This window comes from Pristis pectinata, chromosome 12 (assembly GCF_009764475.1).
Source record: "Pristis pectinata isolate sPriPec2 chromosome 12, sPriPec2.1.pri, whole genome shotgun sequence".
NCBI classification, from domain to species: Eukaryota; Metazoa; Chordata; class Chondrichthyes; order Rhinopristiformes; family Pristidae; genus Pristis; species Pristis pectinata.
Window position 1 is genome coordinate 35,265,626 of NC_067416.1, and position 1,153,433 is coordinate 36,419,058.

The 1,153,433-nt window shown below is 41.6% G+C and overlaps 1 protein-coding gene across 1 annotated transcript; it reads right to left on the reverse strand.

The window, feature by feature from the left end:
* Window positions 1–219,499: 219,499 nt before the first annotated feature.
* On the reverse strand, window positions 219,500–783,854 carry pcdh15b (protocadherin-related 15b). The gene is made up of 37 exons (XM_052027763.1): window positions 783,842–783,854; window positions 783,573–783,587; window positions 783,157–783,222; window positions 696,996–697,156; window positions 671,422–671,577; window positions 642,194–642,313; window positions 639,747–639,857; window positions 624,285–624,455; window positions 585,561–585,669; window positions 585,236–585,348; window positions 573,330–573,536; window positions 569,585–569,719; window positions 569,123–569,272; window positions 538,313–538,506; window positions 535,861–535,993; window positions 513,853–513,932; window positions 506,560–506,653; window positions 479,816–479,944; window positions 443,550–443,855; window positions 420,178–420,402; window positions 386,193–386,309; window positions 367,329–367,469; window positions 366,468–366,580; window positions 332,830–332,939; window positions 329,961–330,101; window positions 316,822–316,949; window positions 291,308–291,523; window positions 288,608–288,696; window positions 276,852–277,028; window positions 272,566–272,784; window positions 270,206–270,214; window positions 268,438–268,548; window positions 237,506–237,527; window positions 237,330–237,368; window positions 237,091–237,164; window positions 228,755–228,890; window positions 219,500–220,075 (listed from the first exon to the last, which is right to left on the reverse strand). The coding sequence occupies exons 1-37, from the start codon at window positions 783,852–783,854 to the stop codon at window positions 219,500–219,502; spliced, it is 5,106 nt and encodes a 1,701-aa protein (XP_051883723.1).
* Between the last annotated feature and the right edge of the window lie 369,579 nt (window positions 783,855–1,153,433).

Genomic DNA, 1,153,433 nt, shown 5'->3' on the forward strand with positions numbered 1-1,153,433 from the left:
GGGTTAAGACTGGTGTGAATGCTGGGGAGAATTACCCTGCGTCTGATTAAAATACCGGTACAGGATCTTTTGCATCCACCTGAGAAAGCAGATTGAGCCTTGGCTTAATAGCTTATTCAACAGAGGAAAACCACTGACAGTGCATCTCTCCATTCCATGGATACGTCAGCTGGAATTTTGTTTTCAAAGGTCTGGAATGGGATTTGAGCCTTCAACTTTTTGACTCAGAGGAGAAATGATCTCACTGAATCACAGCTAAGAGTGGACGTGAATGCCTGCTGTCCTTTACAACATGTTTATTTAGGGTCAGGTTGCGGAAGTAACCACAGCAGGATTTTGACATGAATGTCTTATTTGTGTCATCTCATTCATATTTCAATAGTCAACTCAGAACCCTTCTGATTTCCTGCAAGAGTGCTCTCCAAAATGGGTATGGGGGAGGGAATCAGGAATTGGATCCAACTGCTCTACACAGACATCAGCAGTCTAAATTAAAAGGGGGGAAACAGATAACATCTCCATCAAGTCTGGAATCAGGCAAGTTTGTGTACTCTGTTTGTGTTGTCTGTGTGTTGCATAGAGCCCTTTGCTGACTCCATCAGGAAGGACACATGCATAAGAAGGGTGGTGGGTATATGGAATGAGTTGCCAGAAGAAGTGGTAGACGTGGGTACAATTACAATGTTTAAAAGGCATTTGGACTTGTTCATGGATAGGAAACGTTTAGAGGGATATGGGCCAAATGCAGGCCAATGACACTAATGTAGGAAGGCATCTTGTTTGGCACGGACAAGTTGAGCCGAAGGGCCTGTTTCTGTGCTGTATAATTCTGTGACTCTATGACTCTAGTGCCAGGCAGTGGGGGCTTTCAGATCAAAGCCTACCTGTACATGAATGATGTCACTATCTTTTGCTCGGATCCATGGTATGTCTGGAGATTGATCATCATCTGTGACTGTTCTGACTGAGCCTCAGGCCCAGAGTCAACTGCAGGAGGACCTAAGCCTGAAGGTGATGGGGATCTGGTTTGGAGGAGTTGGGGAATATGGCAAGAGTGGGCCAAAGAAAAGCAAGGTAACGTGCCTCAATGACTACCGACCAGTGGCTCTGACATCCACCATCATGAAGTGCTTTGAGAGGTTGGTCATGGCTCGCATTATCTCCAGCCTACCAGACAACCTGGACCCATTGCAATTCACCTTTTGCCGAAACAGGTCTACAGCGGATGCCATCTCCCTGGCCCTACACTCAGCTCTGGAGCATTCTGGACAGTAAAGACACCTACGTGAGACTATTGTTTATTGACTACAGCTCTGCCTTCAATACAATAATCCCAAGCAAGCTTGTCACCAGACTCCGAGACCTAGGACTCAACACCTCCCTCTGTAACTGGATCCTTGACTTTTTAACAAACAGACCGCAAAGTGAGGATAGGCAGCAATACCTCCGGCACGATTATTCTCAACACTGGTGCCCCACAAGGCTGCGTCCTCAGCCCTCTACTCTACTCCCTATACACTCATGACTGTGTGGCCAGATTCTGCTCGAACTCCATCTACAAGTTTGCAGATGATACCACTGTTGTAGGCCATATCTCGAACAGCGATGAGTCGGAGTACAGAAAGGAGATAGGGAGCTTAGTGGAATGGTGTCATGACAACAACCTTTCCCTCAATGTCAACAAAACGAAAGAGCTGGAAATTGACTTCAGGAAAGGGGGCGGTGTACATGCACCTGTCTACATCAATGGTGCTGAGGTCGAGGGGGTTGAGAGCTTCAAGTTCCTGGGAGTGAACATCACCAACAGCCTGTCCTAGTCAAATCATGTAGATGCCATGGCCAAAAAAGCTCACCAGCACCTCTACTTCCTCAGGAGGCTAAAGAAATTTGGTTTGTCCCCTTTGACTCTCACCAACTTTTACCGATGCACCATAGGAAGCATCCTATCTGGATGTATCACAGCTTGGTATGGCAACTGCTCTGCCCAGGACCGCAAGAAACTGCGGAGAGTTGTGGACACAGCCCAGTGCATCACAGACACCAGCCTCCCCTCCTTGGACTCTCTCTTTACCTCTTATTGTCTTGGTGAAGCAGCCAGCATAATCAAAGACCCCACCCACCTGGGACATTCTCTCTTCTCTCCTCTTCCATCGGGTAGAAGATACAGGTGCCTGAGGGCACGTACCACCAGACTTAAGGACAGCTTCTTCCCCACTGTGGTAAGACTATGGAATGGTTCCTTTATACAATGAGATGGACTATGACCTCATGATCTACCTTGTTGTGACCTTGCACCTTATTGCACTGCACTTTCTCTGTAGCTGTGACACTTTACTCTGTACTGTTACTGTTTTTACCTGTACTACATCAATGCACTTTGTACTAACTCAGTGTAACTGCACTGTGTAATGAATTGACCTGTACGATCGGTTTATAAGACAAGCTTTTCACTGTACCTCAGTACAAGTGACAATAATAAACCAATACCAATACCAATACCAAACAAGGTCAGTGGAAACTGGGACTGTGGGAATGACATTCCCTGTCAATGGCAGGCAAGAAGGTGGTCATCAAGTATGACGTGCTCTCGTTGATGCTGTATGTAAGCAAGTGTGACCAATACCCCACTCTGCCCAGGCAGTCACTTCAGCCTTCTTCTGTTTCATCTGGAGATCCAAAATGGAGCACATCCGACAGGTTGCAATCCACAAGTCCCAGAGTATAGGGAGAAAGTGTACCCAAAATTGCCCTCATCCCAATGGCCTCCTTTGTGTGTGGTTGCATCAAGCTGTGCAGAGAACTGAAGCACACAAACACCAAGTATCACTTTATGTTCAGGTTCTACCAGTATTGCAAAGGATGGGCTTGGCTTTGTTGCCACACATTGTCCCATTCAGTTGGACTTTGCTGCATTGCCTTTCTTTTATAGAAAAGTTTCTGCAGAAAAACACCTTTGACCACATGTCCATCAGGCAGTGGTCAGCACGGAATGTCCTGCGGACCCTACAGCAGAAGAACACAATGGATCCTGTGGGATGGCTTACTGAGCAGAATGTCAAAACGAATGCCCCATTGCCAGAACTCACCAACAAGCACCAAGATATCCTTGGCAGTAAGAGGGGCCTTCCCCATCAGATCCTTTCTGCACAGTCAGAGCCTCACTTGAAACTGTTGTGATGAGGATGAGACAAGCATCCACCTCTTTGTGTAATGTGTGCTTGAAGAGAAGGTCTGGAAAAAGATACAAGGGTCCTTGTCAAGGTTTGTCCCCAGCAGCTGTGTAAACAGAGGACCCTCTGATCTACAGGCTGTTCCCAGGGATGCTTACTGAGACAAACATCGTGCTGCTGGAAGATCATCAACTCAGTGAAATATGCACTTTGGGCTGCCTGGAACTTGTTAGTCTACCAGTACGATGAGATGTCCGTAAGTGAATTCCTCCAACAGGCACATTCCAGACTGCAGCAGTATGTGCTAAGGGATACACTGAAGCCTGGTGCAGCCAATGCAAAGGCTTTGTGGGGAGGGACTGCAATCGAAGGTCCTGCCACCACTAGATAGTATCTCAAACACTTGAAGGGTGTATTGTTCACATGAGTGGCAATGGCGCTTTGTACATAGAATGTATTAACTTGATGTCACTGCAAATATATTGGCTTGATGAGACTATGAATAGATGGACTCAATGACACTCTGAATGTAAAGAAAGCCATGTATTCTTTTGTATTTCTCATATTTTTTTTATGAAGAAGTTTATTTTTGAAATTAAAAAAAATGACCGTGAGGTAAATGAAACTGTACAGAATCTGCCTGCTACCTGTGCATGAACCCTAATCATTTTTTGGAAAGCACTGTAACTGTAAACATTTTGGGGCAAAATTTGAAGTTAGCTCTTCAGGGCACTCAGAAAAAAAATATTAATACTAAGTTTTTTTCTTAAAAATAGCTATTTGTTTGCATCTATTTCCTTCCTGTTGGGGAGAAATCTCTCTTAAGTCCCCATCTACTCTTGATGGCCACGGTACCTTGCAATGAGGGAAATATCTCTTAAGTTGTATTCACCTCTAACAAGAGTACAAGTTAGAAGGGCAGGTGTAGCAGGGATGGTAATACAATGAAGTTTACAGCCCATTGTGCCTGTACCATCTCTTTAAAACAGCTCTTTAAATTTGTTGTTTAAGCCAATAGAGATCTTTTCCCATTGTAATACAATGATGGATCTGTTTGCCCCAACACTGTAAAATGGTATTTACTGTATATATTGACAGACTATTCCCATCAAAACTATATTTCTGTATTAAATGATGACAGACATCTATCCAACTGTATTATACATACAGCATAGTGATAGTTCCTACTCCCAACAGTGCAGTACTCCTGGGTCTGCAACTGGATTTGGACTTGGGCTTGGACTCAGACTTGGACTTGGGCCCAACACTGATCAATGTGGGTGTTTGGACAGCACAAGGGTGTCGCTAGTAGAGCCTCACAACTCCAGTGACCTGGGCTCAAACTTGACCTCTGGTGCTTCCCATGTGGAGATTGCACATTCTCCCTGTGATGGAATGGGTTTCCTCCCATATCACAATGACATTTGGGTTGAAAGGTTAATTGACCACTTCCAATTGTCCCTTGTGTTTAGGTGAACAGTAGAATGTGGGGCAGATGATGGCAATATAGGGAGAATAGGCTACATGGAAAATTAATGGGAAAATTGGATTTCTCTGTCAGCCGGCATAGACACGATGGGCTGAAGTAGCTCCCTCATATGTTGTAAGGATGTGCGGAAATACTTATGAAACTATCTGCCCTCCACCAAACCTGGCCTTTTCTGCTTCTCCAGTTTTCATCGCTCTACCACTGGTGTTGACCAGGACACAAGCTCTGTAATTATTCCCCTAATCTCTTTGCCCTTTTAAGGCATTGCTTACAATCTAACTCCCTGATCAAGCTTTTGGTCACCCTGATTTGATGCCAAATTTTTTTTATTGGCCAACATTCTTCAGATGTTTTACTGTGCCAAAGGAGTTATCTTGATTATTTTGTTAGTTTTGACTGTTGTTCTATTGTGAGGTCTGAGCACTGGACAACGACTTCTGAAGGTGCCTATTTCGTATTTTAGTCAAACTTGCAATGAAATGTTGTGGTACCGGTGCCAAACTGCATAAGACATTCCATCCACTAGACTATCCCAATTATTGAAGGAGGTATACAAAAAATGTGAAAAATGCAAACTGTAATCTCAAGAAATGCTATTTTTGTGCTGTAATTACCTAGCATCTTTGAAGCCTGTCAGCTTTTATTGTACAAACATTGCATGAGCCAAATGGAACTCCACAGGCTGTGATGCAAAAAACACTCCAGGGCAAGAGTTTTGGGTCACCAAGAGGTGAAGTAAGATAACAGACTGAAAATCGCTGAAAATATGCTGAGGCCAATGAGTGATCCTGAAATTAAAGGAAAGTGTGTCTCCTCACTCTGTCTATCCGGCACTGGCACTGCAGTTCCAACGGGAGCCTCTAATTGGTTGTGGATTATCAATGGAATTCAATCATTCATAACCACAACAATGAAAAATAGTTTTATAGGTCAGCCACGAGTAAACAATAAAGCAGAGTCACGTAAGAAATGGTTTAATAACTATACATGCAGAATATAAAATTTTACACAGTCCTTAGTGGAACCTGGGCTTGTATTTTTCTTGTTCCCATTTCACTAGATTTTATGTCACAAGACATGTCACACTTTTGAATTATCCTTTTGCACATTGCAAGACATAATCTTGCCTTTTGTAGATTGCCTTAAATTGAAAAGGAGTGGTTTAAGGAAGTCCTTTTCCTCAGCAGCACATGGATGACCATAAGAGAAAGAACAATCTTTGATCTCAGTGAGGTGCTAATTTGTAGGATTTCTAGTTGTTGGAGTCTGAGGAGGCAGGATCACATGTATAAACAATCGCATTTATCTGGCAGGCTATTACTGACACATTACTATCTTGACACTTATTCATTTACACAAGTGTTTGAAGACAGGACTATGTGTCAATAAAGGAATTAGACCAGACACCTTGAGTCCATCAGGTTTATCTCAGTCTGCTGACAGAAACAGTAGGTGACATGAACTAAAAACACTTCAAAGTTCCCTCGGTCTTGGTTTTGCACTATTGAGAGACAAATAACATTTACTGCTTTGCTGGTCACAAACAATAAGAAACAAAACTCTAGATGGAAGATGAAAGAGGCAGCTACTTAACACTTACAAAGGTCTGCCATGCACCCACCTCTTTTTTTCAGCACCCCCCCCCCCCATCTCTTTAACTGAGTTTTATTTCATTTGTTCTGATTTAACTGATGTGCTTCTTCGAACTTTTATCTCAGGAAGGGATTCTTCTAATTTCAAAGTATATTCAGCAGTTGACAAAAGTAAGCTGAAAGGCAATTTAAGGAAATCCCAGAACTTTAGCCAGAAGCTTGTTAACTAAATTGTATGCTAATGTAGGGGTTGTGTATTGATATGATTAGTGAGTTATTTCAGGATCACAAACTGAGCAACAAAGAAGAAGCTACATCTACTTTCTTCTCGTGTTATATTTGAATATCAGAGTCAATTTTAGTGATAATATCCATTTAGTTATAGACTATCATGCCAGATTAAACACTTATACTGAAGTCAATGGAACAGCGTGAAGCCCTTCACAATCCTCTGATAGCTTGGACATTCACATCATTATCAGTACCAGACTGATTACAGAAACCTTTCAATAAGCAACAGTGTAATTAACAATCCAGTTTATATTGTTGGTATCTCAGTATATCACAGAAGCCTGCTAACACATGACACAGTTTATGATTTAAAATCCTCAATTTATCTCGGCTTGAAGAAGTATCCATTTACAAATAGATTTGAGGTCAGAAAATGAAGCTAATTAAAAAATGTTATTCATAGTTGGATATAATCAGAGCTTGAATTTTTTGTTTTTCATTTTTGGTTCAGTTAAGGGTTTGTTTTGGTCATTTACATGGTTTGGCAAAAATATTAAGCTATTCAAGTAAAACTTTAAGCAAATATATCACCTTTCAGTTTCTATAATAATTATTTTTTAAATTTCAGTAATGGTACCTTTACATTCAATGCTGTTGAGACTGGCTTGCTAGTTATCATATCACCAAACAGTGCATTCAATTACAAACTTACAAACCATTGTGTTGATCAGTAAGCTATACATGATATCCACATTCTTGAAACAGCAGACATAAATTGCATGGAGTTTTAAAATATGAAAAAGACGCTCAATTTCTTAACTAGGTCTTCAGGGGTGTTTTATTCCTTCTTATTGGTAACATCAAAAAATTCAAGCCCAAGACAATTGCTGCATAGCAGGTTCAATTTAGTTTTAAAGTATCGCCAATGATTGTTTGCAGTTTCATTATGTTAAATTATTGCACTGAATAAATTGTTGCTGTTTAATAATAGTTAATAAAATGTTGCAGATCAACTCTGCCCATATTCAAGAATTTCTATAGTTTAATTATGTTCTTGAATAATGAATGTCTGTGGTTTATCTGTATCCATCATCAATAACTCTCTCCAATATAATTGACAAATAGGTTTTACCAGTTTTTAATTTGTCAGTCGTGAACAGATATGTTTTATTATTTACTGATAGCAAAATTATGCAGTCGTATTTTTGGTAGTGCTGATTAATTAATGAAATTTTGTGGCAGAAATTGTGTTAGATTTACCATGTTGAATGGCAATAATTTTCTACAGCTTTATTCTATGCAAGATCATGAAATATTTTCCATTTTACTGCAGTTTTCTATTGTATGCAGTGTTGAATATGTTTTATTACATGCATTGTCATCAAGCCTACATTCTTATAGTCATTAAATTTCGAATGCTTTACAAGGGAATTCTAAATTTTTTTTGCAGCTTTATCTTGCATATTGTCTTGAATCTCCACAGTTTAACTAAGCTCACAGGTCAACGCATTTCTGCATAACGCTATGCTCAGTCTGTGAATTTCTACTGTTACTATGTTCATCTTGAATGAGGTTGTACATGTTTACTGTGCTTGTCTGCAATAATTTGCTGCAGTGTACCTCAATCCATACTTGAGGAACTGTTCAGCTTTATTCAGGTCAATAATTTTCCACATGTTTCCAATCGATGCGTTTCTGAAAGTCTTACTGACTGTTCTAGTAGCAAACAGGTTTTACAGCTTTATTCTGTTAATACTCCATACATTTCTACAGGAGAGGAAACACCTTTTCAGTCTCTACCCTTCAAGTCCACTCAGAATGTTTCAATAAGATCACAACTTATTCTTCTTAACTTCTGTGTCAATAGGTCCATATTTCTCAGTTGTTCACAATAGTTAAGGCTGGAATTTGGTCATGAATATGAATTTACTGACATGGAGGAAGGGTACCATTCTTATCTGGTCTAGCCTTTATGTGACTCCAGATCGATCAATGTGGTTGACTCTTACATGCCCTCTTGAAATGCCTTGGCAAGTCTCTCAGTTTCACAGCAGTCAGAGGTGGGCAATAAATGCAGATCTGGCCAGTAACACCAAGATCCCAAAATAATGAATAAACAAAAAGGCAAGGATGTCATTAGATTTTTGCTAATGTCCGTTTTTTGATGATAGCTATGACTTTTGTGTTTTTCTATATATTATAAATTATCCTGGCTGTTTTACTATGCAGGAGCTGTTACTGCAGCACTAGTCCTTTAACTTTGGATACTGGATTGATTAAAATATATGTACAAAATTATAATTGAGCACTTTAGACAATTTGTGCTTACAGCTGTGTATGTTCACATACTGTTTCTCATGACTTTATTGTCCCTAGTTCAACTTTCCATGATTTTGAGCAAATATACTCTGTGATTTTGGAATTAATTTTTCTTGAGAAAATCCCACTCATTAGATAACCCCAACAGCTCAGAAATCAAATTTATGTACTAATTGGTTTATTAGTGTTCATACTCCTCAAGCATATCCATTATTATTATACTTATAGTCAATAAATTTGTAAAGTTTTAAGAACTTGTCCATGAATTTGCCCAGAATTGCATTTCAGTATAAATTAATTTTTACAGTTTCATCAGACCTATAATAACTAAAATGCCACAGGTTACCTACAGTTTTTCCCATATTCTGGTGAATACTTTTCCAGTTTTACTTTTTTCATGGTCAATCCTTTTCTATAGATTAACTTTACTCAGAATCAATGAACTTATGCAGTCTTTTTATTTCAGGGTCAATGAATTTCTAGTTTACCCATTGCAAGCGAATGAACTTCTATGTTCTATGTTCAAGGTCAATGAATCTCTTCATTGTTTATTGCGTTCATGCTTAATTAATTTGATTTATTTTTTATTGCTCCACCATGTTTCTACATTTTCATTATGTTCATGGTCAGTTCCTTTGCACAATTTTATTATGATCATGGTCCATAATTTTTGATCATTTTACTGTGATTAAGGACAATTAATTTCTGTACTTTTACAGTGTTAATGGTTAATTTGATCTACCATGAGTATAATTTACAAAATTCTCATTGTGAAATTCATTAGTAATGAATTGCTAGTGTTGATATATGTTGATGGTGAATGATCTCCTGGTTTCACTATGGTTCTTGGCAATAGATTTTGACAATTTACAACGTTCATGGTCAATTAATTCTTGTATGGTTTACTACGTTAATTGCCAATTACTTTCAGCATTTTAAGTATTTAGCATGTTAGTACATTTCTACAATTGAACTATTTAATTGTCAAGCAATTTCTTCTATATTCATGGAAATAGCTTTTCTACAATTCCACTATATTCATGGTATATGACCATGTAATACCAATGTGGGCATTAATTGACCATTTATATTCACCAATATTAAAGCTCAGTTAATGCCCACATTGATATTACATGGTGAATATCTTTCCTCAGTTTCAGAATGTTTCTTCATTAAATTTCTACTGTTTTACTATGTTTGCTCAATAAATTTGTAATATCTTATTATATCTACGAACTGAATGCGCACTGTTTTATTATCTTATTGTTGATGAAAGTCTGCAATTTTATTGTTCAAGGTCAAACGTTTTTATTGTATTCATGGCTGATTAATTTTTTTAACTATGTGTATTCTCAATAAATGTCTACAGTTTCATTATATGTATCATTGTCAATGCATTTCAATGGTTTAACTACATTTCTGGTTAGTTGTTGGCAATTTTCCATTGACATCTACATCTACAGGAGATGATGTGAATGTAGCTTTCAGACCTAATGAGGCCGTATCATGGTGCTGAATAAAAAGCTGATTCTTCATTGTTAGAGTTTGTCACAAGGTCCACAACTGAATTGTCATTGCCTGATGATGTTAGATGATCTATGGTTCAGTGGCCCCGCTGGCATCTACTTTGGAGTTGATTAACTATAGATCATCATGGTGGTGCATCCCAGATGATCATCAGGGTAGCAATCATTTCTCTTAGGATGCCTTAGGATTGAGGATGGCTTTCTTCCATTACCATGAAGAGTGGAAGGTACCTGTGTGTGATTACTTTTAAAATGGGGTGGCCATTGCACACCAGTTACCATACAGTCTTGCCAGGACAAGGTCTTTGTCCAATGGATGGAGTCCAAGACAATAAGCGATCAGGATCTTCTAAATAGATTTAACAAACACACTCCAACCACATGCAGATGCATGCTGTCCACACACACAATGATGGACACCGACACACATGGCCTTGCCACAGCATCAGCCTTCCTCCCTCTTTCAATCAGGTCCATTGTCCTGTTTGTCATTTTATGTATTTCCTCTCACTCTCCATGTTGTTCTCTTCTCTTGTTCTTTGCATCTTAAACCATGTTTTACCTCTAACCTTTCCCAGCTCTCATGAAAGGGCATCAAACTGGAGTGACAACTTTGTTTCTCTCTCCACAAATGCCATCTGACCTGCTGAGTATTTCCAGCAGGTTGTATTTTACTTCACAACATTTTCTTGTAGAATCTGTGCTAACTTTTTCAATGTTGAAAAACAATAAATATTTGAAATTAGCAACAGAAAAGAGACTGAAATGAAGAAATTATGAATGCAGGAAATGTGCCGTAGAAAGGCTGGAAATGTCTATAACTTTAATTCTCCATCCCACACCCCTTCTGTCTCCAACGTCCTTGACTCTTCCAATGAAGCCCAATGCAAGCCCAAGGAACACCAGACTTGGCACATTACAGCCTTTGGAAAATTCTTGATCAGAGGTGGCTGTCACGAACCAGTAACAAAAGAACCACACTGAGCATGACTCAGTGTTAAAAACTATTTTATTAATTACTACTTATGATAATACGTAAAATAAAAGTAAAAATGTTAGTATGTTAGAATTCAAAAATGTTAAACCTCGAACGTTAACCCCAAAACTAAACTCTTCGTGTGTGTGTGACAAAGTCCCAAACTCCAAGTTCCAGAATGGTTCTTAAAGTCCAGTTCCTCAAGCCATAAGGTGAAACATGAGCAAGGGCTTCTTCAACAACCACCGTTGTCTGAAGATAAGACGTAGATGTAGAGAAACATAGAGAGAGTAAATACGAAATCCAAATGTTCCACGATGGAACCCAAACGATACTTCAGTGTTTACTCGGTAGTGACTTCCTCACCCCGAAAAGCATCCGAATTGTGGTCGTCCACACAAATACCTGTTTCCTTCTACAGGTCAGCAACAAAGTGAACTCCACCGGATTACTTCCAACTTCCATACATGGATTTCAGTGGCAAACACAGTTATTGTTTCTCATCCATCGATAGAGAAAACTAGCAGGCTGTTGTCTCTCTCACTTCTCTCTCTCTCTCTCCTTCTTCTTCTTCAACAACGTCATTACGTCCTTTATCTTCTATTGACGTAAGCACGCCCCACACACACATACACACACACTCTCTATCTTAAAGGGACATTCACTGAGTCCGTAACATGGCTAATGAAGAAACCTTCTTGAAGAGTCATTCAATTGAGCCACAGAAGGCTGTCAGTATTTACTCCCAGATTTCCCAGTGAACTCCTCTGCTGTTGACCAATGCTGCTCATGTTCTTGCCTTGGTTTAACAGTTAATCCCACAGGCTCATAAAGCTCATTTGCTTCATTAAATTCCAAAACTTCTGTTAATATCACTTTGAATGAGGAAGCAACATACTCAGGAATATTTGAATTAGAAGGAGGAATAGGCTCATCTGCCCCTCAAGCCACTCAATCCTCTCCCAAGGGGATTTCCTAATTGCAGCCCTAAACCTCACATTAATTCCAGAAGCAGTAGGTTGGTGTCAGGATTCCAGCATCAGCTTTCATGGATTTGACATCAGTCTGCTCCCAAACCCACCCAATTGCATAATGTTCAACATCAGTGAAATTCTGAGCTTTTTGCCCGTGTACGCGGTGAATAAATTTAAAGTGGTAAACGACTTTTTTAGTTTTGCTCTCTCAGTTTTCAATGAACCTCTGCAATTTAGTGAAATCAGTGCTGCCATCAACATGGCCAATTAATGCTAATTTCATTGTTTAAGGGGCAAATAAAATAACAGTTTTCTTGCAGCCTTGGACGATTAATTTATAGTTTTACTATTCATGGTCAACTAATCTTTTTGACTTTCCTTTGTCAATGGTAATAGCATTGCTTTAATTGGCTATAGTGGTGCTTTTATGGGTAATTAATCCAAGCTGCTTCATTGTACTGCATGATTAAATGCTGCATTGAGAATTATCTGTCACCTTTACTGAGTGCAGATTCAGCTTTTTATGTCATTTTAAGCAGTTGAACCAATGCTTCTTCATATAAAACTGCACTCAGCTAAACTGGCCACAGTTACACAGTTAAAGGAAATGAATTCCAACTAGGAAGAATTTAGTTCAGAGGCCATTGCTGCCCCCTTAGCCATCTCTGATTGTTGTTTTGAATTGTGCCTCAGAAATACTCAGCAGCATCAAAGTTGAGGTTACCATTATCAAACCATTAAGTGTATGCTTACCTGTTTTTATTTGTCATAAGGTATTCAGATGCCCCATGGCTACATGAAACATTAGTTTTTCATTGGATGTATCAAAATCATCAAATGTAATGCTTTTCCCATGAGGGATTTTTCATGCCTTAGTTGTCAATACAATATGTAAGGTATAGGCAGCTGGGTGGAGTGTGACCCGGATGAGATGTTCAAGTGTCTGAGGGCATTTAGCCTCCAGAACTACTTCAATGAGTTTCCCTTTTCCCTGATTTATTTTTTGTGTATCAGCGGAAGGTGCAATCTGATGCCATGTAGAGTAATTCTATTGTGAAACAGGACAGCCATTCTGACTTCTGACTTGGATCTATTTGTGCACTCTTTCTGCAGATTTTATTACCCAAACCTTACAATGGACACAGTTCCAAACATACATGAAATGAGATATGCAGTTTAACCTATTGTATCAATCGTCTCATCTCCAATGGCATATCATGGAGACACTCTCTTCCTTGAAATGAACACCTCCCAGAGCATAAAGCTCCACAAATTCTGAAAGAATTAGAGCACTGCATTTTCTTCACCATAAACACAGAGGTGAATAAAGAAATGTTTTTATGTCAACAGTAATGCCTGCTGTGATTTTTTTCTCTCATTAAAATACAAGCTTGAACATTAATGAAAACTTTACAACAAATTCTTTCACAGTTACACAATCAAATCAAAGCATATTCACATTATTTGGGACCTTATAGAGTTACCATACAGATTTACAGTGTCAAAGAACTGAGCAAAGTAAACAGCATGGACAAATAAACCATTCTGAAGTATGGTAGTAACAATCACTTCAAAATTTAACAGTGGAACGGCAAGTGGAAACACTGGGACAGTGGTGTGGATGGCATGGAAGTTGCCTGGAGAGCTGGTGACATGGATCTACAACAGCACCATTAACTCTTGGACACCACCAAAGTGAAATGCATTCGGGACCTCCTACTTAGTTCTTCTCGCATGATGTGGTTTTCCATCTATGTATGTCTTGGTTAGATTATGCCTTGAGTATTGCATTCAACTCTGGTGTCAAAGATTACAGAAAAGGTTTACTAGAATGGTTCAAGAGATGAGAAATTTCAGCTGCAAGGTTAGATTGGAGGGGTTGCAATTGTTCTCAGAGAAAAGAACACTTGACTGGAGATTTGATAGAGGTATACAAGATCAAGATAGGTTTAGATTGTGTTAGTGGAGGGAAACTGTTCCCATTATCAAAAATGTTAACACAGGAATGGGAAAGCCACACAGTGGTGATGGCCAAGATCTCACTGCCATTAGGAGGAGTGGGAATCACAGTTTTCAAAAGGGAATTTTGTGAGTGCCTGAGAGAAAATAAGTCATAGATCTAAGGAAAAGGAATGAAGAATAGTGCTGAATGGACTGCTCCACAAGGGGCAGCCATGGACTTGAAGGGCTAGATGGCCTTCTTCTGAGCGGTAATAATTCATATTGATTCTCTGATTCTGCTGCAAAGCCTCTGGCACAAAGCCCTGACTGTCCGTCACAGCACAGTGCTGAGGGAATGATGCACACTGGAGGGCTGAGATATCAAATTGCACCCCAGCTGATTCTCTCATGTGAGTATAAAATATCCCACAGCACCACTTTGGAGCAAGAGCAGAGCAGTTCTCCCTGGCCAATATTTACCTCTTAATCAGCATCACTGGGGGCAGATGTTGGAAGCCTGCTGTGCTCATGTTGGCTCCATTTTCCCTACATTTCAACCTTGGCTATTTTGCTTCATTGGCTGTGAAGTGTTTTGGTCATGTCAGGTGTGATGTAAATCAAGTTTGTCCTTCTCTCTTCATTTTGTGTTACAAGTGGTACTAATTTTCTACACCACTCTGATGCTAGAGAAAATTTTCAGAGGCATCACATGAGCCAACCAACTTGGTTTGGTTTTAGACACCCATCCAATTGAATGGAAGAACTGCAGACTATGAGCCAGACTGGTAATTGGTACTTGGTTTATTATTGTCACATATCCGTGATACAGTGAAAAACTTCTGTTTGCATGCTATCTAAGACAGATCATTCCCTACATAAGTACATCAAGATAGTACAAAAACAAAAAAAAAGCACAGAATGCAGAATAAAGTGTTACCGTTACAGAAAAAGTACAGTGCAGGTAGACAAATAAAGTGCAAGGGCCATGATGAGGTAAATTGAGAGATCAAGAGTTCGTCTTTATTGTATAAGAGGTCTGTTCAAGAGTCCAATAGCAGTGGGATAGAAGCTGTCCTTGAGCGGGTGGTGCATGTTTTCAAGCTTCTATATCTTCTGTCTGATGGAAGGAGTGAGAGGAGAGAATGATTGGGGTGATGGTGAGTTTGTTTAATTAAGTTGCCGATTGCCATTGATTTGCATTTTTGGTGCTGCTTTTGTTTTGCATAGAAACATCGAAATTTATGGCACAGATGACATAGCTCACAAACATGCCTTTGGCAGAATAACCACAGTGCATGAGATGAATGACTTCATTTATTTATTTCAGGTATGTTGTGAGCACAGGTGTGGCCTGAGACTGAGGCAGCTTGTCAGTCTCAGTTGGCATTGAGATATTCTGGGTAAGACTATTCACAGTGAGGAAGAGGAACTTAGCTGCAGGTTGAGTATTGAATATGGTTTATTGTTGAACTGTGAGGACTTGAAGTATTCATTCTGACTCAATGTTTTAAAATAGTTATAGTTTAATTTCTATTGATAAGTCGTCCAGCAACCTTTTAGTGGATCAATAGTTTGATTGTAAAGTCCTTTGGTTACTGATTGTGGATGCAGCAATAAATGTATTTTGCAAAGGTGCACTCAATTAAGCATGAAACTGCCTATTTGCATTATACAAGGGACCTATACTTGTCCATGCACTGGGCACCTGTCCAGAAGACTTTATTGTGATCAGTACAGCAGAAAGCTCACGCAACCTTGAATGAATATAAATTAATGGTTTATGCTCTGGAATCAAAAATGCAATTTCTAAATCTGTGAATGATACCAAACTGGTTGGGGAGGTGGGGTGGGGTGGGGGGAGGATAATTAATCCTGAGAAGGATTTCAACAAATTACAGGAGGACAACAAAATCTTGCAGAGTGGGCACATAATTGGCAAGTGACGTTCATTACAGATAAGTGAGAGGTAGTACATGTTGCTACCGAGAATATGGAGGTCACTTATGATTTGGAAGGTATGAGTACAGGTAGGATAGGGGAACAAAGGGATCTTGGTATAAGTACTCCCCGTGGTATAAACACACGCCTTATGGATACCCCGTACAGACGAAGGAGCATTTGGGAGACTGGCGGGATGGATGGGGATGGATATGCTGGCTGCTGCGGGGCTGCAGGCATCTTCTGACAGTTGGGAATGGGGCCTTCTCTCCCCATTCTTCCCCCCAAACTGCAACAATTGGGAGCTGTGTTGAGCCAAGCAGAGTATGGAGCACTGAACATTAACTCGGAGCACTCACTCGCTCACTCCCTCAATCAGTAAGGCCAGCAGGTGGCCACTCTTCCCGGGCCTGCTCACTCTCCCATCACAGCTGTTTCTGTGATCCTCTCCCACACACTGTTCTTGTTCATTTCTGACTTATGAGCAGTTTTCAGAAATGGCTACAAAACTCTGGTTAGACCACACTTGGAGTACTGTGTCCTGTTCTGGCCGCCTCATTATAGGAAGGATGTGGAAGTGTTGGAAAGGTGCAGAGGAGACTTACCAGGATGCTGCCTGGTTTGGAGAGTATGGGTTATGAAGAGAGACTAAGGGAGCTAGGGCTTTATTCATTGGAGAGAAGGATGGTGAGGGGAGACGTGATAGAGGTGTACAAAATATTAAGAAGAATAGATAGAGTGGACAGCCAGCGCCTCTTTCCCAGGGCACCAATGCTCAATACAAGAGGGCATGGCTTTAAGGTAATGGGTGGGAAGTTCAAGGGAGATATCAGAGGGAGGTTTTTCACCCAGAGAGTTGTTGGTGCATGGAATGCGCTGCCTGGGGTGGTGGTGGAGGTTGATACATTGGTCAAATTCAAGAGATTGTTAGAAAAGTGTATGGAGGAATTTAAAATAGGGGGATATGTGGGAGGAAGGGGTTAGTTAGTCTTGGGCATGGTTTAAAGGTTGGCACAACATGGTGGGCCGAAGGGCCTGTATTGTGCTGTATTGTTCTATGGTTCTATGGTTCTATGAACCCTCTCATAACTGGGGACTTCCTGTGTACAAGTAGGCCGATGGCTAAAAGTTATGGCAAAGCCATAATGCAAGTAAACAAAGCGCTAGGGCTTTTTGTTTGGAGGAATAGAACTGAAAAGTTGGAAAGTTATGCTCAACCTGTATCAAATCTTGGTCATACCATACTTAGCATATTGTGAACAATTCTAGTCGTCATAATATAAGAATATAGGGTGCTCAAACTGATGTGGATAATATTGAAAAATATTATACCAAAGATTCAACAGTAAGAGTGAATAGATTGGGTGTCTTTTCTCTTGAGAAAGGAAGGCTGAGGAATGAGCTATGAGATATCTTCAAACTTAAGGAAAATTTTGATAGAGTGGATACAGAGAGAGTGTTTCAACTTCTGGAGAAGATAATAACCTGAGGCCATATTAATAAGATAGTCACCAACAAAACCTGGTAGGGAATTCAGAAGAAACTTCTTTACACAAAGAATTGCGAGAGTGTGGAACTTGCTGTGACTAGGAGTGGTTGAAGTAAATAGTATAGAAGCAGTAAAGACGAGGCTGAATGGGACAGAGGGTCATGCTGATAGATATAGCTGAGGAAAAATGGGAGGAGCTCGAGAAGAACATAAGCACCCAGGTGGATTGGGATTGGCCTGAATAGCCTGTTTCTAGGTCGAATATCCAATGCAATCTTTTGCGTGTAATTCTTTGTAACCATCCATTTGGATCCAAGGATCAGGAAAACCCTAATCACTACAGTTTAGCAGCACTATGACTGCTTTGATCACTTTGCACTACAATGGACTTCTTTTTTTTCTAATTGTGTTCTTTCTTGTAAAAATTGTGTATAATTTATGCTTAATTTATGTTTTTCTTGTGAATGCTGCTGCAAGTAAGTTTTTCATTGCACCTGTGCATACGTGTGGATATGACAGTAAACTCGATTTTGACTTTGAAGTCTATATTGTTTCTATAAAACTGATATAGCCTGATCCACTTTCTCGGCCTTTGAGTTAAAATGAGTCATTTGTGAGCTGAATCCGAAAACTACAGCAATGCTAGAAGATTTCTGAGACATAAGAGACTGCAGGTGCTGGAATCTGGAGCAACAAGCAATCTACCAGAGGAAGTCAGCAGGTCATGCAGCATTTGCAGAAGGAAAGGAATTGTTGGTGTTTCAGGTCAAAACACTGCATCAGAAACGTTGACAATTTCTTTCCTCCTACAGATGCTGCTCCACTGGCTGAGTTCCTTCAGCAGATTGTTTGTTGCCATAAAATTTCTATTTTTCCCCCAACGTTATTTAATGAAGGGAATCCACTGACTCCCCATTGCATGCACATGTGACTCCAGTGCCTAAATATCTGTTTTAAACTTGAAACCTTCTAATGTGATTTCATCAATTTGAAGACAGCAATGGTGTGTAATTTTAGTCATGGCATTTCAGTGAGTTGAGAGCTTTTAGCTTCAAAAGAATGACCTTGCACCCATTGTCTGTAGCTGTTAAACTTTATTTTGCATTCTGATCTTGTCTTATCTTGTACTCCCTCGATGCACTGTGTAATGGTTTGATCTGTATGAACAGTATGCAAGACAAGTTTTTCACTGTACCTTGGTACATGTGACAAAAATAAACCAATTCCAGTAATATTTTTCACCCTTTCAAATTGTTGCAAGTATGTTTGTAGGTAATGTCTTCAAACATATCTGAATGTTCATATCCACAGGTTATGTACAGCTCCTGCTTTTTTACACAGCTCTTGCCAAACATTAAAAGAAATATATGAACAGGTTAGTTATTTCTCAATGGAAGATCGCTTGAATTTGCACCGTTTCTTTAATGTTGGAAACGTCCTGAGTGGCTTCACTTATAGACAAGTAAACTGCACTGGACAATGTAACAGATTGGATGAGTTGTAAGCATAATCTAAAAACTTCCTCAAAATAAAGAATTTAAAGATGAAAATCAAGAAAACTGCAGCACCTGGAAATCTGAAATGAAAACAGAATATGATGGAAACACATGCAGGACAGGCAGGTAACGTTTCAGGTTCGAGACCATCAATCATTCATAACCACAACAAGGTCAGCTACAAGTAAACAAGAAAGCAAACACCACGTAAAAAATGTTTTAACGACTTATATATGCAATTTATTACATTTTAAGCAGTGCTTAGAAGAACTTGGACCTGAAATATTAACTCTGTTTCTCTTTCCACAGATGCTGCCTGACCTGTTGAGCATTTCAAGCATTTTCTTAATTTGAAGAAGACTTTAAAGAAAATTTGTAGGACAACGCACTAGTGAAATAGATATACACATAGTGGAATAAGTTTACCTGGGGGTGTATGATGTACTCTATTTTAATAGGAAGGAAGTAAATTTCAGGACCACAGAGACTTGGAAGTTCACATACTGCATTGAATTGTGTTGACTGCATACTGTATTAAATTGTGTTGTGTTGTGTTGTGCAACCAGCATTAACATTTAAGGGAAATCAAAAAGCAAGAAAGTGCGGAGGCTGAAAATCCAAAAGAAGCAGAAAATGACTGAGAGACTCAGCAGGTCAGGAAGAAGGAGTGGAGAGAGACACAGAGTATATGTTTCAGATCGATCTCTGCTCATCAAAACGAAAAAAGTAAGAAAACAATCATGTTTTAAAAGTTGAAGAAAGCAGGAGGGTTGAAGAGAACCAAGAGAATGTTTGTAAGAGGCTGGAGACCAAGATGGTTCCGGTGACAGAAATGCTGTTGGTGCCATGTAATAGAAGGTCATTGTTGAAGCATCTCGACTTGGTTGAGGTTAAGGCACTGCTTTGTGGAACTCCTGCAGTGATGTCCTGAGGCTGGAGTGATTGACCTGCAGTAGCAACAGGCCATCTTCCTTAGTGTGAGGCTTTTCTCTTAACTTCCATTGACTTCACTTTTATCAGGATTCATTGATGCCCACTTAGCTTTGAATACTGAAAGGCCTGGATAGAGTGGACATGGAGAGGATGTTTTCATTATTAGGAGCATCTAGGGTCTGAGGGCACAGCTTCAGAATAAGGGATGTCCCTTTAAAACTGAGGGTGGTGAACCTGTGGAATTCATTGCCACAGAGGGCTGTGGAGGTCGAGTCTCTAGGTGTAGTTAAGGCAGAGATTGATTGGTAAAAGGTTATGGGGAGAAGGCAGGAGAATTGGGTTGAAAAAAAAATCAGCCATGATTGAATGGTGGAGCAGACTTGATGGGCCGAATGGCCTAATTCTGCTCCTATATTTTATGGTCTTTATAGTCTTATGGCTTTGGCATCAATGGCAGTTACTTACACCTGGCATGTGGAATTTTGCAGTTTGTTCAAGATCAAACTGTGATGATGAATTAAGCAGCATGGTTCAGGCAAAACCCAAAAAGGGCAACAGTTATTGGTGAAAAAGTGCCCCTTGGAGGAATGTTACTGGTACCTTCCATCATTATGTTGATGTTTGAGGATAGACTGATCTTGTGGTAACTGGTGAAGTGGAACTGTTTTGCATTTTGTGAACTAGACATACCTGGGAAGTTTTCCAAATTATCTAATGGTTGCCAGTGCCATGATTGTAGCGGAACAGAATTGCTAAATTTGAGGCTGGTTCTAGCAGTGCAAGTCATCAGTGTGACAAAGTGGAACAAACTATGAGCTGCAATATTCTAAGAGAAAGGTTATCCCCTTGACAGAAGAACAGCACACAAAAACTTTCTTTTGTTCTTATTGCAAGACACTTTACATCAGAGGAAGTAAATGACCATTAATTTAATTTAAATATAGCAACTCATCAGTCTTTGGTATAGTAAATGTGGTTTATCATTGGTTGGGTAATTATAATTGTAGAAAGAATTTGATGGACAAGAACCAAGAGTGTGTTTCTGCAGGTGAAAGTCTTGGTGCAATTTATTAGGAGGTAATGTGATCAGCCACTCAAGAGCCACAGCTATGAAGTCATGTCTCTTGTCACTGGTGTGTCCATTGTTTGCTACGACAGGTACAAACTGTTTGTCTGTTTCCCAACAATAGTCTTACTTCACTGGGGACCTTGGTGTCAGACAACTGCTTCCATATAACTATCCCAGCCTCAAACTGAAAGGCTCAGGCTTATTGTGCTCACCACAAAGACCACAAGAGTTCCCAAACTCACACGGGATTGTATCTATTTCAAATCCTCAATCACCAATATAGTTTAAAAAAAAGGCATCACTTTTGCCCTTAAGACCAAAGGTGAGTCCAAGATTTTTTTTAACACTTTGACAATAACAATAAACATTTTCATTTTATAAATCAAAATAACACTTTTACTTGAAGGTGCAGTGTCCAAAGTCCTTTGATTGGCAATTTATCATGATAAGCACTGCAAAATTCTTTCTTTATTTGCAAGTCATTGACTCCTATGAGCTTTAATGCATCTTAAATAATGCTCCCCAGTGTCCAGCAAGTTTCTCAAGTAACTCAGCCATTCAGATAAGGAATACCTGAACTAACTGATTTCCTGTTGGGTGTTGAAATGGCTCCTACAATTAAGGTCAAGATTCCAATATTTCAAAGGAGCAACACAAAAATCAGCCTGTGTTCTTGCTCCTGACAACCATTTAGCTACACCTGCTGGAAAGGCATGCAGGTTGGGTGAGGGTTCACTGAGGTTCAATTTCGATAGCGTGGGTTTGCATATGTCCAAATGTCTGGGAGCTACCTGCTATAAGAACTTTCATAGAACATAAACAGTACAGCACAGGAACAGGCCCTTTGACCCATAATGTTCTGCCGAACTAATTAAATTAGTAATCAAATGCCAACTAAACTAATCACTCTGCCGACACAATGCCCATATCCCTCCATTCTCTACACATTCATGTGCCTATCTAAGAGCCTCTTGAATGCCTCTATCGTATTTGCCTCCACCACCACCCCGGCAGTGCATTCCAGGCACCCACCACTCTCTGTGCAACGACATTTCCCTGCACATCTCCTTTGAACTTACCCCCTCTTCGCCTTAAATACATGCCCTCTGGTATTAGACATTTTAACTTTGGGAAAAGAAAGAATGGAAAGAAAACATACTGAACTTGGATTTCTTTTAAGTTTGTTTTATGGGTTGTCTTGATAACATACATTTCAAATGGAATTGTGCATCTTCACATCTCCAGTGAGTGCCACAGAGCACCCATGGGGAACAAATCACTGATGTTCCTGTTGGTTCTGAGCTTCTTGGCCAAAAGATCAGGCACAGGGGAGCAGCCAAGAAATTTCTGCCTGTGAACTTAGCCACTTCCTTGATATTACCATTTCACATGAGCTCATACATCTCCCAATGTCCCCATCACAGATGGGCCCATCTCTTGCATGTGGCTCTCTTCCTTCCTCCAGCCAGCTCCACTTCCTTCTTGTGGCCATCCCTGTGCTTTCAAAATCTGATCCTTGAAGGTATTCGCTGGCTCACCTCCTGACAGGCTGCATTCTTGCGCTGGGTGTGGGACAGCTTCACTTCCTGGCAGACCCAGTTTTCAATAACATTCCTGTTTTCTTCCTCACTCTTTGCTTTGTGCTAAATTCACCAGTTTAAAATAGTGTACCTGGGCTTTACATCTGTCAAGACTGCATCCCTTGATCTATTATAACTTCTATTCATTTCTTTTGGCTGCTGCACATTTTAGATATCACATGGATTGCTTTCAGCTCTCTGCTTTCACTGCATTTTGTACAAGTGGATGAAGAATAACAAACAAGTGATGCCAAGGATATCAGATAACATCACAGCCAAACAGCCACGCCTGCCATTATGTCACCGACTATTTTGACAGGCTTACATCCAGCTCTCAAACATTTATGGAGGAGAACTGCTTCAGCAGGCATATGAACATGAACACATACAAACAAATTAGGAGCAGGATCAAATCACTCTGTCCTTTCCACCTGCTCCACCATTCAATAAGATTGTGGTTGATCTGATAATAGCTTCAACTCCCACAGACCCAGAGTAACCTCCCATCACCTTGCTTATCAACAACCTATCTGACTCAGCCTTAAAATTATTCCAAAATTTGCTTTCACCACCATTTGAGGAATGAAGTTCTAAAGGCTTCCGACCCTCTGAGCGAATAAATTGTGCCTGATCTCTGTCTTAAATTTTAGACAATGGCCTCTAGATTCTTCCACAAGAGGAAACATCCCTTCTATATCCACCCTGTTAGGATCTCTCAGGCAGGTAACTGCTACAAAGAGACACATAGAAATAGTCCTTTACTCAGACACGATGGTGACAGATAGCATCTTTCACTGCCCACAGTGATACATTCTCCTGCCAGTTGAGCCTTGGCCTCCTTCCTCACTCCTTTGCAGTATGAAACAATCTGCTGTCCAGATGTACGAGTGTATGAGTATGAGTGTCGTATGGTTAACACTTTCATTGTCTTTCTCACTTGCGTAACTGTGGCTGCCCAACTTGACTGTACCCGATGGATTTTGCAAATTATGGCGGATTATCCAGGACACCCACTTAGCTGTCCAGGGCTTTCAGGACCTGAGCAGAAATCACCTTACTCCATCAGTATGTGACCTCTCTCTGTATATTATGCACCTCAACCTCCATCCTCATCATGATTCAGAGCTTTCAACATTAAGTTGATGAAGAACAGCAGCACAGTTCTGTTTTGGACTCTTAGTCCATATTTACATATCAGCCAGGATCTGGATATATGACCATGTAATCATTGGTTGATGGTTTTCTGTTGCAAGTTGGCTGTCATGACTTTTGTCTATTACAGCAGTAATTACACTTCAAAAGTGGTTGTAAAATTCTTTGGAACCTCCTGATGTCGTAAAAAATTGCACATGAATACAAATCCTTTTACTTCTGTTTACTTGGCATTCAAATTGGAAATCCATTCAAAATGAATAGACAGACGCTCAGACATTCCAAATAATTAATTATGTTTCTCATGAAAAATCTTGCGCTAAGAACTCCCAGTCATAAAAAATCTATTCCACTGTATATTCTTGAAGGGGTTTACCAGCTAAATCAGAATCCCTGTTAAGTCAAACATGTTGTGCACTCTCTAGTTCAGAAGAGAAACAGAAACACATAGTTTAAGTAAATTTAGGCATAAGGTGGTGCAAGTGCTGTTTTATCAGTAAGTTGGCAGTAACTCTGTTCAGTTGGGCTAGTGTTAGCAAAGCATTTTCCACCATTGCTGAGTCTTGAGAGTACTTCTTGTAAGTTGAATCTTTTTTCAGAAGATGAGATCATTCAATTAAATCAGCTTAAGGACCTGGAAGTGGGCCACATTAATTGTCTGATCTTGCACCAGCTTGTGTTAGAGATTGTAAAACAACAGGCAATAAAACAGTGCAAAGCCACACCTTAAGTTGGCTTGAAAATGTTGGCCAGGAGGGAAAGGGGAATTTCTGACGTTAAATGCAGGGACCAGGGAACGTGACATTGAGTGACTCATCTTTTTTTTTCCAAAATAAACTTTATTCATAATAAAAGACAAACTATATACAATTATAAAACAGTGCAAGGCTTTACATTCTTGTACAGATCATGCATTAGTGTTACCTTTTTATATAAAAAACAGCACCGATGCCACACGTGTGACTCCCTGGGGGCTACCCAGTCCCATATTTACAATATTTAGGGGCTTTCTCGCCTGACCCCGGCCCTCCCTCTCCAGTGGCAGAAGAACCCTAAACTGTGGTCCTTCACCACTGAGCCTTTGCGTTGGCTGCACCCAGCTTCAGTGCGTCCCTCAGCACATATTCCTGCAGCCTGGAATGTGCCAGTCGGCAGCATTCCCCTACGGACATCTCGCAGTGCTGGAAGACCAACAAGTTTCGGGCCGACCAAAGGGCGTCTTTCACTGAGTTGATGACCTTCCAGCAGCGGTTGATGTCCGTCTCTGTGTGTGTCCCCAGGAACAGCCCGTAGATCAGAGAATCCTCTATTACGCAGCTGCTGGGGATGAACCGTGACAAGGACCCTTGCATTTTTCACCACACCTTCCTCGCAAACCCACAGCCCGCAAAGAGGTGGGCGACCGTCTTGTCCCCAGTGCAGTCTTCCTGGGGGCAGTGCGCTCTGGGAGTGAGGTTCCGACCATACAAGAAGGATCTGACTGGGAGGGCCCCTCTCACTGCCAGCCAAGTGAGGTCTTGGTGCTTGTTTGTGAATTCTGGCGATGAAGCATTCTGCCAGATGGTCTGGACAGTCTGCTCAGGGAATCACCCCACAGTATCCATTGAGTCCTTCTCCTGCAGTGTCTGCAGGATGTTCCGTGCTGACCACTGCCTGATGGACTTGTGGTCAAAGGTGTTGGTCTGGAAGAACTTTTCCACGAAGGACAGGTAGTGCGGCAGCGTCCAGCTGACTGGGACATTGTGTGGCCACGGGGCCAAGCTTCTTGGTTATCAAAATCTGGAAATTCCAGTTCTATCCAGTTATGATTATAAATTTTGTAACCTGCTACACAGTGCAAATGAAGTCACTTCAAAGTCAAAGTTGAGTTTATTGTTATATGCACAAGTACCCATCTGCACAGGTGCAATAAAAAACTTACTTGCAGCAGCATCAGAGGCACATGGTATCAGATAATCATTCAGATTCATTGGTCCAGGTACTGAGTGAGATTTCATGTAATTTTCTGCATGAAAATTGGCTGTCATGAGTTTTTTCTCTATAACAGCAGTACTTATACTTCAAATGCACTTTGTGTACTGCCATCCTAATGTTCCTATCCAACACTCCTATGAATACCCAAGTAGTCTCGCGCCTGATCAGTAATTGAATGGGAGGCTATCTGGGAACACAAGCTGCAGTAGGTTTTAGACCACTGCAAGTGACAGGCTCAATTTAAGTTCTGTCAGGGACCTAAGTCACATTCACACCTGCTAAAAGGTCAATTAAATTCACCAAAGTAGGTTATATATGTTTGAAATTGAACATCTGGAAAAATTAAAATCAGTTGTTGCACAGTTGGTAGGGGAAGACGGAGGAGCAGGATTTTGCATTTCTGGATTCTAGATGTTGCCCTTCGTATATTGCTCCAGAAGGATCTAGCAAGGGATAAAAATAAATAAAGGGCAACTCCCTCATTACGTCTATTGTCCATTGTCAAGTTTATTGTCATTTGCACAAGTACATGTATACACAGGTGCAATGAAAAACTTACTTGCAGCAGCATCACGGGCAAATAGCATCATATAAGCAGCAGTGACAAGAAAAAATCATAGACTGAACATAAATTATTCACAATTTTTACCAACGACATAGGTAGGGAAAGGAATGAGGTCCTGAAAAGAGACTATAGAGAATTAGGAAGGAAGTTGAGAAGCAGGACCTCAAAGGTAGTAATTTCCAGATTACTGCCTGTGCCAAGCGACAGTGGGTATAGGAACAGAATGAGGAGGAGGTTAAATGCGTGGCTGAGGGGTTGGAGTAAGGAGCAGGGATTCAGTTTTCTGGATCATTGGGGCCTCTTTTGGGGCAGGTATGACCTGTTCAAAGAGGACGGGTTGCACTTGAATCCCAGGGGGACCAACATACTGGTTTGCTAAGGCTACTGGGGAGAGTTTAAACTAGAATTGTTGGGGGAGTGGGATCCGTACTGGAGAGACTGGGGAAAAGGTGTTTGGCTCTCGAGTGGAGAAGGCTAGGAGTGGGTGCCGTGGGCAGGTGATAGAGAAGGGACGTGTTCAGACAGGCTTGAGGTATGTCTATTTTAACACAAGGAGTGTTGTGAACAAGGCAGATGAGCTGAGAGCTTGGATCGATACTTGGAGCTATGATGTGGTGGCCATTACGGAGACTTGGATGGCTCAGGGACTGGAATAGTTGCTTCAAGTGCCGGGTTTTAGGTGTTTCAGAAAGGACAGGGAGGGAGGCAAAAGAGGTGGGGGAGTGGCACCGTTGATCAGAGATAGTGTCACGGCTGCGGGAAAGGTGGACGTTGTGGAGGCATTGTCTACGGAGTCTCTGTGGGTGGAGGTTAGGAACAGGAAGAGGTCAATAACGGTACTGGGTGTTTTTTATAGGCCGCCCAATAGTGACAGGGTTATTGAGGAGCAGATAGGGAAGCAGATCCTGGAAAGGTGTGAGAATAACAGAGTTGTTGTGATGGGGGATTTTAATTTCCCAAACATCGATTGGCATCTTCAGATGGTGAGGGGTTTAGATGGGGTGGAGTTTGGTAGGTGTGTTCAGGAAGGGTTCTTGACACAGTATGTAGATAGACCTACAAGAGGAGAGGCTGTGCTTGATTTGATATTGGGAAATGAACCTGGTCAGGTGTCAGATCTCTCAGTGGGTGAACATTTTGGTGATAGTGATCATAATTCTATCTCCTTTACGTTAGCACTAGAGAGGGATAGGAACAGACAGGCTAGAAAGGTGTTTACTTGGAGTAAAGGGAATTATGATGCTCTCAGGCAGGAAATTGGAAGATTAAATTGGGAACAGATGTTCTCTGGGAAAAGTACAGAAGATATGTGGCAAATATTCAGGGGATATTTGTGTGGAGCTCTGAACAGACATGTTCCGATGAGACAGGGGAGTCATGATAGGATACAGGAACCGTGGTGTACGAAGGCTATAATAAATCTAGTCAAAAGGAAAAGAAAAGCATACAAAAGGTACAGAGAGCTAGGTAATGGTAGAGATCTGGAGGAGTACAAGGCTAAAAGGAAGAAACTTAAGAAAGAGATTAGGAGAGCCAGAAGGGGACATGAGAAGGCCTTGGTGGGCAGGATTAAGGAAAACCCCAAGGTGTTCTACAAGTATGTGAAGAGCAAGAGGATAAGATGCAAAAGAATAGGGCCTATCAAGTGCAGCAGTGGGAAGTGTGTATGGATCCGGAAGAAATAGCAGAGGTACTTAATGAATACTTTACGTCAGTATTCACCACAGAAAAAGATCTGGGTGATTGGAGTGGGGACTTGCAGTGGCCTGAAAAGCTTGAGTATGTAGATATTAGAAAAGAGGTGGTGCTGAAACTTTTGGAAAGCATCAAGTTAGATAAGTCACTGGGACCGGATGAGATGTACCCCAGGCTGCTGTAGGAGGCGAGGGAGGATACTGCAGAACCTCTGACGATGATCTTTGCATCGTCGATGGAGACGGGAGAGGTTCCAGAAGATTGGAGGGTTGTGGATGTTGTTCCCCTATTCAAGAAGGGGAGTAGGGATAGCCCAGGAAATTATAGACCAGTGAGTCTTACCTCAGTGATTGGTATGCTGATGGAGAAGATCCTGAAAGACAGGATTTATGAACATTTGGAGAGGTATAATATGATTAGGAATAGTCAGCATGGCTTTGTTAAGGGCAGGTCCTACCTTACGAGCCTGATTGAATTATTTGAGGATGTGACTAAGCACATTGTTGAAGGGAGAGCAGTGGATGTAGTGTATATGGATTTCAGCAATGTGTTTGATAAGGTACCCCATGCGAGGCTTATGGAGAAGGTGAGGAGACATGGGATCCAAGGGGACATTGCAGTGTGGATCCGGAACTTGCTAGCCCACAGAAGGCAAAGAGTGGTTGTTGAGGGGTCATATTCTGAGTGGAGGTCGGTGACCAATGGTGTACCTCAGGGATCTGTACCGGGACCCTTACTATTTGTGATTTTTATAAATGACCTGGATGAGGAAGTGGAGGGGTGGGTCAGTAAGTTTGCGGATGACACGAAGGTTGGGGGTGTTGTGGATAGTCTGGAGGGCTGTCAGAGGTTACAGAGGGATATAGATAGGATGCAGAGTTGGGCTGAGAAGGGGCAGATGCAGTTCAACCCAGATAAGTGTGAAGTGGTTCATTTTGGTAGGTCAAATATGTTGGCGGAATATAGTCTTAATGGAAGGACTCTTGGCAGTGTGGAGGATCAGAGGGATCTTGGGGTCCAAGTCCATAGGACACTCAAAGCGGCGGTGCAGGTTAACTCTGTGGTTAAGAAGGCATATGGTGTATTGTCCTTTATCAATCGGAGAATTGAATTTAGGAGGTGTGAGGTATTGTTGCAGCTATATAGGTCCCTGGTCAGACCCCACTTGGAGTACTGTGCTCAGTTCTGTTCGCCTCGCTACAGGAAAGATGTGGAAGCCATAGAGAGGGTGCAGAGGAGATTTACAAAGATGCTGCCTGGGGTGCGGAGTATGCCTTATGAAAGCAGGTTGAGGAAACTCGGCCTTTTCTCCTTGGAGAGACGGAGGATGAGGGGGGACCTGATAGAGGTGTATAAGATGATGAGAGGTATTGATAGGGTAGATAGTCAGAGGCTTTTCCCCAGGGCTGAATTGGTGGCCACAAGAGGACATAGGTTTAAGGTGCTGGGGAGCAGATATAGAGGAGATGTCAGGGGTAAGTTTTTTACTCAGAGAGTGGTGAGTGCGTGGAATGGGCTGCCGGAAATGGTGGTGGAGGCTGATGTGATAGGGTCTTTCAAGAGACTGTTAGATTGGTATATGGAGCTGAGTAAAATAGAGGGTTATGGGTAAGCCTAGTAATTTCTAGGGTAGGGACATGTTCGGCACAGCTTTGTGGGCCGAAGGGCCTGAATTGTGCTGTAATTGTTCTATGTTCTAAGAATGAACACAATTAGAACAAAAATAACAAAATCCATTTTAGTGCAAAGTGGTCATGGTGTTGCTAAACTGCAGTGATAAGGGTTTTGGCAGTTTGTTCAAGAACAGAGTAGTTGAAGGGAAGTAGCTATTCTTGATCCTGGTGGTGTGGGACTTCAGGCTTCTGTACCTCCTGCCAGACGTTAGCTGCCAAAAGATGGCAAAAAGGTTAAGATGGCATCGGAGAGAGGCGACACTTTGCAGGCAGCCAGCAGCAACATAGTTTCATACTCTAAAATATAAAGTGCTTCTTAAAGTTGGCAGATTGAATTAATGTAGTTTTCCATATCCATATGTCATACTGAGCAACTGAGAAAAATGCTTTGGGAGCTATTAAAAAATGAAGGTAAACTCATGGGCAATGAGTACTTTTGAAGTATTTGGTCATTGGGTACATAGTTCAAAAAATTCAATGTCAACATGGTAAAGTTTAATCGAAGCAACATGTCTATCTGATCTCATTGATCTTCCTTCTTCTGAGTTTTATTCCAAGTCTCCTTATTATAAGTCTTGGAGCCATGACAATCAGTTTGTAAAACACTCTACATTATAATTCAAATGTATATCATTGACTGTAAAGCAATTTGTAGTATCCTGAGCTTGTGAAAGGCGCTATCCAAATGCAAGCAATCTATAGGCTGAGTGTGAGAATACATAGGTACTTGATGGCCAGCATGCATATGGTGTGCTCAGGGGCCGGTCTCCATGCTGTATGATCCTGTGACTCGGTTGAAAATCAAAACAAAACTTCAAGCTGACTCATTAACTCTGATTTTCTTTCCACAGATGCTGCTTGATCTGCTGAATGTTTCCATTTTCTGCTTTTTACTGCAAGTGCAAGTTTTTAACTGTTCTATTTCAATGAACTCTTTTGTAGTGTAAAAATAAACACAACTCATGTTGTTTTTCCTTCCAGCTCCTTTGCCTGATGTCAAATACTATTTTCATAGTCCATTGCTACAGCTTTTCAGGGCAACCTGTATATGGCAACTGAAGTATAAAAGGAAAAGCATGCATTTGTTCAGTGCTTTCCATGGCTTCAGGAGGTCTAAATGTACTTTAAGCCAATGAACTACTTCTGAAATTCAGTCACCATTGTAATGAAAAATATGGATACTTACTTTGATACCTGAACCTAGGCTTTCAAGGGCTCTATTGTGTTTTGTTAAGTAACCCTGGGTAAACAAATAAACCAAGGGACACAGATAATACACACTTTGGGACTATGTTAACTATCCACAGGAGTTCTTCAGCAGAAATTCCCACAGAAATTCAAGCCCTTGGCCTTATACTCATTGCTGGCAGTCTGGTTGTGGCATACACCCCAGCCTGGAATGTTCTTATGAGTGTTTCTATAAACAGTATTCACTCTAAATAATAAGGTGTGGAATATATATTGGTTGGTTAAGTACAGTCACTGCCGGCCCATGCTTCACATGATTGTTGCTTGTTAGTCACTTTGTATCTTGCAATAAAAAAAACCTGAATGCTGTTTTAACAAACGTCTCCTTTATTGTTGCACTCGAAATGAACAAACAGCTGCTATTAGGTGAGCAGGAGAGTGAGGAGATGGAAGAATACAAGGAAGGTAAGAGCACAACTAGTACCCTGAATAGTATTTCTTTCACATGTACATTTTATTCATAAAATTTGCAATTAACTAATACAGACATTAATATGTCACCTTTAATAGTGCAAGATTTATTGTCATATCGTTCACAAGATTTAGAATATATCAACCTAACATTAATTTTCTTTCACATACATTCCATGAGCAATAAGTCCAAGAGGCTTTTACAAAGGTTTCAGCCTCTCGGGGTGTAATGGCAGGAGGGCTTCAAACTGTGGCTCTTGTCCAATTGAGTGTCTGCAGCAACTACACTCAAGTATCAGTGTGTCCCTCACCATATAAGCTTAGACCTTGAAACATGCCAGTGTCCATCATTGGGTCGTGGATATCTCCATGCACTGGAAGACGGTCCCCTTATTTTGCAGGAGGACCAGCATTGCCACCAAACCAAGATGGGGATCTGAAGATTCTCTCACATTAGATTAGTGATCAAATGAAAGCACATCCACAGTATTTACAATCTACCGTGGCCTTTGCATCAGGACAATGGCTTTAAAATAATTTGTAGAAGAATTAGAGAGAAAAGAGGACAATTTTTTTCACCTGGAGGGTCATAGGGGTTTGGAACATACTTCCTGAAAGGGTGGTGCAGACAGAAACCTGCATCATATTGCAACGGTACTTGGATGTGTGCTTGAAGAGACATGATCACCAGTGCTATGGAAGATGGAATTAGGCTTTATTGACCAGCGGGTTGGAAGCTCTATGGTTGTAAATTTTCCATAGTTCTATGATCCACCATTTCTTCTTGTTTCAGTTTAGATTTATTCATGGAATTTTACTGAATCCTGATTCTGTCCATTTCCATCTCTGGCCATCTTATAGTCAACATTTGTCTCTCAATAAACTCGGCTTGTTATAATCTGCCTGCTTCTAACTGCTGAGCCAAAAGCAAGCACAAATTTCTGTTCATCCTGTTGTTTACCTTCTCATTTTGGCTCATTTGTCTCTTCCTTTATACAAGTATATGCTAATGCTTCATTTAATGCATCACTTCCATTGGTTCAGCTGATGAATACATTTTGTCTCTGTCCTGGTTAAAAAACAAATGCTTCCCCAAAGAGTATTTTGGTCATTCTATTTTGTCAATCTGCACAATATCCTGTTTCGTTCAATTTTAACATTCTGCTTTCTGTTATAAAACTCTGCCTAAATGCATGTGGCATTTTGAAAAGTCTGAAGCAGTTTAAAATAATTTTATTTCTGATTCAATATTATAAATTTGGATATTGTGGCAGAAGATGTTGCTATCCTAGTAATCTGGAGGTTTAGAGTAATATGGGGAGATTTACATCCAAATCAGATTAATAACTAATAACAAAATCTGTTTCACCAAGTCATTTTAACCAGTTCATCACTCTAAGCACAGTCTTTTAGAATTATGGAATCATGGAAAAATTATGGCACAGAAGGAGATCATTCAGCCCATCATACCCCGTGCAGGTTGTAGAGAAAGCTACCCAGCTTAATCCCACCTTCCAGCACTGGACTTGTAACCCAGCAGGTTGCAGCTCTTCAAGTATACATCCAAGTACCTGATGAGGAATTCTGCCTCCATCAGACTATCAGCTAGATCCCTACCAGCCTCTAAGTCAAAAAAAGTTTTCCTCATCTGTCTTTTCATCCTTCTAACAATCACGTTAATTCTAAACCCCTTGGTTTTCGGCCTCACTATTATGGAAAATTGGTCTGTTTTATTTATTTTAGTCAGGTGGTCATAATTTGAAGCACCTCAGAAAAGCCTCCACTCAGCCTCCTCTGTTCCGAAGAAATTAACCCTAGTTTATTCAATCATTCCTCACAGCCACATTTTCCAATCCTGGCAACATTTAATTTTTGCATAATTTGTAGATGTAAAATAGGAGCTAACTGATCTGATTTCTGGGCTACAGTCAAAAAGTTACCCTGCGATAATTAATTACTCCTCATTAACTTTAGGAAGGTGAGAAATGTATTGTTGCTCATCCTATGGATTTTCTAAAAGCTAGGTTGAATATTTCATTGTCTGCAGATCCAAGTGTTTATTTAGCACCTCCATCCTGCACAATGAGATCTTGGCTAATCTATGACTTCATATACTTGCTTCTTTTCCCATATCTATTAATATCTCTGGTTAACTAAGGTCTATCAATGTGGAAATGAACATTAAGAAAAGACCCAACATCAATTAATATCTGTGAAACAGAGTTCTGATTTTTCACAACTATCATTAGCTCTCCCAGTCTCAGAACAGGGCAGATGCTTCTGTTGTGCTGGAACTGCCTGACATTGAATACATGCGCAACCACTGATATCACCCACATGATTAACATCAGCACAGACCTAAGGATTTGCATCATAAGCTGACCCAGCTCTGCCAACACTTTTATCTTTGCTATTCCTTGAGGATTCCTCCAGATCAGATATGGCTAAGAGTCACTGACAGACACGCATTTCTATTCTGAGCACTCAATGCACAATCCAGCATGATTACTTGGTAAGCTAAAGGGTCAAGAAAAGGCACCAGATACCACAAGTGTGTGATGTGTTTAAACAGGAAACATTGCTCATTTCCCTATCATCATAGTTATTTTTCTCCAATGAATCATGGGGACTGTGTAGAATGATGAATACAAACAAAAGAACAGTAAGAACAGAAGTATATTTACTTCTGATTTTTTTTTATTCCTGTTACTCAATATTGTCCTATCAATTGAGATTTTATAACAACTTGCTAAAATTTTTGCCAGGCAAAAAGCAAGGTTCTCCATCAACCAAACCAGTTCTGAATATTATTCAAAAACCTCACAACAGAAGAGAAATCTTACGGACAATAACTCAGAGGGGAAAGAGGGGGAAAGTCCTATAATTTTTTTCTAAAATTTGATGTAAGTCCAGAAATTGGATTAAAAACTATGTGAACAATTAAAAGACTGAAGTAAAGTTTCACAATCTGCTTACATATGTGGAATGAGTTAAGAGAGATTTGAGGTCAGAGGTGATGTTCAATCTATGGGGGAATACAATGGATGATTCTTTAACTCTGGAAAACCTGTGCCAGGATTGTGTTGCAAGGTTAGACCTCAGCTATTTGATCCGGTGCAGGGAGTGCTCTGACTCACCATCATGATTTCTTCAGCTAGTCGGTGCTAACTGCTCTGCTTGCTGTTGTGGTGAACACCCATGGGGCCCAAAATAGTTGGCCCCAGAAGAAGCTAACTAGTGCTGAGTGACGTGAAACTTGCTGGAAGGGAAACACCTTCTCTTACACTGCACTTCTCTTCTCCCAGAGAGGTTTTCTTTAAGAAGCTCTAGGTGCATTAATGCCACAGTATAGGCTGCCTTCTTTCCTGGTTTCCGGCCAGCACAGTACTCAGTCTTAGGTACTCCTTCGGATCAAGGATGACTTCCTTCTATTCTGGTTTTGTGGCTTCTGAGATGGCTGATGAGGCCAGTGTGGCAACCATAGACTCTTAATGAGACAGGAGGAGGCTGAGGGAGTAATTAGTTTGTGAAGTGGTGTGCTCCTTCTGCCACGTACACAGAGTCTCTGTGTGCTCCTGATGCACCACCTCGACACTCTCAATGACATTCCAAATGCTCCTTCTCCACTTTGAGCATTTATGGGCCTGAGGCTCTCAGGAGTCAGCAGGGATGTTGCATTTCTTCAAGGAGACTTTCAGCACGTCTTTGAATCTTTCCATCTGTCTGCTTGGTTATCACTTCTCTTGACAGAGACAGAACAGAGTGTCTATTTTGGGAGTCTGGTATCAAGAATCTAAATGATTTGGCCTTTTCAATATAACTGACTGAATGTGACAAGGACCTCAGTGTTGGGCATGCTGGCCTTGAAGAGGATGCTGATATTGGTTTGCCTGTCCTGCAGTGAACTTAAAGGATTTCATGCAGACTGTGGTGCTTGGTAATTGCATGATAATGACTCTACTGACCATCCTTGGCCATTGGTGAAGATTTAGCAGCCAGAATTAAAGTTGGAAGTAGCTCTGTGCTAAATAGGCCAGCACATTATAAATAGTGAGGAATTTCATGGTACAGGCAACCTAATGTATCACAGGGGCAATTAATCATGATTCACCTCTGAGTGTATAATAAGGTCTCCAATTCATCTGCTTCTTCTTAATTTTCTTATTGATTTTATGGATCCAGAAGCTTGAATCTGGAAATGTTGTCAAATTCTTTTTATTCCGTAAACTTCCAGTGAAAATGTTTACTGTTGTCAAATGAAACTGTATCAGAAGCAAAGAACTCTGGTGACAAAGCTATAGGCCAGTAATAGACATCTTCCACTGTCAGTCAACAACAAGTTTAATTAAACTCTGCTGGCACATTGTATGACTTGGCTGTCACCTTTCATATCTCCCTGTTTCTCCATGACCAAATACAATCATTTCAGGATCACATGAGAATGCAAAAACAATCTCTAATTCCTCTTCATCATCACAAGGTTCCTACCTCAGAAACCTCCATTCTCAAAGTGTCAAAGCTGAGTTCATTGTCACATAGACGAGTACACTTTTGGACAGATGCAAGGAAAAACTTACTTGCAGCACTATCACAGGCATGCAGCACCAGATACACAACATTCACAAGAAAAACATAAATTAAACATAAATTATTCACAACATTTACAATAAGGACACAACTAGAATAAAAAAAGTCTGATTTAGTACAAAGTATTCAGAGTGGTCATAGTGTTGCTATACTGAGGTAGTGATTAGGGTTGTGCAGGTTGGTTCAAGAACCGAATGGTTGAAGGGAAGTAGCTGTTCTTGAACCTCGTGGTGTGGGACTTCAGGCTTCTGTACCTGCTGCCCACTGGTAGCTGTGAAAAGATGGTATGGCCTGGATTTTGGGGAACTTTGTGATGTATGCTGCCTTCTTAAGGCAGTGCCTCCTGTAGATACTACTGATGGTGGGGAGGGATGTGCCTGTGATGTATTGGGCCGAGTCCACTACTCTCTGCAGCTTCTTATGCTCCTGCACCAGACCACGATGCAACCAGTCTCACCTCCAAATCCTAATTGCCTGTGGATCCGGATCCAACATATTTCCAAAATCAGATGCATTGATCCTGCTGCCTGCCCTCCCTGGATTTCTTCTCTCCCTCAGCCCCCATTTCTTCTGACTTTCCAACAAAACTATTCTAGTTCGTATTCCCTATTCTCTGCATTTTTCTTCTTCATTGTCTAGAACATAGAACGGTGGAGCACAGGAACAGGGTCATGATGTCTGTGCCGAACACAATGCCGAATTCAACTAAATCCCTTCTGCCTACACATGATCCCTATCCTCCCCCCCCCCACCCCCATTCTGTCCATATTCACGTGTCTATCTAACAGCCTCTTAAATGCCGCTATCAAATCTGCTTCCACCACTATCCCTGCACCCCATTCCAGGCACCTACCACTCTCCATGTAAAAAGCTTGTCTGCACATCTCCTTTAAACTTTCCTCCCCTCACTTTAAATGCATGTCCTCTAGTGCTTAACACTTCTACCCTGGGAAAAAGATTCTGACCATCTACCCTATCTATGCCAGATAGCTTTCTACAACTATCAACAGTTCTCACCATACTTATTTCTTGCATGAGGCTTCTCATGCACCCTTTCAGCTCTTTTCAACCAAGCGCTTGAAATCCCAATGGAGGTATTTCAGTGAAGGTTCACCAGATTGGTTTCTGGGATGATGGGTTTTTTGTTTGAAGGGAGATTAAGCAGATTAAGCTATGTTCTCTGCCATTCGGAAAAATGAGAAGTGACCTCATTAAAAATTCTTCTGAGGCTTGACAGGCCTGGATGCAGATGTTTCTTCTTGCTGGGACGTCTTGAGGGTCATAGTCTCAAAATAAGGGGTCAGTCGTTCAGCACAGAGATGAGAAGGAATTTCTTTACACAGTGAGCAATGAATCTATGGAGAAGGACTGTGGGGGCTCAGTCACTGAGTATATTCAAGACAGATGGATAGATTTTTAGATATTCAGGGAATCAACAGATATGAGGTAAACGCAGGGAAGTGGCACTGAGGTGAAAGATCAGCCGAGATCTTATGAAAAGGAGAACAGACATGAGGGGCCAAATGGTCTGGTCCTGCTTCTATTTCTTATGTTCTAACAATCATTCTCTCCTTAAAAAACTTACAACTAGTATTAATATCCTTGGAGTAAACAGCCCTGTCTCTACTCAGCCCTTCCTCAAAGCATTGTAGCTGCCCATCAGTAGTTCCATACCTTTCCCAATATCTGGAGAAACAAAGGACTGCAGTTGCTGGAATCTAGATGAAAAACACAATGATGCTGCAGGAACTCAGCAGTCCAGGTAGCATCCGTGGAGAAAAGCAGGCAGTCAATGTTTCGGGTCGGGTCTATATATATGTCAAAATTTCTGTTACTGTGAATAGCTAAGCGAGTAAAAGATGACTTGATCTCCAAACTTTCCTGCATCGTCACCACAAAATTCAGCGTCAGAAGTTTGCAAAGGAACATCTAAACAAGCCTGATGCATTTTGGAAACAAGTCCTGTGGACTGATGACGTTAAAATAGAACTTTTTGGCTGCAATGAGCAAAGGTATGTTTGGAGAAAAAAGGGTGCAGAATTTCATGAAAAGAACACCTCTCCAACTGTTAAGCATGGGGGTGGATCGATCATGCTTTGGGCTTGTGTTGCAGCCAATGGCACGGGGAACATTTCACTGGTAGAGGGAAGAATGAATTCAATTAAATACCAGAAAATTCTGGAAGCAAACATCACACCATCTTTTAAAAAGCTGAAGATGAAAAGAGGATTGTTTCTACAACAGGATAATGACCCTAAACACACCTCAAAATCCACAATGGACTACCTCAAGAAGCACAAGCTGAAGGTTTTGCCATGGCCCTCACAATCCCCCGACCTAAACATCATCAAAAATCTGTGGATAGACCTCAAAAGAGCAGTGCATGCAAGATGGCCCAAGGATCTCACAGAACTAGAAGCCTTTTGCAAGGAGGAATGGGTGAAAATCCCCCAAACAAGAATTGAAAGACTCTTAACTAGCTGCAGAAAGCATTTACAAGCTGTGATACTTGCCAAAGGTGGTGTTACTAAGTACTGACCATACAGGGTGCCCAAACTTTTGCTTCGGGCTCTTTTCCTTTTTTGTTATTTTGAAACTGTAAAAGATGGAAATAAAAAAGTAATTTTGCTTAAAATATTAGAGAAATGTGTCATCTTTAACCTTATGCCTTTTGGAAATCAGGTCATCTTTTACTCGCTTAGCTATTCACGGCAACAGAAATTTTGACCAGGGGTGCCCAAACTTTTGCATGCCACTGTCTGTGTAGATATATATATCTATATATATATATCTATATATATCTATATATCTATATCTATATCTATCTATCTATCTATCTATCTATCTATCTATCTATCTATCTATCTATCTATCTATCTATCTATCTATCTATCTATCTATCTATCTCTAAGGCTTCCCCTTTTTCTATCTTCAGTCCTGAAGAAGGTTCCCCATCCGAAATGTTGACCGCCTGCTTTTCTCCATGGATGTTGGCCTGGCCTGCTGAGTTCCTCCAGCATCATAGTGTTTTTCCCAATATCTACCCAGCTAACAGTTCCCCATGAACCATAAACATTACCTTCTTATTCCTTTTTTTCACTATTTATCTATTTTGTAATCTATGGTAATTTTACGTCTTTGCACTGTACTGCTATCACAAAACAACACATTTCACGACATATAAGTCAGTGATGATAAACCTGATTCTGATTCTGATTCTGATCCAGGACAGCTCTGGTCAAAGTCATTAATGACATCCTCCACAACTGTGACTACATCTTGTCCATTTCTTTGACCACTCTACTTTCTTAAACCTTGAGTCAGAGTCTGCCCCTGACTATTCCATTCTACTCCTTGGCCGATATTGGTGCAGCTCTCTCTATGACCTCAGCTGTCCCTGATCCAGTGCTGATACCAGAAAGCAGTGTTGTGAGTCTTTGCAAATCAAAAAAGTGCAAATGCTGGGACTCTGAAATAAAAAGGGAATATGCTGGAAACAACTCAGTAAGTCAGGCAGCATCTGTGCAAAGAGAAACAGAGTTAATGTTTTAAGTCCAAGACCCTATAACAGAAATTTCTGAACATCTCTCTAATATCTGACAAAAGGTATCAGATCCAAAATGTTAATTCTGTTTCTCTTCCCACAGATGCTGCTTGACCTGCTGAGTGTTTCCAGCATTTTCTGTTGTAATATCGAGCCTTCGCTCTATCAAACATAGTGCTCCAAATTCTACTGTTATATCCGCTTTTAGCGATTTCTTTGGAGCTCAGATTGTCACCTGGCTCCACCTTTTGGATTTTTATGTATAATATCCATTTCAACACTTGGCAGCATCCATAAAAACAAAGCAAGATTCCATATGTAACATTAAGACTCCTCTGGCTTTCTACAATCAAGACTGACTCTGTGTGCTTTCAGAATGCCTGTCTAGTGCCAAGTCCTGAGTAATTCAGAACCTGCTGAAGCTAAGTATCAGGAAACTGATGCCATTCTGTCTTGATCACATCTGCACCTATCTAACTCTGGAACTGATTCCATCAATTATCCTACCCACTCCCTAATGCTAAACCCAGTGGCACATCAACTGGAGTCCTGTTGACTCTCATCTGATTTTGTAATCCTTTCTCTGAGACAGCTCCAAGCATACCTTTTTCTAGCTTTGGGGCACTGCGTTGAGAATTGATTGCTCAAGTACTCTGTTGCCCTTCACAGCAACATTTCACCTGTACCACATGTTCTCCCCTAGCAGAGACACACACTCCCATCAATTCTTCTCTGCTCAACTGCACTGCTCCATGTATACCTGTGAATCAAACATGAGATCTTCCTCTGCTTTCAAAGAACTTCAAGCCTAGTTTATGGGTGTCCAATCACATATCCCAGCAACACATTTCAATAATCCTTGGACTCCAGGTTATCACATGCCCTCAGACTCCCCACTGCATCACTGAGGCAGAACATTCATCCTCAGCCCTATGAAAATGTATTACTCTGGGCTGGAACCACTCGCACAACTTGGAAACAATGGTGCTGTTGAAAAGCAGATTAGCAAGTAGAGCAAGTGTGCCCACATTTCTGGTGTCTAAGCGCTCATTGGGAAATTGGCATCTTCATTGCGTTAACATTCTCCTTATAGAACATAGAACATTACAGCACAGTACAGGCCCTTTGGCCCACAATGTTGTGCTGACATTTTATCCTGCTCTAAGATCTATCTAACCCTTTCCTCCCACATAGCCTCCCATTTCTCTATTATTCGTGTGTCTATCTAAGAGTCTCTTAAATGTCCCTAATGTATCTGCCCCCACAACCACTGCTGGCAGTGCGTTCCATGCACCCACCACTTAAAAACTTACCCCTGTCATCCCCCTTATATCTTCATCCAATCACCTTAAAATTATGTCCCCTCGTGTTAGCCATTTTTGCCCTGGGAAAAAGTCTCTGACTGTCCACTCGATCTATGCCTCTTATCATCTTGTACACCTCTATCAAGTCACCTTTCATCCTTCTTCTCTCCAAAGAGAAAAGCTCTAGCTCACTCAACTTTTCCTCATAAAACATGCTCTCTAATCCAGGCAGCATCCTGGTAAATCTCCTCTGCACCCTCTCTAAAGTATCCACATTCTTTTTTTGCGTATAAACTTCCCAAGGATGCCAATGATACTGCAACATGCAAAATGCATCTGTATTGAGAAATTCAATTTCACTAGAAAACCTGGGTTCGTACTTATTCACAGAAATCCAGGTATGCCTAATGCAGCTTCCCCGAAACCATGCCATGTAAATGGCCAGCACTCAAACTGCATCCTTTGTCCCCAATGTGATCGGTGAACACAAGTTCACGTGTGCCTTGACTGCAGACCTTCATACCTGTTCTTACATCCTGGCTGTAGTCCTGGAGGGTTCTCTGTTGCTCTCTCCACAAAGAAAACATGCCTCCTATGGTGCTATTAACCCTCTGACTCCCTGGGAGCTCTCCCACACCCCCAACCCATCCCTACACCAAGACATCAACTCATTCAGTAGCAATCCATTCAGTAGCTGGAAGAGTGTATCTTCAATATGGTATGTCTCTCCTGCAATAATTACACCAGCTACACTACATGTTCAAAAATGCAAGAACTTGCAACTCTTCAAGGGGGAATGACTTGTCTGGGGCAGCATGGGAAAATGAAACCCAACAATCTCCTGGTGAAACTTCTGTTTGCCATTCCCACACTATATGCAACTTTGACAATGTTAAGCCGACTCTCAATACTGCCTTTATGCCATAAAATGTCATGCAACGATGCCCAGGCACATTTGCCTTATTACCTCCTCTCTCTCTGCTTTTCAAGACGATCTTCTCTTGCACACAACTCATACCCACTGCTGTCTCCCACAAAATGCTTGCACTTCCTTTCTTATTACGTTTTACTTTTCAGTCAAAAGTAGTAAGACCTAAGACATAGGAGCAGAATTAGGCCATTCAGCCCATCAAGTCTGCTCCACCATTCTATCATGGCTGATTTATTTTTCCCTCTCAACCCCATTCTCCTGCCTTCTTCCTGATTCTCTTACTGATCAAGAACCTATCAACCTTGGCTTTAAATATACGCAATGACTGTGGCAATGAATTCCACAGATTCACCACCCTCTGGCTAAAGAAATTCCTCCTCATCTCTGTTCTGAAGGGACGTCCTTCAATTGTGAGGCTGTGCCCTCTGGTCCTGGACTCTCCGACTACTGGAAACATTCTCTCCATGTCCACTCTATCCAGGACTTTCAATATTCGGTAGGTTTCAATGAGATCCCCCCTCATCCTTTTAATCTCCAGCAAGTACAGGCCCAGAGCCATCAAATGTTCCTCATATGTTAACCCTTTCATCCCCAGGATTATTCTTGTAAACTTCCTCTGGACCCTCTCCAATGCCAGCACATCCTTCCTTTGATATGGGGACCAAAACTGTTCACAATACTCCAAATGTGGTCTGACCAATGCCTTATAAAGCCTCAGCATTACATCCTTGCTTTTATATTCTAGTCCTCTCAAAATGAATGCTAACATTGCATTTGCCTTCCTGACTACCAACTCAACCTGCAAGTTACCCTTTAGGGAATTCTGCACTAGGACTCCCAAGTCCCTTTGCACCTCTGATTTCTGAATTTGCTCTCCATTTAGAAAATAGTCTCCGCCTTTATTCCTTCTATCTAAGTGCATGACCAGACACTTCCCTACACTGTATTCCATCTGCCACTTCTTTGCCCATTCTCCCAACCTGTCCAAGTCCTTCTGCAGACTCCCTGCTTCCTCAACACTACCTGCCCCTCCACCTATCTTTGCATCATCTGCAAACTTGGCCACAAAGCCATCAATTTCATCATCCAGATCATTAACATATAACGTGAAAAGTAGTGGACCCAACACCAACCCCTGAGGAACGCCACTATTCACCGGCAGCCAACCAGAAAAAGCCCCTTTATTTCCGCTCATTATCTTCTGCCAGTCAGTCAAACTTTTATCCATGCTAGTGCCTTTCCTGTAATACCATGGGGTCCTATCTTGTTTAGCAGCCTCATGTGCGGCACCTTGTCAAAGGCCTTCTGAATATCCAAGTAAACAAGCTCCACTGACTCTCCTTTGTCTATCCTGCCTGTTACTTCCTCAAAGAATTCCAACAGATTTGTTAGGCAAGATTTCCCCTTAAGCAAACCATGCTGACTTCAGCCTATTTTATCATGTGCTTCCAAGTATCTCGAAACCTCATCCTTACAATGGACTCTAACATCTTACCACCCACTGAAGTCAAGCTAAGTGGTTGATAATTTCCTGTCTTTTGTCTCCCTGCCTTCTTAAAGAGTGGAGTGACATTTGCGATTTTCCAGTCCTCTGGACCCATTCCTGAATCTAGTGATTCTTGAAAGATGCCTCCACAATCTCTTCAGCTACCTCTTTCACAACCCTGGGGTGTAGTACATCCGGTCTAGGTGACTTACCCGCCTTCAGGCCTTTCAACTCTCTGTCTTTCCTCTCTCTGTCGTTACCTTTACTCAATTGTAATGCTCCTCCCTCTCAAACTGCAGGGTGAATTCTATCACTGTCTCCAAAGGGTTCCTTTACCTTAAGCTTCCTAATCAAATCTGGTTCATTGCACAACACCAAATCCAGAATTGTCTTTTCCCTAGTGAGCTCAACCACAAGCTGCTCTAAAAAGCCATCTCATATGCATTCTACAAGTTCCCTCTCTTGGGATCCAGTGCCAACCTAATTTTCCCAATCTACCTGCATATTGAAATCCCCCATGACCTCTGTAACATTGTACTTTTTACATGCCTTTTTTATCTCCTGTTGTAATTTGTATCCCACATCCTGGCTACTATTCAGAGGCCTGTATATAATCTTGGACATACTTCCTCCTCGATGATAGTGACGAGAAAAGGACATGTCCTGGATGGTGAGGGTCCTTAATGATGGATGCCATCTTCTTGAGGCACCGCCTCTTGAAGATGTCCTCGATGGCAGGGAGGGTTGTGCCCGTGATGGAGCTGGCTGAGTCTACAACCCTCTGCAGCCTCTTTTGATCCTGTGCATTGGAGCCTCCATACCAGGCGGTGATGTAACCAGTCAGAATACTCTCCACCTGTACATCTGTAGAAATTTTAAGAGTCTCTGGTGACATACCAAATCTCCTCAAACTCCTAATGAAGTAGAGCCGCTGATGTGCCTTCTTTGTGATTGCATCATTGCATTGGGCCCAAGATAGATCCGCTGAGATGTTGATGCCCCGGAGCTTGAAGCTGGTCATCCTTTCCACCGCTACCCCTCAATGAATACTGGTATGTGTTCTCCTGACTTTCCCTTTCTGAAGTTGACAATCAATTCTTTGCTCTTGCTAATGTTGAGTGCTCTATGCTGCATAAAAACTGCAAAGACGTAAAAAAGCTGCAGCTGTACTTGCTGAAAGACTGTGCTGCCCCGAGAAAGGGATGGAAGTTGTACTTTAGTTGCACAGCACTTTGTTGTGACTCTGGAATACTGTGCTCAGTTCTGTGGAACAGAACTCAGGAAGTATTTTAATGTGGTTACAAATACTTACTGAAATGACAGTTAAAGGTTAGATTACAAGGAGGCAGAGCATTAGCCCAGACATATTCCTTTAAGTTTTCGAGAATGCAAACTGATCCAAATGAAAAATTAGAATCACAACAACATTCAAAAGAGTACTGTGGATGCTTGTGAGATTCCAAAACAAGGCAGCACAACTTAATGTAAGCAATGGGTAAACAATCCCAACGCTCGGTGAATTCTGCTTCAAAATGTAAGTGGTAGGGCATGAGGTAGTAAAATCAGGAAGGCCTTTGGAATGGGATTTGGGTTCTTAACCTCTGATTGCAATAGGCCATAAAATTGTGTGAGGTCTGTGATCAACTGAAATTTATAAGAGTGGAATCAATAGTTAATGGTCCCAGGGAAAATGGATCAAAGGTGGACAAATGGATTTGAGGTGCTGATCAGACATGGTCAAATTACATGATGCAGCAGATTCGAGGGCCATCTGCTTCCTCTACGGTTCTAGTGCAGGTTTTCAAGTGACAGGAGAAAGGTGTTGAGCTTTCAGATAGAGAAGCCAGCACATTCAATTTCCAGACAAGAAATATTGTTCCAAAAAAAGTTATATAAAGGGAAACCCAAAAATTTCCAGCTGTCTGACATCCATTGGTATTGTTTACTTTCAGTTCAATCATGTCAGAAATTTAGCTGCACTAATTAAAGAGATACTTGCTCTTCACTCAGAACTTCATGGAATTACCTGTGCACCCATGACACATTCCAATTCCATTGCTAATAAAGTACTTGAATGATACTTTGTTATATCTTGCAAAACTAATGAGACATGGTGATACAGTTTTCAAAATAGTTTTACAGACATCAATTGACATTTTACAGAGATCAACAGACGGAGATACAGAACAAAAATATACCAATAAACCTTGTAATATTTCTATAAATAGAGATAAAGAATTATTCCGTTGAAGTCATAAGAATGTAAGATGTAAAAGCAGGAGGAGGCTATGTGTCTCCTCTGCCATTCATGAATATAGTCATAGCTGGACTTTACCTCAGCACCTCTGTTCCAAGATCCGTCTTGGGAAACGAATACCAGGTGGACAGGGGAAAAGATTCACAGATATTCTCAATACATCCTTGAATATGTGCAGAATCCCCACTGATTCCTGGAAATCCCTGCCCATGCCCATCAAAGTAGAGAAGGAGCATTCAGGATGGCACTGACAGCCTCAGTTTGCATCCAGCATAAATAGCAGAAGGAGTGCACCAACTTTCAAACCACCCACTCGACTGCTCAGCCAAGGAGATCTTGCCCCACCTGTGACACAGTTCGTAGGCTGCATATTGGCCTCACCTGTCATGGCAGAACACAGAGAACTGGAGTCCCTAAAGATCACTTATGAAAAAGAATTCTTTCTTGTAATAACTCCATATCTCTTGGTTGCTTTAATACTGGAAAGATCAAACAGTCTCTGTATTACAAATATATTTTGATCAATATCAGGTAGTTTGTTCATATATTTGAGAAAGATGGGAAAATGTAACTTGTCTGAATTGGACTCATTAGATGTTGAAAATACAATAAAAACAACTTCTCAAAATTGTATGATGAATCTATTACTTGTACAGAAAATTATTCTGTATCGTTAATAACTTGGATTTATAAAACCCAGAAGGAAAGTACTGTAAATTCTGAAAAAAGTAAAAACAAGAAGTGACTGAAATACAGAGAGTTAATATTTCAGGTCGGTGACCTTTAAAGAGATATCTCTAAGGCTTCAACATAGTGAAACATCTCAACATTTCACAGGAGTATTATCAAGAAAATGTGACACTGAGTCACAGAAAGAGATATGAAGTCCTAAAGCTTGGTTAAGGAGTTCTAGGAACACAGAGTATCAAGGGAGTCTGAAGAATAAAAGAGTATCAGAATGTACCAGGGAAGGAATTCCAGAACTTGGTGCTTTGTCAGCTCTATGCAGCCCATAATGAGAGGTGATCAGACCAGGTTTGGAAGAATGGAGATACCTTGATGGTTTGCAGAGACAGAGCAGTCTGTAGAAACAGGCATGAATAGGTCATGAAGGGATCTGAAATCAAGGGTGTGCATTTTAAAGTTAAAGAGCAGGGAACCAGTATAGGTCAGCAGACACAAGGGTGATAAGTGACTAATGAAAGGGCAGCGTAGCTCTGGATGATGTATTTATTGAAGCAGAATAAGAAAGATAGCTGGGAATGCATTGAAGCTGTTGAGTAATGTACAACAAAGATGTGGATGAGGGCTTCAGCAAAAATGAACTGTGGTGCAGCCAAGATGGGGGGGGGGGGGAGTAGGATAATATTACAGAGGTGCTCAACAAAAGAATATCATTTTTTTAGCTGCATAAATCGATTTTAAACTATTATCTACATCATTTATCTTACTTATTGATGTTTAAAGTGTGACATTCTGCTTTTCTCACTTTGTAGATATATTTTTCCTTTGCATGCTTGTTTCTGTGTAATATTGATTACATGTATTGTTTTTGCTTGATCTGGTTGGTAAGAATCTGTGAAGCTTGGAGGATGCTGTTACTTGTGCTCCAGTGAGAACAAGCCCAGCCTATCCAATCTTTTGTTGTAATTTGTACACTTGAACGTTATAACCTTCCGAAAGAAGAATCCTGTAAAAATACGCAAATACCTGAAAATTAATGTGCTTCCACATTTCCCTTATTTAGTCCTTGTCAAGAGCTCTTCACAAGTAACCTCTACAACTGAAATCACAGCAGCTTATCAAAGTTCCAGAGGTGAGATGAAAGTTCTAACCTGCCCAACTTCTCCCAGTAACTCAGGCCCTCTGGTCCTGGCAGCATCCTCGTAAATCTTCTCTGCATGCTTTCTAGCTTAAGAACATCTTTCCTATAACAGGGTGAACTAAACTGTACTTAATACTCCAAATGTGGCCTCACCAACATCTTATATAACTGCAACATATACTCAATGCCTAGACTGATGAAGGCCAACATGCCAAACGCCTTCTTCACCACCCTGTCTACCTGTGCCGCTCCCTTCAGCAAACTATGCACTTGTGCTCATCGTTTCCTCCATTCCATAACACTCCCCAGGGCCCTACCATTCACTGGTCTGATCTCCCAAAATGCAATACCTCATATTTATCTGGACTGAAAGCCATTTGCCATTCGTCAGCCAACATATCTAGCTGACCAAGATCCCCCTGTAATTTTTCATAGCCTTCTACACTATCTACAACACCACATATTTTAGTATCATCCACAAACTTGCTAACCATGCTTTGTACATTCACATCTAAATCGTTGACATAAGTTACAAACAACAAAGTCCCAGCACCGGCCCCTGTGGTACACCACTAAACACAGTCCTCCAGTCCGAGAAACAATCCTCGATCATCACCCTCTGCTTCCAACCAGTGAGCCAATTATGAATACAATCCGCAACCTCTGGTGTATCCACTCTATCTGCGGTCTCTTGTGTTTCCATTCCACAAAGGATGAAGGCTGTGGTTGTCCAGCCCCAGGACATCACTATAGGAGTACCTCAAGACAATGTCCTAGGCCCAACCACCTTCAGCTGCTTCAGTAATGACTTTCCTTTCATCATAGGTTCAGAAATGGATGGTGTTGATTGCATAATGTTCAATTCCATTTGCAGCTCCTCTACAAATGAAACAGCCTGCGCCACAAGTCCTAGACAATATTCAGTCATAAGTATCAAGTAATATTCATAGCATAGAAGTGTCAGACAGTTACCATCTCCAACAAGAAAGAGTCTAATGACCTATCACCTTCATGTTCAATAGCATTATCAACATGAGTCCCCCATCATCCTCCACTGGCCTGAAGCTCAGCTGGAACAGCCGCATAAAGACCATGGCTACAAGCACAAATCAGAGGCTAGGTATCCTGTGGTGAGTGACTCACCCCTTGAGATCTCAAGTTCTTTCCACCATCTACACAAAACGTCATGGGAGACTCTTCACTTGCTTGGATGAGTGTTGCAGCAACAATCCTTAAGAAGTTTGACACCAAAGAAGTCTGCTTGCTTGGCACCATATCAATCACCTTTAACGTCTATTCCCTCCACCACCATTGCACAGTGACTTTAGCATGTATCACCTACAAAGTGCACTGCAGTTTCTCACCCAGGCTACTCTGACAGTACACTTCAAACAGTTACTTCTACCCCCAAGAAGGACAAGGACAGTTGATGTATGAGAACATTATCCTGACTAGGAAATGCATCACCATTCCTTCACCTTTGCTGGTCTAAATCCCTGAACTCCCCACGCAATAGTACTGTGAGAGTATCTCCACCAGAAAGACTAAACCAGATTAAAACAGTGGATCACCGCCACTTTCTCAAGAGCGGTCAGGAATGGAAAATAAAAGCTGGTCTTGCCAGTGATGGCCAGATCCTGAAAGTGAATTAAAGCATACCCTGAAACAGTAACTTTGTTTCTCTCACCACAATGTTGGGTGGCACAGTAGTGTAGAGGTTAGCATAATGCTCATACAGCGCCAGCGACCCGGGTTCAATTCCTGCTGCTGTCTGTAAGGGGATTGTACGTTTTCCCTGTGTGTCTGCGTGGGTTTCCTCCGGGTGCTCCGGTTCCTCCCACATTCCAAAGACGTACAGGTGAGGAGCTGTGGTCATGCTGTGTTGGTGTCGGAAGAGTGGCGACACTTGCAGTCTGCCCCAGCACATTCTCAGTAATGCAAAAAGACCCACTTCACTGTGTGTTTTGATGTACATGTGACTAATAAATAAATGTCTTAAATATCTTAATATCTTAAATGCTTCCTGACCTGCCATTTTTGATTTTTATTTTGGATTTCCAGCATCTGCAGCTTTTGACTTTTCAATTAAATGGCACTTGGTCTTCTTATACCCCACACTTGGCCACAGACTTTCAATGTGGCTTTGCATTCCATGTCAAGTGATTAGAACACTATTAAAATTCAGCACTCCTTCCAGAGAATGTGGGAGCTATGTGAAGAGGACACATTGGAATATGGAGGAGCATGTGGGCCTGGTTGTGGGCAGGGGTTAAAGCTAGCAAAAATATCAGTGCTTGGGAAGCAGGCTGCAACCCATCAACTTTCACATTTCAATCCAGCATGTTGGATTGTTTATGCACCTCACCCCAGGGAACCTATTTAAATAAGCAAATTACTTAATTGGAATGATATTTTAAACTTAATGGTACATCCTTGAGACTCCATGACAATGCAGGAAAATAATGTTGTTTGGGGACACAGGGCAGCGGGAGGTCAATAACCTTCAGAGGATACTGTAGTAAACACTCAATATTCACAGACACTTTCTTGCCCATTAGTGGGCATGGGTTTGTTCACACCACCACTGTTGAGTTTACATTCTGTACTTTCTAAGTGTTATGAAGACACGGAGTCAGAGAGTCATACAGCACCGAAACAGGTTCTTGGCCCAATGAGTCCTCACCAATCATCAACCACGTATTTTTATTCTCCCCACCTTCTCATCAACTCCCCCCAAATACCACCACTCATCTGCATACTGGGGGCAATTTCCAGTGGCCAGTTAACCTACTGATGTGCACATCTTTGAGATGTGGGAGGAAATCAGAGCACCTGGGGGAAGACCTCGTGGCCACAGGGAGAACCTGCAAAGCCCACACAGGTAGAAGCTGGTTTCAGAACTGAACCCAAGTCTCTGGCCCTGTGAGGCAGCAGCTTTACTGACTGCACCACTGTGCTGCCCTGAATTGATGTGCCAGAATTAAGATTATCTGAGCTGGTGCAATGTCTGAATCAATCCTGTGACAGTACATGCTCAGAACGATTCATCTACTCTGAACTTTCGTCATCTGCATTCCGCATTGACGTCTGGTACAGGGGTCCTGCCAAGAACAAAAAAAAATGAATGAGTGCCAGTAAGGTAAGGAAGTCCCAACTTATCATTAAGAAAGTGATTGTGTTTCACTTGCTGTTGAAATCATGTTAACATAATTGACTTCTGTGCTGTACTATTCTGTCACCAGATATTGGAGTGCCCTCCTCTCTTTGTTCTGACAGTCAAGGACCCTAACATGCCACTAATCTCAGAGGCCTCCTTGTCCTATCTTGAGAGTTGGGACATGCGTCAAGTTCGCTGTCTCTCCCTCATGGTACCCTCTCCTGCAATAAGAGAACATTAATCAACCCCATGTGTGGGCATAATGCTATGTGTTCAACCAATGGACATCGTGCATGAGGTAGGGGTAATTCTCAGGGAGAGGCGTGACACCTCATCAGGGGAATAGTGAGTCATAAGAGGATAGATGAGGATTTGTGAGAGTGTGCAGAAAGAAAGGAATGGATGCACATACAAGGTGTGAAGGTTTATCCTGGAGTGTGAGAAATAATGAGCTGGATTAAGCTTGAGAAGGCAAAGTAAGGGAGTGCAGTTTTACACACAGCAGGTTGTAGGTGAATGTGCGACTTTAGTCACCCTTTCAGTTTATGTCCACAAAGACATTAAAAATATGAAAGTGGCTTTATAGTCCTAACACTCACCTACTGGGCCACCACCAGCTGAGAGTCACTAGCTGGTTTTTCCTCCCATTTTTGGGGAAGAGTTTCTCTGTAAAAATTTTCTCTTTCTCAAGCAGTATATCAAATGCATCTTCATTGAAAGGGATGCAACCTTTGCCTTCTGGAATCCACTGCCATTTCTCCACTTCTATTGTTCCCAGCTTTTCCAAAATGCCATCTTCTTATTGGTACCTTATGTGCAGGAGCTGAGACCTCCTCATGAGGATCATTGCCACATCCTTTGTCACAGGACACCAGACTTGGAAAGAAATTGTTAATGAACTGGATGCATTAACAAGTCACTGACAGTCAGGCTGGAATTATTTCCTGTTATTCTATATGAAATCGAACTCCTGTAACATCCAACATATCATGAAGTGAAGATCTTGGCAGGAATTTGACTGGGAAATATCAGACAGAATAACTAATTACATGGCAAATTATGTAGAGCTAAAAAGAAAGTGAATAAAAGATGCAATTAAGAAAGCAATGTGAAAGAGAAAAAAAGACAATATGAACATAAAGTGAAACTTCTTTTTCTTAATTGTCAACACTCATCAGAGTTAGAAGGAATGAGAACATTAGGGAGTCTATTGGCAGTAACTAAAGCTTATCACATGGTGCCTTAACTCTTCATAGAATCATAGAAATATAGAATCGTACAACATAGAAACAGGCCATTCAGCCCAACTCATCCACACTGACCCGTGGGCACGCTTCTGTATTAATGTGATCTCCCATCACTTGGCCCATAGCCTTCTATGCCTAAGTGTTTCAAACGCTCATCTAGACACTCCCTAAATGCTGTCAGCGATCCAGCTTCTTCCATGAGACCATAAGATATAGGAGCAGAACTAGGCTATTCAGCCCATTGAGTCTGCTCCTCCATTCAATCATAGCTGATTTTTTTCAATCCCATTCTCCCGCCTTCTCCCTGTAACCCTCAACCCCCTTACCAATCAAGAACTTTTCACTCTCTGCCTTAAATACACCCAATGACTTGGCCTCCACAGCCCTCTGTGGCAATGAATTCCATAGATTCACCACTCTCTGGCTGAAGAAACTCCTCTTCATCTCAGTTTCAAAAGGATGTCCCTTTATTCTGAGGCTGTTCCCTCGAATCCTAGACTTTCCTACTAATGGAAACATCCTCTCCACGTCCACTCTATCAGTATCCAGTAGGTTTCAATGAGATCCCCCCCTCATTCTTCTGAACTCCATCGAGTACAGGACCAGAAACATCAAACTCATACGTTAAGCCTTTCATTCCTGGGATCATTCTTGTGAACCTCCTCTGGACCATCTCCAATGCCAGCACATCCTTCTTTAGATATGGGGCCCAACCACTCTCTCAGGCAGTGTATTCCAGGTACTTACCAATTTCTGTGATGTGTTTAGTGAGAATCTGATGTAAAAATGTCAGTTTCACTCTTGTCATGTTGAGTCTCTCAGCAAGATTCCAGTTTGGTGCATCTTCCTGAGGAGCAAAGTAATGTGAACAGTTACTTTCAGATGTTCACATCTAACTGTGCAAATGCAAGTCACTGGAAGTTGCTGCCCTACCTGCTCTTTAATAACAATGTCATTAATTGCCTCTTTGCTACTTCCGCAGTAAACATCTATGTGAATACTTGGGATGCGGAAATATTGGGAATCTTTTTTGTTCATTTTATAGCTTCTCTAAATTACCAGTGAATTTCTTTTCAAATCAAGAGTGAATAAGAACAACATTTTACTATGTGATTACTAATAGTGGAAATGTTGAAAATCATCGAGAAAAGTTGACTATTGTATCCTTGAAAATTTCCAGATTAGTCACTAATTTCCAAGGTAAGATACAGCAGTTCCAAAAAATAACTTCTCCCAATAGCGTTATTCAGAATTAACTAAATTTCCCAATACAGCTGTTGATTGTTAGTATCTATCCACACTGGGATGAAAGATTACCACTGCAAAAGTACAAAATGAGCATCTTAGCCGCTGAGCTGTTCGATTTCATATATTATTCAACACAGCTGAACACAAGCCTATAACTACATTTCATCTAACTACATAAGTATAACACATTCATAAAGGAGTCAAAGTGATGAAGCATCACAGCTCTCGTTCTATTTATCGGGGAACAACGAGCTTATCTGACAACAACTTAATAGCATGCGTGATACCTGTAATTGTTTTAACTACCATAGTTTTAAGCAGTGAGCTATAATTACTAATTCCAAGGAGGAGACAGCCTTGGGGATGTAAAAACAGTATTTTGTGTCCCAGAATACTTCAATGCGTGTCTAAACAACACCGAAGAAAGATGGTATGTATACATTGCTGCTATTTGCATGTCAGTGGCAGGTATAGAGTGCAACAGTTGTTGCTGAGTGAAGACCTCTATAGCATCTGAATACGCTGGCAGCATTACTGACTTCCATCCATTCTGTCCTCTGCAGTATCATATCCTGTACCCTGGTTATAAATGTTTGTGGAGCTCATTTTACTGAATATTGAATGTTATAGATACTTCCTCCTGGAAACAATCTTCAGTGCCAAGTAAAATGTTTTGCCTGTGGCCAGTAAGCACAAATTTCTTGGCAAAATTGTTCCCATTTAGTTTCTGGTATTTAGTTTAATTTCCTGATGTTACCTTTGCAATGTTACAATCCAGTAATTAATAACACACTCAATCCTGACTTGCTTATCCAAACCAACAGCACTGATTCCCAAGTCATAAAATAGACTGTAAATAAAACGGAATGTACTCAGTGTGTCCTTAAAGCCATAAAAGATCAAACTAGATTGAATATTTTATTTAAAATTGTTCCCTTTTGGCATTTTGACATCTTCCCTGGGGGTATTGATTGGAGTGGAGAATGATTCCATGAACATCAACTGCTCTTTAGAAAAGAGCCCATTGCCACTGTCACATCCAGTGGGCGCAGAACATTTTAAAAAGGGAGAATGAGCAGCCAAAAGTCACGGTCCATATTGGTACTAATGATACAGGCAGGAAGAGAGATGAGTTCCTGCAAAGAGTATTTAAGGAGTTAGCTAGAAAGTTAAAAAAAAAGGACGTCTATGGTTAAAATCTCAGCATTACTCCCTGTGCCATATACTAGTGAGGTAAGAAGTAGGAAGATAGTACAGTTGAATGCATGGCTGAGGAAGTGGTGCAGGAGGGGGGGGCCTCAGGTACATGGATCATTGGGCTCCTGTCCAGGGGAGGCAGGAGCTGTGCAATAAAGATAGGTTGCACCTAAACTGGAGGGGTACCAATATCCTAGCAGGGAGGTTGCTAGTGCTACTTGAGGAATACAAAGGAAGCAGGAAAGAACTTAAACAGGGAATCAGCAGGGCTAAAAGGGGCCATGAAATGTCCTTGGCAAGGAAAATTAAGGAGAGTCCCAAGGTATTTTGTATATCCATTAAATGCAAGAGGGTAGTTGGAGAGAGGGTAGGACTAGTCAAGAACAAAGGAGGGAATTTATGTCTGGAGTCAGAGGAAGTGGGCAAAGTACTAAATGAGTACTTTGGATTGGTATTCACCAAGGAGAAGGACATGGAGGACAGTGAGATCAGGAAGGAGTATGCTGATATACAAGGGCATGTAGATATCAAGAAGGAGGAAATGTTGGATCTCTTGAAGAACATAAAGGTGGATAAGTCCCCAGGGCCTGATGGATCCATTTTCAGAAGGCCTTTGACAAGGAGCTGCACACATGAGGCTGCTAACCAAGATAGGAGCCCATGGTATTACAGGAAAGGTACTAGCATGGATAGAAGATTGGCTGACTAGCAGAAGGCAAGGAGTGGGAATAAAGGAGGCCTTTCCTGGTTGGCTGTCAGTGACTAGCGGTGTTCTGCAGGAGTTGGTGTTAGGTTTGCTACTTCTCATGTTTTATGTTAATGATCTGGATGACGGAATTGATGGCTTTGTGGCCAAGTTTGTGGATGATAAAAAGATAGGTGGAGGGGCAGGTAGTGTTGAGGAAGCAGGGAGTCTGCAGAAGGACTTAGACAGGTTGGGAGAATGGGCAAAGAAGTGGCAGATGGAACACAGTGTAGGAAAGTGTACAGTCATGGATTTTGGTAGAAGGAATAAAAGTGTAGACTATTTTCTAAATGGGGAGAAGATTCAGAAATTGGAGGTCCAGAGGACTTGGGAGTCCCAATGCAGGATTCCCTAAAGGTTAACTTGCAGGTTCAGTCAGTGGTAAGGAAGGAAATGCAAAGTTAGCATTCATTTCAAGAGGACTAGAATATGAAAGCAAGGATGTAATGCTGAGGCTTTATAACACATTGGTCAGACCACATTTGGAGTATTGTGAGCAGTTTTGGGCCCCATATCTAAGGAAGGATGTGCTGCCATTGGAGAGGGTCCAGAGAAGGTGTACGAGAATGATCCTGGAGATGAAAGCGTTAACATACGAGGAGCTTTGGATGGATCTGGGCCTGTACTCACTGGAGTTTAGAAGGATGAGGGGGGATCTCATTGAAACCCACCGAATATTGAAAGGCCTGGACAGAGTGGAGGTGGAGAGGATGTTTCCAGTAGTGGGAGAGTCCAGGACCAGAGGCACAGCTTCAGAATAAAAGGATGTGCCTTTAGAAGAGAGATGAGGAGGAATTTCTTTAGCCAGAGGTGAATCTGTGGAATTCATTGCCTCGGACGGTGGTGGAGGCCAAGTCATTGGATATACTTAAAGCGGAGGTTGATAGGATCTTGATTCGTAAGAGCGTCAAAGGTTATGGGGAGAAGGCAGGAGAACACGGTTGAGAGGGAAAAATAAATCAGCCATGATTGAATAGCAGAGCAGACTCGATAGGCTACATGGCCTAATTCTGCTCCTATGTCCTATGGTCTATTCCAGCTTATGAAGAGAGGCAAGAAATGAGATTCCTGGGGCCTTGACGAAGATCTTTGTGTTGTCTTTAGTCACGATGAGGTCCCAGAGGACTGGAGAATAGTCTATGTTATTCCTTTATTTAAGGGCAATAGGGATAATCCAGCAAATTTTAAACCAGTGATGAGACACAAAAAATTCTGCAGATGCTGGAATCTGGAGCAATACACACAAAGTGCTGAAGGAACTCAGCAGGTCAGGCAGCATCCATGGAGGGAAATAAACAGTTGATGTTTCAGGCTGAGACCCATCATCAGGACTGGAAAGGAATAGAGCATGACATAAGCCAGTGAGCCTGACATCAGTAGTCGGGAAAAGATCCTAAAGGATAGGATTTACTCATATCTGGAAAAGCGTGGACATTAGGGAAAGTCAGCATGGCTTTGTGCAGGGGAGACCATGTCTTACAAATTTCATTGAGTTTTTTGAGGAGTTGCTGAAAATGATTGATGTGGGTTGGGCAGCAATGTTGTATCTGTGGACTTTAGTAAAGCACTCGACAAGGTCCCTGATTCTGAAGATTCAGGCATATGGGATCCATGGAGATTCAGTCAATAACAAATGATTGCCAGTCACTAGGGGAGAATTAGACTTAAAGATTCCCTCCCAAATTCAAGAGCTTTGAAGTAAGTTCACCTCCACTGTCACCCAGACCAGGATTACAAACTCAGCACAATCCTGGGAGCTTCCTATAAATCCATGTGAATCTAGCAATAGAACTACTGGGGAACATAAAGCCAATGCTTTAAAGAATCTTGAGAAGAATGTGTCAAAGGAAAAGTACAAGAGCACTTGGCTCAGTGGTGGTATTTGTGCCTCTAAATCAAATCAAAAGATAGCAAGATCATTTAGATATGAGCATAAAATCTCAATGTACCATCCTGTGCCATGCTGGGATGTGCTGCATGGTTGGAGGTACCATATTTTGGATGAGACACTAACCAGAAGCCTCATCTGTTCTCTTAGGTGGCATAATTCAGATGTAAGCAGGGGAACTTACAAGATGGCATAGCCAACAAATATCCCTCAACCAACCTCATTCGAAGCAGATTATTTGGTCATTATCTGATTGCTGTTTGGGTATCTGGTAGTGCATGTTTCCCACTGTGTTTCCTTAGCGTATAATCGGGACTGCATTGCTGTATTACATCAATAGCTGCAAAGCAACATTCTCAAACAGGGAAAGGCATTTACAGCTATGAGTTTACTTATCCCGTGTTTCATTACATGAAAATAAATTGCAGGCTAAGTGTCTTGTACTTAAAATTTACAATTGCACATTTAACTCTCAGGAAGGAACTTATTAAATTAATGCAATGCAAAAAGTATTTAAATTGAAGTTTTACTCATTCCATTGTAACAACTACAACTATTTCCCATCTCTTATTTTACTAATCGGTAGGTTTAGCTTTGCCTTTTCAGGGTAATTTGTACAGATTTCACATCAGGTTGATAAATTCTATAAGGTGGAAATTTATTCTTAAAAAAGCAAGAATTTTTTTCACATCTCTTCAAGATACAGCTGATGGCTTGCACTCCTAATCTCTGCTGATTCCTATATTGGAAGCTGCAGTTTCTCCCCTCGTATCAACTTACTCTTATCAAAGGTCACTGCTGCAGTTGCGTGTAGGAAGCTGTTTTTCCTCTTTCATACCAAAATAAAAAATCGTAACTATCCACAGAACCCAGGTCCTTCCATTTCATGAATCCTACATTTGGCATTTCTCTTGCACTATTCAGCAGTCTGTCAGATACGTGTATAATCAGTCCAGTCTTTAGTCTCCAAACCCTGCTCCCCCATTGCAATCCTTCTCGTTTTCTCTGTTTACAAAGTCTTCAAACCTTTATTTTCCCTGAACTCAAATGTATGTTGCTCTCCACACTTTTCCTTTATTCACCCTTCATCCTTGATGTGCTGGCATCTCTAAATCTAAATCACTCTTTTACCAGAGTTTCGAGGTTGTTCATGTACTTCAAATTGCCATTCTTTCCTTTCTCTTATAATCCTCCTGCAGGCTTTTAGAATCCAGTGTGTCTTGCGTTAGCCACTTTTTTTAACATTTTCAGTTGCTGTCCTGCATTAAGGATCTTGGTTCTTCACCCAACTTTCCTATTAACTAAAAAGGCCTTCGTAAATACTTCTGTTAGGACTGAGTTAGTACAAATGGAAATGCCCAACTGACTTTTCACATTAATTCTCCAGTTAAAACAATATAGGTTAATAAAGAGCTTCAGTTTGGAGCTGTTCTGTCACAAGGTGTGGAAAGGCACAGGTAATCACCAGCAATTCTTCATTTCTTTGCAAGTTAAATAAAAACGATGAAGGCAATTCGATGTATCATAGCTGCTCCATCCAGATCTCAGTGTCCTGCCTTTGCAATGTCTAGTATGTCTTAAAATGATCCAAGAACATTTGTCTTTGCATTTGCTCCCTGAAACTCTAGTCTATGTGCCCTGCATATTTTGTCCAAGGAACATCTTGTTATCCATTCTAACATTGGCTTATACTAACTGAGTGCATGTCCTCTTGGAGTCATGTCAGTGTGAAGTGTTCTGGATTTGCTTTACTGTGAGGTTTATTCACGTTATGTTGTGGTTTATTTTGGTCACTTTCTAAAGTTAACCTTTGTAAGTTCTGCTGGCAGTTAAATCAGACTCTGCCGGGTAGACTTGGTTTATGTGGCATGCCACAAGCAGTCGATACACATCTTGGAAAACAATAGCAATTTTTAGTTTCAGAAAGAAGTACTTGAATTGTGGATTAACTGATGAGGGGGAGAGCAAACTAGAACACCAATGAGCAGAATTAAGTCCTGGGCAGGATCGCAAAGCAGCCAAATAGTAAGGCAATTAGGCAACATTCATCATCAAAAGTCCCCACCATCCAGGCCATGCTATCTTCTCGCAGCTACCATCAGGCAAGAGGTACAGAAGCCTGAAGTCTCACACCACCAGGTTCAAGAACAGCTACTTGCCTTCAGCCATTTGGTTCTTGAACCAACTGCAAAACCCTAATCACTACAGTTTAGCAACACCATGATCACTTTGATCACTTTGCACTAAAATGGAATTTGTTTTTTGTTCTAATGGTAAAAATTGTGTATAATTTATGTTTAATTTATATTTTTCTTGTGAAACATATGATGCTATGTGCCTGTGATGCTGCTGAAAGTAAATTATTCATTGCACCTGTGCATACATGTGCTTGTGCATATGACAAGAAACATTTTGACTTTGACTTTAACCAGGAATGGAAATCCATTAACCAGTCCTGGGTAAAGAATTTTTAAAAGGTAGCCAGCAGAATATGAGGAGGAGGCTACGTGTATCTGGTATCAATGGATCAATATCAGTGGGTGAATCAAGAATGGTAGGCTTGGTTGGTGGAAGCCAGACAGCCAGGAATAATAGACAGCAAGATACAGAGAGTTTCACTGCAAATCTTAGATACTAAAAGGTAGAATACTGGGGTACTTGCATTTCCCCTGTACTTCTACTTACCATCATTTTAAGGGTAAAAGGCTGATCAAGTGAAGCACCTGATTCTCTTGGTGTCTTTCTGACCCACCACTGGAAAAGACAAGTGCACAGTGCATTTCCAGGGCCATGGCCAGGAATGCCTACGTTCTCTGTGCTATGGCACTAACATGGTCTAGGATCACCGTTAGGCTCAGAGCACCCTCTGCCAGAAATGAAAACAACAAACAGGAACACAGCCAAATGCCTGTGACCTCTATAGCTGCAGTGATGGCAGTCTGGGGTTTTAGCTAATGCCACAGAAGATCAACAAGCAGGCCCAATAGTCTAATCATAAATTATCCATTAATTGAAATTACCAACATATTCTACTGGCCTCTCACCATAATTCCAGCAGAAGTCCAGTTGGAAACGCAGTAAACTGAGATCAAGTTGCACAAAGTTTTGTCATTTCTTACATTGAAAGCTTTCTCTACTTAACAACTGACCCAGTTTTTTTACTTCCTGGGCGGACATCCAAGGGGGAGAAAACCAGGTAAATCGACTCCAGTTCCATGATCTAATAGAATAATGGATGAGACTCAGGGAAATGAACGGTTTAATTCTCTTCCTATGACTTACTGTGAGTAATCCCACAGCGATCAATGAGCTTATTAATTTCTTGTTACGTAAGACCACACGAGTAAATGAAGTAAAAATTATGATGTTGAAATCTTTTAGGCTTTCTGCCAGCCTCCTTTTAGCAAGAACTGAATCACAGCAGGTTTTCACCATTTTAAGGATTTACTAGCAGGCCTTGACAGGTAACTTCCTCACCTACCCCTTCCAAGACTTCAGTTGGCAGCTGAAGGATGGGAACTCTCTGTTCTGTGAATCTGTACATCCCTGACTCATTCAAGAACTGGAGACCAGTGTGCCGAATTTGGTGAGGCAACTCTGCTTGCAGATATGTGGGAGTTGGCCCCTTTGGTGCAGGGAGCCAGGGAGACTGAGGTTTGGCAGAGGGATGGGCACAAAGAGGCCATGGGCAATCTCCCAGTGGTGATTTGGGTCAGATTTCCTAGGCATATTAGGCAAGACAATCAACTGACACCAGATAAGTATTAGCAACTAGCGGCTTTCAATGAATTATCAGTTTATGAGATTTGTTTGATGTCATCTGCTGTCCAGGCTTCTCAACACCAATCACTAATCAAGCCTATTGTGAGACTTCCATATGAAACAATATATAAGATCAGCTGTCTCACTTCTGTGATAGAATACCAATACTCTTTTCCAGGTAGCTACAGTTGTGACTTGGAGTGAGAAGCAGGACTCTCGGTGCGAGAAGTGGGAGCCATGTAAAGAGGTGAGTGTTGGGGCCCAGTTCTGTTCCAGGTAGTGAGGGCTGTGACTTGGAGCAAGGAGCGGGACTCTCTGTGAGAAGTGGGAGCCATATGAAGAGGTGAGTGTCGGGACCCAGTTCTTTTCCAGGTATTTCCAGACAATATAAGAGGCACAGCTGCAAATTGTTAGGTCATAATTGAATGGGAAATGAGCCAATTGGCAACAACCAATAAAAAGAAGGTAGGGTCAAGTGGTGTGGCCATTTTGGAGCAGACCAGTGTTAGAGTGGGGGCTTGGGCTTGGGCTTGGGCTTGGGCTTGGGCTTGGGCTTGGGCTTGGGCTTGGGCTTGGGCTTGGGCTTATTAGTGATAATGGATCCAGGGTCAGTGGTGTATTTTTCCTGCCAGATCTGGGAGATCTCATGTCTCCCTGATAGCTACATCTGTGGGAGGTGCATCCAGCTGCAGCTCCAGTTCCCTAACACAGTCTGTAAGGAGCTGCAGCTGGATGATCTTACATTCATATGAGAGAATGGGGAGGTGATAGCTAAAAACCATAGGGAGGTAGCCACACCTAAGTTGCAGGAGGCAGGTAGCTGGGTGACTGTCAGGAGAGGGGAAGGGAAGGGAATAGGCAGAGTGCAGAGTACCTCTGTGGCTGTTCCCCTCAATAACAGGTATACTGCTTTGGGTACTGTTGGGGGGGGGGGGATGACCTACCAGGGGAAAGCTGCAGTGGTCAGGTCACTGGCACTGAGTCTGGCTCTGTCCCTCAGAAGGGAAGGGGAGAAGAGGAGAGCAATAGTGATAGGGGACTCCATAGTTAGGGGAACAGACAGGAGATTCTGTGGATGTGAAAGAGACTCTTGGATGGTATGTTGCCTCCCAGGTGCCAGGGTCATCTCAGATTGGGCCCACAGCATTGTAAAGGGGGAGGGGGAACAGACAGAAGTACATGTTGGTACCAATGACATAGGTAGGCAAAAGGATGAGGTCCTGAAAAGTGAGTATGGGGAACTAGGTAGGAAGCTGAAAAGCAGGACCTCAAGGGTAGTAATCTATGATTACTTGGGACCAATATCCTTGTGGGCAGGTTTGCTAGAGGTGTTGTGGTGGCTTTAAACTAGCTTGGCAGGGGGATGGGAACCCGAGTGATAGGTCAGAGGATGGGGCAGTTGATGTACAGGTTGATGCAGTGGTAGGGAGACTGAAGAAGGATAGGTGCTTGATAGGGTGAAATTGCAGTCAGTTGGATGGGTTGAAGTGTCTATTTTAATGCAAGAAATATCAGGAATAAGGGTGATGAACTTAGACCATAGGTCAGTACATGGAACTATGATGTTGAGGCCATCAAAGAGACTTGGCTGTCACAAAGGCAGGAATGGCTGCTGGATGTTCTGGGGGTTAGATGTTTCAGTGGGGGGCAGGGAGGGAGGTAAAAGAGGTGGGGGAGTGGCTTTGCTAATCAGGGATAGTATCACAGCTGCAGGAAGGGAAGACATCCTGGAGGGATTGTCTACTGAGTCAGTATGGATGGTCAGAAACAGGAAGGGAGCAATCATTCTATTGGGAGTATTCTTATAGACTCCACAATAGCAACAGACACTGAGGAACAGATTGGGAGGCAGGTTTTGGAAAGGTGCAAAAATACTGGGTTGTTGTCATGGGTGATTTCAACTTCCCTCATTAATTGGCATCTTCTTAGTGCAAAAGGTTTGGATGGGGTGGAATTTGTTAGATGTGTCCAGGAAGGATTCCTGACAAAATAAGTAGATAGGCTGATTAGAAGAGAGGACATTCTGGATCTGGTATTAGGCAATGGACCTGGTCAGGTGTCAGATCTCTCAGTGGGTGAGCATTTCAGAGACAGTGATCACAACTCCCTGACCTTTACCCTTGCCTTGAAGAGGGATAGTAGCAGATGGTATGGGAAAGTATTTAACTGGGGGAGAGGGCATTATGATGCTATTAGGCAGGAACTTGGGAGTGTAAATTGGAAGCAGATGTACTTGGGGGGGGGGGGTGGGGGGGGGAGGGAAGAGAATATACAATGAAATGTGGAGGTTGTTTAGAGATCACTTGCAGGGGGTTCTGGGTAGGTTTGTCCCATTGAGGCAGGACAAGGATGGTAGGGTGAAGGAACTGTGGTTCACAAGAGATGTGGAATATCTAGTGAAGAGGAAGGAAGAAGCTCTCAAGGTTTAGGAAGCAAGGATCAGACAGGGCTCTAGAGAATTACAAGGTAGTCAGGAAGGAGCTTAAGAATGGAGTTAGGAGAGCTAGAAGGTGGTATGAGAAGGCCTTGGCAAGTAGGATTAAGGAAAAGGTGTTCTACTTGTATGTGAAGAATGGGATGATGACTTGAGTGAAGGTAAGGCCAATTAGGGATAGAGGAGGAAACGTGCCTGGAATCGGAGGAGGTCCTTAATGAATACTTTGCTTCAGTATTCACCTGAGAGGCTTTGACATTTGAGGACAGTGTAAAACCAGCTGATAAGCTGGAACATGTCAATGTTAAGGAGGAAGATGTGCTGGAATATTTGAAAAACATTAGGATAGATAAGTCCCTGGGGTGGGATGGATATATCCCAGGATACTATGGAAAGCAAGGGAAGAGATTTGAGCACTTGGTGATGATCATTGCATCTTCACTGGCCACAGGAGTTGTACCAGATGATTGGACAGTGGCAAATGTTACTCTGTTCAAGAAAGGGAGTAGAGATAACTCTAGGAATTATAGACCAGTGAGTCTTACTTCAGTGGTGGGCAATTTATTGGAAAGGATTCCAAGGAACAGGATTTGAGCATTTGGAGAAGCATAGTCTGATTAGGGATAGTCAGCATAGCTTTGAGGGACAGGTCATGCCTCATGAACCTGATTGAATTCTTTGAGCATGTGACAAAACGCATTGAGGGTGGAGCAATGGATGTGGTGTATATGAACTTTAGTAAGGCACATGATAAGGTTCCCCATGATAGGTTCATTCAGAAGGCATGGGATCCAGGGAAACTTGGCTGTGTGGATTTGGAGTTGGCTTGCCCATAGAAGACAGGACAGTTGTATATGGAGCATATTCTACCTGGAGATCGGTGACCAGTGGTGTTCTGCAGGGATCTGTTCTGGGACCCCTGCTCTCGGTCATTTTTTTATATAAATGACCTGGATCAGGAAGTAGAATGGTGGGTTACGAAGTTTGCAGATGACCCAAATGTTGGTGGTGTTGTGGATAGTGTAGAAGGTTGTCGAGGGTTACAACAGGACATTGATGGGATGCAAACCTGGGCTAAGAAGTGGCAGGTGGAGTTCAACCCTGAAAAGTGAAGTGATTCACTTTGGAAGGTTGAATCTGAAGGCAGAATACAGGGTTAATGGCAGGATTCTTAGCAGTGTAGTGGAACAGAGGGATCTTGGGGTCCAAGTCCATAGATCCCTCAAATTTGCCACTAAAGTTGATAAGGTGTATGGAGCGTTGGCCTTCAGCTGGGGGATTGAGTTCAAGAGCTACAAAGTAATGTTGCAACTCTAAAACCCTGGTTGGACCACACTTAGAATATTGTATTCAGTTCTGGTTGCCTCACTATAGGAAGGATGTGAAGCTTTAGAAAGGGTGCAAAGGAGATTCACCAAGATGCTACCTGGATCAGAGACCATGTCTTGAGGATAGGTTGAGTGAAGGAGGATGAGGTGACCTGAGAGATCTACAAGATAAGAGGCATAGATCAAGTGGACAGTCAGACTTAACCATGGTGGAAATGGCTAACATGAGGGGGGCATAATTTTAAGGTGATTGGAGGAAAGTACAGGGGGAACATCAGAAGTAAGCTTTTCCCCCCAGAGTGGTAGGTACATGGAATGCACTGCTGGGGTGCTGGCAGAGGCAGATACATTAGGGGCATTTAAGAGACTCTTAGGCACATGGATGATGGAAAAATGGAGGGGCATATGGGAGGGAAGGGTTAGATTAATCTTAGATTAGGTTAAAAGGTCGGCATAACGTTGTGGGCTGAAGGACTGTAAGGTGCTGTAATGTTCTGTTCTAAAAACAATTTGAACTAATTTCTCATGTGACTGTTGTGATGATACACTGGGCACTGAAGCAAGTGGAATTGTCACAATGGGATATTTATGCACTACCATGTTGACTATCCATATTCACACTGTGTGAATAACCACAACTCGTAGGCCCTTCAGCCCAACTCATTTATGTTTATCCTTGCTAATCCCACACCTGCTTTTGGCCCCTCTAAATCTTTCCTATCCACATACCTGTCAAAATGTCTTAAATATTGTAATTGTACTTTCTTCCAGCATTTCCTCTGGCAGCTCGATCCATATACCCACCACCCTATATGTATGAACTACTTGCTCCTCAGATCCCCTTTGAATCTTTCACCTTTTCCCAATCCTACCCTGTGAAAGAGATTGAATACCTCCCCTATCTATGCCCCTCATAATTTCATAAATCTCCATCAGGTCACCCCTCGGCCTCCTTTGCTCCAGGGAAAACAGTCCTAGCCTATGAAACCTCTTTATAACCAAAGCCCTCCAGCCCTAGCAACATTCCAGTGAATTTTTACTTCACCCTCTCCAGCTTAACTTTCCATAGCACAGTGACCAGAATTGCACACAGTACTCCAACTGTAGCCTAAGCAACAATTTGTACAACTATAACATATCATCCTGATTTCCATACTCAGTGCCTTGGCTGATGAAGACAAGCATAGAATACATCTCTTTCACCACTGTCTACCTGTCACCACCTCCCTGCCCTACACTCTGCTCTGGAGCATCTGCACAGTAAAGATGCATACATTAGACTTGTTTATTGACTACAGTGCTGCCTTCAATACAATAATTCCAAGAAAGCTTGTCACCAGACTCTGAGACCTAGGACTCAACACCTCCCTCTGTAACTGGATCCTTGACTTTAACAAACAGACTGCAATCAGTGAGGATAGGCAGCAATACCTTTGGCACAATTATTCTCAACACTGGTGCCCCACTGGGCTGCATCCTCAGCCCTCTACTCTACTCCCTATACACTCATGACTGTGGCCAGATTCTGCTCTAACTCCATCTACAAGTTTGCAGATAATACCACCATTGTAGGCTGTATCTCAAACAGCAATGAGTCAGAGTACAGGAAGGAGAGAGAGCTTAGTGGAATGGTGTTATGACAACATCCTTTCCCTCAATGTCAACAAAACAAAAGAGCTGGTCATTGACTTCAGGAGAGGGGGTGGCGTACATGTACCTGTCTGTCAATGGTGCTGAGGTCAAGAGGGTTGAGAGCTTCAAGTTCCTGGGTGTGAACATCACCAACAGCCTGTCCTGGTCAAATCATGTAGATGCCACAGCCAAGAAAGCTCACCAGTGCCTCTACTTCCTCAGGAGGCTAAAGAAATTTGGTTTGTCCCCTTTGACTCTCTCCAACTTTTACCGATGCACCATAGAAAGCATCCTATCTGGATGTATCACGGCTTGGTACAGCAACTCTCTGCCCAGGACAGCAAGAAGCTGCAGAGAGTTGTGGAGACAGCCCAGTGCATCAGACACCAGCCTCCCCTCCTTGGACTCTGTCTTTACCTCTCGTTGTCTTGGTGAAGCAGCCAGCATAATCAAAGACCCCACCCACCCGGGACATTCTCTCTTCTCTCCTCTTTCATTGGGTAGAAAATACAGGTGCCTGAGGGCATGTACCACCAGACTTAAGGACAGCTTCTACCCCACTGTAATAAGACTATTGAATGGTTCCCTTATACAATGAGATGGACTATGACCTCACGATCTACCCTGTTGTGACCTTGCACCTTATTGCACTGCACTTTCTCTGTAGCTGTGACACTTTACTCCGTACTGTAATTGTTTTTACCTGTACTACATCAATGCACTCTGTACTAACTCAATGTAACTGCACTGTAATGAATTGACCTGTACAATCAGTTTGTAAGACAAGCTTTTCACTGTACCTCAGTACAAGTGATAATAATAAACCAATACCAATACCTTCAGGGAACTATGTACTTGTACCACAGGGTCATGCTGTTCAAAAACACTTCCCAAGGCCTTACCATTCACTGCACATGTCCTGTCCTGGTTTAACTTCTCAAAATGCATCACTTTACTCTTGTCTGAGCTAAATTCCATCTGCCATTCCCTTGCTGACTTTTCCAGTTGATCTAGATCCTCTTGCAACCTTTAACAACTTTCTTCACTGTCCACTATACCACCAATGTTGGTGTCATCTGCAAACTTACTAATTATTCCACCTACATTCTCTTCCAAACATTAATATATATGATGAACAACAAAGGACACATCACTGTTACTTACTAGTAGTTACAGGTCTACAAACTGTAAAACAACCCTCCAATACCACCCTACCACCAAGACAATTTTGTATCCAATTTGTTATATCACCTACCATAACGGCCTTGCTAAGATCCATGTGGACAACATCCATCACCCTGCCCTCGTCAATCCTCTTGGTCACCTCCTCAAAAAAAAAACCTCAATCAAATTTGTGAGACATGATTCCGCCACAAGCAAAGCCATATCAACTATCCCTAATTAGTTCTGCCTTTCCAAAAGCAATAAATCCTGTCCCTCAGAATCCCTTCCAGTAACTCTCTCCCCACTGAAGTTAAGTTCACTGGCCTGTAGTTCCCTGATTTGTCTGTAGCCCTTCTTAAACAAAGGCATAACATTAGCTATTCTCTGGTCTTCTCTGCCAGGGTCCCAGCAATCACCTCCCTCACTTCCCACAGCATCCCAGGATGCACTTGGTCAGGACCCAGTGATTTATCCAACTTCATGTGCTTCAAGACTCCTGACTTTTCAACATAAAATTGCTGCCAATTCAGTGTCTCAGTCAAACCACCAGAATATTCTCCAAGACATAAGCTTGACTGCAATATCTAATTCTTTCATCGTTGCCTTGATAATTCCAAATTCTTTTGTTGATTGAAGTCGGCAACAAATTTTGAGCAATTGACAAGTTCATTAATTAGTTTATCTATTACTAAAAAGAAAAAACTCAAATAGAAAGGGAAAGCTTGCTCTAAAAAGTTAGGAAAAATTGAGCTACAAAAGAGGACACCAAGAAGTCTCAATTACAAGAGGAGCATGGAGGCATTGTTTGAGAGCAGACAGAACAGGAGAGGAAAATGGATGTGACCCCATGGAGGATGGTCCCAAAATGGCTCTAAGGTGTAAATATGCTTGCACTAGCCTATGGTAGCAGTAGATGCTGTATTTAATCCTAACTCTAGGAGATTCACAAGACGGCTGCACTTGTAGAAAACAGGAGTGTCACACCGGTCCAGCAACATTTCCTTTTTGAAACCACAAATTGTATGGGTGGATCAGGAGGACCTTTATTCTATATCTTGCTTTGCAAAGCCTGATGAAGGAGAACGCTATACAAAAACCAGTGACCCAAAATTCAATGGGTTCATTTTATTGGACAGATGTGCCATGAAGTGGGGTTTTTCTTAAATGCTTTGAGGCAGTGCTGACCATTGATCATGTGGCCAATTTGTGGGAGTGGGCCAGCAACACATCAGTGATGAAAGGGCTGCACTTATCCTGAGGTGATGCTGTAAAATTGCAATAGAACTCTGTCCTGGTAAGGGATGAGCAGGTCTATATTATACTAAAGACCAAAACCATAAAGAACCTTCCTTCCTTACTGGCCATTGTGAGGTTAAAATTCACAACGCTTCTGAAATCCATTATATTTGGGTTTGCAATCCTTGGAGATTATGGAAAGCTAATAATAAAATTCCTTATTCTTTCAGCAGATGTGAGGCAAGGAATCTGTCCGTGCAATTCCAGTGTATGGTGTTGCAAACTACATTATTTATTACATTTTCCTACAACAAAGGAGGTCATTTGGCCCATCAAGTTTATGCTGGCTCTGAGAGAATTCCCATTGGTCCCATTCCCCCACTTACTTCCCTGTAACCTCTTCTCTCTCACATCCCTATCAAATCTCCTTGCTTCTCCAACAACATATCTGGAGGCAACTTACAATAGTTAGCTAAACAACCAGCATATCTTTATCATGTGGGAGTAAAGTGGGGTGAATCCCATGTGATCACAGGAAGAAGATGAAACCTCCACACAAACAGCACCTGAGGTCAGGATTGAACCTGGGTCTCTGGAGCTGTGTGGCAGTGACACTAACTGTAATACAACTGTATCATCCTTAATGTGCAGTCACGCAAAGCTGCACTCAGGAATCCAAAAGTGTACGCAAAATGGCAGTACTCCACATTAATAGTAATTTTTGGGCAAGATTTCACTCTCCTCTGTCACTGTTTATGCTCCATTAAACCCACCCAAATGATTTCAAAAGGAGCTCAAGGCAAAAATTCTGCATCAGCAAGATTTTCAACATATTTATTTGAAAATGATAATGGTTCTTCAGTCACAGATGAATCACCCTTTAACACTGAAGGTTCAAAAATGATGTCATTTAAAATGCCAATTACAGTAAACCTGCATTCACACCATCACCTCCTTCAAGGCAAGAATGAATAGCATAAACATCAATGACACATCACATCCTGATGAGGCTTATGCATGTATTGAGGGAGAATAATGATATACCTGTGCGTGCCCTGACAAATCTGTGATCTCTGTCTTGGAGGCTGACTTCAAAACATCCTTCAGGAGGATGAACCCTCTCAAGGTGTCAGGCCCTGATAGTGTACCTGGTTGAGTGCTAAAAGCCTGTGCTGACCAACTGACTGGAATGTTTGGGGACATCTTCAACTTCTCACTTCTGTGGTTTGAGGGTCCCACCTGCTTTAGGATGGCATCAATTGTACCTGTGTTCAAGAAGAGCAGGATGTTCTACCTCAATGGCTACTACATGGTAGTGCTTGCATCTATTGTAATGAAGTGCTTTGACAGGTTGATTATGGCTCGAATCAACTCCTGCCTCAGCAAGGACTTGGACCTGCTTCATTTCACCTATCATCACAATAAGTCTACAGCAGATGCTATCTTGCTAGGTCTCCACTCTGTTCTGTACCACCTGAACAACCGGAACACATACATCAGGCTGTTGTTCATTGACTACAGCTCTGCGTTCAACACCATCATCCCCTCAAAACTTATAATCAAGGTCCAAGACCTGGACCTCTGTACTTCCCTCTGCAACTGGATGCTCAACCTCCTCACTGGGAGACCACAATCAGGATGGACCGTAAAACCTCATCTCCTCCTCACTGACCATCAACACAGGTGCACCTCAGGGCTGCCTGCCTAGCCCCCTGCTCTACTCTCTCTAGATCTACAATTGTGTGGCTAAGCATAGCTCCAATGCCATCTATAAATTCACCAATGACACCACTGTTTCTGGCAGTGTCACAGATGATGATGAGGAGATGTACAGGACTGAGAGGTCTGCTGGTTGAGTGGTGTTACAACAATAACCTTGCACTCAATATCAGCAAAACCAAGGAAATGATTGTGGAGTTTAAGAAGGGAAAGTCAGGTGAACTAGCACCGGTCGTCATTGAAGGGTCTGTGGTGGAAAGGGTCAGCAGTTTCAGGTTCCTGGCTGTCAGCATCTCGGAGGCTCTATCCTGGGCCCAGCACATAGATGCAACCATGAAGAAGGCACACCAGCATCTCTACTTTCTTAGTTTAAGGAGATTTGGCATGTTATTGAAGACTCCGACAAACTTCTACAGATGTACAGTGGAAAGCATTTAGACTGGTTGCATTACAGCCTGTTATGGAAACTCCAAAGCACAAGAAAGCAAGAGGCTACAGAAAGTGGTGGACGCAGCCAGTTCATTCATGGGTACAGCTCTCTGCACCATCAAGGACATCCACAAGAGGCGATGTCTCAGGGAGGCAACATCCATCATCCAGGACCCCCACCATCTGGGCCATGCCCTCTTCTCATTGCTGCCATCAGGCACGAGGTACAGGAACCTGAAGACCCACACCTCAAGCTTCAACAACAGCTTCTTCCCCACTGCTATCAGGTTCTTGAACTGACCTGAAAATCCCTAATTCTACCTCAGACTATATTTCCCTCAACTTCCATTAACGTTGTTATGTTTTTTTGTTTATTGTGAAGTCTAATTTATATTAATTTAAGTTTATACAATTTATGTTTGTCATGTTTGAAATGTACTGTGCTGCTGCAAAAAGCTAATTTTCATGGGATTTATACCCTGGATGTGTATGTTCATGACAATAAACTTGAACTTGAAACTCGAACTTGAATATTGAGATTGCTATATGTAACTCTACAGTTTAACACTGCACACTGCTCACTGAACGTGTTACTGTGACCAGAATTGCCTTCCAATGCTCACTTATCTAGACTTAACATTCCATTCCATAGATGAAGCAGACATGCAACAAATGCCTCTCAGGCACCACGGCAGGAGACATACAAGGCAGTACATAATGCCTGATCTGCCCAAGTTTCAGAGGGAGCTACAATCTTATCTGCATTTCTCAGAGGAGCTTTGTCTATGCAGGCTATGCTTCTACAAGGACCTCTCTCACATCTGTGACCCCATAGAGTGTCAAGCCCAAGCTCACAGACACATTAGCATAGCTCTCACCGTTGAGATGAAGTTCACCCTCTCTCTCAGCTTCCTAGACTTACAGTCACTCTTGGCCTCAGCAGCCGACAAAATGCCACTTGCATAGTTTGCCACTATCTTCAGGAAATCATTGATGCCCTCAGTGCCACAAGACCAGACCTCGTCTATCTCTCCATCAGTCCTCAGGACAGGCAGCTGGCCCTGGGCATTTGCTCGCTTTGCAGGCTTTCCCAGAGTGCAGGCATTCATAAACTGCAGTCAAGTCCTTTTGCAGACCTTCCAACAACTTCCACTCAGGAGCACCTGGCTGTGGCCTCAGAAAGTCTCAGAATCAGGTTTATTATACTGACATATGTCATGAAATTTGTTGTTTTGCGGCAGCAGTACAGTGCAAGACATAAAAATTACTGTAAGTTAAAAAAGTAAATAAATAGTGCAAAAGAGGAATAATGAGGCAGTGTTCATGAGTTCATGAATTGTTCAGAAATCTGATGGCGGAGGGGAAGAAGATGTTCCTAAAACATTGAGTGTGGGTCTTCAGGCTCCTGTATCTCCTCCCCGATGGTAGTAACATGAAGAGGGCATGTCCTGGATGGTGACGGTCCTTAATGATGGATGCTGTCTTCTTGCGGCACTGCCTCTTGAAGATGCCCTTGATGGTGGGGAGGGTTGTGCCCGCAATGGAGCTGGCTGAGTCCACAAACCTCTACAGCTTCTTTCTATCCTGCGCATTGGAGCCTCCGTACCAGACAGTGATGCAACCAGTCAGAATGCTCTCCTGTAGAAATTTGCAAGAGTCTTTGGTGACATACCAAATCTCCTTAAACTCCTCATGAAGTCGAGCTACTGGCGTGCCTTCTTCGTGATTGCAAAAATGTGTTGGGCCCAAGATAGATCCTTGGATATGTTCACGCCTAGGAACTTGAAGCTGTTCACCCTTTCCAACGTCGACCCCTCAATGAGGACTGGTGTGTTGTTCTCCCAACGTCCCCTTCCTGAAGTCCGCAATCAATTCCTTGGTCTTGCAGACGTTGTGTGCGAGGTTGTTGTTGCGACACCACTCAACCAGCCGATCTAGCTCACTCCTGTAAGCCTCCTCATTGCCATCTGAGATTCTGCCAACAATGCTGGTGTCATCGGCAAATTTATAGATGGTGTTTGAGCTGTGCCTAGCCACACAGTCATGAGCGTAGAGAGAGTAGAGCAATGGGTTAAGCACGCATCCTTGAGGTGTCCCTGTGTTGATTGTCAGCGAGGACGAGATGTTACTACCGATCCGCATTGACTGTGGTCTCCTGATGAGTAAGTTGAGTATCCAGTTGCAGAGGGAGGTACAGAGGCCCAGGTTTTGAAGCTTGTTGATTAGTACTGAGGGGATGATGGTGTTGAATGCCGAGCTGTAATTGATAAACAGCAGCCTGATATATGTTTTGCTGTTGCCTAAGTGCTCCAAAGCAGAGTGGAGAGCCAGTAAGATTGCATCTGCTGTTGACCTGTTGTGGCAGTAGGCAAATTTCAGCAGGTCTAGGTCCTTGCTCAGGTCCATGGAACCCCTTTTAACAGGGGGCGTCCATCTTGCAGGTGACATGACCTGTTAGCTTCTTGAGGTCTGTCTTATTAAATCTTGGAGCATAACCCTAACCCTCAGGCTGCTATTTTGAAGTATACAGCCTTCTCCAAAAGCTAAATGATTGCAGGTCGTGATGTGTGCATGTATCTTTAAGGACTGGCTGATGCACTCACAGCTGTGTATCTAAGTGCCAGCAGCTGTGAGAAATTTGATGAGAGCTTTTCATTAAAGCTTGATGTTTCTGAAGCGGTATGCTAAAACATGGGGGAGCCCAGTTATGCTGTTTTTTAATATGGCGCTGTTGAATTTAACTTCCTCTTTAGAGTTTTTTAAAGCAGCATTTGGGAGAAGCTCGACACTGTTTTAACACTGAGAAAAATGACACCAACAAACTTCTAGAAGACCATATCTGCAGGGCCTCATGAGTGAGACCTGCCTGCAAACATCTAATGGCAGTATGTCCTGTGCCAATTAAAGGTATCCGTTACAGAGGAAGTTGAACGAAAGCCCATCTTACACAAGCCACTCCGTAAATTATAGCAGTATACTATCCCTATAACTGCCTCCCCCAGATCCCCTAGACATGGGTTCAATCATGACTTCTGGTGCTGTCTGTGTGGAATCTGCATGTTCTCCCTGGGACAATAGGGGTTATCTTCAGGTGCTCCAGTTTCCCCCCACATCCCAAAGACATGAGGTTGGGTTGGTTAATTGGCTACTATACATTGTCCCTAATGAGTGGTAGAATATAGAATTGGTGCCTTGCTCTTGACCAACAGAACCTGCGGAAAGTGGTAAGCACAGCCCAGTCCATCACAGGTTTGCCACTTCCTTTCATCCAGTCTATCTTCACAGTGCATTGCTTCAGGAAGGTTAGTAGCATCGTTAAGGATGCCTGCCATCCTGGCCATTCCCTTTTCTCTCTTCAACCTTCTGAGAGAAGATACAGGAACTTGAAAGCCCAGAAGTCTTGACTTAAGAACATTTTCTTCCCCAGTGTTATCAGACTTCTGAACTGATCACCTCTTTCACATCCCCTTCTTAGTGGTGCTGCCATGTTCTTGTTCTCTTAATTCTATCTCTCTCGGTTATTCCATTATTGTCCCTTTAACATTTCCTTTTCCACTACTTCAGATTCCACTGCAATCTTTGCACCATTCTGCTGTTTTGCGTTTGTCATTGTATTTCTTGTTGTATTTATTATTACCATGTATACTGATTACTCTGTGTGCTTCATGCAAACAAGGAATCAGAATCAGAATCAGATTTATTATCGCTGACATATGACGTAAAATTTGTTATTTTGCGGGAACAGTACAGCGCAAAGATGTAAAGATCTATAAATTACAAAAATAAATAAATAGTGCAAAAGAAAGGAATAATAAGGTAGTGTTCATGGATCATTCAGAATTCTGATGGCGGAGGGGAAGAAGCTGTTCCTGAATTGTTGAGTTTTCATTGCACCCTGGTATATATGACAATAAACTAATCTGAATCTAAATGGGTGGTTGATGGTCAGCACGGACTTGATGGGCTGAAGGGCCTGTTTCCATGCTTTATCTCTCTGTGACACTTCTTCGTCACCACCTTAAAATATTGGTGCTGGGATCCTACTGCAATTGTGCCCTCAAATTTTGAGAATGGGGTTGCTTAAAATAAATGCTGTAATTCCCAGTATTGGGGAGGGGGCTCCTAAATCCTAGGACAAACACTTACTCTTTGTACCAGTGTAACAAATAGGAAGTTGTATTACACTTGGAGCTGGCAAGAAACATTTTAGTTTTAAGTGATATCCAGTATGGCTTTGGTTGGGCAGAAAAAGACATACAGACTTTGTGTGAAATTGTTGAGAGCTCCAATACAATTATGCCTCTGAGGACACACAAGTTGAATAAAGTATCTTATGTGGCAAAATCAGATGTGCAGATCTACTGTTCAGATGACGGTCGAACCATACCCTTAACAAGCTGGTAGTGACTGTCAAATTTTTTAAATTCACATAAGCATTCCAACATAGAAACCACAAGGAGTTGATGATAATTGATGTCACATGTTTTCCATTAATCTTTCCTCAAAACAAGCAGCTTTAAGGAAAATCCTTGAATTCATGTTGTAACCACAGTCTACCGGTTAACATCCGCATTGGAGCCTTCCACTAATTTGTAGGTTTAATTACTTGGAGCACAGATAGATTAAAAAGTGATAATCCCACATTCTTTTATTCAGATTATGTGAGTTGAATCATGCTAGGAAGTACTAATGAAATAAATTACCACCAAATAACATAATGGATATTGTTATAAATTGCAATTTTTGAGAAAAAAACACATAATCTTTAAACATCAGTAAACAACTCTACTTACCACATCCGGAAGGACTCTAACAATCTGACAACATAAAAACAAATAAACATGATGTTTCTATAAATATTTGAGTGGGAACCTGAAGAGATTCTGCTGTGTAATTACATATTTACTTATATAAAATGGTTTAAAACCTTTTGAATAAAAGATTGAACATGTCCAACACTACCTGACCCTGTACAGATGGGACAGGACTCAAGTACTTTTACAATAATTGGCCATTTCTCCAAGGATACATTCACACTTTAACTGCAGTATTACTCCCATCCTGCATCCGAAATGTGAAGGTGCCAGAATCCAGAGATAGGGCTCATCTTGATAATAGGAAAAAACTGAATGAGACAGTCTGAAGGATATGGTCTTACTCTGTTGTTCTGTTTATTTCTCCCTAATGTACTTTACCAGCTATCCTTTATCAATGCCAATGTCCTCTTAATCCATTATTACTTCATGTGGTAACAATTCACACACTTTGGCCACTTTAGTGGGTAAAGAAGATTGATACTACTGTAATCAATGAATTTCTCCTGAATGCCTCTTGTAATGGTAAATTGAGAATATGGTCTAGGATGCAGCATGGGTAAGACAGTTGTCCTGGGAATGGTGCCTTTCCTATTCACACTTAAGAAGGTGATCATTGACTGCCTTCAGTGTCACATGCCAATCAACATAGTACCCATCATCCTGACAGCCCCTTGGCAAGTGTTGAACCGATGCCTTGTGACGCTGGAAGGGATGACGTAAGACATCCGTAAATGTTGAAGGCTGCTGCCACTTTAAACACCATGGACAGAGCAGAAAAGGTGGTGGAGCCAGTCTGCACATACATTTGATAATGTCGGCAGTGTTGTCCGATGACAGCTCTGGACTAACATGGTTATCGGATACACAACTCTTTTGTGCTATTTATTTATTTTTGTAACTTATAGTAATTTTTATGTCTTGCACTGCACTGTTGCCGCAAAACAACACATTTCATGACATATGACTTCACGATCTACCTTGTTGTGGCCTTGCACCTTATTGCGCTGCACTTTCTCTGTAGCTGTGACACTTTATACTGTTATTGTTTTTACCTGTACTACATCAATGCACTCTGTACTAAATTCATAGGACCTGTGTAACCAGGATGCACACTGGAAAACTTTGCATCAGGTAGGGTTTTACCATCACTCATGCTGCCTTATTCTCTGTCCCTGTTACCCTGACGCTGTAACTTTCCATCCTTAACAATATCACTGAGTGGCAAAAGCCACCGTTGGTTCAAAGTCGGTCAGAGTCAAGGGATGCTCAGGTCACCTAAAAGAAAATTCTAAGAGAAAAAGCCAGTAAAGATAAATTAAGTCATTGTTAGTGATTAAAAAGTGTGAAGGAAAGGGTAAAAATACGTTCACTTTAACCCTTATAATCCCTCTTTGGCTCACCATCTCCTCACTTAATACTTTTCCAAAGTATTGGGATTGGTAAATGATAGGAGAAATTTGTCCTTAGCATAATTACAGTGAATAAGCAAAGGGAACGTATAGAATACCATAATGTTTTCAACACAGAAACAGTTCATTTGGCCCTGCTCTTCGGTGCCAGTATTTTGCTGTACATGAGCCACTATAAAGCAATTTTTCACTCTTCCAGGTGTTGTAGAATATAACATGAGGAAGATTGTGATCACATTCACCCCAATATGTTAACTTAGTTTCAGAAGTAGCATATTTGAAAGGAAAACCTTCTATTTGGATTTTGATTCTTTTAATTAGGCAATTAAAGAAAATAAAGGTTAAGAAAAGGGTTTTATCAATTTTTAAATGGTGTACAAATTATAGTTGATGTTATATTTTTTTCTACAATTATCCACATGCACTATTATGAGAATGGACATCACCTTAGTTTTACAAATTGTTGCAGGTTTTATTAATAAGGAATGACTTTCTCTTAACGATATTGTCAATGTATGAATACCTCTAGGTATATTTCTGATCTGACGTAAATAACTTTAACAAAGTTCGGATCCTATTCAAGACTGGGGCTGTGTCATGTTTACTTTAATGGCCACTGTTAGACCTACTGGCACCAGTAACAAAAGGGGAGGGATCAGTACTCAGTGAAGAAGCTCATGTATAGTGGCCAACAAAGGCCCAAAGGGCAGGTCTATCATTAGTGCCAGCGACTCTAGTTCTCTAGTATGATTAATCACTAAAGTCAGTATCGCACTTCCAGCTTGGCTTGCGCTTGCTGTGAGGGTCAGGGGAGCTTTTCCCAGAGCTCATTATTTGCTCTGAGCTTGTAATTTACTCTTGCCCTCCAACAAGCTTTTCTTTAGTTGCGACAAAAAAAAGTACAGGTTGCTTCTGATTTTAGCAGACATTCCTGAAGCCAAGTGAGGTGGAGGAGCAGAAAATAAAATAAAGTCTGTTAACAGCTTCATTTTTCACATTCTCTGAAAACAGTGCAAGCAGCAATATTTGTGCTTTTGCTTGTGAGTTTCCTTTGTCACAATACGTGATGGAAATGATAAAATATTATGGCCCAACCCTGAAGAAGCTCAAGCTGTCAATATTTCCTGTTTAAGTATATCTTTATGAATGCATACATTGCAACCAATCGCATTTACTCTGGAAATGCCACTATCTAAACCCTGAATGGGAGCAGGAGCAGGTCACTCTGCTTCCTGTCCATCAAGGGGATTTCGCAACAGTAAGCTTCTCCTGTAGTGCGACTAATAATATGGTAGTTGGATGACGACTGCCCTGTTCCTTTGACTTGCAAGATAGAGCAGGGATTGACAGCAGGAGCGTCTCCACTCTGGCGTCAGAAAGTCCTCTGACCATCCATGCAATTTATGTTATTACAAGGCTATGCTGCATGTATGAATGCCAGTGCAAAATAAAGTAATTACATTTAATTAGGCAGGCAAAACTGTTAGGCTCACAGTCACCTCAGTAGCTGGAGCTGCTTTTGTTGACTTACCATACAGGTAATAAATGAAAACTTCAAAGTCTTAGTAAATTACTGCCTTATTAGTGGAAGGACCAAACCCTTAGCCAAAAAGTGCCAAACAACAATTTTCATTTCTGTAAATTAAAGGGTTAATCATGTCTTATGTTGAAGGAATCTGAATCGTCTTATATCTAGGTGCCCATTAAAAACAAAAATTGTACCACAGCAAAAAAAGAGCTGCATCTTTTTAAATCTATTTTCATTTGCTTGTACCACTTTAACTTTGAACTGAAGTTTTGCTCACTGCGAGTGAGGTGTCCTTATCAACAACCTCTGTTGTTTACGTAATGTATTTGATGCTGTCATCTTCAATGCTTTAGTCTACACATCAATGCCCAAGATGTGGTTTTGATCTCATAAGCACCTCCTGGTGATCCTACATCCAGACATCTTGCCATGAATTATCTGCTGTCCACTTTGGTTGTACCTAACCTGAGTGGAAAGGCAAATGTGATGACAGATGTGGTTAATGATTGAATCATACAACTGTCTCCACGGGCACGACTGCAGACAAACAGCCTGGCGCAGAACAAAACATTATGTTGGCAGGGAACACACATTCAGGAAGTATGGAAGTGATTGAGTATCCTGGTCTGGTTTGTATTATTGCAACACACTGTGGTTACATAGACACGAAGTATTCAACTGAATAGCAGTTTGCTGCTCTGCACATCGAATAGGACTAGCAAAACTATTTGCTTAAAAATAATAAACATTTGTTTCTTCAAGCCTTCATTCAGCTTATCTGTCTTTCCAGCTTACAATTTACAGGCATTTAATATATTTACATTTCATTGAATACCTATGTAGAAAATACATTGGAGACATGCAGGTGCTATGAACTGCATTGGAGTATACTTTACTTAAAGTTGATTTCTTTCTCCTGAAACCTAATGAACATCAAGATAATGTATATCATTTCCCATTGCCCTCATGCTAAAAAAAGTAAGAGCACACCAGAAATGGGGTGGGCCAAGATGCCATCCCTTACATTAAAGGGTGTGTGGCTGACAGCTGCTGAGATGGAACATGTTAGAAATTGGTGAGCTTCTCCAGATCTTAAAGACCCCATCCTTCTTAAGGGGATAAGCAATTTTTTTTCCACTCATTGTCTTCCTTATCCTCTTGCACATTTCAACTGGCCTTCAAGGAAGTATACTCATGTGCCTGCAGCCCTTGTCCTTGGTGGTAGAGATTGCAGGTTTGGGAGATGCTGTCAGAGTAGCCTGGGTGAGTAAGTGTATTGCATTTTGTAGGTGGTACACATTGAAGAAACTGTGCATCGGTAGTGGAGGGAACGAATGTTCAGTGTTGTGGGATGGAATACCAGTCAAGGGGGGGTGCTTTCTCTTGGATGGTGTTGAGCTTCCTAAGAGCTATTGGAGCTGAACTCAGCCAGGAAGGTATTCTATCACATTCCTGACTAATGCCTTGGAGATGGTGAAAAGGCTTTGGGATATCGGAAGGTGAGTCACAGGCCACAAGACGCTCGGCCTCTGACCTGTTGTTGTAGCCATGATGATTATGTGGGTGGTTGAGCTGAGATTCTGGTCAATGCTGACACCTGGATGTTGATGTTGTGGACTCATGATGGTAAAGCCACTGAATGTCAAGAGTGGCTGGTAGGAATCTCTCTCTTAGTAGAGATGGTCATTGTTGGCATTTGGAGAGGAAATTGGAGGCAGCAAGATGCCTAGGTACCTGCTGTCCTTTCTCTAAGAGTTGAGGTTGTGGGCTTGGGAGGTTTTATTGAAGAACCTCTGACAAGTTGCTGCAGTGCATTTTGTAGATAATGCATGCTGTGCATCAGTGCTGGAAGGAGAGAATGATCGGGGTGGAGAAAGAGGCACCAGACAAATGGGCTGCTTTAAAATGGATGAAGTTGAGCTTCCTGAGACTTGTTGAAGCTGCACTCACTGGGCAACTGAAGGGTGTTCCATCACACTCCTGACGTGCCTTGTAAATGAGGGAATGCTTTGGTATGTCATGTTGTGAGTCACTTGTCACTGGATACCACGTCTCTAACCTGTTTTTGTTATCAGAATATTTATGTAGCTGGTCCAGTTAAATTTCTGGTCAGTAGTGACATCTCCCCACCCCCATCTTATTGATAATAGGAGATTTGATGATAACAATGCTACTTAAGTTAAATCTTCTTTTGTTGCAAATGGTTATGTTAGTAATTCTGTGACGTGATCGTTAACTGTCTCTTAGAACTCAAATCTGAATGTTATCTCAATCTTCAAAAAAGCAGGTATAGGCTTTTTATTACGCAAGGAGTTGCAAATGGAATCATTAGAGATCAATTCCTACCTCATGACTAAGGAGAGGCCATTGATGAAGCAACTTAAAATAACTCCAGCCAGTGAAGAGCTTTCCTTGAGTCTCATTGACTGCAATTTTACCAGGATTCCTTGATCACTCAGTTTGTTAATTACTGCCTTAATGTTAAGGCCAGTGAGGCCAGTCACTCCCACTTCGCCTCAAGAATTCAGCATTTTATTCTATGTCTGGACCAAGGCATTAATAATATTTGGAAGTGACTGGCCCTGATGGAACTCACATTGACCGTTATTGCTGAGCAGATTAATGGTGAATAAGCACTGTTTATTTGCACTTAATAAGCGCTTTTGACATCTTTCATTGATTTGTTACTAAATGAGAATAGACAATGGTTGGGCAGATTAGATTTGTTCTTCTTGGGGCCTGAAAATATTTTGCATTTTAATGGGTAGATTCTAGTATGGCAACTGCACTGGAGCAACTTGGCTACAGAGCAACTAATTGGCTTCAGTCCTAGGACTGGCTTGTTTCCAGAGGTCAGAACCTTTGCTGTGTCCATTGCTTTGAACTATTCTTTATATAGGTTCTACCGTATTGTAGTTTTACCAAGTTGATCCATCACTTTTTGATATTCCTGTTCTGTTCCTGTCATGAGGCCACATCACACTTTGAACTTGTGTTAGTTTGTCAGCTTGGAGATAACACTAGAATGAGGAATTTGGTGGAATCTGGTGATATTACAGATCTATTATAGAATATAAATCGATTGCTGCCGATAGCCCACAACTCCACTTAGATGCCAATTTTTCAGCAATGGGATCTAATTTTGAATCTATTCCATTAAGCACAATGCTGGTTCCATACAGCACAATGGATAGTGCACTAAGTGTGAAGTTAGGACTTGGTCACCACAACAGACTTTGCAGAGGTCTCTTCGATCAATCCTCTCATGGAGATATATATCTGCAACCTGTAGATGGATGAGATGAAGTCAAAAAGGTTCTCCTTCATCATCTACTGCTGGGCTGTTCTTGTGGCTACATCCTTCAGGACTTGCCATCTCAGTTGGTGAAGGTTCCACCTTCAATGCTTCTTCTAAGTGGGGTTCCATACAAAGAAGTACTGATGCTGAAAGGTTTCCTTTCTTTCAGGCTTTATGGAGTACAGAGTCAATGCTGAAGACTCCAGTGCCATTTCTTCCCTCCAGTACACTTCCAACTCTAGTGGGTCCTGCCAATGGGAGAGGACTTATCCTAACTTCCATATGGAGTTTTCTTTTATGTTTCTGAGTGTATGAGCTTGAGTCAGGCTGTTGCTTTACCAGCGTGTGGAATAGACTTCGCAATTTTGGCACAGATGTCATCCACAGATGTCAGTGATCAGGACCTTGTAGTGCTGAATGGGTTGTGTGTGCCTTTGTCTTGTCTGAATCCAGCATACAATAGTTCAGCTTTATTCTTTGATCTTGCAGCAGTTTCGACGCAAATAGGTGGCATGTTAGGTTCATGGTCAATCGCCTGCGGTGTGCTACAGTGGCTTACAGGCAAGGCCAGTTAGGGATAGCAAATTTCCTTTTCAAAGGGTATCAATGAGCCATACTGAGGTTTTGCAACCGACTAGCAGCTTTGTGTTCAGAATTAATGATGCTCGCTGCCGATTGCAGATTTAATTAACTGATAGTCAAGATTACTGGAATGTTGTCTTCACTGTATTGTGTTGGCATGGAGTACCAAATGTTCCTGGTTGTTCAATGTCCTTGAGCATCTCCTCTAACTGTGCTCCTTAAGGTGAAGGACAGCTTCCAATGCAACATTTGCATTAAGCTATAAAAATGTTTCAGCCTTTGGTTGCACTAAAAGGTGCTGTACAAAGCACCTATGAGGTATTTCAAAATCACATTGGTCGGTGGGGGAATGGAGGGATTGACTGAAGTTTGTACTGGTGGTGTTGATTAAATATTCCAGAAGCAACATGAGCTTAGCCCCTGCCCTCTCAGTGCTCTGCACTTCAGGGTGGTGGTGAGGCTGTAGCTTGGTGATCCAGAATTGGCAACGGGTAAGGATCTTGGGCATTGGGAATGACTCCTGCTCCTTCTGGCCCATCTACAATAATCCTCTTTGTGGATCCATCTTGCATTCTTTTAACTACTGGGATTCCATTCTAGTCAATATCAGCTTGTTACAATGGAGAAGGGCAGTCTCCTTAGTAGCTGTTTTTGACTGCCCCACCCTCTGAGTTGTCACCCCTCTCCTGCTTCTGTTAACACCAGAATAGGATAACTTAAAAGGCAGCTTCAGGTGGGATTGAAATGTTTTAAACTTCAATTTCGAACTTGACCCAATTTGTAGACAAAATTATTCCCATTTTGTGCATGGCCAAGCAGACTAACATTTACATCACAGATCACAGACCAGCTGAATGCAAGGTAAGATCCCTTGTGGTTCATGTAAAGGATACAGAAAACTATTACTTGTTTCCCCATGCACTCCAGTCCATCCCTTACTCTCAGAAACCCAGCCATATTAAAGAACTCCAGGCCTCCTGCTCTGGAGGTTTCCGTGCAGGGGCAGGTTTTGATAAGTGATCAGTGACTTGAATTATTCTGTGATATACTAGGCATGTTGTAACAGTCACTTAACAGTGTAAATGAAGATCAAGAGATCAGTTTATCTTATAATGTTTTTTTTAACCTCTCTCCCAGAGTTAAACTGTGCCCACTGCCTAGTACAGAAACTGTCATCAGCAATTTGAATTGTGAGAAGTTCACTGGAAAAATATGGTCTGTTTTCAATAAAATGTTGCTAGATAAATAAGTGAGGCATTAACATGGACGTATTTGTAATGAACATAATGGAAGACTAAAAATTAATCAGGATGCTTCTGCAGCAGAACACAGGAGAAGATTGACCACTTGCCCAATAATAGGGCAGAGCAGTGGCTCAGCAGGTAGTGCTGCTGCTTCACAGCTCCAGCAACCTGGGCTCGATCCTAAAATTTGATGCTATCTGTGTGGAGTTTGAATGTTCTTCCTGTGACTGTATGGGTTTCATCCAGTTACCGCAGTTTCCTCCTGCATCACAAAGGTTGGTAGGTTAATTGACCCTGAGTGGAGGTGGATGGTAGGATAATCAGGGTGGAATTGATGAGCATGTGAAAGATATTAAGGTCACAGGAAAAATAAATTTTGGTGTCAGTCTAAGGGTTTGCTGAATCATGGTAGCCAGTGGTGATATTCACTTCTTGTTTAATAGTTTATTGGCAGCCTTGGTAACTTTGATAGAAGTTTCTTTCTTAGTAACTGACTTGATCACACCAACAGCAAATGTGTGTCTCATATCACGGACAGCAAAGCAACCAAGAGATGGATATTCAGAAAAGCTCTCGACACACATGGGCTTAGTTGGAATCATGTCAACAATGGCTGCATCTCCCAACTTCACAGATTTGGAACTATCTTCCAACTTCTTGCCAGATCGGTGATCAATCTTCTCCTTCAGCTCATTAAACTTGCAGGCAACGTGAGCGGTATGACAATCAAGTACTGAGGCATACTGGGGAAATGGGGTTGATGGGATGGTTCTGAGAGCCGGCATGTACTCGATGAGTTGACCAGCCTCTTTCTTTGTCGCGAGAGTGAGTATGAGAAGCTGATCGGAGTCTATCCAGAATTAGGAGGATGGAATAATCTGATTCTCAGGGAGCATCGTTGCATTTGTGCAGATGCATTGTTGATGCCACATAGGAGGCAAGTGGAGGTCAGAGAGAAAACGAATTGTTTTTGATTACATTCTTCCAAAGCCTCTATGAGTCTAGCTGATGACAGCTTCCCTGAGGCAGAAGTACCTTGAAGGTGAGAAATGCTCAAGAGTGTTAGTTTATATTTTTATCCAACATACCATGCATTGATTTAAACATTTAGTTTGCAATATTTATTTGTCAGTCCAACGAGTTGTTCACACACTGACAGAAAAGACCCGTTTAGGTTCTCTCATCCCTTTCCTTTCTTTGCTTCTCCTTGTCTTCCTCCTCCTCATTCTTCTGCTCTCCAATTATTCACCATAAATTGGTGTAAAGACTGTTCCCTTTTGATGTCAAGGTTGGAAAGAGTACAGAAGGGCACTGTGGATCTTGGCAGCCACTCTACTGACTATTTCTGGGTTCCTCCTAAGAGGTTCAGGCAGCAGAGGCATTATTTCAGTGGCAAAGCATTATCCAATCAGATTTGACACCTGGTGTGGCCTTCATTTTTTCACATGTTAACAAATATATGTATTGTGTGCTGAAGTCATGGCTCGTCTTGTCAGCTGAAAGCCCATGTCATCCCTTTGATTCATCCTTGTGGCTCAAAGCACAATGAACTGCTTCCACACAAAAGCATTGAGACTGTTGAGACATGTCTTATGAGTGAGCTAGGACTTTTCTCTTTGGAGAGAAGGAGGATAAGAGATGACTTGATAGAGGTGTACAAGATGATAAGAGGCATAGATCGAGTGGACAAAGACTTTTTTCCCAGGAATACAATGGCTAATAGGAGGGGATATAATTTTAAGGTGATTGGAGGAAGATATAAGGGGGAATGTCAGGGGTAAGTTTTTTACACAGAGAGTGGTGGGTGTGTGGAACGCACTACCTGCAGAGGTTGTGGGGGCAGATACATTAGGGTCATTTAAGAGACTCTTAGATAGACACATGAATGATAGAGAATGGGGGGCTATGTGGGAGGGAAGGATGAGATAGATCTTAGAGCAGGATAAAATGTCGGCACAACATTGTGGGCTGAAGGGCGTGTACTGTGCTGTAATGTTCTATGTTTTATGTTGTGAGATTGCTGGGCATTGACCTGTCTGGTTCATTGCCCGGAGTCTCACAGAAGCTGGACGCTGAGGAAGATGATGCCCTTTTGGTTGTGGCGTTGATGCACTGCAGCTGCTCAGCATCCTGCCCCCATTCAATGGGTCTCTGCAAACCTCACAGAGTGGAGCTTGCTCGTTCTCCTTGTGCTCTGGTTTCCTCCTGCATCCCAAATTGGTAAGGGTTGGTAAGTTAATTAGCTGCTGTAAATTGTCCCAGCTGTGTGGGTGGATGGTAGAACCTGGGAAAAGTTGATGGGAATGTGGGGAGAATAAAATGGAATTAGTGTAGGATTAGTGTAAATGGGTACTTGATGGTTGGTGCGGACTCAGTGGGTTGAAGTGCCTGTTTCTGTGCTGTGACTATGACTCGACTTCAAAAAGGAACAAAGTGCTTCAGAATCTACTTAATAGACTGTAGAAACCAATCAGCAATTAAACTGATGTAGTCTGTAATCAGTTAAATAGCACTGATGTTGGAGTGAGAGAAAGGAGAGGGATGGTGGTTGGTCGTCCTTGCTGTCACTGCAGACATGTTCCGCTCTTCATGGTTATTCAAGGGCAATAGCCAGAGGACAGAGCTCAGAAATGTGAGCAGTGGTGTCTTATTGACTTATTGACTCCATGTTCTGGACACTCTGAACACTGCCGCATTAGTGAACAAACACACTATCAATTCCACCAATATCAAGGATGGTAGGACTCATCCCACAAGTTTTAGAACCAGATTGGCACCTGTGGAAACCAGAAGAATGTGCTATTGATCCTAATTTGCTTCAAACTATGTTAGAAATTAGTTCTATGAAAAGCATATTAGGGTATGAACAACAAACCATTGACCCTCTGTTCTGGGTGGTTATTTTTGGAATATTTTAGTAAAGGTCATAAGCACACAGTTTGCATGGTTTGGAAGGTCCAGAGAGATTTTCAGATCATATATTTTTTTAATCTTGTGTTGTCATGTATTTGAATTGCACATTCTGTTGTCCAAGAACTGACAGAAAAAGTAAATTACTTTCTGAAAAGTTGTTATAATGCAAACAACGAACAGATTTGTTATAAATCTATTACTTGTTTGCATTATAACAACTTTTATGTAACAACAGACTTTTATATAAGAACAACATTATAAACAGAATGTGCAATTTAAATATATGACAATACAAGGCTGCATTCTGTTTAAAATGCTTCTAAGCTAAATATTATGAAGTTTTGCGAAAAACAGCTAAATTAAGCGGCACTGTCACTTATACATCACATAGATGTTGGCTTGCAATACGCAACTTCATATTGTAGCCTTACATGGCTAGAAGTTGGATTTCACCCATTTTTTGTTGCACTACCATGTGCCTCATAGAACACTAATGCCCAGTTGGATCCCCCGAGAAATTGTGATGTTGGTCAAAAATACATTAGAGAAAGCATTATGGTAGTTTACTTCAAGGATCATACACTGAAATAGGACTTGTGCGATTCCTGACTGGACTTCACCCAACTTAGCACAGCTGGAAACACTTTTCTTCACAGCAATCAGAGAAGGGTGTCAGCCCTTAAAGGCACACTCTCCATGGCAGTCAGACACCAGCAACACACATTATTGCTTCCATGGAGCAGTGAGAGAGAGGCTCTAGAGCAGACAGTGATAGAATGAAGATTCATTCAAAGGGGCAATGAAGTCCTGGTGAATGAAGCAAAAGGGAAGTTCTGTGCAAGAGCTAGCCTTGGGGACTCACCACATAAAGAGCCTTCTTCCCACATCATGGAAGAAACAAAACAAAATCTCATGTTCTCACACAATATAAGTACGCGTTAGACAAGGGAAATATTACTATTAAACTAGAGGGCATAGGTTCAAGTGAAAGGGAGGAGGTTTAAAGGGATCTGAGGGGTTAAATTTTCCACACAAAGAGTAGTTGGCATCTGGAATGAGCTGCAAGAGGAGTTGGTGGAGGCAGGAAGAGTAACAATATTTAAGAGGCATCTGGACAAGTTTGTGAATGAGCAAGGCATAGAGAGATATGGAATTAATGCAGGCAAATGGGCTTAGTATAGGGAGGCATGATGGTCAGCATAGACACAGTGGGCTGAAGGCCCTGTTTCTATGCTGTACAACTCCATGACTATTATTTTCATGTTAACACTTGCTCAGACACATACATTGTTATTCACACCAATTGTGACTCCACTCTCATCCCCCATGCACTCAATTCTCTCCTGCACCACCCTTACCCCACGACTGACATTCTACCTCCCACACCCTCCCATGAAGAGATCGACCATCCTAAGGTGTGATAACTAAGAGGTAACTCAAAATCGAGACTCAAGAGACTGCAGATGCTGGAATCTGGAGCAACACTCGAAGCGCTGGAGGAACTCAACAGGCCAGGCAGCACCTGTGAAGCATCTGATGGACAGTCGAAGTTTCGGGTCAAGACCCTTCATTTGGACTAGATGTAACCCAATGTGCTTCATTTCCTCCACTTATTCAGATCAGTGAGGAATAGGAGGGAAGCACAATGAAGATGTGCAGGGCCCCTCTATGCAGTATGTCTAACCTCATTGGGGGAGGCTATCCAGTGGCATTAGTCAGAGGAGCGGCCAAATGCCAAACCATCTCAAGGGTAAGAACTGTCCATATTCTGTCAGGTAACCTTACTCACAATGCTTCATCATGATCACTACATACCCTTTGCTTTGATCACCTTCATCACCATTTGTGTAACCTTGTCACCATAAAGGTGTTTTGCAGCTAACAAATGAGGAATTTTAGTGTTTTGCCTCCGTGGGGTCTCAGGATGGGCCACATTTGTCCAAGAGGAGGAGATGGTTAGGGTGGAATGGGAGAAGCGGGGGTGGGGAGGGAGCGTTAGTGAACAAATTATTGCTTTCAGTGCATGTGGACTTGGTAATCTTGAGCTGTGCACGGTTCTACAGGAGCAAAAGGATACCACGGGTGAGCAGCTGTTCTGCATGGATAGATGAATCCTACATATGAGCAGATAGCTCTCCTGCATTGAGCAGAGGGATCCACGTGTGTTAGATCACTCTTCTACAGGAGCAGTCATATGGCACAGGGGAACTCATCAGTCTTCTGCTGAACTGACATGCCCCTGTCCATAACCTTGGATTTGTGCCCCTCTTCATCATGAGCAGCATCCTGCCCAGATTGTGGGAAGAGCTGACTCTGAGAAGACTGGAGGCAGAAGGGCCCAGACATCTTTGATTCAGGATCTGTCAGCCAGGTCAGCTCTGAGGAGGTTGAAACAATGGCAGAGCAGTCCAGGTGCCAGCAGGCTGTTGTGCCATTGGCTGCCCAGTCCCCAGAGGGGTCACCCAATGTGGCGATTTAGGTCATTGGTGTCGTTCATGGCAAGGGCTCTGAGTCATTTCCCAACACAGCCACTGAGGCAACGGTTCATCTGTGCCTTGCCAACCAGCAGTCCCAGACAGCTCCTTTAACAGTATAAAGCCATCTTCGTCTGCAGCAAGCATTTCTTGAGCATCAAGGGTACCTTTGTGGACTCAAAATAAAAGGGCTCAGCCTTCCAGCAAACAGACTGCAAACGCACAGGGAACACTGTAACATAGTGAAAGGCTACCAGAAGTTCATAATGTGTAGTGAAAGGGAAAGGGCAACTAGGGTGAATAATTTTGCCAAAAAAAGGTTTGCTATTTTTGATACTGTGCTCTTTGTATATTTCCTGTTATAAGTGATCCTGAACCTACTAGCAGTGTTGAAATGCATCCTCATTTAAGGCAAATGGCACCTTCCATTATGCAGAGACAAGTGACAGTAGAGTGGCAGCTACTGGCATTACTGCAGAACCTGCTGTTCCACACTGTTCCGAGTGGAGTGTCAGCTCGTTCAATTGGGCTCTCAGTGAATGAATGACATGGTGAAGGAACACTCCCTATTAGTTTGAGCACAATCTGAGGATTTCAAAGGTTTTCTGAGTAGTATTCACTGAATTTTGAAGCTGCCCATCAGGTCTCCCAGGTCAGATGAATGCAGGCACAGTAGCGTAGTGGTTAGCGTAACGCTATTATAGCGCCAGTGACCCGGGTTCAATACCGGCCACTGTCTGTAAGGAGTTTGTACGTTTTCCCCATGAATGTGTGGGTTTCCTCCGGGTGCTCAGGTTTCTTCCCACATTCCAAAGACGTATGGGTTATGTGTTGTGGGCATGCTATGTTGGCACCGGAAGCGTAGCAACATTTGCGGGCTGCCCCCAGAACATTCTACGCAAAAGATGCATTTCACTGTGTGTTTCGATGTACATGTGACCAATAAAGAAATCTCACCTTATCTTATATGTGTCTCTGTGTAGCGGTTAGCATAACGCTATTACAGTGCCAGCGACCCAGGTTCAATTCCGGCCGCTGTCTGTAAGGAGTCTGTACATTCTCTCTGTGACTGTGTGGGTTTCCTCTGGGTACTCTGGTTTCCTCCCACATTCCAAAGACATATGGGTTAGGAGTTATGGGCATGCTATGTTGGCGCTGGAAGCGTGGTGACACTTGCAGGCTGCCCCCAGAACACTCTATGCAAAGATGCATTTCACTATGTGTTTTGATGTACATGTGACTAATAAAGAAATCTATCTTATCTTATATGTGTCTCATTAAATAGCCTAAAACAACAATGTATATCCTTTTATACTGAGGCTGTTCCATGACTCTCTTTGGTTGCACTTTTGAGCTCCAATTTATGCTGGTAAGGGTGAAAATGGTGCCAATGGATCCAATTTCCAGGTTATATACAGGAACGACAGGAAGATGCATGAATAGAAAGGTAAAATCATTGCCGAAGAAGCTCACAGAATAATAAAACTCAACCTGGAGCTTATGGAGCTTTTGCTGAGAACAATAACTAAGCCCATATTACAATCCCATTTAATCTTGTAAACTATCATTCAACAGTCACAGAGTTTAAAAAGAAATATGCTGTCCACAGGATAAGACAGGGAAGCTGTGTTTTTTTAAATATCAATTTGCCTGAATTCTTTTGGACCAGACGAATATGCCAAAAGGATTACTCAAAATCTGCATCACATTAATAGTTTACATGCAGGCCACACACCATGCCAGGAAAAAGAAAAAGTTGGAACGCTGGCAAAAACATCACCTCCAACATTCTCCATGCAGATATATGAAGCATAGCTACTATAGGATAGTTGGTCAGTGCTGCAGAAGTTCCAAGCTGAAGGATGACCAAAATAAGATTGGTTTCTTCTGTAAAATGTTTGTCGAACAAGAACAAAATAGTAAACTCATAAATATAAGAATGCATTGATCTTTTAACTAAAAACACTGTAGAGTAGATATGTTGGGAGTTATTTTAAATTTGTACAATCCTGTAAAAGAGGTGATTCTGATCCCAATTGTTATCTCTGTTGTTACACAATCAAATGCAGTCAAATCTATCCCCATTGGCCGTAAATTTCCTTTACTTTCTATTGACCTCCTGCCATAACTCCAGATGAATTCACCACAAAAAAACGGAAACTTCATCTTGCCAATTTTGCAAGTTGTTCGACCTAAGGCAGACTGTACCAGCTTCATGAGTGGGGAAGGGAACTGTGCTCAGTTTCCCAAGTTGCCCTGGGATCAGCCGCAAGGGAACATATCATGGTGTCTTCATCCTTCTTCCTCTGCCTTTCCTTCTGCTGGCAAAAAGGCTGGGCTGAAGCTGCACAAAATGCCAGGCTGTGTTGGCTGCAATAAGCTACTACAAACCTAGCCCCCCTTTCTAGACTATGTTGGAGGCAAGCGCCAGAGCAGTCCAGGCAGTGGCCAGCAATTGTCGCTTGATAATGTTTGGTGTCACAGCAAGCCTCAACCTACTTGAGTGCTCTGACCTATCTCAAGGGCAACACAGTGGTGTCAATAGCCACTATGTAAGTGGGTAGTCCTTGTGCTCACCATCAAAACTGGATCCCTCATGATGTTTCCTGGATATCCCAAATTTACTAGCAGAATTTCCAACTTTGGTCCCAAATTAGCAGCTCTCTAAGAGAATGTAACCCCTTCCCTTCAAATGTAGTCTCCAGATTTTGATGTTGTCCTTTCAAAGAAGCCAGGGGAAGCCCCAAATCCTTGCAAATCCTCTCATAGATACTACCTTGCTGCTCTTCTTGAAAAGAAAAGGAGTTGAACTACTCGCTCCAGTCCCAGATAGCTTCAGGACCTCCCTCATAGATTAGGGCACATCATACTGGAAGATGTTATACAGATACCATCACCCACCCCTCCCCCCAACTGCAGCCTACAAATTCAGTGACACCATAAGATTCCCACAGACCAAACCCACACCTCGGGCCCTCTCTGTGGTTGCACTTGTGCCAGTGGCATGTGGATGATCTCCATCGTCACTTCCTCTTGCGACATGACTTCTCAGATAGGTATCTGAAGACCCTTTGTGGGATGGGACTCTGGTGAGGGCTGCCTTTCCCTCCTCCTACTCCTTGATCTCCTCCTCCCTCTCCTCCTCCACTTCCTCCCTCTTCTGTTTCAGCAGCATAGCTGTGTCTGCAGGCCCCCTCTTTATTCTCCTCATTATGCTCAATTTCCACTGGCCTATGAACCAAATGCCCCATGCCTGTCATCAGAGGGTGTGGCTGAAGCTTCAGACACGGTACTTCCTGAAGTCTTTAGTGGGTATCCCAGTTTCTTACAGACTCTGCTGAGCACCTGTCTCCAATCTACTCCCCATGAAATCTCATCCCAAAGAGGCTGCAAACCCTTCACATAGCACAGACGGGGCAGCATTAGGTTCGTTAACAAAACCCAGTTTAACAAGCGTGGCATTCTTTCAGTTTTGCGCAAGGATCGACATCACTGGAAGCACGTCGACACACCACACACTTTCCCGTACAACATGCGCACCATGGCCACGTCAAGGAAAAAGTGCTTTCACATTTCATGCAAAAAACTAGAGTCAATATGAACCAAATAGTCTTCAGCCCAAGTTAGCTTCCTTGAGAAGCAACAGTAAACATACACAGCTCTGTCATGTAAACATGCTTAAACCTTATTATGAAAAATCTACAGCTGTGGCAATAGCTGTTGACACTAAATTTTCTGATTCTGAAAGGTATTTCAGACCAAACATTGTGTCAGTGAGACTGTCGAATGAGAATGTGTTGAACAACCTCGAGAGAAAGTTGGCTCATTTACGACCTCAACAAAAACAACAAGTGAAACAGTTAATTTTAAAATTTAGAGATTTATTCCCTGATGTTCCAAAGAGAACCCCAGTAGCTTATCATGATGTTGATGTGGGAGATGCAGAACCGATAAAGCAACACCCATATAGAATGAATGTAGAAAAGACTAAACTTGTTGACCAAGAGATTGAGTATATGTTAGAGAATGGTTAAATTGGAGTTTAATTTTGCAGGAGTGTGATCACATGATAGCTCACATTGAAGGCAGTCGGCAATTGCCTTTCCAGATGTTGTGGGAAATGTATCTTAGATATTAGATTCACAAGCCTGATATTAGATTCACAAGATATTAGATTCACAAGCCTGCTCCCTCATTCAGCTAAACACCTGAACCCCATTCATTTTCTCATGTTCCATCTAATCCTCAACAAAAAAGATCTTTTTTTGCCTTGCAAGTTCCAATTGGCCAGACTTTCAAGGGAGAGATCTCCACCATTCTTTTTGTGAAGAAGTGCATCCTGCTTGACGGTACTTTTACACCTGGGCAAGGTTGAAAATGTACATTGACTGTCCTTCGTGATATCTATGGAGAGGAGAGACAATGTTATGAATGTACCTGATGAAAAATGAGATCACCAAAAGTTACTGAACTAATGATCAAGAGGCTGGAACTAATTATCAGTCAATAATCTGGAGTTTTGAAAAATAAACTAGTCTTTGCCACAAAAAATGCCAGATTGTCATAAAGACCTAACGGTTTACCAAAGCCTTTCAGGGGAGGAAATCTGCCGCCCTTATCTGGTCTGGCTGACATGTGATTCCAGACTTGCCTCATCTGATTGATGCAGAAATGCCCTCTGAAGTGCCCTAGCAAGCCACTCAGTTGTAACTCACCACCACCTTCTCAAGGGCAGGTAGGGATGGGCAATAAATGCTGGCCTTGCCAGTAAAGCAAACATCTCAAAAAATGAATAAATAAAAATTTTAGATGGAGTCCAAAATGTCTTGGACTATTTTTTTTATCTCTGACTAAACTGTTTTATTTTCTGGTGTTATTTCAGATTGTCCACATCTGCAGTTTGCATTTCTGATGTACTTACTGACCTTGGACCTACTGAGCAGCCAGGCATTAAAAAAGTCAGTCAATAAAGAATATTTTGATAAGAATATCCTGAAACAGCACAGGAAGTAAGTAATCATCCTTCATTAACCTAATACATCTTTGGATTGTAAAGGAAAGGATTTAAAACTCTCCTCTGCAACAAGGGTGGATCAAGTTCATAGGAATCAAAGACACTGAGGGCACGACAACATTCCTATCATGGTGTTGATACTATTTACGGATGTGTGGTCCTAATTCAATTTGGCACACATCACCACAACATATTTCCCTTCCTGCAGCAATAGGACAGCATTTCCACATTACAAAAGAACAGGGGTAAATGCATTCCCTTTTCATTGTGGTTCATACATCTTAGTCAGACATAGAAGTGTACACCTCAGCAGCAGAGCAGAGGTACCTCATTACTGTCCTCATGATTGTTATGGTGGAAGTCTAATGATTATACCTTTGGGTTTTCTATCTATTTCCCTCTCTGAACATTAGGGCAAACTGATCCTGACCTGAAACCCAGGCTATTATATCAAACCAATCACTATCCAAAAGTGTATGGGTACCATGTTGAGTTAAAAGATTAGGAATGTCGTTGTTTCAATGTTAATGGAGTGAATGACCTGTATTTCCCACTTTGTTCAAGATCCCATTGTGGAGCCCATAAAGACAAGAGTGTGGGGTCAATAACCTTTTGCATCATGGCCTATCCACCATAATGGCAAATCCTTTCCTTCCTTGCCTGTTACTCTCCACTCAAGGACAGGGAGATGTGTTCTCTGCTCCTTGACTAGAGAGCCTCCAATACATCAGTCAAGCAGCAGTGCAGCAAATTGGAAGATAATGCTAATGTTTGCTCCTCCATCCTGGAATGTGCCAGGGCACAGATAATGAAGGGTCACTGCCATTCCAACAGCCGGAGACAGGGCAATCCACCTGCTCTGCAGTTGCAGCTCATAGGACAGAGCGTCTCTGAGTATTCTTGGTGGGTAATCCTTCCTGACCAGAGCCCTTTTCCTTATTCTTCTTCTGCTGCTTCCTTTCTCATCAGTTCTTCAGCTCCTCCCTTCCTCCTACCAGTCCTGTTTGAGGTCAGTGGGACTGGTGGCAAATCTTTCCGCAGAAAGGGATCCGTTGCACCTCAGAATCAGAAACAGATTTAAAGAACTCACAAGACAAAATTTGTTTGAAACACTTGACACTTGAACCAATCATCAATAAGTCGCCCTGAAGTCAATTTGGGGGAGTTCTTCCTGCTGCTGAGGGCCACGTTTCTGTCCACCAGGGCAGCTTCTATTCGCTGGGTTAACACAACCAAGGGCAAGGATCAAATTAGCATTGCCAGAGGATTGAGTGGAGTTGAGAGTATTGAGAAGACTGCCACAGCCAGCCTTGCATGCAACTGTACAGCACACATAATGCAGGAGATATTCAGTTCACCATCATGTGGAAGGTATGCTAATAATGCGCGTTCGCAATTGGTGGAGAAAACTGTGAAGAAATCAACACTTCTGGACAGTTACTGGTTTGATATAATAGCCTGGCTTTCAGGTCAGGATCAGTTTACCCTAATGTTCAGAGACGGAAATAGACAGAAAACCCAAAGGTATAATCATTAAACTTCCACCATAACAATCATGGGGATAGTAATGAGGTACCTCTGCTCTGCTGCTGAGGTGTACACTTCTATGTCTGGCTAAGATGTATGAAACACAATGAAAAGGGAATGCATTTACCCCTGGGAAAAAATAGGTGTAATGCAGTCCAATTTCACAGCCACCTTGTTTTCCTTTGGACCTGCACTACACAAGTAGGTGTGTATTGCACTGGGACTCCAGGTGGATCCAGACATCACATTATCTCCTTCAGGACCTTTCTGGTCATCACCACTGTAATGCAGATTGTTCCCTGGCTCTCATTATAGGAGATCTTGGCAATGTGAGAGTTTGCTTAATTGTAACTCCTCAGCCCTGAACAGGCAGATGTTTTCACACAATACAAAGGAGCAATATGAGAAGAGAAATGAACTCATCTGGAAAAATACACTCATGACTATTCAGACAATGAATTGTCATTGTACCCAATCCACCCACTGCTTTACTCAACATAATTTAATTTTGGAGTTTCCCTCCCTGCTTCAAAGCCACTTTAAAAGCTGTCCCGATACAACCATACAGTGTTGATGATTGCAACAATGACAATGGGCAAGGCTGTTCAGCTCACTGACTGGCAGATAGAGAAGTAATTGCAACATTTACTGCTTCTTGGGTCAGAAGGTGAGAACCTCAGTAGAGACACATGACCAATCACTGTTCCCAGCCATTCCATGTGCCTTTCAAGCTGGTTTGAAGGTCTGTTGACAACTATTCTGAGCTCAGAAGTTTTGACCAAACCATTCCGCATGCGTGCCTTAAACCCATGTCCAATGTTGAGGAGCATGGGATGCCTTTTGGTGGAAGGAATTGTCCAATGGACGTCAAACAGAACTGGGAGGAGGAAGGGAAGAGCTGACAATCAGGCCATGGCAGAGGAGGCAGTAGAAGAAGGAAAAGGGAAAGGGTTCTGGACAGGAAGGCTTAACCTTCAGGATTCTTTCCCCCTTGGCAGATGTATCTAAAACTAGAGGCCATAGTTTTCAGGAGAGGGTTAGAGGGATCTGAGGAAGAACTTTTCACCGAGAGGGTGGCTGGAATCTGGATTGCACTGCCTGAGTGGAGGTGGAGGCAGATACTCAGGAAATAATTAAGAAGCATCAAGATGAGCAGTTGAATTGCCAAGGTATGGAAGGTTATGGACCAAGTGCTGGTAAATGGGATTGGTACAGATGGTCAGCATGGACACAGTGGGCCAAATGATCAGTTTCTGTGCTGTATGTCTATGACTCCACGATTACTATTCAGGGACTCTGGATCCTATTAGCTGGACTGCCCTGCCTCAGGCTGTTGAGATGATGTGAGCCCTAATGTCTCTGCCTCTGTGCATTCCAGGCTAGCAAGATTCCCTTGGAATCTGCTGGCCTTTGCCCTGTTGGGCAGTTTTCACCACTGGCAACACAGGCAGCGCTGAGATTTTCTGCTGCACTTAGACTGCTGAATGGCAGGAGGACTTTGGCTAAGTACGATAAGTTTTCTTTATTTATTAGTCACATGTACATTGAAACACACAGTGAAATGTATCTTTGCGTAGAATGTTCTGGAGGCAGCCCGCAAGTGTCACCAGGCTTCTGGCGCCAACATAGCATGTCCACAACTTCCTAACCCATACGTCTTTGGAATGTGGGAGGAAACCGGAGCACCCAGAGGAAACCCACACAATCACAGGGAGAACATACAAACTCCTTACAGACAGCGGCCGGAATTGAACCTGGATAGTCGGCGCTGCAATAGCGCTACGCTAACTGCTACACTACCGTGCCTGCCCGTGATGTCCATTGGACAATTCCTTCCATCAAAAGGCATCCCATGCTCCTCAACACTGGACATGGATTTAAGGTACTCATGCGAATGGTTTGGTCAAAATTTCTGAACTCAAAATAGTTGTCAATAAACTTTCAAACCAGCTTCAAAGTAAGATCCCAGTAAGGAAAGGGACCTCAATCTGGGATTCAGTGGGTGGGGGGGGGGGGGAAGCACAATTAAATAATAACAGAAAGTTGGGCCTAAGTATATTAAAAATATTTTAAAATCCGCCTTATTCCCAGGTAATTGGCATGCAGACCTTTGGCGATGTTCCTTGGCAAAGTTCTCTTTTGCAGCAGAGAATGATTGAAGGCTACTCCCCCACCCTCAATAAAGGGCGGAGCTGAGAAACGCCACTTACATGTTTTATGTCGGTCACCAGTGAATTAAGGAAACTATGTCATGATTGGACTTGGAAATCATGTGGTTTTCAACAACCAATACCAATACATCGGAGTTTAGCAGGGACAGCTAGGGCAGATAAAATGTGTGTTACAGTTATAGGTTCATTGAAAGTAACCAGTAAGCAGCAGCTCGGACGATCCTGCTCATTATCCAAGTCTCCAGAATCAAAAATACGTTTAAATTGTTCTCCAGCAACCTTTCCTTATATGTGAATCATAGAGTCACAGAATTATACAGCACAGAAACAGGCCCTTCGGTCCAACTTGTCCATGCTGACCAAAATGCCTTTCCAAGCTAGTCCCATTTGTCTGTGTTTGGCCCATATCCCTCTAAACCCTTCCTATCCATGAACCTGTCCAAATGTCTTTTAAATATTCTGATTGTACCCACCTCCAGAACCTCCTCTGGAAGCTCGTTCTACATACCCTCCACTCTCTCTGTATGAAAAACTTATCCTTCAGGTCCTCTCCCACCTTAAATCTATGTCCTTTAGTTTTAGACTCCCCTACCCTGGGCAAATAACTGTAACCATTCACCTTATCTATGTCTCTCATAATTTTATATACCTCTATAAGGTCACCCCTCAGCGTTCTTCACTCCAGGAAAAATGTCCCGGCCTACCCAACATCTTCTTATAACTCAAGCCCTCCAATCCCAGTAACATTCTCGTCAATCTTTTCTGCACCCTTTCCAGCTTAGTGACATCCTTTCTATAGCTGGGCAACCAAAGTGGACAATCTGGTTTCATACCATGTGTATAACTGGAATCTGATGAAAGTTAAAACACCACATCTCACAGTTTAATATGTGCTCCCCAGAAGAATAGAGTTTCTGTTGCTTCATGGAAATACCATTGGAGTGATTAAGCAAAAATGAAGTCATGTATCTGCACCCAACCACATCCTGTCATTGAGGTTTTCTTACTGTAGTATGTTTTTGACATTAATCAAACAAGTTATTGCTTGAAGCAAAAAGAAGTATGCAAACTGCATTTGGTAGACACTTTGTTTATATAGCTATAGTGATGCATGGCTCCAGTTCAGTTTGTATTAGTTATCAAGATCAACAAAGTTGAAACTGATTAACATTTCAATGTTTTCTTTGCTGCACAAGGAGATCGATGTCAATTTTACCTTTATTGGATGCTGGGCCTTTATTTTGTATGTCTTTGCTGTTTTTAAAGCGTAGAGGTAGTAGCCTCTAGTTTTTTTCAAGATCTTCAACATTATAGTTCTAGGGTTGTATTCAGTGTGGTATTTAAAAAATAATACCTGTAAAAAACACTTCTTCTCTGTAGATCAGTTCTTATGAACTTCACAGTGAAATCTCGAGGTATGTTTGAAGTGTAGTTCCAGAAGATAGCTTGATTTTTTAAAAAAGTGCAGACTCTATTGCTCCAGATGGTTTATTTTGCAGTTTTTCCATATCCCTTGCGACCAGATCTCAGAGGCTCCTGCAAAATAAAATGAAAGGTCTGGTTATACTACTTAAAGTCTTCTTTGAAAATTGTCAAAAAAATAAGTAACAATAATATCAAAGTCAGAAACATGAATTCAGTTAATTATGTAAGGTTCCCCCTTGTTAAATGCAATGACCCAGACATGGCAAGGAAATGTCAACAGCTCTCTGTGAACTTGCCAACATTTCCTGTCTAGTTGTATAAAACTTTGGGATTTCCACACAATAATGGATGTGGCAAAGTAGCATGAAGCTGCTCATGGTATTTTTCTCAAAGGAGCTTAAAATTTGGGCTCCTCTTGGAGGCCAGCAAGGGCTGTGAATGGACAGCAATTCGCCATTACCCAGAGTAGCAAACAAGCTGCAGCAAATGGAAAGAAATGTTTCAGTGGAAACAAACGTCTGTGAAGGTCTAAGGTAAAAATGAGTATTTCTGGATTTTTCAAACATTTGTCTACAAAATGCTTTAAATGTTCTGAAGCATTTTTGTCTTTAGCTTTTGAGGTTTTTTTAATAGTTTAAATATCTTTAATAGTTTATCAATATTTCTGAATATCTGGAATATATGGAAGCAGTCAACATTTTTGACAGTTTTGACAGCTTGCTAAGGGGTATCACTGAACCAGATGGCAAAGAATTTTTCAGCTGTTTTGTGCGTGGGGTTTGCTCTGTTGTACAGTATTCCTGTCCTTTCACACACATTGTGCCATTTACACTGCAAAAGGTCATGCCCTCATGCAGAACTTCGACATGACTGCTGAAGCTGGCTTCTGTCCACAAGTTCCTGCTAGAGGAACCACATACAATGAGTGGGAACCTTTTTATGTAGATCACCAGCAAATTATAGGTTATTATATTTGCAGGCATTTTCAGACGACAAAATTTACTTCCCCTTTTCATAATTTTACATCAACATCTTTCCATTGCAAATTCCGTGTTTATATTCATAATGAAGTTATCCATAAAAGAAGCTGTAAGTGCACCATCTCGCCAATAGATGGCTCCCTGGAGGCTTCAGTACATGGGTTAAATCTGCACTTCAGGACAATTTAAAGATGTACTCATCCACTCCCTCAGGAGAACATTGTAGGTTCTATTCCCCCATTGGAAGGTGAACAGTGCAATTTTCTGGTGTTGGGTCAATGTCACTAAAACAGATGATCTGGTTGTGCACCTGACTGTAGTTTGCCATACGACGTTATGCTCAGTCTTTATCTTGAATGCCTGCTGTGTCCAGAACTAGAGGGCAGGATGTTAGGTGGCTGCTTAGGACTGACATGAGAAGAAGCTTCTTTATCCATAGAGGGTTGTAAATCTTTGGTATTCTCTGCCTCAGAAGGTGCTGGATACTCAGACATTGGGGGTACTCAAGCTGACATCAGTGGATGTGTGGACAAATGGGGATATGGAGACTGGGCAAAAAATTGGATGAGCACAGAATCAACTGTGACCTTATTGAGGCTCAAGGGACATCTGAAAAATCCTGATTCTATTTCATGCTGTAACAGAATGTTAGAATTGGCCAAAACAGACCAAGGCTTCTTGACCTGTTATGCTTGTGTCATAGAGTCCTGGAGAACTACAGCATGGAAACAGGTCCTTCAGCCTAACTTGTCCATGCCGACCAAGGTTGTCCCCCATTTGCCCACATTTGGCCTCTCTAAAACCCTCCCATCCATGCACCTACCCAAATGTCTTTTAAATATTATTATTGGACCTCCCTCAACCACTTCCTCTGGCAGGTCATTCCATATATGCACCACCCTCTGGGTGAAGAAGTAGCCTCTCAGGTCCCTTCTAAATCTTTCACCTCTCACAAACCTACGCACTCCAGTTTTTTATTCTCCTTCCTTGGAAAAAAGCCTATGTGCATTCATCCTATCTATGCCCCTCATGATTTTATACCCCTCTATAAGGTCACTCCTCAGTCTCCTACATTCCAAGGGATAAAGTCCTAGCCTGCCCAACCTCTCCCTGTAACTCGTTCTCTTGAGTCCTGGCAGCATCCTCGTAAATTCTTCTCAGCACTCTTTCCAGTTTAATGATGTCTTTCCTATAACAAGGCAACCAAAACTGTACACAGTACTCCAAGTGCTGGCACTTTAACTTACCCATCTAAGTTCAACACAAAGGGGTAATTTCAGCATCCTTTCAGATAGTACGTTCCAGCTGTTAATATGTCTCCATGTGTAAACAAATTCCCTTCATTCAACCTCCAGATCTTTCCCCATTATTTTAAATCTACACCCTCTAGTTACCAACCACAGGAAAAAGTCCTTTGCCACTTGTTCAATCCAAAACCCTTCAAAACCATGAAAACCTCTGATTGTGTTCCCTTTTATCCTTTCTACTCCAGGGAGACTGAGCCCAGCTTCCCCAATATCTCCACATAACTGTGGTCCCACATCCCTGGTGTCACTCTGGTAAACCACCTCTGTGCCTTTTCTATGGCTGTGGAACTCTTCCTAAAGCTTGAAGCTCAGTACTGAACACAGCACTCCAGTTGAGGGGCCTAATGGATGATTTGGGAAGGTTCAGCATGATTTTATCAGCGTTGAATTCAATGCTCTCATTTGCAAAGCTAGGATTTTCATATATTTTTTTCACCCATAAAAAGATATCAATTTTCAATGACAATTTTAAAGATCGATGAGTATATATCTGAGGTATCTCTGTTCAGGAACCATCCTAAGGAACCATATCTTGGGTGCTTCATTTGCATATTCTTCTTCTGACCACATAGATTTCCCCCTGGGTGCTCCATTTTCTTCCTACATGTCAAAGATGTGCTGGTTGATAAGTTAATTGCCTTCTGTAAATTATTCCTGGTATAGGTGGCTGGCGAGACAACTGGGGGGAGTTGATGGGTGTGCAAGAAGAAAAGCTGGGATTAGCATACATGAGTGGTTGATGGTTGGTACGGACTCACTGAGCTGAAGGGCTTGTTTCTATGCTCCATGACTCTGACTCTGAAACCGCAGTTGTGGTACAAGCTGTCGTGTCTTTGCCCATATTCAGCTTCAACAACATTCCACTGGAAACAGTCGACAAATCTTGCTATCTTGAGTCCATTGCAACAATCTGCATTTCTCCAAATGAAAAATGTGCAGCTACAAAATATGACTGATTAACACAGAAGAATTAGAACCTTATCTTGAGGACTAAGTCGCTGGTCTATAAGATCTCCGCTCATAGCATGTTGCTGTATAGCAGCAAATGTGGACCACATACAGCTGCTAAGAAAGAAAGCTCAACAATCTCCACCTTCAATGCTCACAGAACACTCTTGACATCTCACAGAAGGAAGAGGTTTCCAGCACAATGGTCCTCTCAGAAGCAGAGCTGCTCAGCGTCCCAGCGCATGTCAAGCAAAGAAGATTTTGATGGCTTGGGCATATGCACAGGATGAAAGATGGTCGGTCCCTCGAGGATAAACAGTATGGGAAAGGGCAGGAAGGTGACCAAACCCCCGTTGTAGGGCTGTTCATAAATGGGATATGAAAGCCGTCAGCACTGATCATTCCATGTGGGAAAATATAACTGATGAGCAAGGTGAATGACAACACTTGCTGTGGCAGGGATGCTCTCCCAGGTTGATCTGTGGTTTCAACAGTTACACATAGACGCCAGCACCATAAGCAAAGCTGCAGTACCATAGATCACCCAACATCTTTAGCCAATGATACTTTCAGTTGTGGCACTTGTGGCAAACTCTGTCCTTCCAGAATCAGCTTACTTAGTCATTGACGGAAATGCAGTCCATGACGTGGCCTCAATGAGTCTGAAATCTGCACTTGCATCATCTCGTGGAGAAGGAACGATGCCAAGCACTTAACCACCAACAACCATATGATTAAAGCTTTTGGTTTATTTTTACTTAGAGGTTAAGGTTTGCCCATGCCCAGGATGCATTAAGGTTTGATGTGTCAGGATGTAATTTAGCTGATAATTGGTTTGGCTATCAGCTGTAACAACTGAGGCTGGAAAATCTCTTGCATAATTTGGTATCTTGTGGCATACTTGAGTGAACTTTGACCAAAACCAGATTGCTAAATGCGATCGGATCACTTGCTGCTCACTTCCACCAATAAAGCCTAGATCTCCCATGCACGAGACTGAGATACACAAAGAGGACGCGAGGCATGTGAGTGATATCAAACGACTTGTATTGCACGTTTTGATGCTGTAAGAGTAAAATTAATTTACACAATTGATGCTGTCACACTGGTACAGGCTTGAACTGATGCATTGAATAAAGGAGAACGTCTTACTCATGTTGCAGAGTCTGAAGTGGGTCTGCAGATGACTCCTCCTTAAGTTGCTCTTCTTGCTGTTCACTCACATCCCTCCCACACTCCTATGTCCTCAGAGCTTCCTATTGTGAGTCCAGACCCTGATCCTGCCCTCCCCCAGACCCTGACCCTGCCCTCCCCCAGACCCTGATCCTGCCCTCCCCCAGACCCTGGCTCAATTACACGTCTGATCTGAAACTGTCAACACCACTTGATCCAGCAATACCCACCCATCATCATTCCAATGTCCCCATCCGCCAATCCCCCATCTCAACTCAATTCCCCAACCCACACTTCTCTTTTTACAAATTCCGTCAATTCCCCAACAACTGATTCACCCCCACCCCCCAAATTCAACCATAATCATCCCTGCCCTCTCCTGATCTCTCTCCTTATAATATACAGCCTTACAGACCATAGTGCTACAAACAATCTGTGCTCTTGTACATTAATAAAGTGAAGTATCTCCATGTATGTGTTTTTTAATCACTTTCTCAACCTACCTGTCACCTCAATAAAATATGTACATATATTCCCAGCTTTTTGTTCTTGCTGCTCTCTTAGAATTGTGCTCTTGTAGCGACTAGCTACACACTACCAAATAAAGACACAGAGTTGCTGGTTTCGAAATCGAAGGTCGAATGCCAACCGAGGCGCGGTGCGCCTTTAATAGCCGAGCAATTCCCGCGCTACAGTTCCCACGGTGACATCACATGCATGTCACCTGACCTTCCCGCGCGCGGGCTTTCACAGCCCAACACTGGGGAAGAAGGAGGGCCGGTTCGATGCCGGTGCGGTGAGTCTCTACACTCTCTCATTATATCGTCCCTTCTCATTTTTCCTACTAAAAGGTAATACTTTATATTTCTCAGCATTAAATTCATTTGCCACCCAGCTGCCCATTCCACTAACCTGTCTGAATGTCTTTCTCGCAGCTCATTACTGCTCCAGATTCTATGTCACCTTCAAATTTGAAAATTGTGCCCTATGTAACCAAGTCATTAGTATACAAGTACAGCAATGATCCTTCCAGTGATCTTGGGAGATCATTGTACACTAGTCTCCAGTTCAAAAAACATCCTTTCAATACTACTACCCCCTGCTTCCTAATAAGCTGCCAATTTTCTGTGCACGTTGCTGTGGTCACCTTTATTCCATAGGCTTCAACCTTAATGACAAACTTATCATGTATCAAATTTCTTTTGTAAGTGTATGTACCACATCAATTGTGTTTACCATTACTGCATCAAAAAGAACTCCATCATGTTAGTTAGATATGATTTATCTTCAACAAATCTACACTGGCTTTCTCTAATCAAACTTGTTTAAGTGATGCTAATTCTATCCCTCATTATTCTTTCTGGCATTTCCCCACTGCTGAGATTAAAACGACCATTCTGCTAATTATTGGGCTTATCCCTACACCCACTTTTGTACAGGGGTGTAATATTTGCAATTTTCCAGTCCTCAGACACCAGCCATAAATCTGTAAAAGTTTGGAATATTATGGCCAGAACCTCTGCAACTTGAACGCTTACTTCCCTTATTAGACTGGGATTTATTATATCTGGACCAGGTGATTTATCCACTTTAAGTGCAGCTAGTCTTTCCATCCTCTCCAGATTCTGTGCCATTTGCAAATTTGAAAATTGTGCATGATATACACAAGTCCAAGTCATTAATATACAAGTAGAGCAATGATCCTTGCAGTGACCCTGGGGGAGATCATTGTACACTTGCTTCCATCTCCAATATCTCAATCACACCTTCCATTGTAGCAGCATCTTCTTCTTTGGTGAAAATTTATGTAAAAGACCTATTTAGCGCCTTGCACATGGTCTCTTTCTCCATAAAAGATTCACATCTTTTTTGGTTTCTAGTTAGCCCCAGCTTTCCTTTTGACATGCCTCTAGAATACTTTGACATTCTTTCTTATGTTTGCTGTCAGCCATTTAATGTGTTCTTTAAGAGCTTCTCATATTTCCTTCTTTATCTCCTCTCTGAATTTTTTGTTCAGTTTTGTTCCCAATCGTGTTAACAACCTGGCATCTGTAATACGCTTTTTTCTGCATTATTTTACTCTCTAATTTTTGGTCATCCATGGAGCTCTGATTTCAATTTCCCTCTCCTTCTTCGTGATGGAATGTATCCAGACTGTAGGCAAAATATTTCCACCTTAAGGTCCTCCCATTGTTTCCTGATGAGCTTTGATTTCAATTTCTCCAAGCCAGATCTGTTCTCATCCCATTGATATTGGACTTTGGAATGGTCTATGTACTTGTCTGTAGCTGTTCTAAACCTTATGATATTGTGATCACTGCTTCCCCACTTGCTCCACTGGGCCTATCTCATTTCCCAGAACTAAAAACAGCAAGTTTACCTCAGTCATTGGCCCAGAAACATACTGATCAAGAAAGTTCTCCTGAATACACTCCAGAAATTCTTTCTCCCTCTTTTTCCCTTATGCTACTGTTATCCCAGTATATATTTGACTGTTGAATTCTCCCATCATCACTACTCTATGACTTTTGCACATCAGTTTGAACCTGACCTCGGGTGCTGTCTGTGTAGAGTTTGTATGTTATACTCGTGACCGCGTGGGTTTTCGTAAGGTTTCTTCCAACACCTGAAAGACGTACAGGTTGGTAGCTTAATTGGCCACTGTAAGTGTATGGTAGAATCTTAGGGAACTTGATGAGAATGTGAAGCATAAAGAATGGGATTAGTATAAATGTATAATCCGTACAGACGGATTAGTATGGGTGGTTGGTGGCCTGCCTATTTCCTGCTGCATCTCTCAGTGACTATCCCTAGAATTTCCCTGTAAATTTGCTCCTTAATATCCTTCCCATTAGTTGGCAGCCTATAGAATAACCCAGGTAGAGTAATCAAGCCTCTATGGTTTCTTAAATCTAAAGAAATAGATTGTTCCAGGATATCCTCTGACTTCAGCTCTGTGGTATTTTGATCAATGCTACCACTCATCCTTCTTTCTTCTCACTCTTTCTTTCCTGAACATCTTTAATCCAGGAATATTTAACACCCATTCTTGGCCATGTTTCAGCTGGATCTCTGTCATTGCCTTTGCAATCCCATGCGGTTAATTGTGCCTGCAGTCCACCAACCGTAAAATATGTATTTTGCTTTTGCTTTCATGCACTGTAAACTTTCTTGTACCTGCTTGTAATCTCATTCAAACTGCCATGGTGATTAAAATGGAATTAACACAAACCATTGTACTTTTGTAAACAAAAAGTTTTGTAAACAAATGTAATTCCGCTTTTTGTTTAATAAAGAAAAGTTCTGGTCAGAAAAGTTGTTAAGAGGAAAATCACTTCTTATTTGTAAGTCAGCCAAGATCTCTAAGTATTAACAATGTCAATGTTGTAGTGACTCACCACACCGGCATGGAACCGGCTCCCGACATTGTGAACGTCATCAGAGGCCACGATCCAAGATGGCGCAGGGCCCTCCTTCTTCCCCATCGTCGGGCTAGGAAAGCCCGCGCGCGGGAAGGTCAGGTGACCTGCGCGTGACGTCATCGCGGGAACTTTAGCGCGGGAAGTTTTGGGATATTAAAGGCGCACCGCGCCCCTGTCGTTCATTCGACTTCTGATTTCAAACCAGCGACTCTGTGTCTTCATTTCGTAGTGTGTAGCTAGCCACTACATTGGTGACCCCGACGGGCCCAAACGTTTTTGGACCCACGATGTCTGCACAGCAAGAGGTACAGGCGGTAGCTCTTAAACTGCCCACCTTCTGGACCATCCAGCCCTGTGTCTGGTTCGACCAGGCCGAGGCCCAGTTCCAGATTCGCCAGATCACCAGGGATGACACCAAGTACTATTACGTGGTGAGCGCCCTTGACCAAGACACCGCAGCCCAGGACGAGGACTTCATCCAGGCGTCCCTGGAGGAGGAGAAGTACGATAAGTTCAAGACCCTCTTTCTCGCGACTTTCGGCCTTCCCCGACGCGAACGGGTTTCCCGCCGCCTCCGCCTCAATGGGTTGGGTGACAGACCCCCCTCTGCACTCATGAACGAGATGTTGGCTCTGGCAGATGGGCATAAACCCTGCCTGCTGTTTGAGCAGATCTTCCTGGAGCAGTTACCCGACGACATCCACCTGCTCCTGGCGGATGCCGATTTCAGCAACCCCCGGAAAGTGGCAGCCCGGGCAGATGTCCTTTGGCGAGCGAAAAAGGAGAGCAAGCCGGCCGTCGAGCGCGTTGCCACGCCACATACCCAGCAGCCCAGCAGGCCAAGCACGGCTATCAAACGCACCCCACCCGCTACCAGGTCTGAGACACCAACCGACCAATGGTGTTTCTACCACCAGCGGTGGGGCGCTGACGCCCGCAGATGCCAGCCACCATGCAGGTTTCCGGGAAATGCCAGAGCCAGCCGCTGCTGATGGCTATGGTGGCTGGCCACCCGGATAGCCTCTTGCATGTGTGGGACAGGCATTCCAGACGTCGGTTCCTAGTGGACACTGGAGCCGAAGTCAGCGTCATGCCTCCCAACAGCCATGAGACTCGCAACTGCACATCAGGACCCGCCCTCAGAGCTGCCAACGGCAGCGCCATTCAGACCTTTGGCACCTGCTTGGTACACCTCCAGTTCGGCACCTGCAACTTTATTTGGAGGTTCATCCTGGCTGCCGTCGCGCAACCACTCCTCGGGACAGACTTCCTTCGCGCCAACAGTTTGCTGGTTGACCTGTGGGGTAAGCGTTTGGTACATGCCAGGACCTTCCAAACATTCTCGTTGGGTGAGGCCAAGCTACAGGCCCCACACCTCGACTCTGTCACCCCGTCGACCAACGCGTTTGCCAGGGTCCTGGTGGAGTTCCCGTCCGTACTAACGCCTCAGTTCTCCACCACCTTGCCCAAGCACGGCGTCCAGCATCACATCCCCACCCAGGGCCCTCCCCTCCACGCCCGCGCCCGGCGGCTACCCGCAGACAAGCTCTGCCTCGCGAAAGAGGAATTCAAAAAAATGGAGGAGCTGGGGATCACCCGCAGGTCGAGCAGTCCATGGGCCTCTCCGCTACACACGGTCCCCAAGGCAGCTGGAGGCTGGCGGCCCTGTGGCGATTACCGACGCCTCAACAACATTACTACCCTGGACCGGTGCCCCATGCCGCACATTCAGGACTTTGCTGCCAACCTGCATGGGCGGTCCATTTTTTCCAATGTTGACCTCGTCCGCGGGTATCACCAGATCCCACTGCATCCGGGCGACATTCCAAAGACAGTGCTGATCACACCTGTCAGCCTCTTTGAATTCGTCCGGATGCCCTTTGGTCTCAAGAACGCTGCTCAGTCCTTCCAACGACTGATGGACGCGGTCGGGCACGACCTTGATTTCTCCTTCATATACCTCGACGACATCTTGATCTCCAGCAACAGCTGCCAGGAACATTTCATGCACCTCCGCCAACTCTTTTCTCGCCTGAGGGATTTCGGCCTGACCGTCAACCCAACCAAATGCCAATTCGGGCTGGAGACAATCGATTTCCTGGGCCATCGGATCGACAAACGTGGCGCTTCACCCCTGCCTGCGAAGGTCGATGCCATCCGCCATTTCGTCAGACCCACCTCCATCAAGGGTCTGCAGGAATTCGTCGGTATGGTAAACTTTTATCACCGGTTCATACCATCCGCAGCCCGCATCATGCACCCGTTGTTTGCTCTCCTGTCGGGCGGAAGCAAGGACATTGTTTGGTCGGAAGAGGCTCACACTGCGTTCGTCGAAACCAAGCAGGCCTTGGCGGACACGGTCATGTTGGTGCATCCTCGCAAGGACATCGTGACTGCCCTCACGGTCGATGCCTCCAGCACAGCAGTCGGAGGCGTTCTAGAACAGCTTATCGAAGGGCGTTGGCAGCCGTTGGCATTCTTCAGCAGACACCTTCGACCACCAGAGCTCAAATATAGTGCCTTCGACTACGAGCTGTTGGCGTTGTACCTGGCCTTCAGACACTTCCGATACTTCTTGGAGGGCAGGCCGTTTACAGCTTTCACAGACCACAAGCCGTTGACCTTTGCTTTCAACAAGGTCTCAGATCCCTGGTCAGCAGGGCAGCAGCGGCACTTGTCCTACATCTCGGAGTTCACCACTGATGTCCGCCATCTGTCTGGGAAAGAGAACGTGGTCGCGGATGCACTGTTACAGCCCACCATCCAAGTTTTGTCCCGGAGGTGGATTTCAGCGCCTTGGCGGAGGCACAGCAAACAGACATGGAGATGCTCAGCTATCGCACCACAGTCTTGGGCCTGCAACTGCAAGACCTACTGGTAGGCCCCGGTGAGCGCACCCTGCTCTGCGATATCTCCACTGGTAGACCCCGCCCCATCGTCCCAGCTGCCTGGTGCTGACGGGTGTTTGATGCCATCTGTGGCCTTGCACACCCATCCATCCGGACTACTGTCCGGATGGTGTCAGACAAGTTCGTCTGGCATGGCCTGCGTAAAGAGCTTTCCAAATGGGCCCCATCCTGCACTCACTGCCAGACCTCGAAAGTACAGCAGCACGTCAAGGCCCCCCTGCAGGATTTTCAACCTACCCGCTGGAGGTTCGATCATATCCATGTCGACCTGGTCAGCCCCCTCCCAGTCTCCCGAGGAGCGCGGAACCTCCTCACGATTGTCAACCGTTTTACCCGTTGGCCTGAATCCATTCACCTCGTAGACACCTCCACCCAGTCCTGCGCATGGGCCCTTTTGTCAACTTGGGTGGCCCGTTTCAGTGTCCCGGCACATATCACCTCAGACGGGGAGCACAATTCACCTCCGGCCTGCGGTCTGCCGTCGCCGACTTGTGGGGTTCCCAGATCCACCTCACCACCGCCTATCACCCGCAATCCAATGGGCTGGTGGAGAGGTTCCATCACCACCTGAAGTCGGCACTCGTGGCCCGCCTTAAGGGGCCCAACTGGGTAGACGAACTCGCCTGGGTTCTGCTGGGGATACGCACCGAGCCAAAAGAAGACCTGCATGCCTCATCCACAGAGATGGTCTACGGAACGCCCTTAGTCGTCCCAGGTGGGTTCTTACCAGCCCCTCAGGGGCCAAAGGAAGGACCTGCCGCGGCGCTCGACCGGCTGTGCAAGCAGCTGGGAAACCTGGCCCTGATTCCCACCTCACGACACAGACAGGCCCCGACCCGTATGCCGACTTCCCTCCAAGACTGTAAGCTTGTCTTCGTCAGGAGAGGCGCGGACCGATCACCGCTGCAACGACCGTACAAAGGGCCATTCCGGGTTGTCAGGAACAATGGGTCTATGTTCATGCTGGACATTGGGGGGCGCGAGGAGGTGTTTACGACTGACCGGCTGAAGCCGGCTCATTTAGACTTGGACCAACCCGTGGTGGTCCAGCGAGCGTGGCGCAGGGGCAGGCTACCCAAGTCATAGTTTATTTCATTCTGGTTTTCGCGACAGTATTGCCGGTTCTGGGAGGGTTATGTAGCGATTCACCGCACTGGCATCGAACCAGCTCCCAACATCACGAACGTCGTCGGAGGCCCTGATCCAAGATGGCGCAGGGCCCTCCTTCTTCCCCATCGTCGGGCTAAGAAAGCCCGCGCCTGGGAAGGTCAGGTGACCCGCGCGTGACGTCAGCGCGGGAACTTTAGCGCGGGAAGTTTTGGGATATTAAAGGTGCACCGCGCCCCTGTCGCTCATTTGACTTCTGATTTCAAACCAGCGACTCTGTGTCTTCATTTCGTAGTGTGTAGCTAGCCGCTACAATGTAATAATTTTTATTAAAATATTTCACTGATACTCCTGCTTCTGGCTAGTTAGTTGAAAAATTCTAACGAGTATTTATTATGAAATGCATCATTAATAATTTTAAAAATATTTTTATTACTTTCATTTTGCCTAATGTTACAGATATCTGCGTCACAGGGTGAACAATGCTGCTTGTGCTTCTCAATTCTCTTCAGAATCAGAATCGGAATCAGGTTTATTATTGCTGACATATGTCATGAAATTTGTTGTTTTGCAGCAGCAGTAGAGTGCAGGACATAAAAATCACAGTAAGTTACAAAAAAAATAGTGCAAAAGAGGAATAATGAGGTAGAGTTCATGGGTTCATGGACCATTCAGAAATCTGACGGCAGAGGGGAAGAAGCTGTTCCTGAAACATTGAGTGTGGGTCTTCAGGCTCCTATACCTCCTTCCTGATTCTTCTCTTCTCATAATTCATCCTGTTATATTGTGTTCAAGGATCAGTGTCATTCTCTGCAAACTCTCAGGAGATGAATCTATTTCATGCAGAACAGGGAAGATGTTTGTGGTCTGAAATGTGCATCATGCTATTCCTCTGAAAATTAGTGTTCTAGGTGTAAGTTTAGATCAACAATAGCACTAATAATTTCTGAATCAGAAGAGGAACGCTGTACTAGCTATATATTCCAACTTAAAGGAATGCTGTCAGACGTGGAGGATCAGCATCTTCATTCCTTTGCATCCAGAGAAACCAAGTGCAAGTGGGTGAAGACCACAGATGGCAGGGCTAGGTAATGGGTCATGTCCAGAACAATCTGACTCCATGATCTCTGCTTCTGAACGTTCAAGTCAAGGGAAACAATCTGACAGCATCCACTCTTCAGGCTCACAGTCCTCCTTGTCCATACAGGTAGGTGAAATGGATCCTATTATGAGCAGCAAAACACAAAGCGCTGGTGGAACTCAGCAAGTCAGGCAGCATCTACAGAGGGAAATGAACAGTTGACTTTTTGGGTCAAGACCCTTCATCAGGACTCTCAAGGAGTCTTCATGGGGTATCAGCGGTGGAGAGTCAGCAGCTTTAAACTCCTGGGCGTTAACATATCAGATGACCTGTTCTGGGCCGTGCACATAGATGTAATCACAAGGAAAGTGAGCCAGTGTCTTTACTTTCTTAGGAGATTAAGGGGGTCCGGCTTGTCACCGAACACTCTAACAAACTTCTACAGATGTAAGATTGAAAGTGTCCTGACTGGTTGCATCATGGTTTGGTACAGCAATTCAAATGCACAGGAACATAAGAAACTGCAGAGAGTAGTAGGCTTTGCCCAATACATCAGAGGCACATCCCTCTCCACCATCCGTAGTATCTACAGGAGGCGCTGCCTCAAGAAGGCAACATCCATCATCAAGTATCCCCACCATCCAGGCCATGCCATCTTTTTGCAACTACCATCGGGCAGGAGGTGCAGAAGCCTAAAGTCCCACATCACCAGGTTCAAGAACAGCTACTTGCCTTCAACCATTCGGCTATTGAACCAACCGGCACAACCCTAATCACTAGAGTTTAGAAACACGATGACCACTTTGACCACTTTGCACTGAAGTGGACTTCGTTTTTTTTTGTTCTAATTGTGTTCTTCCTTGTAAAAATTGTGTTTAATTTATGTTTAATATATGTTTTTCTTGTAAATGCTGCTTATAAGATGGTATGTGCCTGTGAAGCTGCTGCAAGTTTTTTTGCACCTGTGCATACATGTACTTGTATATTTGACAATAAACTCGACTTTGAGCAGTCCTGGTTTAAATTTAACTACAAAAGGATTATTCACAGTATAACTGCAGTGTTGGTGCAAGGTATTGAACCAAAGTGCTAATTACTGTGTGCGTGCTACCTGAATTAAAGCAAAGTGATACTCTCTGCAGGAGGGGGAGTTATTCTGCTTCACTTTGGATATAGTTTCAGGCTTTATTTTTGCACTGTACTGCCAAAACATTGTTCCATGTCACACTTTTTTTTCAGTACTAAGTGACTGAAGACTGATTTGTCCAGGGCTAAACTGGATGTGTGACCATTTTCAGGTCAGGCCACCCTCTCATGAAATTTGACTGGGCATTTCCTGTCACAAGTCACCCTTGTAGACGCAATGTGATTTCTGCTCCAGGGCTGTACTTGGTGATGTCATTCCCTGGGCAAAGCTCCTTCGGGAACATTGCAGGTGAATTTGAACCACTCTGTGCTCAGGGAACACCTGGAGCAAGATGATCTTAATCCTGCAAGTTAATGGGATAAAAGTACTCAACCCTGGGTCATGATCACTACCCCTGTCGTGTACCATCAGTCAACAGTTCTAATTTCCTGCCTGCTACCCCACCATCCCACAAACAAGCAATTTAACCCTCTGGTAATGCTGCTGACCAAATCCCCATCCACTACCCCTACTCCCACCTGACCTCCTCATCTTGATGCTTGCTTCATTCCCAGAATTTCCCCCTTTAAAATATGATGCTGTCTTCTCTGATTTTCCTCTCGCAATACTGCTGTCCACTTCCACCCCCACTAGCCCTCCACCAAAATGATGCTGCCTGGCCTTCATTAAAACCCCGAACCTGCAGTGCTGCTAACTGTCCTCTCCGATCTAGCAGGTATAACACCCTTTAAAGTACACTGGGATTTATAGATAAACAAATTCAGCTTCGATGCAGGGGAAAAGCTAGCACGTGCAAATACCAAACACATCCTCCAACTCTCGGCATCAATTCAATTCTACAGATTATGTACTTGGGACATTTTTGTTTTACCAACACAAATACGTTGTGACATACTCTCTCTGAAGACCTTTTGCAGCATCTTCCTTTTGACTTCTACTGTATTTTAGCATTGTCATCAGACTTGGCAAGCGAAGACTTTGCTTTTATTTCCAGATCATGAATACAGATCAGAAAAAACAAAATCGCAGTTGTAGGTCCCTGTGGGGATTGCTCACACTCTTCGCTCAAGCTGACATTATATTTATGAATTCTCTTGCAATGTCGTTTAATTAGAGGTCATTCATATGGAACTTTGCCATGAAGTTTTCTGAAAATCCAAATTTAAAGGAGGTTCAATTTATTTTATCAGCAACATCCAGAAGTAAGCCAAACAGATCTGTTAAACAAGAGCTTCTCTTTCTAAATCCACGGTAGTTTTTCACTAATTGAATGATTGATATCCAAATATTTCTCCATTTTATGCTTTGGAATCATTTCCATCAATTACCTCACACTGTTCTCAGACTAATGTAGGTTTCATCAATAGCCATGCTCTGAATGTAATTTTCCTCCAAATTTTGCCCTTTCCCCAAAAGACGTTGACAATGAGGTAAAAGCCTCTTGATAGGACCCCATACCATTCTCTCAATTTTGGCTGTTTCCGTCACATTTGCTCTGATGATACGACCTTCCACACTGATACCTTTGAAATGTCTTCCTTCTTCCTGAGCTGCAGCTTCCCCACTACCATAGTGGAGAAGGGCAATGACAATAGTTGGGGGACCATAACCAGGGTAGCAACCTCTCCAGATTCTCCTCCAATGTCTTTCATTCTTTATAAGCTGATATTGCAACTATCTAATCAAAGAGAAATTCAGGCACAGTACTGAACAATGGAAATCCAGGAGCTCTATGTTTTCCCAATTTCCCAAACTGCATTCTCAGTGAGCGGCATTCCCCAAAGAGTGTCTCTGATTGAGAAATCAGCCCCCATGGGGATCTGGATAGAGTCTATCTGCAGGCCATTTCATTGCTGTGGACATCATACCCATTCCTACTCTTTCCTTACCCCCTGAGACTTGAAGCCACAATGTAAGCAATAAGTCATGGGAAGATTGGCAATTTCCTTCTCGTCCCTTGAGCACCGTCATAAATATCCTGCAGAAATGTACTGCTTCAACTCCACTTGAACACCAGCATTTTGACATCATGTTGCACCTGATGAGAGTGTGAATGAGAAAGGCTGAAACAAAGGTAGAGAATGATAGCAAGAAAAAGAGAGAGAAAAAGAAAGGGAAATAGGAAAATGCATTTGGACAGCACCCTTCATAATCCCAGAACAACCAGGGGCATTTGAACTAACAGCAGAAAATGTTGCAAACACACTGCAGGCCAGGCAGCATCTGTAGAAACAGAAAGAGAATTAATGTTACAGAGCAAGATCCTGCATCTTTGACCCATAATGTTAATTCTCTTTTTCCTTCCACAGATGCTGTTTAACCAACTGAGTATTTCCAGCGTTTTCTGTTTCTAATTCAGATTTCCAAGATTTGTAATTTTTTTGATTTTCATCAACCAAGGGCAGTTTACAGCCAATGAAGGATTTTTAAGTATTGTTATCATTATACAGGAAACAGAACAGCCTGGTTTCACACAGCAAATAACAATCTGATGCATGATGAGACAATCTGCTTTATTGACATTGGTTCGGAGATACTGGCTAGGACAACCCTCCTCATCTTTCAAACAGTGCACTGGGATACCTTATATCCAACCAAGGGGATTGGCTGATAATTCATCAAAAATATAGAAGAATGAGAGGTGATCTAATTCAAGTAAGATTTTTGGTGTGGGGTAGGTAGAGTAGAAATTAATAGGGTGGTTTCTGAGGGGATGTTTTGCCTTATGAATGTATCAGGAACTCGGGGCATACTTGGATGTACTTGTAAGTACAAGTAAGGGTTGCTTTATGAATCAATGGCAGGGTTATTCTTACCATTCTATTGTTTGTGCATGTTTTTAAATCCTATCCAAAGAAAATGAGACATTAGATTTTTGTGCTAAATTGCTATTTTGATTGAGACATACCAAATCCAACAAAAAAAGGGGTTAACGTTTTTTTAAATGAGCTGGGAAGTATGACCAATTGTTTCAATATTTATGGTTGTTCCACTTTTACAATTTATGACCAGCTGTTTTTGCAATTGTTGCAGAACCTTTGCTCATTAATAAACTATAACTAACTACACTTTACTTTCTTGCTCACTTTCAGCATGTTCTTTGATAATAAAGGCCCCCATTTAGTGACTTATATTTTCCAGACAGTAACTACTTTAATGGCGTCTGAGTGTTATTACTCCAGAGGAAGAAAGTATCTGAATTTAATAGATGAATATGTCTCATGGTCTAAAATGACTTTACCACAAGCTGACCACTAATTATTTCAATGGTGTCAGATGCACGGCACATGATGCTGGTATGTCACAATCTCCACCAAGAATCTAGCCCCTACATCTACTCAAATTAGATACCAGCAGTCAGACCAGCAGTTCAATTACAGGTCAACTGAAAGCACAGCTTCGTTACAATACGTTCAACTTTGTATTACTTCAGGGGTTTAAAGTTGATGACCTGAATGTTAAGTCCCTGACAGACTTTGTGTCGGAGCTTCCGAATCTGATGGCCAATGGCGAAGAGAAGGAGCCAAATTTGAGGAAGTGAACCACAGTGAAGAAATAAGTTTTCTGATGCAACCAGTGTTTAATAGCTACTCCGTGGAGTCACATTTGATAATATGGCGTTCAATGTTTACAATGTGATCTCCTCGACGTGCAGTTTGGGTGATGCCTTTGCAGAACACCTCTATTCTGTCTGCAAGGGTGACATTGAGTTTTCAGTCATCTGTCATTCTAATTCTCTGTCCCATCCAATCTAATGTCTTTGTCTTTGGCCCCTTACATTGCTCTAACAATGCTCAACATAAACTCTGGAAATAGCAACTCATCTTCCATCTGGGTATGTTACAGGTTTTAGGACTTGATATTAAAATTATCAATTGTATGAAAACTCCCCTTTTTTTCTTTCTCTCCACAGATGTGGCTATGCTCTCTGTTTCAAATAATTTCTTCTTTGCTTTATTGTCTCTAACTCTAGTTATTTCAATAATTGTTACCCTGATAGGTTACAAACCAAAGTCCTTACTTCAATAATGAATTAGAAACAATGCTGAGCAGGAAACAGAAGCTACTGAAAGCAGTAAGTTTAAAACTGTTCCCTTAAATATTCGTACACAGATTATCACCACTGGATAATTTCATTAAAACATAAGGAATTGTAGCAGGAACAGGCCATTTGGGTCTTTGAGGCTGATCTGCCATTAATTAAGATTATCGCTGATCTTTACCTTAACACCACTTTCCTGCGCTAACCCCATATCATTCAATTCCCTTAATAGCCAGAAATCTTTCAATCTGTCTTGTGCATGTTCAGTGACTGAGACTCCACAGTCACCCAGAGCAGAGAATTCCAAAGATTCATCATCATCTGGCGATGAAGAAATTTCTCCTCATCTCAGTCGTAAATAGCCTACCCCTTGTTCTGAGACTGTGGCTCCTACTTCTAGAATATTTAACCAGGGAAACATCCTCCCTGTATTCATCCTGTTGACCTCTGTAAGAATTTTGTAAGGTTGAATGAAATCTCCTCTGGAGAATATAAACCTTTTCTACTTAATCTGTCCTGATACAGCAAACCCATCATCCCTGGAAGCAGCCTAGTGAATTTTGACACACTCCCTCCATGACTATATACCCTTTTAAAGGTCAAGTGACCTGAACTATGCACACTGTCTATATGCAATCTCACCAAAGCCCTATATAATTACAGTAAGAAATCTTTATTCCTGTACTCGAATCCTCCTTGTACTAAAGGCCAACGTACCACTTGCCTGATCGTTTGCTACACATGCATTTTGGCATTGTGACTTGTGTGCAAGGATACATAGGTCCATTTAAATAGTAACACTGTGCACTCTCTCACCAATAAAAGAATACTTTGCTTTTCTGTACTGTGCACCAAACAATGTTTCTACATTGTATTCTATCTGTCATGTTCCTGCCCATTCACTCAGCTTGTCTACCTCCTCCTTCCTCACAATCCCACCTCATTTCCAATCAATACTTGATTGGAGATCAAGTGCATAACTTAAATTAATCAAATCTAAGGTGGATAAACACGGCTTCCATAGGTGCTAAGCCATCCAAAACCCCATTGCCAACCACCTGTGCCAATGTTGTGCCTGTCTGTTATTCTTTCCCTGATAGCTTTGGAACTCTAACAGACTGATTTCAAAACTTCAAATCCCATTATGTCCTCTTCCAACTCAGCCTCAGCTACATCCAAATCTAGATCCCATTTCACATACCCCCAACTATAACCTACAGATCCCAATTGTAACACAAAGAGGGGAACATGTAAGATCTGAAAACTAAAATTGTAGATCAGGTGTTGACGACATATTTGCATTATGAAACAGGAGTGCATCCTTTCTGAGGATGTCCTGCTTCTCTGTTCAAAACAACAGGTAAATATTTGGGCTCTCTAGCAAGGTATCAGGATTGTATTGTATTGACCCATCTCCAAGTCTGGCTTGCACCAGGCACGTAAGGTCAAAATCAGGTCTCCTGTGTGTTACACCAGTATCTCTATTGGCAAACCATGGTTCTCCATTATGTATTCTCTTCCACTTCCTGAAATGTGTTTATACTCTTATGATATGCAACACTCCATGATATTTTAATACAGTGCAAACTCTTTGTAGGTGTATGATGCTTCCTCTGTGTGCCTTTTATGTTACACACTTACTTTGGTTAATAAACAAACAGATCTTCATTTTCACTCAACATTCACCAGAGTGGACATGGTATCCCATGCTCCACAGCTGTACTATAAACAAAGAAAGTGAAAATGGTTCATCAAGAAATAGAAGTATATGGCAGTCCCCTTACATAACAGCTACCTGTTCAATGTGAATGTATGTTAGCACTGTGAGTAACATACCATGTTAAGTCTAAAACTCAAAGCAGTCTCTTTTTCTCTCCACGACACCAATGGAAAATAGATACTGTTCATTAATTTTGAAGTCAATAAATTAGATTTGATTTAAAACATTTTTGTGCTGTAGCAAACATTATCCAGTATATAATGTTACAGCTTGACAAATATACGTCAATACATGCTTTATAAATCCTATGGCATAGAAATTGGAATAATTCACATTCATTTTTACGGGAAAGTTGTACAACATTGTTTTAAACCCAGAGTAGGTTGCACCACTAATAATTTCCAGGTGAAATCAACCACATTGTGAAATTGGAGAAGGCACTTCCATGCACTGTTTGCATCAGCACACCGATGTTTTCCCATTGCCCGATGCGTTCCTAGTGACACCACAATTCACGCAAAGTTTTCCCTTACTGACTTAAACTGGAGCTCAAAGATGGAACCTAAGATCATCATGGAACAGTTTCAGTACAATGAGGACTATATTGCACTACCTTGCTGCTTTCTAGCTTATTTAAAAAGGAACTCACAGACACCAGGAGACCTGACTGGGAAGCTTTGGATCTCATGACAGGCTGCTCAAAAGATCTTCATAGTCTGTAATATGTGCTTAAGCTAACAGTGTGCATTTCTCCAGCATGTATTTGCTGATGTGCTTATTCAGTGGGTGCTTCAGTGATGACCATGCTACCAGCACTCCATTGGTGAGCCATGGCATGCTGCCCAGCAATGCCAGCAGCTGCCATAACAGTATCTTATCTCTGCACAGTGAAGGTCATGGTTCACCATAAATGAATACACCTTTGGACCATGCTAGTTTGTTCAAAATTTTTTATAACAAACAAATTAAATAACATTAAAATCAAAAATCTTAACATTTTGGACAGATCATTTAAAGTTTAGATGGGTTTAGCAGTCCTATCTCTATGTAATGGTGTCTTCTGTGTGGCCCCATTCTGGATGCTGGAAAGCTGTTCTCTCTCTCGTTGACTTTGCACAGTGTACTTGGTGACCCACAAGAAGAAACTTTTGCTGCAGATGGACAGACCGCAGACTACTGGTCCATGACTAATTAAAGGAGCAGTCCAGGATGTCTGGCAGTGACACGTAGGTCAACATGCAGCCTGAAATGACATTGTGGGATATGGCCTGGTGCACTGATTCTGAGTGGCTCACTGGATGACCTCCCTGGGGACTGGATAGATGATGGTTCTGTGAACTGCTGTGACTCAGACCATTCCAGCATTTTTTTGACCTCTAGACCAGAGCTGACATACCACAAACCATAAGTATCCCTGTTGCCTCGACTCATTGATGGGTGGGAAGGCTTGTTGCTGCTCCTACAGAACAAAGGCCAGTTGCCATGCACCATATCTCTGCTCCTGTAGCAAGGTAATCTGCTCATGTGGCACTTATTTGCTCAAGGAAGAATGCACGTGTGTTTGTTGTGCATGTGTGTGTCCTTTGTGTACATATGTGTGTATATGTGCATGTGTCAACGTGATTGTACTATTTGTCTGTGTGTGTGCATGTGCGTGTTGTATGTCCATGCATGTGTATATATGCATATGTGTGCATACATGAGTTGCATTGTGTGTATTGTCTGTGTGTGTATGGTGCGTATATCTATTATGCGAGTGTGTGTGCATGAATCTGTTGTGTGTGTGAGTGTGCATGTGTGTGTGTGTGTACGTGTGCGTGAGTGTTGTGCATAAGTGTTCATGTGTGTGTGCATGGTAGGTATGTGGGTGTTATGCATGTGGGAATGTGCATGTTGTGTGTGCATGTGCATGTATGTCGCATGAAAGAGCAGCATGTTTAATGGTCTAGAGCTCAGCTTGACACATCCAATCTGGTAAGGACATTTCCTCCAGCAATGGCCCATAGTTCCAGGATTCTCATTCCAAGCCAACACTATTCCAAACATCTTCCACCAGTCTACCAGTGGCTCTTCTAGTGACAGTCCTTACAGTCCTTGTCATTCTCTTGTCCTTCTCCTCCCTGGCACACAAGACATATTTTCCAGCCTCTTTCTCATGTACCAGGACTTCAACGTCCCATTGTGTGAATTGGAGAGCTTTCCTCCATTTTATCGCAGTCTCTCTCTCCTCGGTGGAAGCAGTAATGTGTGTTGTTACTGTCTGTCAGAGGAGTGCCTTCAAGGAATGAGTCCTTTCATTATTACTGCTTTAAACTGAGTGTGGTCCAACTAGGAACCAGACAGATCCCGTTTTAGTGCATGTTTCTATGTATAAAGTTCCCTACCACTGTCTCAAGCATGTCTTTGGCCAATTCACATTTTTGCAGAGGACGCAACTTTACTTTGCTGCTAAACCCGGCTGTGGATTATCCAACCAAAAATAAGTGAAATATAATTTTTAGGTATACTTATCGTTAGGGTCAAAATGTTGCACCAGTGTGAAGTAATGGAATTTGGCATCTGATCAGACACACAGTGGTATTTTGAACCCATGTGTATGTATACACAAGTTCAAAGCGTTTTCTCTTCCTTCCCACTTAAGTGTTTATTAACCTTTCTTCCTCCTAAATATTGTACAATATAAATCATTTGTTTGCTTAAGAATTATTATTGCCAACCCGAAATGAAGATGAGATTCTGCTACACTGTAAACTATAATGTAGTGCATCATGTTTGAAGACATTTCTCATAGAACTTTTCTAAATATTTATTTTGCTCTCTTCCCACAGACTATAAATTAGTGTTACATAAATGCCTCTGCATGGGCTTTGATCTGCAGATTTGTAACTTCTATGAATTTTCCTTTCCACTTATTGTCCATCCAGGTGGTATAACTTCTCTCTCATCTAAAGAGAATACAAATTTTTTTATGTTTTTTTTTCTTTTCATTGTAACCTCAATGAACAAAGTGAAAGACAACTTTGCTCCATTGCTCTCTTCTGCTTAGCCATAATGAAAATTGGGTTCACGTTAGGTTAGAAGTTCAAGGTTTTGGACTTCAATAATATTTCCCATCCTTTTGAAGGTAAAGTCATCAAACGGATTCCTACCCTAAGCCATCTCTCAAATTAGGATAAAATAAAAGATCATTTGAGCCTCTACAATTGTCCACCACAGAATGTTGTGGATGCAAGATCACTGGAGGTATTGAAAGAAGTGGATATTTGGTATTGGTATTGGTTTATTATTGTCACATGTAACAAGATTCAGTGAAAAACTTCATTTTGTAAGCCATTCATACAGATCATTTCAAAACATAAACACATTGAGGTGGTACAAAGCAATAACAGAATGCAGAATATAGCGTGACAGTTACAGTTGCAGAGAAAGTGCAGTGCAAGTAGACAATAAAGTGCAAGTGCCATGATGAGGTAGATTGTAAGGTCAAAGGATCATCTTTAACATACAAGAGACCCGTTCAAGAGTCTTATAACAGTGGGATAGAAGCTGTCCTTGTGCCTGGTGGTGCGTGCTTTCAAGTTTTTATATCTTCTGCCTGATGGAAGGGGGGGAGAAGACAGAATATGCAGCGTGGGAGGGGTCTTTGATTATGGTCTCTGCTATTCCAAGGCAGTGAGAAGTGTAGACAGAGTCCATGAAGGGGGTCTGATTTTCATGATGTACAGAGCTGTATCCACAACTATCTGCAATTTCTTGCAGTCTTGGGCAGAGCAGTTGCCATACTGTGATGCATCTAGATAGGATGCTTTCAATGGCGCATCTATAAAAATTGGTGAGAGTCAATGGAAACATACCGAATTTCCTTAGCCTTCTAAGGAAGTAGAGGCACTGGTGTGCTTTCTGAGCCATAGTGTCTACATGGTTGGACCAGGACAAGCTTTTAAAGATTGGGAAATGCAAGGCTATGGGGAACTGGCACAGAAGAGGCGTTAAATTCATGTAGAATGGCAGGGTAGGCTTGAGAGACCAGGCGATCTGTTCCTGCTCCAGCTTTCATGTGTCCTTGAGTTCTTCTGACCCAAACAGTCCGTGCTGACATTTGTGGTCCACTCAAGTCATCTCCCAAGTATCATCCAAAGATGTCCACGTGGCTGCAATCAGACGTGGAAATCACAAATGTACTGAAGGATTGGGAATGCCAAATCCACCCATTCACTCTGGCACTGGATGCTGAATGGATTTCCAGCAGTAGAACTTAATTTTACTGAGACTCCCCAAGGCAAATGTCTCTTAGGTCTCATGGCAGATAGGAGATACTGCAGGAGCCTTTACACCCAGTGACTTCACTTGGGACAGTTGCTGCAACAGAAGAGAAGGCAAAGGGAAAGGGAAATATTGCTTCCTCTATTTTTACTTCTATCTTTTCAACTATTTATGTGCTTTAGGTGATTTGAGCTAATTTGGTTTTGATTATATTTTTTCAAATAATTCATGTTGGATAATCCATTTATAATAGCTTTTAACTGTCTCCGAACATTCAAGGAGAATATTTCCTCCAATATTTTGTTTTGGGATTTCTAAAATGTATGAAAGATGTACACAAAGTCTTTCTTCAGTTTAACATCATTAATGAAATCATTTGTATTGTATGTAAATCATCTCATAATAACTTTTCTGTTCCATCCAACCTAACATATAGATCAGAATTTATAAGTAAGGGGCAATTTCCTTCATGGCCTGTTGGAAGTGGCTATTCCTCAGCAATAAATGTGGATGCTCAAATTAGTGGCTTAGTTGGAATCCCTGAGTTCCAATAAAGAGATAATTATGCTGAAATGTGTTACTCACTACTGGGTCTGTTCCCACATAACAATCTGGTCTAACCACTCAGAGCTGAATGACCACAAATCCAATAAATGCAGCCCACAGGAGCCTGGCCTCTGCAAACACAGTGGTGCAATGGCATTTTGGAGGTATAAGACTTGCCTTGTTTCCATAAATAATTATGTGCCTTCATTTGTTACTACTATAATTCTGTTGCCTCAGGTTATTCTCCTTGATGAAATCATCCCAGCTGCAGGCATAAATAATTGTTAACTGAGCCATGGTCAGAACATTTCCAGTCACAACGAAGAATCAAGAATTGACTTTTATTTTGTGACAATTATTACAGACAGCCAAGAAATTACTGGCTCCCTATAAAAAATAAAGGAAATGCATTCAGTGGTCAGGTTGAGGCAATGGGGCTGTGTGGAACACTCCACGAGGGGTCGAATCAACTCTTCACAGAGACTGCATAGGAATTTAAAATTGGAGAGAGGCATGTTACACACACACACACACACACACACGCACGCACGCACGCACGCACGCACGCACGCACGCACGCACGCACGCACACACACACATACACACACACTATTAACATGCTTAATGATTAGCAGGAGGACCCAGACCCCCGTGGGTCTCTTCTGCCCTCATCCCTGATTCATCTTGACTATAAAATTGGATTAAAAACTCGATGATGCACAAACAGTGGAAGTACAAAAATGTCATTTATCATGAAATTTCAAGGTGTTTTATCATTGATTTTTAAGAAATAAATTAACAGAAGTACAAGGAGGAACGTGAAAGTTAGAGCAGAATTTGGGTTAATGATAAGGGTAACAATAGCCATGGTCACAACCTGACCCTAATTTATCTCCACCCATCTGGCTGACATTAGGAGGCAGTTAAAATGAGACCAATCACTCACTCCCCTCTGATCCCACTTTTTCCTTGCCTTGTCCAGATATCAATCTGCCCAATTGGCAATTTTATTCCAGGACAGAGCCCATCAGACTAGACCTGTGGGGGAATGTGATGAATAGCTTTTGACCTGAAATGCTAACTCCATTTCAGTGATGTATAACTGATGTATATTCACCTATCCTTCAATTGGCCCGCTGAATGTCTCCACCATCTCCACCATCTTCTGTTTATAGGCCTTTGGGGAGGTGAGTCATTGGCCTGAAGAGGCACAAGTAACTTCTAAGGCCGGAAAGCCTCTGGAGATCAGAAAGAAAATCTGAGTCTTTCTTGCCCTTCCCTCCAATGACTGAGGCCAGGGCTCCCAAATCCAGCCATCATCCCTCCTCCAGTCATCTACAATGACAACAGCCGATTGACTGCTGGAGACTGTTCCCATTGGAGCCCAGCTGCAGCCACCATCCACCATATTCTTGCTCCCTCCGACTGGCAGGTAGTGAATTTGGATGTTTGGGTGGGGCCCCGGGAACATTTATGGAAGCAAGCCCCATCCACTAAGATCATATCTCCATATTCCCAGATTCCCAAGGTTCATCAGCCACTTCTTGTCTCACCCCGCTACACTGTACATTATCCAGCTTTGGGAAGTGCACATCAAGGGGTTTGTGTCACATGATGCAGGTATGGGTGAATGTAAGTGTATCACCCAGCCCCAGGCAAAAGACCACACACAGAGTATATCATTCAGCTTCACTTATCAAGAGCAGTAGCAGATCTTTATTTTTTAAAATTTAAGATGGCTAACATTGGAGATTTTCCGAAAGGTGAGAAGCTGTTGGTGGGTGTTTTACATACTAGGAGGGTTCCTCCTTCTCCGCAGAATGAGAAGGTGATGCAACTCCACACTCTCAAATAAGACATTGTTTCTCATCTGTCCTTGTATCAAATTAAACTGCAACAACTCTAGGGTGGTTAGTGTTTAAAACCGAGACAGGCAGACATTAGGAATCACAATAGAACTTTAAAATATGGCCTTTCCTAAATTGATTCATCCACAGAAGGGACAATAGTTATAAATACAGACAGAATGTAGGCCCCTTGAGTGATCGCCAGCTTTTATAGAGTACAGATCTGCCCTCACCAACATTACAGATATCCTGGAGGTGAAATTCCTCAAACCCGATGGCCATTCTGCTGTTGTTTTTAACATGACCTTTCTCTTAGTACAAATCTCTATCAATTTTTAGAACAGTGCCAAATCTTACATCCATTTAAACATGCAGAATCATACAATATTTAAACGGGTCCTTCAGCCCACCAAAACCATACCAACAATCAACCACCCTTTTACACTAACCCTATTTTACCGTCTCCACATTCTCAACATTCCTATTATTGGCCCAGACTCTACCACTCATGTACCCACTAGGGGCAATTTACAATGGCCAATTAACCCACTAACCTGCATTTCTTTGGGATGTAGGTGGAAATTAAAGCACCCAGAGGAAACCCAAGCAGTTACAAAGAGAACATACAAACTTCAGACAGACAGCACTGGAGTTTAGGATTGAACCTGGGTCACTGATGTATATTCACCATTCAAGAGCATGGGTGCTTCTTTATCAATACATATTTATGCCCTTCCAAAGAGAAATTAGTCTAGCAGCTTCCCCTATCCTTCAATTGGCAAGGAGCTGGTAAGTGAAAGAGGGCACTGACTTCTCTTACTAATTAAAAGTTCCAAGCAATTAGTTTTAACGCCTTCTTTCACTTTTTTTGAAGATGCCTTTTACTAGATTTTAGTGTAGCACTTAACTTTATTTCCAGAAGGAAAATCTTTTGAATTTCGCCACACTCAAGTTTTCTTTTGATCTCTTGAGCACCATCGTTATGGAGAAGGAGGGTGTTCTGGACTGGAGAATTGGGGAGCATGAGCAGGAAACAGAACCCCAGTTGCTATAACTCTCCTCGAAGTGTGTCTGAGACTCACTGTCCTGAAAGGACTTTGCCAAGGAGCTGTGTATCCAACCACAACCATGCCTCCTCAAAAGTGTCCTTGGGTATCTCTGCAGAAACAAGTCGGCAAACTGGCTTTACAATTAAAACTTTTCTCTGTTCGTTCATTTTATGGGATATGTGCATCACCAGCCAACATTATTGAAAGAGAGTGGCTTGAAAGGTTATTTCACAGTAAATTACATTGCCATATGTCTGGAGTCACATACAAGTCAGAACCAGTAAGGGTTACCTCCCCTAAAGGATATCAGCAAAACACATGGATTTTTATGACAATCCATTTGACCAGCTGGGTTTAATTTTAAAATGGAAGATTATTAACTAAATTTGAACTCCATGGCTGCCATAGATAGGACTTGCTCTCAGGTCTCTGGATTGTTAACCCAGGTTACGTGGTTACTAATCCAGTAATTTAACTACTGTCCTACCAAAATACTGCCCTACCCAGTGTTATTAAAGTGACAGCAGCTCTCAGTCTTTGAGAAACAAAGGACTGCAGATGCTGGAATCTAGGTGAAAAGACAACAAGACACTGGAGGAAGTCAGCAGGCCAGGCATCATATGTGGAGAAAAACAGATAGTCAACGTTTTGGGTCAGGATCCTTCTTCCCATCCCCAAGTGGATCTGCTCTCCCTTCCTGCTGCCACACCTGTCTATCACTATCTCTTACTTGCATCTACCTATCACCACCCTGTGCCCACCCTGCCTCCCCTCTTTTGTCCACCTATCACTGCTTTGTTTTCTCCCCCTATATATATTGGGCTTCCCCTTTTCCTATCTTCAGTCCCGAAGAAGGGTCCTGACCCGAAATGTTTTTCTCCACAGACACTGCCTGGCCTGCTGACTTCCTCCAGCATCCTGGCTTTTTTCAGCTCTCAGTCTTTGCAGTTTGCATCCTTCCTGGCTGTTCAACATTTTCCAAAGTTGATGTGCAGCTCAATATTCTACAGGTTTCAGATACCCTTCCATTGAGTGGTCATATTCCTAATAGTAGGCCTTACTTGCAAACCCAAGATGTGTTGGGCTGTTAGCTTGCCCAGTATTTTCCTGGCTTGCTCTCATGTTGATAAGAAACAAACCAGAAGAAAAGTGCCCAGCATATATTAAAGAAAATGTTTCTATTACTGCAAACTTAGCCCATAATACAGTCAAAACTTCTGATAATTTATCCCAGGAAAATTGTAAATAACTCCCTCCGGTGAATGACATAACCTTCCAGCAGAGCCACCAGCTGATTGTCATAACTAACCTTGAGGAAATATGGAGGTATCAGGCTTTGGGGTGAATAGAAAAGAAGGTAAGATTCTTGAGCTTGACCACATAGTCGCAAGGGAATATTAAGAAAGTAGGAATGTTGCTGAGTGGGTCAGCGAAAGACCTTATTATTGTCAAATCCTGAAGGCTACGAAATCTGAAGTTTGATAAACTGCTTAATGTAATGACATCTTCTTTAATTAAGAACATGGACTTTAACTCAAGGGAGAAGGTGAGCAGACAGCTTAAATTATCGTACCTCAGAGACAGATTGAAGAATGTGTGGGTCAGACAACTGCCTAGGGTGACAAGGCAGGAAGATGAATATAGTCATCAAAGTTCATGAAGGAACTTGTTAATTTGTTTAACTAAGGTAGTGAGGGCTTTGAGAGGTAGAATTCAGCTGAGCTGGTGAAATTTGACATTAACTATACTCTCTGCAGTCCTGTCTTCCATTCCTGTACACTTGCTGAGTAGTTTAGTTAAACAAAATTCTACATAATTTTCTGTTGTCACAACAATCTTTCAAAGATGCACGACACATGAGTACACATTTTGTTATTAAACATCAATACATTCTATGTCATCACTCTTAACCAATTCCAATTACAATCATTGCTACCTATTGAAAAGTTCTGGTTAAGTAAGCTTAACAAATTCTATTACATTTTTACGAGTGGGAATTGTTGAGCTCAGACTCCTGGTGATCGCTCGATCAGGGATTCAAAGATTTACTTGCAATTTACATTGAATTATCATGGACTCTGATCCTATCGCAGCAAGACTTAAATGGCCAGGTGAGTGAACCTCTGTTTTGGCAGGTTTATCGCTGTTATCCTAAGTACAAAGCCAGAGACAGTGTCATTCCTCAAAGATCCAAGTGTGGCGACTCCACAGGTCCGAGCAGGCGAACCGGCTCGATGGTCGGGGCGCGCGTCCTCAGAGCGGTGAGGCCCAAGATGGTGCTGGGCCTTCGTCTTCCCCGAGCGATGGGGAGAACCCGCGCGTGCGAAAAGACTCCAATGATGTAGCGCGTACGTCATTTCCTCTCTCGGAAGGCGGGAACCGTTTCACTTAAAAGGCCCGTGCACGGCGGGAAATAAATCAGTCTTGTTCTACAACTCACAGACTCGTGTCTTTATTTTCGCATCATGGTAGCAGCTGCTACATTGGTGACCCCGACTGTCCCAAACGGATTTTGGACCTTCACAATGACCGACAACGCAGCAGCCAACGCAGTGGCACTCAAGCTGCCCACCATTTGGACACTTCGGCCCCGTGTGTGGTTCAACCAGGCCAAAGCCCAGTTCCAACTTCACCAGATCACCTCCGAATCCGCACGGTACTACCACGTGGTCAGCTCCCTGGACCAGGAGACAGCTGCCCAGGTCGGAGACTTCATCCAGTCTCCTCCGGAGGAAGGAAAGTACCCGGCTTTCAAGGACCTTCTCATTCGGACATTTGGCCTCTCCCGTCGTGAGCGCGCTGCCTGCCTGCTTCAACTCGACAGCCTAGGGGACAGATCTCCATCGGCCCTGATGAACGAGATGCTAGCTTTGGCTGAAGGGGCACAAGCCCTCCCTGATGTTCGAGCAGGCCTTCCTTGAACAGCTGCCCGACGACATTCACCTGCTGTTGGCTGATGCCAATTTCAGCAACCCACGTGAGGTAGCCGCCCGGGCAGATGTCCTGTAGAAGGTCAAACGTGAGACCAGACCGCGTGCCCAACACCTACCTAAACCAGCAGTCGAGCGACCACACCCCAGAAGCACAGACGACGACACTGACAACTAGCTGTGTTCCTACCATCAGAGGTGGGGCGCGGAGGCCAGTTGATGCCATCCACCCTGCAAGTTTCAGGGAAACACCAGGGCCAGCCGCCGCTGATGGCTACGGCGGCTGGCCACCAACACAGCCTCCTATTCGTTTGGGACAAGCAGTCTAGGCGTCGTTTCCTCGTCGATACTGGAGCAGAGGTCAGTGTTCTACCCCCAACCGGCCGCGACACTCGTAGCAGGCAACAGGGACCTGCCCTCAAAGCTGCAAACAGCACAACGATACGGACTTTTGGTACCTGTACGGTCCAATTACAGTTCGACAACAGCCGTTTTACTTGGAACTTTACCCTTGCCACCGTCGCCCAGCCACTCCTGGGAGCCAATTTCCTCCGGGCCCACAACCTGTTAGTTGACCTACGAGGGAAACGGCTAGTGCACTCCAGAACCTTCCAAACTTAATCTCTGGGAGAAGCCAGCCTACCAGCCCCGCGCCTGGACTCCATTTCCCTGTCTGGCAAAGAGTTCACCAAGCTCCTGGCTGAGGTCCCATTGGTTCTGGCACCTCAGTTCAAGAATTCGATGCCCAAACACAGGGTACCGCACCATATTACTACAACAGGGCCACCCCTTCATGCCCGAGCATGACGACTACCTCCAGACAAGCTCCGCCTGGTGAAGGAGTTTCGCCGCATGGAGGAGCTGGGGATCGTTTGCAGGTCAGACAGACCCTGGGCCTCCCCTTGCACTGGCAGGTGGAGGCCCTGCGGCGATTACCACAGGCTAAACGACGCCACCACCCCAGACCGCTACCCCGTCACTCATATCCAGGACTTCACAGCAAACTTACACGGGCCCCACATCTTCTCCAAGGTGGACCTCGTCCAGGGGTACCACCAAATCCCCGTCCACCCTGACGACGTCCCCAAAACTGCACTCATCACTCTGTTCGGCCTCCTTGAATTCCTTCGAATGCTGTTCTCAGTGTTTTCGGCCGCACTATCAACCCGGCCAGGTGCCAATTCGGGCTCGACTCTATTGATTTCCTTGGCCACAGAATCACCAGCGAGGGAGCAACACCCCTACCCGCCAAGGTAGATGCAATCCGCCATTTTGCCATCCCAACACGATCAAAGGCCTGCAGGAGGTTTCGTTGGGATGCTCAACCTTTTACCATCGTTTCATCCCTGCAGCAGCCCGTATCATGCGCCCCTTGTTCTCGCTGATGTCTGGCAAAGGCAAGGACATCGCCTGGGGGTGATGAGGCCACGGCTGCCTTCATTAAGGCCAAAGAAGCCCTAGCAGACGCCGCAATGCTGGTCCACCCCAACCGCCCTCACGGTGGACACATCCAACACCGCGGTCGGTGGGGTACTGGAACAACTAATCAAAGGCCGTTGGCAACCCTTGGCATTTTTCAGCAGGCACCTTAGGCCACCTGAACTTAAATACAGCACTTTTGATCGGGAGCTACTAGCACTGTACCTGGCAATCTGACACTTCCGGTACCTTTTAGAAGGCAGGCCTTTCACTGCGTTCACTGACCATAAGCCATTGTCTTTCGCCTTCTCTAAGATCTCCGATCCCTGGTCAGCCCGCCAGCAGCGACATTGGTCCTACATTTCTGAGTTCACAGAGGATATCCAACATGTCTCCGGACAGGACAATGTCATTGCTGACACGCTCTCCAGACCGACCATCCACAGCCTGTCCCTGGGTGTAGACTACGCGGCCCTGGCTGACGCACAGCAAGTTGACGATGAGCTGCCCAGCTACAGAACCGCAGTCTCAGGCCTGCAGCTCCAAGATTTCGTAGTTGGCCCAGGTCAGCAGACCCTCCTGTGTGAAGTCGCAACTGGTCAGCCCCGCCCAATAGTTCCTGCAGCCTGGTGGAAACGCGTTTTCGACTCGGTACACGGGTTGGCACACCCATTCATCAGATCGACTGTCCGACTAGTCGCCAGCAAGTTCATCTGGCACGGCCTGCCAAACAGGTCAGTGAGTGGGCCAAGACCTGTCCGCACTGCCAGACATCAAAAATCCAACGACACACCAGGGTCCCACCACAGCAGTTCGAGCCTACCCGTAGAAGGTTTGACCACATTCATGTTGACCTCGTTGGTCCCCTGCCAGTTTCAAGAGGAGTGCGGTACCTTTTTACCATCGTGGACCAGTTCACGAGGTGGCCAGAGGCAACCCCTCTCTCAGACATCATGACCGATTCCTGCGCCCGGGCGCTGCTCACAACTTGGGTCTCGCGCTTTGGTGTTCCGGCCCACATCACTTCAGACAGAGGCGCCCAGTTTACCTCCAGCCTATGGTCTGCATTAGTGAACATGCTAGGAACGCAGCTGCACACTACCGGGGCCTACCACCCTCAGTCAAATGGGTTGGTAGAACGTTTCCACCGCCATCTGAAATCTGCCCTGATGGCCCGCCTGAAAGGTCTTAACTGGGTTGATGAACTTCCTTGGGTTCTGCTCAGCATACGCACTGCCCCCAAGGAGGATCTCCACACTTCATCAGCCGAACTCATGTACAGTGCACCCCTGATCGTCCCAGGGGAGTTCATACCCGCCCTTAGGGGGCAAGAGGAACAACCCGCGGCAGTCCTGGGAAGACCGCACGAGAGGCTCGGCAGCTTGGCACCGATCCCCACTTTGCGACATGGTCTATTCTGATCCTGTGAGCCCAAGGAACTACGAGACTGTAAGTTCGGTTTCATTCGCAGGGGCACACCGCGGGCACTGTTGCAATGGCCATACGAGGGGCCGTTCCAGGTCGTCAGAAACAATGGGTCCACCTTTATTTTGGACATTGGGGGCAGGGAGGAAGTCTTCACAATGGACTGCCTCAAACCAGCCCATTTAGACCTACAACAACTGGTCGAGGTCCCAACACCACGACGCAGAGGCTGACCACCTAAGCAACAGCTAGCACAGCCCGCTAACTTTGGGGACCATATTGCCAGTTCTGGGGGTGGGGTGGGGGGTGGGGGTTGTGTGGAGACTCACCAACCAAGCAGGTGAACCAGCTCGACGGTCGGGTCGCGCGTCGTCGGAGTGGCGAGGCCCAAGAAGGCGCTGGGCCTTCGTCTTCCCCTAGCAACAGGGGAGAACCCGCGCACGCGAAAAGACTCTAATGACGTAGCGCGTACTTCATTTCCTGTCTCGGAAGGTGGGAACCATTTCACTTAAAAGGCCCATGCACGGCGGGAAGTAAATCAGTAAATCAGTAAATCACTCACAGACTTGTGTCTTTATTTTCACATCACGGTAGCAGCTACTACACAAGGATCATATAAACAGACATAATAGAACTGAAATTCCCCTGGATGCATTTCTAGCTGCTCCCCCAGGATTGTGTTGTTCATTGAGAATAAGGGTATGGTAGTGGCACACAGGTTAACTTAACAGGGCTAGTAATCTGGTGGTTTAGACCAGCAATCTGGAAGCCTCAGTTTAATTCCAACAGTGGAACTTTAATTCAGTTCATAACATTTTTTTAATATAAAAAGTACTGGTTATCCACAAAACCAATAACAACGTCTGGTTCACAATTGTTCTTCAGGGGAGGAACTCTATCGTCCTTGCCTGGTCTGGCCCACATGTAACTCTAGACCCATAATCTGGTTGACTCTTCCTTGCCTCCTCGGGTAGTCTGGAATGGCCAAGCATGCCACTGGGTTCAGGGACAATTAGGGATGAGCAATAAATTCTGGCCTTGCCAGACATGCCCAAGTCACAAAAAATACATGCTGTTGGTCCTGCTATTTGGGGACAAACCTACTACACTGTCAGAAGCAAGTTGTTGACTTTTGCATGGTATCAATCCCAGTTTGGCACAGCTTTGACACCTACTTACTCGCTGTCTCTGGAAAATCCAATGTTTGCACTTCCTTGGGTGGGCAGATGAGCTCCTGTCCCTAAACCTACCTACATGCTTCGTGACATTTTTCATGAATTGGAGGAAAGGTGATCAGAAGGTTTCTGTTCAATAAATCTCCCTTTCCCTTACACCACTTCTCTGAACATTTAAGGTAAGATGAGATATCTCTATTAGTCACATGTACATTGAAACACACAGCGATATGCATCTTTTGCGTTGAGTGTTCTGGGGGCAGCCCGCAAGTGTCGCCACGCTTCTAGCGCCAACATAACATGCCCACAACTTCCTAACCCGTACGTCTTTGGAATGTGGGAGGAAACCGGAGCACCCAGAGGAAACCCACGCAGACACGGGGAGAACGTACAAACCCCTTACAGACAGTCACCAGAATTGAACCTGGGTCACTGGTGCTGTAATAGTGTTACGCTAACCGCTACATTACCATGCCTGCCCTTCTCCCCCTAATGCTTGGGAGTGAGTGAGATCCATTTTCAGCCATCTCAAGGCCAGTATGTCCCATAACCTTCAGCATACTTTACATATGCTCTGCCAATCAATTAGGTCATGGCTGATCAAATCGTGGCTTCAACACACTTTTCCATTTACTCCTTATATCCTTCCATTACCTTGTAGTTCAAATGTCTGTCACTCCCTGCCTTGAATATATGCAGTGACCCTGCCTCCACAGTTCTACGGTTTCTTCCTTTCAGTCTTCCTCCTTTCTTGAATGGTATGGTTGTATTTTCTTATGGTGGCATTGCTTTGCTCCCAGAGATTTTCTGTGTCTGGATTGCTATAAGCAATGATGCTGTAGGCTTCAGACTCCACTGATGCCTCATCGGAAATGAGCACAAGTTCTACCCTTTTCAAGGGAAGTCAGAATCTCCTGGAAATGGTATAACGCGGTCCAGCCATTATCCAGTTGGTTCAGGGATGGAAGTCGTTTCCAAGAAGGGTCAGCAGAATCCCAGAGGCCCTGTGGATTTCTGACTGTATACAATGCACCTAATCGATGCACACTACTCCATGCTGGACTCATCCTTTTCACAGAAGAGGACAGTAAACCAAGATTAGTCTTCTCAAAGCATGTTGCATTCTCTGAACATAAAAATTCAAATAGTACATGTGCATGTCTTATGTACATAACTGTGTGAATGTATTTGTGTGTGTGTGTATATTTGAGTGTGCCTCATAGTTATAGAATTGTACAATACAGAAACAGGCTCCTCTTCTTAACTTGTCCATGCCACTACTTTGCCCAACTTTCCAACTCATCCATGTCCCTCTGCATCCTTTCACAAGCTTCTATGCTATCTACTACTCCACCAATTTTTGTGTTGTCAGCAAACTTACTAATCAGTCCAAGCACATTGTCATCCAAGTATAAATATGTATGCCAGCACCAACACTGTGGTACACCACTGGTTAGACAAACAGCCCTTAACCATTACCCTCTGCCTCCTATCACCAAACCTATCTTGGATCCAGTTTACCAACACACCTTGGATCCCTTGCGCCCTAATTTCCTGGACCAGCCTACCGTACAGGTCTCTGTCCGGTCTTTTGTTACCTCATCTATGGTTAATGAAGATGCAAAAATCTCCATTAGAGCCACAGCAACTTCCTCTCTTGCTTCCCAAAGCATCCTGGGATAGATCCTGTCAGTCCCTGGGGATTTATCCACTTTAATGTGTGCCAGGATCTCTAACACTTACTCCTTCCTGACACTGACATGTTCCAAAATATCAGCATATCCCTTCCCTAACTTGCCATCCTTGCCATCCTAATCTCTGGTAAATATTGATGAAAAGTATTCATTTTGCATGCTGCACATATCCCCTGGCTCCACACATAAATTCCCATTTTGGTCCCTGAGGGGACTGACTCTTTCCCTAGTGACCCTTGTGCTTCTAATATACTTGGGGAAGGCTTTGGGATTCTTTTGCCTGTTGATTGAAATCTTACTTATTTTAAGTAAGGATATGAAAGGGACTATTTTTTTTTCTCTGGCAGCAGTTCAACTGTTTCCGCCGAAAGGAAAAGACAAACTAAATGATCTGCAAATTAAAGAATCACGGAACCAAGCCCCAGTTTGGAGACAAGCTCTTGTTGATTACCCAGCTTTGCAGAATCTAAGGAATAATTAGGATGAATTAAGAGGTCCACCCATAATGGCAGTTTGATGGCATATACTTAAGGCATGTTTCAAAGGATTGTGTTGTGTTCAAGTAATGTCAAGATCAAAGCTTGAACTCTCTATTTTATTGTCATATTGCAATGATATCACGGGTACTTCTAAGTTATAACGGACTTCCTAATACATCATGTTTTCAATCCCATCCACATATATAAAAAACACTCTCCATCAAAAGTAGAATTAAATACGAATTGCCCTCCCCTGTCTGTCCCTTTGGCAATAGCAAACGATGTGGCAAAATTAAAGTCTCGAGAAATTGCGCTTGATGAATCCTGGAGCTTCTGCCAATAATTCGGCACTGGTAATTAGTATCGGCTTTCCCAGCTTCAAAGTCCTGACATCTCCATGGACGGCTATTCCTGATTACACTGAAACAGCAGGAGGTTGTTCAATTCTGCAACTTTCTTTGTAGAGCAGCAATCTGGTTTCAACCATAGGGCTCAATTCTTGTGACAATAGGTTAGATGTCAGTCAACATGCACACACATATACATTTGGACATAAGACATACACATACACGACATAATATGTATGTATATACTCAGTACATACATATATTTTATATACACAGACACACAAGAAAAACACACAGATACACAAACACACATACAGAACCATACATACAAACATTTACACACACACGCAGATAAATATAAATGCATATATTATGGATACAAACAGATGCGTGCATACACACACACACACACACACACACACACACACACACACACACACACACACACACACATACCATCTCTTTCTCACACTCGTACACAAACACAGGAACTGCAAGCTGCAATAGAATTCTGCTTCCTTTTTATCTCCTCCCTACTGAATGCATTTGATTTGTAGTGAACTGCTGATGACTGAGTGGAACTAGTTGTCGCCACACCAGTAATATCACATTCAGTCCTTTATTCCACAATATGTCTGTTGGCACAGCATAAATGTATAGTTTTGACCTTTCTAGTTGTGGAGCATTTTGCTATTCAGACAGGTATGGCATAGCGGGGATACTTCCAATCAGTAAACAGCAGGTTATACATGACTTGTGATGAGTTGGCTGGGATTGTAGATTTTGAATTCCTGGGATAAGGGGATGAGACAGGAAAGTAGACTTATGACGTAGATTCAGCCATGATCTTATTGAGTAGTGGAGCAGGCTGAAGGCCATTATCATTTTGGATTAGTTCCTGAAATCCAGGGTGATGACCTACTCATGTTCATCTACCTGCATAATAGACAGCACCTTTCAAAGTAATTCATTGTGTGAACATTGACATTTCTTTTATCAATGATCTCAACTTTATGAATGCATGAATTATTATTCCTAGTTACACCTGGTGGGTGGATGTGTAAATAATCTTTGGCTTGCTGTCAGATTGACTTTTATTTCCAATTTGCGACAAATTCATCCTTTTATCCTTCTTCAACTTTTGACTCTCTTTGCTTTAATATGTGAGTGTGCCTGTAAACAACTAAAACTGCAACTTATTGCATCTCTCATAGGTTTTCAGGTGGGTTGAGTACAATTAATTACATGAAGAGCCATGAATAACCTGCAAATATTCTGGTGCTGAGGCAATTGTTTCAGGTTACATTGTTCCATACATTATCCTCCAGCAGAACTTCTGCAATCTTCTCACTGGGATAGAAAATAAAAATAGTCAAAGACTAGAACTGGGTAGTTAACACAATGAATATAATCAAGCTACTGTTTTAATTAAAAGAAAAGAAATACAGATAAAGTTATAATGTACTTTTTAACACCAGAACAATACTTAAACCTCTGTTATCTTAACTACCAGGCAATGTATAGTGGGCCATATATTTATTGGTGTACGGTGAATAAGAATATAATAACACAACAAATAGAAGCAGAAGAAGGCAGTGTGACTCCTCAAGCCTGCTCAGCTGCTCAGTAAAATCAAAGCCAAACCTGTGTTACAGGTTCCCTTAATTGTCTCACCCCCTTGTTTTTTGTCCAAAAATCCCAGCCAAGTATGGACTCTGAATGAGCATCCGTTGCTTTCTAGGATAGAGAATTGCTCCCTGCTTAAAGAAATTTATCTCCATCTCAGTCTTAAGAGCTGACCCCTACCTTTCAATTATAGCCTTTAGTTCTGAACTCCCCACCTAGCGAAAATGGCCTTGTGGAAAATGCCATTATATTTTTTCCTCTCATTGTCTCTGGAAGATCCATATTTATTTTTTCTATTCACTTCCCCTTTATATAGTCGGAGAAACTCCTACAATTTTTTTTCATATCTTATCCTTTACTCTTGTAATCTATTTTCTTCCCATCATTTTTTTAGTTAATCATTACTGCTTCGTAAGTAACACTCCATGTCTCTTCTTTAAAACTAATACCCTCTCCAATCTCCTTAGATAGCCACAGATGAATCGCTTTTCCTGTAGAAATATTATCTCCCATCATAATGTACAATCATTGGAAAGAATGATTTTTTTTTAATGCTAGCTGTCATTTATCTTCCCGTATTCTAATTTCACTCTCTGCTTTGCCAATAGGCCCTAGAAACATAATTGTCTTTATTTCAACACTCTAGCTTCGGGCAAATCTGTACCTCTCAAACCACATACAGAATTCTATCATATTGTGATCATTATCCCTAAAGGATCACTTACTGTGAGATTATCAATTGACCTTGCCTCTTTATACAAGATAAAGCCTACGAAACCCGGTTCCTTTGTTGCTTCTATGACATGAGGTTTCAGAAAACTGTCCCAAATGCATTCTGTGAACTCACCCTCCAATATGATCCACTTAGTCTATACGAAGATTAAATGCCAGTGTCATGCCTCCACCTGATTAGTGCACTGTATTGGCTGCAAGCTTTTCTCATTTCTTGTTAAAAATGTTCTCTCCAATTTTATTGGTGCTGTAAAGGGGCTTGCAAACCATTCCAATCATTTTTATGGCCTTTGTTATCTTTTATATCCACTTTTACTATGTCTACTTCCAGTTCTTCAGTGTCAAGGTTATTCCATGCTACTGTAATTATCATCCTTCATTACCGGAGCTCTACCCCCCTCCATTCCACCGGCTGCAGCACCCACAGCCCCCAATCACACATCTCCTCTTCAATGCTGTCTGCCCTCCCTTAATGTCCAGCACCCTGAAGTACTTAATTCTCAGTCTCAGTCATCCTATGAACTATTTACACTTACACAACTACAGAAGTAATTGGAGCAAAGCCATGTGTTTTGGTTTATTTCATTAGTTCACATGTTTTGTTATGAAGGATGTGCGCATGTAGATACAATGCCTTTAATTTTGCCTTCATAGCGATTTTCCTTGAATTTACTAATGCACTATTACTGTTACACTCTCTGATCTTCCTGCCTCACTCTGCTTATTATCAAAATTGCTATTTTTCTCTGTGTCCTTGATCTTTCCCCATTAACTCCCTCACCTGAAGCTTGCACCCACTTTATTATGTACAGTCCTATCTCCAGGCCCAGTTATCAATTTCACCAGAGCAGCAGTCACAGCTTGGTTTAAGTTGATCACAGATGGCCAGCGCTGCCTGATGTCATAGAACCATAGAACCATAGAACAATACAGCACAATACAGGCCCTTCAGCCCACCATGTTGTGCCGTCCTTCAAACCACACCTAAGACTATCTAACCCCTTCCTCCCACATATCCCTCTATCTTAAATTCTTCCATATGCTTATCTAACAATCTCTTGAACTTGACCAACATATCAGCCTCCACCACCACCCCAGGCAGCGCATTCCATGCACCAACCACTCTCTGGATGAAAAACCTCCCTCTGACATCTCCCTTGAACTTCCCACCCATTACCTTAAAGCCATGTCCTCTTGTTTTGAGCATTGGTGCCCTGGGAAAGAGGTGCTGGCTGTCCACTCTATCTATTCCTCTTAATATCTTGTATACCTCTATCATGTCTCCCATCATCCTCCTTCTCTCCAATGAGTAAAGCCCTAGCTCCTTTAGTCTGTCCTCATAATCCATACTCTCTAATCCAGGCAGCATCCTGGTAAATCTCCTCTGCACCCTTTCCAACACCTCCACATCCTTCCTATAACGAGGTGACCAGAACTGGACACAGTACTCTAAGTGTGTCCTAACCAGAGTTTTGTAAAGCTGCATCATCACTTCGTGGCTCTTAAACTTGATCCCATGATTTATGAAAGCTAACATCCCATAAGCTTTCTTAACTACCCTATCTACCTGTGAGGGAACTTTCAGTGATCTGTGGATATGAACCCCCAGATCCCTCTGCTCCTCTACACTGCCCAGAATCCTGCCATTTACCTTGTACTCAGCCTTGGAGTTTGTCCTTCCAAAGTGTACCACCTCACACTTCTCCAGATTGAACTCCATCTGCCACTTGTCAGCCCAGCTCTGCATCCTATCAATATCCCTCTGTAAGCTTTGACAGCCCTCCACACTATCCGCAACACCACCAATCGTTGTGTCATCTGCAAACTTGCTAACCCACCTTCCCACCCCTCATCTAAGTTATTAATAAATATCACAAAAAGTAGAGATCCCAGAACCAATCCCTGTGGGACACCACTAGTCACAGCCCTCCAATCCGAATGCACTCCCTCCACCACAACCCTCTGCTTTCTACAGACAAGCCAATTCTGAATCCACATGGCCAAGCCTCCCTGGATCCCTTGCCCTCTGACCTTCTGAAGAAGCCTACCATGCGGAACCTTATCGAACACCTTACTAAAGTCCACGTAGACCACATCTACTGCACTACCCTCATCAATCTTCCTGGCCACCTCCTCAAAGAACCCTATCAGGCTTGAGACATGATCTTCCCTTCACAAAGCCATGCTGGCTGTCCCTAATCAGTCCATGATTCTCTAAATGCTCATAGATCCTATCTCTTAGAATCCTTTCTAACAGCTTACCCACCACAGACGTAAGGCTCACTGGTCTGTAATTCCCTGGACTATCCCTACTACCTTTTTTGAATAAGGGGACAACATTTGCCACCCTCCAATCCTCCAGTACCATCCCCATGGACAACAAGGACTCAAAGATCCTAGCCAATGGTTCAGCAATCTCCTCCCTCGCCTCCCGAAGCAGCCTGGGGAATATTCCGTCAGGCCCCAGGGACTTATCTGTCCTAATATTTTCTAACAGCTCCAACACATCCTCTCTCTTGATATCTACATACTCTAGAACATTATCAATACTGATACAAATACTATTAGGTGGCATAAGTGCCAGGCAAAGACCATCTCTAACAAGATGAAGTCTAATCACCTACCTTTCTCGTTCAATGGAATGACCATTGAGTCAGGGGGCAGAAGTGAGTGTAGTTGCTATTACTAAGGAGAAGGTGCTTGGGAAGCTGAAAGGTCTGAAGGTGGATAAGTCAGCTGGACCAGATGGACCACAGCCCAGAGTACTGAAAGAGGTAGCTGAAGAGATTGTGGAGGCATTAGTAGTGATCTTTCAACAATCACTAGATTCAGGAATGGCTCCAGAGGACTGGAAAATTGCAAATGTCACTCCACTCTTTAAGAAGGGAGGGAGACAAAAGACAGGAAATTATAGGCCAGTTAGCCTGACTTCAGTGGTTGGTAAGATGTTAGAGTCCATTATTAAGGACGAGGTTTTGGGGCACATGATAAATAAGCGAAGTCAGCATGGTTTCCTGAAGGGGAAATTTGCCTGTCAAATCTATTGGAATTCTTTGACGAAGTAACAGGCAGGATAGACAAAGGAGAGTCAGTAGATGTTGTTTACTTGGATTTTCAGAAGGCCTTTGACAAGGTGCTGCACATGAGGCTGCTAAACAAAATAGGAGCCCATGGTTTTACAGAAAAGGTACCAGCATGGATAGAAGATTGACTGACTGGCAGAAGGCAAAGAGTGGGAATAAAGGAGGCCTTTTCTGGTTGGCTGCCGGTGACTAGCGGTGTTCCGCAAGGGTTGGTGTTGGGTCCACTACTTTTCATGTTATATGTTAATGATCTGTTGACAGAATTGATGGCTTTGTGGCCAAGTTTGCGGATGATTCACAAGATAGGTGGAGGGGCAGGTAGTGTTGAGGAAGCAGGGAGTCTGCAGAAGGACTTGGACAGGTTGGGAGAATGGGCAAAGAAGTGGCAGATGGAATACAGTGTAGGGAAGTGTCTGGTCATGAACTTTGGTAGAAAGAATAAAGGCAGAGACTATTTTCTAAATGGGGAGCAAATTCAGAAATCAGAGGTGAAAAGGGACTTGCAAGTCCTAGTGTAGGATTCCCTAAAAGTTAACTTGCAGGTTGAGTTAGTAGTAAGGAAGGCAAATGCAATGTTAGCATTCATTTTAAGAGGACTAGAATATAAAAGCAAGGATGTAATGCTGAGGCTTTATAACACATTGGTCAGGCCACATTTGGAGTATTGTGAGCAGTTTTGGGCCCCATACCCAAGGAAGGATGTGCTGGCATTGGAGAGGGTCCAGAGGAGGTTTATGAGAATGATCTTGGGGATGAAAGGGTTAATGTACTTGATGGTTCTGGGCCTGTACTCATTGGAGTTTAGAGGCATGAGGGGGGATCTCATTGAAACCTACCGAATATTGGAAGGCCTGGATAGAGTGGACATGGAGAGGATGTTTCCAGTAATGGGAAAGTCTAGGACCAGAGGGCACAGTCTTACAATAGAAGGATGTACCTTTAGAATAGAGATGAGGAGGAATTTCTTTAGCCACAGGTGAATCTGTGGAATTCATTGCCACAGACAGCTGTGGAGGCTGAGTCAATGGGTATATTTAAAGTGGAGGTTAATAGGTCTTTGATTAGTAAGGGCAGCAAAAGTTACAGGGAGAAGGCAGGAAAAGGGGGTTGAGAAGGAATGATCGAATGGCGGAGCAGACTCGATGGGCCAAATTGCCTAATTCTGCTCTTGTCTTATGGTCTTATGAGCCATTGCTAGGTCCCCTGTGGGTTTATCGTTGACCAGAAGTTCAAATAAACAAGCATAACTGCTGTGGCCGCAAGAGGAGATCAGGAAGTCAGTGCATTGCAGCAAACAACTTACCCCCCAACCCCGACACAAGAAATTCTGCAGATGCTGGAATCTGGAACGACACACACAAAATGCTGGAGGAACTCAGCAGGTCAGGCAGCATCTATGGAGGGAAATAAACAGTTGACGTTTTGGGTTGAGTCCCTTCATCATACCCCAAAGCCTTTAAGCAGTCTTCAAGGCCCAAGTCAGGAGTGTGTTGGAATACTCTCTATTTGCTGCTCGAACAGTAGTAAAGAAATTTAGCCTCATCCAAGATAAAGCAGGGCAGGCTGGTGCTGGTAAAATCACCAACAGGTTCCAGAATTCTGACTACAACTGCATTAAGGTGGTGTCAGATGCTCTCTACTCAAATTCATCTGCTCCTTCGGCAGAATGCAACAGGCACTATAAGCTGCAGAAACATGCTGGCACAACAGGCTTCCTGGGAGTATAGGAACTGATTAACTGCACTGGCAGCATCTTCAGAGCTCTGTGGAACATAGACCATATTGGAACTATAAATGGTTCCACTCTTAAAAATTCAACTAATGCATGATCATACCTGAACACCAGGCTACCTCTCACAGTGCAGTAATCTCATCTCAGTCGATGGTGAATTGGATACTATGACTGTAAATGGGGCTTTAAACTAATAAGGAGGAAGCATGCCTGTTATCTTTCAGCTGCCATCACATACTGACAGGTAGCCGTTAGTCACTTAAACTGAACGCAAAGACTACACTGAATGGACTTGAACAGAGTGCTAAATTTAACAGAATGCTGATATTAACAGAGTGATAAAGGCAGAGGTTTAGTCAGTGTGGGAATGTAGTGCAGAGGGTGAAAGGGGAACTGTTTACACTTCCAATACTGTGGTGGTTTGTGTCAGCTTCTGAAACTGAGCATTTAAATTTTGTCTGATGTTTGATACAAGTTAGTGTGATATATATATTTTTTAAAAGTCCTGCAGCATACTGATAAGGCAGGTATAGAATATAGAATGACTAACTTTTTGTAAATAAACTAATTAATTGAAAATAAATGTCTTTTATATATATATTGACTAACTTTTAGTAAATAGACTATACATATATATATATATATATATAGTTTATTTACTAAAAGTTAGTCCATCTATATTCCATTTCTACCATATATAAAACAAAATTAGTAAGGATACCAGAAGAGGTGATATCTTCCAGTTGTATTTTTTGGGAGTTTGTGAAGGAAAGTGTGATTTGCAATGACCACAAGTGCAATATGTTTCTGCATCTGGAAGAACTTCGGGTCAAGATTCGATGAGCTGGAGACTGAGCTGAAAATATTATTGAGCATCAAGCAGGGTGATAATTACTAGACAATGTGAGTCACGTGGCAGTCACACTTCTTAGGTAGTCTTCTGAATCTAGACAGTGGACTTTGTTAGAAGAATATGACTGTGAGTTGGATATATTTGGAAATCCTGTGCAGGAGGTTGTAAGATGCATGACCTTTGGTCTTGAACAACAGGGTATGAGGTGCATGCCACCTGTACAGATGTGAACAACAACAGTGGGGAAAATGAACAACCTAGCAATGGCAGTGTGGTACACTAGGCCATTCAAGTGGGGGGAAATGAATGAAGGTGCACCAGTGATAGGAGAGAGTTAGACAGGGGAGTAGATATTGGTTCTCTGCAACTGTGACCAGGAGTTCTGAAGGCTGTGTTGCTTACCTTGAGCCACAGCTGAGAACATCTCTTCAGAACTGAAGAACAACAGAGTGGGAAACAGAGGGAGAGAGAGAGGATCCAGTCTTCATGGTGTATGTTGGTGTGGGCAACAGAGGAAGACAGGAAGGATCCTGTTGTTATGATTCACATTGAAACCAATGGCATAGGTAGATCTCAGAATGAGAGGCTTTACAGTTATAGAGTCTAAATTAAAATTCAGGATCTCAAGGATAATGATCAGAGGATTACTTTGAATGTTGTCTAGGTATTGTTGAATGCCAGCATGGATTCATATATTTTCTGTGGATTTAGGAATGGAATTGAATATTGTGCAATCATCAGCCATTGTCCCTACATCTGACTTTATGATGGAAGTTCACGGGTGAAGCAGCTGAAGATAAATGGGCTGCGGTCAATATCCTGAGGAACTCCTGCAAAGATGTCCTGAGGAGAATGATTGACATCAAATAACCACAACCATCTACTTTTCTGAAAGGAATAACTTTAACCATTGGAGTGCTTTCACCCTGAATCCATTGACTTCAGTTTTACCTGGTCTCCTTGATCTTACACTTGGTCAAATGCTGCCTTGATGTCAAGGGCAGCCACTCTCATCTCACACCACCTCAGGGATTCAGATCTTTGGTCCACTGGGACCAAGTGGTCCTGGTGAAACCAAACTGGGCATTAATGAGCAGATTATTAGCGAATAAGTGTCACTTGACAGCACCATTGATGACACCTTCCATCCCTTTGCTAATTAGGAACAGGAACCTTGGTAATTTATTTCATCTGAGGGAAAATATAAAACAAGTAAAATAATAACTGGAAATCATTAGCTGTTTGCATATTTATTGGTAAATATCTAATATACATCATGCCCCAGATATTCATTCAAATGATTACATAACGAAAATATTTCTTGAAAAATATTGTTAAACATCCAAGCATCATCAAAAAAAACTAAATACAATTATTCCTTTAATGTGACCTCATGGCCTCACTTTTAAAACACTTTCAAAAGACCTCAGGAGCTTCGTAAAATTTCAATGTTGTTCTCACAAAATAAAGAACAGCTAGCAATTGGAAAATTCTTCTTTAGAAAATGATTAAATCTCCTTTGGGGAAAGTTCAGGGGAACTGGTCTAAATGATAGATTATTCAAGGAACAATGGGCCAAATAGTTTTTTTTTGTGTTGTATCATTCAATTATTCTATTTTTGAAACATTGATATAGAATATTATAGTGTTATTAATCCATTCCCCGAAGCTTCCTTCAAGAAATGCAATCTCTCCACTGACTACTGGGAACATCTGGCCCATGTGGAGAAGAAGTATTTGAGATGATACTGAGAACATTGACGGCTCGCATTCGGAGTACAGAGAACTCTGTATAAGTGGAGGAAAGAGTGTACCACCACAACAATTACCCATCCTCGCACCCCATCATCTGACCCTTGCCCCCTCTGTGGAAGAGCCTGCTGTTCCCACTTGAGTCTCAGAACACGCAAAATCTGAGTGCAAGTCATCCTTGATCATGAGGGACTGTCTAGGAAGGACAAAACAATAACAAATAACAGAATGCCCAACAAAGAAACATTGCTAATCACAACATTGATTTTAGTGTTAAACCTGTAACGAGCTACACTTATGGTTTAATCAAACTCATCTTTCTCCATCATATATCCCTGTTTGTTCCATGCTTGAAGGTTACATCAAGCTTCCTACTTTCTGACCAGCAGTCAGTATCGCCCTCCAGTGTTACTTGCAATAAATGCAACTGAAAGGTAACCACAGCACAAAATTGTCTTCTGACTAAGTTAGCTCAAAGTTTGCAAAAATTGCACAGTTCTATGATAAACAAGGTACTTATGAGAGTTTAATGTAATAAGGCAGTGATGTCATGTGAAGCTTCACTCAGCAGGAGCATGGATTGGTTACTGGAAGCTGTGCCAATCATTACATAGAATTTCATAGAATGTAGTGGTGGGCCGAAGGGCCTGTTTTGTGCTGTATGGTTCTATGGTACATAGAAACAGTGTATTTGGTCTAACGGATCTATGCCAGTTTTTAAATCTTCACACATTCTTATTCTCAACCCTTTTATGACTGTAATCTCAGTGGAAGTAGACTCATCAACCCCAGGAACATACGGGGAAAGATGAAGTTCACTTTTGCATTGTTTTAAAACAATGATCACAATTAACATGCAAACAATTATGGTTATAAAACACAATGCAATAACAAGAGAAGAACAATGGCACAGCAGTCAGTCCTGCTACTACACAGCCTCGGTTACCCAAGTTCGATTCTGGCCTCATATGCTGACCATTTGGTACATGCACATTTCCACTTGACTGCATGGGCTTTCTTCAGGTACTTCAGATTTCCTGCCACATCCCAAAGGCAAGCTGGTAGGTTAATTGCTAATTGTTTATGGTCCCTAGTTTGGATGGGTGCCAGGAGAATTAGGGAGATGTTGTTGGGCATGAGAGAGACAATAAGTTACAGGGAAATAAGTGGGAGAATATGATTGATGGAAATGCTCTGAGAGCTGGTTTGGATTCACTGGGCTGAATGGCCATATCGTAAAAAAATTGAAGAAAGCAATATGTATAGTTACAACATAGAACATAGAACAATTACAGCACAATTCAGGCCCTTCGGCCCACAAAGCTGTGCCGAACATGTCCCTACCCTAGAAATTACTAGGCTTACCCATAGCCCTCTATTTTACTCAGCTCCATATACCGATCTAACAGTCTCTTGAAAGACCCTATCGTATCAGCCTCTACCACCATTTCCGGCAGCCCATTCCACGCACTCACTACTCTCTGAGTAAAAAACTTACCCCTGACATCTCCTCTATATCTGCTCCCCAGCACCTTAAACCTATGTCCTCTTGTGGCCACTAATTCAGCCCTGGGGAAAAGCCTCTGACTATCTACCCTATCAATACCTTTCATCATCTTATACACCTCTATCAGGTCCCCCCTCATCCTCCGTCTCTCCGAAGAAAAGACCGAGTTCCCTCAACCTGCTTTCATAAGGCATGCTCCGCATTCCAGGCAGCATCCTTGTAAATCTCCTCTGTACCCTTTCTATGGCTTCCACATCTTTCCAGTGGTGAGGCGACCAGAACTGAGCAGAGTACACCAAGTGGGGTTTGACCAGGGACCTATATAGCTGCAACAATACCTCACACCTCCTAAATTCAACTCCCTGATTGATGAAGGACAATACACCATATGCCTTCTTAACCACAGAGTCAACCTGCACCGCCACTTTGAGCGTTCTATGGACTCGGACCCCAAGATCCCTCTGATCCTCCACACTGCCAAGAGTCCTGCCATTAAGACTATATTCTGCCAACATATTTGACCTACCAAAATGAACCACTTCACACTTATCTGAGTTGAACTGCATCTGCCACTTCTCAGCCCAACTCTGCATCCTATCTTTGTCCCTCTGTAACCTCTGACAGCCCTCCAGACTATCCACAACACCCCCAACCTTTGTGTCATCCACAAACTTACTAACCCACCCCTCCACCTCCTCATCCCGGACATTTATAAAAATCACAAATAGTAAGGGTCCCAGTACAGATCCCTGAGGTACACCACTGGTCACCGACCTCCACTCAGAATACAACCCCTCAACAACCACTCTTTGCCTTCCGTGGGCCAGCCAGTTCTGGATCCACACTGCAATGTCCCCTTGGATCCCATGTCTCCTCACCTTCTCCATAAGCCTCGGATGGGGTACCTTATCAAACGCCTTGCTGAAATCCATATACATACATCTACATATCTTGTATCATATCTTTAACATAATAAAAATATCCTAACACATCTTACAACAAGGTTAACTGATAGGAACGAAAGGAGCATTAGTTATAATGGCTACTTTAAAGTGGTCACTAAGTTTTAAATACATTATAAAACTGATGCATGCAATTATTAGTAGTAGGGTTTCCGCACAAAAAGGAGACGGTTTCAAAGTCAAGTCTTTTCAAGAAATGCAAATTTCCAGTGTCTCTGCATGAAATAAACGTGTGGGCTGAGAGCAGAGACGGTGACCTACAGCACCTTCTGCAGAAGCACCTGACAAAAGAAATGCTTGATGCCCATATGTGCAGATCTACTTAGGGAGCCATCAGCCAAATAAGTTAGGATTGGCCAGGCTGAATTCATTTGCAGAGCAATTTTCCAGATGGTTTTCCCTTTGTTTTTTGCTTCTTGCAAGTGATTACAGTAATATATATGGGAGGAAAGTGTCCATATAACAGTACCCAAGGAATGTATACTGTATGTGATTGACCAGAAGGCCTTTTCCAGTCTAACATTTCCATTTGTTCATGTTGTACAACCTTTAACAGATTTCAAGACCTCTGGAGACCTCAAGACCACTCTGAAGACCTCAAGTACTCTAACGTTTCCTACTATTAATACATTGGAGCAAGATGTAGCTTTGCTGCAAATCATTGGACCAAGAGATGATTTCTGTGATGAAGTTATTGATCCTTCTTGACAGCTCTACTCTCTTGGGCAGATTGCCTGTCCATCATCCAGGGCTGAATGAGCAGAAATTCCTCCAATTAAATACAAGGGAAAAGGGAAGACTTTGCTTTCATTCCCATAAACCATCACCACTAAGTGTCTCCCTCTACCAGCAAATTGTCTGAGTCTGAACAAAACAATTTGCAACCTTAGTGCCGTGTTTAGTGAGTCACAGTCATAGACAGATAGAGCACGGAAACAGTCCTTCAGCACAATGAGTTTACACCAACCGTCAACCACCCATCTGTAATAATCTTACACTATTCCCGCATTTTTAAAATTATTCCCATATTCACATCATCTCTCCCCCAGATTTTACCATTCACCTACATACTTAGGGCAATTTACAGTGGCCAATTAACCTACAAAACCACACAGCTTTGGGACACATACGAAACGAGCACCTGGGGGAAATGCATGCAGTCACAGGGAGAACGTGCAAACTCCACACAGACAGCACCCGAGGTCAGAATTGAACCTGGGTCACTGGAGCTGTGAGGCAGCAGCTGTACTAACTCTGCCACTGTGCCACTCCAAATGACGTCTTACTACGCCTGCTTACATTACCACAACAGCACCCAATTCCGTCCCTGTCCAGTGGTGAAACCCTCAGCTATGGACAGAACCATGGCATCAGTTTTATGGCTCTGAAGGGAACCATCAAAGTTCAGCAATTGCCTCTCTACTTCCAGTATTCTGCTCCACTTTCAAACTACTCATGGAGCAAAATGAGAAGCCCCAGTTTTTCTGTGATTCTGCAGCATAGCACGTGGGAACTTACCTCTCTGATCCCTCTTCAGGTCAAAACAGACAGAGGAGCAACGACCTCTTTTATTTTACTGACAATTCTTGGCCTGAAGAATGCGAAGCTAAATGATTCCTTAAGTTAAGTTGATTTAATTCAATATTTTTATTGCTGTGTTTTAATTTGTAGTTAGACAGTGAGCCCTCGCAAGGTGTCAGGCCCTGATAGTGTATCTGACCAGGTACTGAAAACCTGCGCTGACCAACTGGCTGGAGTGCTCAAGGACATCTTCAAGCTCTCACTGCTGCATTTGGAGGTTCCCACCTGCTTCAAAAGGGCAGCAATGATACCAGTGGCCAACAAGAGCAGGGTGAGCTGCCTCAATGACTATCACCCGGTAGCACTCACATCTTCTGTGATGAAGTACTTTGAGAGGTTGGTCATGGCTGGAATTAACTCCTGCCTGAGCAAGGACCTGGACCTACTACAATTTGACTACTGCCACAACAGGTCTACAGTGGATGCAATCTCATTGGCTCTCCACTCTGCTTTGGAGCACCTAGACAACAGCAAAACATATGTCAGGCTGCTGTTCATCAATTACAGCTCAGCGTTCAGGCCTGACGGTGAAGGTGCTGGGGATCTGGTTCGGAGGGTCTGGGGCGTGCATCAAAAATTGGTGGGAGTGGATTGGGAAAAGTGAAGCAGAAACTGGGACTGTGGGAACGGTGCTCCCTATCGATAACTGGGAAGAACCTGGTCATCAGGTGTGAGGTGCTCTCAGGGCTGCTGTACTTGACACAGGTGTGGCCTGTTCCTCGGTCCTCCGGCTTGGAAATCACCCGGGCCATTTTCCGGTTCGTCTGGGGATCCAAGATGGAGCGGGTCCGACGGGTCACCATGCACAAGTCCCTGGACAATGGGGGTAAAGGTGTCCCCAGTGTCGCCCTCATGCTGATGACCACCTTCGTCTGTGGCTGCATCAGGCTGTGCGTGGAACCCAAGTACGTGGGCACCAAGTGTCACTACGTACCGAGGTTCTACCTGTCCCGGCTGTTGCGAAGGATGGGCCTGGCCCCGTGGCCACACGGCATCCCAGTCAGCTGGACGTTGCCGCACTACCTGTCCTTCGTGGAAAAGCTCTTCTGGACCAACCCCTTGGACCATAAGTCCATCAGGAAGTGGTCAGCATGGAACATCCTGCAGACACTGCAGGAGAAGGACTCGATGGACACCGTGGGGTGGTTTCCTGAGCAGACTGTCCAGACCATCTGGCAGAACGCCTCATCGCCAGAATTCACCAACAAGCACCAGGACCTCGCTTGGCTGGCGGTGAGAGGGGCCCTCCCAGTAAGATCCGTCCTGCACGGTTGGGGCATCACCCCCAGCGCGCGCTGCCCCCAGGAGGACTGCACCGGGGACGAGACGGTCACCCACCTCTTTGCAGGCTGTGGGTTTGCGAGGAGGGTGTGGCGAAAGATGCAAGGGTCCTTGTCACGTTTCATCCCCAGCAGCTGCGTAACAGAGGATTCTCTGATCTATGGGCTGTTCCCAGGGACACACACAGAGACGGACATCAACTGCTGCTGGAAGGTCATCAACTCGGTGAAAGACGCCCTTTGGTCTGCCCAAAAATTGTTGGTCTCCCAGCACTGCGAGATGTCCGTAGGGGAATGCTGCTGACTGGCACATTCCAGGCTGCAGGAGTACGTGCTGAGGGACGCACTGAAGCTGGGTGCAGCCAGCGCGAGGGCTCGGTGGGCAAGGACGACGGTTTAGGGTTCTTCTGCCACAGGAGAAGGAGGGGCGGGGTCAGGCGAGGAAGCCACTCAAATGTTGTAAATATGGTATTGGGGTATCACCTCAGGGAGCCACATGAGTGGCATTGGTGCTGTGTTTTTTATAAAAAAAGGTAACACTAAGAATTGAACTGTACACAAATGTAAAGGTTTGAACAGTTTTTTATTATTGTATATAGTTTCTTTTATTATGAATGAAGTTTATTTTGTTAAAAAAAATTACAGCTCAGCATTCAGCACCATCATCCTCTCAGTACGAATCAACAAGCTTCAAAAACTGGGCTTCTGTACCTCCCTCTGCAACTGGATCCTCAACATCCTTATTGAGAGTCTACAGTCAGTGCAGATCGATAGTAACACAGGCACACCTCAAGCATGTGTGCTTACTCCACTGCTCTACTCTCTCTACACTCCTGACTATGTGGCTAGGCACAGATCAAACATAATCTATAAATTTGCCGATGACACTACTATTGGTAGAATCTCAGATGACGATGAGGAGGCATACAGGAGTGAGATATTTTGTCTGGTTGAATGGTGTCGCAACAACAACCTCACTCTCAACATCAGCAAGACCAAGGAATAGATTGTAGACTTCAGGAAGGGGAAGTTGGGAGAACACACACCAGTCCTCATTGAGGGATCAGCAGTGGAAAGGGTGAGCAGCTTCAAGTTCCTAGGCATCAACATCTCGGAGCATCTATCTTGGGCCCAATTCATTGATGCAATCATGAAGAAGGCACACCACTATCTCTACTTCATTCAGAGTTTGAGGAGATTTGGTATGGCACCAAAGTCTCTTCCAAATTTCGATAGATGTACAGTGGAGAGCATTCTGACCAGTTGCATCATAGCCTGGTATGGGGGCTCCAATGTGCAGGATTGCAAGAAGCTGCAGAGGGTTGTTAACTCAGTCAGCTCTATCACAGGCACAACCTTCCCCACCATCAAGGACATCTTCAAGAGGCGGTGCCTCAAGAAGGAGGCATCCATCACTAAGGACCCTCACCATATGGGACATGCCATCTTGTTACTACCATCGGGAGCCTGAAGACCCACACTCAACGTTTTAGGAACAGCTTCTTCCCCTCCACCATCAGATTTCTGAACAGCCCATGAACCCATGAATACCACTTCGTTATTCCTTTTATTTTGCACTATTTATTTATTTATTTATTTTGTAATTTATAGTAATTTTATGTCTTGCACTGTACTGCTGCCGCAAAACAACAAATTTCATGACACACCAGTCAGTGTGATAATAAACCTGATTCTGATTCTGTCTTTTTAACTAACCTTTATCTTCTCTTTCTTTAATAATATTTAATTTTCAATTATGCATATCATTTTGAATATCAGAAGCATTTAAAAGCTGCATAAAAGACTCATAGGCTTTGACACAGCACAAAATGTCTTTGGCTTTGCCTTCTAAGGCAGAACCTCAGAACTACACTACTATGGCTTTCTTGCCTCAATGTCAAACTACTGGGTGTGGCCCAGCTAAGTCTAGACCCTTCTTTTCATGTCCCTCCATGACTTGCTCCTCTCCATCTCTGTAACTTCCTCCACCTCTTCCAGTACTGGCCTCTTGAGTATCCCTTATTTTAATTGTTCCATGACTGAAGTTGATGGTTTCATTGCCAATGTCCTAAACACTGGAATTCCTTCCTAAAACTTGTCTGCCTCTCCACCTCTCTTTTCTCCTTTAAGGCACTCCTTGAAACCTACCTCTGTCCATCTAATATTACCTTATATAGTTCAGTGTCAATTTTTGCTTTGCAACATCCTATGATGCATCTTGTTGCATTGTAATTTGTTAAGGCATGACATAAGTGCGTGCTCTTTTTAAAAGAGGATAGCTGTTGTCTCAGTTGGTTATACATTTGGTTCTGATTCAGAAGGTTCAAGATCCACACTAGTGACTTGGATACAAAATCTAGGTTAATACTGCGATGTTGAACTAGGTGAGTATCGGAAGTGCTGCCCTGTGGGTGAGAACTAAACACTGTCTGGGTTGAGACATCAAGCAAAGGGCTGTTTGTTAGTGAACATCAAACAAAGTTCCAGTTTGCTGTCTTGGAAAGGATATGCTATTTCAAAGAAGGGCAGTGGAGAGATTCCTGATATCCTAGCTCATGATTGTGCTTCAACCAAACACTGAAACAAGCTCTCTGCACATCATTGCAATGATGTGGTCAGAAGCTTCCTGAACACAAATTGGCTGCTGAATTTGGTACACTGTAACAGAGAATACACTTCAGAAATACTCTGTCTGCTGCAAAATGCTCTGGGATATTCTGAAGTTATGAAAGGTTTTATTTAATTCCAAGTCTTCTTTTCCTTGACAACTTTCCTGACATGGTTCAAGGATATCCAATCAGAATTTCTTTCAAGTTCTTCAGCAACTAATAGGCTCAGACTCTTGGACCTACAGTGCCAGATCTTGACTAATTTCTCCATTTATCTGAGGCTGCTCAAAGGATTTATTTTACTGATTAATTCTTATCAAAGTTCCATTCCAAGTTCATCTGTCATGTAACCAGTTCTCCCCAAATATTCTCATTTCATCATTCACTGTAACACTAATCTGGTATTATAGCTTCTTACACCTCTGATTTTTTTTTCAAATTTCTGTAGAGTTTTAATCAGCTATTAACTGAAAAGATTCCATTTCCAGATGAAAATATTAATTGTGTGTATAAAGGTAGCAAATATAAAAGTCAAGTTATATCACTTTGAAGCCCACTCAAAAGAAGGGCAAGAACAATCACCATATTACTCCAGCTGAGACTTAATGATAATTCACCTTTTTAGTTTTGTGGTTGAGCTCCAATTGGATTTGGATTTACTGACAGAACCAAAGGCAAACTCTCTGGCTGTGTGCCCAGCAGGGATGCTCATGCTCAAAAAGAATATATCAGAACTCTGGAATAGGTTTGAGGAGGGGAAATCAGTAGAGTTCTCAAATCAGTAGAGTGGCAACATGTCAGAATGTAACCAATGGTAGTTCAGACATTATTAAAGTGCTATCATTGAATCACAAGGATGGAGTTTGTCAGTTTTGGAAGGCGAGGGTGGAAAAATTTATTGATGTTTTTAGATTTTTTTTTCTGATTCTGCTCCCTGAAGCAATGTGGTGCCTCATGTTGCATGCTTGCCCTTGCTTGTGGATTAAGACATATGGTTTACGGTGACTCCTTCCTACTTTACCTTCTATAAACACAATATATTCAGCTAATTTGCAATTTAACTTCCTTAGATCTGATGAACCTTATTTACTACATACTTGTTGGTATTATTCCATGTCCACTGCACTTTGCTTAATGTTCCTTCATGACCTGTGCTGCTATTGCTTGACATTCATTCAGTACCCTTGAGCTCTTTCTTAGGTTGAGAAGTTTGGACGGCACAACATGGTGGGCTGAAGGGCCTGTTTTGTGCTGTATGGTTCTATGGTAACTATCCAAGTCCTTCAGTTGGCAACATCTCTTCCAACTCTCATAATTTTTCCTCTTTTTTTTTCTGCGGAGTTCTCCCTGCAGTTTTCCATTCCAGTTTATGTGGACTTGGTAAATCAGCCCCGTGGGACAGTCAAAAGCTCACGAATTCAAGTTCCACAGAAGAGGCTTGAGCATGTGTCAAGAACTATGCATCAGTGCAGTAATGAAGGATACCATTATGCCAGAGTTACTGTATTGTGAATGAAGCATTACACCAAAGACACAAGAGACTCCAAATGCTGTAATCTGGAACAAAAATCAAACAGCTGGAGGAATTCAACGGGTCAGGCAGTATCTGTGGACACTGTCTTGACCCAAAATATCAACCATCCCTCTGCTTCCACAGATGCTTCCTGACCCATTGAGTTCCTCTAGCAGTTTGTATTAAACTGAAGACCTGTCTGCCTTCTCAGTGAGGCAAAACAGATCCTATTTCAAATAAAGTACAGCACTACTTCAAAAAAAAAGGGACAGGGATGTTCTCCCTAGCTAATGTTTACCTCGCACTCAACATCACTGAAACAGAAAATTTGGTCATACTGTTTTTGCAGAACCCTAATCTGCACAAATTACGCACCAGATTTCTTACATTACTAATCTGACAACACTTCAGAAATACTTAATAGTCCGTAAAGCACCATGGGTTACCCTGTGGTCATGAACAGCATTATATTCAGATTATGCTATATGCAATGTTCTCTCTTTATGTGACTTCTTCTGCTGGTAATGAGCCATTTTCTATTACAATTGAACACTTCCGAGATGAATTAATGGCATTCCTGACACCGAGCCAGAATAAGTTAAGTGGCTCATTATCTGCTTGAAATGAATTAAAGTACCATTACTGCAGAACATTTTAAGTGCTCCTGGTGTTTTATTACTGCTTAAACTCATCTTTGTGGGAATCATATATTTCAGAAACTTGCATTATCCGCAAATGTGTTAGCAGTTATTTTATGCTATCACACAAAGCAAGAATTATTTCTAATTTATTTAGTTTATTCTGGACTGTTTCTTTTAATTTGAATCCCCTTTCCGGTTTGATATGATCAGCAAATTTAACCAATGTGCACTGGACTTCTGAATCCAGGTTATTTACATGAATTGGAAACTGCAGTGAAACCAAAGTGAAGCTCAACCTCATCTTATTCCTCGAATTCCACACAATGGTTTGGCACAAGTGGAGTGTTGTGCCCAGTTTTGATCACTTTAGAAAATATGTGAAGATCCAAGAATAGTCCCAACAATGAAGAGTGTCAGTAATGTGGCCAGTCAGGAGAAGCTGGAGAGTTGATCAGGGAAGGTTGCAAGGTGTTTTGATGGAATGCTCAAACTCATGTAGGATTCAGATATAGCAAATGAAGAGAAATCATTTCCATTGGTAGAAGTTAGAGGGCATAGAATTAAGGTATCTGACAAAAGGACCAAATAAGATAAGCAAAAAAAGCTTTCTTGCATGAGTGGTTAGAAATTTGAATTTGTTTTGCGAGAATTTGATAAAAGCAGATTCAATCATAGCATTCAAATAAGAAGGAAATAACCTTAAAGCGCCAACATTTGCAGGTGTTTGAGGAACAAGGGTCCAGCTGGATCGGTCCTATAGAATACAGAAGCACAGGCATAATTGGCCAAATGGTTTCCTTCAATGCGGGAACAACTCTGATTCTCATTCAGTGTCCATTGCTTTCAATCCTTCAGGCAATTTCACATGCAAACCTTTTGCCTCGTTCCTCCCACTTTTGTGCCAACTGTGTAATCTTTAATATGGAGCTTCCTCCTATTTTCTTGTAATCCAAGCACGTAACGAAAAGGGTTAACACAGGGTTATCTGTGTTGTGCCTTCCTCAGGAAAATTAACTGTGCCTATGAGGATCTTAAGTCATGTTGACTGCATTTATGCAAGTAACCTTTAAGGCTGTGCTGATAAATATATCCATTATTGCACATAGATTTGGATTTCTATATCTGCTTTATCACCCTTTTTGATTATGCATGTTTCCAATCTACTGGTATCTTTTCAATGTACATTCACAGTAATTGTTTCGGCCTTACAAATCTCTTTGCTAGTCTTTCTCAGCATTTTGAGATAAATACCACCTCACTCTGGAGATTTATTAGGAGATTTATTAGGTTTTAATCCATTTCAGTTTGTCTACTACTTCCATCTCATTTATAGTGGTCTTGGAATATCTTTTATTTTTGGGAAGGGCATGCTGTCCTTGTCTTCCCTTGTGACTCCTGAGAGGAAACAATCATTCAGAATACTTATTGTTCTCCTTCTTAGTTTCAAACCCATTGGCATCTTTTATTGCTTTGACTTCTGCAGTCTCCTTTAGCAGCTTTACTATCAGTAAAAGTGTTTGATTCTCCAGCTATGTATTTTTTTCTTGGTCAATCTTAGCCCCTGTGACCCACCTCTTAAGGTGTTTCATTCCCAGTAAAGCCCTCCACACTGTATAGTTTATGCAGGCTTATTTCTCCATCCTTAATCCTTGTAAGGCAACTAAATGCCAAGTTAATGTGAGCTTGCTAACAATACATGTGCGCTGAATAAAAATGAACCAAAACTCCTTGTCCAATCCATGTGATTTAATTATTCTCCCAGCTCCTTGAATTTTGCCATAGGTCCAGGTCCAAACTGGCCTCACAACATGACTATCCTGCGATAGCTTTCTCCAATGTATGCTAGATTTCCCATTTCTGAATGAAATCTGATTACTTCTGAGTATCAAGTGGTGGAAATTTGTCATCACTTGTACATGCTTAACACATGCTGTAGTAGCAAATGCTCATTGTACTTCATCATTCAGCTGGATCAAGTTCTCAGCTGGTGCCATTTTTTTGTTTCTGAATTACAAAGGAGCCTTACTCACCAATACTGATGGTCAATCACCCAGGTGTTCCCAGTTTCTTTTGGATCAATTGAAACTACCCTCTAAATTTTGTTTCTCATATGCTTTTCAACATTTTCTGAGTAAATTATTCCTGATGTTCATATAGTCTGTGGTATATTTCTAGGCAGATTAGAAGTTAGTCTTTGGTTGCAGGCACCATATGGACAACAGATCAATGCGCACACATTGTGCTCCACTTCCAAGATGTGTCTTTGTTGAAGTCAAAGAAACCAAATTTTGGAAATTAATTACAATAGCAACACTGCTATATTGTCCATTTAGCAACTGTGATCAAGAACAAATTTCTTAATCTCAACTGTATTCTTTCATATTAGAGGCTATATTTACCCAGAGTATTTCTTTCTGCCCCATCCCACAGACTATACCTCACTCCCCATCCCAAACCCTCTTCAACTCAATTATTTGAATGATAGGAGTCTGTGCCCCTCTTTTTTCTGTCCTTCCTATGTCCATCATTCATTGCATTGTGTCATTGCTCTTTCTTTCAAATCTTTTAATATTAGATTTTCCTGGGCAATTTGTGTATCCCTCGGAGTGACTCTTCTGCAACCACCAACGGAATATCATCCATTCCATCCATGACCTGGTTCTGATGAGGGATCATCGACCTGAAAACTCTCCATCCCTCTCCACAGATGCTGCCTGACCTGCTGACTATTTCCAGGGCCATGTTTTGTATTCGATTCAATACAAGTCATTGCTATCCCAAACTAACGAGTAGTGTTCCAAAAGCAGTTTCCCGGCTACATGTTACGAGGCAATGAATGCACCATCCACTTCCTCGTTGTTAGGAGTTTAATCAAAGTTATAATGTGATTTCTCCATCTGTACAACACCCAGTGTTCAAGGAATATGTACTGATGATTACAGCAAGTAGCTACTTCTTATTTATTTTCAGGTAACCTGGGGAATTGCTCGAACTCTTCAATTTAGTTTGTTTGAGCACAACTCACTTCAGCCCATATTAATTTTAATTACAATACAGAGTATTAGACCCTCAGAGTTAGATGCTCATTATACTGAGAGGCTGTACTGCAACATAGCTCTCTCCATCTGCCTATAGATTGCACCATTAGGCCCTGCTCAGCACTTGCTTGAAAACATTCTTGTCAAGTGTCATGGAATGTTACACTGCATTAAAGGTGGAAGTCATCATTATTTTATTGTCTTCACCAAAGCGAGTATTAATGCTGGAGCAATAAAAAAACTGCAGATGGCAGAAATCTGAAACAAAGACAAGGAATACTTGAGGTGCTCAGCAGGTCAGGCAGCTCCAGCAGTGAGAAAAATAGAGATGATGTTTCGGGTCAAGGTCCTTCATCAAAACTGAAAATGTGTGAAGACAAGCATGTTTGAAGTTGTAGCTGCAGTTGTGCACATCAGTGTATACTCCCATACATGTTCAGCGCACTTGACTATGCAAGCGTTTTGGTCATATTTTAATTACAATCTCCAAAATGCAATAGCATTTAGTTTTATGGAATCATTTTACTCCCTAACACTCCAAATGGGGGAATACATAATTGAGTGGAAATTGGACATTTATCCTTGCCACTTTCACTAAATGTGCAATATAATAGAGGCTGTGTGACAAAGTCTGCTTCCAAAATTCAGCTCTGTTGCCACCAGTGGACCCACATTTCAGAGGGGGAGTGCAGTGCTCTGTAGCTGCCATATTTTGCATTTAGCTCAAGCCATCAAAAATAAATTTCCATTCCATTATCTTACTCGGATGAGTTCCCATAAGTAATGGGACTGTCAGGTGCTCACTGTGCCTTTTGTCCCTTAATTTATACTTTTGTATTAGTTTTAGAAATGAGACTGAAAATTTTTACCTAAGTACTTTAATCACTAGGCTCATCTAGTCGAACACTCTCCTGGTGTGATCCCCTCTTTCAACACTCTTGCAATCATGGGTTCACCCAAAATGTTGCTGCTCATGTCCTAATATGCTACAAGACCTCTTCACGCATCACCACTGCACTTGCTGCTCACAGCCCAGCTGTCAGACAAGCCATCTGGTCAAATGCTCTAACATCTACCCATGTGGTTCAATGTCAAATTCTCCTTGATAACTTTTTGGTGAAGTAGCTGGATATGTTTAGTTATATGAAAGTAGCTTTATATATGCAAGTTGTTGCTACTTTCACCTTCACTGAAGCTTGCAATCGAATGACGGTTAAATTTACTGAAGATGAAGGTCCTTCACCAACCTGCTCTCGTCACACATCCCTGTCCCCCAACAATTAAGATTCATGACTGGACCCTGATCAACTTGGATCAATTTCCATATCTTAAGAGGCATCTTTGAAATTGGGTAGACATCTATGATGAAATTCATCACTGCCTCCAGTATGCCACCACGGCCTTTGGCCAGCTAAGATAAACAGTGTGCAATGACCAAGATCTTTAATTATGATCTCTGACTCCTATCTTCCTGTATACTTTGGAGACATGCACAACTTACAGCACGCACTACAAACACTGGGAGTCACCAATGCCCTCTCCACAAGATCCTCCAAATCCACTGGCAGGATAAACAAACTGTCAGTGTCGTCTCCCAGGCTGATACTCCAGTGGTAAAACTCTGATCTCATTCATCCAGTTCTAATGGATGGGACACATCATCCACATGCCTGACATCTGAGCCCCAGCATATGCATCCTATTCTGAACTCTGTCACGTCTAGAGATCTCCAGAAGGACATATGAAACTTTGACGATGGACGATGCACTGTTAGGGATGTCGACCTGTGAGGAGTCACTGATATTAGATTTCCTATCCTGCCAGTGAATTTAAAGGACTTTGTGGAGATAACACTGGTGATATTTCTCCATGCTTTCATATAAGATGCTCAAGTCTCTGAAGCATGTAGAAGAGTAGGCATTACAGTTGCCTGATCCTCAGACTTCCCAGAGACTTCTACAACCTTCGAAAGTTGAATACAGATGGAAAAAACATTCATTAAAATATCAGGCTGGATCGTATTACAAATGTAAATTGTGCCAGCAATATCCCACTCCTCTCCTTCACACTCTGGAAGTTTAACTGGCGTATAAGTCCAGCATATTGGAAAAGTCGTCGAAGACCTATTTTTCCACCAAAACGTTATCTCATCCTGACCACTCACCCTATATCTTTTCATTTTACCTCCTCAATGATGTGCTGATATTGAGCTTCTGAACAAGATAATGTTATGAAACTTGGTCTTTATTTTCAATTTGACCATCTTGCAGTTTGATTGGATATGAATAGTTGATGAACCCTTAGCTTTAATTGAATTCATTTAATTGAATTTCGTTCAATTTAAGCTTTTTAAAATTAATGCGATTTAATGTAATGATACTGTATTACATTTACTAACTTAGATGGAATCCTTTGTGTGTTTCTTGCACTTTTTCCTTCGCTTGCCTTTCTGCTTTAACAAACTTGCTTCATCATAACAATTAAGCATTTGCATACAGTCAACTAGCCACATCCCTCTTCACACCCTGCTGCATCATATCACACTTCATCTGTCTGCAAAGCAGTCTCTCTTACCCTTCACCACAGAAACTCTTGTACCTCCTTCCTTCCTCCAATGTAAATGTGATTTTCCCATGCCAGCTAACCTCGCAGACAGCAAGATGAAAACCTAACTCATTGCCTTTAAAAGAAATATAGTAAGTAATTGTGACCATACTGCTACTTCCTTTGAGTGAAAACTATATTCCCCTTTCAGGTAATGTCCTACCTGGGTCTCATTGCCAAAGGATGATATCTTCAGCTCTTTCTGCCATCATTTCACTAAAAAATACAGCTCTGGCAAGGACAGCTGTGAATGTCTGTCTCAGTTTAACAATACTGTGTTACAGACTAGGTTACTATTGGTGAATGTCCCTTTAAGATAGAGCACAGTGGTGTGTGTGTGTGGGGCGTGATGACGACAACAGAAGATAAGGACATAATAACGTTTTTGGAGCAGACAGCTGGAGTCAGAGGAGAAGAGAGAGAGAGAGAGAGAGAGAGAGAGAGAGAGCAAGAGGGAGACCAGCCTGCTAGTCTCTATCGATGGATGAAAAACAATAACTGTGTCTGTCACTACAATCCACGTATGGATTTTTCGAATAATCTGGTGGAGTCCACTTTGTCATTAACCTGTAGAAGGAAACAGGTATTTGTGTGGACGGCCATGATTCGTGTGGCTTTCGGGGTGGCAGATGCTTCGGAAGAAAGTGGTGGAGTAGTCTCTGCTGAGTAGACACTGAGGTGTCGTATGAGTTCCAAGGTGGAACATTTGGATTTTGTAATTACTCTTTATTTCCTCTCTACATTTTGTCTTCAGTCAACAGTGGTTGTTGAAGAAGCCTTTGCTCACGTTTCACCTTACAGCTTGCTGAACTGAACTTTGAGAACTATTTCTGGACTTGGAGTTTGGGAATTTGCCACACACACACACTTCAAGTTTAGTTTTTGGGGTTAATGTTTAAGATCTAACATTTTTACTTTTAACATTCTAACATTTTTACTTTTATTTTTCTTATTATCATAAGTAGTTATTAATAAAGTACTTTTTAACACTTATACATGACTCAGTGTGTTTCTTTTGTTGCTGGTACGTAAAAATACACATGCAGTCTCAATTGGAATTATTGAGAGATCAGACTTCAAAAACAGCAGGTGCTTCTTGTAATGATCAAAGAAAAGAAAACACATCACAGAAGCTATGTGCATATTCTTATCAGTCATTTGCCCTTACACCTCATTGGGTGTGCAGGCTGAAATTAACAAAAGCAACTCCTGCACTATGTTCTTTCGGGCTTCACTAGGCGTTTTAAAAAAGCAACAACAGTGGTAACACAACGGAACACCGCAACTACTGTTTGTAGCGGCTAGCTACACACTACCAAATCAAGACACAGAGTCGCTGGTTTCGAAATCGAAGGTTTAATGCCGACCGGGGCGCGGTGCGCCTTTAATAGCTGAGCAATTCCCGAGCTACAGTTCCCGCGCTGACGTCACACGCATGTCACCTGACCTTCCCGCGCACGGGCTTTCCCAGCCCAATGCTGGGGAAGAAGGAGGGCCCCGCGCCATCTTGCATCGGGGCCTCCGATGACGTCGCGATGTCGGGAGCCGGTTCGATGCCGGTGCGGTGAGTCGCTACATAACCCCCCCCCAGAACCGGCAATACCGTCGCGAAAACCAGAATTAAAGAAACTATGACTTGGGTGGCCTGCCCCTGCGCCGCGCTCGCTGTACCACCACGGGCTGGTCCGAGTCTAAATGAGCCGGCTTCAGCCGGTCAACCGTAAACACCTCCTCACGCCCCCCAGTGTCCAGCACAAACGTAGATCCATTGTTCCTGACCACCCGGAACGGTCCTTCGTACGGCCGTTGCAGCGGTGATTGGTGTGCACCCCTCCTGACGAAGACAAACTTACAGTCTTGGAGGGAAGTTGGCATATGGTCCGGGACCTGTCCGTGGCACGAGGTGGGAATCGGGACGAGGCTTCCAAGCCGCTCGGGCAGCCAGTCGAGCGCCGCGGTAGGTCCTTCCTCTGGCCCCCGAGCGGCTGGTAGGAACTCACCCAGGACGACTAAGGGCGTTCCGTAGACCATCTCTGTGGACAAGGCATGCAGGTCTTCTTTTGGCGCAGTTCATATCCCCGGCAGGACCCGGGGCGTTCGTCTACCCAGTTGGGCCCCTTAAGGCGGGCCACGAGTGCCGACTTCAGGTGGCGATGGAACCTCTCCACCAGCCCATTGGATTGCGGGTGATACGCGGTGGTGAGGTGGATCTGGGAATCCCACAAGTCGGCGACGGCAGACCGCAGGCCGGAGGTGAATTGAGCTCCCCTGTCTGAGGTGATATGTGCCGGGACACCAAAACGGGCCACCCAAGTTGACAAAAGGGCCCGTGCGCAGGACTGGGCGGAGGTATCTGCGAGGGGAATGGCTTCGGGCCAGCGGGTAAAACAGTCGACAATCGTGAGGAGGTACCGTGCTCCTCGGGAGACTGGGAGGGTGCCGACCAGGTCGACGTGGATATGGTCGAACCTCCGGCGGATAGGCTGAAAATCCTGCAAGGGGGCCTTGACGTGCTGCTGTACTTTCGAGGTCTGGCAGTGAGTGCAGGACTGGGCCCACTCGGAAACCTGTTTACACAGGCCATGCCAGACGAACTTGTCTGACACCATCCGGACAGTAGTCCGGATGGATGGGTGTGCAAGGCCATGGATGGCATCAAACACCCATCTGCGCCAGGCAGCTGGCACGATGGGGCGGGGTCTACCAGTGGAGATATCGCAGAGTAGGGTGAGCTCACCGGGGCCTACCAGTAGGTCTTGCAGTTGCAGGCCCAAGACTGCGGTGCGATAGCTGGGCATCTCTATGTCCGTTCACTGTGCCTCCGCTAAGGTGCCGAAATCCACCCCCTGGGATAAAACTTTGATGGTGGGCCATGACAGTGCATCTGCAACCACGTTCTCTTTCCCAGACAGATGGTGGACGTCAGTGGTGAACTCCGAGATGTATGACAAGTGCCGCTGTTGCCGTGCGGACCAGGGATCAGAGACCTTGTTGAAGGCGAAGGTCAACGGCTTGTGGTCAGTGAAAGCTGTAAACGGCCTGCCCTCCAAGAAGTAACAGAACTGTCTGATGGCCAGGTACAACGCCAACAGCTTGCAGTCGAAGGCGCTATATTTGAGCTCTGGTGGTTGAAGGTGTCTGCTGAAGAACGCCAACGGTTGCCAACGCCCTTCGATGAGCTGCTCTAGAACGCCTCCGACCGCTGTGCTGGAGGCGTCAACCGTTAGGGCAGTCAGGACGTCCATGTGAGGATGCACCAACATGACGCGTCTGCCAAGGCCTGCTTGGTTTCGACGAACGCGGTGTGAGCCTCTTCTGACCAAACAATGTCCTTGCTTCCGCCCGACAGGAGAGCAAACAATGGGCGCATGATGCGGGCTGCGGATGGTATGAACCGGTGATAAAAGTTTACCATACTGAGGAATTCTTGCAGGCCCTTGATGGAGGTGGGTCTGGCAAAATGGCGGATGGCGTCGACCTTTGTAGGCAGGGCGAGGCGCCGTGTTTGTTGATCCAATGACCCAGGAAATCGATAGTCTCCAGCCCGAATTGGCATTTGGCTGGGTTGACGGTCAGGCCGAAATCCCTCAGGTGAGAAAAGAGTTGGCGGAGGTGCGTGAAATGTTCCTGGCGGCTGTTGCTGGCGATCAAGATGTCGTCGAGGTATATGAAGGCGAAGTCAAGGTTGCGCCCGACTGCGTCCATGAGTCGTTGGAAGGACTGAGCAGTGTTCTTGAGACCAAAGGGCATCCAGACGAATTCAAAGAGGCCGAAAGGTGTGATCAGCGCCGTCTTCAGAATGTTGGCGGAATGCACCGGGATCTGGTGATACCCGCGGACGAGGTCGACCTTGGAAAAAATGGACTGCCCATGTAGGTTGGCAGCAAAGTCCTGAATGTGCGGCATGGGGCACTGGTCCAGGGTAGTAATGTCGTTGAGGCGTCGGTAATCGCCACAGGGCCGCCAGCCTCCGGCTGCCTTGGGGACCATGTGTAGCGGAGAGGCCCATGGGCTGTCCGACCTGCGGGTGATCCCCAGCTCCTCCATTTTTCTGAATTCCTCCTTCGCGAGGCGGAGCTTGTCTGGGGGTAGCCGCCGGGCGCGGGCGTGGAGGGGAGGGCCCTGGGTGGGGATGTGATGCTGGACACCATGCTTGGGCAAGGTGGTGGAGAACTGGGGCGTTAATATGGACGGGAACTCTGCCAGGACCCTGGCAAACTCATTGGTCGATGTGGTGACAGAGTCAAGGTGTGGGGCTGGCAGCTTGGCCTCACCCAGCGAGAACGTTTGGAAGGTCCTGGCATGTACCAAACGCTTACCCTGCAGGTCAACCAGCAGACTGTTGGCTCGAAGGAAGTCAGCCTTAAGGAGTGGTTGCGTGACGGCGGCCAGGATGAACCTCCAGGTAAAGTCGCAGGTGCCGAACCGGAGGTGAACCAACCGGGTGCCAAAGTTCCGAATGCCACTGTCGTTGGCAGCTCTGAGGGTGGGTCCTGGTGTACAGCTGCGAGTCTCACGGCCGTTGGGAGGCATGACGCTGACTTCAGCTCCGGTGTCCACTAGGAACCGACGTCCGGAACGCCTGTCCCACACATGCAAGAGGCTATCCGGGTGGCCAGCCACCATAGCCATCAGCGGCGGCTGGCCCTGGCATTTCCCGGAAACCAGCATGGTGGCCGGCATCTGTGGGCGTCAGCACCCCACCGCCAGTGGTAGAAACACCATTGGTCGGTCAGTGCCTCAGACCTGGTGGCGGGTGGGGGGTGTTCGATCGCCACGTCTGGCCTGCTGGGCCGCTGGGTATGTGGTGTGGCAACGCGCTCGACGGATGCCCCGCTCTCCTTTTTCGCCCGCCAAAGGACATCCGCTCGGGCAGCAACCTTCCAGGGTTCGCTGAAATCGGCATCCGCCAGGAGCAGGTGGATGTCGTTGGGTAACTGCTCCAGGAAGATCTGCTCAAACAGCGAGCAGGGCTTATGCCCGTCTGCCAGGGCCAACATCTCATTCATGAGCATGGAGGGGGGGCCTGTCGCCCAACCCATTGAGGTGGAGGAGGTGGGAGGCTCGCTCACGTCGGGAAAGGCCGACGGTCTTGAGGAGGAGAGTCTTGAACTTATCGTACTTCTCCTCCTCCGGGGGCGCCTGGATGAAATCCTCGACCTGGGCAGCAGTGTCTTGGTCGAGGGTGCCCACCACATAATAGTACTTGGTGTCGTCCATGGTGATCTGGCGAACCTGGAACTGGGCCTCGGCCTGGTCAAATCAGACACTGGGCCGGAGGGTCCAGAAGGTGGGCAGTTTAAGGGCTACTGCCTGTACTTCTTGCTGTGCAGACATCATGGGTCCAAAAGCGTTTGGGCCTGTTGGGGTCACCAATGTAGCAGCTAGCTACACACTACCAAATCAAGACACATAGTCGCTGGTTTCAAAATTGAAGGTCTAATGCCGACTGGGGCGCGGTGCGCCTTTAATAGCTAAGCAATTCCCGAGCTACAGTTCCCACGCTGACGTCACGCGCATGTCACCTGACCTTCCTGCGCATGGGCTTTCCCAGCCCAATGCTGGGGAAGAAGGAGGGCCCCGCGCCATCTTGGATCGGGGCCTCCGACGACGTCGCGACGTCGGGAGCTGGTTCGATGCCGGTGTGGTGAGTCGCTACATGTTCTCCTCAAACATCAAAATGTTATCGTAAGGTAATCATGACTGCCTCCACCCTATCAAGACCACTGCAACCGAAGCTGAATTACCGCATGCTTATCACACATTCTGCCTAATATTTTAAACATCCAGAGGAAAGTACTACAGAATTTTCCCTGACTCACCAACAAAAATAAAGCAAGCGAGACATGAATTAAATATGACAGATCCATGATCCAAGTTTTTGAACTGATGTAAGGAATGAATAATTTTGCAGCAAGTAAATTATTTAACCATGACTTTAAATACTTTATTAGAGGGAAAGAGTGTAAAGGCAAAAGTCACATGTTATTTCTACGCTGATAAAACTGATAGAATTGATTTTTGGATTCATTAATGAGATCTATCATGAAGAGCAAATTATCAAATCGAATCAATCTTGTAGTCTGTCGGCCAGAGTTAGAGAAGTAACCACCAACATAGCAGGAAATCAAGAGTTAGTCAGAGCTTTCAAAGAAGTGCTTCAGCTGCTGCTAGTCACTTTGATATTGGGTTGGCTCCTGTGCTAACCTTTCGAGCTGGCTTTTATGTCCTCTGAAGCAAGTAACACAGTTATCAGGACAAGGCTTGGCACCTCAACTGAGTTGCCTTCACTTGGTCAAATAGTGGAATACCCCACCTCACATGTACCACTCATGAAGAAAGCCCAATGCAATCAACTTCTCAGGGCAGTCAGAAGTGGCCAAAAATACAGACTTCTCAGTAGCTTCTGCTGTCCTAAGGATGAGTATTAAAAAAACACAGCAAACTGATTTCCATGTATTTACTTCCTCCAACATCTGAGAAATTAGGATCAATTTAGAAATTGTGCCCACTACACAGGGCAAGCCTGAATTACATATCAATTTTGTATAATTTATGTTTAATTTATGTTTTTCTTGTGAATGTTGTATACCTGATGCTATGTGCCTGTGATGCCGCTGCAAGTAAGTTTTTCATTGTACCTGTGTATACATGTACTTGTGCAGATGACAATGAACTCGACCTTGAGTCTGATGTCTTCAGAACACAGGACGTTCAGGTGCTATGATCCAAAACTAGGATCAAAAACAAATGCTGGGCGTAGGGATCGTAAAGGGAGCAATGAAACACTCACCATGTTCCTTTTACAAACTACAGAATGACAAAGCAGTGGCAGTAGACACCATTCAAAGACAACCAATAAATCTTTTCTCAAAGCCCGATTTCTACCATTCCAAACAGCAAGGCTTTGTGCTCTATGGGCTGTACCCACCAATGGATGTCAAAATAATCACCAACTACTGCTATCAGCTCTGTGAAAGACACACATTGGTCTGCCTGAAACCTGCTGGTTCCAAATGCCAGGAATGTTGCAGAATGGCATATTCCAAGCTACAGATCTCCATGCTGAGCAATGCACTGAAGCCTGGTACAGCGAATGCAAAAGCTCAATCGGGAAGGGCCAGAGTTTGGGGCCCTCCCTCCATTGCACACTGAGGGCTCCAACGTGTAAACTCCTCCTGGACTTATTGCTCACAGAACAATTGTGAATAAAAAATTGCTGCCATGTTGATATAAGGTAAATCTTGTCAGAAAATGTTAGGTACAGTGAATGTGACACATGAATGCTTTGTTTTGTTTATTTGCAAATTTTAATGAAGTATTTTTTTGAAAAACAATCATCAGGCTGTGAAAGAATTAGAGTGTTTTATCTTTATTTAAGATGCTGTCACTTACTGTATTTTAAATTACTGCTTTACTTCCTCCTTTTATGTTTGTGTTTAACTAGTAGGCTCAACTAACACAGTCATTAAGAAAGTCAAATATATTGCTAGTTTATTACAAGTCTGAAAATGCTGCACTTTCATCCCTTAGAGCGACATTATTCATGACCTAGTATTCACCTTTAATCTGATTGCAATAATTCCACAACTTTTTGTTTGATCTGTTATAGACCTTCCTGAAATTACCCAACACCCACTTACTCCCATTTGTTCTGATTGAATGATCATCCACTTTCCATCAATGAGTTAATGTGCAAGTAACTATCAAACTGGTCAAAGTTGCTTACCCCATGCACATTTTTTATTGCATCTGTGAACTCAAGGGCAGAATAATTCATCTTACCTCAAATTTTAATGCCATTTCAATGTCACATTTGGTTACTTTCAGGCAATTATCAAAAAAGCAAATACTGCAGATGCTGGAAATCTGAAATAAACTAGAAAATGCTCTAAATATTCCGTAGTTTGGGTGGTATCCAATGAGAAAGAGATATAACATTTCAGTTCAATGAAGATTCATCAGAACATAATAATTATCTCTGAATTGTGTTTTCATCAGAGAGGTTGCCTCACCTACAGTATGTTTCTGACATTAGTGATAACTACTGTATATGAATATTAATAGTCAGAGTCCATCCAACCTGGTCTGCCCACTTGGGATAACTTGTATGTCACAGTGTATATAGTCAACTCTATCCAAATCCACATGAAAGAACACATTAAACAGAAGGTCAGCTTGGGAGCAAATTCCTGGGAAATTCCAACCCCCTGGGTGATTGCAATGAGTCCAGCAAATCAATTTGGCCCCAAACCTCCTGAAGTTCCTTTCATAAAAAGTACCCAACTAGAAATAGGTAAAGCAAATTCAGCAAGTCGCCATCCACCATACAATTTGGCAGCCTGTTCCCAATGTCCACAACTCCCTAGGGTAAGGACCACCTCCTGACATCCAGTCTGTAAAATAGAATTATGGATGACCCTAATTGGAATGAACTGTCAACCTGAACATAATCTATTCCTGTCATCATAATAATAATGCCTCCAAGTCTGTGCTTCTTTAAAGTGTACAGTCCCATATTGTTTCACCTGTCTTGATAACTAGGATGATTAAGACAGGAATTAGTCTTGTAGCTATGCCAGTACTCTTTCCAAAGCTGAATAATCAACTACTGTAGGAGGAGTTCAAAACTGCCTTTAATATCCTAACTGAGGTTTGACCAAGTTCTTGGAAAAGACCAAAATTCTATGCTTGGCATTATCTTCAACTGTCCTGGGAATACATTCCAACAGCCCATGCCATCATGTTATTTCTCAAATTCATCAGTAGAATACCCAGATTTCTTTCTCCACCTTCCTATATGCCTTTCCCTGAAGTATCTGTTAAGACCTTGCTCCTGTCCATATGCGCAACACTGTGATTTCCCAAGTTACTTCTGACTACCAAAAGCACAATCCCCGAAGCACATTGAGATCTTCTTGACACAGAAATGTTCTCTAGTGTCTTAGTTTCTGATGCAAACTTGCAGAATGTTCTCCTGAAAATTACGTCTTTATTGTAATAGTCCCAACATAAATTGTTAAGGGGTAGCGGTCGTCTCCAAATAGATTCAGATCCATCCATCACTAACCTCCATGTCCATCCAGGCAGTTAGTGATGAAGGTCAATATATCATGGCAAAATCCAGAGACCTGGAATTTGTAGAAGAATCTTTTGTCAGGTACCTTGCCAAATGCTATTTTGTATTTAAAGTACACAAGGTTCAACCATCTCCTTGCTCTCTCATCTGCCTGTTAACTTCAAAAAAATATTACATTTGTATGACATGTCCTTTTTTTATTATAAAGTTGCATTGAATATCCCAAACACATTTCATTGTTCCCAAGTAATCATTTATTGAATCCCTGTTAAGTCTTTCAACCTTTCCTATTAATGATACCAAACTAACAGACCTTTGGCTGCCAGAGCCCATCTTGTCACACCTTTGGCACCACTTTAGCCCCCTTTCCTTTCCAGAGTTCAGCAAGCACTTAAAGGGCCGAGAGTAACATGTTTCATTTTTCAAGACCCTTATTTGATCTGGCAGCTATTTCTACTCTCAAGTTCTTAATTCTATCTAAAAAAAAGTATGTTCATGTATATTAATATTATTAGCCTTATTATCATCATTAAAGTCGTCATTGTTCTGACAGCTGAGTGTCATCAAGAGTGAGGCCATTTATTATTTAATATTTATCATTCCCAGTCAGACCTTTGTAATGTGCTTGAGCACCCTCCAACCTTCCAAAGGGAGTTGTCTGTTCACTGACTCTATGCAAAACTGAAAAAGCTTTTCTCTTTACTTTCACAATTTTCAGCCATCTTCTTTTCCTTTTTGTCCAATCTAATACCGGCCTTCACTTATTTAAGCTGTCCCTTATTCTTAACGCTTTGTAACTTAGTGCTTAATTCCAAAGCCTCACCTCCACCAAAGTTTTGCAACAACATGTCTGATCCAGTGTACTATGGCCATTAAGCCTGGAAATTGCTGTTGTACTGTCTGAATGCAAAATGCACTAACGTTCTGTTCCTCCTGTTGTTTCCAGACTGAGATATCCATGCATAAATCCGTCCCTTTTGTTTGAAATCTAATGCTAAGCCATTGAAAATGGTTAGGGTAATGTCAATTAGCTAAACAAAATACTAATATCTACTTTTTGTTCGGCTTTAACTAAATAAGACTTCCCAAGGTTCGATATTTCATTTCTAAAGCTAAATTGATGACTTTTTCAAAGTCTATGCTCAACAGATAGTTATTTTTATCCCCTAAAATTGGATCTGATGTTAAATCACATTTTTAAGTTTAATGGTAATTTTGGAAAACTTTCAGTCTTGGAATACATTCATCCAGTTTGTAAAGAGATATGTCATCTTTTTATTTCAAAGACGAGTCTGATTGTTCTCACTCTTCCTGAGGGATTCCCATGTGCACATTAACCTTCAGTTCTATAGGGTCATTTGTAATTCATCTACAATGCCAATAGGTTCTATTTTTGGCTTCACTGAAATATCAGCCATCACATTGACAGGATTTCTTGTCAGTCTCTTCTCATGGTAACAGATACAAAGAATTCTTTCAATTGTCTGATCATTTCCTCTTAATATTTAGTCTGCAATTATCATTTTTCAGGTTCAAATTCCTGTTTAATATTCTATTATTAACAGAGCAGACGATCATTTATGTGATTTTTCTGATACCATTTTCCATCTAACTTCAATGGAGTTTTCACTGATACCGGAAGGTCATATCAAAATCTGATATTAGGCCAGCCTATTTTGGGGCAATAATGATGAATCTGTGGTACTTTGCTAACCTGTACATAAAAAGTCAGACACTTCTGACATGGGATACAGTCTGTGTGTTGAAAATTGGCATAAAGTATTCAATAATTCATTACTCGCCTCACGAAAATCAACTATTAAATAGAAATTAGTGTCGCTATAGAAAGCTAGGATGAGTATTTCATATCAATGCAGCGATCCATGGTGTCATCATGGAACTCAACCTTGGACATCCAGCAAATGAACAACTGAAACTATAAAATCTGAATTGTACCTAAACCATTATGAATGTTTCTATTTCTTATTACTTTTCCTTTATATCTCTTCCCCTTTATTCCTGTCATTCATTCTCACACCCTTCATTTCTCTTTCTGGTTTCCAATTTGATTTAAATTTCTCAATTATTTACTCTGCTTTTACTCTGTCTCTCTATCCTTGGATATCACTGACTTGGGAGGTCAACTATTTGCTCCTTTATTAATCAAGGTCCCAAATGCCAAACTGAGGTTGTGCACAGATTTGGGCAGCAAAGGTATGCACTTCGCCTCGAAGTAATTATTGAGCATATGGGCATATGCACATATGTGTATAATATTGGTCTGTTTAAAGGACAGCCATATCAGTTAGGAGCAGGGGTAGATCATCTAGTCCTTTGAATCTTCTCCACCATTCAATGAGATCATGGCCGATCTGATTGTAGCTTCATTTCTGCAGACCTTCTTGCTCCCAATAGACTTGGACATGGAATCAAATTAAACTTCTGCTCTGTGTACTACCAATCTTGAAGCATAGTTATCAATTCACACTTCTGTCAATTCCCATGGTGTAAAACATTTGGAGTTTGAACATGGCAAAACAGTCCAAATCACTGTGGTCATTGCAATTAGCCTGTTCCGGGAAATTATAGGCCATTTACTCCAATACTTGGATTCATCTCCTTCAGAAATGTTGATGTGACTTTCTAGCAATGCGTAATTCCAAGGAAACAGCTTGAAAAACATATGTACCAACTACAGAATAAAATGACAGGGCCATTATTACTTGTTACCAATGATAAAATTCTGCCCATTGTTAATTAGACCTGCTTTTGCCTTTTTAACACCACAGTTTGTCCTACACACTGCTATGAGTGGGAGATTGAACCACTTTCTGTAGTGGATCTGGGATGAATTCTTTCCAAACCAATCAGGCTGTAATTTTGGGAATGAGTAGTGTAGAGTCTAAACCATAAAATGTGATTCAGAATGTTGAACTAAAGATGACATCAGACATGGAAAACAAAAGAAGAAGGAAAGAAAGATTAGAAAATGAGGGAAATGGATGAAAAGGAAAGTTTAAAATATGTATTAAGGCTTTTTTTTACATCCCCAACACCATTTAGAAGTGAAACTCCAAATACACAAGGGTTAATTTTCAGCGATGGAGAGTTTGTTTGTCAGTAATTAAGATTTATCTTGCCAATAAAAAGCAAACATTTACTGAAGCGGACTAGCCTAACTTTGTGTGGCAAGTTTAGTTTGTGTCTGCAGTGGAAATCGGGAAACCATCTAGCAGTCAGAAGTCATTTTTAAGATGCTAATGTTGAAGCAGTGTCCAGAGCAGAGGAAGACAACAAATTCTTGAGTTTTTTGCACTTAACTGTACTGCCAAATAATTTCTGCATAAATAACCTGGAGTGCTCTCATTCTGTTACTTTGACAGTAAATTCCAGCTAAAAAGTAAAACATGGAAAAATATATAAAATGCAGTATTCACTACATTTTCTGTTAGCAGAGTTTTTACACCAAGTTGAATACGATTGAATAATTTGGGTTTTTAAAGACAAGCAAACATTATACAGAATAGAGGAGCACAATCTGATTTCCAAAAAAAAATATCGATAAGCCACCAAGTAACAGAAGCACAATACTGTAAAGATGAAATAAGTACTTGTACAGTTTTTAATCAAAATTTTTATTATGCTAACAGTGTGCAATAGGTACTAAATATTCTATGCTTTGAATGTACAGAGGTACTCAATGAAATGAGGATTTGGTTACACTGTTCAAACCAAGATTACAACACAGTGCATCATTTTGTTACATGCAGAATCCATGAGAGGGCAACAGTGATTCAAATTTCAGTGCCCAGGAAGGTTTTAAGGTTTTATTAACAGCTGAAAAGAATCTACATAACTTCTTGACAAATTTGTAATAACTGCACTGTTGGCAAGACACAGATGAAGCACCTATCTAGAAATGTGTCATCTTCAGTAGCGTCTGAAAGTATGATGGCATTACAAAATATATCATGCAAATTAATTTACTGACAATTCAGGTTGTGTTGTGATCTGTAAGTTAAACTGTAATTTTACAGACTCAAATATCAAGCAATTCAATATTTGAGAGGAGGAGATAAATCATTGACTGGTTACTTGTTTCCTTTGAGTATTTATTTTTTCATTAAGGATTATCTCAATGATTTTCCAAAATTAAAATGATATACCTCCCAGAGCAAACTTAGCTTCACTAGTTACAGAAAATCTACACAAAAATGAAATAACTAAAGACAGACTTGTATTCATATTTACATTTACCTCTCCCTCCAATTCAGACCAAAGATGTCACAAAGGGCAATTGTTGAGGTGAGCAGGCAAACGAAAATAAGTCAGGGACCGAAAGGTTATTCTCTCCATTCAAATACATGCAGCATCTGCTTCCTACTCATCTATTGAGCCAACAAAAAGTCAGTCAATGTAGGTGTCCAACAGCATACTGTGTGTTTATGAGCTCAGCCCCAAATTGATTTGTTAAGGATGTGATGGACTCAAGTTCCAATTCACGTCAACCTCTGTGTAACATCTTTATGGTTCGCAAGGTTTGATGAGAATTCTGAACACGTTAGTTATGGGAAGGTTGCCTGTGTTTCTTTCCATGGGAGAAAGGTGTGGAATACACAAATTCACTTGCAGCAATCAAAAAAGGTGTGACATTACACCTTGTAATGTCATTGAGCTGTTGTTGATTTGTCTGTTTTTGAGGTCCCATGATCTTTGCAATTACTCCAGATATGTTCTAAAGAGTTAAATTCCAACAAGTGCCCTCAAGCTGAAACATTAATTGTTTCATTAATTGTTTCTCTTTCCACAGATGCTGCCTGACATGCTGAGTGTTTCTGGTTTTCTTTTAAATTCTGATGTTTTGTTTTATCCTGAAGATATGTGTTTTCTTGCCACATTTTTGACAGGCTGGCTTTATGCCTTTGGAAAATATTTTTGACTGACAGCTGTGTATTTAATTTCCTCTTTATGTTCCTTTTGTATCTGATAACAAGAGGGACAACAAGCTTATACTTTGCAAGAAAGGTGTGAGAAGCAAGCAAGCAATCTCAAACTCTGCTTTATCATACCTCTTCTAAAACTGTTTCTCAATATACCTGATTTGTACTTCTCAATCTATTATGGCCCATCCATGCAGTATCTACTGCAAGGGACATATGCTACCAACTCAAGTGCATATGTCAGTAGTGAAAATGTCTGTTTTTGCATTCAGGCAACTGTACAAATGCAAGCTCCAGTCTCGCTGGACTGTGAGCTGGGGAGATATCTAGCAGACAGCAGGCATTTCTCCAGTGTGAAGGTGAGAAGGCTAACCTGTTGGTCATCGCTGAATGTATTTACCAACAGTTTGGTGACCATCAGCAGAGGAAGACTGACAGTGATCTGTTGGTACAGTGAGATGACAGGAAGCTTCACTTTAGTAAGAAGCACTGGAAATGCTGACATTGACTTGAGAATTCCATGAAGTGATCCAATATCCAAAATTTCCTTAAAGACTTGTCCTCAAAAGTTGCTCTCACAGTACAGTACAGTGCAGGAATAAGGAGCCTGATTGACTGTCATTCTGTTTCTACATCCCTTTTGTATCTGTCCCATAACAAGGGGAACGACAACTCATACTCTGGTTGCTTGCCTCTCACTCCTTTCTTGCAATCTTGACCTCTGCTTGTTCATACTTTCTCAAGTTTTTTTCTCAATAAACCTAATCTGTACTTCTCAGTCTATTCTGGTCCATCCGTGTGGTATCTACTACAAGGGATGTGTACTCCTAACTCAAATACATACCGCGGTGGTGAGAATGACACCTGGTCCCCCATCTCTGGAGTTACAGTGGCAGAGTGGGAGGAAGTTCCCGGACAACGGTTGTGCAAGAACATCACTGTGGCGAAGGGTAGTGGTGGTGGTGGGGGGGGCGGTGGGGGGTGTGGTGAGGAGCTGAGCACTTCCCCATGAAAGCTCATGGTGAAGTAGGAGGAGATAAGTGGGGACAGATTAAACAAATGGAGAGGCCGGCAGGGGAGGAATCAATGGCTGGGTTGGTGCAGGGCATCCTTTGTACAAAAGAAGGTAATCCAACATGTATCCTGACAATCTGTGAGTACTATGATTGCCTGCATATCTCATAATCTACTGGAGAAGCCCCAAGACAGAGATTGATAGCTCATTTTGGGACTGGGATGTAAAATAATGTTCAGGAGAATGGGGTCCAGACCAGCCCCACTCCAGTGGTATGGAATGTTGACTGTGGTATAACTAAATGCTGACGGATACTTGAAGGCTGAATGGCCTCTTCTTGACCTGACGTTGCATTGTCTTTCAATTTAGAGAATAAATATTCTTGCAGGCGTCAGTGGGGGTTTTATCTCCCTGAGCTGTTAGTAGAAATAGTCATATCCAAACTATACTCAGTCACTCCTAACCTTCTCTTGACTCTACCTATATATCCACCCACCCAACCAATCATTCATATGCTCAAAACCCCAACTACCAAAGAGAATGAGGTCAATGTTAGACTGGGGAACTTATTCTACATGACGGTACCTCCTGGACTGAAGTTGCTCCTGGGAGGTTCTTCATCATTGGTTAAAACTAGTTTTTAACATCCCTGCTTGAAGGAAGCTATTCAATGTTTCATATGGCTAATCTGCCTACAGCATAATGTGATTTTACAATCTGTTTGAATCCTCATTGCTCCATAATACATTAGCAGAAAGTGCCCAAGGGGTTCAGAGAACCTTGAACTACACCAGGCAGCATCTGTACTCACATATAACAAAGAAGCATTAGGCCTCCCAGATCCCTGCTGGTACTGAGAGAAATTAACCCAAAGTTTGGTGCTGCTCCAATTAGCCAACTCCTGCTGATTTCATCTTGTGGAAATTCTAGAGCTGAGGCTAGACAGATCAGCAGTCAACAATGTAGCTGTGTGCACTTATGAGTTTTTCAAAACACACTGTGACCAAAGTTTAGCACAGTTTTGAAAACAGAGGAGGAAATTCTTCTGAGACCTGAATTAAAGTGTGCCGTTTCAAGTTTTTCCAGGGCAATGGATCCAGAGGATCTGGGGAAATGTCAATCAAGATCCCCCAGTGGAATCTCAGAGGACAGAATAGGCTTGCTTTACACCCTGCCCTATTTCATTTGACAGTTCCCATTCAAAGGATGCTTGGCTCAATGCTGTCCATTCTAATGTTTCCATTAATGTTATAACGGCCACCTGTGGTTCCCATTCCACCATTACTGAAACAATGGCCCAATCATTACAACAAGGCCTACTTGTTACTCACAAACACTAACTAAAATGGGTGCATTAGAACAATGGGCTGGATTGTTCTGACCCAGCCTATGGGCTCAGGCTTGTTAGCCATGCTTTACATTTTCTGGATGGAAAGGGCCGAATGATCTGAATCCTGGCACCTGTCAACCCTCCAATGAGATGGCACAAGCTTTGAATGGCGAATAGGCTGCCAAATATCAACGGCCTTATTGCAGTTTTTAAATCCCTGACAGAGATATTTAAAAATTATTCAAATGGATTTAAATAATTAAAAACCTTTTTTTCTAAATTTCAAGACTAAAATATTAATTAAAAGCAATTTAAAGCATTGACAAATAATTGAAAAACTGTCTACACTTCTCGCTGCCTTGGAAAAGCAGCCAACAGAATCAAAGGCCCTTCCCACCCTGGACATTCTCTATTCTCCCCCCTCCTATCAGGCAGAAGATACAAAAGCCTGAAAGCACGTACCACCAGGCTCAAGGACAGCTTCTATCCGGCTGTTATAAGACTATTGAACGGACCTCTTGTACAATAGGATGGACTCGTGACCTCACAACCTACCTTGTCATGGCCTTGCACCTTATTGTCTGCTTGCACTGCACTTTTTTTGGAACTGTAATACTATATTCCGAATCATGTTACTACTTTTCCCTTGTACTACCTCGATGTACTGATGTGATGAAATCATCTGTATGGATGGCATGCAAAACAAAGTTTTTCACTGTACCTCAGTACATGTGACAATAATAAACCAATTTAAATTTAAACTAAGATAAATTGAGTAAAGTTCCTCTCTGTCCTCACCTTTTTTTCTGCAGAGTTGCTGACCTTACACAAATGAATGAAGTTTTTAAAAAAAATTTATTTACAGCGTGATAACAGGCCCTTCCAGCCCAACGAGTCCTCGCCGCCCATTTTAAACCGGAATTAACCTACCCGTACGTCTTTGCAATGTGGGAGGAAACCGGAGCACCCGGAGGAAACCCACGCAGACACGGGAGAATGTACAAACTCCTTACAGACAGTGACGGGAATCGAACCCCGATCGATGGCGCTGTAATAGCGTTGTGCTAACCGCTACGCTACCGTGCCGCCCTACACTTATTCCTACACTTGCCCTAACACCTACCTCCCCTTCCACCCACTGGAGAAGACTGGATGTAAAGTGTTTCCAGACACTCTATTCAGTGAGTCGCTGCCCCGACCCTGGGCTCTATTGATGGAGCAGACAGTCCGATACACCGGCTTCTGACCTCCAGTCCATTTTGCCATCTACATTCAGGGAAGGCAGAAAGGTGCTGAACCACAATCAGCTGATAGTTGGCAGCTCTCTTCTGAACCACTGAAATATGTCAGCCCGATTCAGGCCCATACTTACTGCCTTCCAACTTGGAACATAGTCAAAGGGGAAATTAAAAAAAGAAAACGATGGCCTGGAATTCTGGCTAGTTAGCACAGCTTATGGTTAGTGCTACAGATCTCAATTTGCATGCAACCTTGGTCATGACCCATTGATTGTGACGTTAAAGTGTTCCGGTCAAGTTGCCAGCTTGAATCCCGTGCCTGTGTATTTCTTGCTTAGGTGTGTCGCAAGTATGCAGAATATGCTTCAGTGGCATAAATCTTCATGCATCTGTAACTGAACATTTACTTCACTACATAGGGTTGTGTGTGTGCACCTCACACACATGATCAGCTATGCAAAGGAAGCAAATCTAAACAGCAGGCAGAACCATTCCATTCCCTCACCACTACTCCTTAATCCTGACCTCCTACCTGTTACTCGTTACATTCTATCCCCGATTCCTGTGCTTTGTAAAGGAATCAACTATTTGTTTGTTTCTGCTTATGATTGAGTTAGAGGGGAGCTCATTGAACATGGTTTTGGATGATTAAAGGGCATGGGTTTAAGGTAAGCTGAAGGAGTGGGAGGGGCAGGAGATGTGGTGGGGGGAGGGTAGGGGGAATAGGGGAGGGGAGGGGGAGGGGAGGGGGAGGGGAGAGGGGGAAGGAGGGGAGTGGGGGAGGAGAGGGGAAGGAAGATGGGAGGAGGGGAGGATACAAGAAAGATTTCTTTATCCACCCAGGAGGGGTCTGAATTTTGGAAAACGCCACCTGAGAGGGTGGTGGAGGCAGAGACTCTCACAACATTTAAGTATCAAGACGAGCATTTGGATGTTCACGGCATAGAAGGCTATAGAATTGGAATAGACAGGGTAGGCCAGGAAGCCTGTTTCTTTGCTGTATGATCATGACCTTTACTGAATGCACAGGTCAATGTTGGCCAGGCCTCCAGCACAGTCAGAGAAAGAGAGAATCTGGAGGCATGATGAGGGGAAGGACAATTCCAGCCAGAAGCACCCAGACATTTCCTGGAGCAGTGATCCTATCACCACAAATCCAAATTGTCATGTATTGAATGCAATAAAACAGAGATCCTTATTGAATTCAATCAGGGGTTGGATCATTTGTTTCCCCAAGAAGCAAACCCACTTAAAAAAAAATCTGTTCATTTTTCAGGACCTGATTGTTGCTAGCAAGGGCATCTTTTCCCATCCCTACTTTGCCTTGAGACAAGTGGCTTGTTCAGGTATTTCAGAGGGGATTTAAGAGTCATCCACATTTGTGGGTCTGAAGTCCCATGTAGGCCAGACTTTCTATCCTGAAGGAGATGAGTGAACTAGATGAACACTTACAGCAACCTTGCAGTTGCAGAGTTGAAAGTGAAACAATTAATGTTTCAGGTCAGTACATTAACTCTATTTCTCTTTCTACACTTGCTGCCTTCTCTGCTGAGTGTTTCCAGCATTTTCGGCTTTCATTTCAGATTTCCAGCATCTGTAGATTTTTTATTGATTTTCATTTATTAATTGTCTAACTTTAAATTTACAGGTGCAATTTTAATTCAGATCTCTGGATTGTTAGTCCAATCCATACTCCTGTTGAACCCGCTCCACCATTCGATGAGACCATGGCTGATCCTGTGCCACAAATCTCATCCCATTAAATTCCCATCCTAGTACTGACCAAGCCTGGGTACTCAGGGAGAACAGTGATGCAATGCTTCAAAGGACGAAACAACTGGTGACTGAGATGTGTCACCAAGTGCAGGCAGGGCTCCATTCCTGGCCCACACTGTCTGAATTTCCCCAGTACTTTTTGTTGTTTTTTTTAATATTTTGAATAAACCAATGACCTCTTATGCATTTGTCTGTGGGGGTCTTCCAGACCACTTAGCACAGTGGAGTCCACAGCCTGCCTGACGTTACTATCGATGTCCGTGTGAGGGGAGAGTATCAGTGGGTGCCTTCCAATCTATCTTTGTGATGTGCCTGAAAGTGCATTTACATTGTGGGTTGTGCGGAGTGGTGGAAAGTTTAGGAAGCGGTGGTGAGGCACATAGACAGTAGGCCAGAGTCATGGTTGTGAGAGATTGATATCAGAGGAGAGCCGGAGGTGTGATGCAATGAGAAGTGTGTGGCATAGCTTCCAGTGCACGAGATTTGTCGATGTGTCCACAGACCCCAAACAAGTCATAGAGCATGGAAACAGGCCATTCAGCCCACCACGTCCTCACTGACCCATTCACATTAACCCCATTTTCCAGCACTTGACCTGCAACCTTCTATGCCTCGGCAATCCAACTGCTTATCTCGTCACTTCTTAAATGTTGTCAGTGACTCTGCTTCCACCACTCTCTCAGGCAGTGAATTCCAGGTACTCATCACTCTGTGGGTGAAAAGGTTCCCTTCAGATCCTCTCTAAATCTGGTACGCCTTGCCCGGTGTGCCAGTAAACCTTGTCTAGCATTGTTCCAGGTCCTAGGGGCAGCATCCTCACAGTCACATTTCAGGACAACTTTCTCCCACTGCTGCTCCACTCCTTGCCTGGTGATATTCCTGGGTCCTCAGCATAGAGGACCTCTCTTCTGTTCTGCATCGCTTTCACTGATATGTGTAGTGCTGGGAGTTGGGGTACTCACCGCATAACTGATTTGTCACAGGCTCGGCAAATTCTCACAAGCCTTGCAGGACAGGTTGCAGGTTGTGAGTGGGTACCAGCTCAGCCTTTCCTCGTATCAATCCTTTATTGTCTTCCAGACAGCTTCCAATGCATTTACATCCTTCCTTAAATAAGGAGACCAATACTGCACAGAGTACTCCAGATGTCGTCTCACTAATTACTTTAAGCAGATTCAGCTATTGCTAAGGACTTCTGAAATTTCTCCCCGTGAATGTCTACTAGTGTGCAAAAGTAACACAATTGATTCTGATTAAACACTGCAATCATATCCATAAATTATATATTAGGTCAGGCCAGCACAGATCCTTTGCATAGCATTATTCTACACATGTTTTGCAGTGCAATTTTATTTCCAGACCAATGTGGTTAACAATCCAGATTCTTAAACTTAAAAAAAATCTTTCTGAAAAATCTCCTTGAATACTAATTGCTTGTTTCTCAGCTGCAGTCAGCAGATTTTAAGACTCTGGACTATTGCCCCATGTCAGATGTGTGCTTAAAGTGATACTTCACCCTGCCTATTTTTAAGTTTCGTGTACGCGATAACCCAAACGTCAAAGAACATTGGGATCTCAACTGTAGTGCAATGATATTTAGATATATCAGTCTGAAGAAATGTGTAAATGTGTAAAAGCAAAACGCACTGATTAATAGAACTCAAATGGAAGCTCAGAATAATGTTTGCTTATAAAAGATGCAGAACTATTGGAAACCAAGAGTGATGTATTAGACTTTGACAGCAAAAGAAATGCATTTAAATAAAAGAGAGAGGAGTAATAAATTGGGAATGAAGGGATGGGAATCTGGTGAATTAAAATGGCTGCCGCTGAGCTCTATGATATTCCTCTCCTGCAGAGCTTTCTATCCATACTTTATTATCTTTAGCCTCACTTTAGAGTCTGTTCTCTTTTATTAATTATCTTACTAATATACAGGTACCCCTTTTGTTTTTTTTTCCCTGTTCCTGCACCCTAGATGTTGGAAGGGAAACTTAAATCTGTTATTAAAGCTGTCAGATGGAAGGAGGAAGAGCAGCTTCCTTCAAGAAGACAATCCGCTAATTATCGACAATCGCTAATTATTCCCAATTCTCTTCATTAAATTGGTGCATACAAAAATTTGGGTCTCATCTTTAGATAATTAGCACCAATTTTGTACTGGCAGTGTACCAAGTGTGTAATACAAGGTAAGATTAAAGGTGTCAGAATTAGAGGATCAGAGACGTCTTCAATGGAAAGTTCAGACATCTTCAGAGAGCAGAAGGAAAGCATGGAATTGAATGGATAAAGCTTCAGACATTAGAAAACTTTAGGTTGTGACAATGTTTTAACCAATGAATTGTGTTGACTGAAGTGTGTATGAGGAGAGAATTTGCATTTGAGGTTGTAGGAGCATTTGTCCTTCCTTCCTACATCTCTCCATCTAAACAGTGGAACAGAGTTAATGGTGGGCTTTCCCAATTGTCTCAGGTCAGTACTCATGATCTTTTTTCCAGGATTTCTAGTGGCTTCATGCTATGAGGGACAGTCAAAAGAATCCAAGGAAATTCTGCCCCAGTGAGTGCATACTTTGCCCACTATGCTTTGGATCGCTCTTCATTACAAATCAAGCAGAAGGAATTGGAAGCAGTGAACCCAACAATTGGAGCTTCTGTTCCAGAGACTAAAATTTACACCAATTGCAAAAAAGTACAACTCTGTCACCATCTAGCGGATCAGAACTGGCTGTCAGCGAAGTCCATCCTCATTGCCAACCTATATAGTATGCACCAACTTACCTTATATGGGTAGTCTATTATGATCTCTGCTGCTGTCCTAATCCCAAATGATAAGGCCTTGAATGGCACAAGGACCTTACACAATACAATGCCATCATATGTAGGAGTTGGGGTGTGTGGGAATGAGAGAACAAGCGCCAGCTATGAGTGAGTAAAACACCAACACTGAGTATGCTATGCTCTGAGTTTAATGGGCTGTCAAACCTAACTCTGACCCTCAGACACATACAAAATCATTCAAAAGAATTTAAAAATCAAACAGTTAAAATATTTAAAAATGTGAAAGAAATCAAATTAAGTGTTCTCAAATCCAACTAATCAAAAAAAGTAAATGAACTCATTCTTACCTATGCCCCTTGCAGCCATTCCTCTCCATTGAAGTGAATGTGCCTGTCCTAGCACTAACTTCGGACAGGTTCAGTAGGCAGATGCCATCAGCGCATGTGCCGGGGAATTGCCACAAGTTCACCCTCAACTGCAGAGCAGGTGTTGGGAAATTACTGTCACCTTCATGAAGCTGACAATTCCTAACTTGGCAGCACTTCCTTGGAGAAATCCCAATAGCTTCGCATGAATTTTCCAGCAAGTTCCAAACCAAAGAGACATCAATTATATGGGTTAAAAGTATGTTGCTTCATCACAGAAATAGCGCAACATTTTATACATTACATACTGTAGCTGCATATGAACATCAATCATAGGTGCATTCTGCCATCTTCCAAGTGTCATGTGCTATCACAGGCATAAAATTAACTTCCAAAAGGGAAAAAGAAGCTAGCTTTAGATTTTGAAACTTACAAGCAAATATATCCCAGCAATTTATTACAATCTGCAGGTTCCGTAATTTGCCACCAGAAGCCATAACATACAGAGCCAGATTGGCAGCAAATGAAAAGGCCCATCCCTTCTTCCTCAGCCTGTGTGTTCCAAAGATCCACCAGTGTATTGATAGAGAAACATTTTGATCACATTTGTGTGCTACAATTCAGGCATTATGGAAGTCTACATTCAGCTCAATGAGGGCAATGAGATTTGAGGAGAGATGGAATACTATCAGCCCATGCTCACTGAAGTTTAGAAGAATGAGAGTGTATCACATTAAAATGTGGAAGATTCTGAGAGGGATTTTTGGGATAGTTACAGGGAAACTATTTCCTCAGACTGGATTTTCTAGAATGATGGAATATATTCACAGAACAAGGACCATTTAGGACAAACACACACCAGAAGTTTCCTTACCCAGTCAGTTGTAAATCTTCAGAATTTTCTACCTCAAAGGTCTGCGGATGGTCAGTCATTAAGCATGTTCGAGGCTGGGAGCAACAGGTTTTTGGACACTGAGATAATTAGGGGATTAGTGACTGGGTGAGAAAATGATCATGAGGTACAAGGGTCAGCTATGATCTTATTGAATGGTGGAGAAGTTTCAAGGGGCCACAAGGCCTATCTCTGCTTCCTATTCCTCACATTCTGAAGTCTTCAATGGCACTTTGTCTCAAATTTCATATTCATAATCATCCATAAATCATAGCGAGGGTCTTAGAGGTACTAGTGGTAGGGTGGGGAACACAAGGCACAACAAGCCAATCAGGTACACTGAAAGACTAGGTGTGTATGGTGACAGCCAATTAACATTGAGTGTCAGTAGGGTCACAAATTGAAAAAAGATGCCAGGAAAGCAATGAATAGTGGTAGTTTCTCACCCTCAGTGCCTGAGTTATGATCAGGCAGAGCAAACCAAATCTTCACTCCAGCAAATTCATGGAAATGAACATAGGCAGGTTCTACAACAAGTGGACAAGCTACAAAGCCAGATTTCTATACAGGTATTGAATAGAAATAAACCCTCCTCAAAACCTTGATGTTGATTGCCTCTTTCTGCAAGGACTTTGACAGACACTTAATCTGTATGGGCTCAGTGGGCCTGTTTCTGTGCTGTATGGCTCTTACTTAAAGTTTCCATTCTTAGATCTTTGCAGAGCATCTGGTAAAATAAAGCATTTGCATAGGTCACGAGTTAAAACTGTCAGCACACCTAAGAATGAATCTGTGTATAAGTCTTCGGTTCTCTCCTCATCGAAGGAATGGCAGTGAAAGAAGAACCAACTTTGCATTAGAGTAATTTTTTATAATCAAGGCATGACCTTTGGGGATCTAGGCTCGGCTATTTGATGGGGTGTGCTGTACCTCAGTGCCACACAGATGAAATTCATCTTTCCTCATGGTGGAGCACAATGACATGGTTCTTGTTCTAATTGCACCATTCCATAAAGGTATCTGTTGTGTGGATCAGGCAGCTTCCATGTCTGGTGGAGACATAATGGTATAATTCCCATGAAGTAGTGTCACCAGGAGAAATTAGTCTGTGTGTTTCCAAAGTGGGGCTAGCTTTGGATACTCTCAACACAAACCAGATTTTAATGATGTTGCTTCCTCTGTGGCAGTATGATTTAAAGATGCATCCCAGAGCAGATGCCATCCTACCACTGGGAGCTTGACTTGGGTAAGTCCGCTCTAAAATACTAACTTGCCTGCTCTACAACCTCTCAATCACTCCACCTCCCTCAGTGAGACTGAATCCCTGTCCCTAAGCTTGTGCTTGTCCAATAGTCCTACCCCACCAGTCACTCAGACTAAGATTTCAATAACCCAAAGCAACCCACAGTTGCAGTCTGACACTCAACAACCATCATTATCCAACCAATGATCACAGTACCTTGACTCACTGATCCTTGTCCTGACACTCTTTTCCAATCAATGAACTTCAATCTCCTTTGACAGGATCTCTCACGAGCGACTCCCTGGACCCAGCCCAAGGCATTGGACACTACAGTTTCCAAGCAGCAGGTCTATGACCAACTTGGTCATAGATGTGAGCACTGCAGCTGATTAACAATCCTATGCGGGCACTGATGAACCCCAAGCTTGCAGACTTCTCCAAGAACTTCATCCACTCTTCAACCAAGTCCATATCGGTTTGGCAAAGCACAATTAGTCTACAGGATGTGCAGTCAATTAAAAGCCACAACCCTGCAAAGCTTCCTGTAATCATTGCCCACAGGACCACCCACATATTTAAGCCTATTAATAATGATGTCATCTGTTATTTCTTCACCACTTCTACTTACAATTATGCACATAACATTAATGCAATGCTGGCTATAATTTGATCTGTTTATTTCCCATCAAACAGAGATGTTGATGCTTTGGACAAAACAGGGATGTGGGTGTGAGGGGACAATATTTGGTGGTAAATAGGAAGCCAGAACCATGTTCCCCTTGCCTGTCAAAGAGAAATGGCTCTTTCTCTTCGTAAGTTATGATACTCCAGTAAAAGCATGGCAACATTTGGTTTTAGTTTAGTGGAATTTGGAATGAGTTCTTTCACAATGAGGAGAAGCCACCATCATAGTGAAAGATGCATCAGTAAAAATTGGCTTCTGGGTGGAAACAAGCAAAGATCTGCCTTGGGTGTAGTGTATATCTGACAAGGAGAGAAGGAGCCACCTGCCTCCATGAGAACAAGCAGTATCGTTCATAGTATTGAATATGCCACTTATCATTGACATCAGAATGTCCCAGCACAAAGAAAGTACTAGTCAGGTATTCAATTAAAGCAATTTGATGATGTCCAGATGTTAATCACTGAAGTGCTGTGGTTATAGTTGCCATTCTCTCAGAAGTCTCCAGGAAGCAATGCAAGCCAGTAGGGAAAATGATTAGTGGAACAACAGGGAGAACCCCCATTTCAAGATCATGAGCTGGGATTTTTTGTTTACATATCCCCAGGAAGCCAAATGGAACTTCACTTCAAAGTCTAACCTGAAAGGTGACATTTTTGATACCATGACTCCCTCAGCACCACATAGGTTTTGTTCGTATATCTCATTCTGGAGTACAAAAAACCAAACCACAACTCACTCTCTCTCTCTCTCTCTGTCTCTCTCTCTCTTTCTGTCTCTCTCTCTCTCTCTGCAAGATCAACACATTGATACAATCACAAAGAAGGCATGTCAGCGGTTCTACTTTGTTAGGAGTTTGAGGAGATTTAGTATGAATCAGAATCAGGTTTATTATCACTGACGTATGTTGTGAAATTTGTTGTTTTGCGGCAGCAGTACAGTGCAAGACATAAAAATTACTGTGAGTTGCCCAAAAATAAATTAATAAATAGTGCAAAAGAGGAATAATGAGGTAGTGTTCATGGACCATTCGACATTGAGTGTGGGTCTTCAGGCTCCTGTACCTCCTCACTGATGGTAGTAATGAGAAGGGGGTGTGTCCTGGATGGTGAGAGTACTTAATGATGGATGCCGTCTTCTTGGGGCGCCGCCTCTTGAAGATGTCCTCGATGGTGGGGAGGGTTGTGCCCGTGATGGAGCTGGCTGAGTCTACAACCCTCTGCAGCCTCTTTCAATCCTGCACACTGGAGCCTCCACACCAGGCGGTGATGCAACCTGTCAGAATGCTCTCCACCGTACATCTGTAGAAATTTGCAAGAGCCTTTGGTGACATACCAAATCTCCTCAAGTTCAAAATGAGGTAAAGCCCTTGGAGTGCCTTCCTTGTGATTGCATCAATGTGCTGGGCCCAAGATAGATCCTCTGAGATGTTGACGCACAGGAACTTGAAGCTGCTCACACTTTCCACTGCTGACCATCAATGAAGACTGGTGTGTCTTCTCCCCACTTCCCCTTCCTGAAGTCTACAATCAATTCCTTGGTCTTGATGACATTGAGTGCAAGGTTATTGTTGCAACACCACTCAACCAGCTGATCTATCTCACTCCTCATTGCCATCTGAGATTATGCCAAATTTCTATAGATGTACAGGGGAGAGCATTCTGACTGGTTGCATCACAGCCTGGTATGGAGTCTCCAAAGCACAGGATCACAAGAGGCTGGAGAGGGTTGTTGACTCAGCTGGCTCCATCATGGGCACGACCCTCCCCACCATCAGGGACATCTTCAAGAAGCGGTGCTTCAAGTAGGTGGCATCCACAGCAAAGGACCCTCACCATCTGGGACATGCCCTCTTCTCATTACTACCATTGAGGAGGAGGTACAGAAGCCTAAAGACCCACACTCAATGATTCAGAAACAGCTCCTTCCCCTCCGCCATCAAATTTCTGAACAGTCCATGAACTCATGACCACTACCTCATTATGCCTTCTTTTTGCACTATTTTTATTTTGTAATTTATAGTAATTTTATGTCTGCACTGTACTGCTGCCGCAAAACAACAAATTTCACATCATTTAAGTCAGTGATAATAAACTCGATTCTGATTCTATGTATGAAAGAAAGCAATCGTCTCAGCTGAAATTAGATGAGAACAGTTTACTCACATCTCAAAAAGCAACAGAAGCCCTTTTTTGCAGGTGTGGTAAAGAAATAAAAGAAACACTTCAATCCTACTTGTTTCGAAATAATGGAAAGGTATAATTTTGGAACACAAATCAAAAGTTTGTTGAATCCCTCAGAAATTATACTTCACCACTGACAACCTATCATTACATTGCAGCTTTGGTGAACTTTTTAATAGAGATCTAGAGAAAGGTTAGTTTGCAGTTTGATCAATGAAAGGATTCAATGAAGCTACTCAGTGTGCCGGAGCTCACTTATCAGAGAACTCGTCAAGTAGGAACTACAATGGAAGTTGTGACGTTAAATCCAAAAGAGTTTTGTCTAACCCAAACATTTCATGCTGCACAAAGCCAAACCATGATGGAGCAGAATACTATGTCTTCTCTGAGACAGAGGTAAAAACATTGGCCTGGAGAACCTAGACCCAGAACAGCAATACAAATTCAAAACATTTTTTACTGCTGTGAATGCCAACATAAAGCTCAGAGCAGCCACTTGCAGGTCACAGTATTAAGTTAAGGCAAAGTCAGATGATCAATGAACCTTCATTGTGAGGAAGTTGGTGATAACAATGAATGTGTTACATGGTGTGGATGCAGTAAGCTGGTAAAATGGAAATGTGGTGCATCAGGATTTTGAGATACAGGGTTTGAGATAGTAAGCACATTGGAATAAAGATTGACACTGCTGTGGACTGCTCTATAATGATCCAGAATATTTATTCACAGAATTCCAGTGGCAACAAGAAATGCACACTGTGCGGTACTATCTGTTGTAGTACTGAAATATCATCATAGACCCACCTTGATGGGGAAGGACTGGCTGCAGCAGCTGAAGTTGTATTGGGGAAATATATTCAGTTCCAAGACAACAAAGTCGCTTCTGGAGGCTCAACTGAATAAGTGCAAATTTATGTTTAGTCATTCGTATGCAGGTATTAAAGGCTATAAAGTACACATCTACATTAAAACAGCTGTGAAACTCGACCGTTTGATTGAGTGTGACCTTGTCATCATTATAGAGCCTGACTGTTTTATCTGCTTTGGAACCATCTCAAGACCTTTATGTGCACCAGGGCGGAGCAAAAAGGTTTGAATAAATGAGATTTCTCAGGCATACGCACAACTAAATGTCAATCAGGAGTGTCAAAACTATTTAGCCATCAATACACATAGGGGATTTGATTCTTACATCAATCTCTCAGATGGCGTTATATCATCCCCTGAGCTCCAACAAACCACAGTGAACAATATTTTATCAGGAATAAGTCACCACTTCAGGACAATGTCCTGTTTGTATGCGCACTGAGAAAGAACATCTTCAAATTCTAGCAGAGTGACTGAAGTGATCACACAGACATAATGTGAAATTAAAGAGAAAGTGTGCCCTTCTACAATGCAGAGCAGTTTACCTTAGCTCATGAGTGCACACTTGCAGTTTGCAGTTAATGAGAAAAGATCATTCTTAGAAACAGTGAAATACCATGCATGTATTCTGACAAATTTGGTAACACTACACTTGACCCTTCATGGACCTAGGACAAAGAGCAACAACATCCTTATATGCCTATGATACAGTTAGACAGTAAAGCTCTTTTTGTTCACTATGGCACCGACGTGAATTATGACTGGTGTTTGATGCTTCAGGCTGCGGCCTTGAGGCACGTGCCCAGTAAAACACATTGCTTTTGCAACCGAACACTGACACAACAAAATGAACAAAGTTATGCCAAAATAGAAAAGAAAGCTTTTGCTTTCATATTTGGTGTAAAAAAAGTTCCAGTAGTTCCTTCCTGAAAATGCCTTCACATTGAAAGCACCTTCTCCTTGAAAGTACCTTCACATAAGAGATATGATCATATCCTAGAACTTACTGACAGTCATTCTAAGTGATTGTAAGTTAAACCCATGGGAACTTCAATCACCTGAGATCAATATTTGCATGTCACATGTTGCTGGAGAAAATTGTTGCTGCCAATAGGCCATTTTTTGCTTTGGACAGTTCAATGACTTTGTGGGAAGGAATGGTGTCAAATTTTGGTATCTTCCTATGATCTGGCATCCAGCAGAGCAGCTGAACAAGCTGCCAAAATTGTCAAAGAAGCAAGTACTAATATGGATGTTCCTCCTTCAGTATGAAACATTTTTTGGCAAATTTAAAATACAGTAAAATTCCAATAATCCAGTATCAGCCCATTCAGAAATCCCAGTGGTTCAGTATTTGGTTCACTAGTACTGATTCCCATGCTCCCTCCCATTCACAAGGGCCCTAGTTCCTGCCCTCCCTCTAAAGTCACCTGATTCTGTTTCCCTTGCTCCTTGAAACTAACTGACCCCTGTTTTCCACATTCCCTTTAAATTTACCAGGTTCACTGGAAAATTTATTGTTCCACGGTGTAAGGTTTTTAAAAAGTGCATTGAAAATAAGCTTAATAGAGTCACACCCAATAGTACAGCAAATCTGTTCATCCAGCACCGCCAAAGTCCTGATCCTGCCAGATTAATGGATTTTTATTGTAACAAACTACTCCATATTACTGCAGGGACCAGAAAAACTTCTCATGAAAAATATAACTGTGATCATAGTCGAGCTTAGGACATACTAGTCTTACTGACAGAGTGGAAATGAAACAAATGTTATTTCATGACAGGTTCCAAAGAAAGAACATTTTGGGTCAATGGTCATGTCCAAGTTTTGAATCCTGCTAACTAAATGGATACAAAGGGAAACTGGAAATGTATTTGCTGACTGTGGTTCCAAAAAGTATTTTGTTTAGATTTCTGACAATATCGAGGAAGAGCAAGTAGATCACACGGTTTTATTGCAGAAAGTAATAGAGCAAGCCTGCATACTGTGGCATTAAATTATGAGTCATGACCTGCACCATCATAATCTTCACAGTGCTCAAAACTGACCTCAGGAGCAACAACGACAGAATCATCTGTAGGATTAACATCAGTAACAATATCTCGTGAACCTGCAGAAAGTAATCAGATTCAAGAGGAAGAATCTGTTGACCAGAGTTATTTGAACAAGTTTGGATGTGTGAATGTCTCTTCTGAAGGTGGAGATGGAGATGAAATTAAACCTGTGAGAATTTGTGAACATGCAGTGAAACTAAACCTGTAGTTTGTTAATTATTATTGCTTTTGAGCCAAAAATTGACTAACACCTAAACCATGTACAAGTTACTCCTACAGACTCTCACTTCAGACTATTACAGAGTAGTGATACCACATGATTCCCTTGTCCAATAAGAGCACTATACAACTCTGCTTTCCCTTCCAAATAAGTCATTTACTTTTTATTTCCAATAAACTAGTTAAGTGTTCAGCCTGATTAACAAACCATTGGTGTTCACTGATAGCCATCAAGTCCACTTCTATGTATTAGCAACACATGCAGAAGATTTTACAAAACTCTACCTCCCAAGTGGCATAACAAAGCCAATTTTTGAAATCTAATTTAACATTAATTGAAATTGCAATCAGGTGGCTGAAATATTCAGCCCATCTGTGTGCAAGTTCCCTATAAGGCTTTGAAGTCATGAAGAAGCAGCATTGCCAGCAGTCACAAGCCTCGTTTTCACCACCCACACACACTGGTCGGAGGGACTGGTGGTTCCAATATATTGGTCTATATCTGTCTTCACTAAGCTAAGGCGGCTGAGTTACATTTAGCGCTCCAATGCAGGAAAGTCGAAGTTAAATGAATCAGAGTCCGTATTTCATACACATAATTTTTTAAAAATCACTAATTAACACCAGTCTCCTAAATTATTCTTAACCCTCTAAAAGACATTAAATTTATCATCTGAAAGCCTAAAATAATGTTCACCTTTATTTCCCAATGCAATTTATTTTGTCCATTTGACCTAATTGTAAATTACTTATCCAGAAGGTGTGAATAATCATGAATGTTTTAAGCTCTGTTCCATTTTGCAGTATCTGTGCTGATCAGAATTCTTCATCATAAAACACAAAAGTACTGGCTTCATCCAATCTAGATATCATCGCTGCACCATCCCAGGTAAATAGAAATTAAAGAGGAACCTCTGAGACATCATTGTTGATAATTTGAGAGAAACATCATGACTGGAATATGTGACCAGGCCCATCTGAAGTCATACATCCTCACCCCCATCTGAGCAATAAACCCATCCTGATAAGACTTGTCCACTCGCTTTCAATGATAGGACTTGCTAACACTGGATGATATCACTTGGCTCAAGTACGCAGCAGAAGATTAGGAAGGGAATTCAGTGGTTTGTCAGGTGGGGTTAATGTTTGGGAAAGAAACATGCTCCTGTAGAAACTGTTGGGGAGCAAAAATAGTAAAGGGGGTTGTTTTCTTGGAGATAAGAGCCAGGTCACTGGAGGCCCAGAGGAAGACAGCAGAAAAATGGTGGGGAGAAAGAACGATAGGCTCATACATGTGGGATAAGTTGGTGGGGTTCAGGGGAGTTAGAATCATAGAATTGTAGAATCATACAGCACAGAAACAAGCCTTTCTGACCCACCTTGTCCATCCCAGCTGTGATGCCAATCTATGTTAATCCCATTATGTCTGTATCTCTCTACTCATTTCCTATCCAAATACTGTAATTGTATCTGCCTCTACCACCTCCATTGGCAGATCGTTCCAGATAACCACCACCCTCTGTAAGAAAAACTTACCCCTCAGATCTCTCCTCTCACCTTAAACCCGCACACTCGAGTTCTAGACTCCCCTACCCTATCTATCTATGTCCCTGAATTTCATAAGGTCACCCTAGAGCCTCCTACACTGAGGGCAAGGGGACAGGTATTGAGTTTCAGGCAGAGGGAAACATGGGATGGGGTTCTGGGGGAGGGGACAGGTGCTGGGTTTCAGGCAGAGGGGGATGGGGATGTGGATGGAGGGAGGGGAGAGGGAAGGGGATGGGAGATGATGTTGAAGACTGGGTACAAACAGCTTAAGGAGTTAAGTTGCCCTGATTTTAGTCTTGGCTGACAACCAGTGCAGTATTGAAAGTATCCTGCATCATCAGAACTGCCACCCATCAAATGGAATATTAATTCCAGACTCCATCTGTGTTGTGAGGTATTCATAACAGATACCATGGCACCGTTTTGAATAGCCAGAGAATTCTAGCCAAGATTAGTCCCTCAGCTAACATTGTTAAAATATATAGTACTAGAAATTTGGACATCAACACTTTTTTTTTCAGACCAATATGAGTGAAGATCATTTTGCTTTCCATAGCTGAATGTTACTGTGATCATTTTCAGATTAAATTGCACCATGTATTCAGCCAAATATAATTCTTCTTCCGTGTCTTTATTGATAGATAGCCTGCACTGTTTCATTTCTCTTTCTCGGCTGTAACGCTTCCGATGAGTAGCAGGATTTATCATGAGGGAATACAGAGATCAGCCACCTTTGTAGGAGGCATTAAGTCACAGCTTCAGGTACATCTAGTCCTCTTCATAAAGGTTGCCCATGGTAGGCATACCTGGGAATTCTCCAGAGTTACCTGCGTCATTTAAAATGCTATGCAGATAGTCATTGTGGCTTTAATATTGACCAAAGCCTATGGGGTCAGCCAAATGTAAATGGTCCCACATTTGTTTAACAGAGGACTTATCAGATGGTTAAATGTTAGCATTCTCTCATGACTTATAAGTTTGTGAGTTTATCATAGAATCATACATAGAACAGTACAGCACAATATAGGCCCTATGGCCTACAATGTTGTGCCGACCTTTAAACCTCGCCTAAGACTATCTAACCCCTTCCTCCCACATATTCCTCTATTTTAAATTCCTCCATATGTTTATCTGGCAACCTCTTGAATTTGACCAATGCACCTGCCTCCACCACTGCCCCAGGCAGCGCATTCCATGCTCCAACCACTCTCTGGATAAAAAACCTTCCTCTGATATCTCCCTTGAACTTCCTACCCATTCCTTTAAAACTATGCCCTCTTGTATTGAGCATTGGTGCCCTGGGAAAGAGGTGCTGGCTGTCCACTCTATCTATTCCTCTTAATATTTTGTACACCTCTATCATGTTTCCTCTCATCCTCCTTCTCTCCAAAGAGTAAAGTCCTAGCTCCCTTAGTCTCTCCTCATAAAGCATACTCTCTAAACCAGGCAGCATCCTGGTAAATCTCCTCTGCACCCTTTCCAATGCTTCCACATCCTTCCTATAATGAGGTGACCAGAACTGGACACAGTACTCTAAGTGTGGTCTAACCAGAGTTTTGTAGAGCTGTATCATTACCTCGCGGCTCTTAAACTCAATCCCACTACTTATAAATGCTAACATCCCATAAGCTTTCTTAACTACCCTATCCACCTGTGAGGAAACTTTCAGGAATCTATGGATATGATCCCCCAGATCCCTCTGCTCCTCCACACTACCCAGAATCCTGCCAGTTAACTTTGTACTCTGCCCTTGAGTTTGTCCTTCCAAAGTGTACCACCTCACACTTCTCCGGATTTAACTCCATCTGCCATTTGTCAGCCCAGCTCTGCATCCCATCAATGTCCCTCTGCAATCTTCGACAATCCTCCACACTATCTGCAACACCACCAACCTTTGTGTCATCTGCAAACTTGCCAATTCACCCTTCTACCCCCGCATCCAGGTCATTAATAAAAATCACGAAAAGCAGAGGTCCCAGAACCGATCCTTGTGGGACACCGCTAGTCACAGCCCTCCAATCTGAATGCACTCCCTCCACCACAACCCTTTGCTTTCTACAGGCAAGCCAATTCTGAATCCACATAGCCAAGCTTCCCTGGATCCCATGCCCTCTGACCTTCTGAAGAAGCCTACCATGTGGAACCTTGTCAAAAGCCTTACTAAAATCCATGTAGACCACATCTACTGCACTACCCTCATCAATCTGCCTGATCACTGTTTATGTTCCACTGCACAGAATTTAGCAAAAATGTAGACTGATGCACCAGTACAAATCTTTCTTTCTTTCAATAATTTGGCACGCAGGTCCGGCCAGCTTTGGAAGCTTTCAAATCTTGCATTCAATTTTTGAACATGAACATGACAAAGTTTTTGTAAAGCAACATACTGATGCAAGATTTGAGCACCATTTTTTTATTTTGACACTCCAACCCTGTCTCAGTATGTACCTAAGTATGTGCTTAAGCCAAGGTTAGAAGACTTGATGTGAGCTTGGATACATTCAGTAGAATTTTGGATGAGCTCAAGTTTAAGGATGATATAAACAAGAGACTGGCAGTAGTTGGGTCCATGACGACCAAAGACATGGCATTGAGGGGTTCAGCACCAAGCATGCTGAGGCAGACAGAAGCAGTTGATATCATGGAATTGGAAGGAAGCTGACTTGCTGGATAACGAACATCAATAGAAACTCAGCACAGGGTCAATTAAAGAGCTGTAGCAGCAAACAAATTGGAGGATTGAAATTTGAGGTCTAACTTTACTGAAAATTGCATATATTGCCCTACCCTCTGCTTCTCAGTTTCATGGCTTTCAGATTCTTGCTCAGTCTTACTCTAGACTCCAATCCATACTGCCTGAATCCTCTTCTACAATTCTCACCCTCATTACTCCATCCCCACTGGCCCACATTTATCTATTCAGTGCTATCACATTGACATCTAAATCCAGTTCCTCATTTACAAGTCCATTTGTTCCTACCATCCTCTGCAACTTCCCCCAGCTACCATGGATTGCAACCCTCCTCGTATTTCCCATCTCTCCACCTGTCATTTGGTGCTACTCTCTGGAATTCTGCCCTTGAGCACCTCCATGTTGCTAATTATCCCTCTCCCAAATTTAGGCACTTTGGTCTTTAACTATTTAATCTATATTCTTCATAATGTCTCCAGCACTCCGTCTGCTCAGTGTCCTCTCAGCCAAATAACTTGGCATTTATAATCTTATAGATTGTATTTCAGTGCACGTTGCTACAATATAGTAAATCTTCCTTCCTTCATGAATATAAAGTTAAATGTGAAATATAGATTTCTATTGAAGAGTGCTCCCTGCAAAGCATTTTGCATATGAATGGCATAAAATTAAGTGAATAAATATGCATACTGTTCACTGTATAAGTTATACAATAAATAAAGTCAGTAAATATTTGCCTAATAATCTGCAGTACATATAAACAGCACACTCAGTAAGATGCAAAATGCCTTCAATGCAGTGCACCGTATTCCCTGAAGATGAAAGTGGCCTAAAAAATAAATTTGCAGCATCCTCAAATCAATGGTGTTTTATCAATTTGAGCTTCCTTTTGGTTTGATTCAACAGGGTAAGGATTTGCAATTAGCTCAACATTAAGTTTGACTTTAATGGGCAAGGATTCAGATGGAGAAGAAGCAAGGTATTAAATATCAGGTTTTAAGCAGCATTATAACCTTGAAAAGTTATGATGACATCAGTCTCTGTTGGGATCTAAGGAAGTAGAACATAACAGACATTAAAGGAACTTTGCTGAAGCACTAAGCCATCAGTATAGACAGTATTTTCTGCATCTCAATAAGGCATACGCCAACATTGTTTTTAGTTATCTTGTCGTATAAAATATATCCTTCCCCTATGAAATTCCCAAAACCAATTTTACACTGAAATTTCATTAAAAACAGTGTCAATGGTTACAAAATTCTGGTGCACTACACATTGTGACCACCATTTATATCTCAATGACATTGAAGTACTTCTCTATTATACTCCAGATAATGTTGATAAGGTACATATTGATTCAATGATCCATATAACCCATAGCTCATGAGAACAGATAATAAATGCTCAATCTTAAATAGAAAAATCAAAAATTCCATCTGTTCCACCTGATTACTTCCTTACATACCGAAGCAGAGATATTGTTTTATAAATGCCAATACAATTTTTAAATCAACTATAACTTGCTCCTATTTGCAGTTGTAGAATTTAGTGAGTTAATCACATGAATGAATAGTTCAATCAAAATAAACGGTACAAATAAATTAAAGCTCTATGTGGTAATGCGAAGTCGCCTATTAAGGTATTTTATTTCATTGATCAGGGAAAACTAACCATCAACGTACTTTTCTCATTTGCTCCTAGGGTCATTTAATTTACAAATTATAAAATAGCACTGCACAAGGATATCCACCATCTCCCAATTTATTAGTGCAGATATTTTCTCTGGCATTCATATTCATCTTATACGCATTTTATATTCAGATCGTTAATCCCAATCATTTTACATAAAACATATTTGTTGCTAGGTGCCTTCTTCTTAACTAACTTCTCTGAGCCACTGCGAAAATTGGGAACATACATGATTTCATTTATTCAGTTTTTGAGAAATAATATTGCATTTAATAGAAACAAGTTCCCACAATATAGGATCCTTGAGTAGGTAAAATAACTGAAGAAGACTGGAAATAATTTGACCGGGGGAAATGCAGTACAGGCCATCCCCAGGTTATGAATGACCAACTCATGGACACCCCTACATATGAATGAACTCCCATAAATATTATTAAATTCAAACGAGAACCAATCTTGAAAAAAAAAGCCTGTTTCCATATAACCTCCTCAGAGTAATCAGATACCATTGTCATTAAGAACACAGGCTGCCAGTTTCACCACAGGCCACTTAAGAGAGCTGCTTTGGAAAATGACAAGCAATCACTTCTCTTGATACTTGTGCAACGATACTCTGGCAAACAATGCAACAGCCACTGATACTTCAAGTTCACTAAAACCTGCTACTGAGTATGGGACATCCTGATTCACTACCATTGTAACTAGCAGGGGAAGAATGTAAATAAATGTTCATGTTAACTGGCCCTCATCAACACCGTTCATTATGATATGGTTACCATATCGAATGATTTTGTGTATTTTCCATCTTATGGACAAAATCGACTCACGGATGACTGTAAAAATGGAACCTGTTTTTAATCTGGGGATAGTCTGTATGGAATAAACATCCAGTCAGAAATTCAGGAAAATCTTTGGGCTCAGAGAATGGCAACAATGTGGAACTTCCAATCAAGAAGCAATTGAAGTGAATAGCCTTGATGCCTTTACTGGAAACAAGATAAATGAGAGAAACAGGATTTTGTGAAATGAAGAGGAGTGGAAGGAGTCTCAGGTGGAGTTCAAACACCAACAAGAACAGGTTGTGCTGAAGACCTTGTTCCTTACTCTTTTTCAGTGAAGGTAATGAAACCCTCTTATTCCTCACCTTAAATCCACGCCCTCCAGTTTTAGATGTTTCTGCTATGGGATGGGGCTTCTCACTGTCCACCCTATCTATGCACTTCATAATATTGTATACTCTATCATGTTGCCCCTCAGCTTCCTCTGGTCCAAGGAAAACAAACTCAACCCTGTCCTTATCACTGAGACTTTCCATCCAAGGCAACATCCTGGCAAATCCCCCCTGCACCCTCTCCATAGCAATCACATCCTCCAGTTTTCGGGATGCAGGAGATCAGCAGTTGCTCCAGAGTCTTGAGTGCGGAGGATCAATTGTTATTCTTGCAGGGGGTCAGTTTGAGACACAGGGATCAGTTTTTGCTCTGGTGCCTGGGATACAAGGAATCAGTTGTTGTTTCTGAGTATACAACCTTAACACCATTTTCAACGGAATTCAACACCATACCTGCTTTGCCCTCAACCGACAGTACAGGGCAGGGAGACAGCCAAGGGAGAGCTCACATATGTCCTCAGCCTTGCAAAGAGGGTGTTAACAGTTTAGAATTATGTCCTTCTCGTAGGATCAGTAGCAGTGTACAGGAGACTGCTGTGCTCCTTGAGAAAGCCTATCATGGACCACGTTGTCTGCACAGCAAAGCCTGTAACCCAGATATATAGCAGGCTCGATGCAACCATACCCGGCTTCTTTTATTCCAGTTCCTTCCATTTTTAGTTACAACAACCAGCTACATCCATTCTTACAACAAACTAATTGCTAGCGCTGTGTGTGCCAAGCTCTTTTACATATTTTCCTATGCACACCTAAAACATCAAGTTTTCCCAAAGCTCACATGCTTCTCAATGGCATTTACCTGTACTTACTGTGTGGTCACTGAAGGTACACTTGGTGTTTTGCTGCATTGTGCACGATTGTACTCTGTAATATAGACAGGATGCAGCTGAAGACTTCTACTAATGTGGTGAAGGTAGAACAGTTGAGGGAGGATGGTGAAGAAGAGTGAAGAACTCCAGCGTCTTTCTGTATTCAGAGCCATTAGGCAGCAGCAGGGTGAATAATCCTTGACTTCCCACAGTCAGGCCCAGTGTCTATCCCACTGCTTCCTTCCTCCAATGAACCGCATCTACCCCTGAACCAATATCCATATACATATCATTCAGGAACTCTGGAACATGGCAAATGAATTTCAAAATCAATTATCAACAGCCATTGTGTGAGACCCCAGCACTTTACTTATATCCATGAGATGCTTCCAGTGGGTGTGGCATTGGAGATGGAGGTTCTGTGGCTTATTCGAAAGCTTGCAGGTGCTGACCTTTAAAAGTCTGATTGCAATTCACAGTGCCTTGCTCCAAGCTTCTGGAGCAGTCTGGCCCAACTAGGATTTGAGTTGAGGTGTGCCTCGATCGACTGAAGAGCAAGCTCACATTACGTAAGTGCTCACTGCCCCCAGCTATCGTGGCCTGCACCCCTCCTCGTGTTTTCCATTTCACCACCTGTCATTCGGTGTTACTCTCTGGAACTCTGCCCTTAAGCACCTCCTCGTTGCTGCTTCTCCCTCACTCAAATTTAGGCACTTTGATCTTTAAACTTTTAAAAAATATATTCTTCATAATGTCTCCATTAAGTGCCCACTAAAGTGAGGCTACACTTTAGAATGCCCACTTATCTGCTGTTTTTTTTTACTTATGACTTAGGTGCAATTGAGGAGTTATGTAGACACAAGAGATTCTGCAGATGCTGGGATCTCCTGTGGCCCCCTTCCCTCTTCTTTTTCCCCTTCTCCTGCCCTCATGACCTGCCTATCCTTTTCCCATCTCTTTCCCTTTATTCCACGGTCTACTGCTCTCTCCTACCAGATTCCTTCTTCTTCAGCCCTTTGCCTCTCTACCTATCACATCTCAGCTTCTTACTTCTTACCCGTCCTGCATCCCCACTGTCCTACCTTCCCCCCTCTCACCTGGACTCACCTATCACCTGAACTCACCTATCACCTGCAAGCCTGTACTCCTCCCCCTCAAGTTCAAGTTCAAGTTATACTTTATTGTCATTCACCCATACGCTGTAAAGCACATGGAGGAACGAAATGTCGTTTCCCCCAGATTCACACAACAGAGGACATACATAGAACAGAGAACATACAATAAACACAGGCAGAAAAATTGTAAAAGCACAAATAGTGCAAAAAATGGTATATACAGGATACAAAATTAGTGCAAGGTTAATGCAAAACTGAATTGGATAAAGAAAATACAGAACTCAGTGGATTGCACTAAGTGTTTAAACATGTTCAGCAGCAACCAAAGTTCTTATGCGCCGTTGTGCAAACCAGGACTTTTGACGCGGCATTTGTCTGAGACTGCCACCAGGGTATTCAGGAGCCTGACAGCCTGCGGGAAAAGCTGTTGTACAGTCTAGTAGTTCTGGCCCTGATGCTCCGGTACCACTTGCCAGATGGCAGTGGGACAAATAGATCGTGGGCTTCTGCCCTCTTCCTTTCCAGTCCTGATGAAGGGTCTTGATCCGAAATGTCGACTGTTTATTTCTCTCCATAGATGCTGCCTGACTTGCTGAATGCCTCCAGTATTTTGTGAGAAGTTATGTTGCTTTGGTTACAGTTTGAATTTTCACTAAAATTCATTTGCATAATTGGAAGCAGAAAATTATCCCTGAACTAGTGCAATCAGGCACATATTGATCCTTTTCATTGAAAAGTATTCCTCTGTGTATTTAAGGCTGAATTTTTTTAAGGAGTTTTATTGGAAAAATTCATTGAAACATACAAGATCCTGAGAAGTCTTGACAGAGTGGAAGTGAAGGGAATGTTGCCTCTTGCAGGAGAATCTAGAACAAGGGCACACACATTCATGACAAGACAAGGTAATTTTTTTTCTCTCTCAGAGGACTGAGAGTCATTGGAACTCTCTTTCTCAAAGGACGGTGAAAGCAAAGCCTGTGAATATTTTAAAGGCAGATTTAGATAAGCAAGGGGTGAAAAGGTAACATGAGCAGATTGCAAAGCAAGATGAACATTACAATGAGATCAGCCAAGATCTTATTAAGTAGCAGACCTGGCTTGAGGGGCTGAATGTCCTACCCCTGCTGCTAACTTGCATGTTTGAATATTTGTTTGAAAGATTCCAGTGTTCTGCCTGTAAATAAACTGATTTAAAGTCATTCAGAAGTACCTGTATGTCTGTATTGAACAACTTAATAGCTTCATCAGGCACTAGCTATTTAGTTACTTTAAATACATTTTGTTATGAAATTTCTTTTAAAACTTCACCATAGTGCACTGAAGAAAACAAGCATAATTTAAGACTCCTCTAGACTAGTGCAATAGAAAGAATCTTACAATTTCAATTAGGGTATGTGGCCAGTTTTGTGGATTTGTGTGTATTGAATACTAAATCAGCATGAGATGCTGAGAAAATGCAAACTCTTGTGATTTGGGGCATATAACAGTTTAGAATTCATGGATCTTGAACATAAATTCAGCAGATTGTGCTGATAAAACCAATGGAAACTCAACTCCTGAAGCTCTGTCCTTCCAGTTTTCCTTCTGTTCTTCTCTCTTACTCCTATTAACTCATGTATGTTGACTGTAAACTTTGCATCCATTTTTAATGCTTTTCCGAATGGAGTTTAAATGCTGGCACTGGTTAAGACAAATGAACCATTTCTGCATTGTGAGCTCCATGTAAATGTAACTTAATACATTAATAGAAGACAAGAGGCAATTATTTGTAGAATGACTGAAGTTAGAAGGAGTTAGAATTTACAGCACAGAAATGACCTTGCAGTTCAATTGGTCGATCACAAATCTTAAATCCTGCATGAGTCACCACATACCTTTCTCTGTCTGCCACTACTGCCATAGCATTTCATCCCTTTTTTCCTCATTTCTGTTTAAATGCAGTAACCATTCCATGTGGTAACAGGGTACAAATTCTGACTCCTGCCTGAATAAATAAATCTCTCCGAGGCTATCTTACATTTAAAGTATCAGGTTTCTCTGCAAATGCAATATCTTCTCGATGTCAACCCCTTCAAACCCAATCCCTAAAATAAATAAAAGCAAAAGATAAACTGCAGATGCTGGGATTCTGTGATTAAAACAAAGAACGTCTGAAATACACAGCAGGTCAGGAAGCATCTGAGGAGAGAGAAACAGAGTTAGGATTTCAGGCTGATGCTCATTCATCAGAACAGAACTGCCTGACTGCTGATTCTTCTCAGCATTTTCTGTGTTTATTCTGTAATTCAAAGACTATGATCAGGCCCCTCCTCAGTCGTTGCTTTGCAGTATTACAGAAAAGAGCATTGCCTCTTGGGATGTCATTCGTTCAGATATAAAAATTGAAACCTTTCTTCAATTATTGCTGTCCACAAAAAGCTAATAAAGCACTTAGAAAATTACTGAACTTCTGTCAGAATTTGAAAATTGACATTGATATTACATGCAAACTAACCTTCACACTAGCATTATCATTTTCCAAATGGGGAAGCGGGCAAGGGAATGTCTGATGGAATTTAACTCAGACAAGTGCAAAGTGATGCACTTTGGGAAGTTAAGCCAGGCCAGGACATACACAAGGAATAGCAGGTCCTTGGGGAGTGTTATTGAACAGTGAAACTTTGGGTACTCTTTCCCTGAAAGTGGCAAAACAGGTGGACAGAGTGGTGAAGAAGGCATATGTTATGCTTGCCTGAATCAACTGAGGCACTTAGTTGTTACATTTGTACAATGGAGACACAAGAAATTCTGCAGATGCTGGAATCTGGAGCAATACACAAAAAGTGCTGGAGGAACTCAGCAGGTCAGGCAGCATCCATGGAGGGAAATAAACTGTCAACGTTTTGGGCCGAGACCCTTCATCGGGACTGAAAACGAAGAGGGCAGAAGCCAGAATGTGGGGGGAGGGGGAGGAGCACATGCAGGTGGGGGATAGGTGAGTTCAGGTGATAGGCGAGTCCAGGTGAGAGGGGAAAGTAGGTGGGTGGGGGAGGGGAGAAGATGTACAAATTGTGATTAAGCTAGAGAGGGTACTGAAAAGATCCACAGGAATGTTGTCTGGACTGGAGGGATTGAATTATAAAGAGAGATTGGATAGGCTGGGACTGTTTTCCCTGGAGTGAAGGAGGCTGAGGGGTGACCTTATTGAGATTCATAAAATGATGAGGGGCATAGATAGGGTAGATAGCCACAGTCAATTTCCCAGGGTAGGGGAGTCTAAAACTATGGGGCATAGGTTTAAGATGAGAGGGGAAAAATTTAAAGAGGATCTGACAGGCAAGTTTTTCACACAGGGGTGAAGGATACATGAAATGAGCTGCCAAACGAGGTGGTAGAGGCAGGTACATTTGCAACATTTAAAAGGCATTTGGACAGATGCATGGATAGGAAAGCTTTAGAGGGATATGGGCCAAACACAGGCAAATGAAATTAATGTAGAAAGGCATCTTGATCACTATGGATGAGTTGTACCAAAAGGCCTGCTTTTGTACTGTATAAATCTATGAATCTATGAATTGAACAGTGGAAATTAACATGAAAAATAACTACGTGTCCAAATATTCAATTTATATTTATCCCAAAATAAATTGAAAAGAATCTACTATCATCTTCAAGGGGATGAAATAAATCCACAAAAGGTAAGCTTGTTGAATTTAGTTTTTAGAGCATGAATCAAAGTGCCTGGTTATATACCAGATCTATAATTTAGCAATGAGTGAAAAATGGCTGGCAATCTATACGCAAAGAACTATTAGAGCAAAAGTAATCATAATAAAAAATCTATTATTATTGCGGTTGCGGAATAAACAATTAAAGAAAGCTTCACAGTTACAATGAAGGAGAAGACACAAAGAACCAAGCAGGAATTCATATGGTATGAGATGATTACAGACCGTCTCCAAGCAACAAACCAGTTCTGCTTTTACAGATGTCCTTATGTCAATTTTTTCCAGAAGTCAGAAAAAAAACAAAATAATTACTCAATATGGTCACCATACCGCAACAGTATGGTTCTGAACTGCATCAAAAACACAAGACTGTAAGAAAGAACAATTACCAAATGTGGAGAGAGGAAACTAGTTCTCCTGTTCATAGGAACAAATGTTTGTACGTGCGTGGGACTTCTGAATTTAATATTTTGAGAGTTCATTCGTATGTAGGGGTGTCCATAAGTTGGGTGTTCGTAGCCCGGGGATGGCCTGTTCTTAGAAAATGGATTGTTGAGCATTTTCCCCAAATAATGCAGGAATAAATCAGGAACAAACTACATTTGTGAGCATTTCTGAATCAAATTACAAAGATCTGACCAGGCACTTCCTAACAGAAGTCACTCTTGCCACCCTAATCTGATTTTTGTGCCAGAGATGAGTATGAAGATATCATTCCCTGCGATTCCAGGGATTCCAGGGAAACTTGGGTCACATTGTCCTTCAGATGCCCAACATTGGATGTTCCTGGCACAATAATTCAAGGTGCTGACCTGGGGAACCAGCAGATAGGTAATTCCCATCCAACCATCCCTGATCTCCTTTCCATCAGACATGATGTTGACATCCCCGATTTCCCAATCTTGAATTCTGGCCCCGATCACTGACCCACCTGATGCTGAAACTAGCATCCATGACCAGACTGTAACCAGGCCAATCCCAAACCATCCAACCACATGTTGGCCTCCAATGCTCAACAAATTCTTCGTGATGAAGGGATACTACCTGCTGCTGCTGTGTCCTTGTCACATCCCAATCCAAGAACCAGACAAATAAATCCTCCCAATAATAGTCAGCAGATTCATTGACAGTAAATGGATCCCAGCTCTACGAAAGTTAAATGTATAAAGAAACAATGCACTTGTCCGGTGATACTTTGAAGTATTGGTTTTGGTTTATTATTGTCACTTGTACTGAAGCAGAGTGAAAAACCTGTCTTGCATACTGTTCGTACAGATCAATTCATTACATAGTTGAATAAGGTAGTACAGGGTAAAAACAATAACAGAATACAGAGTAAAGTGTCACAGATACAGGGAAGTACAATAAGGTCATAAGAAGATTGTGAGGTCAAGAGTCCATTTCATCATATAAGGGAACTGTCCAATAGCCTTATCACAGTGGGATAGAAGGTGTCCTTGAGCCTGGTGGTATGTGCCCTCAGGCTTCTGTGTCTTCTGCCTGATGGGAGAGAGGAGAAGAGAGAATGACCCAGATGGGTGGGGTCTTTGATTATGCTGGCTGCTTCACAAAACCAGCAAGAGGTATAGACAGAGTCATGGAGGGGAGGCTGGTTTCTGTGATGTGATGGGCTGTGTCCACAACTCTCTGCAGTTTCTTGTGGTCCCAGGCAGAGCAGCTGCTGTACCAAACTGTGATGCATCCACGTAGGATGCTTTCTATGGTGCATTGATAAAAGTTGGTGAGTGTCAAAGGGAACATGCCAAATTTCTTTAGCCTCCTGAGGAAGCAGAGGTGCTGATGAACTTTCTTGGCCGTGCATCTACATGGTTGGATCAGGACAGGCTATTGGTGATGTTTACTCCTGCCTCACTGTTGCCAACCTCCTGAGTCTGGCTTTGGAAGAAGAGAATTGTCAGCATAATTTCAAACTCAAAAATGTGAAACATCCATTTCTTTGCGATTGAGGCCTGAATCCACTTGGACAATCATTGATGTCCTATCACATGAACTCCATTCTAGTGCCCCCTTTTAGAATGGACTTGAATATCAAGCTTTTTTAGAAAAAACAATGGAAAAAAATAGCTTGCTTTAACAAAATGCATTTAATTGTAACGTTTTTCACACTATTAATTAACAAGTGATTAACTAAAAAAAAATGCTGATAGAAATACTTCATCAGTGAGATAAGTATGATTTTGATACATATTTTAAAGTAACAAATAAACTTGGAAGAACGGTGATTACAAGGATTGAAATTCCCTTAGATCTAATCCATGGAAATTTGTATCAGTTACTTTCCCACTTGGCTTCCCAGGACGAAAATGGATCACACGAGGGGGCATAACTTTATGGTGATCAGAGGAAGGTATCGGGGGGATGTCAGCGGCAGATTTTAACATGGAGAGTGGAGGGTGCGTGGAACGCACTGCCGGCAGAGGTTGTGGGGACAGATACATTAGGGACATTTAAGAGACTCTTAGATAGACATATGAATGATAGAAAAATGGAGGGCTATGTGGGAAGGAAAGGTTAGATAGATCTTCGAGCAGGATAAAATGTTGGCAAAACATTGTGGGCCGAAGGGCCTGTACTGTGCTGTAATGTTCTATGTCCTATGAGGTGGCACAGTGATGCAGCTATTAGGACTGCTTCTTAAAGTTCCAGTGACCCCAGGTTCAATCTTGACATCTGGTGTTGTCTGTGTGGAGTTTGCACGTGGAGTGTTCTCCCTGGGAAACATGGGTTTCCTCCAGGTGCTCTGATTTCCTCCTGCATCCCAAAAACATGCAGGTTGATAGGTTGATTGACCACTGTAAATTGCCTCTAACTTGTAGATGCTTGGTAGAATGTGGAGGGAATAAAATGGGATTAGTGAAGATTAGTATAAATTGGTGCATGATGGTCAGTATAGACTCAGTGGGGCAAAGGGTCTGCTTCCATGCTGATCTCTCTACAATTGTATGACTAGTCTATAGAAGTTGCAGAGGAACAGTGGAGCAGTTCTGAGAAAATTCCAAGTATTGGTTGGTACTTCAAAGTATCACCAAACAAATGCAGTGTTTCTTTATACATTTAACCTTCATAGATCAGGGATCCATTCCCGTTCAATGAATCTGCTGACTATTATTGGGAGGATTTATTTGTCTGGTTCTTGGTTTGGGATGTGGCAAGGAGATGGCAGCAGTGGATAGTATTCCTTCATCATGAAGAATTTGGTACCAAAATGAAGCATTTTGTTTGATTGCCAAATATTAGGAAACAAACTATCAAGATAATACTTGCAACCATAATAAGCTACAGAATGCAGATTGTCAGAACATTTGTTTTTGGAAGGATCTTCCAAAGCAATTCTTCCTTGCCTGCTTCAAGTTGTCTCTCCTAATCATTACCAAGTTCAGAGTTCAAGCAACACTGGGTCTTACCTTTCTCAGCAAATAGCTTTTGTCTCAGCCTTATGACTCCTGACTGTCATTACCAGAGAATCCAGTCTGTTTACTTCTTCACAGATGTTGAGACAGCCACCTGTTTTTTTTATTCTCAGCGATAAACAGACTTTTGATTTGCCATTTATCCTTTCAACAACATACAGGCTGGGCATATATCCACATTAGTGATCATAACCAACATTATAAAAAAACAAGTTGACTTTGCCAAACATTCAGAACTTTAAGTCAGGAATAACCAAATTATTACAGGTTTAATTTTTAAAACAAGTTTCTGCTCTCCCATTATTCTTGTGCGTTTGTCATATTTTTCTTTTGTAGGGATGCAGAATCGCCTTTGTGAGCTTTCAACACTTGTTTTCAACTTTTAAAGGAGAATGAATATGAAGTGAACGACTCCAATTCAGAACTTATATTGTATCATCTGCTACTCTGGTCTGCTTCCCAATCCCACCCAAAAGAATCAATAGTAATATGATAGAACTCATAAATATAATACTGGGCAAATTTGTTTACTCAAGCACGGGATGACAGGGCAACAGGATGAATGTGGATGGAGGTTCCGTGGATTTACAACATGAAAACACAATAGCTGGCAGCCAAATGATAGAGGAGTCAGCAATCCCAAATAATGCCTCTGTACTAACTCGATTGTTGTTTGAGAGACATTGAGAGTGCTGACACAAGAGGTATTTCTTTTCGAAAGTTAAAGCACCAGAATGACTTGAAAGATTGCCTTGCATGTTACAAATTAACTTACACCTCTGACAGGACTCCAATAGATGGCAGCAGCTTACAAGGAAAGCACAGTATTCCCCCTCAGGTGCTCTTCCAATGCAATATTATTTAGTTTGACTCTGGGGAGCAGGCTTTATCAGTTTAGCTCCTGGTTGGATGGCCAATCCTGCCAAGGCTACTGAGCTGCTTTCCCAACATGTGAAGCTCCGTGCCAGGGGAACAGGCTTGTAAAATCTATCTTTTCTGAATTTGTCACACAGATTGTGCAGCATTGCTTGTTAAGCTGTCAGACCAATCAGTAAAGCAATTGAAATGGCTAAATGCTGAAGGATGCAGCCCTTCAACATCTATCAGCCCACTTGACATTGGCAAAATAAACAAGGGTTGCCACCAAGCCCACTGTTAAACTATGAAATCATTTTTCATTCGTGCAATGTATCACCGAGAAGGTCAGTATATGTTAGCCATCCCTAATTGCCTTTGATTTTTATTTTTGTCCTTACATCAGTTTAAAAAGCAGTTGTCACCAGCTATGGCTGACGAGAGAAATGTAAAATTATTTTCATCTTGACAGACTCCGATTGAAATGAGCTTGAATTGGGAGGACCCACTTCAGCATGGAATCACATTAGACCCAAGTATTTCTGCACTGGGAAAATTACCACATTGCAGTAACCCTGCTTCTTCCATCTGGCCCTGACCCAGCAATTGTTGCTCACAACTTTGATGCTGTCACCAATACATCCTCTCTCGAGATTCCTTTCCCAATTCCCAATTCAATTTGTTCAATCTTTTCTTTCACTTATTTTGACCTTTCTTTAGGTTGCTTACTCGGGTATCGAGTTATCCCAAGTACATCATAATCAATATCATTGGGACCCAAAGGTGCCATAACTTTCCCTCCTTAGTATGCTGTCACCTAGTCTGAGAAGTGTGCATGTTCCCACATGCAGTAATGCAATTAATTTTGAGATGGCATACAAGTAAGGTAATAGATATTACCAATTAAGGAGCCATTGGAAAACTGTTCATTGTATTTGATGCATTTATTAATAACTCAAACAGACAGGATTAATTATACCAACATAAGCGTACGTACGAACATTTATTAAAAAAAAATCAGAGACTAGGACATTTTCTAATCACTATTACAGAGCAGCCAGCAGAATGACAGCCAAAGGCCAGCATCAAGCATACATCAACAAGGTCAATTGTCCTTGAAGGCATATTGGTGCAATTTTTCAACATATAGGTTTTCTAATAAGTTAATGTTACTCTGATGAACATCTTCCACCAAGATACTATTCTGTGCTGTAATTTTTATATCTACAAATGTGCACTGTCAAGTTTTTTCGTGCGTATCCTTCCAATCAGCCTTGGCACGGGAAGCAGCTGTTTCTTATTGTTTAGTTATTCTCCTGAGGGGCTTTCTTGTTCTATACTAATGCTCTGCATCCCATCCGTATTTGTTTTGTGAATCTGTTCAGTGAAATCTATGCTATAAATGCAATTTCACTTGATCAGTTCTTCCACTGCTTCTTTATCTATTTGCACTCAATTTCAACTTCCATCTGGATATTGCATTGCTCGTTAATATGTAAGGGTTTATTGCATCCAACTATTCAACAAAATAGATTTGGAAGATCAACGCATTGAGAATTGGACAGATTAGAGAGTCAGTGGGGGTCTGCTCTGGCAGATTATTGCCCAAATAGTGTTGACAAAATTGACCCAGCCATTTTAAAGGGCACAAGATAGCTTACAGCTTACTTGTCCTTTTCCTTACTATTACTCTATTACTTCTGATGGTCCCTTAGAAATCCAACCTAACTCTGAAAAGGCATGCAGGGGACCACACAGCAGGCAGAGGCATGAACTGTGGATTGTAGCACCGATATACTTCCCTGCTTTATTGTCCGGTAAGAATGATTTATAATAGTCTCTGTTTTCAATACATTTTCCAGCATTTTTTTCCTTCTGATTAATGGGTCTGATGCATCTTTCAGCAGCCAACTCAATATCACCAAATATCGCCTGGGAGCAGATTGTCTGTTTCAATCAGGAACTTTAGCAGGCGGTAATGTTTTATTTAAAGAATGGATGACTATTAATATTGTGGGGAGAGGGATGGTGGAATTATATTTTGGCAATTTGTACCAGCACGATAAGATAAGAAACTCATTGTGTCACATTAGGAGAAATAATTATGTTCAAGCAGCAAATTAACCAGACCTGTTGATAAATAGGTTAAAATAAGGAAGTTTCTGGCATTGATTAGTGAAATCCTATCAGCTAACAGCACATGGACTCAATAAGTCTAATATTGGTGTGAAAGTGTTTTGGCTTTGCACCAATGCTAAACTTGGTAAGATTTGTAAGAAGTGAATTGGCTCTAATGTGCCTTTCTCCAGAGACATTTGCTCTCATTCACTTCAGCGCCAACTCAAGCCTGATTTCTAAATTAGGACTGCACTCACACAACAGCAGCAGCATCAGCAGAAAGCAAAACTGATTGAACCAATGCCCCATTTTTAAAAAACCCAGAATTACCACAAGATTTGGTCCCAGTGATATTTTTCAAGGGCCCTTGTCAGAGTGAGACCTTGTGTGTAGAGGACAGCTAATTATGGATGCATTGCCTGTGATTTTCTGACCACTGAAATTGATGGAAAATTCTGCTTACAATTTCCACTGAATACAACTAACAGAATTTTTTTATGCTGCCAAGAAACCTTATGAGGTGTAAAATTAGTGCTGAAATGCAGAAACTATTTGGACGCATCAAGAGATTTTAACCTGGTTTTTAAGTAAATCTGAAGTTATGAGAAAAGAACATGACCACTGATGAAAATCATTCTTTTTATGCTATTAAGATGGGGTATTGCTTTGTAGAAACACACAAGCAGAACATGCAAACAATTCCAGCGAAAGAAATGAGCAAAACAATGTACAGAAAGAAAACTAGCATTAACGCTACACAATTTCAGCAGTACATTCCAATGCAGTTTACAGCCAATTAGTTATTTCTGAAGATCAGTCAATGTTATGGTGACAAAATGACAGCCAATTTGTGCAGATGAAACAAGATTAGATTCAACTCACAATTCAAATAAGACTGCCTACAGCACACTATAGAGAGGTTATGAGAACTCAGGAAATGTGACAAGGAGTCAGCCATCTGGCTCCTTGAGCCTTCTCCGCCATTCATCAAGATCATGGCTGATCTTCCATCTCAGTACCATTTCCCAGCCTTGAATCCCTTAATATTCAGAAATCTATCAATCTTTGTTTTGAACTAATTCAGTGACTGAGCCTCCACAGCCCTGGCTAACCTGTGGCTAATTCCACAGACTAGCCACTCTCTGAATGAAGATTTTTTTTTCTCTGATCCCAGTCTTAAATAGCATTTTAGGTTCAAATTGTGCGCCCTGGTCCTAGACTCCTCAGTCAGGGGAAACATCCTCCCTGCATCCACCCTTAAACAACATTTTAAGTTTTAATGAGACCTCCTCTTGTTTCCTGAACTCTGGAGAGTCCCAGTGTTCACACTTTCCCCTCATACAACTACCTGCCATCCCTGGAACCAGCCTAGTGGATCTTCGCTGCCTTTCTTCTAAAGTACTTCCTTTCTTTGGTAAGGAGACTAAAGTCATATGCAGTGCTCCAGTTGTGGACTCATCAACACATGACATAATTGCAACACGATTTCCTTACTCCTGTGATCAAACCCTCCCAATATAAAGCCTATCATTCCATTGCCTGCTGCACCTGCCTGTTGACCTTTAGTGAATTGTTCACATGGACACTCAGGTCCTTTGAATATCAACACAGCCCAATCTCTCACCGTTTAACAAATAATCTGTTTTTCTGTTATGTTCACCAAAGTGGATGACCTTGCATTTTCCACATTATATTCTAATTTCCATGTTCTTGCCCTCTCACTCAGCCTCACTACATCCCCTGAAGCCGCTTTACATCCTCGTCTGTACTCACAATCCTCAAACTTAGTATTGTCAAGCAAACTTGGAAAAATAATATTTGGTCCCCTCAGTCAAACCATTGACACAGATTGTGAGTGGCTGGAACCCAAGCACTAATCCCTGTAGTACCCACTAGTCATAGCCTACCACCTGAGAAGGATCTGTTTATCTTCTCTCTTTGCTTTCAGTCTGAAAACCAATTCTCCATCTTGTGACTAGACTAGTTATCCAGAGGCATGTACTAATGATCCAGAGACGTGAATTCAAATTTCATTAAAGTTGGTGCAGAATTTAAGTGCAGTTACTTAAACAATTCTCAAATAAAATCCTCGTATCAGTAAAAGTGACCATGAACTTACAGAATCGTCACTAAAAACCATCTGCCTTTCGAACAGTGGCTTTAGGGAAGGAAATGTTTTCACCCTTATCTAATCTGGCCTACAGGTCCACATGAATGTGATTGATTCTTAACTGCCTTCTGCAGTAGCTTTTTCCATTTTGTGAACTCATTGGATATCTTTCTGGTGAATCTATATTGCACATATACTGAAATCAATCTCTCCATCTTTTGATGGGCTGACCAGGGTTGATGCTGCACTCCAGACAGGATCTCTGGTGTGTTTGAGGCTCAGGACTTCTTAACAAACAGGCCTGATGTGCATCCAACTGGCCACCTGTCTGCTTCAAACCTGAAAAGAGGTAGCCTTCAAGCTTCAGGTAAAACTGCGAGGCCTAGAAGTCACCTGCCACCACCAAGCATGAGGTATGGGGTAAAGGAGAGCAGGTTGGTTTATGTTGTGCATGGGAAGTAGGGCAGCAAAAGTCCAGACTTTTCATATGCTGTCCTTGAAGTGAACTCCTGCTGATTCTTGGCCTGTTAAATAAGTGCTGACATAGGCTCCAGGGTATCATCATCTTTCTGCCAGGTTTCACTCAATGTGTGACCAAATCATTTGGTCTATAATTCTGTGCAACTGGATCATAAGTTACAATCTTTCGTACCACTTTTCTTGAGATAAAGACCAATATTCCTTTTACCTAGTAATTTTCCCACTCATTAACTTTTAGTTATTTCTCCAATTAAAACCCTAACTCTCTCTACTCATCTGCGGTTCCTAATCTTCTTGCCTTTTGGAAATAATTCCAAAGAATGATCACAGATGACCTCAAATTTTTCACAATGAACATTGCCTGCCATTGACTTGATCATTCATTTTGTTCATCTGTCTTTGCAATTTTCTGTTTTCATCCATATAATTTACAGCACAAACTAATTTTGAGTGGTCTCACTAATTGATTGAAATAATCTTATCTCAGATGATTTTTAGTTACATTTGAGCAGTGTAGTTTGTTTTGGCCATCATTCTGGTATTGTACTGTATATTGTCACAGACGGACTTCTTTTTGTTTGGTTATATTTTCGCTAGTTCATCTTCACTTGCTGGAGTTGCTTTAACAATCAAAAATTATCAAATGAGAGCTAAAAGATGACAATAAGTGGTAAAACAACAACAAAAAAGATATATCAGGTTTAAATAGAGGACTATACACATCAATAAGCATTAGAAAAAAAGAATTTTGAACCAAAGTGTCAAGTGAATGGAAAATGGAAGTTAATTAATAGCAATAATGTCAGTCAAAGAAATATGATACTTTTCAAACTAAAACCCTGTGCAGTCAGGATACAAGGGTGCCGATAGTTAACCAGACTCCAAAATGTATGGTCAAATAAAATGGGAGTGTAAAGAAAAGCAACTTGTACAAAGGAAGGGTTTCAACCAGGAACGAGGATTTTATTGGCTGGGGAATAGGATGGCACCCTTCATTTTGAGGCGCAGGATATTTTAAACATACAGGCCTGTGTCTCAAGGAATGAATGCCCTCTGAGTTCACACCCCTGGGTAACAACGCCCAGCTGTCTGAAATGAGGGGAAAGAAATAGCATTTGGCTTCATGCAAAATTGCATGCCCTGGAAGCCATGTGTCACCACTAGAAATTGTCAGGGGGTGGGTGTTAGTGTGCAGTGCAGGAGGAAAAGATCAGACTTTTCTGATAGGTTCTTGAGGAATACTCCCAATCCTGATCCTATTGTACAAAATTACTTGACTTACCTTCAAGGGCATCATCTCCTTTCTGCTAGGTTTCACTCAGTGGGCAATCTACTCAGTAGGCCATTAAAATCCCAGCAGGATCCCAACAAAACAGTTCCCATCTGACTTAGCTCAGTACCTCAGTGGCCCAAGAGCCCTGTTAAGGTGGCAAGGGCCATGAACAGCAGAATAGGACAGAAGGTTTTTGTACAGCTATTTTAACTGAATGTTGGTCCATTCCAACTGGGAATTCTTTACAAAAAAAAGGAGGAAAATCTATCAGAAAAAATGTGACACTATTGAAGCTCAAGCAGAAATTCTAAATGGTATTAAAAAATAATGTTCTCATTATCTTCATGCAAATATTAACCCATTTAAAATAAATGAATTGATGTCTACCTAGAAAGAATGAACAAAGCACTGGGTTTAGAACATTAGTAAAAGCTCTGTAGCAGTGCTGTAGAACAGAGAGGGTAATGAAAATGAAAGAATATTAAGTTGTGAGCAGACTGAAAGTAAATTAATACAAAGGTTCATGTTTATATCTGTAAAGGACAAGAGAGGAATTCTCACGGTCATATCAGTGAGTACAGAGGGCACAGAACTGGTTACTTGGTGGCATTGCCCAATTTGGTGAGCTCACAGGCCACTGGTAAAATGAGGGGCAATCGCAAGTATTAGTGAGCTCACAGTTTATTGTCACAACATGGAATTACTGGCATTAGTGAGCCCACAGGACATTTGCGACATTATGAAGTTAACAGCAATGGAGGGTTATGCTGATAGATTTAGATGAGGAAAGACACGAGGAGTCTTGAGTACAGCACTAATGCCAATATGGACTCGTGGGCTGAATGGCTTGTCTCTGTGCCATATATCCAAGATAATCCAATGCAGTGATAAGCCAATAGTGCACAGGGCACATCATGGAGTTGCTAGCACTTGTGAACTCACAGCACATTTATTATCTAATGGAGCTGATTGATTCAATTATTTTGAAATAAGCCATTCAGAAGTCACTGGCATTGATAAATTTCATGAACAGAAAAGGATGTTGGATTGAACCAGGACAACTACAGTCTCATTAGACTCACATCAATATGGAAATTGTAAAAATTAGGAATTTGTGTAACTTTATATCCGAATGGGGTAGTCAGCACAGATTTTGGAAAGGAGCTGCCTTGATTAATTTAAGGATGCTACAGATAAAGTTATGACATACCACAAAATAGGTTTTTTTGAAAAGCCTCCTTTAAAAGTAAACTTTGTCATGAAAGATTAAAACATGGAATTATATTCTAAGCAAGTTAATCTGTAAACACAGGTGAGAATTGTGACATCAGTTCAGAGTAAATATTAAATTGAGAACCAAGTGAGAGTGGCATTTGAATTCTTGTTGTTTTCTGTCAGAGGGATAGCAAACTAACCATAAATGTGCCAGTTTTGCTGGTGATACTAAACACGGGGAACAGTAGCAACAGAACGAGCATTGAAGAAATGGTAGATTACATTTTACACACAAGTTCTAAAACATGAAAGCACAAAGATTAGAACATAGTTGGAAGCAACGGCTTAGAAAAGGTATATAAATCAACAAAAGAGATGGCAAAGCAATTGAATGTTGGAGTGAATAGACCAGAACAGTCAAATATATTCATTGATGGACAAGGTTTTCAAATGCACAATATGTTTTGGCCATTTCTCATAAAAAATGAATTGGAATGGTACAACAAGCAAAGAACCGACACTATACCGTATAGATTGGGTTTAACGATATGGAGTGATTTAGAGTAGATTTCAAACTCATGAGAGAAACTGGTTACCAAAAGAGGAGGCTTTACAATAGTATAGACACTATAATAGATTATTCCCTCAAAATTGAAAATGGAATTCTGTGCCCAAAAGAATGTGAGTTTTTTCAAAGTTAGGATAGCAGACATAAAATCAGAACAGTTGTCCAAAACTGGACTGAGGCAACCATGTTATAATTTTCAGTGGCTGTTTGGCATTTTCTCATTTCTGATTCAACTTAACATCTCAGCATATTTTAGGTCCACAACTGGTGTAAATGATTTGAATTCAACAGTGTTGCACTGACAGACCTACATCGCCGAGATCCAGTACCCTTGAAAAACAATTCAAATTTTAACTTACTGTAACCTGGACCACATTTACAATATCCCATAAGCATAAAACATGTTAGCAATTTTGAATTATTTGGTCGAGGGTGAACTCAAATCCACTGATTTAGAAGTAGAGAGTGATTTGTTTTGGCATAAGTCAAAATTCAGCACTTTAAACCTTTCAAAAATCTTTTTTAAACAGAAGATATAAATCATTGATAAATTATGCACAACAGCAAACAGAAGCATATGAATCATGGCTGCAAGTATATAAAGTTATTAAACATTTTTAGGAAAACATTCTAGAATAAAAATTAGAAAGCAAGAGAACAAAATCTTGAACTCTGAGAAATATTGATACTGACATCATCAGCAATATGGAAGGACAGTTAATTAACTTGAAAACATAGTTAATGATGGAATTTTAGTGTGGATAGGACATTAGTTTCTTTTTATTATTATCCTATCAAAGTTGATAATTTTCAGAATAGAAAGCAAAGCACGGTGCTGATGTTGTCAACAGCTTGCTGATACCTACTATGAGGTCTAGTGTGCAGAATGGTTAGATAGGCAACATAATTGTGAGGTGCTCAGCCCTACCAAGTAACATCCCAATTTTAGTTCATTTTTTAAGATCAGCCCAGCTCGAATAACACTCACTATAAAAAATGTCAAGTGCCGCACTCGGTGCTAGATTTTATATCTCGCCATTGAGAGGGAATTCTATGAGTGCACAGATCCAGCCAAAACCTAAGGAGTATTGTGATAATTTAAAACAAAATGTCCAGCTTTACAGAATTCGAAGTATGATTTATGAAATAATACCTAAAATCCACATTTGTTGGTTAATCAATGCCACCAATAATGTTATGTACCAGACTTCAGTGATGAGGGGAGAGGGAAAGAAGAGAGATGTGCAAAACCTGCCAGGATCTATTGTCAAATGTGCCAACAAAACAGAGCTTGCCCGTGCAAAAGCTCGCACGCCAAATACAATAATGCTATTGTGTGGCAACAACCTGGTATTCTGTTTAATCTCCAGCTAATTGACTTCACCACATGCTTGTGGAAAACTTTCCTTAAGTCTCTCTTGACTACCATCTGAAACTAACATTTTGTCAGTAACACCTGGGCACATCTCAGTAGATATCAGATTTATGCAATGCATCATTACCAGAATTCACTGTTTATCCAATCTCACATCAATATTGTCACGGAAATTTAAGATTCAAGTGGAATAACTATTTCAGTGCATGGCACTTCTAATCATTTAGTTTCCGAATGTAGTTTACACAACAAAAGACAATTAACACTCAAAGTATAAAACCCAATAAATAAGTAAATAAGTTGCAAATCAATTCTCGAAGTGTAGTAGAGCTGTAAATAAGTACCATGTTTCATTCATTAAAACATCATCCAGCACTATCTCAAAAGTAGAGTGTTAAGGCCAAATATTCAAGGTCTTTCCTCGTTATAAGTTAGCTGATTCAATTTTCCTCTCAATGGGCACCTGTTGAAATCTCTGCTCACAAAGTGGGGGAAAGTAACTTAAAAATCATGGGAAGGGATGGGAGAAGGGAGGGAAGAGCTTTTAAAAAGTATAATATTTTTTCTAAGAAAACAGGGCAGAGATTCATCATCAGCCACATGTGCTAAACACAGAGTGGAGTAGTGTAATCACATTGTACTGCTCATTTGAAATTCTGTTCCACTGAAGTCAACAAAAGCATCCACCATTACATCTTATATTCAGTGCATGTGTCTGAAGATGAATTTGCACCCCAGTACATTTTGAAATTTCCATCAGTCACTGAAGGTAATTAGCTCTGTCAGAACGAGGCCACCATTTGAAATCAGTGTAATCTATCAACATCTGCAAAAATAGATAAGGGTTACGTTTTATGTAAGGAAACCAATTTACTTCAGTCCCTCAAACTGTGAACCTTTAGTTTTACTTCATTGTGATTGCCAGGCAGGGCAGGTATCAGCACCAAGTCTATTATTTCCATATTCACAATCAAAGCATGAAATCACTATCATATTCATGGATTTCTTTGTGACTAAAGATGCTGCCCATTTCTATGATCGTTGGAATGTGGATGCCTGACGACCCCAATGAATGCAAGTTACATAAATCAAAATGCACGTTTGAAGTGAACAAATTGGAAATCATCATTACTTTTCCACAGTAACCGTAAAAAAGTGATTTCTTTGTCATTAATTGCAATAAAAATTCTAATTTAGAGTTTTGTCATTGGTATGTGAAGGTTATTCCAGGGCCCCATCCACAGTTCCTCCTCGTCAGATTGTGTTTGATCACTGTGAGATTCCAAAGGCTCCTTAGCATCTTCATTATCAACAGCGGATTCTTGGTCATCTGTGCTTTTTGCTCTCTCGCTCCTTGCCTTTACTGTGCTCAGTCTGGACATGCAGTTGTTGGGCCCTGTGCTGCCGGAAGCCACAGAGCTGCTCGATGGCCTTGCATTAAGATTGTCATTGCTGCAAGAAGCGGTTACATCTGACGACGGATTGTTCAATGGGGCCTTTTCTTCCTGGGTGGCTGCCAGTTTATCTAGTTTCTTAAAATGCTTTCCCACTCTTGCAGGCGAAGCTGCTTTTCCATTGGTAGGAGGGCAGCTACGTCTTGTTCTTATGATGGATCCATTTTGAACAACGTAGATGTTACTGTTAATGTTGCTGTGGTTATTTGGGTGCTTGATGCGAATCCTTTGTGCCTCCGGTGCACTGTCCTCACCAGTTGAGCTGGTTTCATACTCACGATCCACCACCAACTTTACTCGTTTATGGCGAGCCCACTGTAAGAAGTCAAAAAAAAATTTAGAGAACCTTTTGAACTTATTCCAGTGAGACATCTGGTTGACGTTGAAGCAGCACCTCAAGAACAATAGTGTATTCTCTGATCTCTACCTTGCAGAGGCTGAAAGTTGCCTCTCAATCACCTCCTCATACCTTCCCCTGGACCATGACTTCACCACTAAACATCAGGTTTTTGTCTCCCAATGAGATCATCAGGAAATCTTTTTGTAACACTATTACAGCACCAGCGACCTGGGTTCAAGTCTGGCCACTGCCTGTAAGGAGTTTGTATGTTCTCCCCATGACTGCGGGGGTTTCCTCCGGGTGCTCCGGTTTCCTCCCACATTCCAAAGACACAAGGGTTCAGAAGTTGTGGGCATGCTATGTTAATGCCAGAAGGTGGCGACACTTGCAGACTTCCCCCAGAACATTCTACGCAAAGATACATTTCACTGTGTGTTTTGATGTACAGTACATGTGACTAATAAAGATATCTTATGCCTCATAGCCCTCAACCCCACACAGCTCATTTCCACGTCTTCCTCAAGAGCTATAATCCATATTTCCTCAAGACAGAGAAAGAGACCATTTGGCCCATTGAGAATATTCCAACTCACAGGCCAATCCCATTCCCCCACTAATTTTCCTGGTAACCTTTTTTCTCCAAATTCCCATCAACTATTCCTTGATTCTACTACTCATCTACTTACCAGCGGCAAGTTACAGTGGCCATTTAACCTCACAAATCTCCCAGAGGAAACCCGTACAGTCACAGGGAGAATGTGTAAACTCCACACAGACAGCACTGGAGGTCAGGATTGAATCCAGGTTGCTGGAACTGTGAAGCGGCAGCTCTGTTAGCTGTGTCACTGTGCTGCCCAAAAGCAGCGGCTGAACAGAGACAGGATTGTCCTGATGGACCATTGTATCATTATGTTCCTGGCTAACAGATTTCTTCCTGCCCTGACTCTATTCTTTCTCCCTGTCTCCAGTCCCTTTCCACATCAATCCATGACGCCTCTGAGATCCTCCACCACTAAGACCATTTCCAGTTTCCTGCTGCCAACTAGATTATCTTCACCATGGATGTCCAATCCCTTTACACTTCTCTCCACACCAGAGGGCCTGAAGGCCCTGCACTTCTTCCTTGAAGAGAGATCTGAACAGACCCATTCCACCCCCAATTTTGTTCATCTGGCCAAACTCATTGTTACATTGAACAACTTCTCCTTTACCTGCACTCACTATATCCAAATCAAAGGTGTAGCTAAGCAAACTGGCATGGGCCCAACCTGGAACAGTCTTTCAGGAAGCATGTGTGGAGGCAAAGGAATGGTCAGTGTTTCGGGTCAAGACCCTGCATCAGGATAGGACCTGAAATGTTGACCACCCCTTTGCCTCCTCACATGCTGTTTGACCTACTGAGTTCGTCCAGCAGTTTGTTTTTTTCTGCTCTAGATTCCAGCATCTGAAGTCTCTTGTGTCTCCTTGAACAGTCTTTCTTTCAGTCCTACTCAGGCTCTCTCCCTTACCTCTTTTTCCATTACATTGATGACTCTATTGGTGGTATTTCCTACCACATAAGTAACTCAAAAATTTCATTTCAATTGCTGTCAATTTGCAATCTACTCTCACTTTCACATTCATATCTGACTCCTTCCTTTTCTTGACTTCTCTATCTCCATCTCAGGGGATAGGTTAGAGACCAAGGTCCATTATCAGCCCACGGACTCCCACAGCCATCTTGTCCACACCTCACACCCTCTGGCCTCTCTGCCTTTGGCATCTTACAATTTTCCAAAGAAGCTCAAAATAAACTTGAGGAATAGCATCTCATCTTCCTTGGCACATTGCAACCTTCAAGACTCAACAACCTTTCCCTCAATGTCAACAAAACTAAAGAGCTGGTCATTGACTTCAGGAAAGGGGGCGGTGTACATACACCTGTCTACATCAATGGTGCTGAGGTCGAGAGGGTTGACAGCTTCAAGTTCCTGGGAGTGAACATCACCAACAACCTGTCCTGGACAAACCACGTGGATGCCATGGCCAAGAAAGCTCACCAGAGCCTCTACTTCCTCAGGAGGCTAAAGAAATTTGGTTTGTCCCCTTTGACTCTCACCAACTTTTACTGATGCACCATAGAAAGCATCCTATCTGGATGTATCACGGCTTGGTATGGCAACTGCTCTGCCCAAGACCACAAGAAACTGCAGAGAGTTGTGGACACAGCCCAGCGCATCACGGACACCAGCCTCCCCTCCTTGGACTCTGTCTTTACCTCTCGTTGTCTTGGCGTAGCAGCCAGCATAATCAAAGACCCCACCCACCCAGGACATTCTCTCTTCTCTACTCTTCCATCAAGTAGAAGATACAGGAGCCTGAGGGCACATACCACCAGACTTAAGGACAGCTCCTACCCCACAGTGATAAGACTATTGAACAGTTCCCTTATACAATGAGATGGACTATGACCTATGACCTCATGATCTCACGATCTACCTTGTTGTGACCTTGCACCTTATTGCACTGCACTTTCTCTGTAGCTGTGACACTTTACTCTGTACTGTTATTTTTTTTTACCTGTACTACATCAATGCACTCTGTACTAACTTGATGTAACTGCACTGTGTAATGAATTGACCTGTAAGATCGGTTTGTAAGACAAGTTTTTCACTGTACCTCGGTATAAGTGACAATAATAAACCAATACCAATACCAGTACTGACACTTTCACATAGCCATTCTGTTTGTGTTAGAACTGTTGAGTTCTGCTTTTTACACTTTTCACATTAACTCAGTTTTTCTCTCTCCAGAGATGCTACCTGACTCACTGACTATTCCGAGAATTCTCTCTTAATTCATACTTCCAGCACCTGCAGTGTTCTGTATCTCACCACTTCCAGGACTGTTATGTTTCTCTCTGCTGCCCTCGTTCATCTCCGTCCACTACACTCATCTAGTCAGGTGAACAAACATTCATCACCCTCTCTTATACAGTATCAATAGCATCTGTGTCACTTGGACAATCTTGGTCTCCATCCAAGCACACCCTCTGACCTCCACCTCTCTCCCTCTCGCTTGCTCTCCCTCTCTCTCATTCACTCTCTTTCTCTGTCTGCAGTTTTAAAGACACTTGTTTTTTCACCTGCCTGGTTCCAATGATAGGTCATCAACTAGAAACATCCACTCTGTTTCTTTTTTCCACTAATGTTGCCTGACCTGCATCAGTGGAAGGAGGAACAGACTGAAGGACAAGGACACATTAACAAGTAGAATTCGGTGCCAGGTATTAAAAGGAGCAGTGTTTTAGACACCAAGAGACCAGCGAAGGGGAGACTATAAATGAAGAAATATTACACCATCAAACTCAAATTAACATTTTTTAAAATGAAAATGAAATATTTTAAAATGCTTTAAGATTTCCAAACATGCTAATTCCACACAGCAATCTTCAAAAACCAAACACATGCAGCACAGTGAGCAAAATTGGTCTGCTATGCCATTAGAAGAGATTCCACTCAGCTCAAATTCTGCATGCCAACTCAGTGCAAAAATATGTTAAGTTTGGTCACAGAGAGTAGCTTACTTTTTATTGGAAATGAACTATTCTGATCAGTAAATGCAAAACAAGACAAAATAAAGAAAAATACAGAGCAACCCAGTTGCTCAAGGAACTAATTCCATTTCAGAGAATATATATTAAAAGTTCTGGCTAAATGTCACAACAAGCATTGCAATCAAATGATATAAACTCTTTGCCAATACAGTCGCATCAAACATCAAAATCCACTCTTTTGAGCACCTGTAGCTCCTTTTAAAATGACGTTCCTGATTCTGATGCATCTTCGCTCTCTTCTTCTTGCACACCTCCTTCACTGCTGTTGTATTCATGATCTGAAGCTGTCCCTCTGCTTGAGCTTTCATTCCCACCACCCACATCACTCGCTGACTCAGAATAATTTGTGGTGTCCGTCTGATTGGACGCCACTGTACTTGTCAAACTGCGGCTCGTGCTACTTCTGCCACTGACACCAGAACGAGTGGTACCCTCACTACCACTTGACCCACTACCATTGCTTCCAGGACTAATGGTATGCTCATCAGCCAAATGACTTTCAGTACTCAAGCTTTTGCTAACAGTGTCAGAAGCAGTTTGCTGACTGGTTGTTGCACTGGATTTTGCTCCATCACTCATGTCAACAGATTCATCTTCATTGACCGTGCTTTTAATGTCTTCATCCTCGGCTTCAGATGTGGTGTCTTGGTCTTCACTCGATTCTTCCTCAATAGTATTCTCCGAACCACTGTTAAATGTTACTGATGTGCTTATACTCGTTCCTCTTGCTGAAAGTGTTCCGCGTGAAATGCTCTTGCTGCTTCTTGTGGCAGAGGTTTCCCTGCTACTTATACTCCCTTGAGTTGACAAGCTTGACTTTTCTCCAGAACTACTTGCGATTGACGTCCTCTGACTGGCCTCACTCTTTGACATCGAACTACTTTCTGTTGCTACTGATGTAGCCTTGCTAGTCACACTTCCTTGTGTATCTGTTCTTGAACTTGTCAATTCCGCTTCTGCACCAGTGGCAGCATCTTCATCAGAATCATCCGATGCTTCATCAAGACTACGTGACGTAGTTTCACTTTTGGATGATGGACCTGACACTGAATCCTGACCTTCTGGATCAGACATTCTGCTCTGTGATGTCATTCTACTTTGGGAACTAGATTTTTCAGAGGTTTCACTCTTGGATTCTTCATCAGAATCGACCTCATCTTCCTTGTCTCCCTCTGATTCTTCTTCCTCTGGCTCGGATTTTGTCTCCTCATCTGATATATCCAACTCTTCATCACCTTCTTCGTCAGAATCCACTGTACTTTCATTGGTTTCATCTTGATCAAGTGTCACTTTAAGGTAGTCTTTATCTTCAACTTCTGATTGCTCAACACTGCTAACTGACAAGTCATCCTCAGCCTTATTGGAGGAATCTCTTTTCTTCTGTAGGTCATCACTTTCTTCCTCAGAAGCATCACTCTTTTCCTCATCACTCTCTGTTGTGACACTAATCGAAACTTTTGAAATCTTTTCTTCCTTTTCAGATTCACTGCCACCCTGAGTCTTGGATCCGTCTTCTGGCTCACTTTCAGTAACTGAAGTCATGCCAGCAGATTTACGCCTGGGTTCCAGTTGTTTGGAAATTTTGACTTCCTTTAACATTTTGCCCATTTTCTTTCTTTCTCTTGGTTTGCCTGCTGTTGACTTCTGGAAATAGTTTCCATTAATGATGACGCTTCCTGATTCATTGCTTACCACACTGTCCTGGCTTTCCACATGCCTGGCAGACACAAGTTTGGCATAATTTGTGTCCTTGCTACTACCTTTCACTTTCTGAACTATCATGGGAAATATCTTTACTTTCTTCCATCGAGAGTGATACGAGATGGAAGAGTCAACCGACTGATCACTGCCTGCCTCGCCTTTGCTAATATCTGCTGTCAGTTTACTAATCTGAACCATACTTTTCAGCTTCCTCTTTCCCTCTCCACCTTGAACCATTCCTGCAGCCGTACTCTCCTCAGCCACTGAGCCACCTGCTTGTTCTGGGGCACCATCTTGACCTAATGCATCACTCCTTGATGTCTCTGCACCAGTCTGATCTCCAGTGTCCTGTTTAGCACTTTTCCTAACCGTACTTTTCCCTTGATGCATTGCCTGAAATTATGAAAATGGAACTAAATTAAAGACCATACAGAGAATTATTATGGATAAACAAAGAAGTTCAGACATGACATTTCACCCTATCGGTCACAGAAAAAAATACTTGTACGAGATCCTTCGTATCTTCAGTATGTCACAATCCACTTTACGGACAATTACATCTGAACTATGTTGCGATGTTACAAGTCAAGTCAAGTCAAGTCAACTCGAGTTTATTGTCATGTGCACAAGTGTGGTGAGGTACAGGTACAGTGAGCACCTGAGGTACAGGTACAGCACACAGAATATAAATTATACATAAATTCTACAAGACAGTGAAGAGAGAGAGGGAGAAAAAGACTCTGCAAAAACAAGACACAATCAGAGACAAGTCCATGGTAGTGCAAGAGGTGGTCCATAGTGTTCCATTGCTAGGGTCAGGTTGGGGTTGTGCAGGTCGGTTCAAGAACCTGATGGTTCATATGTTTATATGGCAGCAAATTTGTAGTCCACAAGGTCCATCAAAGGACAGCAAGAGAACCACTTGGTTGATGTTGTTTGAGAAATAAACAATGGCTTCAGTTTTCTCAACCTTGACTCTAAAGCTGACATTTTAAAGATGGAGGAAAATTGCTTAATGATATATTACCGTAAACCAAAAACTGAGTTACCTCTGAATGAGTGACCAAATTCCAATACTGGTAGTGCTGAGGGACATGAAAAAAGCTGACTATCACAAGATGGGAACAGTCAGAGGGTGTGGAAAGTGATGTTGTGCTGCATTCAGTTCTTTCACCTTCAGGCCCTGAATCACAATCAGAAGCTTGCGAGGGTGAATAACAGGCTTTGATCACCAAATGAAACAATTGATTCAAATTTTCACAGAATCCGATAATGAAAACTTAATCTGGAAATTGAAGTGCACAGAGCAAGAAGCATTGGATAAAAGGAATATATGACATAAAACGAAAGCAGGATAATTGGTGCTAAAAAAAAAGCTGTATTTGTGGCCAACTCCTTTTCCAAAAGGTCTAGAACATGGTATGAACACTAATTATCCTATAATATGAAAATTAAGGTGTTTATTTTTGATAGGACTAAATCTGCTCCTTTGAAATTAGATCATCGGCTTTGTTACTTCTGCTCGGTAAAGTGACAGAGAGGCAAAGGGGCCAGGATTAGTTGCCAAACTTGGCAGTGGCCTGCAGGTTAAGTTTGTGGTTACCTTTTGCTGATCTGCCAGTGTCACCTTGCTGGCAAGTGCTGCCCAATCTCCCAAATGGTCCAGAGGCCTTGCATGAGGTGCTGTTGTAACATGAGCGTGCCAGATAAGGCCCACCCCTGAAACAGCTGATAAAAAACTTTGACAACCAAATAGGCTTAAGATCCCTTACTTAGCTAAACCTGCCAAGGACTTTAAATGGTTCTGAATGTATTATTAAAAACATTTAAAATTATTTTCTTAAAAATTAATCAAACAATTAAAAACATTAAATTATCAAAAAAATTAAGATAGTAAATCACTTAGAAAGTGTTGAACAATTAAAAAACTGAAGAGAACTCAATTAATTTAACAAAATATAAGCCACGTAATCATTACCCTAGTCCTTTGCAGCCCTTGCTCTCTATTGAAATAAATGGACTCATTGTTCCTGCAATAGGTAGTAAACCTGTGTATATTCGATAGGCAGCATGTGCCTGGGTATTGCAGCACTTGTGTTCTAATACAGCAACCTGTGAGAAGTCCATTGCTGGACAGCGCCAAGGAATTGGCAGTGAAGAGCAACCAATAGGCTTGGGGCTTCTGCGATTGTACATTCACACTTCCAGGGAGTCAGTTTGAGACAGACCTGTCAGTATTTCCCAGCAAGTTCTGACCCAATGTCTTGTAAATCTTCAATCGTAAGTCATCCTTTTCCCTTGTAATATAAAACCCTTTTGAATAGCTGGTGTGGTAGGAAATGCATTTGAGTTCATAGTGAAAACTAGGATTAGCAATGAAATTATGGACATTAGATGAAAATAAAACATCCCTGAGATTGCAATTTAGATGTGAGAGCTGTCCCTGCATTGTTTCTGTAGGTTTTTGATGTATAGAAATACAGGACTGGAAAATATTTAACAGGTTTTTTTTGAACTCAAGTGTGTGGTAATTGCATCAAGAAGGGGGGCTGACTCATGTATTAAGCATTGAGACAAGCAACTTTCCCAAATTGCTTATATAGGGACCAAATGCCAATCATTAGCTCCCTCAGTAGGTAGTGCCTTAGTTCTTTGGATCTGAGATCTTATTGTGATCTGAAGACCCTGTTTATTATATTAAGATGGAGATGGTCAAACATTTGCTGTGCAATTATCCACTAGTTTCATTGTTGATAGAACTGAGGTTAACAGTAAATCACTTTTGTAACACCCAGAGAATCAGAATGGCTCCTAATAAAAATAAGAATCAAGCATGTAATTGGTATCATTGCTCGGTGACAGGTTTCCTGTTCTAAAGGGGAATGGCCCTTGCAAGGGGCCAGCCCTTACATTTTGAACCCACCACTTTCAGCTGAATCCCATCACCCCAGGACCTAGATACCTGAATCTGTGAATAGGGTGAAGAGGGTTATCTGTTTTATTTACTCTCATGGCATCCACAAATTAGAGGAAGTAAAATAGATGACCAATGTTTCAGATGTTTTATCATGGTTGATATGTCAGTCACCAATAAAATTAATACTATACTTTAATTAAGAATGTATTACAAAGTACACCAGTGATATACTGAAGATACCAACAACTGCTTCATAGTCTGCAGACATTACCATATATTGACAATAAAAAAAACACCACATATTTTGACCTGAATGGTAAAATAAAGCTTTAACAGATGCCTTTCAAAATTGTTGATGTTTCCCATTTCAAAGTGTGCTTCACCATCAAAAGAAAGTACATTAATATTTAAATGGAAAAGAAATCTGCTGCATATAACTACCTCTCCATCTGCATTTGATCCCTGTGGACTATAATAGTAGCCCCCATCATCTTCCATCACGACCTCACCATAATCATCATACATTCCGGAGGGGGAGATTAATCTGCGACGACTTCCATATTGTGGTACTTCATACCTAGAATTAACATCAGAAGCACAAGTCAAAGAAATTCTATGAATCATTTAAAATTTTAGTTTTAGCCAGAATAATGATCAGCAAAAGACAGCAGGCACAATCTACCTCACTGTGGGAAGATCACTGCTTATTTAGTGCTGAGAACAGATGGTTCCTTTGGTGCAAATCCCACTGTTACAGAACTTACTTAATTCTTCAGAGTTAATTAATTACTTTTATGGTGAATTATAGACCATTAAATAAGATGCCGCCAAATAAAGATCATATAATCCAACCTGCAACTTCTTACAACATTTAGTGTGATTAGTTAAAACTCACACTCGAAATAGACCCATTTACCAAACCTCTATTAGGTAAATGTGTATTAGACAAAAGATGTAACTACTCATTTAAAATATAGGACTATCAATAGATATTATTAAATACCAAACAAATAATAATCCTGTGGAATTTAAGTATTTTCTATTTTTTTGCAAAAGACATGAATAGCAATACTATATAGAAGGAATAGAAAGAAGTATATGATATAATCAGCTGCAATTAAATTATTCAACTTACTTATTCTCATCTGAAGAAGATATAGTTTAATCTATTATTGACATACAAATAGATCCATAAATCCATCTGTACCAGTGAGGGCATGTTAAATGTAAACAGAATTTGGAGGCCCACACTAGCTTTGCATGAAGCCCCATGGTAGCCAAATTCTATCATGCAGAAGGTCCTTGGCATCACGCCTGATACAGTAGGACTACATGCATAAGTGCACACCCAGGTCTTTTGTCCACCAGCTCTACCAGGGCAAAGCAAGCAGAAGTCCTGTAGGCTCTGGATTGTTGAGGTAAACTGGGAAGGAGATCAATTTCATCAGGAGATGATGGGGAGTCAAAAGATGGGGAGAACAGGGAGAATTGGGGATCAGATGTGCCACTGGGTGGTGGAGAGGGTGAGGTGCACACACAGAGCAGGGCCAAGGAGAATGAGTTGGATATGGGAGTAAGAGCCTATTGGCCTGAAGAAATTAAAAATCTGTGGAACAGCTAGCTGGAATAAGTCAAGGGCAGTGGACGAGTAGAGGAGTTCTCGCCAGGTGGTGGAAGAAGTGGAGACTGTCGTTTTCTGAATTGAAACTCTTTCTGGATTGAAGTACTTGAAAGTGGACATAACGAAGGCCTGACCGATAATCTGCTAATCAGAGATCATCTCCAAATAAGAAGTTATTTGTGCGATGCTCTTTGATAAGGCAGAAGAATCAACATGGGTTTATAAGAGTAGTCTGTGTCCGTGAACTGAAGTGTCTGACTTGAACTGGCTATAATTAGTGTGAAATGGCCTGATTCAGCAAAAAAAGCAAAGAAGTTACATTGGAGGCATGCGGTGAGGTGATGCCACCTGTAGCCTTGAGCCAGCGCCAAGGAGGGGTAGACACAAGATGGTCCGATGCATCAAAGTATAACGATGCTGAACTGATAAGGGAAAAGAATGATAATGAAGGTTTCTGGAGGTAGAGCAGCGAGAACTCAGGAGACTAACAAGTGAGAACTCTGGGGAGACCAATCATCACAAGACCCCCATGCCTGGGGCAGGGAGAAGAAGGATCAGTTGTTTGGTCAATGAGAGATCCCCTATTTCTTTGTAAGTGAGAAAAACAGTTTGGTTGAGTATTGGTCCAAGAGGAACAATAGAATTCAGGAACTATGTGGATATTTGCATTTGATATAATAAGTTGATACAATAAGATTGCAAGTAGTTTGAATTAATTCGGATTTGTGTGGTCCTTCACCTAACCCAAGTTAGTTGACCAAGATAAGAGTCAAGAGGCTCAAAAGGCAGAAGAGTGGATGGTGGGAGTAAACACAAAAAGCACATGCCTCAGACTCCCAGAAGCAGATCAACTATGTTTGGTTCCTTCAGCTAAATCTCTCCAGTTAAAGCAGTCTATGGTGTGTGTGGTCTGTGCCATATGTGAGCCTTGAATGTCCAAGTTAATTTTATGCGGTAAGATCAGCCTGTGTATGTTTATACTTCCACATGGAAGAACAAGGTCAAATTTCCAAAAGCGCTCATTGCTCATGGCAGGTTTTAGATAAAGTTCATTTGCGCAGTGCACACAAACATGGAATAGTGCAGAACAGTTTCAAATTGCTAGTATTTTGACAAACTATATCAGCTCATCGCATCAAGGTTAGAACTGAGGTTGTGATGAGAGATTTCAAAACAAAGAAAACATTTTACCCGGGTCTACTAGAGCTGAATATTTATGTGAAAAGGCAAACATTAATAATATTACGCAATGTCATATTAATGCTTTGATTTATGCGACTCAACAAAGTAAGGGAAAGTTTTAATAGAATCCAATCAAATTCTTGCTGACAGATAGGACAGCAGACTTTTAATCACAGCTCAAGAATTTTTTTTTCACATTAGCAATACGTTACTGTCTTAAATTATTTTTATTATTCTATATGAAGTTGATTTTCTTTAGTATGACCTTCCATTATTTGGATCTTTTCCACATTATGTCAGGATTAATGAACATCAGATTAAGTGGCTGAGATATGGGGTGAGCTGCCGATGATGAGGAACTGCTACAATTTCATACCCTGCCACTAAACTCCATGCAACTTCACAGTGCAGTTAGCAACAAGCAAACTTTTATGTACGGACACTTCTCCATGCAATCCAGCATAATATGTACTTTCTATTTATTAATTATTTTCAGTACATGGACATCGCTGGCAAGGCCAGCATTTATTGTTCATTCCTAATTGCCCTTGAGAAGGTAGTGGTTAGTTGCCTTCTTGGATATCTGCAGACCTTCTGGTGAAAGTACTTCTACAGTGTTATGGGAGAAAGTCTCAGAACTTAGATCCAGTGACAATAAAGGACCAGCAAGATATTCCCAGTCCAGGTGGTATGTAACTTGAGGCACCTGCAGGTGGTTGGCATCCCATGTGCCTGGTGTCCTTCTCCTTCTTTGGTGGCAGAGTTCATAGTTTAGGGAGGAGCTGTTGGAACAGTCGTACAGCAGACTGTTGTAGATGGTACACAGTGCAGCTACTGTACATCAGTGGTGGGGGGAACAAATGTCTAGAGTGGTCATGGAGTGCAAATCAAATGGGCTGCCTTGTTCTGGTTGTTTTTGAACTTTGCGTGTTGTCAGAGTTGTCATCCAGGTAAATGAAGAGGATGCTGCCACACTCTTGATTGTACCTTGTCAAAGGTGGAAAGGATTTGGGATGTCAGGTGAAGTAATGCCACATATAAAATACCTTGATTCTGACCTGCTCTTGAAGCCATGGTTTACATGTGGCTCTTTCAGATGAGTTTCTGTTCAGTGTTACCCCCAGGATGTTAAATAGTGGGGGACTTGGTGATGGTAATGCCATTGAATGCCAAGGGCAGGTGGTCATTGGAGATGGTCACTGCCTGGCATTTGTGTGGGGCAAATGTTACTTGACATTTATCAGCCCACGTCTGAATGTTGCCCAGGTCTCGCTGAACTATTGTGAACTATTTCATGTGCTGATGAGCTGCAAATGGAACCGAACATTGCGCAATCATCAGCAAATATCCTCACTTCCTATGTCATATTGGAAGGGAGGTCAGTGATGAAGCAGCTGGAGATGATCAATCTTACTACACTGCCCTGGAGAGCTCATGCAAAGATGTCCTGGAACTGGGACGATTGACCTCCAACATCCATGGCTTTGTGTGAGGTATGATTCCAGCCAGTGGAGTGTATACCCTTGACATTGATTGACTTGAGTTTATTAGGACTCCTAAGCGCTGTAGTTGTCAACTGCTGCATCCCTCTATAACCTAGCCTCCAAGGGGAGTACATCTTTGAGGCTGAAAATTTGCAATACCAGTCAGTAGTGCCCAATGCCTTGGGCCTTGGAAGCCACTCAGGGTGTCAATGGAAATGAGTGATGCACTCTTTACAGTGCACTCAAAATTGTAGACAAATAGACTAGTTATCGAATTTTGTTAAACATATTAGTGATGCATGGAGTCTAAATACACTGACTGAATCAGTCGTGGGTATCAATATCAACTGCAAATTTATAATTAACAGTTACTGTGATAGCCTGAACTGCCTTTGCAGCCTCTATTATTAATGTCACTCAGTGTTTACACAATTATGATTCTAATGTTAATAAACCATTGCTAGTTCTGAAATCTTCCTCCAACAATAAGAAATGGTGAATTATTTCATTTGCCAGGTTGTACAGGGCCCCACAGAGTGTAAATGATGATATAATCCAAACTGAATAATGTAAGGTGGCGAAGACGAGCAAAATTTAGATCTAATCAACTCCACGGCATATATTGGATGGTAAACTACAGACAGTTCTTGATAAGGAGTGAAGGTAAAGTGCTAAGGATTTATAAGATTGCCTGGTTATCAGGGTATTGATCCCAGCTTTCTTACAATAGATGATTGTATAATTCAGGATAGAACTGACTGTGACTGCAGTATGTGGTTACACTCTAAACAAACTGATGCTATCGTCATTGAACACTACATACGAGAAATTAAGATTTCATCTTGCAAATAAAGAACTGAGCAAGCTTAAAAGTGAAGCCCCTTGAAGGTTAGGATAACATTTTATCTTTTGGTCATGTGACAATTCTATTTGTGACTAGATAATTGCAAACCTTTAGTAAAATTGCTTCCATACATCAATCAGCAACACTATCGCTGAGCTATGATTAGCTCATTACTCAGTGTAGTATAATTATTTTTTCACCCTTGCTCCATTCTTTATTTTGCTTCAAATTCCAATTGCAGGTTAGCTTTACTAAGGTGAACGTCAATGTAAATTAAAATTTAAAAGGCTGGTAATATTTACAATCATGGAACGAACAGCAGAATATCCCAGGCTGAAAATGAGCTTGAGGCAAAGGCAAAATTTGAACAAGGATGCCAAAACAGTCATTGCATGTGTCCTGAGCAGTATGCAATACTTTAACTGAAGCTGGCCTGACCTCTGGTGCTCTCTGTGTGGAGTTTGCGCCTCGTGGGTTTCCTCTGGGTGCTGCGGTTTCTTCCCATATCCCAAAGATGTGTAGATTAGTAGATTCATTGGCCACTATAAATTGTCCCTGGATGTGGGTGACGGAATCTGGGGTAGTTAATGGGAATATGAGGAGAATGGGCTGCAGGGAAAATTAATGGGTTAATGGGATTGCTGTGAGAGAGTATGGACTCAATGGACCAAAATTGCCTCCTTCTATGTCGTAAGGAAATACAGAACTAAGCTTTGCAAGTACATTGGTCTACTGTAGTCATCTTGAAGTTTGCAGTGGAGGGATATGTAGAATGCCAGGTCCTATGGCAAAAAAAGACAATACAGACTACCTTGCCACATCATGTACAGTAGCCCAAGCGTTCACACAAAATATATATCTGCCAGCATAAATAGTAATCACCTTTGTCCTCATTGTCCTCACCCACTGGAAAAGATACCGTGCACACTTTTGGTTTCCTTATTCAAGAAAGGATATACTAGCACTGGAGGCAGTCCAAAAGAAATTCAGTAGGCTAATTCCTGGAGCGAGAGATTGTCCTGACACAAGCAGCTGAAGAAATTAGATCCATATTCATTGAAGTTTCGAAGAACGAAGGGTGATCTTAATGAAACATGATAGTCCCTAAGAGGTAAATGTCGATATGTTTTCACTAGTGGGAGGATCTCAAAAGAGGGGATGTAGTTACAAGACAAGGGGGAGTCATTTAAAACTGAGGTATGTAAAAGTGTAAGAGGGTGGTGAATCTCTGCAATTCTTTATCCCGGAGAGTAGGGGAGGCTAGATCACTGGAGGTGCTTAGGGAGAAGATAGATACATTTTTGAAAGATTGGGGAACTGAGGACTATGGGGAACTGGCACAGAAGAGGAGATGAGGCCTGGGGTAGATCAGACATGACCATATTGAATGGTGTGGCTGGCTTAAGGGGACAGGTGGCCTATTCCTGCTCCTATTTTCTTATGTTCATAAAGACTGGTTATCACTGTTGGGAACTTGCAGCTATCTGTGAGGTAAGCCATCCTGCGAGTGAGGGAAGGAATTGATTTTCAGCTGCTGATCCTCTTCCTTATCCCAGGAAAATTGGTTGACCAGTCGAGATGGGAACTAACTTGCTGTCTAATTCAATTTTAAACAAAATGTTTCAATAAGTGTCCAGAAATCCTATTCAGAACAGGCAGGCAACGGTTTATTGGCAATTGTTTGTCAAATGGAGAGCCACAATTTCCATATTGAACTAGGTGCCCGTCATTGCACATGGGTCAACGTTAATGTCCCTGCACAGAATTGAACCTGGGTCAAAGTTATCATCCCTGCACAACTGCTCAGCAAACTTGCCTTAAAATTAGATGGGCCATGGGGAGAATTCATGCCTTCTCTCATTCCCAATCCCAGATCTGCTTCCTCGCCCAGTCCACCCAACTCCCCAAATCTTACAAAATGCTCAGCCTGCAGGTCAGATCCATGCAGATTCCAAATAATTTTTGAAAGTGGCACGCTGAAGTGAAGCACCCGCAGATCACTAGTAACATCCGCATGAAGCCTGAAGCTGAAAACCTCTCTACCAGGATGTGTCGTTTCTGTTTAGGGCTGCATTAGAAAATATCCACCCCAACCAATCTGTCCTACTCATTGTAAAACTTCCATCTACAAAAGTATCAGGCCTAAAAATATTTTACTGATATTACATTTCCCATTAGTGTTGAATGTCATGGCAATGCAGTTAATGTTTTCATATGTCATGCAGCCCATTGTATATATCCCAGCATGTTCAGAATGGGAGGTTATAAACACCATAGTTCCACATACATTTACAGGCGACTAGCAGTTCCAACCTGTAACCTCTGTATTCCATAGAGTCACACAGCACAGCCCACCAAGTCTATGCCAGCCATCAAGCATTCACTTACACATCCTACACTAATCTCATTTTTATTCTCCTACAGTTCCATCAGCTCCCTCCATATTCCACCACTCATCTACACACAAAGGGCAATTTACAGTGGTGAATTAACCAATAACCCTCATGTATTTGGGATGTGGAAGGAACCCGGAGTCCCCAGAGGACCTGTTCACAGAGAGAACGTGCAAACTCCACAGGGGCAGGACTCGAGGTCTGGATTGAACCTGGGTTGCTGGAGCCTTGAGATAGCACCACTACTAACTGTGCCTCTGCACTGCCCATTCCAGACCAGCTGCCTTTGATGTATCCTGCCTAAGTTTCCTTTCCATAAATTAGGGAAATGAAAAAAAAGAACATGATGTATGATAATAGTTAACCTACTCACTGACTGCTCCAGCTGGTGGGGAAATCTAAAATCCAACCACTAAATGTCCAAGATAAAAAATGCAGCAACAAGGAAACTGCAATGGATCTACAAAATATACCTCAGAGGTAACTAAAATATGCCCTTTTTTTCTCTGAAAGAGTTGCACATTAGCACATATAATCTTCTTAAACAAATTAGCAGCAGGGGTTGGGGGCAATTTTCAACTTTGGCCCAAAAGTTGGTACGAAGTTGCCCATGGCAACCGGTGAGGTGACTAATTTTGAGTTCAGATCTCACTTGAACTCTATTGGCCCACTGTTTAAAGTTGGCAGCTTAGGACAGCAGATTGCTATCCTGTTTCTGCCTATATCCAGCCAGCAGATTCATTGGAGAGAGGGAAGTGGATCTATGGATAGAGGTCAGGACCTAGAAACTAAACTTAACCTTTTCCTGGGAGCGACTTCCAGCAGTCCCTTTAAAGACAGCTGGTTAAATTGCTCATTCCCCTGCATTAAAACTGCAGCAAAAGCTCCACAACCAGCCAAAATGCATCACTGAGGAGCCTGCAACAAGATTTGAATGGGAATGATGGGCCTACCTGATAATTAATGGCAAATAAAGAGCCCACCAGTGTTTGTTTCCCCTGTTGTTTGTGTTTGAAGCAAAGAACGGGCAGCTAGTAGTTGAATATTCTCTTTTATACTTCAGATGATCTCACTGAATGAAAGCTCTCATTTAACTGTTTTCAGTCAGTTATGATTTGCAGAGTTTTGACTTAAATGCATCGTATAGCCAGAGCAACAACTATTCTATTTCTATGATTTATGTGATAGATTTATGTATAAATAAGTTTGATATACTGCTAAAGATTTTTAAGAACTTCACAAAAAATGCTTACCCAGGCTCATAATTGTAGTAATCCTGTGCATAGTAGTCCTGGCCAGGATCGATGCCTGATTCCATAGAGAGTTCCTACCATTCAAATAAGCAATATAATGAGAATTTGTGTTCACATGTTGCTGAATTAAGCCTTAATCAAGACAAATAATTGAAAAGTAGTCTTTTGGAATGTAGGCACATATATAAACTTGTAAGAATGCTGTGATTAATTATTAACACATAGATAGGTTATTGTACCTCAGGTCTGAGAAGCGAGGGCCTCAGCAATTGCTGTTGCTGGAAAAGTGTTGGAAGAGGGAAAGAAAAAAAGAGCAGGAGGTGGTAAAAGAGATAAGCACTTGACTTTCTTCAGAAGAGTTTTAAACATTTGAAATAGTAGGATGCAAATGTAGATGAAACATGGTGATTCTTACCTCCTGTTGTCCATATCCCCTCCTGGAAAGAATGACACACAAATAACACAGCTTTAAAATGACATCAGCACTTAATTTGAAGCCATTATGAAGACAACAGTGTGCTGCAGTTACTAATAACTTTTGCATTGAACTTTACATTTAACATCACAGAGATAAGTCTCCACTGTGAATGTAATCTCTTTTGTCTTAATTCCAGGTAAGAAATAGGTGAACATTGCATGTGAGATAAATAGCTCTGCCACTATTGATCCAAAAAAATTATGTCTATGATCTACTAATATATCCTTCATTCATTTTGCATTTAACAAGGTGACTGAAATCTGGAATTATTTTATGGTTAAATAATATTTAAATAATTTAATAGCAGAACCCAAATCATATGAATCTTGGCAAATTCCTCATTTAGTTATAGATTAGCCCAGAGCAACCTCTGCAATATGCACTGAGTATAAAGTGCTCTTCATTTTATCCTGGACTATAATATAGATTTGTCAATCTGGCATGACACTTACATTATAGGGAACACTGTATAATGTTGTATTGTATACATGCTGCACTGTATAATGCAGGTTTCTATCCAGCAAAATACTACAGCTCTGAAGGAATAGTCACTTAAGTAACCATGGCAAATAAACACAAATGAGGTATGATTTAGACTATTCTTGTAGAAGCACTTAATTTCAATAGAAAGTGAAGAGTCCTGATTTTGAAGCGTAATATTCCTAAGTGCTTTTTCAAAACAATCACACATGACACTGAAGTATTGCAAACTTGTGAATAGTAAATGCTGTTGCATGTAATGTCATCCACCAATAAAATGCAAAGCAACATCTCAGGAAATTATAAATCACCCCAATTTAAATTGCAATCTGTAATCTGCTACCATGATTTACGTTTAAAAGAAAAAGCAAAAGGCATAAAAAAAGAATCATGCCAAATAATTCAGGGAAAACATTGTGGGTGCACTGCGAAGGGATATAAAGGCATGATTGATGATTTATTGTCATGAATAAAATCACTATCTGCAAAGGCTAAAAATTCTAATTCAGTGCAAGCATATGATGATCAAAACCAAATTATTTCAATTGTCCTTTGATGTGAAAGTAATGAGGAATTAATATGTAGATTTTTCAAGGGGGATAATTTGAGGTTTACAAAAAGGCTACTTAATATTATCTTACATCTGGCATCTCAAACAGTGATGCACTTAATTTGTTTGCAAGGCTAAAGCAGACTATTTTATTATGCTAACCAATGCACAAGGCATTAAGGACATTTTAATGGTTGTACTCTGATGATTAACCAGCCAATCAGACTTTAACCCTTCGCTGTTAAGAAGAAAAAAAACCCAATGCACAGCTCAAGTGAGTTAATATTACTCAGTACTTTGCAAACGATTTTTTTCTGACAGGGGATCAGGAAATAAACTGCTGTTGTTGGTGGTTCTGGAGGAAGAACTGGATCGGAATCAAACTTTGACAGGTGCTTAGGAGTGGATAATTTATTGCAGATTAATTTTCATGGGACAATTACATTGGAGAAAGAAGTAAGATAGCTGTTGCTTGGTTTCCTTGATGAACCTTTGTAAAACTGGCTCAGTGTGATTGAAAAATGTAAATGAGAGTTTATCATAACTTGGGATACAGAGAAACAAAGGAATGCAGATGCTGGCATCTAGATGAAAAAACAACAAGATGCTGGAGGAACTCAGCAGGTCAGGCAGCGTCCTTGGAGAAAAGCAGATGGTCAACGTTGACTGTCTGCTTTCCTCCACGGATGCTGCCTGACCTGCTGAGTTCCTCCAGCATCTTGTTTTTTTTTCATTGGGATACAGAGATTTAGTGACAAGAAGAGTTTTGAAAGCTTTAAAGGAAGGAAATGTGGGGAAGTGTGTAATATTATGGAGAAAAAGAAAGATGTGAGAAGTGAGCTATCAATATTCTAGTGTGTACAAAAGAATAGATTCTAATTTAGAACAAAGCGAACAATTTCGGTATCAAATCAGTAGCGATGAAGGGAAGAGAAAAGAGGAATTGATTTACCTGCAGCTTAGGAAAAAAAACAGCCACACTGAGAGCCATAATGGCAATAATGTATGAGGCTAGAACTTTCAAGATGGTATACAATTTGAGAATGAACAGACACTTCAATAAATTTGAATGCCACCTCTACAGCAATAGCAATTTTGGTTCATAAATTGCCTTAAACACAGAACATGTCTCAGCAGGATTCACAGAAGAAGGAGAAAATACAGACATATGTTGAGCAGGTAGAGGGGAAGGCTACATTATGATAGGAAAGCTAGCTATCTGAAAGTTAAATCAGAAGGATTTTAAGAGGAGAGGGAAGTAGGGAAGTGGCGAGTCAGTGAACTTTAGGGGACCTAATGTAATTACAACAATAGGTTGATGGGAGGCAGCACACGGTAAGCTACAGTTCATGAAGCAAAGTATGGAAAGGATTATTGGCTGAAGAGATTGGAGAAATAATGTGGGGCAGGGCCATGAAGGTTACAAGTGGAGGAAAATTGAATGTAAGAACACAAGACATAGCGGCAGGATTATTTTTATTTTGTTTTTTTTATTCTGGACATCACTGGCAGGGCCAAGGTTTATTCCCACTCCCTACTGAGAAGTTGGTGGTGAGCCAACTTCTTGGACTTATGCTGAAGGTGGTCCTGCACTGCTGTTGTGCAAGGACTCTCAGGATTTAGACCCAGCAACAATGAGTAGTGGCGATATACAGTACTTCTAAATCGGGGTGATATGTGACTTAGAGTGGAACAGATAGATGGTGGTATTCTCATTCACCTTATCCTATTTGACAATAGAGGTTGTGAGTTTGGGAGTTGCTGTTGGGAGTAGCCTATGTGAATAACTGCAATGAATTTTGTAGGTGGCACACACGGTAGCCAACATGTGCTGGTGGTGGAGGGAATGATATTTAATGTGGTGAATGGAGCATGCTTTATCCTGCATTATGTTGAGCTTCCTAAATATTGTTCGACCTCCACTCATCCACACAAGTGAAGGGTATTCTATCACACTCCTGACTTGTGCCTTGCAGATGGTGGAAAGAATTTGGGGTGTTAAGAAGTGTGTCACTCATCAACGGATATCCTTTGACCTGCTCTTGTAGCTACAATATTTATGTTGCTTGTGCATTTGTGCTTCTATCATTGGAGATCCCCAGTAGACTGAAGTGGGGGACTTGGCAATGCCACTGAATATCAGGTGTGGGTGGTTAACTCTCTACTGTTAGAAGCCCTGTTGTCTAGGTCTTGCTGCATGCAGGGGTGAATCCCTCACTTTCCTGGAGAGCTCCAAATGGAATTGAACATTCATCAGCAAACATCCCTACTTCTGACCTTGTGAAGGACAGAAGGTCATTGGCGAAGCAGCTGAAGATGGTTGGGACCTAGGATACTGGCCTGAGGAACTCCTGCAGTGATGTTCTGGGGCTGGGGTGATTGACCACCCAATGAGCATGACCATTTTCCTTCGTGCGAAGTACAACTCCAGCCACTGGAGTCTTCTCCCCTTGATGCCTGTTGACTTCAGTTTTATCAGGGCTCTCTGATACCACATTCCATCAAGTGATGCCTTGTTGACAAGTACAGTTATGCTCACCTCCTCTGAAATTCAGCTCTTTGGTCCACCATTGGGCCAAGGCTGTGATGAGGTCTGGAGCGGAATGGTCCTGGCAAAGCCCAAACCTTTCAACAGTGAGTTAGTTACTGGTGACTAAGTGTTGCTTTGTGGCACTACCGAAGACAAAAACTTCCATCACTTTGCTGATGATTGAGAGTTGACCAGTTGCATGCTAATTAGATGGATTGGACACATCCTGTTACTTAACAGTTACAGTAGAATTGATTGACTTGCTGGGCTGCTACAAAGGGCCATATTGGCACATGTAGGCCAGAACAGGTAAGGATGACAGATTTCTTCTTCTGGAGGCCATTAGTGAATCAATGGTGTTTTTAATGACAGAAACTAAAAAGCAAAAGAAAAACCTGCAGATGCTGGAAATCTGAAATAAAAGCAGATACTCAAAACAGATCAGCCAGCATATGTGGACAGAGAAACAGAGTTAACACTTCAGGTCAATAACCTTCCATTGGCAATTAGACAGGTTAGAACAATAACTTGTTTTGAATTGCAGAGGTGCGTTGACTGGGGGTGGGATAATGGGGGAAGGGGTGAAGACCAGGAGACAATGAATGACACAAGTGGTGTTACCAGCTAAGAGAGGATGGTGAGGGTTTGTTGATCTGTCTGGAGAAAGTGCAGATAGAAGAGATAAATGAGAACAGAGGAGATAAAAAATAATCTAACACTGGAACTATGTGAGATAGAACTCTGCAATTGCTGGAAATCTGAAACAAAAGAGAATGCTGGAAATACTCAAGAGGTAAGGCAGCATCTGCAAAGAGAGTGAAACAAGGTTAATATTACAAATTGATGACGCTCTCTTGTTCGTTCCTCCATTTCCACCAACCCTTTGTCACTCTCACAGCACCTTCCCCTGCAACTAGAGCAGATGCAAAACCTGTCCTTGACTTCTTCCTTTTCCACACTCAGGGATCCAAACACTCCTTTTGGGCAGAGCAGCGATTCAATTGTACATCTTCCAATTTAGTGCACTGTATTCAGTGCTCACGATGTTCTCTCCTTTACACAGCAGAAACCACGTGCAGATTGGGTGTCTTCTTTGCAGAACACCAGTATCTAGCCCACACTGACAAAGCTGAGCCTTCAGTTGCCTATCACTTTAATTGCCCATTTCATTCCCACTCTAACATTTTGGCTTTTGGCTTCTTACACTGTTCTAACAAAGCTCAAGGAACAGCATTTCATCCTTAATCTAGCCATGTTATGCAGTCTTCAGGACTCAACACGTTAGATTTTTACTCTTTGCTATTTCTGATAAAAGGTCATTGACCTGAAACATTAACTCTCCTTCTCTCTCCAAAAATGTCATCTAACCTGCTTAGTATTCCTGGCAATTTTCTGATTTTATTTGAGTTTTTACGACAATTGGGTAGTTTGTGGTCATAATTATTAACAACTAGTTTGGATGTTATTAATTCCAGATAAGTGACTGAATTTAAATTCCACAGCTGCCATGGAAGGATTTGAACTCGGAACTCTGGATTGTTAGTCCAGTCCAAATGGTATGTTGAATATGCTTTACCATTCAATAAGATCATGGATGAAGTTGTATCTCATCCATCTAACCACCAGATACCTACATCCTCTAATTCCAAAAATTCAATCTTGAATAAACTCAGTGACTGAGTATCACGAGTCCTCTGAGGTAGATTACTACAAGGATACACAACCCCGTGTGTAATGAAGTGTCTCTTCTTCTCAGTCCTAAATAGCCCCTCGACTTAAGTCTCTTGGACCCATATTCTCCTGCTGGAAGAAACAGACTCTTGGGATCTAACAATCACCTTCAGGGGCATTTACGTGTTAATGAGATCATTCCTCATTCTTTTATCTTGAGGATCTTGGGTTTCAAGTCTGTAGCTCAATGAAAGTGGCCATGCAAGTACATAGGGTGGTAAAGAAGGTGCACGGCATGCTTGCCTTCATTGATCGGGGCATTGAGTACAAGAGTCAGGAAGTCATGTTGCAGCAATATAAAACTTAAGTTCGGCAGCATTTGGAGTATTGTGCACAATTCTGGTTGCTTCATGACAGGAAGGATGTAGAGACTTTGGAAAGGGTGCGGACGACGTTTTCCAGGATGCTGCCTGGTTTAGAGGGTATAAGCTATAACAAGAGGATGGACAAACTCGGATTGTTTTCTCTAGAGCATCGGAAGCTGAGGGGAGACCTGACAGAAGCTTATAAGATTATGAGAGGCATAGATAGGGTAGACAGAATCTTTCTCGCAGAGTAGAAATGTCAAGTACTAGAGAACATGCAGTTAAGGTGAGAGGAGGGTAAAGTTTAAAGGAGGTGTGTTGGGCAAGTTTTTTACACAGAGAGTGGTAGGTGCCTAGAAGAGGCTGCCTTAGGGAGTGGTGGAAGCAGATACAATGGTAGCGTTTAAGAGGCTGTAAGATAGACACATGAATATGCAGAGAATGGAGGGATATAGATCAAGTAAAGGCAGAAGAGACTTAGTTTAATGCAGCATCATGTTCGGCACAGACAATGCATGTCAAAGGGCCTATTCCTATGTTGTATTGTTCGATGTACACTTATGACCACAGGCTGTCTGTAAGGAGTTTGTACGTTCACCCCATGTGTCTATGTGGGTTTCCTCCAGGTGCTCCGGTTTCCTCCCACATTCCAAAGACGTACAGTGTGGTCATGCTATGTTGGCGCCGGAAGAGTGGCGACACTTGCAGGCTGCCCCCAGCACATTCTCAGTAATGCAATAAGATGCATTTCACCATGTGTTTCAATGTACATGGGACTAATAAATAAATATCTTATCTTATCTAATTCTACTCAATCTCTCCTCATGAGGCAACTCCCTCATACAACAATTACCAAGACCAGTTGATCCATCTTTACGTACAGAAAACAAAATGGACTATGGAAGAACTTAAGAAATAAGAGCAGGAGTAGCCCATTTGGCCCTCCGGGTCTGTTTGGCCATTCATCAAGGTCAAGGCTGATTTTTCATCTCAAGGCCATTTTCTTACATTATCGCCAAACCCCTCAGTTTCCTTAATACAGTGAAACCTTAATAATCCTTAGGACTTTGGTAGTGCTGGACTGGCAGATTTTTGGGATTAGTACTCCTATTAATTGACCTACACACTTTTACTTCAGCTGTAATATAGATGTCACATAATAGTGCAATATTTTTTCCGATGAATCAAATGTTTAGAGGGAGTGTGGGAATAAGATATCTTTATTAGTCACATGTACATCAAAACTCACAGTGAAATGTATCTTTTGCGTAGACGGTTCCGGGGACAGCCTGAAAGTGTTGCCATGCATCCAGCACCAACACAGCATGCCCACAACTTCCTAACCCGTACGTCTTTGGAATGTGGGAGGAAACCGGAGCACCCAGAGGAAACCCATGCAGACAAGGGGAGAACGTACAAACCCCTTACAGACAGTGGTCGGAATTGAACCCAGGTCACTGGCGCTGCAAAGCGTTACGCTAACTGCTACACTACCGTGTCTGCCATAATGGGGCCCTGGTCTACCAGATGTTGAACCATCAGGATTTCCAGACAATAGGACAGGGTTTTATGGGAGTTTTACTGCATCCAGAAATCCATCAATCTCTGTTTTGAATGAACTCAATGACCGAGCCTTCAAAGCTCTCCGGGTCAGAGAATTGCGAAGCTTTGCCACCACTGTGTCATGAAATTTCTCCTCGTTTCATTTCTAGATGGCCTGACCCTTACTCTGAGACCGTGACCCCCGGTTCCACTCATCATCTAGAGGAAACATTCTCGTTGCTTCCAGCCTGTCAAGCCCCATACGAATTTTCTAAGTTTTAATGAGATCTCCTCTCCAATCTCCAGAGGATGCAGGCCCAGTTTACTCAATTTCTCCTCACACAACATCCCTGGAACCAGTCCAACGAATCTTCCTTGTACTCCATCTCAGGCGAGTCTATCCTGTGCACAGTACTCCAGGTGCAGTCTTACCAAAGCCCTATATGCTTTTAGTAAGACATCTTCACTTCAGTACTCCAAAAGCCTGTAGAGTCTCAGCAAGACTTCCTTAGTTTTACACTCCAACCCTTTGCAACAATGGCCAGCATGTAATTTGCCTTTCTGATTGATGGTTGGACCTCCATATTTACCTGCTGTTTTTCATGAACAGCAAACCAAGATTCCCTCTGTACACCAACATTTGCTACTCCGTCATCCTTTAAAATGACCCGTTTTTCTTTTTTTCCCAGCCAAGTACACAACCTCACAATTTTCCCACATTATACTTTATCTTCTACCTTCTGGCCCCACGTTTAACTTTTGGGAGAACCTTTGTGTCCTTAACTTCTCACCTAGTTTGTTTCATCAGCAAACTTGCATACATTTCACTCCAGTTATTAATATATACTGTGAATAGCTGAAGGCCAGGTACTGATCCATGAACCTGCCTCGTAACAGCCTACCATCCTAACATATTTATTCCTTCACTGTGATTTCTGTCCTTTAACCAATCCCATAACCAATCCTCTAACCATGCTAATGTGTTACTCCCAACTCCATGAGCCTCTCTTATGAAATGACTGTTCGTGTGGTACCTTATCAAATATCATAAAATTCTAGGTGTCTACAGGTTGCCCCTCATAGAGACATGGAGTCATGGAGTTATACAGCACAGAAATAGGCCCTCCATCCCACCAAGTCTTCATTGACCATCAAGCACCCATTTGAACTAACTCTACTCTAATCGTAGTTTATTCTCCCCACCTTCCTTCCAACTCCCTCCAGACTCTACCACTCACCTACACAAAAAGGGCAATTTTACAGTAGCCAATTAACCTGCCAACCAGCATGTCTCTGGCATGTGGGAGGAAACTTTTCACACAAAGAGTAGTTGGTATCTGAATTGAGCTGCCAGAGGAGGTGGTGGAGGCAGGAACCGTAACAATAGTTAAGAGGCATCTGGACAGGTACTTGAATGAGCAGGATATAGAGGGATATAGCTGAGGTGCGATGTTTAATATTGTCACAGTTTGTTTATTAAAAACCATGAGAGTTAAAACGGAGAGAAAAAAATAGAAACTACATTTGAGCTAGAGTAAAAGTTGAGCATGTTTTACACTGCATTAGAGTAAGTACAAAGGCATATATGCACTTTTCTTATGTGATTAGTCACAATTGACCCAAAGAAATATTACATTATATTGGCAATTAATATTATTATTTAACATGACGTATTTGACCTGTTTGAAAGTCTCTGAATTGCAACAGCTATATGTGGATTTTTGCATAAATAATGAAAACATCCAGTTGCTCAGCTTGAAAAGAAATGGAAATTATAAGCAGCTGAACTCTCGAAAATTAGATTAATAAATATTAACAGCTGCATCTGGAGAGAATTAAATGACTGTGAGCTGGAAGTCCCCGCTTAGAGGGACTAAGCAGCAGACATTCCATAGCTAAGCATGAGCAAACTCCAGTTAATGCCTCGGAACTCCACACCTCCACCACTGTCACAGCACTGAAACAGCTTTCATTCAAACCATCAATGATCTGTGTGATTGTGATCATCCTAAGATGACCCTCCTAATATGTCTCTACATGCCTGCAGCCTTTGACAAGAGGATGATCACACTGTACTCCTCCAATGCCTTCCCTCTGTTATCCAGCTTTGGGATGATTGTTGTCTGCTTCCAGTCCTACTTAGTTTTATCCAGATAAGGATCTGCTGTTCTCTTCCTGCTCCCAGACCTCTTCACTGAAACCACCCAAGATGAATCCTCGGCCTTTTCTGTTTCTTCTCTAAATGCTGTTCATTGTTAACAAATGATTGTCTTCCCTATCACAACTCTTCTTGACAGCCCTCCCATCACCACCTCTCTGCTGCTGATCTTAACACATTGCTCATCAGACATCCAATACTGAACAAACATCAAATTCCTTCCAATTAATTTTTGTAAACACCAAAGCCATAATCTTTGGTTTTTCATCACAAACTTCGTTGCTTAGCTGATGATTCTGACACTGTCCTTGGTGACTGAATTTGAAACAGAAAGTTTGCAATGTCACTTCACAATCCGAGCCTCCAAAACTCTTTCTTCTCCTTCACTCCTCCAGCCTACTTCCAGCTCCATCACCACCCGTCTCTGTTGCCGTTTCAGCTTGCCTGCAGCTGAAACTCTCATTTATGACTCTGGGCTTGATTGTTCCGATGATCTCCTAACATGCCTTCCATTTTCTGCCATCCATTAATTTGGCCACAACCAAGTTTCCACTGCTCATAGTCTAACTTGCACTAAATCCCGTTCATCCTACCCTGGACAACCGAAAAATTATTTCATCATTTTATTGTTCGAGAGATTTAATGGAAACCAATATGTAAAAAGCGCTAATTGCCAAGAGAGAATGTAAAGTATAAATAGAACTGTTTCTCCAGAAAATAACTTATATAAAGGAAAAGAGACATTCAGTTTTATTCTTTTAACTATAGGGGTGAAAGTTCTAACTTAAGTAATTGCAGAGTTTGTGATGAGATTTTCATTCAGTAATGTTTCAATATCCATAGACAACCAATCCAGACAGAATGATTCTGATAACAATTAAGAAAGTGGTGATAGTATAAAGGAAGTCAGTAGTTGAAACTTGTTGTGCTTCATTGAAAGTCTGGATATTGCCAAAAGATTAGGAATCAGCTAATGCTGTTTCAAATTAAGAAAGAAAAGATCAATCACATGGATCTGGGAATTGCAGCCATCAGCCTGCCATTTACATTGGGAAATGAATTGGGTCCACAATTAAGACAGCAACTCAAGCATATTTAACAAGGATAAAAGCAATAACTTCAGGTCAATAGAGTCATTTGAAAGGCAGATAATGCCTCACAAATTTACAAGAATTGTTTTGGAATAGAAGGGAATTGGTACATAATATGAACATTTACTTTCATTAAAAACTTTACCCAGCCTTGTTAGAATTGTTCTATAACAAAAGGAGATTATGAGCATTAATTATTTCAGGGTACCCACGATTATTGTTCACAATATGTAGTCAAGGTGAGGTCATATGTTAGTATCTCACCAGAGCCTCCTATCAGAAAAAGATATGCCTTTCCATCATCCTTATCCTAATATTCCCTACCCTCTCATGGATATATCAAACCTCCCATCAAGGCCTGCTTTGACCATGCTATAACAAAATTGCCCTCCAGAATCAGCTTCAGAAGGCAATGGGAACAAAGAGCAATGGTGATCAATAGTAGGCATATCCTAATGGAAGTGGGAGCAGATCAATGCCAGGACTCATGGATGAACAGCTGCTTGGTTCAGAGACCTTATTTGACTTGTCAGATCAATGAATGTAGCTGCAAATATCATATCCTGCCATCTGCACCAAATCCTTGTCAATAAACCTTCATCCCTTATAATCAAATACTTCATCTCAATGTTTTGTTTTGAAGGCTTACCAAAGTGTTCAGCAGTTCACTTGGCATAGCCTCAATGGTCTTCATTGGTGTGCCCCATTGAAACTCTGACCTGATCCTTCTGGAGATCATTAACCTGCCTAATCCTTTCTTCCAGCAGTGTGTCCAGGCCTGGCTGTCCTCAAACTAATGCATATTTGTCAGTGTCTTCAGCTGGTTGCAGTCACACTGTCAGCTATTCAACCAGGAAAGTCGCATCACCCAAACATTTATCAACACACTTCCCTCTCACTTGCAAGATTAGGTGACATAAACAGGGAGCAGCAAGGCTCAGCCACATGCACCCTACACATCCTAATCTCTAGTCTAGGAGCTCAGTGTGAAAGCCATGCCCAGCAAATTAATGACAATCCTTTGTTTAATATTCCATCGCTTCTCAAACCATCAGCTGTGGGTATGTAAGGATACATATTGTATGTTACCTCTAGCCCTCCAATCCCCAACCCCCCAGTCCCCTTGACTCACCATCTACACCACAACTCTTTTTTTCTCTTCAGTTACCAAAGAAGTGTAAACCTGGCCCAGCTTAGAGCAAGAGGAAGAAGATGCCATTGATGAAGATTCAATACCACTGAACAGCCAACTGATACTGATGCAGATCATAACTTAGAGGATTGTAGTGGATGGTACACGGGGTTAAAGGACAGGATAATCCAGGCACAGCCTCACCAGAGGATTCAGGTGAGGATTTTGATGGGGCACACTGAAGAAGAATGCTGATGGGGCATGCTCATATTAAATTCTTGGGCCACCGGCTAGCCTAGCAGAAACTGCATATCCAAAGTCGAGAAGCAAGCAGTTGTATGGCACCAACTTGACACAGGACCTTGCATCGTTCAGTAGACAACTCTGTTTGTGCACCCAGTCATCACCCAGCATTTGATAGCTGATATTGCTGCTTTAATTGCAGTGACAGGCAGCAATGTCCAAACACTGCAGCAGAAGCACAGACTCCCGTCACACAAGGTCTGCTATGGTCTCTCAGATGGCAGTGGTCATTGCTGTGACAGAGGGCACAGGGGGAGGCCACGCAACATCCTTCTGCTTCCGCACGGTCACATTCTGAGGGGCGATCACTGCCACAAAGGAACAGTTCAATGTAAGATAAGATTTCTTTATCAGTCACATGTACATCGAAGCACACAGCAAAATGCATCTTTTGCGTAGAGTGTTCTGGGGACAGCGCACAAGTGTCGCCACGCTTCTAGAGCCAACAACCTTGTTGAACAGAGCGATGTCACTTGTGAACAGGTTGCTGCTCTTCTTATTTGCAGGGATACGACCAAGAGCGGCCTTCAGCTCTCCAGGAGTAAAGGGATGCTGCATGTGAGCCGCTGGATGTTCTCCCCGAAGAGAGCTGCTGCTGCACATGAGTATGTTGCTATTCAGCATGAGCGGAGAGAAGTTAGGCCTGTGAAGATTGCTGACCTTCCTGAGCAGGGATACTGCAAGCCTGATATCATTTCTCTTCTTCAGGAGCAGAGAATGCGGCCCCTCCTCCCACCTCAAAAATTCACACACCTCTTTAATGTGAGAAGATATTTGGTCAGATTGCATAGCGAGTCTGAGGAGCAGAATGAAGCCAGCAAGGACCAGACACCTGTGACTCAGGGTCTGTCACCTGCAGGTCTGGTGGCTCGAACAATGTTGGAGAGGTCTGAGTGCCAAAATAATTGCACCACAGTCTAGCCAGCCTACTGAGAGGTCACCTGATACGCAAGCTTTGGACACTGATGACCCCACTCACAGAACACCAATTCACCCCCACCACAGACTGTCAGGCAACACGCTCAGCTGTATCTCACAGCTAACCATCCCAGACTGCTCCTTCAAATGGCCAGGATAGCAGCCTGAAGCTGGCATATCAATGGCAAAAGCTTCTGAAAGGTCATTCAGGACTTCTGTGTGAAAAAGTGAGAGAGCTGCCTTCCAACAACTGGCTGCAGTCAGACAGGGGACTCTGCAATTTAGGGCTGGGACATCAGAACCTACCAAAATCAGTGCAAATTAAAAGGTGCTAGGCCATGGAACTGAAAAGGCAAATGTCATGATTTTCCATTTGTGTATTATTTGATGCTGCTTTGTTCTAAATGATTCTCAAGACACTTGCAACTTGGAATGTCTTTTATTTAGGGAGCATAATATTTTTCAGTGCAGAGTTTGGTCACACTGTTGTGGCAGCTGCTGACACAACTGCCTTCCCTGAGAGGCATCATCTGGGAAGGTTAATAGTGTAATGCATTTCATGCAAATGAGCTCCAGGATTACCTGGTTTGTTGCTGGATGGTGAGGGATATTCCGTATTAAAAATGATACTTGACTATACTAAAGCACGAGTGAAATAATGTGACTGTTTCCAAAGCTGTCATGTTGTTCTGGCAATGTTCAAGTATGGTCTTCAATGAGAAGTAGGTTCTAATCTCAGGACTTCCCTGCCTTCTTATGATACATATAATTGCAATCTTTGAAGAAGTATCTCTTATGAGACACTAGGAAATATGAACAAGGTCATGTGTGAAATGAAATCTTTGCTCAGTTGCCCATTCTCCACGAGAGGAGCCCCCTTTATTCATTGGATTAAAAATAGAAGGAATCTGCAAGAAAGCATTGGTTAAATGTGATTGTTTGTGCAGGATATTTGAAACATTGATTTCATCTTATTATTGTGAGCTGAGTGAAATTTGATGCTTCTACTGTTGAGACTTTTTCAATTCTGTCCCATTGTATACCTTGAGTTGATCAATTGGTATGGCTTCAAATTGCTCCTGCAGAAGATTTCTTATTGCTGAATGGCTCTGTAGTCAATACTTGAAATGATTTCTCCTTGGTGCATTTCCTTACTCACTGTATGACAATTGGACCAATATATTTTGATGGACAGCGAGGAAGGCTTTCAAAGCTTGCAGAGGGATCTGGACCAACTGGAAAAATGGGCCAGAAAATGGCAGATAGAATTTAATGCAGACAAGTGTGAGGTGTTGCATTTTGGAAGGACAAATCAAGGTAGGACATACACAGTAAATGGTAGGGCACTGAGGAGTGCGGAGGAACAAAGGGATCTGGGTGTTCAGATACATTATTCCCTGAAAGTGACATCACAGGTAGACAGGGTTGTAAAGAAAGCTTTTGGCATCCTGGCATTCATAAATCAAAGTATTGAGTATAGGAGTTGGGATGTTACGGTGAGGTTGTATAAGACATTGGTGAGGCCAAATTTGGAGTATTGTGCGCAGTTCTGGTCACCTAACTATAGGAAGGATATCAGTAAGATTGAAAGAGTGCAGAGAAGATTTACTAGAATGTTGCTGGGTCTTCAGGAGTTGAGTTACAGGGAAAGATTGAACAGGTTAGGACTTCATTCCTTGGAGCGTAGAAGAATGTGGGGAGGTTTGATAGGGGCTTACAAAATTATGAGGGGTGTAGACAGAGTAAACGCAAGTAGGCTCTTTCCACCTAGATTAGGAGAGATAAGTATGAGAGGACATGGCTTTAGGGTGAAAGGGGAAAGGTTTAGGGGAACATTAGGGGGAACTTCTTCACTCAGAGAGTGGTGGGAGTGTGGAACGAGCTGCCATCTGATGTGGTAAATGCGGGCTCACTCTCAAGTTTTAAGAATAAATTGGATGGATACATGGACGGGAGAGGTCTGGCGGGCTATGGACTGGGTGCAGGTCAATGGGACTAGCGGAATAAAGTTTTGGCACAGACTAGAAGGGCCGAATGGCCTGTTTTCTGTCCTGTAGTGTTCTAAGGTTCTATGTGTATTATTCTAATCTGCACAGGTTGCAATGGTGGCTATCTGTCATCGAGGCTGAACTGCAGTCCAGAGTGTTCAAGTTCCTATTCCGCAGATGCAGAGTGGAAATCTTCCAAGGAAAATGTATTCTGTGTGGCAGTCATCATTCTTTATGCAAGGTGCCACTCATCAGCAAATAAAGAGATGTTGCTATAGCAATAAACTACAGATATTGGAAATCTGACATACAACAGAAAATGCTGGAAAATACTCAGCAGGTCACACAACGTCTCTGGATTTGGATTATTGCAACATTATTGGATTATTGCAACAAATGATTGGATTACTGGTGTATTATAATCAGTGCAGATAGAGTCACAAAGCAGAAAGTGAGAGAAATTAATGCATTTTCTCAGTTATCCACTTAATATCGGTGTACAGGTCGGTAGTAATCATTGGCGCATGGAAAAGGTTTCATGGTTTGCATTGCAATTTTGCACACTCCATTAGTGTTCCTTATAGCTTCTGCAGACAATTCTTCCCTCTTCATTTAGCTGGGAGATGAGGCTGTTCATGTTGAGCTGAGAACTCCCACTGGTATCCTCTTCCTGCTCGTCTTCAGTCTCCCAGTTTCCATGCTGCTCTTCCTACTCCACCTGCTGTTGAATGTGGTTGTATAGGCTGTGCAGCATACACCACACTGTGATAAAGTCATAGCACAAGGTTGGCATAAGCGACAGGGTGTGCCCTGGACTGATGCGGGCAATAGAATGCCATCTTCCACTACTACCCCGGCACTTTGCTTACTTTGCATATCTCCTTTGTATTGGCGCTCATATGGTGGGGTTGGAGTACAAACGCTTGTGACAAGTCACACAAGCAAGAGGTAGCCCTCATCCATCAGGCTCAATCCTTCATGGTTATACTTACAATTAGAAATGCCCACCAACATGGACCTCTCAGAATAAAGGAGCTATAGCAACTAGGAAATGTGGCCTTGATTATAAAGAAATTCATCTGATAATTCACATTTAAGGAATGGATAATCTTTCCGTTGATGAAAATGTCTGAGCTGTTAATGGGGGCCCTTATTTGAACTTGATGTCATTAATGACTACCTGCATTTGTGGGAAACTTGCAATGTTGGCAAATCCCAGTGCCCAAGATATCACCTGTCTTCCCTAAAATCAGATAAATTAAAATCACTCCTAAACAATTATGGAGGCCTAGTGCGGTGAAAAGCAAATTGAGAAATGTGGCATAGACCTGTTGCTGCTGCCTGGAATGATCCAGTAGTCAGGAATTTCAGCTACGGTCACATTAACCTCCATGGGCATAAGGATGTGGTCAAAGGTTTTCTTGCAGGAGGTCACACACCTCTGTGAGTCTGAACCTGCAAATCCATTGTTCATCAGATAGGACATGGTAAGATGTGGGGTCTCTGAACACCTTCTAGGAAGAGGCTCCTCGCAGAAGGCCATAGCTCTGCTTCCTGATCTGAGGATCCGAGTCCCCAAGATACCTCAGGGATTCACGTCTATTCTGAAGCCTTCAGTAATGGGACAGTGCCAGCTGAGGCACCCATTGAATGAGCATCCCAGCAGCTAAATGCTGGGGGAAAATATCTATTTGTAGCACAAACTGTGGAGTTTGGAAGATGTTTGAGTAGCCTTATATATGCACTTACCACCTATGGCTTGACTATTCATTTGCTCCATGTACTGATTTTCTATATCCCACCCACATAAATCTGTGCTTATACCTTGTCTCTCTCCATGTCATGTTCACCTATCGTGCCTCTGCTTTCTAATGTACAGAGTCTCCTGCTTCAACAACAACTCAGTTTTAAAACATCAATCTTCATGGCCTCACCTCAATTCCCTATCTTCCCCTTCCCTATGCAACCTTTCAAGGTCTTCTTCATTTATGTACTCCTCTAGTGATCACCTTCTGTGCATTCTTGATTGCCATCCCTCCACCACCGGCAGAGTAGCTTTGGGCAGCCTTGAACCTCAGTTCAACAATTCCCCATCTAAAACTCCTTCAAGATGCTCTCTGAAATCAAACTATTCCATCAAGCTTTTAGTTAATTGCCCTGATGTCACTGTCTATGCTTTGTGTCATATCTTGTCGATTTCATTGCCTTGGGATGTTTCATTATGTTCGAAGTGTTCTATAAATATGAGTTTTTCCAAAGTATTGATTGAAAGGATTTTACCACATATGTAATTTGTATTCTGTAGATCCTCTTGGAATTAAGGTTCAATGATTCTAATTTCATGGGAACAGGTAATGGCATAAAACATTTTTGAAGCCAACGTTATCCATGATATTTAGATGGTGTACATCAAGATGATTATGCTGAATTAATCTATCAATGCATTGCATGGCAGCAATGAATTAACATTTCAAATGGCCTGCTTAAGTCAGCAATATGGAAATAAGTATTAATGAATGTCATTTGCTTTTAATCATTATAATATCATCTATCCTGTAACTTTGCATGTAATGTCAGCTTTGAGGGAATAATACAGGGAAACTAAAGATTCTTCTTTGATACACAAGTGAGAACTTTGAAATTCACGTATGAATCACTTTATAGATTAAACTGAATGAGGTCATGTTGAAGTCTCAAAATTAGAATGAAAGATTTGCAAGTTTAGGCAATCAGTTCTGAAGTGATAGGAGCTCTAATAGAAGAAGTTGGCCATTCAGCCCACTGAGTATGTTGCGTCAATCAGTTAGATCAGGATTGATAGGCCTCTCAGCTCCCTCTCCCCATTCATCAGTTTCAGTCTTCAAGATCTGAAATGAGCCAACATCTACATTTATATCCTTTTTTTGGAAGTGAGTTCCCGATTCTGCTATATTTTATGTGGATGAGTCCATTTTAATTTTACTCCTGATTGACTAAGATTTAGTTTTAAGGTTGTTTTGGATTGCCACCAGAGGATATAGCTGCTCTGAATGGCCACATCCTTCTAATCAAGAGAATATGCTGTTTGTACAGTCTGGTTATGCATGATCTGGATGGCAACTGGCCCTCGGGCAGCACCGTGCAGAAACTCTGCTGCTGAATCGTCCCTGACAGCCTTTGAGAGATGACCAAGTTAAGGTCAGGGCTCTGCCAGCTGTGTAAGTTCTCAATAACTAACAATTCTTAAATGTCATTGGCATTCAGAGACATAAAAGAATCTGAATTAATTAAAACAATTAAGGAAATAAAACAAACACAATTAAAATCTTAAATTAAATCTTTTTTTAAAGTCAGTAATTACCTACCCCATGACTCCAATCCTCATTAAAATCAACAGAGTTGTGGACCTTGCACCAAGTCTGACCAGGCCTAGGACCTGAGAAATGAAACCTCAGCTTAATACTGATGAATCCCAGCAAGGTTGGGCCTCATCGCTGGACCTAACCGTCTTTCCAGTCAGAACCACCAGCAGAAGTCCAGGGCAGTGCTTAACTTTTCCAATCAAGGTTTAATTCCGGTAAATTCACACTGAATTTCTTCCAAGAGCAATATACTGTATACTTCTCCCAAGGAAAAGAGTTCCTACTCTTTTCACTTGTGAAGTCCATCTTTCTAAAAGGCCAACATTCCAATACCTTGCTTGATTATAATGTTTACCTTTTCACAAGTACACATGAACACTCAAATCTCTTTGCTCCTCCACTATTCATCGCTACAGAAACATTTGTATTTCCCTTGTTCTAAGTGGATTCCTCAATTCCCCATAATCTGCTGTTATTTTGCCTATTCTCTGCCTGCTTCTCTTTGTAAGTTTTTTTTGCTTTCATCTATATAATTTACCGCGAAGAGATTGGTTAGATCAACACTAATTAACACTGGTGTAGTATTTGTTGAATAATTAATTCATTACTATAGTTGGAGAAAGATCTAGACTGTGGCCACAGGTTTTCATTATTTTTGTAGATAGTTTGGGTGAAGCTACAGTGCCATATATCTGAGTTGCTGATAAAACTAAGTGGCAGGACAAACAGTATAGAACCTGGATATTGAAGAGGGGCAAGCACAGATTAAGTGACTGGGCAAAATGATGGCAAATTAAGTTCAATGTGGAGTAAGCACGAAGTCTCCTACTTAGGAGATAAGCAAGATACATGGTGTATTTTCTAAATGGCAACAAGCCAGGAGCAATGAGATTTAGGAGTCCATGAACTAAAAGCCACAGTACAGGCACAAAAAATTGGGAATGTTGCACTTTCGCATGATGATTGAAACAAAGGGTATGTTACAGATGCCCAGCATTCTGGTGATATCCCAACCAGAGCACGCTGTCTGGTTGCTGTACCTTAGGGTGCTTATATTGGAGGGCATGCAAGACAAGTTCACCAGATGATACTGAGCATTAAAATTTAAATTATCAAGATGAGTTGCATGGATGAGGCTTGTATTTCCTTAAAATATAAAAAAAATGAGGAGGTTTAAGATATTGAAAGGATTTGGTAGGGTATTCAGAGACAAAACACCTTGATGAGAAAGTCAATGGTGAAGGGGTACAACAAAGTGCTGAGCCGCCCATAGTGTGATAGCAGAAAGCATTTCTTCATGAAGGCAATGGGAAATGTGGACCAGTCTCCTCTGAAAAGCCTGAGGGTTAATTGAAAATGTGAAAATGAAAACTGGTGGACTTGTGTTCAGAAAAGGCATTAAGTGTTATGGATCTAGGATGGGCAGTTGAAGTCAAAATATAGATCAGAATGATTTAACTGAACAGCTCACCAGGCCAAAAGAGTCAAATGGCCTGGTCATATTCTTAGGAATAATTCTTTCCCCCTTAAAATCATAATAATTAGATTTCCATAGATTTTGTTAAGGCAGTACTAATTTAGAAACTAACTGGAGCTCACACACATATCAACAAATGTGTAATGGTAACTGGCAAGTTACTATCCGACAGAAGAACAGAGAAACATCAGAAGACTAATATGAGATGAACATTTAGGAAAATAAAGATTCTAAAATGCATTTTCTTTCTCAATTCAGTCTAGGTTTTAACACCAACTGATTTACCCATTTCAGTTCACAATGCTGAGGGTGGTAACTCGTTGGAAAGAGATTGTGGAAGGTGAAGAGAGGTCACCAGGATTTGGACATGGTTACAGGGGAACAGAGGGAGGGTAGGACTGGTTGTGGATGAGGGACATATCACCAATGTAGGGGTAGTGCAATTACTAAAGGGGTGGGGTAAAGTTTGCTGGGATGGAAGATACCATAAGATTCTTGCTTTGAGGTGAGGGAAGTGGATGAGAGATTATGGTGAGGGGCTAGTGATTGCAGAAACGTGGTCTGGAGACTGGGAGATCCCAGTGAGAAGGCCTGGAGATAAGAAGCTCTCAGTGGGAAGATCACAGGGAAGGGGTCTGGCAAAGGCAGGGACGACTGGGGGAATCAGTGATCACTGGAGAGGTGAGAGACTGCTGCAGAGCATTCAAAACTCTGGAGCTGAGGGAGGCAAAGATTCCTTGGAGGCCCACGGTAATATTCCTGCTCCTCCTCAGTAGGAGTCTACCTTCAGAATGCTGTGGTGCCATTGTCAGGGTCAACCGCCATCTGGGCTTTTGAACCCATGAATAACAATAGTCATTATAGTAATTAAATCATTGCTTTGTGACTGATTAAAAAAAAAATTAGGCCATCCAACAGCAGGAGCCTTGGCTGACTTCAAAGTCAGCAAAGATAAAATGTTGTTGGCTTGGTACAATGTGGCATTAGGCCAGAAAGGGTCTCAAATGATTTTACTTCTTCCTATACACTGTTCCAAATTTGTTTGGGGGACAGGAGAGGGAAGACAGGAGTGAAAATGAACCCCAAATGGTCCATAGGCTGTGATTCACTATTATGAATTTCTCAATCTCAATCTGACACTTCAACACTCCCTTTCAAAATAAAATTCTTGTCATTGTGCCTTATATCACCCCAGCCTGTGGTGGATTATTTTTTGGGCTACATATCAATTCCAATTTTAAAGGAATAGGTGACTGTAGATCAACTAAAAATACGTTTGGCCACTGACATTCCTTATTTGAAAGAACATGGGAAATGTCAATTCCTCTCCCCAGAGGAACAACCCAGTTAATAAGCAACATTGTCCAAAACCCTTACATTCCTTACATTCCTACAAGTTCACTGATCTGTAATTCCAGAGCAAAATTTGACATCCTGTCTTAAATCCCATCCACTCCATATTAAGAATGAGGAATTTCCATTGCACACAGAATCAGGGCAATTGAAGAACACATGACAATGGCACCAATCACACAGTGCTTTTAAGGAAAATTCTATATCTCCTTTTAGAAAAACACAAATCATCCATAAATTCTGAACATTTAACAGTCACAGTGCAACAGCTGTATGAAATAGCTCATGTTTTTTATAATCAAAGTTAATGATTAATGATAATGGAAGTGAAAAATGCAAACTGTTGAACCATCATGATCTCCTTATTAAAATATGAAGTAAAGTGGTAATCGGAAAATTTAAATGTGTACGTTGCAAGATAATGATATTCTGTACTTTCTGCACAAATGTTGATGAAAAGAAATCAGAGCCATTATGAACAATGATATAAGATTGAAAGTAGGCAAATAAAAGATCAAATAGCACACAATGAAGTAGTTATGATTCTATTTATCACCTATATGTTGCACTATTACAAGATATGAAATTAATGCAAGGAATGACAGATTAGCAGTACAATATGCTGCATGTTTTAGTAATTAAATCTTGCTTTGCACCCTGTATTTTAAACAATTACCAAATAATGAAGTAAAATAGCAACTAAACTAAAATTCATATTTTACATTTCAATGATTCTAAGTCAAAATCAAAAAAAGCATAAAAATTATAAGGCGGCCATTAATATTAAATTAAACCCTAATAAAGTTTTGTTCTGATGTTCACCTACTGAATAACTGTTTTCTTGCATTCACTGTGCTAGTCAATTCTCTTTGTTCTCACAGAAAATGTAAACCATATCCATACAGCTTGGTGACTATCTGTCACCTCTGCTGAAATGCATCAGAGCACTATTCACTTTGCATATTCACTTGGCAGTGCTGCACATTATTTCATCAAAACTGATCACGTTAAGCAAAACAGGAGTTTGAAATCTGCAATAAACAGTAACAAGCCCTGTGCAAGTTAATACTTTAGGTTCAATATAAAGACATGTTTCAGCTTATAAAATATTATAACTTTTACATGGCTACTCCGCCATGACAATGGATTTAGTACAGAATTAAATGATCAATCTGACTAAACTCTGTTGATTATGAAGCTAAGTTGTCTGACCATCTGGAAACTAATACCATTTAGCTGGAGGCAACTAACATTCTTTTCCCTTGAGTAAAAATTATTGGAGCATGAAGGACTAGCTCGGAATGGCTGGCACAGTTACTTACACTGCACATAGCTTGCCAGCAACTCTATCGAAACAGCATAAGTTAATGGAGATACAAAAGAACAAGCTAACCTTGCTTAATGGATGGAAAGCAATTCTTAAGAGACACAAAGCAAATCCAAACCAAACATCTGCATAAGGTGAAACTAATTGGCTAAACTGGCAAAATGCCCTCCAATTCTCCCCTCCCAAAATTACATACAGACAAGGGGAAGGTGGGTGCTGAAACAATTCTTGGCCCAGAAGATGTTTCTGCACAAGATAAACCATGGTTTTAAAGGAATGAATCAATTAAATGGTCTCACAAAGCTCAGGTAACAGACCACAATTCAGTTAAATTAAATTTGATACTGAACTAATACACATTTATATATTATATATATTTATATATTTTTGGAATACGCCCACACTTCGATCAGACTATAAAGGGATGCCAATCACTGCCCATCTTTATACACTGTTGAACCTTTTCAATTCATTAAGTAATTGGTCGTACAATACCGGTGCTACTGGAATGTGTTCAAATGCAGTATTAGTAAACTGCAAAACCAACATGTACAGGTTGTAATTTTCAGCTTAAAGTGAAAGGTGAATGGTAATGAATGAACAAATAAGACAGTCAGTCATTAGAATAAAGTGGATTGTGATGGAAAACGTTTTTCCAGTTCTTGCACAATGCTTCGCAAATTGCTCTGCTCATTCACATTTGGCCCAGGTACCAATTCAGTCCCTTGTCCTTGAGGGTCAATCGTGGCTTTTGCCTTACTGATCTGTTTGTACACAGCTTTGTTCTTATCTATTTGACTTTGCATGTTGGCAACAGATTTTTCAATCTCTGCTAGATTCTGGATACGTTTCAAAATTCCTTTTAACTCTTTCTGTGGAGCCTGGTTCTGAGTGGCTGATGATGATGAAACCTCACAATCAGGAGGAGGTACTGGTGATACTGAATGTTGAAGAGGTGACTGAGAGGTACATGAAATACGAGGAGGAGGGGGAGGAGGGAGTGGTGGCGGTGAAGGTGGAAGAGGGTAATCGGACGTAGGTGGGAAAGCATAAGGCAAAGCTGGAGGAAGGGGAGGAGGGGGAGGGGGTGGTGGAGGTGGGGGTGGCGGAGGAGGGGGTGGCGGAGAACGGGGTGGCGGAGGAGGAGGTTCTGAAACGTTCTCTGACAGTTCGCTAGTTGACTCCATTGAGATGCATATCTGAGTAAATAAGCTGCATTCACTGTGCCCCCTTACAAAAGGAGGGGTTGGTTTCTGATCTGGAGGAGGAGAAAGCTCTTCAGAGATAACAGAATGATTATTGCTAATGGAAGGTGATGAATATAACGCAGAAACAGAAGTCAGGGAAATAGTTGCTACAGAAGAGAAGGAATGATGATGATGTGATGAGGCAGATATTGATGATTCTGGAGGTGTCGCAACCATGCTTATACTTTCGAAGGGGTCTTTCCTGTTCATCTGAGTTTCCTGCTTTTTGACTTGCTTCATTTCTCGCAAGGCTTGTTGTTCAAACTGCCTTGCTTGTTCTTTAACGGTTAGTTTAGTGTTACCATCTTTAAAAATGGGATTCACTTTGCTCAACTGGTTTTCAGTTTTCCCTTCTTCTTTAAGCAATTTCCTCTGCCACTGCACTGGATCCATAATCACTGGTCTATGGAGGGCATTATACATCTGATGCTTATGAATGCGAGAAGGCAATGTCCATGCACGATGTCCAGACTCTGCTGGTGGCCTGCATAATGAATCTTTCAAAGCTATTCTTCTAGGTGAATGCCTGGCTAAAACTGATCCCTTTATATTATGGGGCAAACCACAGTTTTCAGGAGACATAAATACACCAGCATCATAAATAGGATTCAGTGTAGTCAATGGGTTCTCGTCTGATAAATATGTGATATTACTTTCAGACTTGGGCAGACTATTTTTCAATGTTCCATTAACAGTGGATTGTTTATGAGCCTCAATAGCACGAGAAGCAAATGTGCTTAAAAGTCTTTGCCGATCTCCATCTTCAAAAACAGACTTTTTTCCCCTGCTTTGTTGAAAATGGTAGAGAAGAAAAAGACTTGAAAGAAAAGAAGATAATCAGGTGTAAGAAAACACATAAGAACATTGATATCTAGGCTAAGAAACTAAGCAAGGGACCCCATTATTACAAATGAAATTATTCTAACTTAATTTTAAACACTTACAAGGTGAATGTAGCCAGTATAGGAGAGCAAATCTTGAAGTGATGTTCTTTTGTTAAGAATCACTTTGATGATCATTGAATGTTTGTAATAATGAGGCTTGACTGCGTACCCATCACTACATTAATAACGACATGGATGCCCTAAGGAAAACCATCTACTGGCTATAAGAATACAACACTATAAAAATACAGCAGAGGAAAAATACATCTAAAAATATTCAGGGTCACCACTACTGTTTGCATACAACTGTCTAATTTGAGAAGTTGTCTACCACACTTTCAAGTTCGGTCTTACTACGTTAAAAATTTCAAACCACTTACTGATGCCTAAAAATTGAGTCCAAAAGTAAGTTAATGCAAACAGTATCAGGGAAGAAACAAGCATTAGTAGATAAGTTAAGCAAACAAAATGCTTGTGAGAAAAGGCATATAGTCATACAACATAGAAATAAGCACTTTGGCTCAGACCATCAAGCATCCATTTACACTAATCCCATTTTATCCAACCCACATTCCTCTCAAACTCTTCCTCCTCCAGATTCCACGATTCACCTACAGCCGGGGTAATTCTTAGTTGCCATTCAACCTACTAACCCCAAAAAAAGATACAATATTTATTTTGTTTTAGCTTCTTATTCTTGTTGCCCTATTTGGATATTAAGGGACATAAGAGGTTTAATAAACTGAAATTAAGATGCAATTATGCTGAGCCTTAAAATTAATGTGTTAGGTTATAAATAATCTCATTATAAACTGAATACCCTCATTTCAATTTGTTTGCTATTTCTCCCAAAAAAACTTATAATGAAAAAGAATCTTAATATGTTAGTGAACTGAATTAGTTTCACCATCAAGATGATGAGATAGTATTGACAAAATTTTCAAAAATCTCAATTAAAGTACAAAACTGTTGTCATTAGTTACCTAATGTTCTAGCTTGACTTATTCGCTTTTGCTCTCATCAAGTGTTGACTCATGGTGTTATATAATTCTATCGGCAATGGTAGAATGCTAATATCCTGCAAAGTTAAACCAAGCTCTGAGTTTGGCAACTCTTTTCCTCCACTGCTATTCATAGAAAGGGAAGTTGAGGACAATCATCCAGTCCAAACAGGGGACCCAACTTAAGTAAACTATAAATCAAATTTTTTGTGGTATATTTGAGGAAGGGGATCAAAGTTCATTTTTATGTGGGGTCATCTGTCTGTAATATTAACTCAATGCTTCTCTCTCCTCAGATGCTGCCTGAGCTGCTGAGTATTTCCAGCATTTTCCTCCATTTCAGATTTCTAGCAACTGCTGTATATCTGCACCTCACACTTCCAGCAAGTTCCTTTCTCTCTCAAGAGGTTATTCAGTTACATTAACAGTAAAAGGGTGAGATGAGGTCCCCTTAAAGACCATCAGGGCTGCCTATGTGTGGAGCCACAGGAGATGGCCGAGATTTTTAATGTCTGTTTCTCCTCGGTGTTTACAAAGGAGAATATCATGGATGCCAGCAAAATGAGGGTGGCATAATAAGTAGTGAGTTTTTTTGATCATATGCATATTACAAGAAAGGAGGTATTTGCAGCATTGAAGCACATTAAAGTGGGCAAATCCCCAGGGCTTGACCAAGTGCACCCCCAGACCTTATGGGAGGCCAGGGAGAAATTGCAGAGGCCCTTGCGGAGATATTTGCTTCATCGTTAGCCGCTGGCAAAGTTCCAGAAGACTGGAGGGTGGCTAATAGTGTTCCATTGTTCAAGAAGGGTAGCAAGGACAGGCCAGGGAACTACAGGCCGGTGAGCCTGACTTCAGTTGTAGGGAAGTTACTGGAGGGAATTCCAAGGGACAAGATCTACCATCACTTGGATAGTCAAGGCCTGATCAGGAATAGTCAGCATGGTTTGGTGCATGGGAAGGCATGTCTGATGAATCTTCTGGAGTTTTTTGAAGAGGTGATAGACGGAGGTAGAGCAGTGGGTGTTGTCTATATGGACTTTAGCAAGGCCTTTGACAAGGTCCCACATGGCAGGCTGATCTGGAAGGTTAGGTCGCATGGGACTCAGGGGGAGCTGGTGAGGTGGATTCAGAATTGGCTCGATGATAGGAGACACTGGTTGAAGGTCATTTCACCGACTGGAGGCCTGTGACTAGTGGGGTGCTCCAGGGATCAGTGTTATGACCTCTGTTGTTCATTATGTATGTAAATGATTCAGATATGAATGTACATGGCACGATTAGCAAGTTTGCTGATGACGCTTAATTAGGGAGTCTTGTTGATAGTGAAGCAGGTTACAATGAATTGCAAAGAGATCTTGATCAGTTAGGGAGATGGGCTGAGGAATGGCAAATGGATTTCAACTTAGATAAGTGTGAGGTGATGCATTTTGGACATTCAAACCAGGGTAGGACTTATACAGTGAATGGAAGGGCACTGACGATTGTTGTGGAACAGAGGGACCTGGGAGTACAAGTGCACAGTTTGCTAAAAGTGGCCGCGCAAGTAGACAAGGTAATGGAGAAGGTGTTTAGCATGCTGGCCTTATTAGTTACGGCATTGAGTTGAGGAGCAGGGACATTATGCTGCAGTTATATAAGTTGTTGGTGAGACCACACTTGGGGTATTGTGTACTGTTCTGGTCACCTTGTTATAGGAAAGACAAGCTGGAGAGAGTACAGAAGGGATTTACAACGATGCTGCCTGGACTAGAGGGACTGAGTTGCAGGGAGAGCTTGACCTCACTGGATTTTATTTCTTGGAGCATAAGAGAATGAGGGGTGACCTCATTAAAGTTTATAAAATCATGAGGGGTACGGATATGGTGGATGGTTATAGTCTTTTCCCCAGGGTTGGGGAGTCCAAAACTAGAGGGCACAGGTACACAGATTCTGCTCTAACTCCATCTAAAAATTTGCAGATGATACCACCGTTGTAGGCTGTATTTCAAACAGCAATGAGTCAGAGTACAGGAAGGAGATAGAGAGCTTAGTGGAATGATGTCATGACAACAACCTTTCTCAAAATATCAACAAAATAAAAGAGTGGGTCATTGACTTCAGGAAAGGGAGCGGTGTACATGCACCTGTCTACATCAATGGTGCTGAGGTCGAGAGGGTTAACAGCTTCAAGTTCCTGGGAGTGAACATCACCAGCAGCCTGTCCTGGTCAAATCACGTAGATGCCACGGCAAAAAAAGCTCACCAGCGCCTCTACTTACTCAGGAGGCTAAAGAAATTTGGTTTGTCCCCTTTGACTCTCACCAACTTTTACCGATGCACCATAGAAAGCATCCTATCTGGATGTATCATGGCTTGGTACGGCAACTGCTCTGCCCAGGACCGCAAGAAGCTGCAGAGAGTTGTGGACACAGCCCAGCGCATGATGGACACCATCCTCCCCTCCTTGGACTCTTGTCTTTACCTCTTGTTGTCTTGGTGAAGCAGCCAGCATAATCAAAGACCCCACCCACCTGGGACATTCTCTCTTCTCTCCTCTTCCATCAGGTAGAAGATACGGGTGCCTGAGGGCACATACCACCAGACTTAAGGACAGCTTCTACCCCACTGTGATAAGACTATTGAACAGTTCCCTTATACAATGAGATGGACTATGATCTCATGATCTACCTTGTTGTGACCTTGCACCTTATTGCACTGCACTTTCTCTGTAGCTGTGACACTTTACTCTGTACTGTTACTGTTTTTACCTGTACTACATCAATGCACTTTGTACTAACTCAATGTAACTGCACTGTGTAATGAATTGACCTGTGCGATCGGTTTGTAAGACAAGCTTTTCACTGTACCTCGGTACAAATGACAATAATAAACCAATACCAATACCAATACAAGATAAGAGGGGAGAGATTTAAAAGAGACCTGAGAGGTAACTTCTTTACACAGAGGGTGGTGAGTGCCTGGAATGAGCTGCCAGAGGAAGTGCTCGAGGCGGGTACAATTGCAACACTTAAGAGGCATTTGGATAGGTACTTGGAGGGGAGGAGCTTAGAGGGTTATGGGCCGAACACGGGCAACTGGGACTAGCAGGGAGGATGCTGTGGTTGGCATGGACCAGTTGGGCCGAAGGACCTGTTTTCATGCTGTATTACTCCATAACTCACTCTCAGTCTGCCCTCCTTTATCTATCAATTTAGATCGCACCAACAGCACTGTGTGACCTGGACAATCTTCATCTTCATCCTATCACAAACATTCCCTTTGCTCTCTCCATCCAACCCCTCTCTGCAACTATAAACACAATTGCTTTCTCACTTTTCCAGTTCTGATGAAGGTTCATTGTTGAAACGTTAACTCCATTTCATTCTCCACAGATGCTGCCTGACCTACTGAGTACTTGTAGCACTTCTTGTATCTTTGAACTTCAAAGTAGGTCTGAACTAATTCAGTGACCTGGTATGGCCTATAAGTCTAACAGGCTCAAAACACATGTTGGATTTCGCAAAATTAGCATGCAGATCTGGTGTCCATTTGCAATACTAACTAAAACATTAAATACCAAAGATGAAAGAAACAATAGAATCCTTTAGCACAGATAAAACAAAAATACATTTGTCTTTGCAGACACATAAATAACAAAACACATAAAAATGAAAATACATACGTAGCTCATGTATAATAGCAATGGAAAACTTGAGAGGAAGTAATAATGAAGTCAAATGAATCCTGCAGATGGGAGATTCATTCTTTATCAGATAGGAGAACTGAATACTAAAAATTTTTCAGAGGCACGATATTCTTTTAAATCTGCATTTGCACACAGTCTGCATGAGCAGTTCTCATGAATTATACTGCATACCAAAAGGGATAAACTATCTTCAACAATGCTATAAGATAGAAATGTAAAGCTGAATGCCTCAGTATTCTATATTTATCCATGGTATTCGCCAAAAGCACCTAAATGCCAGCGGATTTCCTGAGGTGAAATACCTCCACCCTGATTTGTACATGTAAATAAACTACCAATGCATTAAGAAGTAATTGGTGCATCATCTATGCCTGCTTTTTCTTGTAAAAGCAGTCTGTTTACTACTAAGGGATGGTGATTCTCGTTGGTTCATTTAGAGTAGTTTTCAATTCATTTCTTGGTGATATATTCCAGGAAATTCAACTGTGTAACACCTATTCAGTGTTATACAATTGAAAATTGATTCCTTTCATTAGTGAAAAACAATAATATCCATCTTCGGATCACTTTGCATCACTCAGAAAATTCAGCTAAACACTTCTAGGCATGATTCACCTTTGGGAACACAACAGTATTTCTGCATCAGGGCTGCTTGGGATGACAAAACTCCCCATGCAACGCTCCTTTTGGAATGTTGCAGGGAAACATCGACCCTTTGGTCTTGGAGTTTCCCGTCACTGAACAATCCTGGAACAACAAGGGAGCGCAGCACCTGAATGAGTAGCCCACTAGGCAAACAATATACCTATCTAAATCTGTTGAACCTCCCTCCTTTCCTTCCCACCCTGGGAGAAAAATCACCTCTTAACGGCTCTCTAATCTCTGGGCAGCCTCCACTATCTGAGCCAATTCACCTGATCCCCAACCAGCCTCCTCAAATTCTGACCTGTGGCAACTCTCCATCCTTGAAATTCACTACCTCCTTCTTCCCCCATCATCTCGATGATCCCCTGGTCGCTGATTCCCCTTCTCTCCTGACTCTCAATCTTCCACCTCTTTCCTTCCACCTACCACAACAAAAGATGGTCTCATATCTCCGGCCTCTAATTTTTCTCCCTTGCAATCTCCTACTCCAGCAAAAATTTGTTTCAAGATCCCAGCCATACGTCACCCCTCACTCCCACTTACAATACCAAAGGAAGGTGCTTCAAGTAGCTCCCCATATCTCCTTGTCTTGAAAATCAGTTGCAACTTAAGTTTGAAGTTGATGGCCAATGGCCAAGACAATCTCTGTCCCACCGCAACCTCATCATTCTAGCACACCTTAATGGATACACTGAAATTTCCAAGTACAGGCAGTCCTCGGGTTACATTCGGGTTCCATTCCTGGGAACCGTCTGTAAGCTGATTTCTTCATAAAGTCAGAAATGTCTGTCTTCTACCCATATAGTATTGCTCTGCATACATTCGCTATAATTCTTCCATTTCACTGAATAATCACCCTAATGCTACCTGTTATTAAACTAATGGAATATATACTATATCCAGTCATTAATGAATACCATGAAACTTTTTATTATTATTATTATTAGCTTGAAAAATGCTTTAAATATGCATGGGAAAATTTGCTTAAAATTGGATTTTCTTAAGTCGGGGCATTCATAACCCCTGTACTCGATTTTGAAGCAGGCTTTTGGAAGCTCAAGATCTAAAATGGCTTTTGCACATTAAAAAAAAGTCACTTGAACTAGATTTTAGATATATTTAAATAGAATACTGTTAATTTGCCTCCCTTTATAATGTCCTTCTGTGTAATAACTTACATAGTGTTGTCACCCAGTTCTTCATACAGGTTAGCTGCTGGGCCACTAGTTGATTTCCCTGCTGGCAAAGCCATCTGGATTCGTGCAGTCTTTGCACACTCTGCCTGTCGCCTATTCAAAAGCAAAGTAGATAATCAGTACCATTTCATCAACACTTTATGTACTGATAAGTTGGATTCATCTAAATGATTCATTTTTCTTGCATATTAAAGGAAAAAAAGTTATCCTGTTCACTGGGTCATGCAATTCTACAAAAGCTTTTACTAATGAATCACTTATCCAAAACCTTTCAGATCTGTTCATGTAAATGTTGCTTGCCTTTAGCGGGCAAGCTGCAAATACAGATGGTTTAATATTTTTGATTTGATGAAACTGCATTTCATAAATTTAAAAACACACATCAATATGCAAAACATTTTGTATGTATTTTATAGATGGACTCTGAAAAATTAGGGATACAGTGATTTTATCTGAGGTTTGATTTCCTATTTGTAACCCTTTGGAGGCATTGCTTTGTGTTAAAAGATTGTAAACCTGTGCCATTATCAAAAGAACAAGCAGGCTAAATTCTCTTTCATTGCTGTAATATGCTGGACACCTTTTGTGATAACAATTTGTTCTAAGAAACATTAAAAAAGGACGATCACCGCTCATCTTTAGGGAGTGAATTCCAGAACATCAGGTTTAGGCAGCGAAAGTCACATTTGTTTATAATTTTTTAAAATCAGTGTTGTACAATAAACCAGAATTGGAGAAGAGTACATATCTTGAAGGAGAAGGTCACGTAACTATGGAGGGCTTTAAAAAAAGGACAAAAATTTCAAAACTGATGCATCCTTGGAGCAGAGGCCAATGTGGGAGCTGATGGCAGAGATGGCATTACAGAGAAAACTTTTGCAACTATTTCACTTAATATTTATCATTAAATGCTTATCAGGAGTGTTTATCCCTTGATTCTCTGTATCCAAAATTTTATCCCAGCCTTGATTATACTCAGTGACTGAGCACCATAGCAATCTCAGGTGGAGAATTCCAGATTCTCAACTGAAAAGCAATTTCTCCTCAGCTCAGTCTTAATCAGCTTCACCTTGAGAGGACAGACCTTAATTCAAGACTGTTCAGCCACAGGAACCAGCCTTTGAATGGTTACTCTGGCAATCTGTCTTTGAAACTTAGCTGCTTCAATGAGAACACAACCCATTCATCTCCAGAATATGCTTGTGTTTTCCGTCACTTATGATATGTTTCAGTGATCTGTTTTAGAAACGCAACAGCAAGTACTGCCATGAAACTGTTTACGACCACAATAATCTGACAATTTCTTGGGTCATTTTGTAATAGACATCTTTTACTGGCACAATTTCACTGCATATGATACCACTGAAGTAGAATTGGTGGTTAATCAGAGGGTACAAACTATAAACTCACAATATGAACAACCAAGAACGAAATGGCTTTTTGTACATGCTATTAAAATAAATTTTACTTTCCTTGATTCACAGCATAATTTCTAGATTACCGACATATATTGTTTAATTGTACATGAAATTTTATGTGGATGCTAAAATTATTTGGTTTATGAAACAGGTTGAAGTATAACCAGGTGTGTAATTATCTATGTTTTGGCGGTAATCGTATGTCATAGAATAACAAGATTTTTTGTTAAACTGATCTCAGTTACAAGCACTTAAATTAAACAAAATCAAAATACACCCTTGACAAATATAATGATGGATAAACCACATAAAAATGAAGGCTGTATACTTACTCCTTAAATCTGAATTAATGGAATAATGAGAAAAGACAAGAAAAATATTGTTAAACAATGATTTTGATGCTTTAGGCACACAATTCATATCTTACTGTGTACGCACTATCCTTGACAACACTTTAGAACTGAAATTATGAGCTTCTGCCACAGGCAAACATGTGGATTGGAGATAGTGAAGTAACAATGTAGGTCTGATTCTATGTTCTGCATTGACCAATAGTGAGGATTTGGGCTGGCAGAAGATGTGCAGAATTTCAGCCCTCACTTTTAAAGGATCATTTTAATAATTTAAATTAGAATCACTTCAAAAATTATCCAGGACATAAATAACACACAACTGTTTGGTTTCATCAATATCAGAATATCAGAATGTTTGAAACCAAACCAAAGTCTTCCAAAAATTATGTACTACAAAGGCAGTTGACAAACAGAGCTCAATGACATGAAAATTCAATTATCAAACAACACGACTGTTGCAGTTAAAAATAATTAAAGTCAATTGTATGCTCAAAGCTGCAAGTTCTTTAATAAATCAAACTAAATCAGAACAAAACCAGAAAAGTGATACTGTGGTGCTGGTGGACGGCTGGGGGAGATTTCATTTATGTGGAGAGTGGCATCATTTAGGTCAAGCAGAAAACTTTCAGGAAGAAAAGTGTTATGTATGGGAGGTTAAAATATAATCATGTGGTGAAGTGTGCTGGAACACCAACATACAATGCTGAAGAGTGGGGACATGCAGATTTGAAGCCACTTATCTCTCTTTATAAACTGATAAGTTGGTCTCACTTAAATGGTTCATTTTTAGTCATAGATCCCTAGAACATGGAAACAGGTACACTGAGTCCCTGTCACCATCAGGCACCAATTTACATTAATCCTTGGTTATTCTCCCCATGTTTCCATCAACGTTCCCCCAAGATTTCTACCACTCACCTACATACTAGGGACAATTTACATTAGGCAATTAAACTACCACCCAGCACATCTTTGTGATGTGGGAAGAAACTCAGCCATCACAGGGAGAATGTGTAAACTCCATACAGACAGCACTGGAGGCCAGGATTGAATCTTGCTACACCAGAGCTGTGAGGCAGCAGCTCTATTAGCAATGCCACTGTTTCTTTTGGTTATTAAAAGAAAAAAAATATTCTTTTCACATTGTGAAGAGAAATAAAAACAGAACATTCTGGTAATATCTCGCAAATTAGGCAGCATCTATGGTGAGAGAAACTGTCCGAATATCTCAGGTCAACAGTTACGGCCTCAGGTCAATGCTTACTGCCAGTATTTAGAGAAAAGATCTGCAAACTCCTGCAGTGCACTCCTCAGCACTTCAAGGTAGCAGGCCACAGAAGAGGGCTTCTTTTTGATGGAAGGTTACCAATCTGTAATATTAACTTTGTTTCTCTGTCCACAGTTGCTGCCTGACTTGCTGGGAATGTATCAACATTTGTGTTTTTATTTCAGATTTCCAGAATCTGCACTATTAGCTGCCAATTTTAAGCCAGCAGGCTGGGCTGGTATTGTACAGCCTTTATAAGATCTACATAAGCATGAAAGAAAGCTGCATCTTTAAATGCAAGCAGTACATCTCTCAATAAGAATACATAGCATCAAGGAGAGAGGGCTTCAGACCAAGCTGGAATTTTTTGTGAAGTAATTAATACAAAAATGTTTAGATATTTTGTTCTAAGCCAGGAATACCAAATTTGAGATTTCCATCACATGGAAGGATAAGGAGAGCTTGCGTAGGGAAACGGCATCACTTCTAAGTTCCCTTCCAAGTTCCAGGCATAGTTGCCTTGCCTTTGTCCCTCAGCAAAAGCCCTGCAACTCCTCACCTAACAGCACTGGTAATGTCTGCACCACAGGAATAGCAGCAGTTCAAGAAGAAAGGCTGCCACCTCATTCTCAAGAACAACTAGGGCTGGAAAATAAATGCCAGCCTTTCTTGCAACACCATATTCCAAAAATAAATTGAACAAAAACACAAAGGTATCTGTAACCCTCAATTTACTCTCTCTTGGGAAGTTATGCCTAGGTCTTCAAGGTCTGAGATGTTGTGTCAATTAATGGCACTATGACAGCTGCAAGGAGCTTCCTTTTAAATTTCCCCTAATGTGGGTTAGTTGTTATTAATTTGCCATCCCGGATGGCTATGGAGCAACTGAGAACCAATTTGTAGGGAATTACATTCAATTCAGCATCACACAGTGAGACAAGTGCACCTTATCACTGGCTCAACCAACACTGATTAGAGGCACTATGATGGAAAACATACTCCAATTCAAGGAATAATGAATGAAATCACAGGTGCTAGTCACAGCATAATAGTGCATCAGTTGTATACTCACTGCCTGTAGGTGACCATAACGATCAGAATAGCTGGCAAGCAGCAGAGGATGATAATAATAGCCAGAGCCAGCAGAGCACCTTCCGTGTAGCCCACAGCTTGTGCCTGCTTCTGTACATTTGCCACCACATCTGGTGTGCGGATTTCAAGAATACGACCTCCTTGTCCCAAGTACGGCTGAAAGTCTTTGTTTATGTCGAGCAGTTTCCCATCTAAGAATCTATAAATCACGAAAATGAACTTAATATAAAAGACAATTTCATATTTCATGAATAGAAATAATGTTGATGTTAAATTGGCTTAAAATTCCCTGTGGCCTTGCTATTCAATTTTTATGCTGCAGAAATTTGAATGGAATTAAGCTGGCAGGTGGAGATTGGCGTAATGACCACATATGGGGCAAATAAAAATTAATATTGGGAGTTGCAAAGTGATGTATTTGGGCAAGAAGAAAGAGAAGAGGGAATATTAAATAAAGAATACACATCTGAAGGGGTAAGAAATCCTGAGTATATAAGTGTACAACAATCTCTTAAGGTGAGGTTGACAAGGAACTAAACTGTACATGGGTTGCTGGGGTCTGCGTAGAACACTCAGTAACCTCAAAGCTCAAGTCCAGAATTTGGTGCCTGGTTCTCCTTTCCTGAGGTGGGCTCAGTTGGTCATTGACTACAGGTCTGAACAGGTCTGTCCTTTGGTGGATAAACGTAGGGGATGGGCTCTGGAGCTCGCCATTTCATTAGGTATGGTGTGGAGTGGGGGGAAATCAGAAGCAAGAGACTGTTCTGTAGTTCAGAGTGCGATGGAGGGGCAGATCAGCACTTGGTAGCGGAAGGGATTGGGAGAGATCAGATGTTGGCTCTGGGTGGGATTGAGAGAGACCAAGCGGTGCTGGGAGGGGATTGGGAAATACTGGTACTTAGTATTGGGAGGGTGAGAGAATTCATAGGATCACAGAAAAATCATGACAGGGTTGGAGGCCTTCCAGCACATCATGTCTGTACCTGCTGAAAAAGAGCTATCCAGACAAATCACAACCTTCCAACACTTTGTCCCCAGTACTGTACCTCACTGCCCTGCATGTACATAAATATGTATTGTTCAAGTGTGATGAGGGTTTGTGTGTGAGTGATCTGCAGTGAGTTCCAGAGATCTACCACCCTCTGGGTGGAAAAGAATTTCCACATTTTACCTCTAATCCTTCTACCTATTATTTTACGTATGTACCTGAGTTATATTGTCTCTTGGAATGGATTCCAACAACTTGCCCATCACTGAAGTGTAATTAGTTGGCTTGTACTTACTTCATTTATCCTATCCTGACAGGCACTTGGTGTTACGAGGGATCCAGGAGAGACCATTGCGGTGTTTAGAGAAAGTGGGAAGAGACATATGAACATTATGTAGTCATACGAGTTTGGGGAAGGAATGGGACACTTGCCTTTCGAGCCTGCCATTCAATACTCTCATGGCCAATCTGACTGTAAAACTAAGTCCTCCCTCCTGTCTACCCTGGTAACATTTCACTCTGTTTATCAAGAATCTTTCCTCCTCTGCCTTAAAATACTGAAAGACTGCTTCCACCAATATCACCCTAAAGGAAGAGGGTTCAAAAGACTCATAATGGACTGAGTGAAGAAAAATTACTTCATCTCTTTTTTAAATAGGTGACACTTAATTTTTAAATTGTGACTCTAAACATCTTCTCCATGTCCATCCTGTCAAGACCTCTCAGGATGTTTCAATCACATGCCCTCTCACTCTTTCCTGTCCTGTCCTGTCCTCAGCCTGTCCTGTCTAACCCTTCTTCATCAGACAAATTGCTCATTCACTCCAGTAAACCTTCCCTGAACTGCCTCCAATGCAATAACATCCTTCCTCAGATAAGGAGACCAACACTAAACACAGTACTCCAGATATGGTTTCACCAATGCCCTGTACAACTGAAGTATAACCTCCCTAACTTTGCATTCTGTTAGCTTTCCTAATTACTCACTGTATCGCTATACTAACCTTTGCACTAGAACACCCATATCCCTCACAGCTCAGAGCTCTGCAATCTCTCACCATTTAGATAATATACTTCATTACTTTTCCTGAAAAAATGGACAATTTCATATTTTCCCACATTATACTCCATTTGCCATATCTTTGCCTACTCACTTAATCAATCCATATTCCTTTGTAGCCTCTCAATGGCCTCTTCGCAACTTACTGACCTACCCATCTTTGTGTCATTGGCAAAGCCCCAAAACTGATCTAAACAAAGACCAATTCGGCTTCCTATCATCCAGATAATCATCTATCTATACAAATAGCTTATCTCCCACACCTCAGACTTTTATTTTCTTCCTAACCTTTGATATGGCATCTTATCAAATGCCATCTAGAAATCCAAGAAGAGTCCATCCACCTTCATCCACACAGTACATGTTGCTTCTTCAAATAACTCCAAAAACTTGGTTACATTGGACTTTTTCTGATTACTTTGAGCCTGCTATGCCCTGCTATGACATCTCTAATGGTAGCTTATAAATTTCCCTTTGACAGATGGCCTATAAGGAATTATGTTAATTATTTTCCAATGAAATGGAGCTATCCATGAATCTAGGAAATTTTGGAAAACTAAACCTTACACATCAACTATCTCACTCGCTTCTTATAAGACCCTAGGATGAAGTCGATCAGGTCCTTGTCACTCTGAAGCTCCAACAATTTACTCAGTACCACTTCCCAGGTGATCGTAATTTTCCAGAGCTCCCCCTTCCCTTCCACTTCCTGATTAACAGCTATTTATAGGATGTTACTTATTCTCTACAGTTAAAAAACCTGTTTAATTCATTTGTAATTTCATTATTTTCCATTATTAATTTCCCTGATTCATTTTCTATGAGACCAACCATTTCTCTCAGAATTTGTAACTCTTTAAATATCTATAGAAACTCTTACTTATTTTTTTCACATTTCTAGCTTTTTACATTTGTCTTGTATTCTAAGTTTTCCTTCCTCATTAACCCCTCATTCATTCTTTGCTGGTTTATATTCTGTCCAATGTTCTGACCTGCCACCATTTTTACACAATTATATGCTATTTATTTCTTTAAGCCGGATGCTGTCTTTAACCTCTTTTAGTTACCCATGGATCCTCCCCTTGGAATTTTTCCAGTTAACTGAGATGCTAATCTCACTAATTAAGTTTATTTTAACAGACAAGAATCACAAATGCTAATTAGGTTATTTTTGCACCAGTTGCATTGTTCTATAGGAATTTGTTCGTTTTACAAATGGTATTCTGATTGATCAGGGCTTGACTGCACTGGCATTCAATTCTGAATCTTCCTTCTGACAGGAAGCTATGCAAAAATAGTTAAAAAATACACTCATGCTCTGAACTTAATTTGTTGCTTCTTCTGCAGTTTTAATGATCATCATTGTTGCTGAACAATAGCAGAGAGTACACTCCACAAATCTCATTAATGAGCACATTGGAAAGAAAACTAACACTGCTTTGAGTATAGATACATGGACAGTTTCCCAGGACATTTTTAAGATACACTGTCTTTATATGAATTAGAAAGCTGCAGTACATTTAAATTAACTGTCTTCTTGTCTCATTAAAAAAGATACTGAAGAAAAGATAATCATCACGTCTTGTAAACATCCAGTGGAAGATGCCAGTATGTTGAAGTGGTTACAAATGAGCACAGAGCTAGGCAGCCCTCAGAGGTCCATATCTGAAAGGAGTTCATTGTCTGATAGGACAAAGATCATTATTTATGAATCCCATTGGAAAGTGAGATTACATATTTGTTGCTGACATGACAAGTTAGTGCTTATTATAGACTAATGAATATAAAATTTCAGAGGGTGAAGCTTCCACTTCTGATGCTGTAGGTGAGATTTATATTTATGTTACATAAAACAAATTGGTAAAACGTGTCTTGCCTCAAGAATTTAAGTCTGTAATAGTAAGACTGTGAACAGAACACATTTGAATAACATTCAGTTGTTGCTACTTTAACTAAGTTAGTAACTTAGTAAACATCCCAATTAAAGCCACTGTAGGAGTTTGTTGGGCAGTCGTGTATTCATCATCACTATCAATAAGCTCATTTTCCCCGATATAGATTATCGCCTTTGTATAGAACCTTTTCATTAACAGTGCTTTCAATTTAAGATAAATATCTGTCGACAGTGTTAACTGTAGATAAATAAAGAAACTGAGGAAAAGTCTGCTTCGTGGCTACTCATCAAACTTTGAAACAATTATCACTCCATGATACTTACTTGAAGAGCTCATTCCTTGATATTGCTCTATTTGTCAACGGGTCAATGGCATAAACCATTAGATCTGACTTGGAGTAGTCCTCTTCCTGAAAGCCATCTCCATGCTTGCGAGGTCCAATGGATTCCACCACGACTTTTGCACCAGGAATTTGATCCTGTACATAACGCTCCAAAATTCTGGGAACACAGTTTCAATAAAAACAACAATGAGTTACTCTCATCTTGAAAGTACTTTATGTCCTCATGTCTTACCTGGGGGCCAATCAGAGAAGATGGGTCAGGTTGTCAACAGCATATGGAACAAAGGCAGGTAGGAAACCCTTACAGGGAATCAAGTGAGAGACTCGGGTGTAATTTAAACAGTTCACCTCTGTTTCCTACCCAAAATTGGTAGGACTGATATCAGAACTAGCGAGCAGGAGAGTGGAAATGGTTTAGGAGTTATAAGATTCTGGGGACTCCCTGACAGCATTGGATGAACTTTAGCACTAGGCAAGGGCTTCAGCAGCTATTAGCAGTGCTAAAGTTCATCCAAGTAAGGCTGGAATTGGCGAGAATGAAGGGCTTCTTGTGGAGCTTGGACAGATACAGTTAGCAAGAAATGTTTAACCAAAACATGATGTACCAAGAGTAACCAAAAAAATGACTGAAAAATCTATCTTAACATGCTATAGGAAACTAAAAGATTCTATAAATGACTGAAAAATCTCTCTTAACATGCTATAGGAAACTAAAAGATTGTGTTTAACTGTTCAAACAGGCTGTAAGCTGAAAAGAAATCTTGAAGAATTTGTTTATTCAAGTTTTTCTGTTGACATCTGCAATGTGGTGATGTCACCAAGAACTTGAAATCAATGAGGATGGTGACAAATCATCTGCTCCTGGTTCCAGCAGACCTTTAGAGGTGGTAAACATCAGAACTGTCATTGCTGAAACCCAATCACTAACCTTTTAAATTGCTGATATGCTCAAACGTTTTTTGCCATCAAAGCATCTTCATTGTGCTAATGAGTGAATATCAAACTTTTCCGTTTCAAACAGTTCTTGGTAAACAGATAAACATGATAATAATGACAAAGGGGAAGTTAGTGTTAATCAAATTACCATGGGTGCAATTTTCATTTTGTAAAATGAGTGGGGTTGAGGGAAGATTTTAGTAATTCGCAGGAAGCTGTGGGCAGGACTGGACCACATTTGGAGTGATCACCAGGGAGAGTTATGTCAAAAGTTACTTAGAATAAAAGAGTGAGTAATGTTTGAAGGGCAACTTCCAGGCAGAGTTGATTGCCTGTACAGAATCAATCAGAATCAATAACAGGTAACAGTTAAGAGCTAAAGCTATGCATGATATCGAGTACAAAGGTCATATTAGTGCACAACAGTCTGTAGTATTTTACATCAAATAATCTTCAATAGTTTCATATATTATCTTTCACATATATAAAATTTGTAGCATTCATATTTATATTATTTTTTTCCTGACATTTGTTCAGTTTCAATCAACTTTTAAAAGGATTCTCTGCTCACTGGTCCTCAACATGTCTTCCCCATTCAGATGGGTTCAGGGGATAACCTTAGAGGATAGTTGTAAGACACAACTACCAACAGCACTCCTGCTTCTCTTGGGCCACCAGAGTTCTACCAAGTTAATTTTGAAACATTCACTGCAGCTATCTGTGCCTCACAAGCAAAGGGGTTTCAAATCCTGTAAATCTCGCTGGTTACATAAAATCAGGCTGCAGTGCCTAGTGACGGATCCCCAGCAACCTAATGTAGGACCCCCGGCTGGCTTTACGGTCAGTGAAGAGTAAATGATGTCATGTGTGAATGGAATGTGCTCGTGGCACTAAATTGGCTCAGTCGAATTTTAACCTTCCCATGTACTGTTTTTGGTGGGTGAGGTGGTTAAAACTGAAGCTCAAATGTCCCTTCATTGTGTGTGGGCATAATAACAAATTTTTAATATACTTCAAACAAATAAGCAGTTAATTTCCCTGATGTTGCATATTTTAATATTCCTTGGTCAAAATTCAAGTTTGCCATAGATGTATTTTTGCAGAGTTAAAAGAGCTGTCGACCAGGAATGACACAGCTGTGCAATGCTCTTTTCACCTGCTCCAACAGTGAAGTTCCTAATTAAGTGGTGAAAAATGACAACCAGCTGTGAATTGCCAATGATACAACAGGGGAGTCTCTTTTTTTGCTGTCAAGGTCACAGAGGTTTAGCCCAACAGTGTTGTTTGCAAAAACTGGTCTTAAGCATCAGTGTGTGGAGAAGGCCCACAGAAGTCCCTTAGATTGAGGGATTAATTGGGCCAACCAGGACATGACCTTTGCAGAGGCTGAGGAGAAGGTCTGGGATCAGGGGAACAAAGTGTTATGTAGAATACAGACAGTAAAAGGGCATGTGGCCCAACAGTCCATGTTGATGTGTATCCTTCTTCCTCATGTAACTTTTATCACACCTGACCCTCTACTTTCTTGTACTTGTTTTGCTTCTTGCTTAATGCACTTATAGTGTTAAATTTAACCAGTCCATGTGATAGCTAATGCCACCTCTCATCACTTTCTGGGGAAAGAAGTTTCCCCTGAAGTTGCTTTTTGATTCCTTGATGATTTCCTTACATTGGAAGTCTCTGCTTTCATCTTTCCCTATAAGTGGAAAGACTGGATGACATTTTACTGGTTGTTGCTGAGGTTTCCAATTGGAACCACTGGCTCTCTGTCACTGGAACTTCAGTGGGTCCCAGGTATCCACGCTGTCAGAAGTGCAGAAGGCTGACGTTTACTGAGTGACAGGTAGCACTGCATCTATCCCAGTGCTCCTTCAGTCTCCTTCAGATGGAATCCTGCAATGGGCCCAGTCTTGCTGAGACTCCCCTGCGGAACATCAGTTAGATCCTGCACAAGACGTGATCTTTTCCTGGGGTTTCCAGGTCTGCACATTTGGAGGCAAAGTGGAAGGGAAGTCATCCTTTTAATTATTTTACTTCAGCTTACTATTTTTAATTATTTATTGGTATTTGATACATTTTAAGGGAATTGAGGGATATGGAGTGAATGTTGGAAATTGGCTTGAATGGCAGAGCAGAAACAAGGGGTACAATGACCTGCTCCTGTTCTTATGTTCTTATATGATTAACATTACTTTAAAAACGTTTTAATATATTCTAAAATCAGCATGCCGTTTTAATCTCTGTCCCCAGCTCTGCCCTCTCTCAGAGCCTGCCAGGGCCATTCTGGGGGAAGGGCCTCTGTATTGAGCCAACAGAGAACCAATCTCCATCTTGACCTGGCCTTTTGACTTGGGTGCATAGGGCCAGTGAGAGCGCACCTCCCCCCCTCCCCACTTCTCCCGTGTCCAGACCAGGTGACTGGTTGCATGTGGAGACAGTAGCTAGTGACTCTGCATGGTGGATGTGTCCAGCAGGATCTGACCCTCCATGTCCACTGTTACTGTCACTTTAGGTTCTCCCCAGGTTACAGCAGCGTTCCTTTCCTGTGAACTGTCCGTCATCCAGACAGTTTGCCAGTCGGAAATGTGGCCGTGAACTGAGTTCCCACATGGCAGAAGATGCCTGCAGCCCCTCAGCAGCCAGCAAATCCATCCCGCTGGTCTCCCAAACGCTTGCTTGTATGAACGGGCTGAACATAAGTCGGGTGTTCGTAACCTGGGGAAGATGTGTATTTGCTCACAGCATAACATAAATACATTATTGCATGACTCTATGACTCTATGACCACTTCTTTTCAAGCACAATGAACTCAATCAGTTTATCCTTTGCTGATAGCTTTAAACACCAGTTTCGAGCATCAGCTTTGTAAACCTTTTAAGTATCTAGTGTCCCTATATGCTTTTGAGAATATATTACTCATTTCCCTAATTTATTTCTGATGTGTCTTCCTCTATATCTCTTCCACTATTACGTGGTCTGTGGAGAATACCAATAAGTTTGAATAATTCCTCATTATCTTTTATCACTGGCCACCTGTACTATTCTGCTAGTACGTTACTTATAAGAACAACTCCTCCATCTCTACTTTAACATAAGATGTTCCTGCAGTGTTTAATCTGCAATTCTGATTTTGCCATTGGTTTACCTCATTAATCCCAATTATACCATGTTGTGTGCAATGTATTACTGCCTCCAGCTTCTATGTATGAATATGGATACCTCGTGCATTGCTGAACAGACAGTTTAGTTATTTATACGTCTTATTTTTTAAGTATCTTTTTCCTCTCTGTGCTGTACCTCTATTTACATTTCATTTCCATTCACCCTTAGTTTAACCTGTACTATTCCCTCCTTTCCTGTTTTGCTAATATTTATTTCTTGTGGATTCCTCCCATGTTACTAATTGAACATCTTTGCCAGCCCCTATTTAACCTTCTGCTGGGATACAGTTTCTGTTCTGGATTAAGGGATGTCTGCTCTATTTGTGCATCACTTTCATGTTCCAGTACTGCTGTCATGAAAGGGAAGTCCAACTAACCCTAACGAAGTCCTGACCTGTCAGACACAAACCTCATTTTCTTATGGCAAAATCAGTAACCCAGAGATTATTATCTTCATGGTCTTGCTTTTTAATTTTGTTCCCAACTCCTCATAGTTCCACAGCAGGATCTTCTCCCTTTTTGTCTGTTATGTTAACATAGACCACAATGACTAGATTTCCTGCCTCCATCCCCTGCCCAGCTGCCTGGAAATATCCTTTACCCTGGCACTGAATGGATAATGTACCTTTTGGATTTCTTGCTTGTGACTGCAGAGGAGGTTACACATGCCCTTAATTATGTAATCTCCTACTATTGCCATTGACTTCTTTGTTCTTCGCAACTGGCCAATCTGACCAACCTGCTGAGACATGCTACCTTGGTCAACACTGCGGTTGACCTCACTGCAGTCTTTCTACCTCTCCCACACAGAATCAGTGTCTGCCCAATCTTCTCAACTTCTTCAAAGTGGCTGCTCTCAGATAAATGGCATAGTCATAGAGTGATACAGAAGTGATATAGAGTGAAATAGGCCCTTCAGCCCAACTCACCCAGGCTGACCAGGTTGCCCATCTAAGCTAGTCCCATTTGACCACGTTTGGCCCATATCCCTCTAAACCATTCCCATCCATGTACCTGTCCAAGCCTCTTTTAAATGTTGTTATTGCACCGGCCTCAATCACTTCCTCTGGCAGCTCGTTCCATATATGCAGCATCCTCTGTGTGAAGAACTTGCCCCTCAGGTCCCTTTTAACTCTTTCCCGTCTCACCTTCAACCTATGCCCTCTTATTTTTAATTTTGTTTCCCTGGGAAAATGTGTGTGCTTTCACTTTATCTATGCCCCTTGTGATTTTATACACCTCTATAAGGTGCCCCCCCCTCATTGTCTTACTCTCCAAGGAATAAAGTCTTCGCCTGCCCTACCTCTCCCTGTAACTCAGGCCCTCGAGTTCTGGCAACAGTCATGTAAATCTTCTTTGCATTCTTTCCAGTTTAATGACATCTTTCCTATAACAGGGTAACCAAAACTCCAAGTGTGGCCTCACTGGTGTCTTATACAACAGCAACATAATGTCCCAACTCCTATACTCAATGCCCTGACTGAAGGCCAGTGTACCAAACGCCTTTTTCGCCACCTGGTCTACCTGTGACACCACTTTCAGGAAACTATGTACCCTGAACTGTCAGTATAAGAATGACTTATAATATATGGCTTCTATGCATCATAGAAGTTATATGTTATCGAAGGAGGCCATCCAATCTCCCTTCCTCAGGTTGCTTTTTCTCCTTCAGAGACAGAAAAGACTTCAGATGGTGAAATCTGGAGCAACCTGGAGGAGTTCAGCGAGTCAGGCAGCACCTGTGGAGGGAAGCCTTCATCAACATTTCAAGCTCAAGGACAGCTTCTATCCCACGGTGATAAGACTATTGAAAGGTTCCCTTATCCGATGAGGTGGACTCTTGATCTGACAATCTTCTTTGTTATGACCTTGCACCTTATTGTCTACCTGCAATGCACTTCCCTGGAGCTGTGACACTTTACTCTGCATTCTGTTTTTGTTGTTGCCTTGTACTACCTCAATGCACTGTGTAATGAATTGATCTGTATGATCGGTATGCAAGACAAGTTTTTCACTGTACCTCGGTACAAGTGACAATAATAAACCAATACCAATACCAATACATTTCGGGTTGAGACCCGACATCATGCCTGAGAATGGAGAGGGAAGATGGAGGGTTTAAAGAAGAGAAGGGAAGGGGAGATACAGGAGCTGACAGGTGATAGGTGGACCAAGAAGGAGAGAAAGATGATGGGCAGATGGAGACAGTGGGGAATGGGGAGGGGTGGATTTGGGAAAAAGGCAGGTGGGTGATAGGTGGAACCAGATAAGGAAAACAAAAAGGCAGATGGGATACAGGTGGGGGACGGGAGGGTGAAAGTGGAGACGGAGGCTGGAGGATGAGAAGCGGTGTCAAAAAGGTTGTGTGTGCTGGAATCTGAGAAGTAAGGAAGGTGACAATGTGCAGCAACAAACAATCTGCTGGAGGAACTCAGCATGTCAAGCAGCATCCGTGGGGGGAAAGGAATGGTTGAACCCTGCATCCAAAACGTTGACAATTCCTGTCCCCCAACAGATGCTGCTCGACCTGCTGAGTTCTTCCAGTAGATTGTTTGTTGCTCTGGATTCCAGCATCTGCAGTCTCATTGTCTCCAAGGTGATGACGGAAACCTTTCAGGGAGAGATGAAGGGCAGATGGAACCAGGTGGGGGAGCGGATCCAGTGGGTGAAGTGTGTGGGTAGTGGGCGGATGGAAGCGGTGGGGGAGGAGGGGGATGAATATGGGTGATGGGGGTCTGGAGGGGGAGGGTGTGGGAAAGGGAATAGAAGTGGAAGGTCTGGAGGTGAATCGGAAGGAGAGAGGGCGAGAGGGAGATAAAGGGAGGGAGAGAGAGAGGGAGCGAGAGATAGAGAGAAAGAGAGAGGGAGAGAGAGAGCGAGAGAGAAGGGGTCACCTGAAATTGGAAAATTCACTGTTCATACCATTGGGTTGTAGACTACCCAGGCAAAATATGAAACGTTGTTATAATTAAATAAGTTTAATTTATCTTCAGTTAGTCAGAAGTCATCTTTCGTCAGAAGTGCTGAGCAAAGATCCATCCTCCCAAGATATCCACCATCAGAGAAGGCAACAAAAGCTGGGCCCAGCATGTGAGTGTGACAGTTTTATAAATAATACATTTCAAATTCAGTTCATTGAATAAAGCCAGAAGCAAAAGCTACTTTTAGTTATTGCCTCCATGAAACCACTGGATTGCTGTTAAGAACTATCTGGCTCACTAATGTCTTTTAAAGTGGGAAATCTCTACTCTTATCCCATGCGACTAAACGTGACTCTAGACCCCAGCAAGTCACATAGTTCAGGGGCACGTAAGAATGTCAATATATAGTGGTCTTTTCAGTGACACTTTTATCCTGCAAACGAATATAAAAGAAAAATCACCATGAGTCCAAAAATCACCAGGCTAAAAGGTGGCAAACTGGCACATCTGTTGTTGTCTCACATATCTGGGTTGGACTCTGACCTTGGATGCTGTCTGTGTTGAGTTTGCATGTTCTGCGACTGCATGCACTTTTTCTGGGTTCTCTGATTTCCTTCTATGTCCCAAAGCCATGCTGATAGGTTAATCGGTTGTTGTAAACTACCCCTCAGTGGAAGTGAGTGGCAAAAGAATCAAAGAGGTCATATTAGGCACATGAGAGAGAATAAGTTGCAAGGGTATAGAGAAATATGGAAACAGGGAATGGGACCTATGGGATTGCTCTGCTGGGAGCCAGGATGAACTCAATGAGCCAAATGGCCTTCTTCTCTATTGCAGTAACTAACCAAGTATAATAGCTTCAAGTTTAAGTGGTAATGAAAGACTTCAGTTACTGACGATGAGATGAAATGATTTCAAGATGTCAGCACGTCATAACAATTGAAAAAGGATATATATATAGGTTATGCAATCAAGTCTGAAGTGTTAAAACAATCAGAAAATTTATTCTGATGTAAGTGGTTGGATATATTTTCCAAATTAATATATTAATATTAATATATTGTTAATATATATGAGTCACATTAACTAATAATGTGACATGTTATGATGCCTAATTTCTCATTAGCTTTTCTGTAAAATTCAAGTTTTTGAAAGAATAATAAGGTTGAATAGATACTTTCAGCAGGAGCCTTTACCTGCCCAAAGAGGAGGGTATTGCACAGGGATCTTACACTGACTTTGGTGAAATAACATTTTGATAGAATGCTATTAAATCATATATTACCTCTTGTTTTTGGCATATATTTTATGCAGAGGAATTTATACTTTGCAATCATCTTCAGTCAGAAGTGCCCAAATGATCCATCCTCCTAAGATCCCCACCAGTGCTGAAGCCAACAAAAGCTGGGCCCAGCATGTGAGTGTGAAAGACAAGGCTGAAGCATTTGCAACCACATTCAGCCAGAGGTGCCAACTGGATGATACATCTCAGCTTCCTCCTGAGACCCCCACAGTCACAGAAGCCAGTGTTCAGCCAATTCAATCCACTCCATGTAATATCAAGAAATGTCTGACAGCACTGGTTTCAGCAAAAGCTGTGGGACCAGGCAACAGCCCAGCTGTAGTGCTGTGGACATGCACTCTAGAACTAGCTGCGCCTTTTGCGAAGTTGTTCCAATACATTTATAACATTGGCATCCACTTGACAATGTGGAAAATTGCCCAGGATCTGTTCACAAAAGGCAGGAGAAATCCAATCCAGCTAATTACAGCCCAATCAATCTATGCTCAATCATAAGTAAAGAGATGCAGAGTGCCAATGACAATGCTATCAAGTGGCACTTCTCTCGAATAACCTGCTCACTGATGCTCAGTTTGGGTTTTGCTAGGAGCTGAGTTCCAGAGTGAGGTAAGAGTGACTGCCCTTGACATCAAGGCAGCTTTTGATCACATGTAGCATCAAGCAACACTGGTAACATTAAAATCAATGGATATCAAGATGAAAAAACTCCAGTGGCTGTAGTCCAAGTGCGGCATTAAGGAACCCTGGTAACATTAAAGTCAATGAACATCAAGGTGAAAACACTCCAGTGGTTATAGTCTGGAGCAGCAGAGGCTGAGGGGAGACCTGATAGAGGTTTATAAGATTATGAGGGGCATACTGTAGATAGAGTAGGAAGCTGGTATCTTTTTCCCAGGGTCAAAATGTCTAATACGTTTAAAGTGAGAGGGGGTAAGTTCAAAGGAGATGAGCGGGACAAGTTTTTTTACACAGAGAGTGGTGGGTGCCTGGAATGCGCTGCCAGGGGTGGTAGTGGGAGCAAATATGATAGGGGCATTTAAGAGGCTCTTAGATAGGCACATGAATAAGAGACATAATAGTTATCAGTGATTAAGATTGGAAATACTTTTTAAGCTTTATCTGATCTTAGATTCAGAACAGAGTACATTGCTACTGTTGCTTCAAAACTCATTGAAAGCACTCATTTTTGCCCCAAATTTAAGGAAAAATGTGCTGGTCCTGGAGAGGCTCCCGAGAAGGTTCATGAATGATCCCAGAAATGAAAAGCTTAACATTTGATGTCTCTGGGCCTGTACAAGATGGAGTTCAGAAGGATGAGGGAGGACCTCATTGAAACCTACTGGACATGAAAGGCCTGGATAGAGTGGACGTGGAGAGAAATTAGAAATAAATGTATCTCACAAGGGGGACGGTGTACATGCACCTGTCTACAACAATGGTGCCGAGGTCGAGAGGGTTGAGACCTTCAAGTTCCCGGGTGTGAACCTTACCAAGAGCCTGTCCTGGTCAAATCGCGTAGATGCTATGGCCAAGAAAGCTCACCAGCGCCTCTACTTCCTCAGGAGGCTAAAGAAATTTGGTTTTTCCCCTTTGACTCTCACCAACTTTTACCGATGCACCATAGAAAGCATCCTGTCTGGATGTATCACAGCTTGGTATGGTAACTGCTCTGCCCAGGACCGCAAGAAACTGCATAGAGTTGTGGACACAGCCCAGCATATCACGGACATCAGCCTCCCCTCCTTGGACTCTGTCTTTATCTCTCGTTGTCTTGGTGTAGCAGCCAGTATAATCAAAGACCCCACCCACCCGGGACATTCTCTCTTCTCTCCTCTTCCATCGGGTAGAAGATACAGGTGTCTGAGGGCACATACCACCAGACTTAAGGACAGCTTCTACCCCACTGTGATAAGACTATTGAACGGTTCCCTTATACAATGAGATGGACTATGACCTCACAATCTACCTTGCTGCGACCATGCACCTTATTGCACTGCACTTTCTCTGTAGCTGCGACACTTTACTCTGTACTGTTATTGTTTTTTCCTGTACTACATCAATGCACTTTTTACTAACTCAATGTAACTGCACTGTGTAATGAATTGACCTGTACGATCGGTTTGTAAGACAAGCTTTTCACTGTACCTCGGTACAAGTGATAATAATAAACCAATACCAATACCAATACATTCCTTTAGGTAACTAAGTTTGATTTCTGCAACTGGATTTGAGTTATTGGATTAGTATCGGGTAGCCTGGATTAATGAATTAGGTGCATGAATTCAAATCCCAGCACTGAAACCGGGGAACTGAAATTCAAGTAATTAAGTTAACGGGTGGCACAGTGGCACTTTCCATGGGAGAGCTGTTGCCTCACAGCTTCAGCAGCTAGGTTTCAATCCTGATGTCTGGTGTGGCTTGTGTGGAGTTTGTATGTTCTCTCCATGATTGTGTGGCTTTCCTCTGGATGCTCTAGTTTCTGCCTGTATCCCAAAGACCTGCTGACTGATAGTTTAATAGGCCACTATAAATTAAGAGTAATGTAGGTGTGTGGTAGGAGGTTCAGGGGCAGTTGATAGCCCTATTAGAGGGAATAGGTTGCAGAGAAATAAGTGGGTGAATGTGACAGATGGTATTGCTCTGGGAGCCAGCATACGCTTAAGGGGCTGAAAAGCCTCCTTCTATGTTGCAAGGAAATAAGAGAAATGAAATCTGAGCAAATATCATTAGTGGTGACTGCTAAACTGGCATATTATTATAAAAATACAGTTGTTTCATTAATATAGTTAAGAGAATAAAATCTGGCATCCTTCCTTGGTTTGGCCTACATGTAACCCCAGACACATAACTATTGGTTGACCACTTCCTGAAATTGCCAAGCAAACCACTCAATTCAGGGGCAATTAAGGATAAACAATAAATGCTAATTATGTCTCTACCTCATGAATGAATTAAAAAAAACTGACATTTGCCAACACTAATTTATTAGCTCCATTTACATTATGACTCTCAAGAGGTCTCTTATTTAGTGATACACAGCACAGATGATGCAGTGTAGTTAATATCAGACCAATATTTAACCCTACTGTATAAAATACATGAAGCATGGGCCAAATGTAACAAACAAATTATTTTCAGCTTTGAAACTGCGGATAAAATAATTCTGTAAAATTCTATAATTTTCCTAAAGTGATAATGCTCAGCATTAGTTTTAGGTTTACATTTGTTAAAGCATGTCTTTGAAGAATGATGTTGAAAAGCAGTTGTTTCCTCTGCATTTTAAATGGAACAGCTGCTCACTGTTTTGTAGATGTCAATGCGTAAAATATCAGGAACAATTTGAAAGAAAGTCAAATTTATTTCTATGCAGACAAATAAAAACTTATACCTTAAAAGTATGAAAATTGCACCTTACCCAATTAGCTGATCCTTGTTCTGTTCCACCAGTGTAGGAGGAACATTTGAAACAATCACCTGCATATCCAATTCATTAACCACTGAGACCTAGAGAAACAAACACAGTTCTGTTGGTCTAACCTACTAATTCTTCACTTCAGACAGCATGACCGATGTTAAACTTTTGGAATGAAATTATCGGTTCAGTTATATCTTACGAGATATGTAAGTCTTGTAGGATGCAAAGCTTTTACCATTTATAAGGCAACTATATGAAGAACAATAATATTCTGAAACACGTAGTGGCGGTTGGTCGTTAAGATTAGGGCCTCCATTGGGGAAAGGGTTGGAGAGTTTTGAAGGATTTGAAGGGTTGAAGTGCTGGTGCTCAGGTGGAACAGAAAATTGGGATTTGGGTGTTCAGATGGGAATGGCGGCATTCAGGAGTCCAGGACCTTGCGTGATTAGCGGGGGGGGGGGGGGGGGCAGGTCAGTGAATGATCCATAAGTGAGGTGTGGAGCAAAAGGTGGAGGACGTACCGTACATGGGTAGAGTCCCAGTTTAGCTCTGCACAATGAAATGCAGTTGCCTTGAGAGTGATCAATGTAGTCACTCCTTGGAAAATGTAGATTAACTGCCCCATCAATGTTTCAAAAGGAACACAGCATGGGGAACGATATAATTTGGTACACAACAAATGCTGAAATCATATCAGAAGCACAAACTCAACTCACACTGGGAAGGTCCTGGTCAATTTCAGAAGTTACATGAAATGGTCAATACTGTATTTTATTCTGACCAAGGTTATCTTTAGTCATGTAGCATTGAAATTAATGATCGAATTTCTAGGCTGCCATGTCTTGGAAACATATCATCTGCTTTATGGATGTATTGACTTAAAATAAAACAAAGTTCAAATGAGAAGAGGTCTTCTCCATTAAATGTGAAACTTCCATCATGTTTAGGTTTCATCACAGCAAAGACTGAGAGACCTGCATCTGATAATGGAGTGCAAACTCCCCCCAAAGACCCTTTCCAACTACAGGCTCAGAAAGCTCTGCAGTCAGTTAGCAGACTCAAGGGTAAGTGAGCCCCAGGGAGGAAGTTGTGGAATTTAATCTGCCCAAGCCATATAGTTTAACAATTAAAAAACGTTATCTTTTCCCTGAATGTAGACTGAACTGAATTGATGGTGTTCTGAGGCAAGTAAAGCAAAACTGAAGACATGAAATAAAATTTACTTGTTAATGGATACATCTGTTAGAAAGTTATGGCAGACAGCTACTGAGTATAAGTTCTAGCCAATGAATGTTTCCTTCATTCATCTCCCTGACTGCAGTCCCAGGTGCTGTTGGCAACTCCTATACAATGTTAACTTACTGGTTTTCAGGAATTATTGTTGCTCCTTTCACTAACCAGGAAAATGTATTATTGGGGAGAAGAGGGTGGTCTATATTTATGAAAGCACATGGCAAAGACCCATACCTCTTCAGTAAATCCAAACCTTTGTAAGATTGATTTTGTTCCCAAAATGCTTACCCAGAGGGTAGGGTTGTCTACAGAGGTTTGGAATTTTGCAGACATTGCAATCCGGTTTATGTTGACAAGAGAAGAAAAAACAGCTTATTAAGCTCACAGACTAACTAATTGTTGTTAAGTAATGAATATTGGAAAAGGTTGGCAAATCTATCAGAAAGCAAGCTGAGACTCAATTGCCCTCCTGGTTTTGCAATACATACTCAAAGATTTAACAGAAAGCCTGTACTTTGAAGGGAATGCATGCCAAGCATCCTCTGTTATACTGATCAACTGGAAAATTCCATCCAAGTTTGAAGAATTAACATTTAATTTTACTGAAATTGATTGCTAATATGTACTTCAAACTAAATAATAAAAATAAAATGGTAGACTATGTTTCCATTTTAACTAGACTTAGAAGGAATATAAGTTCTGCAGGTGATGAATTCAGGACTGTCTTTCCTGCAATGCACAGTTTCAGAAGATACAAAATTACCTCAATAACTTAGAAACAAGAGCCCCTTGGTTGCTCATGCCCAAATATGCAGCCTGCCCTCTTCTGTGAGAAGTAAGGTTTGGGGTAGAGCACGTTTAACAAAGGAGTAAATAACAATGGCACATAAGTTAATGCATCATACTCTTAATTCATAAATGATCAATCCCCTTCCACTCCCAAATTGGTGCATGAAGGAAATCCCAAGTAGGCACTGTGTCCACTATATTGGATCATACACTGAGCTTTACCGGTACTAATTTGTATTATTGTAAAAAGAACTATTATTACATTTTGAGCAGTGAGCTGAATTCTGTTAAAGACTTACACAGAAAATGTTTTATCAGTGACTTCAAAGCCTAGGACACTACTCCTACAGGAGTGTTCCATTAAAGTCTGCCACTTAAAGGAAATAGAATTACATTTTTAAAATAAGCATATTGCAGGTGATTCCCTTAGTGGTGAACACACAATAAATCTGGCAACTAATTAAGTTGAAATAGATGGAAGAAAATGTGAAAACTTTTTTCTGAATTACTGATTTCCAGATAGATACATACCTATAGCTGATTACGTGCTACATTTCTCAATGAGTCTTGTGAGGAAAAAATGGCAGTTTATTGTTATGGAAAGAAGCGCTTCAAATGTCAGGCAACCCATTGAACTCTGAGATGAAACAACTTAATGAAATCAAGTCCTGTACTTACAACAACTTGTGCGCTGCTGCTCAGTTCTGTGCCATAGTTATCTGTTGCAATAACTTCAAACTTATAATATGACCGCCTCATGTTTCTGAATGTAATGGATGTCTTGATTACGCCAGTGTATTCCTCTATCACAAAACCATCCTTTCCGTCTTTTGTGGGTGGTATGATTAGTCGGAACTGAGATATACTGTAGTTTCCACTGTCCTTATCTTCAACCTGAACATACAGAAAATAATGAAATCCAAAGACTAGTCATACATCCATCATATTAGGTGTTAAAATAGATCTCTGCCATAGAAAAAAATGATCGATCTACTGTATGTCTTGACAGGAAGAACAAAGCATTGAACCTGTACATTCAAAGAAAATGAGCATCAGGATCAGATTTTCCCACCAGACATAACCAGAGCTCAGGTGACACAGCAATAGGAACACAGAATGACATCAGCTATCTGAGCAGCAGTGCTTAAGACTGTTGCTACTGCTCAGTGAATTGGGCTGGTTGTCAAGGAAGCAGGCTTTGTGACTGGAAGGACAAGCAAGGCAAATGGAAATCAACCTTATTGAAGGTCAATGGAACCAATACCGTGCCATGATGTTGCGGTGCTTAGCGAGACCGAATTTCATTCATACACTGAGCAGCTGACAGAAAAAAACATGAATGATAAACAAAAGCACAGAAGAGGGATAGCCATTCAGCCCCCCAAGCTTGTGCTTCATCCAATAAAGTCATAGCTGATCTGAACCTCAACTTCTTTATCCATCTTAGCTCCTTGTACCTCAGTACCTTGAACTAAGCCAAATCATTTCAGCTCACTCTGAAGGCTTCAACTGATCCAGCATCCAAAGATTTTTGGGAGAGAGAAATCCAGATTACCACTATCTGCTACATGCAAAAGTGTTGCTTGGCTTCAATCCTAAATGGCCACGTGTAATTTTAGGAATCTGAGGTCTTGATTCCCTGAGGGAATAGCGTCATTGTCTCTAACCAATTTAATCCTTTTAAGACCTTGATTATATAGCCCATTCAAGAACAATTATGACACAAGAAGATTGATCCATAAAAGAGAGCCCCATGTAATTACAAAAATAAAGATTTTGTGTGGTATTGGATTTTGTACTAGTGGCAGAAAAAATATCTGCTCCATAAAACTGCTTTGTTTAGCACTGCTGGACAGACAAGAGTACCTTCAGCTATGCTGAGCATGCAGATTGTTCATACTTCTTACTTGCTGAGTGATAGCCTGGCCAACAATGTACTATAATGACTGAAAGTAAATTATGTGCATTGTGCTGTATTACATATAGTTGCAATAGCATCTTTCACAGTCAAAGAAATAATAAATCTAAGTTATGAAATTGGTTGACTTAGTTCCTGGCTTAAACTTCATGCAAATACATCTTTTCACTTAAAGAATATAAATGCAAAATTCAAAGATAAAATTTTCCCAGAATCCAAACTATAAAATTTAGGATCGCCCTGATTACTGGATGTGAACCACAGACATAAAGTTCAGATGGAGGGTCCAGATCCAGTCCAGACGAATAGTCTCAACCTGAAACGTCGACTGTCCATTTCCCTCCACAGATGCTGCCTGGCCCGCTGAGTTCCTCCAGAGCCTCTTGTGTTGCTGCAGATGTAAAGTATTGACCCGTCTATAAACGTTTTTTGTTTGAAAGTCTTTTGTCATGGAATGTGACCAGATTCATTCTTAAAATCTTACTGCATATTTATATGGAATTCACGCCACAGAACAGGCCAGTCAACCCAAACGGTCTCTGCTAGTTCTACCAAAGCTTCCCAGCATCCTGGATCTCTATTTCTTCTCACACTGTCAGTATGTCCTACTTTTTCTTTCTTGTATATTGAAGCAGCTTTCCCTTAAAGACAGAATTTATTTCCTCTTGATTGTAAGCGAAGAACACAGTGTAACACTCAGAAAAATCCTTTGAAAAATTAGTCAGTTCAAAAGATGCTCCAAAGCTATGAACGATCTTTGCTCCAAGCCGCTGAGAAAGATAAATTCAAGGCAGAGAACCACTGCTGAATAATGCAACAGGATAAACTGCTTCAATTATTTCCACAAAGCAGATAACTCATTATAGAAGAAAAGCATCATTGTTTTTTGCTGTCTTGATGACAACTGGTTTTACAAGTTAATTGTTTTCTTTTAAGCAGATGCTGTGCAAATTCCAAGCGAAGTCAGTCAGAAGAGGGAGCTACTGCACCATAAACATGAGGAAAAGATAGCATCTATCATTCTTAGCCATCAATAAAATCTGAATATCAATCAGAAAAGATAAAGATGCACAATTATATTTAAAGCAAATCTCTGATTGTGAAATTCTCTCACTAATTTATTCAGCTCAGAGAAAGAGAACTAATGCAAATAAAATTTTGCTGCAAAGCCCAAGTTTAATTTCAAAAATAGGCCAGAAAATACAAGCAGCTCAGATTGGCTTTTTGTTCAAACATCACTTAAGTTCCATTCTAAGAACAAAAAAAGTTCATTCCAGTTGTTATTTGTAATTTAGGATTTTTTACCATGTCATTTGAATGTCTACTTTTGCTTCTTAGAATTGTAGCAATTTTAAATGTTTGCATGAAGATTGACAGGAACAAATTTTAGAGAACAATTGGAAATCTTCAAAGAAGGGATATTTCAAAGAGAGGCTAGGTACATTCCCACAAGAGGGAAGGCTAGATCCAAAGCCAGGGCCCTTGGATAACGAGGGAGAAAGAGAATATGCTGAAATTAAACAAGAGGCTGTCCCAAGAATTCTTCAGGTGAGAACCAGGCTAATCCTCCTCCGTTACTACCATCAGGGAGGAGGGATAGGAACCTGAAGACCCACACTCATCGTTTCAGGAACAGCTTCTTCCCCTCCGCCATCACATTTCTGAATGGTCCATGAACACCACCTCATCATTCCTGTTTTGCACTATTTGCTTATTTTTGTAACTTACAGCAAATTTTATGTCTTTATGTCTTGTACTGTACTGCTGCCGTAAAACAACAAATTTCACAACATATGTCAGTGATAATAAACCTGATTCTGATTCTAATTACTGTAAGCTCAGAGCATTGGACAAAGTATCACATAAAAGGCTGATTATCATAGTTGAGACTCGTAGATTATGAGATTCAGTGTCAGGTTGGATAAAAAGTTTGCTTAAAGACAGAAAATGGGGCAAATTGTAATTTTTTCATATTGATTAACTTGGATATTGGAATATAGAGTAAAATCTCAATAAGTGCCGATGTTACTGAACTTGGAAGTGTAACAAACAATGAGGATGAATCCAATTGACTGCAATAGGCCATATATAGAAAAGTTAGCATGCAGCAGATGGAATTTATCACAGAGAAGTGTGAAGTGATGTATTTAGGCAGAAAGGTGGAGAACAAGAAATAGAGATTTAATGGCACCATTCTAAAGAATGAACAGGAACAGAGGGACCTGTGAGTCCCATGTAGACCTTTGAAGGTGGCATGGCATGTGGGATCTTGGGCTTCATAAACAGATGTCGAGTACAAATGCACAGACATTTTGCTGGTTAGGCTACAACTAGAGTACTGAATCCAGTTCTGAATCACCACACTTTAAGAAGGTTGTAAAAGTCCTTGATAAGTTGCAGAGAAGATTTGCCAGAATCATTGTCAGGATGAGGGATGTTAACCACAAGGTAGAGAACCTGGAGTTGTTCTCCTTGGGGAAAAGGAGGTTGAGCAGTGATTTATTAGAGGCGCTTAAGATTATTTACGTAAACTAAACAAAGCAAAGCTGTTCTCATTAGCTGAAGTAATAAGGAACAGGTGACGTAGATTTAAGATTTTGAGAAGCAATACGGGGTGGTTTGAGTAAGAACGTTTTTATGTAGCAAGTGGTAATGCCTTGGAATTCACTGCCTCTGAGGGTGGTGGGAGCAGAGGCAATCAATGGATTCAGAAGAGAACTGGATAAGCACAAGGGAAATAAACTTGCAGGGTTACAGGAATAGAGTGATGGAATGGGATTGACTAGATTGCTGTGCAGATAATTGGTGTAAACCTGAAGGAGCAAGCGGCATCCTTCTGTATTGTAATAACTCTTCGACTTGACAATTTGCTCCTGTAATTAATTTAATATTTTTGCCAAACACAACTTAATTGACCAAATCCTATTAACCAGTGTTAAAAAATTGTCATTACTTCAGCATGATTAATCAACAAGAATCAAACAGGCTAATCTAATTTTAAGGAACTGATTCTTTCAAGACTCCCACCATCATAACTATGAATAATGAAATAACTTCCTTTGTTTTATCAAAAAGATTCTCCTTAAAGATCAACTGCAATCAGCCTTTGGAAAAATAAGCTCATCAAAGTCTTAAATATATTGTTGTCACAGCTCTTCATTGATATAAAACTGTTCAAGAGGCTTTCACATTCATGGAATGTCCAATACCTGACAAGGAGCATGCCAAGATTGGTTTGATATTCTCAACCAAACCATAATGCTTTCTTCATTCACTTTAGGCCTGGGAACAGTGATAAACACTGTCAACTTCAAAGCCTGACATCAACACACCCGTGCTAGAAAATGCCAGAAACACCTGGCATTTATGATAATATTTATGGAGCTGAAACAACCTTATGTCTCAGACCTAAAGAATAGTTATAATCCGAAAGTATAAAATTCCTTATTCTCTTTGAAGATAGTGCAAGCCCTATTGAGTATTTCCAGCATTTTCTTTAACTTATTAGGGCTTATTTGAAAACAGCACATAATTGAAAATTTATGACACTATTTATCACATTATGTAAGTTCCAGTTGAAAACAAGCTACCCAGCCTAATTCTACCTTCCAGCACTGGGTCTGTAGTTCTGCTACCTCAATATAACATGCATTTTGACAGACAGCTTTAACACCCGCATTACACACTGTATGTGTTGTAAGTGAAACCAATACATACCTAATTTCCAACCTGGAGGGTGTGATATTACCTGCAGTACATCTAAATCAGCAAAATAATGAGAACCATTATATCAAGGTTGCACCCAAGAGTTCCAGCATCTACAGAATTTTAGTTTTGCAATCCCTTACACTGATTTTTCATTTTTAATTCTAAACTTGAAAGTTGGGGACTAAATTATTTTTGATATTTGGGAGAAATTTACCTTGGGACCTGAACTATGGAAGTGCTATTGTATTCTTAGGCAGTCGCTCCTATTCGAGGATGACTTGCTTTCAGCGTAGTGTTGAGGGTTCTGAAGTGACTGATGCCAGCAATGTGATTCTTCCACAAAATGGGAAAAGAGTATCTGACAAGTGCTTGGATTGTGAGGTGGTTCACTACCCATACTGTGGTTTGAGTCTTGCAGATCAGCTTGAAAACACTACGGCCCAGAAATTTGACTGTGCCAATTTTCCACCTTTGGAATGGAACGAACAACCCTCTGAATGCTATTCTGAAAAGCTTAAAGAAGGTGCTGAAATTGATTAGCGCTGGATGATTTGAAATCAATGCTCACACCGAATCCCGAATCATTGAAAATTTACTAGAGACAGAGACCATTCATCCCATTACAGGTCCTCCCCTGGTTACAAACACCCAACTTATGGACACCCTGTAGCGGCTAGCTACACACTACGAAATGAAGACACAGAGTCGCTGGTTTCGAAATCAGAGGTCGAATACCGACAGAGGCGCGGTGCACCTTTAATATCCGAAAACTTCCCACGCTACAATTCCCGCGTTGACATCACACGCGGGTCACCTGACCTTCCCGCGCGCGGGCTTTCTCAGCCCAATGCTGGGGAAGAAGGAGGGCTCCACGCCACCTTGGATCGGGGCCTCCGACGACATTGCGATTTTGGGAGCTGGTTCGATGCTGGTGCCGTGAGTCGCTACAACCCCGTTCAGAGGGTCGAGTTCGGGAGACTGGTGGGATGGATAGGGATGGATTTGCCGGCTGCTGCGGGTGGGAGTGAGGCATTTCCATCGTGCCTTCTCTCCCCATCCTACCACACAGCACCGAGTCGCAACAATCAGGGCTTGGGTGGAGCTGAGCAGAGCTGGGAGCACTGAGCAGACTCACTCACTCACCGAGTCAGTGAGGCCGGCTGGCGGCCACTCTTCCCGCCCCTGCTCGCTCTCCTGTTACAGCTGTTTCTACTCATTTCCAAATTACAAACAGTTTGGGTCTCGGACAGTTCTCGGAACCCTGTCATAACCTGGGCACCGCCTGACTTCATTATTTTTCCTCTCTCTCTGTCTGCCTCCATCTGTCATTCACCTGCCACTGTCTCCCAAATCCAACCCACTTTTTCTCCCCTACCTGGTGCAACCTCCCTGCCACCTTACACCCCTCTTCAGTCCTGATCTAGCATCTTGACTCAAAACGTCGACAATTCCTTTCCGCCCACAGATGCTGCATGATCCACTGAGTTCCTCCATCAGTTCGTTTGTTGCTCCAGGTTCCAGTATCTGCAGTCTCTTGTGCCTCCTCTCTTATTTTATATTCTAGTTGGAAGCAAACTACCCAGCCTAATTACACCTTCCAGCACTGGGTCATGACCCTTCATGTGCACATCCAAGTATTTTTTAAATGTGATGAGGATTCTTTGTCTGCCACCCTTTCAGGTCCCTTCCACCCTCCGGGTGAAAAATTTTCCTTAACTCTCCTCAAATCCCTCCACCAATTACAGCAAATCTTCATTCCCTGGTTTGTAACCCATCTGCTTTGGGAAATAGATCCTTCCTAGTCACTCTATTTAAGCTCTTTATTATTTTATGCAGTTTCCCTAGTCTCCACTGTTCCAAAGAAGGCAAACCAAGTTTGCCCTGTCCTCCTCTGTAGTCACTGTTTCTAGTTCTGCAAAAGCTTTTCTACACCCCACATCTTTCTTGGAATGTGGAATCAGAAATGAATGCTGTGGCCAAACGAGTCTTCTATCCATTTCTTGCAGACTCTGCCTGCTCTTATTTCACATACCTCAGCTAATAAAGGAAAGAATCCTCCAAACCTTTTCAATTACCTTATTGACATGTCCTGCTAACTTTAACGATCTATAGACATATGTTCTAAGGTATGTCTCTTCCTCCACAGATTCAATGTCCTCCCATTCATTGTAGATTCCCTGGCTTTAATGAACATCCCCACATGGATTACCTCACACCTCTCTGGATTATAACCAATTTGCCATTTTTCTGCACAACTGACTAGACCATCTGAATCTTCTTGCAGTCTGAAGCTTTCCTCCTCACTGTCAACCACTTGGCAATTTTTGTATCATCTGAAAACTTCATTATCGTGCCTCTTACAATTAAGTCAAAATCATTAAGGATATTAAACTAAAAATAAGGGACTGAGTACTTAGTCCTGTGAATCCCCACCGATAACCACCCTCCAGCCACAAAACACCATCAACAATCATGCTTTGTCACTGAGCCATTTGGTATCCAATTTGCCATTCCTCCTTGGATTCCATGGGTTGTTACATTCTTTTAGATAGCCTGATGGATGGTTTTGTGTCAAAAGTCTTGCTAAATTCCATGTACATCAAACATACAGCCCTCATCAACCATCCTTGCTACCTCCTCAAAGAACTTAATTGTTAGTCAGACATGAACTTCCCCTAACAAGTAAATGCTAAGTGTCCCTGATTAACTTGTGTCTTCTTAAATGAAGTTTTGGATGTTCCCTTGCAGCAGATTCTAATAAATTACCCACCATCCCCTTTCAAACAGTGCGATTATCCAACACTCTGGCAACACTTCTGCATTCAGCAGGAATGAGAAACTATAGTCAGAGCCTCTGGAATTTCCTCCTGAGCTTCTTCTAACAACCTGAGATATATTTCATCCTCAATGTTCATGCCATGGGGTTGTAGACTACCCAGGCAGAATATGAGATGCTGTTCCCCCGGTTTGCATTGGGCTTCACCGTGGAAGCAGAGAAGGCCGAGGATGGACAGGTCAGCATGGGACTGGGAAGGGGAATTGAAATACCATGTAACTGGGAGCTTGAAATGACCATCGCGGACCAAGCATAGGTGCTCTGCGAAACAGTCGCCCAGTCTGTGTTTGGTCTTGCTAATGTAGAGGAGGCCAATCTGGAGCACCGATACAGTGTATGAGGTTGAAGGAGATGCACTTGAATCTTTGAATCATGTGGAAGAGTTGTTTAGGTCCCTAGATGGTGCTGAGGGAGGAGGTGTAAGGACAGGTGTTACGCCTCCTGCCACTGCAGGGGAAAGTGCCAGGGGTCAGGGAGGGGTGGGTGGGAAGAGATGAGCAGACCAGAGAGTCACAGAGGGAGTGGTCCCTGCGGGAGGCTGAAAGCAATAAGGAGGAGAAGGTGTGGCTGGTGGTGGGTTTGTGTTGCAGCTGGTGGAAATGATGAAGGATGATATGCTGGATGTGGAGGCTCATAGGGTGAAAGGTGAGGACTAGGGGAGCTCTATCTCTGTCCTGTCTGGCGAGAGGCAGGGTGAGAGCAGAAGCAGGACAAACAGAGGAGATGTGAGAACAATGCACCTGTCTACATCAATGGTGCTGAGTTCGAGAGGGTTGAGAGCTTCAAGTTCCCAGGAGTGAACATCACCAATAGATTGTCCTGGTCCAACCACGCAGACACCACGGCCAAGAAAGCTCACCAGGGCCTCCACTTCCTCAGGAAGCTAAAGAAATTTGGCATGTCCCATTTACAATCACTAACTTTTATCGATGCACCATAGAAACCATCCTATCTAGATGCATCATGGCTTGGTGTGGCAACTGCTCTGCCCAGGACTGCAAGAAACTGCAGAGAGTTGTGGACACAGCCCAGCAAATCACGGAAACCAGCCTCCCCTCCATGGACTGTGTCTACACTTCTCACTGCTTCAGTAAAGCAGCCAGCATAATCAAAGACCCCACCCACCCGAGACATTCTCTCTTCTCTCCTCTTCCATTGGGTAGAAGATACAGGTGCCTGAGGGCACGTACCACCAGGCTTAAGGACAGCTTCTATCCCCCTGTTATAAGACTATTGAACAGTTCCCTACTACGGTAAGATAGACTCTTGACCTCACAATTTACCTCGTTATGACCTTGCACCTTATTGTCTACCTGCACTGCACTTTCTCTGTAGCTGTGACACTTTACTCTGCATTCTGTATTGTTTTACCTTGTACTACCTCAAAGCACTGTGTAATGAATTGATCTGTTTGAACAATATACAAGACACGTTTTTCACTGTACCTTCGTACAAGTGACAATAGTAAACCAATTCAATTCAATTCAATTCAATTCAACTCAATTCAATGCAGTTCAATTCAATTCAATTCAATTCAGAAGGGAAGCCATGCTTCCTGAAAAAGGAGGACATGTCAGATGCCATCAGATGCAAGGACATTTCTAGATCCATACCCCATATATTTCATCCTGATCTGCTGATTTATCCATTTTCAAAGATGATGAACCTCTCATTATTACTTTTACTCTGTTTAGTCATCCAACTCATCTGCCTTAACTACATAACCAACATTATCTTCTTTGAAATGAAGAATGTTGCAAAACTTTCATTAAGGGCTGTGCGCATGCCATCCAGCTCCACCCATGTTAGCTTTATGATCCGTAAGGCCTTACCCTTTCCTTAGTTGTCCCCTTGTTTCTTATGTGCTGATAAAACACCTTTGAATTTTCTTTGATTTTAATTGCCAATTATTTTTCATACCATCTGTTGGTTTTCTGAATTCCAATGCAAAATTTTCTTTGTTCTTCCAGGCTTACTGATGTAGCAAATTCTCATCTGATATAAGCTTCTCTTTTTTGCCTCACTCTGTACTCCGTGCAACTTATCATCCAAGGTGCTCTAGAATTAACAGTCTTGCCCCCTTTTCTTCATGGGAACTTGCATACCCTGAACCTTCTGAAGCCTCCCATGGCTCTGAGACTGATTTACCCTGAAGTTGCTGTTTCCAATCTGCTTTGGCTAAATCACTTCTCAGTTTAGTAAAACTGGCCTTAGCCCAATTTGGAACCTGTTCTTCTATTTTATCTTTGAAAGTTGCCCCCCAAGCCACATACCATCTTGACTTGGAAATATATCACCATTCCTTTACCGTTGCTAGGTCAAAATCCTGGAACTCTCTCCCAAACAGCATTGTGGGGATACCCACACCTCAAGGACTACAGTGGTTCAAGAAGGCAGCTCACCACCACCTTCTCAAGGGCAATCAGTGATGGACAATTAAAAGCTGGCTCAGCCTGTGAAGCCCACATCCCTTGAATGAATAAAAATAAAACAGGCAGCTTGTAGGGATCCTAAGGCTATTTTTTGGAGAGTGAGGTGATCCAGACTGACTCTGAGATCAGTGCAAGCATCTTTGAATCAGTATATTTGAGGGTTTTTTTTGAGATCATGGCTGTGAATGAGAACTGCGTTGTGAAAGTTTCCTGTAAAGCTTGGGTACATTTTGAGTTGGGTGTCATCTATTTTGTCAGACGCTTTTCTCCTGGTTTTTCATTCAGTTCTATATGGAACTAGTTCTCTATTTTCTGACACGTTTGCTGCTGCAGTTTGAGGGGGTGCCTACTGAACCCACCTGTGATGACTAGGATCCCAGTCTGGGTAGGTTTACATGCGATTTGTTTTGCAGTGAGTTGTGCAGTGCACCGCCAATGACTATAGGAGAAAAATGTCTGCTCCTTCGCCTTAATAACACTGCCATGGAGCCTTCAGCATTAGTAACAACTGGTTCTTGTGTGAGTGAACCGTGCCATTGGATATTGGACCAATGTGATTGTAAAACCTGCTAGAGATGAATTTTGGGGATTACACTATATTGTCTAATACCAGAGAGCATTTAAGGTGAGAGGGGTTAAGTTCAAAGGAGATGTGTGGGGTAGGTGTTTTTACACAGAGAGTGGTGTGTGCCTGGAATGGGCTGCTAGGGGTGATAGTGGAGGTAAATACAATAGAGGTGTTTAAAGGGCTCTTAGACAGGCACATGAATGTGCAGAGAATGGAGGGATATGGACATTGTGTAGGTAGAAGGGATTAGTTTCATTAGGTGTTTAATTAATAGGTTAATTCATTTGGCACAAAATTGTGAGCTAAGGGGCCTGTTCCTGTGCTGTACTGTTCTTTGCTCTATGTTCACTGTGTCTTTCGGGAAACCTAGATGTTAGGAAATCAGAGCCACAGTACAAGTAAATCTTCTACCAAAAGGGCAGGATGATATTAACTCTCACAAACATCTACAAAATTGCTTCATAATATGTTAATACACAAAACCTGTTGTCTGCCATTGTGCAGGCAGAGTTCCAGGCCTAGGGTGTTCGGTGGGGCCTGGAGATGACATTGAGGTGCTTTTGGTCTGGTTTGTACATGCGAGCAGCAATCCTAGAGATGGTGTGTTAATACAACCCAAATATCTGCGCGCAGCTCATTGCAGAGCAAGACCAGACTTTGATGCCTGGCTACTAAACTGCTACATTTCGAGCAGAATTGCTGGTGGATGGAACTTGGACTTTGGAGAATGGGAGGTGGTACGTCCTAATTATTTTTCCGCATGATCTTGTCTAAAATGAAAGTCAAGCATCAGTGAAAGGAATTTTGATGACAGAATTAAACAATAAAACTTTGACAATTGATTAATTTTATTTACTCCAGAATCATTTTCCTCCTCCCTGTCACTGCCACCTTCCACACTAGCCCTAACCCCCAGCACCTGGTGGGGAACAGCAGGGGAACAATGGCTTAAATTACTTCCTTACATTTGCATTCACACCTTGGGAGCTTTCAGGCCAATGGATCAGAATGGGCCTCACAGGGATCTGACATTGGGTATGTGTGACTGTGAACTTCTATCCCCAGAGCTGACTGTACCTCCTTGTTTCTAACTAGTTGGAGGGTTTGCTGTATGTGGAGAGATTGAAGAAAAGATTCACGAGGATGTCACCAGGACTGGAGGGCTTGAGTTATAAGAAGAGGCTCGAGAGGTTGGGACTTCATTCTCTGGAGCATAGGAGGTTAAGGGGTGACCTTATAGGGGTGTATAAGATCATGAGAAGCATGGGGAAGGTGGACGGTCACAGTCTTTTTCCCAGGGTTGGGGAGTCTAAAACTAGAGGACATCGGTTTGAGGTGAGAGGGGAAAAGTTTAAAAGAGACCTGAGGGGCAACTTTTTCACACAGAGGGGTGGTGGATGTATGGAACGAGCTGCCAGAGGAAGCTGTAGTGGCAGGTACTATTACAATGTTTAAAAGACATTTAGATAGGTACATGGATTGAAAAGGCCTAGAGGGATATGGGCCGAATGCAGGCAAATGGGACTAGCTTGGATAGACATCATGGTCGGCTGAAGATCCTGTCTCTGTGCTGTATAACGCCATGATTGGGCCAATACTTTGTAGAGCTCAGAAGTATGAGCAGTGATCTCATTAAAACGTACAGAATTCTTTCGAGGTTTAACAGGACCATCATGGAGTTGATGCTTCTTACGGCTTGGGTGTTGAGAACTAGGGGGTCATAGGGGGGTATCAAAATAAGGGGTCATTCCTCATTGGCTTCCCCCAGAGATCTATGGAAGTTCAGTTGCTGTGCTCATCCAAACAGATCGATTGATTTTTAGATCGTAAGGAAATGAAAGGATTGGGGTTAGCGAAAGAAAGTGGCACTCTGATATATAAGAAAAATCAGCCATGATTTTATTGAATCAGGGTGAAGGCAAAAGAGGCTACATGTCCCAGTCCTGATTCTACTTCTTATGTCCTTATGGAGAACAACGGGCCATGCAAGCACCTGTCTTCACAGGGATTGTAGGCTACCCATTAGGCAGGGTGATATTTTCTGCACTCACAACTTTGTGGGGACTTCATGCCGAAATGCGATATGTGTCAGGGGCAGAAAGAATTCCACTTCCTCGGCATCTGTGACAACTAGAAGCACAACACAGTGATCAATGCCTGGTGTCCTGGTCACCTTTATTCTCTGGCGTCCACTGCACCAGATACATCCGAGCCACTAAGCCAAGCTGAAGGATGGCTCCTGGATAATAAAGGTTGTCCACTGATAACCTGGCTCTCAAATCTGGTTTGCGTCCAAAATCAACATTGGCAGCATGTGCACAATAAATGCTATGTTGCAACACAAAATGTGAAAGAGCAGACCACACTCAGACAATGCTTTGGCTGCCTGGAATGCTCCAGTGGAACCTTGCAATACAGGGCAGAAAAGGTCTTGGGTTTGGTCGTGGCCTGCTAGAGGGGACAAAATGTTGGATAACAGTGACATATTGCATATCATTTCCAAGACTGCCAATCAAGAGAGAGAGAGGGAGAGAGAGAGAGAGAGATATCTTTATCAGTCACATCGAAACACACAGTGAAATGCATCTTTTGCATAGAATGTTCTGGGGGCAGCTCGTAAGTGTCGCCACGCTTCCGGCGCCAACACAGCATGCCCACAACTTCTTAACCCGTACCTCTTTGGAAAGTAGGAGGAAACTGGAGCACCCAGAGGAAACCCACGCAGACATGGGGAGAACGTACAAACTCCTTATAGACAGCAGCCGGAATTGAACCCAGGTTGCTGGTGCTGTAATAGCATTATGCTAACTGCTACACTACCGTGCCTGCCAAGGCGCAAAGGCATAAATTAAAGCAGTACATTATACATAGGAATTTCAAATAACCACTATTGTGTGCTCTGTTACTTGCTTGTACCAGTATTCCCGGGCAGTGTGAATGCCATGGCTACAGCGCAACTGATGTAAGGCTGCTGACTTTCAATGGTGTCAGGTCTGTAAAGGCCTGACTTGGGACTGTATTATTTGCATGGACAGAAACACTGGGGAAGTGGCTTTAATGCAAGGAGGAAAGCTGTCAGTCAAGGAGGCAATACCTCCAAGCTCTTGTCACATTTCTATTAACCAGCACCTCAGCAATCCTAGTAATCACTGGGAGAATAAATCGCTATGACACACCTTCCAAGACTGTTGCTCAAGGCACAACTAATTATCCAAGCTTGCAAGGCAACAAAGCTTGCATGAACAACAAACAAGATGCTGGAGGAACTCAGTGCGTCAGGCAGCATCTGTGGAGAGAAATGGAAAGTTGACGTTTCGGGTCGAGACCCTTCATCTGAACTGGATGAGCTGGCCCAGACTGAACTGGTTTCTATCCAAGACATTGACTGCCCATTTCCCTCCACAGATGCTGCCTGGCCCGTTAAGTTCCTCCAACATCTTGTTTGTCGCTCAAGATTCTGGCATCTGCGGTCTCTTGTGTCTCCAAACTTCGCATGAGTCCGTCCGTCCATCCTTCTATCCCCACAATTCTCTTTCCTCCTTATGATGTATCCTAAAACCTACCTCTATGAACAAACTTTTATTCATTGGCCTGAATAGCTCCTTGTTTTTGGTGACTTTAATTAGTGCAGGTCACTCCTGATAATAACCCCTATTGAGACATTCAGCCACTCAACAGCATGGGTAGAATATATGGCATGCTGAAATCAGGTCAATTAATGGGCAGCATAATATGAACATAATGCTGTCTCAAGAAGAGGGTGTAGGTTTATCCCACATCATGACCATGATCCTTAATTTTGGGTACTGTTGAATTCAGCTCCCAATGACTCCATCAGAGCCATCAGGGGGACAAAGATACTTCCCTATTTACTTTTTGCAACTCCTATGTGTTGTGTGAATGATATTCATTCAACATTTTTCCTCTAATTGACAAACCCTAACAAATATCTTTGTAATGCTTTCTCCCAATGTGATTCCACATCTCTGTTTTCGTGCACGTCCCACCCTAATCCTAGTGGATCTTGAATTATACATCTTTTTGGATGAGTTACCACAAGTAAATTTCAGCCAGACTCATTAGTAAAGGTCAGGTACCCAGTCCTAGTTGTTAAGTTGAAGAATGTTTAGCATTTCCCAGTATTTAGCAGTGATTATTAGGCAGAATGCAAAAGATGCCATCATTATAAGGCGGCAGTAAATATCAGCCATTGTTGCACCCAGTGCAAATTCTTTTCATAATATAATAAATTAAAACACTTTGATTTATTTAAGCATTACAGGAGGCAGAAGATTAAAAGTGATGTGCACGAGATGGATAGCGATTTGCACTTACTAGAGTTAATTAGGCTATCTTATCTCACACAAGCAGACATGCTCTTTCCTGATTTCATTGTGCACGGAGGAACCTAATCATATTCTGAAAGACCAAATGCCTTACAAATTCTGAGTAAACCCAAGTGGGCTTGATTGTTTTACTTTCACATGAAGGCAAATGTACATTTGTTATAATTTTATGTTTTTAGGGAGGTGTATTTTAATGTTCATTAATGTGGAAGATTTCAGCACAGGATGAGTGAAACTCTTCTTCCAGCCTGTCAGTTCTGGGCTACTCTATAGGTTGTCGGGGGGAAAGCTTGTTCCATTTGGTTTAATTCTGATGTGCTGCAATGACAATTTATCTGCATCTATATTTGGGATTATGCCCATTTTTTGTGCTGTAGAAGATCTACAGAAGCTGAATGTATATTGGCAAAGCTGAAATTAGATTGAATAGTTTTAATGATGTTAAAATGAACAAAGATGAAACATTATTGACTGAACTTTAGCATGATTCTTGTTTCTTCAATTTTGCTGCCATACATAATGGGTTTAAAAAAAGAATTTCATTCATAGAAATCACATGCTGGTTAAACTTCCCAAAACCTGTTATAACGAACTGATGTTTGGGATTGGTGTCTGAGGAAGGAACCAAGCCATTCAATTTAAATATATTTATTTTTTCAGAAATATTTAAATGTATTTGATTAACAATATTTTTTGAATTCATCAGATGAAAGGGTGTCCTTTTGATCTTTAAACCTCCTTAGTCTGATCACTTCTTGAATGCATTTAGCTACCTTTTTAAACCTGAGTTGGTACATGGACTTTGAAGAGAAATAATCACTTCTGATAGTGGAAAAAGGAAAGCCAGCACATAGAATATTAATTAGGATACAGTTGGGAACAGTGGTAATGCTTTTTTTCTATTGCACAAGGACTGCATACATGTACTATCTACACAAAGATATTTGTTAAATTAAATCGGCGACATTGCATGGATGGCAAAGCTTTCAAAAATTTCAAGTTCAAACTCAAGTTTATTGTCATGGGCATACATACCCAGGGTACAAATGCCATGAAAATTAGCTATTTTGCAGCAGCAGTACAGTATCTTACAAATGTAAGTTACTTAAACTAACATAAATTATACATAACTTGCATGAAAAAGTAAATAATTTAGAGAAAACTTAGAGAAAATAGATAATTTTTAGAACGATCAGGCAATTGAGAGAGGAACTAGCACAGAGGGGAGAATGGGGGAGATTACCCATGATAATATTGGATGGTGGGGACAGGTGTGAGGGGCCGAATGGCCTACTCCTACTCATATTTTCTTATGCTGTTATGTTCTAACTCCAGCTCTGGGAATTACTTTCAGGCTGGTTCGTTTCTCAACTGGTTAAGATCTGATGCCTTGCAGTCACTTCCCTCTGGCCCCCATCAATCACTGCCGTCATCTCCCCATGTTCTCCTGTGCCCTCCAACCGCTTGCAGCCCCGCCGCAACTGCCAGCCCAGCGTCACCCCCCCCATGCTCCACCCAATCCCTGATTCCACCTCCCCTCCCCGACCTCTCCCTTCCACACCCCACACCAAACTCCCCACCGTTCATGACCAACCTTTTTTCCATTGATTTCACAATGGTTGAGCGAGCAAAGGAAAGGATTTTATGTGTGTTTAGCAGATTATAACTTGCCTATTGAAACAACTTCTTGAACCGCATGTCATGGAGATTTATTTGTGAACATCTGTTAGCCATTCTGCACTGCTCAATCTACACCATTTTCTAGGCCCATGTTCCTAAGCATGCAACCCCATTCCCCAAATCCAGCCAGTTTCTGGTATATTACAGCTGGATGCACCTATAACCGATGAACACAGCATTATAAACTATTTCATCCTTAAATGGGCTGAGAATTAGCCTAAAGTCAGTGTGTAAGGGGATTGAGTCATCGCTGCAGGAACAAAGGAGGGAACAACATCCAGGGCACTTGCAAAAAAGACTGGGGCTTTGTCAGTTGGGAACAGAGGATGTCAAATGGGCAAGAATCAGCTACCTATTGTGGGATCATAAACTTAGGTTCCAGCTTGCGAGCAGAGATTTGCATGGAGAAAATTCAAATACAATTAGCTTATGGAGGTGAAACATCAAAATGTCACCAGGTTCTGCACGCACACTCTGTCCTAAAGCCATCTATCGTTTCCACTCTCTCCTTATTTAGTCATCTCCATCCCTGCAACCCTACAAAAACCTGGTGCTCCGCCAACTTTCACCCTGATATTGTCCGAATGTGGTCTTGTGATGCAGCCGAGGATCTTTCATCACCATAAGTATGTTTTGTTTAGTTGTAATTAGCAATGAAGGGATAACAAGGTCTCCTTTGTATTTTAGAAACAAAAGTTACCTTATTGACACTGACTTGTAAGCATCCTGAAGATAAGACAGCAAAGCAACAAGAGTATCAAATTTTGTTACTTTTCACTGAAATATTGCTATCTTGAATAATGGTTATTTTGAATACAGAAATATTTGGCAAAGCTTGTAAAATGTGAGGCTAAAGTACCATCAGAACTTCATGAATAATAAAATCTATTCTATTCCAGTCAGGGGATAGTCAAACGAAACCTATAAAGATCTAATTGTGGCAGGGAATTCTCCTTACTGATCTGTCCCTTGTGACAAGATGCAGTATTTATTTCTACGATTAAGTCCAGGTTTCCAACTATAATTACTTCTGCAGAGCCCATACATATAACCAGACATCTTGACCAGACTGCTGCTGATTTGTCTCCTTTTGTCAGTGTTAAAGTGATTGTGTTCTGGGAGTGGGAAGATTACTGCAATAATCCATATTACTCTGGTGTGTTTAATTTGTGATGCTGCCAAATTAGTGAGGATTAATCTTTGTAAGGAGTTACGCAGTCTTCTCATTAAGATAAAATAGGAAGCATTTTGGTGGCAGGGAGATAGGCCCAACAGGAACTGAGTTTTGTATAATTTGTTTTATTTGCTGGAATGTGTCTGTCACTAACAAGGTCAGCAATTATTGCCCATTTGTAATTGACCTTGAGAATGTAATGGTAAACTGTCTTCTTTAATCTGCATTCTTTGAGGTGAAGGTGCTACCACTGTGGTATTAAGTAGGGAGTTCCATTAGTTTGACAAAGTGATAAAAGAATGAATGGCTACATCATTCAGAGTCAGGACAATCTCTGACTAGGGAGGGAGCTTGGCAAGTTGCTACAGTGCACCTTGTACTCACTGCTGCACTGTAACAGTAGTGTACTATTGGTATAAGAAGTACTTGCTTAACATGGCGAACACGGTACCAACCAATTGGAATGCTTTCCGTGGACGGTGTCGAGCTCCTTTAGCTTTGCTGAAGCTGCATTCAACAAGACAAATGGAAAGAATTCTAGAGCAACACACACAAAATGCTGGAGGAACTCAGCAGGTCAGGCAGCATCTATGGAGTGAAATAAATAGTCGACATTTTGGGCCGAGACCCTCCATCAGGACTAGTCCAGCATCTGCAGCTTTATTTATTTTCCAAGTTTGGATACTTTGACTCTTCCTATACTAATGCATTAATCCAATGGGCCCAGAAATTCAAACACAAAACGTTATTTATTTCAGTGACGAGTGATTGAAAGTGGACTCAGTCCCTCGTGAAACATGATAACCAATTCAGGGTAATTTTGTGTCACTCTGGGAATTTGACTGAGCATTTCCTTTGAGCTGTGTCATCATCATCTACCACAATTTCCACACAAGAATCAAATGGAACATAGTTGATTACTCTCTAAACAACCATTGTGCTACTTTGGACTGAGACTCACCCCTGTGTTAGTCACACTAATTACTCTTCCCCTTCCATCTCCTACCTTCATAGCAACAACCCTACATTATCCCTCACACTTCAACCTCAACCCATCAGTCTAGCCCTCAACTCCCCAACCCCTTAAACAACCTGATCACCAATCGCCTGTCTCCCCAGTCGACCTGATCCCCCAAATCACTTAACCCTCTGACTGCCAACTTCTCTCACTACACAACTCTGCAAGCTTTCCAATTCTGTTATGAACTAACTCACTGACTATCCCAAACTTAAGGCCTACTTGGCCACTAACTCTCTGACCTTCTAAGTTCCCCAGTGGCATCTCCATAGCCTCCAAAGACATCAGGCCCTTCCCTAGCCCCTGGGCAGTCCCATGACTGCCAGCCCTCTCACTCCCAAACGCCCTTCCCTCCCAGACCTAAACTCAGTTGGGGACACTGCATTTTCATTTGCTCACCCCAAGATACAGGCACATATGGTATGGTTACACACTGCAGATATAAAAATATCATGAGACAGTGTGTAAGTCAGTGTCCAGGTTTACTAAAGTTGTGTGTGGGTGTAGCAGGGATGCACCATTATGAAGTTGTAAGGATGCAACATTGGCTTTTGGCTTTGGGTAGCAGGGAAGGGGTTGGGTGATTCTGTGGCTTTGCCCTATCCATCCTGTTCTTAGCTTCTTGACTGGTAACTTGGAGAGCGCATCTGCCTCCCGATAGCTGCTTCAGTTTGCTGTCTAATGCCAGGCTCCAGGTGAACCAATACTCTACACTTCCTTCTTGTCTATGTCTCACTGACATTTCACTGAAGCATTCATTTCTTGAGTCACCTGTACTTTGCAACGGAAGGAACTTTATTTTTGCAGATGTCAGTGATAGTAACTCTTGTCTACATTTTTTTTAGAATAAAGGTTGATGGTTTGGGTGATGGGAGAAGGTTGTGGATAGTTGGACAGATGTGTTGTGGATAGTTGGACAGATGTCTAACTGCCACTGCACGTACCATGAGGCCTCTTTTTCTCTTTGCAACCTCCAAAAATTGTGTGCAAGAAGGTAGCAATTTTCAATAAAAATATTGCAGTGGCTTGGATTCTGGAAGTGGTAAAATAGTACAACACACCTGAGCACCATCTCATGGTGAACATTAGGTGGGGCAGTTTGACAAGTACCTATAGCAGGTCCTTGTTTGACTGACAGAAGTGGACTGGAAAGTTCAGGTGTAAAGGTAGACCAGAAAATTCACAAACTTTTTTCGAAGCTTCAAGTGATCCCAAATTCCTGAAGCTTCAATTCTTCTAGCAAGGAATGAACTTACACCACAAACCATCACTCCTTCTCCAATTCAAGCTGAGGCTTTTGCTGATGCATGTCCATGTACTCCAAACAGACACAGGGATTTTGAGCCCATGAACACTTTAGTTACTTTTATACTGTTCAGCTTCTGTTCTCACCCCACAACCTGAAGGGTGACACAGATTTAGGTTGAGATTTGCAGATCTGACTAAAAAGCAGGGTGTCTACATTATAAAAGAAGTACCTCCTCAGTAAAAGCTGAAGAATCATAAATGGACAGGATGGGAAATGACATTGATCAGGAGTGAGATTAAATAGAAGGAACAGAGACACCAAACCTTGTTCATGAACAATACTTAGAGATTCCATTTTTAGCACCCTCTTCTCCACAAGCAGTCTGATAAACTGCAAAATCTGCTTCTGACTCTCCAAGACCTTTTTTGTTCCCTGGACCTAGTGTTTGAGAGTTCCAGCTGCAAATGTAGTCACTGGGGCTTGGAGGGCAAAATGACTCAGCCTGCTAATGAAATCTCTACTGCATACAATTACACAGAATGTTTTTCCAAGGGCTCATTATGCCATGCCCACAATCAATTTGCAGGACAGTACATGCATCTTTCACAGAAGATGAAAGCATTTAAAGTTTTCCTCTAATGTTGTGATAAAGATGCATCACCTGCTGTGACCCACCTGAGATCTGTCATTGGTTAGAATGAGGAATGTTCCTGCTGCCTGCCCTTGGAGGCAAACCAGTATAACTCCCTGGCTAAGAAGGGAGACAGAAGCAGCTCTAACATTTCTCACTTGTGGCAATGGCTCAAAGATGCCCAAGTACAACTGGGCAAACGACCTAATAATTTTTCCCCATCTCGCTAGGAAAGAGCATATCCTCATAGCCCAGTTTTCCAACTAAGATATGAGTCGGCTCTGTACCTTAGTTCACGTGTGTCACAATGCCGCACAAGGGTTTTTATGTTTGAGAGCTATTGTGCTGACTTCTAACACCACATTAAATAGGAAGAATGGAAAATTGGATGCTTTTAATAATAGCCAGTCTATAAGGCTGATTTATAAGAACAAAGGAACATAAGAAATAGGAGCAGGGGTCTGCCATCTGGCCCTTCGAGCCTGCTCCACAATTCACTCAGATCATCACTAATCATCTACCTCAGCATCATTCTCCAGCGCTATCCTGTGATACCCTTAATGTCGAGAAATCAATTGATCTCTGTTTTGAATGTCATAATGACTAGGCCTCCACATGCCCTCTAGTGTAGAGAATTCCCAAAATTCTCCTTATCTCAGCTGTAAACTGCCTTCTCCTATTTCTGGAACTGTGCTCCTTGGTCTGAGACTGTGACCCCTGGTTCTTGATTCCTCAGCCTAGGGAAGCTGCACCTAGCCGGTCAAGCCTTTTAATTTTTTTTTAAGTTTCAATAAGGTCTGCTGTCATTCTTCTAAACTCTAGAGAATGCAGGCCTACTTTACTCAGACTTTCCTTAAACAACAATTTTGCCATCCCTGGAAATAGTTCAGTGAATTTTCACTGTACTCCCTTTATGGCAAAATAGCTCCCTTTATTACATCCTCTATTAGGTAAATAGTCTAAAACTGTACACAATAATCCAAGTGCGGTCCTGCCAAGGCCACATACAACTGCAGAAAAACTTGGAAAATAAATAAAACGGCAGATGCTGGAGCCTGAATGAATAATGAAAAGTGGGAAGAATTTAGCGAGTCAAACAGCATCTGTGGAAAGAGAAACCGATTAATGTCTTGGGTCAGGGACCCTTCTCAGGACTGGGGGAAGAGTGGAAGGGTTACAGTTTTCAAAGCTGAGCTGGTGGGGGCAGGAGCAAGGTATAAGTCAAAAGACTATACAGAGATAGGTTAAGACCAATCAAGTGATAAGAAGAAAGAGAACTGACCATTAGCGAGGCATTTTATGGAAACAGAGTGAAAAGAGGATATCCACATGATAATGGGAAATGATGAAAAAGCATTGAAGTTGAAAAAATTCAATGTTCATTCCTGAAGGATCTGAAGTGTGCAGGCAGGAGGTAAGATGTTGTCCTTCTAGTTTATGTTGGGCCTCACTATAGCAGTGGAGGAGGCAGCAGACAGGTCGCAATGGGAGCGGGATTGAGAATTAAAGTGGCATGCAACAGGTAGGGCAGGACCACCCCTGCGGACTGAGCACAGGTGCTTTGCAAAGCATTCACCCAACCTGCATTTGGTTTCTCCAACGCAGAGGAGGCCACGTTGTGAGCAACAAATGCAGTAAACTAGATCGGAAGAAGGGCAAGTAAATTGCTGCTTCACCTGGAGTGATCATTAGTGTCCCTGGTCTTGAGTAAGACTTACTTACTTCTCTGTTCAACCCCTCTTGTAATAAAGCCTAACATACCATTTGTCTCCTGATCATTTGCTGCACCTGCATGTTGGCCTTCAGTGACTTGTGCCAATAAAATGTACCTTGGTCCCTTTGAACGCTAACACTTCCCAAACTCTCATCACCTCATATTCTGTTTATCTATTATTTATACCAAAGTGGTTGATCTCACATTTTTCCATATTATATTCCATTTATCATATTATAACCTACTCATTCAGCATGTCCATATCCCCTTAAAGCCTCTTTACATCCTCCTCTGTACTCACAATCCTCCTCCATGCTCATAATCCCACCTTGCTTGGTATTGTCTACAGCCATCTCACTGAAATAGATTGCGATTGGGGGGCCCCACGCACCGATCCCTGTGATATCCCAGTAGTCACAGCCCATCAATCTGAGAGCAACCCACTTATTCCTACTCTTTGCTGTCTGTCCAATAACCAATTCCATGTTAGTTTATTACCTCAAATTCCAAGTGCTCTTATCTTATCGAACTACATGGAACCTTACTGGAAGCCTTCCAAAAATCCAACCACAGGTCTCATCCGGAGAGCAAAGGGATGCAGGTCCTAGAGAACCTTTCATTATGCAAAAATTCATACAGCAAGAGGTACAGTAAACCCTTCACTTTGCAAAAAATACCAGTTATCGTGGATGGTAAGAAGTCAGAAGCCAGTCAATCTCCACCCTGTTAAGGTGCAGTAAATCTAAAGCAAACCACGTTTGTTTTGACCAGCTGAAACGTACAAGCTGAAACTTACAACACATTGATCCAACGGACCATTCTTGCCAGATGGAAGAGCGCAGATGCTCAAGTGAGTTTTTTGCCAATGTAAATAGCTTGTTTATTTCACCGAGTTCTTCCCAATAACCTGTTCAAAAAGGCTGTACTACTGGTGTTCACAGAACTGAGCTTGTACTGTAGTAACCAAATATGTTCCTTACCTTTTGTTGTAGCAAACAATACTTTTGTTAAGTTCCAAATTAAATTAAATAAACCCCTTTGTTATGGCAAAGATTCATTTGCTAACTGGGAGATTAGTCAAAGATACTTTCCTAAATCCCTGTTGAGGCTGCTAAATCCTATTATTCTTTTTAAGGTGTTCTGATGTGACATCTTTCATTATAATTCCAACAGTTTTCCTACAATCCGAACTGAGCCACCCCAGCTCTTTCGGGGAGAGTATTCCAAAGATTCACCAATGGCTAGGTTTGTTTGCAATCTATGTCTATGAAAGATGTATCTAACTACTTAAAATGGCAAGTAACCATTTAACAAGAATTTTTTTTTGTAGATACTGATAATGACTTTGAGATTATTTTCTCTTTCAATGATGATGTAAACTAGTTGGGGAAAGCCAGTGAGTTGCCCATTGGATACCAAGCCAATGTTTTTCCCCAAAAGACTGGAAGAGCACAATTCATTTGTGTTGATCTGTGGGTCTGATTCTCACATTTTTACTTCCATCAGTTATGATAACAAAAATAGCAACTGTTGCTATTGCTGCCATAAATGTCGCATCCGCACTGACTCCTGGGATAGTATTGAGAGAGTAGTGGACTCACCCCAAAACATCACAGGCACCTCCCTCCCCACTAATGGTAGTATCTACATGAGGCTCTACCTCAAGTAGACAACATCTATCATCAAAGATCCCCACTATCTGGGCCATGCCATTTTCTCACAGCTACCATCGGGCAGGAGGTACAGAAGCCTGAAGTCCCACACCATTAGGTTCAAGAACAGCTACTTCCATTCAACTATTCAGTTCTTGAACCAACCTACACAACCCTAATCACTACCTCAGTATAGGAACACTTCACTTCACATTACAATGGACTTTGTTTTTTTGTTCTAATTGTATTCATTCTTGTAAAAATTGTGTATAATTTATGTATAATTTATGTTTTTCTTGTGTATCTGATGCTTATGTGCCTGTGATGCTGCTGCAAGTAAGTTTTTCTTTGCACCTGTGCATACTTGTACTTGTGCATATGACAATAAACTTGACTTTGAACCTCGAGTCCATGCACTGTGAACGCACAGGTGCCCTGCAAATACAGCAGAAGGAGTGCACAGCCTTGCAAAGTACACACCCAGCCATTTGTCAGGCCCCTCCTGTCCCATCTGTGGAAGAGTCTGGGGTTCCCACATTGACCTCATCAGCCACCTCGGAATCCACAAAACCAGAGTGGAAACAAGTCATCCTTGATCCTGAGGAACTATCTATTAAGTAGAAGAAAAATTTGACTATTCAAAATCGAATAATCACATTTGGATTGTTGGAAGAGACAAAATCCACAAAAACCCAATGGGCAGTTTAAAATAGTTGCTTGAAAACTGATAAACAGACTGACAAAAATCTTCCAAAACACCCATTTTCAATGAATCCTAAAGCAGTAGCAACTATTTAAATCTACTCTTACTTTTATGCATTGATGTGAGACCATTTTGGTAACAAACGTAGTCAGCACCTCTTAACTTCATGTTGTTAATTACCTGTAGTTCCTATACACGTAGTGCAAAAATTATCTTTTGCACCATTTTGTTTGTATTTCTTGAAGTGAACAACTGGATAATTGTACTTTTCTCATGAAAAATAGCCGAATTAAAAGGAGTTAACTGTGTATTGGAAGGACGACTAACAAAGTTTATCTTAGAAGTAATAACCTGCAGCTTTTTGTAGGGATTAGCATTTGAAAAAGACTTTTGTGTGAATACTGGTTTATCTGGATCAGGTAGCAATTCAGTAAGCCTAAGATTTAGATCAAATCAGACACAAGACGGAATTTCTACTGCTTTTCACAGTAACCAAGTAATGAAAGCTACAGTACAGATCATTATAGAATCGCTGCTATAAGAAAATTCATCATCTTACTCACCTCAACCCGCAGTACAGTGGTGAATGTCTTGGCATCCTCAGTCACCCCACCCAGATAGAGAGACTTGGTGAAAACAGGGGCATGGTCATTTTCATCTTGCACCTCAATGAAAACCTTTGCTGTGTTTGCTGCAACAGAAATTCTGAAATTGCTGATTTCTGTTTAAAGCTTCCTGATACATTTTTTTCCAAAAATACACTTTATTCAAAAGATAAGCACTAATTCAATCAGGACACATCGTTATCTTCATTCATTATACAACACATTTCAATACATTCACTGACAATATGTCAACGTCACTAACAGTTCAACATAAACTGTGAAACAAAAACAAGCATAGCAGATCATTTTTAAAGCTAACTTCTAAAGTAATGGACTCCACATGTGGGAAATTAAGGATCATTTTTAAAGCTTACTTCTGAAGTAATGGGCTCTGTTCTGCTGTGTTGAGCCGATCACATACCTTAGCAGCCAATGATTAATTTCTTGAATATTTTATTTTATTTCAGTCCTAATTATTTTAAGTGTGATATGCACAATTACATTTGAATGCCTGCTCTATTTTATCATTGTGCAGTTTCTTTGGCACACAGTATATCATACCAACCAATATTTGCTTACAAATCTGACCAAGCTTAAACTATGTAAGATCATCATAACGGTACTGGCTTGGTGGTTCACCAGGCAATGAATTGTTACTAGTTAATGGCAAATGACCCCATTTTCACTGAAATGGAACAACAGGGCTCAGCATTGAGGGATGGGAGGGTTTTCAAGGGAAGGTACACAGGGTAATAGTCTTAAATCACTACTATGCTAGAAAATGCAGGTAGTGACATAGGTTAATACAGGGTCAAAGATATTAGAACAGTACAGCACATGAACAGGCCCTCTAGCCCACAATGTCTATGCCGACCACGATGACAATTTAAACTAATCCCATCTCCCTGCACAGTGTCTATATCCCTCCATGCCCTGCCTGTTCATGTGCCTGTCTGAAGGCCTCTTAAACATTGCTATCGTATCTGCTTCCACTACTTCCCCTGGCAGCGCTTCCAGGGACCTACCTGCTTGGTCAGCCTTGGTTCTTATGACCCCATTCACAAACCTTACACAACTGGCTAAGTTGCCTTGACTGTGAGAGTTTCCAGATGAAAGTGAGTCAACTGAATTACTTTTGAGAATAATGGCCAACCTTAAAGCCTTAGGGAAGTAGGTGAGGTTGTGGGCACCCAAGGTGTGGTGGGTGCTGTGTATGGAACCATTGCAGGACGTGCTGGACTTTGCAAAGCACGTCTGTATGAGGATCATCGAGACCCTGAAGATAGCTGGCTGGCTAGGCAGCAAATCACAGATCTTCCCCTACAGGAACACGTTGACTGAGTGGTGGGGCTCCTTGAGGGCTCAACCAATGCAAAGTCAATCCAAATTTCGTGAATCTGGATCTCATTCCTGTCACCTGTGGTTCCCTGGTGAACCCACCCATCTAGTCATCAAGCCGACCCGCCAGCTGCGGCCTTGCCTTGCCATTGTGTCCTCGCCTTGCCATTGTGTCCTCGGGTCAAGGGTCAGTCAAGACTCCCGGCAGTGGAAACGGGCAGCTACCAATCTGTGGCCCTTAGCACCCAGTGGCCGAGGAGCAGAGTTCTAAAGGTCAGCAGGGGTCAGAGAAGTCAGATTCTGAAGATTACAGGGCTCACAAAGTCAGCAAGAGTTGGAAGGGTGTGTGAAGAAGAAGAGGCTTTACCTCGGCCTCGGCCAGCCAGAATCTCTGGCACGGTGTCATAGAGCAACAGCAGAATTCACTAGAATTCACGGCCAAGAAAGCTCACTAGTGCCTCTACTTCCTCAGAAGGCTAAAGAAATTCGGTATGTCCCTTTTGACACTCACCAACTTTTATCGATGCACCATAGAAAGCATCCTATCTGGATGCATCACGGGTTGGTATGGCAACTGTTCTGCCCGGGACCGCAAGAAACTGCAGAGAGTTGTGGACACAAGCCCAGCGCGTCACGGAAACCAGCCTCCCCTCCATGGACTCTTGCCTTTACCTCTCGCTGCCTTGGTGAAACAGCCAGCATAATAAAAGACCACATCCACCTTGGTCATTCTCTCCTCTCCCATCAGGCAGAAGATACAGGAGTCTGAGGGCACGTACCACCAGGCTCAAGGACAGCTTTTATCCCACTGTGTCACTGTGACTATTGAACGGTTCCTTGATACGACGAGATGGACCCTTAACCTCACAATCTACCTTGTTGTGACCTTGCACCTTATTGTCTACCTGCACTGCACTTCCTCTGTAGCTGCGACACTTTACTGTTCTATTATTGTTGTTACCTGTACTACATCAATGCACTCTGTACTAACTCAATGTAACTGCACTGTGTAATGAATTGACCTGTACGATCGGTATGCAAGACAAGTTTTTTACTGTACCTCGGTACAAGTGACAATAATAAACCAATACCAATATTTATCACTAATGGGTAAACTGGAAACTAAATGGTTGGAACAGATCAAGGAGATTGGCAGCAGTATCCTGGTATGAAAGTTGAGGGTTGCATTTTTATACTTAGAACTCAGCACCAAGCAGAATAAAGCCTGAAACCCTCCCTAGGCCTTGACCACTGAGAAAGTGACCATGACAGAAAACCACACATTGTAACCACAGGGAGAATGACCAGACCTGCCCTTCTTCAACCTCTGACCACTGGGACAGTGACCACCCAACCCTACATAATTATTGACCATTAGGAGAGTGACCAGGCACATCTTCCATAACTTCTGACCACTGGGACAGTGACCAGGCCCACACTCCACACCCTCTGACCACTGGGAGAATAACTATATCTGCCTGCTGCAACCTCTGACCACTGCAACAGTGGCCAGGCTTGGTCACGACACCCTCCAAACCCCCACTCTTTCAGATATATGCCTCTATCCCAAACTGGATGGGTGATGGCTGATCCCTATCTTACCCCCACCACAGCATCACTCACCCCCAAAGTCCTAAACAGGTCTGGTTCTCACTGGGAGAGGGATGGGGATTTCGAGGGGGTCTCCCTTGCTGCAGTCCAGGATTCAGGGAGGGACTTAAGAGCTGCACTGCTGGATCTGTAACTGAGAGCTGAGCTGGAGAGGTCGGCTGAGGTGAATGTCTTATCCAGAGTGCCGGAAAGCCTGGGGTTCGGCTTCTGCAATATCGAGTCTCTCAATGGGTAACCCCAGACTCAGAAGGGTAAGACCAGGGCAGATTGAGAATACAGTACAGATCAAGGTTTATGTATTCAAGGGAGACATCTTGCAAACAAGACTTAAAGACATAATAATATTCTGCTTTTTTATGGCAAATAGGTTATAAACAATAAAGATTTCTTCATAATTACATATGTTGATTTTGTTTTATTAAAATACTTCCATTTGTAGAATTACTGAATGCATGGCTTCCTTCATATATGGTGCACATTTTGTTAAAAGGCTTTTCCAACACCATGGTTCCAAAAATGGTTCCAACACCACTAAAAGCTGGCGAGTTCAGAGTAATTAATTGAACTCCAGCATCATGTTACAAAATTGTAGGAAATAAATGATCTTTAGCATTTATGTGACAGAGAAATAATATAAATAAAAATAACCCACATTCAATTTAAAATATCAGTCTATTATTTAACACCACCACCCAAATTAGAACTTGGCACTAATTAAAGCTCTTTAAGCAAGCAATGTTAATGGATATCCTTTCAAGATCAAGACTTGCAAAAAAAAGAAATTAAAAAAAAGGAATTCAACTGATCAACAGATTATGTTTTCTTAATAGTTACAAGGACACCCCCCCCCCCTCACCTGGTTATTCTCTCTTCTCCCCTCTCCCATCGGGGAGAAGATGCAAAAGCATGAGAGCATGAACCACCAGACTCAAGGACAGCTTCTATACCACAGTTATCAGACTCTTAAAGGGACCTCTCGTACACTGAAGGATGAGCCCTTGAACTCCCAATCTACCTCATCGTACCCTTTGTGTTTTAACTGTCTATCTGTCTACCTACAGTGCACTTTCTCTGCAACTGTAACACTATATTCTGCATTCTGTTTTCTCTTTACTACTCTGATGTAATTGTGTATTGCATGATCTGTCTGGATGGCATGCAGAACAAAGGCTTTACACTATATCTTGGTACATATGACAATAATAAACCAACACTAATAAGGACACGGCAAGACTGAGGGTAACAAGTGCTCGAACTATTTTTTGGACCCCATCTCCACCAGCTGTGCACTGTGGGAGGACTGTGTGCAAATTGCACTCCTGATACTCTCTAGGGCTAACCCAACAATACCTCACAATCACCTGTACCATCAAAGACAGGAGCAACAGGAGCAAGGGAACACCATCACCACCTGCAGGTCCCCCTCCAAGTCACCAGTCATCCCTTCTTGGAACTATATTTTCATTCCTTCATCATCACTGAGTCTATACATTGGCACTTGCTACCACCGACAATGAGGGAGTGCCATTCCCAGAACAACTGCAGCAGGTCAAAAAGGCAACCCTTATGTGAAATTAGTGTTGGGCAAGGAATGCTGGCTGTGTCAGGGATGTGTCAGGCTATGTCACATCATATGTATGAGTTAAAATATGCTTTATGCATAAGATGTAACTTGTAAATTGAAAGAAATAATGTAGTTACAGATTATTCGTGAAAATTCAGGTTCAGTATGTATTGATACTGGAGTATTTATGAACATTGATTACAATGATTAGCATGGTAAGTAAACGGAAATTTGCTTTATGATGAGCATGACTAACTACTAACATTAGCACCTTACCAGAGTCTAACAGGTTACTTATTCATGTAAGATATTGTGATGATGAATCAGCGGCCTCAGTGGTACCTCGTCCTTATGTCTCATGGACACTGTGCATTAGATTAAATACATTCTTGCAATTAAGAGGCAAGGTACTTCAGAAAAGCATTTATAAGTCTGAAGCATCTCACCCTAGGAAGTAAAAAAGAACAATGGTCTTGCATTTAATTTTTGAGCTACAAGTTTAGTCTTTTCAGTTCTGGAGTCAACAATTTGATCCAATACTTCAGAATTTACTGATACTCTAATGTGGCATTTTTGCTGTTCATGAAAATAGTGGAATGTTTATTTCACATAATTTCTCGCCTTTGATACTTTGCTAACCTTAAAAGAATAAGTATACAGCGAGCCATCTTGCCTTCTAGTGCACAGATGTATGTGGCTTATTTAATACGTACTGTTTAAAAAATTATGAATGCATCATTCTATATTAAACAATTTTCACACAAAATCCTGATTGTTTTTTCATAAAAACAAACCGCTGGATAAACCGATGCAGGTTCTAGACACATAATGCCGACTATCTCTTTGCCTCTACAGATGCTGCTTAACCCGCTGAGTTCTTCCAGTGATTTGTTTTTTGCTCCAGATTCCAGTATCTGCAGTCTTTTATGTCTCCAGTTCTTTTTTCATTATTACATTATTAATAACACTTGAAAGATAGATTACATGCAATTTTAATTCACAAAACAGATAATTCCAATTGTTGTCTTAATTAAAAAATAAGAAAGTTAATGCACCGCCTTTAAAATTTTAATCATGGTCAAGCTAAATTATATACAGAGCACAAAACTTGATTTACAAAGTAGCTCAATATTTTATATCACTGCTCAGAAAATTTGTCTGCCTCCCTCTGTTCCCGGAATCTGACATGGTGTTTCACTGAGAATGCTAAATAAAACTCTGGCAATTGCTGAGTGTTTTGCCTATTCTGTTGCTTAGCAATGCAGAAGGGAATAGGCTAAATCACTTGAGATTTGGTGCCTTTGTTGGGTCCAATTACAAGTAACATAAATTACAAGTAACATAAATTCGGGGTAATCAGCAGCCAAACTGGGACTTTAATCCTCTTTCAAATCATATCACTGACTTAAATACTTGAACTACTTATATGTCAGTAAATCTAAAGCAGCATGAAGAGTAATGAAGTGAAAGTTTTGGAGATGCCAACACCTGCTTTGTGAAAAAGGGAGAGAGAGATATAGCGACCTGGAGTTTCTTCTGTGCTTGGGAAGGCATATTACATTAATGCTAGGTTAGGGTCCCACATTCGGACTAGCAGGGAAGAACTTTGCAAGATATATAAGGGGCAATTGCATTGGGAAACCTTGGCCCTTCACTCAGTTGTGCACAGGAACTACTTGCTACTTCCAAAACGACACATGGGGCACAGGCTTAACAAACAGCAAGAGCTCAAGTGGCAATTTTCAATGGGAACCACTTCTTCAAGCTGTGGGGCTAAACTAGGGCAGCTTCTGTTCAGTGGCCAGTTAGAGATAGGTAAAGATATGGGCTAAGGATGTGATTATGGCTGACAGGGTGGAGGGTCGGTGGGGGGATAGGGTGTGAGGGGTGGGGGAAGAACAGATGTTGATTGGCAGTGTGTTTGGTTGTGTTCAAGGGAGAGGTCCAAGTGGGCAATGAGGAGGTAGTAGATAGATCACAGTAGGGAAATGTTACAGGGTCATTTATTTGGCCTGGAGGAAATGCTTCTCATTCTCTGAATCCACAAGACATAGTGTAGAGACCAAAGATACTCTGCCCTTCTAACCTGCCTGGAAAACCTGCATGCGGTTAAAAATGAAAGTGAGGCAGACGCATTACAATGCTTTAAATTATCAACCTACTTCCCATGGGAAGACCAACTGCCTGCCCCTTGTCCCGCCTCCATCAAACAGGAAATAGGTGGGCTTGAGGTGGGATTTGATTCTTCTTACAAATTATTTTGCAGTTTAACCTCTGACACAACCCCCAACTTGCCTGTTTTTGAAATGGATTCAGCCTATAAAATCCGGCATATTAAACATAAAATTTCCTCCTTCCAGCAATATCACCAGTCTTGGTGCAAGCTGCAAGTTGCATTGTATAAGGTTGTTTTCCTCTGGCTGTGCATTGTACATAATTAAAATCTTGCTACTTAAATCAGCATGTAGTACTTAGTGTGCTGGCTCAGCAGGCATTTTATATACCATGTCTAGGAGCAGTGGCAGCAGGGAGCAATAAAGAAGACAAGTTACTTTTCTCCTAATTACAGTTTGGGGATTTATTTTTCTTGCTGCTTGAAAGGATTTTTTCTTGGTCACTATGATCCTGTTTCAATGAAATTGGGAGAGTGAAGCAGTTTAAAGAATACATCCTTGTCCTTTGTGTTCACTCGTAAAAGTGAAATAAATAGAGCTATACTGGATATAATACTGGCTAATGAAATTGCAAAGATTCAATCCTGAGCATGGACTTCATCAATGAACATGTGTATGTTTTGCTTCATTATATTTAAAAATATAAAAAGTAAAACTGTTGCATTGTGGATGAATAGTACAATGGATAGTATTTAGTTCTTTACCTTAATTATGTTTGAAAATATATAAAACAGAATTGTTTTTGGTTAGTAGATAAATCATAAAGAGAAACATTTAAGCAAAACTGTCACCAAATGAGCTTCCAACTCCAGAAGACTGTGCTGACAAGATGAAGGTCAAAGTCCATTATGTAGAAACCAACCAAGGTTGAAGTTTACAAGGAAAGACAAGGATGATTAGGCAACGCCAAGCATGGGTCGATACATGAAACAAGATTGAAATCCAATCTAAAAGCCTATCCCGCCAGTTAACAAGAAATGAGAGAGGGAAACAAATGATGATGGAGATGATAATTGATGTGTGCCAAGAATTATTGGACTTATTTGCTACAAATTTATTTGAGCTGCTCTGAACACCTTAGATAAAACCTTAGGAATGGCTTATAAATGCATTAGGAACTGATATGTTGAAATATTTTTTATGTATTTGCCAATATACATGTATCATCTAAACAAACTCGTGCCCCCTATTAACTCATATTTTTATACATATGAAGATTCCAAGTTACTGGCAAATACTGAAATCATTTGATCTAGCTGGGATTACAGAAAGAAAATGTCAGAGAAAACAGATTATACAACTGAGAATAGTTTTATTCTCAGAGCAAAGTGGTGGTGCAGCAGTTGGTGCTGCTGCCTTATAGCTCCAAGGACCTAAGTTCAATGCTGACCTTGAGTGCTGTCTGTGTGGAGTTTGAATGTTCTCCCTATGACTGTGTGGGTTTCTCTGGCTGTTTTATTTCCATATCCTAAAGCCGCGCTGGGAAGTCAACTGGCTACTGTATATCACCTCTTGCCGGCAAATGAATCTAAGGGGAGTTGATGCCTATGTGAGATGCAGGGCAATAGAGAAATAAAGAAGGGGTAATTGGACAGACTGGTATTGCTCTACTGGGAGCCGGCATGGACCCGATGGGCCAAATGGTCTAAAAAGTAAGTTATATAATAATGATCACATCAGAGCCATTTTGTATCACTCTGGAAATATGACTTAACATTACTTGACACATTGTCCAAGTGTTCCTGACATGGCTTCAGCATCAGGCGTGCATGAAATGAGGTCATGATGGTATCATTCTTCATTCAATGCTCCTTTGGCACCAGTGAAGGGGGACTTGGACCATGTTGTCCTGGGTGACCTGCTGTTGGGCACTCTTGCAACTTCATGGTCTTCACAGTGCAACAGTATTCTGAGATGTCCACCAGGTAAGTCATTTAATGCTTCATACCACAACCACCTACCCTTATTTCTGCACCAAATTTTGCTCTGAGAATATTCTCAGTTGTATAACCTGTCTTCTCTGAAACGTTCCCTCTGTACTGGCAGATAAAACAAATCATTTCAATATTTTGCCAGTAACTTGGAACCTTCATATGCAAATATAAAAGTTAATGGGGAGGGTCATGAGGTTATTTTGATGATAAATATATGTTGACAAATAGGTAAAAAGATATTTCAATGCATCAGTTCTTAATGTACTTGATCTCCCATCCAACATCAGTCCCATCCTGTGATCGTCCCACTCCCAATATCTGCCCAATCCCAACCACGGATTCTGACAGTCACCAAACCACCACCCCACTACTCCTATCAATGTACCAAATGCTGGTCCCAATCTGGATTCTTCCACGCCTCCTCTCAAATAGCATACATTCTGATTCCTCTGCCCCTACTTTACTTCCACAATGCCAGTCTCCAATGAACCCCCACCACCCCCCTCCTCCCAACCCCTCCCCCCCGCCAACCTATCAGACACAACACTGCTGCAGCCTTCAATCTAGCCTTGGAAAGAAGTACCCAGCGGCATATCTTTGGTTCCACAAATGTTCAACACCTGAACACTTGTGCTTTAGGTCTGTGCCCATGACCTTGGACCTTAGGTTGTTGGTCTCCCACTCCATCCCTCACATACACCCTTTAAGATCCCCTGGATTTTCTAGGGATGCCAACAGCAATATCTCCGCTTGTCCATAACCCATCTTGACATCAAGGCATAGATATGCATCCACATCTCCCCACTTGTTGAACTCTCAATTTTGTGTGAATGACTTGAACCTGGCAGTGTTGGTTAGGAGGAAAGGAAAACCAATGCTTATGTTAGTTCATGCTTTTTAGCCACCTGCAGCAGAAACAACAGAACCGGTATGCATTTATATAGCACAGTTTAGAAAAATATCCCAAGGTGCTTCACACAGTTGCAAATGAAATAAAGAGGTACGTGGAGAAAAATGGAGGAGACATAGAAGGCAAAATTAAAACTGGTCAAAGAGGACCTTAGTGAAGCAGGGCGTTAGGTGTTGAATTCCAGAGTGGGGAACAGAGGACTGAAAGTACACCCCCCAATGGTGGGGTGAAGGTCAGAATCAAAGGGAAGGATCGTTGGGGTTGGATGAGAGCAGTGGTTTGTGGTGGTGGAGAAGATTACGGGTGCCAAGACCATCCAGGTATTTAAAATTGAATATGAGGATTTTAAACTGGAAGTGTTTGGAAGGTTAGAAGTTAACATAGGACTCAACAACTCCCTCTGGAACTGGATCCTTGACTTTCTAACAAACAGACCACAATCAGTGAGGATAAGCAGCAATACCTCCGGCACGATTATTCTCAACACTGATACCCCACAAGGCTGCATCCTCAGCCCTCTACTCTACTCCCTATACACTCATGACTGTGTGGCCAGATTCTGCTTTAACTCCATCTACAAGTTTGCAGATGATACCACCGTTGTAGGCCGTATTTCAAACAGCGATGAGTCAGAGTACAGGAAGGAGAGAGAGCTTAGTGGAATGGTGTCATGACAACAACCTTTCCCTCAATGTCAACAAAACAAAAGAGCTGGTCATTGACTTCAGGAAAGGGGGCGGTGTACATGCACCTGTCTACATCAATGGTGCTGAGGTCGAGAGGGTTGAGAGCTTCAAGTTCCTGGGAGTGAACATCACCAATAGCCTGTCCTGGTCAAATCATGTAGATGCCACGGCCAAGAAAGCTCACCAGCACCTCTACTTCCTCAGGAGGCTAAAGAAATTCGGTATGTCCCCTTTGACGCTCACCAACTTTTATCGATGCACCATAGAAAACATCCTATCTGGATGCATCACAGCTTGGTATGGCAACTGCTCTGCCTAGGACCACAAGAAACCGCAGAGAATTGTGGACACAGCCCAGTGCGTCATGGAAACCAGCCTCCCCTCCTTGGACTCTGTCTTTACCTTCCATAATCAAAGACCCCACCCACCCGGGTTATTCTCTCTTCTGTCCTCTTCCATCAGGTAGAAGATACAGGAGTCTGAGGACACATACCACCAGGCTTAAGGACAGCTTCTATCCCACTGTGATAAGACTATTGAATGGTTCCCTGATACGATGAGATGGACTCTTGACCTCACGATCTACCTTGTTGTGACCTTGCACCTTATTGCACTGCACTTTCTCTGTAGCTGTGACCCTCTACTCTGTACTTTTATTGTTTTTACCTGTACTACCTCAATGCACTCTGTACTAACTCAATGTAACTGCACTGTGTAATGAATTGACCTATACGATTGGTATGCAAGACAAGTTTTTCACTGTACCTCAGTTAATTGACAATAATAAACCAATACCAATACTAATCACAAAGAAATGTTCTCGTTTATGCTTCTCTAATGCCATGAGACTTCATGAGAACTTTGCATAAGTTCTGTCCAAACATGCATTGGATGAGGATAGGTACTACTGTGTGTGCCCAGATGCCACCAATGGTGGTAAACTTACCATGTTCAAGCAGAACCTGGAAGCAATTTGCCATTTTGGGATCTATGCAATATGTACCTGAATGTTTATAGTGAACAGTTTTAAATAACTTTCTATTGTGTAGCATGTGAGATAGAATTTCTAGGCCCCTGTAGTTTTCATGAGCTGTTTATCATACTGAACTTGGTTTAAGGGAAGGTAATATTTTCAAATGCTTTCAATAAAAGGTGTTAGATGTTAGGAACACTGGAGAATTGCAATTCAATATTTAACAATATGTTAAGATGATACTATAGTGTGCCAGAGTTTAGCCCTGAGCTCTATGAAAGATCAAACCAAAAATGACCTCCTTCAGAATTGTTGATTTACTGATGCTTCCCAATGGTTTTCCTTTTTGCTTTTATATTGTTCTCTCAAATATACAGACTTTGCTGGAGATATGTAAAATGATATTCAAGTGATGAACCACCAGCTGTTTTAGGTAGGCAGTCCCAAGTGTCAGCAAGCTTGTTCAGATGTGTATTTCCACTCATTTATACATATTTCTGTCTGCATCTTGGATTGTGGAAGAAATGGAAAAGTGGAATAGTTTGAAAAGAAAACTAAGAGACTTGTATAATTTTAAAAGGCCACTTACAATCTTCATTGGTCACACATTGAGCGATCCAATACCAGAGGGCATGCATTAAAGGTGAGAGGGGTAGGATCAGAACAGATGTGAGGGGTACGTTTTTTACTCGAACACTGGTGGATGCCTGGAATGCGTTGCTTGATAGGGTGGTGGAGGCAAATTCTTTGGGGGCTTTTAAGAGGGGCTTGGATGGGCACATGAATGAGAGGAAAATAGGCATTCTGTAGGTAGGAGGGATTAGCTATGTCGGCACAACATTGTGGGCTGAAGGGCCTGTTCTGTGTTGTACTGTTCTATGTTCTATAAAGATGTTTTTTTTTTTAATTTACTGAACTAGAGCCCATTTTGCCGCCAACTGGTGCAAAAAGCAAACTGCCGGAGGAACTCAGTGGGTCAGAGCTCCTCCAGCAGTTTGATTTGTTGCTCCAGATTCCAACATTTGCAGTCTCTCATGCCTTCTTGCTGCCAACTGGCCTTCTAAGACCTCTCAATGGCAGGCAAGAAGCTTACATGAACCTTTGGATGCATGTGCATGATCTGCCAGTTTGAGGAAGGAAATAAGTAACCAGCTGTCACTCATGCCCGGAGCAGGAGCTCGACTTTTCTCAAGAGCAGATAGGGGCATGATCCCAGTTTGGGAGGAACCCTCTCTGAGAACAGTGTGCCCAGATGCAGCCTGCATCGTCAATCAGATTATCAAGCTTTGTGGCGTGTGGGAATTTAAGAATGCTTCATGTGTGCTTGACATCCAAGTGTGCAGAAAGTGGCTCAGGTTGATTGAGCTTGCACTCAGAACTTCTTACTTTGAGAAGTGGCTGGAGTAATTGAAGGGCATACTTAACTGAAGGAGATGTTTCTTCAACCACACATCCTAGAAAGGTAAGTAACCCACCTGAACATCCCAAGTATGCACTTGGAAAGTTGTCTTCCACACTTCATCATTATTATACCATCATAAGCTAAGACATATTTATTAGTCAAATGTACACAGAAACACACAGCGAAATGCATCTTTTGCGTAGAGTGTTCTGGGGGCAGCCCGCAAGTGTCACCACGCTCCCGGCGCCAACATAGCATGCCCACAACTTCCTAACCTGTACGTCTTTGGAATGTGGGAGGAAACTGGAGCACACGGGGGAAATCCATGCAGCCATGGGGAGAATGTACAAAACTCCTACAGATAGCAGCCAGAATTGAACCCGGGTCACTGATGCTGTAATAGCATTATGCTAACAGTTACACTACCGTGCCTGCCCATCTTAGTGACTGAACTATTATGATTTAAATTGGAATCAATGACAAAATGATAACAAAATTGACTTACTTCTTGAAGGAACCCTGAGGTTTGATCTAAAAAACAGCAATGAATCTGCCTGGATTCTAATTTCGTAGTCTTTTATGGATTCATAATCCAATGTTTTATTTGTTGTGATGACTCCTGTGCGATTGTTGATTTTAAATACTCCTGAAACAACAAATGCCAAATGTATTAACAAAAACATAGCAACAGATTACACTAATTTGAATTATTTTTGACATAATTTACAATGATACAGATGAGAAATTCACCTTAGAAGAACTTGCCAATTCTATGACTTGCTCTTTTATTTATTCATCTCCACAAAATGGGTTAGAGTAGGATTTAATGTAAAAACAGGTGCTTGATGGTCAGCACAGACTCGATGGGCTGAAGGACTGCTTTCATGCCATATCTCTCAATGACTCTTTGGCTGGGATCACCAGAAACAGCAGAAAGTAGACCATTCAGCCCTTCAAGTCTGCCCAGTTGTTCTCCTCTTCTTGGAGATATTTAGTGACTTGGCATTTTCAGCCCTCTGTGGTAACGAATTCCACAGGTTTACCACCTTCTGAGTGGAGACATTTCTCCTCATCTCAGTCATGAACTGCTTATCCCTGACTGTGAAACTGTGAGCCCATGTTCTCGACTCCCAGCCAGAGATTAGGTTGACTAGGATTGGATTCACTAGAGATTAGAAGAATGAGAGAGGATCTTATTGAAACTTGCAAAATTCTGACAGACTGGATGTGGGAAGAGTGGTCTGCCTGGTTTAGATGTCTAGAAGGAGGGGCTGGTCCCAGTTTTAGGGCAAGAGATTTAGGACTGACAATGAAGAGTAGTGCCTTCACTCAGAGGGTGGAATTCATCACCAGAGGGGGCTGTAGAAACCAAGTTGCTGAATACACAAATGGCATCAAGGGGTAATGAGGAAGGTGCAGGAACGTGGTATATTCCTGTTTCTCTTTTCACTCTTCTTGCTACTCCTGTCTTTATTCTCTGTTTTTCTATGAGACAACTGATGCAGCCAATTTGGTTTGGCCGTTGCCATTGCCATCTGATTTGAATTTGTCCAAAAAAAATCAGGAATGTCAAGGAATTAATCAGGAGAAGGATTCTTGATGAATTTTCTCTTCCCTAACATGGATTCTCGAAGATAGTCTGTACTCCTGCCTGAAAGCTTAATCAACCAATTTACGCCACCTGCTGAGCCAACATTCACTGTTTTTATTTCAGGTTTCCAGTATCTGCATGCTTTTATTTTTCAACCAATTCACGCAGTTGTCCTTTGTTAATCCCAGTTATTTCCTGCCTCAGTCAGGTGGGCTATAAAATTACTCTTTCATTTTGACTCCAGATGATGTTATTTTGAGTTTTATCCTAAGAAATCTCAGCTTGAGATTGTTTTACAACATAACTCTTAACCCTATTACTTCTCACAATCAGAAAGTGTTTAGCAAACAAGCAGCTATAATTTTTGCCTTCATTACCCACTAACGATTTGATGGGAGGTTTGCTTATCCATTGTGTAACGTAACCAATATTTTATCCGTTAAAATTAATATTCAATAAATTCTGCAACAGGTGATTCTAAAGTCAAAAATTTGTGTCACAATATTTCAATAAAACTCCCAAGTTTAGTAATCCTCAATTCCTAATAAGGTTTTACTGATAACTGGGAAATATCATGTGGAGACAGATCAACAGGCATCAGCAGTGCATAGTGGTAGGTATTCTCATTGACTGCCTTGATCGTAATTCACTTTCACCCATCACTTTTGAAACTGAGCTTCCAGCACATTAATTGTGAAAAGAAGAGAATAGGGTAGGTTCACAAAAGAATAAGAGTAATCAGTGGACATGGTCGTTAATCTTGTGAAGATATTTATCTTTATCATTAAGAATGGAAGAGTGTCATATACATGATGGTAAAAGCAGAATTAATTTAGCAAACAAAATAGGGTGTTGGCGTACATCTATTATGACCCTAGAAGCAAGAGGTAATTTAGTTCCAAATTTAGTGCTCCAGGGTCTTGCATAAGATTCACATAACCTATTTAATTATTGAAGTTGTTTTGTTTAATTTGTTTTATATGCCATTCTTTGAGCAGCAATAGAAGGGATGGAACACAACCTTTAAATCAAATGCACTTTTTAAATTGCTCCCCTAAAGCTGAACGTGATAAGGGAAGGTTATGCAGCATCATTAACCCTGAATGTGGGTCCACACAACTGAATGTTGAGAACTTGGGCATTTAAGCAATACTTAGAATTAAACCCAGAATTTTTGGGCACTTATGTTGTCTGCATTTTCAGATAAGACCTCTGATTGCTCATTAAAACTTTAATGACTAAAACAAAATTTGTGGCAATAAAGAAATATGATAAAATGAATTGGCTAGGATGCAGATCAGAGGATATTCTCCATGAATCTGAAACCTTTACAGAATGGTGTCAGAAGTGGAGCCAAGAGAATACTTATCCTCAGGATGAAGAGGCACATGTACTGCTAACAGTTGTGTTGATGACAAGCAAACTACAGAGAATGTAGCAAATCAGATCAGACCATACATTCTACACCATGCAAACAAATGCATATAAGTAATGTGCTAAAACATTCATCCTCAGTCAGCAGCACTGAATGTACAACTAGAAGCAGCTGCTCGATTCAATGGTGCAGATTTCCAGAAGCGGAGCGTAATGTAGCCACCACCATATTATGCTTTTAACTCAAGTAACTTTAATACTGTGATTTGCTAACTTTTAATCTTTGCAATATCAAATTAACTATTATGTGCCTGGTATGAGGTCCAATAGTCTTACAGCAGACAAGAATTAAAAACTGATATTCAAATTCACAAACGTTGCAACATTATTTATCTCAGAAGTTTCTTACCAGCATCATTTCCTGCTATGATTGAATACACTACAGTTTGATTGATAGCAGCTGCTGTTACAGTTTCAACCACGGTTCCTATTGGAGCCCTTTCACTTACAGGTGGAGGCCTAAAAGACAAGAAAAATGTTCAAAATTGAGCAATGCTGCAAGAAATCAATAGAAGTCATGCTAAACAAATTTTACTGCTAAAGGTTGTAACATTTATTACTAGATATTACAAATGTCCACCAATATATTTGGTGGGTGTGCTCAGTTTGGTCTTTTATCAGAAGTGGCTGATAAATTGCACTCTTGTTGATCCTTGGGTTTGAATTCTGAAAAGAAAACTGCACATCAATGGAGATAAAGTGAGACTTCACTTGCTTTCACAGGTAGCTAGTGGTCAGCAGCTTCTCCTTGTTGATGGATGGAAATTCCCTTAAAAGGGTCATTTCTTTACTATCGAGACATTGGGTCAGATTGTGTAAGTCCTGGTTCCCCCACCTAAAAGTTACCTCCATGATCCTCCTACAGCAGTACATATCTGTCCCATGTGGAGTCCAGTGGCAGAGTGAACAGTTAGGTCCAGTCTTATGAATCTGTCAGGAGGTCCGGGACTTTTGATAGTACATATGAGGAAACCTTGGACATTGCAGTTTCAATGGCTAGATGCCAGCGACTCCATTTAAAACCATCATCAAGAGCAAAAGAGACCTAACCTGAGGAGTTGGATGTTTACTGTGGTACTAATAGATGAGGAGTGGGAAGACGTGTGTGGAGGGTTGCTATTCGATTTGATGTCTGATTTGATTTGGGAAAATCAGTAGGAATGCGGAATGGGGAGCAGATTTGCCACCTCTTGCTTTTATTGACTGATGGAAGTGAAAAGCTACCTTGTACTATAAGAACATGGGAGAAAGTAGCAGGGGTGGGCCACCTGGCCCCTCAAACCTACTCTGCCTTTCCATATTGAGCACGACTGATCTAATCCAGGTCTCAATTCCTCCTCCATGCCAGATCTGCATCCCCCGATCTTCAGAAATCCGAAAGTTATTCTACTTTTACTATAAATACTTCTAATGAGCTAGGCTCCACAACTCTCTGGAGTAGAAAATTCCAGAGATTCACAACACTTTCTGAGAAGGAACTTCTCTGTACCTTTGGTTTTAAATGTCCCTTACTATGTCCCCTCAATCAAGACTCTCCCACTCATGAAAACATTCTGACATCTGCCCTACAATACCCCTTTAGAATCTGATATATTTCAATAAGATTAACCCTCATTCTTCTAAACCCGAAAGAATGCAGACCCAATTTGTTCAGCCTCTCATGATAGGATTATCCTTTTAAACCAGGAATTATCCTGGTTTATCTGCTTTGGACTGCATCTAATGCTACCATATCCTTTCATAGATAAGGGGACCAAAACTGTGCAGAGTATTCAAGCTGTGGCCTCACCAGTAACCTGTACAATTGTAACAAAGCTTCCCTATTTCTAAATTCCAACCCTCTTGCAATGAAGGTCAATATGCATTTGTCTTCTTAACTACTCGATGCACTCACCTGCTAACTATTATTGATTCATATGCAAGAGCACCTAGATTCCTCTGCACTTCACTCATTTGCAATCTCTTTCTATTGAGATCATAATTCTTTTAATTCTTTTTGACCTCACATTTTCCCACACTAAAACTATGTTTTTTGAGTTTCACCCACTTACTCAGTCTATCTATATCACGTTGCAGAGTCCTGATATCCTCATTGTAACATGCCTTTTCCACCGATATTCAAGTCATTAGCAGATTTGGAAACCTTATCTTTTACACCCTCCTTCAGGTGATTAATAATAGGAGTAAATAATTGAGGGCCAAGAACTGATCCCTAGGGTACCCCACTAGTCACATCCTTCCAACCCAAAAAAGACCCATTTATTCCAACTCTTTGTTTTCTATGTGATACCCAATTTTCAATCCATGGAAACACATTTCCTGCAATATCATGAACTTTTAACTTGTGCACCAGCTTCTTATATGGCACCTTGTCAAATGCCTATTGGAAATCAATATACACAATATCTATCACGTCTCCTTGTTACATCCCCAAAGAACTCATGCAAATTTATCATACATGATTTGCCTTACATTAAACCATATTGATGTGGTTTGATTATATTAAGCTTTCCTAAATGATTAGATATTTCTTCTTTGATTATTTATTCTACCATCTTGCCAACAATAGATGTTAAACTAAGAGGGCCATGCCATCTTCTTGCAGCTACCATCTGGCAGGAGGTACAGAAGCCTGAAGTCCCACAGCACCAAGAACAGCTATTTCCCTTCAACCATTTGGTTATTGAACCAATTAGCACAACCCCGATCACTACAGTATAGCAACATTGACCACTTTGATCACTTTGCACTAAAATGGACTTTTTTTTTGTTCTAATTGTGCTCCTTCTTTAAAAAATTGTGTTTCATTTATGTTTTTCTTATGAATGCTGCTTACATGATGCTATGTGCCTGTGATGCTGCTGCAAGTAAGTTCTTCATTGCATCTATGCATATATGTACTTATGCATATAACAATAAACTCGACTGAACTTTGACTTTGAACCTTAGTTCCCTTCTTTTGTCTTCCTTCTTTCTTGAACAATGGAGTCATATTTGCTGTTTTCCAATTCACTTGCTCTCATTTTCCCCATTCAGTCACATACTGAGCCAGAGAGTGACCGTTTTTTGCCTGCTGATACTATAGTCTTAGGACTGAAATTTAGACAGCTCAATTTATTGACAATTCTGCCAGCTCAGTTCGAATTCTAGCCTTTAAATAATAATTGACACAATGGAACAAAAGTCCAAAATTCACTTATCCTAAGGTATAATAGTACCAATTGTTTAAAAAAATTGATCTTAGTCCTTGAAAACAGCTATAAACTAAGAACCCTGCTGCAAAATACAATTACTTTAATAAAATTATTTATCTTGAAACATTTGCAGTAATATTCACTTGGAAATTTAGAAATATGACTACAAAATTATGTTGATATCCCACATGCAAAAATAAAAAAGATATATTTTGAGTCCTGCTTTAAAATGTTAGGTGAAACTCCTATTAAATGTTCTCCAAAGACTTATTTCTAGAACTAACAGTAGTGCCAGTTTTGCTTCAACCAGAATCTCTATAACAAATACCTTTCCTAATATACAACTAATTACTCTTTTCAAGCACCATACCAAACATTGATCACTTTCTTTCTCTCAGACAATGATAGATACTTTTCTCTATGCCAAATTGATTTGTATAAACTTTCATCAATACATTTGGGACATATGATTGTTCGGGATGTCACAAACTTTGATATGGTTGTCATTAGACTACACTGTTGGCAGAGTGTTCAATGGAGCTGCCAGCTTGGTGATGCAATAGATTTTGGGGTCTTTGTAACTGACTGTAATTGGGCATCTATCAAGTAGTGTCCTGCATATTTGAACACCAAGAAGGCAGAAGCATCATTCTACCTGTGCAGTTTCAAATAAGTTGGAACTACAATTGCTGGGAATTTTATTCCTCCTTCTTTAATGCAATTCAATGTGCCCCTGCATAGCACAATAAATGAGGCAGTAAAGATCCAGCTTCAAAGAAACCTCATCACTCACTGACTGAACCACAGAGGAACTACTAAAACAGAAAACAAAAAGCTTTTCTGCCTAGTGATACCTTAAGCCCTTGGAGTGAAACTTGGATAACTGCATTTATTGGCATTTCTGCCGGTTTAATTAAAATTTTAATTGAAAGGATTGATTGGCTCAATAAAGTTGTCTGGAGTCCACTGACGCTAAGAGCAATTCCGGTTTCAGAAATCAGCCAGAAAGGCACAATCTCACTCAAAATACAACCCAGTTAAAATTACCTTGCAGTGCAAATTTGTTGATAAAAGAATAAAATAGTTTAATTCACCAAAGAGAAAATGTAGCAGCAGTGTAACAGTTAATTTGGAGAAGTAAAAAGTAATATAACATTATAGGAAGAAGTAACAATGAGTAGTGAAAAACTGCAGATAGTTTGTCGTCATGGGGAAAGATGATACAAGTATAACCTAGCATCTGCCTGACTGAAGATCAACTGCCAGTTAAATGAGAGGCTCCAATAAAAAGCCAAAACACTTCTGCCTGTCAATCCAAATGTAAATTGGATTTACTGCAAATCTGCCAAGTGAAATAGATGTTACAGAGGGAGACAGCGCAGAAACAGACCCTTCGGCCCATCAAATCCATGCCATCAGGCACCTATTTATACTAATCCTCTACAATAACTCCATTTCTTATTCTCCCAAAATGCTCACTAACTATCCTTAGATTCTACCACTCACCTACACAGTAGGGGTAATGCACAGCGGCCAATTAACACATCAACGTGCATGTCTTTGGGACGTGGGAGGAAACCAGAGCCCACAGAAGGAACACACGTAGTCATCAGGAGATTGTGTAAACCCCACACAGATAGCATCCAAGGTCAGGATTGAACCAAGGTCTCCGGCTCTTTGACGCAGCGACTCTATTGGCAGTGCCACTGTGCCATTCTATCCTGCAATTAAATATCTTGAAAAGCTAAACCAAGTTAATACTGACCTAAACTTGGCTGGAAACGATCAGTGCTCGTATTTCCCCAGATAGCTGACTGTGACTTTGAGATTTCTGCAAGATGGATGGCAGGAAGTTCCTGATGGACGTTCATGGGAGTTTTGCCACGTGCACTCCAAAATTGTGCGAAGTTGTGGCAGCTTCACCATTATTTCAATGGTGGTAAATCGTTGTAAGGATTCAATATAAGTCGTACTACATTATTCAATTGTGTGAATTTATTTAAGCACTTTGATATACTGTAAGTGTTTTGGATAAGTTGAATAAGCCTTGAATATTTCTGAATTTGTTAAGTTATGCCTTATCTTCAGTAATTTTCAGCTGCCTTTTGGGTGGAGCTTGTTCTCCAATAAGCTCCTCACCTCTCAGACCAACAATCCCTCCCCTCCCCAACCTCACTCTCACCTGCCTTGCAACATTACATTTATGTCACAGAAGGCCCTGACACCATATTGAGCCTTGTTACAATCGTTTGAGCTGGTTTCTATTTGCCAGTTCCTGCTGATGCATATACATCGGGCAAGCACTATTTTTTTCTGCAGGTCAACAGTGAGCAAAGGCAGTGAACTGGTGACCGCAAATTCTGGGCCTTTGGGCCACTGAGTTTTAGAACTCAAGTTACATTTTCATGTGGTGTGATTATATTGACATTCAACCACACTTTATGGGATAGAAGTAATAAAAGAAAGGGGATGTCAATAAAACAGTTGAATATAAAATGGTTATGGGAGGAAATCACATTATAAATACAGCAGCTTTATAGCTATTAATGGTGGTTTCTTCCAGATTGCACAAATCTCTGACAGGAAGATATGTGGAGACTTCAAGGCATACATATGTAAATCATGTGTCTGTGGTAAAAAGTCACAAATCACATTCTGCAAAGATTCAGATAAAAAAAACTGCAAAAGCCTACTCTCGTGTAACTAGAGTTAAATGCTCTAAATCAGGAAAGCTATTCATAGCTTTCAGTAATTTTTTTCTTTTCAAAATAATACAATGATCGTATTGGAATAATTTACTAAAATATCAGCTGTAAACACTTCTGGGAATAATCCATGCTGTTGAATTCAAAACCTGAAGGTGTCCTGACACCTCTTCATTGCCACACATAAAGAGCTACAGAATGTCTTGTACTGTGAATAAATAACTATAACTCAAAACTGCATAACTAAAGGTAGACAGTCTTGGAAACATATGCCAGTCCGAGAAAACTGCATAACTAAAGGTAGACAGTCTTGGAAACATATGCCAGTCCGAGAAATATATCCAAACTTATTGTTGTACACACAAACACTATTGTAAATAACAAATTTTAAGTCAAGTAGATATTTTAAATAAATAGCTTTTTACTGTGCATGGAGACCAATCTTCCCAAACACCATCAACTCCTAGAAATCTGCAGAAGATTAAATGCAAGGTAAAAAGAAATACAAAATTTGCAAATGCTAAATATCTTAAATAACAAAAGAATATGTGGCAAATGACCCAGTTGCAGTGGAGATAATAACTAGGTTAACATTTTGTAGTCCAACTCTTCCCCAGAAACCTGACAGACCTGCTATGTATTTCCAATATTTTCTGCTTATTTATGCTAGCTTTGGCAGGGTGTATGTGGTTAATTATTCATAGCTAGCAACCTTATGGAGATCTTTCGATATTTCAATCCTGGGAAATAATAGTCTGAGGGCTCAAAGAGAAAGTAAATGAATGATGCTCCTTTTTTTACCATTCTACACTTTATGGTTTGTGATTAGAATAGCTAGCTTGATAAATTTTTCATAAATATTTCTGGTGATCATTACCTGTTTCATGCATTCTTTATCTCTTTCATTTCTGCTGCACTCCGGCAGCCATTTACAATTTATACTGGCATTTCATTTAAGTACAAAAATAATTCACACCTCAAAAGGCAGTTCTGTAAGTCAAATGTGTTTTCTCTCAAGCCACCTTATGACATTTAAGTTCAAAAATTCAAACTGCTTTCAAGTGCTGGCCACGTTGCGATTAAATTCACTCTTGGTAGAATAAAAAACCAACAGGGCCCAGAGATTTCATCACAGGGTGCTGTTTATCTTAGCAGTGCATGAATGAAAGTTGACTGAAATCAACTTGCTTGACTGAGAATGATAATGACTGATACTGACATCCACAGTTGCTGACTGTCCAGTTCTCCCACAGATGCTGCCTGACCCATTGAGTTCTTCTAGCAATTTGTTTCTTTGCTCCAGATTCCAGCATCTGCAGTCTCTTGTGTCTTGCAGGGTGATCATGCTTGCCCAGGTAGGCACTTGATGCACATCTCATGATATCATCCCAATAGAGTCATAGAGTAATACAGCACAGCAACAGGCCCTTCAGCCCCACTTGTCCATGCTGACCAAGGGGCCCATCTAAGCTAGTCCCATTTGCCTACACTTGCCCCATATCCCTCCAAATCTTTCCTTTCCATGTCCTTATCCAAATATCTTTTAAATATTGTTATTGTACCTGCTTCAAGTACTCTCTCTGGCAGCTCGTTCCATATATGAACCACCTTTTCCATGAAGAATTTGCTCCTCAGGTCCCTTTCAAATCTTTCTCTTCTCACTTTAAACTTATGCCATCTAGTTTTTGCTTCCCTTTCCTGGGAAAAAGACTGTGTGCATTCATCCTATCTATGCTCCTCATGATTTTATACACCTGTATAAGGTCACCCCTCTGTCTCCTACATTCTAAGGAATAAAGTCCTAGCTTGCCCAACCTCTCCCTATAACTCAGGCCTGCTGAGTCTGTGTCACTGGGTTAATGTCTGCTCCAATTACATTTCCCCTTTTAGTAATACAGGTTAGCTTGGAAGAATGCAGACTGATTTTAGTTAGAGCTAGGATGTTACAATGTTAGGCCCCTTTTGGTGTGGACCAGCTAGTCAACAGGATGGCCATCAATGCCTGCACATGGAAGATATTGTAATGATAGTAGAACACAAGCTTGCTCTACTGCCTACATTGCAATCAACAGGCATAATTTTCATGCCATTTTGGGAAGGGGGTTTGGGAGTGAACACTGTTCAGTTTAATCCCTTTATCTTTTCAAAGAACACCAGGAAAGAATCATCAGGAATTCTAGCTCGACACAAGGGCACTTTGCTCATCAGGACAGTGGCTGTGTTAGCTGTTCAAAGAAGTTACCTTAATCTCCATCTCTACTCCTTTTCATCATACTTTTTCCTTTAAAAATATATATCTTGTTACCTTTAAAACAATGTGAAGGCCATTGCAAATTCCATTTCAGCATCCCTAAAGGCCTGACACAGGAAGTGCACATGTGTCAGAAGCACAGGTGATCATCCAAAAACATGCCAAGACCTTGTGTCACTGATGAGCAACATACTGCAATCCTGCAGCTGGAGGCAGCATGGTGGTCCCGAGTTGTCCCACTAACACCCCAGCACTGATCCTCAGGTTAGTGACAGGGGTTAGGGCATCATCAATAAGGCCATTGGGAGGGAAAAGAGTTGACTGAAAGGGAAGGAAGTTTTCAGAGAGAGTAGCAATCTCCATGAGGTCACAAGATATTATATGTATTTTGTACAAATTTATCTTGCAGATCCTTTAAGAGCCAATTAGGTTGCATGTAATCTTGAAAGCTACAAGGACTTTGCACAAGCAGCTATGTTCTAAACAATCAATTTTGGAAAGGGGATTTCAAACAGATATTCAGCTTCCTATCTGCATGTGGAAAGGACCCAATACCTGTACAAGACATAGGTCCTAGACACTCTTACTGAGCCTTTACCTCTGTAATGATTGGTTAATTTATCATACACTACAATAGATTCTTTTTCATGCATATTAAGGCTATAAAATCAGTGTAGCATCAACAAATTTCTAAGACACAACAGGTCTCCGGGTGCCAAGTATCCTCTCATTCGAATAAACCATTATTATATCCCTCTTAGTCAAGTAATTCCCCTTGATCAGCACCATTATCAATTGGTGGATGATTGGAGAGAACGCGACAACGTCTCTCTTCTAAAGAGATTTCATGATCTTGAAAACCTAGATTAAAACTCCCTCAAACTTTCCTTGTTCAGTCAAAAGGAATCAGTCTCCCACCTTGTCTTTGATCTCAACAATATCTCCTTCTTGAGCCAGTGCAGCAAATCTTCACTGATCCTTTTTTGTTGCCTGGAAATTACTTCTATAACCTAAGTTACATCATATCAAGACAGTCCATCATTGACAGCAGTTCTGAAATTAGCATGAGATTTTATCTACAACAGGTTCTAATGCAATTACATCTGATGATTATTATGGTGATTTTCTTTGGGTAATATTCTCAATTACTCCAAACTGAGATTTGCACCGACCTTTCGCTATCTTTGAAGACTTCTTCATACATTTGCAATGCATTCCCAGAACTACCTGCAATACTGTAGCATTGTTGAACCCATATTTGGTATTCAATTCATGAAGCATAAAGGCTGAATGCTTATTTTAAGACCCATTCTAAGGAAGGCTTTTGTTTATTTAGCTTTTAATCTCTTCTGGGAACAGATTGATTCCATTTGGATCTCTGTTGTTTATAGTAGCCAAAGCTGTTTGATGAAAATAGGATGCTGCTACTGGTAGGTCCATTTTCTTAAAGAAGGTAAGGACCATGATTCTGTGAGTTGCCTTGCAGCACTCTAGCATCTCCAAGTACAATTTCAATAGAATAAATGCATTTATAAATACAAGACTTTCAAATTTCCTTTTTACTGTAATAATAGCCCTGGATTGGCACCATTATCAACCTGCAGCCAAGGGCTTGTGGCCAAGAGATTGCCTGTCTGGGGTTGAGAAGGAAGGAAAAAGAGAAAATTGGGGTAAAATCTAGGTCCTTCTTTGTTTTCTGCCATGGGTTGGTTATCTCCTGGGAACTTTTGGAGCTTACTAGAAGTTCAAAAACAAGCCACTTCTTTGGGTGACAGAAGAACAGAAGGGAGCTTGGAATGACCATCCTGCCTCATGCTTGCAGGTGGGCATTTGTTTCATGATTTAACCTAAGTGACATCATTTCAAGCCAGTCCATTGTTGACAGCAGTTATGAAATTAACATGAAATTTTATCTACAACAGGTTCTAATGCAATTATTCCTGATGATTTTTTACAGAGATTTTCTTTGGGTGATACTTCCAATTTCTCCAAACTGAGATTTTCAATACAATTCATACCATTTGCAATGTAATCTAGGAAAATCCAAATGCTTGTCTTTGAATAACTTAAAGGAATAAGATTTCTATTACTCATCAAAGAGCATAGATGAGAGCAAGACATACTGCACCATGGGGGATTGGGATTGGAGAGACACAGCTTGAATGTAGAGCAGAATCATTAGCAAAAGATGATAGGATATTATTTTTACTAAATTAATTACTGGTAGCTGATGGAGATATAGAAAAAAATTATACTGAATTAACCAGGAATATCTCCCTTCTGGTTCAGTACGTAATAATGATGCTTAGCTCTGCAGTAATATCATGCCCAGTATGAGACCAAAACAGCATTGAGCTATCAGAGGCCATCAGGGCATTGTGGGGCAGGGGTCAACAGTTTACTCACTGCTCAGGCCCTGCTCTATATCCTGTAAGGTGTAGGGAGCCAAATCACTTGGCTCCCTGCATCCAAAAAAATACTTCTTGGCAGCAGGGACCATAGGTAATGAATCCAGGTAACAGGTCAAGTCTAGCAGAATCCACCTGATCATTCCCAACATTACTAAAATCTTACCTTCCTGGGGCTGATTGTGACATGGTGAGAATTCTCACATTCCTATGCCCAGGTGAATTCAGGGTTCAAAGGGGGTTGTTTGCAATGGGCTGTTAAAATATTCCAGTTTTAGTTAAAAAGGGGAGCAAATAGCCTCGAGAGAAAATGAGAGAATTGGGCGAGAATTCAATTATACATCAAACTTTTTTTTTAAAGCTCACACTTTGAGAGAAGCTTCTCCTAACCTCAGCTGTATTTCTGATGGTTATTGCTGGCAAGTCATTGCTCAGAATTCTTTGATTTTTTTTCAAAGTTTGATGTAAAGTTGAATTCTTGCCCATTTCTCCATCTCACATTCTTCCTATTTCTCTAACCATCAGTTACTTCCTACGAAGCAAGCAGTTCGAAATCGCATTTCCAAAATCGGCAGGTCTCCAGTGGAGCTGCCCAAGTGTTGAAACAGAAATACATCTACTTATTGTTTCAACAGAGGGAAGATGAGGGGCAGAGCAGGCACTACTTGTAGACCAGGGGAAGAATTTTTACCCAGTAAATAGCTTCTCGCAATCTGTTTGCTCCCTGTGACTTGGACTACCCCAGCCCTTCTCTGAAGAACTATTGGACTGTCCCTCAGCAAACATTAGAAACCCTTTCCTCTGAGTACTACACAGTAACACTGCCTTGTCCTTGGTCCAATTTCAGGGCGACTTTGAGACTCCATCCTGAGGCATATGTCTTTCATGCAGGACCGATTCTGGGCTTGAAAACCAACACAAAAAAACTTCATCCCAAATGATCAGTGATAACATCAAGTAGAACACAGCTCTCTGGAAAGCTCTGGTTTCTGCAAGCTTTCGCAATGACCTGGATGTTTGCTTGGAACCCATTCAATGCAGGAAGGATGATTATGTACTGAGTTGGGTGGCGGTAGTTGGGTTTTTGGGAGGGGGGGTTGCTAATTTGAGGTCAAGAAACCTGAGAAACCAGCTCCCCCCAAAATCTTGCAAAATTGTTAAGTTTTTTTCTGCACATTGCACTTCCACTGGGATCCTGGTGGCACTGGTGAGGCTTGTGGGTGTGAACCAATCAGCCCAGACAGGAAGGGCTGGTGATGGTGTTGGGGGGGGGGGCAAAGGGGGGAAACACCACCAGTAAGGTGAAGACTGGATCTGAAAGTGTCCATGGATTAGATCATACTTGGTAGGAATCCAATGGGTGGCACATAGTGGACATGGTGGGGGTGTTGGGGATTGAAAGTGATTGGGGAAGTTGGTGTTGCTGTGTGGTATTTGGAGGAAAGGGTTTCTGATATTTGTTGAGGGACAGTCCAATAGCTCTTCAGAGGAGGGCTGGGGTAGTCCAAGGTCAGAGGGAGCAAACAGATTGCAGGAAGCTATTTACTGGGTAAACATTCCTACTTCTACCGGTCTACAAGTAGTGCCAGCCCTGCCCCTCATCTTCCCTCTGTTGAAACAATAAGTAGATGAGTTCCTGTTTCTGATTCTTTGAATTCTTACCCCAACTAGACATCAACACCTATTGTATTGGTCACTTATTTAGTCCTTGTCGATAAGAAATGATAATTCAGCTAAGATAAAGTTTATAACTGAATGTGACTTACGGCACTTGATAGACTTGAAGTAGGTTGTCTCCAATTCTTTGCCAGAACACATATTTGGTGTCTGGATCACTGAACACAGCACACAAGCCATCCATTTCCCAACTCCATCTGTCCCTGATCACAGCACATTGCCACCCTAAGCTGCCCCTTCCCTGTCTTTTATTCTGAAAAATTATGACACAGTCCCAGAACAGTCTTTTCTGTAAAATCTTGTCTGCACTAAAGTGATATAGATGAGAGTAGTGAACTGTGGACAATATTCATGGTTCTACAGTTCTTACGAGTTCATAAAGGAGCAGAAATGAACCAAATGGGCCACCATATATATTAAGAATACAGCTCTGTTCTGACAACACTTCACATAAAAGGGCATCTAAACAATAGCCTTAGCCTTTACCATAACCTCCAATTCAGTGCTAAAGCATGAAACACCAGACAAATGATGAAAGTATAGCATATACCTACTTTCTTACATAAAATGGAGTGATTTTCAAAATATGGTGGACTGAAGCATGTTTCCACTTAACTCCATACCCAATTTTCCCATTCTTTATTGGTGCTGAGAGTTTAAATTTATTTTTTGTTGCCTGATACTGCTGTAACATTGGATAAGTGTCCTGCTCAATCATGCGGGTATTCATACCAGTAGCAAATCTCCATTGGTTTTAAGGCAGGCAGTGGCACATTACTGGACTTGACAGAAGTCTCTAACATGTGCAGCCTTTAGCACTCACCACCCTGGTATGGAGGCTCGCAGCCAGGACTGGAGACACTTTTTTGGCAACCTCTCCTGATGGTACACAGAAGAGATGAGCTGGAGTGCACTTATGAACAATAAAATAAAGAAGACCTTAAAACCATCTTATAAGTGTATGGAATGTAAAGAGTGGTTCATTGCAGATGAGCAATACTACCACTAATTTTCGTGAAGTTTCCTCTACCCGAGGCAATTATTTAACATTCAATCACAAGGAGGAAGTTCAGCCCCAACATTCTTACAGTTTTTCTAATAAGTCCCACCACAGAGTTCTATAGTGGGTGCAATCACACACAGCTGTCAGAAGTGCTCTTAATCCAGAAGGCATTCAACCCTGATAAGAGAATTCAGTCAGCGTTTTGCCATCAGTTTCTACGATGCAATAAGAGCATGGATGAATGGCCCTGGATTACAGTTGTACCTGCCTTTGTGATCATATCAGATCTATTCTGGCATAGGACTGGCAGCAGGTGCTTTGTCAAATTTTTAGCATATCAAAGTGTGCTCACAGGTAGGGAGGCTGCATTCCCACTTTCACACACTGCATCAGTTGTTCCAATTATATACACACAAAATATCTTGCTGTTGCTTTTTCTCATCCTTTGACCAAGATATGATATAGATTCATTTCTACCACGGCATTCAGAAAACTGTTAGTTTCTGCTCTTTTTTTTATTTGACTGTGACATTTCTTCTAAGTTACCTAGACAGTGGAGATACTTGTAAATGTAGCCATTAGCTCACATTGCCCGTAGATATAAGAGGGTAGGGTCATTAGCTTTGCTCTTATTTTGACAACAAATTATGCATCATCACATATTATAGAGCTCGAGGGGGAGTGATTTCATTATAGTTGAGCTGATGCCCAGAATTTCGTGATTGATAGTGATAAAATACCATGATGACAACCTCTCCAAAGAGTAAAAAACTTCTTACGTGAACATTGCAGATTATAAGTAATAATTTATAGTTGACTACTTGGAAATGAAATAGTCAGCATGCCTTATAGAAGTTTGATTTACTTGAGAAACTTTACAGCTGCTGGCACACATGGATGCAAGCATTTCTACACACACACAAACACACACATGGACACATACACACGTGGACAGAGGGAGACACACACACACACACACACACACACACACACACACACATACACACAAATGCACACAACAAGCATGTGTACAGAGTTGAACATGTCATGTGAAGGAGTTACATTTTGGATTTCCCATATTCAGAAAGGTCAGAAGTGATTATATTCAAAGAATTATGTCTAATGTGTGCAATTTGCCTTCAGTGTCAAACACAGTAAAATAAAATAGGAGATGTGCCAGATATACACGCAAGTGAATGGAGCAAATGGGGTTAGCACTAAATGTAAATGTAGTCAAAGGAAGCCAAATGAGAACCAGGTTGCCAAATTGTGATTTGACTTATAAAAGCTTTGAAGAACATTCAACAGTCTGCTGCAGTACCCAATACAGAGTTAACTCCTTCACAACGGAGGATGAGAGAAAAGTTGGAATGTGTGAACACTGCACACTCCATCTATACCCAAGCACTGAAAAATCTACAAGATCACCTCCGGTTTTCATAGTGAAGGAAAAACCTACAGAACAAAACCAAAATGAAAAGCAACTGCTGCAATGCAGATCAGCACACTGACAGTCAGTGAAATGTCAGTCACATCCTCAGAGGAGGGCCTGTCCAAGCTAATTTAGGTTGAAATCTATGACAGCAAAGTTAGGAGACGTGTCGTGTACCAGAGTGATGCAGCAAGCAGGTTTGGCTCTTGATTCAACAGCCAGGTTTCCACTAACAATCTTAAGACAGAGAGTTCAAATTCTACTATAGGGGCTGTGGAATAACATTTAGTTAATAATTTGGAATTTAAAAATAAAGCTAGACATTAATAATGATGACCATGAAGCCACCAGTTTACCATAAGATTCCACTTGGTTCACTGATATCCTGCAAAGGAGAAAATCTGCCATTCTTATGTGGTCTGGCCTATACATGACTCCAGACCCACCAATGTGGTTGGCTCTTAAATATTCCATGAAATGACCATGTAAGCCATTCAGATCAAGGGGAATTAAGAGGGGGCAATAAATGGTGGCCTTGCCAAATAATGAATAAAGAAAAAAAGAATAAAAAAGCCACTATATTCAATGGAAATTCCATAATTTCCAGAACCTTCAACATGATGTTACCACTGCAAACATCTTCCCCTCCCCTCCACTTTCAGCGTTCTGAAGGGATCCTTCTCTCTGCAGCTGCCTGGTTCATTCACTCATCCCCACCAATTCTAATCCTCTTCTTGCAGCATCTTACCATGCAACTACAGGAGATGCAACACATGTCCTTTTAACTCTTCCCTTCCTACCATCCAGGAATTCAAAGAATGACTTACACTTCCAACAATTCAGTTTAATGCTTTCAGGGCTCACCATATGATCCCCTCTGGAGAAGACAAACACACACAGATGGGGTAACTGCTTTACAGAAGACCTCCCCAACGATGACCCTATCTTTCCAGTTGCCTCCAATTCTCGTCATACTCCCACTCTAACTTCCCAGTTTTTGGCTTCTTCCAATGATCCCACAAAGCTTGCTAAAAGGCATCCCATCCCCTCACCAGGCATGTCACAGTTCTCAGGACTTATTAATGAATTCAGCAATTTCAGATAATCAGTCTTTCCAGACTGCAGTGGAACTGAAGATCATCAACTTGAAATGTTAACTCTTTTCATCTACGTCCATGAATGCTGCCTGATCTGCTGAGTAAATGTAGCATGTTCTGTTGTTATGTCAGATTTCCAGCAAATGGGGTGTTTTTTATTGAGTCATAGTTATACAGCACAGAAATAAGCCCTCTGGCTCAACTTGTTCATGGTGAATAAAATGCCTACCATCTTGGTAGGCAAGATGTCCCATTTGCCTGTGCTTGGCCCATATCCCTCTAAACCTTTCCTATCCATGTACTCATCCAAATGTCTTTTAAATGTTGTAACTGTACCTGCCTCTACTACTTCCTTGGCAGCTCATTACACATACCCACCACCCTACGTGTGAAGAAGTTGCCCCTCAGGTCCCCTTTGAATCGTTCCCCTCTCACTTTAAACCTATGTCCTCTAGCTTTCGATTCCCCTACCATGGGAAAAAGACTATGACCATTCACTTTGTCTATACCCCTCATAATTTTACATACCTCTAAAAAGTCACCCCTCAGTTTCCTACGCTCCAGGAAAAAAAAAGTCCTAGGCTATCCAGTATCTCCTTATAACTCAAGCCCTACAGTCCTGGTATCGTTCTTGTAAATTATTTCTGCTCCCATTCCAGCTTAAGGACATCCTTCCTGTAGCTGGGTGATCAGAACTGCAGACAATACTGCAAGTGTGGGCTCACCAACATCTTATAGTTATAACATGACGTCTCAAGCTTTGTCCTCATTGCCCTGACTGATGAAGGCAAGCTTGCCAAATGCCTTCTTCACCAGTATAAATCTCAAGTATCTTCAGCGGCTCCAGCAATCTTTTCTCTCATCTCTGTATTTATTCATATTCTATTTACATCTGCTCTCAGCAGATCTGCTGACGTTAACAAGGCCTTGCCAATCTTTCTTAGCCAGCACCACTGGAGTCATTCGGTTTCTTATGGTCACCACCATAGCACAAACATTCCCCTTGATCTGTCCGCTCCTCGCTTTTTTTTCTGCAACTTAAAGATTTCTAATTTTTCCAAGATCTAATGAAAGACCATCAACCTGAAATGTCAGTTGGTTCTCTCTCCACAGTTGCTGCCTGACCTGCTGAGTATTTCCAGCTTTTGATACTTTTACGTCACCAGTTGGGTAAATTGAAAGCTATTTCACCCAAACTGTGAGGTAGACATATTCTTGTCACTTCTATAGAGTGCGGGACTTTAAAAATTGATGGGTCTCACAGTGAAATCAGCACATCAAAGTGCATTGTTTATAATTGTACCAGGGCTCATCTTAGAGTTTCTCGATCTGTCTGCTGTATAGGACAATGCCAGGGAGAGTACTTTGGAGATTTTGATTGCTAGTACAGAGGATTATGGGGTCCAAGTTGTGATCACAAGATCATTTAACTGGATATTGGAAAATAAAATTGCTTTTTGTGGAAACTATAATTTATACAAAAAAATGAGATAGTACAAGCCTGAACTACAGTGGTTTGGTCTTCACTAAAGAGAGAACAGAAAGAGAAGTCCTGGAGACTAGAATGGAACAGATATAAGGATAATTTGCTGAGAACATCAGTATTCATTATGAACCAAGTAACAAAATAAACCAAAAAGGACAACATGCATTCATGAAGGGAACTTCTTTTTGACAAATCCAATCCATTTTTTTCAAAGATGTAGTTAGCAGTGTGGATAATTGGGAATCTGTGGACGCACTTATGTTTGGTTTGTCAAAAGGCATTTTCTTAAGGTACCGCACAAAAAAAGGTTGTTAAATGAAATAAGGGCTCATTGGGTAGGGGAAGCACATTACCATGGATAGTGGATTAGGTAAAGGAGAGAAAACAATGAATAGGAAAGCATAGACCATTTTTAGATTGGGAGCCTATTATTGGTGATGGGCTGCATGCATCAGTAATGAGCACTTAACCATTCACAAATGACATAAATGACTAAGGTGAAATGACAGAATGTAATGTATCAGAATCAGGGTCAGGTATATTATTACTGATGTGAAATCTGTTGTTTTGCGGCAGCCCTACAGTGCAAAGACATAAAAATCTATAAGTTACAAAAATAAATAGTGCAAAAAACAAGGAAAAATGAGGCAGTGTTCACGGGTTCATGGATTGTTCAGAAATCTGATGGCAGAGGGGGAGAAGCTGTTTCTGAATCATTGAATTTGGGTCTTCAGGCTCCTGTACCTCCTCCCTGATGGTAGTAAAAAGAAGGCATGTCCTGGATGGTGAGGGTCCTCAATGATAGATGCTACCTTCCTGAGGCACTGCCCCTTGTACAAAGGCCCAAGTTTTGAAGCTTGGTTATTAGTACTGAGGGAATGATGGTGTTGAATGTCTTCCTGTAATCGATAAACAGTAGCCTGACATATGTCTTGCGGTTGTGTAGGTGCTCCAGAGCAGAGTGGAGAGCCAGTGAGATTGTGTCAGCTGTAGACCTGTTGTAGCGGTAGGCAAATTGCAGGATGTCCAGGTCCTTGCTCAGGCAGGAGTTAATTCTAGCCATGACCAACCTCTCAAATCACTTCATCACAGTAGATGATACAAAGCCAGGCAAGAAAGAGAGCTCTGAGGAGGAAATGGGGAATCAGCAGAGGAATGTAGACAAGTTAAACAAGAGGCTATGAAGTGAGAAGCAATGTGAGGCTAATTCACTTTGAGAGGAAGAATAGGGAAATAGAATGCATTTAATTCAATCAATAAATGTTGCTTTGCTGATTCTTGAACTGCAGAATATTCAAGTGCAACAATCAAGTAGGAAGCCAGATGATGTGTTGGTCTTTATTGCAAGGGGGTTGGAGCAGAAAAATAAGGAAATCTTAACAGAGCTTTATTTGGAATACTGTGTGCAGCTTTGGTCTCCATACTTGAGAAGGATCCACTTGCCTTGCAGTTTATGCGGCATGAATTCATTCGATTGATCCCTGGGATAAGGGGATCATTCTATGGAGACAGACTGAGTTATGATTGGCCAATTCCATCTGTAAGTTAGATAAATGTGAGATGAGCTCACTGAAACATACAAGATTCTAAGACTGACAGAGAAGACGCCGAAAGATTATTTCCTCTACCTGTGAAGTCCAAATCTATCGGTGTGGATAAGGGGACTGCCTCTTAGGACTGAAATAAGGAGAAATTTATTCACGCAGAGGAATGTAAATCTTTAGAAATCTTTGCAGTATTGGGCTGTGGAGACTCAGTTGATGGGTCTATTCAAATATGGCATTTAGGTGGTAAAGTGGATCATGCATTGGACCACTGATGATCTTAATAAATGGAGGAGCCAAGTTGCAAAGGTCACATGACCTGCACTTGCTTCTATTTCAATTGTTCTTAAATTATCAATTTTTGTAATATATTAACAGAAACTATAAGTATTTGCAGTTGGAGCATTTTATTTCCTGCTATATGATTGACAGAAAATATAGAGCATTAGGACACATATAGGCAAATTAGTTCAGATTTTGACTATATATTGAGGTAAGCAAACTGCACAACTTGAAGACTGTAAGTTGTATTGTGTTAAGATATAAGAGGGAGTAAATAATTAAAACCATGGTTTACAATGTTGAATGAAAAGAAAACAGAAGATATCATTGGCTAGGTGAAAGGGCAGGTGGTAATATTTAAAGAAAATATGAAAAGGACTGGAGATCATGCAGAATAAAATAATAAATGTTTTGAAAGCAAATTAGAAGTAAAAAGAAAAACTAAACAGGTGAAGGAATGTGAGGAAAAAGTATTAAATGAATATCTTATGCCAGTCCTTACATATGATGGTGGAAGTAAAAACCAAGGCAGACCAGAGGAGATTGGAGAAAAAACATTATTGTTAACTGTGGAAAGTGATCTAGTTTGGGGGAAAAATGTCATTGGTGAACTCGTCAGGCCCAGTTGACAAATACCTTCTGCTAGTGAAAGAAGTCAAAGGAGGTAGCAAAGATTCTAACATTGTTATTTGATCCCCTTAACCATGAGGTTCACCAACATAATATCCTCATTCAAAAGTGAGGAAAAGGATAAAATCATTCAAATATAAACCAAATATTTCGACATCCATTAATTTTTCAAGATCAAATTCATGAGTATTCAAAGATAAAGCACAGGATAACCCAAGGCATTCTGTATGTGTTTGTTAGAGGCAAGTTATGTTTTATGAACTGCAAAGAGCTTCTTACAGAAAGAACTTACTTCAGGGAGAAAGACACACAAAAGGCAGTAAATGCTGAGAATATGCACTCACATGGCAGCATTCAATGAGCTACCTTTCAACCTTGCCACAGTTGCACAGTGAGGGAACATGACAGCCAATTTGTAACTTCTCACAAACAATGAGATAACTAGCCAGATAAATTTGAATAGCTGGTGATGTTCATTGAGGGATTAATGTTGCTTTGACAACAGGAAACTCCTTTGGTCTTCCTCAGACACTGCAGCCTGAAAGTGTAGTTGTGTATTGGCACTGATATCGTGTTTTCAGTAAAATTGTTGCCATTTTATGCTCCGATAAACTAGTTGCGAGTTTGGGATTTCTGTGGGTGTGTGGGAAAACACAGAAATCCAGGACATTTTGTCTGTGTGGAGCTTGACAGAGTAGATCCAGCGATGTTTCCTTTGGCTGGCATGTCCAGCACCAGGGGTCATATTCATTTTGGAACTCTCTACTCAAGAGGGCTGTAGGGGGCTGTCAGTGGGTATATTCAGGGTAGGGAATAATACATTTTTAGATATTAAGGGAATCAAGAGAAGATGCAAGGGGCTGAATGATTTACTCTTGAATGATCCAAAAGTTAAAATCCTCCATTTTGAAATGCCCATCTGCAACTCACTGGCATAGTGTAAATGGAATAGCAGGTGTACCCTGTATCACACATATATCCTGGGGTGAGTAACCTAACAACTATTTTTTAAAGGTATGGCCACAGACTTCTCTTAAAATAACTAGATAACGTTCTAATTTTATTTCTCCAAGAACGTTTTATATGGGTCTGCAAAACCACTGCAGTTTCTTGCCATTATACTGCACTGGATTGACAAACAATTGCTCAGGAGTGGAATTTGACCTTCTGATTCAGAGACAAGGGTGTTTCTATTAAGCTATCACTAACACTTTAAATAAGAAAGAAATAAAAATTAACCTCTTCTTATCGTGGGTTATAGCATAACTCTTTCTACAACGTAAGCATGGATACATCTCACATAGCAATACACAGTGATATCAATTTAGTACAAAGATGTCAATGCACTTCTGAGGATCAGACACACGCTTGGATTATCCAAAGATTAGACCTTGGATCAAATACAGAGTGATTATCTTGACAACAATGATGAGAGAATACAAATATAGTGATGTTACTGGGGAATACAGATGATATCCATCATTAAAGCAGTGGTGGATTAGTCACGGATGCTCCACTAGCAAAAGTAATGCAACCCATGTCAATGCAAGAAGTACACTTATTGATGGATCACTGAGAAATGCAGGCACAGACCCATCGCTGAACACCAAGGTCAGAAGAACAGAAGTTTAATTTAGACTCATGGAATGGTTATGGCACAAACATGGACATTGGGCCTATCTAGTCTGTGCTGGCTCCTAGTCCCATTCCTCCACTCTTTCCCCATAGCACTTTTAACCATCTATCCAATTCCCTTTTGAGCTCACTGATTGATTGTTTCCACCACCCTTACTGGCTGAGAACTCTAGATCATAATCACCCTAAGTAAAAATGTTTTTCCTCACATACCCCATGCATGTTTTGACCCAACGTTTGCCTAAACTTTGTGGTAGAGACATATGGAGCTTTACTGCAGTGTATCACTGATTGACAGAACTCACAATAAATTCCTGTTACCTTTGATAAAGAAGTTTGGTGCGTCCACACATCAGCAGAAGTTTAGTGTCACGTGATGCTTTTAGTGTGGGAAACGTCCTGAGGTATTACAAAGGTTCAGAATCAGATAAAAGTGACAACAAGTCACAGGGGGATGGGTGACCAAAAGCAAACATAAAATGGTGATGAATTACCGTGGGCACCTAAAGTCGAGGAGGGTGCCTCGCAGTCCCACCTGGTTGATGGAGTCAAACAGGCACCCTTTCTCAGCTCTATCATAGGAAGAGATTACCAGACAGGCAAAAGATGCAAGGATGTTCTCAAAGCCTCCTTGAAGAAATACAACCTCCCCACTGACTCCTGGGTATCTCGAGCCTATGACCATTCAAAGCGGAGAAGGAGCATTCAGGATGGTACTGAGAATCTCACATATCATTGTGAGCAATGCAAAATCCCTGTATAAATGGCAGAAGCACACCAGATTACAATCTATCCACCTGTCCCATCAGGTATCTCCTTCCCCCAAGTGCAGAAGGGTCTATGGTTCCATAGAACCCACAAAAGCAGAATGGGAGCAAGTCAATCCAAATGGAGACTGGGCGATCGATTTGCCGAGCGCCACTGCTCTGTCCTCACAGGATGTCTTGAACTCCCGGTTGCAAACCATTTCAACTCCCCTCCCCATTCCCACACTGGCCGATCTGACCTTGGTCCCCTCCACTGCCAGGGTGAGGCCATGTGCAAACTAGAGGAACAACACCTCACATTTTGCCTGGGTAGTTTACAATGCAACTGCATGAACATTAAATTCTCTAATTTCAGGTAACCCACACACCGGCTGTTCCTTTCCCTCTCCTTCTGATCCAACCAAGTCCTTTCGCTCACCTCCTTCTTTCCAACCCCCCTCACCACCACCCCCCCCCCCCCACCACACTCCATTACCCAGTTATTTACCCTTCCCCCATCTGGTTCCATCTGCTTATTTTCCTCAACCCACTCTATCCCCCTCCCTCCCTTCACTCTTCTGCCCAACATCCCTTCCCTATCTGGTTTCATTCATCGCCTTCCCTTCTCATCAGATTCCATAATCTGCAGCCCTTTCTTGTCTCCACCAATCACCTCCCAGCCTCTGTTGCTATCTCCACCCTCTCTCTCCCCCACTGGCTCCATCTGCCCAACAACCCCTCCTCACCTGGCTCCACCTATCGCTTGCAAGCTCCTGTCGCACCCCTCCCCCTCACCTCTTTATACTATCTATCTCCCCACTTTCCACTCTCAGTCCTGATGCAGGGTGTTGACCCAAAATGTCAACCATCCCTTTGCCTCCATGGATGCTGCCTGAGCCACTGAGTTTGTCAGCTGTTTGTTTTTTGCTGAAGCCTGGGGCACTGCCTTAAAGAAATGTCCCAAATCAAGATCCTGGGGCCCAGGTAATTGTCCCATTCTCCACTGTGGGAGGTTTGGTTCAAGCCAATGGATCGCATTGATCCCTGCTCCACACTGACTTCAATTTTCCTGGGGCTCCTTAATATATAATCGATCAAATTTAGCCTTGATCTCACTTCACACATGGAATTCAGCTCTTTTTTCCATGCTTAGCTCATGGTATTGTTGAGGTCTGGAGCCAAGTAACTTTGGTGGAATCCAAAGTATGTTTGGGTACCTGATAAGTGCCATGTAGCAGCACAACTTCCATCACCATGCAAATGACTAAGTATAGGCTAATGTGCAGTTGTTTATTCTAGCTTTTATGTTGATAGGACACATCTTAATGATTCTCCACTTTATATCAGGCTCATATCATTGATGGAGCTTCACTGGGACATCTTGGGTAAAAGGTGTTGAGTTCTTGAGCAGTCTTTCAAATTGCAGCCAGGATATTGTTGGTGATCATAGTTGGTGCCAGCAAACCATTTTTTGATATCATATAAAGAGAATCACATAGGCTATAGACTCCCATCAGGAGGTGTCTGAAATGGATCGTCCAGTTGGCACTTCCTTCTGATATAGTTCTAAATGTTTCAGCCTTATTTTTTGCACTTGAGCTGTGCTTTGCTTTTGCCGAGGATGGGGAAATTCCCTGCATCTGCTCTGCCCGCTAGTCAATGGAATTTATCAGCATGAAATGAGGTGGCAAGCCTCTGGAACTTTGATCTGATCCATTTGTTGAGGAACCACTTCCTCACATGGTGTGTTATTGTGGTTGAGCAGTTCTGTAGATCACTAGATTAACACCTCATTTAAGGTGAGCCTGATTCTTTCCTACATTTCTTAGAGAAGTAGGATTGGTTACCTGGCTTGGTGGTAATAGCAGAATGAGAGGTAATCCTGGGAGTCCTGGGGGACAGCGGTGGAGGAAAATTGCTTCACAATTTAGGTCAGTCCAGATTTGAGCAGCTAGCTCTGTTATGAGTCTATTTCATTTAACACAATCATTATGCCAAGCAACATTATGGAATGGGCCCTCATTGCAAAGACAGGATGAGGTCACCACAAAAACTGTGTGGGGGTTGTACCTACCAATGTTTTCATGGACTGATGCATTGCTGACAGGTAGATCAGTGAGGATGAGATCAAGTATTCATTTCTCTCAACATTATTTTTCTCATTCCATTTTGCAAACCAAACTGGCATCAGATAGATAGGTCAGATAGTCCAAGTCATTTTCCCAGGGTAGGGAAGTCTAAAAGTATTGAGCATAGGTTTAAGGGGAGAGGGCAGAAATTGAAAGGAGTTCTGAGGGGCAAGTTTTTCACACAAAGGGTGGTAGTTTATATGGCATAAGCCGCCAGTGCAGGTGGTAGAGACAGAGACAACTACAATGTTTAGAAGGGATTTGGACAAGTACTTGGATAGAAAAGGAATGGGCCTAATGCAGACAGATGGGATTTACTGTTGACAGTCATCATGGTTGGCATGGAGTTAGGCCAAAGGGCCCATTTCTGTGCTGTAAACTTCCATGACTCTATGAATAACTATAAAGATTCTGACATTCTACAGTCATGGTCCTCCTGGTGATATGCATTGAATACACTCATGCTACCCTCAGTGATTCAACATTCATCAACTGAGAGAGAATATGTGGTAATCTGTATGGCCAGATTCTGCTCTAAATCCATCTACAAGTTTGCAGATGATACCACCGTAGTAGGCCATATTTCAAACAATGATGAGTCGGGGTAGAGGAAGGAGATAGAGAGCTTAGTGACATGGTGTCATGACAACAGCCTTTTCCTCAATGTCAACAGAAGAGCTGGTCATTGACTTCAGGAAAGGGGGTGGTGTACATGCGCCTGTCTACATCATGGTGCCGAGGTCGAGAGGGTTGAGAGCTTCAAGTTCCTGGGAGTGAACATCACCAATAGCCTGTCCTGGTCAAATCATGTAGATGCCACGGCCAAGAAAGCTCACCAGCACCTCTACTTCCTCAGGAGGCTAAAGAAATTCGGTATGTCCCCTTTGACGCTCACCAACTTTTATCGATGCACCATAGAAAACATCCTATCTGGATGCATCACAGCTTGGTATGGCAACTGCTCTGCCTAGGACCACAAGAAACTGCAGAGAATTGTGGACACAGCCCAGTGCGTCATGGAAACCAGCCTCCCCTCCTTGGACTTTGTCTTTACCTTTCGCTGCCTTGGCAAAGCAGCCAGCATAATCAAAGACCCCACCCACCCGGGTTATTCTCTCTTCTGTCCTCTTCCATCAGGTAGAAGATACAGGAGTCTGAGGGCACATACCACCAGGCTTAAGGACAGCTTCTATCCCACTGTGATAAGACTATTGAATGGTTCCCTGATACGATGAGATGGACTCTTGACCTCACGATCTACCTTGTTGTGACCTTGCACTTTATTGCACTGCACTTTCTCTGTAGCTGTGACCCTCTACTCTGTACTTTTATTGTTTTTACCTGTACTACCTCAATGCACTCTGTACTAACTCAATGTAACTGCACTGTGTAATGAATTGACCTATACGATTGGTATGCAAGACAAGTTTTTCACTGTACCTCGGTTAATTGACAATAATAAACCAATACCAATACTAATCACAAAGAAATTTTCTCGTTTATGCTTCTCTAATGCCATGAGACTTCAGACACCCACTAACTCCATATCACTGGTCTTCCTCTACTATCTGCCACTGAGACATGACATTCTCAGGGATAGGGATGCAGAAGTCTTGGACACTGGCTGCAAGAGACATCTTTGTGTGCATGACTATGGATAGTTCTTGCTTTTTTTGGCATGAGGCACCATATAATAGGGCGGTGGATTTTGGAGAATTATCTGGGCAGTCTGTGACCTAGTCTTGGCCAATCAATTATCTTGGTTGATACTGGGTTGTCCATCTGGTTTTATTTTTATTTCACTCCTTCACACTGGCTTGAAAGCAACTGAGTGACTTGCCAGGTCATTTCAGAATCAGCCACAGGGATTTAATACTGCAATGGGAACTGTGTGCGAGTTGCCAGGTGGCAGCTGTGAGTTTGTAAAAGATATAAATTCAGAAATTCAACAAGTGCAAAGCAAAGCCAGTGTGATTTTAAAATGGGGTAATTTTAATTTTCACATAGATTGGAAGAAACAGGCCAGCTGAAAGGAGGTGAATTTCTTGAGCGTGAGTCAGGATAAATTTTGACAACAATATGTTTCAGAATCAATAAGGGAGAAAGCTATATTAGATTCAGTAATGAGTAATGAACCAGATTTAATTAACAGCCCGAAGGCTCATGAACATTCATCTAACAGTGATCATAATGTGATCACAATTCAGTGCCTGAAAATGCAAAAAGTGGAACAGCCACTAAGGTTTTGGAGTTAGGTAAGGTTTTGGAGTTAGGTAAGGTTTTGGAGTTAGGTAAGCTGACTTCAATACAATGAGATAGTGATTCCCCCTAATGAACTGCATAAATCTGCTTAATGGGTAAATCAACAGTCGATGGTACTCAGAAAGAATTTAACATGATACAGAACTAGTTTATGCCTCTTAAGAACCAGTAGTCTATCTGTCAAAGAAAACCAAAATAGAAAAGGGAGGTACAACAAAAAATTCAGGAAAAAGACCATACAAACGTGCACAACACAGACCTTGGGAAGGAGAATAAAAGGTGATGAAAAGGAATATAGGAAAAATTTGCGAACAATTCCAAAATCAACACTTTCTTTAATAAGTATTTTGCATCAGTATTTGTAGTGGATAAAAATGACAACTTTCTGCTTTCATCTTTGAGAACCAGGAACAAGGAATCATTCAAATGACTAACATTACTGAAGAAAATGATGCTACTGTCAGATCCCCTGGAACAGATGGCTTCCATTCTGGAGTTTAAGGTTAAAATAGTAAGAAAATAAACATTTTCAAAGTTGTTTTGATTTGGGATTTAATACATTAAATTGGAAAACTCTGCATATCACTCTGCAATATAAGAAAAGTGAGTGAAGGAAACCAATGGATTAGAAACTATTTAGCGAGACATCCCTTGCTGGACAATCACCAGGGAATTATTTTTAGGGAGGAATGAAAATGTCAAAATTTTTCAGCTACTCACCAAGGCCAGTGTGGACTTGCAAAGAGCAGAGCATGCCCAATGAATCGCTGGATTTTAAAGAAGTGACTGAAGTAGCTAACAGAGCAATGTCTATGAATGTTATTTATATGGATTTCCAGAAGACCTTTGATAAAGTCCCTCTTAAGAGACTGTTACCAAAAGACGAAGCTCATTGAGCTGAAAACAAATTACTGAACTGAATTATTAAAATTGGCTGTGTGACAATAGACAAAGAGTGTGAACAATGGGCAGGTAATCAAATTAGCTGAATGTGAAAGAGCTGTGAGGAATTGTATCAGTAGACAAAGATTCTCCTTACTTAAGGAGTTAGATAGGAAAGCATACATGCAAGTTCATCCGTTACGCAAAGATAACCAGCAGCATTAGCAGTGTGGGTGGAATGGTAAAAGTACAATGGGATATGAATAGAATTAAGTGAATGGGAAAAACAGGCAAATGGGTTTCAGTGTTGCCACATGCTAGGTCCTAAAAGGAATAATCCTACATGGTGAAAAGCTAGGCAAATGAATGTGTAGAGAAACTTTGGGGGTGAGTGTACAGTGAATGCTGGAATTGCATGGACAGGTACTTAAAATAGTCAAAAAGTCAAATGGAATGTTGACTTTAATAATTGAACATAATGGGTTAGAATTTACCTTACAGCTATACAAAACCCAGATTACACCATACCTGGATTGCAATGAACATCTCTGGCCAACAATGTTTAGGAATGATATATTATCCTTGGAAGGAGTACAACACATATTAAACAGAATGGTGCCTGCATTCCAAGAGTTAAATCATGAGAAGAGATTGTAAAATCTAGACATATTTCTGGAAACTTAATGTTATGCCCTGACCAAGGCTTTCAAGATATTAAATGAAACTCATAGGGCAAGTAATCCATGTACCAAACGACGACAAAATATAAAAAACAATTAAAAGACCATGCAAACATTCACAACTACCATAGATTTTAGAAACTGGGAGATATAGAAAATCTACTCCTGCCCGGGGAGCCCAGGACTATGACTATAATCTAAAATTTAGAGCTCAGCCTTTCAGAAATAAAGTTAGAAATACTTCTTTGCATAAATTGTGGTAAAAATTTGGAATTCTTTTTCATAGCTGATGACTGAATACAGAGTTAATTGCTAATTCTTAACCTGAGATTGCTAGTTTCTATCATCCAAAAGTCCTAATGATTGTGAGGCATAGGGTGTTAAATCGCCGATTACCATTATCTCACTGAATAATAAAACAAGTTCAAGAAGCTCAATGGACTTGTCCTGTTTCTGTGCGCTGAGTTGGAGGAAAATGTAGAATTAACCTTCTCCTCTTTTATAAGGGCTATTGTAGAGCTGAACTGATAAGAGAATCAGAGCAAGTTCTCTATATCTACAATCCACTTACTTATGTTATGCTTCATGTAGGAAGATCAGAAGAAGGGATCAGGGAGAAAATGCCTTGGAGAGAGGGAAGATAACCCTCAAAAAGTAATTCCCCATCCATCTTCCAGTTGCAACCAATAACTGTTCTTATTGAAAATTTATAATTTTATAAAAATGTTGCAGAGAGTAGCATTTGTTGACACGTTACGAAATAAAATTTGTCATGAGGAACTGAGTCATGAACATGTACTATTGGTCTAAAATTTTGCATGCAAAGGACACATCACATCTGTGCTTACATACTGGAACTGTGACAGCATCAAGCAAAAGTTGCTTCAAGCACTCATGTTTCATGAATTTCCCTTAACGATTAAAAACGTGATGAACGTAAGACTTTCAGCCCAAAAGCAAGACGCATAAAGTTGCACCTAGGCATCACTGAAAGAGATAGGACCACAATTTTTTTGGTATCTGATCAATCTTACCCTTTCACTCTGCGGAAACCTCAAGAAAATGGCTGAATACATTTCCTAGATTTTGTGGTGAGCAAAAACTTGCACTTAAACAGCAAACCTACTGATCCTGTCCTCCCAATGAACTGAACACAAAGGAAGCAGATTTATTAGATGTGGTATTGCAATCTGGTGGTGGCACACTCTCTCTCCTCACATGTCTGTGCTGGAAACTCTCAATCACTTAATTTACTTTATAGTCATTCAATATGTCCCTTATAACTATCTTTAAGTGCCTCCCATACTGCAGGTTACTCTGAAGTATTATACTTATTTATATGCAGCAAGATCCTGCAAAAAGCAATGAAATGAATGATCAGTTAATCTCTTTTGGTGATTTGCCAGGAAGAAGAATATGACACAGGACCATGCTCTTTTGTGAAATGGGCCACTGAATCTTTTAATATTGACTTGAATCCTTGGAGCAAGTAAAGAGAAAAATCTATTTGATGCGTCATCAAGAGTGTTATCTTCAATAACGTGTATCTCCCTTATTACCACACAGGAGTGTCGGCCCTGATTATAAGCACAGCTCCTGAAGAGTCTTGATCTTAATTCTTTCCAAAAGCTATTCAGAGGAGGAGGCTTCCTTTTTTAACAAGCAATGAGTTATATACGACTTAAAATATATCTTGATATTTATATACTACATGATTTTTTTTACAAATGATGGTTTTGGCTGTACTTTACAAATTATATAAAGACAGGTTTTAAGAGTTTTGACTTTTAAAATTGCATGTAGATTCAATCCAATTAGTATCATTCATTTACAGGCCACTGTTAATGGCATTATTATCGTCACCATGTTTCACAGGGATGGGATTTATGGATTTTTTTTAAGTTATTGGGAAAGTCTATTTTTAATTAACTCAATTTGCTCATGTAAATTAGGTTTAATTAGTACAATTAATATGCTATCCCTCTTAGCAAAATTATATATTCAGTTCATTAACATAAAATCCATTGTTGAAATTATTAATGAAATGTAGTATTCCTACTGAATGCATTGTCACATATATCTTCTATTTTACATTACCTAATTTTGTTGGCAACGTAAAAATATGTAGCAGACATCAATAATTTACAGATAAGACATTGTTGTGTTGGATCATTCTTGGAGTACAATTTTATAGGTCACAAAATATCATCTAGTTGGTCAATCTCAAAAAATGCTTTTGGCACTGCAGTAACCTATTTGATCAGCTTCATGAAGCCTGTTAATTGCTCTTCCAAAATCTATACATGCACACTGCAGCATAGGCAATCAAATAACAATGAGAGGAAGGCTGTCTAAGCCCAAGTGGGATACCCCTTTTGTCAGTGAATAGAAAAGGTAGCGCCAACCTGGGAACCTCTTTTTCTTTATTCTTCAATATCAGGCTTAGTGGTACATTATGAGCGATGTAGAACTTGGCAGGGTCTTCAAAACAATGAATGATTTTATATCGGGGAGGCAAGGTTGAACAAGTAATGTGTGTGAAGCCGCCAAAAAGAGTACAGGTTTTGTTTAAAATTAGCCAAGGCGCAAGTTGCAACACTTTTGTTAACTTGAATAAAAGAGAAACAATCAGGTGATCAGTCAAATGAAGAACATGGTTTCACATCGTAACTTTGAGAATGAAAACATAATGTTCTCACACTATCATGTGAATAGTCGTATTTGTCTCCTCTGCACATCTTCCAAGTTTGAGGATGGATGAGTTATTATATAAATATCTTCAGAATCCATGCCAACACTGTTCCACGAGCAGTCTACAGAGGTTCATTCGGAAGACAGGATGGATAATATCACAGTTATCAAATCCATCAAGCTTGAGAAAACCCAGACTCAGAGATTTATGACCAAAATTGGAACATTCACATACATGAAACAAATGGCTGGGAGTTCATTGTGATAATTATTTGAAATAAAATCTACAATTTCAAGACATTTTAAAATCGCTAATTAGTTAAAAGGAAAGTTACAGTCAAACACTAGGCACAGACAAGAAAACAAAGGGCCCATCTCAATGAAATCTGAGTATCAGTGCTGTGCTGGTATATTTGAATCAACACAACTATTAATAAATATGTTAAATGCACTGTTTAAAATATAGTTTACTCAAATACCACCTTTTTAGAGCAACCTCCAGAGGGCTGCATAGGGGCAAATGGAAATCTTCACAATTCATCCAATGGTGTGGAACAATTTCAAAGATACCCAAAAATTCATTGCAGTTCATTGATTTTCTACATGGTCCTCTCAGCTAAACATAATTAGCCAGTTACAGCTAGATTGAAAATACTTGCTAAGAATTCATTCAAACCTGCCTGATCCAGTAACTATGAAGATGGTTCTTCTGTGAAAAGTTGGAGTCAGGGATTGAAGGTTTCTTATAATAAAAGCATTAAAGTTTGTGATAGGACTCCCTGGATTCTATTATTTGGCCACAATGTCATTCTAAACATCTGGCTAATGTATCAAGCACCACAGGTAATAATAGCCAGATGATGCAGCACTGTGCTACACAGACATTATTATTGCTTCCACGATCTATTCACTATCAGCAATGACCTTTCAGTCACGTTGAGGACATGGCACAAGCACAAATTATCTCTCCTGTGGACTCGTGAAAAGACACAATCAGTAACGGGAATCAGGAGAACGCTAAAAGATACCAGCTTTTCAAGATCCTGCTCTGTAGTTTTATATAAACACCATGCTTACAGAGTATTACACCATGAAACAAAAGTAACTCAAGGTGAATATTTTCCCTGTGCAGTATTGAGATAAAATTGTAATCTCATCAGGAAAGAACAGATGTATAATTTTGTTATAGATATCACAAAGAGCAAAGCTCTCAATTATGACCACAACAAAAATTGGCTGCATATTATTCCTTGCCCCTTCTCTGTTGTATCATTGTGCCAATCATCAAACAACCATTTAGCACCATGCTGTTCTCTGGTCTATTTGAGCAATTTGAATTACTGATTACATAGGGAGAAACCTAGAGATAATATTCTAATAACATAGATTGCTGAAACTGAGCTAAACACTGGTTAATTTTTTTCTGCTACAGTAAAGCAATAAATATTACTTGAATTCAATCATTCAGGGTATGTGCACTTGGTAATACACGACAAATTAAATATCAATCTGATACAAAATCAAAAAGTAACCTCAAATTGGGACTGTAGGCTTGTTCCTGAATTAATGCAGCTGGCTCTTTATAAATAATTAGCAGCACATAGAAACAGAAATACAAAGCTATTGGTAAGCATCATTTCATTAATGTTCTTATTAGCAATAAAAAAAATGTGCCCCCATGTTATCCAGCAGTCCAGTGAGGTTTGCGTATCAGCTTAGATTATCTTTATATTATCTTTACATTATCTTTGAGTTTATATTATCTTTGAGATCTCTGAAGCTGAAGACCACCAAAATATTATATCTTCAACCATAATACGGATTAAAGAATTAAATACAAAGAGACATTTGGAAGATTATTATGACTAATTAATTGAATTCCTGTGTCTCTTTTATTTAACATCTGTTTACATCCATTATAAATTGTCTTGTCATGGGGTTTTAGACTTTCAGTTGTGAAAAGAATTTCATATGTTCTATTAAAGTTGCTATTGTTGTTAAATATGGTCTATAGAAGAACAGGGTTGGGAAATTTGATTTGGATTCAGATGAAAAAAAGGGAAATTTTAACATGGGTGAATACATGGGATTGGCTGCAGTCATGCACGGGGCTTAAATCATGCCTTGGGAAGTGGTGTCCAATCTACCAGCATCCACATTATACTGAAACAGGGCAGTGGGTGGACAGCTAATCCACACCAGGGAAAATCACTGACATTTTAATTATGCTAATAAATCTGGAAGTCAATGATCTAACCCATCTTGCACACCCTTGAAACCTGACAGCTGAAGCAAGGTAAGTGCTGATTCAAAGTTAAGGTAACTGCCTTAAATGCACTTATTGTTGACCAGGAAATGTAAGAGTCTTTCTGTTGGCTCTCTGCAAAATCATTTGTCCCTTCTATATTCCGTACAAGGAACACCTGTGGAATCAGATTCTCCCCCTCTGGGACTAGTTTCCAACACCTGCCCACCAGATCAGTCTGTATTACACTGTATCCTGTGGAATTTTAATCAATTCAATTTGACTGAGTGGCTTGTCACAGCAGTCCACAAGATAGATAAAAACAACTTGTGGGCTGATCTGACACACATGTTAATCCAGCTGAATGGGTTAAAACTCCACAGCATGCAGCGTAACACAGACTGTGTTTGCCCTCTAAGACCCCAGCCAACACTCACCCCTTGCCCTTCCATGTAACACATCTAGTAAATAACCAGTTGGCTGAGTCAACAGTGAGTTTACATATTTCAGAAACATCACCTCTTAATGAGCCAGGCATTGTGCCTATTAATGCCAGTTTAGCGTGAGACATCTGTGGAGTTTATATCGTGGGAGATTAGGATGATTGGTTTGGTTGGCAGACTGAGGTCAGAGATACAGTGCTTCCACTGTTGGCAGTATAGAGGAATACCCACAGAAGCCAGTCAACTGGCTCTGGAAAGGAGCCCTGGTTTGGCAAAAAGAAATGTGATCATCTCAAGTCCAGAACTGTTTAGAACCAAGGGAAGTTTTACAGGCATGGCAACTGCCATCGCCTGGTGCATTACTTTAAATTATGTTTCTTATCCTTGAGAAGGATTCTGTAGTTAATTGAATCAACATTAGATTACTGATTGTGCTTACTTCCCCTCTATAAAATAATCAATCTTTATGACAATGAAATACTAACCAGAGAATATCATTCTGAATGTTACCACACATAAAAACCAGAACAATATCTCCCCACCCCTCCCACCTTGTACATAGTACCTGTAATCTTCCTGTGTAAAACGTGGAATTACTGATGGTTGCAGTACAGTAACTTCCACTATGGTGGTATTAAACCTCATTGGTTCTCCATCATCATATGCAATTACAGCCAGCTGAATGAGACAAAAAAAACAGAAACTATTTTAAAATATAATCAGTTTATAAAATCAACAATGAAAATCAAAAAAAACATTGCACTTGCTGGAAATAAAGCCAGAAAAAGCTGGGAGCACTCCACAGGTCAGTCAGCATTTGTGGAAAGAAAAACAAAGTTGATGTTTCAGATCAAAGACCTTTTATCAGAGTGGTTCAGACGTTAAGGTCTTCAACCTGAAACATTAACACTCGTTCTCTTTCCACAGTTGTTGGCTGATGCACTGTTTTCAGCATTTTCTGGTTTTATTTCATTAAAACAACAATCAGCTAAAAATATTAAAATTCAATTGCCAAGAAAGTAATTCATAATGCTGCTTCTATCAGCTTCATGCCATCACAAATCACTTTTCCCTTGGTGTGAATCATGTCAACAACCGTTTCCATGTCATTTTGCTTAACTCTGGAATTTCGACCAGGCACTTCGCTGTGTGAGTCACCCTTCAACCGCGGCATGCTGGTCATTTCAGAGGTGCACAGAATGATGCCATGCCCGTGCCCATGCACTGCACCTTTTGGTGTGCAGCTAAGAAACAAGTTATTCTGGGAACAAACATCATTTGTGCTTTGTACACTGCAGGTTCCAAATGAACTTTGCAGAGTGGGTGGTGGGGTCACGACCAGAACAGTCTTTAGTTTCCACTGCCACACTCACCAGCACATATTTTAGGCAGCAGTAGAACTTCGAAGCAAACTTTATTTTGTTACCTTGAAGACGGTATTAGGTTCTTCATTGAGATTTACTCGTGTAAGCACCCGCCCTGTATCTTCCTCCACTTCAAATATGCTTGCACTGTATGGAAATTCAGTCAGATCCACCTTGTATCGGACACTGCTTGCTGGGCTCCCCTGTACAAAGGACCAACATAGAAAAAATCAGGTGTAAATCCAAATTTAAATATAACTACACACCTTCTTCATTTAATTTACGAAGAACCACAAAACTAAGGAAAAAAAAGACAAGGCTAAATTTCCTTCTGAACTGGCTTTTCATGTGGGATTTTAGTGACCTTGGAAGTGATTGGTTATTTCACTTTTAATGGTTGGTGAAGATCTTGGGATGTCCTAAGGATATATTACGTCCTTTCAGTCTTCCTGCTTCATAGTATTGAAAATATGTATTAATATAAGACATCAAACATTTACACAATATATTTGACTGGCTATGTTGACAGCTTATCTAAAATGATGGCCATTAATTATCAAGTACAAATTGGTAAAATATGAAAAGCAAATAAAAAAAGAAATTTAGACAAGAGTAAATAAACACTTGAGATGTTTAGCTGAACTTAATCCTGATGTACATCAGTTTGGAGATTAGTGAGACAGTATTAAGAGCTATTTCATGTCCATGACTGCATGTAGTCCAATGACAGAAGGCCAAAGTCCTTAAAATATTTTTGTCAAATACCTACTTTGATTACTACTTGGTCACATGATCATAGACGCATAGCAGTTTATTTCCAGTATTACATAACTTCTCTTTTGCAATTTAATTAATCGTCCTTGTGAAGGATTTTTTAAAGATTTCTTTATTAGTCACATGTGCATCGAAACACACAGTGAAATGTATCTTTTTGCGTAGACTGTGCTGGGGGCAGCCCGCAAGTGTCGTCACACTTCCGGCGCCAACATAGCATGCCCACAACTTCCTAACCTGTATGTCTTTGGGATGTGGGAGGAAAAAGCAAGGTCTGCATTAGAGCAAACGTGATAGCACCACGGAGGTATACAAGGAGGGTGCCAAGGAAGGAGAACAGTAATCATGAGGAGACATTGGCTAGCCTGGGCTTCTTTGGAAGTAAGAAGGCTGAGAGGGAGACTTAGTAAAATATATACACAACAGAGGACAAATCAGAGTGAACAGCAAAGAATTATAACTTTCAACGGATGGTTTAAAAACTCAGGAGTACAGATCTAAGTGGAATCACAAGAGAGACTGCAGATGCTGGAAATCTGGAGCAACAAGTACAAAACACTAGAGGAACTCAGCAGGTCGGGCAGCATCTCTGGAATCCTGATGAAGGGTCTCAGCCCAAAATGTCGACTGTTCATTTCCCTCCATAGATGCTGCCTGACCTGTTGAGTTCCTCCAGCATTTTGTGTTCGTTGTACAGATTTAAGTAATTTGGAGGATTGGAAGGTGATGAGATATTCTTTACACCAAAGAGTGGTATGGATCTGGATTAGAGTGCCTGAAGGTGTGGTGAAGCCAAAAGCCATATCATTTTTAAAATAAAAACAGAAAATGCTGGAAACACTCTTGACAAAGGGTCTTCAACCTGAAACATTAACTCTGTTTCTCTTTCCACAGATGCTGCTTGACCTGTTGAGCGTTTCCAACATTTTCTGTTTTTATTTCAGTTTTTCAGCATCTGCAGTTTTTTAAGAATTTTCATCACTTTTAGAAGTACTTGGATGCGTATGAGACTGACAAGGCAATGGAGTAAAGTGGTGAGAAATGGGTCTAGTCTGACTAACTCTTTCTCAGCTGACACAGATGAAGGAAACATGCAGCCCATCCTGAGTCACAATCATTATAATTCTTTGTTCACACTGGGATGGAATCTCACCTCCCCAGCTGCCGTCTGTTCTCACAATTCCACTGCCCGCCTCTCCCTCCATCCTTTAATCTATTCAACCAATCCTAAATATCTCCACAGGACTCCATCACCTCCTGTCTTCCTCCACTCTCTGATGTATCCTATAACTCTATGCCCTACCACACTCCCATTGTGCCCCTTTCTGTACTGCATGAAGCACAGAGACAAGGTCAATGTGCACACCCTCCTTATATTTGAAAGACATATTCGGTTTTTTATAGCCAAATGATTATAATTAAACTAAAATTTTAAAAATTGAAATTGTTTATGTGAGCTGATTCATTCTGAATAATCTATATCATAGCAGTGAAGTACCAAACCTTATTCCCGAGGATATAAAATAATATCTTGCCTTTGATTCACACCATGATCAGTCATGTTGCAGAAGATAATGAAGGTGAACAGAAGTCAGATATGTTGACTACAGGGAGATGGGAGAATTTGGAAAATATTCCACACTATGCCACCCTTCTTTTTTATATAAACGTTTATTAACTAAAAGCACGACAGAAGGACAACCAGTTTCAATACACTACAACTAATACAGAAGAGAAGAAACAAACTGAGCAGCTACGGAACTACAGTAAAATAATGCTAACTAAACACCCATGAAACACACACGCAACACTACACCAGCTAACGCAACATGCAACACTTCAGATAAGGATCGCATTTTCACCATCCACGACACACGCGATCCCCTGAGGGGCGCACTATGCCACCCTGGCACACACATTGGAACATTTGATTCACTGGCCGTAATTCCTTCCAACCTTCTAAACTAAAGAACTGGATCTAGATTTACACTGTGGGGAGGAGGGGAAAGAGAACTACAGAAGGATAAATGATTCCAAAACTCTCCATCACATCATTTTACAGCACACAGGGCATTCTACTGAAATAACAGGAGCAAGTCATTTCACCCCTTGTGCTTGCTCCGTCATTCAATCATATTGTGGCTGACCTTTTACCTCAGCACCACTTTCCTACATTAACTCTATACTCCTTGATTCATTTCATGCTCACACAGCATCATTTATCACCTCAGTTTTCTGAATCCAACACAGGGTTCATGGTTCTGGTAGGTGAGATTATCAAGGCACATGGAGAAAAGGAAACTAAGTGCGCATCAACATGAACTAATTCAATAGGGAAGAGTCCTCATGGACTGAATGGCCTATTCCTGTTCAAAGTGTTTCTGTGTTCTTTTTTTATAGCTGTGCTTACAAAGTTTTGAAGCTTACCACAATTAACATGTGATATTACAAAAAAATTTGATTATGTTTAATTCATCTGCAGAAAACTGGGGGAGGAAAAATAAACAAATCTACCAGAGGGATAGCAGTGCATATCATAAATAATTCAGGAGAAACATTGATATTCTCAAGGTCACTCTTCACCTGTTCCAATTCTGTTGAATGGGATAGATCCAGAATGGATTTAGCAACTCAAAACTGAATGTCTATGAGGTGTGCACCATCATCATCAGCAGCAAATAGATATAACACCATAATCTATATCTCTGTGAGTGTCAATGAGGAGAAGGGCACGTTGGAAACAGCACAAGGTGTGTCAACCTCGTGAAGTTGAGCAATACAGAATTACCTGCATGCTCAACATCAAAAATAGCACGCCACAGGCAAAGCGAAATGATCTCACAACCAATGGATTAGATGCCAATGGTGGTGAACAATTAAATGGCTAACAGATAAACGAGGCTCCAAAAATGTCCCTTTTCTCAGCAAAAGCCAGGCCCAGTATATGGGTATGCAAGACTGGACTGAACATTTGCAACCATATTCAGCCAAAGGTGCCAAGTGGAAGATCCACCTCAGGATCCTCCTGAGGTCCCAACCATCACAGAACCCAACCTTCAGTCAGTTCGGTTCACACAATAAAATATCAGGAAAAAGCTGAGAGGACAGTGTGCAGAAAAGGCTGTGAGACCGAACAACTTCCAGCTGCAGTACTTAAAAACTGTGCTCCAGGATTGACTGCACCTCTAGCCAAACTGTTCCAGTACAATTACAATGCCCAACAACACCTGGCTTCTACCCGACAGTGTGGAAAGTTGCCCAGGTATGTCCTGTTCACAAAAATCTGGACAATCCAATGCAGCTAATTACTGACAAATCCATCTATTCTCAATCATCAGCAAATTGATGGAAGCTACCACCAACAGTGCAGTTAAGCAATACTTACTCACCAGTAACCTTCTCTCCACTGTCGAATGTGGGTTTGCCTCTTCCTAGCACCAATCCAAACATGGACCCCAGAGCTGAATTCTGGAAGTGAGGTGAGAGTAACTGCCTTTGATATCTAGGCAGCATTTGACATGGTGCAGTTATCAAGAAGCCCTGGTAAAAAGTCAGTTGGCATCAAGGAAGGAGAAAGCACTCCAATGGCTGGGGTCATGCCTTGTGCAAGGGAAGATGGTTGTGGTTGTTGAAAGTCAATCATTTAGCCACCAGGACATCACTGCAGGAGTTCCTCAGGGAGGCGTCTGAAGCAAAACCATCTTTAGCTGCTTTATCAATGACTTTCCTTCCATCATAAGATCAGATGACCTTCTTGCACGATGGTCAATTCTACTTGTACCTACTCAAAAAATGAATCAGTCTACTCCTGCATGCAACCAGATTTAGACAACATTTATGTATGATAAGCTGTAAGAAATAATGCCAACCAATGATCATCGCCAGCAGGAGGGAATCTAACCACTTCCCTTTGCCATTCTGTGGTGTCACCATCACTAAGCATCCTGGAGATTACCATTGACCAGAAACTCAGCTAGACCAGTCACATAAACACTGGCTACGAGAGCAAGTCAAATGTTGGGTATCCTGTGGCAAGTGACTTACTTCCTAACACCCCAAAGTATTTCTACCATATACAAGGCTCAAATCAGGAGTGTAGTAACATACTTTTCATGTGCCTGAATGAGGGTAGCTCAAACAGTACTCAAGAAGCTGTGCTGTTGGAGCAACCCACTTGTGGGTATCCCATCCACCATTATAAATATTCATTCTCTCCACCACTGGCCCACAGTGGCTGCATGCATACCTTCTACAAAATGCAACGCAGTTACCCGCCTAGGCTAGTGCAACAGCAACTCCCAAACGCGCAACCTCTAATACCAAGAAGCACAGGGTCTTCTGCAACAGGTTCCCCTTCAAGTCATGCACCATCCTGATGAAAATATGCACTTTCTCTGTAACTGTAACACTTTATTCTGCATTCTGTTATTGTCTTATCTTGTACTACCTCAATGCACTGTTGTGATGAATTGATCTTTATGAATGGTATGCAAGACAAGTTTTTCACTGTACCAATGTGACAATAATAAGCCAATTACCAATTTAGTTTACCAATTTCTCGCTGCATCAATATCCTGGAACTCCTTACCCAACAGCACTGTGAGAGTACCTTACCACGCAGTTCACCACCATCTTCTCAAGGGCCATTAGGGATGGAACAGATCCACAAAAACACGTAAATAAAAAAGAGTGCATAGGATGTGAAACACACTACAGAGAATAGTTAAGGTATTTATCTAGATGCATCTAGGAGGAGCCAGTTAAATAACTGAGGAGAAAGCACTGGTGGGCTATTTGGAATAGGGTGAAATAACATAGGGAGGTCAGAGGCCTGTTCAGAGCATAAACCAGTCATGGCAATGACATTTTAAATTAAATCTATTAAGATGCCCAAATACAAATTCACCTAAGCATATTTTTCTTTTGCAAAATCACATCATGCAGAAGAATTAAAGTTATCTCTCCATAAATACAAGAAGAAACTGCACCCATCGACAATGTTCTTTTTTAAATTGGCCTGGCTTATTGCCAGGTTATAACTCATTCCTGTGGCTAGATTTAATGAAAATGAGAAGCGCCATTAAAAAAATATTCTTCTGTTATCTCATGTCTGGATTAGTGGAAGCAAAATCTAATCCTTGGTCGTCTACCAATGAAAAGCATTCAATATTATACTAATGATAGAAATCTAAGAATCAATGAACCTTGATTGATTTTTAGTTATTATTGATGAAAGATGCTTTTAATTTCTCAAGTGGTCAGAAATTAATCACTCAGCTGTGGAGACTCATGATTCAGCAGGTGTGCATGAGAATTTATCATTGTCCAATGGTGGGAGCTGGCATAATTGCCGACATTTCTCTGTTCGGTGATGATTTGAGATTCTGCCCAGACTAACATTGCGAGAAGAGAGCCCATGTCTGTTAAGAGCATTTCAAATTTGGAATCTTGAGGGAAGAAAGAAATAAATGGTGATTCATAATGCCTGCCACCCATTATACAGAAAAGTACAGGGAGAGATTTTCACAAAAACATGTGAAAAAACTGCGGGCATAGTCCATCTGGCCCTTTGAACCTGCTCTACTATTCATTGAGATCATGGCTGATCATCCACCTCAGCTCCATTTTCCTGTATCCCTTAATATCGGAAAGTCTGGCAATCTATATTTTGAATGAACTTCAAGACAGAGGGTCCACCTGAGCTAATTCCGTAATGTCAACGGAAGGTTGTCGAAATGCCCAGGAAAACTGCGTAAACTGTTACTTTTAGACATTTACGTGGCTCTTCTGGGAGTTTCACCAATCTACATTCCAACAGCAAGCACTTGGCAGAAATTTCAGGTGCATTTCTTCCAAGACTATCCCTACCTTAGCTGTTCATGGATCAAAAGTCTATTCCTCAGACTCTTCGTCATGTAAATAACTATTTACTCTCCCAAAAAATATACATTATTTTGGGACCATTTATATGAGGACGCTACCAAATAAAAATTTGTTTTAAGTGCACACAATTTACCGCAACTAATTAACATTGCTTTTCACTAATGTGACAACACAGAGATCCTTCCTTCATTAAAGAGCTGACGATGTTAACTCAGCCCATGAGGTTTTTGCTGCAGTTCTTTGTTTTTAATTAATCTCCTGGTATGACTCAATGAGAAATTATCTATTGCCTTCTAAGTATCTTAAAAACAACTCAGACACAAAAGATTCTGCAGATGCTGGAATTTGGAGCAATGCACACAAAATGCTGGAGGAACTCAGCAGGTCAGGCAGCATCTATGGAGGGAAACAAACAGTCGACGTTTTGGGTCGAGACCCTTCATCAGGACAGGAAAGGAAGAGGGCAGAAGTCAGAAAACAACTGTTTAGAACAAATGGCTACATTTTGAAGTCCATAATTCCTACCGGACATTTAAATTAGACAGTACAATGATCTCAATTGATTTGAAGTTTTTAATCAGTGAATAACTGCTTGTGGTTGTCAGGGCAAGAAGACAGACTGCCTTGACCATCGCTAACAACTTTAGTGCCTCAGGAATAAAGACGATTCATTTGTTCCATTGAAAGTGACATTGGAAATTGCCATTTACTTACCTAAACCTTCTGGTCAAAGTTCTTGATTAGTTGCACAAGAACACAAGAAGATATGAGCTGGAGTAAGCCACCCGGCTCCCCCCAACCCAAACTCAACATTCAATATGATCATGGCTGATTGATGCTGGCTGACACTCCTTCTCTGTGCCAATTCCCCAATCGCCCTTAATTCCTCAAAATATATCTTCATCCACCTTAAATACTTCTAATGATCAAGCCTTCACAACCCTCTGGAGTAGAAAGTTCCAGAGATTCTCCATCCTCTGCAAAAAGAAATTTCTACTCACCTCTGTTGTTAATGACCGGCCCCCTATCTTGTAACTATGTCCACTCAGTCAAGACGTTCCCACTCGTGTGAATATCTCCACATCTACCCTGTCATGCTCCCTCAGGATCTTACATGTCTTAATAAGTTCACTCCTCATTCTTCTAAACTTCAATGTATACAGACCAAAGCTGTTCAGCCTCTCCTGATAGAACACTACGGTTCATTGCAGAAGGCTAAAGATATATTGCTTCTGGATTGTTGATTCAATGTGCAGCATCAAGATGGGAATAAACTTTTTAATTTTTAAATTGTTTTCATTACTGGCTCGTTTATTCCACTCAGATTACCAGATGGCATGATCTAGTTTAGTTTTTTGTTTACTGGGCTCCAAATATATAACTGGAGGCCACTGAACAAAGGTCAGGCTTTCCTTAATGTGATGTCAGCAGGACCTGGTGTTCTTCTCCCAACTCCACTGAAGTTGGCCACTGTTGTCAACCTTTCCCTCATCCCATTAGTCATGGCCAAGGTCAAGCAGAAGGAGAAGAGGGAAGAGATCACAAATCAGTGACTTATCTCACTGTCAAAAGTAAATTCCAAGACCAAATCTTCTCTGGAACTGGCGATTGGTCCAGATCAGACCTGGACCATACCTGGTAGGAAGATGCCTGATAGTCATGTAATATTCAAGGATATGATTGCTGATATATGGGACAGGAGGTGGACATATGTCTTGTCACCTTGGACCAGAAGAAGGCCTTTGACAGTATATCGCACATATTCTGTGATCTCTAAAATAGGTTTTGGGGAGGGAATCTGTAATTCGATCTAACTGTTCTATGTAATCATTAGCAGCGCAGTTCAAATCTAAAACCAATCTATCCCACCTGCAACGTTCCTTCCTGTTGAATGAGATGGGACAAGGAGTAGGGAGCCAACTCTCTACAGGGGTCTAATTGGGAATTTGAATATCTTAACAAGGTAAACAGGTAACAAGGTAAACAGGTAACAAGGTAAACAGTCCCAGATTTAATCTGTTTTACAAATTTAGTCTTGATCTGAGAGTGTTATTAGCAATAGATCATAGGAGGCAAGGACAGGTTAAATGGATGGTAGATGCCTTTACAAAGAGCATCAGGAATACTTCTCTCCTGGATGCCCTCAGCATCAGACCTTCCGCTGTACAAGACCACCCTCCTAATTCTCTCCATACTGTCATGCACCTGATGCCGGTTTGCTGAGCCATCAGGGAGCAGACTGGGGAGGGTGTATTAGACCCCGCCCTGGACTGACGCCCTTGTGAATCAGACAAGCCTGATTCAGGGTGCTGTTCACCTAACCTGCCGATCAGCTTGACTTCCTGTCAATGAACCCATCAATGGCAAATGAAGCATGTCATGGACGTAAACGTCACGTGGGAAATCCCACAGTCTCTCCTTGAAACTCTGAACATCCGTTAACATAGACCACATTTGTTAATGTCCAGACCATGATGTCAGTCTTAATTTAGTGGACTGCAGGGAGTCAGAAGGTTTGACTCATCACCCACTGTTCATCATAGAGCACACAACTTAGATTGATAGCCCAGTGGAATGGGGAAAGAGTTTTGTACTGACAGAGATGCCATCTTTCATAAGAGGCTTATAAGGTAGACCCCGCCTATCCTTTCAGGCGGATGAGGAAGTTGCATCATTTCCTAATGTATTGTGACACACAAGGAGCCCATTCAACCCACTGGCTCCAAGCTGGCTCCCATCACAGCAACCCCATCAGTCCTATTCCCCCTCTCCTGATTTACCTGTCATTTCCCTGTTATCCTGTAATTTACTTTCCCTTACCATGCCCACCAACTCCCCTTTGATTCCTTTATCACTTACATAAGCAAGGGTTAATTCGCAGTCGCCTTATTAACCACAGCTTTGGGATTTGCGAGGAAACCGGAGATCCCAGCAGAAACCTACGTGGTCACGGGGAGAACATGTAAACTCCACACAGACAGCGGCTCAGGTCAGGATCTAACCCAGGTTTCAGAAGCTATGCAACAGCAGCATTAGCTGCTTCACCAGGATGCCCACACATGCTTCATTCATTTCTTTCACTGTGGCAATATGTGAAAGAATTTTAACCAAGGCTTAACAATTTTCTGGATGCATTTCAAAGAACATGAATATTTTCCCAAAAGATATTCTTAAGATGAGCCAGGATCATATTGAATGACAAGGCAGGCTTGAGAGGTTCCTATTTTCTTACGCTATGCTGTTCATATGATTAACAGCAAAGCTTTAACCTAGACTTATTCTCCTGGGGCCCATGTACTCCAATTCTCATGACTTCATCACTGATAAATCAGGGTATATGCCAATTTCAGACTGATCTAGTGCCCTGAATAAGAGCCAAGCTAAGAACAGCCAGTGTGAATCAACTGTCCAAATGAAAAGCCATCTCGGGAGTGGTTAATTCTCAACAAAGCTCACTCTCTCAGCAGTTCCCTTTTTACAGTTTCAATTCACACAGGGTCACCATCCCCATAAGGTGAACATTTTTGACCAGGCTCATCGGTGATCAGTTTCCTGCAATTCCAGCTCAAATCGCAGATCTTGAAGGAGTGAGTTTAAGCAGAAGGCTAAACTGGAAAATGTGCAATGGAATCACAATGCGGCTGTCTTGTATCTATTCAGCTCACCACACAGCACACACAAAATTCATGCTGTAACATCTGCAACCTCTTACTTCCCAAAGCCAGGGACCCAAACACTCTTTCCAGGTGAAGCCAGCAATTCACTTGTACTTATTTCAGTTTAGAACATTGAACATAGAACAGTACGGCACAGAACAGGTGCTTCAGCCCTCTGGGAAGCAACTACCAGATCAGTTGTTTCCTGTTTTCTCTCCTTCTCCTTCCTTAATAGCTGTCCCCCCTCTATTTGCTACCCTTCACCCACATGAACAACTCTACAATCTATGGAACCCTAGATAACCAGAGCATCTGCTATCACCAAAGCCAGCTCCTTCAAAGCTCTGAGATGTACCTCATTGGGTCCTTGGGATTTATCAGCTTTCAAGCTCACTGCACAGATGCTGCCTGATCTGCCCATCAGTTCTAATGAAAGGTCCTCAACATGTAACCTTTTTCTCTCTCCTCAGAAGCAACCTAACCTGCTGGGTATTTCCAGAGTTCACTTTTATTTCAAGTTTGCAGTGCTTTGCATCCCAACAGCTCCAGTATTTTATTTCCTCCCTCTCTCCTTTATCCTTATTCAACTTCTATTTACTTCTTCTCCCAACAGATCATTTCAGTGAGCAATTGTCAGCACCCTCTCTCAGCTGGCATCACCACCATTTTAATCAGAGTCTCTCCTGGTCTTCACCCAATCACAGGCATTGCATTTGTTCTCTCTAGTTCCCACCCCCATTCCCTGCAACTTAAAATGAGCTTGTTTCCTAACTCTGCCAAGTTCTGATGAAAGATCATCGACCTCAAAACATTAATTGAGGCGCGGTAGTGTAGTGGTTAGCGTAATGCTATTACAGCCCAGTGACCCAGGTTCAATTCCGGCCACTGTCTGTAAGAAATTTGTACGTTCTCCCCGTGTCTGTGTGGGTTTCCTCCGGGTGCTCTGGTTCCCTCCCACACTCCAAAGACGTACGGGTTAGGAAGTTGTGGGCGTGCTATGTTGGCGCCGGAAGCGTGGCGACAATTGCGTGCTGCCCCCAGAACACTCGATGCAAGAACTTGTATTTCACTGTGTGTTTCGATGTATATGTGACAAATAAAGATATCTTATCTTATCTCTCTACACATGCTGCCTGACCTACTGAGTATCTCCAGCATTTTCTGTTTTTGAAATAAAGTGGCATGCTCTTTAACAAGATTCCAGCAATTAGCCAGCATTGAATGAGTTGGCATCACCATGAGGCCCACTTTCATGAGTGGTTACCACCAGTCCATGCTAAATGATGGTTATTAAAGCAAGATTTAATCCCTTACTGGAGGGGTACTTTGTAAATGGAACCACAGGCAGAAGTAATTCCAGTGGTGGGAGCTAGCACTCAGATTTTCTGCTGCAGCATCTCAGTGTTTCATAGATGAGGTGCAGAGGAGAGAGGCGCCAACTTAAAGAGGACAAGGAAGTTCTCCAGGCAAATGCTGAAGCTTTAATCGGAATAGGTCAACAACTGTCAACGTCAATGCCAGGAGTTCAGCCGTATGGACAGAGATGTCGTGCCAGATAAAGTTCAATGACCTCACATGAATGTTAAGGTCAGTGAATTGATCTTCAAGTGCCACTTGCCGGCTTACGTTCCATTAGCCTCACACACCGCTCAAAGCAGTGCATTCTCACATTAACTGAACCACCATTCTATCAATCAAGACTCAGACCCAACTTCCACATGCTGCACCTTGCCCTCTTAAAGCAACCATATACAGCAGATTGCACAGACTATCCAGCATGGTTAGCACATCGTCAACATTTGTTGCACAATCCCTGTTAATACATCCTCCCTGATCTTGCGGGACAAGGAACCACACAATCAGCGCCAGAAACAGTAAACTTCTGGGAAACATACAGCTATAATCTCCCTCCCTTTGAGAGAGAGAGCTAGTCATTATTGAATTAGGCATCACAGTGTCGATGGCCAGAGGCAATGCTGAGACCATTGGAGCCAATGCTATGCTCTAACCTTACACATTTTCTCACTTATTCCTTAACCTTCATCCCATAATCTGTTCTGCTTACTAGCTCCAGCAAGTGTGGGCCAGTGCTTCTTACTTACCCCTCCCCTCAACCTTGCCCAACATTGTGATTTTCTCCTTTCAAATACTGAAGAAATTCAACCTGCTGTGGAGGTGACCCAGCGGAAAGAATGAATGAAGGCACCTTGTCACTTCCCCTGACACTTGCAGCTTTGGTATTGGTATTGGTATTGGTATTGGTATTGGTTTATTATTACTTACCGAGATACAGTGAAAAGCTTGTCTTACAAACCGATCGTACAGGTCAATTCATTACACAGTGCAGTTATGTTGAGTTAGTACAGAGTGCATTGATGTAGTACAGGTAAAAACAATAACAGTACAGAGTAAAGTGTCACAGCTACAGAGAAAATGCAGTGCAATAAGGTGTAAGGTCACAACAGGGTAGATCGTGAGGTCATAGTCCATCTCATTGTATAAGGGAACCATTCAATAGTCTTATCACAGTGGGGTAGAAGCTGTCCTTAAGTCTGGTGGTACAGTTCTTGTGGTCCTGGGCAGAGCAGTTACCGTACCAAGTGATGATACACCCAGATAGGATGTTTTCTATGGTGCATCGGTAAAAGTTGGTGAGAGTCAAAGGGGACAAACCAAATTTCTTTAGCCTTCTGAGGAAGTAGAGGCGCTGGTGAGCTTTCTTGGCCGTGGCATCTACGTGATTTGACCAGGACAGGCTGTTGGTGATGTTCACTCCCAGGAACTTGAAGCTCTCAACCCTCTCGACCTCAGCACCATTGATGTAGACAGGTGCATGTACACCGCCCCCTTTTCTGAAGTCAATGACCAGCTCTTCTGTTGACAAAAAAGAGTGGATGTAGCTCGTGCTGCAGTGGAAGCTGATACATCGGACATGAGATTGGACGTGTCTCACGAGGCAGCGCAATGGCACAGCAAGTAGAGCTGCTGCCTCACAGCTCCAGTGACCCGGGTTCAATGCTGACCTCCAGTACTGTTTGCAAATTCTCCCTTTGATGCATGGTTTTCTTCCAGGTGTTTTGGCTTCCTCCCACAGCCTACAGACATGCAACTTGTAGATTAATTGTCCACAATAACTCATAGATTCATTGCTCATTATGACTTGCTTCCGATGTGTAGGTGAGTGGTAGAATATGGGGTGAGTTGATTATAATGAGGAGAATAAATGCAATCAGAGTAAATAGGGGTTTGATGGTTGGCACGGACTTGCTGGGTTGAAGGGACCATTTCCATGCTGTATGACTCTGAAGCTGAGCTTAGTGGTAGATCTACACAGGTGAGTCACTGGGCTTAATAGTCCTGAAAATAGGGTGGGTGAAAGGCACCGTCTCCCTGCACGGTGAGGTGGGAAAAGACATTGATGAGTACTTCACTGGCGCAGTACAACTCAGATGGGTGTCCACAGTGAATCCACTTACAGGTAAGCCCAGAAGAATATGCAAGTTGTCAAGAAGCATAGGTGAGTCCAGTTCGAAGCTTCCAGAGAACTTTGAACAGAGCTTGGTGTCCATCCTTTCCTGTACGGAAGTGGTGGCCTGCTCCATTTTAACATATGCTTACCCAGTCATCGTGTACAATGTCATGATCAATGTCACAGCTTCCATTTTAACATGAGATGAATCCACACAATGTCTCAGTGCTGCCATTGTAATACCCACTCAAATTTTCACACTTCTCCTCTCGTCTCTTCTCCCCACACCCAAGAGAGGATTTCCTTCAACAACCTCCAAATTCAAGGAACAGAGAACACAGGAACAGACTATTTGATGTACGATGTTGGCTTAATTAGCAATCTGGAGGACAACCCAGGGAAAGATGCACCCACCAAACCTAAGAATTCCATTAATGGTAAAAACTGGAAAATTGATCCCAAAACTCTTGTTAATATCACAGAGAAAGTTAAGAATAACCAAAATCAAATTACTGCGGATTTTGGAAATTTTTAAACAAAAGCAAAATGGCTGAAAAAGCTCATGAGGTTTGGCAGCATCTTCACCAAAGCAGGTCAATCTGTTAACGTTTCAAGCCTAGGCCAAAAGCCTATGAAAGGTCTTGGAACCGAAACAGTGTCAAATCTTATAGGAGCTATCTCAAGGTGTGCTTCATTAGTTAAACATTTCCCTATGCCCTCCACCTGTGAACTGTTAATAGGCAAACAGCCATCTGGGATGTTCCTGAATTACAGGATCAAAAATTGAATTCCTAAGAGGTAAGCCAATAAAATTTAATGTTCAATAAAGAATTATAAAAGACAGAAAAGAAAGGCGAATTGGACTTTAATTTGGAAATCAAGGTAAGAAAGATTGGATTAAAATATACAAAAAGTAATAATTCGTTAAAATATTACAATTTGAAAGGTTTAAAATCTCTAAGAAGAATTACTAATTGCAGGTCTCAACAGTTAAAATCATTTCCCTTCTTGGCCAGAGGGCTTATTTGGTGTTGCATTAACAATTATCACATCAACATAGACTGTTAATTACAAGACCCAACTTTCTGCAGTGAGCTTAATGGACAATTAATGTGCAAATCCAGCAAATGCCTACAGGAGCTAAGGATGAGACATCACTTGTGTGAGGCAAAAGGCAAATTAGCATAATTTGACAGGCAAAATCTTAAATTCATGGTGCCCCTCTTAATTATCTGAGCTTCCTGGCCAGTTTATGTATTTAAAACAATGTGAACTTCTCTTTACTTTTCCAAAAAGATTTGACCTAATGACTGACAGATTTTTGCTTCTCTGCGAAGTCAATAGGACAGACGTTGGAATTAATTTAACACCCAAGGGATTTTGTACAGATATAAAAGCAGAGGAAGTCAACGATTATCACCTTTGAATTTAAGGTTATGATGAAATCTACAAAGTAAGAACTTATAAGATTTTTTATTGATGAAAAGAGTTGCTAACATTCGAGATGCTCTTGTAAAATCAGTTCTAATTCAAGCACACACAGGAGCTTTTAAAAGGGAAGCAAATGAATATTTGAAAAAGGGTAAGTTAAAAGGCAATGATCAAAGGCAGAGGTCATACAGTCATACAGACCTTCAGCCGGCTAAGTCTGCACTGTCACACACCCATTTACACTAATCCAAAAGCAATCACATCTACTTCCTCACACACTCCCCTCAAACCCACCCCAAATTCTACCACTCACTTGCACACTAGGTGAAATTTTCAGTGGCCAGTTAACCTAGCAGCTCACACGTTTTTGGGATGTGAGAAGAAACCAGAGCACATGGAGGAAACCCATGTGGTCAAAGGGAAAGCTTGCAAACTCCACACAGACAACACCAGAGGTCAGGATTGAACCCAGCCACCGGGGCTGTAAAACAGCGACTCTATTAGGCTTTGCCACTGTGTTGTCTGTTAGATTAAGTGGAAAATCCTTTCACAGAGTGAGGCCAGAGGTTATGTTCGAAAGTTCTGTGATTCTACAACAGAGAAAATGGTTTTCGTAAATTTCTGACCCTCTTAACAAATCTTTATTCTGGCCAAATATCAGATTAATTTAAAAAGGCCCCTTTTTATTAGTGGCCGATTCTGTGCTCTGAATTTATTATCATTATGATTCACCATGTCTGTTCTATGTAAACATGAATTAGTCAGCCAGGCTACTGACACAAAAGACTAACCTAATAAAAGGCTTGTAAAAATTGTCTTATTGTTTCATAAAGATCAGTTTAGTTATATTTTACTGAATAACAAAAAGTTTTCACGTGAAAAATTCTTGTCAGATAGAATCAATCTGACAATCTGAAAATCCTCAAGAAGCAGACAACAGGATTCCATCATTTCTTGAATTATTCCAGCTACTAAAATTCAACAGTGGGTCCTGCAGTGAAAATGGACATAGAATATCACAGCACAGGAACAGGCCATGTCACCACCCACCATGAAGCTAATCTAATTAATCCCATCTGCCTGCACATGGTCTGTATCGTTCTATTATCTGCCTGTTCATGTGCCTGTCTAAAGCCTCCACTTCTACTACCTCCTGTGGCAGTGTGTTCCCAGCATCTTCCATTCTCCATGTAAAAAACTTGTCTCACAAGTCTCTTTTAAACTTTCCCCCCTCACCTTAAATCTATGCCCCCTAGTACTTGTCATTTCCAACCTGGCCCCAGAACATTCTAAGCAACGATACATTTCACTGTGTGTTTTGATGTACGTATGACTAATAAATAATTGAAGAAATAAAGAAAGAAAAAAATCTCTGACTATCTCTGACTATGCCTCTCATAATTTTATATACGGCTATCAGGTCACCCTTCAGCCTCCGATGCTCCATAGAAAACAATACAAGTTTGTCCAGCTTCTCCTTCTAGCTACACTCCAACCTAGGCAACATCCTGGTGAACCACTTCTGCACCCTCTCCAAATCCTCCACATTCTTCTGAACTGCATACAATACTCCAATCATGGCCTAACCGAAATATTATATAGCCGCAACATGGCTTTCCAACTTTTATACTCAATGCCCTGAAGGCAAGCACGCTGTACGTCTTCTTTACCACCCTATCTACTTGTGTTGCCGCTTTCAGGGAGCTATGAGTTGTACCACAAGATACATCTGTGCATCAGCGCTCCCATAGGTCCTGCCATTTACTTTCCTCTTGCAGTTGACCTCCCAAAGTGCATCACCTCACACTTGTCCAGAAAAGGCTCCCTCTGCCATTTCTCCGCTGATATTTCCATCTGATCCATATCTTGCTGTATTATTTGACAACCTTCCTCACTACTGACAGTGTCTCCAATTTTCGTGTCATCTGCAAACTTACTAATCAGACCACCTAAATTTTCATACAAATCATTAATATATATTACAAGCAACAGGTGTCACAGCAATGATCCTTGCAGAACACCATTGGTCACAGACCCTCTACCACTATCCTCTGTCTTCTGTGACCAGGTCAAATTTGGATCCAATTTACCAGCTCACCAAGGATGCCATGTGACTTAATCATCTGGATCAGCCTACCATGAGGGACCTTGTTAAATGCTTTACTGAAGTCAATGTATTCACTACCCAATGCCCTACCCTCATGAATCAGCTTCAGCATTTCCTCAAAAAGCTCAATCATATTTGTGAGACTGGATCATGCCGCACAAAGCCATGCTGACTATCCCTAATACATCATGCTTTTCCAAACCCAAGTAAATCATGTTCCTAAGAATCTTCTCCAATAATTTCTCTACCACTGTAAGGCTTACCAGCCTGCCACTTCCTGGTTTCATCCTGTTGCCCTTCTGAAACAAAGGAACACCATTGGTTATTCTCATTTAAGAACTGAGTGTAGCATCTGGTTTGACCTTGATCCTTTGTTGAACCAGATGCCGGCTTTTTAGAGTTTGAGAATTACCACCTCCCCTGGCAGTGTGTTCAAGGCACCTTCCACTCTGTTAAAAACTTGCCTTGCAAATAGAATGGGATGGAAAGGATGTCCTATCCAGCCTGAATTAAAGTATCTGCAGTAACAATAAATCCACAAACACCAAATGTCATATCAGTCTTCAAAAGAACATTATCTTTAGGTTGCAGGGATCAGTTTATTTAGTTTGGTGGCATGATAGGTTGTCCTCATTAATAAAGCAGAAAATTTGTGATAAATGCTTCAGTCACATCTAGCATACGCCAAAGAGGAAACTCTGCCCCATGCATCAGCCTCAGCTTTGTTCCCATTACAAACCCGATTTTCAGCAGGAACAGGGCAGTGGTGGAACCAACATTATCTTACCACTGGCTTCTCACTTGAGGTTTGCCCACTGCCATTTTAGAACAAGCCTTGGTTTAAACCAATGTGTCATTTTCTATTTAAATGAGGGTCATAAAACTTCATTGGGAGCCCAATGCCATTTTAGTTCAGTTAGATGTGATATGTGCTAAGTGCCATTCTCACCCTCTAAATAAAGCAGGAATCAGTCAGTGATTCTTAAATGGATCATTCAAATGAAGCAGCTCCTAGCAATAAAGAAAATAACTCACCTGAGTTATTTTGGGATGAGGACAAGTTCTTCCCATGTCCCTTCCTGCAAAATCCACCAAAGTGATACCCTCTTCAACTGCCCAACTTAATCCTTGCAGGAGAATTATTGCTCTGTGATAGGGCCATCTGATTCATCCACCCCACATACTGTGAGCAATTAGAGCATGGAACACAGTGGCAGGATGCCAGTTGCCTACAGATGGAATCCTGACTACTAAAATGGTTCTGATCTCTTGCCAGCAACTTTGGGAGGAGTGTTGTGATCACTTGGATGTCTGTTGAGGATTTACATAGGCCCCCTGTATTGTTCAAAAAACTGAGCAATTTTTAAATGCTTCCTTATTTCCAAATAAAGTTATGCTGATGGAAGAAGAGAAACACCAAGATACTATACCTTTTAATTCAACAAATGTTTAGCTCATGATCTAACAGAGTTAACAATATCATCTCACACAGGAAGACAATAAACTTCTCTTAAGCTTCACTAAAAAGAAGTATTATAACTTTCATAATGCTTTATATGACTGCAAAAACATTCTTTTTTTCTGAATGTGGATTGGTGTAACTTACAGGAGGGTCCATATCTTCAGCTGACACGACAATGATGAGGCTCCCCTTAAGTGCATCTGGTGCCACCAGTCCTTTATAGACAGGCTTACTAAATTCAGGGGCGTAATCATTCATATCCTGTAAAAGAGCACTTTGAGTTATTTGTTTAAATATTGATCATACTAAAGTGATTCCAACAATCTGAAATTACATGTAATAAGACACAAAATACTACCATAACTTTTATTTTTATTTATCAAACAGAAACCTATTCATTCTTTATGAATGGGGTAAGTGATTTCTGAGACCAGTTTATTCAGCTGATCAAGCGACGGACTATTATAGTTTAATCTGGTCATGTCATGTTATTGATCATCCTAACATTTGTATATTACTTCTCTTTCATTAAGTTAACAGATAGAAGTATTGATAGTCTAACTAGCTGTTAATACAGAGGACAATATTGACAGATGTGCATTGGACAAACTACTTAGTGCCTTGGGCTCCTGCCCTTCATTATTAAGTAACTCTGCTTCAAACCCACATGGGTAAAATCAGGATCAAGCTTGGCTGTGATGCCTGTGACAGTCACATGGCCTGTCAACATTCACTATCTGACATAATTATTTGCGTGAGGTTTCAAAAAATAACAAAGGCTGTGAAACTGCCACGAATCAAAGCCTTCAGAAAGCAAGAACAAAGACAAACGACAAAATTACAATAATTTTAAATTAATCTCAAGCTTGACTTTTCTTTACAATGTATTTAACTGATAGAGATTTTTGCTTCTTTGAACTGAAATTCTAAAAATCAATTAATTTGTCAAGAGGATCCTATGTGGAAGAATGCCTAATGAACTTAAAAATAACTTAGAATGTTTGCTCTGCACCATATTTTCCGACTTGAATATAATCACCTTATGTGGTCAGAAACTGAACACATACATATAAACAGTACAAGTATGGGTCAATTTTTCACAGACTGTTGACTTAAAGCAACAAACCTAAGGGGCAAAAGATGAAAATGATAGACTGTGTATCTGTTGACAGAAAGACAGTGCACAACAATATAAAAGTAATGCTGGATTTAATGATCAATCATAGATTCCCCAGATTCAATGAGCAAAATGATCCAAGTTTAGCCCATGTCAGGTGACAAAGTAAGATTCAGATGAATCCCACTTTCCAACTCCCAGTTCATAGTTTTATACAAAATGGCACATCACTTGCGGATCTGGGTACATGTTAAATGTGATGAGGGTTCCTGCTTCAACCATCCTTACAAGTATTGCAGTCTAAACCCCCACTTACTCTTCGTATGAAAAAAACATTCTCCAATTTCCTGCCAGTGTTTCTACTTTAAAGCTATGTCTTGGTGAGCTGACACTGATGACATTCTCCCAAGTGAAGAGTTGAACTTCTTTGTTTGTGCCAATGCTGCAGGAATGATGTATTTTTTTGTATTTCCTTACAATGCAGAAGGAGATGATTTGGCCCATTGATTCTGTTCTGGCACTTTGAGCAATCCCATCGCTGTAACCCATTCTCTCACACGTCCCTTAACAACCTGGCCCTTTCCGATTTTCCCATCAGCCACCTGCACTAGGGGTAATTTAATGAAGCCAATTAACCTAACAACCAGCATGTCTTTGTGCTGTGAGAGGAAGAACCAAACTGCTAGACCAACAAACCAGCTTCCAACCCGCTTGAGCATTCAGTTGGCTGATACAATTCACCAATGTGATATCCACATTATTTCACTGCGTACACATTCCCATTGAGCTATGTTTCTAAAAACTAGGTAACAGATTGCAATTTTCTAACAGCTTCCCTTATTTATTTGTATGTTTTGGAGTCAGCCCTGCATTGCAGACAAGTTGTTTTTCAAGGCTAACAAGTAATTACCACTCGAACTGTTCTGTCATTTAAATATAACATTAATAATAGTATAATGACTGAAAAAGCTGCCAAGGGAAGAGCAACAATCAATCACACACTTTGGTCTCATAAACCAAATGTATTTTATTTGGCTTCAATTGGATAACCACATTTGGAAATGTTCTATCTATTGCAAAAGAACAATTGCAGAAATTGAACCTTTGAGGATTTGAAAAATATTTTTCTGAGTATTTTCTGGCTACTGTCAACCTCTGGCACCATACCTCAAACCCAGCCTAGACCACTGTGATGAAAACCTCTCCTGTCCAGCAAATGCAATGACTCTGGGAAACTTCAGCCCAACACATAACATAATTCAAGCTAAGGATACATTTACAAAGCTCTCCTCAGCTCAGCACTAAATTGGAAATTGAACTCAAGAGGGCCTATGTTGCTTGTGAGAAGGAGATGGAACAGAGCAACCCGAGGGTTGTTCTGGGGTCATGTCTAAGCAGAGGAACTGTTACTCAGTATCTAACCACACTATTTTCAATCCTTGATGACAGAACCAGGTATTGAAACTCTTCACCATGGATATCTTTACCATGCTAAGCTTAAAATATATGCAAAAGGAAAGGCTTACTTGAACGTGTTACAGGGAAATGGGTGTGCAAAAAGAAGTGTTGGGAATGGTCCTGGAACTGGCAATCATTTGATGGACACAATAGCCTCCTTCTATGTCATAAATTATGAGAATAATATATCACAATATGTTCGTTGTTGAGCAGAATAAGGAATCTAACATCTTGACATTTATAATGCAATCCCAATGCCCCCTTTACATCAGAATGAAACATTTTTGCAGCAATAGGAAAATGAAGTGTAGGTTTTTCAATTCAGTCAGCATAACCCGCATGCATGTTATGCACATCTACCATGCATGTTATGTCACGTAATGTTACCAATACCACAGACGCACAGGCAAGAATATACTTGAACAACAGAGCTGGAAAACTTACCATTCTAACTCCAGCTAGTACTGATCAGATCCTGTATAGAAACTGCCCCTCACGGACACTTTATAAACCATAATTTTCCCTTTTAATGTTTTTGGAAAGCAGACTGTAGCAGCACTAAAATCTAACCGGTTGAGACCATAGCGGTACTGCAGGTGGTCCTAAACTAATTTCAAGGTTAAAGGTACTAGATTCAGACAATTAGAACATGGGTTTATTCTGAGATGAGACTGAAGTTTGAGCAAATCTGTTTTTTTTCTGCAGTGGCTTGAAGATCAAATGCTTAAAGACAATTAGACTCTTTTGAACATTCACAATTTAAGCAAAGCAATCAGAATCTGTGCTTTCAAAAAAAAGCTGACATTTTCAGAAATGCAAATAGTTTCATTTTGAAACAGAAGACAAGTGAGTAATGAAGATTCAGTTGTTATAATTAGAATATGTCAATTAACCTCTACTTTAGTCAACAGCACAGTCTTTGGCCTGAAATGTCTTAAACAAGAAATCTTTTTTAGAGAGTATTTATGGCTTCTAACAAATTGGTAACCTCATTCCATCAGCCTGAATAATACAAAGACGTAATTAAATGCCTTAAGATGCATTTTTCTACACAGAGGTTTGGCAGTCAATCCTTTTTGCATGTAAATAGATTTTCCTTGCTTATCTTCAAATTATTTTGCAATTATATGAATGTTAAAGAGGTTACAAAAACACTGCGAAGTTAAACGAACACCCTGCTAATTCAGCTTTGTAGCATAATCACACCTGTTCTGAATTGAATGGCGCCATCCAAAAAGTGCAAATTGATTTATTTCACTGATGCTGAAAAAAAACTGCACACCTCTTGGGTTAAAGCCAATTGCTAATCAGAATACATATTTAATCACGCTCATGTATAGCTGGCTTTGAATCCCCACTGATTTACCGCCTGCTGCCTTTTCCTGATCCTCCAAACAACACAGAATGTGTGCTGCACTAATAATTTGACGCCATCTGTTTCATGTATACTACTCCTTCGAGATCAAGGTGTAATATAAACTTTAAAGTAGAGCAAATTTTGTTAAAGTGAATGCATTCATCCTAAACTTGAAATGCTGCAATAAATACAATTTCATGAAATCTCATCAGACCTTGTTTTTATATTCTACTGCAAAACAGGTGCTGAAATGCTGCAATAAATACAATTTCATGAAATCTCATCAGACCTTGTTTTTATATTCTACTGCAAAACAGGTGACAGTCAGTTGCTTTACATTTCTCCCCATTATTATTTCCATTGCAGTCATGCTTATTTTTGATTCATTAGTACTCCTGATACACTGGCGACAGTCTTGCACCTATACTGCGCACTCATCCACTAGAGGGTGGTGATAATAATAGAATCACAACACAAGGAGGGCCCCTGAGTACTTTAACCACAAAGGTGTTGTGCTAGATCAGATCATAAAATCTATTGTCCCATGCAGAGCTGCAGAACGGTTGCACCACTGAAGGTATCATTGTTTGGACGAGCTGTACAACATCACAATCAACTGCTCTCTCAGGTGCCTATAAAGGTTCCCATGACATGATTTGGAAGAACAGCAAAGGAGTTCTCCGTAGTGCCTCAGTCAATATCAAGTCTCAATTTCACTAAAAGGGATTGTCTGGTCATTATAACCTAGTTTTTAAAAAAATATATATATTGCAACAACGACCACACTTCAAACATTGGAGAGTCATAGTTATAGAGAGATACAGCACAAAAACAGGCCCACCAGTCCAATGAGTACTCAGCAAACCTCAAGCACCCATTTGCACTAATCCATTTGTCCCCACATTCCATCAATTTCCACCATTCCCCATCACCCAGTTCCTATCACTCACATACGCTGGGAGCAATTTTCAGTGCTGAATTAAACTGTCAACCTGCACAGTTTTGGAATGTGAGAGGGAACCAAAGCAACTGGAGGAAACCCACTCAGTGACAGAGAAACCATGCAAACTCCACACAGACAGCACCAGAGGTCAAGATTGAACCCGGGTCGCTGGATCTATGAGCTCTTCTAGCTGCACCATTGCGCCGCCCTATGTCTTCAACAGTGGAAAGACCTTATGAGATTTTACAAAGGTACTACTGTATATTGTTTAGAAGTACATTCATATGTCAAGTGCTGAGGGAGGTATCAAGACCATCCACAGCATTAATGCCTTGGCATGAAAATGCTATCCTTTTCCTATTTTTGTTAAATTTAATTGTTAAAATGAAAGGTAGCCAAAGAAGTCAACTTTTCCTTGCTAGTCCTTGAAGATGACTGCCAAGATATTTTAAGAGCTATACATCAAAAGAAACGTTTTATCCAGATTCAGCTTTGTGGGAGGCAGCAGAAAAACACTGTGATAATCAATGAGGAATCAATTATCATTTGTCTTTGCTGTTCACTCTTGAGGAAGGTCATCATTTAAAAAAAGTCTGGATTATTAGTATTCTGAACATTTTCCTATATTTATGTAGATAAAAATATACAGCAGATTCCATTCTGCTGTCCTTCATAATGCAATATATTTGCAATGTCATTCCATCCAGTACTTGTTATTGTAATCCAAGTAGATAACTTGCTATTTGAAGGCATTACATGAGTTTCAAAAGATTACAGGAAACTAAGCTGACACTCAAGAGGGCCATATATCTGTTTCAATTAGCTCAACTGACAATATTCAGGAAGATTTATCTGGCCAATAAAATTTTAATAGTTCTGTAATTTGCTTATTTAATTCAGTTAAAAATAAATCAATTTAGAAAAGCTATGCAATTTTTAAAATTTCACTAGAGAAAGCTTTTACAGGATGAAAAACTACTGCTAAATTATATCAATGATTAAATGATATTATGTTATAAATGCTTCTGTCTATATATGTGCCAGTTCAGATTGATGGGCTGAAAGTTTCTCTGCTGTATGTAAGGATCTTGAGAAAAATCATTGTGAACAATTTCCAACTACCTCTACACTTCTTCCTCGGTGCAGGGCACAGAACAAGATACCCAGAAGTTGGCATGGGCGACAACAAAACAGACATTTTCAGACAGAGAGGGTGATTGGTGTGAAGTGGAATACAGTCTGTGCTTAATATTGTTTGCCGAAAATTGTACTGACGTATGTGCGGGGAGGTCACTTGCTGAACAATTTCTCTAGGGCAACAAATTAAAGCCGATGGTAAACTAAAGAGATTTGTGCATCAACTTCGAAAGATCCATGTTGCAAGCCATGAGAAGTGAATTCAAGGATGTATTAACACTGAAATAAAGCAGACCATTTCATCCTTGTGTGTGGCAAACTTTCAGTTCTTCTCACTAAGATTTTGATGATAACTTTTTTAAAATTAGCCACGGTCTTTGATTACAAATACAGTACTGACTGTTTGGGATAAATAGCAGGGGGCATTGTGATTATAATGCTAGGTTGCATGATTTCCAACGAATGGGCATGACTTTGTTTTGATTATTTCTCTCTGAAATGGTGGTTTTGTATTTACACTTTGGAGCACGTTTTTTTTAAATGTCAGTCACTTTGAGCAAATTAATCCAGATTTAATTAGTTGCAGGACATCTTCAATTGCATTTGAATTGCTATGATTAGCATCTGAATTTACAATCATTTAACTCAAGGCAGTAAAGGTGTTACTGTCTGGTGATCTGACCTGCATCTCTCACATATGTCATTTTGTAACCTGATAAGAGGTGGCCAGATGCAAACTGTAAAGCTGTTGTATTTTGCAATGAGAGGACATACTAAGCCACGTGCAATTAGATGCATTAATTCAAACATATCTTTGCATTAAATATTCCACCGGGGGATTTGAAGCCAGGATATTCTGCATGCTTATCGAACAACCAACTGGTTGAGAAAGAGTTGCAGAACAAGTTCAATGGCTGATAAAGTTGAGGAAGTGCATCAGGAAATAATGAAAATATGCTTGATTAAAACAAAAATGTTCAGAAAATAATTGCACTTTGAATTAATTGACATTTTTGAATTATTCCATTCTTTTGTACAAGGCTGTGAATGATTAAATTTAAATGAATGGAATAGTTTGTTTCAGAACTCGGAAACTGCAAATCCTGGTTTATTTTGAGTGCATTTGTCAATTTGCATAAGTGATTTCACTGTGGGGGAGAAACTAGAATTCCAAAGATGAAGTTAATGCAATTATACAATGTCACAGATCGGTAGCACAAGAGAATTTAAATCTTCATTTTAAAACATGTATAATTTGTGGTCTTAACTGCCAGGTATTGAGTAAATCACTAGCTGTGAGAAGAGGTTAAGAAAGAAAGTAATGGAAACAAAGTCTTATGTATAATAGACAATGTCTTATGTATTAAAATAGTTAATCAACCTGACATAGACCAATATACTTAACTCTCCATTTTTCTGCACTCAAGCACTGTATCTCCCTATAGCAATATTATTTTCCAGGATTTACTTCCTTTTAGTTTTGACACTCCTTTTGTACACGAGCCTTGGTGTTGATATTCTCAGTATTAAAATCTGCTTGCTTTGCATTATAACTAAAGTTTTAAAATGAATGTGCTCCTCATTAAAATTTACAGGCATACCATTAATATTAATATGGTCCATGTTAAAATTAATGAAAATGAGTGTGCTTGATATCATTGTGCCAATAATTGGTATTATCATGCTAAAATTTAAAATATACATCACCTTACTAAAAGTGTGCTTAATGTTGGTATGCTTGATACTAATATTGCATTCGATATTAATACGTGTGATATTGAAACATTGTTCATATTAGTATCAGCAAACTCAATATTATAATTCCTGCTATTAATATTAATATGTGCTTGATATCATTAGTATGCCATGTATTAATATTATTGTGAATGTATTCAATATTAATACACTGTTTTTGATGTGCCCTCAGGAGTATGCCATCTACAATGGCAAATTCATTTAAGGATTGCCACAATATTTGATTATTTTAACATTAAAGAACTCAATTTTCCTGCAAACATTATTACAAACATTAAACATTAACAATAAAAATAATTTGCTTGATAGTTTTAAGTATGGGATGTTGATTTTAATTGCACTGTAATAAATATTCTGTGGTTTTACTTATGGATGGACCAAAAAGCAAAATTTCATATCTTGTGGCATTTAAATAAAAAAATTGGCTAAGAATTTGCTGGAAAAGTAATGGAGTTAAAAGGTGCATTATTAATGTATAAAAATAACACCAGAATGCTGAGTGGCAGAAGGAAGAAAGGAAATGAGTTGCGAATCACCATAAGCGGCTGGAATTTTTGGATCATTTTGTCATTAGCCTTGCTAAAACCAGCTCTCACTGTAACTGGTATAAATCCAAATTAGATTTGCCACTGAAAGTTAGAGCTGCTATTTTACAGAACAAAGACTCTTGTTAATCAGGAAATTTATTTTCCTTATATGTCAACTCAGTGTTGGAAGCCTAGTAAGGGAACAATTGAAACCATTGAGTCTTACTCTTGCAAATAATATTGTTCCAAGAGCCTTTTTTCTAATAAAATGCTTTAAAAATTATAATAAATAATTTCTTCATTTTCCTTTTTGCCTCTCATCTGTCGCTTAATCCATACTCATTTCTTTCTTTGTTGTTCTTGCTCTTATGACTGTAAGGCAGTTGACCACATCATTTACCAAGGTCTCAGATGTTCCTTGTTCTCCTAGATTATTACCACTTACACTTCGTGCAAGCTTGACGTAAAGATAATTGGAGTTGAAGGGTGAGAAAGAACTTCTATCTGAGGATGCAAATCCTTCCGTATAACTCTGGTGCAGCTCTGAAGATAAGCACTTTATCTCACTATAACTTCCACCATTAGACTGCAGTATTTGATTAAGTTGCAGATATCATATTTATTTTCTCCTACTTTATTCAAATAATTTACATTTAATCATATAGCGCAGAATGAAACCATCTTGTTCATCACACCTCCTTGAAGGGATTAACCAATCAGACCCACTCCTTTGCCCTGTCCAATGGCCCTCAATTTTTTTTCATCTTCTTATAATTATTCCATTCTCTTTGTAGTTTCATCCAAATATATTTCCACCACCCTTTTAGACCATGTGCTCCAGCTCCTAAATATTCATTGCGTAAAATAATTACCCCTCAGTTGTCGATTATTTACGTTTAGTATCCTCATTACCAGAGAAAGTTTCTCATTTTTACTGTGTAAAACATCAATAATGTTGACATCCCTATTAAATTTCACCTTTCACCTATAGTCTTTTACAGTTCCTCCTGTTTCTTTATTCAAATGAGTTCCTTGGTATCATGCAGTAAATCTCCAGTGGACTCTGATTTTGATATCCTACTGAAAGTGCGGTGTCCAGAAATGGATGTGACACTCCATCTGAATCAGAATCAGAATCAGGTTTATTATCACTGACGTATGTTGAGAAATTTGTTGTTTTGCGGCAGCAGTACAGTGCAGGACATAAAAATTACTATAAGTTACAAAAATAAATAAATAGTGCAAAAGAGGAATAATGAGGTAGTATTCATGGTTTCATTGACCTTTCAGAAATATGATGGCAGATGGGAAGAAGCTGTTCCTGAGACATTGAGTGTGGGTCTTCAGCTCCTGTGCCTCCTCTCTGATGGTAGTAGCGTGAAGAGAGCATGTCCTGGGTCGTGAGGGTCCTTAACGATGGATGCAGTCTACTTGAGGCACCGCCTCTTGAAGATATCCTCAGTAGTGGGGAGGGTTGTTCCCATGATGGAGCTGGCTGAGTCTACAACCCTCTGCAGCCTCTTTGAATCCTGCACATTGGAGCCTCCATACCAGGCGGTGATGCAACCAATCTGAATGCTCTCCACCGTACATCTGCAGAAATTTGCAAGAGTCTTTGGTGACATACCAAATCTCCTCAAACTCCTAATGAAATAGAGCCACTGGCGTGCCTTCTTCATGATTTCATCAATGTGTTGGGCCCAAGATAGATTCTCTGAGATGTTGACACCCAGGAACTTGAAGCTGCTCACCCTTTCCACTGCTGACCCCTCAATGAAGACTTGTGTGTGTTCTCCCGACTTCCCCATCCTGAAGTCTACAATCAATTCCTTGGTCCTGCCAATGTTGAGTGTGAGGTTGTTGTTGCAACAGCACTCAACCAGCCGATCTATCTCACTCCTGTACACCTCCTCATCGCCATCTGAGATTCTACCAACACCAGCAGTGTCATCGGCGAATTTATAGATGGCATTTGAGCTGTGTTTAGCCACACAGTCATGAGTGTAGAGAGAGTAGAGCAGTGGGCTAAGCACACATCCTTGAGTTGACTGTCAGCGAAGAGGAGATGTTACTATCGATCCGCACTGATTGTGGTCTCCCAGTAAGGAAGTCGAGGATCCAGTTGCAGAGGGAGGTACAGAGGCCCAGGTTTTGAAGCTTGTTGATTAGTACTGAGGGGATGATGGTGTTGAATGCTGAGCTGTAATTGATAAACAGCAGCCTGACATATGTTTTGCTGTTGTCTAGGTGCTCCAAAGCAGAGTTGAGAGCAAGTAAGATTGTGTCTGCTGTGAACCTATTGTGGCGGCAGGCAAATTACAGCAGGTCCAGGTCCTTGCTCAGGCAGGAGTTAATTCTAGCCATGACCAACCTCTTGAAGCACTTCGTCAAAGTAGATGTGAGTGCTACCGGGCAATAGTCATTGAGGAAGTTCACCCTGCTCTTCTTGGGCAGCTGGGATGATTGATGCCCTTTTGAAGCAGGTGGGAACCTCCGACCTCGGCAGTGAGAGGTTGAAGATGTCCTTGAACACTCCAGCCAGTTGGTCAGCACAGATTTTCAGTACCTTTCCAGGTACACCGTTGGGGCCTGACGCTTTGCAAGGGTTCACACTCTTGAAGGGTGTTCTGACGTTGGCCTCTGAGACAGAGATCACAAGGTTGCCAGAGGCTGTGGGGATTCACACAGGTGTAATGTTATTCTCCTTTTCAAAGCGTGCATGAAAGGCATTGAGCTCTTCTGGGAGTGAAGCATCACTGCCATTTATGCTGTTAGGTTTCACCTTATAGGAAGTAATGGCATGCAAACCCTGCCACAGCTGTCATGCATCTGATTGTGTCTCTAACCTCACATGGATTTGTCTTTTTGCTCTCATGATGGCCTTCTGTAGGTCATACCTGATCTCCTTGTAGGGTTCTGGATCGCTGGTTTTGAATGCCACAGATCTAGCCCTCAGCAGACTGAGAATCTCATGGTTCATCCAGTGCTTCTGGTTTGGGAAAACTCAGTAGGACCTCGACGGCACACACTCATCCACGCAGGTCTTGATGAAGTCGGTGACAACCGCGGCATATTCATTCAGATCCGAAGGTGAATCCCTGAGTATCGTCCAGTCCACCAATTCGAAGCAGTCCTGTAAGCAGTCCTCTGCTTCCTCAGTGGTCCTCAGTCTCTGCCTATATGGCATGAGTAGAAGTTCAGCCAGGTGATTGGACTTGCACATAGTGCGGGCATGGGATGGCATGGTAAGTGGCTCTTGATGGTGGTGTAACAGTGATGGAGTGTGTTGGCTCCTCTGGTTTTGCAGGTGACATGTTGGTGGTAGTTTGTCAGAGATTTCTTCAAGCTAGCCTAGCTGAAGTCCCCTGTGATGACAGGAAGGCATCAGGGTGCGCTGTCTCATGACTGTTGATCACAGTGCTCAGCTCCTCCAGTGCGATTTTGACACTTGCCAGAGGTGGAATGTACACCACTACCAGGATGACGGTGGAGAACTCCCTCGGCAGGTAGAACAGACGACACTTGACTACCAGGTGTTCCAGATGTTCCAGGTCGGGGGGTGGGGGAGCAGCACTGAGACAGAACCATCATGTCTGTGCACCATGAAGAGTTAATCATGAAGCAAACGCCGCCGCCTCTGCCGGTATCTGATGTAGCCGTTCGATCCATGCAGTGGATGGTGAAGCCCTCTTGCTGAAGCCAACCAATGATTTGTGAAGATTTAGCACATCCATAAATATACCTCCTCCTCCTTTCCTCCCATATTTCCCCAACATATTGTCAGAAGCTGTCATCAATATAATGCAATTTCACACCATTGAGTCTTCAATGACCAGAGCAGACAGTCATTAACAATGACCTAGCCAGGCTCATTGACTTCAGTGTCGGTATCTCTCAGCAAAATAACAATTGATAAACATTCCCATGGGAAAGCACCATAACTTATTGTCCAGTCACATGAAAGTTGCCACCACAAGTAATATGTTCCATTCATAATGTTTACAATGACTAAACTTCACAAAAAAATTATATTTGATGATTTCAAGCACACCTCACAAATGTTATCTGTAAATACACATTCGCAATGATACCTTCTCAAAACTTAGTTCCTCAGGAGCCGGATAAAATAATTACCATTCCTATCATGCAAGAATGTTCCACCCACAAAATCTGTGAACAGAAGTCGGCACTAAAAAACAGCTGAAAGCCTGGCAAAATTTCTAATTCTGCGACTTAAATTCAACCATTCTGTTTCAGCAATCGTAGAATTATACAGTTAATGAAAGCAGAATTGGCAATGTGGATGTTTCCTACTGTGTTAATCTTGCATTTATTTATTAAAAAACTAGCTTTCTCCCCCACATTTTCTGAAATTTGAGAGATTTCCTTGGGACTTGTTTCTCCTCGGTATAATTTCTTTTCATGACATGTAGGTGACTCCACTTATGTTTGTCTTGTCCCTAACTACAATGACCTGTTTATTATGATGATAGCTGAATACTTTTTGGATTCCATTCTTTCATGAACTTAACAGAAAAATGCTTTAAGGCTCAGTGAGTCAATTTTTTGAAAAGTGGGGGATGAAAAGAGCAAAGTAAGATGTTTTTGTCCCTGGTCTATATTTATATAGTAGATCTCTGCTGGGGTGGGATAAAGTAAATGCTTTGCTTCATTGAATTAACCATATCATTGCCCAGAAATTCAAATGCATAGGGCTGTATTTTTTCAGCTTCATACGACTGAAGTTTGTTTCTTCCAAGTGAAAACTGATTCTGACCACTTCCAGGTCATTTTGCATCATTCTAGAAATTCAGCTGGGTGCTTCCAGAAGACAAGTCTCTCTTGCGCCTGTGACACAATTTCTATGTCAGGCTTCATGAGATAAGAACATAAGAAAATACAGATGACACTATTTGCACGCAACATTCCAGATAGAGTATCGTATGGGTATTTGGACTATAATGTCATAGGGTTATACAGCACGGAAACAGGCCTCTCAGCTCAGTGTCCATCCAAGGCACCATGTAACCACCTAAACTCATCCCATTTCCCAGCAGTCAGCTTAAAGTTTTCTATGCCATGGCATTCCAACTGCCCATCTAAATATTTCTTATATGTTGTGACAGTAACCTACCTCCATCACCCCTTCAGGTTGTATATTCCAAATTTCAACAACCCTCTAGGTGAAAAATATTCTTCCTCAAGTCCTTAAAAATCTCCTACCTCTTATCTTAAACCTCTGGTAACAGACAACTGTGTTAAGGGGAAAGGTTTCTCACTATCTTCCCAATCCCTCATAATTTTGTGTATCTCAATCAAGTGCCTCCTCAGCCTTTTTCACTCTTAGTCTCTTCTCAAAGTTGAAACACTTCAATGAGGCGATATCATGGTGAATTGCCTCTGCACTCTCTCCACTGCAATCAGGTGCCTGTTGTGGTGTGGCAACAAGAACTGTACAACGTACTCCAGGTGTGGCCAAACCAATGTTTCATAAAATTGTACCATAACCTCCATGCTCATAAATTCTATGTCCTGGCTAATGAAGCACATATTTCCATGCCTTCTTCACCAGCTTACCTCCCTGTGCTGCTGACTTCAAGGACGTGTACACCAAATTCTCTCTTCTCTTCAGTACTTCCTGGAGTCCTACCATTCACTGCATGTATCCTAATCGTATTAGTCTTCACAAAATGTATCAACTTATATCTATCAGGATCAAATTCCGTCAGCCATTGCTCTACACTTCTTACCAACTCATCAAGATCATTCTGTAGCCAAAGACAATTCTCCGCACTATTAACAACACCACCAATTTCGTTGTCATCTGTGATCTTACTAATCATACCCCTTACATTCACACCCAGACTGTTAAAGCTATAACAAACCCTTGTAGTACAGCACTGGCCAGACTTCCAATTGCAAGACCAATCCTTGGTCATCAGTCTCTGCTTCCTGTCTATCTTTGGGGTGTCTGAGAATAAGTAGAATTTATTCCTGCACGAGAGGCCCAACCAAATAGTTTACTTACTAACTAAACTTCATTGTTCAGGACCCATTTGCACTGCAATAAACACTCCCCTTCACATCTTGTCCACCCCACCAACACTAATTTCCAGCGCTAACACCACTCATCCTGTCCCAACTACATGACTGGTTCTCAATCCCCATGAACCAACCACCCCAAAGATTTATCACATGCTGGTTCTGATTCTAATTTCACCACCCACCAGCAACACCCAGAATGTCACCCTCTCCCACCCCACCCCTCTGACCTCAGCCTTGGGAAGGAATATTGGGCACTGCATTTGCAAAGGCTGGTTTGCTGTTCCCGAGACATTAGATGCAGCTGAAGTTTTCATCAGATGGGAGAGGGCGGCTGTGTTTCCCTGCATGTTCAGCTGTTGGATGTCCTGCAAATGAAAATTTCCCTGAGAAAATTGAGTGCACCCTCATGGGTGTAGGTGGGGAGGGAGGTGATGGCCAATTTCTCCTTTACACAAAGGGATAGGTTTAGAGGAGTGTTATCCATATCATCAGCAAATTAATGAGCAGTCCTAAAGAGGACAAAAATTCCTAAAGAGGCTGGAATTTTTCTCGGGAGGATCATTTAAGATAAGGTAAGATAAGATTTCTTTATTAGTCACATATACATTGAAACACACAGTAAAATGCACCTTTGCGTAGAGCGTTCTGGGGGCAGCCCGCAAGTGTCGCCAGGCTTCCAGCAGCAACATAGCATGCCCACAACTTTCTAACCCATACGTCTTTGCAATGTGGAAGGAAACCAGAGCACCCGGAGGAAACCCACGCAGATATGGGGAGAACGTACAAACTCCTTACAGACAGCAGCAGCAACTGAACCCGGGTCGCTGGCGCTGTAATAGCGTTACGCTAACCACTACACTACCGTGCCGCCCATTTACAGAGAGAGGAGGAATACCTCAGCCCGACAAAACACTTCTGGTTACCACAGAAGCAAAGCCCACTCTCACCCAACCTCCCCTCTCTTTCCCCAGCATTAACTGGCTCACATGGAAAGCCATCAGATTTTCCCTCTCAGCAGCTTGGCAAGATGCCTGCTAATGCTGGTTGAACGCTAGGCAATCTGTGACATTGTTTCAGAGCAATTCTAGAACAAGGAGTTGCCCACTTAAAGCAGAGATGAAGCCGCATTTTGTTCCCTCAGAGAGTCATGAGTCTTTGGAATTATTTTCCTCAAAGGGCAGTGTAAGCAAGTCTTTGGATATTTTTAAGGTGGAAGCAGACAGATTCTAGGTAAATGAGGTGGTGAAAGGTAACTGGGAGTAAGCAGAAGTGCTGAGCTGAGGTTACAATCAGATCAACCATGACCTTACTGAATGGTGGAGCAGGCTCAAGGAACTGGGTGACTTCCTACTGCTCCTATTTTGCATGTGTCTATGTCTGGATGTGTGCTGGCAATTCTCAGGTCTAGAAACAAGTCAGGTTTCCCACTGATCCGTCAGCCAACTACCACAGGCCATACCTGTTTCAGAAAGGATTTGGAATTGGCTCCAAAATTTATAGCCTTGAACACAGAAAAAGTTACAGAAGTTTGAGGAAATAAAACCTATGAATTCACCCTAAATTAAATATTTTCAGTTAGAAATGCCCCATGTTAAACTGACAAGTTGAGGCCAGCATAAGTTAGCCATGATCATATTGACGGACTGACGGGCTGGGTGACCTAATCCTGTTCCTATTTCCTTGTGTCCTTGTGTGTGTCGGCCTCCAAGAAGTCAAAGGAGCTACCTTTACAATTGTATTCTTCAAAGAAAAAAAAATTAGACTCATGACAAAGCAGCTCCACGGGCCCTGGAGATCTGTCCCATCCTGGGAAGAATGAGGGGGGGATCTCATTGAAACCTACCGAGTATTGAAAGGCCTGGACAGAGTGGACGTAGAGTGGTTGTTTCCAGTAGTGGGAGAGTCCAGGACCAGAGGGCACAGCCTCAGAATAGAAGGACATCCCTTTTGAACAGAGATGAGGAGGGATTTCTTTCGCCAGAGGGTGGTGAATCTGTGGAATTCATTGCCACAGCCAGCTGTGGAGGCCAAGTCATTGGGTATATTTAAAGCGGAGGTTGATAGGTTCTTGATTAGTAAGGGTATCAAAGGTTACTGGGAGAAGGCAGGAGAATGGGGCTGAGAGGAAAATGATCGAATGGTGGAGCAGACTTGATGGGCTGAATGGCCTGATTCTGCTCCTATGTCATATGGTCTTATGGTAAAATACATTCTAAGGTGGAGATGCACTTAGCAGCACTGATATAGAATTTATTATGTCCAGTCAGTCCTTCACTCCTTGATTTGCACAAACATTGAACATTTGATTCTGTTCTGATAACCTTTAGTACTGCAAATGATTTTGGCCTTTTCCCATATTTGATGATTTTATAATGTTATGATGGTATAACTAGAGAAATCTCCATAAAGAGGGGGAGATGTAGAATGTGATTAAACTGAGCCAGTCATTATTTCTCAGTGTTCTGCAATAACAAATGCTGGTAGATTAGTTTACCGTTTCTCTGCAAATACGTGAGGGAATGTTTATGCTGCAGTGTCAATCATCACTTTCCATCTTATTATACAAGTGGGAAGAAGTGTCAATCACTGTTCTTATAAAACTCATTATTCAGTCATCTTTGTGATGGTTGTACTGATCAAGGTTAACAGATTAAAATAAGCTGTTTCCATTAACACTTTAAGCACATTCAAAGTATAACTTTATGACTGCTGCTATAATAAAGGTTGCGATATGTCAGAGTCGAAAAGCAAACCATTCTGTAAACTTGGGAACAACTCCATGGCACTACTGTCTGGCAATAGCATCACTCATAAAGATCATGCAGCTCTGCAACACTGAAACCTTCCTCCTCTGACTGTACTCCACAGGTGGCTCTCTGCTTGGGGCTGCAGAATTCCCTTTCATTTTTTTTTATCCAATATAAACTTTATTCATAATAAAAAACAAACTATATATAATAATAAAACAATAATAAAACAGTGCAAACTTTACATTCGTGTACAGTTCAATTATTAGTGTTACTTTTTACACAAACCACAGCACCGATGCCACTCGTGTGGCTCCCTGGGGTGATACCCCAATCTCATATTTACAATCTTTAAGGGGCTTCCTCGCCTGACCCCACCCCTCCCTCTCCTGTGGCAGAAGAACCCTAAACTGTAGTTCTTCCCCACTGAGCCCTTGCATTGGCTGCACCCAGCTTCGTGCGTCCCTCAGCACGTACTCCTGCAGCCTGGAATGTGCCAGTCGGCAGCATTCCCCTACGGACATCTCGCAGTGTTGGGAGACCAACAAGTTTCAGGCAGCCCAAAAGGCATCTTTCACCAAGTTGATGACCTTCCAGCAGCAGTTGATGTCCGTCTGTGTGTGTGTCCCCGGGAACAGCCCATAAATCAGAGAATCCTCTATTACGTAGCTGCTGGGGATGATCCGTGACAAGGACCCTTGCATTTTTCGCCACACTTTCCTCGCAAACCCACAGACTGCAAAGAGGTGGGCGACCGTCTCGTCCCCGGCGCAGTCCTCCCGGGGGCAGCATGCGCTGGGACTGATGTTCTGACCATGCAGGAAGGATCTGACTGGGAGGGCCCCTCTCACCGCCAGCCAAGCGAGGTCTTGGTGCTTGTTGGTGAGTTCTGGCGATGAGGCATTCTGCCAGATGGTCTGGACAGTCTGCTCAGGGAACCACCCCACAGTATCCGTCGAGTCCTTCTCCTGCAGTGTCTGCAGGATGTTCTGTGCTGACCACTGCCTGATGGACTTGTGGTCAAAGGTGTTGGTCTGGAAGAACTTTCCCACGAAGGACAGGTAGTGCGGCAACGTCCAGCTGACTGGGACGTTGTGTGGCCACGGGGCCAGGCCCATCCTTCGCAACAGCCGGGACAGGTAGAACCTCGGTACGTAGTGACACTTGGTGCCCGCGAACTTGGGTTCCACGCACAGCCTGATGCAGCCACAGACGAAGGTGGTCATCAGGATGAGGGCAACATTGGGGACACCTTTACCCCCATTGTCCAGGAACTTGTGCATGGTGACACGTCAGACGCGCTCCCCCTTTCATATATCTTCATATTATTTCAGATGGAGTAAGGCTAGTTAAAAATCTGCTTAACGCATTGGTAGTGTAGCGTTAGCGTAACACTATTACAGCGCCAGCGACCCAGGTTCAATTCCGGCCACTGTCTGTAAGGAGTTTGTACATCCTCCCTGTGTGTCTGTGTGGGTTTCCTCCGGGTGCTCCGGTTTCCTCCCACATTCCAAAGACCTACGGGTTAGGAGTTGTGGGCATGCTATGTTGGTGCCGGAAGAGTGGTGACACATGCAGGCTGCCTCCAAAACATTCTATGCAAAGGTGCATTTCACTGTGTGTTTCGATGTCCAGGTGACTGATAAAGAAATCTTATCTATCTTAAAAAAGAGTTGCATTGAGTTTTCAGCACAGATACAGGCCATTTGGCCCTGCTGGTTTATGCCACTGCTTGTGATTCATGCAAATTTCTTCTGACCCTAATTCATCAAAACCAATTAACATATCCTTTAATATCTTTAATTAGAGTTCTTTTGATGTTGTGCCCAGGGCAGCCAAAACATGAGAATGTCAACACTTCCTGTGACAGGCATAACTGCCTGCTTGGAAGTGGCAGGCTTATTGAAATGCAAATCAACCTAGATACAATTGCTTGCCTCGAAGGGCGTAATTGAATTAGTGGCCCCCCAGAAGGACAATGGCTATTTGAGATGCAGAGTCTAATTAGGTATAAAGGATGGTTTAGCTGTGATCAGCTGGCAAAACCAAACTGAGCACAGATGGCTGAAGCTATTCATACCTTAGGTACTTGGTGTTGGAAATAGTTAACAGCTCAATTCCCTGCACGTTAAGAAGAATCCATCTGATTTGCAAATGAATTTTCCTCAAGATCAAAGAAAATACAAAATAAAATAAAGCAATAGCTGCGCTGTGATTTGTGTTCTGCCTCACACGGCATATGACATTACTGAAGCAGAGCAGACAATTATAACTATGCGGAAGGAGGTCATTTGACACAGGAGACTGGAATTCAGCCCATCAAGTCCATGCTGGCTCTTCATGGAATGATCCAGTCAATCCTATTTCCATGCCCTTTTCCCGTAGACCCTAGAAAATAGTTTTTTCTCCAAACTCTCTGTTCCTAATACTTTTTCGGGCAGTGATTTCAAGCTCATTACCACTCTCTTCACAACATGGTTTTTCCTCACACCAGGCTTGTACTTTTTAATCATTTTAATTCTGCATGCCCTGGTGATTGAGCTTGTGTTGGTGTGAACAGTTACATTCTACTTACCTTATATAGACCTGTCATGCCCTTCTATGTCTCCCCTCTCTGTGGAGAGGATGCGAAGAGGCAGGACAGGGCAGAAGATAGGAAGAGGCAGGACAGGGGAGAGGATGGGAAGAGGCAGGACAGGGGAGAGGACGGGAAGAGGCAGGACAGGGGAGAGGACGGGAAGAGGCAGGACAGGGGAGAGGACGGGAAGAGGCAGGACAGGGGAGAGGATGGGAAGAGGCAGGACAGGGGAGAGGACGGGAAGAGGCAGGACAGGGGAGAGGATGGGAAGAAGCAGGACAGGGGAGAGGATGGGAAGAGGCAGGACAGGGGAGAGGACGGGAAGAGGCAGGACAGGGGAGAGGACGGGAAGAGGCAGGACAGGGGAGAGGACGGGAAGAGGCAGGACAGGGGAGAGGATGGGAAGAAGCAGGACAGGGGAGAGGATGGGAAGAAGCAGGACAGGGGAGAGGATGGGAAGAGGCAGGACAGGGGAGAGGACGGGAAGAAGCAGGACAGGGGAGAGGACGGGAAGAGGCAGGACAGGGGAGAGGATGGGAAGAGGCAGGACAGGGGAGAGGATGGGAAGAAGCAGGACAGGGGAGAGGACGGGAAGAGGCAGGACAGGGGAGAGGACGGGAAGAGGCAGGACAGGGGAGAGGATGGGAAGAAGCAGGACAGGGGAGAGGATGGGAAGAGGCAGGACAGGGGAGAGTCACAGAGTCAATCAGCACGGAACAGCAGGTTCCTACAGGCCCTTTGCTTCAACTGGTCCATGCCAACCAAGATGCCCATCTAAGCTCGTCCCATTTGCCCGGGTTTGGCCCATATCCTTCTAAGCCTTTCCTATCCATGTACCTGTCCAAGTACCTTTTAAATATTGTTAATGTACCCGCTTCAGAGGATGGGAAGGAGCAGGACTGGGGAGAGGATGGAAGCAGGAAGTGTTGGGGAGAGAATGGGGGAAGACAGGTTCTGGGAGGTGATGGGAACAGGAAGTGTTGGGGACTTCTATCGCCCAAGTGACAAAAGTGAAACAAGAAAGGTTAGTTAAATGTGACCACTTTTGGAGGAGAATGTTAAGTACACGTTTTATATAGAGGTGCATATATATACATTACCCTTAATATGTTTAATAATTATTTTGGGATGGGTTGTGGGATGGGAGAGCAATGTTCAAGGCTCTGCTGCCCACCCAGATCGTTCCCTCCTCACCGCCATCAAACACCACCTGACACACCCTGCGGCAGAGTTAATCACGGGGAGTAGGAATTATTCAGCTGAAATGCTCTTCCATTAGCTGCTGCTCAAGAGATCTAACTGGAGGCAACTACTGGTGACTTACTGCCTATTTGCATTCTCCGTTTTTACAATGAATATATTTCAAAGGCACTTCATTGACTGTGAAGCACTTTGGGATGTCTTGAGGTTGTTAAAAGAACATAAAAATCTAACAGATCAATAATAAATCCAAGTTTTTGATTTTTATTCCATAAAATCAAAGCCACATGAAATGCTGAAAATACTGAGCAGATCATGCAGCCTCTATAGAAAGAAACATCAAGTTAATGTTTCAGATTGCAATCTCTGTCAGAACTTGGAGAGAAAACAAGCTAGTTTTAAGTTGCAGAGAAGATGAGGAAGGAATGATAGGACAAAGGGAATATCTGTGTTAGGGTGTGGCCAAGGTTACTAGAAGGATAAGATCCCTCTGTATCAGAATTGGTAACTCCTGTTGTATGTCATCCAATTATGACATTGGCTCAAATTTTTTCTTTATAGCACAACCTGACCAAATGACTTTTTTTATTATCCCCATGGATAAGATAAGATTTCTTTATTAGTGACATGTACATCGAAACACACAGTGAAATGCACCTTTTGCGTAGAATGTTCTGGGGGCAGCCCACAAGTGTCGCCACGCACCCGGTGCCAACATAGCATGGCCACAACTTCCTAACCCGTATGTCTTTGGAATGTGGGAGGAAACCAGAGCACCCGGAGGAAACCACAGAGACGCGGGGAGAGCATACAAACTCCTTACAGGCAGCGGTGGGAATTGAACCCTGGTCGCTAGCGCTGTAATACTGTTACGCTAACCGCTATGCTACCGTGCCTGGCCTCACCCAATCAGAGATATTCCCTGATCAGAGGCAAGGCTTTATAAGTGTCAGAAGAAAAGACAAAAAGCAACATCTAACCAAGGTAGTGCTATCAACATAAACACTGCAGGCACAGGAGATTTGTCCGACAGGGAAGTACAGGGAAAGGTTCTGCAAAAGCGTCAAACCTGACCATATTCTGGTATGGAGCTTCAAATGAACAGGATCGCAAGAGGCTCCAGAGGTTTATAGGCACAGCCAGTTCCATCACGGGCACAATCCTCCCCACCACTGAGGTCATCTTCAAGAGGCAGTGCCTCAGGAAGGCAGCATCCATCACTAAGGACTCTCACCATCTGGGACATATCTTCTTCTCGATACTACCATTGGAAAGGAGGTACAGGAGCCTGAAGACCCACACTCAATGATTCAATAAAAGCTTCTTCCCTACGCGGTCAGATTTCTGAACAGTCCATGAACCCATGAACACTACCTCATTATTCCTTTTTTTTTGCACTGTTTATTTCTTTTTGTAATTATAGTAATTTTATGTCTTTGCATTGTACTGCTGCCGCAAAACAACAAATTTCACGTCATATAAGTCAGTCATAATAAATCTGATTCTGATTCAGAAAAGCATAACTGAAGTTGCAAGGTAACTTTACTACTTATCGAAATGGCAGAAAGCCACAAAAATTGAAAATAAAGCACAAATAAGATAATCGTCAGCGGGAAAGAATATTAATACACCAGCGGATAGAGACAGCTACAACAGGAAGTTCAGCTTTTTTACTTTATCTGGAAGCAGGTCTCAAGATGTCCTGTAGTGAAGAACTGAAGATATTGCGGTAAAGAGTCCCCGAGCACAATTAGTGGGATTTTTGCTGTTTATTAATGAATCTTTGACCTATTTCAAATGGATTTCTGCCACTTATTTGTTAGGATCTATATTGTGGCCATTTATGAAATAGGCTCCTTCCTGTAAATAATGTGATCTTCGGACACTGCTTCCAATATAAAATCTGTGATTCTGTGTATCCCAGGTGTTATTTAGACCCTACTACCTCCCTGAATCAGAATCAGGTTTATTATCACTGACTTACACGATGTGAAATTTGTTGCTTTGCGGCAGCAGTACAGTGCAAAGACATTAAATTACTATAAATTACAAAATAAATAGTGCAAAAAAAGGAATAAAAAAGTAGTGTTCATGGGTTCATAGACCGTTCAGAAATCTGATGGCGGAGGGAAAAAGCTGTTCCTAAATCATTGAGTGTGGGTCTTCAGGGTTCTGTACCTCCTCCCCACTGGTAGTAACAAGAAGAAGGCATGTCTCGGATGGCAATGGGCCTTAGTGATGGATGCCGCCTTCATGAGGCACCACCTCTTGAAGATATCCTTGATGGTGGGGAGGGTTGTGCCCGTGATGGAGCTGACTGAGTCTACAACCCTCTGCAGCCTCTTGCAATCCTGTGCATTGGAGCCTTCATACCAGGCGGTGATGCAACCAGTCAGAATACTCTCCACCGTACATCTATACAAATTTGCAAGAGGCTTTGGTGACATACCAAATCCCCTCAAACTCCTAATGATGTATAACTGCTGGCATGCCTTTTTTGTGATTGCATCAATGCGTTGGACCCAGGATTAATCCCCTGAGATGTTGACGCCCAGGAACTCGAAGCTGCTCACCCTTTCCATCGCTGACCCCTCAATGAGGACTGGTGTGTGTTCTCCTGACTTCCTCTTCCTGAAATCCACTATCAATTCCTTAGTCTTGCTAATGTTGAGTGCGAGGTTGTTGTTACGACACCACTCAACCAGTTGATCTAACTCACTCCTGTACACCCGCTTCTCGCAATCTGAGGCTCTACCAACAACAGTAGTGTCACTGGCGAATTTATAAATGGTGTTTGAACTGTGTTGAGCCACACAGTCATGAGTGTAGAGAGAGTAGAGCAGTGGGATAAGCACACATCCTTGAGGTGTGCCTGTGTTGATTGTCAGCGAGGAGGGATGTTATTACCAATCTGTACTGACTGTGGTCTCCCGATAAGGAAGCTGAGGATCCAGTTGCAGAGGGAGGTACAGAGGCCCAGGTCTTGAAGGTTGTTGATTAATACTGTGGCGATGATGGTGTTGGAACGCTGAGCTGTAATTGATAAACAGCAGCCTGACGTGTTTTGTTGTCATCTCGGTGCTCCAAAGCAGACTGCAGAGGCAGTGAGATTGTGTCCGCTGTAGACCTGTTGTGGCGGTAGGTGAATTGCAGCAGGTCCAGGTCTTTGCTCAGGCAGGAGTTAATTCTAGTCACGACAAACCTCTCAAAGCACTTCATCACAGTGGATGTGAGTGCTACCGGGCGATAGTCATTGAGGCAGCTCACCCTGTTCTTGTTGGGCACTGGTATGATTGCTGCCCTTTTGAAGCAGGTGGGAACCTCCAGCCGCAGCAGTGAGAGGTTGAAGATGTCCTTGAACACTCCAGCCAATTGGTCAGCACAGGCTTTCAGTACCTGGCCAGGTACACCATTGGGACCTGATGCCTTGCGAGGGTTCACCCTCTTGAAGGAGGAAGAATTTAAGTGCAAATAAAACCAAACAACATGGAAAATGATCCCAAACAACTTTTTGCCTTACACAACTCCAGGACCAGTAAAACCCTGTTACAATGAAAATACAAGTATTAAAAATATGACCTATTTTGAAGTCAATCACTCTGAAAATTGAGCAGGGCTCTGTAGGTACTGTAAGTTGTGTATAGCTCTCAAATGAATGACTCAGCTCAGCTATGACCTCCATTTTCTGCAGTCACAGCTCAGTGAAGACGAGGATAGAACATTATTTTTCAGCATAGCACAATCAGCCTGCAGGTTGAATGGGTAAAGGTTAGCAACTGATAAGTGATATTGTTGAGGTTCAGATTGATTACAGCGTGGTAGAGAAGGTTATAATTTCATGCATGGCTTGCATCAGCAGCTGATAACAATTCTACTGTTGTCAGTCAATCAAGCTTTAAAACAAGTATGTTTATTACCTTTAACACTGGTACTCCTGGAATTTATTCTGCCAAGCAATCTCAATCAGCCACTGTGACATCAGTTAAAATAATAATTTACATAAAATATATTACAGTTAATAAGGCCATTTGACTCAATGAGTCTTTGTTGCTGTTTGTTTTACAGGAAAGTCTCAACGCATTGAAGAGTATATATATTGTCATTCACTATACCATTCCATTCAAATAAAGATATTCCATTTATAACTTTCCTGATGCCAGCAATCACATAGGTGTCACCTTTTGATACAATGTATTTTAATGAAAAACAAGTGTTGGAAATATTCAATAAATCAGGCAGCATCTGCAAAGAGAGAAACAGAGTTAATGTTTCAAGTCAGGTCTGTGACCTTTGTACTGTTACCATGAAGCCCAATGCAAGCATGAGGAACAGCACCTCACTTTCCGTCTGGGCACATTGCAGCTCTTTGCTTCTGGACTTAATAATGAATTGAAGTCAGGAGAACACACACCAGTCCTCATTGAGGGGTCAGCGGTGGAAAGGGTGAGCAGCTTTAAGTTCCTGGGCGTCAACATCTCCGAGGATCTGTCCTGGGCCCAACACATTGATGCAATCATGTATGAAGAAGGCATGCCAGCGGCTCTATTTCATTAGGAGTTTGAGATTTGGTATGTCACCAAAGGCTCTGGCAAATTTCTATAGATGTATGCTGGAGAGCACTCTGACTGCATCACCCCTGGCATGGAGGGTCCATTGCACAGGATTGCAAAAAGCTGCAGAGGGTTGTAGACTCAGCCAGCTCCATCACGGGCATAACCCTCCCCACCATCAAGGACATCTTCAAGACAGGGTTCCTCAAGAAGGCGGCATCCATCACTAAGGACCCTCACCATCCAGGACATGCCCTCTTTTCGTTACTACCTTCAGGGAGGAGGTACAAGACCCTGAAGACCCACACTCAATGATTCAGAAGCAGCTTCTTCCCCTCCGCCATCAGACTTCTGAATGGTCCATGATCCCATGAACACTATCTCATTATTTTTTTTGCACTATTTATTTATTTTGTAATTTAATAGATTTTTACGCGTTTGCACTGTACTGCTGCTGCAAAACAACAAATTTCACGTCATATAGGGCGGTGATAATAAACCTGATTCTGATACAGCTTCAGATAACTTGATTTGTGCCTGTATTAGTCATCCATGTGTGATATTGGCTCAGCTTGTTTGTTGTTCTCCCCCCACCCTCACCCACGCGCCCCCCCCCCCCCACCAACAACCCTTTTTTTTCTTTTTCTCCCTCTGGGAGTGGAGGACATGCCCAGTCTGACCTGCCTGCTCTGTATTTTGCAAGTCCTACATCCTTTTGCTTATGTTCTCACTCTCTGATTGCTCCCATTCACTCAGTGATCAAATAACCTTGCTTACAGCTTATCTCCATGGTCACCCAAAGACATTCCCCTCCCCTTCCTTCCCTGCAGCTTAACCAGGGTTCTTCTGTCTCCTTCCCAGTTCTGACAAAGGGTCTTCGACCTGAAACCTGCTTCTTCTTCCCACAGATGTGGCCTGGCCTGTTGAGTATTTCCAGCATTTTCTGATTTTATTTCAGATTTCCAGCAAATGTAGTCTTCTTTGCTTTTTGAGGTAATTTCACAAATTGCCAATAGCATTATCAATGGATGCCCCAAAACATTGGCTGCAATACACCCTGTAGGGTGAATTGTGCAAGGCACCATGTTGTGATGGCATCACTGAGTCTGGTCTGAGCACATATGACAGGCAGATCATGATAGCAAGCAGTTTTAAGGCTGACTTGATACCATGAAGACCACGTTGACATTCAAGCTCCCCCCTACCACCCTTCCTTAACTATCCATAGCCAACTATCTGTTCAGCAGCTGGAAAAATCTTCGACCAGTTCTCCATTAAGGAATCAGCAATGTCTTTCAGGTTAGCTGTTAGCAGGTTGCTCTGGCTATTGCTATGAATCAACCAGCCTTTAGAGTAGAGGAGTTCAACAGGAAATTGTGGCAGTTGTTGTTAGACATTCTGTTGAATTCAAGGTTTTGTGCATAGACTTGTCTGCGATCATTGGCATTCTCCTTGCAGTACAGTATAAATGAGGAAAGGAGCTGAGGACTGCAACGGCAGGACACATTTCAGGGAGAGAGAGATAGAGGGGGGACAGATGGGCTCAGAATAAGAGGCCATATGTGCCCAAGGTGTTCACAGAGCACCTCTCCGATCTGAACCTCACCAAGAAATGGATGGAGAGGATTGATGGACTACAGTAAGGGTATCTTCAATGAAATCTGTCACTTGCGCAGCCACTAATGCAATTCCAGAGCAGAGAAAGGACTGTGTTGTCAGCTGGTGTCAGCGGTGAGTTTTTGTGTCAAACTCCTTCCGGATTAGAATAGGAAATAACTGCACATCTTGCAGTTTGCCATCCAACATCAATCTTTGTTCAAAAAGGGACCATTATTTTTTCATCACCCTTGCTAGAGACAATTATATCTTAAATTTCCATTAATGGGCACCCAAATAAACACTGGCCAATAATGGAACATTAGGAGATTCCAGTGCCTCTGTCTGGCTGGTGTGTGATCACAGGCAAAGTGCTGCATCATACCATCCCTCCCTGACAAAATGCAAGAATAAAAGCCACCATAATATGACATCTGAAACCTTGTGCATCCCCTAGTACCTTCAGGACCACATGTTCCAACGAAGTCCACACTGGTAGCTGCACTGCGAATGGAGTAATGTACTGTCTGTCAGTGGAGGAGACTGCATATGGCCTTGCAGGATGACCTCGAGTAGATCTAGGCCCTGAAGACTGTATTGCTCAGCAAGGGCAGCCATCAGTCCAGGCTGGTAGACAGGCAGCACAAAGCAGAGGCAGAGTGATGACAAACGCTGCCCTTCAGAGAGAGGAGAGCACGGAGCCGGTGCCACGCATTCAGGGTGGTGCGTCAGCAGTAATCAATTGGAAGAGAGATTGCTTGACTATTGTGACCCCCTGTGATCCTCCTTTCCCGTTGTAACCCACAACCATGATGGTCCCCTCCTGATGTGTCCAACCACTGAACAGCTTGGTTGGTGCCAGCTGGACCAGAAATCATTCAAATGGTCAGGCAGTGAAAAGTTGGCATTGCATGGCCTTTGCACCCTGGCCCATGTGGTTGGGTGGAGAAGGACAATCTAATTTAGCTCTCTCTTGTCCATAACTGTTACAGAAAGGGCCTGTATTTAGACAAGCCCACCAGAGTGTTCTCATTTGAAATAGCAATCCCATTCTTTCCTACCACTGATGGAAAGCCATTGGTTAAAATTGATCTTCACTCTATGATTTGATTATAATTGCTTTAAAGATGTGAAATGTGATGATAGTCACAGCATGAGTGGGAGAGGTGAGTGGGAGACTGATAAGTCATGGACTTGGAGGGGAGACGTTGAGCAAATGTCTGCGTGTTCAGTAATGCACAACGTGAAAGGTTACATCAAGGAGATAAGTTTTACCGCTAACAATGGGACCCAGCAGATTGTGACCCCATAAATCACTACAATCAGACACAAGTAATTTACACTTTACAACTGTAAGTGTTACCTTCACTCGGAAATTTGACATGTTCCCTTTTGAAGAACAGGAAATGGTCTATTTCACTTCAGTTCCAGGTACTCTGTGCCATAGGGCAATGGTTACTTTTGAAAATCACTTCCTGACTTAACCCAATCACTTTAGTTTGCATGTGTTTTATCCAATTGGTCTTGCAATCTCTGTCAAGCTCAAATAATCTATTAAATCTGACTAAATTCAATACCTTCATGTGTTAAAAATCTCATTCATATTTCCTGTTAGCTGATTGTTTACCAATAGAAATACTAACACCGAGAGTACAAAGGCAAGTTACAATTCTTGTTTCCCTGTGCAGCTTCACCACAGCCTCACTGTCCTGCGTGTGTTGTAACAAGAACTTGACATAATAAATTGTAAAAGTATCAGGGGTTAGCCTAATTACACTGGTCTTTATACTCAATGGCTACACTTAAAAAAACTCAATTATTCTTTCTTAACGTGGGGCAGCACTGTATCTCACACTACCAACGACCTGGTTCAATTCTGATCTTGGGTGCATTTTCCCTGTGACCAAGTGGGTTTTTCCTGGGTAGTCTGGTTTCCTCCAGCATCCCTAGTATAGATTGGTGGCAGAAGAATAAGTGGGGGATTGATGAGTCTGTGAGAAAGATTAAGGGGAAATAAACTAGGGAATGGGACATGTGGTGAGGTTAAGGTTTGCTGGAGTTGTGAGGCAGCAGCTCTATCAGCTGCAACACTCTTCTGCCCTAAATACTTCTAATGAGTGATCAAGATTCAGCCAAGATCTCTTTCTTAATCCATTTGCCTCAGCTAATATCTTTACATTATATAAATATTCCTACAACTTTATATCCAAAATTTGTAGCACTAAGGATATCTTCCAATCATTGGCTCTTTCTTCTAACTTGTCTGAATCAGCCTGAAGCTTATTGATTTGACCTATATTATTATCTCAGTCTAGGAACATGCATCAAGAGTTCTGTAAATCAAGCTCTCAGTCATACTGATGGTTTAGTTTAATAACTTTTGGAGAGCTATGAAAAACTGACTTGCAATTGTTCTGGATATGCGTATGGCTTTGGAAACAAGGCAACCTGCCACACAATAATTTAATGACTCCACATGAAGAGAAAATACTAAACTGTGTCAAAAAGTTTGTTTAACTTCCAAAGTGAAACCCTTACAAAAGCATGTCTGCATTGAGACAAGATGTAGCAGAACATTTTATAGTAAATATCATCATATAATGTAAAGTATCTGTACGAAGTGATTATTTTTTATTTCATATCAAGACTTGCTCTTCAGGTATTTCACTAAAATGTTGTCCAACAAGAAAAAATAGTCAGGATTTGACCTGGTGTTATATAAAGAGTTAACTATTGGTCTTGTGTATGCCAATGAAGTTTACTAGAATAATGGTGTGCACACTAATGAGATTTACTTGAACAATGGTGTGATCTTTTGTAACTATGACTAAACCATGCAAGTATATTGTGACCAGCATCTGCCGACCTTGCGATGTCCAGTTATCAGGAGTGTTGTATGCAGTTAGAAATAACAACATGCTTTCCTGCATGTGTATAAAAGGGCTCCAGGGCTTTTCTCTGGACTTCACCAAGGACCAGTGTCATGACCAGTGCCTAAAAGATTGAGAACAGAAGCCTGTCTTCGACCTGCAGGCATCCCCGACGAATGGAATAGGCGTGGAACCAGTTGCAAGGCATTTGGCTGTACAATTATACCTTCTTTCTATTTGTCTGTATTATTCATTGCAATAATAAAGTCCTTATTCTAGTAATGTCATCTTGTCCTTTGCCTTTCTTTCCGCCCTACATTAGTCAAGATCCTGAAAGAATACTTTTCGTAGAGCAAAGCGCTTATGCAACACCTGGAGTAGAAATATTCCAGAGTATTTTACAATAAATCACTGAAAAGAAATGTGGGGCACAAGTGGAGGATTTTTAAAATTCATTTTTGGGTTCTAGGAAGTACTGGGATGGCCATCATTAATTACCCATCTCTAACTGTCCTTGAGGCGTCAGGTCCCAATGGTGCACCTGGCCAGGTACAGAAAATCTGTGCCGTCCAACTGGCTGGAGTGTTCAAGCACATCTTCAACCTCTCACTGCTGTGGTTTGAGGTTCCCACCTGCTTAATAGGGCAGCAATCAAACCAGTGCCTGAGAAGAGCAGGGTGAGCTGCCTCAACGACTATTGACCGGTAGCACTCACATCTACCGTAATGAAGTGCTTCGAGAGGTTGCTCATGGCTAGAATTAACTCCTGCCTGAGCAAGGACCTGGACCTGCTGCAATTCACCTACCACCACAACAGAAGTTGCATAGCATGTTCTGGGGGCAGCTCGCAAGTGTCGCCACACTTCCGACGCCAACATAGCATGCACACAACTTCCTAACCCGTATGTCTTTGGAATGTGGGAGGAAACTGGAGCACCCAGAGGAAACCCACACAGACACACGGCGAGAACGTACAAACTCCTTACAGACAGCAGCCGGAATTGAATCTGGGTCGCTGGCTCTCTAATAGCGTTACGCTAACCGCTACGCTACCGTGCTGCCCCAGGCTGAAGGGGACCTGACTGAGGTATACAAAGTGATGAGAGGCATGAATAGGGTAGATATTCATCACATTTTCTCCATCACAGAGGTGTTTAAAAGCAGAGGGCAAAGGTGTAAGGTACATTCCAACTTAGTAGATAGCCAGAAGGTCAAGGTGATGCGCCTTTGGGCGATAAGCCTGCCAACCATGACTAAATCAGCTGCTGCTATGTGGTATGACTGACCATCAGGTTTCCCGGATAAAAGTTCTACCCCCAACTTCATCCATTCTTTTCCCTGGTCTAATTAATTATCAGATATCTCGTCACTGAGTTATGAAGCCTAATAGCAAAAAAAAATGGCTTCCACTGAATGCTTCAGTTCATTAGGCATTCTCTGGCAAACTGTGATAAACTGAATAGCAGCTTTACCGGTGGTACAGATAAATCAGAATGACTTCTGTTTATTTGCACAGAAGCTATTCACACACAAACTGTATTAATTGTCATATAAATAAGCTGCTTTGGAAAAGATTTTCCATAAACCATTTCAAAATATACATTTCAATTATAATGTGTTCAGGCAAAGCATTAGCGCTGATTTATCAGAAACCGCCTGCTGATATAAGGAGATTTACTGATCCAAGCTGCCTACAATAATCATGTTTTATCATTTTCCTATGCTTCCTCCTTTGCTGGTTTTGGTAACATCATACCTGTTACCATTGTAATTTTATACTTCAAGCTAAGCTACAAGATGTAGGATTGGTCTCCTTACTGGAAAAAAGGATAAAGCTAGCATAGAGGGATTGCATCAAATATTCACCTGATTGGTTCATGAGATGGCAGGATCACCATATAAAGATTGAATAGAGAGTCAAACAAAGGATCTTCATCCTGGAACATTAACTGTTTCTCTTTCCACAGATGCTGCCTGACCTGCTGAGTGTTGTCAATGTTTTCTATTTGTATTTATGAAATGGACTAGGATTGTATTCTTTAAACTTTGGAAGAATGAGAGGTGATCTCTTTGAAACCTATAAAATTCATCCTGGAGGATGGAGGGATGATGGATGATGATGAGAACGTAGAACGAGGGGTTGCAGTGTCAGAATAAAGGGTTTAGGACTGGAAGAAGAGAAATTTCTTCACACAGGGTGTGACGAATCTTTGAAATTCTTCACCATGGAGGCTCAGCCACTGAGTCAATTCAAAGCACAGAGCAATAGATTTTTGGACGTTGAGGGAATCAGGAGTATGGGAATAACATGGGAAAATGGAACTGAGGAAGAAGATCAGCCAGAGCAGGCTCAAGGGCCAGATGGCCCACTCATGCTCCTAACAGTAAAGAAGTGATGAATTTCTAATGCACCCTTCAATTGGTGCAGGAAACTAAATTACATTTATACCTCAAGCGAGAGGGTCAAAGGTCACAGGCCTGGTCAGGCCAGGAGGGTGGTTCAGTGATCAGGTAAGGGACTGGGGGATGTGGTGGATAGTGAGAAAGTCCGGGTCGGGAGTTGAGGTTGGATGATCAGCTAAGGTAGCATGGGTTGAGAGTAAGGCTTTATCATAGGCCTTGGGGGAAAATCAAGGGCCTGTGGTTATCTATGCCATTGGTGGGAGAGGGCCATGGTAAAAGGTAAGTATAGGATTTAGCTTTGCTGGTATGCTGGGTTCCAATCCAGTAATTGTAAAAACTTATTATTCCTAGAAATGCCCAATGATGATTGTACAAGGAACAATAGCATCCCTTGCAGGACTGACACAGGAACCATGTTAGCTATGTGATAATGAATCGTGACCTTTAGTCAGTAAGTGCATGGACATTTAACTGAGTGGTGCAAAGCAACCCAGAAATGGTCACGATCAACTATGACTCTAGGAAATCAGTGATTTTTACAATTTTAGTAATATTGATTTTGGGATAAATAAAGGCAGGATTTGAGGCTATCCCATTTTTCAAGCTGGCGGGATAAGATTCTCACATCCATTTACAAGGGCAGAAGACATTGACTTTCTTGTGTCTTCATTGTGTTAACCCATTCCCTAGAGATGAGCCATACTGTTGTGACATAGCTACGCTACGATTTCACACAAAGCTTGAAAGGTCCTGTTTCCTGACACCAGATGAGTACTTTTAAAATATGGCACTGCACTCTAGTGATGTTGTAGAAAATGTCTTCCATGCATGGAGCTACTGGAGCATGGAATTAATTGGTGGTTGATGAGGCTGAGATAATAAATGCTGAGGAAAATATCTGAAGAATAGCAAAAGATAAAAGTTATGCTTGTATATAAGTAGTTTTAGAAGAAAAGCATTTGGGTGGTTAAACTGGATTTAGATTTATTAAAATTATTGTGAATTTTAACTAACTAAGAAGAGACTGTTAGTGATTATTCTGGAGTTATGAAATTACGGAAAGCAGACATTAATTAAAATGAGAACCGGTCTTCAGAAAATAAAATCTGTTCACAATTTAACTGATGCTTTGGGGTCATTGAAACCAATCATTGGGTGTGGGACATTCTGATTCTGTACCATTGAAACTGTGCAGGGGAAGACAATAGATGAATGTTCATGTTAATTGGTGCTCATTGAAAACTTCAGGATGAGATCAGGGAAGACATAAGTGGCCATCTCCTGTATTAACACATTGTTAAATGTGTATCCCTGCCACTTAATGCACAGTTCAGGACAGGTCTGTTTTGTCATTTAATATTCTGGCTAGTTGTACTGTATACTCAGGGAGCCATCCCTCAACACAGTGACAAAGAGATATATTTTGGGTGTTTGGAGTTTGTGCTGAGAAGCTTTAGGGACCAGCTACTAGTATTGAATATTTGAAGAAGTTCTGCTAGTTGGGATGTGCTCCCATTGTAAATATGTAATTCTGCACTACACCTGTCTACATTCAAAATGTTAAAGTTAAATTGATGGTTATAGCTAATGAAACTGTAATCAATCATTTATTGTTGTCTTTGTGTTCATAAGATACTGTGTGAGGAGAGCTAGACTCTCTCTCTCCTGAAGATCTGCTGTTTTAATAAAGACTTTTATATTTCCCAGTTACAGCTTCTGTGTGGCTCAGTTTTCTCAGTCACAACAGAGGCAAATTAGAGCATGACTTAGATTCTTACACCATCAAATATTTGTACATCTTATGATGTGCTTCTAACACTGAATTTCATTAATATTCATTGCTTACCTTTATTTGGACAATTACAGTAGCTAAACCTGGAGGCATGTTTCCCCCACCATCGACTGCCTCGACAACAAAAGTGTAGCTTGCATCTGCAGTATCCAGAGTTTCATAATCCACGGACTCTAAAATTGACAATTCCCCTGTCCACGGATTGACAGAAAATAACTTCCTGGCCTCCACAGTTCTGATGCGATATGTTGTATTTGGACCAAGGTCAGCATCTGTTGCCTGAAGTGAAATAAAATGATGAAAATCGTTATGGATCTGTTGATCAGTTCTGCAGCTTTATAGGAGGAAACTGTTTATATGTGTATAATTGATTTATTTATCTTTATGAAGGATAATAGTCCCAAGGCAGATAAGAAATATTGTTCATTTAAAAATCACAATGAACACTTAACATAAATGTCATTGAAATTATTTATTTAAAATCTATGGGAAGATATTTAAATTTTGAAGAGAAAAAATTGAGAACACATTTTGGACAAATTTTAAATAGATACCAATCAAAATGCTAATCAGCATAACTTTCACTTGGTTATTTTTTTATGAAACTTTGGTTGGACATTTGAACTTTGCAAGAAGTTCAAAAAGTTCAGCCAATGTACAAATAAGGTACATATTTTCCTTTGCATTCAATCATTCTTCAGGTCCCATTTTGGTTTAAAGTTTAAATCATGACTTCATTTGCAGCAATAATAGATGAGTAACTCATCAGGGTTGCCTGCAGCATTACTGCTTGCAATTAATTAAATCTTAACTTAAATGATATGATTGGTGGCCATTTCTATTCATTAAGAAGCATGGCATATGGTGATATAGAATTCTTCTATAGAAATTGAGAAAATCCCAATTTAAATGTATATTCAACCATCTACTATTTGTAGTTGGAACTTAGCCCTCATAAAGGAATAAATCAAGTCTAAACTAATCAAAGTATTTTCTGTAGCAATGGGGAATGCTGGAAATGCACAAGAAGATCAGGCATCATTTGTGGAAAGAGAAATAATGACCCTGAAGTTCCTGCTAGCCATGAATTGTCCATGCCTGTCATCTGGGAAAAGTCCAAACATCTTTTTGGTTCCCCTCATGTCAACCTGGTCTTAAATGTTGGCTCCAACCCGAATGGCTGGAGCCTGGATGACAGGTCGAGCACGAAGCAATTAATGGAACCATACGGAGTTGAGGTGAGGCAGAATAAATCCTCTCTATTGAAACATCTGAAGAAACATTTGACAGCTGGTCAAACCACCAGACCCTAGTTGACATGGCTGTCAAGATTTAAATATCAGACATGTTCAAAAGTTACTTGGGGAGAGTTGACTAGAATGTGAAGAGAATTTAAAAAATGGCATTGGTGTAGGATGGTTGTAGATGGATGGTTGTTGGCACCACGGAGCAAAGGGCCTGTTTCCTTGCTTTATGGCTCTATTGCTATGACTCGAAAAGAAATAAAGAACGAAAATTAAACTGAAACTAAAATCTTTAAAAATACCTAAATTAATTTTAAAAAAATGTCAGCTACCTACTACTTACCTTGTTCCCTCACAGCAGCTCCTCTCCATTCAAACAAACAAAGCAGTGTCCCTGTACCAGATACAACATCTGACTTGTTCAACAGGCAGACTTGCTAGCGTGAGCACTGGAGAAATGCAGCAACTTTGCGCTCCACTGCTGGACTTTACGTGAAGAATAACATCAAAGCATTTTGGGGAACATCTGTGAATTCCATAGTTGCTGGCACTTATGCAGAGAAATGCTGGCAGTTCTACCTGGAACTGTCAGTAATTTTCTGAATAAACCAGCCCAATGCTTCAGGTCAATGACCCTTAATTAGAAATTGTTTCTGTTATTTATCTAAAAAAATGAATTCATTGCCTTTTAAATAAAAATCTTACAGCGACAAAATTCCAAATTATTATCAAAATTATTGGCAAGAAATCATAGTTAACTATGATCTGGAAATACAATTACAAAACTATCAAATATTATCAATTTGAAATGATCAAATGGAATTCAGTCAGACTCTTTCAAGCAAAGACAAGTTAATGTAGAAGCTTGCTTTGATCCAAGGATTATTGCAGAGTTCAGTATCTTTACTTGGTTGTTAACCAAGGTATCAACAGCAATGGAACTGGCCAATAATTCAACTATGAATTCCACTTCAGTACTAATGTATATTAAAAAGGGCCACTTCATTCATCTGCAGCAGTTATTTTTCTGTCATATTATAATTTAATATTGGAGTAATATTAGAAGTGATTAAGCAAAAGTCATGAGTCAAAGAACCATATTTGACATTTAATTTCACCAAGCTTGATGACAATCCTATCATTAAGAGAAAAAAAAAATCACATTTAAAAGTAAGGTTATTTTGCCAGTTTCCAATTCCTTTCCCATCTTGAGTGTCAGAATTACAAGATGTGTAATAAAAGCTGATGTTTTATATATATCTCACAAGGGAGACCTCACAGAACAAAAGCACGTTGCTGATGTAGGGTTTATAATGCTGCCTTGATAATGGATTACAGAAAAGGATGCCCAAAGTGCTCGCTGGGCAATACACAAGATGAGAGCGCAGTTTCAAAGGGCATCTACTGGGACTGAACCGTGCATTACAGTCTCCATCTGGCATTGAACCTGTGGCTTTGAACCTCAACTACATATAGTTCCAGATGTTTCAGAAGACTGAGCCTTGAACAGAGGCACAGTATATTTGGAATTTTTACTTTCACTTTGGATTTACCTAAGCCTTAATCCTCACATTGATCAGGTATTAAAATCAGGCCTGCAGGAAACAAGTTTAGTCATAAGTGTTACCTCAGAGACTGGACTTACGTGAATTTCTGCTTTCAGAATCAGAATCAAGTTTATTACCACTGACATATGTATTGAAATTTGTTGTTTCATGGCTGCAGTACAGTGCAAGACATAAAGACATAAAAATTACAAGATCACAAGATCACAAGACAAGGGAGCAGAAGCAGGCCATTCGGCCCATCAAGTCTGCTCCAAGGAAAAGGGAAAAAGAAATGGGGTGGGAAAAAAAGAAAAAAAAGAAAAGAAAGAAAAGAAAAAGAAAAAAAAAGAAAAGAAAAGAAAAAGAAAAAAAAAGAAAAAAACTATTCTAATCCCATTTTCCAGCCTTATCCCCATATCCCTTGATACCCTGACTATTTAGATATCTGTCTATCTCCTCCTTACTACAAGTTACAAAAATAAATAATTAGTGCAAAAGAATATTGCTTTGCAATATTTTTCACTCCTGGTGCTGAAGTTGAATGCCATTCCATTTATTCTTCCCTCCCCCCTTTAGCACTCATCATTCTTTGCCTATGCATTTTGGCAAATTAACAAGACATAACACTTGGGCTCAGATTTTGCTGTCAGTGGCAAAGTGATGGCACTCATTGTCAACCTCAAAGTGACCTGCCTACAAAAGTCTAGCAGTCCCTCAGCTGTGGATTTCACCCTTCCCAATGTTAATATACTTCTGGTTTCAGTACACAGGATCTCTGCCATCCAACAACAGTAATGTCAGCCAGCTGCAGTCACATGGAATAAACTTGGAGGCACGATAATCGGAAATGACAAGCAGTTTTATCATTTACTTATTAGAATTTTATGGAAAATGAAATAAAGACAGAAATAGTTAAGGTAGAAGCCAAAGTACCATTTTAAAAACTTTTAGAATATGAATATTTCATTATAGAATGGGAAAATCTGGCATTCAGCATATGATTGGCCTATTATTTTAGGGCCAAGAAGGTTGTTCAACCATAACGGAACACCATTTGGATACTCAGTTGCACTTCATCCAACAAGGCTTAACTTGTTTATTTTTCTTCAAAGAGAGATTTCATGAATGAGTTGACAATCTTACAGTGAGTTCCATTTAGGAGGAGTTCAACAGTGCACTCTGCACAGGGATGGGATATCACTGACAAGCAACTCTGGATATTGGCAATTAGTCACGCTAAAATATCTGCTGACATTTTTGCCGTTATTAGAAAATCCAAACCATAATCTCACACTCTTCAATGTTATAACACCTTCATTAAAATAATTGAACATCTGGGTTTTATACGATTAGCTTTCACCATATTTCTTTATTACTATATTTTAACTGCACTGGAATAGCAGCACAAACTTCCACAGGTATCACTAAAATCCTCTCCTTTTTACCCAATACGTTCCCCAAACACATAAACATACCATATAATGTTCAAAAGACATTATCACATATTAAAAGAAGAAAATGTTTAAATACCTAAAAGGAAATGGTATGAGACAACAGTCTCCTTCCATTGGAAGTACTTAAACTTACAAGCTGACAATCAGCAACAAACAATCTTCTGGAAGAGCTCAGCAAGTCAAGCAGTATCTGTGGGGGAAAAGGAATTTCCCCCCAACAGATGCTGTTTGACCTGCTGTGTTCCTACAGCAGATTGTTTGTTGCTCCAGATTCTAGCATCTACAGTCTCCTATGTTTCCAAATGGATGATTAGTATTGAAGTCACAAGGTGTAGCTGCGAAAGCAAAGATTGCTCTCTATTCCAGCAATGCACAGCATGGAGCCACTTGATACAAGTGGCCTGGAAACTGATCATGGTATTTACAGAATGATTTGTTCCTCAATGTCTACTTGCACAGGCAGCTCCCGGGTTGCACAAGGGTTCCATTCCTGAGAAATGATGGTAAGCTAGTTTCTCCGTAAGAAATGTCCATTTTCTGTAGCTGCCCGTAACGTATCACTCTGCATACACTTGCTATAATTATTCATTTAATTGAATATTCACCCTATCACTAGCCAAAATTAAACTAATGGAATATATACTGCATCCAGTCATTAATGAATACCGCAAAACATTTTATTTTTATTATTAGACGCTTGAAAAATGCTTTAAAATTGTATGGGAGAATTTGTCTAAAGTCAGATTTCTGTATGTCAGCTCATCCATAACCCAGGGACAACTGTATATGGATATATAATCGTTTTAAAAACGTTTGAGATGGGGCTTGGGTTAACCTCATGAGTATGGGGATCTGCAAATAGTAAATCAGCAGATTATGAAGACTGAACGTGCAGAGGCAATTGTATTTGTTTTAAATTGATTAGATCCTTAATCAAACTAGCAGACAGAATCTTTTCATACAAATTCAGAACATGTTCTTTGTTGGTCAACAGACTAGTGAAAGGCAGATGATCAAGTGGAGATGATTAAAGTATTGTCTTTGTTTTAATCCTCATTAAAGTAAATCAAGTAAAATAAAAGCAATACATTTTAATATTAAAAATTATCACCAAATAAAGCTTTGTTTTCTTCAATAATTTCATTAGGTTGAAGCCACATACTGAGATATTTTAAATTCTGCTGAAATAGTTTATGCATTCACCTAAGATCCCATGATCTTACATGGGATTTTACATGGGATTCCCATGGTACCAAAGAAAAACAAGGTAACATGCCTTAATGACTACCGACCAGTGGCTCTGACATTCACCATCATGAAGTACTTTGAGATGCTGGCCATGGCACACATTAACTTCAGTCTCCCAGACAATCGTGACCCACTTCAATTCGCCTATCGCCGTAACAGGCCTATAGTGGACGCCATCTCCCTGGCCCTACACTCATCTCTGGAGCATCTAGACAGTAAAGACACCTGCATTAGACTATTGTTTATTGACTACAGTTCCGCCTTCAATACTATAATTCCAAGCAAGCTCATCACCAAACTCCAAGTCCTGGGACTCAACACCTCCCTCTGTAACTGGATCTTTGACTTCCTGACCAACAACTGCAATCAGTGAGGATAGGCAGCAACACCTCCAGCACGATTATTCTCAGCACTGGTGCCCCACAAGGCTGCATCCTCAGCCCTCTACTCTACTCCCTATATACTCATAACCGCGTGACCAGATTCTGCTCTAACTTCATCTACAGGTTTGCAGACGATACCACCGTAGTAGGCCGTATCTCAAATAACGATAAGTCAGAGTACAAGAAGGAGATAGCGAGCTTAGTGACATGGTGTCATGACAACAACATTTCCCTCAATGTCAGCAAAGCAAAAGAGCTGGTCATTGACTTCAGGAAAGAGAACAATGTACATACACCTGTCTATATCAATGGTGCTGAGGTCGAGGGGGTTGAGAACTTCAAGTTCCTTGGAGTGAACATCACAATAGCCTGTCCTGGTGCAACCATGTAGACATCATGGCCAAGAAAGCTCACCAGCATCTCTACTTCCTCAGGAGGCTAAAAAAATTTGCCATGTCCCCTTTGACACTCACCAATTTTTATCGATGAACCACAGAAAGCATCCTATCTGGATGCATCACGGCTTGGTATGGCAACTGCTCTGCTCAGGACCGTAAGAAACTGCAGAGAGTTGTGGACACAGCCCGGCTCATCACGGAAACAAGCCTCCCCTCCATGGACTCTGTCTATACTTCTTACTGTCTTGGTGAAGCATCCAGCATAATCAAAGACCCCACCCACCCGGGTCATTCTCTCTTCTCCCCTCTCCCATCAGGCAGAAGATACAGGAGCCTGAGGACACATACCACCAGGCTCAAGGACACCTTCTATCCCACTGTGATAAGACTATTGAACGGTTCCCTTATACGATGAGATGGACTTGTTTGACCTTGCACCTTATTGTCTACCTGCAATGCACTTCCCTGTAGCTGTGACACTTTACTCTGTATTCTGTTATTGTTTTTACCCTGTACTACCTCAATGCACTGTGTAATGAATTGATCTGTATGAACAGTTTGCAAGGCAAGTTTTTCACTGTACCTCGGTACAAGTGACAATAATAAACCAATACCAATATATTAGTTTAATACAAAACTTTGAGTATTATCAAATGTCATTCCATACAAAACATCTAATAATTACCAAGTGGAACAAATCCTGTCCTTTAATGTTCCTCAATGCAGACTTTCTAATGCTAAGAGTAATGAGATGTATGTGAGTTTGGCATACATAATCTATCCTTCTTTATCCTCCTCAATTTGTGTGCCACCTCAAGCAGAATGAGATTCATCTTCACTCCAAGCCATCTTTCTCCATTGCCTCTCCACCATCTACAGCTGCGCTAAGCCACAGATTCTACTGCCATCTGTCCAGTCATAGCCAGTGTATTACCTGTAATGAATTCTCTTTCTGTGTCCAGATTATTAAATCTGATGCTCCTCAAGGACCAATACATGGCCCACTCTCATTTCTCACCCATATAAGATGAAAGTACCCAACTCTACTTCACCACCACCCGCCACAGCCCCTCCATTGTCTCGAAATTGTCAGCCGGTTTGCCTGAAATCCAGCGCTAGATGAACAGAAATCTCCACCAACCAAATAACAGGAAGACTGAAGCCAATACATTCGCTCCCTGACACAAGATCTTCCTGAACCATGGACCTGATAGCTCTCTCTGGCAACTGTCCAATACTGAATCAGAGAGTTCATAACTTTGGTGTCATATTTGACCATGAGCTACTGACAATGTATTAGAGGCATCATTAAGGCCATACATTTAACCCCTGTAATATCATCTCACTCCAGCCCTGCCTCCAGCTCATATCCTGTTCATGGCCTTGTCCACACTTCCATGGGGTTCTCCGATACACTCCTGGCCAGCCTTTCTCATTCCACAGTCCATAAACTTCAGGTCAATCAAAGACCTGATGAATAGATTGAACTCACCCCATTCACTAATCACCCATTTGCCTTATGATCTACAGTGGCTCCTGGTTCACTAATTCCTTGATCTTATAGAATCATAGAAATGTACAGCACAGGAATGAGCCCTTTGGGCCCACCCTAACCATGCTGATGTGATGCCTATCTACGTCAATCCCATTTGCCTGCATTAGGCCTGTATCCTTCTATGCCTTTCCTATCCAATTACCTGTCCCAATGCCTCTTAAACATTGTACATTTGGTGTTAACAGTCTTATTACCGTTTTCAGCTGCCTTCCTGGTCTCTCATCTCTCTAATCTCCTCCAGTCTCACCACCCCCCAAGATATCCACGTTCATTCAATTCCAGGTGCTTGAACGTCCCCATATTTAGTTGGTCTACCACTGGCAGCCGTCCCTTCAGATAGAAGAGCTGTAGGCTGTGTAATTCCCTTCCAAAACCTCTCTGTGCTTTCTCTTTTCCTTCCATTATGGTGCTCCTTGAAGCCTACCTCTGACCAAATGTTTTGTCATCTGCCCTAATGTGTGAGTAGGCACTGGAATTTGCTTGAAATACCCAAGCACACCTTTCTACATTAAAGGTGCTTTCTTAAATAAAAGCTCTTGGTGATAATGTTCCTTAAGTTGTATCAGACTCAGTCTCATGCTGTGCTCCCAAAAGCAACAGAATAACATCGCCTTAATTCTATTGATTAGAAAGGCCACAAGAGTATTATAACATTCAAGTAATAATCAGTACACTTCAAAAGCTACGGTGAGACAAGTGTTTAATGGAGTGATTACAAATCTGAAAAATATTAGAGCTCTGCTGAAGATATAACATCTTGAAGATTCTTAGTAAAAGCTTTTTGTTCTGAAGATTATTGAATCGAACCAAATATCGTAGTTGTTTGGAATACTCCTGTTTTGGAAAAGGAATTAGGATTTTTTTCCTTCCTCATCAAAGGTTACTGCATTTTTTGCAGAGTAGACAAAGGGAACTTGTGAAAATTATAATTGGAAATAAAATAAGAATTTAATAATGAGCAGATTGCAATATGTGCCTCACAAGTACCCTCCCAAGGGCAATTAGGGATGTTGGCCTTGGCAGTAAAGTCAGTATTGCAAACAATGACTGAAAAGTTATGCAGACCTGTGTGTGGCTGATGGATGAATGGGACTGGGTCCAATTTAGCACATGCACAGCAGATTTGGATGAGTTCAAGGTTATAAAACCTGGAAGGCTCCAGTAATACAACCAGGATGCTGTTTAGTCCCGTTGCCTTTGTTATATCCAGTGCTCTGAGCTTTTTCTTGATATCATGTGGAGTGAATCAATTGGATGAAGACTGCCTACTGTGATGGTGGGAATGTCAGGAAGCAGTGGAGATTGAACATCCACTTGCTGAACAAAATTGTGAATGCTTCAGCCTGTCAGTTACCTTCACATGCTGGACCCTGCCATCAATGAGCGTGGGAATGTTCTTGAAGCCTCATCCTCCTGTAGTGCTTCAGCTCCAGATATTCCTTTATTAAAAGTTCTTATCCTTGTTTTCAAATTCCTCTATGGTAAAACTCCTTTCTATCTCTGTAATCTCCTCCAGCCTTAAACTTCTCCAAAATCTCTGCCCTCTACCACTCCAGGCCCCTACTGTGCCCTCAGTTTTAATCACTCCAGCATGAGGAGCCTTGCCTTCAGCTGCCGAGAACCCCAAGTTCTAAAATTCCCTCCCTTAATCCTTTCATCCCTTGTGCTCTCCCTTCTTCTTTAGAACTCTTCTTAGTACATTGCTTCTTTCTCATAGTTTTTATATTTTCTTATGACACAGAAAAAGGTCATCTGATCCACTGATTCTGTGGCAGCTTTTCCCCTCCTTGATTCCTTGTAACCTATTCTCTCTCACATACCCACCCACACCCCAATTCTCCTGCCACCCACCTACATGAGGGGTAAATTTATAGCAGCCAATTATCCTTCCAACCAGCAAGTCTTTGCTGTGTTGGAGGAATCTGGAGCACCTGGGAGAAACCCAAGCAGTCACAGGAAGGACGTGCAAACTCCACACAGACAGCACCTGAGGTCAGGATCAAACCTGGGTCAGTGGAACTATGAAACAGCAGCACTAACAGTTGCACAAGTCACCAGTCTTTTATGTAACTCATGTCAATTTTTCAGTTACGTTCCTGCGAGGTGCCTTGGCAAATTTAACTAGGTTAATGGTGCATTCTGTTTTGCTGTTATGCAGAATGAGCTTGCATTTATCAAGTGTACTTTACAACCCCAGGCCATTCAGAAGCAATTTACAACCAAGTATTTTTTTAGTTTTAGTGACTTGTAATGAGGGAAACATCCAAGGAGATGCATTTAAATAATCCATGGGGAGGAGATTAAACAGACCAGCAATAATTTCCCTGGATGACTTTTATTTCCTAAATACCTTATGCTAGTTGTCTCTCAAAAGAGACATTATAAGAGGGACTATAAAACACAAAGTTTGTCTTTGCATCTATTTGAATAGTGTAAACGAACTCAAAAAGCAAACAGGAAGCATTCTTTTGTACATTCATCAATTTTATCGAGAGCAGAGTAATGTTTAGAACAATGGTTGCTCTATTACTCACAGGCCTACATTTCTTGGTACATTTGTATTTGGCAGTGTAGAGAGATGCTGGCTCTTACAGGTGGCTGTATGAGCCCTGAACTGAGAACACTTGGTGGGGACATGGTGTCCAAAATGTCACAACATGCCTTTGCCTCAATTGACAAGCATAAAATGTCACTATAATTGAAAGAAAGCACAAGTGTTAAACACGTATTCAGGAAGAAGGTGGCACTGCAAAAAAGAAAAGGCAACACAATCTTAAAACTATAAGCTCTCAAAATTAAAGAAATCTAAATTTTATACTCAATAGCAGATGGTCAGATGTTAAATTATAACCCCAAATAAGATTTGGGTGACTTCTAATACCAGCAAGGGACCCATGCACGCCTGAAAATCATTTCAACCATCTGCTAATTTGTGAAACGTCAACAAGAGCATTTCTTTTTCTCTCTTCTTCCTGCCGGTAAATAAAAAGGCAGGTTATGTCATTCATCATCAAAGTGCGGAGATTGCTAATTATGAAAAATGGCTATGAGACAATGTGGCAAAGTTTGATGTGCTTGTTTCAGGAAAAAAAAAGATTTTTTTTAACCAGAAAGTCAAACTGTTTTGTTTCACTGATCTAGTTAGTAGATCCGGTATGACTGCCATTTCTTCTACAGTCAGGCATCAAGTTGACATTGTTTTTAATCTGAATTTATGGATGAAAAATTGCCACTTGGTTAGCATATCAGCATATCAGAAAAAGACAGCTCACCTGGAGATAACATTTTCATCAAATAATGGTGGGAGGTTGAAGACAATTGTTGCTATGTTCAGCGTCACCATCAACCAGTGCAAACAAACATTTGTAAAATAACTTTGCAACATCCAAAATCGACACACTACCAGAAAGGGCCAATGAAAAAAACAAATGCAGTACTTTGTACAAGATGATAAAGAGCAAACAATTAAAAGAGAATAAAACACTGGACTGATTTATATTTACTTATGATTAGTTGTGCATTTAAATCTGGAAGCTAGAAGTGATCTGGAGGTCTGATGTCAGTGCATTTGAATGTCTGTTCAGCCATTGGACTCACCATTAAGAAGAGCAACAAAGCTCTGATGGGTTGAGCTGAGAGGCTGGAGGCATTTTGCATCCCTTCAGCTTTGCACCAGGGCTGGCTGGCACAGGTAAAAAGTATCACCGAACTTATAAAGTTTCACCGAACTTGAGTAAAAAGATAAATGGTTTGTTTATTTTTCTTTATCTTAATGTTTTCAATTTACCTCTTGAACTTTAAAGTGCATTAAGTTTGCTATTTCATAGGTTTTAAATGTTTTAATATATTTTTTAAATTATTTAAGTCTGTTGGGATTATTTTTAAATGAAAATCAGAGAAACTTGGAATCTATCCTCCTCTCTACTTCACGTCCCATAACCCTCTGTTTTTCTTTCATTCATGTGCCTATCTAAGAATCTCTTAAATGACCCTATCGCAACAGTGCCTACCGCCCCCACCCCCCTCTCCTCCCGGCAGTGCATTCCAGGCACCCACCACTCTCTGTATAAAAAACCTACCTCTGACATTCCCCCTGAACTTTCTTTCACATACCTTAAATGGGTGACCTCGAGTATTGGCCATTACCACCCTTGGGAAAAGAACTCGTAAAGAGTTTAAAGCCTTTTGCAGGCACTGAGGTATTAAAAGTTTGTTTTAGAGGGGAGGGGCCTTAGTTTCCACGATCTGAAGCTTAGTTGCTACTTGCAGTCCACCTGACTTTGTATGAGGACTCATGGGGATGGAAGGTGAGCCTAGTTGACCCTTCATATCCAAATAGGTTGATGAGGGTGGGCAGTTCCTAGTCGTCAATATCTCAGAGGATCTACCCTGGGCCCAACACATTGATACAATCACAAAAAAGGCACGCCAGTGGCTCTACTTCGTTAGGAGTTTGAGGAGATTTGGTACTAAATGCTCTTACAAATTTCTACAGATATACGGTGGAGAGCATTCTGAAAGGCTATACCACAGCCTGGTATGGAGGCTCCAATGCACAGGACCGCAAGAGGCTGCAGAGGGTTGTAGGGTCAGCCAGCTCCATCATGGGCACAAACCTCCCCACCATCGAGGACATCTTCAAGAGGCGGTGCCTCAAGAAGGCAGCCTCTATCATTAAGGACTCTCACCATCCGAGATATGCACTCTTTCCGTACTACCATGAGGGAGGAGGTACAGGAACCTGAAGACTCAAAATCAATGATTCAGGAACAGCTTCTCCCCCTCCACCATCAGATTTCTGAACGATCCATGAACATGACCTCATTATTCCTTCTTTTTTGCCCTATTTATTTACTTTTGTAATTTATCAATTCTTATGTCTTTGCACTGTACTGCTGCCGCAAAACAACAAATTTCATGTCATGTATCAGTGATAATAAATCTGATTCTGATTATTATTCTGACACTGATGGTGGTTAGCTCAGCCTGGTATAATTCAGCACATTAACTGTGGCTGCTGCCTGTTCTCTTGGAGATGAATGAATAATCACTTACACCCCTTCAAAGAGTACTAAAGAAGTTAAAACTGGTGTCCTGGCCAATATCTATCCCTCAACCCATAAAAACAGATTATCTGATCATATTTGCATTCCAGTTTGCAGCACTTCCTGTGCATACATTGGCTGCCACATTTCCTGAAACACGGACCACACTTGAAACATATTTAATTGGTCACAGAGCATTATGGGACATCCTGAATAGGACAAAAGCAGTCAATTTAAATGCAAATATTTCTTTTGTTCTGGGCTTTGTTTCAATGGAAAATGTAGCAGCAAAGAATTGAACTGGCAAAAATCTATCACCTCTATCAGAAACCCCACATAAAATGCAAAATTATTTAATAATTTTAACATATAAGGGGCTTAAAATTAAAGAATGTCTTTAAAATATACCTGAAGAGAAGGCCACAAAAACTTCTTGGATCTCTTTAAATTATGTAAAACCATTGCAAAAATGTGATTAGCATTCACAACAATGGGTTCAAGAAAAGAATTATTCTTGGTGAAAAGTACTCAGTGCCAACTGTCTGTTCTCACTGTCCCTATGTTGTCAGTGTCACTGAAAAGAAAATTAAGACCCCAAAGCTCTGTGGACATCATCAATAAGAAGCAGAATGTGGAAACACAATTTTCTTTCTGGATAATTAAAAAAAATATATAATTTTGTCATAAAACCAGGCTAGTAATTGTGATATGTGCAGTTATTTGATTTACTTTGCAATTAAATATACTTAATTGGGACATGCCCTCTTCACGTTACTACCATCGGGAGGAGGTACAGGAGCTTGAAGACTTACACTCAACGTTTCAGGAACAGCTTCTTCCCCTCCACCATCATATTTCTGTACGATCCATGAACCCATGAACACTACCTCATTATTCCTCTTTGGCACTCTTTGTTTATTTTTGTAACTTACAGTAATCTTTATGTCTTGCACTATACTGTTACCACAAAACAACAAATTTCACGACATATGTCAGTGATAGTAAACCTGATTCTGATTCTGAAATATATTCAATGATGGTACATTGTACAGTGCTAACCAAAAAAATTTAATTGTGAAATAAGAATCGAGTTTGAAATTCTGATGTGACTTTTATGTCATATTCATATTTAGTTGTGACTTAACTGAAGATATTTTCTTATAACATATCAACCTCAGAAGAATCAAATGTATAATTCTTATATTAAAACAGAACATGTTCTGTCAACCCAGACCAGGCAGAAAGTTGTAATGTGCCAAATTGGAAGATGAGGTGCTGCTCGTCAAGCTTACTTTGGGGCTTTGTGGAGCAGTAAAAGATACCAAACACAAATAAGTCTCAGTGGGAGTGGGATGTAGAATTAAAGTGGAAGCTCAGGGACATACCTATTGACTTCAGGACTCAACACTGAATTGAATGATTTCAGAGAATCAGTCATTTTAGACATTTTCAGCATTTAGTTATTTTGCTCCTCTTCTGATATTTCAGGTTTCACTCAGCCCCTCCTAGTCACGCCTCCCTGCGACATATCTCAACCACCCACTTTCAGACAGCATCACTACCATTTGTGTCATTCAACTTTCTCCTGTTCTCCATCCGATCACAGACTGTCCTTCACTTTCCTCTGTCCCTTGTTTTGCCACAACTTTGAACTTGTTCCATTTCTAGCTTTTCCCTGTTCTGATGGAAGATCATCTCCACAGATGCTACCTGACTATTTCTAAGAGTATCTCTTTTTATTTCTTCCATTATGGTCCCAGGTGTAGCCACCTGCAGGGAGATTGGCTCCCTACATGGCCAGTGCAGAGTAATGCAATGTCAAAGGGCAAATTTACTCACAGGGTGATTTTGACAGCCAGTAATGCTCTGCCCCAGGCTCACTGGTTGTCAAAGCAGTCACTGTTATTTAATGTTTGTGAATGCTATTCATAAAAGCTCCAGGGAAATATATATAAGAAAACTAACATAAAAAAATAAAAAATTAAAATGGTAAAAAACATGCATACACTTAAAAATCTAATTAAACCATTTAAATAGAATCAATTAAAGAAGTTGCCTTAACATTTTCCTGGAAGCCACTTCTCTACCTTGTCCCACTGTAACTGAGCCAGGTGTAACTTGGTGCAGGTTCTTGGACAGATTCCCCAGCGTAGAACCATGGAAGTCTGTGGGAGTTTACTCTTCTCAGATTAATTCCATGAGTTCCCAGCAGCACGGTGGCATTGGCCAGTTGACAGGGAGGAAGATGCTACTGCCAGTTTAAGCTCATGCCACCTTTGGCTTTCAGAACTTTCATGGAGAAACGTATATAAGCCCCAGCAGAAAGGCTGGAAAACCCACCCCATTGCATCTCCCTTCATGGAATCACCATCAGATCCAATGCTACCTTCAGCAGGCAATGCATTTAATGTGTTATAAGCAACATATCTGTAATTCATTTTATTGCAATTGATGAGTAGTTAGTACCATTTGCTTGCAATAGGTGGCTGCCCATGGAAAGCATGGATGCTGTAAGTGGAGGAGATTGTAGTATATTAATTGTCAAATGAAACCAAAAGATAAGGAAAGTCAATAAGTGATGTACTACAGTCAGAAATTGATGAATGTTAAGCCAGCAACCATGTAGCTTAAGTGATAGTAGGGTTGAGTCTGAACAAGAGGAATGTAAATTTTAATCCTCGGGTTGTTTGAGAGTCAAGTCTGGCTCTCTCATTTCACTTTGTCATTTCACAGCTCTATTATAGGGCTGGAGTAGCTTAAAGGGAGCCATGAATTATGTACCTTTGGAGAGGTGAAAGAATGGGAAAATAAAGAGAGGGACAGCAAATCAAATAGATCACACTAAGCGAGAAGTGACTGCTTCATAGACAAGAATTATTTGAATGTTGTCTATGCTGTTTTAAACTCCTGAAACTACAGTCTTGCTGCTGTTCTTTAATGTGAGATCCTGTTCACTATGATTATATAAGAGGCTTCAACTGCAGTAATAATGTTCAGCATCTAATAAATATGAAAAATAGTCACTAGGGATCTTGAAATTATAAATATCTGAAGAGGAGTGCTCCTTTCTTTTATATATTGCTTCTGGACTGCATCATTAGGAGGGAATAAATTCCCCTTAAGCCAAGAGATAGAGAGGATAATTACCTTACTCAGCCTGGACACACACACTGTACTACTTTATCACGAGGAGGTAAACAGTGTAGCACTGCCATGAGATAACGGGCACTAGTGTGTGCTATGTGTTTTCAGTGTATTAATACTGTTCTTCATTTGGCATGACAAGCCGAATAAAGTATGCCATTCTGGCAACAGAAGTGGATATTACAAGGCTGTATACCATTCAAAGACACCACCTTGAAAATAACAGAGAGGAGAGGGAGGGGAGAAAGAAAGGGAGAGAGGGAGAGGGAGGGAAAGAGAGGGAGAGAGAGAGGGAGAAGAGAGAGAAAGAGAGAAAAAGGGAGAGTGGAGACAGAGAGTGAGAGAGAGAGAGAGAGAGAGAGGAGAGAGAGGGAGGTGGAAGAGACAATAGAGGAGTGTGAGGGACATAAAGCCAGAGGCTGTTCAAAAACTGTAGTCTAGGACCATGTTCAGACTAAGTAAGATCATCTCTAGAAACAATAGCTACACATTGATTAAAGCCATTTTACATTCCTATTAACTGAACTAGAAACTTGATACCATTCTCTGTTTTAGAAGAAACATAGTAATAGAGAACAATTGTATAAATCACAGTCACCATTACTATAATCACATGCTCACTGTAGATGGATACCCTCGAATAATGTGGATGGTGAGGTCAAGAAGGGGTTAAATGGAGGAAGACTGAACCGTATTATTGACACATCATAGGCATTTGGCCAGCATAGGTTCTGAATGGTGACTGGCTCTGCTGCAGAAGAACAGTTAAATGCATCACCAAGGAAACCATTTTATATGACCTTAGCAGAATCCATTACTGCATCAGTCATGGGCATATACTTTACCAATGCTGCCGAATGTCATAAACTACATCATACCATTATGCTATAGATGAAAACCTCAATTTCCAGATTTATGACTACATAACAATCAAGACTTTTATCCAAGTCTATGGTCAGGAAGTTCTCAATAAAGCAACCCTTAGGGATGTTCTCCTGACTGCTATAGAAATTCTGGGATCCGGTATCAAAGATGCACTATTTGCCAGCTTCAGCACTTGGGGAGTAGACGTAAGTACCTACAAATGGAGAATCCAAAGCTTCATAGATCCTTGGCATGGAGCTCTGCAACTGTGGTTGACATATAAAGGTCAAGGATTTATTGACTGTCTTTAGGGGCATGCCACATCTGGATTACCAGCCCCTTTGCACAAGCAGGAAAGCATGTGCCATTGGGTGCTGGATCAACAATGGGTATGGCTGCCCAAGCAAGACCCCAGCAAGATCAAAAGGGAAAATATTAAATAGCACATGGTAGTGGAAATAAAGGCACACCACATAATTGTAACAAGTTGGAATGTAATTGACTGCCACCCAGAAAAACACCCATTGCCTTCCCAAGCCCACATTTACCCAAGTTTGCTGGCTATCATGCCTTTAATTTTGGCAGCAAGGTTTGGATAGTGACTGGGCCTCAGTTGACCCAGTGTGAAGGCTGTGGCCCTGGAAAGCCAGGATTTGACAAGAGGCTAAGCTGGGAGGTGGTGCTTTGATTTTTGTCCAAACATGAAGTGATTTAACAGATTTTAAATGTTTCCAACACCCAGAGGCATTAAAAAACTAGCACATTTCAAATAAGTAGTTTACAAAGGTAAAATTAATGAATTATTATTAAAAATAAAGTTAATCAGATGTACATAGAACCAGAAATAATTAAAAATGTTAAGATAAAAAAGAATAAGAAAATAACTTAATGAGCCCTCTGCTTCTTAATCCGTAGGCCTGGAACTCCCATTGAAATGAAAGAAATTCAGATCCTAAACCTGGTCAGGATTGCCGCAGGATTGAGAGGTGATTCCCTTGTGGAATACTGAGTAAATGCCAGGAAGATTGAGCTCTGTTGCTGGACTCCACATGAAGCCCAGAGACAGACGCAACATTATCTGTCACTCAACAGGTCTCAGATATTCTGTGTGTGCGGCAAGTCCGCAATGTACTTCTGTAGCAATGGCTGATCGCCAGGGCTGGGAGGAATAAGCCCATTCATTTCATTAAACTGTCAAAATAAAGAGGATGGAAATTAATAGTATGCGTGGATCAAAGAAACAGATAGGAATGGCAGAGGCAAAACCTTTATAGAGTCATACAGCATGGAAACAGGTCCTTTGGATCAACTGGCCCATGCTGACCAAGATTCCCATCTAAGATAGTCCCTTTTGCAAGCATTTGGCCCATATCCCTCTGAACCTTTCCTATCTCATGTGCCTAAGTCCCCTTTAAATGTTGTTAATGTACCCGCCTCAACCACTTCCTCTGGCAGCTCATTCCATATACTGACCACACTCTGGGTGAAAAAGTTGCCCCTCAGTTTCCTATTAAATCTCTCCCCTCTCACTTTAAATCTATTCTCTCCAGTTCTTGATTCCCCAACCCTGGGAAAAAGTCTGTGCGCATTCACCCTATCTATGCCCCTCATGATTTTATACACCTCTGTAACATCACCCCACATTCTCCTACACTCCAATGAACAAAGTCCCAAGCTGCTCAGCCCCTCTCCATAACTCAGTCCCTCGGGCCCCGACAACATCCTCGTAAATCTCCTCTGCACTCTTTCCTATAGCAGGGTGACCAAAACTGAACACAATGTTCCAAATGCCGCCTCACCAACGTCTTGTACAACTGCAGCATAACATCCCAACTTCTATACTCAATGCCCTGACTGATGAAGACTAGCGTGCCAATAGCCTTCTTCACCACCCTATCTATCTGCGATGCTACTTTCAGGGAACCATGTACTTGTACTCCTAGGTCCCTCTGTTCTACAACACACCCCAGAGCCCTACCGTTCACTGTGAAAGTCCTACCTTCATTTGTCTTCACAAAATGCAACACCTCGCACTTATCCGAATTAAGCTCCATTTGCCATTCCTCAGCCCACTTACCCAGCTGATCAAGATCTCCTGATAACCATCTTCACTATCAAGGATACCACCTATTTTAGTGTCATCTGCAAACTTACTAATCGTGCCTTGTACATTCTCATCCTTTATGTATGAAGTGATAGATTTAATTAAAAAAAACTGCAGCTGAGATACTTTGGGAGGCACTTCTGATCTATACTCGCTGTGCCAATCTACATTCCCGATTCTACAGCCAGCGTTCTATTAACATGCACAGCCACCTGCTCTGCTACAGCTTTTGTGTTCTGTTGCCTTTTCTCTGTGACGAGACCTTTGTGAAGTGTGTAGCTGGTAGTAAGCAAGTATCACATTTAAATCTGTGAAGGAGCTGTGGTGAATGGCTCGCCAAGGCGTATGGGTTAGGAAGTTGTGGGCATGCTAATTTGGCGCCGAAAGCATGGCAACACTTCCGGGCTGCCCCCAGAACACTCTATGCAAAAAATGCATTTCACTGTGTGTTTCGACGTACATGTGACTAATAAAGAAATCTTATCTTATTGTCTTAAATATCTGAATCTCTGTTCTTCATAACGAACACCTTTGCTGCAGCATGTGTTTTACTGTATATCCACTTCAATTGGTAAGCCTGCCACAAAAATATACCCAGACTGGCTAGAGACAGTCTGGTTGCTTGGACATTCGCCTGTTTGGTAATGTTTATTTTCTCAGTCTTGGGCTGCAGACTTAAATACATAATCCTGAGTCTCCAATGTGCTGCTAAGAGGGCTGAAGGTGTAATCTATGAAATAAGGTATTAAGCAAAACACATGTTTGCCAATTCTGTTCGGGTGGAACTAAAGATTTTATGAAACCTTATCATAGAAACACAAGGCCTTATGTGGTGTCATACTTCAGTATTCCTCTCTTAACTGTCACCAAAATAGATTTGTCACTCACTGCAAAGCTTAGCATCAAAAATGGCTCTTGCATTCATCGACATACAAGGTGACCACAGTTCAAAGTAATATCTGCATTATTCTGTGTTTATGCTGCATTTGACCTGCACACCAGAGAAGTCAAACCCCAAGACGCATGTATTAAGTCTAAAATCATAAGGCTATAAATCAAAACTACTGACATACTGTTTGTGTCAGCCACACTAGGTTCAAGGGTTCGAATGGAAATCCACCACACGCTCTCGGTTGATAACTGCAGTACTGACAGAGTGCTGAGAGGGGCAATATTGCACACAAAACAAATAATACTTCTAAACCAGGATCACAAAGCTTTTTGGGATGTGTTGGATGTGAAAAATGGTTTAAAAGTTGCTTTCTTACGCAGCACCTTAAGATCGAGGGTAACTTGTTTTCACTCTGGCTCTGTGGGTTCTGAGGTGGCTGATGAGGCCACTGTGGGTCTTGCAGACTCTGCCACGGGTTGGGCAGGGGGTACTTGATGGGGCAGGCATGGGTGCGTGGCTTGGGAGATGGTGCACTCCTCCTGCTGCTTATGCTGAGCTTCTGTGTGTGCCCAAAGGCATCCCAGTTAGCTTCTCCATTTTAAGTGGTAAGTGGACAAGGGATTCCAACAAGTAACTGAGGATTTACATTTTTCAAGGAGACTTTGAGAACATCCTTGAAGCATTTTCTCAGTCCTTTCAGCATCACTTGCACTGACAAAGTTTGAGGTAGGGCACGTTTTGGGTGTCTAATGCAGGGTCTGTCAATGATGCAGCATCAGGGATGACTGAGTCTAATTAGAGCCTCAATAATGAGGAGGTGGCGCTGGGAGAGGATGCTGACATTGCTTTGCTTGTCCTGAGAGTAGGTTCGGAGGATTTTATGGAGACAGCGTTGGAGATGGCCTCTCCAGTGCTTTGACATGCCGGTTATAGGTGGGCCAAGTCTGTGATGGAACAATGGCACAGCTAGCAGAACTGCTACCTCACAACTCCAGCAACCCGGGTTCAATCCTAATCGCCTATGCTGACTGCATGTTGTCTACCCCTTCTCCCTGCAACTGCGTGGGGTTCCTCTGGGTGCTCTGTGCGGGTTGGTAGGTTAACTGGCCATTCTAAATTTTGAATGAATCTCTCAATTTGCACATAAAGGTGTAGCTGAGTGGTAGAATCAGGGGCGGGGGGGGGGGGGGGAAATGGGCGTGGGGGAGGAATAAAATGGAATTTGTGTAAATGGGTGCTTGATGTTCAGTGCAGACCCAGTGGGCCGAAGGGCCTGTTTCCATGCTGTATAACTCTATGAAACATAGAAGAGTGTGGGGATCACTGCTGTCCATTGACCAATGAGCTTTCAGGTTTGAAGTCTTGGTTCCTTCAAGCAGCAAAAGGATGTGCTACCACAGTGGAGACGTGGGTGAATTTCATCTTTGATCATGACATTCGTCGATGATGGCTGCCTGTATTGAGAGGTGGCTTCAGAAGTATGGGAAGTGGTCCATGTCCTCCTTTAAGTTTGTAAATCTTGCCTTCTTATGCAGCCCCTTGGGTCATTTTGTCCCACTTGTCAGGGGACAGTGTTGTGGAGTAGCAGGAGGTTGGATAATCAAGATATGTGCGGCTTCTCCAGTTGTCAAGACCACCCACTACCCAGTCACCCTCTGGCACACCCAGGCCCCCTCGAGCCATAAAAGGAGGAGAGCTTATCGACAGAGACCGAGAGGCAGTCAGTGCCTGTTGCTAGTTTCACATTGCGGATCTTTTCACCGATGACTCAGCCCTTGATGTGAGTGTCCTTGACTTCATCCCACATCGAACTGTCTAATTTCAGTCCACCCCTGACTCTCAAGAAGTCAAAAGCACCATTTGTCAAATGAGAAACCCTGCAGCTTCTGAAGAAGGTGTATTCTTGATTGAAAACTTAGTGGAGAGGTACGTTAGACACAAATTCACAACCTCATTTCCCACACCCACATCTGGGAAGAGAAGGACATGCCAGAGATCCAAAGGGATGGCATAATTGTGTCCATTTCCAGGAAGGAGACAAATCCGACTGCAATAACTGCAGAGAGGCCTCCCCCGCTGCTTGCCACAGGGAAGGATGCTGCAAGATCCTCCTTGGCCTCCTCCTGCCAGGGACCAAAAAGCTGCGCCGCAAATTGTAGTATGGATTCCAACTATAGAGGGGCACCGTCGACATGTTCTTAACCAGGAGGTGCAGAACCCTGAAGTCCCACACCACTGGATTCAGGAACAGCTACTTTCTGACAACCATCAGGTTCTTGAACCAACCTACACACCCCTCATCGTGCCTCAGCAATGGAACGCTACGGACCACCTCCCGAACTACCATGAATTTGTCTCTGATTGTGATTTTTGTACTAATATCTTGTTTTGCACAGCCTTTTTCTTCACTGTCCTGTATAGTTTATGTGTAATTTATATTCTGTATGTTGTCTGAATCTATGTGCCTGTGAGGTTGCTGCAAGCAAGTTCTTCATTGCACCTGTACCTCACCGTACTTGCGCATATAACAATAAACTTGACTTGACCTAACCCTCCACAATGTGGGCAGCAGCATTAACCAACATATATAGCCTCCTTTGATCTTAAGAAAGATGAACTCTATCAATCAAAGAGACTGTGGAGAATCTGTCTTAAGTTTGGCTGTCCACAATTGGCTCAATTCCAGTGCAACCTGTTATCAAACAAGGCAGTATTATTTTTCCAATGTTTTTCTCAATCTTTCTTGCCACAATACTGCATTTCACACCTAACCAGTTTCCTCTAGAGTGGAGCTAATCTACAGAACAAATGGGTTTAGGATGTTGGGATGACCTTTGTCACCTCCACTCCAGGACTACAGTCATCCCAACATCCCAACCCTGTCACTCATTAGGATGCTACAGACAACGCTTGTGTATGTGCACATTCAGAGGCAAAGCTCCAAGTCAGCATTGCCTGTTTCACTGAAGCATACAAGAGGATGGGTTTTGCACTAAATATTTGCAAAATAAATACATGTTCTTTCACTGCCTGCAAATTCTTGCATATATTTCTTTGGGTATCAGAGATAATGCTGAGAAAGATGAAAAAATCAAAAATAGATTACATTCAAGAATGATTTCAAGTGAAGTTACTGTAAAATTTAAATTGAACTAACATCAGAATCAATTGATTGGCATTGGTGTTATTTGCAGGGAATGAGGCAGTGTGGGCTTGGAGTGAATAGAGATTGGTTTGAGGTTAGATTCATATAATGTAGCAAAAAACTCACAATAAATGTTTGGGGAGGAGCAAATCTGTTGATTTGAAGCAGGAACATGGATGCAGTCAGGTCAGGAGTGAATAGGATGGGGATCCTAAATCTTCCTGTGTAAATACAGTTCCTCTATTTGCCATGATTCTCATTTGGCATTGGTTGGAAGACTTTGATTACAATTCTCTCTCCAATGAACATAATAGTTGTCCCAGCATATGCTTTTCATGCAGAAATATTTACAAGGCTATAAATGTAGTGCATTCATACTGTGCATTAACTTTGTTTAGCTTACCTGTAATTGCAGAATAACCATTCCAGCTTCATTGTTCTCTGGCACAGAAACGACATAGGTGGATTGTGAGAATACAGGACTGTTATCATCAACATCAAGGACCCTGATTGGTACAGTCAAGGTTGAGCGACGAGGATCCCGAGCTCCATCCGAAGCCTCCACAAGCAGGTCATACCTATCTTTGGTCTCTCGGTCCAGAGACGTCATTGTGTAAATGCTACCATTTGATGTTATTCTGAAAAGGTTATTGAAGTTTGCCAAGCTGTAGTGAATCTGCCCATTGACACCCGCATCTGGATCAGTGGCCTGAGGAAGAAGCAACATACTATTTTAATATGGCATGAAGATTTTGTCGCACTGTTCAGACACCTTTTCTCAACATTGAACAATATATGGCCAGGCCTATCACTTGCATCCGTGCACACCCACACTCACCTGGGCTGGATGCACTCTCACTGAACTTCCACGCTCTGGAGTTTGGCAGTGTGGTGCAGAGGGAAAGGGGCGGGTCAGGACCCCAAGTTTCTCAGCCACCAACAGAAGGCAAAGCCATTTGTAGAGCTTTGCTTCCTGCAAAGCCCATCAACAAGACTTAAATGTTCTTGGCATTCAGAGACATATTAAACACATTAAAATTGATGTAAATAATTAACAAAAACAATAGGTACTCAAAACTGCTGACCTGACCTAGGAAGATTAATCTCCTCACATTTGATATAGCATTCTTAACTCTTGCTCTTACTTATTCACATTATAAATCCAAAATAGTTAAATAAAACAGATGAAACATTTTCAAAGCAAAACGACTTTTCTGTTCTTGTCAAAGGCGTGGTCTCATAAAATGTAGCCATGAAAAGTCACACTCCTCAATAATTTCTTGTGCTCAGGCAGTGGCTGGAGGGCAGTAATACGATTTATGGTCTGATGGAACATAGCCAGATGAGGAAAAACTTAACCATAAAGTGATATAATACTTCAATATTATAGGAGCAAACCGGCTCAGCAAACGTTAGATTTATTATATTGTCTCACACAATTTGCTTTTTAATCTCTGTGAATGATTTTTATCAACTTATGTAGCTAATTTCAATTTTATAGAATAATTGTTCTAAACAATTTAGCTTTCACATTAATTTCTTGCACGTTTCCTCTGTGCAGTTCTCCGAGTTATGTGCACTAAAGAACAAATGCGTTACTGCCATCTGCAACCTGTGGCTGAATTCAAATACTGACAGAGGCTACGAAATGTCTTTGGCCTCCTGGAATATGGTCAGAACCTCTTCCTAAGTTGTGTCCATTTCTGGCATGGGCAGATGTCCACCACAGTTTACACTGCGTGCAACTATTCTGTGAAACTCAAAATAGCAACGGAGTTCAGCGACTGAGGGCCAGTGGTTCTATCGGGAACTGCCAGCTGTCCACTGTTTGGACCTCAACATGTCTCAGATTTCTGTGCATCCACCACTGCTCTCACAGCTGAGCCCAGCAATGGAGCACAGACATGCTGGGGAGATCAGCAAGATGCCTCTCTGTCTGCTTTATGCCAGGACTGGTTGGCACACAAACAGTGACCACATTTATTTGACCCTGTGGAAAAAATAAAATGTTTAAGTTACTTTGCTTCAAAACTTTACAACTATTTGTATGTATTTTATATGTTTTTGTTTTTTTTTATTATAGTCATAGAGTAATACATCATGGAAACAGGCCCTTCGGCCCAACTCGTCCATGCCGATCATGGTGCCCACCAAGCTAGTCCCATTTACCCACGTTTGTCCCTTATCCCTCTTAACCCCTCCTATCCATGTACTTATCCAAATGTCTTTTGAATGTTGTTATTGTACCTGCCTCAACCACTTTCTCTGGTAGCTCACTCCATATTTGCACCACCCTCTGCATGAAGAAGTTGCCCCTCAGGCCTTTTTTAAATCTTTTGCCTCTCAGCTTTAACCTATGCTCTCTAGTCTTTAGTTCCCCTTCCCTGGGAAGAAGATTATGTGCATCCACCCTATGACCCTCATGATTTTATACATTTATCTATGGTTACCCCTCAATCTCCTACACTCCAAGTAATAAAGTCCTAGCCTGCCCAACCTCTCCCTATAACTCAGTCCCTCAATTTCAAGCAGCATCCTCATAAATCTTCTCCGTGCTCTTTACAGAAGTCTTTCCTATAACTGGATGACCAAAACTGTACACAATACTCCAAGAAGTGTAGTCTCACCAACATCTTGTACAACTGCAACATAATGTCTCAACATCTGACTGATGAAGGCCAGCATGCCAAAAGCCTGCTTCACCACCCTCTGTACCCTGCTTTCCGAAAACTATGTACTTGTACACCAAGGTCCCTCTGTTCCACAACACTCCCCAGGGCCTGACTATTCACTGTATAAATCCTACCCTGGTTTGACTTCCCAAAATGCAGCACTTCACACTTATCTGAATTGTAAACCTTTTGCCAATCCTCGGCCCACTTACCTAGCTGGTCAAGATCCCCCTGTAGTTTTTGATACTTAAAAAAAATTATTTAAATCACTTTCAATATTTTTAAAATGTTTCTGACTATCAGTGGTATTTAAAACAGTTTAAAAGCATTTGAGACTGGTTGCCATCCATTCCGGTGCCTGAGACCTACTCGCCACTCGCAACCTGTTCAGCCTCACATGATGCCCATTGAACTTGGGGAACAACCTGTCTATCCCTCCGCGTCAGTGTGAATGGACTGGATCCAGGTCGCTCCACCACAAAATGTCTTCTTCTAAAGTGAGGAATTACATTTGAATTTAACATCACTTTTTGGGTCCATTTCTCCCTTAGGTGAGTGAGGGGTATGGATTATTACCATATTGGTTAATGATCAGTGCAGGGTATTGAAAAACACCATAACCTTTTAGATAGTTTGGAATAAATTTCAACCATTGCTGGGTATTTCCAAGTTGAAGTGGTGAAAAAATACAACCGAGAGATGAAGTGAAAGTGGAGTAAAACTCGAAGACACAAAGAAGTGCCGGTTCACTCAGATCCCATGTCGCTATTTGGAAAACAATCAGTAATAAAGAAAAAGCGCCTGAAACAAAGCAATAAAACATTCAAAATCTGCTTCAGTTTATAATTCCAATTGTACTTGAAGTTTCCCCTTTTATTTATCCAAAGAGAAAAATAAAGCACAATTCTGTTGCAAAAGCTGAGAACTGAGCCCAAAATTTATTGAAATTCTTTTTATATGTTCTGCGGTCTTATTTCTGTAACAACAAAAATACATCCTGGTGCACACTGTTGACCAAAGTCTCCCCGCCCCCAGTTACCCTTCCTGGTTCCGGCACACTTACACTTACCTACACAGATGTGGAGGGTTGGCGCAGTGCCCCTATGAATCCAGCTGCAAGATTTGGACAATAGGTAGTGTAGATCAGAGCCTGGCCCCCAAAACAGAGACAGAAGGCCAAGCCAGGGGCAGAACTTGATCTTCTGTTAAAGTTATGTGATTTTAAGTGTTTTTAAACGTCTCTCAGCAGGTCATCCAGCCCTCGAGCCTGCTCCACCTTCCGATAAGATCACGGTTGATCTGATTGTTAACCTCATCTCTATATTCCCTCCTACCCACGGTTACCTTTCACCCCTTGAATTGCAAGAATCTATCCATATCTGCCTTTAAAACATACAAAGACTTTGCTTCCACCACCCTTTCAGGAAAAGAGCTCCAAAGATTTTCCAAAAGAAAAGCAATCCTTCTCAGCTCTGTTTTAAATAGGTTGGGCAGGAGGTCTGGAAGCCTGAAGTCCCACATCACCAGGTTCAGAAACAGCTTCTTTCCTATCAGGTTCTTGAACCAACCTGCATAACCCTAACCCTACTTCAGCAATGGAACACTACGGACCACCTCTTGCATACCACGGACTTTTTGTTGCACTAAGTCTTGTTTTGCAAAGTCTGTTTTCTTCATTATCTTGTATAACATGTATAATTTATATTCTGTGTGTTGTCTGAATCTATGTGCCTGTGATGCTGCTGCAAGCAAGTTTTTCATTATACCTGTTCCTCACTGTACTTGTGCATCTTACAAAAAACTTGACTTGACTCCATATTTTCGAACTATGACCAGTAGTTCCAGATTTCCCTCAAGGGGAATCATTCTCTTCCACATCCAGTCTGTGAAGACCCCTTCCGGATCTTGACATTTCAAATAAGTTTTCTCTCACTCTTGAACATAAGAACAGATTTCCCAAAATTAAATCTGCAAAGCTGCAGCATAGTACGTCTGAGCTAATCAAATGAAAGGCTCTCAACATGGACATATGACATGACTGCAACTTTTATTCCTCTCAAGCAAATAAGGCCACTTCCATTAGGTTGGAAGTGATTTGCAGGCTCCATTATGACTTCAGCAATATTAGAAAAGAATGCTCTACTTTCTGTGCACGACTTTGAGAGAGAAATGATGCTCATTAATTTAGGTAAAATTTTCAAGCCTGTGGTAATTTGATCTAGGTTGACAGATATTGATTGTAAAATCACATTGTTGCAGTCGCTATCAGAAATAATTTTCTTTATATTTTGTTTAATATTCATGAGAGTGGATGTAGTGCAAGATGCTTATTCTTGGTACCATATCTGCATGTTGATTACAATATTTCTGGCTCAAGAAATCCATAATTTCCCAAACTGGAAAATCAATTCAGGTGATAGCATGGTGTGTGTAGAATACCAAAAGACAGGGAGAATTCACAGCCGTCTGAATAATCTCTCACTGCCTGTCGAGTTATTATTCAAGGCATGCCTTGGGGTAACAATCAACGATTACACAGAAATTTATTAAAGCTCAACTTGCAGAAGGCAGAGTAAAATTCTAAAATGCACGTACCATTTTACGATAGTTTTGCACATTTGTTCATTAATGACCTTCCTTGAATCATTAGGCTAAAAAGTAAGTATGTTCTCTGATGAATGCACAATATTCAATTGCATTTGCAAGTACTTAGCAAATGAAGCAGCCTTAACCTGTATAACAAGACATAGACAGCCTGATAAGTGATGTGGCAAGTGACACTTGTGTCACAAAAGTGCTGAACAAGGACCTTATCCAACAAGACAGCGCCTAACCACATTCAATGGCATTAACCATCACCGGGTGCTTCACCATCAAGTTCCTAGGTGGGGAGGGCAGGGATGATGAAAGTGGTCGTCACTGACCAGAAACCTAACTGAAGCAGCTGCATAAATTCTGGGTATCATGGGTATCAGGCTTAAGGACAGCTTCTACCCCACTGTGATAAGACTATTGAACAGTTCCCTTATACGATGAGATGGACTATGACCTCATGATCTACCTTGTTGTGACCTCGCACCTTATTGCACTTTCTCTGTAGCTGTGACACTTTACTCTGTACTGTTACTGTTTTTACCTGTACTACCTCAGTGCACTCTGTACTAACTCAATGTAACTGCACTGTGTAATGAATTGACCTGTACGATCAGTATGCAAGACAAGTTTTTTACTGTACCTTGGTACAAGTGACAATAATAAACCAATACCAATATCAATACCAAGAGTGACTCAGCTCCTGAATTCCCAAACCCTTTCCACCAGTTAAAAGTCAGGTGTATGAGGGAATGCTCTGCAACTCCAGGGAATGCTGATGATTTTGCTCACTGTCGAAGATCAATAGTTATTTCTGCACCAGACCCTGGTCTTCCTGCTCCAGACCTAACCTGACACGGCACAAATGGGCAGCATACAACCTGCACATGGCAACTAAATGACCTTCAAGTGGTGGACAGTAAGATATTCCTTCTGACAAATAAGGCTTCTGAAGACAACATTCAAATATGAATTGTGCCGCCAGCAGAGGAGAGGATGCAAATCAATACAGGGGCTCTGTCCAATGCGCAGAGAGGCAGCTGGGGAGACTGGGCACTTACTCTTACGAGTGTGATGCAGAAGACTGTCTCAGGAGCCTGTGCAGAAAAAATCCAGCCCAACACTGTGCAGTACTGAATGAGTACTGGATTGTCGCATCAGATGAGATGTGACAAAAAATTGAGGGCTGCTCTGTTCTTTCAAGTGGAACTAAAAGGTCTCATGGCATTATGTTGAAATGAAGCAGGAGGGTAATTATCATTGTCCTGGCTAAAATTTACTGCTCATACAACACCAGAAAACCTACTCCTTCCTTTACCACTCCACGTAACTTTGAAAACACTTTGAAAACATTTCATTGGCTGTGAAGTGGTTCAGGACACCCTGAGAGAGACATATAAAGCACTGAATAAATGCAAGCCTTAATTCCTTTCCAAACAGGTAGACATCACTAATTTTTCCATGTTCTTTGCTGGCCCGTTTGGCTCATTGCCCTTTGCACAAACATTATTGCTGTTTTAATGATGGGAAACCTGTTTCAATTTTGCACTCTACTTTTTTGGCATTGTCTCAAACTCTGGAGTATCACGCTGGATCAATAATGGTCACTGAAGGTATAATTCAGAGTGCACGGGGTGTGGGTTTTCCCAAGTGGAGTTGTTCTTAGGAGGAATGCATAGTGTGGCTCAGCCCTTAATAACCGGGCTTGACTTTCTGAGTGAGAGTCAGCGAGAAGTTTGTTGTATTGGGCTAAGTTAGTCTTTGGTCTGTGAATGATATGACTTGGAGGCATAGGGTCATGGAGAGATACAGCAAAGAAACAGGCCCTTCAGCCCACTGAGTCCATTGAAGTGACTGTGGCCTACCACCCAGCCATGTTGCAGATTCAGGTGGGGTTGCTGCCATTAACGAACATCGAACAATTATATGGTCTGTGAGTTCTATGTTTTGCACCACCATTGCCAAAATTTTCCGCTCAGTTCCATTTTTTATTATTGTACAATCATGTTTTCCTCTGCCCAGGAAAAATGTATCTCATTTCTTTATTATGTATTCCACTTTCCTCTTTTGGAATTCTGTGCTTTTCAGTTCACAGCCTTGTTTCTAGTTCCTCACTTGAAGTAGATTCAACCAGTTTTAATAACGGGAACGTTTATTTCATCATTTGTGCTCCAGCATAAGCATCCAGCCAAATAATTATTTTGATCAGTTGAAAATCTGTTTCAGCAAAGCTCCTCCTGAGATTCAAAAGGTGAATGCCTTCTCAGAAGACAGTCCCAGTGTTTACGTTCCTTTGCATTGAGACAGTCGCAGCCGACAAGAAGCATTTATTAACAACGAATGGAATGTGGCCCAGGACCGTAGAAGGCATCACTCAATGTTACGCCTTTCACCTGTCAGCTATCCTTCGGTACACGGCATAGTTGCATCTGAGTCAGAAGGTTGTGTAAAAGTGTCCATTCCAGAGAAATGGGCTGACATTCTACCATAGTACTGTTGGTGTGCTGCAACTCTTCTGTGCCGTGGAACATCCAAAAGGAATGGAGTCCTTTTTCAAATATGTATCTGATCATATCATTGTGAATTGGTTTCCAGTTTTAGATGGAGGCTAGAGTGGAGCAGCAGTCATGTTCTGGATCAGAAAAGGCCCAGTGAGGAAAATTTTCAACCCCTCCACTCACCATCCAACCCATCCTCTCCTACCTGCCTTTCTGCCCCATATCCCTGCCCTCTTTCTAATGAAAAGGCCTTCTCACCACTGAAGTGACTCCAGGTTCCTATGATCTCATGGCTGCCATCCAATTTTCAATTCTGCCCACTGATTAACCAATCGAGGATCTGGCCAGGTTCAAATAGGTCACCTAGGTAACAACCTCACAAGTGACTCCAAGTCCTCAGATATTCCAGCTTCTAGACTCCTGTACTCTGCACCTAGGACCCCTTTGAAGTTGGAGCCTTTGTCAAGTAACCAAGGTAAAGGACGACGGGATGAGGATACCATCAAGATCCCATTACTGGATGACGACATTTGTCAATTTGTAGATACTTTAGTAAAGCCTGGGAGCTTTGAAATATTGATTGCTTTGCGTAATATTTCCTTGTGTACTTCATGGATGAATTTCAAAATTGTGCGTAAGTCACATGATGGCAGCAAAACTGCATGACACACACAGCCTACTAAACTGTACCTGCATTTTCATTTCCTTTGTTATAACCTCCTTAAATGTACAAAGTTCTTGTGGTTTGACAGGACATTACCCTTAACTGGGGTGGCTCGAACCAGGGGTCATAGTCTCAACAGAAGGGATTGGTGTCCATTCAGGATAGAGATGAGAAGGAATTTCTTTACTCACTGCTTAGAGAGCTCTACCTAAGAGGGCTGTGGAGACTAAGCTGTTGTATATATTAAAGGTTTTTAGATATAGAGGGAATTAAGGAATATGGGGTTGCAGGAAAGTGGTATTGAGGTGAAGGACCAGCCATGATTTCATTAAGCATTGGAGCAGGTGTGATGGGCTGAATGGCCTTACATTTCTGATGTTCTCATCAGTGTTTCAGTGGAGGTCCCATTGGATGTGCAGCAGTAGGAGGAGACAGGAGGGAGAGTTATTAACAGTACAAACATGAAGGTTCTGGAGGAGAAGGGGGAGGTTTGTTCATTCTCACATACCCTACCTGTCAAATGTACTGCAGGCCACACTTACTCACCAAGGAACAATGAATCAGGCTAAAGTTTTCAGAGAAATTCCACACTCTGCAGGCAGGGCTCCACCCATGCATCCAGGCCTGGATACCTCTGCCTGATCTTGAGGGAAGGAAGTTGAGGAAAACGTGGATCTTGGTCTTGATAGGCAGAGCATTCCACGCATGGGTGGAGCGGTAACCAAATTATGCCATACCTCTCAGTCTGCAGCTTACGTCCACATCTGGATGACACTAGTTTACCCAAGATGCTTTGCATTCTCCTCCTCGAGCAAAGGCCATCAGTTGGAGTGGGCAAGGAGCATGACCGTGTTGAAAGTTCGGGCAATGGCAGACTGTAGACTTGCCTTGTGAACTAGGATCTCAACAATTGCAAGGGTTAACGCTCACTGAACATTCAGTTGAGCTACAACAATTAAATTAAATTTCTCATGGTCAACACTGATTCTTTGGAGCTTGCTTGACTCAGTTATTCTCTGGCAGTCCACAGTGCCACCATACTGAGGGTTGACTCTTGGGAAACATAAGCTACCCTTGGCTCATCAACTCTATCAAGTGATGAAGTTTTGATGTCTGCGATGGTATTCCGATACAATATTCTCCAAATAGGCTTGCTGTCTGTTGCATGCTCCACAATCTTAGCCCTCGTCTTAAAGCAGCAGCAGGTGGAGGAGGAGGGTAGAGATCGGGGAAGGGGTGGGGAGGGGAGAGGGGGAAGCTGATGAACAGATAGAGGAGCATTTGTCAGCTGATGATGAAAGGCGGCTCACTTTGGACATGATGCCGAGATGTGGGTGAGAGCCTTGTGGCTTTCTTTTGGCCTTCTCCTCACTTGTGCCCCCGGGCGTCAAGGCAATAAGTGCAGCAACCATCTAGACACAACGTGGTTATAGCCAAGTTACCATGGCAGCAGCGTGTTGTCTCACTGGGAGCATCTACAGACCAAAGTGAACGTGTCAAACACAGACAGGTTGGAAGATCCATCACCTCTACCTGCTTGTCCAGACTGTGACCGGTATCCACAGGTGGCATGCTGTGAGCAATCTGGTGCAGCGTGACCATGACACCACAGTCTTCTGCCATAGGTTTGTGATTCACCAGCTGCCAATGGAATTCAGTGAAGGAGATGCAAGGGTAACAATGGTACTGATTTTCAACAAAGTCATAGGAGGTCATACAGCACAGAAACAGGCCCTTCGGCCCATCAAGTTCATGCCGGCTATCTTGCATCCTTCCACATTAGTGTCGTTTTATTCTCCCCATATTCTCATCAACTCCCCCAGATTCTACCATTCATCTACACACTACGGACAATTTACAGTGGCCGATTAACCTACTAACTCTTATGTTTTTGGGTTGTGGGAGGAAACCGCAGCACCCAGTGGTCACAGGAAGGACATGCAAACTCCACGTAGATGGTACTGGAGGTCAGGATTGAACCTGGGTCACTGGCACTGTGAGGCACTGGCTCTACTAGCTGTGCCATTGTGCCATCATGTCATTGAGGATAATTGACTTATGAACAACACCAAGCCTTCAGAAGGCTCCATGCAACATCAAGAAGATCCATTAAGTAGAAACACCTGGCCTCATTCTTAGATACTGAAGGTTAATAACACCTGAACACCTTATGCTCTAAGCACTTGCCTTACTCAGTGTTGATCTTGGCAAGATGAGTTCTGAAGTGACTCCTTCAGGTCCATATAATAGGCTGAACAGCCTTCCTACATCGGGCCAGCTGCCATGTTATTGTGGGCCAACAGTGATGTGCAAAGTCTTTGGTTTTCCTTTCAATTTGAGTAGAAGGAAGTGACAAAGTCTGTCAATCCCATTCCTGGTGACCGTGACCGCACTCCTGCCACACTGAGCCAGCCACCACCTCACAGTCAGCAGTGTGGCACCCACCTGCCCCAAGTAGTGAACTCTTGGAGATATTGTCAATGGATTCCTCATCTCTTCTGAAAGATGACCCTTAGGGGCATGGTTACAACTGCTTCTTCACACGGTGGAAGAGCTGAACCTGGTATCTCTCAGGCTTCAATATTCCAACCATGCATCTCCTAGTTACTGAGTACATGTCAGTGACTTCACAGGTATTGGAGACATGCCCCTTTAGAATTTGTATTGGGAAGATTGTCTCAAGGATGTCCCTTCTCCATCATGCCAAATTCAAGCCTCTATTGCACTAAACTGATAATTTCCAGAGATGAAACCAATTCTACTGGAGGATCCTGGACCTAAAACTTTAACTCTGTTTCTTTTTCCACAGACGCTGCCTGACCTGCTGAGTGTTTCCAGCATTTTCTGATTTCTTTACATTTCTATTAACCTGGGAGTCACTCTTGCACAAACTTACACCAATAAGCAACATCATCAAGAATTAAAGTTTGGTCTGGTATGCATGGAAGTACGTCCTTGCCAAGTGACCTTGCTCCAACTGTGATTTTATAGACACTGTGCTGTATCCATTTACTCTATCACAATGTTAATCACTTACAGAACTCAGTGATGCACAACTTCGGACCCATGGGCCACATACGGCCTGTAGGACGGATCCATCCTACCCGCCTGCATTTGACACATTCACTTTGGCCTGGCTGCCTTCACTCACAGCAGTTGCAGCTCTGTGAGATCCCAGTGCTCATTGGGTTAATGTTCCCATGTCGGTTGGTTGTGAGCATGGGTTATCTTTTGAACAGTCCCATCAGGAGGAGCATCTAGCACTGTGAAACCCGCACAGGGCCTACCTCATGGGCTTCCTGAGGACCTAGTGCCCCTTTTGTGAATTCCTGATAGGATCGCTCAAGAACAAACTTCCTCACCAGCTCTACTCAAGTTCTTCTGAAAACAGCAAGGGAGACTGAGGTCATTGGCATGGTGGGAAGGAATGATAGTGGTGCAATGAAGGTGGACAGCAAGAAAAGCAGTGAAGAGGCAGTGAGGGACGGCAGAGATGAAGTGGCTCATATTCTATTGTTTTAATAAGACAATATTTATGTATTTGAAATAACAACAGCAATCGTGTCATCGTAAATATAACCAAAATAATGTCGGTATCTAGTTAAGCATGATTAAAGTAAAGTGTTTCTCATAAGTGGCCCCAAAGAGGTATTTTGGACCATCATTCCAGCACTCCCTGCATAATGGTTGTGCACCACTGCTTTTTATGGCTCTGTAATGGCAGCAAAACTAGTGGGTATCAAACAGCAGGCTGAAGAAACAGCTGCCGTAGACGTACATTGGTGTAATCCAGTCCTTTGGGTCGTTGTCTCCAGTCACTTGCCTCCCACTCCTCGCACCATCATAAATGCTGTGAGTCACTCACTAGTTTGATTGCATAAGAAATCAATGCAAACAGAGCACTGGGATATATCAAACCCCACAGCTGCTTGTTCTTTCACCAGAACAATTTATCTTTTCTCTTCTCAGTCTTTGGTTGGCGCAAGCATCAATCACATTATCTATGAGACTGCAATAATTCCAAACATACTACTCTTGTGGATGTGGAGTCACAGAGAAAGAAAAGAGGCCCTTTGGCCCATCGAGTCTCCAGTGAACATGAAACACAAGCCCCATTTAATTCTCTCCACACGCCCATCAACTCTAACACTAGCCTACACACGAGGGCCAATTGAGAGCGGCCAATTAACCTAAGAACCTGCATGTCTTTGGGATGTGGGAAGAAATTGGGGCACCTGTGGGGTTGTAAGGAGAAAGTATAAAGTCCACACAGGCAGCAACAGAAGTCAGGATTGAACCTGGGTCATTGAGGCAGGTCTACCAGCTGTGTCACCAAAAGGGAAAGGGGAGCTTCCTACAGTGGATCATTGTTCCTCAAGACTGCAGCTTGTGGGTCCTTGTAATGACAGTAAATGCCCTTCTGGAAAAGGTGCAGCTGCCTGCTTATAGGTCTTGGACAAGGTCTTGGACAATGTAACCTGGAATCCTTCAACTGCTGCACACTGTGGATAATATCACAGTGGATTTTTTTCTCCAATATTCCCTGGTATACAAGAGCTGTGGAACTGGCTGCATCAGCTAACATTTCCAAAGGGCACATAAAGTTATCTCCTTACATTAAAAATAAGAACAGATTCACTCTCAGTAACAGGGCCAATACAATGATACAATTTCATTGGGCTTTGATACCTGGATGCCTATGTTAACCTGAGGCACTCCACTGCCAGAGGTCACTTTTCTTTTGCACATGAACAACGTAGAAGTAGCTGGAGTACAATGCAATTTTAAGCATAATACAAGCAAGCACTCTTCCTTGATGTGACTGGGGTCACACACACATACACTGAATTAAGGCTACATTCAACCTAAACAGATTCAGAGGTACCTTATAAAGTGCTATCTTCCTGAGGCCTTGCTTGTCACCCTGCTGCACACTTCAGTGAAGCCTGGAGTCGACAATGACAAGGAATTTATTAAACAGAAACATGTGATAAGTGGAGTAAATGGAAACTTGCAAACTGATAACAGAAACAATTCATCCTTTGGCGACAGCTTTGTAAGTTGGTTTGATGGACTTGCTACCATGCAGCGTTTCCCCTGTGACGGCAGCCAGGTCAGTGGAAGACAGATTTCTTTAAGTGCAGGTGACCCTGACGGTACACTGCGAGCAGCTCCGGGCCTAGGCAGGGTCTGCATTTTCTGAGGATGGGCAGACATAACCTGGGCTGTGAGGCATATGCAAGGACATTGTTGGAGTGCCAGTGGTGTGATCCTAGGTGTTGCCATGCTGAGAGAGAAGGCATCGTTTTGCCCCACAAAGCCTCTGGAATTCTCCTGGTACTGGACATCCAAGGTCATTGCAATGTGGTGGATGAAAAATTGTTCTGCTTCCTCAAGGCCGATAGCAACCCCCTGATGTCAGCTGCCTGCCCTTCAGTGAGAGTGATGGGCAGAGCTCTGATGAGACTCAAGAGGCAGCAGAGTGGCACAGCTGGTAGAGCTGTGGCCTCACATTTCCAGCAACTCAGGTTCAGTCCTGCTGACTGCGTGGAGTTTGCACGTTCTCCCTGTGACCGTGTCGGTTTCCTCCTGGTGCTCTGGTTTCCACGTACATTCCAATAACATGCAGATGAGTAAGTTAATTGGCCACTGTAAATTGCAATTCAGGTGAGTGGAAGAACGTAGGGGTGTTGATAGGTTAATGAGGCAAATAAAATGGGATTAGTATAGGATTAGTGCAGATGTGTTATTGATGGTCAGCATGGACTCAGTGGGCCAAAGGGCCTGTTTCTATGTTGTACAACTCTATGGGAATTCCAAGACCTAGCGATAATGGAGGACCAGCAATATAGTTCCAAGTCAGAATGGTGTGTAACTTGGAGGGGGATCTGCAGTTGGTGGTGTTCCAACGTCCCTGCTGCCCTTGTCCTTCCTGCTGTACAGCTCACAGATTTGGGAGGTACTGTAGGAGTAGCCTGGGTAGTTAACTGCAGTGACACACACGGTAGCGTAGGGGCAGGCACCGTAGCGTAATGCTATTGCAGCGCCAGCGACCCAGGTTCAATTCCGGCCACTGTCTGTAAGGAGTTTGTACGTTCTCCTCGTGTGTCTGCGTGGGTTTCCTCTGGGTGCTCCAGTTACCTCCCACATTCCAAAGACGTATGGGTTAGGAAGTTGTGGACATGCTATGCTGGCTCCAGAAGCGTGGCGACACTTGCAGGCTGGCCCAGAACACTCCACGCAAAGATGCATTTCACAGTGTGTTTCGACGTACACGTGACTAATAAAGAAATCTTAATCTTATCTTAAGAGCTGGAGGAATTCAGCACGTCAGGCAGCATCTATGGAGGGAAATGGACAGTCAATGTTTTGGGTTGAGACCCTTTACCTGGACTGTAATTGCAGTGCATCTGGTAAATGGCACACACTGCAGCCGTTGTGCATTAGTGATGGAATGAATAAGTGTTTAGGGCAGTTGATGAACTACCAATCAGGCAGGCTGCTTTGTAATGGATGGTGTTGAGCTTCTCCAAAGATGTTGGAATGGCACTTATTCGATGTGGAGAATAATCCTGATATCATCACACTCCGGACTTGTGCCTTATAGATGTGTAAGGTTTATGAGGTGTCAGAAGCTGAGTCACTTGCCATAGGATACCCAGCCTTTGACCTGCTGTTGTCGCCATGGTATTTATTTGGCTTGTCCAGTTGAGCTACTGGTCAATTGTGATCCCCAGAATGTTAGCAATGGGAATGCTATGGAACATCAATGATAGGTGGTTAGACTCTATCTTTTTCGTAACAGTCATTGTCTGGCACTTTTGTGATGCCTATGTTTCTTGCCACTTATCAACCCTTGCTTGAATGTTGTCTCGGCCTTGCTACATACATGGGCTGCTTCATTTGCTGAAGAATTGCAAGTGGAATTAAACATTTTGGAGTCATGAGCTAACATCCCCACTTCTCTGAAAGATGACTTTTCTGGAAGAAGGCTCGTTGATGAAGTAGCTGAGAGGCTGAACCCAGCTGCTGCCCTGATGAACTCCTGCAGTGTCGTCCTGGAGCTGAGATGACTGACCTCCAACAACCACAATGATCTTCCTTTATACGTGGTTTGGCTCAAGGTGTTTTCTCTTTGATGCCCATTGACTTTAGTTTTAAAAGACACCTTATTGCCATACTTGGTCAAGTGCTGCCTTGATATCAAGGATGGTCTCTATCAACTCATCCCTGGAAGTACACTCTTTCTTCATGTTTGGACCAAAGCTGTAATAAGATCTGGAGCCCAGTGGTTCTGAAAATTGAGCATCAGTAAGCAGGTTACTGGTGAGTAAGTGCCATTTGGCAGTACTATTGGTGACAGCTTCCATCATTTTGCTGATGACTGAGACTGATTTGGTAATAATTAGCTGAACTGGATTTGTTCTTAGTTTGTGAACAGGATAGAGATGGATGACCTTCCACAATGTTGAGCAGGTTGCCAGTGTTACAACTGTACCAGAACAGCTTGAAGGAACACCTGGTTCTGGAGCTCAGCTCTTCAGTTCTAGGCTGGGATGCTGTCTGGTTCCATTGCCTTTGCCATATCCAGTTCTCTCAGGTGTTTCTTGATATTACGTGGAGTGAATCAAAATGGCTGAAAGCTGGCTTCTGTGATGGTGGAAACTCAGGAGAAAACTGAGGTGGGACATCTGGCTCGCACTTCTGCTTGAACACGTTTTGTGAATGCTTCAGCCATGTCTTTAGCACTCACATGTGGAATGTCATCAACATCTGTGATGGTGATGACTCCACACTCACCATCCGTGAAGATTGGGGTATTTTTGAAGCCTCCTCATGGGATTACCCACACATGGAATCTCATGAGCATCTCTCAACAACAGGTGACAATTAATCAGGAGTAATATGAAGGATTACAACATTCTGCAAACTGATATCCATCTAGAAACTTTCCAGAATTTAAGAAATATTACAGCACAAGTGGAAGTCATTTGGTTCAAAGAACAAACTGCTGGAGAAGTTCAGTGGGTCAGGCAGCACGTGTAGAGGGAAATGGACAGACTATGTTTCGGGGCAAGACCCTTCAACGTCTGCAGTCTCTTGCGTCTCCAGTCATTTGGTTCATCCTGCTTGTACCAGCCCAGTGTTTCCATCAGTCCAATTGCACTCACCTTTCTCTGCAGCCCTGCTAATTAGTTCCCAAGTGTTTATCCAATTCCATTTTGAAAGCCCTGATTGACTCTGTTTCCACCACTCTTAACAGAAAACAAGTTCAAGCTTATAACTGGCCCCATGTAACGATGCTTTTGCTTTCATCTTCTTTTATCTTTTGCCCACCACTTTAAATCTGTACGTCCAGGTGCTTGAACCATCTGCTGATGGAAACAACTTATCTCTATTTAGCCTGTCCAAGTCAGACATGATCTTCTGCACCTCCATCAAATCTTTTCTTAACGGTCTTTGTTAAGAGCACCCCAGATTCTTCAGCCAAACCTTGTAGAAGAAACCTCTCATCCATTCTACTTCTGTAACCTCTCAAGCACCTTTACCTCTCAAGCACCTTCACCTTCTTCCGAAAGTGCAGTGATCAGAATTAAAGACATTTCAAAACGTTGCCATTTAGTCTATTTTGTCTCTCCACCAAAACGTATCATTTCATACTTGTTAGGTTTCATCAGCCTCCTGTCTGCCCATTTTGCCAGCCTGACTTTGTCCTCCAGCACTCAGTTACTATTCTCCTCATTATTTAACGTGCCTCTAGGATTTGTGTTACCTGCAAACTTTTACTCTGGACATCATAACCAAATCAACAGGACATATCAAATAAAAGCTTGGCCCCAACCACAATCCCTGAGAAATACTACTCTCTGCCATCCTCCAGTCTGAAAAACAACCATCTTACCAACCTCAATTACCTTTTAAGCTAATTTCCTTTTCATGTGTGGCTGATCCTTATTTTCAATATGGATCAATTCTGCTAAGTAACACTCGTGTGGAGCTTTGTCAAGCTGCATTCTCTACCGCATTGTACATTGTAAGTGCTCACTGCAAGATGGCAAGGAACCCACAATATTCACTGATGGTTCCTTGTCAGCTCTGAAGCAATAATAATCTTCTCTGTTCAGGAAATAAAGTGTGCTGTACAGATCATGAATGTAATCATTACCATCATACACACAGTGAGTACTGTACAACTGGTAAAAATGGGATCTTTGCTGCATGTTGATGCAAGGTGGAAGGAACTATTGGAACAAGTCCAACAAGCCCTCTTTCCTGTTGCATCATTCAATAAGTTGAAGGCAGATCTACATCTTGTCTCCATTTATCCCTCTCAGCTCTGTATCCAGTGACACTTTATTTTACCTGGCATTTTTTACCTTAATGATACACAGTAAACTGGATATTGATTCGAGTTTTGCCTCATGAGGAACGTGGACACATTCAGTCAGATCGAAACTCTGTGCAATCCTTAATTTCATTTCGTTGTTATCCTATGGTGAAAGGACAGTGGTGCAGCAGTTAGTGCGACTGCCTCACAGCTCCAGGGACCCAGGTTCAATCCTGAACTTGGGTGCTGTCTTTGTGGAGTTTGCATTTTCTCCCACCCCACCACCACCACCCCCCCAATTAATTGTCCACTGTAAAATTACCCCTTAGTGTAGATAAGTGGCAAAAGAATGAAAACAAAAATGAGGAGCTGAGGGGCATGGGAGAGGGTAAGATGCAAGGAAATAAGAGTAGGAATGGGACTACTGGTCTTGGGAGATGGCATGGACTCAGTGGGCCAAATGGTTTTCTTATGCATCATGGTAAGTATGTAAGCAAGGCAAGTTCTAGGAACTAATATGGGAAAGGATCCAAGAAGATGACGTCATCAGCTCTCGTGCTCATTTGCAAATTCTGTAAATTCATGGGGTCTTCTGCTGTGGTGTTCCAATGTAGCTGGACTTACTCCAAATATCCAACATCATAACATCTAGTACGATAACCTAGAAGCCATCCAAAGATTCCTTGAGGCAAAATCTCTCCCTTCATTCAATCTACTCTGGATTCATTAGATGCTTTAGTCCTGGCGTTAGATGAGGAAAATAAATGCAAAGTGCAAATGTAACAAATTTGAACTTGAAGTCAGTATAGAAGAAAACTTCAGCACCAGGTAATCACAGCAGTGAATTTAGGAGATGGACGTGGATTAAAGCCCACAGGGTAAATATAAGGAGTCAAAATAACTCCTTCTCATAACAGGTTAGCACATGTACCAGTTCTAATTCACAAAACAAGGCCCAGATTGATACTTAGCCACCCAAAGAATGCAACCCTACATGTAACTCTGGTCGCAGGCTGTGAAATCTAGATTAAACCATCAAGCCCCCACATCTCCAGATGACCCTGTAATTTCAGTCTCTGAGGCCGATGTCTGCACATCCTTCAAGAGGGTGAATCCATGAAAGGTGTCTGGTCCAGACGCCATAGCTGGCTGAGTACTAAAGATCCGTGCGGACCAACTGGCTGCAGTATTTACGGACATATTCAACCTTTCGATTCTGCGGTCTGAGGTTCCCACCTGCTTCAAAAAGCCATCTAGTGTACTGGTGCCCAAGAAGATAATTATGGAGGAGGATAGGACTGGTCCTCAGGTTTGAGATTCTAAATTGGAGTAAGGCCAATTTTGATGGCATCGGAAAGGATCTGGCAGGTGTGGATTGGGATAGGCTGTTTTCTGGCAAACAGGTTAGTAAGTGGGAGGCTTTCAAAAGTGAAATTTCGAGAGTTCAGAATCTGTATGTTCCAGCAGAATAAAAGACAAGGCTAACAGGTTTAGGGAGCCTTGGTTATTGAGGGATATTGAGGCTCTGGTGAAGAAAAAGGTGGCACATATCAGGTATAGGCAGTTAGGATCAAATGAAGCACTTGAGGAGTACAAGAAGTGCAAGAGAACACTTAAAAGAGAAATCACGAGGGGAAAAAGAGGACATGAGGTTGCTCTGGCAGACAATGTGAAAGAGAATCCCAAGGGTTTCCATAGCTATATTAAGAGCAAAAGAGTAGCAAGGGACAAAATTGGTCCTCCTGAAGATCAGCGTGGTCATCTATGCATGGAGCCAAAAGAAATGGGGGAGATCTTTTGCATCCGTATTTACTCTGGAGACAGACACAGAGACTATAGAACTGATGCAAAAGAGTAGTGAGGTTATGGACTGTATCCAGATTACAAAAGAGGAGGTGCTGGCTGTCTTGAGGCAAAGGAAAGTGGATAAATCCCCAGGACCAGACAAGGTGTCCCCTTGGACCTATGGGAGGCTAGTGCAGAAATTGCAGGGGCTTTGGCAGAGATATTTAAAATGTCCTTAGCCACAGGTGAGGTGCCAGAGGACTGGAGGATAGCTAATGTTGTTTTGTTGTTCAAGAAAGGCTCTAAGACTAAGCTGGGAAATTATGGGTCAGTGAGCCTGATGTCAGTCGTGGGTAAATTATTGGAAGGTATTCGAAGGGACAAGATATATACGTATTTAGATGGATGGGGCCTGATTAGGGATAGTCAACATGGCTTTGTGCGTGGCAGGTCATGTCTAACCAATCTTATATAGTTTGTCGAGGAGGTTACTAAGAAGGTTGATGAAGGAAAGCTGGTGGACGTTGTCTACATGGACTTTAGCAAGGCCTTTGACAAAGTCCTGCATGGCAGGCTGCTCCAGAAGGTTAAGTTGCTTGGCATTCAGGATGAGGTAGCCAATTGGATTCAACGTTGGCTTTGCAGGAGAAGTCAGAGAGTGGTAGTAGATGGTTGTCTCTCTGACTGGATACCAGTGACTAGTGGTGTGCCGCAGGGATCAGTGCTGGGTCTGGTGTTGTTTATCATCTTTATTAACGATCTAGATGATAATGAAGTAAACTGGATCAGCAAGTTTGCGGATGACACCAAGATTGGGGGTGTAGTGGATAGCGAGGAAGGCTATCAAAGCTTGCAGCGTGATCTTGACCAGCTAGGAAAATGGGCTGAAAAATGGCAGATGGAATTTAATGCAGACAAGTGTGAGGTGTTGCACTTCGGGAGGACAAACCAGGCTAAGACTTATACAGTGAATGGTAGGGCTCTGAGGTGTGTAGTAGAACAATGGGACCTGGGAATACAGATCCATAGTTCCTTGACAGTGGTGTCACAGGTAGATAGGGTCATAAAGGGAGCTTTTGGCACATTGACCTTCATAAATCAAGGCATTAAGTACAGGAGTTGGGATGTTATGTTGAAGTTCTACAAGACATTGGTGAGGCCAAATTTGGAGTATTGTGTGCAGTTCTCGTCACCTACCTCCAGGAATGATATCAATAAGCTTGAAAGAGTGCAGAGAAAATTTACAAGGATGTTGCAGGACTTGAGGACTTGAGTTATAGCGAAAGACTGAATAGATTCGGACTTTATTCCCTGAGTGCAAGAGAGTGAAGGGAGATCTTACAGAGGTACACAAAATTGAGGGGTATAGATAGGGTGAATGCATGCAGGCTTTTTCCCCTCAGGTTGGGTGAGACTAGAACTAGAAGACATAGGTTTAGGGTGAAATGTGAAATACATAAGGGGAATCTGAGGGGGAACTTCTTCACTCAGAGGGTGGTGCGAGTGTGGAACGAGCTGCCAGTGGAAGTAGTAGATGCAGATTCAATTGTAAAATTTAAGAGAAGTTAGGATAGGTACATTGATGGGAGGGGTTTGGACGGATATGGTCCAGATGCAGGTAGATGGGACTAGGCAGAAGATCAGGTCAGCATGGAGCAGATGGGCCAAAGGGCCTGTTTCTGTACTGTAGTGCTCTCTGACTCAATGACTACCATCCAGCGGCACTTTCATCAACCATAATGAAGTGCTTTGAGAGGCTGGTTGTAGTGTGAATCAGCTCCTGCCTCGGAGATGACCTGGAAATGCTCCAAGTTGCCTACTGCCACAACAGGTCAACAGAAGATGCGATTTCTCTGGCTCTTCACTCTGCTCTGGACCATCTGGACAACAGGAACTCATACATCAGGCTGCTGTTCATTGGCGTTCAATGCAATTATTCCATCCAAGCTCATCATCAAGCTTCAAGACCTGGGCCTGTGTACCTCCCTCTGCAACTGGATACTCATCTTCCTCATTAGCAGACCTCAATCAGTGAGGATTGGTAACAACATCTCCTCCTTGCTGACCGTCAACACAGGTGTACCTCAAGGCTGTATGCTTAGTCCCCTGCTCTACTCTCTGTACACACATGACAGTGTGGCTAAGCACAGTTCCAATGCCATCTTCAGATTCGCTGATGACACCACTGCTGTTGGACGAATCACAGGTGGCGGTAAGCCAGCTTACGGGAGTGAGATAGATCACTTGGTTGAGCGGTATCGCAACAACAACCTCTGGCCCAACGTCAGCAAAACTAAAGAGCTGATTGTTGACTTAAGGAAGGGGAAGGAGGGTGAACATGCACCAGCCTACATTGAGGAATCGGTGGTGGAGAGAGTCAGCAGCTTAAAATTCCTGGGCATTAACGTATCGGATGACCTGCCCTGGGCCTAGCACATAGATGCAATCATGAGGAAAGCACGCCAGCGCCTTTGCTTTCTTAGGAGGCTAAGGAGATTCAGCTCATCAGTGAACACTCTAACAAACCTCTACAGATGTACTGTGGAAAGTATCCTGACCGGTTGCATTGTGGTCGCAGCCTGAAGTCCCACACCACCAGGTTCAAGAACAGCTACTTCCCTTCAACCATTTGGTTCTTGAACCAACTGGCAAAACCCTAATTACCACAGTTTAACAACACTTTTTTTTTGTTCTAATTGTGCTTTCTTGTAAAAATTGTGTGTGATATATGTTTATGTTTTTGTTGTGAATGCTGCTTATATGATGCTATGTACCTGTGATGCTGCTGCAAGTAAGTTTTTCATTACACCTGTGCATACATGTATTTGTGCATATGACAATAAACTCGACTTCGACAACATGACCACTGTTTCATTCAGGGGAAAAAACCTTGCTCAGAATAAATCCCGGTTTTAAATTGGATTCCCCAAATAATCTTGCAAAAATTACTTCCCGGTAAAGCTTACATGTGCTGCGCTAAAGCTTCATTACTTCAAGAGTGACCACCCACGGCGATCAAACTGTATTTGAAGCACAACATGCCTCAATTACATTAGACAGATTATTAAACATTAAAGGTGCATGACTTCTGATTATTCTGTCAGGTTTGGTGGGAGAGTGGGGTGGGCAATGTTGGTGTACAAATGAAGCCAGTGAGACAGAGGGGGGCAGAATTGGGAAATCTGACAAAATTATTTGTTATTATTGTACCTATTACATCCAATAAAGATGTTCAAAATAGTTTCATATGCAATGGAATATTTTAAATTGCTATTGTTGAAATATTTCGCATCAGCAATGTCAATGATTTGTGTAACCATATTTTCCAATTTTTGTAGCTTTAGTTCGTATAAAGATGTTACACAAAACTCTTGGAGGTTTCCCTGCTCTTACTGAATGGTTTCAACAGGCAACTTCATTTTCCCTATGCTTGGATATATTTGCATTCTCAAAGAACAGAGCAACAAGGAGAATGCTGCAATATTAACCTTCTCTTCTTTGGCAGATCAGTGTAACAAGTATGTAGGTGCCAAGTATTGATATTGATATTTCTGTTCCAAATAATAATCCAGATATTCTACTTATAACCTGTCCATAAAAATACATCTTATTCATGCTACATTGTAAATATTTGAAAATATCTGCAAACCTCTCTGAATTGTGCAAGGTGCTGCATTAGGAAATCCTATGGTCATTTGGATTCCTGAGGAATTCTAGGTGTCCAACTGGCCATGTAGAAATGGGTCTCTCTGTTTTATGCTAGCTCTGAAACTGAGTTCGGATTGTGCAGTTATGGATATTGGTCTGAGGTTGTAGAAAGAGGATTGCTAGCACCCTCCGAGGATTTCCCCAAGCTTACTAACTTCTCACAGGTGATATGACTGAATTTTATTAAGATTACATTGACCACCTGTAAGCTTCATATCACCTGTAACTTACTATGGGGCAAGGAAGCATATACTGTACACTTTGCTGAACTTATTAAAATGAATCACTGTCAGAATGGGTGGAAGTTAGATAAATAAGAGGGTGGTGCAGCATAGAAGTAATTACAAGGGGCAGCACAGTGGTAAAATTGCTTCCTTTTAGCACCAGCGACCCCTGATCGATCCTGGCATTGGTGCTACCTGTGTCGAGTTTGCATGTGACTGTGTGGGTTTCCCCCAGGGTTTCCTCCCACATCCTAAAGACATGCTGGTAGGTTCATTGGCGACAGTAAATTTTCCCGTAGTGTAGCTGGGTGGCAGGAAAATCTGGGGGAGTTGACGGTCAGTGAAAGAAAACAGGTTGCAGGAAGATTTGTGGGGGAATAGGATTGATTGAGTGCTCTGAGAGCCAGCAGGGACTCGATGGGCCTAATGACCTCCATCTGTGTTAAAAGGAAATAATATGAGATCTAAAATATGGGAATAATCAAAGGAAGTTCATTACTTTTAGATAATCATTAAGATATTAATTAAGGGTGTAAGGACCAGATAGAGATTTAATTTTTCCTGTAACAAAATAATGAATTTATATTTGCCACACCAATTAAGGGATCATTGTTGCAACAAACAATCTGCTGGAGGAACTCAGGGTCAAGCAGCATCCGTTGGGACTGGGCATTGGAAGGAATTGTTAATGTTTCAAGTCAAAACCCTGCATCAGGATCTTTCCCCCCACAGATGCTGTTCGACCTGCTGAGTTTCTTTTAACACTTTAAATTTTATTCATACAGCACTCTATCATTGTTGCATTTCACATGTCCACACTAGGAAACTTCCCGTGAAACCTTAGATGCATATCTGTTGCTTTACTTCTAAAATCCCACTATTGTATCCATGGCTCAAAACAGCAACATAGGTTGGCAAGGAAGCAACAGAATTATTCTCAACTGTATGATTTTAATTTGTGAAATGATTGAGGTACATCAGAAAATAAAAAGCTTTCAAGTTACATTATACAGAAAGAATAGTAATAAAAATGTATATGTGATAAATGGTTAACTCATGATTAAAATAATGTGTTAAATTTTGGGCTCCCTTGGATAGAAAGTTTTGAGCACAGATTTGCCATAATAATGGCCAAGAAATGAAGCAACATTAGTAATTTGGGATACTGGGGGCATTTCAGTTGAAGCAGAGATGATTAATAAGAGACAATGTAGCAGAGAGGATTACTAAGAGACAATATAGCTTTAGCAGTGAAAGGGGCCATGAATTTCTAATGTGCATTTTATGTCTTCAGGTCATATCAACTGGCAATGAAGCAGTTTTCAAGTTTTATAATGCAGGAAATTTGGGTAAACAAAGTCCCACATACTGCAGATGACCAGACAACTTGTTTTTTTTAATGCATGTTAAATTGTTGGCCAACAGAAGAACCCTTCCTCCCCCCAACCTACCACCATCACTATGCTCGTCATTATAACGTAGGTTTCTAAAATTAAGGATTTTGATAAAGTAAGATGAAATGCTATTTCCCTTGATCGGAGAAGCAGCCAAAATTTTAAATGTGTCATTAAGAGAGTGAAGTAAGGAGAAATGCTAAAAACCTATGGAGGTTTGTTGGAACATGAAATGCTTTGCTACAGGGAGTAGTGGCAGAATAATTATTTTGATAAATTTGTTAAAAAAATTGACAAATATTTTAAGCTCGGGAAGGTACAGAATAATGGAGAAGGAAGAAACAGTTACTTCAGTAAGTAATTAGATAAGGCATGTGGGATCCAATGACTTATTTGCTCTAAACTAGTACAGCTGCTGCTTCTTGGTTCTTACTCTTAAACACATTTGGTTTCATTGTGAACTATCAGTAACAACCAGTGACAGACTGTGCTGGACAGGTTTCTCCCTCACACTTAGTGCAACTTCAAAGAGTCCTTTTAAAGAACTATAACAGGTATTTAAGGGCTATAAGATTCTTTAAATTACCATCCCCATGTCATCCCCCCTCCCAGATTTTATTCTTGCTAGAGTGTGAGTTTGCGGGTAGGACATCAATTGTGTTTGTTATTCTCAACACCTGAGGTTATTAGCCTCACTGGTAAGTGCCTTTTTGATCTCCCTTGGCCCAGTTCCACTTGCCTTTATCCACTCCAGACTCAGGTTACATACAAGGGAGTTCAGGCTAAATGTTCTGTTTCTTAAGAGAAAGGTAAACGTTCAAGAAATAGTCATAATTAGCAATTAGGGAGCTTGGCCTTGGAGGCTGAAGTAAATTTATGCTCAGATGGATGATTCAGGAATATTTGTCTTAAAGATTCTATGTGGGTTTACTTTAGCCATGTGCATTATTTTTAATCTACAAAGGCCACAGCATATTTACATGTGGACATGAACTTCAGGGATTCCCAGGTAAAGCATCTAACTTAAATAAGATCCATGTGCTACTAAGTGAGATCACTGGCTGCTTTCTCTGCAGGCTGTTGCTACATTTTCAAAATGCTTGATGATTTCTAGAGTTCTTTAAACTGTCTAATGTCATTAGTAAGTGCCATGGAAGGTAATGGAGGAATCTCTTCTGATTATGCATTAAAGAATTGCTCGCAGACATTGGGCGAATAGTAGGGATTCTCCAAAGAACAGAGCATGAATGAGACAATAAGGTGAGGGTGCCTAGACCCGGAGAAGCTGCAAGGGAGGAGGGGGAGGAGGAGAAGGAGGAACATTCCAAACTGGAGTCAGAGTGCTTAGGGAGCAATTCTCCAACGCGAACTTCATTGAGGAACAACACGAGAGATTTTGCACTTCAAAAAGGGTATCTTTACAGATACAAGCCACGGTAGTGTAGCGGTTAGCGTAACGTTATTGCAGCACAAGTGACCTGGGTTCAATTCTGGCCACTGTCTGTAAAGAGTTTATATGTTCTCCCTGTGTCTGCGTGGGTTTCCTCCGGGTGCTCCGGTTTCCTCCCACGTTCCAAAGACGTACGGGTTAGGAAGTTGTGGGCATGTTATGTTGGTGCTGGACGCGTAGCGGCTCTTGTAGGCTGCCCCCAGAGCACTCTATGCAAAAGGTGCATTTCACTGCGTGTTTCGATGTACATGTGACTAATAAAGAAATCTTATATCTTATAAGTCAGTTGCTGCAGCCACAATTGCAGCACCAAAGTAGGGCAGGAACTTCATTTCCAGAGGCTGGAAAAGTAACATGATTACAAACTTCGATCTGCCAGAGTCCTTCCAGTAACTATATGCAACGTCTCACAATATGTCATCTGTTGCCATATAAGTAAGGTCACTATTCTAAGAGTGCTGACTGTATTTCAATCTCTTTTGCCAGAAAGTAGCACACTAGACATGGATTGCAATCTTCCCTATGGTACAAGACACCATTAAGTGCATGCAAGGATTTGCAATAAGAAGTAATTCCATTCTCTCAACATCATGCTGGAATATGCAATGAGTGGTGCAGATCAAACTCTGGTCTCCAAGCAGCAACATGATGGCTTCATTCTATAATAGCCCACTATTTAAATGGCACTGGATTACCATTGCAGACAGGCCAGGGTGGGGGTTGGGTAAAAAAAGGCCATCTGCTGATAAACCCAGTGCAGAACCCATGTATACATTGGTAATATATTAGCTGCAGATGCTGGAAATCTGATATAAAAATAGGAAATAGTTCCACCTTGCTGCCAGTGTCATGCAGCTCCAACTGCCTTCGACTAGTTAATTGTTGCTGTTGCTAATTATAAAACATGTTCAGCAAGAGAGAAAGATGCATGTCTTTGAGATTCATGCAATATATCCAGGTTATATACCCTTTGAGGTTGAATAAGTAACAAAGTGTGCACGCTGTGTGCTGTGGGAACAAGGCTTGCAAATATTGCTGTGTAGGAGTATATGAAGGTTAAGAATGTCCTGTTTGATAGAACTGTTGGTCATTGAGTGATGTGAGTGTGATCCATTGAACAGTGACTCCTGCTTGCGGTGGACTTTGTGGGATATGACATTCTCTGACCTTTACTAAATAAATTTCTTGTGGCACCATGTCCAGATCCTTGAGGCTTGACTCATGCCATTGACTGGCAGAGCGATCTGCTCCCACTCACTGTGGAAAGTTTGTTGGAAAGCCGCTAAGGTAGATCACATCTTCCCTCCCACCACCCATCTACCCATGGTGACCTTTCACCTCTTTGCTTACCAAGAACCTGCTGCAGAATAGAACATCTGGGAGCCTCTCTTCACTGAGAGTTCCAGTATTCAAAGATAAAGCAATATTTACATTTGAAAACAATGAGAGTGCTTCAAAGAACAAAAGACTTCTATTTTGTGAAGAACAGGCCGGCTTTACGTTGTAGCGGCAAGCTTTATGTGATGCTCACTACTTATGATAAATGCAGCCAGTTTCAGTATGGTCAGCACTGGTTGGATCGAGAATCATGTAAGTGGTCAGGCAACTCAGAGTTGGTGTGATGCTTGCATCTTATGCAACACTTCTCATGAGGAAAGGTTGAACAGGCTTGTATCTGCTGGGTTAGGTGAGTGAGAGGGGACTTGATTGAAACATGCAAGATCTCAAGGTAGATGTGGAGAGGATGTTTCCACTACTGGGAGAATCTAGAAGTAGAGCTCACTGTTTAAAAATGAGAGAGTGCCCATTTCAGATAGAGAAACTTAAAGGGCCATGAGTCTCTGGAACTCTCTTCCACAAAGCAGAGTTTTGAATATTTTTAAGGAAAAAGTTGTTCGGTTGCAAGGGGGGTTGGTGAAAGTTTACCACAGGCATACTTGAATGCAAAGATCAGCTATAATCTTATTAAATAGCACAACAGGCTTCAGGGGTCGAGTGGCCTATTGCTTCATCTAATTCAGATGCTCGCATTACTTGGTGCGGTAGCATAGTGGTTAGCACGATGCTTTACAGCGCCAGTGACCCGGGTTCAAATCCGGCCACTGTCTGTAAGGAGTTTGTACGTTCTCCCCGTGTCTGCGTGGGTTTCCTCCGGGGTGCTCCGGTTTCCTCCCACATTCCAAAGACGTACAGGTTAGGAAGTTGTGGGCATGCGATGTTGGCGCCAGAAACGTGGTGACACTTGCGGGCTGCCCCCCAAAATCACTATGCAAAAAATGCATTTCACTGTGTGTTTCGATGTACATGTGACTAATAAAGATCTTATCTTATCTTATCCTCCACCAATTTACTCCTCCACCTTTCAAAAATTTCAGTAATCTCAGTTTTACCGCTTACCTTACTTTAGCCTTTACCCCCTTTCCATTACCTCACTATTCAAAAGGTTAATAATATCCCTAAGGATTTTCATCAACCAATTACTTTGCTCTTTTTTTCCCTTCATCTGTCTTATTTTTACCTACTCAAATTCTAAATTACATCAATTGTTTGGGTTCAAAGAGAAGAAAAATAATTGCAACAGAGAGGGAGAGAGAGAGAGAGAGCTGGGGGAGGGAGAAAGAGAGAGAAGGCAATAAACTGCCATACAAAAAGAATGAATAGGGTGCACAATATGTAAATTTTAAATCAGCTCAAGTCATCAATTACGTCAATTGCTCAACACTGTAGCAGCATATATAAACATAAAATGAGGCCTTACATAAAAGTAATTAAATAGAATCATCCTACACAAAATCCAATCAGCTATATAAGATATAGGAAGGGAAAACGACAATAAATACTAATTAAGAAATAAAATAACACATTAACTACAAGCCTTAAGAAAGACAATACATACCGAAGAATATTCACTAGAAGGACAAAAAATGAAATAAATTGCATCAATTATAATCAGATTAAGGTCAATTTGTGTACAATTATAGTGATGAGCAAAATTAATTTCATTAATTAGAAAATCTGCATGCAATTTAATCTATTTGATATTATGTCATTCCTTATTTTTAAATCAATATTCTATTCATTTTGTCTAACTTACAAAAACAATCTTCACCACTCAAAGGATAATCTGGCAAAATGGTTTGCTGACAATTGTAGCACTTACTGGAAATTCTACCTCAATATTGTTGATCTTCTTTGCAGCTTGCTCAGGAGCAGTTATGATAATCACTACATTGTATAATTGATGGCAGAAGCAGCTAATTGGCAGAATACAGGCATGCCTGAACCACCTTGCTGTTATGAAGGAGCTGGTGCCTCATAACTGGCCCAACAGTGAGTGAGGCTGTATTCTGCAGCAAGCTGAGACCATTGATGATGACCATATTTTCATACCTTCTCCTCCTTTTCACATCCTACTAAATCTCCTAACTCTTTCCACATTCTTGTCTCATTTAGAACAGACAGTGGCCAATGCTGCATCAAGGGGCATTTAAAACAACTAAATTTGACATTCAATGGTATTACCCTCACAGAATTCCCACAACACCAACATCCTAAGGATCACCATTGACCAGAAACTTAACTGTGACTATAAAAGCCTTGGTATCATTGCTTTAATGATTTATTTTGGAATCAGGATGTTGCTGGAAAGGTCAGCATTTATTGTCCAACCCTAACTGCCCTTGAGAAAGTGTTGGTGAGCTGTCATCTTGAATTGCTCTAATCCTTCTGGTGAGGGTATTCCCACAGTGCTGTTGGGTAGGCCATTCCAGGATTTAGACCCAGTAACGAAGAAGGAACAAGCATATATTTCCAAGTCAGAATGAAGTCAAAGTCAAAGTTGAGTTTATTGACATATGTACAAGTACACGTATGCACAAGTTCAATGAAAAATTTACTTGCAGCAGCATCACAGGCATATAGCATCAGATATACAACATGCACAAGAAAAACATAAATTAACAACATAAATTATACAAGAAGGAACACAATTAGAACAGAAAAAGAAAACAAAGTCCATTGTAGTGCAAATAGTGGTCACAGTGGTCATAGTGTTGCTATGCTGAGGTAGTGATTAGGGTTGTGCAGGTTGGTACAAGAACTGAATGGTTGAAGGGAAGTAGCTGTTCCTGAACCTGGCGGTGTGGGATTTCAGACTTCTGTACCTCCTGCCCGATGGTAGCTGTGAGGAGATGGCATGGCCTGGATGGTGGGGATCTTTGATAATAGGTGTTGCCTTCATGAGGCAGCGCTTCTTGTAGATACTACCAATGGTGGGGAGGGATGTGCCCATGACATATTGGTCTGAGTCCACTACTCTCTGCAGCTTCCTATGTTCCTGAGCATCCAAATTGCCATACCAGACCATGATGCAACCAGCCAGGGTAGTTTCTATATGACATGGAGGGGAACCTGCAGATGGTGGTGTTTCCAGCAACAAAACCCTTTGTCTTTCTTGGTGATGGAAATTGTGGTTTTGGTAGGTGCAAAATGGGTTTGATAGCTGGAGTCCATTTTGTAGATGGTGCATACTGCAGCTATGATGTGCTGGTGGTGCAGGAAATGAATGTTTAGTGTTGTGGATGGGAAACCAATCAAGCAGGATTATATGCCTGGATGGTGCAGGTGTCACTGGTGATGTTGAAGCTGCACCTATCCAGGCAAGTAGGGAATACTCCAATATACTCACTTATGCCTTGGAGATGGTGGAAAGGCTTTGGGTGTCAGGAGGTGAATTAATTACTGGAGGATACTCAGCCTCTTACCTGCTCTTCTTGCCACATGTTGCTCAGCAATGGTAACAGAATCAAATGTTAAGAATAGTCTGTCATGCCCTGCAGCATGTTGGTCATGAAGGAATTAAAATCTGCTAAACAGCTAACTGGTTTGAGTCAAGGACAGTGGAAGTAGGAGAAACAAATGTCTTTGTCATTTCCATGTGATAGAGGAAAGGAGCTGACATTCATTTGAGACTATTCTTGCAGCCACCATTTTGTGAGCTGTTTCGTGAACTGGTTCTTGCCTCCCGGTAATCTGCTAAACCAAAGTTTATTTCCAAATAAGGGGATGTTTGTGAAATGTTCTTTGGAAATATGTAAAACTGCAGACTAATGGATGAGCAGTCTGTATCTGTGAACTGAAGTAACCTGAGCCCAGCTTGAGCTGGCTGTAACTGGTTTGAATTGGCCTGACTCAAGGAAAAGAAGGAAATAACAAAAGAAACAAGTCCTTATTTGAGAGAAGAGCAATGAGGTAATGCTACCTGTAGCCTTGGGCTACAGCCAATGAAAGGGTGACACAGGCTAGCCAGGTAAACTAGAGCCAATGGAGTTGAAGTATAACAGTTCAGAACTGATCAGAAAAGAGAATAAGAATGAAGGATTTCGGATGTAGAGTAGCAAGAACTCCGGAGACTATCTATCACAAGGAAGACTCCCATGCCCGGGTCAGGGAGAAGGATCAATCATTTGGCCAGCGGGAGATCCCCTATTTCGGTGTTATAAGTTGAAATGGTGGTTCAGGTGGGTACTGGTACAGGAGGAACAATAGCATTTAATTTACGTGGATATTTACATGGATATAATAAAGTGAGAATTTTGAATTAATTAAAATTTGTGTAGTAATTTGCCTAACCTATGTTGTCGGTCAGGGGTCAACAAGCATGACTTATCCTCCTACACCCCAAGGCTTTTCCACCACCTGCAAGGGATATCTCTGAAGTGGGACAGAATGTTATCTATTTGCTTGGCTGAGTGAAGCTCCAACAACACTTAAGAGGCTTGACACTGTCGAGGGCAAAGCATGCCTCTAGGTTGGCACTCCATCTATCCTCCAAACATTCGTTCCCTCCAACAATGGTGCCCCACAGATGCACTTTGAGCCATCTGAATGTACTGCAACCACACATCCAGGCGACTCCACCAGAACCTTTCAAACCCGCGACTTCTACTCCATGAAGAAGCCAGGCCAGCAGCTGCAAGGGATCCAATAATTTTCTCTTCACTTTACACACCAGCCTGGCTTTTAAATATATCGTGACTCTTTCATTGTCACTGGGTCTAAATCCTGGAACTGCCGCTCCTACAGCATTTTGGGAGTATCTTCACCAGAAGGACTGCAGCAATTCTAGAATGTGGCTCATCACCATCGCCTCAAGGGTAATTAAGGAAAGGCAAAAATGTTGGCTATGTCAGTGATGCTCATATCCCAAAAAATGAAAGCCTCCCATGAGTCGTTCTGCAGCCATATTAGGAAGGGCCCAATGGTTAATGCACTCATGCCTGGGAGTAACTAGGCATTGTAGACGTCTTAAAGTCAACATAAAATTCCTGAGCTCCTGACACTCCTTGTAGACATTATCCACGGTAACTAGCACTAAATGCATTACACCGCAGTGGCCATGCTATCTGCTCACCATCAACAATTTGGTTCAATTGATTTCAATGGAACGAAATTTCGGCAGTAGAGAGGAACATGCAGGCAGTGGTGTGGCTGGCCCAGGGTGATTTTCTATAGTGGTCTAGAAAGCAACAAACACTTCAAATCTACATTCCATAGATATTGACTAATTGCTCATCTGTAAGTGGCCTGATTCCTTTAAATGGCACCATTTGGGGTTTCCTTCCTGCTGCTAAACATTATATTCTGCATGCATATTGAGCACATGACCTTAGAGGCATCAATGTGTTCTGATTTGGTAACACTAGCACTAAATTAGTGTTGCACACTGATGTCCAGCGCCGTCTGCCTTCTCTAAATACTTCTGGCATTCAAGAGCACTGCCGATGTCAGTACTCTTACCACATTGGCAGACATCACAAATATGTACACGCATCTCATACACAAAATTCAATTCAAATTGGTGCAGGTATTCCTCGATTTATAAATATTCTATTTACAGACTTGCTACTGAACATTTCAGGTCATTGCTTTACAAATATACTTCTTGCTAGAGTGTACAGTGCACCTATCTTTGCCAATAGAGAGGCACTGTGCCAAAACATCCATGATGGATTTCACCAAGTCTTTTTGATTGACAGAATTTCTCTTAAAATATTTTCCAGAAATTCATCCTTTTTGTTCACTGAGGAACTGCTGCACCTGTTCAAATTTTGCACCTCCTACCTCCCAACATTAAACTGTTTATTTTGATACGAATGAACAAAACTCTCTGTGTATAATTCATTAGAGGTCATTGTATCCCTTGGACTGAGATTTGCAACAGTGGAACTAATGGTATTTATGTGCATGAATACCCACCATCAAGATTCATGCATGGAAACAGAGGTCTTGACCCTGCTGGCTGTACGTCACCAGTAATTTCTTGACTATATTCTAATATTGGACCCCTCATGAAGTCTACACGCAAAACACAAACTTGCAGTGATTCCCCAGCACTTACACTGAGGATATCTATTTGATATTCCTGCATCAGGTGTAACTCAGTGGACAGATATCCTCAATGTAAATTGCTAACACCGGTGCAGAAACAAGAATTCTAATCATTTAACTGGAGAGTAATGGCTGTGAGAGAGGCAGATAAATATTAGTTCATTTATAGTTCTCTGAGTTAATTTAGTTAAATATTTTAACAGTTTTAAAGTGTTGTGCTTTATTTCTTCTCCAATGTTGTAAATGTTTCTGAACTGAGGTTTGACAGCAAGCTAAACCGGGCTTAGAAAGCTGCCAAAGTTCTTAGCTGTTTTGAGGGGCTTGTTCTGAAAGTCTCCACTTCTCCCTCTGAACCCGCCCACATCTTCCCATAACCTCCCAGACTATCAACTGTCTCCCCCAATATGAAGGCCTAACATGGCGCTGATCCAAATAGGGCAAAATGCAATATGGGACACAGTGCAAGAAGTCAACAGCCACAAAGCATGCCTCTCACGTTGCAGAGTATATTTGTCATGTTTAGAAATACTTCCAGTTACAATGTTGATTCATGAATCTTACTTAAATACTCCACATTACAATTCCACTGTGCAATATTTGCGATGCATTGATTAATGAGTTCAGTTAATTATTTTAACAAAATACAATGTTCGGATGATAAGCAAAATGTTTTCATGCAATTGTGTTTCCTGTATGGATTTTCAGCCACTTGCCTACTGACGATAATATCAGATCTTCTGTTGTTACAAAGTGCTTCAATTTCAAATAAAATTTCTGACCACAAGCGAGATACACATTACAATGAAAATCAATTAAAATCTAATTTTAAAAGTTTAGTGTAATTCAGTTTTATGGTGGGACCAAAACCATTTCAACATTTCACAGCCAAAACATATGCCTAGAAATTGGACTTAAGGCAGTTTTGGTTAATGCACCAAAAGGTTGTTGTTTAGAGCATTAACTCTGAGTTTTTCTGGCAAACACATCACAAAATTTGGCAAAAACATCTGTAAAATTACACTAAATATTTTGCAATTTTATGGTAAAATGGAACCTGCGCTGCTTTATGCAACTTCATTCGGTGTGTTTGGATACACATTGCTGTGCACAAATCCCACAAGGAAATCAGGCCTTCACAAGATCACAAGACAAGGGAGCAGAAGCAGGCCATTCGGCCCATCGAGTCTGCTCCAAGGAAAGGGAAATAGAAATGAGAAATGGGGAATGGGGGAAGAAAAAAAAACTATTCTAATCCCAATTTCCGGCCTTATCCCCATATCCCTTGATATCCTGACTATTTAGATATCTATCTATCTCCTCCTTGAACGCCCCCACTGATCTGGCCTCCACTGCTGTACGTGGCAAGGAGTTCCACAAATTCACCACCCTCTGGCTAAAGAAATTTTTCCTCATCTCTGTTTTGAAACTGTACCCTCTAATTCTAAGATTGTGCCCTCTGGTCCTGGACTCACCCACCAAGGGAAACAGCCTAGCCACATTTACTCTGTCCTTTCCTATCAATATTTTAAATGTCGCTATGAGGTCCCCTCTCATTCTTCTGTACTCCAGTGAGTACAGTCCAAGAGCCGACAAACGCTCCTCATACGCAAGCCCTTTCAGTCCTGGAATCATCCTCGTAAATCTCCTCTGAACCCTCTCTAATGTCAGCACATCCTTCCTAAGATGTGGGGCCCAAAACTGCGCACAATATTCCAAATGAGGCCTCACTAGTGCCCCGTAGAGCCTCATCAACACTTCCTTACTTTTATACACTATACCTCTCCCCAGCAAGCATGGAAAGCAGCAAGGCACATAACGGTGGCAAGGGTTTACATAGGGGAAAAGGAAAGGAAGAGAGCACCGCAATTCACCTAGCATAATGTGGAGCTGCTAATTAATGCCATAGTCCTGTGGTCCAGCGGGGCCAGGAGACTTTACAATGAATGACAACGTAGGCTCAGGCTTGTAAAGGCAGCCACGACCAAGAGATGTGACCTCCTCAAGAGATGTGACCTGTGACAGGGCCACCATTGTGTAAGCAGGTGAGTAGGGAGGTGCTTGGCTGCAGCTGCATTCCTGTAACATGGAGCAATAGAGGTAGATAAACTGTCCTCTCAAAAAGGTGCCCTCTCTTATGCAGCAATGAGCAGTGAAATGGGAAGCAGGACAGAGACTTACCGCAGACTCATGGAAAGATCCTACACTAAGGAAGTTGCCAGGCAAGGTGATCTTGACCTTGGTGGAGAGAGTAGTCCTGACATGGGAGCATGGACTAGGTCACATCTCTTGGTCATGACTGCTTTTGAAAGCCTGAGTCTACAAAGACATTCATTGTCAGAGACGTCTATGCAGGAAATGATGCTTCAATAGACAATTTGGGAATTGGATTTTTTTTTATAGGCATGTATTTGTCTCTTGGAACAGGGTCCCCAACTCAGCCTGTGTGGCCAATTATCAGCCTATCAATTCCTCCAGTAAGAGGGAGCTCCATTGGAGGGAATAAAGAGGTCTGCATGAATAATTGAGCAATTAGACATAGGTTACACCCACAGTTGGTTTCAATAGAGTCTGTGGGCTCTGGATAGTGTTTGAGAAGTTACCACATGGCCAGACAAATGTCAGCAGTGTACCTTAAAACCACAAACAAAGCTGCAAAGTGGTGCATTGTATTCAAGATGAACTCTGAGTAAATGGCAAGTGTTCGTTGAACAGAGAAAGCTCATATTATGGCATCAATAAAGAAAAGGGAAATGTGCACAGTGATATTATCAGTACGTGAACTACCTCCAAGATTGTTTTCTGTGCAAGAGCAGCTCACATGCGGAGGCCAACAGGCCGTATTTCTAATGAAAACTGACGCAATCCCTTAAATTCATACACCAAATATCTTTCAGCACAAAAATCAAGTTTCTAATTGGTTCAATTTCCAGGGAATTATTTGTAAAAAGAGTTCACACTGTCTTACCCTGACTTGTCCAACGTAGATGTTTGCTTCCTCCTCTAATACAGTGAAATTCTTAAGAAAGATGGCATCAAACTTTGGATCGTTATCATTCACATCAGTAACCATAATGTTGACGGTAGTTGTGGAAGTCTGAGGAAAGAAAAGCTGTTTTCAACAGTGATCACTCCCTGCAGACTACAATTTGAAGGCACATGAAAAAATATGAAGACTATTTATGCATCTCTCTACTTCAAAAAAATACAAAAATTATTTCTTTAAGCAGTTGGCATTACAAAGCTGTTATTGGCATAAACATGAAGTGTGAAAGTCATTTATAATGTGCCCTTTTAAAATTTGCAAATACTTCCCTGCATAATCACAAGCAGAAAAAAAATTGAGATAATTAATCAAACCCTCCAGTGAATCATGTCCAGGTCTACAGTGGTGTCTGTAATTTTTTTTCTAAATATATATACATATAATTTGCAAAACATTCCTGACTTTCTGGTTCTGGTTCATTAACTCTTCCAAACCTGCTCTCAGAATATTAATGGATTACAATTGACAACGAAAAGAGTGATAGCTTTCTTTAAGGTTTATTTCAACTAAGCACCAATTTAAGAAACTTTGGAACCATTAAAATCTTTCAATTTGCAATCTTTGTATTGCTGGCTTGTGTAAATTATTTTACAAGCTCCTCAAAGCAATCTACTCTCTGCTGGTGCCTCTTGAAATAGCATATGAGCTCGGTTTAATTTATATAACATGTTGCAATTCAGAAAGTTTCAGAAGAACAATGCACAAAATGTTTTGAATACTTAAGCTATATTTTTCTTCACAAGAAACCAACTATGATGTTTTCCATTTCAGAACTAATTACAGTTATTTTCTCTAAACCTCTAACTCAGCGTGTCAATCATCAGCTATTCATGGCCAATCAATTGCCTAAACTCTTCTGAAAGATGTCTTTTAGTCAGAACCTGGAAAGTGATTGCTTCAAACAATAAACCAAGCACATCAGTATTTCACCTTTCCAAAAGTTAGGTTGATGATTTCCATGCATGGCACTTCTTTCTATGAAACCACACAACATCAGGAATCTGATCTACAAGATACCTTGGAAATCAATCCTTGTACTATTACTTGTTCCGTTGGAATAATCAACAATGCTTGTCTATATTTTTGCTAAGTCATCATTTTTTAAAGGTTGCAAACACCTTTCCTGGTCCCCTTGGGCCATACAACAACTGAAAGTGGAACTGCTGATACGTCAATCACTTGGAATTTCACCTTGAAAACCAATGCAGTTCTTGCTCTGCTCTGTGGTTTTTGATGTGAATGCAGCAGACAGTATGGCTCAGTAAGGATTTCTGTACTGAAGCACAGTCACTTTACACATTGTTCCAAACTGAGGTTCAGGTAGAAGAAATATGTACTGAACACTTTGGGTAAATAGACCCGTTCCTTGACAGCACTTTTATTCCCCATTTTCTTCCTAGTAGTTGTCTCGCACTGCATGGTTGCTGCTTATTCTTCTTGTCACCTGTACCTATATGCACACATTGATGAGTAATAACTAATGCAGAAGCCATACATCACCAAAAAGTTCACAAGAAAATGCCACACCATTCCTCATAGGATTTCATAATTTGAAAAGATATGGAAAGCATAATACTCCCTGCAATCAGTAAAAGCCAAAAAGAAAATTCAACCAGCAACTGATCAATGAGTGGTTGATGACCCCCTTAAATAGGGCTGGTCCTTCCAGCTCCTGAACATGTTCAGCCCATGACTATTTCAGAGAGAATGTTAATGGTAGCATTCAACTCCAAATTGGCCCTCTAGTGCCAAATCAGTATTGCATGTAAATTAATGCCATGATCTCCCAAATCTGCATAGTACCAGCCAGAGATCAGCGTGCAAGCTAATTAGCTCTCACCAATTGGGGATCCAGTAGGACTTGTACCACAACAATGTGCACCACCATAGATGAACTTTGGAACCCAAACTGCATGCAAACAGCAGACCCAACCATCCAGGTTTCACACTGCAGAATGTTATATGATCCACTGACATGTGATTCAAGAGCAATGTTGCAGCACCATAAGCATTGATATCTACTTCTACAATCAATCAGAGCAAATTCTGCATAACTACTGTTTGGGGACCTTGGCGCACATCAAAATATGCTCCTGTGGCGACTCACCTTACTGGTATCAACCTGGCTCCTGAGATCGCGAGCATCATCGGAGGCCCCAACCCAAGATGGCGCGGGGCCCTCCTTCTTCACCATCGTTGGGCTAGGAAAGCCCGCGTGTGGGAAGGTCAGGTGACCCGCGCATGACGTCAGCGCGGGAACTGAAGCGTGGGAAGAGTTTCGGTATTTAAAGGCGCACCGCGCCCCTGTCGAGCAAACGACTTCTGACTCCAAGCAACAGACTCCGTGTCTTTATTCTATAGTAGTGTAGCTAGCCGCTACATCAGTGACCCCAACGGGCCCAAACGTTTTTGGACCTACGATGTCTGTGCAACAACAGGTACAGGCAATAGCCCTTAAGCTGCCCACCTTTTAGACCCTCCGGCCACGTGTGTGGTTTGACAAGGCTGAGGCCCAGTTCCAGATTCGCCAGGTCACCGGGGATGACACCAAGTACTACTACGTGGTGAGCGCCCTCGACCAAGACACTGCAGCCCAGGTCAAGGACTTCATCCAGGCACCCCCGGAGGAGAAGTATGATAAGTTCTAGACCCTCCTTCTTGAGACTTTCGGCCTTTCCCGATGCGAACAGGCCTCCTGCCTCCTCCACCTTGATGGGTTGGGTGACAGACCCCCCTCTGCACTCATGAATGAGATGTTGGCTCTGGCAGACTGCCACAAACCCTGCCTGATGTTCAAGCAGGCCTTTCTAGAGCAGTTACCCGACGACATCCACCTGCTTCTGGCGGATGCCGACTTCAGCAACCCCCGGAAGGTGGCTGCCCGGGCGGATGTCCTTTGATGGGCGAAGAAGGAGAGCGGGGCGTCTGTCCAGCGCGTTGTTCACGCCACGTACCCAGTGGCCCAGCAGGCCAGACCCAGCAATCGACCGCACCCCACCCGCCACCAGTCTGAGACACTGACCGACCAATGGTGTTTCTACCACCAGCGGTGGGGCACAGACGCCCGCAGGTGCCGACCACCATGCAGGTTTCCGGTAAACGCCAGGGCCAGCCGCTGCTGATGGCTACGGCAGCTGGCCACCCGGATAGCCTCTTGCATGTGTGGAACAGGCGTTCTGGCCATCGTTTCCTGCTAGATACCAGGGCCGGGGTCAGCGTCATGCCTCCCAACAGCCATGAGACTCGTAACCGCACACCAGGACCCGCCCTCAGAGTCGCCAACGGCAGCACCATCCGGACCTTTGGCACCCATTCAGTGCAACTCCAGTTCGGCACCAGCAACTTTACCTGGAAATTCACCTTGGCCGCCGTTGCGCAACCACTCCTCGGGGCAGATTTCCTTCGCGCCAACGGTCTGCTGGTTGACCTGCGGGGTAAGCGTTTGGTACATGCCAGGACCCTCCAAACGTTCTCGTTGGCTGAGTCCAAGCTACCGGCCCCACACCTCAACTCCGTCACTGTGTCGATCAACGAGTTCGCCAGGGTCCTGGCAGAGTTCCCATCTGTACTAACGCCCCAGTTCTCCACCACCTTGCCCAATCACGGCGTCCAGCATCACATCCCCACCCAGGGCTCACCCCTCGACGCCCGCGCCCGACAGCTACCCCTGGACAAGCTCCGCCTCGCGAAGGAGGAATTCAAGAGGATGGAGGAGCTGGGGATCATCCGCAAGTCGGACAGCCATAGGCCTCTCTGCTACACATGGTCCCCAAGGCAGCCGGAGGCTGGCGACCCTGCGGCGATTACTGACACCTGAATGACATAACTACCCAGGACTGATACCCCATGCAGCATATTCAGGACTTCGCTGCCAACCTGCACGGACGGTCCATACTTTTCTAAGGTCGACCTCGTCCGCGGCTATCGTCAGATCCCAGTGCATCCGGACGACATTCCAAAGACAGTGCTGATCACACCTTTCAGCCTCCTTGAATTCGTCCAGATGCCCTTTGGCCTCAAGAACGCTGCTCAGTCCTTCCAACGACTGATGGATGCGGTCGGGCGCCACCTTGACTTCGTCTTCATATACCTCGACGACATCTTGATTGCCAGCAGCAGCCGCCAGGAACATCTCACGCACCTCCGCCAACTCTGTTCTCACCTGAGGGATTTCAGCCTGACCGTCAACACAGCCAAATGCCAGTTCGAGCTTGAGACAATCGATTTCCTGGGCCATCAGATCGACAAACACGGCGCCTCGCCCCTGCCTGCGAAGGTCGACACCATCCGCCACTTCGCCAGACCCACCTCCATCAAGGACCTGCAGGAATTTCTCGGTATGGTAAACTTTTATCTCCGGTTCATACCATCCGTGGCCTGTATCATGCGCCCGTTGTTTTCTCTCCTGTCGGGCGGAAGCAAGGACATTGTTTGGTCAGAGGAGGCTGACACCGCGTTCGTCGAAACCAAGCAGGCCTTGGCGGACGTGGTCATGTTGGTGCATCCTCGTACGGACGTCCCGACTGCCCTCACGGTCGACGCCTCCAGCACAGCAGTCGGAGGTGTTCTAGAGCAGCTCATCGAAGGGCGTTGGCAACCGCTGGCGTTCTTCAGCAGACACCTTCAACCACCAGAGCTCAAATATAGCACCTTCGACTGCGAACTGTTGGCGTTGTACCTACCCATCAGACACTTCCGATACTTCTTAGAGGGCAGGCCGTTTACCGCTTTCACGGACCACAAGCCGTTGACCTTCGCTTTCAACAAGTCTCAGATCCCTGGTCAGCACGGCAGCAGCGGCACATCGTACATCTCAGAGTACACCACTGACATCCGCCATCTGTCCGGGATAAAGAATGTGGTCGTGGATGCACTTTCATGGCCCACCATCCAAGTTTTGTCCCAGGGGGTGGATTTCAGCGCCTTGGCGGAGGCACAACAAATGGACATGGAGATGCCCAGCTATCGCACCGCAGTCTCGGGCCTGCAACTGCAAGACCTACTGATAGGCCCCGGTGAGCGCACCCTGCTCTGCGATATCTCCACTGGTAAACCCCGCCCCATCGTTCCAGCTGCCTGGTGTCATTGGGTGTTTGATTCCATCCATGGCCTGGCACACCCATCCATCCGGACTACTGTCCAGATGGTGTCCGACAAGTTCGTCTGGAATGGCCTGCGTAAACAGGTTTCCAAATGGGCCCGGTCCTGCACACACTGCCAAACCTCAAAAGTACAGCAGCAGGTCAAGGCCCCCCTGCAGGACTTTCAACCTACCTGTCGGAGGTTCGACCATATCCATGTCGACCTTGTCGGTCCCCTCCCAGTCTCCCAAGGAGCATGGTACCTCCTCACGATTGTCGACTGCTTTACCCGCTGGCCCGAAGCCATTCCCCTCACGGACACCTCCACCCAGTCCTGCGCACAGGCCCTTTTGTCATCTTGGGTGGCCTGTTTCGGTCTCCCGGCCCATATCACCTCAGACAGGGGAGCTCAATTCACCTCCGGCCTGTGGTCTGCTGTCGCCGACTTGTGGGGTTCCCAGATCCACCTCACCACTGCCTATCATCCGCAATCCAATGGGCTGGCGGAGAGGTTCCATCGACACCTGAAGTCGGCACTCATGGCCCGCCTTAAGGGGCCCAACTGGGTGGACGAACTCCCCTGGGTCATGCTGGGGATATGTACCGCGCCAAAAGAGGACCTGCATGCCTCATCCGCGGAGATGGTCTACGGAATGCCCTTGGTCGTCCTGGGCGAGTTCCTACCAGCCCCTCGGGGGCCAGAGGAAGAACCTGCTGCGACGCTCGACCGGCTGCGCGAGCGGCTTGGCAACCTGGCCCCGATAGCCACCTCGCGACACGGACAGGCCCCGACCCGTATGCCGACGTCCCTCCGAGACTGTAAGTTTGTCTTTGTCAGGAGGGGCGCGCACCGAACACCGCTGCAGCGGCTGTACAAAGGGCCTTTCCGGGTCGTCAAGAACAATGGGTCTACGTTTGTGCTGGACATTGGGGGGCACAAAGAGGTTTTTACAATTGACCGGCTGAAGCCGGCTTCATTTAGACCTGGACCAACTGGTAGCGGTCCAGCGAGCACGACACAGGGGCAGGCTACCCAAGTCATAGTTTATTTAATTCTGGCTTTCGTGACGCTATCGCCGGTTCTGGGGGTGGGGGGCGGGGGGTTGGTTATGTGGCGACTCACCATACCGGTATCGAACCGGCTCCCGAGATCGCGAGCATCATTGGAGGCCCTGACCCAAAATGGCGCGGGGCCCTCCTTCTTCTCCATCGCTGGGCTAGGAAAGCCCGCATGTGGGAAGGTCGGGTGACCCGCGCGTGACGTCAGCGCGGGAACTGAAGTGCGGGAAGAGTTTCGGTATTAAAAGGCACACCGTGCCCCTGTCGAGCAATCGACTTCTGACTCCAAGCAATAGACTCCGTGTCTTTATTCTATTGTAGTGTAGCTAGCCGCTACACTCCAACGTTGTGATAGTGGTATTTTTGTGTATAGTGCTTGGAGTTAAACAGCATATAAACAATCCTGCAGGCTTAATCCTAAGAAGCATACATATATAGATACTCTGATCTCATTATTGCAGAATCGTAAAAATCTACAGCATAAAGGCCATTCAGTCCATCTAACCCATGGTGGCCAAAGTGAACTTCAGGTTAATCCCACTTCCCATCCCTTGGTCCATTACCTTGCAGGTTATGGCTGTTCTATTGATCATCTTGGTACATTAATAATGTGGTGAGAGATTCTGCCTCCACCACCGCTTTCGGGCAGTGAATTCCAGACTCCTCCTCCTGAGAGGAGGAGGAGTCAGACACCACTCACTGAGAGGAATTTATTTTCCTGAGTTCTCCTGTTACTCTTCCACCGATTGCACATCTTAAGAAGGGGATAACAGCACGACATTCAAAACCGCTTAATACACTGAGAATACTATGGTAAGTACAGCTGAATAATGGCCTGTGCCCAGAATCTTTACTGGAAATATCTCAAGCACTTTCTGCTGAAGCAGAGTAAAATGATGTAGGGTACCTATACAGGAAGGGCTCTCCAAGCTATGGGAGAGATTAACTGTTGGGGTGCTAGTACAGACAGATTGATCCAATTATCTATTGTGGTTATGAGCCTGAGAAGTGCACCAGCCATCATGGACGTGAATTGGATTGTCTACTTGGACTATGTGTTAAAGAGAACTGCAACATCGGCCAGCGAAGGTATCCAGAGGCCACTTGCGCTGTGAGGTGCAGTGGCCCCCACAAAATAAAGAACAGTGGGTCAGGTGGGCTTTGGAGGAGTCATGAAATCTGTAGTTACAGGTAAGGGAAGACCAGGGTCACTCGCCACAGCTGTAATGGTGGTTTTGGCAAATGACAGTTTGATGGCTACTGTTTCACTACCAAGAGGGAATTTAATTTAGAATGAGAATATGGCAAAGATAGGTGGTTTTGTTCGCAAGGGCAAGTATTGTGATGAAGATACAAGTGGTGATGCATTGAACTCATTGTAAATGGAATTCAATGATAATCCATCTGTCGAGGAACCTAAAGCTCAGGCCAAAGGGTGAGCAATGCAACTAACTGCAAGATCTTCCAAGAGAGCAAAATGCGAGAGGTTGAGTCAATTCAATAACAGAGTGCATGCTAAGAAGATTGAGAAAAGATCAAGTAACATAGACCCAAGGGTTCTGGCAAAACTACATGGCAGAGAATGGGAATGTAATATTCCCAGAAATCAATGGTAATGTGAGTTGGCAATATCAACATATATAACAGTTTGTGCTTTCCTTGACATAAGGAGAATATGAAAAGCAGTTTTTGAAAGTGAGGTATTTGCGGCACTGACTGTTTGGGTATCAGCCAATAAGGGATGGGCACGTGTCCACCTCTCTGCAGGGCAGCAAGTAAAACAAGTATTGTATTATGATGCCAGTGAAAGATACTGGAATGGAAGCAACTGCAGAGGCCACCACAACGTTGCAAAGCAACCCTGCAACAAAGCAGCCAGAGAAGCACACCAGGATGAGATATCCCCACGTGAGGGACAGTCCATTCAGAGCATTCTGTCCAGAGTGTCACTTAGACAACGATTTAGGATTTTCAGAGCAATGAGAAATCATGCAGCGCTGGAGATGAAACACTTCAGAGGAAGAGCCTGTGATATGTCTGGACAGTGCATTAGTTCATTGGAGTGCTGGGACAAGTGTGCCAGTGCAAGGATCCACAGGTAAGGTGGAAGGTGAGTAACTTGGCATGAGGTGCTGTAGCAAGGTCAGTTAGTTGACTGCCTTCAGTAATGGATGTTTTTCTTTGGTAGCTTTATCCGTATGATTTGCCTCTGCGAATAGCAACACAGACACTACTATGAGGAAGATTTTTTATTGACTTTCCACCAGTTAACTAGGAGGGTGCCATCACCTTTATACATAGCTGAATGAGCAGCCCCCTTCCCTCTGACTTCCCTCATACGTTTTAAATTTGTGCATGATATAAAATTGCCATCAGTTTACCTGCCTGGCCATAGTCTTGGTAATTAGTAATTGGCATAAACAATCTACTAAGTCAGTACTTGAGTTAGAAGTGCATGTTTATCAAAATGAAAAGCTCTGGTTGCTGGTCCAAATATAACAATACCAAAAATGGTGCAGTTACTCAAGAGCAAGACAAATGTGATAGAGGCTGACAATGGGAGGAAGTGAAAAAAAGAAAAACCACAGGGAGATGGTTAAAAAATGCAGGAAGGACTACACATTACAATGATAGATATCTCAAAGGAACAAAGATTCTGTCATGCTAGGAGACATGCAACTTGTCCAGAAAGAATAATAAATAAATCATACCTCTGCATTATGCTAGGCAAGTTGATTCTCAGTGGGATAGAAAGATAAATCAATCTAAGGATAGATCAGTCTGAAAATAAGCTATACTAACTTTCCCACAGAAAATATTCAAAAAAATGCATTTGTGTTTATTCCTAACTGAAGTCCGAATCATGCATTTAAAGCACATTGCATGTCCATGTGCAAATAAACACAAGTGGTCTTTACTTCAGTTAAATAAAAACCTGATCCTCGCAAAATGGGCTGTTGATCAAAATTATACTACAATCAATCTCGTTGCACTGAATTTCTGAACTAGACGTTACTTACAAAAATTCTAATTCAAGCATGAAAGGTTTCCAATTATTTCATTTTAATATTCAGCATGAAATGCAGAGAATCCACAGGAATGATGACAACACAGTTTAGATTCAGTTAATGTAGAAGTGTAATGTAAATGTGTGGCACATACTCCCAGGGAAGCATTAGCAGATGACTGGATCAGCAAACTTTGGACAGAATAAATTATGTATTGAATGAAAATAAAGTGACGGAAGGGGATGAGGGATATTATGAGGCATGATTTTTCTCAAACTAGACACCTGAAACCAAGCAGATTAATGATAATGGCCCTTTTTATTCCTGTCATTTGCTGCTAACAGAAGTTGAAACATTGTTGGAAAGTGCCAATTTTATTTCTAGATTTAACTGCCAAATGATTAAGTTGATCACGGTAGAAATTAAGTAAATTAGCTAACTTAGTTGCCACAAACTCTGATCCAATGCTATTGGGATAAATGCTCGTCTACATTGTGACTTTGATGCCTACAAAAAGAATTAGCCACCATGCAAATAATGTTTACTTGATTAACAGCAAAAAAAAGAGAACTTTTATTATGCCTTATGTCTACATAACAACTGCTGAAAGAAACCCTGAAGTAAATAGCATTGAAAAGCTGAACCAAACCATCTTTGGCTTCAAGGAAGGACTTTCTCACAATGTGGCTATTCTTCTACTTTACTAACTGAATTATTTTAAACATTGTGGCTGCAAAAGCAAAACTCCACTGTTAAGGAAGCAATAAAAAGCACCCCACAATGCTGTTCTGATCAATATGCTTCCAGGATGCAGCAACTGTACGTTTCACATTGTTTGTAATTTGAAAGCTCCAGGAGCTTGACTTCAGAGCTTCCTAAACAACAAGAACCTTCACTTTGTATCCTGAAAATAGTCAGGAAAGCAGTGATGATTCATATAAGTAAGTAAAACTCTCAGCAGTTATAATCTCACAGGCAGCTTGGACCTTTTGGGTCACTTATGAAAGAAATGTGATTTCCATGCCTACCACTGTACTCTCTCTCGATCAGCTTTGGAAGTATTTGTCCCATTCCAGAGATTTAAGTGAAAAAAAATTACATCGTCTTACAGTGTGGTTCTGAAGATATGTTATACTGTCAGGTGCCTTTTCTCAGACAAGTCATTAAACTGAAGTCTTTTCTGCTTACTCAAGTGGAAGCAAAAGATCCTGCAAAATTCTATTGAAGATGAGCAAGCGAGTGACATCAGTGTTGAAGCTAATAATTATTCCACACTTAGAAAAACTGGTTATTATTATACCGTTCTTTTGTGTGACCTTGCTTTGTGCAAATTGCCATATTTCCTACATTACAACAGTAACTAAACTTCAAAAGAACTAACTTGTTTGAAAAGTACTTAGAATACCCTGAAGTCAATAAAAGTGCTGTATAAATGCAGGTTTTTATTCTTTTAGGGAGACTGAGGGGTTTGCTTTTAAATGATTCTTGCATTGTTGCCAAATATGGGAAAAGTTATCATGGTACAATGTGTTGAGCACATTATCAAAATTTAGGAACAACAAGCAATCTGCTGGAGGAACTCAGCAGGTCGACCAGTATCTGTGGGTGCGGGAGGTGGGAGTGAATTGTCGTTGTTTCAGATGGAAATGCTGCAGCAGCCCTGATGCAGAATTTTGACCCAAAATGTCGACAGGGCAGGCACGGTAGTGTAGCGGTTAGCGTAACACTATTACAGCGCCAGCAACCCGGGTTCAATTCCAGCCACTGTCTGTAAGGAGTTTGTACGTTCTCCCCGTGTCTGCGTGGGTTTCCTCTGGGTGCTCCGGTTTCCTCCCACATTCCAAAGAGGTATGGGTTAGGAAGTTGTGGGCATGCTATGTTGGCGCCAGAAGCGTGGCGACACTTGCGGGCTGCCCCCCAGAACACTCTACACAAAAGATGTATTTCACTGTGTGTTTCAATGTACTTGCGACTAATAAAGATATCTTATCAATTCCTTTCCCCTAGAATGCTCCTCGATAAGCTGAGTTGCTCCAGATTCCAGCATCTGCAGGCTCTTGTGTCATCAAAAATTAAGTCTTCTATTTAGTTTGTACAGAAATTAGCCTAACAATTATATGTTTGTTAATATAAGTATCTCCCTATTAAAACCTGTAAGGGGTATATTGATGAGTAGTAGTAGGATATGTGAATAAATGCCAATGTTATGATTTTAACTGCTGGCCACTGAACTGTATGATTGGTAGGAAATCTGAGCGATCACATTGTTGATGGACAACCCGTCCACTTCATGTACAATGTTTTCAGTGGGCCTGCAGAGGGCTATTTACTATCCTAATAGACTTTTTCAGAGAAAGGTTGTGCCAAATGTGAGACATTGATCTCTGGGGTTGTTGAAAATATGTCAGGAAGATGAGTGAGGAGTAAGCTCCTAAATTTTCTGATACATCCCTGGAGATCCTAATTAATGATATGAAAGAACAGAAGAGTATCCTGTTTCAATTCAATGGAAGGAAGTTGCCCAATGGAAGAAGGATTTTGTAGTGGGGTGATGTGAAGAGTTAGAAGCAGTGACATCACTCATAAGCCGCAGGTTCCTCTACAGGAGAAGATTCAATGAATGGAGCAACTTCCATTTCTTCATTAGAGTGAAAATAGCACCTTCACATTGTGTGTCCTCAGTGTTCTTGTCTCCTGTGTATCACACCCTTCTCCCTCAATCACAGAGGAAAATTGTGCCTCTTCTCTCAATCCAAGCATAAACCCACTTGTTGCCTGCACCTGACACAAACTGAATTCTTAATTCGCTTGGCAGGAAATTGTAAAATAATGATGTCCCATTTTTAGTTTGATAACACTGCCAATTTCTTTGTACTATATTCCATTCTGCTTTCATCTTGCTTCTCCCTCAACATACACATCATATGATGTAGCTGTACACTTATGCTCGTCTCTTTGCAACAGTCTTATGAGGATAGGTTGAGTGAGCTGGGGCTTTTCTCTTTGGAGAGGAGGAGGATGAGAGGTAACTTGATAGAGGTGTACAAGATGATAAGAGGCATAGATCCAGTGGACAGTCAGAGACTTTTTTCCAGGGTGAAAATGGCTAACACGAGGGGCCATAATTCTAAGGTGATTGGAGGAAGGTAAGTTTTTTACACAGAGAGTGGTGGGTGCATGGAATGCACTGCCGGCAGAGGTTGTGGGGGCAGATACACTAGGGACACTTAAGAGACTCTTAGATAGCCACATGAATGATAGAGAAATGGAGGGCTATGTGGGAGGGAAGGGTTGGATAGATATTAGAGCAGGATAAAATGTCGGCACAACATCGTGGGCCGAAGGACCTGTATTGTGCTGAAATGTTCTATGTTCTAAATGTCTTCTCTTTTGACTAGCAAGATATTGCCTGCAGAATATTAACCAGGCTAATGGTACTTTCCATTATTTATGCACACATGGTGCAACAACTTCAGGTGAACAGAGGATGCAAATTTTCAAAAGTTGCTCTCCAAGTTGGGGCACGCCATCGTATTTTGTCTGATTGCATTGAGTGTTGTGAAGTTGTTGCACATGCAGTGGATATGAATACATTCTTAGGGCTTTAATTATATGTAATTAAAGATGCTGGGCTAAGTCTAATTAATGGCATATTCTGACATCTAGTGAGACTCTCCAAAAACTTTAATATGGGTAGAGAGGTCTTAACGTATGCCTATTGGGATTTAATTATGATTCTGTCCGGCACCTCGGCAAAGTCTTAGAGTCAGTTTATTCTAACAAATTACTGTCAGCCTTTAGAATCAAAATTCTATTAAAATATCTCAGCCCAATGGGCCTAATTAAGATAGATACAGAGAAATTAAATGCTCATGTTAATATTTTTATTTGATGGCTTTTGGAACTGTACAAAGATTACAGGAGTATCAAACCATTTTTATCACGGAGCATGGCATGGAACCTGCTAGAAACTGTTATGAAAGCTTGGGGTCTCTTTAAACACCTGAGTTTTCTTATCCACGGAAGCATTTTGCCACGTTTTTCGTGTTGTTTTGTGTTGGCACCAATGATAAGATATACAGGTGAGATATGGGACTCTACAAATTTAACCACACTTAACACGTTTGTTTCAAATCAGATATTGTGCGGATGTTTCTTTGAGGAAGCAATTCCCTCTTTTATCTTCATTTTTGTTATTGAGGATGATTTGCTTCCCCTCTCCAGCTTTCTGTAGTGGCTGATGAGGTCATTGTGAGACCCATAGACTCTGATATAGGTGGAGTAGGAGATGGTTGGTGGGGCAGGTGGCTGGGTACTTTGGGGGATGGTGCTTTCCTTCTGCCATTCGAGCTATGCTTCCGCATACTTCTGATGACGAAGTCGGAAGTTCTCGGTGCCATTCTGGGTGCTCCTCCTTCAGTCTGAGCAGTCATGAGCCAGGGATTCCCATGCGTCGGTGATGATTTACATTGTTTCAAGGAGGCTTTAAAAGCATCACTCAATCATCTCCTTTGTCCTCCCAGTAACCTCTTACTGTGACAGAGCATGGAGCAGAGCACCTGTTTCAAGTGCTGGGTACACAAATTGAGCAGCCCATCCATCAGAACTGGCTGAGTGTAATTAGAGTCTTGATGCTGGGATGTAGGTCACGGAGAGGACATTGGTTTGCTTTTCCCATGAAAGGACATGGAGGATTTTGGAGAGAAGGTGTTTGTGGTATTTCTCCAGTGCTTTGAGGTGAATCTGAAGATTATGGGAGGGCAGGGATAATTGCAGCTCAGTACATCACAAGCTTTGTGCCAGACCTGAAATCTATTCCTCAGATGGCCAAAGACTGCACTGGTGCCAATGATAGATTTCTTCATCGATGTCTGTCTTTGCTGAGAGGTGACTCCCAGCATATGGAATATTATTGAGTCAAAACATACAGAAACGTGCCCTTCAGCCCACCATGTCCATGCCAAAAATCAAGTACCTATCCATACTGATAACGTTTACCAGCACTTGGTCCACAGCCTTCAAGCACTCATCTAGATTAAGAGATTTTTATTAGTCAAACGTACATCGAAACACACAGTGAAATGCATCTTTTGCGTAGTGTGTTCTGGGGGCAGCCCGCACGTCTCCGGTGCCAACATAGCATGCCTACAACTTCCTAACCTGTACATCTTTGGAATGTGGGAGGAAACTGGATCAGCTGGAGGAAACCCACGCAGACACGGGGAGAACGTACAAACTCCTAACAGGCAGTGGCCAGATTTGAACCCAGGTCACTGGTGCTGTAAGGTGTTACGCTAACTGCTACACTACCATGCCTGCTCCTTAAGATTATCCTTAAATGCTGTGAGAAGATCTGCCTCCCCTCAGGTAATGAGTTCCAGATTCCAACCACCTTCTGGGTGGAAAGTTCTTCCTCTAAACCTCTTAACCTTTGCCTTAAACTAATGCCCTCAAGTTACTGATATCTCTGCTATGGGGAAAAGATTCCTGCTTTCCACTGTAGCCGTGCCCCTCATAATTGTGTATACCTCTATCAGGTTCCTGTTCAGCCTCTCCTGCTCCAAGGAAAAGAAATCCAGCATATTCAGTCTCTCCTCATAATGGAAATGCTCCACCCCAGCCAACATCCTCATGAATCTCCTCTACACTCATTCCAGTGCAATCATGTCCTTCCTATCCATGTTTTCCAGAGTCTCATCGTGGACCTTTATATCACAGGGGCAGTGTTGTGTAATAGTAGTAGCGGACTTTGGTTTTCTGTACAAGGCCTATTCTCTTGTGTGTCTCAATGAACACGCCAACAATAACTTGGAGCTTGGTTTCCAAGCATGCACATATGCAAGCTTTGTCTGCTTACTGCAGCTTGATGACAGGTTGCAGTAACCTTAGTTCTGGGGTGGAGATGACAGAGGTTGAACAATTCCCTGTTCACCCCATAGATTAGTTTCATTCTGGAGGAAATCTGTTGGAGCTGAGGTGCAACATTGCAGTGAGAAAGGCCAGGGAAATAGCGGCAAGCAATGCCACAGCCCTGTTTGACCTCAGTTTGCACTGGGATTGGGTCTCTGGTGAACCTGTTGGTTAGGATCTCATTTTCCATGTTATCATGTAGCAAACGCACAATGGAAGTGAATTTCTGATGGCAGCCAAATTTGAGGACTCCATGGTCCCTCTTGCCTGGCTGAGCTGAAGGGCTTTGGAAGATCAAAAGTCATGTATAATAGTTAGTAATTCTCCCTGACATTTCCTTGGCATCATTGCACAATGAAGGTCACGTCCACTGTGCCTCTCAATGGACAAAATCCGTCCTGTGATTCAGGAAGCAGCTCATTGGCCATTGGGAGAAGGAGGCTGAGATGATTCATGTGATGAACTTTCCTCTGGAAGATCTGTCTACAGTTACCGCAATTGGATTTTTTTTCCATTCTTGCAGTCACAATTACAGCATCTCTGAAGTCCCCTGTCTGTCCTTTTTTCCCCAGACATGGGGGGACCAAGCTATGAATTTATGACAGGAATTCTCTTCACCTTGTTTTAGAACTTCAGCAGGGATACTATTTGCCCTGTTGTTTTTCAGCGGACCGGTAGCTTTTAAAACTTCTTATGGTCTAGCAGCAACAAGACTGGACTGGACGGTGTACTATGGGTCGAAGTTTAGGACATGCATCAAGGGTCATATTCACAGTTGACGAGTTCTTTGAAGTGCTCCTACAAACAGGCATTGTTTGCATCTTTGTTGATAAGTGGTCCTCTGTTCTTATCTCTCCAGAGTGGGCCCTTGGGTGCTTGGGCTGTAGACAGTCTTGACACCTCTGAAGAATCCATTTATGTTATGGTTACTGGAGAGCTGTTTGAGCTCCTGCACTCTTTCCACCCACCCAATGTTTGTTAGGTCATGTTTTTTTTTGTTGGACATCAGCCTTCAGGTGCCTGTGAACCTGCTTACTTTCCTCCTGAAATATAGTGGTGTTTCCAATCCAAGAAGACCTTAAATTTGTGGTTGATTATTGCCTGGATCTGCTGGACATTCGCATCAAACCAGTCCAGGTTTTTTTCTGGTGGAGAAGCCTAGAGTCTCTTCACAATAATGATGGACTTCAGGACAGTCCAGATACTGTGATCCTCTACAAGTCCTGTTGGTTCTCAAGATATAAGTATGTAATTGTTGAGAAGCAGATCCTCTGTGCCATTTCTTCTTACTAGCAAGTAAACTAGCTGCGTGTTTCCATTAACTGAAATGAAGTTGTGTATGGTGAGACCATGACATACCAATTAGTCCTAGCTAATGACAGAAAATTAAGCTATTGATTAAGAGAATTCTGTTCCTCGTTATAGTTATGGAATTGAGTTCATGTTACTTGTCAGGTAGCAACAAATAACAACTGACTTACTGCTGTCAAAATGATCTTCCTGGCCAATCAAAATACTTCCAAACAAATAAACTCTTAAAATAATTTACAGCAAGCCTTCCATAGCCCACTTTTATAACAAGCCACACATTAAAGACAGAGATGAGATGATTTTTTTTCTCTCTCTCAGAGTGTCGCAAGTCTTTGCAAAGGGGTGATTGGTTACTGTGGGTAGAATAGAATACAGGTCGGAAGTTTCAGTCAGATCGTCCACGATCCTATTAAGTGGCGGAGCAGGCTCGAGGAGCCAAGTGGCCTAGTTGTGCTCCTAATTCATACATTGATGTGAACAATCCAAGTCAAGGTAACTTCTCCTCATCATTTATAAATGAAACATCACATCCTGCTTTTGAAAATCAAAAAACTGCAGATGCTGGAAATCTTAAAACAGAAAATGGTAGAAAGAGAAACAGTTAACATTTCAGACCCGTGAACTTCGTCTCCCTCCAAACACCCCTTCAACATTTTAAATACATTTTGAACCTGCTAATTTATTTCAGGTCAGGTCATTTCTTTACATGCTGAACTTTGCTAGTCCAGGGTTTTTGATTCTTGGTTAACTTATCAGGCATTCACAACATTGACTCTAGGACTTGAAAATGTTCTTCTCGTTACTTGAAAATTCAAAATTTAATGGTGCAACTTACAGGCTTTTGCCTTCTGATATTCGTCCATTTGTTTTAAGTGAGTTAATGATAAATAGAGTAGCAAAGAAGCTTCATAGAAATACATTAACATCTATCATTAATGTGACTTAAATCACTGTGTTTGACAGTTACAGCATTGTGTCAGCACCTGCAAACTAGCCAAAGAAAAATGATGCTTTTATCAGCAGCAGTTTGAGAGCTTTGTTCCGTCATTTTGATGATCAAAGTGATGAAAGATAACTAAAGGGCTTGTAGTTAGAATTTGCTCAACCAGGCAAGTAGAAACAAACCAGCTAGTTGAATATAACTTTATCTGCAGAGAGTTGTGGACACAGCCCAGCATGTCACGGAGACCAGCCTTCCCTCCTTGGACTCTCCTTGGTCTTTATCTCTCGCTGCCTTGGTGAAGCAGTCAGCATAATCAAAGACCCCACCCATCCATTCTCTCTTCTCTCCTCTTCCATCAGGTAGAAGATACAGGAGCCTGAGGGCACATACCACCAGGTTCAAGGACAGCTTCCATCCCACTGTGATAAAACTATTGAACGGTTCCCTTATACGATGAGATGGACTCTGACCTCATAATCTACCTTGTTGTGACCTTGCACCTTATTGTCTACCTGTAGCTGTGGCACATTGTACTGTTATTGTGTTTACCTGTACTACCTCAATGCACTCTGTACTAACTCAATATAACTGCACTGAGTAATGAACTGACCTGTACGATCAGTATGCAAGACAAGTTTTTCACTGTACCTCAGTACAAGTGACAATAATAAACCAATACCAATACTAAACTTCATGACAGACTGAGGAAAGAGATCTTGTTTTATAATTATAAAAGTTTTAGCTGAATATGATTGCCAAAGTATACTTAATAACCATCTAGTGCAGTGGATATAGATGAAACTTAAAGCATTTGAAAATTAATCCCAAATTCAAAATGGAACATATGGTTCAAGAGGAAGATAAAAGTTTAACGTACAAGTTATTGAAGCAGGTTAAAGATTTGAGAATATAAACCTAACGTGCACAAGATTTGGGCAAGAACTGCAGGACCCTGGCAGTTGCCCTGGTTTACAGGAAGATAGGGAAGGAGCAAGAGAATATGAAAGCTCCAAAGAGGATCAGTCTGCCAAGCTAGGCAGGCTGTTATTTGGGGTTTGAAGGGGAAGTTTACATGGCGGCTAGAGTCACAGGATGTGCAAATGTGCAAACATGTCCATGATCTGGGGATTTTTCCAAGGCTAGATGGAGGCAGTGTTCAGCAGTAGGAAGCTGAAGACTTCCTTGAGAAGGCAAGGTTCTCTCTGGCCCTCGAAAAATGTTATACAAAGTAATTGCCTCTGTTGGTGGCAGATCCTGCCGTGTTTTCTGAAAACAATGTGGCAACATTTGCATTTCTATCAGGCTCACAACTGATCTTTTTGAAGCCTGATTTAAATTTCTACAGAAAAACTGGTGCATCTTGCAAACTGCTGCTGTAGGAATGCACAGGTCAGGTTATCATCGTATGTGGCAATTTTTTAAATACATGGATTAGTCCCACCCCTCCCTCAATCCCAGGGTAAATTAATATCAAGATCATTATTTACATTCACACCCACGATGGTAATGGGATGTGCATGATGATCTCCTGCCAATGCAACTAGCTTCCAGTATGGACAGAAAGAAGCTGGGAGTTTAATTTGAAGTTGCAACAGTTTAAAGCATCACAAGTATGCTTTCTGGTGGCAGACCACAGTTACAATTACAACTGCTTCATTTGCACCAACATGAAAACAACAGTCAAACTAATCAAACAATAGAACTGTTTGTAAAGTTGGATTGACATTCAGGAGGGAAAAATTATAGGGTAATGAATGCAGTGAGTTAAAGAATTTTGCAATTTAATTATGCTGACTGTTCAGTATATTTTAAGTCAGTTGTTTCACTGCTGCATTAAAAAGCATATATAAAATAAATAATATGCTCAGAATTCATTAAAAAGCTCTTTCAGCAGGTTGCAAGCTGTAATAAAATATATGGTTCTCTCTAACGAATACAAATAAAGCAAACCAAAAAAAGTAAAGTCGGCATGTAGAAGTTCAAGTCAGAATTACTCTGAAATGAAATACTACCCAATTTTTTAATACATTTTTGGGGATCTGCATCACTGGCTAGGTATGGCATTTTTGCCCATCTTTGGTTGCCCTTCAGATGGTGGTGGTGAGTCTGCTGGTGCTGTGTGCTGGTGAGCTGTTTGAGTGTTGCTGGGGCTGTGTTCATCCAGGCAAGTGTAGGGTGTTCCATTACGCTTGTAACCTGCACCATGCAGATGCTGGAAAGGCTTTAGGGTGTCAGGAGTTGAGTCACTTGCCACAGTATACCTAGTCTCTGACTTGCTCTTGTAGCTGCGGTATTTGCAGCTGGGCAGGCATGATAGTGTAGTGGTTAGTGTAACACGTTACAGCACCAGCAACCCGGGTTCAATTCCGGCTATTCCAGCTGCACGTTCTCCCTGTGTCTGCGTGGGTTTCCTCCGGGTGCTCCGCCTTCCTCCCACATTCCAAAGACGTACAGGTTAGGAAGTTGTGGGCATGCTATGTTGGCGCCGGTAGCGTGGTGACACTTGCGGGCTGCCCCCAGAACACTCTATGCAAAAGATGCATTTCACTGTGTGTTTTGATGTACATGTGAGTAATAAAGATATCTCATCTTATCATATTTATTTGGATGGTCCAATTGAGCTTCGGGTCTGTGGTAACCTCCGGCATGTCAAGGGCTGATGGTTAGACTTTTTCTTCTTGGATATGGTCATTGACTCATACTTCTGTGGCCTAAACATTATTTACCACTTATCAATCTATGCCTGAATATCATCTAGATATTTCTGCATGGAGACATGGACTGCTTCATTTGCTGAGGAGCACTGAGGAATTGAGAACTGTGCAATGATTAGCAAATGTCCCCTCTTCTAATTTCATATTGGTTAAATGGTCATGGACGAAGCAACTCTGGATGGTTGGGCTGAGGACACTGTCCTGAGGAGCTTCTGCAGTGATGTCCTAGGGCTTGGATAATTGACAACCAATAACCTAACACGCATTCAATGTGTGAAGTATGACTCCAACCATTGGAGTGTTCTCTACTTAATGTCCATAGACTTCAGTTTTACATGGCTACCTGATGCTACACTCGATCAATTGCTGCCTCAATATCAAGAGTAGCTAATCTCTGGAATTCAACTATCAGAAGCACCTTCCATCACCCTGTTAATGAATGAGAGTGTACTGTGTGGTAGTCAGCAGGATTGGATTTGTCCTGGGCAATGTTTCACATTGTCAAGTAGGTGCCACTGTTATAACTTCATTGGAACAGTGTGGTTAGACATTAGGTGAATTCTGGAACTCTGGTCTTCAATACTACAGCGGGCATATTATCTGATCCCACAGCCTTTGCCGTACCCAGTACTCTGAGCCATTTCTTGATTTCATGCGGATTTCAGCTGGTTGCAAACTGGCTTCTGTGATGCTGGGGATCTCAAAAGGATCAGCCAACTGTGGTTGAGGATGGGGATTTTCTTGGAGCCTCCCCCCCTTTCATTGCTTAATTGTCCACCACTGCACAAGTCTAGATGTGGTAAGACTGCGGAGCTTCAATCTGATCTGCTGGTTGTGAGACTGGTTAGCTCTGCCTTTTGCATGCTAAATCTAGCATGCAGTTAGTGCTGGTTGCAACCTCATTTACAGGTATGCCTGGTGTTGCACTTGCCATGTTCTCCATTCCTCACTGAAACAGAGTCGATCCCCAGGCTTGAGTTAAATGGTAGTGCGACGGATATGCTGGACCATGAGGTTACAGATTGCTGTGGTGTACATTTCCAATGCTGCTGATTGTTTCTGATTTTCAGCTGCCAGATCTACTCTATCACATTTAACATCATGGTAGTAACATACAATGCAATGGAAGGTGTCCTTGGCGTGAAGATGGATCTTTGCCTCCACAAGGACTGCATGGCAATCACTTTTATCTTGGACAGTTGCATCTGCCAAGGGGAGATTGATGAGGAAGAGTCAAAAAGGTTTATCACTCATGTTGGTTCATTGAACATCTGCCACAGACCTGTTCTATGCCTTTGCTCTGTATTTCAGGACTCAGCCAAGTGCAGTTCTTGCTGATAGAAATATTGATGATCCCCAGCCACTTGCTCGCATCCTTGTTACTTTGAGTGGATTTTCCAAGAGTTGCTTAACATGGAGAAGCACTGGTTCATCAGCTAAGGGAAAACAATTGGTAGTAATGAGGAGGAGGTTTTCTTGCCCATATTTGATCCAAATGCTATGAGTCACCATGGTGCCTGGAATCAATGTTGAGTATTCTCAGGGCTGGTCCCTCCCACCTGTACAGTACTGGGCCACCACCTGCATGTCTGTCCCACTGGTGGGACAAAGCGTGCCCAAGGATTATGATGGAGGAGCTCAACACTGTCTTGTAAGTTATGATTTCCCAGGCTTTGACATGTTCAAATTCATTAATATTGAGTGATCTGTCTTTACTTCTATCTTTTTCAATGTAGTAATTACGGCACAACTGAGTAGATTACCAGGGCATTTTGACAGGCATTTAAAGAGGGAGATTCAGATTCAGATTAGTTTATTGTCATATAGACCAGGGTGCAATGAATTCCTTGCTAGTGTGGAGCTCACAGTATAAATAGTATAATAATATTTACAATAATAAATACAATGATGAGTGCAAAAACAACAGAATGGTGCAAAGTATAGTACTGCAAACTGATGGAGTGCAAAAAGAAATGATAAAGTGACGATAACGGAAAAGGAGAACTAAGGATCCAGAAATGTGGCAACACCACCGGGAAGAGTATGTGAAAGAGGTGATTGGTTCAGAAGTCTGACAGCACTGGGGAACAAGCTGTTCTTGAGTCTGGTTGTCCGGGCTTTCAAAAAGGTAGAAGAGAGAAAAGGGAATGGTCAGGGTGGCAGGCACCTTTGATGATACCGTTGGCCTTCCTGATGCAAGGCACTGTGAAGATGGACTGAATGGAAGGATGTGATGGAAGGAGCAGTGTTTACCACTCTCTGCAGGTTCTGACAGTCCGCAGCAAAGCAGTTGCCATACCTGTCAGGATACTTTCTGTAGCACATCTGTAGAAGTTTGAGAGAATCCTCGTGGACAAGCCAAACCTTCTCAGACGCCTAAGAAAGTACATAAGTTGATGTGCTTTCTTGATCATTGCATCAGTGTAAAGGGACCAGGAGAAGTTGCTGGTGGTATGGGTGCCTAGGAACTTGAAGCTGTGGACCATCATTCCAGCAGCTCCACTGATTACATAATCATCTATTTGTGGGCTGGAGTCACCTACCAGTGGGTCCAGAGTCACATATAGGCCAGATTGAATATGAATGGCAAATTACCTTCCATGAAGGGCATTAGTGAACCAGATATGTTTTTACAACAATCCAGTTGATTTGTTGTCATCATTATTGATGATTTTTTAAAAAAAATTGTATTATTAATTCCACAGCTGCTACAAGGGGATTTGAATTCAAGTCTCCCAATTGTTAGTTCAGGCCTCTGGATTACCAGTCTGTGAGCTTAACTGCTGTGACAGAACTGTATGCAATGATTAATGAACTGCACCCTTTCTTGCCAGTGAAAGGTTCCTGAAAGAACATTAAATGGATGATATTTACGATGTGCAGGTGGACACAGTGAGACAAATAGGCTGCCATGGTTGGCACCCTGCAAAGAGATGTTTTATCCAAGAACCTGGCAGAAAAGAGCTGACATGGTGATTGATTGCTCATTGCAACACCCAGAAATCTTGGCTGTAAATGTTAAAGATAATATCATATTTCAAGAAAGGTGCCAAAGTGATTTTACCCTGAAGACTTCCATAACAAGTTTCTATCCCAAATACGGACCATCTAATCTTATTACTCCAAAGCTGCCACTCAGCATTATGGATCTTTGAATTGTTGTACTGCAACTTACATCTGAAGAATTAATGTACACTGAAATAGTAACGTTCTTCAAACCTTAAGCCTTATGCTCAACTATTGACATAAGCTGCCTGCAATTTGGGCCCCTCTTTAAAACCCTTCAAGAACTGAATCCTTCTAGCTCTTACCCCCTGCCACTGACAACTGTGCTTTCAAATGTCTCAGCGTTCTGAAGTTCACACCTTCATCTTCAATGTCTTTCTCCTCCATCACAAACTCAGGACCTACTGTTTTGTGCCTTACAGCACTTCAAAAATTGTCTGTAAATTGAATTAGGCCATCTGGATAATGGCTGGAACACACTGAGTTTTAGCTGGGGGCTCCGTAGAGAATTGTCAACTGGCTCATATGTGTGAATCAGCTCGTTCCTTGACCTCCACGCCCATGCATGGATGTTTGGAACGAGTTGGAGATCATATGCCAGGGGTCAGAACACAAATGTCCTGAGCTTGGGCCAAATGGGCTTTGCTTTTCAGTCTTACATTAGCCATGGTTAGTGAATGTCACGTGACCTCATTCATTTGCCTGAGATCACTGACTTTCATTGAAGATGTACTGTAAGTGCAGGTGAGTTGTTTTATTCAGTTTATTTTATTTAATCTTAATGTTTATAATTAATAACTGGTATTTAAAATGTACTTTGGAGTTATTACTTGCATTTTATTATTATTATCTTTTAAAATTACTTAAATCAATTTGAACAGTTTGATATATCTTTGACTGTCAGAGAGATTCAATAATTATTCAAAGGCCTCTGACATCAGTGAGCATACCAAGTGCAGGGCCTTTGATTAAGCCACCTTCAAGCTGGTTGCCCCTTCTGGCCTATTCCATCCGGTGAGACAGCTGCAGTATCAAGGCTTTGAGGATGATAAGCCCTGTGAGGCAGCAAATAGTAAGTGCAGCTGCGCAAACTGCAATGGGGATGAGAGCAAGTGTTGGAAAGTGTTGCTGGTTTGCATATGATCCAACCAACAGGAAGGTGCTTTATAAATGCAAGTCTTTTTATAAACTCACTTTGATTAAACTTTCAGATACCCCTCCTAATAACTCCATCTCTGACTAACAAAGAGAGAATCTAATTGATATTGAAATGTTTCAGACACTATTAGTTGAAAAATTAAAGTGAGCTGGTTAAGAGAGAAAGTATAGAACATTTGGTTTGAATTTTTGGATTCATATGTTTATATTCTGCACCCCCCTCAACTCCTTACAATAATCTCCAGCTGTTCAAATGAAGCAAATGCTTCTCCTTGATAATACAAAAAGATATTAGGACATCATTTCCTAAAGAAAATAATAGTTCTCATTTTTATGATGCTTTTTGTGACTTCCAAGAATGTTTTACAGCTAATTACTTGATTCTGAATGCAGTTACCGTGTAATATAGGAAACACAACAGTTTATTTGCACACAGCTGGTTCCAACAAACATAAACGGCCAGATATGCCATTCTTGTGATGTTGTTTGAAAGATAAATGTTGGCTCTGAAACCAGAAAAACTCTCCAGGTTTCTGATTATTAGCATGCCCACCTGCAAGAGCAGATGGGTCTCATCCAAAAGACAAGCACTGCATTCCGCTTTACTGCATAAAAACATCAGGTTAGATTATCTGCTCAAGTGTCTCCAGTGGAATTTGAACCCATAACCTTCTGACTCAGAGTCACTGATGCTATAAATGAGATTAGGTTGACACACTGTATTTTTCCTCAATCCTGCTAAGTCTCTTTAACCAATTAAACTGACCTGCTCTGTAAATTTTCTAACTACCTTCTTCATAAGATTCTCCAAAATCAAATGAATCAAAGGCTCTCTTCTAAATCCCAGAAAACAAAGATACTGAGACAGCAGAATTTAAATACCTTCAAACCCAAATGTTTTTGTTAACTGAAATCATCAGTACAATGCAACATTTGTGTATATTTCCAAATTGTGTATTCAACTCTGTTTGAGGCATTGTCAAGCAAACTATAACAATAAACGTCTGTTGGAAAATGCTTGGTGGAAGATCTTGGCAGGTGAATCTTTATGAGCAAAGCCACTGAGTTTACAATAATCACCAAAACAAAACTTAGCTCAATTTATATCATTTTTGTCACAAAGCAAAGCTAGAAGAGATCTTGCACAATTGATGCTGTAAATTATGGTAAAAGACAAAGAGAACTTTTATTTCTATTCAATATATATCTATTCTCATAAAACTAACATAGATAAACCATAACGGATGCTGGATCAATACCTGTGTAGAAGAGGGATTCCACTTATTATAAATAATAATGGTGCTTTACTTCAAGGAGGTGCACTCAGCAGCTTAAATGTGGTCACATTGTGCCTACCGCTCTTGTGTCAATCACATGTCAGAAATTAGTCTGAAACACTAAATCCTCAATTTTCCGAACTGCACTCCTGTCCGGCGAAACCATGCTCCACGAGCACAGATCTACTAATTTACCCAGTTGCACTTCCTTAAGTAGCGTCAGCCAGTGTAGGAGGAAGTCAGTGCCAGAGTAGAAGGGAATGAAATAGAATTGAATACTACTGATCTATCAACATGGAAAAATAGTGCATCCACAATGACAGTAACGTTAAAAATAAATTAACAATTGTGCAAAATACTGATGTCAAGAAGCCAGAATAAATCTTGATGGGCTGGAAATCCTAATGCAGTGTTACAATTATGTTATATGCTTATTGCCCAGTGCATTTATCGCCTTTGCACATATTCTTTTGCTTGCTGCAGAATTGTAAAGGAAAATGCACTGTCCAGGGCAGAGGCTTGGTCTGTGGAAATGGTGAGGGAAGAGTAGAGAGGGCTGGTGGTTGAGGACTCATTAAAATTAACAGCCAGGTTATGCAGGGAAGGGAGTTGGTGGTGGTTGTAGTGTTGATGGATCTATATCAGGGCTTTCATCAGAAATATGAGATGGGGCCGGGGGAAGGGGGGAGGCACTGAGGGAACCAGAGATCGTGGGAGATGTCAGATATTGGGGCCTGGGCTGATTTGAGAAGCGGTAGGGTGTGGTGAGACTAGTAAATGAGTGGTTCAGTAATGTGGGAGTTAAAAGTTGAGTACAGGCTTTGCATTATTTGGGATTCAGTCTGGCATTGTGCAATGAAAGCATGGTTGCCCAAGAATCACAAATCATGGCTACATCAGACAATGCAGACCCACTTCCCAGGCAATGCTCCAAAGTAGTGCAGAGCTGTCACTTAACAATTTGATACCAAACTAATTATGAAATTGCATCAGAAATGCAAATGGAATGATCACAGTTAAGTGCCCAGTTGAACTTGCACTGAGGTGCAAAATGATCCAGAAATGGTTCTTTCACTCTGCAAAAAGTGCATTTTCAATTGCATAGCACAAAAGTAAATCAATTGAATTTCTCAGTCCATAACTTCAATATGAACAACAGAATGGCTGCAAATGTGAATCAAAGAATTTAATTGACTTACTGAATCAGGCTTGCCATCTGATGCCGTGACAATCAGTATGTATCGATCAGTGCTCTCCCTGTCTAATGATTTTTCTAAGACTAACAGTCCAGTGCTAGGGAAAATAAAATGCAAGAAATGGTTTTAATAAACATGCTGCAAAAAGTTAAGAGATTAGAACAACTGAGTTTAGAAACAGGCCAAAGTGTACCCAGATTTTAGAATGAATTACTGTAATTTTAAGGACATTTCAAATTTCAGTGTATAAAACTGTATATCACACACAAAAATTGTTATTATTCTATGCAGAAAGAACAAATTCAGCATACTTGGTTATATTTTTGTGAATGGGGTGTCTGCACTTTTGTTTCTGATTATGCATTGACTCAATCTCTATTTCGGAGCCAGTTTGAAATGTGTTGAAAACAAATTCATGCCCTTAATGCACGATATAATACATGCCATACACACAAGGTAGTATTGCAACTTTTTCCCTCGATAACTGAGATTCAATTAACTTTTCCTCGGAAAAAATATGTGCATGAAATTAGACAAAAAAGACGCCAACATATATTGATGTGAAAGGTGGATATTTTTCTTGTTATGTTGAAAGCAACATCAAGAAATATTCCTTTGTTCGTTACCACTAAACATCAGCACATTTATTCCCCATTAGATTAGAGATCACGTTTTTTTCTGTCAATTTTATTTCTGGTAGGAAAAACAGCACTACCATTTCCACTTGTGCATTGTGGCAACCCTTGTACAAATGAAAGAACCTGTTCCACACTGGGTGTTTTGCACAAAGATCCAAAGTTGATGTTTGCATGGTGAAAAAAGGCACGTCAGTTCTGTGGTCAGCAGGTTCAGATCACTGTGTTAACTGAGTTCAGTGGGGAAAGTTGAACATTTGATACAAAATGGAATTTAGTCCAGAGGGGGAAGGAGGTGCCACAGTAAGTTAATTAAATGAAAATAGATCTATGGTATTTATATGCAAATTTAATTAAATAAATATAATTAATATTTCTGTCTCACTGCATGAGACAGAGAAGGCACTGCCAAAAATGCACAAGTATTTGGGGTTTTGCAGAAAGCAGTGCAATCTCAGTCAAGCATGCCCAAACCAAAAGATTGCAATTTGAAGAACTTTGGCACAAATTTATTGAGCCGTCAGGGTATGGGAAGAATTAAAAGGACATTTTGACCTACAAGGTAGTTAGATGGTGACCTTGATTTGGTCAGCAGTTATGGGCAAGAGACCGTGACTGAGATGTAGTGGTGGACAAGATTCAGCAATTTCCCTGGTCCAACAGATACAAGGTGCTTATTGTCGCTAGCAAAGACTGCAGGAGAGGTAGATTGTTGTACTCAGCAACATTCAAGTGATAGAGCAAAAGGAATGTGGTGGTGACACAGATGTCCTGAATATAAGAAAAAGGAGCACAAGTAGAGCTCATGGTGCCCTCAAACCTGCTGCGTCATTCAATAACATAATGGCTAATTATCTGCCTTGTCCATTTTCATCCCCAATACCCATATGCCTCAACACCCTGCAATACTTGTCCAGTGGTAGAGTTAAGGATCTCCTGTGGTCAAAGAACAGCTTGGAAAAGGATGTGGAGGATCAATTTACTGTGGGTCCACAGGGACAGAGCCAGGAACGAGGGTCTTTTATGGGAGCTTGACAAATAATTTGAGGATGACTACCTAAACCATGGACAAGTTGAAATAGGCTAAAACAGACTAAATGTAAGGCTGGAAATGTGATGTGGGAGGCAGAAGTTTCTTGGGAAATTAAGTCATGGTTATCTGGGGTGCAGCCATTATTGAGCATTCTTGGAAAAACCCTGTTTTAATAGCTCTGCTCCCTGAGCAGAGTGGATGCCCCACCCAGGTTTGCTCCCTCATTTACCTTTTCCCGTTCAGTGCTAACAACACCACCTATCATATCATCCCCCCCCACCACTTCTCATATCAACTTTCCCAAATCAACCATCTCACTATTCTGCTGCCCCCCACCCCCAACCAATACCACCCCTGACTCCCAATCATCAATGGCCATCAGTTCAAAAAATGACCACTGATTCTCCAATTTGCTCTCTACAGGCATTCAATCATTCCCATTGCTTCCTCCACTCAAGTTTTGGCTCCAACTTCCCAATCTGACCATCTATCCAAGAAACCATCACCCTGACTTTCCATTTCCCCTATTTCTGACCCCAATTGAGGTCCCAACTCGCCAATTTGAGCCCTCCAACTCTGCCTTGATCCCCTGCACCATGCAACAATGGTTTAGCACATATCTTCCCAAACACCACCGAATTTCAAGGATATGGAATTTTACTGGCAGTAATAGAACATTAATGACAATGTCACAACAAGGGAACATTCACAGTGCCATATGAGACTGCACAAAGCACCCACAAAAAGGCAAATGAGTTAACAAATGGAAATAAAGGATCTTAACTGGACCCAGTTCAAGAGCCACTCAAGTTGGAAACTAAATATTTGAGGTATTAAATCTTTAGTAATTTAGTCAAATGAAAAGGGAAGTGTGATAGTACTGAAATTAAAGAATGAAATGGTGAAAGAAATCTTAGGTCAGAATATGGTGAAAGTATGGGGAGAGTTACAAAGTAACAAAAGATCGAATTGCTGGTGGCAGTATGTTCTGACCTGTTTAACAGTAATCATAACATTAGACAGAGCAGAAAATCAGAGGAGTGTATAAAAAGCATATTGCAATAACCCTGGGCAGATTGGGAAACTATCAAAAGTAGGTTGGAAGGTGAGTTGATAAAATGCATTAAGACATTTTTCTATAATAATGTAGAGGAACCAATAAGGGAGAAAACTATTTTAGATCTAGCATTATGTAATAAGATAGGGTTAATAAGCAATCTTATTGTAAAGGATTCTTCAGGAAACAATGATAGTATTTCCATATTCATGTTATTATGTCTGAAGCTAAGGTATTAAGTTTAAACAAAAACAATTTCTGAAGTTTTAGAACTATGTTGAGTAGATTAGGAAATTAGATTTAATATATGATGTTGGTAAAGAAAATGCGAAGAAAAATTCAAAATTCTCAATGAATTCTCAATATTCTTTGAGAATTATTCTTGCATAGAATTCTCAATAAATTCTATGCAAGAATAGAGCCTCCAATGAAAATGTGATATTTACTCATTGGAGAGAAGGAGGATGAGGGGAGACATGATAGAGGTATACAAGATATTAAGAGGAATAGATAGAGTGGACAGCCAGCGCCTCTTTCCCAGGGCACCAATGCTCAAAACAAGAGGACATGGCTTTAAGGTAATGGGTGGGAAGTTCAAGGGAGACGTCAGAGGGAGGTTTTTCACCCAGAGAATGGTTGGTGCATGGAATGCGCTGCCTGGGGTGGTGGTGGAGGCTGATACATTAGTCAAGTTCAAGAGATTGCTAGATAAGAATATGGAGGAATTTAAGATAAAGGGATAAGTGAGAGGAAGATAGTCTTAGGTGTGGTTTGAAGGGCGGAACAACTTAGTGGGCTGAAGGGCCTGTATTGTGCTGTATTGTTCTATGGTTCTATGGAAGGGGTGCAGAGGAGATTTACAAGGATGCTGCCTGGATTGGGGAGCATGCCTTATGAAAACAGGTTGAGGGAACTCGGCCTTTTCTCCTTGGAGCGACGGAGGATGAGGGGGGACCTGATAGAGGTGTGTAAAATGATGAGAGGCATTGATCATGTAGATAGAGGCTTTTTCCCAGGACTGAAATAGTTGCCACAAGAGGACATAGGTTTAAGGTGCTGGGGAGTAGGTATAGAGGAGATGTCGGGGATAAGTTTTTTACTCAGAGAGTGGTGAGTGCATGGAATGGGCTGCCGGCAACGGTGGTGAAGGCAGATACGATAGGGTCTTTTAAGAGAATTTTGGATAGGTACATGGAGTTGAAAAAGATAGAGGGCTATGGGTAAGCCTAGTAATTTCTAGGGTAGGGACGTGTTCGGCACAGCTTTGTGGGCTGAAGGGCCTGAATTGTGCTGTAGGTTTTCTATGTTTCTATTACCACAGGTAATTGAAGGAGTTAAGGATTGTATTAGATTAAAAGAAGAATCTCAAATGTGACAGAAAGGAGTACCAAGTGCTGGATTGGTTGGTTGTAAAAATTAGCAAAACGTGATCAAGAAATTGAAAGAAAGACAGAAATAGTTAATGAGAATAAACTATCAAGATACACAAAAAGGATTGCAAAGGCTTTTATAAGTAGATAAGGAGGCATCAGTTTCTGGATGACAAAGATAGGAGAAATTATATAGAGGAATGAGGGACTGGCAGAGATGTTAAACAAATATTTTGTCTCTCTCTTTACAGTAGAGGACACAAAGTACATAACTAGAAATTATGGGTAACCAAAGGTCTGATGAGAGTGAAAAACACCAAGTAATTAATATTAATGAAGAGCAATTACTGGAACAATTAACAGGACTAAAAGCTGACAAATTCCCTGGACCTGAAGGCCAGAGGTGTTGAGATTTTCAAGAACAGTCTTCGTGGTTTGAAAATTAATAACTGTAACCTCACTGTTTTGGAAATAAGGGAGACCAAACACAGGAGCTTTAGGTCAGTTAGCGTGACATAAGGAGCAGGGACAATAATAGGATCTATTATTAAGGCCCTGGTAACAGGACTCAGAATTTCACAACATGATTAGACAGAATTAACATTGTTTTATGAAAGGAAAATCTTGTTTGTTAGATGTTTTATAGTATTTTTGAGTGCATAACTGGTAAGGTAATAAAAGAGGAACCATAGAAGAAGAGCCTTAGATTTTCAGAAGACTGGAGTCACAGCTGACCTGACCACCTTGGGAAACACTTTCCTATGTGAAGGATTTTACTGCATTAATTATGTGTTTAAAACAATATACCTTTCATGGTTGATTAATTGATGTTACTCACAAATTACCAAGAATAGAGTTTCATAGCATGTTACTTAAAATCAAACTTTGAAGTGTCACAATTCTTAACATATTGAGGATCATTCTATAACGATTTTCATTTTTTATTCCCATAATCAAAAAGGAGTTAAAACCCTGTTTCTGCACTGATGAACCTACAGCAGATACACAACTGATGAACTTACCTACTGCAGCCTATGCTATTGAGATGATTGAACCCACTGTACACATTCCCCAACACAAACTCATACCCTGGCTCTGGCAATCGGTTTACACTGAGCCAGACTCTTCCTGTAATTCATTTCTACCACACTCAGGCGACCATAACAACTGCAAAATCTGCCCCTTTCTCACCTGCTGCTGAAGCTCTCATGCCTGCCTTTCGTGCTTCTCTATTAACTCCCTATGTTTTTCTGATCAGGCTGTCATCTTTCATCCTCTGTAAAATTAAGCTCATCTGGAATTCTGCTGCCCCTATCCTATCATGTACCAAGTCGCATTAATACATCACCTTGGTGCTTTTTCCCTGCTCTGGCTCCCAGTCGAGTAATAACTTGATTTTAAAATTCCAAAATTTCTTCTCATATCCTTTCATGGCCATTCCCTTTCCTCCCTCCACTATAGGTGATCATGCTTTGTTCCTGATCTCTTGAATGTTCATCGAAAATCTCCTTTCTCTCTCACTTTTCCTTAAGAAATTCCTTGAAGCCTACTTCTGAAAGCAAGTATTTGCTTATTGGTCTTAATATTGACAAATGTGGTTTGCTGTCACATTTTGTTAATGTTATTGTGAAACACCTAAAGATATTTTACTTTGGTAAATCAGACATATGACGTGAAATTTGTTGCTTTGTGGTAGCAGTACAGTGCTAAGACATAAAAACCTATAAATTACAGAAGTAAATAATTAGTGCAAAAAAATGGAATAATGAGGTAGTGTTCATGGGTTCATGGATTGTTCAGAAATCTAATGGCAGAGGGGAAGAAGCTGTTCCTGAACTGTTGAGTATGGGTATTCAGGTTCCTGTACCTCCTCCCTGATGGTAGTAGTGAGAAGAGGGCATGTGCCTGTCCTTAATGATGGATACTGCCCTCTTGAGGCACTGCCTCTTATAGATGTCCTCAATGGTGAGGAGGGTTGTGCCCGTGATGGAGCTGGCTGACTCTATAACCCTGTGCAGCTTCCTGTGATCCTGTGCATTGGAGGCTCCATACCAGGCTGTGATGCAACTAGTCAGAATGCTCTTCACCGTACATCTATACAAATTTGCAAGAGTCTTTGGTGACATACCAGATCTCCTCAAACTCCTAACAAAGCAGAGCCGCTGGCATGCGTCCTCCATGATTGCATCAATGTGTTGGGCCCAGGATAGATCCTCCAAGATGTTGATGCCCAGGAACTTGAAGCTGCTCACCCTTTCCACCGCTGAGCCCTCAATGATTACTGGTGTGTGTTCTCCCAACTTCCCCTTCCTGAATTCCACAATCAGTTCCTTGGTCTTGCTGACGTTGAGTGTGAGGTTGTTGTTGTGACACCACTCAACCAGCTGATCTATGTCACTCCTGTAAGCCTCCTCATTGCCATCTGAGATTCGACCAACAGCAGTGACATCAGTGAACTTATAGATGGCATTTGAGCTGTGATTAGCCACACAATCATGAGTGTAAAGAGAGAGTAGAGCAGTGGGCTAAGCACACATCCTTGAGATGCACCTGTGTTGATAGTCAGTACAGAGAAGACGTTATTACCAATCCACACTGACTGTGGTCTCTCAATAAGGAAGTCAAGGATCCAGCTGCGGAGGGAGGTACAGAGGCCCAGGTGTTGAAGCTTGGTTATTAGTACTGAGGGAATGATGGTGTTGAACACCGAACTGCATTCGATAAACAGTAGTCTAGCATATGTCTTGCGGTCATCCAGGTGCTCCAAAGCAGAGTGGAGAGCCAGTGAGATTGTGCTTTAAATAAGCAAATCCTTCCTTTTGAAAATATGGAATCAGGGCTGAGCCTTGTATAGTTTTGACAGATTGTAAGCAGAATTTTGACTTCTTTAAGTGTAGGCAAAAAAAACAAGATGAGTGTTAATTATTTTGGCAAGTGCCTCATTACGAAATCAATAAAGTCTGCTTTATGCTTTCACGACCTGACTTTCTGAGTTCCACCACCGGAAGTTTCGACAGGGTGAATCTTCCCAGCAAGACTTTTGAGCCAGGACCTTTAACAAAGGCATTCACTGGTACAAGTGTTACTGACAACATAATAGCAAAGGTATTGCTGCTCACCATTATTCAAGGACGAACAACAAATTCAAATTCAGACAAGTAACAAATGTGCTGTTAAATAAAGAAATCTATTTCCTCTTACCTCTGAGTAATGTTAAAGACCTGCTGTGGATCTCCGTTAATAATACGATAAGTGATTGGATCCCTCTCACGATCTGTAGCCTAAATATATAAAATGGAGTTATAATTCAAGAATTAAAAGCTATTAACTAAACAAGTTATTCATCTGAAATTGTTGACATCTTTGGAATGGATTTTCTTGTGCTGACTGTCACATTGCATGGTGGAGAATCATATTAGTAGCTGCAATGGTTTTATTTAGTTGAAAAGAATTCCTGATTATTGTCGCACACACGTTTTAATCAAGTAAAACAACTTTGGGCTTCCTCAGTTTAATTGATTGTGTGATTGAATACTTGAACTTTCTACTATAGAAAACTAAGTCATTAATCTTCAGGAAATAAACTCTAAAGAGAGGCTTAGTAGAAACTGTATAGAGTGACAATATGTTCAATGTCTATGAGAAGGATATGTCAAAGTACAGTTTAATACTCCAACTGAAATAATGAAGAAAGTGCACAAGAAACAATTAAGCATTTATCAACTAATATTACACAGTCATTTCAGACCTCCATTGAACTTTCCATTGCTTATTTCACTGAACATGTAGTTATTACCACAAATCACAAAATTTGATGGCCAATTCCTAATTAGATGCTTCTGGCAAAGAGCAGTACTTAAAACAAAGTCAAGGGAAGATGGTATTGATTTGTAGTCCCTGATTTTCTATCTAATTGAGTGGCTCCATGGAAAATAAACACTGTAGGCTTGTTATTTTCTCATCACAAATTCTCACTGGGTTGGATCAAGCTGGCCCCGGATTGCACCCTGTGTTCGCCTCTTGCAGAATGCCTTTGGTTGCACTTATCTCTTGCAGCACTATAGCACCCAGGATCCTGCTGACCTTGCTATCGTGGCCATTCCATGAGATGGTGTGGTCATTCCATGAGTCAGTGTGGTCCGCCACAGGGTGGAAGAAGCTAAAGCCCAGCCCACTAGACCACTCTGATAGACTTCTGACTGCTATGACTTCAGAAGACCTTTTTCTATTTTTCTTAATGTCTCTGAATATCAAAAACATTTGGAAACATTAGAAAATATTTAAATAATTCAAAAGATTGGAAAAAAAGTAAAAAATAATCCATTCATTTGAGATCACATTCAACTTATGTAAGTTGATTAAAGCAGTGTTACTCATCGAAGTAAAGAGACTTTTTAAATTGAGGTCAGAAGTTCCATTCAAATGAATGGGGTTGTGTTAACTGATGTAAAGTGAAGGGGCCAGATAAGCAATATGTGTGTTGCTTCAGGTTCCAGCATCTGCAGAATCTCTTGTGTCTGAGCAATGTATCCATCCCCTTGGGTCAGTTCCTTACAGAATGGACACTGCACTTTAGTGCTGAACCCATTGGCAGAAGAAGGTGTCAAATGCGCCACCATCTGACCTCCAGCACGTTCCATACTTCCACACCACAGAGCACAGGTGTGGAAGACTGGAACCCACCCCCTAGCATATGGGTGCAGAAGCCAATTGCTGGTTTTCTATGGAATTAGCCAGAGCGATTTGACCTGATTTGTTTGAACCAGTTTTCAGGAATGATGGAACTTTAGGACTGCTGAAGAGATAAGCAAAATTCATCAGCAAAGACAACAGCCAAGAAACATAGTTCAGCAAGTTCTCAAAGTCTTTGTAGTGGGCTGTCGAATGGTTGCACAAACATTGATAATTCAAGAGCAGAAGACCGCAGATGCTGAAAATCTGAAACGATAATTGAAAGTGCCTTAGTTATTCAGCAGGTCAGGCAACACCATGTAGAGGGGAACAGTCAGCATTTCAGGTCAATGACCCTTCATCAGAACTTATCCAGTCGACTCCATTTCTCTGTCGATGGATGCTACGTGGCTTGTTGAGTGCTTCTAGAATTTTTCTGACAATATTACCCAGGAAGCAAGATTCCTGATTTATCAGTGATGGTGTCAGTGCAAGGCCAGGCTTCCCTCTCTGTGAAAATCATATCTTGGGTGCAATTTCAAATCTTATGGAGCAAAATGTGACGAAAGACCTGACACCATTGCTGTTGTTGTTTGGTTGAGGGGAGGGAGGGGTTAATGTTTTCCAATATTTCCACTCCTTCTCTCTGACAATCACCAAATTCTCACCTGAACCATGAATATCCATGTGCAGGAAATAAGTTGCAGCATTTAATTTCTTACCGTGTGCCAGGCTCTAGTGCCCCAGAACCTGTATCACAATACCATTGGAATTGCAGATTTCTACATAGTCACTAAATCAAAAACAAATAATTACAGAATGTAATTAGGGAGGCAAATGGAATGTTTGCCTTTGTTATTAAGGGAATGAAGTTGGAAAGTCTTGCCACAACTACGTAGGTCATCGGTGAGACTACACCAGGACTACTGTGTACAGTTAAAGGAGGGATATACTTGGATCCGAGATAGTTCAAAGAATGCAGATTATTTGGCAGATGTAGTTGGCGAGGTCATCTTGAGGAGAAGAAAAAAGGGGCTTTCCTTCTTCAGCTCCTTTTGAGGGTGAAGCCCAGCTTCACGTAGATGTATACATGCTGGCTCAGGTGAGATTAATGCAACCAGTCCCACCTCTCAGTAATGCATCCTTGAAAGGGATGTAGGCACAGGGAAATATTCCAGCTCAATTTCTGATGAAAACTTCACTGTGAAGGAAAGCCAATAGTTTTGCCAGCTGCCTAGATAGTGTCTCAGATGTGCAAAAGAGATTACAGCATTTTGAAGACTGGTTCTTATGGACATTACTTGCAGTATTCCATGGCAACTCAACATTCGAGGAGAATATTCCTTTTTATTCATCTGATATAAGATCATCTAGCACAGAAATGGATTGGACAGTTCACTCTACCAACATCAATTCTTTCAAAGCCCTTCTTAATCCACTCTCCCGTTCATGCTGCATAGCCCCCGAAATGTCCCCACTATGATTTATCCAATTCCCTTCTGATTTTTTAAAAATCAAACACACAGTCTTGATCACAGCAACAAGATCTCCCTTCATTCATAAGATCTCCCTTCCTCCCACCCTCACCCCCCCCCTTCACTCCTATGTTACAACACACTCTAAAAGACCTATAGGTCGCTGTATGAGTGCGGCCGACAACATCTAGTATCCTTGGAAATTTGCCACGGAGGGGAAGAAAAATGCCTGCCTTTTCCTTCTTTCCCTGTTGCTAAGGAGATATGTGTAAATGGTTGCATAAGAAAACAGATCATCTGTTACATTTTTGGACCGCCAATTAGCTCAAGGAAACGTGTTCCCAAAGGACATCAGAAAGGCCCTGCTGACTGGAAGTCCAATGCTGCTTTAGGTTCAGTCACCAGGTCTAATTGCTCAACGTGCCTGCAAGCTCTATTACGACAGTTGGCATGTGTCGGTGATAAGCTTCCAGCTTAGCTTCTCAGGCACAATGACCCTGGAGTGGTGGCTGTGATGAGAGCACGGTCTGTCTGCCCTTCTGAAATGGCCTCGAGAGACCCCAACTGTCAATACTCCTGTCAGCTTTGGTATTTGAGAGATTGGTGCTGGCTGCTCCACCACTGTATCCTCTTCTGCCACCCACCCACAGCTCCAAACCCCACCCATCCTGATGTTTATCAAGCAAAACGCAAAGGGGAACAACTTGATGCCGAGGTTTCAACAGCAGCTGTTCACAATCAACATAGTTTATAAAAAGTTTTAAATTAAAATAAAAAATCAAAGTGTCAGAGTACAGGTTCTGATCTGCTCTTAATTGATTAATTCTTTCACAGTCGATCAACAAAAAAAATGTAGCAGATGGAGAAAAAATAGATTTTAATTTCTATCAAATGTGACATAAAGAAACTGGAAATTTCAATACAGGCACAATTCATGAACAAATTTAAAGTTTCCATAAACATTCAGTATTAAATTCCAGTAACAAAACCAGGGTAATCTTAAAGCTGCATGCCATCACCCCATTTCTCTCAATGCTCATTAAACTTAATGCACTTCCCTCTCTTCTAGTTTCTACTCGATTATTTGCTCAAACTGCATTAGTCTGGTTCCTGGCCCACCCACAAAGCTGAGACAACCGAGGTCAAAGGCACTAATGACAAATTTGACAGTGGTATTATTATTACCCGCTCATCTTTCAACAGAATTTGACAGGGCAATATTTAATGAAACCACTGGCTGCCAAACAAATTCATTCAGTTCACCAGGGAGGAAATCCACCATCATTACCCTCTCTGTCCTATCCATGACTCTGGATCTAAAAAAAAGTCTGGTTGATTCAGGTTGAGTCAGTAGTAAAGAAGGTAAATGCAATGATAGCATTCATTTCAAGAGGATTAGAACATAAAAGCACAGATGTACTGCTGAGGCTTTACAAGGTGTTGGTCAGACTGCATTGGAATATTGTGAGCAATTTTGGGCCCCATATCTAAGGAAGGATGTGCTGGCCCTGGAGAGGGTCCAGGGGAGGTTCACAAGAATGATCCCAGGAATGAAAGGCTTAATACATGAAGAGCGTTTGATATCCCTGGGCCTGTCCTCGGTGGAGTTCAGAAGGATGACGAGGGATCTCATTGAAACCCATCAGATACTGAAAGGCTTGGGTAGATTGGATATGGAGAGGATGTTTCATTAGTAGGATGGTCTAGGATCCGAGGGCACAGAATAAAATGACAACCCTTTAAAACTGAGATGAGGGGGGATTTCTTCAGCCAGAGGGTGGTGAAACTGTCGAATTCGTTGCCACAGAGGGCTGTGGAGGCCAAATAATTGGGTGTATTTAAGACAGAGATTGATAGGTTCTTGATTGGTTAAGGGGGTTAAGGATTATGGGGAGAAGGAGGGAGAATGGAGTCGAAAGAAAGATCAGACATGATTGAATGGTGGAGCAGCCTTGATGGGCCGAATGGCCTAATTCTGCTTATCTATCTTATGGTCTTATCGATTCTTATTCATCCTCTGAAATGATCCAGAAAGCTGTTCAATTCGAAGACAACCAGGGAAAGAAAATAAATGCTGACCTAGCCAGTAATATTTATGTCAAATGAATAGGTTAAAAAATATTCTGTTCTAACACATCACCTTGCAGAAGGAAAATAGTGACAATGTAATAAAAACATAACATATAGAAAATACTCAGCTGGTCAGGCAGTAACAACAGGGAGAGAAACAGAGTTAAGGTTTCAGGTCAGGGAATGTCTGAAGAGAGAGATACGGCTTACATTTAAATTCCATGACCTGTCACCAGATTTGGGAATAGTGAGAGATTTTAAGATGAGGAGACAGTGGAAGGGAAGAGAGAATGGATCGGCAATCAAAATAAGGTGACGAGAGAGGGAGATACAAGAACAGGTGAAAAAAGAACAGTGGAAATCACAAGCAGAAGACAGGGAAGTCATGGGTAGGAAGCAGATTGAGCCACAATACAAAAAAAAGAGATAATTAAAAATGGCAACAAGGCAAGTCTAAAGGCTTTATGTCTTCATGCAGAAAGCATTAATTATAAGATACATGAACTGATGGCACAGATAGAGGTGAATGGGTATGATCTGATGGCCATTACAGAGACATGGATGCAAGTAGATTAAAGCTGAAAACATATGCATGAATATTTCAGAGACACAAGAGATTCTGCAGATGCTGGAATCTGGAGCAATACACAAAAAGTGCTGGAGGAACTCAGCAGGTCAGGTAGCATCTATGAAGGGAAAAACAGTCGGTGTTTCGGGTCACCGTCTGACCTGTCGTCACCCAAAACGTCGCCTGTTTATTTTCCTCCATAGATGCTGCCTGACCTGCTGAGTCCCTCCAGCTCTTTTTGTGTGTGTGGCATGAATAGTTCATTTGGAAGAAGAGGTGGAGAGGAAAAAGTAGCAGGATAGCACTGCTAATACGAGATGAATTAAGTATAGCTGTGAGAGACAATCTCGGCTCATAATGACTCCACTTGGGCAGAGTTAGAAAACACCAAGAGAAAGAAGATATTAGTAGGAGTGTTACATAGACCTTCAAACAGTGGTCACACTGTAGGAAAGGGTATAAATAAACAAATCATGGGAGGGGGGTGTAAAAATAGTATAATAAGGATGGGAGTATTTATGGCTTAATTGAGTTGGAAAGGGTAGCTATGAGAACAAATTCACAGGGTGCATTCAAGATAGTTTCCCAGAGCAATCTGTTATAATGCCAACCAGAGAACAGTCCATCTTGGATCTGGTGATGGATAACGAGGTTCAATAAATAACCCTGGAGTAAAATATCCCCTTACAAGTAGTTAACATAGCATGATAGAATTTTGTATTCACCTTGAGAGCAAGAAACGATTCCACAAATAAAACTGTGTCTAACTTTAATAAAGGGAATTTATACATAATTAGAAGGGGAGGCCAACACATCGGCAAGACCAAGCCTAGAATCATAGAACCATAGAAAAACTACAGTTTAGAGGCACAAGAGACTGTAGATGTCAGAATCTGGAACAAGAAACAAACTCCCGAAGGAACTCAGTGAGTCGAACAGCTGTATCAGGACTGTGTAGGGAAAGGAATCATCAACATTTTGGGTCGAGACACTGCATCAGGACTGAGAGTGGAGAGGGAAGAAAGCCAGTATAAAGAGGAGAGGGTGCGACAGGGGCTGGTAGGCGAGAGGTAGACCGAGGTTGACGGGCAGATTGAGCCCTGTGGGGGAGGGCAAGGGGTGAAGTTGGAAGACAGAGGCAAGTGGGCGATAGGGACAAGGGAAAAAAAAGGGAGATGGAGCCAGGTGGGGGGAAGAGGTGTATGGTGGAAACAGATGCTGTACGGTGATAAGCAGGAACAGAAAGGCTGCCAGTGCCAGAATCTGATAGGTAATGAAGGTGATAATGGGAACCATCAGAGGAAAGATAAAGGGCAGATGGAACCAGATGGGAGGCGGGGAGTCAGTGGGTGGTGTGTGGGTAGTAGGTGGATAGAAGTGGGGGTGGGGGGGTGGGGGGATGAAAATAGGTGAGGGAGGGGATATGGAAAAGGGAATGAAAATGGGAGAACCAGAGGGTGGATTGGAAGGAAGGAGGGAAAGGCGGGGGTGAGGGAGAGAGAGAGAGACAGAGAGAGAAAGAAAGACAGACAGACAGACAGGTCGGTGTAGGAATGGGAAAGGGAGTTGAAGTGGCATGGCATGCAATTGAGAGCTCGGGATGGCCTCTCAGTCCTGATGCAGGGTCCCAACCCAAAAGGTTGACCATCCCTTTGCCTCCACAGACACTGGTTGAGCAGTGAGTTCTTCCAGCAGTTTATCTTTTGCTCCAGATCTGCAGTATCTTGTGTTTCCTGACCTGCTGAGTATTTAGAACGCTTTCTGTTTTGATTACTGCCTTCTACATTTCTTCCAAAACCCTGGTTCCTCCTCTGCAATAAAACTGGTCAAAGATTCCCCTTCAATCTCAATAGTGTCAATCACCATCCATGTTTCCCAAAACGAAGCCCAAGAATCTCCCATGCAACCAAAACCCAATACAACTACTACTGTAATGAGAGAACAGGAACTGGCCCCTGCAGATCCACCATTTACAGAAATTCCGAGCCCAGTCAGGATCTGGTACTGAAAGATGGAGCTAGAGAAGAAGTGACAGCAGGGCCCGGTGGGGAGATGGGTGAAAGCTGAGCAGGGCAGCACCTCCCTTCTGCTCTTCCTCACACAACCCAGCCATGGCCAGTAACACTCACTGCTCCCTGGAACAGGACAGACAGTCATAGCTTGTATTCAGGACAACCGACAAGGAGCAGCATGAGCTGATACTTACCATAGTAACAGATGGCAGAGGTTTAACAGGAATGGGAGCCAGCAGTTGCTTCCCAGGAAATCCCATGCTTAAAAAAAGAATCAGAGTAGTGCTTGCAATGCAACAGTGGAAGGTCAGCACACAGATTATTCCATGCTCCTGTTTACATTGCATTGTAAGCATGTTCCTGGTTCAATACACCTTCCCCCATGCACCCCCCTCCCCACCCCAGTGCACATGCACGCGCGCGCAAGCGCACACACACACACACACACACACACACACACAAACACACACACATTTTATTATACTCCATATTCTAGTTAAGCTAAGCAGCCAGAAAGCAGGTGTTAGATTCGAACAAATCTTCTGACAGTACCATATCAGGTGTGGGAGCAAAGGATTTAACATCCAGACAATCCAAGTCACAAAGTGAGGAACTGTTCCTCAAGATAGATATTTTAGATATTTAGGTATTTATTTATTAGTCACATGTACATCGAAACACACAGTGAAATGCATCTTTTTGCGTTGTTAAGAATGTGCTGGGGGGCAGCCCGCAAGTGTCGCCACTCTTCTGGCACCAACATAGCATGCCCACAGCTCCTAACCTGTACGTCTTTCGAATGTGGGAGGAAACCGGAGCACCCGGAGGAAACCCAAGCAGACACGGGGAGAAGGTATAAACTCCTTTCAGGCAGCAGCAGGAATTGAACCCAGGTCGCTGATGCTGTAATAGCATTACGCTAACTGCAATGCTACCGTGCTTACACTGAACATTTTTGGAACAATGTAAGAGGCTGATGCCAGAGAGAGCGTGTGATCGAGAATTAAAGTGACAGATGATAAGAAGCTCAGTCAATCTAGTGGACTGAATGGAGGTATTATGTAGTCACTCAAGCTGTGATTGGTCTCCCCAGTGTGGAATGCCAATCTGGTGAGGCTGCAGCAAAGAACTACTGTTAAGCTAACAGTGAAGGCAGCATTCTATGGACAGACGTAAGCAATACCTCATCCAACAATTCAGATCAAAACTTTGCCGTTCTACCACATCCAGAAATGAATGGTGTTGGGCAACTACATAATTAACAGGTGGCGAATACTTCTAACCACTGTGGTGGCAGAAGTCAATGGGAAAATATAGAAGCATAGAAATATAGAAAACCTACAGCACAATTCAGGCCCTTTGGCCCACAAAGCTGTGCCGAACATGTCCCTATCTTAGAAATTACATAGCCCTCTATTTTTCTCAGCTCCATGTACCTATCCAAAAGTCTCCTAAAATACCCTATCTTATCCGCTTCCACCACTGTTGCTGGCAGCCCATTCCACGCACTCACCACTCTCTGAGTAAAAAACTTACCTCTGACATCTCCTCTATACCTACGCCCCAGCACCTTAAACCTATGTCCTCTTGTGGCCACCATTTCAGCCCTGGGGAAAAGCCTTTGACTATCTACCTGATCAATGCCTCTCATCATCTTATACACCTCTATGAGGTCCCCCCTCATCCTCCGTCGCTCCAAGGAGAAAAGGCCGAGTTCCCTCAACCTGCTTTCATAAGGCATGCTCCACATTCCAGGCAGCATCCTTGTAAATCTCCTCTGCACCCTTTCTATGGCTTCCACATCCTTCCTGTAGTGAGGTGACTAGAACTGAGCACAGTACTCCAAATGGGGTCTGACTAGGGTCCTATATAAAAGACAAAGTTGAAGCATCTAAAATGGCAAATGACCTATCCTTCCTGGTAGGCTTCTTCCTGTGGACCCTGCTATCAACAGGCCAGTCTGCAAAAAAATTCAATTCTCTCCACATAATATGAAGCAACAGATGACTGCACTGTTTGCAACAAAGGCTATAGGATCATTCAACCTCATAGCTATGCAGTGGTGCTTAAGATAGATTTGTGCTCCAGAACCAGCTGCGAATCTTTCCAGACAAGTTAAAACACTGTCATCTTGGGCAAGGTTGAAAAGTATCCAAGAATGTCCTGTGTCCAAAAATTATTTGCCCAAGCGTATTGCCTCAAGGAACACCTACAGCAAGGCTCTAGGGCTCAGATAAATAGCCTCCCATAACCACAACCATTTTTATTTGTGTCCAGCTGACAGAACGTTTCTCCTGCCCTTTCCTCATTCCTCCCTCCTGCCCTCACCCAACTATTTTAGAGCTCCTTGATGCCCCAATCAAACTGATCCTTGATGTTCGGGCAGTAGCTCCCACTTCACCTCCGGAATTCAGCTCCTCTGTCAATGTTTTGATCGAGGCCAAAATGAGATTCGGTACTGAATGATCCAGACAGAGCCCAAACTGAGCGTTGATGAACAGAGTATAGTAAATTCTGCTTGATGCCACTTTCAATCCCCTCCACCAATGTGTTAATGATTGAGGGTAGAGATAGGTCACTAAATGGCCAGATTACATTTGACCAGATTAGACTTTTTTTCTACCCATACCACACGGGCTATAAGAGTTTCTTGCGCAGTACCCTCAAGCAAATCATCTTCAGCTGGTTCATAAATTCAGCTGGTTCAGCTCCTTCGTAAATTCAGACGTGGTGACGTTTGTTGACAACTGCACAGTGTTCAATTCTATTTGCAACTAGGTCATAAGCCACCTGTGTCTCTGTGCAGCCAGATCTGGATGGCATTCAGGCCTGGGATGATGAATGGTAATATTCACACCAAGCAGGTGTCAGGAAACAACCACCTCCAATTAAAGAGAGTTTAACTATCTCCAACTCCTCTTGACATTCAACAGCATTACCATCTGTTGCATCCTCTATAGTTCGAGGTACCACTCACCAGTACCTTAAATGGAGTAGCCATGAAGGGTTCACTCCATCTTCAAGACACATGTCTGGTGACTGCTGGAATAATTTCCAACAGCCTGTAGGTGATAGATCTAACAACACTCCAGAACTTGTCATTATCCAGAACAAAGCAGACTACTTGATGTTCAACCTTGTTCACCATCTTAAATATTTACTCCCTCTCGCACCAACGCACCGTGGCTGCAGTGTGCACCATCTACAAAGTGCACTACAGCGGCCTGATTAGTCTTCTGGCAATTAGAGTCATAAAGCAGAGAAACAGACCCTTTGGCCCACCATGTCAATGCCGGCCATCAAGTACCTATCTATATTAATCCCAATTAACAGCATTTAGTCTGTAGCCTTTTATGCCACAACAATTCAAGTGCTTGCCTAGAAACTCTTAAATGTTCTGAGATCACCCGTCTCCAGTACGCACTCATGCAGAGCATTCCAGATTCCAACCACCCTCCTGGTGAACAAATTCTTCCTCAGATCCCCTCTAAACTTTTTACCCCTTACACTAAATCTACTGTATATCCTCCACTTTAAGATATTTCTACCGTGGGGAAAGGTTTCCACCTATCCTATCTATGCTCCCCATTAACTTTGTATACTTCTATTAGGTCTCTCCTCAGCCTCCTCCATTCCAAGGAAAATAAGTCTAGCTTATCAAATTTCTCCTCATAATTGAAACACTCCATCCCAGGTAACAACCTGGTGAATCTCCACTGCACCATGTCCAGAGCAATCACGTCCTTTCCAACAGTGTGGTGACTAGAACTGTACATCATGCTCCAGCTGTGGCCTATAACAATGAGCCATAACCTTCTTGCTCTTATATTCTATATCCTGTTTACTGAAAGCAAGTACCTCCATGCCTTCTTCACCAATTTACAAGATAAGGGGCCGGTCATTTAAAAACTTGAGGTCCACAGAAATTTCTTCTCTCAGAGGGTAGTGAATCTCTTGGAATTCTCTGGAAGATGGTGGAGGCCAGATCATTAGAAATATTTAAGATGGAGATAGATAAATTCAAAAGAATGAGAACTAATGGGAAACTGGCACAGGAGAGGGGTTGAGGCCAGCATAAATCAGCTATGATCCTATTGAATGGTGGGACAGACTTTAGGGGATAGATGTTCTACTCTGGCTCCTGTTTTCTTCTGTTTACCACCTTACCTACCTGTGCTGCCACTTTAAGGATTGTACACGGAAGATCCCTCTGTTCTTCAATGGTCTCTGGCACCCAAACATCCATTGTGTATGTCCTACCCTTATGAGTCCTACCAAAGTGTATCAGACTTTGATCTGCCAATCTTACCAATATCATCCAATCTTACCAATATCATCCAATCTTACCAATATCAAGCCTACTGGTATCCTCCTACTCTCAACACCAGCAACTTTCATGTCATGCGCAAACTTATTAATTATACCTCCTGCATTCATATCCAGATCATTAATGTTAACAACAACAGTGAGGATCCCAGCACCAATCCCTGGCCACAGGCTTCCAATCTCAAAAAGAAACAATTATTCAACATCTCTTTCTGAGTCTAATACAAAGACAATTTTGGATCCAATCTGTCAACTTGCCCTGGATCCCATGTGGAACCTTGTTAAAGGCCTTACTGGTCCATGAAGGCAACACATAGAATCCATGGGCATGACAGAGGTGGGAAATGGGGGGGATGCAAAAGAGGAAGTTGCACTGCAGTATTGATCAAGGGGTCCACTACTGTACTGCATCAACCACATTGCCCTAATCAATGACTTTATTACCTTTACAAAATATATAATTGTTCAGATGGGATCTCCCCCTAACAAAACCATGCTGATTACCTCTGCCTTTCCAAATATAGATTAATCCTATCCCTCAGAATTTTTTGAATAACTTTCCTGCCACTGACATTAGACTCGCAGGTCTGTAATTACCTGGCAATCCCTGCTGTCCTTCCAAAGTAAAAGTACCACATATGCTGTGGTCCAATCATCTGACACCACACCTGTGGTCAGCAAAGATCTGTAAGGACCCCTGCAATCTCCTCCCTTGCCTCCCGTAGCAGCCTGTGATATATCTTTGACTGTGCAGCAGGCTGCCCCCACTCTGTATGAACTGTTCGGTGCACTCAAACTGTGTCTATGGAAAGGAAGCATCGTTCAACTGTACAGTTAAACCGGGCGTACAGTGCACAGATCAGAATAAGGTAGAACAGATAGATCTTGGGGATGTATCCACCTTTCAGCGTTCTGAGACATTTTATGCCTCTTCCTTTTCAACGATATCATGTTCTATAACTGCACCGCTCACCTCCCTGAATTCTCCAACTACAACATACTTCTCCTTTTGTGAATATAGCTGAGAAGTATCCATTTAAGAATTAATTTACGGCCTTGTGTACAGATTGCTATTTTGGTCTCTAATGGGCCCCACTCTTTTGCTGGTTATCCTCTTCCTTGTAACATAATTTTTTTTGCCCCCTCTTGTGATATTTCATGCCCCCTCTTGTCCTCCTAATTTTTTTAAGTAGCCTCCCGACCACCACACTTTAAATACTCCTGAAGGGCTTCCCCATTTTCAGTTCTCTGTATCTGCCATCTGCTTCCTTTTTTCTCTTTATCCAGCTCTTGATATCCCTTGATATTGGTAAATTGGTTTATTATTGTCACATGTACCCAGGTGCAGTGAAAAACTTGTCTTGCATACAGTTTATAAAGATCAATTAAATACAACAGTGCATTGAGGTCATACAAAGTAAAACAAAAATAGAGTGCAGAATAAAGTATTGCAGTTATAGAGAAAATGCAGCACAGGTAGACAATAAGGTGCAAGGTCATAACGAGGTAGATTGTGAGGTCAAGGGCCCATTTTTACAAGGGAACCATTCAATAGTCTTATAACAGTGGGATAGAAGCTGCACTTGAGCCTGGTGGTACGTGCTTTCAGGCTTTTGTATCAAGCTTTTGACATCCAGGGTCCCTTGGACTTAATATCCAGAACTTTCACCCTTGTGGGACACATTGGCTCTGAACTCTCATCATTTCACTTTTGAATGCCTCCCACTTATTAGATGTAGCCCTAACAGTCAGCAGTTGCTCCTGGTCTACTTTTGTCATGTCCTATATTATAATTTTTGAAATCAGCCTTCCCTCATTTCACGATCTTAATCTCCAATCATTATCTTTTTCCATAATTACCTTTGAACCTAGAGTTATGGTCACTATCTCCAAAATACTCTCTGATCGGCACTTCAAATACTTGCCTGACTATATTCCTTAAGATTAGGTCCAGTTTTGTCTCTTTTCTAGTAGGGCTATCTCCATATTGGCTCAGAAAGCTCTCGTGAATACAGTTTAGTAATTTCACTCCCTCCGCGCTTTTTGCACTGAAGCGATGAATATCAGGTAAGTTGAAATCCTCTACCATTATAACCCTATTGTTCTTATATCTCTCTGTGTTTGTATACATGTCTGCTCCTCTGTTTCCTGTTACTATAAGGCCAGTAGTATATCCCCGTCTAAGTGATCACACATTTTTTGTTCTTAAGTATCCATATAGTTTCATTTGAGAAGCCTTCTAGGACATCCTCCCTCATTACTACAGTAATGGACCCCATCATCAATACTGCAATGCAACTTTCTCTTTTGCATCCTCTGTCATATCTGAAGATTCCATATGTCCTGGAATGTTGAGATGCCGGTCCTGCCCTTCTCCCATGGGCATTGAAACTCCCTACTTGACAATGTAGGAACTTTGTCACACAGACTGCAGCAATTAAAAAAAAATGGTGGGCCACTGCCTTCTCAAGGACAATTACGGATGGGTAATAAATGATGGCCTTGCCTACAATGCACACAACTCACAATGGAATAAGAACAACATTAGGTGAAATAATTTGATTTGAAATAAGCTGCCCAGTATCGACATTGGAGAACAATATGGGTACATAGCTTTTCTTGATTCTATGAGATCAAGGTTGATCAGTGTTATGCATGGTTTGTTGTGACCTTCAGTGCTGTCAATCATCCCAGCCTTGTGTTCCTGCAGACATTCACTCCCTATTCCTGCCTGCTCCATGCACTATTAAGCGTTGTGGTTCAGTGAAAAAATACAATTAAAATCATAGGCATAACCATTTGATTACTTCTATTCATGTATTGTGCTATATTCAGCAATTCAGGATTTATAAAAATAAACGAACCAATAAATGAATTTCTGAAAGTTCATCAGGATTGTGGGAGTTGGATGAAGATGTTGCAACTCTGTCCAAATGGTGTTTTTAAATAAGATGCTTCGGAATAATGAGATGCACAAATATAATTTTACCTTATTACACTAACTTCGGTAATTTAAAAATCTATGGGAGACTACAGCTTTACCTATCCACCAGTTTACTCAATTATATCATTGTTACATGGTACACTGAGAAGACTAGAGTGAAAACACGGCTTAAAGCAGTCACTAGGCTCAGCGGCAGGACAAAGCAGATTAAGCACAAACAGAGGTGGGGGCCAGAATGTTCAAGTATGCATCCTAGTCCCTCATGCCTCAGTATTCAGAAACTCCTCCAGCCCAGTAAAGCTCAAGGAAACTATCATCATACGAAATATTAAAAGGCAGAAACAGGTTTTAAAAAATTGTGCTAAATATAAATTTGCATGTTAAATACTAACTCCTTAAATCTCTGATTAGCCATTAATATTCTTTTTGAAATCAGAAATTAACTTACAACCCCGTAGGTTATGGCAACTTGAAAAGATTCTTGTCTTTCAGTTAACCATTGATTAAATTATCAGGGGGCTTCCTTCAAGAAGTATGAAAGATAAATGAACCAAAGAAGACTGTGTGTGTGTGTGTGTGTGTGCGTGTGCGTGTGTGCGTGCGCGCACGTGCGTGCATGTGTGTTCAGGGGTAGGGATAGATTTTCATCTCCAATCTCTAATTGATTGTAAAGTCAGCAGCTTGGAAGACTGACGTAAACCTTCAGATTTAACCTGGGCATCTAAGGTAGCAATGAGGAACCCTTGGAATGGTTAGTTGCCAATTTAAATATGTTAATTGATTGGTACAGGGAGCTTAAGTGCAGTTTCCGAGTTTAAATTTTTTTAAAAATTTTATTTAGTGTGGTAACAGGCCCTTCCGGCCCAACGAGTCAGCGCCGCCCATTTTAAACCCCCAAATTAACCTACCCGTACGTCTTTAGAATGTGGGAGGAAACCGGAGCACACGGAGGAAACCCACGCAGACATGGGAGAACGTACAAACTCCTTACAGACAGCGACGGGAATCAAACCCCAATCGCTGGCGCTATAATAGCGTTGCGCTAACTGCTACGCTACCGTGCCACCCCTAAGTCCAATTTCATGAGCTGCAACACTCTGTGAAACTTGTCATTGAAACTGCAGTGGCACCGGCCAGGATCTGATGAGTGACAATCCAATCTGACAATAAATACTGCTGATGCCTTGACCAATTCTGTGAAAGGTCAGTTCCTTCCTTTGGAAAGACTTTGGAGTAAATTTTGAAAGGATTAGTGCTGGTCAACTGTGTTTGTTGATCTCAATTTTTCTGGAAGCTGCTTATTTGCGCTCTGCTGTATTCAGATGTCCAAGAAGACTTCCCAGTGGGTGTAGTTCATGTACTAGTTCTACGTGCCTGGTCATAAATGGACCAAGGGTGAGAACATACATTTCTGTTGTCACCAATGACACCAATCAGAATAAACTGGCTCTCATTTGCAACTCCAGCTGGCTTTCCAAAGGCTCAGGAGTTCATCAGCTAACATGGATCACTCATTAATTGGAGAGGGTTCCGTTTTTATAAGATATCTTTATTAGTTATATGTACATCGAAACACACAGTGAAGTACATCTTTTTGCGTAGAGTGATCTGGCGGCAGCCCGCAAGTGTCGCCACGCTTCCAGCGCCAACATAGCATGCCCATAACTTCCTAACCCGTATGTCTTTGGAATGTGGGAGGAAACCGGAGCACCCGGAGGAAACCCACACAGACACGGGGAGAACGTACAAACTCCTTATTGGCATGGACACGATCTGTAACTGAAGGTAGTTGTTTATCTGGGTGTGTCCCAGACAGCTGGGCAACTGCAATGATTCAATCATCCAATAGCATGTCACCATCACTCATGTACAAATCCTCCAAGCAGACAGTGGGATAGATATCCTGGGGACTGAAGACATGGCTTTAGATCCACGAGAGTGCAGGGTAAAATGCCAAAATATATATATTGGCCAGCGTGCTGAGAGGCTTGTGACACACTCCACAACACTGAACAGCAGAGGGTTGAAAACACATACCACATTAGATACAGCTTTCTTGGATGAGGGGTAGGCAAAAGATGATGTAGGCAGTGCTGGAAGAGATGACACAGTGTCCTGCTGGCTGGCATTGCTGCCTCACAGCTCCAGAGACCCAGGTTTCATCCTGATCAAGGATGCTGCCTGTGTGAAGTATGCACATTCTCCCTGTGACTATGTGCTCTGGTTTCCCCAGGTGCTCCTCTTTCCTCCCACATGCCAAAGATGTGAAAAGGTGTAGACTGATTGGCTACTCTAGATCCCAGTGCCTCCAGTATCGGTGGGTGGCAGGAGAATTGGAGGAACAGGGACGCAAGAGGAAAAATATGATTAGTGTAGTAACAGTGTAGAGGAGAGTTCAAAGTCAAAGTAGAGTTTATTGTCATATACAGAAGTACACGTATGCACAGGTGCAATGAAAAACGTACTTGCAGCAGCATCACAGGCACATAGCATCATATAGGCAGCATTCACAAGAAAAACATAAATTAAACCATGAATATGATGGGCCAAAGGCCTGTTTCAATGCTGTACAACAGCACACCCTGCTGCATGGGATGCCAAGGATGTAGTCATAGGTGTGATAAGTTAGCCGCTGAAGGGCCTGTACTGTGCTGTAGTGTTCTCTGTTCTATGTTCTAATGATACCAGGTTGCTTCCAGCCACTCTCTCATCCCCCAGATATCACCCCACCCTTAACTGTTTCCTCAACCATATTCAATCCTTGCTCTCAGTCACTATCCGACCCCAGACACCACCTGACACTTAATTCTCACCTCGACTCCAATCAATGCCCCCCTCTGAATGAGCACCTCACTGCCAGACACCACCTCACCCTCAAGCACCACCTTACTCCTAGATAACCCCTCACTCCCAGCCACTATCTCACTCCCATATGCCACTTCACCCCAGTCCAAACAACCCCTTGCCCCACCTCAGCCCCAGTCAACAGCTCATCCCGAGCACCAGCTGGCCCCTCATCCACTGACAGAACCTCTCCTCACCATCAGTCATCTATGCTTTGGGAAGATAAAGTTCAGCCCGAGAGTTAAAGCTCTCATACAGTTGAACCTCCCTGATTTAGCATTATTTCCTTCACCTCTGCTCAGACTTAATAACTTCCATTTTATTATTAAAAGAGGCAAAAACATAGATAAAATGCTGTTAGCCCATCGCATGTGTGAACACCCAGTTCAGTCTTCATTCCATGGTAAGCAAACATTTGATAAAGGATACAAATGATAAGCAGGCTAAATCATTTTTTCAAATGACTAATAGTTACAGTTACTGTTAACATCAGTCATCCAACCCCAAGGCAGGATGACTGATGTATTGAATCTGTCCATTACAACCCGCTATGAATTTGAAGCAACTCCACCACATCTCATTTACAGAATGCTGACTTTATTCAAAAGGCAGACAGCTGCAAACAGAACGGTGGTGGGAACTGCACCGTTCTGTGGAGAGAGAAATAGTATAATGTTTCAGGTCAATGACCTTTCAGCAGAACTCAGGGGATGGATTTGAAGCGTTAACTCTGTTTCTCTCTCCACAGATGCTGTCTGACAACCTGAGTGTCTCCGGCATTTTCTGTTCTGTTACTGGCTCTGACCCAGTTAGCAAACATTAACTTAACACATCTTCATTACAACTAACAGTTTTATTTAATTTGTTGCTCAACTAAGGTTTCATTTGCTACAAAGGGCAGGGAATGCACTCAGAGATCGCCTCTCAGACACAGGTCCGAAAAAGCCAGTAATATTTAACAGTCTTTTTGATCAGGTTAATGGCAAGGAGTCTATGTAATTAACAAGCTAGATAAAATGGGGAGAAAGATTCCTTTGAGCACTTCACTGTTCCATAGAACATAGAACACTACAGCACAGTACAGGCCCTTCGGCCCACAATGTTGTGCCAACATTTTATCCTGCTCTAATATATATCTAACCCTTCCCTCCCACATTGCCCTCCATTTCTCTATCAATCATGTGGCTATCTGAGAGTTTCTTAAATGTCCCTAAAGTATCTGCCTGCACAACCTCTGCTGGCAGTGCATTCCACATACACACCACTCTCTGTGTGAAAAAACTTACCCCTGACATCCCCCTTATACCTTCCTCCAATCACCTTAAAATTATGCCCCTTCATGTGAGTCTCTGACTGTCCACTTGATCAATGCCTCTTATCATCTTGTAGACCTCTATCAAGTCACCTCTCATCCTCCTTCTCTCCAGAGAGAAAAACCCTCGCTCACTCAACCTATCCTCATAAGACATGCTCTCCAATCCAGGCAGCATCCTGGCAAATCTCTTCTGCACCCTCTCTAAAGCTTCCACATTCTTCCTATAATGAGGTGACCAGAACTGAACACAATACTCCAAGTGTGGTCTAACCAGAGTTTCATAGAGCTGCAACATTACCTCACGACTCTTGAACTCAATACCCTGACTAATGAAGGCCAACACACCATATGGCTTCTTAACAACCCTATCAACCTGTGCGGCAATTTTGAGGGATCTATGGACGTGGACCCCAAGATCCCTCTGTTCCTCCACACTGCTAAGAGCCCTTCCATTAATCTTGTATTCTGCCTTCAAATTCGATCTTCCAAAGTGTATCACTTCACACTTTTCTGGGCTGAACTCCATCTGCCACTTCTCAGCCCAGGTCTGCATCCTATCAATGTCCTGTTGTAACCTACAGCAATCTTCTACACTATCCACAATACCACCAACCTTTGTGTCATCAGCAAACTTACTAACCCACTCTTCCACATCCTCATCCAAGTCATTTATAAAAATCACAAAGAACAGGGGTCCCAGAACAGATCCCTGCGGAACACCACTAGTCACCGACCTCCAGGCAGAATACGCTCCATCTACCACCACCCTCTGTCTTCTCTGGCTGAGCCAATTTTGAATCCACACAGGCAAGTTTCCCTGGATCCCATTCCTTCTGACTTTCTGAATGAGCATCTGGCAATAAAGTCCAAAGGATGAATGAATTGTCATTTCAGCTTGTATTTTCACCTGATCAAAACAAGCATGGTTGAAAGGAGGTGATTGACTAGCTTCCCATTTCTCTCACTATCCACAGCAGCTGGTACCAATTGGCTACCAGTGAAGCAGCAAAACGCATGGTTACCAGCACAATATGTGATTGTGATATTTCTGGAAGTGAAGGGCATGCTGTACCTGCCACTCTATGGATTTTGATATAACTAAGGGTTCTTCAGGAACCTAACCTCATTGTTAAATTGAGGAGGTGGTACAGGAGCCTGAAGACCCACACTTAACATTTTAAGAACGACTTTGTCCCCTCCGTCTTCAGATTTCTGTATGGTCCATGAACACTACCTCGTTATTCCTCTTTCACACTATTTATTTATTTATTTTGTTGGTGACTTATAGTGATTTTTATGTCTTGCACTGTACTGCTGCCGCCAAACAACAAATTTCACGACATATGTCAGTGATAATAAACCTGATTCTAAAAATGAGCAGGGGATTGAATTTGATGACCGAGAGACTGCAGATGCTGGAATCCGAAGTAACACACAAAGCACTGGAGGAACTCAGCATGTCAGGCAGCATCTATGGAGGGAAATGCACAGTTGACGTCTCGGGTCAAGAAACTGGGTCTCGTCCCAAAACGTCAACTGGACATTTCCCTCCATAAATACTGCCTGACCTGCTTAGTTCCTCCAGTGCTTTGTGTGTTGCTATCAGGGATTGAATTCTCCTGGGCCTAATCAACCTTATTGAAAATGTCATGAGACCAGCAGACATGATTTTTAGGTGCCGGGAACCAGAGTGAGTGACCTGTGACTCAAAGGGAAGCCCTTATAAAGGGATTCAAACGTTTGAGGGGACGATTATTTGGGAGTCACTCTTTTGACCCACAAAGACACAGACGTTTTAAAACATAACAAAATTCTCTGGCTGGTTCTGCCCCAAAATCCACTTTCTGACAGGCCACTGGAGCTTTCCTTGGCTTCCATTTAATGTTCAGGCCTTGGAGCCTGAAGTGTACATTTATAGGAAGATACTGACGGCTTCGGATGAGTGCCTTTGATGCATGCAATTTGGAACTGCAGCCAGGAGGATTCAGATAGGAGCAAGTCTCCTGTCCCATTTTAAATACTTGCCTGCCTGATTTCTCTAGTTACAATTTCAGGAGCGGAATTTATAAAATAGGCTTTATTGTGATGAGTCAAATCTTGAATATGAAATTTCAATTGCTGCTCACTTCATTTTTCTCAATCGAAGACCCACAGACAAATTCCATTTATTGCATCTGCAGTGAGGTGAAGCATGGCTGCCCAAAAGCTCACCCCAGTCAGTTTTGGTATATGCACTCGAGTATCAGTGTGTTGTACCCTCCATTAACTTCAGTCGAATGAATTCCATGGGCAGAGTACAATGTCCTGACATTAAAATTCAGTACCTTTAAAACTGGAAGAACATTCATTCAAAATTCCTTGATCAGATGGATTACATTCTGGATTCCTCAAGGAGTTAGGAGAGATTAGCGATGTTTTCATTGACAGGCCACAGAACTTTGACAGACTACAGTGTTCAAGGCTAATTATTTTAGAATGCAAACATAAAGGGAAAATGCTTGATGGCATTCAACAGGATAGTATAAAGGGATAACAAGGACAGTCATCAATGTTTTACAAGCACCAAGATATGCCAATTGAAACTTCTGAGAGGACATCGAAGCAAATGGACAAGGATAATACAGTAAATGTTGTTTACTTGAATTTTAAAGGAGTATTTGACTTCGTCCACATGGAGTTAGTATGAGGCTTTATGTATATGGACGAGGCAGATATTCCTCAAATATGAATGTTAAATTGACAAAATTTTGTTATAACACCATTGACTCTACAGGGTGTGTGTTGATTTGCAAATTTTTATTTTCTGACGAAGAGCATGCCACTGTCTGCCCAGAAGAAAAAACTGCGCCAAAATACCTGTGATTTATTTCACTCAGTTTTTTTCGATTTATGAAATTTTGCTTAACAATATATTTACTTGGCATGCAATCTTTTTGTAATTCAGGGAATATCTGCACAGCAAAGTAGCGTAAACACATATTTACCTTCAAATTCAGCAAAACTGCTCCTCTTCTCATTGCTTCACTCACTTCAAAATTGTACATCATTTGTGGAAACCTTGGAGGACTCTGATTGTTTGGAGGAAGAACCTCAATATAGACAGTGGTAATAGAGCTTCTGTGAAGACCAGAATTGCATCATCACAATCAGTTTGAAATACACTTCAAAAGTACAGCCTCAAAACCATTATTAATGATAAATAGCTAAACACTTAGCATGATTATAGTGGTTAAGCACTTAATGTGTTTGTATAACATACCTTCTCCATCTATTTTCATGAAAGTGCCAAAGCTTATTTTAAAGAGATTAGTGGTTCCACTTAAATATATCAATGCATTAATTTTATACATTTACATATTGTCCAAAATAAATCCCTTACAGGGAGACTTTTGCGAAATCAATTCAAGTAAAGCTTTCCATTGAGACTGCTTTAAACTTTTCACTGTTTTAAATTGAAGCATTAATCATGAATAACTTACTTGCAGGAACTGCCATAAAACATGAATTAATCTGCAATACTGCCCTCTGAAAAATACATAATGATTGCTTGGACAAGGAACACAAGAAAAATTGAAGACGTGACAAGGTTGATTGCTTGAAAATTCTTCTTTGGTATATCATAGAATCATAGGATAATTACTGCACAGATGGAGACCTTCTGCCTAGAAGCCAGTCCCATTCCTCAGTTCCTTCCCTATACCCCTTCAGGTTCTTTTCTCCCTGTATGCATTCACCCAATTTCTTGTGAAAGGAAAGATTGAATTTGCTTGCACCACCACACCAGGCTGTGGATTGCAGATCATGACCATTTAATGCACAATCAGGATTTTCCTCATGTCATTCCTTGTTCATTTGTCAATCACTTGAAGTCTGGGTCTCGACTCTTCTGCCTGTGGAAACGGGTTCACAATGTCTCTGGGTGATTCTGAACACTTCAGTCAAATCTCTCCTCAGCGAAAAGGAAATCAACCCCTGCCTCTCCGTCCCAGTCTACACACATATTTAAAGTCTCTCATCCTTAGGACCATCCTCCTAAATCTTCTCTACACCTTTCTCGGGCCATAACATCCTTCCTATAACATGCAAAAGAGCAACGGATGTAACCCTCCAGTTGTTCCCAAACCAGAGGTTGAAGATAAACTCCCTACTTTTGCCACTATTTATGAAGCCCAGGAATTTATCTTCTTTATATCACATCTAAACTGGTTTTCCCGCATTCAGTTTTGTCTGTGTGTGTGCACCCAAGCATTTTAGAATTGCACCTTTCATATTATTTTGCCTCGCCTTGTTCATCCTCCCATGTCTGACATTACTGCCTTACATTTCATCTGCTCTCTATTCACCCATTCCACCAACTTGCCTATATTCCCTTGAAGCTTATCGCTATCCTTCTCACTCTTTACCCCACATCCAAGTTTCTTATTACCTGCATATTTTTAAGATGGCTCCCTGTACTTCCAAATTCAAGTCATTAATATGCATCAAGCAAGGCAGTGTTCCAAGTGTCAACCCTTAGTGGTTATCATTACGTAGATTCCTCCAGCCCGCGAATCAAATGTTCACAACTAATTCCTGTTCTTCAGTTAGTTTTGCATGGACACTGCCCCTTTAATAGTTTATCCTGTTGCACTTTATCAAATGCCTTTTGATAGTCTAATCAACTGCATTAACTCACTGTCACCTCATTAGGAAAAACTAAAATTAATTAAACATGAGTTGCCTTTTAACAAATCTGTGCTGGCTTTCTTTTACTAATCCAGCATTGTCCAAATGATCATAAATTTTCATCCTGTTATCGATTTTAGCAAGTCCCCAACTTCTGAGGTGAAAATGAAACTTTCATTATGTTCTTAAAAGTATCTTATCATCTGGTATTAGTAAGAAGTGGTTTATGTTATGGTATTGTTTATGTTATGATATATTGATGTAGCTTCAGTCCAGAGTTAGTGCCTCGACCTGACAATGCAGGTGAGCAGAGTCGCTGGAATCAGTTATGTTTTATGCCATAATTTATTTATACACGTTTACCATCATTATAAAATTGAAACTGCTTTGTACAGGCACTGAACTTGAAGTACCTTACTTGATAAGTTTTTTCAAACATTTATCACTTGTCTGAGTGCAATTTTGTATTTATATCTTCTAAAATTTCCTTTGCATATCTTACCTGCTTTAAAACATTTCCTTCAGAAGCGATCCATGGTTTACGTGTAAAAAAGCCATGTTTCATTTGGACTGTTTATTAAGAGGAGTCTCCATATTACACCAGAGGGTAAAGTGTGTGGTAAACATCCAGGCAAGATTACTGAAACAATTCCTTCCCCCCACCCCCCACCCCCACACACAGATGCTACACGACCCACTGATTTCCTCCAGCAGATTGTTTGTTACTGAAATGTTCTTTTGTGTTTACCTTTTTTTTCAAGAAATACTGACCTTCTTTGAGCTGGATGAGCATTATCTGTTGCTTTGATAGTAAGAGCATAGGTCTGTCCAACATTTAAATTAACTCCTGGAGCAATGGTGATCAGTCCACTGCTGTTACTTATTACAAAGTCCCCATGGTCACCGGTTACAATTTCATAAGTGATTCGTCCATTCTTATCTTCATCAGCATCTGATGCAGTAAGCTGAAATTCAGAAAATATCAAAGAGAATGCATTGGAATATTAGTAGCAGTCTAAAGATTTTGTTCATTTGTTAGCACATGGGCATCACTAGCAAAGCCTTCATTTATTGCCAATCCCAAACCGCCCACGACAAGGTGGTGCTGAGCCACTTTTTAAGAAGCATTGCAGTCCTAGAGAAGGTGAGTAGGGATTCTGTGATTTAGATCCCAGGAACAGTGGTACATTTCCAAGTCAGCATGAGACCTGAGCAGAACATGCAGGTGCTGAGAGAGCCATGTGTATGTTCCTTGCCTTTCTTGATGGTAGAAGACACAGGTTTGATAAGTACTGCTGGGGGAACCCAAGTAAGTAACTACAGTGCTATCAACCAGGCTGTTTTGTCTGGGATGCTGACAGACTTTTTGAATATTGTTGAAAGTACATTCAACCAGCCAACAGAAGAATACTCCATCACACTCATGACTTGTAGATGGCGGAAAAGAGGTGAGTTATTTGCCGCGAAGTACCCAGCTCCCGAGACGTTCTTGTAATCACAGGATTTATGTGGCTCATCTGATCGAGTTTTTGGACAATGGGATGTTGATGATGAGGGATTTGCCAATGGGGGCATAGTTAAATATCAAGGATAGGTGGTTAGATCTCTCGTTGGAGATGAGCATTGTCTAGCAGATTGTCAGTGTGAGTGACAGAATCAGAAATAAATAAATACTAACAATATGCTGGTAAACAAAGGAATATCAAGTCTTTCATTGTCACACCTCCCAGGGAAAAGAGATTGACAAGGTTCTTAGCAATCATCTTTTTATTTCTGAATCCAAATCTATTTTCCAACTTCACAACATAGTCCTTGGTAATGAATCTTGTTATGATTTGTAACCAAGGACATTACAATAATATCCTGGAAAATCAAGTTGCCATACCAACAGCTTTGACATGGAAATACTGTTTGCATAGATAATGCCTCTGTAAATCATTTGAATCTATGGTCAAATTGCACAGGAATAAAACTGGATGAACAGAATTGGAGTCTCCAATTAATTCATAGTTAACTGTACAGAGTCACTGAATGCATGGCAGAGAAACAGGCCCTTCAGTCCACCATGTCCATGCTAACCATGAAGTGCCCATCTATACTAAAATACAACTCTGTTAATCTGGCACGCTTCAGACAGTTGTGATGACAGACTAGCATATTTTCTTGATGATTGGGTGTTATTTTATTAGTACTCCAACACAGTTTTAATTCACTTTTTAAAAAGATGTTACACAGCAACATTTCAGTGAACCTGGTAGATTTCAATGGAGTGCAGCCAACAGAACCAGGTGAGTTTAAAGGGAGTGTGGGAACAGGGGCCCTGGCGACTCAGTGGGCAACACGGGAACTCGGGCCCCATGGAGTGGAAGGAAGAGCGGGAACTGGGTCCCCAGCGAGTGGTCAGGGAGCGTGGAAACTGGTGTCCAGATAGAGGATAGTCAACATGAGAATCAGTGGCTCGATGAATGGACAGGTCTTAGAGAGATAAGAGATAAGATCTTTATTAGTCACCTGTGCATTGAAGCACACAGTGAAATACACCTTTTGCGTAGTGATTTTGGGGGGCAGCCCGCACGCCAACATAGCATGCCCATAACTTCCTAACCCATATGTCTTTGGAATGTGGGAAGAAACCGGAGCACCCGGAGGAAACCCACACAGACACAGGGAGAACCTACAAACTCCTTACAGACAGTGAATGGATGGGGATCGTGGCAACTGGAGCCCCAGTGAGTGGATGGGGATCGACACAAGGTTTACCTGGTGAGTGAGATGGCAAACCATTAGGACTTCTGAATGGAAGGATAGTAGATTATTGAAGTTTTACTGTAAACCCATTTACCAGCACCTGGTCTATAGCATTCTAGGCCTTGGTGATCCAAGTGCTCATCCGGATACTTCTTAACTGCCTCCACCACTCTCTCAGGCAGGGCATTCCAGATTCCAGTCATCCTGGGTGAAAAGTTCTTCCTCAGATCCCCTCTAAATCTCTTACTTCTTACTCTAAACCCATTACATTAAAAGATCATCAGTATGAAAATTATAAGCAAAGTTACGACACCCTTTCTTGCTCTGTCCAAACAGAGTTAACTGGTCTCAGGCTAAGAATAATTGTGTTACAAAAGAGATAACATAACAACCAGTATAACAATGAGAGAGCATAACAATGTGGAGAAAGAAAGAATTTATGCAACAGGTTGATGGTCTTTCATCGGTCTGAGATATTAACTGTTTCTTTCTCCACAGGTGCTACTTAACCTGCTTAGTACTTGCATTCTCTGTTTTTTTTCATAGTTTCACTGTTTTTGTTTGCTTTTCCTAATAGTATTATATTTGAATCTAGGTTAACCATTACATATCACATCCAGTCCATCTTTAAGACTGTCTTATTCTACTTCCATAATGCCTCTTAATTCTTGCCTGACTTTGCCATTCAATATTCATAACCATCACTTCAATCACCTCCAGACGCAATTTATTTAACTCCCATTTCTCAAACTCCATCAAAATGATGGACAGTGCACTGTCATGTTAGCTATTGTCAATCATTTGAAATGTTGCCAACTGTAAATTCCCATCCATCATCCTCTCACCTATAAACGTCTCAGTCAATGTGACAGAACAACCATCAGACTCGATAGGAAATAACTCAGTATCACAACATGCTACACATTGACTTCTTCAGCAACACCATTTGAAAATATATGTTGGCTTTGCACAACATCAAACGAATCATAATCAGGAAGTTAAAATCAGGAAGATGGTCATGGTGATTCACCAGTGGCAGAAAATGGTAGAATCATATTGATGGTGGCAATCCCGAGGGATATAGGAGGAATTTCATGGATATTTTCCTTTCCCTTCTCTTAGCTTTGGTGCTGTTGATAGAATTCTCACCTCTTCAGAGGATCACGTGCACTAAATTCTAGGCTGGCAAAGGACTGGAGTCCTGAGGAATTACAATACAGTTCAAGGTTAAATAAGGCCCTGTCTGATTTCTCAGGTGAACATAAAATAACTCAAGTTGCTGTTTCAAAGCAGGGCAGCATGTTATTCCCTAGTGTTCTGGATGGGGTTTATCTACCAAAACAAACACTAAAAAACCTATCTACTAAAAATGGATTACCTGGTCATAATCAAACTGCTGCTTTTGGAGTCTTGCTGTGTGCAATCTGGCTGCTATGATTCTTACATTACAACAGCAACTACATTTCAAAAGAAATGTTATTAGCTGGAACGTGATTTTTATACATCCTGAGGTCATGAAAGGAACTACATAAATCCAGATCTTTTTAATTAGGCACATTTTCTCTTTTTCTTGTCTCTCCCAGGTGACGAGGGATGGAAATGGGGGAGAAGTGCCCAATCACAGTGCTACCTATTGACCAGTTGGTCCACTAAGCTTGACCCACGTATCTTGAACTATAACCTAGCATTTCCTCTCCTCACTAGATCAACAGCTGGCAACTTGGAATATATGAAACAATCTAAAAGAGGGAGTAACATGATAAAGCAGAAGTTTTAAATTCTACAGACTGTTGAGCAGGTTTCATGACTGGCTGTTGAAAGCTGTAGTCATTATGGTAGCAGGTACAATCAGTAACAATGTAATACGAGAAAAGTGTTCACAGTAGAAGAGAGTAACTCCTTAATTTGTTTCTTCCTGATGCTTGAAGCTCTGGTCCTCTTTTTCATCTTTGATTTTTTAATTCAACATTTGAGATATTGTTATTCCCACTGAAAGAATAAGTTGTACTGAAACAGAGCTTCTATACTCAATTACACCCATTCAGTTTGCCTGGGAAAACGTGAGAGGGAATGCTTAACACCTTGCCCAAATCCTCCACAAACACTTCGGATTCACTTACACACCACGACGTATATACTTGTTTCTTAGCAAACATTATTTCTTCAATATGCTGGTGAAGCATTACCACTTAGTCAAAAGCAATGTTGATTTGACCACCACCATATTTTGCGCTTTCTGACGTGTTTTGGATTTCCCTCCCAATAATTAATCAAGGTAGTGGCTTTCAAACCCAGAACACAATTTTGAATCCATAGTTGCTTCAGAAGGTTGTGGGTTTGAGCCTCTCTGCAGTGATTTGAGTTAGACTTTCACTGGGTTAAGCATGTCCCTTATGGAATTACAAGTTACCAAACTAACATCACTACTTTCTACAATTTCTACTGAATTTATAATAAAATCTATGTGTATTAATTTATAGGAACCCATGCACTTTGTCAGCTTTATACATTAAGCATCTACCAGCCTATCTATAGTAAATTGTCATTTTAACAGTTTATCCAAATCAATAAATTTCCATTCAAAAAAATATCCTGCTTTTCACATAACTGCCAATCAATTTCATTATTCAGAAATGAGTATTTCTCTATTTCTGCTCCTAGGTAATCTGGAAGTGTAGGGAAGAGGAATGTTGCAAATCTGAATGGTTTAAACCATTTAAGTTTCTGATCGACATCTGAATTTTTGAAATAAATGTCAAAACTCTTTTTTAGTTTTGGGAGGATATGTTTGATTTTGAATTTTGCATTTGATATTCTAAAATAAAATAAGTGAGTTCTAAATCCCATGGGCAATACTTCACATGGAAATAGAGAATAATTCAGTATAGTCGAATGTGTCTTTTCTATGCCTAATAATTTAATAAGGAGGCATTGATGCAAGACCTCCCTTAGGTACAACGAAGACTTGCCAAGAAACAACAGCCTATAATCATAGTCACATCTGGACTGTAATACCAGTTGACTGCAAGCAGATGGCAAGCTGTAAAAACTCTGTTGAGGTGGATCGTCAATCAGGGATCCATAACTTAATGACAGGAGTGATGATGCATTTTCTGTCCAATATGTACCATTGCCTTAGTCATAATGTAAAAAAGATAGAGGCCATCTTCTTTCACTGATAATGTGTTTCGGTCTCATACAGCTTTTGAGGTATGGATACAACAAAATATTAATTAGCAAACAACATATCTGAATTACACTTTATTTCTTTGCACAGTAACATTATCAGTCGCACTGCTGCCTCACAGCTCAAGCCACCCAGTTTCAATCTTGACATGGTGTTCTGTGTGTGGAATTTGAACATTTTCCCTGTGACCACTTGGGCTTCCTCTGGGTGTTCCAGCTTTCTCCCACATTCCAAAGAAGTGCATGTCAGTTTGTTAATTGGCCACTGTAAAGTTACCCCTTGTTTATTGGTGAGTGGTAGAAATGGGATTGATGTAAATGAGTGCTTGATGGATGGAATGGACTTGGGTGGGTCAAAGGCTTGGTTCCGTGCTCTATGATTCACTGATGCAAATTCTATAATTTATGACATAGGTGGTGACTGCTGAAGTGAAAGGTTGAAAAGTAACTGCAGTGAAACCTTTTTTTTATCTGCATATCTGGTTTGTGCATGTCAGTGCTCATTAACTGAGAAGAGAATATGTGAGGATATAAAGCAGTTATAAAGTTATCTGTCATTGGATTGGAAATTAAAACATAATTTCATAAATTATCAAATTTACATTTTGACTTGCTTTGATGTTTAACTATTGACAAAGAATTCACATCAGTTCTGCAAAATAAAAATCATATCCACACAAATTTAAAGATATAGTTTCACAATCTTTTATCTTGGCACCCCACACAGTGAACCCTCGAAATGAAGATATAAGTCACTATTATACAAAATAAAAAATAACTGGTGTTAATAATTGATCTGTTCTGACTGCTTATCCTGATCAAAACATTTAGTACATTGAAATACAAAGGAAATTATTATTATTGTTAACGATTTGCTTTAACTTTCAAGGTGTCTCATGATATAATGATATATCACAGAAAGGGACTATGCAGCCCACTGGGACTGCATCCATTCTTCTTTGGTAGAGCTGTTCAAGTCCCATTCCAATGACCTTTTCACAAAGCACTTCAATTTTTTTCCTTTTAAGTATCTTATTTTTTCTCTTCTGAAAGCTACTATTGAGTCCACTTCAATCATCCTTTCAGGCAATACATTTCAGATCTAAAATTAGTTTCTGTGCACAGAAAACAGATACAATAATTTTTTCCATAATTTCAGAATTCTATGTCCATTTTGTGTGACTGCAATAGTTGCAACTTCATTGAGTGAACATGACACCCTCTTCGTGATCAACCTCACCATCAGATCCCCAGATTCGGCTCAACATACCTTCTGAAATTATATTCACTGTTTATTTTTAGTAACTGTTTTTTTTCAGTTAAGCATTATAAAGAAACAAAACAATGCAGTTTCACAAAATGAAATGCTTTTTCACTGAACTGTATTTTCTATTCTCTTTCTAACAGGCCTCAGCCGCTTTAGAAAGGAAAAAGTACTGAAAGGAAGGAGTCAGCAGGAAGGAATGGAAAAGGAAGAAAGAGAAAGGAAGAAATGAAGGAAATAAAAGGGAACGTGAGGAAGGTAGGAAGGGAAGGAAAAGAGAGGAAAGGAACACCTTGAAAGAATGAAAAGGAAGGAATGGAAAGGAAGGAATGAAAGGACAGACACAAGAAAAGAAAAGGGAAGAAATGGGAGAGGGGAAGGAAATTAAAATGAAGGGAAAGGAAAAGAAATGGAAGGGAAGGTAGGGGAAGGTTGGGGCGGAAGGGCAAAGGAAAGGAATGAAAGGAGAAAGGGAGGGAGGGAAGGAAATGAAGGGAGGAGAGAATGTAAGGGAAAGAAGGGCTGGAAGGAAAGGAAGAGAAAGATAATGGAGAAACAGTGGAAAGAAGGAATAAAAGGAAAGATGCTCACACAGAGAGCATCTCCATCAGAGTGCTAAAGTTAGGGGATTTGGTGACCATGGGTATTCACTAAAAGGATGGAATGTTACTTTGTGCTTGGTATTGGTATTGGTTTATTATTGTCACTTGTACCGAGGTACAGTGAAAAGCTTGTCTTACAAACCGATCATACAGGTCAATTCATTACACAGTGCAGTTACATTGAGCTAGTACAGAGTGCATTGATGTAGTACAGGTAAAAACAGTAACAGTACAGAGTAAAGTGTCACAGCTACAGAGAAAGTGCAGTGCAATAAGGTGCAAGGTCGCAACAAGGTAGATCGTGAGGTCATTGTCCATCTCATTGTATGAGGGAACCGTTCAATAGTCTTATCACAGTGGGGTAGAAGTTGTCCTTAAGTCTGGTGGTACGTGCCCTCAGGCTCCTGTATCTTCTACCCGATGGAAGAGGAGAGAAGAGAGAATGTCCCGGGTGGGTGGGGTCTTTGATTATGCTGGCTGCTTCACCAAGACAACCAGAGGTAAAGACAGAGTCCAAGGAGGGGAGGCTGGTGTCCGTGATGTGCTGGCCCATGTCCACAACTCTATGCAGCTTCTTGCTGTCCTGGGCAAAGCAGTTGCCGTACCAAGTCGTGATACATCCAGATAGGATGCTTTCTATGGTGCATCGGTAAAAGTTGGTGAGAGTCAAAGGGGACAAACCAAATCTTCTGATACTTGAGGTGGTTCATGTTACCATCTTTCAGGATGTATATAAATTTTGTTTGGTGCAAGCATATGTTAACTAGGGTGTGTTATTTAAAGACAACTAAACGTTCTATAGATCACTTAACATATGGTACATCAACTAACTAGTTGGAAAATAAGCTAGATAGCATGGAGACCTAAACTGAATGAAGATTTGATAGTGAAGGAGATGTGATGCAGCTGCAACACCTGGGAGATGGTTGAGATCAGTGATCAGATTGGTCAAGGTCAGTGAGAACCCAGAAACTACATTTTCACAGGGTGCATCTTGAAGAACCTTGACTCTGGATGATTGAGCAGGAGACAAGGCACTGCAGATGCTGCAATCTGGAGTAAAGAAACAAACTGCTAGAGGAACTCAGCGGGTGAGGCAGCATCTGTGGAGGCAGACGGATGGTCGACAATTTGGTCAAGACCCTCATCAGTCCTGAGTTCTTCCATAGTTTGGTTTTTGTTATTGAGCAGGAGTCCGAGTTGCAACTATTATGACACATTGCAAGGGATGAAGAGGAACCTTATATGGACACTAACCCAAGATAGCATCATTCCACTTAAGGTAGCTGATAGAAAGAATATGGCAGTTGGCAGGGCTAAGGGGGTGTCTCTGCAAATAGAGATGGTGTCAATAAGATCCCAACCTATGCACTATCTAATAGGCATAAGGTTCTTACAACCTATGTGGAGAGCAGGGACTGCAGGAAGGATTGAGCAAACTGACCACCACACAAGGGTTAATTCGGGTATGGAGTGAGACAGAATGCAGTAGTGATAGGGGACAGTAAGATAGATGGATAGGTCTTGTCCTCCACTGCTGGGAGCTTCAACCCCAAAGACTGTGTTGCCTCTCCAGTGCTAGAGTAAGAATGTGCCCTTCGGGCTGTGGAGGAATAGAGATGGGAAGGAAAAGATCTAATATTCATTGTCCACAGGGGGTACTAATGATAGAGGCAAAACGGAGAAAAGGGGTTTGGCTGAAGGAAAATGTTGAGCTAGAATTGGAATTAACAAACTATATACTTAATAAATTAACAATTACATCTCACAATTATTACCTGATACATATGCAAATTGGCAGATCAAAGAGTGCAAACTAGCAACTCAGGCATCAGTGCTGATGAAAGAGGGTGCTGTTCATGCAAATAATAGAAATGAGGCTGACAGTAAGATTTCAAGCTTAATAGAGGTTGGGAGAGGGTTCAGCTTACTCATGTAATTAAGCTGGAAAGGTTACAGACAAGATTCATGTGGATGTTACCAGGACTAGAAAGCTTGAGTTATGAAGAGAGGCTGGATAGTCTGGGACTTTTTTCATGGAGCGTAAGAGGTTGAGGGATGATCTTATAGAGGTTTATAAGATTATGAGGGGCTTAGATAAGGTGGAAGGACACAGTCTTTTTTCCAGGGCAGGGGAATCTAAAACTAGAGGGCAGAGGTTTTAGGTGAGAGCGGAACGATTTAAAAAGGACCTGAGGGGAAACCTTTTCATACAGCAAGTGGTAGGTATATGGAATAAGCTGCCAGAGGAAGCTGTAGAGGCAGGTACAATTACAATGTTTAAAAAGCATTTGGACAGGTACATGGATAGAAAAGATTTAGAAGGATATGGGCCAAATGCAGGCAAATGGAACTAGCTCAGACAGACATCTTAGTCGGTATGGACAGGTTGGGCCAAAGGGCCTGTTTCCGTGCTGTATAACTCTACGATTTTAAAAGAAAGCTTAGGAAGTTCGAGCAAGGACAAGACAATAATAATTGTGCAGCAATGTGATTAGTGATAAGCAGAGTGCAGCAGGAAGGGATACAACATCTAACAGTAAGAAAGTAGCAGCAAATAAGATCAAAGTAGAGAAAAATGGTAAATAAAATTAAAGTCTGTAAATTAAAATTAAAGCATCAAGATAAATGAACTGATGGGACAAACAGAGATAAATGGGTATGATGTAATAACCATTACTGAGATCTGGTTGCAAACTATGCAAGGCTGGGTGATGAAGGATTGGCAGAATGGAAAAAGAGATGGGGTACTCTGACAATAACGGATAATATTGCATTTATCAGATTTCAAGAGCCCAAACTGACCATCCTCTGTTTATAATTGGGGGAAGAAAAACTGTTGTTTTCAATATCCATTGCAAATCTGTTTCATATTCCCCATTGTACCGATTTACAATGTGTTACCTCTCACAGTCACCAGAATCTCTGTGAACTTTTGCTTTTTGTATGCTTTACCCCTTCAGTTTATGTTGTCCTTTACCTCTTCAGACATCCTCTTGGAGAATAACTTGTCACCATTGCATGTTAATTCCCTTTTGACAACTTGCTGTTAATTTTCAGTTGTTTTACCCATTAACAGATTTGCCTCATTTACCATGGGTAAATCTCTCTCTTTCTCGCTCCAAACACTACATTGAATTCAGTCATACTATGACCACACGCCTTAAGGCAATCAACTAAATAGGGCAGATTATCCATTATTACTTCGAATAAGAGTTGTTTCTTTCTAGAAATCTACTCCAAACACGCTTAAATTCACTAATCTTTCAGACATCTGCTTAGCCCAATATTTATGAGGCTGCCCCACATTAACACCTGTCTTTGTTCAATAGTTTTATCTTTACAACTATACATTCTACCATCTCAAAATTTATTCTTTGTTAATCACTGTCTATTTCTCCCATTCCAGCAATTTCCCCATTCTTCCTGATGTCTCTATAGTGTGGCATTTTTAGTTTCCAGCCCTAACTGTCTCAATGGTAGCTGTCATATTATAAGCTCTGCTGTATTTCCACCTACAGTATAATTGGTTTTATGTTTCTTTGTATTCCATGTGTTTGACATAAGTTGTGCTTATTTGGACTACATGCTTCTCCTCCTCCTGCCCCTTCTGAATGACTGCCAGTTCAACATTCCTGGGGTCAACATGCTGGATGTTGCTCTGACGTCCTTTTCCTCAAAGATATTGTGCATTGTAGTTACAATGAATAAGATTAATTTCCCCATTCCACTTAGGTTTCCTTTACTCTGCACACTAGTCATCCTGATCCTGCACTTCACAACCGGGTTGAGATCAAGCAATATGTTGTTCACCTGAACTGTAAGTTGGCAACACATGACGTGGGATCAAAGAGGATGATGCACCTGTAATGAGAAAAATGAGGCGATAATATGAAGGGGAAAAGGTGATGGGTCAGTGATGGGATAGAATAGCAACATTAAGATATTAGAGAAATCTAAGTGAGTAACTACCTTCTCCAGCTTGCCATTTGGGATGACAAAGGAGCTTGATTGATCTAGTACAGTGGTTTTCAACCTTTTTCATGCTGCGGACCCCCAGAACATGTCCTTGTTAGATGGCGGACCCCCAAAGCCCACAAAATCAAACAATCGATAATTCATGCATACAACACTTAAATTACTGCACATAGGCCCTATTGAAATAGTGACTATTTCAATCACTGATAATTACCAGCGGTGTCTTTCAGTGTTCAGTTCAATGTGAAGGTTGTGCCTGTTTTGCACTGCAGAGTTTGTCCAAACGTGGTGGTATATGCGACAAACATACGCGTATGTCATCCTCAATATTCAGTCTTGATCTGTATTTGGTTTTCATGGCAGTTACTGCAGAAAATGCTATTTCACACAAGTAAGTGATTGCAAATGGTAACAGAACATTGACGGCTTTGCCGGACCGCAGTGGATACCCCTGGGAACATGCTATCCAGAACGACAACAGTGACATTCGGTTGAACTGCAAGTGCAAAGTCCTGTCAGATGACAGTTCAGCCAATTCTTCTTGTTCACGTCCAGTTAAATCAGTAAGCATGCATTCAAACGGATTTTGAATCCAATCAAACATACTCATGTCATTATTGCTGAAATACTCATGGAAATAATGTGACAGCTGTTGAACATGGTTCAAAACGGTGCTCACTATGGCCTCTGTCTTAGTCTTGTTCACTGTCAGAAAGTCAACCATCAATGGAAACATATCATAGACGCCTTGCTCGCATCTTCCCTTCCAGATATGGAGTTTTTTCTGGAAGGCATTGATTTTGTCATGCGTTTTCAGAACATTTGAGACAGGTCCTTGCAATGATAGATTTAAACTGTTCAAAATGTTGAAAATATCTGCAAGATAAGCTAATCTGGCAACCACGTCTCATCTGTCAAGAACTGTGCCAATGATCCGTTATACTCATTTAAAAAAATGAGCAGTTCATCTCGCAATTCATATACATGCTGCACAACACGGTCTCGTGACAGCCATCTGACTTCCGTATGTAGCAACAAATGCTTATGCTCGGCTTCCATTTCACGGCATATGTTTCCAAACAAATGATGATTGAGCGGCCTGGCTTTGATAAAGTTAACAATTTTAATGCATGTGGAAAACACATCCGCAAGATTTTCATCCATATCCTTTGCAGCCAAAGCCTCACGGTGAATCATGCAGTGGGTTGCTGCTACATGTGGAGCTACTTCTTTCACTCGTGCGACTAGACCCGACTTCCGTCCCGTCATTGCGGCAGCACCATCCGTGCATACTCCAATACACTGTGTCCACGTCAGTGCCGATTGTACAAAAAAGGTGTCAAGCACACGGAAAAGTTCTTTACTGGTTGTACACCCTGGGAGCACCTTGCAAAACAAAAAGTCTTCCAAAGCCTCTCCTTCCCAGCAATATCGAACATAAACCAACAACTGCACAGCACTGGCAACATCAGTACTTTCATCGAGCTGAATCACAAATCTGACTTGCTGAAGACATGCTATCAGCTGGCTCTGTATATCTTCCGCCATATCGCCAATTCTTCTGCTTACTGTGTTATCAGACAGTGGAATGGCTTTCAGTTTTTGACTGGATTCTTTTCCCAGTACAACTTCGCACATATCTACTGCTGCAGGCGGTATAAGCTCTTCTCCAATTGTGTGAGGCTTTCTGGAACATGCTATTCATAATGCTACCAAATACGATGCGCAAAGAGCCTTCTCATTTACAGTGGCGCAGGAGGTCATTTTGCCTTTCTGCTTGAGGTACAGCTCCTTTTGCCACTCAAAATATTCCTTCGGCTTACTGGCAATATCTGGATGCACTGTTGTTAAATGGCGCTTCAATTTCATTGGTTTCATTGCATCATTAGACAGTGTTTGCAAACACACAACACAGAGAGGTTGGTCCGCATTTGTCCCCACTGCGATGAAGCCATATGAAATGTATTCTGGATTGTACTTGCGTTGTTTTCCCTTTTGGTCATCCTTATCCCCTTCGTCATCAGAATGTTCCGGTTTCTGGTCAGCTTTTCTCTTCAGAAATTTCTCCATACTCAGCAATACACACTGGACAGTTTAATTACTATTACTGATAAACAAAATTATCAAAGCTAATCTAAAATTTACACGCTTGCGCACTTTTTGTTTAACAGTGACGTCACTGTGGCGTAAATGCACGGTAAGTAAGTAATATTATTAAGGCACACCAACAACGTCACTCAGTCTCACTAACACCACAGTGCACAACAGAATAGTAGTGAGTAGTGAACACTACTGACTACTCTGACTACATAAATCGAATATTAAGCAACAGCTTACCAGAAGGGAACACTATCTAGGTCTCTAAGATTGTCGCCTATAACAGATAGAATAGATATGGCCGGTTGTCTGAATAGTGGAAAACTGGAGCAAGCAAGTAAGCTACATCTTTTGTAACAGGTCGCTTTTCCATTTTTTTTCTTGGCTTGCTCACAGACCCTCTGGCAACCCGCCACGGACCCCCAGGGGTCTGCGGACCACAGGTTGAAAACCTCTGATCTAGTGTACACTGAGGTTGTACTAATGGCACAGTTTGAGTTTACTGTCATTATTGGGTGAAACAGCACATCTCAGGTATCCATATGTGCAGTTAAGCACAATGCGATCAACACCAGATAACTGATTTGATATGTGTTACTTCTTAAATATAATCCTCACTGTTAAAAATAAGTAACTGAGTTTTTGAAATAACATACTAAACTGTTATGACTGTTGAACAACCTCATGTGTGTGAAGTTTAATTCCATTAAAAAAATTATTTTACTCTTCAATTTGACTGGCTGCTAAGCCTGCTGGATGACATCAATGCTGCTGGATGCTGAAGACCCTGAACAGTTGTTGCCAGACAGCAATTCTTATCTGAGAAATGAAAGGAGCCCACTGAATCTTTGTAAGTATGTTTCTTCAAGGTCATCAACAAGTGCATCTCTCACTGCTGATTTGAAAACCCAGGCCATTGAATGTCCTCAGAATAGAAGGTAATGTCTGTAATTGTCACACTTGCAACATTTTTTCCTTCCGTCCTTCACTAATGGTTGCTATTCATTAAATGTGTGACCTGGAGTCTCTACCAGATTTTTACTGTCTCAAAGAACATCATCCAATCCAACAAAGGAGATCAAGGAATATCAAACACAAATTATGTCTGTCATCTGCCATCACCTGCAATATTTAAAAAAATAATGTACATTGTCTGCCACAACTCGTCATTGCCTCAGGTCAAGTAAATCTCTATGATAAATTGCTGCTAATTATGCCTGTTGCCAAACCTGAACAAACAAACTTTTAAATTATGTGTATTTCTTCTCTAGCATCAAAGCACAACAGGCACATTTAAACTCATTTTAATGTTATGTAATATTTAATTCACTATGAAACCAATAACAATTTTGTATATTTTTTAAAGTAGTTTTGGTTGCTAAAAAATTGAGTTACTCACGGTTGGTGGATTAGAGTAATAAAAACTGAAGTGTTAGAATGCTTAGTTTCTGCAATAAATTTCCACTGTAATAATAAACCTGCACCAAGTTACCAATGTTAGATGTATCCAGGAGAATTTTTGAATACAAGAAGGAAAATAATAATTGTTCTAAAACGCTGCCAGACTGCTTTCGTTCATGGATGATCTTACATTTGTTATTATTAAAATGTGGTTGTGCAAAAACCTTGAAAGCCACGATCATTTTGAGAACAATTTCATAAAATCATGGAACTGCAAAACACAGGTTTAGAACATCTGGCCCATCCATTCTCTACTGGCTCTTTCAAAGAGTTAGTTCCATGCTCTGACTCTTTGCACCCCTGTAATTTCCGCCATCACATATTTTCAAATATCCAATCTCTCTTAAAGACCAATTCCAAATCTGCATCAGGAAATGCATCTCAAATCCAAACAACTCGTTGCATAAAGAAGATTATCCTCACGCTGCTTCTGGGTTCATTTACGAACTACCTTAAATCTATGACTCTTGTTATTGAACCTTTAATCACGGCTAAAAATCTTCTCCTTATTTACTTTAGCTGAATCCTTTGTGATTTTAAACATTTATATCTAATCATTCCTTAGCCTTCTCTATTCTAAGAAGGGCAACCCCAACTACTCAAGTCAATCCCCATAAATGCAATCTTTCTTCAATGGCATTAATCCAATCAATCCTTCATCCATCCTCTCCACAGCCACTGCATCTTATAAAGTGTGATGCTCAGAATCGGACAGAATACTCCAGTTCAGGCCAAACTACTGCTGCTATTGCCAAATATGCTCAAAATGGAAACTCTGCCCCATTGTATCATCTACTTCATTGTGAGCAACAAAATGGGCCATCCTGTAATTGGCCCATCCTGGAAAAGTCTTGCGAATGAGCTTGATTCCTGCTCAGTAAACTCTTATGCCCTAGTTGATATTTCTGTCAGCCTTTTTTATAGCTTTGATGTGATGATTATACTCAGCAAGTAATTTCGTTTAAACCTGTTTGAGGCCCAAGATGGACTTACATGTACCTGTCAACAGCACCAGCTAACACAGGTGGTTAAGGATCTGATGAAGGGTCTCGACCCGAAATGTCGACTGTTTATTTCTCTCCATAGATGCTGCCTGGGCTGCTGAGTTCCTCCAGGACTTCTTGTGCATGTTGCCCCAGATTCTGGCAGCTGCAGAATCTCTTGTGTCTTAGCTCTGAGTCAAATTCTATCAAACATCTGACTCTGAATGTTCCTTCCAGAACCTTGAATCCTTCTGAGCTTAGATCACATTACCAAAGGAACCATCCACACATGGGTGATCATCAAAAGGTACAAAACCTTTTAAGACGTGATCATGGAGTAGGAAGGGTCTGGTTGTGGTCTGGGGTTCTGTGGGGGTGGGGGCATTAGTACTTGGATACAGTGTCTCAAATTCTATAAAAGCAATTAGGGAAGAACGACGGGGAAAGCTTTAAGCCCACAAACCATTATGAAAAAATGCTGACTTCCCCAAGTCACCAATGAAGAAAAACCTTTGGAGATAACCTTCACTCAATAGAACTAAAACATAGATCTATAGCACTCATCCAAAAGTATCACTAAATTTCCTCCATTATTCTAAAAAGAATCAAATTTAACACATTTTATCACAGTAAATTAGTAGCCTATAACATAAATGATGCACTATATGACAACCCATCTTCCAATTCAATTGAAGCAATGATTTGGTGGATTCATTATGTAAATAAGTACATCTTGGTGACAGCATGGATTCATTGTACCTAGACATCAGCTGAACTCATTCTCACTTTGAACAATTTCTCATCAATTCCATTTACTTTCTCCAAGACAAAGGAGTAGCTATAGGAATGCACATAAGTCCAAACCATTCACCATGCATGTGTGTCTCTTTGTTGGTTGCTTGGAACAGTTCTTGTTCCAGTCCTTTTCAGGTCCCCCCCACCCCCCACCCCCCAACTCTTTTTTTCTGTTACATGGACGGTCATATTGGTGCTGCTATCTGAATTCGTACAGGGCCCAAAAATGTCATTAATTTTTCCGCCACTTTCCATCTTGATCTCATTCCTGCCCTTTGTCTCCTATATTGCTCCAACAAGGTCCTATGTATCTTCATGGAACAGCACCTCATCTTCTGACTGGGTATCTTGCGGCCCTTGGGACTTAAAACCTAATTTAACAATTTGAAGTATCCAACCCTTTTTCATCCTCCCTCCCTCTCTCCACAGATGTGAGTATACTTTTCTGTTTCAGTTTGTTTCTTTTTCCCTTCTGTTGTAAGTGCTGGTTATAAAAATAGTTGTTTGCTTGACAACTTTGTTCTGCATGCTATCATAGGCATTCCCTCTGCTCTCTCCACCCTCTACTCTCTGCAATTTAAAACATAGTTGTCTTCCCACTTTTCCAATTCTGATGAAAGGTCCTTGACACAAAATCCCTCTCCACTGATGTGGCCTGACTTGAGTGTTTCTGGCATCTTCTGTTTTTGTACTTAAAACCGAATCTTTTTTAAAACGATGTAATTTACTAATGGTGGAAATTTAACTTTCAAAAATCTCTGAGAATCATGCTAACCTGTAACCAATAAATGGGAAGAAAACATTCTCATCAAGAAGTCAGCATGGAGTTACCTATAAAAGGAGGAAATCAGCTCAATCACATAACAGACAGGGGCAAACAGGATAATGTCATTCTCCAATGCTGTGTTTATTTTGCTGTATTGCACAGGAACTTCGTACTAAGGCTCACATTGTTAGGCACTCCCAGCACAACACAGTTTTTCCAACAGAATGTTCAACTAGGAGTTCTCCAAGCTTAGTAAATACCCATATCTTAGGGCATTCCACACCTCCTCCTCTCTCCAGCCAACTAACACAACACACCATGATCCCAAACCGCTTGACCCAAGACCATCCCCTGACTCCTCCCATCCCCTGATGTTCCAATTACTCCTGAATCCAATCTCCGAGAGAAATATTAGCTGGAGTTCTCACCCACAACCCCTTCCCCAGCTGCTGCTAGTCCCCTTTTCCCAATTCCACCCCCATTCACCCCTACTCCAGACACACACACACACACACACACACACACACACACACACACACACACACACACACACACACACACACACACACAAATATATATGTGCTGGCTCAAAGACACAAATGAGTTTCCTGTAGCACCACTACTGGGGAAAGAAATAGCCATTCTGCTGGCAAGGGCTACATTTGAATAAGGTTGGAACTAGTGTCGTCGTAATTGTACATAAGGCTTCAAACTAAGTGATAGGGATACGGGTTCTGGTGTGGAGAAATTTAATGTGTTAAAGAGAAAGGCTGAGTGATATTGCAAAGTAGCAAAACAGGTAATGATAACCAGAGTTTGTCCAAAAGAGGCATAGCATAGAAAATGAAGCATCCTTGAAATTGGAAGCAGAACAAAAGAAAAATGGTAAGAAGATAAAATGTTAAGCGTTTTATCTGAATGCATACAGAATTTGAATCAGCCTGGGTAACTCAATTAGATAAACAAAATCTAACAGCCATTGCAAAGTGATCAAAGTTGGAAAAAATGTTCGAAGATATTTAACTTTTAGAAGAGACAGACAAAATAGAAATGGAGAAGGAGTCACCCTGAGAGAAAAGAATGAAATAAAGACAAGAGAGGCAGTGAAGCTTGGGCCAGAAAATCAAGAAATAGAATCAGTTTGGGGGGGAGTAAGAAACAGCAAGAGGCAGAAACATTGGTCGGAGTTCACAAATGGCACCCAAACAGTAGCAATAATGTAGGATATAGTATAAACCAAGATATTAGAGACTCATAAAACATAGTAATACAATAATCATAAAGACTTTGACCTTCATGCAGACTGGGCAAGTCAAATTCGCAGAAAACGTGTGGAGGACAAATTCACATTAGAAGGTGTTTTATAAATCAGGAAGTAGAGGAACCAGTGAGGGAACAGACCATTTCTGATTTAGTATTATCCAATGAGATAGGGTTAATCTTGTAGTTAAGACGCCTTTGGGGAAGAGTTATCATGAGTCTGTAATGCCTTGATTAACACCATACCCTACAATTTGCAACATAAAATTTTCTATTATTTATAAAATATTACATTGCAAGTTGTAGGGTATAGTAGAAATCAATGCACTATAGACTCATGCAATTGTTTCAGTTCAATACAAAATGAGAAATTTAAATTGAAACAAAGCAAGCTGCAATGGTTGGAGTTGGCTAACGGGAGACTGGAGAATGACATATGATGGTGAACAAGCAATGGCTAAGATTTAAATAATTAATACATAATTTGTGGATGATAGATATCCATTAAGTTACAAAGACCCAACAAAAAGAGTGGTCCAGCCATGGTTAACATGAGAAGTTAAATATATTATTAGATCAAAGAAAAATATTTATCATGTTGCCAAAAGACACTGTGGAAAAAAAATCAGATTTCAGCAAATGAGAACCAAGAAACTCATAAAGAACAGGTCAGTAAAATACGAGAATAATCTCATAAGAAATATAAAAAAAACAACTGTAAAAGCTTCAATGGATATGTAAAGAAAAAAATCAGCTTAAGTTAATGAAATCCGTTACAGATTGAGACAGGAGAAATGGTAGTGAGGGAAAAGTGAGAGGCAGAGGAAGTAAACAAATATTTTCTGTCTGTTTTTAAGCAAGTCATGGAAAGCCTCCTGTAATAGTGGAGAGTAACAGGTCTAGAGTGAATGAGGTGCTCAAAGAAATTACTATTTGAAAATGTACTGGAGAAATTAATGGGATTGAAAGCTGATAAGTGTTTAGGGCCTAATGATCTGCACCCCCAGATCTTGAAGTTGGTAGATACACGAGTTGTCAACTTCCAAAATCCCATGGATTCTAGAATGGTTCCAACAGATTGGAAAGTAGCAAATGTAGCCCAGCAATTTAAGAAAGGAAAGTTGGACCAGTTAACTTAATATTAGTTGTAGTGAAAATATTAGAACCTGTTACGAAGAAAATCAGAGCACGTAAATGGGCAGAGTCAACATCGGTATATGGAAAGAGAATCCCATTTGTCAAGTCTGTTAGAGTCTCTTGAGGTTGTAACTAGCAAAAGAGGATGAGAGCAAACCAGTCAAGGGAACGGGTGAGGTCAAGGCAGATGACATATAATGTGGAAAAATATGAGGTCATCCACTTTGGTAGAAAAAATAGAGAAGTGGAATATTTTAAAAGGTATTGGTTTATTATTGTCACTTGTATGGAGGTACAGTGAAAAACTTGTCTTGCATACCATTCGTACAGATCAAGGTTGAAAGGTATTGGTATTCATAGCGACCCAAGTTTCCCTGCACACAAACCACTGAAAGTTAATGTGTGGCAAGAGCAAGTGATCAGGAAGGCAGGCAGTATGTTGGAATTTACAGCATGGTTTGAATACAAAAGTAAAAATACCTTACTCCAATTATATAAGGTCCTGGTGAGACTGGATCTGGAATATTGTGTACAAGACTGGTCTTCATATCTAGATAGAGGGTGTGTTATGAACACCAACTCTAACCCAGGCAGGGAAAGAAGGGAAGGCTTATTACAACACACGTCCATTCCCTTCATTATGAAAGACAGAGAACTTTAAACGTATTTCCCAACATATAATTCGATAAGAGTATGAATTAAATGTATTTGTATTCCTTTTCGTATTATTTTACTATTAATTTGACTGTTAACTGATGTTTAAAAAGATTAATCGCACTGGGAAGTGTAAAAATTATTAGCAATACACAGGAGATCATTTTGCAGATACAATGTAGTGGCCCATACACACAGGACTCGAACCTCCATCGGCGGCCGCGGGCGGACGCACAGGAGCGCGTCATGAACGAACCACAGGGCGGGTCTTCCGGCGGGAACCTTACGTCACGTCCGCCCCCCGTGGGCCCGGAGAGGCTCTCGGGTACTTCAGTGTGTGCGCGTTTTGTGTGACTAAAGTATGTTTTGAATTCAACCTCCTCGTCTCTGAGTTTTTTTTCGGGAAACGCGCCGCGTCCGGCTACATTTAGTGACCCCTACACTTCCACATGGCACCTGGAACCCGCGACATGCATTCCAACGACTCGCACAATGCAGTCTCGCTCAAGCTCCCGACTTTCTGGGCCGCTCAGCCCCACGTTTGGTTCGAGCAGGCTGAGGCTATAGAATATACAGAAAGTAGAGGCTATACTTTTTTATTCATAACTTGCTCTGTGTTTAAGATGGCTGCTGATCTCCTTAAGATGGCCGCTGGGCCTCCTTCTTCAGCTCAAGCGCGGGAAACTCTTAGTGCAGGAAACATATGGCTCATTAAACCATGGTTAGCACATTCCTAGGAAGACACCGTTGATCTATTGTGTAGCTAAGGGTCGTTAGGGTTAGTGTGACTAATGATTCTGCAGCAGGTCTGAAGTTGCTGGTTTTTTTTAACTGATAAACCAGATGCTAGCAAGTCTCAGAGGTCATAGGTTATAGGGGCACATTGTAATGTTTTATAACCATTAGCCTTGTAGCGAATAAGCCTAGTATTGTTTTATAACTGATAACTCTGCAGTCTAATACCAGGACTCCCAATGCCCATAAATAATTGGGGCACCCTGTGACTGAGTTATAGTTCTGTAGCCTAGTACCAATACCCCCAATGCCCATAAATGATTGGGGCACCCTGCGATTGAGTCAGGAAATGACTGTGGCAAAAGACAAATGGTTGTGAGCTAGGAGACAATTGTGAAAGGAGGCAAATGGTGAAGGATGAAACTGTGAAGATAAGAGAGAACATGATGGATTGTAACAACGTAAATAAGCTAAGAAAAAAGGTATAAAAAAAGGCCCTCGAGCTTTGCTCGGGGGCAGTCAGAGAGGGCAGTAGTCAGAGCGTGACTAGTGACTGACTTTTCTTTGCAAATAAAAGTTTAACTTCTTGAGTAATCTTCTGCTTCTCCTGGTCATCTAGCTATTGCAGGTAACCACGACAACGCCCAGTTCAGTCTCAAGACATTACAGCCGACGCCACGCGGTACTACTATGTGGTCAGCGTGCTCGACCAGGACACAGCAGGCCGGATTATCGACTTCCTGCACCAGTCACCAACAGAGGACAGGTACGCTAAGATCAAGCTGCTCCTAATACATACTTTCGGACTATCCCGCTGCGAGCGAGCCGCGTGACTCCTGCACATGGACGGCCTGGGCGACCACAAGCCATCGAGCTGACGAACAAAATGCTGGTGCTCATGGACGGCCATAAGCCGTGCCTTCTATTCGAACAGTTGTTCCTCGAGCAACTGCCAGAGGACAATCGCCTCCTCCTCGCGGCTGAAGATTTCAGCGACCCATGCAGGCTTGCGGCCAGGGCGGACATTCTGTGGCAGAGTAAACAACAGGGAGCGGCCACCATCTGCCTAACCACGACCACACAGCCCAAGGCCAAGACCCCACAACTGAAGCCACTGAGACCCACGGGGGACAAGGACGAGGGTTCGGACCACCGGTGTTTTAATCACCAGAGATGGGGTTCGAACGCGGGCCGCTGCAGCCCACCATGTGCCTTCTCAGGAAACGCCGGGGCCGGCTGTCGCTAGTGTCTTCGACGGTTAGCCATTGCAACAGCCTCCTATTCCTCTGGGACCGACACTCCCGTCGACGTTTCCTGGTAGACACCAGGGCTGATATCAGCATTCTCCCCCCCTCCAACATGGACAACTGTAACAGCGCCCCAGGTCCCGATCTCACCGCTGCAAACGGCACCACTATCCGAACATACGGCTCGTGAACCATCCTGCTGCATTTCAGGCCCAGCCGTTTCACTTGGACCTTCACGGTGGCAGCAGTATCACGGCCATTACTGGGGGCGGATTTCCTACGGGCCAACTGTCTTCTGGTCGACCTGAAGGGCCGGCGTTTGGTCCACGCCAAGACGTTCCAGACCTTCCAGCTCGGGGAAGCCCAGCTACCAGCCCTCCACCTGGACTCTGTTACACTCTCGGGTGACGAGTTCACCAGGGTGCTGGCAGATTTCCCCTCCATCATCACCCCGCAGTTCTCCACAACCGATCCCAAGCACGGTGTGCAGCACCACATTCCCACACAAGGACCACCGCTGCACGCCCGAGCCCGTAGGCTCCCACCCAACAAGCTCCACCTCGCCAAGGAGGAGTTCTGGAAGATGGAGGAGATGGGGATTATCCATCGCTCGGACAGCCTGTGGGCATCCCCGCTGCACATGGTGCCCAAGTCCGCAGGAAGTTGGAGGCCCTGTGGGGACTACAGAAGGCTCAATGATGCCATAACCGATGACCGATACCCGGTGCCTCACATCCAGGATTTCACGGTGAAGCTACACGGGGTGACCATTTTTTCGAAAATCGATCCGGTCCAGGCGTACCATCAGATCCCTGTGCACCCCGATGATGTGCCCAAGACAGCCCTCATCACCCCCTTCGGGTTGTTTGAATTCCTAAGGATGCCTTTCGGCTTCAAGAATGCCGCCCAGACTTTCCAGAGGCTCATGGATTCGGTGGGGCGAGGTCTGGATTTCGTCTTCATCTACTTAGATGATATCCTGGTGGCCAGCAAGTCACACCAAGAGCACATGGCACATTTGCACCAACTCTGCCAACGTCTGAGCGACCACGGACTGGCAATCAACTCGGCGAAGTGCCAGTTCGGGCAGACGGAGATTGACTTCTTGGGCCACACAGTCAATCGGCATGTCGCCGCCCCTCTACCGGCCATCCGCCAGTTTCCCAAACCCAGCACGGTCAAGGGCCTGCAGGAATTCATGGGGATGGTAAACTTCTACCATTGTTTCGTGCCGGCGGCAGCACACATCATGAGGCCCTTGTTTGGTCTAATGGCCGGCAAGGCCAAAGAGGTGGCATGGGACGCGGAGTCCACGGAGGCTTTCGAGCGGGCTAAAGAGGCACTGGCGAAGGTGACCCTCCTGGTACACCCGAGAGTCCACGGCGCTCACAGTCGACGCTTCTGACATGGCGGTCGGCGGAGTCCTGGAACAGCTCGTTGAGGGCCAGTGGCGACCGCTCGCCTTTTTCAGCAACACCTGCGACCACCGGAGGTTAAGTACAGCACTTTCGACAGGGAGTTGTTAGCGCTCTACCTGGCTATCCGGCATTTCTGGTACTTCCTCAAAGGAAGGGATTTCACCATGTATACAGACCACAAGCCCCTCACCTTCGCCCTTGCAAAGGTATCGGACTAATGGTCAGCTCGGCAGCAGAGGCACCTCTCCTTTATTTCGGAGTTCACCACAGACGTTCGCCACATTGCAGGGAAGAACAATGTGGTCACTGACACACTGTCCCGCCCCCACATTCACTCAGCGACCATCTCGTCCTCAGGGATCGACTACACGGTGCTGGCGGAGGCGCAACGGGGGACACCTAGATCCCGGCTTACCACAGCACCATTTTGGGACTCCAGTTGGAGGACGTCCCTATCGGCCCAACAGCGGCTCAGCTCCTGTGCAACACGTCTACCGGCAAACCCTGGCCCGTGGTACCAGCAGCATGGAGGCGCTGGGTGTTCGACACGCTACATGGCCTGGCCCACCCATCCATCCGGGCGTCCATCAAATTGGTAGTGGACAAATTCGTCTGGCACTGTTTGCGCAAGCAGGTCGGGCACTGGGCCAGGACCTGCATACACTGCCAGACTGCCAAAGTCCAGCGGCATGTGAAGGCCCCCCTCCAGCAGTTCCAGTCGACGCTCGGGAGGTTTCGGCACATCCACGTGGACATCGTCGGCCCCCTGCCTGTCTCCCGGGGTGCCAGGTATATCTTTACCATGGTCGACAGGTTCACCAGATGGCCGGAGGCTGTACCGCTAGCAGACACGTCCACTGAATCCTGCACCAAGACGCTCATAGCAAACTGGATCGCCAGGTTTGGACTCCCAGCGGACATCACCTCTGACAGAGGAGCACAGTTCACGTCTGGTTTGTGAACAGTACTGGCGCAGCTCCTGGGCACATGGCTACATCACACCACGGTGTACCATCCCCAGTCCAACGGCTTGGTAGAGCAGTTCCACAGGCACCTCAGGTTGGCCCCGATGTCACGCCTCAGGGGCCCCAACTGGACAGATGAGCTCCCCTGGGTCTTACTGGGCATCTGCACAACCCCCAAGGAGGACCTGGGCACCTCCTCAGTGGAGTTGGTCTACGGCACCCCCCTGACAGTCCCGGGCGAGTTCGTGCCAGAGGCCCGAGGTCCGGCAGGGACGCCAGCAGAAGTGCTGATGAGGCTGTGGGACAAGGTAGGGACCCTGGTACCGGTTCCGACCTCCAGGCATGGCACTACACCGTCCTTTATCCCTAAGGATCTCCGGGATTGCGAGTACGTTTTCATTCGCAAGGGCATGCACAAGTCACCCCTGCAGCGGCCGTACGAAGGACCCTTCAAGGTGATCCAGCACAATGGGTGTACGTGTGTCGTGGAGGTGGGTGGCCGTGAAGAGACTTTTACAGTGGACCACCTCAAACTGGCGCATTTGCACATTGAGCAACCGGTGACGGTACCCGCACTGCGCCGGCGAGGCAGGTCACCCAAGCGGGACGCACAGACTGGGGGCCCCACGCCCCCGATGGACGCTTCTGGGGGGGGTGGTGTAGCGGCCCGTACACACAGGACTGGAACCGCCATTGGCGGCCGTGGGCGGATGCGCAGGAGCACGTCATGAACGAACCGCGGGGTGGGCCTTCCAGCGGGAACCTTACATCACGTCCGCCCCACGTGGGTCTGGAGAGGCTCTTGGGTACTTCGGCGCGTACGCGTTTTGTGTGAGTGAGTAAAATGTGTGTTTTGAATTCAACCTCCTCATCTCCGAGTTTTTCTTCGGGAAACGCGCCGCATCCGGCTACAACAAATTGCTTTAATTTAACACAAAATTAAATCATTTGGTTGATTATTTTAGCATAAATTATTATATTATTAATAAATACTTTCTTTGATTTCAATTGTTAACAAGAAATCAAAGAGAATGTTGCATAGGAAAAACGAAGAGACATTTATATATATTTCAAATTGTTATTTTCACATATTTGGAAGACAACATATTCAAAGAATTCATAGGGGATCGGTCTGGCAAAATTCATCTGAGGCAAGAACTCTTTAAACTCGCTAGACTCACAAAACCAAATGATTTCACTCCAGGAAAAATTGAGATGGAATGTGATACAGATGTTTTTCACAGGTCAGTTCACATATAAAAATGTTGTGCTCTGTTCCATTCAGCTATCTGAATAGAAACATTTCAGAGGGCTAATAATGAGTGACACCGTATTCAAGTGCAATGATATGTCTAAAGTTCCACAGACATTTATAATGGCTTGAATTTCAAAATGCTTACATATTCTTGGTACTAAATACAAAAAGCTATTCTGGAAGTTCAGCTCCATTTAATAAGAACAAAAGAACTCAGAACAGAAATAGGCCTTTTGGCTTATCAAGCAAGCTCCACCATTCATCAAAATCATGGCTGATCCTCTACCTCAATGGTACCTTCCTGCACCATTCCCATATTTGTTGATTCTCTTAAAATACATGCTTTTACTTCCAACTAAGCAATAATTTAGTTTTAACATCTTCAATCTTGTTTTCAAAATACTCACTGGCCTTCCTCCTCTTCTCTCTTCAACCTCTTCAAGTCTAGAAATACTTGCACTTTTTAAATTCTGCCCTCTTATGAATTCTCAATTTTAATCATCACCCCTCAATGCTTTGATGCGATGGACTTCTCTTCCTGGACATCTTTGTCACTTTGCAGTTTTCTTCTTTAGGACAGTCTTTAAGATTTACCCCCGTGACAAGCTTTTGGTTGGATGTAGTCATATCGCCTTCCATGGCTCAGAGTCAAATTTTTCTTTCAACATAAATTATATATTCTTCATCTCATGTGGTTTAAGCATATATTTTACTTTATTGTGCTAAGATTACATTTGAATTTTCTATAAATTATTTTCTGGTGATATGTGTATTGACTTGATTCAAAACACTGGTATAAACCCTGAGACTTAATCAAGACTATGAATGAAAATGTAGCAGTAGAGATGGGTGATAAATTAAGTACAAAAGCTTGTCAGCATTGTGGAGGTCAAAAAAGTTGTTGCTCATTCTATGTGTAAATTATTAACAACAACCTGACTTAATAAAGCAAATTCATTATAATGACATGCTGGAAAGAACAGTGAATCAATTCCGGAATCATTGAGCATGCTGCATCCATTCTTTACAAACTGTACAGCCTCCTTAGCTAGGAAGGATGAGCCAGAAATACACTTGCTACCCATGGCAATGATAAGGACATCCACGACTAACCCCTCGGAGGCTTTATGTCCTTTGTGTTTTCATACAAGAAGGATGTCCATTTGAAGCCACCTCTGCAATATTGGGTTGCCTGGAACAAAGGTGGCACCCTTCATCCTAACAGGCTATCCTTCAGTCTGGAAACATCTTGAGAGGAAGAGGAATATTCAGGAGTTGACAACTTTCAACAAGAAAATCTTTACATCTCAGCCATGTATATCAATGGGCTGTCAACCAGTTGCAGCAGTACCATTGCTCTTTGGCTGTTATATGTAAGTGTGACACTCTAAACTGAAATACCACATCTTCAGTCTGGAAACAACAAGATTAATATTTACCATGTGCTTAACTTGAATATGGAAGCTGGAGGATCCTCTAAAGCCTAAACTAAAATCACTGCTGGTCACTGTCATCACAACCTCATCCTTGCTCGACTGTCTCTGCCAAAAGCCACCCTCTGCTAGTCACAGCCAAACCTCAGGGTTATGAACTGTAGATTGCTGTAAGCATATCTTTTTATTGCATAAGGTGATATTAGAAAATAGAACAGTACAGCACAAGAACATACCCTTTGGCCCATGATGTTGTGCCGAACTAATTAAGCTAGTGATGCCTGTTGCCTGCACGTGGTCCATATCCCTCCATTCTCTGCATATCCATGTGCCCATCTAAGAACCTCTTAAATACCTCCATTGTATCTGCCTCCACCACCACCCCTGGCAGCACATTCCAGGCACTCACCACTCTCTGTGCAAAAAAACTTGCCCTGCACATCTCCTTTGAGATTATTATATTCTTCTCTGTGAAATAAACTGAAATGGTTACCCTCCTATGCTTCCTAAGCTTGAGAGGAAGAGGAATATTTAGGAGTTGACAACTTCCAACAAGAAAATCTTCACGTCTCAGCCATGTGTATCAATGGGCTGTCAACCAGGTGCAGTAGTACCATTGATCTTTGGCTGTTATGTGTAAGTGTGACACTCTAAACTGAAATACCACATCAGTTCCTTTGAATGGTAATGAAGGATTCCGGCTACACAGTGTGGAAAGCAAGGAGCACATTCGTCTTTCACAAGGGCTCTTGTTTGTTGACAGCCCTGCCTTGAGCGCAAGGCTGCAGCAAGACCAGCACAATAAATGACATTCCTCCAGGATGCACTTTGGAGGTTGCTGTGGAAGGTGTCTCAGTATCTTTTTCTCCAAGATACTACAAAACAGTCAGCAATTCAAACAGTACATTCTTAAATAAAAGAAAGATTTACAGTACCAAGTCAGCATTTTCCTTACATTCTGACAAGTTCCACACTAAATAACATTGCAACAACAGAGTACAGTTGGTCACACAACACAATTCTACCAACTCGTTTCACAAACACAACTTACGTGATATCCTTCATTTAAGTTTAAAAGAAGAAAACAAGAAAACAAAATCAAACATACAAAATAACTATCCAGGGTCTATCTATTTTATTTTGGCACAAAGTCTTGCAGATGCAAGTGTTGTTAGACTGTACTTCCAGAGCCAGTCCTAACCGGTCACAGTTCCTGGACTATCCCTCCACAGAGCTTGGCACCGGTTTTTCAAATAGTACACTGAATCCTCCTTGTCTCTCCCTGCACAATTCATCAGGTCCTCTTCATGGACACTCAATGTCCCCTTCATTGTGCACTGTTTACAGAAATCATTTTTGAATTTACATAATGAACTGTCTTTCCTGCACATAGGACATTACTTTTTCAGCCACATGATGCTGTGCACGACGTTTGCAAGATCTATGCGAGTTTGCCTGTACTTTCCCTATTCTTCCTGTTAACTCAACTTTCTTCTGTTGGCCTAACTGGCTTTGCAGATTTGCTTTTCTATATGTACTGTTTGGAGTTAATTTGGTCAAACACAATACTTACCTCCTTTGGCAAATAATCACAAATAATCTCATCTCTGATTAGCAAATCCTTCAAGTCTGAAAAACTGCAATTATCTGCTAACAGTTGCAGCTTGGTTAAGAAAGTAAAGATTAACTGTTGTAAAAGGTTAACTGTTGTAATCATTTTCAATGCAATGGTACTAATCTCTCCCAATGTGACCAACAAGGGAAAATAACATCTGAACTTCTGTCTGATCAAGTTTATCACTGTATCTAGCTCAATACAGAGTCTGAATGTTTCCTTCCACTGTCCACATACTTTAGACAAGTTACTTACATGAAGATCCAGCAGCTTGGGTGGCTTTATTTGTTCACCTACTGTCTCAACTGAACCACACAGCTTACTGTCTCTCGCATGTATCAACTTATTGGTTCAACAGGGAAGAATCATTCCTGACGTTCAGTCCTCCAAATCAGGCACAGTGTCTGAAGTTCATTACTTCATAAGCCAGCAGTTTTGACACTGCATCTCGACATCTCTGTCTCTCTATGATGTGAGAAATAGTCAGCAATTCCAGCTAACATGGGTGTTTTATTAAATAACAGTAAAAAAAATAGTGTCAAGAGAATATTTTTTTCTTCCTGAGACTTTCTCCACAGAGACAGATACTCCAGCAGGTTCCACTCTAAGTAATGCAACAACACCAAGAGCATCTGATTACAACACAGTTTCTAATGTGGTTGCAACCAATATTACATATGCTACATAAAGGACTGGTGGGCCAAAGGTTGCCTAAGTGGATGGACAGTGAGTGCTAATTATGCCTTACCCAAAATCAGATTTTGGAAGCAGATCAGGAATGAAGGCACTGGTCTTCAGTTCATTTCTTCCTGAATTGATGAGGCCTTTACATCTTTACAAGGCTTTACTGAGTGTTTGTTTAGGCACCTCCGAGGAAGAATGCACAACACTGGGAACTGTTCGTCTCATTTCTATCTGCAGTGGTCTAACACTGCATGCTGTGAACAGTTCTTTCTATGGCTCAAGGAACATGGCAAGGAATCAGTACCAAACATGTAAACTCAAGCTGCTGGGCAGTGGCTGGGCTCCTTTTCTGTCACTGGTTATTGCAGGTTGCTTTCTCACTCACCCATTCATGATGCCTGCATTTTAAAGAGCCATCTCATTGGATGACTGGATAATTATGCTGGCCTGTAATGCATGGCTCTATTGGTACTGTCCTTGTTAGATTTGACCCATTGTCAAAACCACAAATTCTGTGAACAGAACAATTATCCATTGGAGACACAAGAGACGCTAGATGCTGAAATCTGGAGCAACTGATACAGGGTTTTGACCCACAAAGTCCACAATTCCTTTCCCCGCACAGATGCTGCTCAGCCCCCTGTGTTCCTCCAGCAGGTTGTCTGTTGCTGAATAATTATCCAACTTAGCTCAGTAAACTACCTGAATCAAAGTTCAGGTTTTTTTTCCAGTCTCCCTGGAAATTCCCTCCATCTTTTTTTCTCTTATTCCTATTTACTCCCTTCTTTTCATTCACTTTTTTACCTTCTTTTCTCCCCCCCCCCCCCCCCGCCCCCCGCCTCCTTTTACAGAAATGGAGAAAGAATGGGAAGTCCAGGACTGAAATCAGAAAAAGAAACACACAACCTTTCTTGCAGTTTTGCAGTCTCAGTGAAGTGGGGAGCACACTGGAGGATGGAAAAAGGGGCGAATAAAATTTACATGCAACTGACAACTCAGTGCGCCAGCGACTTGAAGTGCAAATACTTCAACATGGGCTGACTTTGATCTGGGAAAGTGGCAGAGATGCAACCTCAAATGCAATTACCTCAGCATGCTAAGAACAGATACCTTTGAATATTTACAGTGAAACTGTCATCCTTGACACAAAAAAGAAAGAATCAGAAGAATAGGTTGGCAACACAGAATGTGTGCATAAAATGTGTTTACTTAAAATACCCTTGAATTGATTTGAACAATGACTTCATATTGTATAAAATGAATTGTATTTTGTAATACGGCAGTTTAATATTGATTACCTGTATTACAGCTTCTCCTGGCCTCATGTCAGTGTAAACATTCACTTTATAGGAAATGTTTTGAAAAATTGGAGTGTTGTCATTTGCATCGATCACCATGACATTGACAGTGACTGAAGTACTCTCTTGAACTCCATCAGAAGCAGTCATCTTCAAGATACGAAAAGGAATCCATTAGCAAGCATTCAAATTTTGATCCAAGGTTATGCACCAAAAAGCATTTTACTGAAAGTTGCTGTCACGTCAAGTACATAAATATAGTATAATAGCAATCATATGACTGGAAACTTGCAGCATCAAAATCAGTTTAGCTTTTGATTTAGATTTGACGAAAAATAAAAACTCACAGTGATCTTAACTGATTGTTCAGATTAACTGTCTACTCATTTAAATTCTTTTCATTTTCTGTCAGGTTGCTTATTCTATATGATTTATACACAAAGAACATGCAGCGTATCTTACTGTAAAAGTGTAGTTCTGCTGACGCTCCCGATCTACTGGCTCACGCAAAGTAAGGTAACGGGTTATGCCAAATGACGTTATCGTAAAAGCAGTGACGAAGTCATTCACTGAAATCTGCAGCTTTGGATCTTTTGTCTTTGGAAAAACAAATGGGAATGGGAATTATGGTGAACTTTAGGAATATAATTTTACTTATTCTTTTTGATTTGCTAATACTGGAGCAAAAGAACCATTAACTATTCATAATTTTTTGACAAAGTCAATAGTGTTCTATGATTTTGCTGCATAACAGAGAGCTTTCAACTGTTCCTACATGAGTTGTTGTGATCGGACAAGTTTCTTTTAAGGTTGAATGTGCTATGTTTTCTTTCATGTGATAAAGCAAACGTAATAATTTAATAAACCAAAGATAGTGGGCTTCAACTAACTATTACCAACAACGTTCTGAGAAGATTCAGTAGCTACTTTCCTGATTTCAGTGGCCAAGATGCAGAGACCTAAGCTGTACACCACCAGTTTGGGGCTGAGTCAGTACACGCGATTGAATTGGACTCTGCGCCCTGGGTTACAGAAGGTAAAATTATTCACAATGTGACTACCCAATTGACATTTATAATTGAAACATAGGTGCTTAGAAGTTTAAGGGATGAGATTTGACATGGTTGTCAATGGTGATTGCTCAGTCAACCAAATCAAGGTGACATGAGTAGCGGCTATTTAGTGGGACAACAGATGGCAACCAGTATCTGTGGAACTGTTAAATGGGCAACACTGTCCAGATTTCCAGCATCTGCAGTTTTTTAAAATCTTTATCTGTCAAGAAAAGAGGATAGGGGAGGAAATTGGCTAGTAGGAGAAAAAACTGTGCCAGATAAACAGTTTTGGAATTTGCTAACTCCACAGAAGTAGTATAGATAAAACAACACAAATGCCAGTTGTGCTTCATCTCATTGAAGCACACCTCCTGTGTGCTCTTTATCCTGTAATTTCTCTACCACATTACTGTTTAACAACCATTAGTTATAACTTATACTATTCTTACAATTAAATATTGTTAGTTTAGGAATGCCCAATTGAGAATTTGGTGCCTGTATAATTTTCCTTTGAACAAGCTGCTTATTTACTGGCTTATACTATTGTTGTAAGTTTCATAAGAAAATTATTTGGAAAAAAATTGCAAAACCACAATAAAAAAGCTGGTCTCCAAATTTGAACAGGTTATGAATTGATGCCAAGGGTGAATCGTACTTGGATTCAAATGCACAACTTCAAAAGGCAGTTAAGTACTCAAGCAATTTCGTTTCCACAAATGGTCTTACAATCATCTGTCTTTATGCTGCTGTCAAACATGGAATTTTGCTTTAAGGAGGAATTCTATAACCACTCACAACTGGTACTCAGTCAAGAGGCTAGTTCTTGTGAGTCAGCTTAAACAGCATCAATCAGCAACATAATCAATCAAGGTATGCGTAAACAGGTGCCTAATTTTGTCTTCTTCTGATGAATGCTCACGCATACATGTTGCCAAGGGTCACTGAGTAGCAATCAGCAGCAGAAATCACAGCGAGCCTTTTCCTCTGTCTCTCCTGAGCAAAGGGACCCAACAGCAAGTTCTAAAAACTACTGCAGAGCAAGCCAAGATCAGTAACTCATCATACAGCAGTGATCAAACATTGTAACTGCTTGATCTAGAATGATTGACCCCAAGTCACTCATGCAGTATTTGACATTCCAAAGGAAATATTTCTAACCAATGAAGTGTGCATCATTCCTCTTTCCACATTATACAATCTCACTTCAAATTCAAATTGAGAATGTATAGCACCACTCCAAATCTTTTGAAGCAACACACAGCAAAACCTGGACAGTTAATCCCTTAAATAAATATAGGGATATCACAGCAGGTCAATAGGATGGTATTGATTTACATGAGGGTGGTGAGTGTTTGCATCACCACTGCGATATTTCAGATTACTGCCAACCTGACATATAGTTGCAAACCCTAGTGCCTGGGTACCACCTGGAGTTGGGGAGGGATGCAAGTGGTGGAAACTGAATAAGGGGTCATCACCATTGGGAAATGTTTGTATGGTTTTCAACTCTCTTAATAATTTGACCTTAATCATTTTCAGGGTCTTGAGTTCTTCTCTAATCCAATACATTTTATCTAACTTGGTTCACTGGTCTTCAGACATCCTGTTGGGATCCAATTAGATCAGGGAGGTGAGCAAGCCTGGTTTACTGAAATCCCAACCCTGTCCTCATCATCTCCATGCAAGTGAAAGGTGGTGGATGCAACTTAATTTGGGATGAAATCCTATATTAAGTTGCATCCTTGTCTGCCTACATGGGGTTCTGCCTGAATCCTGCATAAGGTTCTGGTTGGAGTCCAGCAGAACTGCTAAGCATATATCCAATAGAGCAAACAGTATTGTGTACTTCAACAATTGCTGTCATAGTTTATTGTTTTACAAAACAAATTCAAATTTTAAGGCATTTATTTAATTGTCTTTTCAAATACTCACATAGGTCTAGCAATTACAATTAAAATATTGGAGCACTGATCTACCTCTAAATTTATTACTTATTCACCCTTTCATAAACATGCATATTCAATTTGACAGCAGTTGGAACAAATTGTGTGAAAGAACATCTTGAAGAGACGGCGTATTGAAAAGAGATTGTCAGATAAATTCCAACTGTCAAAAAGAAGCTGAAGTTCAGATGATACCTTTCATGGTTGTGAAGGCCTGATTCTCTTATCAAGATTCCAGATAATTGTTGTCAATTTAAAAAGTAGCTATTTCCACAGGCAATAAGAACAGCCTGTATGTTTCTAATGATGTGAATATCCCATTATCTGTTAAAATACATGGCATGCATGTTCTCAATCAGTCATTATCATCCTTCATTGAGTTTTCATAAAATGTCCTGCTTATTGGAATACAGGCTTTTGAAAAACGTCACTGAAAATCAGCTGAAATTACAATGAATAGTGAAAAAACAATTACTATCTGTCATGAACCAGGAAAAAGACTTACTGAAAAAGCCTGACCTGGGCTTTCATTTGTCAAATTAAAAAGCCTGCCCTTGGTTGTCTGCTACAGGACAATGGTCATTCATTATAATTTAATTAAACAGCAAGGTCTTGCAATGTTAGCAAATCACCACAGGAGATATATATACACATAAACAACTGAACATTCATGCAGCTTGCAAGGTTTGAAGGCGGTGGGCGATCAGGGGTGAAGGAAGAGGAAGACAAATATGGTGCAATATACAATACCACCAAATGAAACCATGAATATTTTTATTTAGCAATCAAAATATGTAAATAAAAACTTGACAGGAAGCAAAATAGCATGCAACAGATAAAACATCTCACAAACACACAGATTAAATAACCCTAAATACATACGGGAGTAGTACCTGGTGACACCTACAAATAAGCAGACGAAAAAGAGTCACACAAGTAGAACATTGATTTCATGAAGTTGAGACTAAATAAGCATTCTCAACATCCTAAAACCATCATGAAGTGTTGTAACTGAAGTAGGTTCAGCCGTGTTCAGAGGTGAACAAGAATGTATGCCTTTCAAATCTCATCAGGAGTGCTTTAAGATGAAAATCCAGCAAGTGTTAATGCAGATGTCATGTACATTTACATTATTTCAAAAATGTGGTTTATCTTCATTTTGAAACTCAAACAATGGCAAATGTTTTAACAATCAACACCAGCACTCACCTCCTCCACATCATTATCCAGGGCTACAATTCTTAATGGTGTTGTTAAATTCCGACTATCTGAAACAGTGGTTCCCACTGGAGCAGACTCAATGATGAAACCTTGGTAGGTGGTTTGTTCAAAGTATGGGGCTTGGTTGTTTTCATCCAGAACCTCTATATGCAAATCGGCAAAAGCTGGCAGTGGATGTCTGTTGTCTTGTTCTGCCTAGTTGAAAAACATAGAATCACATCCCAATAGTCATGGCTAGGGACTGACTGGTCAGTAAATTAGGTTTAACAGAATACAGCTTGCTGAGGCACTAAATTGTCTCAAGGAGCAGTAACAACTTTGTACTTCATTTGGCAGGTGAATTGCTTTACAGGCTTTTACAAGTAATGGTGACAACGTTCTGCAGATTAATAGACATTTTATCTGGAACAGTATAATTAAGTGGCATTTCACCCCTTAGCAAAACACAGGAACAAAGCTGATGTTACAAAACTCAAATACATTCATGAAAAATATTCATGAGTTCAACCAGAAGTAATTATGGATTTATCCTGCTATGTGAAATTAATAAACTAATTAATTATATCGACGTGGCTTAGATTCCTTGGTCAGTGAGTGGCACAAATCATGCCAGACACTGTGCGGGTGAAGGTGTAAACACATATGCAATAAATGCTCGCTGGAGTTATGCAGAACAGGTCGCAGTTTAGACACCTGTCCAAAAACTTCAGCTAACTCCCTCTCTCAATCCTGTACCATGTTTATCTCCCCATCAGAGCTGTTAAGAGGAGTCATCAACAACTTGTAATATAGTTGCTGACTGATTGTATTTTGATTCACTATATAAATGTTATGTGCATTCTATAGGTGTTTCAGGGCAATAGATGTTGAAGGACTTATATTCCTCATTTCAAAGATTCTGAACAAGCCACTCTCTCCAAGATAAGATGGCAAAGTTGACATCCCTATCCAATACAGAGCAAATGGGAGAAAGAACACAGGTCATCCAAGGAAAACTGATGAGCTGGGGATTAGGGGAGAAGAGCCATCAGCTGGAGGCTGTATCCATCCAGAGTGTTCAGGAAGCAAATCTCTTAGACCCGTTGTGAGAAACAAAGTGCAGGATATCTGTGCTTCAGTAAAAACATAGAAATCTACCATATGCAGCAGTCCCACTTTAACCAGAGTAGGACAAACAAAGCACTGTCATTGGCTGTCAAGTTGATAATTTATGTATCTGGAGCACACTATTGCATCAGGGAAGTTACTTGGATTCTTTGTGCAAAGAGAGCACATTTCATTCTCTCTTGCCAGAGGTGAGTAGGTAAAAAAAAATCGAATGCTTTGCTCAGGCTTCAGGCTCACCCACAATGCTGGATGTCATTGACTCCAAGTGGATCACACTACGGGTGTCCAATCTCAATCCTGGAACCAAAAAGGGCTCCACATTCTCAACATCCAGTCGGTGTTGGAACATAGAGAGCAGATTGTGCTGATCAATGTCCAGGATCCAGTTGGTCATCACAATATCTTCATTCTGTGGCATTTTATTGTGTAGACTGCAATTAAAGCACCATCATACTCTTAAAAGTGGCTACTAGCCAAAAGTGATATCCATTCATACAACAAATGTCATAACGCCACAGAACATTTGACTCAGCAGACCACTCGGTGCTCTCCAGCCATATGGCAATGAGGTCAAGAAGAAGAGCACGAGGTAGAGGGATACGAGGAATATGATGATGATAAGGAGGAGATGTAGGTAGTATCTGGAAGATCTCTCTTCGCCTGGGCTACCCATCAAGAACTCACTTGAATGCAATACCAATAACATATCCCAAGTCCCCATCTCAACATTTTGCTTTGTCACAAAGTCTACTTCATCATTACTCAAAAACGAAATGCAGAGTAAACATCCCAAATTTAATTTGCAAATCATGTCAATTTAAGTGTCAGAATTAACTCATCACCCTGAGCATTCAGAGCGCTTGGTTGTGCCATTGCTTCTTATGGTGCCTCTGCACAGAGCAATCACAGTGGATACAGCATGGCTGGTGGAAGACTGATAACTTTCAGGGAAGGGCCTGTGCCCAGAAGCCCAAATTGCCACGTGCACCATCCTGACATGTATGGAAGCATTCCGGGTGGGATGATTGAAGGGCAGAATCTGGAGCAGCAGCCGAGCTGGACTAGGAAGATGAATACTGTCTTCAGCAGGCTTGTGCACTGTACAGCCATTGCCATTCCCTGGTGCACTGCCTTGGCTGACAGTTTGACAGACAGTTGTGAGACCCTGAAAGCACTTTTGGACCCTGCAACCAACTGTCACAATCACAGTTTCTACTGAAGCACAGCTCGTGCCGTGGCATCAGTCATCAAACTGTGTCTACAGGTGCATGAACGAAATTAGCCACCACTTCCATGCTGGAAACCTTGATCTTACACACTTTGCGCAAAGTCTTGTGCTAAGCTGGTACTGGATTCCTCTATGCTGCTTGCCATTCAACACAGGTTTTCTGGCAAGCTTCAAAATGCATCAAGCCTTCCATTATGCATATCCATCATCCTACTATTGTAGTCCAACCCATAAAAGTCATCATCAAAGTAGTTTTCTGCAACATAACTCACATGGGACCTTACCAACCAGCAGGTTAACATCTGCTCTGCCTTTGCCTCCAGGCGCAGCTGCAGTCTACATAAGCCCTACGTCCACCGATGAGCAGATGCTATTTCTCTGTTTTCCTTTAACTTACGCACTATGTCAGTAATATTAGCATGTGTCTGAGAGTAAGAAACAGGGCTACAACATGCCTTCATCGTCACTGTTTTCCTCCACTATCTGGCCAGCCTGCAGATCGTGGGTAACTGAAAAGAGTACACCACCAGCTCCATGTAGAGGGGTGCATTTTCACACCATTCAGAGCTTGCAAATCAAAAAGGAATATGTGAGGAGGATGTGTGGATGTTTAGATACAAGGATATCACTGCCTTCAACTACTTCATCCCACCATTGCAAGTGGTGGGATGAAATCATTGAAGTGACGAGATCATTGAAATCATATTCTCACTACCAGCAGGCATGAATTTCCCTCTCCTGTCAGCCCCTACTTGCTACAGCCACGCACCACCTTACCCTGCAAGAGAGTGAAAGATGTTTCAATGAGTATTGTGCAATGTATTCAGGTGATAATGCCGCTGAAGAATTGGCAATTTGGCTAAGCTGTGGCATGTTGGGAAGCTTGCAATCATACCAAGTGTGCAAAGATGAGAGGAAGCAAATGAAGATTAATTAGAAATCCTGATTAATAGAAAATGCAGTGGGTGAGCAATGGGGTGTGGGGTAATGAGCAGTGGACATGACTAGTAAGATCTGGCATTTGAGGATACATTTACCACACATACAAGATCATTGAACCTCTTACAGTATACATAACAAGTCCTTTGTGCTCAGATTTATGCATTGAACTCCATGGGTTATCTACCCCTGCTGCCATCTCAGTACACGCCTGCTAGCTGGCCATCGAAACAGGATGGTACTCCTATTTTCTGCTTCTTCCATCAAAGTTTCCAGTGCAGTCTCCAAATGCCCTGAAGCACATTCTTTCCATTGTGTCCACCTTCATTCTTTCTCAGGTCAGAATTGCTTGCAAAACAACAACTGGCATCTTTTCTAGCCACAACACACCTCCCCTCGAGGAACTGCAGGCTAGCTTTCACTGCCATCAGCCACTCACCATTTTCAACTCTGGCAATGTACCAGCCTATCAGTGTTGGCTGTTGAAATAATTATAAAAGCAGGAAGCATAAAGTTAGTATGCTGTCTGCCGTACAATCAATAGACAGGGTTCTGCAGTCTGACGCTCCTGCCCATTTTCGTGTGCTGTTAAATTTACTTCCCTTCCCCACTGAAAAAATGAGTTGCTAAAAATTAAATACTTAAAATTGTCTGTTCATCTCAGCACAGGCTGTAGAGGTTAAAGATTTTACTAAGAAAGAAAGGAAACCATATTTGCACTGAGAGTAGTGGTTTTCATAAGCTCAAGCCTTTGCAAAGATCTCCAGAGAAAATCTCCCTCTCCGAGACCTGAATTCCATTTTCCTTCCTGAATGCTGCCTCAAGTGGAGCCAGACTGCTCATAACTTCAGCAGCCTCTTTGAATTTGAGTCAGACTTCTAACCTCAGTTCTTCTCTATCTGGTTCCACCATAAAAATACCTTAGACCATCTCTCTTTAATGCAGCTGCTGCCAAAACCCTCAGTCATGCCTTTTATACCTTTGACTATTCTGGTGCTATCTTGGCCTGGCTCCCACTTTCCACCATCCGTAAACTGAGCTTATCCAAAACTCCAGTGCTTGGGTCCCAGTCCAAGCCAAATCCTATTCACCTGCCACCTCTATGCTTATTGACCTACATGGTTCCTTGTTCACCACAGTAAAAAGAGTTATGGTTTGACATCACACCTGAAAAATATCATGTAGCATGTAGAAAATGTAGCATGTAGAAAATGTAGCATTCTCCCAGCACTACATTGGAGTGTCAATTCAGACTATCTGCTCAAATCATTAATACAATAGACAAAGAATAGTTTTAAGAAGAAAATGCTACATATTTAACAACTGTACAGAGAGGTTTTTTCTGCACGATAATACAAAGTGCATTTCCATAATAATTGTGAAATATCTCCACAGTTTCAAAAACATCAGTTGACCTTGCAACAATAATTTTGCTACTACAAAAGTATCAATTCTTACACTATGAAAAAAATGTTTGTCAATGCAGGAAGCATCACCTCTGTAATAGTTTCTACATTTTACATTCAGCTCACTCCAAACATTACCATTTCTATTCCTGTGCTTATTCTCTGTGGAGGATATCCCTGTTGTGACAGAGGTTTGCTATGCATGCATTAAAAGATATCATCTAGAAAGATAAAATTCTCTATCAGATGTCCCAGTAGCTGCAACGCTGGTGCCTTAACGTCACCTCCTCACATCTCAGTTCTGACTCATATTCAAATCCACCAACTTCCATTCAAGGAATGCAACCAGACTTGATCAGTCTGTTAATTAGAGAATCAGGCAACTCTACCATGGCAGCAGGGGAAAAAAACTCAACAACAGTAAGGGGCACTATATTATCAGAGGACAAGATAACATAAAAGATCACACTTGTATTCTAAGAGAGTTTGCCTGGTGCCTGACTAGCACATTTAATGTCAACAGAATAAAAAAAACCTGGTAATTAATTGGCTGTCAGTACGAACATCACTGTGCTCAACCTGCCTATTGCATCTGCCTGCATGAAAACATTGATGAAACCATAACAAAGTAAATTAACTGACTGTGAAGCACTCTGGGATCTCCTGAGATGTGAAAAGTAGTAAATCAACACAAAAGTCAAATTCAATGAAAGACAAACACAGAATTTTTCTCTGGCTGAGTGGAGACAAAACACCCAATCTGGAGGGAACAAAAACAGCCAAGTATTGAGTTCTGATGAAGGGTCAGTGACCTGAAACAAAAATTCTGTTTTCTCTCACTGCAGATGTTGCCTGAGTCTCCGAGTGCTTCCAGCACATTGTGTTTTTAGTTCAGATTTCCAGCATTTGCAGTTTTTTAATGTTCAGAATATTCAGAATTGCCTCTTGCCACCTGGCCCTTGACTCTAGTACTGAGCGGCAAACATTCATGTTCAACAGGCACCAGGGGACATGGGACAGGAAACACTTTAGAGACATGGTACAGGGAACACTCAGGTGAGAGGCTGTGTGGAAATGATGTGGTAATTATGGTTTCTCCCACTTATCTCTCTCTTCACTTGGTCAGGCCCCCAACAGTGGGAGGAGAAATAGTTAGTGTTTATCAGAAGGACTGAAAAGTCCTTTATCAGAAGGACTGAAAAGCAGCTTGTTAAGCTGCAGGGAGGATGGGGCAAGAAGGCATGTCTCGGACAGGGTAAAACTGGGGTGACAATGTGTTTAAACTGCAGACATGGTTATCTGATCAGTGGGTGAATTGGAGCAGTTAGAGAGTGAGAACGTAGAAAAAAAGAATGTGGGAGTTGTGAAACATAGAGCAAAAAGGCAAGCCGGGCAGGTCAGGAGGAAGGCCCAGAGAAGGGAAACCACCTTAGGCTTTGGCTAGGCTTAGCCATGTTCGGTATCGGTTTCAGTGTTTAAATACAAAGGATCCATGGATACTTCCATGTGGAGAATAGCACTTTTAAGACCACACTTATAAGGAGGAAAGAGTGTAAAGAAAAATTGATTTCAACTTTTGGGAATATTAGTTAATCACAACAATCAATGTCGGTCAATTCGTCCACTATATTCCCAGAAATGTTCAACGAATTCTATCAATGTTAGAGTGCTTAGGAAACCATACATCCAATCACCATTCTCCTCTTAAGCATGGTACACATATTGGTTAGCATGTCTCAAATTGTTCCTCTATTGTATTCTAAAATATCAAACAGCTCTAGTAAAGATTTTTGCACTTACCTGCCTCTTTTATGATCTCAGGATGTCCCTAAGAAGTTTACAGTCAACAGACTAATTTACCATGCAAATTCCAATGCTGGAAATGTGACAACCAATTTATGCATTGCAAACTCTCAACCAAGAGTGAGTTAACACCAAGGTCATTTGCTCAATCACTTTGGCTCAAAAACAAACGGTAACTAGAACACAAGTAAAACTCCTCCACTCTTCATCAAAATATGCATTTGTTTCCCCCACACATAAATTTGCCTATCAAATGTAGTTCATTAAAGTAACTTCGATACGATGAATTGATATACAATGCATGAGCACTTATATGACTGACTTCAAGCCAATATCAATTATGGAGACACATAGTGTTCTGAAGGGACTCAGCAAGGTGGATGTGGAGAGGATGTTTCCACTGTTGGGGAATCTAAAACTAGGAAGCATGATTTCAGAATGCCCATTTTTTTTTATTTACAGCTTGGTAACAGGCCCTTCCGGCCCAATGAGTCGGCGCCGCCCATTTTAAACCCAAATTAACCTACCCGTACGTCTTTAGAATGTGGGAGGAAACCGGAGCACCCAGAGGAAACCCATGCAGACACGGAATAACGTACAAACTTCTTACAGACAGCGACGGAAATCGAACCCCGATCGCTGGCGCTGTAATAGTGTCACGCTAACTGCTACACTACCGTGCAGGTGCGTGAGAATTTCTTTTCTCAGAAGATCATGAATCTTTGGAAGTCTCTACCTCAGAGAGCTTCAAGGCTAAATCACTGAATACATTACAGGCTAAAATCGACGGACATTTGGCTCATAGGGGAATCATGCATTATAGATGAGATGTAGGAAAGTGCAGCTGCAACCAAAACCAGATTAGCCATGATCTTATTGAATGCTCTTGCTTCCTATAATGATACTAACTTCATGAACAATTGTGCTTTCTAGGGGCAATGCCCATGTACACAAATTTTTATCCAGCAGCTTTCCATTGTATATCATGCAATGAAATGCTAAAAATACATGAAAAGAAAGCACATAAATATCTCAGAACATAATTTAATGTTTAATTATGTGTTGAAATTTCTACAGTGCTGCATACAAGCTACAAAATGATGTTTTTACATGTGTTAAAAACATATTTTCCTTGTTAATTTCATTGAGCAACAGCACAGTTACAAAAGTAAAAGCTTATGTTGGTTGCAGATACCTGAAGACGAAATGAGAGATAATTATTGACTAGCTAACCAAAGTAACTAACCTGACCTTTCACTTATTCACCAAAGGCAGTTAAGTCTCAACAATAAGAGCAAGGTTTGTTGATTAGTTTTGCATTTAAATAGCAGTTGTCCCAAAGTTAATAAAATACCTTGAGTTAGACTCCTGGAACTTTTGTCAATTAGTGACTATCTATGACTGAGTCAGAAGTAAGAGAATACACATCTCCAAACCGGTTTTTTTGCAATTTTTGTTTTAATTTAAACCAAAAAACAGAGAACGAACACCAATATTGTTGTTTTAAGTAATTAACATAACTCTTAAATTATTTTTACATTACAATGCATCCAGCATTTATTTAGTTATATAGCAGGTAAGAAATATAATGAAAAGTGGCCAATTTAATACAGTGGTTAGTCGCAGGATGAGAGACCTTGCATGAAGAAGGAATATCCCTTATCAAAAGCTATGTAGCAAGTTGGCTTGGAACAGAAGCTGGAGGGCTTCTTATCCAGAAGCACAAGGAGGAGGAGAACAAGAATAAATGCCTGGACCATCCATGAAGAACACATTCCAGTGAGCTACAATTAAAAACAGCTGTAAATCCATATTCACCAACAACCCCCATCTCTCCAACCCACTGATACTGAACATCACATCTGCTTGGACACAATGCAGAAGTAAAATAAACCTTCCAAATCAAATTTAAAATTAAATTATGCCATATTTTATTCTTAAGATCAACCAATCACTTATGTACATTCCCTAAGCACCTATGTGGCCTGTAGCAGTCGCAGGCCACCTTTTGCACTTATCTTACCATTGCCAAGGCCTCCAGTGCAGTAACTGGAGGACATACCCTCCCATGTGGTGCCATTTTTGAGTGTTTCACACTTTCTGCATGGCTGCCAGCATCTGCTCCAGCTGAAATGAACCTTCTCTGTAGGATGAGCAGACTAGCCTAAAGCAATGAAGGTTAGATTTAACTGGAGCTAGCCACACACCACATCAGATTCCTACTGATGCATCCAGCTAATTAATAGCAAAGTTAGCACTGGCCAGACTCGGAAACCATTCAAATCAGCAAGCAGCACAAGACTGCTACACTGTCTGCATTGCAATCCTCACACAGCTGCTAATTCTGTCTGCAAATCCTTGCACCTCCATGAGGGGATATCATATTTAGTCTCATCTGCCCAATGAGCTGTATGAGATTGGTGAGAGGCAGGGAAATATCTGGGAGTGATGAGAATGTGGGCTGTATCTCAAATAATGATGAGTCAGAGTACAGGAAGGAGATAGAGAGCCTAGCGACATGATGTGATGACAGCAACCTTTCCCTCAGCGTCAGCAAAAGAACTGCTCATTGACTGCAGGAAGGAGGGGGCACATACACCAGTCTACATCAACGGTGCTGAGGTCAAGAGGGTTGAGACCTTCAAGTTCCTAGGAGTGAACATCACCAATAGCCTGTCCTGATCCAACCACGTAGACGCCACGGCCAAGACAGCTCACCAACGCCTCTACTTCCTCAGGAGGCTGAAGAAATTTGGCATGTCCCCCTTGACACTCACCAACTTTTATCAAAGCACCACAGAAGATACAGGAGCCTGAAGGGACGTACCACCAGACCTAAGGACAGCTTCTACCCCACTGTGATAAGACTATTGAACGGCTCCCTTATACAATGAGATGGACTATGACCTCATGATCTACCTTGTTGTGACCTTGCACCTTATTGCACTGCACTTTCTCTGTAGCTGTGACATTTTATGCTGTACTGTTATTGTTTTTACCTGTACTACATCAATGCACTCTGTACTGACTCAATATAACTGCACTGCGTTAACAAATTGACCTGTATGATCGGTATGCAAGACAAGTTTTTCACTGTACCTCGGTACAAGTGACAATAATAAACCAATACCAATATCACAGCTCAGCACATCACGGAAACCAGCTTTCCCTCTATGGACTCTATACTTCTCGTTACTTTGGTAAAACAGCCAGCATAATCGAAGACCCCACCCACACTGGACATTCTCTCTTCACCCTCCTCCCATCGGGCAGAAGATACAAAAGCCTGAAAGCATGTACTACCAGGCTCAAGGACAGCTTCTAACCCACTGTTATAAGATTATTGAACGGTTCCCTAGTATAATAAGATGGACTCTTGACCTTGCACCTTATTGTCTGCCTACACTGCACACTCTTTGTAGCTGTTACACCTTATTCTGCATTCTGTATTGTTTTGCCTTGTACTACCTCAATGTACTGTGTAATGAATTGATCTGTATGAACGATATGCACAACAAGTTTTTCACTTGGTACAAGTGACAATAATAAACCAATTTCAATTCCAATTCCAAAAAAGCATCCTATCTGGATATATCACAGCTTGGTATGGCAACTGCTCTGTCTGGGACTGCAAGAAACTGTGGAGAGTTGTGGACACAGCTCAGCACATCACGGAAACTAGCCTCGCCTCCATGGACTCTGTCTATACTTCTTGCTGCCTCGGTAAAGCTGCCAGCATAATCAAAGACCCCACCCAATCAGGACATCCTCTCTTCTCCCCTCTCCCATCAGGCAGAAGATACAAAAGCCTGAAAGCACATACCACCAGGCTCAAGGACAGCTTCAATCCCACTGTTATTAGACTATTGAGCAGTACCCTAGTACGATAAGGTGGATTCTTCACCTCACAATCTACCTTGTTATGACCTTGCACCTTATTGTTTACCTGCACTGCACTTGCTCTGTAGATGTGACCCTTTTCTCTGCATTCTGTATTGTTTTACCTTGTATTACCTCAATGTACTGTGTAATGAATTGATCTGTATGAACGGTATGCACGACAAGTTTTTCACTGTGCCTCGGTACAAGTGACAATAATAAACCAATTCCAATTCCAATTTCTGGTAAGCAAACTTTATATAAACCAAAATTCAGGATTATATTGGAAAAACAGACCGATCACATCATGCTGAATCTGTACAATTCCAGTCGGTTTACAGAGTAAATGTTGTACATAGTTCTAATCAATAAGGAACACTGAAACATTCTGGATTTACATGCAGTAAGAGGGTGGCCTTCAGTTTCGAGAAAAAGAGTCCTCAGGAAAATGTAGAAAGACTTCTGGCTAAATTAGATAATACTATGTAGAACAAAGGTAGATATGATGCATTTGTCTGAGTTAAATCTAAGACTAGGAGCTCACGGCTAAAAACTGATCGAAGACTGATTTCAAGAAGCACATCATCTTTCAAAGACAGATTAGAACCCAGACTGATCCTGTGGCAGAGGCAGTGGGGATACACTAAAGCTTTTATGCAAGATTTCACTTCCTCATAACTCAAGTTCATAACATTTCTCTTTACTTGAATGTATCCCCTGACTTGCTGACAGCTGAATTGAAGATGGTATTCAGAACAGATCAATCACTTCCTCTGACTTATATTCCAATCATTTAGCGATGTAGTTTGATACTCTAATAACTTTATTGATTGTTGCTTTGCCACGCTTAGGCATCTTAAGTGTTGTGTCCAGTTTACTAAGGCGACTAAACCTCTTTCAATTTTATCCTTAGTCATTTCAACACCACAAGTAGAGTACGTCAGTTGTTTATAACCCAGTTATTGCTGTCCTGTAAAGCAGAACAAAGCCTTGCTGCAGTCTAATCATCAGAGTCGGCGTGTTAATACTGGACATGGAACTTCTTCCTGAACATACTTGACCAAACAATTCCATTAACATCAATGACAATGTGCTTAGATCCCTCTTTGTTAAGCAGTATTCAGCTGAGTAACTCTCAATTTAAATTGCCCTTCAAAACTATTCATTTATTTTGATCATAAACTGCCAAAAAATATCTACTCTCATTTAAATACAAATTACATTAAAAAAACAAAAGGATAGACAATGTCACTCAACTAATTCCTTTGAATATTTAAATCATCAGAGAATGAAGAAAATTTAAACAAAGAGAATAAAGAGATAAATGGTAACTGTTAAGATTAAATATTATGGCACAATGTGTTACTATAATGTATTACATTTACTTTTGTGTAGATCCCATTCTCTGCTGAGATGAATATTTTATGTTGCTACAGATAAATATTCATATGCATATTAGACCAGTTACTTTCTAACTATATCCTGTATTCAATGGAACACTTGACACAAAACAATAATTAATTTGAATTTACCTTAATAACCAAATCAAATTTCTGATGAAAATCCCTATTTATTGGTCTTAGGAGATAAAGCTCTGCGGTGATATTATTCAGATAGAAGTACTTAGCATAATCCTCAGGCGTACCTTAAACAAAACAGGACAATCTTGTATGATTAATTTCTTCAAAATGATTGGCACAGCACTTAATACTGTCAATCAAAGGAAACAATTTATCCAACTAACAGAACGAAATGATTAAACTTAAACTTTGACCTGGCGCTTCATTACATACTATTATTAGAACCAGATAATAAACCTTGGCAAGACAAACAATAAGGCATTTTACAGTTACCAACCGACAAGAATGCTGTAGACAATCCCTGGTTGATCGTCAGTTGGTTTAATATTTATGTCCTGATCAACAGCTAAAATCCGAGGTGTCACGTTCACTGGGTTTATCCTTGCCTGAAAGAGAACAAATATGGCGTTACTTGAATAAACCATATTCAGTACAAATATACTGTAATACTTTCTCTTGCATGTATTAGCATGACTGTGTTTTTCCTGATATCTGAGGAGCGAACCTTTCATCAAAGCATCATTTGCTGCAAATCTTAGGATGCCATTCGAAAGGTAATCTGTGACCTTCAACTGTAGTCAAAGAGACTTATCAGGCCTTTTTCAAAATGGTTTATTTAGATTTGAAGCTTTTTAACCCAAAGTGCAACAATGAAACATCATATAATAAGATGCTGGTCTTTTTACCAGAAGTGCAACAGTAAAATGCCATATAATCTTTGAACTTTGCAAAGAAATTCTTAGCAGAAAACACAGTGAGGTCTGATGATGCACAGTGGGAATAAACGGGCAACCCAGGAGACAGCATAAAACAGCAAGAGCAATGCGGATAAAAGTTGTAATATGACAGACAACTAGAGCAGCGAATACAGTGAGGGATAAAAGAAATGACCTGAGAGGGAGAAGGAGATACCAAGAGCTTAGAGCGTGGCATCGGATGAAAGAACAGCCTGAATTTGCACAAAGAAAACTGAGTACAGCCATAGTTATCAGGTCATTAATTGCTGAATGAGCTTTGTATTTTTCAAGCAAGGGTAATGGTTGAGGAAAATATAACATTGTATTAAATAAATAGTTTACAGCAGGTAGTCTAATTAGTTAAAAAACAACTATTCCAGTAGGTAAAAACCTTAACTAATTGAATATATAAAACACAAATTGAGAGGATAGCAAGGCAGGTGTTGTATCATTAACTGCAACATGTGAGAGTGGGCAGAGACCCATGAGGTTCCATTTAATCACAGCTGCAGCTAGCATCTTAAGTTAGTTCAGCTCCAATTAGCTGAGGTGAGGTTTGAATTGCAGACAATGTGATGCATTAGGGAGGGCAAGAGTTAACTCAACCGTTTGACCCAGGAAGCAGTTCCACTGCTTAGGGTGGGTGCAGTATAAATTTGTTCAGTGATTATGAATAGAAGAGGTGAATGCTAGTCAAACAGGTACTGAGGATGACAGATGCAGAAGCCTCAATCGTCGACCTTGTCCAAAAGGTAATAAGGTGTATGCTACCCACATGGATGAGAGCAAAGAGTGAATGAAGGACCATGGCACAAGAACCCATTCAAGTAGGGAGAATAACAGAGAGCCTCGTGGTAGTAGGGGGTGCAGCAGTCAAGGGGTTTCAGAAGGTTGTGCTGCCAGCCCTGCGTCAGGGACATCTTATGCCTGGAGAAGAACTTGGAATTAAAGAGGAAGATATAGTTGTTGTGGTCTACAATGGAACAAGCAGCATTGGTAGAAAAGGAATGGGGTTCTTTAAGGAAAAGAGGTTGAAATTACCTGAACCATGTAACAACCAAGGATGATAATGAGTCATGTGCAGACTAGAGTTAAAAAAGATCAGAACATTTGATACATGGCTCAAAGATTGGTGAAATAGAGAGGGCTTGTGTGCCATGGGACATTGATGGCATTATTGGAGAAAGAAGGAAGTGTTCCATTGGGATGTGATTCCCTTAAGTCAGGCTGGAAGCAGTCCTCTGGTGAATCAGACAATCAGGACTAAGGATAAGGCTTCAATCCAAAAGTGGGCGGGCTGAGGATTGGCAGATGGTTCAGCAGAAAGGAAGTAATATTTTCAAAATGAAGGACATAAACATCAATATCAATTTGGTTTATGATACAGTGAAATAAGGGATAGTAGACTAGAAATTATTTAATGCATGTTTACGCAGCAAGGGGGCACACACACCAGTTTTTGTGCAAGGCTGTGAGGGTCTGATGATTGCTTAATACACTGCACCCTGCATGTTAGAGCTGGCAGTCATAGAATCATAGAGCCATAGGGTCATACAGCATGGAAACAGGCCCTTCAGCCCATTAAATCTGCACCAATTAACAAGCACCCATTTACACTAAAACCCATTGTATCTTCCCCTTGTTCCCATCAATTTCCCCAAGATTTTACCACTCACCTCCACACAAGGGGCAGTTTACAGAGGCCAATTAACCTACCAACCTGTACGTCTTTGAGAATTGGGAGGAAACCGGAGCATCTGGCGGACAGCCACAAGGTCACAGGAAGAATGTTCAAACTCTGCACAGATAGCACCAGAGATCAGGATTGAACCTGGGTCACTGGAGCCATGAGGCAGCAGGTCTACTGGCTGCACCACTGTGCTGGTCAATCCCGGACCCTGGTCAAAATCTTAGAAAACGTGAAGGAAAAGAGTGATGATTTAAGGGGGAGAATGGAGTGCTTCCTCCAGTCTCCCTAGCAGCAGCCCAGGTACGGACAGATTCTTTTACTAAAACAGAAACAGATTTCTTCTTCCACACTTTTCTTAACCTTCACACGGGCTGTAGTAAAACATGCAAGTTACACCAATCATACATTTTATTCTGCTTGTATTAATGAGCATACTCAATGGCTTCTGAGCCTATACACATCATATCCAAGGAGGAAGCAGGCTACAAGAGCACAAAATCCCCATTCACCAGTTAGGTTCCGATAAAATTCGATCAGTTTGTACATTAAAGCTTTGCGCTCTGCCCAATGAATTTAATGAAAAGCACTTTCAACTTAAAAAAAGTTCAAATCAAGAAAAAATAATGAAGTAAAGGTGCTTTATCTGAACAACTTAAACCTTTGCAACAAGATAGATGCATGAATGTTACAAGTGGAGATTAATCAGCTTGATCCTATGGCCATTATGGGGAAAAGTGATCACAATATGGAATTCAAGAATGACATTTAAGATGGAAACTAGCCTTGAAATTAAGTAAAGTTGTAAGAGGCAAAAGGAGAAAATGGATGAAAATAGGTTGGAATGTCAGATGATAAGATCTTGCAGTAGATATTCAATGGTAAAATATTAAAGCAATATCTTACAGTTCACCTCAGGTATACATTCAACTGTGAAATAAAAACTATATTAGCATAGCAGCTAACTGAAGAGATCAAGAATGGTATTAGATTAAAGGAATTATTCTGTTGCCAAACCTAATAATTGGGAGGTTTAGAAACCAGTAAAATATGACCAAATAAAGAGAGATAAAAGAAAATTGGCAAAAAAATATAAAAAGTGAACAAAAATCAAACTGCTGGAGGAACTCAGTGGGTCAGGCAGCATCTGTGGAGGCAGAGGCTGAGAGGGAGGGGTGAGGCAGGGGCTGGCAGGTAATAGGTGGAACCAGGTGAGGAAGGGGATGATGGGCAGAAGGAGGCATGTGTAGGAGAGGGATGGGAAGAGTTGTGAGACAGTAGCTGGTAGGTGATATGTAGAAGCAGATAAGGAAAGGAAAGGGGTGTCAGATGGAGCCGGGTGGGGAATGGAGGGAAGGGGTAGGGACAAAAGCTAGAAGGTGATAATTGGATCGAGATTAAGGAGGAATGATGGGAAGATTGAAGGGGATAGGAGACGGAGCAGGTTAAGTATGTGAGTGATGGGCAGGTGGAACCAGTTGGGGGAGGGGAATGAAACTGGGTAATGGGGGAGCTGGGGGTTTTGGAAAGGTGGGGGGGGGAGTTGAGATAACCTGTCTGGATCAGGAGGAGAGAGACAATGGAAAACAGAGGGTGCTGAAATTGGAAAATTCAATGTTCATACCTTTGGGTTATAGACCACCCAGGCAGAATATGAGGTGTTGTTCTTCCAGTTTGCACTTGACCTCACCCTGGCAGTGGAGGAGACCAAGGACTGACAGGACGGTTTGGGAATGGGGAGATGAAATGGCTTGCAACTGGGAGCTCAAAATGGTAAATTGGGAAATTAGTTTATTATTGTCACATATACCGAGGTACAGCGAAAAATCTTTGTTATCCATACAGATCATTTCAATGGTCATTGTACACACAGTGCTGGTGCTCCACAAATGGTCGCCAAGTCTACGCTTGGCCTCATCGATGTAGAGGAGGCCACATTGAGAAAATAGAAAGTAACTCAGAGTTTCTACAAGAATGTAAAAAGAGTAGGAAAACTAAATATAAGTCCGTCGGAGGAAGGGAGGACAAATTGTAATATGGGCAATGAGAATGTGGCTGCGTTATTCAACATATTTGCATCTGTCTTCAAACCGGAAGAGACAAAAAGATGAAATAAAAGTCGAAAGAGAAGGAGAAAGTATTAGTAAAGAGAAATTATTGGAGAGATAAGGGGACTAAAAGCCACCAGATCCCCTTGAACCAAATGAACATTCTACTATTCAGGAATAGGAAGATGCAGAGATGATGGATTTTCAGAAATGATTAGGTTTTGGAATGGTCCCAGTGGGTTCTAAAGAATTATATGTTAGACTGTTTGTTAAAGGAAAAACAGAGAAAATAGGAAACTGCAGATGTAGGAAAATCCTAGAATCCATTGTTAAGGATATTGTAGGAAGGCATACAGAAAATCATATCATTAAGCAGAGTAAATATGTTGAGTATGTTTAATGAAAGGGAAATCTTGTTGAAAAACCCAAGAAGGTGGTTTTGAGGATGTAATCATTAGGATTGATGGGTCTTGGTTGGGGAGGAAACCAATTCTATTTTAAATACAATACTGCAATGGATATCTTTTATAACAACTTTTTGTATGCTAACTTAAGGGTTCTAAAATAAGGTCATATATTGTCAAGGATAGAGGATTAGTTGACGGGCTGAAAACACAGAGCAGGAATAAACAGACTCTTTCAGTTACTACTGGGGTGTCATATGGATCAGTGCAAGGCCCTGTTGCTATTTACATTTTATATCAATTGCCTTAAATGAAGAATATGGTACAGTGTTCCAATGAGATGTTCATACCATTCATTTACGAACATCTCACTGGAGCACTGGCACATTCCAGGCTGCAGGAGTACGTGCTAAGGGATGCACTGAAGCAGTGCAACCAATGCAAAATCTTTGCAGGGAAGGGCTGCAATCTAAGGTCCTGCTGCCACTAGACATTGAGGGTCTGGGTCCTGTGTAATAGCCCCGCAAACACTTGAAGGCTATATTGTTCAAAGAGGCCATATGAGTGGCATTTGTGTTTTGTACACAGAATGTATGAACTTGATGACATCACCATGTGTAGACTTGACAACATTATGAATGTATGGACTGGACGACGCCAGGAATGTAAAGAAAGCCATGTTTTGTATTTCTTGTATATATTTCAATGAATAAATTTTATTTTTGAAATTTAAAAATGTGCTCCTTAAAGCACCCAAAAGAATTCACGTCATTATCTGATTTGACAGGCTGAGCTACCAGATATTGGCATGTTTTACAGATATTATAAAGAATAATTGAGATGAGGGATCCCCATGGTGCTTGAGCCTAGAGCAAGGGTAGAGTTAACAGTAGCTCAAGTATCAACTCCCCAGGAAATAAAGTTGCAGAGGACCCAGGTGAGAATTTTGACAGGGCATTTAAGGATAAAAAACTGAAAAGTTGAGACAATAAAATGCTAGGGGCACTGTCAGGTTTGAGTGAAATCTTGTCAAACACCAAAAGCCCTGTGGAATCCAGCCATACACAGAGGTTTGCACAGATGCTAGAGACTACTTTTTCCATCCTTGACCTATATCACTTATGCCATCGTGGGTCCAAACATAATGAATGTATCATCTGAAGGGGAAGATCTTAGCTTCCACTGCAGTAGACAGAAGCCATCCAGCTCAGTTTACTCACATACAAAGTCAAACTATAGCTACCATGGATTTGGACACCAGTGTCCAATGGGATTTTGAGGATGTTATGGTGTTCCAGCAATCCATCCTCCTACAGGTAACCAGAAGGTACTAATCAAGGGGAGTGTTAGTGTCTCAATGCAGCGGGAATCAGCTTTCCTGTCTCATTTCCCTTGGCTTAACAAGGGAGAAAGAAATAATTTGAAAAATTATACCACTGAGCATAATTTTAAATAATCAGCACTACCTTATCTTAAGCAAGTATTCTGATTGATGAGCAAGCCAAAATCATGCTTCTACCATAAAAGAACTGCAATAAATATTGAAAATCTGCACTCCAGTCCAAGATCCCCCACAATCAATGCCACAATTAAATGGTAACAGAGGAATTTCTCAGTTGCTTGAACAGAGATTGTGCGTTGGTATCATGCATGAAAAATATCCAGCTTCATCCTCTAAGCACGTTAGAGCAATTTAAATCTGATGTGCTTCCAACATCAAAAAATATACCTAAAAACTGTGCCATTTATATTTTTATGTGGTCCTACACTGGTTGATTCTGTTGTACCCCTTTTCCTCTGCAGATGAAGTCACACCTTCCACTTAATCCATTATAATCAACCATACAATACCACACACCATCCCTAGAACTCATCACTGTTCTGTCACAATCCTCCATTTTCAATCAATGCTTTCCTTGGAAATATGAAACATACGAGTAGTAGCAAAAGAAATGATGTCTAATAACTGCATTGTTTAGGGTTTAATATCAAATCTTTTGACTAAAAACTATAAATCCATCCATTACACTCTGATTTGTTGCTTGAGTGGTTCATATTGGAAGTAGTTTTAATAATACTTGAATTTCACTTGAATTCCTTGCCATTCTTCACCTTTTTACCCTTTGAGTTTGGTCACATTTAATTTCTTTCTGCTGCAAAGATCTGGATTGTTTTGACTAAATAAAGGTGCTCTTCATCTCAACAAGAAACTGAATATCAATCTCATTAATGCATGGCTGTGAGTTTTTTATATTAAAAATAAGTTATTGTTTACTTGACAGAGTATACTGTATCTGCAGCACATAAACTAAAAAAACTTAGTTGAAGTTGACAGATCATTGCATCCTTTATAAGAGATGAAAGCCAAAAATTCAGGTGTGCATATTTTGACATATAAACATGAAAATCACAACATTTGACTTCTCAGTGCGGATGCATCCAGAACTTATTCTTAGAATAAAGAAACAGAAACTGCTGGAAACACTCAGCAGGTCAGATAGCATCTGTGGAAAAATAAGCCATTGAATCAAAGAGCAGTACAGCACGGATACAGCCCCTTCGGCCTAACAAGTCTATGTCGACCATGGTGCCCATCCAGCTAGTCCCACTTTCCTGTGTTCGGTCCATATCCCTCTAAGCCCCGCCCCTCCATGTACCTCTCCAAGTGCTTCTTAAATGACACTATTGTACCTGCCTCAGCCACTTCCTCTGGCAGCTCGTTCCATATACTCACCACCCACTGTGTGAAACAGTTGCCCCTCAGGTCCCTTTTAAATCTTTCCCCTCTTGCCCTAAATCTATGCCCCTAGTTTTGGACCCCCCTGCCCTGGGGAAAAGACTGTTACCATCCAACTTGTCTATGATTCTCATAATTTTAAACACTTCTATAAGGTCGCCCCTCATCCTCCTATGTTTCAGGGAATAAAGACCTAGCCTGGCCAACCTCTCCCTATAACTCAGGCCCTCAAGTCCTGGCAACATCCTTGTAAATCTTTTCTGCATTCTTTCCAGTTTAACCATGTCTTTATTATAACAGGGTGACCAAAACGGTACACAGTACTCCAAGTGCGGCCTCACCAGTGACTTATACGATTGCAACATAATGTCCTAACTCCTATGCTCAATGCCCTGACTGATGAAGGCCAGCGTGCTAAACACCTTTTTCACCACCCTGTCTACCTGTGACACCGTTTTCAATGAACTATGCACTTGTACTCCTAAGTTCCTCTCTTCCATTACACTCCCTAGTCCCCTACTATTCATAGTATAAGTCCTACGCTGGTTTGACTTTCCAAAATGCATCACCTCACACTTATCTGTATTGAAATGCTCGGCCCACTTCCCTAACTGATCCAAATTCCCCTGTAATCTATAATAACCTTCTTCACTATCAACAACACCTCCTAATTTCATGTCATCTGCAAACTTACTGATTAAACCTTGTGCATTCGCATCCAAATCATTTATATAAATAACGAATAACAAGGGTCCCAACACCGACCCCTGTCGCACACCACTGGTCACTGGCCTTGAACTCGTCAAGGGATAGAACATAAAAGCAAGGATGTCATGCTGAGGCTTTATAAGGCATTGGTCAGAACACCTTTAGAGTACTGTGAACAGGTTGGGCCCCATATCTGAGGGAAAATGTGCGGGCATTGGAGAGGGTCCAGAGGAGGTTTACAGGAATGATCCCAGGAATGAGCTGGTTAACGTATGAGGAGTGTTTGATAGCTCTGGGCCTGTACTCGCTGGAGTTTAGAAGGATGAGGGGGGGATCTCATTGAAACCTACTAAATATTGAAAGGCCTGGACTGAGTGGACGTGGAGAGGATGTTTCCAGTAGTGGGAGAGTCGAGGACCAGAAGCACAGCCTCAGAATAGAAGGACATCCCTTTAGAACAGAGATGAGGAGGAATTTCTTTAGCCGGACGGCAATGAATCTGTGGAATTCATTGCCACAGATGGCTGTGGAGGCCAAGTCATTGGATATATTTAAAGTGGAGGTTAATAGGTTCTTGATTAGTAAGGGCATCAAAGGTTATGGGGAGAAGGAAGGAGAATGGGGTTGAGAGAGAAAAATAAATCAGCCATGGTAGAGCATACTGAATGGGCTGAATTAAGTTCCGATATCTTATGGCCATATGGCCTCCATTCCGAGAAACAACCTTCAACCACCACCCTCTGCTTCATACCTCCAAGCCAATTTTGAATCCACCTAACTAGTTCTCCCTGGATTCCATGGGTCCTAACCTTCCAGACCAGCCTACCATGTGGGACCTTGTTGAAGGTCTTGCTAAATAAACAACATCCACTGCACCTACCCTCATCTACTCTTTTGGTTACCTCTTCAAAAAACTCTAAAAGGTTTGTCAAACACAACTTTCCACGCACAGAGCCATGCTGACTCCTCCAAATCAGACACTGTCTATCCAAGTGCCAGTAGATTCTGTCCCTCAAGAATCCCCTCCAGTAACTTCCCCACAACTGACGTCAGGCTGACTGGCCTGTAGTTCTCTGTCTCATAACCCAAACCCACAAACCCCATATTCAGGTTTTGACAAAAAGTCTTGGACTGAAATGTTAACTGTTTCTGTTTCCACATTTGTTACCTGACCTGCCCAGTATTTTGAGCATCTTCTGTTTTTATTTCAGGTTTGCAGCATCTGTAGTTTTTTTTGGGATTTATATGTTTTAGTCAGTTCTGAGGTGGATATAATGAAAACATTAATTTAAATCTAGCAATTTTTGCTCATCCACAGAGTGCCAGACCTTACATGATGAAACGAGACTATCAATATCTGTTCAGTTAATAATTCTAATCGTACTGAACATATGAAAAGGAATTAAACATCATTCACATTAATAGATGAGTAGGAAAAGTTACCAAGCAAAGATCCCGAGACCATGACTACTCAAAGTGGAGGAGCATTCAAGATGCCCTTGAGAACAGAAGCCCTCAGTAAATGGTGGAAGGAGCCAGCACCTCACAAACCACCCGTTCCCACACCACCAACCACCCCCCCCCCCCCGCCCCATCCCGTCGGGCACTACGAGCCCCATATGCTGCTAAGTCTGTAGTTCCCACATTGGCCTCATCAGTCACCTCAGAACCCACAGGACCAGAGTGAAGCAAATCGTCCTCAATCCCAAGGGAATGCCTAAAAAGAAGAAATGACCTCATGAGCTACCTTGTTGTGGCCTTGCACTTTTTTGCACTGCACTTTCTCTGTAGCTGTGACACTTTACTCTGTACTGTTATTGTTTTTACATGTACTACATCAATGCACTCTGTACTAACTCAATGTAACAGCACTGTATAATAAATTGATCTGTACGATCGGTATGCAAGACAAGTTTTTCACTGTACCTTGGTACAAGTGACAATAATAAACCAATACCAATCGCAAATGGCACCATAATCAAGTAAAAATCCTGGCCTGGAAATTCCTCAGTGCTTGGAAAGACATTAGACAGGCACTGGGCAGCAGGGCAACAAGTATTTACTTTGAGGGCCCACCATTTTAAATTTCTATTGTACATGATACCCAAGGTATTGTGTACATCAGAACAGGCATTAAGTACTTAACACATAATGGGCTTTACTTTGGTGGAGCAACGGGAAGGTTTGGATGTCAGTCTGGGATCCAAGGAATGTGTGGCTGGAGGAAATGGGGTGGGAGAGGTAAGATGCGTCATTCAGGGATTTGGGAAATCAAGACCTTGAGGTACCAGGTGGGGGGTTTTTTGAGGGGTGGGTGTGGAAGTTGATTGGGCAAGAACACAATCAGGTTGGGAGTGAGGGCCTGCACATATCCAAGTAAGTGAGCACATTAACATGTCTGACATACGGAAGATATACCACAGACTTGACAGATCTCATGGTGAGTTCCTGATCACGCTTTGCAATCAGTTTTCCAAACAAATTCTATCACACTGCACACAGAAACATGTTAGAATTTAAAGGGCCTTGTCTCTTCCCTTCATCACTGCAGGTGCCCTTTATAGATAGTTATTGCAGCAGAGATAAAAAAAAAATTGGATCATTTCAGATGCATATCCTTTCTAAGCTAATAAACAGTGAGATTCCTATGGAAAGATTAATTTAGTTATTCAAGGATAAATAACTATTTTCAAATATCACTTACAAAGATGATGCTGGCAGTGAGAATGCAGTAGGAAGCTCTGGATGTTCTGTGCGTTTTACCCACTGTTAGACAACTCAAATAACCTGACCAATGGATTTTCCCAGCATAATGAGATGCTTCATCACATTCTACATAATGCATATGCTCCTAAAGAAGATACTCGTTTTCATCTTCAAATCTAACGTAGCAACCCATTTCAAATGAACTTTTTTTTCTTGAATGATCAAAAGGCAAGATCTGCAGAAATATTGCAGAAATTTATCAACTTAAAACTTATGCTCTGACATTCCAAAAAGATTCTTAAAATGCTTTGGTTAACTTCTCTTTCTGTTCAGATCAAAGTTATTGGAGTATTTCTTCTGCTTTGAATATTGTCCAGAGGATAACTGTAAGTCAGTACATTATCAAAATAACTAAATGATCTATCTATTAAGACAAATGAACTTTCAGCTGCCACATCATAAACTGGGTAAAAAGTGGCAATCCACCTATTAAACTACGGGTTAATGCATAAGAAAGATCCTACTGCCTTACCTGCTGAGTATTTCCAGCATTTCTTATCATAGCATTTTTCATGCTCCCAGCAATGTTGAAAGATCAACACTTTTTATATCACAACCAGACGTTATAGACATTGGATTTACAAACAGTAATATGGAGGAATATTTCTAAAATGAAGACCACATGTAATGCCCTCCTTTTTCCACTAACTCCCCCTCTCCTACCCCCAAAGCCCCCCCCCCCCACCCTACCACCCACCACCACCCGCAATGATACAACTTAATACCTCTCAGCTGGAGGCACAATGAAAATTGACAAAAGCCATTAGGGCCAAAAATATCTTTTGCAGCAGATCTACACAGTGTACTTGCCACCAACATTCCCCTGAACTGCTACAGCTATTTAAATTCTTTTTTTCCATAATTCATTATTTGTTAGATTAAAAGGATATGCCCAAGTTTGATCTGAATGCCTAAAGTCTAATGTTAAATATTGTGCATGGTGGTACTAGAATTCCTTCCTACAGTGAATAATCTGTTTGATGCATTTGCACAAATCACTTTATAATCCTGAAAATCAAATTCCTGCTTTGTAGATTATGGTTTAAATGAAAGAAATGACCCAGGCCTTAGTGGATCAAGAGAGACACAAGAGACTGCAAATGCTGGAATCCAGAGCAACACAAAAGATGCCAGAAGAACTCAGTGGGTCAGACAGCATCTATGGACGGAAATGGACAAGATGAAGGATCCCCACCCAAAATGTTGACTATCCATTTCCCTCCATAGATGCTGCCTGACCTGCTCAGTTCCTCCAGCATCTTGTGTCTTACTGGATCCAGCCTACTAACCACATTAACTTGATCTGGATGTGCGGGATGGGGAGATGACAACTTCTGTACCCAAGAGTCCTTTCGCAAAGTAGAGCAATCTACAAGCTGTGACAAGGGCCCGGGTGAGGGAGCCTGAGGACCTACCCCTGCCCCTCCAAAGAGCTGATGGCATTTTGCTTCTATCAGATGCTTTTGAAATATCTCTGGTATTTAGAGACATCTAAAAATTGCTCAAATAGGTTTAAACAATTAAAAATTGAACAATGCATTTCACGAAAAACACCTTAAAATCCTAGAAATTAATTAAAACATTAAGATATATAAAACAAGGAAAATTAAACAAACCACTCACTGCACCTACATTTACATTAATAACGTCATGGTACTTATGCCAGGCAAAGCTGAGAGAAAGGGCCAGATGTGAAGCACGAATGTGCTGAGCTGCTGTCCAGCTTCAGCTCAGCACATCATTGCTACACTGCCAGGCTCACAAGTGAGTCCAACATATGAGCGGGAGGTCAAACACACCATCTCTGACTTTTGCTTTTCAATGTACAGTTACAGATGACCTGACATAGCTGGCACTTCTACATGATCCAGCACATTCTGCTTAAAAACTATATAATCCAAGAATGTTGGTGCTATTTAAACATTCTTTTTAATTTCACTTTAATTTCTTTTTATTTTAACATTTATTTTAATAGACTGGTACATTTATTGAAATGGGGGCTAGAGGGTGTCATGAAATAGCTGCTTCCTTATCACCAACGTTAATCTCTAGCTTTCTACCTTACCACAGCTATTAAGTAAAGTCGTACTATATAATAGTTTAACACAAATACATTGGATCACCAATGCAGTTTTTAATGATTGGCATTTTTATAATGAACACCTTAAAATGTTTTTAAAAAGATGATCTCAAGTATAGGTAGAAGATAGGTAAACTAATATTATGCCATAAATATTAATATTGAGGATAATATTTTGATTTTAGATGACTTCATGTTTCATGTTACAATCTTTGAAATTTAAAGTGGAATTATGCATAAATATTTATCAACTCTCATAAATTCACCACTGAAGTAGAAATAGAGCATATGAAGAAGTACCAATAAAGTGATATTCACCTTTTAGAGAAAAATCTATTTCAAAATCTGTTGTTAATTGAAATTTAATCTGTTGAATATTGTTTTGTTTTCAAAAATATCATATAATCTGTCTAAAGATAATTCAATTCAATAAAAACAGTGTAAACAGTCTGGATGAGCAAGTTCGTTCTCTGCGTAAAAGAAATATCGATGCCTTGGAAGTGAGCTAGATGCATTGCCATTGATCTTTCATGGACCACCATGAAACTTACTCAACATGGAGGTGGAGGATTGCTACCTCAATGGAGGTGAGGTAGGTGTTCAAGCAGCTGGTGATAGGGTAGGAAAGAGGAAAGCTTTCCTGCATTAGTTTTGCACTGGGTTGCTAATCCCTGCTTAGTTTAGCCTAACAGGGACAAACTGTGAGTGTTGGAATTAGATGTAAGGATCAGCTTGCTACTCTGCTACAGACCACATATCAACTCCAAAGCCTGACCTCAATCACATGCTCAGTGGCCAACCAGTACTAATTGCAGCGCTGCTGCTCTCAGCATATCTCTACAGGTTTCAAGAGCTAGCATTAGTTCTACGCAGCTACATGAGTTTAGTGTTTTGTGGTTGGAGCTGACAGTGGAAACCATTCAATTGCACATTTGCATAAAAAGCTATAGCTGACCAAGGATCAGGACAAGCACCCAATTTACTGATGCATCTCGGTCAGCCTTGGTAAGCAAGAAACAGAAGAAGAAAGAGGCACTCTTTGCATCGGAAGCCATCAAATCTATCACTTGGTCAGTCAGGAGGAAATACGTACAAATAACAAATGAGGTTAATGTAAGAGGTTAATTCCTGAGTACCTGAACATGGCACAGCAAATCTAATGGCCCCCATGCACATAGTATAATATTGTCAAATTCCCATCTGCTATCAACCTCCCCACTTGCTTCATGCACTGACAACAAACAATTTGAATCAATCAGAGCTTCCCACTAACATTCAAATGCCCTGGGATATCCTCTCTGAATTAACACTGACCCCCCAAAGCAAAATACTGCAGATGCTAATAATCTGAGATAAAAACTTAAAATGCTGGAAATACCTAGCAGGTCAAGCAACATCTGCAGAGAGAAAAACAGGGTATGGCTGATTGTCTGAAATCATTCAACTGAATATTGAGTCCTAAATTCAACAAGTTCAGTTATCAGCCAATCTTGTATCTCACATTTTCAATGTTTGTTTCTCTTTTTTTTCACCTCTTCTGGTTTCTCAGGTTTCAGTCAGCACTTCCTCCTGACACCTCCTGTCAATGCAGTGTTACCACTCGTTCAGTCAGCAATGTCATCATTCTCCCCTGGAGTCTCTATAGACCTTCTCTTTTGGTCTCTCTACTCCTCCCCACTGTCTTTCCAACAAAACTTGCTTCACTTCTAACTATTGATGAAAGGTTACCAATGTGAACCATTAATTGTTTCCCTCTCCACAGTTGCTGCCTAACCTGCTGGGTATTTCCAATATTTTACCATTTTTATTTCAGGTGCAGTCTTTTGTTTTGTGGGGTTATTGCTGAGTTTGTGATGATATCCCAAGGCATTTGAATGTTAGTTGAGAGTTCTGATTGATTCAAATTATAGGCATTTCCAGCATACTCTATTTTTATACCATTACCACCAGCATTACACCCAAATTGTGCAGCTTCCACATGCTGCCAACAACTCAACCATGATGCACACATCAGCTAAATGCATTTCAAGACACTGACAAGCACATTTCTATCTCAGGGAGTGTGCTTGTGAGAAAAGTGTACTGGCCATTACTGGAGTGGTCATGAAGCCTGTGGTTAGCAGTAGTGCAGAACATTGGAAATGATGATGTACCTGACCCTCCTTCTCACATTCCACTTACCCCATCACCCCACATTATCGCCTGATCTACCAGCGGCATATGCTGTAAGCAAGCATCTTGAAGTTGTATCCCTCCAATAACTTGTCTCTTTCTCCTTGCACACAGACAAGATCTCCTACCTGCATGGGCAGTATCATCTCAACAGCAAGAGAACCATGAATAAGATATTTGTTGCTCAGTCTAATACTGGCAGCCAACACTGGCACTCTGCAGAGTGTTGAAGTTACTTTCAGGTGTGGATCATGCAATATCACAGGGCATGAATGGTTTGGGTGGGGTTCAACGTAGCCAGGTGCCAGCACCCCAGAAGGGGCACTCACATGGGTTCTACTGCTGATAAGGTAGACTGCAAAAGGATTTTGATTGACATGCACAATAACATGTTGGCAGCCTGAAAGTATACATGGAGCACATGGAAGTCCAGTTCAACCTTGCGCAGGGCTTTGCACAGAGCCTGGAGCCCATCCTTACCATCTAGAATGACGTGGCCAGCTCCATTTCAACATCAGAGTACCCTACTATTATGCTGATCATTGCTGATCTTTTACTTTTGGGCCACATTCCTGCACTAACCCAATATTCTTTAATTCCCTTAATATTCAAAAATATTTTTGGCTCTGTCTTGAGTGACTGAGTCTCCCCAAGGTGAAGAAATTTCTTCACAACTCTGTCCTGAATGGCAGACTCTTTAATTTGCAACTGTGACCCCTGATTCTAGACACCCCAACCAGGGGAAACATCTTCCCAGTCAAAACCCATAAGAATTTTTTATATTTCAATGAGATCATCTGTCATTCTTCGAACTCAGGAGTATAGGCCTTGACCTCAAAGGATAAACCCCTTCATCCAGGAATTAAACTAGTGAATCTTCATCACACTCCTTTCATCTTTATTCCAGGTGTAGCCTCACCAGGGCCTATCTAATTGGAGTATCTACTCTTGTACTCAAATCCTCTTGCAATAAAGGCCAATGCATTGTTTTGCCTTCCTGTTTCCTGTACGTGTCATTAACTTCTCAGTGGTTTATATACAAGAATAACAAGATCCCTCTGAACAGCAACATTTTTCAATTTTGCATCACTATTTTTTTTCTACCAAAGTAGATGACCTTATATTTTTCCATACTGTATTCTGTCTGCCATGTCCTCAGCTATTCACTTAGCATGAGTATATCCCACTTTAATCTCTCTTCATCCTTGTCACAGCCCAATCAGTCACCCAACTTTTTATCATCAACTACAGTCAAGTAGATGCTGAGATGATCAGCAACAGGGGGAAAGTAAGACAGGAACTGTGATGGGAGTGGACACTGTTTTTTAGTTACTGTTATTCATCTATGGGATTGTGAGCATCACCGATCTGCCCAGAATCTAATGCTCATCCCTAGTTTCCCATAAGAATACGATGGAGAAGCTCCTACTTGAATTGCTACACTTATTGATGTTAATGTCCAGCCATAGTGCTGTCAAGTAAGGAGTTCCAGGATTTTGGATCAACAACAAAGAACCTCCCAAGCCGTCCTTGCCTCCATAATAGTTTTTATTCATTCAAGGGATGCGGGCTTTGCAGCCTGAGCCCACCCCTAATTGCCCTTGAGAAGATGGTGGTAAGCTGTTTTCTTGAACTGCCACAGTCTTTGAGGTGGGTGTATACCCACAATACTGTTAGGGAGAGAGATTTGGAGCCCTCAGTGATGAAGGAACAGTGATATATTCCAAATAAGAATGGTGTGTAGCTTGGAGGACAATTTTCAGGTGGTATTGAGCCCATGTTCTTGCTGCACTTGTCCTTCTATCTTGCAGAGGTTGTGGGTTTGGAAGGTGCTGCGGGCACATTCTCCTCTTTTGCTTTACTTCAGACTGGTGCCAGGAGCCAGGTGCTTACTAGATATTCCTTGTGCCTAAGAAGTCATCCTTTAAATTGATGCAAAGGCTCAAAAATAGCGGGCAAAGTGGGCTGTTGCATGGTGAAGGAATTCATGGCTCCTGCCTTGGGATCGGGAGTTCACCAACAGTTATTTTTGAGTCTTGTTCGCAGATTAACTGGTTGTCGAGGAGGCCATAATCCCTTGCAGTTCCTGTGCATCACAAGATTTTTGTGTGGAGTTTAAGGACATGATGATGCCGTTGATGGCTTGCTGGAATACTTGGAATCTGCAACAGTCTCTGCACTCACCCTGTCTACCTAACCAGAAGGGGATGAAGTCAGCTGTTCTTCAGCAGAGAGCTTGCATTGCTTCCCCAATTCAGATGTGTTCTCAAATTGCAGACATTATTATCATTCCCAGAGGCACAGAAATTCACACCAACAATGATCTTAATTGCCATTGGTAGGGTGCTTCTCGGCCCTGCTCTGCGGCAGTATGTGGTTTCAGGATGTTGTAGATCTCTGTGAAGATATCCTTGGAGAAATGGAGCTTCTTCAAGCCTAGCTCCTCAATCAGATGGATGTAGGACCACGGTAGCATTGCGGTTAGCACAACGCTATTACAGCGCCAGCGATCGGGGTTCGATTCCCGTCGCTGTCTGTAAGGAGTTTGTACGTTCTACCGTGTCTGCGTGGGTTTCCTCTGGGTGCTCTGGTTTCCTCCCACATTCCAAAGACATAGGGGTAGGTTAGCTTGGGTTTAAAAAAAATGGGCGGCGTGGACTCGTTGGGCCGGAAGGGCCTGTTACCATGCTGTAAATAAAAAAATCAATAAATCAAAATCAAAAATCCTGGATATGACTAGGCTCTCCTGCTAGAAGCCTCCTCCTCCCCCTCCTTCCTTCCCTCTTGATGCACAGTAGTCACATAGGAATATTCAGCAATGCTCCCACATTAAGCAGCAATTGGTCAAAACTAACATTCAACTCTATCATCAGCCAAAGCACCATTTCAAGATTTCTCAAACTCCAACACTAAATAGCAATCAAACTTCAGAAAATCTGCACAACAAACTCTTCTTCCAATCAATCATCAACATCCCTGATAGTGTGTGATGGTCACGTTAAAGCAGGGGTTCCTCCTGTTGCTAAATGCCAGGTTCCCTCTACCTGCTTACAAATCTGACATTTGCCAAATCATCGAGGTCCAATTAGACAGCAATGGCATCAAACAAGCATTGCAAGACGAGTGATATCATGCTGTACCTGCTTTGCATACATGCAGTGCATTAGCAATGCAGTCACAACTGCCAATATAAAAATGGTAAACAACATCCTAAAAATATATAGATATATCATACAAGAAGTTCAAGGCAATTTAGCAGTGTTCCCAACAACATGCACTATGAAGTCTAATTTCATAGACTAAAAGACAAAAAAAAGGATTTAATGCTAAACTAAATTAATCCAAGCCAGAAGAAAAGCTCTTCACCATATTGAACATGAAATATCATGGAGGTTTTATTATAGGTCAAAATAGCAAATGACAAGCTCGAGAGACTGATGACATTTGCAGTATTTCAGTCTCATAGCATTTGCCTGGGAGTGGATCAACAAAAAAAAAATTCAGCAGCACGAGAGACTCATCATATACTGGTGAATGTTATGGGACAAGAAGCAGGTGAATGGAATATTTAAGCATAAAACTGGAGACAAACTTAACTCAGGCTATTAAAGTGTTTCCACTTAATTCTATCCCAGGTAAACAACTGAAAACTTTTGCAATACATATGATGGATAAATTCCTGTATAACAAGTACTTTACTAGAAACAACTTATCTTCAGAAATATATTTTGTATGACAACAAAGTCACCATTATGTCAATGTCTTGAGGAGATTACTGATCTCCTGGACAGGAAAATTCACTATAATATCATTTACTCTGATGTTAACACATTTTCAACATGGTTTCAGTTGAACATTTTAGAATTAAGCTAAAGGTCACTGGGTAAACTACACAATTAAATAGAAAAGGAGCTAAAGGTTTGTGAAGAAACAACACTAATGAGAGGTGAAATAAAAACATGAAATGCTGAAAAAACTGAGCAAGTCTGGCAGCACCTGTGGAAAGACAAACAGAACTAGCATTTTAGGTCTAAGACCCATATTTCAGATTTCTGGCATATGCAGTCTCTGTGATTTTCAATCATGACAAACATTTTGTTATATTGGAGTTGGGAAGTGTTGCTACTTAATTACTTAAATTGGAAACTAAAGCCAACCGCAGACTTATCAAATTTTCGGATGACACTGATTCAGGCTGCATTGTTATAAAAAAAACAATAGATGTAGCCAGAGCTTTGCAGTACAGCTGGGACCATCTATACAAATAAGCAGACAGATGATAGATTCGTATGGAATATCAAAGGACATAAGTGTGAAACAATGGTAATAGAACTAATGCAAGGTGACTGAGAAAGGTGTCTGAGAGAATTATTAGTCTCATCTCTGCAGTTTCTGGACTAGATAATAGGATCAAGCAATTAAAGAACCATCTAATAGATAGAGTGTACAGGTAAATTATTAACTTGAATGAAATTGAATCAAAAGAATATTGGGAAAGCTATCAATTGGGTTTGCACGCCACCTGCCCCAATTCTTTAAACTGCTTGCCCATCAAGGGAGGTTCCATATCAAGTATGTCCTTCAACGTCCCTCTTCAATTTTCACCACAGGGATACCCAGGGATAGGAGTTCAAGATCCTGTTGGCCAGAAGGAATTAAAATCTCCAGATCAGCTAAAGTGAAATGAGCCAAGGACAGTGGAAGCAGACAAACTAAATGTCTTTGTTCTTGCCATGTGGTCAAAGGAATGGAGGCTGCCATTTTGTGAGACTTCTTGCAGCCACCATTTTGCGAACTGCTTTGTGAACTGATTCTTGCTCAGCGATGGCTTGATCAGAGCAATTGAAAGTGGACACAATGAGGTTCCTGCTGATGATCTGCTAAACTTGAGATCATTTCCAAATAAGGAGCTGTTCATCTTATTCGGCAGAAATGGCAGGCTTGTAGAAAGAACAGCCTGTGTCCTGAAGTAGCCTGAGCCCAGTGTTTGGCTGACCTGGCTAAAGTGGTTTGAACTGGTCTGTCTCAGGGAGATCAAAGAAAGTGACATGATACACAGGTCTGGGGGAAGAGCAATAAAGTAATACTGCTTGTAGCCTTGGGCCAGATCCAATGAGAAGCTGACACAGGCTTGCAAGGTGAACCTGAGCCAATGAAATTGAAACACAACAATTCGATCTGATAAGAAAGAGGTTAAGAATGGAGGGTTTCAGGTGTAGAAGCAGCGAAAACTCTGGAGACCAACCATCGCAGAAGTGGATGACCCCACATCAGAAACGTGGAGATTACATCGGGATCAAGATAATGGCCAACATAAACTCCTATCCCTGGTTATTACGTTTTCTATTCTTTGACTGTTCAGGGAGGGTCAGAGGAACCTAGTGGGTGTGTGCACAGATATCTAGTTTTTTAACTTGTCGTTAACTGAACCAATAAAGGTATTTGTCAGTTAATACAGATCCTCTCTGTGCCTAATCAATTATTGTTGTTGAGTGTGAATACCTGCAACAGTCCTATTGGAAATGTTGAGGGTCTGCACAGCTATTTTCTCAGGCTCAATGTGTAGTATTCAGACTTAGATTTTGCATTCTTTATGATCAGAATATTATTTATGCCCAATAACTTTTTATATGTTAGAAATCATTCAAATGTTGCATGCACTGTTTTTTGTACATAGCACCATGTCTATTCAGCTGTCTTTTGAGAAGGCATGTTGAAAAAGATTTTATTGAGTCAAGGCCAACCTAACCATCCTTGGTTTTATTATGCATCACACATAAAAATGAACAGAATTCAATCCTAAAGTGAGATACATCTACTTTTTATTACCCGATGTAATATAAAATTACAAATCACAAATCCCTCCCACCAGGCTCAATTACAATCTGAACTGCACTTAACCAATTGCCGTACTCATACGTTTCTCGAGCCTACTAATGCATGTCTGAATGACACACTGACTGTCTCACCTGAGTGTGGGGATGGAGGCAGGGCAGACAGTGAGAAGAAAACTTCTATGTTCAGACCTCTCCTTCAACAGTGCTCCTCAAGGACTGGCTCACTGGGCTACCAACTAATACAGGTGCTCACAGGTCCTGCATTGACTGCTTAGTGAAGTAACTTGCTGAGATGTACCAAATGCAAACTACTTCAACAGGCAACATTTGTGGACAGAAATCTTTTTGCATTTTCAGCCCTGTTTTTTTTCTCTCTCGGTTTTCTATGTTCTCTCAGGAGATTCATGCATATCAATAGAGAACTGTTTGAGTACGATAATTCAGAGCAGATTTAATGGACCTGCTTCTCATTTCTGGGCCAGCAAACTTTTTTGTCATTTGCATCATGCTACTTGCAAGGCACTGAATTTCTTATGATTTTCTCAGTGATGTTACAATATATGAAAGTGAGCCAGTTATAGCTATCCCATTTCACTTCAGGACAGCTCATTAATAATTCCAACCACTCATTGTCCAGTGGCTACAGGCTTTTTGATGTGCATGTACATTCTCCCCATGAAACCTAATGATGTAAATCCCAGACCCATATAGCTGGATGAGATTTATTAAGAATAATTAAATGTGATCAAAGTGTAATACCAAGAGGATACTTGACATTTCAAGCATATGATACTTCTCACAATCATAGAAGTTACAGCTTCCTTCATTCTATTGTACCTATGGAGGTACTCTACACTGGGGCTGAACAATGAATCATTTCATTATAGTTTCCCCATAGCCATTTCATATTTTGCTGTAAGTGTTTATTTAATCCATCTGTTGATGTTGAGATTTAATTGGCTACATAGGACACTTGCGGTAATATATTCCCTATTTTAATAACCTTTTGCACAAATATTCTTCTGGCAAGCTTTTTTACTCCTCAATTCCAGAGGTTTTTATAAAACCACAAGCAAGCATTACTTCAAGCCAGATCTTCACAGTACAGAAATGGAAAACAAACATTATTTTAGCTCAGTTTCTATCATAATAGCAATCAATTCCTATAAATTGTTCCCTGTTGGTTTTTTTAATAATTACTTTTTCTATTATTAGTACAAATTTCAAACCCTTGTTGAGATTGCATCCGTACTCAGTGATTATATACCATTTTCAGATACTCTTGCTTCTCAGTCACAAGGTCTTGAATTCAATCCCCACTCCAGAGATTTGAGAACATAGTTCAGGTTTCAGCACAGGACTACAGACGTTGCGCAGCACCATCAGAGGTCTAGTATTGCAGATGTTAACCCTACCTCTAGCCTGCCCTTTGTGCTGAACACGGTCGATTCCTGTACTACTTTGAAAAGCAGTGGAGTTCTCAGTTTTTGATCAATATTTCCTTCCCTCAGGATTGAGGATGACGTACTTCCACTCCAGTTTTGTATGTTCTGGAGGCAGGCACTTGGGGAGGACCTTGGCACTGACTTTCCCAGTGGTGGACAGCCTGGAGACCCCTCTTTAGCTACCACAGTCAGATGTCTCCTTTTTTGAAGGTGGCTGCCATCAATAAACATCGCCCATTCAGCAGTAGATGGGGACTTCCCGAGCCCCACCTTGCAATAGTGATTCTACTATGAAAGATGCAATATAAATGGAATATAGGTACGAATCTCCATATCTTGGCTAACATTCTCAGCCATGCCAAAAGTCGTCAAATTTTTTCAACCCATGCTACTTCTGATATTTTAAGGGGAGATTAGCTGTTATGCCTTCTTATACGACAACCTACATCTTCTGATACAACAGTCTCTTTACTTCAAATTAATTAATTACACAAGTAGTTCCATTCTTGCGCAGATTCAATGGTAATATTGCATACATATGCTTCCTTGTGATATGTTGTTTTCCTGTTGCCGTGGTAAGGGCCATCATGCATACATTGCAGAACAAACTGCTGGAAGGAAGGGGAAGACTTAGATATTGTGGTCCATGTCAGAAATAACTTGAAAGAAAGTAAGTTGAATTCCTGCAGAGTTCAGGAAGCTAAGGAGGAAGTAAAGAAGCAAAACCATGGTTGCCTTTGTGAGAGAGAGCATATGTGAGAGTAGAACAAAGAAGAGGAGAGGGCAAGTTAACGCTTAGCTAAAGAGATGATGCATGAGAGAGGGTTTCAGTCTCATGAGTCATCAGGACCAGCTCTATGGTAAGAGGGACCTATTGAAGGTGGAGGGGTCCTTGAGGGCAGTTAATTCGTGGTGTAGGGAAGGACTGAATTTAACTCCTCAGGGGTTTGTGCAAGCAGAGGCTATACTATGTAACAGAAAGGTACTGCGCATAGGTCAAGGACAGCCAGTTAGAGCTGGAAATAATAAAATAGTTACAATCGTCTAAGTTAGGATTGGAGAGCATTTAAACAAATCAATGCATGAAGCCTGGTGAACAAGGTCAATGAGCTCCACTGGTGATAATTGAGACGTGGCTGAAAAGGGGAAAATTTTATGCTTAATATTTATGGGTACAAGGTCATATGGAAACATACTGGAAGTTAAAAAAAAGCAGTCATTTTATATAAAATACTACTGTGTAAGAAGGACAATGTTCTTGGATTCAAGACAATCTATTTATCTAGAGTGAAGTAACAATAAATGAGCTATCACACTACTTGTGTTGTATGGGTGATGAAATGATAGAAAGATAGAACGGATTACAAAGAAATTACTAAGAGGTGCAAGAAGCATACCGTTCCATGGAAGACTTGAGCTACACTAGTATTAAATGGTGCATTGATTTTGTTACAGACAGAGGAAGGATATTTCTTAAGTATTTGCAGGAGAATTTCCTTTGCCATTTTGTTTCCTTCCCAACAAGGAATGTAGGAGGAATTGTTGGATCTAATGCTACCAAATGAAATGGTTTAAGAGGAGAATGTAACAGTCCGCGAGGACCTTTGGAATAGTAATCATAATAATGCAAAGTTGAAATTAATACCTAAATCCCAAATGGATGCATCCTGGGATGTTAATAAAAAGTAAAGATGAGAAATTGCAGAGATGCTGGCCGCAGTTCCCCAGAACTGCTGCGATACAGGCACTGCTGGTTTTGTAGGGATGCACAATTGTAAATATCTATTCAGGAAAAAAAAGGTAAGGGCAAATCTAGTAATTATGAGGTTATTGTAGGTGGTGGGAGTTTAGAATAATTCAGGAGAAAATTAAATGCCACTTGGATATAGATGACTAATAAAGAACTGTCAGTGCACTGCTGCTCAATGATTGAAGCTGGAGTGACCTTGGTCCTGGAGTGGAAGCAACAGAGGTTGAACAGGTTCCTATTTGTAATGTAGATTAGCCCCATTTCTGCATGCAGCTTGTTTGAGGTGAGATGCAATAATGCAGAGAGAAATACTGAGAAGTACAGTCTGATGTCAGGTGACAGAATGACATGGCTGAGTGTGATTAGAGGCCTGCTTGGACCCAGTCTGCACTTGGATTGCGTCTGTCGTGGAACTGGTAGTTAGAAAGAGAGCTTGCACGAAAACTGGGTCTTTGCCCTTTTGCTCCAAGTTCCTCTCCACAGTTGAGGAGGTATTCCTAACCTGGCATGCACACTGGCTACACAGCCTTTGCAACTTATATTTGCGGCTGCAGTGAGTAATTAGCTAACAAAAATACTCTTCTGTCCCCTATCACTACTTCATTTTAATCTGCCATTTTGGAAAGTACAGTGGTCACTTTGCTCAATCTTCTGGCAGTCTCTGCTCTTGGTCCACACAAGTGGCATAAAACACCTACCTGAAGGACAAGTTATAATTTAGAAAACACCTAAGCAGGATATAACTCTTAATTATAATTTAGACTGGTTTACACTCCCTCAGTAACTCCCTTCCTTTTATATGGTAGAAGATACTATATACATCTTATTAATACTTAAAAATGCCAGGAAGGAATTAAATACTATTAACATCACAAAGGAATAGTATTAGGCAAATTAAAAGGGGTAAAGGCTGATAAATCCACTGGGCTCTCTCAATAATCAACTCTTTATGTGTCTCTGTAATCTCCTGCTCTTTATTACCACTCAGTAATATCCTTTTTAACCTCTCATAATAATCTCCCACTCTTTATTCTCTCTCAATAATATCCTGCCCTTCTCTCAATAATCTCCTGCTCTTCACACTCTCTCAGCTATCTCCTGCTGTTAACCACTCTCAGTAATCTCCTGCTCTTTATTGTCCCTCAGTAATCTCCTGCTCTTTAACCTCTCTCAGTAATCTCCTGCTCTTTATTCTCTCAATAATCTCCTGTTCTTCATTCTCTCTCAGTAATCTTCTAACTCAATGATCTCATGTTCTTTATACTCATTTAATGATTATCTGCTCTATATAAAGCAGCAAATATTAAACTAGTTGGCATAACCGGAGGCCTGTGCTAAAATGGACAATAGCAACATGCATAATAATGGTTTTGAAGTGTAATCAATTGGACAGAGGTGTTTGTGATTGATGGTGGTTCATTGGTTGATAGGGTTTGGCTTTGGTAGTTGGGTCAGTAGAGCATTAGGTTTGGGAGCAGTTTAACATTGGATCATTGCAGATGGAGAGACAGGGCGGGAATCTGGTTGGCAGATCGGTGGATGGCTCTGAATGAGGACGACTTGAGGATATTCTGTTTATACAGGGTTCTCAGCATCAGCCCAGGATCATCTCAGGCTCGTCTACTTTATTCATACTGAGGTTCACCTCACAGGCACGATGTAAATAGTGTCAGCATATGCCTCGCATCAGGGAATTAAAATTGAGGAAGCGGCCACAATGCCTGGGTGCTCATGTGTAGGCACACCAAATCTACAAAGGAGCTGGAGCAAAAATCCCGAATTTTCAATGAAATTTGATTTTTTATTCAAAACTCTAATGTTACATTTTTATGACTTTCACCAAAGAAGGCCTCTATCAATCACTGCAACCCCATCAATCACCAACACCTCTGAATCACAATTTCTAACCAATTATCTGTGCTGAGTTCACTGCTCTCATATGGACGGACAATACTTCAGGGAACTGCATTGCAGTAATTATATTACTGGTCTAAAACTAAAACTAAAACTATAGGTTTAAATCCTACTGTGGCAGTTTGCACATTTGAATTCAGTTTAAAAGACAAATCAATAGGCATGGCCACAAAGCTGTCAGGCTGTTATAAAATATAACCAGCTCAATAATGTGGAGGAGACCATACACCATTCTTATCCAGGTTGGCCTATCCTTGGCTTCGCTTGCAATGCAATGGGCTGATCCTTAACTATTTTGTGAAATGGTCTAGCAAGCCACTCAGTTGAATCAAATCAATACAAATTGCAGCAGTTCAATAAGGTGGCTCACCCACCATCTCTTCCAGGCAACCAAGGACAAATGATAATTGATGGCCACATTCTGAGAAGGCGTGTTAAAAAATCAGTTTCAGTGTTTGATATTTGAATAAGCATATCAATGCTTACATCTGGGTCAATAATGTGAAGAAAGGCGACTTGGATGAGGTTGAGGAAGATAGCCAACACAATGGAATGCACCACAGCAAGGAATCAGATGAGTTGAACATTTTGATGGTAAAAGAGAAAAATGGAAGTCCCAAAAAGCGAGCAATCTTATCTCTTCTCTTTTTCAATATTTTTTCCACGTGGCATTACATCTGCAGTCTATAAATAAAGCACTAATTTATTGCAAAGTAGCCATAGTCTGGAGGATCATATACTTTAATAATCCAAAGTTAGTCATTGTGTTTGAGGTAAACTTTTCTAAACTGAGTCAGTTACATTTCCACTGCTCACTGTACGCATTAATCAATGTCAGTGTTTTCAACATTGGACCCAGTGTTCTGGAACTACCAAACAATAAATTGAAATGCTGATGATTTTCATTCTGAGGGTACATGCACCATTATTTCCTTTCTTTGAAAAATGCTGAACCTTTATTTACAATAACTCAGAGCAAATGCAAAAAATATATAAAATGCATTCTTGTGCCTATGACTTTAATGGATGTCAGTTTAAATTAGCCCAGGTCTATTGAAACCAACCATTTACAACTAAGAAGATGCAAAATAACTAATTTTTAAGTATGGTAAATTGTAAATGGTACTTGTCCTTCCATTGAGAGCTAATTTGCTGAATCAATAGGTTATTAGTTCTCCAGTAACATGATATAAATGGGAATAATTGCTTGCGGGCATGAGAAATTGCAAAGGGAAATAAAATAATTACCAACTAAAAACACCAATTGTAAATGTAACATTTGAAATTCTTTAAAATAATTGGGTGAAATGGCAGGTGGATTATGTGTGAATGCAAACACAATTTAGGCTTCATCTATTTAAAGAATAGTTTGCTACTGAGTCACTGGAAACTATTATTTTGTTTCTGTGTCAGTGAATCAAGTGTGGTGCGTCTACTGTGTAGGTGGAGAGCTGCTAGTTTTCTGTGTGCTAGTATGCTGGTGCACTTCTCACTTCCAGCGTACACCATTGGCTGGTTAGTTTATATCCTCGCTATCAACAAGTCCTCCACATGGTTGTACCATGGTTCAGCCTTCAGTCATGCAGCATGTAGGTCTCCTGGCATGCCTTGGTGTTTCATTAACCAAACCTTGGGGGTATCTCAAGTGAAAAGAAGGCTAAGGGAGGAAACCCTGACAAAAACGTGGAGTGGAGCCCAAATCCCAAATTTGACGAGATTATCTTTCTGGCTACTTGTTCAACCAAGTCTTTGCCAGATATATTTCATTGTTATATATAATTTTATAGTAAAAAAAATTACTCTGCATTCCCTTGGTTCAGGACTACAATGGAAAAGGTAAGGAGAAGCAGGAAGCTCAAATAATTGAGAAGAGGCACCAGAGAAAGCAGAAGCCACAAAACCTTGCACTTTTTCAGCCTTCATCTGCAGCGAGGATAGGGATCCTGAGCCACACTGGATGATGGGCAAATTGGCAAACTGAATCCAGAAGTCACGTGATAGGAGGCAGAGGGTTTTGGTCCAGGGGAGTATTTGCAATTGGAAGCCGTCAACCATTCGGGCACCACAGGGATAGGTGATGGAATCTCTGCTGTTCGTTATATACATTAGGGATCTGAATGTGAATGCAGGAGGCATGATGACACGAGAGTTGGTGGTGATGTTATAATAAGGAGGGTAGTCTTCAACTGCAGAAAAGCAGCAGCACGACAGATAAGGTGGTTAAGAAGGCATACAGGATACTTCGATTCATTAGTCAGGGCATAAAACATAAAGGCAGAGAGGTTATGATGCAACTATACAAAATACTAGTTGGGCCACAGCTTAAGTACTGTGTGCAGTTCTGGATGCCACACTATAGGAGGTCCTTGATTGCATTGGAGGGGAGTGGGTATAGAGGAGATTCATCAGGAAGTTGCTGGGGATGAAGTGTTTCAGTGATGAGGAGAGATTGCAAAGACTCGGTTAGTTTTCCTGGCAGCAGAGAAGGCTGAGGTGGGCGGTGGGGGGGGGGGGGGGGGGGGGGGGGGGGTGGATCCTGATTGTGGTGCTCAAAATTATGAGGGACACAGATAAAGCAGACAGTAAGTAACCCTTCCCCTCAGCAAAGGTGTCTGGAACCAGAGGGCATAGGTTTAAAATAAAGGGTAGAAGACATAGGGGGGACTTGAAGAAGAATGTTCCCACTCTGAGGTCATTGGAATCTGGAAGACACTGCCTGAGGGAGTGGTGAAGGCAGGTGCTCTTACAACATTTAAGGAGTAACCAGAGGAGCAGTTGAAACACCCAAGGCTTAGAAGGCTACAGGCTGAGCACTGGGAAATGGGATTAGTGTGGGTAAATATTTGATGGCTTGCACAGACCCAGTGGGCCAAAGGGCCTATTTCCATGTTATGTGACTCTATGGTTCAATGTTCAACATAGGCTTGATCTCAAAGGCTCAAATCATTGTCCCAAGGAACTGAAGGATGCCACACAGTTTATATCCATTTAGTTGATTAAAATTGTCACACCACGAGCAAATCAGTAAAAGCTTGCATGCCGGGTTTTTAATAAGGGGATGAAATTCATCAAGCCTACATTTCCAGTGGGGACCTGCACTCATTAACACTGTAGGTCAGAGAATTAGTGCCACAGCCCTATCTGATACAAAGCCTAGTTCCCCACTGGGTATCTGAAATCAGCTAGTTTGCCTTAATATGCACATAAAAGTGTGGAATTTATAATCTCCTACTGCCTCCACAGAACTTTGTCCAACAGGGATGCATATCAGGAATATACCGCCCTGCACACATTACCATCAATTAAAATTAAATGAGGAAAAAAATCCTCTGGGATCTGCTGACCTCTGCCCAATTACTGAAACCACTGGAGCTCTGAACACATCATGAATGGAAATTCACATAATGTACACCACCTACAGAAGCATCCCACACTTTCTCATACTGCTTCCAAATATCAACCATCAGGTAAAGCTGCACACTGCGGAATGAGAAATAGATGACAATAAATCATCTCATTTTGTTGTAAAGCATCTTCAAAACTCCAGAGACAGAAACAAGAAAAAATGATCATAATTAGTCTGCTCAACTAAAGCAGCGCAATGAATTGAATTCTGCAATGTAATTGATCCATGTTGGACAATTTGGGTCCATTTAAATGAACAAAATTTTGTACGTCCTTTTCACTCAAAGGCAATGGTCTTATCTGGAAACCTTACTGTTTATACTTAGTTTTGTTTCCAACTGACATGATGATTGAGGAGACAATGTGTATTTATTTTGGAATGTGGGTACCTTACTGTTAAAAATCAGGGAAGCGTTGCTGTATTGACACCCAAACCTTGGTATTGGGTAGGAGACTGCAAATGAATGGGGCTTGCATGTATTCTGCCTGTTAAATTTTAAATTTTTTGAAAATTTTATTTACAGCGTCGTAACAGGCCCTTCCGACCCAACGAGTCTGTGCCGCCCATTTTAAACCCGATTAACCTACCCGTACATCTTTGCAATGTGGGAGGAAACCGGAGCACCCGGAGGAAACCCATGCAGACATGGGAGAACGTACAAACTCCTTACAGACAGCGACGGGAATCGAACCCCGATTGCTGGCGCTGTAATAGCGTCGCGCTAACCGCTACGCTACCGTACCGCTCCAACATTAACAACATTAACACCAACAGTGAGCAGTCCAACCTGCATACCTTACTGGGAGCCCACAGAAATTGCACTGGACATGTGAAATGGTTTTAGTGTGAAGGCAGAAGGAACAGAGAACACAAGCAAGAGCTCCAGTTGATTGCTGTCTCATTTAGGCTCCTTCTCTTGTTCAATCATCCAAGCCTATCCGAGATCTAATGTACCAGTGCTGCGCTTAGTTTACTGGCATCATCAATCAAATCACAAGCCATCCAGTGATGTGGCTGGCCACTTGGCTGACTTTGCATCAGAATTTTAAGAGTGACTGGGCTAAGAATTTACTTCCCACTTGTTACTTGTGTTAAAGCAAGTGTGGCACATTAAAACTGTTTTAGAAAGTGCATAAACAGCATGATCTATCGCAATGTTCACAAAACAGCATTGTCAGGTATTCTGCGTAATGACAGCCTGTGTTGGTTTCAGCTTATGTTATTTATAAAGTCTATTGCAAGATTACCCAGCTGCAATGTCAGCTAGCAACTATAAAAGGACACCAGTGCAAGGAAAAAAGACACTCTTCCAGCTACTGGAAATCATTGCTACAAAGCATGAATGCTGCAATGATGAGAGAGGGAGGGAAATGCTCCTAGGGTCTCAGAGGGACTGGGCAGGCAGGTGGAGAGGATTAACTAGGAGGCAATGTTCTTTGTGCGAGGGGGTGACGGAGACCCCCACCCTCTCCATAGGGCCACAGGCCGCCTAACGGGTCTCTATGAGGAGTAATACTTTACGAGTGCAGTCTATGAGTGCCTGCACTTTCAGAAGTCTGAAGTGAAACCCCATTACTTCCCAGCAAGTTCCTGTCTATGATTTTCTATAAAATCAGCTTCACATAATAGAAGAGGGGAAGCATAATCAGGCCACAAGAATTAACTCTGTAATGGCCATTGTTTAAGGTCTGTGAGTGCCAAAACATTTCCAATAAAGTACCTATGGCAATGGACATTGTTGCAGTGTGAGCTGATATATTTGTAGATGCTAACCCACTGGAGGGATGACGTAAGTATGCACAGCATCTTTGCAGCAAGTGGAATGGGTATATTGTGATCACTCACCCATTTTCACTGTTAAGCACTCTATCCTCCAATAAATTTGGAGGTTAAATTGAGCCTTGAGCCTAATAATTGTGTATAAAACCAGGAGGGGTGTAGACAGGGTGAATGTGCACAGTGTTTTTCCCAGTGCTGGGGAATCAAGAACTAGATGATATGGGTTTAAGGTGAGAGGATTTAAGGTCAGATTTACTTAGAATCTGAAGGGCAACTTTTTCACCCTGAAGGTGGTCAGTATATGGAATGAGCTGCCAGGGGAAGTGGTTGAGGCAGGTACATTAACGACATTTAAAAGGAACTTGGACAGGTACATGGAGAGGAAAGGTTTAGATTTGAGCCAAACGTAAGCAAATGGGTCTACCTTAGATGGGAATCTTGGTAGGCGTGGACCAGTTGGGCTGAAGGGCTGTTTCCGTGCTGTATCCTTAATGACTCTATGACCTCTACTTCTGCTTGCGGCACAATGGAGGTTCACACCTCTTGAATTCAAACTGGAAATTGCCAAATTGCATATCCTAAAGTGTTATTGTGCTTTTGCAGCAAAAATGTGAGTACTCATCCTGTATTGCAGTGAAACAGAAATCAATTTACTGTGATTCAAGGTGCAGTATAACTGTATCATAAATCATGTTATCTACAGCAGCAGATCCAACCCCAAAATGAGAGAGCAACACTAGCTGAAGATACAAGAATGAGCAACAAAACTCAATAGCAGTAATGACTCAGAAGAAAACAGGAATGTGGAAGTTATGAATAGTAAACATCTTCAATACTGTGCTACAAGATTGTAAATCCCTAACACCAGATTCAGATAAGATGTAATTGCATTAGGTTTTACTTTTACAGCCTGTGATATCATCTGACCCTCTTAAAAGTGCTTCAGGCTTGTAAAATACTATCACAATAATGCCCTTGTAATATTCTTCCGCTTTTTATGGGATGTTGAGAATTCCTTTGGATTATATCATTCACTTAAGCTGGATCAAATGGCAAGTGAAATTTTCTATTGACGGAATCAGCTAGATCTAGCAATAAATCAGAACACAATTTTTTGTTAAAGGCAGGCAGTAAGATTTCTCACAGCATTGCTTGTCGACGTATATGTTATGCAAGAAAGGTACTGGGATGAAGATTTTAGAGAAAGCTGTTCATTCCTCAGCAAAGAATTTGAAATATTTGCAGACAGATAAATCAAGAAAAAAAGTTCAAGACTTAATTCTTCACATTGAAGAAGTAACTATGTAAAGAACAATAAATGAACACATCATATGCAAAAACAAAAAGAGAAGAAAGGTCATGTATAGTTATTTACATTATTTCAGAAAATATTTAAATGTTTGCATTCTACATTAAATTCAGGTCTTTGCACAGGATTAAATCCATCCATTCATAAGGTTCTGGGTTTCCCATAAGTGTGTAAGACAATGGTAATGTTCCACTAATATTGTCTCCATAAAATTCTCCAAATTCCCTGGAAGGAGAAGCAAGCCAACATCAGCATCCTTTCCCAGGCCAAATCCCCAGCATCAAGGCCCTGGTTACACTCAGTCATCTGCACTGGGCAGCCCTGGGATGCCCAAAACCAGACTCCTGCAACAGGCATTCTATTCTGAGCATCATCATGGGAAGAAATTACCAGGCAGACATGGGAAAAAAAAAATTCAAGGATGTGCTCAAAGTCTCCTTGAAGAAATGCAAACATTCCAACTGACTCCTGGCAATCTCTGGTCTATGACCACTCAGAGTGGAGAAAGAACATCAGGAATAGTATCGAGGACCTCAGATCTATGTAATAGGCACACAGAGAAGCCCTGTGTTTGTAGTGGAAGAAGCACACCACCTCACAAATTACTAACCCATCAGCAAACACCTGCCCCTTTTATGCAAGAGTCTGCGGCTCCCTCAGCGGCCTCATTAACCACCCCAGAACCCACAAAACTAGAGTGGAGGCAAGTCACCCCTGAGGGATAGTCTAAGAAGAAAGCAGAGAATGGGCTTACAGTGTTTTTTAAACTCAGAAAGAAAGATCACTTCCAGCCAAAAAAGAGGGGACCTCTTACTAAGGCAGAACTTGATAACAGCATATCATTAGGAATTAAGTGACTTACTTAATAAAAACTCACTCAAGACCAAGCCAATAATCAAAATTGAATTTCAGAACTCTCAGAGAAGTTTTTTTTAGCATTTTACAATAATATTCCATCAAATGGATAATTTTTTAAAAAATAAGCAGCTTATGAAGAACCCCATCTTTGTGGGCTTATTACTTTTTCTGGTATGTATTCAGTTGGGTTCAAAACAAGGTCACAAAACCTTTGCAGTAATTTGCATTACCAAGCTTTTATCTTTTATTGTGGCTGTTGCTATTTCCTCATTTTGGATCTTTCTGAAACCTTGACTTAATTTTCATCCCTTATCTAGAGTTTTATGTAAGAGAAGCCCCTAAGACCATCCAGTCACCGTCTGACAAACTAATGTTGGCCTTTATCCCAGGGGCCGAGAAAGAAAACTGAATAAGAGATGATTTAGATGCATCTGGCTTTAGTCAAACCCTGTTCAGTTTGGTCATGGCAGCTCAAGAAAAATATACTGAGCTCATACAGGGGACAATGAAGCTTCAGCAGAATGAAATGCCCGTGAATCTGCTCCACCACCTTGTTTAAGAACTAATTATCTGGCAAACCAAAATTTGCTTCTCAATAAAATGTACTATGTCATATTTTTCTACATATTTTTTATTTCCTCATTTTTTAGGATCCGGGCATCACTGGGAAGACCACCATTTATCGCCCATCCCTCATTACCTTTAAACTTAGTGGACTGCAAGGCCACCTCAGGGGCTATTGAAGAGTCAACCACATTGGTGGTTCTGGGGTCACATACAGGTCAGTTGAGGTAAGGATGGCAGACTGGTTGATTTCCTCCCCCAAGGGGAATCAGTGAACCAGATGGGTTTATAGAAGAATCCATTAAGAGTAGATGAGTGGTTGTGAGTGTATAAGTAGCTATGTCATCACTACTACTGAAGACTAGTTTTTAAAAGAAGTCCATATTAATAATAATAATCTGAATTCAACAGGTGTGATGGTGGGATTTGAACTTGAATCTCTGGCCTCTAGATTACTAGTCCAGTAAGTTAACCACTGCACCACCACTGTACCCTTGGTATTGATCTTAACCTTAAACTGGGAGCTGATAATAACCTAGTTCAAGACCCACACTCGCCCACTTCACAGTTCCTGTGGCCAACACTTGTAGCAGCTTCACAGGTTCATTCGACCTGGATTCTGTGGCCATCCCACAAGATGAATGACAACTAGGCCTCAAGCAGCAGATTCCAAGGCTCCATCCCTGAAATACACTGATAACCATTTGCTGCCATTAGAATTCTTTGAATTTTTTCCAAATTGCTCTGATAATTTGAGATTCAAAAAGATCAAACGATTTTAATAAAAGAATTTAAACAACGTAAAAAAGAATTAATTGAAGGCACTCTAAAGTTCTAGAAAGTCATTAAAATAATTTCAATAAAGTTAAAAGGACATTAATCAGCACTTTTCTTCTTGCATTCAACATCTCTTCACATGAGGTTGTGTGAATGTCAGAGGTGAATTGCAATAGTCACCACAAAACTAAGAAACTGGATGCACTTTGCATCTGGCCCCTAAACTCAGTTTATCAGTGTTCCACTGTTTGACTAGGTGCTGAGTCCAGCAGCAGACCAGAGAGTCAAATGGATAGGCATCTGATCTCTACTTCACCTCTGACATTTGCACAACCACTTGTGAAGAGGGTGTTGTCTGCAACCTTCAATGAAACTACCAGCTGGAGGCAAGTACAATTCAGACAAATATTCCTTGCAGTCCAGTTAATGATGCACTTTCCTCAAAGACAAACAGAAAACACTGGAAATGTTTAGTAAGTCAAGAAGTATTTGTGGACAGAGGAAGAGCATTAACACTCCAGGTCAATGACCTTTTTATCGGAACTGGGAGCATTGGGAAGGAAAGAGGTTTTAAAATGAAGGTCTGTGATAGGGTGAATGCAAGTTGGGATGAAAAGGCAATAAAATCCAGAGGAGTTGAAAGTGCAGGATAATTGGAATTATCAAAGGGATGTGGCAGGAATGCTGGAAATCTGGAATAAAAATGCTGGAATGCTAACTAAAATATTCTGCCTTAACTTTGTGAAACTGAAATCTTCAATTTTTGAATATATTTCACCCAAGTGTAATCATACACCATCCAATTTCCCCACCTAACAAAAGCCTAGAAAAAGAATATGTGCAATGTGCCCAATATAAATGTAATCTGTTCTTTAGACACAAAGCACTGCTGTACTGAAACTGATGATTCTGACAGTAATCACACACATAATTGTAGATTACAACAGACATCACAGAATAAAAAACAGCCGATAATTACATAGTTTGCATATGAAGCCAAAAATCAGTGGCATATGGGAAGAGTAATCAATAACAATTTAATCTCATTTGTATTCCTGACTAATGTTGAAGACCATTACCATTACCCATGCCTAAGGTAATTTATTAAGCATATGATTGTAGCTGACAGAGGAGTCTTTCATTGTTTCAAATCAATCAAATATTAATACTTGCTCTTTGTTCAGTTTTGTGTGTTAATTTTGTTTTAGCAATAGGTCTTCTATGATTAATTTTCTTCAGTGTATGGGGGATCTGGCATTTGCTTTAGAAGTGAGTTAACCTTTTCATTCTTGGTTTTAACAGCAACCCCTGCACTGAGAGCTTGAGACTCGGAACAAGATTACTTCTAGCTCCTGCACATTGATGCGAAGTATGACTACCGTGAACATGCCCAGACACAGGCACACATTTTGCTGCTGCACGCTGGCGCTGCGGATAGGGAGTGACGCGTAATTTCCTTCAAAGAGCTTTGAGTAATCCAGGGAAAAAGCAATGTCATTTGGAGCTTTGCATAAGGACTAAGTGTAGCAATGTATGCAGGAGGTTTGGCTCACTGTACCCAGATTAATGCAACTAGAAGCCCATGCCAGCACTGTGCAGTTTGTGACATATTCCAGCAATTGGCTGACAAATTGTAGCTCCCCCTTCCCATCGTGCTTTGGGAGAACCAAACTTTCAGAAGCCTGAACACAGGCAGTTGGATGAGCAACAGAACAGCTTTCTGACTCTGTCCTCCTGGGGTGTTAATACAAAGGACTACCTTTCACACTGCTGTTCTGTATGACAGCTCTTTGAGTCTGAATTTCATCCCATGAAGCTTTTAGAAATACTGATATGCAGGAGTTATTTGTTGACTCATGCCATGGATTTAGCTTGGTTCAACAGAAGAAAGGTGGAGGTGGGAAACATAAATGCTATTATTTCCTCAACTAAAATGTACCCATTGTAATTATTAAAATTGCATTAATCATCTGACACAGGCACCAGACAGGAAAGGGGAAGAGAGCTCAATTACTGTTTGCTCAGTCCAGTGGGGAAGAGAGAGTGTAGAGACAGCGTTAGATTAAGTTCTGCAGCTTCTATTGATTGTGGCAGTGGGGTTTTACCTTAAAGCAGGACCCCCTACCCATAGAGTTACAACAGTTATGACAAGGCCCACAGCCAGCCACAGAGTTACTGCGGTCAGGAAGAGCAAACTGATCATTTACCACCAGTTGTTGGCAGGTGGACTCCTGAAATATCGACTGCAGTCAGGGAAGTGACTGTTCATTCCCTGGGAGTCATGTCTCAAGGAATCATTGGCAGATTGACCCTTAGGATATACGCAGGGTTTAATTTGTAGCAGGGAGGAGTACAGAAAAAGCCATGACATTAAGATTACTGTTATACCTCAACCTCAAGTAAAGGCATTTCAATGCAGAATAAGGAATTCTGGTTTGTTATCATTTACAAATAAAATTCCTAGTCAGAACCTCTGCACAGTGGTGGTAATCACATTAGCAGCTCGTGTTAATAGACAGAACAAGGAAGACTCCAGTCCATACAAGAGTGATCATTGTCAAGGATTTGCAGCTTGACTTGCTTTCCAAAGACAACTGATAACAATACAGCTGGAAACTGCATATCTATTTTGCAACATACATTGTACTTGCTTGGCATAGTGTAAAATGTTACATTCTCCTAAATAATGCTAGGTTATGACAGGAATGTTAACACAGACAAGAACAAGTCATCAAAAAATAGTGTATGCTGGATGTCTAGAAAGCTGCAAGCTGAAGGTCAATTAATTTGTATTTTCCTACAATCCAGAAAAAAATTTCAATTAATGGAAGCCAAACATGGACAAGTTAACTATTATATCCGTCCACAGTGGACATATTTGAATTTTTAATGTCTCTGAATTTCATTTAGTAGAAATGGTCAACAATGATAGAGAAAATGTTATTGAAAAGCGAATGAGGTTGAGACAACAATAATTTTGTTCTTTCATCATTTCAAGTAACTTAGCTGCATGAAATTCAGACCAAGAGGAGAACATGGGCAAAATTGGTAAGGTTCATATCAAGAACAAATGTTTGTAAGGGACATTACAGGAGATTTGGCAAATCAAATTTCAACAATTATATTGCAGATATGTCCCTTTCAATCCACGTTGTTTTCATTTATAGATTTTAACATGAGTCTTCTTTCTGAACCTTTGGAATTTTCTGCTTTGCACACTTACAATGCTAAACTGATATTGTTGGAGTGGAAACACTTTATACATTATACAATTTCACATCTCCTGCCCATAATTTACTGAATATTATGGATAGAAAGTCACACACCAGGGGGGAAATATCTTTGCTTAGCATCAGCAGCACTGAAGTAGAAAATCTGAATTGATGTCGTTTAAGTGGAAGTACTGCATAACAGATGCTGAATTTCTATCCTTTCACATTACCAATCATCATGGTCTAAAAATTTTAATGCACAGTGAAATATTTTCATAGAATCCACAATTAAAATTTATCTAACAAACATGGACAATTTAACTACTACATCTGTCCACAGTAATCCAAAACATATTTGAATTGTTAATGTCTCTCAATTTCATCAGCAGGAATGGTCAACAATGTTAGAAATCACTAAACAGAGTTGGGTACTCTGTGAATACATAGTGCACTGGGAAACTCCACACCACTTTTCATGCCTACAGCACATATGGAGGTTTCTAGGCATACTCAATAACAATTGGTATGTGTTTTAACCATAATTGTGTGATAGGGGAATGGCATGACCCTTGATTAAGTAGCAGAACTTACCTGCATTACTTAAAGTGGTTGATCCCTACCTGGATCAATTCCAGGAAGTCCAACAGTGAAGATACCAGCAGTATGGTCATTTTTCCAATAACGCAATTTCTTGCTTTCCAAGCTGCACTGTTAACACCCTTAGTACTCAAAGCAGTTTGCTAGAGTTTATCATAATGTTCTGATGCAGTGAATTTCAGATAATATACAACTAGTCACAGTATGTGCCTACCGGGTCCGTGAGCTCAGGCAGACTGGCCTTGTATGTAAGAGGACGGCAGTCCCTTGTGTTATTGACCAATTCACATGGAAGGAACTTTGGGCCAAGATCATCTCCATCCAATACATCAACTGTCAGCGTTGTTGTGCTGGTTCTTCTGTTCAGTGGATTTGGAGCTCGGTCCTGTGAATCAAATAAGAAAAAGGCCTGAATGTGTTACTTAGATTTAGATAAAAATTATGTCTCAGAAACAAACCAATGGGGCAACTGGCCTGTGTCAGTGCTTATCTATACATGGTCTCCTCTCTCCGTACATCGAGTAACTATACGCATGTCCTACTACTTCTTTCATCATCTTGTACTTGTCTAATTTCCTCTTGCTATTTTTCTCAATTATTTCTTATGGAAGCAAGTTCTAAATTGGCGTATTTTACTTTCCAAAGTAATGATTATTACTTGGTAATTCTGCAGCAAAATGGCTCAGGGTTTGCTGCTAGAATGATGGTGAAACCATCAGTATTCATTGTCATTACATATAAGACTGCCAGCAGCTACTGGAGTATGCACAAGTGCAGTTAAACAGAGAAATCTAGCAGTTGTTGTCAGTGATTCAGTGCTCCTCCACAGACTGAACTGTTGTGCAAATTCTTCCGGTGTAACTTGCAGAAATTGGAGAATTAACAATCTTATGAACTATTCTTACAATAAAATACCTTGAGAGTATTCCACTTAATTGCATGAATTTGTAATGTAAGCTATAAATACTACTCAAAATTTGACTGGTCCTTAAATGTGGATTGTACGTGGATTATAATTTCCTCAGAAAAATATAACCTTGTTTTATTTTGTAATTTTTAAAAATTTTTCAATGTTTTATCTGCTAACAAATATGAACCATGGTTCACTCCTCATTTCAAACTCTGAAAATTGTTACAAAATAAGAGAAAAATTATGCTTTTTACTTCCTGGTTTGAAATCTGTAAAAATCTATGAATGTAATTGGCTGCTAAGCCAGGTAGATGACAGCACTATATCTAGAAGCCAGGAATATCCTTAAACTGATACCCAGTGGTTGGAAGACGCAAGACCAAGCCACGGAAGTTGCTGTATCTCTGCGGCAGCCAAAGACTGCAGCACACACTTTTACTTCATCAGTCTCCACGAAATGTCTGCTAACAGCTTATAGATGTGTGCTACTTTGCTTTACTCAGCTATTATGTCTATAAAATTCTTTGCCAATCTTGTTAATTCTGACCTGTTTCTTTTCCTGCTGTGAGAAATAGCTAAAGCATCAAAAAAAAACAAATCACAATGAATCAAATGCAACCAAAGCAAAATAAACCATATCAAAATTGTGTCTTCTACAGTTACCATGACAATCATCACTCAACCAAACCTGCTGCATCTTTTATACATGCACATTCTGATGTAACCACAGAGTTGTTCCAATGCATTGTGTTAACTAGCCTTTTCTCCTCCCAGATACCCAGAAACAAAATCCTTAAGTTAAACCAGACATTGACGTGGGGGCCAAACTTCAACTCCAACTAATGGCCACAGACTGGATATATGTTTGCCTGTCACCCACCTTTAGGCCCCTAAAGTTTCATAATTTAACATGGACTTAGTGGCCATTGTGTTAAATTAAAAGTAATCCTAAAAGTGTGATGTTTTGCTCTGAGCAGCTGAACACACAGTCTTTATGAATTGCTCCTCTATGTCACCCAACCTCCAAGGGAAAAGTAACCTGGGTCAGATAACCTCACAACCCCCTGTCTCATTTGCAGATTTAAATGCCCAAGCCAAGGACAGACACACCCATAGTACTTATGGACAGTTTCAGAACTGCCAGGGGTCTGAAATGAGCTTGAAAAGTTTTAAAATGCACAGCAGAGATAATGGTTGCAGTAAAGACCACCTCGAGAGTTAATAGATCATAATTTTTGAAGTGAAAGGGAGAAAAAGAGATTCAGGAAAGGGGTGGGTACATGGGTTTTATGATTAGTGCCACCATAAAATGGCTGAATCTAATGGCCAACTTCTCTGTTGTAATTTCTATGCGAACTACCAGAGCACAACTTGAGCTGTGATCCATTCAAGCCACATCTGAAAATTAGCACCAGTTGTACACCCCATCGAACACATGACATTTTCTCACTCTCTCAGTGCAGCTCTTCTTTGGAGCAACAATTATAAATCTAGTTCTCCTGTATAGGGTTCATTAAGCAGTCCAATTCACCTGAGCGAAGGGAATGTATTGCAGAGCAATGACAACTTTGTAACGAGAGCAGAGGGTTGTTATCTCAGTCCATTGTTTGATCAGGGTTGCCATGGTCACATTCTGCAGAACCCCTAATACAACATTGTGTATCAAGTGAATGCAGTGGCTATGCTCTTTGAGGTGTTACTTAGAGCTTTCCATGTTTTTCCACAGATCATCAAACCCAGAATGTTTTATTGTTGAGTCAGAAATTAGATTTTATTCCAAAAGGTGCTTCAATACCATGCTTTCTTCCCAGCTGCTGCACTGTTGAGAGATGCAAGGGCCAGTGCAATGCACCAGTCTTAAGGTGAATCTGGAAGCCAGTGTCAGTTTCCATGGTAGAACAGGCAATTGGTCACATCAGCTCCTGTGTGGCATAAAGCCTGCTTTTTCTCAGCAGATGGAATAACACCTTGGTAATCAGTTATTTCTTCTTCAGGGCAGTGACAAGGTTGATAATTGCGACAACAACATTGATCTTCTGGCTTGGCAGGTTCTTTGATTTTATGATGCAGTAATCGATTTTCTTCTTCCATGACACATGGGGACTGATCACTGAGCTCAGACCTCGGCTAAAAAATGGTTAGAGAATGGGGAGAGGTGGCATAATTCAACTTCCATTTGTCCTCACTTCCACTTAATACTTTGATTCTGCGTTATTTATAATTACATAGGAAAGGATGGAATAGTGAGGAATAGAATTGGCAGAAGTGCAACTGGGAGACACAAAACAAAGACATTGCAGTATGCAACTTGGGTAAGCATAATTAAAACAGCTTCCACTATAAGAATGCACAGACAAATTCGTAATGGAAAAAACTTGGACAAAAATGTATGTAAATGCATTTTTAATATTTGTATGTTATCTGCTTTGTTAAAACATCTTGCATTAATATTTTTCACTTATCTATTCTGACTTAACATGATCATTCAGAAACAGTAAACTACATGGATTGATTTCGATATCCTTTATTTTGCATAAAATACTGGACAGCATTTATAGAAAAATGCCGGCAGCACTTCATGGAATTGCCATCATTTCCCTGGATAAGAATCATGAAGCTCAAGATTTCCATATGCACGTGAATGCAGAGGTCCTGGACTCACTGATGGATGTTTATAGGTGAATTCATAACTGTGTCCCAAGTATGGACAGCTCATGGAGTCCAATGACAAAACATTAAGTTTCAGTGACTCCCCAGCACTAACACTGGGGAACCCGAGTGGATAGTGAAAATCAAAACAAAATGCAGATGCTGGAAATCTAAAGTAAAAACAGAAAAAGCGAGAAGTACTAACAGGTCACACTGCATCTGTAGAAAGAGAAACAGTTAACATTTTAAGTTGAGGACCCTTCATCAGAACTCTAACAAAGGGTCTTCAACCTGAAACATTGACGCTGTTCTCTTCCCACAGATGTGGCCTGACCTTCTGATTATTTCCAAATGTAGACAGTCCTTCTCCATGGATGTCAATGAATGATGGCTACAAGAGCTTAGGGTGAAACTTTGTTTGAGTTTATTTAAATATTTTTAAATATTTTTGTAATTTAAGTTTTCTCTTTTCAGTTAAAAGTTTTAACCCAATGGTTTTAGAATGTTTGGTAATATCGGAAATATCCATTGTATTTTGACAGCACTATAAGCTGGCTACACTAATGGTTTTGTCAGCTGTGAAGGATTTACAATTTTTGTAGGTGGATTTATGGAGGTGGGTTAGAAGGGAAATTGTAGTGGAAGAGCATTTGTGTTGATGGGTTGAGAGGTTGGTGGGGGGGTGGGGAAGGGAAATTCCAGCATTGTGTTTGAGGTGGGCAGGTGGATATTGGGAGTGACAAACTAACAGGGGAAGGAGGAAAGTTGTGGAAATTAGGAGTGGGAGACTGGCAGTTCACAAAGCAATTGGGGCAGGGAAGTCCGACTCTTTGCATTTTGGCCAGGTGTCAGATACGGGGTGAGGAAGAACATTATAACACCGGCAGTGCATTGATGGGGGAGGAAATCACAGAGTTGGAGAAGGTCAGGAGATCAGGTGTGGTGGTAGGGATTGAGGGGCGAGTACCTAGGATGCAGGTAAGTAATTTACTTAGTGTGAAGGCTTCCCAGTTGGTGCTGTGCAAGCAAGACAACGTTATCTTGAAAGTGTCCAACAAAAAGTATCCCCAGAACAATATGGGTCATAGGGAGCACCCGACATGAAAATAACAACAGCATTGCCAGAGTGACTGGTTCCTGGAAATGCCCAGTCAAATTTCTCGACTGACACAACGATACCTACTCCAGGTAAAGATGCTTAAATGTGCCAGATCACCTGAAGGAGCGTTGCCAGGTTCTCTAATTTCTTAGCAGATACTAATCAGTGCAAACTACTGGATGATACAATAATTAATAATCAATTAAATAATCACTCAAACAATCTAATTTACAATCACTCTAACACTCTAATACACTAATTAGAGTAGACAGTCAGTGCTTCCTTCCCAGGGCACCAATGCTCAAGACGAGAGGGCATGGCTTTAAGGTTATGGGTGAGAGGTTCAGGGGAGATGTCAGGGGGAGGTTTTTCACCCAGAGAGTGGTTGGTGCATGGAATGCACTGCCTGGGGTGGTGGTGGAGGCAGATACATTGGACAGGTTCAAGAGTTTGTTGGATAGGCATATGGATGAATGTGAGACAGAGGGATGTGCAGGAGGAAAGGGTTAGATAGTGTGAGGGTGGTTTGATGGATGGCACAACATGGTGGGCCGAAGGGTCTGTTTTATGCAGTATGGTTCTATGGTTCTATGGTAATCCTTTCCCTTCACTTGATCCCTGTAGAATTCCTGTTGCCACTCTTCTGTTTTGCAGTACCATATATCCAATTATTCCACTGTCGTGACTGTCCCTTGAGGTGGTGTTGCCTGCAAACAGCCACTAGGCCTCAGATGGCAGATCCTGAGGGTCCGCCTTCTGACTGCCCTGATGGCCTCTTGACAGCTCCCTGCTGCGATGGCCTCTGAAATATTTTTAAGTGTCTCTGATGATCAGAGGCATTGTAAATCAGTTCAACAATATTTAGATAATTAAAAAAATAAAATCTATGAAAAATAATTTTACTTAAACATCCTTTAAATGTTATAAATTAATCAAAAAATGAAATTAATTTAAAACATTCAGATCAAGTAAACTAAAGATACCTGTATTTAAGATACGATGTACATTAGTCACATGTACATCGAAACACAGTGAAATGCATCTTTTGCGCAGAGTGTTCTGGGGGCAACCCGCAAGTGTTGCCACGCTCCCGGCGCCAACATAGCATGCCCACAACTTCCTAACCTGTATATCTTTGGAATGTGGGAGGAAGCCGGAGTACCCAGAGGAAACCCACGCAGACATGGGGAGAACGTACAAACTCCTTACAGACAGCAGCCAGAATTGAACCAGGGTTGCTGGTGCTGTAATAGCGTTACGCTAACCGCAACACTAGCCTGCTTTGTCTTTTCCATCAACGTTACCAACCCCATTCAAATAAGGCTGTGCTACATACATCAGTCACGGCTGGGGTAAAGCTGAGAGGCTGAATTCAAAGTGCCCCTGTCCTGTTGACTCAGAACCTCTGTGCTCCACCCTGGGATTCAGTGTGGGACAAGTGCCGGTATTACCTCCAGCTCGACTCTGACTCCAGCGCTGTAAAGCAAGTCATGGACAAGCGGACCAGTGGGGAGGACCCTACCAGCGGTTTTCCTCTGCCCCACTGCAACAAGATTGGAATGTATTGGGTCACGGTATTTTAGAAAACCTTTTCTGTACACCTGCCTATTCCATCCATGAGACCAAAGGTTTGGGCAGCTGTTAAGATTCCAAATGCTGGAAATTTCTTGTTGAGTTGCAACTGCATATGGTGTTGGTGAGACCCTGCCTGGGGTACTGTATACAATTTTGGTCTTTTTATTTAAGGAGGAATGTTCTTGCATTGGAGGCAGTTTGGAGAAGGTTCACAAGGGACGAATTACTGTGCACATTGGGTCTATAATTGGAAAAGCAAAGAAATTGCAGTAACCTCAAATAATAAAACCAATATTGGAGATACCTAGCAGGTCAGACAGAATCTATGGAAAAAGAAACAGAGTTAACATTTCATTTCAAGTTGATGGCCTTTCATCAGCTCCTAGAAAAGGTCACTGATCTGAAACATCAACATCTCTTTTTGTCTCCACAGATGCAGCCTGAATGTCAGATATCAGAACCTCCACAGATGTCAGCAAAAAATCCTGCAGATGTAACTTATCTGAAATAAAAACAGAAAATGTTGGAAAAATTCAGGAGGTCAGGCAGCATCTGTAGAATGAGAAACAGCCAATGTTTCTGAAGGGTCACAGACCTGAAATGTTGGCTGTTTGTCTTCCTACAGATGCTGCCTGACCTGCTGAGTGTTTCCAGTATTTTCTGTTTTTTAGAACCATATTCATTCGTGTTTTGAAGGATGAGAGGTAATCCCTTTGAAACATGTAAGATTTTGGAAGTCAGAAAAGTGGAGCTGAAGCCATGATCTTGTTGAATGCCAGAATAGGCTCAAGGAATCATGTGGCCCACTCCTGCTCTTATTTCTTATCTTACTTTTTGAATGAACACGTGCATGCTTCCAGAGCCTGGGAACACAAGACCACCAATCGATCAATCACGTCTGATTTGATTTCAGTCTATAAAGCAGGTAAAATCTAACCCTCCGTCACTGGCTTCTGAGGGGACAGAATGAAGAAAGTTTGCCCAAATTGTAGGCCTGAAGCCATGACAACAATTTGGACAATCATTTTGGATATTACATCCAATAAATCCAAATAAGTATTCCATACGTATGTGAAGAATAGGAGGATGACTAGAGTGAGGGGAGGACCGGTCAGGGATAAAAGAGGAAACATGTGCCTGGAGTCCGAAGAGGTAGGGGAGGTCCTTAATGAATACTTTGCTTCAATATTTACCAGTGAGAGAGACCTTGACGATTGTGAGGATGGCATACAGCAGGCTGATATGCTAGGGCATTTCGGTGTGAGGAAAGAGGACGTGCTGGAACTTTTGAAAAACATTAGGATAGGTAAGTCACCGGGGCCGGATGGGATATATCCAAGGTTATTATGGGAAGTGAGGGAAGAGATTGCTGCACCTTTGGCAATGACCTTCATGTCCTCACTAGCCACAGGAGTAGTGCCAGATGATTGGAGGGTGACAAATGTTGTTCCTTTGTTCAAGAAAGGGAGCAGGGACAACCCTGGGAATTACAGGCCAGTGGGTCTTACTTCAGTGGTGGGCAAATTACTGGAGAAGATTCTTAGAGACAGGATTTATGGGCATTTGGAGAAGCATAGGCTGATTAGGAACAGTCAGCATGGCTTTGTGAGGGGCAGGTCGTGCCTCACGAGCCTGATTGAATTCTTTGAGGATATGACAAAGCACATTGATGAAGGTCAAGCAGTGGATGTGGTGTACATGGATTTCAGTAAGGCGCTTGATAAGATTCCTCACGGAAGGCTCATTCAGAAAGTCAGGAGGCATGGGATCCAGGGAAACTTGGCTGTATGGATTCAGAATTGGCTCACTCATAGAAGATAGAGGGTGGTTGTAGATGAAGCGTCTTCTGCCTGGAGGTCACTGACCAATGGTGTTCCACAGGAATCTGTTCTGGGACCCCTGCTCTTTGTGATTTTTATAAATGACTTGGATGAGGATGTGGAAGGGTGGGTTAGTAAGTTTGCAGATAACATGAAGGTTGGTGGTGTTGTGGATAGTGTAGAAGGTTGCTGTAGGTTACAACAGGACATTGATAGGATGCAGACCTGGGCTGAGAAATGGCAGATGGAGTTCAACCTGGAAAAGTGTGAAGTGATACACTTTGGAAGATCGAATTTGAAGGCAGAATACAAGGTTAATGTAAGGACTCTTAGCAGTGCAGAGGAACAGAGGGATCTTGAGGTTCACGTTCATAGATCCCTCAAGGTTGCCGCGCAGGTTGATAGAGTTGTTGAGAAGGCGTATGGTATGTTGGCCTTCATTAGTCAAGGGCTCCCAGGTAATGTTGCAGCTCTATAAAACTCTGGTTAGACCACACTTGGAGTATTGTGTTTAGTTCTGGTCGCCTCATTATAGGAAGGATGTGGAAGCTTTAGAGAGGGTGCAGAGGAGATCTACCAGGATGCTGCCTGGATTGGAGAGCATATCTAATAAGAATAGGCTGAGTGAGCTAGGGCTTTTCTCTTTGGAGCGAAAGAGGATGAGAGGTGACTTGATAGAGGTGTACAAGATGATAAGAGGCATAAATCGAGTGGACAGTCAGAGACATTATCCCAGGGCAAAAATGGTTCACACGAGGGGGCACGGTTTTAAAGTGATTGGAGGAAGGTATGGGGGGATATCGGAGGTAACCTTTTTACACAGAGAGTGGTGGGTGCGTGGAACACACTGCCGGCAGAGGTGGTGGAGGCAGATACATTAGGGACATTTAAGAGACTCTTAGATAGCCACATGAATGATAGAAAAATGGAGGGCTATGTGGGAGGGAAGGGTTAAATAGATCTTAGAGCAGGATAAAATGTCAGCACAACATTGTGGGCCGAAGGGCATGTGCAGTGCTGTAATGTTCTATGTTCTAAATGCGAAGGCAGCAGTTCGAAATAGGTGTATGACTGCACTGATTAAGCTATAACTTTTTAAAAATTCACCTTGCAGATATTCTTGGTTTTGAAGGATCATAATAATAAAAGAAGGATCTCCAGAATTTGGAAAGTTAAGAGTGAACTGATTTATGTTCTTGAGATATTAACCAGAACTAATTGCATAGAAAATGAAAAAAAAAATTTTAATGAGTGAGCAGCAAGGGGAGGGCTTAACTGTGAGGAGCAACTTTTTAGGAGTGATATTAGAAAACATGCAAAGGTTAATAGAAATTCACTTCAGCCATTGGCAATTGTTTACAACTACTAACATTAAGTTTGAGACTGTTTGAGTTTAGCTAACCAAAATCATTGAGGGATATGAGGAAACGTTGAGTTTATTCAATCAGGTCACAGATCATACACAATCTTATTTATTGGCAGAATAGGCTCAGGAAACTAAATGGCATTTTCATGTTATTACAAACAGAACCTTAAGTCCAAAATGTGGTGGGGTGTTTTTTTTTTATATATTCCTGAAAATAAAATGCCAAATGGAAGAATCCACCTCAGAACTCCCATTTCCAATTCTAACAGAGACAGAATAAGGAGCAGCCCACCAATCCATTCATGGTCATTGAAACATTATAATATGGCAGCTTACTACGGCAGCCTACTAAGGTGCTGGGGAGTAGGTATAGAGGAGATGTCAGGGGTAAGTTTTTTACTCAGAGAGTGGTGAGTGCGTGGAATGGGCTGCCGGCAATGGTGGTGGAGGCAGATACGATTGGGTCTTTTAAGAGACTGTTGGATAGGTACATGGAGCTGAGAAAAATAGAGGGCTATGGGTAAGCCTAGTAATTTCTAAGGTAGGGACATGTTTGGCGCAGCTTTGTGGGCTGAAGGGCCTGAATTGTGCTGCAGGTTTTCTATGTTTTCTATCATTCTAACATTTGTTCTATTTGGGGAACACAGCAACAGCAACAAGAGGGCATAGGTTTAAGATCAGAGGCGATAGATTTAAAAGAAACATTGGGGCAGCTTCTTCATGCAAAGCATGGAATGAGCTGCCAGAAATAGTGGTTGAGGCAGGCTCATTAGCAACGTTTAAAAGCCATCTTGATAAGAACATGGATAGGAGAGGTTTAGAGGGCTATGGGCCAAAGGCGGGTAGATGGAACTAGCTTGCTGGGCAGCACAGTTGGCATGGATGAGTTGGGCCGAGGGGCCTGTTTCTATGCTATATGACTCTTCGACAGAAAGGAGCAGAGAAGAGCTGAACCTCTAAGAGGATAAATCTTTCTACAATACTGCTTGTGGTGCAGAAAGGGGAAGGGTGATCCCCAGGAAATCCTTACCACCAGTCTCACCCCCATCCCAGCAATCCACTGCAATCTATTTCTTCCTTCCATGAACACCCTCTGCACCCCACCCTCACTCCTAAGCACTATTGCATTGAGGATTGCCCCAAATCCCTCAGTACATCCATCTGGTTTTGTAAGTTTTAAAGCAGCAAAGAAGCCTTTCTGTCCAAAAAGCCTCCATCAAAATGTCAGTCAGACCGTCTGCACGTGGCAACCTTCGTAGAAAAAAAATCAAGGGGCTCTATGTAACATATGCAGCTTATGTAACATTGGATATTCACCCCCCTCCTTTAACAATTGCAACATGTAAGCAAATGCTCCTGTACATTGCAACTAACATTACAGAGCAGAGGTTTTCAGAGGCCCCTTACCTCTGTAGACAAAACCACCCCGAGAAAGAGAGATGCAAGAGACTGCAGATGCTGGAACCCAGAGCAATAAAACAAAATGCTGGAGGAACTAAGCAGGTCAGGGAGTATTTGTGGAGGGAAATGGGGGAGGGGACTCACCCCCTACCGTTCCCATTTGCCCACCCCACCTTCCTTATTTGGTTCCATGCTCCACTTTCCTTTCCTATCAGATTCCATCATCTGCAGCTCTTTGTCAGCTCCACCTATCACCTCCCAGCCTTTGTCATTATTTCCACTCTCTCCTCCTCCATCTGCCAATCAACCACCCCCACCACCGTCATCTGGATCCACCTATCACTTGCCAGCTCTTGCTCCACCCCTTCCCCTCACCTTTTTAAACTGGCCATCTCCCCTCTACCTTTCAGTCCAGATGAAGGGTCTCGACCTGAAACGTTGATTGTCCATTTTCTTCCACTGATGCTTCCTGAACTGCTCAGTTCCTCCAACATTTTGCTTTTTGCTCCACTGTGAAAAATGCTGCTTTGCACAATTAATGCCCCTTCATGAATAAAATACCTTTATATGTTCGCTTAAATGCCATCTATATTACAGCGGGTAAATGAGAGAAAGAAACTGAGACATCGTGACAGAAGTGTTGGTTGATGAAACAATGAAACTTGGACTCAAAGGCTGAGACTAAATACTGAATGCTAGGTGTGATAACTCCCAATCATGAAAACATGTGTCAAGAGACAGCAAACACTGTGATTCAGTCAAGAGAGAGTGTATAATGATTAAAGCAGCAGGATTTCCAAGCAGATAACCCACCCAAATAGAGGCAACAGAGAGAAAGTTTACATTCTGGAACGTGTGGGATAAACCAGAACTGACAAATGTTATTGTATTTCAATGGTCGTAAGGTGAAAGAATTGTACTGTATCATAGAGCCCTCAAATGTGTCCCTGGAGAGGATGCATTAGATTCAGTCACAATCTATCCTACGAAAAATGGAGCAGTTGATCAATATTGGATCCTTACAGAAAACTAGGAACAGGGAAGGACTCTTTGATACTTCTTAATGGAGCTAAGATTGTTAGCAGACAGCTGCAGTTTTGCGGACTTGAAAGACTCAATCAACAGAGATCAAGTTGTCTGGGAGGGTGGTTCAGCCTAAGGGAACAGCTACTACACAAGGCCAAGTTAATTTTCAAGAAGTAAATTTATAAATGCAAAGCTACAGAGACGTGGTGGAGATGGATGGCCAACAGAAAGAAGTAAAGAGTGAACAAAAGGCAAGAAAAAGCAAAGTACAGCCTAGATGTCTATGATAATGCATGTATTGTGGATGGTAGCAGGTCTGGCTAACAAAGAAAGGTCTTCCATATGGAAAGAACCATAGGACCATAGAACAATACGGCACAATACAGGCCCTTTGGCCCACCATGTTGTGCCGCCCTTCAAACCACACCTATGACTATCTAACCCCTTCCTCACACATATCCCTCTAACTTAAATTCTTCCATATGCTTATCTAACAATCTCTTGAACTTGTCCAATGTATCAGCCTCCACCATCACCCCAGGTAGCGCATTCCATGCACCAACCACTCTCTGGGTGAAAAACCTCCCTCTGACATCACGCTTGAACTTCCCACCCAATACCTTAAAGCCATGTCCTCTTGTTTTGAGCATTGGCGCCCTAGGAAAGAGGCGCTGGCTGTCCACTCTATCTATTCCTCTCAATATCTTGTATACCTCTATCATGTCTTCCCTCATCCTCTTTCTCTCCTATGAGGACAGCCCTAGCTCCTTTAATCTCTCCCCATAATCCATACTCTTCAATCCAGGCAACACCTGGTAAATCTCCTCTGCACCCTTTCCAACGCCTCCACATCCTTCCTATAATGAGGCGACCAGAACTGGACACAGTATTCCAAGTGTGGCCTAACCAGAGTTTTGTAAAGCTGCATCATCACTTCGCGGCTCTTAAACTCGATCCCCCGACATATGAAAGCTAATATCCCATAAGCTTTCTTAACTACCCTATCCACCTGTGAGGTAACTTTCAGTGATCTGAGGATATGAACCCCCAGATCCCTCTGCTCCTCTACACTGTCCAGAATCCTGCCATTTACCTTGTACTCCACCTTGGAGTTTGTCCTTTCAAAGTGGACCACCTCACACTTCTCTGGATTGAACTCCATCTGCCACTTGTCAGCCCAGCTCTGCATCCTATCAATATCCCTCTGCAAGCTTCTACAGCCCTCCACACTATCCACAACACCACCGATCTTTGTGCCATCTGCAAACTTGCTAACCCACCCTTCCACCCTTCCATCTAAGTCGTTAATAAATATCACAAAAAGCAGAGGTCCCAGAACCGATCCCTGCGGGACACCACTAGTCACAGCTCTCCAATCTGAATGCACTCCCTCCACCACAACCCTCTGCTTTCTACAGGCTAGACAATTTTGATCCCTTGGCCTCTGACCTTCTGAAGAAGCCTACCATGTGGAACCATGTCAAACGCCTTACTAAAATCCATGTAGATCACATCCACTGCACTACCCTCATCAATCTTCCTGGTCACCTCCTCAAAGAACCCTATCAGGCTTGGGAGGCAAGATCTTCCCTTCACAAAGCCATGCTGGCTGTCCCTAATCAGTCCATGTTTCTCCAAGTGCTTATAGATCTTATCTCTTAGAATTCTTTCCAACAGCTTACCCACCACAGACGTAAGGCTCACCAGTCTGTAATTCCCTGGACTATCCCTACTACCTTTTTTGAATAAGGGGACAACATTCGCCACCCTCCAATCCTCCGGTACCATCCCCGTTGACAACGAGGACTCAAAGATCCTAACCAACGGTTCAGCAAACTCCTCCCTCGCCTCACAAAGCAGCCTGGGGAATATTCCATCGGGCCCCGGGGACTCATCTGTCCTAATATTTTCTATCAACTCCATCACATCCTCTCTCTTAATATCTACATACTCCAGAACATTACCCTCACCTACACTGTTCTCAGCATCATGAAGACCCCTCTCCTTGGTGAATACTGAAGAGAAGTATTCATTGAGAACCTCACCCACTTCAACAGCTTCCAGGCACATCCTCCCATCTTTGTCTTTAATCGGACCTATCTTTACCCTAGCCATCCTTCTGCTCTTTACGTACGAGAAAAAAGCCTTGGGATTCTCCTTAACCCTGCTTGTCAAAGCCTTTTCATGTCCCCTTCTCGCTCTCCTCAGCCCTCTCTTAAGCTCCTTCCTTGCTACTCTATATTCCTCATGAGCCCTGTCAGATCCTTGCTGCTTACACCTTATGTATGCTACCCTCTTCTTCCTAACTAGTTGTTCCACCTCTCTCGTCACCCACGGTTCCTTCACCCTACCATTCCTTCTCTGCCTCACCGGGACAAATTTATCCCTAACATCCTGCAAAAGATCCCTGAACATGGACCACATCTCCATAGTACATTTCCCTTCAAAAATGTTACCCCAATTTACCCTCCCAAGTTCTCGCCTTATAGCCTCATAATTCACCTTCCCTCAATTAAATACCTTCCCATCCTCTTTGCTCCTATCCCTGTCCATGACAATTCTAAAGGTTATGGAACAATGGTCACTGCCTCACAAATGCTCACCCACCAATAGATCTGTCACCTGACCCAGTTCATTACTTAAAACTAGATCTAATATGGCATTCCCTCTAGTCGGCCTGTCAACATACTGCGTCAGGAATCCATCCTGGACACACTTAACAAACTGCGCCCCATCTAAACCCTTGACACTAAGTAGGTGCCAATCAATATTTGGATAGTTGAAGTCTCCCATTATAATAACCCTGTTATTTTCGCATCTCTCCAAAAACTGCCTCCCAATCTGCTCCTCAGTATCCCTACTGCTACCGGGGGGCCTATAGAATACTCCCAGAAGGGTAACTGCCCCTTTCTTATTCCTAACTTCCACCCATATTGACTCTGGAGAGGACCCTTCTACATTATCTACCCTTTCTGCAGCTGTAACTGTGTCCCGGACCAGTATCGCCACCCCTCCTCCTCTTCTCCCCCCCTCCCTATCCCTTTTAAAACACTGAAAACCAGGAATATTCAATATCCATTCCTGCCCCGATGTCAGCCAAGAAGCATATGCAAAGTGGATTAGAAATTAATTTCTACAAACAATTCACAATGCAATATCAGAAAGCAGGTCAGGTGCAGACTACCTGCTGAATACAAGGTACCCCGTTTGTCAATTATCAATATATCTTTCTGAAAAAGAAGCTTTGATTGTTCATGTTTCAATTACTTTTGAAGGCCATAAAGATGTCAAAAATGATTTGAATCACAAATCTTAAACCATTTTATTTACAGAAGACATTTCCATATGTTGGGAAATGATATGCTCTGACTGACATTGACACAATAATTAATGTTGTTCCAAAACTTGTTTTTGAAATCTATATAACAAATATAAGCCATATTCATGAACTAGATTTCAAAGCACAATTATTCACAAATAAAAGTGTCACTTAAAATGGCCTCAAGAAAATTATGTGCACTTTATTTCAAGAATTCAACTTACTGCTGTACTTATTTTCAACTAACAGAAATTGTATTATTTTCAAAGAGAAAATAACTATCACCGCTTTACAATTACATGTAAACCATGTTTCCTAAAACTATGTGTGCAATTCTGATACTTTCAGGCAATTATTTAACATTGGATGGTCTGACAACATCAATTAAACTGAACATAAAATATATATTGCGTTACTGGTCTCATCAAATGTCCAGCCCACTGGACAATATGAAATTGTTAAAATACAACTATAATTCATGTTAGTGAAATTCTTCAAATAAAAATCTTACATTGGCTTGAACAATGACATAGTAACGTGTTTTTTCTTCATAATTTAGCCTTCTCCTTAAGACCACAGCTCCTGTTAATGAGAGTGGAATGTCAAATGTCCTGCCAGATTCCTATGAACACAAAAAGACAAGTTCAAGTTTACATAGTACCCCTGTCAAATGTTATTCAACCGCATTAACAGCAAATTAGTTCAATATTTTGCACCAAGACATCTTACAAAACACAATTCCTTTGCTTCACAGCATTGGATAATTAAAATAGTTTTCTGTTAGTATCACTTTACTAATGGCTTAATTAATTCTAAAATACAACATTTCATCAACATGGCATCAAGAGTATCTTGTTCATTAACTTTTGGTATGGTTCGATTGAAGACTACATGGTAAAAATGAGGCACTTATCACACTTAACCAGTCAGTTGTTTCAAATAAAGATTATTTAAAACCAAGGTTAATTAACCTGCCACACCATGAAGACTGTTTGCCTTACTTTCATGTTTGTTCCTATTCAAAAAGGATTGCTTCTTAAAGCATCAAATAATTTGAAAAAAACTTTAGCCAAAGTCTGAAATAATATTGGTGCATTAATATATTTGGCATCGGTACTTACATAAAATATAATGAACAACATTTTAAAAGCATATTTTTGTTTGAGCTCACAAGATAAAAAGGCAACAGCCAGATTATGTCTGCAACACTCATCTTTGTCAAAGAAGTTTATTTTCTGGGATTGAATTTAGAAATATCATGAAAAAATTTAAAGAATGAACACTTAAATAAAGCCTGGTAAATGTTCAAAATGAGCTCTAGGATTTCCTTCAGGTTTTTCATTATCAACCACCGTGACTTCAGTTTGGCAGAAAGCACTTTTATCCATCCATTCATCTTTTCTGTCACAGTCAAGACAGTCAAATGAGAAAAAAAACCTTGGAAATCCCAGTCTATGGATGAGTACAGACATTATTGTCTTCGCACATATGAACAGTAAATAAAAAAATGATTAGAATGTTTTGGAGGATGTGCTGAGGACAGTTATCATAGAAGTATGCAGCAGAGAGAGAGGCTGATTGCTTCACCATGCTTGTGCCAGCTCTTTTAAAATCAATTCAATTAATAATACCAACTTCCTTCTCTGCACTTTTCCTGTAGCCTTGCAATATCTTTTTCTTTTCAAGTGTACATAAGGCTCCCTTTCATATTTATCATTCAATCTGTTTCCAACAGCCTTTCTGGCCGTATATTCCAGACAATAACAACTTGGTGTGTAAAGGGATGACTTATCTCCCCTTTAATTCTTCTGCTATTCATCTCCAACCTGTGTTCTCTTATTGTTGACTATGCCATCATTGGAAGTAGCTTATCTACACCAACCCCTTTACAACATATGACTTTAATCATCTCTATCAGATCTCTTCAACTTTCTGTTCCAAAGAGAACAATCTCAGCTTCTCCACTCACATTATTGAATTACTTCACTGTGGAATATTCTGTTAACAATTCTCTATAGCCTCACCAAACCACTTACATCCTCCCTGCAGCACGATGTCCAGAATTGGATGCTATGTTCATGGTGAAGCTGACTAGTGGCTTATAAAGTAATTCCAAGATTGTATGTTTACTGATCCAGACTGAGTTTGTGGAGATTAGTAAGATCAATTTATTTGTTTGATTTTCTGTGCGTGTCCAAACCAGAAGGGCAGCACCTAGCAACAATGGTTCTATACTGCTCCAGAAAGCTTTATGTTGCAGTGATGTGTTGGGGGTTCCTTGCCATCTACCCCAGCCCAGTCCATTCCTGGAGATGTTAACTTTGGTCTTGAAGACCTTCCCTTCTTTCAAAAGGTGCAGTCCATGGAGCTACCCCTGAACTCTCTTGTACCTTCTTCACCACTAGTTGCAAATCAGTGGGCTAGCTTGCTTCTTTGCGAACTGTCTACCCAGACTTAGATTAAGCCACAACAAATCTCAAACTGCAAGTACTTTCAGTGTAAGGGGCACCTGTCCTCAGCCCCACACATCCCCACATTAAGTGTTTCTTCTCCCCTCAGGGGAACACTGATGTTTCTCCCAAAGCCTTTGGTGCAAATCCAGGACCTTTGCATATTTGGCTTCAAAGTTCCAGGTCTGAACCTATGTGCTTGTGATGCCGCTGCAGGCAAGTTTTTCAATTTCCTTGTATCTCATCGTACTTGTACACAGGACAATAAAGTCGACTTGACTTGATAACTTCATATGAGCTATTTACCCACAATAGTTATTTTCAGAACAATGTTAAAAATCATAAATTAAAAAAACACAAATTGCTGGAAATAATCAGCTGGTGCCTGTGGAGCGAGAAATAGAGTTGACACTTCAAGGCAATGAAAATGTTAACCCAGGTATTTAACTTCATCTGCTAGGATTTTTGTTCCCATGGGGAAACAATAAACCCACCATGTGATACTTACTGGATCATTTGGATTATGTTGAATGACATATTCAATTTGTCCATTCGGGCCATCATCTATGTCAATTGCTCCATTTCTTCCAGAGAAGCCAGTAAAAATGGTCGTCCCAACTGGTGTCAACTGCAGGTATAAAAGGTGAATAAATGAATACCACATATCCATTGTACAACAGCAAACAATAATGGACAATATGAATGGAAAGTACCTGAAGGTTATAATAGTCCAAAAACCCAATGAAAACTACTAATCATGTCTGAACTTGGAGATATGTAACACCTTGAGCATACCTTGAATTTATTTAGGATCTGGCATGGATAGATTGGAATCAAAAGTTGGTAGGCAAAATATTTGTTAAACAATGGGGAGAATTCAAAGAGGGAATAGTGAAAACATCAAGCTAACGTCTGTCTCTTCAGGGAGAGAGGAAAAGCATCCAAAGCCTGAATTCCTTGCATTATGGAAGATACGAGATTACACTGTGACAGAGAAAGGAAGATGATAACAATTGTAAACTAAAATATAGGAAAATAAAGCTGAACGAAGAAATCACAGGAGTGGATTTTTAAAAAAGGGAACCATGAGACTAATAGTGACTAACGCAAAATGGAACCTAAAAGGATTTTATAAAAACATAAATAGGAAAAGGAAAATAAAAAATAATCAGGGACCAAGACAAATAGTCTTTTAGCTGTAGAGGCGATGAGCAAGGTACTAAATGAACAATTAGCATGTTTTCATTGGAAGAGTTACCATTATTGTATAAAAAAGACAGTAGCAATAATAAATAGGGTCAAAATAGATATTTGCAATGATAACAATCCTCAGGACAGTAAAGTTTCTTGGTGTGGGTGGGATACCTCCTAAGCTGCAGAGGGGGGCAAGGGCAAAAGTTAAGTGGGTTCCAGCCACAGTCTTTCAGTCCTCCTTAGAAGTGGAACTGGTGTTAGAGGACTAGAAAACCAAAAATGTTGTATTGCTGTTTAATATAAAGACAGCAGCTTTAGAACCAGCTTCTGATGGCTGGAGCACACATGGTGGAGACAATGGGCTACCTGCACATGCTGCTGACAAATGTAGTAGGTTTACACTTAACATTTGCTAATCTGCTGTGGTGTACTGTCTTGCAGAAGTCATCCAATCCAAATGTCAAGGTCCCACAGATCATAATAGCCAATGAACAGGCAGACCAGAAAGAGCCTTGATAACTAAATTGTTGATAAAAATTGTTAACAGTTGGCTCAGCTGCACCCTCAGCTTGTTAAGGACTTTGAATGGTTCAGACACATTTCAAACCATTCAAAAAAGGATTCAAAGAAAAATTAGCAAAAAAATAGAAAGTCCGAGGATAATCTTTCTTTTAGATCCACCAATGTGTAATTTGATTAGGCTGCATCAATCTATGAAATTTGAACTGCCCATTCTTAGTGTGGTAGAATTTCTCCAAATTTTTTCCAATAAGAATTAAATCTATGATAAGGTAAATAAGATATCTTTATTAATCATGTGTACATCAAAACACACAGTGAAATGCATCTTTTGCGTAGAGTGTTCTGGGGGCAGCCCTCAAGTGTCGCCACACTTCTGACACCAACATAGCATGCCCACAACTTCCTAATTCGTACGTCTTTGGAATGTGGGAGGAAACCAGAGCACCCGGAGGAAACCCACACAGACATGGGGAGAACGTACAAACTCCTTCCAGACAGCGGCCAGAATGGAACCTGGGTCGCTGGCGCTGCAATAGTGTTACACTAATTTCTACAGTACCGTGCCTGCATGACATATGAGGCAAAAGGAAAATTGAGTATGCCTGCTCTACTGAAGAGTTAATCCAGAAGTACGGATCTGAGTCTCACTCCGGCCACTGATCAGCCTGCTGTTATTATTAATACAATACATTTGTCACTGCGTATCTCTGGCTGGACCCACTACACTGTCTTATAACTGTTACCAAACGATTCAGCACCATGAAATACATAGGATAAAGTTTTTTTCAACAAGTTACTACACAATTGCATTGTAGAAAGTGGCATTGGAATGAATTGATGCTGTCTCCATTGGAAACAGCAATTTAGCCAGTTTGGAAATTTTGTGATACCATTGACAATAACATTTCAGGGTTAAGTTGTACAATCAAATAACTGTTACCAGACAACTCAACACCATGAGATACATAAAATAAAGTTGTTTTCAACAAGTTACTACATAATTTTATTGTACAAAGTGGCATTAGAATTAATTGCTGTCTCCATCGGAAAAATATTTCCAGCACAATCTAACTTCCATTCTTCTCTATCCATATAATCAAACACACTGCATCCGGTGACTGCCCCCAAGGATCTAGGTGAGTGACTTCTGGCAGAGGTAAGTTCCCCACATGCTTATACAATATTTTCACCCGAACACTCACTTTGCCAAAAACACTCACGATCTAAAAATAAATTCTATTCACCAAAAAGCAGCCAACAAATCAGGAAAAAAACAAATCAAAGGCAGAAAAATTAACTGGATTTTTGTCCCTGTTTGTGACATCACTGCTAAAAATATAATCAGGACATAATGGAACAGATCTTCCACTCACCAGCAAGGCTCTTGATCAGATTTCTTGAGATATTGCCTGCTAGCTAATCAGTGAGGCCTGGTGTAGAGCAGGGCCACTCCAAGCATAAATGGCAGGCTCCTCTGCCTGCATTGCCCTGACACCAGAAAGCCTCCACCCCCCAGCTCACCAACGTCAAAACTGTTTTTCAGATTGAACGATTGTAAATGCTTTTGATGTTTACATACTTAAATACTCAGAAACTATTGAAACATAAAAGTACTAAAAGTTAAACTTATTAAAAGCAATTAAAAACACAAAAAGACACAGCAATAAAATTAAAAGCATTTAAACCAATTCAATTAAATCAACAAAAAAGGGCATTGACTTGTACTGACTATCCTCTGATGGGTCATTTCTTCCCAATGAAGTCAATGGACTTGCTGGACTTGCACCAGGTTAATCTGGCATGGGTTTGGAGGCCAAATTCCCAGTCTAAGTGCTGATAAATCTAAGGAAGTTTGTTCTCCCTACTCTACCCCCACCACCATCTCAGACTCCTTGAGAAGTGCAGTAGAACAATGCATGTGTTTTGGGATCTTTGGAACACCTGAACAGAAGGCACATTTCTGCCTTCACTCTAAGGTCCCAAATTTCTTCCCTGTTAACTCTGTAAAAGCCACAGTTAGAGGAAGATCCAGCTTAATAAATGTATAATCAACTGATTAATTGGGAGCACTAAAAGATTACACAGGCCCTGGGAATGTGATTCAATAACTTTGTTCTTCTGGTTTTGATCCAGGGACTGAAGCCTTTTGGAGCACAATTCATGGAACAGAGACACATTGGCTATTAGCACCTAAACATTACAAAGCCTGGAGACCTGGGACTCCATCCAAAATGCAATGCCAGGCCTAAGGAAATCCAATTTGAAGCTAGTGATATTAACATGTACCTGGCACAGCTGGGCATGAAAGAAAGTCAGTCTTGACAAATGGCTCACCCTGAATTGCTTGACTGGAAGAAACAGTATAAGAAATTTAACAAGTATGCCACTGTCAAGAAAACAACCTGAGGAAACGACGACTGATATGTCTTAATGCTGAAAATACGCAATCCTGAAGGAAATGTTTGTTAGCATGCGAAGCTCCTGGATACTGTTGTTCACAACAAGAATGCAGAGGGACAGATTTGATACTCAGTGCTTGTAAGTAAACCCAGGAAGGTGATGCCTATTTTCTTCTAATGCATTGTGGGTCCTCCCTAACCTCTTCAGAGCTCTAACTGAGTCCAACAGAAGCGCTGTTGCCTGGTTAGAAGATCTGACCCAAGAGCCTCCAAATGATGTTGACTGTTTCTGAATGTCAGAAATATTCAGAAAAATTCTGAATACCGTGCTACCTACAGGACATATCTTCCAAGCTCGGCAAATGGTTGCACACTGACATTACAATAAAGGAATGTTTACCAGTCACCCACATGGAGCTGGTCACTTTGGAAATCATTAACAAGCACAGAGCAAGTGAAGGAAACAAAACCAGAGCGTGTTCTAGTGGTGATGGCAAGTACAATAATAGATTTATAACATCTTGCTGACCAAATCTCAAAAACCTGTGCTCAGTATGAGTACACAATGATAGTGCTGCTGCAATTTGTTCATTTGACAATATCAGAAAATTTCCTCTTTTCCAATGAACAGCAGGTCAAACAGGCCATCAGGCAGCAGTTCTGAGTAAGCTCCTGTCAGAAAGACAAGCGCCAGAAGCAACGGTACAAGTACAAATGCAGCTGAAATAGTGCAGATTATAAGTTAAGGACAGCACTGGATTAAACCAAGTGACAAAAAATAAGTGCTTTTAGATACACAAGGAGCAGTGTTGGCTGAGCAAAGGTCACCGCTGGTTACTGAGTATGCTGCAGTACTCGGAGTTTCAGCCCTCACCAGCCTACTTACAAGGTCAAAGCTTTGAACAGTAACACCCAATTGCATTGCTTGCCCTTCAGTACACCAGCCCAGAACTTGCAGTCAATAGCAGCCTACCACTCATCCACAAAAAAAGATCACAGTTAACATTGTACGGATATCCAGAGGCCAAGTCCTGTGGAAGGGCCTTCCATTATACAACACTATTGTATTGGGAGTTGAGGGGTGGTTGGCAGGGTTAAAGAAGAAGCCTCACACTAGAAAATCCGGAAAAGATGTCATCAGTCCTTTGGCTTAGCTAGCTGTCAAACTGCCAGAGACAGTGAATTTTTCTGAATATTTCTGATATTCAGAGGCCCTTGGGTCAGATCTTCTAGCCAGGCAACAGCGCTTCTGTTGGACTCAGCCACAACTCTCCAATGTTCAACATTTGACACAGGCTTAGTCAGCAGTGGCACCTTCTGCTGCAGTGTCCATGTTGTCCTATAGTGGATATACAACTTTCCAGACACCTGTCAGCAACGAGGCTGAAGATATGCCTATGAATGAAATAAGCCTTTAAATCTATTCAACATCCCCACTGAAGTCAATTGGAAGAAACAGTTGCTGGAAAGATGGAAAGTATTTAATTACACACTAATAATGATGGGCTGAGTGGTCTCCTTCCATGCTGTAATCATACTACGCATTTAATTGCTTTTAAGCATGTGTGTTTTTTTAGAACTTTAACTTTTCAAAAATACTATACATAATTTTTTCAATTTTTAACATAATTGTTTTTTTCAAATAACTTGGATATTTGTTAATCAATTCAATTTCATTTACAGCTTTGACAGCAGTGAGCATATGGGTGGAGCTTCGCCAGCTATTGAGGCCTTTCTGAGTCCTCAACATACACAGAATGAGGCCTTGTGAGATACTGGGCCATGTTCATGTGCTCGTAGTGGCAACTTAGTGGAAGGTGAGGGCACAGACCCAGATGGTCCTCGCTGCTCCAAATGCGGGCTACCAGCAACTAGGAAGTGACAGATCTTCCCATTAAAATGAACTCAATAAATTAAAACATATTAAAAACTACACTTAAATACCATTAGATAATAAATTAAGTGGTAAGGAAGCATTGGAGAGGATTATTAGGGAAAGGGCTTATGAGCAGTTGGAGATTCATGGCTTAATTCAGGACAGTCAGCATGGCTTTGTGCGGGGTAACTCATGTCTTACTAACTTGATTGAGTTTTTTGAGGAGGTGGCAAAGCTGAATGATGAGAGTAGAGATTTGGATGCTGTCTACATGGATTTTAGTACAGTGCTTGACAAGGTCCCACATGGTAGGCTCATCCAGAAGATTGAAATGCATGGGATCCACGGTGACTTGGCCATTTGGACTCGGAATTGGCTTGCCCATCGAAGACAGAGGACGGTGGTCACACATATGGGAATCTGGGACTCACTGGCACTTACATTTGATACCCCAGAAGTTCCACTTTCCCCACAAAATCTGGGCCATCAGAATTTTTGGAAACACATCCACCACTCAGAACTGTGCAGTTGCGAACTGTTACATGCACTGGAGTTTATGGCACTATCAGCAGGATTTTTTCAAAGGGAGGCTTCTAATCCTGCTGGTTGGAGGCATGGAGACAATATCTCTCACAAATGCTTGGAACTGCGCAAAACAAATCCCTACTGATTATTCTGAGGGTTTTCTTGCAGCATAGCACAGATCAGGTGGTTGGTTCTCATGATGATGCAAACCTTAAGAAGATTCTACAGCAACAGCAGTAACTCTGCAAGAATGCATATTGATTACGACTGACCTAGCACCAAGTGCAGCTGGTTCAAATGCAGAACACCTGTGAAACTGCTGCCATCAAAAGGTTCAAAGAAAAACAGTTAAACCAACGATCATTCTTTTTCTGTTCATTAGGGGATAACATTAGATTTCACACAGTAAAATTATACAAGTACAAGGTTAGTGACCAAAAATAAATCATATAATGGTACCAATAAAAACATTATGACTGTACATCATAAAGAATAATTACTTTACCTTGCTCATCAAACTACGACTTGGCAAACAAGAATCATTCAAACAGAATACTAAAGGAAAACAAAGGAAATAAGTATTTCTGCATGTCTTTTAAAAGGTATTTCCACAAATTACTTATGAGATATTTATAAGATATTTATTTATTAGTAACATGTACATCGAAACACACAGTGAAATACGTCTTTTTGCGTTACTGAGAATGTGCTGGGGGCAGCCCACAAGTGTCGCCACTCCTCCGGCGCCAACATGGCATGCCCACAGCTCCTAACCCGTACGTCTTTGGAACGTGGGAGGAAACCGGAGCACCCGGAGGAAACCCACGCAGACACACGGGGAGAATAAACAATCTCCTTAGAGACAGCGGAGGAATTGAACCTGGGTCGCCAGCGTTGTAATAGCATTATGCTAACCGCTACACTACTGTACTCCCTTATAATAATACAGACAAAGGCCATTTGGCCTATTGATTCTATGCTGGCTCCCATCAGAGCAATAATATCAGTCCTACTCCCCCTTTTCTCATTTCCCTGCAAGTCCGCAACTTATTCTCTCTCACATACCAATCACCCACCCTTTAATTCTTTTTACTCTTACCTGCACTAAAGAAGATTTAGTAGCAGCCAATAAGCTTACCAGGATGTTTTTGGGACATTGGAGGAAACAGGACCACCCAGCAGAAAACTGACACGGTAATGTGAGTTCTCCAGCCAGGTAACATCTGAGGTCAGGGTCTTGGAGCCATGAGGCAGCAGAGTTAACTGCTGTGCACTGTGCCAAATTATCCAGAGAACATCAGTTTGAGTATCTTGCAATACCATCTACTCCCCTAGTTTCTGTAATTGGATCCATGTTCATGCTTTTAACTTCTCATTCATTGCGTCTATTCCATTGCTTGTGTTGTTCTCTATTATCTTCGATGGCGAAGCTTCTTCCTCAAAGAACAAAGATGCAACAAGGGACGATGTCAAAGGCCATCTGGAATTGTGTGAAAGGCCCCTGCCGCTTCAGACTCTCAGTTGTAAACTGATGGTAGTTCCTGAGCCAGCATGTCTCATTCTACTCTGCACTCTGTTCCAACACATGGGTGATGCAAAGACATCATTTGCCCAGGATGTTCTTACAATCCCCCTTTGAACAGAATGGGGAATATATGTTTCCTTAATGAAGATGTGCATCCAGCCACCAAGATCCTGCATGGAATGGCCTTGGTGACTGCATTGCAACTGTAAGATTATGGAGTAACTATCATTTATCTATGTAGGATACTGCACTGTCAGCAACAGCATGATTGGTGACATGAGAATAATTCCATGTATTCTTCGGAAGGCAGCAGTGCGGTAAGAGTGCCTTTCCCGAGTACTTCAGCTGCATTATCCTAAACTGACTGTAGTCACAGCTGCCGGAGCAGCTTTGCCATCAGTATTCTGAGCACGTCCCATCTGAAAAGTGAGGCTTACAGTGCTGCGTGCGACACATTTAAATGACAGAACTGTCAGGAGCAAGCTCAACACACCAAACACACCACCTCTATAAGGAGCAGCCACCGTAAGCAAAGTCCAGCAATGTGTGATTAGTGAGGGAAAAATCTGTGTTGGAAATTTGAATCTGAAACCCTGCATTTATGTCACAACTTTCATGATCTCACGGTACCCCGGGGCGCATCACCACCAAGCAAGTATTTCTGTGACCACTTATTGTGACACAAATAAAAGAGTGCACAGCAAGATCCCAGAAGAGCATTGAGAAAAATCCCCAGATAATCAATTTTCAGTAGGGATGAATGACAGCTTAATACTGGCAATGACAATGGGGTAAAATCCCTGACTTTCTTCAAATGGTTTGATAGTTATTTTTGGGCTCACCTGTGACACATTAACCAAAGTCAGGTCAAACATGATATCTGAAAACAGTGAATGTGATGTATAAGGGGGAGATAAAACAACTTATTTTAAATGTGCAACTTTGATCATATTAACCACAAATTTATTTTTTCTTAATATTGTATGACCGATATGCATATTTATTAAATATAATAAACTTGTTACAATATCAGAAAGAACTTTCATTTAATTACATTTTAAATCGGATAGCTTCAACGTTGAACTAGTTTACTCCCCATCCTAATCTGTGTGCTAATAAATAATTTTAGGGAATGTAAACAAGAGATGCTGCAAAGACAACAATCTATAGTTAAAAAACTTTTCCAGGGGCAGATGAATTTGTACATTAATGCAATTTTACAAAGGTGAATGCTGCTCTAGGGACATACTTTCAACCAGAATTGAACATTTAAAAAAATCCAGTGAGAGGAAACTGCAGAGAATGTCTCTTCATAGAGACTTTCTAGCGAGCATTTTGAGTGCTGGGATTAGCTGCTCAGATCAAGGATAATGTCCATCATCATTTAATTTAATAGCAGCTGGCTGGAGACAGACTCAAGTAGGTCAGGGTCATTGACTGACAGTATCTTCACACACATTAATGTTCAACGTTGCTCATGAGGTTTTTAACCATTTTACAGTGTTTCAGATGCTTTCTCAGTGGACATGTTTACAAACTAAGTGGAACGAGAGGCAGCACACACAGGAGTTGCAAAGGTTGTAAATGCAATTGTCAAGCCCTGAAAAAATTCAAAGCCTCAAGTGCTTGTATGCAGCAGAGATGTGCAGCTCAATCAACTAAAAAATAGTTAATTATGAATTTGTTCAGCAAATCTTTTTCTGTTTCCGTAAGACCATAAGATATAGGAACAGAATTAGGCCATTTGGCCCACTGAGACTGCTATGCCATTCAATCACGGCTGATTTTTAAAAATTTCTCAACCCCATTCTCCTGCCTTCTCCCCGTAACCCTTAACTCCCTTACCAATCAAGAACATATCAATTTCTGCCTGAAATACACTCAATGACTTGGCCTTCACAGCCCTCTGTGGTAACAAATTCCACTGATTCACCACTCTCTGGCTGAAGAAATTCCTCCTCACCCCGGTTACAAAGGGACATCCCTTTATTCTGAGGCTGTGCTCTCGAATCTTAGACTCTCCCACTACTGGAAACATCCTCTCCATGTTCACTCTGTCCAGGCATTTCAGTATTCGGTAGGTTTCAATGAGATCCCCCTTCATCCTTCTGAACTCCGGCAAGTACAGGCCCAGAGCCATCAAACGCTCCTCATACATTAAGCTTTTCATTCCCAGGATCATCGTTGTGAGCCTTTTCTGGACCCCCTCCAGGGCAAGTGCATCTTTCCTTAGATACAAGGCCTAAAATTGCTCACAATATTCCAAATGTGGTTTGACCAACACCTGACAAAGCCTCGACAGTACATCCTTGCTTTTATATTCTAGTCCTCTCAAAATGAATGCTAACATTGCATTTTCCTTTCTTATTACAACTCAACCTGCAAGTTAACCTTAAGGGAATCCTGCACTAGGATTCCCAAGTTCCTTTGCACCTCCGATTTCTGAATTCTCTCCCCATTTAGAAAATAGTCTACACCTTTGCTGGTACATAACAAAATTGGGGGCTCGTCCAGGATCGATCCCAAGATTGACGAGAGTGTTCTGAAATCGAACTCAAGACTGGTACGAGAGGTCTGGGTTTGAACAAATTGGTCTTATTGGATGACTGATTGTTAGTCGGCCTGGTAAATTCCTTTTCGATTGGTTTGTGTGTGTGGAAACCAGTAGCAATGGATGTTGATACATTTATGAAAACGCCAACCCCTGAGAGATTGTCTGGGTTGAAAAAGGTAGATTTGTTGAGCATCGCTACAAAGCTAAACCTTGAAGCAGTGAAGCCGTCTATGAAAAAGATGGATATTCAGAGACAGATAGCTGGCCATTATGTGAAGTTGAAGGTGTTTAGGGAAGAAGTGTTAGAACAGTTTCCTGGGAGTAAACCAGAGATTTCTGATGCTCAGGTGCAGCTAGCAAAGATAGAGGCTGAATGAGAACAAAGGAAACTAGAGTTGAAAAAAATGCAGATGAAGTTAGAGGTTGAGCTAGAAATGAAGAAGATGGAAGCTGAGGAAAGGAAGAGACATTTTTTTACGTAGTGGCAACAATAGAAAAACTGAGTCATGTACAAGTGTTAAAAATTATTTTATTAATAACTACTTGTAATGATAAGAAAAGTAAAAACATTAGATATCATACATAATCCCCAAAACTAAACTCAAAGTGTGTGTGTGTGTGTGTGGCAAATTCCCAAACCCCAAGTCTAGGAATAATTCTCAAAGTTCAGTTCAGCAAGTCATCAGGTGAAACGTGAGCAAAGGCTTTTGCAAGACCATTGTTGACTGAAGACAAAACGTAGAGAGAATGTAAAGAGAAATTATGAAATCCACATGTTCCACCATGGAACCCATACGACACCTTAATCACTGATGACCTCCATTGCTTTGTTCCGAAGTATCTGCCACCCCGAAGGCATTTGAGATGTGGTCGCCCACAGAAATACCTGTTTCCCTCTACAGGTTAACGACAAAGTGGACTCCACTTGTTTGTTCCAAAAATCCATACATGGATTGTATTGACAGACAAAAGCTATTGTTCTTCATCCATCGATACAGAGACCAGCAGTCAGTGTGTGTGTCTCTCTGTCTCTCTTCCTTCCTTCCTTCGACTCTCTTCTCGACTCACTGACTCAAAACCAACAGCACATTGTTATCTTGCTGTCTTGATGACACCACACAGACACACTACTACCCTACTGTCCAGGTGCCTTAAAGGGACATTCACCAAATAGTAACCTGATCCCTAACAATTCTTCCTACCAAATTGCATTACCCCACACTTACCTACGCTGTGTTCCATCTGCCACTTCTTCACCTACTCTCCGAACTTATCCAAGTCCTTCTACAGACTTCCTGCCTCCAGAGAGACTACCTATCCTTCCACCTATCTTTATATCATCTGCAAACTTGGCCACAATGCCATCAGTTCCTTCATCCAGATCATTAACACATAAAATGAAAAGTTGTGGTCCCAAGACTGACCCCTGTGGAACACCACTAGTCACCGGCAGCTATGTTGAAAAGGAGCCCTTTATTCCCATTCTCTTCCTTCTGGCAGTCAGACAGTCTTCTATCCATGCTAGTACCTTGTCTCTAACACCATGGGCTCTTGTTTAGCAACCTCGTGTGCGGCACCTTGTCAAAGGCCTTCTGAAAATCCAAGTAAATAACGTCCACTGACTCTTCTTTGTCTAATCTGTTTGTTACCTCCAGAAAAAATTCTAACAGATTTATCAGGCAAGATTTCCCCTTAACGAAACCATGCTGACTTTGCCCTATTTTGTCATATACGTTCAAGTACTCTGAAATTTCATCCTTAATGGTGGACTCTAAAATCTTACCAACCACTGAGGTCAGGCTAACTGGCTTATCATTTCCTGTCTTTTGCCTCCCTCCCTTCTAAATCAGGGGTGTCATGTTTGCGATTTTCCAGTTCCCTGGGACCCTACCTGTCTCCAGTGATTCTTGTGAGATCACTGCTAATGCCTTCACAATCTCTTCAGCTACCTCTTTCAGAACTCCGGGGTATAGTCCATCTGGTCCAGGTGATTTATCCACCTTCAGGCCTTTCAGCTTCCCCAGCACCTCTCCTTAGTAATGGCCACTATGCTCACCTCTGCCCCTTGACTGTCTTAAATTTCTGGCTTGTTACTGGTGTCTTCCACTGTGAAGACTGACACCAAGTACCTATTCAGTTCTTCCGTCATTTCTTTGTTCCCATTATTACTTCTGCAGTGTCATTTTCCAGCAGTCCAATGTCCACTTTTGCCTGTCTTACCCTTTATGTATCTAAAAAAAAACTTTTGCAAGCTTCTTTTTTATTATTGGTTAGTTTACCAACATATTTTATCTTCTCCCCTCTTATTGCTTTTTTAGTAGTCTTCTGTTGGTCTTTAAAAGCTTCCCAATCCTCTGGCTTCCTACTAATCTTCGCCATATTGCACGCCTTCTCTGCTGCTTTTATGCTGTCCCTGACTTCCCTTGTCAGCCATGGTTGCCTCATCCTCTCCTCAGTGTGCTTCTTCTTCCTTCTTCTTCTGCTGGGTCTCCAGAACTACTCCCTGAAACTCCTGCCATTGCTGCTTCACCGTCTTCCTTGCTTGGGTCACCTGCCAATCAATGGTGGCCAGCTCATGCCTCTGTAGTTATCTTTACTGTAATACCGTTGCAGCAGATTTCAGCTTCTTCCTCTCAAACTGCAGGGTGAATTCCATCATATTATGGTCATTCATGTGTCTATTGCCCTTGTCCTTCTTAATGGTACAGACTGTGAGTTTGGGAGGTGCTATCGTAGGAGCCTGGGCAAATAACTGCAGTGCATTTGTGGATGGTACACTCTGCATTAGTGGTGGCGGATGAATACATAGGGTGGTGGATGGGATGTCAGTCAAGATATGCTTTGGCCTGGATGGTGTCAAGCTTCTTGAGATTTCTTGGAACAGAACTTATCCAGGCCATTCCACACTTAACTTGTTCTTAAAGATGGTGGAAAGGCTTTAGTGTGTCAGGACATGAGTTACTCTCCACTAGATACTCAGCTTTTGCCAGGATCTTGTCTCAAGGTATCTACTGAGTTGGCCCATTTGAGTTTCTGGTGACACTGCTCACACCCCCGCCCCCCCAGGATGATGATGGTGGGGTACTCAACAATGGTAATGCCATCGAATGTCAAGGGAAGGTGTTTAAACTCTCGCTTGTTAGAGATGTCATTACCTGTCACTTATCAGTCCATGCCTGAATATTGTCTAGACACCACTGCATGCAGGATTGGGATGATTCAATTGTTTTTCCCTTGATGACAAGTCCCTTCAGTTTTTTACAGGGCTCCTTGATGTCATACTTAGTCAAATCCCACCTTAACATCAAGGAAACCATTGAAGTTGATAATAACAAACTGCATTTCTTCACATTCTGGTAAATCAACCACTTTCTGAATTGACAGTGAAGAACAAACACAGCCATGTGTAGGGCCAAATCTTGTTAGATTTTGCTGGCAGTTCCATAGCCTGCATTACACTGTAGAATTATGCGGTATATACAAAACAAAGAGGTTATTCAACACAGCTATTGAAGTGTACTGTTATTGTTTATGTCTAATATGAGCTGCTTGCCAATGTAAAAGAAAAATCAATAAATCTGCACAAACATCTGACACAAAAACAATTACTCAGACAAAGAGGTTAATGTACTGTTAACTGACCCCATTAAACAACTTAGACTCACTCTATCAGAGTTATTCTCTTTGTTCTACTCATCATTAACCTCAATCTTCTCTTCTAAGAGAAAACTATCTTTCACAGTTCTAAGGAAGGGTGCCTGACCCGAAACGTTGATTGTTTCTCCTCCCACAGGTGCTACCTGAACTGCCAAGTGTTTCCATCACATTTGTTTCAGATTTCGAGTATCTGCAGTTTTTGATTTTCTCCCGCCAATATATTTCATTCAATACAATCAGCTGAAATCCTCTGAAAGGAAATTGCCAGTCAGCATTAAGTACATTTTGTTGAAGCAAGTTCCACACTCTAACCACTCTATAGGATTTACTCCTAAATACCCGATTAGAGTTATAACTGACACTTATGCCTCCTGTTTTTCGGGTATATCCACAAAAAGTAACTTTTTGATACTTACACTGCAAAATGCTTTCATAATATTAAAGACGTTTCATTTCTTATCCTGCTCTTTTTGAAAGTAAAGTGCTCAAATCTGAGTTTTTCATTATAAGCTCCAAGTTCTGGCACCATTAGTGCAGATTTTTGATGGCATCCTCACTTTTGTCTTTCGACAGGATCACAACATTTCTTTGCTCCCACTAATTCAGTGTGCAATCTCATGATAAACGTGCACACAATCGGGCAAGTTATATTATGTCTAAAGTCATAAAGGAGGGGATTAAAACCAGAAACAGACAAAATGGGGTTGGGTTTGAGCTTGTTAAAATGTTCCCATCTCATCTAACTCAAGCTGGTTTTTAATTTCATGGTGGTACTGGTGGGAGAAGGGGTGAAGTTCCCCATAGAAGATCACGCAATGAGAAAATATAACTCCAAAAATGTAAGGGTCTTCACATACATGTTTGGCTGCACAGGTTTATAGGGTGGTAATGAAGGTGTATGGCATGTTTGCCTTTATTAGCTGAGGCACTGAGTTCAAGAGTCAGGAAGTTATGTTGCAGCTTTATAAAGCCCTCGTTAGGCCGCATCTGGAGTATTACATTCAATTCTGGTCGCCCCCATTATAGGAAGCATGTGGAGGCTTTGAAGAGGGTGCAGAAGAGGTTTACCAGGATGCTGCTTGGATTAGAGGGCATATGCTATAAGGGGCGATTAGACAAATTTGGGTTGTTTTCTTTGGAGTGGCAGAGGTTGAGGGAAGATCTGATAGTGATTTATTAGATTATGAGAGGCATAGATAGAGTAGACAGCTGGTATCTTTTTCCCAGGGTCAAAATGTCAAATATTAGAGGGCATGAATTTCAGGTGAGAGAGAGTAAATTCAAAGGAGATGTGTGGGGCAAGTTTTTTTACACAGAAAGTGGTGGGTGCCTGGAATGCACTGCCAGGGGTGTTGGTGGAGGCAAATATGATAGAGGCATTTAAGAGGCTCTTAGATAGGCACATGAATGTGCAGAGAATGGAGGGATATGGACGTTATGTGGGCAGAAGGGATTAGTTCAGTTAGGCCTTTAATTACGAGTTAAATTAGAAGGGCCTGTTCCTGTGCTGCACTGTTCTATGTTCTATATTTTCCTTGGCTGAGATAACTGGAACCAAGAGTCACAGTCTCAAAAATAAGAGGATTGGCTATTCAGGTCACAGCTTAGAATTTTGTTGTCACCCAGACCATTGCAAATCTTTGGAATTCACTGCCTCATTGCACTGTGGAGGGTCAGTTGCTGCATATATTCAAGACAGAGGTTGATAGATTTTTGGATACGAAGGGAATCAATGGATATGTGATTAGTGCAAGGGAAAGAGACACTGAGAAAAACGATCGGCTGTATTCTTATTGAATGGTGAAGTATGCACTGGGGACTGAATGACCTATTCCTGCTTCTATTTCTTATGTTCTTCTGGTCTAAAAATTCAACAGTGCCCACAAAGCTACATTAATCCTGGTGCAGCAACAACCATTTTGGTCATGTACACGGTGCTTAAAAATTCAACAGCCCCTGAGGCCCTCAGCTATCTCTGGGGTGTCCCAAGGGGTGGTGTGGAGGTGGGGTTGGGGTTTGGAAGTGGAATCAGGCCATGGACTGGCTACTGGTGGTGGTGGGGCATATTACTACCGGATGGGGTGTCTGTGAGTTGGTTGGTCGGGGCCAATTGCTGTTTAGGTGGGCAGGTGGCGTGGGTGGTGACTGAGCAGGGGCCAATCACTGACTGCGTGAGTGGAATGGAGGTTGGTAATTCAGGAGGATTGGGGAAGAGAAGGAAAATTGGTGTCTGGGGTTTTGGTTTGGGAGATTGGAGATTGGGTTCGAGAGGTCATTGGATGTTAGAGATTGGGCCTATGGCTTCAAGAGAATGGTGGGGAGGGGCTAGGGATCAGAGGGTGGGGCGGGAGAGAATAGCATCTGGGTGTTGAGAAAGCTGTGGGTATGGTCAGCTGGGTGAAGGCTGAGAGCTTGGAGTTGGGGTAAGTAGGCAAGTTAGAAGCTGGTGTTGTGGGGAGATCAAAGGAGAGGAGGTAAGTAAATAAATTAAAGGGAACCCTCACAAGTTAATTCCTGGCACTGAGTAGATCCTACTCAGGCAGGTTCCTTTAACTTGTGTTACTGCAGATTAGAAGAGCTAGAAAACCCCTTTGGACTGAGATGACATGTGTGCTCTGGAACCAAATGGACAACTTTCTCCCACCAATGCTTTATAAGATATAGGGGCAGAATTAGGCCATTTGGCCCATCGAGCCTGTTCCGCCATTCAATCCTGGCTAATTTTTTTTCAACCCCATTGTCTGGTCTTCTCTCCATAACCCTTCGTTCCCTTTACCAATCAAGAACCTACTAATCTCTGCCCTAAATACACCCAATGATTTGGCTTCCACAGCTCTCTGTGGGAAAAAATTTCAAAGATTCACCACCCTCTGTCTGAAGAGATTCCTCTTTTATATCGGTGTTATACAGGATATGACATCATTACATCAACCAATATGTAAAACATGCAAAGCAAACACGATTTACTTCTTAAGTGCACAGTTGGATTTCCAGAGTACATAGAACATAGAACAATTACAGCACAATTCAGGCCCTTCGGCCCACAAAGCTGTGCCGAACATGTCCCTACCCTAGAAATTACTAGGCTTACCCATAGCCCTCTATTTTACTCAGTTCCATGTACCTATCTAACAGTCTCTTGAAAGACCCTATCGTATCAGCCTCCACCACCATTCCCGGCAGCCCATTCCACGCACTCACCACTCTCTGAGTAAAAAACTTACCCCTGACAACTCCTCTATATCTACTCCCCAGCACCTTAAACCTATGTCCTCTTGTGGCCACCAATTCAGCCCTGGGGAAAAGCCTCTGACTATCTACCCTATGAATACCTCTCATCATCTTATACACCTCAATCAGGTCCCCCCTCATCCTCCGTCTCTCCAAGGAGAAAAGGCTGAGTTCCCTCAATCTGCTTTCACAAGGCATGCTCTGCATTCCAGGCAGCATCCTTGTAAATCTCCCCTGCACCCTTTCTATGGTTTCCACATCTTTCCTGTAGTGAGGCGACCAGAACTGAGCACAATACTCCAAGTGGGGTCTGACCAGGGACCTATATAGCTGCAACAATACCTCACGGCTCCTAAATTCAATTCCCCAATTGATGAAGGACAATACACCATATGCCTTCTTAACCACATAGTCAACCTGCACAGCCGCTTTGAGCATCCTATGGACTCGGACCCCAAAATCCCTCTGATCCTCCACACTGCCAAGAGTCCTACCATTAATACTATATTCCACCAACATATTTGACCTACCAGTGTAGTGTGATTTGACTGGGAAACTATCCTGATGATGTTCCAGTCAAGACAACAGATTTTGAAATGGATAGCCCTGATCAAAAAAAAGGGCAGCAAGATCAAATTTCTAATCAAAACTGGAAAATTTATTTTAGCTCTCCCTGAGACAAAGCAAATTGGCAGCGTGAGCACAGTGTTATGTGATACTGTTGGATTGCTGTTGCATGTAATATGTCTCGCTAATAAACCTTCAAAAATGTATCTATATGGCCAACTGAAAGTTACATTTAGAATGTGGTGCAGAAATAGTGCTTATTCACTGCAAAGCAAACAGACATTACATTTGATCACACTGACAGAATATAGCTCACTAACCTGGATGACAGATTACAGCAGATGACAGAGATTAGATTTACAGCTGCCATATCTCCTCTCTCTGGTCAGCACATACAACAATAGCATTTATTGGCATAGATTGCCTGACTTATTCTTCCATATAGCTGATACCAATTGTTCCATTAAATTCAACAACTAATGCAGGACACCTTCACATTAAATGTCATACCATGCCCATGAGAACTAGCTACTGATTTTAAAATAAATTTATATGTGGTAAATCCTTCATTTTTTATGAGGCCTTTCATATTATTAAATGAACTTTTCATCCTCTGTTCTGATTACAGATTCCTTCAAAGCAGCAATTAACATTTTATACAGACACATGGGAAATAAAGATGTATGTAGGTAAATTCAAATTAAATATTTTTTTTCCAATGGAATTGACCCTAATACCTAGATTTTACAGAAACAATTTAATAGGGGATAGTATCCTTTTCTGAGTCCCCATCAGCACTGTACCACACAGCTAAATATTGTCCAAATGACAGTCTGGGCTTTTTATTTTTCAGCAAGTTGCTGCTACTTTTACAAGTGTCCGTATCACTGAAGGAACAGATGGAAGGATTACCAGTAGCTTTTGACGAGCTTTAGCAGCATTAAGTAAAGGTTACCTGCCCATCATTCAATGTTGATTCAACGAGGAATTTTCAGATTTGCACGCTTTTGGTTAACCAAGTACAATTTTAGCTAAACATTCTCTTATTATAACACATAAGGAGATCATTCAGCCCATGGGACCCAGCAGAGAGCTCATCATTCTTTTCCCCTTAGAAATAAATGAAGCTTTAATGAGTGGCTCAATGGCAGAGCAGGTAGTACTGCTGTCACACCTCCAGCAAACCAGCTTCAATGCTGACCTTGGCTGTTGTCTGTGTGGCGTATGCGTGTTCTCCCTGTAACCGGATGGGCTTTTCCCTGTTACTCTGGTTCCCTCCCACAGCCTAAAGACGTGCTGGTATTTTAACTGGATACTGTTAAATTACCCCTAGCGTAGGTAAGTGGCAGAAAGAATCAAAAGGGAGCCGACGGGCATGAGGGATGGTAAGTTGTCGGGCTGCAGGAGAAATGGAGAACACTGGAAATAGAACTGATGGGTTCTGTCTATTGAGACCCACCAATGAGCCAAATGACCTCCTTCTGTGCCGTAATAAATAAGTGAGTTAAACCCAACTCCAGATGATTGAATCAAAATTAAACTGATCTCTAGTTCACTTCCACTGGTTTTGACAGAGAGAGTTAGACCAACTTGCTGTTTAACCTTTGTGAAATACCATTGTCTACAAAATGCACATTAAGATGATCCAACATTTTAGGGCCATAGCTGGGTCAAGAGCTGGGGAAGAGCCCCAGAAGTGGGTAAAAAATTGAGCCAAGTCAGTAGAGGAGTCAGGGTTAGTGTCAACTGTGAGGACTGTGAACAGGTTCTTGAACCAACCTGCACAACCCTAATCACTACCTCGGTATAGCGACATTATGATCACTCTGACCACTTTGCAATACAATGGACTTTGTTTTCTTTAGTTCTAATTGTGTTCCTTCTTGTAAAAATTGTGCATAATTTACACTTAGTTTCTGTTTTTCTTATGAATGTTGTGTCTCTGATGCCATGTGCCTCTGATGCTGCTGCAAGTAAGTTTTGTGCATATGACAATAAACGACTTTGACTGTGGGAGAGGTGGGTGGGTGTGCTGAAATTGGCAGTTGGGGCTGATGGTAATCTAGGTGGAGGTTGCAATTGGTGATTGGATGAACTACATCAGTGGTTCAGGAAAGGATTGGCGATTGGATGTGGGATGTCTGGGAGGGGAAAGGATTGGTGATTGGATGAGGGATGTCTAGTTGGGGGAAGGATTGGTGATTGGATGAGGAATGTCTGTTTGGGGGAAGGATTGGTGATTGGATGAGGAGTGTCTGGTTGGGGGAAGGATTGGTGATTGGATGAGGAGTGTCTGGTTGGGGGAAGGATTGGTGATTGGATGAGGGGTGTCTGGGTTTGGTAAGGATTGGTGATTGAATGAGGGGTGTATGGTTGGGTCACAGATTGGTGGGAAGGCAAATTGAGATGGGGATCAGTGTGGTAAAGGTAAGGATGTGGTTCGGCAAGATTTGCAAGATGGGGGAAGGAAGTCTTTCTTTGTGGTTTAGTACGATGGGTGAAAGGTTTGGTTATGACCCTGAAGGTGAGTGATTAAGTAAATGCTCAGAGAGGTTCACTTTGAGTCAGATGGAAGACAGTTTCAAAAGGAGTGCAAAAAGCACAAGTCACACATACACCACTGAAAATCCCAAGGTGATGTCCAGGCAAGCCTCGTATGTCATTAGAAGCCAGTGAATGGACTTGGGGTTACACACCGGACACAGAGCAGAACCCAGAACAAAACATCATGGATTCCACTATCAATGTAGCAAGTCCTCAAGGTTTTATATTTCATTGAAAATAGACCACATAAGCTCACTAAAACATGGTGTTAATTGATCAAATTTCAAAGATCCAAAGAGTTCACAGAACAATAGATAACTGCAACTCATTAAAGAACTTTGTTGTATTATTCATAACACACTACTTGAGACCACTCTAGTTGTCAAACCATATACATGGCCTCTCTGAAACAAGCAATGATTGTGGATGACAGAGAATGATCAGGAAAAAAGATTAAAGTTGAAAGTGCTGTGCAAATGAAAAGAATAATATAACCCTAGATTGCAAGACAAAGGCTGCTTATTTGCCTCCAATTTGCTATACAAATTGAGCTAATACATTTTTAGCTAAATCGCACTGTCTGGAAATTGGTTCAGGCAACAGCAGGAATTTCACTCACAGGTACTGAAAGCATGCAGTAGTAGGCAATTGGTGATATCAGTCATTATGAACCACAAATTTGATGAGAATACTCGGAAACCAGACTGTGTGACAAACCAGCTTATGCCATTTGTTAAGGATGGATAAGATGCTACTTTTTTGCTGCCAATCGACCCTATTTGAAGGGACTGTAATGTATCCGAAGATGGACCTTAGATACTTGAGTTCTGGTAACCTCTGTTATAGAATACAAAAGCATTGAAAAGCAAGGAGCACTCTATACATGGTGCTTGTATACACAGACATAGCACAATACTTATTTACAAAACCTCACACCAATACAACATACTGCCTTCCTTTTTTGAAGAAAAAATGTGTAAACAATCACAGTTGTGCAGGATCATTACAGATTCATTCTATCGGTCTGCATATCTGTTTGGACTGCAGATGTATTATACCACGGTCCCAGTGCTGAGTCTTGTGTTTGCTCACTGAACTGATGGTTCAAATATTACTCAGTTAAAACTGTTTTCTCTTCCTTAAAACATTGACTTCAGCTTCATTCACTGCCTTGCTACTCTCTCCTCTACATAAGCTCAATCGCATAGGAAGATGGCAATGTACTAAAAGCCAGTTGTGAAGTGTGGATGGATGTAAACAAGCTGTTAGCCAATCAATGATTCATTGTATAGTTGAAGTAACCTTGGAACATTTGCTTCTTCAGGTTTCTTCTAACACATGTATGGATCTGCCCCACTGAAAGCCACATGATATGGCAGAATCAATAATTGCTCAATGCCATTACATTGCATAAAGCTCTCATATAAATGCAAAGACAGCTGTGGTCCATTGTCAGACATTAATTGTGCCACTATTCTGCATGTGGCAATAGTACATCTCATTCCTTCAAAGGGTATTTCATGATCTTACAAATATCTACATATCTTATTTTATTTCACTTTGAGGATGTATTGACGAAAGGATTGCTCCACTTACAAAAAAACAATCAACATGAACTCAGTGGAATGGTCAAGTTGCTTAATTCCATGATCGTTACGATACCTTAGGTAGGTCTGCTTTCCACTGCTGGTAAACTAAGTACATGGACATTACTTTCTCCAACTCTTTATCAATGTTTGGCCAGATGCTCCTGGCGATGATACTTCAGTACAAAGCTCATCCATAAGTCTTTTCCTGAGAACACTTGGGATGACTACTCGATGTCCCCATTTTAAACATTTTCTTTTAATTTAAAAATGTAATTACAGACATGTGTGCATATGACTAGTTTTGTTTGTTTGTCGACCTACATTAGTAGTGTATCTTGCTCAGTCACTTGTATGATCTCAGCGGCAGCTGCCAGGAAATTGTCTACAAGCTGAAGTGTGAAAATCAAGTTTTCACTCCTAATATCAGATGGTACATGCAGCAGCCGCAATGGAGCAGCAAACACTTCTGCTCAATCAGCTTCCAATCTTGTTTGTCCTTTATTGCTGATCATCCAGTGTCATCCTCCATGACCAGGTCAATTGAGATTCTGGCCAGCACTGCATCCATATCACGAATTTCAGTGTTTACCCTACATAAATCTCAGGTATAGCCTTGTTCTTACTAAAGAGGTATTGAATGCCTTGTCATATATCTCCTTCACCAAAACAGATCAGGCTGCAATTGTGTCAGTCAGCACCTCTTGACAGTTTTCTGTCAAACAATTCTGTACCTGGAAGTCCTGTTGTCTCACACCTCAATTGTTTGTGTCATAAATGTTCCAGATGTTCTTTTTTTTCTTGTTCAATCTTTTCATTAATTTTCAAATTAATACAGAATAATACATATAATATTAGTAATTATACACATAATACAAAGAGATCAGGAGGACAATCATGACATATATAGTCATAAAGAATAATAAAAGATATATTCTATGCCCCACGGTTTCTTAGTAAATGAATATATTACAAAAAAAATCAAAACGAGAAAGAAAAAGATTTATTATATAACAAAAAAAAACAAATTGAAAAAAAATTATAAGTAATAAAATGAAACAAAGTAGAAATAAATTTCAGAAGAAAAAAAAACTGGACTGACATTGCTTGATAAACAAAGAGCATCATTATGTCGTCAACTCCGCTCTTCTAAGTTCGAAGATTATTAAAAAGGGATCTATATCATATGAAAATATTGAATGAATGGACTCCAAACTTCCTCAAATTTAAGCGAAGAATCCACAGTGCCACTCCTAATTTTTTCTAAGTTTAAACATGATATAGTTTGTGAAAACCATTGAAAAGTAGTGGGAGGTATTGAATCCTTCCATTTAAACAAAATGGATCGCTTGGCCATTAATGTAACAAAGGCAATCATACGACAAGCAGCAGCAGATAAATGGCCAGATTCCATCATTGGTAGCCCAAAAATTGCAGTGATTGGGTGAGGTTGTAAATCAGTATTCAATACAGTTGAAATAATATTAAAAATGTCTTTCCAATATTTTTCCAAAAGAGGACAGGACCAAAACATACGTGTCAGGGAAGCCACCTCCAGCCAGATGTTCTTCAAAGAAATTTCTGTGCCATCTGCAGTGGTAGTGATATTGTAGAATCTTAGATTCTTGAACAGAACTGGTGCATAACGTACATCCCTAACATGGGGAGGCGGGGCAATATAACTAGGTCACTTGCAGTCACACAACGCTATTCTCATTTCTAGACCAGAACCATGGGATTTACCTTCAGACTATAGGCTACTGCTACATTTGTGGCTGTCAAAAGACAGATTTCCATGGCATTCCTGATTGCCATCCCCATGGAAATCACAATTGCCATATCAGCCTTTTTGGGTATAGCAGCTTCACTGGATCCTTACATGCCTTGGATCATGCATAAACAAAACTCTAGGAGCACAATTCAAACACTCTCCAAATGTGCAATACCTCCATACTTCTTTGAGTGCAATGACAGTTCTCTTTGATGTAATAACTGTGTATGCTAAATGTATACGTCTGCATTCACCCAAACAGCTGTGGTTTGAAGTGATCTCACAACCTCAGAATGACCTCTGCAAGTGAGATATGTATAACTTCTTGTGACACTACTAAGTGTGTGGTACACCTTAGAACTGTAATATTGCTTTATTCTGTTCTCTCACTGTTGCATTCAACACGTGCGTATCTTCACCCCTGTCTTCCACCTAAAGATATTGGCTACGAGAAACACCTCTGCGTCCTCCATATAGAATGTGAACAACTTCCACACCTTGTTTCTCTTCCCTAGACTGGTTTGAAGCTTCCTCCTGCTTTGAGCTGCCATTTTCTTTTTTCCCCATCAACAGTGTTGTTGGCATTGGTTTATTATTGTCACTTGTACCGAGGTACGCACAAATGAAAAACTTGTCTTCCATACCGTTCGTACAGATCAATTCATTACACAGTGCATTGAGGTAGTACAGAGTGCATACTCTGTAATACAGAGTTACAGTACTCAAGCTTTCTGTGCACCTAGACTTTAATTCCTAGTTTGTTCCACTATTTAGAGACTTACACTGTCTTCTTTCCTTTAACTGTGTGGGGGAAAAAAAATCAGTTGTTGCAGCTTTAAGAGTAAGTCTGTCTTTGATCTGACCAGCAGGGACCCAACAAAATGAACTTATACAGCCAGTGGTCAGGAGAGTGAACCTTTAGAGTCAGGTTCCTGCTGTTTTTCTTCAGAGGCAGAAGAGTTTTCACAGTTCACTAGCTGAGAATGCTCCTTTAACAGGAGACGACATGTTGTTTTTTTCTCTCTCTTTTTCCCCTCAAACAGCCCATTCTCACAGCTAACTGTAATGTAGATCGTGGTCCTCAGATACTGTTGGATGTGTGATAATTTCTACCCACAATAACAATTATAGAACAAAGAATAAACACTCTTGTTTGAAGTTCTGAACTTGAGGAACAATTTACATTATATCTGTACATATGAACTTGTTTTATCACATAGAATTTAAGGAATAGAAACTGGAAAAGGGCATTCAGCCCCTTGTGCCTTCTGTGCTGTCCAATAGGTTGAAGGCTGATCTTTTACCTTAGCACTGCTTTCCTGTACTCAACCCAATCCCTTGATTCGCTTAACATCCAAAAATCTACCCATCTTTTTCTCGAATATACTCAAAAACCAAACCTCCATATCTCTCTTAGGTAGAGAATGCAAAGGATTCTCTGGGTGAAAAAATTTCTTTTCATCTCAGTGCAGAATGGCTGACTCATTTTTAGATCACAACTCCTATTGTTACACTCACCAGCCAGGGGAAACATCATTCCTTCATCCACCCTGTCAAGCCCTGTAAGTATTTGTATGTCCTCATGAGATTACCTCTCAGTCTTCTAAATTTTAGAGTGTATAGGTCCAGTGTCTAATCATAGGACAAACCCCTTCATCTTGGGAGTTGTCTGATCACATGACTGATTTACTTAGCTACATACAAATTCATCATGATTGATTTTTCTAAAGAAGCAAATTCCGTCCACCATTTCTCTGCTGGAAAGGAAGGGCCCCAGTTCCGACCTCCATGGCATTTCATGTAGACTGTCAGGTATCCCTGCCAAAGCACAAGGCATCTCATTGCACATGCCCATCAGCGTTCCACTGTAGGCTGCCCCATCTGAGTCATCTCAAGTGGTCATCCTCACTCTCCTGGACTGACCTTTCCTACTATTCTGCCTACATGATTTCAATCAACAACTGGTTCGAGCTACTCACCAAACCAGGGCTTCTGATTGTGCCCTAAGGCAATAAGGAGGGTGATTTAGTACTGACTGGCCACTGAAGTAATGGCAATGAAGCTGCAGGGGATCAGATGCTCATGGACTAAATGTTCTTGGCAATCCTAGTGCATGCTTTCCAACATTATTCGGTAACACCCTCCTCATGGCAGAGAGAAAACAAGATAAAAAAATAAATCCTGCCTGATCATTCTGAGTGCTCAGACATTATTGTACATTTACAACTGATTACTGCTGGGGGTAATCCAACATTTACAGCAATTACCACAACTATTTGTCTACACATGCTTAAATGTAAGTCTAATTGAAGAGCTCCAGCTGACCGGAACACAATTAAGATAATTATAAGGCATGGCTAATTTGCACAAAAAAGTACGGACCAGTATTGTACAGGGCAACAAACATATGCTACTTCAACCAATGTAAACAAAAAGACTATGAAATGAACATTATCTTATAATACTTCTACATACAAAAGGTGTGTTTATTTTTACATAATTAACATGAACTTGTTTCTGTCTCAATTGCTTCATGATTTCATGCATGATTTGGCTGAGAGCGTTGGATTTCTTATCTAGCCAGAGTTAACTTGGTTTAGCTGTGGTTATAACAATAATCTCAATGTGTTAGACAGGAAATGAAAATTAGCCAGGGCTCCACTCCTGTCTGTTGCCCATTAATTGGTGCAAAATGTACTGAGGGTGCAAGTGCAGGTGCTGGGCTTGACTGTGATACTCCCTAGGATTAAATAATTCTCTGACACTTCATCTAATGGACAATCTCCTGGATGAGGTATCGTATGACTTCTCTATCCCTATAATAGTATAAAAGTGAACGTATTCAAGAAAGGTGTCTGGTCCAGATAACGTACCTGGCTGAATACGAAAGACCTGTGCGCACCAACTGGCTGGAGTATTTATGGACTTATTCGACCTCTCACTTCTGCGGTCTGAGGTTCCCACCAGCTTCAAAAAGGCATCTAGTGTATCAGTGCCCAAGAAAAGTGTGGTGACCTGCCTCAATGACCCTCAATGACTCTTGCCTCAGAGATGACCTGGATCCACTCCAATTTGCCTAACGCCACAACAGGTCAACAGCAGATGTGCTTTCTCTGGCTCTTCACTCTGGTCTGGACCTTCTGGACAACAGGAACTCACATCAGGCTGCTGTTCATCAACTACAGCTTGGCGTTCAACACAATCATCTCATCCAAATCATCATCAAGCCTCAAGACCTGGGCCTCTGTACCTCCATCTGCAACTGAATACTCGATTTCCTCATCGGCAGACTTCAGTCAGTGAGGATTGGTAACAACATCTCCTCCTCAATGACTATCAACACAGGTGCACCTCAAGGCTGCGTGCTTAGCCCTCTGCTCTACTCTCTATACGCACATGACTGTGTGGCTAAGCACAGCTCCAATGACTTCTTCGAATTCGCTGACGACACTACTGTTGTTGGACGAATCACAGGTGATGATGAGTCAGCTTATTAGAGCGAGAAAGGTCACCTGGTTGAGTGATGTCACAACAACAACCTCTGGCTCAACGTCAGCAAAACTAAAGAGCTGATCGTTGACTTCAGGAAGGGGAAGGAGGGTGAACATGCGCCAGCCTACATTGGGGGATTGGCAGAGGACAGAGTCAGCAGCTTTAAATTTCTGGGCGTTAACGTATTGGATGACCTGTTCTGAGCCCAGCACATAGATGCAATCATAAGGAAAACGCGCCAGTGTCTTTACTTCCTTAGAAGGTTAAAGAAGTTCGGCTTGTCACTGAATACTCTAACAAACTTCTACAGATATACTGTTGGAAGTATCCTGACTGATTGTTTCATGGTCTGGTACATCAATTCGAATGTGCAGGAAAGTAAGAAGCTGCAGAGTAGTGTACTCTGCCCAATACATCACGGGCACATCCCTCCCCAATATTGGTAGTATCTACAGGAGGCATTGCCTCAAGAAGGCAACATCTATCATCAATGATCCCTACCATCAAGGCCATGCCATCTTTTCGCAGCTACCATCAGGCAGGAGGTCTAGAAGTCTGAAGTCTCACACCGCCAGATTCAAGAACAGCTAGTTCCCTTCAACCATTCAGTTCCTGAACCAACCAGCACAACCCTAATCACCACTACAGTTTAGCAACACTATGATCACTCTGATAACTTTGCACTAAAATGGATTTTGTTTTATTTTTGTTCTAATTGTGACTTTTTTCTTGTAAAAATTGTGTATAATTTATGTTTATGTTTTTCGACTGAATGCAGCTTATATGATGCTATGTACCTGTGATGCTGCTGCAAGTAAGTTTTTTATAGCACCTGTGCATACGTATACGCGTATATGACAATAAACTTGACTTTGATTTTGAGACAAGTGAAATGAAATAACACCATTTTAGACATGTAATGTCTTTCATGAAAGTAATTTTGAGTCTGAAGTGAAATCTCTATTGTTATTGAGCAAGAAATAAAGAGATTTTGAGGAAATTATTGACAGTACAAGGTGACAGTGACATTGAGAGGGTGGGTGTCCATGTAACAGAGGCAGAGTTGGGTAGGCAGGAAGAATGTAGAGGAAGGGGTGAGTTTCAGGGGTGACGTGTGCTATGGCTGAGATAAAGACAGAGATACTGCAAATTATGGGATGGGACAAAATTTAACAGGGAATAAAAAGAACAAATCCATTTAATTTTTTGAGTACTCTAAAAAGTAGCATGTACCTTCATTTTTTTGTAATGGAAAGACCGGCCTTTATATTTATCTACCTGCACTGCACTTTCTCTGTAACTGTAATACTATATTCTGCATTCTGTTTTGTCTTCATTTTGTACTACCTTGATGTACTTAAGTATTGAATGATCCATCTGGATAGCATGCAAACAAAGCTTTTCACTGTATCTCGGTACATATGACAATAATAAACCAATTACCAATATTGTTCTAATGAAATTAAGAAGCATCATTTGGTGGCTAGTTATCAAGTCTCTTTAAAATGGTAACCATCAGATTCTGAAATGCTCCTAGGTTTTTCGTGGTTCTGGGTCATAATAATACATTGGTATTTCACATATTTCCTCTTGGTTTTTTAAGATTTCATTTCAAAGATGACATTGTTGTGAATAAATACAAATACATTCACTGGAGGTACAGATCTGTGGGTTAAATGTGAATATACAAAAGCTGCAGGTGATCCATATTTCTGCTGAAATTACATTAACCAACCAGGAAGCTCCAGCAGAAATTTCTGCAGCATGTTCAGAGTACATACTCTGATCTACAGCTGAGTCTCAAACCTCCTGAGGAAGCTTGGTCATTTAGCTCTGCAGATTAGACCAGTTCATGTCCCTTCTTTGATACTATGGTGAAACAGAACCCAATTTGATGTTTGGGAGCAAGTAGTAAGGTAAAACTCTTCAGTTTTCAGAAGAAAACCAATATTTCATCAATTCTGTTTGTTTTCAAGGTCTGAAATAATAATTTCCAACATGGAAGAAGTGTTTCAGTATGCTTAAGGCTGAGTTGAGTGTTCAAGGATAATATATTCAATCACAAATTGTTTCGGGGGCAGAATTAATAAGTCTTTAATTGTCATGCTTTTTTAAAATGTAATTGCAAACTCCCTGATCAAGTCTGTACCATCTTGACATAAATATGACCAAAGAATTCAGAGTAGGGATGTACATTCTGACAAATATTAACCATACAGTACTTGTTTCAAATAACAGAAACATTTTTAAAATTACACTCTGGTTAATTGATTATCTTCATTTGCACACCTACCTCATTAATTTCCACATGATATCGTGATTGCTGAAAAGATGGAGAGTTGTCATTTCGGTCTCTTACTATAATTCGCACTTCATGTTTGATGACACTTCCAACTCGCAGGTTCATGCAATCAAGCACAACAACGATGGACTGGATATTATATGGAGGCTATTGACAAAGATATTAACAAAATAAATGTTTCAGCATTAGTATATATAAAGCCTGTTCCACAGACACAAATCTCATTGAACCATCAGCCTCACCATGGAAATATCTTTGGCTGAAGTTATTCACATTCCATTCGTAATATATCAGTGAAAAAAACCCAGAGTTTATTTGACATTACTAAACTCACGTTAAGAAAATAAGACCATTACATAATAAAGTAAGACTCCATTGATGTGGCATGCTCGGGTCCTTGATAGTGCCAGACTAGCAGACTTTCTGGTCTGTTATTTCTACTAACATTCCTTAATACTTTCAATTCATTTTTTTTTCAGATGTTATGAAGTTTTTTGCTCCAGTGAGCTTAGTCAGTGTAAAGGGAGTGCAGGAAACACAACAGGTGAGTTTCAAGGGAGGCTGATAACCAGAGCCCCGATGAGTTAAAATGAGCATGGGAACTGGGGCCCTGGTGGGTGAAAGGGAGTGTAGGAACCAGGGCCTTATCGCATTAAATAGAGCACGGGAATCAGGGCTCTGGTCTGTTAAATGGAGCGCGCATACTAAGGTCCCAGTATGTTTAAAGGGAGCACTGGAACCAGAGCCCTGGTGTGTTAAACAGAATGCAGGAACTGGGACCCCGATCTGTTAAAGTAAGCATACCTACCAGAGTTCCAGAGTGCTAAAAGGAGCATGGGAACCAGGGTCCTGTTGTGCTAAAGGGAGCATTGGAACTGGGTCCTCACTGTGTTAGAGGGAGTGTGAGTACCAAGTCCCTGTATGTGAAAGGGAGCACAGGAATCAGGGACCCAGTGTGGTGAAAGGAACATAAGAATCTGCACCCAGTGGTCAGATGGCAAACCATTGGGATTTCTGAACTTCTGCATAGCAGATTATTGGAGTTTTAATATAGTTCTTTCAGCAATTTATGACTATTCTTAGAGCTGTTGCACCCTTATTTTAGGGTGCTCAACACATGAAATAATACTGATTTGAAAATATGATTCTTGCAAGTGTGTTTCAAGTAAAAATAATAATTATTATAAAATACTCTCTCTCTTCTATTATGTTCAGGCAGTGCATATCATTCTTAACGACCAAGAGATCAGTTGCTACACCGCTAATTGTTCATTCTTTGTACAGATCTTTGTCTGCTCTTTGATCCTCATTATTTTTGGCAAAATGTGACTACATTTTCCAATTTCTAATCCTTAATAATGTCAAGGCTATCCTGCAGGTTAGGCTGGAGCTATGCTGTACTCGATGCCAACTCAAACCAACTTGAAAGACTCTAAGATTCTCTTGCAGGGATTTTTACACAACATGGCGACAGTATGTATTGAGGGACTTCCTACATCACCACTTCTGTGTCAACATTCAGGACAATTGATTCAGAAGGATATGGAAATTCCATATAACAGCACAGTTATCAACAATAGAACAGACTCTGAAGCTGCATTAGTTCAAAATTATACAACAAACGGTTAGAATTGATTAAAAAATAAATTACTTTGTTGGATCTATAAAGTAAAAATGGAAAGTCAGTAAAAATCCTCACTATAGTGAATCAAGGAGTCAAATGTGACAATGAATACCCAGTAAATTTGTAGCTTCTAATTTCAACATTTGTATCAAAGACTTTGAGATGATACAAACAGATTTCTTTTCCCATTTCTGCAGAGCCTGAACTACTTGAAGAGGCTGTTAGTGACGGCACGGCTGCCAGAATGGAATGGTTACATGGTGAGAATTATGTGGTAGTGCAGGACATGCATCTTTACAAAGCATACATTCTTAGGAAGTGGATGGTGTCGGCCAAATGAAGTTATTGCCCAACTCCAATGTCTCTGAAAGATGAAGATGCTCCCTTAATGGTGGAAGATTGGGAATCAGAAATTATCAGCAAGAAGTAAAATTAGTAAATATCTTGAGCTGGGACGCTGTTCTGAATTCATTGCTGCTTTTGTACTTCTAGGAGGCACATGTCACAGTGGAGGAAGTTGTTGAAATAGGCTTGGGTGAATCGCTACAGTGCACCATGCTGACAATACTGACTGGAGGGACAATGCATTGGTTCTGTAACATCTGTTCCAAACAGATGATAATCATCCTTTGTAAGATCAGCCATCTTACTGCAACACAAGACTTAAAACAGACGTGTACTAAGTTACAAGATAGTTGAGGTTAAGGACCTTCTTGGAGGTTCTTTCTCCTGTTGTGTGCTTTGATGTCCGCAGCCTCTATTTGGATATGGTAGGGCTACAGAGATTTTCTCTAATTGATCAAGACTGTATATAACTTACTGTCCTTTCTTTTTCCAGTTAGAATATTGGCTTGTTCCTGATTCTGAGTTCCTGATGCTGGAACTGCTCCCAGCATACCCTTTCACACTAGCTCATAAACCCAAGTTAGGCTCATGGCTTGATGACAAGCTGAGGTTAAAAATTGCAGTGGTGTGCTCAGAAGGGCTTCATTTACCTACTCAGGTGCACATAAGGATGTCTTTTTTTTTACTATTTGAACGGCAGTTTTCCTGGGATCTGGACCAATATCTATTCTTCAATCAACATCATTACAAATCAGATTATTCAGTTACGTGCAAATTTACTTCCTCATTTGCTACATTTGAGGTTACCACAAATACTATATTCAAAAATACTCTATTGCTATAAAGCATTTATGGATGGCCTAAAGTTATAAAGAACATCACAAGTTTTCTTTGTTATTCTTGGCCTCAATACCTTACGTAGGTACATTGACGGACTGTTAGATCTGTCCTCAATCCATCTGACTTGCATAGCAGTAGAAAGTCCGAGAGAATATGCTCAATATCTGGTCTTCACGAAAGCTGACATATTTTGGAGGAAATTTGTCCTCAGTCATGTATGCTAAATGCGATACATAATAGCAGCTGTACATTGTATGAGTCAAACTGGATTTTGGAAATGTAAGTCAAATTTAGCGCAAGTGACTGAGGACTGATTTCTAAACCCTTTATTCTCTTTGTCTCTTTTGTTCTAGGCCTGTATATCTTCCTCATTTAGTCCTCAAGGGATAATGATCATCTCAGGCAATGGGACCAAATGTGTGGTATCAGATCAGCCATCCTGATATATGTAGCAGTTCATATGTAATTGTCTTCTACTGAGCCAAACAAACATCAATCTTACAACACCGCCACTGATTAGTTAGACTTGTCCTTGTGCATTTAAACTTCGCAGTATCTTGTGTCAAAAGTTGCCAGAATTGCAAGATGGAAATGGTGGGTACCTTCCAAGGAGCATTAAGGAAAAGAATGAACAGGGTCAGGCTTAATCAATCAAAATATAGGATTGCAAGATCAAAGCTCATGATCTGAACAAGAAAGTGTAAACTGAAACAGTGAATTTAATGTCAAAGCCAAAACAGAAAGAGAAATAAAGAGAAGCAAAGAAAAATTAAGACTAAAAAATCGCCATCAGCAATAAAAGCCTGAAGGAATGAAACTACGCACTTGCAATAATTCACTTTCACACTTGAGTGGTTGATTGGCAGTAATTAACACTCAGTTGCTGACAAGATGCTGCTACCCAGGATGTCCTGAATATTTCTGTGGCATATTTATTTCATATTTTCAAAGCAAGAAATGAATTTCATACTGTTCAATATATTTGAACTGGGAGCCAGAGAGTAAGCTTGTGGTTTTGTAACGTTAATGGAAAGTGGTGTACTACAATACCCGCTTAGTTTCATCAAGCCTCATGAGATTGCTGTGGCAAGTGAACTTAAATAAAGGTGAGTATATTTATTTTGCTTTTTATGACAAAAAAAACTTGTTACTATTATTTCAATTATGATAGGAATTCCAAATTATAATTCAACAGAAAAAAGCCTCACTATTATGAAAATGTCCTGATGGCACAAAAATATATAATTAAGAAGCAGGAATATTAACATTCAAATATTCACAAACAGAACTTAGTTGCTTGAAGACTGAGAAAGAATCAGTTTAGAAGCACTGTGGGTCATGCACTTGGCAATAATACATAATGAAATAAACATGAACCAATACAAAATTATAATGCTTTTTTAATTTTTATATTTTTGGTTCCTGTAGAGGGAAGTGGGTATAGCTTTCAGACTTAGCAGCCAGATTATTATTGAAACCATCTAAGACATAATTAATGTTCATCTTGTTCATGTTGCTAAAAATGTTTGCCTCATGCTTCTCTATCCTTTTGCCATTTTACTTTGTTCGGCTCCAAGTTCCATGCAAAATCCAGGCTGACATTCTAGTGCAGTAATGAGGGAACAAATGTTGCAGCGTCTAAGGTTTAGTCTTTGGAACAGAATCAGGGCAGCGCTGCAGAGTTCCAACAACCTAGGTTCAATCCTGACCTCGGTTGCTCGATGTGTGGAGTTTGCACATTCTTTCTTTTGACATCACATATAATTGCTGGTTGGTAGGTTATCTGTCTAATGTGAATTACCTTACTGTCAGTGGGTGGAAGGAGAATTAAGGGAGAGTTAATGGATATCTGAGAGAGAAGAGGTTCCCTCCATGGATGCTGCCTAACCTGCTGGTTCCTCTAGCACTTTTTGGGTATTGCTCCAGATTCCAGCTTCTGCAGAATTTCTTGTGTCTCCATTACAGAGAAATAAGTGGGGCAATGGGACTGATGGGATTGCTCTGACAGGTGGCATAGAAAGATGTCATTTGGCCCAATGTGCCTCTGTTGTTAAGAAATATGAGTAAACTGAAGACAATCTGCCTGTTCATGTGAATGGCGAAGATCCCATAGCAATATTTAGAGAACAACAGGGGAGTGTCCAACCATCCTTTCCTATATTTATCCCTCATCCATCACCATTAAAAATAGGTTACCAAGTCATTCATTTTGTAAATGCTTGTGAAACCTTACTGTATGCAAATATAATGTTTATTTATATTACAACTGCAACTCTGCTTAAGAAAAAGTAATTTATTGGCTGGAAGCACTTGGAGAAATTTTGAGGATTTAAAAAGTTCTATACCAATGCTTTATTTCTTTCTCACTGAAAGTCACAGTGCTAACGAAATTGAGATACCAACGAGGATTATTCTTTCATCTCATTAAGCATCCAATATTTAGTTTCATGTCTCTGATGTTTTGAGGCAGGTTAAATTACATTTGTGCTTCTTTTCTGCAATTTTATTTGAGTCTCGTGTTTCTTTAATTTTGGAGCTCAATGTTATCTCATTACTGAGAACTTTGATAAATGTCATAATGCCAAGAGTATTTGTTGTCTCTGCACTGCTACTCTCTGCCTGAAACATTGTGCTGTAACATTCTGCACCATCACCCACTTGCCAGCTGACAGCTGTGCACCCAACAGATAGGTACTGCACTCTGTTAAGTAGCTCAGTTGTTATATGCAGCCTGAGTTTCCTTTTCAGCCTGTCAGGTTATGAATTTCAATCTCATCCCACCTCCAGACTTTTTTTATATATTTGGTTGCTTAATGGGATCCGGGTGTGGCTGAAAAGGCTAGAATTTATTGCTCATCCCCAATGGCTCTTGAAATGGTGGTAGTAATTGACTGGCTTGCCAGGGTCATTTCAGGGGACCTTTTAAGATTCAACCACAATGGGATGGCTGATTCTCTTCCCAGTAGGGATGAGTGAACCAGATGGTCCACTCATGTTTGTGGTTATTAGAATTATAAGACCGTAAGACATAGGAGCAGAATGAGGCCATTCAGCCCATCAAATCTGCTCTGCCATTCCATCATGGCTGATTTATTTTTCCCACTCAACCCCATTCTCCTGCCTTCTCCCCGTAACCTCTGATGCGCTTTCTAGTCAAGAACCCATCAACCTCCGTTTAAATATACCCAGTGACTTGGCTTCCACAGCTGTCTGTGGCAATGAATTCCACACATTCCCCACCCTCTGGCTAAAGGAATTCCTCCTCCTCTCTGTTCTGAAGGGACATCCTTCTATTTTGAGGCTGTGCTCTCTGGTCCTAGACTCTCCCACTACCGGAAACACCCTCTCTGCATCCACTCTGTCCAGGCCTTTCAATATTCAGCAGGTTTCAATGAGATCCCCCCCTCATCCTTCTAAACTCCAGCGAGTACAGGCCCAGAGCACTTAATCACTAACTGCTGTTTCATATAATTAGATGAACTTAAATTACAGAGAATCACAAAAAAATTACAAAGGAGTCCATTTGCCATTGTGTCTGTGCCAATCAATAAAGAGCTACCAAACCTTTTCACAGCTTCCAGCATTGTGCATTTCTACAAATCCACATCCTGTCTAAATGTGACGGGGGATGCAATCTCTTCCACACTTCAAGCATATGACCATACAGAAATATGAATGAGGAGCTGGAGTGGATCACTCAGCCCCTCAAGCCAGCTCTGCCACTTAGCAGCTAATCTGATTGGAACCTCCACTCTGTGTTCCTGTCTACCTTTCACCCCTTTGCTCAGCAAGAATCTATCTATGTTTGCCTCAAAGACTGTGCTTCCACCACCCCAAAAGAATATTCAAAGACTGTGCTTCTGCCACCCTTTGAGGAATAGAGTTTCAAAGAATGGCCTCATCCCTGTTTTAAATTAGTATTCCCTTATTTTTAAACAGTGATCCCTAGTTCTAGATTCTCTCACGAAAGGAAATCTCCTTTTCAATATCCACCCTGTCAAGACCCCTCAGGAGCTTATGCTTCAGACAAGCTGTCTTCCACTCTTCTAAATTCTAGCAGATCCAAGCCCAGCCAGTCCAACTTTTCCTCTAAAGACAATCTGCCATTCCAGGTATTAGTGCAGTAAACCTTCTCTGAACTGCTTCCGATGCATTAGCATCCTTTCTTAAGTAAGGAGGCCAATATTGTACATAGTACTCCAGATGTGGCCTCACCAATGCGCTATAAAACTTGAGAATTTACATCCTTACTTTGCCCAGAACTGTAGTTTTTAAAAATTTTCTTCCTACTTTATAATTCAATTCCCCTCATTATAAATGATAACATTCTTTTTGCTTTCCTAATTATTTGCTGGACCTGCAAACTCATCTTTTAGAAATAATGCACTACAACATTCAGATCCCTCTGTATCTCAGACATCTGCAATCTCTCATCATTTAGATCAAATGATTCTGTTTTTCTTTTACTTTTCCTGTCAAAATGGAATATTTCACATTTTCCCACAGTATCTCCCAGATTTCTTCTGACTCACCTAAACTACTTATATTCCCTTATAATCTCATAATGTCCATGTCATAACTCACTTTCCTACCCATCTTTGTGTCATCAGTGAATTTAGCAACCTTATCTTCGGTGACCTCATCTCAGTGACTTACACAGATGATAAAACGTTGAGGTCCTAGCATTACTTCCTGTCAGACACTGCTCATTACAATTTGCCAAACATAAGGACCCATTTATCCTGACTCTTTTTTTCCCGTTAGGCAGCCTATGTTCTATCTATGTCAACATTTTACTTCCTACATCATGAGCTCTTACTTTCCACAATAACTTTATCAAATGTCTTTTGGAAATCTAAGTATAAGACAGCTGCAGAATCCCTAATATCTGCAGCACATGTTACTTCAGAGAGGAAAATGTTTTATTATCCCCTGGTTTTCTACTCTTTTGGTAAAGGGGACCTTTATAATACTAATTGCTCTTTTCCTTTTAACTGCTACAAGCAGAGAAGTCCCTGTTGTTCATCCCTACCTCTGTCAATATTTGCAATTATATAAATGCCTAGAAATTGGAATTTAGGCATTGTTGGTGTGCAAAATGGATGCTGCATATATATATATTCAAATCTGAAGTCACAAAAAACCCAAACATTGAGACATCCTTGGCTTAAGAAATCATTATTGTGGTGGTTAGTTCCCATCACTAACGTTAAAATCCAACCTGTAGATTTCACAGACGGAAGCAGCTGGGTCATTTGCCCAGCTCACCCATACAAAATGAGTCAGCACTCTCAATGGCACCTCTTATAAGAATCTAAAGCATCATACTGTCAACCACGCATTTATCAATACAATCCTCCTATTTTAGTACTGCAAGTGCACTGGGAGCAATCCAGATATCGCTACCTTTGAGGACCTTCTACTAAATACCTTCCTTAAAATCTGCCTACAAAACCTCATCCCTTTCTCTGCCCCCCCCCCCCCCCCCCTCCCCACCATCTGGGGAACCACCATCGCCAGCTCCAGACTATGGCACAGAACTGGTGACACCCCAAACCCCCATGATCAGCTCTCAAGCCCACAGACTGAGGGATCTGTGAGCTGAAGCTGGCAGTTCACAAATGGTTTGATCTTTACAGAAGGCTGCCAGCCCCGATTTCCTTTTATATATGAAAAAGTGACAGAGAATGATTTTCTTTTACATTGAAAAATAATGTCCTGAGCGTCACTTTAAACCATGCATACTTTCAGTGTGATGTGCTCTTTGTTTTATTGTGTGTTAGTACTACAGGTCCTAAATTCCAATCTTTTAATCTAATTTCTTTTATTAAATAATTAAGGCGTTGCACACATTGATTTGCAAGATATAAAGTGAGACGGACATTGATATTAGGGTGTACTGCAACAGGAAGCATCTTGTCCAATTTCCTGATAGGTGAGACTTCAACAGGAAATGGGGGCAAACACCCATTTATGTAATTTATGAATAAATAAAAGGCACAAATAGATCCAACTTTGAGGTAAATTCCCAATAATAACTCGTTAATCTCAAGACAAAGGTTTCACACATCACTTGTGAAATTAAGTAGTGAAATTGTACTCTGAATGTGTGTACTTACAAGTATATTTGATCAACACATTCAATTCCACTGTCTGAGCTTCACAACCACAAATAAATCTCAATTTTCCACCAGTAATTGAAATGGCCATCCATGCAATTAATTGCAGTTAACAGACCCAGGAGTCTCAGTATTGCCTTCCATATAAAGTATAACAATATGCAGAAAGACCATTGACTTGTCCAACATGAATGAAACACATATTTTGGTCTTTTTTTTACAGTTGATTGATGTTAAATCCAAGACTATGCTAATAGGTTATGTAATGACAGGGCACCTTCTAAAACACATTAAATTCGGGAAGAAAAAATGACTGAAGTATTGCTAGATTTTTTTGTACATACCTGCACACCATCATTACTTTAAGCAAACTAAATCAAGCAAGCAACACACCTATCTAGTGTCCGCTTAATTGAATATCCATCACCCACAGACCCTCTGTTGCTTAATAAGCCTATTCATTCTGTATGGAAGATAAATGAGATAGGAATTGAGTGAAGCATAATTCAGATTGTTTCATCTTTTATTTTTCCCTTGGAAGAATAAGACAATTTATATTCAAGGCAGAATATCCATTTATACAGCATGTCCTCAGGACATCCTTATGCTTGTTACAAACATTATATATATTTGAACGGGAGACACTAAAGTGTAGATAAATGCTTTAATCAATTGTAACTCAAATACGTCCAATTAATAGCAAATTAATAATGACCAAACAATGTTTTTGATATCTTTAGTTGTGAAGCATGTTGACCATAAAATCAGAAGAAATGGCGACACTTCTTTAGAGAGTCATGTGGTCTTTCATATCATGCAGCTCAATAGTAAGGAGCTTCAGACAGAGTGCCAGTGCCTCAGTATTTCACTGAAATATTAGCTTAATTTAAGAATTCAAATGGCAAACAATTAATTGAGGAGTGTGATGGAACTTGAATCCACAGTTCTCTGATCCAGGGGTATGAATGCTTGCAATTTCATTTTCAGAACTGAACAGTTAGCAAAACCAATGTCACTGTGCTAAATGTCACAACGCTGGCTCACTCAGTGGTGAAATTTAAATGTAATTTGCTGCATGCCAAAATTTTCCACATGTAATGTGTGCATTTAAAGAAAAAGGAACTCAGATCACTCATGAGATAATTGGTAGTGGCGCTTCTGCAAAATTAATTCTAACACTCTCAATTCTGAGGGGCTGGAAATGGCTCACAATAATGAAATTCATTAAAAGAGCATCTTTAATATGACTAAAATATTCCAAAGATTCCCGAACCAAAGTGACACCAAGGAGATGAGAAAAGTTGGCCAAGGTGATGAAAGGTTTTGTTGAATCAATACATCTTGGAAAGCTTTCACTAGACAAAAATTCAGAGGTTTAAAAAAGAAACTTTGGAGCATAAACCAGGTACTTCATGGCTCTGCCACTAATGTTGCAGTGAAAGGACAGGTGGAAGCCTTCAAGATAGAATCAGGGTGTTCCAGCACAGAAATAGGTCCTTCGGTCCACTGAATCCACATCGACTGTCAAACACCCATTGACGGTAATTCCATTTATTCCCTCATATTCCCATCAATTCTCCCCAGGGTCTACTGATCAGCTACGCACGAGAGGCAATTTATAGTGGCCAATTAACAGACCAATATGTATGTCTTTAGGATGTGGAGGAAACTGGAGCACTTGGGAAGAAACCATGCGAGAATGCAAATTCTACACTGAAGCACCAGAGGACCGGCTGCTGGAGCTGTGAAGCAGCAGCTCTACTGGCTATGTTACTGTGCTATCCTGATAACCACAGTGTTTCCTTCCAAGTGCTATAAAATAGGTCTACAACCCCTTCCGATACTGTCATCAACACTAGGATCACCTGCTCATCCTCGTACCTCAAATTCCTGCTCTGGATAAATCCTTCGGCATATCAAGTCATCTACGCAGAATGGAAGTTGTATCTTATGTCAAAGACAGCAATCCACTGCATAAATTTTCTTATGAGTGTTTGAAATGTTTTAAAAATTATTCTTCAAGTGGGGGCATTACTGGTCAGACCAGCATTCTTACCCTTCCCATCATGACCCCAAGAAAGTGGTAAGAGGCTTCCTTGATCAGCTCCAGCTGATCCCACACTGCTGTTAGATGAGTGTTCAAAGATTTGGATCCAACAAATGATGAACGAAATGAAATATATCTCCAAGTTTTGATTGCGGTTTGGAAGGAAACATGGAGATGAAGGTTTTATCCCAACCACCTGTGGTTTTATTCTTCTCGGTCAGATTGGGAGTTGCTGTTAAATATCCTGCAGTCCTGTGACCTCCCAAGACTTCCAACCATAGCCTCTTGAGCATGCCGGATCTTAATCGCTCCATCATTGAGAGTCGTGCCCTTTGCTGTCAAAGTGTGTCAATCCCTCAATGAATCGCTCTGCATCTTTTCATTAAGACCCTTGAAACCTACTTGTTAGGTCAATTGACCTTTCGTGGCTCAGCATCAATTTATTATATGGGATTGCTCCTGTTAAGTGCCTTGGCTGCTACATTAAAGGGACAATATTTATTGTTGTTGTTCTGTTATGCTGGTGGATGGAATGCTAATTAAGGTCGACCTCAGCTTTGAGATTATTCCACCAAATTTATGACCAATGCACCTTAAACGGTGAAATTCACCAAAAATTACCCAGCCTTCAGTTGCCATTGCATTTGTGTGTGGAACATTTCAACTTCTTTCCACTGAGACTCCCAGAAAGTTAATGTTCTTAGGTTCTCTGTTGTTGGAAAAGCTTACTGTCTTCCACTGGCATATTTCAAATATTATTGGTGATTTATTAGCCGAAAACAACTCAGCTGAATACAACCTTAATATCAAGGGTGGTCACTCTCTGGAATTAAGGTTGAATCCGTATGTGGACTAAGGCATGATAATAGGTGAAAAACATGATGACGTCGGATGAACTCAGTAGGCCAGGCAGCATTCGTGGAGAAAAGCAGGTGGTCAACGTTTTGGGTCAGGACCCTTCTTCAGGATTATATGTGAAGTCTAGTGGCTCTGGTAAAGCCAGTGCTGAGCATCAATTGAGGATAGTATTGGGTGAGTACATGTCACTGTTCTTCTGATTCTTTTCATCACTTTGCTGATAATTGAGTGTAGGTGGATGGAGCTAATTGTATCTCTCCTGCTTCTTGTAAGTGTCACACCAGAGCAATTTTCTGCATCCGAGTAAATGCTACAATGGAACAATTTGAATGGTGGTGCAGCCAGTATTGAGGGACAGGTGTTCAGTCAGGATGCTGCTGGAACCAGTAGGCTTTGCTATGCCAGTGTACTCTGCTGTTTCTTATTAGGTACCATGCTACCTGTTGCAACTGATGGCACACAGCCCCTCACAGGTGGCCCATTACGGTGGATAGGTTCTTAATAGACGCAATTTTAAGCACTGGTAATAACAGAAAATGGTTACCGCAAGAACAGTGCAGAGATAATATTTGCTGTCAGCATCTGTGAGAACTCCATGAGGAAGGGTGACAAAAATTAAGTTATTCTGGCATGCTGACTCTCCCATTGCCTGTTGCAGACTGAGTCTCTCCAGGACTGGACCAGCCTGATCAATAATGGTACTGTGAGCCCTTCTTGATGACAGAGCTTGCAATTTCCAACCTAGAGCATACTCTGCGTATTTGTTATTGGTGCTTCCTCCAGTGGGGTTTAATGTAAGCATTATTGATTCATCAGCTGAAGGAAGGTGGTAAATGGTAATCACTAAGTAGTTCCCTTACCCAAGTTTGATCTGATGGCATGACACTTTGTGGGTCTTGAATAAATGTTGAGGACACTATTGGCCACTTCCTCACAACTGAATATCACTCCTCTGGTGAATAAATCAAGTCTAGTTTATTGTCATATGCACAAGTCCATGTGTGCACAGGTGCAATGAAAAACTTACTTGCAGCAGCATCACAGGCACATAGCATTAGAGACACAACATTCACAAAAGAAGATAAATTAAACATAAATTATAAAAAAAATTCAAGAAAGAACACAAGAGCCCATTGTAATGCCAAGTGGTCAATGTGATCAAGGTGTTGCTATAATGAGGTAGTAATTAGGGTTGTGCAGGTTGGTTCAAGAACCGAATGGTTGAAGAAAAGTACCTGTTCTTGAACCTGGTGGTGTGGGACTTCTGGCTTCTGTGCTGATATGTCAAGCCATATCCAGGAATGAAAATGGATGAGTTCTGGGACAATGTCTAGTAAGTTTCATTCTGTACGTCTGGGTTAAGTTATTGCTTTGCTAGTCTGTGAGAAGGCTCTCTAAACTTTGACAAGTGTGCCAATATGGAGCAGCTGGAGAGCTGGCCATGCAACATCCAATACGAAGCCAAGTGATTGTACAAGCATTTAAAATTAAACTAGAAGACATGTGGCATCGGTCTGAGGATTTGTAAGAGATATACCCACTGATCTACAAATTCTGCCACTGGGCACATCCCTGCAGATGATCTGGGAGCTATAAAGCACCAGGTTCTACAGAGTGGTCAGGCTAGATTGAACTTTTTGGGGATTTTTAGATAATACAAAGAGGGGATGAAAAAAGGGAGGCTGGTTGAAATATATAAAGAAACAGAAATAGGAACAATATGCTAGACAGAAGAAAAAATAAGACAATACATATTGGAAGGAATAATAAAAAAAGAACAAATCACACTGATTGTAGTGTACTGTAGGTTCCAAACAACCAGAGGGAGACAGGAGAAAAAAAAAATATGTTGAATTCTTCAGTGCAAAAAGAATGAACAACATGAACAGGAGTTTCAACTTCTCTCATATTAACCTTGATAAAATCAATACTTAGCAAGGAAAGGTACAAAATTCTTAAAATGTATTCAGATGAATTTTTTACCCACCACGTGGCAAGCCCAGCAAGTGTGGCCACAGTCCTGGATGGTGTTCTTGAAAATGAAGCTGGGCAGGTGAGGTGAATATATGTGGGAGCCCATTTTCAATGGTAACAAATCAATTTTCACTTCGATTTTGGACACAGATAGTTGGGAAGTGAAAGATCTCAGCTTGGGGAAAGGCTAACTTTACTGAGCTGATAGAAGTGGACAGAAACAGTTACTAGAGGGTAAACCAGTGTCACTGCAATGGGAAACATTCATGGAGGAGAAAATGAGGGTTCAGTGAAATTACGTTCTCCTGAAAAGAGTTGACAGGAAGCAAAAGGTAAAAGTTATCAGGTGATGTGCTGACAAGAAAGCTGTTCCCAGTACAGTACTACTGAGCTCAATACTCAAAGCCTTATTTTTGTGGTATATATTGATGTTTCAGTTGTACACATAGGGGCATAGTTTTGGTGATCAAAAAAACTGAGTACATGGTTGGTGGTGAGAAAGAAAGCAGCAGACCAGAGGAAGTGTGGAAAGAATAGTTAATATCAGTGGAATGGCTAAATGGGCAGCTAAGTGGCAAATTGAATTCAGTCCTGAGGAGTGTAATAGAGAGCATTTGGGATAAGAAAACTGGGCAAGGGATCTTACAATAAATGGTATAATACTAATCCAGACAATATCAAAGGAATTTTGTATATAGATCCCTGATGGTAACAGGACAAGTAGATAAGGTGGTTAAGGTTGAACATGGATGCTTTGTTTCATTAGCTCAGGCATCGAGTATAATGGCAGTAATTGTTTCTTTAAGCAATATTGCCACCCCACTTCATCAACTTGTTTGATCCCTTCTCAATCTCATCAGAAAAATATTGTAACCAGAAAAGCTGAGCTACCATTCCTTTCCCTCTTTAAACCATGTTTCTGTATTTGCTAAAAGTTCATCCTTTCATATATACATCTACCTTATTCATTATTCTTCTTTCTTTTATTCATTATTCACTTAGGTGTATATCATTAAGCATAGTCAGACTCCGTTTTGGTCTATTTTCCAACACTTGTTTGCTCTGCCTTATATTTCCATTTCTACTTTTCTCCCTTCTGAATTAATGTTCTATTTCCCATCCCATTGCTACATTAGTTTAAATCTTCCGCAACAGCAAATCTGCCTGCAAGGAAATTAATATCAACTCCACCGAGGTGCAATCTGATTAGCTTGTATGGGTCTCACAATCCCAAGAACTGGCCATAAAAGTCTAAAGCCCTCCCTCCTGTATTTTAGTACCCATTGATGTGTGGCACTGGGAGTAATCCAGACATCCAGAATCAGAATCAGAATTGTTATCACTGACATACGACATGAAATTTGTTGTTTTGCAGCAACAGTGCAGTGCAAAAACATAAAAATCTACAAATTACAAAAATAAATAAATAGTGCAAAGAAAAGAAATAATGAGGTAGAGTTCATGGGTTCATGGACTATTCAGAAATCTGATGGTGGAAGGGAAGAAGCTGTTCTTGAATCGTTGAGTTCGGCTCTTCAGGCTTCTGTACTTCCTCCCTGATGGTAGTAACAAGAAGAGGGCATGTCCCAGATGGCGAGGGTCCTTAATGATGGTCGCCGCCTTCTTGAGGCACCGCCTCTTGAAGATGTCCTCGATGGTGAGGAGGGTTGTGCCCATGATGGAGCTGGCTGAGTCTACAACCCTCGGCAGCCTCTTGCAATCCTGTGCATTGGAGTCTTCTTACCAGGCTGTGATGCAACCAGTCAAAGTGCTCTCCACCGTACATCTGTAGAAATTTGTAAGAGTCTTTGGTGATATACCAAATCTCCCCAAACTCCACTTCATTAGGAGCTGCTGGCATGCCTTCTTCATGACTGCATCAATGTGTTGGGCCCAGGATATTACTTTTGCCGCTTTATATATTTCTTAATTTCTGGACATCTGCCTGTGGGACCTTAACCCTTTCTCTGCTCACACCATTGTACCAACATGGACCTTCAGCATTTTCTGCAGCTGCCATCGTGTAGGTGCTCCCAGCACTTGGGTGCGTAGGGCATTTCAGGATTCTGATCCAGTGACAGTAAATGAGCAGCAATACATTTCCAAACCAGCAAGGTGTCCAACATGGAACGATACCCAAGGTGTGCCAGTGAATCTACCGCCCTTATCTTGTGGAGGCAGTAGGTTTAGGAGGTTGTAGTGAAGAAGCCCTGGTGAGGTGTAATGCCAGGCCTTCACAAAACAATCTGAGATGCAGTTTTGCAGATGGTATCACTGTAGTGAGTGGTAGATGGAGTGAATATTTAAGGAAGTGGATGGAAACCATGACTGCACTTAAAAAGATACCTACAAGGCAGTGGACCAAATGATGGAAGGTGGAATTTGGCTTGAAAGCTCTTTAATCGCCAGAGTGGATGCTGTAATTCTCTTTAACTCTGCGAACCCACAACATGGTTACCAGCATTATCAGTAAAAATGTGCTCCCGTCACTTTTGTAGATGGAATTAATACTCCAGATGGAAGCTTAGAGGACCGAAAATTATGTGAAGTCATTAAAGGAACTTCAGATTAAGTGCTTCAGATGATATCACCAGTTTTTACCTCTCTCCGGCTTTCCAAAACAAATGAACAAAATACCTTTCTGTCCACTTAATCCATTAATGCTCATCTGCACCAGACACTTTGTTATTATAAAAGGGTTGCTTACCTTCTATTTCTCAGGTTTTTTGGAGGACCTAGCTCAAGCCTCTACTTTGTAGAGATGCCAGTGGGCCAGCTCCATAAAACATTCTCGTTATTGTTAATTTAACATTTCCAGCCTTTGTGGTTTCTTTCAATTACCTGATAATAAAGTCCAACCTTTTATAGAGTCATACAGCATGGAAACAGGCCCTTCGGCCCAACTCATCCATGCCCCGTGTTGCCAGGCAAGGTAGTCCCATCTGCCCACATTTGGCCCGTAGCCCTCTAAACCTCTCCTATCCAGGTATTGGTATTGGTATTGGTTTATTATTGTCACTTGTGCCAAGGTACAGTGAAAAACTTGTCTTGCATACTGATCGTTACAGGTCAATTAATTACACAGTGCAGTTACATTGGGTTAGTACAGAGTACATTGATGTAGTACAGGTAAAAACAATAACAGTACAGAGTAAAGTGTCACAGCTACAGAGAAAGTGCAGTGCAATAAGGTGCAAGGTCACAACAAGGTAGATTGTGAGGTCAGAGTCCATCTCACCGTATAAGGGAACTGTTCAATAGTCTTATCACAGTGGGGTAGAAGCTGTCCTTAGGTCTGGTTGTACATGCCCTCAGACTCCTGTATCTTCTACCTGATGGAAGAGGAGAGAAGAGAGAATGTCCTGGGTGGGTGGGGTCTTTGTCAGCTGCTTCACCAAGACAGCGAGAGGTAAAGACAGAGTCCAAGGAGGGGAGGCTGGTGTCCGTGATGCACTGGGTTGTGTCCACAACTCTCTGTAGTTTCTTGCGGTCCTGGGCAGAGCAGTTAACATACCAAGCCGTGATGCAACCATATAGGATGCTTTCTAAGGTGCATCGATAAAAGTTGGTGAGTGTCAAAGGAGACAAACCAAATTTCTTTAGCCTCCTGAAGAAGTAGACGCGCTGGTCAGCTTTCTTGGCCGTGGCTTCTATGTGATTTGACCAGGACAGGCTGTTGGTGATGTTCACTCCCAGGAATTTGAAGCTCTCAACCCTTTTGACCTCAGCACCATACTTATCTAGATGGCTTTTAAATATTGTTAATGTGCCCACCTCAACCACTATTTCTGGCAGCTCATTCAAAATACGCATCATCCTTTGCGTGAAGAAGCTGCCCCTGATGTCTCTTTTAAATCTCTCGTCTCTGATCTTAAACCTATGCCCTCTTGTTTTTAGCATCCCCTCCCTGGGAAAAAGACTATGTGTTTTCATCCTGTCTATGCCCCTCATGATCATATATACCTCTATCAGGTCACCCCTGAATCTTCTGCATTCCAGGGAATAAGGTCCTAGTCTACGCAACCTCTCCATGTAACTCAGGCCCCTAAGTCCAGGCAACATCCTGATAAATCTTTTCTGCACTCTTTCTAGTTTAATAACATCTTTCCTATAACAGGGTGGCCAAAACTGAACACAATACTCCAAATGCAGCCTCACCAATGTCGTATATAACTGCAACATAACTTCCCAACTCCTATACTCATTGCCCTGACTGATGAAGTCCAGCGTGCCAAACCTTATATAAACCTTGAGAATTGTTTTGTAAAGGCTTGGCATTCCACCTTGGTAAATGCATGAGGATGAGATGAAATTTTGTATGCCATGTATAATTCACCGAACAAAAATGAGCTGCTTTTACTTGACAGACTTAAAGAAGCAACGTCTTCTTCCTCAGTTGTCTCCATATCCTCAGTATATGTTAATTCACTCTGGAAACAGGCTTGTGCCAAATCAGGTGTATGATTTTATAATAGTGTTGGATTCGACTGTTTAACATGTATCTTTTCTTTTAGGTAATTTTTACATGTATAGTGTTTAATACACCTCAAAGGGCTGTACAAGGTATAACCACTTCTTAGCTTATTGGCTTGTCCATCAGGTGAATACATGTTTTCTCATTGGTTGATTTTGCCACAGGTATCAAATAGGTTTTCTGATTGGACTATTGTTATCTAAGGAGTACCTCTTATCTCAGGAATAAAAGGTGTCATTTTTTGTGAATCACTTCTTGCTCTCTTCCCCCTCCCCAAGCTCATTTTTAGTTCCTGTCTGGGCTCATCTCCTAGTAGTAAAGCTAGTGCCATGTGTTCTGCGACTGTTTCTTTGTTTTGAACTTTTCTAATAAAACTTTGTGAAGTACCAAGTTGTTTTCAACTCATTCTTGAACTCCTGAAAGAACCTGCGGATTCGAAAATAACCGGATCCGACAATAGCAAGGGATCTTAAGGATCCACTTACTGCACTTCGTTCTGAAATGGCATCTGAAAATGGAGCTGATCTGTTCCTTCATCCTCCCTTTCTTGACTGTTCAACAGCAATGAAGCGTTATTAGACAGTCAAAAGCCATGAACATTGAACGTGAAAATCTTAACAGCAGGTCTAATTGGGTAATTGATTCAATGTAAGTAACAAATGATACTAAACTTGGAAAATCCTGGAAGATCAGCCAGACATAAAAGCAGCAAGCACCAAAGTTATTGCTGTGGATTAACATCCATATCAGGAAATTCCTCAGGGTGTTTCAACAAGTTGGTCCCAATTGGTCTACTGGCATTTGCAACAAGGTAAAAGGAAAGGAATTCAGATAATGATTTCGGGGCCAAATATCAGTGGGCCATCCATCCAGTCCAACCAAAAGCGATCTCAGACACCAAGCCAGCAGATCCGTGAGTGCAGTCAACCATACATCTACTATTTAGCACACCTAGCTCAGTAAACCGGACCTTCAATGTTCCACCACACCAGGGGCAAGGAATCATTTGCTGGGCAGTCTGGCCTCACTCATACTTTGTTGGTGATTGCTCCGTTCTTAACAAGTGTCAGTGAAAACCGGCAGAGGAGCTGACGTCCTGTGTTTCTGAGTCCTGGACCAAAATTTGAGCCCTTCCATCAGTTTCGTGCCATTGTGGGAGAGTGTAAGGCCCACACACTTTCAGCTCCATTAACACATTTATAGAGCTAACAGCAAGTTCAGTTGTGAATTCAATTTTTTAAATTTTAAGCATTCAAAACTGGCATCAGGTCAACACACCAAACTGGATTTGGTGGGAAGAATGAGGACCAAGTCTCTGATAGGTGATTACACAAACATTCTGGCTTGTGCATCAAAATGTGCAGAAGGATCACATCAAAGTCTTGCCAGAAATGAAGACCTCATGATGAACTTGCCCGACAACGAGAGTCATGGAGTAATACAGCACGGAAACAGTCCCTTCAGCCCAACGCCCATGGGAACCAAGGTGCCTTCCTGAGCCAGTCCCATTTACCTGCATTTGTCCCATATCCCTCTAAACCTTTCCTATCCATGTACCTGTCCAAATGTCTTTTAAACATTGTAATCGTACCCACCTCTACCATTTCCCCTGACAGCTCGTTCCATATACCCAGCACCATCTGTGTGAAAGACTTGCCCCTCAGATCCCCTTTGAATCTCTTCCCTCTCACCTAAAAGCTATGCCCTCTTGTTTTCGACCCCCATACGTGAGGAAAAAGACTGACCATCCATCTTAAGTAGTTCCAGTCTATCCAGTCTCTCCCTATAACTCAAACCCTCCAGTCCTGGCAACATCCTTGTGAATCTTTTCTGCACCCAATGAAGGCAAGCATACCATCTTGTCTACCAGTGTTGTACTTGTACCCTTAGGTCTCACTGTTCTACAACACTCCCCAGGGCCCTGTCATTCACTGTGTATGTCCTGCCTTGGTTTAACTTCCCAGAATGCATCACTTCATGCTTGTCCGAGTTAAATTTTCTCATCCATTCCTTCACCCACTTTCCCAGTTGACCGAGATCCTGTTGTAACCTGAGACAATCTTCTTCACTGTCCACCACACCACCAATTTTGTTGTCATCCGCAAACTTACTGATGTCGCCATCTGCATTCTCATCCAAATTGCTCATATACATTACAAATAACAGGGGACCCACCACTGAACCCTGCAGCACACCACTGGTCCCAGGCCTTCAATATGAAAAAAACAACCCTCCACTACCACCCTCTGACTTCTTCCAGTCAGCCAATTTTGCATCTAATTTGGCAAGCTCAGCATAGATCCCATGTCACCTCACCTTCCGGACTAGTCTACCATGCAGGACCTTGTCAAAAGGCTTGCTCAAGTCCATGAAGACAACGTCTACTGCCCTGCCCTCATCAATCCACTTGGTCATCTCTTCAAAAAACTCAATTAAACTTGTAAGACAGTTTCCCGTGCACAAAACCATGCTGACTATTCCTAATTAATCTTTCTCTTTTGAAAATGCAGATAGATTCTATGTCTCAGAATCTTTTCCAGTAACTTTCCCACAACTGGAGTTAGGCTCACCAGCCTGTAGTTCCTTGGCTTGTTCTTGCAACCCTTTTTAAGTAAAGGCACACCATTGGCCATCCTCCAGTACCTCACCCGTGGCTAAGGAAGGTACAGACATCTCTGCCAGGGCCCCATCAATTTCTTCCCTGGCTTCCCACAATGTCCTAGAATACACTCGGTCAGGACCGAGGGATTCATCCACTTTTATGCACTTCATGACCACTAGCATTTCCTCTTTTGTATTGTTGATATGTTTCAGAACATCACTATTCTCTTCCTTGAATTCCCTCGCTTCCATGACCTTCTCCACAGTAAATACAGACAAGAAGTGTTTATTTAAGACCTCAACCATATGCTCTTGCTCTACACAGGGAAGACCACTCCGATCCTTAAGGAGACCCATTCTCTCCTTAGTTACCCTTTTGCTCTTAATATACTTATAGAATCTCTTAGGATTCTCCTTTACCTGATCTGTCAAGGCTATCTCATGTCCCCTTTCTGCTCTTAAGTGTTTCCTTCTTAAGTGTACTCCTATATCCTTTATATTCCTCAAGGGATTTACTTGAACGCAGCTGCCTATACCTGATAAAAAACAAACTGCAGGAGAAATTCAGTGGGTCAGGTAGCATCTCTAGAGCGAAATGGACAGTCAACGTTTCAGGTTGAGACTCTTTATCTGGACTAGATGTCAATCTAATACCACCAAAATTACCCTCACCAAATTTAAGATGAAAACTTGCGGACCAGTCCTATGTTTTTCCATTACTATTTTAAAACTAATAGAGTTATGGTCACTGGTCGCAAAGAGCTCTCCAACTGACACTTCAGCCACTTGCCCGGCCTCATTTCCCAATTGGAGGTCAAGTGTTGCCCCCTCTCTAGTAGGGCAATCTGCATATTGTTTCTTGGACACACTTATAAAATCCTGCTCCAACTAATCTGTTTGCACCCTTAAAGTCACCTACTATTGCAACACTTTTATTCTGCGATCTCCTTACATGTTTGCTCCTCTAATTCCTGCTGACTACTTGGAGGCCAATAATTCAATCCCATCAAAGTGATCACCCCCTTCTTATTTCTAAGTTCTATCTGTATAGCCTCACTGAACATTCCCTCAGGAATATCCCCTCTAAGCATCACTGTGATATTCTCCCTAGTCAAAAATGCAGCTGCCCCTCCTCTCTTACCTCCACCTCTATCAAATCTGTACCCTGTAACATTGAGCTGCCATCCCGCCCATCCCTAAGCCATGTTTCTTAATAGCTATAATATCATAATCCCATGACCTGGGCTCATCTGCCTTACCTGTCAGGGTTCTTGCATTGAAATAAATGCAGTTTAGCCTATCAGATCTTCCTTGCTCCATGCCCTGTCCCTGCCTGTACAGTTTACTGAACTTGTTCACTATAATTTCTGTATATGCTTCAACTACCTCAAATGCCACACTACTACTTTGGCTCCCACCTCCCCCGCCAGACTAGTTTAAACCTTCCTGAGTAGCTCCAGCAAATTTCCCCACTAGGATATTGGTCCCTCTCTAGTTCAGGTGCAACCTGTCCCTCTTGCACATTGCAGCTGAGGCACACTCACCAGCAATAAACTGTTAACTATTCTTAAAGAACATCAAAGGTTCTCTATTTTCTGCTGGAGAACACAATCAGGTCTGCTGGTAAGTAATTAATGTAGTTGAAATGAGCTCAGAATAAGCTATATCATGAACTGCACTGCAGAAAGGAATTAGTCCTAATAAAGCATTACATTTAATGCCTAATCATCGGAAGCATTCATGGAATGGGACTGAAGGCCACTGTCCAAAATACTTCCAAGTTCAAGCTGTACTCAAAAGGTCACTGAGTGTACCACTGTAGTCACCCAAATGAGGAAGGAGAGCACTTAACAGAGCAAGATCATGGTAACTGTACAACAGTGTTTTTAAAGCGTTTCTTGGGTGACCCATCAACCAAAGCACAAATCTAACTTCTAAGTTTGTGCCTTCCCTGAGTGTAAGCATTTGAAGCACTACAGCTAACTCTTGGCCTTCTGTATGCATCATTTACACTGTGACAAAGCATGCAAGAAATTGAGGCTTCATTTCCCGGCCCCTTGCCCACCATGAGACCTGTCATGGTGATTTTGGGAAGTCACCCTCCTTTTTATAACACTTTTTAAGAAAGATAACAAAAGAAATAACATCTGAATTAGGAAAATACCTGATACTTGATTCTCACTGAGGCAAGTGTCCCAGTATCACACTTTCGCCCATAAAAATAAAACAATATTCTTTCTATAAATGACGATTGATGAAGAACAAAGAAAAAATGATGAAGGACTGGCCAGCAGTAGCCCAGGAGATTCAAGCCTTAATTTCTCACATACAGAAGAAGAACAACTTAAAATACAAGACATAAATGTTAATAAACTTGGAAATAGGGAAGTTGGTGAAATAATACAGAAGTGCCCCGCATTGCTTTATAGAAGACACCCTGCTGCCTAGCTTAAGAAAACATTTTACACTCCACTTTGTCTGCACTAGACAAAAAAATTATCTGAATGGTATATCTGTGTTCAACATTAGAGAAATGTAGCACCCCAACCATAGAAACATAGGCATTGAAAATAAGAGCAGGAGTAAGCTATTCGGCCCTTCAATCCTGCTTTGTTATTCAATATGATCACGGATGACCATTCAAACACAATACCTTGTTCCAGCTTTCTTCCCATATTCCTTGATCCTTCTAGCCCTAAGAACAACATTCTCTCCTTCTTGAATACATTTAATAGCTCAAGACATGAAGGAAGGAAAGAAGTTTAATAATTTATTGCAACGTGTGAAGAGCCATGACAGTAAATTGAAGCCTGATATAGTCACAATGCTTTGGTGAATGATCAAAAATTTGCTGAGTGTGTTCCACCATCTGTATTCACTGATCACTTTCCCCAACAGCCCACACTACCTGGTCTGGATCTTTAAAGGGGTTGAAGTTGCAGGCTTGGAGTGTCCTGGACCTAGTGGTTATTGAGGGTCTGCAGTGCCATGGCCTCTTTCAAAGTAATCAGGCCCAGTAAAGACCCACCCATGAAGCTAGTGAGTAAAACTTTGACCAATGCCGAAGCCACTAACTTCATTTCACCACAAGTCAAAAGTACGAGTTTGGAATGCTTCCAAAAGTTCCCAAAATTCAAAAGCATTAAAAAATTATTGAAGAATGAAAAAAAAGATAAAAACAGAAAATGTTGGAAAAACTCAGCAGGTCAGGCAGCATACGTCGAAAAATAAATAGTTAAGGTTTCAGATTGTAGACCCTTCGTCAGAATTTGGAAGGAAACAAAGCAAATTAGTATTGTCCTGCAGGAAGGTGGAGAAGGTCTGGATAGGACGAAGAGACTGATAGGGCGAGACCAGGATTGCCTGGGGGTAAGCTGTAAATGAGGTCATTTTATCAATGAGTTGATAAGGCAATTCAGGAGGGAGACCATGGTCCTTTGTTCGTGAAATGAGGGCAATTAGAGAGTGAGAACAAAGACAAAGGGATGCAAGGTTTGCAAAATGCAGGGCTACGGGACATTCCCAGTAGGTCAGGCTGTGCTAACGGAGAGAGTAAAACTGAGCCAATATCACTCATTAACCCATCAACCAATAACCTTGTTTACAGCTTATCCCCATGCTAAACTTGCTTGCACTTTGATAGTTCGTCATGAAACTGTGGCATTTACTAGCAAAATTTAGCCAACAACTTTCAAACACTATTAACCACACTCCTCCACAGTTACATAGAGTTAGATCAATTCACTTACTAATTTTACATGAGTTCACTTAAAGATTACCACAAATGATAATTCAGAGTTCTTGCAAAGCAAAACTAAGATAAAATTAATAAAAAGGAACAAAGAATGAAGTTTGAGAACATCCTTGCTAAATATAAATCTCCATAAATGAACATCACCAACAGCCTATCCTGGTCAAATCACATAGAAGCCACGGCCAAGAAAGCTCACCAGCTCCTCTACTTCCTCAGGAGGCTAAAGAAATTTGGTTTGTCCTCCTTGACTCTCACCAAATTTTACAGATGCACCATAGAAAGCATCCTATCTGGATGTATCATGGCTTGGTACGGCAACTGCTCTGCCCAGGACAGCAAGAAACTGCAGAGAGTTGTGGACACAGCCCAGCGCATCACAGACACCAGCCTCCCCTCCTTGGACTCTGTCTTTACCTCTCGCTGTCTTGGTGAAGCAGCCAGTATAATCAAAGACCCCACCGACCTGGGACATTCTCTCTTCTCTCCTCTTCCATCGGGTAGAAGATACAGGAGCCTGCAGGCACGTACCACCAGACTTAAGGACAGCTTCTACCCTACTGTGATAAGACTATTGAACAGTTCCCTTATATGATGAGATGGACTCTGACCTCACGATCTACCTTGTTGTGACCTCGCACCTTATTGCACTGCACTTTCTCTGTAGCTGTGACACTTTACTCTGTACTGTTATTGTTTTTACCTGTACTACATCAATGCACTCTGTACTGACTCGATGTAACTGCACTGTGTAATTAATTGACCTGTACGATCGGTTTGTAAGACAAGCTTTTCACTGTACCTCAGTACATGTGACAATAATAAACCAATACCAATAAATCTGCATAATGGCTGACAAAGTTATGCCCAATTTAAACAACACAGATAACATTATACAAATGCATTTCTTTTGCAAAGGAGTACATACTTACATCTCTGTCAAGGACTCTGCCAGTGCTGTTCAAATACAGTTTCTGGTTGACAGCATCCAGAAGCACCCAGTAGTCATTATTTCCTTTTAGTGATAAGGCGATAGTTGGATTTGGGCCACCCGCATGCCCTGTAATTTGCAAGTTGTCGACCAGAAGTGTTCCTGTTATACATATTGAAAAAGTAAAAGAGGAAACACTTAAAAATAGATTCTAGTGAAATAAGATGAACAAATGATTTATGTTTCTCTTCTGCTTCATGAGTGACAACTGCACAATTGCTCATAAAAGGTTATTGGAAGGACAAGTATTTTTTGAGTTTGTGCTCTTGATATACAGCCTCAGCCAGAAGGACAGTTTAAACAAAAGGAGGAGACGCCATTGATTTCATCATTAAAATGAAGTACCGGAAAACTAAGAGAGTCACAAATCTGGCATGATAACTTCCATGTCTGATCATTTGCCTTTCTTCCAAGAAACGATTCAACAAACAGAATTTCAGCCAGGAAAATTCACCACTGTTCTAATTATTGTGCTTGCAGTTTTTGGAATTTATTCAAGCAATCTCAACCATATCTTATCACCACTGAGTCAAAACAGCCAAATTACTTGGGTTCAAGAACACATTTGTATGTTGGAACTACTTATATTAAATAGGGCTAAATGCACCAGGCAATTGAAGTTGCATTTCAAAACCATAAAATAGATCTTCCGAAATATATATCAACTTAACTGTCAAATTTCAAATGATTTCAAAATGCTCATACAGCTTAATTTTAATGCTGTATTGTGTCTTAATAAATCAAGGTATGCATTAAAAGAAAATTTTATAGTGTTGTATTTTATTTCCATTTTAATGTAAAAACCATTGGAAATGGTTGGATGACAATAACATTGAAATGCATCATTTGCACATGACATCTCAACAGAATGCTGATTAAATATAGCAAGAACAAATCTTATAAATTGACATGTTTAACAAATGGAACATCTCATCAGTCACCACTCAAAGCAAAATATTTCAAGTGAGATCCATTTTGAATATTCCAACACAGAAACTTTCAGTGACAGTGTAGAATGGGAATTATTGAGATTTTCATTTAGATTTGTCACTCTCATTCCATCACGGTTTAAACAAGAAAAAAATTCTTATTGGTAACTATAAAATGGGATCAATGCTGTCAGTTAAGAATTTATCCCAAAAGATTCATTTTATGAATCAATTAAAAAATTAATTTAGCTTCTTTCCCACCTATTTCCCAATCTTATATGTTGTGGGTTTGCCTTTGGGTTTTTTATTCTCATAACCTTTTACAGGTTTCTAGTACAGATTTTCTTCATGTATTGCAAAAAGAGTTGCCTAACAACAGGAACTTGAGGAGGACTGCTAACCTGTAATAGATCGTGACAATTTTCTCATTGGTGAGTCAAAGGTGGAGAGAGTAAACAGCTTCAAATTCTTGGGCATTAACATCTCAGATACCCTGTCATGAGCCCAGCACATAGATGCAATCACGAAGAAGGCACACAAGTGCCTTTACTTTCTGGAAGCTTAAGGAGATTTGGCATGTCACCAAATACTCAGACTTCTACATATGCACTGTTGAAAGTTGCATCATGGCCTGGTACAGCAATTCCAATGCACAGGAAAGCAAGAAGTTGCAGAGAATTGTGGACACAGCCCAGTCTATCACAGGTACACAGTTATAATGTTTTGGTGCATCAAAAGATTACTTAAGCCCTCAGTCTTGCGAGTTTTTATGAAACTTTTCTGAAATTTTGAATAAAACAGGAGTAAAATGAACTACATCTGGTAACTGAGTTTTAAACAAGCCCAAGCTGATGGTTCCTGTGGGCAGAACAGGGTTTGAATAGAAAGCTGCTAAAATAGGCAGTCCCACCTACCCAGGTGTCAAGGAATACTGTCAAAACAGGAGATTTCCCTTAGCTGCAGCAAGAGTGATTAAAGCACATCGGAGAATATACATTCTCTATCTCTCATCATTCTCTGTCCCTGTCATTATTTCACTCGCTGTACATGTTTTGCATTGTTAAGTACTCTGACACTTCTTAGATTAAATTCAGTCTGCCTCAATACAGAATTTTTTTTTACATTTATTGGAAAGAAATCTGTCCTCAGTCTCTTGCACTAAGTGCTCTACATAGGAGTGGCTGTACATCGTAGTACAGTTCTAAAAATCTCTTCCATTGATATCAATGCAAACAAATTTTGGAAGCAGAGTAGAATGTCCAGTGCCTACTATATTGCCCATTTAGTGTAAGCAAACAAGAATGAACTTCTACTGAAGTCGCTGCTTGTGCACATGACAATAAACTCGACTTGACTTGTTCACAAAGAGTCCAGGTTCCCTGCAGAGATTGCTGTGCTGTTTAATTCTCCATTAATCACAAATAACAGTATAAAACCCACAGCTAACTTTTAGGCAACCATGAGTGTAATTTACAGTGAGCGCTTCTTGCTTATTGCAGACCTTGGGAGTTCATGGCTCTTTTTTGTAGTTGTCTTTATTAGCAGAATAAACATAAGGTAAGAGATAAGATACCTTTATTAGTCACATGTACATTGAAACACACAGTGAAATACATCTTTTGTGTAGTGTTCTGGGGGTAGCCCACAAGTGTCACCACGCTTCCGGCGCCAACATACCATGCCCGCAACTTCCTAATCTGTTGTCTTTGGAATGTGGCAGGAAACCGGAGCACCCAGAGGAAACCTACGCAGACACGGGGAGAACATACAAACTCCTTATAGACAACAGGGGGTATTGAACCCAGGTCTCTGGTGCTGTAATAGCGTTATGCTAACCGCTAAATACAATGGTTCCAAAGGACACCTTTGTAAGGAGGTATGTGACATATCTGAGTAAACACTGTGGCAAAGCTCACTGAGGTCATGTAATCAGGTGTTGTATTTATATCGTCCCAGAGAGTTCATGATGTTCTCCTTTGAGGCAGGAAACAAAGAAATCTGGACATGGATGTTATGCAGTTACTCTATTTTACTTTGAATAAGAGTCGACTTCTCTTTGGAACGAACCTCAGGAATGCTTGTTGTTTATTGAGGAATCAATAGGCACTGGTACAGGTGGAGGGGCAGTATTTAAACCAACTCTTTGCTTTATTTCAATGAGCAGCTTTTTTGTCTGAAAGTTACTCAGAATCTTAACTGTGCACATGACAGCCTTCGGAAGAGCTTTAGTACCACCACAGGTTCTCCAAATATGTGACAGGAAATCTTGCAGAAAATCTGGAGTACAGTAAAATTCCGATAATCCGGCATCTGATTATTTGGAAATCCTGACTGTTCAGCATCTGGCTCACTCATTAGTCCAGAAAAATGAGCCGCAAGCCGGAGTGCAAACCAGGTGTGCGGCCAGAGCCTGGGGTCTGATGTATGATCGGGGTCAGAGTTCGGGTTGTGTTTATAACACCAAAGGTCAGGAACTTGGGTAGGTTTACGGCCAGATTTCTCACTTCTTTAAACTCACCAGGTTCACAGGAAAATTTATAATATTACCGTGTAATACTTAAATAAAAGTGAAATAAAAGTTTGTTTGGGTACCAATGGCAGTAGAATCCACAGAATGGAATATCTGCTAATCGGGCACTACCAAAGTTCCAAGGGTGCCAGATTATCAGAGTTTAATGGCTATTCAATTCAATTTTCCAAAAGTATGCTGTGGCAATAAAATTGAAAGAACATTCTTCCTATGATATGAATAGAAACACATGAGGTATATTCTTTTTGGACAGATTAAGTCAAAGAATGGGATAAAGACAATACACAGTGAAAAACACTGCAGATGCTGGAAACCTGAAATTAAAAACAGAAAATGCTAGGATAAAAACTCAACTGGTCAGACAGCACCGTGGAAAGAGAAACCATTAACTTTTTGAGTCTGGGACCCTTCATCCGAACTGAGGAAGTGGAGGTAGCAGAGAAGGTGAGGAAGGTGTGATGGGTGGAACAAAGGGGACTCCTCTGATGGAGTGAAAAATTGGCAGCTAAGGGGCAGTTCTGATAAAGAGTCCCAGACCTGAAACATTAATTTTTCTCCTTCCACAGATGCTGCCTGACATGCCGAGCCTTGCCAGCATTTTCTGTTTTTAAAACAATATTATACATGCTTCGGAAATTTTCTCAGTACTACCAATCCATGCAAATAATGTCTGCTTCTTGAGGTATACATTTAATAGAAGGCAGGAGGACAGTGAGTCATATTACCAGTACAGACCACCATTAGTGAAATTTATACAACTACACTAGAGAAAATATTGGGAGTCAGACATGATTTTAGGAATGCAGACTCAAGGATGTGATAAAGATTGCTTTGAGAAACCAACCTGACCTTGGAGAAAACAAATGAGAATATAGAAATTCAACTCATAGTCAGGACTGAATGCAGAACATAAACCCAAACAAATCTTCAGTGGCGACAGAAAAAGATCTAAGTTAAGGCTACAGGAATTCACAAAAACATGATAGTGCTGGAACTTTCATCAGAACGGTCCTCAGTACCATGACTTCCAGTTTTTTGGTAAGAGAGGTAATTGGTGCTAAAAAAGCAATCATTTTGCTTTAGTGAAGGAGAGGTAATTGGTGCTGTAAAAGCAATCATTTTGCAAAGAAATGCCATGGAAAACAGCAAGCAGGCAGCCAGAACTATTGATAAGGATTCAGGAATAGGGTTTTTCATGAAGTCAGTGCTTTCTGGTTTGGTTTATGTAACACTTAAGTTAGAATCTCAAAAAGGCGTGGAAGCCGAATGCAATGTAATTCTGCCACACTTCCAAAAGACACAAAGATTTTAAATGCACAAAGGTGGAACCACATAATCGCATAATTGGAGATGATGGTGGACCTTCTTCCATTGGAGGATGGGTGTAACCACTAGTTCAGTGTGGTGAACATAAATGTAACTTGCACTGTAAGTGTATAGATAGCATGACTGCAAGATCACTGCTGAGCCTAAAGGCATGTTTCAGCAGAGATATGATCATGTATAATGATATTGACACACCCGATAGGAGGACAACTGCTAGAGTCATGATTTTTGCAATAAATAACTTAAAACCAGTAACAAAGGAGAGATGCGCCTGGATGTTTGGTGATGTAATTGGACAATAAAGGAGGTCCTAATCAGGCTGGATGAAAAAGTAATGTGCAACATTTATCTTGCAGAGGGCCATAGCCTTAAGGGATAAGCTGAAGGAAACACTAAATAGTGTTGTCAGATGTCATATACTGGCTTCGGTACAACAGCTGCTTGGATCAGTTCAATGGTGACAATAACTAAGAAGGATGGATCACTGTGTGATTGTTTAAATCCAACAGACATGAATAAAGATATTGAAGGGGAACATTATCCACTGATACATCTATATGTAGCCACACATCCGCATGATGCTAGAGCTATCATGATTTGATGTTAAAGACATTGGCAGATGAGTTTAAGCTGAAGAGTTGCCATATTAAACCACTTTCAACACATCATTTTAATATATGACCAAGTCACAAATTTGAATAATTCTTCCAGGTCGTCAACATAATTTCAATATACTCACAATCAGGTTTCACATCAAGCAGGAAGCTAGTTTCAAGGGAATTACATACTTACTGTGGGGTTACATTTCAGATGGGGAAATTAAATATCCCCAACCTGAGTTTCTTTGTTGAAAAGAGTAAACCACATATTGATGTGAAATTACATATGCAAAAAAGACTTTTTGCCACAGAGCAGGGTGTATGTTATAATGGATCTGTTTGTTTGGATAGCTTAAGTGTTCTCCAATGGTTTTGAACTCATCAGCCTCTAACTGTTAGTATTTCCAAAGGCTCAGGGACTTCACTGCTCTGTTGCGAACATTATTGACTTGTGGAGAGTCAAAAACCACAAGAGGTCAGAGAGGAAAAGAAATGGCTAAATTAAGCAAATACACATCTCCCCCTCTGTCACAATTCAAGCCTGTACATTTACAGAGCCTGAGGTTCTCTCATGGCCTGCTGAGACATTAAACTTTGGACAATTTCGGGGTATGTGGGCACAAACTGCCTTCACTATACAGCTACCAGTACCCACTAACGTCAACACATTTAGCCTCTCTTCCTGCAAATACATAGTGGGACGTGCTGGGTTTGTGTCCAAAATGGTTTTGGGGAGAACATATGTTGGGTTGAAGGTCTCTGTAAATGCAAAGTTCCAGATTGCTTTCACTGGTGGGACATCTCATGTGGACAATCCACTAAATAATGCATATATGAGACGTCAGAGAATGCTACTGAGATCATAAAGGTTTATTTTGTAAAACAGTGTATCAAAGAGGGCTTTTGGCAGATATATCCAGTAGAACATACTGCCAGGGGTTAGCACCTGTAATTTTACAGGTTAGCTGGCAGAAATTGATTAGCGTGAAACTCTTCAAACTTGTGACACACATTGGGAACAGCTCAGACATGCAGCTTTGGAATGTCTAGTTCAGAAGCAGCAGGGAGTTGTTCTTCAGCGAGAATAGCCTGGGTAAAGTCAGAGGTGTCTGAATGTCTCCACCCCTACTTTAAGTTTGAGATGAACTAACTCAGCAAAGAAATCGAATATTCAAAGGGCAACAGCATTAGTACCAACTGTGTTGCATAAAGAACAAACATCGCTTGTTCACTGAACATAGATCAGCATGTAAGGTTGCACTTTGAAAATGTCTTCATTAGTCTGGGATGATATCTGAGTTTAAACAACACATTCCAAAGCATGATATTTGGTACATCAAAGTTCACTAACTGATAGGAATTGGTCCTGCATAGAGACTAATGGGTTCCAGCTGTAAGAGATGACTTGGCCAGCTGTAAAAGATTGAAAGGCCTGGAGAGAGTGAACATGGAGAGGATTTTTCCAGTAGTGGGAGAGTCGAGGACCAGGGGGCACGGCCTCAGAATAGAAGGAAGTCCCTTTAGAACAGAGATGAGGAGGAATTTCTTTAGCTAGAGGGTGCTGAATCTGTGGAATTCATTACCACGGATGGCTGTGGAGGCCAAGGCATTGGGTGTATTTAAAGCAGAGATTGATAGGTTCTTGATTAGTAAGGGCGTCAAAGGTTATGGGGAGAAGGCAGGAGAATGGGGTTGAGAGGGAAAAATAAATCAGCCATGGTCAAATGGTGGAGCAGACTCAAAGGGCTGAATGGCCTAATTCTGTTCCTATGCCTTATGGTCTTACTGCAGATACATTACTACAGCCTTACTATTCTGCTGAGGAAGGTACCCTTACACTGACTCGCATGAAGCACATTACAACAATGAGAAGGCTAAACCACTTCAAGAAATACTTTCTGTCGATGCTATTAAGATGTAATTCCTTGGCCAGTAGACTACAGGAACTTGAAAGTGTATGGAGGATCTAAGTAACTGGGATCCACAAGTTGGATACTCGTCATTGCAGTGGAACTGGTGTCAGCTGATTAATTCTGACTGTGGAAGAATTGCCTGTGATTAAAGCAATTTCCAGAGCAAAATACAATAGCTAAAACAACAGCAAGTCTATTGCCAGTGTCTGATCATTGGTCTAGAAGATGATGTCAACTGCTTTTACAGTGCCTGTTGCCTTTATGTGTTTGTTTCGGTTAAACAGTGATTTTTATTTGGAGGGGTAAAATGTAACAAGACATGAGACATCACTGCATAAACACCATGACGGTGGTCAATGAGTTCACATGATCTGTTCCGGTACACAGTACTTCCAGCTTTTTCTGTTTTGTTTTGGATTTTCAGCAGTTGCAGTTTTTTGCCCCAATTGGTAACATTGTTCCATAGAGTTCTTGGGATTGTAAGAAACAAACAAGACCGGATATTGATTTCATGAATGTTATGCAGTATTTTACTTAAAATAAACGTTGTTTTCATTTGATGCAAACTCCAGGTACTCTCATAGATAGGAATCAATTCAACCCCTATACAAGCAAACTGGCGATAAGAAGAACAGAACACTAAAATTGTGCTTCAAACATAGAAACACATAACAGTACAGCTCAGAGACAGGCCCTTCAGCCCACTGTGTCTGTACCAACCATGATGCCAATTAAACTATTCCCTGTACATGTCCATATCCCTTCATCCCCTGCCTGTTCATGTGCCTGTCAAATGCTTCTTCATTGTTGCTTTTGTATCTACTTCCCCCACCTCTCCTGACAGTGCATTCCAGGCACTTACCCCTCTCTATTGGGGCTAAGACACCCCTTTTAGCCCTCCTGATTCCCTGTTTAAGTTCTTTCAATTTCCTTTATATTCCTCAAGGGCTCTGTCTGATTTCAGCTTCCTATACGTTACATGTGCTTGTTTCTTTTAGACTAAATTTACAGTATCTCTGGTCAACAAAGGTTCCCAAACCTTGCCACCCTTGTCTTTCTTCCTCATAAGAACACGTTGGTCCTGAACTCTGACCAGCTGGCCTTTAAAAGACTCCCACATGTCAGATGTGGATGCTCAATAACAGCTGCTCCCAATGTACTCTCCCCAACCCCTGCTTCATACTATTGTTATTAGCTTTCTGCCAATTTTGCACTTTCCCCCCCAAGGTCCATCCTTATCCATGACTATCTGAAATTTTAAGCAGGGCAGAAAGGGTTTTGGAACCAACTCAAATATTTGGGAGGGCATTGGCAGGGATAGAACAAGTTGGTCCTCCCTACTTGACAAAGAAGCTCCTTCATGGAGACATAAGAGAGACTGCAGATGCTGGAAAATTCTGGAGGAACTCAGCAGGTCAGGCAGCATCTATGGAGGGGAATGAACAGTTGACGGTTCGGGAGGAGAAGGGTAGGTTCATAGAAGTAGGTTCCTAGACATGGACATCCGTTTGTAAGCCAGGACTGGAAAAGACTGTTTGGCTGTTGGTGTACATAAGGCAGCATGAACAAAACAAAAAAGTAGCAAGAGCAAACAATAAGGATAGAGAAGGACACAGTAAGAAACTGGTTTTTGAGGGAGTAAGAGTGATAGAGATACAGAGAGACTTGTGAAAGTGGTACGAGGCAGCATAAGTAATTTTTGGAGTGTTGGTATGTGAATACCGAGAATCAATGTACTGTTCTATCATGCACAATGCATGGATAATGTATTCAGGGAGAGTAGCTTGAGGGGCAAATAACTTGAAAGCAGTCTTTGGAGTAACGTAGAAAGCTCAAGAATAGCAGAATGTGTGGGGTGGGGGGTGGTAGACCACAGACAATGCGAACAGAGAATAAGGGAAAATAGAGCGTACTGAATTCAAAAGTGGAAGGTGAGGTTTGGTTGTGGTCCTGTGTACTTTGCCGCAATGGGTCAGGCAGCATCTATGGATGGAAATGAACAGTCGACGCTGCGGGACGAGAAGGACAGGTTCATAGAAGTAGGTTCTGAGACATGGAGCTCCATTTGTAAGCCGGTATTTTGAACAGATATGATCCCCACATAATTCAAAAGGAAACCATGTGCAAAGTAAGGAAGGAAATAATGCGGAAAAACTATTTTCCAAAGGCTTTACGACATCATGAGGAACTATGTGGATATATTAAAACAATTGGGATGGGACTTTTGAACTTTGAAGTGCCTTCTGAAGAAACAAGGTCAAATACCACCCAAATGATTGATGGGGGCCATGCACAGGGAAAAGATCAGAAATTATACTTCGATAATACCAGGGGACAACCCTATGCTCCATTGGAAATCCAAGAGATGCATCTAAAGCTCCTTCCTACAGAATGTGAAAGGTGAATTATGAGGCTATAAGGCGAGAACTTGGGAGTGTAAATTGGGGTGACATTTTTGAAGGGAAATGTACTGTGGAGATGTGGTCGATGTTCAAGGATCTTTTGCAGGATGGTAGGGATAAATTTGTCCCGGTGAGGCAGAGAAGGAATGGTAGGGTGAAGAGAGAGGTCGAACAACTAGTTAGGAAGAAGAAGGCAGCATACATAAGGTGTAAGCAGCAAGGATCGGACAGGGTTCATGAGGAATATAGAGTAGCAAGGAAGGAACTTAAGAAAGGGCTGAGGAAAGCAAGAAGGGGACATTAAAAGGCTTTGGCGAGTAGGGTTAAGGAGAATCCCAAGGCTTGTTTCTCGTACGTGAAGAGCAGAAGGATGGCTAGGGTAAAGGTAGGTCCGATTAAAGACAAAGATGGGAGGATGTGCCTGGAAGCTGTGGAAGTGGATGAGGTTCTCAATGAATACTTCTCTTCAGTATTCACCAAGGAGAGGGGTCTTGATGATGCTGAGGACAGTGTTGGTGAGGGTAATGTTCTAGAGTATGTAGATATCTAGAGAGAGGATGTGTTGGAGTTGTTAGAAAATATTAGGACAGATAAGTCCCCGGGGCCTGATGATATATTCCCCAGGCTGCTTCGTGAGGTGAGGGAGGAGATTGCTGAACCGTTGGTTAGGATCTTTGAGTCCTTGTTGTCCACGGGGATGGTATCGGAGGATTGGAGTGTGGCGAACGTGGTCCCCTTATTCAAGAAAGGTAGTAGGGATAGTCCAGGGAATTATAGGCCGATGAGCCCTACGTCTGTGGTGGGTAAGCTGTTAGAAAGGATTCTAAGAGATAGGATCTATGAGCATTTAAAGAATCATGGACTGATTAGGGACAGCCAGCATGGCTTTGTGAAAGGAAGATCTTGCCTCACAAGCCTGATAGGGTTCTTTGAGGAGGTGACCAGGAAGACTGATGAGGGTAGTGCAGTGAATGTGGACTACATAGATTTTAGTAAGGCGTTTGACAAGGTTTCACATGGTAGGCTTCTTCAGAAGGTCAGAGGCCAAGGGATCCAGGGAGGCTTGGCCATGTGGATTCAGAATTGGCTTGACTGTAGAAAGCAGAGGGTTGTGGTGGAGGGAGTGCATTTGGGTTGGAGGGCTGTGACTAGTGGTATCCCACAGGGATCGGTTCTGGGACCTCTACTTTTTGTGATATTTATTAACGACTTAGATGAGGGGGTGGAAGGCTGGGTTAGCAAGTTTGCAGATGACACAAAGATCGGTGGTGTTGTGGATAGTGTGGAGGGCTGTCAAAGCTTACAGAGGGATATTGATAGGATGCAGAGCTGGGCCGACAAGTGGCAGATGGAGTTCAATCCAGAGAAGTGTGAGGTCGTACACTTTGGAAGGACAAACTCCAAGGCGGAGTACAAGGTAAATGGCAGGATTCTGGGCAGTGTGGAGGAGCAGAGGGATCTGGGGGTTCATATCCACAGGTCACTGAAAGTTGCCTCACAGGTAGATAGGGTAGTTAAGAAAGCTTATGGGATGTTAGCTTTCATAAGTCGGAGGATCGAGTTTAAGAGCCGCGAAGTGATGATGCAGCTTTACAAAACTCTGGTTAGGCCACACTTAGAGTACTGTGTCCAGTTCTGGTCGCCTCATTATAGGAAGGATGTGGAGGCATTGGAAAGGGTGCAAGGAGATTTACCAGGATGCTGCCTGGATTAGAGAGTATGGATTATGAGGAGAGACTAAAGGAGCTAGGGCTGTTCTCATTGGAGAGGAGGAGGATGAGGGGAGACATGATAGAGGTATACAAGATATTGAGAGGAATAGATAGAGTAGACAAGCCAGTGCCTCTTTCCCAGGGCACCAATGCTCAATATAAGAGGGTATGGCTTTAAAGTAATGGGTGGGAAGTTCAAGGGAGATATCAGAGGAAGGTTTTTTTTTACCCAGAGGGTGGTTGGGGCATGGAATTCGATGCCTGGGGCGGTGGAGGAGGCAGGTACATTGGTCAATTTCAAAAGATTACTAGATAAGCATATGGAGGAATTTAAGATAGAGGGATATGTGGAAGGAAGAGGTTAGATAGCCTTAGGTGTGGTTTGAAGGGCGGCACAACATGGTGGGCCGAAGGGCCTGTATTGTGCTGTATTGTTCTAAGGTTCAATGTACTATGTCCGTTTTACAGATCTGGTTAGAACCATCTAAGACAACTCATTCCAAGAGAAAAGGAACTTAAAGCCCAGTTATTCAATGTTCCTGGGCCTACCAATGGGTTAGTGATAATTCCCACTGAAATAGTCCTGCACAGTGATGTACATTATGAGATAGTACTTGTCATCTGAAACCTGACAGAGCTGGATAAACCAGAATGGTACAAACAGGCAACATATCAATTTTATCAGCAAATTACTTGGCAAAGTAAACTTGGGAAAAATAAAATAATGGTATTTTAGTGAAACCTGAGTTGGAATCATTGAATGAAATAAATAAAACTCATGAAATTAATCTGAGCAAAAGAGGCATCCCAGAGTCTAATAGTTCTTATACCTGCTTAAAGTGAAACTTATTAAATTATGCTTTTTTAAAACATAGGTTTTTCGGTAGCTTTGATTCAACTAGCTCCAGTAATACGTTTAGGCAATGCCAAATCTATTACAGGATATTTGGAAATAATTTGGAACAGGAAGAGTTTTCAAAAAAATCAGATTCCGATCTTACATCTTAAAGGGATGCTGTAACCCTTGGAACCCCATGCGAAAACTGCCAATTGATTGATTGATTGATGAGGCAGCCAGAAATGATGTGTGTGTTACGTATGGGGCCTTAGTTGTTACAACACACACAGAAAAAATAGCAATGAGTTGCTATGAAAGAAACATGCTCATAAGATGAAGACAATCATCTTCATGACATGTTTAGTGATAATTTTAATTGAGCTAAGTGCCAGGTCGGGAGGTTGATAAGGGTATATCTAGTGCAATTTGAATGTGAAACATCTATATGTGGTTGTCCTCTGGGAATGGCATTGCACTTCCTTACCATGACTAACGAAGGTCTAGAAAATATTGAGAACCAGCAAGGACATTATTTAGAAGATAAGACAACTTCTTGCTTCCTATAATGAGGAAGTGACTGAGCTCCTTAGAAGTCAGGATCTACAGTGGGTGAAACAAGTATTTATGGGTCCTAAAAATAGGATAAAGCTAAATGGTCACTCTACTATTATTGCACTATGGGATAAAGATACTTAACCAATGGATGAGCTGAAAAAAAAGGTTTACATGAGTCAATTAAAGTACACAGAGGGTTATGTCCCAAGAACCGTCAGATTCTAAAGGTATGAAGCTCATCGAGACAACCTATTCATCTACCAGCAAACTCTCAGTAAGTCAGGGCAAACAGCTACAGAAGATATAAATTGGGATAGCTCAGGAGATTTGATGCAAAGCTACAGAAGATTGCCAGATATTCAACCACGCAAAGTCAACAGGCAATGCTTCAGAGCAAACTGATCACTTGACGGCTATTTGTACCTTGAAGATATTGCAACGATGTGGGAATTCTACTTGTGGTATAGATAATTTAGGTTCCATAAATACACATTTTGTTGTAAATAGGCAACTGGCTGTTTGCTCTTGAACACCCATGTAGAATACCAGCTGCCCTTCAAAATATGGGAACTAATCACAGCCCAAGTACACTTGAAGAAAGCTGTTCACTAAGATCCAGCAATCACTAGGTTTTTGTGAACAGCTCCTCCCAAAGCTGGTTGCTCTGAGGCATTAGTTCCATACTGCTGATGTCTAAAGCTAGAGTTATCAAGCAAACTAAACAACCAAACACATAGAAAAATTCTCACTTAGAGCAATTAACAAATAGCAAAAAATACAATTTTCAATTAACATTTTAAATGATTTACAGAGCAGGAACTAAAGATTGGAGAAAACCTTTATGGATAATGCATAAAATAAAACTTGAAATTTCAGAAACTATTTTTAAAAAATTATTAAAAGGGTAGAATTTTGAAATAATTATCTAACAGAATAACCATCCACACAAAATGAGTATTTTCAGGTCTGAAGTTAAGCTATAATTATGGCAAAGTACGCAAAGTAAAAATTTGCATACAATCCATGCAACAAAGTTGGTTGGTGATGAGAAAGGCCCTCGTCAGATCTTTCATACATGATCAGCACACAGGCCACATTGCATGCTTCCCTTGTGGCAGGTGCACTGGATATGAGACCTTTGCTCGTCTCCTTAGCAAATAAATCTTTGCCGTGAAGACCTGGGAGGACATGCTGGAATATTTGTTGACACTTGTCTTGAACAGCTTCATAATGCAGCACTCTGTGCCATGTGGGCTATTCCCCTGGATTCACACTGAGATAAATATCAACTGCTGCTGGGATACCATTAATGCAGTGAAAGATGCCTTATGGTAGAACTGAAATTCACTGATGTTCCAGAACAAGGTGTTGTCTGAAACTCCATGCTGCAGTTTGGCAAGCACTCTAGCCCAGGACTATGTGTTAGGCGGTGCACTGAAGCTGGGTGCAGCCAGTGTTTGGGCTCTATCAGGAACAAATCATTTGAAATCTGTGTTAGCACCCCATGAACTATTTGCTTTAAGGTTGTAAATAAATGATAACTGATAACTTGCTGATGTTAAGTAATGGGAATAATATGGCTTGTTACAAAAATACTTACTTCAACGTCCTATATTACAGAAGTCTGATTTTTTTTATGAACACAGTATATTTTGAAATATAAAAAAAGAACTCATGCAATGAATTGCAACATAATCGTTATTGTAACCTAAATAGTTTCTGACTAGCTGAAATTCTTGCTGCGTAACTGATTTATGAAGGTAACAGTGGAGAAAATTATGAAACGGTTCATCCTGTGGGCAGGCATAGAAACATTGACAATAACACCTGCATTTTCCCCTTTACATGTACACCTGCATATTCCGTTTGTTGCTGTGAGATTTCCACTATTGGAACAGTGAATTCCAATAGGCTCACCATTATTTCATCTTATAAATTCTGGGTCATAGATCCAATGCAGAGCTGAAGTCATTTTGCGACAGTGCTACTTAATATGTTAATCATGTGTTAAAACTTCAAGCAAATCTCACTCCATTTTGTTCTGTGATCAGGCAAGATTCATGCTACGTCTGCACTGTAACCACAGCGTTAGTTTAAGGCAGAATGTCTCTCTACCAATTCTTGACAGTAAGAATATGAATAGATCCCAAAAGGGTGATATATCTGAATAACACAATCTCATACGGGTGAATTACGCTTCTTAAGAATAACTTGTAAGGCTAATATATCACAAGGCGGATCTCATGTAGAGCAAATAACATTTTTGTCTGACTTAAATGAATCTGGAAAGAAAAACCTAATAAAATTCTAGTTTCTATCTCTTAAGAACAGGCTGCAGGTATACAATATCATGCATTGGAATATATATTTCACAATGCAACTTGCAAATAGTTATATTTTGCAAATGTGGAGCTAGACTAGAGTCAAACTTTATGTAGTTAGAAAATATTCTTCTGCTGGCACAGTCACGAAGATTCCATCAATGAACCAATGAGGGAAAAACATAATTTCTGGATTGAAAGGTCCGTTGATCCAAATTACAAAAGAAACTTGACTCACTTTGGCCCTATTCAGATATATCATTCTTCTTTAGGATACAGAAAAGTAATGCATCAATGAAGTAGACAAGGTCTTGCGCTTGAGACAGTGAGGAAGAATAAGGATATGTTTATTTTGCCTCAGTGTCTGCTATAACTAATCTGAAAGTGCTTGATGTTGGTACACAGAGCTTGATGAGCACCAAAATAATTTTTACAAATGCAACAAGCAAATCTACTGATTTGCGATAATTACCAATATTTCAATTAACGCAAATTGCTAACCTATTGGAGCAATAAGGAATGCATAATGAAATTATTTTGCACACAAGTTAAAATATGTCTAACTATTTAAATTATATGTACAATCAAGTAATCATTAATTTGGTGAATTTTACATAATATGCATTGAAATTAAAATGAGTTGAAAGATGCATTCAGTTTTTCAATACTATCCCTTCTAACATATTATTTATGAATTTAATGATCTGGATATTTTTTGACACCCACACACATTGCCATTCCACTTACTGTTCTTTCAATGTGATCTTTCTTTCACTTCACATTCAGTTCCTCAATTTATACCTCCCTCTCTCTCTGTTTGGTTTCTTTCTGTTGAATCCATCTCAGTTCCTCAGAGTCTTCTTGTAAGCTTTATTTTCAGTATTCTCTTTCTACTTCTTTAGACCATGTCAAAAAGCTTCAAAATGATATTCCATGCCAGGTTGGGCATGTAGTTTCAAATTCTCTTTCAAGAAAATGAGCAAACAACTGTGGCTATTCAATACTTTTTCCATTTCAAACACATTAACTTAAAACATGAGGCTCTGCTTATGGCCATTCCTCTGTCAATTATTCTTTCAGCCCTTGCTTAATTTGTGCACTCTCTGTCTCAGATTGTCTTCAAGTATTGCAGTTCAACTACATTCCAAGTCCTTGGACTGGTATCTTTGTTGCCTTGGGGGAGGGCGATGGAACATCGTGAAGAAGAATGAGTGACAATAACTACTCAATTTCCTTTGCTTATTAGTACTTGCTGACTGTATTCAACTTGCTTTCATTTAACTGGATGCTCAATTAGTATCTTTTAAACAAGTGCTTATTTCAGAATATCATTCATTTTGCCCTCTGGCAATGTGAGATTTTTGAGGTCAAATTAAAAAGATCCACTGGATGCAATGCCTTTAATTATTAAGACTGTCAAAACTAAACAATATAAATAGCATTACTTTATATATATTACTTTATATATATCCTTAAGTAGGAAAATAATCATGTAACATTCCTAGCATGTCTTATCTTCACAATAGCACCTAAAGGCTTTTGAAAGTCTGCAGAGCCCCTATGGAATGAAGAAAATTGATTGCTGTTATTCGAAAAAGTATGGTCCAAATGATCACATTAAATAAGTTCAGCTTATTTAACAATAGAAACCTCTGAGAATGATTTAAAGGGTGATTATAATTGCTACCTGGTTAGTTTTGTTTTAAATATCTACTCAAATCTAAATAAGATTCATCAATTGAATCTGCTGCAACACCCCCTCTCCCAATAGACTCTCTGTAGTAACATTGGTTCATTTTCCCACTGTTGAACAAGTAATTCACCATTCAACATTCTTTGTTCATTAGTTGTATTTATATACTAAGTGATGCTGATTGCTCGGGGAATTACTTTCGGGTAACTCAGTGGGCTGAAATTCTGAGGGTGTGGGTGGAAGTGAAAGCAGAAGAAAGGCTTTTCACACAAACAGCTATGAACTGGGGCAGAACCCAGTGCTGCCAAGGCTCTGTCCAGATCAAAGAATATTTAAGATCGTGTGGATTGCCAGCCCATTGCAGAAGCTGCCCATCAAATGCTTTTGTGGTTGTAGTAGAATCCTGTCCACTGAGACATAATGTACGTACTACTGAAACCCTTTAAAATGTACTCAAACACCCCAAAATGCTTGGCCACCAGACCGGCCCTCTTTGGCTCCTTTTGTTTCACTGGTTATTCTGTGGGTGAGCAGGGCCCAACCCCTGCAAGCCGCCTTGTTTGGCCAATCAAAGTGGTGCTCTATCCATCTGCCTATCAGCCCCAGTGGTTCATGGCCAATTTTGACAATCCTCCCCATTCACTTACCCATCTTAAGTGCTTCCTGATTCACTAAAGCATTCCCTGAAACACTAGGGCCCTGCCCAGCCCACCTGGTTGTCGCACCACCGCCAGTTGATCCTTTGCTGCCTCGTCCCATTGCTTGCCACTCTGAGCGCTTTCCACTTGTGTTTCGAGGCTGAAGTGTTCATTCAAGAGACGCGAGAAATTCTGCAGATGCTGGGATCTGGAGCAATACACAAAAAGTGCTGGAGGAACTCAGCGGGTCAGGCGGCATCCATGGAGGGAAATAAACAGTTGACATTTCGGGCTGAGACTCTTCATCAGGACTGGAAGGGAAGAGGGCAGAAGCCAGAATAAGAAGGTGGAGGGAGGGGAGGAGCACAGACAGACAAGGGATAGGTGAGTTCAGGGGATAGGCGAGTCCAGGTGAGGGGGGAAGGGAGGTGGGTGGGGGAGGGGGGGGAGATATAATAAACTGAGAGGTGATGGGTAGAAGAGGCAAAGGGCTGAAGAAGGAGGAATCTGGTAGGAGAGGGCAGTGGACCATGGAATAAAGTATGGGGGGGGGGGGGAGAAAGGAGCTTGCTCATTCAAGCTCACTTCTCCCCACTTGCACCCTCAGAAAATCCATTAGCCTGCCTGCTTTAAGAGTTTTCTGAACACACAGTAGTGACATGGCTGCCATCGGTTGAGAGGGAGGTTGCAAGAGATGACAGCAAAATAGAAGTAAAAGACCACAGAAGGAATAGAAGCAAAAGACAGAGGAAAGGGAAAGCTGAGGAGATTGGGGGAGAGTAAGTATTCGGGAACTGAATAAGAGTAAGAGAAGTGGCACAGTGTAGAACTGGCACCAGTACTACTCAGCAGGTAGTACTCTTGTCTCACAGCTCCAGTGACCCAGGTCCGATCCTGTCTGTGTGGAGGTTACACATTCTCCCCATGCTTATACGAGTTTTCACTTTCCTCCCACATCCCAAAGACATGCTGATAAATAGGTTAATTGTAAGAAGCTCCTCAGAGAATCAGGGTAAAGTTGATTGACATGTGAGTGAGGACGGAGACACAAGAGACTGCAGATGCTGGAATATGAAGCAAAAAACAAAATGCTGTTGGAATTCAGCAGGTTGAGTTTGTGAGAATCATCTGTGGGACAGGAGAACGAATTGTCCACGTTTTAGGTCACAACTCTGCATCAGGAGTGAGAACGGGTTGCAGAGAAATAAGTGGAGGACGGGGATTAATGGGATAGCTCTGCCTGCTGGCCGAGACTTAATGGGCTGAGTGGTCTCCTTCCATGTTGTGAAAAACACCGAAGCAGTTAAGCCAATAAATAAGAATAGAAGGAACAGGAGAGAGAAGTAGCTCAGTCAGAAAATAACACTTAGTGAGAAGAGAGACGGGAGATGCAAGTTGGCGCAGATAGAAAGAAAGAAAGTGATTATATGAAATTTGCTAACAATACTATACCTAGGTTGAGCAGCCTGGGAGATTGAAACAATGTTGGCGAAATATTTAATTAAATAACATTTATCATCAAGAGTATATATGCTGCATACATGAGTCAGGAAAACTGAGGTGTCTGAAGTACAAAAAGAAACCTGTCTTCTCTGAAACCAGGATTTTACCCTGCAAATACAGATCTGGAGTTTACAGGTAAAAATATCTAGGCACATTTCTTCATGACAAACCAAGACATTGGAACAAGTTGTCATGAGCTGAAAGGAAATTTAAATCAGAATGAAAAGACTTTCTTCACAAAGAGCAACCAACATTCAAGATGATCCTTTGGGTAGGGCAGTGGAGCAAATTCGAGGCATAACTGGGTTAAAAGTTAATATTTTTTTTATTTTGTGATCTATCGGATGGCTTCACTCATCTGAACTTACTGTCATCTTTACTGACTGAACTTCAGAAATATTCATTTTAAGATTGTTGACTGACAAGTTAACTGATGAAGTACACATCTCAGCGAATCAAAATTGTTTGCTCTTCTAATAGAGTGGTGACTCTGAAAAATATATGATGTAGCAAAAGAACTTTGCTCCAGATGCTCCAGAGAACATAGCCCTGATATCTTCTGATAGGAGCTGTGCTTTTTGACTAAAAGCATCATGTGTAACTAGCTTGCTGAATCCCAAAGGGTAGCCCATTCCTGGAGCTCATTTGTTTGTTTAAACAACTGCAGGACATAAATTATTGCAAATTAATTGTCCCTATATTGTTGGTGTGTAGACACAACCATGCATTTGCACAGAACTTTATATTTTCCTAACCTAACCTGCAATGCAACCAGTCAAGGCTCTATAGAAATTCAGGGATAATTTTTAAACTCCATCCTCCAGGGTAATTGGTAATTGGTTTATTATTGTCACATGTACCGAGATACAATGAAAGACTTTGTTTTGCGTGCCATTCATACAGATCATTACAAAACATAAGTACATCGAGGTAGTACAAAGGGAAAAGCAATAACAGAATATAGTGTAACAGTCACAGTTACAGAGAAGGTGCAGTGCAGGTAGACAATAAGGTGCAAGAGCCATGACAAGGGTAGTAATCCTTGCCTGTGAGGGACTGATATCAGAAATCTGATTGCGTGTGTGCATAATTTTAGGAGGAATATCATGTGCTGCCAGAGTTTCAAAAGTGTGCTCCTGTAGGGCAGCTTCCCCAATAAAGGTACCAAATATCGTGAATTTAACAAAACTGAGGTCCTTTCTGCAGCAAATTCTATGAAAGTGCTTCACCCAACCTAAGGATTTCTGTCAAAGTAACTAAATAATCAGGAGGCGAACTGATTTAACAGAAAACTGAACAGCGACTGAGCGAGCGTGTGGAATGAATTGGTGGAGAATTCAACAGTCATACTTCAGAATTCCAGTTTCTAACAATGGGAATGAACAAAATTAATCAGAGCTGATGAAGCTGCTGTGGCACATGACATCAATATATACCAGCAAGAACACAAAATATTTTCTAAGCAGGCTCATATATATGTATATATATATTTATTGAATTAGCCAGTGCTACAAAGCTGTACAGTGCAGTAGTCTATCATTACATCATTTGCCTGGCTATCAAGGGATTAATTAGACCTGATAGAGCTGAAATACAGGAGACTTTAACCAACCATTAAACTTAATTAATCTTCAGAAAAAATATGAGAGCCTTATACTGAAAGATTAATTCAAACAATTGCTTTGATTAAACTTACAAAAATTGGACAACTGTAACAATGTAACTGAAAACCATGATTATGTTCCTTGCATGATTAGTTTTTCTCTCTTGACACATCACTTAAATCATGTGGCCACTGCAATGATTGCTTGACTTTGCAAATAAACTACAGCAAAGATTGCCACTGACACATTAAACCCCATAAAATTAAAACAGATAAAACACCAGCGTGCATCCCTTTCTCTTATTACCTGAATAATTATTAATTGTTTTTGATTATTCCTCCCACGACATAACAGTAGCTTTATGCATGTTGTTGAGAATACAGACTTTTACTTGTTATTGACATTTCTATCAGTGAGATCATTCATGAAAGAAATGAGTGGTGGATGTACATGTGGATTGAATGCAGCTTTCTGCGAAGAGAACTGGTACAGATTTTATTTCAGTTACATTGAATATATAACATAATATCCAAAGATTCTTAATGGATAAAGGTTTATTAATATGAAGCACAATTACACAGCTGCAGAGGCAATGAAATGTTGCATTAGAGTGCAAAGACACTGTAGCATAAATCATTCACGGAACTGGAAATTGACACCCTGACTTTGTAGGTACTCTAAAGTAAACGGAGCATAATGAAGGGCAGGAGTTCTTAAAAGCAACAAAGTGCAAAATGGCAAGTGAAAGCTGCATTCATTCCACATATATGTCCACAACTCATTCTTTTCATGAAGGATCTCACCAATGGAAATGTCGATAATGAGCAAAAATCCGTAATCTCAGCAACGTGCATGTCATGGGACGGATAATCAAAAACATTAATTATTCAGATAAGAGGAAGGGATGCATGCTGGTGTTTCATCAGGAAGTTACATCAAACTATATGCAATATTTTGTTTAAAACTACATTTGGATCAGTGCCTGCTATTTTTTGATGAATATATACATAACAGTTTAAAGAAAACTAAAATGTGTATAATAAATTCAAGTATATTAAAAAAAAACTTCCAAAACATTTCATTGGAGTAATGAAAATAGAGCCAGTAAAGAGATTATATTGGGTAACTGAAAGCCAAGTTGAAGAGAAACGTGAGAAAGTTTTGTATGGACAATTTAGTTGGATAGACTAAGAGTCTCATTGCCATTGCGCTGAAAGTCACTCGTTGAATACAAGTCAGAAGTATAATAAAGGAATATCATGGGGAATTTTAACTCCCAGGTAGGAACAGACCAATTGGAAGGTGGAATAAAAACTTTGGTGCATTTTAATGGATGACATCTCTTAAATGCATTAGACAAGAAAATCATCTGAAGGAAGTACCAAAAGACCACTTGACCTATCACAAAAGTCACTTGAGGTGGATGATAATCTGAGGACACTGAGTTAGGAAAATGGAGTAAGGGGGCGGAAACCAGGTGGTAGCAGGCCAAATCTTCCTTTTGAGACTCAAGGGAGCACTTTTGCTTCTTCTGATCTCATACGTTAAGTTATGACCCTATCCATTCATGTCTAAGTTCAATGCCCAGCCATCAAAATCACACAGTAAATGGTAAAATGGCCTTTTAACTGCTGGAGAAGGTTTGCTAAATAGGGCCATGGCTCACTTATTCTTGAGGTTTGCAGCTGAAGCAGGTGCATTTGCTGATTTAAAATATTATGACAGCTTTTGCTGGAGATTTTACATCCAAGAGGCTTGAAGGGAGAAAATTAGGAGCTGAATGATTTGCGGCCATATTTGTTCCATTCCACATTGTTCTGGGAGTTTTGTCTTCTTTGATTCACCAAAGAAAAAGCAGTTGGACAATAAAATAATGTTGATTGCTATTTTACCATATTTAAGCCAAACTTTACACTGAAAGTTGACAGTGTTGATTCCTGACAGTGTTGAGTTCATTGCATCATGAGCTCCATAAAAGAGTAAAAATTAAAAATTATCCAAAGCTTTTTTTATCCTTTACCTGGATAACATAATTATGATTTTGCAATTTGCCATCTGCTTCAAATCACAAAAGAATCCTCATTTGTTTGTTTAGCCTAGTCAATTCATTCTCTTAATTGTTCTATCACAAGCCTTCAGATATTTTAGCAGAACAAACTTCTTGATGCAAGGTTCAGTTGTGGACTAAATTCACACCACCATTCACTTCAACCCTACAGTGGTTGCAGATGGTCATCACTTTACTTTTTAAAGCAATGGGGTGCTTATGCTTCATTCTGCCTACTAACAATTAGAACACCAGAAAACTACGTATTAAGTTAGTCATGGTGAGTTCAGTAGTGGCTGACATGCTGATTGACTCCATGAATAATGAAACAGCAGGGGTTATGACAATCTGACCAGTGAAGGAAGCTCAAGACAACATCCTTTACTGGTAGAACTATTAGACAAAGGGAAGGGAGGGGAAGCAGAATAGTATACTTCTTTTGTGATAACACTCATGTTACAGCTAATCCAATTTTCTTTCATTCAAACAGTCGGAAACAGAGGCAAATCCCTTTCTTTCTAAAAAAAAGGTTTGTAAATGTTGAGAAAACCATTATTCAGAATTATTAGCTATAGACCATCCCAGTGGAACAGCAGAGTGATTATAATTAGAGGTCACAGGCCTGGAAGGTGCCATTGACCTAACCTTGGTGAGTTGTTGCAGTGCATTTTGTGGATGGTACACAGTGCAGCCACGATGTCCCAGTGAATGTCTCAGGTAGTGAATGGCCATTAAATCTGTGTTTATCCCATTAATTGATTGTGGAGTGAGGGATATGTCAGTCCATCAAGTTACAGATTCTGATTCAATGCTGATGCTGCTGACAAGCTATCATGGGCACTTGGTGTCAAGTTGCTACCTCTGTTTGGAATCTATCCAGATAATGTTACACAGTACGATGAAGAGTTTCCTGGCGGCTTTCTCAATGACAATGCACTGGTCAATTCTGCAGCAATACTGTCGTCTGCAACAGATGGATCAATGAGGACTGCATCAGGCAGACATTCCTAGTGCTAGTTCTTTCATCACAGACCTAGTCTGGCAGCTCCATCCTTCTAAATTAGCTTGTTTTAATCCAATTAGCCTTTGATGAAAGGCACAAAGAATAGACCTAATGTTTCCCCGATGTTGCATTAGAGGCCTTGATGGAATAGGTGTAAAGTAACAAAACTATCAAGTATCTGCAGGGAGAAGGAGGTGCTTCAGGGTCACACCATGAAGGCAGTAAGGAGACAGATGTGATGTCAAGTCCAGGAGGTAATCACTGAATTGCTGGATGCAATACCACCAAACATCATAACCTCACACTAGTGGTTAAAGTCAGTAAGTGCACCTTCCAAAGACCAATCTCAAGGACTGCCAGGTTAATCTCTCACAATGCTGTTGTGAGAAAGGTTCTTTTGGATCTTAAAGATAGAGATCTGGACACACAGTCTTTGTACTTCAAAAAGGAGAATTTTTATCTACAAAGACAGACGCAGGAACAGAATGGAAAGGAACAAATGCTCACTCGCACACTCTCAAGCAGGAGATCGCGAACGTAGAGGGAATCATAACAGGGGGTGAGGTGCGCACACACACACACACAAACTGGTTATAAATGATCAGGGAATAAACAATACAATGTTTGAACACCCTGGTAATCTGGACAAACATTGGCTCTTTGGTCTTGGGAGTCCTTAACTAACTGCCCTGAAGTAGTGCACAGCTTACCTCAACATCCTCGGAGACAGAGAGAGATAGAAAACCAAACATGCAGCACTTTTATACTGCTGGGGGTCTGGATGGTCCAGCAAGGACAAAGGTGTTTAAATGGGCCAATGGTAGGTGTGCCCAGGAACAAAGGTGCTCGCAAAGACCAATCCGAGTGATCCAGCAAGGACAAAGGTGTTTACCTAATGGGGTGGAGCCAAACCTTGATTGACAGTGGTGTCGCTTTCGGCCATGTGCTCAATGGTGTCATCCCAGCCAGAGGGGTCAGTGTTGTCACAGTCACATGACAGCCATGACCTTTTACACTACAAATGCTCAGTGCACCACTCCTACTGACATACTCCATCAGGACCAGTACCTAACATTCAGAAGCTCCACTGCGTCCTCACTCACTTTAGCAGTGCTACAAACCTCACACCTATGTCTCATAGAATACCAAGCAGCCAGCCATTTGGCCATGTCAACCAAACATTTGCTTGGCACTTACTAACACACTTCCCCTTCTCTTACAGAATAAGGTACCATATAATCAAAGTCAAAATCAAAATTGAGTTTATTGTCATATGCACAAGTACATGTATGCACAGGTGCAATAAAAACTACATGCAACAGCAACGAACTAACAAGGGTGATGCATGACTATATCGGTTTACCCCCTTGAGGGGTAGACACTGATCCCCATTTTGTGAGAGATAAAGCTGGCAGTTGGAGGAAACCACATCTTGGCTTTGGATCCTTAGGTGAAAATGGCTTGAATATTGTCACAGAGGTCCAACAATCTGTCCTCCAACATAACGAGGATCAGTAAGATTCTTTACACTGATTCCTGATCATCATTACGAAGAATAGTTTTTGTTGCAAATTCCAGATGATAAACTGTATTTAAGTTGCTCTATCATCAAAATGGGATTTGAACCAGGGTCTCTGGATTACTGGTCAGGTAATTTAACTGCTGTACCATCACCAGGGAGCAGCAATGGCTTCTGCTATTTCAAATGTGTAATTATCTCTCAGAATAACAAGTAATCCATCACTGCGCTTGCTGCCCAGCCCATTCATATCAAGATAGTGCAGATCGAAGCCAGGACCTCTTGTCCTTGAATAGATTAAGGTCAACTCTCAGGTCATGTACTCGAGTTGTTATTAGAAAAGAACATAGAACATTACAGCACAGTACAGGCCCTTTGGCCCATGATGTTGTGTTGACCTTTAAACCTACTACAAGATCAATCTAACCATTCCCTCCCACATACCCCTCCATTTTTCTATCATCCATGTGTCTCTCTAAGAGTCTCTTAAATGTCCCTAATGTATCTGCCTCTGCCAGCACCCTTGGCACCACATTCCAAGCACCACCACTCTCTGTGTAAAAAAACTTACCTCTGATATCCCCCACATACTTTCCTCCAATCACCTTAAAATTATGCCCCCTCGTGTTAGCCATTCCCGCCCTGGGAAAAAATCTCTGACTGTCCACTTGATATATACCTCTTTTCATCTTATACACCTCTATCAGGTCACTTCTCATCCTCCTTCACTCCAAAGAGAAAAGCTCTAGCTCGCTCAACCTATCCTCATAAGACGTGCCCTCCAATCCAGGCAGCATCCTGGTAAGTCTCCTCTGCACCCTTTCTAAAGCTTCCACATCCTTTCTATAGTGAGGCGACCAGAACTGAACACAGCATTCTAAGTGTGGTCTAAGCAGAAACTTATACAGCTGCAACATTACCTCACGGTTCTTAAACTCAATATCCCGACTAATGAAGGCCAACACACCATACGCCTTTGTAACAAACCTATCAACTTGTGCGGCAATTTTGAGGGATCTGTGGAATTGGACTGTAAGATCCCTCTGTTCCTCCACACTGCTAAGAATCCTGCCATTAATCCTGTGTTCTGCCTTCAAATTCGACCTTCCAAAGTAAATCACTTCACACTTTTCCGGGTTGAACTCCATCTGCCACTTCTCAGCCCAGCTTTGCATCCTATCAATGTCCCATTGTAAGCCTTGATAACCTTCTGCATTATCCACAACACCACCAACCTTTGTATCATCTGCAAATTTACTAATCCACCCCTCCACTTCCTCATCCAAGTCATTTATATAAATCACAAAGAGCAGGGGTGCCAGAACAGATCCTTGCAGAACAATACTGGTCACCGACCTCCAGGCAGAAGGCGCTCCATCTGCAACCACCCTCTGCCTTCTATGGGCAAGCCAATTCTGAATCTACACAGCCAAATTTCCCTGGAGCACAAACAAAGGCAAATGCAAACTGCAGGAATGGACTAGGGTGATTAGCTGATGTTTTTGTGTATCTTGGCATAATTTTTGGTTTATAAATTGATTTTGGAATATTTATTTTGCGTCAGGTTTTATTTCTGCATTGTGCACGTAGTGCCTAAGCAGTAACTAAAGTGTGGGACTAATGGTGAATGGGGAATTGGAGTTGTCTTTACTGGTACCAAATGGAATGAGTTGTTATCACGTAGAGCAACAGTGAACTCGTTGTGCAACAGTGGATGGAAAACTGAGATGCCGTAAGCATCTCCAGCTCCTCCCCAGGAGGTCACTGTTGACATAAAGGTTTGGCCACTGTCAATTCAATTCTTGCCTACAGGAGCAAGTGATAGATTTCCATAAAGGCGTAAAGAGGTGTTGTGCCTTAATCTTTGAGAGTCTGGTAGAAGGCCAGAACAAAGTTGATAGATACAGACATCACCTCACCCACTCTTCCTCTCTCTTCTAGCATATTGTCCTGCACTGAATGTCCTCTGCTCATTGCCCCAGTCCTGCTACATTCCAATGCCTGGGAGCAATTGGTTTGTGCAGAAGCTTTGAAATCAAGTCAAAGTCCTTTAGGGTACTTCTGGCACACTATTCCCAGTAGAATCAGCATGCCTCTGATCCACAAGCAATGATGATCCTTATAAGTAGCACTGGTGGGAAGCCCTGTCTGTTGCTAGATACATGTTCAGCTGCACAATGTGAGAAAGAAATATTGCCTGGAATATTGGGTTCCATTATTAGTGCCAAGTCAACGATGCACAATGATTGATGTCACCGCTCAACCTAGTCTATACATCTCTGATGGGTGCTTCTTGTCCATGAGCCAATGCCCTCATCACTTTGGCAGCTGCTGTAACCTACATCGCTGTTAGCTACACACATCAGGGCTCACAATGGTACTGATTCAACAACTGTAGCACCCAAAACATTCACCGCATAACCAAATTTTAAACCTCTCATCTTTTGCAATCATGAAAAACTGCACTGAAAATTTTACCTACAACACCATTACAAGTGAGTGCAGATGTTTGAATATTTTGTGATGTTTTTTATTGCTGTGAACATATAATAAAATTTATATGCTTACCAATAATGCAGAAAATTAATGAGCCATAAATCTGCACAGTGTCGAAGTGATTCACTCGTTGAATGCCAATTGTTGATGCCATAAATCCAAATTTTCTAGTCGAGCTTTTTCAAACAAGCGGGTCAGTATAAAGCTTTTGTTAACAAGCTGGGGATAGTTCTCTAACATTCGAGTTATTTTTAATACCTGTGTTAAAGTGGTAATGTTTTAAAATAGATAAAACCATTGGACCATCAGGTCACCCTTCAAACCTCTGATGTGATTTTAAAACTAACAGCCCTGTATTTCCATGACAGATACCCCAGAATTCTATGCCTTTTCTTCAAGTTTGAGATCAAAATTTGATCTAATGAAGGCCAGATACAGCTTTATGTGTTCTTAAACTTAAAGATTACTAACATTTATTCTACTCTCTGAGCAACACTGTGGCAACAGTTTGTACAACCAAACCTTGAAGATCTATTTCTTTTGTTGTTACTTCAGCACATTCCATTTAATGTACACACCAGGTTCTTAGTTCCTCCATCTCATCACTCTATTTTACAATTGACTGATGAATTCCATTTACTTGCACATGCAAAGAACCACATTTCTTTTTCAGACATGGACAAAGGAAGTCATGACACTAGATGGTAATTTTCACCCACCATTTTGGGCCAACAGATTCAACCGCATTGTCTTACGCAGTTATAACGTTCTACTCTGATCAACCAAGTCTGTGCTTACTTCTGCACATTAGGCCTTGTTGCTTAAAGTGCAATGTCTCCGTAAATACAGGCTCTGCGTCATGAACAGAATAATAGGCTTAAATTCTCCTGTTGGTAGCGAACCATTTGAACTTTCCCTTTCTGCCTTTCCTTTCTCAGTCTGTGCTAGTCTCATTCTCTTTCCCAGCAATACGTTCTCCCCTGCACCCAACTCCTGCACCCACCCCCCCCACCCCCCCGTCAAACACCTATCACTGCTCCATAGTCTGGGATTCCCTCTCAGAACTCCCTTGCTTAGAGATTCATCCCTGGTTGATATTACTAAATGTGTTACACAGCCACATCAGTACATTGTACCCTGCCTCTGAATTTCATTTAATATCATTCAGATATTCCCCTGCGGATTTGAATGGAAAATTACTGCATAAGCCTTGGGTAAGAGTGGTAATTTAGAAAGATTTTTATTAGTTTATTGGTGTGTAAAAACTTTTTCATAAATCTTTCGACAGCTTATTTAGTTTCTAATAGTTTGTACATTTGGGGTTTCTGAGAAAAATGTTTAAATGTGTTTAAAGTATTTTCAGCTTTTTTTGTTTTTCAAGTTGCTCTTCAAAAATTTTAGCATTTTTCTTTCACATTTTTGGATTTCTAAGCGTTTAGACATCTACAATAGATTCAGAATTTTATAATTCTCACTGAAGTGGGATTGAGGGGGATGGGGTGACTGAATCAACTGATAACATATTTTGTGGGAGTGGCTAGCTTTGGCCACTGCATGCAATGTCTTTTATGCCACACAACTCCCTGATGATATGCTGAACTTCACATGGAGAATTGTGGTTTCCACAAGTTCCCCCTGGTAGGGCTGCTAAAGGTAAATTAGTCTTTGTTCAAAATGGAAGTTAATGTTGAGTGCTAATTCCACATTGCTGACTGCAGAACATACTCAAGTATTTTCAATACACTTGTTTGCCCAACAAACAGTTGGTTAAAAAAAGGTTTAACAATGCCTAATACTCAAATTAAATAAGGGCAATTCTATGAAGAATATATTTGAGATAATGTCTGCATTGATACAGTTGCATGGAAGTTCAATTGAGTAATAGATCATTGAAATTTGCTTATTTCAGGAGTTCAGTATAGTTGGAATTATTTCTAGAATGTTTCTCTGAACTTTGGTGCTCCTAACATCAGTCATCCTTGCAACCCTAGTAAGGTTTCTGCTTCAGGCCTCGATTTCCATTCCACCCCTGCCACCTACCTAATCGTCCAGGCCCCAGTTTCATTTGCTGACACAAGTGCTCCCAGGTCCCTGGAGCCCCCCGAACTTGCTTGCAGGCAAACTCCTTCCTCAAATGACTCAGACCACCCACCTTTCCAGCAGCTGACTCAACTCCTGTCTCGGACCAGACCAACGGACCCCTAACCCCCTCCCCCTCACCGTGCTGCTGACCCTGCCCTCTTCCCAGAATCACACTCGGTCACTGAAGGCACATTTTTGACCATAATGTGACCAAGACCAGAGCCTTGGGTGCTGCTGGAGTTTGCAATGTAAGGTTCAGGAACAAAACACATGCTATTGCTTCAATCATTCAGCACTCCCAATTGGGTGCACTTGAATTTCTAGGTCACTATACCGATACATGTCAAAAATTTTTCACTTCATCATCTGTTTGTGGATATGGTAATACTTTTGGATCCATTCCTCCTTAAATAATTTCTAATGTTGGCATTCCATCTCTAAATTTCAAATACCCCAATGTGATTGATGTATGCAAACTACAGAAATTGAATATTTCAAATGATTATATAAACTTACTTCGTATTTAAATATAACACCGCACATGGAAATATCTGTCCAACTGTACATCATCTATTTATGCTTGGCTTTTCAAGCTAGATAATAATTTACTGGTAAATAGGAACAAATTATTTAAATACACAATGTGATTATCTAGATAATGGTATTACTATTTTATATCGCCTTTTGAACAAATAGTTTAAGGAAATGTATGTTGTCCTACTGTGCATTTCTTTCCAAATGTTTCAAAAAGTTTGAATGCAATCTGGCTGAGTGTTCTAAAATGCAGATTGGTTCATATCAGAACATACCAATGACAAAAATTAGATTATGTCAACATATAATGATAATTATTAGACAAAGAAATGTGATAATAATAACTTTCCTTGAGGTAAATATCAAATGAGAATCATTTGGATCAAGCTGTAGCACAGTCACTTAAGTGGTTAAGTCCTTCATTTCAAACCAGCTCATTCACTCTGATTATTACTTGGATTCATTTGCCTAAATTCACAGAGCTTTGTTAACTCCATGTCACGTAATGTCATACATTTAATGGTAAAGACATAAAAATTGTCTTGCTGTCCAATCTTCTGCTTCCAGACTCTATTTCTACTCTTCACATTTTGGGGTAACATTGATAAGAGATGTGAAACATAACGGCAAGAGGCAACATCAAGCAACACCTTCAAAGCAAGGAAATTGTGGTCCTTCGAAGGTACATTTTCTCTCTGACCAAGACTTGACCTTGATGTCGGTTATAGGGCAAGAAATAATGACTGATTCCAATCAGAGGGATGGAAAATGTTTGATCATGACAAATAATTTCACCATTTAGTAGGTAGTACATTAACCTAGAATATTGTACAGCAAAACCTTGGTCCAAGGTTTCTGTACACGATCAAAACTCTGGGAACAGTACAGTACATTTGGAATGTGAGAGCTTGTGCCTATCAAATGGGACACCAACCCCTTTCAGATTTAAGAAAACTGTTTGTCTTTAGTGCACTTATCAACAATTCCTCAACACTTCTGGGAAGAGGAGGATATTTCAGGGGAGCTCAGAGACACCGTAATTGTGACAGTCTTCAACAAAGGAGGCAAGTCAACTGTGATAACTACAGAGAGGTATCAGATTCTACTACTAGATGTAACTTACAGTGGCCCATTAACCTACCAACCCACACATCTTGGAGATGTTGGAGAAAATCAGGGCACCAAGAGAAAACCCATGTAGTTACCAAGAGAACATGCAAACTCCACACAGGCAGCTCTGGTGGCCAAGACTGAACCCACTTCGCTGGAGCTATGAGGCATTGGCTTTGCTAACTGTGCCACTGCACTGCCCATTGGAACAGAAGGCCATTCATTCTCTCAAACTTGTCCTGTTAAATTAGAGTCTAGTTGATCTGCCGCTTAACTCCATTTACCCAACAACTCCATTGCTAAAGTAAAGGCACTACTTGTATTCGGGGAAATGGCAAATGTGGATACGGTAAACAAGGGCTTGTTCTTCAGGAGCAAAATGTGAGAAGAATAAAATCAGAACTATTTCTTCTCTACTCCTTATGACTGTGCTCAATCATCTACAAAATGAACTGTGCGGGAACTTCTTGGATTCCCTTCTGGGTTACGTACTAGTCTGGCATAGAAATATTTCACCAGTCCTTTGTTACTATCAGGTCTAAACAATAGAACTTACTGCCCAATAATCCCTCCTCTCCCATGAGCAATTCAAAAAGGCAGATGAAAAATACGATGATGCTGGAGGAACTCAGCAGGCCAGGCAGCATCAGTGGAGAAAAGCAGGCAGTCAATGTTTCGGGTCAGGACCCCTTCTTCTTATGACTGAAGATAGGAAAAGGGGAAGCCCAATATATAGGAGGGAAAAACAGAGCTGTGACAGGTGGACAAAAGAGGGGAGGCGGGGTGGGCACGGGGTGGTGACAGGTAGATGCAGGTAAGAGATAGTGATAGGGAGCTGTGGGGAGGAAGGGAGAGCAGATCCACTGGGGGATGGATCAAAGGTAAGCATAGAGAGGAAATAAAAAGGCTAGGAAAGGGAAGAAGAGAAGAGGCATGGTGGGGGGGGGGGGGGGGTGGGTGGGTAGTGGATTTGTGGGGAAGCGGGGTGGGGATTACCTAAAGTGGGAGAATTCAATATTCACGCTGTTAGGCTGTGAGGTTCCAAGACGGAAAATGAGGTGCTATTCCTCCAGTTTGCACTTGGAATTCTCCTGGCAGTGGAGGAGGCCGAGGACTGACATATCAGTGATAGTGTGGGAGGGGGAGTTGCAGTGACTGGCAACAGGTAGATGCAGGTTGTGGTTACAGACAGAGCGCAGGTGTTCTGCGAAACAGTCACCTAGTCTGCATTTGGTCTCACAAAACATCTAAATTCCAGCATCTGCAGTCCTTTGTTTCTCTTCAAGAAGGCAGATCACTGCTACCTTCTCAAGGCCAGTGAGGGATGTGCAATAAATGCTCATACCAACAATGCTCCAATAATGAATAAAAAATAAACAGATATATGCACATGCATATCAAAGGAAGAAATTGATCATCTCTATGATGTAGTAACAAATGCACAAAGATCAATCTAATGGCTATCTCATATCTACAAGGACTTATTAACAAGAGATATCATGCAAAGGTTGCTTCCACATAAGCTGAAAGCCTCCAAGTGACACTTTTAGCTGCACCGCTATTACTGAAAACAGGTGCAGGATTGCAGGTGAAGTCCCAGTGAAGACTACATCCTTATAAAAAATAACTCCTCACTGGAGACCACAGTCCCAATTGATCTCACAATGAACTCTGAAGCTGTGTCTTCACTGACTGCTGTCCCTAGCATCATCCTCCTTCACCAGCACAATGTTAGAAAAGATGCTTTACTATGCTGCAGTGCTCATCAGTAGATAACCTTTTTGACAATTACTTGCAGCTGTCACTTGCTCTGTTTATCTCTCAAAAACTCCTGAAATCTTCAGATGATATTTATCTTAATTGTGAAGCAAGTAAATTCTGATTAAGATTCTACAGCTGAAATTATATATGGAATTAACCACTACTTCTCTCATCTCTATAATTTTTCACGCTGCTTCTCCAACATTTGGCCCTGGATCCTATCCAGTCATTTCTGACTTTTATTTCCAACTTCTGGTACCTGTCTTTTCTTCAGTGGTTAAACTTAAGTTTCTCCAATCATCTGTAGGGAAGATTAAACGCAATGCTTTCAGTCCCACCATAAGCGCTGAGTTGCAGGTTTCCAACTCCATGCCCCTCGCTAGCAACTATCTAGAGATTGGTAACCTACATTAGCTCCTGGTCTGACAACAATTGAACCTTAAATTAAATCTCTCCATGGCATCACCTTCAATACCACTGTAACATAATTCATCTCTTCAGTCCTCCATATCTCTGAGCTCTTCTACTTCTGGACTCTCATGCATCCCTGATCTTAATTGCTCCAACACTGGAAACTGCCTTCACATGCTGAGACAGGAAGCACAGGAATTCCCTCCTTAATATCTCTCCCTAATTACCTCTCTTACCTCTGTTAAAGTCTACTTCTTGCTGTAAGCTTTTGGATATCTGTCATTAACATCTTCTGTGCCTTGGAATCAAATATTGTTTGCTAACGCACATGAAAATATTTTAGGATGTGCGGGATGTTGAGGTGATATGTAAGTGCAGCCTGTTGTTGCTGTTATAATTAACAAGCAAATGCAAAAAAAAGTTCATTAATTATGTTAATCAGCATCATTATGTTTAATCTGGATTCAACTTATTTAATTAAAAAAATGATTGCACAAGTGTGGTTTACAAAATAGCTGCACCATTATGCAACATTAACATGTTCAAGAGCTTTAACATTAGGGCAAATTTAAATCCATTCCACTTTGTAGCCTCCCTCCCTGCTTCAATACCTAGCTTCAGCTAATTAAGAACACAACTCAAATATAAAGATTAATTGTAACATAAGAACAAGGGTCCAGTAGCTGTTCCTATTTTCTATTAATGTTATAAAACACTGTTTTACACAATATAAAGCCACTGCTAACATAATGAATGGTACCATACTGTATTTAAACAAATTGCAGTCATCTTCATCCATTGTAGTGCATACGTTGCATAACATCACTGATGGAAGAGAAATATACAAACATAAAAGAAATCAAAGCAGCAGTTAACATAGAACAGTACAGCACAGGAACAGGCCCTTCGGCCCACAATGTTGTGCCGAACTAATTAAACTGGTAATTAAAAGCCTACGAAAACAAGTCCCTTCTGCCTACATAAGTCCATATCCCTCCATTCTCTGCATAATGATGTGTCTATCTAAGAGCCTCTTAAATGCCTCTATCGTATCTGCCTCCACCACCATCCCGGCAGCGCATTCCAGGCACCCACTACTCTGTGTAAAAAATCCTGCCCTGCACATTTCCTTTGAACTTACCCTCTCTCACCTTAAGTACACGCCCTCTACATGGCTATGCAACATTCCTCATATCTCCTCCTCAAATCCCACCCCAAATTTGCTTCGCTATTCAATAAGACCATGGGGGATTTTCCACATCAATATACTATCCTGCTCTATCGCAGCTCTTTTTTTAAGTTCATTCAAGGGATGTGGGCTTCGCAGGCTGAGCCAGCATTTAATTGTCCATCTCCAATTGCCCTTGAGAAGGTGGTGGTGAGCTGCCTTCTTGAACCACTGCAGTCCTTGAGGTGTGGGTATCTCAAAATGCTGTTGGGGAGAGAGTTCCAGGATACTGACCCAGCAACAGGAAAGGAATAATTCTTTTATGTTGATTCCTTTAGAGCTCAAGAATCTGTGACTGAAATTACGTTCAATAACCAAGCATTCACAACTCTCTGGTGTAGAGAATTTCAACGATCCTCATTACAACCCTCTTTGCAAGTTGCTAAACTAAGGTCAAAGGATATTTAACAATAGTTGCCTCACAGCAGCAATCAGAGTTTGATGTTCCAGTTCTTCAGTGAATCTGTTAGCCCTTCTTCTCTGCAATAGAATGTCACTGTTGTTCTTGAACAATGGAAACACAACTTGAAATTCAACTTATCAACTTGAAATTCTTTCCTTCAAAAGTTAACAATGAAATTAATCCTTGAATTGTATCACTTACAATCACAAAGCACAAGAAAGAGGAACGGGAATTCACCATAAGTTTCCTTGATCCACATCCACCATTCAATGTCTTATCTGATTCTGGACTTTAACTTCACTTTCCCACTCGATCCAGTATTCCTCTATTCCCCTACTCTCACTGATCTCTGCTTTATATAAACTCAGCAACAGAACATAAATAGACTTCTCCAAAAGAGGAGATGAAACATTAACACATTTCCAAGTGAAGAAATTTCTCATTTCAATCATGAAACATTAACTCAGTTTCTCTCTCCAGGGATGCTGTCTGAACTGCTGAATTTTTACGGTATCTTCTGCTTTCATATCAGGTTTCCAGCACCTGCAGTTTCTTTCTGTTTCTCACTAGTAGTTTATTATCTCAATCCTTGAGACAATATTTTCAGTTGTAGAAGTGACCACCACACGATCTTTGTAGTGACAAAGTTCTGTCTTCACACTACACTGAGAACGCCCTCCATCCTATTGTGTACCATTGTGCCAAATGATACAGATTCAGAACAGATCTGACAGGTCTTGAGCAGACAACCATAGTGGCGCAGCTGGTAGAGCTGCCACCTCACTGCTTCAGTGACCCAGGTTTAATTGTGACCTCTAATGCTGTCTGTGAGGAGTTTGTACATTCTCCCTATGACCATGTGAATTTCCTCCAGCTACTCCGATTTCCTTCCACATTCCAAAGACTTGTGGGTCGATAGCTTAATTGGACACCAAGTTGCCCCTAGTGTGTATAATTTGGGGGGAGTTAATGAGAATGTTGGGGGAATAAAATGGGATTAGTTCAAATGATGGTCTGCGTGGACTGGGTGGGGAGAAGGACCCGTTGCTATGCTCCATGACTTTATGATATCCATAGGGCACTCTAAACCATCAGCTGCAGCAGAATTTTACTTCTCTACAATCTTTAACCTCATAACCTGGCATATCCTGAATATCTTTAGCCAATTTGATTCACTCAATATAATATCAAGAAACCACTGAGAATATGGATACAACAAAGTTCACAGGACCAGAATAACATCTTGCCTGTGGAATGAAGATTTGCTCTCCAGAACTAGCCTCTAGCTAATCTGTTTCTGTAAAGTTACAACACTGGCATCTTTCCGGAAATGTGGAAGAACACTCTGTTAACCATGAGCAGGTCAAATCCAGTCCGCCTAATTGCTGCCAAATCAGTCTACTCTCAGTCATCACAAACTGATGGAATATGTCATCAACAGTGCAGTGAAGCTGCACTTGCTCTCCAATTACCTGTTCACTGGAGCCCAGTTTGTGTTTCACCTGGACCAAATGATCTGGACTTCATCTGAGCCTTGATCCAAACATGGACTAGAGAGTTGTATTCTAGAGGTGGTGACCTTGACGTCAAGGTAATATCTAACTGACTGTGGCATCAAGAAGCCCAGGTAAAACTGAAGTGACTGAGAATCAAGGGGAAAACACTTGAATGGTTAGGATCATGCCTTGCACAAAGGAAGATGTTTGCGGTTGTTGGAGGTCAACTGTTCTAGCCCCAAGACATCACTGCGGGAATTCCTGAAGGCAGTGCCCTAGACCGACCACCTGCAGCTGCTTCATCAATAGTGTTCCAGAAGTGGGAATGTTTGATAACAGTTGCTTAACATTCAATTCCACTTGCAACTCCTCAGCAAATAAAGCAGTCCATGCCTATACATAGTAAAGCCTAGATAATACTCAGATAGTGCCAGCTAAGTTGCAGGTAACATCCACACCACTCAACGGCCAAGTAACGACCATCTCCACCAAGGGAGCTTTGAACCATCTACCCTTACATTCACTGAGTTGCCTCCATCAGAATTAACCAGAACTCAATAAGCCCGGCCATATAAATTTTGTGGCTACACAAGTAATTTAGAGGCTGGGTATCCTGTGATGAGTGACTCACCTCCTGACACCCCAAATTCTTTTCACCACCTACAATGCACATGTCAGGATTGTGATGGAATACTCTACACCTCACTGGATCAGTACAACTCCAACCACACTCAAGGAGCTCAATCCTATCCAGCAAAAAGTAGCCCACTTAATTAATGCCCGATCCAATGTCCTAAACATTCATTCACTCTACCATGAGCACAAAGTGGCTGCAATACTGAATCATCTACAAAATGTACCATAATTACTCACATAGGCTACTCAGGCAGCACTTCCCAAATTGTCAATTACTATCATCAAGATGTACAAGTGCATGTCAGCACTACCACCTGCAGTCCAGATGAAGGGTCTTGACCCAAAACATCGATTGTCCATTTCCTTTCACAGATGCTGCCTGACCCACTGAGCTCCTCCAGCATCTTGTTTGTTATCACTACCAAACTGTATACCATCCTGATCTGGAAATATATCCCTGGTCCTTCATCATCACTGAGTCTAAATCCTGAAACTCCTGAACCAACAGCAATGTGGGAGTATGCTCACCAGACAGAATGCAGTGATCCAAGGCAGCAGCTCACCAGTACCTTCTCAAGGGCAGTTAGGGATGGCCCTGTCAAAGACACCCGCACCCCAAAAAATTAACGTTAAAAAACTGTGTTTACTATCTTTTTGCTACTTCCTTTAGAATCCTAAGATGTAGGCAATTAGATACAAAGTGGTCTTCAACTATTAGTTCCATTAATTTCTCCAGTACTTTTCATTTATTAACATTAAATATTTTAAATTCCCTAACAAGTACATGTTGGGTGTGTCCCCTTGATTGCTGTTGTGTTGCTTGTGTCTTTTAACTGTGAAGACAGATTCAACGTACTTGCTTATTCGCTCAACCTTTTACTGCAATATCTAATCATTGTGAACTATGAAATATTTCTGAAGAGGTGATAACTTTGACAAAGCAAGAAGAGTGATGCATTATTATCTTTAGATTTGAATCACTCTTATAGTTTCTCCTGGATGGCATGTGCTGGAGGATAGTTACATCACTGCCATTCTGATTGGAGGTTCTGTGGTTGAGCCCTGTTCAACACATGCTGGTGAGGGCGTTTGTATCCTTGCTTCTCTTCTGCCACATTCCTAGACCATGTATCTAGTTCTCGCTTCACCTATTTCATGCTGCACTCTCCCTCTGCAATTCTTTCATCACCACTTACTGCTCCACTGATGTAATCTCATTCCTTCACTCAACACCCAACCCTTCACCAAGCCCCAATGCTTTTCATTTTAAGTTATGTTGATTGAAAGATGAAGGTTGGTCAATACACTAAAGAAAATTCCCTTAATCCTCAAAAAAACACTACCGGATTTTCCACACTGGCACAGATGTTTCCTTTCTGTTCATTTTTTCACCATTTCCTTGGCATATAATTGCTTTAAAAAATTCTGATGAGCAGTTTTCTACCTGAACATTAACCCCCTTTCTCTCCACAAATGCTGACTACTCTGCAGGAGCACTTTCTATATGTCTTCGTTTTAGTTCAGCATTTCAGTGATTGCAATATTTTGCTTCATTTTAATAATTAATTTTGGCGACCATACATTACCAACAAATAACCTGTGGATGCATATTACTGTGACTTCTGCCTTTAGAGTTTTGGTCTCCTTTATGTATACTAAAGTTGATTTTTATTTCAATCTTTGTTTGATTTTTTCATTACAATTTGCATTTAGAAGTTCCTTTAAACACAGATGCAACAATGACCACATTACTTATTTTAATGATGTTGCCTGAGGTTTCTCAAGGGAATTGAAATAACACACGTAATTTTTTTTATGTCTATCTGAGAGGCCAAGATGCTACTCATGAAAGCAGATGACTCCTTCACAGTTGATACTAGGAAGTGGATATGAACCCGTAACTTTCTCACTCAAAAGGCAAAAGTGCTACCAACTAAGTTATGGCAAGTAGTGGGAAAAAAGCAGAAAACTGATAAATCCACTGAAATCCCTGAATATTTATTTCTTATAAATGTGACAGAATGATGAAAAGCCATTTGAAATAGTAAAGGAATAAAATATCAGTGCAAAAATATTATAAATATAATAATCAAATTTGAAATCTGTTTTCTCATTTTGCTAGTGTTTTCAATTGTGCCTTTCTGTTGGAATATTAAACCTCACAAAGATAATGTAATCATGCAACTGGGCAACAAAAGTAAATAAATGCAATTACTTGAGCAATCTATAAGGTAAACAAGTTAGTGAACACTGGTAAAATACATTGAATGCTGTTTGTGCTCTATTGCTGGTACTCAAAATTAATTAGAATATACAAGTATGAGTGTCTGTAGACAATATTGTTAACATGTAAGCTAAAAGGAGAAGGAGCAGATAATATAAAAAAGGCAAAGAGAGGGTAGCAGAAGAGCAGGGCAGTTAATATAAAAGGGAACCAAAGTTCTTCGGTAGGCATGAAACTATTGGCAGGTCATAAGAAGACGGATGGTTAGTGATGGAAATAATGGAGGGCGTGAATATGGATGCAGAGGAAGTACTTGAAAGCCTGTCTATGCTCAAAAGAAACATGTTAACCAGGTGCAGATGGAATGTCTTCCAGGGTGGCTCAGGGCAGTGGAGGCAGAGATTACAGAAGGGCTTGATATAATTATCCAATCCTTCTAAGAGACAGGAGAGGTGACAGAGGGCTGGAAAATGGGGTTGCTCAAGAAGGGAGTCAAGAAATGCCTGGCAACTGCAGCCCAATCACTAAACTTGGTCATGGGGAAGCTTTCAATAGGCACTTTGAAAAGTTTGAAAAGATAAGAATCTTAACAGTGCATAAAAACTTTAATGACCTAACATATTGTATGCTCCTTTTGCTTAAAACTTGCAATGACAAATCATTTGCCAATTCCCAGCTACAAGGATGACTTAGTCACATTCTTTCCAGTAAAGAAAGAATTTTGGTTGTGCTAGAAATCTAGAGGATTACAAATGCTGGACCCTTGTTCAAGAAAAGGAGAGAAAGAAAAATCTGAAAATTATAGGTTTGTCTGTTTAAAGCCACACATGGGGCAGTTTCAGACATAATAATCCTGGGGCAAAAATATCAGCTGCTTGAATAAGAATGGACTATTAAATGAAAACTGGCACTGATGTGTTTAGGGCAAATTGTATTTGACAAACCCGATCACATTTTTTGATGAATTAACAGAGATTGTGGATATTGTATTTATGGACTTCAAAAGGCAATTGATAAAAAGTTACATATTAGGCTTGTTAACAAAATTGAAGCCCATCAAATAGGAAGGAGGAGGAGCAGTATGGATTGCTGAGGGACAGTAAAGTGTAAATGATTGGCAGGTTTTCAGAACATAGTCACACTTGCAGTGGTGTCTCTCAGGATTTAATGTTAGGAGCACTGCTGTCTTTGATATACATTAATCACTTTGACTTGAGAGCACACTACAAAGTTGAAAGAAGCAGATGAAACAAAACTTAGAAGTATCAGAAACAATGATAGGAGCAGACTTCAAGAAGATGTAGACAAGCTGTTAGAATGGGTTGATACATGGCAGATGAAATTCACCAAAAAGTATGAGGCGCTGCAATTTGACTGCAAGAATGAGTGATGTAATACAAACTAAAGGAATTGCATGAAATCTTTGTGTACAGATCTCTAAAACTGGTAAAATAGGTTAACAAAGCTAAGCTATGGTATTTTTCTAAATAGATACATGGTACAAAAGCTAGGAAAGTACGTCTACGTTGATCCAGATGTTTGGATGCATGATCAGGAGACACAAGTTTGAACTGTATCAAGGGAGCTGTGAAATTTAAATTCAATAATTAATTGACTATATTTGGTGCAACCAGCTGGTATCAGCAATAGAAACCATGAAATAACTAAGCTGCTGTAAACATCTTCCAAGTAACATTCCTCACTCACCCTTCAATATAAAAAGAGGGTTGGATAAGATTCTGATCGTTGACTTCAGAAAAGGGAGGGAGGGCAAACATGTGCCAGTCTACTTGGTGGATCAGCAGTGGAGAAGGGTAACAGCTTCAAATTCCTGGGCGTTAACATGTTGGATGACCTGTCCTGGGCCCAACACATAGATATAATCACAAGGAAGGCATGCCAGTGTCTTTACTTTCTTAGAAGCTTAAGCAGGTTTGGCATGTCACCCTATATTCTAACAAACTTCTACAGGTGTGCTGTTGAAAGTATCCTGGTCTGGCATGGCAATTCAAATGCACAGGAACACAAGAAGCTGCAGAGAGTAGTGGACTCAGCGCAATACATCATGGCCACATCTCTCTCCACCATCAAAAGTATCTAAATGAGGCACTGCCTCAAGAAGGCAACATCTATCATCAAAGATCCCTACTGTTCTGCTAACAGTTGCTATCGGGGCAATGAAGGTGAAGGTCTTGCACATGACTCAGGGTGAAATCCACCCTAACAATATTCTGTCTGGTTTCTGAACCAATTTTCCAGTCAACCAATCAAGCATGATCACTACGCAAAGTGCCGACATAGCACACCAGAAAAGGGTGTGCATTCCTTATTGTCAATGCCTTATTAATTATCTTTCAGCAAATAATACAACAGTGCTTTTTCCACTGGAATATAGTTAAACAAATAAATGTTAATTCAGCAATGCCAGAGACTTTACTGGCACCGTTGTAGCTGTTCAATTTGCTGTTATCTTTGCAAGAATTTCTACAGTACCAGTGCAGTTTTAATTTGACAGTCCCTAAATAAAGGCACAAAAGTACTGGTGCATGGAACTGCATTCCAGAAGACAAGTGTCCGAGAGCAAACTTGTTCCTCAGTTATTTGAATCAACAAAGCCAAATTTTAGCATCTTCAGCTGCAGAGAGAGAGCCAATTAGGAAGGGACAATAAGTAAATAACAGAAGGCCAGTACCAAACAGCAGCAAACAATGGCTGGATGCCTGCATCAAGACCTGCACTTAACCACTGATAAACTAACATTGACCAAAAGTACTATCCACATATGCCATGTAAAGCGAAGGGACTTCTAAAGAAATTTCTTGAAAGCTGAAGAACCTGTTTTGTTTCACAAATAATATTAACTGATGGACACAATTTACAGTATCTTCATTCTCCGCAGTGACTCTGCAGTATGGCAGACTAGAGAGTTTCCATACTGTGAAAACAACTTCTCCAGGTGCTGAGAAATTCAGAGCTCTTCCCCAGCAGAACAACCTTTTGGGTGAAAACTAAGAACAGAGGACTAATTGGATCAAATAGCTTAGGTGATGCATGGACTAAGGAATAAACTAGGCTGTGAAGGGATAATCATAAAAGGGGAGATTTGAAAAGTCATGATTCCTTTGTATTATAGAAGGGGGATTTTAGGGACAAATCTAAGCAACATGCAAGGAACCTGCAGACAAATCCAACCAACCTGTTCGAATTGGGACCAACTCCTTTGTTTGATCACTGGTGTGAGTTGCCTCCAGAATCAGAGTTAGAGATAATCACATGAAAGCTGCAGTTACCTTTACTGTTGAGAGTTAAAAGCTGTATGGGATCATTAAAAGTACAGAGGATGTATCAGTGCATGGTACTTAGTTGTAGTATTTCACATCATATAATTATGTAGTTCCTTGTAATACACTTATGTTTTACTATTTGAAGTGTTGATATTGTGTTAGTTGTAGTGCTACTAAGTTTCAATAAACTTTCAAAGAGTTTCAGATTGTGTTTTTTGGTGAGCCTAGACTAGTTTTACAGCACCCAGATAGATTCAGGCTAAACACAGTTGATAGGTATAAGGGCAAGCTATTTACAAACCTGTAGTATTATAATGAAAGAGGAAGGAATATTTACCTCTTAGCATCATATTAATATGTTTTAGAAAATATCTGGCCATTTCTTCCATTGAACCTGTTAAGGACCACTTGCTAGCAAGTGGGCTTGCTACAACTTGCACAATCTTGACAGAATTGAACATAACCTGGCCACATAAAAATGGTGCACTAACTGTTACTCTGTTAAATTCAACCTTGCTCATTCCATTGTATCTGATATATTAGACACAACCATGTTGGATTTCTGCACTAATGTCAATAGGCAGGATCTCAGGGCACAGCAGGCCCTTGATGCAGAGCATTTCTCTGAATAACTACTGCTGAAGCTGTTGAGCTTTGATCGTGTGGATAGTCAGATGCTTTTCCCCAGGGCTGAAATGGTTGCCACAAGAGGACACAGATTTAAGGTGCTGGGGAGTAGGTATAGGGGAGATGTCAGGGGTAAGTTTTTTACTCAGAGAGTGGTGAGCGCGTGGAATGGGCTGCCGGCAACGGTGGTGGAGGCGGATATGATAGGGTCTTTTAAGAGACTTTTGGATAGGTACATGGAGTTTTGAAAAATAGAGGGCTATGGGTAAGCCTAGTAATTTCTCAGATAGGGACATGTTCGGCACAGCTTTGTGGGCCGAAGGATTGCTGTAGGTTTTCTATGTTTCTATGTATCACATACACCTTAGCTAGTTTCAAAAGTTTGTTGCATATCTCAGTTGTATATTTATTTTTCATTGAAGAGTAATTGAACTAGTTTATCCCAAGAGGAGCATGGGTGAGAGAACCAGCCTAACTCCGCTATAATCACTGGGAGTGTTCATATAGCTAACCAATACACTAATTTAAATGCAAATTTGAATATAAAGTGCATATATGTTTAATGGTCAGACTCTGTGAAACTTTAATTGTAATCTACCCTTTGCTTTCAATTTGAAAACAGCCTTAGTCAAAAGTAAATACATTGGCTCCAACATTATAAATAATCAAACTATTAAACATCTGTGAAAAATAAATGTTGTGTCCAGGAATAACCATGGAACTGACTCTAGTCATACAATTCTATTGTTATGAGCAACACATTAGATGCTGGAGGAACTCTGCAGGTCAGGTACACCTTCAATGTCTCCAAAGTAAGATTAACATTCAAGACTAGTACTTCACTATTTAAGAGATTATCACTGTAAGTGAGCTTTATTTAGCCAGATGTTTAACATTATTGCAATTGAGCTTCTGTAGAACAAGGTTCTTGAGGAGAAAGTAAAAGTAGCCAGAATTTCACACACAGGGAAACAGGAGCAGGAGCATGCCCTCAGGCCTCTCAAGCCTGCCCCACCATTCAATATGATTGTGGCTGATCTACGCTGGCCTCAACTCCTCTTCTACATAAGTTTCATATAACCCTCAATTCCTCAATCTTTCAATTATTTATCTCTCTCTACCTTAAATACATCTAATGATCTAGCCTCCACCACCCACTGGGGCAGAAAACTCCAGAGATTCACCACCTTCTGATGGAAGAAATCTCTATGCATCTCAGTTTTAAATGACCGGCCCCTCATCTCGTGACTATCTCCCCTTGTTCATGACTCTCTCACCAGTGAAAACATCTCGATATCTACCCTGCCAAGCCCCCTTAGGATCTTATCAAGCACCCTTAGGATCTTACAACTATACCATACAAAAAAGAAACAACCAGATCAATGTCGATTTCCAGAAGCAATAGATATTCCTTGTCTGAAGAATTAGTCACAAACACATGACAACCACTCATTTTTGTTTAGAATTGCTTGGTTTTGGAGTTCTCCCTTTTCGTACACCTGAGATGAGGAAAACTGGAGAAGCAACAACCACCACATTGTTTAGTGAACTCTTGGGGCACCACAACTAACCCAGGACCAAACCATACTCAGGGCCAACATTAGTGTCCCAAATGGATTTCTTGCTTTCGGAAACAGCCACCCATGAGCCATCAAAAGTCATGAGCAGTCTAACACTTTGTTGAGGTCAGGCAGGGGGATCTGTGAAGTCGAAGAAGCTGAAGGTAAATCAACATTTTTCTTCAACAGCAAAACTAGAGTGTCCAGTTACCCCTCTCCAACTTGCAAATATGATTCTACTTGTATCCTCCCCTTTCCAGGAGAACGGCCCAGCCGGCAGGTATGTGCTGAAAGGGTGCAGAGGTTTTACCAATAAAGATGTAGAGCAGGGAACTCCGTTGGCAGGTCCAGGGCAACTCAGATATGCTGCAGCAGTTTAGTCCCAGGTAGAAATGGAGGAGGAAAAACAGCCCTTTCATTTGAGAAGCATTTTGGCATGTAACATATGTAGAAGCATTAATGACAAAGGAATCACTTTGTCAGTGTCACTAATTTGGCAGATTGAGCTGACATTTGCCAGCGGTTCCATGGAAGTCTAGTCCTGCTGGGCTTCCTCAGGATTATGCTGGGTAGTTGCCACTTGGATCCTGCACATCAGAGTCTGGATAGGATCAAAGAACCTACCGTACAACAAAAGCTTAGGAGGGAAAAGGGGAGGCATTTCTTTTAATTTTTTTTATATTATGTGCTTTTAGTTAATTAGTTAATTCATTAATATCAGCACAATCCAGCCCACTGTTATACATTCACCCTTGTAATCCCTGCTCTTTTACCTCATGTTTTCCAATCATCAACTTTCCAAATAAAACAGTGATTTGCTTCTTCAAGTATACTGTTCATCAAGCTTCATTGCAGAAATCAAACACAAATTAGGTGACTTCTATGGGACACCTCTGTTCTGTGGCTATCTGTCACTTTAATGCTCATCCACTTTGAGCTCTCTGTCCTTGGTCTCAACACCCTTCCAGTGAATCTCACTGTTAATTCGAGGAGCAGCATTATACTTTTTGACACGTATTATTGTTGCCTAGAGAAACAAAGGACTGCAGATGCTGGAGTCGAGATGAAAAACACAAATGGTTGAACTCAGCAGGCCAGGCAGCATCCGTGGAGAAAAGCAGGCGGTCAACGTTTCGGGTCAGGACCCTTCTTCAGGACTGATGATAGGAAAAGGGGAAGCCCAATATATAGGAGGGAAAAGCAGAGCAGTGACAGGTGGACAAAAGAGGGGAGGTGAGGTGGGCACAAGGTGGTGATAGGTAGATGCAGGTAAGAGATACTGATAGGTATGTGTTGGGGAGGAGGGGAGAGCAGATCCACCGGGGGATGGGTCAAAGGTAAGGAGGAAAAATGGGGGAGTAGAGAAAAAGAGATAGGCTAGGAAAGGGAAGAAGAGGCATGGTGGGTGTGGGGGTTACGTAAAGTGAGAGAATCCAATGTTCATGCCGTTAGGCTGCAAAGTTTTGTTGCCTTTTGGACTCAGCATTGGGCTCAATGATTTCAGAGAATGATTATGCTATTTTCGTTTATTTCTTTACTTCATTTATTTCGTTTATTTCATTACCACCTTCTTTCACCCTGCACTTTTGTCCATTTTGTCAATTAATCATGCCTGCTTTCCACCCTATCACAGGCCTTCTATTGTTTGTTCCTCCCATCCCTCAAAAAGCCTTTGAACTTTTTCCCAGTTCACATGAAAAGTCATCAGTCCAAAGCATTAATTGTTTTCTCTCTGTAATTTCTGTCTGACCTACTAAGCATTTTCTGCCTTAAATTAACATTATTAATTTATCCACTCAACTGTCCTCTGTACCTTTAGAGTCCTCACTGCAGTTTTCACTGAAAGTATTAACAGAAATTTGGATTTCTGTCAACTGGTTTGTGCTGTGTCTAATCTCCAAACAAGCATCCTTCCAAGACACAAGAGAGACTGCAGATACTGGAATTTGCAGCAAAAAACAAATTGTCGGAGGAACTCAGCAGGTCAAGCAGCATCTGTGGAGGCAAAGGGATAGTCAATGTTTCAAGCCAAGGTAGCCATTATCTCATGATTCCACCCCTCCGCCACCTGACTCCATCTGTCCATCAACTCCCTCCTCACTTGGTTCCACCCTACTACCTGCTAGCCCCTGCCTCACCCTCCATCTCGCCCCTTTATACTGACTATCTCCCTCCACACTTTCAGTCCTGATGTAGGGCCTCGACCCAACACATTGACTGTTCCTTTCCTTCCATAGATGCTGCCTGACTTGCTGAGTTCCTCCAGAAGTTTGTTTTTTTGCTCAAGAATCCTTCAAAGCCCGATCCTCTAACTTCACAGAATATTAAATCTAGTCCAGATTATTGACACTGCCCAGTTTCCCGGGATATATTAGAACTGCTCTTGGAGGTGTAAAATCAGATTACCTTTATAGTCTGGTCATAAAAGTTTTCTTCAACAATTTCAAGAAAACTTTGAGAGCAAACGGCAAAAAATATAAACAGATGAATTTCTACTGCTGTTATTCCAAGCACGCTGGCTGAGTCATGCAGCTGTTAAGTCACAGGTAAGTACACTTATGTGACCTGCCTGTAAGTGCAGGATAAGCTCAGTGCCAGATGAGGGTGCAATGGTCACTTGGCTTCATGTGAATGGGGATTTCTTCCTAGGGAATTTTAAAACAAAACTTTTTTTACTTTCACTTTATTTTGATGTTTATATTTTTCCCCAATATTCTCATGTCTTTCTAACCAATATTGTTTTATTTCTTGTTTTAAGACTTTAATTATTTTTTAGAAATTTTAATGGTTACATCAATTTTAATAGTCTTTAAAATAGCTAGAAATCTATTAAAATGTTTCACGTGAATGGGGGCTTCTTCCCTGTAGATTATAAACAAAACTTTTAGTTTTCTTTTACATTATATTGATAGAAACAGGCCCTCTGGTCCACGATGTCTGTGCCGAGCATGACGTCAAATTAAACTGATCCTTTCTGCCTGCACATGATCCATATCCATCCATTCCCTGCATATTCATGCACCTATCTAAAAGCCTCTTGAATGACACTATCATATATGCTTCCAATACCACCCCTGGCAGTGCATTCCAGGTACCTGCCACTCCCTGTGTAAAAAACTTGCCCCGCACATCCCCTTTAAACTTTCCCCCTCTCACCTTAAAGCTATGCCTTCTAGTATTCAACATTTCTACCCCAGGAAAAAGATTCTGACTTTCTACCCTATCTATGCCTTTCATAATGTTATAAACTTCTATCAGGTCTCCCCTCAGCCTCTGACGCTCCAGAGAAGACAATTCAAGTTCGTCCATTCTTTTCTTATAGCTCATACCCTCTAATCCAGGCAGCATCCTGGTGATATTTTTAATTATTCCTTGATGCTTTCATGTCTTTCTAACCAATATTGTTTTTTTTTATAAGACCAGTTATTTTTATACATTTTAATGGTTACATCACCAAGATTTTCTATATTACAAAAAACAGCTGGATGTATCCCTTTTGCTTCAAAGTGGATGACCTCACACTAGTCTGGGTCCATCTACCACAGTGTTGCCCACTCACTTAATCTATCAATGTCTTATTGAAATGTTATACTTTGTCTACACTGCTTACAAAGCCACCAATCTTTGTGTCATCTGTGAAACTAGATATATGACTCTGTTGTGTCTGTATCTGTCTCGTTAATAAACATAGTGAACAGTTGAGGCCCCAGTGCACTTCCTCACAGGACAACATCAGTCATTTCCTCCCATTTCAGGAAAATTCAAAAACATCCCTTACTCCGTCGTCCACCTTCAAACCAATCTCCGAACTGATGCAATAGCTTACCATTAATTCCATGAATTTTAGGTGTCAGCAACAGACTCTTGCATCCAGTCTTCAGAAGGATAATATAAAAATATATCCAGAGAAATTCATCCATGTCTACCTTCACATGTTTAAAAAATTGTTAGTTTGTTAAACATGAACTCATCAGCTAAAATCTCTGTAAATGCTCAGTCACTCTGTCCTTCTTATAGATTCCAGTAACTTTCCCACAACAGATGTTTGAATAACAAGTCTATTAATTGTCAGACACAGGGACAAAGCAAGAGAAGCCACCCTCCTTCCTTTATAATTTTCAAATTAAAATAGATAATTTGAATTTGAAAAGTTCCAATTCCCACTTTTGTTAAAAGTTAGCAATGACATTACATTCTCTTGTAGCAGTGAGACACACCTGCTAATGCTACCAGGAAAATGAGGGAGTAAAGGAAGGGAAAGACAAACAGATAGATGCACAATGAAAGGGAAATACAGACAAAGGGACCAATAGAGGTGCAGTCCCCCGAACCAATCATAAAACAATAAAATCAATATTGACATGATAGTCAAAATCATACAACAGAGCTTTGAGCCTTAAAAAAGATCCAAATAAGTGTAGTGAGGGAGGAGGGGGGGGGTCCTCCTCTCACCCTTCCTCATGGTTGGATGTCAAGAATTCATTAATCAACCTCTATATTCAACCCCAGGTTGCCAAAACCATTCTCATCCTTCACAACCACACTGACGCCAGATCAAAGGACCTGCAACTCTGAGGAACTAACTCAGACTCAAGGGCCACCATGCCATTGCATCAAATTTATCAGTGTTACCAACACCCAGAACACAAGATCAGAATTAACATCAAGCACATACCGATTCCAACATAGCTTAACTTCAAACATCTATGCCCAACTGGTGCTTATTGTAATTCAGTTTGCTGTGCAATCTCAGTTGAAAAATGTTAAGAGATTTTTTAAAAATATACAGATACAAAAGTTATGTGGGTCACTACTTCAGCTTGCACAGAATATGGGACAGAATTATAAAATTCAATCCATAAAGTATCAGTATAAATCCTGTAATACATTAAAAACAAGCTAAGTTACTGTAAATTCACGACCCTGATGGCACTTTCTATCTTTAAAAAACAGTAAATCTGCCAATTCCCCATGAGGCCGACAAATTGAAAATATTTTCCACAACAGTTCTGTTCCAACTCATCCCATGAATTCATCACTAAATACTGTGAGCTTTGAGATATGTTAATGGTTCACACCATGAGTTTGCTGTTGGCAAATATGTAATGCACCTGCTTACAAATGGAAATTGGGGCACTGCAAGGATCCAACTTCACAGGGTCATAAAATGGCCACGGGCTAGGTCAAATCCCAATATTCAATCTGCTCTCTTTCAGCACCAGAAAATCCAGATGTACAACTCCACAAATTGACTGGTACAAGGATGAACATGGATAACTACAATGCAGCTGTCTTTCATTTCCAAGGTTCACCAATTATGCAAAATTGGCATGGAAACAGGACTGACAGACCACCTGATTATGTCGCTAGTTGCAAGGAAATATCAGACCATCAGCTGGCCGGAAATAAGAGTCATAGGGTTACACAGCACAGAAACAAGCCCTTCAGCCTAACCAAAGTGCCTATCTGAGCGAGTCTCATTTGCTTGTATTTGCCCTTATCACAAGATCACAAGATCACAAGATAAGGGAGCAGAAGCAGGCCATTCGGCCCATCGAGTCTGCTCCAAGGAAAAGGGAAAAAGAAATGGGGTGGGAAAAAAAGAGAGAGAAAAAAAAAACTATTCTAATCCCATTTGCCAGCCTTATCCCCATATCCCTTGATACCCTGACTATTTAGATATCTGTCTATCTCCTCCTTGAACACCCCCACTGATCTGGCCTCCACTGCTGTGCGTGGCAAGGAGTTCCACAATTTCACCACCCTCTGGGTAAAGAAACTTCTCCTCATCTCTGTCTTGAAACTGTACCCTCTAATTCTAAGATTGTGCCCTCTGGTCCTGGACACGCCCACCAAGGGAAACAGCCTAGCCACATCTACTCTATCCTTACCTGTCAACATTTTAAATGTCGCTACGAGGTCCCCTCTCATCCTTCTGTACTCCAGCGAGTACAGTCCAAGAGCCGACAAACGCTCATCGTACTTAAGCCCTTTCATTCCTGGAATCATTCTCGTAAATCTCCTCTGAACCCTCTCCAACGTCAGCACATCCTTCCTAAGATGCGGGGCCCAAAACTGCGCACAGTATTCCAAATGAGGCCTCACTAGCGCCCCGTAGAGCCTCATCAACACTTCCTTACTTTTATACACTATACCTCTCGAGATGAATGCCAACATAGCATTCGCTTTCTTAACCACCGATCCAACCTGGTGGTTAACTTTTAAGGTATCTTGTATAAGTACCCCCAAGTCCCTTTGTACTACCGCACTATCAATCTTCTCTCCTTCTAGATAATAATCTACCCGCTTATTTCTACTTCCAAAGTGTACAACTGCACATTTCTCAACATTGAATCTCATCTGCCATTTTCTTGCCCATTCTCCTAAACTGTCTAGGTCCCTCTGCATTCTTTCTATTTCCTCTATGCTCCCTACTCCTCCACTTATCTTGGTGTCATCCGCAAACTTAGCCACACAACCATTTATTCCATCATCCAAATCATTGATGTACAAGGTAAAAAGGAGAGGCCCCAACACCGACCCCTGCGGCACACCACTAGTAACCGGTAACCAACCAGAACGAGATCCTTTTATTTCCACCCTTTGCTTCCTGCCAACCAGCCAATTCTCCACCCATTTTGCTACCCTGCCCATAATTCCATGACCTCTCATCTTATTAATCAGTCTCTTGTGAGGCACCTTATCAAAGGCCTTTTGAAAGTCTAAATACACAACATCTACCGCCTCTCCCTTATCCACCCTACCTGTGATTTCTTCAAAAAACTCCAATAGGTTGGTCAGACAGGACCTCCCCTTCACAAAACCATGTTGACTAGGTCCTATCTTGCCTTGCGCCTCTAGGTATTCGGTAACCTCCTCCTTGAGGATAGACTCCAATAATTTTCCCACCACTGACGTCAGACTAATAGGTCTGTAATTGCCTTTGTGCTGCCTCCCACCTTTCTTATATAACGGAACTACATTCGCTACCCTCCAGTCCTCCGGAACCATGCCAGAATCTATCGATTCCTGAAAAATAATCGCCAACGCCTCCGCTATCTCCACAGCCACCTCCTTCAGAACCCGGGGATGCACCTCATCCGGTCCGGGAGACTTATCAGCCTTAAGCCCCTTTAGTTTTCCAAGCACCTTCTCCCTATTAATCTCAATTGAACTCAGCTCCAATTCGTGAGACTCCTGACTAACGGGCACATTGCTTATGTCCTCCACGGTGAAGACCGATGCAAAATATTCATTCAATTCCCTTGCCATCTCACTATCATCCATTATAATACCTCCTGCACCGTTATCAATTGGTCCTATGTCAACCCGTGTCTCTCTTTTATTCCTTATGTATTTAAAAAAACTCTTAGAATCCTTCCGAATGTTGTCCGCCAGCTTCCTTTCGTAACTCATCTTTGCTTTCCTAATGACCTTCTTAGTTTCTCTCTGCAGATTTTTAAAATCGTTCCAATCTTCTGTTTTCCCACTAATTTTTGCTACTTTGTACGCCGCCCCTTTTGCTTTTATTTTATCCTTCACCTCCCTCGTTATCCACATCTGTGCCTTTTTTCCATTCAAAACCTTCTTTTTTCTTGGAATATATCTGTCCTGCATTGTCCTTATTTCCTGTAGAAATTTCTTCCATTTTTCCTCTGCCGTCCCTCCAGCTAACTTACTCCTCCAATCAATTTGGGCCAACTCATCTCTCATACCTTTGTAATTTCCCTTATTCCACTGAAATATCGATACACCAGTTATCAGCTTCTCCTTCTCAAACTTGAAACTAAACTCAATCATATTGTGATCACTTGTTCCCAGTGGTTCCTTTACCTTTAGTTCCCTAATCACCTCGGGTTCACTACACAGCACCCAATCCAAAACAGCCGATCCCCTGGTGGGCTCCTCAATAAGTTGCTCCAGAAAAACATCCCTTAGACATTCCACAAACTCACTCTCCTGAGTACTACCGCCTTGCTGCATTTCCCAGTCCACCTTCATGTTAAAATCCCCCATAATTATCTTCACATTGTCACTCTGACATGCTTTTTCTATCTCAATCTGCAACTTATGGTCCACTTCCTGACTGCTGTTCGGGGGCCTATATATGACTGCTAATATTGTTCTTTTACCCTTGCTATTTCTCAGCTCCACCCATAAGGATTCCACCTCCTCTGACCCAATGTCCTTCCTTTCTATTGATTTTATATCGCTACTAACCATCATGGCCACACCTCCCCCTCTGCCTACCCTCCTATCCTTCCTATATACTGTATACCCCTTGACATTCAGTTCCCAATCACATCCATCATGAAGCCACGACTCAGTGATTGCAACGATGTCATATTTATTAACCTGTAGTTGTGCCACTAGGTCATCTACTTTATTCCTGATGCTACGTGCATTTAAATATAGTATGTTTAGACTGGTATCTGCTATTGATTTTATTGTACCTCTATTGATCAGCAGATTATCCTGACTTTCTACCTGTCCATCCTTCTTACTATCTTCGCTACCTACTATCTTAGACATGTTCGTGTAGACCTCATCCCCTATCCTAACATTCGGTATCCGAACATCCTCATCCCCGATCCTAACATTCTGTATCCTAACATCCGGATTTGTTGTACTTCTATTATTCAGTAAATTATCCTGACTTATCACCTGCCTGTCATTCTTGCCATCCTCAATGGATTCGTTTCTATACACTTTCTCCCTCACCTTAGCATCTTGTAACCTAGCATCCTGGTTACCATCCCCCTGCCAGATCAGTTTAAACCCTCCCCTACAACTAAATTAAACATTCCCGCCAGGATATTGGACCCTTTGGAGTTTAGATGCAACCCATCCTTAGCAAATAGGTCTTGCCTCCCCCAAAAAAGGTCCCAGGTATCCAAGAATCTGAAGCCCTGCCCCTTGCACCAGTCACTCAGCCACGCATTTAACTGCCAGAGCTTTCTATTCTTCCTGTCATTGATACGCGACACGGGTAGTAGTCCTGAGATTACTACCCTTGAGGTCCTACTTTTCAACCTTCTCCCTAATGCCTTGTATTCCTCCTTCAGGACCTCTTCTCTTTTCCTACCTACATCATTGGTACCTACATGTACCAAGATTTCTGGCTGCTCACCCTCCCCCCTCAGAATATTCTCGACACGGTCTGTGATATCCCGTACCCTGGCACCAGGGAGGCAACACACCATCCGAGACTCATTATCGCTATCGCAGAATCTGCTATCCGTACCCCTTACTATCGAATCCCCAATAACCACTGCATGTCTCTTCCTCTGCTGGACCACTGCATGTCTCTTCCTCTGCTGGACCACAGTATCAGACACGGTGCCAAGGTCCTGGCTGCTGAGGTCTTCCTCTATGAAGTCATCCTCTCCAACCGAATCTAAAATGAGATATCGGTTTTTGAGGGGGACTGCCACTGAGGTGCTGTCTACATAATCTTTATAACTCCTGTCTATCTCCTGCTCGCTCTCCCTAACCAACCGAAGGTCATCCAGCTGCTGCTCCAGACTCTCAATCCGTTCCTTGAGGAGCCGCATCTCGGTGCACTTTGCGCAGATGTAGTTATCAGGGAGTCTGGTCGTCTCCCAGGGGCCCCACATCTGACACTCCAAACACAACACTAATCCCAGATGCATACTGCTGAATATCACTGAGCTCAACACTAAACTAAACTAATAACTCACCCCTCTCTATAATCTCGCCTCTTTCCCGCTCTCGCCGAAGCCCGTTGAGCCAAAGCCCAACCCACTCTGCTCCCTCACACTCAGCTGCCCGCTCCGACGCTGCCCGCTAGATATGCTCGTCTGCTTTTTAAATCGCCCGCGCGCTTCCGGGTGACGTCACGCGCCTGCGCAGTCACTCGCCGCTGTCCCGAACGCTAGAAAGAGAAAAAAAAACCTCGTTATTTTCCGGCAATCTCCGCTCTCTCGTCGCTGGAAAGAAAACTTGAAGGCGAACCTTCGACTTTTAAATCGCCCGCGCGCTTCCGGGTGACGTCACGCGCCTGCGCAGTCACTCGCCGCTGTCCCGAACGCTAGAAAGAGAAAAAAAAACCTCGTTATTTTCCGGCAATCTCCGCTCTCTCGTCGCTGGAAAGAAAACTTGAAGGCGAACCTTCGACTTTTAAATCGCCCGCGCGCTTCCGGGTGACGTCACGCGCCTGCGCAGTCACTCGCCGCTGTCCCGAACGCTAGAAAGAGAAAAAAAAACCTCGTTATTTTCCGGCAATCTCCGCTCTCTCGTCGCTGGAAAGAAAACTTGAAGGCGAACCTTCGACTTTTAAATCGCCCGCGCGCTTCCGGGTGACGTCACGCGCCTGCGCAGTCACTCGCCGCTGTCCCGAACGCTAGAAAGAGAAAAAAAAACCTCGTTATTTTCCGGCAATCTCCGCTCTCTCGTCGCTGGAAAGAACTGTTCCTATCCATGTACCTGTCCAAATATTTCTTAAATGTTGTGATTGTGCCTGCCTCTACCACTTCATCTGGCAGTTCGTTCCATATACCATCACCCTCTGTGTGAAAAACCTGCCCCTCAGGTCTTCTTTAAGTCTTTCCTCTCTCACCTTAAACCAATGCCTTATAGCTTTAGACTCCCCTATCCTAAGAAAAAGACTGTGGCTATCTACCATTTCTATGCCCCTCATGATTTTATAAACCTCAATTAGGTCACCACTCAGCCTCCTTCACTCCAGTGAAAACATTCACACCTTATCCAGTCTCTCCTCATAACTCAAGCCCTCCAGTCCAAGCAACATTCCTGTGAATCATTTTGCACCCTCTCTAGCTGAATCACATCATTCCTGTAGCATGGCAACCAGAACTACACACAATACTCCAAGTGCAGTCTCACTGACATCTTGTACAGCTGTAACATGACATCCCAACTCTTGTACTCAGTGCCCAGTCCAACAAAGGCAAGCATGCCATATGGTTTCTTCACCATCCTGTCTGCGTGGCTACTTTCAGGGAACTATGTACTTCTATCCCTAGGTCTTGCTGTTCAATAACACCCACCAGGGCCCTGCCATTCACTGTGTACATCCTACCCTGGTTTAACTTTGCATTAGAACATAAAGTGCTGAAACTGAGTTACCATTTCAGGTCAAAGATCCTTCATCGGAATGGCTCAGATATTCTCTCTCTATTAGCACAACCTGACCTGCTGGGCATGTCAGACAACTTTTACATTTCCCTTCTTTGTGTTTTCACTCTCTAGCTGCTCTCATATAATACCTTTTATGTTCCTTTGTTCATGGTCTCTCTTCCCAACTGCCCCATTAACCCAGCAACTAGATGACCTTGTTTATCACATGATAATACTGGCCTCATCCATCCAAGATACTCCCTTTGTCCTATCCAATCTACCCACCATTTCTGTAACTTCAAACCAACTTCTTTTCTCTCTTTTCCCAACTCTGACAAAGGTCTTCATTCTGAAATGTTAAATCTGTTTCTCATTCCACAAATGCTGCTAGATGTGCTGAACATTTTCATTATTTTCTGGGTTTTTTTTCCAATTTCCACCATCTGCAGTTTTTTTTTTGATTTTCCAATAGCTGGTTAAGTTTTCCCCAACAAAACTCTCATGTTTTGGGTATGATGTTGACTTTAAGAATTGACTGCTCTATTACAATGCTTTAGAGCCAATATGTAATGAATACATTGGCCACAGTTCTCGGCCATGAGAATTATATGGCTACACATAGAACCTGGGGGTGACCTTCTATACAGTCGGGTCTGTTCTGCAGTTTTCTTCCTCCTGCATCTGGTGTCATGAAGACTAAAGCTGAAAACACTTCCAGAAAGCTGCTTTTAAGGTGGAGGAGGATGCAGAGCATCCTCCAGCTCAAAGAGTCATTGTGTAGATGATGGACAATCATTGCATCAAAAGGAATCATAATTACACCAAAATGACCTTAAGTTGCATCTGCAATCTGTCATTAACCATGGTTGAAAAGGTTTAGTTTGGTTAGTGTCAATTACTGACAAGTTCAATGCTCTTCAGAAAACAATCCAAGTATCCTCAGCAACCAGAAGCAGAACTACATAGAGACTGTTTCAGAATCTATGATTCACAATAAGGGACAATTTAAATGCAGATCAAAAGTTAGCAGGTTTGCCTTAATGGACCAGTTTTGGGAGAAATTAGACAGCACCAGTATGATGTGAATGTGGAATATTTATTAATCTTCAATATTCTCTTTAGATAAATGGGAGAAAGTCAATAGCATTGAGGTCAATGCAGAGAACGGCCTTTCTTCTTGAATGGAGTATTTCAAGCATGCAGTTGATGGCTTGTGTTCCAGCACATCATCATGGTTAGAGCCACAAGAAATGGGATCATATTGTGTAATTGAAAGCTGTCAAAGAAGCTCGCTGGTTCTTCAGATCATTCTCATGTATATATTGGATGCTTTGAAGCACACACTGAAGTAATCAAAATGTAACAAGCTGGAATTTGTTGCTCAGGGGAATAAATAAGGCAGCTTATAGATTTTTCTCAGATGACAGAATATCCTTATGGTCAGAGGCAAACAACCTACCTTCCTTTCATGAATTTTCTTATAAATTTTGAACTCGTGCCTCATTCAACCCACATAGAGAAACAGGAAGTTAAAAGGACAGACAGCAAAATTTCTAGTTTATGGCTTCAGGTAAGTTTGTATTGTGGATATACCAAACTTATTTTTCTCGAGGAGTTAAGCAATAAATTCCATCATCACAAAACTGATTCATCTTCTTGAAGACCTAGCTGTAATGTAACTGAAAGGACAGCTTCAGATCCAGCTATTTCTAAAAGAATTTTGGTGTGTCTTTTTTTCATAGAAACTGAATTGTCAGTGGGCTCAACAGAAGATTTAATGCATTAAATTAATGAATTTGATTACTGAGTTTGCCAATACAACATGGCACTGCATGCCCCCTAAGCAATATTGTGACTCTATATGGTCAAGAAGGGATTTCAATGGCTATTAATTGGGCATTATAAGTGTTTTTTTCTCGCAAATTTGAAGAATATGGTAGATGGCAAATTGTTATTCTTCAAGATCACACTCAGAAGGGTCAAGTGATATCTGATCTTACCAAAACAGCAGCAAAGTTCCAAAAGGGAATCAGAACATTGCATAAAAAATCTGTGTCTATGAACTGGTTGCATCATGGTCTGAGATGGCAATTCGAATGCACAGGAACGCAAGAAGCTTCAGAGAGTAGTGGACTCTGCCCAGTACATCATGGGCACATCCCTCTCCACCATCGGTAGTATCTACAGAAGGAGCTGCCTCAAGAAGGCAACATCCATCATCAAAGATCCCCACCAGCAGGGCCATGCCGTCTTTTCACAATTATCATTGGGCAGGAGGTACAGAAGTCTAAAGTCCTAAACCACCTGGTTCAAGAATAGCTACTTCAACTGTTCAATTCTTGAACCAACCGGCATAACCCTAATCACTGGAGTTTAGCAACACTATGACCGCTTTGATCATTTTGCACTAAAATTGACATTTTTTTTGTTCTAATTGTGTTCTTTCTTTTAAAAATTGTGTTTTATTTATGTTTAATTTATGTTTTTCTTGTGAATGCTACTTATATGATGCTATGTTCCTGTGATGCTGCTGCAAGTAAGTTTTCATTGCATATGATGATAAACTCGACTTTGACTTTGACAGTAGAAAAATGTATGTGCAAGATGGAAGACAAAGTTATGATTATGATTTGTGAAAAAAGATGATGAATTGCAATTGGAGAAGCCTCTGATCCACACCAACATGTCACATAGTGCTCCTGAGGGAAGTAAGCTTCATGACTTGCAAATCTCTTGAAGAAACCTCATACCCAAGGACCTGGTTTTTGCAGCTCTGGCTCACAAGTCTAATTCGGAGCTTTGAACTTCAAGGATGAACATGAAGGTGATCAATAAATTACCATTAACCTTCTTTGCCCATTGTGTTGTTCTGAAACAAGGTACTGATTGCATATGGAATGAGCAAATTCTAAACCTTAGTAGACTGTTGCTGGAAGAATGAAAAAATAACATGTAATAATATATTCAAAGATAAATTCCTAGTATTACTGGATGACAGACGGAATTGATGAAGGGAGATTAAACTTCCAATAAAATGAAACTTTTTGGGGGGGAATGTCAGCCAGCAGGAAGCTTCCTTTTCAACTGGCATTTTTTTAATGACAGTTTATCTTCCAACATTTTGGAGTTTACATGACTTCTGTAATATTGAGCTTTTATGGATTGTAACATGCGGCCATTTGCTCTTTATGTTGTTGATGCAAATACTTCAGTGTGGAACAGAGTAGAACCATGTTACTTGTCAGGATGTAAGTCACAGCAAAGGTGCTAGTTTTCACTGTAAACTCTTCTTTTGTTTAACACACTATGCTTATTGTTCACTTGAACCATCAATTATTTTCCAGTATATTATGAAGGTATATTGAGAAATGATGTCAGAAATGTTTATTGATGGAACCATGAAACATTGTGCCTGGATCAAACACCGAAAGCTACATGTGATCCCTATATTTGAGCTAATACATGGGCATGCACCAAGAAACAACAAGCTACTATATGTGATACCACTGAGGTAGCATTAGACAGAACACATATAGCTGTCTATGCTGCTGGATTTTCAGGCATGTAACTGTGTAACTTGTGTAAAGAATAAAAACAGTGCAAGGACTCATTCACATTATTGAGCTGGATCTAACACATAAAACAAAGTACACAAAAAGTACTGTATCTCTCTGATAAAATAAGACCTTGAAGAGTGCAATAGTTTGCACAATATATTCTGTCTAGAAAAGAAAGAGTTAGGCAGGACTGTGTTTTTAGACACAGCAAGAAGCAGTGAAAATCCTTTGATTCTTTCTTAAAGGATGGAAAACTGTTGGCAGCAAACTACAATTTTGCAAATTTGAAGTGTTCGTCAGAGATTGAATTGTCTGTAGTTTCCAGAGTAAGCTGAAGCAATGGCTGCCACATGAGGCAGAGTTAAACCTACAGGTAAGCAAAGCTGAGAAGCTAGCCAAAGCCAGCAAAAAATATTGGGAGGCCAACAGAAGTAAAGTATGAAGCAAAGGGCAGAAAGGGAAATGCAGCCATGGAGGCTTCGGTATTGCAAGCAATGTGGATGACAACACTAATGGCTGAAAATGAAATGACCTGCAGAAGGGAACAAGTGTGTAGAGAAGAACAAGTATAGTTCTAAATGGAATTTCCATATTATTACATGATGAAAATTCTCTACCACTCCAAACCTATCAACAATGCATTCAAGGATTATTGATTTGAAATGTTCATACAATAATTGGAGAAATCCAGAATTAATTATGATACATTTAGTGTGCTCAACCTAGGGAGAGTCAACCAGCTCCATTAATCTTCTTACACAGAACAAGTATAGGCCCTTCAGCCCACCATGTCTGTGCTAATCTTGATATTGATCTAGCTAACCTCATCTGCCTGTACTTGAGGAGTATCCCTCTATTCCCTGCCTGTTCATGTGGCTGTCTAAATGCCTCTTAAATGTTACAATTGTATCTGTTTCTATCAGCTCTCTTGGCAGTGTATTCCAGGCACCTACCATTTTTTCCCCTTCATACCTTTAATCTATGCCCTCTAGTGTTTGATATTTCCAATCTGGGAAAAAGCCTCCATCTACCCTACATATACCTCTCATAATATTATACTGCATGCTTCTTTCAGGTTGCCGCTCAGCCTCTGATGCTCCAAAGAAAACAATCCAAGTGTGTCCAACCTCTTCTTACAGCTAAAACTCTCCAATCCAGGGCAACATCCTAGTGAACCTCTTCTGCACCCTTCCTATAGTGTGATGACCAGAAATGCACACAATACTCCAAATGTGGCCCAACCAAAGTTTCATACAGCAATATACTTCACTTATAGTCATCTTGGCTTTTAAACCTCTCCATTGTCTCTGGACTGTTTCCCCACTTTTTGCTCCTCATTTCCCATTCTTTCCATTCCACAACTGATGCCCAGCTTTACAACCTCTACAGTGCTGCTCACTGGAACTCCTACCTTTCCCACCTTTCTTTCTTTTGGTAGTCAATGTTTCAAAATACTGCTGGCAGGACTATGAAACACTCGCTTATACATGGAAATACTGCAAAAATATATGATTTCATCAATGATAATTCAGCAAAATAAAACATACCCAAGAATTGGGTAGTACCTCTAAAGAGGATTACTTGGTCAGTTTGATGTTTGTGTATGCTCCACTGGAAAATTCAGCCAGCTCCATCACCACCATCGCGGACATCTTCAAGAGGCTGTGCCTCGAGACAGCAGCGTCCATCACTAAGGACCCTCACCATCTGGGACATGCCTTCTTCTCATTAGGACATTGGGGACCGGGTACAGGAGGCTGAAGACTCACAGTCAATGATTCAGGAACGATTTCCTCCCCTCTGTCATCAGATTTCTGAACCATCCATGAACCCACGAACCTCATTCTTCCTTTGTTTGCACTATTCATTTATTTTGTAATTTATATTAATTTTATATCTGTCCACTGCACTGCTGCCGCAAAACAACAAATTTCATGTCATTTAAGTCAGTGATAATAAATCTGATTCTGAATTCATCAGCTTGATAGATCCTGAAATCACTTGCTACTGAGCCATCCTGACACAGCCAATGCCATTCCTTGTGCACATTTCTCCTTTGAGGAGCACATGAAAGAAAACAGGCTACATCCAGGGCCAGGTTTGTTAACTGTAGAGGAGAGGCAGGGGAAAGGGTTAGGGATCAGGACTGACTGAAGGGAATGGGGGGAAATCAGTTGAGTAGAGTGAGTAGGCTTGCCTTGGTAATCAGAGGTGCATGGAGTGTGGGATGATTTGATTGCCTTGGTAAACAGAAGGGATTGGGATCACTAGTTTGGTGAGAGGCCTTGAAAGTTAAATGGGGTGCAGGACCACATCAGAGTATTAGGAATATTTGGAGGATTGGATCATTAGTCAGAGGATAAAATGCCAAGTTTGGAGAGGGCTGGGATAGGTAGGCCATCAATCAGGGAGAAGTTTTGCTGGTTGGGAGGTTGGGTTAATGGTCAGGGGAGTAGTATTGTGAGTTGGGAGGGTAGGGTACAGGTTTGGGAATAGTATCAATTGTTGAGGTCGGGTGGGTTGGGGATTAATATTGTAAGATGATGAGTAGATTAGTGGTCAGGAGTAGTGTCAAAGGGGTTGGATTGCTATTGGTGCTTGGAGGGATGTCGCTGGTCAAGGCGAATATGATGTGGTCCAGGTCAGTTCATGGATCAGTAGATCAGTCGGCGGGGGTGGGGTCCGAAGGCAGGTTAAGCGAGGGTTGCCTGGTTAGGGCTGAAGGATGAGAAAATCGTTCGTGTCCCAAAGGAGAGTCTGGTGGGCACCAACCTCAGAGAAATTTTACAGGTGGCAGCTTCCAAGATTTGCCTTTGCACCAGCTCAGATGGAGCTCTTTCTAAATGAAGAATATAACAAGCACTGCAGGTGCCCTGAAGGCTTGCTTCTGCATGAGTGGTATGTGAAGAACATGGACTGTTTGAAAATTACAGAAGTGACTTCCAAACATTATTGGTGCACTAGTCATGTCCAGAACCCTCTGTATGCAAGCTTAACAATGGAGGACTTAGAAAGATAGAGTCCTTGATTTTCAATTAAGTTTTTCTCATTTAAATAGACTGTATAGCACACATAGCTGTGGTATTATAATCTCGAGGCCATATAAGGCTTATATCAGTTCAATAAGAAAGAATCAATTCAAGACCAAGAACATGAATAAGACTCGGAGAAATACAGATTGAATATGTGCTGTAAAGGAAACAAAAATAAAATGATATTAAATGAAGGGTGACATGACATGATAAAAGATTAGCTGCACTCTGATGATGTTAAATTGTTCCTGACAGTTATTTAAAATTAATGAATAGATGCAATAGCTATGTCATATCAAAATATCTTGCTGCATCATTTCCCAATATGAGCAACAGCAACATGTTAAAATTAGTTAATAAACAGTCCCACTGCAGTGCAAGGACTACTATGAAATTAAGACAAATTAAATTAGCTTCACATATTCTTTTGTCGGTAAATAAATACCATTGATCAGAAATTGTTAATCCTCATGCATATTTTAAACAATATCAAACTGTAAGCATTACAATGGAAACCATGTTTCCAATTTCTCTCAAATATTATTGAAATAACCCTGCTCTATTAGGCTATATTCCTGATAAGTACTAGATAAGGGTCACAGTTGGGCCAGGTCTTGTAATTTTAATCTGTTTACAGTAAAATGTAAATTACCTGCAGGATGTCACTGGGGACAATTACGGCTAGGTGTATATTGGAGGAGCCAATAGTTATGCATGAGGCCAATAATAGTCACACACGCGGTTGCCTTTGAAGCATTTTGGATTTTTTCCTCCAGTAATTTCTTTTTTTGTATTAGGGTAAATTACTGCTTTCTTTTCTAATTTCAAAAAGGCATGAGCAAAAGCTCGTAATAAAGACAACCATCTGTTGCACATGAAACTAAAATCTGAAGCCGACATTTTTACCTGATAAAGATATGTGGCTGTGAATTAAACATGTGCATAAACTGCCATGTTTTCTTTGGAAATGTAAATAGAATCTCATCGCATAACTCTACCATTACATAATTCATATGGTTGCTTTAAATGTTTAATAAAACACTTAATGGAATATTTTCTTCTCTGCATTACTAATGTAAAAAAGGAAAGAATCAAAAATCACTAAATAGCAATCCCAAGTCATAAGGTTATAGGTTTTAGTGATGCACTCTGTCATACACAGATTCTAAATAGTGCACCTCCAAGATCACAGCATGTAACAAGAAGGATTAAATAATACCAGAACTACCAGGAATTTTATACAGCGAGGGATAAAATATTCACTGCTGAGAAGCTTTAAAAAATGTGGCAGAGGTGAGAGGAAACTGTCACTGCATCAAATGGGGGCTATAATCCACTGGTTATTTTGTTCTGTAAAGGCAGAAGGAAACCACCATTAACATGGAGAAATGCTTCTTAAATTTGACCCTGTTGATTACAGAGAGCTCAGTGAAACTTGCACAAACAGTAATTAGGGCATAATTGGGCAAGCTAACGATTTCCCATAGCAAAAAGAAACATGCTCTGACAATCCGAAGATGATAACTGAAACTGCCAATGCCTTTTTATCTAGGTGCTCCATTGAAAAATAGGATATGCATGTAACTAGTATGTCAAGAAACAACAGCAGTTAGAAGTGACAGCTTGGTTTGCAGTTTGTATAATCTGAAAGGTAAGTTTATGATCCATGTACATAAGCAACTAAGTTAACCAACATGTACGGTCGCCTCTATGGGTTAAAGCAAGGTATCACAGAGTTGGCCATTTTATTTTAAAACCAAGAGTTTAGGAATTTAGAAAATGGACTGTCTATATGTCATGCACACATACTTTATTCAAAACCTTCTGTAGTCACAAATTTCAAATATTGGTGCAGGTGGTCAGATTGGCAATACTTAAGCCACTTAATGCAACACTGCCAAAGGAAAAGAATGCCAGTGGGCATGGGGAATTGCAAATTTGCTAAGTCAAATAAATTTCACACAATTTGTATTTTGCAATGAATACATTTCCTACCTCCTACCAAATCTGGTTCCAGAATGACCCATTCTTGGCAAGTCAGTAGGCTGACTGCCTCGCAAAATATTGTTCTCGTCTTTGTTTACCATTCCACAGTATCTCAGCTACACTGCTAGATGTTCAAATAAATATTGCACTAAAATGAAAATGTGGATTAAAAGTACAGACTGTTAGTGGTATTCATATTTTTAGAAAAGCATGGAAAGTGCTTTCAGCTGAATTTCAAGACTGCTCTTTATGTACCAACAGGTCCTCAAGGTACTTTGCTCATAATTCCTTTAAATGTTCCATTACAGTATTAAACCTCTGTTGTCTTCATAGGAGTACAAGCCTTGCCAATCACACAACATTGCTGCAGAGAGTAGTGGACTCTACCCAACACATCATGCACATGTCCCTCCCAACCATCGGTAGTATCTACAAGAGGTGGTGCCTCAAGAAGGCAACATCCATCATCAAAGATCCCCACCATCCAGGCCATGCCATCTTCTCGCAGCTACCATTGGGCAGAAGGTACAGAGGCCTGAAATCCCACATCACCAGGTTCAGGAACAGATACTTCCCTTCAAGACATTCTGTTCTTGAACCAACTGGCACAACTCTAATCACAAGCAACACCATGACCACTTTGATCACTTTGCACTAAAATGGACTTTGTTTAGTTTTGTTCTAATTATGTTCTTTCTTGTGTACTTTATTTATGGTTAATTTATGTTTTTCTTATGAATGCTGCTTATATGATGCTATGTGCCTGTGATGCTGTTGCAAGTAATTGCACCTGTGCAGACATGTACTTGTGCACATGACAATAAACTTGACTTTGACTTTACAGTGTGATTCAATATTATAAATCATTAAGAACATGTCAAGCCAATGTAACATTTAATAACATCGGGGTTTCATTGTTCAAATAATTGAGCTACTGTAATTATTGGCCACAGTGTATTATATGAACTGCTAATATGCAGTGCAGTGAGCATAAAACAAATCCTGCTAGAAGTAGCTCAGAATAATTAATTGTACATTGTCACATTCATAGATAATGATTTGAACAGAATTTCAATCAAACCTGAAGAACCAAAAATCAATAAACACACAAGAACACAGGAAAACAGCAGCAGGAGTTAATCACTAGGCCCTTCAAGCCTGCCCCTCCATCCAAATGATCATGGCTGATCTTTGCTGGCATTAACTTTACTTCTGTTCCAGTTCCCCATAACCCTCAATTCGTCAATCTTTAAAATATTTATCTATTTCCACCAGTCTCAGGGGCAGAGATTTCAGAACTCACTCCCCTCTGAGAGAAGAAATTTCTACACACCTCAGTTTTAATTGATCGTACCAATATTTTGTACATTGTACAATATATTGTACAATATTTAGTGACTCTCCCCTGAGTGAAACATCTACCCTGTCAAGCCCCTTAGGATCTTATATGTGTGAATAAGGTCACTTCTCATTCTTCTAAACTCCAAGGAATACAAACACAAACTATCTAGCCTCTCTTGATAGGACAACCTTCTCATCCCAGGAAGTAGCCTGTTTTATCTCGTTTGGGCTGCCTCCAATGCTGCTATATCCTTTTCAGGTTAGGGGGCCAAAACTGTGCTCAGTATTCCAGGTGCGGCCTCATCAACATCCTGTTCAACTCCAATCCCTTTGTAATCGAGGTCAACATGTTATTTTCCTTCTTAATTACTTGTTGGACCTGCCTGCTAGCTTTTTATGATTCATGCACTAGAACACCTCGATCCCTCTGAACTTCACTCACTTGCAATCTCTCTCCATTTAGATAATAATCCACTTTTTGATTCCTTTTACTGAAGTGCATGATGTTATACTTCCCTAAATTAAACTCCATTTGCCAGGTTTTTGTCCAATCACTCACCAATGAAACCTAAGAATATTATTAAAAAGTTAAGGGTGGATCCATTGTTCTGGTGCTCAAACAATTATGCAGGAGAGAGAATCAATAACATTATTGTGGTCTCCATCACCATTCTGAAGAGCACAATTCTTCACTGGAAGCAAAGAATAGAAGGATCCACTCTTCAGTATGACCTTTGTAAATTTAAACTGAAAGATTACCTTATTTCAATTAATTGTAGTTACATTATCTGTTAAATGTAAGCTTAAAGGCAGTGCAATGTTTAGCAGCTAGCTGTTTTTTGTGTTGTTTCTTAGCTAGCAAACCCATAGATCCAAGCCTTGGTGATCCAATGGAAGGAAAGATCTGCGTTTTGGCCACTCTGGCCCCGATTCCCCAACTTGCACAGAAGCTACCCTGAAACACTGACATTTCTACCCCAACCTATTGGACAAATAATTACAACAAACGTTAGTTCAGGGTTCATTCCCCTATTTGAAATTCAACATGACCCAAAGCACAATTACCGTTATTTCTAAGTGTGTTACAATTATGGATGTTATTCCACTCCAAAAGAAAGACCTAAGTGCATTTATCCTTCCTGCTCTCTAGGTATAAACTGCTTCAAAATATCTAAAGATGATCTCTGAGTAACAGCTACTTCCTTTCTTTTTTTGAGTACTGTATGGAGCAGTGCTTCACAAGAGTCGTGCCACAATACTTTGTGGTCTGGCAAGATTGGTTGAAGTTTGCATAAAGAGGGAAAGAATGAGTGGAAACAATTCATGTTTGAACTTGGGATTTTCCCAGCTAAATCACAGAATCATAAAATTGTCCTAGTGCAGAAGGAGGTCGCATGGTCCAACAAGTCCATGCTGTCTCCTTGTGGCATAATCTATTTTTGAGATCTTTGATATGTTACCATCAGCTCTAAAGTTAGCTATCTCTGGTTAACCTCCCATTTATGTATGCCCACTGTAATGGCGTCCCTGTAACCTCCAGTGAAATACTGCTTCACCACCATCTCCAACATGCTAATTTGAGTAGCATCAAAAAAACACTATTAATATTGATATGCCAAGCAATTCATCACCATCAGTAGCTCCTGAGCATTACACTGAACTTCCAAAAATTAATTCCATTCATACCTACTCCTCGTTTCTCTTAATCTTAAAGCCTCTTTCATCTCTAATTTTTCCTGGTTCTGATTAAGACATTGCTCTGAAATTGAATTTCACCCCTTTTGGTACACTAGTGCCTGCAGCACTAGTGTCCATTCAGTTTTCCCAGCAAAAATTAGTGAAATTGGCAAAAGAAAACATTTAAAACTTACTTAGGGTGGATTGGACACAGAAATATTCGCTAAAGAAGGACCCATGCAATTCCTGATGAGGCCACACTCAGTTTAATGCTGACTCTTTATTGAGCACCAACCACCCTTAAAGCCACACTCCCCAAGGCAGCCAAATAACAATGACAATTAATTATGGCTGCCAGTGTTTTAATTTATTCATTTTTCAGGATGAGAGTGTCATTGGCAAGGCCAGACTTTATTACTTATCCTTAATTGCCCTTGATGATGGTTGATCCACTTTCTTGATTTGCTGCAGTCCTTCTGGTGAAGAATTTTAAACAATGGCAATATATTTCCTATGCAAAATGATTTGTGATTTAGAGGGGAATGTGCAGGTTGCGGTGTTCCCATGTAGCTGCTACCCATGTTCATCTTTGTAGCAGAAGTCATAGGTTTGGAAGATGCTCATGGAGTTGCCCAGGTGAGTAACTGCAGGTTATTTTGTTGATTATACACACTGCAACCACAATACAACAACAGTAGAGGGAATGAATGTTTAAAACTGGGGTAACCACAGACTTATTTGCTGAGGATAATGGATACTGTGAGATCATCATGAACATCGTGATAGAAGGAAAGTCATTGATGATGCAAATGACGTAGAAATAGTCAGTATCTTGTTTCACTCCAGGAAAATGGATTTTCAGTTCTACAATATGTAAAAAGAAACGAAGTAATTGAATTTCTAGACATATGCACCAGAAATGCAATACTTGCCGAATTGTTAAGCCCTGACGAAAGGGAGATTGGCCTATTTCAAGATTTCCCATATCTCTCTAATTTATAAAGTAACAAGGCAGAGCAGATCACTTAGCCCAGCTTGGACATCAGCCTACTGCAGGAAGATAGTTCAACCATCCTATTCCATGCTGTGTCTATAATCCCTTTATTCACTTATCCAATCTAATCTTGAACTTTGATCTGGTTTTTGACTTACCCTCAGGCCTTTTGACATGCACCTATATTTTTTTCTTTATTTTGTTTTGTGGCATTTTCACCCTTAATTATAGATTCAAATCATTCCACATATGTCAAGCTAATGAGTTGATAATTAAGCAGTTTAGCTTTCCCCCTTTTTAAAAATGGGTATTAGATAGCCCGCTCAGGCCCATCAACACATATCCACACTTAACATTACATTGAAGATAATTACGAGGAATTCTGCTGTTTGCTTCCTCAAGATCCCAAGATGTTTCCCACTGAACCTTAGCACTGTTTCCCTGTAGCCTAACTAGCTTATCTAAAATACTCTTCTTATCCATCACAAAATCACTCATCTCACTCTAAACACTTAAGGATTTACTACCTCCTTACATCCTGTTAACAAAGACTGCAACAAAGTACTTATTAAATATTGCTGCCATACTTTGACGATCCAGAAGGGTTCCGCTTTGCTTTAACTAATTCAACTTTTTAATATTTTTCCCATGCTCCCTTTCCTAGCTTTTTCCCATTCTTAAAACCTTATCTGCTCAGTTCTTCTGCAGTTTTTCCATCATTATTTCTTTTTGGTCTTTGATTTAAATTGGGTTCTAAACTTTTTTTACTTATCCATGGCATCTTAAACTACAAGCAGTTTCCTTTCATTTATACATGAAATATACTTATTCTATTGGCGTTATTTTCAACTGTGCCACTTTCTAATTCAGCAGGAAGAGCTGTTACATTTTCACATTATCTTATTCTCCTTTACATCAGATTAGTGTGAAGGAAAATCAAGCAATGTGTAAAATGGGTAGCTGATTGATATGACTATTCTTGCTGGCTGGAATAGTAAAAATTGTCCCCATATTATCCCTTGATTAAAATATTCCGTTTTGCTCAACACTCCTGTGCACACTTTGTCCTACCACCTTACTCTTGTAGCTCGCAACACTCCTTACTTTTCCAGAGTCTACCCCAATCCAACCTAACACATAGTTTTTGAACTTATTTTCTCATCATATCTAATGCCCAATCATACTTTGATACTACTAATATGCTTAACTAGAGTTTACCTTAGATGTGCAATCTACTTCAAATTTTTGTCACTTTCTTCATCTTTTCACATATTCTTGTCTTTTTAGTATTTGTCTTTTTCTATCATTTTCAGAATGATCTGGAATTCATAATGCCAAAATAGCACAACTGAGCCAACCAATGCCCTGATGTCCTTCCTCCGTTTGACCAATAGTCCCAATCCATTTACTAATTGCAGCAAAGTGCATTCTATTGAATTTAATGACCCTTGGTACAGCTGGAGGCTCAGAAGAATTCGAGGACAGCAAGCACTTTGTGTTTTGGAAGCCCTTGGAGAGGGGTTAAGGAAGAGGTCCTGGGGGCGATACCAACTGTCCCATGCTGCTGGTCACAACCTTCCTACAGGTCTTTACTCTCATTCATGTACTGAAATGAAGGTATTTGCTGCACACCTCCAATTGCCCTTGAGATAGTGGTGCTGAGTTGCCTTGAGCCATCACACTGCCTCTGGTGGAAGTACTTTGACATTGGTAGGGTTAAGAGCTTCCATATTTATTCTCAGCAGCAGAGGTGAACGTGCTATTTTTAAGTGGTATGGAGGGGGAATGGTAGATGGAAGTCCTCCAATGTGATTACTTCCATTTCTACCTGTGATATAAAGAAAGCCTTGGCGAGCTGCTGCAGAACATGTTGTATATGGCACACACTTCATGTGTGGAGGGAGTGACTGTTTAACATGATGGATGGGGTGCCTGTCGTTTGGGCTGCTTTCTCCTGGACGGGATCGGGCTTTGAGTGTCAATGGCGCCCCACTCTTCCACACAAGAAGAAGGTCTTCTGTCAATTAGGAGCATATCCCATTGTCCCTTAGAAAGACTCTGGGAAGCCCAGGGATCAGACAGTCACCTCAGAATAACTACCTTCTGAAATAGAACAAAAAGTGTTGGAAATACTCAGCAGGTCAGACAGGATCTGTGGAGAGAGAAATAGAGTTAATACTTCTATTTAAATATCATTTACTGTGATACTTAAATAGAAATTCTTCCTTCCAAAATCCATTCAGGCATCCTATATTGATTTAAAGGTGAATAGACAGACACAGGAAACAATGATTTATTGTAAGGATCCTGAACTAGAACAGAAATTAGGAGTGAGACCTGTCACTTAAATACCATGGCATCTAAAGAGGCAAGCTGGACAACTAATGACTGGTTCATAGTGACACTGCACCTGCAATGCACTTCCCTGTAGCTGTGACACTTTACTCTGTATTCTGTTATTGTTTTTACCCTGTACTATGTCAATGCACTGTGTAATGAATTGATCTGTACAAACAGTATGCAAGACAAGTTTTTCACTGTACCTCGGTACAAGTGACAATAATAAACCAATACCAATACCAGTCTCTAAATTGAGAAAGATTACCCAACATGAAACAAAATGTAAATTTTATTGGATCACCATAAGCAGGGATTTTAGCATAGAATCGTCAGCACAGAAGTAGTCCAGAAGAGTACACAACACCCTAATCACCATCTAACAAGTGGTTTAAAATTCTTGTGCATTCAGTGACCCTATTTACAATTCCAAGTAACACTTAAGTTTCTTATTTAAAAAAAACACCTTTTCAACTTGCCCTGCCAATTTCAAAGACATGAATGTGTATCATCAGGTCTCCCATATCCTGCAGCACCACCTTCCCCCATTCCCCTTGATACCATATCGGTTTGATTACACACTCACTCTGTCTTGTTCTCAAGCCTTACCCTAACTTATCACTTTTCTGTGGAATGCAATGATCTGTTTCTGTCCTGATAGCAACAATACTCAGGTGCACAAATGTTGACAACACCAAGTATCATTTCTACCACAATTTTCAAAACTGTACTTCCTGTATAGGCATGTAAAACAAGGAATGTTTTAGCAACTGCACCAATGTGCTGCTCTATAATAATGCTTTTCCAATGTTAATTTTAACCAAATAGATTCAGACATTGGATTTTCTATGTAGAAATATAATAATCCCTTGATCAATATAGCCACCCTCTGCTCACTAATCCCACCAACCAACCAAACCTCAACCTAAAACCCACTCTCTATTTCCTTTCTGAATATATTGTGGACAGGAATGCTTAGTTTCCATTGCTGCCTGTGCTTATGACTGTTTCAGAGGAAATTCTTTATGCAGAAAACGAAGAGGCTTTGGGGGCAGAAACCACTTGCATTGAAATTAAACCACATGTCCTCACTATGCAACCCAGGTTCTACAAAAGATATATATTGTGAATGATAAGCAGGAACTTACTGCAACTTTCATTCCAGGTCCCCTTGAGTGACTGCAACATAATGCAGGAAGGGCCTTGCACGTGCTTGAGCTTGGCGTCACTTCCAGGATTTTCACAACATTACTGACCTGCATCTGCACCATGTAAAGCAGACCTCCCAGAGTAGGTCCAAAGCCAGCACTCTGAATACAAGTCAGTCAAGCCCCCTGTTTGCTATTTGCTTACCAACTCTCCTTTGGTCCACTTCAGCACCTTCATTCTGAATATTCTTGTCCATTACCCTACCTGACACCGTTGTGAACTTTTGACTGACCTGGCCCATTTACCGCTCATCCAATCCTCCTTTCCCACCAACTAGCAATCACAGCCTTTCCCCACCACTATCACCAATTGTTGACCCCTGTCATGACTTCATTTTAGATAACTACATCTCCGGGCATGAGGGAGGGGTTGGATAGGCTAGGACTTTATTTATTGGAGTGCAGGAGTGATCTTATAGAGGTGTATAAAACCATGAGGGGAATAGATTGGGTGAATGGATGCTGGCTTTTCCCCAGAGTTGGGGTATCAAGAACTAGAGAGCATAGGTTTAAGATGAGAGGCAAAAGGTTTAAGAGGAACTTCAGGAGCAACATTTTTTTTTACAGAAGGGTGTTATCTATGTGGAATTAGCTGCCAGAGGATTGAGGATGGTACAATAAAAACTTTTAAAAGACAGTTGGACAGCTACATGAATTGAAAAGGCTTGGAATGTTATGGGCCAAGCTTGGATGGGGCATCTTGGTTGGCATGGACTAGTTGGGCCGAAGGGCCTGTTTCCAAGCTGTATGACTCTATGAACCCAATAGGTTGAATGGCTTGTGTTGCAATAAGTAGGCAAGCAAGTAAATTTAAGAAGAATACAAGGATGGATCAGATTAACTGAATTCCTTTGGGCTATCCCAGCATAGACTGGTGCAGACGTGTGTTCACTGACCTCCTTTGTCCCTGAAAGCTTTATTGTTCTGTGAATCACTTCAGTTCGACCATCCGTGATGGACACTTCTACATGTAGGTGTTAAGGTCATTCTCAGTTGATCAGTGACTCCAATATTTGGGGTCAGTCCCCATGAGCAGTTTCACACATTTCCTTCCTCCTGAACCTTCATTTCTTTCACTTCTATTATTCTCCCCAGTGATGATTTCATTCCACACCTTTCTTGTTCCTTGTTCAAACATTTTCTCCTGCAGTTCCTCATAATTTTCTCTATCACACAGGAAAATTAAGAGAAAAGAGAAGGCCATTAAGCAAGAGAGAGATCACAAAAGGTTCAGCTGCAAGGGATCGTGTCAGCCTGAAAGAAGCAAATTACAGAATGAGCATGGAGTTTCTGCTTGCAGAGCCACGGAAAAACATATAAAATTGGAATAAGTGGTTAAATGAAAATGTTTTTTTTGTAATTGCAAATAGAGTCTGGCACATGGAAATCGAATAATGTGAGGATATATGCATCAGAGTGTGCTGTGTGTCAGACTCACTATCAACAGCAGAGCTCTGCATATGGTTTCAACTGGTCAGATCAGAAATTGGTAAGGTGTGGGGAAGAAGGATCAAGTACTTCACCAGGGTTTATCGTACAGAGAAGACTGATGGCAGAGGTTTATGGTCAGTTTGTTACTCCTTTTTTAGATACTTAATTCTTTATTTTAAGTGCAGCAGAGTGTGACACCTGAAAGTTTACAATCATGGCATTTGCAACTTGTGAATTTTTTTACCTGGTGGAAACTGGAGGAAAGGTTTGGTTATACTTACATTGCACCAAGAGATCAAATAATCAGTTGGAAAAATGAAAATAAATACTTCAAACAATTTAGCAACAACAAAGAAAAAAATGAACCAATTGCCACTCTTGCAACAAAATAAGAGACTTATCAGACCTAAGACACATTGAGGTCAAGATATGTCCTTGATTACGTCTACTAAATGCACAATGTAATAACAACTGCACAGTGAACTGCACTTTTGAAATTCAGTTCTGCTATTATTTCAATGTAACGTTTAATGCAGACAAAAGTTATGAATTTCTACTCCAATACAAAACAAAAATGTAAATTATGCATCATTGCTAGGCCCTTTCGACAAGAATTTTACAGGGAAAACAATCACTTAATGCCCCTATTTCTCACAGTGATCTATAAAAAAGAAAATGTTCTGACACTCAGCAGGTCAGGTGGCATCTTTGGAAACAGAAATAGAGAAATTGTTTCAGGTCTGAGAAACTTCATCAGAATAGTCCCATTGCCGCTGATGAAGGGCCTTGGAATTAAATTGTTTACTCCATTTCTCTTTCCACAGAAGCTGCCTTCCAGCATTTCCTGTTTTCATTTCAGATTTCCAGCATCTGCACATTTTTTGATTTTTGATTCTGATTGTGATCTAATGGCTCTAGCTGAGAGGTGTCCAGGAGGATGTTCAACTGCGACCCCCATTATTTCCTTCATAACGTCCATTCCTCATCTTGGCTTAGACAGGATTAATGAGCAGCTGAGTGATTCAGCAAAGGACTCTACATATCTAAGAGAATGTAATTCAGGTTGAGCCTGATTGAGCCCTGATGCAGGGTTCCTACCCAAAATGTCAACAATTCCCTTCCTTCCACAGATGCTGCTCAACACGCTGAGTTCCTCCAGCAGACTGTATGTTGCTGAGCCTTGCCTGGATTGGTACTAGCTCCACAAAGCTAAAGAAGCTCAATGCTATCCAGAAAAAAGCAATCTGTTTCACCGACATGTTATCAATCACCTTAAATGTCCAACACCTACACATCATAACAGTAGTTTGTACTGTCTATAGGCTACTGTAACATTTTGCCACAGTTTCTTCAGTAGCATCTCCCAGACCTGCAATATACATCACCAGCAAGGGAAGAGGCAGTAGCAGCATGGGAACACATGCATCATGTTCACCTCAAGACCATATCATCCTGTCATTTAGCAATGAACTGCTCTCATTTAATGACCACTGTGAGGTGCAGATGTGTTGGCTGTGCTGGAGCACAGCTGAACGATATTGAAAACTGTGCTGGTAGCTTCCTTCGATATGGAAAGCAGCAAGTGTGAGATAGAGTGTTTATTTCTTTTTGACAGGATTTTGGACTTTAGTACTAATTGAAAATGAAAGGATTGCCAAAATACTTGGGTTAATAATCCTCTAAAAGAGCTTAGAGGGATTAAAATAACTCCTATGCAAGAACATCGAATGCAGAGCAACAAGAGGAGATCACTCATCTCTTTGATCTCTCAATGAATTAGATCAGAACTGACCTTACTTTAGCTCAATCTAACTGCCTTAGTTCTGTAACCCTCAATAACTTTGCCTAACTGATATCTACAAGTCTCTTTTTGACCTTGCCTCGGTGGTTTTTGGGGGATAAAGAGTTCAGTTATCCGTTGACCTTCCTGTGAAAAGGCACTTCCAGATTTCACTTCAGAATGATTAAGCTTTAATTTCAAGGCTATGCGCCACATATCCAACCCATGTTGTTCTTGACTCTACCGCATCAAGTAGGGTCTGCAAACTGTGCAGTGAAAGCATTCTTCAATTAACAGCACTGTGGGAATTGACCAAGTGAAGAGTACGGGACAGCATCATATTTCCACGTCAGAGGAAGTTTTGTCAGTGTAAGCTGTCTTCATAATTTAAACCTGTTAACTGACAGATTGACTTCTCATCACAACAAGTTAGGAAGGTTGACTGAATCCACAAAGTGTTGTGCAAACCACCCAGAAGGCTGGGATCAGGAGGCCTTGTGGGAGAAATGTCAAACGTTATTTGGCTACGATCAGCATAGATATAAGAGATGAAGAAAGGAAAGCTGCTATTTATAAGCAAGAATGGCAATGGAGCAGCCATTCCAAAGTGAGCTACAGTCTGGCTAGACCGACGGACTGAAGGTAGTCCAGAACGTTGATGTGTTATTGGGCTGAAATGTGCTCAGCTGTGGACAGTGGTACCAGGGTGAACTGCAGGTGAATTCCTCCTCCAGGGGCAGCGCATCTCCTAAGTCCACTCCAGTCTATCTGACTTCCCACCTCACCACCACTCACACAAGTAGCTCAGTCCCATTCATCTGAATGGAATCAAGGCTCTTGAATAAAAAGGTAAGTGAAAATCAGACAAAAAAACTACAGATGCTCAAAATCCAAAATAAAAAAAGCAAATCAGAATATTAAAAGGGTCATTGACTTGAAGCATTAACTCTGTTTCTCTCTCTCCACAAATGCCACCCAACCTGCTGGGTATTTCCAGCAATTTTTGGTTTTAATGCATGTAAGTACTTCTTTTTGATTTTAACAACTCTTTTTAATTTCTAATACTTGTTTTCATATCAAATTAATTCCTTTTTACTTCACTTACATCTGTTTGAAGAATGCTTATATGTCTCTGATTACGAGAGACATTTAAAAACAGTTCAAAGCCTTTGGCAGTATCGAGCTAAGGGCGCAGCCTGAGGATCTGCTGCCTGAGGCCTTGTCACCACTCACAGCTTGCTCCAGACCAAGTCCACTCATTCCACTAAATTGCAAAAGTTAAGTGCAGCCTCGGTAATTGCGTGGTAGGGGCAGTGAGAGTTGGGTAGCAGTATTCTGAAGATTTTGGTAAGATCTGTCAAAATTTGTCTGCCAAGAAATTCAGCTCCAGTTGGCAGAACTAAAGGCACCATTTTAAGTGATAGCCTGTTCTACTCCACTTCCCAACTGCATTCAATTGACTTCAATGGAAATGAATTTCATAGACTGAATGCAATACACGACCACCACTATATGCTGTATTTAGCACTTCTAACTGCGGACAAATTTTTAGACAGTTGTATTTTAATGTTAAGAAAGTCAGTAATTTAGGAAAGATTACATCTAGTTAATTCTCACTTCTGTTTACCCACAAAGAGTTTTAAAATTAAAACTAAACCAAACACTTTGTTTAAATTGTGTATTTCTGGACAAATAATTTGGGATAAAATCACTGTGGAGCCTTATTCAAAACTTCCACTTTTTAAATTAACCAACTTGATTGAATATACTTATCTTCGTGCTTATTTAGTTCAGTTTTGGCCTGCAAATTAATTCTGGCTTGTTTAGTTCCATAATTTATTACAACTGAGCTGAACAATATTAATAAAAATCATGAGCCGTCTGTCAAAGACATCCTGCAGAACACACAATGCATAAAAGCTTCAGCAAAGTCTAATCAGGATTGTGGATCCAATTTTCTCATCTCACCCTGAGATACACACTTTATGCCAGGCATCAGCTCATGTATGATCTTGACCTCTCTCTACAACAACTATGACCCTTTCAATCTCAAAACTATCATGGTCTGCAATTCCATTGTGTTCTCCACCGCATTCTGGTTCAAGACAGACAACTCTTTCCCTTTGTTTCGGATCCCAAAAGATCGCAAACTTCAGCATTTCTTGGATTCCATTACACTTCCTGACCTTCCTCCACCTTCACTTTCCTCTGAGCCCATCTCACCCCCTCAGTTTTGTCCCAGAAGATCCCCAGCTGAATGAATTTCAAGCCCAACACGACATTGAACTCTTCTTCTGCCTCTGCACCTGACCTGACAGAGCACCCGAGGCCGAGTCCCAACGCCAAGGCCCACCTAGACAACCCCACTTAACCTGCTGAGGCAGCTCACTCCTCTTCAAGACACTTAAACCTGTGTGGAAGCAACAACTTACCTCACAAGACAGCAGAATCCACTCCAGGTCTTCCAAGCTTACTTTCCAGTCCAGGTGAATCCACTCCAGGTCTTCCAAGTCTGTTCACTGGCAATCACTTACCTACCAGTCCAGGTGAATCCGCTCCAGGTCTTCAAAGTCTAGCAAGGAGAAGTTACTTACCATCCAGTCCAGGGGAATCCACTCCAGGTCATACAGGTCTGACCCTAAACAATAACTTACCCGGTGGCTCCACTTCAAGAATGAAGAGTTGCCGCCGCGTATCTCGGAAACGTGGCAAGAGGGCTGGGCTGCAGACGAGGTTGAAACAACGTGGTTACAAGACCCCCCCCCTCCCCAGCATACTACCAGCTAACGTCCAGTCCATTGAGAACAAAGTTGATGAACTAAGGGCAAGATTGACCTACCAAAGAGAACTGAGGGATTGTTGTGTACTATGTCTCACTGAAATGTGGCTTACACCTGCTTCACCTGACTGTGCTATTCAACCTGAGGGCTTTTCAATTTATCGAATGGACCATACAGAGTCGTCAGGCAAAGTTAAAGGCGGAGGGGTCTGCTTCTTAATCAATAACTAGAGATACTCCAATGTGACGGTCCTGGCGAGCTCCTGCTCACCCAGCCTGGAATATCTAACGGTGAAGTGTCGACCATTCTATCTGCCAAGGGAGTTCACTTCAGCTATCCTGATGGCAGTCTACATCCCACCACAGACGGACATGAAGCCTGCACTCAATGAGCTATACTCCGTGGTAAACAACCTTGAGACAGGCTACCCTGAGGCCCTCTTCATCATCGCAGGGGACTTCAATCAGGCCAACCTCAAGAGTGTGTTACCAAAACACTACCAGCACATCTCCTGCTCCACCAGGGGTGCCAACACCCTTGACCACTGCTATACAACCATCAAAGATGCCTTCCGAGCCACCCTTCGTCCTCACTTTGGGAAATCAGACCACCACGCTGTGCTCCTTCTCCCTGCACACAAACAGAAACTGAAACGGGAGGATCCAGTATGGAGAGTCGTGCAGTGCTGGTCTAAGGAAGCAGATGAGCTCCTATGTGACTGCTTTGAGACAGTGGACTGGTCCATGTTCAAAGACTCAGCTGCCAGCCTTGATGAGTATGCCACTACCATCACAGACTTTATCAGCAAGTGTGTGGAGGACTGTGTACCAAAGAAGATAATACAGGTGTTCCCAAACAGGAAACCATGGATGAACCGGGTGATCCACTCCCTACTGAAGGCGAGGACTGCTGCACACAAATCTGGTGATCCTGATCGGTACAAGAAATCGAGGTATGACCTTTGAAAAGCTATCAGGGATGCTAAGAGGCAATACTAACTCAAAATAGAGTCCCTGACCAGCCGCCAGTTATGGCAGGGCTTACATGCCATAACAGGCTACAAGACGAAGTCGGGCTGCATAGCTAACAACAGCGCATCCCTTCCTGATGAACTTAACGCATTCTAGCGTGTTTTGAACAAAAGGGAAGTGGATTGTCACCATTCACCCTGACAGCCACCAACGCAGCTGAACCTGTGATCACAGTGGAGGACGTAAGATCAGTCTTCCGGAGAGTGAACACGAGGAAAGCACCTGGCCCAGATGGTGTCCTGGGCCGCGTGCTCAGATCTTGTGCTGATCAGCTGGCAGAAGTATTTGCGGACATATTCAACCTCTCTCTGCTTCAATCTCAGGTTCTCCCCTGTTTTAAGAAGATCACTATCATCCCGGTACCAAAGAAAAGCAAGGTAACATGCCTCAATGACTACCAATCAGTAGCTCTGACGTCCACCGTCATAAAGTGCTTTGAGAAGTTGGTCATGGCACGCATCAACTCCAGCCTACCAGACAACCTGGACCCATTACAATTCACCTATCGGCGAGACAGGTCAACAGCGGATGCCATCTCCCTGGCCCTACACTCAGCTCTGGAGCATCTGGACGGAAAAGACACATACGTTAGACTATTGTTTATTGACTACAGCTCTGCCTTCAATACAATAATTCCAAGCAAGCTTGTCACCAAACTCCAAGACCTAGGACTCAACACCTCCCTCTGTAACTGGATCCTTGACTTTCTAACAAACAGACCGCAATCAGTGAGGATAGGCAGCAATACCTCTGGTACGATTATTCTCAACACTGGTGCCCCACAAGGCTGCATCCTCAGCCCTCTACTCTACTCCCTATACACTCACGACAGTGTGGCCAGATTCTGCTCTAACTCCATCTACAAGTTTGCAGATGATACCACCGTTTTAGGCCATATCTCAAACAGCAATGAGTTGGAGTACAGGAAGGAGACAGAGAGCTTAGTGGAATGGTCTCATGACAACAACCTTTCCCTCAATGTCAACAAAACAAAAGAGCTGGTCATTGACTTCAAGAAAGGGGACAGTGTACATGCACCTGTCTACATCAATGGTGCTGAGGTCGAGAGGGTTGAGAGCTTCAAGTTCCTGGGAATGAACATCACCAACAGCCTGTCCTGGTCAAATCATGTAGATGCCACAGCTAAGAAAGCTCACCAGTGCCTCTACTTCCTCAGGAGGCTAAAGAAATTTGGTTTGTCCCCTTTGACTCTCACCAACTTTTACCGATGCACCATAGAAAGCATCTTATCTGGACGTATCATGGCTTGGTATGGCAACTGCTCTGCCCAAGACTGCAAGAAGCTGCAGAGAGTTGTGGACACAGCCCAGTGCATCATGGACACCAGCCTCCCCTCCTTGGACTCTGTCTTTACCTCTCGTTGTCTTGGTGCAGCAGCCAGCATAATCAAAGACCCCACCCACCAGGGACATTCTCTCTTCTCTCCTCTTCCATCGGCTAGAAGGGGCAGGTACCACCAGACTTGGCAGCTTCTACCCCACTGTGATAAGACTATTGAACGGTTCCCTTATACGATGAGATGGACTATGACCTCACGATCTACCTTGTTGTGACCTTGCACCTTATTGCACTGCACTTTCTCTGTAGCTGTGACACTTTACTCTGTACTATTATTGTTTTTACCTGTACTACATCAATGCACTCTGTACAAACTCAATGTAACTGTACCGTGTAATGAATTGACCTGTACGATCGGTTTGTAAGACAAGCTTTTCACTGTACCTCGGTACAAGTGACAATAATAAACCAATACCAATACCATGTCTTTAGCCAAATGTCTTTGGGCATTGCTCAGTCCATCATGAAAACCAGCCTCCCCTCCAGGGACTGTGTCTATACTTCTCGTTGCCTCGGAAAAGCAGTCAACATGATCAAAGACCCTTCACATTCCAGACATTCTCTCTCCCCCCTCCTCCCAATCAGGCAGAAGTTACAAAAGCTTGAAAAAACACACACCACTAGTTCAAGGACAGCTTCTATCCTGCTGTTACAAGATAGTGAATGAACCTCTTACACATTAAAGATGAACTCTTAACCTCAGAATCTACCATATCATGGCCCTTGCACTTTACTGTCTGCCATCATTGTATTTTCTCTGTTACTGTCACACTATATTCTGCATTTTGTTATTGCCTTTGCCTTGTACTACCTTGATGTACTTATGTTTTGAAATGATCTGTATGGATGGCTTGCAAAACAAGGTTTTTCACTGTACATGTGAAATCTACAATGCAGAGGCCAAACAACAGCTTTCAGACACATCCTCATTCTGGGTACAATTGAAACAAACGACCCCATCATCAAACATCAGGCCACTGTCTCCCACACTGCCACAGACCTCATTTTTTCAGGAGATCCTCCCTCCACAGCTTCAATCTTGTCATGTTCCAGCCCCACGGAGCCTGCTTCTATCTCCTGCCCAAGAACCATAAGCAGGGCGGTCCAGACAGAGTAATTGCTTCAGCCTGCTCTTGTCCCATCAAACTTGCTTCTTCTTTGACTCGATTCTTTCTCCCCAGTCCAGTCCCTTCCTGCTTGAATCCATGACACTTCAGATGCTCTTTGCCACTCTGGCAGTTTCCAATTTCCTGGTCCAAACCACTAGGTACATCCTCACTTTGGACGTACAACCCCTCTCTGCCTGCTTCCCACATCAGGAAGGTCCACCAACACGCTCATTCTCCTGATTGAAGTTATCCTCGCAATGAAAGTCTTCTCCTTCAACTCAACTCACATTTTCCACATCAAAAATGTAACTACAGGTGACCCCAATGTTACGTCGGGGGATTTTGTTCCTAGAAAATGATCCATATTGCGATTTTCTGTTACATAAAGCCACATCATCTGAACATGTGTCAAGAAACACGAGTTGAAACAAAAATAAATTTTGTGTTTATTTATTTACATTTGTCACATAAATTCTGTAGCAACAAATTTTATTCTGTATCTCAAATTGGAGTGATTTATGAATTCTGTAAGGGTGGATTTCTATAGCCCAAATGGCCATAATGTGGGTTCACCTATATTGGCATTCACATGGGCCCAGCTACACCTGTCTTTTGTGGGATATATGGAACAGTCTTTGTTTGAGTGTACCCAGGCCCACTCTCCCGACCCTTTCTCTGGTACATCAATGAATGCACTGGTGCTGCATCTTGCACTTAAGCATTTCATTACTTTTGCGGTTAATTTCCATCCTGCTCCCACCTCTACTTTGTACATCTCTGACTCTTACCCTTCCATTCTGGATCCCTCTGTCGTTATCTCAGAGGATAGGCTAACCACAAACATCCATTACAAGCCTACAGATCTCCACATCTCAACTATACCTCCTCTCACCCTGCCACTTGCAAGGACTCCATTCCATTCTCCCAGTTCCTCAGTCTCTGTCACATTTGCTCCAAGGATGAGCATTCACCTCTGAAATGTCTTTCTTCTTCCTGAACTGTGGCCATGCTGTGTTCACAATGTGGCCTCCTCTATGTTGGAGAAACCAAACACAGATCGGGTGATGACCCCTCCCATGATGTCCCCTCACTTGCATTTGGTCTGCACCTGACCTTTCATTTACCTGCCCTCCCACTCCCACCTCTCTATCTATGGCCTCCTGAACTGTTCCAATGAGGCCCAATGCAAACTTGAGGAAGAACCCATCTTCTTTCATGTGGACACATTGCATCCTTCCAGTCTCGATACTGAATTCTCTAACTTTAGGTAACTTGCTCTTTCTCACTGTATCAGAGCTGGCCATTTCTGTCAGTCAACCATCTGTGCTTTTGGCTCAGTTTTTCTCTCTCTATTACCGTCATCTGTCCTGCTGGGCATGACTCAAAGCCCTGCTATTAGCAACAAATTTCAAAGACAAAGAAGCATGAATTGCTTCTAACCCACTAACCCATTTGGTCACATCCAATCAGAGATATTCCCTTTGATCCATCCACCCCTCCTCCACCTTCTTTGCTACTGAAAACTAACTTGTTTGCTTCCTTTTCCTGTTCCGACGAAGAGTCTCTTTCCACGGACGCTGCCTCACCTGCGAAGTGTTAACAGTATCTTCTGCTCTTATTATAAAGGAGCACATGACGTGACTCAAATCAGGTCCCTATATTTAAACCAGACATCACTTAACAAATTCTATTGCCCACATTCCTGCTCAGAACAGCAGCTTAACCGTGAGACAAGGTGAGAAGACCAGGGATTGGGAGGGAGGGAAGGGGAGATGGAAGTCAAGAGGGATTAAGTCACTACCCCATCATCCCCACCGCTACTCTCTCTCTAGTTTCTGCTTGATGGAGGGGCTTATACTTGCAGCTTTTCATCCTCTCCTTTTCATTATTTTGTGTACTAGGACATGGGTCAAGGCAAAATTAACAAACCAAATGTAGAAAATTATAACTTTGTACTAAAAAGAATTGCAAGTTCGCAAAACTTCTATTTATATGAATGGCAATTATCAATTTGTGTATTTACTTATTTGTAAGGAAGTCACAATTTATATTTCAAAACAAGGTAGCTTCATTACCCCTTTGTCAATTTGTGTGGGAAAACCATATGATCCATCCAAGTCACACTGTATGCTAACTTACAAATATATCACTGTCCTTTCACTGTTGCCGGGTCCAAATCTTAGAAGTGCTCACCCAACAACCCTGTGGGAGTACTTTCACCGGATGGACTGCCCCAGTTGGTGCCTCAAGGGAATTGGGAATGGGCAAGTGCCCAGATCCCAAAAAAATGAATGAATTCTTTAAGAAGTTCAGATTTGACTGCAAATTAATAGCAATAAATATTACAATGCTCAAATGCATTTAGTAAAAATTCTCTCTTATAGACTAATGCATCCCTGCTGAACATTTGAGGCAATAAATGGCTCCCATGGTTGAGTATTCATTCAACCCAAGGGAGCCACTTATTGCATCAAAGGTTCAGTGCACCATATTTTCATTTCTTAACTGAAATAATAGCACTTCTACCCAAGCAGTTCATATATATTCTTGCACCAGCATACGTTTTAAAGTTATCAACATGTTAATGCAATTTAAGTATTTAAGAGCTTTTATGGGTAGATAAGGTAAACTCTTGCTGCAGGCAACATTAAGGCAATGCAATTGATAACTGCAGTTATGAAAATGTATGTAGCAAGATGGTGAATTTGGTATTGCTATATAACCAACACTGTTGAAAATTTCAATCAGGTTTTAGCATGACATAGTGGTAGCCATCTCACCTCTGAGACAGACAAGTATGGATTACAGCAAAAGTATGGGATGTGAACTTGCAAATCGGCTGATACTAAATAAAGCTTTGCAGGAAAACCAAATAAGGTGGTAAACCAAGTTACTATCTGTACATTCGATCATCGCAAAAAAGTCCAGTAATTCTGTATGCAAAACAACATTCATCTCTCAGATAACACCACTAAAAAGAAAGGAACTGATTAGGCATCTCATAGTTGCTCGTGCTGCTCTGCAGTGTCTATATTGGCTGCCATGTTTTCATAGAATCAGAGAGACATACAGCATGGAACCAGGCCCCTTGGACCATCAAGTCCACAACCACCCACTTACACCAATCCTGCAATTATCCCATTTTTTTTATTCTCCCCAAATTCTCATCATCTCCCTGGAGATTCCACCATGCACCAACACACTAGAGACAATTTACAGTGATCAATTAACCAACCAACCTGCACGCCTTTGGGATGTAAAAGGAAACTGGAGCACCTGGAGGAAACTTATGCAGTCACAGGCAGAATGTGTAAACTCCACGAAGACAACACCTGAGGTCAGGATTGAACCCGGGTCTCTGGCACTCTGAGCTAGCAGCTCTACTAGCTGCGTCACTCTACCACCCAATATCATACTTAATTGACTGCAATTAACAAATTATAATGCATCTTCGAACATTTTGTAGTTTATAAAATTAAGTTCCCTTTCTTTCTTCCCAGAATGTTACCAAAAGAGTCCATTCAGCCATCGAGCATCTGCTAGGCCTTAGAATGTGTAATCAAATTAGTTTTATCACTGCACTGGTTCCCCATAGCCCCATAAAATTTTCCTTCAGATGTACTTATGTCCTAATGCTGAGTGTTAATCACATAAACAATATTCTAGAGTAATAATCAGAATGATGTAATGAAACATTTCGTGCTAAATTATCACCGTCACCACGAGATTTAAACCCATCCACTGATTCAGTTTAGCACAATAATCCAGTTTGCCCTGTTACTTTCACTGCTGCATTTAAATCGTTGAATAATAATTTCTTCAGTGGACAGAGGTGCAATACACTGGGTACAGAAGTGACACTTTCCCATGAGATATGTCTATGCACCAGTCCCCAGTTAAGTGCTTAAATCAAGGTTTTGCATTGCAATGAAGTTATATGAATAACAAATATGTGTGAAAAGGAATTTATTTGTGACCTGAAGTAATCCAAAAAGGACAACTATCAACCCACTTGAAAACTGAGAATGATTTTTTATTTCAAGAAGAATTATCTTCACTCAAAGCTATTTTGCATCAATATAACTTCATTGTAATGTATCAGTAAAAGTCTGCACCTTTGGCCTGGAATCATTACCCCTGCTTTAATGCCTCTGCTAGAAGAGTAGACAAATAAATGTCATTCAAACATATTAAGCATTTGTAGACTGAAATCATTAACTGTAACTTTTGGCCTTGGGACTTAGAGCTCTTCACACATAACCCATCAAAATACATTGAATTTACACACTCAAATTTAATCCATTCAAAGTCAACAATGCCACATTATTTTTGCTTCAAGTGTCAAAATTTAAACTTGCAAATGATCTGAAGTCAAATAAATGTAACACAACACTCACCATTTCGACTTTCTTCATCAATTGCGACTATTGTTGCTGGGGGACCTGATCTTGCCAGCTTGCAATCTGTCAGTGGTAACAAAACATTATCTGTAAACCATACACATACAATGAGGATAAGATTAAACACTTAAACATTCAAGTATTTGCACAAGTTTAAGTAGCCAAAACATTGCATTTTTATTAATTCAAATCTCACACAGTAACAAATAAAAAAAACTATAGAAGGAAAATTCTGTAACCATTATATTTTTCCTCATGCTTATGTAAATATGAATTTTAATAGAACACAACCACAATGAACCACATTAACAAACAGACTAATTTAAAGGTACAGTGCATAAGGTATTAAGATTAGCTGAGCAAAAACACTTAAAGATGTTAAGCTTATATAATTGTGCTATTCACTATCTTACCCTCAAACTGCCAGTCTGGAGTCAAAGTTCAGTGTGGAAAACATTGAGGCAGCACAGCAGAGTGGAAGATAAGAAAGGATGACAAATTTTCAATGGATTAAAATAAAACATTGGGTTTCAAAAGTTAAGGCAAGAACTGCAAAGTGCTATTTAACATAACCTGAGTAAAACAAAATTAATCAACAAACCCTAACCATATTTGCCATCTGTAGACAATGTACAGGGCTCCCCTGTTAAGTAAGACCTGATTTACAGAAATCTGACCTTACACAAATTCCCCATAAATTTTTAAAGAATTTTTCAAGATAGGAAAGTTAGTTACAGAAATGCAAACTAGTTATATAATGTATTCATTAACAACTGGATACTGCATATGTTCCATTAGGTTAATTATAGGTAGCATTAGGGTAAAAAGAGAAGATATTTGATGAAATGAAATTATAGAAAGTGTATGCAGAGCGAAATAATATGGGTAACTATAGAAAATGGATGACACCACGTTGCAGTACTGAGAGAAACCAAAGCTGTGCATCTGGAAGGGGAGGCTCCACTATTTTGGGCAATGGGTTTTCATCTTGGTCTTGGGGGAAATTGTTTATTTTCTTGACTTAAGAAAAAATAGGTTTACGGACAGTTCTGAGGAACAGAGCCCTTATGTAACCCAGGAACTGCCCGTATAATAATTTCTCCAGGGTGGGTGGAAAGCTACATCCCATAGGTAAAACCTATTCAAAGAAATGAAGAAAGGAAGCTATGTGATGGCACTGAGGAACATATTGTACCTGGGAGACTTTTGTTTAAGTATGTATATGGATGCAGCCTTCCTCAAGCAAAATATACATACTCTTATGAGGAAAAGTTATATTTAATTTAAATTATTAGGAATAGAAAATGAGTAAACAACAAAAGCAGACTACCTTGCACAAAATAAAATAATTAAGCAATACAATTACTTTATGGTAAATGTCTGGAAAATATGCTTGTCTATTCAATTGATTTTTACTATTTTATTCACTCCTGAAAGCAATTTCTTTTGAAGAGTCAGTAGTAGATCTCTGAGATCCGTGTCTTAACAGGGAATTTTACTGTGTTCATGCACCATCTGTGAAGTCTGTGGAAACACTGACAGCCTTGGTGTTGTAAGTTTCCAGTGTTTGCATTAATCAACAAGGGTGCAGGAGCAGATCAATGAATACATCTTCAAAAGCCATATTCTACAACTGAGGCGCGAACCTCAAGAGCTGCTCAACCCAACTATAACCTCATCACACGACTATCACCCATCTCCATCAATCTGGTCTGAGCGCTGGCATTCATCCACTGCACCTTCATGCTCTCAACTTGCTTGCAGATGCGGTGGTTCATCCACGACAGGCACATCACCCAAAAACACTGCCTCATGCTCACTAACACAATTCCATCTTTATTGCGAGATGAGGTGGACTGCCCAGGGAGCAGCAATTAATCATCAGAAGCCAAGAGGGTTTGAATGTCCCAACCCCCCCATGGAGGAGAGATCTTGGTCAGTTTTAGAGCAACCTTTGCTGAAGCTGTCAGCAACAGGTTAAAGAAGATGATGGGATCCTCATAGCTAAGTCTCCTTCCCACACCCCACAACCCAGACCTCTGATGTGCAAGCTCCCAATGGTGTAAGCAGGCACATCTTAATTTTCCCGCCTGCACAACGTACCCACAGGCGTCCCCACACCCTAGTTTTACTCCTGTCAGGTTTTAATTTCAGATATCCAAGAACGGCAGCCTATCTAGGCAATAGAAGAGCAACAAGGTGGCGATGGTGATGATGGGACTCTATCACTTAACTTCACATTTGCAGCATGGATGCTGACACTGCACTTAACTTGCAGGATAACACAGAGTGGGATCTAAATGTGGTGAGATACCAGGTGGTCTGGAGTCTGGGGTAAAGGATAGAATCAAAGGTTCATACAGCACGAAAACAGGCCCTTAAGCCCAACCAGTCCATGCCGACCAAGATACCTATCTAAGCCCATCCCATTTGCCCACATTTGACGCATATCCCACTTAACTTGCCTATCCATGTGCCTGTCCAACTGTATTTTAAAAGTTGTTACTGTTCCTGCCTTAACCAATTTCTCTGGTAGTTTGTTCCATAGAAGCACCACCCTCTGTGTAAGAAGTTACTCCTTTAAAATCTTTCCCCTTCCACCAAAACCTACGCCCTCCAGTTTTTTTTATTCCCTTCCCTGAGAAAGAGGCTATGTGCATTTACCCTATCTATGTCCCTTATGATTTTACACACCTCTATAAGGTCACCCTTCAGTCTCCAATGTTCCAATGAATAAAGTCCTAGCCTGCCAAACCTCTCCCTACAGTTCAGGCCCTCGAGACCTGGCAACGTTCTTATAAATCTTCTTTGCACACTTTCCAGCTTAATGATGGCATTCCTATAACTGGATGATCAAAACTGTACACAATACTCCAGCTGCGGCCTAACCAACATCTTGTACAGCTGCAACATAATGTCCCAGCTTCTATACTCAATGCCCTGACTGATGAGGCCAGAATGCCAAATGTCTTCTTCACCACCCCGTCTACCTGTGATGCCACTTGTACTCCTAGGTCCCTCTGCTCTACAACACTCCCCAGGGCCCTACCGTTCACAGTGAAAGTCCTACCCTGGTTTGACTTCCCAAAATGCAGGAACTGATAGAGCAGGAACCAGCTCAGCAGACTCAGACAAGGGCTTCAATGGGATAGGCTTAGCTTAAAGGGTGGTTCGCATCTGTGGTAAAACCCAGCTTTGTGAAACCTCCCGAAAAGCATCAGTCACTGTTGAGCACTCAGGTGCCAACTTGGAGTAGAGCTCTGCACAAAATTTGGAGTCCACGTTTTCCAGTGTTGAAATGCTGGCCAACTCCGGTCCCGCACACAACACGGTATTGGATGGCCACAGGTACATTTTCCTTTGCAGCACAAGCAACAACTACCAAATGTCCAGTCACAGCAGAAGTCCACACTACTGCCACTCCAACTTAGGTTGTTACTGTCAAGTCGCTAGACTGCAATGTTCAAAGTGGTTTCAAGGAGCCCCAGAAGTCAGCCACTGCGTCCGAGACTGTAGGTTCAAGTCATATTCCAGAAGTTCAGCATAAAAGTCGAGGGTGACACGCTAATGATGGATTACTGCACTGTCAGATGAAGACCGAAGTACTTACAAAATGCCAAAATAAGCAAGGGAGTTAACAATAACTCCTTAATCAGTATTCACCTTTCAGTCAAAAACATTAAAATCAAACTTTCTGCTTACTGCCTTTGTGAAAGTTTGCTCTGTGTAAAATGATATATCTCTTATATTACAACAGTGGCTGCACTTCAAGTGCTTTGGTATGTCCTAGGTCATGAAATACACCATGCAAACCATCTATCCAATGAGCACAAACCTAATGCCCTCTCTCAGGATACAAGCATTCATCAGACATCTGATCGAAAATCATTTAGCTAAGACATTAACTCTGTTTCTGCACAAATGCTACCTGACCTGCTGAGTATTTCCAGCATTTTCTGTTTTTATTTCACACTCCAACATTCAGAGGTTTTTGAAAATTAAAAAAAACTGCAGGCACTGGAAATCTCAAATCCCTTCACTCCCAGAGGGAAAAAAGGGAAATACGTCCCTGTTTTTTTTCCTTCTATCTCCTGTCGGTGTGGAGCACATGCCCAGTCTGACCTGCCAGGTTTGCCCTCTTGCTTTGCATTTTGCAACTCCCACATTCTTTCCTTTATGTTCTTTTGTCTCTGTTCTCACTCTCTAACTACTCCCATTCACTCATTGACCAGATAACCTTGTCTGCAGCTTATCCCCCTGTTCACCCCAGTTTCAGAGACATCCCCCTCCCCCAACCTCCTGCAGCTTAACAAGTTTCTTTTGTCTTCTTCCCAGTTCTGATGAAGGGTCTTCGACCTGATATATTAACTCTTGTTTCTCTTCCCACTGATGGTGGCCTAGCCTGCTGAGCTTCTCAGCATTTTCTGTTTATATCCACAGTTTTTTGACTTTCTGACTAGAATTCATCTTCTCATCACTCCCACCCCACCAGTACCCCTTCTATTGCCTCGCTGCCTCCCCTTGCTGAGGGGGAGCAACATGAAGCCAGACCCTGCAGGCCCAGAGCAGCTCAAGGTTGTCCTCCAGCAGCTATACAGTAGCTAGTCTATTTACCCTGTGCAGCAGCACTTGGACAAGGAGAAGCAAGTCACAGGTACAAATCCGACTAATGTACAGTCTGTATACATGAACGAGTGTTTGCGAGACCAGTGGGATGGGTTTGCCGGCTTCTGCAGGGCTGCAGGCATCTTCTGCCATGTGGGAATTCAGCCCGCAGCTGCATTTCTGACTTGCGAACTGTTTGGGTTCACAGGAACGGAACCCTGCTGTAACCTAGGGAGGACCTGTACTAAGGGAATAGTCCAGAGTAACTATTGGTATGGAAATATGCCAGAATTCTACATAGATTTAAGATGGAATGTTAACTTTGTGGCAGGTTTTATTTTTGCATTTTGGCCAAGAGAGCAGAAGGAAGGCAAGGAGTGGGCCTCTTGGTGAACAGGGGTTGTGGGTTGCAGTTATTGTGCCTAGCTGAGTTCTTGGTTGACAGAAAGGAAATTTCTACGTGAATTCCTCCCTTCCCATTGAAGAGCAGAAGCTTGAGGAGGAAGTGGGGAGATGGGAAGGTAGGAGTTCATATGGAAATCTGTTCTGCTCTCTGTTTACAGCTGTATGATGCAAGGGGTGTCTTCATGTGAATGCAAGGTTGTAAAACCTACAGGAGACTTTGAGGAATTTGGACACTGGCTCTGTTAGGAAGCATTGTCTTTGCATACCGATGTCCTGCCTGTGCAGTAGCATAGCTTCTATCCCCAGTGACACACATATGCCTGGGTCTTCCTCCTGAGCCATCCACTATGTCATCAGTGTCAGCGCTCCCCGCCCACCTGCCATTATCTGGTTGCTATCATGACTGAAAGGTAATGGGCCCAGCAGACTGCTGCGGAAGCACCTTCTTCTACAGCAATCCCTTGGGATCAAGGATGACTTCGTTCTGCTCCAGTTTTGTAGGTCCTGAGATGATTAATAAGGCCAATGTGGGAACCATGGACTCTTCCACAGGTGAAGCAGGAAGTGGCTGATGGGGTGAGCAGCTGAGTAACGTGTGAGATGGTGCACCCCTTCTGCTGCTTATGCAATGATCTGTGTGCCTCCAACACATGGATTCACGGTTCTCAACAGCATCCTAATTTCTCCTTCTCACCTCTGAGTGATCATGAGACAGGAGTTCCCAGGAGTCAATGGGGACGATGCACTTCTTCAGGGATGAAGGATCTTTGAATCTTTTTCTTTGTCTGCCTCCCAAAATAGAGCTCAGAAGAGAGCGTCTGTTTCAGGGGTATGGTTTGGGGCGTGTGAACAATGCCCAACGCAACCACCTGGATATAACTCGGGCCTCAGCTGCTGCCTCACAGCTCCAGCGATCGGGTTGAATTCGAACCTCTACTGCCCGTGCATATTCTCCCTGTGACCATGTTGCTTCTCTCCAGTGCTCCAGTTCCCCCCCCACCACATGCTGAACATGTGTGGGCTAGTCAGTTAATTTGCCACTGTAAATTGTCCCTAGTGTATCAGTGAGTGGTAGAATCTGGCTGGGCTTGGGTGTTACTTGGGGCAAGTAAAAAGAATGGGATTAGCGTACAATTAGTATAAAGGAGTGCAATATGGTCTCGGTGGACCAAAGGGCCTGTTTCCATACTCTCTGCTCAGGCATCTGTTCAGCCACACAGTCATGCTCTGTTTCAAAGGGAATAGTTACTTATATGCCTGAAGCAGTTGGTTTGTAAAGAAGCCTTAAAGTCAGCAAAACATCCTCCAGCACCTGCTGCATCCTGTTGGCCTTTGTAATTTGAAACTGCAAAAAGCACTTACTGGGCCGTAGTGGAAGAGAGAAGAAATTAACCAGCAGCTAACCTGCAAGTGGTCATAATCCCTTCAAAACAGGATTAATGGGAGGTTCTTCTTATTGTTTAGTGGCTACTCAGCCTTGTGAGAGCACACAGAGGCCCTGTATTTGAGGCTCCTTCCTGCAACAGCGGCAGGAGTGCGCCACCTCACAGATCATCCACCTGCTCATCCCATCAGCCACTTCCTGCTCCATCTGTGGAAGAGTCCCACGTTGGCCTTATTAGTCATCTCAGGACCTACAAAACTGGAACAGAACCAAGTCATCCTGGATCTCATGGGACTGCAGTAGAAGAAGAAGGTGGGTCTGCGGTAGTCCACTCTGCCCATTGCCTTTCAGTCATGATGACAACCAAACAATGGCAGGTGGGCAGGGAGGACTGACACTGGTGACATACTGGATGGCTCAGGTGCATGACCCAGGTGTATGTGTGTCAGTGGGGATAGAATGAAGGTTATGCTGCTGCACAGGCAGAACGTTGGTGTGCTAAGACAATGCCTCAGTTTCCTGGACTGCCCTAACAGAGCCTGTGTCCAGGTTCCTGGAGGTCTTCTGTGCTCCAAAATGGAAGAGTTTGTATCAAACCAATCTTGCATGCTGACTGATGCCACGACTTGTTTGTACAGGACCCATCCAGTGGTCATTCTCTGACAGGATAACAGTCAACCCTCCCAACATAGCACCCAGTGTAATTTAATCCACAAATGTAATTTTAAATTTGAAAGACATTCTTAGGACTCAATAAACAGATGGTATCAATTCCAATTTTGTGCCAACTGAGAATGCCCAGAATGAACATTCTTCATTTCCAACCTCAAGGTCATGAAATAGGTCCAAGATCTATTGGGATTTGACACTCATTGTATTGGGAATCAGAAAGATAAAGCATCACAATTAGCTTGTGTGGAAAAAAAAACCAGTATAGTTTGTACAGGCTCCAAAAATAGCCCATCACATTGGTAAGTCCGTCATTTCATCACTTGTAACTAATCTGGGATCTGGAGCCCAGCTGAGATACTGGGCTGCTGACCTGACTTCTCATTTTAAAGGTCAAGCAATCCCTGTGGCATTCCAGTTAATTGTAGATTCTTGAAGAGAACAAGAAGTCACTAAATTGCTTTCAAACTACAGGGACCGGGTCACTCACTGGTTTGCTTTTCATCTAAAAATATTGTTTTAAATCTGTGTCACCCCGAGTAGGATGCACAGCACTTTTTGTGCTGGTTCATCTCCCATGGAACTGGACATGATCAAGTACAAGAACACAACAGCTTGATATTCCCATGCTGCTGTTTTTACCTCTTCCATTTTGCTTCTTGGCCGTGTCTTTCTTTTTCAAGTTTTTTCTCTCTTGCGATTTTCTTTCTCCCCTCTTTCATGTAGGAAATGGAATGGCAGTGGAGAAATCAGCCACCATTGCATTCAGGGATATTTAGTCTGAGTGGGAATAGTAATGAAATCATAGCCTGCAGAGGTTTCCCTTCTAAATTCACTCCCTCTTGCTTTGATTGCATCCCATACCCCTCATTACACATTCTCCCTCCCATCAATGGCTTAGTCTTACCTTTACCTTATTTCTTCTCTGTTGAACTATACATGCAACCTATGCCTTCCTTGCCTCACTTAATCTGTCATTCTCTCTTCACTCTCCCTCCAAACACTGTCCCTGAAGGTCTCCCAAGGATTTTCTTTCCACCAGCCAGTTTCCACCTCCTAGTTTCCCAACAGGTACTGCATTCAATTCTGGCCACCCCATTACAGGAAGGATGTGGAGGCTTTGGAGAGGGTGCAGAAGTAGTTTACCAGGATGCTGCCTGGATTAGAGGGTACGTGCTAAGAGGAGAAGTTGGACAAACTTGGGTTGTTTCCTCTGGAGCGCCAAAGGTTGAGGGGAGACCTGATAGAAGTTTATAAGATTATGAGAGGCACAGACAGAGTAGACAGCCGGTATCTTTATCCCAGGGTCAAAATGTCTAATAACAGAGGGCATGTATTTAAGATAAGATGGGGTAAGTTCAAAGGAGATGTGCAGGGCAGTTTTTGTTTTACACAGAGAGTAGTGGGTTCCTGGAACGTGCTGCCGGGGTGGTAGTGGAGTCAAATACAACAGGAGTGTTTAAGAGGTTCTTAGATAGGCAAATGAATATGCAAAGAATGGAGGGATATGGACTTGGGTAGACAGAAGGGATTAGTTTAGTAGGCTTTCAATTACTAGTTCAATTAGTTCAGCACAACATCGTGGACTCAAGGGCCTGCTCCTGTGCTGTACTATGTTCTATGTTCCATGTTCCATGTCAGCTTCCAAAGTACTTTGTTTTGCCCTCAAGATGAAGCACAAAAATATATTACTATTTCAGCCACAGCACAAAATTAAAAGCTCTTTTGTTTTAGGTGTCCACAATGAACCCTTACCTTTTCCAGCAAGAAAACATTGGTGTAAGCAGGTTATTGTCTTCAAACCTGAACTGGTGCTTTATAATTGAATGAATAGTGAAGCAGTCTCTCTCTGCAGTCTACACCTTGCTTCCTCCATTGCCTCGTTTCAATGAACTTTTTGAAGTTTATGGATGACAAATTCAGAGCAAATCTTTTCAATGTATTCTGTGCTTTGAAGGAAACTAACTACATGAAAATGACGGGAGGTAAAGAAAACTCTTTCAACATCCAGCTGATTGAACAGCTTGGAGGCACTGTGGAGATCACGGATCACAATGTAACCCAAATTCACTTCATTAAGACGCAGGTCCAGTCAAAGATATGAATTCCAGAGCCAGGCTTTTGGGGAGGCTGAGGCCATCAAATAAAATACAATAAGAACATAAAAGTAGAATTTGCTTCATGCTATTGGGATTTTTTTTTAAATGGGCAGATTTGTGCTGGCTGATAGCAGTTGGTTCCCATGGTAACAGCCAGATATCAGCCATACACACTTCAGGAAACCTTGGATTTCCACACATGCACCGACAAATGCAAAAGTCTAACATTCCTGATGGTTAGATGCCAACACATCTGCCTGCCTGCTCCATCACCATTAAGTGCCACTGTGGACCATCGATTTGCTAAAATGAGACTCTGGATGCACTTCAGACTGACGACCCCCCACCCCAGCTTTACCTCAAGGGGGGGACCAGTATAGTATTAGAAGTTTGATTGAAAGGTAGTCAGTAAATAGGTGAGAAAACAAAAGTGCTTGATTTAGTATGCTTTAATGTCTTTACTTCTTTGTATTGTAATTTTTCAATCATTTAAATCTATTTTAATTATCGATAAATGTCTCTGTCAGAGAACAAAGGGCAAATGTCTCTTCCCCTTAAAATCATCTCACAGCTTTTCACAGGGAGATCTGTAAGGGGCGTTCCAGAAACCAGGCTTCAGGATATGATGCCTGAAACCTGCTCACAGCTAATTCAGCTTCACTAGACATATGACATGTGCAGGGTGGTGGCGTTTAGTGGAGATGGGGAGACAGTTCGTTTGGCCCTCTACAGCTGAAGAAAGTACAGAAAGACAAGAACTGTGGGCAGCAAGCCTGAGGAGTGGACTGGGTCAAGGATGATGGAGCTAATATTTTGTTGTTCAAATCAGGATTTAGGGTAGGGGAAAAAAAAAGCTTCTGGAAAAAAGTGTGGCTTTAAAAAAATGAATGCATTCATGTGACTCATAGAAACAAAGCAGCCAGCTGATGGCCAGACTGATAAATCCTTGAGAGATACAACTACTATAAATATTGTTATTCTGGGTCACACAGACTGATATCTTTAATTCTCAAAACTGCCTGTTACAACAGATAGGTGCTAGTAATGAATTTTTAGTGAAACTCACGACTCATAAATTGAAAGAATTTGAGCTAATTTATAAACTGTGCTTCACATGCTCAAAACAATGTGTAGTGGGCATCAGTAGATTTCCCCCGGAAGAGTTCATGATATGCAGATGATACATTGCTTTAAGGGCATCCGTTAAAGTACCAAAATCAAATGGCATTATCCTGCTGCTAAGATCCTTAAAAGGTCATAACATTTAATTTAGTCAAGTAAATGAAGGTTCTGTTCAATCTGAGTTGGATAGTTATTAGTTCAGGAAAGTCAGTGACATAAAAATGTGGGAACTTTTAAAATCTGTTATCCACTTGGTCCCATTCCCCTGCACTTCATGGTATTTATTTATATATTAAATACTGCAATTGAATTCTGCCTTGATCATTTTTTTTCTGATAAGGCAATGACATTTTTTTAAAAGGCTTTTTACAAGGAGAGGTTTATAGCATTATACCTTGGCAGATGATCTTGAACTGCAAACTCTTACTACCGATTCATGGACTTCAGAATGTCCAGCACTTAGCTGCATCATCTCAGCAAAGATATTCAGATCAAATTGATGAAGCTACTTGGAAATTGCAACCTTAATCTGGAGTCAAATAAACTTCTGGAGTCTGGAAGAAATACAGATGTTTGGGATACATTGCTACTTTACTAAGTGTCTATTTTAAATACTTAAAGATAAAATATTTTTAAACCATCAGTTTTTTTTAACAAACAATTATCTCCAATAATGACTCTTTAAAAAGCTTGTTGAATGAGGTGTAACTGAGTTTTTAAATGGCATACTGAGCCATAATTAAAAATCACTCTAGCTCCAAAAAGCTAATTTCATGTGTGAAGTCGAATTCACTCAGCATAAATCCTTCGGAATTCCTGCTTCTGAGAAGATTTAAAGTTTGTAATACTTCAAGCTTCACTTTAGATTTCATGTTATGTCCGATACTTTTTACACTTTTTATAAAAATACTGCTCCCTGTTTTGATGACTATGATAATTATTCAATATGATTAGCTGTTTGGCAAAGTCATTGTGGTTGGACACCTGAGATTTTGTACAGTTGCCACCAGAATGAAATTCATGATGGAAATGGGAAGATGCACAACGTGCCAATTGCTAGAGCTTGCAGGCAGTCCTCCTTGGGCACCCTTGCATTGCCACTGACCATAAAAACCAGGTCGATACATAGGATGACTGTGTAAAACTGTCTCATTGTTATGACACTGGATTGTGTACAGTAGCACACTGAAATGTTAAGGAGCTTAAGGACATCATAACCTGACCCCCTTCACCAGGCTACATAAACAAGTGTTTATTAGCTCACATTAATAAGCTGTTGGGTTGTTTCACTTCGCAACTTCATGATTTGTAATTGTTTATCAATATGGTTTTGGCTTTGACTATCTTGCAAGGTTGATAATGCATTGATCTCAAGACTAACGTTTGGAAGGCCAACCGCAAGATTGCAAGGTTGCACTGAAGAAATGTCATTTCCACTTTCTGCCATGACCCCAATCAGTATCTCTACATACTGCTCACTTGGAAAGAAAAAAAACTGATACTTGGAATATTAAATCACTAAGATCAATACATAAACCCTAGTATTAAGCAGGCATTAGAGAAGAACATGCAAGTAATAAGGGCAATTGGTTTCCATTAGATGCTAGATCGAGTCACCTTGTCAAGAACATAGTTTTTGACCTCCTAATTATTATCTAATGAAACTTGAAATCTTTTTCATAATCAGGACACAAGTCTAGAATCTGATAATGAGAAATCATATTATGGGTTTTAATCCAGAAGCCATATCAAAGCAGTGAAAAAGCCCAACTTCAATCCAACTTTGTTATATATCTTCACAAAGGATGTACAATCGTGTAGGTGTTGCAAACACAATTTTACATTAACTAGTTGATTGTTCTCTAAATAACAAGATAACTTCAATTTTTTTTAACACTAATAATATAAAATTAAGTTGGTGTTAGTCCTTAACTTCCAGCTGGATATGAAGCTAAATTTTACCATCTGATTAATTACTAACATTACCCTGAACCTTCTCTGGGATATTCTATACTCTCGCCAACTCCCACACCACTGAACCATGAACTCTTCCTCCTACCCTGATGAATATTAAAGTCTTAAATACCCTGTAACCAGCAACCACTTCCCCAGCATCCAAAGCTTTGAATTAACACAAATTCTCTGCCCTGTTCCTTCATGAATGAAAACGTCCATTTATCCTAACCCTTACTTCCTCCATTTCCTTATGCATTGATTTCAATACCCTTGCCTTCCTTTTCTTGTAATCTCTTCGAGGTGGCTTTGCACCCTCACCCCACAAACGAGCGCTTTCCACTGTTGTAGCTGCAGCCTCGGTTCTTCAACCCTGGTTCATTGTGCATCATTTCCTCTACTTCACTGTCAGTGGTTCATCCTTCAGTAACTGAACTCTGAATTCAAGTTTTCTCACAACTATTCTTTTCAATTCTCCTTCCTTTCAAAGACTAATCTACGAAGATCAGTTTTTGGCTCTACCGATTTCTTTCTCATTCACTTTGGCGATCTGAATGTCGCATTTATTATCCCTTTATAATTATCCGGAAGGATAAACTGCTGAAAGTCCTCCATAAAACCATAAGATCTAGGAGCAGAATTAGGCCATTTGCTCCACCATTCAATCATGGCTGTCTTTTTCAATGCTATTCTCCCCACTTCTCACCGTAACCCTTAATCCCCTTACCAATCAAGGACCTTTCAATCTCTGCATTAAATACACCCAATGACTTAGCCTCCACAGCCCTCCATTGCAATGAATTCCAGATTCACCACTTTCTGTCTGAAGAAATTCCTCCTCATCTCAGTTTTAAAGGGACGCCCCTTTATTCTGCAAGCTGTCCCCTCAGATCTGAGACTCTCCTACTAATGGGAACATCCTCTCCACATCCACTCTGTCCAGGCCTTTTGGTATCCAGTAGGTTTCAATGAGATCCCCCCCTCATCCTTCTGAACTCCATCGAGTACAGATCCAGAGAACATGAGGACAAAATTCCACAGTGTCATAAAAAAGAATAGAGAAACATGAAATAGCCACTAAAGCATCATTTGTTTATCACCAGCTTTTGTTATGAAATGTCTAAGAATCAATAATTGTACTTCACTTACATTATGTTCTTTTGCTATCTAACATCATAGCCCTTTGGTAATATTCCATTTTAAGATAACACGACATCAAGAAATTGAACCTTTGTCTCATTAATAGTGGAAGGAATAGAAGTCCCTTGAAAATTTACATGCAGCACTACTGAGGATGTTTTGTCCTGTTTGTAAAAAAAATGGTTTATGTGCAGTGTATGCAAGGTGAACAAATATCACACTTAGAAATTTTTCAGACATTTGTAGTTCAAGATTCTTCATGGTTGCACTTAAAATGTTGCTTGGTTCACTGAACAGTGAAATTATGCAATTACCTGCCAATCCTATTTTTTCATAAATGTTCTTTCAACTATAAACATTTCAGTTGGATGGTTTCGTTTCTGACCTGGCTGAAAAATCTAGCATTACATTAATATGAAAAATCCCTGGCTCCTTGACAGTTCATGGCAGCAGTAGCCCGAGGAACAAAACCAACTAGAAAGCCAGTCTACAGTGCTAACAATCCCATGGCAATCCTCTCAACATGTTTGCTGCTGGCGTTTGGAATAAAGTCAGTTGTAGCTATCCTCTCAAGTTCCAGATGTGCCATATTCACCTCATAAATTGAAAGGTGCAAACCAGATGGTTTAAACTTATTTTGGAACATAAGGCACATTCAAAGTGTTTTTTTTACCATTTTAATTTTGTTGCACATATTAATTCTAACTACTTTTTTAATTGAAGTAGTTGTAGGTAATGTTAGAATTAACACATTTTAATAAATCTAATGATTGTGTCATTTATTTCCAAGGAAGCATTCTCAAACACAAGTATTTGTCAATTATTTAAGTAATCTCTTAAAACAGTATTGGTTATAGAAAGACTAATACTGTATGTGTACTAAGGGGGAGCAGTAGATAAATTATCTATTCAAAGAGTAAATTCTAGCCATGCACAGCTGGCCAGTTGTTTGGCTCGTAGTCTTTCTTTCTTTCTATTTTTGTTATAATTTTTGCTGCTGTTTTGTAATCTTTATAAGATGGCAACCAATGAGAATTGACTTTTGTTGTTACAAACTGACAGGAAAATGTGGGCAATGTCATTTTATGCCAAGAGATAGAAAGGTAACTTTGTTCTCCAAGCAGTGGTATAAAGCCCCATCACCTTGATCCACATGAGAAGCTTCAAATAGTGTGTTCAGGCTGTCAGTCTTCCATTGCATTTGGATTTGCGCAGCTTCACAAGAGAGAATAGGCCAGAATTTGCTACTGCACAGCTGTTATTAGCATGTCATGAGTTGTGGAGTCTTGCTAAAACTTCAGCTTGAAAGATTTTTGCACCACAAATGGAATTGATAACAACACTCTGAGGCATCAGGGATGGTAGCAATATTCCAATAACAAAAGAGAGGCAGGAATTGAAGATGAAACAGAAGACAGGAGGAGAAGGATGTCGGATGAATAGGTCAAATTAAATACAGATAGAAAAATTACAGTACAGAAGGTCAATGATCCCCATCTCAGGAGCATGATGGTACATCTGTGGTTCCAAATCTATTTTCAACCACAAGAATGACAACACTTGTGCTCCCTGTATTTGACTCCAATGATGTCCTTGCATTCTATCCATTAGCTGAGACTGCTGCCTCTTGTGCCAGAGACTGTGCAGAATACCAGCTAAGTCTTGTAAGGCAAGAGCTGCTTGTGTTAAATCTTCACAGCCGTCTGCAGTCTCATCTTCTGCAAGAAAGCAGCCTTCCACCAATATGGCTACAGCTACAAGTAGAGCACAGAAAAGAAGCAGTAGGTTCATTTATGCAATTTGGAAAGCTGTCACTGACGGATGCTCAGAGTTAATAGTCTGCATTATCACAGTAGGATATGTACATATCTGTTGCTTTGGAATGTCACCTGTTTTATTTGATTAAATATTTAGCATCACAAGCTCCAGGCTATCAGCTTTTATTGCCAATGCTGCAGGATGACTGAAGGCGGTTACTGAAGAGGGCAGAAACAAAACACGATCGTGTAGATGTCATGGGCATTTTTTTGTATTCACTGCAGCTTGCCTTGGTCCTACCTTGGAGACAAGCTGTAATAATGGGAAAATCAGCAAAATGTTCCCATCAGTACCTTCCCATGCTTTTCTTTCTAAATTAAGGGATAAAGATGTTATTGACAATGTCAGCATTCATTGCACATCCCCAATAGCGCTAAAAAGGTGTGCAACCACTTTCATAAAGCAGTCATTTGGTGAAGATCCTCCCAGTATTATTGGGTTGGATTCTTCAAGATTTGAACCGCACAACAATAAAGGAAGTGATATATTTCAAGGCCTTCATCGTGTTTCTCATAATGGCATTCAGTGACTTCCCTTCCCACATTCTAGTGCCTTTCCACCACATGCAAGCTACAAGAATGTGATAATGCAAGTCATTTAGATGAATGCAACTCTGATAATGATTTAAAAAAAGACAAAACAGCCTCCTTCTTGGGACCTTTTTCCACCACTGCGAACATTTCTTTGCTTTACCACCAGCACACATTGACCACAGCATGTGCCATCTACAAAGGACACATAGTTACTCATCTATGCTAGTTCTGGCAGCACCTCCCAAACCCATGACATCCATGACCAGGAAGGCAATGGAAGCACCACCACCTGCATGTTCCCCTCCAAGTCACACACCATCCTGATTTGGAAATATAGCATTACGAGCCAGGTTGCTACTTGGTGAATGTCCCTTTAAGGCACCTGGACAGTAGGGGAGTAGTGTGTGTGTGTGTGTGTGTGTGTGTGTGTGTGTGTGTGTGTGTGTGTGTGTGTTATCTACAAGACAATAATTGGAGCTGGACTGGCTGTTTGCACAGTCGAAGAGAGAGAGAGAGGGCGAGGGAGAGGGAGAGGGAGGGGGAGAGAGAGAGACAGAGAGACAGAGAGAGACAGAGAGAGAGACTCTGACTGCTGGTCTCTGTACCTATGGATGAGGAACCATAGCTGTGTCTGTCACTGCAATCCATGTCTGGATTTTTGGAGCAATCAAGTGGAGTCCACTTTGTCGTTAACCTGTACTGGAAGGCAGGTACTTCTGTGGGCGGCCACGTATCGACTGCCTTCGGGGTGGCAGGTACTTTGAAACAAAGCAGTGGAGAACTTCGGTGATTGAGGTGTCGTATGGGTTCCATCGTGGAACATGTGGATTTTGTAAATCTTCTCTCTACATTCTCTCTACGTTTTCTCTTCAGTCAATGGTGGTTTTGCAAAAGCCTTTGCTCACATTCTACCTTATGACTTGTTGAACTGAACTTTGAGAACTATTCCTAGACTTGGGGTTTGGGAATTTGTCACGCACACACTTTGAGTTTAGTTTTGGGGTTAATGTTTAATATCTAACATTTTTACTTTCCTTATTATTACAAGTAGTTATTAATAAAATAGTTTTTAACACTTATACATGGTTCATTGTGTTTCTATTGTTGCTGATATGTAACAATAGCACCAGTCTTCATTATGTCTGGGTCTAAATCCTGGAATCCAATAGCACTGTGGGACAACCTTCATCAGAAGGACCACTACAATTCAAAGCAGCTCACCCTCGGCTTCTCAGTGGGCAATAAACAGTGGCCTTACTAGTGACACACAGATCCTAGAATAATTAAACAAAGATAAATTACTTGGCACTACACAAAACCTTGACATTCTAGGCCCCAAAGACAGACATGGAGTGAATTTCATTTACTTGTTTAATGTGTGTGTGCGTTCAATGTACAGTCAAACTCTAACATTGGTAATGTCGGACTAGAAGATTTTCCAGATTATTGGATGTCACTCCTGATAAAGTCCAAACACAGTTTTATTCCACTTTTAGCATAACCCTATTACAGCACCAGCGACCCGAGTTCAATTCCGGCCACTGTCTGTAAGGAGTTTCTACGTTCTCCCATAACTGCGTGGGTTTCCTCCGGGTGCTCCGGTTTCCTCCCACATTCTAAAGACATACAGGTTAGGAAGTTGTGGGCACGCTACATTGGCACCGGAAGCGTGGTGACACTTGAGGGCTGCCCCGCAGAACACTCGACACAAAAGGTGCATTTCACTGTGCATCTTGATGTACATGTGACCAATAAATATATATTATCTTTTAGAATATATACAATTTATGATACAGAAGTACAATAAATTTGCCAGTGAACCTGGTGAGTTTAAAGGAAGTGGGAAATATACAAGTGCCCTGGACCTCGGCTCCACCTACCCATGTTATGGACCCCTTATGTTCCAGACCCCTACCCAGGCCCCAGTCATACACTGAACCCTCAGCTATGGACGTAACCCTGCTTGCACTCTGGACCCCCTGGCTCACGTTCCAAACTAACGAGTGAGCCAGACGAGAAACCATCAAGATTTCCAAAGAATTGGATGCTGGATTACTTTCCAAACTAACGGGTGAGCCAGACGAGAAACCATCAAGATTTCCAAAGAATTGGATGCTGGATTACTTTCCAAACTAACGAGTGAGCCAGACGAGAAACCATCAAGATTTCCAAAGAATTAGATGCTGGATTACTTGAGTTTTATTGGCAACATGTCAACTATTTCTAGAAGATACTATCATTGATATGAAAAACTTGAAGAACACCATGTAGCAAAGCTAATGGATATGAATTGACGATGTGGGAAGTGTTTTCGACAAGGCCTGATGGGCATTTGCTGTTATTGTCAAATTCCCATAGGTATAGACTTGGGCCACAGAAATCCTGTCTAGTCAAAGTGCCCAGTAACTATGATGCCAATTAAATACTCTTGAACAATTGCTGAGTCAGAGATGATGCAGTGATTGACTGATGCTTGTGATCTCCCATTCTTCATGCCATCAAGTATGTAAGACAGTTTCAGAGCATTTGAAGAGACTGGACCACATTGGATGTCATGATATAAACTGAGCTGTTGATGAGTGAAGTATTGCATTGGTAATGTAGAATTACAGACTCTGGCTAGCAAGTTTGCTTCAACATTTTTGCAGCAAAACTGAGGAAGAACAATGATACAAAGGACTGGTAACGTGGGACTGGAGTGTTGTTCAGTGTGCTTGAAACATTGTTGCATGAAATTGAGTGTCTACTTGTTTACAATGCAATTCCGGAGATCAGGGGGTTAGCCTATGAGAAGAGATTGAGTTGCCTAGGGATATACTCTTTAGAAGTCATAAGAATGAGAGGGGATCTTTTAGAAACATATAAAATTATTAAAGAGATAGATAAAGATAGAGACAGGAAGGTTGTTTCCACTGGTAGGTGAGATTAGAACTAGGGGACATAGATTTAGGAGATGAGGAGAAACTGCTTTTCCCAGACAGTAGTGAATCTGTGGAATTCTCTGGCCAGGGAAGCAGTAGAAGCTACCTCTGTAAATATATTTAAGACACAGGTAGATAGATAGATTTTTGTACAGTTGGGGAATTAGGGGTAATGGGGAAAAGGCTGGTAGGTGGATCTGAGTCCATGGCCAGATCAGCCATGATCTTATTGAATGGCGGAGCAGGCTCAACAGGCCAGATAGCCTCCTCCTGCTCCTATTTCTTATTCCCTTATGAATAAACCCAATTGAGGGGAAAATGCTCTATAGTTGAATAACTTAGTGTGAGATCAGATGAACAAAAGAGTGAAAGTCTTGGCACTACAAGTGGAGCCTGTGAGTTTGGTAATTACATTATTCCTTGCTTAACCCCTTGAGCTAACTTACTGGAGCTGTGACCTGTAAACTCCATTCATGGATGATTCCAAGTTAAACTGGTCAGGTTTAAATCTTGAGTGGCTGGAGGTGATAGAAAGTTAAAGATTCACATTGGCATCATGCAAAAAGAAAACACTGGAGGACCCTCACTGCCCCAGATGACCTATTCCACTTATTGAGCACAGGTGAAAGGCCACACTTTTGTTGTATCAGGACAATATGCATGCTAAATCCGAGAAATTTAATTGCATTGAATATAAAAACATTGTGCTGTGCGATAGAATTTCTAACCTCTCTTCCTCAACAAGATTTTTAAAAAACACCCAATAACTCATTTAACTTAAAATGTGTTATTGGGTTGTTTTTTAAAAATCTTGTTGAGGAGAAACTGCTTTTCCTAGCAATTTTCATGTCATTATCAGTTAAACTGCTACTCAAAATCTTTGCTGCTGATGATGTACATCAATCTTATCCACTGATCCAAAACATTTTCCTTAAAATTCAAGTGTTAAAATACAAATCTTGAAATCGAGTAATGTAAATAGAAATTTAAACATCATTCAACTGGTGAACTAGTGTCCGTGAGCACGTGTTTGCTATAGAAAATGTGCACAGAATTTCATCCTTCCATACCCATTGGTGCACATCATCGGATTCTTGCTTACAAGCTCTTGTTGCATTTATTTAGTTATTCCCTATAACTCATTGAATTCAAAACTCAAAACCACGTCAAGGGAATAACAGAAAATGAGGTAGAAGTATAAAGGTCAGAGTTTGAGACATTAGGAGAGATAAAAAAATAAAAAGCTGAAGAAGGAGGGAAAGAAAGAGATAAGTTATGGCAGCAAGAGTCAAAGATTAAGTTCTCATGAGATCCTCCCAACGGCAAATCATAAATTTGGAGAAGATTCTTGGAGAAATGATGAAAACAATGTTAATAAAACTTTGCTGGCATTTCCACCAAGCTTCAGAAGTTATAGTGAGTAAATGGGAACATTTGGGAAGTTAACATTCTCAAATTATATCCTTTACAGAAATAAAAGCGGTGATGAGATATGCAGTGACAGAAAATAAGTAATTGTAATAACATAAGTTAGAAAGTCATTGATAAAACAGTGAGAAAGAAAGGAGAATGAATTGTGAGGAACAGGATGTTAAAAGAGGAAGAAACCTATGTGAAAGAACAGTGGACTAACAGAATGAAAACTCTGAGAGATAAAGGATGCTTGTAGTTATGTAATAGCTCCAGCTTAGAAAGATGTCCTAAAATACCTAATAGAAACACTAGGATTCAATACCCAGTCACTTAAGATGATGTTAAGATAGGTGGCCAAAAGCATGTTCAAAGAGATTGGTTTGAAGAGTTTCTCAAAGAGAGGTAGAGAGGTTTAAAAAGCAAAACCTTGAGGGCTGCTTTGCAGCTTAAGTACAGCTATCACTGGAAGAGAGATTAGGCTGGGAAAGGAAGAGGCCAGCACTGGAAGACCACAGATACCTTGGAGGATTGGGAAAAGAGGTGAAAGGTGAACATAAAAGAAGATCAGACAGATGGAACCAGACAGAGAAAGAACAAGAGATGAGGATAAATGAGATGCTGGGTAGAAAATAAAGAAAACTGATGTGACTTCCTACCAGGCACAGCCCTACGTTTCCCACTGTGTGCACATCCACAGCTGCTCACAGATTGCTCCTGCACAAGCAATTTCTTACCAAAGAAACACTTTAGACCATATATAGGATTTAGAAATTAATTCTCAATATATCCCCAAGCTGCAGACACAAGCATGCTTTACTTGTCTTCTAATCAATCAGTGTCAGCTGCAGCATTTTTAGTGAATAGAAGTGTTTATATTCAGAAGCCTTATCAGAACATTTTGGTATCTGGCATAAAAGGTTTCCAATCTGGTGTTTCCATTACATTAACAATTAAAATTCTGGATACTGTAGCAAGCAACTTGGGAAAAATATTAGAGGGGTACTAAAAACACATTGCCTTCATTGAATAAATGAAGGACTATTCAGTTAATGAGTTTGTTGGATTTCCTGTTGTTGTGAGAATTCAGTGTACTGAGAGGATGGGGATTTCACCTGTCCAACGACAGGAAACCAGGTCATAATGGTCAGAGGTGGGAGACTGTGTGATGAAACCTGGCAAATGTCCATCCAGTGTATCAACCCCACTTAAGGGTGGAAACAACGTACAAACAATACGACTTCCACCAACAAAAGGCAAGCACCTAATGTTCTCCAAAGAAACGCTGGCTCTTCCTCCCAAAAAGCAGCAGGAAGTTCAGGAAATGAGTCTAAGTATGCACAAATTTTGAAATTCCTGCCAGACTCGTCTGTGATCCACTGATGGACTTCTTCTGGAATACAGCAACATAATGTGAAGCTGCAGCAATTGCTCAGCACCTACATTGGGAAATCTGAACCTGTACACACTGTCTCCATTCACTTCACTTGAGAGGAAAGACTACTATAGGCCAAGTATGGTAATTATATTTTTGTTTAATAAATCAAGTTTATTTAAAATAACAATGCTTTTAATTGTTTTTTAATTACTTGATTTTTTAAAAGTTTAATAATTGTAAAAATGTAACAGTTTAATGAATTATTAACCTTGGTGGTGTAGTGGACAGTGAAGAAGGTTATCTAAGACCACAACAGTATTTTGTTCAACTGGGCCAAAGAATGAGAGATGAAGTTTAATTCAGATAAATGCAAGGTGTTGCATTTTGGTAAGACAAACCAGCGCAGGACTCGCACAGTAAATGGTAGGGCCCTGCGGATGTCGTAGAACAGAGAGACCTAGGGGTGCAGGTACATAGTTCCTTGAAAGTGACAACACAGGTAGAGAGGGTGGTGAAAAAGACTTTTGGCGTGCTTCTCTTTATCGGTCAGGACTTTGAGTACAGGAGTTGGAACGTCATGTTACAGCTGTACAGGCAGTTGGTAAGGCCATATTTGGAGGACTTCAGACAGTTCTGGTCACCCTGCTACAAGAAGGATGTCATGAAACTGGAAAGGGTGGAAAAAAGATTTACGAGAATGTTACTGGGAATGGAGGGTTTGCGTTATAAGGAGAGGTTGGATAGGCTAGGACAATTTTTCTTGAGACCATAGGAGACTGAGGGGTGACCATATAGAAGTTTAGAGAATCATGAGCAGCACAGTTGAGGTGAATAGCCACAGCCTTTTCCCCAGGTAGGGGAGTCCAAAACTAGAGGATATAAATTTGAAGTGAGAGGGGAAAGATTTCAAAGGGACCTGAGGAGCAACTTTTCCACACAGAGGGTGGTGAGTGTATGGAATGAGCTGCCAGAGGAAGTGGTAGAGGCGGGTACAATTATGGCATTTAAAATTCACTTGGACAGGTGCACGGATAGGAAAGGTTTAGAGGGATATGGGCCAAACACAGACAGATGGGACTAGTTCAGTTAGGCCACATGGTCAGTATGGATGAGTTGGGCTGAAGGGCCTCTTTCTATGCTGTATAACTCTATGAATTTATGAACTTTTTTCATGTTTACGGCACTTAGCATTCAGAACATTCACAGATTTTTGATAGTATAAAAGCCAGCTAGTGGGAAATGTGCTTAGCTGGTTGCCAAATCTTTTCAGCATTTGCAGGTAGAGCTTGTTCTGCCACCATCAAAGGATGGAAGCAACTCGTGGAAGATCCAGCAACCCACTAGGCCTCACTCACCAGCAATGGCACAGCTTCTGTAAGGAAGTTTCCACTGGGGGTTCACACAGATTAAGCAAGGACTTTATGGACAGAGGAGCTGCTGGGAAATTCTAGGCCTATGCCTCACTTGGCTACATCAGGCGACTGAATCTTCCAAGTCACCAAAGATAATTTACAAAGATGCAACTTGCACCTGACCTTAAGTTGCAACCCAGCTGTCAGTAAAATATTCACAGCTGAAAACTAACAACAGAAAAGCTTGATTCAAACTGAAGTCCTTGACAATCACCTGTCCTTCTCTTGTGGAGAGGTTGCTATCTTCTGCAGACCATCAAAAACAGAATGTTTTGGTTCAGTGTTTCATCTTGTTACTTCTGAAGTTTGCCTTCCAGACTCGTCTTTAATTAAGATGTCTGGTGTTATAAAAGAGCCTATATCTGTCCCACAAGTTTACTTCTATTTGAAAGATCAGATCTATTTTGCCATGTTACGCACATTCTATGTTCTCCAGGATCTGAGAATGTCTCTAGTCTTGTCCTAGCCCTTAAGTCATCTTGTCAGCAGTAATTTTTTTCAAAAATTAAAGTTGTCAGGTCTAAGTTTGTTGTCATTTGACCTCTAAAATGTTTTCATTTCAGATGATGTAAAGGCTGCTGAGAAATTGACAAGTAGACAGTTATGCCAGTGAGACTGATATGCAGATTCTTTTATGGGAGAGCAAGATGTCTTCTTGAGAGACACAGATGCAGACAAGGTCAACCTTTAAAACAAGATTCACCGACACAAGATGCATGGACTGATTAAAAGTAGAACTTGCAGTGAGGGACCACACTGTCACTATTAGCAGAGACTACTTTATATTAGCCACTGACTTCTCTCAGCTCATCCACTGTTAGGTGGCTTTGCTTCATTTTACTTTTTCCTGTGTTATCAAGAAGTGTTGTTGCAATTATCCCTTAATCATAATTTGCAATGAAATAATTAGCATATTTTCATTTAAATATTCACCCTGCATTTGCACATGACTCATTTGTAATTGTGTCATTGGTCATGGCACACATCAACTCCAGCCTCCCAGACAACCTTGACCCACTGCAATTTGCCTACCGCCAAAACAGGTCCACGGCGGACGCCATCTCCCTGGCCCTACTGGACAGTAAAGACACCGACATTAGACTATTGTTTATTGACTACAGCTCTGCCTTCAACACTATAATTCCAAACAAACTCATCTCCAAACTCCGAGACTTGGGATTCAACACTTCACTTTGCAACTGGATCCTTGACTTCCTGACCAACAGACCACTATCAGTAAGGATAGACAACAACATTTCCGCCATGATTATCCTCAACACTGGTGCCCCACAAGGCTGCATCCTCAGCCCCCTACTCTCATGACTGTGCGGCCAGTTTCTGCTCTAACTCCATCTATGTTTGCAGATGACACCACCATAGTAGGCTGAGTCCTAAATAACAATGAGTTGGAGTACAAGAAGGAGATAGAGAGCTTAGTGACATGGTGTCATGACGACAACCCTCAATGTCAGCAAAACAGAAGAGCTGGTCATTGACTTCAGGAAGGGAGGGCAGTGCACATGCTCCAGTCTACATCAATGGTGCTGAGGTCAAGAGGGTTGAAAGCTTCATGTTCCCAGGAGTGAACATCACTAATAGCCTGTCCTATTCCAACCACGTAGACACCATGGCCACCAGTGCTTCTACTTACTCAGGTAGCTAAAGAAATTTGGCATGTCCCCTTTGACCCTCACCAATTTTTATCGATGCATCTGGATAGGATGCTTTCTATGGTGCATCATGGCTTGGTATGGTAACTGCTCTGCCTGAGACTGCAAGAAACAGCAAAGAGTTGTGGACACAGTTCAGCATATCACAGAAACCAGCCTCCCCTCCATGCACTCTGTCTATACTTCTTGCTGCCTTGATAAAGCAGCCAGCATAATCAAAGACCCCACCCAACCCGGACATTTTCTCTTCTCCCCCCTTCCATCAGGCAGAAGATAAAAAAACTTGAAAGCACATACCATCAGGCTAAAGGACAGCTTCTATCCTGCTGTTATAAGACTACTGAACAGTCCCCCAGTACGATAAGATGGATCTTGACCTCACAATCTATCTTGTTATGACCTTGCACCTTATTGTCTACTGCACTGCACTTCCTCTGTAGCTGTGGCACATTACTCTGTATTCTCAATGCATAATGGATAGAAGGACTGAGGTATTCATTGCTTGAATTTAATAACTACATAATACAAATGTAATGATTATGGTTTTGCGGTCAGGGAGGAAAGAAGGACATTGAGCCTGTGTTCTTTAAATTAGAGGCTTCAACAGATGTTTTTTTAGGACATTCAAAGCAACAGTTCATGCCTGTGTTATCTGGCCAAGGCTTGTTCACATTTCCTCCAAGGACATTAAATGCACCATGCCATCTGTGATGAAGATAAGGGAAAAGGAAACCCTGGTGTCACTAGGGTAGTAACTGCAGGCAGTAAATGCATTCAGTTCCTCAAGGTGTAACTCGGGCAAGCCTTGGGTTGCTTTGGCTTAACACCCGCCAGAGAAGTTGACAACCAAGAAGGGGACCGTTGCGCCCACTTCTGTTTATTCCTTGACTGGCCAATCCATCATGATGGGATCCTAACATCTGTTATGCCTCCTATGTCTATAATTCCAGCAAGTCATTTCTTTGTGAATCAATAAAACCACGTTATTCCTTGACCCCTTTGAATAACCCATGATCACTGCTGATCTTTCACACACATCGGTGCCTTTTAGTCAGCAGTTAAACAGTGATGGAATCAGCTGTGAATTTTGTCAGTTGATGAAGTGATGGCTGGGCTGTCCATGCTTCCATAGATTACGTGCATGAAGTCATTATTCTTAATGATCACACATAATCTTGCAAGCCAGGGAACTGAGGTGTTGGTACGTCTGCACTTTCCTTGCTTTCTGCATGGAATATAGCTTTCTCTGAAATCCCCAAGGCACAAATTTAGTGGCTTTAAATTTAAGATGTTACGCAAAACATTTATGATTATCTGGCAAAGGCGAGCTTCTGTTCATAGCAGTCCCAGTAATTCTGCAGTTGGTTTGCCTGTCATTCTTTTGCAAATTCCAATGCAGTTTCCACTTCAACTAAATTACTGGCAACTTGATAGTGATGTGCAGCAGGCTGGGACAGTGCTGGGAACAAGGGAGCTTGTGAAGTACTTGTCGGGAAGCACATTATTGATCTCTCTCCATGAAATGAAGTTACTCCGCTGTTTCTTATTACATTATATTGCATTCATGCCCAAAATTCCCAATCTGACAATGGGTCACAGGTCAACCTTTTTTGTCAATATATACATGGATATGTGATTACCTTTTGAAATTGTCAGCATAAGTGGCTGGATGATACTCCGATTGGAATATGACATCTAGCTAGAGATCATTCCACATTTATAAACATTTGCAATGATCACAGTTTACCTCTTTCACTTTCTACACAAATAGAGAAAATTCTTACAGGAGTAAGAGTGTCTGGCAGGTTTCTGTTAGGGCTGGAACGGCTTCAAGCAGAGTCTAATACTGATCTCCCACATCTCGGTCTGGATGAACAGAGTGTCAAGGAATGGCCTTTCTTAAGGCTAGGTCACTGTCCTGCAAATTGCATTGATGCTTAAATTAGCAAAGGCTATCTAATGAAGTCAACCCTGTGGATTCAATAATGGGTTATCTTTAGGGGTCAGCCCTCACGTCACTATTCTTCAATGTGTATATTCATATCCTTTGAGTCGCATGTTTAGTCATGAATGGTGGTGGACAATTGCTTGGCTAAATAAAGAAAACGGCCCCAAGAACATCCCCATCCTCAATGATGGTGAGGCCCAGCGCATGAGTCCTAAGGCAAGACAGAAGCATTCGTAACCATGTTTGGACAGAAGTGCCAAGTGACTGATACTACTTGGCTCCATCCTAAGATCCCCACTATCACAGAAGCCACTCTTGAGCGATTTCAATTCGTTACACATGATACCCAGATAGAGCTGAAAGCACAAGGTATAACAAGGTCTTTGGGATCAGATAACGTCCCAACTGTGGCACTGAAGACCTGCATTCCAGAACTACCTACATCTCTAGCCAAACTGTTCTGGTAGAGCTGACAACTGCCAGGTATGTCCTGTCACACAAAAAGAAGAACAAATCTGATCTGTCTAATTACAGCCAATGAATCCACTTGATATCATCAGCAGAGTGATAGAAGGTGTCACTGACAGTGTTATTAAGCAACACTCATTCATCAATAACCTGCTCATCAGTGTCCAGTTTGGGTTTGCCACTGACATTTGGCTCCAACTTCATCAAAATTTTTGTCCAAACATGGATCAAAGAGCTGAATTCCAGAGGTGATGTGAAAGTGACTACCTTCAATATAAAGGTGGCATTTAACTGAGTGTGGCATCAAGCAGTCCTGGTAAAACTGAAGTCACTGGACATCAAGGGGAAAACATTCCAATCGCTGGAGTCAGATCTTGCACAAAGGAAGATACCTGTGGTTATTGGTTAATCATCCTGGCCTCAAGAATGCCATTGCAGGGGTTCCTCAGGACAATATCCCAGTCCCAACCATCTTCTGCTGCTTCATCAATGACCTTCCTTCCATTATCATGACAGAAGTGGATGTGTTTGCAGCATGTTCCCAGCCAGCAGTGAGGCATGGGCTGATAAGTGGCAATAACATTCTCGCTACAAATTGCCAGCCAATGAGCATCTTCAACAAAAGAGAGACTAACCACCTATTCTTTACATTCATGGCTAACACCATTGCCAAGTCCCCCACCATCAACATTCTGGAGGCTACCACTTACCAGCAAAGAAACAGGGTCAACTACATAAATATGGTGGCTTTAAGAGTAAGCCAGAGGTCGTGATGAGTATTTCACCTCCTGACACCCTAAAGTCTCTTCACCATCTACAAGGCACAAGACAAAGTTTCAATGGAATACTCTCCACTTGCCTGGATTAGTGCAGCTCCAACAACCTTCAAACAGTTCCGCTCTACCGAGGACAAAGCCCACTGGATTGGTCCCCCACCCACCACACTATACATTCATTCCCTCCACAACCACTGCACAGTGGCTGCAATGTGTGTCATTTACAAAATGCACTACAGTTTCTTAACTTGGTTTGTCTTATAGCTCTTCCCAAACCCAGTACCTCTACCACCAAGGAGGACAAGAGCTTCAGGAGTGTAGGCTTGGCACCTTCTCAAGGGCAAGGATTATAAATGCCAGCCTTGCCAGCAATGCCCAGATCCAGGAAAACTAATTTTAAAAACACTTCTTTCTTCCCAGATACTGATAAACTTAGCTGGCCAGACTCCGTGGAACTGAACTGAAGCTCAGTCATGCCGAGGTGCCAAGGAGTCACACTTACTTGTACACTGATCTACTGGCAACAGCTCCAGAATACAGGGAAACAATTCGGCAGTCAACTTTGTTTGAAAAATGGCAAGCATGATGTGGAGCAGCAAAGATGCACAGAGCACATTGCTTTGTTCACTTTGGTATACTCAACCTGGTCGAAAAGTCCCAACAGAGGAACAAGGAATCATAATGAACTCAATTGCATTGAATTTAGCAGCAAGTCTATTCAACATTGACCCAATTTTAGTGCTGGTTTGTTATCTTTAGCACAAGTTATAACAACAGGGTATTCATAAATTACAACCAGTACTGAGGTTAAATTCCTTGCTAGGTGATGAGGCTTCCTAATGAATCCCCAATGAATATTGATAAGTTATGAATTAATTGGTGCAATCAGAATGATGTACTTTCAGAAAAATAGATAACAGACCAAAAGGGGATATGAGAGTTCACAAAGAAGTATGAGAACAGGGAGTTAAGTACCTCAGATGGGATCTGACCATAAGTAAAATTTTCAATATTTTGAAGATTTAGTTTCATTTTCATTCTCAGTCCCTCCAAAGGGTGGCATAGTGCTGCAGCTAGTAAAACTACTGGCTCACAGTCCACTGACCCAGGTTCAATCCTGACCTCTGGTGCGGTCTGTGTTGACGTTCTCTCTGTGACCATGTCTGTTTCCCTGGGGTGCTCCAGTTTCCTTCCACATCCCAAAGGCATGTGGGTTGGTAGGCTAATTGGCCACTGTAAATCACCCTGAGTGCATGGGTAAGTGATAGAATCTTGGGGGAGTTGGGGATGTGAAGAGAATAAATTACAAGGTAAATTAGTGGGGGAATGGCATGTCTCTGTGTGCCAGCATTGACTCAAAGAGCTGAATGGCTTCCTTCTATGTTGTAAGGAAATTTAAACACAGTGATGATGAAGCAAATGTGATAAATTGCCAAGTTATCTTGTGTCACCTGCTCAGAAACTCACAAAAATAAAATCATTTACAACACTATCCCAATCTTCAGAACGTTCTTCATTTTCAAGATAAACTCTTAAAACTGACCATTTGGCATTGTACATTATTTTAGCACTTGCAATAAAAAATCAATTTTTCACTTTGTAAAATTAATAGATAAAGGAATACCATGTGAATGCTTTAAACTGCCCTTAATTAATACGGTACAAATGTTTTAAGGCTTTTCAAATTAAAGCCTTTGAAATGCAAAGCAGACAATCAGCATCCAAAAGAGGAAAAGAGAGGCTAATGCTTGGCTGCAACCTTTTGCCAGAACTTGTTTTAATAATATCTAATCAGCTCCTGGCATTTCTGAAGGTACTAATTACTCTGAATTCTGGAAATTTCCACATCCTACAAGTGTTTCTGGGCTGCCATGATATCTAGGATCGACTGAAATGATATTTTTTGTTCATACTGCCTCAGTTGAAATATGCAAGAGCCTTGTACTGAGGAACTAGAAATATCAATGTGAATTCAATCAGTAACCCTTTGGACTCTGGAAACCAGCAAACCTCTTAATACTTTGTCATTTTTCTACTACTGATCAGTGATAAGTGATGTAACTAATCCGCCAGCATTACGTGTCTTTGGTCTTCTTCATGCAATAATCTTGTTGACATTGTTAATTATCTCTATATTTCCATATATCCTTATGACACAGGAGGGTATTTTATCCCATCAAGTCTCTGATGGCTGGTGGCAGTCATTTCCCTGGGGAAAAATATTTAAAGTGATGCCAGAGGAAATGTTGCATTGATTATTTTCTAACTTTAGAGCAGGTCTTCTGAAACTGTAACACAGAAAGGCTCCAGTTTAGTGAGATAACCACACCCTTATCATTACAAGAGATCATAAAAGAAGAAAGAAAAAGAAGTCCAGCTTCTGGTCATGGTTCACACAATGTTGAATGTACAGTCTTAGGATTGGTTAGCATGTAAGATATCTGGGGTTCAATCCAGAGTTTTGTGAACAAATTCAGACTCAGAAGTATACTGGATGCAGGCCATGCATATGCTGTGGAATTAAACAAACGGAAAGTTGCCACATTCTAAAAAAATGTGTTCCCATTCAATAAAACCCTGGATTTGAAGTGGTAAATTACAGGATTTAGACCAAGATGCCCAATGGATTTATTCACCTATTATACAATGATTATTTTCATGAACATAACACATCATTAAGGCAGTCAAAAAATAAACTACTGGAGCAACTCAACAGGTCATGCAGCATCTGTGGAGGGAAATGGATAGTTGATGTTTTGGGTTAAGACCTTTCATCTGGACTGAAAGATAGAGGGGAAACAGCCAGTATAAAGAGGTGAGGGGAAGGGGTGGAGCAAGGGCTGGCAAACGATAGGTGAATCCAGGTTTGGTGGGGGGGGGGGGGGGGGGGGGATAGGCAGATAGAGGAGGGAAATAGTAGCTGGGAGGTGATAGGTGGAGGCAACAAAGGGCCGCAGATGATGTAAAGGAAGGTGCAACATTGACGTGGGGTGGGCAAATAGTAACAGTAGTGGGAGGACCCAGTGTGTGGGTGATAGACAGATGTTGTGGGTGGAGGAGGGGAAAGAAACAGGATGATTGGGAGGTGGGAGTGGGCCGTTGTGGGGTTGGGGTTGGTATAGGAGGAACCCCTGATGAGTACTTTTCCCATCAAACAGCAACTTAACACAATATAAGGCTCTCCAAAAAGGGCTTAAGTTGTTGCATAGTTCTTACACTGCTTTGAGGAAAACTTTTGCATTTAATGTAAGCTATCTGGGGAATGAAACAACAGTGTGCTCCAAGCATAGCACATCAGGAGTACTGTGTACAGCATTGGTCCCCCTTTTTAAGAAAGGACGTGTATGCTTTGGAAGCAGTCTTGAGGCTTAGTAGACTAATACCTTGAATAGATGGGTTGTCTTATGTGGAAAATTTGGACAGGCTATGCTTGTATAAACTGGAGTTTAGAAGAGTGATAGGTGACTTGTTTGAAACACTAACTTGTGAGAGATCTTGACAGGATGGATATGGAGAGGATGTTGTCTCCAGTTGGAGAATACAGAAACAAGCACTTCTGTTTAAAAATGAGGGGTCACCAATTAGAGTTGAGGTGATTTTTTTTTCTTTCGCAGAGGGTTATGAGTCTTTGGAACTCTCTTCCTCGAAGGATGGTGGAAGAAGAGCCTTGGACTATTGTCAAGGCAAAAGTCGATGGATTCTTTACCAGCAAGGTGGAGAAAGGTTACCACAGGTAGAATGGACTGTAGAATCAGATTAGCCACAATTTTGTGAAAGGCAGAGCAGGTTTAAGGGGTCAAGTGGCCTACTCCTGCACCTAATTCATCGGCTTGTATGTTGTGGATATCCAATAGGCATAGTTCATTTAGAAATGAGTCTTAAAGGAAAGAAGTGACCAAATCATTTTGTAATGTCCAAGCATCCAATGCAAGAGCATCTTCAGCACAAAGGCAGAGATTTTTCAGAACCATGTCCATGATTACCATCTCCTCAAGGAACAACATTTCCTCAGCACCTTAATCCTTGGCAGAATATGTGAAATATTATCATGAATAAATGAGCATTTCTATTTGTGCCTCTTTTTCTGATAAGTCAGGGAGACTGCCATCCTGATTTGTAATTTCATGTCATTGATGAGGATAATACATCTTGCTCTTGTTGTGATAACCTGGTGTACCCAAAAATCATGCTCTTAATTCTATCTTCTATTCTGACTCTTCAGTTGTGCAGTATCACCTCTGAGTCTGCACACTTTACAGTATCCTTTATCTCCATTGGACAACATTCCCTCCATATCAGCACTTTTCAGATCTATTTGGCACTTTATCACAGAAGTCATTGTTGGCAGATATGCTGTTCAAATGTAATCCATTGTTCATAAATTATACTTTCTACATCAATTCTACTTCCTTCAATTGTTGGCTTCCACTGACCCAGCATACAGGCTGATTCAACTGGACTCTCAGACCATGCTTTTTTCTTCTGGTAACATAAACAAATCAGCTCATGATTTTTGATGTCTCTCTTCTTGACAATCAATAATTCTGCCTTCTGATCCAGTACTGCCTTTTTGACGTTTTGGAATTGGTACTGGTTTATTATTGTCACATGTTCCCAGGTACTGTGAAAAGCTTGTCTTACATGCCATTCAAACAGATCAATTCCTTACACGGTGCATTGAGGTGGTACAAGATAAATAAAGGAATGCAAAATAAAGTGCAACAGCTACAGAGAAAGTGCAGTGCAGGTAGACAATAACGAGGTAGATTGTGAGGTCAAGAGTCCATTTTATCGTACTAGGGAACCAATCAATAGTCTTATCACAGTGGGTAGAAGCTGTCCTTAAGTCTGGTGGCATGTGCCTTCAGGGTCCTGTATCTTCTGCCTGATGGGAGAGGGGAGAAGCGAGAATGTCCGGGGTGGGTGGGGGTATTTGATTATGCTGGCTGCTTTACTGAGGCAGCGAGAAGTACAGAGTCCATGGAGAGAAGGCTGGTTTCTGTGATATGCTGAGCTGTGTGCAAAACTCTCTGCAGTACAGGCAGAGCGATTGCCATACCAAGCCATGATGCATCCAAATAGGATGCTTTCTATGGTGCATCAATAAAAATAGGTGAGGGTCAAAGGGGACATGCCAAATTTCTTTAGCCTCCTGAGGAAGTAGAGGCACTGGTGAGGTTTCCTGGGGGTGGCGCCTACGTGGTTGGACCAAGACAGGCTATTGGTGATGGTCACTCTGAGGAACTTGAAGCTCTCAACCCTCTTGACCTCAGCACCGTTGATGTAGACTGAAGTATGTGCACTGCTCCCCCCCCCCCCTTCCTGAAGTCAATGAACAGCTCTTTTGTTTTACTGACATTGAGGGAAAGGTTGTTGTCACGACACCATGTCACTAAGCTTTCTATCTCCTTCCTGCACTCCAACTCATCATTATTTGAGATTCGGCCCACTACGGTTGCATCATCTGCAAACTTGTAGATGGAGTTAGAGCAGAATCTGGCCACACAGTTGTGAGTGTATAGGAGGTAGCGTGGGAGGCTAAGGACACAGCCTTGTGGGGCACCAATATTGAGGATAATCGTGGCAGAGGTGTTGCTGCCTATCCTCACTGATTGCAGTCTGTTGGTCAGGAAGTCAAGGATCCAATTGCAAAGGGAGGTGTTGAGTCCCATGTCTAGGAGTTTAGTGATGAGTTTGCTTGGAATTATAGTATTGAAGGCAGAGCTGTAGTCAATAAACAATAGTCAAACGTAGGTGTCTTTACTGTCCAGATGCTCCAGAGATGACCATAGGGACAGGGAGATGGCGGCTGCCATGATCTCTTTCGGCAGTAGGAGAATTGCAGTGGGTCGAGGTTGTCTGGGAGGCTGGAGTTGATGCGTGCCATGACCAGGCTCTCAAAGCACTTCATGATGGTGGATGTCAGAGCCACCAGGCGGTAGTCATCAGGACATGTTACCTTGTTTTTCTTAGGTAACAGGATGACAGTGGTCTTCTTAAAGCAGATTGAAGCTAAAAAGGTTTTCAAATACGCCCACCAGCTGATCTGCACAGGATCTAAGGACACGGCCAGGGACACTATCGGGACCAGATGCTTTCCACGGGTTCACTCTCCGGAAGACTGATCTTACATCCGGAATGGTGACTAATGGGTTCACATGTATTGGAGGCTGTCGGGTTGGGTGGTGACACACCAATCCCCTTCTGGTGAAAATGTGCATAGAATTAAGGATCAGACAGGGCCCGTGAGGAATATAGAGTAGCAAGGAGGGAACTTAAGAAGGAGCTGAGGACAGCGAGAAGGGGACATGAAAAGGCTTTGGCAAGTAGGGTTAAGGAGAATCCCAAGGCTTTTTACTCGTACGTGAAGAGCAGAAGGATGGCTAGAGTAAAGGTAGGTCCGATTAAAGACAAAGGTGGGAAGCTGTGCCTGGAGCTGTGGAAGTGGGTGAGGTTCTCAATGAATACTTCTCTTCAGTATTCACCAAGGAGAGGGGTCTTGATGATGCTGAGGACAGTGTTGGTAAGGGTAATGTTCTAGAGTATGTAGATATCAAGACACACGATGTGTTGGAGCTGTTAGAAAATATTAGGACAGCTAAGTCCCCGGGGCCTGACAGAATATTCCCCAGGCTGCTTCGTGAGGCGAGGGAGGAGATTGTTGAACCGTTGGCTAGGATCTTTGAGTCCATGTTGTCAACGGGGATGGTACTGGAGGATTGGAGGGTGGCGAATGTTGTCCCCTTATTCAAAAAAGGTAGTAGGGATAGTCCAGGGAATTACAGACCAGTGAGCCTTACGTCTGTGGTGGGTAAGCTGCTAGCAAGGATTCTAAGAGATAGGATCTATGAGCATTTAGAGAATCATGGACTGATTAGGGACAGCCAGCATGGCTTTGTGAAAGGAAGATCTTGCCTCACTAGCCTGATAGGGTTCTGAGGAGGTGACCAGGAAGATTGATGAGGGTAGTGCAGTGAATGTGATCTACATGGATTTTAGTAAGGCGTTTGACAAGGCTCCGCATGATAGACTTCTTCAGGTCAGAGGCCAGGGGATCCAGGGAGGCTTGGCCGTGTGGATTCAGAATTGGCTTGCCTGTAGAAAGCAGAGGGTTGTGGTGGAGGGAGTGCATTCGGATTGGAGGGCTGTAACTAGTGGTGTCCCACAAGGATTGGTTCTGGGACCTCTACTTTTTGTGTTATTTATTAATGACTTAGATGAGGGGGTGGAAGGGTGGGTTTGCAGATGACACAAAGATCAGTGGTGTTGTGGATAGTGTGGAGGGCTTTTGAAGCTTACAGAGGGATATTGATAGGATGCAGAGCTGGGCTGACAAGTGGCAGATGGAGTTCAATCTGGAGAAGTGTGAGGTGGTACACTTTGGAAGGACAAACTCCAAGGCGGAATACAAGGTAAATGGCAGGATTCTGGGCAGTGTGAAGGAGCAGAGGGATCTGGGGGTTCATATCCACAGATCACTGAAAGTTGCCACACAGGTGGATAGGGTAGTTAAGAAAGCTTATGGGATGTTAGCTTTCATAAGTCATGGGATCGAGTTTAAGAGCCGCAAAGTAATGATGCAGCTTTACAAAACTCTGGTTAGACCACACTTAAAGTACTGTGTCCAGTTCTGGTCGCCTCATTATAGGAAGGATGTGGAGGCGTTGGAAAGGGTGCAGTGGAGATTTACCAGGATGCTGCCTGGATTAGAGAGTATGGATTATGAGGAGAGACTAAAGGAGCTAGAGCTTTACTCATTGGAGAGGAGGAGGATGGGGGGGAGACATGATAGAGGTATACAAAATATTAAGAGGAATAGATAGAGTGGACAGCCAGCGCCTCTTTCCCAGGGCGCCAATGCTCAATACAAGAGGGCATGGCTTTAAGGTAATTGGGGGGGGGGAGTTCAAGGGAGACGTCAGAGGGAGGTTTTTCACCCAGAGGGTGGTTGGTGCATGGAATGCGCTACCTGGGGTGGTGGTGGAGGCTGATATGTTGGTCAAGTTCAAGAGATTGTTAGATAAGCATATGGAGGAATTTAAGATAGAGGGATATGTGGGAGGAAGGGGTTAGGTACTCTTGGGAGTAGTTTGAAGGTCGGCACAACATGGTGGGCCGAAGGGCCTGTATTGTGCTGTATTGTTATATGGTTCTATGGTAATTCAGGAAGGGAGGTGCTGTTGTCGGCAATGCTGTCCGACTTCGTTTTGTAGCCTGTTATAGCATGAAAGCCCTGCCACAACTGATGCTGGTCTGGGAGTCGATTTTAGACTGGTATTGTCTCTTGGCATCTCTGATAGCTTTACAGAGATTGTATCTCGATTTCTTGTATTGGTCAGGGTCACCTGATTTGAATGCTGCAGTCCGAGACCTCAGTAGGGAGTGGATTTCCCAGCTCATCCATGGTTTCTGGTTTGGGACACCCGGATTGACCTCTTTGGTGCACAGTCCTCAACACACTTGCTAATAGTCCGTGTTGGTGGTGACATACACATCTAGGCTGGCAGCTGAGTCTTTGAACATGGATCAATCTACCTACTCAAAGCAGTCACATAGAAGCTCATCTATTTCCTTAGACCAGCACTGTACAACTTTCTGTACTGGATCCTCCTTTTTCAGCTTCTGTTTGTATACAGGGAGAAGGAGCACATCCTGGTGGTCTAATTTTCCAAAAAGTGGGTGGGGTGGGGGGGAGCTTGGTACACATCTTTGATAGTTGCATAGCAATGGTCAAGGGTGTTTGGGCCTAGAATAGTAATAAGGCTTGCAGTATTCTTGGAAACAGACAAGTCTATGTTGAAAAGCGAAGAACAGACTTGTATTCTTGCAGCAATGCATTTTTCAATATGTCCCAACATGTTTTGCAGCTAATTCATTACTTGAGCAAATAGATTTTTGTGGTTATCCAAAACAGGTAAATGGGAACTTAGTTTAAATTTTCATTTAAACTGTAAATTGTTTTCAATTTAAACTTAAATTTAATATTTTTATATTGATTTTGTTTCCCAAGTGGAATGTCACCCTCATCATCACTGGTTTCATGTTTGTACTGCTTCTTGACTAGGATCACATTCAGAAACAATTTTTGATCACAGAGGAATGTAAGATCTCATTCCCACACAACCAACCCTTATTTCTCCGACAATAAAGGACCAAGCATTGCTGCAAAGGCCTGTAATCATTGGAGATGTCACATGGTTCCAGAGGAAGACCTGTCCTCTGCACATTCTGTGCCTCTACCCAATTATGAGTTAAAAAAAAATCAGTGGCAATAGGTGACTTGTGCTGATATTGCAACTTGCAACTCTTAAATAATAACTTCAAGCAAAAGATGCTTATCCCTCCACTTGATCACAGAACCATTCGCACCTTAGGCTTTTAGGGATTTCCATACCTGTCAATATCATTCAGAAACCACTTGCAAGATCCCTTTATGAGAGATAACTTGGGTGACCTCCATACATTCATCTCTTTTGAAGAGTTAATGGCCGTTTTCAATTTTTAACTTGATGTAAAGGGGTAACTTTGACTATGGATGATAATCTAAAGCAGGGACTATTAAATCAGACATGTATCTCCAGGTTTCGACTTCTATAGACATAAACCAGGAGAGCTGACTAATAGTTTTCTTATTGGATATTGGCTATTTCATACAAAGTCAAATTTACATTCAGTGTACTTGTTTAAATGTTGTTACATCAATGTAAATATTGCCACATGGATGAAAATAAAATGCCTGAAAACAGTGTAAGACTTAAAAATTAGTAATTAGATGAGACAGGTTGGGTAATAAAATTACTTTACTGTGCACATGTTAATGTGACTCCAACACTGTAATGCAGACCAGATAATCATCAAGGGATGTGGAAGTATAATACTCAGACTTTCTGTAAATCTGGAGACACAAGAGAGACTGCAGATGCTGGAATCTGGAGCAACACAAAAAGTGCTGGATGAACTCAACGGGTCAAACAGCATCTATGGAGGGATAAGGACAGTCGACGTTTTGGATTGAGACCAGAAATGTTGATTGTCCATTTCCCTCCATATATACTGCCTGATCCATTAAGTTCCTCCAGCACTTTGTGTGTTGCTTTCTGTAAATCTGTTCAACTAACTTGTGAACCTGTAGCAGTTCATGGACACTGCCATTGAAATCAGTTCACTAAGTCTGAGAATCCTTTCTACTTTAGCTGCTGGCTCTGTACCTAGCTTAAATTTATTTTTCCCTGTTGATTTTGTTTCCCCAAGTTGAATTTCTTCCTCATCATTGCTGGTTTCATGTTTGTACAACATTTATAGGGAAATTCAAATCTACATCACAAAGTTTCATTAGTCTAGGTTTTCCTGAGAAATTCCGCCATTTCCACATTTCCTCCTAACCTGAATGCAAAGTTCCAGATTTTCCAGCTGTCAATAATTTTTAGCTGCTTTGAGGGCAGGGATAGTTCTGGTCCACCCGCAAGATGTCATTCTGTCACGCAAACCCCAATCACCAAGCAGGGCCTCACCGTTAGATCTTTGGACACCAAGCTGACGTCAGAAAATCCGGAAAAGCTAGGTGCAATTAGCACATGGGTCAGCAGCAGCTCAGCACTGCCAACAGCGTTTGGCCCTTTGTTGAATTTTATGTAGAATAATAGTAATGAAATATTTTTGCTCAGATACTGTCATATGACTTACTAATTACTAAAACTAGTTTTCACTTCAAAAGTCAAAATATTAATATTTTAAACTTCCATCGCAGAACATTAGACTAATTGCCACTTGCATAATTTCTAATTCCAACTGGAACAAAACCACAGTGGAATGCAGAGTGTGCCATTAAGCATATTTTTTATACCCTTTTACCTAATTAACTTCATCTATTTCTTCACCTAATTAGGTTTGAAAGTATGCTATAAGATAAATGCATTATAAAAACTCAATGGACAGGATATATATCTCATCGTGGGGCTGACCAGTGCCTATAACTTTTGATGCTCGTGAAATCTGAAATGATCCCAATAGCACAATAAAAGTCACATCCCACCTGTCTTCATGATATATGTGTTTGCTGATTATTGCCTTGGTATTCTACCTCAACCCCAAACCTCATGTCTGGTGTGCTAAGTCGGATCTATATTCCATGGCATCATTAAAAGTTTTGTCCAAAAGTCATTTACAGCGTTATACTCAGACCCTCTTAGATCTTCTATTTGACTTTTTCTTAAAAACAGGGACTAACTCATCCCAAATTTGCTGGGATTCCAGAAATGTTACTCCTCCCTTCAGTGTATTGTAAACAAAGGGTTAAATTTTCATCACGTAAAATTTGTGAAATACTTTATGACTATTCTCATACAAAATGCCAGTTTAAGCAAAATAAACTGTTGTGCAACACAAGATCTGTGAGGAGGTAGTCCCTGCATGGACTAGCAACTCAAACTGCATTATAATTTGCTGATTTGAAATAGTATGCACTGTGTTTTTAAGTAGTTCAAGACTATATTGACTGGGACCTTTGGGCCACAAGCAGTAGCGATCTATTCTATAAAACAGTTTGGCCTTGTTATGTTCAATGATTATTTGAATTTTGTATGCCTGGGGATTGGTTAAGTGATGCTCTTGAATGCTCTACTGGTGAATAATAGAGATGAAAAACAGCTGGAATTTCCAGTAATGAAAGATTAACCTCCACAAATTATCTGGGAGCAACCCAAGGAAAAAAATCATTGTATCATTTTATTAGTTATGAAAATAGCAAAGCATTTTTCAATTTTTTTTAAACGATGGACACTGGGAGGTCCCGTAATTGAAGTGAAGGAAAGTGTTCAACTATGGTCAGCAATCCTCGTGAACACATCATAAACCAGCAGGCAGAGTCAAGAAATGCCCTAATTATTGAAAAATTATCAGGATCTTGGGAAACTTGGCTATAATTGCTTTATATCCGGTTCCAAGGCTCGTCAGTCAACAGTTGCACCACCATGGGCTTTATTTTTCTATCTCTTGCACCTTGCTGATGAGTGCATGGAAAGTGCAAGCAAGTGTGTTTCATGTAATACAGTTGAAATGCAGAAGCTAAAACACCTACATTCCCCCCCCCCACCGCATTAAATTGCAATTGTGCAGCAGCTTAACAGGCTACAGCAGGTTCATCCTGAGTGCAGAACATGATGTTCCTTGCACCATTTTAAGTGTGAGTAACAATTTCCCTTTGGGTACTAATCAGGAGTTATTTATGCAAGATGCGATGAGCTGTCCAACTCCAGCTTTTCTAGGGCAAGATAGATGCTGCCAATTGTAGATACCCCTGCCTATGGTCCTGCTTAGTCCCTGGACAGAAGGACTTATGATGTTCTGGAAAAGATGCAGTATAGACTCATCCCCTTGAGGAGCCTGGCACAAGTGATAGGGCCTGGAGTCCTATGTGTCTCCAGGTACAGTTATCTCTGTAGCCATGACAATCAGGACTTCTGGCTACCAATTAGATGCTTTATTTGCAGTCTTCAACAAGCAAGCCATATCTCCTCCAATTGGTTCTGGCCAATTTGTGCAACCTGGATCAGAGGGCCAGCTTCAATACCACCCCCCCAAATCCCAAGAACCTTTAAGTGGTGAGACAAGGCAATCCTGACTTCTGCATCTTTTTCTTGACCTCCATGCAACTGAGGTGCCCTCGTCTTTCGCAAAAGAGTTGAGAGGGTAAGCTTAATGTGCCTATAGCAGGGCTTTAGCTTTATAAAACAAACTACTAAAAGGATTCTGGCTCAATCTGCACTGTTCTTCATGTCACACAAATTAATTTTTTGTGTTATAGCAGGCACCATACTGTGAAATGGAAAGAAAAATAAAGAAGTGTCACCTTACCTTACAAAAAATTGAAAACCACTCCATTAATATTATGGTCTTAAATTAATGCTTTCTGACACATATTTATTACAGAGTAATTCATCTGAGCAAAAACTGGTGCTTTTCTGTTTGATTCTTTAAAATAAAACAGCCTTTGTTTTTGTTTGAATGTAATCCCCTGGAGGCGTACTATTAATATACCAGACAGAATCTTTACTAACTCAAGACTATGGACTCCTCTGTTCCATTAGCTAGAGAGATAAATGACAGACTGAAGCAGAAAATAACTGGTGCAGTATCCCTGAGGTGAGTTTCTGCTTCATGCTGATTAACTTCCATCAAGTGGTCTAATTATTTCCCTTAATTGTACAACAGCAGAACCCTATTAAACGTAACATTATACAGCACTGCTGCTCAATGACACACTTGACTAAATGAAATAGAATAAATATAACATTAAAGTGTGTGATGCGATGTAAATTTCAAAGTAATAAAAAGAACTCCCCAGAAGAGCATGGAACATAATTACAAGTGTTATGCAAATTCCTGTTTCAAAGATCACAGCATCCTTGCTTTGCATGCTTTGGATTGCACACGTCTTTGTAACATAGTGCTGACTACTCTGTTAATCCAAGCAGCTTCACCACAAACATATTTAGAACTTATCAAACTGCTTTTGAAGATACATATCATTTTGACCATATTAATACAAAAGTGCTGAATGCCCAGGCCATTAACATGTAAACAACTAATGAATAACTAATTTAATAGGAATATCAGAACACATCACAATAGCTTAGCACTGCAAAGCTAGTAAAATAGAAAGAACAAAATGATACCAGAATTAATGATCTCCCTTTCAAAGTGGATAAGCATCTGCCACAACAGAAGTTTCCTCACCTTCTCCTCAAACTGGCTTTGTAAAGGATTATACGTTAATATTTACTCCTGATGTTCCAGCACAACCTATGCTTCACTGAATCTCAACAGGTGAATACAATGCTGAAATTCATAAATTTAATATAGGGAAACGTTAGGCTTCTGGCTTTGATGTGAACAATGGATTCTATTTGACTTTTTCATGCATTCATTGGTTAAAACTGCAGGGGAGAAAATTGTGATAACCTTATGGCACTAAGACCCTGCATTGGATTTTATTGTTGGCAATGCTCTCTGACCAATGAGTGGAAAGTAAAGATGGATGGTCCCCAAAGCTAGCAGTTAGTTGTTGATCTCATGATGATCACATGCTTTGTTACTTCTACTCGATACTCACATCCATTAAAGTTACCATTATGAGAATGTACAAAAATCTGAATCAAAATACTTATTCTTTTTAGTAACATTAAGGCTGCCCACCAAGACGTAGTGCTAAGCAGTTTTATTCGCAATTTATAATTTTCCTGTAGATTATTCAACTCTGTGATAAAAGTGTTCCTAAAAGCAATTCTCCCATCACATTGCTTACAAACAGGAACTCTACCTTCTCGTCCTGTTAGTGCTTCACTTCCACATTTATTCTTTCTAGTGTTTTATTTATTCTCAATCTTCTCTCAACCCCACCATGAACCCCGTACTTCTTCATTTGTTGTCTAGGCTTATATTATTGGTGTGTTTTACTCTTCCCTTTTAAATGTTATTTTTGATCAATGATCTCTAGCAAGTAATAGTGAATGAACCACCCATTTTCGCCAATTTTTTGCCAAAATTACAATTTTAGCAACAAAAGTAATCATTGCCTGGAAAGTGTCTTGAAATCCCAGAAGCTATGAAAGGTAGTTTGCAAATGCAAATTTTCTTTTTCCATCAACTTCCAGGTCTGATACTTGCCACAGTACAAAAGTGAATGATCAAAAGTGAGTGATGCAAGTGGTGTCTGGAATGGGTTAAACATAAAGGTGGTGAAACCACTTTTGCAGAAGGTTAACACCCAGGCAATGGAATTAGACACAGAACAGATAAGGTTCCTACTGAATTTGATTGACTAAAAGGAAACAGATTGACATTAATTTTCAAATTATGATTCAGTGATTTGGAAACTGCATGTGGCATTTTGAGGGGGAGGGGGGAATGGCTTGATATTGTGGAGTGCTATGAGAAATAGAAGGCAAGTATAGGACTTAACTTAATGTGGTCCTAGTCTGGCATTACTCAATACAAACATTGTTGTCCTGAGACTGGCCAGGACAACATGGATTAATTTCTCCAGCAATATGCCATTTCGGTGCATTCCTGCTTCTGTGGAAATATTATCTGGGCTCATCATTGCAGTTACATATCAGGTAGATATTGCAAATTAACCTCAACATTTTTTAAATGAATCCAGAAATATGATTAATGATTTTCCTGTATGAAGCACTTGAAGCTTAACTTTGCAAACTATAACTTTTCAGCAGAACTTAGTGTAATACAGATAATTCAGAAATTAATATTCTTGTGGTTACTGTTAATTAATTCCTAGATTTAATCAAACTAGGAAAATTTCTATTTGAGTCACATTATTTCACAGGTAAACCAAACTATCCTAATTGAATAAGGCAATTTGTATTAATCATGTACTTGTGTTAAAATTCCTCCCCTCTTAAATGAACTCCTATTTATTAATTGTTCCTACTGTCCCCCTGGAGGGAAGATTTATTGCAGCTTATTCAAGGAGAGATTTACCTGTGAATTAAATTGCTTCTTTTTCTGCCAGCTATACCCATGACCAATTCAATGTTTGGAACTCTCACGCAGATTTAAAGTCTAGTATGTGATAAGTTATGAGAAGCTTGAAAATATTGCTGGTAAGTTTTGCTTTAAATAAACTGCAATTGAAAAACTCCTGCAACTGGTTTCTACCCGAGAACTGCCAAGAAGTTAATTTTCACCTTTACGATAACCTGGCTCAGTGGTGACTTACTCAATATAAAACCAATACAATTTCCACTCAACTATATGTTGCCAAGATTTTACAGTACTTACTAATATAGAAAAAAGTACAACTTAACTCACTGGAATGGAGCAAAGGATGAATGTGATGAAGAAAGTTAAATTTATATAGTGCCCTTGATGAACTCAGGATGCCTCAAAGAACTTTAAAGCCAATTAAATGCTTTAAGTGTGGGCATGTTATTGTATAAGAAACATGACTGCTAATTTCCATGCACCAATATTCCACAAACAGCAATCAGATAAATGACAGGATCATATGTTTAAATGTTGTTGAATGAGAAATAACTATTGGTCAGGGAGGGCATTGAGGAGAATTGGCCTGCTTCTCTAAGTTTTGCCATGGGATCTTTTATATCATGTGTCTCTCCAGCAGTGTCATATGTCAGAGAGTTGGCCTAAACTGCATTTTCACTTTCAATGATAAAGGGGAAAACACAACCTGATCTTCATCAGGTGACAACTACAAGAAAAAAAGCAAGGGTCAGCATCAACCACCATGGTCTTTTTGAAGCTTACAAAAGCCTTTTGGCTCTGTCAATTGAGAAGGCCAATGGAGAATCCATCTTGAATTTGGCCACCCACAGAATTTTGTCTCATCAGCTCTGCAATGGTATTCAAGCTTTGAGATTCTAATTAGTGGGTCCTCTACAGACTCAATCTTAGTGCTGACTGGAGTAAAGCATCTTTCTTGCTACAATGCTGTACATCACTTATAATACTGCTACCATGCCATTAATCTACATAAGTGGGAAACCATTCAGCCTTAGCTCTCTCCTCTCCAGAGGAAAGGTCACTTCAACAAATTCACCACTGCTTTTCGATGTACTAACCCCACTGTTGGCAGTTTGAAGTAAAAAAAAAACTTTGAAGATGCTCCAACCCTGCACAAAGTTCATAATCTACAGGGTTTCTGGGACTAGAACAAGTTACAGTAGGCACCTTAAAGCATCCAAGCACACCAAGGCATCAGGGAGTGACCACCAACACCATCTCTGTAAATCCTTCAAGTCCACTGGCAGTACAAGGGAACCAGCATTAGGCATTCTTTCCCAGGCCAAAGTCCCCAGCAGTGAGGCCCTAACTGTACTCAGTTGATTTCAATAGGCAAGCCACATTATTTGCATGCCACACATCAGACTCACAAAACAGGAACTCTACACCAATAGCTTGTCCAGTCCAACCACATAGATGCTATGGCACATCAGCACCTCCACTTCCTCAGAAGGCTATAGAAATTTGGCTTGTCCCTGTTGACCCTCACCAATTTTCATAAATTCACCACTGAATGCATCATAGCTTGGTATAACAAGTGTTCTGCCCAATGTTAGTCATTTCCTGTCTAATTGAGGCAGGGTCCACAGATCCCACATTGCCCTAATCATCCACATCACAATTCACAGAACTCTGAATGGAACAAAACCTACCCAACAGGTCTGCCTACAAAGTATATTGTATTCACTGGTCTCTTCAACATTGGAAGACTTAGCGCAGACTGGGTGATCACTTTATGGAATGACCTATCACAATGTTGAGCAAAGAGCAAGCTCACAGAGAACCCAAATGCAGCACACTGGTACAAGACTGGAGTCAGGATGCTTCCTCAGAACCAAACACAGGCAGCAACTGGAAGGAATCTTGCCTCAGGGATCTGAGGTGGAGTCCCAACACAAAAACTAGATATCCTCAGAGGAACAGTAAAACCAGAACTGCTCTAGAGCTGCCAACTCTAAGCAGCCAGGAAACACAGCACACCCAAAAGTTAACCAATATTCTAGCAACTAGTGCTGGAGAACCCGGGTACTTATGCTAGGCCTCTGATGGGGTTCAGGTGTGTGTCATTATGCAATTAGTCATGCAGGGAATCCATGTGCTGCCCAACAAGGCATCATCAATGGAGCCGAATCGAGGCCAGTACTCAGAACCATGACACAACCAGCAACCTGAAACTTCAGTTCTCTGTCCCACTCCCATTCTGGCCTCTGTCCTGTCCTGCCTCATGTTTACCCCCAGGCCATTTTCCTCCCCATGCTAATTTTCTCCTTCTGTGGGTTTTTCTGTAGATTGCTGCCAAGTATGACAAGAAGATAGAGCTTCTAACTTAACCTACTTTGCTGGTGGTGAACAGGGCTCAACTAATAGCGGTGACCAATAACATAAGTGGTGTAAAACATATAACATAAGTGGTGCAAAACATTAAGGTGATCCTTGCTAAAACAAGAGAGACAGAGAATGAGAAAGACAGAGTGGTACTTGAAGTGATCATGCACAATAGGTATCCAAGCCTGTTGCCCTTGGATTCAACATTCTAGTCAGGAGCTACCCAATTACTGCTGAGCTAATGACACACTATAAAGCTCCTTTCTATAATGGTGCTGACAGTCTTGAATGATAGAGTGCAGACCAGCAGTTCCATCACATCTTTAGTCTTGTGCAGGCATGTTCAGTTGTGATTCAATGAGACCTGCATCCATCAGGCAGATCTACACAAGATTCAATTTTTGACCTCCTAATTATAACCTGGTGAATCTTGAAATCTTATTTGTAATCAGAACACAAGTCTAGAATCAATTAAAATGTTATGATGAGAAATCTTATTTTGATTACTTATGGGTATTAATACCAGCAGCCATACATAAAGCAGTAAAACAAAATCTAACTTTCTTATACATCTTCTCAAATGATGTTGCAAAACACAATTATTCTTTAACTAGTTGATTGTTCCCTAAATAAAGTGACAACTTCAATTTTCTAGCACTAATAGCATGAAATTAAGTCAGTATTAGTCCTTAACATCCAGCTGGATATGGAGCTAAATTTTGCCATCTGATTAATTACTAACATTACAATGAACCTTCTTCAGGATGTTCCATACTCTCACCAACTCCTACACCACTGGACCTTGAACTCTTCCTCCTACCCTGATGAATATTGAAGTCTTAAATACCTGGCACACCAGCAACCACTTCGCCAGCTTTTAGAGTTTTGAATTAACACAAATTCTCTGCCCTGTTCCTTTGTGATGTTTAGTATAGATGCAATCCAATGTTGCAGTTTTTCCAGGGTGACACCTCATTTTTAGAGACACAAGAGACTGCAGATGCTAGAATCTGGAGCAACACACAAAGCACTGGAGGAACTCAGCTAGTCAGGTAGCATCTATGGAGGGAAATGGACAGTCAATGTTTCAGGTTGAGACTTTTCATCTGGATTATTCTCATTACTGGGGCCCCACAAGGCTGTGAGGCTGTGTCCTCAGTCCCCTACTCTACTCCCTATATGCTCACAACTGCGATACCTTTCCCTTAATGTCAGCAAAACAAAAGAACTGGTCATTGACTTCAGGAAGGGGGGCGGTGCATATGCTCCTGTTTTCATCAATGGTGCTGAGATCGAGAGGGTTGAGAGCTTCAAGTTCCTAGGAGTGAACATCACCAATAGCCTGTCCTAGTCCAACCACGTCGACGCCACTGCCAAGAAAGCTCACCAGTGCCTCGGCATGTTCCCTTTGACGCTCACCAATTTTTATTGAAAGGATACATCACGGCTTGGTATGGCAATTGCTCTGCCCATGACCACAAGAAACTGCAGAGTTGATGACACAGCTCAGCACATCACAGAAACCAGCCTTACCTCCTTGGACTGTGTCTGTACTACTCACTGCCTCAGTAAAGCAACCAGAATAAGCGTAGTGTAGTGGTTAGCGTAACGCTATTACAGTGCCAGCGACCCAGGTTCACCAGCGGCCACTGTCTGTAAGGAGTTTGTACCTTCTCCCCGTGTCTGCGTGGGTTTCCTCCGGTTTCCTCCCACATTCCAAAGATATACGGGTTAGGAAGTTGTGGGCACACTATGTTGGTGTCAGAAGCGTGGCGACACTTGCAGGCTGCCCCCAGAACACATTACGCAAAAGATGTATTTCACTGTGTGTTCCAATGTACATGTGACTAATAAAGAAATCTTATCTTATCTTAATCAAAGACCCCGCCCACCCTGGATAATCTCTCTTCTCCCCCCTCCCATGGGGTAGAAGATACAAAAGCCTGAAAGCATGTACCAAGGACAGCTTCTACCCCACTGTTATAAGACTACTGAACAGTTCCTTAGTACAAGATGGACTCTTGACCTCACAATCTACCTCATTATGACCTTGCACCTTATTGTCTACCTACATTGTACTTTCTCTGTAGCTGTTACACTTTATTCTACATTTTGTTTTTGTTTTACATTGTACTACCTCAATGCACTGTTGTAATGAATTGATCTGTATGAATGGTTTGCAAGACAAGCTTTTCACTGTACCTCGGTACATGTGACAATAATAAACCAACTTACCCTCCATAGAGGGTCCCAGTCCAGATGAAGGGTCTCAACCCGAAACGTTGATTATCCATTTCCTTCCATGGATGCTGCATGACTCGCTGAGTTCCTCCAGAGCTTTGTGTGTTGCACCTCATTTTTAGATATGCCTGGTACCACAGCTGGCATGCTACTTGTGCACTCAAAGAACCAGTTTGATATTAATAGTGTAGAGGGAAGGCATGGTAGTGTAGGACAGGCAAGGTAGTGTAGCAGTTAGCGTAATGCTATTACAGCACCAGCGACCCAAGTTCAATTCTGGCCGTTGTCTGTAACGAGTCTGTATGTTCTCCCCGTGTCTATGTGTGTTTCCTCCAGGTGCTCCGGTCTCCTCCCACTTTCCAAAGACGAATGGGTTAGGAAGTTGTGGGCATACTACATTGGTGCCGGAAGTGTGGCGACACTTGCAGGCTGCCCCCAGAACACTCTATGCAAAGATGCATTTCACTGTGTGTTTCGATGCACATGTGACAAATAAAGAAATCTTATCTTATCTTATGACACAGTAACAAATATGCTGAGCCATGAATATACAGACTTTGCAGCTGTACATTGCTGCTGTTGTTGGTAGTACACAGTGCCCCATTGATCTCTTGTTTTGAGCTCCCAGCTCTGTTCGGAATCTATCCTGTTTAGTACAACAGTATTGCCACACGACACAAAGGAGGGTGTCCTCATGGTGAAGACGGGTCTTTGCCTCAACAAGAACTGTGTGGCAATCACACCTGTCAGAGCTATCATGGACAGATAAATCTGCAACAGGTAGAATGGTGAAGATGAGGTCAAGTAGATTCATCTCTGGAACAATCTCACTCATTATCTGTTGCAAACCCAGTCTGGAAGCTACATCCTTTGTAAGGCCATTCTTGGTAGAGGACATACATCAAGTTTCCTCCAAGAATTGTTCAACATTGAGGAGCAATGAGAGAGGATGATAGGCAGTAAGGTGGAGCTTTCCTTGTGCTCGTTTGAATTAATGCTTTGAAAACTTCATATGGAGTGAAATCAATGTTGAAGGTGGCCAAGGCTACCTCCTTCCTTCTGTAGTCTGCAGTCCCATCACCTCTGGTGGGTTTACCTTGACTGTTGGTCCTGATGCACTCAGGGATTGTGATGATAGAGTTTGATGCATTCCATGTAAAATATGATTCTTTTAAGTCAACTACACAGGCTGTTTGCTTGAGAAATCTGTGGGACAGCTCTTCCAATTTCTGTACCAGTTCCCACTGTAAGGAGGACTTTGTAAGGGTAGCTGGGCTGGGAGTGACTGGGAGTGCCTAGAATAATGCTGCATAGTTCATCCAGTTTTACCTGATTGTTACCAATCACAAGAGCAAGGACGTTCGGCGTTGTGTGGAGAACCATTTCCCTTTGTGTTGGCACTCTACAATTATAACCCATTGTAAAGCTGAAAATTCTCAATGTTGCATTTTGGAAGGACAAATCAAGGGAGGACATACACAGTAAATGGTAGGGCACTGAGGAGTGCGGAGGAACAAAGGGATCTGGGAGTTCAGATACATAATTCCTTGAAAGTAGAGTCACAGGTAGACAGGGTTGTAAAAAAGGCTTTTGGCATCCTGGCATTTATAAATCAAAGTATTGAGTATAGGAGATGGAATGTTTTGGTGAGGTTGTATAAGTCACTGGTGAGACCTAATTTAGAATATTGTGTGCAGTTCTGGTCACCGAACTACGGGAAGGTTGTCAGTAAGATTGAAAGAGTGCAGAGGAGATTTACAAGAATGTTGCCGGGTCTCCAGGAGTTGAGTTATAAGGAAAGAATGAGCATGTTAGGACTTTATTCGTTGGAGTGGAGAAGAATGAGGGGAGATATGATAGAGGTTTATAAAATGATGAGGGGCATAGACAGGGTTAATGCAAGTAGGCTCTTTCCACCTAGATTAGGAGAGATAAGTACGAGAGGACATGGCTTTAGGGTGAAAGGGGAAAGGTTTAGGGGGAACATTAGAGGGAACTTCTTCACTCAAAGAGTGATGGGAGTGTGGAATGGGCTGCCATCTGATTGGTAAATGTGGGCTCGCTCTTAACTTTTAAGAGTAAATTGGATAGATACATGGACGAGAGAGGTCTGGAGGGGTATGGGCTGGGGGCAGGTAAATGGGACTAGCAGAATAATGTTTCGGCACAGACTAGAAGGGCTGAATGGCCTGTTTTTTGTGCTGTAGTTTTCTATGGTTCTATGGCCTTAAATGGTCTAACAGGTAGTTTTCCCTAAGGCTGAAATAACATAGAACATAGAACAGTACAGCACAATACAGGCCCTTCGGCCCACAATGTTGTGCCGACCTTTAAACCTCGCCTAAGACTATCTAACCCCTTCCTCCCACATAACCCTTGATTTTTGATTACTAGATGGTTTAATTGAGCAAATTAATGTTGACTGCAGCATCATTTCAAAAGTAAAGAAGGAGATTGAGTAACTGGAAGTTACCAGACATGGATGACTCTGAACATGCATCATGAAAACCTCCTGCAAATGGAAGATTCTAAAGTGTTGGTAAACTGAATGGGAGTTAACACCGGTTAATGATGCCTCCAGGGCTATTCCTTAAATGCATCCATGTATCGAAGAGGAATGTTTCCAAGAATTTTCTCCAATTTATCAATTGTGTTAGCCTTTTCCATGAATCTAAAAGATACATCACTTTAACAACATAGGCCAATAATACTATGTAATAGCTTGATAGCAACTTATCTTTCAGGCTTAATACAGATAATAACCAGTTTAGACTTTATCATTCATCATTTTTCATAACCAATGCTATTTAGAAAAATGTTTCATATATCACAGCTTGGTATGGCAACTGCTCTGTCCAGGACCGCAAGAAACTGCAGAGAGTTGTGGACACAGCCCAGCGCATCACGGATACCAGCCTCCCCTCCTTGGACTCTGTCTTTACCTCTCATTGTCTTGATGTAGCAGCCAGCATAATCAAAGACCCCACCCACCCGGAACATTCTCTCTTCTCTCCTCTTCCATCGGGTAGAAGATACAAGAGCCTGAGGGCACTTACCACCAGACTTAAGGACAGCTTCTACCCCACTGTGATAAGACTATTGAACAGTTCCCTTATATGATGAGATGGACTATGACCTCACGATCTACCTTGTTGTGACCTTGCACCTTATTGCACTGCACTTTCTCTGTAGCTGTGACACTTTACTCTGTACTGTTATTGTTTTTACCTGTACCACATCAATGGACTCTGTACTAACTCAATGTAACTGCACTGTGTAACGAACTGACCTGTACGATCGGTTTGCAAGACAAGTTTTTCACTGTACCTCGGTACAAGCGACAATAATAAACCAATGCTAATACCAATACCCATACCCAAGATAACATATTTTCAGCCAGAAATAAATAATAACACCCATCCATGGATTTTATTTCTCTCAGGATGTTATCTGTGGTCTTATGGTAATTGCTTCTTGTACTTAATCAAATTCTCTCTGCTAGTTACACATGTTCATCAGGATCGGCAAACTGCTGAGATCACCAGATGACTGCCCTTGAAGACTGCTCTCAACGGATTGGGATCCCTATGCATAAATAGCAGGACCCAGCCCAGCTGAATCCCTGCGTTATCAAAACTATCAAAGAGATCAACTTTCTCTGACATTTACAGACTTTTAAAACCTATTAAAAACTAAAAATACTACTGACATTTAAAATTATTAAAAATGTTAAATACCTAAGCACACAAGAAAACCATTAAAATCAATTCAATACATTCAAATTAACTCAAATCAGGAATAAAAGAAAATTGCTTTGTACTTGCCCCTCTTTCTGTAGCTACAGTATTTCTTATACCATTGTCTCTTAAAGTTATTCACAGGATAATCTTCTAATATCAGGAATCCAGCAGGAGAGGACAGTGAGCAGCTGAGTGGAAGTTTGGTACAGTAGCCTTAGCTCAGAAGTTCTGAACAGCCACTTAGTTACGTGAGTGAAAGCTGGCAGTTCCAAGCACATCTGTTAGTTTTAAAATATGCCATTATTTCACTGCTCATGCAGACCCTTTCTATGCTCCCAAGGCATGGAGCCATGGTTCTCAATACCATCCTGAGTGCTCCTTCTGGATTCAGAATTGGCTCGCCCATAGAAGACAGAGGGTTGTGGTAGATGGAGTGTATTCTGCCTGGAGGTTTGTGACCAGTGGTGTTCTTCAGGGATCCGTTGTGGGACCCCTGCTCTTTGTGATTTTTATAAATGACTTGGATGAGGATGTGGAAGAGTGGGTTAGTAAGGTTGCTGATGATACAAAGGTTGGTGGTGTTGTGGACAGTGTAGAAGGTTGCTGTAGATTTCAACAGGATACTGATAGAATGCAGAGCTGGACTGAGAAGTGGCAGGTGGAGTTCAACCCAGATAAGTGTGAAGCGATACACTTCGGGAGATCAAATTCGAAGGCAGAATACAAGGTTTATGGCAGGACTCTTAGCAGTGTGGAGGAACAGAGGGATCTTGGGATCCACGTCCATAGATCTGCACAAGGTTGCCATGCAGGTCAATAGGGTTGTTAAGAAGGTGTATGGTGTGTTGGCCTTCCTTAGTCAGGGTATTGAGTTTAAGAGTCACGAGGTAATGTTGCAGCTCTATAGAACTCTAGTCAGACCACACTTGGAGTATTGTGTTCAGTTCTGGTCACATTATAGGAAGGATGTGGAAGCTTTAGAGAGGGTGCAGAGGAGATTTACCAGGATGCTGCCTGGATTGGAGAGCATGTCTTATGAGGATAGGTTGAGTGAGCTAATGCTGTTCTCTTTGGAGAGAAGGAGGATGAGAGGTGACCTGATAGAGGTGTGCCAGGTGATAAGAGGCATAGATCAAGTGGACAGTCAGAAACCTTTTTCCCAGGGCGACAATGGCTAACACGAGGGAGCATAATTTTAAGGTGATTGGAGGAAGATATGAGGGGGATGTCAGGGGTAAGTTTTGTAACACAGAGAGTTGTGGGTGTGAGGAACGCACTGCCGGCAATGGTTGTGGGGGCAGATACATGAGGTACATTTAAGAGACTCTTAAATAGACACATAAATGATAGAGAAATGGAGGGCTATGGGAGGGAAGGGTTACATAGATATTAGAGCAGGATAAAATGTCAGCACAACATTGTGGGCCGAAGGGCCTGTACTCTGCTGTAATGTTCTCTGTTCCATGCTCTCCACTTTGAGAGGACAGGAGCCAGAGATTCCCAGGGGGATGTTGCATTTCTTCAAAGAGACTTTGAGCACATCTTTGTATCTTTTTCTCTGTCTGCCTGGTAATCTTTTCCGATGACAGAGCTCAGAACAGAGTGTCTGTTTTGGGACTCCGGTATCAGCATGCCAGCAACGTGTCCTGTCCAACATCACTAATGCAGGAACAAGCCAAAGCCACAGCTTTGCCAGCATTAAAAGCTGTGGCAATCATTTAATAATTTATTAAATGTCTGACCTTCAGAAACACTTAAATACTATTAAAGTTGAAAAAATATTAAAAGCAGCCAAAAGACTTGCAAACAATTAAAGCACTTAAACTAAAGCACAAGAATTAAAAACTTGCCTTCCACTTCACCTCCTAATCCACAGCCCTGCAATCCCAATGAAATCAATGGAACTGTAGACCTTGGGCCAAGTCCATCCTGATCCAGGATCAGAGAGGAAATTCCTCTACTTCAGATCTTCCACACAGAAATACTACGTCCACTGCAATGCCACAGGACTTCAATGGCTTATTCCAAAATAAATCAATTGAAGTCGAAGACAGCAAATGCTCCATTGGTCCGTTTTGTCTGTTAAACAACCCATTGCACGGACTCGCCACCTGAACACATTTATTTTTCCCAGATGTGGTGATCCTCCCCATCTCTTGTGAGGCACAGCAGGCTCCAAGTTCAGGGATGCCCCAAGCACAGCACCCAGAACACCATATCCTTGGCAGCTTGCCAGCTGTCAACTGCTGTCAAAGGCTTTTGAATAGGTTTTAATTGTTTTCATTAAGGAGACATTCAAAAATATTTAAATAAATGTCGGCTACATAAGTTGATAGGATGGTAAAGAAGGTGTATGGCATTGAGTTCAAGAATCAGGAAGTTATGTTGCAGCTTTATAAAATTCTGGTTTGGTTGCATCTGGAGTACTGTATTCAGTTCTGCTCACCCCATGATAGGAAGGATGTGGAGGCTTTGGAGAGGGTGCAGAAAAGGTTTACAAGGGTGCTGCCTGGATTAGAGGGCATGTGTTATAAAGAGCAGTTGGACAAACTAGAGAGCAGCAGAGGCTAAGGAGAGACCTGATAGAAGTTTATAAAATTATGAGAGGCATAGACAGAGTAAACAGCAGATATCTTTTTCCTATGGTTGCAATGTCTAATACTAGAGGGCATGCATTTAAAATGAGAGGGGGAAAGTTCAAAGGAGATGTGCGGGGCAAGTTTTCTTCATATACAGAAGGGTGCCTGGAAGACTTTATTTAAGAGGCCCTTAGGCACATAAATATGCAGAGAAGGGAAGGATATGGACCATGTGCAGGCAGAAGGGATTAGTTTAATTAGGCGTCATTAGCTTAATTAGTTTGGCACGACATCATGGGCTGAAGGGCCTATTCCTGTGCTGTACTGTTTTATGTTCTAATTAAAGCAAACAAATGTAATTTTTAAAAAATTAAGACACTCAAATAATTAGAAACATCAAAATAAAGTACAAAAAATAAAGTGCTTCCAACACCAGTCCTCCTTTGCATAAAGTTGAAGGCCAGATGTGAAGTGCATCCGGAGCCATTTCATAGGAAATCACTGGTCCACCTCTGGCAGGTCCAGGGATGGAGAGAACAGTCAGAATGCACCGGCTTCTGAGCTTCAGGATATTCCGGGATTCCATATTTGGCTGAACTTGCCTAGAGGTCTCCTGAGGAACAAATGGTTGATAGCTGATGGTTCTGCCATCAATCAGTGCTATTTGTTCCAGTCATTCGAACGTTACTGCTCATGTTTAGTCACTCTTCAAGCAAAGCCAGAACATGAAATGATAAGAGATGACCTGTGCCAACATTCACACAGTGCTGCAGTATGAACAAAGGTGCTGTAAAAAAAACTGCACATTAAAAAATGAATTATGTACAAAAGAGCCTTTTAATTATTGCTCCTGCATGAGAAGTATCCAATTAATGTTATCAAATATCCTTGACAAATGTAATCATACACTGGAAAACAAAGAACTAAAAATAGAACAATTAGGAAGATTCAACACTGTCAACAGAGAGGCCTGCTGGCAGCAATCCCCAGGTTACAACAGGGTTCCGTTCCTGAGTACTGTTCATAACCCAAACTGTTCGTAAGTTGGAAATGAATGAACACAGTGTGTAGGAGAGGATCACAGAAACAGTTGTGATGGGAGAGCGAGCAGGCCCGGGAAGAGCAGTTGCCGGCCGGCCTCACTGAATGAGTCTGCTCAGTGCTCCCAGCTCTGCTCGGCTCCACCCGGCTCCCCACTGTTATGGCTCAAGGGGAGTTGGAGGGGGGATTAGGGGTGAGGAAAGAAGGCACACGGAAATGCCCCATTCCCACCCGGCAGAAGATGCCTGCAGCCCCGCAGCAGCTGGCAAATCCATCCCCATCCATCCCACACGTCTCCCAAATGCTCATTCGTATGCACAGGGTGTCCATAAGATGCACGTTCGTAACCCGGGGAGGACCCGTACTTGAAGAAAGCATAGAACAGAGTTGAAGTATTAAAGACTGATCTTTGGCCCATGCTTTCTTCAATTGTGAATCCCTGCTGCAAATAAAGGATTGTTAAATTTAACCTGATGTTTTCTATTCATATACGGTTCAGTTAATTACCACTGTTAGAAGAACCAGTTTGGAGTTATTGTGTCAGTGCCAGGATTAAGCATCCAAAGACAAGGTCTTGGCTTCACAGATTCTATTAGTGTGGCTGATGCTCATAAAGATTGAACACAATAATGCAATGTCTGAGTCTTCACACTGGAGTTTCAGAGATCGGCTGCAGTGAGATTATCTGTGGATCCTCCCAAATTTTCTTAAAATGGCAAAACTCAATTAAAGGCACCTCCTTCCTGAAACTTACACTTGGTGGAACCAGGCAGACTTAGTTCAATTCTAATCTATGCAGTTCTATCCAAAGTATCGCCTGCAATGGATTGCATCGTTACCCTGCTGTCTTTCAAAGATGCATGCATAGTACCTTCTTTTATCTCATCTACATGAAACACTTGGCTAACAACATTCAAAGGCATATTTTCCATATGTATGCTATTAACAGCTAGCTTTGTTACCACCACTATTAACCCTTCCACTATCTCTACACTGCCAAGCTGCTTGTCTGACATCCTGCAGCAAATGAACAGAAATATTCCCCATCTAATTGTTGGGAAGTGTGAAGTTATTGTCATCAATCCCCATCACAACCTCCATTCTCTGGGTCAATGACTTCATCCCTCTTTCTAGCAATGCCTGAAATTGTTCATAATATGGTTGTCATATTTGACCTTTGAATTGCATATCTACACCACCAAGAAAACCACCAATATTGCTCTCCATTGCATCCCTTCACTTGTTCCTACCCCAGCTTAGCTACTGTTGAAAGGTTCATTTATGCCTTCAGAATGACTACTCCAGTGCAAATCTGGCTGGCTTTCTTGTTCTGCCCTCCATTAACTTGAGGTCAATGAAAACCCTACTTGCCATGTCCTTACACACACTGAGTCCTGTTCACCCTTCACCTGTGTCCTTTCCGGCCAAATAAGCACAGCTCCCCTGAAATGCAATATTTTAATTTTTTTTTAAGTTCTCATCCTTGTTTCTATATTCTTCTATGCCCTGGTTGTACGCCATATCTGTGGCCTCTCCTAATATCATGGCCCTCTGAGGTCTCTGTGCTCCTCACATTTATGTTTCTTGCAACTGTAACTTTAGCTGCCTGAGCCCCAAGATCCAGGATTCCTTCCTCTAACCTCCCTGCTACAAACCCTCTTTTCTCTTTTAAGATGCTCCTTGAAATCCACCTCTCCAATCAAGCTTTCAACCACCTCCCCTCATTCTTTTAGTCACAACATTGACCTTTCTTTGATAATGCTCATGTGATGTTTTGTCATATTACCCAAGTGTTGTCGTTGTTTTATAGCCTAATTACATCAACTCACCAATTTAGAAAGTAGGTTGAATGAAATAAATTGCCCTTACTCATTATCACCAGTTTTTTATATTAGAACATTAAAACTACCAGACTTTCACACATGATAACAATTACAAGCCTGCAGTTTTGAACCTAAATAATTTGAGTTGCCATGGTGCATTCTTAGATATCATCTGTTTAAGCTGAATCCTTTATATAAAATGTATTTTTAATAAGAATTTACATAACTGTTAATGCTGTGTCACTTGATGTATTAAGAAATTAGCTTAATAAATATACAGAACTGAGCAGTGGTAAGTATAAATAGAGAAGTTCAAATGCCGTGTTGGAACACGCATATGCACACAGATCTCTTTCAAAGGCTGCTCAGGAGACAGCGATAGACATGATGGACACATTAATGAATCTGTCAACCGAGCTGATGAAAAGGCAAATAGTGCTGTATGTGCAATATGTGCATTGGACCAAACAATAGGAATTATGATAAGAGCACTAATTGTATCCAAATTTTTCACTATATTTTCATTGACAATCATGGGCAGGCACACATTTATACAAGTAAGATAATTCAATTGCTGATCAGAGCCAACAAGAAATATAAATGCAAGAATTTTAAAAAATGGTTATTCGTTATTTTTTTCAGCTCATTTTAGAAAATAAGCATAATAGCATTTTCAAAGATGGGATGCAGAAATTTGTCCTACCAAATGAAAATTCAATTTGTCTCATGGAAGAGCGAAAAAGATAGATAATGGTGAGGGGCTGACAGATAATCGAGTGCTCTGGAACACAGAACTCCATTTAAGTCAGTGACATGTCTCAATGGAAGAATTCAAGCTACATCAATCTTGAGGATCCTTATAAATCTTGATGTAGTTTCATGGCAATAAGAACTGGTTCCAGCAATTCAGACTGCTTTCTAAAAAAATAAACTCCAGTGCAGTAAAATGGCTTCAGAGTATCTAAGACTCTGGATGGAAAATTAGATTAAGAGGGAGACTTTTGTCTTCACCTTCTGGACAGTGAGGCAAAGCATACGCTTCTTAACGAGGGACATCTAACTATTTTTTTCCAACCCACAGCAAGCTGCACAAGCTTCTTAAAAATTGCCACCCTACTCTCTAACCACCTCCCCCAAAACAAAACTGTGCCTTTGCCAGAGCAAACACAACCGGTCACTTTCAAGATATTGGTTAAACCTTTCACCACTTGATACAAGATATGTTGGGTGCACAAGGTATATGTTCTGCCTATTTGTGCCTGAGCGAGTAAAACAGAGTGCTAGAACTGGCACTTTGCAAATCTGGGCAACAGACTGCTGTAACTGGGCAAGTGCACTGTGCAGCCATTTACAGGACCCACTGCAATTATATTGGATGGCTTCTGGGGATTTAAAGTGTCCCCACACCCCTCCTGTTCCACTCAGTTTTAAGAGATAGCTGCTCCTGAGAGAAAAGGTGTTTTGCAATTGAAAAGTTGCGGTCAACATTTATTGCAGCCTGCGTTAGTCTCTTACTGGGAAGGATTTCCATGAGGACCAGTTCTTTAGAGAAACTTCATGCATTATACAAAATATTCTTACAAGTGCTCGTCTTTTGAAGGCTGCCATCTTCAATGAATCATCAAAATTTGATGGTTTCTTTGTTATGCACGGTACCTTTCTTTTACTTTATGTACTTAATAGAGAACCAATGGATGTGAAACCTGGCATATGTCATAGAAACTTAAATAGGGGTAGGGGTAGGCCATTCAGCCTTTCAGGACTGCTCCACCATTCAGTATAATCACGGTTGATCATCCGCTTCAGTAGCCTGTTCCTGCTTCTCCCTATATCCCTTGATCTCTTTTGCCTCCACAGCCTTCTTTGGTAGGGAATTCCACAAGTTCATCACCCTCTGGGTGAAGAAATCTTTTGTGATCAGATTTCTAAATGGCATACTCACCTGCTGAGGCTGTGACACCTGGGTCTGGACTCTCCAGACGACAGGCTCATCCTCCCTCTATCCAGTCTGTTTTGTCCTCATAGAATTTTATATGGGAATCTCATTAATTCTTCTCTACTCCAGTGAATATAAACCTTATTGACACTCTATCTCCTCATACATCAGTACTGCCATCCCATGAATCACTCTAGTAAACCTTTGTTGAACTTCCTCAGATAAGAAGATGGAAACTGCACACAACACTACAGCTGGGGTCTCACCTTGTATAGCTGCAGCAAGACATTCTTCCCCTTGTACTCAAATCCTCTTGCATTGAAGGTCCCTACATATCATTTGTATTCCTAACTGCTTGCTTTCAACAACTGGTGTAAAGGAACACCCAAGTATTGTCACACCTTTGTTTTTCCCAATTTTGTTTGTGTTGTGTTGTTAATACTTTTATATTCGTTGTAAAATTTCACAAGTTGAATCTGTTACAGAAGTAAACATTTTTTTAATTTTAAAATTAGTTTTCCAATTAAATGACTAAATGTGGCCCAGCTGAATCATGAACTGTTACATTCTGCTTTACAGAACAACGTGGAACAATTTCATTTTCTGCACTTCCAAGTCCTATTCGAATCTCAATTGTGCATGAGTGCTTGAATCAACCTGACAGACACATCTGGTGCACCAACATTACAACAGCAAGATCTGCCGCAATAGAATATACATATCCCTGTACGACTCAGAGACACGGTCAATGATTTTGTGCAGAAAACTGAATATGTATGCCTAATGGCGTCAATGACCAATACTTCACTTCCACTTCAGAAAGCACATTACTAATACCAAAGTCTGCCGTCAACAGTTTCCAACAGTGATGGAAATGGTCAGGATAATGAGACTTTGCTTCCTTGGTCAGGGTGTCTGAGCAGTCAGCTTTGGAACAATTTTTTCACCAGATCTTGGTTCGTGTGAAAGTCCAAGGTTGATTCTGACCGTAAACATCAAAGGCTTAGACTGCACTGCGCATGGCAAGATAGAATCACCTGGCAATATCACAGGGCACCAATGCACCCTGCCAGGGGCAAGTGACTATTGAAGTGCCCAACACCAAATAAATGACTGCCTTACATGAAGTGTTTTTGTAAAGGCTACCTCTTCTATGGACTACTGCTGACAGTTTAGTTAAAGAAAATCCCTTACCTTTCATAAAATATTTGTTCATCATATCAACTTCTAACTTGGTCCTCAAGACCTGGCCATAAGCCACTCTTCTTCTGGATGCTACCCATATCTAAACTGTTAGTACAGAAACTGCAAGATCACAAATTGCAGCCTCATATCTTCCTCTATGTTTTTTCTGTAGCAAGAGGAAGATCAGATCCGCCTTCACCCACTTATACCCATGATCTAAGAAAAGTTTACTCAATATACAGACAGCATTCAGTCGGAGCCCCAGATACTGATATACATCAATACATGAAACATTGCCTTCCAATTAGCATCTTTGAAATACACCACTGAATCATGCTGAGCTATTGCATATAAGGTTAAGCACCACAATATCCCAATACTTCGCTGCTTGTATAAACCATTGAGATCCCAACATAATTCACCATTGCCATAACAGTCATCAGAGAAAAGTAGCACAGTGCTTCTGTCAGAAATATCTAAAATAATAAATTTTATAATCATCACTGCAATGCCAACCCAACATATTGTTGATAAAAATATCAACTAAGGTGGACAGCAATAAATAATCAGACTTCAGTTCAACGAGTCAGAACCCTTAGACCTGAAGTGCAAGATAAAATCCAAGATTCAGTCCTAGCTCCCAGGTCCTTGACAAGAGATGAATAAAGTGCTACTTCAAAACCTTGAAGCAAATTGAGAGTTGCAAGACTTGTCTCTGGTTCAATTCTTGTGCCACAGGCTCCAGCAGAGGAAGTAATGCCCTTCACTCGAACAACAATAATTTCATCTAAAATAAAATACATAGACACACACATACTCCATGACATTGCACATTGAGATCAGGTGCAAATAGAGGACAGAACTGAAGAGAGAGTGAAATGTGAAAGAGGAACAAAAATAAATATGGGTTTCTAAAATTTCCATAGCTCGGCTGCTACGTACAGCAATTCATGCTCAAAAACCTAGACCTTCCAGGGAGCAGCCTAGAAAAGACTTCTGATTAAGGGGAAAAATATGAGATAAACTGAGGTGAGAAGATGGATGTGAAGTTCAAAGTTAATATCCTACACTGCGGACAATTGGATTTACAAGTGGGCGAAAAGGTGCTTCACAGTTTTTGCACTTCCCAGCCACATCAATCATCCAGTCAATCTTCTGTGCAAGGGCAATAGTCACCTAAAATAATTCACAAAATATATCCTGGTTGTCTCTGGTGTCCAAGGTGAATTGCCAGCTGAATCCATAAGTCTACTGAGGTAGTCGTAGATTTCCTATGTTAATGGAAGTCTTTTCAAAGTCTATGTGAATTACATTCTATTCCAGTTAGTTTCATGTTCTGCAGTATTACCCAACCCAACCCTTTTCCAAACCCAGCAATCTTCCCCTTGAGATGGAAATATCATCTGAGGAAAAGATAATGGAATTCTTCCTCAAAGGTATAATAGAAAAATATCTAAAAAAAAGACAAAAAGTTAAAAGCGCAGATATCAAACGGGGAGATAAAGTTTAAGCAAGTTTCTTTTTTAATTATTTAAAGATATTTCATAAAGGATCAAATTCCTACCATTGTTAAAAGTCTAAGGAAATTTTGCATAAATTGAATTGTAGAAATTAGTTTTAAAAATAATAAAACATAAGATAAACTTATGAAAGGATAATGGAGTTGGCAATAGTATTAGAAGGAGCTAATATTGCTCAAAAGCTAAAATATCAGAGTCACTAAAATGGGCCACCTTTAGTTTGGTAGGCTGATACTAGTGGGCCAGACAAAGACTAGTGCTTGGGGATCAGCTGTTTACAATGGAAAACAGAGTTAACCTTTCTCAGTTTCTTTCTCCATAGATGCTGTTTGGCTAGCTGATTACTTCCAGCATCTTCTGCTTCATGTTAAGGAAGGATATACTTGTCTTGGCTCAGCAGAGTTTCTCTAGATTAATTCCTGAGATGAAAGGTTTGTTCTACGAATAGAGATCAAGTAAAATTAGCTTATTCTCACCACAGTTTACAAGAATGCAAGGTGATCACTTCAAGTGTATAAAGTTCTGCAAGGGATTGACAGGGCAGGATTCAGAGCTGGGGGGCCATAAGATAATGGGCCAGCAAGCTAGAACTGAAATTTCAGCACCTAGTGAGTTTTGAATTTTTAAATTTCTTAACACAATGGGCTGTGGGTGTCCAGTTACTGAGCAGCTTCAATGCTAAAATTAATATTTTGGACTATAAGTAAATATGGAGACCAGCCAGGAAAATTAACTTGAGAGAAAGGATTAACCACAACCTTTGCTAATGGTGAGGTAGGCTTGAGTATCTTATGGCCTACGCACGGGTTATCTTCCTTACCTTATGACAATACTTGCTTTTACATAATGTATTTCATTCACATAGTTAAACAACCAAAGGCACTTCACTGGGGCATTATCAGACACTGAATCATATAATAAGATATTAGAACAGATGATCAAACACTTCGTCAAAGAGAATAGGAGAGGATAGCGGGAGAGGTGGAAAGGTTTGCGCTTGGAATGCTATAAATTAAACCCCGGAGAACTAAAGGCACAGCTGTACTGATGGAGTGATTAAAATCAAGGATGTACAATAGGCCAGCACTCGGAGCACAGAGATCTCAGAAGCTTGCAGGGTATGAGGTTGTGGAGACAATGAGCAGGGAGATTGTGCAGGTTTCTGAAAGCGTGGAGGAGAATTTTATTATTAGAGCTGCCTGACCAGGAGAGTGCTTAAACAAACCCAGAGTCTAGCTTTGGATGAACAACAAGTACCAAAGTAGACATGATGGATCCTTCTATCCTCTAATTTCCACAATTCAATTTTATAATTCCAATTTCCCATGAAATCTTTTCATTAAAGTCCTTATTAGCCACAGGGTTCAGTGAAATAGAAGCAATTGAACTGGGTATTGAAGAGTTTGGTGCAATATTTCTCTTGGTGCCAACTGTTGCATTAACGGAGACCTGTACCCAGCCCAGCTACTGTCATCACCTGAGACAATTTCCCAAAGCCAAGTCTATTTTGGTGCATCAGGAATCCCAGTTGCCGTTGCGCTGTCACCATCACTAAGCTGCAAACTGTTGGAATTATGTCATACAAAATGCTGCTTCATTTTGGAAGGCACACTGTAAAGCTAATGTGATTTCCCAAAGAAATGTGGCAACAGATGGCAATGGGCTGGATCACTGGATAGTTTTTGCCCTTTCTTCTTTACGGATAGAGAAACTAACATTCAATGTATAAACACAGTTGCAAAGACATACATATTTACACAAATCAGTGGCCAAATCTTGGATATGTTCCACTGAAAAATTATTTCCTTAATTGTTTCAAGCCCCCAGCACACAAAATACTGACTGCATGGGCAGCTAACAATCCTTGTTTTCTGTGAGTGTCCCCAGAAAAATACTTTCCTTTTTAATGAAAACAAGTTAAAAATAACAAGTGGAGATCTGAATTGACTGTGTTATTACCTAAAATGTCAACATCAAATAGAAGAAGTGAATAAAGCTTTGCCCATAGTAGAATGAACTATTATTTATATCAGAAAATATACACAAACCAAATTTTGCACAAATTATGCAGATACAATTGACTTTCATTTTATTAATTTGTTTTCAAGCAATGATTAAATATTATATAAATTGTCACAAACAATTTGGTTTAAAATTTTGAAAATGCTATTATGCTTAAACTGTCGGAACACTAAACATTAGAAATTGATTATAATTTTGGGGTACCAATAATTCAAATATTAAAACACATGCCCATTCTTTATTTACAGAACTAACACACTATACGCAGTTCAAATCTATAGAAATGCAGTGATATATAGGGATCAAAAGCAGAAGTAAAGATTTTAGTCATGTACATACCATGAGCATCAAAGAAATCGTCTAGAAAAAGAAAGCAGCATGCAGAGTTTGGTTAGATGTTAATGAACTGACAGCAATGCAGTCATTAAAAACAACAGAATATGCTATATTTTCTATACTTCCTACAGAGCACAGCTTTTGCAAAGTAAGAGGAAATGGATAGATTTTGGAAAAGCATACACTATGACCATCTCACAAAGTTGTTTATCTGGAACAATAAATCAAAATTTTAAAGTTAACAGTAAAACCCAACTGTATATATGCAGAGATAAAGATTAGCCACTTTTGATACAATCACCTTCAAACTTTGGTTTAATTCTGTCTTTCATCGATATTAGATTATTTCATCAATCAAAATGGGAAATTCCACAAGACACTGCTTGAACAGTTAAAATTTTATGTTATACCAATATTATACTCTCTTTTCTCTTCCTCTGGGTGAATGATTCTGCACTGTTCTCCTATCAATACAATTGGTTCAACACAAACCAAGGTTTAAATAGTTTCAATGCAAAAGAAAAGTAATAAGTGTCAGCTAATCTCCACTTTCTCTGGTGAATACTTAAATGAATAATTCATTTCCTCATACAAATACAAATTCATTTTTTTCATTTGTAATCTGCACCCAATGCACTAGCTCCTGACTTTATTTCTTTTTGCTGTTTTAATTTTCACTAAAGACCATCTCTTTGATTATATCCTTCACCCTATTGACTCTTCAGACCATACAATCACCTGCTGCATTAGGAGTTGCAGGATTCTTATTTCAAATACAAACCAATTTGCAGCAAACAAAATGAGTACACAATAGAAGATTCTGAATTATAAATAAAGACCAAGACTTTTGGAAACAACACTAATATTTTACTGCAAAATGTTACAAAGTGAATAAACTGGGGAATCAGTTGAAAAGAATTAAATTCTACATCAAATTAAAATAAAAACCTAAAATATAATCCTTAGCAAACATGAATATTCAAAGTTAAAGACATTTAACATAACTCTAGTTTCCAAATAGTCGAATTTTTATTGCCTTTTTATGATTAATTATCTCACCTTCAGGATCCTGCGCTAAATTCAGCGTTGTCAGGGTAACTAGTTCGAGTCCTACAATCAACCATGTGACATACCATGGCCAAGAAATCATTTTCTTTCAATCTTTACTCGATATAAATCTGAAATTGGAAAAGAACACCTTCCATTAAAAATGTTCAATTATCAGTCAAAGAAAATGCTGTCAACTGTCAGCAGTGCACTGAATGTTATTTTTTTCCAAACTTCATAACAAGAGCATACAAATGAAATGATGATCCAAATACCATTAATTTGAATGAGCAGAAAATTATAGGCTACATTCTCATGACTTCCTGATATGTTGCACCTGTCACTCTCAATTTATGCCTGGAGCAATAAATCACACCTTGGAAGTCAAAGAAGCTACTTTTTTTTGCTGTCAGTATTTTAATACAAATGTTAAGCTGTTTAAAATCCAGGTTAGAATATGTCAATAACTGTAAGGATTTTAACAAGCAAAGTGTCTGGACATTTTGGAATCAACTTGAGAAGCAAACACTTCACATATGACCTTGTGGTTTCTAAAAGCAGACCAAGTCTCCTGGCAAATTGAAACCTGTATGTGCAGTGAGTAGGACCTTGTGCTACAGATCTTGGAACTCCACGTTACACAAAAATAGCCCCAGAGACATTGGGAATTCCAAAAAAAAATTCTCCTCCCTATCCTATGATGAATACCATCAGACCTTTCCTATCCTTCCCCACCGGAAGCTGGAACCTTAGTTTACCCTATTGGAAAGAAAGCACGTTGACAGTACTGCAACTCTACAGCACTGCAATGTAATATCAGCTTAGAATATATGCTTAAGTCTTGGAGTGGAGCTTGAATTCAAAACCTTCCAATCCAGAGGCAAACACTATCAGTGGAGACAAGCTAATATTTGAGTCAATTATACAGAGAAATTTGACATATAAATGTTCTACATTCATGGAGTTTATTGAATGGTTCCCTAGTATAATAAGATGTATGATAAGTACTCTTGACCTCACAATCTGGAGACACAAGAGATTCTGCAGATGCTGGAATCTGGAGCAACACACACAAAATGCTGGAGGAACTCAGCAGGTCAGGCAGCATCTATGGAGGGAAATAAACAGTTGACGTTTCAGGTTGAGACCCTTCATCTAAGCTACTTGACCTGCTGAGTTCCTCCAGCATTTTGTGTGTGGTGACCTCGCAATCTACCTTGTTATGAACTTGCATCTTATTGTCTATCTGCACTGCACTTTCTCTGTAACCAAAACACATTACTCTGCATTCTGTTATTGTTTTACCTTGTACTATCTCAATGCACTGAGTAATGAATTGATCTATAGGAATGATATGCAAGACAAGTTTTTCATTTTACCTCGGTACATGTGACAACAATAAACCAGCTTACCAATTTTTATCGTTACCATTTATTTTGATATACACTGCAACTGAGTTCCTTTACAGGCGATGGGAGAAAATAGGCAAATAAAAGTGATCATGGATATTCAGAAACAAATTTTGGAGAGGTATATAACATGAAAAATACTGATGCAAGATTAGTTTACTATGTAATGCTCTCACTTTAATGGAAAATCACCTGTACAATTTGTGAAGGCATCTAAAAAAAATTGGATTTGTATGCATGTTGTATCAGCAGAAGAACATAAGAAATATGCCCACTCTGCTATGAAAGATTGTGGCTCAATGTTCACTTCAGCATCATTTCCTACAATAACCCCACATCCCTCAATTCCCTTAATATTTAAAAATCTGCTGATCTCTGCCTTAAATATACTCGTTGACTGAGCCACTCCAAGTCCTCTTGGGTTTGTCCAGAAAGAATAATTAAATCCCCCTTGATCTTTTTTTTATTTTTCAGGAAGTGGGCAGCATTTGCAAGACCAATAGTGAGCTGCTTTCTTGAACTGCTGCAGTCCTTCTGGTGAAGGTACTACCACAGTGCTATTGGATAAGGCATCTCAGAATGTTGAGTATTGACTTATCCGCTGTCAGTCTGAGATATTCATAGGAAACAAAAAATAGCTTGGGGGGGGGCAGGGGGATATTCATATATAAAACCTAAATATTTCACCATATCGAAACAACTTTGCAAATGGGAATTGTTAGTGTAAAATTGTAATAAATTTGAGGTGATTTTTATTATTTCTATTTCTGATTTTAATTGATATGTCTGGTGGTTATATGGAATGTATGTGTGACTAATTAAATTGCCCCAAGGACTAGAACTCAAGTCATCATGTATTAAGAAACTGTTAGCAGTTGATTTCTCCAAACACACCCCTCCTATTTCCTGCCTCCCAACTTTAACTTATTCGGAGTCTTTTTGTTACATTTATATTACTTTTCATTTCCTAATCTTATTTAGATAATTCATATGATAAATTCAGTGACCAAGTTCTTGTAGCTTCAATAACGTAGATTCATAGACCAAGATGATAATCCTGATTATTTTTAATAAAGACCCTTCCTGCACTTCTGCAGTTCTGGGGCTAACTGTGTCATGCCCACACCTGTCTATCACTGCAGCTTCACTGATACGGTGAGGCTTGGGGTCAGAATCCCAAACGACGTTTTGTTCCACTTTATTTTTCCAGGTGCGTAACATTGATCTGGATTCTGCAGATCTAATGGTAGTGAAACAGTCAACAACTATAGAGGGCTATGGGTAAGCCTAGTAATTTCTAGGGTAGGGACATATTCGGCACAGTTTTGTGGGCTGAAGGGCCTGAATTGTGCTGTAGTTTTTCTATGTTTCTATCTTCTGGGTCTGTATGCGTAAAACACAACACAGCTGTCAGTGATAACCCAGTTTCTCCACAGAGCGTGCTACAGAACTTTTCACAAATGGAAATCAAAAGAAAATTAAACAATAAACTTGTGTGTTTCTTCTCTGTGAGAATGTTTCAATTTGATTGGCTGATCAGTCATCTTGATGACATCACTGTTGATGGACAACTGATATTGCTTGTAACTGACAGGAGAATGAAATTAACATGGCAGAAAGGTAAAATGCATAGCACAGAGATGACTAGCTCTTCATGGGGAGCTTCCTTCAAAGTGAGTGAAAAAATAGGTTCAGTAACACTTCCACAGATATATGACTAGATACAATCTATAAAGAACTCTCCTCCACTGTTTAGGCAAATTAGAAGCAGATTCTTACAGGTTTAGTTTTATTTATTAACCTTGCATTCCGAACTGAGGTTGTACCTTTAAGCCTACAAAATGGAACCAGCTGAGCTGACGCTGCAGGGATTCTGCACTGTATTCTACTTACATCTTTATTGGACTTAGTAATCATCTCGGGGGAAAATATACATTCAGAAATGAACAACTGTCAGTGAAAGAAGTAACCAACTCACGACCTGCATTAATGCAAAGTGGCTGTGTACAGCCAGAGGGATTTTGTAGAGAAAAAAATTACACATATAATTGGTGGTGGAAATGCACAAGGGCCCAGCATTTCTAAACAAGTTCCTTGTTCAAATACTACAGATGCTGAAAATCTGAAATAAAGACAGAAAATGTTGGAAAATGCAGATCACACAAGAGACAGCATTAGAATGAACATTTTGGATCAATGACTTTTCGTCTGGTCTGTGAACTGATGTTGACATAGAATGTCAATTCTGTTTCCCTCGCTACAGATGCTGGCTGACATGCTAAGCATTTCTCACTTCTCCTTGTTTTGGACAAGTTTTTTAATCATCTCTTTTCTATGCACTCACACTGCCTTCTAATCCAAAAATAAGATGTCCATGAGCTAAGATTGTAACGTTCTGAATTCCCACACTGATCTAAGCCAGCTCAAATTATGTGAAAAGGACATCCTACTTGCCTCCTACTCCACATCATGGTAAAGTACTATCTTGCCATATCATTAATTTGTTTTCATCACAATCCCAATTTATGCAAAGTATTTTCACTGTATCCCATCTCACTAGGTTTCAGGGAAGAAAATGAAGGACAACAGGGTTATCTACTGACATTGATCTAGACTGTTACAACTTTCATTGGTCACACTAACAAAAATTACAGTCCTAGTGTCTGATACCAGTCCAACATAGATGATGGCTGTTCTTTAGGTGACCCTGAAGACATTTCATGAGACTGAGGTTCCTTCTGCAGGCAGCACTTAACCTGCCAGATTACACCACACAAATCCATGACGAAGATGAATCATTCATTGTTTAATGGAGTCACCATCAAGTTCTCTTTCCCTTCAAACAGAAAAGTTACAATTTCTTAGTGCATGGTACTGGATACAGTATAATGGAGTTTGACTGATGGTACCAAGAGATCATTTTAAATTTATTTTGCAAACTCAACCAGCACAGATGTTTAAGGCTGGTGTGGTGGGAGCACGTCCTCACTGCTCATCCTGAGAATAGCGATACATAGGTCCTTGCTTTCTGTATAGTTTCTGCCAGCCTAAATACACCAAGTGTTTGGTCTGGCACTTCAGTACCTGACTAAACCTCTGCTCATGGAGCAGCTCCTCTCTATTTATCTGCATGATGGGATTTATGAACATAAGGCCCTGTGGTGGGACAGGACCTCACAACTGAGGATGTGACTGGAATTCTGCCGTAACTTTTTGCTGTGCAAGTGTTATTATTTTTCATAAAATAACTTACCATTGACCAAAAATTCCAGCCCATTAAGACTGATGACCAAGAGCTTGGTCAAAGAGGGAGGTTTTAAGGAGCGTCTTTGCAGCATGCGTGTAGTGTCAGACCACAGACAATAATTGCTCCTTTAACTCTGCCATCCTTTTTATGTTTTATGTAAAAGTGTTTGGGGACAGAAAGAAGGCAGACTAAAAGAAAGCAACTTTATGGTTGCCTGCTGGTTCTGTAAACTAATTACCAACTATTTCCAAAATCTCAGAGGAGGGGTCTGCTTCTTAATCAATAACTTGAGGTGCTCGAGCAAGACAGTCCTGGTGAGCTCCTGCTCACCCAGCCTGGAATATCTAACAGTGAAAAGTCGACCATTCTATCTGCCAAGGGAGTTCACTTCAGCTATCCTGATGGCAGTCTGCATCCCACCACAGATGGACATGAAGCCTGCACTCAATGAGCTATAACCGTTGTCAACAACCTTGAGACAGGCTACCCTGAGTCCCTCTTCATTATCGTAGGTGACTTCAATCAGTCCAACCTCAGGAGTGTGTTACCAAAATACTACCAGCACACCTCCTGCTTCACCAGGGGTGCTAACACCCTTGACCACTGCTATACAACCATCAAAGATGCCTCCCGAGCCACCCCTCGTCCTCACTTTGAGAAATCAAACCACCAGGCTGTGCTCCTTCTCCCTCCATACAAACAGAAGCTGAAACAGGAGGATCCGGTACAGAGAGTCATGCTGGTCTGAGGAAGCAGATGAGCTCCCATGTGACTGCTTTGAGATAGTGGACTGGTCCATGTTCAAAGACTTAGCTGCCAGCCTAGATGAGTATGTCACCACCATCACAAACTTTATCAGCAAGTGTGTTGAGGACTGTGTACCAAAGAGGACAATACGGGTGTTCCCAAACAGGAAGCCATGGATGAACCGGGAGATCGACTCCCTACTGAAGTCCAGGACTGCTACACACAAACCTGGTGATCCTGATCTCTACAAGAAATCCAGATATGACCTTCGGAAAGCTATCAGGGATGCCAAGAGGCAATACCGACTGAATAGAGTCCCAGACCAGCTGTCAGCTATGGCAGGGCTTACATGCTGTAACAGGCTACAAGACGTAGACGGGCTGCATAGTTAACAACAGCGCATCCCTTCCTGATGAGCTTAACGCATTCTATGCGCGTTTTGAGCAGAAGGGCAGTGGGTTGTCACCACCCACTCTGACAGCCTCCAATGCAACTGAACCCGTGGTCACTGTTGAGGACGTAAGATCAGTCTTCCGGAGAGTGAACACGAGGAAAGCATCTGGCCCAGATGGTGTCCCTGGCCACGTGCTGATCAGCTGGCAGAAGTATTTGCAGACTTATTTAACCTCTCCCTGCTTCAATCTCAGGTTCCCACCTGTTTTAAGAAGACCACTATCATCCCGGTACCAAAGAAAAGCAAGGTAACATGCCTCAATGACTACCGGTCAGTGGCTCTGACATCCACCATCATGAAGTACGTTGAGAGGCTGGTCATGGCACACATCAACTCCAGCTTCCCAGACAACCTCGATCCATTGCAATTCTCCTATCTCCAAAACAGGTCTACAGTGGACGCCATCTCCCTGGCCCTACACTCAGCTCTGGAGCATCTGGACAGTAAAAACACTTACGTTAGACTATTGTTTATTGACTACAGCTCTGCCTTCAATACAATAATCCCAAGCAAACTTGTCACCAAACTCAGAGACCTAGGACTCAACACCTTCCTCTGTAACTGGATCCTTGACTTTCTACCCAACAGACCGCAATCAGTGAGGATAGGAAGCAATACCTCCAGCATGATTATTCTCAACACTGGTGCCCCACAAGGCTGTGTCCTCAGCCCTCTACTCCACTCCCTATACACTTATGACTGCTTGGCCAGATTCTGCTCTAACTCCATCTACAAGTTTGCAGATGATACCACCGTTGTAGGCCGTATCTCAAACGGCAATGAGTCGAAGTACAGGAAGGAGATAGAGAGCTTAGTGGAATGGGGTCATGACAACAACCTTTCCCTCAATATCAACAAAACAAAAGAGCTGGAAATTAACTTCAGGAAAGGGGGCGGTGTACATGCACCTGTCTGCATCAATGGTGCTGAGGTCGAGAGGGCTGAGAGCTTCAAGTTCCTGGGAGTGAACATCACCAACAGCCTGTCCTGGTCAAATCACGCAGATGCCATGGCCAAGAAAGCTCACCAGCGCCTTTACTTCCTCAGGAGACTAAAGAAATTCGGTTTGTGCCCTTTGACACTTACCAACTTTTATCGATACACCATAGAAAGCATCCTATCTAGATGCATCACGGCTTGGTACAGCAACTGCTCTGCCCAGGACCGCAAGAAACTGCAGAGAGTTGTGGACACAGCCCAGCGCATCACGGACACCAGCCTCCCCTCCTTGGACTCTGCCTTTACCTCTCGCTGTCTTGGTGAAGCAGCCAGCATAATCAAAGACCCAAGCCACCCGGGTCATTCTCTCTTCTCTCCTCTTCCATCAGGTAGAAGATACAGGAGCCTGAGGGCATGTACCACCAGACTTAAGGACAGCTTCTACCCCACTGTGATAAGACTATTGAACGGTTCCCTTATACAATGAGATGGACTATGACCTCATGATCTATCTTGTTGTGACCTCGCACCTTATTGCACTGCACTTTCTCTGTAGTTGTGACACTTTACTCTGTATTGTTATTGTTTTTACCTGTACTACATCAATGCACTCTGTACTAACCCAATGTAACTGCACTGTGTAATGAACTGACCTGTACAATCGGTTTACAAGACAAGTTTTTCACTGTACCTCGGTACAATAATAAACCAATACCAATTACTTCAGTGAATATTGAAACATCCATAAAGGTGGATAGAGAAAAGGTGAGGTTTAGGGAGGGGACCAGGGAATGTTGAGGGCCTTGGCATATGAAGGGCAGCCACTAATGGTACTGTGATTACAACTAGGGATGGTCCAGTGGAGTACTGATATCTCAGAGTGTTAAGTCATAGAGCCATGCCAACCAGTGGGCATCCTTCCATATTAATCCCGTCTCCCAGCACTTGGTCCATAGCCTTCTATGCCTAGGTGATTCAAATGTTCATCTGGACACTTTTTAAATGCTGCCAGCGACCCAGCAATCAACCAATCTCTCAGGTATTGCATTCCAGGTACTTACCACTCTCTGGGTGAGGAAGATTCCCCTCATATCCCCTCTAAACCTCTACCCCCTTATCCTGAATCCATGTGCTCTAGCTTTAGCTGTCTCCGATAAGGGGCATCTCCGAACCTCAATCATGTCCCCTTTAACCTCCTCCTCTCCAGGGAAAAGAGACCTCGCTTCTCCAGCCTCTCCTCGTAACTGAACTACTACATCCCAGGCAACAGCCTAGTGAATCGCCTCTGCACCCTCTCCAGCATCATCACATCCTTCCTGTGGCATAGTGGCCAGAACCTCAAGCAGTACTCCAGCTGAGGTCTGACCTATGTTTTATAAAGTTGGAGCATAACCTTCCTACTTCTATATTTGATGCCCCAACTAATGACAACCAGTATCCCATTTGCCTTCCTAAATGTGTTATCTACCTGTGTTGCCACCTTCAAGGATCCATGTGAGGAAGTAAAGGATTAATAAACTATAGCTGCATTCATATCTTATAACTGATGAGAACTGTGGCTACACAAAATACTGATTAAAAAGGTGGTTGGCAGGCCAGAGCAGCAAAGTCACTTTCTCTGGGTTGGGTGCTGAGTGATAATTGCTGTGTCCGGGACTTAATTGGCTTGCATAAACTATAAGGATGATGGTTGCACTTAACAGGAAATGGGAAGGCTGTCCCAAACAATGAGTGCGATACGTGTCTTTGTGTCTCTTGATTGCAAACTGATTAACTGAACCTTGGGTGTGATGCTGTTCTTTGTTTCTCTGCAGTTGTCCTTTGTTTCTTTGCTGCTCAACCCAGAACCGTGGCGCCTGGCTCATTAAAGTGTGCGTGACAATGTTTGTATAAATTACTGTCTGCCCCCTCTGTACCTCAGAGAACTCCGCTGCGGACTCGACCTGAGACTAAGGAGATTTCTCCCTAGTGATATATTGCTAAATAAACGCGTTTGAATTAACCTGTGGCACTGTGTGATTTTACAGCAGACAGAAGTGGGACTTCAAAATCGGGTTAACATATGGACGTACTCCAAGGTTCCTCTGTTCCTCAATACTTCCTAAGACACTACCATTAATGGTATATGTCTATTCTCAACAGTACTCCCAAAATGCATCACCTCACATTTCTCAGGATTAATCTGTCATTTTTCAGCCCATTTCACCAACACATCGATGTCTCTCTGCATGCTAAAATTACCTTCCACACTATCAACAACTCCACCAATCTTCATGTCATCCTTGAACTTACTGATCATGCCTCCCACATCCATATTCAAGTCATTCATGTATATTACAAATAACAAGGGTCCCACACCAATCCTTGTGGGACACCTCTAGTCACAGGCATTTCCAAAAACTATCCTCTAGTATCACCTTCTGTTTCCTGCTGCTGAGCCAATTTTGGATCCAGTTTGCTGACTTGCCATGTGTCTCGTGTGCCCTAATCTTTTGAACCAGTTTCCCATGTGAGGCTTTGTCAAAGGCCTTGCTAAAGTCCATGTAAATCACGTATGTTGCCATGCCCTCATCGATATACTTTGTTACCTTTTCAAAGAATTCAATCCAATTGTTCAGAACAGGATCTACCCTTGACAAAGCCATTTTTATTGCCTCTGATTAGTCCCTGCCCTTCCAAATGATCATTAGTCCTCTCCCTCAGAACTTTTTCCAGCATCTTACCCACTACTGATGTAAGGCTGACAGGTTTATAGTTACCAGGCATTCTCCTGCTGTCTTTCTTGAAAATGAAGACCACAGTTGCTATACACCAGTCATCTGGTACCTCATTTGTGTCCACCAAAGATTTAAAGATCTCAACTAAAGCCCCAGCAATCTCTCCCCTTACCTCCCATAGCAGCTAGGGCAAATCCCATCCAGTCCTAGGGATTTATGCACCTTTAAGTCAACTAAGGCATCAGGTACCTCTGTTTATGAAGACCTGCACTGGACTTTCACCTGCCCCTTCACTGAATTCTCCAACTACAAAGCCTGTTTCCTTTGTGAATACCAATGAAATGTATTCATTTAGGACTTCACTTTTCCCTTCTGGCTCAACACACAGATTGCCCATGTTGTCCCAAATGGACCCTACTTTATCCCTGGTTATTCTTATTGCCCTTAATATACGGGCAACTCCCATATAATGGAGGTGTTGCATTCCTAGAAAACCATCTGTGACTCTTGTATCTCTACTTATCATCTCTCATCCTTTGGTTTGAATGGATACACACATTTTTAAAGGCGTATCAAATACAGGTAAGATAGTTCAATGGTATAACTCACAATAAATAACAGTCGGTATATCACTGTGGTTGTTTAGGTTTACAACTCGCACTTAACCTTGCTGGCACTATTTCAGATATGTTGACAGTAAATAATTTGGAAAACTCTCAGAAAAAAATCTGCCATGCTTTAAAAAACTGCAAGATTATCTGCACATTTGTTGCATCTTTCGCATTTTGTATTTATTTATTTGCCACATAAATTCCAAAAGAGCAAATTTTATTCCGTATTTCTGATTTTTGGGTAGTGATCTGTGAATTTTATAAAGGCGAATTTCCATAAACCAAATGGCTATAACACAGCAGTTGCCTGTAGAACACCTTTGGATTTAACCTAATCCTGTCTGCCAGTAATTTTTCATGACCTCTCCTTCCTAATTTTCTTTATAAGGGCTTCCCTACACTCTTTAACTCTTGATGGGTCTGCCTCATCATTAATTCCCTGTACCTGTCAAATGCCTTTTTCTCTTTAACCAGCCAGTAATATCCTTGAACATCTAGGGTTCCCTATACATTACGTTGGGCTTGTACCCTTAGCATTGAGCTCTTGGTATTTTTCATTTGAATTTTCTCAACTGTGCAGATGCTCCCAATCTACCTTTGCCAAGTCCTCCTTCATGTTAATGAAATTTGCCTTACCCCAATTTAAAACTTTTATTACTGGTCCATCTTTATTCTTTTCCAGAACCACTTTAAAATATATGGAGTTATGAACACTATCTCCAAAACGTTCCCTCACTGACACACCCTCCACTTGACCAGCTGCATTCCCCAAGATAAGGTGCAGTAATGCTACTTCCCTCCTTGGTCTATCTATACACTGCATCAAAAAAACTCTCCTGGACATACCTCAAATATTCCACCACTTCCGAGCCTTTAATACTAAGGCAATCCCAGTTAATATTTGGGAAAATGAAATCCCCCAGTGTGATAACCCAATTTTTTTTTATTGGATCTCTCTGATATCTGCTACATATCTGTTCCTCTATCTCCTGTTGACTATTGGGAGGTCTGTAATACACCCCCAGCAACGTGTTTCTTTTCTGATCTCTACCCATAGTTTGAGGAGCCTTCCAGGAATTTGTCCCTCAATTCTGAAGTAATGTAATCTTTGACAAACAGACCAATACCTCCTCCTCTGTTACTCCCGCCTCTGTCCCACCTGAAAATTCTATACCCTGGGATATTGAGTTGTCAGTCCTGTCTGTTCTTCAACATTGTCTCAGTGATGGCAACAATATCGTAGATTCCTGTGTTAATTAAAGCTCTGAGTTCATCTACTTTACTGGTAATACTTCTTGCATTAAAATATATTCAATTTAGCTTTGATGTGCACTCACCTGCTTGTTCTGCCTACTATTTCTCCTCTAGACATTGTACCTCTTCTGAGCCTCCTTCCCCTGCCAACTCAACTTAAGCGTTTCCAACAGCATTAGCAAACCTCCCAGCAAAGATGTTGGTCCTTGTCACGGTAGTGTATCAGTTAACGTAATGCTATTACAGTGCCAGCGACCCAGATTCAATTCTGGCTGCTGTCTGTAAGGAGTTTGTACGTTCTCCCCATGACTGTATGGGCTTCCTCTGAGTGCTCCGGTTCCCTCCCACATTCCAAAGATGTACAGGTTAGGAAGTTGTGGGCATGCTAAGTTGGCGCCGTAAGCGGGGCAACATTTGCGGGCTGTCCCACTTGTACAGGTCCCATCATCCCCAGAATAAGTCCCAATAATCCAGGAAACTGAAGCCCATCCTCTTGCACCACCCTTTCAGCCATTCTTTCATCTAATCTTTTCTTCTGTTCCTGTACTCAATAGCTCATGGCACCAGAAGCAATCCAGAGATTATAACCTTTAAATGGCTACCTACCTCTGAAACATGTTGCAGGACCTCATCCCTCCTCCTACCTATTACATTTGTACCTCCATGTACCACAACATCTGACCTGGAGGGTCTGAAAGGAATTGCGGAGATAAGGAAGGGTGAGAAGGATTTGAAGCAAAGGATGGAATTATTACATATGATGGAGTTATTACATTTGAACCACCATGGAGACCCAGTGTGGATCAGCAAGCAAAGTGGCAATGAGTAAACTTGGCTTGGTGCAAGCTTAGACACATTGTGGGATATGAGACACAGTGTTGAGTCCCCAGGGTTACAGAATGAAAGACAGATGGCAGAACTGTGTTACAGCAGTCAAGGCAAGAGGTAAGCAAGGGTTTCGGCAGTAGAGGAACCAAGGCAAGGGCGGTCAGGCATTGCTTCTTAAGTGGAAACAAGCCATCTTAGTGATGGATAAGAGTTCCAACACACAATTCAAGGTCAAAAATGACAACCTGGTTATAAACAGTCTGGTACAATTTCAGACAGTTGCCAGGAAGAGGGATGGAGTTGCTAACAAGGGAATGGAGTTTTTGACAGGAACTGAATCTGACAGCTTTCATCTTCCAGTACTTAGCTGCAGGAAATGTCTACTCATTCAGTGCTGGATGTCAAACAAATATGAAGGATAAGGAGCATGCAAGGCTTTGAGAGGAAGCATACATGATGCATGATGCAAGCATACATGAAAGGAAGATGGATGGTCAGCAGTTTAACACAGATGTGATTAGTGAAGTGGGAGGAGATATTCATGGATTAACGTCAAAGAACACAAGAAAGATAAACTAGTAGTGAGGTGGGGTAAAGTGGGAGAGAAGGTTGGTTTTCTGAACAACAGAGAAGGGAAGGAAAGGAAAGCAGTTAAACATATAATCTCAAACTTGATACTGAAGCTGCCATGAATCATAGAGTAATACAGCATGGAAACAGCCCCTTCGGTCCAACTCATCCATGCTGACCAAGATGCCCATCTAAGCTAGTCCCATTTGCCTGCATTTGGTCCATATCCCATCCAGACAAGTTTTCACATGAGTAGGAACAAAGGTGAAGGAGGCAAGCGAGGAAGGTTCAAGAATGCATTAGGGGCAGAGATAATAAAGTGGGTTTTCTTAAAGAACAGACAATCTACGGAGTTGTGGCTGATTTTAGCAGAGGAGTATTAGGGTCAAAAACACCAGAGACAATAAGAACCCGGTGGAATACCAACAAAGAGATGCTGTAGGCATTCAGAGATTAAAATCAAATATTATCCACAAATCAAACTTGGATGCAAGTACAGGAATAAAAATAATCTGTAGCATAAACAAATCTCTGATATGCATACTGCAATATTCATATTAAAATGAATTGAATCAAAAGTAGATGTATAAAGACTGCTGATTATTTTCCAATATAATCAAGTGGCAGATCAGAAATGCTCATTTAAAAGAATATCCCAACATGTTTACTGCCAAACACATGATCATCTCACATGTATGGAAGGTTTATTCTGTGAAAATCAAAGCCAATCTTTTTTAAAAAATTGGACTTTAAAAAAAAATTATTCTCAAGGTCAACATTATTGGCCAACTCTGGAGACACAAGAGACTGCAGAAGCTGGAATCCGGAGCAAGAAACAATCTGCTGGAGGAACTCAGCGGGTCGAGCAGTGTCTGTGGGAGGAAAGGAATTGTCGAAGTTTCGGCTCGAAACCCTGCATAACCCTGCAAAACCCTGCATAAACTCTCCAATGTACTACCCCACTGCAAAGTCTCTTCAAGGTATACCAACTCTGAGGAAGATTTCCTCCTCTCTCTGATGGGAGCACTGTGACACCCTCTGTCACTGTTCCCCCTCTGTGGTTTCCACTGCTCTTCAACTCTTTGACCACATTCTTACCAAGACTTGCTACTATAGCCGTGTATCCTTCCTCAGTGCTTGTCTTCGCTGCCATGCAGGGTTTCAACCAGAAACGTCAATAATTGCTTTCCTACCACTGAATCTGCTCCACCCGCTGAGTTCCTCCAGCAGACTGGCCAATTGCTTGGTTTGTTAAGGGACTTGTTCAGTTATTTCAGAAGACAGTGAGCATCAACCACAGTGATGTGGGAATGGAGTCACATAGCTACCGCCGGAACAGGTCCACAACAGACACCATCTCCCTGGCTCTACACTCATCTCTGGAGCATCTGGATTACACAGGCGCCTATGTCAGGCTCGTATTTATTGACTACAGCTCCGCCTTCAATGCCATAATTCCAAACTCATCTCCAAACTCCTAGACCTAGGACTCAGCCCCTCCCTTTGCAACTGCATTCTTGACTTCCTGACCAACAGGCCACTATCAGTAAGGATAGGCAGCAACACCTCCGCCACGATCATCCTCAACACTGGTGCCAAAAGGCTGTGTCCTCAGCCCCCGACTCTACTCCCTATATACACACAACTGTGCGGCCAGATTCTGCTCTAACTCCATCTATGTTCGCAGATGACACCATCGTAGTGGGACGGATCTCAAATAACAAGAAGACGGAGTACAGGAAGGAGATAAAGAAACTTGTGGCATGGTGTCAGGAAAACAACCTTTCCCCTCAATGTCAGCAAAACAAGAGTTAACACATTCCCCTGTATCAATGGTGCTGAGGTGGAACTGGTTGAGAGCTTCAAGTTCCTAGGTGTCAACATCACCAACCACAAAGAAGCTACAGCCAAGAAAGCACACCAGTGCCTCTACTTTACTCAGAAGGCCAAGGAAATTTGGTATGTCCCTGTTGACCCTCACCAATTTTTGTAGATGCACCACTGAAAGCATCCTATCCAGATGTACCACAGCTTGGTATGGCAACTACTCTGATCAAGACCTCATGATATTGAACAGAGTTCTGGACAGAGCACGAAGACCAGCCTCCCTTCTGTGATTCTGTCTGTACTTCTTGCGGGCTCGGAAAAGCAGCCGGCATAATCAAAGACCCCTCCCGCCCCGGATATTCTCTCTTCTCCCCACTTCCACCGGGTAGAAGATATAAAAGCTTAAAAACATACACCACCAGACTCAAGGACAGCTTCTATCCCGCTGTTGTGACTCTTGAATGGACCTCTTTTACATTAAAGATGAACTCTTGTCCTCACAATCTACCTCATTGTGGCCCTCGCTCCTTACTGTCTGCCTGCACTTTCTCTGTAACTGTAACACTATATTCCACATTGGTATTGCTATTCCCTTGTACTACCACAAAGTACTTATCTTTTGAAATGATCTGAATGGATGGCTTTCAAATGAAGTTTCTCACTGTATTTCAGTACATGTGGCAATAAGAAACCAATACCAAATCAACTGAGCTGCGTAACAGTAGCAGGTTTTTTTCTTAACTGATATTTGATGGGCCAGTTGGGGTTTTTTACTACTTTTAGCAGTTGTACTGCCATTTTTTTTATTGGCAACAGCTTTTGCACTTCCAGCTTTTTAAAACATCAAGTCAATTCCAGTGCTGTGGTGGAATTTAAGCATATTTTCTGGATTATTTGTCCAAGTCACTTGTGCATCCCTGAGTGTAACAATGAAATCTCCTTATCGTCTTAACTGGAGCTCAACATCCTTTGCATTTCCATTTCTTAAATCTCTCCCAAGGCAGGCTAAGTTAGGTATGACACAAGATAAAGATCATTCAACAGAAGCAGATCTGGATCAGAAGATAAAATCAAATTCAAGGTCATGGTGGCTATGAACTTTTATCTGTCTGGCTCCTTCAAGGCTGTTGCTTGAGATATAAGCAACATCTTAAGAATTGCAATTACCTGTTCCAGTTGAGGAGGTCACTGAGGGTGCCTGTGCACTGAGAGGTAGGTTCACCTCATTGCCTCTTTCTAGACACAAGCAAGCAGAGTGAGCACAAGGCTGTGCATGGATTGCGGACCTGCACATAATACAGGCTGCCACTGACTGGCACACGTCGCACTTCTTGTGAACTCAGCCATTTCCTTGAATCAAAAGGGATTCCACTCCATTAACCTACAGCTGGTATTGCGACCGCAGCCAGCTCATTGTGCAGTTGAATGCTCCAAATCCTGGCAGGAATTGCAACTTCTTTATTCTGTGGCAGTCTTTATAGAACGCCTATTATCAAGCAAGGCAATTCAAAGGTTGGCAGTTGAGCAACAACTGTCAACTCATTATATAGGCTATGTCTTCATCAGGAACTCATCTACACGTGGGCAGCAGAATGAAAAAAATGAGCCATGTTGCCACAAGGATCATTAAGGACACCACTGGCATCTTCCTCTACCCGACTTGCACTGTGAGCCCCACAGTACTCTGCTAAGGCAATATCAAATTTGCAAAGTTTTGATGCACATTATACACTCTCACCAAATTGGGGGAGCAGCCCTTGCCCAATCTGTCAACCAACAAGCTGAGGAGAAGAACAAAGAGGATAAAGAACTCACAGAAACGCAGAGAATGTAACTAGGCCCCTTCTGTCTAAGTGCTGTACTATCAATCAAAAAGTTGCAAAAAAGAATGAGTAGGATAAAGTGGACAAGGAAAAGCATGCAGGAACTTGAAGAGAACAAAAATAGCCCCTTCCTTCCCTAACGTTGTATAATCAATTAATTCATGAATGATGCTGCTAACCTCAACCACACCTCTTAATGTCCAACAATCCCGCATTCTTTACCTTTCCTCTGTCATTGGCCATCACCACATCTTCTTTCTGATACTAAACTAAAAACGAGGAAATGCACAGTATACTCCCGTTTTACAAATTCTAACCTGACATGATGCATACAAATTCATGGCCCTTGTACATTTCCTTCATGGTGGCTTTGCTAATCCTAATATCCCTGCGAGATCCTTCCTCGGTTCCTACAACATGGGTGCTGGAAGGTAACTGATGCAGCTGCATCTGGCTTTGGGGGTTTTATTTTCAGAAGCTTGGAGCTGAATGACACCTGGATTCAAAGAGGAGCATGTGCAGCAGTTGGTCAAAGTATTATAGCCCAATGCGATGTCTGAAGCAAAAGCAACCATGCAGCCACAGTATAATTCCCTGTTAAGAAGGACTGACTGCCATTTAGCTTAAGTAGGTGCTCACACTTTCAGGTTCTGTTTACACATGCCACCAATGAGCTGTATGGGGAGCATTGGCTCCTTATAGAAATCACTTAAAACAGTAGGGAGAACTAGTTTAGTTTATCACCTGCTATGCAGTATATAACTTCAGTTTATTCCCATACTACAATCTCTATACCTGTTTTTTTGGGGAGGGGATGAGCAGTGATGATAGCATTTTCTCCCCTATATTTTATTTCAAAATAACTGCGCAGGATAATATATTTTTTAAATTGATCCGGTTCATCAGAACAATGTAATGAGGTTATGTAGAAGCTGAGAACTGTATCAACAGCGAAGCATCTGTACTCACTTTAAATCACTCAACAGCAGCATTAGCACTATAAGGCACGACACATTTAGATGCTTGTGATTAATTCAGGAGATTTTCTGCTGACATTCAGCCATTTTCCACTGCAATTACACACTTCACACTGGGGTGAATGAAGTTTGACATTCACATATCCTTAACAAGCGGTAATGTCTCCTTAACTTTTTGAAGAAGTATTTTTTTAAAAAATGCAGCTATTTTGTGGTTGCTTCATTTCTTCTAAAAAACAGTTTTGTTCTCTGTAGAATCATTACAGGCTCCTGTGATTTTGACAAGCAATTTACTTTTTCTCCAGTTCAGTAAAATAGAATCTTTGGCCTCAGCATTTCACCCATTATTTATCAATGGATGGGTTCTTTACGAAAATAACACAAGTAAAGTTCCATATCCACTTGTCTAATTTACTCAAAAGAAGTTAATGTTTAAAATTGTATTATTTTACCTAAATTTATGTACCTATTTCAGGCTTTACTTGTTTTCATTCCTAAGTCTTTTTTTTATTCTCTTGACTGAATTATCTCTTCTTACATATGGAAAAACAAACATACTAGATTAAATAAAGTTCATTTTCAGAAAGCTAAAAATAATGGAGGCTTTGCCTTACCCAACTTTAGGTTTTATTACTGGGCAGTCAATATACAAAATCTTACTTTTTGGTTACATTATATTAATCATGAGGCCTGTCCAGTATGGGTTTCTTTGGAAGCTAATTGTGTTAAAAAAATGTCTATTATTTCTTTGCTTGGCTCTTCACTTCCTTTATCAATAAATAAATTAACTGATAATTTGGTAGTTAAACATGCTTTGAGGATTTGGTTACAATTTAGAAAATATTATGGTTGATTGAGATTTTCTTTGTCTAGTCCCATTTTTGCTAATTTTTTTTAAACCTTCTATGACTGACATAGTTTTTATAGAATGGAACAGATTGGGTATTACTTGTTTTCAGGATCTGTTTGTTGGAGGAAATTTTGCAAAATTTGAACAATTGTCAACTGAATATAATTTGCCAAAAACTCACTTTTTTCGATATTTGTAAATTAGAGCTTTTCTCCAATCTCAAGTAGATACTTTCCCTATAAGTCCTGAGAAGAATTTACTAAATGTAATTTTTAATTTGAAGCCTTTTCATATCTTCAATATCTAAGATTTATGGTAGGTTATCAGGAACGAATAAGGTTCCTTTAGATAAAATTAAAAATGCTTGGGAACATGATCTGCAGATTTCAATTTCTTGGAACCAAACTTTTAAACTGGTTAACACTTCATCATTATGTGCACGTCACTCCCTCGTTCAATTTAAAGTGGTCCATAGAACTCACCTGTCCAAAGACAAGTTATCACGTTTCTATTCAGATGTATCTCCTTATTGCGACAAATGCAATAATCGAGAGGCTTCTTTCATTCATATGTTCTGGTCAAGTCCAAGTCTGGAAAAATACTGGATCGAGGTATTTCAAACCTTTTCCGTGCTTTTTAAAATAAATTTTAAGCCAAATCCTTTAACTGCATTATTTGGGATTGTTGGAGAAAAAGATATAATTCTGGAGACTTCTGACTTACACATATTGGCCTTCATTTCTCTTATAGCCAGGAGGGCTATATTGCTTAAATGGAAGGAAATTACTACCCCCACTCATGCTCAATGGTTATGGGATGTTATGTCATATCTAAATTTAGAGAAGATCCATTGCTCTATTTCTGGATCTATTCTGAACTTAAAAATATTATGGGGACCTTTTTTGAACTACTTTCAAAACCACTGATTTTGTGCTTAAAATACAGATATTGGCCAATACAATTATGTCTTTAGGGTGTTTTTTTTTGTCTTTTTTTTAACCAAACAGCTTCGATTTTGGTAGTGGGGTTAGTTTTTTTTATGATAAAATTATTCCAATTTATTAACACTAATTAGTTATCATTTCTGTTTATTAATATGAAGCATTGTGATTTCAAGTGTGATTCAATACAATCTATTTTGTAAAATTTTGTTTTTTCCTGTTTCATGTACTTTGTATTTTTTATTTGGAATTAATAAAAATATTGAAAAAGAAAGAAAATTGTAGTTGGATTGATCAAGCTCCAGAATCCACCTATTACACAATTGCCTTTCTGCTTTCACGAATTTTGTCTCATTTCCTTTTCCATCACAATAAGGAGGTGAAATGCATGCTCAAAAATCAAAGATAGAAAATACATGTTGAATACAAAAGGCAGTCTCTAATATTAAACTGAATCACTAAACCTGGTGAACAAAAGAATAAATCAATTTCAGTGCAAAGGTAAAGAAATGCAACCTTCCAAGGCTCCTTCTTTGGTGCTGACTTCCAAACTCTAATTCAATAGCAGGCTCACATGGTCACGATAACAAACACTCAAAATTACCTCTTGCCAGTGTGATATTGCAGGAATATTTAAAACATTCAGAACAGACTACATCAGCAGCAATTTGAAATAATATGGCTCATTGCTAATTTTTAAAAGTTATGCAAAATGAAATGATACGAATGGATTGTGAGACAAAAAGAATCGACCTACAACACACAGCTCAATAACAGCTCGTTTGCTCTGCACCAGTGTTTATGCTCCACTTGAGCCTTTCCTCACCACGCTTCATCCAGATGTTGCTACACCCAAAAGATAAAAGATAATGCAGGGTCATAAATTAATGCTGGATGGCGAGCAAATGCCACATGAAATAAGGATGAACAAATGCTAACATCTCTTCTTCCTGATGCCAAAGTTTGGCCATAACAACTGCTTTCTACTACAGGATGTTCAGAAAGGATTGTGCATGAACAAGAATCCATATACTCAAAATCAAAAAAAAAACGACTTTTATAAACAGCCAGTGCAAAAATTAATAAGAAATAATAATTGATGTAGATATCAGAAAACTATATACAGAATGGGATGGAGCGTTTCCATTATGAGGGGAGACTAGGTCAGAGAGGATATGACTGTGGTATATAAAATGATGAGGGATATAGATAGGATAGACTGCAGGAAACTTTTCCTCATGTGGAAAACTTTCCCTCATGGCTCGGAGGTAGGAAGCAGAGGGTGATGGTTGAAGGTTGTTTCTTGGAATGGAGGCCAGTGACCAGTGGTGTGCGACAGAGGTCGGTGTTGGGACCCTTGTTATTTGTTATTTATATAAATGATTTGGTTGCGAATGCACAAGGCTTGATCAGTAAACTTGCGGGTGACACAAAATTAGGAGGTGTTGTTGATAGGGAAGAAGGTTATCGTAGATTACAGGGGGATCTTGATCAGTTTGGGAAATGGGCCGAGGAGTGGCAAATGGATTTCAATGCAGATAAGTGTAAGGTAATGCATTTTGGAAAGTCAAACCAGTGTAGGACTTGTACTATGAATGGTCGGGCACAAGGGAGTGTAATGGAACAGAGGGACCTGTTCATTGAAAGCAACGTCACAGGGAGACAGGGTGGTGAAAAAGGCATGTAGCAGGCTGACCTTCATCAGTCAGGGCATTGAGTATAGGAGATGGGACATTACGTTGCAGCTGTATAAGTAGATGGTGAGACTGCACCAGTACTGTGTACAGTTTTGGTCACCCTGTTATAGGAAAGACATGGTTAAACTGGAAAGAGTGCAGAGAAGATGTACGAGGATGTTGCCAGGACTAGAGGGCCCGAGTTACAGGGAGAAGTTGGCCAGGCGACGTCTTTATTCCTTAGAATGTAGGAGAATGAGGGGCAACCTTATAGAAGTGTTTAAAATTATGAGAGGCATAGATAAGGTGGATGGTAACAGTCTTTTCCCTGGACAGGGGAGTCCAAAACTAAGGGGCATAGATTTAGAGTGAGAGGGAAAAGATTTAAAAGGGACCTGAGGGGCAAATTTTTCCACACAGAGGGTGGAGAGTATGTGGAATAAGATGCAGAGGAAGTGGTTGAGGCAGGTACAATAGTGTCATCTAAGAAGCATTTGGACAGGTTCATGGAGGGGAGGGGCCTGGAGGGATATGGGCTCAATGCAGGAAATTAGGACTAGTTGGGTGGGCACCGTGGTTGACATGGACTCGTTGGGCCGAAGGGCCTGTATCAATGCTGTGCTGCTCTATGACTCTATGTCAGAGGTAGATAAAAGTAGAAGATATAGATTTAGGGTAAGGAGTAAGGGATTTAGAGGGGATCTGAGGGTGACTTTTTTCACCCAGAGTGTGGTGAGTAACTGGAATTCACTGCCTCACAGGGTGGTGGAAGCAGAGATGCTGACAGTGCTTGGAAGGCTATGGGTCAAGTACTAGAAGATGGGATTAATATGGATGGGTGCCCAATGATCAGCATTGAGGCAGTGGGCCAAATGGCCTGATTCCCTGCTGCATGACTCAATGACTCTATACATGCAGAAGTGGCACTTTTCTTCATACAGATTATACATACATATATAAAAATTACACTTTTAATAATATAAAAATTGGCACCATACTGAAATAGTAAGTATACTCAAGGTTGAAAAAAGGCGACCTGCCTTGCAAAGATTATTTAAAAATAATAAACACAGAATATTGTATATAGGGAATAATAAAAGGATCAAGTAATTTGAAACACTGGATGGGGGGTTTTGCAGTGCAATAAATTTGAAACTTTTCCTATTATGCAGAAAGCTTACCGAGTTTATTTGAAATGTATGAGAAGATCAAATTTATTATAATGCTGGTGGTTGCTCTCTGGTGAGTTAAACAGTCTTGAGTAATGAGCACACCATAAAAAATAATTTTCTCATTCTGTTACTGTTGTTGAAAAGGTTGGTTTCAGCACCTTGGCCTATAAATTCCACAATTTTCCTTCTGGATCCTGCAGCGACCTGACACATTACTGCAGAAAGGGGTCTGGACATGTCCAGCAGCACCTAATGTACATTTGGATCCCTCATCCACAATATTCATGTGTGCCTGGAAGCACAGGTAATAACAGACCTTCATTGAATACTGGGGTGTAATTTAAAGTGGCCCTGCATGGAATCCAGCCATGGGAACTAGCAAGAGACAGGTGGACTTCTAAGTTAGAAGTCTTACCCTATAGCACAGTTCTTGCTTAGATCCCCAAACACTGGGATCCTCACAAATATTTTACGTACCCCAGGCCTTCCATCCAATCACATCGAATCATAACCCCTTCCCCAAGCCCTTATCCTGACCCTAAAGGTCCTGAAGCCCCCATCACCCCTGAGTTCCCCATCTCTCTAGGCTTCTGTCTCCAAGACAACCACCACCCCCCTCTTCTATGACCTCTCTGGGCAAGAACAGGAAAGCTTTTTGAGCACATTATACCCTTTTCTCATTTGGCTGACTTCTCAATATTTGCTTATCCCATTTCTCCAGTTGCTAAAAAATTTCCATGCCTTTGCATTTACCTCCATTTTTGTGCCAACATTTGCAAATAATGGGAGATCTACCAAATCTTAAAAGCCTCAGAGTACAACATAAGGGACTAATTTATAATATAATATGCTTGTTGCACCTTCACTTTTATGCATTTCTAAAATCAGTAATCATGATTCAAACTGTCATCGTGCATTCTCTCTCTGTGATGAAAGGATTAAATATACTTCAAAGAGGAACAGATTATTGGTTTAGGTGCCTGCTTAACTACAACCAACTCTTCAGTTCTCTTTTCCAGTATTTCCAGAGATGTTTTTATCTTCTGAATTAAATAAATTAATAGTAGAGATCTGAAAAGCCTCACATCCACAATATGCTGCCTGTTTACACAACATTCAAAATTAACAGAGACAGTCTGACAGAGGTCTTGTTGAGAACATTATCCAAACTAATTTGCTGCTATATATCATGGTGGCTCTCTGCCATTTCTAAACAAGAGAGATATTTAAATCTACATACAAAGCAGTGCTGCACAACATGAAGTGCAGGGTGGCTCTTAATTAAGTAGGGACACTCTGATATTGAACACCAGCAGCTGTCATTTTGCCTGTCTTACAGAAAATCATACTTAAACTTGTTTATTAATATTGAACAATGGGGTTTTAAAACCTTTCTTACTTTCATAAATTCTCCGAGTGTGGACTTTTAATGTCCCAGCTGTTATCAGACATTTGATAGTTGAGTCTCAAATGTATTGCCTTCTTTTACTTCCTGAATGAGGGCAAGAAATCAACCTTGTTCTATTCATGTTAATTCAGCCAATACCTTGCCAGAAAATTCAATTATTACTTCCAGTTGTTTAGATATTTGTCAATATATTTTCTACAAAATTGAATATTCCTTACAAGTGGATTGCCAGACTTCAGACTGTGCTGGTTCAATGAGACCTTATACACACCACTATTGAGCTATATTTAGCTTTCAAAAGGTAATAACAAGACTAATACAAATAAATTTTAAATGTGAACAAGCAACACCTTGACAATAATGTTCGAGTAATCAAATAATATCTCTGTCCCTGCAAAAGTTTTATTTGAGCTCATCAATTCGGGTTTGGGTGACAGCTGAGGGAGGAATACATTTTACTTAAAAACTGGCCCTGGACATGGCCTTTTTGTTTCAATTGCACAAATGCAACAAAAGGTAAGACCAGCAAAAAACATGACTGAGATTCTGGCATTGGATGCAGGACAGAATGGCAGACAAATAATTTATTCTATGCAGAATAACTTCCACAAAAGAGATTATTTTTGTCTGAACTGGACTTTGTCAGCTGAAGGATCAAAAGATGTTTGTTTATCTCACGTGGGGAGCCACTCAGATGCCATGCCAGCAAAATCAATCCCATGAAGATGGCATTCCTCTTCCAGTTTGCCTTTCCAGAAGACAGTACATCCATTGTCCTGTTCATTGAGTTGGCCATACCCTGCCCATCATTTCTCACTCAAGGCAGTGCTATCAATGTGAGTTACCAGGCAATCATATCAATGCTATGTTCAGGTCCATCATTGTTGGGATTGATCATGAAATCATGATATTCCAGATTTCAAACTTAATGCCTATGTGAAAATACTTTGAAAATGCTTTTGTGTGAATACTTTGAAATGGAGTGGCCATTACACATCACAGTCTCAACTGAGCGAAGGTCTGGCATATTGGAAAGCAAATCCAAGACTACTGAAGACCCAGACTCTACTGCATAGACTAAGGATATATGGGTATACACACCCACATACACTCTACCCACTTAGCCAGTACTCTTGCCCATACATTTGCAACGGTAATGTAGTACCTCTTCACAGAGATTGAGAAAAATATAAATGACAGTATGCAGTTGAGGCAACTTTTATGATACTACTGTCACATCCCTGGATTAAGCACTCGTACAAATAACAGGGTATGCAAGTCAATTCTGATAAAGGCACTCAGTTTGCTCATGGCAGCAACAAATGCTCCATGGCCAAGGGCACATCTCAGGCAGACCCAAATTAACAGCCGACTTTTTTGTCCATCAACATCAGATGTAGTTGTGCATTCAGAAACATTGTGCAGGAATCGATAGAAAATAATTATCCTCTCAGGACCTCAATCAAGACTGAATGAAGCATAGAAACAGAATAGCTGAAGTGACAAAGCATAGTGCAGAGGAATGCACAAATCCACTCGGAAAATGAACACTGTCAAAGTGATCCATGTTAAGAAGTGTTTTCTCTCTTCCCTTTACTTAAAATGAATGTCACAGAAAATCTTCATATTTGCTATCAAAAACTTTAATAGGTAAGAAGGATTTCCATGGAAGTTCTTCCACTTGTCCTGGGGCATTAGGGGATGGTTTAATTGTTATTAAGATCTTTTATCAATGGCTTCTGCAGCTCTTCCAAAATTATACTGAATGTGTGGAAAAGTCTCCATAGAAATTTATCAGCATGGAAACTCAACCCATAATTTCTTTTCCAGCCTTTTTTTTAAATATTCACTCCAGCTCCTCAGGGTACATGCCACCTATTTTTTGGTGTGAATTGGACTGCCACACTAGGTGTAAAATTTACTAATTCATTGATTAACAATCCCAGTTTAATGCTGAAGTTCTGACCAAGAAGCTTCAATATGCTCAGAAGGATGATATAGTTCAGCTATGCCACACAAAAAGGCCCACTTTATGCTGTGCTTTTACATAATTAACATAAACAATAGGGCAGCGCTGCCTCAAAGTGCCAGGTTCAATACTTACCTCAGGTACTGTCTGTTGGGACTTTGCACGTTCTCTCTGTTGACCACATGGGTTTCCTCTGAGTGTTCTGGTTTCCTCCCACATCCCAAAGACATATAGTCTAGTAGGTGAATTAGCCAAAAAAAACAAGAAGATGCTGGAGGAACTCAGCCGGTCAGGCAGCAGCCGTGGAGAAGAGCAGATAGTCAATGTTTCAGGTCAAGACCCTTCTTCAAGACGGAAGATAGGAAAAGGGGTAGCCCAATATATAGGGGGGAAAACAGAGCAGTGATAGGTGGACAAAAGAGGGGAGGCAGGGTGGGCACAAGGTGGTGATAGGTCGATGCAGGTCAGAGATAGTGATAGGCAGATACGGGGCAGGAGGGGAGAGCAGATCTACCAGAGGATGGGTCAAAGGTATGGAGGCAGGTGCCCCATGGGGGGAGGGGAGGAGAGGGAAAAAATGGCGAGGAGAAAGAAGAGAGGTAGGCTAGGAAAGGTAAGAAAAGAGGCATGTTGAGGGGAGGGGGTTCATTTACTTAAAGTGGGAGAATTCAATGTTCATCCCATTAGGCTGTAAGGTCCCAAGATGGAAAATGAGACATTGTTCCTCCAGTTTGCATTTGGACTTCTCCCAGCAGTGGAGGAGGCCAAGGACTGACATATCGGTGATGGAGTGGGAGGGGGAGTTGAAGTGAGTGGCAACGGGGAGATGCAAATCGTGGTTACAGACGGAGTGCAGGTGTTTTACGAAACGGTCACCTCGTCTACCTCGCCAATGTAGAGGAGCACTGAATGCAGTAGATAATATTGGGAGAGGTGCAGGTAAATCTCTGTCTCATCTGAAAGGACTGTTTAGGTCCCTGGATGAAGGTGGTGTAGGGGCAGGTGTTGCACCTATGGTGGGGGCAATGGAAAGTCCCCGGGGTGGGAGCAGGATGGGTGGGGAGGGAGGAGTGAATTAGGGAGTCGTGGAGAGAGCGGTCCCTGCAAAAGGTAGAAAGGGATGGGGAGGGGAAGATATGCTTGGTAGTGGGGTCCCGTTGGAGATGGCGGAAGTGATGGAAAATGATGTATTGGATACATAGGTTGGTGGGATGGAAAGTGAGGACAACGGGGACCCTTTCCCTGTTGGGTCTGGGAGGGGTGGGGGTGAGAGCAGAGATGCAGGAAATGGCAGGGATGCAGGTGCGAGTACTCTCAACCACAGTAGGGGGGAAGCCCTGTTTAGTAAAGAAGTTGGACATCTCTGATGTCCTGGAGTGGAAAGCGTCATCATGGGAGCCGATATGGCAGAGGCAGAGAAATTGTGAGAAAAGGATAGTTTCCTTGCAAGAGAGAGGGTGAGGGGAGCTGTAATCAAGGTAGCTGTGGGCGTCAGTGGGTTTGTAGAAGATGTCAGTGGATAATGAATCTCCTGAGATGGAGAGGGAGAGATCGAGAAAGTCCAAGTGAATTGGAGAGTCGGGTGAAAATTAGTGGCGAAATTTATGACACCGTCAAGTTCCGCACAGGTGCAAGAGGTGGCAGCAATGCAGTCGTTGATATAGCAGAGAAAGAGTTGAAGAATGGGCCAGAGTAGGCTTGGAACAGAGACTGTTCAACGTAGCCAACAAAGAGGCAGGCATAGCTGGGGCCCATGCGAGTGCCCGTGGCTACACCCTTGGTCTGTAGAAAGTGAGAGGAATCGAAAGAAAAGTTGTTTAGGGTGAGGACAAGTTCAGTCATGCGGAGGAAAGTGTTAGTGGAAGGGGACTGGTTCTGTCTCTGGTCGAGAAAGAAGCAGAGGGTGGTTAGGCCCTCATGATGGGGAATGGAGGTATATGGGAACTGGACGTCCATGGTGAAGATGAGGTTGTGCGTGCCAGGGAAATGAAAGTTATGGAAGAGTTGAAGAGTATGTGAGGTGTCATGGATGTAAGCAGGAAGGTCTTGGACTGGGGGGACAGAATAGTGTCAAGGCAAGAGCATGAGGAGATAATAGGTCTGCCAGGACAGTCCTTCTTGTAGATTGTGGGGAGGAGATAGAAGTGGGCAGTCCTAGGTTGCGGGACTATCATGTTGGTAGCTGTGGCGGGGGGGGGGGGGGGGTGGGGGTTGGGGGGGATCTCCCCAGGTGATGAGGTCAGTGATGGTGCGGGAGATAATGTCCTGGTGGTCCTCGGCGGGGTCATGGTCCAGGGGTAGGTAGGAGGAAGTGTCCGAGAGTTGGCATCTGGCCTCTGCAAGGTAGAGGTCAGTACGCCAGACTACCACGGCACCACCTTTGTCGGCTGGTTTGCTGACTACGTCAGGGTTGGTGTGGAGGGCGTGGAGAGCAGAGCATTCAGAAGGGGTGAGGTTAGAGTGGGTGAGGGGAGGGGAAATGTTAAGATGGCTAATGTCATACCAACAGTTGGCTAAGAATAGGTCCAGGGACGGTAATAGGCCCGGTGGGGGAGTCTGGGTGGACGAAGGGGGCTGGAGGCGGGAGAACGGGTTATCACGAGGGGGAAAAGGAAGAAGAAAGCATGGGAGGTGGAGGCGCTGGAAAAAGAGCTCGGCATCGTGACGGGCTCGGAATTCATTGAGGTGGGGGCACAGAGGTATGAAGGTGAAGCCTTTGCTGAGAACAGACCGCTCAGCCTCAGAGAGGGGGAGGTCAGGGGGGATGGTAAAGATCCAGCAGGGGTTGGTCAGGGCCAGAGGAGGAAGGGTGGGGGTAGGAGGGGGTAGAGGGGCTGGGCTGGTGAGAGGAAAGGGGAGAAAAGGGTTGGGAATGGTACAGGAGTGACGAGTGGAATGAAGGATAGGTTCCTCCTACCCACCCCTGGACCATAACCCCACTGAGGACCACCAGGACATTATCTCCCGCACCATCACTGACCTCATCACCTCGGGAGGTCTCCCCCCACAGCTACCAACATGATAGTCCCGCAACCTAGGACTGCCCTCTTTTATCTCCTCCCCAAAATCCACAAGGAGGACTGTCCTGGCAGACCTATTGTCTCTGCGTGTTCTTGCCTCGTATCCTCGTACCTGGGCACCACCCTGTCACAATTCCAGCATCTACTGTCCTTTGTTTCTCCAGGTGAATTAGCCACTGTAAATTGTCCCTAGTATGTAGGTAAGTAGTAGAATCTGGGAGACATTGATGAGACCATGTCGAAGAATAAAATTGGAACTACTGTAGGATTAGTGTAAAAATGGGTGGTTGATGGTCAGCCTGGACGCAGTCGGCCAAAGGGCCTATTTCATAAGATATCTTTATTAGTCACATGTACATTGAAACACACAGTGAAACGCATCTTTTGCGTAGAGTGTTCTGGGGGCAACCCGCAAGTGTCGCCGTGTTTCTGGCGCCAACATAGCATACCCACGCTTTCTAACCTGTACGTATTTGTGGGAGGAAACCGGAGCACCCGGAGGAAACTCACGCAGATAACGGGGAGATCGTACAAACTCCTTACAGACAGCGGCCGGAATTGAACCCGGGTCGCTGGCGCTGTAATAGTGATACGCTAACTGCTACGCTACCGTGCCTGCCTTTTCTGTATCTCTCTATGGCTCTCTGACTCTGTAAAAAGTATTCACATACTAAAGTTATAAACATGAGTCTGGCCCACACTATATATTCAACAAATGGGCTTCAAGAAACATATAACATAATCAAACTCAGATCCATCGCTGTCATTCTCAAATGCAAAATTTACAGAAAGACCACATGAAGTTCTGATGGAAGAGCTGCAATACAAAGCAGCAATCCAACTGGCAAACAAAATGAGAATGAAGAAAAAGTTAAAACTTTGCTTTCAAGCTGAAACTTTAAGCTTAAAATTTATTTGCCCTGACAGCTGAGAAGCTTGGTTTCTCGGCGTCCTGACAGGCTAGCTGCTTTTTTTCGCTCACCTACTTCAAGTGTCAGCATCCCCAGCTGACCAGAAATCAGAGATCATCACACAAATCCACAAGGAGACACATCGGATTTCAATTATAGGACAGTGTCTGAGTCCTGATTTATACAAAACTCAGGAGAAATAAAAGAGAATCTGATACAGAATTACAACTTGGAAACTCACTATCCAACCATCACCACTAAAAACAGAAAATGATGGAAACGGCAGATTTGGCAACTTCTATGGGAAGAAAAACAGAGTCAATGTTTCAAATCGATGAGCCTTTCTGTTCTGATGAAGGCTCTATACCTCCACTTCTTCTGTGGGAGGTGAGCATCACTGGTAAGCCCACCATTAATTGCCCATTCATAACTTTCTTTGAGAAGTCGGAATGAGCTGCTTTCTTTAAACCAGTGCAGCCCATCTGCTGAAGGCACTTTCTGTAAGGTAGGACTTACAGGGAGTGTTTTCAGCATTGGGATTTTGAATCAGCAGCAACTGACAATGCAGTAAAAAGCAGGATGGTGTACCACTTAGAAGGTCAAGGTGTTCCCATGCCACCCTTGACCTTTGAGGTTGGTAGAAGTCACAGGCTTGAGGGGTTCTTGATGAAACCTTAGTGAGCTGCCGCAATATATCTTGGAGCTGATGCACACTGCAGCCATGGCACACCAGGGATGGAAGGGGTGCTTTCTCCTGGATAATGCTGAGCTTTGTAAATTTTACAGGAGCTGCACTCAACCAGGCAAGTTTGATACTTAACCTAAACATTTTTTGAGGGTCTACGGATGAATCAGCTGTCATAGAATACACAGCTTCTGAAGTGCTTTTAAACCCAAAGATTTTACATGACTGGTCCACTTAAATATTTGGTCTGGAATCTTGGTAAGAGATTTGGTGATGAACTGGACTGAACGTCAAGCAGGGGTGGCACTCTCTACGTAGAGGAAGTCATTGTCTGGCAGTTTTGTGGCACAAATGTTCCCTGTCACGCATCAGTCCATGTTGGGACACTGTAGGTACAGTTTTCCTGCATGTAGTGTAGACTGCTTTGTTATCTGCATCCACTGTGAGGATCCCCATCTCTGAATTTATGAGAGATGTAAAGTTACTGATGAAGGAGCCAAAGTCACCTTGCATGTTACCCACAGGAGGTCCTGAAATGGAAATAACTGATCAACACTGGCCACAGGCACCTTCTTCTGTGCAAGGAAAAAAGCAAAATATTGCAGATGCTGAAAATCTGAAATCAGAATTATTAATTCTGTTTCTCACTTCACAGGTGCTGCCTGACCTGTCGAGTACTTCCAGCACTTTCTATTTTGTCTCCTTTGTGGTAGTTATAACTACAGCCAGTTGAGTGTTAGCTCCCTGATTCCCACTGACTTCACTGTTGATAGAGTTATGTTGTGTTGAGGCAATGGACAGTCACGTTCACCTCACCTCTGGAATTCATTTATCTCTGTTTTGGACCAAGGCTAAAATGAGGTCTGGAGCAAAGTGATGCTGATAGAACCCATTCTAAGCATCAGTGAGCAGGTTATTGGTGAATAAGTGCCATTTGATAGAATTGCCAATATCGTCTTTCACCACATTGTTAATGACTGAGAGTAAACTAATGGGGTGGCAATTGGCCAGTTAAGTTTGTCCTGCTTTTGTAGACAGGACACATCAGAGCAACGTTGCAGAGTGCTGTTCCTCTACTGGAACTGCATGACAAGAGATGCAGCTCGTTCTGGAGTGTGTCTGGATATTGTTAATGTGCTTTGATTGTGCTGATACCATGTGCAGTGGATCAAATTGCAGAAAGCCTTCTGTGAAACTGGGACCTCAGTGGGAGTCCAAGATGAATCATAAATTCATCACTTTAGCTGATGATGGATACAGACACTTCAGTCTTGTCTTTTCCAGTTACATTAAAGTTTTGCCATCATTGAGGATGGGGATGTTCAAGGAGCTGTCTCCACAAATTAGTTGTGCTACCCCTGTTTCTAACTGGATGCAACAGAATCATAGAGCTTTGATCTAATGAGTTGGTTGAGGTATCATTAAGTTCTGTCTATACCACTCTGCTAATTGCATCCCCTTGACATCTCGATCTGAGGTGCGCTTGGTACTGGTCCCAACATGCTCCTCCAGATGCCTTACTGAATCAGTGATAAATCTCTAGATTGCTGTAAGGGTAGAATAAAGAATATCCCAGTCCATAACATTACAGATTGTGATAAAATACATTTCTAATACTGCAGACTGCCAAGAACATCTTCTTGAAGCCCAGGTTTGTTTTCCCAGGTATCCAACTGCATTTACCTCAGTGGTAGTGCTACATAACACAGTACAGAGCCTTCTCGATGGGAAGGCACAACTTCATTTCTACAGGATTTGGGCAGTGGTCACTGTAAAGAGATAGATGTATCTGTAATAGATAGACTGGTGAGGATGAGGGCAAGTTTTGTTTTTCCCTTGCATTAGTTCTCTCACTTAACTGCTACTGATCCAGTCTGGTAGCCATGTCCTTCAGGACTCAGCCAGCTTTGTCAGTAGGGATGCTATGGTGTCACTGTTGGTGATGGACAATGAATACCTTCAGCTGGGATAAATTCTGTCCCTTCGTCACTTCTTCCCAAGTAGTGTTCAATATGGAGGAGTTCTCATTCATCAGTTGAAAGAGGGTGGTAGGTGGCAATCTGCAAGAGGTCTCTTTGTCCATATTTGGCTTACAGGGTTCTGAGTCAATCTTTAGAACCAGTCCCTCCCTTCTTACTGTATATCACAGTCTACAGGTCAGTTGTCCCAACTTAGGCATGTCTCCAGACCTTCACTGGAGATTTGTAGGATTAACTCAACTGAGTGTGTCTTTCTCTCCATGGAATTATGCACTGAAAAGTGATTTCTACAACTTCTATTTTGTTGCAACTTTTTCATACAACTGAGTAGCTTGGTGGGCTATTCCGAAGTACAGTAACAATTTGAGCACATTGTTGGGAGCTGGAGTAGCAGCAATACCAAGAAAGGTAAGATGGGATATTCTTGTGTAGGCAGAAGGGACTAGTTTAGTCAGCTGTTAAATTACTAGTTTAATCAGTTCAGTGCAACATTGTGGGCTGAAAGGCCTGTTCCTGTGCTGTACTGTTCTATGTTCTTGAGATGGAAATTTCCTTCTCTAAAGTTAGTGAACAACCAAGCAGGTTTCTATGGCATTCTGTTAGTCTCAAAGTCCCCACTTCTTATTTCCAATTCTAGATTTAATATAAGATATCTTTATTAGTCACACGTACATCAAAACACACAGTGAAATGCATCTTTTGCGTAGTGGGTTCTGGGGGCAGCCCGCAAGTGTAGCCACGCTTCCGGTGCCAACATAGCATGTCCACAACTCTTAACCCGTACGTCTTTGGAATGTGGGAGGAAACCGGAGCACCCAGAGAAAACCCATGCAGTCACGGGGAGAACGTACAAACTCCTTACAGACAGCGGTGGGAATTGAACCTGGGTTGCTGGTGCTGTAGTAGTGATACGCTAATTGCTACACTACCGTGCCTGCCCATTATTTAGCTAACTAAACTTAAATTTCCCAGGTGGCATGATATGATTCAAACTCTTGTCTCAAAACCAGGTCTCTGACTTACTTATGTCCATTGAAACAACAGCTAAGATACTGTACCCAAGGACAATCCACTCTTGTGCTCAAATATTATCGCTTTAAACTTTTACTCAGAAGCTGTTTGCCAATAACCTGCCAAATCTTAAAAACATGTGGCAATGTTCTTGTCACCAGTAGGCAGCACACCTGTCACATCCAGAGAGCTCAAGAGAGGGTTTGCAAAGCCAAACATTATGGATAAAATATATGCAATGGCATAACCAACTAAAACCTGTGGTTTACCACGAAAATTCCCACTTCCTTGCACAGTAAATGGGCTCCAAGAAAAAAGAGAAATTTCAAGCCATGTATACATCAGTGCTGAAGTTCCTATATTCACAGCACTGTCTTTCCAATTCACACATTCTCACGAGCACAATGCAGTAAAATGCTCCCAAACCCGACCCAGACTATGCACTGTGTAATGAATTGACCTGTACGATCGGTATGCAAGACAAATTTTTCACTGCACCTCGGTACAAGTGACAATAATAAACCAATACCAATACACTACCCAACTGATCTTATGGGTCCAGGTACACACTGGCCCAGCACTGGTCATCATTCATTGGCAAGTTTATTTCTTTGTCTCTTCAAATTATTCGGACTTCACTCAGTTCACTCTAGGAGTGTTTTGTCTTTGGAAGTGTTTGTTAATCTTAATTCTTACTATTTTCTGGGACAGTTGCAAATTCTAAAATAAGCATTGATCGAGAAAATAAAATGCATTTTGCCGCAACATTAGTCAAACAAAATGTCTGCTATTGAGTTCCCTGAAATATTCGTATCGATGTAACCTACTGGTATATTTTGACTCAGGGCTTTTAAATTAAATGGAAGTGGATAGTTCTTGAGCTGCTTGGGGCACTCACAAGCACAAATTCAGCAAAGCCTCAGGCAGTTGAGATCCAATTTTGATACCACTCACCAGGTTCTGAATGGTAACATAATGGGCCCGAACACTTAGTGCTTTTTTGTCAGATTACATTTTTTTTATGGCTTTTGAGGTTTGAAAAGTTGTACAACCTTGGGCTAAAAATAAAGTGGCTCTGCTAATGCTCAGAACAAAGTTACATTGCTAATGCCTGCCACGAGGTACGAGGTCTGAGATCAAAACTAAGCTGGTCTCTCAGGCACACAATGAACTTGACATATGACCTCCACAGAATTTGCTCAGGATTATAAGGAAGAACTGAGGGCACTTGACTATGCAGTCTGGAAAATAATGACAAAATCTGGATGGGTTGAGATGTTGTTTGGGCTCTACAGATACCAAAACTGAATCTGCACCCTTGAAGCAAGAGTCATGCTAAATGGCATATTGATGGGCAAAAGCCAGAGCCCTTCAGCAGTGGCAAGCCATGATATAAATCAACATGTAATGCTCCTGCTACTCCTCTTGGATCCGAGAAAGGATTCAGAAGTTGGAAGAACATCTCCACACTCTACCACTCTCTCTCTGTTTAAAAAAAGCTCATCCATTGCATGCAGGTAACTTCTGATTGATCTATTCTGGCTATTGATGCTCTTCTGTAAGTGAGTGGTACTATCAATAGTTGCTTCAAGTTGAGAAGTCTACAGGGACTAGTACACCAGGTAATAAAGGTCTTTCTTCCTGACTTTGAGGTGAAAGGTGCTCCCGTTTCCTCCCATGTCCCAAAGGTATTCTGGTTGTAGCTTAACTGGCTATTGTAAGTTATTCCTAATGTAGGCAGGTGGCAGGAATTGATGAGTGTGTGAGAGAGTATAGGTTACTAGGAAATAAGTGGGGCAATGGCATTGATTGAATTGCTCTGAGACCTTGCATAAACTCAATAGTTTGAATGTACTCCTCTGTTGTAATAAGACGAAAAGAAAACTGCTGCCCCCAAACATTCATGTATTCATCTGGTAACGCAGCATTACCGGGAGAATGAGCAGAGGCGATGCAGAGCAAAGTGAGGTGCTGGGAGAGGGAGGAGGAGCGCCTGTTCTCAGCAGGAGGCTACATCCTACGGTGTTCAAGGAGCAATTTTCCTACCTAAATCTCAAAAAGAAACATATGAGGTGTTTGCATTTTATTAATGACATCTTCACTAAAAAGAAGCTGTCAACTGTTGGAAGTACGTCAACATCACTCATCTTCAAATCTCCCATGCCAAATTATTTTGAACAATCGTTGGGTTATCATGGTCTACAACAATCAACGAATCCCAACAGCATCTCTAACAAACATCTCTAACAAACTGCTCCTTCAGCCTTGAACTAAGCAATATTTACCCTGTATCTCAAACATCACTCACTTCAAAATATCTATCTTAAGATATATGCCGTTGTGGCAGCCCGCACACACGGGACTCGAACTGCCATCGGGAGCCACGGGCAGACACGCAGTAGCGCGTTTGGAACTAGTCGCTCGGGCCGGACCCTCCGGGGAGAGTCGGACGTCACGTCCGCCCTGCGGGTTGCAGGGGCCCATGGGATGGGAGATTTAAGCACGTGATTTTGAATCAGTAAAGGGTTTTTGAGTTCAGCACTCTCTGCCTCCGTGTGTTCCTTTAGTAGTGCATTGCGTGCGGCTACATTGGTGACCCCGACGTTCCAAATGGCATCTGGAGCCAGTGACTCAGCGACCAGCCATGAGTTCGAGCAACTCACACAGCGCGGTCTCTCTGAAGCTCCTGACTTTCAGGGCCACTCAGCCCACGTTTGGTTCGAGCAGGCTGAGGCCCAGTTCAATATCAGAGACATTACAGCTGACGCCACGTGGTACTACTACGTCGTCAGCACGCTCCACCAGGACACGGCAGGCCGGATCATTGACTTCCTACGCCAGCCACCAACGGAGGACAGGTACACTAAGCTTAAGGCGCTCCTGATCTGTACCTCCGGACTCTCCCACCGCGAACGGGCCGCGTGGCTCCTACACATGGACAGTCTGGGCGACCGCACGCCATCCGAGCTCATGAATGATATGCTGGCGCTTATGGGCGGCCATAAGCCATGCCTTTTATTTGAACAGTTGCTCCTCGAGCAAATGCCAGAGGACATTCACCTCCTCCTCGTGAGTGAGGATTTCAGTGACCCACATAGGGTCGCAGCTAAAGCAGACGTCCTTTGGCAGAGTAAGCAATGTGAAGCAGCCTCCATTGGCCTAGCCACAAGCGCACGCCCCAAAGCCCAGGCCCCGCAACCGAAGCTGTCGAGACCCACGAGGGAAAGAGACGAAAGTTCGGAATAATAGTGTTTCTATCACCAAAGATGGGGTCCAGGCACACGCCACTGCTGTCCACCATGTGCTTTTCCGGGAAATGCCGGGGCCAGCCGTCGCTAATGGCTACAACGGCTGGCCACCAAGACAGCCTCCTGTACCTCTGGGACCAACACTCCGGGCGGCGCTTCCTGGTAGATGCCAGGGCCGAAGTCAGCGTACTTCCCCCCTCGAACATGGACACTCATAACGCGGTCCCAGGCCCCGAACTATCTGACTACATTTCGGGTCCAGCCGTTTCACTTGGACTTTCACATTGGCAGCGGTGTCACAGCAACTACTAGGGGCAGATTTCCTCTGAGCCAACTGCCTCCTGGTCGACCTAAATGGCCAGCATTTGGTCCACGCCGAGACGTTCCAGACTTTCCAGCTCGGAGAAGCCAAGCTACCGGCCCTCCACTTGGATTCCGTGATCCTCTCAGGTAACGAATTCACCAGGGTGTTGGCGGAATTCCCCTCCATAGTCACCCCGCAGTTCTCCACAGCCAACCCCAAGCATGGCGCGCAGCACCACATCCCCACGCAAGGACTGCCGCTGCATGCCTGAGCTCGCAGGCTCCCACCTGACAAGCTCCACCTCGCCAAGGAGGAGTTCCGTAAGATGGAAGAGATGGGAATCATATGCCATTCAGACAGCCCGTGGGCATCCCCACTGCACATGGTGCCCAAGTCCGCAGGAGGATGGACCCCCCGTGGAGACTACAGGAGGCTCAACGACGCCACAACCGCCGAAAGATACCCGGTACCCCACATCCAGGACTTCACGCCAAACCTGCACGGAGTGACCATCTTCTCGAAAATCGACCTGGTCAGGGGATACCATCAAATCCCAGTGCACCCTGACGATGTGCCCAAGACAGCCCTCATCACCCCGTTCGGCTTGTTCGAATTCCTGAGGATGCCTTTTGGCCTCAAGAATGCAGCCCAAACTTTCCAAAGGCTCATGGACTTGGTGGGACGCGGCCTGGATTTCGTTTTCAATTACTTAGACGATATCCTGGTGGCCAGCAGTTCGCACCAAGAATATGTGGCACGTTTGCACCAGCTCTGCCAATGCCTGAGCGACCACGGACTGGCAATCAATCCGGCGAAGTGCCAGTTCGGGCTGACGAAGATCAACTTCTTGGGCCACAGAGTCAACCGACATGGCGCAATTCCCCTACCGGACAAAGTCCAGGCCATCTGCCAGTTCCTCAAGCCCAGTACAGTCAAGGGCCTGCAGGAATTCGTAGGGATGGTCAACTTTTATCATCGGTTCATGCCGGCAGCGGCACGCATCATGAGATCCTTGTTCAGCCTGATGGCCGGCAAGGCCAAAGAGGTGGCATGGGATGCGGAGTCCACGGAGGCGTTCGAGCAGGCCAAGGAGGTGCTGGCAAAGGCGGCCCTCCTAGTGCACCCCAGAGTCGATGTGCCCACGGCACTCACAGTCGACGCTTCCGACACGGCATTTGGCGGAGTCCTGGAGCAGCTCGTTGAGGGCCAGTGGTGACCACTCACTTTCTTCAGCCGGCACCTACGGCCACCAGAGGTGAAGTACAGCACTTTCGACAGAGAGTTGCTAGCGCTCTACCTGGCTGTCCGGCATTTCCGGTACTTCCTCGAGGGAAGGGAGTTCACCGTGTATACGGACCACAAGCCTCTCACCTTTGCACTGGCCAAGGTAGTGAACCCCTGGTCGGCTCGGCAGCAGAGGCACCTGTCCTTTATTTCAGAATTCACCACAGACGTCCGCCACATCGCAGGGAAGAACAACATCGTCGCCGACACACTGTCTCGCCCCTGCCTCCACTCAGCGGGCATATCGTCCTCAGGAGTAGACTACGCAGCACTGGCGGAAACACAACGGTCAGACACTGAGATCCTGGCTTACCACGCCGCCGTTTTGGGGTTCCAGGTGGAGGACGTCCCCATCGGCCCGGCAGCAGGTTGACTCACGTGTGACATGTCTACCGGCGAACCCCGACCCGTGGTACCAGCAGCACGGAGGCGCCGGGTGTTCGACACGCTGCACAACCTGGCCCACCCGTCCATCCGGGCGTCCATCAAGCTGGTGGCGGACAGATTCGTCTGGCACAGTTTGCGCAAACAGGTCGGACACTGGGCCAGGAACTGCGTACACTGCCAGACCGCCAAAGTCCAGCGGCACGTGAAGGCTCCCCTCCAGCAGTTCCAGCCGACGCTCGGGAGGTTCCAACACATCCACGTGGACATCATCTGCCCCCTGCCAGTCTCCCGGGGCGCCAGGTATATCTTTACTATGCTAGCCAGGATCACCAGATGGCCAGAAGCCGTACCGCTCGCAGACACGTCCACTGAGTCCTGCGCCAGGACACTCATTGCAAACTGGATCGCCAGGTTCAGCCTCTGAACGGACATCACCTCAGAGGGGCGCAGTTCACGTCTGGTTTGTGAACAGCACGGGCGCAGCTCTTGGGCACCCAGCTATATCACACCACAGCGTACCATCCCCAGTCCAACGGTTTGGTAGAGCGATTCCACCGGCATCTCAAGTCGGCCTTGATGGTGCGCCTCAGGGGCCCCAACTGGACAGATGAGCTTCCCTGGGTGCTACTGGGCATCTGCACAGCCCCCAAGGAGGACCTGGGCACCTCCTTGGCGGAATTGGTCTATGGCACCCCCCTGACGGTCCCGGGCGAGTTCGTACCAGAGGCCCGAGGTTCGGAAGAAACTCCAGCAGCGGTGCTAATGAGGCTGCGGGACAAGGTAGGGATCATGGCACCGGTCCCGACCTCTAGGCATGGTCCCACACCATCCTTCACCCCTAAAGACCTCCGAGTCTGTGAGTATGTTTTATTCGCAGGGGCATGCACAGGTCACCTCTACAGAAGCCGTACAAGGGACCCTTCAAGGTGATCCAGCACAATGGATCCACATGTGTCGTGGAGGTGGATGGCAGAGAAGAGACTTTTACAGTGGACCACCTCAAACCAGCGCACTTGGACATTGAGCAACCAGTGAGGGTACCCGCACCGTGCCGGTGAGGCCAGCCACCCAGGCAAGCCACACAGACTGGGGGCTCCACTCCCCCGATGGACGTTTCTGGGGTGGGTGGGGGGTGGGGTGGCGTGGTGGCCTGCACACGCGGGACTCGAACCGCTATCGGGAGCCGCGGGCAGACATGCGGTAGTGCGTTTGGAACTACCCACTCAGGGCGGGCCCTCCAGGGAGAGTCGGATATCACATCCGCCCCGCGGGTTGCAGAGGCCCGTGGGATGGGAGATTTAGGCGCGCGATTTTGAATCAGTAAAGGGTTTTTGAGTTCAGCACTCTCTGCCTCTGTGTGTTCCTTTAGTAGCGCGTTGCGTGCGGCTGCACTGTACAAAATACCAACAGAAAATACAATAGTTTAAAAAGAAAACCTTGGTTACTTTGCAGAACACTTGTAAACACAGCCCTGAGCTTCGAGTTACCTGTCACTTTAATTCACCACCACACTCCCAATCTGACCTCCCTTTCCTAACCCTCCTTCAGTTCCAATGAAGCTAACAGCAAGGTCAAGCAGTACCTGACTGGGCACATTACAGCCTACCAGACTCAATACGAAGTTCAAATATTTCTGATAGCAATGCTGCTATTCCCATTTATTCCACGTCATGTCTGTTGTGTTGTTTTGTTTCCTTACATGTATCATTGCCATTTTCTTATGTCATTAAATCTCTCTGTGTTCCACCCAGTCTCAGACACTTCCTTCTTGTTTCACTCTGATCCACTTCCTCTGCATCTTAAAACTTGCTGATGAAAGGTCATTGACCTGAAATGTTAACTATTAGTCTCTTCCCAAATGCTCTGCAGCCTGTCAGTATTTCGGTACTTTCTGCTTTAAATCAGATTTCCATCATCCACAGTATTTCACTTGTTATATTACTGCACCAAGTGCATAGCCTCTAATCCTCAAATGAAATTACCAATTTTATGGCTGAAGGAGACTCTAAGAAACAAGAACAGGCAGATATGGGAGATATTTCTTGCAGCATTTCCCAATGATGTACTCGTTTTAAAGTTTATTTTAATGGCATCAATTTGTAAGCATGCAATTATTTTTGTGCTTGTAAGAAAATATTTTTAACTGGGAGATAGTAATCTGATCAATGATTTAAAACAATGCAAAAACATTCTCAGTTATATGTTCAATTTTTTCTACGTAATCGTCACTCAAAAATGGTTAATAATCTATAGTTAACGGGTCATGATTGTTCAAACATGAGATATGTTTAAACATCTCAGAAGCATCACAGATCTTTTTATACATGATAAACAAGCTTCCCACTGCCACTGAAAATCCACAGCATTTGACAATGTAGGTAACCAAATTACTCTCATTCATATGTCTACTAAATATTTCTTATTTTCTTGTAGTGGGTTGTTTTGTTAACACTAGCCCTTCTGAAATCAGACCAAATGGTGCATGCAAATGCCTAATTATTGATGAGAGTCTTTGAAAATGACTTTCCACAAAATTCACATTAAGCGCTAATTCAAATGATTTAACATATGCCGTAAATTAGCCTTGAAAACAACTTTCAATTATTCTATGTTGCATGCCTTTAAATTTACCATCAGCTGTGACTTGTGCTTTAAGAGTGTGATCACAGTGCATCATGTGCCCAGCTGAAGGAACAGCAGAAAGGATTAGCCTCCACCAGTAAGTAGCCCAGGTAAATCCCTGCATACTTGCTCACTCTGGATCTTTCCTGTGCAGGGAACAGAAAAGGGCTGTGAAGGGCTATAAATCAGGTTTTTTGTTCAGGGCCTTAGAAAACTTTTTGAAGGATCATGGATAAGAATGGAAAATATTAAAAGCAGGATCAACCAGTTTATCATCTAGAACCGTAAAGCAAATTTTAAAGTAAACACATAAACATGTGGAATCTTACTGTAAAAAAAAGTTGTTGGTTTGCCGTTCGCTATTCCTTTGATATTTTTCCACCAAATTACATAAAGCACAGAAAGACATGCATCGGCCCAACGAGAACACGATATACACTAATCCAACACAGAACCTATTTTATTCTCTCCAAATATCCATCTATTCACCACAAATTCTATATTCACTAGACACTAGGGGCAATTTACAGTGGCAAATTAACCAACCGATCTGCATGCCTTTGGGATGCAGGGGGAATCTGGAGCACTCAGGAGGAAACCCGGAGCACTTGGGAGGAAACCCATGGAAACACAGGGAAAACATGCAACCTCCAGCACCAGAAGTCAAATTAACCCAGGTTGCTGAAGCCAAGAGGCAGCAGCTCTGCTCACTACGCCAATAATCAAGGACAGATTTGTTCAACAAGGATCAAATCTTAAATGGTCTGGAATGCCTGTCAGAACAATGTAGTTCCCAGCAGTCACAAAGCAATCCTGATATGCATAGTAAAGCAGTTTGAATTAGCCTTGTTTGGACCATTATTTCTTGAAGAATTAGTATTTCACAATCACTTTTGCGCTCAGCCGTGACTTTAACAATGTATTCATTAAACCTAGGAGCTAATCTTCACAGGGAAAAATCAGAGCAAATGTAACATTCTTTATCAGATCTCAGTTGGGGAGTAGGGGGTGTTCCACCATAGGGCACCTTTGGTCAACCTATCAAGATTTCAATGGCAAGTCTGAAAAATACACTTGAGAATCTGTCTGAGAAATGTCTACCCTTCTCGCTGACTCGGTAAAGCAGCTAACATAATCAAAGACCCCACCGACCCCGGATATTCTCCCATCAGGCAAAAGATACAAAAGCCTGAAAGCACGTACCGCCAGGCTAAAGGACAGCTTCTATCCCATTGTTATAAGACTACAGAACAGTTCCCTAGTACAATATGATGGACTCTTAACCTCACAATCTACCTCGTTACGGCCTTGCACCTTTTGTCTGCCTGTACTGCAATTTCTCTGTAACAGTAACACTTTATTCTGCATTCTGTTATTGTTTTCCCTTGTACTACCTCAAATGCACTGTTGTAATGAAATGATCTGCATGGATGGCATGCAAAACAAAGTTTTTCACTGTACCTCAGTACGTGTGACAATAATAAATTTTTAATTTGGTCACACTATGAACATTGCTGCCGCACTCTGCTTCTCTTCAAGCTAGAAATAAGGGGGCAGTGAGTCTTGACAATAAAAACTAATTCTTGTTTCCTCAGAGGCTAACCATCTACTCTTTCCTGCCCTTAAACTAAAGGAGGCATAGAGGATGGTCACAAGATGATGTCTGAGCCATCCTTTCAGTTTACAGTGAACAGATAAATCCCTGCTTCCGCTGGCTACCTCACACCTGGCAGAACCTGATTAACTAAAAAGGGGTAACACCTCAATCAATGTCCAGGGAAGTAGGCAGCTGAACACATGAAACACAGAACCAAAAGCTGGAGATACAGGCTGAGAAACCTGTATGACCAGTGTTTTATTTCCTCTAGAGCTACACATGTGAAAACTGGTTATTTCTGGATTGAAACCTGATCAATTTCCAGATCAAAGCACACCCTTACAAAATGTCAGCAGTACCTTAGCACTTCAGTTAATTAATTGCAATTATGCCAATGATGCAATTTCTGCATGGTTTGATTGAATTTTCCAAGCATTGCAATTCTACTTGGGAAATTGTGTTTTGTTTTTATATGCACCCATCATCAGGCATTTAATCATGTTCTTCCCTCAACGAGTTCCAGCTGGGGCAAGGAATCTAGTTCAGATTTACTTGCCTCCTCTCCTTTGGCAACTCTCCCCTCCTCCAACAACCTTTCAACCCCAACTCCCTGACTGCCTCCAATTCTGCACCGACTCCCCAATCACTCCTGACTCTACACATCTCCCTCCCCCCACTGGTTGAGCCTTTTCGGGTATATGAGCTGACCCACAACTTGATCACTGAAATGCTCTGCATCTGAGGCCCCAATCCAACCCCTCACTTGAGGGACTGGTCAAATTACTGATCCAATTTAGTTATCCAATATCTGAAACTCAATAACCCAATAATGTACAAGTGTAAATGTCTAAGGGCTAACCATTACTTCATGATGAGAAGCATGGTTTCCCAGAAGTCTCCCTAAAACATCTCATGCAAAGTACAACGTTGTGAACAGGAGCTGGGGAGTGACTCAGATGGAACTAATGATCCCAACAGATGCTTCATTGTTTTGCAATAATGAACATCAAAATGTAAAAAATACAGCAGAAGGCAGCTATCAGAATCTCAAGGCTGGTCCACTAATCAATAAAATGACAGCAGATATGATCTCAGCTCCACTTCACTGCCTGTTTCCATAACCTACTGTCCTCTATAGTCCAACACCCTATCCATTTCAGCCTTAAATATATTCAATGAGTCTCCACAGTTCTCTGGTGTAGAAAATTCCAAAAATTCATCATCTCTGAAAGAAGAATTTCCCCTTTATCATTGGTTTAAATGGACAACGCCTTATTCTGAGAACACCCAGATTTCTACAATAGGAGAACATTCAGCATCTACAACCTCATGTCCCCTCGAAATCAGATACACTTCAATAAGTATTGAAGTACAGTGGCACAGATAGTAGAGCCATTGGCTCACAGCACCGCAGATCTGGATTAAATCCAAACTCCAGTGCTGTCTGCATGGAGTTTGCATGTTCTTCCTTTGACTGTGTGTGTTTCCCTTCGGGTGCTCCAATTTCCTCCCACGTCTGAAATACATGCAGGTTGGTGGGTTAACTGGCCCCTAGGGTGTAGGTGAGTGGTAGAATCTGGGATAATTGACATAATGTAGAGAGAATGGGATTAATGTGGGATTCGTGTAAATGGGTGGTTGATGGATGGCACATACTCAATGCGCTGAAGGGCCTGTTTCTGTGTTGTATTTTTCTATGACTCTATATCACCTCTCATTCTTCTGAGCTTCAATGAGTATGGACCCAAACTGCTCAACATTTCCTCAGAAGGTTACACTTTCATTCCAGGGATCAACCCAGTGAGTCTTCACTGAGCTACCTCCAATGCAAGCATATCCCTCATTAAATAAGACTGTAACTATATGCAGTACTCCAGATACCTCATTAGCGCCCTGTGGAGTTGTAGCAGGACTTCCCGGCTTTTATACTCCTCTGCCCTTGCAATAAAGGCCAACATTTAATTTGCTGTCCCCATTATTCACTGTACTTGCATGCTAACATAGTGCTTCAAGTATGACAATGCCCAGATCCCCCAAGTACAGGAGAATTCAGTTATCTCAGTCCATTTAAGCAACATTCTGCTTTTCTGTTTTTCTTACCAAAATGGATTAGTCTATCCATTGAAGTGGTAAACTCAATTAACCTATCTATATTCCTGAGCAGATCACTTTTGTGCTTCTCACAACTTATTAACCCATCTCATTTTATATCAGCAGCAGATCCGGCTACAGTAGACTCAATTGCTTCATCTGAGTCATTGACGTATATTGTTAATAATCGGGCTCCCTACGGCAAACCACTTGCTGCAGTTTGCCAACCTGAAAATGACCGATTTATCCTGACTCACTGTTTTCATTTAGTTTGCTGGTCCTTTAACCATGCTAATATATTACCCCCTATCCCCCAAGCCACGACCTCTGATTTGGTTTGGAAGGATCTTTGATTTGACACCTAACTGAATTCCTTCTGGAAATTCAAAAATAATTCACTGATTTTCCATCCACATGCCACATCCTTAAAGAATTCAAATAAAACTGTCAAGCACAATTTCCCTTTCATAAAACTATGTTGACCCTACAGATTATGCTGTATCCTGACTTGCTAAATATCTTGCTGCTTCTAGCTTGACAATGGATTCCAAGATATTTCCAATGACAGCTGTCAGTTTAATGTGCCTATTGCTTCATACTCTCTGTCCCCCTCCTTTCTTGAATAGTGGCATTACATTTGTGTTTTTCCAGCCCACTGGAACATTTCCAGAATCTGGAGAGTTTTGGAAAATCACCACCAATATATCCGTTATTTCTGCAGCCACTTCCATTAAGGCCTGAGTCTGCAACCAACAGTGTGCCTGGTGCTAGAGAAACAAAGGACTGCAGATGCTGGAATCTAGACGAAAAACACTATGATGCTGGAGGAACTCAGCAGGCCAGGCAGCATCCGTGGAGAAAAGCAGGTGGTCAATGTTTCGGGTCAGGATCCTCCTTCAGGACTGAAGATTGTGTGCCTGGTGCTGCTGGTTACCTAATCAATAACAATTCCATTGCTGACCTACCTGAATAATGTTCGATCTTCCTGCTACTACTTTGAAGAGCAAATCACCTAAAACTTAAGATTTTATCTGTCTTAGCCTGAAAGTAGTTCAAAATGCAAGAGCTAACAGTACAAGAGTTTAATCGTCACAGGTAGTACCATATAGATTTTTAAAGAGGGATCCCCTTGCACAATGGTTTACATATGACCTTTTGCTATGATGAATATAGATGTCAGTCTTACAAATAATTCTGATGAGGAAGTACCAGCCAGAAAGCATTATCATAAACTAAAAATGCTGAAATCCATTAAGGCAGGAGGAGCAGGGCATTTGGAAAAATCATAAGGCAAGCCAGCAGATTCAACATGGTTATGTGTATTTGACCATTTTATTAAAGTTCTTTAAGAATGTAACAAGCAGGGTGGATGAAGGAAAATTAGTAAAAGTAGTTTATATGGATTACTAGAACACAGTAAAATTCTGATAATCTGGCATTCTTGGGACTTTGGTGGTGTCAGTCCAGCAGGTTTCTCTGGACTATTGGATGTTACTTCCATTAATACACAAACACACTTATATTTCATTTCTTTCTACATGTTACACAAAAAAAAATTCTTGTGAAGTTGGTGAGTTTAAAAGCAGTGGGGAAAAATACAAGCATTTCTGATTCTGGCTGCAAACTGACCCACGTTCCTGACCCCTTGTTTGGTACCCCAACCCATGCCGCAGTGGCACACCTGACAAGCAGTCCACACCCCAGCCCCAGTTGCTCTCTTGGAGACATTCACACATCTCCTTGCACTCTGGACCCCAGCTCACATTACAGACTTATGAATGAACCAGCAGCCAAACCATTAGGTTTTCTGAACAATCAGCTACTGGATTATTGGGATTTTACCGCATTTCTACAAGTATTTAGGATACTTTCTTCTAATGAATTGTATTGTAGAGATACAGACAATTGCTGGCAAATCAATCAGTTGGGTGGGGGGGGGGGGGGGGGAATGTGTCCATGATGTGTCAGGAATGCAATATGTTAGTTTTTCTACTTATCATGCGGGTCAGAAGGAGGTCCGAATTTCTCTTTAGGGTGAGTTGATTACAAGACGATATAACTGCTGACTGGGTATTAGAATGGAATTTGTTCTCTTTACCAGATTCAGTAATTTGAGCTGGAAAGACCCAGCTCAAATTACTGAATCTGGTAAAGAGAACAAATTCCATTCTAATACCCAGTCAGCAGTTATATCCAGCATCCGATTGTCAACTCAGATTAAATGTTCTTGAAAGGAATGAACTGTCACTGGGGATTCACATACTTCCCAGGTAAAGCCAGCAACTCCACTGATGTTGACTTTTCACGACTTAAGATGGTGATGGGCTTCCAGACACAATAAGATATCAGCCTCCTCCTGTCCTCGTGGTAGGCGTGTGTTCATCAGACCCCAGATTGTTAACAATGTCTCTCTGAAACACCTACTAAGATGGCAATCCTACACAGCAAATTAGAGAATGCTATTAATTTGATTTAAGACGACAGGAATAGTAAGACTGCTGGTATAAAGATTTTGCTAGAATCAAGCAAGAAATGCAGAATCAGAGCTACACTGGTGTAGTTCCACATCTCAAGCTCCCAAATCTCTGTACCAGCCTTATGCATTTAGATTATAGTTTTATCTAAATCTTTAGACAGGAAAATACTTTCTGGATGATAAACACTCCTTGCAATATTTTCTGGTGAATGTATAACTTTTTTAATGTAGAAGTGATGACACTAAGATGGAGCATTTGGTTAAACCCCATCTTGCTTGTCCTTTTGGTCCCATTCATTTACATAGTTTCTCCTTATAATTAATTGTACCATTCACCTTAACATGTTCATGTCGTGGAGTCTAATTCCTCTCTGGCAAAGAAAATTCTCTTGACTTTCTCTCACTGGATGTACAAGTGCCTATTTTAAATATACCATGTCTAGGTTTGGATATCCCGAAAGTCTTTCCCAAGTCAACTCCATCAAACCCCTTCATAAGTTAGAAAACATCTATCGGAGTCTCCTTCTGCTTTCTGTTTTCCAAAACAAGGAGCTCCAGCTTGTTTAGGCTTTCCTGAGAAGTATAGTTAGACTTTCCTGAGACGTATAACATATATAATCTAGGTATAATCTCTAATTTCTGATAGCATCTTTTCAGAGCTTTTTGGGACCTTCTCCAGTATTTTGATTTTTCCTTTGGAAACCAAAATTGTGCTCTCTCTTAAAGTTTGGTCTAACTAAAGTTCTTTTGAAGTTTAGCAAGACATTCTACTTTTCAATTCTGTTCCACCCCAGTGCTTTGCTTGATTTCTTTTACTGTCCTGTAAACTTGTCTTGCTATGTTTAATGATTTGTGAATCTGCACCAAGTTCCCTTTGCTCCTTTACATCTTTTAGGCTGCTATTTTCCCAATAACACAATGTCCTTATTTCCCCTACTATATGCACCACTTCAGACTTGTACTGAAATTCATTTGCAATAAGTGTGCACATTCTGTGATCTTATTAATTTTCTGCTGTAATTTGTTGCAGTCATTCTCCATGTATCTACCTTTCCCCTCAGTTTGATGTTAAATACATGTATTCCATTCCTTTCTTTGCTATATTTTTTGGGGGAATTAACAAGAAAGATCAGTGCCTCTGTTTGAGTAGCAGAGAGCTATGTTGTTGCTGGGCTACAATCAGTTTGTGTTCACATTTCCTGTTTTCGCCAGCTAGCGAGGCAAAATTGATCATTGAAGAAGTAAAAAGAATAATACCAATCCTTATCTATTTTAGAATGTCACAAGTGATTGACATTGGATGTGAAGATTGCAGAGGCAAAGCAATATATAGTCTGTGAACAGCAATAGGAGCAAATGGTGAGATAATTGAGTGCTATCTTTTTGCAGCAGATCTGGCATACCTCAAAATGGCACAGAAACTGACTGCATACCCACTGATAAAAGATTGCACATGATGTCAGTTGTCTATAAATCATCTTTTCAAGACACATGAGGAATCAGTAATTCTAGTTAACCTTATTCAGCTGTCATGAGCTGGTTAACAATGCTATGTTGTTGCCTTTACACATGCTGCCATTTAGATCAGCAAGAATGTGGTAGGCAGTACTCACACTACTTTGCAGAGGATTGCTTTATAGGTACATTTAATTTCATAAAGGTTAACATCCAATTACATTTTAACTTTAAGTAATCTTTACAAAAAGGCAGAGGGTTTGAAACCTATTTAGTTGAGCTGGGGAATGCTAAGCATTATCATTTGCAGAGAGTTGTGGACACTGCTCAGTCCATCACAAAAACCAGCCTCCCCTCCATAGACTCTATCTCTGCTTCCCACTGTCTCAGAAAAGCAGCCAACATAACCAAAGACCCCTCCCACCTCAGACATTTGCTCTTCTCCCCCCCTTCCATCAGGCAGAAGATACAAAAGCTCGAAAACAGGTACCACCAGGCTCAAGGACAGCTTCTAACCCGCTGTTATAAGACTCTTGAACAGACCTCCTGTGTGATAAGGATGAACTCTTGACCTCACAATCTACCTCGTCATGGCTCTTACACCTTATTGTCTACCTGCACTGCACTTTCTCTGTAACTATACACTATATTCTGCATTCTGTTATTGCTTTTACTTTTGTACTACCTCAATGTATATTGTTTTGAAATGATGTGTATGGATGGCATGCAAAACAAAGTTTTTCACTGCATCTTGGTACACATGACAATAATAAACCAATTACCATTTTATTTGGACCCCCATCAGACCAAAGAAATCATAAATAATTGCACTCTTCATCTTATGGATTTATGGAAAGTTTACTCTTTGATTTCATTATCTCTTTCACCAACTCACTCACTCTGAATGCCCCTTAATCGTATCTTCTCCTTCTTAGGCAGACCCTCCAGATCGAGGATGAACTTACTGCCACTTCTGTTTTGTGCGTTCTGAGATAACTGGTGAATCTAATATAGGAACCGCAGGCATTTCCACGGAGAGGGTAGGTGGGGCCTGATGGGGTGGACAGATAGTTTGTGAGGTAGTGCACTGTTCAAACTGGGCTTCAAAGTACTCCTGATGCACGGACCTTGTCAAAGCCATCTTGAATGCCCCTTCTGCACTTGGGTGTCAGGAACTGTCAGGGGCTGACAAGAGTGAGTCGGGATGTTGCATTTTTCAAGGAGGCTTTGAGGACATTCTTGAATGTTTTCTTTTATTCCTGCAGCACAGCTCGGAATAGTTGACTGTTTCAGGCACACGAATGACGTGGTCTGCCCAATACAGTCGACTGAGTGCAACTATGGCCAAAATACTGGGGATATTAACCTGAGGGAGGACACTGATGTCAGTTCCAGCTTATCCTTCCAGTGCATTTGCAGGATATTGCTGAGTCAATGGATTGGAGGAACACAATGAGAGGGAATCAGGGGAAAAGATAGGGTGACTCATGGGGGGGGGGGGTATAGATGATCATGTGGATCGGGGAAGATCTAAATGGTGGGCAGTGGGTCATGAAGCAGGAAGTAGAGGATCAGGAGAAGAAGGTAGAGTGGATAGAATTGGACAGGATCAAGGCATGAGGGTAGAAAATCAAGACAGAGAATGACAGAAGCAGGTAGGTGGGCAATTGGGGAAATGGTCAGGCAGAGATGTGGACAGTCAAGAAAATAATTTGGTGTTGGCTGGGACAAGGATTGGAGAGGTGATGGGGGAAGTTGCAACATGGTGGGTAGGGGAGGTGACCAGTGGCTCGAAGTCAATTGCAGCAAGGCATGAAGGTGGGAGTAATAACCAAGGAAAATGGGAACCTATCTCACAAAGGATGGATGGCACAAACTCTCTATGAGCAGTTCAGGTAAGGGCAAGTATAGGCCTCAACACTTCAGTTAGAGCCTGCGTTGGTCTGTAAGGGCAACGCACATAGTTTGGAAGACTCTGGAATGAAAAATCTTGCAGAAGCAGTGTAGAAACATGCATTGCAGGCCATTTCACATCACTACGTGTGCCCAGTGCCATGTGCATGGAAGACAGAGTTCAAAAATCCAGAACTGCACTACCAGCTCACGAAGGACCCAAACTTGTATCATAATTATGTACTATTTTCAGATTCCTTTACATCATAGAGGAATGTATTTCAGCCCATCGAGCTTACGCCAACACACAGAACAATCCCTCTCACCAATTATATTCCCTGTATCCTATTCTTCCCATATTCCCATCAATTCCCCTAGATTTTACCGCTCACCTACACCAGGGGCAATTTACAGTGGCCAATTAACCCATCAATAAGCGCATTTTCGGGATGTGGGAGGAAACCGGAGCATCTTCAGGGAACTCATGTAGTCACAGGGAGAATGTTGAAACTCCTCACAGGCAGTATCACGATGAGGATTGAACCTGGGTTGCTGAAGCTATGAAGCAGTAGCTCTACTAGCTGAGCCACTGCACTGCCCTTGTTTGGTTGAATTCTGTCATGTGCTACATGATCAAATTTCAAGACCATACCCTCGGCCTAATTTACTCTCCGGGACACATCAATCCAAACTTCAACAATCCTCTCAGTGTAAAGAAATTCCTTTACTCTCTTTCCTCCATCTGGACATGACAACTTTAAAATCAATGATCTCCTTTTTGCCCAGTCACTGGCAATAATTTTCATCTTCGTTGTCTGGGTAGGAATCTGCAGATCATCCACCCAATTCTCATCCCATTGATCTATCACGCATCAGATGAATGTGAAGATTGTGTACAACCAGTGCTAATCTGGAGAGACAGCCCTTTTCCTATCTTCTGTCAAAGCTCCACAAATTTGAAATCCTCCGATCAATTAGCTTTCTCCATTTCAGTGAATATTGTTCCACTATTTCAAGCATCTCATATTACTATAGTCTTCTGCTTCTGGCATCGCACTGGTGGATTAATGCTCAGCAAGCCCATTTAACCCTTGCAGCCCTCAAAATATTGCAATATTTTCATTACTCACAAATAGCAGGATATTCATACATCCCTCGATTGTTCTGGAGAGGGATAATCCTAAAAAGGAATCTATTAAAATTCCTTCTTTGTGTTTTATTGGCAATTCTCTTCTAATCCCCCTGCTTTCCAATTAAATTCTAACTCCATCATACCCTATCCTTTTATGAATTTCAAATCATATTTCTTTTACAAGAAGTTTTTGCTCTTCATTAAGAAATTAAAGGATACTTTGACATTATTGGTATTGGTTTATTATTGTCACTTGTACCGAGGTACAGTGAAAAACTTGTCTTGCGTACAGATCGTACAGATCAATTCATTACACAGTGCAGTTACATTGGGTTAGTACAGAGTGCATTGATGTAGTACAGGTAAAAACAATAACAGTACAGAGTAAAGTGTCACAGCTACAGAGAAAGTGCAATGCAATAATGTGCAAGGTCACAACAAGGTAGTTCATGAGGTCAGAGTCCATCTTATCGTATGAGGGAACCATTCAATAGTCTTATCACAGTGGGATAGAAGCTGTCCTTAAGTCTGGTGGTACGTGCCCTCAGGCTCTTGTATCTTCTACCTGATGGAAGAGGAGAGAAGAGAGAATGACCTGGGTGGGTGAGGTCTTTGATTATGCTGGCTGCTTCACCAAGACAATGAAAGGTAAAGACATAGGGGAGGCTGGTGTCCGTGATGTGCTGGGCTCTGTCCACAACTCTCTGCAGTTTTTTGCCCTCCTGGGCAGAGCAGTTGCCATTCCAAGCCATGATACATCCAGCTAGGATGCTTTCTATGGTGCATCGATAAAAGTTGGTGAGAGTCAAAGGGGACAAACCGAATTTCTTTAGCCTCCTGAGGAAGCAGAGGCACTGGTGAGCTTTCTTGAACATGGCATCTACGTGATTTGACCAGGATAGGCTGTTGGTGATGTTCACTCCCAGGAAATGGAAGCTCTCAACCCTCTCAACCTCAGCACCATTGATGTAGACAGGTGCATATACACCGCCCCCTTTCCTGAAGTCAATCTGCAGCTCTTTCGTTTTGTTGACATTGAGGGAAAGGTTGTTGTCATGACACCATTCCACTAAGCTCTCTACCTCCTTCCTGTACTCCGACTCATCGCCGTTTGAGATATGGCCTGCAACGGTGGTACCATCTGCAAGCTTGTAGGTGGAGTTAGAGCAGAATCTGGCCAAACAGTCATGAGTGTATAGGGAGTAGAGTAGAGGGCTGAGGACACAGCCTTGTGGGGCACCAGTGTTGAGAATAATCGTGCCAGAGGTATTGCTGCCTATCCTCACTGATTGCGATCTGTTGGTTAGAAAGTCAAGGATCCAGTTACAGAGGGAGGTGTTGAGTCCTAGGTCTCGGAGTTTGGTAACAAGCTTGCTTGGGATTATTGTATTGAAGGCAGAGCTGTAGTCAATAAACAGTAGTCTAACGTAGGTGTCTTTACTGTCCAGATGCTCCAGAGCTGAGTGTAGGGCCAGGGAGATGGCGTCCGCTGTGGACCTGTTTCAGTGATAGGTGAATTGCAGTGGGTCAAGATTGTCTGGTAGGCTGGAGCTGATGTGTGCCATGACAAACCTCTCAAAGCACTTCATGATGGTGGATGTCAGAGCCACTGGTCAGTAGTCATTGAGGCATGTTACCTTGCTTTTCTTCGGTACCGGGATGATAGTCGTCTTCTTAAAACAGGTGGGAGCCTGAGATTGAAGCAGAGAGAGGTTAAATATGTCCACAAATACTTCTGTCAGCTGATCAGCACAAGATCTGAGCACACGGCCAGGGACACCATCTGGGGCAGATCCTTTCCTCGTGTTCACTCTCTGGAAGACTGATCTTACGTCCTCAACAGTGATCACAGGTTCAGGTGCATTTGAGGCTGCCAGGGTGGGTGGTGACAATCCACTTCCCTTCTGTTCAAAACGCACAAAGAATGTGTTAAGTTCATCAGGAAGGGATGCGCTGTTGTTAACTATGCAGCCCGACTTCGTCTTGTAGCCTGTTATGGCATGTAAGCCCTGCCATAGCTGACGGCTGGTCTGGGACTCTACTTTGAGTCGGTATTGCCTCTTGGCATCCCTGATAGCTTTCCAAAGGTCATATTCGGATTTCTTGCACAGATCAGGATCACCAGATTTGTGTGCAGCAGTCCTCGACTTCAGTAGGGAGTGGATCTCCCGGTTCATCCATGGTTTCCTGTTTGGGAATCTTTTGTCCTCTTTGGTACACAGTCCTCCACACACTTGCCGATGTTACAGACTCGGTGAACGTCCCTTTAAGATAGAGTTTGTGTGTGTGTGTGTGTGTGTGTGTGTGTGTGTGTGTGTGTGTGTGTGTGTGTGTGTGTGTGTGTGTGTGTGTGTGTGTGTGTGTGTGACGTGCTTACGTCAACAGAAGATAAAGGACGTAATGACATTGTTGAAGAAGGCAGTCGAAGTCGAAGGGAGAGAGAGAGAGAAAAAAGGGAGAGAGACACCAGCCTGCTAGTTTTTCTCTATCGATGGATGAGAAACAATAACTGTGTCTGCCACTGAAATCCACGTGTGGAAATTGGAAGCAATCTGGTGGAGTTCACTTTGTTGCTGACCTGTAGAAGGAAACAGGTATTTGTGTGGACGGCCACGATTTGGATGCTTTTCGGGGTGAGGAAGTCACTACCGAGTCAACACTGAAGTGTCGTTTGGGTTCCATTGTGGAACATCTGGATTTTGTAACTACTCTCTCTATGTTCTCTACATCTACGTTTTATCTTCAGACAACAGTGGTTGTCGAAGAAGCCTTTGCTCATGTTTCACCTTATGGCTTGCGGAACTGAACTTTAAGAACCATTCCTGGACTTGGAGTTTGGGACTTTGCCACACACACATGAAGAGTTCAGTTTTGGGGTTAATGTTCAAGGTTTAACATTTTTGTATTCTAACATACTAACATTGTTACTTTTATTTTTCGTATTATCATAAGTAGTGATTAATAAAATAGTTTCTAACACTGAATCATGACTCAGTGTGTTTCTTTTGTTGCTGGTTTGTAACACCGATAAAGTCTGTGATGGTGGTGGCATACTCACCAAGGCTGGCAGCTGAGTCTTTGAACATGGACCAGTCCACTATCTCAAAGCAGTCACGTAGGAACTCATCTGCTTCCTCAGACCAGCACTGCACAACTCTCTGTACCAGATCCTCCCGTTTCAGTTTCTGTTTGTGTGCAGGGAGAAGGAGCACAGTCTGGTGGTCTGATTTCCCAAAGTGAGGACGAGGGGTGGCCCAGAAGTCATCTTTGATGGTTTTATAGCTGTGGTCAAGGGTGTTGGCACCCCTGATTGAGCAGGAGATGTGCTGGTAGTATTTTGGTAACACACTCTTGAGATTGGCCTGATTGAAGTCACCTGCAATAATGAAATGGGATTCATTTCACCCTGCAACATTAAAATGGGATGGCTCAGTGGCACAGTTAGTAGAACAACTGCCTCTCAAATCCAGTGACCTCTGATTGAGTTCAATCTTGACCTCCGGTGCCGGGTGTGTGGAGCTTGCTCGTTCTGTCTGTGACCACGTGCGTTTCCTCTGGGCGCTCCGGTTTCCTCCCACATCCCAAAGGCATGCAGGTTGGTAAGTTATTCAGCCACCGTAAATTGCCCCTGGTGTAGGTGAGTGGTGGAATCCAGGGAGGAGTTCGTGGGAATGTGCAAAATATAAAAAGTGAAATTCGTATAGGATTAGTGTAAATGGGTGTTTGATGGTCGGCATGGACTCAGTGACTTAGGGGCCTGTTTTCATGTTGTATGGTTTATGGCTCTAGGTCATTAGTTCCAAAAAGTCTAGCTAATTCTTACTGAGGAAGGAAGAATTTCCTCAGAGGTTTACTGGAGGTCTGTTTCAATGTGACCACATCGAAATGAGTTCAGTCCCAAACATGTGCACCAAAGCACTCTTGCTCAAACTTTTTCAAGGTTCAACCATAGTTCATTTGAACTCTAAGGATTGCGCTTGTACTTTTAAGTGCAAAGGGTTAAGGGTTTAGTTTTCCCCAATGGAGCTTAATACGTTGTTTTAGATCATGCACCATGTCAATATGTACATGGCTTCCAGCTGGCACTTTGATACAAAACAAATGAAGTCAAGTTTACACAACATAAAAAGAACAGAGATTTGCATTACATGAGAATTAGGAGGTGTAAATGCTAAAATTACTGGTTTTCCCAGCTGCTAAAAAATCTGGCAAGTTTACTTATGGTTACTATTGGTCTTATAAGGCACAGCAGGCAAAACAATATAAAAACATGCACCATGTGCTATTCTCCTACTATGGTACACACAAAATGCAAAAGGGGATTTTTATTTTAAACTGAGAAGTGATTTTAAAATCTCTCATCAATTTTACATTAAAATAGACTAGACTTTAATATGAAATATGTCAAATATATAGGCTGGCTTCTGTACCAATAAAAAAGTAACAATGTTTGATTAATATTAAATTACATTTTTCTCACCTTTAATAATATACATCTCTAACATTGTAAATAATGCAAAATGCTTTAAAATAAATTTTGAAGTTAGAACATTTAATACTATGACAGTTCTCACAGGATCATATATGGATTGGTTATTCATGATGCTTTAACATATGATATATCACTAATGGTGAAATTATGTGCTTGCAATGAAGAACATTGCACCACCTTCCAATTTAGTTCCTGTACACCAAGCTGTTCCAAAATGAACCATTCATGAAATGGCTGACAGATGTTATTTCACATGTAAGTATCATTTAAAGGTCACCAGTTTAGTGACTTTCATAAAATATGTTTTTTCCTTCATCATGAATGCACCTACTCCGAACTGAATGAAAATACACAAAGGTTAATTTATTTACCTAATATATATCTTGCGTCTCACTTGTTCAGTGCCTGCCTTTTTCTGTGGTAAGGTGCAATACTATATAATGAAAGAAATTCAGCCTAGAAATTAGATCCATGAGGACCTGTTTTTCAAGCACTGATCAGGCATAAGAATGATTTAGCCCAGGTTAGATTGTGCTAGCTACCAATTCTTAGAGAAATCACATCCATAAGGAAACTGGCCTGGGCCCTTGCGTGTGCAATTCTCTCTAGCACGATTCGCCTTTTCCCGGCATCAAATGCACATCTAATGATGTCACAAGTTACACACCGCAGATTCCTGACCTTACAAGCAGTCACTAGAGCTTTTGGGTACAAACTACAACTTCTGCTTAACAGCCACACAAAAAAATAACAGGAACACATCTTGCTGAAATCCCCAGTGAGATGTCAATTAAAGATACTCCATTTTGACATCAATCTCTTGCATACAGAATCCACCAGCCTCAGTTTTTAATACCCAGGATATTTGAAAGCTCATTAATAGCTGTTCCATCACTGATTACAGCCTTTGTATACCATGCAATCAGAGCTACATGCTGCCATCTCTGCCCCATTGATCATCCTGCACCTTGCAGAGATGTGGAACCATGTGTGGCACAGAATTCAGTCAGGGAAAAGTCAAATGGAGCAACGTGCCCCCATTTCTCACACTCACAGACACACACACAGACACACACACACAGACAGACACACAGACAGACACACACATACTCACTCAAAGGCAATGCCACTCTGACCAGCCCCACAGGCACAACCATAGTGTAGCGGTTAGTGTAACGCTATTACAGCGCCAGTGACCCGGATTCAATTCCGGCCACTGTCTGTGAGGAGTTTGCACTTTCTCCCCGTGTCTGCATGGGTTTCTTCTGGGTGCTCCGGATTCCTCCCACATTCCAAAGACGTACGGGTTAGGAAGTTGTGGGCATGCTATGTCGGCGCTTGAAGTGTGGCGACACTTGTGGGCTGCCCCCAGAACAGTCTGCACAAAAAATGCATTTCACTGTGTGTTTCGAGGTATACGTGACTAATAAAGAGATCATATCTTATCTTATTTTCCTTCACCACTATGGCAGCCTTCTACACCACTGTTGTGTGTGTCTGCCATGAGATAAGTTCCTTTAAGATCTGATATCCCTTGCAGCGATCAGCGTGGCAAAGGTATGGCAGTGAAAGCTTTAAAAGCATCAGTCAGGAAAGTCACTATGGTCTTCAATGCAACAGCACAGCCTTTGGTCAATAGAAGAAAGGATCAAGACCTCAGATATGGCACAAAACTCACGGCCTATTGGATGGCGATGATCCATGTCCTCCTATGTACTTCTGAGATCTGCAGATGGCATTTCAAGGCACTGGAAAAATACTACCAAAGCTGTCTCCACAGAATCCTCCAAATTCACTCGAATTACAAACAAACCAATGTCCCCAGAACTGAAGCTCTAATGATACTCAGTTAGCTCTGTTGGACAGACCACATCATTCATATGTCCTACACCAGGCTCCTGAAAGAGATATTTCTTTCCGAGTTCTCTCAGGAAGAGATTACCAGGATGTTCTCAACACCTTCTTGAAGAAATATATCACCCCCACTGACTCCTATGAATCTCTGGTTCGTGACCACTCACAGTGCAAGAAGATGCACTTGGGATGGTATTGAGAACCTTAAGCCCATGTGTTGGGAGCACACAGAAGCCCTGTGTAAGTGGTGGAAGAAGCGCATCATCTCACAAACTACCCACTCACCCACCCCACTGGCCACTAGTGTGGAAGAGTCAGCGGTTCCCACATTGGCCTCATCAGCCACCTCAAAACCCACAAAACTACAGCTGAAGTAATTTATCCTTAGTATTCAGGGCCTGCCTGAGAAGATATTGAATATATTTTTAATAAAGAGTACCATTTAATTACACAAAAATAGTGACACCTTGTATTACTTTTATTCTTAACCTTGCCGACTGAGAATTAACTTATCAACATGCTGAAGAAGCAACGTTTACTATCATCTATTGCAGCGGGATGCTAATCTACAAAGTCAGTCTGGAAAATGGATAGTACATATACAACCCCATTGGCTATCAAATGCCGCTAACTCAAAGAAATGACTTTTTCATTTCCCCTCGAAACAGTAATAACAACCACATAAAAATTCTCCACCACGCACGTAAAATGATGAGGGACATGTACAACTGCTGACAGCTTTTCTAATGGGACTGTGCACTACATAAATAAGAGCAATCTGAAGGTAATATCTTTTGAATGGAAAGGCATTAGCAGGAAGGTGCAAGAGCGCATCTTTCTTGTACTTTATTGTCTTGTTTTTGCTTAAATCAAGGAGCATAATGAATGGAGAAAATTACAGTAAGGTCAGAATCACCACAGTGTTGAACTAGATCACACTTCCTGCAGCACAGAAGATCTAGCAGGACTTGCAGAGCGGAACTAACAGGCAACAGGTCAGCTGATGCATTTTCTACATCACAATGTACTTCAGAATTCATTAGTTCTGAAGCGTTTTGGAATTTCATAGTCTTGACGTAAATTCGAATCTGTATGGTAAGAAAAGGACAGAGCGGTTTTAGAAATGTGAGAATCAGTGGCAAAGCTTTGCAACTGCCTTTTGTGCAACTTTTTGAATCAATACAGAATGAACTCTATCAGCCAACTGCACCACTGTGCTGTCACCGGAATATCATTACAATCCCAGATGTCTTTGCAGACTACTTGTTCCATGAAGAATTATTCCATCAGCAAATCAGTGAAAGGTAACGAGCATCCCCAAAGGCTATATTTGCAAAGCTTACTATATTTGTGATGTATTTGCATAAACAAATGTCAGCTTGCTCATGGTCACAGACCCACATGGCTGTTCAGGTGTAAAATTGCATAGTACAAAGGGCCTATCCCAACCTTCACTGCAGCTTAAAATAGAGTAGGGCCCAGCTCTCAATTTTCCAGTGCAAGATGCAACAAGTGGCAATAGGCAAAGTATTTAATGCGATTCACATAGACCACAATATTCAGCTACTCCTGGGCCTAATCTCAACCTGCTCCCAGACTGCACAGCTAAAACACCACTGTTGTTGGCAAAATCTCAGATGGCGATGAGGAGGTGTACAGGAGTGAGATAGATTGGCTGGTTGAGTGGTGTCGCGACAACAACCTCACACTCAACATCAACAAGACCAAGGAATTGATTGTGGACTTCAGGAAGGGGAGGCCAGGAGAACACACACTAGTATTCATTGAGGGGTCAGCGATGGACAGGATGAGCAGCTTCAAGTTCCTGGACGTCAACATCTCAGATCTATCTTGGGCCCAACACATTGATGCAATCATGAAGAAGTCACACCAACGGCTCTACTTCATTAGGAGTTTGAGGAGATTTGGTATGTCACCAAAGATGCTTGCAAATTTCTACAGATGTATGGTGGAGAGCATTCTGACTGGTTGTTTCACCACCTGGTATGGAGGCTCCAATGTGCAGGATCAAAAGAGGTTACAGAGGGTTGTAGACTCAGCCAGCTCCATCACGGGCACAACCCTCCCCATCATTGAGGACATCTTCAAGAGGCGGTGCCTCATGAAGGCGGCATCCATCACTAAGGACCATTGCCATCTGGGACATGCCTCCTTCTTGTTACTACCAGTGGGGAGGAGGTACGGAAACCTGAAGACCCACACTCAGCGATTTAGGAACAGCTTCTTCCCCTCTGTCATTAGATTTCTGAATGGTCCATGAACCCATGAACACTACCTTGTTATTCCCCTTTTGCACTATTTATTTATTTTTGTAACTTATAGTAATTTTTATGTCTTGCACTGTACAGCTGCTGCAAAACAACAAACTTCACGACATATGTCAGTGATAATAAACCTGACTGACTCTGATTCTCATATCTCTGATATCCTGCTGCTGCCTATTCAATGGTTGACCTCATTATTGTCCACCAAAGTCACCCATTACTCCTGGATAATCCTAGACAGCAAAGATAACCCTGCCATTATTTTCCACGGTTCAAAAAAATCCCCTTAAGCCCCTCTCTCCTCGCCACATCTGAAAGAATTCAAAGCATTCATAACCTTCCTTCTGATCAAGACTGAAACCAAGGTAATATAACAAAACTAACTATACATGTCAGAGTGCGCAAGAAAGAGTTTGAAAATTTTTTAGAGAAGCAGTAACTTAAACCATGTTTCTGTTCTTATATCTTGAAAAAGGTACTTGGTTGAATTTTACTGATAAGGACTGTAAAATGGACCATACAAATAAAATATATTGAATGACTTTGCTTATGCATCAAAATCTTACGTTCGTAAAAGAATTAAAAGAGGTAATTTGAATTCCAACTTCAAAGGATGTCAGTCTTCTATTTTTGGTTTAATTTAATATACATTGTTCTGGAGCGGGGACCAACCTGTGGCACTTGTTGGGAAAGGATGTGAGAGATAACGGGACAGAGTGACGCAGGTGGTAGAGCTGCTGCCTCCTAGCTCCAGTGACCTGGGCTCAATCCTGACCCCTGGCGTTGTCTGTATAGAATTTTCACATTCTCCCCGTGATCACGTGTATTTCTCTCAAGTGCTTCGGTTTCTTCTCACATCCCATAGTCCTGCGGGTTGGTTGGTTAATTGGCCACTATAAATTGCCTCTAGCTGAGTGATATAGCTGACTGTGGAGGGAGTTGATGGGAATGTGGGGAGAATGAGATGGGATTTGTGTTGGACTAGTGCAGCCCACTTGATAGGGACCCCATTCACAACCCTCACTAACTCCACCACCAACGCACAGCAGCAACAGTCTGTACCATCTACAGGATGCACTGCAGTAACTCACCAAGACTCCTTAGACAGTACCTTCCAAACCCACGACCTCTACCTCTACTAGCTTGGAGGACAAGGGCAGCAAAAACATGGGAACACCACCATCTGGAAGTTGCCCTCCAATACACACACCACCCTGATTTACATCACTGTTCCTTCACCATCACTGGGTCAACATCCTCAAACTCTTCCCCCGAACACCTCAAGGACTGAAGCAGTTCAAGAATGCAGTTCCCCACCGCCTTCTCAAGGGCAATTAGGGAAGGGCAATTAAAGGCTGGCTCAGTCTGCGAAGCCCACATCACTTGAATGAATAAAAAAAGACCAAAATGAGCGGTTGATGGCGGAAGGGTCTCTTTCCAAGCTCTGTAACCTGTGACTCATAATAGGCAACGGTGAGAGACCCAGAGGGAGCCAGGATGTCTGAATTTAAGAAAACAGCTAGAGAAACAAAACTAACCAATCTGGAGCAGCAGTGAGAGTGTGAGGACGGCAGTAGTGAACTGTGACAGAGCAGCAACCTGCCACGGGAGAATGGGTGAGCAACTGTCACAACCATTCATCATCCCCAGAGGACCAGGTGAGCAGAACAAATTCGAGCCAATGGAGACTAGCTGAAGGAGAGTGGGTTGAGTGCGAGTCAGGAATTCACAGGATGGTTGAGACAAAAGAAGTCCCCGGATGAACATTTGAAAAGTCATTGCCCACAAGGCTACAGAAAAGAGCTTGTGCACAATCTGCTGATCTTTGGAGGGGCATGCACATCCATCCTTAAGCTAACTTCCCTATCCATGATAATTTGCTTTGGTGGGGGTTGTGAGAGTGGGGCAGTGGTGAAGGGGATTGGTTGGAGGTGCACCTTGCTAGCTCCCCACCTCTGGGCATGCTCATAGGTAAGGCCCAGGAGAAGGACATTGGGATTAGTTTGAACAGAAAAGCAAACTGATGCAGATGCTCAAATTCTGAAAGTAAAAAAAGAACACGTGGGAGACACTCAGCATGTCAGGCAGCATCTGCAGAGTGAAAAACAGAATGAATGCTTCTGATAGATTATCTCAGCATGTCAGGCAGCATCTGCAGAGTGAAAAACAGAATGAATGCTTCTGATAGATTATCTCAGCAGAACTAGGTAAAGTTAGAAATCAAACTTGTTTTAAGCTGCACAGAAAGGGAGTCGCAGAGAGAACTGTAAGTTTAGGGTCATTCTTGCAGATTGAACACAGAACTATTTGTGTTTGGTTTCCACAAAGCACAGGAGGTGGTACTGTCAGCAGCAAATGTAATGCACTAAGTCGAAAGAGTTACAAATGGCTCACCTGGAAGGATCATTTGGGTCAGTGAATAGCAGAAAACAAAGCGGTAAACAGGCCAGTGTTACATCTCCTGCAGCTGCATAGGAAAGTGTGATGTGAGGGGAAGAGGTGTTAGTGGAGGTGGAAGCAAGAATCAGGGGGTGAAAGAGGGAACATGGTCTCTTCAAAATGCCGAAAGGAAGGGGGAGACAAAAATGTGTCTGGTGATGGCATGGTATTGAGGGTGGAGGAAATCACAGAGGATGGTCTGGAAAGCAAGGACAAGGAGTAGGGATCTGAACAGAAGTGTAGGAAATGGATCTGACGCTGTTGAGAAACTATAATTAGGGAGAAAAAGACACCTTGGATGCAGTGGTGTGGAAAATGTTATCATCAGATGCGATACAATGGAGCTGTAGAAACTTGCAGAATAGAACAGGAAGCAGGGTGGGAGGAAATATAGTCAAGAAAGCAGTGGGAGTCCGTTAGGTTTGCAATGAATTTTGGTCACCACTCTACCTCCATTCCAGGGGATAGGCAAGTTGAGAAAGGAAAGAAGAGAAAGTCAGAGAGTGACCATGTGGAAGGAGAGCAAGATTGGAACTGGCAGCAAGGGTGATGAAACTTTCAAGTTCTGTATGAGAGCAAGAAATTGAATCAATATCATATCCTGGAAAAAGAGGCAAGGGAGGGGGTCAAGTAGGGCTGTAATGGGGACTATTATATGTGTCCCAGAAAGACACAGGCAGAGCTCAGATCCATCCGTAGATTTTTTGCTCTAAAGTAGCTTGGACTACACCAATTACCTTGATTACACTTAGATTTGGAGGAAGTGAGTGGAATTTAAAGAGGAGTTCTTCCATGCATGAACATATTCAGCTGAGTGAAGGAAATTGCTGGTGGAAGGGAACAGGTTGAGCCATTCAAGGAAGAGGCAAAAGTCAAAGCAGCTCCTATGCAGCAGACACGAGCATGGCAGGTCAAATGCCCATCTTCTGTGGTGTACATTTCCATGATTTAGTGACATTTTCTGTAGGCCATACAGAACTAACTTAACACTATTACATTTGTGGTGAGTCTATGTTCATGGTTTTGTGATATCTGAAAAATGAAAGTTATAGTCTGTATAAACCAAACAATTTGTCAAAGGTACCACAGAAAGAACTCAACAGGTATGCTGGTTGAGTAGCTTTGTAAATTTAGTAAACTGAACTAGTCAATTTGTAGTTGGGTTCAAGGACTAATGCTGGAAAAGTCAGCAGCAAACAAGGCACAAGACACTTTATAACACTGAATAGTCCTTGCACACACCTTCACACCCCACAAAATGGATGTCCAGCGCCAGGAAGGCTGGTGTGGAGGTGTGTGGTTTGTAAGGAAGAACGATTGAGGGGACGTGAGATAGAGGGTTGTGTACCAGAAGGATGGGGAGGAAGGGGTAGAAGAATACTGCTGCTTATCAGTGGGTAATAGGGAATACGATTGTTAGTCAGGAAACAGGTTTACTAATCAATCAGTATGACTAATAGTTGGGGAGGGAGGAGGAGCTTTAGTATACCAGGTTAAGGAACTATCTTACAGCAGATCTGCCCAACTTGAGTTCCCAGAACCAGCCTGGGAATTGCTCAGACAGGACCCTTTTAAATCCTGCTGCAACAGGCCCATCGAGTCTGTGAAGACTGCTTCTGCATGAGTGTCCAATGGATGGCACATCCATCATGCACAATTACAGCTTATGAAAGGGACATTCAGGTGCATGTTGCATACCATTCAATACTGCTGTGCATGGCTAAGGCCCCCAATACATTCACACATCGCACTCCACTTAAAGTCCATAATTACAACAGTGCTCTTCATTCAATTCACAATTACTTCCAACTTTTCATTAAAAATGGATTGAATTGCACAAAAACATTGTACAAGGTCTGGAGAGAAGCTCTAGTAACCTCAGCCTTTAAAGCAGAATTGATTAAAGTCAAGGATAAGCAGAAGGATGCACAGAATTGGATGGGTATTGATACCTTGAGGCTTGCGGGAATGAAGAGATGCCATGAAAAGAATTGAAAAGAAAAGTGAAAACTTTAAGAATGGAGATGTTTCTGGATCGATAATCGATATATTCAGTAAGCACAGAGATAAGAAACTGAACCTGCAGCATGACCATTTATTAAAGGCATAACCTATAACAATGACCAGTTTACACAAGGTCAGCATGACAGTGGCAAAAATACTATTGATTGGCTTTAGTGTACTATTTACTGTCTCACCAAATTATGCACGTCAATGGATGTTTATGCACTCTTTAATCATGAAAAATTGTGCATCTGAAAACTGCTTAATAAAGTAATGGCTCAAAAATTTGTCAACAGAAACCAACCAGTGACAGTAAAATCGATATTAATTAATGAGCAAGGCTCATGAATAAATCACAAAATGAAGAAAAATAAAATAACTTCTCATTTACAAAGAAACTTCCCAAGCAACACAAAATATCTTCCACATTGCCCTCAGGACATTCCTTGGTCAAAATCACCCTATAATTGCCCTCAGGATAAATAGCAATTAGATCTTGCGGTCAAGTTATCTTTCACGAACAACATAATAGAGATTGAATTAATATAGCGCTTACTATATAATCATCTTGTTCTGAAATGGAAATGTCAAAATTAACTGTATTGTCAGAAGAAAATTGGTTACTATTGAACTGCTAATATTACTACAGTGCAATTTCTTGATTGTGATATTGGCTAATTAAACACTGCATGTGTTATTTGACGTGAAGAAAGGATCCCTGAAATTCTCCTATTTTTATTTGAAACGGAACATGGACATCTTCGGGGCAGGAAATTCCAGCCCCTTTCTGTCTAAATGTAAAGTTGTCACAGTGGTGGGAAACAGTAGGAGTAGATTAGAAGAATCTTTGTTTTGCTTTTGGAGGTGTGACTGGTGAAGTCCCCAACTCCCCAAGGAGTCTTGGTATTATACCCTTCATACAAACCGACAGGAAAACACAGGACCCAATATTTTTAACCAGCAATCAAAACAAAGGCAATCCATTTGGATGATGAGGGAGAGCAAGCTCCCTATATATAAAATTGGCTCGTAGGAAAGGGATAAAGTTAGGTGATACCAGATGGGAGGTGCAATAGTAAAGGCTAAAGCTGAGGTACTGATAACTGTTTTTGCCAGCGCAGCCATTTCTCCACATTCAAAAACTATAAACTAGTATACTGATGCAGCCAAAAAAAATCAAGGGAGATGGAGCCGAAACTGCTCTCTTTTGAGAATGGTTAGTGTCTCAAGTAATTACTCTGAACATCTTGTTTTTACTTTTGAAGAAGTGCACAAATATTTGAAGCTTTCTTTGTCACTTTTGGAAAGAAGGCTCTATTCTAAGTCTCATAAATATGTAAGCTTTTGATACAATCTGTATCAAACTTCAGCCTGGGATTCAGATTTACAACTAAACACTTCGACTAGCGACAATTAATCAAAGCTTTTAAATTAACAAAAAAATTCATTGAAGTCATTTACCGCGAATTCACTTAGAATTTTGTTCTCCTCATGTAAATATCATAGCTTGTAACCAGGGCAATGCAATTATTTTACACTAGCTCAAGATCTCATGGGTATTGCTCATGCTTTAAAAAAGCTCTGACCCATTAATTGTCTGCTTGTCTCCCGTTCCTTAATATATTTCCTGCTGCCTATTTTTAAGTTTCTTTAAAGCTTCCCTTTTCCTTTGACTTCTAAAATACTTTGATCTGGTTACTTTGGTTAATAAGTTCTGATGAAGGGTCTCGACTTGAAACGTCGACTGTTTATTTCCCTCCATAGATGCTGCCTGACCTGCTAAGTTCCTCCAGCATTTTGTGTGTGTTGCTGTCACCCAGCATAATAAGACCATAAGACACAGGAGCAGAATTAAGCCATTCAGCCCATCAAGTCTGTTCCACCATTCAATTGTGGCTGATTTATTTTTCCCTCTCAACCCCATTCTCCTGCCTTCCTCCCGTAACCTTTGACACCCTTACTAATCAAGAACCTATCAACCTCCGCTTTAAATATACCCAATGATTTGGTCTCCACCACCATCTGTGGCAATGAATTCCACAGATTCACCACCCTCTGGCTAAAGAAATTCCTCCTCACCTCTGTTCCAAAGGGATGTTCTTCCATTCTGAGGCTGTGCTCTCTGGTCCTAGACTCTCCCACTACTGGAAACATCCTCTCCACATCTACTCTATCCAGGCCTTTCAATAATGTTTATGTGTGTGACGTAACATAATTTCTATGACAAGTATTATTCAAAGAAGATCAGGCAATGACTGCTTACCCTGGGGAAGTCTCAGCACAGGAGGGATACCTGGACATGCAGAAGTCAGTCAGGTCTCCTGTAAGTTATGCCAAAGCAGGCCTTATAAATATAGTGAGGACCTACTTCTGGATCAGTAGCCCATGGTGGCGGGATTGCACAAAGGACAGGCCTTTTAGCATGTTAACTATGTTCCATTGTCTGACACAGAAAATAGCATATATGGAATGAGCTGCCAGAGAAAGTATTTGAGGCAGGTACAATAATGACATTTAAAAGACATTTGGATTAATTATATGGACAGGAATGGTTTAGAGGGACACAGGCCAAACACAGGCAAATGGGACTAGCTTAGGTGGGCACTTTGGTTGGCATGGATGCGTTGGGCCAAAGGGCCTGTTTCTGTGCTGTATTACTCTATGACTCTCTAAGTAGGTACAGGCCTGGAGAAAAACAATCACTGGTCCACCATACACTGCTGATTTAACGGATCTGTCCAGATGCCAAAATCTTTTCAGCATTTGCCTTTCTGTCTCTGAATTGAGATGAGAGAGATTATTTTATTCACACTTGAGCATTTACCTGGTGAAATCACCATCACCTGCGTGGATGAAATTACAGAAGGGGTGTCCCGGTGCATGTTGCACTCTGGAGGATTTCACCGCACACATCTGCATGCCTCCATGTGCCATGAATCACCCAGAGCAGGCAGTCAGTCCCCAATTATCCTTCTGAGTATTTAGCAAACAGATTGTATTGCATTGAAATGCAAGTATGATGCTTGGTGATAAAATTTCGAGATCAAAGTAGCTCAGCCAATTATTTTAAAAGTCACAGGAAAAGGAAAGGGCTAAAACGAACCGAAAAACAGGAATGGGAAATATATTCGAGTAGGTGTAGTTTACATAAGGCAACTGGCAATCCTGCCACTGCACAATGGGAGGCTGGAACCTCTGGAAGAACCCCTTAGATTCATCGAATATATGAAAAAGAAAAAATGATTAATACACTGTAAACTTTGGAACAAAGGGAATCCTGCAACTTGTAATGTGAATTGCACTAAGTTTCCATTTGAAAATTTTAGGAAATAAAGTATAGTTTGGGGAGTGAACCGGACAGATCACAGTGATTCTTCCTCATGTTCTCACATGCAACTCCCAGCGCCCATTCATGAACCTCACCTCCTCCTGTAGCCCCCCCATCCAATGCCCCAACTTACCCTTTTACCCTGCACTGGTGGAGTACACAAAAGAAAAACCTTGTGGTTCATTGAATGTGTAATGCTGAATCCATGGTGCACCTTGGACACAACATAATGTAAATGCTTGCAGCAAAGAATGTTTGGCAAGAAAACATACATTGCCCACCATTTGCTCTGAATTTAACTGTCCTTTCTAGATGCCAAAGAATTTCAAGGTTTTTCTGTTTCACTCTCTGTATCAGGCTGTGATAGATATTTGTATGCACTGCAAGGAAAATCAGGTGACTTTGATCACAAGCCTATTATAGAACAAGACTCATTATCATTCAGTTGATTTAAGTGAGATGAAAACAGGACTGGTTTCATAATGGGCAGGAGACTGGTCTACATGAACTCTGTCAAATTGTGAAAATTTCTACCTGTTCTTTTCTTTCCTCTTCCTACAAATCTCTCTCCAGAATATCTCCAATGATGTCCAAACCAAAGTTTTACGTCTTACCTTTGGCAAACATTATTTCAGAAAATGGTAGCCATAATAGTACCAGGATGATGTGGGGTCAGGCTGCCAATAAGTAAGAGGGAACAGGTGCTGGTTCAAGACTAGCGAAGGACTGGGGCTGATGAATGAAGTGAATCATGAGAGTATGGGTAAACTATCTGAGGAGGGACGGGGAAGAAGCAAGGAAATGACTCTCAAAAATGCTTGTCGAGTCTGGGTCTTGGTTGAGCAATCAACTGTCTTTCACTTGAGACATTAAATCAAGGCCCTGTCTGCTCTCCAGTGGATATAGAGATTCTGTAATGCTAATCTGGAAAAGAACAGGGAAGTTATTGTTGGTGACTTGACCAATATTTACTAATCAACATTATTAAAATACTTTACTCGTCACTGTCAAACTGCTTTTGCGAGAGCCTCTTGTAACATTAAAACAGGAACCTGTGCTTCAAAATGCACTGAATTAATTGGAATTGGTTATTTTTACCACGTGTACCAAGGTACAGTGAAAACCTGTCTTGCATTACCGTTCTATACGGTGCACTGAGGTTGCACAAGGTAAAACAGTAACAGAATGCAGAATAAAGTGTAACACCTACATAGAAAGTGCAGTGCAGTAGACAATAAAGTGCAAGGTTGTGAGGTCAAGATTGTGAGTTCAAGAGTCCATCTTATCACACCAGGGAACTGTTAGTCTTATAACAGTGGGACAGAAGCTGTCCATGAACCTGGTGGAAAGCGCTTTCAGGCTTTTGCATCTTCTGCCTGATGGAAGAGAGAAGAAGACAGAATGTCCAGGGTGGGGTCTTGATTGTCGTTGGCTGCTTTACTGAGGCAGCGAGAAGTGTAGACAGAGTCCATGGAGGGGAGGCTGGTTTCTGTGATGTGCTGAGCTGTGTCCACAACTCTGCAGTTTCTTGTGGTCATGCAGAGCAGCTGCCATACAAGCCTTGATACATCCGGATAGGACGCTTTCTAAAGTGCATCAAAAAAAATTGGTATGTGTCAAAGGGGACATGCCAAATTTCTTCAGCCTTGTGAGGAAGTAGAGGCATTGGTGAGCTTTCTTGGCCGTGGCGTCAATGTGGTTGGACCAGGACAGGCTACTGCTGATGTTCACTCCCAGGAACTTGAAGCTCTCAAACTTCTCGACCTCGGCATTGTTGATGTAGACAGGACCACGTGCACTGCATCCCTTCCTGAAATTAATGACCAGCTCTTCTGTTTTGTTAACATTGAGGAAAAGGTTATTGTCATGACACAATGTCGCTAGGCTCTCTATCTCTTTCCTGTACTCCGAATCATTGTTATTTGAGATATGGCCCACTACGCTGGTATCACCTGCAAACTTGTAGATGGAGTTAGAGCAGAATCTGGCCACACAGTCATGAGTATATAGTGAGTCGAGTAAGGGGCTGAGGATGCAGCCTTGTAGGGCACCAATGTTGAGAATAATAGTGCCGGAGGTGTTGCTGCCTATCCTCACTGATTGCGGTCTGTTGGTCAGCAGTCAAGAATCCAGTCGCAAAGGGAGGTGTTGAGTCCCAGGTCTCGAAGTTTGGTGATGACTTTGCTTGGAATTATAGCATTGAGGCAGAGCTGCAGTCAATAAACAACAGTCTAACGTAGGTGTCTTTACTATTCAGATGCTCCAGAGATGAGTGTAGGGCCAGGGACACGGTGTCCGCCGTGGCTGTTTCGGCGATAGGCGAGTTGCTGTGGGTCAAAGTTGTCTGGGAGGCTGGAGTTGATGCGTGCCATGACCAGCCTCTCGAAGCACTTCATGATGGTGGATGTCAGAGCCACTAGGCAGTAGTCATGAGGACACGTTACCTTGTTTTTCTTAAGTACTGGGATGATAGTGGTCTTCTTAAAGCAAGTGGGAACCTCAGATTGAAGTAGGGGTAGGTTGAAAATGTCTGCAAATACCCTCGCCAGCTGATCTACACAGGGTCTAAGGACACAGGGTCTTGACCAAGGACACCATCCGGCCAGATGGTTTCCGTGGATTCACTCTCCGGAAGATTGATCTTGAGTCCTCAACAGTTCCTATAGGTTCACCTATATTGCCAATATATCACTATATTGGAGGCTGTCAGGGTGGGGTGGTGACATACCAATTCCCTTCTGTTCAAAATGAGCATAGAATGCGTTAAGTTCATCGGGAAAAGGATGTGCTGTTATCAGTGATACAGCCTGACTTTGTTTTGTAAGCCCTGCCACAACTGATGGCTGGTCTGGGACTCAATTTTGGACTAGTATTGTCTCTTGGCATCTCTGATAACTTTATGGAGGTTGTATCTTGATTTCTTCTATAGTCAAGGTCATCTGATTTGAATGCTGCAGTCCAAGACTTCAGTTGGGAGTGGATCTCCCAGTTCATCCATGGTTTCCAGTTATGGAACACCCGGATTGTCACCTTTAGTACACAGTCCTCAACACACTTGCTGATAAAGTCTGTGATGGTGGTGACATATGAATCCAGTAAAGCTAGGACCATCTGGTAAAGGAACTCTTTTTCAAATATTTTCGATATCTGCCTGGATCTGATAGTATTGGTCTATTGGAAAGGATCAGAGTTGAAAAAGTTCTGGAGATGTGGACTAGACGTCAAGTAAGATTTTTTTAAAACACAGAGAGTGGTTGATATCTGGAACACCTGCCACAGGAGGTGGTGGAATCCGATATGATCACTATATTTAAGAGGCATTAGACAAGCACTTAAATAGGCAAGGGCAAGAAGGATATGGTCCCAGTGAAGGCAAATGTGATTAATGTAAATGGGTAAAAAACGTCTACGTCGACATTGATTTCTGAACTGTGCGACTCCATAACTCTATGTTTAACAAGAGAAGAAAAATAGAACAAAACTCATCCATGGATAAGCAGGGATTAAAGAGCCACTGACAAACTGTTCATGCAAAGGTGCCTGGTATGAGGAATTCATCTGTACAGTGGTTGTGAGGTATTAGGAGTGGAGCTTTGGGGAGGGAGCAGGAAGCAGGAAGCTCCACAACAGAGTGTGAAATGGCAATGATTGTGGCATTTCTAATTAGGGTGCAGAGTTTGTGGAACGCAGCAGGCAAGTAGGGAAATTGTCCAAAAAAAAGCATCATGAGAGGTCATTCACATGGTACTATTTGCAGTTATGTATGATTAATGAAAAAGATAATAGAAAATGAAATAAGTTTTAAAAATAATTTAGGAAATGAAATAAATTAACATTGAAATAATTAAAATTTCAGGAGAAATTTCCCATTTACTTCCATGGAGTTTTATCTCATCTGCAGATATCATTTTCTTACTCTTTTAAATAGTCATGAGAGGCCTGTTTAACATATTTAAGTAGCTGAAATCACCCATTGATCAAAGAAAATCATGATTTTTGTGTGGCACATAATAAATGTGGTGGAATCGTAGCACTTATTCAGAACAAATTCACCAATTTAAAAACAACACACTGGGCTCCAAATCAGGATCATGGGGGGAGTAATGGAGGAAGATGAGAGAGAACGAGGAAGAGACAAGGAGTCAGACAGTGAAATACAATGGTTTGAGAGTTGGAGCTGATGGCTGTCAGCAATTTCAGAATTCTTGTGAGAATGCTAAAGTTGTGTCCAGCTGCTTGTCCACATTTGGCTTTTTGACTCCGCTCCAATAAGACCACTGAGACATTTAGCCCAACACTTAAGGTAAATTCACTATGAAAATTTATGCCAAGTTGGACCAGATGCAGGGATTTCAATGGAAGGGAATCAATGCGAGGGAATCGATAAAAGATCAGGGTAAGCATTCACGTATTTTCTTAAAAAAAGGTTTGGATGGTTTTCTGAACATTTTAGATCATCATTAAATTCACTGTTTTGGCAGCTTTGATGGACGGTGGGGTGTTGGGGCGAGGAGTGACTTGATTGATGAAAGGTTTCTTCTAGTGTACTTATGGGGCCATTTGTATCCCCTCCACCCAATCACATGATCCCATTCACGTGCAGGGTCTAGCTGCAAGGGACAGCCCCAGCTTCAGATGATACGCTCCTACTGACAAAGTCTGATTTGCCTGGAGAGGTCAGTAGGGAATAAGGGCAGCTGTGTGGCTGACTGCAAATCCTGGACACCTTGACAATACACAGAGATATTTTGTCCTCTGTATCTCTGCGCCCTACCTAAACAGTCACATCATGGCTAGTTTAACCTTTCCGGAAATACACTGTGGAATGAGAGACTAACACGTGTACTATATTGTGTGATGTCAAGCTGAGGATTCAAACACAACAGAATATAGTCTGCCACAGGATTTTCCAGCTCAGCAGTGACTGTGAACTGCTGTGTTTTTTGCCTACCTGCTTTAACTAAAAGGAAGTTAGCAGCTGAGGTAGCAGCTAATATCTGACTTAAGCGCTGGTCTGGAGGCCTTTAAGCAGGAACATGCTAACAAACAGAGTATGTGACAGATTTGTAACACTGAAATCAAGGATCAATCTTTCCAATATAAAATTTTTATGCTTGCAGATATTACAGGATATTGGTTAACTGACAGATCAAGAACTGCTAAATGTGTACGATGACATTAACTTTTATCTGGGATTCATAAAATAGAATCACGGATTCCTCATAGTGCACGAGGAGGCCATTTGGCCCATCGTCTATGCCAGTACTTTGAAGTCCCATTTCTCCCACTCTTTCCCTGTTACCCTGCAGATTTATCTTAGCTTCTAATACTTGTCAAATTCCTTTTTGAAAACCACAATTGAACCTGCATCCATCACACTTTCAAGCAACATATTCCATAATAGGTTTTATGTCACGTCATCCTCCCACCTTTTGTGTTCTCGAGTCCTTGACTCCTCCACTAAGTAGGAACAATTTCTCTCTTTCCTATCTATGTGGTCGAGAGTTTGTACATGAAAAGCGAAAATAAACCTGCAGATGCTGGAAATCTGAAATAAAAACACAAATAGCTGGAAAGACTCAATAGGAGAGGCAGCACCTGCAGAGAGAGGCAAGCAGAGTTGACATGTTAGGTCACTGACCCTTCTTCAGTATTTTGAACACCTCTATCAAATCTCACAAACTTCTCAACTCCAAGGAGAATAACTTTGGATTCTCTAGATTATTTTGTTAACTGAATTCTGATAAACCTTTCCAGGCCTTCATCTCCAAATTAAATGGAAACTGCCAGCCATGTATATCAATGTATATGCTTTCAGCATGTTTTGTTAAAATATAGCTTGTTTCCTCCTTGAAGCTAACAGCCATGAGTCAAATGATTATAGTTTCTTTCACAGATCACAACTTTGGATAGAAATATGGATTATACATTTGGTTGTTTTAACTGCTTTGAATGTGGTCATCTCTCTCATTCCCCCAAAACACAGACACAAAGCAAACCAATTTAGTCATCAGATGCCCAGTGTCTAATCTGATCAAGAATTGAATATGTTGCTAAATCCAGGAACTCCTTTTCTAAACATCCTGGGTGGATGTGCAACAGAGCAAGGTTCTTGACACATGCTAATGAGGAGCCTAATGCTCCTCTCCGAAGCTCTCCTGCTCAGCTGTTCAGGTTGACCAGGTCTGCCAAACCCTCTACAGGGATTTGCTGGAGGCTGCTGCCTAAAAGGGAACTTTCCTTAGTAATTTCCATCTGAATATGGAGTCAGGAGGAATGATGGCTCAACCCTGGCATTGCTAGTTTCTGCTTGGCCGTCTTGCTATCTATCACTCTATTTCTCCCTGGACCCATCAGAAGGCTGCTGCTACACTGCAACATCCGATTTTTATACATTTAATGTAAAATTAAAGGGTCTCACATTTTAAGAAATGGAAACATTTCTTCTTTTTGCAGTCTCTTTACACTGCCTTAAACCAGGCCTCTCTCAAATTACAGAGAGAAGAATTTAAAACCCATTAATCAGCCTGAGACTAATATTGAATTCAACCATGAATGACAAACAGAAAGGCTCCCCTATCTAACAGCTGTTGTAGGTGCTGACTGAAATTAGTTTGAACAACAACAACTCAATTCCACCTGATCTCTAAAACAATTGACAACCAACAGCTGGAAATAGTTATTTATTTCAACATACCAAACTCCAGCTTACATTTAAAGATAGAAGGGGTCTAGAGCAATTGTTCCTTGAAGTATTGATGCAAATACATGCAGAGAAGACATGTGATTCTGTGCTGCAAATCAGTATTAGTATCAACCTCATGGCCATTTCCTCTACGTTTGACTATCACTCTCATAACAATCACAGTATTATCAAAGTACTTTATAAAAATAAATTGGATGTTCACCAGCATATGCTCAATGCCTCATGCGCACACAATGTGGATCAGCAGGTGGAAAAAAACACAGCTGTCAAAAGCCTCTTAAGAAACAGCAAAGTAAATAAGGTAATTCCAATCCTCCCCCTCCCCAGCTTCATACAATTAACAATCTGGACCCAAATTTAAATAGTCAGCCTCAATATTGAATGCACAAGACACTATTCACATGATTATCATAATTTTCAAAAGGCACTTTGCCCCATTTGAATACTGTCTCAAGCTCACAGCCACTCAACCCTCACATCTATGGCGCCCCCCCCCCCCCATCCATATATAATGAATGCATTGTTTTGTTCCCCTTGGTGGGCACCTGGAGCAATCCAAGAGTGGTCTGGAGTTTGATAATAAATAGAACGGCATTGCTGGAATTTAGCAGTGAGTGTTTTAATTTGATATGACTGGAGAGGGAATCTCCATGTCTGCTGCTCAGGGGATGGGCAGAACATGAGACCAAGAGGGCAAGTCATCCCTTGACTGACAGCGTTGGCTTGGAACATTGCAAAGAAATACAGAATTTTCCCTTCTGTGGCTGATTTGGAAATCTCCCATCCCCCAACCTCACCTCAACAGCAGCTGGGAGATGGTGTAAATATTTTAATTACTAAATAATTAATTAAGGTGATTATTTGATCTTTTAAAGTTCGGCTCTCATCATTTGAAAAGGACTCTGTTAGGAAAGACACTATTATCCCCATTTCTGATTATCATTCCTAATCTGAATATTTACATTTTTGATGTTCACAAGTTATAAAAGATTATTGTAACACCAAAAAAATGAAGTCAACTTACAATGAGCAAGGACACTGACCTCCTAAGTCCACTGTTGAAACTTATCAAACACAAAACAAACTGCAGAAGAGGTGTATCGTAGTCTCTCCTCTTGCATTCATACACAGCACTTAAATAAAACACGTGCCAACTCTGCCAAAACAGATTACACGAAAATCTTCATTTCAACAACTTTTTAAGTATTTTTCCTAAAGTTTCTATTCAAATACCTTTTGGTGAGAAAATATAGAAAGGATACATGAGCAAAAACATTTAGGAAGAATTACTTTGAAATAAGATCCACCTGTCTTCATGTATAAATTGTGCATTAAAAGCAAACTATGCCCGAGTCATAGAGTTGGCCCACCATGTCCATGCCAACCTTTTTGCCCATCTACACTAATTCCATTTGACCACGTTAGGACCATATCCTTCTATGCCCTGTCTATTTAAGTGTCTGTCTAAATACCTCTTAAACAGAGTAATTATAAAAGCTTTGGCAGTGCTTTCCAGATATCAACCACTCTCTGTATAAAAAAAAATTACCCCTCAAATCCCCTTTAAAACTCATACCTCTCATCTTAAAACTATGCCCCTTCTTTATGACACCCCTATCATGGGAAAAATTATACTGACTATCCACCCTATCTATGGCTCTCATAATCTTATTTACCTTTATCGGGTCACACCTCAGCCTCTTTTGCTCCTGGGAAACGAGTCCAGCTTATCCAATCTCTTCCCATAATTGAAGTCTTCCAATCCTGGGCAACATCCTGGTGAATCTCCTCTGCAAAATCTCCAGTACAATCACATCCTTCCAATAGTGTGGTGACCAGAACTGCATGCAAGTGCGGCCTAACCAGTGTTTTGTAAAGTTGCAACATGACATCCTATATTTTATATTCTATGCCCTAACCGATGAGAGCAGGCATGCCATATGCCTTCTTCACCACCTCATCCACCAGTGTTACCACCTTCAGGAAACAATGGACTTGACCCCTCGGTCTCTCTGTTCATCCATGTTCCTTAGTGTCCTACCCTTTACTTTATATGTACTACCTCTATTTGACTTCCCAAATGCATCGCCTTAACACTTGTTGGGATTAAATTCCACCTGCCAACATTCTGCCCAATTTTCCATCTGATCTATATCTTGCTGCAGCCTTTGACAGCCTTCCTTGCCGTCCACAACACCACCATTTATTTTGTCATCTGCAAATTTGCAAATCAAACCTCCTACATTAACATCCAAGTCTTTAATATATATCACAAACAGCAATCGATCCCTGTGGTACACCACTGGTCATAAACTTCCAATCAGAGAAACATCCTTCCACCACTACTCTCTGCCTCCTGTCGTCAAGCTAATTTTGGATCCAATCAGCCAGGTCGCCTTGGATCCCATGTGCCCTGATTTTAGGCATCTGCACCCATTTCTAGAAGAAGTCACAACAATTAGGAAATTGCAGCCAGTACTTCCTGTTGCAATTCACCCTAACGCCATTTTAATTTTTCCTGCACTTGATTATATCATCAACATACACAGTTCACTTTAATTATTTCACAATAGAAACAGGAATAAAAAGGCCATGATTTGCAACTTTCAGAATTTAATTGCAATTAAACAAGGAGTACATCACAATGAAAGAAGTGAATCCTGTGTGATTTTAAGGGACATTGCTGGAGTATTTCTGATATACTTTATCCAAAATGCTGGAGGAACTCAGCAGGTCAGGCAGCATGGACTGATGAAGGGTCTCGACCTGAGACATCAAGTGTTTATTTCCCTCCATAGTTGCTGCCTGATCTGTTGAGTTCCTCCAGCATTTTGTGTCTGTTGCTCCAGATTCCAGCATCTACAGAATCTCTTGTGTCTCTGTTTCCTCTGTGAATTTTATTACATCAAAAATATCTGCTACCCACAATCAGAGGTGCAATTGCAGCCCTAGGTATATCTCTGTCCTGATCCTAGCTGATCAGGATGCTCCAAAGCTCAGGTTTGCCCATTCACCATTAAAATCATTCCCTCCTCCTCCCCTTGACATCTTGCCTGAAGCTGCCAGAAAGAGATCCCTTTTACTGCGCTGACCCAGTTCCCATGGGTCAATGCATAAATGCCTTTGCTGTTGTGCACTCAGTGGTTCTGAGAAATGGTCAGGTTTTAAAATCTCTTAATGGCAGGAAACCATGGCAACAACTTCTTAAAGCAAAGTGTCCCAATTTAGTGCCCTTTCTTGTGATTTCTAATTTAGTGTCAACTTTGTACACAACAGCAATGTAATGCTCGAAAACCGCAAAATTCCAATTTCTCGGCAAATATTCCAACATAAGATAGACTGATTTAAGGCAGTTATGCGTGTTTTTAATTATACAGCATAGGTTTGGTGAGCACAAGCCAAATTTAGTTCAGATCACTGCTATTCCAGGCAGAAGTCACAAACCAAAATAGGAACTTGGCAGACTTCAATAAACATATTAATGTACAGCTTTAAAAGATAAAAGAATTGCTGTATACATGTGACCATATTATAAAACGCAATGTTTTGCATTTCTTAATCTTTATTGTACCCTCAATTTCTAAGCTAGAAATTTCAATAACTCAATCAAAATGGATAATGGAAGGGCTTCACAAGAGTTTATTCCAGGATACCCTCAGTCATGAAGATCAGCTACCTATTAATTGTTTCTGCATTTTTAAAAAAAAATCTGGTTAATATACCATGCATTTCATCTCACAATAAAGGACAATCATTTTGAGAAAACTGACCATCTAATTCTTTCTTTGTTCCATTTAAATAAGGAAATTTAGTATGGAGGAATCCAAACAAACATTTAATTGGGAGACAACTCTGCAAATGACCATACATCAGAGGCTTGAAAACCATATCATAAAAGTTAACTGATGAAAAGGAGAATCAAAAGCTAAAAAAAGAAACTATCTTTAAGCATTATTAAATCATCACAATTTCTGGCAAATGCTAATGTAATAATCTCTGAAATTTCTTAACAAGTTTCTAATTTTTTTATCAGATATTTCATCATAATAGTTGGAATTCCTCAGATAACAATTCTAATAAAACAAATATGCCGGAGGAACTTTCACTGCATGAATGGCTCCTTATATTAAACACAGATTTCCTACAATGATAATCACCTCATTGAAAGCAAAAGATCCAGGCCATGCCCAGCAGGTCAGACAGCATCCATATAGGGAAAGAGATAACCTTTCAGTGCAATGGCATTTCATATGTCATAAATTATGGAACCTTACAGCAGAAGGGAAGGCCATTCAGAGGCTGACAAAGTCGGTGCTGGCTTTGGAAAGAGCTATATCCAATTACTCCCACTCATCTGCACTTCACCACAGCCAATGCATACAACATCTTGAATGCTACATGCACAATTTCTTTTTTAAAGGTAGTATGGACACTGGTTCCATTATCCTTTCAGGCAAAGCATTCAAAAAATATAATAATTCTCTGCACAAAAAAAGTTTAACATTCATCACATACCCCATACACTACAATTTTGGATAAGTCTGAATTGTTAGGCCTGTGACACTGTTTGGTGCTGTAATTGTGTGCACGTACTGTCTGCCAAGCTTATGTAATGATAATCACTGTTTGTTGCTTCATCACAGCCCTTTCTTAGTCAGTATTTAGTCCTCTCCTTTTGTAGATTTAGGAAAACGGAGGTGTACATAAGACTAAAGTCAAGAATAATTGTGTGCATTGGGATGGACAGGCAGACAAACAGATTTCAAACCAGGGAAACTGGCACACGAGGAAACTGAGAATTCCACATTTATCCACTCCCACCCTCTCCGCAATTTAAAACTAATTTGTTCTATCACTTTCCCAGTGGAATTTGCTTTATAAGCAAACACAGCATCCAGTTGCATTCAACCAATATCCACAATTATAAGTTGATTGAATGCCTAGAATAATCTATTTGAAAATCAAAAAAATGTGCAGTCTAAAATAATAATGGAAGATATTGGAAACATTCAGCAGGTCAGGCAACATCTGTGAAAAGAGAAACAGTTAACTTTTCAGGTCAAGAACCCTTCATCAAAGCTGGGAAAATGAGAGAGCAAGTTAGTTTTAAATTGTTGAGAGGGTGGGGGATGGATAAGTAGAACAAACACGGAATTCTCCACCACAGAAGGGAATGGAAGCCACAACAGCAAATATATACAATACATTAAAGATATATTTCTTAATGCTGAAAGGATCAAGAGGTAAGGCAAGAACAGCATACTGGTGATTGGCCATAATTGTGTTAAATGGTAGAGCAGGTTTGAAGGAATGGATGGCCTTCTCCTGCTCCTATTTTCTCCATTTCTATGTTTCTTTCTTCTGCAGGGCAAGGCCAGATTGCCGTATTTACGAGGCTATCTGGTTGAAAGAATAATGAAGGAAGTTAGAGAAAGGGAAAAATACAGGGAGAATGTTAAAGCTGTGATATGCAGTTCACAGCTACTGTAGAGAACTGAACCCAAAAGGAGAATGTTGGAAATGTCCATCAGATCTCAGTTTATATTCTTCTGGGCCTTCCTGGAATAGAGGAATAGTTCAGAGTAGGAGTGGGATGGAAAATTAAAGTGACAGATAATTGGAAGCTCTGGGTTGCCCATGTAGTTTGAATGAAAATGCTCCACAATGCAGTTACCCAATCTACATTTGGTTATCCAGTGCGGAGACTACATTGTGAGCACTGAATGCAATACTTGCACTTCTACCAACCCAGCGTTCTGTATTCCATGCTTTTAATGTGGTCTCAACAACTCTGCAGCAACGAAACACAGAGCATCTGCCTTCAGTCCACATGGGTCATCTGGACTTTCCGATTGCCTATCACTTTCATTCTGCATCCCTCTCTCACAATGACATATCTGTCTGTCTCCTGCATTTTTGCAATGAGGTTCAGCATAAGCTCGAGGAACTGAGCATATTGCAGCCTTCCATACTCAGTATCAAATTCAAGACTTTCTGGTAACTTGCTCTTTACCCTTGTATCAGAACTGGCCAATTGTGCTGCGAGTTATCCACCTAAAATATTAACTCAATTTTTTTTTCTCACAGCTTTTATGAGTCCCTTTGTTTGTTTCTCTCTCCAGCTTTCCTCATAGATCTATGAGCCAAATGGCTCTGTAAACACCAAATCACCATGGGAACACTGGCCTCACCTTATCAGAGATACTCGATTTGTGCAATCAATCCTTCCCCACCTTTTCTCTGCAACTCAAAACCAACTTGTTTTCTCACTTCTCCAGTTCTGATGAAGGGTCTTCAGCCTGAAACGTTAACTCTGTTGCTCTTTCCACAGACGCCACCTGGCCTGCTAAGGTTTTCCTGTTAATCTATTTCTTCGATGAAGTTGGTTTGCAGACTTACAGGAGAAAAGTTTAACTTTTGCTTTGTCCCAGGTGAACAGGCAGGCGAGTCCTGAGCTTAAATCCATAAAGAGGATGGCAACGTTTTGCACAGCCCAGCATTCCCTCAACACTGCACTTAAGCATAAGCCTAGATTAGATGCTCAAATCTGTTTGGTCATCTGAGGTAAAAGGGCTAAAACTGATCCAAGATGACACTTCACACAATCTGTCATTAAGAAATGGCCATGGTGGAACATGGCAATCAGCTGCTGATTGATTGTTCTAATTTCAGTACAGGATGTTGCACAATAAGGCTGATGAAAAATACCACGGGGATTTCTCCAATCACCTCTGCAATGAAAAGGAACTTTTCCAGAGCTTTTGAACTATTTATTCACCAAAGAAAATGCAAACAGTGGCTGTCAACCTATTCTGCTCTGGGAGCTTGCAGAGAGGTTCCACCTGTGATAGACATTAAACAACCCAAACCACAGAATGTGAGGGTAGGGGTAGGTGGTGAGGGTATATCCTTCGACAACTTAGCTGACAATGTTCTCCAAATATCTTTTGCATATTTTTAAGATTTAATCAGTGGAGGTTGAATGTGTAGCTAAACTACCTCAACAATCTAACATATTAGAGTGCTGGCAATGCTGACCAGGCTGCAAGAACCTTTTGCTGAAATACTAATCCAAAAAGTATCCTTGGCAGATGTTAATTCATGTAAAATGTATTGCACTGGGAAGGGAAAATAACAAACTTTGTCATGTACAGATTCACACCACCACATAAAAATCATAATATTACCAGTTACTCCATATGATTGATTTAATTATCCAACATTTGAATTGTGGTTTAGATGAGATTCATTTGTAAATCATTTCCTTGCTGCAAGCAATTAATAAAATGTGGAAAATTGTGGCCATTTTAAAGTTACTGATGAATGATTTTCACTATTGTTGGAGTACTTAACATCTCCACTTGTGGACAAAATCTCAGGAGGACTCTCTGGTTCCCTGAAATTTATTTTTCTCTTTCCAAGTTTTAATTTAGAGTTGAATGTATTTTTGGAGGATGCATCATTTTACTCTCTGCACCCATCTCTCCCACCCCCACTATCAACAACCATTGGTCAAAACATCCTTCCTTGCGGTGCTTCTTCCTCTGTCTACTGGAAAGCAAACAAACTCCTTGCTACCCACTTTAAGAGGTGCTTGACTGTCAAAGATTTTTCAATGTTTTAAAATGTTAACATTTTAAGATTTTCCCCCTTTCAGGTTGCCTGTAGCAGTGTCTAGGGGACTGATCTTTAATTCATGGAGGCTCTGGGACAAGCCAAGAATGTTGGCAATATAGATTCTGACAGACACTGTTACCGTAGGGAATGGAAACATTCTGTACATGTACATACTTACTTATAGCAGACAAGGAAGCCATTTGGCCCATCAACTCAATGCGGCTCTCTGAGCCATCCTATTGCTCCCTTGTATTCCTTGTAACCTATTCTCTCCACATTCCCATTAAGTCCCTTCCGTTTCTACCATTCATCTATACTCTAAGGGCAATTTACAGTAGCTAATTAACCTACCAGCTCGCATAACTTTGGGATGTAGGAGGAAACCCCCATCGTCACAGGGAGAATGTGCAAACCCTGCCCCCTCCCCCCAACAGCACTGGAGGTCAGGACTGAACCAGGTCACTGGCACTGTGAGGCAGCAGCTCCACCAGCTGCACCATTGTACTGCCCTAAAAATCTGCTACTTGGTATAGATGGTAATTTCATAGGATACTACGATAAGATAAGGAACTCACGTTCATTGTATACTGTACCAGTGAAGAGCAAGGGAAATGGTGTGACCAGGAAGATGAAGGTTATCAGTGCAAATTGCCATTGGGAACTGGTGCATGTGAAAAGGGTCAACAATGTCAAAGTGGAGGAGAAAATAAAGATCATGAATGAAAAGTAAGGTATAAAAGTAAGGAGGTGTTGATGAGGCTCTATGGGGCACTAGTGAGACCTCATTTGGAATACTGTGTGCAGTTTTGGGCCCCTTTATCTTAGGAAGGATGTGCTGATATGGGAGAGGGTTCAGAAAAGATTTACGAGGATGATTCCCAGAATGAAAGGGCTTACATACGATGAGCCTTTGTCAGCTCTTGGACTGTACTCACTGGAGTACAGAAGAATGAGAGAGTACCTCATAGAAACATTTTGAATATTGAAAGGACTGGACAGAGTAGATATGGCTAAATTGTTTCCCTTGGTGGGTGAGTCCAGGACTAGAGGGCACAGGCTTAGAATTAGAGGGTACCCGTTTGGAACAGAAATTTCTTTAGCCAGAGGGTAGTGAATTTATGGAATTCTTTGCCACATACAGCTGTGGAGGCCCAATCATTGGGGGCGTTTAAGGAGGAGATTGATAGGTATCTACTTAGTCAAGGTATCAAGGGATATGGGGAAAAGGCTGGAAATTGGGGCTAGATAGGAATAGTTTAGTTTAGCTCATGAAGCAGACTCGATGGGTCGAATAGCCTACTTCTGCTCCTTTGTCTTGTGATTGTGATCTTGTGAAAAGGTGTAAATAAAGAGCTAACTGCCAGCTTGAAATGATTTGTACGTGTTGGGAGAGAAGGGTTGCTGTTTTGAAGAGGACTAGCCTGAAATTAAGTGACATGGTGAGAAGCAGAGGGGCATCACTGCACGTATCACTGGGGCAAGATGTGGTTTTAAAACAAACCACACAATTTAGGGGCAGAAAGAATCCACAATTCAAAAATGTTCTGAATATCATTAGGAGGAAATGGGAAAAAATTCTTTCTATCGCGTCTTGTTTGTTTTCCAGAGTACTGCCTGCTAATTAGACTTCCAGGCTATGTCTTAACAACCAGTTTATTCTTCCAGCTCAAGCCATGTGCTCAGCGAATGGTGGAGTGAGTTTGCTTTATGTATTGAATATAATCTGCCAAGTGAGTAATACAGTATGTATACTGTAGTTAACTTACACTCAACAACATACTTCCCTATTTTTATGGTATATCTCACCTACAATTTATGGCACAACCTTTTCACTGCACATTATGAAATATTGAAGTCTACCATCTGCTAAATCTATGGCAAGCTTATACCCCACTGCAACTTCACCTTAACTAAATACAGATCTTTAATCAAGGTTTGTCTTAAGTTGCAAGCTTCTGCTTCAGTCCATCAGCCTGTGGCAGTTATTTATTTTTACATCAATGCTGTCTACTTTCTTTTAAATTCAATCAAGGGATGCAGGGTCCCTGGTAAGGCCAACAGAAATTATTAATTTCTAATTCCTCTTGAAACAATAGTGGTTGGCCTCTTCTGAACTCTACAGTCCACATTGTGAAGGAGGTGATATTTGACCCCGTGTCAGTAAAGGATTGGTGATGACATTTCCAAGTCAGAAGTGGGGGCAGGGGGTTCAAAATAATGACATTATCTCTGCACCTGCTGTCCATGTCCTTCTGTGCAGCAGAGGTTGCAGGTTTGGCTGATGCAGCTGAAGAACTCTTAGCTAAAGTGGATTTTGTAGATATGCACACTGCAGCCTCAGCCTCAGGAAGATATGCACACTGCAGCCACAGCCTCAGGAAGATATGCACACTGCAGCCACAGCCTCAGGAAGATATGCACACTGCAGCCACAGCCTCAGGAAGATATGCACACTGCAGCCTCAGGAAGAGGAAGGGAACTTTTCAGGTAGATAGGGTGCTGATCAAGCAGACTGCTATGTAATTTAGCTGCTTGAGCGTTGATAGCATTGCATATATTCAGGCAAGTGGCCATTATTTCACTACGCTCTAGGCTCTGGTTTGTTCATGATGGAAAGAATCTTGGGAGTCAGGAGGTGAGTTCCTAGCCACAGAACAACCAGCCTTTGAATTGAGCCTCAGTACTCCCATGGCTAGTCCCATCTTGTTTCTGATCAGTGGTGTCTCCCACGTAGGGATGTTGATGGTCAACTGTTCAGGATTGGCAATGCCACAATGTTAGGAACAGGTGGTAAAGTCAGAATCTCTCATATTGCACTCACTCATTTGCCTACCACTTGAGTAGTATGAACAATATGCCAATTATCAATCGAAGCCTATATATTGGCTGGATGTTAGATATAAATATTTTCTTAGATGTTTATTTATTAGTCACAAGTACATCAAAACACACAGTGAAATGCATTACTGAGAATATGCTGGGGGCAGCCCGCAAGTGTCGCCACTCTTCTGGTGCCAACATAGCATGTTCACAACTCCTAACCTGTACGTCTTTGGAATACAGGCCAAAACTGCTTCATTATTTGAAGTTTTGTGAATGACGTTCAAATTGCAATCAGTGAACATTATAATGGAAGGAAGTCCATTGAATGAATTGGCAAGGGACTGTTCAGATGAACCCCTGCAATAATGTTCTGGCCTCCTATAATGACAATGAACATCAGTGCAAAGGGAAAAGAGAATCCCTCTGAATTCATTTATGTTTGGCTCTTACATGCTAAATACTGTCAAATGCAGCCATTCTCATCTCAGCTCTTGTCTACATTAGCATGAAAGTTGTAAGGAAGTCTGGAGGAAAATAGTCTTGGTGGAACCAACTCTAATAATCAGTGAGTATTCTACTGGGAAGGGCCACTTGCCGACTCTTTTGACTTTCATTGCTTTGCTGGTGATTGATACCAATTATGATCATTGGCCAGATTGAAGCTATCCTGCTTTTTGTATTTGGGATGTACCCAAGGGATGTTCCACTTTATCATGTTCACTGTCTTACAGTTGTTCTGGAATACCTCGGCTAGAGTTTTTTTTCCGTTTCCAGTGCACTCAACTGTTCTATGATTATCTTGGCAAACACGGATCTCAGGAGGAGGCCAAGATGGATCATTAGCTTACCATTCCAGCTAAAGATGGTTGCAAATGCTTCAGCCTTGTTGTTCAGTCACGCACAGGGCTCTATCGTTATTGCAGATGGGAAAGACAATGAAGCCTTCTTCTCCCGTTAGTTGTTTAATAGCCCCACCACTATTCTCTCCTGCATGTGACAAGAATGCAGAGCTTTGATCTATTCTACACATTATGGAATCATTCAGTTAAGCTGAATCTCACCATAACCTCTTATTATCATCATTGATAAATACAGTATAATATACATTGGAGTAGATTCATCAATAAATTCATGTCATAATTTAATTTTAATTGCCAAGCAGACTAAAAGGGAAAATGAAAAGCAATCACATTATTTTCCTTTATAGATGTGCAAGGTCACAATAGATTTTGAGCAAAATAGCTTTGACTGTCTAAGTTCTCTGCAACGTATGCAGTTCCACAAGAGAATGGAAGAAAGTTTAAGGACTGAATATTAACTTCCTAATTTGCTGAGGGTGGGTATGTGTGGAATGATTTACCACCAGTGCAAAAGGAACCAGAAATGTTCTTTTCTCCATTTGAGAAACCCACTTTAATGCAGCCACAACATTAACTCATTATTTCTGGATTTGCTGACCCATTAGGTAAGATGACAACAGATATAATTCAAATACAGCTTCAGACTGTAAGCAGGACATCTGATAGATTCTGGAGTTGGGTGTGGATGAGCGGAAGAGGACTAAATGGAACAGGATACATCAAGGCCACCGCTCATTTCAGTGATGCTTCACGGTGGGCTATGGAGACCATAGAACTTCATATTCCCTGCCAATATTACCAAATATTCATGGTTGGAGAGCATTGCAGAAGCAACCAACAAGATCACAGTCCCCAACTCCTGAATTCACTGCTGCAAACGGTTTAATAATTATAAGGTCAAAAAAGGTGAGAACACTGGGATGTTTACCCAAATACATATGCACACGTTACTCCAATCCAATCTGAGCTCGAGTCCATCATGTTTTTCCTCATATCAACTCATTATGCAGATGCATCCATCCATATCTGGGTACGGGATGTCACGGACCGGGTCCAAAATACTCTGAGAGGGTGAGCAGCCAGAAGTCTTGGTACATGTAGGTACCAATGACATAGGTAGAAAAAGAGAAGAGGTCCTGAAGGAGGAATACAAGGAGTCAGGGAGAAAGTTGAGAAGTAGGACCTCAAGGGTGGTAATTTCAGGATTACTACCTGTGCCACATGCCAATGGTAGAAAGAATAGACAGCTCTGGCAGATGAATGCGTGGCTGGTGACTGGTGCAGGGGGCAGGGCTTCAGATTTCTGGATCATTGGAACCTTTTTTTGGGGGAGGCATGACCTATTCACACAGGATGGGTTGCACCTAAACTCCAAAGGGTCTAATATCCTGGCGGGAATGTTTAATTTAGCTGTTGGGGAGGGTTTAAACTAATCTGGCAGGGGGATGGAAACCAGGATGTTAGGATACAAGATGCTAGGGTAAGGGAGGAAGTTTATAGAAACAAGTCCAAGACAGTGTGCAGTGAGGATGGCAAGAAGGACAGGCAGGTGAGAAGTCAGGATAATTTGCTGAACAACAGAAGTACAACAAATCAGGATGTTAGGATAGAGGATGAGGTATATAGAAACATGTCCAAGATAGTGTGTAGTCAAGATGGTAAGAAGGACAGGGAGGTGAAAAGTCAGGATAATTTGCTGAACAACAGAAGTACAACAAAATCAATAGCAGATACTGGACTAAATGTACTATATTTAAATGCACGTAGCATTAGGAATAGATGACCTAGTGGCACAACTACAGGGTAATAAATACGACATTGTGGCAATCACCGAGTCATGGCTTTATGATGGATGTGATTGGAAACTGAATGTCCAGGGGTACACAGTGTATAGAAAGGATAGGCGGATAGGCAGAGGGGGAGGTGTGGCCATGATGGTTAGGAGTGATATAAAATCAATAGAAAGGAAGGACATTGGGTCAGAAGAGGCGGAATCCTTATGGGTGGAGCTAAGAAATAGCAAGGGTAAAAGGACAATAGTAGCAGTTATATATAGGCCCCCAAATAGCAGTCAGGAAGTGGACGATAATTTGCAGCTTGAGATAGAAAAAGTGTGCCAGAGTGACAATGTGAAGATAATTATGGGGGATTTTAACATGAAGGTGGACTGGGAAATCCAGCAAGGCAGTAGAACTCAGGAGAGTGAGTTTGTGGAATGTCTATGGGACGGTTTTTTGGAGCAACTTGTTGATGAGCCCACCAGGGGATCAGCTGTTTTGGATTGGGTGCTGTGTAATGAACCGGGGGTGATTAGGGAACTAAAGATAAAGGAACCATTGGGAACTAGTGATCACAATATGATTGAGTTCAGTTTCAAATTTGAGAAGGAGAAGCTGATAACTGGTGTATCGATATTTCAGTGGAACAAAGGAAATTACAATGGTATGAGAGAGGAGTTGGCCCAAATTGATTGGAAGAGTAAGCTAGCCGGAGGGACAGCGGAGGAGAAATGGAAGGAATTTCTACAAGAAATAAGGAAAATGCAGGATAGATATATTCCAAGAAAAAAGAAGGTCTTGAATGGAAAAAAGGCACAAATGTGGATAACGAGAGAGATGAAGGCTAAAATAAAAGCAAAAGGGAGGGCATACAAAAGGAGGCAAAAATTAGTGGGAAAACAGAAGAATGGGAAACTTTTAAAAACCTGTAGAAAGAAACTAAGAAGGTCGTTAGGAAAGAAAAGCTGAATTATGAAAGGAAGTTGGCAGACAACACTCGAAAGGATACTAAGAGTTTTTTTTAAATACATAAGGAGTAAAAGAGAGACACGGGTTGATATAGGACCAATTGATAATGGTGAGGGAGAGATTATAATAGATGATAAAGAGATGGCAGAAGAACTAAATGAATATTTTGCATCGGTCTTCACTGTGGAGGACATCAGCAATATACCAGTTAGTCAGGGGTCTCACGAAAGGGAACAAATTCAGTTAAGATTACTAGAGAGAAGGTGCTAGGAAAACTAAATGGGCTAAAGACTGATAAGTCTCCCGGACCGGATGATGTGCATCCCCGGGTTCTGAAGGAAGTGGCTTTGGAGATAGCGGAGGCATTGGTGATAATTTTCCAGGAATCAATAGACTCCGGCATAGTTCCAGAGGACTGGAGGGTCACAAATGTAGTTCCACTGTATAAGAAAGGTGGGAGGCAGCATAAAGGAAATTACAGACCTATTCGTCTGACGTCAGTGGTGGGAAAGTTATTGGAATCGATCCTCAAGGATGGGGTTATGGAATACCTAGAGGTGCAAGGCAAGATAGGTCCTAGCCAACATGGTTTCATGAAGGGAAGATACTGCCTGACCAACCTATTGGAGTTTTTTGAAGAAATCACAGGTAGAGTGGATAAGGGAGAGGCGGTAGATGTTCTGTATTTAGACTTTCAAAAGGCCTTCAACAAGGTGCCGCGTAAGAGACTGATTAATAAGATGAGAGGTCATGGAATTACAGGTAGGATAACAGAATGGGTGGAGCATTGGCTGGTTGGCAGGAAGCAAAAGGTAGGAATAAAAGGATCTTGTTCTGGTTGGCTACCGGTTACTAGTGGTGTTCCGCAGGGGTCGGTGTTGGGGCCGCTTCTTTTTACCCTGTACATTAATGATTTGGATGATGGAGTAAATGGTTTTGTGGCTAAGTTTGCGGATGACACCAAGATAGGTGGAGGAGTAGGGAGTATTGAGGAGACAGGAAGGTTGCAGAGAGATCTAGATAGTTTAGGAGAATGGGCAAGGAAATGGCAGATGAGATTCAATGTTGAGAAATGTGCAGTTGTACACTTTGGAAACAGAAATAAACGGGCAGATTATTATCTAGAAAGAGAGAAAATTCAAAGTACACAAGTACAAAGGGACTTGGGGGTAGTCGTGCAGGATACCTTAAAGGTTAACCACCAGGTCGGATCGGTGGTAAAGAAAGCGAATGCTATGTTGGCATTCATTTCGAGAGGTATAGTGTATAAAAGTAAGGAAGTGTTGATGAGGCTCTACGGGGCACTAGTGAGGCCTCATTTGGAATAATGTGCACAGTTTTGGGCCCCATATTTTAGGAAGGATGTGCTGATGTTGGACAGGGTTCAGAGGAGATTTACGAAGATGATTGCCGGAATGAAAGGGCTTATGTATGATGAGCATTTGTTGGCTCTTGGACTGTACTCACTGGAGTACAGAAGAATGAGAGGGGACCTCACAGAGACATTTAAAATGTTGAAAGGACTGGACAGAGTAGATGTGGCTAGGCTGTGGTCCTTGGTGGGTGAGTCCAGGACTAGAGGGCACAATCTTAGAATTAGAGGGTACAGCTTTAAAACAGAGGTGAGGAGAAATTTCTTTAGCCAGAGAGTGGTGAATTTGTGGAATTCATTGCCAGGTACAGCAGTGGAGGCCAGATCATTGGTGGTGTTTAAGGAAGAGATAGATAGATATCTAAATAGTTGGGGTATCAAGGGATATGGGGATAAGGCCGGAAATTGGGATTAGAATAGTTTTTTTTCTCCCTTGCCCCCCCCCCCCCCCGCCCACCATTTCTCATTTCTTTTTCTTTTTCCCTTTTCCTTGGAGCAGATTCGATGGGCCGAATGGCCTACTTCTGCTCCCTTGTCTTGTGATCTTATGATCTGCTCATGTATTTCCTCATATATACATCTGTCCAGTCATTACTGACTTCAACTTCATTTTATACAACATCACACATTCACCATCAGCAAATATTAAAGTATAACACAGAAACAAGCTCTTCAGCTCACCATACATATTCTCTATTCACCCGTTCAATGTTTGTCATTACTCTCACACTTACCATTAGTAACACCATGCATCTGTGGGAAATCATCCAGTGCCCCAAACCTAATCACCCATTCACTTTGACCAGATTCATTAGTGGCAAAGTTCACATATTTCATTTCCAACCTTGGGAAGAAAGAGCATGAATCATCAGCTTGAGACATTAATGTGTTGCCCAGCTGTGAGACCCTGCAAACATGCCTGGCAGATCATATCAAAAACACTGTGGTGAAGAAATCAAGCACAATGGCCATTTCGATAGCCAAGGGGAGTAAGTGGCCAGCATGTCTAGCAGGCAGTTGGTCTCATAACCTGAGTGCACAAATACCTGACACCAGCAGACGTGATGTCCTGAGCCTCCTCAGACACTGATGTTTGGACACATCAAGGAAGCAAGACCTTGCCTGTGTGGAATCCAGACAAATCAGGTATGGCCTCCTGTGAGCTGAACTGTCTGATAATCCCATATCTCCTTTGCAGCCAGAGAGATGCAAGGAGAAGCCATTTTGTTCAGCTTTTATTATTGTCTATCATGGTCCTCCTCTGGACGTGAGCAGCACTTACACTGAAATATCTTCCAATCTGGTGTACCAATTTCAGTGTGTTTCCTCTACATTGGAGAAACCAAATAAAGATTGGGCGAGCATTGTGCAGAGCACGTTTATTCAGTCTGGAAAGAGTAACCTCCTTCCAGTTGTCTTCCACTTCATTTCTCCATTCCCTCCCACTCTGACCCTCACTGATCTGCCTGCGGCCTCCTGCACTGTCACAATGAGGCCCAATGCAAGATTGAGGAACAACATTTCATCTTCCATCTTGGCACTCTGCAGCATTCTGGAGTCAATATTGAATTCTCCAGCTTTAGGTAACTCGCTTTTTCTGTCTATATCAGAACTGACCATTTCTGCCAGTTATCCATCCGTGATTTTGGCTGTTGTTCTCTCTCCATCAATTCAGACTGACCTGCTGGGCATTTTTCACAGACGTGCTGTTAGCAGCACAAACAAAGCAGTATAATCGACCTCTAACTGTTGCATTTACTCTCATTTCCTCTCATCCCATTAGGAATAATTCCTTTATCCAATCTATCCCTCCCTCCCACTTCTCTGCAATTTAAAACTAACTTTTTTTTCTCTCTTTCCCAGATCTGACAGAAAGGTTTTGTATCTGAAATCTGAAATGTTTGAGGCCAGACGCAGGTTGGAGGAACAACACCTCATATTCCACCTTGGGAGCCTCCAACCTGATGGCCTCAACATCGATTTCTCTAACTTCCGGTAACCCCTCCCCTTCTTTTTCTTCACCCCTACTCCTTTGTCTTCCATTATTCCTGTGGCTCCCTTCTCCCACCTTGATGACCTGCCCATCTCCTCCCCTCCCCTCCCCCATCCTTTATTCCATGGTCCACTGCCCTCTCCTACCAGATTCCTTCTTCTTCAGCCCTTTGCTTCTTCTACCTATCACCTCTCATTACATCTTTCCCCCCCTCCCCCACCCACCTACCTTCCCCCTCTTAACTGGACTCACCTATCACCTGAACTCGCCTATCACCTGCCTGTGTGTGCCCCTCCCCCTCCCCCCCACCTTCTTATTCTGGCTTCTACCCTCTTCCTTTCCAGTCCTGATGAAGGGTCTCGGCCTGAAAGGTTGAATATTTATTTCCCTCCATTGATGCTACCTGACCTACTGAGTTCCTCCAGCACTTTTTGTGTATTGCTCCAGATTCCAGCATCTGCAGAATTTCTTGTGTCAAACGTTAACTCTGTTTCTCTTTCCACAAATTCTGCCTGAACTGCTGAATGTTGCCAGCATTTTCTATTCTTACATGTGGTGAAATAGGTCGGGGTGCTACAATGTTGAGTGAAAAATTGGGTAGCTTGAAAGTTAAGAGCAAATTTCAAATTTAGCAGAGGAAAAATATTTTTTCAAGATTTCCTGAAGGAAGCAACCAACTAAACTTCTGTACAAAGTTTTTCGATGGCTCAATTAGGAAAGTGACTTTGAGTTTGGAGCATATATTGCCAGATTTGAACCTCAGCCCCATTCATACTCAATTTTGAGGGAGCATAGGGATACTTTGTGCCTTGAATTGAAGTCCAATACTCCATTAATATTGTCTCTCATGAGCGATTAAAAATTTTGAGATTAGCAACCTGCCTATTCCATTGGATTTTTCTTGTACACAGTGTGACAATCGTGGGGCAATGCAAAGGTTGTTGGATTATTGTTGGGTTTCTGAAACACATTCACTTCAACTACATTTAACCCTCAACCCTCACCCACTCACAGGGATTAAAATTCTCCTTAAAAGTGAACATTTCACATTTCAGAATGAAGGGAAAATGAATTCACAGTTATAATGCAGCATCCCCAGAAAGCCAATATCACAGCTTCCACTGCAGCATAAATGGTTTAAACGCTGACATGATTGTGAAGATTGCTGCCAGTGATGGTTTAGAATACCGAATTTCAATGTAATGGTTGAGGATACCACAGCAGCCCATCAATTTATTCTCCAACAGAACAACAGGATCACTGAGGTGCTGCCCTGGCAGAGTGGCACTGCTTTCATCCAGTACAAACCTGACATCCTCTCTCAGTAAAACAGTATTCATGTTTCCACTCTTGCGACTCCATCAGATGTCTCTCAGCCTGCCAGGCCAGATCACTGCAGTCCATGCTGAAGTACTGCAGTCCCATTAGCCAGAAACCATTGGAGGTTGTTATGCCCATTATCCTCAAGTGCTAGACAGTGGTGTTACACCACTCATGAAGCAGCTGCTGGTGCAGCACTTCAATGCAACAGGAAGGGCAATAGTGGAGGTGCTGCTGTGTTGATTGCCCAGTGTGAGTACAGAATAACTTTTCACTGCAAGCACCAAGCTTTAGTATCCAGCTTTCCTGGCCAGTTGTGTCATGGCAAGCCATAAAGTTATTGCAAGTGTCCTCATTCCAAGCTCAGGAAGTGTTGACTATCCACCAGGATACTATTGTTTCATTTCTCGTCAAGACATTCAGTCTAAAATGGACATCAATTTTTTCTCCCCTTTATTCACAGTATTGTCCAAGTATTCTCAAAAGAGTACAATGATGTCACATAAATCCATTTCCCTGCCAGAGTTAGATGTACTTGAATACTGGTTAAACCACAAAAGGTAATGTTTACATTTCATGTAGTTTATAATGAAGCTTTGAAAATAAATGTGTGGAAAGACTACCTACACTGTGATTTTTCTTCAACAACTAATTGAATTAATCACCAGCTTTGAGGAAACTAAACCATAATGAAGAACAAATTTGATTGATGTCACATTTTCTTTTTTGTCTGCTGTTTTTGTATTCATTTTTGGGATTTTGGCATCAATGGCAAGATTAGCATTTCTTGTTCATCCCTAAATGCCACTGAGAAGCTACCTTCTTGAACTGCTGCAGTCCTTTGGTGAAGGTATATCTGCAGTGATTTTGAACAGGGAGTTCCAGGATTTAGATCCAGTGATTTTGAAGGACTGGCCATACACTTGCAAATGCCTTTGTTCTTCTTGGTTTGTAGAGGTTACAAACTTGGGAGGCGAAGTCGGAGTAACCTAGACGAATCACTGCAGTGCACTTTATAGATGGTACACCTTGCACAAGTAGTGGAGGTGGGGTAATGAATGTTAAGGGTGGGTTGATGGAGTGGTAATTAAGCAGGCTGCTACAATTTGGATGGTGTCGAGTTTCTTGGGAGTTGTTGGCATTGTACTCATCCAGGCAAGCAGACAGTATTCCATCGTACACCTTACTTGTGCCTTGTAGATGGTGAAAAGGCTTTGCAATGTAATCAGCTGAGTGACTCACAATAGGATACCCAGCCTCTGACTTGCTCTTCTTGGCATGGTATGTGGATGGTCCAATTGACTTTCTGGTCAATAATGATCCCAGAATATGAATGGTAGATGCCTCAATAATGGCTATGCCACTAAACGTCAGGGGTAGATGGTTAGGTTCTCTTCTGCTGGAGATGGTTGATGTCTGGCGCTCTTGTTGCACGGAAGTTATTTGCCACTTATCGGCCTATGCCAGCATACTGTCTAGGCCTTGCTGCATACAGGCACTGGCTGCTTCATTTTATTCTCAGTTATAATTACAGGTTGCACTCTCAATCAAATAGCTTTGATTATTTTTGTATTACATTACTGTCATATTTCTGTCATATAGAGTTGTCAGATTTGACTATAATATGATACCTTCATTATTTTAAGTTTTCATAGCATTTTTTAAACAAAAAATCTGATAGCAACTGGTCAAACAAACAAAATGAGAGATAACACATTAGGACTAACCTCATTAACTTATTGGAGTGTGCTATGAATCAACATGACTGATGTCAAAGAATGTACTCTTAAGTTGGAAGACTAAGCTGTTATACACATAATAGTAGGTCACAAATTTTTAATCACTCAACAGCTTGGACATTAGGGTGTGCTGGAGTCATTTGGTATTGGTACTGGTTTATTTTTGTCACTTGTACCGAGGTACAGTGAAAAACTTGTCTTGCACACCGTTCATACAGATCAACTCATTACACAGTGCATTGAGATAGTATAGGGTAAAAACAATAACAGAATACAGAGTAAAGTGTCACAACTACAGAGAAGTTCATTGCAGGTAGACAATAAGATGTGAGATCATAACAAGGTAGATTGTGAGGTCAAGAGTCCATCTCATCATATAGGGGAACCATTCAATAGTCTTATCACAGTGGGGTAGAAGCTGTCCTTGAGCCTGGTGGTATGTGCCCTCAGGCTTCTGTATCTTCTGCCTGATGGGAGAGGGCAGAAGAAAGATCGACCCGAGTGGGTGGGATCTTTGATTATGCTGGCTGTTTCACCAAGGCAGCAAGAGGTATAGACCACGGATGGGAGGCTGGTTTCCGTGATGTGCTGGGCTGTGTCCACAACTCTCTGTAGTTTCTTGTGGTCCCGGGCACAGCAGTTGCCATAGCAAGCCGTGATGCATTCTATGGATGCTTTCTATGGTGCATCAATAAGAGTTGGTGAGTGTCAACGGAAACATGCCAAATTTCTTTAGCCTTCTGAGTAAGTAGAGGCACTGGTGAGCTTTCTTGGCTGTGGTGTCTATGTGGTTGGAGCAGGACAGGCTATTGGTGATGTTCACTCCAAGGAACTTGAAGCTCTCAATCCTCTTGACCTCAGCACCATCGATGTAGACAGGTGCACGTACACTGCCACCTTTCCTGAAGTCAATGACCAGCTCTTTTGTTTTGCTGACATTGAGGGAAAGGTTGTTGTCATGACACCATGTCACTAGGCTTTCTATCTCCTTCTTGTACTCTGACTCAATGACTCTGTCATTTCAGCTTAGGTTCGTCCTCAGTTGATGCTGACACAGAATTCTACACATGAAATATTCCATAATTTAGTATTAATGTTGAAAGGGACACTTCTGTGAAGTGAACGACACAAGTCAAAGCTTCCTTGTCCTTTTTGGCATTTTAATGCTATTAATCCAACGGTCGCATGGCTAGTTTGTTCTATTCAAAGGATAGAATTTAAACACACAGTATAATTCCCTTCGAAGCATAAACAGAACAGGACCATAAATTCTGATCACAGGAGTTTGGCCTCGAACTGCACTTTCCTAACCTAATTATTATTATCTCTGCACACTATCTCCATCAAAATTAGTTCACCTAGTAAACTAGTGTTGTCGTTCTCAGTGAATACATGTTTTAAACTTAGAAATGTTAGATATTCTTAATAATATGAAAAACTGGATTAAGTTTATCTAGCAGTCTAGACTTTGCTTCAAACACCATAAAGATGAAAAATTTCTTACAATCAAAATCGTTAATCTCAACGGTCTTATTAACTGGATAACGTCCCCAACTATCTAATCAGCATTACAAGCAGAGGACCCATTAATCAGATTTGTATGCATTTGGTAACCAACACATTATTAGAAATTCTTATGGAACCACTGACCCTGAATTTTAACAATGGCTTTTTGATACCTTTGTCAAGCAACAGGGAAAACATTAATTTGCTTCAACTTTCAGTAGCCATTAAAGTGATGGTCCTCATTAAACAAAATACTGTTCCAAGCACTATTGGAAAATCAACCAAACACAATTAAACAATCCTGTCACCAAGTTCAGCTCTGAGAAAACTTCCAGATCACAACATGAAAATGTCAACTTCAGTTAATGAACACAGTAATGGTAGAAAGAATAAGTCTAATCGATTCCTTAGCATTTGGCAAAATTAATGCAGATCGTACAAGAAAGTTAATGTACACTTGGACTATCCACTGGTACTGTTAAACCTACTACCTCCAATTCTTGAACGCAAATGCCTTTTACTTTAAACATATCAAGCTCTTCAATACATTTAGATTTTAACACATTGTGAAAAGAGACAGATTAAAACCAACAAAACAATCTCAAGACATAGCAAAATATAAAATGTATAATTCACTCACTCCTCTTGCTATACATATAGGTTCCACAGCTACTCCAAGCCAATAATTTAAGTCTATAACTAAATAAGTTATGATCTTTATAACAGAACAGCAAAGACAATCCATAGATCCTCCACATGAAAATAAGAGATTAAAATGAACACTTTTGTTGTGAATGCCAAGTTGCTTATAAGGTTCTTCTGCGCACTTAAATTACAGTTATTTGGCAGGGCCAGGCTGCTTGCAGGTAATACAGGATCGTGTTCCTGAAACACGAGTACCAGAATGTATGACTTTATTTCCCTTGTCTCCATGACAAACACTTGCCTAAAACAGGTGAACATCAGGGACAGCTCTTACAGAAAGCCTTACTCAACCAGCAGACATTCTCTGCTGCAGAAATTTGATAACAAATAGTGCAATAGTTGCCAGGGTGATTATTTTCCTCTGTATAACAGCCCAATAAAAGAATAGCATATAACAATAACATTATTAAAATGACCTCTGTCTTTGAACCCCCCTGTTTTTGCAAAAAAACTAAAGAAAAAATGGTGCAGTATTCTTCAAAATCAATCACAATAAGAGAAGGAAGACAAATTCTTTTAAAAAAATAAAGTCTTGGAACTGTATTTTCTTTGTTCCTCTGGTAATTATCATATTGAACCAGTTTTAAAGACTGCTTCACTACTTAAATAGTGATTATAATAGGAATTCAATGCCGATCAAGTTTTAAGTAGAATTACACTGAAAATAAATTTATTCAACTAATTAAGAAGCAGCAAAACATGACATGGTGCTCATGGTGCCATAAAGTAAAAGGAACATTGCTGTAGCTAGCACTGGGAGTTATGTTCTGCAACAATGTGTTGGAATGCCCTTCAACAGAATACCGTTCAAAATAATTGCAGTAATAATTTGATCTCAGCTGAATAAAAGGTCCTTCGTGGATAAAGCAAATACATTCTGCTGAACGAGACCACAAAAACAAACATTAGTAGCTCTGTATATTACAAATGGAATACTCCGTTAATTGCTGCTTGCATCTTGGAAAAGTTATTTTCATCTGTTCGCTTTAAATTCAAGACATTGTAAATACCTTCTTTAGTTTTAGCACATAGCCACTAACATATCCATAATTACCAGTATTGCAAAATAGTACTAATTGGGCACTTTACTGCTGACACAAAATGTTTATTTTTGATCAGGCCAGTTAATACTTAGTGTCATACTAATGCAACACTTGGTTTTAATAATTATTAACCCGAATTTACCCGCATATTTAAACAGGATTTTCATTTCCTTAATATTAATACTTACAAGTTAAAAATCTTGAACTTCAGCATATTCCTTGTCTGTACATAGCCATTGCAATAGATGAGAAACTAGTATTTGGTTTCATCATATCCAGAGTTGTCCTTGCTTCCACAGTCCCAAAAATAACCAGCAAACCTCTGCCCAGTGCAGAATCACATTCAAATTTTTCCAGTGATTGAACAACCAGCTAGGTTATCTGAGCACAATTTTTTCTGCCCTCTGCCTGCAGCTCCATTTTACAATCCAGATTCTCATTGAGCCTTTGACAATTAGTTTCCCAGACCTCACAGCAAATGCTGAAGAAGGCTTTTAAGGTTTAACCAGACTCTGGCAAGCTTTCATAAAAGTTAACACTAGGTGCCAGAACACACTGAATACTTTTCTATCCAGCAAATTATTACTTGGTTGTCCAGAGCTTGCTCATTCTCTGAATGTTTTCTGGTTATTTGCATTGTCCACTTCTTTTCTGCCACGTATATAGTCTGATAATCTAGTTATTGGAATTGCTAACAATTTTAGCTGACACAACAGCAGTAATCTAATTAGAGTATCTGAACACACAAGGTAAATCCAGGTAAACCCTCACCAGTATTAGGCTGTGAGATCTGGTTTAGGAGTCCAATATTAACACTTTTCCCACTTTGCCTTGTTGTGACATGAACAGTATTAAAACACCTGAGAGTGACAATAATAACAATTTGTTTTTTTCAATGTAGTCTAAGACGCAATTAGCAAATTAAATTAACTGCCATTTAGAGATTCTGTATTACTTTACCATGCAAAATGTTTGAGGTGCATTTACCAAACTAGAAGGATTGAAGCAGTGCATTTTGATCTTACCACGTTTGCATAAATGTACATGTACATCCATTGGTGATTAATGACTGACAGGAAAAGGTTGTGAGAAACTGATTATAGTTGCTACTGGGGGTGGTGCACAGCATGGATGACAAAATGTCCATCTGTTCAGTGGAGGGATTAAATTATATCCCATTGAGCTTCTGCACTGACAAAGCCAAAAGTAGTAACACACATTAAGGGAAACACTATGTGTTGGAAACAGTATTTTTTAAAATGAAAATTGTGTCAATATAAATATCTACTGTGAAGATACAGATTGTTGTACTAGTTTAAAAGCACACATTAAATTGTACTTTTTATATTTGTGGAATATTAGTCAGCCAAGAATCGATATGAAAACTCATAAGCTTGTTCCATATTTCCAATTCTCACAGCATCCAAGGACCCCTGTTTTAACCTGAAAACTAGTGCCATGCGGGAGAATGGAATCACATGGGAAAAACTCAGAATCAACTAATCAGGTCAGAATCTCAACTCAATTGTACTAGTTAATTAACTTGTTCTGTAGGTCAAAGGTGATTGGTGACAGATCAGTGTAACACAACTTCAGCTGCATTTAAAGCAATAGTCCACTAATAGAGATGTTTGGTTAATATACAGCATAAAAAGCATTAAGTTTATATAACATTTGTCTTGAAATACTATTGGGTGCAATCAAGAGCAAGTTGAGCATGCATTTCCCCAGAAATGGAAGGAAAAAAAACTGCTGTTCCCACCAAGAAGCTGGAGATAGTAGAGAAAGTGACCAGTAGAAGCACATGTGTCCACATAATAAATCTAATATAAGAAACAGTTTATTGATTCAGGCTGAGCAAGTGCACTTCCCATTTCAGCTACGTTGCTTGTTTTAAAACACACCCCATCGCATCTCAACATCTGCTAAGTGTTCTTCGTCACATTATTCCTCAATCCCCAATCAACTTTCAGCACAACCCAATCTTCACTTTCTATACCCTTCAACACCTATTAATACCATCAGTGATACTCAGCTCAATGTGATATCTTTATCTCATAATCACCATTAGCTAATGTACTGCATCCATCGGGGGAATTGTCACTCATACCTGTGCTTATGTAATGTGATTCACCATCTCATTGTTGTCCTCACAAAAAGCATTGCATCCAGCTGGTAAATACCTTACCTACACTCACTCACCAGTCTGATTCTGCATCCTTTTTGATGTGAAGAAATGTAAAGACAAGCAAAGGGACACAACGAGAGTTACACCACCACAAATAACCCAGCCCAAGGATGCAGAGAGGTAGATGCTATGGAGGTAAGTCACACTTGTATATACATCTCAGCCTGAGGTGGAAAGATCCAAGTGACAGAGTTACGAACATCCCTGATACATGTGGTGACTTCATTTTATTAATGTCTAAACCATAAGAGGACCATATATGGTAAGTTTCAGGACAGTCCCTTTTTTTTGCCTTTACACTTGCAGTAATTGTCACAAGATATACTTAAGGACAATTTTTCTGAAGATTTGACTTTCAAAGGTGCATATAGTGCATAGGTTTGCACTAGAGCATATTCTTGCACCTTGCTGGTTCCAAAGACCAATAGTTGAATATTGAGCTGGCAATTAGGACCTTACAATTCACACAGTAGGCATACGTGGTAGAGACAGTGGTTAAGGATGATTATTAAAGTATTCAATCGTCTTCAAGCTCGACTTAGCTGAAGATAAATGTCTAACCCCAGAGGCTATCTGTGTGAGGAAGAATGGTAGAAGTGCATCATTAACTTAAGCAGGTACAGTCAGATGTGCCACACACACAATGCCAATGGAGAAGATCCTAACTTGACTGGCAATGATTTCTTCTTATTTTGAGGCAGTCTCTTGGATCGAGGATGACTTACTTCCACTCCAGTTTTGCAGGTTCTGAGACAGCTGGTGGCTGATGGGGTGGGCAGGTGAGTAGTTTGAGAGGTGGTGTGCTCCTTCCCCTGCTTATGCAGGGCATCCGTGTCCTCTCAATGCACGGACTCAAGGTTCACAATACCATTTCAATGCTCTTTCTCCACTTATAGCACTTTTGGGTCAGAGCTTCCCAGAAGTTAGTGGATATGTTGCATTTCTCTAGCCAGGCTTTGAGCACATCCTTGAACATTTTCTGTTGTCCACTTAGCAACCTCTTCCCATGGCAGAGACTGGAAATAGTGTCTGTTTTGGAAGTCTACTGTTGGGCAAGGGCAGGATGCGACCTGTAGTAGTGTAACCAGACCCTCAGTACTTGGGTATTAGCCTGGGAGAGGACACTGACATTGGTTCATTTGTCCTTCCAGTGAATTTAGAGGATTTTGCAGAGACAGTCCTAATGGTATTTTCCCAATGCCTTAAGTAGCAGAGGTCTCAGAAGCAGATGAGGGCAGGGATCACTGATGCCTGATAGGGATAGTTTCTGTGCCAGATCAGAGGTCTTGATCTTCAAACACCATTTTCTTTAATCAGCCAAAGGCTGTGCTTTTAAGCCTTTAAGGCACACAACCCAAAAGGAAAAGTTGATTCATCTGTAGCCGACCAGTGAACTTAAAGATAGTATTAAATCCAAGGAAGAGGCTTTCCAGAAATAGCAGGAGGCACGTTTTAGAAATGAACAAAGGAGCACCATGAAATTGATAAAGGCAAGATAGAAGATGAGTGTAGACTGGCAAGTATCAAAAACAGCAGGCTGTAGGAGCTTTCATGGATATGTAAAAAGCAAAACACTAGAAAGGGCAAATGTGGGTCCCTTATAGACAGGCAGAGAATAATTTATAATGGGGAATAAGTAAATGGAAGAAGAATTAAACAATTACTCTGCATCTGTCTTTACAAAAAAAGGTGCACTAAACCTGCCAGATATATTAAAGGACTAAAAGTCCAATAAGAATGCAACTGGTGGAAATAGCTATTAGTCAAAAAATAGTATCTGAGAAGTTAGTGAGTTTCGAAACTGTTAATTTCCAAGGACCTGATGATCTACATCCCCGAGGTTTGAAAGAGATGGCTTTGGAGGTAGTGAATGCTCTGGTTATCATCTTCCAAGGTTCTGTTGATTCTGGAATTGTCCCTGTGCATTGGAGGGCAATGAACTATTTAATAAAGGCGCGGGGGCGGGGGGTTGGTGGGGGAGAGGAAACAGGAATCTACCAACCTGTTAGCCCCAGTGGTGGGGAAAACAGTGGAACCTATAATGAAGAATGGAATGAAATAACACTTTGCTAAGGATAATAAGATTGAGCAGAGTCAACATGGATTTATGGAAGGAATATTATGCTTAACCAATCTATTGTTTTTTGAGAAAGTGACTAGTGTAATAGATGGCACACCAGTGTGGGTGGTATATTTGAATTTAAATAAGGAGACAAAAACCATATCATTACTTCACATAGTGTCTCATTCATAACCTAAACAACTTAGCAAGTCTTCCCTAATATGATATATCATCTCCTTTGCAACAAAGGCCAACATTCCATTTGTTTTCATAATTACTTGTCATACATGCACATTAACTTGCTGTTTCATGTACCTGGATAGCCAGATCCCTCTGTATCACAGCACTGTATAGTTTCTCTCTATTTAAACAACAAAGTGCTTTTCTCTTCTTCCTATCACAGCAGATAATCCACATTATACTCCATCTGCTAAATGTTTGCCCACACACTGAACGAAGCTGTATCATTTGCAGCCTCTTTGCACCCTCCCCTTGTTTTAACATCTGTCTTTGTATGGTCACTTGGTTTGGCTAAAATACATTTGGTCCCTTCAAAGAAGTCAATAATGCAAACAGTAAATCACCTTGCAGAGGGACTGCTTGCTTTGTAGCACAGTTATAAGCATAATGTGCTGCTCAGACAGGACGGGGAAGTTGATGAATGAACACATGGGAATACCACACTCTCACGTGCCATCCTCCACCTACAACCCAGTTTTCAATTTGCTTCCTCATCGCTTGATGGCCAAAATTAACCCTGGAAGGGTGCAGGTTAAACAGTCTTCAACAGGGCCCTCAGGGGCTTCAAAACCCAGGTATCCAGGGGCAAAGGTTTATTAATGATCAGGACAGGGAGCAGAGCTTTGGTAAAATCAGGTGCTGCACCACAGTAAGAAGTACAAGTTACAGCTGCTGTAATTTACCAACATAGATTCCCAGAGCATAGAAACAGGCCCTTCAGCCCAACTCATCCATGCTGACCAAGATACCCATTTAAGCTAGCTCCACTTGTCCATGTTTGACCAATATGGCTCTAAACCTTTTCTATCCAAGTGCCTTCTAAATGTTGTTATTGTACCTGCCTCAGCTATTTCCTCTGGTAGCTCATTCCATATACATACCACCCTTTGTGTGACAAGGTTGTCCCTCAGGTTCCTATTAAGTTACTTCACTCTCACTTTAAATCTATTCCCTTCATGATTTTATACATCTCTATAACATCACCCCTCAGTCTCCTACACTCCAAGGAATAAAGTCCTAGCCTATCCAACCTCTTCCTATAACCCAGTCCCTCAAGTCCTGACAACATCCTCGTAAATCTCCTCTGCACTCTTTCCAGTTTAAGGGATCTTTCCTACAGCAGGCTGACCAAAACTGAACATAATACTCCAAGTGCGGCCTCACCAACAGCTTGTATAACTGCAACACAACATTGCAACTTCTATACTCAATACCCTGACTGATAAAGGCAAGCATGCCAAAAGCCTTCTTCACCAGACTGTCTACCTGTGAAGCCACTTTCAGGGAAGTGTAAAAAATTGTCATTAAGTTTCCTTTTTCTTGTAATGTCAAATAAAATGTAGTTACTGCCATCACATCCATTTTGCTCATTATTGCTTCCCAAGGGCCACTTCACCTTTTCACTTGAACTATGTCAAATGTCAATGCACGATGGGGTACAATGGTGAGATACAGTACAGGTGGATCAGTGGCTACAGCATGTGCAGCAGGGTGAAGAGAGGGTCCAAGACTAAGTGGTAGAAGACGCATGGAAAGGTGGAGGAGAAGGGTTCCGATCAAGAAAACCATCTTGCCAGAGAAAACCAACAGTACACAACCTTGCATAGATACTTAGGCACTGTAGCTTTTTTTTATTCCAAAATAAACTTTATTCATCATAAAAAACAAACTATAAACAACAATAAAACAGTGCAAACCTTTACATTTGTGTACCGATCAATCATTAGTGTTACCTTTTTATATATAAAAAAAAACACAGCACCGATGCCACTCGTGTGGCTCCCTGGGGTGCTACCCCAACCTCATATTTACAATATTTAAGGGGCTTCCTCGCCTGACCCCGCCCCTCCCTCTCCAATGGCAGAAGAACTCTAAACTGTAGTCCTTCCCCACCGAGCCCTTACGTTGGCTGCACCCAGCTTCAGTGCGTCCCTCAGTACGTATTCGTGCAGCCTGAAATGTGCCAGTCGGCAGCATTCCCCTACGGACATCTCGCAGTGCTGGGAGACCAACAAGTTTCGGGCCGACCAAAGGGTGTCTTTCACCGAGCTGATGACCTTCCAGCAGATACTTAGGCACTGTAGCTTTTTTTTAATTCCAAAATAAACTTTATTCATAATAAAAGACAAACTATATACAATAATAAAACAATAATAACAGTGCAAACCTGCACATTCGTGTACAGATCAATTATTAGTGTTACTTTTTACACAAACCACAGCACCGATGCCACTCGTGTGGCTCCCTGGGGTGATACCCCAATCCCATATTTACAATCTTTAAGGGGCTTCCTCGCCTGACCCCACCCCTCCCTCTCCACTATGCTAAATGTGTGCTACTTGGGCACTAATCAGAAGTAATAAAACAAGGACATGCACAGTAGTGTAGTGGTTAGCGTAACGCTATTACAGCGCCAGCGACCCAGGTTCAATTCCAGCTACTGGCTGTAAGGAGTTTGTACGTTCTCCCCATGACTGCGTGGGTTTCCTCTGGGTGCTCCGGTTTCCTCCCGCATTCCAAAGACGTATGGGTTAGGAAGTTGAGGGCATGCTATGTTGGATGCCGGAAGCGTGGTGACACTTGCGGGCTGCCCCCAGAACACATTACGCAAAAGATGTATTTCACTGTGTGCTTCGATATATATGTGACTAATAAAGATATCTTAAGTTGTGAAATTCTGACATCCTTGCTTTAAGAATTGTTATCACAACTGGTTCCTCTTTAAGAACTTTAAAAGCCAACCTGCACATTTCACTGATGGCAGCTGTCACGTAGTTCTTATACTGACCCATGGGAGGTGGCTCAGCAGTTTTATAATGATCTTTCCGTGGCAGGGGTGGCGCGTGGTGGAAACTGAGGTGGGAGAAGCAAAGCAGAGCAAGGATCTCCCTGGGGATACCCCTCACTCCCTGTGTCTGCAATTGGCCCGAACTTTTGCAATCAGCAACAGCATTGAGTCAAGAGATGGAGGGGTTTGTGAGCTGGTTAAAGCCTTGAACTTTGCAGATGGCAGCCAGAACAGTTTTCTTAAAGTATAAAAATTACAGAGAATGATCTTTTTAACAAATAGAAATGTCCTGGTGTGTCACGTTAATTCATGGATAGCTCACTATTCTGTGATGTGAACTACCAACCATTTTACTGTGAGCTGTTTCCAAAGGTTGAAAGCTGTGATCTTTTGAGCCAATTTTTGCTGTTAAGCAATTAGCATAAGCTTCATTGATGGCTTCATCATATGTGTAAAATTGGACAGGGAAATTACACCTCCTTGCTTATCAAGAAGTTACCCATCTCTGCCTTAAAAATATTCAAAGACTCTATTTCTACTGGCCTTTGAGGAAGAAGTTTCCACAGACTCACAAACCTCTGAGAAAGTGTCATCTGAAATGGGCAACTTCATAATTATGAACGGAGACTAGTTCTAGATTCTTCCAGAAGAGGAAACATCCTCTCTACATCCACACTGCCAAGACCCATCGGAATCTAAGGTTCAGTCAAATCACCACTCATTATTTTAAACTGCAACAGATACAAACCTCGCCTTTTTAACCTTTCCTTATCAACACAACCTGTCCATTCCAGTTATTAGTAAATCTTCACTGATTATATGCTATTTTACCCATATGGGTTAAATGTGCACCCTTCTAGAAACAAGGCTGGCAGAGACTGAAGTTCTTTAAGGAGTGGTCATGGAGACCCACCATCTGTTGTGGACAAATCTGGAGCCACAACTTTTTTTATTTGCATCTGGCTTCTTCCAAGGAATAGAGATGGTTGCTAGCAATGTCTCCCAATTCACCGCACACTGCTGAAAAAGACAGGTGATGGATTCCCTCCACTCTAAGAGATATTTGTCTTGCCTTAGATACAGACCATCATTCAGAACAGGCATGTGGTTTTACTGAAGTACGGGGCTTCCCCATGACACAATGGGAGATTGGATGCACTGTTGGAAAACAAGGGGTAATTAACTTATGTATATTCTTTCCTATGTCCAAGCAAAGATGGTAGCAGGAAGGTTTGTTGTGAAAAGGAACAGCTGGAATAACTAAAACTATGTTCTGCAGAACTAATGAAGGTGCTGGAATTAGCATAAAGGTGAACAGACATGATGATGAAATAACGTTTGGCCACCTTGGCAGATGAAGTCTACGATAAGGATCTGCTGAGCTCCCATGCAGTGAAAGCAAAATGATTCACTTCAACCAACACAGGCAGGAAGGGGAGTCCTTCTGTACAGATCTGTAGTGGATATCAAAAAAAAAACTGCAGATTCTGGAAATCGAAAATAAAAACAGAAAATGCCGGAAATAGCTTGCAAGGCCACATCTGTCAGAAGAGAAACAGAGATCTGTGCTGTACACAATCTAATATTCTCTTTATCTCAAAGAAAACAAGAAGTCAAACAGAAGTCACAATATGTTAACAGCTGATTGATGCCTGAAGTTTTTCCAATGCAGATCAGTCATGACATGGATAGTTCCTACTGTATAACTTGTGCATTAGAACCATGACTTTACAATCCGCCAATAAATCCACCTGCTTACCAATACAGCTGAGGTCCTCATTAAATCTCACATGTATGTGGCTTTAAGGGATGCACTGAAAAAACCAGAACTGTAAATCCACTGATTTACAAAATGCATGTGGTCATACTTGCCAGCCTTGTTCTGGTTAATACAAGGCAACATCAGATTTATTTGTATTGCATCTTTGTCATGAACAACCAGTCATTTATGACACTAGACAAGACCAATAAGTGGTTATTTGTGACAAAGCTATCCCCTAAACACTTGGCCCTGATTCTATTCAAAGCTCCAATAAGAACAGTCACTATTGCAATGAGGACTGCATTAGCTCCCAAAATAAACTTCTGGGATGCTCCAAAAAAAAAACTGTGCACCTGACTGGTCTTGTAGCACTATCTTAAGCACTCCACGGAGACGCTCTCATTTTGTGCGTCCTGCGCAGTTTAGCAGTATTGCAGACAGAACCCTTGCACAGCAGCAGCAGAAAAAGGATTAGGAGAGGAAGCAATAATGTGAGGCTCTCTCCAGATGTGATATCAGGGCTGGTAACTCCCCTTCCAATGAGGAGTCTGAGCAGCACCAGTGAGGCTTGGAGAATGAGGCATATCAAGGCTGTATGCAGTGAAGGAAGGTATAGGGGGGATGTCAGGGGTAAGTTTTTTTACACAGAGAGTGGTGGGTGTGTGGAACGCACTGCTGGCAGAGGTTGTGGGGGCAGATACATTAGGGACATTAAAGAGACTCTTAGATAGACACATGAATGATGGAGAAATGGGGGGCTATGTGGGAGGGAAGTGTTAGATAGACCTTAGAGCAGGATAAAAGGTCGGCACAACATTGTGGGCCAAAGGGCCTGTACTGTGCTGTAGTGTTCTAGACCCAGGCATGATTGAAAAGGATCATCATAACATGGAAAGAAGCCATTTGCGCCATTAAGTCCTTGCCAACTCTCAACAAATACAATCTAGTCAGTCCCATGCTAGCTTTCCCCATGTCCCTCAAATTTCTTCTCCCTCATTTATCCATCCAATTCCCTTTTAAAGTGGTAATTGACTCTGCTTTCACCAACTTTTAATGCAGTGAATTCCCACAACAGTACATTCACTGTGTGAAAAGATTCTTTCTCATGTTACCACCAGTTCTTATCACTTTAAATCTATATTCTCTGCTCCTCAACCTCATTGACAGTGGGAACAATCTCTGTTCATTCACTTTCTCTGCAACTATTGAATTTAAACGCCACAATCAAATCAATTCTCAAGCTCCTCCTACATAATCTTCCTGCATAACTGAAGTCCCCCCATTCCCAAGACCAAACTAGTATTTTTTTCCTTGATATCATCTGAAGTGCCTTCATATAATTCCAATTGTGTGGTGCCCAAAAGTGCAGAACAATACTTCACTTGTGGCCAAACCAATGCTTTATAGAAGTTTCACATCACTTCCGTGCTTTTGTTCTCATGAAGCACAGAATCCCAGATCTTCTCTTAATCATGTTTTCAACCTGCCCTGCACCTTCACGCAATTGTATAGCTCAACTGTCCCTGCAGCCTCTTTAGAATGCACCCTCTACATTGCATTGCTTCTCTTCATTCTTCCTATCAAAATGTATCAGGAACCACTCCTCTGCATTAAATTTCACCTGCCACATATCCACTCCCTTCACCAGCTGCCAGCTGACCGATACTGGTCCCAATAGTCATCAAGTACACTAAGTCCTTGTTATCTGTGCATCCATGTACTCATGAGGTTGCCTATGTTTCACTGGGAGTATTAGTAAATATAGCATGTTCCTCCAGATTCATACGAACAGCATTCACCAGACACCCCACCTGTGGTGTCTGGTGAATCCTCTTTACATGCGGTGGACTGCACTTAATGCCTTATGCTGACAAGTAGTGAAACATCGATAGTCCGTGTGCAGCTGGGATCTGCAGTGTGGGCAGGGTGTGTGAAGGAAGCAGGGAGGAGGATGTGGGTTTTTGTCAGAGAGCCGAGGTTGGTGTTGGGGTTGAAAACACCAGGGTCAGGACAATCTGAAACCTACACAGTTGTTATGCATAAGGAAGGATTGACCACTGTATATCATTGCAGCCTTGGTGTTATCACCAGCAGCCATAGTGATATCCATGCTTTTCTTGTTTTCTGCAGGATGTTCGTGCCCCCATCCCTCGTGAACAAGGACTTATTGTATTGTCCTCTAGCTCAAAAAATAATCATACACCACAACACTGTGTTTCCTGGCTCTTAAGCCAATGCTGAATTCAAGCATGGATCACACAAGTACCAGACAAGACCTTCTCTTGAAATGGTTATCATAGGACACTAACATTACCAAGCCATTCACAATTTAGTCCTGGGGGCCACCACTGACCAGAAACATACCTGGACCAGACAAATAAGGAGGTAAGAGCAGGTCTAAGACTAGGGATTCAACTCACAACTGCTCGAAGCCTTTCCACTGTCTACAAAGCACTGGCCAGGAGTGTGAATGTTCTCCACTGACCTGGGTAAATGCAGCATTCACAACATTCAAAAAGCTTTATACCATCCAAAACAAATTTAAAATGCTTCCGAACACTCATTTTTAGAGCTACAATAGCATCTGCCTGAGCTTACATGGTAACAAGCCGAGCTCGTTTGACAGCTGTCTGAGCTTCCCCTGCAGCACACAGATGCTGGATGACTTCTGTTAACCATCCTGTGATCTAAGCCATCAGACGATGCCTGCATACGTTATAATGTAACCAGCCAGCTCTTCTACATTGAAAAAGGTGGACCCCAGGCTCCACAGAAATCAGTATGTGGGGTGGGGACCCCATCCCCATGCTTCTTGACATTTTACAGAGGATTTCAGCCTTTCCTGCCAATACCTCAAGTACATTTGGTGTGCATGCTCTTTAGCTGTCATCAGTAGGCTGGTCATTAGGTCCTCTATCCATCTATTATACATGCAGTTGCTTTTATTGATAATGTTTCAGCTATAAACCACACTCTCTCCAAACCAACCAGTGATCACACTGGGAATCTAGACACCAGACTTTATGGCTTTTCATAATTTCCTCTTGGAAAAAGTATGTTCTGGGCTTCCAGGATCACAAATACACGGACTCAATCCCCGCATCCATTTTGGAGTCAGTTTCCACGTGTTTACACCATCACTTTTCCCCACTCTGTTTCATACCAGCCAGAGCAGAAGTTTCAAGATTCCAGTAACCTTGCAGCAAACAAGGGTTGAATGGTAGCATTCCCAGGGCTCATGCCCAGGTGAGTAAATAGTTCTCCTTCTGCTTTGCCCCTATATTACAGAGTTAAAATCAGCCCTTGTGTTGCTGTTCTCAAGCAAACATACATTCATGCAGAAGCATATGTTGAATTAAATTATACATTTGGTTTGAGATATGTAAATTTGCTTTGAATACTGAGCTCAAAAAATGATTTTATGAGTCCTCTACCAAACCTTCCCTGGCACCAGCTATAATCTTTAGTGCTAACCTGACCTGTGTCTTTTAAGGTTAATGCTATATAAATGAGCAAATACAAATTGCAGTGTTACTTATAAACTGCTGAGGGCAATCAATGGTCAAAGCTAACTGCTTGTATATATCAAAATGTAGGCCAATGACTGGCTCTCTTTGTTTTTTTCCAATGAAGGGATTGGTTGGCATCTGCAACTAAGTATGCCTTGTGATGTGTGATGAATGTATATTAGACACAAGTCTTTCTTTTAATACATACAAGTAAATCTCTGGTGACATTGTGCACAGTAGAAATGTGAATGAATTCTAATGGAGATCGGTAATAATGAATGGTTATCTTCTGATGTCAGTTGGACCTCCAGATGGTGTTGACAAATGCAAAATAAAAAGATACTCAAGAAGACACCCACACATGTGTATAATATCTACAAGCAATTTCTGCCTGTACTTGTAGTTCAAATGCACAATAAATAACACATTAGTCTGAGGAGTATATTAATTAATCATTTTCTGCATCTAACTAATAAATTATATATATCTTAATCATCAGCAGATAGTTTGGAGTTCACCAAAATAACTCAGCAGCCATTTGAAGGTTGAAAAGAATATGGAGAAATGATACCCAGAATCACAGAGATGAGGCATTTTAATTAAGTTAACTATTTCCTCTTCAACAGATTATTTGGTGATTTTCAAAAACGCATGCGCAACACCTTGATGAACTCAAGAACTGGAAAACACCACATACTAAAAAAGGTGACTAACAAGTGGCCAGGCAGGTGTTTTAACTAATTACTTTCAGCATTCATGGTGGCAACCAGCACCACAATGTGAAAAGAATTTTTTAAAAAAGAGATATTAAGTTCTCAGGAAAATAAATACCTGTATTGATTTCTTCTGATGGATTGACGGTGGTGGAGGAAAGACTTGGGAAATTAGGATGGGAGTTGCAGGGAGCAAAGAGGAGGAGGAGAGAATTAAGATCACATGGTCAGAATCTGCCAATCAGAGGTAAATTTAAAAATGTCAGTGGGATATCCAGGCTGCTGTTGTAACCATCTGATGAGAGAGGCACTGATATGAAAGACTGAGTGAGGGGGAGGGGGAGGGGGAGGGGGAGAGGTGGTAACAAAATGACATTAAGTGTTAAAGTTACAGGAAGACAAACATTTTAATATCCTCCATCAGATCTATATGGTACTGTTTGTGGGGATAAGGTATTTCATGTATTGTGTTAAAAACAATTGAGAGTGATTAATCTAGTAAATAAATTAAGATTAATTTACATCAAATTGTAGGATGGTTCAAAGTGTTTCCAGAATCACATTCCTTAATTGTAGCCATGTGTAGACTTTATGAGTACATTCAGTAAATATTCTTGTGACTTTTTTCTGCTATAGCTAAGGTGCAAACTTACCTGAAGGTTGGGACCAATGATTAATTCCTGACCTATATATTTATGCACATAAAGCCAGTGTTGTTGTGAAGATGTGCCTGGGAGCAAAGTATGTCCTGTAATATATTTACTCATCATGTCCAGCATAGCTGACTGCCAGGGATGGCCATAGGTCCCCAACATTTAGGATCCTTGGTGGTGGATGGCAGACTAAACTTTTCACCATTGAAAGAAGCCTTTCTGATCAGCGGCAGGGAAGCTTGTGACACAACAATTCCATTTACATGGCACTTTTAACACAGAACAATGATCTTGGAAGCCTCACAGGTTTGTTATATTTTTCTAATGACATGGGAGGCCATTTGGCCCATCACATCAATGCCAGCTCTTGGAGCATTCCCATCAGTCCTATTCCCTCATTTATTTCCCCATAATTCCTCTCTCTTTCACATACCCATCCACTCCTGGTTCTCCTGCCAATTAACCTACCAGTATGTCTTTGGCATATGGAAGGAAAGTTGGAACTGGTGGTTGAGAAATAGATCCAAATCACTGCCAGGTTCCTAATTTGGCAAATTCTGGATGCCAGAGTCATAGAGCAATACAGCACAGATACAGGTCCCTCGGCCCAACAAATTCATGCTGACCACGGTGCCCACCCAGCTATCTGCATTCAGCCCATCTCCCGCTAAGCCCCGCCCCTCAATGTACCTATCCAGGTGCATCTTAAATTATACAACTGTACCTGGCTCAACCAGTTCCTCTGGCAGATCATTCCATATACTCACCACCCTCTGCATGAAAAAGTTGCCCCTCAGGTCGCCTTTTAAATCTTTCCCCTCCCACCCTAAATCTACGCCCTCTAGTTCTGGACTCCCCTACCCTGAGGTCAAGACTGTTACTATCCACCTTATCTATGCCTCATAATTTTAAACACTGCATTCTCCTACGTTCTAAGGAATAAAGACCTAGCCTGGCCAACCTCTCCCTATAGCTCAGGCTGTCTAGTCCTGGCAACATCCTCATATATCTTTTCTGCACTCTTTGACAATGTTGAAATAATGTCTTGCCATTGCTAGTGATAACTCAAGAGCTGATGTTGGATGGGCAGAGAGGAAATGTTTGGGTTAAAATATGTGGGGCAGAGAAACTGGGATTCAGACGACTTTGAAGAGGATAAATTGGCATTCAGATTGAGTGGTTAAGGGTGATAAGTGAGAAGAGGGAGAGTATTTGAACAGGAAGGAGAAGTTGCAAGTGGCATCCAAGAAAGAGTTATACATCATACAATACAGTCCATGGTCATCATAAGACCAAAAGACATGGGAGCAGTATTAGTCCATTCGGCCCATCGAGTCTGCTCCGCCATTTAATCATGGCTGATTTATTTTTCTTTTCTCAGTCCCATTCTCCTGCCTTCTGCCTGTAACCTTTAACTCCTTTACCAATCAAGAACCTTAAATACACCCAGTGACTTGGCCTCCACAGCCTTCCATGGCAACGAATTCCATAGATTCACCACCCCCCGGCTGAAGAAATTTCTCCTCATCTCAGTTCGTCCCTTTATTCTGAGGCTGTGCCCTCAGATCCTAGATTCCCCTACTAATGGAAACATCCTCTCCACATCCACTCTATCCAAGCCTTTCAGTATTCGGTAGGTTTCGATGAGATCCCCCTTCATCCTTCTGAACTCCATCGAGTATGGGCCCAGTGCCATCAAACACTCCTCATACATTAAGCTATCGTCAGCTATCCAGTCAACAGGTAAAACACCTTAGCCCTGCAGCCACTCTCTGTAATTTCTGTTGGCTGTAGCACTGAGCTTCAGTTTTGCACTCCAAAATGCCAGCACTGATGACAAGTCAGCAATGCACACTGATTGTTGTCACAATCTGATTGCCTGCATGCTTTAAGCCAACAAACACTCACTGGACACAAGCTAAGGCCGTCACCAACATGCTGTCTGCCACAATTTGGCATACAAATGAGTATGCACACCGTGGGTGCCATTTTAGTGGGCTAGGATCCCTTGTGCTGGCTATAACCTTTAATTGCTCCTTAAAGAACTTTAACTGAGGAAAAAAATGACAGTAAAATGTGACACACGCAGAAGGAGGGTCATTTAATAAAAGGTGTGGAGAAATTTAACTTATTAAGGCATCAAAGAATGCACAGTAGGAAGATATTCAGCATGATTCTATTTCTCTTTGAGGAAGATTGTATAAATCACACTAGATAGTGTTAGGTACCAGCAACAAAAGAAACACACCAAGTCATGTGTAAGTGTTAGAAACTATTTTATTAATAATTAATTATGATAATAAGAAAAATAAAAATAAAAATGTTAGAATGTTAGGAGTAAAAATGTTAGATATCAAACATGTTGCTTTGGCAGACGTCGGGACTTCGGGACAGATAAGTTTTTCTTTTTTTTTGTATAGGGTTTTTATTATAAGGTTTAGTGTTATAAGGTTCTTTGTTATAAGTTTTTATATAAGTTTTAATCGGGAATAGTGGGGACTGGACTGTGCAGGCACGTGACGTCAGCAGGTATGGCGCGGGCAGTTTAAAACGCAAACCGCCATATCCAGCGGGCAGCGTCGGAGCGGGCAGTGGAGTGAGAGGGAGCAGGGTGTTTTGGGCTTTGGCTCAAGGGGCTTAGGCGTAAAGGGGCGAGGAAAGGTAGGTGACTTGAGTTAAGGAAGGGGTATGATTGCGGTTTCCTGTACTCTGTGTCAGATGTGGGAGTTCCCGGAGTCTCCCTGCCTCCAGGAAGGCTACATCTGCACCAGGTGTGTCGAGCTGCAGCTCCTGAGGGACCGTGTTAGGGAACTGGAGATGCAGCTCGATGACCTTCGTCTGGTCAGGGAGAATGAGGAGGTGATAGAAAGGAGTTATAGGCAGGTGGTCACACCGGGGCCACGGGAGTCAGGCAAGTGGGTCACAGTCAGGAGGGGGAAGGGGAAGGGGAAGAGTCAGGTACCAGAGAGTACCCCTGTGGCTGTACCCCTTGACAATAAGTACTCCTGCTTGAGTACTGTTGGGGGAGACAGCCAACTTGGGGGAAGCAACAGTGGCAGTGTCTCTGGCACAGAGTCTGGCCCTGTGGCTCAGAAGGGTAGGGAAGGAGAGAGGAGGGCACTAGTGATGGGGGACACTATAGTTAAGTGGGCAGACAAATGATTCTGTGGACACAGGAAAGAAACTCGGAAGGTAGTTTGCCTCCCAGGTGCTAGGGTCCAGGATGTTTCGGGTCGTGTCCAAGATATCCTGAAGGGGGAGGGAGAACTGCCAGAGGTCATGGTACATATTGGTACCAACGACATAGGTAGGGAAAGGAATGAGGTCCTGAAAAAAGACTATAGAGAATTAGGAAGGAAGTTGAGAAGCAGGACCTCAAAGGTAGTAATTTCCGGATTGTTGCCTGTACTAAGTGACAGTGGGTATAGGAACAGAATGAGGAGGAGGTTAAATGCATGGCTGAGGGGTTGGAGTAAGGAGCAGGGATTCAGATTTCTGGATCATTGGGGCCTCTTTTGGGGCAGGTATGACCTGTTCAAAGAGGACGGGTTGCACTTGAATCCCAGGGGGACCAATATCCTGGCGGGGAGGTTTGCTAAGGCTACTGGGGAGAGTTTAAACTAGAATTGTCGGGGGGTGGGATCTGAACTCGAGAGACTAGGGAAGAGGTGTTTGGCTCTCAAATAGAGAAAGTTAGTAGTAGGTACGATAGGCAGGTGATAGAGAAGGGATGTGCTCAGACAGGTTTGAGATATGTCTATTTTAATGCAAGTAGTATTGTGAACAAGGCGGATGCGCTAAGAGCTTGGATCAATACTTGGAGCTATGATGTGGTGGCCATTACGGAGACTTGGATGGCTCAGGGACTGGAATAGTTGCTTCAAGTGCCGGGTTTTAGGTGTTTCAGAAAGGACAGGGAGGAAGGCAGAAGAGGTCGGGGAGTGGCACTGTTGATCAGAGATAGCGTCACAGCTGCGGAAAAGGTGGACGTCGTGAAGGGACTGTCTACGGAGTCTCTGTGGGTGGAGGTTAGGAACAGGAAGGGGTCGATAACTTTACTGGTTGTTTTTTATAGGCCGCCCAATAGTAACAGGGATATTGAGGAGCAGATAGGGAAGCAGATCCTAGAAAGGTGTGAGAATAACAGAGTTGTTGTGATGGGGGATCTTAATTTCCTAAACATCGATTGGCATCTCCAGACAGTGAGGGGTTTAGATGGGGTAGAGTTTGTTAAGTGTGTGCAGGAATGATTCTTGCCACAATATGTAGATAGGCCTACAAGAGGAGAGGCTGTGCTTGATTTGGTATTGGGAAATGAACCTGGTCAGGTGTCAGATCTCTCAATGGATGAACATTTTGGTGATAGTGATCATAATTCTATCTCCTTTACATTAGCACTGGAGAGATATAGGAACAGACAGACTAGAAAGGTGTTTACTTGGAGTAAACGGAATTATGAGGCTCTTAGGCAGGAAATTGGAAGATTAAATTGGGAACAGATGTTCTCAGGGAAAAGTACGGAAGAAATGTGGCAAATATTCAGGGGTTATTTGTGTGGAGTTCTGCACAGGCATGTTCCAGTGAGACAGGGGAGTCACAAGAGGATACAGGAACCGTGGTGTACAAAGGCTATAATAAATATAGTCAAAAGGAAAAGAAAAGCTTACAAAAGGTACAGAGAGCTAGGTAATGTTAGAGATCTGGAAGAATATAAGGCTAATAGGAAGGAGCTTAAGAAGGAGATTAGGAGAGCCAGAAGGGGACATGAGAAGGCCTTGGCCGGCAGAATTAAGGAAAACCCCAAGGCATTCGACAAGTATGTGAAGAGCAAGAGGATAAGATGCGAAAGAATAGGGCCTATCAAGTGCAGCAGTGGGAAGTGTGTATGGATCCGGAAGAAATAGCGGAGGTACTTAATGAATACTTTACGTCAGTATTCACTACGGAAAACGATCTGGGGGATTGTAGTGGGGACTTGCAGTGGGCTGAAAAGCTTGAGCATGTAGTTATTAGGAAAGAGGAGGTGCTGAAACTTTTGGAAAGCAGCAAGTTGGACATGTCGCCGGGACCAGATGAGATGGACCCCAGGCTGCTGTGGGAGGTGAGGGAAGAGATTGCAGAGCCTCTGACAATGATCTTTGCATCGTCGATGGAGACCGGAAAGGTTCCGGAAGATTGGAGGGTTGCGGATGTTGTTCCTTTATTCAAGAAAGGGAGTAGGGATAGCCCAGGAAATTATAGACCAGTGAGTCTTACCTCAGTGGTTAGTAAGCTAATGGAGAAGATCCTGAGAGGCAGGATTTAGGAACATTTGTAGAGGTATAATATGATTAGGAATAGTCAGCATGGCTTTGTCAAGGGCAGGTCCTGCCTTACAAGCCTGATTGAAATTTTTGAGGATGTGACTAAACACATCGATGAAGGGAGACCAGTAGATATAGTGTATATGGATTTCAGCAGGGCGTTTGATAAGGTACCCCATGCAAGGCTTATTGAGAAAGTAAGGAGGCATGGGATCCAAGGGGACATTGCAGTGTGGATCCAGAACTGGCTGGCCCATGGAAGGCGAAGAGTGGTTGTTGAAGGGTCGTATTCTGTGTGGAGGTCGGTGACCAGAGGTGAATCTCAGGGATCTGTACTGGGACCCTTGTTCTTAGTGATTTTTATAAACAACCTGGATGAGGAAGTGGAGGGGTGGGTTATTAAGTTTGCAGATGACACAAAGGTTGGGGGTGTTGTGGATAGTTTGGAGGGCTGTCAGAGGTTACAGAGGGACATAGATAGGATGCAAAGTTGGGCTGAGAAGTGGCAGATGCAATTCAACTCAGATAAGTGTGAAGTGGTTCATTTTGGTAGGTCAAATATGATGGCAGAATACAGTATTAATGGTAGGACTCTTAGCAGTATTGAGGATCAGAGGGATCTTGGGGTCCAAGTCCATAGGATGCTCAAAGCGGCTGTGCAGGTTGACTCTGTGGTTAAGAAGGCATATGGTGTATTGTCCTTCGTCAATCGGGGAATTGAATTTAGGAGCCGAGAGGTATTGTTGCAGCTATATAGGTCCCTGGTCAGACCCCACTTGGAGTACTGTGCTCAGTTCTGGTCGCCTCACTACAGGAAGGATGTGCAAGCCATAGAAAGGGTGCAGAGGAGATTTACAAGGAGGCTGCCTGGAATGCAGAGCATGCCTTATGAAAGTAGGTTGAGGGAACTTGGCCTTTTCTTCTTGGAGTGACGGAGGATGAGGGGGCATCTGATAGAGGTATATAAGATGATGAGAGGTATTGATCAGGTAGATAGCCAGAGGCTTTTCCCCAGGGCTGAAATGGTGGCCACAAGAGGACATAGGTTTAAGGTGCTGGGGAGTAAGTATAGAGGAGATGTCAGGGGTAAGTTTTTTACTCAGAGAGTGGTGAGTGCGTGGAATGGGCTGCCGGAAACGGTGGTGGAGGCGGATACGATAGGGTCTTTTAAGAGACTTTTGGATAGGTACATGGAGCTGAGAAAAATAGAGGGCTATGGGTAAGCCTAGTAATTTCTAGGGTAGGGACATGTTCGGCACAGCTTTGTGGGCCAAAGGGCCTGAATTGTGCTGTAGTTTTTCTATGTTTTTATTAACCCCAAAAACTAAACCCGAAGTATGTGTGTGGCAAATTCCCAAACTCCAAGTCCAGGAATAGTTCTCAAAGTTCAGTTCAGCAAGCCTTAAGGGGAAATGTGAGCAAAGGCTTTTGCAAAAACCACCATTGACTGAAGAGAAGATATAGAAAGAAAATTGAGAGAAATTACGTAATCCAAATGTTCCACGATGGAACCCATATGACACCTCAGTCTCTGAGGGTCTCTGTTGCTTTGTTCCGAAGTATCTGCCACCCCAAAAGGCATTCAAATCGTGCTGTCCACAGAAATACCTGTTTCCTTCTACAGATTAATGACAAAGTGGACTCCACTGGATTATTCCAAAAATCCATACATGGATTGTAGTGACAGACACAGTTATTGTTCTTCATCCATCGATACAGAGACCAGCAGACAGGGTGTCTCTCTCCCTCTCTCTCTTCTCTGACTGTCTGCTCCAAAACGTCAGCACGTCCTTATCTCTTGTTGCTGTCGTAATCACACCCCCCCCCCACACACACACACACACAATTGTTCTATGTCTTAAAGGGACATTCACCAAATAGTAAACTAATCTGTAACAATAGAAGTTCCTGTGGGTTGGATCAAGAATTAGGTGAAGGAGAAATATGAACAGACAGGATGCTTGTAGATTTTTGGAGGATCACATTGGGGTGTGTTGCACCCTATGTCTGGTGGAAGGGGAGTAGTTAGTGTATTATCCAGGGTGCAACTGGTGAGAATGTGTTAACAGTTCTTGGGCAAGGTGTTTGTGAATTAAGATTACTGCATAACAGAAACCGGAAAAGAGAATCCAACCACATCAGTGAGTAAAGCCAATATCTGCTGTGAAATAAAACAGCTCTAAGTTTCCTAAGTGCTTTGAGCAAGTTGGAATTATCAATTATTTGAACTTTTATAGTACTTAAAAGGTGCAAGAAGCTTGAAGGCTTCTCAGTGGGAACTAATGAAATCAGCTGAAGTACAGCCAGCCTTGGGCAAGGTAGTGGTGTGAACAAAAATGTTCTCACCATCAGTTTAGCGCTGAGCAATGTTGTACTTGCAACTGGAAGAATGAAGTCTGAATGTCAATTCAACAAACTGCTGCACCAAATCAAATGGAAAATGGATGAAAATGGATGCAATCCTCATGAGGTTCAACCCACCCAGCATTCTAAATGGTTGTGGAGATGATCCAAAACATTGAACCTTCTTAACCAAATAGCTATGAAAGTAATCTTATACAATAGCTGGAAAAAATAAATAACAAAAATGTATCTTGTTTTCATATTAAATACTTGCAGTGTAGACTTCTGCAATTGCACTTCAAGTTGAATGAAATGGGGTATAAATTTATTCTTCTGAAACATTCAAGTAATTTGAAAGCCTGGACCCACTCTTTCAGCCATGGAGCAAGTTTCTTAATCTGGTTTAGTGGTTTCGCAGCATTCTAAAATACCTTCATTAAAACAGAGGTTTGATCATTTTGTTTAGTGCACAATCCTGGGCACAATGAAGATTGCACAAATGGATTCCAATGGATGTAGCCAATAAGTTTTGAACTGTACCTCTTTTAAAATGGAGTGCACAAGCTAAACCCAAAGTGATAACTATCATGGGCTCAAGGAGCACAGGACACTCTAAAACTCCCGTTAATGCTAAATGAAATGCTAGGCTCTGAGTGTAAGGGCTGAGGAAATGTCAACAAACTAAAACACAGACAGGCACCTTCCCCACCAAGCGATCCCTGCCCGAGCCTGCTTTCTGAGAAGTACTTGTTCACTAGGGATGCTAAAAAGGCTCTGAATGATTGAAAGGCATGTTATGAACCCAATTGGGCTGAAAGGGCATCTGCCATAAGAGCTGAAGAGCCAACAAAAGGAAGTCATAAATATTAATTTGCTTGGCAAGCACTTGCCAGAAATGGACATTTCAGTTTTGACAAATTTTATCATTGTGTAGAGAGAATGTTAACAAGAGCAGCACCGTTAGCACATGATTGGCTAATTAATAATTTACATCAATGGGAAAAATTTGAATTCTAAGAGAGATTTTTATGTGAACCTCCTGGAAACCTTTGTGCCAAGCAAGAATTCCAGAAGCCAATTTGGACAGCAATTGCTTGGAAGGGAACCTAGTAAGATGATGCCAAATCATTTAAAGTGAATGGCTGGGCACACCAATCATGCTGTCATCTACAATTGTCAATATTCTATATTCAATTCAACAGCACTGTTTTTTAAACATTTACTTATTCTCAAGATGCAGAAACTGATTTCCTTGGCTGTCTTACTGAATAGTTTACTGCATGACTTTAGATGGCAGTTAAAAGACTACTGTAGGTTTGGATATAGAATCACATACCAGGTAATGATGTCAAGTTTTTTTTCAACAAGAACAAGCTGGATCTTTACAATATTGAATTTTGTGTTCAGATTTTACTGATGTCAACTTTTATTTATTTCCAGATTTTTTTTTCTGTTTATTTGGCAAGGTGCATGGATAGGAGAGGTTTAGAGGATTATGGGCCAAACGTGGGCAAATGGGACTAGCTTTGGGCATCTTGGTTGGCATGGATGAGTTGGGCCAAAGGACTTGTTTCCGTGCTGTATTACTCTATGAATCAGAGGTAAAGGAAGAGTAAGAAATATTGTGTTTATATTGTTCCTTCCTCAACCTCAGGACAGTTCAAAACATTTTACAACTCAAGAAGTATTTCTGAAGTGTAATAACTCTTGTAACGTAGGAAAAACAGCAGCCAATTTGTGCATAGCAAGCATCCACAAATACGATCGTGATAATGGACAGATAATACGTTTTACTAATCCTGGCTGACAGATAAACCTTGCACAGGAGAACACCATGGTTCCTCTACGAAAAATTGACTTATGAATCTTTATATCTCATTTGAAAAGGCACTTGAGACAATGCATTCCCTTAGTCCAATGCTAGAAATTCCCTCAGTCCAATACAGTGCCAACTTGGGTCATATGCTCAAGTTTCTGGAGTGCCACATAAATCTAAAACCATCTGATTCATAAACAAGAGACCAATAATGGAGCTTCAGAATCAGGGAATATCTCTGCCCAATAGAGGCCTGGACTTCTGTAATTGATACCTTCTGCCCTTCCTCACCAAGCACTTGACTCTCTTGTGTTTTCTTCTTCTATATTTGCATTTATTCAATGAGGCCTTATTACAAGATGTGAACATTATGGGTCCGGTCACTAGTATAAAAGGGTGTTCCAGTTACATAATCCTCCACTCCCCCAACACTTTCCTTGTAAACTGACCTCTTGAATGTGTTTAGGCTCATTTCTTCCTGTTGGACTACAAGCACATAATTCACGCCTAGGATTTGATCATTGATCAGTAACACTGAATGCACAGTAGAATGCAATGTACTCTGCCTCTGAAATTCATTTCCATTGACTTTAGTGGGACATAATTGCAAAATCAAACTGTAATGCATGGGGGATAAACTGTAACATGGTGCCATTAGACAGGGATGAAATTCTGGGCAAAGTTCTTTCTTTACTGAATGAACTGTTTGATCTGACCACTCAGGTCCAGGGATAGCTGTCTGAACAGGATCATCCACACACCTCAACCATCTCTATGGAAGCATGATGCCAGTAGGAAAGTAGTGAAGATACACTTCAGTGTTGAAGAAGATTCCATAAATTATTATAAAAAAGAAAGTAAATTGATGCTTCAGGGGAGAAGTGTGAGAAGTCAAATGGATGGCCCACATGGAGAAAAACACACAATAAATCAGATATGCCAAAGAGGCTGAATCTGCACTTTAATCTATTCTTCTGTACATACCCTAACTGAAGTGCACCCTTACTTGCTTTGGTGACGTATGATGGTTAAACATCAGGATTTTCAATACATGCGCATGTCAGAAAATTGGGAGTACTGAGTGAGCGAGATTTAAAAAGTAGTTAGGCAAACATTAACAATTTTATCATCATTATTGCACAAATTTACCATTATATTACTGAGCAGCTACTTCATGCTGTGAGTAAATTTGTAATAATGATAAAGACAGGCAAGATGTGCACTCTACGGCACTGATAAAGCTATCAACTATAAAGCACAAACAACACATGCACTAGAAATAACACAGAGACTAATTTCTGCAAAATTATGTATGCTTTCTTGGTCGTTAACTCTCAATAGTCCCATTTTACTTGGCATATGCATTTTTCAGAAGTCTTCACATGCACAACTGAATGGCTAATCGAGTAGTCTTGTAAACTATCAGTTTATGGTCATTTAAGTGGCTTGAGGAGACATTTAGTTAACAAGGAACTGGTTTACAATTCAAAATGAGCAATAAATGGAGGGCTTTTGTCCACACAACTAAATGGTACTTCTTAGAGACTCGAGGTACCAGATACATAAAATATTTGAAGGCGGTAGAAGAAGCTGTTGAGACTTGTTTTATTAAAAATGTATATAGGTGAAGAAAGTTCCGCTAAACCTTTATGACAATTTGCATTTCTACAGCACCTTTAATGTCGTAAAACTTCAAAAGGTGTTTCACACTTTCATTATCAAATGAAATTTTACACTGAGCCACATAAAAGAAAGTGTAGTAGAAGAGGCTTTACAGGAGGCAGTGCCCAGTGATTTAAACCCCAGGAGGTTTGCATATAAAATATTTCATGTCTGAGCAGGATTGTGCACAGGAGAAAGTATGATTGTAACATGTTCTACAAGATTTCCTCAGGATCCTGAAGACATAAACCAACCACAGCTGAGCAGGGTAGTGTATATTTGAAAATCTCTACCCCATAGAACATAGAACTGAGTTCATTCAAAGCAGAGGTTAATGGAATCCCAGATATTAAGGGAATCAAGAGAAATGGGGACATGCAGGAACATGGTAGTAAGGTGGAAGATCAGTCATGATCTTGATAGTGACAGAGCAGGGTCAAAGGGCCAAATGGCCTACTCCTGCTTCTAAATCGTATAATCTTGTGTGCTCAATTGCAATTAACAGGACTGTAGCCTAGCAAGGAGCGTAACAACTGTAGGTGTATCTACAATGAAGCCCAGATTGGCAAAGGACCTAAAACAGTCACAAATGCTCAGAATGCAGTCTAAGGCTTCAATCTATTGAGGGACCAGTTGGAGATCAGGCAACTGAGATTTTTCAGAAACCAGAACAATAAATCCCACATTTCTGCCTGGTCATCCATTAGTGCTTTTAATGCTTGCAAGGAAGAGTTACTTCCAAGGGAGAACTTGGTGAGAAAAACCAATGATGTTAGTTGTATACAACATGGAAGAGACTCCTCAATCAGAGCACTGGACTCAAATCGTCCAAAGAAGGGTAAGCGAGCCACACACTATACAACAGGCACTGATGTTGGCAAAGGAAATGCAGAGGGTAATGTTGCAGAATGAAGTTTGAGGTACTTTGGCTACATGTGGATTGCAGAATGTCGTAAAGGTGAATTTTAAATGCCTAACATATCTTCATTCAGCTGTCTAACTGACTGAATTAGTGGTGCTATTTTTGTACCATTTTGGCTAGTTTCTATGACCTCTAGCTTTCATCATGAGTTGGCCTCTTCCCCTTAATGGTTGGTGTAGTAGGCAACTTTGATCTTGGACATCTGAGGAAAAGGCCTGTAATATTCTCATCTGCTGAGAAATTCCAAATCACTGCTTCAGGATGCCTATGACATGGCTAACATTGAGTCTGGACATTGGATGGGCCTCTATTTGTTGCTAGGGTGATAACAGCCAAGGATGAAGAGGGTATTGTTGATCTCTAAGCGGCCATCCTTTTAAAATACTGTTTCACTTCCAATGAACTGTGAACATGTGATAGTTACAAAATAAAAGTATGGTGCTTTGCAGGCAGGAACAAGGCAGTGACCTGCATGATACAGAATTGTTGGCAGCTGACCAGCTGTACGTTTAACAGGTGTCATCAGATATCCCTGTGATTCACACGACTCACTTTGAATAACACCACAGAGATCTCAAGTAAGATGTTACAACATTACATTTTATATGTCACATTTACTTCCTGTGATACTTCTCCATCATTTTTTTTGGTATCATGCTTCTCCACTAAGCCTTATTTTATAATAAAAGTAAAATCCCCAACTAATTTAGAACAATATGGCTCAGGAGATCAGTTGTCATCTTATTAAAAATCATGATTAAGATTCACACTTTCTGTATTCATTAATCTCAATTCCATTACAACTTCTTTGCAATAAAAAACTCATCATATTATAAAGAAGAGACTTGCATCTCCGTTATTTATTTTGTTGACAAACTGAAATCACTGAAAAACTGTTCAGCTAAAACATTCAGGCAACAATCCAAATTATTCAGACAATATTCTTCTTGAGTAGAACTTCCGATATCAAATAAGGATTCAAAAAAATTATTTAACATGTCACAAATATGATTATTGTTTACAACTGAATTCTTGAAGTTTCTTAAAATGTTCTTTACATTTTCCTCTTGGAGGAAATGCTTGGAAGTAGACTTGTTGTGAGACAAAAGCAGATCCTACTATGTGCATGCAGTTTTCCACAATACATCTGTGGAACCTACAATAATCAAATGGCAATATGCTTTTTTTCTAATGCTCTCATAAAATCCACTGCTGCTTTGCAAAATTACTTTAATTGCTCATTTCTATATAGAGCCTGACCATAGAAATTCCAGACTTCAGAAATTGCTCCTGATCATTTTTCTCTCAGCAGGAGAATTACTCTTTTTAAATATTGACACACCCCAGGTCACATCAGGGTTCCATGAACTGTCAGTAACTCCAAGTTTCCATGAGTCACAAACACTGTTGCCTGAGATCGCATTAGTTGAACTGGTAGGTTAATTAGCTGCAGATTACTACAGATCTTAGTTAATTTTAGATCTTAGTTAGAATTAGTTAATTAGTACAGGTCTATACTACAGATTCAAAATATGCAGGACCACAGAATGCCGGACAAGGGAGTTTCAACCTGCAGTATGTTCAAGAAAAACATGTACTGAGTATTTCTGTTTTTTGAAAAACATTGGTATGTACCTTAATTTCCCAGACTGATGCGTGTGACTTTGGTAGGAAATCCTGAAAACTTACAGCTTTAACAGAGACAGAATAAGGACTGAGTGACCAATCAACATGCTGGAAATTGGTCAGTCATTTAAATGGTTCAATGATGCTGAAATAAAAACTAAGAATGCTGGAAATATTCAGCAAGTCAGGCACCAGCAATGGAGAGTTCTGGTGTAACATTAGCTCTGTTTCTCTTTCCACAGATGCTGCTTACCTGCTGAGTATTACAAGCATTTTTTTGTATTTTATTTCAGATTTCTAGCATCTGTTGTTTTTTTGTTTAAGATTTCTTTTCATAAGGCTATTTATCTTCATTTTACCAGTAATTATATTTTTAACCATACTCAGGCAAACTTTGCGTGTAGACCCAATACTGTCAAGTGTGTAACTTGTATGTTCCAAATAGTTCATGCAATGTATTTCCAGTTTTAAAGTTATTAAAGGACAGAAGATAAATGTCATTCAGTAAATTCTATTTCCGTGGCACTATAAGAGTCCCAGATTCTGTTTATCTTTTTCACCCTCTATATTAATGGAATTATCCACAACAAATATTCTGCTGTTATTAAATAATATTCTTTTGACTGTAATACTATGAGAGATCAGCTAATGATATTAAACAATCTTTCATCTAAAGTAAACTAGAAATCATAAAATAAGGTGGGGGATGGAACATTTATTAAATATTCATCATTTAAATTCTGCGTAACCTAAAACAAGTCATTAAAATTCATAACTTATTTTTCACGTTGGAATCACTTCTACAAGTACTGTAATGTAGGTTCAGTCGATGTGTCTTCAATAAAACTAGCAATTGGTTTCTCTTAGTTATATTTATAAAACTGACAGTAAACATTAAAGTTACTCCACTGACCAATCCATCCTCAATATTATGGATAGGCTTCCTCGTTCTGTCAATGATAGAATTTAAGTGCTTTTATAAACTTCTATCTTAACATTAACCTTACATTTTAGAATAAGCTTTTCTATATAAACACTGCTGTTTAATTAGGTGCCTATTGACTGAAACTTTGCCAGCTACAGTTACGAACTTGAGTAGGCTCTCTGTAAATGTTTGCTGCATATCTGTATTCCATGCATGAGATGACAATTTGTTCTGGAAGTAAGTAATTCACTTTTTAAAAATATACCTCCTAACACCTAACCAATCCTGTGCTTACATAAGCTGTATGCTTGACCTCTTTATTACATATCTAACTTAAAAAGTCTATCCACAGGGACTAAATTTAATCCTTCCATGATATAAAGCATTTCATTCAAAACTGCTTAAAGCCTCTTTTCATGGAGTAAATATCATCAGCTCTAAGTGCCTTTGAAGTAGGTATTAAACTAAAATACCTTCTTCATAACTCTTCACAAGGTCTCCCCATGCCCACCATATAAGAGGACCAAAATCAGAGAGAACATTTTGATGCCTACTCCTGTCATATACTCCAATTTAAGGGTGGGGGATTGGGATTGATGAGCTTGCTCTGAGAGCCAGAATGGACTCAATGAGCTGAGTGGCCTCTGTTCATACCATGAGATTTACTAGGATGTTGCCTGGACTTGGGTGCCTGAGTAACAAGACGAAGTTGCATAGACTAGGACTTTACTCCCTGGAAGGTAGGAGATTGAGGGGTGACCTCATGAGAGGCATAGACAGGGTGAAAGCACATGGTCTTATTACCAGGGAGGGGGTGCTAAAAACAAGAGGGCATAGGTTTAAGATCAGAGGCAAGAAATTTAAAAGGGACATGAGGGGCAGCTTCTTCACGCAAAGGGTGGTGCGTATTTGGAATGAGCTGCCAGAAAGAGTGGTTAAGACAGGCACATCAGCAACATTTAAAAACCATCCAGAGAAGTACATGGATAGGAGAGGTTTAGAGGGCTAGGTGCCAAATGTGGGCAGATGGGACTACCTTGCCTGGCAACAAAGTCGGCATGGACTAGTTGTTTGCCGAAGGGCCTGTTTCCCTGCCGTATGTGACTTTAAGGAAATATGAGATACAGTTTTACAAGTATATTGCGGGAAAAAGAGTAACTAGAGAAAGAATAGAGCCCCTTAAAGAACAGAGGGGACATCTTTGTGTGGAGCCGCAGGAGACGGGCAAGGTCATTAATGATTATTTATCCTCTGTTTGTACTGTGGAGAAAGACATGAAGACTTCAGAACCAGGAAAAGTAAATGGGGAGGCCTTGGGGAAAGTCTGCATTACAGTCGAGAAGGTGCTGGATGTCTTAAAAGGTATGAAAGTAGACAAATCTCTAGGGCCTGACTATGTATATCCAAGAACATTGTGGGAAGCTAGAAGAGAAATTGCAGGAGCCCTGGCTGAGATATATGTATCATTAGCCACAGGTGAGGTGCTGGTAGACTGAAGGGTAGTGAATGTTGTGCCTTTATTTAAGATGGGCGGCAAAGAAAAATCTGGGAACTATAGACCAGTAAGTCTAATATCTGTGGTAGGTAAGTTATCAGAGAAGAATCTGAGGGATAAGATATACATACATCTGGAAAGACGGGTTGATTAGGGATAGTCAGCACGGCTTTGTACATGGGAGATCATGTCTTATGAACTTGATTGAGGTTTTTGATGAGGTGACCAAGAAAGTTGATGAGGGCAGGGCGGTAGATGAGGTCTATATGGACTTCAGTAAGACCTTTGATAAGGTTCTACATGGTTGGCTGCTCTGGAAGGTTAGATCGCATGGAATCCAGGGAGAGCTGGCTAATTGGATACACAATTGGCTTGATGGTAGAAAGCAGAGGGTGATGGTGGAAGGTTGTTTCTTGGACTGGAGGCCCATGACTAGTGGCATGCCTCAGGGGTCACTGCTGGGCCCATTGTTGTCACCTCTATCAATGATTTGGATAAGAATGTACAAGGCATGGTTAGTAAGTTTGCAGGTGACACTAAAATAGGTGGTATAGTGGACAAAGAAAAATGTTTTCAAAATTTTCAGGGGGATCTTGATCAGCTGAGTAAGTAAGCCAAGGAATTGCTAATAGAGTTTAATTTGGATAAGTTCGAGGTGTTGCATTTTGAGAAGTCAAATCCAGGTAGGACTTTCACAGTGGAGTGTTGTAGGACAGAGGGACCTTGGAGTACAAGTACATGGTTCACTGAAAGTGGAGTCACAGTTTGACAAGGTGGTGAAGAAGGCTTTTGGCAGGCTGGCCTTCATAAGTCAGGGCATTGAGTATAAAAGTTGGGAGGTCATGGTGTGGTTGTAGAGGATGCTGGTGAGGCTGCACTTGAAGGATTGTGTTCAGTTTTGGTTGCCCTGCTATAGGAAATATGTTCCTAAACTGGAAAGAGTACAGAAAAGATTTACAAGGATATTGCCAGGACTTGAGGTCCTGAGTTATATGGAGAGGCTGGACAGGCTAGGACTTTATTCCTTAGAGCGTAGGAGACTGATAAGTAATCTTATAGAAGTATATAAAATTATGAGGGGCATAGATAGGGTGAATGCACTCAGTCTTTTTTCCAGGGTTAGGGTACCAAGAACTAGAGGGCATAGATTTAAGGTAAAAGGGGAAAGATTTAATAGTAACTTGAGGGGCAACTTTTTTACACAAAGGGTGGTATCTGTGTGGAATGAGCTGCCAAAGGAAGTGGTCAAGGCAGGTACGATAACAACTTTTTAAAAGACAGTTGGACAAGTATTTGGATTGGAAAGATATAGAAGGTTATGGCCAAATGCCAGCAAATGGGACATTTTGGTTGGCATGGACCAGTTGGGCTGAAGGGCCTGTTTCCATGCAGTATAACTATGACTCTATGAGCAACATGGTTGATGAATCAGTGCAGCAACAAGGTCTGGAATGGATGAATACCCATCACAATCCAAGAGCTAAAACAGAAGCTTGGAAAAGCCACTGTTGAATCACATCCCACATTACACGAGGTATTGCAAATGAACATTTTTAATTAAAAGCCAGGAAAGTTTCAAGTATAGGCTATTATCATAAAAAGACTTAAGCTGTAAAAGGAGAAAATAACATGATTATCACATTCTACAGAAAAACTTAAAATATTCCCTTGACTGCAAGAAGCAACCAGAAAGAACAATAATAACTAGATAAAGCAAATTGGAGAGAAATAGTGCCACTGATATTCTGATTCACCACAATCAAAAAGGAATGTCGTACCATGATAAAATATTAAACAAAGAGACAGACACTCAAATTTCTGATTTATAGGGATGCATAATAAATTTGAAGTTACTGAAATGTGATTACTGCAGCTTCAAAGTAAAGAAATAGTCTGCCTCTTGCTTGCACTAAACTACAAAAATCGAGAATGTTCTTTCAGTGCAGTACTGTACTGCGGATACGGCACCATTGGTGGTGCGTTCTTTTAGATGAGATGTTAAACCAACTTCTGCTCTCTCAAGGACTCCAGGTTGATCAATCTGGGGAGTTTTAACCCTCAACCAGTTTCACTAAGAAATACAGAAAACAAGAGGAGTAGACAATTCAGTTCTTCAAGCTTACTCTATTATTCAATATGTTAATGTCTGACCCATCTTTCTCAATACCACATTCCCACTTGCTCGCCATACCCCTTGTTGCCTTTTGTATCTGGAAATTTATATGTCTCCTAATAAAATATATTTGGTAACCTGGCTTCCACAACCCTCTGTGTCAGAAAATTCAACAGATTTGTCACCCTCTCAGGAAAAAAAATTCACTTTATTTTAGTCCTAAATTTCGCCACGTTACCAGAGAGACCCCAGTCAGGGGAAGCGTCCTCCTCACATTCAGTCTGTCTAGCCCCGTCAGAATTCTGCACTCTTCAGTTAGATCCCTCCCATTCTTCTAAATTGTAGTGAGTACAAACCTCATACAGTAGTCATGCCACCCCAGGATTCAGTCTGGTCAACCTGTGTTGCACTCCTTCAAAGGCAAAGACGTTTTTTCTAGGGTAAGCAGACTAGAACTGTACACAATTCTCCAGATCTGGTCTACCAAAGCCCTGTAAGTTTGAGGCAAGACATTTACTCCTGCACTCAAATCTTCTCACTATGAAGGTGGTGTTAAAGACAGTAAAGATGGTTATCAGGATTTACAGAGCGATCTTGATCAGCTGGGTAAGTGGGCCGATGAATGGCAAATGGAGTTTAATTCAGATGAGTTGGAGGTGTAATAATTTTGTATAATTTATGTTATTAGTTTATGTTTTCCTTGTGAATGTTGTGCATCTGATGCTATGTGCCTGTGATGCTGCTGCAAATAAGTTTTCTATTGTACCTGCGCATACGTGTACTTGTGCATGTGACAATAAACTCAGTTTTGACTTTGAGGTGTTGCATTTTGGGAAAACAAATGAGGGTAGGACTTCCACAGTGAACAGTAGGGCTCTGGGGAGCATTGTAGAACAGAGGGACCGATGAGTGCAAGTACATGGTTCCCTGATAGTAGCATTTCAGATAGACAGAGTGGTGAAGAAGGCTTTTGGCACATTGGCTTTCATCAGTCAAGGCACTGAGTATTGAAGTTGGGATTTTATGTTGCAGTTGTGCAAGGCATTGGTGGGGCCCCATTTGGAATGTTGTGTTTTGGTCACCCTACTATAGGAAAGATGCCATTAAGCTGGATAAAGTGCAGAGGAGATTTACAAGGACTCGAGGGACTAAGTTAAGGAGAGAGGTTGAGCAGGTTGGGACTTTATTCATTGCAGCACAGGAGAATGAGGGGTGATCTTATAGAGGTGTATAAAATCGTGAGGGGCATAGAGAGGGTGAATGCGCACGGGCTTTTTCCCAGGGTTGGGGGATCAAGAACAAGAGGACATATGGTTAGGGTGAGAGGGAAGAGATTTAGTAGAAACCTGAGGGGCAATTTTTTTCACCCAGAGGGTAATCAGTATATGGAATAATCTTCCAGAAGAAGTGGTTGAGGCAAGTACATTAACAACATTTAAAAGGCACTTGGACAAGTACATGGATAGGCAAGGTTTAGAGGGATATGGGCCAAATGCGGCAAATGGGACGAGCTTAGATGGGAATCTTGGTCAGCATGGACCAGCTGTGCCAAAGGGCCTGTTTCTGTGCTGTATAACTCTATATGATTTGCCTTCTTAACTGCTTGCTGCAGCTGCATGTCTGCTTTCAGTGACTGGTGTACAAGAACTTCAAGTCTCTTTGTAAATTAACACTTCCTAATCTATTACTATTTAAATAATATGCCATCTGCCTGCATTTCCTACATCTATTCATGTTATACTGCATCTGCAAATCCAAATATACCATATCCACTGCACATTATCAGAATGTTTTTGTGAGAGTATGTTGGGTGCAAAGAGGCTGCAACATTCCCTGCGTGACAACAGTGAATGCACTTCCAATGTACTTCATTGCCCGTAAAATGCTTTGGAAGATCCAGGAGGGGACGTGAAAGATGCTATATAAATGATAATCACCCTGTACCTTTCTTCACCCTATCCATTTTATTTTATTTTCTTCCTCATTCATGACTTCATTGGGGTCAGGTTCTGTCAGCAGGTTCAGCTGCCAAGTCACTGAAGCCTCCAGGAAACCTTTGGTTACCATTCAGTTCTTGAACCAACCTGCACAATGCTAATCACTACCTCAGCACAGCAACACTATGACCACTTTGCACTACAATGGACTTTCTTTTTTCTGTTCTAATTGTGTTCTTTCTTAATAATGTTGTACAATTTATGTTTTTTTCTTTTGAATGCTGTGTCTCTGGTGCTATATGCCTGTGATAATGCCGCAAGTTTTCATGGTAATTGTGCATACATGTAGCAATACACAAAAAGAGCTGGAGGTACTCAGCAGGTCAGGCAGCATCCATGGAGGGAAATAAAATTGTTGACGTTTCAGACCAAGACCCTTCATCAGGACTGGAAAGGAAGAGGGCAGAAGCCAGAATAAGAAGGTGGGGGGAGGAGGAGGAGCACACACAAGCGGGGGATAGTTGAGTTCAGGTGATAGGCAAGTCCAGGTGAGAGGCAAGTCCAGGTGAGGGGGGAAGGTAGGTGGATGGGGGAGGGGGGGAAGATGTAATAAGCTGAGGGGTGATAGGTAGAAGAGGCAAAGGGCTGAAGAAGAAGGAATCCGGTAGGAGAGGGCAGTGAACCATGGAATTAAGGATGGAGGAGGGGAGGAGAGGAGATGGGCAGGTCATCAGGGAGGGAGAAGGGAGCCACAGGAATAAGGGAAGACAAAGGAGTAGGGGTGAAGAAAAAGAAGAGGTGGGGTTACCGGAAGTTAGAGAAATCGATGTTGAGGCCATCAGGTTGGAGGCTCCCAAGGTGGAATATGAGGTGTTGTTCCTCCAACCTGCGTCTGGCCTCAAACATTTCAGATTTCAGATACAAAACCTTTCTGTCAGATCTGGGAAAGAGAGAAAAAGAAAGTTAGTTTTAAGTTGCAGAGAAGTGGGAGGGAGGGATAGATTGGATAAAGGAATTATTCCTAATGGGATGAGAGGAAATGAGAGTAAATGCAACAGTTAAAGGTCGATTATACTGCTTTGTTTGTGCTGTGTATTGCTAATAGCACGGCTGTGGAAAATGCCCAGCAGGTCAGGCTGAATTAATGGAGAGAGAACAACAGCCAAAATCACAGATGGATAACTGGCAGAAATGGCCAGTTCTGATACAAACAGAAAAAGCAAGTTACCTAAAGGTGAAGAATTCAATATTGACTCCAGAATGCTGCAGAGTGCCAAGATGGAAGATGAAATGTTGTTCCTCAATCTTGCATTGGGCCTCATTGTGACAGTGCAGGAGGCCGCAGGCAGATCAGTGAGGGTCAGAGTGGGAGGGAATGGAGAAATGAAGTGGAAGACAACTGGAAGGAGGTTACTCTTCCAGACTGAATAAACGTGCTCTGCACAATGCTCGCCCAATCTTTATTTGGTTTCTCCAATGTAGAGGAGACACACTGAAATTGGTACACCAGATTGGAAGATATTTCAGTGTAAGTGCTGCTCACGTCCAGAGGAGGACCATGATAGACAATAATAAAAGCTGGTCTGTCCAGATTCCACACAGGCAAGGTCCAGCTTCCTAGACCTTGGAAAGAAGATGGGCAGGTCGTCAAGGCAGAGGAAGGGAGCGACAGGAATAAGGGAAGACAAAGGAGTGGGGAGGGAAGAAAAATAACGAGTGGGGTTACCAGAAGTTAGAGAAATCGATGTTGAGGCCATCAGGTTGGAGACTCCCAAGGCGGAGACGGATTAACTGAAGACATCTTCTACAAACCCACTGACTCCCACAGTTACCTTGACTAAACCTCTTCCCACCCTGTCACTTGTAAAGACGCCATCCCCTTCTCCACCAGTTCCTCCACCCCCACCGCATCTGTTCCCATGATGAGGCTTTCCATTCTAGGACATCACAGAAGTCCTCCTTTCTCAGTAACCGAGGTTTCCCTTCGTATCATCAATGCTGCCCTTACCCATATCTCCTCCACTTCCCGCACATCTGCCCTCCCCCCGGCGTAACAGGGACAGGGTTCCCCTTGTCCTCACCTACCACCCCACGAGCCTCCGTATCCAACACATCATTCTCCGCAACTTCTGCCACCTCCAATGGGATCCTACCACCAGGCACATCTTCCCCTCACCCCCTCTGAGGGGTTTTCTGAAGGCACCACTCTCTCCTCAACTCCCTTGTCCGCTCATCCCTCCCCACTGATAACCCCCCGGCACTTATGCCTGCAATTGCACAGTGCTACACCTGTCCCTTCACCTCCTCCCTCGCCACCATTCAGGGTCCCGGACAATCCTTCCAGGTGAGGCAGTGCTTCACCTGTGAGTCTGATGCTGTCATTTATTGCATCCAGTGCTCCCAGTGCGGCCTCCTGTACACTGGTGAGACCCGGCGCAGATTGGGTGACCGCTTCATCAAGCAACTTCGCTCGGTCCGCCGCAACAGCCAGGACCTCCCGGTGGCCACCCACTTCAATTTCACATCCCACTCCCATACTGACACGTCTAACCATGGCCTCCTCTACTGCCACGTTGAGGCCAGACGCAGGTTGGAGGAACAACACCTCATATTCCACCTTGGGAGTCTCCAACCTGACGACCTCAACATCGATTTCTCTAATTTCCGGCAACCCCACCTCTTTTTTTTCTTCACCCCCCCCCCCACTCCTTTGTCTTCCCTTATTCCTATGGCTCCCTTCCCCCACCTTGATGACCTGCCCATCTCCTCTCCTCCCCTCCTCCATCCTTTATTCCATGGTCCACTGCCCTCTCCTACTGGATTCCTTCTTCTTCAGCCCTTTGCCTCTTCTACCTATCACCTCTCCATTTATTACATCTTTTGCCCCCTCCCCCACCCACCGACCTTCCCCCTCTCACCTGGACTTGGCTGTCACCTGAACTCACCTATCACCTGCCTGTGCGTGCCCCTCCCCCTCCCCCCACCTTTTCATTCTGGCTTCTGCCCTCTTCCTTTCCAGTCCTGATGAAGGGTCTCGGCCCAAAGCGTCGACTGTTTATTTCCCTCCATGGATGCTGCCTGACCTGCTGAGTTCCTGCAGCACTTGTGTATTGCTCCAGATTCCAGCATCTGAAGAATTCCTTGTGTGCATAATGTGTTTTTGCATATGACAATAAACTCAACTTTGACCTGCATAATCAAAGTATATGCATTGTTTATCCCAGGGGATTCCATGGTCCTTCTACCAAAGTTAACCCACAGTGTTAGATTGTGCTAGAAGAGTCACAGGAGGCAATTATAGATAGTAGCTTTCCCTCCACTGCGTTTAAATTGCGGAAAGAGTGGTGTGAAGAAGTTATCGGGGTTGGCGCACGGGGATGAAATACAGGTTAGAAATTCATGGAGAAGGTCAGAGTGGGCTAGGTTTGAAGACTAGGGAAGGAAGATGATTGGGGAGGGAGGAAGAGAATGGAAGCACAATGGAAGTCAGAGGTGGGCCAGCAGGGAGTCAGATACAAGGTTAGGAACACTGGAGCAAAGGCTGAAGTGGGAGAGGAAGCAATCCAAGGGGCCATGGACACCGATCACAGGGAAGGGGGGCCAATCTCTCTCTCTCTCTCTGAATGAGTAGAAAATAACTTGCCTTAAGGCTAGATGGACTTCCCAACAACAGACCAACCAGGGACAAAACCTTTTAACGAACATAGGAGGTGGCCTCAATCCTCTGGTTAAAGTCTTGCCCAAATGATCAAGGCTACGGCATTCATGAACAGTTGGCAGGCTGGGGGTGTCTATCATGTGTTGTACACTAAATAACATCAAAGCTAATGCCCAGAGACTTTATAATGCATAGACTTTATGGATGTGTTTAGTCTCCAGGTTTTAATTAAAACTCACTCAAATAGCAGTATGTGAAGTTATGTGGGAGAATTTCTTGCTGATTTTCTTTAGAAGATTGCCAGAATTCAATTGTAAAACTTTTGACCTCCATCAAATGCAGTGGACAGCCCTCAACAGAGTCTGCCCAGGCTATAGACAAGGTAGATACCTGTTCAACAAAGGGAAGATGTAAGGTGACCCCAAGTGCAACTGAGGCCATGAGACCCAAACCTTGGAACAGATCAGATCAGCCTCATCATGAAAATCTGCCGCAAGGGGCACCTCATCTCTCCACTTGGAATTTCTAGCAGGCCTCAATAGGGCATCCAGTTTGAGACTTTCCACTTCAGATGAATGAGCAAAAGAAACACAATGAGTTTAATAGCAAACCTTATCTCTGAGTAAAGTGTCTATATTTTGGAAGATTTTCTTTCTTTTTCAATCTTTTTATTACTTTTCAAATTAATACAGATTAATATATAACATAAATGTTTATACATGTAATACAAAGAGATCAGGAGAACAATCATGGCATAGATAATCATAAAGAACAATAAAATATTTAAAAAATCTGTAGATCCCACTATCTCTTAGTAAATGAATATAATATAAAAGAAAGGAAAGAAAAATATTTATTATATAAGTAAAAAAATGAAAAACAAAAAAAATCCCCAAATCAATAAGAAAAATTATAAACAATATATCAAACCAAACTAATCTAAACAGAAAAATTTAAAAAAAAAACAAACAAAAAAAAAGACTGGACTGTAATTTCTCAGTAGAAACAGAGTAATATTATGTCATCAACTCCATTCCTCTAAATTGAAAAGTTATTGAAAGGGGATCCATATCATGTGAAAATATTGAAGAAATGGACTCCAAATATCTTCAAATTTAAGCGAAGGATCAACTGTACCACTCCAAATTTTTTCCAAGGTTAAAGATGATATAGTTTGAGAGAACCATTGAAAAGTAGTAGGGGGTATTGGATCCTTCCATTTAAGCAAAATGGATTGTTTGGCCATTAATGTAAGAAGGCAATCATACAGTTAGCGGAAGCAGATAAATGGCCAGATTCTATCCTTGGTAATCCAAAAATTGCAGTGATAGGGTGAGGTTGTAAATCAATATTCAATACATTTGAGATAACATTAAAAATGTCTTTCCAGTATTTTTCCAAAAGAGAACAGGACCAAAACATATGTGTCAAAGAAGCCACATTCGATTTACATCTGTCACATTTCGGATATATATGGTGATAAAAACGAGCTAGCTTATCTTTTGACATATGGGTCCTGTGAACTACCTTAAACTGTATCAAAGAGTGTCTGGCACACATTGAAGATGTATTAACTAAGTGAAGAATTTTCTTCCATGTCTCTGTAGGTAAAGATGTCTGGAGTTCACTTTCCCATTCATTCTTAATTTTGTCCAGTGATTCTGGACATATTTTCATAATTAAATCATAGATTATTGCTATCAACCCCTTCTGATAAGGATTAAGACCTAAAATTTTTTCCATCATTTCAGTTTTGTAAAGTGTCGGAAAAGAGGGTATAGTAGCTTTTAAAAAATTTCTAATCTGCAAATATCGAAAGAAGTGTGATCTAGACAAATTGTATTTGTTAGACAGTTGTTCAAAAGATGAAAAACAGTTATCAATGAATAAATCATGAAAACATACGATTCCCTTCCTTTTCCATATGGAAAAAGCTGAGTCAACTCTGGATGGATGAAAGAAAAAATTAGATTGAATGGGACTTGACAAGTTAAATTTATTCAATCGAAAAAATTTACAAAATTGAAACCATATTCGTATTGTATGTTTAACAATTGGGTTAATCATATGTTTAGTTAATTTGGTAAGTGCAAAAGGGAGTGAAGCTCTTAAAATAGAAACTAAGGAAGATTTTCAGCAATTTTTAAAAGTGTCACTGTGAGAGAGACATGGGGGAATATTCCCCATGATGGTCAAGCACAGGATGGGCAAAATAGGTTAAAATATGAAACCTGAACCCATTGTACATTTCCATTTTAACCATGAGAGGATGGAGAGCATTCGAATAATCCATCCTGGAGAGGCAGGTCTAGGTGACCTTCACACCTGTGCTCCTGTGGATGGAGGGCAGTCTTTATCCACCCCTTCTGATAAGGATTAAGACCTAAAATTTTTTCCATCATTTCAGTTTTGTAATCTTATCAGAAGGGCGAGTGGTGAATAGGCCTCAGATGGTGAATCCTGAGGCCCCTCCCTGGACCACTGTCATGGCTTTTGACAATTCACATTCTCAAGCCTTATCAACCACTTCCAAATGCTTCTGATCAAAGACGTTTAAAAACATGGGATCAAGTACATCACGAGATGGCAGTTGAACATCTCATCCAAGAGATGGCAGCGCTCCCTTAGTAGTGCAATAAGATGTTAACCTCAGGTTTAAATTTTATTTGTTGTTTCTTTTTACTTCTCTTATGGGGGGGGGGGATGTAGAATTAGGGGTCAGTGTTCAAAATAAGGGGTTGCCCATTGAAGACAGAGATGAGTCTTTCCTTTCTCTCAGAGAGTCGTGAGTCGTTAGAAGCCTTTTCCTCAAAGGGTACTGGAAGCAGAATCTTTGACTGTTTTTTAAGGCAGAGCTAGATAGATTCTTGACAAGCAATGGTATGAAAGGTTACCACAGGTAGACAGGAATAAGGAAATGACATTACAATCAGATCAGCCATGTTCTTATTAATTGGTGAAGCCAATTTGAGGAACTGACTGGCCTACTAATTCATTTGTTCATACCACAAAATTCATGCCCGTGTTTGTCTTTCTAAATGGAAGCATATTTTCTTTATGGTGCAAACCTCGGAGATGAATATTGTCATATAGTCACTTTACCTGTACACACGGTAAAGGCAGTACTGATGCAGAAATGAATAAAGCAGGTGCTATCCCATCTGATTTTTCACTGCTTTAATATCCCATCCAATTTTCCTATCTGATATTGCACCTAAAACAGGCACTTTAGAAGAAGTACACAAAATTGCAGAACGAGTAGGCCAAATCCCACTAGCTTGTTTCCTCATTCAACATGACCATGGTCGATTTAACCTTTGTCTTCAACTCCACATTCCCGCCTACTACCCCAAACCCTAGAGTCCCAGCTTTAAATAGGCTCACAAGCTATTTCGCAGCCTGAACAATCCCAGTTCTTGCTCCCGTCCACTGTCCACTGGACCACTGTCAGTGGATTTCTAGCCACCAAGTTTCTAGCCACTAGATTCCTAGCCACCAAGTTGGCAAACTGCCTTTGCGAATTGCATTTCACATTTGTTACTGAATGACCAATAATTAATAATGAGTGAATCAGCAAAGAGCACTCTGTCACCAGCAGCTCCAGGTTTGCTCAACCTACTGTCCACCCATTCAGTGAACAAAAATCACCTTCTTATCCAAAAGATGTGAAAAAATACATTTCCTGTACAAACCTGAAAATGGAGATGAGTCAATACAAATGGTGTCTGAAGGGAATGAGTCTGGAGATCATTTTGGCTTCTCTTGGCACCTGATAAATCTTCTGAACCCTCTCCTTGACATCTTACTGAACAGCTGCACTTAGGCTGCTCTACACATAGTACCACTTGGCAAGGACTTGCCCTGCATGTTTGTATCATTGTATCTAAAACTGCACCAAGACCTCTTGGACATCATGGGTCAACATGTTGAACACTGCAAAAACTGCCTGAGCTGCCATTAAGGATACTTAAACAAAATACTGGCTAATAGATCATGAACCGGTGGCAAGTATTGCCCACAATTTTTGGAGTTCTAACTTCCCATTCCCATATAAGGTATGAGGCAGGCACAGTGGTGTAGCAGTTAGCATAACGCTATTACAGCGTGAATGATCCGGGTTCAATTCCGGCCACTGTCTGTAAGGAGTTTGTACGTTCTCCCTACGTCTGCATGGGTTTCCTCCAGGTGCTCCGGTTTCCTCCCACATTCCAAAGACGTACAGGTTAGGAAGTTATGAGCATGCTTTGTTGGCGCCGGAAGCGTGGCAACACTTGCGGGCTGCCCCCAGAACACTCTATGCAAAAGATGTATTTCACTGTGTGTTTTGATGTACATGTGACTAATAAAGATATCTTATCTTTTAAATATCTGAAAATGAAATAACCCTGTGCATCATCTTTGAATAGGGAAGAGGTAGGGCAGTGAAAATTGGCCACTGTTTGCCACATAAATGCTTCATTACACACACCTGACTAATCTACCACGCTAAGGACAATATTAATTTATTGTCTGTCAAAACCTCAAGAGTGATCCTGTCTGGGAGTGGAAAATTTAGACGTTAATATCAGCAATGTCCTAGGAAGCTCATTTCTTATGCTGATGTTCCTGGGAACTGACTTCTCACAAGAAACTGATTATAATGATCTTCAATAAAACTCATGGTTTACGTTGCAGCTTCATGCTTGTATCTGCAGTGTGCAACCTACAAATGCAGATTATGTATTGGTATTATTGATCAGTTGCAGATGACTTATGATAATTAGGGTTTATTCATTGGTCTTTAAACCAACTTTGCTTCATTGAAAAATTAATTCAATTCTTTGATCAACTTGAGTATACAGTTCAATACAATAAACATAAATTTGAGCCCAACCTGAAGATGACCCCTCAGTTCTGGATAAATAGACTAATTTTTCTGAGGTAGAAATGGTCCACTTACAGTATCTAAATTCAATCCATTTTACAAAGTACACCGCTTAACATGTGAAAAGTAATGGAGTCTCAAGCAAATCTCAGTGGCACATAATCCTTCTCAGGAACTATGAATGGGAATCAATGCAGCTATAGAATCTGGTTGTAATCCTGATGCTGATTCTGGCTAGAGTGGGCAATTGTGAGATAGTGCATTGCCCCTCGGGGACATATAGAAATGATCTCTGGGGAGTCCAGAAGAGATGGAGGTTTCTGTAATAATTGAGTAATTATTGAATATTGAATAATATGTGGTGAAGCTTACTGAGGCCTAAGTTTTCTTAATGCAGCCAAAGAGAGCCTTCTTTGTTTGACACACAACGAATGACAACCAGGTACTTGCTGCTTAGTTAACACAAGTACATCAATATTCTTCCATCCCAAAAACCAATTCACCGGAATGCAGTTTTAAGAGATGCAAATTTAATGCTATGAATTCACACTCCTCCCAATCAACTACATATTGGGAATTAAGAAATGTGCTCATACCCCCCGTGATTTTAATTTTTAATTTAATTTGAGGGAAAATTACAGAAGTCTCCCAAATTCCAGAGCTCCATATCAGGATGGCATTTACAGACGACTGTCCTTTGAGTTTCATTACCGATCAATAACATATCATCAACCGCTGAACTGGCTTGTGCCAGTCACATCCTTTGTAGACAATAATAAGAAAATAGAGAAAAGGCAAAACGATGAAGTACGTAAGATATATTATTTGAAGTGCTGTGGAATCCCAGCTTTAACATATTCCAAAAACTACAGTTCAGAGCCAATTATATAACAGACTATGGAAACTAATATCTCCCTGTGAGAAGGGAGTTAATGCAAAAAGTTTGAGAATAATTAAAAAAAAGTTTGACAATGTGATAAGAATACAAAATGCACATTGGAAATGCCACTGTAAATAGCAAATCTTTATTAGTACATTATAATAAGACATGGAGAATGATTAAGTGGGCTGTTTTACTAGAATGGGGCATAGAAAGCTGATAACAGCAAATAGGGTACAGCACACTTTAATCAGCACAATGGTCCACGTTCTAAAGTGCAAGCTACTCGATCACACACCAAAAGCATCAACTGACACTTTGGGGTGAGCTATTTGTTTAATATTTATACTGAGTGCACAACATTTTGTTTTGTGCTGATCTAAGCAACCCTGAGTTTTGTTAGACTTTTACCTTTTTTAAGCTGATTATCTAAGAATCAAAAACGGCCTTCAGAGTATGCAAAAAGCAAACCAGGATGATCATATGCAATCCTCACTCAGTTTAATTGAGCATTTGAAATTGCAAGACTAAGGAATTAAATTTACAATGCATGAATAATTTTAGCTTAAATGTGGTAGCAGATTGGCCACCTGTTGTACGCCTTGCTCTGTTTTCTTTTTCACTGAAATCCAAATTGCCACCTCCTATTTTATACCACTGCTAAAGGTTAAAATTGAGATATAATGAGCAAAAATATTTGCAATCAATCATTGTATAATTTTATAGAATTCAAAATTTAATCTTGACGCTTACTTCTCGGAACCAGATACCTGAACATTGCTGGTGGTGGGATTGATGGGAGAGTACTCACAGGGGATCTTTCAGTCTGATCATCCTCTTAGGTACCCTTGGGTTCGGGAATAACTTGGTGCCATTCCAGCTCTGTGGCTTCTGAGGTAACTGATGAGGCCAATGTGGGACCTTGAGAATGTGCCATAGCTATGGCAGCAAGGTGCTTGACCAGAGAGGCAAGTGGCCTTCTTGGGACGGGATGCTTCTTCTGCCATTTGTACATGCTATTGACAAAGGGACTCAAGGTCTTTGATGTCATGCCTGAGGCTCTTTCTACATTTGGAGCAGTTATGGGCTAAGGATTCCCATGATTGAGTGGGGAGGTTATACTCTTTCAAGGAAGCTTTGAGAAGATCCTAGACTTTTTTATTCTGTTCACTTGGCAATTTGTTGCCATGACAGAGCTTGAAAGAGAGTGTATGTTTTGGGGGTCTGATGTTGGCAATGCAAACAACATGACTTGTATACTGGAGCTAACAGAGAGTAATTAGGACTGAAAATGTTGGACTGGGAGAGTGTGCTGATATTTGTTTGCTTATCCTGCCAATGAATTTGGAGGTTTTTGCAGAGGTAATGTTGGTGGTACCTCTCCAAGCCTTTGAGAAGCCTACTGTGGGTAGTTCAAATCTCAGAAGCATATAGGAAGGCTATCTGTTAGACCATAAGTTTTGTGCCAGGTTTAAGATCTTACTCTTTTCCTCAGGTGGCATTAGGCAGTGGAGGCAATGGTGAATTTCACTGTCGTTGTCTGCCTTGGCTAACAGGTAGCTCCTCAGATATGGGAAACAGATCATGCTTGTTGTGAACCTTTAATGTCAAAGGGTGGTGTTATGCAGCAGGGCAGACCGGCAGACGACTTTGGTTCTGCATATGTTTAACGTAGGGCCCATTTCTCACATGCTTCAGTGAACAAGTCGGCAATGATTGGCAGCTTGGCCTCCAAACATGTGCATACGCAAATGTCAAATACATATGGCAGCTTGATGACTGAGGCTGGAGTGAAAGAGACGGAAGTTGACTAGTTCTGCATTTGTCCCATAGATTTGCTCAAATCTAGTGGGAAGCTTATTAACAGTGTGCTGCAGGATTGTGGTGAGAAAGATTAAGAAACGTTGAGACAATGACATAGGAGATGCGAGGAATTTGTTACAGGGTGGGCTCCCAGAGTTTCAGCTAATCTTAGGGGTGGTGATCAGTAGCTTCTCTGAAAAAATTCCAGCATTTGCTTTTTACCATACTTACAGGAATATATTTGTATATCTGGATTAGACTAAAAAAGTCAATGTGACTCTACTAAACATCACTAATGTTGGCACCTTAATGCTTTAAATCGCTATTCAGCACAGAGCCCTCTCAGTGAGCACTGCCTATTCCTTTACTGGGAGTATGCTGTCACAAACACCACTGGAGAAAACATGCAAGCACTGAGTGTACTCATCAGAAATAACCCCATAATAAAATAGCATGCGCACGATTCAATTCTTTTCAACAATTTGGGCATAAAATAACCAATATCAATCTTTAAAGCACCAGAGATGAAAGGTAAACAACAGTAACAGATTAATCCATCTACCATTCGCAAAGGAGTGCTGTCAGGCCTTATTAATGATACAATCTTTCACAGCCATTGTGACCAATTTTTTTCTTGGTAATTCTAATAAACTAGGGATTTTTAATTTTTTTTATTCCTAACTATAGTTTAGAGCTCATTTAATCCTGCCACTATACCCCACGGCTTGACCTAATGTAATATCTCATTAACACCAGTTTTTTTTCAGGAATTGTACCACATTATCTAGGGACTCTTTTAACATTCTTTACAGTTCTTCCACCAACTAGCTACCCACTAAGCATCCACCATTGCCACCACCACAACAGCAAGATTCACAAGCTTTCCTGCACGAACAAGTTTGGGAATTGAAAGAGTGCTGCATGTTCCAGATCATCTTATTTCTTCAGTGCACTCTTGATAAATTCCTTCTGTGAATTTTTAGTTGTTGTGCTCCTTTGTACAGTGCAGTGCCAGTGATGGGTAAAATGAACACATCAACAACTTATTTACACCAAGCTCGAGTCTCACTGCATTTTCAGTACAACCACTTTATTTTTATGTCATGTGCAAGGCTCTTCAGATCTTGTTTTTGCAAAGGTAGGGCAGAAATTGTGAAATATGATCTCATGATGTCGAACCCCATGAAAGAAAATGGAAGTGAACGTATTCAGTCACAGAAAGCAGAACTGTTTGATTTTGTTCAGGGATGTTTCCAAGTTGACAGTTGTTATTTGGCTTGTCAGCTTTTTAGGTGCAACATCAGCGTTATTTGTTGAGTTGTTCATTTTTGTGAGCTTGCTGGGTTGGTACGTTTGAGAAATTTGACCATGACACAAAACTCTCTGCCAATGGGAGGCCCATGCTAAATTTCAACACTGGGCATCATCTCCATTAAGCATTAATCAGGGTGAGCAACAGGGGAGCTGGAAAGCATCTTGCATCTCCAGCAATTCACTCCAGTGACATCCAGCAGTTTTTTGGAGAACCATTGGGTGGGGGGGCGTGGTGGAGGCGGGATTTCTACTCCTTCTGAGTCTCGCAAAAAACAAAGCATTTTATAGTTTGGCTGAATTAACAATGATGTTTTTGGAACAATCTGGATAAACAAGGGACTATGTATAATGCTGATTTTGATCAGTATATGTGATTACACAGGCTGGTCAGTGCAAATGGGGCTTTCCATACCTCCAGTTTGTGTTACAGGCTCCAAAACTAGAAAAGGCTGCAGAGAACAGTGGACACAGCCCAGTCCATCAGAGGCACAGCCCTCCCCACCATTGAAAGCATCTATATGAGGCGCTGCTTCAAGGCAGTGGCATCTATCATCAAGGATCCCCACCACCCGGGTCATGCCCTCTTCTTGCTGCTACCATCAGGCAGGAGGTACAGAAGCCTGAAGTCCCACACCACCAGGTTAGGAACACCTATGTTCCTACAGCTATCAGGTTCTTGAACCAATCTGCACATCTCTAACCCTACCTCAGCAACAGAACACTACGAACCACCTCTTGCACTACCATAGACTTGTCTCTGATTGTGTTTTTTTTGCACTAATGTCTTATTTTTCACAGTCTTTTTGTTTTCCTTCACTGTCTTGTATAGTTTATGTATCACTTATGTATAACTTATGTCCTGTGTGTCGTTGTCCAAATCCATATGCCTGTGATGCTGCTGCAAGCAAGTTTTTCATTGTGTCTGTACCTCACTGTACTTGTGCACATGATAATAAACTCGATCTGATTTGACTTGAAAATTAATTTTCTAGATTTCTTGGAGAACATCTAGTATGCATTGAAAACATGGTGTTCCACTGCATTTTTTTTCAACAGTTTCATCACTTAGCTTGGAAAGTGGGAGAAAGAAAAAAGAGGTTTGATTGAACACAGTATTAAAACCTCTAGGAATACATCTTAATGAAATTTGGCAACCTGAATGAATATGCTAACTTCCAGTGTGAAATACTGACATTATATATTGAAATGCACAGGTGTTAATATATGTAAATCTGAGTTATCGTGTGGTTCCAGTTGCCTGTCAGAAACAAAGAGGAATACAAGATGTTAGCTGGCGCCTCTGGTTACTATTAACCTTTAGCCTGACTTCCAATTCCTGCCACATTGTATGAGGTTTCATTGAACAAATTAACTGCCACTTACTTATCTTAAATCACTTTTGAAATGGAGCCATGTAGGAAAATATTGTGGCCAATTCAAACCTCCACAAGAAACAAATGAAAAAATTCTGAGTATGCATAATTTCTAAAAATTATTTATTTGCAGGAATGTTAGCATCCCCTGCAGGACCAGCAGTTATTGCCCTTAAGAACAACCCTTTTTGCACCACTGTAGTCTTTAAGGTAAAGATCCCCTTCGTGTCCAGTTGGGTAGGAAATCCAAGTGATAATAAAGGGACTGCAATTTGAAAGGGTATCAGGCCACTTGTAATGTTCCCATGTAACTTCTGTTCTTGTCCTTCTGTGTGACAGAGGTCAGGAGTGCCACTGAAGAAGTCTTCGCAAATTGCTGACTCCATTTGTCATTGTGACTATCACGGCCACAATGTGACTGTGGTGGAGGGAGTGAATGTTTAGTGGAGGACTAAATGCCACTCAAGTGGATTGTTTTGTTTTGGATAAGTATCAAGCTTCTTAAGTATTCTTTGAGCTCATACATCTGGGCAAGTTCATCACACTGCATCTGTCCTGATGCAGGGTTTCAACCCAATTCATCGACGATTCCTTTCCTCCCACAGATGCTGCTCGACCCACCGAGTTTCTCCAGCAGATTGTTTGTTGCTCCAAATTCCAGCATCTGCAGTCTCTTGTGTCTTCATCACACTGCCGATGTGTCTTAAAGGTGCATTCAGAAGGTGAGTCATGCCATAGGAAGCCTAATCTCTGGCCTATTCTTAGAACTTCAGTAGTTTTGTGGCTGATCCATTTTAAGTCTCTGGACAATGGTGACTCTTCAAGGTGTTGAAGAAGGGAATTTTGGTGATGATGATGGCTTCTGATGTTAAATACTGGGAGTTAGACCCTCTTCTTTGGGATGGTCATTGCCTGGCATTTGTACAGCACACGTTGTACACTACTTATTAGTTTTAAAGTTGCATGCAGGTGCAGAGTGCTTCATTATCTGAAGAGTTGCAAATGGAATTGAATATTATGCAATTTTTAATGGAAATTCTCACTTCTGGCATTATTATGGTAAGAAAAATATTGATTAAGAAGCCGGAGGTGCTTGGTCCTAAGGCACCCATTCACTTTAACAAGCCCTGAGGAGGTGGTGGGCTTGTTTGTAATAGTCTACCGATGCCTGATCTCATCTGATCTCTGACACTAAGCAGACTCAGACTTATGTATGTACTTAGATGGGAGACTACACAGGAATACCAGATGCAGTGGGATAAGACATGGAACCAACAGGTCACCTTTCCCAAGAATCACCAACGATGCAAAGCATGTTACAATATCTAAAGTGTCACAATGGTTCGTGAGAATGACCTTGACTTTTGAGACAGCAGGTGATGGCCATGATTTGTCTTCCCCGAAGGAATGCTTCCCCAAAAATGCAACATTTCAATCTTGTACTAAGGTCTAGGAGAAAGATCCATTCTCAGCCCACTTGGTTCAACATGAGCTGAGCTAAGCTAACAGCTAAAGCTGATTTGCCACTTTCACTGCATTACTTTATGAGAAGCTTTATTGGGCAAAAGTGCATTTCAAATCTCAAATTAACAATTTAAATTGAAGGAAACTGTTTAAGGAGATGTAGAAATTCCTTACATAAAACTCTTTAATAGGGTACAAAATTTGATCACCTCTGGAAAAGGATGGTGATTAATAGGTATTGTCAGACATCATTATTTCTAAAATTACTATTGCATCATTCAGAAGTCAAGCTTGTAAAATTAACGATAGAAATATGAACATTACAACAAAGGTACTCACAGTTTTACATTGCAAGAACTGTTATTAATCCGAAACAATGATAAAATGCATCAATTATGCTTCCAATTCTTATTGCAATGCATTATGCTCTTTCAAGCTATCAGCATTACACAGAAGTGTTGCAGCAGGCACACATTATACATGGAAATTACAATCTGATACAAAAGCATAATTAAGCCTGTGTTTGCAGTACGTGCTGGATTGTGCAAAATTAGACTGTTAAACTGCAATTTAGTGATACACTTTTGGCTCCTCCGTGAAGAGATGTGGGCATTTACAGGGCATGCATGGAGTTGAAAAATTAGGTGCCAGAGGCTCGGCAGTCAAAACACATTGGCATCTTTTGCCAGTGTTTTCTAACTTTGGAATTCGAAGGGTGCCTCATTAGGATATATAAATTAATGCATGGTGGAAGTATTTTGTGTGTCTACTGTCACGAACCAGCAACAAAAGAAACACACTGAGCATGATTCAGTGTTAAAAACTATTTTATTAATCACTACTTATGATAATACGTAAAATAAAAGTAAAAATGTTAGTATGTTAGAATTCAAAAATGTTAAACCTCGAACGTTAACCCCAAAACTAAACTCTTCATGTGTGTGTGTGACAAAGTCCCAAACTCTTCGTGTGTGTGTGTGTGACAAAGTCCCAAACTCCAAGTTCCGGAATGGTTCTTAAAGTTCAGTTCCGCAAGCCATAAGGTGAAACATGAGCAAGGGCTTCTTCAACAACCACCGTTGTCTGAAGATAAGACGTAGACGTAGAGAAACATAGAGAGAGTAAATACAAAATCCAAATGTTCCACGATGGAACCCAAAACGACACTCCAGTGTTTACTCGGTAGTGACTTCCTCACCCTGAAAAGCATCCGAACCGTGGTCGTCCACACACAAATACCTGTTTCCTTCTACAGGTCAGCAACAAAGTGAACTCCACCGGATTACTTCCAACTTCCATACATGGATTTCAGTGGCAAACACAGTTATTGTTTCTCATCCATTGATAGAGAAAACAAGCAGGCTGGTGTCTCTCTCCCTTCTCTCTCTCTCTCCTTCTTCTTCTTCTAACTTCTTCAACAACGTCATTACGTCCTTTATCTTCTATTGACGTAAGCACGCCCCACACATACATACACACACACTCTCTATCTTAAAGGGACATTCACTGAGTCCGTAACACTACACTACATACTGCACAGCCAGGATGTGTTAGTTCCTGGTCTGTGGAATGGAAATGGGCAATATTCTGATCTACAGCAAAAATTTAAAGGGGAAGTTTTTCTTTCCCTTGCTTCCAACTGCCTTGCGTGTATTTTAATGAAGAGAGGATAATATACCCAAAATTTGCTGAACCTTTGGAAGAATAACTGAACTAAATGAAGATGAGAACTGTATTCATTCATTCTGCAAGTATACCTGAAGAAGAATCAGAAGAACTACAATTAAAATAAGACTCAGAGAAAATGTGCCTGCAAATCTGGAAGTAGTCATTGACTCCATAAATTATCTCAGGTCAATAATAAAATGCGTATCAGTGTGTTTGCAGGATCACCAGAAGTTCTGGATGAATCTGAGTGGAAAATCGTCATTACGAAGGTTAGAAAAGGGTTTACACCATGCCCGGATGGAATATGTGATGGAGACAGACTGGGAGACAGGCGTTCTCTTGTTGGATCAAATCTCCCTCTGGATCAAAACATGAACTATTCCAGGAATTATAATTAAAGAATTGAACAGTCCTAATCCCTAAATCAAAGAAATTAGAATATAGAAAACTGGAAACCAATGGTTGTTGGCCTGATGTTGCTCTCTATTGTCACTAAACTACAACAAAATGATTCGCCAAGGCAGCTACAGTACATCCTGGACATTAAGCTTTACCTACAGCCTCTCTGAACACAATGAAAATATGACCACTCTCTAGAATATCAGGACAGAAGCTGAGGGAAATAAAAGAAAACAGCAGTAGTATTTAAAAACCTTGCAATGGTGTTCAATTACGTTGAATAAAATGTTGTCAAGAAATCAATTAATTTTATCAGTAAATATACAATGATATCATGGCTAATGATAGAACATAGAACAGTACAGCGCAATACAGGCCTTTCGGCCCACCATGTTGTGCTGACCTTTAAACCTTGCCTAAGACTATCTAACCCCTTCTTCCCACATATCCCTCTATTTTAAATTCTTCCATATGCTTTTCTAGTAACCTCTTGAAATTTGACCAATGTACCTGCCTCCACCACCGCCCCAGGCAGCGCATTCCTACCACTCTCTGGGTAAAAAACCTTCCTCTGATATCTCCCTTGAACTTCCCACCCATTACTTTAAAGCCATGCCCTCTTGTATTGAGCATTGGTGCACTGGGAAAGAGGCATTGGCTGTCCACTCTATCCATTCCTCTTAATATTTTGTGCACCTCTATCGTGTCTCCACTCATCCTCCTTCTCTCCAAAGAGTAAAGCCCTAGCTCCCTTAGTCTCTCCTCAAGATGCATATTCTCTGAACCAGGCACCATCCTGGTAAACCTCCTCTGCACCCTTTCCAACACTTCCACATCCTTCCTATAATGAGGCAACCAGAACTGGACACAGTTCTCTAAGTGTGGTATAACCAGAGTTTTATAGAGCTGCATCATTACGTCATGGCTCTTAAACTTGATCCCTCGACTTATGAAAGCTAACATCCCATAAGCTTTCTTAACTACCCTATGCACCCGTGAGGCGTGAGATCCACCAATGATGAAATAGTAAGTATTAAAAGAGGACTTTCTACTTTCTTTGTATAGCTTTGGACTTGTTACTATGTGACCTGGAAACAAACTGGTACTGTGCATGTAACAATATTGAACGCATGCACTGTGTTTCACAGATGAAGCTGCCACAGTTGGCGATTCTCGTGCTGGGATAGTTAACAATTTCTCCACTTCAGTCATTCAGCAGAAAAACAGAAGAAACAGTGGGATTCTCTGTGTCGTCTATGGGCAGGAAAGTAAGTGAGCCATTAACTGTTAGAAAATTGAGTTTATAAGCCCTGAGAATTTAGAAAAATGTTGATCCTTGGGCTACTGTTGAGGACCTGAGGATCATTCATAATTTGATGGAAACCATGATCAAATTTATTAAGATCCTCAAGATCTACGTGACACCTAGAAAGCAATGTCATCTCATTTAATTATCACAAAACACTCCAATTAACAAAGATAAAATGATAAGGAAATCGGGCAAGGGTGTTTTGCATTTACCAGGCGATAATGCTGATGGCATTCTTTGTGCAAGAAACCAAGTTGGAGCCCTTTGATTATGCATATTCAAAGTGCAAATTCTATCTGTGATCATTAACAAGCTGAAATCTCTGGTGAGTTCAACTGATCCAAGTATTAGATCATCATTCGAATATGCTGGAATAAAAACCATTATTAAAAGCTGAAAAATCTTTCAGCCCTTGGGGAAATAAAGAAGTATCAATAATAAGAAAACCCTCAATGAATAATGATAGCAGAGTAGGTGATTCTGAAAGTAACATAATTCAGCACTGACGAGAAATAATCACTAAATAGCTGCAAAAGAACAGGAAGACCATAACAAATTAAGTAATATTCCAGTTGGCAGAACCTAGAATTTGACAAATGGACTCAACTGCAAAATACAATTTGGTACTTTTAGTCTTCCACTACAATTGTTTTTTGTATTGCTACTTTTATCTCCAACTAAAGTATACTTTGTTGGATATTCTGTCCTGTTAAATAATTAAAGTAGATTTTTAAGCTTATTTTTCACATGTTTAGTCAATTTATTGTGCTTAATAATTAGGATATTTCTTGCTGGTTTAAGTTGCATTTTAGGTTATGGAAGATTACTCTCATTAATTACATTAAAATCACATCATATGAGACATTTGGGTGCAGGGTCATATTGTCATTAACCAAATGACATCCTGACTTGGCTCTGTATTAACATGCAGGTGACACCAATACCTCTGAAGTACTAATTATCTAACCTATTTGCCACAGCCCACTCTATATCCTCATTACAGTGGCCCTCTCCACTTGCCCTCTGGTTGTGGTATTCTGCTTTTATTTTTGGAAGTATTGAGGCTATGGTGTGTCTGCTTAGAACCATGTGTGCAGTATAACATCACATTATCACATTTAAATGATTAACTACTGCCAGTGCCTTTAATGTTAGTTTTATTTCTCTTAGCTTCATCTCAAAACATGAACAATACCGTGATTATTGCCAACAAAAAAGAGACATGATGGATCTTCTTCAAAAGCTGTGACACCTGTGGTGATAACGTTAGGTGAATCCTTTAAGTTTCCTTATTACTGAATTGACTATTATTATAAAGTACCTACTTAGCTATGATTTTAAATTAGCACCTGAAACTACTGCTCTGCTATCATATCACTCTGCTACCATATTATAGTCATGGAGTCAGAATTATACAGCACAGAAACTGGCCCTACGGCCCAACTTATCCACGCTGACCAATTTGTCTGCTTGAGCTAGTCCCATTTCCCCACATACGTCTCATATCCCTCCAAACCTTTCCTATCCACGTACCCATCTAAATGTCTTTTAAACATTGTAATTGTATCTGCCTCTACCACTTCTTCTGGCAGCTCATTCCATACACCCACCACCCTGTGTGAAAAAGTTGCCCCTCAGATCCCTTTTAAATCTTTCCCCTCTCACCTTAACCCTAAGCCCTCCAAGTTTTAGATTCCCCCCACCATGAGAAAAAGACTGACCATTTACATTATCTATGCCCTTAATGGTTTTATAAACCTCTATAAAATCACCCCTCAGCCTCCAACCTCCAGAGAAAACAGTCCTGGGCTATCCAGTCTCTCCTTATATGGTAGCTCAAGCCTTCCTGTCCCCGTAACATCCTCATGAATCTTGAAGTATTTATGAAGTACTTCTATCTTAATATTATGGTTCATTTCTTTGTAACAGTAAGTTACAAATAAATGAACTGTAATATTAATGTAAAAGTACTTCATATGTAATTTACCTAATTTATTTCATCTGATCCTATTTTACTGTTAATAGGTCTCCTTCAGTCTTTATGTCAATTGGTGAAAATTAACCTCCAACCATTTATAATACCAGTAGTTGTCCCAATAGGAATCTCTCTAATGGAACCGTTTAGCAAAAGAGAAATGGTTAAGGGATAACATTTGAAATTTTATGAAAGGCATCTTTTCCTACTTACTAGGTTGGCAATGAAGTGCCATCAAGATGTCAAGTAAACTGGCATTGCATAATGTCCTATTATGTGAGTAGTCATAACAATGAAAATCAGGTGTGCAGAACACCAGAATTGGAGGAACACAAAGGTTTCTGATGTTGTAGTACCTCTTCCTCTTCTTCTGGCATTTGCTTTTGGCCAGGACATAGCATTCCCCAGAGGTTGGGCAGCACAGTGACAAACTAATTGTTCTGCTGTCCTACCTCTCCAATGAACTGGGTTAAATCCTGACCTTTGTGCCATCTGTGTGGAGTTTGCATGTTCTCCCTGTGACTATATGGTTTCTACCAGGTGCTCTGGATTCCACATTCCAAAGAGATTAACTGGCCCAAGGTTAGGTGGATGCTAGGAGAATTAGGAAGAATTGATGAGTATGTGACAGAGAAGAGGTGACAGGGAAATAAGTGAGGAATGGACTGATAGGAATGCTCTGAGAGCTGGCATAGGATCAACTGCCCGAATAGACTCTTTCTATGTTGTAAGAAGATATGATTAAAAGCCACCAGGTGAGTATGGTGTCAAACTCAGCAATATCCAAAATATGATGGTTGTCACAAACCATGCAAGTCTATATTATATGTCGTAATGTTGGCAGCAGTCTGTTGACGGTGGTGTGTGAGGCTCTGGTGTGAAGAGGCAACTCCTCCCAGTCCTGACAATTTCAGTTGCGCTGTTTGACAGACCCCAGTGTGGACCATGTGCATGCTGAAGCAGGTGCAAAAGTAGCCGTCACAGAGTTAAAGAGGGTGGGAGAGATATGATCATTCCTGAAAACAAGCATGGGAATTTTAAGACTGTTACATCGTTTATAATCTAGGTCAACAAGCACAACATTAATTGATGAAGCAGAATTGCTATCCAGATGTGAACAACAGTGGATTATTCAAATCAAGAAGTTAAAAAAGTCAATATTGTGGATTTCATCAGAGGAATGGTTCTTTGCACTTAACATTATAAAAGAGGACAATACAGACATGGTGGTTAAAGAGAGTGTTATATTGAAGCGAGGGCTAAGTATGTTGAGTGCAGAAAAATCTACAATCATTGACAACATCCCCTCTGCACTACTGAAGACGTGCTCCAGAATTAGATGTGCTTTAGTTAAGCTGTTCCAGTGCAACGAAAGTACTTGAGTTGAACAACCCTTCTGCAGCGAATGACTTACCTCTCATTGAGGATTGAGGTAAGAAGAAATTCCTTCACCCAGAGGGCAGTAAGTCTTTGGAATTCACCACCCATGAGGCCTGAGGAGGCTTACTTGCTGAGTATATTCAACTGAGATAGGATTTTCAGATATGGAAAGAATCAGTAGATTTTTAGATATTAAATGAATCATGGGATATGGGGTTAGAGCAGAAAAGCGGTGCTGGGGGAAAAGATCAGTGTAACCTTATTGAAAGGTGAAGAAAGCATCAGGGAATTGGAAGGCTCCATGTGGCCCAGTAATCAGTGCCTCGTTCTTTGTAACATGCATTAATGATTTAGACCTAAATGTGGAGGGCATGATAAAAAACGCTGCAGATGGTAAATAAAAATTTGGCTGTCTGATTGACATTAAAAAGGAACATTTTGGACTGCAGGAAGATACACCTGGGCTGGTCAGATAGCCAGGAAAAAGGCAAATTGAATTTAATCCATAGAAGTGAGGTAATGCATTTGGGAAGGCGCAGCATCACAAAGGGACACACGATCAAAATGCTGCAGCTGCTGGAAATGTGAAACAAAATCAGAAAATGTTGGAAAAACCCAGCAGGTCTGGCAGCATCTGTGGAAAGAGAAACAGTTAACGCTGTCTGTTCTCTTTCCACAGATCCTACCTGATCTGCTGAGTTTTTTCAACATTTTCTGTTTTTGAAAGGAATGGACAACATACGGAGGGACATTAACTGGTGTGGAGGAACACAGGAACCTTAGAGTGTTTGTCCACGGCCTAGAAAGCTCACCAGCACCTCTACTTCCTCAGGAGGCTAAAGAAATTTGGGATGTCCTCATCGACCCTCACCAATTTTTAGTGATGCACTATAGAAAGCATCCTATCTGGCTGCAGTACGGCTTGGTATGGCAACTGCAACTGCTCTACCCGTGACAACAAAAAACTGAAGAGAGTTGTGGAGGCAGCTCAACACATCATGGAAACCAGTCTCCCCTCCGTGGACTCTGTCTACACTTCTCGCTACCTCGGTAAAACAGCCAGCATATTCAAAGACCCCACCCACCCTGGACATTCTCCCTTCTCCTCTCTCCCATCGGTCAGAAGATACAAAACCCTGAAAGCACATCACACTATGCTCAAGGGCAGCTTCTATCCTGCTGTTTAAGACTATTGGACAGGTTCCCTGGTACAATAGATGAACCCTTGACCTCACAATCTACCTCATGATGACCTTGCACATTATTGTCTACCTGCACTGCACTTTCTCTGTAGCTGTTAAACTTTATTCTGCATTTTGTTATTGTTTTACCCTGTACTACCTCAATGCACTGTGTAATGATTTGATCTGTATGAACAGTATGCAAGGCAAGTTTTTCACTGTACATGTGACAATAATAAACCAATTCCAATTTAAGGCAGCAGGGCAATCAGTATGCTTTTCTTTACGAGTCAAAGCACTGAATATAAGAGCAGCGAAATTATGTTGAGGCTATGCTGGGACAGTATAGAGTATTAGCTAGGCCACAGCTGGAGGACTGCACACAGCTTTGTTCATCGCTTCACAGCAAAGGCGTGATTGCACTGGAGTGGATGCTCAGGAGATTTATGATATTGCTGCCAGGCCTGGAAAATTGTGGTTATAGGGAGAGGTCGGATAAGTTAGAGTAGTTTTCTTTGAAATAGAGCAGTCTGAGGGGAGACTTAACAGGTGTATAAAATCACGAGAAGCCCAGACAAATGGGAAAGAGCTATTTCCCTCAGTGAAGACTTGGGGAGGAAGAAGCAACACCAGGGGGGGCATAGATTTAAAATAATTATTAGGAGTAATAGAGAGATGAGGAAACAAAACTGTATCCAAAGAGTGCAGCGATCTGGAACACACTGCCTGAACTGGTGGTGGAGGCAAAAACCTTCACTAAATTTAAAGGGTGCCTGGAATGTGGACATGCAGAACTGTGACCTGCAGGGCCACAGACTAAGTGCTGGCAGGTGGTTTCAGGCCAACACAGATATGGTAGACCAAATGTCATCCTTTTGTGTCATCAGTTTTCAGTGATTCTAAATTTCTATTCCTGATATTGTAAGTATATTATCATTCCTGGTGGATCAAAATCCTGGAATTCCTTATTCATCAGCTTTGTAGGAATAACTTCACAAGGTAGACTGCAATGATTCGAGTGGGTAGATTACCATCAGCATTTCAAAGGCAATTAGAGATAGACAATGCATTCTGGTGTTGGCAACAGTATTGATAAAGCTTTATTAGCAGGGTTATTTATAACAACTATAAAATCAGAGGAATTTCCCTGGATTCTGTAAAGGTCATGATTAGTAATTGCTACACAAGTTTTAAGAGAAAAGAGCAATGTGCATAATTACTTTACCCAGTTCAAGTACAAGGGTAGAAAAAGTGCTGGCAAAAACCTATACAAAAACTGTATCAGCGTTTGCACAAGCAGGAAAATCCTAGCACAAGGACTACCCTTGATGTGCAGAAGGAAATAGAATTGACCCTCATGCTAGCCAATCTTAAGGAACTGTGCCTGTTGTAAATATAAGCAGATTTTAAATTTGTTCTTGACATTGTGACATCAGTTTTATGAGTGTATACTTGTTTATTTCTCAGAAGCATTTGCTTAAATCAGGAAACCTTGGATGAACAGATTACAAGACAAAAAGTTAATCTGTTTGCAAATATTAGGTATCTCCAAAGCAACCTTTTGAAATTAATTCCCTATTACTGACACAAAACTGTCCTTTGTTACTTCATTTTTACACCTGGGCTATATTCAAATTCTGCTTCATTTACTTCTAACTCTACATTATCTTGCCATATCAACATTTTTTTTCCTTAGATATCAATTTTTGTTCCTTCCAGTTGAATTCACTCTTTTCCATTCTCAGTGTTCTATTAAAGGACATACCTTCCATCCATCAATCATATTAATAATTTCTGAAGGCATGACTTTCCTGTGATTATTTTTACCTAATGAGACAAATCAATTGTCGGAAGTAATGTGATCTTTTAAAAGTTTCACTCCAGCCATCTAGCTCTTCACAGGTCCAAATTAAAATATTTTGAGATAACGTTCCATATTTAAGTTCCGACTGGAGGTGATGGGGAACTGTGACCTTGTATAAATAGTGCAGAACAGATGGTAGTGAATTGACAGCCCATTTTACATCTCTCCCACCAGTGAACTCAGGATGGGCTTCCAATTTACTTTCATTTTTCTGAGTTAACACCATTACTCTGCGTTTATTTACAAGTATACTCTCAGCTAACTGCCATTCCTGGGGAATGAGAGGTGCCTATTACATGGGCATTATAAAATTTCAGGACAAATTTTATCTGTTCTTTACAAAGTAAATACAATATTATCTTACAGTAACTCTCCCCTCATCCATTATCATTCTAAGTCAACAGAAAACTTAGACCAAAAGACCACACAAGTTGGAAAAGGAGTGGGCCATTCAACCCCTTGAGCCTGGTCCACCATTCAAATGAATCACAGCTGATCCAACTTTCCTCATGTGCTCTCATGACCTCCCTCCATAACCCTTGATTCTCTTACTCATTAAAAATCTATCCATTTCAGTCTTGAATATATTCAGAAATTTAGCCTTCACAGGACAAGGAATTCCAAAGACTCACAACCCTTTGAGAGAAGAATCTCTTCCTCAAGGTGCCTCCTGCCCTCTAGTCCTAGACTCTCCCGCCATGGGAAACATCCTCCCAGCTTTTGCCCTGTCACTCGTAAGTATTTTGTATGTTTCCAAAACATCACCTCTCTTTTCTTCTAAATTGCAATGTACACAGACCCAGTCTGTTCAACCTTTTCTCATGAGATATCCTGGTGAACCTCCCCTGCTTGCCTCCAAACACAATATTTCTTTCCTTAAATAGAACATAGAACAGTACAGCACAATACAGGCCCTTCGGCCCACCATGTTGTGCTGACCTTCAAACCTCTCCTACGACTATCCAACCCCTTCTTCCCACATATCCCTCTATTTTAAATTCCTCCATATGCTTACCTAGTAATCTCTTGAAATTTGATCGATGTACCTGCCTCCACCACCGCCCCAGGCAGCGCATTACATGCTCCAACCACTCTCTGGGTAAAAAACCTTCCTCTGATATCTCACTTGAACTTCCTACCCATTACTTTAAAGCCACGCTCTCTTGTATTGAGCATTGGTGCACTGGGAAAGAGGCGCTGGCTGTCCACTCTACCTATTCCTCTTAATATTTTGTACACCTCTATCATGTCTCCTCTCATCCTCCTTCTCTCCAAAGAGTAAAGCTTTAGCTCCCTTAGTCTCTCCTCATAATGCATACTCTCTAAACCAGGCAGCATCCTGGTAAATCTCCTCTGCACCCTTTCCAACGCCTCCACATCCTTCCTATAATGAGGCGACCAGAACTGGACACATTACTCTAAGTATGGTCTAACCAGAGTTTTATAGAACTGCATCATTACCTCATGGCTCTTAAACTCGATCCCTCGACTTATGAAAGCTAACATCCCATAAGCTTTCTTAACTACCTTATCCACCTGTGAGGCAACTTTCAGAGATCCGTGGATATGGACCCTCAGATCCCTCTGCTCCTCCACACTACCCAGAATCCTGCCATTAACTTTGTACTCTGTCTTGGAGTTTGTCCTTCCAAAGTGTACCACCTCACACTTTTCCGGATTGAACTCCATCTGCCACTTCTCAGTCCAGATCTGCATGCTACTAATGTCCCTCTGCAATCTTTGACAATCCTCTACACTATCCACAACACCACCAACCTTTGTGTCACCTGCAAACTTGCCAACCCACCCTTCTAACCCTCATCCAAGTCATTAATAAAAATCACGAAAAGCACAGGTTCCAGAACCAATCCTTGTGGGACACTGCTAGTCACAGCCCTCCAATCTGAATGCACTCCCTCCACCACAACCCTCTGCTTTCTACAGGCAAGCCAATTCTGAACCCACATGGCCAAGCTTCCCTGGATCCCATGCCCTCTGGCCTTCTGAAGAAGCCTACCATGTGTAACCTTGTTAAATGCCTTACTAAAATCCATGTAGACCATATCTCCTGCACTACCCTCATCAATCTGTCTGGTCACCTCCTCAAAGAACGCTATCAGGCTTGTGAGGCATTCGCCCTTCACAAAGCCATGCTGGCTGTCCCTGATCAAACCATGATTCTCTAAATGCCCATAGATCCTATCTCTAAGAATCCTTTCCAACAGCTTGCCCACCACAGACGTAAGGCTCACTGGTCTATAATTCCCTGGACTATCCCTACTTCCTTTTCTGAATAAGGGGACAACATTTGCCAACTTCCAATCCTCCAGTACCATTCCCGTGGACAACTAAGATGCAAAGATCCTAGCCAAAGGCTCAGCAATCTCCTTCCTCGCCTCGCGGAGCAGCCTGGGGAATATTCCGTCAGGCCCCGGGGACTTATCTGTCCTAATTTTTTCTAACAGCTGCAACACATGCTCTGTCTTGATATCAACATGCTCTAGAACATTAACCTTACCAATACTGTCCTCAGTGCTATCAAGGCCCCTCTCCTTGGTGAATACTGAAGAGAAATATTCATTGCAGACCTCAACCACTTCACAGCTTCCAGGCACATCTTCCCACCTTAATCTCTAATTGGTCCTACCTCTACTCCCGTCATCCTTCTGCTCTTCACATAAGTGAAAAAAAATAAGGGGACCAAAACTGTTCACAGTAACCGAGTTGTGCCTTTTGCAGCTGTACTAACTTCCTCTGTTTCATTTATGAGGACCGCCAAATCCCTTTGTGTTACAGCTTTCTGCAGTTTTTCTCCACTTAATTAATAGCATTCTTCCTTCCAAAATGAACAACTTTACATTTTGTCAAAAAAGGCACTTTGCATTTAACTTCCCCCCCAATGGACAATGGGTATATCATCAATATGGACTCAAACAACACAGCACACAAAGGAGTTACCCACTGATAATTTTAATTAAATTCACACTCCCCGAATGAAGCTCTGTGCATAAAGTGTAAAACTTTAAAGATCTATGGTTCTCCACAACCTGTCATGGAGATCCAGAGATATAATTTGTTTAGTAAATTAGTTTGTTTACCTTTGCAAAAGTGAAAGTTGTGCATTAATGTTTTAAAAACATGCTACATTTTCTTTTCAAGTGATTATTGCACAGAAGTTGGATTTATCTATGAAAGACACATTTTTGGATTTGGTAAAAATCATTCATCACCGAAAACAACTTCTGGAAGACATAAATGGAGAGTGTTAGATTTTGTGGGATTAGAAAGAGATAATTCTTTTTGTATATCAAGGGTTAGCATCCACTCAAGTAGAAACACATTTAGCCAGTCTACTAATCCAAATGTGTTGCCCCCCTCCCAAAATGGAAGAAGGTGCTCCATTTATTGTTCCCTTTTGTGAAGGTGCCAATAATGATCAAAATTTGAATCCATTTGGGCCAAGCCAAGATTTTCAGATTTCCAGGTGGTCCCAACATGTGTTATTTGCCCTTCTGGTGTGCAATGGTCTCAAAAAATAGGGATGCTGGAAACCCTGGCTTTGGAATTTCCCATCTTTAGCTGGGCCCATCTCAAGACACTGGTCACCAAAGAGGCTCTTTTAATTGCAAAAGCAGCCCATGGAATCCTTGATGTCAGGACTGGGACCAACATATCCAAGTTGACTCTATTGTTCCATTCTTCTTGGTACACTATAATCAGCGTTATGATGCAGCTATGGTAGAAGGGCTGCAGGTTTTAGATTGCTGTGTCCCTGTTACAATGTCATTTAGCTTTCAAAATAAAGTACTGGCAATTGCCCCCATTATAGCAAGGTAAACTTAATCATTCCTCCGATTGTAGAAAAGACAACGAGGAAGATCTGAATATAGGTCTTCAAGTTTTGGCATAGTTTAAGGTGGCTCCAACAGCAGAGTACTTCATGCTTGAAACCAGTCCACAATCAAACATCAAAGTACTTTGCACACATTCAGCACTTAACACCTTTTATGCAGTTCAATATTTACCATACATGGTCATTTTCCCATAAGGCACTTCAGACAACATCTGCAGCCCCCTGTAATGCAAACCCCACTCTGTGTCCTTTCTTAGCTGAGTCAAGAGGTGTACAACAATAATAATGACAAGCATTACAAGATGCTCTTAAGAGTGATGAGTGTTGTAAAGTGCTTCATAAGAAAGTTAGTGAACATTTTTTTCTCCAAGGTATATTAAAGAGCTATTGGGGCAGATACCCAAATGTTTGGACAAGGTTGTGAGTTATAAGAGGTTTCTAAGCATGAGGAAAAGGTGGAGTAATTTGCAGAGGAAATTTTAAAGCTTGGGGCCAAGGAAAGTGGAGGCACAGCCACAATTGGTGGAGCAAATAAAATCAGGGGTAAACAAAGACCAGGATTGAAGGAATGGAAACCCCTCAGATGATGGAAGGGCTGGAGATGGTTTCAAACATAGGGATGGCAGGCCATGGACGCATGTAAAAATCAGGATGAGAATTTTTAAATTGACAAGCTACTGGACCAGCACCAAATGAGATCAGCAAAATCTAACATCTGAGAACAGACAGTGTAAGACATTGTGCTTATTAAATTGCAACACCTAAACATATTCTGGAATACTATAGCAACTGCTTTTGAATGAGAAAACTAAGAACACAACACAAACTGAGAGACACACAGACCTATATTCAGGGGGAAATATCAGCAGTTAACTGCACAACTGCCCACATTTTTGCAAGAAGTTGACAGCCACTTTGGATTTTCCATACAAACACTGAAATCCCAAAATAGCTGTCAGCTACTCACTGTACTTTGCAAGAAAGCATTCCAAAACTCCACTTCACTCCTCATGGAGCCCAGGGCTGAAAGTAAAGCTGCAGCAGTCCCCAGCACTTATAATGGGGAATCTCTCCGAACATCCTGCACCAGATGCCTAGAGCAGAAACATCCTTTCCATTCACTGGAGTGGAGAGGAACATTTGCAGGGGGCAAACGTATATTTTAATACATTTACATATTTTTGATTTGTTTCAGGTTATTTAATCTTTGTCACTGTTTCTTTTTGTATTTAAGTGTTGTGTTACATAAATGTTTTAATTTTTTAAATGTTTTAACCATTTAATAATTTAAAAATTATTTTAAACATGTAACACCCTCAAACTATTTTATCAGTTTTATAATCTTTTTGAATTTTTGAAATGTAAGTATTTTCAACAACTTTGACTGTTGTTTAAGTCAGGGGAATGGCTTAGCTGCCTATCAATGTTTTGTTCATCTATCTAAAGAGTGGGAGCTGCTCTGGCCCCCTACATTATGGCATTTATTTATGCAGGTCTTTGCCTTTGAGGAATGGGCTGGTTTGAGAGTGAGAATGCGAGTGAGAATGCGAGTGAGAATGCGAGTGAGAGTCCAGCTGCTCGGGTTCAATCCTGACTTCGAGCTCTGTGTGTGTGGAGTTTACACATTCTCCCTGTGACTGTGTGGGTTTCCTTAGGTACTCCAGTTTCCTCCTACATCTCAAATATGTGCCGTTTGGTAGGTCAATTGGTCAGTGTTAGGCCAGTTTGGCCACTAATTGGCCAGTTAATTGGCTATAGTACTCTACTATAGGTGGGTGGCAGAAGAATCAGAGGAGTTGATGGATATGTGAGAGAGAATAGGTTATAGGGAAATAAGCAGGGGAATAGGACTGAAGGGAAGGCTCTGAGAGCTGACATAGACTCAATGGGCCAAATAGCCTCTTTGAATGTCATGGGAAAATATAATGGTATTTTTCTCATGGGTCAATGGTGGATGTGGCTGGCTCTCCATACACTGTCAAATTCAGGTCATTATCTTTTTTTGTTTTCCTTCCATTCCAAGAACAACAGCATGGTAGATTCAGAAATAGTTTGATAAACACCGAGATAAAATTCAGTTAATCCCTATCCCTTGTTACCAAGAGAGGTTGATGGTGGACATCTGAAAGGATCCTTGCAGTTCTCTTAGCAATGGTGCCCCCAAATAAATATAGGCAGAGGACTTCAGAATTTTCACTCAGCAAATGATGATGAGGTGCTGATTTATACATTTAAGTTAGAACGTTTGTGACTTACAGGGTAACGTGGGGGTGATGCTATTCCCCTGATCTTGCTACACTGGCTCTGAGTGGCATAGGGGAACACTTACTGGCTTGCTGCAATTTGTACCATGGGCAATATGTAGTGCAACTATAATGAACTATTGGCAAAGCTCAACAGAGGGGCATTGACAAGTTAAGTGTTTTATCCTGGGGTGTTATTTTATTCAGTATTGTTGCTGTTGGACATGTAAGCCAAGTGATGAGTGATATAAATCTTGCAGATGATGGTGAAGGAGCTTTAACTGGAGAGTAGCCAGTCTCAGCCATGCTATTAAAATGGCATGTCCACTTAAACCTCTGATCAATGTTAACCACTATTCCATTAATGATCTGAAAGAAACAATGGGTTTTTATCTCAGTGGGGACGGTTACCACCAGTTAATTGTGCAGCAAGAACAAAATTTACCGGCCTAAGCCTTAAAATTGTCAAAATCCTTCTGTCAGCTAACATGGGATTAGTTATGGATAGAGTTAAAAACTGTGACATTTATCAAATTTTTCATTAACATCATTAATTTTTCAATATCTGAACAAGAAAATTGAATCTCAGGGCAATTTAAACAATGTGTTTAATCTGAGAGCTTCTCAAGAAATATATGAGCAAGTAATATGGACATAAATATATGTGGTTATGCCCACATCCAGGCAGAACTTTTTTAAAGTTATATCAGCCTGATGTGTAAGTTGCAGGCTTCGTGACAAGGTGTGTGAATCACACCAAATATTAAAGGAATGAGATCATCAATGGTTCACAGAACACTATTATTAGGACTGTATTCATCAGAAAATTCAGCAATGTAAGGTGGAATTAATATTAATAAATAGACAAAAAGTCCTCAGAAAGCAATCCATAAATCATGACAAATGTTCAATAAATTCTTATAGACTATCTTCATGTATCAGTGTTATACAACAGAACAATTTTAGCAATAGTCTAAATTCAGCTATCCATTATTATGAATAATGAGATGGAGAACACAACAGACAAATCTTCAACAAAAATAATTGATCCAACAATCTTAAATTTGAGATTATTATGATAATCAGAACAAAAATATCAATGAAAATGAGTTATGGATACACTTAGAAACATGAAGGGATAGATCAAAGGTCCAGAAATTTGATGATTATGCACCCATTTTATAGGCATTAAACAAACACAATAATATCCAGTATGGTTAATGCATGCATGCCCACATTGTGTTAGATATGCACAGCCTGTTTGCCTCATTAGTAAAGTATCAAAAGAAGTGTTCAGAACCCAACTCTTGGATGGGGCTCTGGAATCAGGGGGTCTCAATCTCAATCAGGGGGCCATTCAATATTGAAATTGAGAAGAAATTTCTTCACCCATTGAGAAGTGAATCTTTGGAATTCTCTACCCAAGAGAGCTATGGATGCTCAGTTGCTGAGTTTAAGAAACTGATAGATTTTTAGACATTAAGGTACCCAAGGAATATGGGGTTAGTGGAGGAAAGTGATGCTGAAGTAAATGATCTTACTGACTGGCAGAGCAAGCACAAGAAGCTGAACGGCTTATCCCTATTTCTTATGTTTTCTGCATAATCCACTAGGTCTAACACTTCTAAGGGGCCTGCACTGCAAATAAGCTGTCCCAAGCACAGGATGCACTGGGCCAACTATGCTTTGGAAAGCCAGGGATTCATATGCCTACCGAGTGGATGATACTGCTGAATGCCCCTGGCAAGAAGGAGAGTTTTTTTTTTAAAACATGCAACAAAATGTGGAGTTGTGGTTTGCAGGCACATCCTTCATGGTTCCAAATGAAAACCAACACACATCCACCTGATGGCATGTCTCCCTGATCGCCTTCTTCCCCTTTCTCCTGATTGTTCCCCTATCTAATCACCCTGGCCACCAAATTCTTTTCCAATTGTTCCCCCTTTCTTCTCCCTTATGATGCTTTCAGCCTTCCGTGAGTTGCCTGTGCTTCCCACCATTACCTTACATCCTGATTCTTTCGCCCAGTCAAACCCTACCTGCCTCTCTTCCAAGGTCACAGTGGCCCCTTTACTGGCGAGCTGCCTATTGCATCCACTAGGTACCTGTAGCTCATTGCTCTCAGATAGGGATGCAACCAATTAGTCCAATAACTTTATTAACGTAAAACCTGCTGTTTTTAGAAGGGTAAGAGATTGTTTACTTTTTGTTGGGTCAAGCTATTTGCAGCAAAGTCAGGTAAATGGAGTTGAGGTGTCAATCAGTCACGATCTGACCAAATGGCAGCGCTAGATCAAGGGACTAAATGGCTGATTCCTGATCCTATATTCAGAGCAGTAGGTTCAGACATAGCTCACACATTAATGATCAGCCACGCTGGATCAATGACTAATTGATGTTAATTGCAGAATCCGAGCTTTAGGATGCTCACCCCAAAGAGTTGCATGTTGCATCTTGCATGTTTCTCATGGGTTTCTGCAGAGAATTAGCCCCAAGGAAAGAATGGCCAATTGAGATGGGTTGACTACAGAAGATGCACCCCTGTCTTTCAGGTTAAGAAGGCATCAAGTTCCTCGTGATGTAATAGGAAATCCAAGTTATGTAAACATCTGAGGTTCTCAATTGACCCATGTGGGCATCTCAGACCCTGAAAAGATGAGGTATTTTTAAATTAAAGCATCAATTGTCCATCTCTCAGATTCTGCTCTGCATTTAAAGTTTCCAACTAAGTTTATGTACAATGAGCAGATAAATGGGAACTGCGTGTTTTCCTTATCAGAAGAATGCTTGTATTGCTTTGTCCAGTTTATACTGTTCTCCCTCGTGCCTGACATCTACACTTTCAGGTATTGGAGGCAAATCATATCATCAGTGGCTGAGATGTTAAACTGAGTTCCTACCTACTTTCAGGTGCCAAAGGTTCCACAACTGTAGATGAAAAACTTTGGAATTTTCTTTCATTTTCTGACCAGTATTAATCCTTCAAGTAACATATTAAAAAAAATGGTTGTTCTAGTTGTTCTGATAGTGTTGGATTATCCTTGACCGGGTGCACTGGCTGGACTCTCTGCCCACAGCTCCCACACATTCACACTTGCCTTTTCCAGTTGTGGAGGGCTAAATGAATTGAGCTTCAGCATCGGATAGAGGTGCAGGTTTCAATGTCCAAGAGAATATAAAAGAAGTGCAGGAAACAGAACCCTGATGACTCTAAACAAGCATTTGGTTCTAACAAAGAACCAGGAAATCAAAAGAGTTTGATGGGTTAAGAAAAGCAGTAGAGAATTTAACAGAATGAGTACTCTTAAGTTTTTGCATTTTTATTAAGCAAGTTCTGCCTGGCATGCAAAGCAAATGAGACCAAGTTCCAGAGCTTGAGCAACAGCTGATGTCACTGTGAGGCTGAGATTTTCATGGATACCCTGTTTTAGGAATTGGTCACATTGCAGCTCAAGTATGCAGTCTGAGAGGAATTGGGTCACTGCCAGACAGACAAAAAGTGCAGGTGCTCAATGTAGCTGCTATCTGGACAGCTTTCAGTTCTATTCAGGATAAATAAGTACCCACAAAGAAAAAGGGGAAGAGTGCCAAAGCTAGAGTTCTCTGGACAATTAGGTCCATAGGGGATGGAATAAGGCAAAAAAAAGGAAGGCTTTGTTTGGAAAGGCGCAGATTGATCAAGGGCTGTCAGTATGAATTTGTCAAGGGAAGGTCATGTCTGATGAACTTGATTGAAAACCTTGAGAAGGGAAAAAGTGGTAAATTTGATTTGCTCTTTGTGGATTTCACGAAGACCTTTGATAAGGTCCTGCATGACAGTGTGTCAGAAGAATAAATGTGTGTATCATACGAGGGAGAATTGCAAATTGGACCCAAAACTGGCTGAGTGGCAGGAAGCTAAGGATGATGATTAACAGTTATTTCTGTCACTGGAAGGCTGTAACAAGTGGGGTTCTGCAGGGCTTCATACTTTTGTCCCTTGCTTTTTGTTGCATATGCTAATGATTTACATGAATGAAGATGGCATGATAAAGAAGCTTGCAGGCAATATAAAAACAGGTAATATGGTTTTCAGGGAGGAGAAAAGCCTTCAACTTCAGGAAGATATAGATGGCCTTGTTAGTTGGCAAAAACGTAGCAAGTAGAATTCGATCCAAAGAAGCATCAGGTAAGCCATTTGGGGAGGTGGAATAAGGCAAGGGAACAAACAGTGAGAGAGAGTCTCCTGAGAGGCAGAAAGGAACAAAGGGACCATGGAGTCTATGCCCACATGTCCTTCAAGGTAAGAAGACTGGTAAGTGCTAGTTAAAAAGGATCAGAGAATGCTTTCCTTTATATGTAGAGGCAGAGAGTGTAAGAGTAGGAAGATTACAGTAGAACGATGATACAAAGGTGTGGGTTGCAAGGAGGATGCAGAGAGGTTTCGGGGGATAGAATAAAGTAAGTAATTGGGCTAGGACATGTCAGATGGAAAATAATGTGGAAAAATGTAACATTGTCCACTTTGGTAGTAAAAATAGAAAAGCAGAGCATTTTTTTTAAATGGTAAGAGATTGAAAGGTGTTGATGTTCATTTGGACCTGATGTCCTTTTACACAAATTACTGAAAGTTAAAGTGCAGGTACAGAAAGCAATTAGGAAGACAAGTAGTTAGTGAGCCTTTATCAATTACAAGAGTAAAGACGTTTAACGGTAACTGCACCTGGAATACTGTGTGCATGCCTGGTGTCGATACCCCAACTGTACACACTATTTACAGTACAAGGTGTGCACCAGAGGATTACCAGATGGATTCCTGGAACTGCAGGTTTGTCCTATGAGAAATGATTAAGCTGACTAGGACCTTAAATTCTTGAGTTTAGAAGAATGAGAGATGATGTGATTGGAACATCCAGGACTTGACAGGGTAACTGCAGGACTCTTGGCTACTTCTATTTTAATCTTTTTTAATCTTTTTAAGTCCTGACATGCTTACTTATATATAATGCTTGTTGAGCCACAGCTTTAGTACAGCTTACGTCTCTGGTCACAACGTCACAGAAAAGATGTTACTGCAGTGAAGAGGGTGCAATCGAGATTTATGGGGATGTTATTCGAATAGGAAAATTGTAGCTATGTGTAAAGATTGGACAGGGATGGGGTTGTTTTCTTTGAATCAGAGCAGCTTGAAGGAAGATCTGATTGATGTGTATAAAATGATAAGGGACAAGATTGAGTAGCTAGAAGGTCTATTTCCTTTACAGAAGGGATCAAAAACCAGGGGGAATAGATATAACTGAATTGTTGGAACAAAGAGAGGAGAGATGATGTGTGGTAGGGGTCTGGAGCACATTGACTGGAAGACACTTGGACAAGTACATAGACAGGAAAGGTTTAAGAAGCATATGATTTAATATGATTTAATTATGAAAATACGTCCAGAATCATTGGACAAAATTAAGAATGAATGGGAAAGTGAACTCCAGACATCTTTACCTACAGAGACATGGAAGAAAATTCTTCATTTAGTTAATACATCTTCAATGTGTGCCAGGCACTCTTTGATACAGTTTAAGGTAGTTCACAGGACCCATATGTCAAAAGATAAGCTAGCTCGTTTTTATCACCATATAAATCCTATATGTGACAGATGTAAATCGAATGTGACTTCTCTGACACATATGTTTTGGTCCTGTCCTCTTTTGGAAAAATATTGGAAAGACATTTTTAACATTATCTCAACTGTATTGAATATTGATTTACAACCTCACCCTATCACTGTAATTTTTGGATTACCAAGGATAGAGTCTGGCCATTTATCTGCTTCCGCTAACCATATGATTGCCTTTGTCACAGTAATGGCCAAACAATCCATTTTGCTTAAATGGAAGGATCCAATACCCCCTACTACTTTTCAATGGTTCTCTCCAACTATATCATGTTTAAACTTGGAAAAAATTAGGAGTGGTACTGTTGATGCTTCGCTTAAATTTGAAGATATTTGGAGTCCATTTATTCAATACTTTCATATGATATAGATCCCCTTTCAATAACTTTTCAATTTAGAGGAACGGAGTTGACAACATAATATTGCTCTGTTTCTATTGAGAAATTTCAGTCCAGTTTTTTTTCTTTTTTTTGTCTTTTTTTTGAAATTTTCTTTTTAGTTTAGTTTGATTATTTACAATTTTTTATTGATTTGGGGACATTTTTTCCTTTTCTTTTATATACACAATAAATCTTTTTCTTTCCTTTCTTTTATATTATATTCATCTATAAGAGGTCGTGAGATCTAAAGATTTTTTTATATTTTATTATTCTTTATGATTATCTATGCCATGATTGTTCTCTTAATCTCTTTGTATTACATGTACAATCATCGATGTTATATATTAATCTGTATTAATTTGGAAACTAATAAAAAGATTGAAGAAGAAAAAGAAGAAAGAAGGATATGGGCCAAACGCAGACAAATGGGACTAGGTTAGATGGGCATCTTGGTTGGCATGGACTCTATGACTATGACTGAAAGGGTCGTAGAGGCAGAAATCTTTATTATTTCTGCCTGAATGTGGACATGAAGAGCCATGATATACAGGGCTGTGGGTCATGTGCTGGTAGTTGCGATTCGGCAAGTTTGTTCTTTTTTTAACCTGCACAGGTATGATGGGCCAAATATATTCCTTTTGTGTTGTAAAGTTTCAATGATTCGTTCTTTGGCAGGCTTCTGACAGGACGCCGTTGGCTCTGAGTGGTGAGTACACCTGAGTCTCCACCCCACCCTGACAGTCTTTGACATCTTGTTGGCTGAGAATTGCTTGATTACAGTTTTTAACTGACTCTGATAGACATATTTAAGAACCAAGGTACTTTTTAAATAAATGATAATAAAAATTACTTTAAAAATCTTACAAAAATATTAAGAAACATTGACACCAACAGTCAAAAAATCACAATGAATTAAAATAAGTAAAGCATCGACACAATTACGATGTGAAAGTGGCATTTGGACAGACACTTAAATCGGCAAGGTATAGAAGGATACAGTTCTAATGCAGGCAGATGGGGTTCGTCCAGATGGGCAAGAAGGTTGGCATGACCGTGGTGGGCCAAAGGGCCTGTTTCTGTACTGTTCTCTATGACTTTATGACACCTCCCTGCCCCAACCTTTTTCCCCACAGGATCAGAAGAACATGGTTGCTCTTCCAACACCACTCCCATCTGTCAATCAGTCTGCACAATTTGGCTCATTATTATGTTTATTTTCGGTCCTTGCTACAACAAATCAGCTGTTGCAAATTTTCCTAAACTACCAGAATAACCCTAGTTTCCAAAGCACTCTTGTTTCAGGCTTGCGAAGGATGCTATATAAATATAAACTCTTATTTCTCCTTTGTATCATAATTGAGCATTTAATGAATCAAGTAGAAAAGTAAGAAAAGACACTACCAAGTTCAATGCTCATTCTATAATGGATCAAGCCACTTTATTCAAAACCCTTCCACAACCTCACTAATGCAGACTCCTACGGAAAGCCATAACTCCCTCTTGTGAAGGTTATTCATTATTATCTAGCACTCAGTGCTACAAATTCAAATAATATATCAAATTAATTTTCTGTTTTTATTAAAAGTAAGTCTAAGAGAAATATTCCAGAATCAAAATTACACTTGACTGCACTGTTCACCAAATGAATGTAATAATGTCCAGAGAGCAACAATAACAATTTTCATTAATATAATATATTTAATGTCATAAAACACCCCAAGGTCCTCATAGGAGAGTTATCAAGCAAGGGCATTCTATACAACAAGATATTAGGTTTGAGGAGGTAATTTTTTAAGGAAGACTCTAAAAAATAGTAAGGTTAGAGACAGGGAGATTTAGGGTGGCGAGGGGTCCAAGGGCAGAAGGTACTGCTGCTGATTAGAGTACAAGTAAAACTCGGTATGAGCAAGAGGCCAGACTTTGGAGAACTTGGAGGCTGAAGAAGATTACAAAGATCAGCATTGATGGTTAGTAAATCGAGCCCTGGGATGCTTGCCATCAATTTTGTTATAGAATCACATTTACGGTTATTACAATGAAGTAATAACAAAATACAAGACTGAAGGAACTGAAATAAGGCAAGTTTCCAACACTTACAGCAGTATTACCATACGGTTTCTAACTTATTACACCTAGTTACTGCTAATTTGACTCAAAGTATCTTCTGTCATGGAAATTGGAAATGATTCAGATAGCATTAACTAGCTAAAATATTTCTGAGCTCTTATGTAGAATATGACCCAAAATGTTCTTGCAACCACTTTCCCTCTTCCATCTGAATTCCATCAGTAGTATGACAGGAACTCTGTTTACATATCAGAGCTTGGGATGTGTCAACAACATATGGGGAATAAGTTAGCAGGCAGAACTCTATATCACAATATAAATTGAGTGCCTTAATCTATGGTACCATTGAGTCATCCCAAACATGCAGCTTCTGTAAAGTGTGCCATTTTCTTATAGCTTACACATTTTGGCACTGGTCCTTATTTCCAACCAAGTATATTGAACTGCAGGGCCCACGGAAGGCACCTTTGGATGCAGCCTACTGCAAACAGTAGCATTTGCTATCACCATTATCAATGATGTCAGCAGGAGCTGTGCTCATGTGGTGCTGAGGAAGGCAGATACTGACCCAGAGTAAGAGAGCTAGAGAGCTTTTCAATGAAGAGATTGAATGCATGATAACTATCATGCAGAATCTACATTAGTAAAAGGTTCCCTGATTGTCCCTAAACACAGACAGATGTGAGGGAAGACAAATAGTACCAGACCTTGGCCAATGGTCTTGACAACAAATTGCGAGAAGACTTGGAGCAACTAAAGAAGGTTTATGCAACTAGGGGCTTGTGATGCTTCTGGGGACCCCACGTGCATGTCCAGCACACCCAACACCACAGTTAGTGAATCTGAGTAATAAGTGTGTCAACTGATATCAAATTAGTCAATAAATGCTCAGTTAAACCAGAAGAAAAAGCAACAGCATCTATAGTTGATCATCCTGCAAAGATTCAGAATTACTTGGTCCCAGACTCAATCTGCTCCGCTTTATTTTATCAGGTACATTTTTTTTCCATATCTCATAAAGGCTGAATAATAACTGAGATTTGTTTGCTGATTTCATACAGGAGGTGTCAGCATTTGTATTGGAGCTTTAACTCAAGGTATCCTTAACCACTGCAGTTCAAACTGATTTCTTTCGAAAAATGGCCAGCACTGTGATGGAGTAAATAAAGAAGCCAATCTGTTTCTTACTCAATCTGCTTTATACAAGAAGCAGATAAACTGAATGATAAAAAGGATTTTTTTGAAAAGAAAAATAATTACAACACCAAGAAACTCACAGCTCTTCTTTAGATCATAATGATTTATGTGTTCTTTAAGAGGTAGATGTGGTTATAAATTAACACCTCATCCTAAACACTGTCACCCCTACAATGCATTACTCTCTCAATGCTTAATTGAAATTTCACCCTAGATTATGTGTTTATGTCCTGGAGTGAAGCTTAGACTAATATTCTTCTGTCTTAAAGGCAACAGTACTATCAAATGAACCAAGCTGATGGGTATCATTAAATAGCCACAAACTCTCAATACACTGTCATTATCTCTTATTTCTACCGATTCATAGCATTATGCTCCCACTTATTTGAGAAAGTTCATTGGTCAGGTTCAATGTTGGTGCTGACCATGAAACACAGGCAGGATAAGATAAGATCTTTAAGATAAGATCTTTATTAGTCACATGTACATTGAAATACACAGTGAAATACATCTTTTGCGTAGTGTTCTGGGGGCAGCCCACAAGTGTTGCCACGCTTCCGGCACCAACACAGCATGCCCACAACTTCCTAACCTGTACGTCTTTGGAATGTGGGAGGAAATCGGAGCACCCGGAGGAAACCCACGCAAACACGGGGAGAACATACAAACTTCTTACAGACAGCAGCTGGAATTGAACCCAGGTCGCTGGTGCTGTAAAGCATTATGCTAACCGCTACACTACAGTGTCTGCCCTAATAAACAAGGGAATTACCCTTGTTGCAAACTGACAAACATTAGAACCTGCTCTTTGGGTCATCTCAGAAAACTGAACTACTATGTACAACTCAAGTCCATTAATGTCATTTATTTATTTAAATGCATGAATTTCTCAGGTTAAATCAGGGAGAATATACACAATTCAGAAAGGTCTTACCATTCTAAACTGTTATGAAGAAAGAAGGAAGATACACACTGAAAATGGGCACAGGTATGATGATAAACAATTAAACCATGCCCATTGCTTCTGTTAGTATACCAACCTTATGCTGTCCGCACACTTACAAAATGGTTGCATGCACTAGCTTATAATGTCAACAGGAAGATCTGTGAGCAGCTGGCACGACTTGTGAAACCAACCAGATGCTGGAGGAACTCAGCAGGCCAGGCAGCATCCCTGGAGAAAAACAGACGGTCAATGTTTTGGGTCAGGACCCTTCTTCAGGACTGAAGATAGGAAAAGGGGAAGCCCAATATATACTGTAGAGGGAAAAAACAGATAGGTGGACAAAAGGGGGGAGGCGGGATGGGCACAAGGTGGTGATAGGTAGATGCAGGTAAGAGGTAGTGAAAAGCAGATGCGGGGGAGGAGGGGAGAGCAGATCCAAAAGGGGATGGGTCAAAGGTATGGAGGCAGGTGCCCCATGGGGGGAGGGGAGGAGAGGGAAAAGGCGAGGAGAAAAAAAAGAGATAGGCTAGGAAAGGGAAGAAAAGAAGAGGCAGGGTTGGGGGGTTGGTTTACATAAAGTGGGAGAATTCAATGTTCAAGCCATTAGGATGTAAGGTCCCAAGACGGAAAATGAGGTGCTGTTCCTCCAGTTTGCATTTGGACTTCTCCTGGCAGTGGAGGAGGCCGAGAACTGACATATCTGTGATGGAGGGGGAGGGGGAGTTGAAGTGACTGGCAACAGAGAGACGCAGATCGTGGTTACAGATGTTCTGCGAAATGGTCACCTAGTCTGCGTTTGGTCTCACCAATGTAGAGGAGGCCACACTTGGAGCACCAAATGAAGCAGATGATATTAGGGGAGGTGCAGATGAATCTCTGTTTCACCTGAAAGGACTGTCTGGGTCCCTGGATCGAGGTGGTGTCAGGGCAGGTGATTCACCTATGTCAGGGGCAGCGGAAAATCCCCGGGGTGGGAGCGGGATGGGTGGGGAGGGAGGAGTGAACTAGGGAGTCGGGGAGAGAGCAGTCCCTGTGGAAGGCAGATAGGGGTGGGGAGGGGAAGATATGCCTGGTGGTGCGGTCTCATTGAAGATGACAGAAATGGTGGAGAATGATGTGTTGGATACGTAAGCTGGTGGGATGAAATGTGAGGACAAGGGGGACCCTATCCCTGTTGGGTCTAGGAGGGGTATGGGCGAGAGCAGAGGTGCAGGAAATGGCAGAGATGCGGGTGTGAGCTCTCTCAATCACAGTAGGGGCGAAGCCCTGATTAGTAAAGAAGTTGGACATCTCAGATGTCCTGGAGTGGAAAGCCTCATCATGGGAGCAGATGCAGTGGAGGCGGGGAAATGGAGAGAAAGGGATAGCGTCCTTGCAAGAGACAGGGTGAGAGGAGCTGTAATCGAGGTAGCTGTAGGTGTCAGTGGGCTTGTAGAAGATGTTGGTGGATAAAGAATCTCCTGAGATGGAAATGGAGAGATAGGTATCAGAGATAATCAGAGAAGGATCAGAGAAGCATGACTTGTATCTTCTTTTATTTAATCCGAGCCACAAACTCAGTAACAACCACTCAAAGCCTTCTATTCCCTGATACTTCAAAAATTTACCTACTTCCTCTTTAATTACCCCCCAGTAATCTTGCCAGAATATTTTCAGGATACCTTAGGGTGAGACCAACATCTGAAGTGCAAGTTCTACAACTAAGGGAGGAAGCAAGGGTTGTATGACTGCCAACTTAGAAGAGGTCGTGAACACAAAAGCTATCTGCTGATCAACATTTCAATGGGGCAGGCAACAGGAAGGTGAGTTTGCACAATGAAATGCTCAGTACGTTGCAAAATGCAGCTGAAAATTTTTATGAAGTATAGAATTGGTATGGAAAAGCTTATTACAACTTTGTAGAAGGGATTGAAGAGAGCTTGGAGACTACCATTTGTGGCATGAAAGTAATGTCCACTCCATTGCAGTACTCTTGAATCCTACCTCATGTCAATATCCTAATTTCTGTTGTAGCACCTGAAAAAACCACCCAATGAATGTGTACTGACTGCACAGGTCGTTCTGACACCTGTCTTGCAAGTTCAAGCAGCTGCATCATAAGAATGGATAAGAGAGTATGACATGGCTTCCAGAAATAGTAGTTGGAAATCAATCAGCTAGCAGGCATGAACATTGAATTCTCCCTCTTTAGGTAATCCCCACCCCCTTCCCCACAACACACCCCGCCCCCCCCCCCCCCCCCCCCACCATGCTTCTTCTCTTCTTCCTTTTCCTAGCCTATCTCTTTTTTCTAACCTTTTTTTCTTTCACTCCTTACCTTTGACCCATCCCCTAGTTCATCTGCTCTCCCCTCCTCCCCCGCATCTGCCTATCACTGTCTCTGACCTGTGTCTACCTATCACCACCTTGTGCCCACCTCTCCTCCCCTCTTTTGTCCACCTATCACTGCTCTGATTTTCCCTCCTATATGTTGGGCCTCCCCCTTTCCGATCTTCAGTCCCAAAGAAGGGTCCTGACCTGAAACATTGACCACCTGCTTTTCTCCATGGATGCTGCCTGGCCTGCTGAGTTCCTCTAGCATCATCGTGTTTTACAGTCAGCAATTAATATCTAAGTAGTTGTGCCCTTAAACACACTGTTGGGGGGTTCTAACTTCTGCAATGCAAAGTTAAGAGCAGTTGAATGTTGGTATTGGTTTATTATTGTCACTTGTACCGAGGTACAGTGAAAACTTGTCTTGCATATCGATCGTACAGATCAATTCATTACACAGTGCAGTTACATTGAATTAATACAGAGTGCATTGAGGTAGTACAGGGAAAAACAATAACAGTACAGAGTACAGTGTGTTGAGCACCAGTCTGGCAGCCCTCACATCAACTAGGGTGCATGCTGATTAATGTCATGACTTCCCAGCTGCAGCAGGCATTAGCAATATACAGAGAAACACCCCAATGACTGGTGTGACTGACGTCACAATTGTGCACACACTTCTGCTGGAACTTATTTGACAACTGCAGCACCCAAAAAAAGAACAGGCACCTCAAAGGTGACATTTACAGCCCAGAAGACACAAGAGACTGCAGATGCTGGAACCTGAAGCAACAAACAATGTGCTGGAGGAGTTCGGCGGGTCACGCAACATCTGTCGGAGGAAAGGAACTGTGGACATTTCGGGTTGAAACCCTGCATCAGGACTGAGAGTGGAGAGGTGAGATGGCCAGTATACAGAGAGGAAGGGGAGTGGCGAGAAAGGACTCTGAGGTGACTGGTGGACTGAGGAAGGGTGTAGGATGACAGACAGGCAGGTAGTGCCAGGTAGGGGAGGTGAGGGGGGCGGAGTTGGAAGACAGTGGCAGGTGAATGATAGATGGAGGCAGACAGAGAGAGAGGAAATAAGAAAAAAAACAGATGGAGCAAGGTGGGCGAGGGGAGTGTGAAGATGGGAGACAGCTGCTGATGGAGATAATCAGGAACACAAAGGGCTACCAGTGCCGGACTCTGATGTAAAGGAGGTGAGAATGGGAACCATTAGGGGAGAGATGACTGGCAGTTGGAACCAAACAGGAGGGGGGCAACCTGTGTGTGAAGTGGGTGGAGAGGGAAGGGGATGAAGATGGGTGAAGGGGGGCTAGGGGTGTGTGGGAAAGGGGACAGAAATGGGAGGACCGGAGGATGGGGGTGGGGTGGGGGAGGGGGAGAGGGGTGGGAAGGATGAAAAAAGAGGTTACCTAAAATTTACAGCCTGATGCTTTCACTTCTGGCTCCTCAATATCAAATACTCCTGTGTTGGGAGACAAGCTACAAAATTTAGTTCAATATAAATCTGATCCTGTAGAGCACTGACGAAAAGTTCTGCATTTGATCATAATTTGACAACAATCAGAAATTACACAACCTGGTAAAATTAACCTGCAAACACTTCTGTGGAAGCTTCCATCAAACTGGTGAAAATGCTGAAATAAATTAAAAGGTCTGCCTTGTCACATTTCAGAGCTAGAAAGGGTATGGCCTCAAAAGGCAAGATTGAGATACCACCATGGGAAGCCTAATGCAGTACCTAGATTGGTGATTAACATTCATTAATTATCTCATACTGCCCAAGCATAATTATTTTATTCCAAAAGGAACATGATGGTTAGCCCAATATAAATTTGAGTTCTACTTCATTAGTATGGAGGACCACAAATGTCAAGTTGGTGAAACTCTAAACACTTTTCTTCTTTGTCTGATTAACATTAACATGGAGGTATACTACAGGTAGAAATATTTGACCATATTTAGGATTGTTGCTAAGAGTTGACCCTAGTCATGAATAATGAGAGAAAAATTATTTTTCTATTAAACATGGTTCAGAAAATCCTATTAAAATTTGTCACAGAAAACCCACACTTATTACCCTCATGCCTTTTATAACTGAAGAATTGTGAAATGTGCTCCCAATAGAGAGGCCACCCTTAACCTTTTGCAACTCTCCACACAATTGCAGGAAGAAAGTGATCCAGAAATGAATACAACTCACACTAATTAGAAACCCAGCCAGCAAATCAACCTCAGCTTGGATTTCTTTGATCATTTTTTTCCACAGAAAACATTTAAAGAAAGAAAAAAAGCTGCATTTACTGACTACACTTTAAAGCAAAGCACATTCACAAAACACACTGAGAAGAAAAAATTGCCAAAATGCTAATTTTCCCCAAAGGCAATAAACTGTAAGTAATTTGTTGGCATGCTTCAGTAATCAAAATACATCTCTCACCCATTGTGCTGGTAGATTTTTAATCTCAGGTGCTGAGTAAGGACATGTGACGCTCCTCTATTGTGAAGAAAAGCTATTAAAATAACTTTTGAGATAAACTAAAAAAATGGAACCAGAACCTTAAGCTTTGTAAAGCTCAGGTAGAGATGTTCCGTTAATTCTCCAGCACCTAGTTAAATTTATAGGGGCCGAACATTCTCTTTACACAAGAAAAAAAGCACATTTTATTTAAAATTACAGAACCATAAATGAAACTTTAGGTAAACATTAGGAGTTACTTTATTTAAGCCAGGAAAGATGATGCCTCAGGAGAGTATGAGTACTATGTCTTTATACTAGGTGAGGGTCACATCACAAGAAAGTTTCATAACATTCTCCTTGGTCTCACTGGTGTAGAGTCACAGATGATTTTTACAATGAAGGCTGAGGCAATTTGGCCCATTACGTCTGTGCTGTTCAAAAAAGTACTAACCTAATCCCAACTTTCAGCATTAAATCCACATATCTGCCAGTCATGGCTCTTCGTTTAAATCCAAGTACTGCTTAAATGTGATGATGGCTTCTGCCTCCATTTCACATTCAAGCAGTTGGTTGCAGACTCCTCCCCATTCTGTGGGTGCAAATATCTTTCTTCATCTACCCTCTAACACTTCTAACGATTACTTTCAATCTAAGTCCTTATACAGTGTCTCAACCCAAAACACTGACCATCACTTTGCCTCCACAGATGCTGCTTGACCCACTGAGTTACTCTAATAGTTTTTTTTACCCCAGATTTCAGTATCTGCAGTCTCTTGTGTCTCGCCTACTTTTAATCTTGTTTTTTAAGGGAAATAGGTCCTCCTTATTTACTCTAGACCCCTCATAATTTTATGTACCGCAGTTATGTTCCCTCAGTCTCCGCTGCTCCAAAGGAAACAATCACATCCTGTACAACCTTTCCTCATAGCTACAATTTTCCAGTCCTGGAAACATGTTAACAAATCTCCACTGCATCTTGTGCAGGAGATAGTGGACAGTAAGCATCAACCCCCATATAAAAGCAGGCAAACAGATTGCTTAAGAGTGCACTTTACATCATCAAATCCAAACTGGTGTCTGACAGGCAGCATATGTAACAGCAATGTACGCCATATGCAAGGGAACTGCAAGATTTCAGATGGAACAACTGGCCTTTGCCTTTCTGGACTACATCCCCATAACTTCAGTCCTACTTCAACCTCCCCTGAATTCACCTTCCTATTGAAATGGAACTGCAAAAGGAACTCTTCTGTGCAATTGCTTTCGAGTCTTGTGGCAATGTGAATTGCTTCACCTCTGCCATAAGTACCTCACAACTCCTTTCAAGTCCCTTGAAAAAAAAATCAAATGGAACAAAGTACTCAACAGATTTTAAAATCTTACGTTGCAAAATATAAAAGACCAAGCCATATAAAAAGCAAGCACAGAAGATTAAATACTGTACAATTCAGGGAAGGATCCAGTGATGAAGATAACCAGCTGATTCTCCTGTCCAAAACTTGCTGAGGGTTCAAATATTCTGCATAAAAGACCAAAACACACTTCTTTAAAAAAAATGAAGAGAGAACAGAACTGCAGGAATTCACAGCTTTCAAGAATGTAATTTGATTAATGAAAATCAAAATAAAAACTGCAAATGCTGAAAATCGGAAATAAAAAAAACAAAACGCTGGTATTTTCTGCTTTTTATATAAAATTTGGTCAGTTCTGCAAATGCCAACAGCCAATTACAGCACAACCTTTTAATTATTCTCAAGCAGGTAATAAATTACTTATATTCTGCAAGTACTGAAAACTGTCACTGTGGAGTAGAGAATCCTTGAGGAAAAAAAAGGGAGGTATGTCCAGGCCAGAACAGTATGTGACTCACAGTAGCAGGTAGAGGCTGTTGTGTTCCCATGTGTCTGCTTCTAGGCATAAGTGATTGTGTGTATTGGAGATATTGTCAATGAAGCTTTGTTGAATTGCTGCATTGCACCTTGCAGCGCCTCCAGGTGCTGGTAACCACAAAATTAGAACTATAAGTATATTTTCCTAAAACGAAGTTCATTAAAGAAACAATGTATGGCAGTAAGAATGCATATTTCTTCCACAAATACATGATTTTGACTGAAGATCTTGAAGAATGTGCATTACTTAAAAAAAATACAGCTGTAAGATACTGCATAAAAACAAGAGCAAGAAATAAACTGCTGGAGGAACTCAGCGGGTCAGGCAGCAGCTGTGGAGGAAAATGGACAGTTGACGTCTTAGGTTGAGACCCTTCCTCTGGACTGCCAGGAGCTGCAGTCTCTTGTGTCTTCACGCAAAAATAATAGTTACCGTTAAAAGTGCCTGATGGAAGCACATTGAGAATTCCCAACATTTGCTGTTTATATTTCACATTACCAGTGTCTGCAGTACTTTGTCTTTGACAGAGTGAAATCTGGCAAAGTTGTAGCAAGTGAAGTAATATAGGCAAGACCAGCAGAGGTACACAAATTCAATGCCAATGGCACAGCGGAAGGCAGAATTTATTACAGTAAGTGACTTCATTGGTACTTCTCTATGTCATAGTTCACTACTGCTTTTCCTCTTTAAAAAAACACTGGCAATAATTGGGATCATGGTGTAGAATGGGTGGTGGATCTTTTGAATTAAGGTAGCAACTCCAAAACAACCATGCCATTGGATAGTTTCACGAGGAATAGCATTTAGAAACCCTTGTTACTGTGGAGACTGAAGCATGGAGCAGATTCAGTGACCTGTGCCATTTAATTACATGCTCTATGTTTTTTTAGATGTTACATCAAAGTATCCACATAATCCGCTTGTGCAGACATTCATTATACCTCATATTCCCACTGAGGCACAGGGTAAGTTATGGTGGGCTGATGATGAAAAGCGAGTGCTGCTAATGATTAATCGAGAATCAGCTGACACAGGAAAGGTCTGAAACAAACATAAGTATAATCCACATCTGTCTGCTGATGTTGCAGCAGCAGAGTACCGACAGTTGACTTACACTCTGAGATTTAGAACAATAGAACCATAGAACAATACAGCACAATACAGGCCCTTCGGCCCACCATGTTGTGCCGACCTTCAAACCACACCTAAGCCTATCTAACCCCTTCCTCCCACATATCTCTCTATCTTAAATTCCTCCATATGCTGATCTAACAATTTCTTGAACTTGACCAACGTATCAGCCTCCACCACCACCCCAGGCAGCGCATTCCATGCATAAACCACTCTCTGGGTGAAAAACCTCCCTCTGACATCTCCCTTGAACTTCCCACCCATTACCTTAAAGCCATGCCCTCTTGTATTGAGCACTGGTGCCCTGGGAAAGAGGCGCTGGCTGTCCACTCTATCTATTCCTCTTAATATTTTGTACACCTCTATCATGTCTCCCCTCATCCTCCTTCTCTCGAATGAGTAAAGCCCCAGCTCCCTTAGTCTCTCCTCATAATCCATACTCTCTAATCCAGGCAGCATCCTGGTAAATCTCCTCTGCACCCTTTCCAATGCTTCCACATCCTTCCTATAATGAGGTGACCAGAACTGGACACGGTACTTTAAGTGTGGTCTAACCAGAGTTTTGTAAAGCTGCATCATTACTTCGCGGCTCTTAAACTCGATCCCACGACTTATGAAAGCTAACATCCCATAAGCTTTCTTAACTACCCTATCCACCTGTGTGGCAACTTTCAGTGATCTGTGGATATGAACCCCTAGATCCCTCTGCTCCTCCACACTGCCCAGAATCCTGCCACTTACCTTGTACTCCGCCTTGGAGTTTGTCCTTCCAAAGTGGACCACCTCACACTTCTCCAGATTGAAGTCCATCTGCCACTTGTCAGCCCAGCTCTGCATCCTATCAATATCCCTCTGTAAGCTTCAACAGCCCTCCACACTATCCACAACACCACCGATCTTTGTGTCATCTGCATACTTGCTAACCCAGCCTTCCACCCCCTCATCTAAGTCATTAATAAATATCACAAAAAGTAGAGGTCCCAGAACCGATCCCTGTGGGACACCACTAGTCACAGCCCTCCAATCTGAATGCACTCCCTCCACCACAACCCTCTGCTTTCTACAGGCAAGCCAATTCTGAATCCACATGGCCAAGCCTCCCTGGATCCCTTGGCCTCTGACCTTCTGAAGAAGCCTACCATGTGGAACCTTGTCAAACGCCTTACTAAAATCCATGTAGACCACATCCACTGCACTACCCTCATCAATCTTCCTGGTCACCTCCTCAAAGAACCCTATCAGGCTTGTGAGGCAAGATCTTCCCTTCACAAAGCCATGCTGGCTGTCCCTAATCAGTCCATGAATCTCTAAATGCTCATAGATCCTATCTCTTAGAATTCTTTCTAACAGCTTACCCACCACAGACGTAAGGCTCACTGGTCTGTAATTCCCTGGACTATCCTTACTACCTTTTTTGAATAAGGAGACAACATTTGCCACCCTCCAATCCTCCGGTACCATCCCCATGGACAACGAGGATTCAAAGATCCTAGCCAATGGTTCAGCAATCTCCTCCCTCGCCTCACGAAGCAGCCTGGGGAATATTCCGTCAGGCCCCGGGGATTTATCTGTCCTAACTTTTTCTAACAGCTCCAACACATCCTCTCTCTTGATATCTACATAATCTAGAACATTACCCTTATCAACACTGTCCTCAGCATCATCAAGACCCCTCTCCTTGGTGAATACTGAAGAGAAGTATTCATTGAGAACCTTACCCACTTCCACAGCTTCCAGGCACATCTTCCCACCTTTGTCTTTAATCGGACCTACCTTTACTCTAGCCATCCTTCTGCTCTTCACGTACAAGAAAAAAGCCTTGGGATTCTCCTTAACCCTACTCGCCAAAGCCTTTTCTCGCTCTCCTCAGCCCCTTCTTAACTTCCTTCCTTGCTACTCTATATTCCTCATGAGCCCTATCTGATCCTTGCTGCTTACACCTTATGTATGCTGCCTTCTTCTTCCTAACTAGTTGTTCCACCTCCCTTATCACCCTTGGTTCCTTCACCCTGCTATTCCTTCTCTGCCTCACCGGGACAAATTTATCCCTAACATCCTGCAAGAGATCCCTGAACATCGATCACATCTCCATAGTACATTTTCCTTCAAAAATGTCATCCCAATTTACACTCCCAAGTTCTCGCCTTAAAGCCTCATAATTCGCCTTTACCCAATTAAATATCTTCCCGTCCTCTTTGCTCCCATCCCTGTCCCTGACCATTCTAAAGGTTATGGAGCAATGGTCACTGTCCCCCAAATGCTCACCCACCGATAGATCTGTCACCTGACCCGGTTCATTACCTAAAACTAGATCTAATATGGCATTCCCTCTAGTCAGCCTGTCAACATACTGTGACAGGAATCCGTCATGTTTCTTGATGGCATAGGACACTATTCAATGCATCAAGTTTATGCCCGTTCTGAGAGTATTCCCGTCAGTCCCGTATCCCCACATTTCCAGTAACCCATTCTCTCTTATATGTCTATGAAACATGTGAAAATCTCCCTAAACTCTGCTCCAAGTCAATGTTAGGAACTCATATTGGCCCAAATTATGCCTGTCTCGTTGTTAGATACATGGAGGAGGCTTTATTTCAGTTGCACTGAGGCCCCATCCTTCAACTTTTTCTGCTACATTGATGACTGTTTTGGTGCTACTTCCTGCACTTATATAATATGTGAGGCTATCATTAAGAGAGTCACATGGTCTGTTTCTGACTCTCCCCTTCACTTTCTTGACATCTTCACCTTTATTTCAGGGGATAGTTCTGACATCTGTCTTGCAAATTCAGACAGCTGCATTGTAAGAGTACATATGAGAGTCTAGAGTGGCTTCCAAAATAATCTTTAGAAATTGATCAGTAAGCAATTAATTTCCAAGTACTTAATCTGCCCTTAAGCACAGTGTAGGGGTGTTCTAACTGCTGCAGTGGAAAGTTAAGAGCAGTTGAATATTGAGCTCCAGTCTGGTAGCCCTAACTTCAACCAAGGGTGCATGCTGATTGATGTCATGATTTTCCAGCTCTAGCAGACATAAGCAGTATACAGACGAACGCCCCAATGACTAGTGTGACTCACGTCACAATTGCACACACACTTGTACGAGAGTTTATTTGACAACTGCAGGATTCAAAATAAAACTGGGCACTACAAAGGTGAAATTTACAGCCTAATGCGTTCACTTTTAGGTCGTCAGTATCAAACACTCCTGTGCTGGGAGACAAATTCCAAAGTTTAGTTTAATTGGAAATTTGGTGCTATAGAGTAGAGACAAAAAGTTCTGGGTTTCATTGTAATTTTACAACAATCAGAAATTACATGACCTGGTCAAATTACTCTTCAGATATTTCATACGGAAGCTTCCATCAAACTAATGAAAATCCTGAAATAAATTAAAAAGGTTGCCTGGTCATAGTTCAGAGCTAGAAAGAGTATGGCCTCAAAAGACAAGATTGAGATACCATTATGGAAAGCCTAATGCAACAACTAACAAATTATAAGCCCACTAACTTCCACAATTATCTCAACTCCATCCCCTCCCATTATGCTTCCTGTGAGGACTCCAGTCCATTCTGCCACTATCACCATTTCTGTCATAGCTGCTCTGATGACAAGTCTTTCCACAATGGTGCTTTTACCAAGTCTTCCTTCTTCCTTAATCATGGTACCCTCTCTACCATTGTTCACAGGGCTCTCAGCCTCTGTTTCTCACACTTCTACTCTCACTTCCACTCCATACTACCCAAACAAGGACAGGGTTCCCCTTGTCCTCACCTTCCACCCCACAAGCCTCCACAATCAACAGATTATTCTCCATAATTTTCAACACCTGCAATGATATTCCATCTCCAGACACATCCTCCCTAGCATTCCAAAAGGAATGCCATCTGCAGATCCCTGATTCACTCATCCATCTCCACCAAAGGTCCCCTGATAACATCACTTTCCTATGCAACTGTGGAAGATGCAACACCTGCTCCCTTACCTCTCCCTACTATTTAGGAACCTTCACCTTTCCAGGTGAAGCAGCAATTCACATGCACTTCTTCCAATTTAGTAAGTGCCCACAATGTAGTTCCTCTACACTGGAGAAACCAAACACAGGTTGGGTGATTGAAGAACTTCTGTTCAGTCTGCAAAAATGATCCTGAACTTCCAGTCATCTGTCACTTTAATTCCCCATTCCACCTCCACACTGATTTCTCTGTTTTCAACCTCCTATATTGCTCTAAACATGCCCAGTGTAAACTCAATAATCAACACCTCATCTTCCGACTTGAGAAGCTACAACCTCGGGTTAATTTAACCAGCTAAACCCTTTGTTTTATTCACAGATGTGATTATACCTTTCCATTTCAATTTCTTATGTTTCAAACTATTTCTGCTTCATTTTATTCCAACTGCTAACTTTTAAAGTAATTATTACCTTGACCAACTTTGGTCTGGAGTCTATCGCATGCAATCCTGCTGTTCTCTCCAAACTGCCCTCTCTGCAGCTCGAGCACACTTGTCTTCTTACTTTTCCAGTTCTGACAAAGGTTCCTTGACCCGAAATGTCAGATCTGTTTCTCCCCCCGCTGATGCTGTCTGACCTGCTGAGCACTTACAGCATTTTTTGCTTTTGTTCTGGATTTCCAGCATCTGCAATACATGTACTCCAATGGATGGCATCCGGAGTCTGTTACTGAGCCTGTCATAAAACCAGCAGTGTCTGCTGTATGGATTTCACTCTCACAAGTCACAAGCAGAGCAATAGTATCTGCCTAGTGCTAATATTAGGATTCAAACTTCACTCATTGTTGGCTTTAATATAGTTGAAAAATAGCTACAAGCTACATTGAGAAGGAACATCTAAGACCTCATAACTGCCAGTTATTTTATGTGCATGCAGACCTGTGTGCTCCAGCAGTGAACATGGGCACTGTTATAAGATGATGAAAATGGCCCTGTGAGATAGACCCACACAAGTGACAAAATCCAAAGGAACTACATCAACAGAATCCTGCAGCAGTAATTAATGTTCATCATTTGGTCATGCTTGGAGCTAGAGGGTCTTTTACTGTCCCTTGAAATTTGATTCTCAGCTCTGCAACCATCCTTCAAAGCTATTCCTATCATTTGAGACCACTTTGGAGCACATCCAGAAGTAGCCCACAACAAATCACAATTAAGAAGGAAGGAGGATGCAAAAAAAATCCATCAGAAAGCTAATGCACGACCTCAAAATAATTAAGGCGCCATTAAGACTGTCTGAATTATTTTTATTTTTAACTTTTCATGGTGTAGTAAATAAACCACAGTTGTCCAAACCAACAAATAAATTGGCAACTCCTGAAATGTTCTCTGTGGACCCATAGAAGGGCCTTTATTGCACTACAGTGACAGCTTTCACAGTCACTGATAGTGATTACAAATGCTCATTACCACTGAAGATCTTTGAGGTGGTAAACCTTAATAGCATCTCCTGATGAGACTGAGCCCTCTCACACATATTCTTCACCAAGGACAAGGGACTGATCTGTTTGCAGTACAAGCACTCCTTTGACTGGAACTACTCATCTACACCATCTGTATTTGTGAATCTGCTCGCTTTTTCTACTTCACCATGTTTAAAATACTGGTGGCATCAATACCTCCACACAGAAAGCTCATTCATTCTATTCAATTCTTTCATTTATCTGATAATACTGTGAAATACTTCCTAAACTCAGTAAGTCTGAGTTTCTGGAATAAGTTTGAAAATCAGCACATGTTCATCAATGACCAATGTGATTCTTCTCTACAGTCATATATCTTTTCGCCTTTATTTCTAGAGCAGCAAGAACACTCAGACATCATTTTCACCCGCCAGTCAGCACCTGGGCAACACAGCTAGTCGAGCCGCTGCCTCAAAGTGCCAGAGACCCAGGTTCAATCCTGACCTCGGGTGCTGTCTTTGTGGAGTTTGCACGTTCTCCCTGTGACTGGGCGGGGTTCCTGCAGGTACTCCAGTTTCCTCCCACATCCCAAGGATGTGCAGGTTGGTAGGGTAAATGACCACTGCAAATTGTCGCTAGTGTGTAGGTGAGGGGTAGAATATGGGGGATTCTACCCTGTTGATGAGAATGAGGGTAGAATAAAAATGTGATCAGCCTAGGATTAGTGTAAATGGGCAGCTGATAAGTGGTGCAGACTCTGTAGGCTGAGGGCCTCTTTCTGTATATCTCTCTATGTCAGTCCATAATTCTATTCACAAAAAAATACGAGAATTGGTAATAAACACTGACAAATCTCTCCATTCTCTGTACACTGGGAGGTGCATTATGCCATATGCAACATTTCCACAATAATACATGTCTGCTACCAGAATAGTTTGATGAATGTACAAGTTCATGTAACATGTTACAATTGCTCACCACATTCACAATCTCTGGACAAGGCAACCTTATGTGAGAAAATAAATAAGACATATGCAGGATGTTGCTGATTTAACTCATGAAGTAAACTTCATTACATCCTTACTTTTTCTGCAAATGGCCTTTCTTGACTTACATCTATTTGACTGCATGTGATGGAAATCTGGGTGGGTTTGAACTTTGCTTATTCCTATACCATTTCCTCAAGGTCATTTCACAACTTTCTTGTGTACACTGCAGAATTTAAACGCTGGTAAAGATATGTAACTAGGCAGATCCCAACCTGATCTATTAGAAATCAGAAGATTTGGCATGGAAGCAAATTGGAAGGAGGAGACAGTTAAGCAAAGGTTGTCAATCACAGTCATGAAAGATAATGTAACGGAAGAGAACAAAGACACAGGCCCTGATATCATTGGCCAGCTAATAATGTCCAGGGAAATCTGACAGCAGACAGCTGGTATCAGAAGTCTGCAATGGAAGTTCTTGTGAACAGCACTCTTCTTCCCCACAGGTTACGATTTTGCAAACTTTACCAAAGGAATCTACACAAATAAATCTAATGAAATGAATTTCAGGTGATGGACTGTTAGTTTATAAACCAGCCCTTTAAAAGCGTGAAACCTCACTCATAGGAAGAAAATTAGTATTGCAGATTTTTAAACAATACATTAAAAAATTCCTTTTCTTTTATGGCTCTCCTTAAATGCCATCCTCCCAGTCAGTATGTTGCTTCCTACATACTAATTCAAATTTACATTTCCTTTTCATATTTCCTGTTTTAATTTCTCCATATCTCAGTGAGGATTGGTTTGCAGAGCCTCCCTGCTGCTTTACTTGTCTCAGATCTCAAGAACATGCCGTAACAGACCTGATCAGGGTAGTTAAAATCTCTACTGACAAGCACATAGAAAGTATCTGGATAGTTCTTTCTGCAAAGTTAATGCTCCTCAGCCATGCAGTCCGTATTCCAGTTTTAAATTCTGGTTGTTTCACTTTTTTTCATTCTGCATTCTTTCTTTCCTCTCTCACCTCAAACCTATGCCCTCTTAGGTTAAGCCTCCGCACAATGAGAATAAGGCTATGGCCATTCATTTCATCTATGCCTGTGTTATGCATGGCTAATTTTGAACTATGTGTACGTTTGTGCATTTTGAACACGACCGTGCATTTTTAGTCAATAGAAACAGGATTTCGCAATCCGGCTATTGGTTGATGTTCATTTCATTTTCCATTTCATTCTAATTGAGTTAGATTCAGAGAGCATGGAAAAAGACCCTTTAGCCCAAGTCATCCATCCTGACCAAGACACCCATCTAAGCTAGTCCCTTTTGCCTGCATTTGGCCCATATCCCTCTAAACCTTCCCTATCCACATATCTGTCCAAGTGTTCTTTGGAGTTATGCATAAATGAAAGTGGCAACACAATGCTCTGTCAAAGTACTACCAATCTACATGGTTAATTTCTCATTTTGTAGTTTGCAATTCAAAACTAGTTTTTTTATTGATTTGAAGTTTTCTGTTGCACTCTCTGACTATTGTGGCCTGATCCAGCTTATGTGGATTTGACAAAGTCCCACCTGGTCTACACCTTATTGGACATGGGTCACATTGGATGCTCTATGCTGAATGGAAGAAGTTCTCACAGCAAGTTAAACTGAAGTAAAAATCTGACCAAAGTTGAAATAATAAATCGATGTTTTGGCAAAACACTGAAAATCAGCTAACATGTATAAGGATAATTTGAAATATAAAACTTAAGAAAGTTACAATTAACGTGATGACGAATAGTTAGCAGAAATATTGTAAAGAAATTGCTATTCGCTATACCGTTCTCATAATTATTAATGGGTCTCCTATGGCATTGCTCATGATAAGGTACAGAATATATGGGGAGTGAATTGTCCCTCTGTGGGATTCCTGGGCAGTAGGCAGACAGCTTCTCATTGAACAGCGGTATTGAAAGACTGGTCAGTTTCAGAGTTCATTAACATGGGGCTAACAGGCTGTGGACCAATTTCTGGAAATGGCAGGTCCAAGAAGACGGCTGTTCTTCTAGAGGGTGGGCATGGAGAGGTGGGTGGGATTGGGAAGAATTGAATGGAGGAAATCTGATGCAGAATAAATTCAAATTATTCCTGTCAAATTTCAGCCTAGTATAGGTCCTTCCCAGGTGACAGCAGGGTTCCATTCCTGTGAACTGTTCATAACCAAGACAGTTCACAAGTTGGAGATATGGTACAAACTGAGTTCCCAAATGGCAGAAGATGCCTGCAGCCCTGCAGCAGATAGCAAATCCATCCCGCCAGTCTCCCAAGTTGCTCATTCACATGTACGAGCTGTACATAAGTCGGGCATTAGTAAGCTGGGGAGGACCTGTACATCATTTTTTTTTCTTTTGGTTTATTTTGTGCTTTAAATGGATTTTCATTGAGTCTTAAATGAATTTTAATTTTGAAAGGTCCTAGCACCTATTATAAATGCTCTGGCTTAGCTCTGGGCTCTAAGGGTGATAGAACTGCCCACAAAATCAGACAATAAAACACTCCATTTGCTGAAAATCTCATCTGTTCTTTTACATTTATCTTATCAGGGTTATCAGTCTGAATGATTGAATAATCCACAATCCATTTCTGTTGGGCTATCCCTGCTGTCCGTTACAGAGAATCACAAAGCTCTCCTCAAATGCTTCCTCCCCATGGCCAAAGATCTGAATCGAGTTACGGATTCTGTACACCAAGAGGCAAAATGGGCATGATCATCATAGAGTCACAGAGTAACATAGCACATAAACGAGCCCTTTGGCTCAACTCGTCCATGCTGATTATGGTTCCCACCAAACATTTGCTTATATTTGGCCCATATCCCTCCAAACGTCCCCTATCCATGCACTTACCTAAATGTCTTTTGAATGTTGTTACTGTTCCTGCCTCAACCAGCTTTCTCAGGCAGCTCATTCCATCTATGCACCACCCTCTGCATGAAGTTGTTGCCCCACAAGTCCCTTTTACATCTTTCACCTCTCACCTTAAACCTATGCCCTCTCATTTTAAGTTCCCCCTCTCTGGGAAAAAGACCATCTGCGTTCACCTAATCTATGCCCTTCATGATTTTATACAGCTCTGTACGGTCACCCCTCAATCTCCTAAACTCCAAGGAATAATGTTCCAGATGGCCCAACGTCTCCCTGCAATTCAGGCCCTCAAGTTCTGGCAATATCCTTGTAAATCTCTGCACTCTTTCCAGTTTAATGATGTCTTTCCTATAACAGGGCAACCAAGACCGTACACAGTATTCCAAGTGTGGTCTCACCAACGTCTTGTACAACTGTGACATAATGTCCCAACTCTTACACTCAATTCCCTGACTGATGAAGGCCAGCGTGCAAAATGCCATCTTCACCACCCTGTCTAGCTGTGATGCCACTTTCAGCGAATTGTGTACCTGTACTCCTAGGTCCCTCTGTACCACAACACTCCTCAGGGCTTGACTTGTATAAGTCCCATCCTGGTTTGATTTTCCCAAATGCAAAGCTTCACACTTATCTGAATTGAAAGCCATTTGCCAATCCTTGGCCCATGTACCTAGCTGATCAAAATCCCCCTGTAACTTTTAATAACCTTCTTCACTGTCGAAGATACCACCTATTTTAATATCATCTGCAAACTTACCAACCATGCCTTATACATATACAACCAAATTGTTCATTTAATTAACAAACAACAGAAGTCCCAGCACCGACCCTAGTCACAGACCTCCATTCTGAGAAACAACCTTCAACCATCACTCCCTGCTTCCTATCATCGAGCTAATTATGATCCAATCAGCTATCTCTCCAAGGATCCCATGTGATCTAACCTTCCAGACCAGCCTGCCACGTGGGACCTTGTCAAAGCCTTGCTAAAGCCCAGTTAGACAATGTCCACTGCTCTACGCTCATTTGTCCTCTTGGTTATCTCTTCAAAAAACTCTAAGAGATTCATGAGACATGGGTTCCCACGCACAAAGCCATCCTAACTTTCCCTAATTAGACATTGTCTGTCCAAATGTTGATAGATCCTGTCCCTCAGAATCCCACAGGATAACTCCAAGAAAAATTCAGGGAGCAGCATTAACCATTTTACATGGACTTTTTCACCTTACAAAGCCTTTGGCTGTGTCAGCCAAGAGAGAATGTGGAGAATCCATCTCAAATTCAGCTGTTCTCAGAAGACATTCTATTCTTCATATACTACATTATGACATGACATATGATTCTAACCAATGAGTCAAACACAGAGCCAATTTCTGTGCAGACTGGGATTAAGCAAGATTTCAACTGCAGTTCCAACTGCAGTACTGTACTACATTTTCAACAAGTTTTCAGGTGGGCTGCAGATAATCTATTGACGGATGGGAAATAGTTCAACCTCTATGGCTTCCTCTTCAGAATCAAGATCAGAATCAAGGGGTGACCACAGATGATGCTTGCCAATGTGCACATTTGGAGACCAACCTGGAAGCCATCCATTGATTTGTTCACTGAAATGTATATGAGAATAGGCCTTACACTTAATATCCCCAAAACAATGGGTCTCTACCGACTTGCTTCCCTGCACAAAACTACTACCCAACAATAAAGGTCCCTGACACAACCCTAAGAAACATTCACAACTTTATATATCGTAGCCAAGGCAGACATCCATGATAAAATTCACCACCAACTCCATTGTATCAGTAAAACCTCTGTCCTTCTTAGGAAAAGAGTCTTCAATAATCAACTCCTCAAACCCGATACAAAGCTCATGATCTATGGAACAGCAGTGATCCCTGCTCTTCTGTATGCTTGAGAGACGTGTTTTACCTCATGGAGGCCCATGAAAGCACTGAGGAGGAAGTACCAGTGCTGTCTCCACAAATCTTCCTAACCTATTGACAGGATAGGCAAACTATTATCAGCGTCCTCTCCCAAGCCAACGTCTCCAGTCTTGAGGCCATAATTACATTCAGCCAACTCTGATGTGTGGGCCATATCATTTATATTCCTCACAGCAGACTCCCGAAACACATATTTTATTAACAGGTGGACAGAGGAAATGCTTCCCTGATGTTCTCAAAGCCTCTTTGAAAAAGCGTCACATCCCCACTGAATTGTGGGAATCCTTGACCTTTGACCGTTCCAAAAGAAAAGTAGAAAAGAAGCACCTGGGATGACATCGCGATCCTCAAAGTTCACCAGGAGTATGCAGAAGCCCAACAAAAACAACAGAAGGAGTATACCCCTTCTCAAGCTACTCAGGCATTCACCTCACTAAGCAACATCCGCAGCAGAGGCTGCAGATCCCACACTAGCCTCAACCGCCACCTCAGGACCCACAGAACTACAGCAGAAGCAAGTCATCTTCAAACCCGAAGAACCACCCATGAATGTTTATAGGAAATGAAATCAACTGAAAAACAGTGTTTGAATATTATGACAGATTTGCTTGGTTTGTCTTTGCCCTTTGAAGAAATTTGCATGGGAATAAACAGCAAATTTTAAAATCAGAAATAATAAATTTGCATACCAGCCAATCAACCAGAAGTAATTTTAATTGAGCTGGCATATATTTGCATGGACCTGAAATCAGCTAACCAAAGCAAGAAATCTATATAATCTGCACATAAGGAAGCACGTTTATAAGGCTGTGATGTCAAGGAGTGACATAGGTGGTCAAGTGTTAGATGCAACTCTTGTGTTTATAAAATATTAAAGCTGGTACATACAATGCATGTCCCTTCCTCTACAATGCTTCCAGTTGGCAACTAACTGGATTTTCTGTTATGTGAGGCACTGTCACTGGTGGTTCACCAAACTGGTGACTCCACTGGTTGGAACATGGGAAGCTCCAGATCCCCACAACTTCATTACATGTACCAGCTTCACCATCTTCAGAGGCCCAACTTACAACCAAACTCCCAGCATCATTCTATGTGCTGACAGATTTTGGTTGTTATTAAAGTTTTATTTTTAGTTTATCCTGGTTGACTTTTTATTTATGCTTTTTGTCAACAGGGAGTTAAGACGAGATGTATATTGGGGAGAGATTGGCAGATAAAAAAATATTAAAATGACAATGAACATAGATATGGTGGTAAAGTGATTTGGTTGCCAGACTAAAAATCCAGACACATGGATTTAAATTCAAATCCCACCAAGTTCTGAATTTGAATAAATCAAATCAAGCATCAGTAATATTGACCATGAAGCTATTGACTATTGTGAAGGAAATCTAGTTTCTAATGCCCTTTAGCAAAGGAAACACATTGCTCTTTCCCAGTCTGCAGCTCCAGATCAACCATGTGGTAGACCCTTACCTGCCTCTAAAATGGTCTAGCAAATACATCAAACTTCTGTGACAAAGTGCAATAAAAATACAATTGGACATATCACCCAGCAATCAGCTGGGCATTGACTTGGTCACTGACAAACTTACTCCCAACCCTGCATGGTTCTCCTCATTTACATTTGGAGAAGTGCTAAGGTTAAGAGATTTGTCCCAAAGACTATTCAAGCAACAGCCTGACGTACTAATATTCACAACTGTATTTGCTAATTTCTCACACATCTCCATTACTATTCCAAGTATGTTCTGTTGTATCCCCAAGTCAGACCCACCTCAGATGGCGACATGATGGCAGTGGACCTATTTGTCTTCAATAATGATACAGGACTTCATGAAGCCTTCTTGAAGGTCAAACATTTGTAAAGAAACCTGCTGATTATCACCTATTGCCTCCCTTGGCTGAATATTTGTGCCGGAGTGTGGTGATTCATTGCAAGCTGCTCTCTGCAGATCTACTCATTACTTCTATTATCACCATTCTACTCTTTCAAATCTAAATTCTATGATTCTAAGAATTACTAACACTTTGTTCTGCATTCTGTTATTGTTTTCCCTTGTATTACCTCAATGCACTGTTGTAATGAAGTGATCTGTATGGATGCCATGCAAAACAGAAGTTTTCCCTGTACATGCTCATTGATGCTCAGTTTTGCCAGCATCACCTAGCACCAGACTTCACCAATCTCTTGGTATAAACATGGACAAAAGAGCAGAGGAGAGGGGAGGGTGACTGGCCTTGGCATCAAGGCAGCGCTTGACCCATCAAAGAGCTCTGTTCAAACAGAGATTAATTGGAATCATAGAAAAAAATTGCCCATTTGCTGGCAACATATAAAGCAAAGGAAGGTAGATGTAGTTGTTAGAGGCCAATAATCTCAGTCCGGGCACAATACTCCAAGTCTTCCACAGAGTATTGTGCATAGTTCTGGCTGCATGCTATAGGAAGGATGTGGTAGCGTTAGTAAGAGGACAGAAGAGATTCACCAGAGCGTTGACTGGAATGAAGGGCCTTAGTCAAAAGGAGAGATTGGATAGGCTGGGATTGTTCTCACTGGAGCACAGAAAGTTGAGGAGTGACCTTACAGATGTTTTTAACATTATGAGGGGTATAGATAGGGTAAACAGTCACTTTCCCAGGGTAGGGGAGTCTAAAACTAGAAGGCATAAGTTTAAGGTGGGATAGGAGAAATGTTAGGGAGATCTGAGGAGTAAGGTTTTCACACAGAGGGTAATGGGCATATAGAACGAGCTGCTAGAGGAGATGGTGGAGGGAAATACAATTACAATGTTTAGAAGGCATTTGGAAAGATACTTAGACAGGAAATGAGTAGAGGAATACTGGTCTAATGCAGGGAAAAGGGATTAGCATTGATAGGCATCACGGTTGGCATGGATGAGTTGTGCCTAAGGGCCCATGCACAGCTCTATGACTCTTGTAGTGTTCTAGGCCCAATCATCCTTAGATACTTTATCTATGGCCTATCCTGCATCATAAGGTCAAAAGTAAGGCCGTTCAAGGAATACCGCAGTTTTTGGTTTTATTCCCAATGGTTTAGACAATGAAGCAGATGGTGCCTGCATGTAGCAAGACCTGAACAACACTTAGGCTTTGACTGATAAGCAGCAAGTATCATTTGCAGACACTTTAATAGCACCTCCCAACCTCTACTTCTGGATAGACAAGGGAAGCAGATGCACAGAAACGTGAACACCTGCAAATTTCCCCCAAGTCACAGAATATTTATTTGGAAATATATTATCAGTCCTTCTTGATTGCTGGTACCTGGGACTCTCTACCTAACAACGTTGTCAGAGTTCCTTCATCACATATCTGCAACAGCATAAGAACACAGCTTACTATCGCCTTCTCATGACATAGTACCAAACATGGGCTTTGCCACTGAAACTCATATCTCGGGAATGAACAAACTGATTAATGATACTGAGTTCCTCCTTCGAGTTATGTGGGGGCTTTCTTATACAGTGTTTGATCATTTCAATGGAAACTTGAGTGATGAACTGAAAAATAAAAATAACCTCACAACAATTTGTGTGGAGTTCTGCACAGGCATGTTCCAATGAGACAGGGGAGTCACAAGAGGATACAGGAACCGTGGTGTACAAAGGCTATAATAAATATAGTCAAAAGGAAAAGAAAAGCTTACAAAAGGTACAGAGAGCTAGGTAATGTTAGAGATCTGGAAGAGTATAAGGCAAATAGGAAGGAGCTTAAGAAGGAGATTAGGAGAGCCAGAATGGGGCATGAGAAGGCCTTGGCGGGCAGAATTAGGGAAAACCCCAAGGCATTCTACAAGTATGTGAAGGGCAAGAGGATAAGATGCGAAAGAATAGGGCCTATTAAGTGCAGCAGTGGGAAGTGTGTATGGATCCGGAAGAAATAGTGGAGGTACTTAATGAATACTTTACGTCAGTATTCACTACGGAAAAAGATCTGGGGGATTGTAGTGGGGACTTGCAGTGGGCTGAAAAGCTTGAGCATGTAGATATTAGGAAAGAGGAGGTGCTGAAACTTTTGGAAAGCATCAAGATGGATAAGTCGCGGGGACCGGATGAGATGTACCCCAGGCTGCTGTGGGAAGCAAGGGAAGAGATTGTGGAGCCTCTGACGATGATCTTCTCATCGTCGATGGAGACCGGAGAGGTTCCGGAAGATTGGAGGGTTGTGGATGTTGTTCCCTTATTCAAGAAAGGGAGTAGGGATAGCCCAGGGAATTATAGACCAGTGAGTCTTACCTCAGTAGTCGGTAAGCTAATGGAGAAGATCCTAAGAGGCAGGATTTATGAACATTTGTAGAGGTATAATATGATTAGGAATAGTCAGCATGGCTTTGTCAAGGGCAGGTCCTGCCTTACAAGCCTGATTGAAATTTTTGAGGATGTGACTAAACACATCAATGAAAGGAGACCAGTAGATGTAGTGTGTATGGATTTCAGCAAGGCGTTTGATAAGGTACCCCATGCGAGGCTTATTGAGAAAGTAAGGAGGCATGGGATCCAAGGGGACATTGCAGTGTGGATCCGGAACTGGCTGGCCCACAGAAGGCAAAGAGTGGTTGTTGAAGGGTCGTATTCTGCGTGGAGGTCGGTGACCAGTGGTGTACCTCAGGGATCTGTACTGGGACCCTTGCTCTTTGTGATTTTTAAACGACCTGGATGAGGAAGTGGAGGGGTGGGTTATTAAGTTTGCGGATGACACAAAGGTTGGGGGTGTTGTGGATAGTTTGGGGGGCTGTCAGAGGTTACAGAGGGACATAGATAGGATGCAAAGTTGGGCTGAGAAGTGGCAGATGCAATTCAACTCAGATAAGTGTGAAGTGGTTCATTTTGGTAGGTCAAATATGATGGCAGAATATAGTCTTAATGGTAGGACTCTTCGCAGTGTGGAGGATCAGAGGGAGCTTGGGGTCCGAGTTCATAGGATGCTCAAAGCGGCTGTGCAGGTTGACTCTGTGGTTAAGAAGACATATGGTGTATTGTGCTTCATCAATCGGGGAATTGAATTTAGGAGCCGAGAGGTATTGTTGCAGCTATATAGGTCCCTGGTCAGACCCCACTTGGAGTACTGTGCTCAGTTCTGGTTGCCTCACTACAGGAAGGATGTGCAAGCCATAGAAAGGGTGCAGAGGAGATTTACAAGGATGCTGCCTGGAATGCAGAGCATGCCTTATGAAAGCAGGTTGAGGGAACTCGGCCTTTTCTCCTTGGAGCGACGGAGGATGAGGGGGACCTGATAGAGGTATATAAAACGATGAGAGGTATTGATTGGGTAGGTAGTCAGAGGCTTTTCCCCAGGGCTGAAATGGTGGCCGCAAGAGGACATAGGTTTAAGGTGCTGGGGAGTAGGTATAGAGAAGGTGTCAGGGGTAAGTTTTTTACTCAGAGAGTGGTGAGTGCGTGGAATGCGCTGCCAGCAACGGTGGTGGAGGCGGATACGATAGGGTCTTTTAAGAGACTGTTGGATAGGTACATGGAGCTGAGTAAAATAGAGGGTTATGGGTAAGCCTAGTAATTTCTAGGGTAGGGACATGTTCGGCACAGCTTTGTGGGCTGAAGGGCCTGAATTGTGCTGTAGTTTTTCTATGTTCTATGTTCAATAAGGTTAAGGTTCAGGAGTAAATTAATTTATAATTTGCATAGGAAAAACAAGAACCCTGAACTTTTCCACCTGGAACTAAATGGATTACATAACAAGGGCAGGTGGAGAAAGTGCAACCAGTAAAGTTGCCAAAGAATGCATGCCCAATTGGTAATGCTAATAGAACTATGTAAAAGTCCTGTGCATTCTGCTCTGCTTCCAAAATTCAATTCCACTGACTTCTATATAGTGCCTTTGGTGCTGCTGACCAAGGAAGAATTCTAGGTGCACCTGGTACCATAAAAGTAAGGGAACCCTGTTAAGCAGTTTTTTTCCACTTGTACAATAATAACCTTGAATCTAAGTGGCAGCATTGCAGCCCCAGTATTCAACGTTGATAAGAACTGCAACAAGAATTGATAACAGAAAGCAACAGTCCTTAAAGGGCCAATTTTCTGGAATAAATCGATCGAGCAACTAGCTTCTGGAGAAATATCACCATTGTACATTTTCTGCATCAGCTCACTTATGTAAAACACTGGGTTTAGCTGTCAAGTCCTTCACCTATTCTTCCTCCAGCTTAGATACATATCCTAGTTGCACCTTTCTGGTCCAGGTACCCAACAATAATTGGGCAGAATACTTCCTTGCAAACGCTCTCTAAAGGAATTTCACAGCATTCATTCCCACCTGAAAAGAAGGATCAATGCAGTTAAAAAAGTCCAACTTCATCAGTGCAAGACAACACAGACACGTGATGCTAATGAAGAATCTAAACCTGACTTTTGAAACATCATTGTGACATCTCACACAAACACGAGCTCCCACAGTGCCAACTGGTTTCCCATCCCTGATGGATTCAGGCCACTAAGGTGCAACCATCGGTCTGAGGCCTCCTATACTGTTGCGATGGCGCCCAACGCAAGCTTGAGGAACAGCACTTTATCTTCTCTCTGGGGACTGGACTTAATATTGAATTCCACAACTTCAGGTACCTTGACTTCTGTCTGTATCAGTCATTCATCTGTGATATTGGCTCAGCTGGTTTGGTTTTTTTACCCTCCCTTTTGTTTTCCTAATTTTAGGAGTGGAGGGCATGCCCAGCCTGTCCTGCTCTGTACATTGCAACCCTTAATATCAAGGCTTTTTTGTTCATGTTCTCACTCTCCAATTGCACCCATTCACTCAGTGAACAGATAACTTTGCTTACAGTTTATCTCCATGGTTTTACCCTATCAGAGACAGAACCCTCTCCCCCACCCTCCCTGCAGCCTAACAAGCTTCCTTTGTCTCCTTCCCAGTTCTGATGAAGGAAACAGATGTCCTCAAAGAACTCTTTGAAAAAGCGTCACATCCCCACTGAGTTGTGGGGAATCCTTGGCCTCTGACCATTCCAAAAGGAAAGCAGAAAAGAAGCACCTGGGATGGCATTGTGATCCTCAAATTTCACCAGGAATATGCAGAAGCCCAACAAAAACAACAGGAAGATTGCTTTCCCAAGCTACTCACTCATTCATCTCACTAAGCAGCATCTGCAGCAGAGGCCACAGATCCAGCCTCACCTGCTGAGTATTTCTAGCATTTTCTGTTTTTATTTTAGATTTACAGCATCTCCAATTTTTTTTTGATTTTCAAGCCAACTGAGCTTTCGTAGCTGACATTTTTGATGATATCTGAGAAGAAAGGGAATTAAAATAGGTAACTCTAATAAATGGATGTCGATGATCGGCTTCATATTATGTATGAAACAAAAAATGGCATAAAACTGATCTTAGGGTGGATAACAAAAGGCCTGATTGGTTTTAGGGATTCTAAAGGAGGAGAGCTGGGTGGAGAGGTTATGAGAGAGAATTCCAGAGTCTGGGGCTATAAGGCTGCAGGGATAATTGTGAGTGGAAACTGCCCAAGAGGTGAGAGATGCAGGAACATTTTTATAGTTTACATAAGTATCCAGCTATTAAAAAAATTATAACTTGATGAGTGCTGTAGCCAATGAAAAAATAATCTAATAAATAACCCATTCTTGCTGGTCAAGGTGAAAAGAGGGCTAATTTTTAATCTTTGTTAAGCCTATTTGCAAGTTCATCTCTTCAAAGTCAGAAATATTCACTTGAATTTCAGATTGGAATTATTTATGCAGAAGCTACGCTAATTGCATATAAAATTGTAATGTTTGAATCAGTAGTGACAGGACAATTAAATGTCTGTTGCAAATTTTCCCACTACTCCCAGGACCAAAGCAGTGTCATTGTCCTTGAAATAAAACAGGAGATGTGAGAAATACTCAGAAGATCAGACAGCATCTGTGGTGAGGGAATTAATAATTAGTATTTTAGGTCAATGACCTTTCTTTAGAATAACCTTTCTTCAAGGTTATTAACCTGAATTGTTAACATTCTTTTTGATAATTTAGATCATGTATTTCAATGACTTCTAGAAAGGTTGGCCATATTTAATAACTTGCAAGCAGCTACAGAGTTCAAATTGTTACTCAGTTATACTTGAGAAAAATGCAAAATGTTAAGTCAAATTACTATTCACCCAGAATCTTTTCATCCTCTCCTTAGTATTTTTTGGGGTTAGTTTAAGGTATATAAGTGTAAAGTTCCACTAATTACTGAGCAGATTGTGTGTTCCCTGGAGATCACTGTTGAAGCCAAAGAAAACAGAATGGATTTTTTATTCATTTTCAGGATGTGTATATTGCTGATAAAGTCAGAATTTACTGCCCAGCCTTAAAGGTCATTGGGTAGCTGGCATCAGCCACCTTGTTAACTGGTGCCATCCTTCGACTGAAGGCATTCCACAACAGTGTTGGGTATGGAATTCCAAGATCGTGACCTAGCAATGATGAAGAAGCGGCAATATATTTCCAAGTTTGACTGAGGGAAACATGCAGGTGATGGCATTCTTATGCACCTCCTAGCCTTGTTCTTGGTGGTAAAGATCATGGGTTTGGGAGTTGCTATCAGAGTCCCCTAGGAAAATAACTGCAGTGCATTTTGCAGAGGCTACACCCTGCAGCCATGGTCTGCCAATGGTTGAGGGTGTGAATGTTTTGTGTGGTCGATGAGAGTGCACATTGAGCAGACAAATTGAGAGTCGAGCTTCTTGAGTATTGTTAGAGCTGCATTCATCCAGACAAAGTGAGAATATCCCATCACACTCCTGATGTGTGTTTTGTAGACAGTGAAATGGCTTTGGGGTATCAGAAGTTGAGACATTCACTGAAGGACACCCAGGCTCTGACATGCTCTTGCAGTCACAGTATTTACTTGATTGTTTGAATTGATTTTTGGTCAATGGTAGCCTCCAGGATGTTGATAGTGGGAGACTCAGTGACAATAACTCCACTGAATATCAAGAGTTGGTGGTTTTCTTCTCTCTTGTTGAAGATGGCAATTACTTGGGCATTGCAATCACGAAGAAGACATGCCAGCGGCTCCACTTCATTAGGACATGCCTTCTTCTCGTTACTACCGTTGGGGAGAAGACCCACATTCAACGAATCTGAAACAGCTTCTTTCCCTCTGCAATCAGATTTCTGAACGGTCCATGAACCCATAAACATGACCTCATTATTCCTTTTTTTTTGCACTATTTATTCATTTTTGCAATTTATTGTAATTTTATGTCTTTGCACTGTACTACTGCCGCAAGATAACAAATTTTATGTCATCTAAGTCAGTGATAATAAATCTGATTTTGATTCTGACTTAGCATGCATATTACTTCACATTTATCTGCCCATACCTGAATGTTGTCATCATCTTATTGCATAAACATGGGAATTTTATTTTCTGAGAGGTTGCAAATGGAATTGGACATTGTGCAAATATTCAGAGAACATTCCATTCTGACCTCAAGAATGAAGGAAGATCATTGATGAAATAGCTCGGGATTGGTGGACCTTTGGACGATACCTTGAATAAGTACTGCAAACCAAGACCTGGGTCTGGGATGAGTGATCCCCAACAACCACAACCATCTATTACTTGCAGTTGAACGTATTCCCCTTGATGCCCATTGGTTTTAACTTTACCAGACCTTCTACATGTCATGCTTGGTCAAATGCCACCTTGATGTCAAGGGCAGTCTCAACCTCCACTCCCATCAAAGACAGTGCACAGTTCTGAGATACTTACATACTACATGCAAAAAGAAAACAGGTGCACTAGAATGACACAGCAGCAGAGTACCAATGGCTAATGGCTTTCCGCTACAAATTTAAGTTGTGCTGAGGTCCAAGGTCGATGACCCTGAACAGAACTGGTTGGGTGGCTGCATATTTCAGGATGTCCACTGATCACAAGCCCAATTCAGCCTGTGCAGTGGTGGGTTCAGGGAGGGGATTGTTGGGGGGAGGCAGTGATTAGCCCTTTGGATGATAGTGGGGGGGGAAGGAAATTGGGAGGCAGAAGATCAGATTGTAGGGTATAGGGATGCTGTGGATGGTACGGAATTGGTAAGTTGGGGACTAGGACTTGGACTATCACGGGGTTAATGTGGTGGAGTTGACCAGTATGGTGCAGATGAGAGGTGTAGTAAGGCCAAGAATACAAGTTAAATGGTTCTCATATCTGGCACTCCCTGTTGTTCTGGCAGTGACCAATGATGTTTACTCTCAGGCTAGAGTTCCCCTGCAATGCTCAAAAAGGACTGCAGTATGGGAAATGACATCACCCAGTATAGCTCTGATGCTGGCACAAAGGGAACACACACCCAGAAGTGTCCAGATGAATTTCTGGAGTAACATGAACAGGCCAGCAATGGCCATAATACAGCACACTCTAGAAAAAAAAGTGATTTTCAATTGCATAAAGCTGAAAACACAGCAAGCGAATCTCGAGGCAAATCATGTTCTCATCTTACCAATATATTTCAATGAGTTTCTGGCAAACATGGCAACCTCTCTGCACCAGCTGTCAGGTGGAAAACATCCACCAACTAACTTGAAAGATGGCAAGGCTCTTGAGCATTCTTTCATGACTACTGCACACAGAAAGTCCTCACAACAGTGTCACATCCATGCGCTGAACAAAAGCTGAGCTTTTACAAGGAAACTATTATCGCGCAGGCTCACTGGCTTCACATGTATCAACAATGCAAAAGTCATTTTAGTCTGATTTAATTGAGATACGTTTAGTCTTCGTATTGTTTGTTATATAATTGATTTCCCTGACAATATCTTTAGTTTTATTAAAATTATTTTTTAATCTGCAGCAATCATTGTACTCCAAATCAATGGACTCCAAATATATAATACTGTGCTGTGTGTGCTATATAAGAGTTCAATTTCCTCCCTGCACTTGCGATCATGTTTCAATGTTGTCACATTGATCCCTGCCACACGAATCATTTGTAAGGATAGAATCAATCCACATGCTGCAGTAAAGACCTCATTTATTCTCTTCCACAAACTATTTATTAAACCATTGATCTGTTGAATGAAATAAAACCCCTTCCAATCTTATTCTTTGCCATCAGCTCCAGTAATAAGTCAAAAAAAGCACACATCATATTCTGTAAAAGAAATTTAATAAATTCAATGCATTTATTTGGTACCAGTTGATAATGGTTATAATTACATAAATTATAAATCACTGCATTACACTTTCTATTTTTTTATATATATTCTGTGAATGGCAGATTAGTGATGAAGAAAAAGAAGAGAAAACCAACTTTTTCCAGCATTTACCTGCTAGGTTGATTCACTAGGTAGAGTATTGCAGCTGTAGGATATCATAGCATGCAGTGATTGTTGTGATAGCAAATCAGATACTTGGATAGGCTATTGCTTTGTTGAGACTGTGACAAAGTATAAGATGGGAGCACAGGTAAGAAAAAGAGGCATACTCCTGTTCAGACCTGAGCTAATCATAGAGCTTTGCAGAATAAGCATTATTCAACCGTTTTAGTTTTCTTCAGCATTCAATTTTTGTTAATTGCTGGGTTGAAGAGTTGGAAATGTTGGAAATTCAATTTTTTTAAGTGTATCAAACAGCATGTCTGTACATCTGTGCATGGCACTTAGCAGCATAATGCTTCTCTAAATGTGTATAAAATTATTAAATACCTGAAGAAGGTGACCAGGAAGTATATGTAGATTTAAAGTATTGTATGGAAGGATAAAAGAATACATCTTTCACTCAAAGAACGAAGAGGGATCTGAACTCACTCTCTGAAGAAAGAGGCAGAAACCGTCATTACAGTTCAAAAGTACCTTTATGAGCACTTGATGTATGATGACATAAAAGGCTACAGATCAAGAATTGGGAAATGGGATTAGTCCAATTAATCTTTTTTCTCAGTTGACATGGACACAATGGGCCAAATGGCCATCTGGTGTACAAAATCCATCCTTCAATGATTGTTCAATATTATATCTATAAAAGACAGTTAATAGGAATCAATACAAATAATTAACAAAAAAATTCCTTTCCTCTCTCACCTGAAACACGAAGAGAAAAATACCAAATTTGACAGAGCATGATGATTCTATTAAACGTATCAACATTTCTGCAACATGAACTCAATAAAATTAAAGAACAGTTTTGCATTGAACGTTTAAAATATTTTGTTACACAACACTTATTGTGTTAAATCTGATAATTCATTATCTGCTAACATAGTTTATATATATGAATTTCATATTGAATAACTTACCTTGATTGTATTTCTGTTCAGTATTGCAATATAGCATTCACATGACTGCATCATTCAAAGCTGCAAAACAAGCAACAAAAGAGGTGTTTTCAATTTCTTTCCAATAGATTAGGATTCAATTTAATCTGTTTCCAGCATTCATTTTTACAGACATTTTATTAAATTGCAATGATTTTACTTTCCATTATCGTACACAGTATGATCCCTGTCCAGAAATAGCTTCCTAATAAGCGTGTAAAAACTTTGGTTTCTTGAACAATGTTTGTGAGAATATATCAGTAAAACCTCATAACATTAAATGCATAGAGATGAAGCTATATATTATCACAGGTGATTTCTATCATTCTCTCTACTCTTCCATCGGGTAGAAGATACAGGTGCCTGAGGGCACGTACCACCAGACTTAAGGACAGCTTCTACCCCACTGTGATAAGACTATTGAACAGTTCCCTTAGATAATGAGATGGACTATGACCTATGACCTCATAACCTCATGATCTACCTTGTTGTGACCTTGCACCTTATTGCACTGCACTTTCTCTGTAGCTGTGACACTTTACTCTGTACTGTTATTGTTTTTTTTTACCTGTACTACATCAATGCACTCTGTACTGACTCAATGTAACTGCACTGTGTAATGAATTGACCTGTAAGATCGGTTTGTAAGACAAGTTTTTCACTGTACCTCGGTACAAGTGACAATAATAAACCAATACCAATACAGTTCTGAGCCTCAATGATGTATGATGTAGGTACATTAATCTATATAAATACAGTATTTTTGCTGCACTTATAATAAATCATATTCATCAGTGTGAATTTTGTGACCTTCAACTCAAAGGGAAGAGAGCGATGCTCAAAGTGAATGCATGTTGAGATTCAGCACAAGGATGATACCAGACCAGACTGTTTTGTATGTATGTTCATGAATTAGATCAAAATATTCAATTGATGGATAAGATAAATTTGATAGATTGGATAGATAAATGCAATGAATGTTGTGGAAGAGGAAAGGACTATATGCTTGAAATGCATATTCAGTGCAGCTGAAGTTTGTGTGCTGTGTAGTGAGCATAAACCATATCGGTGGAGCAGAGTGGGGATAGCAACTTTGCCCTTGTGGAATACACAAGCCAAATGACTCAAACAGAATTTTATGGACAGCAGGTCTAAATTAAGGAAGTGTGCATACTTAAGATTAAGTGTCTGCTTATTTAACTTAAAGCTTTTGCAAGCTTAAACATCCATTCTGTTTCTGGGTCATGGAGTGGAGGAGTCAGAGAGTTATACAGCATGGAAACAGGCCCTTTGGCCCAACTCACCCATGCTGACCAAGATACTTTCTTGAGCTAGTCCAATTTGCCTGCATTTGGTCCCTCAGTCTCCTTCACTCTGGGGAAAACAGTTCCAGCCTATCCAGTCTCTCCTTATAATTCAAGCCCGTCAGTCCCAGCAACATCCTTGCAGATTTTTTCTGCACCCTTCTATAATTTGTGACCAGAACTGCACACAATATTCCAGGAGCAGTGTCAGCATTGTCTTGTACAGCTGTAACATGACATCCCAACTCTTATACTCAATGCCCTGTCTAACAAAGGCAAGCGTGCCATATGCCTTCTTCACCTCCTTGTCTACCTGTGTCAGCACTTTCATGGAACTATGTACTTATACCCCTAGGTCTCTCTGTTTTACAAACTCCCCAGGGCCCGTCATTTACTGTGCAAGTCCTGCCCTGGTTTGACTTTCCAAAATGCATCACTTCACATTTGTCTGAGTTAAGTTCTATCTGCCATTCCTTTGCACATTTTCCTAGTTGACCAAGATCCTATTGTAATCTCAGACAACTTTCTTCACTGTCCACCACACCTGCAATTTTGATGTCATCCGCAAACTTACTGATCATGCCACCTGCATTCTCATCCAAATCATTAATATATATGACTGACAGGGGTGTTAGTTGGTGAGTATCACAGGAATTTAAAGCTGAGAGCTTTTGGAGAGACTGGTTAAACCAACAGCAAAGCACATACATGAACATCTTCAATATATGCAGTGATTATCAAGGTGGAGAAGCACATGGCCTTGCTATCCTTCCCACCATTCCATCTCCGTGCATACTCAGCTGGGTGGTAATAGTGTTAAAAGAGCAGCATGTGAAAGTGAAATATGAAATGAAATTTCCACCTTAAATAGTATAGACAAAAAACAAGTAAATAAACAAAAACAATAAAATCACGAGTCAGGGAGGGATCCTCATTTAAAAGTTGGACACTTCTGAAAAATAAAACACTGAAGGCTGATTGCTTGAGTGTTTTCGCAACTTTTCATTTCTTGAGCAACGTACTGGCTTCTGCAGGTCAGGGGAGCCATAGTTAATATTTTAGCAAATAAAGACAAATTTGGAATGGGAATGATAGAAGTTCCAGAAATGATCATTGATGGTTTATCCATCTTCTTTACAGTTCTCTCATGGGATATGGGTGTCCAGAGCAGTCATCATCTATTACAGTCTAACAAACCTGAAGTTCCACTTATAATGACACAGAAGGAGGCCATTTGGCCCATCAGATCCATGGCGCTCCCAGAGGATGCAATCCTATTAGTCCCATTCCCCCTACCCTCTATATTTCCCTGTACCCCTGCAACTTATTCTCTCTCACATGTATCCACCAATTGCCCTATTGATAACTGCTGTTGATTTGAGGGGCTTGCTGGGCCAATTTAGAGGGCTGTTAAAGAGCTGCTATCAGCCTAATGTCATGTATGCAAACCACATTGGAAAAGGAGGCAAATTTATTTTGGTTTTTATGAGTATCTGCAGATTCATGGTCAGTATTTCTGGTATTGGCTCTTTTTTTCCAAATTTGTTTCTGTTTGATTAATCACCTGTATTTAAATTCTCCAGCTGCTGTTGCAGGTTGCACACGCTTGTCTCTAGATCATCGATCTGAGCTTCTGGATTAACCACAATGCTACCATTTCCCTGCAGGATATCCTAACAGCTGTCTACAGACCTACTTTAATATTTTAATAATGGAAGGGCAGGTCTTGTTTTAGGTTTTTGGACTTAGATGTTAACAGTACATTTTCTGCCCCAGCTTGAATAGGCTGGAGAGCTCCAGGTGAAAGGCCACCAGCCTATATCGAGTCCCTAAGAGTCAGTGAGGAATTTTGGTCAGTGAATGTGAACACAGCTTCAGGCATCTGATGCTTTTTAACCACTAGGATCAGGGCCTTATAGCAGTGAGGTTCAAGGGTTCCAGGATAGATAAGAATGCCAGACAGCTGTTCCCATTGTGCAATGGAACACTCAGTAAGCAGACCCAGAAGAAATTAAGCAGAAATACAGGAATATTCTCTTCCATCTCATTAAACGTTAATGGTGCAGCCAATATTTTGCTGCAGGCATGACATATTCTGGACTATTCTATGATCCACTTATCTATCAACATTAGGGGAAAAAAGCCCATAGAGCAAATGCTGTTTACATAATCTCGTCATGGCTCAGAGATAGAACTCTTGCCTTTGAGGCACGAAGTAGTGGGTTTAATCTCTGCCCAAAATTGGAGCCTTAAATCTTAAAAGCATTCCAATGTAAAACTGAGGTCGTATCATAGTTTTGAAGATGCCATCTTTTGTTTGGAACATTAAACTCAGATCATGTCTACTTTTTCAATTAGATGTAAATAACTTGTTGTATGTAAATTGGTGGTAACATTCCCTCCTTTAGTACAGCAACTCTCTTCAAAAAGTACTTCATTCATTGTGAAATGCTTTGGAATGACTTGAACGATGCTATATAAATCTGAGTTCTTTTAAGATATCTTTTAGTCACATGTATATCGAAACACACTGTGAAATGCATCTTTTTTTGCATAGTGTTCTGGGGGCAGCCCGCAAGTGTCGCCATGCTTCCGGTGCCAACATAGCATGCCCACAACTTCCAGAACCTCAAAACATTCTAAAGTGCTTCATAGGATATTTGTATCCAGCAAAGTCCCATAAGCAGCAATGTGAGACATAGCAAGATGGAAATGTTCTCATGAATAGTCTTTGACCTGAAACAAAAATGCTATTTCTTTCTGCACAGATGCCTGCTGACCAGCTGATTATTTTCTGCATTTTCTTCTTTTACACCAGAAGACCTGTTTATGCCCATTAAATGGCCAAAACAATTCCCCTACCCTTTGAATATTATCATACAAACACACACCCCAGTGAAGTATCAGCCCAGATTATCTACTCAAAATGTTTGAAGCCTATGACATTCTGACCCACAGTCAAACATGCCAACATTGAACCAAGGTAGGCAGAATTCAAATGCTGTAATCAACTTCAAGGAAGGAGTTTAGCTTCCTTAAGTTGTCTTTATTTACCTATAGCACTCTTGCTTTTAATTACCACAGAATCAGCAATTCATGAAGATGTTTCAGCAAGCTAACATTTTAGCAGCATCCACGTGAAAAGTGAAACAGCATACTTGTCAGCTTTTTGACACATTTAAACCCATCTTCTGTATTTCTCCACTCAGATTCTCAAGGAATGATCTATATAAGCAGAACACATCTGTCATGTTATTGTGCACTGCTGAACATTCAATCTTATAATTGGTTTCAACTTTTAATGTTTTCCACATCTTACTCTGTGATTGATGGTTGAATGCAAGGTTGTGCTAATTAAAGGGCTATGGTTACAGAATACAGCAAACACCTGCCAGGTATTCCTATCTTTGTGTTACCTACAAAATGTACAGAACCTTTTAATTAAGCTGTGCCCTCATCAGCTGTGTATTTCAAATTTTACAAATGTTATGTTCCCATAGGATTGCTTTCCAATGCCCCACTGCAATGTATTTGAAATCTATCCTTGCACACGCAGTTTCAGATTCTGGGTTCTTAAGGTGATTTCAGCAGAACATCCCACTCCGACCTCTCTACCTTTGACCTCTTGCGCGGTTCCTAAAGAAGCCTGACATATACTCGAGGACTAGCGTTTCATTTCCTAAGCTCTTAGGATTCAACAATAAATGTAATAATTTTAGATAACCAGCCTTTCAATTTGTGTCAGAACTGCTGGTTCTGATGTGTCATTAACCTGTTACATAACCTGAATTTTTTTTTCCCTCCACAGCTGCTGCCTGGCCTGCTGGGTATTTCCAGCATTCTCTTTTATTTCAGATTCCCACAAACTACTTTGCTCGGTTTCTCATAGTTCCAGGATTATTATTCTTTGGTTCTCTCTCCTCTGTTTATCATGGCCTTGCATCTTATTGTCTGCCTGCACTGTCTCTGTAACTGCAACACTTTATTCTGCATTCTGTTATTGTTTTCCCTTGTACTAAGTTTTTCGCTTCACCTTGGTACGTGTGACAATAATGAACCAATTTACCAATTCATCTCCTTCTCTTTGCACCTCCTTCAGACAGGTCAGTTACAACTAGCAAGCTTTCACAACCCTCCCTCAGCCAGCACCAACACCATCTCTTGGTCTCCACCCTGTCACACCCATTCCCTTTGTTCTCTCCACCCCTCCCTTTTCTCGGCAATTTAAAACATGTTTGTATTCCAATTGATCCTAATCCTGATAGAAGGTCAGAGACTTGAAATAGTAACCATCTTTCTCTCTCCACAGATGCCGCCTGACCTACTGTGATGAAGTATGTTAAAATATTCACCAATAATCCTCTTGGTGACCTTACCATAATATGACTGGTATTATGGTATTCTTTAAAACCGGTGAATGAAAAGAAATAATACTGCAGCTTTGTTTACTGGCCCAGAATCCCCACCGGAAATAACAAGTTAGGTAACTGATACTTTAGACAACAGAAGAAAAAAAATCATTATAGAGTTTATTAATTATGCAAATTAAACTGGAAGCAAGAGATAACATTTCAGTTTACATGTATAAATCTGCAAGAGGCCAGTGGCAATCAAACAGGAAAACAAGCAGCAGAAAGAAGGGATCTAAACGTCCACCCAGTGGTATTATTGCAATAAGAGCTTAAGGATTGCAAAATTCTGATGTGAATAGGTTACAGTAAAACTGATGTAATGATCTAATGAAGGAATGCATGTGCATGCAGATCAGGGAGTTAGAAAAGTATGCATATAATGGGAGATTTTAACTTGCATTTGAACTAGGAGGGAAATCATCATGCCAATATGAAAGGGATGGATTGAAGTATCTAAAGTAGTGTTTCCCCAACCCAATAAAGAGGTGTTAGTTGATTTATTTTCAAGCAAGGAATGAGAAATCATTAGGTCTCTAATGGACAGACCTCAGAAATGTTGGCCGTAATTTAGCTTAATTCACTGTTAGCCTTGAAAGCGGCAAAGAGACATAAAACAACGTTCTGGATGTTATTACCATTAACTTTGAAGGGCTTAAGTAGGAAATGTCTTGCACAGGTTTCATAAAAAGTTGATTTGTGAATGATGAAAGCAAGTTCCTCTAAAAGGCCAAAGGATACCTTATGGGGGATAAAAGAATCAATGTTAAAGGAAAAAGGTGAACGGAAGTGGGAAACTCAAAACAAGAAGAAACATAGAAAAAAGTAAGCAGTAAAATAGTAAGACATTTTAAATTGGAATATGAATACAAAAGGCTGTTGCTATCAAGCATGACAGCAAAGCTCTACTGGGACTGTTCACCATTAAAAACTGATTTGGTTAAACAATGGTCAAAGATAAAGATATATCAAATGTACTAAATTTGTTTTTATCATCATAGTGAAAAAGGAGAACACTGTATTTCACTTCCAGGGAAGGTTATGGAATAGTGAAAAGAAGCATATTACAGTAGGCAAGGAAATTTGGCTGCAATGTAATAATCTTCCTAATATCACAAACTTCATGGATGGTGCTCAAAGACTGGCAGGTGGCAAAGGAGAAAAGGAAAGGCCAAACAAAATGATCAGCTAGTTTAATCAGTGGCAAAATTGCTAACATCCATCATCAGAAACACAGAATGTGAGCATTTGGAAGATTATTAAGGAGAGCCAATACAAATTTCAGGAAGGTAATTTATGTCTAACTAACATATTACAGTTCTTCGACAGACCTGCTGAGGTGTTTTGCAGAGGATTAATGGTATTAAATACCTAGATATTTTTGAGACATTTCATCCAAGACTGTTGGTTAAAACTGAGACACATGGAAAAGAAGGCAATCCGCTATCACTGTTAAGGGAAGCAGACTCACACTGGGAAAGTAGAAAATGGGCAAGGAGATCTCCTGATTACCACCAACTGTCCTCTTTCAGCTGATGAATTGAGAAATAATTGACCAACAATTGAAAAATAGCGAAGACACAGAATGAACCTTGGGTGGAGGACTTCAGAGTCCATTACAAAGAGTAGCTAGGATGGAGCACTACAGACTGAGCCGGCCAAGTCCTCCAGGGCACAGCTGCCAGTCTGAATCAAGAACGAGTGAACCAACAGGAGGGATAGACCTAATGACCTAGTCCCAACTACAACAAATTCCCAAAAGAAGGTTGCTTTTAAATGATCAAGAGCTCAGAGTCATGTCAAACTAATTTACTTTATTGTTACAACCCTTAGTTGCTTTGAGGTTTCAGATATTACATAGAAGATAGAACATTACAGCACAGCACAGGCCCTTCGGCCCACAATGTTGTGCCGACATTTTATCCTGCTCTAAGATCTATCTAACCCTTCCCCCCCCATATAGCCCTCCACTTTTCTATCATTCATGTGGCTATCTACGAGTCTCTTAAATGTCCTCTGCAGGCAGTGCGTTCCATGCACCCACCGCTCTCTGTGTAAAAAACTTACCCCTGACATCCCCCTTATATCTTCCTCCAATCACCTTAAAATTATGCCCCCTCGTGTTAGCCATTGTCGCCCTGGGAAAAAGTCTCTGACTGTCCACTCGATCTATGCCTCTTATCATCTTGTACACCTCTATCAAGTCACCTCTCATCCTCCTTCTCTCCAAAGAGGAAAGCCCTAGCTCACTCAAGCTATCCTCATAAGACATGCTCTCCAATCTAGGCAGCATCCTGGTAAATCTCCTCTGCATCTTCTCTAAAACTTCCACATCAATCCTATAATGAGGCAACCAGAACTGAACACAATAGTCCAAGTGTGGTCTAACCAGAGTTCTATATAGCTGCAACATTACCTGGCAGCTCCTGAACTCAATACTCTGACTAATGAAGGCCAACACACCATACGCCTTCTTAACAACCCTATCAACCTGCGCAGCAACCTTGAGGTCTCTATGGAAGTGGATCTCGGCTGGTCAGCCCTCATAGGTTTCCTATGGAGTGCACAGATTGACGTTGATTGAATCTCTGGTCCTCTGACTTCAAGAGCTTTTAGCCACTTCCTATACAGTCAAACAACAGGTTGGTACGAACAACAGGATGGTCCAAGCTCTCACTCTCTCTCTTTCTTTTGATTTCTCCAGGCGAGCCCAAGTTTCACATATTTCATTACACTTCACATTCCACATGAGTATTTAATGTATTTTTGTTTATTCTAAAATGGGATATGGCTAGAAAAAGATGTTCCTATCAAATATGACAGCAAAGAATGCTGGAATCTCTCTCGCCCACGCCTAACAAATCCAATCATGCTAGATATTTTGTCAGTAAATGTGTCATCTTTATCTTCTCTCAGTATCATTGTTCAGTTCAGCTCCACTGACAGTTTGTCTCTCACATTGTCATTACAGTAACCATTCCTTAATTTGGCAATATACTGCACTTCTCTCAGTAACCAGAATTTTAACAATTACTGTGAATACACATTTAATCATGTACATGCATTTGGACCCGCTAAATATTGCTATATTATCATAGCACATGACTACCTGCGGCAAAGGCATCTGTCCATGATAGCATTGGTAGAAATGACCACTGTTCAGTCCTTCTGAAGATAAAGCCTGATTTCACAAAGGCACCTTCCATTGTGTTGTGTAGCATGACAAGCTTGTGAAATAGAAAAGACTCAGAACAGATCCAGCTGTTCAAGATCGGGGCAGTGTGGGTCATCAACAGTATCAGATATATAGATACTCCCACAATCTGTAACTCATGGCTGGCATATCCTTCACTCTGCCTTTACTATCAAGCCAGCAGTCAACCCTGGTTCAACAAGGTGTGTAGAAGAGCATGCTAGAAGAAGCATCAGGCTAAAAATGATGAGGTGCCAGCCTAATGAAGCTCAGTGCAGGATCACATGAATGTGCATCAGCACGTAATAGGCAGAGCTAAGCAATCGCACAACCAATGATCAGATCGAGAAGCTCTGCAGTCCAACCACATCTACTCATGAATGGTAGTGGATAACTAAACAGGCCATGGGAAGGAGAGGCTCCAGGAACATCCCCATCCCTAACAAAGTACTTAATAGATGATCCATCTCGGCTTCCTCCTGAGATCCCCACCTCACAGAAGCCATTCTTCAGCCAGTTCTATCCCTTCCATGTGGCATCAAGAACGAGATGAAAACACTACAGCAAATGCTGCATAAGTAAAAAAAAATCCCAGATGTGGTACTGAAGATCTGTGCTCCAGAATGAACTGTGCCTCTAGCCAAGCTGTTCCAGTACAGTTACAATGCTGGCACTTACCTGACAATGTAGAAAATGGCCCAACTATGCCCTGTTCATAAAAAAGCAGGACAGATTGAATCCAGCTAATCATAAATCATAGCCTACTCTAAATCATAAGCAGAGTGATGGAAGCTGTTGTTATCAGTGCTATCAAATAGTACTTGTTCACTAATAACCTACTCATCAAGATGACTTTGCTCCAGAACTGGGAACTGTGAGACGTTAAATTCATCCACTTTACATGCAAAGTTTACACATAATTGTCCTTGGATGATGTTCTATTAAGAATTATAGCAACCAAAGAGATGAATTAAACGTATGAGATGTGAGTGAATGCCTTTGATATCAAAGCAGCATTTGACTGAATTTGGCATCAGGAAGCCAGCAAATGGACATCAAGTGGACAACACTCCATTGGCTGGAGTCATATTTTTCACAAAGGAAGATAGTTATCATGGTCAGAGATCAATCATCCCAGCACCAGGACATCACTGCAGGAGTTCCTCAGAGCAATGTCCTAGACTTGACCTTCTTCAGCTGCTTCATCAAGGACCATTTTTCATCATAAGGTGAGATATTCACTAATGATTGCACAAAGTCCAATTCCATTTGCAGTTCCTTAAGAAATTAAGCAGTCCATGTCACCATGTAGCAGGATCTACGCAACATTCAGATACGGGCTGAGAAGTGGCAAATAAAATTTGTTCAAGTTAAGTGCCAGGCAATGACCATTTCCAACAAGAAAGCGTCTAACCACCTATCCTCCATATTCAGAGGCATTATCTTTGCTGAATCCACCATTATTAACCTGGAAGTCACCAATGAACAGTAACTCAACCACATAAATGCTGTGGCCACAAGATTAGGTCAGAGGCTGGGTATCCTGCTGCAAGTGACTCATCTCCTGACACCTCAAGGCCATTCTACTATTTACAAGACACACATCAAGAGTATGAAAGAATGTTCTCTACTTGCGTGCATAAGTGCAGCACCAAGAACTCTTGAGAAACTCAACATCATCCAAGACAAAGCAGCACACATGATTGGCATCCTATCAACCACCCTAAACATTAATTCTCTCCAGTACTGGTGCACAACCACAAAATGCACTGCAGTTACCCACCTAGGCTACTCCTACAGCATCTTCCAAACCCACAACCTCAACCACAAAGAAAGACAAGTGCTTCTGGGAACACCACCACTTGCAGATTCCTCTCCAAGCTGCACACTATCCTGACTTGGAAATATATTGCAGATCCTTCAATGTCACCGAGTCTAAATTCTAGGACTCCCTCTCCAAGAGGACTGTGGGAGAACTTTCAGAAGATAAACTGCAGCAGTTCAAACAGGTGCTAATCAACCATCTTCTCAAAGGCAATTAAGGACAAGCAATAAATGTTGGCCGTGCCAGTAATGCCTAGATTTAAAAATAAGGAAGTTTTGTTCAAATCAATAAATACATACAAATCAGCATCAATAACAATTGATGTTGGTCACTCAATCATACTCAGGGTTAATGTTGGCACCTCAAAATAAATTGTCTGGATTTAGAAACAGAAGGTAAAACGGAGATGGTTACAAGTGATACTGATAAAAAAAATCAGCACTTTAGGCCAGTTAACCTAATATCTGTCATCAAGAAAATGCTGAAAACCATTATTAAGGAGGTAATAGCAGGTCATTTTGAAAATTATAAGACAATTACATTGAGTCAACATGGTTTTATGAAAGGCAAATAGCAATTGAAAAGTTTGCAAGACTTCTTTGAGAATGGATCAAACAGATTAGATAAGGGGGAACCAGCTGATACGTGCATTTGGATTTCCAGAAGGGATTTGATATCAAATGCCTTCTGAAAATCTAGATGCATGTGTTACCCCCAACACCTCTGAGCTCTTGTAAAAAGGTTACTGCATCAGAGCTCAGAGGTGTTGGGGGTAGATTATTGCCATGCATGGGGGATTGGCTAACTAGTAGAAAACAGAGGGTCAGGATAAATGGGTTTAACGGTAACCAGTGGGATGCCACAGTGATCAGTGCTAGGCCTTCATTTACTAACTATGTATATTAATGACTTAGATGTGGGACCAGGTTTTGCTGATGGTGCAGATAGGTGGGCTACCAAATTTTGAGAAGGATACAAAGAGTTGCCAAGAGATAGGTTAAGTGAGTGGGTAAGGAGTTGGCAGATGGAGTATACTGTAGAAAAATGTGAGGTTATCAACTCTGGAAGGAAGAATGATAAAGCAAATTCTTACTTAAGTGCAGTTAGACTATAAAATGGTGCAGTACAATGGGATCTGGGGGTCCCAGAGCATGAAACACAAAGGACTATCATGCAGACACAGTAAGTAATTGGGAAGCTCATGAAATAACTGCCTTTCTTGCGAAGTGTATGGAGTCGAAGTGTAGGGAAGTTTACAGCTTTACAGAGTGCTGGTGAGATCATACCTGGAGTACTGCATGCAGTTTTTAGTCTTCACACTTAAGAAAGGATATACTTGCCTTTGGAGGCTGTGCAGAGAAGTTCAGTTGATTCCTCATTTGAAGCGACTGATGTAAGAAAAATGCTTGAGCAGGTCAGGATTATACCCAATGGAGGTTAGAAGAATGAGAAGTGATCTGAATGAGGTAGACAAGGTTCCACTAGTGGGGAGTGACGAATTACGGGGCATCGTTTCAGAATAAGAAGTCATCCATTTCAAATGGAGATGGGAGAGAATTTCTTCTCTCGGAGAATTATGATGCTTTGCGATTCTCTTCCCAAGAGAGCTGTGGTGGTGGAGTAATTGAATATACTCAAGGCAGAGACTGAAAGATATTTGACCATGAGGGAATTGAGGGGTACTGGGAGAGATGGGAAAATGGTGTTGAGGTCAACATTCAATCAACCAGTCCAGATGAAAGGCCCTGACCCGAAACATCAACTGTTCATTTCCCTCCACAGATGCTGCCTGACCCACTGAGTTTCTCCAGCAGCTCATTTTTTTGTTCCAGCTTCCAGCACCTGCAATCTCTTATGTCTCTATGATCTACTTGAATGGTGGAGCAGGCTAGAGCCTGTTAGCCTATTCCTGCTGCTGTTTCTTACTTTCTTAGGTTCATTGATTTCCACACTATTATGTTAGTATTGATCCAGATTCCAAATACTTCTGCACCACACATCCAAATCAATAGATTAGTTAAAGTCTTAACAAGCAAGTGTTCCTAACGAAGCTCAAGGCAGCTACACTTTGCACAGTATTATCTTGGCTTGAGGTAGTCGGTTTGCACAATGCTGGGCCTCTTCTTCCTTCCATATCCCTTTCTGCTGCTTCTACCGTATGTTGTTTTGCTTTGTGATGCTCCATAAGTGGTCTTGCAGCCAACCTATTGCTGGAAAGTTTTCACATGAAACAGCAGTACCACTGCGTCATGCACAGAATCTTTGGACTTTAGCTCGAAACATCACCACTTTCAATCCCAGTAAGTGGTCCAGATATACACAAGTTGCTAAACAAGGAAAAGATGATGATGATTTGAATGAATGTACTGTTTCAAATAAAACAAATAATGAAACTTCAGGAAATTCACTCTATTCTCAGTCCACTTCATTAGGCTATTCACAGCTTGTGCATTTTCACAGAATAAAAGCATATTTGGACTGGCTCGCAGCTTACAGGTCAACTTCTGTATTCCAGGATAGCAGTGGTTCAAGAAGGTGGCTCACTATCACCACTACTTCAAGAACAGTTGGGGATGGATCATAAGTGCTGGCCTTGTCAGTGATACCCGCACCCCAGCAAAAGAAATCATCGTTTTAAAAAACTTTAAGACTTCATTAAAGCTGAAGGGCCACAAAGCAAAATTTCACTTCCTCCTGGATATCTGCAATTCTCCAGTCATTAGACTTTAGTTCTATTCTCATTTTCAGTCAGTTTTAATTGCAAGCATGCTCTCTCCAAATTCCCTCTCTCCAATTTTCTCCATTCCCCAGCCACCTCTCATCCTGTGTTTCTTCAATCTTTTACTGCTCCTGTCCATTCCCTGGCTGAGGTAATTTGCTTCATCATTCCATGTGTAATTTCACTTTGGTTCTGTCAGTCCTTTCCCTTTCCTGAATGTATTAACATGTCTGCCCGTTGCTTACTTTACAGTTCTGAAGAAGGGTTCAGACCTAAAGCCTAATAAATCATTTTTTCGACCGTGACTGATCAGTGTTTCTCACACGGTGTTTCTTGCTTGTTTCTGGATTAATTTTGTTCTCAGTTATTTTAGGAAAATATAATATTAGAATGTGTAATATAAGGGGGGAAATTTACAAAGCAGATTGAATTTACACAGATCACACAAAAAACTCAGTTAACCTGCAGAAGATGACCAGCTTAGGCTGAATTCTCCAAGAAGGTGAACAGGTGTTCATTACTTTCTTAGAAGGGAAACCAGCAGGAGATCAGTTCAATCTTTATGTTCTGTCTTAGCCAACTCTAATCTGCTCTCCAGAATTTGACAATGTAGCTACTTTACACTGAATTCTGAGGAAGGACGTCTGACCTGAAACATTAACTTTGTATCTCTTTCCAAGATGCTGCCTGACTTGCTGAGTATTCCCAACATATTCTGTTTTTATTTTGGATTTCTATTATATGCATTTTTTTTTGCTATTGTTTTACATTGCAGTTTGTTTTTAAATAATACATTGTCCAACTCTGTTGGTCAATACTTCAATGTAGTCCTATTGAATCCATAGTTCCAGGTTTTTTTTATGTAGCAAAGTTCTTCTAAGGAGAGATAATGTGATTCTGCTGCAGCATGAAAAAGTAGGAGCTGCAACAGAAAATAATTTCTTGCTCTGCTATGGACCTCTCCCTCAGCAACCATCATTAGTGGACATTTTGTGGCTGGATTATTTTTCGGATGCTTCAATCACATTGTGGCAAAATCCCATTATTTGAATAAAAATGTCTATACACAGGCTCCAAGCAAACACTAAGGCTGCATGATGTATTATTAAACACTTGGCAGAATGAGTAAGAAATTGACTTCCGTGATTTATAATACAGGGAATTATCAAGCCTTTGGTGTACTGGCCAATATTCTAGCCTTGATCAAAGGTGTCAGTAACTAAGCAGATTGCCATCTTTCTAACAGCTTTTTCTTGTATGTTTGTCTCCAAAATAATTGTTACTTTTGCTTAGTTATAGCAGTAACTAATTTCATGCAAATTGCTGCAAGGCATGGATGTACTAAGGTTTCTTAGGAAAAAGAAATTAGCCATTTATTCCAACTAACCTCTCTGTGGCAGAAGGTTCCCAACAACACCATGTGTGTATAAATATGCTTATTAACTTTGCTGCTAAAAGATTCGGCTCAAATATTTAGGATACCTTAATAGTCCTCTTCCACCGGTAAAAATATATTTCCTCAATTAATCTTACCATTTTCACTTAATATCTTGAAAATTTCAATCAGATCAATCCATAGGGCAAAACAACTTGTATTTATAAAACAACTTTTAAGGTAGTAAAATGTCCAAAGGTTTCAAAAAGAATAAAATGAAGGTGCTTGAAATTTAACATTAGAAACAGAAATACTGGATATTCTCAGCAGGTCAGGCAACATATGTGGAGAAAAAGAGTCAAATTTTCAGGATGATGACTCTTCATCTGAACTGAGAAAACTCAGAAATCGATGATGTCTTAAGTTGCTGGGAAGAGGGATGGGTGGAGAGAATAAATTGAATATTTTTGTTAGGTTGGAAACCAAGAGAAATTGGTAGACTCAAGTGTGGCGCTGTTTGAGAGAGGTTAATGAAGGCTTGATAACTGCAGATGATCTGTTGAGAGGAGATGAATGAAACAAATAATTGAAAATGAAACAAAACACGGAAGATGCTGGCAAAATGAATTAAAAGCAGAGAATGCCTGAAATGCTCAGCAGGTAAGGCAGCATTGGTGGTAAGAGAAGCAGAGTTAATCTTTCAGACTTTCATCAGAACTGGTCAGCTTTGACACAGACTAGAAAGGCTAGTTTTCTCAAGTTGTCGCATTCATTAAGTCCCAAGGACTGTAACATGCTATGGCAGGAGATGAGGTGTTGCCCTTTGACCTTACATAGTGCTTTGTTAGTGCAGTTTAAGCAGCAAAAACAGAGAAGTCTTTGGTGTTTCTTTAAGCAATGCAAAGGGTCTATTCCCTCTGTGAATCTTTGGTTCACACCCCTCAATCTCTGCCAACTCCTCTTCCCACAGTAACTTCCCATGTAGCCACAGGAGCTGCAACACTACCCTTTTACCTATTTGCTTCCCACCATCCAGGAACCCAAACACTCCATCCAGATGAAGCAGTGATTTACTTGTTCTTCTTACAGTTTAGTGTACAACATACAGTGTTCACCAGGTGGGCATTTCTAGATTCAAATATCCAAATGAAGATTGGGTGACCACTTTGCAGGACACCTGTGTTCAGTTCAAAATGATGACCTGAAATTCTAGTTGCCTGTCACTTTACTCCTCCATCTCACTCCCTCTCTGACTTTTCTTTCACTTTTTAAAAAAATTTTATTTACAGCGTGGTAACAGGCCCTTCTGGCCCAACGAGTCCGCGCCGCCCATTTTAAACCCCAAATTAACCTACCCGTACGTCTTCAGAATGTGGGAGGAAACCGGAGCATCAGGAGGAAACCCACGCAGACACGGGAGAATGTAAAAACTCCTTACAGACAGCAGCGGGAATCAAACCCCAATCGCTGACACTGTAATAGTGTCACGCTAACCGCTACGCTACCGTGTCGCCCCTTATCTTACAATATCTTACAATATTCCAATGAAGGCACAAGAGGCTGCAGATTCTGTAATCTGGATCAAAGAACAAGCTGCTGGAGAAACTCAGCAGGTTGGGCAACATCTGTGGAGGCAGAGGGATAGTCCACGTTTTGGGTCTCTGCATCTGGATCTGAGCCCCGAAGCAGGGTCTTGACGTGAAGTGTCGACCACCCCTCTGCCTCCACAGATGCTGCCTGACCTGCTGATTTTCTCCAGCAGTTTGTTTTTCACTGTTCCAATGAAACCCAACATAAGCTCAAGGAATAGCTTCTCATCTTCAAGCTTGGCAGATTTCTGCCCTGAAGACTTGGCAATGAACTCAGCAATACTTAATCAGTCTTTTCAGTTTGTGCCAGGTTTGGCCAATTCTGATAAAAGGACATCAACCTGAAATGTTAGCTCTGCTTATCTCTCCACAGACGATGTCTGACCTCTGAGCATTTCAAGCATGTTTTAATTTCAGATTTCCAGCATGTAGAGTGTTTTGTTTCTGCAGTGTGTATCCTACAGTACTGTACCAACATACGAATTAGGAGCAGGAATAGACCATTCAGTTTCTTCCCATCCCTCAGCCTGCTCTGCTACTTTGTAAGTACTTCCAAAACACACACACACACACACACACACACACACACACACACACACACACACACACACACACACAAAACAAGTATTTATTTACCTCTAAAGTTATAGTCATAGATTTATGCAGCACAGAAACAAGACCTCAGGCCCAACTTGTCCATGCTGACCAAGGTGTCTACCCAAGCTAGTCCTATTTTCCTGCATTTGTCCCATATCAATCTAAACCTTTCCTGTCCATGTACTTGTCTAAATGTCTTTTAAACATTGTAATTGTACCCGCCACTACCACTTCCTCTGGCAGCTCGTTCCACATACACACCACGCTCTGTCTGAAAAACTTTTTCCTCAGAACCCCTTTACATGTTTCCCCTCTCACCTTAAACCTACATCCTCTGGTTTTAGACTCCCCTACCCTGTGAAAAAGACTGTGAACATTCACCTTACCTGTGCCCCTCATGATTTTATATACCTCCATAAGATTATCCCCTCAGCCTCCTATACTCCAGGGAAGACAATCCCAGCCTATCCAGTCTCTCCTAATAACACAAGCCCTCCAGTCCCAACAACATCCTTGTAATTATTTTCTGCACCCTTTCCAACATAATGACATCTTTCTTATAGCTAGGCAACCAGAACTGCACACAAAAGGTGGATAGTGTGCCAAATACCTTCTTCACGACCGTGTCTACCTGTGACTCCACTTTCAGGGAACTATGTAATTGACCCATAAGTTTCCCTGATCTACAACACTCTCCAGGGCCCTGCCATTTACTGTGTAAGTCCTGCCCTGGTTTAACTTCCAAAAATTACAAAGCTACTTTAAAAAATGTTCAGAATCCCTGCTTCCTCCACTCTTTGAGGATGCATTCTAGATTCTCATGAACTTCTGGAAAAAAAATTTCCTTACCTTTGTCTTAAATCGGTGCACTCCAAGCAAATGTCTTAAAAGAGTGACCCCTAGTTCTAGATTCAACAACAAAAGAAAACATCCTCCTTCACAAGACTCTAATACATTTCACTCATCTAGGCTGCCCAACCATTCCTTGTAAGACAACCTGCCCATAACATCCTTCCTTATATAAAGAAAACAATAGTGTACACAATACTCCAATCACTTCCAAGTGCAGTACAGTGGTGTAGCCAATAGAGCCACTGCCTCACAGCACCAGGCACCCAGGTTCAACCTGATCGTTGTCTGTGTGGAGTCTGCACATTCTGTGACCGCACTGGGTTTCCCGCAGATGCTCCCGTTTCCTCCCATTTCCCAAAGATGTGTGGGTCGGTAGATTAATCAACCACTGAAAATTGCCCCTTGTTTGTAGGTGAGGGGGTACAATCTGGGGTGAGTTGATGATATTGTGGGGAGAATAAAAATGGGATTAATGTAAGATTAGTGTAAATGGGTGCCTGAAGATCAGCACAGACTTGGTGGGCCGAAAGGCCTATTTCCATGTTGTATCACTCTATGGCCTTTATAACTGAAGCGTAACCTGCCTCCTTTTGTATTTAGTTCCTCTAACAATGAATGATAACATTCTGTCAGCTTTCCTAACTACCTGCTGCACATGGGTCTTCATCAAATCCTGCAGAAGGACATCAGATCCCTCTGAATTTCAGAGCTTTGCAATTTCTCTTTTTTATTGTTCCTGAAAAATGTACAGTTTCACGTGTTGCCACACTCAACTCTATTTCCTACATTATACTCCTTCATATTACCTATGCCCACTCAGTCGATCCAACCATATCCCTTTGTAGTCGCCCTATGTGTTAATATGGATGTTAGGAAGGGGCATTGGATGATCAAAGCTCAGTAAGATTAAAGCTGAGAGAGGTGAATGAGGGTCTCATGGATAGGATGAGCTCAGCATGAACGTATGGGGAAATAAAAGAGAAAGAGAATAAAGGCTACATCAGGTGAGAACCTTAGAGAGTGTTTGGCCCAGCAAACCAACAGAAGGATGGGAAGTAGTGAAGGCAGCCAGTTGAACAGTCTCAATCTTAGTGATGAAGAAGCTCATGGGTTCTCACATCCATTCTTGAAGGAGGAGATGAGAAAAGAGGTTCATGAAGACAGTTTGCATTAGAGAAGTTGGCTGAAGACTATTTCTGCCTCCAGGATGATCCTGGAATAGTGTGCATTTTGGCTGCTGACTGCTGGGCCCAATTGTGCTTTATATGGTTCAGGCATATAAGGCTGAAACGAGTTATAGAACCGGAGAAACTTATGTCATAGAAAAGGGGTTTTTGGCCGATGGACTGACTCCAAGCCACCTGAGAAATTTCTATTCAACATTGTCCCACTTCCCACCTCTTGCTCCCTAGCTTTGGGGTCACAGTACTTCGGATGCTTATGTACAGTATGTCCTTGTGAAGTGTGATGAGAGTTTCTGCCTTCAGAGAATAAATCATGGGAAACCACCAGAGTGTGCTGAAATAAACAAATCTAGACAACAAAAAAGCATGAATTAAGAGGTTCAGCACCAAATAAGGTGAGGCAGGGGCTAAACTGAGTATGGAAATAGGCAATCTTAATGAATATATGATCTGAAAAATGTTTCAACTCTTCTTTAAATCTTCCACTGAGTTTGTTAAATCCCTGTCCCCTTGTTGCTGGCCTCTATGTTATGGAAATAAATCCTTTCTATCCATTCTGTCAAGGCCTCATAATTCTTTTACACATCAATTAAATCTCTCCTCAGCCTCCTCAGTTCCAAAGAAAACTACAGAAGCCAAGCAAATCTTTCCTTGTAACTAAACATTTTTCAGCCATGGCAACATAAATCTCCTTTCCACCCTCTCCAGAACTATTGCACCATTCCTGTGATTTGGTTACAAATATTCTAGCTGTGGCTTATGTACTATTGCCTCGATCTTCTATCCTGTACTTTGGTCAATGAAAGGAGGTATTCAATACATCTTTGTCATTCAAACAAATGTTTTAGGGCTCTTTTGACATGCACTGCAAGGTCCCTCTGTTCTTCTATAGTTTCTAGTACCCCTTTATTTATTTATTCCCTTGCCTTGTTTTTCCTCCATAAATACTTATATTTCCCTGCTTGAAATCTGTTTCTGACTTTTCCAATGAGCTGACCAATCCATTGATACCTTCCTGCAATCTATAGCTTTCTTCCTCACAATCAATCTCACAGCCAACTTTTGTGTCATCTGCATCACTGTTTAAAACTCCATAAAAGTTAAGTAAGCAGCAATCAATGTCTTAACATGATTAGAGGGAATTAAATGGGATACTGGGTGAGGCAAAGGTGGAGGCAAAGGTGCAACTGACCCTTTGTAATTTCACAGTGAATAGGGGGACAATAGGTAAATGACTGAGATTCTGAAATTTAGCTGCAAATTAGATGTGAGAATTTTTCTCAGGATGGATCCAGTAGAAAGTAGAGTTGGGAGCAGGACAAAGGATTTGGACAATTTGAAATTGGCTGAACTGAGATCGGCTGGATGAGAGAAGGGATGGCGAGAAGGAGTGACTTTGAGCACAGTTGCAGTACACTTATATGGAAGGAAAAATTAAAGTAGATGGGAGGGTAATGTATTTAGAGCAGAAACAACACCATCTCCTCAAATGAAAGTATAAATCTCTCCAGATGGGAACTCACTCAGGGTCTGAAGGACCAAATTTGAAGTTTTAATAGAAATGCTTTTTTGGTACTTGAGTCAGCAGTAGAAATTGAAGATCTTAAATAGGAAGTATAAAATAAAAACAGAAAATGCTGTAAATCCTCAGCAGGTCAGGCCGCCTCTGTGGGAAGAGAAACAGAGCTGACATTTCAAGTTGAAAGGTCATTTTCTTTTCCTACAAATCCAGCCTGACCAGCTGTGTATTTCCAGCATTTTCAGCTTTTTTTATATTTTAGATTTCCAGCATCTGCATTTATTTTGATTTTCACTTAAATAGGAGGTAAGCAGGCCTGTACAAGCAAAGAGGTTCACATGAGGTCAATGTGCAAGGATGGACCAATCTGTGATTGGTGATAAGAGCCATCTTGCCACTGAAAATATGATCAGGGCAAGAGTTGGGAAGTATAACCATGTGATGTAGCTTCATTTATGGGGGAAGTGTCAACCCCAACAGAGTTCCTCTCACACTTCTGTCCACATGGAACACAGGGGAAATTCAAATTTCTCAATTTCTTAATTCCCCTGGGAATAAAACATTTAGCAATATCATTTCTCACTACAACCTAAAAGTTGGTTGGTCAGTATCATTCTGATAAATTTTCACACCATTCCTTCCAACAACAACTTGGTATCCAGAATTGAACAAGTACAATCTAACAATGTTTGTTCAGCTGAGAATCACTTCTCACCCTCTATTCTAGTTCCCTAGGTATAAAGCTCTGCTTTTTATTTAACATTTTAATTTTTTTTCATATCCATTCCTGTCATTTTAGTGATCTCTCTCATGAGGGCCCTAAATCCCTTTGATCCTCCACTATTCTTTCAACAATTGGAAACCTTTCTATTTGAGATTGAAGGCAAATGACTTCATTTATGCCTTCAATTAAATCCACTTACCCCAGTTTTGCCCATTCACAATGTTTTAATGTCTGTGCAGTTTTGTAGTTCAAACTAAATTCCTGAGAACAGTCCTCTGTTCTGTCATCAACAAACTTGGATATGTGGCTCTTTCACATCAGCCAAGTCACTAAAAATTGTGGTGAAGAGTTGATCCATGTTAGATCCCAGTACCACACTGCCAATCACATCAGCTAATTTTACTACCCATACTACCACTCTCTTTCACCAGCCACTCAGCCAATTTCCTTTGCAAGTCAATAATTTATCTTCAATATATGAGATTGAACTTTAGCTAACAGCCTTTTTATGAAGAACACTGAGCATTGCACAATTCAAAGAACAGGGAATGATCCTTGACAACACACCTGTGCTTTATTTAACATATACAATCCTTTGAATGTACTATACTTAAGGAGAACTGTTGAATGGGATAAGGCACTGTAGTACATTCATATTTTAACCGTAGTGATCAATCTTTGGAAGAGCAATTCAAAATAGATCATTAGGTTCATTTTCATAAAAACTTAGCAATTGGGACATGTTAAAATGAACTCTGGAAGAATACTTAACTAGTAATTATGTAGTGTGTGCAACAAATGTAATGAAGCTTACAGCTATCAGTGAAAGAAATTATTGGTGGTTTTACATTAATAACATCTGCTAGGGTGCTATGGGTCTGGAGAGTCCCAGACTCTGGGGTTGAGAAGCTGTGGCTCCTGCTCGCTATCCAGAGATGTCACTGCTTGCTCGCCTTTTGCTGCTGCCGGTTCCTGCTGGGAGGGTTTGGTGCTGAGGGCAAGGAGCCGGAGGAAGGGAATGGTTTAAGCGCCACTTTCTCCGTTTTGGCGCTCGGAACTGTGTCCCAGGCTGACGCACACACCAGCAACTGGAAACACCAGCAGAGCTCAGTGCAGCTGCCCACAGCTGGCTGCGCTCTAACCTGGCAGGCACGGTAGTGCAGTGGTTAGCGCAACACTATTCAGTTCTGGCCGCTGTCTGTAAGGATTTTGTACGTTCTCCCTGTGTCTGCGTGGGTTTCCTCCAGGTGCGCTGGTTTCCTCCCACATTCCAAAGGCGGACGGGTTAGGTAGTTGTGGGCATGCTATGTTGGCGCCGGAAGCGTGGCGACAATTGCGGGCTGCCCTCAGAACACTCTACGCAAAAGATGCATTTCACTGTGTGTTTCAAATGTACATGTGACTAATAAAATTATCTTATCTTATCTTATCTCAGGAATGTTGTTCTAAATAGAATTGAAAATAGACCAAATGATAACTGTTTGTCTTCTATGTGTGATCCAAGAAAGACATTTATAAAATATTGAACATAAAATTGCTGGACATTGATTGTATTCTAAAAGTGAAATGGATCACAAATCTCATTATTAATCAATATTTGATGTGAACAGTCATCCTCTTAAGGAGAACAAAGAATTTTTCTGTCATATTTAATGAAAGAACATTTTATTGCCATTCTGAAAGGATTCTTTAAAGGTACTTTCAGAACAGACATTGAAAAAAAAGCTGACAAAAACTTTGAGAATGGCATTTCTGCAAGTAAGTTCTCCATGCTTGCAGAGAACTGGAGATGAAGACAGAATTTAAATTTGTATCTGAACTGGAGTTCAAATTTCCAAATAAACTTTTGTCTGCGGATATGAAATTTGTGAAATGTACAATATTCTTAAGGGACTTGACAATGTAGATGTGGAGTTGATGCTTCCCTGGCTGGACTCTCTAGACTCAGCATCAATGTCTCAAAATAGAGGGTTGGCCTTTCAATATAGAGATGGAAAGAACCGCGAAATTCACTATTCAAGAAGGCCGAGGAGGCTCAGTTTCTGTGTAAAGTGAAGGCAAAGATTAATAGAATTTCAGATATTCAGGAAATCAAGGAATATGGGTTAGTGCAAGAAAGTGGCATTTTAGATAAAAAGATCAGATAAAAAGATCTAGTGAATGGCAAAGCAGGCATGGGGGTTCAATGACCTATTCCTGCTTCTACTTGTTATGTTCTTAAAACCTTGGAGGCCTGTTTACAGCAAAAAAAAATGTGGTTTGAAATACTTCAGTCACTGTTTTTGTTTTGAAGGAGTTAGAAGTGGAATAAATGCACAGATATAGAGAGCTGGCAAAGAAGGCTCAGAAATCCTTAAATAAAAATCCTATCACCTCTGGATTAATTAATAGGACTTACCTACAAAACACAGCATGAAATACCAAGGAAACGAAAGGAGACGGTAACTAATTTATGCCACCTTATGGCATTCAAGCAGAACTTCAAACCCACTGAGAGCTACACAGTTCTATTTGCAGTATTTGGCACTGATTCTGTTTCATGCACTTCTAAGATGCAACAAGAAATTTAGCAAAGCATCTTTTCATCAGTGCAGCAACGCATCTACTGTGTCACAGAGGCTCAGCCAGGGAACGCATCCAGCTCTGTTCACCTTGGGGTCAAGCAACAGCAGGCATCGAGACAATAAGACCTCTTAGATATTGACCATTTCCCAAATGAGCAAAATTGTACAAAAATTGATTCTACATTAATGTCCATTCAGAAACTATCAGTATGAAATATCAATGTGAAAATGCACCAAGTTAGTTCTGGTTTTACTGAGGAATATTGTAGCTCCTATTTCCTGTAATAGGCTACCACTGAGCATCAAAAAGAACATAACAAGTACAGATGGTAGCTTCCAATATATTGCCTGTCATTATTAATCTAATTATTAATAACTGACTTCTTTAATACTATCACATTACATACAAACTTAAAAATAAGCTTGACTTAGGAAAGAATATTCCAGTTCTCCATCTTTGAGTAGCTTTAAACCACCTTCAGACCTTTGTCCTTCAGTAAAATTTGTATGCAAAATATTTGAAGTAGCCAGAACACTCACTTCCATCAAAAACTATCTCTATGAATATTTCAAGTATCTATTAGTTTGATTGATAATTATTTATTGAGTCGACAGGCAGCGACTTCAATATACAGATGCCTGGAAACTATTTCCAAGGCATTTGTTATCGTGCTTTCCCTAATCATTGAATCTATGTGGAATTTCTTAAGAGCTGAAAGTTTCTTTGTACTTCTCAAATACAAACTGACCATCCAAGTTCATTAGAAAGTAGCTGAGCCTTAACCCTCATAGTTGCTGACAGAAATAACGAAGCAGCAGCACGTAAGGAAAATGACTACAGCACTGAATTACCCAGTGCTGTAATTAACAGCTGCCAATTATTTGTTGTTTTCTGTTAAAGAAAAAGCCAATAAAATTTAACATCAACTTGAAAATTTGTTGAACCAAATTCTGGAAGTGGAGTTCAAGGCACATATGCTAGCACATCACCATTTTAGCACTGCCCACTGTTTATTGCTTCATTAATGTTCAAATAAATTCATTTGGCAGTTGAAATCAATGGGAGCATGTATCATCATTCTGCTTTCCTCCAATGGCGAGAAGGTTCCTGTGGAGAAGGACAGAGTAGAGTGATAACTGAATGTTAAATGAAACTAAGTTTACTGTCTGTCATCCTGGTTTCACTATGGTTTTTCTTCTTAATATTGGATCAAATGAGAACAAACCAGAGTGTAGGAAGCCAATGCACAACAGTAGTCCGCAAATTGGAAGGAAAAAACAAAACCTAGAGTAAAAAAAAGGATAAAAAGTAACAGATAGTACTCAAAAAGCAATGAATTGGATTCTGGAAGCAATGATTCTGTTGCCAGAATCACAGTGTGAACCATATAGGTTTTCATGGTAATGATGCCATACTGTATTCTGAATAATAATCTCATAGCAACAAGCATCAGTGTGCAGGGCAATAATGGGCTCCAACTCCCCAAGCCGCAAGCTGGGAAAATGGAGCTCAAAAGCATAGTTGTTTAGGATGAGGTTTTACTCATGGGCAGCCACATTCTTCCAAACAAAAACAGCAAATGCTGGAAACACTCAGCAAGTTAGGCAGCATCTACGAAGACCTCTACATTGGAGAAAACAAATGCAGCTTGGGTGATCGCTTTGCAGAGCACCTGCATTCACGCTACAGAAGTGACTCTGAGCTTCCAGTTGCCTATCACTTTAGCTCGTTATCCTACTCCCATCCCGACCTGTGGCCTCCTGTTCTACTACAATGAGACCCAAAGCAAATTTAAGGAACAACGACTCACTTCTGTCTGGGCACGTTGCAACCTTCTAGACTCAGAATCCTCGAGCTTTAGGTAACTCATTTTCTCTGTATCAGAACTGGCTATTTCTGCTGAAAGTCATCCATCTGTGATTTTAGTTCATTTTTCTCTCTCTCCATTAGTACCTGCTGGGCATATCCCACATCCATGCTATTAGCAACATATAAACACAAAGGCAGAAGCATAATTACCCTCCAAGTAATTGGGAAAGAATATTAATTTTCATTGATGTCAGCGACAAGGGATTGTCAGTTTAATATTATCATTTAAAGACAGCAGCATCTATCCTTGGCTCCTTCTCTTTCTGATCTACACGGTGCCTTTGGCATAATGTTTCACAAGTACACAAATGATAGTCAGTCCCATCTCTCCATAACAGGGTAAAGCTGCATTGCAGTTGCCACTAGATAGCATGCAGAGGTCTGAATAATTGACCCAGACATACAACATTGAACTCCACCATGGCAGATGGAAATTCAAATTCAAGTAATAAGGTAAATCTAGAATATAAAATAATTATAATGATAACAATAGGACTGGATGGTTACTGGATGCTTCATCAATGTGCTTCAGAGAAGGGAATCTGCCACCCTCACACTGGCTGGACTACATAAGATTCCAGTCCCACAGCAATATGGTTGGTTCTTCATTGCCCTCTGAAATAGCCTGTCAGGCCACGTAGCTTAGGAAACAATTAGGAATGGGCAATAAACATTGACCTTGCCACTCATGTCCACATCCCTTGAATGAAAAAATGAAGAAGCCTCTTTCTTGATCGCTCCCACTAGCATTATTCTTGCTCAACACATTGTGCTGTTCTCCCATAAACTTACTCCAGGTAAACATTCCAAAGCTACTGTCTTCTTTTGGTCATCAGCCCTGACTGGCTCAGTTTCAAATCCTGTTTGATGATGTTCTTATGAAGTGCTTTGCAACACTTATTTTACATCAAGGAACAAATTGCTGTTTGAAGAAATTCTGCAATATTTGAAGAATGGGTTGTTTTCTCAGAAGGACTTATTGATAGACATGATTGTTTCCTTAAAGACAAATAAAGGCAACTGCCTGAAGTGGAGGAAGATCTTGAGCTATGCAGCGTAAATGGGCACTGGGGTAAGTTCTAGCTTTCTCTGGCAAAAAAATGCCATTAATACAGATGCATTGAGACAAGCTTGTGAGACCTTGAAGCATATTTGTCAGACTGCTTTCAATACAACCCTCCAAGAGCCTCCATTAACCCAGTTGCCTTGTCGTCACCCTTTCAGATATTCCGTGTCCTATCCATCCCTCCTGCTGTGTTCTCTGCAATTCACAACTGCCTTTCTGTTTCTCTCTTTCCTTGTTCTGACACAAGGTCTGGGACCTGAAACATTAACTCTGTTGAAACACACAAGATGCTGGAGGAACTCAGTGGATAAGACAGCGTCTGTGGAGGAAAATGGGCAATTGACATTTCAGTTCGAGACCCTTCCTCTGAACCCGAAACATCAACAGTCCATTTCCCTCCACAGATGCTGCCTGACCTGCTTGGTTCCTCCAGCATCTTGTGGGTTTCTCAGTCAATTAGGCTGAGTGGTCGTGATAACGACATGCACACCCCAATTTCAGCTCCACTCTTGAAAGTCTCATTCCCACCAGGGCAACTGATGAATTCTGCGGTTGGAGAGGCAGAAAATGGACATACCATGACTACTTCAGGATTCTGTGACTCCTTTCCAGATGTCACCCAAGCAGCTGTAAAAATTCACATGGACATCCCCTGCTGTTGGGAGGAAGAATCCTGCTGATAAGAAAGCATGATTGAAGCTTGCCACAGAAGTGGGCAGCAAGTTAAGGTGAAAAATGCCACAAACATTTTAATTTCATCCAATCAGAAAAGGGGAGTACACTTACTTACTTATTATGATACTTGACCTATCAAGTCCATGCCAGCTCCCAGTAGAATAATCCCTATTTCACTGTACCCCTGCCACTTATTCTCTCTCACATGCCTATCAACTCCCAGTTGATCCTTTGCCCATTTAACTTAAACTAAGGAGTAATTTACTCATCAGTACATCTTTGCAAGATGGGAGGAAATCAGAGCATAGAGTGGAGACCTATGCAACCACAAGGAAAACACGCAAACTCCACACAGCAGGCACCCGTTCTCAGAAAAAAATATCAGGTCTCTGGCGATGTGAGGCAGCAGCACCAACTGCTGCACCACCATGCTGTCTTTTCACTCATGTCTTGACGTGCACACCGCATTAACCCTTTAACTTCCCATCTGAGGTCTGCTCGAAACACAGACTTTGCAAATGCCCACATCTTTGTCTTTATTCACTTCCTCACATTCCGATTCATCCAGCTGCCACTGAAATTCATACACATTACGCAATGTCATGACTTTCCACCATCATCATCACCAGTCATGAATGTCCTCCATCCATCGTTCAACAAATGTCACTATTCTAAATCACATTCTTTTCTTTCCCTCTTTGAAGGGGAAGACAGGGAGCGATACGGGACTGATTGTGGCATCCCAATCACCTTGCCAACTCATGTGCAGAACAGCCTGGATATGCCCAGCACGGTCATCAGGGACAGCGAGATAAGCTTCATGGTTACTTGGTTTCATATAGAGTCAGTCATAGAGTTATACAGCATGGAAACAGGCCCTTCAGCCCAACTGGTCCATGCTGACCAAGACGCCCCATCCAAGCTCGTGTTTGGCCCATAACCTTCTAAACCTTTCCAATCCATGCACCTAACTTTCTTTTAAAAGTTGTTATTGTACCTGCCTCAACCACTTCCTCTGGCAGCTGATTCCACATAGATACCACCCTTTTTGTAAAAAAAGTTGCCACTCTTAAATCTTTCCCCTCTCATCTTAAACCTATGCCCTCTGATTTTTGATTCCTGAACTCTGGGAAAAAGACTTGAGTACATTCACCCTATCTATGCCCATCATGATTTTAGCCACCTCTATAGGATCACCTCTTGGTCTCCTACACTCTAAGGAATAAAGTCCTAGCCTGTCCAACCTCTCCCTATAGCTCAGTCCCTCAAGTCCTGGCAGCATCTTTGTAATTTCTAATTCAACCAGCCATACTGCAACAATAGCCAATGGAGGACAAACATCTCTTCCTCCTCAGAGTGAACAACCACTCTAAGGATGCACCATGACAAGGCCCACGCTTTACATCCATCAGTTCAGAAACTAACTCGTGTTGGAGTTGGTGAGCTTAAACAGGCAGTGGAGACAAGGACAGCAGTGGAAAGCAGTTGTAGGGCTTAGGGGTGACAAAGTTCCTGAAACAGATGCATGCAGATTCTGCATCTCAAGGGATTTAAATGAACAAGGCAATTCCAGAATGACAACATCAAGTGAGTGACATATTGGCAGGCATTCTTGCCCAAGCACTCAATCTTCTTGCTTGTGGCAGGTCAGTGCAACTGTGCCTTTGTCCATGGAAAAAATGGCCTTCTGCTTGCAACATCAAATGTAGCAATGGCATGAAATATGAAAAAACAAGGACATGCAAACTCACGGCAAATATGGGTGCCCTATAAAATATGCTTGATGAGGACACATGATATGCAAGCCTTGGCCAGTCAAACACCCCACTAATCTGCAGCAAAGTCCTCACCGCCTGGTGCCAGTAGGGAAGAGCAGGAAGTCTGACAGAAAGATGATGGTGAAAAATGCATGTGGATGTGGGGACTCTCACCCACTGCTGGGCAGTATTCTGCATATTGCCTAAAGTCTGATAGCTGACTGTGCCCAGATGCAGGTTCAGCAAGTCAAGTCAAGTCAGGTTTATTGTCACATGCACAAGTACATCCATGCACAGGTGCAATGAAAAACTTACTTGCATCACAGGCACATAGCATCATATAGGCAGCATTTACAAGAAAAACATAAATTAAACATAAATTATATACAATTTTTACAAGAAAGAACACAATTAGAATAAAAAAAACAAAGCCCATTTTAGTACAAAGTGATCAAAGTGGTCATGGTGTTGATAAACTGTAGTGATTAGGGTTTTTGGTATTGGTATTGGATTATTATTGTCACTTGTACCGAGGTACAGTGAAAAGCTTGACTTACAAACCGATCGCACAGGTCAATTCATTACACAGCGCAGTTACATTGAGTTAGTACAAAGTGCATTGATGTAGTACAGGTAAAAACAGTAACAGTACAGAGTAAAGTGTCACAGCTACAGAGAAAGTGCAGTGCAATAAGGTGCAAGGTCACAACAAGGTAGATCCTGAGGTCATAGTCCATCTCATTGTATAAGGGAAACATTCAATAATCTTATCACAGTGGGGTAGAAGCTGTCCTTAAGTCTGGTGGTATGTGCCCTCAGGCTCCTGTATCTTCCACCTGATGGAAGAGCAGAGAAGAGAGAATGTCCCGGGTGGGTGGGGTCTTTGATTATGCTGGCTGCTACACCAAGACAACCAGAGGTAAAGACAGAGTCCAAGGAGGGGAGGCTGGTGTCCGTGATGCGCTGGGCTGCGTCCACAACTCTCTGCAGCTTCTTGTGGTCCTGGGCAGAGCAGTTGCCATACCAAGCCGTAAAACATCCAGATAGGATGCTTTCTATGGTGCATCAGTAAAAGTTGGTGAGAGTCAAAGGGGACAAACCAAATTTCTTTAGCCTCCTGAGGAAGTAGAGGCACTGGTGAGCTTTCTTGACCGTGACATCTACATGATTTGACCAGGACAGGCTGTTGGTGATGTTCACTCCCAGGAAATTGAAGCTCTCAACCCTCTCGACCTCAGCACCATGGATGCCCCCTGCTTTTGCTGGTTGGTTCAAGAACTGATGGTTGAAGGGAAATAGCTGTTCTTGAACGAAGTGGTATGGGACTTGAGGTTTCTGTACCTCCTGCCCAATGGTAGCTGCAAGAAGATGGCATGACCCGGATGGTGGGGATCATTGATGATAGATGTTGCCTTCTTGAGGCAACACCTCCTGTAGATACTACTGATGGTGGGGAGGGATGTGCCCGTGATGTATTGTGCAGAGTTTACTACTCTCTGCAGCTTCTTAATTTTGCATGCTTTCGAATTGCCATACCAGACCATGATGCAACCAGTCAGGATACTTTCAACAGTGCATCAATAGAACTTTATGCGCAATGTGTTGTCCTCACAGTCTCCAAAACAAAAGGACAATGAAGAAGATGACTTCAGTCATCAGAAGAGGGATTTTAAGCAGTCTGCCGATCATCAGGGTTGCAACTTAGCTCTAGAAAGATCAGTAGTTGCACACAGATATGCATATTATGTGTATTATACATTGTTAGGACATCAAACTTTAGTTCTTTCCACTCACATAAGAATTATTTGTTGCAAAACTTTCTAGCCTTGTTATTGACTGGCAGATTACCTTTTAGCATGTGGAATGGTAAGATATGGATTAAGCCAAGCACCAGAGGTGGGCAAGGTATCTATAGCTATTTGTGGAACTGGACATTGTTGATTAAAGGGGTAAGGGGGAAGATTGTTCAACATCTAGATGTTATGTGGGTGGATTGCTGGATCAAAATTGAACCTCATGGTTATGAGAACATCTTGGACAACTTTTGTAGCTTCCCAAACTTTGATGGATTGATCCTGTTCACTTGCTTCATGACACACACTCCAGGCATTGCATCAGTGTTGGATTGCAGTGAAAGCTCAACAACGTTCATGGGGATGGCAACGCAGAGGGCTCTATCTCCTGGAATGATGTATAATATTCTTCAGCACTTTTGGAGTTAAAGTGAAGAAGTCAGCCTTCTTCTATACAGTATATACACTCGAAGAGTCAAGTAGAAAGCACTCTCGTAGGATCAATTATTGTCGGATCATCATTCATGGGAGCAACTAAAGGGTAATCCTTTGTAATGAACCTTTGACATGTCCTGCAGATGGGAGATGGTAGAACAGCTTTGCAGAGTAAGGAGTTGAATTCACCATCTGCAGCATGGGAAGCTTCAGCTCTCCTTTTACAGCCATCTAATTAAACGTCAGGTCAAGGTCAATTTCTGGCCAATGATGAAACTGCTGGTGGGGCAAGAGGCCGCAGAATTTTAACAGAAATTCTGAGACTTCTAGCTGGGATGAAATGAAAACATGGTTACACACCATTCTTGGGCTAAAAAGACACAAGGCTGTTCTATACTCAGGCATGAATTTCCTGTCTGTGCCCTGAGCTAGATGAACTTTAAGGCTATGAGGTGTAACCTGACAACACCTAAAAATAGGGCCTCCTTTTGTAGCTATCTGCCACTTTCCTCTTCCTCCTCCCACTGCTCAGTGAGGAAGGACAATGCCCCCATGATTGCCAGGTGTTGTAGCATGCAACAGATGACAGGTAACCATGAGTCTCTCACTGGTTATTACTTGATAACTTCACTGTGCCCCCTCCCCTCCCCCCACCAAGGACTTTCAGAGAGTGGAATTTTGTTGTGAAGACCCAATAGTAATCTGCACTTTTCTTCAGAGCAACTTGCGACTGTGGTTATATTTGAGCTGTCCAACATGATATTGGCTTAGTTGGAATCAAGAGCCATGGGTAGTGAGAATAAAGGGCCATCCATCTGTCTAGCACTTTGACTCAAACATGGCAATGTACTGTATCAGGTTTCCAAGCTCCTGGATGCATGATGTTGGCCTTCAGGATATTTTGCTGGTGATCACAAACTATACCTTTATGTTTGATGAAGAGCTCTGTGTTGACACACAGAACCTGGACTGCACCCTTGTGGCATTCCATCACTACATAGCCTTCAGGAAGCCCACAAATCTACAAATGTCTGATGGCACTGAGTAAAGAGGCGATGAGTATCTGTGACATCTCGTCCATAGCAGTGAGCTACAAACTGTATGGGGATTGGAGTACATAAATAAGATTTTTTGATGTCACATTTGCATAACAATGTGCAGCTTTGGTCTGCACACCTGAGGGTAGATAAACTGACTTTACAGTCAATGCAGCAGAAATTTACAAGACTGATATGCAGGCAGAAAAATATTCATCAGGGCAGGCAGCATTTGTGGAGGAAGAAATGGAGTTAATGGTTTGGGCCGATCACCTTTTATGAGAACTGGGTAAGTGAAAAAGTAAGCATGTTTTTGGTTGCAGAGAAGAAGGGTGGTGAGAACAAAGGGAATGTCTGTGACAGGTTGGAGAACAAAAGGCCTGACCCATGGAGAACTTGCAGCATTTTCTGATTTTATTTCAGATTTTCAGCATCTGCAGATCGTTTCCTTTCATTACAATATGAGAGGCTTTGACCTATAATCACTGGAGTTCAGAAGAATGACAAATGCTGAGAGGATATTTCACCTCGGCGTACAGTGCATAACTAGAGGACATAGTTCCTGGATAAGGACTCAGACTATTTTAACAAGGATGAAGAAACATTTCTTTATGTGGGATCACTGCCTCAGATGCTCAGTTGATGAGTTTATTCAAGACTAAGGTCTACTGATATTTGGATACCAAGGGGTCAGGTGATTTTATAGTGATTGTGTGAACTTCAGGCTTAGGATCAACCACATGATCCTAAAAAATGGTGGAACACACTCAAAGGGCTGTATGGCCTATTCTTGTTTCATTTTCCTTTATTAAATGGAATGAAGGACTAGTTCTCTCAAGCCACCAGCCAGCTCTATTTAAAGGGGTCATGAAATACCTACAGTTGCTAAGTGGATTATTTCTTCTGGCTACTGGTGCAATTGGATTCATTTCTCAGTCTTTCCAATACCTAACTATAATTTGAACTCAGCATGGAGAATTCTTCATCCACTGCCTCTTCTTCTCTCAACGTTTGGCATTATCTTAATATACCAGAAAACTATAATACCAGGAAACCTTTGTGCACCCTCTCTCTTGCATGTTCAGTAAGAGTATAAAACTAGTGATTCACTTTCCAAAGTACTCTCAGCATTTCTTGCAGTCATTGTATGCCTCCCCTTTAACAGCTGCACACGACTTTTAAACAGTGTTAACCACTCACAAAATTGGGATTGCTGCTGATATATCCAACCAACAAACAGTATGAGTAGTATTAGCTGCATGCAGCTATTGTGTAAAACAGCACAAACTTAATATGCTGTCTGCATGAGTGCGGTCAAATCACGCATCACAAGCCCCAAACCTGTTTTCAAATCTTATCCAATTTAATTCCTGTAATGTAAACAGAATAGAAATGGCAGACTTTGATTAAGCAGTAATGCTTCAAAAGGAGTGCTGTGGCTTGGAGAACACTATGGCGTCTATTATATTAAAAGTTAAGTATTTTTAGCAGGCACTTATTGAAATATATGAAAGAAAAATTGTAATGCAAGTGAAACTGTTGCCTAGCAATATAGTGTGCAATTTTCCAGCTCAAAGTCAACCTAACCTATTAATTTATAAAATCAAATTGGGTACATACAAAAGCAATTTATCACTAATTATTTTGCTTACAATTTAGGCAGCTGATTAAGATGAAACCATATTAAAACTCTCTTGTTAAATTTAATGATTCTAATACACTTTTCATGTTTATAACGTGTATATCCTGCATATCTAAGAAGATAGTGATTTAGTTGATTTTGCTTGTTAGCTTTAATTCCTTTCATTTTTCCACCTTATAATTCATCGTCTTAGAACTTGCATCATTTATTGCTGACAATTCTCCTTATATTTTAATGATTACAAATACACAATATAGAATTATAATGATGGATAATTGAAATCCCAATTTCTCTGTTCCTCCCCCATGTGAATATTTAGCCTGCACACAAATGAAGAATTACAAGAAGCCCCAAAGATATCCCCTCAGACCTTATTAACATAGCAGCAGTTCTCAGAGCAATGGCTGATGGTGCTGTAGCAATGAATGGAGTGGTTAGGTTGTTAGGAGTTATTAACTGCCTATAGGACTGGGGTTTGAATTGAAGTTCAAGCATCTTAGAGTCAGCAGGAGGGGAACTGGCAGATAGGATCACGACATCAGACGGTTGTGGATTGCGAGCCCAAAGGGTGGTGATGGGAGCTTGGATATGGGTACCAGAGACCTTGAGTTTGTGTTGGGAGTAGAGAGCTAGGTGTGATACAAATCGAGAAGTTCCTTTAATGTTGAGATGTAAGAGACACTCCTACTTGTCCTCGCTCCTCATTCAGTGGTGATTTACATTTCTGTTCTTCAGAACATCATTAGATTTGCTTCTCCTGAATGCAGTAAAGGTTCTGGATGCCTTGTCAATCCAGTCTTAGATTGGGGACCTCAAGAGGGTGTTAGCACTTTCTTCATTAATGTAAAAGACTTCCTTTCAGTTTTGTGTTTTTTTAAAAGGAATGCCCCTCGTGGATCTAAACCAATACATTGTGTGGTGCATTTCAGGTCAAAATGCTTACACCCTTCCTGCTTGGCATTTTGAGCATTTAGGAGGGTTATGTAGCTTCTGAAATCTGAGCACTAGCTGGCCAAATTTGTAAACAATGGTTATAATAAAGTCTTAAATACAGAGGATGAAATTGGTGATGATAAACTTTCTTCTTGAAAAAGTAAATCTCCCTTCAATCTTCTTTCACGTTGAAGTCAACTGACATACAGATTCACTGCCACTGATTTTATGCTACCACTCAAGGCTCGTTTACCCAGACACAATACAAATCAGGTGGTGCCTGAAAGTGAAGAAGAAACATGACTAAATAAATTTTGAAATAATACAAGAAGACTCCTGGCCCCTTTTGTTGGATTTCTGCCTCTATATTTGTTTCCAGATGGGGATCATATGTACTCAGCTGGAAACTTTTCAGCTCCATCACCAATTTTACCTAATAGAAGCTGACTATAGCTATACCTTACTGACTTGGACTAGTGGGGTGTGAAGGATTTCCTAAATGCACTACTGGAAGCAAATACATTTATAAAATAGCATAACCACAACCTAGCTATGAGCAGTACACAGACAAAATCTTGTATTCTTTCAATCCACCCTAACCCTTCCAAACTTCCAGAAATGAAAAAAAACTTCCCTACCAGTAAGTAAATCAAATCCTGGTTTTCATTTGTGTCTCATTGCTCTGGCACCAATATTGATAAGTTTCTAGTCATGATAACCAGCTCATGTTTATCCAGGTTTGAGACCAGTGTTCTTAAACTGCATTTTCACATTCTGATCACTGAACATTGCTGACGCGCTTACCAAAGAGTAAGTTTTCTCATTAAATAAGGGAATATCTAATCAGTACCTGAATATGGGAGTATCAACAAAACATAAAATTATTCCTACATGATTATCAGTCTGGAAGAGTTGGGAGGGTACAATTTTGGGATTTAATTTTAGGGAGCACTTCTGAATCAGTGATCATAATTCATTTAGAAAGAACAAGGATAAAATAGGAATAAGGGAAATTGAGGTAAGGCCAATTTTACTAGCCTGAGGAGTGATTTGGCATTGTGGAGTAGAAACAGCAAAAAAGGTAAGTCAGTCTCAGAGCAACAGAAGGCATTCAAGGAGATTCAAGATCTCAGCATAAAATGTTACCAGTAAGACGAAAGGGTGGGACTGTCAAAACCAGAGCCTCTTGGAGGACAATGTACATATTGGTAAGATAAGGTAAAAAAAAGGGATGTCTATGTCAGATACAAGGGCTTATTATTAACCCACAGAGCAGCTGTTCTTCAGAGAAAACACTCATCGGTGTGTAAACCACTTACTTTAAAAAGACATCGACTCAGGCAGGGAAAATATTGCAAATCCCTGCCTTCCACTAACATAGGGATGTAAGGCTCTTGGCTACATGGTGAGTAGGGGCCATTAACTAGCAACTCGCAGCCCCTGCTCTTTGATGAAAGAATATTCTGATCCTGTGGTCTCCTTCGTTGCCTCCTGTTGGACACGATGAAAGCTGCAGTCTCTTTTTTGTTGCCAAAGAGTAATCTCCATGCCGTGCAGCAAAACAAAGGGAGGGCGAGCCTGTAGCTGCTGTCATAAGTGAGTTTCTGGATTTTGTATGCATGCTGTACCTACACAAGGAGGGCATTAAGCATGAAGCAGTAGAATCTATGACATGACAAACACAAATAACATAGCTGCTCAAGTGCAAATACATACTAGAGAAACCACATGGGCCTTGACTGGAAAAACAGGCCTTAATTGGAGAAAGTGCTTGCCCTAAGTGCTGTTGGAGAGTCTAACAGAACAGATATCTCCACATGTACCTGCCTTAGGCCTTCTCCTTTCCACAGGGTAATGGTGGGGAACTCTGACATTTCTAATTCCTTTCCTGGGCATCAACACCAGAGCTCCCATCTCCATCCTCTAACCCCTGGTTTGCTCATCGGTTTCAGCCCCACTGCTGGGTGGCAGTCCCCATTGAGAACTGCTGCTTTAAGAGATCTGACCATGGCAAGAGATCACGAAAGTAAGTCGGTATTACTCACATGACTCTTACTACACTCTTACAAGGCACTCTGTACTATGAATTGATCTGTACGATCGGTATGCAAGACAAGTTTTTCACTGTACCTCGATACAGGTGACAATAATAAACCAATACCAATAATAAACCAATACAATTCCAGGATTTGTGTGGCCAATGTGCACAGCTTCTTGCACATCATGCACATAGGGAAGTCTCTCCTCTAGGACCCAAGAAAGATCACTGAAGGAATTTCATACCCACCATGCGGAGGATGATGATTAAACTATGACATTTCCAAACTTGAAGGATTCTTTTGGTCTTACTTCAGAAAGGGTCTCCACTAAGTCAGATTGGTCAAGTTAGACTTTGCATTTACTGTAGTGCATGGAACAGCTGTGAAGCACCTTTCAAATGGCAAATATAAGGAATCCAGGGGATAACAACACTTGTACAACAGGTACCAGTTTTCAGCAAGACAATACCTGCCACCTAATTTGTTCTGGAACATTAAAACTATTCTCATCATATTCCGTCATATATCATCTTCTTCCAAAGGAAAATCAGAAAAGCTGCAGACACTGGAAATCTATAATTAAAAAATAGAAAATGATGGAAACACTCAGCAAGTCAGACAGCATCTGCGGTAAGAGAAACAGTTACCACAGACTCAAAATATTAACTGAATCAGAATCAGGTTTATTATCACTGACATATGTCGTGAAATTTGTTGCTTTGCAGCAGCAGTACAATGCAAGACATGAAGACATAAAAATTACTATGTTACAAAAATAAATAGTGCAAAAGAGGAATAACAAGGTAGTGTTCATGGGTTCATGGACCATTCAGAAATCTGATGGCAAGGGGAAGAAGCTGTCCTAAAACGTTGAGTGTGGGTCTTTCAGGTTCCTGTATCTCCACCCCGATGGGAGCAATGTGAAGAGGGCATGTCCGGGTGGTGAGGGTCCTTAATGATGAATGCTACCTTCTAGAGGCACTGCCTCTTGAAGATGTCTTCAGTGGCAGGGAGGGTTTTGCCCGTGATAGAGCTGGCTCTCTGCAGCCTCTTTCGATCCTGTGCATTGGAGCCTCCATACCAGGCAGTGATGCAACCAGTCAGAATGCTCTCAACCATACATCTATAGAAATTTGCAAGAGTCTTTGGTGACATACCAAATCTCCTCAAACTCCTTAAGAAGTAGAGCCGCTGGCGTGCCTTCTTCATGATTTCATCAATGTGTTGGGCCCAAGATAGATCCTCTGAGATGTTGATGCCCAGGAATTGAAGCTGTTCACCCTTTCCACCGCTGAGCCCTCAATGAAGACTGCTGTGTGTTCTCCTGACTTCCACTTCCTGAAGTTCATAATCAATTCCTTTGTCTTGCTGACGTTAAGTGCGAGGTTGTTGTTGTGACACCACTCAACGAACCAATCTATCTCACTCCTATATGCCTCCTCATCACCATCTGAGATTCTGCCAACAACAGTGGTGTCATCAGCGAATTTATAGATGGCGTTTGAGCTGTGTCTAGCTGCACAATCATAAGTTAGAGAGAGTAGAGCAGTGGGCTAAGCTCGCATTCTTGAGGTGCGCCTGTGTTGATTGTCGGCGAGGAGATGTTACTACCGATCCGCACTGACTGTGGTCTCCTGATAAGGAAGTCGAGGATCCAGTTGCAGAGGGAGGTACAGAGGCCCAGGTTTTGACGCTTGTTGATTAGTACTGAGGGGATAATGGTGTTGAACGCCGAGCTGTAATTGATAAATAGCAACCTGGCATATGTTGTGCTGTTGTCTAGGTGCTCCAAAGCTGAGTGAAGAGCCAGTGAGATTGCATCTGCTGCAGACCTATTGTGGCAGTAGGCAAATTGCAGCGGGTCCAGGTCCTTGCTCAGGCAAGAGTTAATTCTAGCTATAACCAACCTCTCAAAGCACTTCATCACAGTAGATATGAGTGCTACCGGGCGATAGTCGTTGAGGCAGCTCACCCTGCTCTTCTTGGACACCAGTATGATTGATGCCTTTTTGAAGCAGGTGGGAACCTTTGACTGCAGCAGTGAGAGTTGAAGATGTCCTTGAACACTCCAGCCAGTTGGTCAGCACAGATTTTCAGTATCCTGCCAGGTACACGATCAAGGCCTGACGCCTTGTGAGGGTTCACCCTCTTTAAGGATGTTCTGATGTCAGCCTCTGAGACAGAGATCACAGGATTGCCAGATGCTGTGGGGATTCATACAGATGTAGTGTTATTCTCCCTTTCAAAGCGTGCATGAAAGGCATTGAGCTCATCGGGGAGTGAAGCATCACTGCTATTTATGCTGTTAGGTTTCGCCTTATAGGAAGTAATAGCATGCAAACCCTGCCACAGCAGTCATGCTTCTGATTGTGTCTCTAACTTCTCGCTCTCACTATGGCCTTCCATAGGTCGTACCTGGACTTCTTGTGGGGTACTGGATCACTGGTCTTAATGCCACACATCTAACCCTCAGCAGACTGCGAATCTCCTGGTTCATCCACGGCTTCTGGTTTGGGAAAAATCGATATGTTCTCGATGGCCCACACTCATCCACGCAGGTCTTGATGAAGTCGGTGACAGCTGTGGCATATTCATTCAGATCTGAAGATGAATCCCTGAATATGGTCCAGTCCAAAGCAGTCCTGTAAACACTCCTCCACCTCCCTTGACCATACCTTCACGGTCCTCACCACTGGTGCTGCGGTCCTCAGTCTCTGCCTATACACCGGGAGTAGAAGTACAGCCTCAAAAGTACAGGAACTGTTTCTCTTAACACATGCTGCCTGATCTGCTGAGTTTTTCCAACAGTTTCAGTTTTCATTTCAGATATATACATCTTATTTCCTCTCATCCAAAGAAATCTGGCCTGATACTCTCCAGCACTTTTTTATATGAAACAGGACATCACATCTGACTCCAGATCTATCCTCACCTAACAATTATATACATGGAGCAAGACAGTGAGATCACTGAATCATTTAAATGCACTCTGAATGGAGGTAAGTTGCTAGTCTTGGCACATGAACATATACTTCTGGCTAATTTTGGCAGGTGCCATATTGGTGCATGTGCTGAACATTGAAGGTTTGCGATCACAAAATCAGTTCATCAGGCTAAGTTATTTTGATGCCTGTGCTCCCAATTTGGAATGCAGGTCATTGTCCTCTTTTATCCTTGCACTGCTGAATATGCATACAACCAGGAGTACTTCCTCACCAGCATTATTTCAAAGAAGTCAATTACAGTTAATTACTGGTTAAGTTCTTCTGGCTGTGGCTACATTGCTAATCTTTTCTAAAATTATTCCAAGTTGTTAAAGTCTACAGAAGCTGAATTATTTTTTACTGATTTCAAGGACTCAAAATACACCTTTACTCCAAGTCATGGCCGCAATAGAAGCCAATCCTTACAACTGGGAGAATGATCAGAGTGTATAAAGAGCAGTGGAGTTACTAGAAGAGTCAGACAAGGGTTTTTCCAGCAGGGTACCTTATGCGCCAAGGATGTTCAGGGAGCAATCCTCCAACATCAAATTCAGTGAGGAAGATGTGCAGATTCTTGCTTCAATAGTGGGGTCATTTACAAATGTCCCACTTCTGACTTGTTGATGGAGTTAAGACCTAGAACATTGTCTTAAAGAGCTCCTGCAGTGATATCTTGGGGCTGGAATTATTTCTCTCCAATATGTACCATGTCAGCACAGTTGTACAGCGAGAAGATTGGCTGCCTTGCAGTTTCAGCAACCAGGGTTCAATCCTGACATCTGGTGCTCTCTGTGTGGAGTTTGCATGTTCTCCCTGTGACCACGTGGGTTTCCTCCAGATGCCTTATTTTCCTCCCATATCCCAAAGACATGCAGGTTAGTAGGTTAACTGACCACTGCAAATTGCCCCTAGTGTGTAGGTGAGTGGTAGAATCTAGAGGGAACTCCAGATGTGAATACAGAGAAAATAGATTATGGGGAAAATTAGTTGGAGAATGGCATAGCAGAGACTTGATGGGCTGAAATGGCCTCCTATTTTGGAAGAAAATATGGACACTCGGTATAAACTATGGTATAAGCAAAACCATATTCCTTTGTGCTAAAAAGGATGCCAACCAGCAAAGTGTTTTCCCTGATTCTCAGTCACTTCAATTTTACTACAATTCCTTGACCTGAGGAAGAGAAGTATCAGACAGTCATCTTCAATTGATTCTGCTCTGAAACTTACGACAGCTCAGGAATTGCCAAAAACTAATGGCCAGCATGGTCTCTACCACTGGAGCCAAAACAAGCAGTCCTGTCTGTCCGCCTCCAGTTAGCTGCTATTGTCTGTGGTTGTATGCCATGATGTGTGTCAGCACGTCATTCAGCAGGATGAAGGTGCAAAGGTGCGCAACTGTGCTTTGTGTGTGAGGATGCAGTAGAGTACATGAATATTAGACAGGAGTCTCGAATGATGAAGATCATTGCTTGATAAGTGATGAGCCTGTGATGAATTGAACATTCTGAGGCTGGTGGTGCACTTTCTAAAACATGTCATTTGAAACTGTATTGTCACTTCATTTCTTTTTAAACCACATCAGATTGCACTACTATCTTTGCACCATTCTGCTGTTTTGTGCTCGTCGCTGTACTTATTGTTGTATTTATTATTACCCTGTCTACTGTTCACTCTGTGAGCTTCACTGGAATTTCATTGCACCCTGGTGTACATTACAATAAACTAATCTGAATCTATTCGCTCACTCACGTGAGGTTGTGTGAAGGTGCTGTTATGGCACTGGATTCAGGTATGAGCACTATCAGCAATGACTATCACCAATACACCTTTGCACTGTTTAAGTATGTGGAGGATTCTCTTGCCCCTGTGCAGATAGAGGACATATCCTATTTTTCACCTCCTCCACCAAGGCAGCATAGTGGCATCGCAGATAGTGTTGCTACCGCACAGCTCCGGCGACCCAAGTTCAATCTTGACCTCAGGCGCTATCTATGTGGAGTTTGTATGGTCTCCCTGTGACCACAAGGATTTTCTCTGGGTGCTCCATCTTCATTCCATATTCTAAGGATATGTTGCTTGGTAGGTTAATTGTCTACTGTAAATTCCCCTGTGTGTCGGTGGTTGCTAGGTGAATCATGGGCATGTGAAAGACAACAGATTACTGGGAAATGGGAGCCAGTACAGGCTTCACGGGTTGAATATCTGCCTTTCGTGTTGTAAGAAAATATAGACATGAAAAGGCTTCGAAGTCAAAGTCAAATTTATTGTTATGCTATGCACAGGTGCAATGAAAAACTTACTTGTAGCAGCATCACAGGCACAAAGCATCAGATAAGCAGCATTCAGAAAAAAACATGAATTAAACATAAATTATACACAATTTTTACAAGAAAGAAAACAACTAGAACAAAAAAAAACGAAGTCCATTGTAGTGCAAAGTGATCAAAGTGGTCATTGTGTTGCTATACTGAGGCAGTGATTTGTGCAGGTTGGTTCAAGGAACAGCTGAATACCATGAAGTTTTCTCTTTCCCAGGTTACGTAGTTCTTCGCCAGTTGCCAAGTTATCACTTCCTGCAGGACTCCTGTGCAAGCCATCTGTAACTGGATGGTATGAGTCGTCCACAAAGTATTAGATGAGGATATCACAGCAATCAGTATGCAAGTGTCAAACGCCCACCCCTGGTTTGGGTGCTGACCAATTTATCCACCTTGCATTTATTAACCAGGGTTAACAAGTAAAAATCAGCATGGCCAACTTTCTGTTTTACGTCCTTGGTAGTGCAGTCAGTTCCAAGGTCCCAGACTTTATCCTGCAAACATTACCTTTCGACTTTTACTACATCAAGAAGCTCAAGCTTTTAAGGAAATCAGTTGATGCATTGGAGAGATTTTGTAATTTCGTATTTGGAACCCATTTGATTCTACTGAACCTTTACAAACTAAACAGTGTCTCCTGAGCTGTATAGCAGCTAGTTAATTAAAGCTGATTAAACATAAAGAGAGACAAGATGAGAAAAAGGGCATTCAATCTTCCAATGCTCACAGTGACAGTTTTTTAACTCTTTTAGTGTTGAGGTCTTCTACCCTTGAGGTCAAAGGTGCCTTGTTTCCCCTCCTGTGCTGTGGGTTCTGAGGTGGCTGATGTACAACATCCAGATTCTCCCACAGGCAACTGAGTAGCTTGGAGTGTGGGGCATTCCTTCCACCATTTTAGCTAAGCTTCTGACAAAGATACTTGTGATTCCCATTGCCATCACAGATGCTCCCCTCTACCTGGAGCAGTCATGACCCATGGATTCCATAAAGCAGTGAGAATATATCATTTTTACAAGGAGGCTTTTAGAACACTCTTGAAATATTTCCTCCATCCTGGTACAGGACTTCCCCAGATTAACCCATGTTCCATTCCTAAGAACTGTCTGTAACCCAAACAGTTTGCAAGTTAGAAATGCAGCCACAAACCTTGTTACCATGTGGCAGAAGATGCCTGCAGCCCTGCAGCAGCTGGCAAATCCATCCCACTGGACTCCCAAATGGACAGTATGTAAGTCGGGCATTTGTAAGTTGGGGAGGAGGACCTGTAACTTCTTGGCATGACGAGCTTTGAAGTAGAGGGAATCAGCTGTCTGACATGCAAGTGATGCAGCCCACCCATCGAATGGAGCAGGGTACATGAAATTAGGGTCTCCGTGCTGGTGATGTTGGCCTATGAGAGCACACTGATATTTGTTTGTTTACCCTGCAGGATTTGTGGGACATTGGTGGTACCTCTCTAGTGCTTTGAGATGCCTGTTGCGAGTAGTCCATGTCCCAGAAGGGTACAGAAAGGCAGGGATCACTGCTGCTGCAGACCATGCATTTTTTGCCAGGTCTGAAGTCTTGATCTTCAAACACTGTCTTCCTCAGATGGCCAACAGCTGTGCTGGTTGACTGGAGGTGATGGTGAATTTCAGTCTGCCTTCATTGGCAGGTGGCTCCTGAGATATGAAAAGTGGACCACATTTACCAGGGTGTTGATGTGGACCTTTATTGTTGGAATGCAGTGTTAGTAGAGGACCTGGGTTTCAGAGATGTTCAGTGTAAGGCAATCTCCTATCATATGCTTCATTGACAAGGTGCCACATGGAAGACAATTGTCCAAGATAACAGATCTATCCTGGGCCCAACACATCAGGACCTGATGCAGGGTTTCGATCCAAAACGTTGACAATTCCTTTCCTCCCACAGATGCTGCCCGACCCACTGAGTTCCTCCAGCAGGCATTTTTTTGTTGAGTTAGAATTAATGTTTCTTTTTCAGACCAGAAGGATGTAACAAGTGGAATGCCCCAAGGATCAATTCTTGGCCCTCAATTACTTAACCATGTATATGAATGGTCTTAAGGAGGGAACAAAGTATAAGGTATCCAGGTTTGCCAATGAACGGAAGTTGGAAGGAGGGCATGTTGCGACGTGGATAATTATATTCTGCAACAGGATATAAGTAGGTTGGGAGAGTGGGAGAAAACTTGGCAAATGGAGTGTAACGTGGAAAAGTGTGAGGTCATGCACTTTGAAGAGAGAAATCAAAAAGCAGATTATTATCTAAATGGAGAAAGATGGCAAATGAGTGAAGTACATGAGTCATAAAAGGTTAGCAGGCAATTGAAGCAAGTAGTTAGGAAGGCAAATGGTATATTGGCTTTTATTGCAAGGGGGTTGGAGTTTAAAGAGAGAGAAGTACAATAAAACTCCAATAATCCAGCATTCTTCAGACTTTGGTGGTGCTGGACTGGTAGACTTTCTGGAATATTGGATGTTACTTCTATTAATGCACCAACACACTTTGAAGTCAATTTTTGTCAGATGTTACACCGTAGTATAATAAATATTCCAGTGAATCAGGTGAGTTTAAAGAAAGCATGGGAAACAAAACCAAATGTGTTATAGGGAGAGTGTGAAAGAGGCCATAGTGTATTTATAAGGAGTGTGGGAACAGGGCCCTGGTGTGCTTCTAAGGAGCATGAGAATGGGGCCCTGGTGTGTTTAAAGTGAGTATAGGACCAGGGTCCTGGTGTATTTAAAGGAGTGTGGAAAGCCCCAGTGTGTTTAAGGAAGTATGGGAATGGGACCCCAGAGTTTGTAAAAGAGCATGGGAACAGGGCCCCAACGACAGTTACAGGAGTGTGGATAAGAGGCCCTGGTGACATAGATGCTGAATCATCAGGATTTCCGTACAAAGAGGATTATTGCAGTTTTACAGCATTATTGTTCAGGCCACACCTGGAGTACTCTGCACAGTTTTGGTTGCCTTATTTAACAGAGTATATACTAGCATTAGATGCAGCTTAGAAGAGATACATTAGGCTAATTCCATGGTCATTCTAACATGAGTGTCTAAAGTTGAATCTTCATTCTTTCAAATTTCAAAGAATGAGGAGTGATCTTATTGAAACATATGAGATCGGGGGGACGGAGGGCAGAACATGGTAGATACTGAGATGTTTCCACATGAGAGATCCAACAAGTGGACATAGTTGCAAGATAGGGAGCTATCATTTGAAACTGAGATACACGGGAATTTCTTTTTGCAGAAGATGGTGACTCTCTGGAATTCTCTTCCCAGACGGTTGTGTTGGATCATTGGGGTATTTAAAGAGGAGGTAGATAAATTTTTGAAAGATTGAGGGTGATGGGTAACTGGCACAGAAGAAGAATTGAGGCCTAGGGCAGATCGGCCATGTTGGTAATGAATGTAGGGCAGGATTGAGAGGGCGAGTGGACCTATTACCTGTCATTGTACTTCAACCAATGAGCTGACCATGACCTAGAGCTCTGTTTCAGAACGTACACAGAAGCAGAGTCACGGTTATGAAAGAGAAATCTTGTTTGACCAAACTATTGGAGTTCGAGTTCTTTGAACATTTAACATTGGCTGGTGGGAAGCTGGTGGATGTACTATTCTTAGATAATCTGGCAGACATTTGATAAGGTGACACATTGAAGGTTATTGCAAAAAGTAAAAGCTCGCAGTGCAGAAAGTCAGATATTGATGTGGACAGAAAACTGACTGGCTAACAAGAAACAGAGATGAGGCATAAATGGGTCTTTAAGTGGTGTGCCACATGGATTGGTGACACACCAGTCAAGTATAAATGACTTGGATGAAGGTAGCAAAAATATGTTTAATAAATTTGTTGATGACACAGACATAGGAAAGTAAGTTTGAAGAGGACATAAGGTGGCTAAAAGGGGATATAGACAGGTTACGTGAGTGGACAACGATCTGGCAAATGGAGTATCATGTGCAGAAATAAGAAAGTGCTCATTTTGTTGGGAAAAATAATAAAGCATATTTTCTAAACCCTGAGAAAATGCAGATCTATGGGATGCAGAGTGATCTGGGTGTCTGAGTGTGTGATTCACAGAAGGTTCATGTGCCAATATTGCAAGCAATTGGGAAAATTAATAAAATTTTGTTGTTTATTGCTGGGATATTGAATATATTACATCTGGAGTATTGAGCACAGTCTTGGTCTTCTGATTTAACAAAATACGGATGCATTGGAAGCAGTATAGAGAAGGTTTTCTTGGCCAAGACATAGAATGAGCAGATTGCCTGATGAGGAAAGATTTGACAGACTAGATTTATATCCACTGAAGTTTAGAAAAGTGAGGGAAATCTTGTTTAAAACATATAAGATTGTGGAGGGTCTTGACAGGGTGTATGTGGAGAGAATGTGTCCTCTTATGGGAGAATTTAGAACTGGGGGGGGGTCACCGTTTAAGACAGAGATGAGGTAGACTTTTTTTTCTTTTGTGTGTCCCTGGAACTCTCTTCCTCAAAACGTGGTGGAAATAATCAAAATGTTTTTAAGGCTGAAGTTTGATGAACAAGGGAGCGAAAGATTACTATGGACAGATTGGAATGCAAAGTGGAGATTGCAATTTGATCAGCCACAATCATATTAAATGATGGAACAGACTTGAGGGACAAAGTGGCCTCCTCCTGCACCTCATTTGTATGTCTGTATATTCATAGCTGCACAAGAGTCATATGCATTACTGCAGCTCGATGATTGGAGTGACCTTGGTTCTAGGGTGATGACCACAGAGGTTAAACAGTTTCCCATACATCTTCTAGGTTAGCTCCATTCTAGTTGGAGGTGAGGGGTGGCATTGCAGCAAGGAAGACTGAGAAGAGGTTTGAAGGAATGACTTTAACTCGCTTGAGCCCAGCCTGTGGATTGCTTGACACTGTGGTGGATTTGTTGCTTTCAGTCAAAGCCGAAGTGTGAGTCACTCACCTGGAATGAGGATGTGTTCGTTGCCATCAACCAGTCAAGGATACAGTGGGACACAACAACCTGAAGCAGCTACCCAGCAGGAGACCTGGGAACTGCCAGCCGTGAGCAGTATCGGTGGGTAGCTGCAGTCCTCCCAAAGCTTTGGGAGGAGGTCTGAGAGGACTCCCTGCAAGACCAGAGGCCACCCAGGCCCAGGGTTGTTCAGCCAGACACAGGCAGAGCCCTGGAGCCAAATGAAACCTTGCGACCAACAAGCTTTCCCTAAAGGCTTTCTCAGAGCTGGAGAGAGGGGTAGGTGGGGCGAGGGAGGCATGAGGAGGAGGGGGTTGCAGGGGAGAGGGAAGGAATTTGCTCCAGAGGCCACAGACAGGTGCAGTGACATCAAATGGCATGCACACACATCCTGCTGCAACTTGTCCAAAATTCCTACATGGGTTCTACGCGAATTAAACTGAACCAGGCATAGACCAGTGTGCCTTTGAATTCAAGGAGACCATGTTTACCCTGCCTAATGCCACAGAGTCCAACACATCAATCTTCTTGCACGTAGATCAACTTAAAGAATGCTGCTTGGTCTTTGTAAATCCTAAGCAGGCCCTAGACCTGGTGGTGTCTCTGAACCCCATTAAGCCTCCTCCCTGCATTCTTGCCTGTATCAGTCACCAATTGACTCTCTGCACCTGCAACAATCCATTCTCCACTCTCCCTGGTGCTGCCCAATCCTTCACTGCTGCTCTGTTCTGTGATACTGCCCATCCCATGACTTTCCATCTGTTCACACCTCTCACCCTGACACCCATCCATAACTTGAAGCTGAATCCCATTTGCCCCACCAGCTTCTCTCTAAGTCACCTACCCATGTGATTCCTGTGCCCTGTGATTTCCTTTGCTAATTCTGCAAAGGCAGAACTTGTGAAGGAAAGGCTCATGTGTGCCTTGATGTTCCACTTACTACGTTATGATAATTTGGGCTTCATTTGTAGAAGAATTTGGTTGCCGGCAAGCCTCACTCAAAGACAGTGCAGTCCTTCCTCACACCCTTCTGTAAACATTATTGTTTAAATCAACAAGCAACAAACAATCTGCTGGAGGGTTGAGCAGAATCTGTGGGAGGAAAGGAATTGTTGACATTTCGCGTTGAAACCTGCATCAGGATGCTGTATTATTGTTTTAATGTACACTTTGAGCCATAGACACATTTCTGAAAAATGCAGAAAAACTTAGGGAAACCTACAACTCCAGGTTTCCCAGATACTGCACCTTCAGCTCCATGTCTCATTACAACACCTTCCCATGCCCACCTACACTGTCCCACCTCAGCCTCCCCAGAATTACAAGGGCCAGACAATCATTTATGTTCAGCTTTCTGCATTCTGCAAAATGCTTGCAGTCCGTGTTTTTACCATTTGATAAACCATTTCCTGATAAGCACCACAAATAACAGGGGAGGGGAGGTCAGCATTCACAAAAGTTACCCAATACTGTTGTGTGACTAATGTGTTGCACAGTCTTTACAGAACTTTTATAATTCTATGTTATCGTTCTGACAATATGCTTCAGAACCTTGTTGTATTTTTCTTGTATAACAAGTATATATTCCCAACATTTATAATGATATGACTTTTCCAAGTGATGCTGTCATCATTTTATTCCATTCCACTTGCATTTATGTTTTTTTTAATCCATTGTGAGATACTATATTTGTCAGTTAAATTTTATCTCCCATCTCGCATGACTGATCAAAATCTTTTCTTAAATTTGTTGACAGAACCACTTTCTCATTACACAGCCGGCCATCATGTCATCTGCAAATAAGCCTTCCAGTTTGTGTCAAAATCCATGTCATTTATCTATGTTTGTCAATGAAAAACAATAGAGGTTAAAACACCGACAATCGCTCAACAATGCTCCCCAGTGCAATAAGGCTCCTCGCACTAGATTTCTTCGTTTCCTATTCTTTAAAGAACTCCATACCCAGTCTCACATTATGTGTTGTGTTTTCATGGCATTCAACTTAATTAATAACCTACTATTCAAAATCTTTGCAAAAGCCTTCTGAGAATACAGTGAACTATGTCTGCAATTTTCTAAAAGACAAGGGATTTTGAAAGGCATATTTTCATTCAAAATGCGGTTACCTATTTCCTAAGAAGCTATTTCTATACTGTTGCTCCAGCAGCATATCCATTAGACTGACTTCTATGATTTTTCCTGGAGTAAAAGGTAGGCCAACAGATTTTACTCAGTCATAAATGTTGGATACAAGAACATTCATTTAAACTTCCAATCACTCTGACTCTAAAATTAGTACAGACCATTTGTCATTGTCCTTCTCTGCTGCTTTGAGGCAGAGATTCCATACCAATTCACAACAAAATACATATATATTTGTGAGGACAAGAGCAGCTATATAGGCTGTTGATATTCGCCATCAAAGATCACAAATTCCCAAGAGCCAACTAGATGATGCATTGAAGGGTAACTGTTGATATCCGTAAAGAATGAAGGGCAGAGAACAGAGAGAAAAATGGTGCAAAAATTCAAAGAAGGAAAATAAAATTGCCCCCAAAATATTATTGAAGCTTGGAGATATTTTTGTCAGTATTAAGGCTTTCTATATTAAATCAAGTCCCTATTAAGCAAGTAAAAGAACATGCTGAACATTCATTGATTAATATAATTTTCTAACCTGTAATCTTCCTCTTCAGTCATGTTTTATATTCATGATCTTTATTTAATTTACCCAGTTATGTGACTATAGGCATCGATGAAACAGTCCATGCCTGCATTTATAGCTCATCACCAATTGCCCTTGAGAAGGTCGTGGTGAGGTGCATCCTTGAAATGCTGATCTTAGGTGGTGGAAGTAGGCCCACAGTGCTCTCAGGTGCAGAGTTTCAGGACTTCTGTTTGATGCCGTGGAAGGAACATCAAGTCAAGTCAAGATGATGTAAAATACAGAGGGAAAGTTGGGAATAGTGGTGGTCCAATGCATTGTGTTTCAAGGTGGCAGAGACCAGCAGTTTGAGAAGAGCTGTCAAAGAAGCATTGGAGAGTTGGTACCATGTAGATGATACACTCTGTGGCCAGAGTGTGGGCAGTGATCAAGGAACTGAATGTTAAAGGAGGCTTAAGGGTGCCAATCAGATGGGTTGTCCTGTCTACAATGGTGCTGAGCTTCTTCTGCACTCTCAGAGCTGTACTCATTAAGCATATGGACAGTATTCATTCACAGTCCTGTCTTATATCTTTGTGGTTGTTGGAAGGGTTTTGAGGATTAGAAGGGTGAGTCACTTACCAGAACATATCCAGCCTCCAATTTGTATTTACGAGGCCAGCCCAGTTAATTTGTTAGTCAACGGTGAGCCCCAGATTGTGGCTAATGGTGAATTGGTCCAATGAATATCTAGAGGAGGTCATTAACAACAATATCTCACATTCAGCTTGCATAGCCTACGCCCCAAAGGTATGAACATTGAATTTTCCAATCTCAGGTAACCCAAACCCTTTGTATACCTTTCCCACTCCCACCAGTCCACCAAGGCTCTCTCCCCCTTTGTTCACCTTTCCCATTTCCATCGGCTTATCACCCACACACCTATCCATCTGGGTTTCTTCTACCCTCCTCTGCGCCCCCCCCACCCCCATCTGCCTTTCATCCCCCACCTTACCTGCTTCCACCTCCCAGCCACCGTCTCCCCATTCCCTCTCACCACTTTATACCAGCTACCTTCACTCTCGGTTCTGATGCAAGGTCATGACCATCACTTTGCCTCTACAGATGCTGCTTGACCACTGAGTTCCTCCCAGCAGTTTGTTTTTTTGCTGCAGCTTCCAACATCTGCAGTTTCTTGTGGTCTCCAGGTTGTAAAGCTCTTTTCTGTTGAACATAGCCACTGTCTGGCATTTGCATGGCACAAAAATTCAGTATCAGTTACCAGTCCGGGCCTGGAAGTTGTCTAGGTCTTTTTACATACAGGCACATATATACGTGAATAACAGTGAATGGAACTGAACATTTTACAACTCTCAGGTGGACTGAATAAGGATGGGTTTTTTGCCTTACATTGGTTCCCTCATCACCTATCGCAGATCCAGTCCGGCCCTGTCCTTTAGCAATTGCCACCTCAGTCAGTGATGCTATTACTGAACCATTCCAAGGCATAAGCCCTTCTTCTCCACCTTCCCTGTGGTCCCAGGTACTTATGCCCCACCCCCAAAACCTGTCCCGCAGCTTCAGCACATACAGGTTGTCTGCACGACCACCATAGAAGCACCTATGGCAAAGCGATGTGGAAGAATGGTAAGGCACCTTATCTAACGCCACTGTGCAAATCTCCTGATTTCATAGCTAGGTTGCAGTGGTCCTTACAATAGAATGCATAATCGGTGTGTGTAGATGGCTCTTTAATTAGTACAGCTGTATTCAACAGGAAATCGTAAAATCACGGTTCACTCTCAGCTGCCAACAGTTCTTCAATTCAGAAAACCATGACCTAATTTTAGCTGCTCATGCTCCAATCAACCACTGCAGGATGGTCGATGCTAGTCATTGTGCAATCTATGCACTAAACCATCTCCAAGCTAGTTGATGTTTGAAGCTGAAGTTGATGTGATCTACTTCACATCACAAGCTTGGAGCACATCACACAGTCTGGTTCAAAATGAGTGACTCGTCAAACTTCACAAACTGCATGATTCTTCCACACTGCACATGTTTTTTGCAATTTACTCATTAAGCACTGTAATTCAATCACGTTACCCTTAAAACCACAGCGCTGTATGATCCATTTTCTGGAAAGTTTTTTTCTTTTTTCAGGAGGGGACCACAGTCTGGGGAAGTCCATAGATATTGCCATACAGTTTAGGAACCTGAAGGGCAATCCTACCCATATGGAAACCATACAAAATTGGAACTTGTCTCTTCCTCCTCTGGCCTTCAAACCCACTGGCAATTGATCCTCAGTCACGTAAACAGAGCTTGATTTGTATATGCTTGTCCTTCACTCAGTGCTCAGGATGGTTCTGAGGAATGAGAGCAGTAGTGGAATCAGTGCTGAAAATGGTCATTATACATAGAGGAATGCAGTAGTGACAGTGCTAGAAAGCCAACTCATACTCCTACTGCCAACAACCTGGTGTGAATCCAGCAATGAATTGTCAGAAGCAGTGAGGCTGCCTGTGAGAGCTGCTGTTGGACAGGCTGGGGCAACCGGCGTGGCTGCTCAGCATTAAGACATGAGGCTCTGGGCTACACCCTGGCCAGGACGGTGAGTGTGGGCCATTGCTGAGGACTGGCGGCACCTGTTCCGTGTGACACTGTGATCTTTCTCATCACCTCCTTTTGGATGTGATGGAAGTTGCTAACTCTCCTGCCTGGAGACTCATGTGTGGCAACATACTTAACTAAGGAAAGAGACTGTTAAATCACAAAAACTGATGACCTACATCCCAGAATTTTGCAAGAGAGACCTGTGGAGATTGTGAATGCTCCACCAAAATTCAAAAGATTCTGGGATCAGTCCTGCAAATGAGAGGGTAGCAAATGTGACTCAGCTATTTAATAAAGAAGGAAGAGAAAAAATAGGGAGATACCAACCTGTTAGCCTGACATTGGAAGCTGTGAAAATGCTGATATCTATTATAATGGAAGAGCTATCAAAAGACTTAAAAATAATAATGTGGTTGAGTAGAGTCAAAATTAATTTATGAAAAGGACATGTTTGACTCATCTATTGGAGGTTCTTGAGGATGCATCAAATAGAGTAGATGAGAGGGAACAGTGGATGTCTTGCAATTGAATTCGCAGAAGGCTTTTGCAAAGGTTCCACACAGGAGGTTGCTAAACAAAGTTAGAGCATATGGAACTTGGGATAATCGACTTGTGTGCACTGAGAGTTGTTTAACTTTAGAAAACAAGAGTAGGAATAAAGAGGTCCTTCTCAGATCTGCAGACTGTGAGTAATGGGGTAGAACAGGGATTAGTCCTTTGGTTCCAACTATTCACAGCTAGATCAATAATTGGTTTGAGAAAACCACTTGGAACTTCTCAAGTTTGCAGATGTCGTGAACATAAATAGGAATAGGAGGGGTGATAAGGATGCAAAGAGGCTTCATGAGAATATCACAAAGCTAAATGAATGGACAACAACTTGGCAGAGAGAGTAAAATGTAGAAAAATGTAAGGTCATCCACTGGATAGAAAATGTAGAAATGCTGAATTTTTTTTAAGTAGTAGGAGGCTGGAAAGTGCTGATGTCCAAAGGGACCTGGTTGTCCTTGTACACTGACAATTAACAAGCAAGTGCAGCAGGCTGTTAAGAAGGCAAATGGTATGTTGGCCCTTACTGCTAGAGGATTTAAGCACAAGAGTAGAGATGTCTTACGACAATTATATAACATCATGATAAAACCACACCTAATTTATTGTGTACAGTTTTGGTCTTCTTACCTAAAAAGGGGTGTTATTTCTCTGGAGGCAATTCAGAGAAGGTTCACCAGACTGTTTCTGAAATGGTAGGTCTATAATATGAGAAAGGATTTAGTGGGCTTATCTTACATTCTTTAGAGTTCAGTGTAATTGGATGTTACTTCATTGATACCTACCAAATTCTTAAAGAGCTCAACAGGGTCAATATGGGACGACATTTCTCCTGGCTGAGGAGTCCAGAGCTATAGTCCACAGTTTCAAATTAAGCGGTAGTCCATTTAGGACCAAAATAAGGAGAAATTTCTTCACTCAAAAGGAATTCTCTATTCTGAATGACTTTGGAGGCTCAGTCACTAATTTCATTCAAAACAAAGCTCAATAGATTTTTGGATATCAGAGGAATCAAAGCTTATGGAGATAGTGTAGGAAAATGTTGAGATGGAAGATCAGCGATGACCTTGTTGAATGAAGGAGAAGGCACAAGTGGCCAAATGACCTATTCTTGCACCTATGTCTTATCGTCTGATGTACGTTATTAAAAATCTTACAATGGGCTGCATTTCCTGTCTACTAAGCCCTCCTTCTTTGGTCACAGTTTTCAGTGCTGTTTTTATGGCATCATTTTACATCCAAAATGCATTAAAAACAACTTAAAATGGCATTTCTCCAGGTTGCTCATCACTGTACAGCAACAATTGAATAAGTAAAAACACTTTAGGAAACAAATTTCTGCATTTACCTCTCAATATTTAAAATTACTGAATGCCAGTTTTAATCAGGGCATACAAGAGGTCAGGTGTCAAAGCTGGCTCCAACTCAGCAACAAAAAGTTCAAGCCATTTTATCTCTCTGAATCCAGAAGACATCAATCATGTTGGCAACAAGTAGAAGGAGATTAGTGTGACTGGACACCACCAGCTGGGGTCATGCAGGCAGTTCCTAGCACTATGATGAGTGGTTCAGGCATAGGGAAGATGGAGAAGATGCAGAAGTAAACTCAGAAGCTCATCTTGGTGTCAGCTTTCCCTGGTTAGAGGACAAAGTGGGATATCCAAGATGCTCATCAATTTTCATCTGCAATTTTTAGGCAAGTAATAAATGAGCTACCTCTCCTTCCCCCAACTATTGCTGAAAGTAATACCACACCATCTGAGAAGGCTTCCCTGCTAGGATCGTTAAATTGAATTACTCTATTTGGAACAGGAACTCGTGTTAAAAATCAACAAGTCCCATGGTGAAAATCTCATCTGGAAATAACTGTGATTCACAAAACCAACTGTTGCAGCAAAATACTTTTATTGATTACTGCTATGTGTAATGCATTAATTATTAATGGAAATCAGTAAGTGGAACATCCACATAAAAAAAGCCTACAATTAAAAGAAGTGAATAATGAATTGAACACAACAGTGAAATGACTACATAATGCAGAATGATAGAAAGGTAGGCCAAGTCTCTGTCAAGTGCAATTTGCTTTGTAAGATCAGCACATGCCTTAAGGCTCACCAGCAAATTAATTTTTCACCTCTGAGAAGTTTACAATTTTTTTTTTAAATCCAGGGGGACAATGTAAATAAACCCAATATTTTTTGTTAGTCTATACCTCAAGAAACCAGATTTTATTATGAAAATGTCTGTTCTTCACACATTTCATGCAAACATTCAAGATGAGGTCATCAACATCTTATCCTTTTCATCATGGATTTACCATGACTTAATCAGATTAATTAATGCAAAAATGGAGAGATAAAAACAATTTTCAAAAGTGTGTAAAAGACCTGATTATTCAGAGCAGTATTTTCTACATTAATCAAGCTGTCATCTTTAGGTAAAGTATTAAAAGGAATTTCTGCATATTATGTTGTATTGCAGTATGCCTAAATTATCAGTGGAAGTTTAGAAATTCTTCCTCAGCCACTAATACATAATATGGTAGTGACTATGAACTATATTTTACTTCTGAAATTCAATTCCTCTAAATTCAATAGAACCAAATTTCAGACACACAGTACTATGTGCAGCTGCTATTATATTGCACATTTGGCATTAGTAACCAAGGACAAATTCCTATGCCAGAGAGATTTCCTTTCGTTGTCACCAACTGTCAACCAATGCTACCAGAACAAATAAATTGGCCATTCATCTCATTGCCGCTTGAAGTCCCTTGTCATGTTGCAATTGGTTGACATGTTTTTTAATAAAACATCCATGATTGTGTGTCAAAAGTAATCCATACAATATAAAGCACTTTGCAATGTCTTGGGGCGGCATTAATGCAAGTCCTTTTGTTCATCTATTTATGGGAAAAAAATAATGTGTACATCTATTAAAATTGGCATTGTGAAACTTCCTTAATAGCAAATATAAATTGGAAAGTAGTTGAGAATATTTGTATTTCTTTAAATAAGTATTTATGGGGAACTTTTGGTTTACAAAAGGATTAAATGGCATAATGATCACATTAGCAGTGAATACAAGTATAAAAATTCAGAACAGTGGAATAAAAAAGTTAGGCCAACATTTTCTTCTTCTTAGCCATGTAGAGCGAATGTTGCCTGTGCTTTACTGTTGAGATCTGCTAATCAAGATTCCAGCAAGTGAATCAGGGAAATTCTCTCTTGCTCAGGAAGAAGCTGAGGTTAAGCCAACTGAAAATTTTTGTTAGGTAAGAGTATTAATTGATATGAAATTTTAGCAAGTAGGTAATGATAAATCACAACATACCCTTAATAAGTAAAAGTGGGAGAACCTGCTCAAGAGATTAAATTGCCTGGACAGAAGAGAGACTGCAGTTGCTGGAAATCTGGAGCAAGGCACACAAAATGCTGGAGGAACTCAGCAGGTCAGGCAGCATCTATGGAGGGAAAGATCAGTCCTGATGAAGGGCCTCAGCCGAAACATCGACTGTTCATTTCCCTCCATTAGATACTTCCTGACCTGCTGAGTTCCTCCAGCATTTTGTGTGCGTTGCTCTGACTAAATTACCTACCCTTGTTTCTATGTTCCTGAGTACAAAGGCATGAGTTTAAGAAATGCAGAACAGGGAGGAGGTTTATCGAATATATGAGAAGTATCAGGGTGCCACAGCAGACAGGACTCAAAAGTTTTTGAAAAATTATGAAAACCAAAATATAAAACTACAACTTTTTAATAAAAAAACTACAATCAAAATGAAACTCAGAATATGTTCTCAGGCTTAAGCTGGTACGTGAAGTGATTTAACACTCCATTTCCCTTGCAGATGTAGGGTGTGGACCCGAAACGTCAACTATCCTTTTCCCTCCAGAGATGCTGCTCGACTCGCTGAGTTCCTCCAGCAGTGTGTTTCTTGCTCCAGATTCCAGCATCCGCAGTCACTTGTACTAACATTCCAGTTCTGTTGGTTTGTGGGATGTGGGCAATATTGCCAAAGGTGCAGTCATTACTAACCACTGTACACCCCTTAGGGATGGTAACAGGCCTTCCGCAGTTCTCGTATGGCAAGATGATAATGTTAAGTGGGAAATTACAGAATAAAAAAAACAAAAATGTTGGTGCTCATTAGGTCAAGCAGCATCTGTGGAAAGAGAAATTGAATTTCTGTGTCAGGTCAATGACCTTTCATCAGAATGAGAAAACAAACCTGTCTTAAGTTGCAGTGAGAGGGAAAGGTGGAGAGGTAAGATTGTCCAGATAACACAAGTACAATTCTACAGTACTTTTGCACTACAGAATAATGACAGATTGACAATGAAAAATAAATAGCAAAATATGCCCACATTAACTTGATCTGTGTAAAAGGAATCTTCAAAGTTATGGTGAGATTGCCACTCCTATTCTCTCTTGTGGCAGAGGTAGTGGGGCTACAGTGAAGTAAACTGATTTGCTGCAGGCATCCTAAAGATGAGGTGATCATGGAGTCCAATTTACCACAATTAACATACTCTCTGGTCTACTTGTGGACCTCACAAAGAATATCAATAAATTATTAATTGTGGAGAGTGCATCCATGAATTTCTCTGGCCTCCTTGTGGTGGACAAATCTCTGCCCAGAAGTTTACATTTGTAAATATAAATGCCTGGAAACCGTAAATTGTCCCAAGCATCAATATATAGAAATGGTCACAAAGGTCTCCAGTGAAGACAAATTTGAAATGTTTTTTTTTCTCAGTTCAATCTTCATTGATTTTTCTTTTAAATATGTTTGCTTAAAAAATGAACTCTGATGCTAATGATATCGTGGGGTATGCTGATTTCGAGAAGTTGCCACGCTTGACAGCATGAAGCAGTCTAATTACTACATGCAACTGAAGAAGCACTACAAAATGAATAATTGTATCCCCACTATTGTTAATTCTACTCCCTTGTGGAGTTTGGCTCAATAATTTTAAACCAATGATGTTATCAGCACTCCTAAGCAACTGGCTTTTATACAAACAAATAAGCCCAAGGAGTTAAAGTTAATGACAAACTTATTCATAACTTATCTTGTTATAAAAGTTGGTAATATTGATGGTATAATATTTTCAAAAAGTCAGGAGATAAGAGGGAAGGATTATGTATATTTATTTCTCTGCTGTTCTGACAATAAACCCTTCCCTATTAGCTCAGCTAATCCATAGTGTTCCAGTAGATGTCACATTTAGTTTTATTTTGTATATAGTGGATTCCACAAAGTATTGGCATACGTCCTAGCTCAATTTCAGTACATTAACCAGTTTCAATCTAGTTGCACAATTTTTATTACCATTATTAGAACCTTGTTTTAGACCAAAATATGCTTGGAGAACACAACTTTTAAATCAATAAAATCTTTACCACTGCCTGATTAAAGATATATCTACATTGAAATTGAATTGTTCCACTACAAATACTTAAGTTCTGATAATATAATGTGTAATGTTCAAGACTTAGAAAGCAATTTGTTTGCAGAGTAATTAAATTAATGCATTTTGAATATTATTAGATTTGTCTGGATTAGTTAAAATAAATAAAACAAAAATTAATTTTACCAAATATTGCTGAAATTCTCTGGCAATGGGGTGTGGGGGGGAGTGTTAAAATAAACTTAATTTCAATAGCTAATATACCTTTGAGATCCATTGGTTTTGATCAGTTAACTAAGATTGGAAAATGCCAAAGCATTTGCAACGCTTTTCCTCAACAAAATACAAATTGCAGTGTAAAAAAATAAAAACTTTAACCATAAGCTCTTTCAGAAATGCCTTTCTATTCTGTTCTTGGACGCCTGTGTTTCACTATGCAGCCGTGGGGCCACCAGCACACTAAAAAAAAGAATTTTCATATCCTTTAGGGTTGAAAGTCTGTATGGATTAGATAATGAAGAATTATGGGATATATGAGACCGGAGCCCAATAGTTTGCCTGATATTTAATTACCTGTCAGATATTGTGGCAGTAGTAACAATAAAATATGTCAATGATTGCACGCTGTTTTACACACAGGAAAAAAAATAACCAAGGTATGCTGTTGAAAATGGTCCTCATTTTAAGGTTTACAGAAATGCAAACACTTCAAGTAATAAAACATCAGTAGCTATGATATGTTGCACTTTCAAAAATCAATACATTTACTATTACTGAAATGCCTTAGCTGATTTATCTCAAGAATAGTGAGGTCATGAGTTCTTCATATATTACAGTTTTTCACATTACAATGAGGCAAGAATGAAATACAAGCTTGAACTGTAGAACTGCAATTATCAAGGCCACTTCGGGATGCATGAGTGTTCCTGGCTGCGAATAGTCACAGTTCCAAAATTTCAGTGTATGTAGCAAGGAAATTGAAATTCTAAAAAATATATACTGTCAGGCATGCCAACTGCAGCAACAATTAAAACATATACTATATATTGTCTAAGGATTTGTCTGGTGTTCAAAAACATTGTACTTTTGACACAATATGGAAAGTTTTATACAACCTAACTTTGACGACCATGTTTCTAGAACTGTGCTGTCGCTTTACTCCAGAATGTATTCAATCATGTTGTCATGGACATTACCGTACAGCTACTCTTTATCTCGTGTGCACAACTGTTCATTCTCCCACTGGTTTTGTGTTCCAATTTTAATCCCATGCTCTTTCCTTACATCCTTTTCTCCTTCTCGAAGTTATGTTGTAGCCTTTGCTTGAATGGAAATTTGTGATAAAACATTACATGCCCAAACTTTCTAAAAGAAACTCCTTCACCTTCTTCTTAGACAATTTGCCAACAATAAAAGTTATCTTTCAATTTTTACCATCACGACACCTTTCAGAAATTTGAAACACCATTAAATCCCGTCATTGACTGTATCTTTCCAATTTCTTTTGCCCTTTCTTGATAACTATAAACTCCCATTCACCAGATCATTCTACTGAATTTTGGCTGTATCCTTTGTCCTTCATGACTGTCCAAATGTAATGGGATGCCACTTCCACAGACCACATGTAATCTGTCTGATCATAGACTGTATTTAATTAGCTTAATTCCATGAGTCAATAATGTAACACCTCTCTTACCTCTTCCGTGCTCTTGGAGTAAACAAAAAAATCAACTTGACTGCTATATGCTCTCCATTGGTCAAGAATGGCTGGTTACTTTTCAAAGATAATATTTCCTTAGAGCAGCAAAGCAGCCAGCTTCTGTAGAGAGATACCTTGGATGCACATGTTCCCATTCCTCACCTGTATATCAATCCTGTTTCATCACAATCTCTCCAGATGTATTTAAGTACTTTTTGGACCCTGTCAAAAAACTCCTTTCCCAAGCTATTTTCCTGCAGTTTCACAGAGTTGCTTCTCTACCAAGGTCACACAAAAATAGTGTTGCTTTAATTTGCTGCAGGCTCTTTAGAAACTGCAGGAGTGTCCAAATTTCAAGCACCTAATGGGTGAGCTGCATGTGGGAAGTGTGTCTCGCACTGAAGCTAAACCTAAAGCTTGTAAGATTTTAAGATATCTTTATTAGCCACATGTACATCGAAACACACAGTGAAATACATCTTTTGCGTGGAGTGTTCTGGGGGCCAGCCCACAAGCGTCGCCATGCTTCCGGCGCCAACATAGCATGCCCACAACTTCCTAACCCATATGTCTTTTGGAATGTGGAAGGAAACCGGAGCACCCGGAGGAAACCCACGCTGACATGGGGAGAACACACAAACTCCTTACAGACAGCGGCAGGAATTGAACCTGGGTCACTGGCACTGTAATAGCGTTACGCTAACCGCAACACTACTGTGCCTGCCCTAAATCAACCAATATGAGCAACTATTGCACTTACCCTAACTAATCCCCACCTGTTTCACACTCCATTGTATCCAATGCAGTCTTTAATGATTACAATCATTGTCATCCCCATAAACTTTAATTACATCTCAGTTATTAATCCAATTCATTTACTGAAAGAATTTAATGCCACAATAAGGTTTCATACAGCAATTCATTTCCACAAGCCTTTGGTCAGTGTGTGAAAACAATACAGGCTTCTTTATTTCACTTGCTGCTTATCGTTAAGTCATATGTGACCCTGAGGTGAGCTCCATCACCAAGATCACTTACTTCTGCCACTGTAAACATTCCATTCCTACGTCAGCACAGCTGATGCTGAAACCTCATCTATTCCAATACTCTCCAGGTGACCTCTTTCACTCCTTAACTTTCTCATTCAATGTTCTGCTGCTCACATCCTAATACCAGCCATCCAGTTCACCCATTTAAAAATGCTCGTTTATGGACTTACTCCTCCCTATTTCCATAACACATGAATGATAGAAAAATAGGGGGCTATGTGGGAGGGAAGGGTTAGATAGATCTTAGAGCAGGATAAAATGTCGGCACAACATTGTGGGCTGAAGGGCCTGTAATGTGCTGCAGTGTTCTATGTTCTAACTTCCTCCAGTGTTACAAACCTTTGAGATATCTGCACTCCTCCAGTTCTGACTCTCTGATTTTAATTGTTCCAGCACTGCTTGAAGTTCTTTGGATCAAAGTTCGACAACCCTCTAAACCCCTCCAGCCCTCTCCCTACTTATGGCTTTCCTTGGAATCTACTTCTTTGGCCAGGCTTTTAATCATCTGTTTTAATGTTCATTTATATAGCCCAGTGTGGGATTTTGTTTGTAAAACATATTAGGAGTTTTTATGCTACAAGGTTTACAGAAACTGAAATTTGCTGTTGTTGTTAAAGGCTTTTTGACTTCACCTGCTACTTATCCAACTCGGCTAAGTATTTTCAGGAAAAAATCATGTTCTCCTCCTATAATTTTGGGGATTCTGACAGAATTGCAGATTAGCTGGATATCTGTGGAAATTGCAGAACTTTAAATTTGTCTCCTTCATTTTTGTACCAACCATTCAAGCTCAAAGACTTCCTGGCTGTACTTTATCTATATCTCCCAGATTTTTGTTAAAAGCTGAACCATCCCAATACGAGTTCTTTTTCTTCAGCAAAAACCGACTCATCCTCCTGGCTCACCTGTTTCCCATCATAATTTATTGCCCTCCATAGCAGAATCATCTATTTGCTTCTGAACTGTTTCCAATACATCTGCAACAAATGAGAGAATTTCATTCTTTATTTCATATAATTTTTGAAATTATTATGGACTTTTCCCTCAGCAATTTTGGAAAGGCAGGGGGAGATTAATTGTTTCCAGGAACAGAGCATTGTTAATTGGCTTGAAAACTAGTCAGGGTGTGAAGTGTTATTGCAGGATCAGAAAACTAAATGTACATTATCAAGCCCTTTATTTCTAACCTAATATCTCACCTGAAATCTGTAAAGCCTTGCGTCTGTTTGCTTAATATCAGGGAACTAGGTATAACATGATACATGTCATATGGCAAAAATCACAGCTTTCCTTGCCAAGCTTGAGTTCATGAGAAGACCTTAATTTGTAGATTAGCCCTGTCCATGTACAATGATTTATAATGTGCCCCAGTGATTCAAAGGGAAATATTGTTGGCATGGACCTTTTGGCATAAACAAAGAATCAACATTTTACATGAACTGCAGAAAGATACTCCTTGGGAAGATTATTTCCTTGCAACTTCTGCCATAGGAGACTCAGGATTGATGGTGACATTCCACATTAGCTATTGCTACCGTTTATGTTCTAATTTTACTTAACTTTTACTTTATATGTCAACCACTGGTGGTACTGCGCACTGTTAAAAAACATGGTCAGTCTCCAACCTAACTCCGATACCTCTGAGATGCTGTCATCTCTGTCTTTCTTCTGTCTCTCTGTTGACTTTCCCCCCAAAATCATTTCTCTTCCTCTGCACTTCTTTCCTCTGCTAGTTCCTACAGATTGGAGGGTATGGGTAATGATCCATCAATCTGACGTGCAGAAAATGTCACCGGGAGATTTGTCTTGAGTTGGGAGCATTTAATTGTCTTCTCTAGCGACAACTATTTCCAAAATACAATTCCATTGACTTCAATGAAGCTGCTACCATACAATACGTTTAGTGCTACCAATGCAAACCACTCACCCATGGCAACCACAACAATGTTGATGTATAGCTAACATTATATGCAGCCTGAAATACTTGCCATATTCCAAGTTCTACACACATATTCCATACTTATATGTACATTCAGCACAGCACTTTGGCACATACAACCAGGGGGCTATTCAGCCCATTGTGGCTGTGCTCATTGAAAAATAGTGATCTGAAATAGTCCTACCTTCCAGTACTGGGTCCACAGCCTTTCAGGTCCCAGTTCTTCAAATGTACTAAATATCTTAAGGGTTTCCATCCTTCTCACTCTCTCAGGCAACATGTTCCAGACACCCACCACTCTCTGGGTGATAACATTTCCTCACTTCCCCTTCAATCTTTCTATCAATTACTTTCAATCTAAGCCCCATGGTTTTTGACCCCTCTACAAAAGGAAATAGGTCCTTCCTATTTACTCTACCTAGGTCCCTCATTTAATTTTATGCATCTGTTAACTTCCTTCAGCCTTGCCTGTTCCGAAGAAAACAATCCACACCTATCCAATCTTACCTCACTGCTAAAATTTTTCAAGGCACATTGCAGAGAGATGGGACTAGCTCGCTGGGCAACACAGTCATCATGGATGAGTTGGGCTGAAAGGCCTGATTCTGTGCTGTATGACTCTATGACACTATCTCTTCTGTCATGCAAGAGAATATGATTCATACAATGTCTCAACAGCACATTAGTTTTCAAAATTGGCAGATGCCATCTCCCTGGCCCAACACTCATCTCTGGAGCATCTGGACAGTAAAGACGCTTACTTTTATTCACTATAGCTCCGCCTTCAATGCTATAACTCCAAGCAAACTTATCACCAAACTCTGAGACCTGGGACACAACACCTCCCTTTGCAAATGGACCCTTGACTTCCTGACCAACAGACTGCAATCAGTGAGGATAGGCAGCAACACCTTCAGCATGATTATTCTCAGCACTGGTGCCCCACAAGGCTGTGTCCTCAGCCCCCTACTCTACTCCCTAAACACTCATGACTGCATGGCCAGATTCTGCTCTAACTCCATCTACAAATTTGCAGATGATACCACTGTAGAAGGCCGTATCTCAAATAACGATGAGTCAGAGTACAGGAAGGAGATAGAGAGCTTAGTGGAATGGTGTCATGACAACAACCTTTCCCTCAACGTCAGCAAAACAAAAGAGCTGGTCATTGACTTCAGGAAGAGGGGCGGTGCACATGCTCCTGTGGTGCTGAGGTCAAGAGGATTGAGAGCTTCAAATTCCTAGGAGCGAACATCACCAATCGCCTGTCCTGGTCCAATCACATAGATACTACAACCAAGAAAGCTCACCAGTGCCTCTACTTCCTCAGGAGGCTGAAGAAATTTGGCACGTCCCCTTTGACACTCACCAACATTTATCGATGCACAGCAGAAAGCATCCTATCTGTATGCATCATGGCTCGGTCTGGCAACTGCTCTGCCCAGGACCGGAAGAAACTGCAGAGAGTTGTGGACACAGCCCAGCACATCACAGAAACCAGCCTCCCCTCCATGGCTTCTTGCTGCCTCAGTAAAGCATCCAGTATAATCAAAGACCCCATCCACCCTGGACATTCTCTTTTCTCCCCTCTCCCATCGGGCAGAAGATACAAACGCCTGAAAGTACATAGCACCATAGAGTCATAGAGTACTACAGCACAGAAACAGGCCCTTTGGCCCATCTATTCCATGCTGACCTGATCTACTGCCAAGTCCCATCTACCTGCACCCAGACCATAGCCCATAGACCAGACCATATCCCTCCAAACCCCTCCCATCCATATAGCTATCCAAACTTCTCTTGAATATTACAGTTGAACCCACATCTACCAGTTCCACTGGCAGCTTGTTCCACACTCACACCACCCTCTGAGGGAAGATGTTTCCCCTCAGATTCCATTTATATATTTCACCTTTCACCTTAAACCTATGTCCTCTAGTTCTTGTCTCACCCAACCTTTGGGGAGAAAGCTTGTATGCATTCATCCCATATAGACCTTTCAGAATTTTTTTACACCTCCATAAAATCTCCCTTCATTCTCCTGCGTTCCAGGGAATAAAATCCTAACCTATTCAACCTTTCCCTATAACTCAGGTCCCCAAGTCCTAGCAACATCCTTGTAAATTTTCTCTGCACTCTTTCAAGCTTATTAATAATCTTTCCTGTAGGTAGGTGACCAGAACTGCACACAATACTCTAAATTCAGCCTCCCCAGTGTCTTGTACGACTTCAACATAACATCCCAACTCCTGTACTCAATGCCCTGATTTATGAAGGCCAATGTGCCAAAAGCTCCCTTTATGACCCATCGACCTGTGACACCACTTTCAAGGAATTATGGATCTGTATTCCTAGTTCCCTTTGTTCTACCACACACCTCAGAGCCCTACCACTCACTGTGTAAGTCTTACCCTGGTTTGTCCTCCAAAAGTGCAACACCTCACACTTGTCTGCATTAAATTCCACCTGCCATTTTTCAGCCCATTTTCCTAGCTGGTCAAGATCATGTTTCAAGCTTTGATAGCCTCCCTCACTGTCCACTACACCCCCAATCTTGGTGTCATCCACAAATTTGCTGATCCAGTTTACCACATCATCATCTAAATCATTAATATAGATGACAAACAACAACTGGCCCAGCATGGATCCCTGAGGCACACCACTAGTCACAGGCCTCCAGTCAGCGAGACAACCACTACTCTCTGGCTTCCCCTGCAAAGCCGATGTTTGATCCAATTGGCTACTTCATCCTGAATGCCAAGCAACTTAACCTTCTGGAGGAGCCTCCCATGTGGGACTTTGTCAAAGGCCTTGCTAAAGTCCATGTAGACAATGTCCACCAGCTTTCCTACATCAACCTTCTTGGTAACCTCCTCGAAAAACTCTGTAAGATTGGTTAGACATGACTGACCACGCACAAAGCCATGTCGACTATCCCTAATCAGGCCAAGTCTATCCAAATACTTATATCTCTTGTCCCTTCGAATACCTTCCAATAATTTACCCACGACTGACATTAGGCTCACCAGCCTATAATTGCCCGGCTTATTCTTAGAGCCTTTCTTCAACAATGGAACAACATTAGCTATCCTCCAGTCTTCTGGCACCTCACCCATGGCTAAGAATGTTTTAAGTATCTCTGCCAGGGCCCCTGCAATTTCTGCACTAGCCTCCCACAAGGTCCAAGGAGACACCTTGTCAGGCCCCGGGGATTTATCCACCTTAATTTGCCTCCAGACAGTCAGCACCTCCTCTTCCGTAATCCAGATACGGTCCATGACCTCACTACTCTTTTGCCTCAGTTCTATAGTCTCTGTGTAAATACAAATGCAAAAAATTCATTTAAGATCTTCCCTATCTCTTTTGGCTCCATGCATAGATGACCACACTGATCTTCAAGAGGACCAATTTTGTCCCTTGCTACCTTTTTGCTCTTAACATAGCTATAGAAACCCTTGAGATTCACTTTCATCTTGTCTGCCAGAGCAACCTCATGTCCTCTTTTTTGCCCTCCCGATTTCTCCCTTAAGTGTTCTCTTGCATTTCTTATACTCATCAAGCACCTCATTTGATCCTAACTGCCTATACCTGATATGCGCCACATTCACTTGCTTCACCAGGGCCTCAATAACCAAGGTTCCCTGAATGTGTTAGCCTTGTCTTTTATTCTAACAGAAACATACAGATTCTATACTCTCAATATTTCACTTTTGAAAGCCTCCCACTTACCAAACACCTCTTTGCCAGAAAACAGCCTATCCCAATCCACGCCTGCCAGATCTCTTCTGATGCCATCAAAATTAGACTTACTCCAATTTAGAATCTCAACCCGAGGACCAGTCTTATCCTTCTCCATAATTATCTTGAAACTGATGGAATTTTGATCACTAAATCCAAAATGTTCCCCTACACAGTGTCACCTGCCCTGTCTCATTTCCTAAGAGGGGATCCAGTATTGCGTTTTCTGTAATTGGGACCTCAATACGTGGAAATTTAAAATCACTTACTATCACAACCTTATATTTCTTGCAACTGTCTTCTATCTCTCTGCAAATTTATTCCTCTAAATCCCATAGTCCCATTAATGTGGTCATCCCTTTCATATTCCTCAGTTCCACCCATATTGCCTCAGTAGACAAGCTCTCCAGTACGGCCTCTCTGAGCACTGCCATGACGTTTTCCCTAATGAGTAATGCCACTTCTCCTCCCTTTAATACCCCACTCTCTATCATGTCTAAAACATCGGAACCCTGGAACATTAAGCTGCCAGTCTTGCTCCTCCTGCAACCAAGTCTCACCAATGGCTGCAACATCATAATTCCATGTGCTGATCCCTGCCCTAAGTTCATCTGCCTTTCCTACAATACTCCTTGCATTGAAATAGACGCATCTCAGAACATTAGACCCCCATGTTCAACAACAAGTCGATTTCTGTCTCTGCTTGTAGGCGTAACATCTACTTTCCCCACAGCCACTCCAATTGCTGCCCTGCCATTCTGGTTCCCACCCCCCTGCAACTCTAGTTTAGACACCCCTGCACCCCCCACCCTGAGCAGCACCAGCAAACCTTTCCGCAAGGATATTGGTCCCCCTCCAGTTCAGGTGCAAGCCGTCCCATTTGTATAGGTCCCACCTGCCCTAGAAGAGAGCCCAATGATCCAAAAATCTGAAGCCCTCCCTGCTGCACCATCCCCTTAGCCACATGTTAAACTACACTATGTTCCTATTTCTTGCTGTTATTCAGTGCTTTGTGTGCTCCCCCGTACATGGACTCAAGGCACTCAATACTATCCCAAATGCTCCTACTCCAATTTGAGCAGTCATAGACCAGAGATTCCCAAAAGTCTCATTCCAAGGAATGTTGCATCCCTTCAAGGAGGCGCAGAGCACATCATCTTCCCTCGACAGTGCTCAGAACAGAGTACCAGCGTGCCAACAATGTGAATATGAAAGATATCCTTCCACTATCTTGAGATGCTTACTGTAGGTAATCTGGATCTCAGAAATATATAGGGGAGCAGGGATCACCGCAGCCAAGTAGACCAGGAGTTTTGCGTCAGGTCTGACATTGGCTACTTGTGATGTATCAGCAGTTATTTCAATTGCTATCTTGTACTATTTGCCAAGGACCACAATTTATCGGTGTTCAGATATTCAGAGCAACATGTGACAACAATGAATATGAGCCAAGAAATTCTATAACACAGCCTAACATTTCTGTGCAAAAACCTAAGTGGGATTGTGTACTTATTGTGCCTTTGGAACACTTCTGGAAATCTATTTGGTGTCCTCCATGCATATGTTACCCCTACAATTGAGGCCACCAGGCATGGTTAAATAAAGTTGAGGCCTGCTTTTATATTGCTTAAAGGGGCCTGACTTTACATGGTCTTCTGTTGGAGTGTCCGAGGCATCCATTGCTTCCAGGTAGTCCTTCTATCTGGAAGGTGGGGTCATGCCAGCTTCCTCATCTCTACAGGGGTTCCTGGCCAATGGAGAAATGGCGCAGGAGATGAGGCTGGGGACAGAGCTGCTGGGGCGGCACGGTAGCATAGCGGTTAGCGCGATGCTATTACAGCGCCAGCGATTAGGGTTCGTTTCCCGTCGCTGTCTGTAAGGAGTTTGTACGTTCTCCCCGTGTCTGCGTGGGTTTCCTCCGGGTGCTCTGGTTTCCTCCCATTCTAAAAGACGTACGGGTAGGTTAATTTGGGTTTAAAATGGGCGGCGCGGACTCGTTGGGCCAGAAGGGCCTGTTACCACGCTGTAAATAAAGTTTAAAATATCATATTGAATGGCAGGGCAGGCTTGATGGGCCGAGTGGCCTACTTCTGTTCCTATTTTCTTATGTTGTTATGTCATGTACATGTGATACCTCAGAGACTGTGATCAACCCTGCCCCTGAACCTCAGTCATTCTCTGCCTGAACCTCCACTTCAATCCTACCGCAATACTCTCTATGAAAGACAAATCCCTCCCACAAACACTCTCATCACCTTCCCCCATCCACTCTAAACATACTCTCCCTACTTCAGCCCCCAATCCTCTCTAAGCCTCCTCAACCCTGTCTCTACCCTCCCGGATTCTGTACTTACTCCAACTCCCTTATGTTCCACAGTCCAAATGACTTCTTCCACTTGTTGCCTGGATCTGATTCGTGTATATGTGATGGTGATTCAATCCCCACCGACTGTGAACCTTGGTAGGTTTATGGAGATATTTGTCCCACAGCTCCTATGACTTCATCAATTGAAGTATGTGCTTGAAATCCAGATCTGGAAGCAACCTTTTCCAACTTACTTTTCAAACTTTCTTGCTCCACATTGTTCTCAAACAAGCCCCAATTCTGATCATTCCCACTGATGATTTCCAACTTATGGCTCTGATAACATTGACTCAAGCTTGATGGCGAGCTTGGCCTTTGGCCCCACGCTCAGGATAATGAACAGTACAACCTTTCCATTAATTTAACCACTGTGGTATTGTACAAAGCCATTTGATTCTTCCATTCTTCAGGATGCAATAAACCACCTCAGCCTACGATGTCCTGAAGCAACAAGTTGTTGATCAGCATGAGCCTAAGCAGAAGTGGGACACTATTATTTGTGTTCGCTCAATGTCATGACAGCTGATGCAGGCATAATTTCCAAGGTCAATCTATTATAATACTTCAGTCAGAAACTGGGCATCAGGAATGACAGATTGGAAGCCTGCCTGCTGGGAGACATGAAATAACAGCTCTTATAGGACTTAATGGCCTGGAGTAGTTTAAAGAAACATTTCTAATCATAGCAAACAAACCTCAGGGCAGAAGGCATACATGACAGGACTATAAGAGGATCAAGAGCCTGTAGTTTGCTACTTCTGGCAGAGGCAAGAGGCATACCCCAGCCAGAGTAACGCACAAGATCAAGACCAGCTGGCTCGTAAAATGGAACAAGGTGACCAGGGCAACGAGGGCCCATTCACAGCCAAAGTCAACCCAGAATTAAATCTGGAGAAAGGTTCTGAAGAAGGGTCCTGACTCGAAACGTTGACCACCTGCTTTTCTCCACAGATGCTGCCTGGCCTGCTGAGTTCCTCCAGCATCATCGTGTTTTTCATCCAGAATTAAACCTCCAGCTCTCAAAGTGTCACATATATTCTGCTTTATATTCTCCTTGTCCTACACCAACATAACGCACCCCCCTAACTTCAAACCCCCCCCATAATTTTTCCTGGAACTTTAGATCTCTAACTTCTTCCAGCTCTGATGAAATGCTTTGAAGCTGAAACCACAGGCTAAAATGCCAATGATTTTGCAATTTAAGCTGTGCCACTTGTACTCTTTTTCTCATTATCTGTTAACAATAGAGATGAATTTCAGTGTACCAGATGAAAGTAACCTGGAGTGAACAGCGTCACAATCGAGGAGATCCACAGTGCCTGGAAGTCACTGCACAACTTTTGGGAACACTCATGGCAAACCAGACACAGGATGAACAATCTACTTCCTGGATGCTGCCCTCAAAATATTGGATAAAAGGTCAATCATAGCGGAGAGGGGTCTGGAATCTGATAAGTCCAAGATAAAACATCACCATGGAGGTGACTGTCAGAAGCAATGTGCCCAGGATCTGGTCTCACTGACTGAAGATGTTTAATGACCTCAGAGCTGTTGCCAAGGACAGTAAACACAGCAACAAGGATTAGTACAGAGAGAGTGGAGGGTAGTGCGTTCAGAGGGGGTGAGGTTGGAATAGGTAACGGGAGTGATGAAGGGTCTCAAACTGAAACATCAGCTGGTTATTTCCCTCCAGAGATGCTGCCTGACCTGCTGAGTTCCTCCAGCACTTTGTGTGTGTTGCTCCAGATTCCAGCATCTGCAGAATCTCCCGTCTCCAGCAAATTTTATTGACCAGGGGCTAAACAACTGTACTCACACTATTCCATGTACCACATCAAACAACAATTTTTCTATCAATTATCCCTCCACTAACAAGCCCAACACGCACACACACACACGCTCCAAGTCTCACATACATCTCACACACATTACGGCAGACACACCACACAGACACCATGTCTTATTATTATTATTGGTTTATTACTGTCATATGTACCGAGATACAGTGAAAAGCTTTTTGTTTGCATGCCATCCGGACAGAGCATTCCATACATAAGTCCATCGAGGTAGTAAAGGGGAAAATAAAATGTCAGCCACTCTCTCACAGCACAAGGTACAAGCACTGACTGCAGCAGCAGACAGTCTGTGGCCTTGGCCAGGTCAATAAAGAAGTAGGATTGAGAAGAGGGTGCTGGCAATCATAAGGCTACCACACAATCCACACAGCATCAGTTCAGAGATACTGAACATGCCATTATGCTTCAATGGAGCTTTCTTCCTCACATCTCACATCCCACATCCTCTTCATCCTACAATCTTAAATCAAAAACATTCAAAAACTGTAAATATTTCCTTCTTATATACTCCCTCCCTTCACCATCACCATAGGCTTGTGCCTTTTACATCTTAGGTAATCAAGAAATCTCAACTGCACTGGCCCTCATTGATGAGCCACTGATAAAGAAGACACTCTGTCTGGCACTCACAGCACCAGAGGTAGTTTAGAGGTGTGTCAGCACACAGTAGGTCACCAGGGCAGCACAGAAGTGCTGCAAGTAGTGCAGCTACCTGACAGTTCCAGCGACCTAGGTTCAATTCTGACTTCCAGTGCTGTCAGTGTGGAGTTTGCACGTTCGCCCAGTCAGCATCCCAGTTTTCTCCGGGTGCTCTGATTTCCTCCCTCATCCCAAAGACATGCTGGCTGGCAGGTTAATTTGCTCCTGTAAATTACCACTAGTGTAGGAGAATCAGGGAGCAGTTAATAATCATGTGAGAGAGGACAGGTTACAGAGAAATACGTGGGGGAATGAGATTGATGGGATGGTCCTGAGAGCAGGCAAAGACTCAATGGACCAAATAGCCTTCTGAGGAAATATAAGGTATTAATAGACTTGAGCCAAACCAGAAAGGAACAACAGTATAAGCACAATCTCCAAGCTGATGAAGTTACAAACCAAACAATCTTCATCCTACGATAATGATTACTGTGGGATTTGCCACAGAGGTAGGCAAGGACAGCATAGTTGGGGGCTTGTCAGGCCTGTGTCTGATGTCTATGAGCATCCAGCCTTGTACAGAGGTTTGGGCCAAACCTGCTGCCTGTCCATTTCAACATGACTAGCTCCATGGTAATAAATCGGGGCCACCCTTGGTGCAGCATTTTGATGCCTTAAACATCAGCTTTCATTCTAGGACGGACCAAAGCCATCCAAGGTATGATGCTGCACTGTAATCTTTGACTCCTGTGATGTCATGTTCAACATATATAGCCAATCTCAGCCTGCTGCTGTTGTGGCTCCTGACTCCACTCTGGTTAGGGCTTCAGTGTCATTGTGCCGCAGCAATTTGTCGTTAAAAGGTTGCTCGTGCCCAGCTCCAGGGAGTGATGGCTGCTCTCTGGAGCATGAATCTGCTGTCATATCTTTCACATTCATGTTCTCACCACCAACTACCAGCCTGGCTGTGTCCTCACTGTTGTCTGTTGGCCAACTCACCCAATCTGGTAGAGCAAGGCAGTCCATAGCTGAACTTTCTGAATCCATAGCTGTTCAGGGTCACTCTCCATGATCATCTACATTCTCTTCCACTGCAGCCCTGCTTATATCAGGACAGGAAAAGCAATGTGGGGAGACAGTCATTATAAGAATTCATAAAGATTGTTACTCTATACACTGAGGTTGAGAGGGTTGAGAGCTTCAAGTTCCTGGGAGTGAACATCACCAACAGCCTGTCCTGGTCAAATCACGTAAATGCCACGGTCAAGAAAGCTAACCAGCGCCTCTACTTCATCAGGAGGATAAAGAAATTCGGTTTGTCCCCTTTGACTCTCATTAACTTTTATCGATGCACCATAGAAAGCATCCTATCTGGATGCATCATGGCTTGGTACGGCAACTGCTCTGCCCAGGACCACAAGAAACTGCAGAGGGTTGTGGACACAGCCCGGCGCATCACAGACACCAACCTCCCCTCCTTGGACTCTGTCTTTACCTCTCGCTGTCTTGGTGAAGCAGCCAGCATAATCGAAGACCCCACCCACCCGGGTCATTCTCTCCTCTTCCATCAGGTAGAAGATACAAGAGCCTGAGGACAGGTACTGAGGAAGTAAAGGGTTAAGGAATTGTGACCGTACATATAACTAATGAAAAAAATACCACGCACGCAAGTCCCTGACTCAAGACCAGGTGGACCAGGTGGTGATTACTGTGTCTGGAACTTGATTGTAAGCCAATTATACTAAACAATGAGTGTGAGGTTTGTCTTAAACAATGAGTGTGATGGTTGTCTTTGTATCTTAGGCTCCCCAACTGAAATCGGTGTAGTCGCATTGTTTAAGTGTGTGACAAGGACTGTATAAATTATGTCTACCCCTCTGTATTGTGGAGACCTCCGATAAAGACTCTGCATGAGAGTCAGGAGAATTCTCCCTGGCACTATACTGCTAATAAATGTGTTTTTACAGAATTAATCTGTGGCACTGTGTGATTTTGCAGCAGGCAGGAGTGGGAACTTAAAATTGGGATAACAGTACCGCCAGATTTAAGGATAGCTTGTACCCCACCGTGATAAGACTATTGAACGGTTCCCTTATATGATGAGATGGACTATGATCTACCTTGTTGTGACCTTGCACCTTATTGCACTGCATCTTCTCTGTAGCTGTGACACTTTACTCTGTACTGTTATTGTTTTTACCTGTACTACATCAATGCACACTGTACTAGCCCAATGTAACTGCACTGTGTAATGAATTGACCTGTACAATCAGTATGCAAGACAAGTTTTTCACTGTACCTCGGTACAAGTAACAATAATAAACCAATACCAATGCCAATAAGACTAAGGTTTTGCCATTGATTCGATGCAAAAATTACTTAGTACATTGATTTGCTTGGTTCTGGTGGTATTCATTATTTGTGCTTAAGTAGACATGAAGATAATCAATTACAGAGGGATATTATCTTGGGCATTGAACCACTGTTGCGTTTCTCTTTAATTTTTAATTGCCTGTAGGAGGTAGTGCAAATTGATAATCCCCGCAACAGCCATTGAAGGTGGGGACTTCTTCCATGCCTGACTGCTGTAGTGCTTTTAATGAAGGAAGTTTGGGTATTTCTGATAGGTTGGCAGATGCAACATTGTGAAAGAACAAGCAAGTAGTATTTTTGGGCAAATACATAGCCAAGTCAGGATCATTATGTAGAATGTCATCTAAAATTTTCTGTTTTATACTTATAATGACTTTACTTAGAATAAAGCAGGTGTACTCAAGAACTTGCTACCTTTTCACTTCTATTTGGTGGAGATGAAGGAGTTTCTATGCTGGTGAGAAAATTGTGGTATACAATTTGTAGGTAGGTAATATGTCAACATTCACAAGCAAATGCTCCGGCCATGTTTACTGCATCCGTTGCTCCCATGTGGCCGCCTCTACATCGGTGAGACCAAGCGCAGACCGAGCAACTGCTTCGCCAAGCATCTGCTCTCTGTCCGCCATGGCTGTCTGGAGCTCCTGGTTGCTAGCCATTTTAATTCGCCGCCCTATTCCCACATCAACATGTCTGTCCTCGGCCTCCTGCACTGCCAGGGTGAGGCTAAACGCAAACCAGAGCAACAGCATCTCATGTTCCGCCTGGGTAACAATCCGACAATATGAACATTGAATTCTCCAATTTCTGGTAAACTGCTCCTTCTCTGTCTCTTTTCTCTCTCCTCCTGATCTTCCCAGTTCTTCCTACACTCATTCCAGCTCCCATCACCATTTCTTTCTCCTCCTCCACCCTCTCCCTCTGCCCATCCCCCACACACTCCTCCCACTGGCTCCCCTCCCCACTGTTCCCATCTGCCCTCCCCTCCTCCCTCACTTGATTCCATCCTCCACCTTCTTCTCTTATCAGATTCCATCATCTTCAGCCCTTTGTCGCCTCCACCCATCACCTCCCAGCTTCTGTCGCTATTTCCCTCCTCCATCTGCCTATCATCGCTCCTCACCTGGATCCAACTATCATCTGCAGTTCTTGCTCCACCCCTTCCCTCCACCTTTTTGTACTATCTCCCCTCTATCTTTCAGTCCAGATGAAGGGTCTCGAGCCGAAACACTGACTGTCCATTTCCCTCCACAGATGCTGCCTGACCCACTGAGTTCCTCCAGCATCTTATGTGTTGCTCCAGATTCCAACATCTTCAGTTATTTGTGTTTCCAGATAATAAAACATGTATGCCTCACAGTTTCAGGGACAAGGGTTTGACCTTGACCTCCAGTGCTCTCTCTGTGTCTCTGTGATTACCTGGTCTCTCCATGACTATGTGAGTTTCCTCCAAGTGCTTCACTTTCCTCCCACAATCCAAAGACACGCTGGTAGGTTAACAAGCTACTGTGAATTACTCTTCAGTGTGGGTTAATGGCAAAATGAATCAAAGGACACTTTATATTATATTTCTATATCAACATCATATATGTAGCAAACACACACATAACAAGAAAGCAAATGGCATATTGGCCGTTATTGGGAAGGTATTGGAGTTTAAGAGTAGGGAGCTTTTGTTACAGTTCTACAGCGTGTTGGTGAGGCCATGCCCGGGATACCATACACAGTTTTGGTCCCCTTACCAAAAAAGGATATGGTAACATTGGTAGTAGTGAAGCAATCTGGGATCGGTGCAGGGAGGTGGTACATGCATTTGATGCCTCAACTTAGAAAGGAGCGACGGTCATCAGTCATGACACATATGGTGACCACAGGAAGCCAATAGTGATCCCATCTTACATTTTAAATAAAAATGAAGAAAACTATGTGTTAATTTAAAAGGTAGCAATCATTTCTGGGGTGAAGTATTTCCAAATGAGACATGCTGTTCTAGTTGCATTTCACAAGCCATTATTAGTCATCCAGAGTCCAAAACTATCAATCCCAACTACGATAAAAGATACCTAGATGGGCAGTTTTGCTGTTTCATATAATTTAATAATGAAGTATCAGTCTTCCAAAAAAAAACAATTACTAGTCCTCTATTCACACTGCCTACATTCTGATGTAGGAAGTGAAAGCACAATTTTCAGGTTACAACCAGTTGTTGGTAACTTTCCAGTCAGGAATTGTTCAGAAAACAAAAGCAAGATGCAAACAAGCATACAAACATACTCTCAGAGGTTGGATCCATTTGGTTGAATGCCCTGAAGCAGAATTGCAAACCACTCTAGAATAGAAAGTTTGAATTATCCCACAGCAAAATGGTTTGAAGTGGAGACACAGATTAGTTATGTCCAATGCTCTAAAAAGAGGAATTTTCGATGAGTTGCATGCAGATATATTGGCATTGTCAAGATGAAAACTACTTCTAAGAGTTTCATATTTTAGCCAGATATTGATAAAGAATTAGAAGGCAGTATTTATATGCAGAGTTTGTCAGTGGTACAATAACTAGTAACCATGGAGGTGGTAAAAATGAGCCTTGCAGACAGTCCATGCTGATTCTTGTTTGAAAATTAAAGACAATTTTCTAATTCTAATTGTTGCACAATGGAAGTACAGATCCTCCCCGACTTATGGACACCTGGAACATACAAAAGAGCACCTGGGGGACCCTTGGGCTGCTGAGAGGCTGCAGGTATCTTCTGCCAGATGGGAAAGGGGCATTCCTACATGCTTTCTCTCCCCAACAACCCCCACACCCACCGCAACAATCGGGGGCTGGGTCAAGCTGAGCAGAGCTGGGAGCACTGAGCAGACTCACTCGCTCATTGAGTCAGTGAGGCCAGCTGGCGGCCATTCTTCCCACCCCTGCTCGCTCTCCTGTCATAGCTGTTTCCCCTTCACACTGTTCTTGTTCATTTCTGACTTACAAACAGTTCTCTGGAATGGTGCCCTGTCATAACTTGGGGACTGCCTGTAGACTGAAGTTGGATATTTAGTTATCGGCCAGAGCACAAAAACTGCAGAGACGGACTTTTGCAACACGTGACATACCTGCAGAGTTAGTGTTTGACAATGTACTATAGTTCTCATTTGTTTGACTGCTTCATGAAAGGGAATGGTATCAGACAATCATTAACTTCTCCAGATTGCCCTGCCACTAATGGTGCAATCAAAAGATCTATATGTGTGTTCAAGGAAGCAAATTCCCAAGGTCATTCCTGTTTAACAATGAATTGTATGTTAACTTGGATTAAAAACTGGTTATCACATAGAAGACAGAGTCAGATTGAATGGGTCTTTTTCAAGCTGGATATAACTAATGCACTGCCTCAAGGATCAGATGTTGGTCCTCAATTATTTACTGCTTTTATTCGTGACTTGGAGATGTGGGCAGAGTGCAAGATGTCCAAATTTGCTGATGACATGAGAATAGGTGGGAGGGCATGCTGCAATGAGGATATTTGGACCCTGCAACAGGATGTGGACAGGTCGAGTGGGTGAAAACTTGCCAAATGGAGTTTGATTGGGAAAGTGTGAGGTCATACACTTTGGTGGGAGGAATCAAAAGGTATACTATTATCAAAATGAAAACTGCAATTTAGTGGAGTACAGGAGGATCTAGATATTCTTGTGCATGAAACACAAAAAGTCAGCATACAGGTGCAGAAAGTAAATAAGGAAAATGTTTTTCATTCTTTTTATATATTATTAGGAAACTATCTGTCACCAAGGACCACATTTCCTGCCCATCCCTCACTGATCTTGAGAGAGTGGTGGTGAGTCATCTTCTTAAACAGCTGCAGTCCTGGTGAAGGTATGCCCACACCGTCATTGGGCAGTGAGTTCTGCGATTTAGATCCAGCAGTAATGAACACCAGCAACATATTTCCAAGTCAGGATGGTGTACAACTTGGAGAGGAACCTGCGGGTGGTGATGTTCCCATGCACCTGCTGCCCTTGTCCTTCTTAATGGGAAAGGTCACAGGTTTAGAAAGTGCTACCAGAGTAGCCTGGGCAAGTAAATGCAGCACATCTTTTTGATGCATACACAGAGAATGACAGGGCCCTGGAAAGTGCTGTAGAACAGAGAGACCGAGGGAAACACATACGTAGTTCATTGAAAGTCGCAGCACAGGTAGACAAGGAGGTGAAGATGTATTGCACACTTGCCTTCATTGGACAGAGCAATGAGCAAAAGTTGGGACGTCATGTTGCAGCAGTACAAGACATTGGTGAGACCGCACCTGGAAGACTGTGTGCAGCTATCGTCGCCATTCTATAGGAAGGATGTGATTAAGCTAGACAGGGTGCAGAAAAGATTCACAAGGGTGTTGCTGGGACTAGAGGGCTTGAGTTATAAGGAGTGACTTGATAGGCTGGGACTGTTTACACTGGAGTGAAGGAGGCTGAGGGATAACCCTCATTGAGGTTTATAAAATCATGAGGGGGATAGATAGGGTAGATAGTCACAGTTTTCTTCCCAGGGTAAGGGAGTCTAAAACTAAAGGGCATAGGTTTAAGGTGAAAGATTTAAGGGTAAGATCTTCACACAGGAGCTGTTGGGTACATGGAATGAGCTGTCAGAGGAAGTGGTACAGGCGGGCATAATTACAGTGCTTAAAAGACATTCAGACAGCTACATGGATAGGAAAGGTTGAGAGGGATATGGGCCAAACACAGGAAAATGAGACTATCAGGATAGCACCTTAGTCAGCATGGGCCAGTTCGGCCGAAGGGCCTGTTTCTGTGGTGTATAAGTTCATAACTCTATGAAAATGAACATTCTGATTCCAGGCTGCATGCAGTAATTCAGATCCTCTGTAACTGTAGTACAGAGTTGATTCCAGCGCATCACTGTGGTATCAGGTACAAGCGTCGGTGGGACTTGCAGGAAGAAGAACATCAGAGAAAACAGTGCAGTGTATTTCAGGCCAGATTCTCTTGGGCAGCAACAGCTGATTTAGCACACCAGGAGATAAGAAGTGTAAATATTTGCTTATGCTGTGTATATCTGGCTGTGCTGTTGTAAACAAAGAATTGAGCATTGGGATGTGAAACTGGCTCTTCATTGCTTTTTTTCATCACTGCAGTTTTCTGTGACTTAAGAAATGATAATCCTTTCAATGAAAATATTGTAGTTTAGAGGTGGAATGCATCACATTTACCTATGCACCTTCGAACCTAAGAAATAAATTTTGAGTTTTACATTCTAAAGATATTAAATCAAAAATTATCACGTTCAAATGTTTTAGCTGCACACTAAACTAAGGTAATGCAAATGCATTGAGAAATGGCTGTTGTCAATGGCACCAAAAATATAAAAGAATCAGCAGGAAATCAAAAACAAAATAGATTGTTCATTATTTTTCTCTGAAAGGTGAGAATCCCAAACAGGAAAACAGCAGAAATAAATCCATTGAGTTACCCAAATAACTAGAAAATTGAATATTTTCATTCATAATTTCCTGGCATTCCCAGAATTTAGAATGTTTATTGCTTTGGGTATATCCTGGACTCAGGAAGTGGGATTTCCTTATTGAGCAGCTCCTATGATGACCCTGGTTCTACTGAAAGGCATGTTTGTTTACTGCCAAAAGTTGTTTTGGGGGAATTTGGCTCCATCTGTGACCAGCCTTTGGAGACTTTGCAGGAAAGAGGCAGTGGTCAGGTTGGGGTAAGCTGATGGGGGAAGGAGCCTAGTGAGAGGTCAAGTGTCAGCATTGGGAGGCAAAATCACCTGGACCACATGAATACGTTAACAAGCTCTTCATCAATTTCCTCCCAAAATGCAGACAGAGGAAGTCAGGATGCCTCACGTAAGTGCAAGGAAGAAGGGAAGAAGCAGGGTGATCTGCCTTTGTAGATCATTCAGTGGTTAGATTGGAAATTTTTTTTTAAATGAAATGCAGTTCTCTAGATTGCTATGTTTGAAGGGCCCCGCCACATAGATTTCCCACATCCCCAACGTGAGGCAGTCTCCAGCCTGGAATGAAAGCAGATTAGAGATCAGAACTGCTAAGTATAGCCATGGTGGAATGGATATCTCATGGGAACTGTATATTGCGTGATTATCCTACACACTCTGGTTTCATAAAGTGAACGATGTCATCAGTAGTTTAACCCACTCTATAATGATAACATCCTTGACAATTCAAAATCTAAGCTATATTTACCTAGAAATTGGTAGTCATTATAACATCAGCAGTTAACAAGTTAATCTTCTTCAACTGTAGATGGATTGTACTAAAACTATCTATCAAAATTGATCCCATAGCTAAAGAGATTTGCATATTTCATCTGTGATGGAAAGGAAATGTCACCCATCATGAATTTTTTATTTTACTTATTGTTTTCTGACTTCAACTTTTCTTAATAATCAAACAGACACTATTAAGGGGATTGTCTAAATGAATTATTGAACCAAATGAAGCTAAACTTGAACCTAATTAGCAGAGCTACAATAAATAGCACATTTTGTATTAGTGATTGTGTAAATATTAATTCAGCTCCAATGCAGACTCTTCATTCTCATTGGTTTAAGAGTCCAGCCAGAGGCAAGAGTACAAAGACATCTCACAAATCTAAACTAGGAGGATGTCAGCGCAGAAAAATTTCCAAGATACTATGCTGTGGTGTTGATGAGGAAGGTACATGCAGATTAAATAAATCACACTTCAATTATAAATGGCTAACTTTTCATTTAATCTTCTGCATATCTAAGAAAGCCATGGCTGGTGAGTTTCACATCATAAACGATACAGTAAAACTTGGACAATTCATTATCTGACTGATCAGAAACCCCAATGGTTTGGCATTTGGCTCACCAAATGATGTTTCGTGTGTTCCCCTGAAACTCACTAGGGGGTCATAGCTCCAGTGCATGCTTGAAACTTCCCAGGTTCACTGGAAAATTTATAGTACTGCATGACAGCTAAGAAGTAATTATAAGTGTGTTGGAGTATTAACTGGAATAACATTCAACAGTCCAGAAAATCTGTCAGTCCGACACCACCAAAGTTCCAAGCGTGCCAGATTGTCAGAATTTTATTGTATTGCGCTGCTGTTATTCTTTGCTAATTGCGAGAATGATGCAGATTGCAGAGAACAAAGCACAATACCATTTCAGCACAATCCTGGAGAGTTAAACAATGACATCAAAATTTCTGATTCAGAGGCTTGTGCTCTTTGTAATGTATTAATGCATGTCAGAACAAGCTTTCTAGCCTTATTCACAGTCATCTTATATTTAACCTGTGGCTCCCAACAGTTAGCTATGCAGGTTACCAGCAACTTGGACTAACAACTGCTGTTTCGCAGCAAGAAAGTTAATCGGCTTTAGGGCCTGTTAGAAGTAGGCTCTGATAAAAACTTCACCACCAACGTGGTAAATAGATCAACATCGGAATTACATATCTTCCTAAACCACAGCTTCAGCATTCATGTTACAGCTGTAAATGATATCAAATTAATTAGTCTAATGAAGGATCACAGACCTGAAACGTTAACTGCTTCTCTTTCCTTAGATGCTGCCTGACCCGATGAATATCTCTTGTATTTTGTTTTTAATTCCTGCATCTGCATTTTTTTTAAATTTTCAAATCAATTAATCTCTCAGCCCAACCACTGAATACTTCAGATTTCAGCCACTGCTCTCTTCTTTTTAAGTCATAAGGTAGTAGTTACATGTCCAAGTCTAAAGACTTGAGCATAAAGTCTAGGCTGACCCATGAGACTGCAGGTAGAACATGACATTGTTGGAGGAGCTATCTGTTGGATTAAACATTAAACATTGAATCAATGAGACACAAAATCTGATGAAAGGTCATCAACCAAAAATGTCAACTCTCGACAGACACTGCCTAACCTACTGAGTACTTCCAGCATCTTTAGTTTTTTTTATATTTAACAGTGGCCCATTTTGGCTCTCAGTGGATAAAATCCACAACACGATTTGAAGGATGAGCAGAGGAGCCCTGAGGGGTGCCTTGCACAATACCTCAACCAACATTACTAAAGCTGAAAGTCTACTCATTGCTGGTTGTGGAACCTAGCTGTGTACAGTTTGTATGCCATGCGTCTGACATTGTAACCAGGACTACATTTCAGGAAATGTATTTAATTGACTATAAAGAACCAGAAAGCCTCAATGTCATGAAAAGTGCAAGACAAATGTAAGTTATTCATGTAAAATTTACTCATTTCCTTGTATTAACTGTGTTTAATCCAAACATACTTGGATTGTCATGTGGTATCTGGTGTTGAAACTTCCAGTTCTAACACCAGCTGTTAAAATAGCCTGATAAGACCATCAATTTCTGCCAGTGCCTAATTAGGGGATGTTTTATCACGCACAGTGAGAGTTGAGTTGCAGTATCCAAACTTAATTTATGTAAGATCTTTACAGTCATAAGGGAGGATTTTTGGCTTAATTCTGCAGTTCTGAGGTTCTCAGATAAAACCACAAAGATTCCCTGAAGTTCTGTGGGTAGATTGTAATGTCAAGGGATTCCTCACCCAGTGAGACAATAGGTCTTCAGCCCTTTCATAACCACAACTGAACATGATTGAACCACAAGTTGGAAGAGAAGCAAAAATTAGCACTCACTGAGTATCCATGTACGTATAACATCAGTGTTTGGAAAGATGGTTCAAATATTCCAATACAATTCAACATGGAAAATGTAAATAAAGGCAGAAAGGCAGGTAAACTTTGCAAGTCTGTGCTCACAGTTTGTTTCTTCGTGCAGAAACATTTGCATTCTTTTTGAAGCTGCACTACCAATTAACACAATTCTCATTAAACAACTTCTTATGCAGATTTCACAGATCTTATTCCACTCATCCCCCACAGTGCATCCCAGAGCAGATACTCTGTGGGAGCAGTAGACTTCCAGGTACACGTGTGTTTCTGTTGCTTTCACTGAACAGATTTTGATGCTTTTCTTCACAACTAGAGTGAAATATCACAATGGGCAGCAAAACAGTGCTGAAGAAAGAGGGGCTGCCACACAGCTCTGGTGACCCAGATTTTATCCTGACCTAGGGTGCTGGCTGTGAGGAGTTTTCATGTTCTCCCCATGACTGAGTGACTTTCCTCTGGGTGCTTTGGTTTACTCCCATATCCCAAAGACATGGTGGTGGTGAATTAATTGGTTACTGTAAATTACTTCTACTATAAGTCAGTGGTAGGAAAATCAGGTGGATTTGAAGGACATGTAAGAGAGGTTACAGGGAAATTAGTAGGGAAGGGGACTGGTGGGAATGCTTTGAGAGCTGGCTTAGACTTAATGGGTTGAATGTGAGAAAATATGAAAATTAAACATTTATATACTGCACAAATCTGTACCATATTATATGCTACATTAAATATGCTGCACATTCCCAGGGATATTCAAAGATGTGTGAGTGGCATTTGTTTGATTTTTCTTGCAATGAGCTGGAATGGACTTGATGGGCCAGATTACCTTCTTCGACATTGTAATTATTGTGTAACTCTGTTAAATATGCTATATAATGTCGCAGTAAAACATCACAACATGCTTCAGAGGAGCATCACGAAACAAAATTTGGCACCATACCACAAAGAAATGGGGAGCTGAACAGTATCCAAACTAGAGGCAGAATTTAAAAGTGCATTAATAAAGGGTGGTAGAGTTTAGGGTCTCCACAACTAGTCGAGCCATTAAACTTGGGGATAAACAAAAGGCCAGAATTGGAAGAGTGAGGATATCCACGGTTTCATCGGGCCGGGAAAGGGTTAGAGATTGGCGAGGCCATAGAGAGGCGAGTGCTTTTAATGTGAGGTGCTGCTTAACTGTGAATCAACGTAGATCAACAATTACAGAGTCAATGGAAGAATGAAACTTTAAGTATGTTAGGATAAAATCATCAGGGTTTTGAATAGTTGTAAGATCATGCAGAGAGATGATGGTGGGCTGAGGCTGGTCAAGAATACATTGGAATTGATATCAATAAGGGTTTTTAGCAGCATTGAGCTGAAGCAAGGAAAATGGGGAATGTTTTGGAAGTGACAGCCTTAACAATGGTAAGGGTATGTTGTCCAACATACAACACAGGGTCAAATTTAACATCTTGCCAAACTTCTAGATTGGCCTCAAGACAGTTGATAGAAAGAGGGATGGCCTTGGTGGCTTGGGAATGCAGTTTTTGGTGGGAACAGAATATAGAAGAAAAAAAATCCACTCATTCAGTACTGTATATGATCAAGCACTCAGAGAATTTAGAAGCAAGTCGAGGGATTGAGACTGATGGTGAAGCAGAGTTGGTTGTTGTCAATAGAATCATCTTAAGAAGCAAATGGCTCCTCGTTAACTGAAGGAGTTGCTTTTATATCGTGCCTTAACATACCTCCACAGTGATGTCTGAACTTAGTGTATATCATTATGGATTGTCATATTTCCCTATGATTATAATTCTTATATAGGCCTCATCATTCTCCTGGAAAAGATAATATACTGCAAGACAGTATATAATAGGGGGTAGTTAAAATAATAACTCACATTATAAGAAAGGTACAATTATATAATACCTTTCTGTTTTCTTTAGCTAGACCTATCTTGACATCAATTTGTTTTAGATTTTCTTGGAAAAGACCTCTGCCTCCAAGTTCCATACCCTCGTAGCTACAATGACCAACTTTCATGAGACTATCAGTGAATGAACTGCATACAACTGTCACGTAAGAACTCCTTGGAAGTTGGACACAGGAAAGACAGCCTTCCTGACTTCAAGCAGGTTCTCTGACAGGAACCAGCATATAATTAGGTAGCTGCCAGGAAGGGAAAAGGTACAGATGCAAAGCCAGAGGCTCACTGATATCTAGAGGACCCTAATTTAACATGGGTTTAATTTTATTCTCTTTGCCTTTCTGGACCAAAACTACAATTGTTTTTATGCCTTTCTTTTAAATGAAAGAGATGAAAGCTCTATTGAACATGTCGCAAATGAAGGGAACAACTAAGATCCAAACAGACTCACAAAACAGTTCCTTGTCACAGGCATCAGAGAAGATATCTGGCAGACACTATCCATCAGAGTGCAGATAATAAAATATTTATATGAATAAAAGCAATTGTCTTGTGGTAGAGGAAAGTAATTTGTGCAGCTCGGGTTTTCACTTTATTCTGAGGGAATGGTGGAAATGACATTCCTATCGTTGGTTAGCACCTTCAAGGGCTTCCTTCTGGTGTCGAGGGAGAAGGTGAGAAAACTGCATTCATCAGCCACAAATTACAGCTCTCCTGCCTAGCACAGCCTCTGCGATGAAATATATTCTTATATTTTTTAAATAGAGCTTTTGGGTGAAAAATGGCATGAAGATTGGGCAAGTTCTATACTGGACAAGACAGCTGCTTCACTGGACTATAACTCTAATGACAATGAAATTATACTCTGGAGATTAATTGTAAACAATGCCAGTCTGAAACAAAATGTGAAATATTTAAAATGTACTGCTGGTCCATTTGTACCTGCATCAGAATGGCAGGTGAGCATTGTTGGTGTAATTTTCCATCAATCCACACAGATTACCACAGCCCAATATTAATTTTTTGAACTTTGTGACTTCTCTCTAACAATACATGACAAATTGCAGTGAAACATCTGAAGTTCACATATTTATTTCATGGCTGTAGAATTAATCTATTTAGAGCATAAAAGGTTATGGCAGGGTTTAATACAAATGTTCAAAACATTGAGATTCCTTAATAAAAGTAAATAAATAAAATCTCTTTCTTCTGATAAATACCTCCAGATCAAGGCTTCACAGATTTAAGATAACCAAGGGAAAAATACCAGAAGGCAGATGAGGAGATTGTTCTTTACATATCAATTTATGATCTCAAATGCATGGCTGGAATGAATGGTGAAAGTGGATTGAATGGTACTCTGCACAAAGGAAATAGATGCACAGTTGAAAAGAAAAACAAATACAGAGCTAAAAAGACAGGGAAGTGGGACTATTTGGCAATCTCAAAGAGCCAGAGAAGGCAGAACCTCCTCCTGTGCATTTTATAAATGTAATTAATCCAAATTAACTTCAAGTACTTTCTAATCACCGTACTTGATTTAAACACAATATATACCATCTGTATAATATTAATCCATCTCTTCAAACCATACAAATAATATATTTCTCCTGTATTTCATTCCAGGTCAACAAAGTCCATACGATCTCACATTAATATTTAAGAATGCATTTGTTTCACATGGAAGTTGGAATCCTGGAGCAATATTTTCATTATTAGGAATACATGAATGATAAAACATATTTGTCTATTTTTATTCTGAATCTAATAGCCTCTCATTAAAAAAAAGGAGCTAATTTTCTGTTGTGAAAATAAAACAACCTCAAGACTCCAACAAAACTCCAGCCAACCTCATGGGATTTCCCAATGCTGGATAAATGCCGCAAGTTCTCAGTGAACACAGTAGGACCGAGGATGAAATCAGCTAAGGTCTGGGCTATTGGAGTTACTCAAAGTCATTAAAAAAAAGTGAAATTATGCCATATTTAAAGATCAATGGTCCATCCCAGTGACTACTGACTTTGAAGATTTTAGTGGTCAGGACATCTACATTTAGGCTTCCAATAGTATGTCAGGTATGTTCATCCCAAAGATGGAGATGTGGGGAGGAAGGTGGAGGAAATAGCTGTGAAGCTGAGCTGCAACTTATTGTAACAGTATGTGGACTGTGTACATTGCTTATACAAAAATAAGGCAGATGAGTAAAGGTTTCTCATCAGGCTCAGTTGAAAACCTTTATGAATTGTGATAAATTTTCATATATCAGATACTAGGTTAACTAACAAAAGGCACCCAATACTTGATACTCCTTTTGGATTTGATATTAATGGTAGGCTTGACAAATTTTCTCTAAAGCTTCATGTACCTGAATTCTCAATATCCCTCATAGCGAGGGTGACATGAACACGTAAGATTATCAATTCAAGAAAAGAGGCTCAGTTTAGATCAACAAAATCTAAAGCATACAACTTGACAGCATTAGCCAGGTCTAATCTACCACTAGAATGATAAAATTAAACTTCCAAAATTACACACTGGACTTGGCAGAGTTTATTAACATGTGAACTGAAATCGCCACACAAGATACAACCTATTTCACGTAGTAGCAGATTATCAGTTGTATCAGACAGTCCTGTCTCCCTCTACAATGCTAATTCTATCTCTGGGGCACTTCTGCAGCAAATTGTTACCTATTGTTGTCTCTCCTGGTTCATCATTCTTCTTTATAGTTTCCTAGCTTTTTTAGCTAACAATTTTAATGTGCCAGTACCCATTATAGTATAACCTGTGCATTAAGTAAATCACTGGAGTACAGCCTGCTTTTATTTTGTTCCAAACAATCTAAACTTGGCAAATTCACCTTAAATTGTTCTCAGAGATTAAACTTAAAACATGTAACAACTTCCAATTAGGCGGGCAATGATCAAGCTTGATGTAATAGGCTACATAAATAAGCAACTGATCAATTATAACAAAAAAATTTATTATCAATGCAATTACTCAAAGGAAAATTGCCTGACAATTGGATTGCGAGTCTTTTTTCAAGCATTATGTGATCCAAAATCGACTTTCCCCAGACTAGACTGTATTAACAATCATTTCCAGGTGAAACTGTGTCAATGTGGAGATTGAACTAGGCTTTCTGTGCGCAATCTATGCTGGTTTGCCTGACCTTTATCCAATTCCTAGTGACATTCAAGAAACGTGGCTTCCCCTCACCATACTGACGGAGTCGTCACACATATTTTCTCCTCACCACTCCCACCCTCCTCTGAGACAGACAGAGCTTCTCCTGTTCTTACATTTCACCTAACTATCCCTCCACAGCCAGCACATCATCTTTTCACCACTTCCACCAGCTCCGACAGGATCCCATCACCAGCCATCTTCTCTTCTCCCCCACTTTCTGCCTCCCACAAGGACCACTCTCTCCGTGACTCCCTGGTCCACTTCAGACCTTCCCACAACAACCCACCCCACCCTTCACCACCACCATCCCCTGGCACTCTCCCCTGCAACTGTAGGAGGTGCAACATTTGTTCCTAGCCCTCCTCTCTCACCACACCACCAGGGACCAAAAAACAGCCCTTCCAGGTGAGGCAGAGATTCACGTGCACCTCCTCCGACCTGGTCTATTGCATTCAGTGCTCTCGATGTGGCCTCCCCTACATCAGCAAGGCCAAGTGTAGACTAGGCAACCATTTGGCAGAGCACCTGTGCTCTGTCCGCAGCACCACTGTGTGGCAGCACGGTAATGTAGCAGTTAGCGTAACGCTAACAGTGCCAGCGACCCGTGTTCAATTCCTGCCGCTGTCTGTAATGAGTTTGTACGTTCTCCCCGTGTGTCTGCGTGGGTTTCCTCCGGGTGCTCCGGTTTCCTCCCACATTCCAAAGACGTACAGGTTAGGAATTGTGGGCATGCTAATGTTGGCGCCGGAAGAGTGGCGAAGCTTGCAGGCTGCCCCCAGCACATTCTCAGTAATGCTAAAAGATGCATTTCACTGTGTGTTTCGATGTACCTGTGACTAATAAATAAATATCTTAACAGCCATCCCACATCCACAGTGAGGCCAAACACAATAACCTCACATTCTGCTTGTGTAGCCTGCAGCCCAGTGGTATAAACATTGAATTTTCCAATTTCAGATAACTTACTCCACGTGTCCCTTTCCCCCTCCCTCCAGTCCACTCAGTGTTTCTCCCTCTGCCACCATTCTTCCTCCCCCTCCCCTCTCCATCTGCTCCATGTGTCCATCACCACCCCCCCACCCCGCGGCTCCACCCATCATATACCAGCTTCTGCCTCACCCCTCCCATCTACTGGATACCTTCCTTCTACACTCACAGTGTCGATGCAGGGTCTCGCCCGAAGTGTCGACCACCCCTTTGCCTCCACAGATGCTGCTTGACCATTGAGTTCTTCCTGCAGTTTATTTTTTGCTCCAGATTCCAGCATCTGCAGTTCACTTATGTCTCCAAATCACAGGTGTCGAGTCGCTGTTCCTTGAAGCCTCCTCCCTGCTCTCGATGCACAGGCCTGAGTGCAGGATGCACTTCAGTGCTCCTGCATGCTCGTGCAGGGAAGCCATCTGCTAACGTGTAGCATCCCTCTGCTTCTGCAGAACCGCATGCTGTTTGTGTGTAGCAATCCTGGTGGCATATCACTGTTCCTGCGGACCTTCAAGGTGTTCCTTTGTGGGAGAGTACAGACCTGTAGTTGGATCATGGTGAGACTGCAAGCAAATGGCAAAATGTTGTGTGTCCTCTGTCACAGCAATTGTTGCCTGAATTAACTGAACTATTATGTGCTGTGTGATGGGTTTTTGCTGAGCTCCCACAAAGAAGTGCACATCAGTATATCAGCAGAGGTCACAGTCACCTGGCTCCACACAACCTACTCTGAGAGCATGAAGATGGATCCCTCCAAGCTCCTTGTCATTCCTGCATTCAGCCAGGCAGGCCTGACAATGCGTGAACAATGTTGTTGTAAACATGCCTTGTAATGAAACTTTCCCAATCTTGGTCCTCATCTGAGTTCTCCTAGACAGTACAAATGGTCAACTCCTGACCTGATTCCCTCTGCCTCTTGCTGGACTGTGAGGGCCTGGAACACACAACCCTCACACTGTCAGTCTCTGAGGGGATGCTGTGGGGTACCAGGTACAATGACACACGGTTGTCATCATCCTTCTGCTCCTCCTCCTCCTCTTCCTACCTGCATGAGGTCCTGAAATGAGGAGGAGGAAAAAGGGGCCCTCTCCTCAAACAAAACAATGACAAAAAAAGACTGTTGCATTTATTTTGCCCAAAACACCTTCACTGAGATGCAGTTGCATACATGATGATGAGGATGTCCACTGTCGATCAATTCAAGGGGGGGGGATGAGAGGGGTGCAGTAATCACAAAGAAACATTATCAATGAGCAAATGATAAATCTTTTGCCTTCACAGGGGATACCTTCCAGAAATAGCAGTGAATCCCCCCCAAAAATCATTTCCAGAAAGCTTTGAAGCTGGCCAGTCTTTTCTCTGTGAGAATGGAGGAAAGCAAAAAAACAAGCTATGCTTATTCTAACATGCTGAAACATACAAACTATTCACTGAATTGCCATTATTGCCAGATGGAAAGGTGAAAGTGCTCAACAGTGTTTTATTTCTCATTTTAAATAACTTGTTTATTTCATCTGGATGGGAAAGGGAACAAGAGGTAACCAACCATGATTAGCTCAAATATAGTAAATGGCTAGAAATTGTAATATCCTTGGAGGGTGGACCAGAAATTTGCAAAACCACCAAGTCACGTACATTAAAGTTAAAAGTTTATCATACTGGGTGGATTTCATTTTACCTTTGCTCATGAAGTTGAATCTGGCTTCTGTGGCCTCTCTGCCCAAGAGGAGTATTATCTGCTTTCACCTGCTGAGGTTGCTTTCTTCCTATTTATCACTGTTTTAGTCCACATGATGGAGAAGGACAGTGAGTTAACCATTCCATTCGTGTCCTTCAACTGTTGAATGGGGGTGGAGAGATGCAAGTGAGTGAGGGTGTGCATTGATGTAGGATAGAGTAGAATGCATAGCAGGATGTGGACTGAGTTACCGCTTGAGTGATTAACAACATGTGTGAACGTGAGTATGTGAGAGCAACATTTTAAGTAGTCTGCTGCTCATATTGATATGTCTTTGAAATCATTTGCAGCGTTGCCTCTCTGACTGTGGATTCTCACGTCTGAAGGAATCAAGCAAATCACTTCCTGCCAGACCCATCTTATGTTCCACTTCCTGCCAGACCCACGTCCCTACCCCTGTCATTCCAACATATAGGACCTCCAGCCTGGTAAGCATCTCATATTTGAGAATGTCCATCTCCTTCAGAGAATCTGGGAGGTGTCTTTCTCTCCCTTGCAAACATAATGTGAGTTGCTGCTGAACGGCTGCATGGGGGTGTGCCTTGATAAGCCCTTCTATGATTGGTACTCGGCAAAGTGTCAGCAGTTGCACTAAATTGAGTATGCACCCATTGGGAAGTGCCCAGATCATGTTTTAATGCTACTTTCTGGGCATAAACCATCCAAACACTGTTTCAGACTTGTTCCTTTTGATCTAAGTGGTGAGATGTTGCAGAGCTCTGACATGCAGAGGGATCTGGATGTCCTGGTACATGATTCACAAAAGGCTATAAAGCAGGTATGGCAAATAATTAGGAAAGCTGACAGAATGTTATTGCTTGCTGCTAGAGCAATTGAATCCAAAATTAGGGAGGATATGCTTCAGTTATATAGACCATTCATAAAGTGACATCTGGAATATTGCACAGGAAGGATGGTTATGTGTTGGAAGCAGTTCAGAGCAGCAGGTTATCTTATGAGGAAATGCTGGACATGCTGTGCATATATCCGCTGCAGGTTAGAAGACTGAGCGGTGACGACTGAAATGTATAAGATCCTGCAGGATGGATGCAGAGAAAATGCTTCCTCTTGCTGAAGAATCTAGAACTAGGGGTGTCACCATTTAAAAATAAGGGCTCACCCATTTATAACAGATCTTTTTTTTCCCGGAGCATCATGAATCTATGGAACTCTTTTCCTCAAAGGGCAGTGGAAGCAGTCATTGAATGCTCTGAAGGCAGAGGTAGATAGATTTCTGATCAGCAAGGGTGGGAAAGGTTAAGAAGGATGGGCAGGAATGCAGACTTGAGGTTACAGTCAGATCACCCATGACTTTATTGAATGGTGAAGCAGGTTTGAAAGGTTGCATGCCCTATCCTACTCACTCCTTATTCATTTGCCTTCATATTCATTTTTAAGTTTTGGTAAACCTTACAATTTTTTGAGGAGGGCCCAACTTGATGCAACAGCTAATAATTCAGCTGGATCAGATGTGGCTAAAGCAGCTGAAGCTGTTTTACCTTGGGTCTTCACATGGAAATACAATATAGTCTGTTCCCTGAAGTCTGTTACTTGAAGTATTGATCTAATCAGTTCAAATGCTCTTTCATACTAGGCTTTAGACTAGATTAGCAGGGGAAGGGACTCTGGGCAGGACCAAGCTATGGGATAAATAAGCGGCCAGCAAGAGCAAGTTTAGTGTTCAGGATAGCCAGGGGCACAGTAAAGGCAGAGAAAGGAATACTCAGTTAAACTGCATTAATTTCAAAGCATGAGGTTTAACAGGTAAGGCAGATGAACTCAGAGCATGGATTGGCTCTGAGGACTGGGATGTTATAGCCATAACAGAAACATGGCTGAGAGAAGGGCAAGACTGGCAGCTCAATATTCCAGGATAGAGATGCTTCAGGCGTGACAGAGGTACAGGTAAGGGAGGAGGGGGTGTTGCCTTTTTGATAAGGGAGGATATAACATACACCTCTATGATATTCTTGGGGAATCGTCCAATGAGGCCATATGGGTAGAAATTAGAAATAAGGGGAGGGTCACTCTAGACTGCCCACCAGTCAGCGGAAACCTGAGGAGCAGGTCTATAGAGAAATTGCTCATAATTGTAAGAATAATAGGGTTGAATTCATGGGAGATTTTAATTTTGCCGCTTTTGACTGGACTTTCCAGAGTGTTAAGGGCCTGGATGGAATGGAATTTGTGAAGTGTCCAGGAAAGTTTCCTGAGTCAATATATAGAGGGCCCTAATTGGGAGGGTGCAACACTGGACCTTCTCTTGGGGAATGAGGCAGGGCAAGTAACCGAAATGGCAGTCAGGGAGCACTTTGGCTCTAATAACCATAATTCTATTATTTTTAAGGTAGTGATGGAAAAGGATAGGACAGGTCCACAGGTTAGGGTCCTAAACTGGAGCAGGGTCAATTTTGAGGGAATTGGGCAGGATCAAGCAGAGGTCGATTGGGTGAGTTTGTTTGAAGGGAAAAGAATGAATAGCAAGTGGAAGGCGGTACACCTTCTTTGGCCCAACCCTGGGCCAAGTGCGCATATGCGGCCGGGGAACCCTGGGCCAAGTGCGCATATGCGGCCGGGGAACCCTGGGCCAAGTGCGTACGTGCAGCTGGGGCCACTTGCGGCCGCGATCCCCGGCCCAAGTGTGCATGTGCGGACACTGTTCGAAGTTACATACAAAATCGGGTTACAAACAGTCTCAAAAACGGAACTCGTTCGTAACCCGGGGACGTCCTGTATATTAAAAGGGTGGCTAGGGACACAGCAAGTCCCCTTAGAGATCAGCAGGGCCACCTATGTCTCAAGCTGCACGAGATGGGTGGGATTTTTAACAAATATTTCTCCTCTGAGGAGAAAATCATGGTTGCTCAAGAGATAAGGGAAACAAGTGGAGATGTTCTGGAGGATATTTGTATTACCAGGGAGGAGGTATTTGCAGCCTTACAGCACATTAAGGTGGATAAATCCCCAGAGCCTAACCGAGTGGTAACTAACTGTTAAAGTTCCTGAAGACTGGAAGGTGGCTAATGTTGTTCTGTTGTTTAAGAAGGATAGCAAGGACAAGCTGGGGAACTACAGGCCAGTCAGCCTGACATCAGTGGTGGGGAAGTTAGTGGAGGGAATTCTGAGGGATGGGATCTACCAGTATTTGGATAGACAGAGTCTGATTAAGAGGAGTCAGCATGACTTTGTGCATGGAAATTCATGCTTGATGAACCGTTGAGTTTTTTTTTCAAGAGGTAACCAAAAAGGTAAATGAGGGTAGGGCAGTGGATGTTGTCTATTTGGACTTTAGCAAGACCTTTAACATGATTCTGCATGGTAGACTGGTCCAGAAGGTTAGGTCCCATGGAATCCAGGGAGAACTAGTCAGGTGGATTCAAAATTGGCTCGGAGGTGGGAAGTAGAGGGTGTTGGCTGAAGGTTGTTTCTCACAATGGAGGCTAGTGGCAAGTGGTGTGCCACAGGAGTTGGCGTTCAGACCCTTGTTTTCATTATTTATATAAATTATTTGGATGCAAATGCACAAGGCTTGATCAGTAAGTCTGTGGATGACACAAAATTAGGAGGCGTTGTTTATAGTGAAGAAAGTTATCGTAGATTACAGGGGGACCTTGATCAGTTCGGGAAGTGGGCCAAGGAGTGGAAAATGGATTTCAATACAGATAAGTGTGAGGTGATGCATTTTGGAAAGTCAAACCAGCATAGAACTTATACTATGAATGGTAGGGCACTAGGGAATGTAGTGGAACAGAGGGATTTAGGAGTGCAAGTACATAGTTCATTGAAAGCAGTGTCACAGGTGGACAGGGTGGTGAAAAAGGCTTTCAGCACACAGGCCTTCATCTGTCAGAGCACTGAGTATGGGATTTGAGACATTATGTTGCAGTTGTATAAGTCGTTGGTGAGGCAGCACTTGGGGTACTGTGTACAGTTCTGAGGAATGAAATGTAGAAGAAACAAAAACAGAAAATACTGGAAATACTCAGCAGATCAGCAGACCCAAAACATTAACTCTATTTCTCTTTCCACAGATGCTGCCTTACCTGCTGTTTCCAGCATTTTCTGTTCTTATTTCAGATTTTCAGTATCTGTAGTTTTTTTGATTTTCATTTACTGTTGAAATCCAGAAGAGCCCATATCAAAGATTCTGCAAGTAGTTTGTGTGTAACAGAATGCATATGTAAATCTTCAGAAGAAAATACAAAGGAACTGCATTTAACTGGACAATGGCACAACAAAACATAAGTGGTGAATGTTATAATCAGAGCTTGCCAAAGCTGCATCAGGGTTCTGATGCAGGGTTTCGACCCAGAACGTCCACAATTCCTTTCCTTGCACAGATGCTACTCAACCCACTGAGTTCCTCCAGCAGATTGTTTGTTGCTCCATCTGCTATAGTGCCAAGGTAAGGAGCGATGACAATTTTAGCACATTGTCCATTACCATATAGATGACTCATCTTTGTTAGCTATTAGTAATGAACACATGGGGAAATGTGTTCATTACTAATATTAAATCTACTTTGGTTTGTTTTCCACTTCTTATATTGTACAGTGAAAGAAGTTACATTGCAGACTTACAGTGAGCAATGCAGACATATTCTATTGTTGACCACTTTCAGAGTAATGCTATGCTGTTGGGTAACAGAGGTTGGTAAACAACAACAAGGAGCTGAAAGTCCACAGATTCGCACTCGTGCATTTAAGAGAGTGCAAAACAGAGCCCTGATTAAGGCATCTCAGTCTTTGAACACGAAAGATACTGTAAAAGATGTGGGAACGATTGTGAAAGATGCTCTGACCAGACTGACAACCAGGTATTGCTACTGTAGATTACAGATGCTGCCGCAAAAGGAAAATCTACACAGGAACAGTTAATCTTGCAAAACCACAGCTCTATTTTTCTCTTCAAAATCTACGTCCTTTCTCCATATTCTCTAATACTCCTATTACACAAATTATTTAGGTCCAGTTAAAGAACTCCAACCTTTGGCTTTCTGGGTAGGTTCAACTACAGTCTCAAACATTTATGTGAAGAATTCTTTATCCTGGATTAACTTTGGCCAGTTTAGTCCTGGATTCCCCCCATCATTAAGAAAAAGAATCAATCCCTATCTGTCCTGTTAATTCTCTTCAGCAATATCCTAAATCTCATTTATGATGTAACTCATTTATCAGGGTCTTCCATAATGAAAACATTGCTTTGTTCTAACTATTATCATGCTAAGTCCTCACTGTGAAGTGGAAGTTGAAAGTAGACATGTTAAGAAAGTTTTTCTGATCACCATTGTAATAGCGTTAAGCAAAATGAATGTGGGGCGGGGGAAGTAGACAAAATTAGATTTCCATAGTTCTTCATCCATTCTAATCCTCTCACGGTCTTATAATTGAACGTTATGGTAGGCTTAGGAATTCTTGCATATTACAAGCTAGAATTTCATTTTAACATCATTGAGGTGTTTATAAGCAGATCAAGAGATAGGTTTCCATCATTGATAATCAAAAGGAGCAAACCGCTTTCCTGTTTCATATGGTGGAGTAGAACAGGCTGCCAAACCTCAGAGCGATGCCAGCACCCAGGTGGTGAAGATGAAATCTACCTTTCTTGAAGTCCAATATAACTCATTTTGACTTCAGGCAAAATGGTAGGGGTCCCTGAGCCTAGGAATTCATTATTACCTGGAAAGGTGCATTGAAAAATTGATCTGTGGTTGCCCAGTGAGTGCTTCTTTTGAGGGCACACTGCATCATTGGAGGGTCTGGGGAGCTGGAAGCAGGACTGGGCATCAATCATGGGAATCAGTAACTGGAGGGGGTGGGAAATCAGGATCTTGCAACTAATTGTTTGTGGGTTTGTGATCAACTTCATGGGCAATTGGTGGAGTGAGGGTGGGGTAGTTGGAAACGTGATCCAATTATGTAGGCTTTTCACATGGCATGAATCCAAAGACTAGGATCTACGCCTGTAACTTAGAAGAAGCAGGCCTCACAAGTCTATCAATCCCACTCCTACATGAGTGGCCCACGGGGTATGTGAAAGAGAATCACAGGAAGTGATAAGCAGACATGCACTAAACACCATTCAGTGACAATGTCCACGTCCAGACACTTCTGCATGTCTGTATTTCATGCATGTAGGACCTAAACAGAAAATTGTAGACTTTAGGATCCTCCTGACTAGTCTTGATTTCAATTAACAGAAGTTTTCTCTTAGAAATTTTCTTGGAAATTCAACTACGTGCAAGACATGATAACTGTGCTATGCCAAGGAACAAGGCCGCATTTAACCTTGAAAAGGGATATCTGATGATGTAATTTGTCATTAGGTCAATATAATTCCATGTCAGGTAATTCCATTTAAGTTTGATTACCACAAAAGAAAATATGACAGGGGAAATTTTGTTTGTGTGTGCATGGATTAGACATCTTTATTAATCACATGTACATCAAAACACACAGTGAAATGCAGTTTTTGCGTAGAGTGTTCTGGGGGCAGCCCACAAGTGTCGCCACGCTTCCAGCACCAATATAGCATGCCCACGACTTCCTAACCTGTACGTCCTTGGAATGTGGGAGGAAACCCAAGCAGTCACGGAGAAAACATACAAACTCCTTAAAGACAGCAGCTGAAATTGAACCTGGGTCGCTGGCGCTGTAATAGCATAACGCTAACCACTATACTAAATAAAATGTATGTCTGGCTGTTCAGATCACCCCAAAGATTGGTTGCTATCCTGTGCCCTTTATAATTGAATCCATACTCAACCACAACAGATGCAATAAGTCTCCTATGCCCCAACATGCTTTGTTGGAATGTTAGCAAAATTTGACAAGTGGGCCAAACCTTGATCTGCAGAGGAGGTTGTAAGTAATGTCTTAGTAGTAGAAAGAATGGTATTTAGAGAGGGAATTCCCAGCCTTAAGGCCTAATCAGATGAAGGTACAACCGCCAACAATAGATCAATATGAACTGGGAATAGACAGGTGGCTGGAACTGGAACAGCACAGAGATAGTGAATGGAATGCATTCCAGAGATAAAGAGGGAAACATCAAAGTTTGGAGGAGAATTTTAAAATCAAAATATTGCCTGAAAGAGCCAACATGAGATCAGGCTTGATAGATGATTTGGACGCCATTTCCCTGGCCGTACACTCAGCTCTGGAGCATCTGGATAGTAGACACCTACGTTAGACTATTGTTTATTCACTATAGCTTCATCTTCAATACTATAAATCCAAGCAAGCTCATCTCTAAACTCGCAGACCTGGGACTCAACACCTCCCTTTGCAGTTGGATCCTTGACTTCCTGACTAACAGACCTCAATCAGTAAGGATAGGCAGCAACACCACCAGCACGATTACTCCCAACACTGGTGCCCCACAAGGCTGCATCCTCAGCCCCCTACCCTACTCCCTATACACTCATGACTGCGTGGCCAGATTCTGCTCTAACTCCATCTACAAGTTTGCAGATGACACCACCGCAATAGATCGTATCTCAAATAATGATGAGTCAGAGGATAAGAAGGAGATAGAGAGCCTAGTAACATGATGTCATGACATCAACCTTTCCCTCAATGTCAACAAAACAAAAGAGCTAGTCACTGACTTCAGGAAAGGGGGGTGCTGCACATGCTCCTGTTTAGATCAATGGTGCTGAGGTCAATAGGGTTGTGAGTTTCAAGTTCCTAGCAGTGAACATCACCAGTAGCCTATCCTGGTCCATCCATGTTGATGCCACAGCCAAAAAAGCTCACTAGTGCATCTACTTCCTCCGCAGGCTGAAGAAATTTGGCATGTCCCCTTTGACCCTCACCAATTTTTATCGATGCACCACAGCGCGCATCCTATCCAGATGCATCACAGCTTGGTATGGCAACTGCTCTGCCTATAACCACAAGAAACTGCAGAGAGTTGTGAACGGCACATCATGGAAACCAGCCTGGAGACACAAGAGACTGTAGAGGATGGAATCTGGATCAAAAATAATATGCTGGATTAAATCAGCAGGTCACACAGCATCTGTGGGAAGAAGAAATTGTTGACATTTTGGGTCGAAACCCTGCATCAGGACTGAGAGGTGAGGTGGCCAGTATAAAGAGAAGGGGTGTGGCGAAAAAGGATTCCAAGGCCACCGGTGGACCGGTACACCTGAGGGGTGTAGGATGACAGGCAGGTAGTGCCAGGTAGGGGAGGTGAGGGAGGTGGAGTTAGAAGACAGTGGCAGGTGAATGATAGATGGAGGCAGAGAGAGAGAGAGAGAGGAAATAGAAAAAAAACAGATGGAGCAAGGTGGGCGAGGGGAGTGTGAAGATGGGAGACAGCTGCTGGTGGGAGATAATCAGGAACACAAAGGGCTACTAGTCCCGGATTTGGATAAGAAAGGAGGTGAGAATGGGAACCATTAGGGGAGAGGTGAACGACAGTTGGAACCCAGCATCCCCTCCATGGACTCTGCCTAAACTTCCCACTGCCTTGGTAAGGTAGCCAGCATAATCAAAGGCCCCACCCACCCTGCACATTCTCTCTTTGCTTCCCTCCCATTGGGCACAAGATACAAAAGAGTGAAAGCATGTACCACCAGGCTCAAAGACAGCTTCTATCCCGCTGTTACAAGACTATTGAACAGTCCCCTAGTACAATAAAATGGACTCTTGACCTCACAATCTACCTCATTATGGCCTTGCACCTTATTGTCTACCTGCACTGCACTTTCTCTGTAACTGTAACATTTTATTCTTCATTCTGTTATTGTTTTACTTTGTATTACCTCAATGCATTGATCTGATGAAATGATCTGTATAGATGGCATGCAAAACAAAGTTTTTCACTGATGAAGGGTCTCAGCCCGAAATGTCGACTGTTTATTTCCCACTATGGATGCTGCCTGACCTGCTGAATTCCTCCAGCACCTTTTTTTTTATTATGCATTGCTCCAGATTCCAGCATCTGCAGAATTTTTGTATCAAAGTTTTTCACTGTACCTCAGTACATGTGACAATAATAAACCAATTTACCAATTAAGAGCATATAGAGTTCGAATATGCTCAAGTTTATGGACAGTGCAAGGTGAGAGGCCAATCAGGAGATCCCTGCAGTATTCTAATCTGGGGATAATGAAGAAAGAGCTTCAGCATCAGATGAGCTGACGCAGGGGTTGAGGTGGACACTATAGTGGGTGACCTTGGTGATAGAGAAGAAATGGGAGTAAGTCAAAAAGGACATAAGGAAAAGAGCATCTGTTTAGGCT

Excerpts from the sequence above, each read along its gene's own strand:
- pcdh15b (XM_052027763.1), bottom strand. Across the intron at positions 639,858-642,193 it reads AACATAATCCAAATGATCCA|GAATCTGGCAGGACATTTGA; the intron begins GTAAGTATCACA and ends TTGTGTTCATAG. Across the intron at positions 272,785-276,851 it reads TCAAGGAATGAGCTCTTCAA|ATTCTTAGATGGGAAACTGC; the intron begins GTAAGTATCATG and ends CGTGATTTATAG.